Source organism: Geotrypetes seraphini, chromosome 9 (genome assembly GCF_902459505.1).
Source record: "Geotrypetes seraphini chromosome 9, aGeoSer1.1, whole genome shotgun sequence".
Taxonomy (NCBI): Eukaryota; Metazoa; Chordata; class Amphibia; order Gymnophiona; family Dermophiidae; genus Geotrypetes; species Geotrypetes seraphini.
The window spans coordinates 149,415,615-150,452,299 of record NC_047092.1 but is presented as its reverse complement, the minus strand read 5'-3'; the positions used below and the strand labels follow the sequence as shown (position 1 = coordinate 150,452,299).

Sequence of the window (1,036,685 nt, the reverse complement as noted above, 5' to 3'; positions counted from 1 at the left end):
AGTCTACTCAGTACTGTCCTTAGGTTCCAACTACTGGAGTTGCGTTGAAGCTCACTCCAAACCATCTCCTTTGCTGGATTTAGACTGTGAAAGTTTGCTCATTCATATTCTAATTAGCACTCATATTCATCCCACACTTTTTAAAATTCCATCACAGTTTTCCTTTTTACCACCTCCCTCAGGAAGGCATTCCAGGCATCCACCACCCTCTCTGTGAAAGAGAATTTCCTAACATTAATCTTAAGTCCACCACCCCTCCACCTCAAGTTTTAACAATTTTCCTTCTCTGGAAAATATTTGGTCCTATATTAATATTTAATTGTCTGTATCACATCACCCCTGTCCCTTCTCTCCTCCAGAGTATACATGCTGAAGTCTTCTAGTCTCTTGTACTTCTTTGGCGCAAACTCTTTACCCATTTCATGGGAAGGGGTAAAACGCGGGCCTCACGGACCTGACGGGCCTTGCGGATCTAAACCCGTACGGCCTTAAAAATCTGAGGTCCGTGTCGATCCGTGTCCGTGGCGCTTGTAGTTTCTGTCGCTGACAGACCTTGATGAGATTTTAGCGCTGACACATCCGTCTCAGCATAGGGAGGGAAAAGTGTTAGGATCCGTCAGCGCTAAAATCTCTTCGAGGTCTGTCAGAGCCAGAGACTAGTGCTGGAGCGGCAGAGCAGAAACCAAGAGAGCGGGGACATAGGTTTTGGACATGCGTTATGGAAAAGAAGTCTCCAAACTCCAGCACGAGTCTCTGGCTCTGACAGACCTCGAAGAGATTTTAGCGCTGACGGATCCTAACACTTTTCCCTCCCTATGCTGAGACGGATCCATCAGTGCAAAAATCTCATCAAGGTCTGTCAGCGACAGAAACTACAAGCGGACCGACATGGACAGAAACTACAAGCGGACCGACACGGACCTCAGATTTTTAAGGCCTTACAGGTTTAGATCCGCGAGGTCTGTCAGGTCCGTGAGGTCCCCGTTTTACCCCTTCCCCCATTTCATTGCTTTCCTCTGGACCGCTTCAAATCTTTGTATATCATTGGCCAGATACGACCTCCAAAACTAAACACAATACTCCAAGTGGGGCCTCACTAATGGCCTGTACAGGTGCATCAATGAGTCCTGACATAGTAACATAGTAGATGACGGCAGATAAAGACCCAAATGGTCCATCCAGTCTGCCCAACCTGATTCAATTTAAATTTTTTTTATTTTTTCTTCTTAGCTATTTCTGAGCAAGAATCCAAAGCTTTACCCGGTACTGTGCTTGGGTTCCAACTGCCAAAATCTCTGTTAAGACTTACTCCAGCCCATATATACCCTCCCAGCCATTGAAGCCCTGACAATTACAGAAATGACAGAGCACAAATTAAAACTTAACCCTGACAAAACAAATTTCATTCTACTTGAAAATGACAAAACTCCAACGTTAACTAATCTTGTAATAAATTCATTTTCATACCCAATACAACCTACTTTAAAATTGCTTGGAATCACGATTGACAGAAGCTGTAACATGCAACCCCAAATTAACAAAATAATAAAGACATCATTCATGACCATGAGAAATCTGAGAAAAATCCGATCATTCTTCGAAAAGAAGCAATTCCTATTATTGGTACAATCTCTAATCCTTGGGATGCTGGACTACTGCAACATACTATACCTACCATGTCCCGCGACCATGATGAAGCAATTGCAGACGGTGCAGAATACAGCCCTGAGACTTGTCTATTCACTAAAAAAATATGACCCTATCACAGAGGCATACCATGACTCGCATTGGCTTCCAATAGAAGCGAGAGTGAACTTCAAATTCTACTGCTTACTTTACAAGGCTATCAACGGAGAAAGCCCAACTTACTGGAATAACAGACTAAATCAATCCTCCTCAATCAGACACAGAAGAACACATTCACTATTCTATTACCCACCATCTAAAAATGTCAAACGAAAAAAACTTTATGACAACCTAATAGCCTCCAAAGCTGCTAAGTTGGACAAACAACTCATCACTCTGTTATCTTCATCCACAGATTATAAAACCTTCAAGAAAGAAATTAAAACCATACTCTTCAAAAAACACGTTAAACCCATCCATCACAACAATCCTAACCCAACATCCAACACTCTATAAACCCTTAGTACTCTCTAATTTTTCTAGTTACCAAACATTATCTAAAACCCATAATTCTCCCTTAAAATTTTATCTCATCATTTAATCTATTACTTCAACATTGAAATGTAATTCTTGTTTTAGTTTGGATGTAATCCGCCTTGAACCGCAAGGTAATGGCGGAATAGAAATCACTAATGTAATGTAATGTGTTAACAAAAAACATTTGTAGAATCAAAAGGAAAGTCAGTTTCTGTGCCAGGAGTGGACAAGCAGGGCAACTGTTATAGATGCCAAGGGTCAACCAAACCAAAGAGATTTACTACATTAAGGACTGAGATTGAAAGCAAAGAGTGAGATTTTTCAAATGGCATATCCAGGGTATAAAATTAGTGTAGAATGATGTAAGTATAGTATTGCTTTACAAATGAATCAAGACAGCATTAAGGGCCCCTTTTTATCAAGCTGTGTTAAATGCTCCGACACTCATAGAATTCTTATGAGCATCCGAGCATTCACCTCACCAGCCCACACTATAAACCTCTAACACAGCTTGATAACGGGAGTAAATGATAATGGCTTTTCTTTGGAGCCTCTGAAAAAATACAGACAAAGTGGGGAGCAATATGGGTAATTTTTTTCAGCCAAAAATTGTCTTCCACTCAATAGTTAAAAGCGCTTATACTAGCAGTAAAGGTAAAAGGGACAGGACAAGGGGAAGCAATATGTAGAAAAAGTGTACTAAGATTTCTTCCTACTGGTTGGACCACTTGATTTACTTCTCTAAGGGTTCCCTGTCATGAAAGCAGTTATCAAGATGAGTACACTGGTACTGAAGCTCTAATGAGTGAGAAATAAGTCACAAAGAGTAGGAGTGTGACAGCTAATGAATGAGACTGCATCTTTGATGCAAGCCAAAAGTTCTTGGGCTCTAAGTCTGCCAGCCAGTATTGTAGAGTAACTAAACCTCTCCCCCCACCGCTTTTTACTACAGGTTTCTACTGCAGCCTGGAGTTGTAAATGCTCCGATGCACATAGAAGTAAATATAACTAGTTACTGTAAGTAAGTAAACATTTTGTCACTTTTACTTGCAAAGAAGTACAGGAAACACTCACTTTACCTTTAGCAAAGTAATAATTTTACCAATTTTTTGCAGTTGGACAAGGCAGGGATGGCAGTAATGGCCCTAGTAGATAATGCTGGTATAAGAACATAAGAATTGCCATACTGAGACAGACCAAAGGTCCATCAAGCCCAGTATCCTGTTTTCAACAGCGGCCAACCCAGGTCCCAAGTACCTAGCTAGATCCCAAGCAGTAAAACATTTTATGCTGCTTATCCTTGTAATAAGCAGTGGATTTTCCCAAACCATCTCAATAATGGCCTATGGGCTTCTCGTTTAGGAAATGATCTAAACCTTTTTTAAACCCTGCTAAGCTAACTGATTTCACCACATTTTCCTGCAACAAATTCCAATGTTTAATGACATATTGTCTGAAGAAATATTTGTTTTAAATCTACTACTTAGTAGTTTCATCGCATGCCCCCTAATCCTAGTATTTTTGGAAAGACTACACAAGCAATTCACAACTACCCTTTCCACTCCACTCAGTATTTTATAGACCTCTGTCATATCACCCTTTAGCCATCTCTTTTCCAAGCTGCTTTAACCTTACTTTATAGGGAAGTCATACTATCCCTTTTATCATTTTTGTCTCCCTTCTTTGTATTTCTTCTCATTCCGCTATATGTTTTTTGAGATACAGCGACCAGAATTCCACACAGTATTTGAGGTGGGGCCGTACCATAGAGAGATACAAGGGCATTATAACATTTTCATCTTTGTTTTCCATTCCTTTCCTGGTAATTCCCAACATTCTATTTGCTTTCTTAGCTGCCGTTTACACCTAGATCCTTTTCCTGGGCAGTGTCTCCTAACTTAGAACACTGCATCATATAGCTATAGTTTGGGTTTCTCTTTCCCACATGCAGGATTCTATGTTAGAAGTCACTGCCCAGAAAAGGATCTAGGTGTCATCATTGAGGATACATTGAAACTCTCAGCTCAATGTGCAAGGTCTATTGAGATCTTTAAGTTTGTCCCTATATACCTTATGCCAAAGACCACCAACCATTTTAGTAGCCTTCCTCTGAATTATTTTTTTATTTTATTTATTTAAGCATTTATATACCACTTATTGTCTAAGTGGTTTACATTCAGGTACTTAAGCATTTTTCCCTGTCTGTCCTGGTGGGCTCACACTCTATCTAATGTACCTGGAGCAATGGGGGATTAAGTGACTTGCCCAGGGTCACAAGGAGCAGCACAGGATTTGAACCCACAACCTCAGGGTGCTGAGACTGTAGCTCTAACCATTGTGCCACAACTCCATCCTGTTTTTATCTTTTTGAAGGTGTGGGCTCCAGAATTATGCACAGTATTCTAAATTAGGTCTCACCAGAGTCTTATACAGGGGCATCAATACCTCCTTTTTCCTATTTGCCATACCTCTCCCTATGCACCCTAGCATCCATCTAGCTTTTTCCATTACCTGTTCTACCTGTTTAGCCACCTTAAGATCATCACATACTATCACACCCAAGTCCTTCTCTTTCATGCCCAAAATTTCTTCACTCCCTAAATTGTACCAATCCTCGGGTTTTTGCAGCCTAAATGCATTTCATAGTATTAAATTTTAGCTACCACATTTCAGACCATTCTTCAAGCTTCGCTAGGTCCTTCCTCATGTAATTCACACCATCAGGGGTGTCTACTCTACTGCAGATTTTGGTATCATCCACAAAGAGGCGAATCTTACAAAAATGTTAAAAAGAACAGGCCCAATAACCAAACCTTGAGGCACACCACCAATAACATCTCTTTCCTCAGATCTCCACTGACCACTATCCTCTGACGTCTTCCACTCAACAGTCTTAACCCAGTCTGTCACTTTGAGGCCTATACAGAAGGCACTATGTTTATTTATTAGATGGTGGTGTACAACACTGTCAAAGGCTTTGCTAAAATTTAATTACACAACATCTAGCGCACTCTATCCAATTTAGAGTACCCAGAATTCCATCATTAGATCCCTTTGTTGGATAGCAAAGTATGATCATGTTTCGGAATATGTTGCACTCTGTTGGCTTAAACAGAACAAGAGCAAAGAAAAATGGTCTTGCCTTGGAATGTGTAAGAGCAGCAAAGTAAAGGCAAACAAGATGTCTATACAACCTGGTAATTTATTTCAACAATAAATATCAATGTAAATTTATTTATTAAATTTTCTATTCCATTCTCCCAGCGGTGTTCAGAACAGTTTACCTGAATTTATTCAGTTACTCAAGCATTTTTCCCTGTCTGTCCAGGCAGGCTCACAATCTACCTAATGTACCTGGGCAATTAAGTGACTTGCCCGGGGTCACAAGGAGCACTATGGGTTTGAACCCACAACTTCTGGATGCTGAGGCTGTAGCGTTAATCATTGCACCACGCTCTCAAATAGAGTCTCTGTGGATATCTCAACAAAAATGGAGTAACCAAGTAATCCGTTGCAGCTACATCCAGTTGGAACAACATCCCGACTAGGAACCCAGTTTCGGCATAGATTGCCTTCTTCAGGGGACACTTAGATAAACAAATAAACATACATCAAAAGATCAAATAATTTACATAAAAATAATCAGCATGAAAGAAATATTAAATGATAGCATGCAACAGATGGATAAGTAAGGACTGCTATGCAGACGAAAGCAGTGAACAATATTGCATGTTAAAGACATACAGTACATAATAAAAAAGAATGAAAAACATCTAATACACAAAAGACAAATATATAAAAGTGTCTAAAACCAAAATGAAAAATATAGAAGACCAAAGGAGGATAACAAGTAAATGCTCATAAGAGCTGTTTAGTAAAGGTTTGAACATTACAGTATAACCTCAGAAGAGAGACACCAAATTAATGGAGCATACACGAGGGAACTGTGTAGAATGGACTAGCTGTGAGTGCCCTTGTGAACATAATTGCATGATTTTATTTTGAGCAAGCTTGTGTATGTGATAGAATCAGAAACATTTGGGAAAACATTGTACCTGGTACATATTCGCATTGTCTTTTCATTTCTGAGTACTGTCTTTTTATCTGCGCAGGCCTTACATGTGATTACTCGTATGTTGATATGTAAGTTACTTCTCCCTTTCACTTGGCGTGCCATATTACTCTAGCCTGGCTATTATTCATTCATAGTATTATTTTTTTAATATTCAGCTTTTAGGTTTTGTCTTAAAAGCTCGTACAGGGGCAAATATAAACCAGGTACAATGTTTTCCCAAATGTTTCTGAGTCAAGAACATAAGTCTATCATACGTATTCATGCAATTATGTTCACAAGGGCACGCACAGCAGCTAGTCCATTTTACACAATACTCTCATGTATACTCCATTGATTCAGGGCTCCTTTTACAAAGGTGCGTTAGGGCTGTAACACGTGGAATAGCACACGCTAAAATGCCCACGCGCTAGCTGCTACTGCCTCCTCTTGAGCAGGCGGTAGTTTTTCGGGTAGCACACGCTAATCCGGTGCATGTGCTAAAAGCACTAGCGCACCTTTGTAAAAGGAGCCCTCAGTGTTTCTCTTCTGAGGTTATAAAGTTCAAACCTGTACTAAACAGCTCTTATGAGCATTTACACAGTAACATAGTAAATGACGGCAGATAAAGACCTGAGCGGTCCATCCAGTCTGCCCATTAGTTATACCTATTAAAAAATACATGATTAGATTAACTTGTCTCTTCTTTGATATTTCTGGGCTGTAGACTGTAAAGTTCCAAATGTTGAAGTTGTCATCTAATCAAGCCATTGTGACATCACTGATGAGTTTATCTCTTAGGCATTGGTGGAATGAGGCATTATGACATCACAATCTCAGCTCTGGAATGTTACTACTACATAGTAACATAGTAAATGATGGCAGATAAAGACCTGAGCGGTCCATCCAGTCTGCCCATTAGTTATACCCATTAAAAAATATGATTAAATTAACTTGTCTCTTCTTTGATATTGCTGGGCCATAGACTGTAAAGTCTGGTATTGTCCCAGGTTTCAATACCGGCCTTAGTTCTTTGGCTTTAATTGGACTTAACTGAAAGTTAGGTGCCTAACTAAAAAACTTAATTCTATAAAAAGTAGGCGCCTAGCCCAAAGTGCCTACACTAAGAATGAGCCTGGTTAGGGGTGGATCATGGGCATTTTCTTGAGTTTGGCACCTCTTTGGGGGTTAGGTGCCATAAGTGCTGATATTGGCACCTAACTTAGCGTAAAGAAAACCCTGGTATATATTGTGGACGTCTAAATTTTAGGACACTGAGCTTGGCCTAAGCACACTTACGCAAAGCTAAGCATGATTCTACAATGGGCACCTAAGATTTATATAATTAATGCCAATACTGGAGCTTAACTTTAGGCAGACTTTATAGACTCAGGGCCCTTGAATCTTTTATAGAATAATCCGCTTTACAGGTACCCCTTTATTTCTCAGTATCTTACACTGCCCCCCTCCCCCCCGGACACTCAGATCTCTCAATCAAAATCGGTTAGTAGTTCCAACATTTAGAGAGATATTTCTAAATTTTATTCAAAATTCCATTTTTTCAGTTCCGGGTCCCAAATTATGGAATCTGCTTCCTAGTAATCTTAAGACTTCAAACCTTACTCAATAATTTTAAGAAAGACCTTAAGACTTTTTAATTTTGAGATGTGTTCTCCTATATACCTGAACTTTTAAATCTTGTAATACAGGATACCTATGACGAGCAACTAGATCGCCCCACTAACCTTAGGGGGCTCAAAATCGAAATGGAAATACGTCTAAAAACCGGCCTAAATCGGCACCTAAACGATCAGTGAGACAGGTCATCCAGAGCCGATAATCGAACCGGGTTTTAGACGTATTTAAAAATGACCTAGACCTTCACAGTGCTGCAGAACGACCAGAGCTTTAAGGGGCGTGTCAGGAGGAGTGTTGAGGGCGGGATTTGGGCGGAACATGGGCCATCCTAGACTTAGTCGTACTGCATGTATAACCGAAAGTTTTACAACACTGCCTAGACAGAACCTGGACGTTGTAACTTAGACCATCTAAAACCAGGTCTAAGTCACAAGAAGGTATCCAAAGTGACCAGATAAGCACTACAGACACAAAGTACAGACCCCCACACACTGCCCCAGTGATCACTGACCCCCCCCCCCCACCACCATAAAAATCGTAATAACAACTTTACATAACTGCCTCCAGAACATCAGCACCTGGCAGCCTGGCATAGGAAAGCCTAGTACAGCTGTACAGAGGTGGCTTAAGTGGTCTTTGGGTGTGAGTTAGTGAACCATGGAGAGGAGGACCCAGGCCCATAAGCCACTCTAATCACTGCATTCATGGTGAAATGTGCACCCCCCCCCCAAAAAAAAACACCCCCAAACCCTTTTGTACTGCCATATACGTGGCTCCCGCAGCCATAAGGGCTATTGGGGTGGTAGATAGGTGGGTCTAGTCGATTCTGGGGGTGTTTTGGGGGCTCACCTTGACCTATAAGAGAGCTGTAGTGAGATGTTTATGTGGGACCCTTTTTGTGAAGTTCACAGCAGTGCCCTGTAAGGTATCTCACTACTCTGATGCCATGTCTGGGTGTCCAGTTCATCACTTTTCTGGCCCCTCCTGTGCCCAATAGGTATTTTTCTAGGCGTTTGTGACTTGTACAAATTTTTGGACGAAAATGGGGTATAAATATGAACGACTTAGCAGTCTGGGCAATCAGACGGCTGGACGTACAGTTGGACGAATTTTGGAAAAAAAAAAAAAATGTTGGATGTATTTTTCGAAAATGGATCTTTTCCCATGTCTGACTTTGGGCAACTTGCAACTTAGGCCCAAAACAGACTTAGACGTTTCTTTTGATTATGCCCCTCCACGTGTTTCTCCCTTCCCTCACTTTTCTATTATAAATTGGAGTTCTTTCCCATTACCCTTTTGTGTTGTGTCATTTTTTTAAATACTTTTGGTTAAATTTAAATTGTATTGATGTTGATTTTATTGTAAGCCACTTAGTTACTATGGGGTCCTTTTAGTAAGGCATGCTAATCAATTTAGTGCGTGCTAACGATTAGCGCATGCTAAATGCTAAGGCGCCCATTATATTCTATGGGCACTAATCAATTTAACACATTCCAAATTGCTTAGTACGCTTTAGTAAAAGGACCCCTATGTGATTTGCAGGATTTAAATAAAACAATAAATTTGAAATTTTATAGAATAGTCCCCTGTATTTTTATTTTTTGACTTGAATGTGTGCTTCACCAAATAACGAGGAATACATATAAAATTATTGCATTCAGTATTGGTCACCGTACCTTAAGAAGGATATGGCGATACTCGAGAGGGTTCAGAAGAGAGCGACGCGTTTGATAAAAGGTATGGAAAACCTGTCATACGCTGAAAGATTGGAGAAACTGGGGCTCTTTTCCCTGGAGAAGCGGAGACTTAGCGGGGACATGATAGAGATTTACAAGATCATGAAGGGCATGGAGAAAGTGGAGAGGGACAGATTCTTCAAACATTCGAAAACTACAAGAACGAGAGGGCATTCGGAAAAATTAAGAGGGGAAAGATTCAGAACCAATGTTAGGAAGTTATTCTTCACCCAAAGAATGGTAGACACCTGGAATGCGCTTCCAGAGGGTGTGATAGGACAGAGTATGGTATTGGGGTTCAAGAAGGGATTAGATGATTTCCTGAAGGAAAAGGGGATAGAAGGGTATAGATAGAGGATTACTATACAGGTCCTGGACCTGATGGGCCGCCGTGTGAGCGGACTGCTGGGCATGATGGACCTCTGGTCTGACCCAGCAGAGGCACTGCTTATGTTCTTACTTTTTCCAACATCAGTTACATATAAATATTTTTCATACTATTAGAAGATGTAAATGTTCTGAGGATAACTCCTACTCAGAGTGGGAAAGGATGAAAATAGATTTAGTCGGGGGTGTAACTCTGCACATGCTACTTTCACAGACAAAGACACTGACAGCTGCAGTAGCAATGAAGGCACAGAGAAATGCTCAACTACAGTTTTTCTGGGTTAATGTAACAAATAGTGTTAACCCTTGCATGCTAGGTTGAATTCATCACACCCCTCTGGTTTATAATTTGTGTAGCTAGTATACTGTTTGTATGAATTACACTGGTTGACCAAGGGAAATTATGTGCACACATTTACACTGGCTATTTGGTACACAATATCTGGCAAGTGTCATTTGATCCATCGATCTCTATGCTGTTTGAGATTCTACCGAGGCTTGACTCAGTTCACAAGGTGGTCGGTGTTAATGGCTTTACGTTGCATCTTGCGTCAGTGGATCTCAACAGAGTCTCCTATGGAGCAGCTTTGGCGTTCTTATTTAATCCAGTTTGTGACAATGGAGCGCTGTAATAGCACAGATTTGGCTTCTCTGAGAGGGCAGCTTTTCAGTCTACTTGGGAACCCTTCTGGGCCATGTTAACACCTCTGGCTCACAGCAGAATTTTGAATTTCTGAGCTGGTTACTTGAAATATCTCTGTGACTTCTCTTACAATCTCCTGGACATAATAGGGAGGAAGTTGGGGGGTGGGGGGTCAAGGAGGAAAAAGGAAACTGTTGCATGAACTGAACCTGGTGTTGGATGTCTAATTAGCTTATATCTTACTGTTTGAGAGTTCAACAATAAAAAGATATAAGCATAAAATACATGCACCATTATATAAGTATTGCCATATTAGGTCAGACCAAAGATCCTTCAAGTCTAGCATCCTGTTTTAACAGGGGCCAATCCAGGTCACAAGTACCTGGCAAAATACCTACAAGTAGCAAGACTTCATGTTATCTACTTCCAGGGATATGCAGTGCCTTTCCCCAAGTCTACTTTAAAAAGGATTTATTGGCTTTACCTCAGGAATTAATCCAGTCCTTTTTAAAACCCAGCTATACATTTACCGGTACTGCTTTTACTACATCCTCTTGCAACAATTTCCAGAGCTTAATTATGCATTGAGAGAATTTGTTTTCTAATTGCCTTAAACATAATGCTTAATAACTTCATAGTGCGTCTCCTAGTCTTTGTACTGTACTTTTTAAGAGTAAACTTGATTCATGTTTAGCCCAGTGGCGTACCAAGGGGGGAGGGAGCTCCACCCCGGGTGCACGCTTCTAGGGGGTGCACAGCCGGCTGGGTCCGGAAGCTCCCACACTGCTGAAAACGGCACCTTAGCGCGGCTGCTGTACATATTTCAGAGCAGAGTCCGCAGCCGCGCTGAAGTGCAGCAAGGTCCCGCGATGACTACTTCTGCTGCCTCTGCTCTAGAAGAGGTAAGTGACGTCGGCGGGGGGGGATGGGTAGAAGGCAGCTGCAGTTATTGCGGGACCTTGCCGCAAATCCCTGTGTCTGCCGGCCCAGCCCCCCTCCGACGTCACTTACCTTTTCCGGAGTAGAGGCAGCAGAAGTAGTCATTGCAGGACCTAGCTGATTTGGATGGAAAGGAGCATAGCAGGGTGGTGGAAGGAGAAAAAGGGGGTCAGGGTGGTATGGAAGAGTGTGTAGGGTGAGAAATGGGGTCAGGGTGTTAAAGAATGGTGTGGAGGGTGAGAAAGGGGGTCAGGGTGGTATTGAAGCGTGGTGGAGGGAGAGAAAGGGGCAAATGCTGATGGAATTGCAGGGAAAGAGGCATAAGGGGAAAGGATACTGGATGGAATTGGGTTACAGGGAAAGAAAGGGGGCCGATGCTGATGGAATTGGTGTGCAGGGAAAGGGGGAAACATAAGGGGGAAGGATACTGGATGGAATTGGGTTGGATGGAAAGAAAGGGGGCTGATGCTGATGGAAGTGGGAGGAAGGGAGAGGAGAGAGTGAAATGCCAGACCATGGGGGTTTGGATGAGGAAAGGTGAAGATAGAGATGCCAGACCATTGGAGGAAGGAAGGGAAGAAGATGGATGCCAGACCAATGGGGGTGAAGGGAGAAATGGAAGGGGGAGGCCTAAAGTTTCTGGAAAGGGAATAGAAGGAGAGAAGATGCCATATAGAAGGGGCAGAGAGAGGGTAGACAGTGGATGAAAGGAAGAAAAGATGAGGAAAACAGAAAGCAGAGAAGACAAGGTAGGAAAACAATTCTATTTTTTTTTTTTTTTTTTTGCTTTAGGGAAGATGCATCGCTGTTTCTGTGGTGTTGCATTGTATGCAGAGTCCAGCTTCTTGGTGCTTCAGCTTAACCTTTGTCTACGTATTTTTATTCTATCTCCCCATTTACAAAACTGTAGAGCATTTTTTAGTATTGGCATCTGAGCTGTTACCACCATGGCTAAACACCACACTACAGTTTTGTAAAAGGGGGAGGGGTTAGTTTGTGATTACATACTAGGCAAAAGTGTTTTTCTGTGTTCTGTGTGTTCGAAAAGACATGGTTTTCTGTTAGGATTGACTGTGTAGGATTGATCTGTACTAGTCTGGATTGTTTAGTTTTACAATGGGTGTATTGATGTTGTACTGCTCACTGCAGTATGTAAGATGCTGCCTTTTCCTAGGTACACTCTTGTGTGGATTGTTACTAAAAATCATGTTTTTTCATACAGATGGGGAGGGTGTCAAAAACTGATGGGCCCCGGGTGTCACATATGCTAGGTACGCCACTGGTTTAGTCATTCCAATCTACTCTGGGTTTTATAGAATTTGAGCATGTCTGTGTTCAGACTACTATTCTCCTAAAGGCCCCAAACTCCCTAGCCTTTATATCAGTGGTCTCAAACTCGTGGCCCGCCACGTACTATTTTGAGGCCCTCGGTATGTTACCATTGTTTTGGAACGTTGCCCTCCTCACTGCTGTAACCTCACGCAAGTGCTTTCCTGCGTCTGTACGTGATTGTGAAGTGGACGGGAGAGGACAATCGCGCACTGATGCAGGAAAGCGCTTGTGTGAGTTACAGCAGTGAACCGGGCAACGTTCCAGAATGTAAGGTAACCATTGGAGGCAGTGCAGCTTGGGCGTGTGTACGCAATCTCGTACTGGAGTTGAGAACTGAAGACGGTTGCGGATGCAACCACCTAACACTTAAGGCACAAGTTTTCCATAAACAATCATTCTTTATAATACCGAGGGCCTCAAAATAGTATCTGGTCTTTTACATTTGATACTTTGAAAGTTTTTCACTTTCTGCATGTTGCACTGCTTTTAACTGTGTATAACTGAAATTATCAGAAGCAAGTAAGAAAAGATTTATAAACTATAACGAGTTTTACCTCATGCAAAGTTGTCATTTCTGTAATAAGATGTTAACTATTTTTTTCTGCGGCCCTCCAAGTACCTACAAATCCAAAATGTGGCCCTGCAAAGAGTTTGAGTTTGAGACCACTGTTTTATATGGAAGTTGCTTTGTTCCTTTCATGCATAAGTCCAAATCCCACCCCCAGGAAAGCCTTCCAGCCAGGTCAGATAAGCCTATGTTTATACAGAGTGCAAGGGTATCCATTTAAGCAAATATACTCGTGCAGTGTTTGTGAAGGTCATTTCTATGTTCAAACCACTTTTATCCACAAAAAATGCCTTTTAAATTTCCCCCTAAGTGGCAAAGACATTCAGAAGATGGGGTAGAACTTAACATTCTACATCTCTTGTGACTTGTTTGGAGAGATGTAGAATGACTCTCTTTGGGATGTAACAATATAAAAACTTCTGGTACATGAGACTGAACAGGTGTGCCATCCGATGATGGTTCCAGACAGATTTCTTTACCTCCTGCGGTAAGTGAAAATACTAGGGTAAAAGAGAAACTCTAGCCCACTCTGATGGCATTTCTACCATAAAAAGACTTGAACCAGCCGGCAGTGCTAGCGTGTAAGGCAAAGCACTGCCAGACGGGAAGGTAGGAATGCAGGAGGGGGGGCTGTGGGGGAAAGGAAGAGAGACCAAAGGACACAATTTTGAAGGGGGGCCATGGCCCCAGAGGCCCCCCTGCTCCAATGCTTATGCCTGCAGGTGCTGGTCCTCTGCACTATCTCTCCAATCATGGTCCTATTGTTACTGTGGGAAAGAAGGGGCTGAGATCTGACCACTGAATCTGTGAGATCAATTTCTTTTTAAAACAAATTGTTCATATGACTTCAGCCAGAATGAATCGGTGAAATGATTTGAATCGAGAATCGGACAGTCTAATTCAGTAATGCATTTGAGGATTAATAATCGGAAGGAACCGTATATGCTGGGAGGTGAGAAGCTGATATGCACAGATGTAAGAAGACTTGAAGCGGTCCAGAGGAGGGCGACAAAAATGATAGGAGGCTTGCGCCAGAAGACATATGAGGAGAGACTGGAAGCCCTGACTATCTATACCCTAGAGGAAAGGAGGGACAGGGGAGATATGATTCAGATGTTCAAATACTTGAAGAGTATTAACGTAGAACAAAATCTTTTCCAGAGAAAGGAAAATGGTAAAACCAGAGGACATAATTTGAGGTTGAGGGGTGGTAGATTCAAGAGCAATGTTAGGAAATTCTACTTTACATAGAGGGTGGTGGATGCCTGGAATGTGCTCCCGAGGGTGGTAGAGAGGAAAATGGTGACGGAGTTCAAAGAAGCGTGGGATGAACACAGAGGATTTAGAATCAGAAAATAATAGTAAATACTGAACTAAGGCCAGTACTGAGCAGATTTGCATGGTCTGTGTCTTGCACGGTCTGTGTCTGTGGCCGTTTGGGGGAGGATGGGCTGGGGAGGGCTTCAATGGCTGGGAGGGTGTAAATGGGCTGGAGTGAGTTTTGACAGAGATTTCGGCAGTTGGAACCCAAGCACAGTACCGGGTAGAGCTTTGGATTCTTGCCCAGAAATAGCTAAGAAGAAAAAATTGTAAAAATTTAAATTGAATCAGGTTGGGCAGACTGGATGGACCATTCTGGTCTTTATCTGCAATCATCTACTATTTACTATGTATTTTATACATTTGTCAAGTGACTCATATGACGGTACCTCAGTATTACAATCTCTGTTTCTTTTTTTTTTTTTTTTTTTTTTTAAGTTTAAGTACAATCTCTGTTTCTATCCGCAGTAGCCTAAGCGTAAGTGATGCAAGGAAATGATTCATGAGCATTTCTGCCGAGGTTCATGCCATTATGGTACATAATGTAATACTGTACTGTGCAATTTGTAAAAGACCAGCTGGGGCTTTGGAATGGGCCATAATGAACACTCAGTAATGTACATTCCTACAGAGCTCATGCAGTTCTTTCACTAGTCATATAGCAAAATGCTTGACTTATAATCTGGAGGAGTAACAAAGTATTAGAAGGGTGAGTTACAACTCTGAGAAAACAAGGTTCAAATCCTGCTTTTGCCCACTGACACATTGTGACCTTGGGCAAGTCACTTCATTCTCCTTTGCTTCAGATACAAGTAGACTGCAATTCAGTTTGGGCAGGGAAATAGCTCAGATTTGGAGATGTTGAGTAATAAAATCTAAAATACTGATCTAATTTTAGATAGATCAGAGTACTTAACATGCCGCACCGTAGGCGTCGTAACAGGGGGGGGGGGCAAAGGGGTCATGGCCTTCACAAAATTGCCCATCCTGTAGGTCGGGGGTATGCGGGCTGATCGCCGCCCACCGCCACTGCTTACTGCCGTAACTGCAGGAAGGGTAGGGAAGTGCCAGGTGCGTGCAGCCAATGCATGCCGTCGGCCCAGAAGCCTCCCCCGACATCAATTCTGATGTCGGGAGAAAGCTTGTCGGCCGGTGCCGATGCACATGTCTGGCTCTTCCCTTCTTGGAATGGAGGGGAGGAAGAATCCACGGCGGGTAGGCCAGGATTTGGCGCGGCAGGGAGGGAGGGAGAATGGCTTCGGTAGTGGAATGGGGGAGAAGGAAGAATCGGCAGTGGGTAGGCCAGGCTTCGGCGTGGGAGGGAGGCAGGCTTTGGGGAGGGGGTGGGACAAAGGCTGGAAGGCAGTGTGGGAGACATAGGAAGGAGGGAGGAAGGAAGGGGAGAGAGAGAGAGAGAGGCAGAGAAAGATCGGAGGGGGGGGGGCGGAGTTGTAAGCAGAAGAAAGACAGAGAGAGAGAGAAAGACCTGGACCAAAGAGGAAAGACAGGAGGCAGATGCTGGACTATGGGAGGTGCAGACTGAGGGGGTAGAGACCCTGAGGAAGAACAAAGAGATGAAAGATCATAACAGAGGAGAGAAAGAGAGGGAGACTTGGAACAAAGGTGGTAGTAGGTACAAAGGCAAACTGACTCTGGATCCGGGGAGGGTAAGCAGAGGGAAAAGAGAGAGAGACCTGGACTCAAAGGGGATGGGAGCTGGATTGTGAAAAAAATGTTAGATAACAAAGAAAGAAATATTGGATGCACAGTCAGAAGGAAGTGCAACCAGAGACTCATGAAATCATCAGACAACAAAGGTAGGAAAAATTATTATATTTTAAATTTAGTGATCAAAATGTGTCAGTTTTGGGAATTTATATTTGTTGTCTATATTTTGCACTATACTTGTCTATTTTTCTATAGTTGTTACTGAGGTGACATTGCATATTTTAAAGTCATCTGCCTTGACATCTGAAAAGCCCCCAAATATAAATGCTAATTAATATTTTCTCTGCATACAGTGTGCTTTATTTTTAAATTTTGTAGTTACAATTATGTATTAATAAGATTATATTGTGTGTATATGAAAAATGGATAGAAAAAATTGCATTACAATCAGTATTATTATTATGGGCTGGAGTCAGGGACGGAGTTTGGACGGGTCTGGGGCAGAGCTTTTGGGCCCCCCCCAAACAAAAAAGCATTCTGCTGCCTATGTGCCTCACATTATTTATCTTGAAAGAAGACTCAAAAGGAATTTTAAAGTTCACTTATGTTCTCTGAAAATCACCATAACTTGATTATTTTATCTCTTTTCAGGCTCAAAAGCACCGATAAACAAGGGTTACAGCAGGTTGTGCATTTCATTCTTCTTCCCTGGATACGTTGGATTTTGTGTGTCGGACATACTTGATGGGCCTTTTCAAATAAAAGCAATTTGCAGTAATTCAGCTCGGTCAAGTGCTGTGTGTTGTCATGCTAAGGTCCTGGAATTGGCTGTTGGTACCAGGACTTTGCTCCCTTGATGAGGCAGCTGGAGTTGCAGTGTTCAGCCCTGGAAGGAAGAAGTCCCAATTTTCATACAATGATGACACCTAGTGGTCAGACCTAAAAATTCAAAATGGGGGGGGGGGGATCTAGAAGGAACATTTGCACATGGTCCCTACCTGAGTAGTGCGTATGTACCATTGTTTCAATGGATCTGTGCTTCCACGGACCAAATGCCATTCTGGCTAAGTTTTCCAATGGAATCAAATATATACATATGTTCAGCTGAGGAAAAAGAGCATAAATTGTATGTGGGATCCAAGGCAGGTAAGAGAAGGTTGAGAGAATATTAGAGCAAGTTAGTGGGGGAGTCCCATGTTTAACTAATAAATAGCATTACCTAACCAGAAGTGGTGAGAACCAGAAAACTGCAATAAGCATAATGCCAGCCATGGAAGCCTAAGAGAACATATAATCCAGCTTTAAGGGGAGAACATCTTTAAACTCACCAGATAATTTTCCATTCTATGGGAGAGACCAACTGATTTTCACACCAAAATTAAAATTAGTGAGCAACAGACATTCTTGCCTCATTCACATCGGGTTTGAGGACCCACAGTAGTTAAAGTTACCACCTCTCAAATCTGTTGACCACGATGCCCAACTACAAAGCATTCAGAAAAGAACTGTAAACCATACTATTCAAGAAATTTGTCAAATGATCTAACCAAACCATATCGACCATTCCCAGATCCCGACGCATACTATAGCTATCAACCTTGTAATCTCCCTGAGAATGCTCAGGCTAATTTCTTGTTGTAAACCACCTAGTACTGAAAGGCATTGGTGGGACAGAAGACATCAATGTAATGTAATGTCCTGATTTACCCTGACATGTCCTCTCGTTAGAGGACTGTCTGGGTGTCCAGACGGTTTCCTGGTCTAGATGGAGTTTGTACGGGTTTTGAACTCACTCTCTCCAAGCCAGCCCTCACACCAGAGTTGGAAGTCTCCCCTGTCCCCAGTACCTCTTCTGGTGCTGCAAATTCACAAACTTCAGGCAGCCGGCAGCATTAAGAACAGGATCCTGTTGCTGTTGGCCTGCCCAGAAGCCTTCACTTTGCAGCGTCCCGCCTATGCGAGAACAGGAAGTGCTGCAGAATGAAAGCTTTCAGAGCAGGCCGACAGCAACAGGTTCCTCTTACTAATGCTGTTGGCTGCCTGAAGTTTTGAAATTACAGTTCCAGAGGAGGTACTGGGGAGAGGGGAGACTCAGAAAGCCATACCCAACTTTGGGATGACCCGGGTTGGGGGCTAGAGAGTGAGAGGCTGTGCTGGGGGGGGGGGGGCGTTTGGGGGCAAGACTAGCATGAGGCAGGGGTGGAAAAGGGCACTATGGGTTGGGTTGGGTGGGGTATGTCTGAGGGTGGGATCAGATGTCCTTATTGATTTAACAAATATGGTAACTCTATATAAAGACAAACTGCAGACCTCACAGCATATCCTGAAGAAAGCCACAGCATGATGGCTGAAACGTTGGTTCTATTTGACCAGATGCCGCGAGACCTGGAAAACTGCAACAAGCATAATAAACATCTATTTCACTTTTTATTTTCCACTAGGTATTGTTTTATTTGGTGTTTATTAGTAAAAATGATGGCTTTAATGTTTTTGAACTGCCAGTGCCATAGATCTGTGCGATATCCTTCACTACAGAAATATGATTGCAGTATATTTAATTTGCCTTTGCCTTTATTGTTTAGTTTGATAGACAATTAGAGGGGCATAATAAAAAAAAAAGATCTAACTTTTTTGGGCCTAAGGTGCTAAGCGCCCAAAGTCAGCAGCAGGGAAAGATCCATTCTAAAAAAAAACCAAAACCCCCATCCAAAATGTGTTTTGATTTTAGAATGCCCTACCTGTACGTTCAGGTGTTTAATCGTCCAAACCACCACTACGTCTATCTTTAAAACATATTCCCAACCAAAAATTTGCCCACGTCCCAAACACCCAAACCAAGACCTTTTAGACATAGGAGGGGCCAGTCTTTTGCTTAACAGCACGATTCTCTAACCAGTATCTGTCATTAGTGCCAGTTAGAGAATTGGGGAACCCATCCCCCCTCCCGTAGACTACCGAAGGAGGGATGCCCAATCTCTCCTGCCAGACAGCCCCGAAGCCGCTTGCAACAATCGCCGACAGGAGAGATGCCCAATCTCTCCTGCTGGACAGCCCCCTACCTCTCCGCAATGATCGCCGGCAGGAGAGATGCACAGTCCCTCCTGCCGGACACCCCCCCCTGAAAGTTTGCTGGCGGGAGGGATGCCCAATCCCTCCTGCCAGACACCCCCCACCCTCCCAAAGGTAGCCCACCCCCACCGGACCCCCCTAACCTTTTTTAGATGGCCAGCCGGCCAGGCCTTTCTTGCATCCGGCTGGCAGGCCCATCTTCACTGGAATGGTGGGCCTGCCCTTTCCCAGTGCATCTTGGGATGCACTGGGGAGGGGTTAAGGCCCTGATTGACCCAGATTTAGGAGGAGCCTTAGGCCCATCTCCTAGTGCATTCTGCAATCGTTCGGGGTGGGGGTCTGGCAGGAGGGACTGGGCATCCCTCCTGTCAGTAGTCTTCATGGGGGGAGGGGAGACATGTTGCCTGGGCCGTTAAACTGAACCTGGCAGCTGTGATCAGCTAAGCGGGAACTCGATCAGAACTGTCCAGGCAACCTTGTCAAACTTTTGATTATTGCTTTAGGACAACTAAGTTTGGTCAGCCCACATCCTGCCCACCTCCTGCCCTAACCACTCATCGAGCCCCTTAGTGTTTATTACAAACATGGTATTGTAATAATCACATGGATTTTCTTCATTTTTTGTGATGTGACTTAGCGACAGTGGTATGGTTTTCTGAAATGAAGATCATTCTCAGCTCTAGAGAGCTTCATCACAGACACAACAATTTTGCAGTTTAATTTCAAGCATTTAAGAAAAGTTGAAATGTTCTGTCAACTGGCATCATTCTATAATGTAAACTGTGATAATTTTGTTGGGGTGTAAGATCCTCTATTTCATTTTTGGACCTATCACTTTTCTTCTGTTCCTTTGGCCTGACCTGAGCCCAAAATACCCCTACGTTAGACTATGGCATCATGAGTCTTAATTTGCAACTAAACAGAGTTAGTCTCCCTTGTATTATTTCCATGAGCCCTCAATAGCCTACTATAGTGACAGCCCTTGGCCAGGGACCACAAAACGTTACTTCTTCCAGAGCCTGGCTAAAATGGAAATCTTCATCTGGCCACTAGGTGCAGCTGTTGAGCAATGGCTGATACTCCCTGCCCTGAGGGGCTATGAACATACCTCCTCAACATTTCCAGTCCTGTCCAACTCTAGGAGCAGATCTGACCTAGGAATCAAACAGGATCCTTTCCTCTGCATGTCTATGTGTTATGTTGCCACTGAAGTAACAGCTATATTTTCTCTTGCAGAATTGAAATCTCTGAGCAATCTACGATGAACTTGATTAGAAATGTGCTTCCGTGCTGTCACAAAACTCATCATAAGATTTATCTGTAGGGTGATACTGGAGTCACTGGTGAGTGTATAATCACAAATATTGCTGATCCAACAACTCTCAACTGAACAGCTTTTGTTTGAATTTTTTTTCCCACGATATCTACTTAAATATATAAGAGCATTCAGGGCAGGATTAATTTGTCAAGGGCCCCTAGGCACCGAAATACACTGGGCCCCCTTCCCCGCCCCACCCCACCCCACCCCACCATGCGCCCAGGTGGAAACAGGAAGCTGCGTCAGAGGGAAGCTTTGGGCAAGCAGCACCGCTTGCACAATTACAGTTCCCGTTGCCTTTCTTACCCACGTTGCTTGCTTGTCTTACTTTCCGTCGATGGGGGGAGTTGCATTGCTGATCAGGGTGGGGCCCGCGTTGCGATCGGGGGCCCCGCTTTGCCAATTGATGCTGGAGGGGCCCATCACCGTTTAGAAAAAACAATGTTGATGTCCTCCTTCATCGGGCCCCCCTGACCATTCCGGGCCCTAGGCACTTGCCTACTTGGCCTACTGGTTAATCCTGCGCTGAGGGCATTCACATCCCATGATATTGGGTTGAATGGGCTCTGTGTTTCCCTCTTCAGAAGGGCTGACTTTTGGGGTGTGCAGTATTTGTGGTCACAGAGGACACAGTCTTCCAGCTTCCATGTTCTGTCGCATTATGTGGACATGGTGAAAGGGAAATGGGAGTGGAAAAGGCTTTGGGTAGAGGGGGAGAAAGAGGGGTATGTTGGGTAGAAAGAGACAGAGAACGGAAGATGCTGTGCTGGAGCCACTGCCTCTACTACTACTACTGTTTATTATTTCTATAGCACTGAAAGGGTGTACATTTTAACATACAATAGACAGTCCCTGCTCAGAAGAGCTTACAATCTAATTTAGACAGGACATTTCAGGGTTGGGGAGATTACGGTAGAGGAAATGATACAGTGGGTTGATAGCAGTGAGTGGGAATTAAGAGTTGAAAGCAGTTTTTAAAAAAAATGGGCCTTTAGCTTGGATTTGAATGCTGCTAGGGAGGGAGCACGACTTATTGATTCAGGCAGCCTGTTCCAGGCATACAGTGCCGCAAGAAAGAAGGGACAGAGTCTGGAGTTAGCAGTGGAAGAGAAGGGTACAGATAAGAGGGGCTTGCCCGATGAGCGGAGATCACGGGGGGGGAGGAAATAGGGGGAGATAAGTGAGGAGAGATATCGGGGGGCTTCAGAGTGAATGCACTTGTAAGTCAGCAAGAGGAGTTTAAACTGTATTTGGAAATGGATGGGGAGCCAATGAAGTGACTTGAGGAGAGGGGTAATGTGAAAATAGCGGTTCTCATGGAATATGAGTCGTGCAGCAGCATTTTGAACGGATTGAAGAGGCGAGAGACAGGTGCGTGGGAGACCTGAGAGAAGTATGTTGCAGTAGTCTAAGCATGAGGTGGTGAGAGTGTGGATAAAGGTTTTGGTAGTGTGTTCAGAGAGAAGAGGACGGATTATGGTAATATAGAGGAGGAAGCGACAGGATTTGGTGGTTTGTTGGATATGAGCAGAGAAGGAGCGAGAGGAGTCAAAGATCACCCCAAGGTTGCGAGCTGGTTAGTCTGGAGTGCAAAAGAAAAGTTTAACAAACAAAAGCAACAAATATGGAAAGTCATATTTTTTAAAAACTGAACTAACTTTTTGGACTCCAACAATTGTTTAGAATGAGCAACAATTGTTTAGAATGAGCAACAGACGGGAAATGGATGAGGATTTGATATGCTGCCTTTCTGTGGTTACAGCTAAAGTGGTTTACATATTATACACATACACTTATTTTGTACCTGGGGCAATGGGGAGGGGGGGTTAAGTGACTTTCCCAGAATCACAGGGAGCTGGAGTTCCCCTGATTCTCAGGTCGCAGCATTAACCTTTAGGCTGATCCTCCAACTCCATGGTGGTATCAACAAACAATGTATGTGGATCATAACAAGTGGGAAAAGCATATAGTGCAACAAGCAGGGTTGTTGTAGGGGGAAGGAGGGAATGTGTGGGAATGGATTGACATTGCGGGGGGAGGGGGGGGAGTGCGGGTTAAGAAGGGTTTTTTTATGCATGGGAACTGTGAGAGTAGAGAACAGGGAGGAATTAGCTAATGTTTCATTTCTGGTGGGGACTGGGAGGAGGGCAGTATCTCCAAATGGGTTAATTTTGCACATAATAATAATGAATCAGGTTTCAATGTGTGTAAGTTTCTGTGTTACAAAAGCTAGCACTCCTTCCATTTAAATGCATTGGGCCTTGTTCTGGGGTGGGGGGAGGTTTATGGGGACCCCATAGTCTGATCTAGCCATTTTCAAATTTTTTTAGTTCAACAACCTTTCATTGAGAAGAACCAGGATACAGAATATGATATGCATGAAACATAAACAAAAAGAAAAACAGCAAAATAATGTACTAGTATACATATGCATACAAATGTGGATAACAAGATAGAAGCAAATAGAAGAGAATTAACAGAGAGGATATACTACAATACAGTATACATTGCAATAACAAGTATATGTGTTATATAAGGGTATACAAGAAGTAGCCATCTGATACTGAGTTATGGGCACCATTTATATCCTATTGTTCCGTACATCGGATATCCCTTACACCTGGCTAGTTAGTGTCTATTCTCTTTGTGTTTGTAACTGATAGCCATTTTCAAATTTGATGTGTTTTGTGTTTTTTTTGCTGGAGGTTGCCACATGCCACATGCCACGTCATCCCATGTTATTACATTTTCAGAGTTATGTTGCCCCCAGACAGACAGATACATTCTCAACTCCTTATAATTCTTACCAATTTCTGCTGTATTGGAAAAAATAAAAATACTTCTTCCCTTGCACGTCACTGAATATTATGGTTTATTGGATTTGATATATTGCTCATCTCATAAGAACATAAGAATAGCCTTACTGGGTCAGAGCAATGGTCCATCAAGCCCAGTAGCCCGTTCTCATGGTGGCCAATCCACTAGTACCTGGCCAAAACCCAAGGTGTAGCAATATTCCATGCTACCAATTCAGGGCAAGTAGTGGCTTCCCCCATGTCTTTCTCAATAACAGACTATGGACTTTTCCTCCAGGAACATGCCTTTTATGGGAAGTGTGTGACCCTGGGCAAGTCACTGCATCCCCCATTGTCCCAGGTATTTTTAGATAGAGTCTGAGCCCATGGGGACAGATAGGGAAAATACTTGAGTACCTGAATATAAACCACTTAGGCTATAAGTGGTGTATATAAATACTAAAATAAATAAATTATCCAGTGTTAGTCAATCTGATTAACTAACAGCCATAGTAACATAGTAACATAGTAATATAGTAGATGACGGCAGATAAAGACCCGAATGGTCCATCCAGTCTGCCCAACCTGATTCAATTTAAATTTTTTTATTTTTTTTCTTCTTAGCTATTTCTGGGCGAGAATCCAAAGCTTCACCCGGTACTATGCTTGGGTTCCAACTGCCGAAATCTCTGTTAAGACTTACTCCAGCCCATCTACACCCTCCCAGCCATTGAAGCCCTCCCCTGCCCATCCTCCACCAAACGGCCATACACAGACACAGACCGTACAAGTCTGCCCAGTAACTGGCCTAGTTCAATATTTAATATTATTTTCTGATTCTAAATCTTCTGTGTTCATCCCACGCTTCTTTGAACTCAGTCACAGTTTTACTCTCCACCACCTCTCTCGGGAGCGCATTCCAGGCATCCACTACCCTCTCCGTAAAGTAGAATTTCCTAACATTGCCCCTGAATCTACCACCCCTTAATCTCAAATTATGTCCTCTGGTTTTACCATTTTCCTTTCTCTGGAAAAGATTTTGTTCTACATTAATACCCTTTAAGTATTTGAACGTCTGAATCATATCTCCCCTGTCTCTCCTTTCCTCTAGGGTATACATATTCAGGGCTTCCAGTCTCTCCTCATACGTCTTCTGGCGCAAGCCTCCTATCATTTTCGTCGCCCTCCTCTGGACCGCCTCAAGTCTTCTTACGTCCTTCACCAGATACGGTCTCCAAAACTGAACACAATACTCCAAGTGTGGCCTTACCAATGACCTGTACAGGGGCATCAACACCTTCTTCCTTCTACTGACTACGCCTCTCTTTATACAGCCTAGAATCCTTCTGGCAGCAGCCTTGTCACACTGTTTTTTTGCCTTTAGATCTTCGGACACTATCACCCCAAGGTCCCTCTCCCCATCCATGCATATCAGCTTCTCTCCTCCCAGCATATACGGTTCCTTCCTATTATTAATCCCCAAATGCATTACTCTGCATTTCTTTGCATTGAATTTTAGTTGCCAGGCATTAGACCATTCCTCTAACTTTTGCAGATCCTTTTTTAACAGCCACCAATATTCTATCTTCTACTAGTTACCTATTCATTTTCAATACAAGAACCACTTTAAATGTACTTTTCAACTGCAGCCACAATAGTGTTGCTCGATGTACAACCATCATGACTCACCCTAACATGAACGAGTGTTTGTTGACTGTTATGACCACTCCTTTTTGGAGTGAATTGATAAGCCATTTTCCCATAGATAAGAAGAGTCAAGGCTTCAAAGTGCCAGATGTACAAAGCATTTTTCCCGTAGATTAAAAAAAAGAACAGGGAAATTTTCAGAGCCATTTTATTCAAGGAAATGAGCTTTTAGAAGACTGCTTGCCCAATGTGTGTGCAGAGAACAGAAGCCATTCCATTACACATGCACCCTGTGTAGGGGGGCAGCATTTCTGGGGTGAGGATTTGTAACTACAGATAATCTTTCATATTTGCAGGGGTTAAGGACGCAGCCCCCTCGTGAATATCATAAATTTGTTTCTGTGTGGATGGTTGGAAGGAACAATAGTGGGGTAGAATTTGGCCACAGGCAGTGTTCCTCTCATCTGAGGCTTTGCACTAATCGGGCACTGTGCTTTGAGTTCACTTTAGGCTGCTGTCTGAGGGATCCATGCTGGGTTGTGATTTGTCATTCAGCTAGTTTGACACACATACAGAGAGCATAGCCACTGCACCAAGGTGTATGAGGTTTTGGGGGGGTCTCCTTCTATGGATTTATTTTTTTGTGTGTGTGTACCTGTAAATCCCCCTTCACCCATCTTTGTTTTCCCAATTCCTTCTTATGCCAGATGGTTGTGCATTAGCCATCCCCGAACGGTAGGAGGAACTATTTTAAATGTTGCCGATGGTGTAGGGCAGTAGTTCTGAAACCTGTCCTGGAGGACTCCCAGCCAGTTGGGTTTTCAAGGTATCCTTAATGAATATGCATGAGGCAGATTTACATATAAAAGAGGTGACAGGCATGCAAATCTCTCATGCATATTCATCAAATTCTTAAAATCAGCTGTTAAATATTTAATACAAACAAGTATCTGAATCAATTCAATTTTAATTTTATCTCCCACAGTTCATTTTATTACAGTACTTTTACAACTTACCAATACTTAATTTATTAATAAATATCAGAATAATTTAGTCCGTGAACCTAATCCCCATCACTCACACTCACTTCCCAACTTTCACACACATATTACAGTCATTATGATTACTTTTATCCAAAACTGGATCTTAGTTAGTTCATTAATCCATGATCATCTAGTCAGAGAGGCTTCAAACTGAGAGTTGCACAACAGTCTAGCACAGGACCCAGGATTCGGCACAAGCCGGAATCAGCTGACAAGCAGGAAACACACCGTCTACAAGGAAATCAAACTGTGCTGAACCCTGGGTCTCTGCTCGAGTCATGCTTAGTTTACTGGTGAAGTTGTTGATGTTGGTGAGCCTTGCAAACACAGCTCCTGAAGACGTCAGGTGGCAAAATACAGTCTTGTGTTGAGCTGAATGCTTTATGAATTGAAGAACAAGACCATCATGAGGACAGAGAGGCCTGCCGGTTGTGTTTAAGAAACTGTGATTCTCATGTGCAACTCTCAGTTTGAAGCCTCTCTGCATTCTTGGAAAGGCTTCTAATCTCTTATTTTCCAACAAGATCTTTAAGATCTGAGGACAAATCTCTCCTCTTAGTCCCCTCACTAAGATTCATTTACTCAAGAAACACGATCTTCTCTGTTACAGCTCCTCAAACCTGGAACTTGCTTCCAATTTATATAAGGGAAGAAAAATCACTTAGTAAGTTCAAAGGTCTCCTGAAAAGCTGGCTCTTTAAGGTCGCTTTCAACTGAGATGCTCGAATTCTATATAACTCAAACATCCTATAGCGTACAAAAATTTTTTAAATGAAAATTAAATTGGTAACTCTTTCCCATCCTATTGTCTCAACACCTATGTTAATTTTATTTGTTTATGAATTGTATTTAAACCTATCCTCTTCTTGTGTCCTGCAGTGTCTTACCTTTATTAATTTGTATGGTTTTACTCTTAGTTGTTTATTTACTTTTACCCTGATTTTATTTGTAAATCGCATTGGGTTATGATATTGCAATCAAATCAAACTTTTAAATAAACTTGAAACCTGATGAAATACAAAGGGTAAACCAGCAGAAATCATGGCTAAATTGAAGCTATGGACATTTATTCCAGGGCCAGTATAACTCCTTTATTGATACAACTACACTGGTTACCTGTGCAGTACAGATGTCGGTTTAAAATCTTGTGTCTGAGGTTTTTGAAAGTGTGGATGACTTTTACTGATGCCTTACCAACAAGACTCTGATCCACCATATTGAAAAATCTAAAGTCATTCTGATAATGCTATCATTCTCACTCCATGTTTGCGCATGATAAGCAGTAGTTATGGATCAGCATAGTGGGACTGGGGAAGAGGGTTGATAGGGTAGGGTGCTGGGAAAGGGGTATTTCTTGGGTGGAAAATCTGTAGGATGGGGGGGAGGGAATTCTAGAAAGTTATTATGCTAACAGTGTCTGTTATAATGATTAAATTGTTGATATAGTTATTGTAACCTGTATTATTGACTGAGGTGGCAAAATAATTAAAGATATTTTCATATAAAATCTTGAATCTCACATTCAAAGCTTTACATATAGGTCACCCACTATATCTAACCTCTGTCACTGTCCCATATACTCTGTCACGTTCCCTATGTTCTTTGGATTCCCACAGACTTGTCCTTCTCTCGCCTAGGTTGGCCCATTACAAATCTACACGCTCTGCAGCTTATTTTTTCACATCCCCTTCTCTTTGGAACAGTCTTTCCCCTTACATATGAGCAGAATTATCATTCCCCAATTTAAATCACTTACGAGGTTTGAAGGCCTATAACTGTTTCCATGCTGTATCCTTTTCTGAATCCTGATTGATGCTCACTAAGGATGTCAAATTTGTCTATGTAGTTCACTAGTTCCAAGTTGACCAGTCCTTCTAGAATCTTAGTGAATAGGGGGATGTTTGCTATGGGCCTGTAATTGGATGTCTGGGATATTGCGTTTTTCTGATCTTTGGGGATAGGTGTGATCAGTATGTGGCCCAAGTCATATATTTTGGTCCATTAGAATTTATTGATTTACAATTCGTTTTCTGTCCATTCTCCCCAATGAGCTCAGAAGGGGTTACAAGTTAACATACATAATAAATGCACAAAAACCAGCCATTGGACATAGGAAGGGGCCAGTATTTTTGGCAGATTGACCACATAGTCATCCCTGCAGAGAAGTGAAGCAACCTTGGGGGCACTTCAGGGACTTCATGTAAAAGGTCCCAGATACATATCTTACCATAACCCTCATACATTGTAGGTTGAGCCCTCCAAAACTTGTACCCAACTGTATACCACCCCAATAGTTCTCACCTATATGTTGGACAGCAGGTTTTGTAGGGCTCAAACTTTCCACCACAAGTATACCAGAGTGGGATATAGGCCTGGGTCCCCTTCTCTGCAGTTCACTGTACCAACCATTAAGACAACTGCAGAGACCTGCTTGATGCTCCAATAGGACTGGCTATAACATCTGAAGTTGTCATACAGGCTGGTATGTAATATTCCATTCACATCTTTGTGGGGTTAGAGGGGATCAGTAACCACTGAGGAGTGTAAGGGCGGGGGGCATCTTTTTGGCCTGGACGTTCTCTGCAATATTCCCTTATTATGGAAAAACATCCAAATCATTAAATCTGCCCTAATCCTGCCCAGTTCATGCTTCCTAAATGTCTCCTTGAGATTTAGATGCACTGCAGACAAATAACATAGAAAACTGTTTAATAAATGTGTCTTGAAAATGGCAGTTTGGACATATTAGCAAACAAAATGCCCAACTGCCATTTCATTCCATTTTTTTGAACGTTTTTCTCTTTTGAAAATGAACCGCATAGAGATTTAGCAATTTGTGCAAAATTCTTTACGAAGTGAATCCAATACATTAGTGGGGACTGCCCCATCATCCTACAAAATAAAATTTTGGAGCAAGCAGTTAAGTGGGGGTAGAGAGAACATTGAAAATGACCCTCACACTGGCAGCTTAACTTCCACAGAAATGTGCAAGTCAGTCAAGGATTTAATTTTGTCAGACAGACAAATTAAGGTTTCCCGAATAGCTGAAGAAATGAGCATTGGAAAATAATTCATGAAAAGTTAGTGCAAGATGGTTTCCAAGAAAGCTGATGCCATGTCAGGCCAGTGCTGTCAGGAGAACTTAGAGATGCTCTGTAAAGATCAAGTGAATTTTTTTCATGGTTTGGTGACTGGAAATAAGACTTGGCTCTGTCACAGAGTCCAAAAGGGAGTCAATGCAGTAGAGCACAAGTCATCCCCCATCCCAAAAATGTTCAAGACAGAAAAATCTGCAGGCAAATTCATGACGACTGTCTTCTGGGATGATGGTTTTTTGCTTCTGGAATTTATGCCATACAAGACAATCATAACTGTAAGGAGTTACGCCAACACAGTGATAACTTTAGTTTACGGGAGTCAATTAAGGAGAAAAGACAAGGCAAACTCATAGCAGACATGCTGCTTCTTCACATGATAATCACAGGCTGCCATCTGAGAACGTGGGTTTCAACAGCTGAACCATCCACCCTACACTCCTGACCTGGCTCCCTCAGATTATTTCCTATTCTGAGTTTTGAAGCAATCTTTCCATGAACAGCAGTTTTCAATTGATGAGGATGTCAAAGAAGCTGTGATGTCCTGGTTTGAAGGTCAAATAGAAGAATTATTTTCAAAGGGGTTAAAGTCATTGCAGGAAAAATGAAGTGTGTAGAGATATCATGGGGCCATATTGAAAAATAAAACAATCTTTTGAAAACTCTTTTCTTTCCTACTGAGGTAGATAAATTAGACTATACATAAACTTCTACCGTCTTTACTTTTCACTTTGTAATTTATGATGCTTCAGAAAAGCGAGTTATCTAATTGAATTAATATGTAAATCCCTCTCTTGGAAATGGTTACACAGGGTGATTTCTAATGCACACAGTGTAGACACAGGCTTCACCACTATACTAGCAAAATTTTGACCTTTTGCACTGTTGTTTGCACTGTATTAACCCAGTAACGCTTGCTTCCCTGTATGAAGTTTCTGTCTAAATCTTGTTTTCTTGCACCACCCTGTGGCCTGAAACATTTGTTACTGCAATTTTGAAACAGGTTCTGCAGATTTTTGTTTCTAGCCTGTCTCTAGTAAAAAAATAAAAATAAAATAGTGCTCTTGCTCTGTTACCCCTCCCTTTTACAAAACCATAGTGCGGTTTTTAGCGCCAGCTTCACCAATAACAACTCTGACGCTCATAGAATTCCTATGAGCGTCGGAGCTGCTACCACCACGGCTGGCACTAAAAACACACTAAGGTTTTGTACAAGGGGAGGGGGGTGGGTGGCTTAGTCTTCTTGAATATGAAGACAGAAAGGTCAATAAGCGTGAGGTTATACGCGTGAGCGGACTGCTGGACATGATGGGCCACTAGTCTGACCCAGCAGCGGCAACTCTTATGTTCTTAAATAAATGCAGACAAATAACATTGACTATCTTAATACATTTTTGGCTGCATTTCAGAGTCTATAGCAGGGGTTCTCGAGGGCCGGAATCCAGTTGGGGTTTCAGGATTTCCCCAATGAATATGCATGAGATCTATTTGCATGCACTGCTTTCAATGCATATTCATTGGGGAAATCCTGAAACCCCGACTAGATTCCGGCCCTCGAAGACCGGAGTTGCCCACCCCTGGTCTATAGTCTCTTCATCATGCTGAAAGCTTGTGATTCCCAGAGTTCTGCCTGCCTATTGTGTGTGCACTCTTTGGTTAGGACTGCCATCATCAACATCATCTCTCTGCTGAACTTCTGCCTGCATCTTCATATTGGTGGGCTGTTAATTGAGGTTACTAAGGGAATAAGGATATATAAACTAAAACAAGTCCCTTAAGCTTATTAGTTATACATTATGCTATTTTAGGCTCTCCTAATGCTATATCACTAACTGCTAATTACTAGCTGATGAAGGTACCCAAATTAAACCTTCTGTACTCCTAAATGGGAGATGAATGCATGGCTGGCGTCATCAAGAATATTTCACATTGCTGGACCAAGGGATGATTTACCAAGGGCTACTGGGTAGAGAAGGGATGAAGAATCTTGCATCAGAGTGGCTAGCCAATTGGTGGGCTATGTGCTTTGAAAAGGAGTCTCCACATACTGTTAAAGCACACGTGTCAAACACAAGGCCCATGGGCTGAATCTGGCCCTCCTGGCCATTTTATGTGACCAGCAGCAGTGCTCTCGGAACTTCCCCTTCTCACTGCCTAGCATGTCTTTCCTCCGCACCAGTCCGATGTCGCCATCACGCTGAAAAATCTTCCAGATTCAGCAACATTGCCCACGGCTCCCCTTTCTGCTTTCTGTCTGCCGTGGTCCACCCGGGCGGAAACAGGAAGTTGTGTCATTGGAGACACACCATGGCAGACAGAAAGCAGGAAGGGTAGCCACGGACAACATTGCTGAATCACTGCCGAGGCAGGCAGATTTTTCAGAATGAGGCAACATCAGACCGGCGCATGAGGGAAGACATACTGGGCAGTAGGAAGGGGGAGGTATTAAAAGCAGTACCAGATTGGGTGTGGGGGATAGTTTAAGGGGCCAGAAACAGAGGACAGAGAGAGAGAGAGATGGTGGGCAATGTTCTGAAGGGAGAGAAGTTGGACCTGGGGTGGTGTGGAGGAAGAGGGAAAGAGATACTTTGAAGGGAGAACTGTTGGGAAGAGAAAGGGAGAAATGGTGGACCTGGGGGGAAGGGAGGCAGGCAGACACGGGAAAAGATGGGATGGGGTAGTTGGGAAGAGAAAGGGAAAGAAGTTGGATCTGGGGATGGAAGGAAGGGAGAAATGTTAGGCATGGGGGTGGAAGGGAGAAAGAGACGCAGCATCTTTTTTTCCTTCCATCTCATTGTTCAGCATCAAAGGGGAAGGGAAGTACAACAGAAAAGAGAGAAAGCAAAATGTTGGACCATGGGGAGAGAGGAGGAGAGATGTGGTAATGGGGAGTAGATGGAAGGAAATAGGAGGCTGGGAAAGGAGTGAGATGGGAAATGGGAAAGCTATGGACTGAGAGGAGATGGAGAATTGAGAGGTAGCCAAAAATTTAAAAAGAAGGGTGAGAAAAAGGGCAATATTTGAGTGGACAGAGGCAAAAAAGAAAAGAAAAAGTTAAGAAAGCTGAATGGGAAAATCAATACCTTGGAGACAGGCATAAGGAAGGAATGGAACAAGAGGAGAAAAAATGGACAGCAGACACTGGAAAGAAAGTCGGCAGACAGCAGTGAAGATTTGCTAGATTTGCATGTGCAGATGATAGCAATGAGCACGTGCTGAAAAAACGCAAAAAGAACCTCCCCAAACACAACAACAGCAGGATGTTCAATCTCTCCTGCTGCCAACCAACAACCTCCCCCTGCAGCGGAGATGCCGATTCTCTCTCGCTGCCAACCAACAACCCCCATTCCCCGCAGTGGGAGAGATGCCCAATCTCTCCCACCACAAAACAATGCCTCCTGTAGTGGTGGCGAACCCCCTTGCAGCGGGAGATGCCCATTCTCCCCCCGCCTCTGATGCCCCCCTTACCTCATGTAAATGCGTGACCTGAGGGACTTGGCTTCCCTCCACCCAGCTGGCCTGCATCTCCCAAAATGGGCCTTCCCCTCCTGGGTGCATCTTGGGATGCACTGGGGAAGGACCTAAGGCTCTGATTGGCCCAGGTTGTATAAAGCCCCTCCCATGTAGCAATTCTAATAGACTGCCTGAAGTGTTCGATGCATTTCCCTTTGCCACGGTATACAGTATCCCAGTCTAAAATGGGATGTTATGCCAGATGTGGGGTAGGACTACAGCAGAGGGAAAGTGCAGTGGAGGCCATTGGCAGCCTGTTAAAATCATTGCAGTGCCAGCAATCCTCTGCAGACCATAACTGTTTTTAAAAGTCAGACCAGAAAGGCCAAGGGAATGCTGAACGAGGGTGGAGACAAGGGGGATACATACCAGTCTTTGGGAGTCCCTAAAGTTGCAGGGTTCCCCTCCCCCCGCTTAATCCCAGCCCTGTTTGACACTAAACCAGTAAGATGCTTGAGTACCTGTATGTAAACTGTTTTGAATGTGGTTGTTTAACTACAAGAATGCGGTATATAAGTCCCTATCCCTTATCATTGGTCATTAAAAGGTATGGTGAATTTAGAATACCCAGCCCTCACTGTCTGGCTGTATAGGCTGTTACTCTCAGCCCCCTCTCCAAAATGGTGATGTTCATCTGCTGCTCATTTCATTTGGGGGTGGGGAGTCCAACTCTTCTGACACCACAGATTTGGGCTTGCCTAGGCAGGGGCAGAGTTCTTTTGTTTCATATGATCTAATACTCTCTGCTGCTTCTCTCTTTTGCCACTGCAGTCTGCCACTACTTCCTTCATCTTGACAAAGTTGGTTTTCCATAAGTCTAAGGCCCTCACGTTTCAATGAGCCTTTCAGTAATTACAGTACTGAAGCCCAGATTATCAAAACTTTAATGCCATCGCTAAACTGTTTTCCAACAGTTTAGCCTGCACGCATTTTAGCGGCGGATTATCAAAACAGATTTTGTCTTTCTTTAGCAAGATTTCTAGCAGTCTCCGATAATGGCATGGGAGGGGCCTTATACAACCTGGACCAATCAGACCCTTAGGTCCCTCCCCAAATCCACCGGGGAGGGGACTAAGGCTCTGTTTGGCCCAGATGCCTTAGGCCCCTCCTATGGGGTGTCCGGGCCAATCAGAGCCTTAGGACCCTTCCCAGTGCATCTGGGGAGGGGCTTGAGGCTCTGATTAGCCCAAGTTGTTTAAGGCCCCTCCCTTAGTCCTGCCCCTTATCTGACATAACATCCCGTTTCAGACTGGGATGTACCATAGCAGAGGGAAACGCAGCAGAGGCTGCAGGCAGTCTGCATCCCGTTTCAGATTGGGATGTACCATGGCAGAGGGAAATGCAGCAGAGGCTGCAGGCAGTCTGTTAGAATTGCTACAGTGCTGGCAATCCTGCAGACCATAATTACTTTTTAAAATTGGACCAGGAAGGCCAGGCGGTGCCAGATGAGAGTGGGACAAGAAACATACTGGCACATAGGGTCCCTCCTGGAGTAGTTCTTGGAATTACATGGATAGGGGAGGGGTTTCAAAGAGAGAGGCATATGCCAGAGAAACCAGACTGCGGGGGGGGGGGGGGGGAGTGAAGGGAAAGAAATTATGAGCCTGGAAACAGAGAGGGAGATGGTGGACAATGGGATGGAAGAAGGGAAAAGAAAGGGAGAGATGAATCCAATGGGTAGTGAGGAGGGAGGGGGGATAGAGATACAGGATAGGAGGGCAGTTGGAAAGAGAAAGGGAGAGATGGTGGACCATGGGTTGGTAAGGAAGGAGGGAAAGAGATGCAAAATGAAAGGGTAGCTGAGGAGAGACAGTGAATCTGGGGATGGTGAGGAGGGAAGGAGAGATGCTGGATGAGAGGGCAATTGAAGAAAAAAAATATGGAGCTAAGGATGAAAGGGAGGGTGAAAATGTTGAGTTGGGGGGGTGGAAGGAAGGGACAGATGCTGAACAATGAGATGGAGGGCAGAAACAGCATGCTGCATCAAGGGGGAGGGGGAACAAGAACAGAAAAGAGAGTGAATAATGACCTTGAAACAAGAGGGAAAAGAGGTGGGACAAGAAGATGCTGGGATATATCAGGTAATGAAAATGGGTTAGGCTACAAGAGAGATGAATTCTGGAAATAGAGGTCAAAAAGGGGTAGCAAGATAATGAGTGAGAGAATAGTGAATACTGAGGTAGAAATGTGGTCATGGGGATTAGATGGAAGAAAATAGGAGACTGTGAAAGATGAGAAATGAGAGCTAGGAAATGAGAGATGGCAAATTGATAAGTAGCTGAAAATTAAAAAGAAGAAAGGTAAGAGAAAGGGTAAAAGTTTTATGGAGACAGAAAAAAAAAGGAAATAACTTAAAATAGTTGTAGTGAGGGAAAGGAACAAGAGAAGTAGAAAAGAAAATAGACAGCAGACACTGGAAAGATAATTAGCAGAAGACTGACATAAAAGCAGAAAAGAAAAACTGGGACCAAGATGATAGAAAAGCAAAATGTAGAAAAAAAAGTATTTTATTCTGAATTTATTAACAGGAATATGTTAGCTTTAGAATACATCATATATGTTTTTTGTATTGCATTTAGTGGGTGTAGCCAGATGTTTGTAGGGAGGACTTGAGTCCAAAATAGGTGGACAACAATATTCTTCCCACCAAATACAAAATGCCCAAGCCCCGCCAACTGAAGACCACCTCCTTCAGTCCAGCAGCCAGAAATCTCCAAGCTCTGCAGCCACTGCATGTGTGAAAGCTGAGCAGGAATAGAGTAGGTGCTGCAGCAGCTCTGAAATACTGTTGCTGGCTGCATAATTGGGGTCTGAGGGGAAGAAGGTGGTTATCAGCCAGTGAGGCTTGAGGATCCCCACCAACTAGCTCACTAGTAGAACTGCTGCCTCTGAAGGGAAGGTGTGGCTCACCAGTAGAGCTGCTGCTTCTACACTCAGAGGTTGTAAGATCAAATCCCAGTGCTGCTCCTTGTAACCCTGGGAAGTCATTTAATTCTCCAGTGCCCACTACATTGAATGTCAGCTTTGAATGCCAAAGCCACAAAAAAGTGGTATACCCCATTCCCAACCACAGCAAAAGGAGATGTTAATTGGTTGTGCCACTGATTGTGTTCAGTACAAAATTAAGTGCATTTCTGAAGTTCTCAGTTTAATTTTGGTGATTCATATTTCTAATTTGTGATACCATGTTCTGAATTTGGTGAAGATCTGTGTTTTGTATGTGTGAAGAAGTTATTTAAAATTGTTTTATGTATGGTAGCAGTGGCAAGTCAGGAAACAGGGGGAGGGGCAAGGAGGAGAGAGAATTAGGTGCCCCCTCCTTAATTTCTGCCCTGGGCCCCAGCATGTCCAAAACTGTCCCTGGCATAGATGTATTTTACCTACCGAAGTACATAATGGCTCACCATAGTCTCTTCTGTGCTTACTAGCAGCCTCCGACTCAGCTATGTAAATGTAGTACAACGAGGTCATTAATATTACACGCAGTACTCCGAGTGATGCTCTGACATCACCTGCTGATATACAAAATGAAGCGCTGACTTTTAATGCTCCAAAATTGCTGGCTAGTCCGGGGTTGCAGGTAGCGTTAAACATGCATCTCAAGCATATGATGAAGGCGTATCTGAGCCATGTGCATCAAAGCTTAGGTTGCCCATTATACGAAAGGTAGATGTTCATCATATTGCATGAAGGGAGCATTTGACCCACCAAAGCAGTGTAAAAATTTTTTTTCACATTTTGCCCCTCCCCTTCCCTTGTGATGTGCGCCTATGATGTGCTTCTGTAAGGCACGTCTATTCATGCTCCTTTCCATGGACTATTCTGTGCATGTCAGTTGCTTTCTCTGACTGATCAGATGAGATTTCTGCAGGCCTCTACAAACTTCATTTGTATGCAGTTGTTTGAACTTTGTCATTTTCAAATTGGACAATTTGCCGGCACCACAGCGACCCACAGGATTTTAACGGTGATTTTAGAGCATCTAGGCCTGAGTATGCTTAGATGCCTAGCTGTTGGCAACAACCAGGGCAGTGGAACTAGAGATGAAACCAAAGAATGGGGGACTGGAACTAAGGAGGGTGACTTATGGTAAAAGGAATAATTGAACCGGGGGGAGGGTAATGGAACTGGGAAGGAGCAGGATGACACAATGAAGACGGAAAAAGAGGAAGTATGATTAGGAAAGGACAGAAGGAAGTGGTATCAGTATCAAAGACCACTAGGGCCTGTACCCTGCAATTCTAAGAGGCCCCAGACCAGAGGTTCCCAATTGATCTGTTATAGCAGAGCCTCAAGATGAGAAGTTGAAGGGACCTTATGAGGATAGAAACAAAAGGTAAGGAATGAGGAGAAGAGCAGGAAGGATAGCAAGTATAAAAAGATGACAGAATCAGGCAAAATATCTAGAAAGGTATAGAGAAAGCAAAGTATTAAAATATCAACTCTTGAATAAAAGAGGGACAGACAAGAGAGCAGAAAAGAAAATAATAAAGGACATCATAGAAAAAACAATGTAAGAGCCAAGACCAGAGAACAGAAAAGAATACAATACCAGAAGTCAAGAAGACAGAGTGAAAACAGCTAACCCCCCCCCCCCCCCAAAGAAAAACACCAAACTTGTTGTTATTGTTGTCAGATAAAGAGTAGTAAAAATAAGTGTAGAATAAGGAAAGGGGGTGCTGGGAGCTCTGTTTGTTCTTGGCCAACTCTGAAACCATGTGAACATCATCATTAATTCAATGTGTTGCTCCAAAGCACAAAAGTCCTTCAACATTTATGCCAAATTAAAAATATAAGAACAATGTTCCCCAGCAAAATAGGTATAAGAAAAGTACAGAAAAAATGCAAGAATACCAATATTCTACTTTGCAATGAAATTTATTTTCCATTATACCATCTCTGACAATGCCCTTTAATGAAAGGGAAATGAGTTTTGCTTATTTGTTGTTTTAGAACACATTCTGATTGGTTGAGAGCAAGTTCAAGCAGTGAAGATAAAGTTTGAAGACCATAAAGTTTGCAGCAGGTTTTAGCTTTTCACCATCCCTCAATAATAATAAATCAAACCCTATTTGCCCAAACTGCTGTTAATCCAAATGACCAAAGTTTCATTGCAGACCATTTAACTATCATTTTGGAAAACTCAAATGGCTGAGTGGAACATAAAAACAACTTTTATACTTGTTCCATACACTTGTTGGGTTCATTATACAAAACATTTTCCATGTGTAAAGCATCCTTTGGATGGAATAATTGGTCAACCTAGTTGCTTCTGCAAATTCTTCTGTATCCCTGGGGAGGAGAATTTTAATTTGAAATTTTAACAATGGGAACGATGCTAGGTGATTTATATATCATCACACTGTATGGGGGGGGGGGTCTTTTACTAAGGCATGCTAGCCGATTTAGACCACGCTAAATGCTAACATGTCCATAAAATATAATGGGTGTGTTAGCATTTAGCATGAGCTAAAATCAGCTAGCGTGTCTTAATAAAAGACCACCATACAATAATATGTTATTAAAAGTGCATATGGATATACTTGACCTGTCTCTGTAAATATATTATCTGTTGAGTCTGAGTGATCTGAATGTGCTTTTCCATTCTTTTGAAAAAGTAATGCCCAATTATGAGTCATGTTGGAAAGATAGGGAGTCTTTTACTAAGGCTAGCGTGCTTTAATAAAAGACCCCTATAGGATACTATTTCCTTAGTAAAAATGCCCAATCACGATTTGAGTTTGAGTCTTGGGGAGTGGTCCATCAAATTTTTTTTAAAATAGTGGCTGAGGCTGTGGCTGTAAGCAGAACATTTTAAGACATACTGATAAGGTGACAATTTTCTATGATTTCTTATGGTCTTACAGAATGGATAAAAATCATGAACTTATTGAAGACTGACCACTGAAGCAGGCACAGTCATGTCAAAAACATCAAAGTTGGCTCATCAGTTTTGAGTGATTTCAAGTTTATTCAGATAAGTACTCTCTTAAATGCTTGTGATATAACATAAGGTCATCACTTTTTCAGTTGTTTAACATTATTAAGTACCTGAGATAAGGATTCAAATTGTACATAAGAGTAGAACACCCCTCCCCTAATATAAAGAACTGAGCCTAAGAAAGTGGCTGGTCTCCGAGTCCAAAATAAATGTAATCATTGTGCTCTATTTTTTTCTTTCAAAATTTATTTTATGGGTTAATACACTAGAGAACACCTCTTTATTTTGTTGGGGTGGTTGACATACCGGTTATAAAATTACCCCACTGTGTACTGCTATGTCTTCATCTTTTCAACAGGTTCAGGACAAGTGAGAGGCTGTTGGAGACAAGAAGTCCAATCTAAATTTCTGTTTTCAAATATTTAGACACTTTACTGAATAGCTTTTAAATCAACATGCTTGATTTTGTCAAAAATATTTGGTTTAACTGTCTTCTTCGGTATCGCTAAATTGATACCTACCAGAAACCAGAGTTTTTGGTTATGTTTGACCTTCTTGGTGGAATGCACAGCCAATTGATTTGTGTAGTATCTCTGGATGTCTGTCTTGTCAGAAAGCCCTGAAGGCCTAGTTATTTAAGAATATTAGATTGGTTTAATGATATGAGCAAGTCTATTATTATTAATAATTTTATTGGAAGATTAGGTTTATACCTTCGATAATTTTCTGTTAGTCCCTGGATGATTCCATACACTAGGTGTTCAATCCCAACTCGCAGTCCGGGTGTTGCTGAAATCGAAATCTTTTCTGAACACATGCTGTACTCCCCCTAGTGGTATAATCAGTTCAGGGCCAAAGCCAAGCACAAACCTGTAAATCCAGGACAAGGGGGTACAGGGGAAAATCCCCATCAACACAAGTAACTCACAAACCGGTTTGCTTTGCAAAATATTAACAAGTAATAAACAGGCAGAAAGGCAACTCAGAAAAACATTGAGGAACAATGCAGTATTAACCTGCGGTGTGCAACCCGCACCCCAAGAAAGGCCTTTGGTAATGTGTATACTCACAGAAACTCCCCACAGGATCTAGCAACTGGCTAGAAAATCTTCACGCCTGCAATGAGAGTAACCGAGGCAGAAAGGAGCAGGCTACCTCAAACAACTGAGTGAATACAGAGAGGGTGGGTTGTATTGAATCCTCCAGGGACTAACAGAAAGAAGATTATCAAAGATATAAATCTAATGTTCCATTCTGTTACGTCGCTTCCAGATTCCATACGCTAGGTGACGTACCAAAGCAACAGTAGCCATGGAGGGATAGAAGAGTCTGCCCACAAAACCGAGGTTCTGAAAAACGGCAGCAGAATGTGTCGCCACATCCATTTGGTCAAACCGGGTACAAGTATGAAGAAGAATAGGACCAAGAGCCACCCTGCAAATTTAATTAGGATGAATCATGTGAGATACCACCCACAACGCCACCACCCTTCCCATCAAGAGTGAGGAAGTGAAAATGACAGCTATGCGCCGCGGGAGATGTAAGTCGCGGAAATGGCCCTTCAAATCCATCAAGCGATCGAGGACTTGGATGCCGGCCTACTACAGTAAGGCGCAGCAGTGAGAACAAAAAAGTGAAAAGTGATCAGACAGCTCAGAACTTGGTTATCCTTTTCAAATAAAGCAAGATCCTCCAGACATCTAACTTGCGGAAGATCCGATCTTCATGCTCCGAACCTGTCGTATGAAATGCAGGCAAACTAACTTCCTGACTGACTTGGAAAGCCGAGACCACCATTGACAAGAAGGAATGAACAGTACGGAGGAAAACACCTGTGTCTTATACAGAAAAATAGTTCTCAGCACAAAAGAGCAAAAACTCCAAAAGACACCGTGCTGAGACAACGGTGACCAGAAAAACTGTCATGAATGTCAGGTCCAGAAGAAATACATTCTATAGTGGTTCAAAGGAAGCCTCATCAAGGCCCTGTAAAACAATGTGAAGAGATCACGAAGAGAAAAGAAGACGCAAGGGAGGACACAGACAAAGTGTCCCTCTCATACACCTGGTCAGATCTGAAAGAGCAGTAAGCGAATTAGGACCTCTGTGCGCCCGAAAAACATGCATAGCCTGCAATTTGAACTTTCAGGGAGGCCACTGCCAAACCTCTGGCTAAATCCTCCTGAAGGAAACTACCTAACTGGGAGCTTGCTCAGGCTCTACCTAACTCCTAGCATCCTACTGTGAAAAAAGCCTACTAGGCTTTGGCAGAAGAAGCCAAAGTACAGGGTACTTCGAGCACAAAAGAGTCGCGATAACTATCTCCAAACAATTGCTTATCATCAAGGCTGAGGGATCAAGGGCCATGCAGGACACCGGTCCCTGACTGAGAAGATATTAATGAAAAGGGAAATAGAGCCTCTCGTTCCACTAAAGATATACGAGAACCACATACCGTGGGCTGTGAGGTCAAACCAGAGCCACTAGAAAGACACCAGGCTGGAATGTGTCGCTGTCTGACAGATGACCAGACCTATCAAGAAGGCACAGAGGAATAATCATACAGGAGCTCGTGAGCCAGACAGGGCCAAACCAAGGCATCCAACCCTAGATTCTACGCTGTTCGTCAACTGAAAAGGCACCTGGCCTTCAAGATCTCTGCCAAAGCCAACAAGACCCTGAGGCAAACCCTGGCTCTTATAAGAGGAGACAGAACGGCTCCTGTGACCAGTCCTTCTGGCACGAGGAAGTATAAGGACCATCCATCTAAGCCCTCATTCGTGGTACTGGAACAGGTTCAAGCATCCTGAAGACTAAGAGGTGTTGCAGAATATCACAGACCCTGGACTCTGTTGGTGGCAACTTGCTGGAGTCCAGAAACCAAGCTAGAGACAGGCAAAGTAGGATTAACAAGGGTCCGATGAAACTCAAATCCATTCTGAAAAAAACAGTAGAAGACAGTCTGCGAGTGTTCCCCTGTGTGGAAACCATGCCCACCCCAGGCAACATTGGCGTTTTTTATTTTATTTATTGTGTGTGTGTGTGTATGTGTGCACATGTGGCATAGCCATGCAAAGGAACCTGAGGATGCCTGGAATCGGAACCATGGTAATGGAGGCGTAGCCCTATGAATGTTTCTAGGAGGAAAAATCTGAATATCCCTGATGACACCTGTGGGAGGAACAAAGAAAAGTACAATCCCCTCCCGACAGCCAGCAAAACTAGATTACAGGGAGCACCACACCTGAGAAGAGGTCATCCCAACCTATACTGACAGCAATCCGGCCCTTGAAAGGACGGCCATTGAAGGAGAACCTTGAGGCAGCATCCGCATTCAAAAAAAGGTTCAAAGAGAACACCACTCAGACTCTGCACCAGCAGAACATATACTAAGACTCAAAAGTGATCATAAAGGATGCCTGGCACCGCAACCGTACCAACCCACTAGAGAGCTGAACGGGGACGACGGGAATCCCGCGGGACCCGCGGGCATCCCGCGGGTTCCCCCTTTGTGTCACGGGGATCCCGTGGGGAAGCCCCCTAGGGTCGCGGGGATCCCATGGGGATGTCTCCGAGGGTCACGGGGTTCCTGTGGGGCTGGATGTACTAAGTCGCGCGGCTTTTCTCCCTACCTGCTCTGCTTGCAGCACAGAGCCGAACGGAAGTCTTCCCGACGTCAGCGCTGACGTCGGAGGGGAGGGAGGGCTTAAACAAAGCCCTCCCTCCCTCCGACGTCAGCGCTGAAGTCGGGAAGACTTCCGTTCGGCTCTGTGCTGCAGGCAGGGCAGGTAAGGAGGAGAGTAGAGTAGCCTTGCGGCTCGAGTGGCTACCAATGGAGGGGGGCGGTCCGCCCCGGTGCAGCACAGCCGGCCAGGTCCCCTTACTTTTGTGGCGCTTCCCCGACCGACAACAGCCCCGGTCTGACAAACCTCCCTGCCCTTAACCGCGAATCTAAATTACCTTCTTACAGCAGCTGTAAGAAGGAAATTTGGATTCGCGGTTAAGGGCAGGGAGTTTTGTCAGACCGGGGCTGTTGTCGGTCGGTCGGTCGGGGAAGCGCCACAAAAGTAAGGGGACCTGGCTGGCTGTGCTGCACCCGGGGCGGGGAGAGAAGGAGGGGGGAGAAGGACACTGAAAGGCCATGGGGAAGATGGGGGGGGGGAAGGACACTGAAAGCACTTGTGGAAGACAAAAGGGGGAGGACGCTGACAGGGCATGGGGAAGACAGAGGGGGGGAAGGACACTGAAAGGACATGGGGAAGACAGAGGGGGGAGAAGGACACTGAAAGCACATGTGGAAGACAGAGGGGGGAGAAGGATGCTGATAGGACATGGGGAAGATGGGGGGGAGAAGGACGCTGAAAGGAAATGGGGAAGAGAGAGTGGGGAGAAGACGCTGGCAGGGAAGAAGACAGAGATGCCAGACTATGGGGGGAGCGGAGGGAAGAAGATGGGTGCCAGACCAATTTGGAAGGGGGAGAAAGGGAGAGGCATAGTAACAGAGCAAATGGAAGACGCAGAAGGAAGAGAGACAGTGGATGGAAGGAACAGAATGAGAACATGAGGAAAGCAGAAACCAGGCGACAAAGGTAGGAAAAAAATTCTATTTCTTTTTTTTTTTTTTTTTTGCTTCAGGACAAAGTATATTAGTTGTGTTGATAAAAATTTATAAACAAAAGAGGCTCTGGTAGAAACCCGTTTACAAAGTATGTATTCTTCCCAATTAATAATTCCAAATTAATAAAGTCTTTTTGCTTATTTGTAAATGGGTTTCTACCAGAGCCTTTAATTCAGTAGCATAATTAAATGAAATAACTATTTCTGAAGTTTATAGGGATGGGTGGGGACGGAGGGGAATCCTCACGGGGACGGGTGGGGATTCCTCGCGGGGACGGGTGGGGACGGAGGGATTCCTCACGAGGACGGGTGGGGACGGATGGGATTCCTCACGGGGACGGGTGGGACTTTGGCGGGGACGGGTGGGGATGGGTGGGATTTCTGTCCCCGCTCAACTCTCTACAACCCACACCAGCGGAGAACAGGTATGCACCACCACAAAAGATGCATTATGCACGCCAGAATGACAGACATGCACCAGAAATGAAGTGGCCACTGCCACTCATCTACCTGAGGATGCTAGAAAGAGTATTTTGTATCATAACAGTCTCCTGCAATCCTGAGAGACTAAAACTTCACTCCCCAGCACTACGGAGGGCTGCGCGCTGGAAACCTGCACCATGGCAGAATCTACCTCAGGCTATTCAGAGTTGCCAAAGAGCAGGATTCAGGAGATAACATTGTTCAGAAACATGTCCCAGGATCTGTGGCCGGAATGGAAAAGGCAAATGAGAACGCACCAGGACCGAAGCCTGGAAAGTAAAAACCCAAATGGAATAACCTGTTACTGCTACTTTCTCCTGTTTACTGTTGTTGTTTTGTTGTTGTATTGAATGTATTTCTACAAAAAGAAATTAATAAAAATGATGTTTAAAAAAACCCAAACAAACCCAAATGGAGCTCTTTGAGAACATCAGCCATAAAGAGGCCTGCTGAAAATGCGAAGAAGGATCAGAACCTCCAAATCCGGATGCTTAGGGAGGTCGAGGAGACCAGTCTCAGCAAAGGCATCAGCCGGGTCTAAATTAAATACAGTGGCAGGAGACAAAGGAAACAGGAAATCTGTATGGCAACTACTGCAGGAAATCTGCATGGCAACTACTGCAATTGAAATTGGGCATGGACAGACAAGAGAGCTTCCAAAAGGAAGCTTTACCACAGATACCATAGACCAAAAAAGCTCCGATGCGCTCACCGGCTGCATCAAATGAACAGAGTCTGAGGAGCCGCCATTCAGAAGAGCCTAAAAAATCCAGTGATAAGGTCCACTCAGTAATCATGGCATGGCACTGTTGAGGTACATGCGGCGCGTCAAAAGAGTCCCCATATCGAACGCAGGCGAACTGTGCCAGACAACCCCGGGTGAGATTTTCTTCAGAATGCACGGACCCAGGCTGGCTCTCCAAAGGAGGCAAAGTCCAAAACTCCCGCCCCCTCCCCCAGCACACTACAGCAAGTGTTTCAAATTTGCTGATCCAACACTCATCCAGTGCAATCAATGTCCAAAATCAATAGATTAGGGGCTGGGGAGTCCATCCAATCAATTTTGAGTCAAATCGAGGGGTTTTTGAGGCAGAATTTAAAGTTAGAAAAAAAGATCAATTTTAAAATACAAGATAGCCATCATCACAAATTTTCACCAAAAACGGCAAAAATAAACAAAATCTGAAAATAAAAAATAGCAATTTGGGGTCTGAGGAGGTGGGGGACCTGAACCCTACCCAAGGAAACTGTGAAAACTGAGTTTAAATCGATTTATAAGCCACCCCCGAAATTCCCATAGGAAATAGAGACAGAAACAGCTCCAAATTCACTGGAATTGAAGATTTTCAGACGGCCCAGACACTGACTACATTCTCCACCCCCACAGATCCTCTGACACATGGTTGGGAGCATAAAAGGCAGCCTGTGCATTGAAACCCAGGTGGGTTTCTGTCCAGACATACTTAGCCTGCACTAGAAACCTATGACTGTGGGGTCACTGGCCAGTAAACTCAATGATAGAGACCCCAGGTACTTCCAGAAGGTGGCACACAGTAGGCTGGCTTCACAGATCCACCAGAGTTTTACTGTGAAGCTGCAGTCTGGCTCCGCAAGACTGCGTCGTTTTCTCTAACAGCATACCATCGGGGAGGGGTCTCAAGGCACTGAAGCCACTGAGAAATGAAGTTTAAGCAAACTTTAAGTGAAAAAATAAGAAACAGAAGTAGAGCAACAGCAAAAGACTTCTGCTCAGACTGCTTGCAGAAATTGAAACGGATTCTACCACTAGGGGGAGTACAGCATGTATTCTGAAAAGATTTAGATTTCTGCAACACTCAGACTGCGGGTTAGGATTGAACACCTAGCATATAGAATCCGGAAGGGACGTAACAGAATATGTTTTAGTATGTCAATAGTTTATATACTGTATGGTTACTGTTCATCCTGTAAACTGCTTTAAAACCTTGGTTGTGTTAAGTTATAAAAGTCAATAAATCAACTTACCATACCTTAGGAATCTTTTCTCAGAAAAAAAGATTAATATATCTAAAAATCTAACTCATAGTGTTTTTATATCAGTTCACATTTCCATTAAGTATAACACATGTTTCTAAATAAAATCATCACTTAAAACTTGGGACAGGATTAGAAATCATAGGTACCAAAACACATAGCAAAGACTATGGATAACATTTCTGCTCATTCAAATCAGCTGAGAGCCTCATTTACTAATACTTTCTTTAAAATTAGGGTCTCCATTAAATTTACTTCAATGTACTGTTAGAAATTGTGCTAAATCACTCTGGAATTTTAACATATAGGGTTAATAATTTTCAAGGTCAATTTTCAACTGCATATCTTTGACTAGGTAATCTATCTGTAGAAGAGAACTTCCCAAACGGGGTCATGAAACTCATATTCTAGGTGGTGACCTTGGTAGGTGCTCCATAGGATGCCATTGGCCTGTACCACCTGGGAATTGCATATTTTCAGTGCCTACATAAATTGGGGTTGGGACCAGAAAAACTGGTAGAGCACTGTCTTTGAAATTCAAACCTGCATTTAAGGGGAAATTCATCAACAGGCACTAAACAATTTAGCGCCCGCTAATAATTAGTATATTCTAAATGCTAAGTAAGACATCCATTATATTCCCATGGGCATTTTAAAATGCACTAATACAGTTAGCACACGCTAAATTGCTCACCACAATTTGTCTAAGTTATATGGACAGTGGCCGAACTTGGTTGCTATTCAAATAGCTTCAAGCCCCATTCTACTACGATGAATAAATGCTGGCTGTATGGTGATTTACAACTCTCAAAACCAATAGAGGAATGGAGTGAATGGACAAATTGCAAAATACAAAATAATCTCCAGTTATTTCTGTTGCATATATTGTGCTCTCTTGTCCCCCTGCGTGATTTAAAACATTTTCTGAAGGAGAAAAAAAGGCCTTAGAAGCTGCGGAGAGCAAAAGCTTCTCTGCGGCTATGAAGGAAAGAGCTGTATATGTACTAGCTGCCCTGCACACTTCTATCATTGGCCATAAAAAAAAAACTTTCTTACTATTAATTTCAGAAATGCTATCTACTAACAGGTTAAATACAAAAGAGTTACTTTGGATCTGAATTTGACCATGCAGAAACAAGACAACATGGTAGTTTACAAGGCTTTCCATATTTTATGGAAATTGCAGACTGTCAGAGCTTATTTTGATATTACTACTTTTAAGTCACTGGTCCAATCGCTGGTACTGGGACACCTATTGCAATATAATCTGTCTAAAGGGGTAAAGAAGACTATTTCCAGACTGCGACTCATACAGAAAACAGCAGTGAGACTAATTTATGATTTGAAAAAATATGATCACGTATCTCCCTTTTATCGCGAATTGCATTGGCTGCTCCCCTGGAGGCCCGTATCATTTTCAAGTAGGGTTGTATTTACTATAGAATCATAACAGGCCAGGCCCCCTCTTATTTTTGAGATGTATTTACAGTCCCTAATCCAAAATATTCTCACAAAGCTCATGCTTTTTTAATTCACTCGTCATTGAAGGGTTGCAAATTTAAAAGATATCATGAACGTACATTGTCATATTAGGCTGCTCTTTGGGATCAAGATTTTAGGCAACTATCCTTTGTTTCTATGTCATACTTGGAGTTCAGAAGACGTCTGAAGACGTATTTATTTTCTAGATTTTTGGGTAATTAATTTTCTTCACTGTTCTATTTGTAATATAAGTTAATCTTTTGTGAACCGCATAGACCCTCATAGTTATGTGGTCTATACGTCAATTTTATGTTATGTTTTCCTTCAATGCACCGGAAAAAGTGGTATTCTCTTTTTTTTTTAATAATTCAATAAATTTTTATTCAGTATTTTAAAAAATACAAGGAGCAATTCAAATACATAAAAGTAGTATAACATTTTGCATTAATATATAGTTATTTATAAAGGCCCATATTATTAAGAAAAGCTCAGAGTATTGGATTTGTTTGTGGTGATGTATGACAATAGAAAATGAAATAGGACAAAGTAAAAATTGAAAGAGAGAGGAAAAAAGAAGAGAAAGAAAAAAAAAACAAAAAAAATTTAAAGAGAGGAGAAGAGAAGACAGGAGTGTCTACATAGTAGAATGTACATATAAATCTAAAAATGACCAGGGTGATTTTTTGTTTTTCCAATTCATGGATTTACGGAGTGAAATTTTTTTTTCATATGCATATGATTCAAATCTGTGGTATTCTCAATTCAGACAAACTTTGCCATGATCAGATATTTAGTGCTTTCTATAGGCTTCATTGTTGCCATTTAAGCATTTACTATTTTGTAGTAGATAGCATTTTTGAAATTAATAGTAAGGAGGGTTTTTTTATGGCCAATGATAGAAGTGTGCAGGGCAGCTAGTACATATACAGCTCTTTCCTTCATAGCCGCGGTGAAGCTTTTGCTCTCCGCAGCTTTTGAGGCCTATTTTCCTCCTTCAGAAAACATTTTAAATTACGCAGGGGACAAGAGAGCACAATATACTCAACAGAAATAACTGGAGGTTATTTTATATTTTGCAATATGTATAGTGATTTATACATCCAAAATTTAAGTGTTTTCTGGTCAGGAACATTTGAAAATAAAAGCACTTATGTCATGTAAGTCCTTGTGAGTATTAGGCCATTTATACTTCCAACTATTGGATTTTTCACCAAAGTCAAATGTTTAGGATAACATTTTAAGAAATATTTCAATTAAACATTTACAAAGGCTGTGGCTCTAAAAATGGTTAAGGAAATCAGACCCTTAAGTACAGTAACAATATGCCTTATAGCTATATACAGTACACACATCTCAGGTACACACCTGTCTTGAAGTACACCTCAAACATCTTAATATAGTTTTATGATCATACAGCCTGCTGTATGTTATGTTGTTATGGTGACTCAGTGCGATTAAAATAGATACCTCACCTAGGGACCCTTTTACTAACTGTGGTAAAAAGTGGCCTTAGTGTGTACTTATGCACATGATTCACACGTACTAAGGCCATGTGGGTAAAATGGGCACATCCTAATTTTCCTCTTAGTGTGTGAGCACCTACTGACAATTCTTTTATATGCAACAGCTGCCAGATTCTGTAAAGGAGGCCCTAATCAAGGACACCTAGAGACACCTAACTTTGAAATCTGCATACAATTCTTTTTTTAAACCGGGGTGGTAATTGACTGCACCAGTCTTCAGCCAATCAAAACAAAAATTAAATCACCAATTGAGAGTTCTGTGCAGAACTCTTAGGACACCTAGCGATGACTAAGTCAAGGTGTTCCTCTGACACCTAACAATGACTACCTGAAAAGTAGGCACAGTCAGGGGCAAAGATTAGGCGTGGTTGACTTATGGAATAGCTACGTGTCTGAGTTAGGTGCCAGTATATTAGGCCAGGTAAAACTTGGCCTAATGTACCAGTGCCTACCTCTAGGATGCCTAGTGGTGCCTAAGCATGCCCTGGCACCGCTAGGCAGGATTCCATAAAGGATGCATAGCATTTGATTGACAACCCTTAGGCACTGTTTACAGAATCAGGCCCTAATCAGCACACAGCAATGTGCAAAACATGCTTACTCTCCACCTCCTGACCCACTCCAGCGCTAAAAATATATATATATTTTTGTGCATAGGTAGTGCACACACATGTAAAGATAACTGCAGGATGCCTGAGCATGCCTGATGGTAAGCTCTTTTTTTTCTGCAGTAAGCATTCATTAATGCTTACCGTAGGTTAGTAAAAGGGCCCCATAATTAGGAACAAGTCTATAGACTGGGAAAAAGTAACAAGTAAGAGACAGAGAGGTCATTGTAAAAAGGACTCCAGAGGCTTGGAGGAAGGGAGCAACAGACGAGAGCGGCTGCTAGGGGGTGTAGTTGTAAGAAGTCTAAACATGGAGCCAGACACATGAAGGGAAGGGACTACAGAGGAATTTGAAATTGGGAAATACAGGCAATTGATTTTTTAAAAAGCTATTCAAGGAGAGAAGAGACTCTTGAAGCAGACTGCAAGGGGCAGGGGACCACTAAGCACAGCACAGCCAGAAGAGCAAGGACCTGCTGAAGAAACTATCAGTTCAGGTGTGCGTAACCCAAATAAAAGAACTAGATAGCATAAGCTCGAGGCTACTAGAAAGAGACAAGAAAAAGCAGGGAAGTATGCTTGTTGAATGTCTGAATTGACTCTGTTGCCTCAAGTATGAAGTTGTGGTATCTAAGAAACAGCAAAGACTTAAAAGGTGAAGAGAGAATGTGGAATGTTCAGCAAATGGCCACCAGGATGGTCTCAGGTCTCAAGGATCTCCTGTATGAGGAACGACTGGGTAAGTTGCAGCTGTACTCACTCGAGGAACGCAGAGAGAGGGGAGACATGATCGAGACATTCAAATATGTCACAGGCTGTATCAAGGTGGAAGAGGATCTCTTTTACCTTAAAGGACCCACAGCAACAAGAGGGCATCCGTTGAAAATCAGGGGTGGGAAATTTCATGGCGACACCAGAAAATATTTATTCACCGAAAGGGTGGTTGATCGCTGGAATAATCTTCCACAACAGGTAATTGAGGGCAGCAGCATGCCAGATCTTAAGAAAAGATGGGATTGGCATGTGGGATCTCTTCATGGAGGTAGTTAGGGGGTGGGCCATTAGTGTGGGCAGACTAGATGGGCCGTGGCCCTTTTCTGCTGTCATGTTCTATGTTTCTATGAATGGCCTCCCAGTGGAGATGCTAGAAATGAAGATTTTATCTGAATTCAAGAATGAATGAAACAAATAAACAAGATCTCTAAGGGAAAGGAAGGGATAGTAGATGATAAGGATGGGCAGACTGAATAGGCCATATGGTATTTATCTGTCTTTATTTCCTCTGTTTCTTGTTAACACTGGTTTGCTGCAAAAGATTTGCTAAGCTGTTGATTTGCGCAGAAATGTTAACAGTCATGGTAGCAAAGGGATTGTGAAACTGATCAACAGAGCTTGCAGATACTGGAAAAATGCAGAACATTTGGCAGCTCAAAGGATAGTGAGAGAAGCCGTGAAAGTTTCTCAGCTCAGTTTCTCATTACTTTCTATTCTCCTTCATTCTGGTAACTAGTTCTTTATTTTTTTGTGGGCTAAAGGAAATATTGTTAGGGAGCCACATGTGTGGTCTGTGTTTCTATCTTCAGGAGCAGAATTTGGGACCACAGTTGAGAAGGGAGGTAAAGAAAAATTAGAAGGGAAATATCCAGAAGCCTTTTAAAATCCATCCAGGTAAGCATACTGTTGACAGATAGACCAACCAGGATGTAAAGTAAATGTGTAAGGCTCAGGACAGAAGAGGGGTTCTTATTCTCTTTGGTAAGGCACCTGTGGGGAAATTCTATAACCGGTCTACATTTCCAGTGCCTATCCTGCCTGAAGGCGTGATTCGCTACCATCAACGGCGCCGTATACAGAATCCGGTTGCTGATGTCTTTTTCATCTACATCATTAACTTTATTTGATATACTACAAATCATTAGAAATATCTAGATTGCTTACATAAGTGAAAAATAATTATAAAGAGAAACATCAGGGTAAAAAAAGGTAAAACAGAAAAAAATAGTATAATGATATGAGTAAAATGAATGAACATCATCAAGAATAAAGCAGCATCAGGAACACACATTAAGGAAAGGATGAGATCAATAACAAATGAAAAAAAGATGAGTAACTGCTGAAGTCAATTACAGGCAGAGAAGATGGCAATGTAAGGGCAAAAAAGCCTAGATTCAAGGCCGTCTTAACCGCTAGAGCAGATGAGACTCTGGCCAGCTCTGACCCACCCCGCCTCCCTCTTGCATCCCCGGACCTTACCTGGTGGTCTAGCGTTGATGCGGGGCAGGAGTGATCTTCCTATGCTCCTGCCCCGTGCAGAGCCAAACATCAAAATGGCTGCTGTGAGTTCCCGTTGTAGTCTGGATTTTACAGACGTAAAATCTGGTTACCCTACAGACAGATGATAACCTTCAGACACTGTTCCCTCCAACTGCATTGCTACCAGTAGGGGGTGGTGTTTCAATAATGTGTAGATCTTATTTGTCCTTTACTATTGAAAATGTGGTAGTGAAACAGCATCCCCTACTGGCAGTACTGTACTTGGAGGACTCCCACTCTGCTTAGAGGGAACAGTGCTCTCAGACAGGAATAGCCCAGAAATGGGGAACAAGTGGCCAATCAGAAATATAGAGGGGTGTGGTAAAGAGAGCTCCAAACATAGTTCTAATGTAAGAAAGGGAAGAACAGAGAAGAGGAGGCTATCGGGAAGTGTATTTTGAAGAGGTGCTAGTGATTAAGGGTGTCAAAATAATCAGCCTCTACTGTAAACTCACATGGTCCACAGATTGAGAGATTAAGCTTTTTCTCCACCCTCCCAATCTAGTCTCTTCCCTTCTCTTTTCCTCCTTCCTGCAGGTCCAGCACTGCTCCCTTCTCTCTCACTTCCTTGTAGTCCTGTAAGGTTTACATCAGTTGCCAGCAGTAGCAGCAGCATGACAGGCTGCCTTCAGCTAGCCCTCGTGTCTTCCTTCTGCTGCAATTTCCTGTGGATGAGATGTGGGACAGTGAAGACCCAGGGGCTGGTTGAAGGCATCCTGTCATGCTGCTACTGTTGCCAGTGACCAATATAAACATTACAGGACCACAGAGAATGAGAAAGTTACGAGTTAAAAGAAATCTCAAGAAAATGTGCTTTTAGCCTAGATTTGAATACTACCAGAGACAGAGCTTGACATGTGGACTCAGGCAGTCTGTTCCAGGCCTAAGGTGCAGCAAGAGAGAAGGGACGTAGCCTGAAATTGGAAGTAGAGGAGTATAGATAGGAGAGACTTACCCGATGAGTGGAGTTCCCAAGGAAGAGTATGGGGAGAGATAAGAGAGGAGAGATATTGTAGAGCTATAGAGTGAAAGCACTTGTAAGTCAGTAGAGGAGTTTGAACTGTATATAAAAATGGATAGGGAGTCAATGAAGGGACTTGAGGAGAGTAGTGATTTGAGCGTAGTTACTCTGGTGGAATATAAATTGCACAGCAGAATTTTGAGATATTACACATGAAAATTGTGTCTAACCCTTCAAAAATGACTTCCTTAGTATCTGAGAGATTTATATATAGAACTTCCTTAGTATCTGAGAGATTTATATATAGACATAAAGAGCATTAAGCATAAGAAAGATCTGAGTACTAGTAAGAATAAAAGGGGAGTAAGCATAGGTAGTAGAATAGGCTAGGCCACTGGGGCTATGGCCCTAATATTTTGCCCAATACAGACAACATAAGCAACTAAAGAGCTTGGTTTGTCCAACTAAAAACTGTTCCACTGCTCCTGGAGTAAACATCCTCAAGACAGGCCAGGGCAGACATGGTTGTGATAAAAAGAACATCTCTGCTACAAGTCTAAGGGAAAACCTGGTTGAACAGCCAATCTATGATTTTTGTGAAAAGTAAAGGAACAGTGGTGTGTGTGTGTGTAGCTCAAGAAATGTTCAGTTTAATGTTAGGTGCATAGAAATTGAAAGCATGAAGCCTATGCATGTTAGCTTTACCAGTGTCAATGATAGGGAAGACAAAGAGTGCCTGTTTGGAAGATAGATGTTATCTCATGGATTGCAAATAAGCTGTAGGAGAAAGATATTCAAGAGACAACTGATTCAGTTGCTTGTGGAGTGCAAATAAGCTGTAGGAGAAAGATATTCAAGAGACAACTGATTCAGTTGCTTGAAAACAAGCAAAGTAATTGAACTGTTGGTATGGTTTGTGAAAACGAGAGTTGCTTGACAATGTGTTTTGAAAATGCTATAGAATAAGTAATTTCTGTAGTCTAAGCAGTTATCAATCATCAAATGTATGATGGCCTCTAAATCATGTTTCTTGTGCAATTGAAGAATCTTGTCTTACCTACAGCTGAAATAGGAGTTTCCATTGTGAGATGATGACTGAGTTGTACTCCCAAATGATGTGCCAAGACTTGGCCTAGTAATGAATTGCTAAGCATAAAATGGAACAGGATCTGATTGAGCCCAAATAGAGGAAGAGGTAAAATTCAAAAGTTAAACAAGCATAAGCACCTGATTCTCCTATCTTCTTCAGATGTCCTATATTTCCAAAATCAGATGGCTAAGCATAAAAAGCACAATATTTGACATTTCCTTCCCATTATCACATCCACCTCAATTCTACAACTTACTCCTACTTTAGCATACTAGCACCAATTCCTTGGAATAACCTCCCTCTCTATATAGTCTTCATTTAAAAAAATGTTAAGTCCTCCCTTAAAGACTACCTTTTCTCTAAGGCTTTTCCCTTCTCTTTGGCTCATCCTGCTCTCATTTGCAGCAGCAGCAGCAAATCTTGCACCCCAACCTTTTGGTGAGCCCCTCTATGCCTCTGCTTTGTAATATTGTAACCTTACCTTCTGTTCTCTCCACTGTGTTACTAGTCAGGTTCAATCCCAGTCTTAGTCAAGGCCAGTTATTTCCCCTCATTTTATTTCATAAACGGCTTAGATGCATGACTCTTGGAACATGAAAGTTAGTAATCTTAGAATGAAGGTCAGATATACATCATTTTCAGTGAAATGGAAGAGGGTGCTGAACAGAACAGAGCGGACTTGAGGGGATTATTAGGGAGGAAGGGAGAGGCATTGGTTCACATAGAAACAACCCAGGCCATAAAGAAGAAATGGAAGCAGTTTGTGTGGGCTAGACATTAAGAAATGGTCCGTTCTCAACAGAGCTTACAATCTATTCAAGACATACTAACAAGACATATAAGGGATTAGCGAGTTATTTTATTGTGAGAATGATTAAAATAAACATGGAATAAACATGGGTTCAGAACTGGTAAATAGGGGGATGAGCTAAAAGCAGCCTCAAAAAGGTGGGCTTTTAGCCTATAAGTGAATAGAGCCAGAGATGGAGCATGACGTACCGACTCAGGACAAACGGCACAGCAAGATAAAAGGGTTGGAGCCTGGAGTTGGCAGCAGAGAAGGTTACAGATAAGAGTAGCTTACCAGATGAACTGCATTCTCAGGGAGAGACGACAGGAGAGATATTAAGGAGCTGCAGAATAAAAGCACTGTAAACAGGGAGCCAATGAAGTGACTTGAAGAGAGGGGCTATGTGGGAGTAGTGAACTAGGCCATAACCTTAGAGAGAAGCAGACGTGTGCTAGAGTTGTACTAGGAAATGGGGTGGGGGTTAAGAACACTTGAGTTGGGCTGGAGGAGAAAGTGTTATGGTCAGGATGGGATAATGTGCTTGAGTTAGTTTGGGGGAGGAAACTGCTAAGATTGTACATAGGATGGGAAGGGAACTTGTATTCAGTCTTTTTGTGGTTACACATTCAAAGCAATTTACATATATACAGGTTCTTATTTTGTACCTGGGGCAACGAAGGATTAAGTGACTTGCCCAGGGTCACAAGGAGCAGCTCTGGGGGAGAAAGTTCTAAGGTCAGGATGAGAAAGGTGGGAAGAGTATAAAGAGGTTAGATTGTAACCTACCTATCCCTTTTTCTCCTTATGTTTCTACAACCAGTTGATCACCTTTGTGTTTTGTCAAATTTTGTTTCCCACACTTTTTATTTTCACTCATTTTTATTATTATACTTTATTATAAACCGCTTAGATTTACCTTGATTTTATTAGCATAAGCATAGCTTCTCTTATGTATTAAGTGTGTTGGTTCTATTAATGGTATATCAAATATAGCTCTCCCTCTGTATTTGCGGGGGTTAGGTGCAGAGCCAGCCTGCGAATAGGGAAAAATCGTGAATATGTTTTTGGGCCGGCTCTGACCCACCCCCGCCTCCCTCCTGCATCCCCGGACCTTACCTGGTGGTCTAGCGTTGACGCGGGGCAGGAGTGATCTTCCTATGCTCCTGCCCCGTGCAGAGCTGAACATCAAAATGGCTGCCCTGAGTTCCCGTTGTAGTCTGGATTTTACAGACGTAAAATCTGGTAACCCTACAGATAGATGATAACCTCCAACTGCATTGCTACCAGTAGGGGGTGGTGTTTCAATAATGTGTAGATCTTACTTGTCCTTTACTATTGAAAATGTGGTAGTGAAACAGCATCCCCTACTGGCAGTACTGTACTTGGAGGACTCCCACTCAGCTTAGAGGGAACAGTGCTCTCAGACAGGAATAGCCCAGAAATGGGGAACAAGTGGCCAATAAGAAATATAGAGGGGTGCGGTAAAGAGAGCTCCAAATATAGTTCTAATGTAAGAAAGGGAAGAACAGAGAAGAGGAGGCTATCGGGAAGTGTATTTTGAAGACAATCAGAAAGGAATATGCCAGTAATTTAGGTGAGACTGATTAAAGAATTGCTTAGGGAGACCAGTCATTCTTGGAGCAGAATGTGAGAGGCAGGAAACTGCCAAAGAAGGTACAACACACCCAGAGAACAAGGATTAGAAATGGGAGTGTGGTAAAAGAAGAGGCAATCACTACAAGCAAATATATCCCAGTATAGAACTAGAAATCCCTCAGCTTGAAGCTAGTGGGAGGAGATAGAGAAAACCAGGGAAGTCTATTTAGTTGGACCATAACCGTTTATGCTAGTCTGTGTTTACAAGCTTGCTGTACATATCTGAAATGACCCTGGTACCTTAAAGATGTGCTACAGAATTGTGTTGGTATTTATAAAAGGCAGTCTAACAAAAGGCAAGGGAGGTGTCTTTTCAACCAATGATTAAGACTTTATTTGAACCATTAGTCCCAACAAGGATCCAAGTTTCGGCGTATCGAAGAAACCTTCCTCAGGGGACACTATTAGAACAATTAACACATGAAAATAGCATTTAAAATCATATAGCAAAACAAAACCAAACAAACAATGCATAAACAATAAAACCATATGACAATATGAAAAGACTGATGTGGTAAAAAGGTGAAGCCGATATATTTAGAAAAACAAAAAGTGTGTATAATAATAATGTGCAAATGCCAAGTGTGATTTAATGACATACATAGATAGAGAATATGTAAGTGAATTTTATTGAGTTTAGACAGACCAAACTTAAACGTGAGCCTTTGAGAATTATGTGCACCAACCCATCCAGCATAAATATGTGGTGAGTGTTGTGAATTCTGATAGATAAAATGCTATTTTCATGTGTTAATTGTTATAATAGTGTCCCCTGAGGAAGGCGTCTTCGATACACCAAAATTTGGATCCTTGTTGGGACTATTGGTTTAAATAAAGTCTTGATCATTGATTGAAAAGACATCTCTCTTGCCTTTTGTTAGACAGTCTGTATCTCAAGGCAAGGTGTTCTTCTGTCTGCCTGTCAGTATTTATAAAAGGACAGATTAACGAACAATAAATTTACTGTTTTGGGTGATCTGGTAGACATTCAGAGCAGGTCAAGGGCCTGTAGAACTCAGAAATCAGGTTCAAAAATTCCATACAGTTCTATAAATGGTTTCAGCACTATAATTTATGGTTATTTTTGTCTGACAGACAGATCTATGTGCTACATCATCCCAAGTCAATAAAAATTAAAATCATTCTGATCAGTTTCTAGCTGGAAAAATATCATTGACAAATATTTATTTTTCTATCAGTTTTTGATGAATATTATGACAGAAAGTTCAATCAGTAAATATTTTTGGATATACTCTTTATGACTCTACTCCAGTGATATATTTTAAACACTGAGGTCTTGACTCAAATGTATTTGCTCAAATCTTGCCTTGTGTTGTGAATAAGTCCTACAGCTGGCTAGATATACAGTACTGTAAGTCTAAATCAAAAATATTAGGAACAACCTCAAACTGCTTATCTGGAGATGTATTAGTAAGACCATCAGCTTGCCTGAGTATGACTACTCCATGATTTCCATCTCGGAAATGTTCAGTTTCCTGTACAGTGATAACGGAATTAAAGCTGACAAAGTATTCTCTCTCTCTATCTAAATAAGCAGAGGAAGGCAATTTTCAAAGTCTAGTTTTCTTGTGGCAAATCACTATTTAGCTTGGGAAATGGCTTTGAAAATTGCACCCTAAACCTTCAACTGAACAGTCATAGAGCTGCCACCTACAGGCAGCTGAAAAGTCTAATTTTTGAAATGTAACTTTTAGGAACAAACACTTAAAGCAATGACCAATGCTTTGCACATCAATCTACTTGAACCTACTAGGTCTACTAACAATAATAATAATAATAATAACTATGCTTGGTCCGTATTTATTTGATCCAAAGAAGTGTTGTAGTACATGAGCTTTTGAGATCTTTTGGATCAACCGGTCAGTTTGTAAAGACATTTGTGAAGTCTCAAAAGGTCACACACTACAATATCCTTTATGTCGGCCCTTTAAAGGCATCACAGCCTAAGAGTTTTCTCCAGGACCAAAACAACTATTAAAAGTAATGCACATTGGTCAGGACAAATCTGTCAGCAATAAGTAATAACATTTGCAAAAGCCACTGGAGGACTTTCCTGCTAAACTGTTGTTTCTTCTTTCATAATCTCCGGTCTTCTATGATTAAAACGTTAAAGAGTTAAATCATTCTCCCTCCCCAATATCATGGTAAAACTGCCAACATTTCCAACTGTTTTGTTTTGGTGCCGGTTTTAATACATTCTCATTCAAGAACCCTGTTGATGAGGAAATGATGTGTTCGTTATCAGGACCCATATTCACTTGAACTTCTTTAGCATTTGGTCTGGGAATATCTGCTACATTATTTATGTCCTGTTTGTTATTGCTTTCTTGCACTATCTTTGTGGGGCTCTCTAAGCTGTCACTAGAAGAATGACACACAACTGTAGGTCCACTCTTCATACCATCTGTCCTTTTCAGATTACAGTTTCTCAAAGCTCTGTTCCGGAAGGCCCTGGAGCCCGCCTTGGTCACATACTCTCTTTTATCACGTTGTTTCAATGTTTTGAGAAAATGTTTCTTTTTGTGCATCCCAAGAGCAGCAGCTGTTTTACAAATTTTAGAGCATTGGAAGCAAACAAATCCTTTGACGTTCTCCTCCAGCAGATGCCTTTGTTCATGATTCTTCTTGGTGCAGAGATATAAGAAACGCTGGGAACAGAACTGGCAGTCATACCGTTTTTCACCGGTGTGAATCCGCTCATGTTTCTTCAGTGTCTCATTTAATGTGAATGCCTTGCTACAATACTGACAAACAAAATTTTTCACACCCAAATGAATACGTTCATGTTTATGTAAATTTCCAGGAAATGAAAAACTCTTCTCACAAATTTTGCATAAATAGGGCCTTTCACCAGTATGACATCTCATGTGAACTTTCAAGGTAGAGGGGTTTCGAAACGGTTTTTGACATAGTTCACAAAAACAAGGCCTTGGATCTACCTGCCATTTTTCAGGGTCTTTTTTTTCATCTTTGGAAGACAGATCCCCATCACAAAGCTGAAATGGAATGCCAGACTGGCCAATACTTTCCTGATGGTCTGTGTCTATCTGATCGGCATCTTTACTAAATGACGAATCTACACTGGAATCATTTTTACTTATACTGCTGTTATTTCTCTTCCCGTGTTTTTTCCTCCTCTTGATTTTTCGAAATTTGTTTAAGTGCTTGAGCTTTTTTTTGGGTTTGTAATTGTAGTAAGGTCTCCAAGGCTTATCATTAGAATCCTGATCACTTGCTTCATCACACATTTCATTCATCTTAATGTTCTCTGACTTGCAAAGCCTGGCAGAGCTCCTCTCTTTCTTCTCTGCCTTTAATTCTTGAACCTTGTTTTTCTGTTCACTCTCTCTGTGCTTAGAATGTCTGCCTCTTTTATAGAACAGCGCAGCACCTGAAATGTGTCTTCTTACGATAGCTTCATTACCAATTTTTACTGTTATTTGACAGAGAGGTGCAACTTCATTATTAACACATGTTCCAGGTAATGCAGGTTTTGCAATATAAGTTTCAGTTTTACTTCCTTTATGAAAAACGTTAATCATTCTATTGGATGCATCTTCAGAGTCACTAATTTGCTTCCGCTCCCCTAACGTATTTTCTTCATTGTAGGGAAAAGATGTGTTTGGTTCTTTTAAATTCTTCTCTTCAATAATACCTTTGCCTGTGTGATCTGACACGTCGTCATTTTCATCTTTAATTGACTGACTGAGTACACTGTTTGAGACTTCCGTTCCAGTGCCTACTGCAGAGGCCATGACATTGTCATGAACTATTACTGAAGAAAGTCTGCTGCTGTGCATGATAACAGAAGGGGTTGAACTCTTATAGTTGATAACAGAAGGTGCACCTTCACATACCTTGTTTAAAGTGCCAATGGAGGAATTACATTCTTGAAAACTAGAATAAAGTTCTTTTCCTGCCGGAGTCAATGATTTTTCAGTAGAAGAGTCTTTATTTAAATTAGAAGGCAATATTCCTATTTCCCAAGGAGCAACATTGAAATGTGTCATAGTTGCAGCCGATTCAGTGTAAAGTGTGTCCAAGGGAAAGGCTGCATTGTTTAAGATCTTTTCACCTTCCTGAAAATTCAATGGATGTGGTTGAGAGCTAAGGGGATTCTGAACAATGCAGGAATTGGAAATATTCTCAAATTCTTGGTGATTTGTTTCGGCAGTTCCAGATGAGTCATTTGTGGAGGCCTTAAATGGTATCCGTCTAGATTTCATAGGTAAAAGTCTATAGAGCTTATATGAGCAAATGTTAGACTTTAAGCCCCCATTTGCTGTTTTCTTATTTACACCAAGTCGTGGATCAATCCCATGAAAAGATTTTTGGTGGTTTTTGAGAATGTAGTAGGTCATGAAAGTCTCTAGGCAGAAAATACACTGATATCGCCTTTCCCCTGTATGCCATATTTCATGTTTAGTACGGTACTCAGCTAATGCAAATACTTTGTTACAATAATGGCAAGGATATGTTTTTCTCCATGAATGAACATTTGCATGCCTACGAAGGCTTGACAAAGTTACATAGCTACGCTTGCAAACAACGCAAATATAAGATACCTGCCCATCAATGACTTTCATCAAATGGTCTGTTTCTGCTAAGGTGCTATTCGTATTTGAGTAAGTGCTGATTCCACTCTCAGACAATAAAGGTTCTGTATTTGAAGAGGTGTTTCTAGTGCTACCATCTAGTGCAGTGCATTGATCTGACAATCTTTGTTCCTTTTCGGTGTGGACAGACACAGGGCCTGGTTTCATACAAACCTCTTCATGTCTCCCCAGTCGTTTCAAATGGGTAAACTGTTTATTGCAATACTTGCACTTCAAAGACTGCTGATGCTTTGTGTGAAGCTGAAGGTGGGTGTCAAATAAAGTTCTTTTATTAAAGGATTTGGTACAGAACGTACAGCTATAAACTATTTGGGACTCAGCAAAGTTGCTTTCATCATCTCTGGGAAAATGGAAATCTGTTGCATTGTCAGAATGTGGGGCTTCATATGTTCCTGCTTCATGATTAAGGTTTGAGGTTGTTATTTTTGCTAAAGCAGAACTAGAACAGTGCGGTTCGCACAGCTTCTTTGCCGATTGATTTCTAGATATAGTTACGAGACCACCTTCATTTTGTTTGCACTGTTCAAAAAATGCAGTTCTTTGTAACATAGCGTCCCCTGAGGAGACAGCATATGAGTGTTCAGCCAGTGTATTGACTGACTCAATATTACTACAAATTTCGGCCCCACTGAGGCCAATATTTATTACCTTGGCATTTTCAGATGTCTTTTTGAAACTTGCTCTCAAGTCAAGAGGAGAAAATACATTGTCATTAATTTCGGTTTCAAAAATTGAAAATGCATTTGTAATTCTTGGACCATTTGTGATAGCTGGGTCATCACCTCTCTTCTCACTGGTCTCTGCTTTCAGACCATTTTGACTGTCATATAACACAAATGGATCAGGATGTCCAAGAGCCTCAGAGTAACAGCTGTGTGGTGACAGGGATGAACCTTTGCTACTCTGAATGGAGTTTTTAAGGTCTTCTAGGAATGTTATTCCCAGCTTTTTTCCTGCAGCAACAAGATCAACAAGTGTCTCTTTCCTCTTCACTACTACCCTGGAACTGTAGATATAATTAAGTATTTCTGTAAATACATCAGCCTTGAAATCAGAGAGTTCCAACACATGCCCCGAGATCCAAATACTCTGACTCAAAAACAGATTCTTGAAATAGAGGCTGGAAGCTGCCAGCACATTTCTGTGGGCCTTAAATTTGACATCCTCCACTATTATTGTGACATCACAGAAAATGCCCTGCGCACGTTGTTCATGTAAGCTACAGAGCACAGTCTCGCTGTGAAGGCCATCCACAAGATCTTCCCAGGTGGACATGACTGTCATCTGAAAAATAAAAACAAAACAAAAAAACATATTTAAAATCCTGCAAAATTATTCATGAATATTCCAAAGACACAGTGGCGCAGCAAGAGTAGGAGGCACCCCCTCCCCCTCCCGTGCCCTCCTCTCGGTCCCCCTGTTCCTTCCACGCCAACCCCCTGCCTTCCTCTCTGCACCCCTGCCACACGCGCACCCTCCCTTCCCATACATCTTTAAACCTTTTCTGCGGGAGCAGCTTCTACAGCCTTCTTCTCACGCTGGCGTTCTCTCCGACATCACTTCCTGGCCCTGCGACCCAGAAGTAATTTCAGAGGCAGCCAGGTCAGCGCGAGCAGCAGGCTAGAGTAGTTGCTCATGCTGGCAAAGATTTTTAAAGAGGCAAGGGGCAGGGAAGGAAGGGGGCAAGAATGGCATGGGGGGGAGTGGAGAGGTGCCGGCACCCCCACCAAGAACAAGACGGTCCCTAGGGCGGTCTGCCCCTCCCCGCTATCTTTACTACGCCACTGCAAAGACAATGTATTCAAAAATTACACTGGGTGAGTATGAATGGATATATTTTTATATTGTTTTAATTCTGCTTTTTTGGCTCATCAATTCAATCTTGCTTTGAGTTTCCAACTGGATTGAAAATGGACTCTATTGGGGATTAGCATTAATGGTGTTATGAACCTTCAATCTCAACCACCAGGAGTATCTCCCTTATTTTTATAACCTTTAGCCCAGGGGTAGGCAATTCCGGTCCTTAAGAGCCGGAGCCAGGTCAGGTTTTCAGGATCTCCATAATGGATATGCATGAGATGGATTTGCATGCACTGCCTCCTTGAGATGCAAATCTATCTCATGCATATTTATTGTGGATATCCTGAAAACCTGACCTGGCTCTGGCTCTCGAGGACCGGAATTGCCTACCCCTGCTCTAGCCCAATCACTGCCTGTATATTTCACAGACAAGGTAGTGTAAATGAGCCTGAGACCCAGATGTCTGCAAATAATGCTCATCTTGTAACCTATATTCCTGGCCACAATGACCTTAATTCTCCCAGGAACTGTAAAGGGAAGAAGGGGGAGAATAGAAATAAGGAACACCGGGATCACAGGGGGAAGCCCCTGGTTCAAGCAGTGTTTCCAGGGGCAGAGAAAAGAGACTTTTGTCCAAAGGAACAAGCAAGTGGAAGGAATACACAGGAGAGAGAGAGGGTTTACCAACAGGTTTCATGTGCTACACTGAGGAGGGAACATAAAAGCCCGGGTAGGTGCTCCCAGAGGAGAAACAGAAGCTCAGGGAATTCAGACATAGAAATACCTGAAGCTGAGGAAGCTTGTACAAAGACTGTTGCTGAAGTGGTTCCCCTGCCGAGACAGAAATGGAGTGGCAAATCAGGGCTCCAGTCATCCAGAAAGGTGAGGTGCCTACTGACATTTTCTGGGAAAACTAGTCAGGCAGAGGGAACAGTTAAAGCCTGAAGCACAGCTATGGGAAACAGCTTGTTTTTCTTTGTGAAAGTTTGTTTGTTTTAACCTGATCAGGGACCCTTGGGGAAGAAAGGGTGTAGCAACTGAGGGCCAGATGCACTAAACAGGATCGGTAAGATCGCGTGGGTCTGGTCTGCTCCGATTTTTGGCCAATTCCAAAAGAACTATTGATTCACTAAAAATTTTGCATACAAATGGTTTGTACAAAGGTTTATTGTAATCCCCATCTCTCCCATCCGATTGATCACTGTGAGAGCAACTCTCACACATGCACAGAGCTGACAGGGGAAGCCCCAAAGCAGCCTCCTGCCACTCAGCTGTTCGGGGCAGGATTCTTTTTTTTCTTCTCTTTCTTATTTGTTGTAGACCAGGGGTGTCCAACCTTTTGGCTTCCCTTGGCCTCATTGGTCGAAAAAAAATTTTCTAGGGCCACACAAACACTAACACTAGCTGATGAGCAAAAAAAAAGGTTGAGCAGGTCCCAAATTTGCAATCACTAATATAGAAGATGTTTGTTAAAAATGAATAGTCAATTTTCTAATATTCCTGTTATATGTGGTCATCGTCCATCTAAGTCAGTTAGTAAGGCTATCTCTTTAAAAACTACTGAATGCTTTAATATTCCTTTGTGTCCTCAACTTTCTACTTCATTAAAGAATGAAACTCCAGTTTATCCAAAACCTAACCAAATAAAAATAGGATTAATCAATGTTTGTTCTCTTAAAACCAAATACCACTTAATTAAAGACCTCATCACTCATCTCTCTTATGATGTACTATGTTTAGTGGAAACATGGCTTACGGAAAGAGAAGAAGCTTATCTTTCTTATGCTTGTCCCCCTGGATTTTCTTTTCTTTACAATCATCATCTTACAAAACGTGGAGGAGGTTTGGCAGTTATTTTTCATGATCTTTTAGCAATAGGTATAGAATACTCCTCATCAAATTCCCCAATTGAATTCCTACAATTTACTCTACGGACCAAACCGAAATTAGATGCACTTCTTATCTATCTTCCACCGCCTATTAACTGTGAAAATCTCTCTCATTTACAATCACTTCTGTTTGATTTAGGATCTTCTTCTAGTAATCTCCTGATCTTAGGAGATTTTAATATTCATTTTGAAGATCTCAATAATAATTATACTAAAGATATTCTTTCCCATCTTGATCACCTAGATTTATATCCACTTCTAACAGTTCCAACTCATCAAGCAGGCCATACCATTGATATGGTCATAACTTCTCTCTTTACTAATGACAACTATCAATTAGGTTCTTGTCAACCAGTGCCTTGGTCAGATCACTTTCTAGTATCAATAATTTACTCAGCCTCTTTTACTAAAATAGTTACAACTCACCAGACTAGTAAGTATAGAGACTTTAATAATTTATTAGCAGATTCAATTGCAGCAAATTTTAATCCAAATCTTTTGAATTTAAAAACTCATTCTTTAGAAGATCTTCTATCCCAATGGAATGCTTCCACTAAGCTTCTACTAGACAAATTAGCTCCGATTCAAATAAAATTTATCTCTGAACGAAAAAGGTCCAATCCCTGGTTTACAGCAGAACTAAATCTAATCAAAAAACAATTTTGATCACTTGAACGAAGATGGAGAAAAAATAAGAGTCAATCAAACTCCGAAAAATTTAAAGACCACTCCAATATGTATAAAGAAAAAATAAACCAAGCAAAAATGAAATATTATTCAAGTCAAATTCTAAAAGCCAAAAATGTTTCCATGCTTTATGCTATTCTAAAATCGGTTACTCCTACATCTAAAAAACAAGTTCAAATTTCCAATTCATTACCTACAGCACAAGAACTTGCAACCTGTTTTATAGAGAAGATTAACAAAATAAGGAATAATTTAACAATGAAACAAGATCCTACTCCTGTTCTGGAACACTTGGAGCCAAGACTATCACTATCTTCAAAATATTCACAATTCAATCTTCCTAATCTTAGAGAGCTAGAATCTCTTATTAAAACTATCAATACCAAAGGAATGCAATCCAAATCAATCCCTCCCTTTCTTCTTAAGAGATATTTTGCAATATTTGGTCCTTCAATACTTACTTTAATTAATGAAAGTCTGCAACAAAGTGTCATGCCTTTAAGCATGGAAAAAAGCAATCAATCGTCCCATCATGAAAGATCATAAAATCAGTTCAGAAGAAAAATCAAACTATAGGCCAATTGCAAATATCCCTTATTTGGCAAAATTGACAGAAAAGATTGTATTTAATCAAATATCAGAATTTGTAGAAAAAACGAATGTCTTACACCCAAATCAAACAGGTTTTAGACAATATCATTCCACTGAACATTCACTAATTGGCATGACAACTTCTATACTCTACCATCTAGATCAGTGGTTCCCAAACCTGTCCTGGGGGACTCCCAGCCAGTCAGGTTTTCAAGATATCCCTAATGAATATGCATGAGAGAGATTTGGATATAATGGAAGTGACAGGTATGCAAATCTCTCTCATGCATATTCATTAGGGATATCTTGAAAACCTGACTGGCTGGGGGGTCCCCCAGGACAGGTTTGGGAACCACTGATCTAGATCATCACACATCTGTTTTTTGATTTCAACTGACCTTTCATCAGCTTTTGATACTATTGACCACAATCTCTTACTAGATAGACTTCAATCTATTGGCATTACAGACCAAGTTTTGCTTTGGTTTAAATCTTACTTTGATAATCGTTCTTCTACTGTCTTCTTTAACAATACAACTTCAGAAAGCTTTTCTGCACCTTATGGCATTCCGCAGGGTTCTATTCTTTCTCCTCTTCTATTCAATATTTTTCTTTCTCCCCTTATGACACTATGTCAGTCTATTGGTTTTTCCATATTTGCAGGACGACATACAGCTATTACACCCTCTTGACCCCAATAGTTCTTTTGAAATATCAGCTATAAATGGAAAACTTGAACAGATTCATCAATGGCTTGATACCAATAGATTAGCCCTTAATATTAATAAAACAAATATCATGCTTTTTCCTTGGAAAGACTGTTATAAACTTTCCTTCCCAATCACTATTAAGGGCATCTCCTTGAAGTTGATTCACAGAATTAGGATTCTTGGGATTATCTTTGATGATAAATTATCTTATCATGACCATATCAGTCATGTTGTCAAATCAACTTTTTATAGACTCTGCCAAATTCGTACAGTATCCAAATTCTTATGTCCAAAATCTCTGAATATACTAATTCATTCTCTGGTTATTTCGAAAATTGACTATTGTAATGCCCTGTTTAAAGGATTGGCTCAAAAGGAAATTAGATGTCTGCAAATTATCCAGAATGCCTCAATTAAACTTATTATGAAAGCCAAGAAATTTGATCATGTGACACCCTTACTTAAAAAAGCACATTGGCTTCCAGTTGCTCATTGAATAATGTATAAATTATGTCTGCTCACCTTTAAGTCTTTGACATTTAAAACTCCAGCTTTTATTTATAAAGTTTTAAAGCACAGTTACTTACCGTAACAGGTGTTATCCAGGGACTGCAGGCAGATATTCTTAACGTATGGGTGACGTCACCGACGGAGCCCCGGTACAGACCTTTTTAACTAGAAAGTTCTAGTTGGCCGCACCGCACATGCGCGAGTGCCTTCCCGCCCGACGGAGGAGTGCGTGGTCCCCAGTTAAGATAAGCCAGCTAAGAAGCCAACCCGGGGAGGAGGGTGGGACGTAAGAATATCTGCCTGCTGTCCCTGGATAACACCTGTTACGGTAAGTAACTGTGCTTTATCCCAGGACAAGCAGGCAGCATATTCTTAACGTATGGGTGACCTCCAAGCTAACAGAGAGGGAGGAGGGATGGTTGGCCATTAGGAAAATAAATTTTGTAACACAGATTGGCCGAAGTGTCCATCTCGTCTGGAGAAGGCATCCAGACAGTAGTGAGTAGTGAACGTGTGAACTGAGGACCAAGTGGCAGCCTTGCAGATTTCCTCGATGGGCGTGGAGCGGAGGAAAGCCACAGAAGCAGCCATAGCTCTGACCCTGTGGGCCGTGACAGCACCTTCCAGTGAGAGACCGGCCCGAGCAAAACAGAACGCAATGCAGGCAGCAAGCCAGTTGGAAAGCGTCCGTTTGGAGACAGGACGACCTAGATGGTTAGGATCGAAGGTCAGAAAGAGCTGAGGAGACGAGCGGTGAGCCCTGGTACGGTCAAGGTAGTATGCAAGGGCACGCTTACAATCCAGCGTGTGTAACGCCTGTTCCCCAGGATGGGAATGGGGCTTAGGGAAGAAGACAGGCAATACAATGGACTGGTTGAGGTGGAAGTCCGAGACCACCTTAGGCAGAAATTTAGGATGGGTACGCAGAACCACCTTGTCAAGGTGAAAAACAGTGAAAGGGGGGTCGGCAACCAGTGCATGCAGCTCATTAACCCTCCTGGCAGAGGTGATGGCAATGAGGAAAAGCACCTTCCATGTGAGAAATTTGAGTGAAGTTGTGGCAAGAGGCTCAAACGGAGGTTTCATGAGGGCTGATAAAACCACATTCAGGTCCCAGACGACTGGAGGAGGCTTCAGAGGTGGTTTGACATTGAAGAGGCCTCTCATGAACCGAGAAACCAGGGGATGAGCCGTGAGAGGTTTTCCGAAGATAGGCTCATGAAACGCAGTGATGGCACTGAGGTGGACTCTGATTGAGGTAGACTTGAGGCCAGCGTTGGACAGAGAGAGCAAATAGTCCAGTACAGTTTCCACCGCTAATGAGGTGGGATCGTGATGATGAAGTAGACACCAAGAGGAGAACCGGGTCCACTTCTGATGGTAACATTGGAGGGTGGCCGGTTTCCTGGAAGCATTCAAAATACGACGGACAGGCTGAGACAGATTCTCTGGAGAGGTCAGCCCGAGAGAAACCAAGCTGTCAGGTGGAGCGAGGACAGATTGGGATGTAGTAGAGACTGATGCTTCTGTGTAAGTAGAGTAGGAAACACAGGAAGAGGAATGGGCTCCCTGGAGCTGAGCTGGAGTAGGAGGGAGAACCAGTGTTGGCGAGGCCACCGAGGAGCGATGAGAATCATGGTGGCTCTGTCCCTGCAGAGTTTGGATAACATCCGCAACATTACAGATAGTGGAGGAAAGGCATAGAGGAACCGATCCGTCCAGTCAAGCAGGAATGCATCCGGGGCCAGACGATGAGGAGAGAAGAGTCTGGAACAGAACTGGGGCAGCTGATGGTTGTGAGGAGCTGCAAAGAGGTCCACCTGTGGAGTGCCCCAGCGAGCAAAGATGGAGCGGAGCGTGGGAGGATCCAGGGTCCACTCGTGAGGTTGAAGGATGCGGCTGAGATTGTCGGCCAGGGAGTTCTGTTCGCCCTGGATATAGACAGCCTTGAGGAAGAGACTGTGGGCCGTGGCCCAGGTCCAGATGCGGATGGCCTCCTGACAGAGGAGGGGAGATCCGGTGCCGCCTTGTTTATGTAGTACATGGCGACTTGGTTGTCTGTGCACAGGAGAAGGACCTGAGGGTAGAGAAGGTGCTGGAAGGCTTTGAGAGCATAGAACATGGCTCTGAGTTCCAGGAAATTGATGTGATGTTGACGCTCCTGAGGGGTCCAGAGTCCCTGGGTGCGAAGATCTCCCAGGTGAGCTCCCCACGCATAAGGGGAGGCATCTGTGGTTATGATCATGGAGTGAGGGGGTTGATGAAAGAGTAGACCCCTGGAAAGATTGGAGGAGTTCAACCACCATTGAAGAGATTGCTGAAGAGACAATGTCACAGAGATGGGATGAGAAAGAGGATCGGTGGTCTGGGACCATTGGTTGGCTAGAGTCCACTGAGGTGTCCTGAGGTGGAGTCGCGCCAGAGGAAGCACATGGACCGTCGAGGCCATGTGGCCCAGGAGGATCATCATCTGCCGAGCTGGAATGGAGTGATGAAGGAGCACCTGATGGCAGAGGTGGAGCAGGGTTCGATGGCGGTCGGAGGGGAGAAATGTCCTCATTAGAGTGGTGTCGAGAACTGCTCCAATGAACTGAAGTCGCTGTGTGGGAAGCAGATGCGACTTGGGGTAGTTGATCTCGAAACCCAGGAGATGGAGGAACGAGATGGTGTGTTGAGTGGCTTGTAGCACAAGCGGAGACGTAGGTGCTTTTACCAGCCAGTCGTCCAAGTAGGGGAACACCTGAAGGTCGTGAGACCTGAGGAAGGCCGCCACCACAATAAAGCACTTGGTGAACACCCTGGGTGATGATGCGAGGCCAAAGGGTAGCACTTTGTACTGATAGTGATGGTGCTGTATCTGAAACCGTAGATAGCGACGTGAGGTCGGATGGATTGGGATGTGAGTGTAGGCCTCCTTGAGGTCTAGGAAGCATAGCCAGTCGTGGTGGGAGAGAAGAGGGTAAAGCGTGGTCAGGGAGAGCATTCTGAACTTCTCTTTGACTAGACACTTGTTGAGGTCCCTGAGATCGAGGATGGGACGAAGGTCTCCTGTTTTTTTTGGAACTAGGAAGTAGCGGGAGTAGAATCCCTGACCCCTTTGGTCCGGAGGTACCTCTTCGATGGCATTGAGAAGAAGGAGGGATTGGACCTCCCTCAGGAGGAGGGGGGTTTGGGAGGAGTGACAAGCAGACTCTACGGGAGGATGGTCTGGTGGAAGAGTCTGGAAGTTGAGAGAGTAGCCGTGGCGAATGATGTTGAGGACCCACCGGTCCGAAGTGATGACCTCCCAACGGCTGAGGAAAAGCTGAAGACGTCCTCCGATAGGTTGAGGGAGAGGTAGCGATGGTGGAAGACTGGCTATGCTCTGGAGAAAAGAGTCAAAAGGGTTGAGACGGCTTTGATGAAGGAAGAGGCTTGGCAGGTTGAGTCTGTGGGCGAGCCTGAGTCTGATGTTGGTGGCGAGGACGGCGAGATTGTTGTTGAGGCGGGTTTAGAGGTCTGGCCGAGAACCTACGCTGGTAAGAAGACTGTTGTCTGTAGGGACGAGCAGGTGGAGTCTTCTTCTTAGGTTTGATTAGAGTGTCCCACCTGGTCTCATGTGCTGAGAGCTTCTGGGTTGTTGAGTCCAGGGACTCTCCGAAGAGTTCATCGCCCAGACAAGGTGCGTTAGCCAGGCGGTCCTGGTGATTAATGTCCAGGTCAGAGACTCTCAGCCATGCCAAACGGCGCATGGCCACCGCCATGGCAGATGCGCGAGAGGTCAGCTCAAAGGAGTCGTAGATGGAGCGAACCATGAATTTCCTGAGTTGTAGGAGGCTGGAAATTTGTTGCTGGAAAAGAGGGACCTTACGTTCAGGAAGATATTTCTGTAAGGAGGAGAGCTGTTGCACCAGATGCTTCATGTAGAAGGAGAAGTGGAAGGTGTAGTTGTTGGCTCTATTGGCTAACATGGCATTTTGGAAAAGGCGCTTACCAAATTTATCCATGGTTTTTCCCTCTCTGCCAGGAGGGGTGGAGGCATATACACTGGAACCCTGAGATTTTTTCAAAGTAGATTCCACCAGGAGGGACTCGTGGGGCAATTGAGGTTTGTCAAACCCTGGGATTGGAATAACCCGGTACAAGATATCCAATTTACGAGGGGCTCCGGGAACAGTGAGGGGAGTCTCCCAGTTCTTATAGAAAGTTTCCCGTAAGATGTCGTGGACGGGCAACTTCAGAAATTCCTTGGGAGGTTGCTCAAAGTCTAGGGCTTCGAGGAAAGCCTGAGACTTCTTAGAGTCGGACTCTAAGGGGATGGAAAGAGCTGCTGACATTTCCCTAAGGAATGTAGAGAAAGAGGATTGCTCTGGTTTTGAGACGGTGTCGGTCATGGAGGGTTCTTCGTCGGTTGACGAAGCGTCCTCTTCGGTACCTTGAGGGGAGTCTTCCCACAAGTCTGGGTCCCTAACGGCGGGGTGCGTACGTTTGGACATCGGTGTGGAGGGCTCGGCATGGCGGGTCTTTGAGAGAGATTTGCCTGAGCACACCGAGGCAGTACCGGGTGAGGAGGACCGATGTCGTTCCTGGGACCGGGCAGGGTCGGCAGCATCACGGGTATGCGCTGTGGGTGTTTCTGCCAAGAGCACCGGCATGGAGGTATTAATCGGTACCGAGGGGGGTCGACACCGATGGGACAGTGCGAGGCTCGGACCGGTCCTGTACCGGAAGGTGCGGTGCCAGCAACGCCGGCAACAGTTGTTGGAGCTGTTGTTGCAGCTGCTCCTGTAACTGTGTTTGGAGTATGGCTCCGATGCGGTCATCCAGGGGAGGCACCGGTACCGCTTTTTTCTTCTTCGGTACCATAGGTGCCGCTCTACGCTCCGGCGATGAGGAGGCCGATGATGAGGCACTCACCGAGATCGGAGCGGAGCGTTTGCGGGGCCAGTGCGGTGCCGGAAGGGCCGGTGTCGCAACCGTGGCAGGAGGGCGCTCGAGGGAAGTGGAAGGCTTCTTAGCCGGCTTACCTGGGCCCAACGACCCCGAGGAAGGATCCGGTGGAGTTGACGTCGCCGGTGCCGACTTTTGGGGTGCCGTCTTTTTGGGGTGGCAGATCCGGTACCAAACAAAATATTTTGCTGGATCTGCCTATTTTTCAAAGTGCGCTTTTTAAGCGTAGCACAGTGGGTGCAGGTGTCAGCCCGATGCTCTGGACCCAAGCACTGCAGGCACCAATTGTGCGGGTCGGTGAGAGAGATTGGGCGTGCACACCGCTGGCACTTCTTAAAACCCGGTTGAGGGGGCATGAAGGGAAACACGGCCTCCGCAAAATCAAAGCTGGAGGCCTGTATGGTGACAACAGGCCCCGCCGGGGCCGGCGCGAAAAAATAATGAAAACTCGACGAGTTTTTTTTTTTTTTTAAAGAAAAATAAAGTAATCCAAAGGGAAAAAGGAAGAAATTCGGAAAAAAATACGCGAGCGGGAAGGCAAACTAATAATTTCAACGGCCGTTGAAACACATGCGACTTCTTCGCTCCGCGGAAACGAAGAAACTGGAGACCACGCACTCCTCCGTTGGGCGGGAAGGCACTCGCGCATGCGCGGTGCGGCCAACTAGAACTTTCTAGTTAAAAAGGTCCGTACCGGGGCTCCGTCGGTGACGTCACCCATACGTTAAGAATATGCTGCCTGCTTGTCCTGTGATAATTCCTTATACTTCATCTAGATTATTGAGGTCAAATGACCAACATTTATTGGTCATTCCCTCTCTTAAAATTATTAACACACGACGGCAATCTATTTTTTCAGTCATGGCTCCTGGAATGTCCTTCCAATTTATCTAAGAGAGGAAAAGAAGTTCGAAAAATTTAAGAGCAAACTCAAGGGTTTTCTTTTTAAAGATGCATTCAATGATTAAATGAATTGCTTATGACTCTTAATCCATCTTTAGATCTTTTTGATAGTTTTAATTTCCCTTTCCTATTGTTTTTAACCCTAATTGTTTTTCTTTATAACCAGATTGTATTTCTTTCCTAGTTTTCCTTGTGTTTGATGTATGTGCAAGTTGACTTATTAATATGTTTTAGTAGATTTAGCACTTGTCAATTATGTTTGTCTTCCTTAACTTTGTAATTTTTATCAATTTGTACATCGCTTAGAATTCGGAATAGGCGATTAATCAAATTTTATAATAAACTTGTATCTAATAATAAACCTTCATTAAAGGGACACTGTGGAGAGGAACCCCAAAAAAGCAGTAATACTTACCCTGACTGAGTGATCCTCCACGTACACCACTGACAGTGGGAGCAGCCACAGGCTTCCGCATCTCCACTCAGATAAGCAGGGATGCGCGCTCCTGGTTCTCCCATTCACTTCTATTACTGCTACGGCGAGCCTCTTCAGAGATGAGCCTCATCAGAGCGGGGATGCTGAATCAGCTGTCAGCAACGCACATGGAGGATTGTTTATTCAGGGTAAATTACTGCTTTTTTGGGTCTCCTACTTTGAGCTTAGGCTCCCTCAAAATGAACATCTCCCCTGTTGTAGCTAGTAGGGATCCCCAAGCCTTACCAACTACCTCACTCCTCTCCCACCACCATGTCCAATAATTCTCTCTCTGTCTCCGTCCCTCCTCTCTCTGCCCAAAAGTTCTCTTCTTTCTTTATCTCCCCAATTGCACCACCTCTTTCCCTCTCTCAAACACCCAATTCCCCCTTTCTATTATTTCCCTCACCTCAGCATATCTTTCCCTCACTCCCTCTATTCTTCCATCTTAGGGCTCATGCTCCCCTCCCTCTTTCCCTTCATTCTGTGTCCTAAGTTCATGCCCCTCCCTCCTTCCTTACTTCATTTTTCCTAAGTTTGTGCTCCCTCCCTCTCAAGTCCCAACACGCCCTTCTCCCTCCCTCCCTTCTGTGCCATGGGTATTTACCTTCTTGCTGGCTCCCTTCTCTGTCTTGCTGCAGTGTTCGCTCAAAGCCGTGGGTAGCGGCTCCCATGGCTGATCTGGAAGCCTTCGCTCTGATGTTGCAACGTCAGAGGGAAAGCTTCTGGGTCAGCCACAGGAGGCACGTAGGAGCCGCTGCCCGCAGCTTTGAGCGAACGCTGCAGCACGATGGAGGAGGGAGCCAGCAAGATGGTAAACACCCGGGGGCGGCAGAGGAAAACACTGCATCGCCCTTGAGCGGGGCCACACAAAATACCTCACAGGGCCGCATGTGGCCCGCGAGCTACACACCCCTGTTGTAGACTTTAATCATAGTTTATGAGTGTTTTATTTTTATTTGTTATTATTTTCTTCATTAGATCACTGTATTTCCTTTATTAAAGTTGAGATCTCTGAGTTGTATAAGAATATAAATAATAAAAAAAATCCACCAGAAATTGATTTTATTTTCATTTTAAGTATTACAGTATTTCTTAATTTGATTTTTTTTCCTGGTTAACGAAGTCTACTGTAATCAAATTTTGGGAGATATTTGCAATAAAATATGTTAAATTTCTTACCACAACTGAAAAATTAGCCATAAGAATTACCGATTTTGAACCAAGCATGTGGTCTACATCAGTGTTTTTCAACCTTTTTACATCTATGGACCGGCAAAAATAAAAGAATTATTCTGTGGACTGGCATTGGTCCGTGGAAAGGCAGTTGAAGAACACTGGGCTAAGTCGTGGGCCAGACCCCGCCCATCTCTACCTAATCTCCACCTTAGACCCCGCCCCCATAATAGTACTCATTGCACCTTGCACGTCCCGTGCCTCATCTGGAAGCCTTCCCTCTGACGTTGCAACATCAGAGAGAAGGCTTCCGGTTCAGGTGCAGGATGCCCGTAGGAGCCACTGCCTGTGGCTTTGTGCACTGAATCAGTTAGGAAGAGGGAGCTGGCTCGAAGATAACACCGCATCGATCGCACTGTGGACCGGCAGTTGAAGAACACTGTTTTGGGCCTGATGCACGTGCTGGCCCTGTGGACCGGTAGGAAATTTCTGTGGACCGGCACTGGCCCATGGACCAGTGGTTGAAGAACACTGGTCTACATCATGAAGACATTTAAGACTGGCACTATTTATATCTACAGTTCTGCCCTGCCAAAATATTTTTATCCATATTAAACTCTGCTCTGCCACACATAACAGAATTCTTTTCTTTAATTCCTTGCTTTAAAACAGAATGCTTAATCCAACTGTGCTGTGGCCTCATGCTCGTAAACAGCAATGGTGGAACTTAACATCACCAGCTAGTGATTACTACTATTAATTATTTCTAGAGCGTTACCAGACGTATGCAGTTCTGTACAGAGTCACGAAGGAGAAAGTCCCTGCTCGAAAGAGCTTACAATCTAAATAGACAATACAGAAACAGGATGGCAGGGTGGGGGATACAGTTAAATGGGATGGTTAATCTGCTGGATAGGGTGGTAGAGCAGTAGGGAGTAAAATTATGGACTGAAGGCTATGGGTTATCTTAAATACAATGGCCATGAAAAATGTTTAGTTTCTACCACCATATATAATTTCAGTCGTTCTATCTTCTTGCTCAGCTTTGCCAAATACAGTCAAATTTAAAAACTTTTTTATGTAGCAAAAGAACACACACAGAGCTTTCAAGTGGCCAAAGATCCACTTACCTTCCATAGCAGCAGACTTATTCTATTTCTACTCATGAAACAGGTGACAAAAGGTCTCATTTTCAAAGATTTCTATGGTATTTTGTGGATCTAAGTGCTTTGAAAATAAGTCCCTGTGTCTTTGAAAACTATCCTAATATGTTGTACAGGATAAAAAAGAATTTGGAAAAGATGCATCCTTTTTAATGCACAGACGGGGAGAGGGACCTTGGGGTGATAGTGTCCGAAGATCTAAAGGCGAAAAAACAGTGTGACAAGGCAGTGGCTGCTGCCAGAAGGATGCTGGGCTGTATAAAGAGAGGCGTAGCCAGTAGAAGGAAGAAGGTGTTGATGCCCCTGTACAGGTCATTGGTGAGGCCCACTTGGAGTATTGTGTTCAGTTTTGGAGACATAAGAAGGACATAAGAAGACTTGAAGCGGTCCAGAGGAGGGCGACGAAAATGATAGGAGGCTTGCACCAGAAGATATATGAGGAGAGACTGGAAGCCCTGAATATGTATACCCTAGAGCAGGGGTCTGCAACCTTTAAGACATAAAGAGCCACTTGGACCCGTTTTCGAAAAGAAAAAAAAACTTGGAGCCGCAAAACCATTATAAAACAAATCTAACACTGCATATATTGTTTCTTATCTTAATGCTATATACAGGATCACTAAATTGAAAATAAAATCATTTTTCCTACCTTTGCTATTTGGTGATTTCATGAGTCTCTGGTTGCACTTTCTTCTTCTGACTGTGCATCCAATCTTTCTTCCTTTCTTTCAGCCTCCTGTATGTTTCCTCTCCTCCAGACCTCATTCTCTCCCCCAACTTTTTCTTTCTGTCTCCCTGTTCCCCCTTCTTTCTGTCTCCGTGCCGTCCCCCAAGCCACTCGGTTTGCTGCCACCGCAATCGGGGAACAGCCCCCAAGCCACCGCCGTCCCAAGCTTTCCCTGCAGAAGTTTTGCGCTGACCAGCATTCCGCTCCCTGACGTCAATTCTGACGTAGGAGAGGAAGTTCCGGGCCAACAAGGCATTTCTCCTCATTCCATCCAGCCTGAGCCCCATCTCTCCTTGATCCAGCATTTCCCTTCTGTGTCTGTCAGAATTACCATTCCACCTATTTTCCAGCATCACCCTTCTTTGTGTCCATCTCACCTATATCCCTATCTCACCACTTTTTCAGAATCTTCATTTGTCTCTGTCCTTATCTTTACGCCATGTTCACCATTTGCCCTTTCAATGTCTTTATCTCCCCCCCCCCACTTTTTCAGCATTACTTCTATGTCTCTATTTCACCTCCTCTTCATGTCCCCTCTGTATCTCTATCCTTATTCAGTAGGTCCTGCTTACTCTTTCTCTTCTTTGTGTCACTATCTCCATTTTCAGCTTTCCCCCCTTTTCCTTTGTTACTGCACCCTGTAGCCAGAATCTTTCCACCCTCCCTCCACTCCGGCCCAGCCCAGTATGAAATATTTCCTTTTGCTTCCCTCCCCTCTCTCTCTCTTCTGCTCCCTCACCCACGAGTCCTGCATCTGGCCCTCTCCCTTCTACCTGCACCTGGCAAAACCCCCCTGCTCCGCGGCTCTCTTCAGCAACTCGTCAGCAGTGGTGATCAAGACAAGCTGCCGACATCGAGGCCTTCCCTCTACGAGTCCCGCCTTTGTGGAAAAAGGAAGTTGAAACAAGCGGGACTCGCAGAGGGTAGGCCCCGACGTCAGAAGCTTGTGTCGATCGCTGCTGCTGAGTTGCCGAAGAGAGCCGCGGAGCAGGGGATGTGGCCGGAAGCAGGTAGAAGGGAGAGGGAGATAGGAAGGCTGTAGATCTCCGGAGAATTACACCGACCCCGGCCAGGATGATTTCTTTTTCAGGCACCTTACAAGTCCAGCATCGCGGCGGGAAATAGCCATGCTGAGCAGTGAGCTCAGCACTACACAGATGAAAGCCTTGCTTGCTGATTGGTCCGGCGGCACAGCGGGGCGGGGCCGCCGGACCAATCAGCAAGCAAGGCTTTCATCTGTGTACGTGCTGAGCTCACTGCTCAGCATGGCTATTTCCCGCCGCGACGCCGGACTTGTAACCTGCATGCCTGCGTGACACACTACCGGAGCCGCAGCAAAGGTGGAAAAGAGCCGCATGCGGCTCTGGAGCCGCAGGTTGCCGACCCCCGCCCTAGAGGAAAGGAGGGACAGGGGAGATATGATTCAGACGTTCAAATACTTGAAGGGTATTAACGTAGAACAAAATATTTTCCAGAGAAAGGAAAATGGTAAAAGCAGAGGACATAATTTGAGGTTGAGGGGTGATAGATTCAGGGGCAATGTTAGGAAATTCTACTTTATGGAGATGGTGGTGGATGCCTGGAATGCGCTCCCGAGAGAGGTGGTGGAGAATAAAACTGTGACTGAGTTCAAAGAAGTGTGGGAAGAACACAGAGGATCTAGAATCAGAAAATAATATTAAATATTGAACTAAGGCCAGTACTGGGCAGACTTGCATGGTCTGTGTCTTTATATGGCCGTTTGGTGGGGGATGAGGCTGGGGAGGGCTTCAGAGCTGGGAGGGTGTAGATGGGCTGGAGTAGGTTTTAACGGAGATTTTGGCAGTTGGAACCCAAGCACAGTACCGGGTAGAGCTTTGGATTCTTGCCCAGAAATAGCTAAGAAAAAAAATGTAAAAATTTAAATTGAATCAGTTTGGGCAGAGTGGATGGACCATTCGGGTCTTTATCTGTTGTCATCTACTATGTTATGTTACTATGTTATGTTTAATGATTGTGAGTCCGCCAGGACAGACAGGGAAAAATGCTTGAGTGCCTGAATAAATTCATGTAAACCATTCTGGGCTCTCTTGGGAGAACGGTATAGAAAAACGAATAAATAAATAAATAACATTCTCTCTTGATGTTTTCTCTCATTAGAACACTAGTTTAGAGTTGTGCGCTGATACTTAGTGCATGGTTTCTTAACACAGGAACTATGCCAAAATTATGATCTCCAATGCAGCAGTCAAATATTTTGCAAATAATTCCAGAGCAAAAAATACCAGACACACATGTATACAGGTCTGTACTATTGGCAGATATGTCATCCACACATATTGGTACCTAAAGCTGTATATGTTATTAAGCTAACTTATGCACAGACTACTACTAATTTATAAAGCACAGCTAGATATACGCAATACTGTATATTTAAACATACAAGCAACAGTCCCTATTCAGTAGAGCTTACAATCTAATCAAATAAACAGGACAAGTAGGGGTTCTGGGAATGGGTGCTTTACAAGCGAGTGGGGGTTAGGAGTTAAAAGCAACCTCAAAAAGGTGGGCTTTTAGTCTAAGATTGAATACTGCCAGGGACAGAGCTTGATGTACTGAATCAGGCAGTCTGTTCCAGGTGTATGATGCAGCAAGAGCAAAGGAACGGTCTGGTGTTGGAAGTGAAAGAGAAGGGTACAGATAAAAGAGACTTGCCTGATGAATGGAGTTCCCGGCAGGAGTAGGGTTACCAGATGTCTGGGAAAACCTGAATATGTTCTCTTTTTTGAGGACTGTGCGGTTGCCTGGATGGTGTTTGAAAAATAGAGGAGTATGTCCAGGTTTAGCCAGATCTCCTGACTCCCCCACCTTCCTCCTCCCCGGGCCCAACTGCTGTAATTGAATCTTCGAGCAGCTGGCAGCCTACCCGCCAGCCTACCCCAGAAGCAGCCTCTCTGCAAGTTTTGTCTACGCAGGAATAGGAAGTTGCTACAGAGAGGCAGCTTCCAGGGCAGGCTGGCGGTAGCAGCCTTACCTTGTTGCTGCTATCAGCCGCCCGAAGATTCAATTACAGCGGCTGGGCCCAGGGAGGAAGAAGGTGGGGGAGTTGGGAGCTAGAGAGATCATGAGGGGAAGCAGCAGTGCCAGAGGAGGGGAGAGAAAGGGAAAACCACAAAGGGAGGGAGGGGAGGAGGGGCTGGAAAAACAGCATGGGGGGAGGGAGGGCTGGAGAAACAGCATGGATGAAAGGAGGAGGGGTAGCTACAGAAGCATTATGGAAAGGAGAGAGTGCTAGAGAAAAGAGCATGGAGTAGGGTAGTGCTGGATGGAAGAGGAGAGACAGAAACATCCGGGGCGGAGATTGGAAGGAGAGAGAGGGGCACCTGCGTGTGGAGGGGGGAGTGCAGTTGGGGTTAAAAGGAGAAAGAGAAAGAAGCACTCACAGGAAAGAGGAGTTGAAAAGAGAGAGAGAGAAGCACGCATGGGGGAGGAGGGTTGGAGGAAGGGAGACAGAAAGAAGCACTAAAAGGGTACAGAGAAGGAGGACCAAAGAAATGGGTAGAATGTGGGTGGGGCTCTGGGTGGAGTATGGATGGGGTCACCTGTCCTCTTTTTTTGACTTCACAAATATGATAACTCTAGGGAGGAGTATAGGGAGAGATAAGAGAGGAGAGATACTGAGGAGCTGTAGAGTGATCAGCATTCCAACATATATTCTGAGGTATGTGCATGCAATACCAGGTGCAGATACAATCTTTGGTCTCACACCTATTTGCACATACAATTCTCTACAGCCCAACACATCTCCCTCTCAGTGGAACCCAGAAAAAAATTGTAGGTCTATGTGCACAGTAAAGAGAAGAAACAGACATGAAATCCTCATTAATGCTGAGTGCAAAAAAACAAGCTAACCTTTTACCCTGTGTTAAAGCCCTAGGGCTAGATACACTAAACACAGTCACTAAGACTGCGTGAGTCGCTGTTGGCCAATTGTGGAATAGCAATCGCTATTCCAACAGGTTTCCCTGCAAATTATTGCATGAAGGTTTGTCGTAATTCCCACTGGACCAGTTGCTCCGAGAGTGACTGGACACATGCGCAGAGTCAGTTTGCGGAAGCCTGAACAGCTGTCCACCCTTTCCCTTCATTGTTTGCTCCATTCCCGATTTATTATTTTTTTTAACAACAATTGTAACAGTATTTTCCCTACTTTCCTTATATATCTAGTATCTTCTCTGTTTTTAATTGAATTTATTTTTATTATTGTTCAATTTTATTGTAAACCGCTTAGATTGTGAAATAGGCAGTATATCAAATTGAAATAAACTTGAAACTTGAGTAGCAGGGGAAGCCCCCAAAGCAGCATCCTGTCACTCAGCTGTTGGGAGCTTTTTTCTTAATGGCACAGATGTTGTGCGTGTGTTACACACGCACAATATCTGCCCCATTTTAAAAAATGAAGAAAGTCCCTCCCCCCATCTGATGACAGCTGCCCCCCCCCCCGACACCACGATTGGCAGGAGGAATGCCCACTCCCTCCTGCTACCAGCCCCCTCCCGAACCCCTGACACCCCCCCCACACCAATTGAAGGTCAGCAGGAGGGATGCCTACTTCCTCCTGTTGCAGTGAAATCCTCCCCCACACCAACCGACCCACTCCTCAAAAACAAAAATATTGGTAGGAAGGATTCCCACTCCCTCCTGACATCAGATGCACCCCAGCCCCCCCCCTTTGAATCCCCTCACAAACACACACCCTGTAGGTGTCTGAGCCAATCAGGGCCTTAGGCCCCTCCCCATGCATCCCAGGATGTACTGGGAAGGGGAAGGCCTGCCATTTTGCAGTGGCAGGCCTGAGAAGCAGGAGGGACTAGGCTTCCCTCCTGCTGTTAACTAGTTTAAAGGTATGGGGGATGTTCAGGGGGTGTGAGGGAGTTCAGGGGAGGGGCTGGGGTGCATCTGATAGCAGAAGGGAGTGGGCATCCCTCCTGCTCAGTGGCGTACCAAGGGGGGACGGGGGGGCGGTCCGCCCCGGGTACCAAGCCCTGAGGGGGTGCTCCCGGTCCGGTCCAGTTACCCCCCCCCTGCGCCCGGTGTCGCGTCTGGAAACAGCCTGCAACAAGATCGCGCGATGCCAGACATCTTTGCCTGCTTCGACTGTTTCCTCCGCCACGGTCCTGCCCCTCCTCTGATGTCAGAGGAGGGGCGGGACCGCGGCGGAGGAAACAGCCGAAGCAGGCAAAGATCTCTGGCATCGCGCGATCTTGTTGCAGGCTGTTTCCCCAGGGCAGTAGCGTACCAAGGGGGGCGAGGGGGAGGTCCATCCCGGGTGCCGCCTTAGGGGGGGGTGCACAGCTGGCCCGGTCCCTATCGCGCTCCTACCCTCCCAGCGAAAGCAGCATCGGCGCCATTATCGAAAAAGGTAATGGCGCCAGGCCTTGGAGCACCAAGGCAGACCGCTTCTCCCCTCTCCCAGCCGAAACCCCGCTGACCATCCTATCTCTCTCCCCCCCCCAAGTGAACCTTTCTGACCCTCCCAGCGAAAGCAGCAAACCTCCCTCCAGTAGCGTCGGCTTTATCCTCCCTCTGCCGCATCACTGATGACGTCATCAGTAACGCGGCAGAGGGAGGAGAAAGCCGCGAAGGAGGTTTGCTGCTCTCGCTGGGAAGGTCGGAAAGGTTCACGGGGGGGGGAGATAGGAGGGTCAGCGGGGGTTCGGCTGGGAGGGGGGAGAAGCGGACTGCCTCGGTGCTCCATTACCTTCTTCGGGCAGCAGCAGCGTTTACAATTCGCTGCTGTTGCCGGCTTCAGGCCTTGTTCTCTGCCGGGTCCTGCCTACTTCCAGTTTTCATGAAGACAGGACCCGACAGAGAGGAAGGCCTGAAGCGGGCAACATCAGTGAATTGTGAATGCTGCTGCTGCCCGATGAAGTTCAGGACATCAGGACATCGGGGAAGGAGCAGGGAGAAATCGGCTGCTGGCTTGGGGGTGAGGGTAGGGAAAGAATCGTGGAAGTGAAGAAATCGGCACGATGGCTTTGTGCAGGCTAGGGGGAGAGAGAAAGAAAGGAAAAAATAAAGAGGGGGGGCCAGGGGGAGAGAGAAAGAAAGGCAGAAAGAAAGAGGGGGACCAAGGGGAGAGAAAGAAAGGCAGAAATAAAGAGGGGGACCAAGGGGAGAGAAAGAAAGGCAGAAATAAAGAGGGGGTCAAGGGGGAGAGAAAGAAAGGCAGAAAGAAAGAGGAGGGCCAGGGGGAGAGAGAAAGAAAGGCAGAAAGAAAGAGGGGGTCAAGGGGGAGAGAAAGAAAGGCAGAAAGAAAGAGGAGGGCCAGGGGGAGAGAGAAAGAAAGGCAGAAAGAAAGAGGGGGACCAAGGGGAGAGAAAGAAAGGCAGAAATAAAGAGGGGGTCAAGGGGGAGAGAAAGAAAGGCAGAAAGAAAGAGGGGGGCCAGGAGGAGAGAGAAAGAAAGGCAGAAAGAAAGAGGAGGGCCAGGGGGAGAGAGAAAGAAAGGCAGAAAGAAAGAGGGGGACCAAGGGGAGAGAAAGAAAGGCAGAAATAAAGAGGGGGGTCAAGGGGGAGAGAAAGAAAGGCAGAAAGAAAGAGGGGGGCCAGGAGGAGAGAGAAAGAAAGGCAGAAATAAAGAGGGGAGCCAGGGGGAGAGAGAAAGAAGAAGGATCAGAAGAAGGACCAGAGACTCATGAAATCACCAGACAAAAAAGTAGGAAAAATGATTTTATTTTCAACTTAGTGATCAAAATGTGTCCGTTTTGAAAATTTATATCTGCTGTCTATATTTTGCACTATGGCCCCCTTTTACTAAACCGCAATAGAGTTTTTTAGCGCAGGGAGCCTATGAGCGTCGAGAGCAGCGTGGGGCATTCAGCGCAGCTCCCTACGCTAAAAACCGCTATCGCAGTTTAGTAAAAAGGGAGGGGGAATATTTGTCTATTTTTGTATAGTTGTTACTGAGGTGACATTGCATAAAGTCATCTGCCTTGACCTCTTTGAAAACCCGCAGAATATAAATGATAATTAACATTTTCTCTGCGTACAGCGTGCTTTGTGTTTTTAAAATTTTATTGTTGGTAGATCATTTTGACTTGGCCACAAAGGTAAGGGGGAGGGAGGGAGGGGAACTGCTGAAAGACATCTAATAATCCTTGCAGGCTTGACTGCAGGGAATTATTTTTGTAAAATCATGTTTTGTTATGTGACTGGCATTATCTAGACTTTAATTTCTATGAATGAATAGAATGAAAATGATATAAAATTACTTGCTTGTTTTTATGTGCGTGCGCTGAAGGAAAGTGGAGAGAGAGTGGGCTGAGGATGCTGAAGGGAAATGGGGAAGAGAGTGGGGAGAAGACGCTGATTTATAAATTGACAATTGTACAGAATATTGTTTCTTTTTATACTTTAATATAAACAATTCAAGGCTTGTGTGGATGGAATCAGGTGGTTTGCGGGGATGGGGACCGAGCTTACGGGGATTAGTCCAATAAAATTGTATTTTTTTATATCTCATTATTTGTTTTATTTTTATTTGTTAATTTATAAAGTGGTGATTGTTATGTATCAGTTTTTTCAAATTTACATCTACTGTCTTTATATTTTGCACTGTATTAGAGGACATGTGTTACTGTTTTTTGTGGTGTTGCATTGTATCCAGGGTCTGGTTTCTTGGCGGATCAGTTTAACTTTTGTCTACATATTTCTATTTTTAGTTTGTGATTATTCCATTTTGGGCGAGGGTGTATCTCTGTTCTGTGTGTATGAAAAAGACATAGTTTTCAGTTGGCATTGACTACAGGACCAATTGACTGTGCGGGATCTGGCTTGTTTAGTTTTACAATGTATGTGTTGGTGTTCTAGTGCTCACTGCAGTGTTTAAGATGCAGCCTTTTCCTAGGTACACTCTTGTGTACCCTGTTTCTTACTAAAAAAAATATAAAAAAGCACAAAAAAATCCTTCTCTTTCCTCTGTTAAATCTTATTTCCTCTTCCTGCAGTTTTGTTTAAAATACTGTGTTTTAGGTGGTATAGAGCCTATATTTCTGGTGCCTGTGGCTCAGGGTGACTAAAGTAGGGAAAATCCTGTTATAAATCCTGTGTTTTAGGGTAGCACTGATAGAACCTGCAGTTTTGTTTAAAATACTGAGTTTTAGGTGGTATAGAGCACAGTTCTTCAACCGCCGGTCCGCGGACCGGTGCCGGTCCGTAGAAAATTTCTGCCGGTCCGCACAGGACCGGCGAGATCAAGTCGGCAGTTAAATTTCCTGCCGACTGCGGTTCCTCCTGACTGCGGTTCCTGCTGACTAATGTTCCTCCCAGCCTCAGGCGATCAAGATAGGCTGCCAACGTCGGGGCCTTCCCTCTGTGAGTCTCGCCTGTTCGGAAACAGGAAGTTCGAAAACAAAATAGGCGGGACTCAGAGAGTGAAGGTCCCGACGTCGGCAGCGTGTCTTGATCGCCACCCCTGCCGAGTTGCTGAAGAGGGCCGCGGGGAAGTTGCGATTAGACCGGAGAGAGCTTCAGATTCAGGTGCAGGTGGAGGGAGATGGTCAGCGTGTGCGAACAAGATCCTGGGGAGCCTTCATAGTGACTTCCTCCCCTCCCACCAGCTCTCCTATTTGCCAGGGCAGTGATTTACCGGCAACTTCCTGCAGGCAAGTACCGAGAGCTGCTGGAAGGGGAGGAAGCCACTGTAGGAGGCTGGGAAGGTGCTGGAAAAGGGAGAGCTGTTACTGGACTTGAAGGAAGTTAGAAGGAGAGATGCTGCTGGGAGGGGAGGAGGGAAAGGGATGGGAAGAAAGTTAATGTTGGATAGAGGGAGGAGGGAAGGGAGAAGAAGGAGAGATGCTGCTGGAAGGGGAGGAGGGAAAGGGATGGGAAGAGAGTTAATGTTGGATAGAGGGAGGAGGGAAGGGAGAAAGAAAAAAAGGAAGGAGGGTAGGGAGAAAGAAAAAAGGAAGGAAACAGCTGGCAGGGAGATTACAGGAGGGGAAGGGGGTCAGGGTGGAATGGAGAGATCAGATGAGAGAAAGGGGAGAGAGGAATGAGAAAGTAGAGAGACATTAATGCTGGAAAGGGGGTCAGCAGAGAAATGAGAGAGGGATAAAGATGCTAGATCTGGTGTAGAGAGATAAAAATGAAGAAGGCAGTGAAGCTGGAATGAATGATGTAAAAAGGAGAGAGGAGGATGGACAAGGAAGAGGGGCATAGAAAGAAGTCAGATACATATGGAAGGGGGAGAGGGCAGACATTGGATGGAACGGGCAGATGGTGGAAGGAAAAGAAGATGAAAGCAGAAACCAGAGACAACAAAAGGTAGAAAAAAATAATTTTATTTTTATTTTGTCATTAGAATATATCAGATTTGAATTATATATCCTGCTAGAGACATAAGTGGGGACTGCAGTATTCTGTTAGCATGATATTTCTATGTAGCATTCTATAATAACTTGGCTTGTTCAGTTTTCTTGATAGTAGAGGGGATATATGTGAAGGGGAGGGGAGACAGGGGTTTTGTTGGTCCGTGCTCTGTATATTTGTATTTATAAAATCACAATTGTTCAGAATATTGTTTCTTTTTATACTTTAATAAAATACGTTCAATATAAAATCATAATTGCGGCTTGTGCAAATGGGATCAGATGGTTTGCGGGGACCGAGCTCGCGGAGATGGGGCGTAAATGGGGTTTTTAAATTTTAGTCCTAGTAGTTTGCCGGTCCACAAAATAATTATTTTATTTCTGCCGGTCCACGGGTGCAAAAAGGTTGAAGAACACTGGTATAGAGCCTATATTTCTGGTGCCTGTGGCTCAGGGTGACTAAAGTAGGGAAAATCCTGTTATAAATCCTGTGTTTTAGGGTAGCACTGATAGAACCTGCAGTTTTGTTTAAAATACTGTGTTTTAGGTGGTATAGAGCCTATATTTCTGTCTTACCAGTATTCAGCCATTGTTTTCTGCTGATTAGGTGGAGAAGGGAGGGGTTCTGTTTTACTTCTAAGGTTAATTGCATTATCTTTGGGACATTGCTGAAACAAGGCTGCCCTGTGAACTTCTAAAAGCTAAGTTACTCACCATTTCATATTCTACTCTTTTCACTGGTTTTCAGCATTATATCTGCTTAATTTCTCTTCTCCTCCCTGTTTCTTACTAAAAAAAATATAAAAAAGCACAAAAAAATCCTTCTCTTTCCTCTGTTAAATCTTATTTCCTCTTCCTGCAGTTTTGTTTAAAATACTGTGTTTTAGGTGGTATAGAGCCTATATTTCTGCCTTACTAGTAGTCTTACTTATAGTCCCACCAACCCCAGGGACCACTATTCATATATAGAGACCCATATAATCAGGACTTCAAACCAATCAAGATGACCTTTATTCTATGCAATCACTGTGGTGCTTTAATTCCAAGACATACTATTTGGAGGCTTAAGGCTTGCCCCATCTGTCTTCAACTTGCCAGTATTAAGGAGGAGCTCTGCAAACTTAAACAGGAATTGAACACAATTAAAGCAGCTTCCATCACTCCACAAAATCATACCAACTTACCACCTCTACCTCAGAGAATAAAACAGCCCAGGAATAAATGGGTCACAGTAGGCTCAGGAAGACTGCGACATGTAACACAGAAACATCCACCTTCACTAATATTACCTCTACAGAATTCCTTCGCTCCACTAGTGCACTGCGATACTCAGGAAAACAGAAGGGAGGTGGGACTGGAACCAATGAAGGAAACTCAAGAGAACAAGAGCACCCTAAGTACAAATAAAAAAGCCAAAAACAGAAAACTATTACTGTTGGGGGATTCCATCATCAGAGGCATTAACCTTGGAACACAGGGCGAGGAGTCCAAAATAGTGAAATGTCTTCCAGGATCCTCAGCTACCAGGAGTTCCAGGCAAATATTGACTATAATTAAGGAAGAAACTAAGGATTTTAACACTGATGTTGTTATCCATCTGGGAACAAATGACCTGGCCAACAACTCCACACTTGCAGCACAGAAAGCTTTTCGGGAGCTTGGTGAGGGCGTGAAACCTTTTGTAAAGACTTTAGCTTTTTCTGAAATACTGCCTGCATATGGAAAAGGAGAGCAAAGAATGAAAAACACAGAGGACTTTAATAGATGGCTCAGAGCCTGGTGTCATCAAGAAGGCTTCAGGTACATAGGAGGATGGGGAAATACATGGAAGGACAAGAAGCTATATTGCACTGATGGGCTACATATTACTACAGCAGGAAAAAGAAACCTTGCAGAGAAATTTAGACAATATTTTTCCAGGCATTTAAACTAGAAGGTGGGGGTGGTGTATGTACGAAGGACAATTATAGAGACCACCCCCGGCAAAAGAAAAGATGTGATAGTAGTAAAGGCTGCAACATAAGCAATATCAGCAACTCATTTCTTAGTATTGCAATGGAAAGTGAAACGACACAAAAATCCATACGAAAAAGGAGATTATCGCTGAAAAATAGCTGGAAAGCGATGACCACAAATGCTCGCAGTCTAAGCAACAAAGTTCATGATCTGCAAGCCCTGATATTAGAGGCAGATCTAGATATTGTTGCTATCACAGAGACATGGTTCAGTGAATCACATGGATGGGATGCAAACATACCGGGATATAATTTTTTTAGGAAGGACAGAGATGGTCATAAAGGTGGAGGAGTAGCTCTCTATGTAAAGATCAATATCCAAGCGACCGAAATGCAAGGGACCTGGGGAGAGGAAGAAGCGATATGGATTGCTCTGAAAAGAGAAGATGGAACTTCTATCTATGTGGGTGTAGTCTACAGACCTCCGACTCAATCGCAGCAAATTGATAAGGATCTGATTGTGGATATCCAAAAGTTTGGAAGGAAAGAGGAGGTTCTGCTGTTGGGAGATTTCAACCTGCCGGATGCGGACTGGAATGTTCCGTCTGCGGAATCGGAAAGAAGTAGGGAGATTGTGGATGCCTTTCAAGAGGCTCTGCTCAGACAAATGGTGACGGAACCCACAAGGGAAAAAGCGATATTGGATCTGGTCCTCACAAATGGAGAGAGTATCTCTAATGTTCGAGTGGGTGCTCACCTGGGTAGTAGCGATCATCAAACGGTTTGGTTTGATATAACGGCTAAAGTGGAGAGCGGCCGCACGATACTTAAAGTCCTAGATTTCAAACGTACGGACTTTAATGCAATGGGAAAGTACCTGAAGAAAGAGCTGTTAGGATGGGAGGACATAAGAGAAGTGGAAAGACAGTGGTCTAAGCTGAAAGGAGCGATAAAAATGGCTACGGACCTTTATGTGAAGAAAATCAATAAAAACAAAAGAAAAAGGAAGCCGATATGGTTCTCCAACCTAGTGGCTGAGAAAATAAAGGCGAAAGAGTTGGCGTTCATGAAATATAAAAAAACCCAAGAAGAGGAGAGCAGAAAGGACTACAGGGTGAAACTGAAAGAAGCCAAGAGAGAGATACGTATGGCGAAGGCACAGGCGGAAGAACAAATGGCTAAAAATGTAAAAAAGGGAGATAAAAATTTTTTCAGATATATTAGTGAAAGGAGGAAGATAAAAAATGGAATTGCTAGGCTAAAAGATGCTGGGAACAAATATGTGGAGAGTGATGAGGAGAAAGCAAATGTGCTAAACAAATACTTCTGTTCTGTGTTCACAGAAGAAAATCCTAGAGAAGGACCGAGATTGTCCGGCAAAGTTACACGAGAAAATGGAGTAGATTCTGCGCCGTTCACGGAGGAGGGTGTTTATGAGCAACTTGAAAAACTGAAGGTGGACAAAGCGATGGGACCAGACGGGATCCATCCCAGGATACTAAGGGAACTCAGAGAGGTTCTGGCGAGTCCTATTAAAGACTTGTTCAACAAATCTCTGGAGACGGGAGTGATTCCTGGGGATTGGAGGAGAGCGGATGTGGTCCCTATTCATAAAAGTGGTCACAGGGATGAAGCAGGAAACTACAGGCCGGTGAGCCTCACTTCAGTTGTTGGAAAAATAATGGAAGTGTTGCTGAAAGAAAGGATAGTGTATTTCCTTGAAACTAATGGGTTACAGGATCCGAGGCAACATGGCTTTACAAAAGGTAAATCGTGCCAAACGAACCTGATTGAATTTTTTGATTGGGTGACCAGAGAGCTGGATCGAGGACATATGCTAGATGTAATTTATTTGGATTTCAGCAAAGCCTTTGATACAGTTCCTCATAGGAGGCTGTTGAACAAACTTGAAGGGCTGAAGTTAGGACCCAAAGTGGTGAACTGGGTCAGAAACTGGCTGTCGGACAGACACCAGAGGGTGGTGGTTAATGGAAGTCGCTCGAAGGAAGGAAAGGTGACTAGTGGAGTCCCTCAGGGTTCGGTGCTGGGGCCAATCCTGTTCAATATGTATGTAAGTGACATTGCTGAAGGGTTAGAAGGAAAAGTGTGCCTTTTTGCAGATGATACCAAGATTTGTAACAGAGTAGACACCGAAGAGGGAGTGGAAAATATGAAAAAGGATCTGCAAAAGTTAGAGGAATGGTCTAACGCCTGGCAACTAAAATTCAATGCAAAGAAATGCAGAGTAATGCATTTGGGGATTAATAATAGGAAGGAACCGTATATGCTGGGAGGAGAGAAGCTGATATGCACGGACGGGGAGAGGGACCTTGGGGTGATAGTGTCCGAAGATCTAAAGGCAAAAAAACAGTGTGACAAAGCAGTGGCTGCTGCCAGAAGGATTCTGGGCTGTATAAAGAGAGGCGTAGTCAGTAGAAGGAAGAAGGTGTTGATGCCCCTGTACAGGTCATTGGTGAGGCCCCACTTGGAGTATTGTGTTCAGTTTTGGAGACCGTATCTGGCGAAAGACGTAAGAAGACTTGAGGCGGTCCAGAGGAGGGCGACGAAAATGATAGGAGGCTTGCACCAGAAGACATATGAGGAGAGACTGGAAGCCCTGAATATGTATACCCTAGAGGAAAGGAGAGACAGGGGAGATATGATTCAGACGTTCAAATACTTAAAGGGTATTAACGTAGAACAAAATCTTCTCCAGAGAAAGGAAAATGGTAAAACCAGAGGACATAATTTGAGGTTGAGGGGTGGTAGATTCAGGGGCAATGTTAGGAAATTCTACTTTACGGAGAGGGTGGTGGATGCCTGGAATGCGCTCCCGAGAGAGGTGGTGGAGAGTAAAACTGTGACTGAGTTCAAAGAAGCGTGGGATGAACACAGAAGATTTAGAATCAGAAAATAACATTAAAGATTGAACTAGGCCAGTTACTGGGCAGACTTGTACGGTCTGTGTCTGTGGATGGCCGTTTGGAGGAGGATGGGCAGGGGAGGGCTTCAATGGCTGGGAGGGTGTAGATGGGCTGGAGTAAGTCTTAACAGAGATTTCGGCAGTTGGAACCCAAGCACAGTACCGGGTAAAGCTTTGGATTCTCGCCCAGAAATAGCTAAGAAGAAAAAAAAAAAAAAAAAAAAATTTTAAATTGAATCAGGTTGGGCAGACTGGATGGACCATTCGGGTCTTTATCTGCCGTCATCTACTATGTTACTATGTTACTATGATATGTAGATTGGTACTAAAAATCATATTTTTCATATAGATGGGGGGGGTGTCAAAATATGATGGGCCCTGGGTGCCACATACCCTAAGTACGCCACTGCCTGCAACTACTCCATATGTACTTCTAATGTCATGACAATTTAGACATAATTTATGTTTTGTTATGTTTGGAATAATGGTTACATATATGAGGTTCAATAAAAGAAAATTTTCACTGCCTGTTTCTATTCTGACCATTTATTCCATTTCATGGTTATTGCAAAAAAAAAAAAAAAAAATTTTTTTTACATGGGGGGGGGGGGGGGGTGGGTCAAAAAATGATGGGCCCCGGGTGCCACATACCCTAGGTACGCCACTGCTCCTGCTGATTTTTTTTAAACGAAGGGGGAGTGGGGCAGGGGCTGGTGGGGGGGGGGCTGTGGGGTGTTTCACTACAGCAGGAGGGAATGGGCATCTCTCCTGCCTCTTTTAGAACTAAGGTCATGGAGGAGTCATCGGAGGGACAGTAAGTTCGGCAGGGGGAAGTGTTCGCTGAAGCAGGAGGAAGTGGGCATCTCTCCTGCCTCATTTGGTATTGGGGTTGTTGTGGGTGGGGGGGACCATCACGACAGGCCATTTTGTTTAATGGGCATATCTGTGTCCATAGAAAAAAAAAAAACAGGCAGATCTAGCTTTTCAGGGTTGGGTTTTCTGATCCATTTCTGGAATGCAAAGTTAGGGCATCAGTTGGAGACTTTCAAAATACTGAAAGGAATCAACAAAATGGAGCAGGAAAAAAAATTATTTACAATGTCCAATGTGACACGGACAAGAGGACATGGACTGAAGCTAAGGGGGTACAAGTCCAGGACAAATATCAGGAAGTTCTGCTTCACACAACGAGTGGTGGACACCTGGAATACTCTCCCAGAGGAGGTTATTGCGCAATCTACAGTTCTAGGATTTAAAAGCAAACTAAATGCACATCTCCTTATGAGAGGCATAGAAGGATATGGGTGACTAAAATTACGCCAGGTGTACACCTGGCTGGGCCTCCGCGTGTGCAGCTCGCCGGACTTGATGGACCGAAGGTCTGATCCTGAGATGGCAGTTCTTATGTTTTAATATTAATGCCCTCATTTGCATAGCAGAATCAGAGAATGAGCAATCATATGGAAAAAAGAGCAACAAAGAAGAAATCCAACCAAATCTGCAGTGAAACCACCAACAGGAGAAACAAACAAAAACTGCAGACTATGTACAAGATGCAGGCAAAATTTATTGTACTAAGGCGTGTTGTCCGACACACGGACCGTGTCAGGTCCCTTGGTTGGTAAAAAGGTTTTATATCAGTCGTATGGAAAACCATGGCGTGAACCAATTTGTGCAAATATGATCAGTCGCTAAACCAGTCAAACCGGTTTAGCGAAGATCGTTAGACGATCAGAGACTTTAATGCATCCAGTCCTTAGTGTTGAACTCAGTCTTCTTATCTTCTATGCATTTCTTTGCATCTGTGATGAATAATTAATAGTTACAATAGCATGGATTTAAATGTGCTGAGTACGGGTATGTACATAAGACTTTGTACAGAGTTAGATCAAGCACAAGACTTGTTTTTGCATTGTGCACCCATAAACTTGGGCAGTAAAACTGTGCTAACCAGTGCCCAAAGTCTAGCACACATTTCTGCATTTTCCCCTTGATAAACAAGACAGGAAACATGTAATTTCCTCACACAGTGCAGCCAATGTACCTTAGTTCTGCCTTTCAACTCACAGTCTCTATAGAGAGCAAAGTGACTATCAGATAGGCAAAGACTCACTGAAGATTGGTCTGAGTTGCCACCAAACATATTTTTCCTGGAGACAACCAAACTTTTGTATCCAGTTCTTCAAAAATGAGACTTTACATAAAACCGTGTCACCTATCTTCTGATGCTTTCTGTTAACATAAAATATTAATCCTTGTTTTGCACCTACATCTGCATACATTCTATCATAATAATTCTACTTGACTCTATTGGTCTTGTTTAATCTTAAAATTAAAGATCACATTAATACAACAGAAAAGGCCTTACAATTCAATATGTACCCTTCTTGCATATAATTTTGCTTTTTCCTAAGTACATCTATTACTGGCTATAGCACGTTATTATTCTCACCAAAGAATAATGAAAAAAAATGGTACTGCAAAAAATGATATTCACATGTTCTACTTCAAATGTATTCTAATGGGGTTATCTTATAACAGGGAACCAATGAAAAATTTCCAAAAATGCAACTATTTTTTTTTTTTACATATATAAGACAACCTACCCATGCATATGCCTTTATAAATGTGATGGGGTAGAGTCACTATCACCCCAATTACTACTGAGAGAAAGCTGCATGGAGAAGCATTATGATAAAACCTGCTGAGTATAGGCTCTTCCCAGCAGGTCAAGTGAAACAAGTTCATTTGCATGTTGAGTCAATTTGGAACAGATCTTACCCTGAGAAAAATAGGAGCTTGCTGAGAAGACCCAGAGCCCAGAAAGACAAGTGAGGGAGAGTTCCTGGTAACAGGGAGTTGCCTTCACTAAAGATGATCATCATATGGTCTTGGTAGAAACATGCAACGCTCAGGACTATGAGGGAGTATTGAAAAGTTCTCAGTCCAACCAACCAACTTCCTAAATTCTGAGCATATCTATGTCATTCTCGTCTTGGTTAGGCTGAGAACTTTTCAGCACCCCCTCGTACTTTAGTATCTTTGTCTGCAGTAACTGGCAGCTATTAAGGCATTTTGGCACAGAAACTCAGGACTTGGCTGGCATTGACTGGTCTCCGACTCTCCATGCGATGTGTTAATTGGAATACTAAATAGGAGCCTTCTTATGAAGTCGAAATAATGGCAGACGGTAGATCCCAGTTAAAGGTGGCGTAATTGGAATGGGATTGCATAAATGTCCTCCTAAGGACTTAACGATCAGGGACTATTCAATAGAGGAAACGGAGAAGCTCCATTTGGGGGAGATATTTCATTTTGCAAATCAGGGGGTGATTGGGGAACTGGGGGGGGGGGGAACTGGGGAAATATCAGAAGCCCAAAAACCTTAAAAGTCCAGATAAGTGGAAGGGGTTGGTCCTCTCTGGGCGGGTGGAAGCCTTAGGGGACGAGTTTATGAGTAGATCTCACCAATTTCCCTAAGAGCAAATAGAAGACCCATCTTTGCACATATATTGGGAAAGCGTGGGAGAATTCTGGCTGGTGGAGGAGCCGCAATATCCGTTCTTTGAATGAATTAATAACATCCTGAACCAATTAGTGAAGATTGAGGGGCGTTGGGGGAACGAAGGCAAGTTATGGTTCCTGCACTTTTTAGGAAAACATTGTTAGCATTGGCCCATTTTCATATCTTGGCGGGACATCTGGCAGAGGCCAGGACCTTAGATAGGATTTAATCCAATTTTTTGGCCAGGGATCTACCAGGAAATAAGTGACTATTGTCATTCCTGCCTAGCTTGTCAAAAAGTGCCACAAAGAATGCCAAAAAATCTCCTCTCATTCCACTTCCTATCATGGAACAACCCATGGATCAGGAAGCAGTGGACATGGTAATCCCCTTACACCGAAGTACTAGTGGACATCAGTACTTATTGGTCAGGACGGATTACGCCTCTCAGTACCCCTGGGCCATACTCATGCATAAGACATCGATTCAGAGAATAGCTAGGGAATTACAGGCTAGTTTTTGTTAGGTAGGGTTCACCCGGGAAGTATTGACAGATAGGGGTACTTTCTATCTAGGGATTTAGAGGAGTGATTAAAATTGTTTGGTATAAAGCATGTGAGGACTGCGGCTTATCATCCCCAAACAGATTGGTTGACTATTTCTTTTTTTTTTTTCAAATACTATTTATTAAAGATTTTTACATAATAATAATAATAATAACAGTTTATATACCGCAGTACCGTGAAGTTCTATGCGGTTTACAAAAGATTAAAAGGAGGTACAAAATGATTGAACTTAAGAGAGGTGAAAAAGAGTGAGTAATAGGTCAAGGTGAAAAAGAGTGAGTAATAGGTCAAGAAAATCGTTATTGAGGCGAGAGAGATGTCTAGATATTTCAGGAACAGGTATGTTTTTAGGCGCTTCCTGAATTCCTTGTAGGTAGTGGGCGAAAGCAATTGTTCTAGGTCTTTGCCCCATAATGCTGCTTGATGTGAGAGAAGGTGTTCATGGTGTTTTTTCAGTTTACAACCTCTGACTGGGGGGGAAACGAAGTTCGAATGTGAGCTTCTCTTGTGTCTGTTGGTAGAGAAGGAGAAAAGGTCCGTTATGTATTTAGGGGTTAGTCCATATAGAACTTTAAAGCAGAGACAGGCGAACATTATGTATTTAGGGGCTAGTCCATATAGTACTTTAAAGCAGAGACAGGCAAACTTAAACTTTACACGTGCTTCTGTTGGTAGCCAGTGCAACTGCTGGTAGTAAGGTGTCACGTGATCAAATTTCTTTAGCCCGAAAATTAGTCTGACCGCTGCATTTTGCATTAGTTGTAAACGTCGCATATTCATTTGGGAAATTGCTACATAGAGAAGTTACTTCAAACACAATAACCACAAAACCATTACATCATTAAATTGCATAACAAAAACAATCCACTAAATGCTTAAAATAAAGAAACAAAAAATAAATAAAATAAAATAAACTGAATCCCCCCTCTTCCCTCCTCTGGGTGGTCCTCCCTACTGCCATTAAACAAAAGAAAAACCCAACAGCATCAAAAAGAAAAGAAACTACTACTGCACTACTGCTGGGGGACAAGCATTCTTCCAAACAATATATGGATCCCAAATCTTATAAAAAGGGGCCAGGCGGTTTGCCCGCAATGCTGTCATCTTAGTCATCAAAAAAATATAATCCAATTTTTGACAAACAGCTGCCAAAGCTGGCTGTGAAGGCTTCTTCCATTCCCTAGCCAACACCAGCCATGCAGAAACAAATATAAAAGCAGCCAGTTTATGAATTCGGGGACAAATTCCCATTGGACATACACTCGACAAACAATGTTCCGCCCATTCCAGGTACTGCACCCCAGTTATGGTAAATACCAAAGCAAAAACAGAACTCCAGAAAGGAGTAATTTTCGGACAAGTCTACCAGATATGATACATGTTCCCCTGAGTGCCACAAAGTCGCCAACAATTCCCAATCCCCCCCATAGAACCAGTTCCGAAGTCGAACTGGAGTGCAATACCAAAGAAACAACATTTTATACCCATTTTCATTCAGATGGCTAGAGACAGAAAACTTAAGTAAATGGGACAAAATACTACACCACTGCTTGTAAGTAAATGTAAGCTGAAGATCTCGTTTCCAGCATTCCTTGTACACAGAGACCAGGTCTGAGAAGGCCAGCAAAGCCAAATATAATCTCGAGATCGCTCCCCTATCACCCCCCCCCCCCCCAAAGCCCTCTCCAATTGTGTCTCCATGAGGGACAGATCATCACCCGCCCTTCCGAACCAGGAAGGTACGCAACTGTGTATATCTAAATGAATCCACTGCTGACAAGCCATACTCTTCTTGCAAAGCCTGAAAGGGGACCATCCGCTCCTCATCCCACACTTGTCGTACTATATAAAGTCCCCGTTTCCCCCACTCTAGAAAAGTTTGATCAGAATATGCTGGTACAAATCAGGCAAATATCCCAAAGACGTCTGCTGAAAGTAAACTCGCTGAGGGAAAAACCTGCCCCGTACTGCCAACCAAACACTCAAAATATACTCTGAAGCACCCCTGGGACTCGAGAAAGACGTACTCAAAGGGAGGGCAGAGGTAGCCAGGGAATCACCCACAATGGCGTTGAGGGAGTCCAGCTCTGCTCCAGCCTCACCCACAATTTAGGACAGCACAACTGCCAATCAGCCAAAATTTTCAAATGTGCCTCCTGATAATAAGCAAGAAAGACCGGCACTGCCATACCTCCCGATCCCCGGGGTTGCTGCGTGGCTGTCGCTTGCACACTAGGAGGTCACTTATTCCATATATAGCTATAAACGTTCTTCTTTAATTGGTGAAAAAACGGCCTAGGGTAAGGAAGCAGCAAAGCCATAAAGAGGAAAAGTAATTTTGGTAAAACCATCATTTTCAAAGCATGAACTCTACCCAACCAGGAAAGAGCTAATCCATCCCATTTGTCAAGCAGCAAAAACAACTCCTTCAACTTAGCGGGGAGATTTGCAGAATATAAATTCTCCACCCTAAGTGTTATATGGACTCTCATGTATTTAATGCTATGAGTGGCCCAACGAAAAGGATAAAGAGCATGAAGATCTAACTCAGTAGTCTGAGCTACAGTAATATTCAAAATCTCAGATTTAGATAAATTTACCTTAAAGCCAGACAAATGACCAAAAGAAGTCAGCAAAGACATATGGGGAGGTAAAAATGTTTCTGGCTGAGTAAGGGTCAAGAAGACATCATCAGCAGAGTGATCTTTAACGAGTGTGCTCCCCACAACATCCCCCGTATATTTGTGTGCACCCAGATAGATTGAGCTAAGTGTTCCATTACCACTGCAAATAAAAGGGGCACACCCCTGCTGTGCCCTTGAACATAAGCAGTGCCTCTGCTGGGTCAGACCAGAGGTCCATCATGCCCAGCAGTCCGCTCATGCGGCGGCCCATCAGGTCCAGGACCTGTATAGTAATCTTCTATCTATACCCTTCTATCACATTTTCCTTCAGGAAATCATCTAATCCCCTCTTGAACCCCAATACCTATCACATGCTCTGGAAGGGCATTCCAGGTGTCCACCACCCGGAATGCCCTTCCAGAGGGTGTGATAGGACAGAGTAAGAGAGAAAGTGACAGAATGAGACCGATTCACTTTCAAAAAAGCCAAAGGGGTCCACGTAAAGAAGATGTATCCATGTCAAATAACGACCCCTATACCCATTTTTCTCAGTACAGAAAACAAAAAAGGCCAATAAACCTAGTCGAATGCCTTTTCGGCATCCAATGATAAAAGAAGCAACTTAACACCAGTATCCTGAGCATATTGAATTGTATGAATAGCCCTTCTAATATTATCAAAAGTTTGTCATTCTTGGGTAAATACCGATTGATCTTCATGGATAAGCTCAGGCAAATACTGCTGCAGACGTTTAGCTAAAATTTTGGTAAATATTTTATAATCCGTCCCTAACAGGGAAATTGGCCTATAAGAAGCGCATGCATGAGGGTCTTTACCAGGCTTCAGCAAAAGAGTTATGGCCGTCAAGCGCCAGGAATACGGGAGAGTAGCTACCTGATCCAAGGAGTTATATACTCGAAGAAGAAAAGGAGCCAATATTTTACTAAAGGTCTTATAATAATGGTTAGAAAAACCATCCGGTCAAGGGGACTTGTCCGAAGACAAATCTCCAATAGCCCATTGGACCTCTTCAAGATCAATAGGCCTCGACAAATCTACTCCTGCCGAGTCCCGCAAACAAGGCAAGTCAAGAGAATCCAAAAAGCAAACAATATCCTCCTCCAAAGGAGCATGATCAGGAGTATACAGGTCTGCATAAAATTAAGTGAACACCTCACACATAGCTACATCGGTAGAATATAAAGCACCCGCAGAGCCATAAATTGAAGGGATAAAATTCCTAGATACCTGTGTCCGCAGCTTATAAGCCAACAAGCGACTTGCTCGGTTACCAAACTCAAAATGAGACTGCCGCACCCTCTCCAAACGAGCTGCCAAAGACTCAAGATGAATAGTATGAAGTTGCAAATGCCTCTCATGGAGCTGCTGAAGCAGGGCTGGATCCGTCTCCCCACTTTTAGCCCTGGCCTCCAAACCGGCCAGTTGATCTAACAACTCAGTTTCCCTGGCCTGAGTGATTTTACGCAAATGGGCCCGCAAGGATATCAAATGGTCCCTCATTACTGCTTTATGCCCCTCCAAGAGAATGGCAGGAGCTACATCCCCAGTATCATTACAGTCCAAATAATCCATCAACTCCCCTTCAATCTGCAAAACCTTCTCAGGAACCAACAACAAAGCATCATCAAGATGCCAATGAAATGATCTACTATCCGGTTCCAAGAGCAGCAACTCCAACAACAAAGGAGCGTGTTCTGACCAAGTACGGGTCAAAATCACTACATCACCTAAATTGCCCAAACTTGTGGAGTCCCCAAACCAAAAATCAATGCGAGAAAAGGAGTTGTGAACTGTGGAGTAATAAGTATAATCCCTAATATAAGGATGCAACTCCACCAAATGCCAATGATGTAAAAACTTTTTAAATATCCCCTTGTCAGTACCCCCATATAAAGTAACTGGGGCAGAATTAACCAATACTGGGCTCAAAGATAAATTAAAATCTCCCCCCAGTAAGAGAGAGCCCTCCACGTGCTGCAAAAAAAACTGTGTAAGGCCCTCAAAAAAATCCGCTTGACCCTCATTAGATAAGTATACATTCACAAAAGTAAACTTCTGAGTACCAAGGGTAACCCGAAGGAGGAGATAATGACTCTCCCCATCCCAGACTACCTTTTGAACTTGCCAAGGCAGATCCAGGCCAATGCAATAAGCACCCCACCTTAGCTGGCAGAGATTTCCTCTGCCCTTGATTAGATGCAAAATAAATGGAGGAATATTGAGCATGACGACAATACTTTTCATGTAACGGCAATAAATGGGTTTCTTGTATGAAAACCACCTGCACCTTAGCTCTCAAGACATCACAAAACATAAGATGGCACTTTAGAAGTGAATTCAAACCTCTCACATTCATAGAAATACAAGTCAAAGTAGCCATTACTTACATACATAAAAGAAGGACATAACCCCCCCCCTCCCAGACTGTACACAGTCCCAAAATAAAATCAACAAAGCCATCAGTAAAATAACAAAAAAAACCTGCAGGAGGACCCCCCCTTCCCCCCAACACAAATACAAAACCATACCAGCTGTGCCTCTAATATTTCTTGATACAACCAGATAAAGAAGAGAGGGCATGGAAAAACTGACTACCTTCAACTAGTCATCCACATATAAAAAGAAGTACAGAAAGAAAAAGAAAAGCAAACAGATAAAAAAGAGAGAATAACATTGCCACTCAAGAGCAATACTGTAAAAAATATATCAACAGAATAAAACTGGCCAAAATCTGAAATTCCCCAACAAACCCACAGTTCAGAATTCAAGTGCCAGTATGTGAAGGACCTGCAGAGTAAGTTAATTGTCGACGCTGCAGCCTACCCTTGTCCTTGGTAACCCACTGCCATTTGGGTTGAGGCTGCACATTCAATATCGTGGGCCGCTGCACCTGGGAGGGCGAAATAGAAGACTCATCCTGAGAAGAAAGCTGCTGAGCCTCCTGCAAAGTACAGACCTGATGCAACTTTCCATCCTTGTAAAATAATAGCGCAAATGGATGGCGCCATTTATAGCAAATATTCTGCTCTCGAAGCTGTATTGTAAAAGGTTGTAGATCCACCTGACGACGTAAAGTCATGCTAGACAGGTCCTGATAGATCTCGATAGAATAGGAGTCCCAGGTAAAACTTTCCTCTTTTCTAATGGCATGCAATATTCATTCCTTAACTTTATAACTGGTAAAACATGCTACAATATCCTTGGGTCTATTATTAATAGACACACCTAATGCACGATGAGCCCTATCAAGCTGAATAGAAGAAGCTCCCTCCTTCAACAATGCACTCACAATCTGCTGGACGACATGCTCACAATCCTTATAAGTAGGTGAATTGGGTAAGCCCCGAAAACGCAAATTGTGTCGCCTGCTCCGATTCTCTAAATCCTCCAGTTTATCTTGTAGAGACGTATAATTATCCCTTAGGGCCTTAAGATGTTTGTCAGTAGCCTCAAAAAGCTCCGCCTGTGAATCCAATCGATGTTTACATAAGAACATAAGAAATGCCTGCACCGGATCAGACCTGGGGTCCATCCAGTCCGGTGATCCGCACACGCGGAGGCTCAGCCAGGCGTACCCTGACGCATACATTAGTCACTCGTATGCGTCAGGGTACGCCTGGCTGAGCCTCCGCGTGTGCGGATCACCGGACTGGATGGACCCCAGGTCTGATCCGGTGCAGTCATTTCTTATGTTCTTATGTAAACATCGATTGGAGGCTACTGACAAACATCTTAAGGCCCTAAGGGATAATTATACGTCTCTACAAGATAAACTGGAGGATTTAGATTTAGTTTCCTCAATCCGAGAGCCCAACTCATGCATCTCTGCCTTAAGCTCTACTCCCAATGTTGTCACCTCTGTTCTCACTGCCTTAAGATCCTCATGGATCTCCTTCATCCAGTGATGTATTTCCTGCATCGGGTCTCCGGGAGAATCATCTGCAGCCTCTTTAGTAAGTATAGGATCCGCCGGCACCGAAGTGTGGGGAGATAGATCGCTGTTCCAACAAGGCCTGCATAGTAAACCTCGTGGTAGGTCAAGTCTCGGGCACGTAGGCCAAATTAGAGAGATCCACCCTCTGCACTCTGTCACTCATCCACCAATAAAAGAGCCCCGATCTTCAGCAGCTAAATGCCATATGGCACATAAATGTTTTCGCAGAGTGGCAAAGAAAAAAGAACACTTTTGCTCGGAAGGTAGAAGGAGCTAAAACTTCATGCAGCCATCTTGACTTGAGCCGAAACCAAGCCCTGTTGAATATTTCAACAAAAAACAAATACATATGATAAAGAAATGTTTAGAGGAAAATATTTGGGATTGGGACAGGGTTGTTCCCTACATACTCTTTGTGTATAGAGAAGTAGCACAAGCTTCCTTAGGTTTTTCTCCCTTTGAACTTATGTTTGGGAGGCAGCCCCGAAACCTGATGGACGTAGTAAGGGAAACTTGGGTGGGAAGGGAAGTTCCAGAGACTTCTGTGCCAGAATATGTGCAAGGTTTGAAAGAAAAGCTAAGGAAAAGAGAAGAAACTGCCAAAGAACACCTAGAGCAGACCCAGGGGTGACAAAAGTCTTATTACGACTACTGTAAAAAGCCAAGGAATAGGAGTTTCAACCACAGGAGAAAAGTATTAATCCTAATGCCTACTTCAGCTAATAAATTACTGGCTCTGTGGAAGGGACTATTCATAATTTCCAAGCAATTAGGACCTGTGATGTATGAAGTAAACAAGGGATGGGGAAGAAGCTTGTTGAAATCCTGCGTAGACTGATAAGTATTAGTAAGAGAAAGACATAGGGACAAAGTTTGTCCTCATCCCCACCCCATCTCCACAACAGTACAAAATCCCATTTGTACAAAAAGTGAGGGCTGTTTATCGAAAATGATGTAACTCGTGCAGTGGAGTTTGTAAGGACAGGGATGAGGGACAAACTTTGTTCCCATGTCGTAACATAGTAACATACATAGTAACATAGTAGATGATGGCAGATAAAGACCCGAATGGTCCATCCAGTCTGCCCAACCTGATTCAATTAAAATTTTTTATTTTTTTTATTTTTTTCTTCTTAGCTATTTCTGGGCAAGAATCCGAAGCTTTACCCGGTACTGTGCTTGGGTTCTTTAGTACCTACCTATAATGCTGTCTTAAGTGGTCTTATTTGATCTAAGGCATTGTATTGCAAACTGTGTGCAACGGCACACTAGTGTGCCTTGAGACGCTGGGGAAGAGGATAGGCACCAGCACCGGCTGACTGCCTAAAGGATGTGCCTAGAGGAACATGCCAGCGTCTCTCCTTCTCTCCGCGCACCTTCCTTGCCGGCACCCCCCATTGGCGTCTCAAGGCCCATCTGGAGGACCTTCGCAAATGCATGGACGTTGATGTGATGACATCAAGCATGCACGTAACATCATCACGTCAACGTCTGTGCACTTCCAGATGCTGTGTGCCACGGCTCGACAAAGTGTGCAGGACACTGATCTAAGGGCTACTCCCTTTTTCACTACTAAGAATTCTCTTGCATCTAACTCACACAGGTTAAAATAGAAAGACTGGATTCTTTTCCTTTGTTTTTTTAAAACAGGAATTTCAGACCCAAACTCATTTGAGAAAAAGAGCATTCTGAAGCTATACAAAACACTCCAAGAAGAAAGACAAATAAAATTGAAGTCAGGGACTCATCTGCTTGTTCATGACTTGTGCATGGCCAGTGATTTATATTATTAGCATATACAAACATCTTTAGTAAAACAAACAATCAACCTTTCCTACATTCACATTAATTCTTAAGGGCCCCTCTTACAAAGCAGCAGAAAATGCACCAAAGTCCATAAGAGCCCTAAAAATGCACAGAACAACTGCACAGAACAAGATGCACAGAACAACTGCACAGAACAAGATGTTTTTTCCAAGTTTCTTTCTGATCAATTGGTCGTGCTATTGGTTGATTTATATAAAATGATTTACAATATTAGAAACACTCAGAAAAAAGTACACAGCCCACCAGAACTGTGATCAATAACTGTATTTGACGAGAGACCCGACACTCGGTGTTTCGGCCCTTGGCCTGCCCCAGGAGTCTGTATAGCTGTTTTGCACCTGATTTCAAGTTTCAAGTTTATTTGGGATTTGATAAAATCGCTTTTTTTATAGATTACAAAGTGATGAACAATATAAAAATGGGGGAGACAAAATAATTTGGGGGGAATCACAGACGTACATTCGACGAGAGGGAAATGGAGGGAGGAACCACAACTTAGTATAGGAAAGAAAACAAAGAAGGGAAAAAACAGAAGGGCACTTGTTTGATCAGTGCTTGCCTGCTTTGAGTGGAGATGTCAGATGGACTCCAAAATCAGATTAATTAAAGGCATTCCTGTATAGCAGAGATCTCAAAGTCCCTCCTTGAGGGCCGCAATCCAGTCGGGTTTTCAGGATTTCCCCAATGAATATGCATTGAAAGCAGTGCATGCACATAGATCTCATGCATATTCATTGGGGAAATCTTGAAAACCCAACTGGATTGCGGCCCTCAAGGAGGGACTTTGAGACCCCTGCTGTATAGGTAGCTTTTTAATTATGATTTGAACTTATCGACAGTTTTTTCTTCCATTACCAGGGCTGGTAGTAAGTTCCAGATTTGGGGAGCAGTAGCTGAAAAAAGGGTGTTTCGCCTAGTGTTTCTAGTTCTTCCCAATGTCAAATAGAGCTTTTATTTGCAGCCGTCATTCATGCGAAAAAAGTTTTCTTTAAGTAATATTAGAACACAACATCCATACTTTATCACAGTGAGTTCACTTGTAGCAGGGAAAACAATAAAAATGCAATAAGGAAAACATGTAACTTGTGGATTGTATGTTTTAATTTATTTAAATGTATTGTACCATAAACATATACAAACATCTGCCTATACTTCTCCTTTCTTTACAGGCAGTTGAGGAGCCAGCTTAATAATAAAGGAACAATATGTACAAAGGTATATACTGTAGATAGCACAGTGATGAAGAATAAGGCTACTAACTCTCAGGGGTTAAAAAGCATAGTTACTTACCGTAACAGGTGTTATCCAGGGACAGCAGGCAGCTATTCTCACATATGAGTGACGTCACCAACAGAGCCTCGATGCGGAAGCCTTGCAAGCAGACTTGATTACAGAAACTAGAAGTTTCGAGTCAGCCGCACCACGCATGTGCGAGTGCCTTCCCGCCCAGCGCAAGGCGCATCTCCTCAGTTCAGATAGCTAGTAGAGAAGCCAACCAGAGGAGGTGGGTGGGTTGTGAGAATAGCTGCCTGCTGTCCCTGGATAACACCTGTTACGGTAAGTAACTGTGCTTTATCCCAGGACAAGCAGGCAGCCTATTCTCACATATGGGTGACCTCCAAGCTAATCAGAATGGGATGGTGGGAGTGTTGGCAATTTAGGAGAATAAATTTTGTAATACTGTCTGGCCAAAATGGCCATCCCGTCTGGAGAAAACATCCAGAGAATAGTGAGAAGTGAAAGTATGAACCGAGGACCAAGAAGCAACCTTGCAAATTTCCTCAATAGGAGTAGATCTGAGGAAAGCTACTGAAGCTGCCATTGCTCTGACCTTATGGGCTGTGACTCTACTCTGTAGGGGTAATCCAGCCTGGGCATAGCAGAAGGAGATACAAGCAGCCATCCAGTTGGAGATGGTACGCTTAGAGATAAGATGTCCCAACTTATTTGGATCGAAGGAAACAAAAAGTTGAGGAGCAGTTCTGTGTGGTTTGGTACGTTCTAAATAGAAGGCCAAAGCACATTTACAGTCCAGAGTATGAAGAGCTGATTCTCCAGGATGAGAATGAGGCTTTGGAAAGAACACTGAAAGAATAATGGATTGGTTGAGATGAAATTCCGAAACCACTTTAGGTAGGAATTTAGGATGAGTACAAAGAACCACCTTGTCATGATGGAACACAGTGAAAGGTGGATCAACAACTAAAGCTTGCAGCTCACTGACTCTTCGAGCAGAAGTGAGGGCAATGAGGAACACTACTTTCAAAGTGAGATACTTCAGATGAGCCGTAGACATTGGTTCAAATGGGGGCTTCATCAATTGAGAAAGAAAAACATTGAGGTCCCAAAACACTGGAGGTGGTTTGAGAGGAGGTGTGACATTGAAAAGTCCTTTCATGAATCTGGAAACCACCGGATGAGCAGAAAGGGGTTTTCCTTCAATAGGCTGATGGAAAGCAGCAATTGCACTGAGATGGACTCGGATCAATATAGACTTGAGTCCAGAGGTGGATAAGTGTAAAAGGTAGTCCAAAACAGAAGATAAGGAGGAATATTGAGGCTCCTTATCGTGAGAAAAACACCACGTAGAAAATCTAGTCCATTTGTGGTGATAACATTGTCTAGTGTCTCTTACAGGTTGAGAAAACTGAAGAGGAGTTATGTTGAGAGGTACCAAGCTGTCAGGTGTAGAGACTGCAGGTTGGGATGAAGCAGAGATCCCTGACTTTGTGTAAGCAGAGATGGAAAAACTGGTAGAAGGTATGGTTCCCTGCTGCTGAGTTGAAGTAGAAGGGAGTACCAAGGTTGTCTCGGCCACCGAGGAGCAATCAGAATCATGGTGGCATGAGCGTTCTTCAACTTGACAAGAGTCTTGAGAATGAGAGGGAATGGAGGGAATGCATACAGGAAGAGATTCGTCCATTCCAAAAGAAAACCATCTGCCTCGAGGCGATGAGGAGAATATATCCTGGAGCAGAACTGAGGCAGTTTGTGGTTGTGGGGAGCTGCAAAGAGATCAATCTGAGGCGTTCCCCACTGTGAAAAAATGTGATGTAGGGGCGAGGAATGGAGTGTCCATTTGTGAGGTTGCAGAAGACAACTCAAGTTGTCCGCCAAGCAATTTTCTGCCCCTTGGATGTAGACAGCTTTGAGGAAGGTGTTGTGGTGGATTGCCCAGTCCCAAACCTTCAGAGCTTCTTGACAAAGGGAGGAAGATCCTGTCCCTCCATGTTTGTTGACATAGTACATGGCGACTTAAATGTCCGTCCGAATGAGGACTACCTGGTCGTGAAGAAGTTGTTGAAAAGCGTTGAGAGTCTTGAAAATCGCTCTGAGTTCCAACAGATTGATATGACACTGACGCTCCGTACTGGTCCAGTGGCCTTGAGTACGGAGACCATCGAGATGAGTGCCCCAAGTATAGGTCGAGGAATCTGTTGTGAGGACCTTCTGATGGGGGGGGGCGTTTGAAACAGCAAGCCTCTGGAGAGATTGGAAGAGAGCATCCACCAACGGAGAGCCTGTTTCAATGAAGGAGTGACTGTTATGTATTGCAAACCTGCGTCCACTGAGATGCCAGGGTCCACTGAGGAATTCTGAGGTGAAGTCTGGCAAAAAGAGTCACATGTACTGTGGAGGCCATGTGACCCAGGAGTACCATCATGTGTCTCGCTGATATGGAGGAGCGGGAAGACACTGTATGACAGAGTTGTAGGACAGTTTCCAGACACTATTGCGGAAGGAATGCTCTGAGTTGGATAGTGTCCAGAACAGCTTCGATGAATTGTAGATTCTGAGAGGGAAAGTTGATTTCGAATCCCAAACTTTGTAGGAACCACATAGTGCTACAATAACCCCCTGAGATGTTGAATCTTTGATGAGCCAGTCGTCGAGGTAGGGAAAAACCTGAAGACCATGGTTCCTTAGAGCTGCTGCTACCACTATTAGGCACTTGATGAACACTCTGGGAGAGGAAGCCAGGCCAAAGGGCAGCACTCTGTACTGATAATGCAGATTCCCCACCCGAAATCTGAGATAATGGCGGGAGGCTGAATGAATGGGAATATGAGTATAAGCCTCCTTGAGATCCAGAGAGCATAACCAGTCGTTCTGATCTAGGAGGGGATACAGGGATGCCAGGAATAGCATGCAAAATTTTTCTTTGACTAAAAATTTGTTGAGAGCCCTGAGATCCAGAATGGGTTGTAGATCATCCGTCTTCTTCGGAACAAGAAAGTAACGGGAGTAAAACCCCCTGTTCTGCTGTTCCAAAGGAACTGGTTCGATGGCATGGAGACGAAGCAGAGCTTGAGCTTCCTGAAGAAGGGCGGTCTGGGATGGACTGGAAGGATACTCTCTTGGAGGAAGCTCTGGTGGAATCTGAGAGAAATGAAGAGACAGCACCCAGAGGTCAGATGTGATTGTCTCCCATCGGTGGTAAAAAATGATGGAGACGACCTCCAATAGGGGGAAGATAGGACAGAGACAGAACGGTGGAGGTTATGCTCTGTTTTAAACAGTCAAAAAGGTTGTGTAGCCTTAGGTGCAGCAGAAGGTTGAGGTTTCTGTTGCTTCTGATTCTGCTGTTTCTTGAGAGGAGGGCGAGTGTAAGGAGCAGCTCTCGGAGCAAAACGCCTCTGGTAAATAGGAGGAGGGCATGCAGGCTTGGCAGGAGCTGGCTTCGGTTTAGGTCTGACAATAGAAGCAAAGGATTTTTCATGCTCAGACAATTTCTTGGTGGCTGCCTCAATAGATTCATCAAAGAGGTCATTGCCTGCACAAGGAATATTAGCCAAGCGGCCAAGATTAGGATCCATGTCAATGGTACGAAGCCAAGCAAGATGGCGCATTGCTACAGAACAAGCAGCCGCCCTGGCAGACAACTCAAAGGCATCGTAAGAAGACTGAAGTAGATGTAATCTGAGTTGTGATAGAGAAGCGATGACTTCTTGAAATTCAAAGTGCTTTTGAGTATCTAAATAAGTTATAAATTTAGGCAAAAGAACAATGAGGAACTCAAAATAAGTGATAAAATGGAAATTGTAATTAAGGACTTTAGAGGACATCATGGCATTTTGATAGATGCGACGTCCGAACTTGTCCATAGTTTTCACTTCCCTTCCAGGAGGAATGGTAGCATAAACCCTGGAAGGATGGGACCTCTTCAAGGATGACTCCACAAGTAGGGATTGGTGAGATAATTGTGAATTCTCAAATCTTTTGCAATGGAGAATTTTATATCTGGAGTCCAATTTCCCTGGAACAGCTGGAATAGCATAAGGAGTCTCCAGGCATCTGGTAAAAGTCTGAGACAAAAGCTTGTGAAGAGGAAGCTTAAGTGACTCTGCCGGAGGTTGAGGCAGATACATGACTTCGAGATACTCCTTAGAGTATTTGGAACCAGCATCCAATTGAAGATCCAAGTCAATAGCCATCTCACGAAGAAAAGAGGAGAAAGACAGCTGATCCGCCAATGCCTTGCCTCGAGAAGGACTCGAGGTCGTCGAGGCGGCCTGGGTGGAAGATGAGGCTTCGGACAGAAAAAAGGCATCAAAAGAATAGGGAGACTTGGATGAAGCAATCAAAACCACTGAGTCCTCGAGGTTTGGAAGTGGAGACCTCAATCGAGGAGTCGTGGTCTAGTAGAACTAGAAGGTGTAGATTGAGGCTTAGTAGAAGAAGGACGCTCCTTGGAAGAAGAGCTATGCCTGGAAGTATGCCTTGATGAAGGCCTCGAACGTCGGTGAGAATGGTGCTTGGAAGCAGATCTCGAAGTTTGAGGAGACTTCACCCCGGAGATGGAAGCAGTCGAGGGCACCAAGGAATGGATGGGGCTGGAAGCTGTGGATCGAAGCTCCAGAGGTTTGATGGAGGAACCTCGATGCACTCCCAAAGACTCTGCTCCTTGTATGGAGTATGAGGATTCCTGTCGAGGCACTTGCAAAGAATTTGCTCCTTGCTTTACGTGCATAGATGCCAGACCAGACACTCGCAGAGACTCTGCTCCATGCATAGAGTGTGTAGGCTCAGACCGAGGCACAGGAAGAGACTCGACCTCACGAGAGTCTGCAGGATGCCCAGGCTGGATTAGAGTAGCAAGCTTCGGTCCCATATTAGTGAGGAACTGGATGAATTGTTTCTCTAACATGGTCTGGAAAGAAGCCGGCAAGGATGAATCTGCGTCTGAAACCGGACCACCTGCTTTGCCTGGAGGTTCCACAGAGGCAGTGGAAATGTGCTTCGACTTGGAAGTCTTAGGCACCTTAAGCAACACCGGTGGAACTGTCTGCTGAGCTATCTGACCTGAGAATACAGGGGAAGATACAGCAGACGTCGTCAAGGAAAGAGCCGCTACAAACGAAGAAGGTCTGATGAGGCTCGAGGTAGAAGCAGTGGAGGCAGGAGGACCCTCGGTCGAGGGTGAGGCCGAGGTCAGCTTCGGAGTCGAGGAAGAGGTCGAATCCATCCCGAAGAGCTTCTCCGCTGAAAGTAGATGACGTTTAAGGGCTCGATGTTGAAGAATAGCACAGCGCTCGCATGACTTAGAATGATGGTCTGGCCCAAGGCACTTGAGGCACCTACTGTGTGGGTCCGTGAGAGAAATCGCATGCTGACATTGGCTACACTTCTTAAAGCCTGTTGTTGGCCGGGACCTAGGAGGAAAAACAGCCGCTGCAAGGTCGAAGTCCCTGGCAGCCGAATGGAAGAAAGAAAAATTTTTTTTTTTAACTAGAAATAAAATAAATACAGCGATTCATGAAGAAAAATAACACAAACCGCGGTGAGAGAAGGCACGAAGTAAGTAAGTTAAATGCAGAGAGTCAAAGACGGACTTCTCAGCTCCGCAGAAAACTGAGAACTGAGGAGACGCGCCCTGTGCTGGGCGGGAAGGCACTCGCGCATGCGCGGTATGGCTGACTCGAAACTTCTAGTTTCTACAAGCAAGTCTGCTTGCGAGGCTTCCACATCGAGGCTCCTTCAGTGACGTCACCCATATGTGAGAATAGGCTGCCTGCTTGTCCTGGGATAAATTGCATTATCACAAGGGTATTGGCATCTGTGGCATTTTCCCATTCTCCCTCCACCAAGAACAGCAAAAGGCTAGTCAACATGTTTATGCCAAAAAGCGAAGAAAAAAATTATCGTGTCTCACCAGGAGTAGGTCAGCTGCATGAATCATTAGCACAATGCTGTCTCCCAAGTCTGACATTCTATTAGAAATCCATTCTAACTGTCATGATAAAGAATTTGTTCCTTGTAATTAAAACTACACTAAGTCATGAAAGGCAACAAAAATAAACAAAACAAAAATATTTTATTGTACAATGCCTTGCGCACATTGGTAGAAAGGTGTTAAAGAAATCAAGAATGGGACAAACAAAAACAAGGAAGAGTAAAATAAAGTAGCCTAGAAAAAAAAGGACATTTATCTCCATTGCTGCATTTGGTACATGGAAATTGCTGCCTTCATTAGCTCCCCCCCCCTTCTACTAAACCATGATAGCGATTATTAGCGCAGGGAGCCGCGTAGAATGCTATGCGCTGCTCCCGACGCTCATAGAGTTCCTATGAGCGTCAGGAGCAGCGTGGAGCATTCAGTGTGGCTCTCTGCGCTAATAAACACCATCGTGGTTTAGTAAAAGGGGGGATAGATGAGGTAATAGTAAAGCAAGAATACAGAGAAAGTAATATTAATTCCCCCTGAACCCTCCAGAAAAAGAGTGCATTTTTGCCAAAAGCTGTCAGGACCCTTGGTTTAATGGTCAGCTTCTCACTCCCTGTGTCAATTCAATGAGGAGCCACAGTGCCTGCACCATATTACACTTCCCCCTCCCGATTTTCTGTTTTAGGACTTGCAATTTCGATTATTCGTAATTTCCTAAAACTGGAATCACCCCACCTCCTTCCCGCCTCTCGAGAGACTACGGGAATTTTGGATGAGTGATCTGCACGGGGCAGGAGCATAGGAAGATCGCTCCTGCCCCAAAAGACCACTAGACCACCAGGTAAGGTCCAGGATGCCGGGAGGGAGGCAGGGGTGGGTCAGAGTTGGACCAAAAGTTATTCCCGAAGTTTCAATATTCGCGGGCTGGTTCTGCCCCTAACCCCCGCGAATATAGGGAATTTAGGAGACAATTAAAAACATATCTGTTCATAAAGTACATAGGAAACAGATTCACACAATCTCTCTCTCTCAATACCAGATCTCTAGAACTACTAAACAATAGATATTAACTATGTCAATTCTACTCAATTTGTAACATTTTTTTTTATAATCATTGTAAACCACATAGAACTTCACGGTCCTGCGGTAGATAAACCATTATTATTATTATTCTACAGGGTATATCGACACTCAAGGCCTTTCTTTTCTCACTGGATACAGTTTAACTCTATTGTAAACTAAACCTCCCTGCTTATCTGCTGCATCTCCAAACCAAGCTAAAAAAAATAGGGTCAATATCCAAGAGGCCAATTGGTAGCATTATTGATTTTACAGAACTAAATGACAAGTACACACAAAAACTCAAAAATCACTCTGCATCATTTCACCAGAGACAAAATATTAATTCATAATGTTTCATCTAAGATCCTAAAACACTGATGGGACCATGGAACAGGTATAAGGGATGAGCGCAGAATCACACATGCCTCAAAATCAAAAGCTACACACACTTAGTTCCATTTCTACCTTAAAAATTATTTTATTTTTTTTGCAGCTTAGAAACTCACTGCACTAATGTTTTCCTTCTGCTTAATCAATAGTGATCAGAGGAAATCGCAAGAGTTGCACATGTGGATCACTGCGGCATTTCCTTGCATCTGTCAAAATAAACAGATTTTGAATTTAAGAAATGCAAGCTTAGAAGTGTAACGTGTGCTTCTATCCATATGCATTCTGTTGAGACTATTTTCAAATATCAATTTTATATGCAAGAACAGGTAGCAGCCTGCTGCTGCGAGTACATTCGATCAGAATTTATGCTCCAAAATAGACATCTTAGGAAAGAAAAGGCCCTTGCAAGGAAATTTATACACAGTATAATATCTTACAATGCTATCTGGAAAACATTAAAAACAGCAACTCTGCTTCTGCTGTGTCAACTCTAACTGCATCTCTGGAAAACAATGAAGCTCTTTAATGGAGACGATACTGCAAGAGAAATAGAATAAAAAAAGATGGGTGGCACTCACCATAAAAAACATACCAAGAGATATCCAGCACAGAAAACGCCACTGGCAATTTAGGAAAAACTAGCAAGTCCTAGAAGACATGAATACTCGTGTTATCCTCCCATGTTATACTGTTGATGTCTTGCTATACCAAAGAAATGCCGTCATCCTGCAGCAGACATAATGATGGTGGCGATGAGCAGTGTACAGATGAAAAGACATTAAAAGACTTTGTGTCTAATGATCTGATGAAATTTAACAGCTAAAGACAGTGCTACTAAACTAATATTTATTGCACTGTAAATAAGTGCTATGATGATTTATATACAATGTAATAAAATAACTAATACTGTATAGTGCTAAAACAGTTTGCAGTCCTGGATCTGTCACTTTCTATTTGATGTTAAGCGAGTTATTCTACTCTGTCACACCCCATTCATCCTTCTAATTTACAGTCATCATAATAACACTAACATTTTTTTTTTTTACATCTCCTATGCTTCACCCTTCATGTTTTCCTTCAGCACTTGCAGAGTAAAATACTCTAGGTAATGAACTAATAGACAACATGTATTCCCTCTAACATCTAGCGTTTCATTCAAGGATCTTATTCAGTCAAGCTAACTCCCTTTTTTTGGGGGGGGAGCTGGGGATCTGTGCAACAAACAGAGAATACATGTATCAAGTGAAAGGTTAAAACAGATGAACTGAATGTACAATAAATCTGCAGTAACGTCTCCATACAGAAATATTTGTAAAAGTGACTCAGATCAATTATAAAATATACTTGAAATAAAAATGTAGAATCTAAAAAGTAACCCCTGTGATATAACTTAATCTTGAAGCAACTCCTCCTACCAATTGGTAGCAGAATATTGAACTGATTAATTCTGTTTCTGAATCACAATGTACTGAAATGCACGACTGAATATTTTCCAAGAGATATAACTGATCCTCTCCAGATATAACTTAAAGTAGGGTTAATGTCATGGAACATCAATGCTGCCTCCACCAAAATGGCTGACAGCATCATATGCTAATACTTTATTTGTGCTCATGACTGCGGCCATTTTGAACTCAATGATATAGAAAGAAAATGGCTGCCACTACAAAAAAAAAAAAAAAATCCCACTACTTGTCATTAGGATACACTGAGATGAAGGAGTATCTGGCACTGGAATGTTTATACTGGTATGACATAACAGCCTGTAGTCTTGTGCTTAGATTTTACAGAGCATTCTGTGGTGCCCAAATGAGACAGCCTATGACATCATAAACTAACAGATAAGTACAAAATATTTGGGGGAGGGATAACTTAAGCAGCACAAAATGTCAGCGATCTGATTATTACAGAAAAATATAGGAGGGCTGATAATTCAAATGAAAAATTTCAGGGATGGTAACATAGTTCTAGCAACATTAATTTCCAGAACAACCCGTCTGTGAGAAAAGCTGTGCAACCCTTTTGCTGCTAAATAAACATTCATGACTTTACTGAGTAAGGTGGCGGACCTACTTATCTTTCTGACCAAGAATTTCCCAACCATGTCTCAGGCTGCTGGTACACTGCTCAACTGATAATAAAACTGTTTACTTCCACAAAGCGAATTAAAAAATACATTTCCCTGAACTGCACATCAAAAAGAAAACCCCAGCATGGTGAGGAGGCTACATTTTGTCCGCAAGAGATATGTCACAACTGAGAAAATAAAAATATTAATACACCTCTTTACAAACTGCGCGTCACTTCTTTCAAACAATGGAAGGGAACAACCAACCTCCCCCCAACAAAATTAGAGCAGAAAAATCATTTGTTAAAAGAATATGGCACTGCGGCCTTCAGCTAAAATGAGCATTGCTCTGCAAAAATGTTACTGCACCTTTCAGCAAGATCTAGTTGCCATGGAAACAGGTTATGGCCTGGTATTACAGTAGTTGGGAGCTAGGCTATATCTAAGCCACTGCTCTAACAGGAATTCAATATCTGATCAGATGTTTAAAAAAAAAATCAGGCGATATTTAAGCTTAACAGTTTTTTAGTTGCTTGCTTTATTCTCAGTCATTGGCACAGCTCACTGCCATAATGTAACTCAAGTTGTGAGGGTTTATGCTAAAAAGACCATTTACATCTTTATTTAAAAAATAAGATTTGTTGAAACATTTCTAAGCACAATACAGAAGCGGTGGACTTGTTTTCTGACTACAAAAGCATAAAGAAAGGGTACTACAAGGCTACTTCCTAGAATGATTTAAAGCTCTATTATTTCTTGTCCATAATTATTATTTTTTTTTTATTAAGTATAACTGCCCAGCTAAGACTACAAAAAGCCAGGGACTGATAAGAATTTTTTTTAAACCCACAATTGCAGCGCAGAAATTGCCACGCCTTTCCTATATAGCAAACTGCTCAAAACAGTTACTTTGATAGCGCATACCGATATGTGAAAGAATACAATTAGAAAATATATTTAAATAAATACCAATACTTCTGGTAGTTTTTTGACAAGCAGCAGCATTTTCACCCTTCTTCTCTTGCAGCTTCAAACAAGCAATATGTAAGACATGCAATGTTCTACCTACCTGCATATATCATTCAGCACGACAAATCTATGTAGCTCTTATTCTCCATCTTCTTCTTATAAAATTTTTGGGAGGATGGGAACAGTAGTGAAAGGCTATTGCAATCACGATCAGAAGTGAAGCAGCTTGCATGGGGCTTGCATTCAGGAGAATCAAATTTATCAATAGGGAAAGAAGGCTGTGAGAAAAAAAAATATATATATCTTCGTCTGAGCTCTTCTGTTGCTTTTCTTGCAAAGATGTCCTTTGAAAGTCCAGGAAATTGAAACTGACCACCGCAAAGGCCAATTGCCACGTCTGCTGAAAATTAACTTGTTCAATATCACAGCTGAACTTATAAGCCAAGCTTCCAAAGCCCGTTGCACCATGTGCACTGCGTAAGAGGTAAAAATAGAATAGTTGTGCCTCCTATCTGCATAATAACCATGCAACTTTCCAGTGCTTTAATTTGATATTCACATTAATTAACAATACAGCCTGCATTATTTAGCTACAGTAAACAGCAAGAAGAAAACGACTAATGATTTAAGAAAACAGTTTGGTTATTTGTGTGTGTGTGTGTGTGGTGGGGGGGCGGTTATAGCTATTTTGAATGTGGATGGCAAGGAAAAAGATAATACAGAAAGCAAATTTTAAAGTGGTATTTAAGATGTCCAAGATCTTAATGCAGCAGCCTTAAGCACGTCCATGACACAGCACACAGGGTATTTACATGCTCACAGCTGAAATATTAGGTGGCTAAATTCTATAAACAGCATGCACACAGTAGAAGCAAGGTTAATCCTGCCTGCCATTTTAGGCTTGCAGGCGTGAAGACACACATAGCGCAGCACAGCTCTGGAAAGGGAGGAGGAGGCATGGAAGAGCTCACCTTGAATGCAGTTTCTGATTAATGTTGTAAGTGACACTGCATATCTGCTGCTGTCTTGGTACAGAGGGGTAGGAGGGAACAAAGAAAACTCACATCTACTGATGATGAAAAACAAGCCTAATCCCTGGACACAGAGTTCAGCAGCCCTGAAACTTCTATAAGGCTATGACAGTAAGTAAATCAAGCACTCGTCAAAGCCAGCTGCAAAATGGCTGCCCTCTTCTGCTGTTTAAAACACAGCCAGATGCTGTTGCCTAATGGACAGAAGCTGATTCAGATGTCTTCCGCCACAGAAAGGGAGACAGCGTAAGTACAGCATTAAGCCAGGGATAGATGTCAATATGCTTAGCTTCATACATAGAAAATTTCAGCAGAGAACAAATCATTCTGATATGACAAAAATACTGCTTGCAGCACGGTTGCTCACAAAATTTTATGACTTACAATTCCTGTGCACTACTGAAGAACCACAAGAGTATGGTCATCCTATCAGCTGCAGGCCATGCTAGCACTAAATATATTAACCACAATACAGCAAACACTGGAGTTCTAACTGCAGCGAGTTTTACTCAATTATACAATTTTTGTGAAGATTTAAAAGTTTTCTTGAGAACTCTTTTTTCTATCAATCTATTGTCAATAGCGGTCAATCAAAAATAATAAAATCCAATCCAACCCAAAGATACCTTTAACCACAGGAAATTCAAACAACTTCTTATCTGCTGTTTTGTAAATTAAGATTTATTTCGTTTGCAAATATCTCCTACAGTAAGTTTTTTTGTGCAATGTTTTTATGTATATCTTCTCAATATGGTAAATTTTGATCAGTCTCTTACTCTCCCTTTTATCTATCCAGCTGTGCTTCCAAGCAGTGTGAGCTAAATGCCGAGCTGCCCACACGATTAGATTGGGTGGCTTGGTATTTAGCTTGCACTGCTTGGCAGTGCGGCTTGATAAAAAGAGGAGGTTAATTTGGTTAACCTATTCTAAACCCTTCAGGAGATAAATAAGAACATAAGAAATGCCTTCACCGGATCAGACCGAGGTCCATCTTGTCCGGCGATCCGCGCACGCGGTGGCCCATTTAAGTACACCTTTTAGGAGACCCGGATTTCCCGTATCCCTCAATATGGTTTTCAAGAAGATGTGCATCCAACTTGCGCTTGAACCTCGGAACAGTAGTCTCCGCCACAACCTCCTCCGGGAGAGCATTCCAAGCGCCAACCACTCGCTGTGAGAAACAGAACTTCCTGACGTTTGTCCTGAACCTGCTGCCACTCAGTTTCAGGCTGTGTGACTTCCAAAGATGTTAACAATGACTTCCGAAAATGTTAACAATGCTGCTTCCTGGTCTATTTTATCAAATCCTTTTAATATTTTAAAAGTCTCTATCAAATCCCCTCGCAGTCTTCTCTTCTCTAGGGCGAACAGTCCCAGTTTTCTGAGACGTTCCTCGTAGCTCAAATTCTCCATACCTTTGACTAGTTTCGTGGCTCGTCTCTGCACCCTCTCGAGCAGAGTTATATCCTTCTTAAGGTATGGAGACCAGTGTTGGACTCAGTATTCCAAGTGAGGTCTGACCATTGCTCTGTAAAGTGGCATTATGACCTCTTCCGATCTACTCGTGATCCCCTTCTTAATCATGCCCAACATCCTGTTTGCTTTCTTCGCCACCGCTTTGAAAACTCAACATACCTTAAGAACATAAGAATAGCCATACTGGGTTAGACCAATGGTCCATCTAGCCCAGTATCCTGTTTCCACAGTGGCCAATCCAGCTCACAAGTACCCGGTAACACCCTAAATAGCAGCAACATTTTATGCTGCCAATCCAAGGGCAAGCAGTGGCTTTTCCCATGTCCGTCTCAACGGCAGACTATGGACTTTTTCTCCAGGAACTTGTCCAAACTGTTTTTAAGACCAGCTACGTTAACTGCTGTTACCACATCCTCTGACAATACATTCCAGAGCTTAACTATTCTCCGAGTAAAAAAATATTTCCTTCTATTGGTTTTAAAAGTATTTCCCTGTTGCTGTATTGCTGTTCGTCTGGAGATGAAGGATGGGAGACAGATACTATATTTAGGGGCCATAAGAGGCCAAGTCCCTGGGTGTTGGACTTGCCTGGCTACCTCCTTGCCTGGCTTCTCCCAGACGTTTTCTCTTTTTTGGGGGTGAGGGGAGAAAAGGGGGTTGGTTGGACGGATGATTGAAGGGAGGGGAGGGTCCATTGCTGCTTAAAAAAAATAGTTGATGACTTTGATTTCACTATATAACTGTTGTGGTTGTATATTATCTGTATTCAGTTTTGCAAGTCAAGTTGCTGTTTTCTGGCTGCTGGTTGTCATCAATAAAATTGTTTGAAAGTAAAAGTATTTCCCTGTAACTTCATCGAGTGTCCCTTAGTCTTTGCAATTTTTGATGGAGTAAAAAGTTGATTCACTTGTATTCGTTCCACACCACTTGGGATTTTGTAGAATGGGTACAAGTGAATTGATTTTTTTACTCCATCAAAAACTACAAAGATTAGGGGAGGGCACTTGAAGTTACAGGGAAATACATAAATCCCAAATATATTTAAGAAAAGCGAGATTCAGGCCCTGCTACATATATTTTTTCAAACAGTAGACCTGTACAATGGAAAAGTTCAGTATAGCACCTTAAATTATTCTGAGCAGACAGGAAATTAAAAAATGTCAACTATCATTCCCTTGTATAAACTGAACGAAATGATTGAAAACCAAACGGTGTCCAAAACTACAAATGTCAAAATTAAAGTGGAACGCCAAAGTGTATATAATGTGATTTAAATCAAGGGAGAAAAGACCTCAAAATACCCCAGGAATGCAATCAATAAGTCACAATCATATTGGGGTTGGGTATCATCATAGGTCAAAAACCCTTGAATTTTTAATTAATAATCTATAAACTCAATTTTATGTGTTTTGTTTATTTTATTAATTGACAATTTTTTCTATCTACTTTCTATTACTTTCTTCTTGTTTATAGATTATTAATTAAAAATTCAAGGGTTTTTGACCTATGATGATACCCAACCCCAATATGATTGTGACTTATTGATTGCATTCCTGGGGTATTTTGAGGTCTTTTCTCCCTTGATTTAAATCACATTATATACACTTTGGTGTTCCACTTTAATTTTGACAACTATCATTCCCTTACCACAAATAGCATCTAAGGAGGTATAGGAACCTGGCTTGTAAAGCTAATATAAAAAAATTCTTGGATGTCATTGGAATTTCAAGTCCGCAAAGTCAGGCTCTTAGTACATCATTTAAAAAAATATTAAAAATGAAGATGAGCTTTGAAACATGCTGGTCCACTCTACCAAGTTTCAAGGCCAGAGCTTGTAAGTAAAGGATTGATGAGGAGGAAAGTGAACAGAAGTGGGAGAGAGGAGTTCTCAAGGAATATAAGGAAGAAGACATGAGCTGGTTTTATGTGAGTGTACTGGTATTCTCTCCTCTGAGCTTCATCTCTTAGGATAGGGAGAAAAAACACACAACGCCAGCCCTGCCTGGGTATAGAACATGTCCCTTTCACCATCAATGTTTCTGAAACACCCCTCTCATGCCCCCCCCCCCAACTAAACAAAATAAAAATAATTTGCATACACTGTATCTGAGCAGAGACATCAGAAATATCTGCAACTGCTCATAGCATGACTCATCACTATTCAGTTTTTCTGCTATGTATTTGGCCCTCATATGCTATATAGCTTATGTCATTAGCTGGTGTATAATATTTATTGAGGTCAAGCAGAACATAAACAACATAAACAGTAGAAAGAATTCATTAAAAAAAAAAACCTCTACAAGTATGTATAATCTTTAGAAAGTTTCAAGTTCAAGTTTATTATTTTTTGATATCCCATAAATCAAATCATGTCTAAGTGGCTTACAATATAAATTGATATTTAAAATATAAAAATATCACATAACACAGAAGGGTATAGGGAAGAACTACAATTTTCGGTAGAAAAGAAAAAGGGAATGGCTAACACACAAGGTCTATGTGTTCCAACTGGTGGGTTCAGTAGTACGTATAAGCTTGAATAATCCAGTAGCTATGGAAAAAGCATATGTTAAGATCTTTCTTAAAAGAATTAAGAGAAGTTTGAAGTCAAAGATGATTTGGAAGCAAATTCCATACTTCTGGTCCCTGGACAGAGAAGATGGATAACTATTGTTTAGAGTTCTGGACAGTTAAATGCATTTTCAAACAGTTTATAATGTCTCACTATGGGCTCCATTTACAAAGTGGCGCTAGTGATTCCCATGCGGCAAATGTGATGAAGCCCATAGGAATTGAATGGAATTTGTCATGTTTGCCGCATGGGAATCACTAGCACGGCTTTGTAAAAGGAGTCCTATATATTTACAATGCAACCGATAATTTTGTGACTGGGGGAAACTTACTGGCTCACAGGCCTTGAGCTAATTTTTACTAATATTACTGCTGCTGCCCTTTGTGGATCACTTTCAGGCCTACTACGACTATTTATTATTTCTATAATGCTGAAAAGTGTATGAACACTGTACAATTAACATGGAATATACAGTCTCTGCTCAGAAGAGCTTACAATCTAATTGGATAGACAAGACATATAGGGGTTGGGGAATTTCTTGCAGAAAAAATTACCTATATCCATCTTATCATTCTATGGTGAATGGGAATTAGGAGTTGAAGGCAGCATTGAAAAAGTGGTTTTTTTAGCTTGGATATGATTACTGCCAGATACTGCACCAGACGTAATTACTCAGGCAGTTTGTTCCATGCTTACGACACAGCAAGATAGAAGGGACAGAGGCCCAGATGAACAAAAATCTTTGTTAAAATCCTGTGAGTCGCTGTGGGGCCAATAAACTGTCCGATTTGAAAATGGCAATCGATGCTCAAACGACTTCACATGCAAATGAGTTTTGCGGAGGTCTGCCGTAATCCCATCCAGTTGTTGAAAAAGTGACTGACACATGCGCAGAGCAAGCAGCAGAAGCCCGAACAGCTGAGCAGCAGAGGAAGCCCTGAAGCAGCCTCCTGCTGCTCAGCTGTTCGGAGCATGAAGACTTTTTTTTCTTTTTAATTGGCACAGATTTTATGAGTGTTACAGGTCTAGCTAGATCTGTTGGTAATTTGGGGTTATTAAAAATCAGCGCTAGATTCTATGCATCCCTAAGCGATGTTAGGGCATCGGTTGGAGTGCTCATTTTAATATTAATAAGCTCATTTGCAAAGCAGAGTCGGAGGCTCCAACGAATGCACGGAAAAGCCTGTGGTGAACCACTGTGTGCATCAGTTGGTAAATTACTATGATGCTAAACCAGTTCAAACTGGTTTAGCGACGATTGTTAAACACACGGTGAGTTTAGTGCATCCGAGTCTGAGTCTGAAAATGGAAGATAAGGGTTTGGATAAGAGGAACCTGTCCGATGAAGGGAATTCATGGGAGGGGGAGCATAGGAGGAGAGAAGTGTGGAGAGATATTGAGGGGCTGCAGAGTGAGTTAACTTGTAGGTCAGTAAGAGGAGTTTGAACTGTATTTGGAAATGGATGGGGAGTCAGCGAAGCGACTTGAGAAGGGTAATGTGAGCATGGCAGCTCTCAAGGAATATAAGTCATACGGCAGAATTTTACACAGATTGCAAGAGAAGGATGGATGGGAGAGAGATGGTTGCGTGAAAGACCTGATAGAAGAATGCTGCAGTAGTCTAAGTGAGAGGTGATGAGTGTGTGGATAAGGGTTTTGTTAGAGTGCCTGGAAAGGAAAGGTCAGATTTTGGTAATATTATAGAGAAGAAACAACAGTCTTTAATAATTTGTTGGATCTGAGAAGAGAAAGAGGAGTCAAAGATAACCCCTAGGTTGCGAGCTGACGAGACAGGGAAGAGAAGAGTATTGTCCACAGAGAAAAGAGAAAGGGGGGAGGGGGATTTAGGCAGGAAGATAAGGAGCTTAGTCTTAGCCATATTTAGTTTTTTAGATGGTGGTGAAACTTCCAGGTGGCAATGTTGGACAGGCAGGCTGAGGCTCGGACCTGGATTCTTGTAGAGATACCTGGTGTGGAGAAGTAGATTTGGAAATCATCAGCTTAGAGGTGATATTGAAAACCATGGGAGGAGATCAGTGCAATCAGGGAGTGGTTATATATGGAGAAAAGGAGAGGTCCCAAGACAGAACCCTGGGGTACACCGATTGACAGTGAGACAGCAGTGGAGGAGAATTCCCCATTGCCTTTCCTTATAGGGAAGTCATCCCATTCTTTTTATCATTTTCGTCACCCTTCTCTGTACCTTTTCTAATTCTGCCTTATCTTTTTTAAGATGCGGTATGACAGGGTGAAGCTCCTGTCATGGGTCATCAGAGGGAGCCTGAGCAGTGGTGTCTGGAGCTCATTTGCATATAGATTTCACAAAGGCACCTGGGTGCTGTCCACTTACCCTGAGTGAAGTAGGGTGCTGAAAAGGACAGTTCCAGAAGAAAGAACTGATGAAAGCAGGAACTTCTTTGGGAGCCAGGTGACCCCTCAAGGAGAGGAATGCTGGCTTTGGCTTAACTCTCAGTAAGCCTGATAGACTGGTCTGTCCAGTAGAGCTTGGAATCCAGGATGGGCTCAAGCTTGATGACAAGCAGAGAGCTTTGTGGGGAATGTGTATAGTGACCAAGAGAGTGAGTGACTGGGAGCCTTCATAGAAAGCGGCTAAGGGACTGGAAGGAGTTCTCAGGAGTGATCAGGAGAGTGGCAGAGAAGACCAGAAGAGTCCTCAGGGTGTGTGTCTGGGAAAAGACAACTGAGGGACTGGGAGTGGATCTGGAAGAAGGAGTATCTGGAGGGCCCAGTAGAGCTTGGAGTCCAGGGGGGATCAGGCTTGATGACCAGTGGAGGGACCAGTGAAGAGTGTCCAGGACCTGTGAGGACCCAAGAGGCCAGGGAGTAAGGAACCAGCGGTGATCCCATTAACAGTTAGAAGAGCTGAAGGAGTCTGAGGTTGTTGGTGACCATGAGTGACTGGTGGAGGGACCGGCGGGACCGGTAGCAACCGATGGAGAGACTGAGAAAATTAAAGAGTCAAGGAATAGGTGGCAAAGTTCAATTTTGGATTGGGAATTGGTTATTGGATAGAAAACAGAGGGTAGTGGTAAATGGTCATTTTTCTCAATGGAGGAGCGTAAACAGTGGAGTGATGGCCGGAGGGGGTACAGGATGCTGGGAATTATTCAAAAAGGGATGGTTAACACGACTAGGAATGTTAAGGTGCAACGTCATCTGGACTACTGTGTTTAAGTCTCTTTATCTCAGGCCCAAGAAAAAGATATAGCAGCACTAGAAAAGGATCAAAGAACAGCAACCAAGATGATAAAGGGGACTGAACTCCTCTCATATGAGGAAAGACTAAAAAGGTTAGGGCTATTCAGCTTGGAAAAGAGATGGCTGAGGGGAGACAGTCAGCAAAATCCTGAGTGGAGTAGAATGGGTACAAGTGGATCAATTTTTCACTCCGTCAAAAATTACAAAGACTAGGGGATACTCAATGAAGTTACAGGGAAATACTTTTACAACCAACAGGAGGAAATATTTTTTCACTAAGAGAATCATGGATCGGAAAAGACGATACTTTCACACAAAACGAACTCTGCCCCCCTGGCTACCACGGCCTCTTCTCACCCAGAATCAACCGGAAAGGAGGAGGCCTGGCTCTGCTTTACAAATCATTCTTCAATGTTCAGCTCCTTGAAAAGGGCAACCATACCTCTCTAGAATTCTTACTAGCTTCAGTTAAAGACGAACTCCAACCCCACCCACTAGGCATCTTGCTTCTCTACCGCCCTCCTATCCCCTGGAATAAATCCTCTGAACTTGTCCTAGAGACTATAACAAGAGTCTTCCTAAAATTCCAGAGACTATTGATCATAGGAGATATTAACCTCCACCTTGACGATAACACCAGCATGGACACAACTGAATTCAAAGACTTCCTCACCTCCCTTGGCTTCACCACTCCTCCACCCACACTTACCCATGATAAAGGACATAAACTAGACATCATCAGCTTCCTCGACCTGACTGAGCACAAAACTTCTGCCGAAGAGGCCCGCTGGGACCTTGTCCCGTGGTCTGACCACCTTTAGGCTCTTTCTGCCTCCCCATCTTCATGTCTCATCTAGGTACTCCACCCTGGCCCACAAAATCTATCACCTACCGCAAAAAAATCACGAGCGAATTGTTCTGGACCCAATTTCTTAACCAACTTCCCCCTTCTCCTAAACACACAGACCCAGAGTCCAACTGGCATAATTGGGTTACCCTTTCCGGGACTACCTACCACGCTCTGGCCCCTTTATCTACAAAATCTATCTCCCACTCCCACAAAGCCCCCTGGTACCTTCCATATCACAGGGAACTAAAACAGAATTGTCGAGCCCTGGAACGGAAATGGAAAAAATCGAAATCCCCCTCAGACAAACAATCCTGGCGAGACAACATCAAGTGCTATAACACAATACTAAAAAAAGCAAGAAAGAATTTCTATGGAGATAAAATCACCAGATCAAAAAATCAAAGTAGTACTCTGTTCTACATCTGGCGAAACTTAACCTCAAAAAATGACTCCACCTCTCCCCTCTCCCCTCCTTCCGCAAACGACTTAGCCAAATTTTTCAATGAAAAGATTTCCACCATAAGGAGCTCTTTCCCCTCAGCAGTCTCTTACAATTCTCTTCCTCCCAATGACTCAAACCCTATCCCAGCGGATAGATCCTGGATGACATTTGAACCCATATCTGAACCCCAGATCTCTAAACTCTGCCTCAGACTGAAATCCTGCAAATGCATCTTAGATCCTTTCCCACCCCACCTTTATGAAAACATTCCTGCACAGGCCATCTCCTCCCTTACGAGACTCATTAACTCTGCTCTACTATCAGGCTTGTTCTCCACAAAAATGGGCCACATTGCCTTGTCACCTATTCTGAAAAAAGCCGATCTCGACCCCTCCCTACCATCAAACTACCGTCCCATAGCAAATATCCCTCTACTTACCAAACTTCTAGAAACCATAGTTGCTACCCAGCTCTCCTCCTATCTCGAGAGATTCTCCATTCTTCACCCCTACCAACATGGCTTCAGACCCTGCTTTAGCACTGAATCCCTCCTAGTTTCCCTAATTTCAAAGGTACAACAACTACACTCACGTAACAAATTCGCTGTCCTACTACAATTCGATCTTTCCGCTGCTTTTGATGTCATCCATCACGACATACTACTTTACCAACTTTCCGAGATTGGAATCGACTCCACCGTCCTAATGTGGTTCTCAAACTTCTTACGCTCCCGTTCCTACACCGTCAACACAAATGGCACCATGTCCACTCCTTGGACTCCATCTTGCGGTGTCCCTCAAGGATCACCCCTTTCCCCTATTCTCTTTAACATCTACATGTCCTCCCTGAAACTCTTTCAACTATCCCCCCTGGAAACAATCTACACTTATGCAGATGACATCCTTGTCCTCCTTGAGACTGACCAGAACCTCACCAACCTCCACGAAAACATTACAGCTTGCATAATGAGACTCCGTGCCTGATCCCTCTCGGTACAGATGAAACTAAACGAATCTAAAACAAAACTACTCTGGCTCGGCCCAAAATTCAAACACCTGCCCACACTTTTCACACTACCCACAGGCGATACACTACAGCTCGAGTTCTCATGCAAGGTCCTTGGTATCACTATCGATTCCTCTCTCTCCCTCAATGACCACCTCAACTCCTTGGCAAAATCATGCTTTTTCAGCCTTCACATGCTGAGGAAAGCTAGATCCTACTTCAGCCAACACTTTGTCATCCTTGTCCAATCCATCATCCTCTCCAAACTAGATTACTGCAACGCCATCTACTTAAATCTATCAAAAAAAAAGTATTCTAAGACTCCAGCTAATCCAGAATACTGCAGCCAAACTGATCTTCTCAAAACGCAAGTCTGACCATGCCTCCCCACTCCTTGCCAAACTTCATTGGCTCCCAATAATCTCCAGAATCCATTTCAAATGTTCCTGCCTGGCTTTCAAGATCATTCACGGAATCCTGCCTCCTCTTTTCCCACTGTCTTTCAACTCCTCCAGTCCCGACTCCTCCAGAACTGCCCAAAGGCTTAAACTAGCCTTCCCCTCTCCACGCAGCATCCACTATTCAGGCAAACTGGGATAATCCCTTCTCTTCAAAATCACAGGTCTTTGGAACGACCTCACCACCCCACTGCGGAACCTGAGCTCCCTTCAGTTATTCCGCAGACAACTGAAAACCTGGCTTTTCAGCAAATTGTAGCTCTATCCTTCCCCCCTTTCTCTCCCCCCCTTCTACACATAAGTTCATGTAATCCTTTTTCTTCTTCTCTACCCACTATTTTAAGTTCTTGTAAACCGTGTCGAGCTCCATTCTCATGGAGATGATGCGGTATATAAACTTAAGGTTTAGATTAGATTAGATTAGATTAGAATAGCTGAGCTCTGGAATGCGCTGCCGGAGGTTGTAGTGAGAGCAGATAGCATGGCTGGTTTCCTGGTGGAAAAGTCAATAATCTGTTGTTGAGAGGGACATGGGAGAAGCCACTGCTTGCCCTGGATCAGTAGCATGGAATGTTGCTGCTTAGAGTTTTTGCTGGTACTGGTGACCTGAATTGGCTACCATGAGGACGGTCTACTGGGTTTGATGGACCATTGGTCTGACTCAATAGGGCTATTCTTATGTTCTTATGAAGGCAGCAGATAGTTCGATGAGGATAGAGTAGAGGCCATTAGATCTACCTAGGAGCAGGTCATTAGAGACTTTAGCAAGGGCAGTTTCCGTGGGATGTAGTGGGTGATTGAAGTGGGTCAAGAATAGTTTGCAATGAAAGAAAGTCCAAGCAAGGGGAGGAGGGAGATGGGGCGATAGCTGGAGGGTCATGTGGGGTCTAGTGAGGGTTTTTTGAGGCAAGGTGTAACTACAGCATGTTTGAAGACATTAGGAACAGTTGCAGTGAAGAGTGATAGATTGACAGATAGGACGAATGACAGTGGAAGAGATAGCACTGAGTAGATGGGTGGGAATCGGATCTGAGGAGCAGCTAGTGGGTTTGGAGTAAGAGAGAAGATGCATAGTTTCATCTTCAGTGATTTCAGAAAAGAAAGGTTACAGGGGTTGGCTGGCAGAGTGGACATCTGCAAGGGAGAACCTGATCAGTAGTTGTAACCCATTCTGTGAGGTGCAAAGATGACTCTCTGCTGTTCCTGCTGAAGTGAACACAGATCATAGGGAACCTGCTGGGAATTCGGTTCCTAGTACATTTACAGATACTTACTCAAATTCATCAATGCAATAACATCCTCATCTCTCCATTGCAGGACCCACAATACCCCAGTTCTCTCTAACATACTTTCTCTGTCTTTCTGCATTTTTTCTCTGTCTCTCTCACTTTTTCATGATTGAAGCATTGGAAATATTTCTTCCAAAAAGGTTCTGCCTGTACACTTTGCATGTTATTTCATGTTATTCACACCATCCAGTGTGTCTACTCTATTGCAGATTTTGGTATCAAAATGTTGCATATATTCTCTTAAGAGCAGTGTCCTGCAAACCTTTCGGCGCTGCAGCACACTAAATCCGGAGAAGCGGCCAGAAGGCATCCGGGACTGCACAGAGGCCCTCTAGACGCAATCCTGAACCTGTCACTTCACTGGTGGGGGATCCTGGAGGAGGGGAGGTGCGGAGCCTGGAGAAGAGCTGTCAGTTCTGGCCGACTGCCTGCAGGACGTGTCTCTCACTGTGAGAGGCACATCCTAAAAGCTATCAGCTGGCACCTCTCCTCCTTGCCGGCATCTCACGTCACACTAGGACAAAGTTTGCGATACAGTGTCAGAGCATCAGGGTGACAACCAGGGAAGCCCAGTTCAATTTCCACTGCTGCTCCTTGTGATTTTGGGCAAGTCACTTAACCCTCCATTTCCTCAGGTAAGATTGTAAGCCCTCTGGGGACCTGAATGTAACTCATCTTGAGCTACATTCTAATAAATAAATAATAAAATAGCTTCCTATGAAGCTTGGGGTTTGGGGTAGAGGTCTGCACGGGAACGGGGATCGCGGGGATCCCGCGGGTTCCCCCCTTGGCCCACGGGACTCCAGGGACTCCCACGGGGACGCCCCCTGGCCCACGGGACTCCCACGGGGATGCCCCCTGATCCACGGGACTCCCACGGGGACGCCCCCTAGCCCACGGGACTCCCACGGGGATGAAAACAGCCTACACCGCCCCACCGTGCCGCCGAACCAATCAGCAAGCAAGGCTTTCATCTGTGTACGTGCTGAGCTCACTGCTCAGCATGGCTATTTCCCGCCGCGACGCCGGACTTGTAAGCTGCATGCCTGCATCGCCAGAATTTAGGTAGGCTGTTTTCATCCCCGTGGGAGTCTCTCTCGTGCGCTATGGCTCTAAGTCAGGGGTGCCCAACACGTCGATCACGATCAACCGGTAGTTCAGGAAGGCAACATGAGTCGATCGCAGAGCCCATCCCGGGCTCCGTGATAGACTCGTGTTGCCGTCCCGATCTACCGGGCCTATCAGCCTTCCTCTCCCCGACGTCAAAGACGCCGACGCGGGCATTAGGCTGTTTTTGTCATTTCGGGTGGGGGGTGGTAGCGGCAGCAGCAGCAGCAGCCTGAAAAAGAAATCATCCTGGCCGGGGTCGGTGTCATGCTCCGGAGCTTCTACAGCCTTCCTATCTCCCTTCTATCTGCTTCCGGCCACACCCCCTGCTCCGCGGCTCTCTTCAGCAATGATCGACACAAGCTTCTGACGTCAGGGCCTACCCTCTGCGAGTCCCGCTTGTTTCAACTTCCTTTTTCCACAAAGGTGGGACTCGTAGAGGGAAGGCCTCGATGTCGGCAGCTTGTCTTGATCACCGCTGCTGACGAGTTGCTGAAGAGAGCCGCGGAGCAGGAGGGTGTTGCCAGGTGCAGGTAGAAGGGAGAGGGCCAGATGCAGGACTCGTGGGTGAGGGAGGAGAAGAGAGAGAGAAAGAGAGAGGGGAGGGAAACAAAAGGAAATATTTCATACTGGGCTGGGCCGGAGTGGAGGGAGGGTGGAAAGATTCTGGCTACCGGGTGCAGTAACAAAGGAAAAGGGGGGAAAGCTGAAAATGGAGATAGTGACACAAAGAAGAGAAAGAGTAAGCAGGATCTACTGAATAAGGATAGAGATACAGAGGGGACATGAAGAGGAGGTGAAATAGAGACATAGAAGTAATGCTGAAAAAGTGTGGGGGGGGGAGATAAAGACATTGAAAGGGCAAATGGTGAACATGGGGTAAAGACAAGGACAGAGACAAATGAAGATTCTGAAAAAGTGGTGAGATAGGGATATAGGTGAGATGGACACAAAGAAGGGTGATGCTGGAAAATAGGTGGAATGGTAATTCTGACAAACACAGAAGGGAAATGCTGGATCAAGGAGAGATGGGGCTCAGCCTGGATTGAATGAGGAGAAATGCCTTGTTGGCCCGGAACTTCCTCTCCTACGTCAGAATTGACGTCAGGGAGCGGAATGCTGGTCAGCGCGACGCTTCTGCAGGGAAAGCTTGGGACAGCGGTGGCTTGGGGGCTATTCCCCGATGGCGGTGGCAGCAAACCGAGTGGCTTGGGGGAGGGCACGGAGAAAGAAAGAAAGGGGGCAGACAGGGAGATAGAAAGAAGGGGGAACAGGGAGACAGAAAGAAAAAGTTGGGGGAGAGAATGAGGTCTGGAGGAGAGGAAACATACAGGAGGCTGAAAGAAAGGAAGAAAGATTGGATGCACAGTCAGAAGAAGAAAGTGCAACCAGAGACTCATGAAATCACCAAACAGCAAAGGTAGGAAAAATGATTTTATTTTCAATTTAGTGATCAAAATGTGTCTGTTTTCAGAATTTATATCTGCTGTCTATATTTTGCACTATGGCTCCCTTTTACTAAACCGCAATATCATTTTTTAGCGCAGGGAGCCTATGAGCATTGAGAGCAGCGCGAGGCATTCAGCGTAACTCCCTGTGCTAAAACCTACTATTGTGGTTTAGTAAAAAGGGAGGGGGTGTATTTGTCTATTTTTGTATTTTGTTATCGAGGTGACATTGCATAGAGTCATCTGCCTTGGGAAATGTATATGGCAGATATCTTTATTTTGTGTTCAAAAGAAAAGGAAATGCATTTCTGGTTTTATTTCTACAGTGTTGAAGTACTTGTTGGCCCTTGCTGCGACTGGTGGGGATCCCCAAGCACCGCCAGCAGAGGACCTCCTCTAGAGATGGTCAGAACTCCCCTCCACCAAGCGCAGCAGTCGATGGCAGCATCCATGAGCCACTGAGGTGCCAGCATCTGTGACTCAGGGACGCTACTGCTGCCTGCCAAGCTTGGCAAAAGGGACCCCAGGCCAACTGCAAAGGAAGTCCTCAGCTGACAGTTTGTGGGTACAAAGTATGTATTCTTCCCAATTAATATTTCCAAATTAATAAAGTCTCTTTGCTTATTTGTAAATGGGTCTCTACCAGAGCCTTTAATTCAGTAGCATAATTAAATAAAATAACTATTTCTGAAGTTTATAGGGAAGGATGGTGACAGAGGGGATTCCTCGCGGGGACGGGTGGGGACGGAGGGGATTCCTCGCGGGGACGGGTGGGGACGGAGGGATTCCTCACGGGGACGGGGTGGGGACGGAGGGATTCCTCACGGGGACGGGTGGGATTTCTGTCCCCGCGCAACTCTCTAGTTTAGGGCTTTACTAAACTTTATAGTAATGTAATAATATCATTGTTCTGTACTAGAAGAATGAAATATGCCTCAAAACATCCCTTGGTCGTGCCCTTCAACTGCAAACGACATTCCTACTCCCACTTCATACCGAGCCACTGGAATCGACTACCCCCACAGATCAGATCCCTTGAAGGACTCTTCAACTTTAAGAAAGCAATAAAAATCTCTCTCATCACCTAACTTCCCTGCTCACAACCAAAGGATTACAATACAATACAATTTTTATTTGTATACTGCCAATGTCTCTTCGAAGGTTCACAAACAAATATTAGGTACTTGTAAAATTTCCTTAATTGTCCAACTGTCTCACAATCTAGCTAAAGCACCTATATAAAAAATGATAAAAAGAAAAAAAAAGAGATCATTAAATACATAAACCCCAGAAAAGATAAAGCTAAAAGCAAAATTAAATCAAAACAGATCTGAGAAGGCAAGGCTATCTAAACTAGTTTCTAGCCACAGGGCTTCTAGAATTCAATCACTTGTACAAATAGCCTAATAAACTGTGCTATATGCTAATTTCTAGCATGATTTTCTCTACCTCTTCAACCCATACTCCGTATCATCCCTGTTATTTTCAGGTACACTGACATCATCTCAGGGGTAAGGTAGCTCAATTTTGCTTCCAGTTGCTACCCTTTCAGCCAATTTAAATTCTTGCCAATAGAGGATCTAATCTAATCTAGGATTTGTGGATCGCTCTATGCCTATAAAGGTTCAAGGTAATTTACAATTACACAAGAGCCCATACAAACATGGGGAACTTACAGAAGACAGAGACAATCTCTCCTTAATAGCTCTGCACACTTTCATGTGGAAAGTCCTGTCTTAAATGAAGCCAAGCTCTTCTTCATTGCATTAGTCCATGAATTATGCTGAAGCTCTTGATGCAGAGCATCCTACACTCTCGACTTCACCCCATATCAGAGATCGTTTAATAAAAAGCAACCAGTTACTGAACACCTCCTGCTACCACTCAGGAAAGTGGTACTTATGTGGAAAATGACATAACATAGTTTTTCTGCTTCAGTGACCTTAAAGATGTATGCTAAATCCTCTTGATCCGTGGCATCTATCAGGTACTTATCCACCTTCTCTCTCTATTTTCTAAGGTAAATGCTAATAGGTCCAGTGACTCCCAAAGCTTTCATGCACAGGACAGAGAGGTGGACATCGATGGGAAAATGTTGATGCCTTCATAGTATCTCTCTCTCTCTCTGATCGCTGCCTAACAGACACTGCACTGCTACTAGTATATTTGGAGGCATATTTTCAAAGCACTTAGGGCTCCTTTTATCAATACACGCTAGCGGGGTTAACGCGCGCGACTTTTCATCACGCGTTAACCATGTGCTGGCTAAAAACTACTGCCTGCTCATGAGGAGGCGGTAGCGGCTAGCGCGTCCGGCGGTTTAGCGGGCGATATTATGCGCAGCTTGATAAAAGGAGCCCTTAGACTTATATAGTAACCTATGGAACTTTGTACATCTAAGTGCTTTGAAAATTAGCCCCATATTATTTTCCCCCTGTTCTTAACAGAAATGGTTACTTCATTTTTAATCTTTCTACTGAGCTTTAAACAGCTTTTGATCCATTTCATTTTTAGTTGTTGCTCTATGAGGTTGTGCCCATTGCCTCAGCTGAGATAAAGTTTAACCACTTTGTTTTCACTCAGTTCTCAAGGGTCTCAAACAGGTTATGTTTTCAGGATACCCCTAATAAATATGTATCATAGATCTGCATACAATTCAAGTAGTAAGCATGTAAATGTCTCTCATGCATATTCATTAGGGATATCCTGAAAACATGACAGCCCTCAAGATGTGACAGTGAAGACCAAAGCCTTGACCAGTTCCAAATATGTAACTAACACACGCGAATACAGAAAAACCATGAATAACTTTGCGTCTCTACTGTACTTCTCTCTACACAGAGGAAATGGCGGCTAACAAAAAAAAAAAAAGCTGCACGAGACGTAACGCCCATTTGTTCCTCCCTTTGTTGTCATTGGCTAATAGAGAACGCAACGGTCAGGCTGTCACCCTCTTTTTGGCTGAGTCGTGGCTGCCAATTGGCTTTCCTTCCTGCCTTGCACACGGCTCCTCTAAGTTGGGTCGCCTAGCAACTTGGCGTAATATTGAGTTTTCTGTTCTCTTCCCTCCCCCCGTGCAGAGACTACAGGTAATACGATGCTTAAACTTCTTAACTGGACTTTGTCTAGAGTCAAGGTTATGGTGGCGGAGGGCTGAGATGTTTCTAGGTACTGTATTTTTTTCTTTATGTGACGATAGGGATTTAAAGACATATCTCTTGCAGCTCTCTGATGAATGGAAAATGGTAGCTGCTACTTTGAAAATGCCAAAATTTTTAGCGGATGGCGTAATTTGGGGGAGGAGCCAGCATGCCAAAAATCACGAATAATCAAAATTGCGATTGTTGAAACCGTGAATACGGAGGGAGACGTGTATAATTAGCCAATCAGATACTATCTTATTTTATGGAACATGACACAATCTGTTTCAAATCTACCTTTAAATTCAGCCAAAGAATTCAATAAATGAAACTTGAAGAAATAACAGAATATAAAAACTTACTACATCCACCCATATGGGAACAAATCCTCCTAATACTGACTGTCCAGAATTTCTTCAGCTGCTTTACCTCTTTCTCCCTGAAGCTGTGAAGATTTGCTTGGCTCTCTGATGATTATCTGTTCAGAACAATAAAGGATTTCAGTTTTCATTGCACAGAGAATTAATATGCATTGAATTCATTAAACAAAAAATGGTTAAGATCATCAATATAACCTAACTTAAAAATAGTTGTGATGGTAGATCCAAGATATCTCCCTAGGAAGAAATGTGGCGTTACTTAGTGGATCTGATCTGGTTTTTAATTTGCTACTGGTTTCAACATTCTTATTAATACAGACTGTTTTGCTAAAATTTCCCTTTTGTCTTTTGGGCTCATAGATTGAATCTCAACAGATGCGACCCTACAGTAAAAATACTAGTAGTTGATATAATGCTTCTAATCACTGCATTTTTGACTATAGCATTATATCAACCACTAGTATTTTTACAGTATGGTCGCTTCTGTTGAGATTCAATCTATGAGCACAAAAGACAATAGTAAAAGTTTAGAAAAACACTCTGTATTAATAGGAGTGGTCAGCGGGATTTTTTTGTGTGCTATGTATATAGTTAATATCCCATAGACAGGATTATCATATAGGTAAATTATCCCCTTTTTTGTATGTTGGATAATAACTGATTTCAAAGTTGGCAAAAAGAAGAAAATATTGTGGGTAGGAGCAGGAACTATCCTTGTTCAGGACAGTGAAATTTCTTTCCAGTAGGTGGATTAACTTCCTTGAGATGCTGGAGTTAGCCTTGCCTGTAGTGCACAACGCATGGAGCAGCTTCTCAGGAGCTGATGGTAAATGCATCCATCTCATCAGAGGAGCAACTTGAAACGGTGGCTCTGTGGAGAAATGAGAATCCTGTGTACAAAGGAGTAGTTGCATATTTGCCTACGAGGAGAGCCAACAGCATGTGCATTCATTACCGTTGTCACTCTGAACAGTGTGTGGATGGATGTGGCCTCACGGAAAAAAAAAGATCAATTATGTGTAATTTCCTCTGATAGTTTTGCAAGGCTGCAGACTAAATGCCTGACCACTTAACCTTGGTACAGTAAGTCAATGTTCTATCTAGCTGCCTTCTGTTCAGGTGGTTCTTATACAAAATTAGGACCTCTGTTCAGAAATTTAAAATTGCCATCATATCTATTTAGGTAAGTTTTTCTGTAGGTTAATCTTAAATGAATAATCTGTGTTGTGAATCTGAGTTTTAAATTACTTAACAGCAAGCCCAAATTTACATATTTTTGACAGTAGTCTAATAGTTATGTTTTTCCCTTGTGTATCATAGATTACATGGTTATGATTGATTTAAATTATTGTGCTATATATTCCTTTTCTTTTTGTGTCTGTCTATAATTTTTTAATGAGGTTTTATTTTTGGCAAGGATGTGCATACAACCGGCTAAGTTTGGCACCGAAGCGAGATGAATGCCTAATAAACACCTCCATGTCCTACTGGATACTTGCTGTTAACAGTATCCTACCCCACAGCCAGAGGAATACAGGGGCTGGCTTAACCACCCGACTGGAGTCACAAACTGGCCCCCACAAGCTGATCCCCAATTACCATCTATATAGACTAGGGATAGACAAAGGGGTAGTAAACATATTAAGAAATCTTGTATGAAATCTAGCAGCAGGCATAAAATAGCTGGAGCCTTACCTGTTGAGCAACTTGAACCTGAAAAGGTTCCCTTGCATTCACGTGCCAGCACAAATTGAGGGATTTGACAGGAATCCTCTGCGGGAACCACAATAGTTCTCCATAAGAGGACTAAGTGGAGAGAGCTATTCAAACTTGTAGGCGCAACTACACTCACAGAGTCCACCAAAAATAGCTCCTGTGGTGAGCTCCTGCTATGCCCTCCTCTAGGAGTTAACAAAAGAGGGAGAAGGATAGGCTTCTTCACAAGTCACAATGTTCTTATTAATAAAGTCACCCCAAGGGCTCCCACTAGAACAACAAAGCAAGCTGACTCTAAATATAGCTATTCTGGGATAGACCGATGGTCCCTCCAGTCCAGCAGGTAGACTGGTGGCCTAACCAGGGAAATCCACTGAGGGCCCCTTCCTGAGACCAATCTGATATTCCCTAAAGAACGGTAACCTCAGACAGGCTTGGTCCTGAAAATGAGCCAAATTACCCCTCCAGCGCAAACACCCCCTTCCTGTCCCCCTGCCAGCCAAAACCAGGTTTCGGCTTCAAAGGATAATAAAATGGAGTTCCTGCGAATGCCAGAAATGTCTGCCATTGCCAAGAAAAAAGGTGCACCAATCGCCATCCATGCAGGAACCACTTCCCATATGCAGCCCGACTGCAAAAAGCGCTAGAAGGGCCTTGACGCAACATACCAGAAGTGTAAACAGGGCTGTCCCTACAGCACAGGGAGAAACCCTGGAGCCTTGCTTCAAGATTGGAGCACAGCTGTGGGAAATTAATGTCACAGCAAACCTCTCTAAGAGCCAGCCCATCACCATGGAAGCAGCACGCTGAAGGCAACAGGCTTCCTGAATGACAATTTCACCATCTCCAGGCCCTAATCCACAACTGCGAGGACAACAGAGGTAAAGAGAAGAAGGAGAACTCTACAGGTACTCAATTCATTTTAATTTTTTTAAGCCTTAGGGACAGATGCAAAAACATGTAGTACTCCACACACTGGCTGAAACAGCACCAAGCATACAAAATATCCACTCTTTGTGTCTGGCCTTGCCTCCAGTACACTGCACTCTGGGTTTTTCTTTCATTTTCAGTGAGGATGGAGCAAGGAGTTCGGGATCAAGGCAAATGTGGCCATCGGGAATGGGTAGGGAACTGGCACCATTATTAAACCCCTTGCTCAACTGAGTCAGCAAAGCTGAAACGGGAGCCAAGCCAGACCGGTCCAAGCTATCGCTCTGGCTACACTAAGGAGATGAAATCAGGAGCTGAAAAACCATCTAGTCACCTGCAGAGATAGAGAATGCTGGCTTACTAGTGAGCATTCCATCCCTCGTATGATGGCGCCCAGCTTGGTGCTCTCTATCTCTGCCTGCTGGTAGATGGACACAACCCACTTGTCTGGATTCATCTGCTGCTGATGACAAGGATACTTGTCTTTTAAAATGTAATACGATGTCCATGAAATTATTTGGAACTTTTGATTAAGGAGGATATAGACTCATTACTTGCGTCAAATACCAAGGGTTCTTATAATGAATGACTTTAAAGATCAATACTAGAACTTGAAAGACAATACGGAATTTGACAGGTAACCAGTGAAGCCATTTATGTGTTCAAATCTGCTTCCACCATGTATCAAACACGCCACCACATTTTGAGCCACCTGCAATGCAAGTAGGCATTCTTATCAGTGGGCTTCCTCTAAATCACAGGTGTCAAAGTCGGTCCTCAGCTGCAATCCAGTCGGGTTTCCAGGATTTCCCCAATAAATATGCATGAGATCTATTAGCATACAATGAAAGCAGTGCATGCAAAAAGATCTCATGTATATTAGGGCTTCGGGGCTGCTTCCGCACGGCAGCCACTAGCACGGCTTTGTAAAAGAGGCCGTATGTGAATACAAGAGCATCTGTAATTTTAGTGGCAGGTGTATCATTATGGAATAATTTGACTGGACCATTAAGGTTGCTCCCTGTTGTTCAGAAATTCAAGAAGGTATGGAAAACAACTTTGTTTATGGAAGCTTTTAACTGATGATTATGTAACTGGCTGAGGTGAATGCTAGATAAATTATGTGCTGCTTATTTTAAATGTTTTGTATGTCAGATTATGATTATGTTTGTATTTTGTAAACCGCTTAGGTTTAAGCGGGTTAGAAATTTTTTAAATAAAATCAATACTTACATAAGAACAAAAGAAATGCTATACTGAGACAGACTGAAGGTCCATCAAACCCAGTATCCTGTTTTCAACAGTGACCAACCCTTGTCCCAAGTACCTAGCTAGATCACAAGTAGTAAAACAGATTTTAAGCTGCTTATCCTAGGAATAAGCAGTGGTCCCAACACAGACCCTTAGGGAACCGAACTATTTACCCTTCTCCATTGAGAATATTGACCATTTAAACCTACTTACTTTTTTCAACCAGTTTTTAATCCATAATAGGACATTACCGCCTATCCCATGACTCTAATTTTCTCAGAAGTCTTTCATGAGATACTTTGTCAAATGCCTTTTGAAATTTCAAATACAAGATATCAACCGGCTCACCTTTATCCACAGGATCATTCACCCCTTCAAAGAAATACAACAGATTGGTGAGGCAAGATTTCCCAAATCCATGTTGGCTCTCTCATTAATCCATGCTCTTGTATATGTTCTGTCATTTTGCTCTTTATAATAGTTTCTACCATTTTGCCTTGCCCAGCACCGATGTCAGACTCACCGCTCTATAATTTCATAAGAACATAAGAAGTTGCCCCCGCTGAGTCAGACCAGAGGTCCATCTTGCTCAGCGGTCTGCTCCCGTGGCGGCCCATCAGGCCTAGTGCCTGAACAGTGGTCCCTGATTAATTTTATAACTTATCTCTAATCCCATCCCTATAATCTACCTCTACTCTTATCTGTACCCCTCAATCCCTTTGTCCTCCAGTTACCTATCCAAGGATTCTTTGAACCCCTGTAGCGTGCTCCTGTTTATCACATCCTCCGGTAGCGCGTTCCATGTATCCACCACCCTCTGTGTGAAAAAGAACTTCCTGGCGTTTGTTCTAAACCTCTCCCCTTTCAATTTCTCTGAGTGCCCCCTTGTACTTGTTGATCCCCATAATTTGAAAAATCTGTCCCTGTCTATTTTTTTTATGCCCTTCATGATCTTGAAGGTTTCTATCATGTCTCCTCTAAGTCTCCGCTTTTCCAGGGAGAAAAGCCCTAGCTTTTTCAGTCTGTCAGTATATGAGAGGTCCTCCATGCCCTTTCCTGGATCACCTCTTTTTAAAAATCATTAGGTATATGTACACTAGATCAGTGATTCCCAACCCTGTCCTGGAGGAACACCAGGCCAATCGGGTTTTCAGGCTAGCCCTAATGAATATGCATGAGAGAGATTTGCATATGATGGAAGTAATAGGCATGCAAATTTGCTTCATGCATATTCATTAGGGCTAGCCTGAAAACCCGATTGGCCTGGTGTTCCTCCAGGACAGGGTTGGGAACCACTGCACTAGATGATGTTACGTCAAATGGGAAATTGCTTGAGTTTTCACGACTGCAACAAACATTTGGAATTGCTAAGTGGTTGCAGTTGAAGCAGGCCATTTAGAGTGGGTTCCCTGAATGGCAGAATCTCAAAATCATTATAGCTTGCAGGTCCTATGCTTCCAGACAGATTTTATAGGACATCAGGCCACCAGGTGGTATAAATTAATATCTGATTTCTTGAATAAAAAAACAAAAACTGGTCTTCGTGACATTTGGAGCATTGAGATAAAGCAGTATATTTCTGCATCTCGATGACCGTGTATTTAGACTTGGAGGCTGAGATGTACAGCATCAGCATCTATGAGACAAACTTGTTTATTTTCTGTTACATAGATCTTTCTGGACCCCGGTTAGGTCACACAGTTCTAAATATAATAGATGCTGGCACTGTCATCTAGACATTGGGACACTGGATCATCTGTTGTTCTATTGTCCTTTGATACTTAGCTTTTGGAGGTCAATATGGGGTAAGATTAACAACATATTGAAATCATCAATTCCACTGACGTATGAGGCGGTCATATGTGGAACATTACTACATGTAAAGCCCCCTATGGATCGATATAAATGCCGTCTTTTCCTTATCTTGACTGGAATAGCCATGCAGATGGTTACCCAAAACTGGAAGAATTCTGATCGTCTAAATTTCTCTTTCTGGTGGGCAAATCTGTGCTCCAGCTATAGGTGTGAAAAATTGAATGCCGATAGTTTGAGGCACAGTAATTTATTTAAATTGGTTTGGGGCCCGTTGACATCTTATATTACTTTACTATAGTAGGTCTTTTATTATGAGTCAGTTTTTGTTTATTTTCATACACATCCAGGGAAGGGTGGGAGAGGGGGGCTATTTCTGTCCTAATTTTGATCTTTGAGTATTTACACTTGGGGTGGGTGGGAGGATGGGTGGGTATTATTAATTTGAAAAGGGTAAGGTTATTGGGAAAATATATGTTTATGTGTTTTATTGAATAATCATTGGGTGAATGGGAGGAAATGGTTAGGTATGTATATTTGTAAGTTGAATGTGCTTTATTGACTTATTATATGTTATACATTTGTGTATTGCACTATTGAAGTTTGGAAAATCAATAAAGATTTTAAAAAATTAAAAAAAAATCGGTGTCACATTGGCCACCCTCCAATCTTCCAGTACTATGTTGGACTTTAAAGAAAAATTACAAAAATTACTAACAATAGATCTGTAAGTTAATTTTTCAATTCTAGCAGCATTCTGGGAAATATACCATCCAGACCAGGCTCATTACATCTTCCAGTGTTACAGAGATTTGTTTGAATTTCTCTGATTCATCAGAACTGAATACTATTTCTGGCACCGGTAACTCCTCCACATCTTCCTCGGTGAAGACAAAAGCAAAGAATTTATTTAATCTCTTCGCTATGGCCTTGTCTTTTCTGAAAGCCCCTTTTATCCCTCAGTTGTATAGAAGTTTAACAGATTCTTTTCCTGGCTTCTTGCTTTTAATATACCTAAAAAAGTTTTTACTGTGTGTTTTTGCTATATGAACTGTTTTAACAAATCGTTGAAAAATAATCTGTCTTTTTGCAATTCCTACGCTTGAGAAGAATCTCCTCTGATTATACTGATTTCAATCAGCAAACTGTAAGTTTGGCCGATAGCTTCTGTTGCTAAACCTATCCCATGATGTATGTTAGAGAAGGCTTATTAGAGGACCTAACAATGTAATAAAGAAGATCCCATACAGGAAAGAAGAAAACCACCGGATATATGTACTTTAAGATTTTACTACTATTATTGCTTATCATTTCTATAACCCTGTTAGACATAAGCGACGCTGTACATTAAACATGTAAGAGACAGTCCCTGCTCAGTATAGCTTACAATTTAATTGATGGATAAACATGCCAAGTAGAGGGTTAGGGAGTTTCTCAGGCAGACGTGTGCTTTACCAGCTAGTGGAGTCAAGAGATAAATCAAACTCAAAGAAGAGGGCGTTTAGCCTAGATTTGAATACTGCCAGGGCCTACGCTTGATGTAATGACTCGGGCAGGTTGTTCCAGGCGTGTGGTGCAAGAGAAAAGGAACGCAGTCCGAAGTTGGCAGTACAGGAGAAGAGTATAGATAAGAGGGGCTTGCCCGATGAACAGAATTCGCATGTAGGATGTAAGAAGAGATATTCACGGTAACATAAGGAACCATTGGCACATTCTGGAGAGCAACTAATGTTTTAGGCATAAACAACTGGTGGTGACATACTCCAGAGAAAAAAAAGCCTTCAGCTTTGCCCAAGTTAAAACCAATTTCTGATTCCAGTTTATATGAGGGCCATAAACATTGTGAAAGGTACAGCATCTGACCACACTCAATGTGTGTTTCAGCATTTGTACATTCTCAGATATAAAAAGTCTTTCACCTTTGACATTTCTCCAACTGTAACACTTTGATGCTTCCAGTATCATATTAATTTGTCCCCATATTGATTTCCAGAAATTGAGTATCAAGGGACAATCTGTGGTCATCTGTGGGACATTGTTGAAAGCTAAACCTCCATTAGATAGATATAAAAGCAGACTCTTTATCATTATGACAGGGATTGCCATGCAAATGATTACCAAAAATTGGAAAAACTGGGACAGGCTTAATTTTTCCTTTTGGTGGGAAACCTTATATCTATGTTATAAAATGAATTCAGAAATATTGGGTCATAATAAACTATTTAAAATAACATGAGGTCCATTAAAGAATTTTGTTAACTCTGACTAGTTGTATAATGCCTTTATTTCCTATTTGATTTGCACACACATCCGGGGGGGAATAAATTTTGCTGTTCATGATATTAATTGTATGTAAAATTTATTGCACTTTGTACTCAAATTGAAAATCAATAAAGAATTTAAAATAAAAAAAAGAATTAAGATTTGGAGGCACTAGGATGTAGGAATCATCAGGTGCATGTATGCCCCCCCCCCAATCTGCCTAAGCTCCTCCCAAGGCTATACCTTCCTTTCTAAAAATGTGTGTGCAAATTTTAATTAATGCCGATTCGTGCCAATAATTATTAGAATCCCAGTTATTGGCACTAATTGGCTCGTTATTCAATTAAATTATTCATGTGCCCAAATTTAGATTGGGGGGATTTCTTTTAGTTGTTTGTAAAAAAAAGTTTAAAATCATTTATGCTGTTCAACAAAGTTGAAAAAGAGACAATCAAAGCTATTTACCCCCATTTTACAAAAGCGAAGCGTGGCAGTAACAGCTCTAACACTCATAAGAATTCTAGGAGCATCGGCATTGTTACCGGCTCAGCCTGCGCTTAAAATACTAGCGCAGCTTTGTAATAGAGGGGGTTAGAAAGTGTACCATCTCTCATCCATTGTCCTGGGAACAGTATCCAGAAAAAAAACCCCCCGAAGAGAAATCAGTCTCCATAAATTACAATCTCAAAACAAAAGCACACAGGTTAACCTCCCCAAATATAAAAATTCTTTATTCTTTGTTAAAACAAACATGGGAACAAAAATGTGGTATAACAGACCAGTTTCAAGCATATATGAGGGATCTTAAAAAAATTTCTACACTTTTATTTTTTCAACACTATTTATCATAATAAAACCCTTAGGACGCATGCGCACTTCAAACTCCGTGATCCCTGCCTCTGTGATTTGTGTTTCCATGACACACATGCGCAGTAGAGGTTTGCGACGTGTGCGGCGGTGGAGCCTGTGGCGGTTTGCGGCAGTTTGCAGTGCGTGCGGCGGTTTCCTCCAGCTTCCTTCAGCTGACTAAGGAGCCTGCGGCGGTTTGCAAGCCTACGTTGGACCCTGCCAGAGCTGCTTCATTTTTACAAGGTAGGTGGGAGAAGGGAGCTGGAGCTGTAGCGTCTCAGCACACGAGAAACAAAGACAGACAGACAGACAGGCAGGGAGAGAGACAAACAGAAAGAAAGACAGACATAGTGGCCAATGAGAGAGAAAGACAGACAGACAGCGGCAAAGGAGAGAGACAGAAAGAAAGAGAGCAGCCAAGGAGAGAGACAGAAAGAAAGAAAAACAGACAGACAGCGGCCAAGGAGAGAGAAAGACAGACAGACAGCGGTTAAGGAGAGAGAGAGAGACAGAAAGAAAGAAAGAAAGACAGACAGGGGCAGGGAGAGAGACAGAAAGAAAGACAGACAGACAGGGGCAGGGAGAGAGACAGACAGAAAGAAAGACAGACATAGCGACCAATGAGAGAGAAAGACAAGACAGACAGAGGCCAAGGAGAGAGACAGAAAGAAAGAAAAACAGATAGACAGCCGCCAAGTAGAGAGAAAGACAGACAGACAGTGGCCAAGGAGAGAGAGAGAGAAAGAAAGAAAGAAAGACAGCGGGAGAGAGACAGAAAGAAAGAAAGACAGACAGGGGGCCGGGAGAGAGACAGAAAGAAAGAAAGACAGCGGGAGAGAGACAGAAAGAAAGAAAGACAGGGGGCAGGGAGAGAGACAGAAAGAAAGACAGCGGGAGAGAGACAGAAAGAAAGACAGACAGGGGGCAGGGAGAGAGACAGAAAGAAAGACAGATAGAAAAAAAGAGGGCAGGGAGAAAGAAAGACAGACATACAGAAAGAAAGAAATGCCTAAGTCTACATATCGATTCTAGCACCCAGGGCGGTTTGCGTGTGAATGTTTCTTCCAGCTGACTAAGGAGCCTGCGGCGGTTTGCGTGCGGCAGTTTCCCTCTCGCTACAAGGAGCCTGTGTCGGACCCTTCTAGAGCTGCTTCAGAAAATGGGAGACTTCTCAGATAAGCCAAAACCTGTGTGCTTGGGGTAGGGAGTGATTTTGCTTTGGTTTGGAGGAAGGGGGTGTTCTGGGGGAGCAGTGACCAATCTTGCATTGGTTTGAGTGAAGGGGGTGTGCTGGGGAGGGGGCCAGGGAGCGATCTTGCTTTGCTTTGGGGGGAGGGGTGTGCTTGGTAGGGGGCAAGGAATGATCTTGCATTGCTTTGGGGGGAGGGGTGTACTGGGGAAGGGGGCAGGAAGTGGTCTTGCATTGCTTTGGGGGGAGGGGGGGTGCTTGGTTGGGGTCAGGGAATGATCTTGCTTTGCTTTGAAGGGAGGGGTGTGGTTGGTAGGGGGCAGGGAGCAATCTTGCTTTGTTTTGGGGGAAGGGTGTGCTGGGGATGGGGGCAGGGAGTAATCTTGCATTGATTTGGGTGAAGGTGGTGTGCTTGGTTGGGGTCAGGGAGTGATCTTGCTTTGCTTTGGGGGGAGGGGAGTGCTTGGTTGGAGTGCCAGCAGTCAGTGTACCTAAAAAACCAGTGCCAGCACTGAGGCCCTGATTCTACAAAGTGCATCCCGATTTTAGGCAGCTGTAGGCATCCTACAGCTGTCTAATCAGCCAATCGGGATGCACGTTTAAAAAAAAAAATGCTCCCCAAGCAGGCCACCTATATTGAAGGCGCCTCCGGGAGCCTAGGGAGGTCCGCAAGACGCTTAAGCTCGCCTAAGGGCCTTAGGCGAACCTAGGCGGCCCTACGCGTCTCCCTAGTAGAGGAAGAGACGCTTACAATGTAGGCCAACAAAATGCTGGTCTACATTGTAAGTAGACGCGGCCGCTATACTTATTGCGGCAAGGGATCTCTCTGCCGCTATAAGGTAAGGTCTGGGGATGGTCCAGGACGAGGGGGGGAGGGCTCAGAGCCGGCCCTGAAAGTTATCCGTGATATTTCAATATTAGCTGGCCGGCTCAGCCCCTAACCCCCACTAATATTGAGGGTCTGTTGTACTATCAGAATCAATGCAACATTTTGTTTGGTCATGTCTTACTTAGACTTAGCTGTTTCCTCCTGCTCCTTCAGGCTACTTGCTCACCTGAAACTGGCCTCTGTTGAGCGCTATCATAATGACGGTCCACCCCGGGCATGGTCCTCCTCTCCGCCCCCCTTCTTCCTGCCCCCTCCTCACCATGCATCCCATCCCTTCCACCTCTAATTTTTCCTGCGCGAGCAGCATTATGAACTTGCTACCCGCGTCGGTGTCATTTCTCTCCAACGTCACTTCCAGGCCTCCGCCTAGGAAGTGACGTCAGGCAGATAGCAGACATGATTCAGGCAGCAAGTTTGTGCTGTGGCTCTCACCTGGAAAATTAAAAATGTACAGGGGAAGGGAAGGGGGCGCATGCATGGCAGCAAGGTCGGGAAGGAGCAGAGGGGGCACCACCGCCCCGACGCCACTTACCCTCGTTACGCCACTGTTCACAGCTACCCACAGCAGAGCAGAGAGTTCCTCCGATTTTATATACAGAGGGGCAGAGGAGCATCATTTTGTTTGGGAGTTTACCAGGAGAAACTTAGGGGCAAAGCTTGATTGCTTTGCTTTTTTCTTCCTGCCTCATTCCCCTCCATCTAGCTAACCTGCCTGCCTAAATACTCTCCCCCCAGCAAGCCTATTTCTACCACGTCAATCTCCATACCCCTTCTCCCATCTAGCTCATCCCCAAACCTTGCTGCAAGCCACACCCTCCTTTAATCAGCTGACTCTAGTCTAGCCCAATGTGTCTCTCAACAAGACTAAGCTGCACAGAAGATAATAAAAGCCACAGTAATGGAAATACAGAGGCAGCAGAAACTAGGGATCCTCACTCCCACCCCTTTGTATCCCGGTATGTTGGGAAAGAATACTGGGAGGTTTCCAGGGGTTGTTTTGAGTCACAAATGCTACTATGAAATAACACGCACTAAAAGAAATAAACAAAAATGATAAAATTAAATTTCCCCCCACCAATGACATAAAAAAAGCCCAAACAACAAAAATGACGACTAGCCAGGCTTTCCTGAGCACTCCCTCAAGATGTAGGAATCATCATGTGCCTGTATGAGCAAGATTGTTAAGATACAACTTCACAATAACATGAGCAAAGAAAACACACTATCACTTGGTCCTGGGAGAATTCTGCAATGTTCTAAATATCTGCATGTTATATTTATCAAAATAATATAAAAACATAGTAATTAATCTAAATGTCAAAACAAAAAAAGCAGTTCTTAGTCAAAGGAGCCACATTTCAAAGATTTTAGTGCTGATTAATCGTTTTTGGTCATTTTACTTCAAGCAACAGAGTCCTGGGGAAAACTCTTGCGCTACAGGTGTCCAAGTTTATTCCAAATTTGATATACCATCTATCAACATGTACCTAGACGGTTTACAATACTGAAAATTTTAAAAAGGGTCAAAAATAAACTTAAAAGAACATAAGAATTGCCACTGCTGAGTCAGACCAGTGGTCCATCATGCCCAGCAGTCCGCTCACGCGGCGGACCTCTGGTCTAAGACCAGCACCCTAACTGAGACTAGCCCTACCAGTGCACGTTCCTGTTCAGCAGAAACTTGTCTAACTTTGTCTTGAATCCTTGGAGTGTGTTTTTCCCTATAACAGCCTCTGGAAGGGCGTTCCCGCTTTCTACCACTCTCTGAGTGAAGAAGAACTTCCTTACGTTTGTATTTCTAGACTGGACATAGTCATACAGAAACAAGAGGATCTGGGGCTAGGCAAGAGTAAAGTACATAGAGATGAAATAAATTTAAAAAGGGTGGTAAAAGGGGAGGGGGAAAGGGATTACGCTTCTTAAAAGCGGTTGGTATTCATTTCTGTGCGCAAAGTGAGTAGGTTGGGTGTATCATCCATTCTCATGTTAGGAAGGTGTCCCCGAATAAGAAAGTTTTTAATTTGGTCTTGAATTTGTTCAATGATTCTTCCAATCTGATATCTAATGGGAGAGCATTCCAAAGGGTAGGGACTCTGACAGAGAATATGGTATTGCGTGTAGTGTCATTAAAACATTTCCTAATGGACGGGATAGTAAATAAGTTCTGACTGTGATGACTTATTTATTTGGATTCAGCAAAAATCTTTTTTCAGCAGTAGCCCAAGATGAGTTACATTCTGGTCCCCAAAGGGCTTGCCCAAAATCACAAGGACCAACAGTGGGATTTCAACCAGATTCCCTGGTTGTTGCAGCTGCTATTGCTGGAAGTATTCTGTATAACTACACAATGCACAATTTGCCCAGAATTCTGTCCTTCCCATACAGAGCACTGGTGGGAGTTGAAATGGAAGTGATGTGCATTATTGGGTGGAAGGAGAAAGGTAGATGCCTTGTGTGCTATCAGGTGGCAGAGAAAGGTGGTTGAAGTGTTTGCTATTGGAGACCTGGAGAAAGGAGGATGTACTGTGCACCACTGGGGGGGAGGGCTGGGAAAGGCAGATGTAGTGTGTGCCATCGGGGGAAGGATGGAGAAAGGCAAAGGAAGATGCCGTGTGGACCATGGGAAGAGGGTCTGGAGAAAGATCGATGGAATACGAGTATCACTGTAAGGAGGGAACTGGAGAAAGTAGATGGGATGTGTGTGTCATGAGAAGAGGGGTGAAGAAAGGTGGATGGGGAGAGTGCCATAAGAGAGTGCTACAGTTGAGAGGGTGGAGAGACCTTGTCAATGGACAGATCTGGGGACATCCTGGAACCAGAGTGGTCTAGTGGTTAGGGTTGCAGCCTCAGCACCCTAAGGCTGCAGGTTCAAGCCCAGCACTGCTCACTGTGACTCTGAGCAAGTCACCCAACACTGCACTGCCCTGTTAGTCAGATTGTGTGCCCAACAGGATAGATAGGGAGAAATATTTGAGTATCTGAATGTAAACCACTTAGGCTATAAGTGATATATAAATACTAAAATTAGATTATGGGGGCTAGAGGACTGAATGCTGAGGGGTGGGGAAAAGAGAATTGTGGATGGCAAACAGTTGCTGGAGGGTAGAGAGCAGATAAACAGAGAAATCTGGGGCAAATGGAGAAAAACAAAAGGTGTACACCCTGGAGAAAGGGTGGAGAAAGCCAGAGGCTGAACTTCACAGAAGAGAAGAAGGTACACAAATTAAGTGGGAACTGAGAAGGTGGGAACTGAGTTGAGGTAGGGTGGGGGAGCAATTTAATACCTAAGGGAGAAAACAGCCCTTATAATGGGGGGAATTTCTCCAAGAAAAAACTATAAAGTGTGCAGAATTCTGCATAATTTTCAAATATCAAGCAGAGAAGTTTCAAACATTTCACCCCACCCTCCTTTATAAGAAGTGTTTTGTTTTTATTTATTGCCAGCCATGGTGTTAAAAGTTCCGAAGCTCATAGGAATTCTATAAGCATCAGAGCTTTTACTGCCATGGCTGATGATAAAAAATGCTAACGTGGCTTCATAAAAAGAGGGGTTTGTGCAGAATTCCCCCAGCTGCCAATAGTTGTAGCAACTTGCTGGTGTTCATAGCTCTGCTTCTACAAATAGCAGCAGCTGAAAAACTTGTCTTTGGATACCGCAAATTGCCAAATTTAAATATCTGAAATCCAAAGCCTTATCCTTAAAAGAGTAGATTGTGTTTGTAAGAGGAGACCAGGGACAGAAGCCTAGATTCACTAACAATAGCGCTGTTGGCCAATTCTCTGGCCAATTTTCCAACAATGATTGATTCACTATTAAGTTTGCATGCCCAAGGCGTCTGAGCCAATCAGAGACTTAGGCTCCTCCCCGTGCATCACATGATGCACTGGGGACAGGTCTAAGGGCCAGAGTCATCGGGGAGGAGCCGGAGCAGGAAGTGTTTTCAGTACCTCCTGCTCCCAACGTCACAGTTATGGGGGCAGGGGCCGGAGACCTCCAGTGTCAGAAGGGAGTGGACATCCCTCCTGCCTTTTTCTTTGGGGGGGAGGGAGTGGGCAGCCCTCCAGCTGTTATTTTTTTTGGGGGGAGCAGTCACCTTCAGGGGCAGGAGGGAGTGGGCATCCCTCCTGCCACCTTTTTGGAGTTCAGGTGAATCGCACAATTATCAGGGGTCTTTGGGGAGGGCTTGCGGTAGTGGTGGGTGGATTTTCTTCATTTTTTTTTAAGTGACAGATATTTTGCGCGTGTAATACATGCAAAATATCTGTGCCATTAAAAAAAAAAAGGTCTACAGCAGTCGGGTTTTAGGATCGTAAAACCCAATGCAAAATAGCCAAGCAATGTAAGTGAATCAATCGCTTGGCTATTTTGCATGGGGTTTTACTAATTAGCATAGCTGGATCGGAAAATGGGCGATCGAGGGGAAAATCACACAGTAGGCCATTTTGTGAATCGGGTCGGTTAGCAGTGATCGTTGCTAAACCTGTGAAAACAGGTTTAGCAACGATTGCTGACTTTAGTGAATCGGGGTCAGAGTATGTGTGTGTAGGTGGAGACCTGCCTCCTGATCCCAGCTTATCACCCCCTTTGCTACTCTCTCAGCTTATCTTTCCTCACCAAACATATGTCTCTATTTGGTGTCTCCCTTAACTTATTTTCCACACACACATTCCATTACCTTCTGTCCCCCTTAGCTCATTCCTCTCACAAGTGTCCATATTCTGTCTCCCCCATACATATCCCCTTATCTCCTGTTATAGTCTCCACCAGTTCTTTCTCCTGCTCAATTCTCCCCCAATATATACATGTCTCCGTGCTCATTTGCCTCCCACACTCATCCCTTACCTCCTGTTTCCCCCAGCTCATTCCCCCTTGTCTCTTCTTGCTGATGTTTCTCCAAGTTTTTCTTTCCTTCTCACATTTCTCCCCTTACTTCCAATCACTTCCAACTAGTGTCTTTCTCAGTGCTACCTCCCCATTCTATAAGCATCTCTGCCAGATTGGTGCAGTAATTGTTTGGCTCTTCTTACCCCAAATATATCTCTCTGAAAGTGTGAGCCACACTGGTATCCAAAATCCTGTGCTGTTCTCAGTCTTGTGAGAACATACAGGACTTATGCACTATGTGGATCTCACTGTGTCAGAACCACCCAGTGCAGTAAAAGGATGGCACCTGCCTACTCATTTTCATATCACAGTCTACATTCTGCCAGCTTACAAATCTCTTGCAGAAAAAAAAGGTACATTCTGCAGCCTGGGGGAATTCTCTATAAATTTCCCTCAGGAGTTACCAGTTGCGTTATCATGCTGAGCTTGCAAGGATAAGGTGCACACATAAGAAAGTAGTCTAGTGTAAGAGCAATGGCCTGAAAATCAGGGTTCAAATTCCACTTCTACCAATGATACACCTTGTGACTTTGGGCAAGTTACTTAAATCTCACACTCTCTCAAAAACCTACTCAAATTGTAAGTTCTTTGACTTAGAAACATGTTGTATCTGAGTACACCACTCTACATACGTCCAGTAGCATTATATTTTTAAAAAACCTACTGTATTGTTATAATTGTTCAAAAATCTATCTAGCCAAAATCAGCCTGTCGCATTCTTGTGGATGGAAGTAGGGGTTTGATTGCCATATATAACAGGTTTTCTCTGTTTATATACAGCGTATATACTGCAACAAACACCGAACCTCACAAAATACAGGTTAAACAAGGCTACATCTTGCTGTAGGCCCCCGGGGTTGGAAGTGGCCAAGTCACCAGCCAAGCCTACCCTTATGGCCTGTGTTTGTGGTCCTTCTGGAATACTTTCAGGATAGTGACTGGAAGCAACCCAAAAGATCCCATGTGTGTTTGGAACTGGTGAAAGCCAAGATGTCTCTCCGGGTCTCCGCACTCTAGTGAACGGGAGTCGCAGTAATCAGAACTTCTAGGACAGTGTCTCTCAAACTGTGTGCCACGAAGAGATTCTGGGTGTAACCTAAGAGATTCCAGAATTTTACTTTATTTTTAAAAATTCCCTTCATAAATATACACTAGAATAGATGACAGTCATGTACACAAGTCTGTCATTCTTTGACTTAATTAGTCCTTGAAAACTAACAGCAAGTTATTTTAATTTTTATGCAGTAGTTGTCTTTGCTTGAACAACAAAGCAATCAAGGCTTTGTTACCATTTGGATCTTCTTATCTTTTGCAAACCTGGATTTTCAGCTCTAACAGAAATGAAATCGGGGGGGGGGGGGGGAAGAGAAAGACTTCAGATGGTGGATGATGAAATGTGTGTTTGCTTGTCCACGTTTTGAGCTAATTTGCACTCAGAACCAAGCACATCCATCACATTGATTAGCAATTCTATCCCATCTACTTTTAGTTTCACCATTGTTACAATTATCCATACAGAGCTTAAAGAACTTTAAATAAATAACTGCCAAATGTAATTTTTTTTTTCATTGGTTTTTGCAATTTTATCATTTCCATTTATAATGTGCCGTGAAAAAACATTTAGTAACATAGTAGATGACAGCAGATAAAGACCCGAATGATCCATCAGGTCTGCCCAACCTGAATCAATTTAATTTTTTTAAATTTTTTCTTCTTAGCTATTGCTGGGCAAGAATCCAAAGCTCTACCCGGTACTGTGCTTGGGTTCCCACTGCCGAAATCTCCGTCAAAACCTACACCAGCCCAGCGGAGATCCGGAGAGACATCTTGGCTTTCACCAGTTCCAAACACACATGGGATCTTTTGGGTTGCTTCCAGTCACTATCCTGAAGGTATTCCAAAAGGACCACAAACACAGGCCATAAGGGTAGGCTTGGCTGGTGACTTGGCCACTTCCAACCCCGGGGGCCTACAGCAAGATGTAGCCTTCTTGTTTAACCTGTATTTTGTGAAGTTCGGTGTTTGTTGCAGTATATACGATGTTTATAAACAGCGAAAACCGTTTATATGGCAATCAAACCCCTACTTCCATCACAAGAATGTAACAGGCTGATTTTGGCTAGATAGATAGATAGAAGAGCAACAAAAATGATAAAGGGCATGGAAAACCTTTCATATGCTGAGAGGCTGGAGAAGCTGGGGCTCTTTTCCCTGGAAAAGCGGAGACTTGGAGGGGATATGATAGAAACTTATAAGATCATGAAGGGTATAGAGAAGGTAGAGAGGGACAGATTCTTCAGACTGGCGGGGGCAACAAAAACAAGAGGGCACTCAAAAAAATTGAAGGGAGATAGGTTCAGAACAAATGCTAGGAAGTTCATCACTCAGAGGGTGGTGGACACCTGGAATGCGCTTAGAGGAGGTGATAGAGCAGAATACGACTTTGGGTTTCAAATTGGGATTGGACAAGTTCCTGAGGGAAAAGGGGATTGAGGGATACAATTAGAGGGTTACTATACAGTAATACATCACTTACAGGTCATTGACCTGAGGGGCCGCCGCATGAGCGGTCTGCTGGGCATGATGGACCTATGGTCTGACTCGGCAGAGGCAGTGCTTATGTGCTTATCTACACCCTCCCAGCCATTGAAGCCCTCTCCAGCCCATCCTCCCCCAAACGGCCATAAATAGACTGTGGAAGTCTGTCCAGTACTGTCCTTAGTTCAATATTTAATATTATTTTCTGATTCTAGATCCTCTGTGTTCATCCCATGCTTCTTTGAACTCCGTCACCATTTTCTTCTCCACCACCTCTCTCAGGAGCGCATTCCAGGCATCCACCACCCTCTCCGTAAAGTAGAATTTCCTAACATTGCTCTTGAATCTACCGCCCCTCAACCTCAAATTATGTCCTCTGGTTTTACCATTTTCCTTTCTCTGGAAAAGATTTTGTTCTACGTTAATACCCTTCAAATATTTGAACGTCTGAATCATACCCCCCCTGTCCGTTTAGTGTAATGGAGCTAAAAAAAAGGTTTGAGAGACACTGCTCTAGAGGTTCGGAAATGACAGCGAAACGCGACACTCCTGGGCCTAAACCAGTGGTTTCAAAAGCGTGGCCCGGGGGCCACATGTGGCCTGCCAGGTACTATTTTGATTGAGGCCCTCGGTATGTTTATCATAATCACAAACGGAAAATGGAACAGTTTCTTGATCATATGTCTCTTTTAGCTATAAATGACATTATTATTATTAAGACTAAGCCAAAAGGAAAGATTTATAAACTGTCAAGTTTTACCTCATGCAAAATTGTCATTTCTTTAATAGTCTTTTATAATTGTGAAACATCTATTAATAAAATATATTTGTGAAGTGCTCAGACCAAGAAACCCTTATGATAGTCCCCTGCCCTCCCTATATAGGGAAGGCGATGATGGTCCCCTAGTAAACCTCACTCCCTATATAGGGAAGGCGATGATGGTCCCCTAGTAAACCTCATTGTAGTGACATCACTATCATAAGGGTTTCTTGGTCTGAGCACTTCACAAATATATTTTATTAATAGATGTTTCACAATTATAAAAGGTTCAAAGCTGTGATCATATGATTATATAGTAATTATCGTCACAGAGTACAAAAATTTATCTCTCTAATTTGTAGTCATTTCTTTAATAGGACATTTTTTGTGAGGTCCTCCAAGTACCTACAAATCCAAAAAGGGTTTGAGACCACTGGCCTAAACAGTACTCACTAGGGAGGTCAGCCTTAAGTCCTTCCGTGCTCCCGAGTCCCGACGTGTCAAAAGCTGGCACCGGACAACCGAGCTTCAAGGGAAGACGCACTTCACAGGGAGCCGCTGAGCAAAGGGACTTGTGTATGGGGGGCACCGAAAAAGCCGCAGTCGGAGCAGGCCGTCGGGGGAGCCTCCCAGTACACACCAGTCCGCCCTCTCTCGGCATCACCCGAGGGTCTCGCTCTTCCCCATCCGCAGGTGCCAAGCTTTCGAAAACGACCCGGGGGGGGGGGGGGTTAGGTGCCACAACACAAATGGCCCCTCCTTGGACGCAAAGAAGGAGCTTGCCCAAGACTGATGACTTAAGTCCCAGTCCTGGCGCAAGTTCTTAAAGCCCCCCCCTCCTCCCGTTAACACAAGCCCACAAGAAGAGAAGAGAGATGTCATCCCAGAGCAAAGTATTGGCAGAGATCCGAAAAGAACGTGCATCATCCCTTCCTCTTTGGGTCGCCCAGTTTTGGGGCCGTTTACACCTGATTCAGAGCAGGGGAAGAGGGGAGTTAGAGTTGAAGGAACAGAGTAGACCGGAAGGGGGGGGAGGGGAGGCTGTGACAGGTAAAATGGGCCGGCAGCGCTGGGTTGCTGCGGATCACAAGCATCTGCAAACAAGGCCCTGTGCATGGAAACACTAATATAGAAAGGGGCTGTGCACAGGTTCTCGCTTGGTTTTTTTTTTACTTTCTACCGCCAGATCAACCTAGGCTTGCCGATCGCGCGAAGCACTCAGTAGCGTTAAAGTAGTTTAGAAAGACGATGCAAATTACCTGGACTATACACATCTGAAAACATTTCCAGCCCACTGACAGCGGTTCAGCCCGCAAGCAACACGACTCAATTTTTTACTGCATCACAGCTGCCGCTCGCGTGCGCCCTCTGGAGGCCTGCTTCTAGCGAAGGCCCCAGGCGCGGCGGAAGCGTTCCCCAACCAGGGCGGGCCGCAGACCCGCGGGAGAGGCGGATTTTCGAGCGCAGGCCGAAGGACAGCGCAGGACGTCGGAGTCGAGTGGTTCGGAACGGTTTCCGTGAGCTGCGAGGGCTCCTTTTTCAGGATGGGGTCGCGTGGGTTGCGAGGAGGAGAAAGTGGAACCTTTGCTTGTTATTCACATTTACGATATATTTCGTTTTTCTTTTAAGCTTTTTTAAATGTGTCATTTTTTTTATTTTTTTCAAGGCTGAAAGCAGCGGTTTGCACTTCCACTAGGGGCCAACCCGACCATTAGTCGTGACTAAGCAGTCGCCTAGGGCAGCAGCTTTGTGAGGGTGACAAACAGCAGCTGAAGTCAAAGCAACACAAGATAAGTCTCCGAAAACAAGCAGCCCCACTTGTTGGTGAAGTCCGTGGCAAAAAATTTTCTAGCCAAAAAGTAGCCCAAACAATTGCCCTTGGAAACCCCTCAAATTTATCACTGCACCTATCCCAAACAGTACATAATGGTGTACAAGAAAACAAAACCCAAATACAAAACATTCAGGAAAAACAAGCACTTAATATGAAAGTTCTTCCCAAAATTAAAAGCTGTTTAAACTTCTTGACATAATGAGTCCAAAACAGTAGCAGATTTATTTTACGAGGGTTAAGTTTCAACTTGAACGTAGTAGCCCACCGCACCATCTTCAAAAAATAGTGAAACCTGTAGAAATTCATCGTTGGATATTGACTCACTATGGACATAGCACCGTGAATCAACGAAAAATTTACAAGTGGGTAAAAAGGTTTAAAGCGAGAAGAACAAGCATAACCGACGAAGGCCATTCTGGTCACCCATCAATATTGCGCAGACGAGCACATTGACAGGGCAGATGCCTTGATTAGAAAAGACCGACAGTTAATGGTGTCTCATTTGGCTGCATTTGCCATAATGTATGATGACTTTGAGATACAGGAAAGTCTGCGCACAATGGTTTCCCAAACAGCTTACTGATCTGCACAAGCAATAGTGTGTGGAGGTGCGACCCAGTTCCTGAGATGGTATGAAGAATTGTTACCGGTGACAAGACATAGGTGAAGTAAAGGAAGCAGTGCTCACCTGGCTTCGGGAGCAGCCGAAAAACTTCTCTGCAGGAATGCAGAAGCTAGTTGAACGATAGTCCCCATGTAAGACGACGCATTTGTTGTATGTGGAAAAGTGATATGTTCAATTGCTCACAGTTACTTCTATTAAAGCCATTAAATATGTTTTGATTTTACTTTTATTATTTACCCTCGTAGAATATGGGGGTTATTGTCCAAACTGAGCACTGATAAATGGCTAGTGAGCACAAATCTCTATCTATAACAGGGATGTCAAAGTCCCTCCCCAAGGGCTGCAGTCCAGTCGGGTTTTCAGGATTTCCCCAAAGAATATACATGAGATTTATTTGCATGCACTGCTTTCATTGTATGCTAATAGATCTCAAAGCAATAGAATAAAAGAAGGTCCAACCTAAACTGCAGTAAAGAACAGCCGAGAACAAACAAAACAAAACTGCAGATCTGTACAAGACGTAGGCAAAATTTATTAGTGAATCTATTGATTCTTTTTCTATTCTTTTTTCTCTATTGTGGTTCTCTCTCACGGGTCACTCTCTTCGTGTGTTCATCTTTTGTCTTCTTCTGTATACTTTAGCATATATTATTCACAAAAATTTTTTTACAGTTCGATTATGTCACCTTCCTTTTTTGCATGTATTGCACTCTATGTTTGTTCTTTTTATTTTATTTCTTTCTTTACGTATGTGCGGCACTCTTTATGAAATTTGGTTGACACACCATTTTTTATTATGCCCTTTTACTATTATTATTAAATTTTTTTAATCATTATTTTAATTTATTATGTGTCCAATTGTGCTTTTTTAATATTATTAAATTTTATGTTACCTCTTGTTAATTATAAATTTTATGTTATATTTGTACCTATTAGGACCCCTGACGAAGGTTTGTCCGAAACACGGACCGTGTCGGGTCCCTTGATTGGTAAAAGGGTTTGCATATATATATTTTTGTCACTAATAAATTTTGCCTACGTCTTGTACAGATCTGCAGTTTTGTTTTGTATGCTAATAGATCTCATGCATATTCATTGGGGAAATCCCAAAAACCCAACTGGATTGCGGACCTCGAGGAGGGACTTTGACACCCCTGATCTATAACAAAGAAGCGCTCTACTTCAGTCCACATTTACTCTGTATTTGTAACAGCTTTTCAACTGCAAAAAACCATTTCTGTCATTCACATCCAAACAACACAGCGATGGAAAAAAGTTTAGCAGGGCCTTGTACAAGGTATTATATGTAGGGCCAGTTTTAGACAAGTTGGGGCCCAGGGCAGAAATTAAGGAGGGGGTCCCTGAACCACTCTCCTCTCTGTACTTCCCCTCCTCCTCGATAGTCCCACCTCCCATTACTACCACACATAGCCCACCCACCCCCATAGCCCCACCTCCCATTACTACCACACATAAAACAACATTAAATTACTTCTTTACATGCAGGCTTGATAGTCCGTTATAAGCGAGTCCATTTTAACGAGATTATACTGTATTGAAAAAATATTTCTCCCCCTTTACAAGATTCCTGAAGTATAGTAGTGGCTTTTTGAGTTTTAAGTCCACAGTGCGTTGTTGAGCCTTAGGAAGAGGTTTAAAATTATGCTATTTTAAAGGAGAAAAAGTGAAATATCTTTTTATGAGAACAGGATTTGCACTAAGGGTATTTGAGTTTTTTGAACACCACTATTTACCCTTCTCCATTGAAAATATTGACCATTTAAACCCACTCTCTGTTTTCTACCTTTCAACTAGTTCATAAAAGGACATTACCTCCTATCCCATGACTCTAATTTCCTCAGAAGTCTTTCATGCTCTATGTTTATGGGTATAATACTTCTTTGTTAAACTGTAATACACGGGGCTCTTGACACCTAGAAAGACCTGCTTTTCTGGAAATCTGACACAGATGGGCAGTCCTAATGCTGGGGACTTTACCACATTTCAGTCAAGTTTGTTCAGTTGTTTTTAAAGATGATCAAGGGCACTTATATGCCTGTGGGCAATTGCATCACTATATACTGTACTTTCCTTGCCCTCCTCGACTTTGACCTCTGAATCTCATGAGCAACTGAAAGAGTCCTTCTGCTTAGATGCACAGAATACTATTCCCCTAAGATTTCACCATAAAAGTCTGCAGGAATTATTACCAGACTATGACTATATGCGTTTATGTATGCAATGGTCTGCGGACTTAGGTGTGGCCATATCAGTTAATGGCCTCAAGCGTTAAATTCGTATGAATGTCTCACCTACACCTTATTTGCTTTGATTTCAGCAGCATTTTTCTCACGAGTCTCCACATATTAGTTTTTCCATGCGTTTACCACCATAGGACTTTTCAGGGACCCTTGAAGAAGACTATCTTGTCGAAATGCAGACCGTGATGGGTCCTACGCTTTCAGCGGACCGGTCCTTTAGAATTTTTATGTGGATTGCTTTATTGTACTTCCGGAACTTTGTCATAATAAAGTCCATTTCAGGAATATCATCACTCCACAGTGTTCTTTTTGGTTTTGTCTCACCTACACCTATCGGTTACACTCTGGGAAATCAGCTATAAGCTGGATATGCAATATTACATCTCGCCCAATCAAGCCCAGCGAATGACCCTTCACTTGGACTTTGAAGTGTCTGAAATGCGGTAACTCTAATGCTACTCTAGGTCATATGTTTTACCTTTGCAAGGCTGTCCAGTGTTTTTGGAAGAGGATTTTACAACATATTTCTGTTCTATGGAAAGCACGCTGTTTACTAAAACCAATGCTAATTTTTTTCCCAATGTCCAATAACTGCTCCGGTGCCCCAGGGTATGTGAGACTTTCTTAAGGTGTCTCTTCTCTTGGGCATCAAAACTATTGCTGTTTTGGTTAACCCCAGAAACTCCCACTTTGGCACAGTGGAGGGCACTTCTTATACAGCAGCGGAGAACACGCAATTTAGACAGCTACAATTCACTTGGGAACCATTTTGGAACTTATTAACACCAACTGTCCGAAGCAGATTATTCAATCTGTGACCAGTTTATATTGTCCTGTCTTTTCTTTTAGAGCAAGCTTGATTATTCTTTTGGATCTCATGGGTGGGGAGGGGGGTGGAAGGGTGGGAGAAAACATGAAAATGTGATTGTATCTGCTCATTTTTTTTATACAATGCGGTTGTTTTCTATGACTGTATTATTTCTATGCCAGGCTATCTGTATTGCTTTCAATAAAATTCATTTTAAAAAAAAGGATGACCAAGGGCAAACCCCTCCAAACATAAAGGATAATTTTCTACAGCTTTATCCACATACGTATAAAGCATGATTTACACGAGGAAACAAGCTTGAGCCATAAAAGGAGCTGGAAGAGCTTCACCAAATTTTTCTGCTTCCTCCTCCTTCCAACGAATTACTGCAAACCCTGCTGCCCATGTTTTTTTGTGTTTTTTTTCAAACAATCTGCATGGAAATTAAAGCTTGGATCCCAGCGTTCTTGACTGGGCATGCACACAAGAGTTTTGCGGCTCTTGTACGCACACGCCAAGCATGTTCCTCTTCCTTACCAAAAAATAACTTCCCAATGCTCATTACTAATAGTGCTCATATGATTTGCATACTATTAGTGTTGAACATTGGGAATCTATTTTTCAGCACTCTTCCCCGCAGTATTCTCCTGCATTTTAACGAGCAGTGCAGGAGTTCTGAGCATCAGCCTGCGTTAGCCACTAGAAGACATGCTGTATCTACTCAGAAAAGTCAAAGCCGAAAGTCATAACATGGGATTAGAACTGAACATAAACAAGATGAAGATCATGAACACGAGAAGGTGCCATCCTAGGTTACTACCTAGTTTGACTAATAGTTATGTCAACTCTGACAATATCGAAAGAGAGCAATAGAGACTAACCTTTGTTAGCACAAACAGACTCCAAAGGCCATATTCCTGGGATCCTGATCTATACCTTTGCCGTGATGCTAGACTTGATCCTGTGCTCTCCTGGCCTTCATGCTGGGGGGTGGGGTTATCCACTGGGTGGGTCTGACCCACCCAGGTTGGCCTCAGGCCCATGCACCCAGAAGCCACAAGTTGCTGGCAGCAGTTCCTACATGCTGTTGGCAGCTGACCTGGAGCCTTCCCATCTGACAGGTTTGCATTTTGCTTCAGAGGGAAGACTTCCAGGTCAGCTGCTGGCAGTGTGTAGGATCTGCTGCTGGTGACCTGAAAAGAAACAAATGCTGTATGGGCTGGGAAGGGTGGGAAGGAAGGAAAAGAGAGAGGCTGCTGCACAGGCTGGGGGAGGGAGGAAAAGGAGAAAGGCTCGCCTACTTTGGTCAGGTCCACACAAAATTGGCTGTCTGGCTACACCACTGCTTCATGCCCTTAGGCATTCCATCTTGTTTGTAGAGCTGGAGGCTTCTTCTGATTAACCAACTGCCTTGGACAATCTTCTAGCCTTTACAGGTAAGCCTTCCCTTGTCACCAAAGTTGGGTGGCATGGGCAGAAGTGAGCATAAAATAATTAATTAATGCATCAATAATTGATGTTAATTGCCTTAAATTTGGAGCTATGAGTGCATCTGCCCTAGGCGCTATTCTTTAACATCTGTGCCTAAATTTTATAGCACACAACTCCAAAGGATCATGGCTATGGGAGGAGCATAGGTGGATCAGGGGGACATTCCCAGAAGTTAGGGGAGGAGCATAGGCAGATCAGGGGGCATTCCCAGAAGTTAGGGGAGGAGCATAGACGAATCTGAGGGCATCCCCAGAAGTTAGGTGGCATGTTATAGAATACAATGGAAAACATACCCAAATGCTGAAAATTGGGCACCTTTCAACAACCATAAACTTCCAGTGTAGTTTATAACAAAAAAGTTTTTTTTACCAGACATTAATTCAAATAGGAATGGTAACGATCCTCAGAGGGTTAAACGACCCCAATGGTTCTCGTGAATCAAATCACTGAACCCGATCTTCATTGGATCAAATTTTCATTAATTCTTATTTGAATCTATTATATCATTAGTTCATATATACTTTTTTAGCATTTCTAATAGTCATAAAAATATTTTTTTAGCTTTCCATTTAAAGTACTTAGCTTAAATGACTTTAAGGGAGCGCCTCCACCAACATGCCCATGTTTATAGTTATGACTATTAGAAATGCTAAAAAAGTATATATGAACCAATGATATAATAGATTCAAATAAGAATTAATGAGAATTTGATCCAATGAAGATCGGGTTCAGTGATTTGATTCACGAGAACCATTGGGGTAGTTTAACCCTCTAAGGATCGTTACCATTCCTATTTGAATTAAGGTTTAGTTATAAAAAAACTTTTTTGTTATAAACTACACTGGAAGTTTATGGTTGTTGAAAGGATTAAATTGGATTCCAGTCATTAAATAGCTGTTCACGTTGCTACTATTACATAGAAAATTGGGCACCGGCATTTACACCAGATTTCAGCAAGTGTAAATGCTGGCGCCCAATGTTAGACATGAAATCCACGCTAAACTGGTATAGAGCCAAGCGACCTTTGCTGAATACTATCTTAGCATGGATCTTTCCGACAGCTAACTTTGGGTGCCTTTTACTGAATCCAGCCCCTATGGCCTGAACTACACTGACAACCAATAAGAAATGTGCACTGAAAATAATATGAATGATAAATGATCCATTGACAGAGCTGGGAATGCTAAGTTTATAATGAACTTATCAGGTCTTCAGAGGATGGAAGCCCAACCATTGAGTGCTTCACCTGAAAACTACAGAAATGACCTTTTGCACTTCTAAAAAGACACATGGGAAGGAGGGCAAGAGCAGCAATTACAACCATGAGTCACCTTGATATCTGCATAGGAAAGGCGGTGTGTCAAATAAAGATTACCATAACCTTACTGGGTAGACTAGATAAACTACCTTGGCCTTCATCTGCTGTCATCTACTATCTTACATTGCTAGAGATTCACCTCGTGCATTTATGCCAAGTAAGTAGTTAAATGTCTCTATCACATCTCCTCTCTCCTGCCTTTCCTCCAAAGTATACATATTGAGATCTTTGAGTCTGCACCTGTACGTCTTATGACATAGACCATAGACCATTTTAATAGCCTTCCTCTGAACCAACTCCATCCTGTTTATTGAAGGTGCAGTCTCCAGAATATAGGTCTGCATGGGAACGGGGATTGCGAGAGTCCCATGGGGATCCCCCCCGATCTAAGGGACTCCCATGGGAATCCCGCCCAGGTCTATGGGACTTCCATGGGGATTCTCCCCCAAGCTCATGGAACTCCCACAAGGATGAAACGAGGGTTCCTGAGGCCTGGAAAGAGAATTAGTAGAAGACAGACAAAAGCAGAAACTGGGACCAAGATGATGGAAAAACAAAATGTCCCACCAGCTACAGCAAGGGAGATGTTCATTTTGAGGGGGGCAATAAGCTTAAAGTGGGAGGCCCAGCCCCCTCTCATGGTTATGTAACAAATTGTGTTTAGTACAAAATGAAATACTTGCTGAGTTTGTTTTGGGGTTTCCAGTTCAGTTTTGGCACATTTTTCTTATGCAACCATTGTCCTGAAAAGTGCCTCTCTCAATTCTGCTTTAATGATGCTATATTGTTTGATTCTTTACTCATTGCTGCATTAAAAATCATTTATGGATCTTGGAAGGACCTCTCACAAGTTACCTATGCCATATGGTGGAACCAGATTTGTTTGCTCTACAGATATGAGCTTTATATTGCCAAAAAATCCAACTTTATTTCTTTTAACAAGAGATACAGTCACTTGACCTATTGCTTATTCTAATTCTTTCCGGTGATGTATGCATCTCTTCTTTCTGTTCACTGTTATTTGTTTATATTATATTTTATTGCTGGTTTAAATAAACTAAGACTCAGTAAATTTAAAGACCTTCCTATTTAAGGACGCTTATGATAAGTAATCTCCTGACTTTAGAAAGAAGGAAGAGCATACCCCCTTCCTACTGTACTGACTTTTATTGTTTCTCTCTCCTGTTGCAGATTCTATTTATTCCCCTATCCCCCATGTTTCAATAAGTCTGTTGTCCAATTATGTTCCCCACTGATTTTATCTGTTCATGACTTTGTGCACCGCTTAGACAAATTTTTAAGTGGTATATCAAATTTTAAATGAAACATGACAACTTGGAAACTTAAAAAAAAAAAAAAAAAATCAAAACTGTCAGAAGTAATTGCTGCTTTATATGGGAACAGGTAACTTTTATGGTGGGAAGGGTGGGGATGGAAGGAATTTTTTATGGGGACAGGTGGGGACGGAGAAGATTCTGGCGGGAACGGGCGGGGACAGATGGGATACTGGTGGGGATGGGTGGGATTGTAGACAATATCTTAAATGAGGTCTCACCAGAGTCTTATACAGGGGCATCAATACCTCCTTTTTCCTACTAGCCATACCTCTCCCAATGTACCCTAGTTTCCTTCTAGGTTTCACTGTCGCCTTTTCAACCTGTTTGGCCACCTTAAGATCATTATACACTATCGCACTCAAGTCCCGTTCCTCTTTTGTGCACAAAAATTCTTCATCCCCTAAACTGCACCAATCCATAGGGTTTTTGCAGCCCAAATGCATGACCTGGCATTTCGTAGCATTAAATCTTAACTGCCACATTTCAGATCATTCTTCAAGCTTTGCTAGGTCCATCCTAATGTTAATCACACCATCAGGGGTGTCTATTCTATTGCAGATTTTGGTATCATCTGCAAAGAAGCAAATCTTACCTGACAGCCCTTCAACCATATCACTTACAAAAAATGTTAAACAGGTCCAAGAATCAAACCTGGAGGCACACCTCTGATAACATCCCTTTCCTCAAAGAGATCTCCATTGACTACCCTCTGTCACCTTCCACTCATCCAGTTCCTGACCCAGTCTGTCACTTTTGGGCCTATCCCGAGGGCACTCAGTTTATTAGATGCCTGTTTGGAACACTGTCAAAGGCTTTGCTAAAATTTAAATACACCACATCTAGCACACTCCTTCTGGTCACCCAGTCAAAGAAATTGATTAGATTTGTCTGACAAGACAAGACAGGGCCATGGTGAGACCTCATCTGGAGTACTGTGTGCAATTCTGGAGGCCACATTACAGTAAAGATGTGCGCAGAATTGAATCGGTTCAGCGGACGGCCACCAGGATGATCTCGGGGCTCAAGGGTCTCTCGTACGAAGAGAGACTGAACAAATTGCAGCTCTACACTCTCGAGGAACATAGGGAGAGGGGAGACATGATCGAAACATTTAAGTACCTCACGGAACGTGTCGAAGTGGAAGATGATATTTTCTTTCTCAAGGGACCCTCGGCCACAAGAGGGCACCCGCTCAAACTCAGGGGCGGAAACTCATGGCGCCAACAGAAAGTATTTCTTCACAGAGAGAGTGGTTGATCATTGGAACAAGCTTCCAGTGCAGGTGATCGAGGCAGACAGCGTGCCAGACTTTAAGAATAAATGGGATACCCATGTGGGATCCCTACGAGGGTCAAGATAAGGAAATTGGGTCATTAGGGCATAGACAGGGGGTGGGTAAGTAGAGTGGGCAGACTTGATGGGCTGTAGCCCTTTTCTGCCGTCATCTTCTATGTTTCTATGTTTCTATGCCTCTAGTGAATCCATGTTACTTTGGGTCCTATAATCCACAGGATTCCAGAAACATCACTATTCTCTGTTAAAAAAGTGTTTCCATTATTTCACTTACCAAAGAAGTCAGACTTACCAGCCTATAGTTCCCTACTTTTTCCTTAGTTCCACTTTTGTAGAGCGGGACCAGATCCACCCTTCTCCAGTCCTCCGGTACCACTCCTGATTCTAGAGAAGCATTGAAAAGGTCAGTCAGTGGGGCTGCCAGAACTTCCCTAAGTTCCTTCAGTACCCTCAGATGTACACCATCTATCCCATTGCTTTGTTCACCTTTAGTTAAGTTAGCTCCTCACGAACACAATCCTCTATAAATCGATCAGGATCTACCACACCTCCATTCATTCTTGCATTTATCTTCTGTGGTCATGCTCCTGGCATTTCATCTGTAAACACAGCCTTATCTTTATCAGCTTCTATATATTTCTCCCCTTCACCGTTGAGTCTCACAAAGCCACTTTTGCACTTCTTCCTATCACTAATATACTTTAAAAAAATCCCCCCGCCCTCATTTTACCATGTTAACTATTTTTTTTTTCTTTGATTTGCATTTTTGCTTTTCTGACTACTCAACCAGCCTTTTCCAGATATGTTAGTCTGTCTTCCTCTTTTTGCGATCTTTTGTAGTTTAAACTTTTTTTTTTTTGTACTTTTTTAGCTACTACTGAGGTTTTGCTATATAGCAGAAGTTAAAGTAAGGCACACTATTCACATAAATTGCTCAAAATAAGCCATAAGATGTGCTTCCTGAAAAAAATTGATGAGTAATTATGACTTTACCCTTCCTAGGTCTGCCTCCAGAGAAGTAGGAATCATTTATCATTTATTGTACTCTTGATATACTGCCTTTCAAAATCAAGCAAAGTGGTTTTTATTTCAAAAATATCAAACAAAAAAAGAACTACAGTTCAGATAGGAAAGCAAATCATGATGTGCTTTCCATGGAAACAAAATATGAAATGACAACCGCGCTTCCCATATCATTGATAAATGAAAACAAGCAGAAAAAAAATCCAGAAAATATGAATTTTCATGTTCTATTGATAGTGTATATTCTTCCATTGGTTTCAAAGATGGTGGTGAAAAATTTAAACAACCTGCGCTAGCAGATGATAAAATGCTCATCACCAGCAGCAAAGAAGACATGCTGTATCTACTGAGAAAAGTCAAAGCTGAAAATCATAACATGGGATTAGAACTGAACATAAACAAGATGAAGATCATGAATATGGAAAATGCTGAAGATTTTGAGCTTGAAGGCGAAAGAATAGAAGTAAAGGATTTCAATCTCCTGGGCTCTTTCATAAACAAAAAAAGTAACTAGCAGGGAAGAAATACTTTGCAGAATTGCACTTGGTCACTTCAGTGAAGGCTCATGACAAAGCATTCAAAGGCAAGGAAATAACGCTCCAAATGAAGATCAGACTTGTCCACACATTCATTTTCTCAATGGTCAATTACGGATGCAAAAGCTGGACACTACAGAAACAAGACAGAAAGAAGATTGACTCATTTGAGCTTTGGTGCTGGAGAAGGATTTTATGCATGCCGTGGACCACCAGAAGAACTAACAAATTGATTCTGTAAGAGATCAAACTGGCTATGTCACTCGAAGCCCAAATGATGAATTTATGACTGTCTTATTTTGGTCACACTGTCAGAAAAGAGAGATCATTGAAGAACGACATTATGTTTGGGAAAATAGAAGGAACTGGGTGAAGAGGGCAACCTACAATCAGATGGTTGGACATGTTGAAAACAACCATGGGGATGATGCTGGAGGACCTTACATGGGAATCTCATTTTAGATCTGTAATTCATCTAGTCGCTAGGACTTGAACACAAGTTGATGGCACCTTACTAACTATTCCTCCGAAAGACTGCCGCACTATTTGCAACTATTGCCTACTCTGCGAGTTGTGCTTACAGGGCCAGCTCACCATTGTACCAAGTGAGGCTCTGGCCTAGGGTGCTGGAGATACAGGGTGCCAAAACCCCTGGCCTCTAAGCTCATCACTAGTGCTTCACCTGATCCAAAGCTTTCGTCCCCTTCTTTCTCAGACCAACAATTCTCCCCTTCTCTTTCCAGTTCCTATCCTTTATTGCTCCCTTTCCTTCTCTCCCTTCTCCTTCCCATGCCACCCTCTAAATATTACCTTGCTTGCCAGCAGCCCTGGGTCTTCATCTGCCACATCCAGGCTACAATTTCCTGTCGACGGGACTCAGTAGAGGGAAAACCCAGTACTGACAGAAAACAGTACTGACAGAAAACAGCTTGCTGTGCATGCTATTGCTACTGGCAAGCAAGGTACTGTTTAGAGGGCTGCAGGGGAAGCAGGAGGAAGGAAGAGAAGGGGGGAGGAACAGTGCCGGACTAGGGACTGGAGAGAAAAGGGGAGAAAGCTTAACCTCTAGGGACAAGGGCAGTGACATTGAAGTTGGCCGTAACCCTTTGAACTAGCCCTGTGTGCATACTCTTTGTGTACTATGTGCACTCTTTTGGAAGAATGCACACTGTTCCCAAAAGAGTGTATGCTCTTTTCAAATGAGCTTACACCTTTAACAACATTGATCCTGTGATGGCAAACTGCAAATGAACATTTTCCCAAAAGGCAAGGGAAACAACATGTCACAGATAGGGACAGATAGAGAAAATGCTTGGCTGTCAAATTACGAAAAGGTGGTATACAAGTCCCAATCCCTTTCCCTTACAGTGGCGTACCTAGCATATGTGACAACCGGGGCCCATCATTTTTTGACACCTCCCCCCATCTGTATGAAAAACATAATTTTTAGTAACAAGCCACACGTCACACAAGAGTGTACTTAGGAAAAGACAGCATTTTACATACTGCAGTGAGCAGTACATCAATACACCCATTGTAAAACTAAACAAGCTAGACTAGTATAGATCAATCCTACAGTCAATCCTAACAAAAATCATGTCTTTTCGAACATACAGAACACACCTTCACCTAGTATGTAATCACAAACTAACCCTCCCCCTTTTACAAAACTGTAGTTTGGTTTTTAGCCACTGTGGTAACAGCTCAGATGCCAACGCTAAAAAACGCTCTACAGTTTTGTAAATGGGGAGATAGAATAAAAATATGTAGACAATGGTTAAACTGAAGCACCAAGAAGCTGGACTCTGCATACAATGCAACACCACAGAAACATTGATGCATCTCCCCTAAAGCAAATAAATAAATAAATATAATTTTTTTCTACCTTGTCTTCTCTGGTTTCTACTTTCCTCATCTTCTTGTCACTCTCTTTCTTTCATCCACAGTCTACCCTTTATCTGCCCCTTCTATATGGCATCTTCTCTCCTTCTATTCCCCTTCCAGAAACGTTATGCCTCCCCCTTCCATCTCTCTCTTCACCCCCATTGGTCTGGCATCCATCTTCCTCCCTTCCCTCTTCCAATGGTCTGGCATCTCTCTCCTCTCCTTCCCTCTCCCACACCCCCATGGTCTGGCATTTCACTCTCTCCTATCCCTTCCTCCCACTTCCATCAGCATCTGCCCCCTTTCTCTCCCTACAACCCAATCCCATGCAGTATCCTTCCCCCTTATGTCTCTTTCCCCTTTCCCTGCACACCATTTCCGTCAGCATCTGCCCCCTTTCCCTCCTTCCACCACACTTCCATACCACCCTGACCCCCTTTCTCACCCTTCACCACGCTTCCATACCACCCTGACCCCCTTTCTCTCCTTTCACCACCCTTCAATACCACCCTGACCCCTTTTTCTTTTTCCACCACCCTGCTATGCTCCTTTCTTTCTCCATCCAAATCAGCAAGGTCCCACACGACTACTTCTGCTGCCTCTGCTCCAGAAGAGGTAAGTGACGTTGGAGGGGGTCTGGTCCGGCAGACCCAGGGAGTTGGGCCAAGGTCCCGCAATGACTTCGGCTGTGGGTCCACCCTCCCCTCTCCCGACGTCACTTACCTCTTCTGGAGCAGAGGCAGCAGAAGTAGTCATGGGAATGGGGATCGCGGGAATCCCGAGGGTCCCATGGGAATCATGAGGGAATCCCCCCTAACCCACGGGACTCCCATGGGAACCCCCCTCTGGCCCATGGGACTCCCATGGGGACCCCCCTCTAGCCAACAGGACTCCCAAGGGGATGGAAGACTTTGGAAGCAGGGTTCGTCCATATAATATAATGGACGGGTCAGCCTTAGTAAAAGAGGGGATTTATAAGTTAATTACCTGAACAGAAAACAAAAAAAGGGTTCCACCAAAGAGATGGGTGGGATTTCTGTCCCCGTGCAATTCTCTATTCTGGACCCGGCCGGCTGTGCACCCCCCTTGAAGCGTGCACCCGGGGCGGACCGCCCTCCCCTCCCCCTCCCCATGGTACGCCACTCCACTGTTCCCTTATAACACGAAACATTTCTTGTCTGCATAGCCCTATCAGAGAATCTTAATAAAACCTTAGCCGCGCATGCGCACTCTGAACTGCGTGCTTCCATGATCTGTAGGTCTGTGGCCGCAGGAGTGCGCATGCGCGCCTAGCTGTGACAGTGGCCGGCAGAGAATCGGTATGCCGGACTCCCTTCTCTTCAGCTCCTCCAGGCAGTGGCAGACCAAACAGGACCTGTTCGCGGAACCCAAGGTAATGTTCTGACCAAAGTTAGTTTTAAGTTCTAAGCCGCCGCCGCGGCTCCTCTCACGAGCCGCACCTGTGGCTTAGAACTGCTGCGGCTTAGAACTGCCACGGCTTAGAACTTAAAACTAACTTCGGTCAGAACTAAGGGAGTCAAGGCCCCAATTGTAAAGGTCGTCATCGTCATCTTTGCCCCTCTCCCCGGCACACCCAAACCCCCGTTCAGCCTCGCATCCGACCCTCCCTTCGGCTCCCTTAATCCCTTAGTGCCACTGCTCCTCTTCTCTTCCCGTGGTCCCGGCAAACGTCCTGACTCCAGCAGCGGCCGCAGCACTCTAAACACGCTGCTTCGCGGCCTGCTACTGCCCTGATTTGCTCTGCCCGACACGGGACCACGGGTAGGGGGCGGCAAGGGACTAAGGGAGTCAGCCACACAGCGGGAAGGGAGGGTCAGATGGGAGAGAAAGGGGGCTACTTTGGGGGGAGGGGTGTGCTGGGAGGCAGACAGCTTTGCTTGTGGGGAGAAGACAGAAGGGGGGCAACGGAGACACAGTCAGGGAGGAACTGGAGGGGGAGAGAAAAAGGGGGCTGCTTTGGGGAGGGGTGTGCTGGGAGGCAGACAGCTTTGCTTGGGGGGGGCGGGAAGACAGAAGGGGGGCCACGGACAGACAGTCAGGGAGGAACTGGAGGGGGAGAGGGAAAGGGGGCTGCTTTGGGGGAGGGGTGTGCTGAGAGGCAGATAGCTTTGCTTGTGGGGAAAGACAGAAGGGGGGCCACGGAGAGACAGTCAGGGAGGAACTGTACGGGGAGAGGGAAAGGGGGCTGCTTTGGGGGAGGGGTGTACTGGGAGGCAGACACCTTTGCTTGGGAGGGAAGACAGAAGGGGGGGGCCACGGAAAGACAGTCAGGGAGGAAATGGAGGCGGAGAGGGAAAGGAGGCTGCTTTCTAGCACCCGTTAATGTAACGGGCTTTAACACTAGTAGTTAATAAAACCAAAGAGAGCTATTTCGCTGACTGATCTTTTTTTGTTGTTGTTGTTTATAGGCACACATTAACCAGACACAAGTTTACACTGATAACCACAGATACAAACTTCATCCTTCCACAAGGGGGTGCGTGTGAGGTGACTGCATGTGTCTGTCCTTTTCCAAACCAGAATCAGCCGGTCTAGCAATGAAAGAGTATACAAGTGAAAACTGTACATACTTTGCGGCAATACAAAACATACATCCTCGTTGGAGAAAAGGACTGAAACATGACAGTCTTTCTGTCCCTCCCCCCCCCAATCCGTGTTATTTTCTGCAAGGCCAGCAACGATCAGAACGAGAAAAGGTCTGGACCATGACAGCCTGATCCTGAGCCACAGCAGCAACTGTTAGACATACAGGTTTAAATTGCCAATGGGGCATCCGGGAAAACACCGAGACTAAAAGAAGAGGAGAAGCGACTAGGTCGGGCTGTAGGATCGGAAGAGGTAAGTGCTTGCTGGAAACGGAACCGCAGATCCATTTAAATAGGCACGGTGGCAAGGGGTAACTAGCGGTCATTCATTGAGGGAGATCCGAGGTAAGAGTCCTCCTCCAGACAGGCTGACAGATGTCTAGGAGGAATCCTCGCCAAGGCTCTCTCTGGGCTGGGTCCCTCCCCCTCCCCTAGCCCCCGGGGGGGCAGGGATGCATATTTAATCAGAATCGTGCAAAAAGCTCCGAGAGTGTCTGACTTGCAGGTCAAACTTTTTGCTTGGCCAACCTGTGCAACTTAGATCCGTTTCTCCGTGTTGCATTTCTCAATCAGATCTAAAAGAGAGAGTTTTTAAATTTGGCACCCAAAAGCGATTGTTCTCTTAGATCTGGGTCAACGAAAGAGGCTGTATTTGTGTGGAGTCTTGGGAGATTCACAACACTGGAAGGTTGCATGTCTGGGGCTGCAATTATTTCAGTGCTGGAGATCCCCAGTTCACATAGCTAATAGGCCGGCAGTTCCCAGCAGAGGATAAGGAGAGGAGTTGCTGAACCAATCAGGGCTGCTCCAGTTTACAGTCGGCAAGGAAATGTGCAACAGCTACCAGGAATTAAAGATATCTGACTTGCTCTGACTGCCCATGGGCAGAAAAATTGTATCCAAACAACAAAATTATAACATTGGATCACTCTCTGTAGACAGGATTTCTATCAAAGTCAGTTCCCTTCGCATTCTACATCCATCTTTGGCATTAACTTTTAACATTCAACTTTCTTCCTTTTTCCATATCTTCTCCTCCTCTCCACCCATATGCACCATCTCCTCTATCTTTCTTCCCTATTTCATCAATCCTAAACAGCATTTCTTCCATCTCCCCTTCCCCAATCCTCCCATCCCTGTGCACCATCTCCTCCCCCTTCCCCGGTGGTCTGGCATATTCCTTCTCTCCTTCTCACAGTCTATCTCTGTCCCCCCCTCCTTCTCTTCCTTTCTCCCCTACTGTGGTCTGGCATCTTTCTCCTTCCCTGGCATCTCTCTCTCTCTCCTTCCTTCTCTCCCTCTTCCCCTTCCCGTGGTCCCTCCTTTCTTTCCTCCATTCCCATGGTCTATTATAAGAACATAAGAATAGCCTTACTGGGTCAGACCAATGGTCCATCAAGCCCAGTAGCCTGTTTTTACGATGGCCAATCCACATCATTAGTACCTGGCCAAAACCCAAGGTGTAGCAATATTCCATGCTACCAATACAGGGCAAGTAGTGGCTTCCCCCATGTCTTTCTCAATAACAGACTTTGGACTTTTCCTCCAGGAACTTGTCCAAACCTTTCTTAAAACCATCTACACTATTTGCTCTTACCACATTCTCTGGCAACGCGTTCCAGAGCTTAAATATTCTCTGAGTGAAAAAAAATTTCCTCCTATTGGTTTTAAAAGTATTTCCCTGTAACGTCATGGAGTGTCTGTCCCCTAGTCTTTGTAATTTTTGACAGAGCAAAAAATCGATCCACTTGTACCCGTTCTACTCCACTCAGGATTTTGTAGACTTCAATCATATCTCCCCTCAGCTGTCTCTTTTCCAAGCTGTAGAGCCCTAATCGTTTTAGTCTTTCCTCATACGAGAGGAGTTCCATCCCCTTTACCATCTTGGTCGCTCTTCTTTGAACCTTTTCTAGCGCCACTATATCTTTCTTGAGATAAGGAGACCTGAATTGAACGCAATACTCCAAATGAGGTCGTACCATGGAGCGATACAGGGGCATTATGACATTCCTAGGGCTCCTTTTACAAAGGTGTGCTAGCGGTTTTAGCGCACGCACCGGATTAAAGCACGCTAGCCGAAAATCTACCGCCTGCTCAAAAGGAGGTGGTAGCGGCTAGCGCGCGCTATTCCGTGCATTAAGGCCCTAGCACGCCTTTGTAAAAGGAGTCCTTAGTCTTGTTAACCATCCCTTTTTTAAAATTTATTTATTTTGTCAATATAATTACAAGCATCCACTTGTTCTAGAAATACAGAGAATAAAGAATTAACAAAAAGCAGAAATCTTCAGTCAAATAATAATACTGTATATGTAATCTCTTCCTCAGACCACAATAAAGCTGGAGAGGAACACAGAAGATAAGGAGATCAATTAAGGTTATATATTTAAATGAAGGTATATACTTAACAGGTTATAACAACATCTGCAATATAATTTAATTATCCCTGCTTTAATGGAGCAGTTTCTTAGTATCTACAAAGGCTTTAAGCTGGTCAGGGGCAAAAAAGATATATTTAGTCCCAGCATATTTACACAACATTTACATGGGTAACTTAGCAAAAAAAAAAAGCCCCCAATGCCTTAACCTCTTGTCTCATATTTATGAATAATTTCCTTCGTTCTTGGGTAGATTTGGTCACATCTGGATAGACCCCAATTCTTTGTCCAAGGAACAAAGCTTGAGAGAAACGAAAAAACATAGGCATCACAGAATTTAAGTCTTGTTCAAAAACAAACGAGACAAGAAGGGTAGGACGAGATCGAATTTCTAAAGATTTTTCCAATCAATCAGATAGGTTAGTAATGTCAATAGGTTGCAATTTCTCAGCTTCAGGTTGATTATCCAGTTTCTTTTTTTCAGGAAGATAGTAGATACGGTTAATAAGTAGCATTGTTTCAAGTGGAAATGTTAGTACTGCAGACATGTATTTTTTAAACATGTTGCCCGGTGATACTCTGGTGGCCTTAGGAAAATTTAACAGTCTAAGATTTAACCTTCTGTTAAAATTTTCAATTTGTTTAATTTTTCTGTGAATAAAAAGTTTGTCTTTCACCAAGTTCCCAGTGGCGTACTAAGGGGGGGAGCCGGGGGGCGGGGCGGTCCGCTCCGGGTGCTAGCCCTGAAGGGGTGCTCCCAGCCTTGAAGTCATTGGCGTCCGGTTCCCCCCCCCCCCCGGCATTAGGTTCCCCCTCCCCGATGTCCGGTTCTCCCCCCTGGTGCCTGGGACCGCAGCAGAGGAAACAGCACCGAAGCAGCGCAAAGATCACTGGCATCGCAATCTTTAAACAGGCTGCTTCTCTACGGTAAAATATGGTAAATGGTGCAGGGAGGCCAGGAGGATGAGCAGTCCTTCGGGGTGGGGGAGCGAGCAGTCCTTCGGGGTGGGGCAGCAGGCCTTCAGGGTGGAGCAGGCAGGCAGGCCTTCAGGGGGGAGACAGGCCTTCAGGGAGGGATGCAGGCCTTCAAGGGGGGGGGGACAAGCCTTCATGGGGAGAGACAGGCTTTCAGGGAGGACATGCCTTCAAGGGGGACAGGCAGGCTTTCAAGGGAGGGACAGGCCTTCAAGGGGGACAGGCAGGTAGGCCTTCAAGGGGGGGACAGGGAGGCAGGCCTTCAATGGGGGGACAGGCCTTCAAGAGGGACATGCAGGCAGGCCTTCAAGGGGGAACAGGCCTTCAAGGTGGGGACAGGCCTTCGGAGGGGTGCAGGCCTTCAAGGGGGGGCAGGCCTTCAGGGGTGGGATGCAGACCTTTAAGGGGGGAACAGGCCTTCAGGGTAGGGGGGGCCCTGGCATGTAGAAGTACACGGAGGGAAGGGGGGGTTCAAAGAGACGTGCATATGCCGGACTTTGAGGGGAGAAGAAATAATGGGTTTGAAAATAGAGGAGAGGGAGAGAGATGATGGACCATGGGATTTAGGGAGAGAAGGAACAGAAAGGGAGAGAAGTTGGACATAAGGGATGGTGTGGAGGGGGGATAGAGATACTGGATAGGAGGGTAGTTGGGAAAAGAAAGGGAGAGATGGTAGACCCTGGGGTGGTGGGGTAGGAGGGAGAGATGCCAGATAAAGGGTAGTTAAGAAAAGGTGGATTTGTGGAGGGAGACGAAAACCTCCTGGAAAGATGCCAAACCTCCTGGGGAGGGAAGGGAAACGGAAGAGGAGGACAGAGATGGCAGATGGTTGGTTAGCATGAAGAAAGAAGGAGACCCTGGCAAGCAAGTTATCAGAAGACAACCAGAGCCTTGGACCAACAAGATTTGAAACCAGACAACAAAAGGTAGAAAAACTAATTTTATTTTCTGTTTTGTGATTACAATATGTCAGATTTGAAATGTATATCCTGCCAGAGCTGGTGTTAGATTGCAAACGTGAGCTAGGATTTAACAGAGAGAGGAAAAGTCCTTTTTGTTTCTTTATTTTATTTACACCACAGCGCCAGTGTGGTTAGGAGAAGCCAAAGGGGGGGTGAAAAAGTTATAAAATAAACCAACCAGGATGTTTGGAAAAAAAAAACCAAAAAACAAACAAACACCCAATTGGGCAGGAAAATCGAATCGAAAAACCAATTCAATAGGCTGAATCGAATCGAAATTTTTTTCCTAAATCGGGCAGCACTAGTTTGTGTTACTGTCTTAGATTTTAGGACCTGGGATTGGGGAGAGATGGCATCATCAGTACTTTATAATGCAAGTGAAACGAGGATTTGGTCAGACTTTTGAAGGGTCTGCAGAAGAAAAATATTGTATAGGCCGGGGACATGAGACAGCAGGAAATGGGAACTTTTCTTCCTTCTATTTTTGTGAATGGCAAGGCTGAGGGTGTCAGAGAGTTCAGTTAAAATATGTGCTTTATAAGAAAATATAATAATGTGTTTTATAAAGTTTAAATGGCAATGCGTATTACCAAAGAACTATTTCACACAGTGCAATTTTTAGTTTATGGCCATGATGATGCAAAAGGAGTCAAAGGTTTAAAGCCTGATGAGTGCCCAAGGCATTTGAAAAGGAAAGTGGAGAATTTTGTAGGGGCAGAAGATGGATGTATGGTAAATGAAGTTTTGATTGATATGGAGGATGATATGGAAAGATGGTTGAGTTTTGAATTAGTGACTGAAGATGAGGTAAAAGGTGTAATACAGGGGTGCCCAACACGTCGATCGCGATCGACCAGTAGCTCAGGAAGGCAACGCGAGTCGATCGCGGAGCCCATCCCGGGCTCCGTGATAGACTCGTGTTGCCGTCCTGATCTACCGGGCAGGTCAGCCTTCCTCTCCAGTGTTCTCTCTAGGGCCTTTTAGCTGGACCCAGCTGTCATCTGCTGCTGCCGCCGCTGCTGAACATTAAAAAAAAAAAAAAAAAAAAAAAACCGGCTTGGAGATTTCAGCCCTTAGCGAACTTATGCTCCGTGGCTCTAACGTGTGCGTGCCGGCTTCCCTTCTCTTCCCTCCGAAACCGGAAGTTATGTCCGGGGGAGGGGGGAGAAGGGAAACCGGCACGCACATGTTGAGAGCCCTGAAGCAAGCGTTCGCTATGGGCTAAGGCAGGAGACAGGTTAGTGAAGCATTTGCTCTTCTTGCTGCCGGGTCCTGCCTACTTTCTGTTTCCGCGAAGGCAGGACCCGGCAGCATTTCCCCCAATAGGTCGATCGCGATCTTGGGCCAATCAGCCTTTCTCTCCCCGACGGCAGAATTGACGTCAGGGAGAGGAATGCTGGTCGGCCGAAGCAGGGAGAGCCTGGGGCAGCGTCGGCTTTCGGGCCTGTTATTGGTGACGGTTTGGGTCCTGGTCCCCGATGGCAGTGGCAGTGGCTTGGGGGAGGGCAGGGAGAAAGAAAGAAAAAGGGCAGGCAGGGAGACAGAAGGAAAGAAGAGAAATATAAAAAAAAAAGAAAGGGAGGCAGAGAGAAAGAAAGGGCAGGGAGAGAGGAAGGAAAAGTTGGGGGAGGGAATGAGGTCTAGAGGAGAGGAAGCATACAGGCTAAAAGAAGGGAAGAAAGATTGGATACACAGTCAGAAGAAGAAAGTGCAACCAGAGACTCATGAAATCATCAGACAAGGTAGGAAAAATGATTTTATTTTAAATTTAGTGATCAAAATGTGTCTGAATTTATATCTGCTGTCTATATTTTACACTAAGGTCCCCTTTTACTAAACCGCAATAGAGTTTTTTAGCGCAGGGAGCCTATGAGCGTCGATAGCAGCGCTGGGCATTCAGCGCAGCTCCCTGCGCTCTAAAAACTGCTATTGTGGTTTAGTAAAAAGGGAGGGGGTATATTTGTCTATTTTTGTATGGTTGTTACTGAGGTGATAGTGCATAGAGTCATCTGCTTTGACCTCTTTGGAAAACCCTGGAATAGGAGTGATAATTAACATTTTCTATGCGTTCAGTGTGCGTTGTGTTTTTTTTAAATTTTATTGTTGGTAGATCATTTTGACTTGGTCATTTTAAAAGTAGCTCGCAAGCCCAAAAAGTGTGGGCACCCCTGGTGTAATAGAAAGGCTCGCCCCAACGAGATCGGCATTTGAGCCTTGTTCTACAGCACATGTGAAATTAGTTGCTAATGAAGGGATTTCTGTGCTAACAGCAATTGTAAATACATCATTGTTCCTGAGAGTTGTTAGATTGCTACTTTGAAGCCTTTATTAAAAAGACAAAATTTAGACCTAGGAAATTTTAGTAATTATAGACCAATTTCTATAATATAATCTGAACTTCTGTATCACATTTTTCCAGAATAGGTTCAAGGCGATTTACAAGCAAAGAGACCCATACAGTACATAGGGAATTACATATTTGAGAAAAAGATAATTACATCTTATAGTTGTGAATTACAAGCGATAAGACCTATGCAGATCATGGGTAAATTACACGTGGAGAACATGATAATTACCTCTTATTGTTGTACTAGTGAGTACAGATAGAGTTAAGAGGGTTTATAGACATATTAATATGCGGATAAACTCAATGAGGAACTTGATAATTACTACTTGCAGTTGTTTAAGAGAATCCATAGATAGAGGGGGGCTTACAAGGATATTGTTTAGTGTGAGCTTCTATACCGTTGCTAATGACTGGGGAGTCAATTCAGAGCGGTGTGCATGAGCTTCTGTAGAGGTGTTACAATACAGTTATAAAGAACTTCTGCGAGGCGTTATAATACATGGGCTCTATACGGAGTTTCAGGGGCTTCTGTAGCAGTGTTACAATACAGAGTTATTAATACCGGCAAGGAGTTGGCCCAATTCAACTAAATACAATCTATATACAGTACACGTATCTGTATCATGTTTTATGTTTATCTTTGAAATATTATCTTCCTCAGAATCTAGTTTTCTGTGCTTCTGTGCCTGGTCTATTTATATCCCTATTGTGTTCATCCTATCATGTTCCTGATGGGGGGGAGTGGGGGCTAGCCAACTCTATTTTGTTTTATTGGCTAAAGTAGTCTGTGAAGAGGATGGTCTTTATCTCTTTCTTGAACTTTTTGGTATCCTTTTCTAGTTTTAGTTCCTTCAGGATGGTGTTCCATCACCTTGGAGCCATCACTGAGAACATTCTTTTCCTGACACTTTTGTGTTTGATGTATCAGAAGGAGGGAATTTCCAGCAGGTGATTTTGGCTTGAGCGTAGTGTATGTGTTGTGTGCTGATGTAGTATGGCTGCTAGGTATTGTGGCTCAGAGAGATGAATGATTTTGTGTGTCACCCTGCTTTCAATCGGGAGCAAATGTAGTTCTTTCAGTAGTGAGGTGGCACCCATCTGGAGTGTTTGCTAAAACATTCAAGTGGTTGATCAGCAAGGTTGCAGAGACTGGATACTTTTTGGGTTAAAAGAGACACAATGATGTTGGTTGAAGAAACTGGTTGTATAGAAATCTGCTTAATAGTAATATTTTAATTTTTATCTCAACATCTGATGTAGTTTGTCTCTGTTCTAATAGATGTAGGTAGGTCATTCCAGGTCATGGTGACCGTGTATGTGAATAGTAAGTTAAATATTCGGTTGTATTTCACTCCTTTGGTTTGATGGAAGATGGTATGATCAGTTGATGAGTTTCTTGGATTCTGGAGGATGAGAAAAAGGATTTGGAGGACTCATTATTGACTCAGATTATTGAGGATTATTGACTCAGATATGTTGGCCTGAAGGGAATGAAATATTATGCATACTAGTTTAAATGTTATTCATGCAGTGGAGTTTGCGATAGTATTCAGATATGGTGGTGTATTTTTTTTTTAGCTAAAAATAAGCCGTATTGCTGTGTTCTGTATCATTTGTAGTTTATGCATTAGTGATGAGCTTAAACCTGTGTAGAGAGAGTTGCAGGAGTCCAATTGAAATAGGACTAGCATCTGAATCAGGATGGCTAAGTGGTGGTTGTAGAAGTAGGATATGATCAATCTTAATTTTTTCAGGCTCTATAAGTTTTTTTCCCCATAGATTGGAGACCCGGTGTTCATAGGAGAGGGTGGAATCTAGTATGAATTCAAGGATCTTAGCCATTTTATCTATATTTAGGGCTCCTTTTACAAAGCCATGTTAGCGGTTTTAGCGCATGCAGCTTTTTAACGCACGCTAAACCCGCGCTACGTGGCTAGAACTAACGCCAGCTCAATGCTGGCATTAGTGTCTAGCGCAGCTGACAGTTTAGCGTGCACTATTACACACGTTAAACCACTAACGCGGCTTCGTAAAAGGAGCTCTTAGTGTTTCTTCTGATGATGATGGCAAGAATGTGTTGTGAAACCACAGTAGTTTGATTTCGGAAGTATTTAGTTTTAGTTTATTTGTTAGTTTCCGGGAATAGATTTTCTCTATGCCTTCAGAAATTTTGATGGAAGCTTCTCTCATCTCATTGCTTAGTGGGATCAGAAGAAAGATGTTGCCTGCATGTGATAGCAGGCATTCACCCTTCTTGAAGGAGAGGGTACTCAGTGAGCTCATGAATAAGTTGAAAAGTTTGGGGGATAGTGGAGATCCTTGGGAATGATTTTCAAAGTTGGGAGAAGTTACCATCCTTTCAGTTGCAGTATTCTCTGTTTGGTAGGAACTCTTTGAACCAGTTGAGAATAGATCCCGTCAGACCTAGTTCATTCAGTCTGGATAGTAGTAGGTTGAGGTTGAAGGCAGCAGAGATGTCAATTTACAGAAGAACAGATTATTTTCCTGTGCTCATCATCTGTTTAATTTTAGAAGTTAATGTTAATGTTTAATATGAATTGTGGGGCGGGGGATAGTGATTTTGTGTGCCTAATCATTCCGTATCCAAGCTTACATGAATTATTTTAGGGGAAGGGTTAGGGGGTAGTGGAATAGATGGGGTCCTGGATGTGTATAGGGAATTATTCATTAGAATGTATTATGTTGGGAAGGGAAATACTTTGAATTTTATTGTCTTTAAAAATATTTTCATTAAATGTCAATGGCATTAACCATCCAATTAAGAGGAAAAGAACACTTAATTTTCTAAAAAAGCAGGATGCTGATATATATTATATCCAGGAAACACACTTAAATGCCATGGAATCAAAAAAGTTGTTCGTTTGTTCCTGCTGTAGGTAAAAAGGCTGAAATTGCTATTTTAGTTAATAAGAAATGCTTAGCTACTTTTATTTTGAATTCTGCTGATCCCTCAGGTAGATGGATCCATGTGGACATGAGCTTGGGGAAAAATACGCTGGCGCTTTTTAATATCACATCAGGCTGAATTTTTTAAGGCTCTTCAACAGTTGATACTACCACTGGCTGCTTCTAATGTAGTAGTGGCGGGGGACTTTAAAGCTGTTATGGATCCATTATTGGACAAGAAACCAAGTAAAATAATAAAATCATCAGGGTTAGATAATTTGGTACAATCCTGTGCACTTAAGGATATATGGCGGATTCTCCATTTTAATGATCGGGAATTTTCTTTCTGCTCCCAGGTTCACAAATCATTTTCAGGAATAGATTATGTTTTTGTATCAGATAAGTTAGTACAGCAGGTAACAAAAACCACCATAGATCCAATTATTTTGTCAGATCATGGTAGAGTTTGGATTGAATTTAAGTTTGCTGATCAAGATTGCAGTAGACCTGTATGGAGATTTAATAATACGTTGCTTGCACACTCAAACTTTCTAGAAGAATTTCAATTAAAAATGAATGAATATTTTCAAATTAATGTCTCAGAGGAAAGCTCATTAGAAATATTGTGGGATGCTTTCAAAGCTGCCATGAGGGGGCAAATAATCTCATATTTGGTACATATTAGGTAACAACTTATAAAGGAATTTGCTGATCTGGAACAAAATATTAAGGACTTGGAGTCACAATTGGCCTTGAAATGGGAACAATCTACTTTACAAGCCCTCTTAAAAGCTAAATATAAATACAATGAGATTTTCTCTCAACTGGCTAGGAAAGAATTGTTTTCTCAACAGGCTTTGTATTATGGAAACTCAAATAAGGCGGGAAGAGTACAAACTACCTTAAAGCTAAAAAAAAGAAAGGTAAAGATTGTAGCTATTAAAGATGAGAAAGGTGAAACTTATTCTCAAATTGGAGATATTTTTAAACGATTTTTGAACTTTTATAAAGCTTTGTATTCTTCCAAGCCTTATTCAAATAAAGAACTAGAGGGTTTAGAATTTTTAAACTCAATCAAGGGATCAAAAATTCCCGATCACATAAAGGGAAACCTTGAGGCGCCTATTTCATTGAGAGAACTACAAGCAGCGTTGAAGTCCATTAGAATTGGATCCACTCCAGGTGGTGATGGGTTCACTGTAGAATTCTATAAATCATTTCAAATTACCCGATTACCGTATTTTCGCGGATATAACGCGCGCGTTATACGTGATTTTACGTACCGCGCATACCCCTCGCGCGTTATATGCCTGAGCGCGGTATACAAAAGTTTTTAAACATAGTTCCCACCCCGCCCGACGCCCGATTCACCCCCCCAGCAGGACCGCTCGCACCCCCACCCCGAACGACCGCTCGCACGCGCTCCCACCCGCACCCGCATCCACGATCGGAGCAAGAGGGAGCCCAAGCCCTCTTGCCCGGCCGACTCCCCGACGTCCGATACATCCCCCCCCGGCAGGACCACTCGCACCCTCACCCCGAAGGACCGCCGACTCCCCAACAATATCGGGCCAGGAGGGAGCCCAAACCCTCCTGGCCACGGCGACCCCCTAACCCCACCCCGCACTACATTACGGGCAGGAGGGATCCCAGGCCCTCCTGCCCTCGACGCAAACCCCCTCCCCCCAACGACCGCCCCCCCCCCAAGAACCTCCGCCCGTCCCCCATCCGACCCGCGACCCCCCTGGCCGACCCCCACGACACCCCCACCCACCTTCCCCGTACTTTGTGTAGTTGGGCCAGAAGGGAGCCCAAACCCTCCTGGCCACGGCGACCCCCTAACCCCACCCCGCACTACATTACGGGCAGGAGGGATCCCAGGCCCTCCTGCCCTCGACGCAAACCCCCCTCCCTCCAACGACCGCCCCCCCCCAAGAACCTCCGACCGACCCGCGACCCCCCTGGCCGACCCCCCCACCCCCCTTCCCCGTACCTTTGGAAGTTGGCCGGACAGACGGGAGCCAAACCCGCCTGTCCGGCAGGCAGCCAACGAAGGAATGAGGCCGGATTGGCCCATCCGTCCTAAAGCTCCGCCTACTGGTGGGGCCTAAGGCGCGTGGGCCAATCAGAATAGGCCCTGGAGCCTTAGGTCCCACCTGGGGGCGCGGCCTGAGGCACATGGGCCAAACCCGACCATGTGTCTCAGGCCGCGCCCCCAGGTGGGACCTAAGGCTCCAGGGCCTATTCTGATTGGCCCACGCACCTTAGGCCCCACCAGTAGGCGGAGCTTTAGGACGGATGGGCCAATCCGGCCTCATTCCTTCGTTGGCTGCCTGCCGGACAGGCGGGTTTGGCTCCCGTCTGTCCGGCCAACTTCCAAAGGTACGGGGAAGGGGGGTGGGGGGGTCGGCCAGGGGGGTCGCGGGTCGGTCGGAGGTTCTTGGGGGGGGGGCGGTCGTTGGAGGGAGGGGGGTTTGCGTCGAGGGCAGGAGGGCCTGGGATCCCTCCTGCCCGTAATGTAGTGCGGGGTGGGGTTAGGGGGTCGCCGTGGCCAGGAGGGTTTGGGCTCCCTTCTGGCCCAACTACACAAAGTACGGGGAAGGCGGGTGGGGGTGTCGTGGGGGTCGGCCAGGGGGGTCGCGGGTCGGCTGGGGGACGGGCGGAGGTTCTTGGGGGGGGCGGTCGTTGGGGGGAGGGGGTTTGCGTCGAGGGCAGGAGGGCCTGGGATCCCTCCTGCCCGTAATGTAGTGCGGGGTGGGGTTAGGGGGTCGCCGTGGCCAGGAGGATTTGGGCTCCCTCCTGGCCCAATATTGTCGGGGAGTCGGCGGTCCTTCGGGGTGGGGGTGCGAGTGGTCCTGCCGAGGGGGGAGAAGAATCGGACGTCGAGGGGGGGCATCAGGCTTTCAGGATGGGGACAGGACTTCAAGGGGGGACAGGCAGATCTTCAAGGGGGACAGGCACGGAGAGGCGGGGCAGTGCACCGAAAGTCAGGGCGGGTGAACGGTGAGTCGGGGCAACCAGAGGAGAGTCGGGGAGGGCGAAAGGAGAGTCGGGGTGGCCAGAGGAGAGTCGGGGAGAGCGAAAGGAGAGTCGGGGTGGCCAGAGGAGAGTCGGGGAGAGCGAAAGGAGAGTCGGGGTGGCCAGAGGAGAGTCGGGCAGCATGCGCGTTATATGCCTGAGCGCGGTATAGAAAAGTTTTTGTACATATCATCGTGATTTCTGCGCGCTATACCCCTGTTCGCGTTTTACAATGGTGCGCGTTATATCCGCGAAAATACGGTACCTCATCTATTAAATTTATATCAGGCTCAACTGACTAAAGGTTGCATTACAGGTACTATGGCAGAATCTTTAACAATTGTTTTGCCGAAGCCAGATAAAGATCCTACGTTGGTTTCAAATTACAAGCCTATTTCGTTGATTAATGTAGATGGAAAACTTTTGGCTAAATTATTGGCTTTGCACCTAGCCAAGGCTCTCTCTTATATTATTGGTATGCACAAAAAGGGGTTCGTTGCTCATAGACATTCTTCAAACAACACTAGATTGGCTTACCACATGTTAAATTTAACAAAAGCCATGGATGATGCGGCCTTCTCTGTGTCCTTGGATGCAGAGAAGGCCTTTGATCGTGTGGAATGGACCTTCATGATTCAAGCAATGGATTGGTTTGGTATTGGTTCTGGATTTATACAAATGATTCAAACCTTGTACAGCTCCCCCTCTGCCAGATTATATATTAATAATACTTTTTCAGAATGTTTCTGTCTGGAAAGGGGAGTTAGACAAGGGTGTCCATTATCTCCTTTGCTTTTTGATATTGTACTGGAACCCTTATTATTGGCTATTCAACAGGCAAAAGAGATCCAGGGTATTCCTTATGCAGGTTGGGAATATAAGGTCTTTGCATATGCAGATGATATTTTGCTTCATTTGAGGAATCCTGAAACTACCATTCCATATTTACTAGATCTGATTGATAGATTTGGGAAATTTTCAGGATATAAGATAAATTGGAGTAAATCAGAGGTTCTTCCAATGAATGTACATTGTCCAAAAGGATTGTTTGATCTATTTCCCTTTCTTTGGAAAGAAGAGAGTATAAAATATTTAGGTATCTGGATTCATAAAACGTTGGCGGAAACGATGAAAGTAAATGAAAGATCTTTATTGCTGAAGGTTGCAGAAATGTGTGAGCAATGGAACCCATTATATTTGTCTTGGTGGGGGAGAGTTCAAACGGTTAAGATGATGATTTTGCCTATGGTTTGCTACCAAATGGGTATGTTGCCAGTGTTTTTTCAGGGGTCTTTTTATAAAAAAACTAAATAGTATACTTACCAAATTTATTTGGCTGGGTAAAGCAGCTTGAATTGCTTTAGTATCTTTACAAAAACCAATTGCAGACGGTGGGGTAAATTTCCCAAATTTTTATAGGTACCATCAAGCCTATATAATGCGCCAGGGTCCTCCCCGAGCTTAGATCCTCTCTGAGCTTATGGAAAATATTCCGGATTGGCTGTACTTAGAGTGGCAAATTATGTCCCCATTACGATTGTTTCATGTGCTGAATATCAAGTTACCCAGATATGTTAAGGACAATAGTATTTTATTTGACATCTGGAAAACCTTGAAATTTATTAATAAATTAACATATGTTCCAGTAAAGAAATCCACTTATCAATCCTTATGGCTAAACTCCAAGGTTCAAATGGGATGATTTGGAATCTTCTGGAAGCATTGAATGTGGGCAGGCATTCGTACATTAGATGATGTTATATCTAATGGGAAACTGCTTGATTTTTCACAACTGCAACAATCATTTGGTATTTCAAAATCTCAAAATTATAGGTGGTTGCAGTTGAAGCAGGCCATTCAGAGTGGGTTCACTGATTGGCAGAATCTCAAAAATTTTTATAGCTTGCAGGTCCTTTGCTTCCAGACAGATTTGCTAGGGCATCAGGCCGCCCGGTAGTATAAATTAATTTCTGAATTCTTGAATAAAAAACAAAAAAATAGTCTTAGGGACATTTGGAGCATCGAGATAAAGCAATATATTTCTGCATCTCGATGGCCATGAATTTGGACTTGAAGGATGAGATGTACAGTGTCAGCATTTATGAGACAAACATGGTTTTTTCTGTTACATAGATCTTTTTGGAACCCTGTTAGGTTACATAAGTTAGACAGTTCTAAATCTAATAGATGCTGGCACTGTCATCTAGACATAGGAACACTGGATCATCTGTTGCTCTATTGTCCTTTGATACTCAACTTCCGGAAGTCAATATGGTGACAGATTTACCTCATACTGGAATCAACAATCCCTTTGACGTATGAGGCAATTATATGTGGAACTTTGCTGCATATTAACCCTCCCATGGATCGCTGGGTTTTCCTAATTATGACAGGGATCGCTTTGCAAATGATAACCTGCAATTGGAAAAATTGCGACCGCCTCAACTTTCCATTTCGGTGGGCCAGTTTATGTTTAGGTTACAAATACGAAAAGATTAATGCTGATATGCTGGGGCATGGCAAATTATTGAAATTGGTTTGGGGCCCATTGACATCCTTTGTTACTTTAAGATAGTTTGTTTAATTTTTTTTTTTTTTTTAATACATGTCCAGGACAGGGTGGGTGGGGGGAGGGATATCCTTTTGGTTATTCTTTGATTAATTTGTTGGATGAGAAGGGAGGGATATTTTTCTTCTGTATGTTTATTGTTTGAATTAAAGCGCTTATGTTGTTTTTTAATGTCAATATATTTCCTGGCACTTTGTATTAGTTTGGAAAATTAATAAAGATTTTTAAAAAAGAAGGTAATGTTAATAGCGGAAGTTCTGCACTATGGTGGGCTCAGAAGCTGAACTGTGAGGAGTAGAGGCAAGAGAGTATGTTGTTTGCAGACTAGGGTTTTGAGTAATTTGGTTAGTAGTGGAATACCTGTTATGGGTTTGAAATTGGAAGGAGTGGATAGGTCATCTCCTTGGGTTTTAGGGACTGGAGTGAATGCTATTTGGCCCATTTGTACGGGTAATTGTCCAGACATTAGTAAGTTGTTGAATAGGGAAACTAGACAAGAAATAGAGAATCAGGAAAGTGGGTGAATAAGTGTGAAGGGCAGGTGTCCAGTATACTGCTTCATGTTTATAGTCTTTTTAGTTGTTGGGAGAATAACTCTGGGGAGAGAGGTTCGAATGAGGCTACTCTGTTTTTGGTCTGCTGTGAAGGAGTCGTAATAGGCTAAAGGTGGACTTCAAGGTTTGTCACGTATTTTAATTTGTTTATTTTATTCTGTATACCCTTGATTTTGTTTAAGAAGAAGTCTGCTAGCTCCTGGGCAATTTAGTTGCAAGTTTAAGTTGGATAAGTCTGGCTTAGGGAGTGCGGTAGTATTACGCATTACTTGAAATAGTTTCTTAATGTCAAAGGTTCTGTCATCAATTTCTGTAGGCTTTTTTTTTTTGCCTCATTTACATGTTGCTTACATGGTTTTTTTTGAGCAGACTTCCATAATAGTTTGAGATCTTGGGAGGGACTTTTTTGCCATTGCCTTTCTAGATGGCAACAAGTCTATTACTCTGCCTTTAGTGTTCTCGGTGTACCATGGTGGTGGTTTTTGCACTGCAATACTAGGGTTCTTGAAAAAGTTTCTGCACTTTCATATTTTGGCGGGAAATGGTTGGGGCGGGAGAAGTGGTAAGAAGGCATCTTGTAGAATGTCATGTGACTAGTCAGTCAGGCAAGCCGGCTCACCTTGCAGGTAGTGATGTAATTTGTTTTTTTAGATATTTAATAAATAATGTTTTAAAATAGTGTTTCCTAACTGGCAGGGCCAATTTTACCACTGGCTGTTCATTCACTTAGGGCACCAGCATAAGAGAAGCAGTACTGGACTATGGTGACCAATTGCCATTTGCTGTCTACCTTTTCCAACACTCTGCCTCTAGCAAGAGGAGCCAGAGAAGTCAATCCCTCCACTCCCTACTGTTATGTGCTTTTCAGAGGAAGGGACTTTTTACCTAATGGTGAATTTATGGAATATTGTACCAGTAGAAATATTTGTGTTATAATGCTAAATCAATTCTAAAGTAAATGGCCAAAGTCTTTCAAATTAAAGGAGCCACTTAATGCCTTCTCCTTACCCCCCCCCCCCCCAACCTTCCATACCTTTAAATCTTTATCCTCTATCCTCTTTCCATCCCTCACCACCAGCAGTCATTCTTTCTCAGTCTCCTTCTCAGTGCTCCTCTTTCGTCATCTTTCAATGCTGTGCACCAATGTTCCCATGATGGAACCACGTTCAGGTACTGAAAGAGCCGCAGGTTGCAAACCCCTATTTCAGAGGATCAAAGGTATTGGTGTTGTTTTAATAGTTGTATGCAGTTCTGGACTGATGGCTATGTTGAGGATTAGGAAGGAATCTTTTCCATTGCTGCAGATGCTCAATAATCTTTTACCTTTCCATGGATTACCACACAGGACCTTTTACAAAAAGATTTTTCTGATGGGCAAAAGTCCTTTTTTAAATAAGGCTCGGGGAGGAGCATTTTCAATACTGCGTCTAAGTCCGACTTTGGACGTCCTGAGAAGCAAGCCCAAAATCTGAATCCTGAAAATGGTCATTTTCAAAACCACTAGAAGCCCAAATTTTTCCCGAAAATCACCCACTTAGACGTCTTAGCCATCAGGACATAAACCTTAGAACGCTTAACTTTTTTGTACATTTTCGACCACAAAAACATTCAAATTCCAAATGTCCAAATCCAGACCATTTGGATGTGGAAGGGGCCAGCATTGTAATGGACTGGCCACACAGACATCCCAACAGAGCAGTGGAGCACCTTAGAGGGCACTGCTGTGAACTTCATATAATGGGTGCCAGAAGTACATCTCCAAATAATGGATGCCAGAAGTACATCTCCAAATACTCCCAAAATCTACTATACCGACCTGTCTATCAACCCAATAGTCCTTATAGCTGCAGATGGCACCTATATGGCAGTATAGTAGGATTTTGGTGGGTTTTGATGTGCTTACACTTTCCACCATATATGTATGTAGTGGTTAAAGTGGCTTATGAATCTGTGTTCGGCTCTCTGTGGCTCACTGGTCCACCCACCAGGCTACTTAAGACAGTCTTGTAGGATTTCCCATACCAGATGCTGCTGTTCTAGAGACAGGTAAGTATGTACTGTTTCATTCAGATTTTTTGAGAGGGAGGGGGGTCAATCTCCACTGGGGGAGTGTGGGGAGTCATTTCCTAATCCCTCCAGTGGTCATCAGGTGAGTTTGGGTTTCTTTTTTGGCACTTAGACGCTTATAAAACAGGTCTAGCTCCGGACGTTTATGTTCCGTCCTGGATGACTTGAAAAAGTTTTGATTATTGTCGCAAGACGTCCAAGTCTAAGCCCACCCAAAGCCCACCCATAACATGTCTCTAACACCCCCCTGCTGAAGTATGGACATGCAGCAGTTAGGAAGCCTAGTAAGATATTCAGAAAATTGATTTTGAAAATTGGCACTTGGACATTTTGGTGATTAAGATGTTCAAGTGCTGGTTTATGCTGCATTTTTTTACATCTTTACTTTTTGAAAATGAACCCCACTGTGTGCTGTTAGGCATTCGGAGAACACTGAGCCTTCTGGTCTTCATTATAGAACTCAGCTCTAAAGTGCATGGTTACATTGTAGAAAAAAAAAAAAAAGATTTATGATGAATAACATTAGGAAAACAGTTTACATTATTTGAAAGTGAATATGAGGTTTTATATACTTACCAGTGAACAGGTTACATTATATTTTATTATGCTCAGCATTAAATCTTAATGGTAGTAATGATATATAATTTTTGGCAGAGTGTCAGTAGGTTTTGAAATGATTTTACTTTGGCTGATCCTGGATCCAGCTCTCGGCATTTATTTTTCTGTTGCAAAAGCAAACAACCAACTGCTCGTTGCCTACCTTTCTGACTTCTATGGCGTCTTTCAGCATTGTAATAGCAGAGCTGCCAACTTACCCAGTTCCAGGCTGGAGTCATTTTGGCCTGTCCTAGTTTTGAACTTGCATCCCAAAGCACTGTGGAATTTGTAATGCCTGATCTTGCCAGTGACGAAGCTATGGGCTGGGGGTGGGGAGCCTTAGGGTCCTGGGCCCCCCTCCACTTTGAGCTCAGGTCTCTTCCAAATGTGCAGCTCCTGTTAAACGATTGGTGGGAATGCTGTAGCCCTGCTAGCCGAAGAACTTAATTGCCGAACTGCTCCTTCCTCCTCATGCAGCTGCAGTACTGAAGAAGTCTCCGGTGGCTTGCCTCTAGCCACCTACACTGGAGCTCCTCAGGCATGCTCAGTGCGCAAGAACTGAGCATGCTCGAGGAGTCCTGGCATCGGTGACTGGTGGCACATCGCCAACTTATTCTGTACTGCAGTAACCCGTTCTGGGCTCCTTTGGGAGGATGGGCTAAAAAATTGAATTAAATAAATAAATAAAATTTTTTTAAAACCTCAAGGACAAGGTGTGAATGGCAGGGCTTTGGCATCCTTCCCAAGATATTGTTTTTGGCATGCCAGGGGAGGGAGAGAGAGAGGGAAGGGATGTGTTACTCCCCCATCCACCTCTGGTCCCTCCCTCAAACTGGAGAGTTGGCTACATCCTTGCATCTTGTCCATTGGAATTAGCACTGCAAGTCCCATAATGGACCATGGTGGGGTGGTCAGAAATCAAGAACTATCATAACATCTCAAGCCTAGAACTGGGTAACTTGGCATCTTTGTATTAGTTCATTGTGTTACTGAGTAAGTTGAATGGAGGGAAGAACTGAGACTTTAAAACTTCAGTATTGGGGACAGGAGAACTGAGTTTGATTTCCTGTCTGACAGAATAATGTCCTCCATCTCTGGGAGGTAGATAAGACTTGCTGATCTAGGCTGATCAAATGAGTCATGCAGAGACTAAACTACTGAACAAACTTCCATCCAGCCCTCCTAACTGGAGATAATATTTATCAGATGAGTATGCCATGTGGCGGTGGGAGGCTGTACAGAAAAAAAAATAAAATAAAATGATGCCTTAAAGAAAATCTTTCCTAAAATAACAAGAAAAGCCCTCAACCTCTAATGATTCTGAATAACTGTAGATATTTTTGTTGCAGGTTTCCTGGCTTTGCTGCGTTTTGTCAGGTAGATGCCGACATTTCAGCCACCTTGCTGTGGCTTTCTTCAGGGTATGCTCTGAAGTCTGCAGTTTGACTTTGCAAATAGTGGGTTCACTGACCTGACTGGGAACAGAGCAGTCCACCAATTTGAATTTTGGCGGGAAAGTCAGTTGGTCTCTTTCTCCTCAGAATGGAAAAGTCGCTGGTGGGTTTAAAGATGTTCTCCCCGTAGAGCTAGGTTATATGTTCTCTCAGAGTTTCCGCAGCTGGCATTGTGCTTGTTGCAGGTTTCACAACAAAATTCAAATTTCTAACCAACTGACTTTCCCACCAAAATTCAAATTGGTGGACTGCCCTGTTCCCAATCAGGTCAGTGAATTCACTATTTGAAAAGTCAAACTGCAGACTTCAGAGCATGCCCTGAAGAAAGCCACAGCATGGTGGCTGCAACGTCAGTTTCTACCTGACAAGACACAGTGAGACTTGGAAACTTGCACTAAGCACAATGCCAGCTGTGGAAACCCTGAGAGAACTGTAGATATATTGTGTTTAGATATCATAGTCAGAAGAAACAAATTATATTTCCTTTTATCAGTAAAAACTTTAGACATTTTTTAGAGTAATAATAAATATATTTTTAAGATTTTTCTCTTTGTATTTGGCATCACAATTGAAAAGCAAAAAAAATATTCCCTTCAGTATGATAAATGCTTTTGATGAGTATCAGCAGATTTACACTGGCTTTTACAAAGTCAAAGTAGAGGTTTTTACCATGGGCTGGTGAGGTAAATGCTCCAACATTCATAGAATTCCTAAGAGCATTGGAGCATTTCCCTCACCAGCCCACGCTAGAAAACTTTACTGCAACATTGTAGAAGAGGGCCTAAATGAGATATTTATTTTATTTGGTGCTGCACACATTTTAAACACCTGAAACATCAACCGCATTCCAGCGAAGTCAGACTGGATTTTATTGTCTTTAATCTTTTTTTATTTTCTGGTCTTCATTGTGCTGTGTTTGTAAATATATCACTAAAGATTTGTTTGCAAAAATACTAAAAATAAGATGGCACCAATTCAGTGTTGCAAACTGTGTTTGGTGAAAGCATGCATTCTATACATTCCAGAATATTTCAGGAAGACGATGTGCCCCAGTGCCGAAGACGTTGCTTATGGCTCAAAAGATGACTACCACGCCAGGAAGAAATTCTTGAATCCCAGTCCAGACATAGATGGCGGATGGGCCTGGATGGTCGTTTTGGCTTCTTTTCTTGTACATATACTCATCATGGGGTCCCAAATGGCACTAGGAATTCTAAATATGGAATGGCTTGATGAATTCAATCAAAGTCGTGGCCTGACAGCATGGGTTAGCTCACTGAGTATGGGCATCACATTGATTGTGGGTATGTGCTTTCACTGTTAACTTACTACAGAAGTACTGTATAGTTCACAAAGATGGTTATCGTAGAAAGGCTAATTTACATTTGAGACATGCATAAACTGGCATTTAAACATTTATCTTGCATAAATATTTACATTCCCAATTTATAAAGTCTGGATATGCAGGACCGTGTAGTGTAGTGGTTAAATCTACAGTCTCAGCACCCTGAGGTTGGGGGATCAAACCCCATGCTGTTCCCTGTGACCCTTGGCAAGTTACTAAGGGCTAGATTCACTAACCTGCCTCTCTGTGCCCGATCCGTGGCCGATCCGCGGCAGGCCGACCAATTCACCAAGGCTCAGCATGCAAATGAGGGACGATCGGAGGAATGCCCCCCATCGACCACATGGATCGCTAGTGAGCAATCCTGATGCATGCGCAGACCATCTGCTTTTCCTGTAGCTGGTCTGCGCATGCTCTCTGGAGTAGACCCAGGGAGGGGGCGAATGCAATGAATACAAAAGCTAGGACAGTGTGTAGCCGGGTTAACATTGAGCCCCGGCAAAGGGGTTGCCAGCACTCCTTCACAGCCCATAAAAGTGCTTTAGATGCTTTAAATGGCAGAAAAGGAGAAAGGAGCTCACAACAGGCCTTGCATGGGCACATGGGAAACTTGCAGGGATGCTGGGTTTTGCCGCCCTGACTCTCCTGCTCTCTGCCGCCCTACCCCACCGTGCAGCCCTGCTTTTAACCCACAGGGTGGCCAGAGCAGGAGAATCGGGGCAGAGAGCAGGGTTTTAGCACAAGTGACCGGTCCTCACCAGTCGCTTGTTTTTTGATCGGCCAGCCAGTCGGTGTGCCAGAAGAAAGTTTAGTGAATCATGTCCTTCCTGCTTTGCATGCTGTTTCCCCTCATTTGCATGCACAGATCAGAGGATGATCGGTACACAGGTTAGTGAATCGGGGTCAGAGGGAAATCGGGTCGCAAAGGGGTCGCAAACCAATCGGTTTGATTAGTGAATCTAGCCCTTAATCCTCCACTGCCCAGGTACATTAGATAGATTATGAGCCTGTGGGACAGATGGGGAAAATGTGTTAAGTACCTGTATGTTAACTGCTTTGAGTGTGGTTGTAAAACTATAACAAGGCAGCATACAAGTCCCAATCCCTTTTCCTAAGTGTATGGGAATGACAGGGGAGGGGGGGTGAGGTGTGTGTGTGTTGGTTCATAGACAACGGCGCGAAAGACAAAAGCGCGCGCCGACAATTGAGCGCAGCGCGGAGGCGCACGCCGCACAAATTAGTTTTTAGGGGATCCGACGGGGATTTTTGTTGGGGAACCCCCCCAGTTTACTTAATAGACATTGCACCGGCGTTATGGGGGGTTTGGGGGGTTGTAACCCTCCACATTTTACTGTAAACTGAACTTTTTCCCTAAAAACAGGGAAAAAGTTAAGTTTTCAGTAAAATGTGGGGGGTTACAACAACCCCCCACACCCCCCACAACGCAGCGCGATGTCTATTAAGTAAAGTGGGGGGGTTCCCCCCCATGCCCCCCTGTCGGAGCCCTAAAAACAGTAATTTAGAGTGGTGCGCGCCTCCGCGCTGCGCTCAATTGTCTGGGCGCGCCTTTGTCCCAGCGCGCTTTTGACCTGACACTGTGTGTGTTGGGAAGACATGTTTAGAAGATGCATATTTACTCCTCATTGCAGAAAAGGAATAAATGTTAATGTTCTAACGGATCCAAATAACTCAGATATAATGAAAACCCCCAATATAAACCACTGTGACACTTTCACTCTAATTGATGCATGAATGTCAAGCTAGATAATAACAAAACAGCACAAGCCATGCAATCCATCCAAAATGAAGGAAAAAGCCTCAGAAAAGGGCCCTCCCACCTCCACTAAAAAGTGGTATGGATCTTAGGATGCAGGAGACGCGTTCAGCGTAACACCCTTAAAGTCTGATCGGTCGTGTCACACCCTGAGGCAGCAGATTTGTGAAACGCTGGCCACCATCGGTGTACCGACCAGCAGAAGGATAAGTTGATATATTTTTTCTTCTATCTTTTATGTCCTCAACAAGCACATAGTTTTTTCAATTGAAATTCTAATGGAGGTTTTTTGCCAATGAGGTGACCGCTCAACCATTTGAATCCGTACCACTTTTTAGTGGAGGTGGAAGGGCCCTTTTCTGAGGCTTTTTCCTACATGTTGAACGAATTGCATGGCTTGTGCTGTTTTGTTATGATCTAGCTTGACATTGATGCATCGATGTTCAAACAGATCAACATCGTCTTTAATCCTTATATCAAGCACATTTAAGTTTTGACAAACTTCTCCAATTGAGCAGTACTCTATTGGGGGGATTAGGGGAGGTTGCCCCTTAACCCCCAGTGGTTATTGTTCTGTGCAAAAAGCTAAATTGGCAAGAGATACCTGTCTGTGAAAATACAAAATTATATTTCTAAACTGGCTAAGATAAATGTGTATGTGTATTTCAACTCACTGAAATTTTCTATGATTATTTTTCTAATGGATGTTTACGCCACACACACTCGATGCATAATGTCCATTTCTCATATATTTTAGAACAGCGTTTTCTAAAACACAGGGGAAATTTGAGACATCTTGACCTGGACATCTCAATTTTGACTTTTAAATCCTTTCATAAATGGGGCTGCCCGTCTTAATGTGTTCTAGATTTATTTTTCTAGGATGCAGCAAAAGAAGGGAAGATATTCTGATTCATTTCTGGGCTCTTTTCAGATCTCGTGTTCATTTCAAGTATTCTTTCAATGTCATGATCATAACATGAGTCATAAGTCATTCTTTTATTTTATTTTTTTTCCTTTATCATCCTTCTGCTTCCCATGATCTCCATACCTTACTGTCTGTTTTTGCTTTCTTTCTTTCCCTTAATATCTCTGTCCTCTTTCTTTTTTTCTTCCTCTGTCTCATTTGGTGCTCAACTTAATACAACTACAAACCTGATCATCTTTCTAGTTCTTCTATGCGCCTTACTTATTCAAACACCTAGTCTCCATCCCTGGTCTTACTACCAAGCTGTAAACAGTCACCAAAGCCATCCCATGCAGATTATATGAGCCTTATTGGAAGCTTGATACAGTCATGCCTCAGGTTTTAAGGTTCTAACCCCTGTTGCCCCATTCAGTTTATTCCTAGCCTTCTTGGAAGCCAAAGCAACTATATTGTTACTCTCTGTCCACTGAGTTGTCCTCTCCTTATTCCTACAAAGTCCCATATAAGTGATCTATTTCCCTCATTTCTTCTATATGATATCATTCCCTCTCCAGTTCCCCTTATTGTTGTGCTCTTTAATAGAGAATGACACGGTGACAAAATTCATCACCGCTCCCATCCCCACGGATGACTGCAGGAAACCATCCCATGTCATTCTTTAGTGTCTATCTCATCCTAAGTCCTTCTACACTTCATTCTTTAATGCAAGGCTTGAGGGTCAGTGGTTGCTCCCATTCATACTATGATTCTTATGTGAGCCAAGTATAGGATAATGAAGCCATTGTGACATCACTGATGTGACTGGCTCTTACGCATTGGTGGAATGAGGCATTATGACATCATAATATCTGCTCTGGATACCAGAGTCTGTCATTCTTTAGTGTCTATCTCAACCTTAGTCCTTCTACACCAGCATTCTTCAATACAAGGCTTGAGGATCGGTGGTTGTGCCCATTTGTACTCCGATTCTTCTCTCTCTCTTTAAAGAATGACATAGAGATGGTTTCCCATGGTTATCCGCAGGGATGGGAATGGTGATGAATTTTGTCACCGTGTCATTTTGAATGCTACTGTATCTACCAGTAAGCTATTTCTCCAGCATTTGTATTTTCTAATGTTCCTTCTAAATTTCTTAGGCCCATGTGTTTTTGGAAGCAGTCACTTTCTGAACATAATGCTACAATATTTCTTTATTGCATGTCTCTAAATATAAAATGCCTAGACTTTGATCAGGATCCTGCGGAATATGTCTACTCTTTATACCTAACTATTCCATAAAATAAGGATTTATGACATTTGCACATGTTTGTTTTCCTATAGCATCAAGAATGAATGTCTAAAGGTGTCAGTATCACTGGCATGGAGTTAGGAAACAGTCTCAGATGTCCATGTTGCTGTTTCATTCTGTCTTTCTCTTCTAGATGGATGACATAATATTGTATTTCTTATAGTTTTTTTCACCAAGGTGGAATTCCATATTCTGTCTCTGTACATGCTGATTCAGAGACCTCTTCTTTCTTGCAACTTAGCAGTAGAGGGTCTGTGAAAGACTATGGGCTCCTTTTACAAAGCCGCTCTAGTGGTTTTATCGCACGCACCAGATTAGTGCGCACTAGCTGGAAATCTACCTCCTGCTCAAAAGGAGGCGGTAGCGGCTAGTGCATGCGGCAATTTAGTGCGTGCTATTCCACGCGTTAAGGCCCTAGCGCGGCTTTGTAAAAGGAGCCCTATGTTTTGCTAGAAAGACCACTGAAGCTCAACCATTTGTATGTTGGAGTATTCTGATAATTCTGCCTCTCCGGTAGTCAGTACTCATTAGGAAGTGTTGCAGATGTTTGAAGGTCCCCCTTACTATATAAAGTTTTACATAATGACCTTGTTGTGGCCTGTGCATAGCAAAAGTAATAAGTGACGAGTAGATGCACTTTCATCTGGAAGTTGTTTATATTCATTCTCAGGAGCAAAAGACTCCACTGTTGATCAAAGCATTGGCTTCCTGTGGAGGCTCAAATTAAATTTATATGGCACTTATTTACTTATCCAAATTATTTTCTTTTACTCAATCCAAGCATTCGCGTAGTTTACAGTCTTTTTAAATTTTACATCTATCAAAGGCTGTCATTACACAAAACACCGCCAATCTTTGCTTTCTTAAGGTTTAGATTAGATTAGATTAGAATGATTATCAGGCGGCTTTCCGAGACATGAAACTGAAACCTTTGTTATTGAGTTCCATGCCTTGTAATCATTTTCGAAAGCAATTGAAGACACATTTGTTCGCCAATTAATTTTTTTTAGTTTGTATTTGTTAAATTCTGTAAACCGCATCGAACTTACCGGTTATGCGGTATAGAAGTGATTTGTTATTTTATGTAAAGCAGAGAAACAAACTGATTATCTTTTGCCTGACCTGGTTCATTTATGCTAAAGACCTTGCTCATACTGTCTACCAAAGTATCTTTGCCTCCCTTCAGTTGCCAAAGGGAGCTAGAGTAACCATAGCCATCTATAGTCATTAAAGCAATGATTGAAATACAATAAGGCAAATAACAAACGATAAACCAAGAGGAAGAAAAAATACAATATCATGAATTATGTATAAGCTAAGAATTGACCAAGAGGAATACAAATGATAATGTGGTATCCTAATTTGTAGCATAATGTTAGCATAATTGAAAGAGATGAGATTACAAATAGATATAGCACACAGTGTGAATTTAGAGTAAATAAACAGCTAGAGTTATTAACAATTGCAAGATGTCTGCAGGGGTAAATTCATGGAACAAGTGGAGAAACTGAGAGAGGAGGCGGTGAATCTAAAAAGCGTATGAGAATGAGAAATACATCATTGACATGCTTTTTGAGGCAGCAAAGATTTGCAGCAGAGGGGAAGATGAAACTGTATTGAAAGATAGTAGACAAAGATTCCCAGAGTCTGCCAAATCGACACCCTGATTCCATCCTCCCTTGACTGAAGAACCGGTATGCAGCCCTAGTAGTGGAGAAGGCTTGAGAATCCCAGGAACAAGTTTCAGGTTTATTAATTACTACCGTCTATCACAAATATCTAAATGGTTTACAATAAAATTAATAATATAAAAAAATTAAAACAGCTCTAGTTAAAAATAAAGGGGGAGTAGACAGACTACATGAGACTAACACAAAACTAGGAGGAAAAAGGGGGAATGGGAAATATAATTACATTGAGATGATAAATAAAATAAAAAAAAGTAAGGGAAACAGGCAATACATTTACTCTATGGAAAACACCTGTATATAAGAAATAGTCTTCATTGTTTCTTTCAGAACATTTACAGGTTAAAAGACACTGTTGCCCAACATGGCCACCTTTCACTAGTCGGCTGTGTCAAGGGCAATGAAATACCGATAGATGATAAAATCTAGCTTCTACTAAAATTGGTCAGAATGGAGTGTCCTTACGATAGGGATGTCAAATGTCGGCCCTCGAGGGCCACAATCCAGTCGGATTTTCAAGGTTTCCTCAATGACTATGCATGAGATCTATTTGCATGCACTGCTTTCATTGTATGCTAATAGATCTCATGCATATTTATTGGGGAAATTCTGAAAACCCGAATGGATTGTGGCCCTCGAGGACTGACAATTGACACCCCTGCCTTAAGAGGTACTAATGGGCTCCACGTGGAAAGGAGAACAGAGAAACACATTTCCTTCCCATGGCAGCCAGTAATATCCATGTGACACTCTCTTCAACAAGGACTCTTCTTTTCTGTACAAAGATATTTATTTATTTAAAAATAAATTATTATGCTTAAGCCTAAGCGGATTACAATAGAACATACATATCTTACAATATTCAAAAATCCACAGTACATCACAAAATTACAAGCCTACAAAACCATTGGCTGCTAGACCATCCTTTAAAATAGTAAAGGACAAATATACAATTCAAAGAGTCTGCTGCAGAAGCAATCCATTCTAATAAAGGCCTCCTTTTATCAAGCCGTTAGGGTTTTTTTTTATCACCGGCTGCTGCGGTAAATGCTCCGATGTTCATAGGAATTCTATGAGTGGCGGAGCTTTTACCGCAGTGGCCGCTGATAAAAATCCCTAACATGGCTTGATAAAAGGGGGCCAAAATGCTTTAGAAAACAAATGAGGGAGGAAGTGACATCAGCTTCCAAGATGGATGCTTGAGCTCTCAGCTCCACGTGCTCTCCAGCTTTAACTGCTTTTTTCATGGCTCCCCAGCAGTAAATTGGCTGCCTCCTGCATGGCTCTCGCTAACAGAAAGTTTCTTTCATATCATGGCGACGAAACAGTGAACTCTAAATCTGGCGGAGTTTGCTTACCCGAAGCAAATCCAGACCACGTGGCGGGCAAGATGGTGACAAAGGCCTCTCTAGATAGCTTAAGTGTAAGCCCTGGTAAAGAATCAACAGGTGCAGGAAGGTCTGACCCGATTATGGACTTGGGCACTTTTGGCAAACTGAAAGCTTGGATGGCAGAAATAAAATCAGATGTGAAAGCAGTTTGTGTAAATCATACCTTGCTGGCTTCTGACCTGCATGGAGAAATAAAGGCCTTAGGCCAACACGAAGCTGATAATGACGAGAGATTGGAAGAACAGGCGGATTCCATCGCCAGCTGTGATCAGGGGCTGCTTGATTGTAAGTGAACTTTATTGCAGTTAACAGATAAACTGGAAAATTTAGAAAATAGAGGGTGGTGACATAATTTGCATTTCGAGAAGTACCAGAGACCCCTGGATACTCGAATGCAGAAGTGGTTAGAAAAATTCTGCATACAAGAACAAGATTCAGCTATGGACCTTTATGCCATACAAGTGAAGCACGCACATCATGCGTTGGGTCACCTTCATGCCGTGGCCTGAAATATTATGGCCTGCTTTTGTGACTTTAAATTGAAAGAACGGGTCTTGAAGTGGGCCTGAGCACAGTGACATAGTGAGGGTGAAAGGCTGAAGTTCTGGCAAAAATTTTTTTTGAGAAAATTATTACTATTCATTCCCCATTTTCTTTATTGGAGCCTGTTCCAGCTCTCACTTGTTGAATGAAGTAGCTTCCCCAGCAGACAGATACTGGATTAATTTTTCTCATGTAACAGAAGATCAAATCAAATTAATATTATATAAATTAAGTACCGTATTTTCCGGCGTATAAGACGACTGGGCGTATAAGACGACCCCCCAACTTTTACAGTTAAAATATAGAGTTTGTTATATACTCGCCGTATAAGACTACCCCTTCTTCCGCACACCTTCTGCACAACAAATAAAACTTAAAAGAACATCAGAATTTATTTCAACAATTTTAATTAATTCACTAAAGCAATAGAATTCTTTTCCTACCTTTGTTGCCTGGTTTCTGCTTTCCTCATGTTCTCATTCAATTCCTTCCATCCACTATCTCTCTTCCTTCTGCATCTTCCATTTGCTCTGTTACTGTGCCTCTCCCTTTCTTCCCCCTTCCAAATTGGTCTGGCACCCATCTTCTTCTCTCTGCTCCCCCCATAGTCTGGCATCTGTCTTCTTCCCTGCCAGCGTCTTCTCCCTACTCTCTCTTCCTTATTTCCTTTGTGTCCTTCTCCCCCCCAACTTCCCCATGTCCTTTCAGCGTCCTTCTCCACCCCTTTGTATTCCCCCATGTGCTTTCAGCCTCCTTCTCCCTCCTCTGTCTTCAAGTGCTTTCAGAGTCCTTCCCCCCCCCCTCCTGTCTTCACCATGGCCTTTCAGCGTCCTTCTCCCCCCCTCCTTCTCTACCGCCCCGGGTGCAGCACAGCCGGCCAGGTCCCCTTACTTTTGTGGCACTTCCCCGACCGACCGACAACAGCCCCGGTCCGACAAACCTCCCTGCCCTTAACCGCGAATCTAAATTACCTTCTTACAGCTGCTGTAAGAAGGTAATTTAGATTCGCGGCTACAGGGCAGGGAGGATTGTCGGACCCGGGCTGTTATCGGTCGGTCGGGGAAGTGCCACAAAAGTAAGGGAACCTGGTCGGCTGTGCTGCAACCGGGGCGGGCCGCCCCTCTCCCTTGGTAGCCACTCGAACCGCGAGGCTACTCTCCTTCTCCTTATCTGCCCTGCCTGCAGCACAGAGCCGAACGGAAGTCTTCCCGACGTCAGCGCTGACGTCGGAGGGAGGGAGGGCTTTGTTTAAGCCCTCCCTCCCCTCCGACGTCAGCGCTGACGTCGGGAAGACTTCCGTTCGGCTCTGTGCTGCAAGCAGAGAAGGTAGGGAGAAGAAGAGCCGCGTACATCCAGAAGACTGAGCATCCAGCCCCGCAGGAGCCCCGCGACCCTCGGAGGCGTCCCCATGGGATCCCCGCGACCCTAGGGGGCATCCCCACGGGATCCCCGCGACCCTAGGGGCGTCCCCGTGCAGCTCTCTAATGTAAAGTAAGGGCATGTAAGACGACCCCCGACTTTGGGGAGGATTTTAAGGTACTGAAAAGTCATCTTATACGCCGGCAAATACGGTAGATCTTCCTGTCCTTTAGATCTTTATCCCTCATAATTTTTTTTGATATCTTCCTTTTGCAGGCAATAAGACGGATTACAGATCTAATGAACTATATTTTAGATCATGTTTTTTTCCCTTCTACTTTCAAATTATGCTTTCCCCACTTATAAAATCAGCTACATTATACTCTTCATTGCCAGCGAGTTATCTTCCAGTTGCTAATATCCCAATATTCGCTACATTAATGGAGTCAATAGTCACCATACAACTTACAAGAGTTTCTAAATAAATTTTTCATATTGCATCCTTTTCAGCATGAAAGTTTTGAAAAGGAAAGTTATAGTCATTTGAAAATTGGAGAGATTAGCACTTTCTTTTTGTGGTTACTTCATATGCATAAAAATGTGAATCCAAACTATGGATGTTATTGTCTCCAACAGTTTGAACCTTGCCTAAAGAAATTCAGGGAGATGTAGTAATGGAACAAAGTACTTAAAAGAGAGGTTAGTTCTCTAAAAACTCGTTTACCTGCAAATAGCCATTTACCCTCACAAATATCTTTTGAAAATTCCCCTTTAGGATATACAGAAATTACCACAGAGTATGCATATTTAAGTGGCTTTGACTTTTTTGTCATTTGCCAATAATTATTTTTATATTGTAGGGCCTTTTATTGGGTTGTTCATCAACATTTGTGGATGTCGCAAGACAGCAATAATTGGAGGAACACTGAATGGTCTTGGTTGGATATTGAGCGCCTACGCTACCAACGTACAATACCTCTTTGTTACATTTGGAATGATAGCTGGTAAGCAACGTATATTTGTTGAAAATGTCTTAGACCCTCTTCTACTAAACCGCGCTAGCGGTTTTAGCACCGGAAGCCGCGCTGAACGGCCCGCGCTGCTCCAGACACTCATAAGAACTTTATAAGCGTCGGGAGCAGCATGGGCCATTCAGTGCGGCTCCCCGTGCTAAACCGCTACCGCGGTTTAGTAGAAGAGGAGGTAAGAGTCTTTCCTTTTTAAAAACGTTTTATAAATATTTCAAATTAATATACAGTAAGTTTAAAACACTTGCAGGAAAATGGAATTCACATAAAGCCTCATTTCACCAATGCCTAAGAGCCAACCTCATTGGTGATATTACAATGGCTTGGTTTCCCTATACTTATATTCAGATTTTATGGAGTACTTCAGTGATACTTCCCTGTGTTTTTATGTTAATTATCAAACTCAATTTCACAGGCTTTATATACTTAAATTTGTTTAAAACCAATTTGTTTTAAAATGCTTAAACTTCAAAATTAATCATAAATGTGAATACTGTGCTCAGATCCCCTAAACCCCTAGGGCAGATACCTGTGGGCCACCTTTGGAGAAATTTGCTGTCATGATTAGTTTATTTATCTCTTTGTGCTGTAATCTTTCAGGTAGGTGATCAAATGGTCTGACTGAATTGCCTAGAACTGGGGAAACAAAATGTAAATCACGGGGCAAATACTACAAGACCAGGTAAAGAAAAATGGACTTAAAAAGTGGCTAGGGAAAGCTAAAATACCACCATGATGTCTGCGTAATTTTGACTGGTTATTTTAACATGTGGAAGCAGCCATTTGCTGCTGTTTCAAAGCAACATTCAAAAGTCAAATTCAGATGCGTAAGAGAGATTTTCAGAAGGTATGGAACGTTCAGTGTGTTACTGTACGTGCAAGTGAGACATTGCTGTACCATGGTCTCATGGTACCATGGGGTTTTTTGACAGCTTTCACTAGGTAATTTCATATAAAGCATTTTTAATATGTATAGGATGCTTTGCACTCAGAAGAGAGTTTATATAAAATAGTGTAAAGGTACATGTGCAAAAATTAGCTGGAACCAAAAGTGTATGTGTACCAATTCTGGAGGTATAGTTTAGGCAGAGCAGAGGTGGAGTTACAGCTAATTTTTGCACTGAAAAGGACTGGTATTATTTCTGGTCCAGACCTTCTTTGGAGCAGGTGAAAATTTCTGTAATACTGGGGTAGGTTCTGTGTGAAGTCATATAAGCACCTATGTAATACTCATATGTAATATTTCTACCTGTACTCAGCAGAGGTATCCCCAGGGGAGGGTATTTTCAAAATTATCAGGATGGACTCAGTTGGAACAAAACAGCTGCAAGTCTCTGGGCCAACCTTTTCAGAGTGCAAGCATGCATGTGAAATTTCAGTGTGAAAACTGGTGCAAAGGCCATGGGAGAAAAAGACCTGTGGACTTTGTAGCCATGTGGGCAGTTTGAAAATTGCCCTCGAGAATGACGGTGTTGATTTCAATAAGTCACTTCTGATATTCGCCTGCAGGTATCGGGAGTGGAATGGTATATTTGCCTGCTGTCGTCATGGTCGGGCAGTATTTCCAGAAGCGGAGAGCCCTGGCGCAGGGACTTGGTACCACTGGAACGGGGTTTGGAACCTTCTTGATGACTATGCTACTGAAGTACCTCTGCAAGGAATTTGGATGGCGGAACGCCATGATTATACAGGGTGCAGTGTCACTAAACTTGTGCGTCTGTGGTGCGCTGATGAGGCCTCTTCCCTCCAGTGAACAGACTGAGAAGAGCGTAGAGACCAGGACGGTGACAAATGAAACTGAGAAAACTTTGCCACCATCAGCAGAAACTCTTACACCCAATGGGCTGTCAACTGAGGTGGAAGAAAACGAAGGACCAGCAATGGCTGATGTCACTAACCCTCTTCCCCCAATAAAGGGGGGGAGGGGTAAGAGAAGAAATGGAATTGCCTTCAAGGACATGTACGCACTTAGCATCCTAAAAACAGTCAGTCACATAACCTTGACAATCAGGAACGGATTTTGGTCCTGGTACTCCAGTTACTTTGGAACATCGTCACTCTTCACCAATAAAGTATTTGTGGCCTTTGTTTTTTGGGCTCTTTTAGCATATTGCAGTTTTGTTATTCCTTTTATTCACCTCCCTGAGATTGTCAAGATGTATAACTTAACAGAACAAAATGATATTTTCCCTTTGACTTCCATAATAGCAATAGTCCATATTTTTGGGAAAGTGATTCTTGGCATCATTGGAGACTTGCCCTGTGTCACAGCTTGGAATGTCTTTTTGATGGCTAACATTACTTTGGGGGTCTCGATTCTGGTATTGCCACTGATGCACATGTATGCTGCCTTGGCTATTGTCTGTGCCCTTATAGGATTTTCCAGCGGCTATTTTTCTTTGATGCCCGTCGTGACCGAAGATTTGGTGGGGATTACCCACCTTGCAAATGCATATGGCATCATCATTTGTGCAAATGGAATATCTGCATTACTGGGACCGCCATTTGCAGGTAACAAGATTAGTGTCTGATTCAATACAGAGTCTTCTGTCTATCTGAAAGTCCACTTTTCAGGTTTAATTGAGTTAATATAGATTGCGGCTGCTTTAAATGGTCAAGTCTGTGCTGATCCACTCTAATATCATGAATAGCCAGGCCATAAACTTAAGTGTCATCATCTGTCTTTGTGAATCATTAACTACTGTGGAGGAATAAAACAGGGGAAACAAAACCACAAATTCAAATATGCAAAAACAGAGTGGAATTGTACTAATCAGAGTGATGTGCACAAATAAAGTGTCCTTCAACTCATCTGATAGTTCAAATTTCTTTATTCATCCAATAACTCAATGATTCATCCAATGACTCTATAGAACGCCCAGCACCTCTCTGGGCTCCAAGCAATGTTTTACAAGCTCTTATTCGGTAGCAATTATATGAGTGAGTGTATATTCATGCATAATGCTATTCGATAATACTGTTGAAGACTCTTAAGACTCCTGAGGCAGGCCTGTTTGGCCGAAACATGTGCATGTCGAGTCATTGAGTCATTGGATGAATCATTGAGTTATTGGATGAATAAAGAAATTTGACCTATCAGATGAGTTGAAGGACACTTTATTTGTGCACATCACTCTGATTAGTACAATTCCACTCTGTTTTTGCATCATTAACTACTGTAACATGCCCTACCTTCTTCACAATACATTTTGACCCAAATTCTGTAACCGGCGCCTAATGTTAGGCACCTATTTCGGAGGCGCCCAACTAAACAGGCGCCTATCTAAATTGTTTAACAAACTCAATTAAGCTTTTTAATCAGCAATAATTGAAACTTAGGCGCCTATCAAGAAGAGCAATTCTGCAATAAGGCACCTCTAAAAATTTTGGCGGCTATAAAAAAATAGGCACCATGCACGTTAGGCCTGGGCTTGGCTACGTATTAGGTGCCTTGTTGTAGAATCGCTGCTCCTAAGCGTGCTTGAGCGTTCACAGAGGCGCCTAACTTTTAATTGTGTCTAGAGATGGCCTATTTATTGGGCACCTCCGAAATAGGTGCCGCTCAGCGCGATTCATTAAACAGCACCCAATTTTACTTGAATCGTGCTGAACAGTGCCTACTTCAGCGCCTCTTATAGAATTTGCCCATTTATGCTGTAACACAATCTAGTTTACCATGATAAAACCAGAAGAAATTTCTTTTAGAATTTCGCATTCATAACAATTTTTCAATTTCTTATACTTATCAACTTGCAATGGGTTCTTTATTGCCGTAGTTACCAGCATCCTTTATCACATGTTGAAAGTTTTAGAGAAGAGTCTTTGCAATCAGTCTTTTAGAAAGATAAATTGATGTATGTATGATTGTTATTAAGGCCCAGATTCCAGTAACGGCGCCCTGACACTAGCTGGCAGTATGCGTCCTACCGCCATCTAAGTAACCAATCGTGGCACACATTTTTAAAAAAAATCAATGTGGCGAATAGTGCCTACATTGACAGCACCGTTTGCACGCCTATTAAAGTGTCTAGGCACGCCTAAGGACGCCTGAGGCCAGGGTGGGCATGGTTTATACAGGAAGTGGCCTTAGGAAGTGCTTAGGTGACCCTAGGCACTTTCATAGGTGTAAAACAGATGCCTTCAATGTAGGCCTGAAAAATGCTGGCTTATATTTAAGGCACCTGTTTAAAAAAAACAAACAGCTGTGATTCTATAAACGGCGCTGATGCGTGATTGACACGATCAGCAGCCATTGTTAGGCAGCCACCAATACCAGCGCCATTTATAGAATCCGGGCCTAAGTTTGTTTTTAAATATGTATGTGAAGTTGTAATCCGCTTTGGATAAAGGCAGAATAAAAGCAATAAACTGTAACTATATCACCAGTGAAATGTAGTAATTTAAGCTCTAGCTAAAAAAATTAAGACAGAAAAATCTTTCATTGTAACAACAGCCATTAGTGCAGCTTCTATTAAGCCACTGAGCAGGTTTTTTTTAGGGAATCTGGTAAAGGTTTGTACTTGTTTATTAACTACTTTTTCATGAAGGGATTCATCTAAAGTGGTTTACAATACATTGAATAGTAATCAGGTACTTTAAGTATTTTCCCTTTCTGTCTTGGCAGGCTCACAATTTAACTGTGGTACCTGGGGCAATGGAGGTTAAGTGACTTGCTCAGAGTCACAGGGAACAGGCTGGGATTGAACTCACAACCACAGGGTGCTGAGGCAGCAGCTCTAACTACTAGGCCACTCCTCTTGTCCCTGCTATATTCAAATATGGATATGTGGTGGAAAATACATGGCCATATTTGAACATTTAAGAGGCTATTTTGCAAGTATCAACATGTATAAACAGTGGCATTAAAGAACAGAGTGAGGACCAAAGAATACACTTCTCCCTCTGTATTTGCTGTGATAGGGGATTAACAGAACCGCAAATACTGAAAAACCGTGAATAAACTTTTTTATATGTTATTTGATGTTTTCTATTAAAAACTATCGTGAATATGGTGAAACCGCAAATAACATGATGGGAGACTTGGCCTGTTTCTGAAGGAGAGGCAAAACACGGTGAACAAAGTGCTGGGAATCAGCGATTTTCTCTGTAAACGCTTGGAATCAGCAATTTCTCTATGCAAGCTGATGTAATTTGGGGGGGAGGAGCCAGCAAGCTAAAAAACGTGAATAATCGAAACCGCGAATACAGAGAGAGAAGTGTAGTTAGTTCCTTTTATTTATGATAAAATGTCATCTATTGCAATATAACAATGCAACCTGGAGAAGCATGACATGGCATGGCTCTGTTTCGGTTGAAACGCCTGCATCAGGAGTCCAATATGCTAGAATGTTATAAATCCAATGTGTATGTTGTTGGGAAATCTAACAAATGAGTCCTTAATGCCACCACCATTTCTCCCTCTCATCCTTCTATTCCCCATGCATCTCTCCTAACTCTTCTCTGTCTATACCCAATTTTCCTTTCTTCCTTTCCCCATGTGCACATCTCTTACTCACACACTCATTCCCATCAATTCTCCCTTTCTATTCCCTCCCTCCTATGTCCCAAATTAGTGCCCTCATATTTGTGTGAGTCGCTGCATGCGCCCTGGCCCGTCCTTGTGTGGAGTTGCTGCTTGATGCTGCTGATGGAGCATGTCGGTTCCGGTGAGGTGGCAGGGTCGGCTTCGGAGGTGGTGCGGGGGGGGGGTGCAGCTGGCGGGCAGGCAGGAAGGGATCCCCAACAGTGGCTTCAGCAGGGGGCAAGCAGGGATTCCCATCGGGGGGGATCCCCTGCGGGGGCTAGGCCGTGTACCCCCAACAGGCAGCCCGCATACCACCAAGGGTACGCAAACTGCGTGTTGAGAAACACTGGTTTAGATGGGCCAAAAATTTATATGTATATTTACCCAAATTTCTCTGGCAGCTTTTATACCAACTCTGAGGCACACATAGGTTCATTTTGACCAAGGCTGTAGACAACAGGGTGCAATTACTGTTAATACCCCTGTTCTTTGTTTCTGCCTCAAAAGTGGCAGTTTTGTTAGCTAATTGCCACCACATTCACATAAAGTTTTGTGAAATTAGTCAACTACACATGGCAGTTGCCAAATTACAGTTTTCACATATAAGTACCAGCACTATGTTGCCACTCTTGTTTTCTGTGTAGTTTTGCAAAATCACTGCTTTCACTCTACATGCTGGTAAATACATGAGTATTTTCTGGTGTCCTTATTCATATTTTTTTTACAAAAGGCTCCACATTTGGCAGAGTTTTTCATAAAATAACAGGGAAATGTGAACTTCCTGACATGGGTGGCCCATTTCTTACATTGAACGCCTATGGAAAATGGGGCCTCATATATACCTGCATATTTATGAAAACACTACACTTCCCAAGATGCATGTTTCTGTGAGTTTCTAGGTACAACCACCTGGTGAATATTTAGCCACTCTGTCTGCAGCAGAGTTTTCAAAGGGCAAAGGGGGCAGATGGAACTGCCTAACTGCAAAGTTAGGCAGCTACATTATTTTGAAAACTACTGTGAAAAACTACCCACCTTTAAAATAGGTCAGGATGCTTGCAGATATCCTGTACCTATTGCGTGTTTCAAATTAAAAGTACTATGCTGTGAGGGAGTCTAAAAAAACCCTGCCACTTTCCCTACTGGGCACTTATTTACAAGACCAAAACACTACCCTGACATATACTTCAGCCATAGAAAGGGGGGAGGGGAGAAGAGGAGCAGACCAGGAATCAAAAATAAGGAACATAAAAGACAGGGCTAGGAAAAGGGAGAGAAAGCCCCAAGGAGGGGAAGAGAAGTCCTGCTGAAGTTTCTCCCTATTCTCCTGCAGAGGTGACTGAAGGTAAACTATGGAGGTCTCAAACTATGAATTTATTTTATGCCTGTGTGTATCTCAAAGTTGAACTAGTGTACTAGAAGGATGGCTGACAAGAGACTGGGGAGGGACCACTGTGGTAGCAGCCAAGATAAATTTTGTTTTCTTTTTCGCTGGATTAAAAGAACCTATGACTGTAGAGCCTGTGGAGAAACAGGCTTTATGAAAGAAAGAAAATAAACCTGTTTTGTATTAACCTACAAGTAGTGGCTTAGATGTGTGTGGTGAAATTTTCCTGGAAACCTAGGCCGGTATGTCAGATTTGCATATTCTTTTTTTTTTTTTTTAATTGGTGCAAAGTTCATCAATACAAAGTAACCACAGGCTTTTGTCGAGCTTGGGTAGCATGAAATAATTAGAAACTAATCTGTGAAATTATATTTTTTGATTCCCTTCCAACCAGTGCAATTTTTCTAGCAAAATAGGTACTGGTATTCAAATATCAGGCTATTCTTCAGGAGTGAGGTGATCACTGAGGTAAGGTTACCAGATGTCCGGATTTACGGCTTTTCGAAATCATGTCTAGCCACAGAATCATGAAAAGGCAGCACTGAGCTCTTTTATTAACACTTGGGGATCATGGGTAAAACAGGGAGACAAAACAATTTTTAGATATATTAATGATAGGAAGAAGTGCAAAAGTGGCATTGTGAGACTTAAAGGTGAAGGAAAGAAATATGTAGAAGCTGATAAAGAAAAGGCTGAATTACTTAACAAATATTTCTGTTCTGTGTTCACGGCTGAAGCGCCGAGAATGGGACCAGAGAAGACAAACATGAATAGGAATGGAGGAGTGATAGACCCTGATAGATTTTCAGAGGATTGTGTTCGTGAGATGCTAGCTAAAATAAAGGTAGACAAAGCGATGGGGCCGGATGGTGTACATCCGAGGGTGTTGAAGGAACTTAGGGAAGTTCTGGTGGCTCTGCTGACTGACCTTTTCAATGAGTCTCTAGAGTCGGGAGTGGTACCGGAGGACTGGAGAAGGGCAGATGTGGTCCCTTTCCACAAAAGTGGAAGTAAGGAAGAAGTAGGGAATTATAGGCCAGTAAGTTTGACTTCTGTAGTAAGCAAATTAATGGAAATGCTTTTAAAACAGAGAATGGTCAAGTTTCTGGAATTCTGTGAATTACAGGACAGGAGGCAACACGGATTCACTAGAGGTAGATCTTGTCAGACAAATCTGATCAATTTCTTTGACTGGGTGACCAGAGAATTGGATAGAGGGAGTGCGCTAGATGTGGTGTACTTAGATATTAGCAAAGCCTTTGACAGTGTTCCACACAGACATCTAATATATATACTGAGTGCCCTCGAGATGAGTCCCAAAGTGATGGTTTGGGTCAAGAACTGATTGAGTGGAAGGCGACAGAGGGAAGTGTTCAATGGAGATTGCTCTGAGGAAAGGGATTTTACAAGTGGTGTGCCTTATGGTTCTGTTCTTGGGCCTGTTCTTTTCGACATTTTTATAAACAAAATTGATGCAGGGCTGTTGGGTAAGATTTGCCTCTATGTGGCTGATACCAAAAATCTGCAATAGAGTAAACACCCAGGATGGTTTGAATAACATGAGGAAAGACCTGGTGAAGCTTGAAGAATGGTCTGAAATTTGGCAGCTAAAATTTAATGCTAAGAAATGCAAGGTCATATATTGTGCTGCAAAAATCCGAGGGATCGGTACAGTTTAGGGAGTGAAGAACTTAAGTGCACGACAGAAGAGCAGGACTTGGGTGTGATTGTTTGTGATGAGCTTAAGGTGGCCAAACAGGTTGAAAAGGTGACGGCGAAAGCTAGAAGGATGCTAGGTTGCATAGGAAGAGGTATGGCCAGTAGGAAAAAAAGAGGTATTGATGCTCCTGTATAAGACTCTGTTGAGACCTCATTTAGAATATTGTGTACAATTCTGGAGACCGCACCTTCAAAAAGATATATAAAGGATGAAGTCAGTCCAGAGGAAGGCTACTAAAATGGTGCATGGTCTTTGTCATAAAGGCATATGGGGACAGACTTAAAGACCTCAATATGTATACTTTAATGGAAAGGCGGGAAAAGGGAGATATGATAGAGACATTTAAATAAATTGAAGCCGTTCAAATTCTATATCACAGGCAAAAAAACTCCACACTCGAAAAATGCATGGGTTACACACCCACCACTGTGCACAGGAAAAATAAAAAGAAACAAGAAACAATGCATGTGACGATAAAGTTTTGCATTGTTTCTTGCTTCTTTTTCTTGTGCACAGTGGTGGGTGTGTAACCCATGTTGAAAGTTGCATTTTTCTAGAGTGGAGTTTTAAGCCTGTGATATACAATTTGAACGGCTTGAAATCCAATTGGGTTGCCATCTGATTTTGATGCAGTTGAAGCTTTTTCGCCAGTAATTATTAAATGTGTTTCAGTGGATAGCTCCACGACTTGGCTAATAACATCGGTTTTTCTACTTGGATTTGTTGAATATTGTTATTAATTATTTTTTCTTGAGAGACATTTAAATACCTAAATGCGCATGAGTTGAGTCTCTTTCATTTGAAAGGAAGCTCTAGAATGAGAGGGCATAGGATAAAGTTAAGAGGTGATAGGCTCAGGAGTAATCTAAGGAAATACAGTCAAACCTCAGTTTACGAGTGCACCGGTTTGCAAGTGTTTTGAAAGACGAGCAAAACATTCGCAAAATCGGCACCTCAGAAATCGAGCTTGACTCAATTTACGAGCGCCCCCCCCCCTTCCGTGATCCAGCATCCCCCCCCTGCGATCCGGCATCCCCCGAATTGGCACCGGCACTAACGCACAGGACATGTTGGTGCCGGTGTCCGAAGATCCTCCCTCTGGGCTGGGCTGGGCTGGATTGAACATCGAAGATCCTCCCTCTTGGCTGGGCTGCGCTGGACTGGGCCTTGAGCATTTGTGCATGCTCAAGGACTTCTGGTCTCGCTCCTCCGAGATTCTCAGAGATCTCTGAGAATCTCGGAGAGAGTGAGACCAGAAGGCCTTGAGCATGTGCAAATGCTCGATGCTCAGTCCAGCCCAGAGGGAGGATCTTCGGGCACCGGCATGTCCTGTGCGTTGGTGCTAGTGCTGGTGCCAAATCGGGGTAAGGGATGTTATTTGGGTGCTCGGCGAGGGATGTAGGATCGAGGGGGGGTGGGCCGAGCGGGGGGGAATGCCGGATCGCCGGGGGGGGGGGGGAGTATGGAGCAGTGCTTGTGGCCTCGAAGGGGGGGGAACGTATCAAGCGAGTTTCCATTCATTCCTATGGGGAAACTTGCTTTGATATACGAGCAATTTGGTTTACGAGCATACTTCTGGAATGAATTATGCTCGTAAACCAAGGTTCCACTGTACTTTTTTACAGAAAGGGTGGTAGATGTGTGGAACAGTCTCCCGGAACAGGTGGTAGAGACAGACTGTCTGAATTCAAGAAAGTAAGGGATAGTCACATGGGATCTCTTAGAGACAGAAAGAGTTAATGGTTACTGTGAATGGACAGACTGGATGGGCCATTTGGCCTTTATCTGCCATCATATTTCTATGTGTCATATCTATCAAGCAATGGGAAAGGTGCCAGTTCTTAGTAGCCCTGAGTACCTCCTCCTGACTATATCTGTTCTCAATGATGGTAGAGAAATATGAACCTGATTTCAAAACACTGAATGTTTGTAATTCATGCAAGTACTACTGCTTGACATTTGTTCCTTGAACTGGATACAGAACAGAACAAATACAGATTTATTTGAATATCTGGTCATGACCAGTTCTGAAATTCCCTTGAATGCAGCTCATGGTTAAGTATTCAGTGAGGGGAAAGGGAGGATGCTGTATTGGTTGTTCCATGTTGCCAAAATGTAATACGATCACTACATTTTTACCTTCTGTATGTATGCAGGTCATTTCAAAAGTTCAGAAGAAAATGATTAATAAAGGCTTTAACTATATACAACACAGAAAAAGCATGAGTCAATTAAAATAATTGTGTACGAATTAGAAGAGAATGTGGAAGCCACAGTTATCTTCTTGAAGTATGAGTTTTGTAACATGATCAGGGTCTGATGGGGGAAGGCAGTAGAGCCATTTGGCCCAGGCTTCACATAGAAACGGGGCATATTCAGTATTTTGTTTAAAAAGAACTCCAGACTGATTTGCAATGGCGTGGGCTTCTCTGATCTTCTGAAAGACCCTGAATATGACAGTAGCCTTGACATGTGAAGGCTTGATCTGATTAATAATTGGAGTACTGACTGCTGCTTGAAGAGGGTTTGATTACTGAAGGAGGACATTATAAACCTAGTCTACCATTAAGATGGGTTATTTTACCACAAGTTGTGTTGTTTTAGCACAGGGTCCCATTTTATATACAGTAGTAAGACCCTGTGCTGAAGTAGCATGGCTTGTGGCAAAATAAGAAGAACTCACCTCAGAAGTACAGCAAAACAACAAAAGAAAGGCAAAGGGAGGTGTCCTTTCAGCCAAACAAATCTTTATTCAAAACATTTCGATGTTTTGAATAAAGACTTGTTTGGCTGAAAGGACAACTCCCCTTGCCTTTCTTTTGTTGTTTTGTGGCCAAAGAGCCCATTTTAACAGTAGCGCACATTGATAACATCACCCCCCACCTCCCGAATAGGGAGCACTGCCTTCTTGAGTCAAAGTGGTTATAGGGGTTTAGGGAGAGGGATCTGATGCTGAGAGCGCCGCCTTTGGAAACTATGCCCCATGACCCTTTTTTTGTATGAAAGTAGGGATGGTTCTTCTGGGATTGGGACTGTTTCAACATAAATTGTATAATCTTTCTTACACTATGTTAAATAAGACAAGAAAAATTTATTCTCTTTTTAGTAGTATGGTACAGTAGTTGTCCTTTATAATTCAATTGCAGAAGCTTTGCCTTTGCCAAAATCACTATTAGGGGTATTTCCAAAATGTCCAAGTGACGATTTTCAAAACCATCTTTCTGGATGTCTTGCGAAGCATCCTAGCTATTGTGTGTCCAAAACAAAAAAAAAAGGGGGGGGGGGATGTTGGAGGCGTGTTCTGGCGGGCTTAGACTTGGATGTTTGTGGTAATAATTGAACCTTTCCCAAGAAGTCCTGGATGGAACTTAAATGTTATGAGTTAGACCTGTTTTAAAAGTGTCTAAGTGCCAAAATGGTACCCAAACTGACCAGATAACCAGTGGAGGGATTAAGTTATGACATCCCCACACTCCCCCAGTGGCCATTGATTCCCTCCCACCCCACAAAAACTAGAATGAAACAGTATGGGAAATCCTAGTAGAGCATCACACAGGTATCTTAAATAGCCTGGTGAGTGGACTAGTGAGCCATAGAGGAGGACCCGGGCCTATAAGCCACTCTAAGCACTACATTTATGGTAGAAAGTGTAAGCCCATCAAAACCCATCCAAATCCTACCCTACTGTCATATAGGTGCCACCTGCAGCTGTAAGGGCTATTGGGGTAGTAGAAAGGTGGGTATAGTAGGTTGTGGGGGAGTTTTGGAAGGTTCACCATACATTAGAAGGGGGCTATGGTGAGATGTACTTCTAGCACCCTTTATGTTAAGTTCACAGCAATTCCCTCTAAGGTAGAGAATGACACAGGGGAAAAATTTTTCACTGTTCCCGCCCTGTTCCCGTGAGCTTGTCCCCGTCCCTGCCCCGTCCCCGCGAGCTCAGTCCCTGTCCCCACCCCATCCCTGTGAGCTGAGTCCCCATCCCCGTCCTGCAAACTGTCAGATCCCATCCACACAAGCCTCAAATAGTTATGATTTTATACTGAACTTATTTTATTAAAGTAAAGAGACTATTCTGTACAATTGTCATTTTAGAAACACAAATAATACAGAACAAGGATCAACAAAACCCCTGTCTCCCCTCCTTTTCACAAATATCCCCTCCACTATTGTAAAAACTGAACAAACCAAATTACTACAGAATGCTACATAGAAAAATCAAGCTAACAGAATACTTCAGTCACATATGGCAGGAACAGTGTTAGGGGAGAGCAACTAGGGCAACTGCCCCCTGGTCAGAGAGAGAGCCCTAAGCCAGCTGGAAGCTAAAGAAGCACAGTCTGGGCTTTGAGGTCCCCAGTTATGTCTGATACCAGCTCTAGCAGGATACGTATTTCAAATCTGAAATATTCTAATCACAAAATATAAAATAAATTTATTTTTTTCTACCTTTTGTTGTCTGGTAATATTCTTCTTCAAATAACATTGGTCTCAAGCTTTGGTTCTGGATTCCTTATGTCTTCATTGTGGCATGGCTGGCTCCTGAAGGTAAAATAGGCTCAGGAGGAGCTGGGGAGGAAATGCCGAGTCTGACACTGGTGCAATTTTTTTACCATAGGAGCAAGACTTTTCACTGCTTCCACGGGGCAGTGAAAGATCTTGTCCCCATTCCTGCGGAGCGATGGACTGGTTTTATTCCCATTCCTGTGGTAAACCATTTGCAGATGTCCCCATTACTGCGGTGACCATGGTTTACCGCAGTAAATGGTCCCCGTGTCATTCTCTACTTTAAGGTGTCTCACTGCTTTGTTGAATAGGCCTCAAAAAAACCAAAAAAAAAAAGGTTACCAACAAAAAATATACAATATAAGAAATAGTTGGTAAGAATTGTCTTGGATAAATCACCATTAGAGGCACGTAGCACTTCAAGGAGAATCAAACAGACACTCCAAAAAATAAGAGAAGTGAAATTAACTAAAAGGTTTCAGTACGGGCTTAATTTTCCCTCCTAGTAACCAGCACTTAGAACAACGTCTAAATAATCCTGCCCCGTACATCATATGACCTTAAATAAATAAATATAAAGTGCAAATGTGCATCCAATGCGGGAACCAAGAAAAAATAAAAAAAATATATCAAAAGAACCCCAAGACTTAATAATGAAAAGAAAAAACCTCAAAATCAAAAAGATTGGTAACAAACATCCCCACGTGTGAAACCACATGAAAACAAAAAATCCCAAAAGTCATAAGAAAATGGTATCAATAGTTCATATGAAAGTTCATAATAAATCCATCTCCAATGCATGTGCAATGTGATATCCAATAGAGAGAATAAATAAGTGAATCGTGTCTCTGTTCAATAAATAGCTGATAAATAAATAAATAAATAATATCTCCATTCACACATTTCAAATGAAAGGATGACTTAGCTCATTCATAAGCAAACTGTATCTCCGCTCGACTTAGCTCATCCGAAAGCAGACTGTATCTCCACTTGACAGGTCCTGTTTTGATATTCTTCGTCAGGAGGGAGAATAGATCCACAATAAATTCTCCGGTCCAAGAGCTGGAAATGCAATTATCATCATATGGTAAACCTCTCACTGAGTACAGCGGCTCAATCACGCTGAAACTTGCAGCGTACTGGGAGGGTTCTTTTAAGACATCCAGAAGGCCTCGCCCATGGCAACATAAAAATGTGATGACATCACAAATGGCTACATTTAACAAAGGAAATGGTGTCGCCCATACACACACTAAAACATAGAATGGAATCTCCCCTAAATGATAATATTATGTGAAACATTTGTCCACACTTTCATTTAGATTGTAAACAATTTTTATTGACATGAAAAACCCGCAGAAGTAAGAACAATAACAAGTGCCTGCACAGAGGAACATAGGCAATATCTGCATAAGCAAGTACAGCAGGACAAAAACATGCGTCAATTATACCCACCCAAAAGCCCCAACCTCCCCCCTGTTCCCCCTACCCACCAGCCCTACTCACCATCCCCCCCTTACCCCCCCAGTTGGAGAGGAATATCAGGACAGGAAGTAGAAAATCACAAACCAAAGTCCCCCCCAGGGTCTGGACTCTGATGATCCCAGGGCACCTAAACAAACAATGCATCCCCTCCAAAAACAGACCCCCCCAAAAAAACTCATTCCCCTCCCCTTCCTCAGAGCAGAGAGATGCTAAGATCCAGAACTAGCCAGGAGAGTGCACCATCAAGCCAGGGTATTAAGAACAAGGCTACGCCCCCTAGGAGACAAGGAACGCAAATAGGGGTCCCAAAGCAGCAAAAAGCTCAGACGACGTTTAAGGGAGCCCCCCACCTCACGCGCCTCCCAGAGAACTAACACATGAAGATGAGCTCTCCAATGCCAAAAAGACGGAGGAGTCAATAAGGTCCAATGCTGCAAAATGCATCGTCGAGCCAGGAAACACATTGTCCACACTTTCATTTAAACTCTGAGGGGAAAATGCTTTTAAGTGGAAAATCCAAAAGTTTTCTCTATGTAAAAGGTAAGTATTCCTGTCTCTGCTGAAATTACTAGGAAGTTGTTCAAGAACACCCCATTTCAAGTGGGCAAAAGAATGATGGTGTTCCAAATTATGAGACACCATCGGAGCCATTAGTTTCCCCGTATTGAGGCAGCTCCGATGCTCAATAAGTCTGACTCTTACCGTCCTGGTGATACAGCCCACATAAATAAGGCCACAAGGGCAAGATATCACATATACCACATAAGTAGAGTCACAAGATATAATAGACTTAAGAGCATACGTCTGCTTGGAAATAGGATGAGAGGTGTCACACATGGTACAATGGCCACAGGGGGAATGAAAACCTCTCCTATTGATAGAATGGGAATCCATACCAAAATCAGAGGAAACCAAATGTTCAGACAAATTCTTCCCCCTAGTAAATGCAATACAGAGGTTATCTTTAAACACTGGATGTAGTTGGAGAATTGTGCCAGTGATTACGTATACTCCGGGCCACTGCTGCGGATTGGGTGGAATGAGAAATCACGCAAATTTGATTAGAGGATATTTCTTTATTTGTCTGAGTGATAAGGAGATCCCGATTAGCATGCCTAGCTCATAAATAGGCTTTACGTATCACTAATGTAGAGTAATCCCTTTTAATAAATTTATCCCAAAGGATATTAGCTTCTGCTCTAAAATCAGCATAGGTAGTACAGATTCTTCTGGCCCGAAAGAATTGGCCTATTGGAATGACCGCTTTTAGTCATGTGGGATGACAACTCGAGTATGACAAAAACTTGTTTCGCTCAGTAATTTTATGATGGACCTTAGTTGAAAGATTACCCCCCTGGACCATGACCACGGTATCTAAAAAGACAATATGTTGTTTATGACTAGTATAAGTAAACCTCACACTTGTAGTCAAAGAATTAATCCAGGTAATGAACAACGTAAGCTGTTCTTCAGTAGAAGTCCAAATGAAAAAAATATCATCAATGAAACGCAGCCAACAGATGATATGTTTGAAAAAAGCATGCCGGTACAAAACTCGGTGAGAGGTTTACCATATGATGATAATTGCATTTCCAGCTCTTGGACCGGAGAATTTATTGTGGTTCTATTCTCCCTCCTGACGAAGAATATCAAAACAGGACCTGTCGAGTGGAGATACAGGATGAGCTAAGTTGAGCGGAGATACAGTTTGCTTATGAATGAGCTAAGTCATCCTTTCATTTGAACTGTGTGAATGGAGATATTATTTATCAGCTATTTATTGAACAGAGATACGATTCACTTATTTATTCTCTCTATTGGATATCACATTGCACATGCATTGGAGATGGATTTATTATGAACTTTCATATGAACTATTGATACCATTTTCTTATGACTTGTGGGATTTTTTGTTTTCATGTGGTTTCACATGTGGGGATGTTTGTTACCAATCTTTTTGATTTTGAGGTTTTTTCTTTTCATTATTAAGTCTTGGGGTTCTTTTGATATATTTTTTGTATTTTTTTCTTGGTTCCCACATTGGATGCACGTTTGCACTTTATATTTATTTATTTAAGGTCATATGATGTACAGGGCAGGATTTATTTAGACGTTCTTCTAAGTGCTAGTTCACTCATGAATACCTGCCCGGGGTCTTTGGTTACTCGGAAGGAAAATTAAGCCTGTACTGAAACCTTTTAGTTAATTTCACTTCTCTTATTTTTTTTGGAGTGTCTGTTTGATTCTCTTTGAAGTGCTATGCGCCTCTAATGGTGATTTATCCAAGACAATTCTTACTCACTGCTTTGTTGACATGTCTGTGTAGCCAGGTCATTTCAATGTTGGTCCCTACCATGTCCAAATGGTCTGGATTAGGACATTTTGAACTTGGACGGTTTTGTGATCAAAAATGGCAAATAAAGTTGAATGTCCTGGCAGCCAATATTTCTAAGTAGGTGATAAAAAAAAAAGTGGACATTTTGCAGTCTTGCTGGTTTAAAAAAATGGCTATTTCTCCGCCTCTGACTTTGGATGTCTTGTGGGAAACATCCAAAGTCAGATTTGGATGTTCTATCGAAAATTCCCCTCCACATAAATGAAATAATATGAATAACATGTATTAGCACTGTAGGATGAGCCAGGCTATTTCCTTGATGACTATGCATTAGTAATTTGTTAAGTAAGTTAATACAGCAGCCCAGTTTCAGAGATCACACATTACGCTATTCATAGTTTTACTGCAAGTAATTTGCATTCAAGCTCATATCTGTTTTTTAATGAATAAGGATGACAGCTCACAGCTGCAATTCATGATTGCATGGGGGGTCGACTAGATTGTTGCCTTACTGGGCCCCTGCTTGTGCATGAGAAGCCTTCAGTCAGAAGCTCTAACAGCTGCCAGAGCCTGTTCCTGTAAACTATTCAGGCACTTCCTCCTTCAGTTTTGCACAGGGCCTCCCCACTAACTAAAGCTGAGGGTTGCATATAAAACGCTGTGTTCTGTACTTTGTACCTGCATTAAGCACACTAGTAAGATTTTCAAAAGGAAACTCAGTGAAAAAATAATTTCTCTTTGGAACTGAACTTGGAGTCCTGTGGGTCAAACAAAGCCCATAATTATGCTCCCCAAATGGCAGACTAGCAGTTGCATTTAGGTATTACACTAGTGCCTATCCTTAGATTTCAGAGGTGTTGGAGTACAATTCTGAGGCTGCAGAATGTGGCGTTAACAAACTTTACATTATTTGTTTAATCTTTCTTGGGAATAAGCATAGATTAAAAGCCTTTTTTTAATCTTTTTACAGGTTGGATCTATGATGTCACAGAAAAGTATGATGTTTCCTTCTACATATGTGGTTTGCTATATATGGTCGGGATAATGTTTTTGCTGCTTAAGCCTTGTCTTAAAACAAAGCCACAGTCTGAAAAGGACACTACTTAAAATGGACAAGCTTAATAGAAATAATAAACTTTTGAAACTTGAAGTACTGCTGACTATAAAAATTGTGGGTGATAAATCTATTGCAATGGAATTCTGGATGGGAATATAATATTATTACAGTTTCCTGCAAGGTTTCCTTTATTGCACTAGCAAATGGCAGGCACCACATAAATGACTGGTTTAATGTAAAAAAAACAACAAACAAACCAGCTTTTTAAAGTTTGTATTTTGATCTTGTAGTATTCAATGACTGTGCCATTAGGAGGCAATTTTAATGTTTGCATTAAGATAATGTCCATGGGTACTCTTCTTCTGCAGACTTTGCACCAGTGGCATCTCTAGACAGAATTATTTGGATTGGCAATGGGGGAAGGGACATGCCAAAATGATATTTTCAAACATCATGCCAACTACTACATCACATACCCCTTCCTCCTTTTTAAAATTAACATTATAAGACATCAGGCCTTCTATGATGAAAGAAACCCTCCTCCAGCTAGTTTCAGCTACCAAGTAAAACTACCATTATAAACAGTAGCATCATTCAACAAATTCAAATGTGTGGAGTGAAGTCTTTACAGGATTGTACAAAATCTCAATATAAACCCTGCACCTCCAGGTCTGTATCACAAACTCCATATTCCACAACAACAGAGCTATCCCTCGTATATAATACATTAAACAAAAATATTAAAATTGTGATTACCACCTCAGGAACAGCAAACATTTCTTCCACTGGCAGACACTTTTGATGAAATCAGATGAGTTTTTGTTTGTCTTGTGACACCACAGGATGTAGATATCACTAGTTGAGCATTTTTATTTTGGGTGCCTGAGGCCTTTTTGTAAATAGGGCCAGACACTTTGCAAAATAACACCATCCAAAACCTTTTTAGCAAGCTGACCCAATCAAAGTAGCCCTAACTCAATAATGAAAAGACAGTGCTATAAATATTACACTGAGCCCTAAAGCACCAATATACTTACCACTGGGAAACTAGAACAAGCTGGACTGTTACAGATTGCAACACAGAGTAAATGCTAGTAGAATCCTTCACCTGAATCACACATGCAGAATGTGGACAGACCCTCACTTGATACAAAATAGGGGACCACAAAAATATGCAGGCAAAATCTGAAATGGAGACCTACCTCCCCTCTGTCCAATAACGCCAAACTCTATAAGCAGGGCAAATCTGGTAAAAGATAAAAAGAAATGCATTTTCTCCTGTATTCTACAAAATACAAAACTAGAAAAGATGCAGATTTCCCAAAGGGGACACATTCTAATCCTTAAAAAGTATTAAATAATATTTTTATTTTCTACATTTGTTGTTTAGGCATTTTATTTCTAATTGGGCTGGTCCCAGTCTTGTTTCCACTTTTCTTGCGTCAGTCTTTTAAATTATTTTCCAGGTCTGCCTTTCCATTTTGTTTTCCCTCCTCTTGTCTTCCTTCTCTATATCTGTCTGCCACTGATCTTTCTTTGTATGTTTTTTCCACTTTTTTCTTTGCTGTGTTTATGTCTACCCATTTGATTTTAACCTAATTCTCTTCTTCTCTCACCTTCTTAGCCTCCTCTTTTTCAGCCTTCATCTACTTACCTGCTTTCCCATCTCCCTCTCAGCCTCTTTCCAGTACTCCCATTACTCCACTGCCTCTCCATTACCCCCATCTCGCCTTCCCCAGTCTCCTATTTCTCCTAATCTTTCACTCAGTCCTCACCTACCCTCCACTGCTTTTCATCCTTTCACCAATACCAGCAACATCCATCCCTGTCTCTCCTTCCTTCCCATTAGGCTATTCTTTTGTCTGTTACCGTCTTCCCATCTCCTATTGCCTCTCTTTCATGAACTTTCTAACCCCATTTTCACCCTCAGGCAACCTCTAATACCCCTCACCAGTACATCCATTCTTTTTCAGTGCTTCAGTCTTCCAGGTCATTCACATTATATCTCATCCTTTACCCACAGTTCATCACCTCTCTCTTACTCTACATTTCACACCCTCACTCATTCTCTTAACCCATCAACACCCTCTTCTCCCCCAATTCATACCTACCAATTGTTGGGTCTTCACTATTTCCTTGAAATCCTCTCTTCATCTCTCCCATTCATAATTCCCTACTCCACCCCTCTGTCATCAAGTCCTAGTCATTTTCTGAACTGTTCCCCTCCTCCTTCCCTGAGGCCCATCCATCTTTTACTCAGTTCCTCCACCCCCAGAGTCCCATCCATTTTCTGATCTTTCCAGGGTTTCCAGTCCATTTGACATTTCTTCTCTCTCCTTGTCTACCACGATTTTATTGCTCCCTATCTTTCTTATTTAGAATGACCTCATCCCTATCCTTCCCTGATGTTTGGCACCTGCCCTCTTTGTTCCCATCCCTTCCCAGCAGCACCCCTCTTTGTCACTGTCCTTTGTGTCCAGCTTCTCCCCCCCCTTCCCTTTCTCCTACACACCCCATCCCAGGGTATCTCTCCCTCTCTCTCCCCTGTGCCTCTTCCAGCAGTTCAGCATCTCTCTCTTTCTCCATCTTTAGGTCCAGCATCTTGCCCACTCTTTCCTACCTCATGCAGGCTCTCTCTTTTCCCTCTGCTCACCCTTCATCCCAGTATCTCGCTTTCTCCTTCCCACTGGGGCTCAAGTGAATATCACCTTCTCTTTCCCATTCCCTCATCCTGTCCTCTCTTTTCAACCCCCAATCCTCATCTCTCTCCCTTTCTGCCACCTCCATGGGCAGGCATCTGCTTCCCTTCCCCCACCCATGAGAGCATCTTCCTTTCCACCTCCACCACTCTATGCAGTCCAGTATTTCTCTTTATTCCCTTCCTCCTCCTCCTCCTCCTCCTCCTCCCTTTGCAGTCCTATAATCTTCACATTCATCACCAGCAGTGTCAGCAAAGAGGGCAGGTCACTTCCAGCTGGTCCCAGAGGCCAGCAGCGTGCCTGATTTTAAGGCCAAATGGGATCGACACGTGGGCTCTATTCACTAGGCAAAGGTAGGGGAGGGTCATTAGGGTGGGCAGACTAGATGGGCCGTGGCCCTTATCTGCCGTCTATTTCTATGTTTCTATGTTTCTATGACTTCTTTCTATAATATCCTGCCTATACAGGAACAGGAAGTTGTGTCAGAGGAAGTGGGACATGGCAGAAAGGAGTCTTCTGGGGCTGGCTGGTGGTAGCTTGCCTTCATCACTGACACTACTGGCAAAGAACAGGAAGGTTAGAGGGCTTGGAAGAGGAGGAATGGAATAGAGAGTAGGTACTGGTCTGCACTGGGGGGAGGGGGAATATATTTTCTGTCTACATTTCCATTCCAAAATGGCTGACGTGGATCTGTAGAACACCAATTTACAAATGAACTAATCAACTTCCTTGGATAACATGATGTAACCTAGGTTAAAAGAATGCTTTTCACTCAGTTGCCTGATTTAAACCATTGGGTTCTATAGAATTAAAGGTGAAAATCCACCTTTGTCTCAAAGTCTTTCATACATTGCTCCTATGTGTGGTAATGATGATCTGATCATGATAATTAACATTTTCTCTGCATACAATGTGCTTTGTGGTTTTTTAATTTTATGGTTACCATTATGTATTAATAAGATTATATTGTGTGTATATATGAAAAATAGATGGAACAAATTGCATTACAATTAGTACTATTATTATGGGGGTGGGATCAAGGGCAGAGCTTTGGTGGGTCAGGGGGGAGCTTGGGCGGGGTACTCATTTGATATTTGTTAGATTTAGGGGACACTTGGCTTGAAGAAGTTGAAAAATTCTGGCCTAAAGGAACTCTCCTCTACAGTACACTGCCACTATGGTAGGTTGCAAGGCACCTCTGTGCGCTATTAAACTTTTCCTTTCTATATCACAGTACATTGAGTGTAATAATTCACAAGTGTTACTGATCTAGCTCACTACTGAGCCTCTAAAGAATATTGCTGGCTTAATGGAAGGGGCAAGCCTCTCTGACTTATATCCCTCCCTTGGTGTTAAGACCCCTGATTGAGCTAAGAGTCAGCACCTGAGTTTAAACAAACAATGCTACTGACTTTTGCTGTACTTAGTCAGAAAAGGATTCAGGCCTAGATTCACAAACAATAGCGACTCAATCGCTGTTGGCAGATTTTCCAACAGCAATTGATTCACTATTAAGTTTCATTTGCATGCAAACTCCTTGACTCAATCTCAGTTCCTTGTTTCCCCAATTCATATCTTCCTTAATTGAGAAACTTCCAACACAGTCTCACATTCACTCTGTTCAATGGACATTTCTGACTCAGCTAAGCTCTCTTCAGGATCAGATAGCATTTCTTCTGCTGACTGGCTTAGCCTATGATAAGCATTATCTGCCTGAGCTTACCTGCATAGTCCTTCTTCTTGCCTGGAATCAGTCTTCCTCCTTGCAGTCACAGAGTGCAGGGGGTCATGCTGCAAATTCTCCCTGGAACTGAAGATTCCCTAGCTGTGAAAGAACTGGCTATTTAACACCAGCACCTGAGATAGCAGTCATTTCCATTGGCTGCTCGTGAGATTGCTTAATTAACTTTCTCACTGCTTGCTCCATTGTGTTCACCCCACTCCTTCTGTATGCTATGCTAGCAGCAGTGGGTGTAAAACCTGTCTCTGGATATTGGTTAGCAGGATGCTTGTTTAAGGGCAAATAAACACCTCATCCAGGACTATTTCTGTCCCCTGAATCCTTCTGCCTTGTCTTCTTAGGGTTTTCCCTGTTATTTTTCTTTACTGTTGAAGGATTGGCTATTGGTGACAACTTGTGTGTATTTGGGTATTGCTCCTTTTTTCTACCACAATATGTAGTGTGAAAATAAACTGGACAAATGTTTCCTCACCCATGTTAGATATTTATTTCACACATATGGCATATATCTCAATTACATAAATTCATATATAGTTTAAAGATGCACATATTAAGAATACCTTATTTTTGTCCCCAGTTGTCATCAAGCTCCACCTAACTTCAAAAAGTCTAGTTATGACAAATAAAAACACCACTTCAAGACATTGCATAAATGGCACAGGCTGTCAAGCTTTGGGAAATTAATTTATGACTCCCAAAGTAAAAAAGATGTATATAACTCCCAAGTCAATGTTTAAAATCCACAGATCAGGAATATATATATCCTTAAGTCCTAACTGGGCAAAATACTTGATACTTGAAAAGCACCCACATAAAACTTAATATAGGAAGATAGAATTTGTTTTCCTGTAGAAAAATTAGAGAGCAAACAAAATGCAAAATAAAGATGCTATTTGGTGGTTATCATTTATACTTATGTACAATAGTGTACCAACTTTAAGCTGCCACTTTTTCTTAAAACTAAAACCAGCAATTCCCTGCATATACTGGAGATTAAAATTGATTTATACTTTATGCCTGCATTGTGGGAAGATCAATAATATTAACAAATCTGACCTAGGGTTGTTTGTCCTGTGCATACATTTTATTGTTTAACATGCAACATTTTCAGGATACCACTAACTATGCTAAATGTCATTAGCTCTGAATTCAGCTAAAACATTTGTGAAGGACCTAAAATATAGAAAGGCCATGTTGTTAATTTGTTCACATAATCATCAAGGAAAGATATGCACAAGACATGCTATAGATATAGGTAAAGGATACTGTTAGATGCTTTTTTTTAAGCAAAGATCATCTTTACAAAGCAAAAAAGATTGAATAGCTCAACTCTTATAAAACAACAAATCCAAATCTGAAGTAGTAGAAGGTAGTTAAAGGAATCTTGTTGATTCAATTAAGCAGTGCTTTGCGTGGATAATATGGAGTCTTCCTTCTTCTGCGGAGCTGCAACTGAAGCTGCAGCTTATTTGTAAAGAAGATCTGCTTCCAGCCTACTTCTCGTGCCAGCATTCTCATTTCAGCGGTAACAGTATCACACAAACTTTCCACAATGTGCTCCCACAGTTTGTCAGAGTTGCATACCTGTCAATTATGAAAAAGTGAGGTACCATTATTATTAGGAAAGGAATGGGAAAAAAAATGAGAATATTATAAGGCCTTTATACTGCTCCATGGGTGATCGCACCTCAAATACTATGTGTAATTCTGGGCACCGCATCTCAAAAAGATATTGAATAGGAGGAGTATTTTCAATATGTCTAAATCTGAGTTTGGACATTTTGTGGTACACACACAAAAATCCAGTAGCGAACAAGACCATTTTGGAAACAGAAAAACGTTTTATCTTTTTGTTTCAAAAATAGTCATTTCTCAGATGTGCTTGTCCTCTATCTTTTTGAACCATTAAAAATATGTCCAAAAGAAAAATGCACAAAACAAGCCTTTTCCAAAACCTACTGCACACAACTGTATACCACACCAATAGCCCTTATGCCTGCAGGTGTTACCTATACGTAGGTATAATGGGATTTGGATGGATTTTGGAAAGCTCACATATTCCACCAAAAATGTTGTAGTTAGAGTAGGGTATAGGCCTGAGTCCCCCATCTCTGTGGTTGACTACACTGCCCACTAGGCTACTCCAGGATCCTACTTGCTGCTCTACTAGAACTGACCATACATCTGAAGCTATCATACAGGCAGGTATGTACTATTTCATTCACATCTTTGGGGGGTGGGAGTCTGTGACCACTGGGGGAGTGAGGGGGTTCATGTAGGGTTACCAGATGTCCAAGAAAACCCAGACATGTCTTCTTTGTGGAAAAATGACAGGGTGCCTGGACGGACTTTCAAAAACCAGCAGTTTGTCTGGGTTTTGGAAAGTCCCGAGCTCCAGTCACATCTGGAGGGCCTCTGAGCATGTGCGGATGATGTCACACATGTCCATGAATGCTCAGAGGTCTTCTGGACATGGCCTGGAGGTCAGGAATGAAGAGACAAAGCTTTGTGGGGCGAAACAGGGCAGGTCTGGAGATAAAGCAAGGCGGGGTTGGGAGTGGAACAGGCTGGGCCATGTGTCTGGGATTTTACTTCGCAAAATATGGTACCCTAGGTTCACAGTAGTAATGATATGCTTAAATGAAGGAAAAAGGATCTCAGAAATCCACGCCAAAGATCATTAAAATCTCAATTGGCTAACTTGTGGATAAGGGATTATTTCATAGATCCTAAAAAATCCTTCATAATAAATAGATTGTTTGCACAAATTTTCAATCCTATTCCATAATATTATAAATTGTTCTTATTTTCTATACAAGGGACATCATTAGTGATAACCACACAAGAACATCTAAAGTGCTGCGTATAACATCTAATATTAAACAAGGCTCTTCTCTTATGTGTAACACACAGCGCTTGACAGAACATTTATCTTATGTGAAATGTTTCTTCTTTTTGGTACAATTGTCAACTCTCAGAAGCTTGCAAATGGCATAACTTGCTTATGTTGTAATTCCCGACAGGACCCGTTTGGCCCTGCAAATCGGACTTTCTCAAGGTGAATGTCAGTTTTTTAATATGCTTTCATGCCCTTTACAAGATGCCTTCATTCCATGGCATTTCTCATATTTGTTGTTAAAAGAGGTCTAGACTCAAATGTCCAAATCATACCCTGGATGTTTTCTATAATGTTTGATTATTGCAGAAAACATCCAAATCATAAACCCACTCTAGTCCTGTCCAAACCACAACTCGCCTTCTTGCGATTTAGATGCACTGCAGACAGCCACCATAGATATTTGTCTAGAAAGAAAGATTAGGTTCTTACCTTGTTAATCTTCTTGCTTGTAGATGTGTCTAGTGGTCCTGAACCCTAGGGTCTTGTATCTGAACTAGCAAATTGCTTGTAGAAAACTGTCAATTATGCTTTCCAACTCCACCTCCTTACCAGAGAGTTGCTCCTGCCCCCTCAGTTTGTACAAAAACAATCAAATAGCAATGTAATCTATCTATCTATCTTCTATATATACTATATATATATATATATATATATATATATATATATATATATATATATATATATATATATATATATATATATTGTGGCAGGGCCAGGGATAAGCCTAGCGCTGGCAACCCGGCTCCTGCCCCAGGCGCAGGACGGAGCGCTTCCTGGAGGACTCCCGCTGGATAATCCCAGTGGAAAGTAGCATACACTGCTCACTTGGTAAAGTTCAGATTTTTCTTTTTATTATCCCCAGTTCAAGGCACTGGGTCTCAAATAGTCCCTCTTGGCTGAATGGACTTGAAACAAATAATACATCAGCAATGCTTCTCCTTTATAAGAGAGTCCAGACTGCTGTTCAGGCAGATAAACAAAAACGTTTTTTTCTTCAGTTTCACCAATTGTGCCTGTGGATACTTCAGGAAGCTTTTCCCACCTGACCCACCTGAAGTACAATGCCCCCACTACCCTTATGCTCCTGGGGTAGGGGCTGGGGAACCATCCACCCTTTTCTGACTGGTTTAAGTCCCCACCCAAAAGTTCCCCTATTCAGGGCTATGTAATGTCAGGTCACTGAATTCCCGTTCAGGCTTTTCTTGGAGGTTAATTAGGGTTCCCACTTCCTTCACTCTCTCTGCAAGGCCTATCTCTCGGGCTCTAATTGACACATTCACACGTCCCTACAGTCCTGCCTAAGGGAGAAAGAACGCTGCACAGAAAGATGTTAACTTTCATTCCCCTCCCCCATTCATTACCTTATTGACTGTAGTTAGATAGGAGATCCCAGGCTGCCAGACTGCACTCCATTTCACTTCCTTTAGACCTCTATCTCTATCTCCATTAGGGACTCCCCGCTCTCTGAGGCTGGATAGGAATTCCCTTCAGGGGCAGCTACCGGCCAGCCCTGCTCTGGAAGCCTTTCTCTTCCCTTGAGCTTCTGCCTGGGAGCCAGGAGTTTGTTAATTCATGAGGGCTGTAGGACAGCCTGTTCTTTAGCCCTGGACTGTGAAAGAAAACTCCTAGCTGTTTCCTTCCTGCTTTGCACGGCACGTCTCTCTCTTGCAGTTCCTGAGTTCCCCTGAGTGTTCCCAGGTGTGTTGGTTTTATGCTGCAGGCTCGTTCCCACTCTCCCTCTGGGTTCGTCTTGCCTGTCAGCTCCGCCCCTTTCCTTAACCCTTCCTGGGCTAGTTTTCTTCACCAGAGGTTTTACTGGAGAACTGCCCAAGGAATTATAAAAGGGATTATAGTGCCCTAAATCAGATATTGTGGTTTCTGCCCTTCTCTCTCTGCCTTGCCCTGCCTGTTGGCTCTTTGTAATAGGAACAGGGTTAATGGGTAGCTTCCTGGGCTTAGGAATAGGGGCAGTCCTTTGCATGGCAGGGTTTAAAACCGGGTTTAAACTGGTGACAGGAGCTTCCCTGTCACAATATATATGTGTGTGTGTGTATGTATGTATGTACGTTCCAGCATAACTCTGGAACGCATGGACAGATTTCAACTAAACTTGGTATACATATTACTTACTATCTGGGGAAAAATACTGTGGGGGTGGGAAAGGGGTGCTATAAAAATTATCATAAAATACATATTTTACTGTCTAATCCATAGTTTTCAGGCTCGCTGAGATGAATACTGACACTCCCAATGCCGTTTAAGTCCAAATTCAGCCCCTTAGGCAGGGCCATTCTTACTGCTAAAAATGAAGATGTCCACCAAATAAACAATCAAATACTTCAGTTTTACCAGGCGTAATCACTGAATACAATTCTATCGATACTGGAAGATTGGGATAAATAAATATCCGGGCAACGCCAGGTAATCAGCTAGTAAAAGACATAAAAGGAAGGAGGAAAATAGGTAAAAATCTCTGACACTATAGTATCCAAATCTCTGACATTATAATATCCAAACTTGTGCAACCAGCACTAATTATGTGTAGAGCTCATAGCTACTAGCATAACCTGCTATCAAGCAGAGACTTAAGCCAGACAGTGGCGTACCTAGCATATGCGACACCCAGGGCCCATCATTTTTTTGACACCCCCCCAATCTGTACGAAAAACATGATTTTTAGTAACAAGCCACATGTCACACATGAGTACCTAGGAAAAGGCAGCATCTTACATACTGCAGTGAGTAGTACAACATCAATACATAGAAACATAGAAGATGACGGCAGAAAAGGGCTACAGCCCATCAAGTCTGCCCACTCTGCTTACCCACCCCCTGTCTATGTCCTAATGACCCAATTTCCTTATCTTGACCCTCGTAGGGATTCCACATGGGTATCCCATTTATTCTTAAATTCTGGCACGCTGTCTGCCTCGATCACCTGCACTGGAAGCTTGTTCCAATGATCAACCACTCTCTCTGTGAAGAAATACTTTCTGGTGTCACCATGAAATTTTCCGCCCCTGAGTTTGAGCGGGTGCCCTCTTGTGGCCGAGGGTCCCTTGAGAAAGAAAATATCATCTTCCACTTCAACACCAGTACCTCCTTCCCATGTCCCGTGAGGTACTTAAATGTTTCGATCATGTCTCCCCTCTCCCTACGTTCCTCGAGAGTGTAGAGCTGCAATTTGTTCAGTCTCTCTTCGAGAGACCCTTGTAAAACTAAACAAGCCAGAGTAGTACAGATCAATCCTGCAGTCAATCCTAACAAGAAACCATGTCTTTCGAACACACAGAACACAGAAAACACCTTCGCCTAGTATGGAATATGTAATCACAAACTAACCCCTCCCTCTTTTACAAAACTGTAGTGTGGATTTTAGTCACGGTGGTAACAGCTCTGACGTTCATAGAATTCTGAGCATCAGAGCTGCTACTACAACGGCTGGTGCTAAAAAACGCTCCACGGTTTTGTAAAAGGGGGGATAAAATAGAAATACATAGACAAAGGTTAACTTGAACCAGTAAGAAGCTGGACTGTGCATACAGTGCACCACAGAAACAGTGACACATGTCTCCTAAAGCAATAAATAAATAGAAACTCTTTTTCTACCTTTGTCTTCTGTGGTTTCTGCTTTCCACATCTTCTTGTAACTCTCTTCCTTCCATCCACTGTCTGCCGTCTCTCTTCCCCTATATGGCATCTTCTCTCCTTCTATGCCCCTTCCAGAAACTGTATGCCTCCCCCTTCCATCTCTCCTTTCACCCCCATTGGTCTGGCATCTCTCTCCTCTCCTTCCCTCTCCCACACCTCTCCTCTGCAATCCCTTTCCCTTTTTTCCCTCATTTTCCTTTTCAATTTATTTTCTGCATCTGTCTAGATTACGTTCTTATTACCCTCTCATCAATGTCCTTTTTTACTGTCTACCTAAAGCTTGCCACCTCTTTCCCTCACCCCTCCAGTGTTTCCCTAACTCAATCCTTTTCTCCCCATCATGTGTCCTCCTTTTATTTATCCCCTCCTTCCATCATGTACCCTCTTTCTCCAACCCTTCCATCTAGCACCTTCTCTCTGTCCACTTCCATCCAGCGTCTGCTCCCCTCTTTCTCTCCTCCCATTTCCTTCCTGCATTTGCTCCCTTATCTCTCCCATCTGCACTTCCATCCAGCATAGGCTCCCCACTTCCATCCAATGTCTGCCCTTTCTCTCGCCATCCACCCCTCTTCAATCAGCATCTGCCCCCTTTCTTTCCCTCCAATATCCTTCCCCCTTATGTCTCTCCCCTTTCTCTGTACATCAATTCTATCAGCACCACCCTTCCATACCACCCTGCCCCCTTTCTTTCCTTCCACCACTCTTCCATTCCAGCAATCTTGCTCCTTTCTCTCCCTTCATTCAGCAAGGTCCCAATATGACTGTAGCTGCCGGCTGCCAGTCCACCCCACTCCGACGTACTTGCTCTGGAGTGGACTCAGCAGCCGCATGTTGGAAGGTCCTGCGATGACTCGTCTTCTGGCTCTGCTCTGGAAGAAGTAAGTTACGTCGGAGGGGGTGGACCTGGCAGACGCAGGGAGTTGTGGCAAAGTCTCGCAATGTCTGCGTCTGCCGGGTCCACCCCTTCCGACGTAACTTACTTCTTTCGGAGCAGAGCCGGCAGATGAGTCATCACGGGACCTTCCTGCACCTCAGTGCAGCTGCGGACTCTGCTGCAGAAAAAGTAAGTGAGAGGTAATATGACCACATACTTTTTTCATCAAAAGGGGACATCTATTAATTTACTGTGTATCCTTTCTTTCATTTCTTTCTTTCTGCACTCAGGCCCAACAATTGTCCCTTTCTATTCCCTCCCTCCTTCCTTCCCATGTCCTTAGTGCCCCCAGTGCCTCCTTCCTGTGTCCATAGTGTCCCCAGTGCCTCCTTCCTGTGTCCATGATGCCCCCAGTGTCTCCTTCCCGTGTCCTTAGTTCCCCCAGTGCATCCTTCCTGTGTCCATACTGCCCCCAATGCCTCCTTCCTGTGTCCTTAGTGCCCTCAGTGCCTCCTTCCTGTGTCCATAGTGCCCCCAGTGCCTCCTTCCTGTGTCCATAGTGCCCCCAGTGCCTCCTTCCTGTGTCCCTAGTGCCCCCAGTGCCTTCTTCCTGTGTCCATAGTGCCCCCAGTGCCCCATCTTGTGTCCTTAGTGCCCCCAGTGCTTCCTTCCCATGTCCATAGTGCCCCCAGTGCCTCCTTCCCATGTCCATAGTGCCCCCAGTGCCTCTTTCCTGTATCCATGGTGCCCCCAGTGCCTCCTTCCCGTGTCCTTAGTGCCCCCAGTGCCTCCTTATGTCCCCCCCACTGTCTTCCAGATTTTCTCCACCCCCAAAGCCAGCCTGCCTGTCTGCCTACCTATCTCCCTCCCTTCCTGCTACGCTAAAGCCAGCCAGCTTGCCTGCCTACATCCTGCACTACCTACTGTGGAAAAAAAAAAGGCGCCTCTCCCCTTCCTTTCTCCCGGTCCGCGCCTGCAATCTTACCTCTACCCGCCGACAAGAAGTCTTTCCGACGTCAATTCAGACGTCGGAGAGGACGTTCTGGGCCAGCCAATCACTGCCTGGCTGGCCTGGAATGTCCTCTCCGACATCTGAATTGACGTCGGAAAGACTTCTTGTCGGCGGGGAAGGTAGGATTGTAGCGGCACGGCCGGGGGAAAGGAAGGGCTGGAGGACCTGCACCCGGGGTGGACCTCCCCCCCCCCCGCTCCCCCCTTGGTACGCCACTGAAGCCAGACTGTATGGTCACGAAGATTTTCCTATGCATCATGTTTCTTTTTTTTTTTGTTTCCTCTCAGCTCCTCTGAGAGACAAAAAATTCTTCAAATCCAGACTGATCCTAAGGAAGAAGGCAGGCAAAGCCCATACACAAGGTGGGGCTTCAGGACCACTAGACACATCTACAAGAAAGAAGATTGAGGTTAACCTAATCTTTCTTTCTAGTGCAATGTGTCTAGTGGTCCCTAATGCTAGGGACGTGCCAAAACAGTCCACAGAGTCTAGAGCAGGCCCACTGAGCCTACCTTCAAAGAGAAGGACCCAAAAGTGGTGTTTTTCTGGCTGCTACATCTACCCTATAAAGCCTGGTAAGGGTATGAAGGATAGACCATGTAGATGTTCTACAAATCTCCTCAGGTGAGAAAGCCTTAGTTTCCACCCAAGAGGCATCAACCCCTCTAGAGGAGTACGCTTTCAACACGATCGGTGGCTGTTTATCATAGTTTACATATGTGGAAGAAATCGATTTTTTAATCCATCTGGAAATTGAGGCAGTAGACACCAGCCTCTTTTTCTTGGCATGACTAGTCAGAATAAAAAGGTGATCTGAAAGGCAAAACTCATTCGTAACTTTGAGGTACCAAAGCACTTGATTGACATCCAGCAAATGCAACGCTTTATCCTTTTTCTTAGCCCTTATAGGGTGAAAAGCGGGCAAATGGACTTCCTGACTGATGTGGAAGGATAAGACTATATTCAATAAGGACGGAATCATATGTAAGGAGAGCCCTGCTTCCATAAACATAAGGAATGGCTCCCTGCAGGAAACAGCTTGTACATAAGAACATAAGAATTGCCGCTGCTGGGTCAGACCAGTGGTCCATTGTGCCCAGCAGTCAGCTTCTGCGGCAGCCCGTAGGTCAAAGACCAGTGCCCTGAGTCTAGCCTTACCCGCGTTCGGTCTGGTTCAGCAGGAACTTATCTAACTTTGTCTTGAATCCCTGGAGGGTGTTTTCCCCTATAACAGCCTCCAGAAGAGTGTTCCAGTTTTCTACCTCTGGGTGAAGAAGAACTTCCTTACGTTTGTACGGAATCTATCCCCTTTCAACTTTAGAGAGTGCCCTCTTGTTCTCCCTACCTTGGAAAGGGTGAATAACCAGTCTTTATCTACTAAGTCTATTCCCTTCAGTACCTTTAATATTTCAATCATGTCCTCTCTGTCTCCTCTGTTTGAGGGAGAAGAGGCTGAGTTTCTCTAATCTAAGTTGGTCCCAGTTTCTTTTTTCCACTTTCCTATCTTCTGTAAATTCTTCTGTTGCTGTCCATTGGTTCCTCCTACCATGGTCCAGCATTTATCCCTCTCTCATCCCCCGGACCATGTACAGCATCTTTCACCCCTGCCCACCAGCCCCATGCCCAACATTTCTCCTTCTATCACCCCTCTCCAGCACCATGCCACATATCTCCCTCCATTCCCTTCACTGCTATGTCCAACATTTCTCCCTCTTGCATCCCTTTCAGTCTGTCCTACTATTCCCTTTCCACCACCACATTTCTCCCTCATCTTTCTCTTCCCTATCATATGTACCTCACTCCCTCCCTATGACCAAAAATTCTCTTCTTTCCTCCCATGTACACCATCTCTTTTTCCCTCTCACGACCAAACAATTCTCCCTTTCTATTCCCTCCCCCACCTCAACATCTCTTTCCCACCCTTCCTCCATCCTCTCTCCCAAGTTAAGAACATAAGAATATAAGAAGCCAACTCCGGATCAGTCCCTTGGTCCATCAAGTCCAGCAATCTGCACATATGGAGGCCCCACCAGGTGTACACCTGGCGTATACTGCATTGACTGTCACATGTATGACTACCTCCCTTCCGGGAGGCAGGCCTACATATGCAGTCGATGTCAGGAACTGGCTAGCCTAAAGAAGGAGATCGGGAGACTACAGGTCAAAGTACAGGAGCTAGAGGGACTCCGCTCCATAGAGGAACCAAGGGAATTTGAACCAACCGAGGACACCAGCAGAGATAACCACATCCACGAACAGGTCAGAGAGCTCGAAAGATTCATCGAGGAGGCCTGCAAGATGGTAGAAATACAGGATCACCCGCTCTTCAGAAGGGAACAAACGGATGGAGGACAGGACCCGCCAGGAGCCACCAGGACCCACCAGGAGCCGAGGGAGAGGAACCTTGCGGAGGAATCAACCAGGAGAAGGAAGGATTGGAGGATCCAATCATCGACACAGACCTGAGACCCAGGAGGAAGCTGAGGAGAGGAAAATCTGCTATCGTGGTGGGAGATTCAATCCTGAGAGAGGTGGACAGTCACATAGCAGGAGGCAGAGCTGATCGCCTAGTGACATGTCTCCCAGGGGCGAGGACAAAGGACATCTCCGACAGAATCGAGAGTATCATGGAGGGAGCTGAGACAGAGGACACAGCAGTGATAATCCACGTCGGAACAAATGACGTCAGCAGAAGGAATTTCAACATGACTACACTGACCGAGCAGTTTAAGATCCTGGGGAGGAAGCTGAAGCTGAGAACAGGGAAGATAGCCTTTTCAGAGATCCTGCCAGTACCAAGAGCAGATGCGAAGAGGCAGACCGAGCTGCAAGCAACAAATGGATGGCTGAGGCGATGGTGTGACGAGGAGGGTTTCCTCTTTGTACGGAACTGGTCAACCTTCCTGGGGAAAAACAAGCTCTATAGGAGAGACGGACTGCATTTGAGCACGGCTGGGACGAGGATGCTGGCACGTAACATCCAGACCTGCATAGACATGAATTTAAACTGATAACAAGGGGAAAGCCGATAGTCGATCTGACCTCGACACATCGGACCACAGTATCAAGCAAGGATACTGAAACAGAAAATGGCGATAGTGGACTAGAGACAAAATGGACACTTTATGGACATAAACCCAAAGATGCAGCACAGGGACCCGAGAGGCAACTAGAAATAAAGAGTAAGACAAGGAGGAAACAGCAGGACCCAGAGGGCTATCAAAGAACAAAAAAGCGGGCAGAGGACGGGATAGACACACCACAGGAGGCAACACGTGAGGAGACCAGCAGGAGCAACAAATCAAGAGTAGATCCAAAAGAAAAGGTAACAAACTGGGACTTAAATTGCCTATATACAAATGCTAGGAGCCTAAGGACTAAAATGGGAGAGCTAGAAGTTATAGCCGGAAATAAGGACATAGACATAATAGGAATCACAGAGACATGGTGGACAGAGGACAACAAATGGGATGTGGCCCTTCCAGGGTATAAACTCTACAGGAAGGACAGAGCACACAAAAAGGGGGGAGGAATAGCACTGTATATAAAGGACTCCATTCCCTCATCCAGAACAGAAACAACAATAAGGGCGGACAGTCTGGAGTCACTATGGGTTAAGCTGACAGGAGGGGAAGGAGCTGACATCAAATTGGGATTGTACTATCGCCCACCAGGACAGTCAGAAGCAAACGACCTGGAACTGGAGGCCAAACTGAGGCAGGAGTGCAAAAGTGGAAGGGTGGTGGTTATGGGGGATTTCAACTATCCGGGAATAGACTGGGACATTGGGCACTCAAATTGCACGAGAGAAACTAAATTCCTAGAGGCGATAAGGAACTTTTTCATGGAGCAGCTGGTCACGGAACCAACGCGAGGGGATGCCACACTAGACCTAATCCTCAACGGGCTAGAAGGACCCGCAAAGGAAGTGGTGGTAATAGCACCATTAGGGAACAGTGATCACAACATGATCCAGTACAAATTAAACATGGGAACATCAAAGGTGAAAAGAACCAAAATGACAGCACTCAACTTCAGAAAGGGAAACTACAAGGACATGAGGAAAATGGTAGGAAAAAAGCTCAACAGCAACTCAGGGAAGGTGAAGACCGTAAAGGAAGCCTGGACACTGCTTAAAGGCACAGTGCTCGAGGCACAAGACCTGTGCGTCCCAAGGTTTAGGAAAGGGTGCAAAAAAAATCGAACTAGAAACCCAGCATGGATAACATCTGCAGTTAAAAAGGCGATAAGTGACAAGAAATCATCCTTCAAGAAATGGAAAAAGGATCCAACAAAAGAAAACCAGGAAGAGCACAAAAGACACCAGAAAGAATGTCATCGAGAGGTCAGGAAGGCAAAGAGAGAATATGAGGAAAGACTGGCAGGAGAAGCAAGAAACTTCAAACCCTTCTTCAGGTATGTGAAAGGGAAACAACCAGCCAGAGAGGAAGTGGGACCACTGGACGATGGAGACAGGAAAGGAGCGATAAAGGAGGAAAAAGAGATAGCTGAAAGGTTAAACAAATTCTTCTCGTCAGTCTTCACCAGAGAGGACACATCCAATATCCCAGAACCCGAGGTGATTATAAACGGAGAACACGACGAAAGGCTGGTACAACTAGAGGTAAGCAAAGAGGATGTCCTCAGACAGATAGACAGACTAAAGAGCGACAAATCACCAGGCCCGGACGGCATCCACCCAAGGGTACTAAAAGAACTGAGAAACGAAATAGCAGAGACACTTCGCCAAATATGTAACCTCTCCCTAAAAACTGGGGAGATCCCAGAGGACTGGAAAATAGCAAATGTCACGCCCATCTTTAAGAAGGGATCAAGGGGTGACCCGGGAAACTACAGGCCTGTGAGCTTGACCTCGGTTCCTGGAAAGATGCTGGAAGCAATGGTAAAGGACACAATCTGCGAACACATAGAAAACAATGGACAACTGAAGGCGAGCCAGCATGGCTTCTGCAAGGGAAGGTCATGCCTCACGAACTTGCTGTACTTCTTTGAGGGAATAAACAGTCAGATGGATAAGGGTGAATCCATAGACATCATTTACCTTGACTTCCAAAAAGCCTTCGACAAGGTACCACATGAACGGCTACTTAAAAAACTGTGGAACCACGGGGTGCAAGAGGATATCTACCGATGGATCAAACACTGGCTAGCGGGCAGGAAACAGAGGGTTGGAGTCAAGGGCCAATACTCAGATTGGCAATGGGTCACGAGCGGAGTTCCGCAGGGGTCGGTGCTGGGACCTCTACTATTCAATATATTTATTAACGATCTGGAAACGGGGACAAAATGTGAGGTTATCAAATTTGCTGATGACACCAAACTCTGCAGCAGGGTTAGAAACACGGAAGACTGTGAAGACCTACAAAAGGACCTAATGAGACTGGAAGACTGGGCAAAAAAGTGGCAAATGAGTTTTAATGTGGAGAAATGCAAGGTCATGCATGTAGGGAAAAAGAACCCGATGTTCAACTACAAAATGGGGGGAACACTGCTAGGGGTGAGTAACCTGGAAAGGGACTTGGGGGTGATGGTCGACTCATCACTGAAACCATCGGCACAATGTGCGACAGCCTCAAAGAAAGCAAACAGAATGCTGGGCATCATCAAAAAGGGTATCACAACCCGGACGAAGGAAGTCATCATGCCGCTGTATCGTGCAATGGTGCGCCCGCACCTGGAGTACTGTGTTCAATACTGGTCGCCGTACCTCAAGAAGGACATGGCGGTACTCGAGGGAGTGCAGAGGAGGGCGACTAAGCTGATAAAAGGTATGGAAAATTTTCCATACGCTGACAGGTTAAAAATGCTGGGGCTGTTCTCCCTGGAGAAGAGGAGACTTAGAGGGGACATGATAGAAACCTTCAAAATCCTTAAAGGCATAGAGAGAGTAAATAAGGACAGATTCTTCAAACTGAGGGGAGCCACAAGCACTAGGGGTCACTCAGAGAAATTGAAAGGGGACAGGTTTAGAACAAATGCTAGAAAGTTCTTTTTTACGCAGAGGGTGGTGGACACATGGAACGCGCTTCCGGAGGAAGTGATAGGCCAGAACTCTGTACAGGGGTTCAAGAAGGGTTTGGATAGGTTCCTGGAGGATAAAGGGATAGAGGGGTACAGATAGAACTTGAGGTAGGTTATAAAAGTGGTCAGAAACCACTTCACAGGTCGCAGACCTGATGGGCCGCCGCGGGAGCGGACCGCTGGGCGAGATGGACCTCGGTCTGACCCAGTGGAGGCAACTTCTTATGTTCTTATGTTCTTAATTATTAGTCACCCATATCCTTCTATGCCTCTCGTAGGAGATGTGCATCTAGTTTGCTTTTGAAACCTAGGATGGTCGATTCCGCAATAACCTCCTCTGGGAGAGCATTCCAGCTGTCAACCACTCTGCGTGAAGCAGAACTTCCTGATATTTGTCCTGAACTTGTCCCCCCTTAGCTTCATTCCATGTCCTCATGTCCGTGTCGAATTGGACAATGTAAATAATTTTTTCTGCTCTATTTTGTCGATTCCTTTCAGTATTTTGAAGGTCTCGATCATATCCCCCTCCCTCCTGTGTCCAAAAAACACACTCCCTCCCTCCCTTCTGTGTTCCACATTTGGACCTCTCCCATGCCCCAACACGCTTTTTCCTTGCTTCAACACGTACATGCCAGCTCGCCCCCTCTCTTCTTTTCTGCCCCCCTCCCGCAAGACTGTACCTTCCTGCTGCATTTCTTCACAGGGCTGCGGGCCCTGCATGCTGCACATGGCTAATGCAAAGCCTTCTTTCTGACGTCAACTCTGATGTTGGGGGAAGACTTCCAGGTTGGCTATGGGTGGTGTGCTGGGAGCGCTGCATAGCGGAGCCAGATGGAGGGCAGGAAAAGAAGATGAGCCCCTTGGTTCGAGCTGCCCCCAACCCCACGGGATCCTCAAGACCACGAGGGGGGTCCCCACAGGATCCCTGTGATATGAAAGGGGAACCCACGGGATCCCTGTGGGATTCCCATCATCCACATGCAGCTCTCTACTCTAACCACAGAACCCCCCCCCCCCAAAAAAAAAAAAATTTGATTTAAAGACACCCAATCCCACACTTTTGTCTGCCAGGCTGTCATCCTGTTACTCACTGTGCAATGCTGTGTGCTGGGAGCAAGTGTGGAAGCTGCAAATAGGTTAAAGGGGGAACCTCTGTTTCAACAAGCCTGAAATCTGGACTGCTTGTGTCTTCTGACTGTCTCTCGGGCCCAATGAACTGCAAAGACTTCAACCCCCACCAGATCACGTGCATGCAAATGGGAGGAAAGCAGTCAGCCCAATCCTAAAGAAACCGCCATGGAGACACTCAGCCTACGCTCAAGCCCACTGTGGATGAACCTGGGATGAGCCTTGCTCCCAAGGGAATGATCCCTGAGACCTTGAACTAATAGTGCTGGTTGTCCAAGTGGGTGCACTGAAAAACAATCTGCATCTTGGAAACAAACCCTTCACCTCAGAGTCTGTGCTCTTCTGTAGTCAGAGATGTCCCAGGAGTGGGATCCTTTGCAGCACTGAAATGTCTCTCAAACGGTCTAAAAAAAATGAATATAATTGAAAAATAAACATGAACAGAAAAGGCTGGCTCCTACCATTTTGCTTGTAGAGAGACAACTGAGGAATTGGAAGACAGCCTAGAAGGATGGAAGGCAGAGCAAAAGAATGCTAATGAAGCTCCCTACAAGAATTCTTGCGAGAAGGAACTGACTACCCACATGTTCATGAATGGAGCATCTATTGCACTAGAAAATAGACTTGGGAAATTCCACTGCTTATTTCTAGGATAAACTGCATAAAATTTATTTTACTCTTGTAGGATCATGCCAGGTACTTGTGACCTGAATTGGCCACTATTGTTAACAGGATATTGGCTTGATGGATCTCCAGTCCATAGGAGTCAACTTTTCAAAATGACAGGGGATGCTAAACTCAAAACAATTAACCCATTGTTTTGGACATAGTAAAGGAGTTTGCTCAAATGCTGGGGATGCTCAAACACCCATAGCATTCATAGAACTAGCTCCTATGCTTCAGTCTATCCCAGTATGGCAATGCTTGTATTCTTAGCTCCCAAAACCAAATCTCAATCATATTTACCCATTATGTTTTCATTAGCGATATGTATTTCCTAACTGACTGGTTAAATTGCTTGTTCAGAGTTAACTGCTAATTTTCAGAGGCACTTAGCCAGTTATGACCACTGAAAAAGCACCAGGTGTTATCCAGGGACAGCAGGCAGCTATTCTCACATATGGGTGACGTCATCGACAGAGCCCGGATGTGGACGCCTCACAAGCAGACTTGCTTGAAAAAACTCGAAGTTTCGAGTCGCCCGCACCGCGCATGCGCGAGTGCCTACCCGCCCAGCGCAGGGCGCGTCTCCTCAGTTCAGATAGCTAGCAGAGAAGCCAACCAGGGGAGGTGGGTGGGTTGTGAGAATAGCTGCCTGCTGTCCCTGGATAACATCTGTTATGGTAAGTAACTGTGCTTTATCCCAGTACAAGCAGGCAGCCTATTCTCACATATGGGTGACCTCCAAGCTAACCAGAATGGGATGGTGGGAGTGTTGGCAATTTAGGAGAATAAATTTTGTAATACTGTTTGGCCAAACTGTCCATCCCGTCTGAAGAAAGTATCCAGACAATAGTGAGAAGTGAAGGTATGAACCGAGGACCAAGTAGCAGCCTTACAAATTTCCTCAATAGGAGTAGATCTGAGGAAAGCAATTGAAGCTGCCATTGCTCTAACTTTATGGGCTGTGACTTTACTGTGTAGGTGTAATCCAGCCTGGGCATAGCAGAATGAGATACAAGCCGCCATCCAGTTGGAGATGGTACGCTTAGAAATAGGATGTCCCAACTTATTTGGATTGAAGGAGACAAAAAGTTGAGGAACAGTTATCTGTGGTTTGGTGCGTTCCAAATAGAAGGCCAAAGCACGTTTACAGTCCAGAGTATGAAGAGCAACTTCTCCAGGATGAGAATGAGGCTTTGGAAAAAACACTGGAAGAACAATGGATTGGTTGAGATGATATTCCGAGACCACTTTAGGGAGGAATTTAGGATGAGTACGAAGAACCACCTTGTCATGATGGAACACCGTGAAAGGTGGATCAGCAACTAAAGCTTGCAGCTCACTGACTCGTCGAGCAGAAGTGAGGGCTACGATAAACACCACTTTCCATGTGATATACTTCAGATGAGCCTTATCAATTGGTTCAAATGGAGGCTTCATTAGTTGAGCAAGGACAACATTGTGGTCCCAAACCACAGGAGGCGGTTTGAGAGGAGGTTTGACATTGAAAAGTCCTTTCTTGAATCTGGAAACCACCGGATGAGCAGAGAGGGGTTTCCCTTCAATAGGCTGTTGGAAAGCTGAAATTGCACTGAGATGGACTCGGACAGATGTAGACTTGAGGCCTGAATTGGATAAGTGCAAAAGGTGATCTAAAACAGAAGATAAGGAGGAATGCTGAGGCTCCTGATGATGAGAAAAACACCACGTAGAAAATCTAGTCCATTTTTGGTGATAGCATTGTCTAGTGGTAGGCTTCCTAGAAGCTTCTAAAACATCTCTTACAGATTGCGAAAACTGAATAGGGGTTATGTTGAGAAGTACCAAGCTGTCAAGTGTAGAGACTGCAGGTTGGGATGAAGCAGAGATCCTTGACTCTGTGTAAGCAGAGAAGGAAAAACTGGTAGAAGGTATGGCTCCCTGCTGCTGAGTTGAAGTAGAAGGGAGTACCAAGGTTGTCTCAGCCACCAAGGAGCAATTAGAATTATGGTGGCATGATCGTTCTTCAACTTGACCAGAGTCTTGAAAATGAGAGGAAATGGAGGGAATGCATATAGGAAGAGATTCATCCATTCCAGAAGAAAAGCATCTGTACTGTGGAGGCCATGTGACCTAGGAGTACCATCATGTGTCTCGCTGAGATGGTAGAGCGGGAAGACACTGTATGACAGAGTTGGAGAAGAGCTTCCAGTCATTGCTGAGGGAGGGATGCTCTGAGTTGGACAGTGTCCAGAACAGCTCCAATGAATTGTAGATTCTGTGAGGGCTGGAGGTGAGATTTGGGAAAATTGATTTCAAATCCTAAACTTTGTATGAACCAGGTAGTCCTTTGGGTTGCTACAATAACCCCTTAAGATGTGGAATCTTTGATGAGCCAGTTGTCGAGGTAGGGAAATACCTGAAGACCATGGTTCCTGAGAGCTGCTGCTACCACTACCAGGCACTTGGTGAACACTCTTGGAGACGAAGCCAGGCCAAAGGGTAGTACTCTGTATTGATAATGCAGATTCCCCACCCGAAATCTGAGATATTGACGGGAGGCCGGATGAATGGGAATATGAGTGTAGGCCTCCTTGAGATCCAAAGAGCATAAGCAGTCATTCTGCTGGAGAAGGGGATAAAGGAATGCAAAACTTTTCTTTGACCAGAAATTTGTTGAGAGCCCTGAGATCCAGAATGGGCCGCAGATTACCCTTCTTCTTCGGAACAAGGAAGTAACGGGAGTAAAACCCCTGTTCTGCTGTTCCAAGGGAACTGGTTCTATGGCATGAAGATGAAGCAGAGCTTGAGCTTCCTGAAGAAGAAGGGCAGTCTGGGAAGGATTGGAAGGATACTCTCTTGGAGGAAGCTCTGGTGGAACCTGAGTGAAATGAAGAGAGAATCTTTCCCTGATGATGGTGAGCACCCAGAGGTCGTATGTAATGGTCATCCATCGGTGGTAAAAATGATGGAGACGACCTCCTATAGGGGAAAAAGAAGGCAGAGTCAGAACGGTGGAGGTTATGCTCAGTTGTAAACAGTCAAAAAGGCTGAGTAGCCTTAGGTGCAGCAGAAGGTTGATGTTTTTGTTGTTTCTGAGGCTGCTGTTTCTTAAGAGGAGCCGTCCTCGGAGCAAAACGCCGCTGATAGATAGGAGTAGGGTGTGTAGGTTTAGCAGGAGCTGCCTTTGGCTTAGGTCTGACAATAGAAGCAAAGGATTTTTCATGGTCAGACAATTTCTTGGTGGCTGCCTCGATAGATTCATCGAAGAGGTCATTGCCTTCACAAGGAATATTAGCTAAGCGGTCTTGAAGGTTAGGGTCCATGTCAATGGTATGAAGCCAGGCAAGGTGACGCATAGCTACAGAGCAAGCAGCTGCTCGGGCAGACAACTCGAAGGCTTCATAAGATGATTGGAGGAGATGCAATCGGAGTTGAGATAAAGAAGCAAGGACTTCTTGAAATTCAAAGTGCTTTTGAGTATCCAAATAAGTCAAGAACTTTGGTAATAGAGAAATGAGGAACTCAAATTAAGTAATAAACTGAAAATTATAATTGAGGACTTTAGAGCACATCATGGCATTTTGATAGATGTGACGTCTGAATTTGTCAATAGTTTTCCCTTCCCTTCCAGGAGGAACGGTGGCATAAACCTTGGAAGGATGGGACCTCTTCAAGGAGGACTCAAGCAGGGATTGAAGAGATAACTGTGAGTTGTCAAACCCTTTGCAATGCAGTTTTATACCTAGAGTCCAATTTTCCTGGAACAGCTGGTATGGAAAAAGGTGTCTCCATGCATCGACCAAAAGTCTGATTCAAAAGCTTATGAAGAGGAAACTTAAGTGACTCTGCTGGAGGTTGAGGAAGATGCATGACTTCGAGATACTCCTTAGAGTATTTGGAGCCAATATCTAATTGAAGATCCTAATTGAAGATCCAAGTCCACAGCCATCTGATGAAGAAAAGATGAGAAAGATAGCTGATCCGCCAATGCTTTGCCTCGAGAAGGGCTCGAGGACGTCGAGGCAGCCTGGGTCAAAGATGAAGCTTCGGCAGGAAAAAAGACATGAAAGGAATATGGTGACTTGGACGAGGCAATCGAAACCGCTACATCCTCAAGGTTTGGCATTGGGGACCTCGAACGAGGAGTCGGTAGTCTAGTCGAAGTAGGGGTAGATCGAGGCTTAGTTGAAGAAGGCCGTTCTTTAGAAGAAGAACTATGCCTGGAAGGATGCCTCGATGAAGGCCTTGATCGTCGGTGAGAACTGTGCCTGGAAGCAGATCTCGAAGATCGAGAAGACTTCGCCTTGGAGACAGAAGCAGCCGATGCTATCAAAGAATGGATAGGACTGGAGGCTGTAGATCAAAGCTCCAGAGGCTTGATGGAGGAACCTCGATGCACTCCCAAAGACTCTGCTCCTTGTATAGAGTGTGAGGATTCATGCCGAGGCACTTGCAAAGATTCTGCTTCTTGCTTCATGTGCTTAGATGCCAGACCAGACACTCGCAGAGACTCTGCTCCCTGCAAAGAGTGTGTAAGCTCAGACTGAGGCAAAGGAAGCGACTCGACCTTGCAGGAGTCTGCTGAATGCCCAGGCTGGATAAGAGGAAGAAGCTTCGGTACCATATTAGTAAGGAACTGAATGAATTGCTTTTCCAACATGGTCTGGAAAGAAGCCGGCAAGGATGGATCCGCGTCTGAAACCGGACCACCTGCTTTGGCTGGAGGTTCCCTTGAGGCAGTGTGAGTGTGCTTCGACTTGGAAGTCTTAGGCACTTTAAGCACCACCGCTGGAACTGTCTGCTGAGCTATCTGACCTGAGGAAACAGGGGAAGATACAGTAGATGTCGTCGAAGAAAGAGCCGCTGCAAACAATGAAGGTCTGATGAAGCTTAATAACATAAGAACATAAGAATTGCCCCTGCCGGGTCAGACCAGAGGTCCATCGTGCCCGGCAGTCCACTCCCGCAGCGGCCCTCCTGGTCCATGACCTATAAGTGCTCCTTACCTAAAACATTCATACCCTATTCGTTTAATATCCTGTAAAGTAACCCTAAATGTACCCTGCAATCCCCTTCTCTTCCAGGAAGTCATCCAGTCCCTTTTGAACCCCAGTATTGTACTCTGTCCTATCACCTCTCCTGGAAGCGTGTTCCAGGTGTCCACCACCCTTTGAGTGAAGAACTTCCTTGCATTCGTTTTGAATCTGTCTCCTCTCAGTTTTTCTGAATGGCCTCTTGTTTTTGTTGTACCTGCTAGACTGAAGAATCTGTCCCTCTCCACTTTCTCTATGCCTTTCATGATTTTATAAATCTCTATCATGTCCCCTCTAAGTCTCCGCTTTTCTAGGGTGAAGAGCCCTAGCTTGTCCAACCTTTCAGCATATAAAAGGTTCCCCATGCTCTTTATCATCCTTGTTGCTTGAGGTGGAAGCAGTAGAAGCAGGAGGAATCTCGATCGGAGTCGAGGCCGAGGTCGCCTTTGAAGTCGAGGGATCAGAAGAAGAATCCATCTCGAAGAGCTTACCCACCAAAATACAACGACGGTTGAAGGCTCGAGGCTGAAGCATAGCACAGCGCAGGCACGACTTCGGATGATGTTTTGGCCCAAAGCACTTTAGGCAACGATGGTGTGGGTCCGTAAGAGAAATCGCACGCTGACACTTGCTACACTTCTTGAAGCCCGTGACAGGCCGGGACATAGAAGTAAATTAGCCGCCGCAAGATCGAAGCCCTCGGGCTGCGGCCGAGCGGCCTGTCCCGGCAAACTGACGGAAGATGAAAAATTTTTTTTTTTTAAACTAAAAATGAAAGAAATAAAATAAGAACAGCAATTCGTGAGGAAAAAAATACAAACCGTGGTTCAGAGAAGGCACAACATTACGAAGTTAAACGCATAGAGTCAAAGACGGACTTCTCAGCTCTGCGGAAAACTGAGAACTGAGGAGACACGCCCTGCACTGGGCAGGAATGCACTCGTGCATGCACGGTGCGGGCGACTCGAAACTTCGAGTTTCTTCAAGCAAGTCTGCTTGTGAGGCGTCCACATCCGGGCTCCGTCAATGATGTCACCCATATGAGAATAGGCTGCCTGCTTGTCCTGGGATAATTAGCAGTTAGTGCCTAAGTGAAAACTGGCTATTTTGGGGTGTTCTGGGGTGAAGTCAACAGTTGGCTGAGTAAGTGCCAATATTTAGCACTTAATTGGCCATAATAACCACTTAAATGGGACTGCATAGATCACAGTCCTATTTTTATGTGCTAACCTATAGCTACTTAAGTTCTGATTATTGGCTTTACTGGCTATGCATTAGCCAGCTCTGAATAAACCAGATATTCAATGCTGAAGCCCAGACATGGCCTGTCATTGACTATCCAGGAACAATGCCAGAAGTGGTCAGCAAAATATTCACTGCTGCCAGCTGAATATCTACCCCTAAATAATAACATCCAGTTTAATGTTATTACTATTATTAAAAATATTTATTTCTTGCCTATCTCATAATTTCTAAGCAGATTACAGAAATACAGTACATGCATAATATTAAAAAAGAGTTGATTATTAAAATAACTTAAAGCCAAACAATTAATAGCTGTGGCATAAAACTTTATATCTATAAAAGTAAAGTAATCTAGATGCAAGCAATTAAAAATGAAACAACTTGACAAAACGGTAAAATGGGTACAGTAGCTTTTAGCTAATAAGTTCTATGTATTTTAGCTCCCTCTACTGGAGTCTTGAATACTTTAACTCCTGGAAAGATACTCGAATAAAGTAGTGTGGTTACCATGTTAGGTCTGTTTTAATAGTTAACAAACAGAAATAAAAAAAAGAAAAAGAAAATGAGATTAAAACTTTTTTATTGGACTAACTTAATACATTTTTGTTAGTATTTGAAAACTAGAACCACTGGGGTATAGGGACAGAGAGTTGTGGGGAAAGGGGTGGTGGTGTTTGTGTTTATTGGGAAAATTAAATGGACTATACAGATCTTTATCTGCCATCATTTACTATGTTATGTTACTTTGAAAGTACACAAATCAGCAACAAAAGCAAGTAACTTTATCCAAAGGTGCAGCAGAAACTACTCAAAAGCAGATAAAGGCCAAATGGCCCATCCAGTCTGCTCATCCGCAGTAACCATTATCTCTTCTTTTCTCTAAGAGATCCCACGTGCCTATCCCACACTTTCTTGAATTCAGACACTACCTCTTCCGGGAACTATTCCATACATCTACCACCCTTTCAATAAAAAAAGTATTTTGTTAGATTACTCCTGAGCCTCTGGTGAAGTAAGAACAGCCCAGACGGAACAGAGACAGGGAGAAACTGCAATTGGTGAGCAATTTGGAATAAATTTACAAGTTTTCTTACCTCAAAAACCCCAGGAAGTTACATTAGAATCCCTTTGTGATTTGATTTCTAATTTGGGAAAGACTTTTAATTCTCAATTCCAACAATTAGAAGGGAAAATTAACAATTATGATACTGAAATTTGGAACTTGAAAAAAGATTTAGAAGCTTCTAAATCTTTAACGAATACTCTTCGAAAAGATATAGGATTATCAAAGAAACTTCAAGAGACTTTGATTAAAGATAATATAAGTCTAAGAAGGAAAATTGAATCTTTGGAGAATTTTTCAAGGAATAACTTAAGACTGATTAACTTTCCAAAAGTTTCTACGGTAACACCTAAAGATAAGTTGAAACGATATCTTCAAGAAATATTGGAAATACCTGAGTCTGCATTACCACCTATTATGCAAGTGTATTATTTACCGACTAAGACTCGAGATATTCAACAAGTAATAAATCAAGACCCTATAAACATCTCAGCTGTATTAGATGTATCTGATAGAGAAATGTCTGTTCCATCTACTTTACTTTTAACGCTTGCACTTACCCCTGATAAGAGTTGGTTAATGAGAATGTTTTATAAACATAGACAAAAAGAATTTCTTGGTTACAAGATACAAATGTTTCCAGATCTGACAAGGGAGACTCAAAAGCGTAGAAGAGAATTTCTTTTGTTAAAACCTGGTGTTTTGGGTGACTTTTTTCCTTGTAAATGTGTAATTCATTATAAAACCGAGAAGTATGTTTTCTTTGATCCTCCCCAACTGACGACCTTCATGTCCTTGTCCCGACTGGAGAAGGAGAGTGCTAAATATATTAGAGGTCCTTACTCTCTGATAGCTTATGATTCTATAAAGATTGTTTCTTTTTGATGTACTCGCATTTGATTTACATCTTGGATCCATTTGAGGACTTGAGAAGATTTATGTTAGGTTATTTTAATTGCTTATTCAATTTTCTTTGATAATTTTCTTTTCATGAATCATCTTTCTGTACAAGTTTATCTTGATTGTATAAATTGAAAACTTATAAATAAAAGAAAGAAAAAAATATTACTCCTGAGCCTATCACCTCTTAATTTCATCCTATACCCTCTCATTCCAGAGCTTCCTTTCAAATGAAGGAGACACGACTCATGTGCATTTACACCACATAGGTATTTAAACGTCTCTATCATATCTCCTCTCTCCTGCCTTTCCTCCAAATATACATATTGAGATCTTTAAGTCTGTTCCCATATGCCTTATGATGAAGACCACTTACCATTTTAGTAGCCTTCTTAAGGACCGACTCTATTCTTTTTAGATATTTTTGAAAGTGTGGTCTCCAGAATTGTACACAATATTCTAAATGAGGTCTCACCAGAGTCATCAATACCTCACCAGAGTCATCAACCTGTTTGGCCACCTTAAGATCATCACATACAATCACACCCTAGTCCTGCTCTTCTGCTGTGCACATAAGTTCTTCACTCCCTAAACTGTACCGTTCCTTCAGGTTTTTGAAGCCCAAATGCATGACCTTGCATTTCTTAGCATTAAATTTTAGCTGCCAAATTTCAAAGCATTCTTCAAGCCTCGTTAGGTTTTTCCTCTGGGGTGTCTACTTAGTGCAGATTTTGTTTTCATCCACAAAGAGGCAAATCTTACCAGACAGCCCTTCAGCAATATCTCTTATAAAAATGTTCAAATGAACAGGTCTAAGAACAGAACTTTCAGGTACACCACTGGTAACATCCCTTTCCTCAGAGTGATCTCCATTGACCACTATCCTCGGTCATCTTCCACTCAGCCAGTTACTGACCCAGTCACTTTGGGGCCCATCCCAAAGGCACTCAGTTTATTTATTAGACATCTGTGTGGAACACTGTCAAAAGCTTTACTAAAATCTAAATACACCACATCTAGCGTACTCTCTCTATCTAATTCACTGGTCACCCAGTCAAAGAAATTGATCAGATTTGTCTGACAATATCTACCTCTAGTGAATTTATGTTGTCTCCGGTCCTGCAATCCACTGGATTCCAGAAACTTCACCATTCTCTGTTTTAAAAGCGTTTCCATTAATTTGCTTACCACAGAAGTCAGATTTACCGGCCTGTAATTCCTTACTTCCACTTTTGTGTAGAGGGACCATATCTGCCCTTCTCCAGTCCTTCGGTACCACTTCCCTAAGTTCCTTCAGCACCCTTGGATGTACACCATTTGGCCCCATTGCTTTGTCTACCTTTAATTTATCTAGCTCCTCAGAACACAACCCTCTGAAAATTGATCAGGGTCTACCACTCCTCCATCCCTAGCCTATAATATGGTTGAATATAACAATTCCATAAAGGGAATAGTAAAGGTTTTGTGGCTGATAATCCTGTTATCCTTGGTGAGCATCCATTATAGCAACCTGAGACACGAGTGCAGGGCATGAAGGATGTCCTAGACCAGGGGACCAAGAATGATTTATTGGCGAGATGAGATTTTTTTAAAAAATAGAGTCAATGGAGTATAAGAAAATGAAATTTATCATAATAATGATAACTAAGGAAGATATTACTCTCCAACCAAGATGAACTGAACACTCTAATTGAATTAAAACCTTTCTAGTAACTATCCCCTCCTTTTACAAAGCTGCATGGCAATGGCATTGAAGCCCATTAATTCCTAATGGGCAGCCATGGTTATCGGTTTTGTAAAAGAGGGCCTATGTGTAGATTATTACAATGATATGCAAAAGTCTGTAATAAGCAGCCCTTAATGCTGGTTTGACACTTCAGTATGCAATTTTTCACATAACTATAAATGTTATAGTGGAATATCACAAAACAAGACACAGCAAATCAAAGCCAGCAAAGTGGAGCTGATGAACTGGAAATTCCCAGGTTTATTGATAACACTAGTGTTTAAGCCCGTTACATTAACGGGTGCTAGAATATATGGCTGTCTGTCTTTCTTTCTTTATGTCTCTCTCCCTGCTCCTGTTTCTTTCTTCCTTTCTTTCTGTCTTTCTCCCTCCTGCAATTTTTTTCTCTCTCTCCCTGGCACCCTTTGCCTGTCTGTCTTTATTTCTGTGTCTCTCTGGTCCCCTGTCTGTCTTTATTTCTGTCTGTCTCTCTCCCTAGCCTCCTTTGTCTGTCTGTATTTCTTTCTGTGTCTCCCCCCCCCCACTTTCCTTTGCAGAAGCAGCAGTGCTATTTCCCTTCCCCTCCAGATCCCTGTGAAGTAGTAGCAGCATTTCCCCCCACCCACCCCCCATTCCCTTCTCTCCCCCCCCACTTTCCTTTGCAGAAGCAGCAGTGCTATTTCCCTTCCCCTCCAGATCCCTGTGAAGTAGTAGCAGCATTTCCCCCCACCCACCCCCATTCCCTTCTCTCCCCCCCCCACTTTCCTTTGCAGAAGCAGCAGCGGTATTTCTCTTTCCCTCCAGGTCCTTGCTGAAGCAGTAGCAGCATTTTCCCCCACCCCCCATTCCCTTATCTCCCCCCCCCACTTTATTTTGCAGAAGCAGCTGTGATATTTCCCTTCCCCTCCAGATCTCTGAGAAGTAGTAGCAGCATTTTCCCCCACCCCCCCCCCACTCCCTTCTCTCCCCTACCACCACTTTCCTTTGCAGAAGCAGCAGCGGTTTTCCCTTCCCCTCCAGGTCCCTGCTGAGTAGTAGAAACATTTTCCCCCACCCCCCATTCCCTTCTTACCTTGAGCTGCCCTGCTCCGTTCGGCCCCTCCCCCTTCCCTTCCCGTGTGCTGGCCTGCTGCGGCTGAAGGTTTTTTTTCGGCGACTCCTCCTGTTAAAACTCCCCCCCTCCCGCAACCGCTCCTGTTCAAAGCGGCCTGCTGAGGTTCGCGGCCGCTGTAATGAACCTCGCAGGCCGCTCTCCAACTCGGTAGCATGTTCCCTCTGACGCGATTGCGTCAGAGGGAACGTGCTACCATGTGGAGAGCGGCCTGCGAGGTTCGTTACAGCGGCCGCGAACCTCAGCAGGCCGCTTTGAACAGGAGCGGTAGCGGCTGTTGCAGGAGGATTGGGGGGGGGAATTCGTGAGCGGCGGCAGGACCATGAGGCGGGATTGAGTTTTTCGGCTTCCCCTATCTGGGGAAACCGCCGTGCCGAACTGAGCTGCGCGTGGGGCCGTAGTAAGCGCGGGGCATGCTGCAGTCTTGGCGGGCACGGACATACGGATCATGGAAGCACGCCGATAAGACTGCGCATGCGCCGCCTACGGTTTTATTATATAGATAAAATGAAATACATAAAACAATAAGAGCAATAGCAGCTGGCAATGATGACAAAAAGTTCCAGGTTTAAATCAGTCTTTAAAGAGAAATAGGTCATCTGTATGCAAACAATTCTCTACCTTGCCTTATGCAATTGTAGTGGACAATAGATTCCATAAACACAATATGGCAAATCAGCTGGCAAATGGTGTAGCAAATTGGGAACCAAGTAGATGGATAGGACCCTACACAGACCATGTTTTGGTGTGTAGAAATACCTTCATCAGGGGTCCTTCATTGAAATCACACAGCTGATCCAAACAATAAACAAATTCACAAAATGCACACAATGTGATCAATTTCTCTGAACACCAATGCTAAATAAAGATGATATTTTCCATATTGTGTTTGTGGAATCTATTGTCCACAATTGCTTATGACAAGGTGGGATTGTTTGCATACAGATGACCTATTTCTCTTTAAAGACTGGTTTTAAACCTGGAACTTTTTGTCATCATTATCAGCTGCTATTGCTTTATGTATTTAATTTTATGTTATCAATAAACTTGGGAATTTCCAATTCATCAACTCCACTTTGCTGGCGTCTTGTTTTGTGGTTTCTCCTTTGTACAGTGAGTATTGAGGTTCCTTGTCTGATGGTGGAATATCATACATTATATGTTCCAGTGTTTACTACATTTTGAAATGCAACTAATTTTATACATTGGATATGCATTCATATTGTCTGTTGCTAAGTAAATAATAGTTAAGCAGAATCAGATCCTGCAGCAAAAGTGGATCCAACTTCAGCTAGTCACAGTTTGACCACAAGCTCATTTTACCTCAGCTATTTAGGTAGTGATTTGACAACTATGGCGTGGCAGTTTATTCATCTACAGTGGATAGAAAATGCCTAAAATGTGGACTGAGAGAATGTAAAGCAAGAAGAAGCTATAACTGTTATGCAGAAGCACAGAGATACGAGTTGAGTGAGTAAAGTACTCAAAATTGACTTGAGATATGTGGGAAACAGTACTTTTCAGAATCAAAAGCACTTTCTGCCTTTTTGGAGACCAGGCTTGCACATAGGTAAAGTATGCAAGCCAGAGTGTTTGACCATCCAGTGGTTTAGTAAGGGAGGGGGGCCCTCATGAGGCCAGGAAATGATGTCAGAGGGAAAGCCAATGTTGATGTGAGCAGCAGATTGGAGAAGCTGCACACACTGGTGAAAATTTAGAGAGGTATGGTGGGAAGGGAGGGCAGGGAAGAAGCAGGAGGGGTGAAGAAGGAGCAGGGGGTGGAGAGGAGGGCACCACCACCTCGGCTGCCTTCTACCCTCGCTCTATAAGGCACACCAAATCCCAGCCCTGGCTGACCTCTAAGATCAGATACTTACATTCCTACCCCACTGTGCCCATCATCAGTAAGTATCGACAACTGCATCATGCTCTATAAGGAGTACCAAACCCCAGCCCTGGTTGACCTTTAAGTTCCGATACTTACATTCCTGTGCCTAATCTGCAGAATGTCACTGACTGAAATTCTGTGTTCATGCCGACTTCAAATTTCAGCTAACCTCCATCCAAACTGCCCTTTCACTTGCAAAACAAGACTACTATATCTGCTTGACTGATTCTCTTGGATCCAACCCTCGCTGTCTCTTTGCCATGCCCAATTCTCTACTCAAAGTGCCCTCACTTCCAAATCCTCCTTCACTGTCAATCCCCAGACTATGGCTAAGTACTTCCACAACAAGGTTCACAAGATTAACCTTCAGTTCTTGATCGTATTGCCTCCACCTCTCACTCCTCCCGTCTGCTCTGCCACCTTTTCTTCCTTCACTGAAATCGCTGAGAAAACTGCACATTTTCTCTCCTCCTCCAAACTCACTACCTGTTTTATTTTATTATTTATATGCCACTTATATCCTAATAGCAGTAACTTTTTGAATCACACAACAATGATCTACCTAAGAAAAAAGTCAGCAGCACAAAACTAGAACATCAATAAACTTAAAATTAAACAAGCCAGATTAGTACAGATTGATCCTGCACAGTTAGTGCTAACAGAAAACTATGTCTCTTTTACACATGCAGAACATATATAGACCCTCACCCAATATAGAATAAGACTAGGTAACCACAAACTAAAAACAGAAATATGTAGACCAAAATTAAACTGAACTTCCAAGAAGCCAGACTCTATACAGTGCAACACCAGAGCAAGGGAGATCCACGTCCTCCTGTACTATGGAAAATATAAAGATAGCAGATGTAAATTTAAAAAAACTGACATATTCCAACCACTATATTACAAATTAAACAAATAAAACAACAAATAAGGCCTGTCCCCCCTGAAAGCCTGCACCATCCCCCTGAAGGCCTGCACCCCCCCCCCTGAAGGCCTGCCTGTTCCTCCCTGACCTCCTACACATCCATTTACCTAATGCCAGCAGCGGAGCAGCCTGCATAGAGGATCGCCAGTACTTTAGTGATCCTTGCAGGTTGTCATAGGCCTCTGGAGCTGTCTTTCCTCTGCTGTGGTCCTGTTCCTCCTCTGATGTCAGAGGCAGAATCGCGGCAGAGGGAAGACAGCTCCTGAGGCCTATGGCAACCTGCAAAGATCGCTAAAGTACCGGCGATCCTCTCTGCAGGCTGCTCCGCTGCTGGCATTAGGTAAATGAATATGCAGGAGGCAAAGAGAGAAGCCTGACACTGCAGCACTTCCCACTGACCCTCCCCCATCGCCCTCTAAAGCAGGAGCGGCAGCGGCCGGCCAGCAAGAGGCAGCGCTACCAATCCTGCTTTAGGGGGCGAGGGGGGAGGGTCAGTCACCGAATTGGGAGGCCGATTTTTTTTGTTTTTAAATCGATTCAAATCATTCACCCAAAGTGAATCGGTGAATTGATTCAAATCGTGAATTGGGCAGCACTAGTGGATACCACGCTGAGCCCTGAAGACCTCGATAATCCACTTAAGGTCGGAAGTGAAGTAAAGAATTAGTTAATGATCTGTACTACGGATACCGACAAGGTTGCCGATCTCAGCTCTACTGTTGGGATACTGCCCGATTCCTTACTTTTCAAGGTGGGACAACCAGCCGGGGAAATCTGCGCTGGAACAACAAGGGGAAGCCCTGAGGAGATTTCTCCGAGGATTGAACCTGCTGTGACCATCGGTAATGATGCTGGAATTAAGAGCCTGGCCACCAGGCTGAAGAAGATTGGATAGCGTTTTACAACTCCCAGAAGTGGTACAGACTCATGTTAAACAGTCTGGGGACTTTGTTACCAAAGTGGACTCCCAAGTTCAGGAGTTAGGAAGATCTATTGAGGGGGTTCAAGCTACTCAATTGACTTTGGTTAAAGATATCCTGAACATACATCAGAGAATAGAAAGATTGGAGAATTATGAACACAGGCTAAACCTAATGTTTCTGAATTTTCCACAGTCTCCATTATTATCACTTAACGAGATGCTTAAGAAATACTTAAGAGAAGTCCTGCAAGTACCACCTGAGTCAATGCCTCCAATAACCAAAGTTTATTATATAAACTTGGCAAGTCCAATGATATAATCAATACCAAGCCAGGACCAGGGGGCCAGTTTTGATCTTACCGGCTTCCTAGAGAGTTCTGATATAGCTTTGAACAAAGCGACCCTTATTGCTACATTTGCCTTAGAGTATGACAGGAACTGGATTCTTCGATTGTATTTCCAATTTAAAGATGTAAAATTTATGGGTTATTCTGTGATGGTTTTTCTGACCTCTGAGAAGAAAGGCTCTTTTAGCATTTAAATCTCAGGTATTGGACCTCAAAGGGACTTTTTTTCCTGCAGTTTCCATGTAAATATATTGTTAAACTAGACGAGAAACTTTTGCATTCTTTAACCCTGAGTATTTAAAAAATTTCCTGGCAGCGAGGCAACCTCTGGTTCCAATTGTCTACTCCTTCTAATGTGAAAGGTACACAAGGCAATTAAATTCTTAATCCATCACCTAAAATCAAGCTTTTCATGAGAAAATATTTTCCTTTATTCCCTGTTTTCCCAAATCTTACCCCTACTCTTTCAAAATGATTTCTTTCTATTGGGGTTTAGATAGAGAGACATATTGATGTTTATTTAATTTAAAGTTTTCCTTATTATCTTTTTTCCATTGTAACTCTACTTTCTTTGACAGTTTTATACTTGTAAAATTTGAAAATCTGAATAAAAAAATAAAAAACCAACCCAGAGAATTTTGGTTTTAGATGTATTTAATTTGAGTTTGTTGACTGTGGCCATGTTTGTATCTCGTCAATGTTGTTGGAGATTTTTTGGATTGTATCAGGTTGGTTGCTTGTTTTTGGGTTGAGGAGAAGGATATTATCTGCATATGATAAAATGCATTAGTTGCTGTTGAATCTATACTAATAAAACTCTAAGCGCGCATGTGCACTTAGGACAGCGTGATCCCTGCCACTGTGGTCCCTGGGTCCGTGCCGAATTCCATTTTAGAACACGGAGGCAGGGAACACGCCGGCGACTCCCCCCTCCCGCCCTCACTCACCGCCAGAGAAACCACTCCTGCCGCTGATTCAGAACGGGCACAGGCACCCCTGCCGACATCTATTTCTCCCCCTCCTCCCTCTCGCCTGCTCACCCGTCTGCAGCATTTAACTGAAAAGTGCTGCACTGTGCTGCCACTGGCCTCACTGTCTTCTCTCCACTGTTTCAGCTAGGGCTGGCCGCAGCGGAGAGAAGACACAGACACCAGCAACAGCGCGGCGCAGCGCTTTTCTTTGAGGCAAGTAGATTTCTGCGGGGTGTATGGACAAGGGGGACCAGGGAAGGGTTGCTGCTGGACGGGGGAAGGGAAAAGGGCTACTGCTGAACAGGGGGAGCAGGCAAGGGGTGGGTGCACAGGGAAGGGGGGAATGCTGCTGCTGCTGCACAGGGAAGGGAGGGAATGCTGCTGCTGCTGCTGCTGTTGTACAGGGAAGTGGGGGGGGGAATGCTGCTGCACAGGGAAGTGGGGGAGAATGCTGCTGCTGCACAGGGAAGAGGGGGCAATGCTGCTGCTGTAGAGGGAAGTAGGGGGATGCTGCTGCTGCATAGGGTAGGGGGGAATGCTGTTGCTGCTACACAGGGAAGGGGGGAATGCTGCTGCACGTGAAGTGGGGGGGGGGAAGAAGGGGGCCATGGAGAGAGACAAAGACAGGCAGGCAGCGCACGAGAATGAAAGACAGACACACAGAAAGACAGTAGGCAGGGAGAGAGACAGACAGAAAGAAAGAAAAACAGACAGCGGTAGGGAGAGAGACAAAGAAAGAAGAGACAGGGGCAGGAAGAGACATAGAAAGAAAGAAAGACAGACATATTCTAGCACCCGTTAATGTAACGGGCTTAAACACGAATTTATATATATTGAAACAATTTTTATTGATAACAACAGAACAACATAACAAGAATAACCAGCAACACCAACCAAACATAGGCAAATCCAAGTCATCAAGAAATTTTTTCCTTCTTAACAGACTAAAACCTCCCCACCCTCTCCCTCTCCTGAACAGTTGTATGCAGTGCAACTAAGCATATACAGAGGCAGATGCCCACTGCATAGGAAACCCTTGTATGGAAAAGATCAGATCAGCACTTACCACCCCACCCCTGACCAAACCCCCTAATCCCCCCAAATCTTACCACAAAAGACAGTGTCCAATAAACCCCTACCCCCAACCATCCCAAGCCACCCCCTGTACCACCCAATGACAAAATACTAGACCCCAACTATACGAAGAGCATGTGTGGAGCCCCTAAAGGAGAAGAAGAAAAAAAAAAAAAAGACAGAATGAAAGAAATATGAAGAAAGATACACCGATAGATGTAAATGTAGATATACGGAAACCCACATAAACATAGAAACATAGGTATCCTACAGGCAGAGTAGTATACAAAGTCAACTGCAGGTGTATTAAACCCCCCCAAGTAATCAAGATACTAATACCATGGGATCCCCCAAGATACTGAAACCATGGGATCCCCCAACCGATTTAAAATACGACTCCTTATTCTCGGGTATAAAGTATGAATATACGGACCCCAGATGGACAGAAAACGTCTCCGCTTCTTAAAAGTGAAAGTTAGAGCTTGAAGTTCCAACAACAGGAGGGCATGGAGTTTATTCCTCCAGTGCCAAAAGGAAAGACTACTCGTCTAGAAAGCTCATGAATAGATTTAATAAAATCAGGGAGAGGAGAGAGCCTTGTGGCACTCGCAGAAGGCCTTCCAGCTTTTGGAGAAGACTTCATCTTTCCTGATGAGGTATTCTCTCTTTCCAAGGAAATCTTTAAACCAATTTAGTTGTTACTTGTGATTCCTATTTCTGAGAGTTTCATTTGGAGAAGGTGGTGATCTACTGAGTTGCAGACTGCGGAGATGTTGAATTGGAAAAGAATTGCTTGCTGGCCTGTGCCTAGAATCTGTTTGATTTTTGTGATCAGAGTTAAAAGGAGGAGTTTAGTGCAGTAGTCGGAATCCAAATTAAGAGGGCTGTGCTGCAGTCAGAATCCGAATTGAGAGGAACATAGACTGGAGTTTTGTTCAATATAGGTTTTGAGTTGCTTGCTTACATGAGTTTCCGGGAGCTTGGCGAGTATGGGAATGCCAGAAATGGGCTTGCAATTTGTAGGAGCGGAAAGATCTACATTCTGTGATTTTGGTATTAGAGCGAGTGCTATTTTCCCCATTTATGCTGGAAGTTGACCCTGGTCTAGAATGTTATTTAGGAAATTGATGATCCTCGTGATGATTGCTTCTGGTGCGGTAATGAGAACGTAAGAGGGACAGTTATCAAGGGAGCGACAAAGGACAGACAGCTTTTTTTTTTTTAAGCAGTTTTGCTGTCTTGAAGATCGATAAAGGTATGAAGGAGTTCCATATTTGGTCAACATTGCAGGGTTCCTTTGGGTTTCCGTGCATGGAGTGTGTTGGTCTCGGAGAGAGGGTCAATTATTAACTCAATAGCTGCCACACTACTTATCCTAATTTAGAAATTCAAAATTCAAAGAAGGGATGTGTACCTATTTTACTTTATTTTTTTTAATCCTAGAGGACTATTTTTAGAGCCATTTATGTGGGTAAATAGTTATTTAAACAGGGGCCTGGCTATCTGAAAATTGTCTTCCTTCAAAAGAATTCAGTAATTATGTGTACATTTAACAAAGATATTGCCAAGGACAGTAACATAGTAACATAGTAGATGACGGCAGATAAAGACCCGAATGGTCCATCCAGTCTGCCCAACCTGATTCAATTTAAATTTTTAAATTTTTTCTTCTTAGCTTTACCCAGTACTGTGCTTGGGTTCCAACTGCCAAAATCTCTGTTAAGACTTACTCTAGCCCATCTACACCCTCCCAGCCATTGAAGCCCTCCCCAGCCCATCCTCCACCAAACGGCCATATACAGACACAGACCGTGCATGTCTGCCCAGTTCTGGCCTTAGTTAAATATTTAATCTTATTTTCTGATTCTAGATCTTTTATGTTCATCCCACGCTCCACCACCTCTCTCGGGAGCGCATTCCAGGCATCCACCACCCTCTCCATAAAGTAGAATTTCCTAACATTGCCTTTGAATCTACCACCCCTCAACCTCAAATTATGTCCTCTGGTTTTACCATTTTCCTTTCTCTGAAAAAGATTTTGTTCTAGGTTAATATCCTTCAAGTATTTGAACATCTGAATCATATCTCCCCTGTCTCTCCTTTCCTCTAGGGTATACATATTCAGGGCTTCCAATCTCTCCTCATACGTCTTCTGGCGCAAGCCTCCTATCATTTTCGTCGCTCTCCTCTGGACCACCTCAAGTCTTCTTACGTCCTTCGAAAGATATTGTCTCCAAAATTGAACACAATACACCGAGTGGGGCCTTACTAATGACCTGTACAGGGGCATCAACACCTTCTTCCTTCTACTGACTACGCCTCTCTTTATTCAGCCCAGCATCCTATTGGCAGCAGCCACTGCCTTGTCACACTGTTTTTTCACCTTTATATCTTCGGACACTATCACCCCAAGGTCCCTCTCCCCGTCCGTGCATATCAGCTTCTCTCCTCCCAGCATATACGGTTCCTTCCTATTATTAATCCCCAAATGCATTACTCTGCATTTCTTTGCATTGAATTTTAGTTGCCAGGCATTAGACCATTCCTCTAACTTTTGCAGATCCTTTTTCATATTTTCCACTCCCTCTTTGGTGTCTACTCTGTTACAAATCTTGGTATCATCTGCAAAAAGGCACACTTTTCCTTCTAACCCTTCAGCAATGTCACTCACAAACATATTGAACAGGATTGGCCCCAGTACTGATCCTTGAGGGACTCCACTACTCACCTTTCCTTCCTTCTAGCGACTTCCATTATCCACCACCCTCTGGCGTCTGTCCGACAGCCAGTTTCTGACCCAGTTCACCACTTTGGGTCCTAACTTCAGCCCTTCAAGTTTGTTCAACAGCCTCCTATGAGGAACTGTATCAAAGGCTTTGCTGAAATCCAAGTAAATTACATCTAGCATATGTCCTCGATCCAGCTCTCTGGTCACCCAATCAAAAAATTCAATCAGGTTCGTTTGGCACGATTTACCTTTTGTAAAGCCATGTTGCCTCGGATCCTGTAACCCATTAGATTCAAGGAAGTACACTATCCTTTCTTTCAGCAAAACTTCCATTATTTTTCCAACAACTGAAGTGAGGCTCACTGGCTTGTAGTTTCCTGCTTCATCCCTGTGACCACTTTTATGAATAGGGACCACATCCACTCTCCTCCAATCCCCAGGAATCACTCCCGTCTCCAGAGATTTGTTGAACAAGTCTTTAATAGGACTCGCCAGAACCTCTCTGAGATCCCTTAGTATCCTGGGATGGATCCCGTCTGGTCCCTTCGCTTTGTCCACCTTCAGTTTTTCAAGTTGCTCATAAACACCCTCCTCCGTGAATGGCGCAGAATCTACTCCATTTTCTCGTGTAACTTTGCTAGACAATCTCGGTCTTTCTCCAGGATTTTCTTCTGTGAACACAGAACAGAAGTATTTGTTTAGCACATTCGCTTTCTCCTTATCACTTTCCACATATTGGTTCCCAGCATCTTTTAGCGTAGCAATTCCATTTTTCATCTTCCTCCTTTCACTAATATATCTGAAAAAAATTTTGTCTCCCTTTTTTACATTTTTAGCCATTTGTTCTTCCACCTGTGCTTTCGCCAGACGTATCTCTCTCTTGGCTTCTTTCAGTTTCACCCTGTAGGTCCTTTCTGCTCTCCTCTTCTTGGTTTTAAGGCAGGATCACAAATATAATATCTAGTTACTTGAGCTTTAAAAAAAAATGAATGTTAAGAGCTTTACATCAGTTCATTTAATTTGGGTACCTTGATAGATAAAGAATGAAATTGATCTGGAAAGTCCTCAAATTGTGGTTCAAATCAGAAATGTAATTGTATTAGGATGTAGGAGTCATTGTATTGTGGCATAAACATAGATATGCAATTGTCTTAGGATGAAGGCTTGGAAAGTGATTCCTTTTATTCTATTATATTTTGTTGATGTACAAGTAGTTATCATTTTATAGGGATTAGGGCATGCTTAGCACCTGAACATTTTACAGTGATAATCAAACATTTTACAAAATGTTCAGGGCACAATTTGGACGTTTTGGGCTAGAACTGTTTTTAAAACATATAAGGGCCAAATAGGTACCTAAACTGACTAGATGATCACTGGAGTGATGAAAATATGGCTCCCACACACTTCACCAGTGATCACTGACCCCCTCCCACCCACAAAAAAATCTTCATGAAACAGAACATACTGTATCTGTCTGTATGACAGCTGCAGATACTATGGCCAGTCCTAGTAGAGCTGCAAGCAGGTTTCTGGAGTAACCTGGTGAGCAGTGCAGTGGACTGAAGAGAAGGTGACAGGCCCATATGATACCCTAACTAGTACACTTTTGGTGGAAAGTGTAAGCCCACGAAAAACCCACTGTACTGCCACTGCTTGCCCTGGATCAGTAGCATAGATGTTGCTACTCCTTGGGTTTTGGCCAGGTACTAGGGACCTGGATTGGCCACCTTGAAAACGGGTTACTGGGCTTGATGGACCATTGGTCTTACCCAGTAAGGCTATTCTTATTCTGACTTTATTATATTTATTACAATTGTTATATGCCTTTGTTCTATCCCGCCTGGACTATTGCAATGATCTTTACACCGGTCTACCGGCCAAAGAGCATAACCGTCTACAAAGAGTCCAAAATACTGCAGTGCGACTCCTAAAAAACCTTGGCCCTTTCGACCATATCTCCCCAGCACTGATCCAAGTCCACTGGCTCCCAATACAACAACAACAATGCAATATCTTCAAATAACTAGTATTAGCGTTTTAAACGCTTCCACGACATGACACCTGACTACGTAGTGAAGAAACTCCCAATATATCACTCTCAGCGGTCCCTCCATTTACAATGGGAACTCAGACTTTCCAACCCTCCAGCAAACAGCCTCCACTGGGAGACAGCCTGAAAGCGATCATATTCCTATAGCATACCTAAATTATGGAATCAACTCCCTCCTGCCATTAGGGTAATTAATAACCTACTGACCTTCCGGAAAACAGTAAAGATGCTTCTTGTCATGGACCGGATCAATTCTGGTCTCAAACTTTGACAGACCTTGCTTCAACGTACCTTATCTCAGAACACCTGTGCCTGCTAACCAGTTCTTCTACCGTTCATTGCAGATATGTTAATATCCATTCGTGACTCTATGATTTATTTTCTTAGATTCTGCAAAGCATTCTCTATAAGTTGTAAGTTATTGATCATATAGCATGTTATTGACTGTAATGTAATGTATCTCTGTTCCTGAAAACTTTGTGTATTGAGGGAGGAGAGGAAAAGTCCTGTAAGCTCAGGTGAAGACCCTCGAGAATTTCCCTGTTACAGCAGTAACAGGCCAAAGCAAGGCCAATACAGCTAAGACCTAAAACGGTTGCTGAAAAAGCAAAATGGGCTCTCTGACTAGAAACTGTCAACTCTGAAAGACACTGTCAACTCTGAAAGGCACTTCTGCTTTTTCTTAGAAGCAGAGGGCGTATTAGAGAGAAAAACAATTCTGGTGAAAAAATATAAGTAGCATGATAACTTTATGAAAGTTTCACAAAAAGAAAGACAAACCACAGATAGAAGTGTACAAGAAGGCTAACCACAGAACTGAAAACCGTTAGGCCCAGGTGCTCTGAAGAGGAACTTGGTATATTAAAAGGACATTTACGGGAAAGTAAGGGAGAAGTAGATGAAAAAAAGGCATGACACAGAATCACTTAATTATATTAACCAATCCATAGATTAATAAATGAGATAATGAATATGATTAACCAATGAAAGTATGAAATGTAACCTGCATCAACGTGGGCCAGAACTGTCAGAATCATATAAAAGAAAGCTCCCTGTACCGTAGTTTCAGAACTCATCGAAAGTTCTCCATCAGTCTGGCCAGCCTGGTGTATGCTCCATTACTCTGAATGCTGTGTGATTTGTTCCTGTAAGCTATTGCTATTTGATTATTAATCTCATATTATTTGTATCAGCATAAAAGAGAGTCGAGTGATCTGTCTTTGAAGGCCATAATAGCCGGCTCTTCAGTATGTATCCTTGTAACCCGTTCTGGGCTCCTGGGGAGGACGGGCTATAAAAATGAATAAATAAATATAGGCGACATCTGCAGGCATAAGGGCTATTGGAGTGGTAGACGGGTTTAGAAACATGACGGCAGAAAAGGGCTATAGCCCATCAAGTCTGCCCACTCTACTGTCCCACCCCATTAAGTCAGAGTGCTGCTCGACCCACGTAGAGATCCCACTGGATGTCCCATTTATTCTTAAAGTCGAGCATGCTAGTGGCCTTGATCACCTGCACCGGTAGTTTGTTCCAGTGATCCACCACTCTTTCAGTAAAGAAATACTTCCTGATGTCACCACCAAATCTCCCTCCTCTGAGTTTGAGCGGGTGCCCCCTTGTGACTGAAGGTCCCTTAGGAAAGAATATGTTGTTTTCCACCTCGACACGACCTGTGACGTACTTAAATGTCTCAATCATGTCACCCCTCTCCCTGCGCTCCTCTAGAGAGTAGAGCTGCAACTTGCCCAGTCTTTCCTCGTATGAGAGGCCCTTGAGTCCGGAGACCATCCTAGTGGCCATTCGCTGGACTGACTCAGCTCGAAGTACATCTTTACGGTAATGTGGCCTCCAGAATTGCACACAGTACTCCAGATGAGGTCTCACCATGGTTCTGTACAGTGGCATTATGACTTCAGGTTTACGGCTGACGAAGCTTCTATTGATACATCCCATCATCCGCCTTGCCTTGGATGAGGCCTTCTCTACTTGTTTGGCAGCCTTCATGTCTGCACTGATGATTACTCCCAAGTCCCGTTCTTCTGAGGTCATAGCTAGTGTTTCTCCATTCAAGGTGTATGTTCTGCATGGATTTCTGCTGCCGAGATGCATCATCTTACACTTCTTTGCGTTGAAGCCCAGCTGCCATGTTGAGGACCAGTTTTCCAACTTGATCAGATCCTGCGCCATACCATCCGTGAGATCGCTTTCACCTACTATATTACACAGTTTGGCGTCGTCGGCAAACAGCGCTACTTTTCCCTGAAGCCCTCGGGTCAAGTCCCTTATGAATATGTTAAAAAGGGATGGTCCCAGGACTGAGCCCTGCGGCACTCCGCTAGTCACCTCTGATGTCTTAGAGAGGGTGCCATTGACCATCACCCTCTGAAGTCTTCCACTCAGCCAATCATTGACCCATGCTGTTAGTTTCTCACCTAACCCCATCGATTTCATCTTGTTTAATAGTCTACGGTGTGGGACACTGTCAAACGCTTTACTGAAATCCAAGTACACTATGTCCAGAGACTCTCCCGAGTCTAGCTTTCCTGTCACCCAGTCAAAGAAGCTGATAAGGTTTTGGAGGAATTTTGGAGAGCTCATCATATAATGTATGGGGGTTATGGTGAAATGTGTACCTAGAACCCTTAATATGAATTTCACAGCATTGCCCCAAAGCTCTGCTGGCATGTCTGTGTGGCCAGTCCATTGGAAATGCTGGCCCTTCTTACATACAAATGGCTTGTTTTGGATGTTTTTAAAAATTTGACTTTTTTTTTTTTATAATGGCAAATAAAATCAGACGTCTAGCTGGACCATTTTCAAAAAATAAAGTTAGATGTCTTGCAGTTTCGAAAATGGCCATTTCTTCTGCTCGATATTTGGATGTCTTGCGGGAAACATCCAAAGTCATAACAACATAAGAATTGCCATATTGGGACAGACCAAAGGTCCATCAAGCCCAGTATTCTGTTTCCAACAGTGGCCAACCCAGGTCCCAAGTTGGATTTAGATGTCCTATCGAAAATGGCTCTCCACATGTTAAGGAGTATATCAAATATACAAAGTAGGGTAAATATAGTCAATTACTGATATTCAATTCATTAAAATGCTATGCCAAGAATACCATAACATAAAATTAATTAAATATTTAATTTATTGATTTCTTTAATTCAATTAATATCCTAAAAACTAACAAAATGTATTTCATCTACATTTAAAATTTACAATAACATGTAATACAAAGTGCAAAGTGCTACTAATAACAAAATCATAAGCTGGGAAAAGCTACAAGTACTATCTAAAGCTTTAAAGTAGAGTCCAATCAATCAATCTTCAAGGTTCTTAATGATGTTAAGTTTTGAAGCCATTCAGGCCCAATGAAGCTCACTTAACTTGATAATGAGTCAATTAAAGTCCCAATATCTCCTTGAGTAGTAATCTATAAGCTTGGCCAGGCCAGTTGTTCCTTATATTAATGATCCAATTAGAAATGCTTAATCAGTTCTGAGGTTCTCTCTTCTTAATCCTTAAAGTTTTCCAGTTTTAATTACTTATATTGTTCAATCAGCATAAGCCTCCAACTCCAGCTGAGTTTCAGTTGAATCCATCATCAAGAAGTATATCAAATCAATACAAGTCTATTCAGATTATTTTCCAAATAAAATCTATCTGCAGATTTAGCAGATATCAAATGTCCCAAGTATGCTATGCCTGCAATAAGTTTTAAAGGGTCTCTTTTACAAAGCCTTGGTAGAAATTCTCCCATGGCAAATGTGCCGAAGCCTAAAGGATTTGCATGAGCTTCAGTGCATTTGCTGTGGGAAAATTACTACTGCAGCTTTGAAAATGGTACAAAGTCTGATTAAGCGTTGTTGCTCACTTTTAAGTGATATTTCTTTTGGTAAAATCACTGATCTTAAGTTTTTTTAAACTACTGCAATATTATCTATGTAGCCTTGAGTAAAAAGAACATTAAAAGAATGCAAATTATTCAAAATACAGCCGTCTGGCTGATTTTCAATTTGAAAATATTTGATCATGGGACGAAATATTATCGGATATTACATTGGCTTCCAGTTGAGGCAAACATAATTACTCAAGCTCAGCTACATTTGTTATAAGACATTGTAAGGTATTATACCTAATTACTTGATTGACCATTTTAAATTTGCCGATAGAAAACACCTCTCTCATTTTAGATTATTTGCATTCCCTACTGTAAAAGGGCTATAAATACAAAACAAATTTTTCATAGAATTTTATCCTATCAGGTTGGATTGTGGGATAAGAGCTTTTGTAATTTGATAACAAATTCTAACTCTTTATCAAACTTTTAGAAAATTGATAAAGACCTACATATTTGATAAATTTTTTAGAATGGGATTATAATTCACTGTAAATGTACAGTCTTCTATTTCTTGTCAACTGCATTGAACTAAGAGGTAATTGCAGTATATAAATACATTTTTATGTTATGTCAGGAGAGTTGACTGAGAAGGCAAAATTAAGATGAGGAGACTGATATGTGCAGCAAAGGCTATACATGCTTAGAACTTTACACTAATTCTGAGCTCTGTTGATATGCAGCAACATCATTCACCTGTGTGCTTGACTTAATCCTGCTTGTCAAAGGAAAACAAAAAAGTAAATATAAACTTTGTCCCAATAAAGACAGTTTGAAAGCTGTTCCCTTAATAGGTTATAAATGTTCTGAAGTGAACCATGTATATGTAGGCAAACATGCTTTAGAAAACAAAGTTTGTATACATTAGATTTTTAAAAAATCTATTATAAAAATAGATTATTTTTACCTTTTCAAATGTGCGAGAGGTTTGAGAAAGTCTTGCAATATCTTCAAGTTCCAAAAAAGTCATGATATATAGTAGTATTCCTTCAGGAAGTCGTTCAAGGAAGTCAAACTTTCCTCGGCACAAATTGGTGACATATTCCAGAGTATTCGGGCCAAACACTATGCTAATCTGAACTGTGATCAAAGGAAATCCAAGATGCTGTTATATTTACAATTATTGACACTACTTACTACCAGAATAATCTTTACAATTTTGTTAACTATTTCAATGCCAAAAGTCCAGTATACCTTAATACCAGATGACGATTCTACTCCCATTTCATAGAACTTCACGGTCCTGCGGTATATAAACTGTTATTATTATTATTATTTCTTATCACACTACTGGAATCAACTGTCCCCCTGTGATAAGCAAGCCAGCCAGCATTGCTTATCGCTACAGTAAAGATAATTGGATATAATAATAACCCATCTTAGCTCTTCAAAAAGTGAGACTGAAGCTTTATTGGAGTGAACTACATATCCCACAGTGCACTGAGCTTTTCAGCTCGGTGCCAAGATAGCCTTAGGGAGGGACCGAGTTCAGAGCAGTCCTCCCCAGCTGGTGCTGATGAGCAGCAAAGCAAAGAGTCAGAGGGAACAAATTTAAGGGAATTGCAATGCTGATAGAAAGGGGAGGTAGGAAGGCTGGTAGCTGCTAGAAGGTCAGTAGAGAGAAAAAAGCCTGGCAACGGGAAAAGCTTCCCAGGGCCAGTGAAAGCATATAAGGGGAAAGATTACCAGGGCCAGTAAAAGCATAGAAAGGGAAAAAGTTTCACAGGAGCAGCAAAAGCCTGGAAAAGGTTCTCAGGGGAAGTGGAAGTCTGGATAAGGGAAAAGGTTCCCATGGCCAGTGAAAGCCTGGAAAGGGGAAAAAGGTTCCTGGGGCAGGGAAAGCCTGGAAAGGTCCATAGGAATTGAGATAACCCAAAAGCATGAAACCAAAGGTGGTAGGAATACAATTCAAGGAAGAAGGAATTAACCATGTTTATTTCAGAAAGGTTAGGGAGATCCAGAAGCTTTGTCTAGCATGAGTTGGATAGAAGTATAAAATGATTAATTATCAAACATAAATACAAAAAGGGGCATAATAAAAAAAAAAAAAAGATCCAAGTCCTTTTTTGGCCTAAGGCGACAGTCGCCCAAAGTCGGCAGCAAGAAAATGTCCTTTCTCGAAAAGTATGTTCAAAATAGGTTTCTTATCAAGAATGGCATACCTACACGTCCAGGCATTTAATTGTCCAGACCACCAGTACGTTTATCTTTATACCAGATTCTCTACCAAAAATTCATCCAAATCCCAAACACCCAAAACAAGAACTTTTAGATGTGGTTGGGGTCAGTCTTTCGCCTAACATCACGATTCTCTAACCAGCATCTGTGTCATAAGCACCGGTGAGAGAATCGGAGAACCCATCCCACCCAGCCCACAAAGATCATTGGCAGGAGGGCTTGGTGGGGGGTCCGGTAGGAGGGATTGGGCATCCTTCCTGTCTACGATCTTTTTGGGAGGAGGGGGCCGGCAGGAGGAATTGGCCACTCCTCCTGCCATGGACATTCGGAGGGGGAGCGGCGGCAGCTTTGTGGGTTCTATAGTCTTTGCAGGGGGACTGGGTTCCCTGCCACTGCCTCTATTCTGATTATGGCAGGGAGATTCCCTTGCCGTGATCAGCTCAGGGGGAACCTGATCCGGCACTTATACATATTTTAACTTCGCCTATTGATTGGCAACTATTCAATACATTGTACAATAAATATGTCAAATCTTTTTTTTAGTAGAAACTTTTTTATTCACCAACATGAAAGATATACACAGAACAGAGAGAACACAATTATTTTCTCAGTACAATGCCTCAATACAGAATATCATGGTAACACCCAACTAGAAATTCCAGATAACAGCGAGAGTCCAGGCCTGTACTCTGATAGCCTGGAGCCCTCCAAATCCAAACTAGAAACAACCCCCCAACCGCTCCATCCCAACACCTCCCCCCCCCAAAACCCCTCCCTCAACCCACTGGCAATACGGGGACAACTGGCTTCCGCAAGCGATTGACCACCTGGCTCTTTATCACAGGGGGCAGAGTATCCAAATAAGAAGCCCAAACGGACAGAAAAAGCTTGCTCCGAGATCCAGAAAACCGAGCGGACATGGACTCCCAGACCATTAAAAGATGCAATTTATTGCGCCAATACCAGATGGTGGGCGGGGAGTCCTGAAGCCAATGAGTAAGAATACATTTCTTTCCCACAATATATCCCTTACGAATGAGCTGGCTATCACCTGCAGAAAGGCCGCCTAAATAGCCCTCCGCCAAAAAAATAGTCCCTTCCACCGATGAGGGGAGCCGATAACCCACCAAAGATTCCAAATAACATCGGACCTCCATCCAAAAGGCAGAAATAGATGCACACAGCCACACCCCATGTGCCAAAGAGTTATCAACCCGGTGACATTTCAGACAAATAGCCGTAGGGGCACATCCGAAATAAAAAGCCCGCTGCTGAGAGACATATCCCCGATGTAAAACCCGAAAGTGACATTCCTGGAGCTCGGCGCTCTGCGCCACCCGCGGGCGACATCCCAGGTCCCGGGCCCAAGATGTCAAAAGCCGCTGATAATCCCGCCGAGGCTGCAAAGCCACCAATCTACGATGATATTGAGAGATAGAAAGCCAATCCCACTGAGCATCAAAGAAAAAGTCGCGTAAAGTGATAGCAAAAGACTGGGTTAATGAGTCCCTGGGCAAGGAGGCCGCATAATGAGAGAGCTGCATATAAGCAAACCGATCCGTTGCACCCAAAGACCAGGACGCCTGGAGAGTCAAAAAAGGAATAGCGCTACCATCCATCTGTAGAAACTGCTCCAAAGTTCGGAGCCCCTTCCTCGCCCACCGTTTGAAAACAACATTGTCCTGTCCCGGACTGAATGCCGCATTGCCCACTATGGGCAGCAGAACAGAACTAAAAGGCGAGTGACCCCACATCTGAGAAACACATCTCCAAGCCCGACGCAGCGGCTCCACCAAGCAGCTACGGGCCCCAGGCCCCAACCGCACGTTCCCATCCCAATGTAAAAGATAAGGCAGAGCCCACGGAAAAAAATAGTCAACCTCCAGCTCCCGATCAGTATGCTGAGAGCCAAGAAAAAGCCAATCCCGGACATGCCGAAGCAAGCAGGCCAAATTATACAAACGAATCGAGGGAAGACCCAATCCTCCCTGTGCCCAGGACCCCTGAAGATAAGAGCGATTCATTTTACCTTTCTTACCCCCCCAGCAAAATGAAATCACCAGTCTCTGAAGACCCAGGATATCTTTTTTCAAAAGAAAGAAAGGAAGCGTTTGCAGGACAAATAACCATTTCGGGAAGATAATCATGCGAAAAAGATGAACACGGCCCATCAAGGAAAGAGGGAGATTCAACCAGCGCCGTAAAAGCCCCTTAGTTCCCTGCAACAAATGATCAACATTCAAACGGTAAAGCGCGGAGACATCCATAGACAACAAAATACCAAGGTATCGAAAAGAGGGTCCCGCCCAGCGCAAAGGAAAATCCGGCCCCCACTCCACCCGCAAAGAGTCCGGAGACGCCATAGCCTCCGACTTCTGCTTATTTAAACGGAAACCAGAAAAATCCCCATACTCACGAAAACACTCCAAAAGAGCAGGGAGGGAGGCCCGAGGATCCGTCAAATAAACCAAAAGGTCATCGGCAAAAGCCGCCAGTTTAAAATGATGAGCCCCCACGACCATTCCCATGATGTCCGGGTTACCCTGCACATCCCGAATGAGAGGATCCAGGGTCAGGACAAACAACAAAGGTGAAAGGGGGCATCCCTGGCGAGTACCCCTACAAATTGGAAAGGGATCAGAAAGGGTATCATTGGCCCACAAACGGGCCACCGGGTTTGCATAAAGAGTCCGCACCGCCTGAATGAACCATGGGCCTAAAATATGTCAAATCTTATTGCAGACTGGATACTTGTCCGCCAAATGTCATGAGGATTGCTCCAGTTACCTTTAAGGCCAAGTTGTTAATCTGGATTAATTTGTTATTATTCGTAGGAAAATTCACAGTGGAACAAGGTCATATTATGATTACACCAATTATAAAAAATGCCAAAGAACCCTCTAATATAGCATCTAATTTTAGACTTATCACCAGTATTCCTTTGGCTACCAAAATACTGGAAGGGTTAGTAAACGTAGAACTTATTACCTATTTGGAGAAATATAATATTCTTCATGATAACCAATCTGGTTTTCGGGCAGGTTACAGCACGGAAACAGTCATAGCTTCACTGATTGATTTGGTGGATCATTCTATTCTTTTGGACCGTTTAGAATCCATTGAAATCTCAGGCAATGTCCTGAACTGGTTCCGAGGGTTCCTGGGAAAAAGATCTTACAAGGTGCTAAAGGATGATAATCTTTCTTATGGTTGGGACCAGTGGAGTACCTAGGGTATGTGGCACCCGGGGCCCATCATTTTTTGACACCCCCCATGTAAAAAAATATTTTTTGTAATAACCATGAAACGGAATAAATGGTCATAATAGAAACAGGCAGTGAAAATTTTCTTTTATTGAATCTCATATATGTAACCATTATTCCAAACATAACATAAATTATGTCTGAATTGTCATGACATCAGAAGTACATATTGAGTAGTTGCAGGTGATGCTTGGGACAGTTCTGATTGTGTTAGTTCGGTTTTATGTGTTTTTTTAATAGAAGGGTTTTTATTTCTTTTTTGAAGGTTTTGTAGTCTGTGGTCGAGGTTGATAGGTTGTAGAGTTGGAGGTCGAGTTTTAGGAGGTTGTCAAACAGTTTTTTTTCTTTTGACGATTTTGGTTGGAGGGTGTGTGAATGGTGCGTGAGTTCTCCTATGTCTGGTTGAGGTGGATTAAATTATTTAGCTGAAGAAATTAGTAACGCCCCCCATTCCACACACATTAATTCTCTTCCATTTTTGTTCCCATTCTAAAAAACACTGATAAGTTTCCAGAAAAAAAATACATTAAAATAAGAAGTGAAAACAAAGGCCCCTACAGATGAGAACATAACATAAGAATAGCCTAACTGGGTCAGACCAATGGTCCATCATGCCCAGTAGCCCATTCTCATGGTAACCAATTCAGGTCACTAGTACCTGGTCAAAACCCAAAGAGTAGAAACATTCCATGCTACCGATCCAGGGCAAGCAGACACTTCCCCCATGTCTTAATAACAGACTATGGACTTTTCCTCCAGGAATTTGTCCAAACCTTTCTTAAAATCAGCAACGCTATCTGCTTTTACCATAACTTCTGGTCACTTCATTTTTAAGCTTAGATCTTTCCTTCCAAACAGAGACCTTGCTAGATGTCAAATACAGAAAGAACAAGGTAACTTCACAAGGACTTAGCTGTGCAGGAAATGTGAATCTCCTCATACACCCACCATATAGTGCAAAAATGTGCAAAGGTCTGTTTTTTTCTTTCGATCACTACATAGCTAATGCCACACAATCAGCGCTGTTACAAACATATTCTGAAGGTCAATGCTAAAGTTAACAAAGTTTCCTTCCTTGGACCACAAGGAGATACTGACAAACCACTGGAAGAGATCCCAAAACAACTACCCAGGCACAACACCCAAAGACCCACTCAGTGTGTGAACCAGTTGAGTGGAGTGGACTAACTGGGGGCTGGAAATGGGCCCGGAGTTTGCTCAGCAGAATTTCCCAGACCACCTCTTCCTCTCAACACATTGACACGCTGCTGCTGCCACCACCACCACCATTAGGAACACCTCACTGGGTAGGCCAGCAATGCTATAAACTTTATAAAACACGTTATTATATTTTCTTATAAAGCACATATTTTAATTGAACTCTCTGACATCCTCAGCCTTGCCATTCACAAAAATAGAAGGAAGAAAATCCCGTTTCCTGCTGTCTCATGTCCCCGGCCTATACAATATTTTTCTTCTGCAGACCCTTCAAAAGTCTGACCAAATCCTCGTTTCACTTGCATTATAAAGTACTGAGGATGCCATTTCTCTCCAATCCCAGGTCCTAAAGTCTAAGACAGCAGCGCAAACTAGTGCTGCCCGATTCAAGAAAAAAAAAATAAATTTTGATTCGATTCAGCCTATTGAATTGGTTTTTCGATTCAACTTTCCTGCCCAATTGGGTGTTTTGTTTTGTTTTTTTCAAACATCCTGGTGGGTTTATTTTATAGCTTTTTCACCCCCCTTTGGCTTCTCCTAACCACACTGGTGCTGTGGTGTAAATAAAATAAAGAAACAAAAAGGACTTTTCCTCTCTCTGTTAAATCCTAGCTCACATTTGCGGTCTAACACCAGCTCTGGCAGGATACACATTTCAAATCTGACATATTGTAATCACAAAACAGAAAATAAAATTAGTTTTTCTACCTTTTGTTGTCTGGTTATTTTTCAAATCTTGTTGGTCCAAGGCTCTGGTTGTCTTCTGATAACTTGCTTGCCAGGGTCTCCTTCTTTCTGCATGCTAACCATCCATCTGCCATCTCTGTCCTCCCCGTTTCCCTTCCCTCCCCAGGAGGTCTGGCATCTTTCCTTTTTTCGTCTCCCTCCACAGATCCATCTTTTCTTAACTACCCTTTCATCTAGCATTTCTCCCTCCTTCCCCACCACCCCAGGGTCCACCATCTCTCCCTTTCTTTTCCCAACAACCCTCCTATCCAGTATCTCTATCCCCCCTCCACACCATCCCTTGTGTCCAACTTCTCTCCCTTTCTGTTCCTTCCCTCCCTAAAAACCATGGTCCATCATCTCTCTCCCTCTTCTCTATTTTCAGACCCATTATTTCTTCCTACCCAAAGTCCGGCATATGTGCATCTCTTTGAACCCTCCATTCCCTCCGTATACTTCTACATCAGGGCCCCCCCCTGAAGGCCTGTCCCCCCCCCTTAAAGGTCTGCATCCCACCCCTGAAGGCCTGTCCCCCCGAAGGCTTGCACGCCCCCCGAAGGCCTGTCCCCCCCTCCTTGAAGGCCTGCCTGTCCCCCCCTTGAAGGCCTGCCTGTCTGTCTCCCCCTTGAAGGCTGGCCTGCCTGTCCCCCTGGCCTGCCTGTCCCCCACCTTGAAGGCCTGCCTGCCTGATCCCCTTAAAGGCCTGTCCCCCCCCTTGAAGGCCTGCCTGTCTGTCTCCCTTGAAGGCCTGTCCCCCCCCTTGAAGGCCTGCCTGTCTGTCCCCCCCTTGAAGGCCGGCCTGCCTGTCCCCCTGGCCTGCCTGTCCCCCCCCTTGAAGGCCTGCCTGCCTGATCCCCTTGAAGGCCTGTCCCCCCCCTTGAAGGCCTGCCTGTCTGTCTCCCTTGAAGGCCTATCCCCCCCCTTGAAGGCCTGTCCCTCCCTTGAAATCCTGTCCCCTTGGCCTGCCTGTCCCCCCCCCTTGAAGGCCTGCCTGCCTGATCCCCTTGAAGGCCTATCCCCGCCCCCTTGAAGGCCTGTCCTCCCCTTGAAGGCCTGCCTGTCTGTCCCCTTTGAAGGCCTATCCCCCCCCCCCCCTTGAAGGCCTGTCCCTCCCTTGAAATCCTGCCTGCCTGTCCCCCCTTTGAAAGCCGGCCTGCCTGCCTGTCCCCCTGGCCTACCTGCCTGCCTCCCCCCCTTGAAGGCCTGCCTGCATGAACCCCTTGAAGGCCTATCCCCCCTTTGAAGGCCTGTCCCCCCCTTGAAGGCCTGCCTGTCTGTCCCCCCCTTGAAGGCCTGTCCCTCCCTTGAAAGCCTGCCTGCCAGTCCCCCCCTTGAAGGCCTATTCCCCCCTTGAAGGCCTGTCGTCCCCCCTTGAAGGCCTGCCTGCCTGTCCCCCCTTGAAGGCCTGCCCCTCCCTTGAAAGCCTACCTGCCTGTCCTCCCCCTTGAAGGCCTGTCCCTCCTTGAAGGCCTGCCTGCCTGTCCCCCCCCTTGAAGGCCTGCCTGCCTGTCCCCCTGGCCTGCCTGCCTGCCTGTCACCCCCCCCTTTGAAGGCCTGCCTGCCCACCCCACCCTGAAGGCCTGATGCCCCGACCCACCCCGAAGGACCGCTCGTCCCCTGGCCTCCTCGCACCACCTACGGTAGAGAAGCAGCCTGCAGCAGGATTGCAATGCCAGCGATCCCTGCGCTGCTTCGGAGCTGCTTCCTCCACCGCGGTCCCGCCCCTTCTCCTGATGTCAGAGGAGGGACGGGACTGTGGTGGAGGAAGCAGCGCAGGGATCGCTGACATCGCGATCCCGCTGCAGGCTGCTTCTCCATCGCAAACGATGCGGGGGGAAAATCCGGACGTTGGGGGGGGGGAACTGGACGCCAAGGCCGGGAGCACCCCCTCAGGGCTTGCACCCGGGGCGGATGCTCCCCCCCCTTGGTACGCTACTGGTTGGGACAACTCTTGGGGAGTACCTCAGGGCTCCCCTTTGTCTCCTACCCTGTTTAACATCTATCTTGTTTCATTGGGTAACCTTTTGCAGAGTTTAAAGCTTAAATTCTTCATCTATGCAGATGACATTACTATTGTTATCCCGCTAAGCTCATTTACATCTGAGCTTTTAAATTCCCTATCAATCATTCTAAGTCAGGTTGAACTCTGGATGTCTGCTTTTAGATTAAAATTAAATACAGAAAAGACCAAATTATTTTTAACAGCCCCTAATGATAAAATCAAGGAAACTGTGATACATGTGAATGGGATGAATTAAAATATTGAACAATCTCTAAAAGTACTAGGAGTAACCTTGGACAAACATCTTACATTAGAAAAGCATTCCGAGTTAGTGTTTAAGAAAAGTATTTCAGTGCTTTGGAAACTCCGTACTACTAAAAAATATTTTGACGAAGTTTCCTTCCGTCTACTAGTCCAATCCTCTATCCTAAGTATTCTCGACTATTGCAATATTACTTACGTAGGCACTCCCAAGAAAATTAAAGGTGATCCAGAACACGGCTGTCAGCTTTATTTATGGCCTAAAGAAATGGGAACATATCACCCCCTCCTATCAAAAGTTCCATTGGCTGCCATTTGAATCCAGACTTCTGTTCAAGTTTTCTTGTTTCTGTTATAAAATAACATTTGGTATGCTTCCAAGTTACCTAAACTCTCATTTTAATCTGAGTTATACAAACAAGAGTTCTCGAAGATCACATCTGTTCGCCTATCCCTCAGTAAACTTTTGCCAGTATAAAAGGTTTTGTGAAAGAATCTTTGCCTTTCAGGCAGCTAAATTAAATATTTGGCTTGCCCGGTGTGTATTAGAAGCCTCTTCTTACCTGGATTTTAGAAAACAGATAAAAACTCAATTATTTAATAGGTCAGGGTCTTAATACTTTTTTATATTTTTATCTTGCTTTGTAAAATTCTCAGCATTCTTTTATACTGCATACATTTTATAATTTATGTATTTCTTCCACTAGATGCCTTCAACTGCTGTCTTTTTAAATAACTTGTACTGTTGTATCTTATCCAATTGTTGTGAACTGCTTAGAACTCTCGGGTATGGCGGTATATAAAAATAAATTTATTATTATTATTATTATTAAATCACAAGGTATAAGTTCTGTCCAGGCAGCCTCATAAAACTTTAGATTATCGCTGCAGGACGACTAAGTCTAGGTCGGCCCACACCATGCCCATCTCCCATCCTAACCACTCCTCCAAAACCACCCCTTTCAGCACTTGGCGCATAGTAGGATTCAGAGGTCTAAAAAGTCTCTGGATATGTTCAAAAACCCATTTCGGCACTTGGACGACTTGTCTTTTAAGTCGTCCAAGTACCGACTTGGGCCGGTTTTTGGATGTAATTTTGTTTGGATTATGAGCCCCAAATTGTTTAGTTTTCTAAACTAATGGCTTTAGTGTTTGAGAAGCTAGGGTAAGTCTGGTAGTTTAGAAGTGAGAGAAGCCTCTACCTCAAGTAACTAGCAGATGGTGCTTCAAAGAGTTTGAAGAACTGAGTAGAGCAGTGATAGCACCCCCTAGTGGGAACATGACACCCCCCCCAGATTAGATCCCTTGAAAGACTCCTGGATTTTAGAAAAGCAATAAAAACTTACCTCTTCTCATAATCCCTTGTATATTGCCGTATGAAAAATAAAAAAGAAAGAAATGTATATTGAAACTGGATCCTCTTTATATATTGAGTTAGGATGAACACATTGTATTATACGAGAAGTATGGCAAACTGTAACTTGTCTTGAATGTATATTATGTATGTTAACCTGTAATCTGTTCTTAGATTGATGGGGAGAATGGGATAGAAAATGAATTAAGTGGTGAAAGAAGAAGTGAGAAACTACAGGCAAGTAAAATTCACTTTGGTGGTTGGAAAAGTAATGGAGGCACTGCTGAAGGGAAAGATAGTGAACTTCTGGAATCTAATGGGTTACAAGATCTGAGACTGTATGGTTTTACCAAAAGTTAACTGACAAGTTTCCAATACAGTTCTCCACCTTGAGTCCTAACTTTAACCAACTCGGCTTATTCAGGAGCATCCTATGAGGAACTGTATCAAAGGCTTTGCTGAAATCCAAATAGATTATGTTTAATACATGCCCTTTACCCAAGTCTCTGGTCACCCAGTCAAAGAAATCAATCAGATTTGTTTGGCATGATGGGAAAATTAAGTTCTTTCTGGTAACAGGACATACGAGTCCTGATAAGTGGGTTAACTTCCCTTAACCATGAGCTATGCAGAAGGCATCATATACTTTTTCTTCAGTTCCACTTCCTTCCTCAGTGGGCTGTACTGCCTCTCTTCAGTTTCTACCAAAGCAGTTGATATCTACTACAGTATAAAATATAAGAAGGAGGGTCACAGGGAACTTCCCTGACAATACACTTCTGTTATGCTCTGTAAAAAAGTGCAATGAACAATGCTAATCAAAATGTATCAAATAAACCAAGTGGAACAACCAAGCACTGAGGGGGCACTGTCGGAGGCTTTTTAAAATTTTTATTTTTTTAATTGGGCAGATATTTTGCATGTGTAATACACGCAAAATATCTGTGCCGTTAAAAAAAAAAATGAAAGAAAAAAAAAGCCTCCCGACAGAAGCCCTGACAGGATGCTGCTTCTCCTGTCACTACTGTCAGGGCTCTGTACCGACTCAATCGCTCACTGAGCGATTGAGTCGGTGAGTTTGCATGCAAATGATTTGCATGCAGACTAGATAGTGAATCAATCGCTGTTTAAAAATCGGCCAACAGCGACTATGTCAGTATCTTTAGTGAATCTGGGCCTTTGTTCCTTATAGATGAGAACATGGGATGTATTCCTTCCTGAATTGTTGTGTACTTTAAGTAGTACTGCTAATCTCAATTGATCCACCCGGTGGTTCAAAGACTTCAATGGTCTGTGAGAGGTGTCTCCATTCTTCCAGTTCTAATCATACTCAAATTTTTTTTTTTTTTTGTTGTGATTTAAGTATGGCTTTTTATTTTTTAACAGACACTAGTGTTGAGCATTTGGATTTAAGGATGTCTGATATAGAAATTAATTCCCAATTTCAGAAATCATTATGAATTTGTACCAACTGGACAAACAGTTAACAAAGTTTGCTATTTGGAAGAGCTGAAAAGGCTGCGTGAAAAAGTTGGACGAAAACGACCAGAACTTTTTGCCAACAACTCATGGCTCTTGCATCACAACAATGCACCAGCTCACACAGCACTACCTATGAGGAAGCTTTTAGCCAGAAAACAAATACCTCTGTTGGAACACCAACCCTACTTTCCTGATGACATTCAGGACATCAAGGGCAATACGATGAGAGCTCTGATGGACATTCCAGAAAAAGAGTTCCAAAATTGCTTTGAAAGGAGGACTAGGCATTGGCATCAGGGCATAGCTACCTAAGAGGAATACTTTGAAGGTGACCATAGTGATATTCAGCAATTAGGTATGTAGCATTTTTTCTAGGATGCGTTTGGAAATGTAATTGTCAGACCTCATATCCCAAGTCCAGGAGGCTGCGATTTTTGGGCTGCCAGTTGGGTCTATGCTGGACTGAGACCTCAGAACCCCATATACACATACACAATGACGGGGGAAGGAGAAGCAGGAGGAGAACGCAGCTGACACCTGTTAAAGTCCTCCCGGAGCACTGTGAGGCCAAACAGCCTGCACTCAAGCATCTGATAAATCAGGAGTGAGCCTTGTCCCAGGGGAATGGTCCCTGAGCTCTTTAAGTGTTAGTGCAAGCTGGCTAGACAGGTTCCTCAAAGGGTTGCCCTGTTAGCTGCAAACTGCCCCTCAGAGGGTCTGTGTCTTCTCCCAGGCAAAGCTGCTCCAGAACTATTGGGGATCTCTTGAGCACTGAAAGCCTCAGAATTCAAATAAAAAAACCTCCAAAATAGCAAAATTTCTCAGCACAGATCAGAAAGACACCTTCTAGCTCATGTGCACAAGGAAGAACTGAAGAGAGGTAGTACAGCCCACTGAGGAAGGAGGCAGAAATAGAAATGTATACGATTCCTTCTGCAAAGCTCATGATTAAGAGAAGTTAACCCACTCATCTGGACTCGTATGCCTTGTGCACCAGAATTTCCTTTTGTGAAACCATGTTTATTTATTTTAGTATTTATATGCCATTTATGGACTAAGTGGTTTACATTCAGGTACTCAAGCATTTTTATCTGAGGCAATGTGGGATTACGTGACTTGCCCAGGGTAACAAGGAGCAGTGTTGCCTTGGACCTTCCCATATTAACTGCTTAACCACTTTAGTAAAAGGGGCCTTTAAATGTACATACTTCATGCAAAATTTTCTAACAAAAAATTGATTTTAGAAAATTAATGCAAAGCATATATGCTAAAAGCACCTGTGTACTTTATAAATATAAAGACTACAGGCAGTCCCTGTTTTACGAATATCTGACTTATGTCGGACTCGTACTTACGAACGGGGGTCCTGTTCTATCTTTGGTGTCCCAATGCGCCCCTTTTCCTCCTTTCCGAGTCCCAACATGCCCCTCTCCCTCCCTCCTGAGTTCAAACGTGCCCCACTCTCTCTTCCTCCCTCCATTCTGTGCCCCAAGTATGTGCCTCCCTCCGGCGGGTGTTTACCTTTTTCTGGACAGCTCCCTCCTCCTTCCAGCTGCAGTCATTTCTCTGCACAAAGCCTATGCTGCTGCAGTAGCGATTTTGGTGCTAAAAACGGCCTGTGGGAGCTACACTGGGGATCAAAAAACAGCGATTTTAGGATTCTAGGGGTGGAGGCCCTTGCTCTTACCCCAGAATCCCTCCCAAAAAACCCTCCCCCCTGATATTCTTTTATAGCCGTCAACCCTGTCCTCACTGTGCCATGCTTTGTGCTGGGAGCTGCATGGACTTAAGCTGCAGCCAACTGAAGGGGAGAACCTCTATCTCGGGTAAGTTGTAAAACCAGTTTGCTTCTTCAGACTGCCTCTCAGTCTCTCCGGCAGAGCTGAGACCTCAACCCCCTACCAAAACTCATGCGCTTGTAAAATCCCCACAGAGCTGATCAGTCTGCTTTCAAGACCACTGCGGACAGAATTTGGGACAAGCCGTGCTCCTAAGGGACCAGTCCCCGAGCTTCCGAATTATTAATGCAGGCTGGCCAAGTAGGTGCCCTGCAATGTAGGTGGCCCTTTGACTACAGACTTCTGACCTGAAAGTTTGCATTCCCTGCAACCAGAGATGTCCCAAGACTGGGAGGCCTCTGTACCACCGAAAAGCCTCTTGACTGGATGATAAACCCAAAATATAAAGAAATAAACAGGCTCCTACCACCTCGTGCGCAAAGAGAATAACTGAGGAGTACAAGATAGCCCAGGGAGAAGGGAGGCAGAGCGGAAACATGCAAATGAAGCTCTCTAAACACACTCCATGGGTAAAGGTCTATAAATCCAGTGGCTCAAGACTGACATTCCTATTGAACTAGAAATGGCAGTTAGGCACCTTACATTTAGATGATATTCTATAACTTGGCATCTAAGTGTTCTAGTGTGTTACTGGAAAGGGGGCATTCATATGGGAAGGGTATAAGCAATCTGATAATTTCAGTTCATGCTATATTGAATATTGGCAGTCAGGTGTGCCCATTTATACTGGTCATAGAACAAGTATAAGTGGTCACTTCTAAATATAGGTGTCTAATTGCTGACTTAAGCTAGCAATCAGTAACGGACTAGGCACACAAATTATAGAATACTAGCTTAGTGTCTACTTTGAAGCAGATACAAATTGGTTCACTGGCATTTATATTCTATTGAAGCTGGATCTAAGTGTCTCTTTTACACAGAGCCAGAGAGACCAATATTGTCTTTATAAAATAGACTTAAAATAGGTATTCTGGATCCAAGATGGCCGCTGCATCTCTGCTGCAGTGAGGACGCCGTCGAGATTCACTTACAATAATGCCGAAGAGACGGGGCAGGAACATCGGAGGAGCCTCCCGGCGACCCTTAACCCCTGCGGTTACCATTGACGATTTTCTTCGGCGCCTACAGCGGGAGCAGGAAGAGTCGGGTGCCAGCTCGCTAGGGACACCACCGGAGAGAAGCGCGGTGGTGAGATCCTCTGGCCTTGATGTCACCCTTAGCCCCGACGTCAAGACGCCACCCCTTCAACCGACGCCGCAAGCAGCCAGCTCTCCACGGGACCAGAATGCACCCGAGGAGGTAGCTTCTTTGTTTCCAAAGGCTATTATGGAGGGCTCGCCGAACAGAACAACGCAAAGTGACATGCTCTTTCTGCTAGGACCTGCGACCGGGACAACAGAGGTTGGGGGAATACAAGACTTCACTGAGGTAAAACTAACTTCAGAACAGTCATACACTACACCATTACAACTTTTTTCTCCTACTAAACCCCCCAAAGTTACACTTGAAGCATTATGGGACTTGGTAGTGAATTTGGGGAATTCCTTAAATCCTCAAATAAAAAGTTTGGACAAAGAATTAAAAGAACAGAAAGAAGAAATAAAAGTGTTAAAACAGGATATATCTCAATTAAAAACAGAGACACAAAATACAAGTAAGGAGCTAATATCATTAAAACAAAATCAAGATTTGCTGGTTAAAGATAATATAATACTCAGGAGGAAGCTGGAAGCTCAGGAGAATAATGGGCGAGCTAACAATTTGAGATTTATAAATTTTCCAAAGATTTTGTCAACTTCTCCTAGAGAAATGGTGAAAAGGTATTTTATGGAAATATTGGAAATTCCTGAAAGCTCTTTACCTCCTCTTACAAGAGTGTATTATCTTCCTGCCAAGCCCCAATCCGAAGAAGAAGAAAAAATCGAGGAATCCCGGGACAGACCATTGAACATTTCCGCAATTTTGGAACAATCGGATAGAGAATTGGCTGTTTCAGCCACTCTCTTGCTGTCTGTGGCCTTGGCTCCAGACAAGGATTGGATATTAAAACTTTTCTTTAAAAATAGGTCCAAGGACTTCCTGGGATATCATATTCAGATTTTTCCTGATGTCTCTAGAGAGACTCAAAAGAGAAGAAAAGAATTTCTACTTCTGAAACCTGGAGTGATTCAAATAGGGGGTATTTTCTTTTTGAGATATCCATGTAAATGTGTACTCAGATATTTATCTTTGAAGTACATTTTTACAGAGCCGTCTCATCTGATAAGTTTTCTCTCAGCGAAACGTCTTGAGAAAGGAATAACAGCGCCCATGGAAGGTTAGCTCCCTGTAAGACATGGTTTTCCTGTTAACCTATTTGATTTATATTTGCTCTACTCTTTAAATCTTGGAGGACTAGTGTGTGATCAATTAGATCATTTATTACTTCATTTATGTATCTTTATTTTCAAATTGAATTATGTATTATGGTATATCTCAATTTTGGAAACTTAGTTTATTATGTTATTGATCTCACTTTACTGTACAAGATGTATATGCTTGGTAATATTATAAAATTCTATAAATAAATAATAATAAAAAAAAAAATAGGTATTCTGTTATATAATCCAGACCTCTATGCCCATTTGTGTATGGGGAAGGGAAGGGGGAGAAGATGCTGAGCATAGGAACAGGTGAAAAAAAGAAGAAGATGAGATGCTAGATCCTGAGGGAATGAGGGAGAATAATGACCTATACTGAAGTCATTGCATTTTTGGTATGATTCAAAATTAGGGTACAACTTATGTATGAATGACCTATATCCAAGTATATATGGTAAATGAAAAAACAACTATGTGCTGCTGAAAGAACCTTTTTATGAAAAAAATTTTTGTTCTTACCTTGAAGTGTTGAGTCCTCCAAGAAGTCATGGTGAGTCTCTCTAAGTTCTCCAGGTTTTGCATCCCGAAATTCACTTCGAAGTGAGATTTTCCACCATCTCACAATCACCTACAAATAAGATTATTTCTTCTTAAGTACTTACCATTCTGTGGTGATGGAAACTTCATATTTTGTGGAACTTTTTTGCAATATATATATATACACATATAAATATCTATCTCTAATATACTGTATAATAAAATTATGTTGTTAGCTCATATTGTTTTGATATTGATTTTAAGTTTATACAGTATTATCAGATTGTAAACTGCTTTGGTCTGTGTAAGTAACATAGTAACAGTAACATAGTAGATGACGGCAGATAAAGACCCGAATGGTCCATCCAGTCTGCCCAACCTGATTCAATTTAAATTTATTTTTTTTCTTCTTAGCTATTTCTGGGCAAGAATCCAAAGCTTTACCTGGTACTGTGCTTGGGTTCCAACTGCCGAAATCTCTGTTAAGACTTACTCCAGCCCATCTACACCCTCCCCAGCCCATCCTCCACCAAACGGCCATACACAGACCGTGCAAGTCTGCCCAGTACTGGTCTAGTTCAATATTTAATATTATTTTCTGATTCTAAATCCTCTGTGTTCATCCCACGCTTCTTTGAACTCAGTCACAGTTTTACTCTCCACCACCTCTCTCGGGAGCGCATTCCAGGCATCCACTACCCTCTCCGTAAAGTAGAATTTCCTAACATTGCCCCTGAATCTACCACCCCTCAACCTTAAATTATGTCCTCTGGTTTTACCATTTTCCTTTCTCTGGAAAAGATTTTGTTCTACGTTAATACCCTTCAAGTATTTGAACGTCTGAATCATATCTCCCCTGTCTCTCCTTTCCTCTAGGGTATACATATTCAGGGCTTCCAGTCTCTCCTCATACGTCTTCTGGCGCAAGCCTCCTATCATTTTTGTTGCCCTCCTCTGGATCGCCTCAAGTCTTCTTACGTCTTTCGCCAGATACGGTCTCCAAAACTGAACACAATACTCCAAGCGGGGCCTTACTAATGACCTGTACAGGGGCATCAACACCTTCTTCCTTCTACTGACTACGCCTCTCATTATACAGCCCAGCATCCTTCTGGCAGCAGCCACTGCCTTGTCACACTGTTTTTTCGCCTTTAGATCTTCGGACACTATAACCCCAAGGTCCCTCTCTCCGTCCGTGCATATCAGCTTCTCTCCTCCCAGCATATACGGTTCCTTCCTATTATTAATCCCCAAATGCATTACTCTGCATTTCTTTGCATTGAATTTTAGTTGCCAAGCATCTCTAACTTTTGCAGATCCTTTTTCATATTTTCCACTCCCTCTTCAGTGTCTACTCTGTTACAAATCTTGGTATCATCTGCAAAAAGGCACACTTTTCTTTCTAACCCTTCAGCAATGTCACTCACAAACATATTGAACAGGATTGGCCCCAGCACCGAACCCTGAGGGACTCCACTAGTCACCTTTCCTTCCTTCGAGCGACTTCTATTAACCACCACCCTCTGGCGTCTGTCCGACAGCCAGTTTCTGACCCAGTTCACCACTTTGGGTCCTAAGTTCAGCCCTTCAAGTTTGTTCAACAGCCTCCTATGAGGAACTGTATCAAAGGCTTTGCTGAAATCCAAGTAAATTACATCTAGCATATGTCCTCGATCCAGCTCTCTGGTCACCCAATCAAAAAATTCAATCAGGTTCGTTTGGCACGATTTACCTTTTGTAAAGCCATGTTGCCTCGGATCCTGTAACCCATTAGATTCAAGGAAGTTCACTATCCTTTCTTTCAGCAACACTTCCATTATTTTTCCAACAACTGAAGTGAGGCTCACCGGCCTGTAGTTTCCTGCTTCATCCCTGTGACCACTTTTATGAATAGAGACCACATCAGCTCTCCTCCAATCCCCAGGAATCACTCCCGTCTCCAGAGATTTGTTGAACTAGTCTTTAATAGGACTCGCCAGAACCTCTCTGAGTTCCCTTAGTATCCTGGGATGGATCCCGTCGCTTTGTCCACCTTCAGTTTTTCAAGTTGCTCATAAACACCCTCCTCCGTGAACGGCGCAGAATCTACTCCATTTTCTCGTGCAACTTTGCCAGACAATCTCGGTCCTTCTCCAGGATTTTCTTCTGTGAACACAGAACAGAAGTATTTGTTTAGCACATTTGCTTTCTCCTCATCACTCTCCACATATTGGTTCCCAGCATCTTTTAGCCTAGCAATTCCATTTTTTATCTTCCTCCTTTCACTAATATATCTGAAAAAATTTTTATCTCCCTTTTTTACATTTTTAGCCATTTGTTCTTCCGCCTGTGCCTTTGCCAAACATATCTCTCTCTTGGCTTCTTTCAGTTTCACCCTGTAGTCCTTTCTGCTCTCCTCTTCTTGGGTTTTTTTTATATTTCATGAACGCCAACTCTTTCGCCTTTATTATCTCAGCCACTAGGTTGGAGAACCATATCGGCTTCCTTTTTCTCTTGTTTTTATTGATTTTCTTCACATAAAGGTCCGTAGCCATACAATAAAACAAAGATGTATATGATTAAGATTTTACACTCATTGCAACTATTGCAAAAAATGGTCACTGCAAAAGTAAATAATGGTCACTGCAACAGTAAATAATAATAGCATCATTCAAATAGGTTCATTAGCAATAGTTACACTAGTATAATTTATTCAAACTTGATACGCCATCAAATCTACAAAGATCAAGGCAAGTTATATCAGTGTTCTTCAACAACCGGTCTGCAAAAATTTCCTGCTGGTCCGTGAAGAATTAGTGTCCCCTACAAGCGCATGTCCATCTTCCTTCTGGCTTGGCTGCCTCTTATCTTCAGCGCCAGCTGCACTTGTTTGCCAGGACAGCGCACAATGGCTTTTGCATGCTGCATGTAGCTGACCCAGAACCAGGTCAGCAGCGTGCAGTGTGCAACAGCGATTGCGGGCTGTCCTGGCAAACAAGTGCAGCTGGTGCTGAAGATAAGGAGCAGCCAAGCAGGAAGGAAGACGGACATGCGCTTGCAGGAGACACTGATCCAGCTTCGGCAGAGGCTGTATGGCCCTAAACAAGTAAGGGAGAGATGACCCTGAACAAGGGAGAAAGGGGGGGGGGAAGCACATTGGGACATGGGTGGAGGCATGAACTTGGGACACAAGGGACAGAATAGAAAGGGAGAATTGTTGGGGATGAGAGAGAGGGAGGGGGGAGAGAGAGGGAAAGATGGAAAGGGAGAAAGAGAGAGAGATACATGGAGAAGAGAAGGATGAGAGGGGGAAATGTTGGATATGGTGGTGGAGAGGGAACAGATTGAAGGGGATGCAAGGGGGAGGAATGTTGGACATAATGATGGAGGGAGAGGTGTGGCATGGTGCTGGAGAGGGGTGATAGAAGGAGAAATGTTGGACATGGGGCTGGTGGGCAATAGTGAAAAATGCTGCACATGATCCAGGGGTTGAGAGAGGGAAAAATGTTGGGTATGGCAGTAGAGGGAGTGGGAGAGATGCAACATGGATTTCTCTCTCTCTTTCCCCACTCCCTGTACACGGGATGGAGATGGAGACTGAGCTCACGGGGATTGAATAGGGCCCAAGCTGCGGGGATGGGGGCGGAGATGGGTTTTTTAAAATTTCAGTCTTAGTAGTCTGCCAGTCCATAAAATAATTATTTTATTTCCACCGGTCCATAGGTGTAAAAAGGTTGAAGAACACTGGTTTATATCATACAAAATACAGAAAGAAAAGAAATATAATAATGATAGGAAAGCATATTTATTCAAATATAACAGGGACTTCCCTATTTGTTCATTTGTAAATATTCTGTTCCTGAGATTTTGATAGCACTGTCTTATAATTTTAAAGGAAAACCAAATAAATTGAGTACTTTTACCTTTATTTCAGACCAAAGTTTCACGTTTCAAGTTTTATTCAAATTTGTTATACCACCTAATCAGATTTCTAGGCGTTTTACAAAGGTAAAAACTATACAAAGGTAAATACATCCATAAAAACATAGTAAAATAACATAGACAATGTTATAATAATAATAAAAACAAAAAAAAAATTATACAAAGTACAAAATACAAAGATACACAAAATACAATGAGGCAACAGACAACAGGCTAAGGGGAAGAACTACAATTTATATAGAAAAGAAGCTAGAACAGAACAAACAGAAAATATTACCAGTACTATTATTATAGACAAACTTCTTTCTGGATTATATTTTTACAGTAAAAAAAAAATAAAAAGTTATGTTATGTTACGTTATGTTATACTGTATGTGTTCTTATATCCAGCCAAATCCTCACAAGGTGAGTTCGTGGCGGGTTACAATCAGTGGTAAATTTGTTACATAGTAGAAGTAGTATTCCAAATCCACTTTTCCTACAAGAAGTATGTCAGATATATCCTTCAATTCAATAATTACCAATTCCAAAGTCATTCCCTTCAGTTCTTCCTTGGCTGAACATAAGAATAGCCATATTGGGTCAGACCAATGGTCCACCTAGTCCAGTATCCTGTTTCCACAGTGGCTAATCCAGGTCACAAATAACTTGCAAAACCCCAAATAGTAGCAAAATTCCATGTTACTGATCCCAGGGCAAGCAGTGGCTTCCCTATGTCTGTCTCAATAGCAGAAAGACTTTTCCTCCAGGAACTTGTCCAAACCTTTTTTAAAACCAGCTATGTTAACCGATCTTACCATATACTCTGGCAACCTGTCAATCAGGTCATCTTACCAAAGCGGGGCCCCTCGCTTCCAGAGGAATGTAAGATAAGAAGTCTCCAGCTTGGGACAGTAACAGTCAGTGCCTGGCAACCTTATCTCTAGGGTGATTTATGATGACATTAGACATTGGCCAGATACTGCTGGTCATTTTGGTATTTGACCAGCAAACGCCCTGGTAACAAAGACACTTATTGACTAAGGATATCAGTGACGGGAAGGAGAAGACAAGAAGAACAAAGGACTTGGTCAGTTTTAGGCATAATTTGGGAGTTGCTCGTGGAGGTAACATGAAGAGTAAAGATTGGAGTTTGAGCGAAGAAACTAAGACAGCCAGGATAAGAGTCTTTGTGAGACTCATGTGCCTTCCTGGGCTGTTCTGACTCAGGTTCCAGAGATCAGTCTCCTTGTGCCTCCCTGCCATAGAAAGAAACCAAGTCTGAGACTACCCTACCAGAGCATAACTTCACCTCTGGTCATCAAAGGACTGAGCTGTTTGTTTAGGCTGCATCTTTCCAAGAACTGATCTCCACAGCATGCTGTAATCAGTCTGACCCCTTCAGAACAGAGAAGGCTCTGGTTCCCGGCCCAGGAGAGGAAGCATAAGAACATAAGAATTGTCGCTGCTGGGTCAGACAAGTGGTCCATTGTGCCCAGTAGTCCGCTCACGCAGCGGCCCTCTGGTCAAAGACCAGCGCCCTAACTGAGACTAGCCCTACCTGCGTACGTTCCGGTTCAGCAGGAACTTGTCTAACTTTGTCTTGAATCCCTGGAGGGTGTTCTCCCTATGATAGACTCCGGAAGAGCATTCCAGTTTTCTACCACTCTCTGGGTGAAGAAGAACTTCCTTATGTTCGTATGGAATCTATCCCCTTTCAATTTTAGAGAGTGCCCTCTCGTTCTCCCTACCTTGGAAAGGGTGAACAACCTGTTCTTATCTACCAAATCTATTCCCTTCAGTACCTTGAATGTTTCGATCATGTCCCCTCTCAATCTCCTCTGTTCGAGGAGGAAGAGGCCCAGTTTCTCTAATCTTTTGCTGAACGGCAACTCCTTCAGCCCTTTAACCATCTTAGTTGCTCTTCTCTGGACCCTTTCAAGTAGTACCGTGTCCTTCTTCATGTACAGCGACCAGTGCTGGACGCAGTACTCCAGGTGTGGGCACATCATAGCCTGGTACAGCCCGGTTAGAAGCCCCTCCTTTTAAATGGTGAGCAGACATTCCTTCTATAGTTCACTGGATTAGTAAGATATTTGGCAATATTCTTTCCATGGGTAGTTTTATGTGGCTTGGTGCATAGTTCAGTGCAATCCTAGCTGTGTGTGTTCCTCTCTCTTAGTAGCCTTGGTTCTTATGCATAGTCTGTCTCCAAGAATCATTATTGTACATATTTGTTCAGTGTTATGGTGCATGCATGCACCTAAGCTGTGCATTCCCCTGTATACATGCATGATTATTATCTGTTGGGATAATCACATAATAAAGACAATTGCTTTTCTATGACAGTTTGTTCATAGCTTAGAAGTGTGTAGCCAATCAAAAGCTGTCCTTAGGCAGTGCTAAGATAAACCCCTAGACAGATGAGATTTTTTATTATCAGTAATTGCATAGCACTGAATACCCCTACAACCTCAGGCTTATTCATGGTTAAGGGCCTGTTGGAACAGCCAAGCTTTTAAATTGGATTTAAATTTCTTGAAATCGAGTTCTACGCTTAAAAAAGAAGACAGTGAATTCCAGAATGATGGAGCCACAAAGAAAAATGCTGAATGTCTAGTTGATTCTAGCCAAGCCATTCTCAAGTTTGGGAAAATGAGACAATGGTCATGTGGAGGGAATAATCATAAGAAACGGCCCTAAGTCCAATTTGGACGTAGGATGTTAGTTGCCCAAAGTCAGCAGCACAAAATATCCATTCTCAAAAAGTACATCCAAAATAATTTTTTTTAAAAATTGTCTATTTATGCATCCAGGCGTTTGATCGCCTGACCACCACTACTTCTATCTTTATACCACATTCTTGACCAAAAATTTGTCCAAGTTGGAAATGTACAGAACAAGACCTTTTGGATGTGAGAGGGGCCAGCATTGTGATGGACTAGCCACCCAGAAACGGCAACAGAGCAATGGGGCATCTTACAGGGTACTGCTGTGAACTACACAAAAAGGGTGCCACATAAACATCTCACCACAACTCCCTTATAGGTCATGGTAAGCCCCCCAAAATCCACTGTACCCACCTGTCTAAAACTCCAATAGCAATTATGGCTGCAGGTGCCACCTATATGGCAGTACAGTAGGGGTTGGGGGGCTTACATTTTCCACCATTGATGTAGTGGTTAGAATGGCTTATGGGCCTGAGTCCTCCTTTCTATGGTTCACCAGCTCACCCCCACCCCCAGACTACTTAAGTCACCTGTATGCAGCTCTACTAGACTTTCCTATGCCAGGTGCTGATGTTCCGTAAGCAGGTATGTATGTTTTTATTCTCAACTGTGTAGGGATGTGACAGAGTCAATGAACACGGGTTGTGTGTGTGGGTCTTTACTTTGTCTCTGAAGTGGTTATCTAGTCACTTTGGATACCTTATGGGCTCTTTATGGGTGTCTTTACACCATCTAACTCACAACATATAATTTACACCATCTAACTCACAACATATAAGTTCCATCTAAGCAGTTTCATCAAACCTTCGATTATCCCTGCAGGATGACTAAGTCTAGGTTGGCCCACATCCTGCACTAACCACACCTCCAACAACACCCCCTTGTAGCTCTGGGCACACAGCGGGATTCAGAGGCCTAAAGAGTCCCTGGATATGTCTAAAAAGCTGTTTCGACTATCGGCATTTGGACAACCTGTCTTTTAGATCATCCAAGTGCTGACTTGGGTGGTTTTTTAGATGTATTTCAGTTTCTATTATGAGCCCCTTAGTGATCTTAGTAGCCGCATTGGTGAATATGGTATTGTAAGAGAAGATAGTGAAGAAGACCTATATGTAATGCTTTAATGGTTAAAGTTAATAATTAGAATATTATAAGCTGTTCTACTAGAAACCAGTGGTATTTTTGGAAAAGTGGAGAGACATGATCATAACATTTACATGATAAAGCATTTAATAACTGTGTTTTGGACCGATTATAATTTAATTTTTTTGCATCTGAGAACATCCTAGGTAGACAGTGTTACAGTAGTCCAGTCTGGTGGTAATCAGAGAGAGAATGAGTGAGTGGAAATTGTCTGTCAAAATAATGGGAAAGGGAAAGGGATTGGGACTTGTATACCGCCTGTTTGTAGTTTTACAACAACCATACTCAAAGTGGTTTACTTACAGGTATTTCAAACATTTTCCCTATCTGTCCCAGTGGGCTCACAGTCTATCTAATGTACCTGGGGCAGTGGAGGATTAAGTGACTTGCCCAGGGTCACAAGGAGCAGCACAGGGTTTGAACCCACAACCTCAGGGTACTGAAGCTGTAGCTCTAATCACTATGCTGCACTCTCCTACTGAATGAATGCCTTACTGAATGAAGCTGTCATAATAGAAAGAAGCTGGTTTTATAAAAGGGAGGATATCTGATTCATAAAGATAACTGGGAGTCAAATATAATACTCTTCAGCCACCCATCCAGTACAAATAAGGCATAAAACAGGGGTATTAGGGTCTAAGGGCTATATTTCTAACAGATTTGAGGCAAAACAAGGTATTTTGGAGAAGTTGGAGAACTCAGAAAAAATAAAATCAGTAAATCCAAAATGGCCACTATGGCAGCCTTTTGGCACCTAAAAAATGCTTCCAAATGCTTCAGGGCTGACCCAAAAAATTTGGTCCCCCTCCTCTAAAATCCAAAGATCTAACTGCAGAAACAGTCAAAATGCACTTTTCAAGGCACCCCTCCTGGATTTCCCCCTTACGCTGTTCACAGCCTGTACTCACAGACCATGTGCTGGGGGAAATGGTGCTGCAGTCTGCTTCAGCTCCCGTAAAAAGGTGTAGCTGGATCTGGAAAGGTTCTCTGCCTCAAGCCACTGGTCAGCTCCTACGCCGAGATCATCGGGCTGCCAGTCAGATCTTAGTCAGACTGATGTTTTACTCATCTGGCCCACAACGCACAAAGTGGAAAAGGGGATGAAAATTGCAGCCTGAGCGCGCCAAAGGACTGCTATTGATGCTTAACAGCCTGCGCTCAAGCTCCTGGCCAAGTCAAGGAAGTGAGCAAGTGCTGAGGGCTTGGAACCCTGAGCTTCAGCAGGCTGGCTGTACAGGTTCCTGAGAGATACACTTGCCAGAAGCAGACTTAAATGTATGGTCCTCTCTGAGCAGACAGAGCAGTCCCTTTGAACTGAGATATCTAAACCGCACAAAAATTCCACAGAGAAGCTGAAAAAATAGCAAAACAATAAAGAAATAAACAGAGCAGATCAGAAAGACACTTTCATGCTTGCTTGCAGAAGGAAGAACTGAAGGGGCAGCAGAGACCACAGAAAAGGAGTAAGAGTTGAAAAGTTGCAATTGATATCTTCTGCAGTATGCTCGTGAGCAGATTTGGATATCTCAATGGTTTAGCATACCATCCCTATTGCACTGGAAAAAGGGAGATAGACCCTATCTGAGCCTTCAAAAGGGTGGAAAAAAATAAAGAAGAAAAACCATGCCTCCTCAAGCACTTCCTCTCAAGGGTCAAACCTTAAGCCAGAAGGGATCAGGATACTTCATATTTCAGCAGATCCCTCCTTCATCAGGTTCATGTACCAAGCACACTTTGGCCACTCCAGGGCAATCAGAAGCACCAGAATGTGATGACAAACAATCTCCCATAGGACTCAGCTTATCAGAAGCCATGGAGGGAAGATATAGAGAGGCTTCTGCCAAGGCCAGGCCTGAACTAGGGCATTGATGTTGGCAAAGCCATATTTCTTTCTGCAACTGAAGAAATTGGATCATTTGGCATTCTGACAAGAAACAATAGACCCGAGCACTTCATCAGGATCTGGAACATTTCTATACCCATCTCCCACTCCCTTGGGTCCAGTGAATTGCCGCTGAGAAAGTCTGCCTAGAAGTTCTCCGTCCTGGCAATGTGCACCATTGAAAGTGCAACCAAATGGCTCTTGGCTCAGCCGCGGATGCCCGTTGCTTCCAGTGCCACTGCCTCGCTTCAAATCCCACTCTCTTGTTCATATATGCCACCACTGTGACAATGGGGCTCATTTTCAAAAGTGGCATAAAGGGGCAGATGGACATTTTTCTCCCCAAACCATTCCAATTTGTGATTTTCAAAACCTATTTTCTAGATGGATTTTTAAGCTGTTCATCTGCAGTTTGTCTAAATCCCAAGGGGTGTGTTGGAGGCATGGTGCGGGTGGGACTAGGGTGGGCTTATGATTTGAATGTTTTTCTGCCTTAATGAAACATTTAAGAATATGTCCAATACACAATTTTGACATTTGGAGAAAGACCTGTTTTAATAATGAATACGTGCCAAAAAGGTGCCCATACTGACCAGATGACCTCTAGAAGAATGTAAACATAATCTCCCATACTCCTCTAGCGGTCATTAACCTCCTCTCACCTCTCAAAGATGTGGCTAAAATAATACATACCTGACAGCTTCAGATGGTATGCACAGTCCTAGTAGAGCAGCAAGCAGGTCTCTGGAGGAGCCTGGTGGTCAGTGAAGGGACACCAGAGTAGGGAACCCACGCCCACACCCCACTCTAAGTACTGTACTACACTTGTGATGGGAAGTGCGAGTCTACCAAAACCCACCCAAAACCTACTGTAGCTACATACAGGTGATATCTGCAGGCAAAAGAGCTATTGGTGTAGTTACAGTTGGGTCCAGTAGGTTTTGGAAGACTCCCCAAACACCATAAGGGGGTTATGGTGAGATGTTTACCTGGGACATTTTATGTGAGGTTCACTGCAGTGTCTCCTAAAGTGTCCCACTGCTCTGCTGTGATGTTGGTATGGCCAGTCTACTACAAATGCTGGACCCTCCTACAGCCCAATGGCTTATTGTGTGTGTTTTTCATTTGGATGTGTTTTTTTTTTTTCTTCATAAAGATAGACGCAATAAGGGCAAATACATCTAGAAATGGTCATTAAAAAAATAGATGCATTGCTGTTTCAAAAATGGCCATTTTCTCTACCCTGATTTTTGGGTACACTTCCGAAAACATCTAAACTTGGATTTAGATGTCATATCAAAAATGGCCTTCATTTTCTAACATTATGCAAACTACTTTGCCATGAACGAGGGGCAGGATGCAGTGCAAGATGGACAGCTCTTGCTTCCAGTTTAATGACTAGTCAGATCGCTTCCTAATGAAATCATCAACCTTGTGCCAAATGGCCCAAACCAATGTGCTCCCCTTCCAGGAGACTTGCATCAGTGGTGACAACCATGCACTTGGGAGGATCTAGACTAGAGGGCATAGGGAGGCGGACATAAGATTATTGGACACAGAGAGGTAAAAGGAATAAAGCTGGACATGAGAAAAGATGGGAAGAGTGCTAATTCTGGATATGATCAGGAGAGTACAAATGGTGGACATGTAGGAGATGGGAATGGGGGGGGGGGGAGAGAGAGGATATTCTGAACACTGGAGAACATAAGGAAATGGAAGATACTGAAAATGGGGGGACATATGCAGATGGAGTCGAAACGCTGGACATGATGGAGAGATGTTGAACAGAGGGGCAATGAAAACATAGAACATAGGAAAATGGAGTTGAAATGGACAGTAGGGAACATATGAAAGCAGTGGGATATAGGAAGATAGAGAAGAGAGTAGATTCTGGACATGGAGGGAAACAGTTAGAGGGGAAATGTTGGACACAAGGCATAGGAAAATTTACAGGAAATGCTGGACATTAGGAGGGATAAGGGAAGAGCAGAAGGGCTGGTAAACAGGGCAATTACCCTGGACCCCCCATACCATAGAGGGCACCAAGCTGGACTCAAGCTAAAGGAGGCATAGGTTGAAGGTCAGCTTTTGTACCCCCTTCCTGGTTTTCGTCTAGGCCCCTGGGAAAGAGTGCAGAGGTAGGAATTGAGAGACAGAGGAGATGCTGGATAGGGGGTGCACAGAGAAATGGAGAACAGATGCTGGAGAGGAGGAGGAGAGAGAGAGAGGGAGATGCTTGCAGAGACAGAGGGAAATGCTTGACAAAGGGAGAAGATAGAAAGAAATAGGAGGAGATGCTGAAGTTGGAGGGAATAGGGAGAGAAAGAGAGGCAGATGCTGGGAGGCTAGAGGATAGAAAGAGATGAACATAGGGAGGAAATTGAAGATTATGCTGGAAACAGTGAATGGATGGAGAGAGAAAGATGGGGATGTTGAGAATGGAAGGATAGGGGAAAGGGAGAAACACTAGTCAAGGGGAAAGAAAGCAAGAGAGGGATGTCACTAGATGGAGGAGAGTGAGAGGGAGATTCTGAACAGAAGAGAGATATGTTTAACATAGGGGAGGGGGGAACTTACTGAAAGAAGAGAGATCAGGAATGTGGCTTGCATTAAATTTTGTGCATTGTTTAATTTGTGCAAAAATAACACAATGGCTCTTTGTGATCTTAAACAAGTCACTTAGGGGCCCTTTTACTAAACTGCACTAAAATAGACCTTAGTGTACCCTCAGGCAGATCTTTTCTGCACACCAAGGCTATAAAATGGCTCTTTTCAATTTTTTGCATTAATTAAAAATTACCACTTAAGTATATTTTTCTGTCTTATTTAGCAAGTTGTCCCAGACGTGCACTAAATCTACCAGAAAGCTAAACTTTAGGACTGTCTTTATAGACAGAGAGTTCCCACAAGGCCAAGGGAAGGGTAGAGTCAGAAGCAAATAGGAGCAGAACTTAGCACCAGGTAGCTCGGAAAGTGAAGGTGAGCCAGAAGTGAGACAAAGGATGCAGGTTTAGGTGAGAGAAAAATGAAATGTGGTCTTAGGGGAAGACCACTGGCAGAGAAGCTTGTACAGGTAAGCAGCATATGTAAAACTACATTGCTCACAATGCCTAGCTCACATGTCCTGGCAAAAAGTAGCTACAGCAACAAAGTTCTGTGAAATGAATGAATTACTTAAACATATCTTGGAGCCACACATTGTGTAGGTGGTAAGGCTTCCTGTTTTTATCAGTGCATTAACCAGTTAGTGCTCAATAATGTAGATGTACTAATTGGTTAGTGGAGAAACATTCCTGAAATATCTCCTAAAAATAATTTGAAATATTTAGTGCATATTAGCACCTAATGCAGCTTAGTAAAATGATCCCTCAATTGCTTCAGGTACAGACTGAAGGGCTCTTTTACTAAACTGTGTGCACTAATTTATGCCTTATGCAATTTAAAATGGTGCACCAAAGACATCCTACAATAAATATCAAACTAGTGTGCATTAACAAATATTTTTAGTTTTTTTTAGGGTGTGTGTCTGTGCTATTCAGTGCAGCTACATTACCACTGGTTAGCTCAGAAGTAGCGTGTGAATCCTTACTGCCTATAAAATGGGTGGCGGTAAGTGCATGCATGCTAATTATTTTAACAACAACAATGTGAAAAATAGAAAATGGCCATTTTTATGGCTATGGTAAAAAATTGCCTTAGAGTGAGGGAAAAACTTATGCAAAAGCACTCTAAGGCCACTTTATACAGCTTAATAAAAGGATCCCTTAGACTGTAAGCCTTTGTAGACCGAAAAATATCTAATGTGATTTGAGCTACAACTGCACAAAAAAGGCATGCAAGTGCATTTACACACAATTGTAGCAGGTTTAGAAAAACTACTTTATAAAAACACATTGGTATTTATGATGTGTTCTAAAATTAACATCATAAGGATTTGCCCATAACAATGTCATTTAAAAATATGATTTAAGTTTTATTTGACTTTATTTTTTACTTCTCCATCTCCATATACAAAATTCTTTAAAAGATAAAGATTAGCAGAAAACTAACATCAAATGGGCTATAATGTAAAGCAGGGTTTCTAAATAATGTTCACCAAAGATATTTGCAACTGCCCCTAAGGAAACATACCAGTGAAACGGCAGGGTTAAATGCTCTTCCTTAAATTATTTACAGCACCACATAGATGCATTATGGTTTAGCCTGCATTAAAAAATCAACAAGAAGGATGATGAATACGTCACCCCAGTAAGGACACGAAACAAGTACAAGTAGTGTCTTGGGTGTTTGAGGTCTTGGTATAAAAATCAGCTGCTACCAGTTTGTTCATACACGGTTGCACCAAAGATATTTGCCATAAAAATGCATTTAAAAAAGTGTTTATCTGCAAAAAAAAAAAGTTATTATCAATAAATGAAATATAAATTGGATGAAGTTGAATTAATGTCTATGTGAAACCCCCCAGCATATTTAATCTGCAGCAGATCCTGGAAGAAAAAATTATTTAATCGCCTAAACGCCAAGTGAAAGATTTTTATTATAACAGTTTAATGAAGAGATATCGTACTTCTATGAAATGCATATTATCAGAATACTTACTTCAATCTTGGTTATAAGAAGCTGGTAAAAGTCTTTGCTTGGTGCTGGAGCTTGACTAGACACATCAAAAAGACAGTCGGGCAGTAGGGACGCCATGTTAAGACGCTTATTAATGTTTCCACGGCAACCAGGAAGAGGCGGGTTTTAAAGGTCATTTAGCCAAGAAAGAAATACGAAATAAATTCCAGCCATTTTAAAACATAACAACTCATAGAAACCTGTCGAGGCAACAAATAAGAAACGTTTATCCTGTACTACTTGAAAAAAAAAATCCCTTAAATCAAAGCGACCTATGGGAAACAGTTATGGTGAGTGAGGGGTTATGACCTGGCGGAACAGCATCGTTGGCAGCCACAGTAACGCAATTTTCTGAAGCCGAAGAAAAGGTGCTAGGGCTACATAGAAGGGCAGTCACCAGGAGAGGGGGCTTGGGTGTGAAGGTGTGGCGGGTGGATAGGTCGGCGCTGTCAAGAGCCGTAAGTCCAGGGGAGCTCGCTATGCAGGGCTGCAGTCGGGAAAGTAGTGCGCCTGTGGAGCCGGCGGAAGGGTACGAAGCGAGTTGTGTGGCTTCAGCTGATAATTGAAGGGAGAGCTGGGAGATTGGAAGCTGGCGAACAGGCTGTAGCTAGAACAGTGGAACAAATCTAGGTAAATTAAACGAAAAAGTCACTGCGCTATGGCACGGCCCTGACAGATTCCTGTACTTAAAGCCCCAGGGGAGCTCCGGGGGTTTGCATTTTCCCATATTTTAGCACGAGAAATGGACGTAGAGTTGAAAGTCTCAAAACACTGTTGTCATCTATTGAATTGAGTTCCTTTCCTGTTTGTGTGATGTAAGCAGTTAAAAAAAAAAGAAAGAGGTAATGGGGACATGGGTTTTGGAAGTGGAAATAACAAAATGGCAACTCGCCTTTCCAGTACTAAAAGACTAGTGAAAAAGTGGTTATTCTGACACTAAGCCCGAAATGATTTTATTCTCAAAGAGAGAAGGCAAGTCGGAGTCCGAACCGATTGCTGGGACCCGTGAAAACAAAAGGCAGCCTGGCGCAAGAGCTAACATCTACACTTTTTTTAAAAACAGTGTTTGGACTTAAGCCTAACTTGCTTATTCCCCTTTCTTTGTCTCTTTCAGTTTTGAACAAAGTGGGTTGTTGTTTTTTTTAAACCTAGAACCGACCCACAAGATTTTGATCTATGTTTATCTACGTCTATAAAATGTGTATTTTTTTTTTAGTAATACCTACTGTTTGCATTTCTAAGTACTGTCTGTGGGAATGGGGTCCTAAATGTTGTGTAAAGATCTAAGGGGGTCCTTTTCTCCCACCCCTTTGGCTGCTTAGATGTGAAGTGCTGGCTTCTCCCCCCTCCTCCCGTAAAACAGAAACCCAGTGTCTTTCTTGTTGCTGATTTTCTTTCCATATCCTAGTTTGGGGGTCGCCCTCTTCCGGGGCTGGGGAGGAAGGTGACTTTTATTACCCTGCTTGATAAACCCGAAACTGCTCAGCCACTGTGGGTAAGATGATCTGTGTTTTTAGCCTGCCTTCTGGCTCGCTTCTGGTTGCAGCTCTGCCAGTGAACCAGAGAACCTGAAGCCGGGGCTTTTTCCGAGTCAGCGGGCCTTTTTCTCAACTTTCCGAAGGGGTTAAGTGGAAATGTTCCCCTGCTGCGGCCCGGGAGACAGTGACTGTCTGGCCTGTCGGTCGCTTCCTGGCCTGTGCATGTTTTAAAACGAATAAAGTTATGGAGGGTTTAAGAGAAAAAGTCGCCGTTTGGAACAAAGGTCCTGCTTGTATGTTTGAGAGGCCTGCATGGTAGGCCCGATTGTGTCGCATTTACACACAAGGAAGAAAAGCGATGTTTGGTTCGGCCTAAAGTCACCCTCAAGTGGGCATTTCGTCAGACCAAAAGTACTACATGTTTAGTTTGCTTTCGGAGCCGGACTGAGAGCCCTCGAATCGTGCTACGTCAGTGTGAGTTTAAGTGTAAACACAATGCCCTGCACCAAGATTCAACGCTTCGGCGGGCACTTCTTTATTGTGAATTTATTATCATCGTGAACGAGTAAGATTTCCAAAAGTAGAAAAGTCATAACCATTTGAACTGCACGTCGCCTACGGTGTAATTTGAGTGCAGCAGGACAGTGAAATATGGCTTTAAGTTCCATACACGATCCCTGGCTTTGAGGTGAAGTGGTGCCTAGTTCTAGAGGTTAGACTTGGTTAATATATATATAATGACAGGATATGATCAGAAAGCCTTAAATACTAGTCTTTGGTCTGGAAGTCTAATTCTTGCACTGCCTTTGACTGTCATGTGTGTTGGGGATGTTGACTTTTTAACCAGTTGTGTACGATTTTCTTTCTTTTTTTTGTAGGTATGCTTTTAGGTAATACTCCATGGTTAATTCCTGTTTCAAAAATGAAGCTGCCTTTTCAGTACTACATTTGAACTTTCGTTTGTCAAGAAAGAATACTTCTAGAATTCTTTGCAGAAAAAAAGGTAGTATAATTGAAAACAAAATGCTAGGTTTGTATTTTGATTGATTAACTTTATTATAAATTAGTCCCATTTTTATTTTCTGTGCAGTTGGGAGGACTACTTTAATTTTGATATACATCTAGTGGTACTATATGAGAATATAGTATGTTTATGTAAACAAGGCTAAAATTGATGCTTTTTGTTATGAGCTGGATTATACACAGTCTTGTGAACCCAGTAAAAATTTGTTTATTCACTGTAAGAATGATCTTGAAGGGAGCAATCATTTTGTGTGGGTTTTTGCCATAGCACCATGTTAAAGAAAATAACTTGAAATAAATTGGGGGAAGAACCAGACTCTTGCGTTGGTTTTGTTGGGTTAGGTATCTTGTGTTGCACTGACTTTTATTAGAGCATTTCTGTTCTATAACGGTTTAAGGGCTAGATGCACTAAAGATACAGACTCGATCGCTGTTGGCCGATTCTCCAGTAGGGATCGATGCACTATCAAGTTTGCATGCAAATGTGACTGATCAATTGCTCAGTGAGTGATTGACACATGCGCAGAGCTATAACAGCAGTCACAGGGGAAGCAGCCTCCTGTCACTGCTGTTGGGGCTTTTTTTTTTTTAATGGCACAGATGTGTGTTTAAAAAAAAAGTCTCCCCCTGAACCCCCCAGAAATGTCAGGAGGGATGCCTACTCCCTCCTGCCACAAAGGACCTCCCGTGCCAATTGCCCAACCCCTCCCCTCCACCCAAAAAAGGCAGGAGGGATGCCCCCCTCAAACCTTCCCTCGTACCTTTTTAAGTTGGGAGCAGAAGGGGTGCTCAGTCCCAAGGCCCCCAAGTCTACAATACCGGGCCTTCCCCCTCCACGGTGCATCATGTGATGCACGGGGAGGGGCCTAAGGCTCTGATTGGCTCTGGTGCTTCAGGCCCCTCCCTTTGGGAGGGGTGTTAGGCATCTGAGCCAATCAGGGACTTCCTTAGGCTCCTTCCTCTATCCTGGATACAAGGGGAGGAGCCTAAGGAAGTCCCTGATTGGCTCAGATGCCTAAGACCTCTCCCAAGGGGAGGGGCCGGAGGCACCTGAGCCAATCAGGGACTTAGGCCCCTCCCTGTGCATCATATGATGCACCAGTGAGGGGAAGGCCTGGCATTGTAGACTTGGCAGCCTCGGAGAAGGAGGGACTGAGCACCCCCTCCTGCTCCCAATCTAAAAGGTATGGCGGGGGGTGGTTGAACGGGCGGTTCCTTCGTGGCAGGGAGTGTGCATCTCTCTTGTTTTGCTGCATGGGGTGTCATTGGGATGGCAGAAGGGAGTGGGCATCCCTCCTGCCATTTGGGTTCGAGGGATACAGTAGCTTGGGGGGTGGTGACTTTTTTACATTTTTTAAAAAATGGGGCAGATATTTTACGTGTGTAACACACGTAAAATATCTGTACCATTGAAAAAAAAAAGAAAAAGAAACAGGCAGACTTGTCGGTAACACAGTTACTGATAGGCCTAGCCCCAGTCAGTTTTTACGATCGCTAAAACCCCATTTGGAATAGCCAAGTATGTTAGTGGAATCGCTTGGCTAATTTGCATGGAGTTTTAGCTAATTTGCATGGCTGGATTAGAAAATGGGCGATTGAAGGGAAAACCGCGCAGTGGGCCATTTTGTGCAGCAAGTCAGTAACAGTGATCGTCGCTAAAGCTGTGAAAATAGGTTTAGCAACGATCACTGACTTTAGTGCATCTAATCCTAAGTCTTATACACATAGTGTATGTTTTGTATGAATTTGGTGCTCGCTTTTTTGGTAGAAATCCAAGGAGAGCTACATTCAAGTACACTATTTACTATATATTGTTTGCTGTGTTTAATGCATTGGTCATTTAGTCATACTTAAGAAACCATATTTACACTACTTTTGAGGGATATTTTAATAACTGTTTCCATGCAGTTAACACTCAAAATTTGAGCCTTTAATAATTTGAATATAAAATACAGTAAAACGATTTTTTTGGGAATGTGCTCAGATAATAATCTTATATGCTTTTCCCAGGGGGAAATGCTGTTTTTAGTGTGGTAGTGGGTATTAAATATTCATATGTGCTAATTTCTGCAACAAAAGGCTAAATGAAAACACCATTTTTGAGAAGTAGGTGGGGGCCTGAGCCTTAAGTAAGCATAATGTTGTTACTGTGGGCTAAATACCTGTGGCAGTTAACATCAGTTGAAGAGGTATAGTTAAATGTATTGTACATTATCTGATTTGCACTTCATGTATGATTGAAAGTGATAACAAAATCTGGAATAGTGTAGACACCCCTTATGGTGTGGAAAACATGAGGAAGGACCTAGTGAAGCTTGAGGAATGGTCTGAAATTTGGTAGCTAAGATTTAATGCTAAGAAATGCATGGTAATGCATTTGGGCTGCAGAAACCTGAGGTAATGGTAGAGTTTAGGGGGTGAACATAACATAAATTTGTATTTATATATTGCAAAAGCCTTTCGGTTCTATGTGGTTTACAAGAGCGGCGGCCTGACTATTGTCAGTGAGCTACAATAGAACTTAAAAATTGATCAATTAATGATAAATGTACATCTTAGGAAGGATTACAAGAATTTAGAGAAAAGATGAGTTTTATAAGTTTTCTGAAGTGCATGTATGAGGCAAATATTCTAACCATTTGGCACAGTTCGGGATCCTTGGAAATGGCTTGGTAAGATAGGAGTCTATTAATGAACCTTTTCTGAGTCCAGCCTTTGACGGAGGGGAAGGTAGAGAATGATTGGTGGTGTGTGGTATGGCTGGGCCACGAGAACAGGAACTGGTTAGTAGGCCATAAAGCGCTTTGTAGAAGATACATCCAAACTTGAAGAGAACTTTTCCGTCTACCAGAAGCCAATGTAATTTTTGGTAGAATGGAGTTAGGTGCTCAAATTTTTTTCAAGTTGAAGATTAACCTAAATGTGGTGTTTTGGATGATAGTCTCTGTAGGTGCATGTGTTGTTCTGCTAGGTATGAAATGTTGCAGTAGTCCAGGAGGCTTAATATTAGGGATTGGACTAGTAATTGGAAAGGTGTCTGTTCAAAATAATTTTCTTATGGATCTTAGTTTCCAGAGAGTGCTGAAGCCTTTACATACAACTTGGTCCATTTGGCTTATCATGGATAGCTGTCCATCAAGATGGAACTCCTAGGATTTTGATTAAAGGGGTGATGGGGGAAGGTAGCTCCTCTTAGAGTTAGGGAGTCCATGGAGAAGTTGGTGGAAGAGGCTAGAAAGAGTTTCGTTTTTTCAAGAGTTTATTTTTAACTTGGATAAAAAAAGAACTCTTTTTGTGCATGAAAGAGGAATGGGACTTGGGTAAGATAGTATGTGATGATCTTAAGGTGGCCAAATAGGTTGAAAAAGTGACTGCGAAAGCTAGAAGGATGCTTGGATGCATAAGGAGAGGATTGGCCAGTAAGAAAAAAGAACTAATTTAGTATTTTATATTGTGTACAATTCTGGAGATTGCACCTTAAAAAAATATTTAAGCAGGATGGAGTTGGTCCAGAGGAAGACTACTAAAATGGTTGGTAGTCTGTCATAAGGCGTGCAGGTTCAGACTCAAATATCTCAATATCAGTGGTCTCAAACTTGGAGCCCGGGGGCCGCATGCGGTCCACCAGGTACTATTTTGAGGCCCTCTGTATTATAAAGAATGATTCTTTATGGAAAACTTGTGCTTTAAGTGTCCAGTGGTTGTGTTCTGGAACGTTGGCCCGCATCATTGCTGTAACCTTACACAAGTGCTTTCCTGCATCTGTATGTGATTGTCCTCTCCACCTCACAATCATGTACAGACGCAGGAAAGCGTTTGCGTGAGATTACAGCAGTGAGGTGAGCAACATTCCAGAATGTAAAGTTACCATTGGAGGCAGTGCAGCTTGTGCATATGTCCAGTGCTGGAGGCAGTGAGGGCTGAAGGTGGTTGCAGACACTTAAGGCACAATTTTTCCATAAAGAATCATTCTTTATAATACCGAGAGCCTCAAAATAGTTGGTCCAAAATCTTGTCACTTGCAGTTGATACTTTGATAGTTTTTCACTTTCTGCATGTTATACTGCTTTCAGCTGTGTATAGCTGAAATAATCAGAAGCAATTAAGGAAAGATTTATAAACTATAGTTTTATAAATATTTCCTTAATTACTTCTGATACTTTCAGATAATCCACATTTTGGATTTGTAGATACTTATCTCATGCAAAGTTGTCATTTTTTTAATAAGACATTACAGTAACTATTTTTTCTGCGGCCCTCCAAGTACCTACAAATCCAAAATGTGACCCTACAAAGGGTTTGCGTTTGAGACCACTGCTCAATATGTATACTTTGGAGGAAAGGTGGGAGAGGAGAGGTATAATAGAGACGTTTAAATATACATGAGGCAAGTCTTTTTCAATTGAACTCAAATTCCAGACTGAGAGGGCATAGAATGAGGTTATGAGGTGATAGGCTCAGGAGTAATCTAAGGAAATACTTTTTTACAGAAAGAGTGGTAGATGGGTGGACTAGTCTCCTAGTAGAGGCAGTGGAGACAGACTGCATCTGAATTCAAGAAAACATGGAACAGGCATGTGGGATCTCTTAGAGAGGAAAGAACATAATGGATGCTGTGGATGGGCAGACTGGATGGGCCATTCTGCCTTCTATCTGCCATCATATTTCTCTGTTTGTCTATATTAATTGCTTGGCAGCTTTTTCAGAAGTTCTGGGAAGACTCCACAATTGCTAATGGCAGAGTTTTGCAGTAACTGTACACCAATTGTGGCAAGTAACATGTATCTGGAAAACTATAGCATACTGTTGACAATAGGGGCCATAGTTTGTGTTAGGCATAGAATTTGTATGGTGATGCAGAGAAAAAAATAGCACAAACATGCTTTATGGAAATGCCAAGTGGAATAAGGCATCCAGTTGCCGTTGGAAGTGTGGCTTCTCTTTCTGGGTTTTTTTGTGTAGCATAGAGGGAAGTTTTGCATCTGAGACAATATTGTTTTGAACCCAGACTCTATTTTTACTGGCTTTGTGTATGCATTGTATGAGGCATTATCATTGTTTTCTGTATTATCCAACTTTTCACAATGAGTTGGTCCCATTTACATCAGATAATTAAAACTGTAATGTAACATTTTTAAAGACATTTTTAGAGCAGAGATGGTGATCTCTAGTAGAGAATGAAATGGTGACCGATTCTTGCGCTAAACTATGGAAAACTGTAGTAAAACCGCAGGAACAGGTAAACTTATATACTGTTTACTGCAAGTGTGGGAACAACGGAGCGGTAAAAAGCTTTGATCCCGTAGGGAACCCAACAAACAATCACAGCCCCCCTTGTGACTCCAGCCATTCCTCCTCCCCTTCTCATGGGTCTGGCGGCTCCAGCCCCCTCCTCCCCTTCTCATGGGTCTGGCGGCTCCAGCTCCCCTCCCTCAGCTATTATGTATTTGGCATTTATGTTCTGTGTATGTGACCGAGGTATTCTGTTAGGGTGAATTTTCTGTGTAGCATTCAGTTTTCTTGATAGTGGAGGGGTTGTTGTGACAGGAGATAGGGTTTTTTTTGATCCTTTTTCTGTATTTGTGATTTATAAAATGACAGTTGTATAGAATATTGTTTCTTTTTATACTTTAATAAAATTATTTCAATATAAAATCATAACTATTCAAGGCTTGTGTGGATGGGAAGGAGACAGTTTGCGGGGACGGGGACAAATTTTTTTCCCTGTGTCATTCTCTAACTAGTCCTTGAACACAGCAAGTGTTTTTGTGTTCCAGGGTAAAATTTGTGAATCATGCTATGCCTGTATAGGTTCAAGGTGATTTACATCGCAAAGATTCCATGCAGAACATGGGGTGCTTGCAGTATGACTTTAAGTAATAGTATAAATGTTATACAGTACAATATAATATACAATACAGTCAGATTAACAATACAAGGGTATGTATGTGTAGTAACAGAGGCCTTACAGTGTGTGTGTATAGTGACATAGTAAATGGCAACAGATACAGACTTGAACGGTCCATCTAGTCTGCCATTATACAGTATATTTATGATTAAATTGTCTTTTCTTTAATATTTCTCAGCAATAGATCATAAAAATCCACCTGGTACTGTCGTCTTTAGGTTCCCACTGCTGGAGTTGCTATTGAAGCCCACTCCAGCCTATTCTAACCATTGGAGCTTTTATCAAAGCCTTCCCCAGCTCATCCTAAACCAAATCACCATATATGAGACAGAGACAGACCTTAGTTTGTTTTATACCATTCATTTTCTACTTAGAGAACCTCTGTGTTCATACCACGCTTTTTTGAATTATGTCATAGTTTTCATTATCCGCCACCTCCCTTGGGAGGGCATTCCAGGCATCTACCACCCTCTCTATGAAAAAGAATTTCCTAACATTACTCCTTTATCTTTATTGGAAGCTTCTATACTGCTACTAATGACTGGTGAGTTAGTTCAGAGCTGTTTATAAAAACATCTGTAATGGACTTTAAAATACAGATTTGGGTGAATTCTTCTGTGATTGTTTTCGGTCTCCTAGCTGCTTGGCTAGGGTACCATGGTTGCATTTGCATTTATACACTGTCATGCATGTACTATGTTTTCACAAGGTTACTATTAACCTCTTTAACTAAGTGTGCTATATTTACACCCTCCAATAGGATTACACAAGATTACAGTTAACCATTCTAACTAAGTAAGCTAAATAGGTTAACTGTTACAACTAAGTAAGCTATAATTACATGAATCCTAATTACTGTAGCAATGTGTACTATATTCATTCTTATTTATACTCCTAACTAATTCTAATTACTCTCATCCTAACTTATTTTGGAATCATTACTATGTTTCTCATATCTTAAATATTTCTGGAAGATCTATGTGCATTTATGTCATGACCTGTTCTATTGTGATACTAGTAGGAGGATTGGAGACTGCTATTTTCCTCTAGGTAGCTTTCTCCCTCTGCCTCATAGTTTTAATAGAAGTAGTCTGAGAAAAGGATAGTCTATCCTTTTCTTGAATTTTCCAGTTCCCTTTTCTACCTTTAGTTCCTTTGGTGGATATTCCACCACGTTGGAGCCATTACAGAGAACATTCTTGCCCTTGTGCTTTTGTTTTTGATGTCTCTGGTGGGAGGGTGTTTGTAGGAGAGACTCTTGACTTGAGTGTAGGGTGCTTGGTGGGGTATGGTTATGTAGACTGGCTTCAAGATATTGTGGTTCCGAGAGGTGGATGGTTTTGTGTGTCAGCAGTAAGATCTTAAATTTCACCCTTCTTTCTATCGGGAGCCAGTGTAGCTCTTTCAGTAGTGGGATGACACTTGTCTGTCTTGATTTTCTTAGCAAGAACCTTGCTGCAGTATTTTGTACTGTTTGAATCTGTCTGATCATGTACTTCGGTAAACACAACAAGGTTGCATTGCAGTAGTCGAAGATTAAGAGTACCAGGGCTATTAACTGCATTGGACATTGCTTGGTGGGAGAGGTAGGGTTTCAGTCCTCTAATCTAGTAAAGTTTGCCATAGGCGTTTTTGACGATGCGTTGGATCTGTGTTGTCATGTCTAGGCTTGGATCCAGCCATACCCCATTCTTAGCTGATTCTATGGTATTGCCATTTGGTGTTAGTTGGAAACTGGGGCTGTTTCCTCCTCATTTATTTATGAGAAGGAATTCTGTCTTTTCTCAGTTAGCTACTAGTCCGTTTGCTTGAAACCATCCAAAGATTTTCTCTAGGCTTGTCTTGATTATCTGTTTAGTCTCTGTGTCCTTCTCTTCAGTGGGATGATCAGTTGGACGTTATCCGAGTAGATGTAGCATTCCCACCCAGTTTCTGATGAATTTTCCTGGTGGATGGAGGAAGATGTTGACCAGCATGGGTGATATGCCGGATCCCTGTGATACCACTATGTCTGTTTCTTTCTAGTTGCTGGTATCCCCCTGCCATTCTACTCTTGTTAGTCTTTTAGGTAGAAATGATTCTATCCATGCCATGGCTTTTCCTTTTTGGCCTACTTCTCTGCAATGTGATTTTAGCAGTGTGTTGGGACTAGGTCAAAAGCTGCTGAGAGGTTTAGGAACCCCAGCAGTATGTATCTTCCGTTTTCTTGGTGTTTAAGTATGGAGTCCTGCACTTCTACTAGTACGGTCTCCTTTCTCAGATGTCTTCTGAATCTTGAGTGGGAATGATACTCCAGGAATTTCTCCAGGAAATTCGATATTTGTTGGCATGCTAGTTTGTCTACTAATTTGGATATCCACTCCTAAGTTTGCCACCCCACAATCTCAATTCATGCCCTCTAGTTTTCCATGTTCCTTTCTTTGGAAAAAATTTGTTTCTCTATTAATACCTTTCAAGTATTTAAATGTCTGTATCATATCTCCTGTGCCTCTCCTTTCCCCTAGAGTATACATATTCAGGTCTTCTGATCTCTTCTTGTATTTCTTTTGATGCAAGCCTCAAACCAATTTCTTTGCTTTTCTCTGGACTGCTTCAGGTCTTTTTACATCCTTATCCAGATATGACCTCTGAAATTGAACACAGCACTCTAAGTGGGGCCTCGCCAATGACCTGTACAGCCTCCTTTCTTCTGCTGGTTATGCTTCTTTCTAAATAGCCCAGCATCCTTCTGGCTTCAGCCACCGCCTTGTCACTCTGTTCGTTGCCTTCAGATCCTCAGATACTATCATCCCATGGTCCGTCTCCCCATCTGTGCATATCAACCTCTCAGCACATATGATTCCCTTGGATTTCTACTCCCCCAAGTACATTACTCTGTACTTTTTTGCATTGAATTTTAGTTGCCAAACATTAGACTATTCTTCAAACTTTTGCAGATCCTTTTTCATGTTTTCCATTCCCTCCAGGGAGTCCCCTCTGTTACAGATTTTGGTATCATCTGCAAAAAAGGTGAGCCTTAACTTCTAAACCTTCAGCAATGTCACTCACAAATAAATATATTGAACAGAATCAGCCCATCCTTGAGGCACTCCACTACTCATCTTTCCTTCCTCTGAGCGAATTCCATTAATCACCATCCTCTGGTTTCTGTCTATCAACCAGTTTCTAATCCAGCCCACTAGTGCTGCCCGATTCAGAGAAAAATATTTCTATTCAATTCGATTCACCCTGTTGAATCGATTTTTCGATTCGATTCACTGTTAATGACACAGCTTTTTAAGTTTAAACATTTTATTTAACCAAGGCAATATCGTATCAAATTCCCAGCTTCCATCCCCAGACTCACCAGCCCCCCTGCAGATTCCAAGCTTCCATCCCAGCCCCCAAGACTCATCAGCCCCCCTGCCGATTCTCAGCCCATTCCTGCCGATTCTGAGCACCCCCTGCCAATTCTCAGCCCTCCCTGCCGGTTCAGTTACTTACTCGACTGGATGTGGAATCGGGGGGAAGAGAGGAGAAATGCGGAGACAGCCAAAAAATACCCTTTGCTTCCGACTGGTCCGCTGCACGAGGTCTGCTTGCTCCCCCTCAACGCTCCCATGTCCTTTCGTTTCTTCTGATGTAACTTCCGGTTTTGCAAAACCGGAAGTTACATTAGATGGGAACGAGTCCGGCGGCCGGCAGTGAAAAAAGAATGAACTTTAATCGGGATGAATATGTAAGTCCGTTTTTTTACAGAAACGAACAGATTCGAATAGATTCACCTGATTCGAATCGGTGAACCGATTCGAATCTTGAATCGTGCAGCACTACAGCCCACCACTTTGGATACTAAATTCTGCCTGTCAAGTTTATTCAAGATCCTCCTCTGTGGAATCGTATCACAAAGGCTGTGTTGAAATCTAAGTAAAGTAATATGTGTGTCTGTGTTATTTCACAAATATGTAGATATTCTGAAAACTAGTTTTATTTGTGGCACATGAGGATCAGAATTCAACATTGTACTGTAGTACCTGATAATTCCCATTCTAGGAATAAACTGATTATTTGCTGAATTTCTTATGGTGAGTACTGTACTAATATGGTTAAAATTTATTCAACTTATTAGTTATGTCTCTTTCAAATGCTGCTTTTAACACTTATGCCCCAAACCCACAAAAATATAATACGGGCTTTGAACAAGTTCTTGTGGAATGGCAAGAAACCTAGGTTGGCGTAAAAGGTAGTTGCTTCCCTGAGAGATAAGGGAGGGCTGGAGGACTGTTAAATATACAGCTATTTGCTGTAGCATGCGAGCTCCGTCATATTAATGATTTGTTCCAGAATCTCCTTACATTTTCTTTCACCTCGGCAGAAATGACTTTATTGTAACCGTATCACTTTAGTACTGTATTCCGCGCATCTTGGAAACATTTTTGTCTTTTCCTACAAGCCTATCCTATCTATTCCGCAGTGAGATCAGCATGGTGGTGGCTATGCTCTTTATTAAAAGTCAGATCTAATTCCACACCCTTGTTGCTGATTTGGGGTAATCTGAACTTTGAGCCAGGTAGGACTTCTTGAGTGTTTCAACATTGGAGGACCTGGGCTATTTGTTATCTTTATCATGCTCTTTCTGAAGAGGGGGCCCTTAGACCATTCTTGGCTTTACAAATGGAGTTCTTGTTTCCAAATAAGGATTATATGCGTATTGGCAATTGCGTCACTATATACTTTCCTTGTCCTCCTTAACATTGACTTCTGAATTCCATGAGCATCTGAAAGAGTCGCACTATCTAGATGCACAGAATGCTATTCCCCCTTACAATTTCACCACAAGAGTCTGCAGGAATTATGGCCAGACTACAATTATATGTGTCTTAGTGTAGACTGGTCTGCAAACTAAGATGTGGTCATTTCTGTGATTCACTCAAACGTTACATCCGCATGATGTCACATTTATACTTATCAGGTCCACTCTGGGAAATCAGTTACAAGCTGGTTATGAAATTTTATATCTCGCCCAGCCTAGCCCAGTACATGACTCTTCACTTGGACTTGAACTGTCCTAAATATGGTTACAACCAACGCCACTCTTGGTCATATGCTTTATTTCTGCATGGCTATCTAGCATTTTTGGAAGAGGATCCTGCAAACGTATCTCCATTCTGTGGCAGGTATGCTGCTCATTAACACCCATGTTAATTTTTTCCCAGCATCCAGTAGCTGCTCCTGTATCTAAAGGCATGCGTGATTTTCTTAAACTATCTCTTCTCTTGGGTATCAAGACTATATTGTTGTGCTGGTTAACCTCAGAGATACCCACTCTGTCACAGTGGAGAGCACTCCTCATACAGCATCTACAGATGGAATGGCGAAGACTATCTAACTTGGACACTCCTGGAGGAAGAAGGTTACAATTTACTTGGGAACCGTTTTGGACCTCCTTAACACCACTTGCCCGTAGTAGATTACTTAACCTGTGATCAGTTTGCACTGTTTTTATTTTCCATCTCTACTTGGAGCAAGCTTGAACATACTTTTGGATATCACTGGTAGGGAGAGGGGAGCGGGAGACCAAAAAGTAAAAGTTTATATCTGCTTATTTTCTACACTTGATCTTAGCCAAAAAGCCGAGAAGCAATATATCTACTTATTTTCTTCTATGTTTTAGTTACTGTATTTTGACTTTGATACTTAACATGGTTATCTGCATTACCTTCAATAAAATACAGTTGAAAAAAAAAAATTGATCTGTAATGAAGAAGGTGCTGTGCAATATATAACAATTTCCATTTCTAGCGCAAATGGGCATATCATTCCTGAACTCTTGGGTAGTCAACCCCTTTCCTTGAGATCTGTGTAGAGAGCCTCATTTAGTATTTTCTTCGCTTTGCCTCCCATCACTCTGGGCTATCTTGTACCTCTTCAGTTTGTCTCTTCTACAATAGGACCGGAATTGCCTACCCCTGCTTTAGCTGAATGGAGGGTCAGAGAGGCAGTCAGAAGAAGCAAGCAGTCAAGTTTGAGGCAGAATTTCTCCCCTTTTTGGCTGCAATGTCAGCCCAGGCAGCTCCCAGCATAAGCATAGCACAGTGAGTACAAAGGCTGATAGCCTGGGGAAGAAAATCAGGGGGGGTGGGGGGGTGGGTCCTGTAGGGTGATATATATATATTTTTTTCTTTTTGGTTCTGGGGCTAGAGCTAGGAGCCTCTACCTTAGCTCCCATGGGCCGTTTTTGGTGCTAAGATTGGTGCCACGGTAGCTATCGTGGATTTCCCGATTTGAAAATAAAAGCTTCTATCTACCTCAAAACACCTCGATTTTGCTTAAAATCAGACTCAGGCCAGGATGATTCAGATTTATGCCAGATTTGCACTGATGGCAAACCAAAGACTGTCTCCTCTACTTTCTCGGGGGGAGGTTGGTTTCCAGATGGCTCAAGATCTAGGCTGAAAGTCCTGGTAAGAGCCGGGTAAAAGCAAAAATGTGTCCCCGGTGAAGTGCAGCTGCAGCAAAACCCTTCACGGTGATACTGACACCTGGGGTTTCTTCCGCTAACGGTGCAATTCCCCCTCAGTGGAGTCATGTGAAAGAGATGGGGGTTCAGTCGAAGAAGAACTAGGATGATATGGAATCTGTTTTCATGCCATTGCTCTCCCAGTCTGGATCTTCAGTAGAAGGGGATTCTGCATCATGTCTGGAAGAGCCAGATCCTGATCAGGTGGAGGCTCAGGATATAGAAGAAGACCTGACTGTGCAGGCTGTCTAAGCCCTCAGCACTTCTAGAGATAATTGTAGAGTCTCTTAGGGAATTAAAGATTGACTCTGCAGTGCTCACTTATGAGCAGTACTAAGGCCTGGTCCAAGTGCTTTCCCTCGCATCACTACATGACTAATATGTTAACGGACCATTCGGAGGCCCTTTCAGGTGGCAAGGGCCATGGTGAAGCTTTATCCAATGGATGTAGATTTTAACTAACTATTTGTCCTACCTAAGGTGGATTCCCTGGTGGCACAAGTAACCAAGCGTACCTCTCTCTCTCGCCAGTGTAGGTGGAGTGGCATTGAAAAATACTCTGTACCATAGACTGGATTTTGTCCTCAAGAAGCAATTTGAGGCTGCAGATGTGGGATTAAAGGCAGTGGCATTATTTGTAGCACGTGCCTGCCACTCCAAGTTGTGCCATGATCTGGAGGCTGGGAAGGATCAGTGGTTTCTCATGTTCTTGTGGATTATGTAGCCGATGCTCTTTATGATCTATTCAGAATATTGAGAAAAGTTTCTGCCTATGCTATCTCCGCCTAAAGAATGCTGTAGATTAGACAGTGGGCAAGGGAACTCAAAGCAGCTCTCAAGTTCAATTTATTTGATGTACCGCTAATAAAACCAAGGTAAATCTAAGGGGTTTACAATCTATAATAATAAAATGCTAAGCGTGCATGCGCACTCATGCCACATGTTCCCTGATCCCTTTTCTGTCAGGATGTGCTGGGAAGAATGCGCATGTGTGCTTACTACCTACGTCACACATGGCAACTCAGCTGGGGCAGTCGGGGCCTCCCCTGCCGCGCCCAACCCGCTCATGCAACTCCCGCAAAAGGGGGGAGGGAGGGCTACTTCCCTCTCTCTCTGTTTGCCTTTGAGACCGTCTGCGACAGGCCCCGCAGCCTCCCTCCTCTGAATGTTGTTTCCCCCAATTATTCAGCCCTCCCCCCCGCCACCACTTCCTGTTTCCAGTGAGGCGGGCCGCGTCAGAGGGGACGGGGTATCGAAGCGCGAGCAAGCTGCGGAAGTGGTGGTGGTGGGCGGCCTCAGGTATGAGTTTGACATTAGGATGGTGTGGTGGGGAGGCCTGAGAGCGAGCGTGCACGCACAGGGAGGAGACGGATAGAGACACGCTGGTGGTTGGAGAAGCGGAAGAGGAGAGACCGGTCTCCGAATGCGTGTGAAGAGAGGGGGGCTCTTGGAGTGTGAGGCCAGCCGTAGACGTGTGACTTTTTACTTCAAACGGTATAAAAGGGGAAAAAAATTATATATCACATACAAACTCCCGCCTGTGCTTCCCTCCCCCATCTCTCCTGCAGAACAACTTCCGAGGGAAAACACAGTGTGACTCATTGAGTTCAGTAGTTTTTACCTACTGGACTTGGCTGATACAGCATAAACAACAACCTCACCTTCTCCTCAAATTGACAGGGCTCATTCACTACCTAAATACCTCCCTTCACACTCATCCAGTATGCTTCCGACCCAGACTCCTCCTCTCCTCCCACTACACATTTATTACTCGCCAATGTCTTAGCAAACTCACTAATCATTCCTTACTGCCTCTCCCACTAATTAATGTTCCCACTAACCCAATTCTGTTCCTCTCTCCATCTGATTCACACTCTCCCAATCCCTCCATCCACACTTATTTTCCAACCACTACTCCTGATCAGACACTCTCTCTGTCTGACCCAGATTCTCTACTGCCCTGGCTCCATGTAACACACACACTTCAAAACTGTTTCCCATCCTCGACTGCTGTGACATTCACTCAATTGCTCTTTCCTTCCACTGCTCTTGACAGACACCAAAACTATCTCCCTCCTCCCATCCAATTCATTTGTTTCCCAACTTCTCCCTCAGTGACCACTTTCAAAACTCTACTACCCTCACCAATAAACATCCTTTTTTTTTTTTTTTTTTTTTTTTACTGTATCTCCCCAACTGCCCTTCTCCCATTCCACCCCCAATCTGGTACACTTACTCCCCCGACTGCCACCTTTCCTAGGATTCAGCACACTCAATTCCAAGCCACTTCACTCCTCCTCACAGATCTGACACAACTGCACAGGGAAATGGAAGGGGAGGGAATTCTGATGTGGCTACTGCACAGGGAAGTGGAGGGGGAGAGAGAAATGCTGCTGCATAGGGGGCAGGGAGCGAGAGAGATAGAAAGAAAGGCAGATAGTGGGAGGGAGGGAGACAGAAAGAAAAGAAGAAAGAGACAGGGGCAGGGAGAGAGACAGAAAAAAAGAAAGACAGTGGGAGAGAGACAGAAAGATAGACAGACATATATTCTAGCAGGGGGGAGATAAAACAAAGGGAGAAGGGCTGCTGCAGGATAAGGGGAGCAGTGAAGGGGTGGTGGTGGACACAGGGGAGGTTAAAGGAAGGGAGAATGGACAGGGGGAGCAGGCAAGGGATGGTGGTGGACAGCCAAGGAAAAAGAAAGACAGAAAGAAAGAAAGACAGAAATGCAGAAAGCAGCTAAGGAGAGAGAGAGAGAGAGAGAGAAAGAAATAGACAGACAACACACACATATATTCTAGCACCCGTTAATGTAACGGGCTATAAGACTAGTAAAAATATAAAAATAAAGTGAATAAAAAAATAGAGATTTTAAAAATAAAAGGGATGGGAAACAAAATTTGACAAAACACAAACTTCAGACAGACTATCAAATGGTTATGGAAACATAAGGAGAGGAATTGATTGGTAGGTTACAATAAAAACAAAAGGATTGGGGAAAGGGAAGGAAAGAACAATATGGTATGGAATCGAATTTGTTTACTACTACTAATCTCAGCAAGCTATTTTTCAAGGGTCAGTTGCTCTTTGGGAAAAGCCTAGATCATGCAAGTGTGCAAGATCGCAAACCAAAGTCTTTAGCTGACAGCAAACCGAGAACCTGAGATCAGGTTGGGGTACTTTTCACAGGTCTAGGCGTTTTTGCCAGTACTCAAGAAATGCATTGGTCCAGAGATTGTCTCAAGGTGGGATACAGAGATTTGGGGGTGCCAGGTGCCCTCAGTCATCAGGATCCTGCCATTTCTGTTTCCCGCCCTGAGCTTTCTGGGAGGACGAGAAATAAATCGAGATAAATATTGCTCTCAAGAAGCAGTTATGATGCCAGGACAGCAACCAGACTTCTAAATCAGTTGGAGCCTATTGGGCAGCATGGGCAAGAATCACTTCAGACTGCTGGGTACTGGAGATTATTTGGGAGGGGTACAAATTTGAGTTCTTTTGACTTTTTTGTGTACTCTCCCACAGAAAAAGCAGTCAAAGTTTGAGCGATAGTGCAGAGGCTGCTGGATCTATCTTCCATAGAGCCTGTGCCAGATGAAAAATCGAACTTGGGTAGATACTCCATACACTAACGGCCTCTTTTACAAAGCCGCACTAGCGGCTGCCGTGCGGCAACTACCCCAAAGCCCTTTAAATCTCTATGGGCTTTGGGGCCATTAGCGCAGCGCAGCCACTAGCGCAATTTTGTAAAAGAGGCCGTAACTAATATCACCACATTCTCTGGCAATGAATTCCAGAGTTTAATTCCATGTTGTGTGAAACTGGGAAAAATTTAATTTCAAAAATGGGGAGAGAGCCTGGGATGATTGAGCCTTGGGGAATGGGGAAGAGATCATGCCTTATGATGGCAATTAAGTAATGTTTTCTTCATTTCTTTAGGACTGTACATCAACGATTACCCCTTCTTTTACAAAGCCGCTTTACTGCAGCGATAGCTGCTAGCATGGTTTGTAAAAGGGTGTGTGTGTGTTAAATTTTTAAAATATTGCATGACTCAAATTCATGGGAGCCTTTCAGGAAGCTGCTCAGCGCCGGCCCAAATATATAGTTGTAATATGTATGACTTTGCTTTTTACTGCTCTTTCATGAGAATAGCTTGCCTTAGTGTTGTGATCCAATTATATTTTAATAGATTTTTTCTACCAAGACCTCACTTTTTGCTCTTATTTAACTGGTTCTACCTTTCAGACTGATTCTTATAGTTTAATCTTTCTTTAGGTTCTTATTTGTTTTGGGATCATTTGGAAAATTGCCTAAGCTCATACTTTAATGTAGATAATATATGTGATTTTGTTATTCATTGTTTGTTATGTCAACCTCTTGTTCACTCAGGCCAAGTACCACAAAGATCAATTGTGGCTGAAAGTTTTCTGCTGTTATGAATTACTTCAAATGCCATAGGTAGGTACATAAGACTTTGGTATCTCCTTACGTTTATTACTATTTTTGCCTTTGACTGGGATCAATTGCTATATTATGATCCCTAACCTGTTGTACCCTTGTTATTGTGCAGTGATGAGATCTGGTATTTAAAGAGAATTATTCCAGTTATATGTTGGTGCTATTCCTGAACCTTCAGCAGGAAAATCATTTTACAATGGAGGAAATTTTGGAAATGACAAATGGTCAGTAGTATGGTTTGATAATCATAATTTCTTTGGAGTAATTATTTGAAATGGTCTTAGTGTGTTTTGATACCCCTTGGTATATCAAAACATCAATCATCCTGTGGTAAATTGTTTAAATATGATTTCCCCTTATTAACCATGGTTCGGTAAACTGAGCAGCTTATCAAATGTTAAAAAGCTTCTCGCTCCCCATTCCCATTATAATTTTGACATGGCTAGAATGCTGCATCAAACTTGTGTGGGGGTGGGGGGATGCGGGTGTATCTGACATGAACTTCTCGGTTGATGAATGAGTGTTGTGGATTTTTTTTTGGTGAGATATAAGGGAAACACTAGCGGATTTCTCATAGGAAATGTATTCAGGTTGTACAAGTATGTGTACCTCTCTCCTTATAACTTTTTTTTTTTTTTTAAATTGAACGGCTCTAGCTTTTCCAAAGTTTTTTTGTAGAGGCTAAGTTTTGTGGACATATTGTAAGACTTCTCTCTTTTCAGAGTTGAAGAATAATTTAGAGGTGGAGAATGGGAGGCGCAATCAGTGGGCATAAGTTGTACTGTATACAGTAAACCCCTTCGAGTTCGTGAATCGTGGACTCAGTCTTTTGCGGTTTTTGCTGACTGCTTCTTCCGGGAACTAAAGTCAGGAGCTGCTTTGACGTGCTTGATTTTCAGCACCTGCCACCGCCCCTGCAGTCCTCTTCTGCCTCCGATCCACTCTTAAACTGCATTTGCAGTTTTTCAAAGTTCGTAGATGCTTCTGGAACGGAACCCCCACAGATTTGGGGGGAGTACAGTAATGTATACTCGAATATAAACTGAGATAACATTTCCCCCATTTTTATGGGAAAAATGTTAATGCGAATATAAATCAAGGGTTTATATTCAAGTGCCACCCAACTGAATACCCACCCTACCCCTTCCAAGCCTAGTTTTAGCCTCTTTCCAGGTTCACCTTAAATCCTGATGGTCCATTGGTGTGGTGAGCCAAACGGAGACAGAATCAATCCCTCCCTCCTCCGTCGGGTCCTGTTGCAGCTGTCAGCTGGCTGTAGAATCACCATATACCCCTTCCTTCCTTCCATCCCTCCCTGCTGTAGAATCAAAGCGAGCCCACTCCCTCCCTCCCTCCCTCCCTGCTGTAGAATCAATACACATCCCCTCCCTTTCTCAGAGAAGCAGTGTAGGCTTCCCCCGGGGCCTACCTCGTCTCTCAATTCATCCTCAACATCTCTAACAGGAGCTCCCGCAGAATAGATATCTTTAATTATCCTCCCCTTAAATCATGCCATTACAGGAAGTTCCTTGACAGAATGTTATCATTCCAGGCAACCAAACTGAACACATGGCTCGTAAAACCGATACTCGAGGCCGCCTCATATGCTGACTTCAAAAAATCTCTGAAGACCCATCTATTTAACAAATTCTAATCCTATTTCATGTCCAGTCCCTCCAACTTTCCTCTTCTCAATCCCCTTCTCTCTAGATTCTAGATTACTCATGCTCTTCCCTTCAGTAATTGTATTCTAACCCAGATCGTTTTTCCCTGTATCAATCTTCGACTATTCACATCTTTAGATTCAAAACAACTTGGTTCTCTTCCATCTGTAATTTGTATCCCAGTTCAAACTTTTTTCTCCCCACTTCACATACTCACTGTATGTATCTGTTGTAAACCGCTTTGAACTTATGGAATAGCGGTATATAAGAAATAAAATTATTATTATTATTATTAATCAGCGGGGTGAGTCAGGGCAGGAGTGATCCTCTTACACTTCTTCCCGCACAAACTAGCTGAAAAAATGGCTGCCGCAAGTTCCTGTGGTAATTTGCGAGACTTGAAGTTTTAAGGTGGACTTGAATATAAACCAAGTCCCCCATTTTTGGGCCTTTTTTTTTTTTTTTTTTGCCCCAAAATCTCGGTTTATATTTGAGTATATATGGTACCTTTTGAACTTGAATAGATGATTTGAACCAAAGATTTCTAGAATATTAGACTTCATGGTATTTGTAACTAGTTTTAGCCATTGGTGGCTCTCTTTTTTCCCCCCTAATGGAAGTAAATTGTAGTGATAGAGAGAAGCCAGAACTGCTTGGAGCTGGTTGAAATATTATGCTTTTTTGGAAAGAGTTATTGTGATATTCGTCAAATTTGCTTTAAAGAATTATAGAAATGACAATTTTTTTAAGGAACAATATTGATTTTATTACTATTGCTAAATTGATGGTTTTCATGGAGTAAGAGAAGTGTGGTCTGGAATGTAAACTATCAGTAACTTGTTGCTAAGGGTCTATGGCTAATGTTACAACAATTTTTAAAAAGGGTTGCAAAAGTTAAATAGTTCTCTGTCTAATAGATGCTGGCATTGTAATCTGGATATAGGGACTTTAGATCATCTTTTGTTTTATTGTCCCCATATCTTAGCCTTTTGGAACTCAATCTGGGATCAAGTAAATTGTTTATTAGAAAATCACGTAGCATTAACTTATGATACTGTACTTTTTGGTATGTCTATGAGAAAAAAAGAGTCGGATATCAATGTGTAATAACAAACTTTTATTGATTTTGACCGGAGTAGCCATTCAACATATTACTAATAACTGGAAAGACCATAGTAGGCTTAATTTTAAATTTTGGTGGAATTCAGTCTGTCACATATACAGAATGGAAAGATCAATAGCGGTGCAAAATGGAAATTATAAAAACTTTATTAAAATTTGGGAACCATTAACGTCCTTTTGTCATGATTGATGCCATTTTTTCTAATATTTCTATATTTAATATGTAAGATAAGGGTAGGGTGGGGGGAGGGTTTCTATTATATGAAAAATAAAAATTACTAGAGGGATTTCAAGATGGGAGAGGGAGGGTTATATTTGCAATTATAAGATATAACGATAAGATGTACAAGTGTTTAAATCTATGTTATTGTGTTGCAATTTTTGTACACTTGATGAAAGTTTTAAAATGAATAAAGAATTAAAAAAAAAAAAAAAAAGGGTTCCTGGGTTGATAGGGAAAGTTCAGGCTGGTAAGCCTGATTTCACTGCTGGACAAAAAATAGTGGAAACTATTATTATAAAAAAACTACAGAGGGTAGGGTTAAATGGCCATTTTTCTCAATGGAGGAAGGTAAATAGTGGAGTGCCTCGGGAATCTGTACTGGGACTGGTGGACTGGTGCTATTTAAATATTTATAAATGATCTGGAAATTGGAACGAGAAGTGAGGTAATTAAATTTGCATGTGATACAAAACTAGTCAAAGTTGACAAAACTTGCTGGAAGATATTAGGAAATTGGAAGGCTGGGCATCCAAATGGCAGATCAGATTTAATATATACAAATGTAAAGTGAGGCACAGAGAAGAATAATCCAAATCATAATTACCAGATGCTGGAGTCCATCTTAAGAGTCTGCACCCAAGAAAAAGATCTGCGTGTTATTATATTGATTTATATATTTAATATACTGCTTATATCCTAAGCAGTTTACATTGAAGGAGAGATTCTGCAAAATAAGCCATACTATAACGATTGCACAATTAATATCAAACATAAAAAAAAAAATATTAGAACTTAAAGAAAATTCACCCAGAAAGAGGAAGTAAGAGTCAAATAAGAACACTGATATTTTACGCAATCTATTTATTAAACATTAAGAACATAAAAATAGCCATACTGGATCAGAGATCAGACCAATGGTCTGTCTAGCCCAGTTTACTCTTTCCAATAGTGGCCAATCCTTGTAACAAGTACCGTATTTTCGCGGATATAACGCGCGCGTTATACGTGATTTTACGTACCGCGCATACCCCTCGCGCGTTATATGCCTGAGCGCGGTATACAAAAGTTTTTAAACATAGTTCCCACCCCGCCCGACGCCCGATTCACCCCCCCAGCAGGACCGCTCGCACCCCCACTCCGAACGACCGCTCGCACGCGCTCCCACCCGCACCCGCATCCACGATCGGAGCAAGAGGGAGCCCAAGCCCTCTTGCCCGGCCGACTCCCCGACGTCCGATACATCCCCCCCCCCCCGGCAGGACCACTCGCACCCTCACCCCGAAGGACCGCCGACTCCCCAACAATATCGGGCCAGGAGGGAGCCCAAACCCTCCTGGCCACGGCGACCCCCTAACCCCACCCCGCACTACATTACGGGCAGGAGGGATCCCAGGCCCTCCTGCCCTCGACGCAAACCCCCTCCCCCCAACGACCGCCCCCCCCAAGAACCTCCGCCCGTCCCCCAGCCGACCCGCGACCCCCCTGGCCGACCCCCACGACACCCCCACCCGCCTTCCCCGTACTTTGTGTAGTTGGGCCAGAAGGGAGCCCAAACCCTCCTGGCCACGGCGACCCCCTAACCCCACCCCGCACTACATTACGGGCAGGACGGATCCCAGGCCCTCCTGCCCTCGACGCAAACCCCCCTCCCTCCAACGACCGCCCCCCCCCAAGAACCTCCGACCGACCCGCGACCCCCCTGGCCGACCCCCCCACCCCCCTTCCCCGTACCTTTGGAAGTGGGCCGGACAGACGGGAGCCAAACCCGCCTGTCCGGCAGGCAGCCAACGAAGGAATGAGGCCGGATTGGCCCATCCGTCCTAAAGCTCCGCCTACTGGTGGGGCCTAAGGCGCGTGGGCCAATCAGAATAGGCCCTGGAGCCTTAGGTCCCACCTGGGGGCGCGGCCTGAGGCACATGGGCCAAACCCGACCATGTGTCTCAGGCCGCGCCCCCAGGTGGGACCTAAGGCTCCAGGGCCTATTCTGATTGGCCCACGCGCCTTAGGCCCCACCAGTAGGCGGAGCTTTAGGACGGATGGGCCAATCCGGCCTCATTCCTTCGTTGGCTGCCTGCCGGACAGGCGGGTTTGGCTCCCGTCTGTCCGGCCAACTTCCAAAGGTACGGGGAAGGGGGGTGGGGGGGTCGGCCAGGGGGGTCGCGGGTCGGTCGGAGGTTCTTGGGGGGGGCGGTCGTTGGAGGGAGGGGGGTTTGCGTCGAGGGCAGGAGGGCCTGGGATCCCTCCTGCCCGTAATGTAGTGCGGGGTGGGGTTAGGGGGTCGCCGTGGCCAGGAGGGTTTGGGCTCCCTTCTGGCCCAACTACACAAAGTACGGGGAAGGCGGGTGGGGGTGTCGTGGGGGTCGGCCAGGGGGGTCGCGGGTCGGCTGGGGGGGCGGTCGGAGGTTCTTGGGGGGAGCGATCGTTGGGGGGAGGGGGGTTTGCGTCGAGGGCAGGAGGGCCTGGGATCCCTCCTGCCCGTAATGTAGTGCGGGGTGGGGTTAGGGGGTCGCCGTGGCCAGGAGGATTTGGGCTCCCTCCTGGTCCAATATTGTCGGGGAGTCGGCGGTCCTTCGGGGTGGGGGTGCGAGTGGTCCTGCCGAGGGGGGAGAAGAATCGGACGTCGAGGGGGGGCATCAGGCTTTCAGGATGGGGACAGGACTTCAAGGGGGGACAGGCAGATCTTCAAGGGGGACAGGCAGACCTTCAAGGGGGGACAGGCAGACCTTCAAGGGGGGACAGGACTTCAAGGGGGACAGGCACGGAGAGGCGGGGCAGTGCACCGAAAGTCAGGGCGGGTGAACGGTGAGTCGGGGCAACCAGAGGAGAGTCGGGGCAGTGCACCGAAAGTCAGGGTGAGTCGGGGCAACCAGAGGAGAGTCGGGGAGGGCGAAAGGAGAGTCGGGGTGGCCAGAGGAGAGTCGGGGAGAGCGAAAGGAGAGTCGGGGTGGCCAGAGGAGAGTCGGGCAGCATGCGCGTTATATGCCTGAGCGCGGTATAGAAAAGTTTTGGTACATATCATCGTGATTTCTGCGCGCTATACCCCTGTGCGCGTTTTACACAGGTGCGCGTTATATCCGCGAAAATACGGTACATGACAGACACCCAAATAATAGCAACAGTCCATGTGGTAGCTTCCTCAATCACAGTCTCATTAATGGACTGTGACCTTCTTCTCCAGGAAATCCAGCTCTGAAAACTACAAGTTCCAGAGTGAAAAAAAAACATTTCTTCCTATTTGTTAAAAAAATAAAAAATACATGTAATTTCATTTGAATATCCCCTGGATTTTGTACTTTATGAAAGGGTGAAAAATCGATTCACTCTTACCTGTTTTACACCACTCAGGATTTTGTAGATCTCAATCATATTCCTTCCCCCTGCTGTCTCTCTTCCAAGATAAATAACCCCAGCCTCTTTAGCCTTTCCTCATACAAGAGGAGTTCCATCCCCTTTATCATTTTGGTTGCTTTTCTTTGAACCTTTTCTTTCTTTTTTTAATTTAATTTAATCTTTATTCATTTTTAAACTGTCAACAAGTGTAACAAATTACAATCAAATATACTTGAATATCACTTATTAATCTAGCAAAGATTATACATTGCACATATCCTCCCTCCCCCATTATAAATATTAATAATATTTTAGTTCAAGAGGTCATTAAAATAAACCCTCCCTCCCCCCTATACTTTAAGAAATAAAAAGGGGAAAATAAATTATTAGTTATAATTAATCCATACAATATTTTGTTAATGGCTCCTAAACATCATTAAACTTTTTAAAACGTCCTTGCTGAATGGCTAATACTCTTTCCATTTTGAAAATATGACATAATGAATTCCATCAAAAACTATAACTTAATCTATCATAATTTTTCCAATTCCTTGTAATATGTTGAATAGCAACTCCTGTCATTATGAGTAAAAGTTTATTATTTTAAACAGATATTTGACTCTTTGCCCTCATTGATGTACCAAATAATATTGTATCATATGAGAGCGCTGCCGGATTCTCAAGCAAATTATTAATTTGACCCCAAATAGATTTCTAAAAGCAATGTTTTAAAGGTCAATAAAACAACAAATGATCTAATGTCCCAGCTTCAAGATGACAGTGCCAGCATCTATTAGACTTAGAACAATCTAATTTTTGTAAACTCACTGGGGTCCAGAATGTTCTATGTAACGGAAAAAAACAAGTTTGTCTCATAGATGCAGACATCCTCCAAGACCAAATTTGTGGCCATTGAGACACAATAATTTGGTGCTTAATTTCAATGCTCCAAATGTCCCGAAGACCAGTTTTGGTTTTTTATTCATAAATCCAGATATCAGTTTATACCACTGAGCAGCCTGGTGTCCCAGAAAGTCCACCTGAAAACACAAGAAAGGCAAACTGTACTTATCATTAAGATTTTTCCATTCAGGGACCCCTGCCTGAATGGCCTGCTTCAATTGCAACCATTTACAATTTTGTAAGTGGTGCCTCACACAACGAACTTAATCCGTTCCAGGAGCAAGTTTGTTATGTGAAACGTTCGTTGTGTGAAACGCGTTTTCCCATAAGAATACATGTAAAACAAAATAATTCGTTCTGTAGCATAAAATATGCTAAGATGACATAAAAAAAGATAAATTTTTGGTTATTATTTTTATTTAGATACATCTAAAAACATAATTGTTTTTTAAAACAACACACATTTTTTAAATTTAAAGACAGACTAAGTAGAGTCTAATTTTACAGTGAGAGGGCAGAGTCTCAGCGGCAAAAACTGGGACTTAACTGTTCATTTTTTTTTTTTTCCTACCGTGTTTCCCCGATGATAAGGCAGGGCCATCAAATAAGACAGCCCCCCCTTTTTAGAAAAAAATGTAAAATAAGGCACCCCCCCGCAAATAAGCCACCCACCGATACCTGTGCTTACCCGAATTGGGTGGTACGGTGGGTGACTCCGTGTAGTCCCTGGCACCCCCGACACGATCGGGGCAAGAGGGAGCTCAAGCCCTCTTGCCCCCCCGACTCCCCGACACGATCGGGGCAAGAGGGAGCTCAAGCCCTCTTGCCCCCCCCCGACTCCCCGACACGATCGGGGCAAGAGGGAGCTCAAGCCCTCTTGCCCCCCCGACTCCCCGACACGATCGGGGCAAGAGGGAGCTCAAGCCCTCTTGCCCCCCCGACTCCCTGACACGATCGGGGCAAGAGGGAGCTCAAGCCCTCTTGCCCCCCCCGACTCCCCGACACGATCGGGGCAAAAGGGAGCTCAAGCCCTCTTGCCCCCCCGACTCCCCGACACGATCGGGGCAAAAGGGAGCCCAAGCCCTCTTGCCCCGCCGATTCCCCAACTCCCCGACAATATCGGGCCAGGAGGGAGCCCAAGTCTTCCTGGCCACGGCGACCCCCTAACCCCACCCTGCACTACATTACGGGCAGGAGGGATCCCAGGCCCTCCTGCCCTCGACGCAAACCCCCCTCCCCCCAACGACCGCCCCCCCCAAGAACCTCCGACCGCCCCCCCAGCCGACCCGCGACCCCCCTGGCCGACCCCCACGACACCCCCACCCCCCTTCCCCGTACCTTTGGTAGTTGGCCGGACAGACGGGAGCCAAACCCGCCTGTCCGACAGGCAGCCAACGACGGAATGAGGCCGGATTGGCCCATCCGTCCCAAAGCTCCGCCTACTGGTGGGGCCTAAGGCGCGTGGGCCAATCAGAATAGGCCCTGGAGCCTTAGGTCCCACCTGGGGGCGCGGCCTGAGGCACATGGGCCCAACCCGACCATGTGCCTCAGGCCGCGCCCCCAGGTGGGACCTAAGGCTCCAGGGCCTATTCTGATTGGAACGGAAAGTCGGGACAGCGCACGGAGAGGCGGGGCAGTGCACGGAAAGTCAGGGAGGGTGAACGGAGAGTCGGGACAGCGCACGGAGAGTCGGGGCAGTGCACGGAAAGTCGGGGAGGGTGAACGGAGAGTCGGGACAGCGCACGGAGAGGCGGGGCAGTGCACGGAAAGTCAGGGAGGGTGAACGGATAGTCGGGACAGCGCACGGAGAGTCGGGGAGGGCGAAAGGAGAGTCGGGGTGGCCAGAGGAGAGTCAGGGCGGGCGAAAGGACAGTCGGGCAGCATGCGCGGTATACCCGTGAGCGCGGTATACAAAATTTTTTGTACATAAAATCGTGGTTTCTGCGCGCTATACCCGTGTGCGCGTTTTACACAGGTGCGCGTTATCTGCGTGAAAATACGGTAATCACAGCTCTTATACATTTATATGCATATATTTATTTGTAAAAGTGCTCAGACCACATAACCCTTTGTTTAGTGATGGCACCAAACTGCGGTTATTGTAGGGATCATCATAGCATTTTTACTGTCCCTGACCCAACCATTGTTGTTAATGATATTCACTTTGTTATGAACAAATTTGACTTATCTGTAATGATTAGCAGGTTAGGCCCTCTTTCTTCCGCAGTGGTGAAATATATATAAAGGTGCTACCAGTGCTTTAAAGTGTTGTATTATTACTTTATCATGTCGAACTCCGTAACTCCTGACTCGAGTTTCAGCTCTTCATCAGGAGGGGATACTGTTAAAATATAATATAAAATTATTTTTATTTTTTACTTACTTTAGTCATCACTTTCCTCTCTCACCATATTTCCCATTTCATTTAATTTAATCCAACAAACCATATTTCCTACCTTATCATAGCTTGTCACAGCAACTTATGCCCGACTGGTTAGAAATCCGGACAAACACAAGACCCCCAACCCAAACTGCTCTATTTATACTTCCTGCATCCTATGACCCGGAAATGACGTCTGGTGTATATTTATCTTCATTATAAACTAAACCACTCCATATCTGAATTTAAACCCATTGGGGGCGATTGTTTGCCATTGATATATAAATCTCTGTTCTTTTTTAAGTAGAAGTTTTGATATATCGCCAGAATAGTTTTTTATATGTGTCAACACGGTGTATCTAACATCTTCAATAGATTGAGCTTCTTGTAACCAATGAGATACGATCGGAGCAGAAACTCTTTCCTTGCAGATATTGCTAAGATGTTCTATTATATGGGTTTTAATTTGTCTACTCGTCTGACCAATATACAACTTGCCGCACGGGCAAATAATGCTGTAAATCACCCCGCTGGAATTACAGTCGGTACTGGAAGCAAGCATATATATCTTGCCTCCTGACTGAGGGATAACTAAATATGGTTGTTCTAGCACATACCGACACTGTCGGCATTTTCCACATTTAGAATGAGGAAGCAGACTATCTCTGCTTTGAGCTCCTTTTCCATATTTTAGTTTTTCCCCCAGATTTTGTGTTCTAGAAAAAGCAAATTTAGGTCTTTCAGACAGCACTGGGTGATACTGCACTATTGGCCAATGATTCAAAATAATCTTTTTTTTATATCATTGCCTAGATTAGAATAAGGTAACACGCAAGCTGTATTATGGTCTGATTTGTTAGACTTAGAGTATAACAGCCATGATCGGTGACAGTTTTTGGCTCTTTTCCAAGCACGTTTAAGGATCTTGGCGGGGTAACCCCGTTCTAAGAATTTTTTTTATATAATTGGCCTGCTTGGTTATCAAAGTCCGTCTCTTCAGAACAAATCCTTCTGAGACGTAGAAACTGACCGACTGGAATGCTGTTTCTCAATATACGAGGGTGAAAACTTTGATATTGCAAAAGTGTATTACGAACCGATGCTTTCTTGTATAGGCTGGTGGTTATATAGTTATTCTCTTTAAATACATTAACGTCCAAAAAAGTATAAATCCCGAACCAATATCAAACCAATCCATTGCCTGATACATAAAGGCCCATTCCACAGGATCAAAGGCCTTTTCTGCATCAAGAGACACAGAGAAGGCCGGATCATTTAAGGCTTTTGATATATTTAACATGTGAAATGCCAGTCTGGTATTATTTGAAGAATGCCTTGGAGCAACAAACCCCGTCTGGTGCATTCTAATGATATATGGGAGAGCTTTAGCTAATCTCATAGCTAAAGTCTTAGCCAATAATTTTCCATCCACATTAATCAATGAAATAGGCCTGTAGTTTGAGACCAAAGTAGAATCTTTATTTGGCTTGGGCAAAACAATAGTTAAAGATTCCGCCATAGTACTTGTAATGTAACCATTTTTAAGTTGAGTCTGATATAAATTTAGTAATTGGGGTAATAATGTGGTTTGAAATGATTTATAAAACTCAATAGTAAATCCATCACCACCTGGAGCGGATCCAACTCTAAGGGATTTCAATGCTGTCTGTAACTCCTTTAGTGTAATAGGCATGTCTAGAGATTTCTTTAAATGTTCAGGAATTTTATGGTCCCTCAATTAATTTTAAAAATTCTAATCCATCAGTTTCTTTATTTGAATCAAGTTCAGAAGAATATAAAGCTTTATAAAATTTCAAATATTGTTAAATTGAGAATGAGTATCTTCTTTCTCATCTTTTATAGCTACAATTTTTACTTTCTTCAATTATGATCTCTCCGATACCTGGAGCAATCCATCTGGCGTACCGCAAGGGCATCCGCTATCCCCATTGCTTTTCAATGTCTATATGTCCTCACTAGGTGCGCAATTAACCCAGCTGGAGATAAAATTATTCAGTTACGCAGATGACTTTACGATCATCATCCCATTTGCTAACTCTCTCTTGGAAGCACTAAATTTGATGGAGCAATGGATGACTGACTTCAAGCTAAAACTTAATTCAGAAAAAACGAAATTCTTTGTCACTTCGCCACATCCGCTTGACACCAAAACACCATTATGCATCAATAAACTTAGTTACCCTATTCAGACTACTATGGAAGTATTGTATGTAACACTGGATCAATGCCTAACCATGAAAGACCAAGTAGACTCCTTAATCAGAAAGGGTTTTTTTAATCTCTGGAAACTTCGATCCATTAGAGCATATTTTGATATGTCAGCATTCAGAATTCTGGTACAATCCCTCGCACTGAGTCAACTTGATTACTATAACATCGCCTATTTAGCAATTTCTCAAAAGAATATGCGACGATTACAATTAATGCAAAATGCAGCAGTCAGACTAATTTTCGGGCTGAAGAAGTTTGATCACGTGACACCTTACTACCAACAGCTGCACTGGTTACCGATGGAGGCACGCGTAAAGTTTAAGTTCTCCTGTCTCTGCTTTAAAGTACTATATGGACTAGCCCCTAAATACATAACTGACCTTTTCTCCTTCTCAGCCAACAGGCATAAGAGAAGCTCACATTCGAACTTCGTTTCCTCCACCCCCAGTTAGAGGATGTAAACTCAAAAAACACCATCAACACCTTCTCTCACATCAGGTAGCATTATGGGGTAAAGATCTAGAACAATTGCTTTCGCCCACTACTTATGAGGAATTCAGGAAGCGCATAAAATATCTGTTCCTGAAGTATCTAGACAGCTGACCCGTACAACTCTTTCTCTTCAATAACTGTTCTCTTACCTATTAACCACTTTTTTTCACTTCTATTAAATTCAATCAATTTGTACCATCTTTTAATCTTTGTAAACCGCATAGAACTTCACCGTCCTGCGGTATATAAACTGTTGTTATTATTATTATTTCTTTAAGATAATTAGCTAACATTCTTCCTACCTTATTAGAATTCCCATAATACAATGCTTGCTGATGAAACAATTCTTTTCTAGCCATTCTAGAGGAAATCTCATTATTTGTATTAATTTTTTAAATAAATCTTGCAATGTATTTTGTTCCCATTTTATTGCTAATTTTAATTATAAATCTTTAATCTTTTTTTCCAAACTAGAAAATTCCAATTTAAGTTTTTTTTTCCTTATATAAGCAGAAAAGGAGATAATATTCCCTCTCATAGTAGCTTTAAAAGCATCCCACAAAGTTATTAAAGAGATTTCCTCTGAAGCAATTATTTGAAAATATTCATTCATTTTTAGTTGTAATTCTTCAATAAAATTCTCTTCAGCTAACAGGGCATTATTGAACCTCCACACAGGTCTACTATAATCCTTATTCATTTGAATTTCAATCCATACTCCACCATGATCTGAAAAAATGATCAGATCAATGATGGCTCTTGTAACTTGTTGAATTAATGTATCTGACACAAGAAAATAATCTGTTCTCGAAAATGATTTATGTACTTGAGAACAAAACGAAAATTCCTGAGCATTAAAATGTAATATTCTCCATATATCTTTCAATCCACAAGATTGAACTAGATTATCCAATCCTAATGATTTCATTATTCTACTTGTTTTTTTTATCAACCAAAAGATCCATAACCGCATTAAAATCCCCAGCCATAATAAAATTAGATGTAGCCAGTGTTAAAATAAACTGTTGAAGAGATTTAAAAAAACTCCATTTGATTTGAATTAGGTGCATATACATTGACAAGTGTCAAGGTATCATTCCCTAAGCTCATGCTCACTTGAACCCATCTTCATGAGATATCTGCATAAATTAATCTAAAACTTGCAGAACATTTCTTGTTTATTAGAATAGATACCCCTGCTTTTTTACCCATGGCTGGAGCATAAAAACACTGTTTTACCCACCCTCCCTTTAATTTTGATTCAATTTCCAACAGGTGAGTCTCCTGGATGTAATAAATATCAGCTTCTTGTTTCTTTAAAAAACTAAGTCTTCTTTCTTTTAATAGGATGATTGAGGCCATTAACGTTTCAAGAATAAAATTTAACAGTCATTATTAATTTTAATGTATTGATATTCTAAAACATAATCCCAATAATTCCCCTTTTTAACCAATAAATAAATACCATACCTTATCCCCACTCAACTTATCCTCCCTTTCCCTCCCCCCCATCCCACCCCCACACAAACCCACCCCCTTTTTTGGGGTGGAAAAAGTGCATCTTATGGAGCGAAAAATGCGTTATTTAGCATCCCTTTCCTAAATTCCTAGCATCCTGCTTGCTTTTTTTTTTTTTTTTGCTGCAGCCGCATACTGGGCAGAAGATTTCAGCATAGTGTCTACAATAAGTGGAGGAGTGATCTAGTGGTTAGAGCTGTTACCTCAGCACCCTGAGGTTGTGGGTTTGATCCCAGTGCCACTCCTTGTGACCATGGGCAAGTGACCTCAATTGCCCCAGCTACCATAGGGCTAGATTCATAAAGCATACTGATCAGTTTGCAATCCCCCTTTGCAACCAGATTTCCCTCAGACACAGTTCACTAACCTCTCCTGCGATCTGCTTCGATTCCATGTATACAAATGAGAAACACATGCAAAGTAGACAGGGACGCGATTCATCAACCAAATTTTCCAATACGACTGGGCTGGCTGATCATCCCAAGAAGTGACTGCTGGGGACCAGTTGAAAATGTCTTTCTTACTCTCCGAAGCCCTGCTCTCTGCCGCCCCGATACTCTTCTCCTGCCTGCTCTGCCCCGATGCAAAAAAAAGATTTGCAGCCACAAAAGCCGCCTGCCTGCCCTGACTCTCCCACTCTTCCTCGCTTCCTCCACTTATGTGCAAGCCCGTGGTTTTAACCCGTGGGCTTGACGTGGGCTCCAATGCCTCTAAACTCCAAACGTTTAGTACAAGGTTTTGTTTATTTTCACAGTGCTTATCAGTCAGTTTTGCAAACGCAAAGCTTACAGCTGACACACTAATATATTCAAAAGAGTGAAATTAACCTCGCCAGCGCTCTTTCTATTGTTTTTTCCCCCCCCTCTCTTGCGAGACTGTTTTATGTTTCCTCGCTTTATGCCAACTATTATCTTTCATCCCCTTCTGAAAGCTTCTCAGTCTGATCCTTAGCTTGTTACCACCCACTGCAGGCTCTCTCTCCTGTAGTTGAGGTGTTTCTTTACAAACTTGGCATCCAGTTATCATATTAATTATTACACTACGTAATGACTGAAATAGTCAAAATTAGGGGAGACTTAAGAGAGCTTTTCTCTCGCTGCTGAAAGATTCAGCAAAGATGCCCTGCAACAAAGCACTGGTCTCCAGAAACTCTGTCAAGGCATGGAAGTAGTTTAAAAAAAAAATATATATCTCTGCTGGGTCCGGAGGTCCAGTGTATGCGCAGACCATCTACAGATGGTCTGCGCATGCGCTGGGGTCACTATAGAGCGATCTGAGCAGGCAAATGGGGGCGTTCCTCTGATCGCCCCCCATCTGCATATTGGCTTTTTGAAAATTCATCAGACCTGCCCGGATCGGGCCCAATTGGGCAGGTTCATTTATCTAACCCATAGTTAGATTATGAGCCAACCAGGACAGATAGGGAAAATACTTATGTATCCAATTACAGTTGTCTCTCACTTGCCTGAAATCAATTTTCAGTTTGTTTTTTACTTTCTACTTACCTGTGTAATTACTACTTATGATTCTGGTTAGCATCTGCCTTGTGTGCTTCCATTCATTATGTTCATAAAGACTTGTGTGCTAGATAAGAAAGCCAGTACTTAGAACCAAAACAAAAGCCAGAATGACACATTGAGAAGGCTTTAGTAACCTGGAGACTGTATAGAGAGGCTTTGCTTTCTGTTGCTGATGTTCCTTTACTTTCTAGTCTGACCCCCTTCCTACCTTTGCATCTGCATCAGGGTCTGGTGTTTGTGTGTTCTTTCTGTTTAGAACTGTAGGAGTCTCTATGTGTGTCTGTATCTGCATTGCTCTGTTTCCACAAAGGCATTTCTCCTTTGCCAGATCATACAGGAGCATTTGTGCTATAGCTCGCATCGTGCACTGATGCTGCAGCTTGTCATCTTCCATGTGACTTCTCTTTCAGATTGCATAGGCACATCCAGCCAGTGGCTCATTTCCTTCACTATGGCTGTGATTTGTTAGCCTTGCCATATGGCTACTTTTTCTGCCACAAATTTTGCCATCTTAACTACAGTTTGTTGTTTCCCTTGGCACACCCTCCTTGTGATAAATCCTGATACACTGAAGAAAAAAGATCACAAACACATGAATAAAACTAAAATGAGCCCGCTATTCTTTTTTTTTCTCATTAATCTTACATACCATACTATATACTATACTTTTTCTTATACCTTACAATCATCAGTAAGGAATTATTTTAGCTTACATAAGATTAATAAGGATTCATAACAGTAACATCAAGGATGAGTTTAAGAGTTCATGTCTTGGATTGTAGTGAAAATCGATGTGTCTTTAGTGATTTTCTGAACTGAAGGTAGGAAGGGATCTTTCATAAGTGGACTGGAAGGCAATTCCAAATCTTGAGACCTTGGGACTTGAAGAGTGATTTATTATTCTTTTTCCCGGATTTGACATGGAGAGGGAAGAGGTAGTTTGCAGTGCTAGGCTGTTCTTGAGTTGTAGAAGGAATGATTGACCTGAATGGCCAATGTTAGCCCAATCGCATTTTCCCCATATATAACCTTGAGGGACCATACATGAGACTTTAAATTGGATTCTGCTGTTTCTCAAACCTGGTCTTGGAAAGGATCAGTCAACTGCTGTGTTCTTGAACAATTGCAATCTCTTAAGACCTTTCATTGGGATGTTACCATAGAGAGTTGCAATAGTCTAAATACGGGAGTAAGGTTGCTTGAGCTACTATTCTAAAGCTGGTTGGACTCTGGGCTTATCTTATTCTGAATTTCCTAAGTCTGAAAAAAATTTTGACCAGTGAGGCAATCTGCTCTCCCATAGTAAGTCCAGAGTCAGTCATATAACAGTATAGCAAGAGATATACAATCACAGTGCGAGAAGTTCAGGGATGTTCTCACTGACTGCACCCATCTGGGTTGTGGCTTAAAAGCTTCTTCGATGTAGGATTCAGGAACATTAGGGTTCCTACATTAGGAACTGAGAACCCTTGCCAATACAGGCAATCCTTGGGTTAAGAATAAGTTCCTTTTTTTAACCGTTCTTAAGTTGAATTTGTATGCAACTCAGATCTTAGTATTTTTCCCATCTTCTCCACCTCCTTTAGACCCCTCTTGCATCCCTTTCAATCCATCCCACTGTTCCCTTACTACCACCACATCCAGCATTGCTCCCTCTTATCTCTCTCTTCCCCGTGCATCTCTACCTCACTCCTCTCCCCACCACCATGCCCAATAATTCTCTCTCCCTCCCTATGCTCAACAATTCTCTTTTTTCTTCATCTTCCCATATGCACCATCTTTCCCCTCTCATTCAGACAGCTAATTCTCCCTGTCTATTCCCTCGTCTCATCATATCTTTCCCTCACTCCCTCCATTTTTCCAACCTATAGCTCATGCTCCCCTCCCTCCATTCTGTGTCCAAATTCCTGCCCCTCCCTTCCTTCCTTCATTCTTTGTCTGAAATTTGTTCTCCCTCCCTCCTGTGTCCCAACACCCCCCCCTCTCTCTCTCTCTCCTTCCATTCTGTGCCCCAAGTACGTGCCTCTCTCCAATAGGTGTTTACCTTCTTCTGGCCAGCTCCCTCTTCCTTCCAGCTGCAGTCATTTCTCTGCACAAAGCCATGGGCAGAAGCTCATATGCGCAACCTTTGGTTGAGCTGGAAGCCTTCCCTTTGATGTCGGAGGAAGCAGTCATTTACGACATCTAGGAATTTTACCTCTGTAGCACTCCCTGATGTAACATTTAACCAGTCAATGTTGGGGTAATTGAAATCACCAATAACTACCAATATCTTATTCAAATCAAAAATATATAGAAATCCACTGCCTAGCACCCTCAACTGCTAAATGGTCAGCAGCAATCCATATGGCCTCAGTTGGGCTTCATAGGCCAAAAAAACCTCCCAAACTTCTGCTGATCTTGATAATACAGTCTTAGCTTGTGGGATATCAAATAAGGAACATATTTTCAATCTTCAAAATTCAACAACCACAGCAGGAAATGAAGGCAATATATCGAAAGCATTCAACATAGCAGCGGAAAAACATAAAAATCGACTTGCTCTGCCTTTGCCTCTGCAGTTTGTGGAGTAGAATGCTGCTGGAAACAGCTGATGAGTGTCCGACAGAACACAGCTGTAAACCGGAGCAAGCTAAGTTAATTTTGATGTTTTTCTTTACAGACTCTCTTTACAGGATCATTCCCAGTCCAGGATTTGACAAATCTCAACTGTCTGATGAGTCTTTGGTGGTGGAGTCCACACTAAAATAAGTCTACCTCCTCTAAAGTTTACGCCTCAGTTCCACCAGGGTGAGAGGGACGTACTATGGACAGGTTTGGTAGACGTCTATACCAAAATTCCATGTTGGCAAATCGGGTCATCAACCAGCTCATGGTCCAATCCCTAGTCCTAGGACTTCTAGACTACTGCAACATCCTCTATCTCCCCTGCCCCACAGTCATGATAAAACAACTACAAACAGTACAAAACACAGCCCTGAGACTGATCTATTTGCTGAAGAAATAGACCACATCACCGCCGCATACCTCGACTCACACTGGCTCCCAAATCAAGCAAGAATACTATTCAAATTTTACTGTCTACTATTTAAAGCCATGAATGGAGAAAGCCCAGCCTACTTGAACAACCGCCTTATCCAAACTACCACAACCAGGCAAAGGAGAACCCAGACACCATTCATGCACCCCCTAAATCAGAGGCGTCAAACACAAAAAAATGTACGATGGCCTACTGGCCATGCAGGCAGCGAAACTAGACCACCATCTATCCAATCTACTGATCATGACACCAGACTACAAAACTTTCAGAAAAGAAATAAAAACCCTGCTATTCAAGAAATCCATCAAGACAAACTAACACCGCAGGAAGCATTTCAATCCCCCGAAGTAACCCGCTTAACTCTGTAACTCTTCTGGAAATGTCCAGATAACCTCTTATGTAATCCACCTTGAACCGCAAGGCGGATTACATAAATCACTAATGTAATGTAATACTATATGAAGCACCTGGTTAAACTGCCTAAATTTCACAAATATCTTCCATCTCATCAGAAGACAGAATTTGAACACATAACTAGCACCCTTACTCAGTTAAGATAACACATGGTGCAGTCTGCATATGATGCCTTTGAATTATCCTCCAGGGTTTCTTCAATGTCTCTAGCCATGAGGAGATTGACATGGCTAAGAATTGCTGATATGGACCGGTTGGCCAATATTCCCTGTCTCAGAGATAAACTTTTTCGGGACTCAATTGAGAATGACACTCAATGTAATGTAATGTAATTTATTTATTATATACCGCTAAATCCGTTAAGTTCGAAGCGATTTACAGAGAAATATACATTAAAGGATACAATAAAAATAAGATAAATAAAGAATAGGTACTTTGAAATTCCCTTACTGTCCCGAAGGCTCACAATCTAACTAAAGTACCTAAGAACAAACAAATTAGCAAATAATAGAGAGGAAAATAAAGATGGAGGGAAAAAATGAGATATGAAGCATCCTAACAAGAATACATTGAACTCTCAATACCATACTGTTAAAAGCAAAATGTACATTCCAAAATAATAATGTAATGGAAAGAAACTAATTAAATAGAAAATAATTTTAAGAATTAAATCAAATATAGAAATGTAAAAAGAAAAATAAACATTAGAAGTGAGGAAAAAAAAAGGTAGAGGAAGGAATATGAATAGAATGGAATGAGAAACAGTTAAACAATAGAATTCTAAGGAAATTTAAATGAAAACTAAACAAATAGATAAAAAAGAAATAGATATTAGAGAATGACACGGGGAAAAAATCTGTCCCCGTCACCGCCCCGTCACCGGCCCACCATCCTCTGCACCGCCCCGTCACCGCCGATCCCTTCACCGCCCCGTCACCGTCATCCCTTTCACCACCCCGTCACCGCCACTGCCATCCCATTCACCGCCCCGTCACCGTCCCCGCTGCATCCATATAAGCCTTTTTCCTTTCACTCCCTCCTTCCAATTTGAGCCGGGAACACTAGCGATCGCACGGTCCCCGCGGCCACTACCTGCCTGCCCGGTCGATCCTGGTGTTTGGCCGGCTCTCTCCCTTCTCCTCACCTTGGTTTGTGGGTTTTCTTTTTCGGCAACCTGCGCGCTTTCCCAGGGAGCCGCACACGCGCGGCTGCTCAGTGTTCGATCTTCTGCTCTGCTGCAACTTCCTGTTTCCGGTTGCGTCAGAGCAGAAGATCGAGGCTGAGCAGCGGCGGGTGTGCGCGGCTCTCTGGTAGCGTGCGGGTCGCCGAGGAGGAGGATCTGCGGACTGGGGTGAGGAGAGGGGAGAGAGCTGGCTGGACACTGGAATCGATTGGGTGGGCGGGGTGTGAGCTGCGGGGACCGCGCGATCCTTCATGCCTCACTGCGGGGGACAAGACCATTCACCGCCCCGCGGGCGGTGAATGGCCTTGTCCCCGTCGCCGCAGCGACTGCTAGTTTTCTTCCCCGTTTTCGGCGGGTGACCCGCGGCTAAAATGCGGTGGCCGCGGGTAAACCGCCACCGTGTCATTCTCTAATAGATATAATATGCACAATAGAATAAAAGTCAGGAAGGAAGGAAGCTCTCCACCCATGAAAAGTCTTATGATTCCTTACTTAAACCTAAACCAAAGCCATCCACTACCAGAACCTATAAGCCCTCTTCTTCCTACCAGAGTTGCTTTCTGACAAAGCCATCTGCTACTTCCAGGCCACCACAGAAGAAACAAAGGCAGCAACGTCCTCAGAAACCTCAGGCGTCTGCTTCTTCTAAATCCACTAAGTCTTTTTGACCAGTTACTCAAGGGCAAAGTTTCCATTTCTCTGCATCTCCCTCTCCCAATTGGAGGTCGTCTTCAACTTTATTTTAGTTGTTGGTAGTTGATCACCTCCAACCTCTGGGTTCTCAATATCATTCGAGAGGGTTACTCTCTTCCATTTTGTTAACCATCCTTCTGGATCATCCTCCAAGAGAATCTGCTTCAAACCCTTTCCAGTCTTCCTTTTTCTTTCCCTACTTCTTCTCAATGCCATCGGGAAGGTTCCTCTGGACCAGCAGAACAAGAGGTTTTACTCCTGCTGTTTCCTTGTCCCGAAGAAGATGGGATGTCTTCGACCGATATTAGACCTCAGGGCTCTCAACAAATTTCTTGTCAAAGAAAAGTTTCGAATGTTGTCTCTTGAATTGCAATGATTGGCTATGCTCTCTAGATCTCAAGGAATCTTACACTCACATTCCCATTCATCCAGCATCCCGGAAGTTCCTCAGATTTCAAATGGCACATCAACACTATCAATACAAGGTTCTACCTTTCGGCCTGGCATTCTCTCCCAGTAATAATAATAATAATAACTTTATATAGTGGCAGCAGTCTTGAGGTCTCAGGGTTTTCAAGTCTTTCCCTATCTGGATGACTGGCTTATCAAGAATCCTTCGTCTCAAGGGGTGTCTTAGCAACAAATCAGACCATACTGGTCTTCAGAATTTGGGGTTTGAGATCAATTTGCCCAAATCACAACTTCAACCATCTCAGAGACTCAAGTTTATAGGAGCTCTGCTTGACACAATTCAACTCAGGGCGTTTCAGCCTCAGGAGCATCAGGACACCCTTATCCAACTTTATCATCAGGTGGTTCAACTTTGACTGTTCTCAGCAAGGCGCATGATGATTCTTCTGGGACACATGTCATCTGCAGACTCCTTTTGCCAGGCTTCACCTCTGGATCCCTCAGTGGTCTCTTGCTACTCAGTGGTCACAGGCTCTTGACCCACTTTTGCAACACATTACAGTCACCTCTTTGACAAAATCGATTCAGTGGTGGATGCTCTCTTCCAGTCTTTCCAGAGGATTGTTATTCCATACACCTCCTCATCAGAAAGTTCTCACCATGGTTTTGGGAAGTTTTTACCATGGATTTGGATGGCGTACACATTCAAAGCCTCTGGTCTGCCAAAGATGATGCCATCATATAAATCTGTTGGAATTCAGAGTGATTTTCAATGCTATCAAGGCTTTTCAGCATCTTCTACAAGATCAAGTTCTCCTTGTCTGTACGGACAACCAGATGGCCATGTACTATATACACAAGCACAGAGATATAGGATCTCGCCTTCTGTGTCAAGAGGCTCAAAGGGTTTGGAATTGGGTGATTCCTCCCAACATTTTCCTCAAAACTGTTTACATTCAGGGGGAACAGAATTCTTTAGCGGACAAATTAAGCCGCATTATTCAACCTCACGAATGGACGCTGAACTCAGCAGCTCCTCAGTTCAGTAAGCCAGCTAAGAAGCCAACCAGGAGAGGTGGGTTGGTTGTGAGAATACAGTCAAACCTTGGTTTGCGAGTAACCTGGTTTGCGAGTGTTTTGCAAGACGAGCAAAACATTCTCGCAAAACTTGTCTCGCAAACCGAGTGACTCGATTTACGAGCACCCCCCCGAAGAACCGGTATTGCTCCCCCCCCCTCGCTCGCACCGGCATCCCTCACCCAAACAACTTGAAACTTACCCCCCGTCTGGCACCGGCATGCAGCCCACAGGACGTGCCGGTACCGCTTGAAGAACTTCCTGCCTCTGCCTGGCCTTGAGCATGCATCTGCGCAAAGGCCCGGCAGAGGCAGGAAGTTCTTCAAGCGGCTACAGCACGTCCTATGGGCTGCGTGCTGGTGCCAGATGGGGGGGATAAGTTTCAAGTTGTTTGACGGGGGGGGGGGGGACCTTAGCAAGTGGGGGGGGAGCAACGCCGCTGGCCTCGGGTGGGGGTGGGGTGGGAACATATCAAGCGAGTTTCCATTATTTCCTATGGGGAAACTCGCTTTGATATACAAGTATTTTGGTTTACGAGCATGCTTCTGGAACGAATTATGCTCGTAAACCAAGGTTCCACTGTATCTGCCTGCTGTCCCTGGATAACACCTGCTACAGTAAGTAACTGTGCTTTATCTTAAGGACTAGCAGGCAGCATATTGACATCTGTTTTTAAGGTGACCGACTATGACGTTGTCTTTTATAGAATCTAGGCTTATATGTGATTTTTCTTTGAAGTAAGTTTCTTTTAATTCTGGGAAGAACTTGTTTGCCAAGACTTTATTTTGGATATAGCAGCCTTTTTCCTAAAACATTCTGCTTATTTTATTAACATTGTACGTACATTTTTGTTAGCTAAATATTTTCAGGTTTGTTTCCACATCTGTGAAAAACAAATGTGTTCTCAGTACAATTGACATTTCCATGGTACTTCTATGTTTGTTTTACAAGTACAAATTCTTTACCTTTTCATCCTTTACAAGTTCAGTATTTCTTTGATTACAAGAACCACTCACTACCAGATCTTGGGGAAGAGACTAGGGAAATTTTTACAAATCATTGAATTTTGTCCCTTTTTTTTGTTTATAATTTTACCATTTTAAACATACACAATTTTTAGATTCTTTGCAATTTTTTTTTTTTTTTTTAATTTAAATTGAAGATTTTACTGAAGTTTGGGAACACTACATAATGTAATGTACAAAATATTTGTGTATTGACAGGAACAGTGAAACCTTTCAACTAGCAAGTGAAGATTTCAGGTTAGTCCTTCTGTTTTGTCTTAGCTTAATTAATTTATGTGACATGCGTGTTTCTTGATTAAATGAATTATCTGTAAAATTTCATTTATTTGTATTTTCTTTTAGAGGCATTAATATTTCTTATGTACCATCCAGTATAATAAAACTCTAAGCGCGCATGCGCACTTCAAACTCCGTGCCTCTGTGGTAGCGTGCTGCGCATGCCTGCCTCAGCTGATTTCCTACCCCGACCTCCGACGCCGGCTGACTTCCTGCCTTCTTACTATGCTGCCTGGATGCCTCTTCTTCTCACCCCCCGGTCCAGCAGCGAAAGCGGTGGTGATAAAGGTTGTCTCTTCTCACCACACAATTGTTTCCCACGTACTCACCTTTATAGGACCCCCAGGGACCCCTGAAGAAGACTTTTTGTCGAAATGCGGACCGTGTTGGGTCCTGTATCCCTAGCGGACTAGGTCCTTTAAGGCTCTTATGTGGATGGAATTATTTTATCTGGATGATTTCAGTGTATCTTTGGAACTTTGACACTTTCAAATAAAGTCCATTTAGGAACATCATCACTCCACAGAGTTGTTTTGGGTTTTTTTTTGGTTTTCTCTGGATTTTCTCCTTTGTGGATATTTCGGGGTCAATTCCTTTTGTTTTTTGCTTGTGATCCTCCAAAGCCAGGAAGAGCATGTGCTGGTGAAATGTCGGTGGCTACTCTTGAAAGGTATTCTCTTCCCAGTGCAGCATCGAGAGGTAGTAATGATGGATGCCAGTCTCTCTGACTGAGGGATTCACTGCCTCTCTCATTTTGCCCAGGGCATCTGGTCCACAATGGAAGCATCTTGGCCAATCAATCTCTTGGAGCACAGGGCGATTTGCTTGGCCCTGGTGTTTGCTTAATTCTGGCTTTATTCAGCAGTCAGGGTGTTTTCAGACAGTGCCACAGTGGTGGCGTACATTAGCAAACAAGGGAGGACTCTCAGCTCTCCTCATGTCCTGGGCAAAGAGGCATCTGTTTTGCCTGTCAGCAGCCCACATTGTGCAGTCTTTGAAAGTGCAGGTGGACTTTATCAGCCACAATGCCCTTGATTCCAGGGAATGGGTGTTATCAGAACAGGCCTTCCAGTTAATAGTGCAGCGCTGGGTCTGGGTTGTCTGGGTTTTGACTTGATGGTTATCTGTCGCAGTGCCAAGGTGAATTCCTTTTTCTGTCGCTGGAAGCAGCCAGGCAGTCTGGGCCTATATGTTCTTCTTTTGTCCTGGCCAACAGAGTCACTGCTGTACGTTTCCCCTGTGACTAGTGGTAGGCCACGTGCTGAGGAGAGTGGCTGCGCATCCAGACTTGGTGATTTCTAATGACCCCGAAATGGGCAGAGTTTGCTAAAGTCTAAACCATTGCTTGCGTTCTTTCTGATTGGGAGACAACCTCTAAGTCTCTTGAGGGCCCATTTGTCCAGATGAATTTCAGCTCCTTGGGCAGAGGTAGCTCTTGCAGCTTGGGCTGAGCAAACTATTGCTGGCAATTATCTGTAAGGCAGCCATCTGGTCATCCATACATTCTTTTGTCAAGCATTACTGGGTGGATGTGGTGGCATGCTCAGACGTCAGATTTGGGGTTTCTGTTTTGTGGACGGCAGCTTTGGTTCCCCACTCTCATTAAGGTCTGCTTTTGAACATCCCATTAGTCTGGAATAGTGGGAGAGATGCTATGTATGGAAGGAGAAATTTTCATTCCATTAGTCCTTCACACTATTCCAGAAGCTCTCTGTCTGCTGGTGTATGTCTGGAGCTGTGGGGTGCTTTGCTGGTTTTCTCCTTTCCTGAGGGTTGACAGGAGGGTTTAGTCTTGAACCTGTCTTTTCTTAAAAAGAAAAAAATTAGAAATAATGAAGTAGGATTATGTTGCATGGGTTGCTTGAATCTTGTTCCCTCTTTCTTCCTGCTTGTTTGTAATAATACTGAAGAGCTGTGGGGTTGGTGGTTCCTATTACATTACATTATATTTGTGATTTCTATTCCGCCTGTGCCTTGCGGTTCTAAGCGGATTACAGTTAAAAGAGATCAGGACATTACCGAGAGAATTACATTACAACGATTTAAGTAAATTACATGTTGTGGTATAGAAATACAAGTATAAGATATCTGGATTTATCGATAGAATAACTTGACAGGGTTCAAGTAGTTACAAGGTTCAGTGGGGAAAACAATATAGGCAACTGAAGAAAGATACCTAACTTTGAAGGAATCAGTTAAGTGGATACCTAAGGGAGATGCTTATTTAGGTGTTTGGATATTTTTCGTAAATGAGGTTCAAGGGGATGACTAGTGTGTTATTTGCTGGGGAGAGTGCATGTGCGATTGGGGAGGGGAATATTAAGTAAGGACGTGTTTTTTGAAAAGAAATGTTTTGATTTCTTTCCGAAACACTTTGATGTCTGTTGTTTTGATCATCAGTTTGGTGATGGTGGGGTCAATTTTCGCTGCCTGAGTTGCTAGAAGGCTGTCGTAAAGTTTCTTATGTCGGGTACCATTATGAGGGGGGAAGGTGAAAAGATTCTGAGTTCTTCTTGATCTGGGCAGTCGGTAGCGGCAAAGACGGTTGTTCAGGTAATTGGGGGCCATACCATGGGTTACTTTGAAAAGTAAGCAGTAGAGTTTGAATTGAGTTCTTGCTTTTATCGGAAGCCAGTGAGAGTCTACATAGGCGGGTGTGACGTGGTCAAATTTGCTGAGCGAGTAGATGAGTCTGATAGCTGTGTTCTGAACGGTCTGTAGTTGTTTTATCATAGTATTTGGGCAAGGTAGGTAGAGGCTGTTGCAGTAATCTAAGGAGCTGAGTATGAGGGATTGTACAATGATCTTGAAGTGTTCTTTGGAAAAGAATTTTCTTATTTTTCTTAGGTTTTGCATGGTGAAGAATGCTTTTTTTATGGTTTTGTGTATTTGTGTTTGCATTGTGCAGCCTCTGTCTAGGTGTGTTCCCAGAATTTTGAGAGTATTCTGTATTGGATATTTGATTGTGTTTACATCTAGTTCTGTTAGGGATGGTTTTTGTTCCTTCTCTAGTAGTAGGAATTTGGTTTTCTCCGCATTCAGTTTTAACTTGTGGTTCGTCATCCATTTTTCTACAGTTTCCAATGTTGTTTTCAGGCGTCCGTTGGAGGTGGGGTCTTGGATGTCGAAGGGGAGAAGGATGGTTATATCATCCGCGTAGCTGAAGGATGTAATGTTTAGGGCGTCTAGGGCCGTGCCTAGGGATGCTATGAAGAGGTTGAAAAGTATGGGCGATAGAGGGGATCCTTGTGGAACTCCGCAGGGGTTTGACCATGAGTCGGATAGAAGATCATTTGACTTGACTCTGTATGATCTTGTTTTGAGGAATCCTTGGAACCAGTTGAGAACATTACCTGATATTCCTATGGCATCTTGTATCTGGAGTAGTATGGAATGGTCAACTAAGTCGAATGCTGCTGAAAGATCGAGTTGGATGATTAGTAACTTATTTCCTTTGCTGAGGTGCTGACGGGCTATGTCTAGTAGGGAAACCAGAAGTGTTTCAGTACTGTGATTGGTTCTGAATCCAGATTGAGTAGGGTGTAGGATGTGGTGGTCTTCTAGGTAATTGGAGAGATATTGTGCTACTAGACCCTCTATGAGTTTGACGTATAGAGGTATAGAAGCGATTGGTCTATAATTTGTTGGGTTGTCTATTGGGCCTTTGGGGTCTTTTAGTATGGGAGTAATTATGATTTCGCCAAGTTCCGAGGGGAACTGACCTTCCCTTAGGGTGGTTTGCAGCCTTAGCGTGAGACCAGCTGTGAATTTAGTGGACGCTGTAGCTAGTAGATAAGGAGGACAATTGTTCAAATCACATGAAGATTTGCTGTATTTTTTATACAGCCGGTCTAGGTCTGACCATTGTGTCATTGGGAAGTCGGTCTAGATCCTATCTGCTGAGGTGGCTTCGTCTTTTGTGGGTTTTGTTAGTATCTCTTCTAAGATGTTTCGAGAGTTGTTAAATGTGGATCTGATTGTGATGATTTTGTGTTTGAAATGGTCCGCTAGTTGGGAGGCTGTTGGAGTTTGGTTTCCTAGGGTGGCGAGGTGGGGTTTGGTATCAGTGAGATTTCTGACAAGGTTGAAAAGTTTTTTTGTGTCCGGTTTATTGGTGCCAATGAGTTTGGAGTAGTAGTCTGTTCTTTTTTCCTTCAGTTTGATTTTGTATTGTTTGATTTGGTGTCTCCATTCTGTTTTGGTGTGGTCTTGTTTCTGTTTTTTCCATGTCCTTTCTGATTGTCTTTTTAGGTGTAGGAGTTCGGCGTCAAACCATTTGTCTGATGGTCTGCATATTTTATTTTTTGTTTTTAGTGGTGCTAGTTTGTTTAAAGCGGATTCACTTGTGGAGCGCCAGGTGTTTATGAATCCTTTGGGATTGTTTAGGTCTATTTCTGGGTCTACTGTGTCCCAGAATGTGGTAGGATCGATTTTCTTTCTGGACTTGAAGCTTGTTGTATGTGGCGTGGGTTTGTTGTTATTCTGCACCCAGTTAGGGGTGTCAGGCTCTTGTGTTTTCTATCTCCACAAGCTGGTTGATGGACATAACTATCCCATTGGTCTAGAATAGTGTGAAGGACTAATGGAAAGAAAACTACAGGTAAGACCTAATTTCTCCTTTTGTGAGTTGTTAGAACAGTTTTACTTCAAATGAATTATAATTAATTTTTAGGAACCATTACAGTAAATGACACGCAGGAAATATTTTCTTCTTAAATATTTTTGCATAACTGATAGTTGCTCAGACATTTGCTGAGTTATATGTATGATACAGTGCACTATATTAAAGCAGTATTCTGTAGCCAATTGAAATTTTGCTAAAACCTTTTGATCTTTTGATGGGAGGGGAGGGTGGTAATTTTATGTATTGTAAGATAAATTAGGAAGATTGTCAAGTGATGTGTTTAATTGTATTGTTTTATTGTTTGTGCACTTGATGTAAGATTGAAAATGAATAAAGAATAAAAAAAAAAAACAACACAAAACCTTTTGATCTGCTTTAGTTTTTATTAAATGTTAGTATTGCCTTGTGGAGATTATTTTTGTAAGAAAATGCATTATCTGAAGAAGCCTGAAATCTTCATTTGTGTGGTTTTTTTTTTTCAGTGAATGGTAGTGTCTAGAAAGGGTATGTCCCTTCAGGAGAGAGGTGCCAATGTCCAACCGGCCTAATAACAATCCAGGGGGGTCACTGCGACGTTCACAGAGGAACACTGCTGGGGCCCAACCGCAAGACGACGCAGTAGGAGGAAGGTATGTTTGTTTTAGACAGATGTGGGATGCAAATGAAAGAATTCATATAAAAACTGTTACCATATATTTAGCATGCATTTTCTTAAATAAGTAAAAATTAAAAAGATTGTTTACATTTTTTTGGTAAATACTTAAAATAGAGCAAGGGTTCTCAATATACTCCTTGGGGGAGACGACCAGTCAAGTTTTCCAGAACATCCAAAATGTATGTGCATACGAGTGCATGCAAATTTATCTCATACACTACATATTCATTGTGGATATCCTTCCTCCTTGACTTGCTAGATGTGCCCCAAAGAAGGGGTTGAGAACCAGGGAATAACATAGGGACAGAATTTGTCCCCGTCCCCAAGGTTAACCGCAGGAAACCATCCCTATGTCATTCTTTAAGGAGAGAGGAAGAATCAGAGTATGAATGGGCACAACCACTGGCCCTCAAGCCTTGCTTTGAAGAATGCTGATGTAGAAGGATGGAGGTTGAGATAGACACTGAAGAATGATAAGGGATGGTTTCCCGCTGTTATCTGTGGAGACAGTGACGAATTCTGTCACCATGTCATTCTCTGTTTGGACTCTGTTAACTAAGCATTTTTCCATAGAGATAAAATGGGATAAAACCTTTGTAAATAGGTCATTTTCTTCTAGTCCTGATTAAATTTACTTCTCTGTAGTGGGTGGGTGGAAAAGAAACAGCACAACATTTATTTAAAAATTCTAATTGTAAAATGAACTTTCCTTACATCTTCACCAGACCAATCCAGAACCTGTGGATTATTCTCATCCACCTGTGAATGGAGATGGAGGAAAAGGTCCAGCATGCATAGTCCAATAAGGATACCCTGCAGCTTTACAGCTTCAGTATTTCTGTCTCCTTTAGATAGTGACAGTGGACTGGACAGCTTCTGAATTGATGACTGAGGTAGCCCCTGGGCCAGTTGAAGAATTAAGCTTCAGCTGGCAGGGACCCTCTGGAGGTCTTGAACTCCTTAAAGATTGGTGAGCTGGAGCACATGTGCAACCGAGTTCCCTGTCCTCAGAAGAATTATTTTTTGTCAAAAAGAAAAGGGTCTTGCTTTAATTTTCTTCAGTTTACAGTGGGGGTTCTCAACTCAGTTTTCTGGACACAGAAAGCCAGTCTCATTTTCAAGATATCCACTGATTTCATGCAACTGCCTCCAATATAAGGCTATGCCATACATATTAATTGTGGGTGTGTCCTGAGGACTGAGTTGAGAACCCTTGGTTTACAGGATGTGACCATTTACCTTGCGCCGTGATTTGATGGTAGGTTGAGGGCTCATTGTCAGCGGCCAGTTCTGAGGAAGCTCGGGCCATGAGCCTTTGCTGGTGGAAGCTCTATTCTTCAGGAGTGTTTTAGGCTGAAGCTCTGGTCTTTATTTCAGGTGCACAGGGAGCCCCTCTTAGTAAGTTTATGGACTGCATTTAGAATGTAAGCTTCTGCAGGGTGTATCATTCACTACTCTTACAATAGCCATTGGAGACCATCTGGGCAAGGTATTTCTGGTTACATTTGACCTTCTTTGAGTCTTTAACATGGGGGGAGAGGGAGCTCCGGGATGAGCATCTTGTTGGTTTGGGCATAGGAAAGAGCTGTTTTAGGAATGCTTTTTCAGGTTCACATCTCACTGCATGGGGAAGATCTCTTGTTTAAAGTTAATCTCTCCTGCAGTATTTAAAACATAAACTCTTACCGGTGGGAATCAACTATTGGCCTGATTTTAAGTTGGTTTTCATAAGTTCACTTCAGAAGTTCCCAGGTATTGATTGGTAGCCTCAGACAATATTGAGGAACCCCGAGAGCAGAGTTTCTTTTTTAATCCTGGAGTTCTTGTGGTCCTTATCACAAAGCTATCTTAATTTTTCTTCATTTTTGTTCTGGGATGCTCAGTAAGATAACAAAAAAGACAAGATTGAAACTTCTATTCATTCAGCAATCCAGTCAGTCGCAATCTCTACCATCCAGTGGGTCTTTATGACAAGAGCTAGTTCACTAGCAGAACAGCTAAAACACAGGGATTTCCCAGTGGATGATACCCTTTCTGAAGTCCAACTCTGCTACGGGAAAGAATGCCATGAAGTCATGTCCATATTCCTGGAGGCCTTAGGCTTTGTGATACTTCTGGTGCACCTTTGCCCTCCCTTCCTCTGTGTGGCTCTGGCCTTCTGGACCCCCTCACTTACCCAAAGCAGCAGTCAGCAGCAGCAGAGGTAGCTGATGTGGCAGAGGAAAGGCCCTGCCGGGGCTGGCTGCAAGCAGCCTGTTTACAGCACTACCTCTGCTAACTAGCTGCAGCCGCTTCTTTGGGTAAATGAGGAAGGGAGGGTTGGTGCCAGGCTGTGGAGTCGGTAGATAAATCCTTCAACTCTGACGCCTCAGTTTCTGGTACCCACGACTACAGCCCTGGTTGGTGGGTCAGGACCATCCCGCCACTGCTTTGTGTAAGTGAGGGAAAGAGGAAGGGGGGTTCTTGGGTCAAGGCAATTGCTGCCACTGCTGCTTTTGGGTAAGTGTGGGGGGGGGGGGGTGGCAGATCAGGACTGCTTCTTCGGGGCTGGAGGGATGGGGGGATTAGTAGGTCAGGACCGCCGCTTCAGCTTCGAGTAAGTGAGGGAAGGAGGAAGGGGTGTTGACGAGTCAGGGCTGCTGCCACCACTGCTGCTTCGGGTATGTGATGGGGTTGGTTGGCGGGTCAGGACCGTGGCTGCTTCTGAGGGGTCTGGGTGGGGGAGCTTTAGGAATGGACAGAGTAAGAGGTTTGTCTAGTCCGCTGCTGCTACTATGGGGGCTGGAGGGAGGAAAGGAGGGAGGTTTAGGGGATTGGAGGGAGGACAATATTAAGCATCAAGCACTCTTTGATTTTTTTTCCCCCCTGTTAGAATCCTTTTCCTCCCCCCACTTTGTGTGTATCCAAAATATGCAGTTTTCTTCCAGTGTTCAATACCATGAACCTTAATTAAAAATCAAGAGAACTGTTAGTTATATCCCTTCCAGGATGTCTATATATCCTATAACTTATGATAGGGTTTCAGAGAATTACATTGTATAGCAGTCAACTTAGACATAAGGTGAAAATAGTCAAGTTTGTTCCATATCCATTGTATATCAGGAGTTGTACTGGACTACCTGTACATAGCAATAGCTAGGCATGCCACTGTAAATACAAGTGCTGCAAATCTATACTCTTCTATTGTATACATAGGAGTTGGAGTATTAAGTAGGAAGTGTTAAATCAATAAGGGACAATGTTTACGGGTAATACAAACTAAAAATTGCCCCACCATACACCAGTAAGGCTTTGACAGGACATCCCCACAATAAGGCAAAAGTCTCCATCCTAGCTACAATGTTTCCAACACATGCTGCAGCTTATGCCATATATTTTGTACAATCTTAATGGTGTTTGTTACATCCCTTCCGAATTCCATACACTAGGTGTTCAATCCCAACCCACAATCTGGGAGTTGCAGAAATCCACAAACTTTTCTGAGCATACGCTCCTCCCCCTTAGCCTGAGAGCTAGCAAACGTATTCAGTTACAATTTCTGCAAGCAATCCATGCAGAAGTCTTTGCAGTTGCTCTGCTTCTTTTTCTTATAGTTCGTTTTCTTGGTGACTTCAGTGCCTTGAGACCCATTCCAGGTGGTCCCATTTTGGAGGAAAGGACAGAGTCCTGCGGTGCTGGACAGCTGCCTCACAGAGAAACTCTGGTGGATCTGTGGAGCCAGCCTGCTGTGTGCCACTATTTCTAGACTGGTGGTCTCTTACCCTGGGAGTCTGCTTGCTGGTGATTTTGTCACGGGTTTCAAGCACAGGCTGCCTTTCCCGCCCCTAACCTTGTGGATTAGGATCTATGGTGGCGGAGGTTGTAGTCGGTGTCTGGCCGGCTGGCAGTCTGAAGATTTCAAGTCTGGATCCATTTGGAGATGTTTCTGAGGCAGAAATTATTTTCCTCCATTCAAATGCTGTTTAAAGCTGCTGATGGCCTGCTACTGTATACTTTAAGTAAACCTCCATTATCTCCAATGGGAACTTCGGGGGTGGCTTGCAAAACAATTTTAAAGTCGTTTTTCACAGTTTCTGAGGGTAGGGTTCAGACCCCAAATCGCTATTTTTCATTTTCGGTTTGCAAGTTGCTGCATTTTCATATTCTGCAACACCATTTCCAGTCTGCAGCTCTGCCCTTTGGTCTTGCGACGGCATATGCAATTTTGTCAAAGTGATGGTAGTTGTGGTGGCTTTCCGCCAACAGGGGGTCCAAGTCCACCCTTACTGGGACAGTTGGTTGATCTGAGCTCCATCTCGTCTGGTGTATGAAAGTGTGGTAGAGATGGTAGTGTTTTTGCTGCAGGTGTTGGTTAGCAATCTCATATTTGAGTTCTTTCAGTATCCTGGGATGTATACTATCTGGTCCTGGTGATTTATCACTTTTTAATTTGCCAATCTAGCTTAGTACATCTTCCAGATTCACCAAGATTTCTTTCAATTCCTCCGCCCATCACCCTTGAAAACCATTTCCGGTTCAGGTAGATCAATTACATCTTCTGTAAAGATTGAAGCAAATAATTCATTCAGCCTTTCCGCTATAGCAATATCCTCCTGAGTGCCCCTTTTGCTCCTTGATCATCCAGCGGTCCCATCTATTCTCTCACAGGTTTTCTGCTTCTGATGTACCTAAAAATTGTTATGTTTTTGCCTCTTTGACAAGTTTCTCTTCATATTCTTTCTTAGCTTTCTTTATCAATGCTTTGCATCTAAGTTGCCAATGCATTTTATTTTCTTCATTTGGATCCTTTTTCCATTATGTGGATATGTTTTGTTTTTTGTTACAATATTGTGCTGTTTCTGGATGAGGTTTCAGTGGGTTGCTAAAGTGACACAGATTTTTCTATTTTGTGTTTTTTAAATTTATAATGTCACTTTTTTGCCATTAGGTAGAGGGTTTATTTGACCAGTGGTGGAGGTGTGGTAATCTCACTTGAAGGTGGGTGTTTAAGTTTCTCTGAGGTCTTTTATTCTCCACATTTTATATGGTTCTATAGAAATAATATGTGTATATCTCCCACTGAAAATAGATTTTGAAGTGAAGCTTTGTTATATTTATTCTGGTAATTGAAATCACCCATTATTATAATTTTGCCCAATTTGTTAGCTTTTATAATCACTGAAAACATTTCTTTATCTGTCTGCTCATTCTGTCCCGGGGGATGCTAATATCCTACCTGTATATTCTTTTCCTTCACAAATGGAATTTCTGTTCTTATGGATTCCAAACTGTTATCTATCCTGCAGAATGTTTTATTTTGTTTGATTCAGTTCCCTCTTTAACTAGCACAACCTCCTCTCCAATTTGATTTACACTATCCTTGTGATATAATATGTACCCAGGTAACACTATGTCCCATTGATTATCCTCCTACCAGATCAATAAGATGCCTATTATGTCTACTTCGTCATTCAATGCTATGTACTCTCCTATTTTATTTTTTAAGGTTCTAGCATTTGTATACAGATACTTCCAATTGTGTTTTTTCCTTGTCTCTACAGCCTGCTGAGAAGATGACAGGGATAATTTGAGTTCTTTACTCTGCCTTCCTCTTAAATACTCCTGGCTTTCTTTCACCATTATTGAAACTTCTTTGTTGGGATTCAAAATAATCTTCAAACTAGAGTAGGCCAAAATACAATGCTTTTTAAGGACTTAAGAATCTTATACTTGTTTCGTATTGCATAGAATTCTGATGATCAGTATTGCTAATATATGCTTTCTCTTTCCAGAGGTTGTAGTTCTTCTACTGTTTCGATACCACAAGAGGACCCAGAACGAATACATACTTCAGAAAGACAGAAAACAGGGCACGTGCCTAAGAAAGACAGTGCTCGAGGTGTAAAACGCAGTGCTAGTCCAGATTATAATAGGACCAATTCTCCTAGCTTTGCTAAAAAACCCAAATCACTTCGGAACACTGAGACTTCAGAAACGCACAAACCTCATTGTAAATCTAAGAAGAGACACATAGACCAAGACCAGCATTCAGAATCTGCACAATTGCCATCAACAAGTAAAGCCTATACCAGGAAGGGTGGAGCTACCGGTAGCTCCCCAAACCAGAAAAGAAAAAGGACAGAGAATTTATCTTGTGTAAAGAGTAGTACAGCAGTTGATTCAACTGGTGCTGAAGAGAGATCTGCAAAACCAACCAAGCTGGCTTCAAAATCAGCGACCGCAGCCAAAGCTGGGTGTAGCACCATCACAGATTCTTCTTCTTCTTCTGCTTCTACATCCTCCTCCTCATCAACTATTGCCTGTGCTTCTTCCACTGTACTTCAGGGTGCCAGAGTGAAACAAGGAAAAGACCAGAGTAAGGCCAGACGTTCCCGTTCTGCATCCAGTCCCAGCCCTCGAAGAAGCAGTCGAGAAAAAGAGCAGACCAAAAGTAGTGGCTCTTCTAAGTTTGACTGGGCAGCTCGTTTTAGTCCAAAAGTTAGTTTACCTAAAACAAAACTCTCTCTCCCAGGGTCTTCCAAGTCAGAGACCTCAAAACCTGGACCTTCAGGATTACAGGCTAAATTAGCAAGTAAGTGGATAATCACAAGATGATATACACTTTTGTTTTGCCAAATATGAATCAGAGTGTTGGGTTAATCCAAATCTTGTATGTATTTATATATTCACCTTTTACAGTTTGTCTAGCCCTCGCTGCTTAGTGCAGTTAGGTGAATTAGATGTTTCTGGTATATAATCCCTTAAGTGAGTCTAACAAGCAATCATATAAAAGGTTTGACTTAAACCATTGAAGGTTCAAATGTTAATAGATCGTTTACATATAGATTAGTCTGTTTGGTGCCCCTCTTTCCCCACATTGTCTCTTGAGGTGCTTGTTAGTTTTGAAAAATAACCGTACATTTTTTTTTTTCCATCAAACATTCCTTTATCAGTTGTTTTCAGTTTAAACCTCTGTGCCTCATTAGTCTCTTCAGTATTGGTTGGTTGTCATGGTTTGGGTCAGGACTTCTTTGAGAAGGCAATTTTATGTTAGAATCTATTCATCTGACTAGTATTTGGGTCACTATTAGAGATAAGATCTGTTAGTGAGCAACTCATAATGTCTATAGGCATCATCCTCACTGTATCTGTTTGAGTGGGTTTTTGGGATGGTAACATTTTGAGCCTTTTTCTAACCCTTTCCTTGCTTCTAATTGTAGTCTCTTCTTTTATTATAAACTGCTTTGACTCTCCATGTCTATTCTTTTACCCCTCTTGATTAATTTCTGTGACCCTAGTGATTTTTCTTAAACTGATTTGGTGTGAACGATGAAAGCTGGTCAGTAAATGAATAAAAACTAAGAAGCTGAAGATGCTTTATTTTGTGCCTTGCTAACTGTCCAAGTATAGATTATAAAATGATTCCTGACTTTACTCCATTCATGAGAGGCTTTTTCTTCCACTTTGGTTAAATTTGATAAACAATTTGAACCCTATGTTGAGACTGTGATGTTCTGATGGGATTGGTGATGTTTTGAGAGAGCTTGAAAGGCAGTATACCAAATTTTATAACAAAAATAAAGCTGGGTGAACATCAAATGTTTTTGTCTGCTGTGTGCAATGTGCCTTTGTGGGCATGAAGCTTGAGAAAAATACTGGCAGAACAACATACTAAGGTGGACAGTACCTTAGGAAGGACTTTTGGATGAGTATGCAGAAGCACCCTGTTGTAAAATTTTGTATACAGCAGATCAGATACTAGACCCAGAAACTCATTTACTTTGCATGCTTAAGTTATAACCACCAAAAGTAGGTCAGATTCTTCAGTTAACAGGTATCCAGTGGTGCAAAAGCTTTCATTTGCTAGGTTGAAAAATTGATGATCTCCCATAATGCTATAGGAGGCTTTGTATCTTCTCTCACACCTTACATTGCATTAGATCAGGGGTGTCAAAGTTCCTCCTCGAGGGCCTCAATCCATTCGGGTTTTCAGGATTTCCCCAATGATTATGCATGAAATCTATTTGCATGCATTGCTTTCATTGTATGCTAATAGATCTCATGCATATTCATTGAGGAAATCCTGAAAACCCGACTGGATTTGGCCCTCGAGGAGGGACTTTGACACCCCTGCATTAGATGATCTAAAATGCTACAAAAAAGCAAAGTTGCTTACCTGTAGCAGGTATATATTCTCACACGTGGGTGACGTCATCCACATAACCTGGTATGAACAGAAGTGTGCTGTCACTTTAAATTTTAACAAAAACTTAACCCAAAAAACAAGGAAAAATAGAATACAAAAATATTCCTCCTATAAACAACAATACACTGGGAGATCACCATCATGAATGAATGCCAAACATTAACAATAATAGTGAAATGTTTGCATTAATAAATTCATTAAATATAGTGATGGGTCCTCAGTTTACCCAACTCACAATCGGGACCAGTCTGTAATATGGAGTTGAGAGAATATAACCCAACAAGGTTTTTTCACAGGTGTAACATCCCTAGACCTATTGTGAATTCACTTCAAAATAAAAGTGCTTGAAAACGCAGATAGAGCTAGAAATCTGAGAATGATTAATTTTCATAAGATATATCTTCTTTCCCCTGAGATCCTCAGGAGGAAATATTCTAGGGTTAGATAAGGAAACTACTTTATTTATTTATTTTTTTAAATAAATCTTTAGTCGTTTTCAAAAATTACAAGTGTACAATAATCCATCAGAAATATATTAATTAATCACTTGACAATCTTATTTGTAATCTTCCAATACATAAATATAAAAGAATCCCACCCCTCCCTCCCATATACTAATAATTAACAATTATCAATTCTACTTTAAATTTTCCTAAGTGTTATTATAGTCCCTTTAAGAAAATACTTCCAGGAGAACAAGAGGTTGATTGGTTGATATCCACAGAAATAGAATTAACAGCATTTTTAGAAGATAATAATAATAACTTTATTTTTATATACCGCCATACCACAAACAGTTCTAAGCGGTTTACAAGGGAAGAGATTGTATACAGATAGCGACATTACAGAGAACTTTCAAAATTACATTGGCATGCTAAGTTTAGTCAGGCTTATCTGGAAGTGTTTTGGAAGTACATCAGGTTGAAGTGGGGTCAGAGAAATTTGTCAAAGAGATAAGTTTTAATTGACTTTCTAAACTTTTGGTCCGAAAATGCATTTGAGATGAAGTTGGTTAAACATTTGTTCCATTTGCCTGCTTGGAATGATAGTGTTCTATCGAGGTATCTCTTGTAGGTGCAGCCCTTTTAGGGATGGAAAAGCGAACAAGTAGGTACTGCATGTATTAGTTGTGCCTGGGAATTCGAATTGGTGAGACAGGATGGTTTTGAAGCAAAGGCAAGCAAACTTAAAAATGACCTTTGCTTCCACAGGCAGCCAGTGTAGTTTTTTGTAATATGGGCTTACATGGTCTGATTTCTTGAGTCCATAAATGAGACGGACTGCAGCATTTTGGATGACTCTCAGTTGTTTGGTTTTCTTGAGCGATCCCAAGTATATAATATTGCAGTAGTCTAAGGTACTTAAGATCAGGGATTGAAGCAGCAGTCAAAAGGAAAATAAATCAAAGTATCGTTTAATGGTACGAAGTTTCCATAGAGTGAAAAAGCATTTTTTGACTTGAGCATTAGAAACATAGAAACATAGAAATAGACGGCAGATAAGGGCCCACGGCCCATCTAGTCTGCCCACCTTAATGTCCCTCCCCTACCTTTGCCCTGTGAATAGATCCCATGTGCCGATCCCATTTGGCCTTAAAATCAGGCACGCTGCTGGCCTCAATCACCTGTAGTGGAAGACTATTCCAGCGATCAACCACTCTTTCAGTGAAAAAGAATTTCCTGCTGTCACTGAAAGAGTGGTTGATCTTCAAACGTGATCTTCAAACGTCAGGCTTCGGTCCAGGGTGACGCCAAGGATTTTGGTTTTGGGATTAATTGGGTAATCTGATCCATTTAGTCTCAAGGAGGTGTTCACAATCTTGTTATTGGGACTTGCCAAGAAAATCTTGCTTTTTTCGGGATTCAGTTTTAGTTTGGAGTGCATAGTCCAATGTTCTACCTTGGTAAGGACAGATGAGATAAATTGTTCTGTCTCGGGTTAGTGAGGTTATGAGAATAATAATTGTTATATCATCCGCGTATATGTACGATTTCAGTTTTAAATCAGATAACATATTTCCTAGTGAAGCCATGTAGATATTGAAAAGTGAGGGGGAGAGTGGGGAGCCCTTTGGCATTCTGCAAGGATTGGACCAAACTTTAGAGTAGGCTCCTTCGCTGTAGACCTGGTATGTACGTTTTTTTAGGAAACCCTTGAACCAATTTAGTACCTGTCCAGAAATGCCGATGGAATCAAGGCACCTAAGTAGGAGATCATGATCAATAAGGTCAAAGGAACTGCTCAGGTCGAACTGCAGTACCAGTGTGCTTTTTCCCCGGGAAAACAAATGGAGAAGATAGTCAGCCATGGAGGCCAAAACTTTCAGTGCTGTAATTTGTTCAGAAGCCAGATTGAGAATCATGTAGAATGTTAAACTTCTCTAAATATTCTGTGAGGTCGATGTTAACCAGACCTTCCATTAGTTTAAGAAAGAATGGTATGTTGGCAATGGGTCTGTAGTTGGCTATCAAGGAAATGGACTTCTTTGGGTTTTTGATAATAGGAGTCACGAGGATATGACCAAGTTCCTCCAGGAATTTACCGGTACGCATGCATGATGAAACCCAGTTAAAAAGTTCAGCCTTGAAGGAGATAAGAGCTGTTTTCATAATAGTCGGTGGACAGTTGTCCAATATTTAAAGTAGGAGGATTAATTTTTTGGGAGTAATGTTTGCTACGCTTTTCTTTGATCATTATTTTGTATTCTTTAACCTTTAGTCGCCAAGTAAGTCATCTTTCCCTGATTTGCACAATATTTTTTCCAATTTGCGTAATTCTCGCTTTAAGACCATTAAGTTGGTATCGTATCGGTTGTCTGATAAATGTTGTCTTTTTATGTTTTATCAGAGGGGCTATGTCGTTTAAGACCTGATCACTAAAGTTTTTCCATCCTAAAATGAAGTTAGGGTCAAAAGCTGGGTTGGAGATTAAGCTATAGTGCGTCCAAAATTCTACTGGGTTCAGCTGTCCTCTTGTGCAAATAGTTTTCTCTTTGAAGTTGTTCCTTGGTTTTGTTTTAAGTTGTCTTTTAATCCAGCATAGTTCAAAGTTGCATAAGAGATGGTCCGACTAGCCTTCCAAGCAAATCAACAAAACAACTGGCTAGGCAACTTCATCAAACTCTCCTCATCCTATCTTAACTTCAGAAAACTAATAAAAACAAACCTGTTCAACCGATTTGTAACCAAGAACCCTTAAACCCTGTACTGTACTCCTTTTCACATCTTCTTGCTTCCCCACATTGTGACTTTATGCAACCAAAATCCTCACTGTTATTTTTTTTTTCTTCTTCGCTGTATCCAAAATCTCCATTGTTATTTTTCCTTCGCTGACTGTCCAGCTCTTCTTGTTGTAAACCGCCTTGAACTACTATGGCTTTGGCGGTATATAAAAATAAAGTTATTATTATTATTGGACCAGGTTTCACCTTTGAGACTTATACTGAGTGTCGTTGGGGCATTAGAAAGGAATGTGATCAGATCTAAGTGGTAACCTTTCTGGTGGGTTTTAGTTGGGGATGGTTTGGAGAACCCTAATGATGTAAGGAAGGAAAGTTACGTTGGAATTGTCTGCCTGTTTGAGGTGTAAATTAACATCCCTGGCTATAAAGTTGTAGGTACCGAGTTTTCAAGGAGGAATTTGTACAATTCCTCTTTTGCTAGGTGCCATTTGTTGGGGGGAATGTAAAATATCGTGAGGATCAAGTTGTCTTTGCAATCCTCTTTAGATATTTTACAGGTGAGAATTTCCAGTTTGGAGTCTAACACTTGGAACTTTAAGTGGTCTCGAAGAATTATTGCTAAACCACCTCTTTTTTTTTTTTTATTCTTGATAAATACACAAGATGTTATATCAACCAGATCAACCCTTTTGGTTTCTTGTCTTTCTGAACAAGATAAATCTTTAATAATGAAAATGTACTTAAAAAAAAAAAAAAAAAAGAGAAATTCTGTGGAGCTAAGTTGATGATATTTACAGATGTGGCCAGGGTGACTCAACTTAAGTGAAAGGTCTTGGCCTTGAAGCCTAGAGTGATTGCCCTGAAAGCCACATTCTTTTTAAAATTTCCATGCAAATGTGTATTGAATTTTCAGAATAACGATTTTATATTCTAGGACCTACTACAATTGGAAAGATTTCTGAAAGAGTATGAGAATGTACAGTCTTGAAGTGGAATAGAACTAGTTAGTAATGCTCATAAAATTTAGGATCATTTGGCTCAGTTATTATTTGATTGAATGTGTTAAGAAAAGACTCCTCCCTTGAAGAGGACTAGATGGATTTTCCTTTTTTGTTAGTAAGTTTTCCTTTATATAATAATCTCCATTTTCTTTGTTGTTTTATGGATTGTATAATCTGAAAAGTTAATTTAAAAAACCCCCCAAAAATAAGTGGGTCTTTTACTAAGGTGCACCAGCCGATTTATATTCTATGGATGCATTAGCATTTAGCACACGCTAATATTTAGCACTTGCTAAATTGGCTGGTGCGCCTTAGTAAAAGACCTCCTAAGTGCTTTTTATCCATCGTAAAAGCAAACCAATAGCACATGGCTTACTGCTTTACTCAGAGTAAAGGCAAACCAAACACAATGTCCATTTCTGAGCAGCAAAACAAAGCCAGCAAATAAAGACAAAAAAATTTAATCAAGTATAGCTCTCAGAATATCACATGTAAATAACTTGGTGGTTTTCTCTCAGTCATTTCCATGAACTTTGAAATCTATACAGGCAATCCTTAACATTAACCAATAACATATGACTTATTGCGTTTTCAGTGAGAAACCAAACAGGACACAGTTCAGAAAAAGGAGGATGGATTGAGATATCTGAATTTTACTTCTATTGAAAGCAATGGAAATAAAATCCAGATATTCCAATCCATCTTCCTTTTTCTGGAGCCATATTGTAACTCTAGGGTAGTGGTGTCTGCTAATTGAGGGTGATTCTGGATCCAAAAGGGTTGAAGAAACAGACAAAGATCATCTACCAGAACACTGATAAACCCTATGCAAATACAGGACCACAAACTAAAAGTACTAATATACACAACCAAAGATGCCAGACTCTGCATGCAGTGCAATACCAGAGAAATAGAAAGAAATGCATTTCTTCCTGATCAGTGCAAAATACAGATAGCAGATGTTAATTCTCAAAACTGACATTGCAATCACTAAATGGAAAATAAAATCATTTTCCCTCCCCTTGTCTGGTGATATTATTTTTCTAATCTTCTTTTCCCAGTCTCTGGTTGCACTTCCTTCTGTTTGTGCTCTTAACTCTGTTTCCTTAGCAACAGCAGCAGATGAATCCAGAGACTAGTGGGATAGCCCACATCTACCAACAGGCGGAGATAGAGAAATTATAAGAACATAAGAACATAAGCAGTGCCTCCGCCGGGTCAGACCATAGGTCCATCCTGCCCGGCAGTCCGCTCCCGCGGCGGCCCAAACAGGTCACGACCTGTCTGAATCACCAGAAGGGGCTCCCTTGCCACCTTGGTTTCTCATTGAAGTCCTATCTTCCCATCGTAGTCCTAACCCTCCGGTCTTGCACATGCACGACCAGTTGGGTTTCTATACTTATTACCTGGTTAGCTTTCTATACCTGTGTTACATCCCAGCACCTCTCTCAGTATCCCACGATCCCTTTATCCCTCAGGAATCCGTCCAATCCCTGTTTGAATCCCTGTACCGTACTCTGCCTGATCACTTCCTCCGGTAGCGCATTCCAAGTGTCCACGACCCTTTGGGTGAAAAAAAACTTCCTTGCATTTGTTTTGAACCTATCTCCCTTCAGTTTCTCCGAACGCCCCCTCGTACTTGTTGTCCCCTTCAGTCTGAAGAATCTGTCCCTATCCACCCTGTCTATGCCCCTCATGATCTTGAAGGTCTCTATCATATCTCCCCTGAGCCTCCTTTTTTCCAAAGAGAAGAGCCCCAGCCTATCCAACCTCTCGGCGTATGGGCAGTGTTCCAGCCCTTTTACCAGTTTCGTTGCTCTCCTTTGGACTCTCTCAAGTACCGCCATGTCCTTCTTGAGGTGTGGCGACCAATACTGAACGCAGTATTCCAGATGTGGACGCACCATCGCTCGATACAATGGCATGATGACTTCCCGCGTCCTGGTTGTTATGCCCCTCTTTATGATGACCAGCATCCTGTTGGCTTTTTTCGAGGCTGCTGCGCACTGTGCAGATGGCTTCAGTGATGCATCCACCAGCACACCCAAGTCTCTCTCAAGTCTGCTGTCTCCCAACAATGCCCCCCCAATTTGTAGTTGAACAACGGGTTCTTTTTCCCTATATGCATGACGTTGCATTTTTCCACGTTAAAGCGCATTTGCCATTTGTTTACCCAGTCTTCCAGCTTGTCCAGGTCCCTTTGCAGGTCCTCACACTCCTCCCTGGACCTAACTCTACCGCACAGTTTGGTATCGTCTGCAAATTTTATAACCTCGCACTTTGCCGCCTTTTCCAGGTCATTGATAAATATGTTGAAGAGTAACGGCCCCAGCACCGATCCCTTGGCACACCGCTCGTGACTCCCTGCCAGTCAGAATATTGGCCCTTCAATCCGACCCTCTGCAGTCTACCCGACAACCAGTGCTTGATCCATCTGTGTACATCCCCTCCCACCCCGTGGTTCCACAGCTTCCTAAGCAGCCTTTCATGTGGCACCTTGTCGAAAGCCTTTTGAAAATCGAGGTAAATGATGTCTATGGGTTCCCCATTGTCCACCCGACTGCTTATTCCCTAGAAGTACAGAAGGTTCGTTAGGCACGACCTTCCCTTACAGAATCCGTGCTGGCTTGTTATCAGTAGGCCATTCCTCTCGATGTGCTCGCAAATGCCGTCCTTGATCATAGCTTCCACCATCTTCCCTATAATTGAACTCAGGCTCACCGGCCTGTAGTTCCCGGGGTCACCCCTCGATCCCTTCTTGAAGATAGGTGTGACATTCGCCAATTTCCAGTCCTCTGGTACCTCACCAGTTTTCAAGGATAGGTTGCAAACGTGCTGGATTGTGCCCGCTATTTCTTGTCTTAGTTCCCGCTATTTAGTGCCCGCTATTTAGTTCCCGCTATTTAGTGTCTTAGTGCCCGCTATTTCTTGTCTTAGTTCCTTCAGAACCCTTGGGTGGATCCCGTCCGGGCCCGGTGATTTACTGCATTTTAACCTGTCTATCTGTTTGAGGACATCCTCCTTATTTACCTCTATGTGCTCCAATTTTTTGGCCTGTTCCCCACTCATGAGCTCCTCTGAGTCCGGTATATTAGATGTGTCTTCGCTCATGAAAACCGACGAGAAGAACATGTTCAACCTCTCAGCTACCTCTTTATCCTCCTTAATCACTCCCTTCCTATCCCCATCGTCCAACGGCCCCACCTCCTCTCTCGCTGGTCGCTTCCCCTTTACGTAACTGAAGAATGCCTTGAAGTTTTTCGCCTCCCTGGCCAGCCCCTCTTCGTATTCCCCTTTCGCTTTTCTAACCTCTTGGTGGCATTCCTTTTGGCATTTCCTGTGCGCCTGGTGATTTTCCTCCGTTGGGTCCTTTTTCCATCTCCGGAAGGATACTTTTTTGTCATTTATTGCCCTCTTTACTTCAGTTGACATCCAAACCGGGTCCTTTGATCGCTTGTTCTTGCAGCCTTTCCTGAAACTGGGGACGTACATTCTTTGTGCTTCCTGCAGGGTGTCCCTGAATAGGGTCCAGGCGCTTCCCACAGTCTCCATCCTAAAGATGTTTCTGAGCTTCCTCCCCACCATTTCCCTCATAGCAACATAGTTCCCTTTCTTGAAGTTGAGCGCAGTTGTTGCGGTCCTCCTTACTATTGGTGTCCCCCTTTCTAATGTGAATCTGATCGCGTTGTGATCACTGTTGCCTAGTGGTCCTCCCACTTCTACCCCTCTTGCAGGCCCCCCTAATTCGTTTAGGATGAGGTCAAGAGTAGCACCCCCTCGCGTCGGTTCTTTGACTAGTTGCTCCATGAAGCAGTCCCTCACAGCTTCTACAAATCCAGGTGGTCCTATTGGCTGGCACGCCTCCTGTATCTCCAGTATGCTCTATCTCCCAGCAGGTGATGGTCGCTATTCAACTAGCTCCTGGATTCTGGCTGTGTCTGGAACATTGTTTTCTCCTGTTGGGGTTTCCTCTTCAGTGAGACAGGGGTGACCGGCTGAACGGTGCCGGCTTTAGGGGTTACATCTGGCCCCCCCCCCCAGGTCCCTGCCTCACCCTCCCTCCAATGATAGAGGGTCTGACTGGGTCTCCATTTTTCTTCTTTCCCATCTTTTTTAAAGAAAAAAAAAAAAAAGACCACAGTTCTTCAATTCTGCCCTGTTTGTGCTGCAAAACCGGCTCTCACCGGCTTCAACCAGCACTATACAACAGCTTGTGAATAGCTTTGTCTGTTGGTGTTTGCTATGCAGGTTCAGTGTCCTGTGAGTACTGCACCAATTATTTTGTGTGTTGTGCTATATGGTTTTGGTGGGGCTGTCCTAACGTTGGGTATTTCCAGTGTGGGATTCTGTTTTTTTGGCGGGCTCTGGTTTTGTATTTTGCAAGCTGTTGAATGCCAGCCATTTTTCATGCGCGTGGGCAGTGTGCGCTTTTTCTGTTCTGCTGTGGGCAGAGTCATTCAGTTGCCCGTGGCTGTACTTTTCAGCGGGATTTAGCTCTTTCGCTGTCGGCGGGGCCGCAGCGTTTCCTGAGGCCAGACTTTCAGCAGGACCGAGCTCCTTCGCTGTTGGCAGAGCTGCAGCGTTTTCTGAGGCTGAAATTTTCAGCGGGCCAGACTCCTTGCTGTCGGCAGTGCCGCAGCGTTTCCCCAGGCAGTTGATTTTCAGCGGGCCGAACTCCTTCGCTGTCGGCGGGGCCGCAGTGTTTCCCGAGGCTGTCATTTTCAATGGGCTGGGGTGTCTGGGTTGTCAGACTTCCCTGAGCTTGCTGTGATTTATTTATTTTTGGTCTGCATTAATAACAACAACAAAAAAAAACCCAAAATAAAATTAACCAATAATAATTTTTTATATTTGGATGTCCAGGATGCCGTTCTTAATCTCGGGGGTGTTTCTTTGTACTTTGCCTTGTGTTTCTGGTGCGTGCTTGTGTTAGGCACCCACCTTGTTTGGCTTGACAGGGTGTTGCAGGGAGCTTTACATTTGGTGCTTGCCTGCTCATTTCGGGGGCCTTCCGCACCGGCTTCGCACATTGTTCATCACGGCAGAGTGTCATCAGTGATTGGCATTTACCCAGGGCTTTATGCGGGTTTCTCCTGGTGTCTCTTGGAGTCTCTCAATCTAAAGGTTGTACCTACTTGGAGGTTTTATTCCCTGGGTCTCTGGATAGCGCTGCGGGTGTTTGGTTGCGCTATGGCATTCTTTCATAGTGATTTCAATGAGCCTTTCTGAGGTGCAGCTGAGATACGGGGAAAGCGAGGTGGCCGGATGGAGCTTCTCCTCTTCATGTGGCAGGACTGTCTTCCTCTGTTTTTTGAGTAGCCAGGCCTCCCGATTTTGGCGTCTATTTCGCAGCAGTCTACGGACTCCGTCTTCTTTTTTGGCATATTGGACGGCCCTCTGAGCTGGCAGCTCGTGCTGTGCAGCTCCTTGTAGCCCGGGGCTCACCTTCGGTGACCGAGGGTATGTCAATTTGTCCATTATACCTACCTCTTTTAGGGCCACACAGGATTGTCTATCTCAAGTACCCTTTCACCGATTACTCCCGGTTCTGAGGTCTGGGCTTCCTCTCTTTTTGATGCAGGTGGCTTTTGAGAGGGGTGTAGGATATCTGGCAGTTTTTTTCCTCGCTGAGGCTCTCTTTTGAGCTTACAGCTTTGTCTTAAAGGCTTAATGGTACAGTTCGTTTGCCATAGGGTGCTTATTGCAGCTTCTGAATTCTGCCTAGTGCGTCTTCTCTTTATGGGCAGTTGGGGTTTGTAGATGCTTACATGGACTCATTCTTTTGTTTCTTCTTTCGCTGCGAACTGGACTTTTTCACAGAGGTTTCTTTACTCTATCTGGACCTTCCTGGTCTTGTCTAGCCCGGGCCACATCCTTCTACACTTCTTTGTTGGGATCTTGACTCCCTCTGCCAGATCATTCGGCTTTCTTACTTAGGGGGAGACATGTCTCTGTGTGGTCAATGGGTTTTAGATCTTATTTCGGTTGGTTGCAACTTTGCATCCTTCTCTCCTTCTACGGATTCTTTATGGGGGTCACCAGGTATTGTGCAGCCAAAGGTGTGGTTGGTGTTGGGCCACTCCAGTGGTTCATGGAACTCGAGGCAGTGGTTCCAGTTCCTCTTGCCCACTGGGGCCAGGGTGGTTATGCTTGTTCCTTTCTGGTACTCCTGGTGGGTTGTTTGGTTGGTCTGGTACTGGCTCTTTTTTTGGCTCACTTACTTATTCTACATCAGTTATTTCAGGGTGACAACTGTGAGATTGCGCAGTTCATCTGCGGCAGTTCCTTTCAGCGTTGATTCTCAAAGAAGATTGATTACATGTTGATTTCTTCCACAGTATCGGTCGTATCTTTGCTTTGCCGTCCTCGGGCGACATTATCACTTCGGCGGATGCCGTTTGTCATAGCCACAACACTATCTTCCAGAACTTGCATTTCTTCTCCAGCCGTTTCCTCACCTGCACTTCATTCTGAAGGGATCTTGACTTCTTCCCTAACTCTTTAGGCTTTCTCATGAGTGGGAACATGCTATGAGGTCAGGTCAGGGGACTTTGGGACATTTTCAGGATGCTTGCCACTTTGCACCCTCCTCCGATTTCCAGTTCGTTCTTGGGGTCTCTGTGTATTGAGCTTCCCTTTTATGTGTTACTGGTCCTCGGGGCAGTTCTGTCAGTTTTTCAGGAACTTAGGGGAGGTTCTTCCACTTACGTCATGGTGCCCAGGATGAGGGACTTGGTCAGACAGGTGGCTGGATCTCATTGTGCTGAATTAGTTTCTCTAAGTTAAACATTTCAGAAGTACCACTGGGGAAGTATTTCCAGGTTCGCTATGAACACCGAATCAGCACTAGGTTTGCTTGCTTCTCTTGGAGCAGTGCTCTCAGTTTTGCACTTGCCATTTCGCCTGGCCGAGGCTTCACGAACCTTTTGAAACATGTGGGTTGTAGTGGTGTTGTGGCACGAACAGGAGATTCACCTACTTTCTTTCTTAGCTGACTGCTTGATTTGTGTATCTTTCAGCCAGGTCATATGACATCCCCGTCAAAGAGTGATTTCTTTTCTTCAGTTCTTTGGACATGACTCTTCACATTTGCATGGCTCTCTTTTCTCCTATACTGATTATTTGAATATCGGGAAGCTGTTGTTCTTGTTGGAGAGCGATGTGTTTCTTCCCAGGGACTAGGACGATGGGTTTCGGTCTCCTGTTTGCCTTCTTCTTCAGTCACCAAGAACATCAGTATGGGATTCTGTTCAGGTTCAGGGCTACATGGTGCTGCCTCCACTGGGGTCTTCGGCTTGCTTTCGCATTGGAATGCTTCGGCAGTCGCTTTTGTTCCGGTGGTTCCCGCTTTCTCTGGGCTCAGGTTGTATTATTTCCTTGGCTCCTCCAGCATCGCTCAGTATATTTTGTGGCTCAGCGAGATTGCTCTTTTCAAGGGTATGTCACTGAACATCCCAGGCTGTCGGGTTGGGGGGGCTCAGTGCCTTCATTCCTCAGCTCATGGAGTCTGGTCTTCAGAGGCGACTCGGTACTTGTTCTTTCTGCTACTCTGACTCATGGTTAAGCTACCATTTTTTTGGAGTTTCAGGCCATTCTTTCAGGATGATGCTGGCGATTATTTTTTTAGGTCAGGATTAGGATGGTGGTTGTTCTCTTCGACCAGGGCGGTTGGCGAGTGATATTATGGTTTCAAAATGGGTGGAATCTCATTTTCCTCTTCTGTTGGCAGATCATTTGGTGGGTCAAACGTTAATTAGAAAAATGAGAAAGGATTAACCCGTCGGATACAGTTCATGGGGACTAAGCTATATATCTTGCATTACTAAGCTACAAGATAAGTGCCTTTTGGCTTTCTGATATGTCTTTGCTCTATTTTGCTTATTTGCACAAGAGCAGCAGCTCTGCTGCATTTTCTGTTTTGCTAATTTGCACAGTTAAAACTATTTGGCAGTTGCTGTTTTGCACCTTTTGAGATTTGCGAATTTGCACAGTTTTTTTGTAAAAGTAAAAGAAAAAGAAAAATCTTTGTAAAAAAAACATATTTATGATAGGATAATTTTTTCTATTTTATCTAAATTATGATGAGTAGTGAAACATTAATATTTATGATGAATTAAGTCACATTATTAGTCATGAAGGGTTTTTGATCAATGAAAGATAACCACGCCACAATTCCTTATGTGGATTATAATATTATGATCCGCTGGAGTGGCAATTCTGAGATCTTTTCCTTCATTTTGACTTTATTATATAGGTCATCTATTTAGATGGCTTTTTGCTTTTTTGATTAACCTTTTTGGTAGATCATTTGGTGGGACAGGAAATGAGTTTGGATGGATTTTCTCGCCGCAAACTCTGTGCGTGGCCATCTATTGTATGTTTAAATGTACAGTGCTGTATGTGTTTTTCAGTGCTTTAGCAATAGTAGTAGTAGTAGTAGTAGTAGTAGTACTACGTTCTTCTGCATCCTGCTCTCTGTAAACGGGTGAGATGTCCTGGCCTTGTTTTGATATTCAGAGATTCCTGCCTGGTGCAGACGAAGGGAGGGGCCGTCAAGAGGGGGTAGCAGCGTTGCTTCTTTCTCTTCTCACCTCTGGTTTCTCCTTTTTTTGTGTTTTCCCCTGGCTGCTGATTGGATGCTTGGGCCATCTCATGCTCGCTTTCGGGGTGCTATTATTAGTCTTTACTGTGCGGCTCTGATGAGTCTTTCGTCAGACGAGCTGTTGAGCTTCCTGGTATCTCTGGACTGATTCACCTCGGGTCCGATCAACCTAGGCTTTGTCCTACTTTGGTATTTTGCCCTAGCTTTTGCATAGTCATGAGTGACGTGTCAGGATTATGCGATGCAGATTTTCTTCGCTTCTCCAAGCGGTTCAGACGTCTTCACCTGTGGCTGATGCTCCCTTTGGGTGGCTTTTCCTTTCTTGGTTTCTTCTACCCATTAGCTCCCTTCAAGAGTTCCAGTGAAGCAGCCTTTGATGAACAATCTTACTGCTCATTCAGCGGGAGCTTTGGCTGCTTCTTCGGCTGAGCCCAGATGGTTTTGTCCTTGGAGAGATCTGTTTTGAGGCTATTTACTCTTCTGAGCATTCCTTTTCTATGCATTCCTGCTTGCATGTGACAGCGCATGTGGAGCCTGATGTTGCTTTGCTCATTGTGGAGATGATATTAGCTTCCTGCCCAGATTTCGGATTGCTTTGCTACATCCCACTAGTCTCTGGATTCATCTGCTGCTGTTGCTAAGGAAGAAAAAATTATGTTGTTACCTGTTAATTTTTGCAAGGACTTGAGAAGGGCCGCTCAGTCAGATTGCTAAAAGTGCAGTTAGTAGGCCTTTTGTGTTTCTTAGCTCAGGGAGAGAGAGCGTCTCTGGTTCTCACTCAGATGTGTCAAGATTCTTTAATGAGGCTCTCAAGTTGCACCTTCCAGTGTATTTGCCATTCCCTTACTGAAACCTTAATACTGTTTTTCAAGGTCCTAGTAGGGCTCTGTATGAGCCCTTACAGGAGGTTTCCCGCTTAGATCTGACAGTTAAGATGGTGTTCTTGGTAGCATTAAAATCGGCGAGATGAGTCTGAGTTACAAGCTCTCTTGCAGGGAGCCGTTTTTAAGATTAAGGAAACAGGGCTGTCCTTGTACATGGTTCCATTCTTTCTACTGAAAGTAGTCTCTGCCTTCCATGTCAATCAGGAAGTCATAGAAACATAGAAATAGACGGCAGATAAGGGCCACGGCCCATCTAGTCTGCCCACCCCAATGACCCTCCCTTTATCTGTGAATAGATCCCACGTGTCTATCCCATTTGGCCTTAAAATCAGGCATGCTGCTGGCCTCAATAACCTGAAGTGGAAGACTATTCCAGCGATCAACCACCCTTTCAGTGAAAAAGAATTTCCTGGTGTCCCTGTGCAGTTTCCCGCCCCTGATTTTCCACGGATGCCCCCTTGTTGCCGCGGGACCCTTGAAAAAGAAGATATCTTCTTCCACCTCGATGCGGCCCGTGAGATACTTGAATGTCTCGATCATGTCACCCCTCTCTCTGCATTCCTCGAGTGAGTACAGCTGCAACTTATCCAGCCGTTCCTCGTACGGGAGATCCTTGAGTCCCGAGACCATCCGGGTGGCCATTCTCTGGACCGACTCCAGTCTCAGCACATCCTTACGGTAATGCGGCCTCCAGAATTGCACACAGTATTCCAGGTGGGGCCTCACCATGGATCTATACAATGGCATAATGACTTCAGACTTATGGCTGACGAAACTCCTGCGTATGCAACCTATGATTTGCCTTGCCCTGGATGAAGCTTGCTCCACTTGATTGGCAGTCTTCATGTTCTCACTGACGATCACCCCTAAGTCTCGTTCTGCTTCAGTTCTTGTTAGGATCTCGCCATTAAGGGTGTAAGTCTTGCATGAATTATGGCTGCCCAGGTGCATGACTTTGCATTTTTTGGCATTGAAGCTGAGTTGCCAGGACCTAGACCAGCGCTCCAGTAGGAGTAGGTCGTGCATCATGTTGTCGGACATTGAATTTATGTCTGTTGTGCTTTTGCCCACTACATTGCTTAGTTTGGCATCATTGGCGAATAATGTTATTTTATCTTGCAGCCCTTCTGCCAAGTCTCTTATAAAGATGTTGAATAGGATCGGGCCCAGGACCGAGCCCTGCGGCACTCCGCTGATTACCTCCGGCATTTCGGAGGGGGTGCCGTTCACCACTACCCTTTGAAGCCTACCTCCAAGCCAGTTCCCAACCCATTCCGTCAATGTGTCGCCCAATCCTATAGAACTCATCTTGCTTAGCAACCTGCGGTGTGATACGCTATCGAATGCTTTACTGAAGTCCAGGTATACGATGTCCAGGAACTCCCCAACATCCAGCTTCCTCGTCACCCAATCAAAGAAGCTGATCAGGTTGGATTGGCAGGATCTCCCCTTAGTAAATCCAGTGTACAGTTGAAGGAAAAATACAAAATATTGCATTTAATAGAAGTCAAGAGAGTGCTTCTTTGCTACCTCAGTTACCACTGATCACCTTTTTTTCTGATCAGTCATACTAAGAAAGGCAGGAGTTGGTGCTTTTCTGTATTAGTGAGCAAGAGGACTGGGCAAGCATATGCTTTGAAATGAGTAGAATAATAGGTACAGCTATCAAGTTAATCTGTTTAGGTGGGACAAGAAAACCTGATTGGTGTTATAAAAAAAAAAAAAAAAAAAGGTGTATTATAACGGCAAAGGGAAGGCAAAAAACCCAAACCATGAGCTTCTTAGCTAAGAACCAAGACATCTGCATTCCAAATTTTTCAAGTTTACTTATATACTGCATATCAATGGAGATTGTTTTAAGAGATTTTTTACATTCAGGCTCCAGCATTTTCCCTATGGGCTCACAATCTACCTAACGTACCCACATATACAGCCCAGAAAGAGGATTAGGGTGAGTGGGAGGGATAATGTTATAATGTGTCTTTAAACACAAATTTCAAGTTTATTTAAGTTTCAAGTTTATTCATATTATTTGATTGAACGCTTTTCCAAATTACAAAGCGTTGTACAAAAGATAAAAATATGATTTTAAAGAAATCATTTATACATAATATATTAAACAGACCTACAAGGGTAATTGCTTTTGAAACCATGGGAAACAATAGGAAAGAAGGGAAGAAATACAATTTTTGAAGAAAAAGTACCTCCGTTTCAAATACATATTCAACTGCAAATACATATATTTTCACTTATTAAAAGAAAAAGTAGTAGGTAGTTTGACTTTAATCAAGCTACATAGAGTATGTTTGCATACATGTTGGGTAAATTCAATGACAGCAAGACTGTTGGTTGTCACAGTAGAATGCACATTTAGTAAGGAAAGGATCAGTGGAAGATAGATGACTACATCTATGAAAGAGGTAGTTATAAGATAACATAAAGTGTTGCGATTTCCTCAAATTCCTTATTAGTAAACCATATCTTAATCAGTCTGTGTATGATTAAAACTCAAAAATTGTATAAGCGAGTATGTGTGAAGTGTGAAGGAGGTAAAACAGTAAAATTTTGCTGATAAGTTGAAGGGATCCCTAAATAAAGCATGTGAGTTAAGTTTAGTAAATAGGTTGTGGGGTAAAAATATGGGACATAGTTACAGGAAGATTTAGTGAGAGTATGTAAGGAGTTAGATAGATGTAGATTAATGGAAAAGAATTAGTATCAGATTGGATAACATTTAGTATAATGATTAGAACTGGAGTTCATTTTGGTGGGTTATGTGGAAATAGGGAAGATGAACTGGTTGATTTTATGAAATAAGATAGGGTCCTTAGTTGATCTTTACATGATCTGTTGGATCTTTTAAGGAAGATGCGATCATGTGCTCACCACTGGATAATGATCCAGCCTGGATAATGAAGGAAGCTAGCGCACTCTCACTGTAAGAAGGAATTTTTCCAGGCATCTTGAAAAAAGCAATAGTTGGTCCAATTCCCAAGGATGGCTCTGTTGGCCATTTTAAGGTGATAATTTTAGGCTAATTAGCCAGCTCCCATTTGTAGAGAAAATACTTGAATGAGTAGTCATTCAGTATTTGATTGATCATTTGGAACTTGCAAGTTCAGCTGGCATCTGGACATGCAGGGGTTTTTTGTTTTTTTTTTTGGGGGGAGGGGTTGGGGTGGGCGGGTACTGGATATGGAACAGAGACCATGCTTTTAGATCTTGTTAATGGAATGTGTAGAAAGTTGGTTGGATCAAAGTAGAGGGCCTGATTATTGCATTATATCTTCAGACTGCATTTGAAAAGCGTTACAATGATTGGAAAAATTAGGTATAGTGCAAACTCTTCTACACTGGCTTAGATCTTTTTGACCCATAGGTCATAGATAGTAAGATGGTATACTATATACTGTATTTTCCTAGCTTGGTGAATTTGGGCACCATAATGGTCTACTTTATTGCCTATGGTGGTCAATGTGTATATGCAATCATTAGTGAAGATGATAGGGACTATGGGAATATTTTCTGTGTGCAGCTATTCAGATCTTTTTGTATGTTTTCTGACTATATGGAGGAGGTTGAGAGAAGTGAAGAATTGGTTGTATAAGAATAAATCTTACTCAATAAAAACTGAGTAAGTGACCATAGTAGTGCATGCCATGATAACATTAGAACTGAAAAATTAATGCCCTGTACATTGGTCAAATCAAAATATTTGCACTATCTCCAACTCGGAATGCTGCAACATGACAAAAGCAGCATGACTGCATCACACCCATCCTGCAAAAACTGCACTGGCTACCAGTACCTTATTAGGCCAAATTCAAAGCTGTATCTTTGATTTTAATGGTCCTCAGACAAAATGGGCAACAGTACCTAAAGAATGAATTAATCTTGTGAGGCTTCTAAGGTCTTCTCATAGAGATCACTATTTGTATTCGTAACAAAAATCAAGAGATGTGATGCTTTCCAACCAACCTTCTCAGTAGCAACCCCAACATTCTGAAACTGGCCTAGAAGAGCAAAACTTAATACTACCTCTACTTTCAGGAAGCAAGAGAAAGTTTGGCTTATCTCCTAAGACTGTAATATATATGGCATCTGTCTAGGCACTCAGTCTGCATATGGAATGGCTTCTCACACACCCAGTTACTAAGACCAGTTCCTCATTCTTTGCTCAACTGTATATATAACACTGGTCAACAACAACAAAAACGTTTTTCTTTGCTACTGAGATCTTAAGTGTTCTTAGTTAATTTAATGATGTTGATTTCAGATCTGTAATTGAAATTCAGCTAGCACATCAGGTTTCTAAGATACATGTTACTGATTTTTTAGACAGTTTGCCATATCGGCAAAATATTGCGAGTATGAACTGTGTCCTACCAAACTTGTGTTAAGGAGTTTACTCTGAAAACAAACACGAAGACAATAAGAGCCATGTTACAGCATATATTTACACCTCTCTTAACTCACACAAAAGTGATGTCGGCATATTCAGAAGTGTTTGAGACACTTGCTTTTATGCTTGTACTGTACATTTCTCTTTTTGCAAGAACCAACAATAGTCTCCCATCATACTGGGATTGAACTTTTCCCTGATATCACCTTGATATCTTGATGAAATCTTTCCCCATGCTCATCGCGGACATCACCAAGATTGGGTGGGAAGAAGTTGAGGTGAGAGTGTAAGAAGTGCATTTTAAGTGACATTCGGACACCCATTAGGTGATATGCTGTTAGCATGTTCTCCACAAACTCAGCATAATTCTCTGATATGTGATTCCCAAGAAAATTCTGAACAACCAGCATGAATGCTGTTAATCTGATATGAATTACAATGAAACTATGAAATATTTTTAAGTCACTTTGTGCTCTATTGGAAGAAATGAGGAATTATACCCTATTGAGTTATGATACTCTGTGCTTATACTTATGGGATATCAGATAACCCTCAAATAGAACTCTCTGCAGCATGATTGAAAATTGTATGGTGTGTTAATCTGGAATAGCACACAGTTGCCCATGCTTTATTGTAGTCGCCAACTTTACAGCCAAAATAATGCTTGTATGCACTTTGAAGTCTGCTGGACAGATTCTTTTGCTGATGCTGTGCAGTAAATTGTCTGCAGACATAACAGAATTTATCAGGATGTATAATACAACCTCATCTGTTCATAATTATAATACCTTAGACAAAACCAAACAAAATATAAATATATAAAAGGTAGAAAAAGCAGTACAGTCATTTTTTAGTATGAACTTTCAAATTGCTGGTATATGTGATCGATGAGCTGTCCTAAAATGCAATATTGTGTTACAGAAACAGTAAAATACAGATACTTCACGGTAGTATTATTGGCGAAAATGATATAAACACAAACTGACACATAACTTAAAAACAGGATGTGATAGACGAAAACTATTTTCAGATTTAGAGTCAGCATGTGGCCCTTGTACAAGCGACAGAACTCCAGTAGCAAAATTCTTGTGGCCCAATTTGCCTTCAATATAGCTATCTATATATAGTAGTTGCTTTATCTTACCTAGCTTGTTTCTTTGTTTCAACTGGACTAGTCCCCTTGGCTGACTACTAAGATGTTTCATTCTATCATACTGACATTGAGTATGATGTGTTTGAATGTTCTAACATCTATTAAGGTGTTTCATATGTATTGTGCTGACATTGTGAGTGCTGACATAAGTGATTGATCTCTGTGCCTCCCGTTAATGATGTATCATTTGTATTCCTCTGACAAAATCATATTTTTGTTAAATATTCTGTTGTGCGTATTTCTGATACTATATCACAATACTTCTATATCTAGAATTGTTTGTGATCTTCACTTTTAACATATTGATTGTATTTATGCTAATGTTTGATTTTATTAATGTTGCAAGTTGCATGTCAAGCTGTACCTTCTGTACACTGCCTTGGGTGATTCTCTTCATAAAGGTGATTAGTAATTACCAGGTTCATTCCACATGTGGTCTAAGTTTAGAAAAGTGCCCCATCTCACAATCACAGATTTTGATGAAACTTTATATGCTGAACCTTACATGACTCAAACTAAGGTCCCCTTTTATCAAGCTACATTAGGGTTTTTTATTGCTGGCTGCTGTGATAAAAGCTCTCATGCTTATAGGAATTCTGAGTGTCAGCTTTTACCACAGCAACCGATGATTAAAAAGAAGCCTAACATGGCTTGATTAAAGGGGGCCTAACCTAAGTTTGTTAAAGTTTAAGATTTGCTTGTGAAATACTTTAGTGTTCTCCCCTAGCATGAAAAGTAGCCAGGTAGGGCGGGACAGGGAAATTTGGTGGTAAGAATAGGGTCATTAAATCCAGTGGCATATCTAGTATATATGACAGCCAGTGCTGATCATTTTTTTAACAACCCTCTCCTCTATATAAAATTTTTTTAGTAATAATCCATGAGCCACACATGGGTGCACCTAGGAAAAGGCAGCATCTTAAACACTGCAGTGAGCACAAGAACACCAACACACGCATTGTAAAACTAAACAAGCCAGATCCTGCACAGTCATTGATCTTGTACAGTCAATGCTAACAGAAAAACATGTCCTTTTCATACACACAGAACATAGAAACACCCTCGACCAATATGGAATAATCACAAACTAAAAATAGAAATATGTAGACAAAAGTTAAACTAATGCAACACTACAGAAATAGTGACACATGTCCCTAATACTGTGCAAAATATAAAGACAGTAGATGTAAATTTGAAAAAACTGATACATAACAATCACCACTTTAAAAATTAACAAATAGAAATAAAGCAAATAACGAGAAATAAGAAAATACCATTTATTGGACTAATCCATTTTTCAATTAGCTTTCAGAGGCCAAATCTTTCTTCAAGACAGTACAGTATACAGTTGTTATGGTATCATGTCCTGACTTGCGGAAAGGGGTTTAGTCCAAAAGAAATTGCCTTATTTCCGTTTCCTATTTATAAAGTTTTATCAATACAGTTACAATACTACTTGATTCTATATAAAGCATCAAAAAATTTTCTTTCTATCTTTTGTAGTTTCTGCTTTAACCATCTTCTTTGCTCTTTTCTTTCTATACAGTGTTTGTCCTCTCTCTCTTCCATGCAACATCTGCTCTCTATCTTTGCCCCTTCTACCCAGCCTCTGCTCTCTCTACCCCTTCCATCTACTGTCCACCCTCTCTCTGCCCTTTCCATCCAGTGTCTGTCCTCTCTCTCTTCCATATGGCATCTGCCCTCTTTTTATGTCCCTTCAATAAACTGTATATCCTGTGCCCTTTCTCTCCTTTGTACATGATTCATTTCAACTTCATCTCCTCTCCATTTTTCAAGTTTCAAGTTTAATATGTATTTGATTAATCGCTTTGTCATTATTCAAAGCGATGTACAAGTAATTAAAATTACAATATAAAAGAAATATTAAAATAAATAAAGACTAAAGGGACAAAAACAATTTCGACAAGAACTGGAAACATAGGGATAAGTAGGGGAAGAAATTACAATATATAATAGAAGAGTGGGAGACAAAAAAGGAAAACACTTAGGGAAGGGATAAAAATGAAGATGATTAAATATAAGATTATGGAAAGAAGAAAAGGTTAGTTCTGATACTTAAAAAATTTGTTAAAAGAAATATCTTGGTGTTAAGTTGTGAAGGCGTCGTTAAAAAGGAAAGTTTTCAGTTTACATTTGAATTTTTCTAAGTTAATTTCTTCTCGTTCTGTCTTCACCCCCTCCCCTATGCTCTGGCATCTTTTTCTTCTCCTTTTCTTCCTTCCTTCCCACTCCACCCCATGGTCTGGCATCTCTATCTCCTTCCCTTCCCTCCCCCCATGCCCTGGCACCTCCTCTCCTTCCTTTCCCTCTGGCCTGGCATTCCTTCCCCCCCATGCCCTGACATCTCTCCCTCCATGGTCTAGTATCGCCTTTCCTTTCCCTCCCTCCCATGATCTTGGCATCTCTCTTTCCTCTCCTTTCCTGGTCTTCCTTACCTCTCCTTCTCTCTCTCTCTCCCCCCCCAAGTGGGTGCAGCAGCATTTCTCTTCCCCTTCCCCATCCCCTCTCACTCTCCTCCTCCACTGCTCTTCCCCCCTCCCCCATCTACTCGCCCCTCAGTCCTTCTGCAGCTTTCCCTGATTCCATTTTAAGTCCAGCAGCACTCTCCTCTGTTCCCAATCCAGCATCACCTCTCTCCACCACTCAGTTCCAACAGCACCTGTACCTCCCCTCCTTTCTACTTCCGTTTCCCCCACCGACTAGCTGCAGCACCTCTCCTTTCCACCCCCAGGGCCAGCAGCACCTCTCCTTTCTGACTAGCAGGGCTCCTCTCCATTCCCTTTCCCTCCTCTCTGACTAGAAGCAGTACCTTACCCACTCACCTTCCAGGTCTAGCAGCACCACTCACTCCTGTCCTCTTTTCTGCACCTCCCCCTATCCCCTGACTAGCAGGTCCATTGGCACCACGCCCCCTTGGGGCCGGAGGAGGTAGAAAATTGCTTTGGGGAAATGTAGCGCCGGCATGCTTCCTGCCTTCCTGCTGCCGCTGTCATTTTATATTCTCTATACCCTGGACTAGCAGCAGCACCGTTCTCTCCTTTTTGTAACTTGTCTGACTGCTGCCATAGCTTTAGCGAGTCAGTTCCCTCCAGCAGCCTCGTGGCCTCTGCTGGGCTGTCCCGCCTCTGAGGAAGAAGGAAGTTGCATCATCGGAGGTAGGGTGGCCTAGCAAAATCCCCGAGGCTGCATAAAGGAATCGATTCAATAACACTACTGCAGCTGTCAGGCAAATTACAGTAAGGAGCAAGCTGTGCTGCTACTAGTCCAGGGTATAGAGAATAGAAAACGACACTGGCAGCAGGAAGGCGGGAAGCATGCTGATGCTGCATTTTCCCCAAAGAAATTTTCTACCTCCCTAGGCCCTTCTTCCTGATCGGAAACGGGAGCCACCCATCGCATACATACACAAAATACAAATTGCAGGCTAGTGTTACAGGGAGGGTTTTCTTTTTTTTTCCTTACTTTCTTTTTAAATTCAATACACAAGGAAAAAAAAAAGGCTAGGCTTAGGCCGGAGTCGAACACAGAACTTCCAGCGGCTCTTCAGGCTTTGTTGAGTCAGGACAGGTAATCCCCATGCCAGTGAGAGGGGTTTTAAAAAATCTTTGAGTGGCGGCAGCAGCAGGATTCGTGACCGTGATGACAGCCGGGCGCTCACCTAAATTAGTCAGGCAGAGCGCCCGGCTAAAAAGCGCTAGGGAGAACACTGTACTTGTGGAGATAAAGCTTTGAGTCAAAATATTTCCTTGGTTATGTAAGCAAAACAAATGAAACTTGGTGAACTTTTTTACAATCTTTTTACGATCTATTCAATGGAACTAATGCAGATTTTTATTTTTTGAAACTGATGTATATAAAATCTCAAAGTGGGCTAAAAAATTTCAAAGTTTAGCCTTCTGTGGCTCCTGTAATAATGAAGCTATCCCCTTAAAATTTTTGTCTCATTTTATGACTTGATTTTGTTCTCGTATGTTTGATTTCAATTTATAAGTTAATCTCGTTATTTTACAGTTTCACTTTAAATTTTGTGATTTGTCAAAAAATATAAAAAATAGAGTATTTTCCACTGCTTTTGCTAAAGAGTCATTTAGAAACATTTTTGAACAAACAGCAATTTTTCATACCCCCTGAAAAGTTGGTTTTGTTTTTCAATTCGAGCAAACAATGCCTGAAAACGGATAAAGGTCATAGAAGTTTCTGAAGTAACAGCATACAGTAACATCTAAATATAATAATATATAATACTAGTCTTTAAGCCCATTACATTAACGGGAGCTAGAATATATGTCTGTGTTCTTTCTGTCTCTCTCCCCCTCTATTTCCCTGTGCGGCGTTGTCTCTGCTTTCTTCCTCACTTTACACTCTCCAGCAGTAACATTACTGCCTCGCTTTTTCTCCTGCAAGCATGTCTGCTCTCTTTCTCATCCCCAATTTCTTTGCTCTTTTTCTCTTCTTGCAGGGGTCTCTGCTCTACTTTCTCTGTGTTCCTGATTCCTGGATCTCTATGCTCTATTGTTTTCTCTGTAAGCTCCTGATCTTGTGTTTCCCTGTAGGTATTTATTCCTATTTTTTTTTTTCCTTCTTCAGTCTCAGCTCTTCTTTCTCTGAACATTTCCTTCCTCAGTCTCTCCAATTTTCTTTCATTTTTTTTCCTTCTTCAGTCTCAGCCCTTCTTTCTCTGAACATTTCCTTCCTCAGTCTCTCAAATTTTCTTTCTATTTTTTTTTCCTTCTTCAGTCTCAGCCCTTCTTTCTCTGAACATTTCCTACCTCAGTCTCTCCAATTGCAGCTCTCTTGCCTTCTAAGCCCCTCTGCAAGTGGCTGTGCATGTCTTCTCTCCTGCTCCCCTTTCACTGACCCTTGCCTAGGGGGTCTTGGTCTCCCCTCCATTTTCTCTGTAGGCTCCAGACTCTCACAACAAAAGCTAAACTGTAAATCTGGGGATAATTTCAGAAAAGGGCCATGTAAACTTCACGGCTGGGTTTCCATGGCAACCCTGATCGCTAATGTCCCGAACTCGAGCTTAGTTTTCACTTACAGTGATCGTGGTCTCCTTGCTCCGCCTTTTCGTTGTCAACTGGGAGCCTGGACTCGGAGGTGAGAAGCAAGAGGAATCGTCGAATTTGCCTTGTTTTTGACGACGACGCTGCTGCTGCTCTGTGCGAGTGTAGGCAGGTGCTGGGAAGTGCTTAAGTAAGGCTGACAGGCCCAAGCTCCGGCGCTGTCTGCAGAAGCTGCAAACGCTTCCCCACACCTCTCTTCAAATCAGTGCTGAAACGTGAGCGCTTAACCCCGCAATTGCCACAGCACTGTTGCAGAAGTTGCAGAAGACAGTCCTGGGGACTCGCGCATGCGCACTCCTGCTGACCATGGACATACGGATCAGGGAACACGCAGGTAGGTGTGTGCATGCGCTCTTAGCATTTTATTATATTAGATGGTAGCTCTTCAGGTTGCACTATTAAAGGACTGTTCTTTTGCATTTTTATAAGGAAAATATTTGCTTGCATCGTTCCATGGTAGTATTGCCACTACCAGTTCAAGATAAATTTGAACCAGCAGCCATCACCATAAAGGTCACACCTGGTTGCCATGCAGTAGCAGCCATGGATGGATCTCTTGGTTCTGGTTCCCAATCCAGAAGTCTTGGTTTCTTCATCGAGGTTTAGAAGCCTTGAGCTGATACCTCTCTGGTTCTCAAGCCAATGAATGGGCAGCTTTACCTAGGTTTTCAAGTTTAAAAGTGTATATGTTTTTTTGGTTCCCAAAGTGAAGTTCTAATTGTCTTTATTCCTTCATTGCATTTTATTGAATTTGAGGCACATTTACCAAAATAGTTTCTGATAACTGATATTGTTGCCCAGATGATATAATTGATGGAACAGAGAACATGGAAATGAGATATTCCGGCACCCAACAAATGTCTTGTCTTACATGGAAATTAAAAGGGACACTCAATGAAGTTAAGGGAAATACCTTTAAAACCAATAGGAGGAAATATTTTTTCACTCTGAGAATAGTAAAGCTCTGGAATGTATTGCCAGTGGTTGTGGTAAGAGCGTAGTTGGTTTTAAGAAAGGTTTGTCAGTTTCCTGAAGGAAAAGTCCATAGTCTGTTATACAGACATGGGGGAAGCTACTGCTTGCCCTGGATCAGTAGCATGGAATATTGCTACTCTGGGTTTTTGCCAGGTACTAGTGGCCTGGATTGGCCACCGTGAGGCCAGGCTACTGGGCTTGATGGACCACATTGGTCTGACCCAATAAGACTATTCTTATATTCTTATGATGGCTAATAAAGGCCAGATGGCCCATCCAGTCTGTCCATCCACAACATCCATTATCTCCTCCTCTCCTTAAGAGATCCCAAGTGCCTGTTCCATGTTTTCTTGAATTCAGACACAGTCTTTGTCTCTGGGACCTTATTCCATGCATCTTACACCCTTTCTGTAAAATAGTATTTTCTTAGATTACTCCTAGGTCTGTCACCTTTTAACTTCATTCTATGCCTTCATATTCCAGAGCTTTCTTTCAAATGAAAGAGACCCGCCTTGTGCGCATTTGTGTCTTATATCTCCCGTATCCCGCCTTTCCTCCAAAATATACATATTGAGATCTTTGTCAGTCCCCATATGCCTTATAACAAAGACCACTGACCATTTTAGTAGCCGTCCTCTGGACCGACTCCATTCTGTTTATATTTTTTTGAAGGTGCAGTCTCTAGAATTATACGCAAAATTCTAAATGAGGTCTCACCAGAGTCTTATACAGAGGCCTTAGTACCTCCTTTTTCCTACTGGCCATATCTCTCCCTATGCACCCTAATATCCTTCTAACTTTTGCTGTTAACTTTTCAACCTGCTTGGTCACCTTAAGATCATCGCATACTATCGCTCCCAAGTCCTGCTCCTCTTTTGTGCACAATAGCAGGATCATGTGGGTGCGTAAACTTTAAGGCATCTTTTTTTTCCATTGATACTTCAACACTGTTGCCAATCCATCATTTGAAGTCATACTCAACATACCTACGTGGGATTCAGATAACGCAAGATCAGTTGTCAACAAGTCTTGACATTATAAAAGATCTATTCAATTAATTACAACCCAGCATTCTATTCCTAACCGAAACATGGATACAAATGCAAAATGACCCCAGATCACAACTACTCTGTCCAATAGATTATAAAATCACCCACCTATTGAAAACTGGTTATACTGCACAAATCATATTTTCACATCAAAATCATGGAATCTATAATTCTTACTTCACTAGAACTACGTACTAATGGTAGAAATAAACAGCGACTCTTCCCAACATCCCATCTGCTGCATACTATTCTTCATTTCTCCTGGAAAGTGGCCATGGTACAATATGACTCCACTTTCATCAAAGGAGACCTCATCCTCTATCTAGACTCAACCTCAAACTCTGAAATTCATCAACCTCTTAAATGAGCTAGACCTTAAATCCTTGTTTCAAAAACACACACAAAAAGGACCATCAGATTTACTCACCTCCTCCATTTCAGCAAAAAGCACAATCTATATAGAATCTAATCCCTATCCAAAGTACCTTGTTCATACCATCCACTCCTAGAATTCACAATACTCTGGAAAGTCATATCAATAACCAAACTGACCCCCAGAGTAGGTTCTTATTGTAGAACTAGAGTAGCCCCTGAATCTTACTGGAATGAAATAGATAACTCATTACTATCCCTCTCCATCCTTGACTAAGACTTCATGGACCATTGGAAATCAATCAATGAACAAATCCTAAACAAATTAGCTCCACTCAAATGCAACAAAAGAATCCATAGATCTTCAGAGAAGTGATTCGACTCAGCACTTAGCTCCCTAAAAAGAGCTTGCTGACAAGTTGAGTGCTAATGGCATAAACACTCCTCCCCAGAAAACAAGACTAAGTGGCACCAGAAAATCCTAGAATATAAATTGTTACTGGTGCAAAAGAAGAGTATTACTCTAGACAGATCAGCACAGAAGATTAGTCTTAAAATCAACAAACTATTCTTAATAGCTAACCTAACCAACACAAACAAGATCACAAATGGAGACAAACCCCTCTATTCCAACAGCCCCAGAACTAGCTAACTATTTTAAAACAAAGATTCAATCCATATGAGACCAGCTACGCTTCACCAATTCAGCTAGATCTACTGCAACAAAACCAGCAGACGGATCTTGGAATGATTTTGAAAAGATTAATTTAAAATACTCAAAATGGCTTTTTCTAAAATACTTCAAAGCATATTGCAGCTTACCTGCCCTCTGTACCTAATCAAAGCAGCCATCCCAACAACCATAGGAAAAATGGCTCAACTATCCAATGGCTCAACTATCATCTCAGAACTGGCTTTTTTCCCAAATCTGGAGGAGGAATTATCTTAATGCCCATTTTCAAGAACTCAAAGCTCAGCCTCTCTGATGTGACTCCTATTTTTCAAAATGATGGAAGGATATGTCACAGAAGAACTTGAATGCTACTTAGCACTTCAATATTCTCTACCTTTCACAATCAGGATTCAGGAAAAATCACAGCACTGAATCTGTGGTCACAGCACTAGTAACATACGACAAAGAACTGCTAAGCAACAGTCATAGCGTAATCATAATCCAATTTGAGCTAAGCAGTGCATTTGACCTAGTAGACATCAATCAAATGTCAGAAATCTTCAGTGATTTTGGATTTAGTGGCCCAGTCCTCTTCTAAGGCATCCTAATCACTCAGCACTATGCTGTTCTTAAGAATGGTGAACTTTGACAACTGGCACACTCCAAGCAGGGTCCCCCCCCCAAGTATCCTCACTCTCAACATCAGTGTTCAGTTTATGGTGTTCAGCATTCTAATGCAATCCTTGGGAGCCAACCTAGATCTCACATGAATAAAACATTTTATTTATGCAGAAGACATAATCATGCTACCTGTAACGGCTGCATTAGCCCACACCCTCACCACTGTCAGAAAGTGCCACATCATAGAAAACTGAACCTCAATCCACTGCCTCAAACTAAATAAGAACACAGTCAAATTCCTTTGCCTAGGACCCTCCACTGACCCAAGCTACGCTCAGAGGATTACAGTAGATGACAGACTTTCCATTAGAACTACAATCCTGAATCTTGGGGTATCCATGAAGAGCCATGTACAACCAATAATAACTTTTCCTTGTGATCAGAAAGCTAAGATCCATCAGAAAATACTCCGAAACAGAGGCTTTCCAAATTTCAGTGCAATCCCTAATCCTATCTCAACAAGACTACTGTAATGTAACACTAGTTCTTTGCCCTAAAACATTGCTATCACATCGATAACTAGTTCAGAATGCAGCAGTAAGACTCGTATATGGACTATGGAAATTGAAACACCTACAGCTCTACTATATGAAATTATAATCGCCCATAATCGCAAGGATCAAGTTTAGATTAAGCATCACTGCCTTTAAGATCCTGAGAAGGAATGTCCTCAACTAACAGTTGGCCACCCTACTTCAGGGTGCCTCCAACAGATATCCACCAGAATTTTTTTCTACTTAAAATTCCCAGCATGCAACAATATAAAGTCTACCAGGCAAATTACCTTAGCAATCCAATATCAATCAGTAAGATGCTAGAACCAGCTATAACTTACACTATAATCTTGTCACTACTATCTCGGGTTTAGAAAACTTTTAAAAACATTTCTTTACCAAGACAGGGAGCCAACCCGGAAGTAACTGAAATGGTAATTGTAAAAGCCTATTTTTAAACTAATGCAACTCCTGGGACATAACTATGAGCCAACGATGACCTACTTGGACTTGTAACTATGTATTTGTAACTATGACTTGACTGTATTAATAACTGTACTGACCTACTTGTACTATCAACTCTATTGAATGTGTGTAAAACTTCTTGAGTAACTGACCCATCTTGTAATGTAATCCGACCTTGAACTAAATAGGTAAAGGTGGAATAGAAAACCTGATTAATATAACATTTGTTTTCTTAAATGCAAGCAATATAATAACCAGGGAACAGCTGTGATATTCTCAAGATTGTCATTGAAGTGTCCTTATTGGAAGGTCTGGCCACAAAATAAATAGTATCATTTGACACTTTGTGTACATGAATGGTGTTTGAGTTGAGTGGTACAAATTTATGATGATCTCTAGTTTCAGTTATTGTGCTGCTTTTTTGCCGTCATCTTGTAATTGCTTGTTTTCTTCAATTTCTTCTTTGTGATCAAATATTTATTTAACTCCATGTATGTTCTTGTCACAGAAGTTAAATAGGTCTTTTGGTGTCAATATTTGGTCATTTGATGGCTAGCTGTAACTTCTAATCTTTTCGTCATTCCACCAGATCTGTCACAAGGTGATTTTTCATGGCTTGTACCAAAAAAATTTCATTGCACTTCAATATTGAAATCACTTTTCTGTTGCAAAGACGTGGGATTCTATACTGAAGCTATTGTCCTCCTACAGTTGCGAACTTTGTAGAAGGGTGTCACTCATATCTTTCAGCTCCTCCCTTTCACCAGTGGAGAAGAACTCCTCTTCAGTTTTTGTTCTGCAAGTGTATTCTGATCAGCTTCCTTTTTATCATTTTTGGGTCTTCTGTCCATTGATTCCCTTTTCCTGCATGACTTCGCTGCCCGGAGGTTCCTTCTTGGGCTTAATCTGCTAGGGAAAGGATGCCTACCAGCGAGGGCAGGCTGCTGCTTGCAGGCCAATCTCTTGAAGTACATGTGGAGCCAGCTTGCTTTATCATCCATCTGAAGCTCAATATCCGTTCCCCCTGGAACTTGCTAGCATGGTGATTTATCAAAGGCTTGAGCGCAGGCTGTGGGGCTCCTGTGTAACAACTCTTTGGTTATCAGGGAGTCGGCTGTGAATTATCTTCACCTGACGCGCTGCGTGAATTTTCAGAGTTTGGAGTCCTTGGTCAGAGTCATCTTGATCGGCAGCCAGAAGATTTCCTGTGATGGATTCATTCCAAGCAGTCTCTGAGACAGAAATCCTTTCCCTGCAGGCAGGCTGCTGTTGCAAGTTGACAAGTACCAGAAGACTTAGTGATTACTTCCTTTATTTCCTATGGGGGAAAAAAGGGGGAACAGAAAAGGGTAGATCCAAGGGTTTCTGGGGTTAAAGTTAGGTTCTCCAACCTCTTAAAACACCTTTTCAACTTTTTTTTGCTTTTCAGCAAAGCTTCCATGGGCTGTTTTTGGGACTATTTTACTGGTGGTAGCCATCTTAGATTTTTATTGATCTTTTTTTCAAAGGCTTCCCTCTATCTCATAACTCCTAGTTTTGCCCAGGGATCATCTGCAATGGATTCCCCAGGCCAATCTGTCCCTGTTTTATGCCTCTTTTGCATCATTGTCAGCAGACAAGCGGCTGTGTTCGACTTGCCGCAGGGTGCAGGAGGAAGGGGTAGGAATTTTGGGCTCAGCATCCTTAGAGTTCTCCAGGTTGAGAGAACCCCAAAATGCCTGGCCAACAGGGAAGAGATCCCATTCAGAAGTCACATGCAATGAGTGTGGGAAACAAGCATGTGGAGGCTATAGAGGTCCACCTACCCCAGTCCAGGGGTCCTGTAGGGGTCCTTATGGCCACCTATTCAGGGGTTTTCAAACTTTGTCAGTCTCTGTGGAAAGCTGGGTGATCAACTTTTGATAGAGCCACCTCGAGCTGATGCAGGACTTAGAATACTTGGGGGTGCGCTTCATCACAAGACAAACCAAGATGTTTCTGCCCATCTCATGCCTGGAGAATTTTTGCCAACTCATATGGGCCCTCCTGGAGACTCTGATCCCGACAGCTTTGGCAGTACCTACATGTCCTGGGGTTGATGGTTGCAACAATAGATGTAGTTCCTTGGGCGAGGGCCCATCTGCATGCGCTGCAGGAGGCGCTTATTTCTCGTTGGAGTCCACAATGGGATCTGTTGCATACCTGGCTCCCTTGTATGATAGAGGCTCAAAACAGTCTGGCCTGGTGGTTGAATCCTCCATCTCTCTCTCAGGGACTTCACCTCCGGATCTCCAAATGGGTGATCCTGACAACAGACACCAGCCTGTTTGGCTGGGGTGTTCTTTGTCGGACAGCTCGGTCCATGGCTGATGATCTTCTTCTGAGAAAAAGTGGTCATTGCATGTGGCTTCTGGAGCTTCAGATGATTCTGCTGGCTCTTCTGCAGTTTGAGCGTATCTTCCAGAACCAGGCAGTGTGCATCTTCTCGGACAATGCTATGATAGACTTTCTGCTGAGATGGATCAAGGTGCACAGAGGTTGGCACTTGACTGGCCAAAATGCCTGTGGTATGCCAACCTGGTTTGTTTTTAACTGGACCAGGGGCTCAGGCTTACCTGACATCCTTGTCGTCTTACTCAGAACTCAATTGTGTTCCAGGATCCGGACTGCTTTGGTCTTACGGTCTGGCTATTGAGCATGCAGCCTTAGTCTGCAGAGGTTATTCTTTGGGTGTGATAGCTATTCTCTTGATCAGCAAAAAGAAGTCAACTGTGGTGGCCTATGTGAAGACTTGGAGATGTTATCAATCATGGTGTGTCCAGAAGCAAGAAGGCTCCATCTTTGCCATTGCTACCTCTGATTCTCAGGTTCCTTCAAGATGGACTTGAAAAGAGCCTGGCTGTCGGCTCTCTGAGGGTTCAGATTGACGGTCTCTCTTGTTTGGGTTCTAAGCCTCTGAGAGGCTGCTCATCCGGACGTTGTCCAGTTTTTTAGGAGCGCTTTGAGACTTCAGTCTCCGCTGTGGCTACCCTGTCCGACTTGAATCTCAATCTTGTTCTCCAATCGTTGGCTTGTCTGCCCTATAAGCCTCTGGAGCAGACGTCTTTAATGGATCACACTGTCAAGACAGTTTTCGTGGTGGCCATAACTTAAGCCTGCAGGGTTTCTGAGCTTCAGGTTTTATCCTGCCGGGATTCTTTTCTTAGGAATTCCAGCATGTTTCTGTGCATTGTTCCCTTTTTTCTCCCCAAGGTGGTCTGTAGTTTCCACATCAACTTTTATTCCCTCCAGCTTGAGAGAGCAGGACTGTGTGTTACGGTCGCTGGATGTGCGCTGAGTTTTGTTGTGGTTCTTGGTCACGAATAAGTTTCGGGTTCCCGACCACCTCTTTGTACTGGTGGGTCCTGCCCATAGTGGCAGGCTGGCTTCGAAAGCCACCGTGTCAAGATGAATCCATATGGTTATTTGATCTGCCTACATCGCAGCAGGAAAGAAGACCCATATTTCTGTGAGGGCTCATTTTACTAGAGGCGTTTCTTCCTCTTGGTCAGAGTCATTGGTGATCTCTTTGGAGGAGATTTGCAGAGGTGCTACCTGGTCCTCTTTGTATACTTTTACAAAGTTTTACACGATCAATGTGGTGGCTAAGCAGAATGCTGCTTTTGATTCTTCCCTTTTGGCATCAGGCTCATCAGTCCCACTTTGATTCTATGGGACTACTCTGTTATGTCCTACTTGTCCAGTAATAGAGTGGGATTATATAAGAATGACAGATTAAGTTCTTATCTTTGCTTATCTTTTTTCTTGTAAATCAGTGCTCTATTTTGGGAATCCGCCCTGAAAGTTCTGATTTGCCAATTGTCTGCCTTGATAAGTATTGGTAAGCTGGATTTATGGTTTCTTGACCAGCCTTTCTCAGAGTACCATCCGAATGTGTTATGCACTTTGCCTTGGGTATCTCTAGCTGTAGCGCCCCCCTCTGTTAATGCAGGCTGTCTCCTTTATAGCACAATTTGTTTCAGATTATATTGTTTTCAAAACCTGTTTCAATTGATTGTTATGTAATTTCATGTTATAAGTAGATTAGACTTGTCGGGGAGTGCCCTTTTGCCTATATACTCTCCAGGTGTCACTGTCTGCTTTTGCATGAACTGGAGTCCTGAAGGCAGTCTTGAGGTAAGAGGAGAGGGTCTAAAAAAATTATGTAAATGAAGTTTCCTACAAGCATAACCCACTTGTCCAGGAATAGAGCTTGGATTTATAATAAAAAAGATTAGCAAAAGTAAGAACCTAATCTTTTGATCAGTGCTTCCTCGCTAGGACAGTTTTGACATTATTGTAGCATGCAATCCTTGGTTCATATTGCAGTTTTTTCCATAAGCACTTTGTAGTTGTTTCTGATATTTGTGCCTTGCAACATGAGCTTGATCAGATATATAGTGTAAATGCAGACCGAATGAGTGCCTGAAGTACATCACTTTAGTCTAAGCTCACAAAATTTTGAGAATCTGATTTTGGCTCTGCATTTGTCACAATATGCCACATCTCTTTTTATTGCTCAATATCAACTACTTTTGTTTTTGTATCTTGCTCCATCGATTTGAACAGAAATGCAGTTGTTGCCAGGACACATTCTGCTGAATTCATCATCTTCATAAAATAAAATTGTCGTACTCTATCGACTATTTCTTTTGGCAATTACTTACTAACTTTTGGGTCAGGCATGACACACATACTCTGCTCTTCCTTGATTTTTTGAGCCATCTATACCATGCATTCTAAACTCTTAATGCTGTAGCTTCTTGGGGCCAAAGTGAATATTTGAAAATTTTTTCAATATCTCAGGACAAGCAGGCAGCATATTCTCACATGTGGATGACGTCATCCACGGAGCCTCGGTAAGGACAGTATTAAAAGTACACTGTGATTTTAAGTTTTAAGAAAACTTTGTGACTGCCCGCATTGTGCATGTGTGAGTGCCTTACTGCCCGACGTAGGCTCGTGGTACCGCGGAGTAAAGAATTACTTTTTTGATTGAACTCTGTTCAGTCTGCATTGCCTTTCTGCTCTCGTGTCTCTTTTCTATACTTTTTTGCATTGAGTATAATCTCTCTGACAAAATTATTTTCCCTTTGTCGAAACCATTGACAGGTTTTTAGAAGTTCTCTAGGTGCAGCGGCCTTTTTCTATCACTGACTCATAATTGGTGCTTACTGTGTTTGGGTCCTGAACACCGTGCAAAGTATTCAGCTCGATGTTGCACCTTTACAACAGCGCTCCTTCAAGGCCTGTCGCATTCAACAGGACAAGCTCTTTGGCTCAGCCATAGATTTCCAAATCTTCGGAGCTGTCTGCATCGAAAACTCTTGCATCACATTGACATCGAAAGAATGAATAGCATTGGGGAAGCCAGCTCAGAAGCCATCCACTTCCCAGCAAGCGTCGTGGGTCTTGACAGCATCGAGTCTCTTGATGTAGACCAAACATCGATGTCAATGTTCTCAAGCTTCACAGGTTGTCGTCTCTTCGTGGTGTGCATCCTCATCGAGATCACCCGCTTTGAGGCAACCTGCTGCACCAAGGGTACTGGCTGTTGAGCCATCAGTACTGGTGCATTCTCAGCAAACATCATAGGTCTCTACAAATTTGAGTCTCTTGATGCAAACCAAGCACCGACACCACCGTTCTGTAGCTTCGCAAGTTGTCTCACTTTCAAGGTGTGCATCTTTATCAAGATCACCCACTTCAACAGAAATTCACGCCGACGTATCTGTGTATCTCGTGACAGATCTGGAAACATTTGTATCTTATACCCAAGAAAAGCTTTCTGTTTATTTTTGAAGAAAAGTTTCAATAGCCAATTTTTATCAGGTGATAAGGCGACTGTAAGCAAAAGTGTTGCAGGCATTGCTACCTCCTGGTCTGAAAGTTCCAAAACCTTGGAAATATTAAGCGACTGTTGACCTTCTTCCATTAATTTTTCTTCCCTTTTAATAGGTAGATAGTACACTTGAGTGAATGGCGGTATTAGTTCCTCGGTAATTTCCAAGACTTCCTTTAGGTAACGTTTTAACATGTCTCTAGGGGTTACCTCCGCAACCCTAGGAAAGTTAATTAATCTAAGATTATTATTGCGAGAAAAGTTTTCTAGAGACTCCAATTTTCTCCTTAAATTAATGTTATCTTTCACCAGTGTTTCAGTTATTTGTTTAGAAAGTTTAATTTCCTGGGAAGAATTCATTGTTGAAGTTTTTAAATCTTGCAAGTCAACTTTAATATTCTTAATTTCATTTTCTTGGGAAGATATCTTATGCTCCAACTGCAACAGTTGGGGCTTAACTGATTTAGATAGATCCGCTACAAGGTCCCATATTGCATCAAGTGTTACCTCTTGGGGCTTCTTTAATATAGAGAAAGGTTCTTGTAAAGAAAAACTCTCACCAACCAGTATACCCTCCTGGGTATGACTCCTCTGCTCACGGGCAATCCGCGGGGATGATGAGACCTCAGTTTCCACTGGAATCCCCTGAAACAACAGGGAATCCACATCCATACTCCCCTCTTTGCTCTCAACGACCTCCGACCTGTTGTTAAAGCCAGGAGTTATTGCTCTTGGGGCAACCTTTTTTCTTCGTCACCCATGTAAATGTGTGATAATTTATCAAACGCAAAATATGTATTCTTTGATCCTAGCCAACTTACAACCTTCTTGTCAATGACTTCTCTGAAAAAAGGAGAGGGAATTTGAGTACTCACTGATTGTTGATTACCTTCTCAGCATATACAACCTTAGTCTTCATTTTATTTTGTAATGTATATTATACTTGCTGATTCTACATCTTGCTTTCCTTATTTAGAGGACTTGAGTTAAAGTTAAGCTTTATATATATTTCTTATTAAGATAGCAGATTATCTGTTTAGTATTATACTGTATTATATTCATTTTTGGCTTGACTTTACCTTTCTGTACAAGTGGATACTTGATATGTTATTGAAAAATGAAATAAACAAATTAAAAAAAAAAAAAAAAAAAAGATCACCCACTTCAAGAATCCCTGCTGCACCTATGGTACTGGCAGTTGAGCCATCGGTACTGGTGCATTATGACGTACATCCTTATCTAGGTTACCCGATTCGAGGAAATCTGCTGCACCGTGGGTACTGGCTATTGAGTCATCATTACCGATGCATACTTTCTGGAGGGAGATTGGTATAATGTTTAAATTACACTGCATATGGGTGCTCATTTCGATTCCCTCGGTTCCGGCCCAGCCTGAGCATAGCAGTATGAGGCCTCTAGGTACCAATGTCAGCTCTCCATCAATACATTGGGTTACTTCTCATGGATTTTCTGAGAGGCATTGTCATCCCCATCTAGACATCATCTACCTCCAGGCATTGCTTTTGACATCGAGATTTCGCTCATCACATCAGTCTTCCATTGAGTCATTGAGCCACTATCTTTGAAGCATCAACATTCTTTTTTGCCACGATGGTCCTCATCGCATCGATCCCTTGCTTTCAAGTGTTAAAGGGATACACGTCGATACTCGTCATCAGCTTCATCGTATTGGTACCGAAGACAATGTAAACTTTCTTAAAGAATCTGAAGTACTAGCTTTATCTGACTGAGTCTTCCAGCATACCTTCAGAACTGTCACTAAGGAAAACGCCTCCTAGAAGATGATCTTCTCCAGAGGACTTGTCTTTACCAGATATATCAGACAGTTGGGCAAAGCCCTACCTATCTCATTGGAAGCTGACACCGGACCAAGTGTTGAATACTTGGACGCTTTGGACTATACTGAACCTTTCAAAGAGCTTCTTTTCAAGTTACCATTTCATAGCATTTTTTTAAGAGATACTTCTTGCAAAATGCTTTTATCACGGTTTCTCTAAGACAACTAGATTCCATTTGCAGAATCTGTTTTCCGGGATTTGATAGACCACAGCTTCAGCATCAATCATTACTTGTGGAGTCAGCCCTAAAAAATATTTCAGTGCAAGTGTTTTTGCCTCAGTGTGAAGGCCGTACTTGGACTATGCTGATGAGCAGGATCCTTACTTACAGTTTTTATATGTCTTTGTATTTCAAACAACTGATGGCAAAATTGCCTGACTTGAGCAATATATTCTGTCCAAGCATCTTGCAGAATATTAGTAAAATATTCAACCTTTTTTTACAGACCAGAAAGTATTAGCAAGGTCAGCTTCTGATGCTTTTGAGTTGTCTCGCAAACTTTCCGGCCGGCGGCACACTAAATTCAGTGCCCCGGCCAGAAGGCACCCAGAAGTGTGCGGAGGCCCATCTGGCCACGATGCGCTTTGGTGGAGGGATCCATGAGGTGCGGAGAGCGGAGGGGAGATGCCGGCCAGGAAGAGTCATCTACGCTAGCTGACTTCATACAGGACATGCCTCTCACCACAAGAAGCATGTCCTATAGGCAGTCGCCCGGCGTGGATGACTCTCCTCTTTGCCAGTGTGTCACTGCACACCTGAAATCTCAGGAGGCACACTGGTGTGCCAAGGCACACAGTTTGCGATACACTGATCTAGAGCATCTTCTAAGTCAATAGCTATATGAGAGAGTCTCTGATATAGATATCCATCCAAAATTCATTAGCCAAAATCCCATGTTTAAAGGAAGAGCTTTTTGACGATTATATAGGGATGGCCACACAAAGATGGACAATGAACTTTGAAAAGGCCAAGGTCTACAACTCATACTTCGAAGCATTCTGCTTTCTTAGTCACAATAGCGGCAAAAATAACACTAAAAACCAAAACTCAGGCCTCAGATCTGTGTATTAGGTCAAACATATCTGCTGTTTTTCCCTTCTTAGCCACTTCCTTACAATGGGAAGTCATCTTCATTTTTACCACAGCATTGGCCTTGATGACAACCAACCTGTGAGTTCTCTTAGTCATTTAGGATGGTTACTGTTTTTATCATGTTGTCAACATAATGCCAAATTATCCAGAAGAGTCCACTTTTAGCTCTCAGAACTTCCCTTCTTCGGATCTTAGAGGCTCTCCTTCAACTATATGTCCAGGAGCTAAAAGTTCTGCCCTTTGGCCTGGCATCTTCTCTTAGACTGTTTACCAAGTGCCTGATAGTTTTGGCACTAACTTTATTAGCCCAATTGTGCCATAGTCCAATGCTAATTTATTCAACACTGAGTTTGAAGTTGCTTTTCAAAAATCCTAACTTCAACCCTCTCAGGCTCTAAACTTCATAGGTGCCCTGCTTGTCATGATTTACTTCAGGGCGATCTTAACTCAACAACGACAAGTTAATTTGCTTCCTTTTTGCAATCAAGTCTATTACCTTCTGTCCATATAAGCCAGTGGAAGGATGCTACTATTACTTCTATTGAGCAGTTAGTGCAGTGGACATTGAATCAAGGGACACAGGTTCAAGTCCTACTTTAAACATGGTGTCTTCAATCCATGTTTTCACAAATCTTTCTTGTAGTACACCTTAGTGTTCCTGGCATCTTACTAGTCTCCAGTTGATCAGCTTTTAAATGGAAGCTGTACTCTTTGTACTTTTCCACAGGGCTGCTGTTACAAATTCCGTCACATCTGAAAGTTCTGACCATGAACTCACCAAATATACTTATGAAGCTCACCTGGCCAATCTTCACACATAAGGTCATGGCTCTACTTAGGTGCAGAAGTTCCACTTGTACTCCTTGAAACTCAAAGCAATGTTCTGCAGATTTTTCACTACAGTATCTTCCCTTCAAATCCACTTAGTATACACCAAAAAGAGAGTATGGGATTCCTTTGTGAGAGACTAAAAGGATTGGAACTGAGCAGTTGCTCCAAACATATTTCAAAAGCTCTCTATGTCCAAGGAGCACAGAATACTATGGCGACACGCTCAGCAGATTTCTTCACCCACATCAGTGGACACTTTATTTTCACAACCTGATGTCAGGTGTTCTCTCTTCTGGGGAACTCCTCAGATAAACTTATTTCTGTTCCCCCCACAATTATACACTGCCTCTCATCGGTTTCAGATGATCCTCTTCATCATCCAGAGGTAGATGCCTTTCTATTGTTTGTTTCCCAATCTGCAGTCTTTGTACTTGGCAGCTAGGTACCTCCTGGGATAGCTGCAGCATTTGCTGATCTTCAGATCCTGTCAGAATCATGTTTGATACATCCGGAAAACCCGTCTACATAGCAGTGCTACGCTCAGAAGTGGACATGGTTTTCATCGTGGTGTACTCTTCATCAGGATTCTTCATCCTTCTCCTTATATTCAGTGTTGGTTGGATTTCCTTCTCCAGTTCTCCAACTCGGGTCTTAAAACTACTTCAGTCACAGTCCACCTTAGTGCCATCAGTTTTTTTCCAAATGCCAGTCAATGAAAATTCTCTGATTTCTCATCCTTGACCACCTCTCAAACTGTTTTCACTGGTTTGGGGTCTTACTGTTGTTCTTACCAGACTGATAAAACCTCTATTTCAGCCAATGTCTTCTCATCTTGCCTATCTCAAAGTGATATTTCTTAATCCCCATCATTTGTGCACGTCTAGTGAGTGGGCTTCAACTGATGGTGTTGGACCCACCTTTTAAGCTTTCTACCAGAATATGGTAGTTCTCTGCTCCCATCCTGAATGCCTACTGAATATAGTCACGGCATGTCATTGGAATCAATCATTTGTGCTTCCAGTTTTTTTCCAAGCCTCATTCTCACCCTGGAGAAACAGCTCTTCATACCTAACACTGTAAACAAGCTGTGGCTTATCACTTTCAACGGGCTAAGCCACATATACTATCTCAACTGTTCTCTTTTTTGATCCTCACAGTTTGGGTCGGCCTATAACCAAGAGAACTTGTTCCACATGGTTGGCAGCCTGTGTTGCCTTCTGCTGTTCTCAGGCTGGCCTGCAGCTTGGGGGTCATGTAACAGCATATGGTACCAGCAGTTCTAGTTACTTTCTTGCATTCCACTCCCATAGATGAAATCTATAAAGCAGCTACTTGATCCTCAGTTCACGTCTCGCTATTGTCTTGAATCATTTCCAGACAGGATGTTCACTTTGGCCAAGCAGTATTCCAAAATTTATTCTCTTAATGGCCAACATGCCCTCCATCCCATTGTAGTAAGCTAGGGAGAACCACATGTGAGAATATGCTGCCTGTTTGTCCTGGGATAAAGCACAGTTACTTACCATAACAGGTATTATCCAGGGACAGTAGGCAGATATTCTCAAAACCCACCCACCTTCCCTGGTTGGCTTCTTAGCTTGCTTATGGAACTGAGGTACCGTGAGCTTACGTCGGGCAGAAAGGCACTGGTACATGCGCAGTGTGGGCAGTCGCAAAGTTTTTTAAAACTTAGTGACAGTGCATTTTTAATACCGTCCATACCGGGGTTTCGTGGATGATGTCACCCACGTATGAGAATATCTGCCTGGATAACTCCTGTTATGCTAAATAACTGTGCTTTCTGTGGTTTGATTCAACTGTCCAACATTCTGAGCTGCTAGTCGGTGGCAGAAATTATCTTGTGCACTATCACATTTTGTACTCTTAATTTCATATAACTCACTCTCTCTACTGCTCACTTTTGGAAATTCAGAGGAGATTTACCCATTGTAGATAAGCTTTGATTAATTGTGGCAGAAGTGTTTATTTCAAAGTCATTGGAAGATGAGGACAATGCAACTACTTAGAGAATGACATAGGACGGGTACCAACAGTTAACAGTGGGGCGGAGATGGGAAGGAGCAGAGCCTGTGACGGGGACAAACCTTTTGTCCCCTTGTCATTCTTTAAAAACTTGAGACTAGTGTCAGTATGTTAAAACAACACAGACAGTTGGCAACTGAATTCAATGATTGATTTAAAAAAACCAAAAACCTGCAGAAGCTGCCTTTAGATTTAAATATGCTACTGTTAAATAATGATGTGGCAACAAGAGTCTTGTGCGCTGATTAGACTCCTGTCATCTGCAACCTGCTTCCATCATGTGCCTAGCTGCTTAAGAATCCTACTGTTACTGCAACACTCATCCATTGTTGCTGGCATCAAGGATCATTTCCAACATTTAATAGATACTTATTTTCCTGTTGATTCATAACACATGACACAGTTTAGATTTTCTTTTACACCTATATGAGACAAAACGTATCACTTATAAGTTTTGTCTAATATAGCTTTAAAACAATATATTTGTGCCTCTTCATTTCTTTGATGTCACCCAGACATGGCAACAGAGTAGTGGGGCACCATACAGGGCACTTCTGTAAACTTCACAAAAAGGGTGCCACATAAAAATCTCACCACAACTCCCTTATAGGTCATGTTGAGTCCCCAAAGCACCCCCAAAAACCACTATACCCACCTGTCTACAATCCCAATAGCCCTTATGGCTGCAGGTGGCACTTAATGGCAGTAGAGTAGGTTTTTAGGATTTTTTGTGGGCTCACATTTTCCATCATTGATGTAGTGATTAGAGTGGCTTATGGGCCTGGGGTCCTCCTTTCTATGATTCACTAGCCCAGTGAACTCTGTGCAGCTCTACTAGGCTTTCCAATGCCAGGTGCTGATATTCTGGAGGCAAGTATGTACGTTTTTATTCTGAAGTTTGTGGGGGTGCGACGGGGTCAGTGAACACAGGAGGTGTGTGGATCTTGACTTTGTCCCTGTAGTGGTTATCTGGTCACTTTGGGTACCTTTTGGGCATTTATACGTGTCTTTACATCGTCTAAGTCACAGCATATAAGTTATGCCTAGGCAGTCTCATCAAACCTTCGATTATCCCTGCAGGACAACTAAGTGTTGGTTGGCCTACATCCCACCCACATTCCACCCTAACCATTACTCCAAATATGCCTCTTTCTGCTCTGGGCGCACAGCGGGATTCAGAGGCCTAAAAAGTCCTTGGATATGTTTAAAAAGCCGTTTCGATTATCGGCACTTAGATGACCTGTTTTTTAGATAGTTCAAGTGCCAACTTAGGTGGGTTTTTATGCATATTTCAGTTTTGATTATGAGCCCCAAAGGCAATGGAATCTTTGGGAACATTGTACCAAAGCCAGAGAGAAATGGAAGGCTGTATTTGTGATTTATAAAGAGTTGTACAGAATATAGTTCCTTTTTATATTTTCATAAAAAGATTTAAATATAAAATCTTAATGTTTGCGGCTTGTGCAAATGAGGACAGAGTCTGTGGGGACGGGAAGAGGACAGAGTTCACGGAAGCAGGAACGGAGATAGAACCTGCGGGGATGGAGTGGGAATGTGCAGAGCTTCTGGGGATGGGATGTCATTCTCTAGGCAGGAGCTCAATGTCCTTTTTGAATATCTGCTTCTTTATCTGCAGTTGCTTCAGGTCTCCTTCTTAGAATAAACTTTCTTATACAGGAACTTTCACCTGTATGCAAAGTTGTAGTAAAGTACTCTGTTTTCAAATGCTATGTACATATAATTTGTAATTAATAAAATCTTGTTCTCTTGATTTTGACTTTATGGAGAAACTCCCAGGATGATCATTGCAATGGATATTTGATATTCTTTAGCATCTCTTCAGACCGGTACAGTTCACTGATGGGTAATAATAGCTCATGACCAGCAGGTGTAGACTGAGACAAAACTTTGGCTTTAATACTAATAGCTGTTCTTCCCTCTAGTCTAACCAGTCTGTTCTTAATCTAAGTAGGTGTGGTAAGCTGTGCCAGTCTTCCGTGAAAATGGTTAGTGTAGGCCTGTTGGAAGTTGTTTAATGGTCCTCTTATCCCCGTTTGGTGCCGGATTGAGCTTGGGGGGACCCTTTCGGGGGGTCCATCCGACCTCGGAGGTGTCGCACTCAACCTCCCCAAAATTTTTCTAGAGGTGCCTCAGCTGTAAGCCTTGCCACCGATACCAGCATGGCATATGGCTTAGAGAGCCTGTGGAGTCTGTTCTGACAGGGGAAAAATATAAAATAAATCCTGAGGCAGTGCTGATCTGAAGGGAGCCTTCAGTTCATTATTATTGCTTTTTATTGCTAACCGGCACTTTTTCCCTTAGCTAGGCCTCGTATTACACAATGAGCACTTTTAAAGGGAAAAAATGCTCATTGTGCTCCAGACTTGAGATCGATGCTGCCAGCCTGTGCTTGCGGTGTACTGGCTGCTGCGAAGGGGAATCCTCATCAGCTTCAGGTGCTGGCATCCAGGGATCCCCCTTCGCAAGTGCCTTGCACGCCAGCAGCTGACAGTGGGGAAGTCTGGGCTTCCCTCACCGCCTACACAGGGATTCCCCTAGCCGCTGACAGTCAGGGAAATAAAGTTTCCCTTACCGCCGATGCTGCTGGGGACTCCCTTACTGCTGCTGCCTGCTTAATTGACTGGAACAGTTCAGGCTTCTCAGCCACTACAGGCCTCGGGGGTATGTTTTTCGGTGGGCTTTGCTCTGATTTTGGCAGGATATGCCTCCATTTTGTCTGCAGCCTCAGGTCTATTGGAGAGACAGGGGCAGGTTTGTGCTGGGTCCTCTGCTTTGGCAGTGAGTCCCATTGGGCTGCCAGGGTTTTTTTCCCCTGATTTTGTTTTCACCCTGTGTAAGGTGGTCAGGGTGGTCTGCCCCAGGGTCTCAGGAGGGTAGCCCTCTGCACCCCACTCTGGGTTGACCCCCCTCAGCCAAGATTTCGTCCCCATCTCTTCCTCGTCCAAGTGGCAGAGGGTCTCTTGGGACGATGATTTTTTTCTATGGGGAGCAGTTTTCTCTTGATGAGGACCTGGACCCTTTAGAAGACTTCCAGGATCCTCTTGGGGGGGGGGGGGGATGGATGCTGCTGGCGGCAGTTTTTCAGTTCCGTCAGCTGGTGAGGATGCGTTAGTGGTGCACATCTTTCAGCGGGAAGAGCTCCAGGAGCTTTTTATTCAGATCCTCCTCGGTGTTGTGTTTCAAGGAAGATGCGAAGGAGCCCCTCTGCTTTGGGGGATCCACTCAGTATTCTGCTCTTTTCCTATGCATCAGGATATTCTGAATATTGTGCTTGTGCAGTGGAAAGCGCCGGGAGGTGCCCTTTCGTTTTGCACCATCTGTGGCTCACCTGTATCTCATCCCAGAGGAAGATAGGGATACCTTGAAGTCGCCGGTTGTGGACATGGTGGTCTCAACTATTGCGAAGCAGCATATGGTGTCTGTTGAGGGCGGCTCAGCCTTGAGGGATTCTGAGGAGCATAGGTTAGAGTCCCTCCTTAAGCAGAGCAAATGCTCCTACTCGCATTTCATACCCAAACTTTGTCACACAATCCCCCCATCTGTCAGATCACTAGATGGACTGTGGAACTTCAGGAAGGCCGTGAAAACCTTCCTCTTTACTAACCCAGCGCCTTAAAGTCATTCACCCAGAAATGCCACTCAATCAGCACACCTACGCCACCTAATCTCACCAGATGCTACTTGGTGCATATGTTTTATTGTCATGTCGATATTGTAAATTATGTCATCTCTGTTCTGTGGATTATTATGGTTGTACTTTGTAACCCGTTCTGGGCTCCTTTGGGAGGACGGGCTAAAAAATTGAATAAATAAAATGTTACTGCCCTTGTGGTCCAGGCAGCGATGTGTGGCGGTCTGGTAGTTCGGGTTTGTTTTCGGTGGACTGAGCGCGTCCTTGTCCATGAGTCTGATGTCTGGTCTTTGGTGGAACAGGAAGTAGCCAAAATTGAGATGGGTGCTTCTTATGTCTCTGATGCCATGTATGACCTGTTGTGGGCGTTGGCCAAGACCATGGCTCTCGGGGTAGCCGCTCATCGTACTTTGTGGCTCCGGGCTTGGTTGGCGGATGCAGCATCTTAAGGCTAAGCTGACGAAATTTCCCTTTCAGGGGTCTTTTGTTTGGCGAGGATTTAGACAAATTGGTTCAGACCTTAATGGACTTTAAGGTGCATCGTCTTCCTGAAGACTGTGCCCACCCGCCTGCGCGGGGTGGCATTGCTTGGAGGTGTTTGTATGATTTCTGCAGATATCGCCCTGGTTGAGGGGCTGCTTCTTTTCCTGTCTCCGGGTCTCCCTGGGGCCGTTTCTTTCAGCACATGCAGTCCTTTCAGGGGGCCCATTGGGGGGGACGTGATTCCTCAACCGGATCCCCCACCACCCGTCCCGCCCAATGACTCCTTACCGGCTTGGTTGCGAGACTTTTACCAGGGGTGGGCTGAGATAACGGATCAGTGGGTCCCGGAGGTGATTTGGGACTGTTATGGTTTGGAGTTTTCCCGCTCCTTGCTAGATCACTTTCTCGCTTCTCCTTGTCAGGCGAAATGGTGCCCAAGAAAGAGGGGACTTTTCAGTCCATCTTGGAACTGAAGGAGGTCAACAGGGCTCTGCAAGTTCCGTCTTTTCGCATGGAAACACTGAGATCTGTCATTCTGGCTTTTCAGCTGGAGGTATTTCTGACCTCTCGATCTGACGGAGGCCTACTTGCATGTTTCGATTCACGTCTCCCATCAGTGATTCCTTTTCTTTGCGATCTTGAAACGGCACTATCAGTTTTGTGTGCATCCTTTTTGTCTGGCCACGGCTCCATGGATGTTCATCAAGATTAATGTGGTCATGGCGGCAGCCTTGTGCAAGGAGGGCATTCTGGTTCACCCCTATGTGGTCGACTGGTTGATCCATGCAAAGTCTTTTCAGGAGAGTTCCCAAGTTACAGCTCAGGTTGTGGAATTCCTGCAGTCGCTGGGATGAATAGTCAAACTGTCCAAGAGCCGGTTGGCTCCGTACCAGTGCCTGGAGTACCTTGGGGTTCTTTTCAACACCAGCTTGGGGAAGGTCTTCCTGCCAGAGGCCTGAGTGGTCAAACTGCAGTCGCAGATTTGCCGTCTGATGACTTACTGGTGTCTTCGGGCACAGGTTTTTCTCCAGGTCTTGGGGTTGATGGTCGCTTTCCTGGACATGGTCTGTGGGCCTGGGCTCACATGCTCTCATTCAGCGGTGGTTGCCCCAGGTGCATGATTTGGACTTTCCCATTCCTCTTCTGGGGTTAGTTCGTCGCAGTCTCCGTTGGTGGTTGCAGTCTTCCATTCTGGTGCAGGGAGTGAGTCTGGATCAGCCCCAGTGGACATTGTTTCTCATGGATGCAAGTCACCCCGGTTGGGGAGCTCAGTGTCTTTGTTGCTTGGCTCAGGGCAGCTAGTCTCTAGAGGAGGCGTGTTGGTCAATCAATGTTCTGGAGACCAGAGCCATTGCTAGTGTTCCAGACATTATTAACGGCAAATTTGTTTGGGTTCTCTCAGGCAATGCCATGGCGGTGGCTTATGTCAATCGTCAGGGGGGAACCATGAGTCTGTTGGCGCAGGAGACTGCTCTGCTTCTCACATAGCAAGGAGTGGAGAATATCCAGGTGGATTTCCTCAGTTATCACATGCTAGATCCCGGAGAGTGTGTCTCAGTCCCGCAGCCCTCAAGTTGATTGTGCAGTCTTGGGGTCCACCGGTCATGGACCTGATTGCCACGAATGTCAATACCAAAGTGGCTTGGTTCTTCAGTCAATGCAGGGATGTTCAGGCTGAGGGGCTGGATGCTCTGGTACAGCCTTTGCCAAAGGTGGGACTCCTGTACATGTTTCCTCCATAGCCAATGGTGGGCAGAGTCCTTCGCATTTCTCGGCACCCTGGCTGCGTGATCCTGGTGGCTCTGGACTGACCCAGGCGCCCGTGGTACACGGATCTGGTTCATCTTCTCGTGGCAGATCCTCTTCTGCTGCCTCTCTCGCCTGAACTTCTGACTCGGGGCCCCTTTCCAATGTTTGATCCGGGTCCATTTTGTCTTGCAGCGTGGCTTTTGAGAGGGAACGCTTAGGTAAGAAAGGTTATTCCGGTTAAAGTGATCTCCTCTCTCTTGGGTCCTGAAGGTGTTCTACTTCGCGGGCTTATATGTGGGTTTGGCATATTTTTTAGAATAGTTGTGTGCTGTGCGCGAAGTGGTTTCCTTTCGCGCCTCTTTGCCTCATTGTCTCACATCATGGAGTTCTTGCAAGATGGCTCGGATAGGGTCCTGGCCTGGTCTTCTCTCTGGGTTCAGCTTGCAGCTTTGTCTGCATTTTGCTGCAGGGTAAGCGTTTAACTTCTTTTCCGGATGTGGTTTACTTTTTGAGGCAGCTAAATTACTTCAGCCTTCAGTGTGGCTTTCAGTTCTGGCTTGGGATCTCAATTTAGTCCGTGCTAGTGCGCTCTCCCTTTGAGCCCCTGGGTTCCTGCTCGTTGAAGGACCTTACTCTCAAGGTGGTTTTCCTGGTGGCCATTTACTTCTGCGAGATGCATTTCTGAGCTGCAGGTTTTCTCTTGTAGGATTCCCTTCCTGGAGTTTTCTAGGGAGCGTGTGGTGCTATGCCCTGTTCCTTCCTTTCTGCCCAATGGAGTCAGTTACGCAAGTTGGATGTCTGTCGGATCCTTCACTCTTATGTTCAGTGGACCCAGGAGTTCTGGAAGTCGGATCATCTTTTTGTCCTCTTAGCGGGCCCTCGTAAGGGGAACTGCGCTTCCAAGGCTACCATTGCATCAAGGATCAAAGAGACTATCCCTTCTGCCTATCTTCTTCAGAAGAAACCTGTTCCAGATCTTCTCAAAGCTCATTCCACTCAGGGTCAGGCAGCTTCTTGGGCTGAGTCTTCTCTGATTCCTCCAGTGGATATCTGTAAGGCTGTGGTTTGGTTTTCTCTGCATTCATTTGTGTGACACTACTGTGTGGACATCCAGACGTGTTGGGGCGTGGTGTTCGATGAGTGTGTTCTGGTGGTGGCCCTCCGAGGGTCCCACCCATGATAGGTATTGCTTTGGTACATCCCATCAGTGAACTGTACTGGTCTGGAGAGATGCTAGAGAAGGCAAAATTAGGTTCTTACCTCTTAATTTTCTTTCTTTTAGACTCTCCAGACCGGTACAGTCCCCACCCTGTATGTCTATCTGTCTATTCTTACAGGATTTGTGTGAAGAGTGAGTGTTTTTTTCTGCGGGTTCTAATATTTTTATAGGGTCGGGGAGATCAAAAGAACAGCATCTTTGACTCAGCTGGCATAGCTGGTGAGCTATGAGGACATTTTGCTGAAGGGGCTTCTTGTATGTAATTTCCAACAGTATTGCTGTTAGTTGTTACTCCTGTTAGGAGTATTGTTACTGTTATAATTAGCACTTCTTAGTTGTGCTTGGCTATTTGGCAGACTGGTTAGATTAGAGCAGGGGTCTCCAAAGTCCCTCCTTGAGGGCTGAATCCAGTCAGGTTTTTGAGATTTCCCCAATGAATATGCATGAGATCTATGTGCATGTACTGCTTTCAATGCATATTCATTGAGGAAATCCCGAAAACCTGACTGTATTCGGTCCTCGAGGAGGGCCTTTGGAGACCCCTGGATTAGAGGGAAGCACAGCTATTAGTATTACAGTTAAAGTTTTGTCTATCTCCACCTGCTGGTCATGGTGAACTATTACCCATCAGTGAACTGTACTGGTCTGGAGAGTCTAAAAGAAAGAAAATTAGCAGGTAAGAACCTAATTTCGCCTTGCTTCTGTTGTTGAGCCATATAATTTTGTTTTGAGTTGAATTTTTTTTTTTTTACTGTTTTATAAATCTTTATTCATTTTCTTATGTTACAACAAGTGTTTCAAATAAACTTATTAGAAACTTGAATATACACACTTGATAAACTCACATATTAACATCAAATTTAACATTTCTTTAGAAAATTAATATTATATAAAGTTATAATATTATGCAAGAAATCTAAATTTATATAATTCTTATTGAATATAGTAATCCCCCATCCCTCCCTCCCTCCCAATCAATAATACATAAAATCAACTTTATTGTAAATTCATTCAAATATTGATATAGTATGTAAGAGTCAGAAATAAAATCCCACCCCATTCCCCTCTAATCAACTTTCGTATCATGGGAAAAGTTAATCATTCATTACAGAAATCTGTTAACGGTCCCCAGACTTTTTGAAATTTACTCACATAGCCTTTTTGTGTTGCCAAGGTGAGTTCCATTTTGTATATATGGCATACAGAATTCCACCAGAAATTGTAGTTTAACATGTCATGTTTTTTCCAATTATATGTTATTTGCTGTATTGCTATTCCAGTTAAAATAAACAGAAGTTTGTTGTTACTTGCCGAAATTTGACTTCTTGCTCTCATAGTTGTGCCAAATAAAATATGTCAAGGCTACCGGATTTTCCAGCATCCTATTAATTTGATTTCCAGAATGATAAGATGAATGGACAATAGAATAAAAGGTGGTCTAATGTCCCAACTTCAACATGACAGTGCCAGCATCTATTAGACTTAGAACTATCTATCTTTTGTAAACGAACAGGGGTCCAAAAAGCTCTATGTAAAAGAAAAAACCAAGTTTGTCTCATAGATGCTGACACCGTACATTTTAACCTCCAAGACCAAAGTCGTGGCCATTGAGATGCAGTAATTTGGTGCTTTAATTTTGAGTTGAATTTTAATAAGACTACAGACATACATTAGACCCAGAAAAAGGTCAAATATTAAAACCAGACTTTCTTGGTAAGTTTTATGATTATCAATAATAGTTTCCTTTTGTTTTTGAGATGGTAAATGCAGTTTCACAGCAATTTAAGTGTCAGGTAAATTTTATTTATTTGTTTAGATTTAAGAAAATCCACAAAGAAACGCAGTGAGTCACCACCTGTTGAGCTCCCCAGCTTGCGGCGGAGCACACGCCAAAAGACCACGGGCTCCTGCGCTAGCACCAGGTAATATTTGCTGCGTTGAGGTTCACTATAAGTAGTAGGTTAATCTAAGTTTGCTTCTCTTTTGGCTATATGGGTTTTGAATTTTAAAAATACCGTATATACTCAAATATAAGACAATCTGAATAGAAGTCGAGGTACCCTTTCTTCCCCCCCAAAAAAAGGAGGTAAAAGGCTGACTCTAATATAAACTGGGTGTGTGGGTGTGTGTTAATATTCATGTACCCTGCCAGGATCTGCACCCAACCCTCTCCCTGTCAGGCTCTGCACCCATCCCTCTCCCTGCCAGGCTCTGCACCCATCCCCCCTCACTTCCTGCCCTGCCAGGCTCTCCACCTTGTCCCCACTCCCTCTCTGCCAGGCTCTCTACCCTGTCCCCTCTCTCTCCTTGACAGGCTTTCCACTCTGTCCCACCTCCCTTCCCTGTACCGTATCCCCCCCTCTCTCCCAATGTCCTGCAGGCCTCCACTAAGCCTGCCGAATGATCTGGTGATCCAGTGGTAGGCCTGTCTCCTTTCCCGGCTCACTGACAATTTTTTAACCTCCCGCTTCCCCCAGTGTACCAAAAAGTTACTCGGGGGGAGGTGGGAGGGACATAAAAAAATTAAGAGTTGGCCGGGACATGAGACGGAAGGGATCTCTCCTGTCCTGGCCCACCAGGTCATACGGAAGGCTGGCGGAGGCCTGCAACAAGTCCGGGAGGGGGTGGGGGTGGGCATTGACCTGAATATAAGATGAGATCTTAATTTTTGGGCCTCTTTTTTGGCCCCAAAATCTTGTCTTATATTTGAGTATATATGGTGGTAGTTTTTGTTTGTGTGTGTGTTTGAATTGATAAATTGGCTTTATGAGATCTTTCAAGTTCTCTTTCAGTCATCAGAGCAGGTAAGTCAGGTTTGTTTTCCTCAAGGAAAGCATATTTTGTATGAAAAATGATGGCATCTGTGTACCAGAAAAGCATTGGGATCATGACCTTAAGAGAATGTGGAAAATGAAGAGGTTGTGATCACCTGTGATGTCCACATTTCAACTGATAAAAAGCTAGAAGCCAGAAACTGACTATAATGGTTAAAAAGAAAAACACAAGAATGGCAATGTAAATTCTTCATAATATACTGTTTAAGGTTAGAATATAGTGTTCCAACGATTTACAAAAATTTTTGTTTTATATATTTTATATGCTTTTGAATATATTGCATTTAACTGCTTTCTAATCGCGTGCGCTTCCAGTGAAATAGGGATGATATGCTGAACCAAGGGTGTTGCTTCCGCGAGTCCTTTGCAGGAGTTACTGATCACTGTTAGGCGTACTTCCTCCTCCTTCCTGCTCTCTGCTGCCCCCAGTCAGTTATTACTTCTGCAAGCGAGCCTGCAGGAGCAACTTTGATCTGCTTAGTCATCTTTTTTTATTTTTCATGTAAATTTTGTGGTTTTTCATGGGATTTTATGTTCCTACTCAGCTCCAGTGCCTGCCTAGCCTGCATGAGAGGAGCAGACTTCAGTTTGCAGCTGATAGTTAGATCCTGCGGGGTCCTGCTCAGCCAGCCTGCTGAAACTTTGGAGCTCAGGGGTTTTCCCCTGTTTGCTTATTCCTTGACTTGATCAGGAGCGCAGCACAGGCTGTTTGGGCACCAATTGCGTTTCTTCAGAGTGCACATGGTATCTGTTGCATTTTCCTCCCCCCTTTCCGCTGCATCTGGATCCTGGTTCCAGGGGTTGAGGCACAGTTCAGCTGTGGCCCGACTGGCAGCTGAGGAGCTAGAAGAGGCAGCTTTCCTGGTGGCAGAGGTCCTCTCCTTATTCCAGCTAGCCTGAGAGGATCTGTGGCATGATGCAGCATATCTTGCCAGTGTCTGGTCTGTGAATAGGGATATCATAGCTCACAGGACAGTTCAGGGGTGGGCTGGGGGGGGTGTATGAAATTGTGTTTCTTGAGGTTATATTTGCTTGCAGCTTTGTTCCCCCACCCCAGAAATCCTAAAACCGCTGGGTTTTGAAGTCCTTTGGTGGAGTTATAGCCTTTATTAACAGAAAGGGTGGTAGATGTATGGAATAGTCTCCCAGTAGAGGGGGTGGAGACAAAGGCTATGTCTGAATCCAAGAAAAAATGAGATAGGCACATGGGATCTCTTAGGGAGAGGAGGAGATAGTGGTTGCTGTGGATGGGCAGACTGGATGGGGCCATTTGGCCTTTATCTACCATCTATAATAATAAAACCCTAAGAGCGCATGCGCACTCCCACTTGCGTGTTCCGTGATCAGTAGGTCCCTGGCAGGTAGGAGTGTGCATGCGTGCCTAGGGTTCTGCTTTCCAGTAAGCCAGTTGGTCGTCGTCGCCCCCCCCCCCCCGCCACTCCTGAACCCCCGTTGACCCTCCCACCCGACCCTCGCACTGCGAGACAACCACAAACCTCCAGTAACGTCTGCAGCACTCATAACACGCTGCCTCGCGGCCCTCCACAGCCCCGATTTCCTCTGCCGCGTCCATGATAACATCATTAGAGACGCAGCAGAAGGCCGCATCCATGATGACATCATCAGAGACGCAGCAGAAGGCTGCGAAGCAGCGCGCCCAGAGCGCTGCAGACAATGCCGGAGCCGGGAGGCCCGTCGTTCGACTCGCAATGGGAAGGTCAGTGGGATCGACTGTACGGCGGCGGTAGTGGCGGGGGAAGGGAAAGATGCTTCTCAAGGGTTATACTGCAAAGGGAAATGGGAGGGAGGCAGGCTGACTTTGGAGGGTGGGGGTGGGATGAAGTCTGGAAGGCAGTGAGGGGGACATAGAAAGGAGGCACTGGGGGGCACTAAGGACATAGGAAGGGGCACTAAGGACATAGGAAGGGGCACTAAGTACATAGGGGGCACTAAGGACGCAGGACAGAGGCACTGGGGGTACTAAGGACATGGGAAGGAGACACTGGGAGCACTAAGGACATGGGAAGGAGGCACTAAGGACACAGGACGGAGACAATGGGGCACTAAGGACACAGGACGGAGGCACTGGGGACAATAAGGACATGGGAAGGAGGCACTGGGGGCACTATGGATACAGGACGGGGGCACTGGGGGCACTAAGGACATAGGAAGAGGCACTAAAGACATAGGATGCACTGAGGACACTAAGGACATAGGAAGGGGCACTAAGGTCATAGGAAAGAGGCACTGAGGGCACTAAGGACATAGGATGGGACACTATGGACATAGGAAGGGGGCCACGGAGAGACAGGCAGGCATGGCACAACAAAGAAATACGGGCAGGCAGGGGCCAGGGAGACAGAGACAGAAAGAAAGACAGACGGACAGAGGGCCAGAGAGAGACACAGACAGAAAGAATGACAGACAGACAGACAGCGTCCAAGAAGAGAGAAACAAAGAAAAAAAAAAGACAGAGACATCTACTCTAGCACCCGTTAATGTAACAGGTTTAAACACTAGTTAAGTATATTTCCATAATTGTTGTCTCCCCGGATTTCTCCTGTGCAATAATTTTTATCACTCTTTCCTCTTAACTCTTCTTTATTCCCTTGGAATCTGAGGCACTGTACATTCTTGGTTCACTATCTTTCAAACTGTTCCTTTCAGCTCTTTCACAACTCCCTTTCACCAGTCCTCTCACTTCTATCTGGTATTCCTCAGGGCTCTATGTTAGCAGCTACTCTTTTCAACACATTTTCCTCTCTACTTTTCATTCTAAGACCTCAGTTGTCTCTCTCAAATACACAGATGACATTCAAATTTTGAACTGTGCCTTCAAACACGTGGTGGTTAAACTGCTTCTCAAAAAACCCTCGCAGGACCCTACCTGCCCATCCAACTGTTGCCCTGACTCCCATCTTCCGCTCCTATCCAAGCTACTTGAGTATACTGTTCTCTGTCGCTTCCTTGATTTCCTTTCATCTCGATAAATTCTTGATCCTCTACAATCAGGCTATTGCCCCCAATACTCCACAGAGACTGCATTCACCAAAGTCTGCAGTGACCTGTTCATGGCCACTTCTAAGGGCCTGTACTCTATCTTTATTCTTCTTGACCTGTCTGCTGGCTTTGATACTATTAATCACTGCTTACTTCTCGATATGCTATCCTCACTGGGATTCCGCAAATCTGTCCTCTCCTGGTTTGCCTCCTACCTCTCCCATCACATCTTTTAGAGTATACATTGGTGGGTCCTCCTCTGCTGCTACCCCATATTCAGATAGTCAAGCATTTTTCCTCTGTCTGTCCTGGTGGGCTCACACTCTATCTAATGTACCTGGGGCAGTGTGGGATTGAGTGACTTGCCCAGGGTCACAAGGAGCAACATCCAGATAACAATTCCTTGACGTAATGTTTCAAGTTTCAAGTTTTATTACCATTTGATGAATCGCTTATACAAACTTTCTAAGCGATGAACAACTTAAAAAGCCACTAGTTAGTGGTCCCACAGATAATTGGGTATAAAAGACAACATACAAAATAAATAAACTGACTAACAATTTTGCAGTCAGATTAAAGACAGACATGATCAAAGAGGGAAAGGGGGGAAAAGTTACAATTCATATTATATTGAAAATTACATAAAAAGGAAAAAACGAGAGGGAGGGAAAAGGGTTAATATCTGTAACAAAGTATGAAGGGTCCAAAATAAGACATATTAAATATTAAAAGCGTCTTGAAACAAAAAAGTTTTCAAAAATTTTTTAAAAGAGGTAAGATCTTTTTCATTTCTGATATACACAAATTCCCCATCTGAACAAAGTTAGCTTTTTTAAAGTCTAGAACAGGGCTGCCCAAGTCCAATCCTCGAGATCTACTGGCAGGCCAGGTTTTCAGGATATTCACAATGAATATGCATGAGAGAGAGATTTGCATACCAAGAAGGCAGTGCAGGCAAATCTTTCTCATGTATATTGATTATGAATATCCTGAAAACCTGGCCTGCCAGTAGATCTCGAGGACCGGACTTGGCAGCCCTGGTCTAGAACTTTTACTTTTGAATGAGCCCTCTTTACACCTCTCTTAATATTAAACCACACCATATGATGATCACTGAGTGCCAGATGATCACCCACTATAACATCAGAAACACTTTCCCCGTTTGTATGGCCCCATCCTGCATGGGTTCCTTTAACAAAAACATCTTAACCTTGCTTCTGCCTGTTAACTACCAACCCATCTCTAACTTTCCTTTGTTTTCATAAATCTTAGATAATTCTCTACCAACTTGACACCTTTCTAGAACAAATTAATACCTTTTACCCATACCAATCTAGTTTTCATTGATGTCAAAGCACTGAAGCATTTCTGGTCACTTTGAAAGACTCAATCCACTCCTCCCTTAACCTGCGCTACCCCAGACCTCCATCTTCTTTTGGTATCAAAAATAACTTATGTGCAACCCTCAGATAGGGAGTCAAATCATGAGTTCTAGCACATTTGTTATAACTATTGTGAACTAAGAAATCTGTTTAGTTTAATTGATTTATAACTCGCTAATTGCTATAGTTTTAGTAAGTGTATATGTTAATAGTATTTGTCATGATTTAATAGACTTCAGTTTTGTCTAATGAAGGACTCATGTGTAGTTTAATATGCTCTTTGGGACTTTGCAGTAGTCTTTAGGAAGACATCCTTTATTGTGCATTCATGTTCATTGACATGACTATTGAAAATATGTTATGTACCTGTGACTTTTCTAAATTTAGTATTTTCATGGATTTATCTAGTCCCTTATGTTTCCTCAGTTGTAATGTTTTGAGAATAGCTTCTCCTTGGGACTTAAAAGATCTAATTGTTGATACTGTGCTTTGAACATAGAATTTTATATCTTATGCTTGTCCTAAGTTTGGAATCTTCGTAGTGGCATTCTGCAAGTAATGTGATCCATCAATGTAAGCCCATAGGATAGATACATATCAGTAAGCAGGAATCAACATATCAAGTAAATAACTATATTTTTTATATAGCTGTGAGGGGGGGATTGCTATATATATTATCCAGGGAGGTTGTCACTCAGTTTGGTCAGCGCATCTTAATGATACTTCAGGAAAGTCATTGAATAGATTGACTGACAACTGGAGTCTAGCAGATTATGTCAGAATAGTAGCATTCCCCCCTCCCTCCCACCTCCCATTTGGTTTTGGTAATATTTGCAATACCATTCATTCCTGTTTATACTTTTTGAGAGATTTAATCTTAAATATCGCAGATACTTTAGTGGGGCATTGCCAGTGTTTGATAATTGCATAAGAAAAACTATATTTGTCTTTATAGTCGGCGAGGCTCTGGCCTGGGCAAGAGAGGAGCAGCTGAAGCTCGCCGACAGGAGAAGATGGCAGATCCTGACAACAATCAGGATGGAGCTAATTCTTCAGCTGCACGTACCGATGAGGCACCACAAGGAGCAGCAGGTAAGGAGACGGGTAAAAATAACACCTTACATATGAAAAGAAAATGTAATTCTAATTTACTTTGATTTACAACCATAACAAAACTCTGATACTCATTCAACAGAAGCACAAACATAAATTTGATTCACATATTTTAAAACTGATTTTCAAGAGTTACTTTGTATAATTATCTTGTATGTTTCTAGATGAGCCATAATATTTTAGGATCATGCATATTATTGTCAGTTAGCTCACATTTCCTGCCATAATGCAGCTAGTAAATATAGGCTTAAGTTTGTACCTGAGGCAAGTTTGTACTTGCTCAGTCCACTGCCTTGTTGACTTGCTCAGTCATGGTGAACATTATCTGCATTTTTTTATTAAAGTTGTCATATACTGGCAAAATACTTTTTTGTTTTGTTTTATAAATCTTTATTCATTTTCTTATGTTACAACAAGTGTTCCAAATAAACTCATTAGAAACTTGAATATATACACTTGATTAACTCATATATTAACATCAAATTTAACATTTCTTTTAAAAAATTAATATTATATAAAGTTCTAGTATTATGCAAGAAATCTAAATTTATATATTTCTTATTGAATATAATAATCCCCTACCCCTCCCTCCCTCCCAATCAATAATACATAAAATCAACTTTATTGTGAATTCATTCAATATTGATATAGTATATAATAATCAGAAATAAAATCCCACCCCATTCCCCTCTATTCAAATATCTTATCATGGGAAAAGTTAATCATTCATTACAGAAATCTGGCAAAATACTTGATTTATCTCCACTTGCCATATAATGGTGGATACCATCATATTTGAGATAGAGGCTTAATAATGGGCATAGTGAGCCTCAAAACAAAATGCTGATAGCCATAGCACTGTTTTCCTATATGCTGTTAATTACTTCAGTTGTATTACAAGGCATGTTTAATTTAAGTATTCTTAATGCCAAGTTTTCAACTGATAAATTGTTTTCACTGTTAGCTTATATTAAATATAAGCTTACAAATACATATGTATATATATAATTTTTTTGAATATATTTGTTTACTCTCTCTTTTGCTACTTGTAAACTGTTAGGTGGTCCTTGATCGAAAAGGCAGTATATGAACTCCAGATGGGATTAGATCTGAACTCTGTATTTTTGCCTAGATCTACATTCTGTACTTGTAAACATTTTTTGGGCTTATGCTTTTGATGTATTGAGTTCTTCTGTTGGTTAATTGATAAATATGTTAATTCTTCAAACTGACTATGGACATCGCAGGAAGTCTTGTGCCAAGCATTGCTCTAATTGGACCTCTCAGAAGTTTTTACACTGAGAAGAAATAAAAGCCATGAGGAATCAATTTGGAAAAGTTTTTATATGCTTTTATTTAAAATTCACAAGGAAAAGGTATTCAGTATTGTGTGCATTTGGGAATAAAGTTCTGCTTATCTTGTGCCTTTTATTGAAAACATATTTTGAAGTCATTAGCACTAATTTAATCTAGTAGATTGATGTTGATTGGCGAGGTGTTCTTGAGGTCAAGTTCAAATGAAGTTAAACATTCCAGTTTCTCCAGCATGATATGCTGTTTAAGCTATAGAGCACCATTTTTGGATATGAATTGGGTATCAGATGACTTGATTTTGTAGTAATTTCTGTGTGGTGTACTTTGTTCTATTACCCTGCTCTAGAGAACTACATATTAACATTTTTGTTTCATTCCATTCCCAGCATCTAGTTCTGTTGCTGGAGCTGTGGGCATGACTACCTCTGGAGAGAGTGAGTCAGATGATTCGGAGATGGGAAGACTGCAAGGTAAATAATCCAGAGTACTTCTGACACCTAGATGTAAAGAAAACTTGTGAATCTATTAAATTCCAGTAATTCCTTTGCTTATGATATTTCTCTTTTGATTAATGTTACCTGACATACCTGTCTCAGTATCTAGTTCAAGAGAAGATCTTTTGTTTTGAGTTTTGTGGGAAACTTGATACTCACTGTTTTATTTTGGGGTGGTCCATTAGTAGAAAACAGCTGTGGCAGAGAATATCATTTTATGTATTACTAGTCGTTAAGCCCGTTACATTAACGGGTGCTAGAATTTATGTCTGTCTGTATTTTTCTTTGTCTCTTTCCTCCCTCCATTTCCCTGTGTAGCGCTGTCTCTGCTTTCTTCCTCAGTCTGCACTCTCAAGCTGTAACATTACTGCTTAGCTTTTTCTCCCTGCAAGCATCTCTGCTCTAGCCCCCTGTCCTTCTGTGACTGTCTGTGTGTCTCTCTCTACTTGTGCACTGTTTGTTTGTTTTTTTCAATCTCTCTTTAGCTCCTGATCCCCTCTCACTGACCCTTGCCAACTGCATGTAATTCCGGTTAGGTTTCCATGGCAACCCTGCTCGCGGGTCTGTTCGGTAGGGCCGTTTTTTCGGGTCTGCCGGCGCCGGGTGGGGAAGAGTCCTGGCTCCTTTTTTGGTTTGGGCGCGTGCAGAGGGGCTCAACAGCGCACAACCACCTTTCCTTCCCTCCCTCCATCAGGTGCAGTGCAGCTCCACCAATGTTAAAAGCAGCCGCATCGAAATCAGAGGCCTGCCACTGCCGTAGCACGTTCCCCTCTGCCTTGGTCCCGCCCCTTCTCTGACATATGGGACCGCGGCAGAGGGAACGTGTTACGGTGGCGGCAGGACTCCAATTTCAAAGCAGCTGCTTTTAACATAGGCGTAGCTGAACTGTACCTGATGGAGGAAGGGAAGGAACGGTGGGGCAAATTTCGTCAACGGCAGTCCTTGTGCGGTTCGAGAGAGGGGGGGGGGTGGATTCGGCGACTTGCAGCTTCGCGTGCCTCCCACCCCCCCTTCCCTCCGGCTCCGCCGCCGATAGTCTCCACCTGCATTGCCCCTGGCGCAGCACTCACCGGCCCGTCGGGCGGGGAACGGAGGAACAGGTTCAGGGCTGCCAGGGGGGGAGGAGTGAGTCCGGCTGAGACTGGCAGGAAGAGGAAGGCGGAGCAGGTGAGCCGGCACCGAAAAAAACTTTAAAGAGCCAGCCAGACCGTGAGTGCGAGCTGTTGTAAGTTTGCATGTGCACTCTTGCCGGCCACGGACATACGGATCACGGAAGCACGCGGATTAGAGTGCGCATGCGCCGCCTACGGTTTTATTATATAGATAGTCCCTGTTTATGAAATATGCAGAGTTGCAGTGAATATTTAATTATTAATTAACCTAGGTAATTTCCAGTGCAATAGGTGAGACATTCTAGACAGCTGGGTTATTTCCCCACACCTGCATGCTGCAGAAGGAATCCACGCTGGATTTTTCACTCTACCTCTGGTGTACTTCACCATGCTGTTTAGCTCCCTCTACAATTTTTTCCTTCTGCACGCATGACTGCAATTGTATGACTCCATTTTATTATAAATTCAATCTAATTTTGTCCCCTTTCCAGGTAATTTTGTGCTTAATGCAAATTTGAAGCTCTGTCTCCTTGGGAATTAAGACTTCGGTCTGTAGCTGATAGGCCGATTACTTTTTGGATACCTGTTGGCCAGCCTGCTTATTTTTATTTGGAACTCAGGGCCGTCCCTGAAGTGGCTCACCTTCCATTAAGCGGGGTTGAGCGCAGGCTGTTAGGCACCCTTAGGAGGCTTGACGGTGTCTCACAGGGTTCCAGCTGTGTCTTTGCGTCTCCACCTGTCCTGGTGCGCATCCTCATCCACATAGGTGGAGGTATAGTCAGATAGAGGAGTCTGACTGGCAGTCCGAAGATCAACTTTGAATAACTATTCCCAGCATTGTAGCAGTGAATTTCTCATACAGTTACTGCGAGAGCTGAAAGCAGGTTTGCAGCATGGATCCTGTCTGATCACAATGAGTACAGGCTGACAGCTTGTCAGAGACATTGGGGGAGGTTGGAAAAGTGAGGTTTTCAGTGTTTCTGAATATTCTCCTGTGTTCCCTCCCCCCCCCTGAAAAATCCTAAAATCGCCATGTTTAAAGTTCGAGAAATGGGAAAAAAATTGTGATTTTGACGTAAATTTTGTGCTGGCGGTCATCTTAGATTTTTAGTGATCTTTTTTTCTTCAGCTCTCTGCTTCTTCAAAACTTTGAATTTTGCTTAGAAAACTCCTGGGATGGAGTCCTTGGGCTCTCCTCATGTGAATTCTTGTCAGGATTGCTCAAATTTAGTGCTTTTAGAGTGTCTCTGTGCCATGTGGCGCAGATGAGGAGGGAGGCTGTAGTGTCTAGTTTAGCTTCTCCCCTGCTGAACTAGGTACCCAAATGCTCAGCTAGCCCAGTGGGGCGGCTATCATTGTTTTCGGGGCTCGACATGGCTGGTTCTTCTATCAGCCCTGCTGCGGACTTCCCCCACAGCCTAAGAAAAGCATCTTTTAGTCATCTAAGGATGACTATGCCTTTTCTGAATTTGTAAAAAAATTAAAATAAACTTAAGTGTTGTTCCCCTGAGCAGTTTCAATCTGTTTCAGCGGCATCTCTTAGTTGTGTGGTGCCTTTGGGCACATCATTGTCTCAGCCTGCTACAGCTGTTGTATTGCCTGATCCTGATCTGATAGGCTCCAGAGGCCGCATGGGAACTAAGCTTTAAGTTCTCATCTCCCTACTTCGCTTGACGTGGCACAAGGGTGCTGTTCCACTGCCCATCCTTTGCAGACAAGGCACGATATTTGACAAATCTTTAGGTTTTGGATATTATCAGAGAAGTTTACAAGATAGTTTGCGAATCCTCTGTTGTACTGGTTCGTGGATTCTCTGGTGGGTTGACCGGATCGGGTGGTCCAAGTCTGGGCAACGTTAAGTTTCCAATTTGCTATACCGACCATCAAGCAAATATCTGGACGGCTTACAATTCCTAAAATTAGAGTTTAAAAAAAATGCAATAATAGAAATAAAAAAACAACAACAAAAAAATAGGGGAACATAAAAACCAGACAAAGATATGGACAGAGTAGGTACGATAGGCACTGAGGGAGGGGAAGATTTAAAATTACATTGAAGTCAAAATAAAAATAAAAGGGAGGTAGGAAGGGGAAGGGGGAGAACAAAAAGGAGAGGGGAGGGAGGTCGCTTCATAAAAGCGGTTGTTTGAGCAATTAAAAAATGGAAGAAAAAGGGTCTTATCCGGAATTTTGCTATGCATCATGAAATAAAAAGTTTTTAGCTTGGTTTTAAATTTATCAAGTAAGTTTTCCAATTGAAGATGAGATGGGATTATGTTCCAGAGGGAGGGGGCTGTGACAGAAAATATAAAGGTTCGAGTGTGGAAAAGATCTTTGAGAGACGGAACAGTCAGTAGGTTAAGATCAGCGGATCTCAGAGCCCAGGGAGAAGCCATAAGGAATGAGATACTTATCAAGAAAAGATGGGGAGTGGGTGAGTTTAATCTTAAAAACCAAGAGGAAAATTTTGTAAGTAATTCTATGCGAGACAGGAAGCCAGTGTGCCTCATGTAGCAATGGGATGACGTGATAGTATTTTTTTCCGTTATGAATAAGTTTAATGGCGGTATTTTGAATCAACTGCAGTCGGCGGATTTCTTTTTGCATGATTCCGTGGTATCAGGAATTGCAGTAATCTATGTGGGAGATAATCAGAGAGTTAACTAAGGTTTGAATAGAGGCTGGCTCGAGAATAGAGGATATAGAACAAATTAGTCAGAATTTATAGAAGCATTTTTGGGTAACTGCACCAATCTGATCATGACAGGTGAGGTCTTTATCTAGATGATTCCTAATAATTTTACTTTAAGTTCAATTGGAATTTGTTTAGCATCAATGCAAATAGGTCCTTTTAAAGACTCAGTTTTTTGCCGGAAAGAGAATACCACAGGATTTATCAATATTGAGAGATAAATGGTTAGATCGAAGCTAGTGACTGATTTTGTCAAGTTTGATATTGATTTCTTGGATATTACTTGTGTCTGAAGGGTTGATAGGGTGCAAAAGTTGGATGTCATCCTATAGATTGAGCTAAGGTTAGAAGTGGAGCAAGAAAGATATTGAAAAGCAGAGGAGAAAGAATAGATCCCTGCGGGACACCATAGGTTTTGGAGATTGAAGATGAAGATGAAGAAGAACCATTAGAATGAACTTTGAAGTTCCAATCTGTAAAATACGATAAGAACCAGAGGAGGGCGTGATCTGAAACTCCACTGTTTTTGAGGCAGTGGAGGAGGAGGGTATGATCAATAGTGTCGAAGGCCACTGAGAGGTCAAGGGAATCGAGGAGAACAGATTTACGGTGATCATGATAGTAATAGATGGTAATGGTAAGACCAACGAGAGAGAGTTCTGTGGAATGGTTAATACGGAAGCCTGTTTGATTGGGGTGGAGCGCATTGGTTTTTTCGAAACAGTCAAAGTTGCTTAAACACTATTTTTCTGTTATTTTGACAATTAACGGAAAGTTGTCAACGGGACGGTAGTTGTCGCAGTTGGTTTCATGTTGGAAAGAGTAAGGCAGATTTCCAGGATTTAGGAACAGTGTCAGTGGTCAGACTTTTGGTAACCATTTCAAGAAGAAAGGGACCAAATATTGTGAAATTTTTTAAAAAAAATAGATGGTGGAATGTTCTCAATAGGATTCCTAGAAATGTTCATAGATTGAATAATCCTTAGAAGATCAAGAGATGGGAGCTTGATATTCAAGCCATAGAACCAGTTCTGGAAGAACACTCAGGCAGCTATTAAATATACTTTGTCATGCCCAAGAAAGATTCTGATGAGTGGATGCTCATTCAGGATCTCAAACATGTCAATGCGACCCTGAGGGTGGATGGAGATGGTGAGATCTGTCATTGCAGTTTCTGGCTGCCCTGGATTTGAGGGAGGCTTATCTCCACAGTTCCTGAGATTTTATGTGTTGAGCTACAAGAGTATTCTCGGACAATGCCTCAGCAGTGTTTTATGTCAACTGACAGGTAGGCACCAGAAACATATCGCTTTAACTAGAGGTGAATCTACTGTTCACTGGGGCAGAAAAGTACCTGCAGGCCATCATGTTGGCACATGTAGCTGGAGTGGATAGTATGCACGTGGGCTACCTCAGCAGACAGACATTGGACTCAGGAGAATGGTCGTTGGTCCTCTGGTCGTTCCAGTGCAGGATGTCCGACGTGCACACAACAAGAAAACATCTTGGTTTTTCAGCTGAAGTCCTGACTGCTATGCGTTTCTTCCATGGCCTCTGATAGGCTGGGTGGTCATTCACATAGCATCTCACCCAGGGAGGCCCTGGATTGGCCCAGTCGTCTTTCGTATGCAGATCTAGTATACCTACAAGTGAATGAATGTCTGGCTCAGGTGTATCCAGACTTGCTCACACTGGGGCCAATTTGTCTAGAAGATCTAGGTTGCTTTGGTATTAAGGCATAGATTTTGAGCGTGTGGCACTAGCCAAGAAAGGATATTCAATAGTGGTCATTACCACCCTATTGAAGGCCAAGAAACCATCCACTCTTTCAGCATATGCCAAGGCAGGGGATACTTTTCAGCATTTGTGCAAAGAAAAAAAATCTGTAGCCCAACAAAGCCCAGTATTGTCTATACTGGCCTGTCTTCAAGAGGTCCTGAATAAGGGATTAACAGTGGCGTCCCTTAAGGTGTAGTTGGCAGGCCTGGTTGCTTTAGAGGCTGAGATAAGCGAGACTTGCATCTAAAGGAGGCAGTGCATGCAAATCCATCTCATATATATTCATTGTGGATATCCTGAAAACCTGTCCTGCCTGTGGCTCTTGAGGACTGGAATTGCCTACCCCTGGTCCAAACCTTTCTTAAAACTAGTTAAATTAACTGCTCCTACCGCAACCTCTGTCTACACGTTCCAGAGCTTAACTATTTTCTGAGTGAAAAAATATTTCCTATTGGTTTTAAAAGTATTTCCCTGTAACTTCATCAAGTGTCCTTTAGTCTTTGTAATTTTTGATGGAGAAAAAAATCAATCCATTTGTACCTATTCTACACCACTCAGGATTTTGTAGACTTCAATCATATCTCCACTCAGCCGTATCTTTTTTAGGCTGAAAAGCCTAACCTTTTTAGTCTTTTCTCGTACAAGAGGAGTTCCCCTTTATCATCTTGGTCGCTCTTCTTTGAACCTTTTCCAGTTCCATTTTATCTTTCTTGAGACAGGCGACCAGAATTGAATGCAATACTCCTGGTGAGGTCGCACCATAGAATGATACAGAGGCATTATAACATTCTTAGTCTTGTTAACCATCCCTTATTCCCTATGCTGCATGGTCGTCTCTATAGCTAAGACTTTTCTGCCAGTTAGACTATGGGTTCAGTATCAGTTTGTAAATAGAATCTAAAGAGATAATTGAGCTCCACTAATATTAAAGGCATTGCTTTTATTTGATGTGTTTTACTGTTCAATGGTAATATTCATTCATTTATACATTACAGTTTCATGATTGATTGTTATAATATTATATAAGCAGATCAGAACCTTGGTTTCAAGTAGTTACCCGTGTCCCTTCCTCCTCCTGTCTTTTACTCTAGAGCTCTTGCATGCTTTGGAATGAACTGAAAGGGGCAGCAGACTCCTGGGAGAAGGAGGAGGTTTCAAAAGCTGTGATTGATATCTTTCTGCAGTATGCTTGTGAGAATGGACATAGTACTCTAACAGCCTTTTTCACAAAGCCGCACAGCAACAGCCCCGAAGCCCTTTAAATCACTATGGGCTTTGGGGCCGCTAGCGCAGCTTTGTAAAAGAGGCCTTAAGGTTCAGTATACCATTCCTATCTACTGGAAAAGGTACTATCAAAGTAAGAACCTAATCTCTTTTTAAAGTATACAGTGAAGAGATATGACTTAGAAGTCCTAACACAAATAGAAGCAGATGCCTCAAACTTTTTCACAAAGTGATAATAGCATAGGGATTTTAGAGCCTCATTATTTTCTGTAAAGCATTACCTTCATACTAAATTCAAAGTTTGTTTAATGTGAAACATATTCTCCGATTGCAAGTATCTAGGGATTATGTCATTCAACTGAAGAGCCATGAGATGGAATGCTGTATCATAAAATGCAATTTAGCTTTGGTGTGAGCTTCTCACTTAAAATACAGTCAAACTATTTTAAGCCTTAATTGACAAAAAGATAGCAGTGAACTCTTCAAATATCATCTTTTCTCTTATTTCTAGAAAATTGTTGTTGTGGGAAAGTTTATTTTGCCCCCAAATGCCTTTAATGTTTCAAATAATCTTCCATGTAATGTCTTTGTTTTATTGTAGCCCTGTTAGAAGCCAGGGGCCTGCCTCCCCATCTCTTTGGCCCACTTGGTCCTCGAATGTCTCAACTTTTTCACAGAACTATTGGCAGTGGAGCTAGTAAGTGTCATCGGTTTCTCTAAATTGATTTGAATTCTTTAAAAAATAAAATAAAACATCATTTGAGATTGGCCAATTTGGATCAACTAGGCTGAAATGCTCCCTGTTGGTGTCTAATGCTGTAAGTCCATAAGAGATGGGGACCTTCCTCACTGAGCAATTTTTTTTTCCCCTAGAAATTTCTCAGGGTGCATTCTGACATATACTGAAACTTCCAAAGAATTTCTCTTTATAGGCTGAGCAAGTTGTTGGAAAGGGACATGAATACTTTTGATACAACTCAAATAGAGAAAAAAACTTACTAAATTCTATTTTGCTCATCTAAACAAACATGCTTGGGTAGGTGATTTACGATATAGAGCTGGAGACTAAACGGCTTGTCTGGCTGTTTTGGAGGGTTCTTTTTATTTTGAGACAGAGCATATATTTTTCTACCAACTGTTTTATGTAAACTGTAATGTATGAATTTATGGGAGATATTTATTTTTATTTAAGATATTTCTAATTCGCTTAATAAACTAAGCAGTTCACAATATCATTCATAATGCTTTCGTTCTTGGCAGCGCAGCAGATGAGTGTTTTCATGATCACTTGATCTTACCAGGCTCACGTACTCAGGGAGCTCCATGGCAAACTGCATGGCTGATACAGGTCTGGCGATATCGCCAGTTTAGTAGCCTACAGTGCGGACCCAGATGGACCTTTTTCATGGTCCATGACTCTCCTGTGGAGTCAAGTCTGGACTCGCTTGCTGAGGTTCGTTCCTGGCTATAGGAGATTAAGGCAGACCTGACGGCAGCAAGGAATGAGCTGATGGACGGACCTGCAAGGAAAGATGTGCAAATTGGGTGATAAGATAGAGGACGCAGAGGCCTGTCTCAACAAACATGAGGAGACACTGGGCATTTTGGATAAACAGCTCTGAGGCTGGCACTACTTCACAGCAAGTCTTGGATATATTTTGCGTTTCTGAGGCATTCCAGAAGCTCTATCATATACCAACACTGAACTGGTAGCACAGAAACTTGTCAGCACTCTGCTTAGCGATGATCAGCACACAGTTTAGCCTGATACTATCTAACTGAAGCAAGCACACAGAGCTCTTGGGGCCTCGAGAAATAAGAAACCTAAAGATGATATAGCATGTTTTAATAACTATAAGTGGAAAGGAAAGGTTTTTCGCAGAGCTTGAACCCTACCAAAGCAGATTAATCCCTTCCACTGGGACTTCTACCTGGTGGAGGTCTGTCAGTATTTAGCAGCAATTACTCAATATACTTTGTCGTGCCCAAGAAAGATTCTGATGAATGGATGCCCTTTCTGGATCTCAAACATGTCAATACGACCCTGAGGGTGGATATAGATAGTGAGATCCAGTGTTGATTGGAGCTGCAGTCTCTTGACACAATACCTGAGGGCTCAAGGCATCAGATATCGAAGGAAGCATTCCTTTGCTTTATAAGGATGGCACACTACATCAGATCCGTATGCCAGTGGAGGTGTGAGAATGGTTTCTTGAAATTGCTTTAGCCCCATGGGCTTTCTCTTTGCAAAGGACCACTGTGGGGGTTCTGTTCTGCGCCTAAATGGCAAAGAGTAACCAAGAACAAATGCTTGAAGCACTAACAATCGGATACTGCATTGTCTGAGGTTGAGGTGACTCGAAAGGGCACATAGAGTATTTTCTTTACAGCAACTTCTCTCTTGTTGCTATACAGCAGGGGTGTCAATGTCCCTCCTCAAGGGCCGCATCCAGTCTGGTTTTCAGGATTTCCCCATGAATATGCATGAGATCTATTAGCATACAATGAAAGCAGTGAATGCAAATAGATCTCATGCATATTCATTGGGGAAATCCTGAAAACCTGACTGAATTGAGACACTCGAGGACCGACATTTGACACCCCTGCTATACAGGGATACTTTTGTTTATATTGTGAAAACAGGATTGCGTAGTAAGGCTGTTACCATGGATTTACCAAGTGCCTGATGTTTACATTTTTTTTTTAGCTTTTAGGTTGCTTGGAAAGGGATTGCTTGAAGGGTTGCATTTCCTCATTTGATGCCTCATTTATTTGAATGAGCTTAACCAATTCAAGGTTTGGGGGACAGAGGGGGAGGGGAAGGTTTAGGGTTTGAGAATCAACCATGTTTGTCCTTAATGATAGATCCTAGACAATTGTTATATACCATATTTCCCCGTGTATAGGCCGTGGCCTATACATTGATTTTGCAACCCAGCTTAGTGGGTGCGGCTTGCTTAAATGGGGTGGTCTATACATTATCCCCCCCCTCTCTCGCTGGTAAATACCTCCTAGACGGCTGCCTGCTGCCTCCTCCAATCACGCTATGCAGGACAGGAGTGATGTTAGTGATTTCAAGTCTCACCCTGCTTCCTGATTGGCTGCTATTGCGAGAACTGACGGCAGCCAATCAGGAAGTGGCATGGGGCGAGGCTTGAGATCGCAATCATCACTCCTGCCCTGCATAGCGTGATTGAAGAAGGCAGCCGTCAGCCGTCCAGGAGGTATTTACTGGCGAGGGAGGTATTTAAGGGGGGAATGATATATAGACCTCCCCATGTAGGTTTAAAAAACTCTTAGATAAGCCATAGCTACAAACATGGGGGTGGCTTATTGAAGTGTTTTAAAACCTACATCGGCATTTCCTGCAGCCTATACAAAGGGGCAACCTATACATGGGGAAATATGGTAATTGCCCATTACCTTTTTTAAAAAAAAAAATTTACTGATTTAAAGTTTACAATGACGCAATTGTATTCTTTTTCCCTCTATATTTCAAAGTGGCTTATTTAACCTTATTGACCCTGACTACTATGGGGCTCATAATAAAAAAAACCCAAACATCTACAAACTAGACTAAATGGGTACTTGGACGATCAAAAAGCCTGATCGTCCAAGTACCCATAACCAAAGGTGGTTTTAGATGTATCTAAAACCAGCTTAGGCCTTTCCCCTTCCCCTTTAGAGCGTAAAGAAGCATTTTTAGAGGAGGGGAAAGGGCGGGAGGTGGGCCGACCAAACATAGCCGTTCAGCAGGTATAACCAAAACATTTGACAGGCTGCCTAGTCGTCACTTATACGTTTTGACTTAGACCAAGTCAAAACAAGTATAAGTGCCGAAAAAGGGGCCGCTGAGCTGATCGTGGCTGCCACGATGAGCTCAGTGGCTCCGGCAACCTGCCCACCCTCCACCGCAACCATCGCGGCAGGAGAGATGGCTCATCTCCCCTGCTGCGATAACGATCCTGAAGTGCCGCCAACTGCCCAGCAACTCCCCACCCCTCCTGACACAATTTGGGCAGGAGGGAACCCAAGCCCTCCTGCCTCGGCGAGCCGCGACCCCCCTCCTGACATGATTGGGGCAGGAGGGAGCCCAAGCCCTCCTGCCCCTGTGAAACCCCTTACCCCCTCTAAGATATGGGCAGGATGGATCCCACACCCTCCTGCCCTTGTCGCACCCCCATTTGCCCCCTCCCGAACCCCCGCGGACCCCCCTGTATCTTAAGAAAGTTGGACGGATGGACGGGTCCCAAGCCCATCCGTCTGGCAGGCCTGCCATCCTCAGAATGGCGGGCCTTAGGGCCTGTTTGGCCCAGGCACCTCATGCCCCATCCACAGGTGGGCCCTGAAGCGCTTGGGAACAACCGGAATAGGCCCAGTTGCCTTAGACCCCTCCTGTGGGATCGGGATCGTGTCAGAGGGAACGTGCTACCACGTGGAGAGCGGCCTGCGAGGTTCGCTACAGCCGGCCACGAACCTCAGCAGGCCGTTTTAAATAGGAATGGCAGTGGTGACTGGAGGGAGGGGAAGAACAGGAGCGGTAGCGGTTGTTGGCGTGAGGTGGTGATTCGGCGACGTGCAGGCCGCTGTGAACAGGAGCGGCAGCGGCGGCAGGACCATGAGCCCTCCTCCCGCCATCCGCTGCCAGAGCCGCTCCTGTCGCCCAATGCAGCTAACTGGCGCATACGCCTCAAGCCGCGGACAAGGCTGGGGACTCGCGCATGCGCACTCCTGCGGCCACAGACCTACACCGCACAGAACATGCAAATAGGAGTGCGCATGCGCGGCTAGCTCTTTATTATATTGGATATCCAAACAATCTGTGATGAAAAACTTGTAGTTGCTTTAGAATACTGCAGTTAGATTAATTTTTGGTCTAAAAAGATAGTGTTGCATTAGCGCAGTGTCCCGCAAACTTTCTCGAGCCAAGGCACACTAAACATAGTGGCCGCAGCTCGAGGCATCTGGAAGTGCATGGATGTTGCTGTGATATCACTTGCTGTAAATTGATTGATCTCATCACTGTGTATCCATCAGATTTGTGCTTTTTCTCAAAATTTTATTTATGCATGCTTGATTTTTCAGGTTCAAAAGCCCAACAGCTTTTGCAAGGGCTCCAAGCCACTGATGAAAGTCAGCAGCTGCAAGCAGTTATTGAGATGTGTCAGTTGCTGGTTATGGGCAATGAAGAAACATTAGGAGGGTTTCCAGTTAAGAATGTTGTACCAGCTTTGGTAAGAATTCAAAGCTTGATTAATACATTACATTGCCATGAAACAGTTACTAACATATTGTTTAAAATGCTGTTTTTAAGATCTGTTTTTTCTCCTTTCAGTAGATGTATATAAACATGGATGTGTTTATTTCCAAACCAGAATAATATGCTGTTTGAAGCCTTAGTTATGGAAGGTAGTACAAATGATCACATGTAGGCCTTCCAAAAAGTCTTATGGGTCATTCTCTATAGATACCTTAGAATAGTGGAGTACTGCGTCCAATATTGGTTGCCGTACCTTAAGAAGGATATGGCGATACTCGAGAGGGTTCAGAGGAGAGCGACGCGTCTGATAAAAGGGATGGAAAACCTTTCATACGCTGAGAGATTGGAAAAACTGGGACTCTTTTCCCTGGAGAAGAGAAGACTTAGAGGGGATATGATAGAGACTTACAAGATCATGAAGGGCATAGAGAGAGTAGAGAGGGACAGATTCTTCAAACTTTCAAATAATAAAAGAACAAGAGGACATTCGGAAAAGTTGAAAGGGGACAGATTCAAAATGAATGCTAGGAAGTTCTTCTTTACCCAGCGTGTGGTGGATACCTGGAATGCGCTTCCAGAGGGCATAATAGGGCACAGTACGGTACTGTGGTTCAAGAAGGAATTGGACAATTTCCTGCTGGAAAAGGGGATAGAGGGGTATAGATAGAGGATTACTGCACAGGTCCTAGACCTGTTGGGCCACCGCGTGAGCGGACTGCTGGGCACGATGGACCTCAGGTCTGACCCAGTAGAGGCATTTCTTATGTTCTTAGTGTTCTTCATCCTTTTGACACCTATGGACCGGTGGAAATAAAATAATTATTTTGTGGACTGGCACCAATCCGCGGGCTGGCAGTTGAAGAACACTTCTTCAGCGAATTATATTGAAGCTTAATGTATTGTATTTTTCGGGCCATAAGACACACTTTTATTCTACCCCAAAGTGGGTGGAAATCTCGGTGTGTCTTATGAAGCGAAGATACAAAATTTGTACACCCCCCCCCCCACCGTACAGTTGTAAAACGTCCCCCCCCACAGCCGCAGCACCTTTTAAAAATAAACACTGCCCGCCCGCCGCCACAGTGGGATCACCTTTTTAATACAAACACCCCGCCCGCTGACACATACCTGTGGTCCAGTGTATATCCCTCCCTCGACAGCTCTCTTACTATTTCACAGCCAGTGGCGCAAGTCAGGAGCGCGGAGATCAGGAGCAAGCTTTACGAGCTCCTGCTTAGGCCAGCACCGCCTTCTGAATGGCTGGCGGCAGTTCTCGTGGGACTTATGAGAACTGCCGCCAGCCATTCAGAAAATGGCATTGGGCCAGGCGGGAACACGGAAAGCTTGTGGCTAACTTCCGTGCTCCTGACCCATGCGCTTACTGCCCGGAAATAGTACAGAGCTGTCGAGGGAGGGAGGGAAGAATTAAAAATGTATGGGTTAAAAAAAAAAAAAGTTACGGAGTAGGGGTGGGGTGGTATGATTAAAAAGGTACGGGGTTTGTGATTTAAAAGATACAGTTTTTTTTTTTAAAGAGTACAGGGGGTATGATTTATAAGGTATGGGGGGGCGCATTGGGGTGTTTGAATTCCCTTTCCTCTTACATGGGGGTGGAGGGTAATGGGCTTCCCTGGTCTGCCATCGAACTGCCACTGGTAAGGGGGGTTTGGAGCGGTGCCTTTTTAAGCTGGAAGGCCAGAAGAGATGGACCTCCAGTGTTTCTTTTTGATGGATCAGACTTTGGGCCAGTTCCTGAATCCAGAGAGGGTTGGGTTGGGGGGGTGTTTGGCTGGGTTGGGAACTTATTGTGATTGTTGGTCTGCTAGGGACGGTTGGGGCTTGTTCTATTTATAAGATGAACGAGCTGTACATGTGGTTGTGTTGTATTACTCTAGTACACCATTTGGCTCAGAATATTTTTTTTCTTGTTTTCCTCCTCTAAATCTAGGGAATGTCTTATGGTCTGAAAAATACGATAACTACAATTCCGGCTGATGCAATTCCAATACAATTAATGCAAAGATCACTTCATCACTAATCTCATTTATACATCAAATGGTAGTAAATAGTTTACAATCAGGTCATTTCCCAAATCAGTGGAAACACACATTTCTGAAGCCAAGACTTAAAATGTGACTCTAAACAATTCTGACCCATGTAATTATCGTCCAATTACTAATCTTTCTTATCTAAAATTACTGAAACAATAGTGCATATACATTTACAGCACTACATGATTAATTCCCATTCATTATACCCCCATCAGACGACATTTTGCCGTTATCACAATTCAGAGACTGCTTTATAAGACTTGCCATTTATATGCATCAAGCTTTTGATAATTTTAAAAAGGTTCTGATGATCTCCAGGATTTATCTTTGACCTTCGACATTGTGGCTCATACTTTTACTACTTTTATGGTTACAAGAACTAGGTATAAAGGATATAGCACTAAAATGGTTTGGTTCATACTTAGAAAATCATCCAAATATAGTAATAAAGGATTCAAAATCAATACCTTTTAGTATGAAATCTGATCTGCCGCAAGGCTCGATACTATCACCACCACATTTTCCTTGCTCCATTAACTGTGGGACAAAAAGAAGTTTTACAATGTTTGTCTATGCAGATGACATACAGATTCTATATACTACAGATTCTCTTTAAGAAAAAGCAACGGTAAACATGAATCTAACATATATTACAAATTGGATAACTGAAATAAACTTAACCCAGATAAATCAACATCTTTTATTTTCATCACAAGAATTGATAAATCCATCTATGGCTATCCAGTTGTACAATATAACAGTCCCATTTGTAACATCTACTAAGATTCTAGGAGTAATCCTGGATTTGAAATTATCATACCAACCTCAGATTTCACAGGTAGTTAAAAGGTCTTTCTTCAAATTACAGCTTATTAGTTCAATCTGTTCATTACTTTTTCCTGAGGCTTTGAACATTTTCTAGTGATCCAGTAGATTGACTATTGTAACTCACTTTATGTAGGAATATGTCAGAAAGAGATCTGAAGGTTCTAATTCATTCAAAATATGGCCATCTGATTGATTTACAGTCTATGTAATTTTGATCATGTAATGCCTTTTTTGAAAGAATCACATTGGCTATCCATAAATCACAGCATTGCCTAAAAAATCCTGTTATTGACATTTAAAACATTGAATTTGGGAGAACTTTTATATCTTATGCGTTTGTTAATCCCATATACACTATTAAGGCCATTGAGACCTGGAAATCAAAATCTTTCTCTTCCATCATATTGTGAAAGAGTTCACAAACATGTCTGCCATTTTTTTTTTTCAGTAATTGGTCCTAAATTATGGAACGCTCTGCCATTATTCCTTAGAATACTGATTTCATTGGATAAAATAATACACAATAACAATAAGCTTGAAATAGTCGGATTTTTCTTACGCTAGAGAAAGACTGCAGAACACGTCTACCAATTTCCTCTTTTATGAAGTAAATTGTATTTTGATTTTAACTTTTTTTTTTTTTTTTTAATTCTTGTATTATTTTGTCTATTTCTTCATTGATAAAACTCTCATATTTTAGATTGTAAGCCGCCCAGATGGATAACCAATGGTGTGGTATAGCAAGATTTTAATAAACTTGAAACTTGATATCTCCCATGGAGCAGTTCGAAGCCATACTCCAGGAAGGAACAGGAGCATCTTCTCTCCTGTCACAGTGCCAAAGTATAGAGGTCATTGACATTGGGCCTGATGTCAGTCCAGCCCATGCTTTTCATGTTAGTCAGACATCTGTGCTTATGCCTGAAAGGTCATTGGGGTCTATGCCAGCTTAGATGGTGTTGGCATCTAGCCTCTTGGTTGGGGAGGAAGCTTCCTTGAGCTTCATATCCTGGGCTGTTCCTTTGTGCTTTAGTCCAGAGCATGACCATGAGTCCAGTCATCCAAGGTAGAATCAGACAGAAAACTACTACTCAAACTGCTTCTGGGATTCTGAGGAAAAGCCCCAGCCAGGTTCTCTAAGAAGGGTTCTTTTGAACCTTCTTCAGATCTCTCCTCTCAGGAAAGGAGAAAGTCTTCCCCTGAGGAGTTCTCATTTACCAGTTTTAGGGAGATAGAAACATGATGGCAGATAAAGGCCAAATGGCCCATCCAGTCTGCCCATCCGCAGTAACCATTATCTCTTCCCCTCTCTAAGAAATCCCACGTGACTATCCCAAGCTTTCTTGAAATCAGACATAGTATCTGCCTCCATCACCTCTACCGAGAGACTGTTCCACGCATCTACCACCCTGGGAAGTGGAACAATTTCCCTGAGTACATTCGTCGGCAACAGAATATACATAACTATAAAAGATTGCTGAAACGGCATCTTTTTGCCAGATGAAATTCAGGGTGAGACTGTTAATGAGGAGATGATGACAGTAAGGTGCTTGTTGCCTATGTATTTTGTTTTTCCCAAATTCTTTATTCATTTTTCCATCTTACATCAAGTATATAATATTACATCATTTAAAACTTGTACATATCACTTGAATTTCTTTCTATTATCATCTTAAATACATAAATTTATTCCCTCCCCACCCACCCTTCCCACCAATATTTTAAACAAAAATATCATATAAATATTATATTTTTATCTTTTGATTAAACCTTTAATAGAGCTTTATACCATCCCCCCTCTCCCTATGTATATTTACTTTCAATGGAAAATGGTGTCAGTATGTCATGTGTTTAAAATGGAAAGAGCGTTGGCAGTTCAAAAAGGTTACTATAATAAATTTAAGGATGTGTGGGGGCCATTTTTAAATTATTCTAATGAATAATTTACACTTTTCCCAATTTTAATTCTTACATGTGGATCGGGGGGGGGGGTTGGATTTCTATTAATAATATATATGAATGATAAGATATTATATTCATGTGGTATATTTTTTGTTGTATATGGAAGTGGGAGGGGGTGGGAGATCTTTTTGTTGTATGATATGGTAGATTTTCAAGTGATATTGTATTTTAATTGTTTGATATTTACTGTACAATTCAAATTCCACTGCCTGATATTCAAAGCATTACACGGCTCTTCCCCCTCCTATCTAAACAACCGCTTAAACCAAATCTCCACCTCAAGACACAGAAGAACCTCGAACCCTTTCGCCTTCCCCCCACTCAAAGGCACACAACGCAAGAAAATGTTTGACAACCTTCTGGCAACACAAGCAGCAAAAATCAACCATTCCATCTCCAATCTTATGACAATATCAGACAACTTCAAAACATTCAGAAAAGAAATCAAAACCCTGCATTTCAAAAAATTCATCCAAATATCTTAACCCCTCCTCTTTTACCTCCAGAAGATTCACCTACCTTCAGATAACCTTCCCCCAAATTACCCACCTTAACACCTTCCAATTAAACAACTACCATAAATAGATTGTAACCTACCCTCTCTAACTGCATTCCATATGTATTTTTCATACAGTTCTTCACTGTCAGTTTAATTTCCATCCTATAAGTTCACATAGAATTTTTCTTTTTTCAACCATCTTTATTTTCTCTTCTTTATTAATTTCCAGGTACTTTAGTTAGATTGTGAGCCTTCGGGACAGTAAGGGAATTTTTAAAGTACCTTCTTACTTCTCATTTATAATCTTAATGTATATTTTCTTCAAACCGCTTAGAACCTAACGGATGTAGCGGTATATAAGAAATAAATTACATTACATTACTTGTGAATTATAAAATGAATAAAGAATTTAAAAAAAAAGAAAAGAAAATGGTGTCTAATCATTGCAATAATTTGTCAATGGCCCCCCCAATCATTTTAAAATTATTATAATTCCCTTTTTGTATGGCAATTGTTCTTTCCATTTTGTAAATGTGGCACAATGAATTCCACCAGAAGGTATATATTTTATTTTATCCCAGGACAAGCAGGCAGCTATTCTTGACTGATGGGTGACGGCACCGACGGAGCCCCGGTACGGACAATTTTAGAGTGATCTCACTCTAAGAACTTTTAGAAAGTTCTAGCTCGGCCGCACCGCGCACGCGCGAGTGCCTTCCCGCCCGACAGAGGCGCGCGGTCCCTCAGTTTCTTAGTTTCCGCGGAGCTAAGAAGACGCGTTTTCAACGGCTGTTGAAAATTTTTTCATACTTGCCTTCCCGCTCGCGTAAACGTTTGGCTAATTTGCCTTTTTTCTTTCTTTTATTTTGTTTAAAAAAAAAAAAAAAAAAAAAAAAAAAATTCTTTCAATTTTTTCTTCAATTTCGGTTTTCCCCGGCGGGGCCTTCTGCCACCATCGAAGCCTCGGCCTTCGATTTGGCGGAAGCCGTTTTTCCTTTCATGCCCCCTCAACCGGGTTTTAAAAAGTGCCAGCGGTGTGCTAGGCCTATATCTCTCACGGACCCACACAACTGGTGTTTACAGTGTTTGGGTCCTGAGCATCAGGCCTCCTCTTGCACCCGCTGTGCTACTTTGAAAAAACGAACTTTAAAAAATCGCTTAATTCAACAGCGATTGTTGTTCGGTGCCGAGATGTCCGACCCCGTTCCTTCGACTCCGGCTTCGGCACCGATTCAGTCGGCACCCTCGTCTTCGACGCCGCGTGATTCCACACCGGCATCCCAACAGTCAGGTAAGCCGGCTAAGAAGCCTTCCCCGCTGGAACGTCTTCCGGCCTCGAGTGCAGTGAGCCCAATCCTGCCGCCGGTTCGACGCCAGCGGAAGCGCTCCGCCCCTATAGAGGTGAGTCCCTCGACATCGGGCTCCTCATCTCCGGGGCGTCGAGCGGCACCGCAGGTACCGCAGAAGAAAAAAGCGGTACCGGTGCCATCCCTCGATGACCGCATTACGGCCATCCTTCAGGTGCAGCTGAAGGAACAATTAGAACGACTCCTTCCTGCCATCATGACACCGAACCTTCCGGTGCCAGTTCGCACCGAGCCATCGGTACCGGTTGTTGAACAACCTGTATCGGTACCGATTGTGGAACCCGTTTTAACCGCTTCCACTGTTTCGGTACCGCTTCACCTAACCTCATCGGTATCGATGCCAGTCCTTGCACCGGAGCCGAGAGCTCACCATCAATCGGTGCAGACTTCGGCACCGGTGCGTCCGATAACTTCTCCGGACACGGTATCGATGAGGTCGGGTAAGTCGATACGCAAAACCCGACACATGCAAACGTCGACACCTGAGTCTCGGGACCATTCTTCCCATGTAAGGGACCCTGATCTGTGGGGAGACTCAGAGGAACCCTTTCTTTCTGAAGGAGAATGTTCCGCAGAGGAGGAGGATTCGGCTGTCCCTGACCCATCCTCCAAACAGGCCACTTCCTCTTTCTCTAGTTTTTTGAAAGAGATGTGTGAGTCCTTGTCCATTCCTTTGGAGGCTGAATCCAAAAAGTCTAAAGCTTTTTTGGATGCCCTTGATTTTGATCAGCCTCCAAAGGAATTTTTGAAGCTTCCCCTTCATGACATCTTGAGGGAAACTTTCTATAAAAATTTAGAGACTCCTTTAACTGTTCCAGGGGCCCCACGTAAACTGGATTCTCTATACAAGGTAATTCCCATTCCTGGGTTCGACAAGCCTCAACTTCCACACGAATCCTTATTTGTCGAATCCACCCTTAAAAAGACTTCAGGAGCCAGTGTATATGCATCTGTCCCTCCTGGCAGAGAAGGAAGGGCCATGGATAAATTCGGTAAGAGGCTCTACCAAAACGCTATGTTAGCAAATAGAGCTAGTAATTATGCTTTTCATTTTTCTTTTTATTTAAAGCATCTCCTTACCACCATGGCTTCCTTCGAGAAGTATCTTCCTTCAAGAAAACATCCATCTTTTCACTCCTGCTTGTCGTCTCTATTCCAACTTCGTAAGTTTATGGTTAGGTCCATATATGACACCTTTGAACTTACATCCAGAGCGACAGCTATGTCGGTGGCTATGCGCCGTTTGGCCTGGCTTCGGGTATCCGAGCTTGATGTTAACCATCAAGATCGGTTAGCCAACGCCCCATGCCTAGGGGATGAGCTCTTTGGGGATTCCATGGACTCTACCACCCAAAAGCTCTCGGCTCATGAGACGCGCTGGGATACCCTGCTCAAGAATAAAAAGAAGCCTCCTCCACCAAGACCATACAGGCAGCAATCGGCTTATCAACGCCGTTTCACAGCCCGTCCATTGCCTACCACTGCTCAACAACCTCGACGTCAGAGGCAACAGCAACGTCAGCCTCCCCGACAGCAGCAACAGCAGCAACCTGCGAAACAACCTCCTCAGCAGAAGTCACAGCCCTTTTGACTTCATTCTCCGCAGTATAGCCAGTATCCCTGTTCCTGTTCTCCTGCCTCAACCAATAGGAGGTCGACTTTCTCTGTTCTTCAGCCGGTGGGAAGTAATCACTTCGGACCAATGGGTCCTCAACATCATCCGCCACGGCTACTCTCTCAACTTTCAGACTCTCCCACCTCAAAGCCTGCCAAAAGAGTCTGCTTTGAACAGTCCTCAATCAGCCCTCCTTATTCAGGAGGTCCAATCCCTCCTCCTTCTGAACGCTATAGAGGAAGTTCCTCTAGATCAAAAGGGGCAGGGATTCTACTCCCGTTACTTTCTAGTTCCCAAAAAGACAGGAGATCTCAGACCCATCCTGGACCTTCGCGATCTCAACATTCATCTAGTAAAAGAAAAATTCAAGATGCTTTCTTTAGCCATACTTTATCCCCTTCTAAATCAAAACGACTGGCTATGCTCCCTCGATCTCAAAGAGGCTTACACTCACATACCGATCAATGTAACCTCAAGACCATATCTCCGATTCATGATCAATCATTGTCATTACCAGTACAAGGTGCTGCCCTTCGGTCTTGCCTCATCTCCAAGGGTATTCACCAAATGTCTCATTGTGGTGGCGGCTTTTCTGCGCTCTCACCACCTGCAGGTATTTCCTTACCTGGACGATTGGTTGATCAAAGACACTTCTGCCCAAGCGGTCCTTCTGGCCACCAACCAAACCATCCAGTTTCTGCAACTTCTGGGATTCGAGATCAATCTACCCAAATCTCATATCATTCCCACTCAGAGACTTCAATTCATTGGAGCGATCCTAGATACACTCCTCATGAGAGCTTTCCTGCCATCCAATCGGCTTCAGACCCTTCAGTCTCTATGTCACCAGGTACTTCCTCTGCCGTCCATCTCAGCAAGACAAATGATGGTGCTCTTGGGACACATGGCATCCACAGTTCATGTCACACCTCATGCCCGTCTTCACCTGCGCACTCCTCAATGGACCCTTGCGACCCAGTGGTCCCAAGCGTCGGACTCTTGCTCACGACACATATCTGTGACATCATCTCTTCGTCAGTCTCTGCAATGGTGGTTGGTATCCTCAAATCTATCCAGAGGTCTTCTGTTCCATCAGCCTCCTCATCAACTAGTCATCACCACCGACGCCTCTCTGTACGCATGGGGAGCTCACTTGAACGAGTTCCAGACTCAGGGTCTTTGGTCAGCCCAGGAAAAGAAGCATCAAATCAATTTCCTGGAACTCAGAGCGATGTTTTACGCCCTCAAGGCCTTTCAACACCTTCTCTTTCCTCAGGTCCTTCTGTTGTGCACAGACAATCAGGTTGCGATGTACTACATCAACAAACAGGGTGGGACAGGCTCTCGCCTTTTATGCCAGGAAGCCCAGAAGATCTGGAATTGGGCCATAGACCATCATCTCTTCCTGAAAGCTATTTACATTCAGGGGAAACAGAATTCATTAGCGGACAAACTCAGCAGAATTCTCCAGCCTCACGAGTGGACACTCGACCCTGTAACTCTACAGTCTATCTTCACTCAATGGGGCACTCCTCAGATAGACCTCTTTGCAGCTCCTCACAATCACCAGCTGCCCCGTTTCTGCTCAAGACTTTACTCTCCACACCGTCTCACAGCAGATGCTTTTCTCCTCGACTGGTCGAATCTGTTCCTGTACGCCTTCCCTCCTCTACCTCTCATGTTGAGAACCTTGTTCAAGCTCAAGAGGGAACGAGCCACCATGATTCTGATTGCTCCGAGGTGGCCCAGGCAACATTGGTTCTCCCTTCTACTTCAACTCAGTTCCAGGGAACCTTTTCTTCTTCCTCTCTTTCCTTCTCTGCTTACGCAACAGCAGGGAACCCTTCTGCATCCCAACCTCCAGTCTCTACACCTGATGGCTTGGTATCTCTCGGGCTGAACTCGACTGATACTCTTTTGTCTCAGCCCGTTCGTTCCATTCTGGATGCCTCCAGGAAACCAGCCACTCTACAATGTTACCATCAAAAGTGGACGAGGTTTTCTTCCTGGTGTCTTCTTCATCATCTTGATCCCACTTCCCTAGCGGTGGAGACGTTGTTGGATTATCTTCTTTCTTTGTCTGATTCTGGCCTGAAGTCCTCTTCCATCAGGGTCCACCTCAGTGCCATTGCAGCTTTTCATGAGCCAGTCCATGGAAAACTTCTTTCAGCTCATCCCCTGGTATCCAGGTTCATGCGTGGGCTTTTCAATGTGAAACCACCTCTTAAAGCCCCTCCGGTTATCTGGGATCTCAATGTGGTTCTTTCCGCTTTAATGAAACCTCCATTTGAACCTTTAGCTACCTCTCCTTTCAAATTTCTCACTTGGAAGGTACTTTTTCTTATTGCCATTACCTCTGCCAGGAGGGTCAGTGAGCTTCATGCACTGGTTGCAGATCCACCTTTTACGGTTTTTCACCATGACAAGGTGGTTCTGCGTACACATCCAAAGTTTCTCCCCAAGGTTGTTTCTGAATTTCATCTCAACCAATCCATTGTTTTACCTGTTTTCTTTCCAAAACCTCATTCTCATTCTGGGGAACAAGCTCTGCATACTTTGGATTGTAAAAGGGCTCTTGCTTACTATCTGGAGCGTACGAAACCCCACAGATCAGTTCCCCAACTCTTTCTGTCCTTTGATCCGAATAAATTGGGACGTCCTGTTTCTAAACGTACGTTGTCTAATTGGCTTGCAGCGTGCATTTCATTCTGTTATGCTCAGACCGGACTGACACTGGAAGGTTCTGTCACAGCCCATAGAGTCAGAGCAATGGCAGCATCTGTAGCTTTCCTCCGTTCCACTCCTATTGAGGAAATCTGCAAGGCTGCTACTTGGTCCTCAGTTCACACTTTTACATCTCATTATTGTCTGGATACATTCTCCAGAAGGGATGGTCACTTCGGCCAATCTGTTTTGCAAAATTTGTTTTCCTAATGGCCAACCTTCCCTCCATCCCTCTTTTTGTTAGCTTGGAGGTCACCCATCAGTCAAGAATAGCTGCCTGCTTGTCCTGGGATAAAGCACAGTTACTTACCGTAACAGGTGTTATCCAGGGACAGCAGGCAGATATTCTTGCGTCCCACCCACCTCCCCGGGTTGGCTTCTTAGCTGGCTTATACTAACTGAGGGACCGCGCGCCTCTGTCGGGCGGGAAGGCACTCGCGCGTGCGCGGTGCGGCCGAGCTAGAACTTTCTAAAAGTTCTTAGAGTGAGATCACTCTAAAATTGTCCGTACCGGGGCTCCGTCGGTGCCGTCACCCATCAGTCAAGAATATCTGCCTGCTGTCCCTGGATAACACCTGTTACGGTAAGTAACTGTGCTGTTTGTATCTTTTGCTCTTTTTTGTGGGTGTATTTATTGTTGATCTTGTATGTAATGGGTAGGGGTGGGATATAAATAAATAAACCCAAACCAAACCAAAACTCTTTCTGGATCAGACTAGCCAATTTAAGTTGGAAGTTAAGGATGAGCCAAGAGCAGAAATGTTGGAGATCCTTAACTTTAATGCCCTTCCTAAGGAAGCTGTTGATAGTTACCATTCACAACATCCTGAAAGTGGAATGGATGAAACAGTGGGAGATCCTACTCTCCCTACAGCATTTCTTGTAAGAAAATGGATTCTATATATAATAGTCCAGAAGTCTCCTGAATTCAAAAAGGTCCAGTTGCTACAATTACTATGGTAATCGAATCTGCTCTCAAAAGCTCCAAGTCTCATTTCTTGGTGCATTCCAGGAAGGATGCCAGGACATTTTTGTAATCTTCATTGGTGAAAGCTCCTTCCAAGTTGACTCTTTCTACTGCCATCTTTTATGGCAACTTACTAAAGACACCTGGCAGAAGAATTCAGACTGCATCCTGAGGGCTTCATTAGGAGAACAGGTTGGGGTAGCCATAGAATCTTGTAGAAATAGGCCTGAAGAGGAGATCAATCCAGGCAAGCAATTTTCTTGTCTAGTTGCCCAAGGTGGATAGAAGCCTCCTGGAGACTCTTAATTTGCCATACTATTATATAATCTGTAAATGATAAATAAGTGTGCTTCAGATTTGGTCCAGTGCAAATAAAGTGTCTATTGTTTTCATTTTTTTCAGATAACATTACTGCAGATGGAGCACAATTTTGATATTGTAAGTCTGTAGCAGACCCTTTACTATAGAATTGTCTCATTTGAGAATGGAGATTGTTGAAAATCACAAGAGGTTGAAGCTTTCTTAGATATATGCAACTTTTCTATGCATTTGATTATAGTATTAGATTTGGGGCAATTCTTTTAATTTGTATTGTTTTTAGTTATGCGTTTTATTTTGTTTCCATATTTTTTTGCTTTTTTATATTGCATGATTTTATGTGCATTTTTATTGTATTTCTTTACTTTCATTACTTTATAATGACTAAGTGGATCAAAATGCTTTAGAATAAAAACATTTAAGTTTGCTTCAGTGTAAAATGACTTTCAATCTCACTTCCCCTCCCTTCTTTCATTTTAAACTGGAAGGAGTGTTTTTAAAATAAGAATGAGTTTTCCAGATGTATTATTTTGTTTGCTTGGTCAGATGAACCATGCCTGCAGAGCCTTAACCTATATGATGGAAGCACTTCCCAGGTCGTCTGCTGTCGTAGTAGAGGCAATTCCTGTTTTCTTGGAAAAGGTAACATCATATTTAAGTTATAATTTGTGTGCAACTAATAGCATATTACATTTATTCAGGGCAATAGTCAAATACTGATTTTTTTAAAATATATATATATACAACTGAGAAATTATCTGCATAACCACTTGAAGTGGCTTGAAGCATTAAAATATAATACAGCTTTAAAAAAAAATTATTTATAGCTTTATAATTTTTTGTTATGTGCCATCGACTAGTGTTTGAGTCTTTGCAACTTGGTGAATTACAAATCTAAAAATAAATCAGTTTTGTGCTAGTCTGATAAGGACCTCCCGTGTCATCTCCATGGTTGTTTTCAATGTGTCCAGCCATCTGATTGTAGATCACCCTCTTTGCCAGGTTCGTTCGATCTTCCCAAACATTATGTCCTTCAGTGATCTCTCTCTTCTGACAGTATGACCAAAATAAGACAGTTGTAACCTCATCATTTGGGCTTCAAGTAACATAGCCAGTTTAATTTCTTCCAGAATCAATTTCTTGGTGGTTCTGGCAGTCCACAGCACACATAAAATCCTTCTCCAGCACCAAAGCTCAAACGAGTCAATCTTCTTTCTGCCTTGTTTCTGTAGTGTCTAACCTTTGCATCCATAATTGACTACTGAGAAAATGGGTGCATGGACAAGTGTGATCTTCATTTGGAGTGTTATTTCCTTGCCTTTGAATACTTTGTCTAGAGCCTTCATTGAAGAGCAACCAAGTGCTATTCTGCAAAATATTTCTTCCCTACTAGTTGCTTCTTCATTTACGAAAGAGCCCAGGAGACTGAAATCCTTTATAGCTTCTATCGCCTTTAGGCTCAGAATCGTCGTCATTTACTATGTTCATGATCTTGGTCTTGTTTATGTTCAGCTATGTCTGGCTCACTAATCTTCTAAATAGCTCCCTGAACCAGGGTCATCTACCCAAAGAAATGGGAACAAAATATTTCTTCATAATTCCCTTTTTTGAAGTTGAGTGCTGTCGCTGTGGATCTTTTCACCTTTGATGGTCCAAAAAAGTGCAAGCTGGAAATTGGACCATCAAAGGTGAAAAGATCCACAGCGACAGCACTCAACTTCAAAAAAGGGAATTATGATGGCATGAGGAAACTGGTGGGAAAGAAACTCAATGGTAGCGAAAGGAAGATGGAGTCTGTAGAAAAAGCCTGGTCCCTACTCAAGGGCACGGTGCAAGAGGCACAGAACCTGTACATCCCCAGATTCAGGAAGGGGTGCAAAAAAAAACCGAACAAAAAACCCAGCATGGATAACAACTGCAGTGAAAAAGGCGATAAGTGACAAGAAAACATCGTTCAAAAAATGGAAAAAGGACCAAACAAAGGACAACCAAATGGAACACAAAGAACACCAAAGGAAGTGTCACCGTGTGGTTAAAAAAGCTAAAAGGGAATATGAGGAGAGACTGGCGGGGGAAGCAACAAACTTCAAATCGTTCTTCAGATATGTGAAGGGGAAGCAACCGGCAAGGGAAGAAGTGGGGCCATTGGATGATGGAGACAAAAAAGGAGTGGTAAAAGAGGAAAAAGAGATAGCAGACAGGTTAAATAAGTTCTTCACGTCAGTCTTCACGAGGGAGGATACATCCAATATTCCGGAACCGGAGGACATCGTAAATGGGGATCGGGATGAAAAGCTGGTCCAACTAGAGGTAAGCCAAGAGGATGTCCTCAGGCAGATAGACAGACTAAAGAGCGACAAATCGCCAGGTCCGGACGGCATTCACCCAAGGGTACTAAAGGAACTAAGGAACGTAATAGCAGAGCCACTTCGCCAAATATGTAACCTATCCTTAAAGACTGGAGAGATCCCGGAGGATTGGAAAATTGCAAATGTCACGCCCATCTTCAAGAAGGGTTCAAGGGGGGACCCGGGGAACTACAGGCCGGTGAGCTTGACCTCGGTCCCGGGAAAAATGATGGAAGCACTGATTAAGGACAGTATCTGTGAACACATAGAAAACAATGGACAGCTAAAGACGAGCCAGCACGGCTTCTGCAAGGGTAGGTCATGCCTCACAAACTTATTGTACTTCTTTGAGGGAGTAAATAGACAGGTGGATAAAGGAGAATCCATTGACATCATTTACCTTGACTTTCAAAAAGCCTTTGACAAGGTACCGCACGAAAGATTGCTTAAAAAACTGTGGAGACACGGGGTGCAAGGGGAGGTCCACCGATGGATCAAAAACTGGCTGGCAGACAGGAAACAGAGGGTTGGAGTGAAGGGCCATTACTCAGACTGGCATGGGGTCACGAGCGGAGTTCCGCAGGGGTCGGTGCTGGGACCGCTCCTGTTCAATATATTTATTAATGACCTGGAGGCGGGAACAAATTGCGAAGTTATTAAATTTGCGGATGACACCAAACTCTACCGCAGGGTTGAAACCATGGAAGACTGCGAAGATCTGCAAAGGGACCTAACGACGCTAGAAGAATGGGCCAAAAAATGGCAAATGAACTTTAATGTAGGGAAATGCAAGGTTATGCATGTAGGGAAAAAGAACCCGATGTTCAGCTACAAAATGGGAGGATCACTGCTAGGGGTAAGTAACCTTGAAAGAGACCTGGGAGTGATGGTGGACACGTCTTTAAAGGCGTCGGCACAGTGCGCCACAGCCTCAAGAAAAGCAAACAAAATGTTGGGTATCATTAAGAAGGGTATCACGACCAGGACAAAGGAGGTCATCCTGCCACTGTATCGTGCAATGGTGCGACCGCATCTGGAGTACTGTGTCCAATATTGGTCGCCGTACCTCAAAAAGGACATGGCGGTACTTGAGGGAGTCCAGAGAAGAGCAACTAAACTGATAAGAGGTATGGAAAACCTCTCATATACTGACAGACTGAAAAAGCTGGGGCTGTTCTCCCTGGAAAAGCGGAGACTTAGAGGAGACATGATAGAAACCTTCAAGATCCTGAAGGGTATAGAAAAAGTAGACAGGGACAGATTTTTCAGATTACGGGGAACCACAAGTACAAGGGGGCACTCGGAAAAATTAAAAGGAGACAGGTTTAAAACAAATGCCAGAAAGTTCTTTTTCACCCAGAGGGTGGTGGACACATGGAACGCGCTCCCGGAGGCTGTGATAGGCCGGAGCACGTTACAAGGCTTCAAAGAAGGTTTGGATAGGTTCCTAGAGGATAAAGGAATTGAAGGGTACAGATAAGAGTAGCGGTAGGTTATAGGGATAGTCTGGGACCATTGCTCAGGCAATGGGCCTGATGGGCCGCCGCGGGAGCGGACCGCTGGGCGAGATGGACCTCTGGTCTGCCTCAGCGGAGGCAACTTCTTATGTTCTTACTTCTTATGTTCTTAACAATAGCTCTCACCCCTATACCAAAAACAACCCAAGCCGATCTCTCTATTGCCTCAGACTATAGGCCCATCGCTGGCATTCTGGTACTCACCAAAATCCTAGAAACCCACACAAGTAAACAGTTAACCTCATACATAGAGCAAGACTCATGCCTTCACCCATCCCAGCACGGCTTCATAAAACAACACAGCACTGAGCTCATCATCACCCTAATCACTAAAATCAAACAACTGCTAAGCACAGGTAGACATGCACTACTCCACCAGTTTTTATCTCTGAGGCTTTCAACTCAGTGGACCACCAATTGCTCCTGACCAAATTATCAGAAATTGGAATAACAGAGACAACACTAAAATGGTTCGCCGACTTCCTACAGAACTGGGAATATATGGTCAAAAAGGACGGAGAGTTCTCCAACCCATGGAAGGCATTCTGTGGAGTCCCACAGGGCTCCCCACTACCATCTATCCTATTTAACCTGTTTATGAGCTCACTCGGACACATCAAGCTAGAAGACAAAACCATACTGTCTTATGCAGATGACATTCTTCTCTTCATTCCCATAACCTGTAACCAACCAAACATCACAGAAAAAATCTCAAACGAAGCAAAACTCCAAACTTGGGCAACTGTCAACATACTAAACACCACCAAAACCAAAGCCATCTGCTTCCATGCCGCTCAGCAAAATGTATTGACGAGTATCACCCTTTCAATCTGGCATCACCCTCACAAAGGAGAAAGTGCTAGACTGCATCCTAGATGACACTCTTACGATGGAAACAAAAAAAGGAACAAATATATTTTAATGCCTTTAGACCAAGATGGTGCTCAGATTCCATAGATGGAACAGAAATTCTCAAAGCAGGGGACTAGCCCCTATAGAGTCTTTCACCAAATCTATCACTGCACCAACTTCTAAGGTAGAAAGGTGATTAAAATGGTCTGTTGTGATATATTTGTGTAAAAGTCCAAAGATATGAGTAAATTTTTAATTTTCTTTTTTCGTATTTTTATATCTTAATTTTGGTTCTGACAACAACCAAGTGCAAAGAAAGCAACTTAACTTAAATGTCTATACAGCATGATCCAGCATGGTTCTAACGCGTTTCGCCTGATGGCTTCTTCAAAGAACCTGCTTGTGCTGAATGTGACTCCAATTTCAAATCCTTCCTAATAAAAGAAGAAAGAGAAACATTTCAAAATTCAAAGCAAGAAGCTGTTTTCAATGCAAAACTCTTGGAGCTGTCGGCGGGGTACTTCATTTCAAAACTTTTCATTTCCTGTGACATCAAGAAACAGCTGATCTCCCGGTATTTCAGATATGTCTAGCTGTCAGTCACCGATGTAGAAACGCCCACCATTTGACTTCCCTATTTAACCCCGTAGGAACCACTGTCTTCCAATGAAATATCCAAGCTTGTTCTTTTTTTCCACAACCAGGCCTGCTTGTTTCCTCCTCTCCTTAGATTCGGAGCTTCTAACACCACAAACTTGAGATCCTTTAATTCATGAGAAACGCTGTGCCAGTGTTGTACTAATGGAGCCCCCATGTCGCCCCGCCGAATTTTACTCAAATGTTCCGTGATACGTACACGGATGCTCCTAGTAGTGTGCCCTATATATAACAACTTACATGGGCATATGATCATGTAAACTACACCCTGAGTGTCGCAATCTGTGTGTTGTTGCAACGTGTGATGTTTCGGTAAGTGGGGGTGTACGATTTGAGTTGTTTCCATAGCATAGGGGCATATGCTGCACCGACCGCATTTAAAATGACCTTTAAGGAGCTCAGGGGGGCTTGTAGCTGTACTGACAAATTGAGAGGAGGTAATCTAATCGCGTAAGTTCTTACCCCTGGAGTATGCGAACATGGGGGGCTGTTCAAACCCATTATGAACCTGCAGGATATGCCAGTGGGATTTGATAATTTTTTTTAATGCCAAAAGCTTTATATGAATAAGGCAAAGTGCATAACATGCGGGTTTCTGCAGGAGAAACCGTGTTATTCAAAAGATGAACACGCTGGGCATACAAAGCCCTCTTATAGGCTTTTTTAATGATTCCGTGAGGATACCCTCTATCTGCAAATCGTTGCCACATGTCTTTAGAACGTACTTTGTATTCATCTTGTTCACTGCACAACTGCCGTAGCCTCAAAAATTGACCCACAGGCAAATGTTACCGCTGGTGACGGGGATGGTAGCTTTCAAAGTGTAAAAGATTATTTCTGTCAGTGATCTTGCGATGTTTAGTGGTTTCAAAATGACCCTGACATAAATGAATCTCAATATCCAGGAAAGCAATTTGTGTGTAAGAAGTGGATGCTGTGAATTGTAAGTTTGGATCACAAGTGTTCAACCATTGTAAAAATAGATAAAAAGCTTCCTGAGTGTTTGTCCACACCATGAAAATGTCATCTATAAAATGTTTCCATACATAGATGTCAGTTTGATAAGTAGAGGTGTAGACATATGCTTCTTCAAAGTTGCTTACATAAAGACATGCCAAGGTAGGGGCCATTGTGGCCCCCATGGCTGTGCCTTTAGTCTGTAGGAAAAACTCTGCATTGAATAAAAAATAATTATTTTGTAGAGCTATACTGGCTATAGCTACCAAAAAATCCACTTTAGCCACTGATAAACTCAAAGTACTAAGATGACTACGTACAACTTCGATAGCACTAGCTTGAGGGATATTAGTGTATAGGGTGGAGATTTCAAGAGTAACTAACAATGCCCAAAGGGACAGAGTTGGATTCTTTAAGATGATAATCCACAAAGTCAGGCAAAGGTTCTAGCAAGGATCCCATACCAGATACAATTGGACGACCAGGCGGTGATGTTAAATTTTTATGGATTTTTGGGACAAAGTATATGACCGGAGTAACTGGATGTTCCTGATGTAAAAACCGATACTCTTTCTGTGATGACTCCATTTTCCAATGCTTGCAATAAAACATACTGGATACGGTCAGAAATATCTACAGTAGGATCATTGTGCAATTTGGTATAATACTGAGTATCGTCTAGATGTCGTCTATCTTCTCTAACATAAGTTGCAGTATCTAACAGCACTATACCTCCGCCCTTATCGGCGGGGAGTATGACAATGCTAGTGTCTTTGGATAATTCTTGGATAGACCGCCTGGTCGACCAATTGTATCTGCTATGGGATCCTTGCTAGAACCTTTGTCTGACTTTGTGGATTATCATCTTAAAGAACAAGTGCCAAAAGCAAAGTCCTACATTAAAGACACTACATCTATGCTAAATTGGATGCAGGAATCCAACTCTGTGCTTTCATCTGTTGTGCGGTTGCTACTATGTTGCATAGTTTGGCTTCATCGGCGAATAATATAATTTTACCTTGAAGCCCCTCAGCCAAGTCTCTAATGAAGATGTTAAATAGGATCGGGCCCAAGACCGAGCCCTGCGGCACTCTGCTGATCACCTCCGTCGTATCGGAGAGGGTACCGTTTACCACTACCCTCTGAAGTCTACCTCTAGGCCAGTCCCTAACCCATGTGGTTAATGTTTCACCCAGTCCCATCGAACCCATATTGCTCAATAACCTGCGGTGTGGGACGCTATCAAACGCTTTGCTGAAGCCCAAGTACACAACGTCCAGGGACTCCCCTATATCCAGCTTTCTTGTTATCCAGTCAAAGAAGCTGATCAGATTTCATTGGCAGGACCTTCCCTTCGTAAAACCATGTTGATGGGAAATCTCGTAGATTCTCCTCGTTCAGGATCCAATTGGCGTTTGATTAGTGTTTCCATAAGTTTACTCACTATCGATGTGAGACTCACCGGTCTATAATTCTCAGCCTCTGTCCTGCATCCCTTTTTGTGGAGTGGAATGACGTTAGCCATTTTCCAATCCAACGGGAATCCCAAGATAGTGTTGGAATTGTGTATTTGGTACTCTTTTTCCTGATCCATAAAAGATTCAGTCTTGGAGGCGTTCAGCTGTAGTTTGTTGTCATCTAGGTTTTCATGTCAGAGAGGCAGTGTTGGAGGTTGGCGATTTGGGATGATCGGTTTTCGCCTAGTGGGAGAAATATCTGGATGTCAACGGCGTAGGAGTGGTTTTTAACATTGTACTTCTGGGCTATATCAGTGACAGGTCTGATGTAGAGGTTAAATAAGAGGGGGAATAGAAGGGCGCCTTGGGGAAGGTCATATTTGATAGGCTTGGGGTTAGATTTGTGCATCCCTAGTAGGACTGTTTGGGTTCTTTGGTGAAGGAAGGAGGTGAACCACTGGAGGGCAGAGTCCTTGATTCCAAGGTCATAGAGTCTAGAAATGAGGAGGTGGTGGTTGACAGTGTCAAAGGCAGCACTGAGGTCAAGTAGGACAAGTAGGGTGTTGCTCCTTTGTCGAGTATCGATCAGCTATCATTGTTGATATCCAGGAGTACTGACTGTGCTGTGGCCTGTTCGGAAGCCAGATTGAGTAGGGGACAGGGCAACTTGTTCTTAAATGAAAGGGTGTAATCGGCGGAGCACTATTCATTCTAGGAGTTTGGAGACAAATGGGAGGTTGGAGACTGGGCGGTAGTTGCCGGGTTCGTTAGGGTTGAGGGTGGGTTTTTTGAGAATGGGTTTGATAATAGCCAAGTTCTAGCTAAGAAGTACTGTCCCTGTGGAGAGGGAGGAGTTAATGATGGGGAGGATAGATTCTGCCATGGCGTCTTCTGTGGACAGTAGGAGGCTGGATGGGCAGGGGTCGAGGATGGTGTTGAAGGGCTTGAGTTCTCTCAGGGTTTCAAGAACCTCAGCATGGGTGGCCGTATGGAGTTGGGGAGAGTGGTAAAGGATGGGGTACATGGGTTAGGCTGGGGGTGTGCTGGAGGGGTGTTGGTGTCAAGATTATTGCGGATGGTTTGTACTTTGGTGTGGAAGAAGTCCGAGAGAGTCTCACTATCAAGTTCTGTTGGGTTGTTGTGACTTTTTCCTTGGGCGTTGGTGAAGAGTTGGTTTGTGAGGGTGAACAGTTGTTTGGATCTGGCTGGGGCTATCGCTTCTAGGATGGCAGCTTTGTGGGGGACAGATGTGTTTTCCCAGTGGGCTTTGGTTTCTGAATTTGGATGTTTGATCCAGTTTCTTTCTGCTTTCCTCAGTGATCTTTTTATGGATCGGAGGTCACTGGTGTACTAGGGAGCAGGTGTTTTGTTGGTGGTTATTCATGTTATTTTTGTCTGAGCGAGGCTGTTATAGAGGGATTGGATGTTGGAGTGCCACGTGGAGGCTGCTAGGTTGATGGAGTGGGGAAGTTGGGTGCAGGTTTTGTTTAGATTGCAAAGCCTGCGGCCATAACTGAAGGGTTGACTGAATTAGGGAGGAGGCGGCGGGTGGGTGGTCTAGGGTCTTATCGCGGAGCTGGGGTTGTTTCGAGTGGGAGTTGGAATTCAATGAGGTGGTGGTCTGACCTTGGGACAAGTGTAGTAGTGCAGATTGTTTGTTGAGGCTCTGTAGTCGGATCTCTAAGGGTGAAGATTAAGTCTAGGATGTTGCCTGCTGAGTGAGTTTGGGTGGTTACAGCTTGGTGAAATCCCAGGACGGTGAGGGAGGAGAGGAAGCTGTCACTGAGGTGTTGGGGTAGTCTGGGAAGTTGAAGTCTCCCAGGATGGTCACGTGTTTGTGGGAGATGGATAGTTCGGTGATGAATTCGAGGAGGGACTCTAGGGTTTCTGCTGGGGAGTTGGGGGCTCTGTAAAGTAGTATGAGGGTGATTTTGTGTTTGTGGCCTATGGTGAAAGCAAGAGCTTCTAGGGTGGGAACATTCATAGAGCTTATCAGTTTTGGTGTGGTGGAGGTCTTGACGATGGTAGTCACTCCACTTCCTTTCCCAGAGGTATGTGAGCAGGTTAGGGCCTGGTAGCCTGGAGGACACAATTCGCCTAGTGCTATCCCATCGTTGTTTTGGAGCCGGGTTTCAGTGATCATGAGGGCGTCCCAAGTGTTGTCACAGATGAGGTTGTGGAGGAGGAAGGTCTTGTTAACTGATCTTGCATTGATGAGTGCAAATTTGAGAGTATTGCTGGTGGAGGCTGGTGGGGAGGGTAGGATGGGGATGAGGTTGGCAGGGTTTCTGGTACGGTTGTTTTTGTGTTGGGAGGCGAGATCACCATGTCTGCCTTGGCCTGTAATAATGGGGATGGTGAAGTATAGTGTTGTAAGGAGGGTTGGGGATGTGGTGGGAGAGGGGTGGGGAAGGGGGTGGCTTGGAAAGTTGGAGACATGATATGAGTGAAGGAGGTTTGTGAGGGTAGAGATGGTGCTGTTCTTTGAGGGGTAGAGTCTTAGTTGGTGTTTTGGTCCACACTAGTAGCCCTTCTGCTGGGCTGCTGGTGAAGAGGCTTGTCTAACAGTGGGGTAGTCTTGTGGAGGAGTCTTTGAAAGGTATCGCCACAAGGTCACTTGGGGGCAGTGTTGGTCTCCCATGCCTGCCCCGCTGAAAGCAGCTGTTTTGTTGTTGGGGGGTTTTTTTTGTTCAAATGTGGGGCAGCTCAGCATGGGCTGTTGGGGGTGGAGTTGGACTCCCACACCTGGCCAACTCTTTCCCTTTGGGCTGGAGCAGAGTGGAGAGTTGGGACTGTTTTTGAATTTTTTTTTATTTTTCATTTTTTATTTTTTTTTGTTCAAAGGTGGGGCGGCTCAGCAAGGGCTGTCGTGGTGGAGTTGGTCTCCCACACCTGGCCAACTCTGAGTTGGGCAGCTCCCAGTAGCAGTGGAGCTGCCCTTCCGAAGGAGGCTGTTCTGTTTTAAACAAGTTGCGGAGAGCGGCTCTGCAAGGGCTGTTGGGGGCGGAGTTGGTCTCCCACGCCTGGCCAACTCCTTCCCTTGTGGCTGGAGCCGATTGAAGAGTTGGGGCAGCTCCCAATAGAGGAACAGCCCTGCCAAAAGGAGGCTGTTGGTTGTTTTTTTTTTAGCAGGAATGGCTCAGCAAGGGTTGTTGGGGGCAGAGTTGGTTTCCCAAACCTGGCCAACTCCTTCCCTTGTGGCTGGAGCCGATTGAAGAGTTGGGGCAGCTCCTGATAGCAGTGGAGCTGCCCTTCCGAAGAAAGTGCTCAGTCACTCTATATTTTAGTCTGTTTTATTTAGAAGATGGGTAGAGTCTGCTGGACCCAGAGAGATCACAAAATAATAGAGCAAGGAATAGTTTCATAGTTTATTTGAATTTTGATTAAACGCTTCTCCAGAGGTTCAAAGCGTTGTACATAATAATATAAAATAGATAGGAGATGAACATATTAAATAATTAAACATAGACCAACAAAACAAACATATTTATAACATGAAAACATTGGGAAAAAAGGGAAGAACTACAATTTATTACAAAAGAATACATAAAAGGAAAATACAATAAGGGAGGGAGACAAATTAAATAATGTGGAAGTAAATACATATGCAAGAAATCAATTATAGGCATCTTTAAAGAGAAAGAGAATGAACTGTGCCTTAATTTTTCTTTTCTTTTAAAAGCAATAGCATTATTTCAATAGATGATTATTATTCAGCTTATCTATTAAACTTGTATGTTAATTTGTATTAGCTCTTTCATTAATTTTTCAGGAGTATACTATGTTCTCTGAGGTCAAATAGGATAGCATATTCTTCCATCAGATATCATCATCCATATGTATCCCAGATATTGAGAGATTCCATATTTTCTAAATTCGAAGGACTTTTCTGAGCGATGTAACCAATGAATTAGTCCAAATAAGACTTTCTCGTAATAGAAGACAAGATGCCAACTTTATAATTTTTGTGTTTTTAGCTACAAGTTATTCAGTGTATAGATGTGGCAGAACAAGCACTTACAGCACTGGAGATGTTATCACGCAGGCACAGCAAAGCCATATTGCAAGCAGTAAGTATTTGTACTTCTTAAATGGAATCTTTTGTTGGAGAGCTGATAGTCTATAATGATTTATTTTTTTTGAAAATTTCTGTAATGGCTTGTCTGGTATACTAGTCTAGTTTATGAAATAATATAGGAAAAGAATTCCAGTCAGTTGGATAGGAAAGAATTTGAGCCCATTCATACAGTTCCATTTGCACATGTAATAGTAAAAATAACAAAAAGTTAAGTAGATTTATAATAAAAACAAAAAGATTAATAAAGTTGTTAAGGTGCATGCAAGGTCTGTCTTATGAGATCATCTCTATTAACTAATTCCTAAAAAGGTAAGTAAAAGAAATGTTTTCAAGACTGTCTCAGCGGCTGGAGCGTTGATGAGGTGAGGGGCGGAGTGCTCTCCCATGCCCGAGGGTATCCTCAGTTGCTCAGGGAAGAACAAAATGGCAGAGCCAAAGGAAAGGGGATCTTTTAAACAAGCAAGGTTACCCTTCTTTTAATGCCCATCTGGGTCCAGGTATTTTACACAGAGAGGGTTGATTTGTCCTTGGTTTCAGGCAATGACTCAGGCTCCCAGGCTGTTAACAGCAAGCCACGGTCAGTCCATAGCGAGCCCTGCCTGGAGGAAAGCACCAACCGGAACGAAAGTGAAGAGAACCATGCCAAAGAAGACCGAAATGAAGCTCGTGCTGCCCCTACTCTCCTGCTCTCTGTTGCCCTTCCCCGCAGTGCTGCCCCGCTTTAAACCCGCAGGTTAAAACCACGGGCTCACACTGCGGGGAAGGGCGGTAGAGAGCAGGAGAATTGGGGTGCTGATTCCTTTCGGGGCAGAGAGCAGAAGTGGCAGAGATGCAGGCAGGGCAGCAGAAAGCAGGGTTTATGCTGCAGGGCAGGGATTTTAGGGTGCAGAGACCAGGAAAAGACATGAGAGACTGGTCCTCAGCAGTTGCTTGTTTTTTGATCGACCAGTCCAGTTGGTGTTCCTTAAATTGTTTAGTGAATCGCTGCCTTCCTACATTTGCATGCCATTTCCCTCATTTGCATGCGCGGATCGGATTGTTGATCGGCACCAAAGTTAGTGAATCGATTTGGGGAACAGTCGGGTCGCAAAGTGGTCGGAGCACGACTGGTGTCCTTAGTGAATCTAGCCCTTTGTCTTGACGAACTTGATGTTGAAACACACGGGTTCATTTCTGATACTTTTTCTCTATCATTGGAAAGTTTTACTTGTCTTCTTTGTTCTGCTACTTTTCTAGTTCTGAGATTCAAGGTGATTTCTTGGATTTCTTTCTCTTCTGGAGTGATTTTTTTTTTTTTTAAATCACTAATTATGGTTTTGATGTCATTTCTTAACTCTTTGGGCTCTCTTATCTCCTGCATCAAAACAGGCAAATCTGTAGTCTAGTTTTATCCAATAGTCTGATTTTCAGTGTTGTATTTTGGGAGGTATCTAATGATCTTTTTACAAAGCTTTACTTTGATCTTGCATGTCTAAAGCTCGTAGTTGCTTCCACAAATTCCATTGGAGCTCTAGGAAGCACAAAATGATCATTGTTGGTCCTAAGGGCATACTTAACATGAACTTGTGGTAGGGTTGCATTTTTTTAAAAAAAATTCTCAACCTTTTTAGGGTGTATGTGTGTATCTTTGTAGTGGCAACAAAATAATTTGCAATCTGCTATATTATCTTTCATAGGGCAGTAACGTCCTGGGATTGTTGTTGCATATGGATAAAATGATTTCACTTTAACATCTGTCTTTTGTAGGGAGGTTTGGCAAATTGTTTGCTGTATCTGGAGTTTTTCAGCATAAATGCCCAGAGGAACGCATTAGCTATTGCTGCTAACTGCTGTCAGAGCATTACGCCAGATGAGTTTCACTTTGTTGCAGATTCTCTCCCCCTGCTTACACAAAGACTAACCCATCAGGTAAGAAATAGGATGTTATTGAATATGCCTCTGCTCAAATTTAGGGCTTTTCAGATTTCTCTCTCTTTTGGTGGGTGGGCCTTGGGGGAGGAAAATTATCCTCAGTTCTGTACTGAATGTCGGTATGTTTTATGGATTTTGGTGTATTAGCTGCCCCTCCCCCACCCTGCTATTTCAGAAATCGGCTAGGTATAGTGAAGGGAAGAGAGGGTTTAAAGAAATTTGTACTGAATAGATCTTTGGGGTGGGGATGGAGTCATAAAGTTGGGTTAAGAACAAAACTACCATTTTTCCCAAAATAAATGAAAGGTAGAACTAAGGCAGTTTTAGAATATCACACTTTCTATTGGCTTTATTTCTGTTTTATAACTGCTCACAAAGATGAAATGCATCTATGAACTTTAAAGAATTAAAGGCTGCCCAGTAGTATAAATTAATATCTGAATTCTTGAATAAAAAAACAAAAACTAGTCTTAGAGACATTTGGAGCATTGAGATAAAGCAGCAGATTTCTGCATCTCAATGGCCACGAATTTGGACTTGGAGGATGAAATGTACAGCATCAGCATCTATGAGACAAGCATGGTTTTTTTTGTTACATAGAAGTTTCTGGACCCCTGTAAGTTTACAGAAATTAGATAGTTCTAAATCTAATAGATGCTGGCACTGTCATCTAGACATAAGGACACTGTTGTCCTATTGTCCTTTGATACTCAACTTTTGGAAATCAATATGGGGACAGATTAATACCATAATGGAGTCATCGATTCTATTGACATATGAGGTAGTCATATGTGAGATGATATTGCATCTTAAACCTTCATTGGATAGATATAAATGTCAGCTTTTTTTTATTATGATCGAGATAGCCATGCAAATGATTACTCATAATTGGAAAAATTGGGATCGCCTTAGTTTTACTTTTTGGTGGGTTAATTTATGCTTAAGTTATAAATATGAGAAAATGAATGCTGACATGCTAGGGCATACTAAGATATTCGAATTAGTTTGAGGTCCATTGATGTCTTTTTTGTGGAGTTGTTATAGTTGTCCTTTATCTTTATTTCCTGTTTTAGCACCCACACATCCAGGGGAGGGGGGGGGCGGGTTTACCTTTTGTTTGGTATTATTCCCTGATGGAAAATGTTGGATGGGAGAGGGAGTTTTATTTGTGTATTGATACTGATTGATTATAAGTACTTATTTGATTATTATTATTTGTATTTATATTGTATTGCGCTTTTGTGGATTTGAAAACTAAATAAAGATTAAAAAAAAAAAAGATCTCTCTAGTTATTTTTATTTTCATATTATAGAAACCCACTCCCCACCCAACCCTAAATCTTACATAGTTAATAGAAGAAAAATATTAGAAAAATGGCATCAATCATGACAAAAGGACGTTAATGGTTCCCAAATTTTAATAAAGTTTTTATAATTTCCATTCTGCACCGCTAAAAACTAGAGGGATCTCAGGGTGGGAGGGGGAGGGTTATAATTATAACTATAAGATATAATGATAAGATGTACAAGTGCTTAAATTTATTTTATTTGTTATAATTTTTGTACACTTGATGAAAGTTTTAAAATGAATAAAGAATCTTTAAAAAAAAAAAAAAAATTTTCAATGCGAAATGACACATTTAACTAAAGGTGAAAAGGAGTAACATAGCAATTAGAGAGAGAGGGTCATAGATTTGATATACTGCTGAGGTGCAAGATTTATTTATTTAAAAAATGTATATACTGCCTAAAGTCTAGGCAGTTTATAGAACAATATCTATAAATATAAATTATTTAATGTATATATATTTTGGGAGTATAATGCAACTATTGAAGCATGGCTTGTTCAGTGTATTTTATAAAATGTAAAAGTATTATCATCTTTTTCTTTTCTTTTTAAACAGGATAAAAAGTCTGTAGAAAGTACTTGTCTCTGTTTTGCACGGCTAGTGGATAACTTTCAACATGAGGAGGTATGTTTTGCTGATCTGAATTTGTTGATCAAGGATAAATTTGTATAGGTCATTTAGGTTAATGTGTTCAAAAAATAGTATTTTAAAAATATGCTTTGTTCTGAGCCTTTTCTAAAAATATATATGGGGTTGGCAAAAAAGTGCATGTATTACATTACATTAGAGATTTCTATTCTGCCATTGCCTTGCAGTTCTAGGCAGATTACAAAAGAATTACTACTATGCACCACAACCAGCTATTTCAAAAAAGATTCAGTAAAAATCTACATTATTCATGAATGTAGCGCTACTTGAATTTAAAAACTTAAATGAGGGAGGGGTGAAAGAATACACAGTGGTTGACAACAGATTTAAAGGAGCGCTGTAGAAAATTAAGTTGTGAGCGTGAATGGCAGTCGGATGAAGTGAAAGTACAGTATATATTACAACAGGGGTGCCCACACTTTTTTGACTCGCGAGCTACTTTTAAAATGACCAAGTCAAAATGATCTACCAACAATAAAATTTTAAAAAAACATAACGCATACTGTACGCATAGAATTGTTAATTATCATTCCTATTCCGAGGTTTTTTCAAAGAGGTCAAAGCAGATGACTCTTTGCACTGTCACCTCAGTAACAACCATACAAAAATAGACAAATACCCACCCTCTCCCTTTTTACTAAACCACAATAGCAGTTTTTAGCGCAGGGAGCTGCGCTGAATGCCCAGCGCTGCTCTTGACGCTCATAGGCTCCCTGCGCTAAAAACCACTATTGCGGTTTAGTAAAAGGGGACCATATTGTAAAATATAGACAGCAGATATAAATTTAGACACATTTTGATCACTAAATTTAAAATAAAATCATTTTTCCTACCTTGTCTGGTGATTTCATGAGTCTCTGGTTGCACTTTCTTCTTCTGACTGTGCATCCAATCTTTCTTTCAGCCTGTATGCTTCCTCTCCTCCAAACCTCATTCCCTCCCCCAACTTTTTCTTCCTCTCTCCCTGCCCTTTCTTTCTCTCTTCATGCCCCCTTTCTTTTTTTCCTCTTTCTCTTCTTTCCTTCTGTCTCCCTGCCTGCGCCCCTTTCTTTCTTTCTCCCTGCCCTTCCTCAAGCCACTGCCACTGCCATCGGGGAACAGGACCCAAACTCCACCAATGGATAACGGGCCCCAAAGCCGACGCCGCCCCATGCTCTCTCTGCTTCGGGCCGATCAATCTTCCTCTCCCCGATGTCAATTCTGCTGTCGGAGAGGAAGTTCCGCCCAGCCAGGCAGCGATTGGCTGGTCCGAATTTCCTCTCCGACGGCAGAATTGACGTCGGGGAGAGGAAGATTGATCGGCCTGATAGATCGCCAAGGCAAAGGGAGTCCTGGATGATCGACTCACTTTGCCTTGGCGAGCTACCTGTCGATCGCGATCGACTTATTGGGCACTCCTGTATTACAACTACACGAGTTTGGATCGTTAGTACAATTATCCAAGTAGCACTTTTTCCAAAGTGAACTTTTTCGGCTGGTTAGGAAGCTATGCTGTAATGAGACATTTGAAAGTCCACCCTGTCCTTTTTCTGCGGATGTGTTTAACCTTTACTTTTTAGCGAACGTTGCGCGGGTTGTGCAAACAATCCCGTGCATGAACAGGGACCAGCACGTGGATTATGGAGTGGTTGATTTGTGGGATTCATTTGAGATAGTGGATTAGTCAGATGTGGCTGAAGCTTTATGTTCTTGTAGACCCACACAATCCTTGGAAGACATCTGTCCTACATATTTTCTGAAGCATCTCAGTAGCAAAATTGCTCCGGTGATCACAAAGATAATAAATGTAATACTGACTGAGGGTGAGGTCCCTGATTCTTTGAAGATAGCGACAATCAGACTGCTAATAAAAGATAAAAAATTTGGGGTTATGGAAATTAGTAATTTTTGCCTGGTGGCCTCTTTACCTGTAATGGCGAAAATAATGGAAAAGTTGGTATTTTTGCAACTCGATCGACACTTGCAGAAACACAACATTCTTGATGACCATCAGTTTACTTTCCGGAAACATCACAGCATCAAGGTCTTGACTTGAAGAAGTTGAGAAACTCTGCACTATATTGACCGGCTCACCATTTATTCATCCCTTCAAAGAAATGTAGTAGAATGTTGAGGCAAGATTATCTATGTTGGCTTTGTTTCATTAATCCATGCTTATGTATATGCTCTGTAATTTTGTTCTTTTTAATTGTATCTACCATTTTATCCAGTGTGCATAATATATACAGGTACTTATTTTGTACCTGGTGCATTGGACGGTTAAGTAACTTGCCTAGAGTAACAAGAATCTGCAGTGGGAAACAAATAAAATACCTTTAATTGTGCGATTAACTGTAGCCTTATTTTTAGCCTGTGCCATTGGTGTGTAACTTATAAAATTGTCTCCTCTGTTATGACAAGTTAACACACATAAACCTTTCCATCATTTCTCTTTACAGAATTTGCTTCAGCAAGTTGCTTCTAAGGATTTGCTCACAAACATTCAACAGCTGTTGGTGGTAACGCCTCCAGTCCTAAGCTCAGGGATGTTCATTATGGTGGTGCGCATGTTCTCCTTAATGTGTTCCAATTGCCCAACATTAGCAGTGCAACTCATGAAGCAAAGTGAGTGAGTGTATTGTTCTTTAATCATTAGTCTTATCATGGAACTATTTGTAGACCATAAATTTCTTACTTTGTAGCATCCATTCTGGATTGTGGCATCAAAAACACCACAAAACTGAAGGATTCTTAAATGTTTTGTGAACAGTTAAAAGCACTCAAGGTGTCTTAATGCTGTGCTATATTAAATTATCTTGATTGGCGGGGAGGTAATATAGCTGGGTGAGACTCTTCTGCCCATAGAACTTAATGTAAAAGAAATTATCCGAGGACAAACAGGCAGCATATTCTCCCAAATGGGTGACATGACCACGGAGCCCTGATACAGACAGTTAAAAAGTGTACTGTGAGTCTTTGGAAGATCGTATGTACTGCGCATGCACCTGTGTCTTCCCATCTGTCAGCTCACGGGATCATCAGTTCTCATTTCTCTGCAGAGCTGAGAAGCTTGTGAGCACACCGGTACAGGCGGGGAAAATACTTGGTGGTACCTGTTTGTAAACCACTTTAAGTAGGGTTGTAAAACTACAAATAGGCGATACACAAGTCCCAATCCTTTTCTCCAAGCACGTAGAACTTTATTACATATTTGTGCTTTCCTATTTTTTTTTTTTCCCATAATGTTTTTATTATTTTTCTTTCGTTTTGGTGTAAAATTTTCAAATATTGACTATTTTATTTTTTGGGGCTTCGGGCTCTACTAAGACTGTTTTTAGATCGAGCTTTTTTCAGGTTATATGCTCGACCTCCACAAACCTTAAGAGCCATTCGATCTTGTGTTGTCGGTCTTCCTCTCAATGTCCAAGTCTCCAAGCAGCTTCAAACGGTGCACCCAATGCCATTTTAGCTACAGTCCTGCATAGCTAGTGTGTCCAGTGCCTTGGTCCTAAGCACTGTGATATTTTTTGTCAACTCTGCTCTAAACTGCAGAAGAGGTCGCTTAAGACCACACAATTTTTTTAAAAAAAAAAAAATCTTTTCTGGTCCACTCTGGGTACATTGATTATGTCTGCAGACTCTGATGCCAACGTTCAATGTCCTGCACTTCCATTATCAATACCAGTATTGACAGTCAGTGCTGCCGAAATTGGAGAAACTTGAAAAAAAGCTAAGAAGCATAAACCTGTCTCCCTCCAGCATGCATCAGCTTCATCCCAGGCATCAACTCCATTGAACAATTCAAAGTGTAGGCGAGCCAAGACCAGGTCGCCATTGCTAGAATTGGTGTCTCTTCTTGAGGCATGTCTTGATATCGAGGTCATCAACACCTCGACTCCTGACGATGCCTACACTTTTTGTATTGCATGTAACGTCTGTATTGGTGCCTCTGCAGAATCAGCTTTGAGAGCTGTTGCAGAAGGATCTTGCTGAGATCCTGCAGTTGCACATGATGCAAACACCTACTCTAATGCATCAGGGCTTAGTCCAATCGGAGCTGTGTCCAAAGTCTTAATCTAGGGACTGTTCTCCGATTCCACACCATCAACGCTCCTTTTTTGCTAAGACCTGCTTCTTCCTCCAGGGAGCATAGTACTTTGTCCCACTCTCAGTATTTCTTTGATCAGTTCCATCGACATACACTTAAGACGGTCATCTCAAGATACTCCTTGATGCTCTCATGGACTCTCCTGCCCTCGATGTCTGTCTCAATGTTCTTCATTTCAGAGGCCCGACATAGAGGGGTATGATTCTGACTTATCTCCTCATTCTTAAGATTAGCCAGAACTTTCTACAAAGCAGTCTTATGGTATATCCATCTGATCCATCTCCTGCACCTCGTCGTAGAAGGTCTCCATCTTAAAATTTATCTTTCACAATATTTATTATATAAATGGTTAAACATAACAATAGCCTTACTGGGTCAGACCAGTGGTCCATCTAGCCCAGTATCCCACCTACACGGTGACAGGTCACATATACCTGGCAAAAGCCCACAAAAGCAACATTCCATTCTACCACTAAGGAAAGCAGTGAAGCTTTGCCTATAAGTAGAGTCAGGAACAGAGCCTTGAGCAGAGCTAATGGAGGCTCTAGACTACAAAGAGTGCCCTAAGGATTGTGTAAAACTAGCTCTCCACAATTTAATAAGAGAAGCTTGGTTTAAAAACTGGAAAGCAGCACTCTCAGTCTCAGTAGCTCTTTTCTATGTAAAAATGTAGTTCTTTTCCTTTGTTATTTTTAGATTGTAACCACTTTGCTCTGTTCTTCTAAAGCTAACAGCAGTATAGCAAGTCCAAAAATAAATAAGTAAAATAATTACTTTATACAGGATCCAACCTTGTTCTGGCTTAGTTATTGAGTAAGCACTTAAGAAGACAAACAGTTTACTAATGCAAAAGGTGTGTCATTCTGAATGGATGGGCAATATCCCAGTGCTCACGAGCCATGCAGAAGGAATCCACTCTAGCTTTTGAATCCCTTCTCCTTCATTAGAGGTCTCTGATAAATTGTGGTTGTTTCTTCTGAAGGTGAGCTGGAAGGAGTCCTTGGTCCTTTCTGCCTTTATATTATGCCAGGTTTGCACTTGATGGTCGGCCGAGAAGCCTCAATGCCACAAGCTGTGGTTCATGTGAGGGAGCCTTGGGCTTAGCCCCCTCTGGTGTCTCTAGGGCTGGGGAATCGCAAGGGGCTTGTTTGTCAGGGAGGAAATCCTTCTCAGAGCCCTCAGAGTGCAATTTGGCAAAATGCAGATGTGTGGACAATGGAGAACTCAAATGATGACAAGGTGAATCTTTGAAGAGATTGAACCCGTTTTCTGAATGCTAGGAGCTCTTTGCACCAAGTGCACACATAAGACATCTCATCAATTAGGAGATAAACATGTGACACTCTGGCTTGGGCAGATACTCTATACTTCATTGTGCCCAAAAAAGACGACTGGAGACCAATCCTGGATCTGAAGTCTGTCACTGCAGCACTAAAGTGCCATTGTTTTGCATGGAGACCAGTTATTCTGTCATTGCGATGCTGGCTCTAGGGGAATTTTTAGCCTCCCTGGATTTAATAGAGGCCTATTTGCATATTCCTGGAGCACAGGGATTTAAGATTTATATTATATCTTCAAAATGGAAAAGTTTATGGCCATTCAGAAGGGTTATTATAAAAAATTTATGGAAATGTGGGAACCATTAACTAACTATTGGGGTTTTTTTTTTAAAATAAATCTTTATTCATTTTCAAAAATTACAACAAGTGTACAACATTCATTCAGAAATACCTTAATTCATCACTTGACATTCTTATTTCTATTACTCCAAATAAATAATTATATAAGAAACCCATCCCTCCCTCCCAGATACCAATTTGTATTACTCCAAATAAATAATTATAAGACGCCCACCCCTCTCCCGCCCAAATACCAATAAATAACAATTATCATCCTTCAGAATCCTACCCCCTTATCTTATTCAATACTTTGGTGTTTAAGATATCTGATCATTAGAATAAATTGCCAATGGCCCCCAAATCTTTTTAAACTTATTATAATTACCTTGTTGCAGAGCAAATACCCTTTCCATCTTATAAATATGGCACACTGAATTCCACCAAAAAGTATAATTTAATTTAGTATAATCTTTCCAATTCCCTGTAATCTGCTGAATGGCAACCCCTGTTAAAATTAATTCTTTATTCATTTTACATCTTACAACAAGTGTATCATAAAATAACATTTGAAGTTATACAATATCACTTGATTCTCTATCAATTTAACTTAAATTATAGTATTTAAACCCTCCCTATCCTATTAATTTATATATAGTTGCATATATCATATAACTAACTATTGTAAAGATTAATCTAATTTTATAATTGTGGAAAATGTGCACATCCGGGTGGGGGGTTGTTTTGGCATTTGTTAAGAAGTAAAGAAGGGTTGATTATAAGTATTTTTATGAGATGTTTTTAATTTGGAAGGGGATGGGAGAAAATAAGTCTTATCTTTCTTTTATTAAGTATATTGTGCTGTAATGATAATAATGTATGTAAATGCATCATTTGTTGTGCACAATTGAAGTTTCAAAAATGAATAAAGAATATTACAAAAAAAAAAAGATTTAATATACTGGGGAGACATTTCCAGTTCTCCACTCTCCCTTTTGGTCTGGCAACAGTATCACACACATTCACCAAAGTGATGGTTGTGGTAACGATGCATCTATGCAAGATGGGAATACAGGTGCAATGTGGTAAAAAAAAAGAAACAAATGATTTGGAAGAGTCTTTTGAACAGAAATTTATTAAGGAACTATACTTAACATTAGCAGTAGCCTGTCAATGGCCATGTTTTGCCCCCTCCAGGGAATGTATCAGGGGCTATAAGAATCATTTAGTGTATGAATATGTCATCACCTAAGTGAGAGATTTGTTCAAACTTCTGTGTAGTAGTAGCTGCAGCAAAAGCAGCAGCATTGTGTACCTTTTTACACTGATTATTTCCTGACAGATTTGCATGGCGACTTCATCAGTGTACATTGGGCTGTAGTAAACAGTCATCAATATCTTTGAGAGCACATTCCACAAAGAGATTTGCAGAGCTGCTACATGGTTCACATTTCATACCTTTACAAAGTTTTTTATAGAGTGGACATAGCAGTACAAAAGGATTCCACTTTTGAGTCCTTCAGTGTTAAAGGCAGGCTCATCTTTCCCATCCTAGATTCCAGGGACTGGAATACTTGTCAGGACTTGTATGACCTGTGCAACAGACGGGAAGATTAGGTTCTTACCTTGGTATTCTTCTTAATGTTAGCAGGGCATGTAAGTCCTGATGCTCCTCCATTTCAATGTCAAAGACATTACGCAGGCAAATAATTACAAGTATGTCCAGAACCTGAGATCCTCTCTTGCTAGTCAAGTATTATGAATCAAATGCCATGATATCATTAAAAATGCATTTGAGAGTATACAAGTTCCATTAATGTTAGTGCTGGTTGCACTCTGATAGATGGCCTGTTCGTTCCCCTTTGATTTATATGAACTATTTGGATTAACATTGTTTATTGTACTTGTTGCAGAGCAGAACAGAAGTGTCTTGTTGGGGAAGTTCGCTGTACCCTTCCTTATGTTTCCTATTGTAGTGGTTATCAAGTGCTTTGGTACAAACTGAAGAGGTGCAGAACAACCCATTAAGGAAGGAGGTGGAGATGAAGAAAAAGTGTCTGATTCCTTCTGCAATAGCTTGTGATTGGGGGAAATTAAGCCACTTGTCAGGACTAGTATGCCCTGCTAACTGAAAGATTATCAAGGTAAGAACCTAATTTTCCCGTAGCTCTTAGGCAGAGAGATGTAACAAATTCTCTCTCAAAAAACTGTATTAATGCAAGCACATGAATTGCCTTATTTATTAAGGAAATTTCTCTTAGAAATGTATGTTTGTCTGTTTGATGTAATATTTGGGGGTTGTTTTTTTGGAGGGTGAACCGCCAAAGACTGGATTGTGCAGTATAGAAATATATAAATAAATAATGAGTTAATGATACATAAAAATAATATGCTATTTTTTCAAAGATATTGCAGAAACTCTTCACTTTCTTCTTTGTGGTGCATCAAATGGCAGCTGCCAAGAACAGATTGATCTTGTTCCTCGAAGTCCTCAAGAACTTTATGAGCTTACTTCCCTTATCTGGTATGTTCTCATTTAATTTAATTTTTCTTGAATGATGAAGAAATACTTCCAATATATTTGTGGTTCTTGTTTATGTATCATGTTAGATTAATGCAGTAATGCCAGCAAAAATAACTCATCAAAAATTTAGATAGATTTTGTTCGTTCAGATTTTTATTTCATTCTATAGTAGGTGCTGGTGTGACATTTTTCCTATATAAACTTCAACATTGCTACATAAGCACATTATAGTTGCCATACTGGGACAGACCTAAGGTCCACAAAGTCCAGTATCCTGTTGCCAACGGTGGTCAACCCAGGTCACAAGTACCTGGCAAGATCCCAAAGAGTAAAACAGATTTTATGCTGCGTATCCTAGGAATACACAGTGAATTTCCCAAAGTCCACCTCAATAATGGCTTGGAACTTTTCTTTTAGGAACCAAACCATTTTAAAATCCTGTTTTCACCACTTTCTCTGGTTAAAAACAAGAGGGAAAAGAGGGATCATATCAGTGTGGAATACAAGTAAAGCAGAATTTGGCATGGAAGGACCCAGAGATCATTTTCAATCATAAGTATCTTTAAATAAAAAGCTTTTAATTTTATCTAAATTTTTCTCAGACCTTAATGTGGTAGTAACGAATTCCATACTGTAGGGGCTATTGTGGCAAATGAAGTTGCACTAAGTGTACTAACGATTTTTAAGGATGGGACATAAAAAAGGTGCTGAGAAGCAGATCGTAAAGTTCTTGGAGGATCATGAGGAATAAGGAACTTATGAATAAAAGAAGGTTCCTTGGAATTCATAGTTTTAAAGGAGATTAAGGCAATTTTATAAGTAATGCGATGGTGGATTGGTAGCCAGTGTGCACTTTTTAGCAATGGAGTGATGTCAAATTTTTTTCTTGTTATAATTTTTATGGCCGTGTTTTGTATTGTAGGCATCGGATGTGTGTCTTTGGCACTTACCTCTTACATGCTAAATAGGACTTGCCATGAGTTTTTAAAAAATAGTATATTTCTTTTTTTTTTTAATTCTTTATTCATTTTTACATATTACAACAACTTTCATATATCATTAAAAACATAACTTTTCAGCCACTACCTATATTCTATAATATTTTGAATATTATAAACTATTCCTAGTATATAAACAATTGATATCAAGTTAGAAAACCCTCCCTCCCCTTACAAAAGTTCCATTCCCAATACATCAAAAACAGTTAAATACTCTTATACATTATAGGATTTAATATTTATTACCCACCCACACCCCTCCATGTCAAATATCTTACTTTGGGAAAACGTTATTACTCATTACAAAAATCTGTTAATGGTCCCCAAATCTTCTAAAATTTACCAAAATATCCTCTTTGTGTTGCTATTGCGCGCTCCATTTTATATATATGACACACAGAATTCCACCAGAAACTATAATTTAATCTGCTATGATTTTTCCAATTGAATGTAATCTGTTGAATTGCAACTCCAGTCAATATAAATAAAAGTTTGTTATTATTTGACGAAATCTGACTCTTCGCTCTCATTGACATGTCAAATAAAATAGTATCATATGTCAAGGCTACCGGATTCTCTTAACATCCTATTGATTTGAGGCCAAATTGATTTCCAAAATACTAATACAAATGGACAATAGAATAAAAAAGTGATCTAATGTCCCAGCCTCAAGATGACAGTGCCAACATCTGTTAGACTTAGAGCTATCTAGTTTTTGTAAACGAACAGGGATCCAAAAAGCTCTATGCAAAAGAAAGAACCAAGTTTGTCTCATAGATGCAGACACTGTACATCTCATCCTCCAAGACCAAATTCGTGACCATTGAGACGCATTAATTTGATGCTTAATCTCAATGCTCCAAATGTCCCGAAGACCAGTTTTTGGTTTTTTTATTCACAAATCCAGATATTAATTTATACCACTGTGCGGCCTGGTGCCCCATGAAATCTACCTCATGTCAATCTCTGGAACCAACTCCCCCCTCAACTCAGATTACAGAACTCTTTAATGACATTCTGGAAAATGGTAAAGACCCTCCTCTTCAACTAAAGGTCACCCTCAGTCTACACCCTTCCCCTTAAGCCCCACCTCTACTCTTCCTTCTCCTTTCTAATCTTCCCCCTAATTCCTATATAGTCCTCTCTCAGCCTGTACTCAAATAACTTGTATTTAAACTACTTATATCTAAACTACTGCTCTTAATTTGCTGTATAGTCCCTGTATTTAAACTGCTGCACAGTCGTGTATGTCCAAACATTTAAATCTACTCAGCTCAAACAAATGGTACTAGAGCCCACTAGGGCCCAGGCCATCCTGGACCTGATACTTACGAACGGGGAAAGCGTCACGGAAGTCTTGGTGGGAGAAACGCTGGCAACCAGTGACCATAACATGGTATGGTTCAACCTTAGAAAGGGCTTCCCTAGATCACAAACAAAAACGAAGGTACTCAATTTCCGGGGCACTGACTTCGCAAGCATGGGCGAGTTCGTCCATCAGACGCTACAGGCTCTGGAAACAACGGATGATGTGGAAGCTATGTGGTCAACACTGAAAAGGACACTACACGAAGCAACTATCCGCTACATAAAATCGGTAAATAAACAACAAAGAAAGAAGAAACCCCGTTGGTTCACTGATGAGATCTCACACCTAGTCAAGGACAAGAAAAGAGCATTTCTTTCATACAAATGCACCGGGGAGAAAGAAGCTAAAATTGAATACAAGACAAGGTCTGCAGCGGTCAAAACAGCAGTCAGGGAGGCCAAACTTCGAGTGGAAGAAACTCTAGCAAAGAACATTAAGAAAGGGGACAAATCCTTCTTCAGGTATATTAGTGACAGGCAGAAGAACACAAATGGGATAGTACGTCTTAGAACAGCAGATGGGATTTATGTGGAAACAGATTCCGAAAAAGCCAAACTACTGAACGATTACTTCTGCTCAGTCTTTACCTGCGAGGCACCTGGACACGGGCCACAGCTGGAAGCAAAGCCAAGCAAGGAAGACCCATTTCAGAATCTTGGGTTCTCACCAGCTGATGTTTACAGCGAACTGTCAAGACTCAAGGTAAGCAAAGCCATGGGACCAGACAAATTGCACCCACGAGTTCTCAGGGAGCTGTGCGATGTCCTGGCGGAACCATTAACCATGCTCTTCAATCTCTCCCTAAGTACAGGGAGAGTCCCCCTGGACTGGAAAACAGCTAACGTCGTTCCTCTGCACAAAAAGGGTTGCAGAGCGGAGGCTGCAAATTACAGACCAGTGAGTCTCACATCAATAGTGTGTAAACTCATGGAAACACTACTTAAATGTAAATTAGACACGATTTTGGATGAGGGGAATCTAAGGGATCCTAGTCAACATGGATTCACTAAGGGTAGATCATGCCAATCCAATCTTATCAGCTTCTTTGATTGGGTAACAGGAAAGCTGGACTCGGGAGAGTCTCTGGACATAGTGTACTTAGACTTCAGTAAAGCTTTCGACAGCGTCCCACACCGTAGACTATTAAACAAGATGAAATCGATGGGGTTAGGCGAGACACTAATTGCATGGGTCAAAGATTGGCTGAGTGGAAGACGTCAGAGGGTGATGGTCAACGGCACCCTCTCTGAGACATCGGAGGTGACCAGCGGAGTGCCACAGGGCTCGGTCCTGGGTCCACTCCTTTTTAACATATTCATAAGAGACTTGACCCAAGGGCTTCAGGGTAAAGTAACTCTATTCGCTGATGACGCCAAACTATGTAATATAGTAAGTGAAAGCAATCTGCAGGATAGTATGACGCAGGATCTGCTTACGTTGGAAAACTGGTCCTCGACATGGCAGCTGGGCTTCAACGCTAAGAAATGTAAGGTTATGCATCTCGGTAGCAGAAATCCATGCAAACCTTACACCTTAAATGGAGAAACACTAGCTAGGACTTCAGAAGAAAGAGACTTGGGAATAATCATCAGTACAGACATGAAGGCCGCCAAACAAGTAGAGAAGGCCTCATCCAAAGCAAGGCAACTTATGGGATGTATCAATAGAAGCTTCGTTAGCCGCAAATCTGAAGTCATAATGCCACTGTACAGAACCATGGTGAGACCTCATCTGGAATACTGTGTGCAATTCTGGAGGCCACATTACCGTAAAGACGTGCTTAGAGTTGAGTCGGTTCAGCGGATGGCCACTAGGATGATCTCGGGGCTCAAGGGTCTCTCGTACGAAGAAAGACTAAACAAATTGCAGCTCTACACTCTAGAGGAGCGCAGGGAGAGGGGAGACATGATTGAGACATTTAAATACATCACGGGACGTGTCGAGGTGGAAGAAGACATCTTCTTTCTCAGGGGACCCTCGGTCACAAGGGGACATCCATTCAAACTCAGAGGAGGGAAATTCGATAGTGACATAAGGAAGTATTTCTTCACAGAAAGGGTTGTAGATCACTGGAACAAGCTTCCAGAGCAGGTGATCAAGGCCACCAGCGTTATTGACTTTAAGAATAAATGGGATGCCCTAGTAGGATCCTTACGAGGGTCGAGTTAAGGAACTAGGTCATTAGTACTCAGACTTAATGGGGTGGGTCAGTAGAGTGGGCAGACTTGATGGGCTATAGCCCTTTTCTGCCGTCATCTTTCTATGTTTCTATGTTTCTATGTTTCTACTGTATAATCTTGTATGTCCAATTACACTCCATTGTGAATGTTTACTTGTAGACTGTTCTGAGCTACTGGGAGGACGGGATAAAAATCTAAATAAATAAATAAATACCTTAAAGCATAAGAATTCCAAACTATATTGATTATTAAGAGTTTTCCATTCAGGGAAGCCCGCCTGAATGGCCTGCTTCAATTGTAACCATCTTAAACTTTGTGATTTGTTGAGACCAAATTTATGTTGCTATTGTGAAAACTCAAGCAGCTTACCATTAGATATTACATCTTCCAATGTACGTATTCCTGCCAGCATCCAATGCTTCCAGATAATTTTAAAACCGCCAATTTTGATCTTGGAGTTAAGCCAAATCGTTTGTTTTTTTGATTTATTTATCGGAATAGGAGTTAGACTATTTACATATCGTATAGTATATTTCTGAAAACAGTATGTGAGGTTCTGATATTTTTGGTCAGGTGTTAGACATTGAACTCATATTCTACTGATTTGTTGTCCATTAGGCTATAAATGAGGTGCCACGTATTTGCTTCAACACACTTTTATCAGTATTGCTAGGAGAATGACTCATGTCCCTACATAAAACAAGCTTAGCGGCAATTGTATGGTCTTAGTGGAAGTTTTTTTGCCAATGATGTGGGTGGAGGAGGCTTGAGCATTTATGCCCTGCCTAAACAAACCTGAGGCTTTTTCTTCTGTTCAGACAATACTCTCAGCTGATTAGTGGAGCATAGTATTTATTGATATTTATATATTTATCCACTTCACTTTTTTGTTTGTTTTTTTTTGTCCATTAGAGGTAAATTGCACCCTCCTAGTTAACAGAGCTTCTCTTAGATGGGGTTGGAGGTTTAATTTTTGGGGGAGCATGTGTTTCTGGGGAGGGAACATCAGTAACCTACATAGAGTTGCAAAATCCACATAATATGTAGAAATAAACAAAAAAACAAAGGAAATAGGGCAATACCTTTTTTATTGTACTAACTCAATGCATTTTATGATGAGCTTTCGAAAGTAACCCTTCAAAAGCTTATTATAAAATGCATTGAATTAGTTCAATAAAAAAGGTTTATTTCTTTTGTTTTTGTCTTATTTCTATATATTACCTTAGAAAGTGGACTAACATGGCCACCACACCATTTCACTGAAAATCCACATTGGTACTACTGTACTACAGCTGATCTTTTTGCTTATTTCCAAATTACAATTATGTTCTAGCCATTGGTTGCTTTTTTCAGCTAGGCATTAAACTGTACAGACATTTTTGACACAGCATCTGTTTTATTATCTCAAGGTTAGATAAGGCTGTACAAAAGCTAAAACAAGGCAAAGATTATACTTGCACTTTAGAAACTTTTCACACACTACTATGTTCTGATTATTGGTGTTAAATGAGAAGACAGTGGGGAGTAGTGCTGCCCGGTTCAGGAAAACAAATTTCGATTCGATTCAGCCTATTGAATTGGTTTTTCGATTCGATTCGATTTTCCTTCCCAATTGGTGTTGTTTTTTTTTTTTTTTTGTTTTTTTTCAAACATCCTGGTGGGTTTATTTTATAGCCTCTTCACCCCCTTTGCCTTCTCCTAACCACACTGGTGCTGTGGTGTAAACAAAATCAACAAACAAAAAAGACTTTTCCTCTCTCTATTAAATCCTAGCTCTTGTTTGCGGTCTAACACCAGCTCTGGCAGGCTACACGTTTCAAATCTGACATGTAATCACAAAAAAGAAAATAAAATTATTTTTCCTACCTTTTGTTGTCTGGTCATTATTCAAATCTTGTTGGTCCCAGGCTCTGGTTGTCTTCTGATAACTTGCTTGCCAGGGTTTTCTTCTTTATTCTTTCTCCGTGCTAACCATCCACCTGCCATTTCTGTCCTTTGGCATCTTTACTTTTTTCGTCTCCCTCCACAGATCCACCTTATCTTAACTACCTTTTCATCCAGCATCTCTCCCTCCTTCCCCACCACCCCAGGGTCCACCATCTCTCCCTTTCTTTTCTCAACTACCCTCCTATCCAATATCTCTATCCTCCCTCCATACAATCCCTTGTGTCCAACTTCTCTCCCTTTCTGTTCTTTCCCTCCCTAAATCCCATTGTCCATCATCTTTCTTCTTCTCCTCTATTTTTAGACCCATTATTTCTTCCCCCCCCCAAAGTCCAGCATATGCACGTCTCTTTGAACCCCCCTTCCCTCACTCCTTCCGTGTACTACACCAGGGCCCCCTCCCTTGAAGGTCTGTCCCCCCCTGAAAGCCTGCACCCCACCCCTGAAGGCTGGCCTGTTTCCCCCTTGAAGGGTGGCCTGTTTCCCCCTTGAAGGGTGGCCTGTTTCCCCCTTGAAGGCCTGTCTTCCCCCCCTTGAAGGCTGGCCTGTTCCCCCCCTTGCAGGCTTGTCTTCCCCCCCTTGAAGGCTTGTCTTCCCCCCCCTTGAAGGCCTGTCTTCCCCCCCTTAAAGGCCTGCATCCCACCCCTGAAGGCCTGCCTGTCTTGCCTGTTCCCCACTAAAGGCCTGTCTCCCCCTTGAAGGCTTGTCCCCCCCCTTGAAGGCTTGTGTCCCCCCTTAAAGGCCTGAATCCCACCCCTGAAGGCCTGCCTGTCTGTTCCCCCCTTGAAGGGCTGCCTGCCTGTTCCCCCCTAATGGCTTGCCTGCCTGTTCCCCCCTAATGGCTTGCCTGCCTGTCCCACCCCCCATACCGAAGGACTACTCACCCCCCATCCCCCCCGGAAGGCCTGCGAGTTCCCCCTGGCCTCCCACTGGTGTCTGGCTTCCCCCCTGGCCTTCCTGCACGGTTTACCTTTGAAGAGCATCCTGCACAGAAGATCGCGGTGTTAGCGATGTTTGCAAATTGCTTCGGAGCTGTTTCCTCTGCCGTGGTCCCGCCCCTCCTCTGATGTCAGAGGAGGGGCGGGACCGCGGCAGAGGAAACAGCTCCGAAGCTGTTTGCAAACATCGCTAACACTGCGATCTTCTGTGCAGGATGCTCTTCAAAGGTAAACGGGTGCGGGGAAGCCAGACGCCAAGGGGGAGCGAAGCGGACGCTGGGGGGGGGGTTTACCAGACAGCAGCACTTCGCGACTTACCCTCCCCCTCGCCCTCTAAAACAGGTGTGGCAGCGGACGGCCAACAAGAGCAGCACTGCCGCTCCTGCTTTAGGGGGCGAGGGGGGAGGGTCAGCTGAATTGGGAAGCCGATTTTTTGTAATTTTAAATCGATTCAAATCGATTCACCCGAAGTGAATCAGTGAACCAATTCGAATCGTGAATCGGGCAACACTAGTGGGGAGGTTAGGGTGAGTGAGGTATGGAAGAAGGGGTAGTGTGGGATGTGATAGGGAGGGGAATGCAGTATGACTAAGTAGACTTAGGTTAGGGTGTCTGTAAGATACCACACCTGTCCAAATACATTGTATTGTATGGAAAGAGTTTGGGTTTGGGGAATGGATTCTATGTAATGTTGATATACAGTCAAACCTCGGTTTGCGAGTAAACCGGTTTGTGAGTGTTTTGCAAGACGAGCAAAACATTCAGCAAACTTTTGACTCGCAACTGAGTGTTGACTCGATTTACAAGCACCCCCCAATAACCGGCATTGCTCCCTCCTACTCGCAAAGGCCTCCTCGCTCCAACCGCCCCCCCCCCCCGCCCGAACAACTTAAACTTACCCTCCCCCCTGTCTAGCACAGGCACAGATTGTGTGCCTAGAAGATCTTCTGGCTTCTGTCTGTCTGCCTTGAGCATGCATCTGCGCATGCTCATGGACTTCTAATTCTCCCTCTCGCCGACAATCTAGACGGGGTGTGTGTGGGGGGGGGGTAAGTTTAAGTTGTTCGGGCGGGGGGGCGTTGCCGGTTGGAGCAAGGGGGCCTTTGCGAGCGGAAGGGAACGATGCCGGTTATCGGGGGGTGGGGGGTGGGAACGTATCAAAGCGAGTTTCCATTATTTTCTATTTGATAAACGAGCATTTTGGATTACGAGCATGCTCCTGGAATGGATTATGCTCGTAATCCAAGCTATCACTGTATATTGTTTCTCAGACTGTTGTGTTATTTTGTTAGTGCTGTTTCTCAATAAAAAAAATTAACATAAAAGAAAAAAATGATAAATGCATTGCCCCCACCCTCTCACACACAGTATTTTTGTTGTTGAAAGCAGCCTGTAGCTATGGAGTCCCATATGTGAAAATATTTATCCTACTCATCCTCAGAGAAAATAAAGCTAGGTACCTATAGCAGGTGTTCTTCAAAGCAGGACATATAGTAAATCCTCATTACTCTCTTATCTCCCTAAAGAAAGTGGCATTATTCCTCTAGTTTATAATGGATTGAAGAGGTCCCATGCAATAGTGGCCAGACAGAAAGCTGTAGGCCTGCTCGAAGAGTTACTAGAGTAAGTGCTTCCTGCTCAATTGGTGCCGTCATCCCATATATGAGGACAGAGAATACCTACTACAAGTAATTTATTTTTAAAGCAGATCTTGTTTCTTAAATTGCATGCAGGTATACATGCATGAAAAGTGGGTGCATCACATAGTTTTCATTGCATAGAGCAGAGTTGCAATGTATGTGCATAGTATTAAAATAAACATTTACACTTCAGTGCAAGTATCAATTTGGTTACTATTACAGATAATTTCATGTTTTGTTTCATAAAATAATATTGGGATTTATATTGCCATTATAAAATAAGCACCATTTGGACATGTCACATATGCACCCTGATTTGAAATTGACCCCCAATGGTTTATTTTTTCCATTTCTTTATTAATTTTTTCATCTTGCATCAAGTGTACAATATTATATCAGTTGAATCATATACATCACTTGAAATTCTTTCCTATTATTATCTTCAATACATATATTAAGCCCCACCCCCACCCTCCCTTTCCACAAATATTGTAAATCAAGCATATCATACATGTAATATATTCAAAATATTGATTAAACCAATAATATAGCAATATATACCCCCTTTCCCATTATTATAATTATACTTTTAGTGTAAAAAGGTGTCTAATCATTACAATATGTTTCAGTGGCCCCCAAATTTTTTTAAAATTATTATAATTCCCTTTTTGTATGGCATTTGTTCTTTCTATTTTGTATATATGACATAACAAATTCCACCAGAAGGTGTAATTAAGTCTGGTGTAATTTTTCCAATTTCTGGTGATATGTTAAATGGCAACTCTTGTCATTATTAATAAAAGTTTATTATTGCTAGATGAAATTTGACTTTTTATTCTCATGGACGTTCCATATAGAATTGTATCATATGATAGAGCTACTACATGGTTTTCTAATAAACAATTAATTTGGGACCAAATTGATTTCCAAAAAGCCATGATACAGGGACAAAAATATTTTAAATGATCTAGAGTCCCTGCTTCCAGATTTCAGTGCCAGCATCTATTAGACTTGGAGCTATCCAACTTCTGTAATCTAACTGGGGTCCAAAATGCTCTATGTAACAAAAAGAACTAAGTTTGCCTCATAGATGCAGACACTGTACATCTCATTCTCCAAGACCAAATTTGTGGCCATTGAGATGCAGAAATTTGATGCTTAATCTCAATGTTCCAAATGTCTCTAAGACCAGTCTTTGGTTTTTTATTCATAAATCCAGATATCAGTTTATACCACTGTGCGGCCTGGTGTCCCAAGAAATCCGCCTGAAAGCATAGGAATTCCAGACTATACTAATTACTAAGATTTTTCCATTCAGGGAACCTCCTGAATAGCCTGCTTCAGCTGCAACCATTTAAAACTTTGTGATTTGTTTAGACCATATTTATGTTGCAACTGTGAAAAATCAAGCAGTTTACCATTTGAAATAACATCATTTAAAGTTCTTATACCTGCGATAATCCAATACTTCCATATGATTTTAAAATCGCCAATTTGAATCTTGGAGTTTAGCCAAATAGATTGACCCCCAATTGTTAATATTAAGTTTTAATTTTAAACTAGTTAAAAATATCCTAGGACAAGCAGGCAGCATATTTTTACATGTGGGTGATGTCATCCACGGAGCCCTGTAGAGACAGTGGTAAAAGTATGCTTGTACTTTAAGTTTTTAGAAACTTCGCAACTGCCTGCACTGTGCATGCGCGAGTGCCTTCCTGCCTGATGCCAGCTTGCGGTACCTCAGTTCTTCATTTTCCGTGCAGTGAAGAAGAGCTGTTTTTCTGGACTATGTCCAATGCACGTTGCCTTCCTGTCAATGTTCTATTTTTGGCCTTTGGCTTTCTTTCTTGTTTTCTTTTATATCCTCCTTTGGTCTGTGTAAAAAGAAAACCAACAACAACCCAACAACAAAACCCAAAATATTTCCCCTTTTTTTTTTAATACGTACCTCAGTCGGGCCTTTTGGCTCTTTTTTTTTTTTTTCTTCTTCTTACCTCAGCGTTTTTTTTCTCCTCAGTTATCATCATTGAATTTGACCTCGCCCCCAAGATTTTTCCGTCCATGTGTAAACCTTCGAGCAGTTTTTAAAAAAATGATGTCAGTGCCAGCACCTTATCTCAATCACCGATCTACACAATTGGTGTTTGCAGTGTTTGGGTCCTGAACATCAAGTAGACAGTTGCACTCATTGTTCTACCTTGAAGAAACGTTTGTTGAAGGCTCATCTTATCCAGCAGGAGAAGCTGTTTGGCTCTACCATGGATTCCAGTGGCAAATCCAAGCCTTCTGTACCGTCAGTATCAGCATTGGATGTGATTCCTGCATCGGGCAAGCTTGCTAAGAAACCATTCTCTTCCCAGCAAGCATCACAGGCATCTATGGCATTGAGTCCTTCGATGCAGGTCAAACGATGCCATCACTCTCCTTCAGTCCATCACTCTCCTTCAGTGCAAGCATCCACATGGGGGTCTCCCACCCCTCGACACCCTGCTGCACCGATGGTACCAGCTGTTGAGCCAAGGATACCAGTGCACATCTTCATGGAACAACTCAATGAGTTTTTCCGGAGGTGAGATCAGTGATATGTTTAAGTTACACTCAACACCTGTGCTTACATCGACTCCCTCGGTACCAGCACAGCCTAAGCATAGCATTCTGAGGCCACATGGTACCAGGTCTACATTGAGACGCTGTTCTACTGCCTATCGGCACTCTTCATCTAGACGACGCTCTCCATTGAGACATCAATCCTCTTTATCAAAATATTGAGTTCTGCATCGAAGCATAGAGGCTCTACATCAAAATATTGACATTCTCAATCGCAACATCTACATCACATTCTTCCAAAAGATTCTCACGTTGCTCACCCTCATCCTCCTCATTGAATCGATACCAGTGTCGTCGAGGAAACTGTTCTTGACAATCTCACCGGTCTCCTCAACCTAGGAAATCTTCTTCCTACAGAGAATCCAGAAGGGTTCCAGAAGTTGATTCTTACCTCTCCTGTCACCATAAGAGTGGATCTGAGGAAAGCTACTGAAACATTGACGTTCTCAATCGCAACATCTACATCACATGCTTCCAAAAGATTCTCGCGTTGCTCATCCTCCTCCTCCTCATTGAATCGATACCAGTATCGTCGAGGAAACTTCTTGACAATCTCACCGGTCTCCTCAACCTAGAAAATCTTCTTCCTACAGAGAATCCAGAAGGGTTCCAGAAGTTGATTCTTACCTCTTCTGTCACCATACTGATACTGAGTATGAGCCTATATTATCTGCTCCTGAATCATATGCTATCCCTTCAGATCCATCTCCTCCTAGAAGAAAATCTCCTCTTGATAAATTTTCATGTACTAAGTATGTTAGACAGTTGGAGAAAGCTCTACCTGTTAAATTGGAAGCTAACATTGAGCCCAGAGTGGAACTCCTTGATGCAGTGGTTTTTGACCCCCCCCCCCCCTAAAGAGCTTCTTAAGTTGCCTTAACACAATCTCCTCAAAGAAGCACTTTTTAAAAACTGGGAGACTCCTCCTTCTGTCACTATAGCTCATAGAAAGATTGACTCACTCTACAGAATAATATCTTGTACTGGCTTTGACAAACCACAACTACCACATCAATTATTACTTGTTGAATCGACCCTTAGAAATCCTCAAGCTCCAGGGTTTATGCTACTGCGCCCAAGAGGGCGTGAGGGTCGTTCTATGGATAAATTTGGTTGCCATCTTTACCAGAACTCTGTTGGCAACTGAGTTCTTAATTACAACTTCTCTGTCTTTTTATCTTAAACATCTCATAAAGAAGTTGACTGATTTTGAGCAGAAGATTTTCAGCAGACTATTCAGGCTACTTCAAACACGCATCTGCCACGTCTGTTGCTATGAGGTGTTTTGCTTGGCTGCGAGTCTCTGACATGGATATTAATTTTCAATATCCCTTGTCTCAGTGAAGAACTCTTCAGCCACAGGATAGAAGCTGCTACTCAAAACCTTACTCAGTATGAGCACAATTGGAATTCTTTAACAAGATATAAAACTAAGGCTCAGCCATCTAAGCCGCCTCAAAAATCTACTTCTTATTCCTATAAGAGACAGTATCCAAAACATTCTCTTCCTCTAAGCCTCCACCACAGAAGAGACAGAAGCAACAGAGACCTCAGAAGCCCCAGTCTTCAGCTCCTCAAAAGCCAGCTCAGGCTTTCCTCGTTCTCAGCCCCATTGGAGGTTGACGTCAGTTGTATCATTGGCGCTGGACTCTCATTACTACGGACTTCGGGGTCCTCAATCATCAAGGTGGGTTACTTTTTCCATTTTATAACCATTCCCCCAGACCATCCTCCAAGAAAGTCCTATTTCACATCTCAACAGTCCCTTCTTCAGGAAATCGAAGCTCTACTTCAACTAAATGCCATAGAAGTAGTTCCCCCTTCTCAGAAAAATCAGGTGTTCTACTCCAGGTATTTCCTAATTCCAAAGAAGACAGGTTTTCGTCCAATTCTTGACCTCCGAGCCTTAAATAAATATCTAGTCAAAGAGAAGTTTTGTATGCTATCTTTAGGGACCCTATACCCACTTCTAGAACGAAATGATTAGCTATTCTCTCTAGACCTCAAAGAGGCCTACACACACATCCATACATCCTTGTCACAGAAAGTTTCTGCATTTTCAGATAGCTCATCAAGTTTCAAGTTTATTAGGTTTTTATATACCACCTAGCAAGGTTATATCTAAGCGGTTTTACACTTTCAGTACAAAGTTCTGCCCTTCGGCCTCACTTCTTCTCCAAGAGTATTCACCAAGTGCCTAATGGTCGTGGCAGCAACCCTAAGTACTCATGGGTTTCAAATGTTTCCATATCTAGATGATTGGCTCTTCAAGTAGTCCACTCAGCAACACAGTTGATAACTTTTCTTCAGACTCTAGGGTTCGAAGTCAACTTCCCCAAGTCGCTGCTTCACACTTCTCAACTACTTCAATTCATAGGAGCCCTACTCGACACCACTCATCTACAGGCGTTTCTACCTCAACAAAGACAAGATATCTTACTTCATCTTTGCAATCAAGTCTCCACTCTGCACACCATTTCAGCAAGACAGGTGATGTGACTTGTAGGTCACATGGCAACCACAGTTCATGTTACCCCCTTCACATGACTTCAGATCAGCTCAGTGGACACTAGCATCTCAATGGTCTCAAGCTCTTGATCCCTTATTCTGAAGGATCACAGTCACCTCACTCTTCGTCAATCCCTTCAGTGGTGGTTGGTTCTGAGAAATTGTTCCAGGGGTCTGCTGTTTCATGTCCTCCCACATCATAGCAACATAGTAACATAGTAAATGATGGCAGATAAAGATCTGAACGGTCCACCCAGTCTGCCCATTAGTAATACCCATTAAAAATACATGGTTAAATTAACTTGTCTCTTCATTGATATTTCTGGGTCATAAACTATAAAGTCCACCTGATATTGTCCTAGATCCAAATGCTGAAGTTGCTATCCAAGCTCACTCTATCCCAGGGGTAGGGAACTCCGGTGCTCGAGAGCCGTATTCCAGTTGGCTTTTCAGGATTTCCCCAATGAATATGCATGAAATCTATTTGCATGCACTGCTTTCAATGCATATTCATTGGGGAAATCCTGAAAACCTGACTGGAATATGGCTCTCAAGGACCGGAGTTCCCTACCCCTGCTCTAGCCTAACCAACCATCCTGTTTTTCAGGATATCTACCATAAAGTCTGACAAGTAACATCCTCATGTTCCAAGTTAGTGGAGATCCTATTGATGCCCTCCCCTGACCATTCTACACCAAATGTGCTCATGGACACGTCCATGTATATTTGGGGGTCTCACCTGGATGGTCTCAGAACTCAAGGTTGGTGGTCTGATCAAGAAAAGACATGCCACATCAACCCATTAGAGCTGCAGGCAATTCGAAATGTTCTAAAAAACCTTTCAAGAGAGTCTTTATAACCAAGTCCTCCTTGTTCGAATAGACAATCAAGTAGCAATGTATTTTATCAACAAACAAGAAGGAATAGGCTCTCATCCTCTGTCAGGAGGCTGAGCACATTTGGAACTGGGCAATTGCAAGACACACATTCCTCAAGGCCATCTATGTTCAAGGGAAACAGAATACTCTAGCCGACAAGCTCAGCAGATTTCTTCGGCAGCACGAGTGGATTATCAACTCCAAAGTATTGTACCACATCTTCTCACTGTGGGAGATTCCTCAGATAGACCTGTTTGTGTCTCCCCACAACCACAAATTGCCTCAATTCTGCTACTGACAGTACTGTTGTCATCATCTCAAAGCAGATGCCTTTCTTCTGGATTAGAAGAACAGGTTCCTCAATGCATTTCCACCAATCCCTCTCATTCTCAAGATTTTAGTCAAGCTGAAGCGCGAATCATTGTGGCTGATTTTCCCTTCTTCAGCTGAGTTCCAGTGATCCAATTCCTTTACAGATCTTTCCATGGATCTCTTTTACATCCCAATCTGCAATCTCTGCACCTAACAGCTTGGTACCTCTCTGTCTGAATTCAGCAGATTTTAATCTTTCTGACTCGGTACAAACTAGTTTAGCTGCTTCCAGAAAGCCTTCTACTCAGCAATGCTATTGGCAGAAAAGGACATGCTTCAGTTTATGGTGTACTCTCCATGACCAAGATGCTTCCTTCAGTGTTGGATTATCTTCTCCATTTATCCAATTCTGGACTGAAAACCACTTCAATCAGAGTTCACCTCCGTGCTATTAGTGCTTTCCATGCTCCTGAGAACAATCAATCTCTGGCCACTCATCCTCTTGTTTCCGGGTTTAAGAAAGGTCTTTTCAACTCCAAACCTCCGCTCCGCTCCAGTTGTCTGGGATTTTAATGTAGTTTTCACCAGTAGTTTGCCACCTTTTGAACAACTGGCATCTTTTCAACTGAAGATTCTTTCTTGGAAAATGGCCTTCTTGATTTCTATCACTTCTGCTCGTCGAGTGAGTGAGCTTCAAGCATTGGTTTCCGAACCACCGTACACAGTATTTTTATCATGACAAGGTGGTTCTCAGGACCCATCCTAAATTTCTCCCAAAAATAGTCACGGAATTTCACCTAAATCAATCCGTTGTGCTTCCAGTTTTTTCCCCCAAAAGCCTCATTCTCATCCAGGAGAAACAGCTTTTCATTCATTGGCTTACTACAAACAAAGAACTAAGCCACACAGGACATCACCTCAACTGTTTATCTCTTTTGATCCTAACAGATTGGGCCGGCCAGTAACCAAGAGAACTATTTCCACATGGCTAGTGACTTGTATTTCCTTCTGCTATGCTCAGGCTGGGCTGCAGCTCAAGGATTGCATTACAGCACGCAAGGTCCGAGCTATGGCGGTATCAGTAGTTTTCTTCTACTCCCATTGATGAAATTTGAAAAGCAGCTACTTGGTCCTCAATTAACACATTCACATCTCATTGCCGTATAGAATCCTATTTCAGATGCTATGGTCATTTTGGCCAAGCAGTATTACAAAATTTATTTTCTTCTTAATGGCAAACTCTCCCTCCATCCCATTACAGTAAGCTAGAGAGTCCCACATGTGAGAATATGCTGCCTGCTTGTCTTAGGATAAAGCACAGTTACTTAATGTAACAGGTGTTATCCAGAGACAGCAGGCAGATATTCTCACATCCCTCCCATTTTCCCTGGTTGGCTTCTTAGCTTGCTTACGGAACTGAGGTACCGTGAGCTGGTGTCGGGCAGGAAGCCACTCACGTATGTGTGGTTTGGGCAGTCGTGAAATTTCTAAAAATATAAAGTGCAAGCATACTTTTACCACTCTCTGTACTGGGCTTCGTGGTTGACATCACCCGCATGTGAGAATATCTGCCTGCTATCCCCGGATAACACCTTTTATGGTAAGCTAAAGAAAATACTCAGCTAAAGAAAATACTTTTGCAACTCTGCTTAACTAACAGACTAACAAATACTGAAGCCATGACTTTGTATTTTTCAGTGAGCTGATGCCATGTTTACCTAAAGAAGGCATTTTTGCTGTGGATACCATGTTAAAGAAAGGAAATACACAAAACACAGATGGTGCAATATGGCAGTGGCGAGATGACAGGGGTTTATGGCATCCCTATAGCAGGATTGATAGTCGAATGATTGAGGTACCAATTTTAATACATATTTTAAATTTGTGCATGCTTTTGATTTTCAGTTAATCCATTGAGTACATGTTTTTGCTAACTCAAAACATTAAGTTTCATCATTTATCTGCCTACAGTTTTCAGTGTTAATATTTTCTCTTACAAGTTGAGCTGGCTGGCTGTAGCCCCTCCCATTCAAGCACTCAGGAAGGACTGCAAATTCATCTCTCCATCTCCCATCTCTCTTGCTTCCTACCTCTAGCCCCTCCCCTGCTGCTTATGTCTAGCCCCTCCCAAGCAAGCATGCAGGTAATCTCATTAGACTTGCTATCTTATCTATTTAAGCTAAATCCTCTAGGGGTAGCACCCTTTCAAACTGGGCCTCTGCCCTGAATGGCCACCTCTGTCTTCCAGCAACTGGTTAGTCACATACAGTAAGCTTTTCTGTCCTTGTCTGCTCTCTTCTCTCTTGGCCCTCTTCCCCTTTGGTCCAGGTTGCACATTAAAATAATTTATTTCCTTTGCTTTGTTTCAGGAAGGACCGCAAATTCACCTCTCCATCCCATCCTCATCTCTCTTGCTGCCTACCTCTATCCCCTCCCCCACTGCTTCTGGCTGGCTGGCTGGCTGTTGCCCCTCCCAAGCAAGCACTTAGGTGACCTCACTATCCTTGCTTTCTATTTAAACTAACCCCTCTCTGGTCAGTGTGAGCCGCTGGTGCATGACAGGAGCGAGTGCTCCTTTGTGTGCCTCCTGAGTGCACCTCCTTATTCTACTTCACTTCATTTCTGTTTCCATTCTCTATTCCTCTCCTTATGGCTCCAATTCACTTTCTGCTTCTCATTCTCACTCTCCCCAATCTCGCTCCCTTTCCCTCTTCTCTCTAGACCACAAGTACTCACTATCTCTCTGATTTTCCTATCCCCTCAACTTCCATCTTGTCATCTACCTTATTCTCCGTTCTCAAGCTTAAACATTCTCTCCCTTCCATTCATCCATCTCTTTTCTCTTTGAGCTCTCCCCTTATTTGTTATTGCCGTCATTATTCCCCTTTGTTTCAGCGCACTCTCCTACTCATTCTTCTGCTCACCGCTTGGGATGTCCATCCCAATCCTGGCCCTCCTTGCCAACTGCTTCCCAATGTGTGTAACCGCCCTGACCTAATACCTATCTTTCTCCTTCAGTCATCTCTCCCTTTCTCCTGTGCACTGTGGAATGTTCACTCTGCCTCCAACAAACTGCCCTGCATTCATGACCTCATTTTCTATGTTTCTATGTCTCCCAGTCCCTCCTCCTGCTTGCTCTGAGACATGTATTAGTTCTGAGGACTTCACTGTCCTCTAACAGCTGCTGCCCTCTTATGGTGGCTACCACTTCTCCCATATTGCACATCCTATTGGTCGAGGTGCAAGTGTTGGGCTTCTTTTCTTTCGTTCTTGCAGATTCTAACTTCTCCCACCTCAATCACACAGCTGTTCCTCATTTAAAGTCCACTTTGTCTTCCCATTCATTCCTCTACCTCTCTGAATAGCGGCCAATTATCGTCCCCACCCAAAAAAAAAAAGTCCCCTTCCTCCTTTCTCACTGAATTTGACTCCTGACTTTCTGCCTTCCGTGATTCATCTTCTTCCTCCCTCCTTCTTGAGGATTTTAACATTACTACTACAACTACTACTAATCACTTATATATAGCACTGAAAGGCATATGCAGTGCTGTACATTTTGATATTTATTGATGGTCCCTTCTCGGAAGAGCTTACAATCTAACTTGGACAGACAGACATGACATATAGAGTTGGGTATGCAGAACACAAGGTGAGAGGAGTTAGGAGTTGAAAGCAGTCTTGAAGAGTGGCTTTCAACTGGGCCTTGAACACTGCTAAAGCCCGCTGTAGGGATTCAGGTAGCTTTGTTCCAAGCATACAGCGCAGCAAGGCAGAAGGTACAGAGTGTGAAGTTGACAGTTGAAGAGAAAGGCACAGATAGGAGGGACTTACCAGCTGAGCGGAGCTCACAAGGGGGGGGGGGGGGAGATAAGCAAAGAAAGATAGTGAGGGGCAGTTGAGTGATTGCATTTGTAGGTCAGTAAGAGGAGTTTGAATTGTATTCAGAAATGGATGGGAAGCCAATGAGATGACTTGAGGAGAGATGTAACGTGAGTATAGCGGATCTCCTGGAATATGAGTTGTGCATATTTTGGACGGATTGGAAGGGAGCGAGATGGCTAAGTGGAAGGCCTGAGAGTAGCGAGTTGCAGTAGTCTAAATGCGAGGTGATGAGGGCATGGATAAATGTTTTGGTAGTGTGCCTTGATCTTGTTTTCTTCTCCAGCTGCTCTTTCTGTTACGTCCCTTCCAGATTCCATACGCTAGGTGTTCATTCCCAACCCGCAGCCCTGGTATTGCAAAAATCCCCCTAGTGGTAAAATCAATTTTCAGTTTCTGCAAGGAGTCTGGGCAGAAGTCTTTTGCTGTTGCTCTGCTTCTGTTATTTTTTTGATTAAAGTTCAGTTAAACCTCATTTCTTGGTGGCTTCAGTGCCTTGAGACCCCTCCCCTGTGATCTAAACTAAACCTTAGGTTTGTATACCGCGCCATCTCCGCAAGCGCAGAGCTCGGCACGGTTTACAGAAGTTAAGAGGAAAGGAACTACAATGAAGGGATATAGGAGTGGGACTAAGAAGATAGAGAGGGACCGGGTGCTAGAGAACGGGAGGTGATTAGATTTTTGAAAAGAGCAAAGTTTTCAAGTGTTTGCGGAAGGATTGGAAGGAGCTTAAATTTCTGAGCGGGGATGAGAGGTTGTTCCAGAGTTCTGTGGTTCTAAAGGGGAGGGATGTTCCAAGTTTTCCTGCGCGGGATATACCTTTTATAGAGGGGAAAGATAGTTTCAGTTTTTGGGAGGGTCTAGTGGAGTGTGGGTTTGAGGAATTCCAAAAGAGTGGGATAACGGGAGGAAGGACACCATGTAGGATCTTGAAGGATAAGCAGGCACATTTATAGAGGACTCTGGAGTATACTGGGAGCCAGTGAAGCTTGGAGAGAAGTGGGGAGACGTGATCAAACTTGCCTTTTGCGAAAATAAGCTTGGCTGCGGTGTTCTGAATTAGCTGAAGTCTATGGAGGTTTTTCTTAGTTAGGCTTATATAGATGGAGTTGCAGTAGTCCAGTCTAGAGAGGATGGTGGATTGAACGAGGACAGCGAAGTGAGAATGATGAAAGCAGGATCTCACTTTCCTCAACATATGAAGGCTAAAGAAGCATTTTTTTACCAAGGAGTTGAGGTGATCATTGAAGGAGAGAGAGGAGTCTATGACGATGCCTAGGACTTTGCTTGAAAACTCAAGCTGAAGAGTGGGGCCGGACGGTAGTGGGATGGAGGTGGGTAAATGATCTAAAATTGGGCCGAGCCAAAGTAGTTTTGTTTTGGACTCATTCAGTTTCATTTGTACAGATTGGGCCCAGGATTGGAGATTCGTTATACATGTGGATATGTTCTCAGCAAAGTTAGAGAGGTTCGAGTCGGTCTCGAGGAAGATGAGGATGTCATCAGCGTAGGAGTAGAGAGTTTCTAGGGGGGGATAGATGAAGGAGTTTCAGAGAGGACATGTAGATGTTGAAAAGGATAGGGGAGAGGGGTGAGCCTTGCGGGACTCCACATTTCGGCTTCCAGGGGGGGGGGATGAGGTACCGTTTGTGTTAACGGTGTAGGAGTGGAAGCGTAGGAATTTCGAGAACCAATCTAGGACTGTGGAGCTTATGCCTATTTCGGAGAGTTGGAAGATTAGGATGTCGTGGTGGACGACATCGAAGGCTGCGTTGAGGTCGAATTGTAGGAGAACAGCAAATTTGTTGCGAGAATGGAGTTGTTGCACCTTAGAGATTAGTGAGGCCAAGAGGGATTCGGTGCTGAAGTTGGGTCTGAAGCCGAATTGGTGGGGTAGGAGAATAGAGAATCTTTCTAGGTAGGATGAGAGTTGGGTGGATATGATGGATTCTAATAACTTCGTTAGGAGAGGGATATTTGCTATAGGACGGTAATTTGATGGAATGGAGGGGTCAAGGTCGGCCTTTTTCAGTAGAGGGGTCAATGAAATGTGTCCCATGTCGGGGGAGAAAAGGCCCGATGTTAGGGCAGAGTTTATAAGTTCGGTGAGGGAAGCGATGGCCTGTGTAGGGATATTCTCGAATAGATAGGAGGGGAAAGGATCCAGAGTGCACTTGCAAGTTTTTAGTTTGAGGCAGAGTTTGGAGACTTGCGATTCGGAAACAAGCTCTAAGACAGTCCAGGATCTGTCGGCAGGAATGGGGGTGGATACAGGTAAGGTAGGGTTGAGGTCAATAGAGGTCAGGGAATTGTAGGAGACTGTGGGTGGGAAGGAGCATCTTAGGGTGGTAACCTTTTCATTAAAGAAATTAGCAAGGGCATCGGCTGATAGAGACGGTGGGAGCAAGGATGGGTCTTTTTTTGTAGTTAGGGAGCGCCAGATGTTGAACAGCGCACTGATCTGGTTGTTGGATCTAGAGATCTTGTCTCCGAAGAAGTTCTTCCTGGCTTTTTTTAGTGTTGAATTGTAAAGTTTAATATTGACCCTCCAGGTCTGTCTATCAGAGGGGGATTTAGATTTTTTCCATTTGTGCTCCAAAGCGCGACATTTCTGTTTCAATTCTCTGTGAAGAGGTAAGTACCAGGGGGCCTTTCGGGGGTAGGAGATGGTTTTAGTGGATATTGGAGCAAGGGAGTGGTAGGTGGACTCGGAGAGGGCGGTCCAGTTGCGCCAATGGGATTCGGGGTTTGTAGGTCTAGGGTTGGAGGAGAGTTGGTTGAGGAATTTGGACCAGAATAGATTGCTCGAGGTTTTTTTGCGGAAGGTTATGGAATGAGAGGGGTGGGGTGGGGAGTCAAGATGTGACATGAAGATGGGGAGGCAGGTAGTCCCTAAGAAGTGGTCAGACCAAGGGACTTGTTCCCAGCGAGTGTCGTCGGTTGAAGTTTTGAAGGCGGTAAGATCAAGGAAAGTGGTGAAGTCTAGAGTGTGCCCTTTTTCGTGGGTTGGAGATGGGGTGGGTGAGGGGAAGCCTAGAGAGGTAAGGAAGTTGTTGAATTCAGTCGTGTCCTTGCTGTTGGTGTCGTCAAGGTGGAGATTGATATCACCAACGATCAGAAGTCTTTGAAATTTAAGGAAGGCATTTGTTATGGTCTCAAAGACGAGATTGGAGGATTTGGTCCAAGGGGTGGGTGGGCGGTATAGTAACAGGATGCCCAATGGGTGGGTGTGGAGTTCGTCATTGACTGAGGCAAGCAAATATTCTAGAGAAGCGTGAGTGCCCGTCTCAAGGAGCTGGACGTCAAAGAAAGATTTGTAGAGGAGTGCTAGACCACCTCCTTTTCGATTGGGTCTGGGGGAGAAGAGGCCTTGGTAACCGTGGGGGAGGAGTTCGTTTTGTGTGAATAGATCGTCTTTGGCGATCCATGATTCCGTGATGCATAGGAATCCAGGGTCGAGCTCGTCTAGAAGGTCTTTCAAGATTTGGGTCTTATTGCACGCGGATCTGGCATTGCAATAAAGTGTCGGGACTGGGGTGAGAGAGTCCGTGGCAGGGGGCAGGGGCTTTAGAGAATCTTGGTTGACTTTTCGGGGGGTTTTCTTGAGAGGGTGATTTCTGGTGCGTATCAGTGTGGGGATTCTGAGTCCAGGGCAGATGTTATTGGTGTTAGCGGGGTCGAGTAGGTTGGGAGAGGGAGGTTTCAGACAGAGGGAAGTATAGAGAAGTGAGCAGAGTAGGAGGAGAAGGATCCAGAAGGACGGGTTCATGGTGGGGTTAGGACAGGGTGGTTGGTGTGTGAGAGTCTGCAGCAGGGGGGGAATAGAGTTAGTTGAGGAAGGAGCAGGGGAACTTAAATTAAACTGGCTAAGTGCAGGGCCAAGAGTAGGAAGGAGAGAATTTTTTTTTTTTTTTTAGGGGTAGGTCTAAGGGGGAGCTATATCGGTGAAAGCAATTAGCGGCTAAGCTCTTTCCGTATGGAGCCTAGACCGGAGAGACTTGGGGCAGTAGATGGGTAACAGGGGAGATTGCGCAGTTAAGGTTTGTATGTAGCCCAGGATGTGCTGGGGGGAGCGGGGCAACCGAAAAGTGAGAGACTGGTAAATCCTTTGGCAAAAATACAGTTTGGTGCTGAACTAAGCAAAGACAGAATAAAGTTTGGCATCTAAACAAAAGCATAGACAATAATAAAATATGGTACAGAAACAGGAATATAAACAATGGTAAACTTTGGCAACGGGCAGAATCCGGGTTGGGCAAGGGGAGCTGAGATCTGCTATTGGAGAAAAGGACGCAGTCCTGTGGAGCCGGACTGTGGCTTCACAGAGAAACTCAGATGGATATGTGAAGCCTACCTACTGTGTGCCACCTTCTGGAAGTACCCGGGTCCTTGTTGATATTTTGCAGAGCATACCCGAGGGCTCTGGGTTGATATCTGCAGAGCATACCAGTTTGTGGCTTACTAGTGTTGATGGGAATTCTCCCCTGTACCCCCTTTGTCCTGAATTTACAGGTATGTGCTTGGCTTTGGGACTGAACTGATCTTGCCACTAGGGCGAGTGTACCATGTGTTCTGAAAATATGTGAATTCCTGGAATACCCAGACTGTGGGTTGGGATTGAACACCTAGCGTATGGAAACCTCCAGGGACTAACAGAAAGAAGATTATCGTAGGTAGAAACCTAATCTTGCATTCTCTATCTCATTGCTCCCCATCTTTGATCATCATCTGATAACCTTCACAATTACTCACCCACCCTCTCAGCTATGCCCAGTCACCACCAATAAGTTTTGAAATCTTCAAGCCCTCGATCCTTCCACATTCTCAACCACTGTTTCACCTCTCCTTGCCTCTACTATGCTACCTAAGTCTGTCCATGAGGCTGTCTCGTTGTACAATTCCATTCTCTCCTCTACTCTGGACACCCTTGCTCCCCCTGTTCCCTGCGCTGAGGGACATACCGAACCTCAACCTTGGCTCACTCCCAGTTTCTGCTATTTACATTCCTGTACCTATTGTACCGAACACCTTTAGCTCAAATCTTGCACACATGCTGACCTCCTTCACTTTAAATATATGCTGACCTTTAATTCTGCTTTTACACTGGTCATACAACTAACCAACCCTTTTTTCCAACCCTCGCCATCCCTGTGCCACAATGAACTCCCTCCTCAAAGCGCGTCCCTCCGACCCCTCCATCTCTCTCCCCAGATGATATATGAATACTTCTATGACCAGGTTCACAAGATCGCCTTTGAATTTGCCACAGTCGCATCCTTCTACCCTATCCACTCTCCTGACATTCAAGCTCACACTATCCCTTCTTCCTTCACCCAAACAATTCGGGAAGCACCTGCACATTGCCTGGTCCCACCCTCTCGACCCTTCTTCACCTTCCACCAACTTTTCTTCCTTCCCTGAAATTAGAGGAAGAAACCACACAAATTCTGTCCTCAGCCAAGTCCACAACATGCCCCTCAGACCCTATTCCCACCCCTTTACTTGACTCCATCTCTCATACTAATATCCCTTCCATATCCTTAACCTATCCATTTCCATAGCAACTGTCCCTGATACTTTCAAACAAGTAGTGGTTAAGCTGCTTCTCAAAAAGTGCTTGTAAGACCTCCACTTGCCCATCCAACTAGCCTGTCTCCCTTCTTCTTTTTCTATCCAAGCTACTCGAGCATTCTGTTCTCTTTCACCGCATTGACTTTCTTTCATCTCAACAGACTCTTGTTGCTCTACAATCATAAGTAGTACCTGTCCAAAACCCAAGGAGTAGCAATATTCCATGCTACCGATGCAGTGGCTTCTCACATGTCTTTTTCAATAACAGACTATGGACTTTTCCTCCAGGAACTTGTCCAATCCTTCCTTAAAATCTGCTACGCTATCCGCTCTTATCACAACTTCTGGCAATGCGTTACAGAGATTAACTATTCTCTGACTGAAAAAAAAATTCCTCCTATTGGTTTTAAAAGTATTTCCCTATAACTTCGAGTGTCCCCTAGTCTTTGTAATTTTTGATGGAGTGAAAAATCAATCCACTTGTACCCGTTGTACTTCTCAGGATTTTGTAGACTTAAATCATATCTCCCCTCAGCCGTCTCTTTTCCAAGCTAAAGAGCCCTAACCATTTTAGTCTTTCTTCATACGAGAGGAGTTCCATCCCCTTTATATCTTGGTCGCTCTTCTTTGAACCTTTTCTGGCGCCACTATACCTTGAGACCAGAATTGAACGCAATACTCCAGATGAGGTTGCTCCATAAAGCGATACAAGGGCATTATAACATTCTTAGTCTTGTTAGCCATCCCTTTTTTTAATAATTCCTAGCATCCTGTTTGCTTTTTTGGCCACTGCCACACATTGGGCAGAAGATTTCATTGTATTGTCTATGATGACACCCAGATCCTTTTCTTGGGCACTAATTCCCAAGGTGGACCCTAGCATCCGGTAACTGTGATTCAGGTTATTCTTCCCAATGTGCATCACTTTGCATTTGTCCACATTAAATTTCATCTGCCATTTGGATGCCCAGTCTTCCAATTTCTTAAGGTCCGCCTGCAATTTTTCACAATCCGCATGTGTTTTAACAACTTTGAACAGTTTAGTGTTATCTGCAAATTTAATCACCTCACTTGTCGTTCCAATTTCCAGATCATGTATAAATAAGCTAAATAGCACCGGTCCTAGTACAGACCCCTGCGGCACTTCAGTATTTATTCTCTTCCATTGAGAAAAATGACCATTTAACCCTACCCTCTGTTTTCTATCTGATAACCAATTCCTAATCCAAAACTGAACTTTGCCACCTATCCCATGACAATTTAATTTTCTCAGGAGCCTCTTGTAAGGAACTTTATTAAAAGCTTTCTTTTTTTTTTCCAATTTCTTTATTCATTTTTCCATCTTACATCAAGTACACAATGTTACATCAGTTAAAACTTGCATAGAACACTTGAATTTCTTTCTAATATCATCTTAAATATATATATTTATACTCTCCCCACCCACCCTTCCCACAGATATTTTAATCAAAAATATCATATAAATTTATATTCTTATCTATTTATTAAGCCTTTAATAGAACTTTATACCGTCCCCCCTATGCATAAATATACTTTCAGTGAGAAATGGTGTCTAATTATTGCAATAATTTGTCAATGGCCCCCAAACCTTTTTAAAATTGTTATAATTCCCTTTTTGTATGGCAATTGTTCTTTCCATTTTATAAATGTGGCACAACGAATTCCACCAGAAGGTATAGTTAAGTCTACTGTAATTTTTCCAATTATTGGTGATATGTTGTATGGCGACTCCTGTCATAATCAATAAAAGTTTATTGCTTGATGAAATTTGACTTTTTGTTCTCAATGACATACCGAACATAATTGTATCATATGATAATGCTACATGGTTTTCTAGTAAACAATTAATTTGAGACCAAATTGATTTCCAAAAGGCCATGATACAGGGACAATAGAAAAAGAAATGATCTAAAGTCCCTGCTTCCAGATTACAATGCCAGCATCTATTAGACTTAGAGCTATTAGACTTAGAGCTTAGACTTTTGTAATCTAACTGGGGTCCAAAATGCTCTATGTAAAAGGAAAAACCAAGTTTGTCTCATAGATGCGGACACCGTACATCTTTTTTTTTATTTTTTTATTTCTTTATTCATTTTTAAACTTACATCAAGTGTACAGTAAATATCAACCAAATATAATACAACATCACTTGAAAAATTTTCAATATCATACACCAAGAAGATTTAGCCCCCACCCCCTCCCAAATTCATATACAACTAATATATACCACATGAAAATAATATCTTACGACAATCATCTATATATTCTTAATGGAAAAACAAGAAATCCTCCACCCAAATCCACATGTGTATTAAGATTGGGAAAGTGTAACTTATTCATTACTATAATTTAATAATGGTCCCCACACATCCTTAAATTTATTATAATAGCCTTTTTGAACTGCCAATGCTCTTTCCATTTTAAACACATGACAAACTGAATTCCACCAGAAACAATAATTCAGCCTTTTACAATCCTTCCAATTATTAGGACACCGTACATCTCATTCTCCAAGACCAAATTTGTGGCCATTGAGACGCATTAATTTGATGCTTTATCTCAATGCTCCAAATGTCCCTAAGTCCATTTTTAGGTTTTTTATTCACAAATCCATTTAGCCATTTATACCACTGTGCGCCCTGGTGTCCCAAGAAGTCCACCTGAAAGCATAAGAACTCCAGACTATACCGATTATTGAGATTTTTCCATTCAGGGAACCCCTCCTGAATAGCCTGCTTCAGTTGCAACCAAATCTAGATAAACTATATCAACCGGCTCACCTTCATCCACATGTTTATTCACACTTTCAAAGAATTCAAGCAAATTTGTGAGGCAAGATCTCCCTTAGCTAAACCCATGCTGACCCCGTCTCATTAAATCATGTTTGTCTACTTGTTCCACAATTTTATTTTTTTATAATCATTTCTACCATTTTGCCCGGCACCGAAGTGAGGCTTACCGGTCTGTAATTTCCCGAATCTTCCCTGGAGCCCTTTTTAAAAATTGTCGTAACATTGGCCACCCTCCAATCTTTAGATACTACAGATGATTTTAGCGACAGGTTACAGATCACTAACAGCAGGTCAGTAATTTCATGTTTGAGTTCTTTTAGTACCCTGGGATGTATACCATCCGGTCCTGATTATTTGGCTTAGTACATCTTCCAGATTCACCGAGATTTTTCAGTTCTCTCCACATCATCACCCTTGAAAACCATTTCCGGTCCAGGTAGATCTCTTACATCTTCTTCCGTAAAGACCGAAGCAAAAAATTCATTGTTTTTCCCTATGGCCTTATACTCCCAGAGCGCCCCTTTTGCTCCTTGATCATCCAACGGTCCCACAGATTCCCTCACAGATTTTCTGCTTCTGATGTACCTAAAATTGTTATGAGTTTTTGCTTCTTTTGCAAGTTTCTCTTCATATACTTTCTTAGCTGTCTTTATCAATGCTTTGCATCTAACTTGCCAGTGCTTGTATTTCTTCTTATTTTCTTCATTTGGATCCTTTTTCCATTCTTTAAAGGATGTGGCTCTAATAGCCTCTTTCACTTCACCACGCCGACTCGTTTCTTCTTCTTTCCACCTTTGCTGATACGTGGAATACATCTGGTCTGGGCTTCCACAACGGTATTTTTAAATAACATCCGCACCTGGTTTACAGTCCTAACCTTTGCAACTTATCCTTTTAGCTTCTTTTTAACCATTTTCCAATCAGACTTCCACCCCCTACACTCCACAGAGACTTCACTCATCAAAGTCTGCAGTGACCTCTTTCTTCCAGATCTAAGGGCCTTTACTCAATCCTCATCCATCTTGACCTATCTGCTGCCTTTGACACTGTTAATCATTTCTTACTCCTTGATTGGTTTCTGCAAATCTGTCTTCTCCTGGTTTGCCTTCTACCTCTCCCATCACACATTTAGTGTATGCTTTGTTGGGTCCTCCTCTGCTGCTATCCTGCTAGCAGTTGGCATACCCCAAGGTTCTGTCTTAGGATCTCTTCTTTTCTCTCTCTACACTTCTTCCCTCTGTGCCCTGATTTCCTCCCATGGCTTCCAGTATCACTTACATACTGATGACTCTCAGATCTACCTCTCTACGCCCCAAATTTCACTTAATGTCCAAGAAAAAGTCTCAGCATGTTTGGCTGATATTTCTGCCTGGATGTCCTTCTGTCATCTGAAACTAAACATGTCAAAGACTGAGCTACTTCTCTTTCCTCCTAAACTCTCCGTTCCTCTCCCTCTATTCTCCCTCTCTAAATAATAGTCATCGTTCCAGCCTCCTCTGCTCGCATCCTTGGAGTCGTCTTCAATTCTGACCTCTCATTTTCTATGTACATCCAACAAACTGCTAAGGCCTGTCTCTTTTGTGTTTACAATATCAGCAAAATTCATCCCTTGCTCTCTGAGCACACTACCCAGACTCTTGTCCACACACTCGAACCTCATGCCTCTTTTACTACAATATACATCTAGCTGATCTTCCGCTGTGCTGCCTTCCCTCTCCCCTCCAATCTGTACATGACTCATCTTCTACTAACCTCACTACACTCATGTTACCCCTCTCCTTAAATCACTTCTTTTGCATCCTATCCACCTTTGTATACAGTTCAAACTCCTTTTACTAACTTTTACAATGTCTCTCCTCTCTTCTCTCCTTATACACCTCCCAGAGAACTCTGTTCCTCAGATCAGCTGCCCTTAGCTGTACCCTTCTGCTCCACTGCCAATTCTAGAGTTTGTTCCTTTAATCTAGCTGCCCTGTATGCTTCGAATAAACTACCTGAGTTTGTCTGCCATTCTCCTTTCCTTTACTTGTTTAAAAGCAGACTGAAAAGTCACCTTTTTGATATAGACTTCAATTAATAACCCTACTCCCCACTGCCCACCACCCTAGCTAGCAGATTAACCATTCCCTCTAACTATATCCATGGCATCTGTTTGTCTTGACTATTTAGATTATAAGCTCATTTGAGCAGAGGCTCTATCTCCTCTATTTCTATAGTGCTACCAGACGTACGCAGCACTGTACAGAGTACAGTACTGCGTATGTCTGGTAGCACTATAGAAATAATTAATAGTAGTGGTAGTAATAATAGTAAGATTTCTTTGAAACGAAGTAGAAGTTTGAAATGTTAATGAATTGTTTAAAAAAAATCTTAATTTCACTATTAAATCTGTAGCTTGGTGAAATATGTATAGCATTGTACTAGATAGGGATTTGTAAATGCAAATGTTTTGTTTTCTTGGGTTTTTGGAAAAATATAACATTAAAAAAAAAAACAACCCAAAATAGTAAACAAGACACTAGGATCTTTGCTTGAGTTATTTTAGATATTTCCAAAACTGATGCTGCCATTTAGGCCTAGATACACTAAACATAATCGCTAATACCAACAGGATCGCTTTTGGCCAATTCTCTGGATAGTATAATCTCTGTCTCTCTTGTCTGATTGGTTGGTATGAGAGCAACTTTCACACATTCATGAAGCCGGCAAAGGGAAGCCCGAGCACTGAGAGGCAGGGGAGGCCCCAAAAGCAGCTGTTTGGGGCAGGAAAACTTTTTTTCTTTTTATTAATGGATAGATGATGTGTGTGTTACAAATGCACAATATTTGCCCCATAAAAGAAAAGAAAGGAAAAAAGCCCTCTCCGATGTCCCAGCACTAAGAACCAACCAACAAACACCCTTCTCTCCTCAGTAGCAGCGAAAATGGCAGGAGGGATGCCAACTCCCTCCTGCCAATGGAAGAGCCCCCACCCGAATCAGAATCAGGAGCAGCATTTCCCCCCACACACACCCACTTTCCTGTGCAGCAGCAGCATTTCCCGGCCTTCCCTGTGCAGCAGCAGCATTTCTAGCTGCCCCCTTCCCAGCTGCCACATTTAAATTCAGAGAAAAGCGCTGCACCGCGCTACCGCTGGCTTCAGCGTCTTCTATCCACTGCGGCCAACCCTAGCAGAAACAGGAAGTAGTCAGAGAGGGTGGGCCGCAGTGCACAAAAGACGGCGAGGCCAGCAGTAGTGCGGTGCAGCGCTTTTCTCTGAATTTAAACGCGGGTGAGCCGGTGAGAAGGAGGAGACTTAAAAGTAGCTGGTTTGGGCGGTGAGTGAGGGCGGGAGGGGGGAGTCACCGGCTGTGCTGTGTCTCTCCATGTTTGAATTCGAAAATGGAATTTGGCACGGAGAGACACAGCACTTGTCAGCGGCCACCGAGGTCGGCAATCGAAGAGGGGGGGGGAGGGAGAGGACGCAGCTCAGGAGACTGGGAAGGTTTTGGCGGGCGGCGGCGGGGGCCTCCTCCTGCAGGCACTCGTGTCTCAGGGGTCCGGCTCATCCCGGAAGGGAGAGAGCTTGCCTGCGCTTCCTCGCAGCAGCAGTTGGTGAGTGAGGGCGGGAGGAGGGGAGTGGCCAGAATGTTCCCTGCCGCCGGGTTCTAAAATGGAACACGGCCGTGGATCACACACCACAGCGGCAGGGATCACAGCCATTTCCTCATGGCGATCTGCACAGGGCAGGAGCATAGGAAGATCGCTCCTGCCCCAAAAGCCCGCTAGACCACCAGATAAGGCCGGGAAGGCGGCAGGGAGGTGGGGGTGGGTCAGAGCCGGATAATCACGGTTTTTCGCCATTCGCGGTCTGGCTCTGTCCGTATCCCCGCGAATCATGTTTATTTTCTCCCTCCCCAGAAAAAAATCGCGATTATGTGAAATCGCGAGAGCAGAAACTGCGAATGGGGAGGGGGGAAGTGTAACTTCCACAAGTCACAGAAGCAGCTACCTAGAAAAAGATAGTACCACAAAACTTCAGTGACCACTAGAACATCAATAAACATATTGAAAAACTAAACAAACCAGATTAAAACAGATCAATCATGCAATCAAAGCTAAATGTCTCTTTTCAAACATGCTAAACACAGATCACTCAGTTTTTAGAATAAGTAACCATAATATAAAAATAGAAATAAAAATTAAACTGAACCTCCAAGAAATTAGACTCTTCATACCAGAGGAAGACTGACATATATTCTAACTAGTATATTACAAATTAACAATTGGAAATAAAAAATGGAAAAGGATACCATTTTATTGGACTAAATGTATTTTTCAATTAGCTTTCAGAGGCCAAAACCTCCTTCCTCAAATCAGGACAGCATTCTGCTGTTATGATATCCTGTCCTGAGGAAGGATGTTTTGGTCTCTAAAGTTAGTCAAAAAGATATTAAGATTAATCCAATAAAAAGATAAACATTTTATTTCCATTTTCTGTTTTAACATTTATTTCCATTTATTGTTTATTAACATAATACTATACTAATTTATCTTAAACTAAAAATAAAATTATTTTTTCTACCTTTGTTGTCTGGTTATTTGCTTTTTTCTGTCTCTATCTATACATCTTCTTCCCCCCCCCCCTCTCCCTTCCATCCATGTCTCTCTCTTGTCTGTCTCTCCTTCCATCCAGTGTCGGCCACTTCTCTTGTCTCTCCCTCTCACTTCCATCTAGTGTCTCCCCTTTCACTTCCTCCTTCCATCATCTCCCACCTCTTCCCTCACACCATCTGCCCTCTCTCTCCTCTTCCATCCAATATCTGCCCTGTCTCCCTCATCTCCTATAAAGCATCTGCCCCCCTCTCCTTTTCCATCAGTATTTCCTAGTATTTCCCTCCTTCAATACAGCATCAGCCTCTTTCTTTTCATCCAGTGTCTTCCTCTCTCTCATCTCCTCCTTTGATCAAATTTCCTTCCTGTCTCTGCCCCACCTGATACTGCTTGTGCCATGCACCAAGAGCAGCACTTCCCTTCCTACCTCCTTCTGTACACAAGCAGCAGCAGTGGCAAAATAGCCTGCCTCACTCTCCTGCGAGGCCACAATTGCAGCCTCATTCCCCATAAATGTTGGTAACACCCCTCTGAAGTCCTCTTCTGGTTACGGGGCAGATCCAGCAGCTGATCATACTAAGGCTGTGAGTGCAGCCAGCAGGAGAGCGAGGCAGCCTGTTTTGCCGCTGCTGCTGCTTGTGTAAAGAAGAAGCAGAAGCAACCAGGATGGCAGTGGAAGGGAAGTGAGGAAATGCTGCTCCTATTGTGCAGCAGTCCTGAATTGCTGTGTGGGGGCTTCAAAAGAGATATGCAGCTGCACAGCTTAGAGCAGGGATCTCAAAGTCCTTCCTTGAGGGCCGTGATCCAGTCGGGTTTTCAGGATTTCCCCAATGAAAGCAGTGCATGCACACAGATCTCATGCATATTCATTTTGGAAATCCTGAAAACCTGACTGGATTGCAGCCCTCAAGGAGGGACTTTGAGACCCCTGACTTAGAGGGAACTTTGGACAAAATGTTACATTGGTTTATATTTGGATGAGTTTATATTCGAGTATATACGGTAGTTCAGTTTGGCTATGATTATGTACATTCATTAATAGGTTCTCACAGTGAATGCCTTGACTGTAAAATGCAGTCAGGAAAGAGAAGCTGTTAAAGGGTTTGCATGCACCCAGTTTTCCTTTCTTAGCTTCCTTATTCAAGTAACTATGAAATTATCCTCAAAGACTGGAATCTTAAACACTAACAGCGATGTTCCTTTATTCATTAATTCAGTATTTGTAAGTTACTTTAGTTTTATATATTAGGATTCATTACCACCTTTTTGAAGAAATTCACCCTAGGTGGAGTATATCAAAAATTAGTCAGATATAGGCAATAGACAATTAATTACAGCAGTAAAAAAATATTCAATTGGCAGTACATATTATGGCATTATTTCCCCAAACTGTGTACCAGGGCCCTGCGGCAAACTCACTGTGGTGCTACGGAGGAAGAGGCAAACTTGTTTCTATTTCAGTACCCAACTTCGCTTCCCTCAGCGGGAAACCTCTTTCCTGTCCTCAGACTGCTGGCAGCTTAAACGCACTGCCTTAAACGGCCTAGAAGCTTTCCCTCTCCTTCTGCAGGGACAGGAAATTGAAGAGGAGGGGAAAGCTTCTAGGACTGCCAAAGGCAATGTGTTTAAGCTGCTGACAAGCTGAAGATCACAAGCTGCAACATAGATGGGAGAGGTATTGTATCCCTCTGAGGAGGCGGGAGGGGAAGAGAGAAATGCTGCACCCAATAGGGAGGGAGGAGTAAGTGAGAAAATTGCCAAATTTGGGGGGAGAGCAGAGAAAGAAGGAGATGGATGCCAGACCACGGGAAAATGAAAGAGGAAAGAGATACATTTGTGGGAGGGAATAAAGGAAGGGAAGGAGATGCCAAACCTTTGGGGGGGGGAGGAAGGAAAGAGATTCCAGGATATGAGTGGGAGAACAGTTAGGCATATCTTTTGACTTTGTGCTAAGAAATATTTTTGACACACTAAGGGTGCCACGAATTTAAAAAAGTTTGGAAACCACTGCCTTATAGCATAGCATGTTACTTAAAATATCATCACAATACACATTAAAGCATATTAATTGGATTTCTTAGTAGGATGTAAATAGAAATGAGAGAGTAATATGATTTAGAAGAAAATGAATAACTATACATGGGTCATTGGTAGCCAGTTCTCAAAATACCTGATTTGTTTAGTCAATTTAAAAAAAATTAATTTTAGAATTATATACAGTTTAACTTCCATGATACTTGTTTTAATGTTTGGGCTCTGTGGTTTCTTTGCTGCTGTTTGTGACTGCATGTTTTAATGGATTTCTGCAATCTGGAAAAAAAAAAACCCCAACCCACCTATAAGCCAAAGGCCTCAGTTAAATTAATCTGTTTTATTGTAAAGGTATAGAAAAAATTTCTATGACTAACATTAGTTTTTAATACTAAGGATATTGTGGCCCAGAGGGAAGGAAATGCTCCTTTATGATCTGTCACGTGCTATAATGTTTTATATTCAAGGATTCTTTGTTTTATATCTGTGTTCTCAGGCAGCCCATCAGGTTGGTGAGGATGAGATAAATTTGTCTACACTGGGGCGTGTTTATACTATTGATTTTAATTCTATGCAGCAAATCAACGAGGACACAGGAACAGCACGTGCCATTCAGAGAAAACCTAACCCTTTAGCCAGTACTAACACTAGTAAGTATGGTATCTTCTAAATTTATAGAGAACACATTAAAGATAAAAATGGTCCTTTCTGGCTTTTATCCTTGAATTTCAGCTTCTTAGCATATCTACTTTCTCAAGAAAAAGCTATATAATGAACAATGTAATTGTTTCAAAAGGTATCTTGATGGAAGAAGAATGGGAAATATATTTTGGCCCATACAGAAAAGAGATGAGAGTTCTAAGTGCAAATCTGAGTTAACAACATGGTCTGAAAACAATGTGTGGTTTGATGGTTATTGTAAAAGACATTGTCTATCACTAGTACTTCTTTACTGTTTTACTGAACAAGAGATTTATTTATGTTGAAATATACTACAGGGAAAAAAAAATGAACTGATGATACACTTGCTATACACACAGTTACATTGCTGAGGTCTAAAAAATACTTATTTAAGGTAGCTGTCTATATGATTATGCAATAGAGATAGACCTTAAATTGATCATTTTCTGAGTGGTGAAGCCTTTTGAGTCTTTTGTATTGACACTTCCATATGGCCACACTACCTTGAATGTACATTCATTTCTAAGAAAATTGATCAGTAAAGAAGTACAGTATTTGGGAAAATGTGAAACATCAAATTTCTAAAATGCAGAACATATTCTAAAACATATTACTTTTTTTTTCTTTAAAATATTTTATATTAAAGCATACTACCCTCCCTTGGATAATATAATTAAGATAACGAAGTTTGTCTATAAATACAACATTTATTTGCAGCCACAATTCATATTAGCCTGTCAACCAAGTTTTGTGTGTATTAAATGGAGGTTTATGTGCAGAAATTGTATGCGGGTACCAGTGGATATGTATTGCCATTTATCATATACTCTTGCCTTTGGAGAGCAGAGGCATTTGTGGGGAAAGTTTTGGGATGAGATTTGAATAGCTTGGATTTTCAAAAGTACACTTGAAATTTTTTTCCCCCAAACATTTTGTGTATATTAAGTAAAATATGTAAATGTTTGTAATGCAATAAGAACAATAGGAACATCAGTCTTGAATCTGTGGGTTGTGTACTTCTGATCATGAGATCTGGTGAAGAGAGCCTCATTTGTTTTTCTGCTCCACCTCTCCTCTCTGGGCTGTCCTGTAATTCCTCAGTTTTACTCTCTACTTGTGAGATGGTGGGAGCCTGTCTGTTCTGCTCATGTTTATTTTTCCTTTAATTTTGGGTTGTTATCTGGTCATGAGGCTTCTCTCAGAGAGACAAAGAGATAATGGTTACTGTGGATGGGCAGACTAGATGGGCCATTTGGCCTTTATCTGCCATCATGTTTCCAATCTAATCACAAATATTGAGTGCTTAAGTCCAAAAATTTCTCACTTCAAATTTTTCCAGACTTTAACATATTAAGATTAAAGAGTTGAAGAGTTCAATTGCAGAAGGATTTCAAAATAATTTGCAACATTCAAAGCCTCATTGCTGTTACTGCTCTTAGCACATTCATCTCAGGACACCTTTTCTAAGGCAATGTTCAGTTAAACTGCTTGGAGTTACGGGCTATTTGATTGGCTCTAGTGAAATTGCACACATCTCTGGAAGACCCAGCGGTCCAAATCTTCTGTGACAGAGAGAATGCAAGAGTGCTTCTCTGACTACGAAAAGCCCACCTGCTCTTTCTCTGAGCGATTCATCATTTCCAGGGCCTTTCAGCAATGCATGTGGTGGGAGTCGCCAATGTTCAAGCAGACTTCCTCAGCATTCAGTCCTTGGCTCCAGGTGAGTGGGCGCTGTCCTTAGTAGTGTTTCAGTCCATTGTGTGATGCTGGGGTCAGTCTCACTCCAACCTAATAGCAGCGACAGCACTCGAAAGCCATCCAATTCTTCAGTTGAAGATCTGAGCCTGGAAGTAAGAACCTAGATGTTCTGGTACAGCTATAGCTGCAGGGAGTTCTGCTGTGTGTTTCCTCCCTGGCCATGATAGATTGGGTCCATCACCGATTTGTGACTCTTCAGGGAAGAGTCACTTTGATAGCTCCAGATGGGCCTTGCAGACCGTGGTTTGCAGATCTGATGTGTCTTCATGTAGGTCAAGGCCTTAGGTTGTAGGCTATTCCAGACCAGGGTCCACTCTGTATGAAGGATCCTGATCACTTTGCTTTTATGGCATGGATATTGAGTCCACAATTTTAGAGTACGAAGGATACTCTGCTAGAGTCCTCTCTAGTCTTCTGAACTCTAAGAAGTCAACTTCTGTGTCTGCCTATGCTAAGATGTGGAAGATTCTCCACCATTGATGCAACCAGGACTGTGTGACGCTGTATTCCTCTCCCGTTTCAGTGGTGCTGGCATTTCTCCCAGTGGGCCTTGTGAAGGGCCTCACCATGGCTTCTCTTCAGGTCCAACTCACTGGGCTCCTTCATCTCAGAGGCCGAGACTAGTCCTTCGCTTGCATCACACCCTGACATGGCCAGATTTCTGAAAGGTGCACTTCACATAAGACCACCAATTGAACTGCTGTTCCCTTCATGGGACCTTAACTTGGTTTTCTCTGGCCTCCCCAAGGCTCCGTTTGAGCCTCTGACAGACGCTTTTCTCTTGGACCTCACACTACAGGCAGTTTTTCTGCTCACCCTTACTTCAATGAGCCGTGTCTCGGAACTCCAGGCTCTGTTTTGTGGAGAGCCTTTCCTGCTTATCTCGGAGATAGGGATCTCTCTCTGCCCGGTTCCTTAATTCCTGCCGAAGGTGGTGTCTGCATTCCATGTTCAGGAAGTGTGCTTGCCTGTTTCCAGCCTCCTGGTTTTGTGATATGGGACTGCCTTTTGCAACGCTTGGATGTCCGCAGATTTCTTCTGCACTATTTAGAGGTCACAAATGATTTTACCGTGCTGACTCATTATTCTATGCAAAAAACACTCCAAAAGGACTGCCACAACCTAAACTAGAAACCACTAAAAGGCAGAATAGTCAAAAGGTTCAGGAGGTGGCCACTCAGGGACCAAACTGAACACCCCATGTAATATAACGTGACGATGGACAGGAAATACCCTGTATTAGGTGCCCTCAGAGTGAACGAGCAGCGACAGGAGACGAGCTCCAACACTTCACAAGTCAGGTAGAGGTGACATACCCCCAACCGCACACCATCACAGGGCACCCAATGTGTGCAATAAATCAAAAGTGAAAAAATATATCACAAATCAAATGATTAAATAAATAAACTGCAGTGAAAAGTGAAACCACAGAGTGGCCCCAGCCTGAACCAAGTCAGCCGACTCCCCAACAAAAATCAAAAATGACAAACTTAGCTGAATGATGTCAGGCAGGCTGTAGTGTTGTGATTTTTGCGCTTCAGAGTTGTTGACATCATTCAGCTAAGTTTGTCATTTTTGATTTTTGTTGGGGAGTCGGCTGACTTGGTTCAGGCTGGGACCAGTGTTCCCGCTAAGCTGCGCTGGCCTGCGCTCGCGCACAAAATATTACATCGCAGCGCACAAGTTTCTCTTCACAGCGCACACACGCGTCGCAAAGGTAAGGGGAGGTAAGGTAAGGGGACGCATTGGGGGATTGCACTTCCCCACAATTGCCATGCTTCGGTTCCTCTTCTTCCTTCCTTCCTCCCCCCCCCCCCCCCCGCGGGACCCTGCGGCACCATCAACTCTTATTCCCTCTAATGTCGGCCCTGCAGCTCCAGACTTCCTCGCACCTTCTCCCCTCCCCCTTTGGATCGCTATTATTTTAAATGTTATAGCCGCGGAGCTGTATCCATCAGTGGAGATGTCTAACCTCGGCCTGCCCCGGAACTCTTACTGCAACAGTGACTTCCTGTTCCTGCCTAGATGGGCGGCTGCTGCAGTAAGAGTTCCGGGGCAGGCCGAGGTTAGACATCTCCACTGATGGATACAGCTCCGCGGCTATAACAGCTCCTGCAGCTCTGCACTTCCTCACAATTGCCATGCTTCGGTTCCTCTTCTTCCTTCCTTCCTCCCCCCCCCCCCCCCGCGGGACCCTGCGGCACCATCAACTCTTACTCCCTCTAATGTCGGCCCTGCAGCTCCAGACTTCCTCGCACCTTCTCCCCTCCCCCTTTGGATCGCTATTATTTTAAATGTTATAGCCGCGGAGCTGTATCCATCAGTGGAGATGTCTAACCTCGGCCTGCCCCGGAACTCTTACTGCAGCAGCCGCCCGTCTAGGCAGGAACAGGAAGTCACTGTTGCAGTAAGAGTTCCGGGGCAGGCCGAGGTTAGACATCTCCACTGATGGATACAGCTCCGCGGCTATAACATTTAAAATAATAGCGATCCAAAGGGGGAGGGGAGAAGGTGCGAGGAAGTCTGGAGCTGCAGGGCCGACATTAGAGGGAGTAAGAGTTGATGGTGCCGCAGGGTCCCGCGGGGGGGGGGGGGGGGGAGGAAGGAAGGAAGAAGAGGAACCGAAGCATGGCAATTGTGGGGAAGTGCAGAGCTGCAGGGAAGAGTGTTGCGGTACCCAGCTGGAGGGAGAAGGAAGATGAGGGAGGGAATTAAAGGAGATGCCAGGGCTTGGAGCGTAGGAGGAAGGTATGCCAGTCTAAGGGAAAAGGAAGGGGGAGATGTGAGAGCATGGAGGGGGAGCGAAAGATGGAAGAAAAGGAAAGGAGAGAGATGCCAGAGAATCAGGGAAGGGGAGATACCAGACTATGAGGAGAGGTGTGGGAGAGGGAAGGCGAGGAGAGAGATGCCAGACCAATGGGGTGAAAGGAGAGATGGAAGGGGGAGGCATACAGTTTCTGGAAGGGGCATAGAAGGAGAGAAGATGCCATATAGGGGAAGAGAGACGGCAGACAGTGGATGGAAGGAAGAGAGTTACAAGAAGATGAGGAAAGGAGAAACCACAGAAGACAAAGGTAGAAAAAAATTTCTATTTATTTATTGCTTTAGGAGACATGTGTCACTGTTTCTGTGAAGCATTGTATGCAGAGTCCAGCTTCTTGCTGGTTCAATTTAACCTTTGTCTATGTATTTTTATTTTATCCCCCCTTTTACAAAACTGTGAAGCGTTTTTAGCACCAGCCTTGGTGGTAGCAGCTCTGATGCTCAGAATTTTATGAGCATCAGAGCTGTTACCTCCGTAGCTAAAATCCACACTACAGTTTTGTAAAAGAGGGAGGGGTTAGTTTGTGATTACATATTCCTTACTAGGCGAAGGTGTTTTCTGTGTTCTGTGTGTTTTCTGTTAGGATTGACGGTGTAGGATTGATCTGTGCTGGTCTGGCTTGTTTAGTTTTACAATGGGTGTATTGATGTACTGCTCACTGCAATATGTAAGATGCTGCCTTTTCCTAGGTACTCATGTGTGACGTGTGGTTTGTTACTAAAAATCATGTTTTTCTTACAGATGGGGGGGGGTGCCAAAAAATGATGGGCCCCGGATGTTACATATGCTAGGTACGCCACTGTATGTAAAGATACCAGAAAGCTGGCGTAGCAAAAACTTCTAAGTTTTGAGTATTTAACCCTCCCACAATCTCACGGGCACTCGTTTCAAGTTTATTGAGATTTTGATTTAAACGCAATATCAAATATTTTCAATGCGTATAACAAAAATAAATTTGGGGAAATAAATAAAACCATTTGAACCAGTGTTCCCGCTAAGCTGCGCTGGCGCACAAAATATTACATCGCAGCGCACACGTTTCTCGTCACAGCGCACAATCGGAAGAGGCGTACGGCAGATGGCAGGGCGGCGAGAGGAGAATCGGGCGAGTTGGCTCATAACTTGCTGGCGCCCGATATTTTTGGCTCACGGTGAAAAAAGTTTGCTCACAACACCCGCCCGCTTAGAGGGAACACTGGCTGGGACCACTCTGTGGTTTCACTTTTCACTGCAGTTTATTTATTTAATCATTTGATTTGTGATATATTTTTTCACTTTTGATTTATTGCACACATTGGGTGCCCTGTGATGGTGTGCGGGTGGGGGTATGTCACCTCTACCTGACTTGTGAAGCCTTGGAGTTTGTCTCTCGTCGCTGCTCGTTCACTCTGAGGGCACCTAGTACAGGGTATTGTCCTGTCCATCATCGCGTTATATTACGTGGGGTGTTCAGTTTGGTCCCTGAGTGGCCCCCTCCTGAACCTTTTGACTATTCTGCCTTTTAGTGGACTTATTATTCTAAGCAGGGTGCCCCTGCTTTCAAGGCCATCTTTTCCAGATGGATCCATAAGGCCATTTCGTCAGCCTACATTCTTTGTGGTAAACAGTTTCCTGTGTCCCGATATATTTTACCAGGCATATGGCCTCTTTGTGGTTTGGGGCTAGGGCGATCTTCCCTGTGGAAATTTATAGGGGAGCTGCTTGGTCCACTCTGCACACGTTAGAGTGGATGTGGCGGCAAGACAAGACTCTGTCCTAAGTCTTAAGGGTCGGCACAGTCAGCCTGCCCTAGATTTTTGGGACAGCTTTTGTATATCCCACATATCTAGAATGTCTCGCCTATTGCACTGGAAAAAGATTATGTCCTTACCTTGATAATATTTTTTCCAGTAGATAGACATTCTAGATTCCTGCACTGTCCTCCTTATGCCTGACTACTGTCTCATCTTGTTTATGCTTCTCCAAGTTTGTTTCTTGAATGCCAGCCAGCCCTTTTGGGCCTTGAGGAATTCTGTACATATGTTCTCAGTGCATGCAGTGGTTAATTGTTGTCTGTTATTCTAATGTTCCTTTGTGAGCAGAACAGTTGATTCTTGGGAATGTTCACATTGGTGACCCTATTTCACGTTCTATGTTGGAGCTCTTGGTGCTTGGATACTAACTACAGGTGGTGCTAGAGCTCCCAGTGAAGTAGAGGAAGGTTACAGAAAAAATCTGGAATGGATTCCTTCTTGATATGGCATGTGGCCATTGGGAGATAACCCACCTATCTACGGGAAAAGATATTATCAATGTAGGGATATAATCTCTTTATCTGGATATGAGGGCAAATCAAAAATTAAAGGCAGTTGTTAGATTACATGATAACCAGAATGGAGCTAGCAAAATGCAACATATGTACTTGTATGTTGCTTGTTAGATGCACAGAGGATGCTCCATTGCAAGATTGCATCATCGAAGAACAATGTGTAGTAGTGGCACTTTATTTGGGCAGAGGGAGTGAAGCCTGTGGAAATTCACCGTCTGATATTGACACAGTATGGACATAGCACGGTAAATAAAGAACAGTAAAAATTACTGTGCATTGCTGCAAAATGAATTTAAACCTGTTAAAGGAAGTGCTGCTCACCTGGCTTCAGAAGCAGCCCAAAAACTTCTCTGCAGGAATGCAGAAGCTAGTTGAACAATACAACAAATGCGTCTTCTTTCATAGAGACTATGTGGAAAAGGATATGTTTAATTGTTCATAGTTACTTTTATTAAAGCCATTAACTATATTTTGCCTTTACTTTTTGATTTACCTCATATAAAAGCTGTCCTCCTAAAGAGGTTCTGACCTCAAACCTCATAGTTCATTAGATTTTGTTAGTAAAACTTTATAGAATGTGTTATTTGAATTCTAGCTCTTGTCAAATGTTTTATCCAAGGACAAGCAAGCAGCATATTCTCATGTGGGTGATTCATCCACGGAACCCGGTATGAACAGTGTTAGTGTACTGTCACTTAAAAAATTTTCAAAGTCTAGAAACTGCGCATACCACATGTGCACCAGTGCCTTCCTGCCTGACGTCTACTCACAGGACCATCAGTTCTTAGTTTTCCAAGAAGCATAGAGGTGGCTTTTTTTTGCCTTCCCATTTATATTTTTCTTCATTTATCATTTGGATTAAATTTATTTATTTTTAACCATATTTTTATTTTAGGCCTTGGACTCTCAGCCTGTTTTCAGGCCAGTAGCATCGATCCTTTTTGAGAGTAACTTTTTTACTCAATCTCCCTGGAGCTTTGGGTTCTTCGATCTTGCATCAGCGGTGTTCCCCTCGATGTCAAGGGCTCCAAGTGGTTTTAAACGGTGCACTCAGTGCAATCAGACTATTTCAGCCACTGACCTACATAATTGGTGTGTACAATGCTTGATAGTACTCCAAGTTACAAAAAGGTCACTCAAAGAAAGACAGCCAAATATGAAAAGTATTTTGGGACACAAGGAACATTGACCATGTATGCTGTTGCTTGCTGACCACTGAAGACTTCAGTGCCTCCAACTACTACTTGATCTCCTTTGCATCTGTCAAGAGAAGTTCGAAAGAAAGCTAAGAAGCATAGGCATACTTCTTCTCTAGGCATGCATCAGAATCCTCCCAAGTGTCTATTATGTCAGCACACTCAAAACATTCATACCAAAGCTAGATCACCATCTTTACAATTGGTGTCTTCTTAGAGGTGTGCCTTGACATCAAGGTCACCAACCTGGTGCAGCCTCTGCCATCTGTATCAACTGCATCAATGTTACCGGTACTATCGTTACAGGACCAGATTAGAGAGTGTTTCAAAAGGAAAGTTGCTGAAGTCGCAACTGATGCAGGTATCGACTACTGTGACTTCCAGTTCAGCCCAGTCTGAGCAGCATCATTGGTCATCGAGGGATGGTTCTCTGCCAATTCTTCTTAGAGACCTGGCGTCGAGTCGGCCCATGGCTTCCAGAGAGTGTAGTTCTTCCTCCCTTTCGAGGCACTCACCGAGCTGACATTGAGATACACCTCATTGACCATCTGAGCCATCTACTCATCAATTCAGTCGCATTTTCCCCAATCTAGGAGCCTTTCTCCACATTCTTTTCTTCTACTACTACTACTACTAATTATTTCTATAGTGCTACCAGACGCATGCAGCACTATGCAGAGTCTCAAAGAGTAAGAAAACAGTCCTTGCTCGAAAGAGCTTGCAATCTAAACAGGCAAGACAGACAAACAAGATGTCATGGTTACAGTTAAGGGGAACTGTTAATCAGCTGGCTGGGTTGGAGGCCCATTACACTGCTCTCCATCACCAAGACAAGGAATTGAGGAATATGACTCAGATTGTTTATAGCATTCTACCTCTGAATATCCAGATCTTTCTGTGGAGGAATCCTATTGTATACCATTTGACCCATCACCACCACCACCACCACCACACAGAAGGTCCCCGCTGGAGTCCTTGTCTTTTACAAGATTTATGTGGCAGATGAGCATGCTCTTCCCATTACAATGGAATCTGAAGCCGAGCCAAGAGCTGAGTTGATGGTCATTCTTGATTATAAGCACTGACCAAGAGGGAGGCAGCGAGTTAACCCCTCACCTGTTCAGCAACTTCTACTCTGTGACAGACACTGATGACCTCCTTCACATCGACTCCAATGATACCGGGCGCTTAGAGAACGAGCTCTCGAGCCCAGCTGGACCCAACCCTCCCCCAGCTCCCGGAGAGGCCAGGGTGAATTGGCCAATCGGAGAGGGTCCTCGGAGATCACTGAATGCAACTGTACCTGAAACCCAGGCAAACCTGGAAGAGGGTGATTCATCGGCTGCTGGGGCCAGGATACCTGGAGGAATGAGCGTCGGCGATTGCAGGGAGAGCTCAGGCCTATTAGGCCATGGAGCTGTAGGGGTCAAAGAGGAAGAACAAGCCATGACTCGTACAATCAAGCCTTTGGAAAAACCCCAGGTCAGTGTAAATTTCATGTCTTTTACACAAAACCTTTGACGAAACTCATCCAGGTTGAGACAGAAGTCCAAATACAAGCTACTGAGATTACAAAAATTAATCAAGTGTTTAATGCCATGGAAAATAAGGTAAAATATCACATCTATCCTACTAAGAAAAATTGAAAATTTAGAAAATTAAACCAGAAGCTTAAACTCTCAACAAATATTTGATAAAGGAGAAATTTCACATGATCTCTCTAGGAACCCTGCTATCTCTGTTGGAGAAAAATGATTGGCTTTTTTTCTCTAGACCTCAAAGAAAACTACACACATATATTCCCATTCTCCCAGCCCACTGAAAATATCTCTGTTTTTGAATGGGATCTTGCATCATTCTTTACAAGGTGCTTCCATTTGGACTAGCCTCAATATCGAGAGTATTCACAAAATGTCTAATAGTAGATACCGCTCTCCGCTCTTGAGGCTTTAATGTATTCCTTTATCTTGATGATATTCCTTTATCTTGATGACTGGTTAATCAAGGTCCCAACACCTCAAGCAGCTCAATGAGCTGTAAATTCAAGCTGTAAATTTTATGGCTCAGATACACCTTATACAACATTTTATCACGACAGTGGACTTTCAGGAGGAACGTTGGTTGAGTGTGAAGAACATTTCCGAATTTCATCTGAATCAATCCATAGTCCTTCCTGTCTTCTTTCCAATATCACATTCTCATCCTGGTGAGGCCGCAAGCCACATATTGGACTGTAAACGTGCTCTCACTTATTATTTAGATATCATTAAACCTCACAGAACTTCAACTCAGCTGTTCTTATCGTTTGAGCCAAACGGAACTCCTATCACTATGAGAACCATCTCATCATGGCTAGCATACCATATCTCCTTTTGATATGTTCAGGCTGGGCTGTCACTGCACATAAGGTTCGAGCAATGGCGACTTCAGTAGCTCATCTACTTTATTCTTCCACTGAGGAATCTGTATGAGGGGGCACTGAAAAATTCTCAACCCAACCATCTTCCTAAATTCTGAGTGTCATTTTGCCACTGTAGCTGAAGAGTTATTTTATTTTGCAAAGTGCCAATTTGCAGAATCATAATTCTATGTTTTGACATGGGCTCACATTCAGATCACTGATTGAACCGTGCAGTGAAAAGTGTGGAATTTTCAAGTGTGGATCTCCAAGCCATCATGAAGTTCCTATTCCTGCTGAAGAAACGCCAAAGGAAATCCATAAATGTATGATGCAAACTTTGAGTGACAAATGCCCATCATACTCCTCAGTGAAGAAGTGGTGTGTAAACTTTCAATGTGGAGATTTTGAGACTGAAGATGCAGCAAGGTATGGGAAGCCACAAATGATGTCAAGTCCTGAAATTGTTGACCATGTCCATGACCTGATTTTGGCAGATTGGCGAATAACAATTGCTGAGACACTGCAGATATCCAGAGAACGTGTTTGTGTAAAATCTACGAGTAGCTGGGTATGCAGAAGCTGTCAGCCAAGTGGATGCCCAGATGTTTGAATGCTGATGAGAAACAATATCGAGTGGACACTTCCAAGATGATTTTATAACATTTTCAGCGAGCTGGTGCCAATGTTTTGGAATTATTAGTTGCTGTTGATGAAACATGGTTACCGCACTATGATCCTGAGACTTAAACAGTCCATACAATGGCAGCACTCAAGTTCTCCAAGGAAATTCAAGACACAAAACTCAGCAGGAAAGGTCATGGTCAGTGTTTTTGGGTCAGGAAAGTGTTATGACTATCTATCTTCCAAGGAGCCAAATGGTTAATGCAGAGTACTACTGTAACTTGCTGTGCTGATTAAAGGAGGCATTGAAAGAAAAAAGGACGGGGAAACTGTTGAAAGACCTGCTCACAAGGCTGGCAAAACGACAGATGTTTTGGTGCAGTTGGGGTTTCAGTGCATAGACCATCTACCATACTCACCAGTCTATGTGATCTTGCTCCATCTGAGCAAGATCTTGCTCCATCTGACTGTTTACTGTTTCCAAACCTTAAAAAGAGTTTGAAAGGGCAGCAATTTTCAAGTGATTCGGAGATGATAGTAACAGCGGAGCAGTATTTCAATGACCAGACATCAGAGTATTTTTTGGAAGCGCTGCAGAAACTTCAAACACAATGTGCCAAGTGTGTTGAAATTAGGTGTGAATATGTGGAATAACTTGTAAGTTTCATGGCTCCACATCATTCCCTTGTTGGCTTGGCTGAGAACGTTTCAGCACCCCTCTTGTAAAGCAGCCACTTGGTCCTCAATTCATACACTCATATCCCACTACTGTTTGGAGAATCATTCCAGATGGGATAGTCAGTTCAGCCAAGCAGGTCTACAAAATTTGTTCTCCATTTACATGCCAACTTCCTTTGTCTTTGTCCCTTTTTTTTTTTTTTTTTTAACTTAGAACAAACTCTGAAACATGACCCTGGCAGCTAGGGAGTCCCCACATGTGAGAATATGCTGCCTTCTTGTCCTGGGATAAAGCACAGTTACATACCTATAATGAGTGTTATCTGAGGACTGCTGGCAGAAATTTTCACAACCCTCCCGCGTCCCCTAGTTAGCTTCTTAGCTTTCTTACTTAACTGATAATCCCATGAACTGACATCATCTGGTGGGAAGGCACTGGCACATGTGTGGTACGGGCAGTCTCAAGACTGAAAATTTTTTAAAGTGACTGTCCATACTGGGCTCCATGAATGACGTCAGTAACATGTGAGAATATCTGCCTGCTATTCTCGGATAACATCCGTTATGGGTAAGTAACTATGCTTATCCCAGGACAAGCAGGCATGATATTCTCACATGTGGGTGACGTCATCTACGGAGCCCCGGCGCGGACAGCTTTTCAAGCAAACTTGCTAGAAGTTTCAAGTTTGCACACTGCACCACGCATGTGCGTGCCTTCTGCCCACTAGAGGGCGCATCCCACCTCGTGGTCCTCAGTTCAAATTTTTCCGCGGAGCAAGAAAGCCCTGTGGATCTGAGCTCCAGTGTTTTTGCCTTCTAGCTGCCGCGTTTAGTTTGTTTATTGATCGGATTAATCGCGGTGCTGCTTTATTTTTCGTCCGTCTTACAAAAAAAAAAAAAAAAAAAAATAATAATTGTTTTTCGTTGGGCTCCGGGGGCTCCCGGAAGCCTGAGCCGGGGAACGTCGGTCGTTCCCGGCCTTCTTCTTTTTCTCGTCGATGTCCCGTCCTGTTACGGGATTCAAGAAATGCAGCCGGTGTGAGAGACTACTCTCCATCACCGACCCTCACCGGTGGTGCATTGTCTGTCTTGGGCCCGAACATCCAACAGCCTCGTGTGATCGCTGTGCTACCTTCCAGAACAGGGCCCTCCGTCGCCGTAAGGCCAGAATGGCGGAATTGTTCGCCGTCGACGCGCCGCCCAAGGCCTCGACGTCGGCCCCGGCTTCGGCCCCGGCCTTGACCTCGGCCTCGGCGTCCTCGGGGGCCTCGGCGTCGCCTCGGCCCTCATCTTCGAAGCCGTCGTCATCGAAGCCAGCTTCGGGTAAGTCCTCTGTTCCATCCCCTTCAGCAAAGAAGCCATCCTCGAGTCAGGCCAAAGCGGGTGGGTCGACCCCGGCCCCGCATCGGACCTCGACTCCGCACACCCCGAGGGAATACTCGAGACCGAGGTCGCCCTCCAGGGAGTGTGCCCCGGACTCGGAACTCCCCACCTTCGTGGGGATTCCGGCCTTCCAGGATCTCCTTCGAGCCTTGATCTCATCGGAGCTGTCGGGAGCCCTGGAAGTGCTGCAGCGTGCTGCGGGCCCGGCGACGTCGACCTCGGCCGGGGCGCCCTCGGCCTCGGAGGCCCCGGTCTCGGCTCCCTCGACCTCGGGAGCCCCGGCCTCGGCGACCTCGGTCTCGGGTATTGCGGCCCCGTCCACCTCGGTCTCGGCCCCGCCCCGGACCTCGACCTCGGGGGAGCCTCCTGAGCGCAGTGTCCGCCCAAAAGAAAAGTTCCGCAGAGTGCGCCGACTTTCCTCCTCGGCTTCGGGATCTTCCCCGGACGCCTCGCCCTCGAGGCGACCTCGGACGAGGCGCCGATCGAGGAAGCCTAAGCGACCCCGGGGCTCGCCTCGGCGCGATCGTTCCTCGTCGTTCGGGGGCGAGGCGCTGCAGGTGTCGGAGTTGCGCCTCGATAATCCGAGGCTCCTCCGCTCACCTCGGGGAAAGTCTTCCCGCGCCGCCTCGCCGAGGAAACGGGAGAGGACCCCACGGACCCCGGGATCCTCCCCCAGGGACTCCCCTAGGAGGATGATTTCACCCTCCCCCTCGAGGGCCGTGGAGAGAGGATCCTGGGATTCAGGATCGGTTAGGAATCCTCAGTATTCCCATGAGGCCTCCCCCCGCTCCTCGGTGGGACGGTCGAGAACCCCGTCCCCCCAGGCTAGGCCGTCCTCCTTCTCATCTTTTGTCCAGGACATGGCCCAAGCCCTGGGGATTGACCTGATGGTAGGTTCCAAATATTCCAAGGAATTTCTAGAGGAACAGGACCTTCCCACTCCCCCTAGAGAGGTACCTAGACTCCCTCTCAACAGTGTCCTCCTGCAGACCTGGCTGAAGAACTTGTCGAGCCCTCTTACAGGCACGTCTGTCCCGTCAAAAATGGAATCAAAGTATAGGACGATTCCCCCGAAAGGGTTTGATAAGGCGCAGCTCTCCCACCAGTCCCTCCTGGTGGAATCTGCCCTTAAAAAATCACAGCCCTCACGGGTTTCTGCGGCGGTTCCACCCGGCAGGGAGGGGCGGACCCTGGACAAGTTTGGCCGTCGCCTCTATTCAAACACTCTGATGGCCACCAGAGTTCTAAATTACTCCTTCACCTTTTCCTCCTACTTGCGTGGGATGGTGAAGGACCTTCCTCAATATCGGAACTCGTTACCGGACTCCAAAAGAGCAGGATTCGATAAGTTTATGTCCAACCTGTCTCAATTGCGGTTGTACCTTTTCCATTCAGTGTACGACACCTTTGAGCTGGTTTCGAGGGTGTCGGCCCTCGCAGTGGCCATGCGCCGCTTGGCCTGGCTTCGCACCCTCGACATGGACCCAAACCTGCAGGAACGTCTTGCAGACCTGCCCTGTGTGGGGTCCGAGTTATTTGACGAGTCTTTGGAGGCGGCGACCAAACGGTTGTCGGAACAGGAACGCTCTTTAGCATCCCTGGTCCGCCCCAAACCTAGGCCCCCGCCACAGAAACCTTTCCGGCCTCCGCCGCGCCGGTACCCCCAGAAGTCGACCCCGTCCTTCTCAAGACCGCCTCCGAGACGTTCGTCTCAACGAGGCAGAGGGGGACAAACCCAAGCCCCGGCGCAGGGCCCTTCTAAGCCCGCGCCTTCCTTTTGATGGGCTGAGCGGACGGGGCGGGTTCCCCTCCGCACCTTCACCAGAACCCCTTCCTATCGGGGGGCGTCTTCGGTCCTTCCGGAAGGCATGGACCGCGATTACCTCAGACGCTTGGGTGCTCCGGATCGTCTCCGAAGGCTACTCGCTCAATTTTGTGTCCTCACCACCGGACAGTCCCCCAAGTTTAGCCTGGTGCAACCGGTCGCAACTACCGACCCTTCTGACCGAAGCCAAAGCTCTCCTGAAGCTTCGGGCGGTCGAGCCGGTCCCCAAGGACCAGTGGGGGACGGGATTTTACTCCCGTTACTTTTTGGTCCCAAAAAAGACCGGGGACATGCGCCCCATACTCGACCTCAGGAAGCTCAACAAATGCCTGGCCAGGGAGAAATTTCGAATGCTATCTCTCCCGGTCTTGTATCCTCTCTTGGAGGAAGGGGACTGGATGTGCTCCCTCGACTTGAAGGAAGCATATACCCATGTCCCGGTGCACCCCACCTGCCGAAAATTCTTACGATTCCAGGTGGGAGACCTACACCTCCAGTACAGAGTCCTGCCCTTCGGCCTGGCCGCGTCCCCACGAGTATTCACGAAGTGCATGGTAGTAGTGGCGGCAGCCCTGAGGTCTCGCGGGCTCCACGTGTTCCCTTACCTGGACGACTGGCTCATCAAAGCCCCGACCAGGGAGGAGGTTATCTCAGCGACCCGACAGTCTATTGCCTTCCTGCAAACCCTCGGATTCGAGATAAACTTTCCAAAGTCTCAGTTGAGGCCGGCTCAGTCTCTTCAATTCATAGGTGCGGTGCTGGACACGGTGCGCCTGCGCTCCTACCTTCCGACCCAACGGTTGGAAGTCTTGGTACGGATGAGCCGCCAGGTCTCTCAACTACCAAGGGTGTCGGCCAAGCGCATGATGATGCTGCTCGGCCATATGGCCTCGACGGTACACGTCACGCCATTTGCGAGGCTGCATCTGAGGATCCCTCAGTATACACTCGCATCACAATGGCGCCAGGAGTGCGATCCGGAGTCGCGCCTCATTTCGGTGACTCCGCTTTTGCGGAAATCGCTAAGTTGGTGGACAGACTCTTCAAATCTGTCCACGGGACTAATGTTTCGCACTCCCCCATTTCGCAAGGTTCTGACCACGGACTCCTCGGACTACGCGTGGGGAGCCCACCTCGACGGTCTTCGCACACAGGGCCTGTGGTCGGCGGAGGACCGTCGCTGTCACATCAACGTGCTAGAGCTTCGGGCCATCTTCCTAGCACTTCGAGCCTTCGTTCACGTAGTACAGGACCAGGTGGTCCTCGTCCGCACGGACAACCAAGTAGCAATGTACTATGTGAACAAACAGGGGGGAACGGGGTCGTGGCCCCTCTGCTCCGAGGCCCTTCGCCTCTGGGAGTGGGCGGCCTCCCGGAACATCTTCCTCCGGGCGGTCTACATCCAGGGGGAACTGAATTGTCTGGCGGACAAACTCAGTCGACTCCTGCAACCCCACGAGTGGACTCTACACTCAGCAGTTCTGCACGAGGTCTTCGCTCGCTGGGGAACGCCACAGGTAGATCTGTTCGCCTCTCCGGAGGCACACAAACTACCACTATATTGTTCTCGGATGTACTCGCGGGATCGTCTGGAGGCGGATGCCTTCCTTCTCGATTGGGACGGGAAGTTCCTCTATGCATTCCCTCCTTTCCCTCTGATCATGCGAACGTTGGTACACCTCAGATCGTCCACGGCCACGATGATTCTCATAGCTCCTCGGTGGCCGCGTCAGAACTGGTTCTCCCTACTGCTCCAACTCAGCGCCAGGGAACCCCTTCTTCTGCCTGTCGGTCCTTCTCTGCTATCTCAGAATCAAGGATCCATGTTACATCCCAATCTGCAGTCATTGCACCTGACAGCTTGGTTTCTTGTTCCCTGACCCCTCCGGACCTGTCTCAATCAGTGAGGGAAGTGCTGGAAGCCTCCCGCAAGATCTCGACGAGGCTTTGCTATTCGCAGAAATGGACCAGGTTTTCCACCTGGTGCTCTTCTTTCCTCCTGGACCCGGTATCGGCCCCGGTACCCTCGGTTCTGGACTACTTATTCCATTTGTCGCGCTCTGGCCTGAAAACCACTTCGGTGCGTGTCCATCTTAGTGCGATTTCCGCCTTCCACCAACACCTGGATGGACGCCCTCTGTCTCTCCATCCCTTGGTGACACGCTTCATGAAAGGATTACTCAGGGTTTGTCCCCCGCTCAAACCTCCCCCAGTCGTATGGAATTTGAATGTGGTTTTAGCTCAACTGATGAAACCACCCTTTGAGCCACTCAACAAGTCCCTCTTGAAATTTCTGACTTGGAAGGTGGTGTTTCTGATTGCCCTCACCTCCGCTAGGCGGATTGGGGAACTACAAGCCTTGGTTGCGGACCCACCCTTCACCGTATTCCATCATGACAAGGTGGTCCTCCGCACCCATCCTAAGTTTGTCCCGAAGGTTGTTTCTGATTTCCACCTCAATCAGTCCATTGTCCTTCCTGTGTTCTTCCCTAAGCCCCACTCCCATCCTGGCGAGACGGCGCTTCACACGCTTGACTGTAAGAGGGCGTTGGCATTTTACCTCCAACGCACCAAGTCCCATCGGAAGGTCCCGCAATTATTCTTGTCCTTCGATCCCAATCGATTAGGGCACCCAGTTTCCAAGCGCACTCTGTCTAACTGGTTGGCGGCGTGCATCTCCCTTTGCTATACTCAGGCTGGCCTTCCTCCCCCGGGTCGAGTCACGGGGCACAAGGTCCGAGCAATGGCAGCTTCGATAGCCTTCCTCCGTTCCACCCCGATGGAAGACATATGTAAGGCTGCCACTTGGTCTTCGGTTCATACATTCACCTCTCACTACTGTCTGGACACTCTGTCCAGGAGTGACGGCCGGTTTGGCCAGTCAGTTTTACAAAATCTGTTTTCTTAAAATTGCCATCCTCCCACCTGCCCTTTTTGGTTTGGCTTGGAGGTCACCCACATGTGAGAATATCATGCCTGCTTGTCCTGGGATAAAGCACAGTTACTTACCGTAACAGGTGTTATCCAGGGACAGCAGGCATATATTCTCACAACCCGCCCACCTCCCCGGGGATGGCTTCTAAGCTAGTTATGGAACTGAGGACCACGAGGTGGGATGCGCCCTCTAGTGGGCAGAAGGCACGCACATGCGTGGTGCAGTGTGCAAACTTGAAACTTCTAGCAAGTTTGCTTGAAAAGCTGTCCGCGCCGGGGCTCCGTAGATGACGTCACCCACATGTGAGAATATATGCCTGCTGTCCCTGGATAACACCTGTTACGGTAAGTAACTGTGCTTTTTCAGTAAATCATTAGTTAGATATACCAGCCATGAAAAATGTAGTCTTGTGAGGTTTTATACTGCATTTGTTGTGTCTGCCTGACATTTTATAATTTTTTTTTTCTAGGTGGACATTCAGAATTAAAAAAAGATGATGCGCGTGCACAGTTAATGAAAGAAGATCCAGAATTGGCTAAATCTTTCATTAAAACATTGTTTGGAGTTCTTTATGAGGTATACAGCTCATCTGCTGGACCTGCTGTCAGACACAAGTGCCTTAGAGCCATTCTTAGGATAATTTATTTTGCTGATGCAGAACTTCTGAAGGATGTTTTGAAGAACCATGCAGTTTCTAGGTAAGTTTTGAAAATGCATGGCAAAAGAATTCTCATGAATATAATGGCAGAGTTAAATCTTCTGTTTATAGTTTTTGACAATAACTTTCTGAAATGGTAGGCTTTGACATGTGGTAGCACATTTGAAATGGAAGAAACCACATTTAACTTGCTACAAAGTTCTGTAGCAGAATGTTGAGGGTGGGATAGGAAATCCAGGTGTGTTTTTTCTAGGTTGGTTTTAATGTAGGAGGTTTATAAACATAGTTACAATTAATTAATGAATTGAGTTCCAAAGTAATTGTCAAATGGTAGAAAATAGCATCTCCTACTCTTTGAACGTTATATTTTGTCTACCCTATAGGTGTGGGTTAGGACTTATCTTTTGGATATTGACCTGAATTATGAAATGAGGGAAAGTTAGCTGGGTTGCTCTCATATCCTTCTCTTGTGCTGCTATGAAGTATTTTTTGACTTGAGAACTTGACTTTCCAGATTTCATTCAGAAGATGGCAAAATACCCTTTTTTCTTCCAGTAGGGTGAAGAGCTCAGAGCAGACAGTTTTGAGCTCTTGCAGTAAGTAACATATACAACCCAAAGGAATCCATAGTTCTGCTGTTAGTTATGCAGGAACTCCAGAGGTAGATGCACCAAAATTTTGTATTTTGCTCACTGGTTACACCGAATCCTGGATCAAAATGAATTCTCTACAAATCCTTTTCTCTTTCTTGATATGATGAACTGGTTTTATCCATATCTTGAAGTATAAACACACAATCTACTTGCTGCATCAAAAGTTCTGCTTTCATAGTTTATAGCAGTCGCTGTTTCTGTGGCTCTGTGAAATAAGATTTTTATTTTTCTGTACCTGGATGATATGATAGTGAAAGATTCTTTGGCCAGAGACCAAGCAGCTCTTTCAGTTGACTATTCTTTTGTTACCAACAATCAAACCTTAATTTATATCAGGAGCTCCAGTATATTGGAATCTTGATTAGATATCCTATTGTGAATGGTCACAACCTGTAATAAAGGAAGACTGCTCTTAAGTTTTGCTGAAAGTCTCATGAACAGTATAACATTGGTCAAATGGCAGCCACAGTGCAAGTCACTCCCTATACATACCTCCACATACATCTAAGCAGTGCATGCATATAGATCTCATGTATATTCATTGGGGAAATCCTGAAAACCTGACTGGATTGCAGCCCTCAAGAAGGGACTTTGAGATCCCTGATCTAAGTGGATGCTGAGATCAGTTAATCTTTCTTGTTAATTCATAGTGATTGGGCTCCAATGATGGGGCAGCACAGACAAGCCTGAGGCCATAGGTTCATCAGCTGATTACCAATTACCAATTACCAATATGGGATGAAGGACTTGCATTCTATCACATCACATTCTCAAATACCTTCAAAGATCAAAGAAAAATCTTAAGTCTAACCCCTAATGTTCAGAACTTCAGCACTCTGTGATCTTTTGTCAGATTGTTATCCAGAAAGAATTTTTCGGTTCAAATCTTGGATTTAGGGAAGCCCCAGTTTTTGTAACCTTGGTCATGTTAATCTCCCATTGCCTCATATACCTGCTTAGATTATAAGGTCTTTGGGTAAGAGACATATAGAAACATGATGGCAGATAAAGGCCAAATGGCCTATCTAGTCTGCCCATCTGCAGTAACCATTATCTCTTTCTCAGAGATCCCACGTGTCTATCCCAGGCCCTTTTGAATTCAGACACAGTCTCTGTCTCCACCACCTCTTCTTGAGAGACTGTTCTATGCATCTACCACCCTTTCTGTAAAAAAGTATTTCCGTAGATTACTCCAGAGCCTATCATCTCTTAACTTCATCCTATGCCCTCTCATTGCAGTTTCCTTTCAAATAAAAGAGACTTGACTCATGCGCATTTACATTACATAGGTATTTAAATGTCTCTATCATATCTCTCCTCTCACACCTTTCCTCCAAAGTATACTGATTGAGATCTTTAAGTCTGTCCCCTATGCCTTATGATGAAGACCACATACCATTTTAGTAGCCTTCGTCTGGACACACTCCAACCTTTTTCTATCTTTTTGAAGGTGCAGTCTCCAGAATAGTGCACAATATTCTAAATGAGGTCTCACCAAAGTCTTATACAGGGGCATCAATACCTCCTTTTTCCTACTGGCCATACCTCTCCCTATGCAACCTAGCATTCTTCTAGCTTTCGCCATCACCTTTTCAACCTGTTTGGCCACCTTAAGATCATCACACACAATCACACCCAAGTCCCGCTCTTCTGTCGTGTACATAAGTTCTTCACCCCTTAAACTGTACCGTTCCCTCTGATTTTTGCAGCCCAAATGCATGACCTTGCATTTCTTAGCATTAAATTTTAGCTGCCAAATTTCAGACTAGTCTTCAAGCTTCGCCAGGTCTTTTTTCATGTTGTTCACACCATCCAGCATGTCTACTCTATTGCAGATTTTGGTATCATCCGCAAAGAAACATATTTTACTCGACAACCCTTCAGCAATATCGTTTATAAAAATATTAAAAAGAACAGGCCCTAGAACAGAACCTTGAGGCACACCACTGGTAACATCCCTTTCCTCGGAGCGATCTTCATTGATCACTACCCTCTGTCGCCTTCTACTCAACCAGTTCTTGACCAGCCCGTCACTTTGGGACCTATCCCGAGGGCACTCAGTTTATTTATTAGAAGTCTGTGTGAAACACTGTCAAAGGCTTTGCTAAAATCTAAATATACCACAGCTAGCGCACAAGTTTGGCTGAAAAACTACATAAACGAACCCAATCTGACATACAGTGCATTCCAAAAAGCGATCAAAACCGCCCTCTTCGCCAAATTCATTGACTAAAACTGTCCCCTCCCCCACTAGGACTTCCCCGTTGTAAACGCCTTTTCTCTCTCTCAAGAAGCTCCTTTCATGTATTCAGGTATTCTCTACCCATAGAACTTCACTTAATATGTTAGTACCAAAGCATTCAGGTACTCACTATCCATAGAACTCCAATTAATACGCAAGTTTCCCTTTTAGATTATTGTTTAATATTTAGACTCATTGTATGGTATTGTACTTAGACTTACTGTATTGTATTGTATTTAGACTCATAGTAATGTATTGTATTGTATTGAGACTCATTGTTCGGTATTGTAAGTAGACTTATTGTATTGTATTAAGACCTTTTGTTATTCGCTGAATGTCCAGCCTTCTTACAATGTAAACCGCCTAGAAGTCGCCTGACTATGGCGGTATAGAAAAATAAAGTTATTATTATTATTATTATTACATCCTCTATCCAATTCTCTGGTCACCCATTCAAAGAAATTGATCAGATTTGTCTGCAAGACCTATCTCTAGTGAATCCATGTTGCCTCCAGTCCTGTAATCCACAGGATTCCAGAAACTTGTCCATTCTGCCTAAATACTTATCAGCACTGTGGTACCCAAAAATTATAGAGGTGGTATGGGAAATTATAGCTGGGCAAAATAGTTGAAACTATTATAAATGATAATTGTTGAACATAAATACTACATGGTTTAACGTGACAGTCCTCATGGATTTAGCCAGGGGAAGTCTAGCCTTGCTAGTCTGCTACATGTTTTTAAAGGTGATGCAGTATCTCTAGACTTTCAGAATCTTTTAACAAATTCCCGCTAGGTACTATTTTGAGGCCCTCGGTATGTTTATCATAATCACAAAAGTAAAATAAAACAGTTTCTTGATCATATGTCTCTTTAGCTATAAATTACAATATTATTATTAAGACTTAGCCAAAAGGAAAGATTTGTAAACTAGAAAGAGACCCTTAAGGAAATTAAAAAGCCTATTCTGTTGTGGATTAAGAATTTGTAAAGGATAAGAAATAGAGTAGGGTTAAATGGCTGGTTCTTTTGATGAAGAAAGATAGAAGAGTACTGCATGTATCTGAATTGGGCCAAGTGCTTTTTAATTTATTCATAAATGATTTGGAAACAGTAACAACAAATAAGGTTATCTAATGTGCAGATGACAGTTTAAGTTATTAAATCATATATGAATTGTGAGAAATTACAGGATGATCTTGGAAGACTAGAAGACTGGGCAACCTAGTGGCAGATGAAATTTAATATGGCTAAGTGCCAAGTGGTGCACAAAAGGAAGAACATCCCAGATTATAGCCATAATAAGAATCACCACCCAGGAACAAGGTCTAGGAGTCATTGTGGACACTTGCTCCTGGCCAGTTAAGTGCAGAGCTTGGGCCCCACAGCTCTCAGCCAGTAGTTGTAGGTATCCACTATGGTGCATTCTGGCTCAGTCAACATGGAGCTCTTGCCTGCAGAAGAGTGGGTCCCCATCCTCCTCTCCGCTCTCCCTCTCTGGGGGTATTCTGCAGCTCTGAGTAGTTGAAGTCTTCAAAAAAAAAAGGTGGAGTATCTGGACTTTCCTGCTTTACGTTATTTTCCTGCTGTTCAGTGAAGTAGTTAGAAGAAAAAAAAGAAAGGAATTCCTGGGGATTGTGGGGCGCTCAGGGAATGTGGGGACCATGGGCAGGAGCACATTGCCCTGAGTAGGCCAGCCAGATGATTGAGGATACTATATTGCCTGCAGGGTTTCCTTTTCCCAGCCTGCAGTGGTAGCCAGATTGGGGGGCTACCTGACAAGCTTGGTGAGGATGGCTTTCATATTCTCCTTAGCCCTCATGAGTGCAGGTGCAGCAGTCCTGTTGGTGGGTGGTGGGACTGGAGATGTTTCACCTGACACACATCAGAGCTGGTGCGAGACCTGCCTCTACACTGGATCTGGAGCATGGTATTCCTAACCTCAAGCAAACTAATGCTGCCTTTCAGCATTTGGAGGGACCCCATTGTTGAAGTGCCCTCTGGTACCACAACCAACCAGACTGCTCAGAGCAGATTTAAGCTGGGTGAAGCCTAAGTTGAAATTCTGGAGAACTCTGATATGTTCTTCATACTGAAAGACTTGGTGTCAAACCCAGAACCTTCCCGGGTAGAGAAGGAGATGGCTCTCCAGTCTTTGGAAAGATGAACTCACCAGCCTTATTGATGGGGAGATATTGTGATCTGGAAGATCTTTGAACTTTAGTTGATGAAGCATTCCTTTTCTCTGGGGTGAACACAGGTCCTGATTGTGCTAGATTTTTTGCAGTGGGGTTTTCAACAAGTGCTGGTTTGCATCTTCCTGAAGGATCAGGTGGCTGTGCTTGCCTGTTATGGTGGAAAATTGGCCACCTGTCCCTGGTGGTACAGTTGGATGTCTTGCAGTTCTTGAAGGATGTGTTGCTGTTACAGTCCCCCTCCCTGTTTGTCCTTTGTTCTCTTCTTGGGACTTGCATCACATACTGAATGTTCTTGTGGGCATGTCCTTTGAGCCATTGAGGACACCTCTAAAAGACCTTATGCTGAACACCAGTTTTCCTGGTTGTCATCACAAGGTTTCAGAATTATAGGCTCACTCTTGTCAAGCTCCATATTTGTTTTCTTTGGACAAGTCTCTCCCCATCAACGCAGTGCTAGACTTCTTACTGAAGGAGATTTTGGTGGTTTGTCTCCCTGCAGGGAATGGGTATTCAGCCCAGAAAGCTTTATAACCTGAATGTGCAGAGTGTGTTTCTCTGCTGTTTACAAGGAACATTTCTATCTCTTGGACCCTATGTACTGTTCCACGGGCTTTCATGGCAAGTCTCTAGACCAGGGGTCTCAACTCAGTCCTATGGACACACCAAGCCAGTCTGGTTTTCAAGATATCCATAATGAATATGCATATGATAAATTTGCATCCACTACCATTTTATGCAAATCAATTTCATGCATATTCATTGTGGGTATCCCGAATGCCTGACTGGGTTTGTATAAGGTTTAGGTTGAGAATCCCTACTCTAGACACTTGCACAGTCCATGGAACATTTGCATCTAAGGGTCCAAGACAAATAAATCCTTTTTGGTTTTTTGTAAGCAGCAGATCAATTCTTTCTGCACATCGAGTTTATACAGCTTTCTGGGCTGTATTTGGAGAACAGGCAAACCTGATTTAACATGGAACGGGGAAATTACCTTTAACAAAAAGGCCAGTGCTGTGCAGATGGAGACAGACTTGTCCAAAATAGATCAAGGTGGCTATCGAAGCGGCATATGTTTGTCAGAATAAACAGGCTCTAAGGGGCAACCTCTGGTGGAGGCTTCTGTTTCACCGAAAGATATATATTTGCAAGTTGGCCAAAGGTCTTCTCTTCATTCCTTTATGAATCTTTACAGTCTTGATGTTCTAGCCAGAAACAGCTTAGCCTTTGGCAGGGCAGTGATTAAGGGGGTCTTGTGTTCCTCCTTCCAAGGAGATTCTACTTAGGTACATCCTATTTGTCCAGGCTGGTATGGCCTGGGATACTAAGGAAGGTGAAATTTAGCCATGCCTGTAGATTTCTTGTCCTTTATTCCAGTCCTGGAAGACTGCAGCCTGGGGACTCCCTGGATTCTCTGCTTTTCTATCATTGTTTAGATCAGGGGTGTCCAACCTTTTGACTTCCCTGGGCAGCATTGGCCGATAAAAATATTTCAGGGGCCAAACGCTGCAGCAAGACAAAGGAGGGAGCCGGCAAGACAGTAAACATCGGGGGGCAGCAGAGGAAAACACTGCATCACTCTCGACCAGGGCCGTAGGTTGGACACCCCTGGTTTAGATTAAAGGTTAATTGTGGAATTTAATTATGCTAAAGTGACAGATAGGGCTTTGAAATGGCTCATACACTGACTGCTTTGGCAATGGCATATTTGAAAGTTCCAGCAGATCACCAGCCTATAACCCAGTGAACCAGCCTATAACCCAGTGATCTCGCTGGAAGATTCTTCTCCTCACCTGCTTTCTGAGGAGTTTGCATCAATATTTAAACTATGTTCTGAAAAGTGAAATAAATATTTCACTGAAAGTGTATTTGAATACAGTTTACCATATTTACTTGAATGGTAACCGGATTTCACTTAACTACATTACTGTTCATAATCATGTTGTAGCTTACAGAACCCTGGTAAAAACAAACTTAACAAATAAAACCTAGTATAGCTCTAGGCCAGCTTATTTAATCACCTTTCAAATCTCTGCAAACAGCCATTCTGAAATACTTAACAGGTTCTAATCTTAATAGCTATATCTGGTTCAAAGAGTAAGTGAGCTTCAGGCACTGGTCTCGCAGTTCTTCCTGCCAAAGGTGGCATGAGCTTTACAGATAAATTATATTTCCTTTTCCTGTGTCTAACTCTCAATTGCAAGAGTGCTAGCCTACTTTGTGAAGAGAACACTTGACCAGGCTAAGCAACTTTTCTTCATATCCTGTGATGCAAATAGGCTAGGAATTCCAGTAGTTTCAGAAAATGTTATCAAATGGACTGCATATAATATTACTACAGTCTTAGGAAGACTTCACTTTGTTGTAAAGTCACATTTGATCAGTGCTATGGTGATATATGTGACCATCTCTGGAATAAGGTGCCTAAGTCACCAGAAATAAAAATTGAGGTTTTAATGAATTCTGTCAGAGCAAAAAGTTTGTAATAAGCAGTCTAAACCCCAGTCTCTTTTTGTGAAAAAAATAGTGACTGAAGTTCAAATATCCAACAGTTTTAGATTGTTTATGGATCCATGACTTGAAAAACTGGCCATTCTCAACATTTTGGATTCACTACTTCGGTCTGCTTTTCCCAGAGATCTTCACATACGTTGCTAATTCTCTATTCCTGTTTGGTTTGAAGAGATATGTAGAGATGCTATATGACTTTCAGGGTATCTTAGAGAGCTTATTTGAAAACTATTGTACTTAATAGTCAACTCCATCCATATGATTATCTGATTCAAATCATGTCTAGTGCAGCTCCTGGTTATTGGAGGCCCCATGCATTAACTGACTTTATCTTGTTGGTTAATTGAGAAAACAGTTACTTACCTGTGACAGGAATTCACCATAGAGAACAGGAGAAATGAGAGACATATTTTCTCACCTTTCTGAAGGGCTGATCCTTAAGTTACTCAAGGACTGATGGCCCCAGCAAGAAACTCTCATGCATGTTTAGGAAAATTTGATTTTTCTGTGTTCTGAGAGAGCTGGAACACATTGTCATTGGATGATATCAATCACCAGTGTGACCGATTCTGCTGTTCATAGAGAATCCTAGTTGCAGGTAAACAACCTGTTTTATAGTTAAAAGTTCAGTTTATTTGGAATACTGCATTTAATGAGTCTTAAGCAGTTTACATAGTCAAATTAAATACATATACAGTATAATATAAAGGAAAACATGGAATACTACAAAACCACAATTGACAGACATGCCTAATGCAGCTCACTAAACTATAAAAAACTTTCATAAAATGTTTTATAAAATTTGCTTCTCTGTTCTGTAGCCCTCTTTACTGATTTTCTCAATGTTTAGTTTGTATTGCTACTTCCTTCTGGTCTGTTTTGTTTCTGCTTTGTACCAGTGGGTCTCTTCAGCAAAGCCCTTTATACCTTTTTTGCACATCCACCAATTTGTAAACACTGTAGAATAATTTTTCAACAGTTATCTGAAAATTTGAAATGCTTCTCTTCATTTTGTGCTAGAAATCAAATGTAGTTATTAATTTTAATTTGTAACTTTTTTTAGTCACATTGCTTCCATGCTGTCAAGTCAAGACCTCAAGATAGTAGTTGGAGCTATTCAAATGGCAGAAATATTAATGCAGAAGTTACCTGACATTTTTAGTGTTTACTTCAGAAGAGAAGGTAATTGTTCTTTTTTACTTTTTAATTGTTGGCATAGGCTAATTATAACTTTAAATATTTATATTGATAGTTTGCAAGCACAAATGGACATTTTTCAAAGAGCAGTTAAATAACACAGGAACGTGGTAGCAGTCTTTCACCACCTTAAACATAGCTTTTTATGGTGCATTTTTACACAAAATGTATTAGCTCTGTCCAGCCTATTGTTGGGAACTGAGATAAGAATTGTGGCTCTTTTCTAGCCCTTGATCACTGACAAGTTATGAAAAAGCTGGAAAATTTATACTAGAGAGGTTCTTGGACTATGGTTGAATCTGCATTTTAGTGTGATAATTTAATTGAAATTGTGTATTCATAGTTGCTCATAATAGTGATAAAAAATTTTCTATATTGCTTTGGTGAAATGTGTCAATTGTATATAATCAGTTTAGCTACCCTACATAGAACTTACATGTGTCTCTTCTTTATTTGATATACTTCTATTAGCAATAAAATATAATAGTGGTATATTATACCAGTTGAACCCTAACACTAACAATAAAGCAATGCACAACATGAGAACATAAGGTAAGGAATTGCCTAGAACATTAATCTTCAATGCAAGGCCCAGAGGCCACTGGTGGCCCCTGAGGACATGTGGTGCAAATCTCAGTGTCATCCCCTTTTTTCCTCAGTAGCAAAATGGAACCCTTAAATCAGCTTGTAGCAGTTGGGCAGAGAACTGTTTTGTTTCATTCTTTGTTCATACAATGCTTCCTCTTCCCTTCCTGGGTTGGTTCACAATGTTACTGTGATATCCAGCATCACAGTCACAGTGGATTCAAAATCTGTGCATTGCATAGGCTGTGCATCAGGCCATTACTGTCCTGAAATTGCTACTGCAACTAACACCAAAGCCTTACTGGAGAACCTGCAGCTATAAGATAAGAGTGCACAAAGTTCCTTGTGCCTTTCTCAGTTCTACTTGTAAGTGGATGGCAATGATAGTAGTTGTTCTCAGATTTTTGGTGCAGTTTGGTTGATGAGAAAGTACTTTTTTGATGTATTAAATAAGAAAGCATTTTGTGCTAAACTAAATGCATTGTATAAGTCTGTCTCCTGAAATATGCTTTACCAGTTTTACCAGTCCAGTCCAGTCATTCTTTGTTATAGCATGCACAGTTCTATTTAAGAAAAGAAAAAAAGTGCTAGTGGTGAGGGACTGAGAACCAAAAAGAAGAATATTGGTGGTAGTAAGGGGGAGAGGAGGCAGAACAGAGGGTAATGGCACATATTGAGGAGTTTTCAGAGACTGCAGGTACAGGATGGGGAAAATATGATAGGGCGGGGTGAGGGTTAGCTGAGAGAGAGAGAAAGACTGCTCAAGATTTGACATAGCATAACAGCTCTGTATGGGAAGATACATCTGCTCTCATTCAGCCACTTCGGAAGAAGGCAACTAAAATGGTTGATGGTCTGCGTCATAAGGTATACAGGGACAGACTTAAAGATCTCAATATCTATACTGTGGAGAAAAGGTGGAGAAGGGAGATATGCTAGAGACATTTAAATAAAAAAAACTAGAAAAATGTTATTAGCCAAGTGGTGGAAGTACTCGCTGAAAACCATTTTATCCCAGGACAAGCAGGCAGCATATTCTTAACACATGGGTGACGTCACCGACGGAGCCCTCGGTACGGACCTTTTAACTAGAAGTTTCTAGTTGGCCGCACCGCGCGTGCGCGAGTGCCTTCCCGCCCGACGGAGGAGTGCGTGGTCCCCAGTTTCTTCGTTTCCGCGGAGCGAAGAAGACGCGTGTATTTTTTCAACGGCCGTTGAAATCACTTTTTGCCTTCCCGCTCGCGCTTTTGTTATATTTTTTTCTTCCTCTACCTCCGGGTTTCCTTTTTCTTTCAATTACAAAAAAAAAAAAAAAAAAAAAAAACTTTGATTTTTCTTGTTTCTTTCGTTTTTGCCCCGGCGGGGCCTGTTGCCATTATACAGGCCTCGGACTTCGATTTTGCGGAGGCTATCTTCCCCTTCATGCCCCCGCAGGTCGGTTTTAAGAAGTGCCAGCGGTGTGCACGCCCGATCTCCGTTTCTGACCCACACAATTGGTGTTTGCAGTGCCTGGGTCCGGAGCATCGGGCAGATTCCTGCACCCGCTGTGCCACTTTACAAAAACGTACTCTTAAAAACCGAAGAATCCAGCAAACCCTGCTCTTCGGCTCCGAGTCGGCGATGGATTCATCACCCTCAGCGGCGGTACCGCAGAAATCGGCACCGTCCAGCTCGACACCGACCGATCCCGCATCGGCGCCACTGGCGCCAGGTAAGCCGGCTAAGAAGCCTTCCTCTTCCCTCGAGCGCCCTCCAGCTACGGTGACGACACCGTCCATACCGGCATCGCACCGGTCCCGTAAACGCTCCGCCCCGATAACGGTGAGTGCCTCGTCATCGGCCTCCTCATCGCCGGGGCGTGGAGCGGCATCCAAGGAACCGAAGAAAAAGAAAGCGGTTCCGATGCCACCCCTGGATGACCGTATCTCGGCCATCCTACAAACTCAGCTGCAGGAGCAGTTGAAGAAACAGCTTGAACAACTGCTACCCTCTATCCTGGCACCGCTCCTTCCGGTACCAGACCGGCCCGAGCCCCGCACCGAGCCCCCGGTGTCCACTCCTTCGGTACCGGTAAACACCTCGATGCCGATCCTTTCGGCACAACAACTTCCTGATGATCCTGTGGTTCATTCTCGAACCACAGTGGATCCTGCTCGGCACCAGGCGGTACGGCACTCTTCTCGGGACCGAGAACGACGCCGATCGTCCTCCCCTGGTGCCGTTTCGGTGCGCTCTGGTAAATCTTTGTCCAAAACTCACCACACCGCACCCTCCACCCCGGTGTCCCGACACGCACCAGAGGTCAGGGATCCGGATTTATGGGAGGAGACTCCTCTCGGTACCGAGGAGGATCCCTCCTCATCTGATGAGGAACCATCGGCGCCTGATGCCTCCTCTAAACCTGAGCAGTCCTCTTTTTCTAAATTTCTGAGGGAAATGTCTGCTGCTCTGTCACTTCCCCTTGAATCTGACTCCAAAAAGTCCCAAGCCTTTTTAGAAGCCTTAGACTTTGAGCAACCTCCTAAAGAGTTCCTCAAACTTCCCGTACATGACATCTTACGGGAGACATTCTACAAAAATTTGGAAAATCCCCTCACGGTACCGGGAGCTCCCCGTAAACTGGACAACCTTTACCGTGTCATCCCTATTCCAGGATTCGACAAATCTCAATTGCCCCATGAGTCCCTTCTGGTGGAATCCACCTTAAAAAAGACTCAGGGCTCCAGTGTCTATGCCTCTACCCCTCCTGGCAGAGAAGGTAAGACCATGGACAAGTTTGGCAAGAGGCTTTACCAAAATGCCATGCTTGCCAACAGGGCAAACAACTATTCCTTCCATTTTTCCTTTTATCTCAAACACTTGGTCCAACAGCTGTCTGCCCTCCAGAAGTACCTTCCTGAGCGCAAGGTCCCGCTATTCCAGCAGCACATATCTGGCCTTCTCCAAATGCGCAAGTATATGGTCCGCTCGATCTACGACTCCTTCGAGCTCACCTCTCGGGCCTCTGCCATGGCTGTAGCCATGCGTCGCTTGGCCTGGCTCAGAGTCTCCGACCTGGACATCAACCACCAGGACCGCCTGGCCAACGCCCCCTGTCTCGGGGATGAGCTTTTTGGAGAGTCACTGGATTCCACCACCCAGAAACTCTCCGCCCATGAGACTAGGTGGGACACCCTAATCAAGCCGAAAAAGAAGGCTCCGCCTGCTCGACCCTATCGGCCTCAATCATCCTACCAGCGGAGGTTCTCAGCCAGGCCACTCAATCCGCCTCCCCAACAATCTCGGCGACCCCGTCAACAGCAGCACCATGCCCAGGCTCGGTCTCAGGCCACCCAACCCTCCAAGCCTCCTCAGCCTGCTAAACAATCTCAGCCCTTTTGACTCTTCTCTCCAGGGCATAGCCAGTCATCCACCCTCGCTGCCTCTTCCACAGCCTATCGGGGGTCGTCTCACCATTTTCTCAAGCCGTTGGGAAGTCATCACGTCGGACCAGTGGGTCCTCAACATCATCCGCCACGGCTACTCTCTCAACTTCCAGACTCTGCCTCCGGACAACCTTCCCGTAGAGTCTGCTTCAAACTCATCTCAAACCCCCCTCCTCCTGAGGGAGGTTCAATCCCTCCTCCTTCTCAATGCCATCGAAGAAGTACCTCCAGATCAAAGGGGGCAGGGATTCTACTCCCGCTACTTCCTGGTACCCAAAAAGACGGGAGACCTCCGTCCCATTCTCGATCTCAGGGACCTCAACAAGTGTCTGGTCAAGGAGAAGTTCAGAATGCTCTCCCTTGCCACGCTCTATCCTCTTCTTTCTCAACACGACTGGCTATGTTCCCTGGACCTCAAAGAGGCCTACACTCACATCTCCATCAATCAACATTCTCGCCGCTACCTGCGATTCCAGGTACTGCACCACCACTATCAGTACAAGGTGCTACCGTTCGGCCTCGCCTCCTCACCCAGGGTCTTCACCAAGTGCCTTATAGTGGTAGCGGCCTTCCTCAGGTCTCACAACCTCCAGGTGTTCCCCTATTTGGACGATTGGTTGGTGAAAGCACCTACGTCTCCACTTGTGCTACAGGCTACTCATCACACCATCTCTCTCCTCCACCTCCTGGGGTTCGAGATCAACTACCCCAAGTCGCATCTGCTTCCCACCCAGCGACTTCAATTCATTGGAGCAGTTCTGGACACCACGCTAATGAGGGCTTTTCTCCCCTCCGATCGCAAGCAGACCCTGCTCCATCTCTGCCGTCAGGTACTCATGCATCCCTCCATTCCTGCTCGACAGATGATGGTCCTCCTGGGTCACATGGCCTCGACAGTGCATGTCCTTCCTCTGGCTCGTCTCCACCTTCGTACACCTCAGTGGACGCTCGCCAACCAGTGGTCACAGACTACGGATCTTCTTTCTCATCCCATCTCTGTGACATCATCTCTTCAGCAATCTCTCCAATGGTGGTTGAACTCCTCAAATCTTTCCAGGGGTCTACTTTTCCATCTGCCCCCCCACTCTATGATCATCACCACAGATGCGTCCCCCTACGCGTGGGGAGCTCACCTGGGAGATCTACGCACCCAGGGACTTTGGACCCCACAGGAGCGTCGTCATCACATCAATTTCCTGGAACTCAGAGCCATATTCTACGCCCTCAAGGCTTTCCAGCATCTTCTCTGTCCTCAAGTCCTCCTCCTGTGCACAGACAATCAAGTCGCCATGTACTACATAAACAAGCAGGGCGGCACCGGATCTCGCCCCCTTTGTCTGGAGGCTCTGCGCATCTGGACCTGGGCCACGGACCGCAATCTCTTTCTCAGGGCGGTCTATATCCAGGGCGAACAGAACTCTCTGGCCGACAATCTCAGCCGCATCCTTCAACCTCACGAGTGGACGTTGGACCCTCCGACTCTACTCTCCATCTTTGCTCGATGGGGCACTCCGCAGGTGGACCTCTTTGCAGCACCTCACAACCATCAGCTGCCCCAATTCTGTTCCAGACTCTTCTCTCCTCACCGTCTGGCCCCGGATGCATTCCTGCTCGACTGGAGGGATCGGTTCCTCTATGCCTTCCCTCCACTTCCTTTGATGTTGCGGACCTTGTCCAAACTCCGCAAGGACAATGCCACCATGATCCTCATCGCCCCTCGGTGGCCTCGTCAACACTGGTTCTCCCTTCTGCTTCAACTCAGCTCCAGGGAGCCCATTCCTCTTCCTGTGTTTCCTACTCTACTTACACAGCAGAATCAGTCTCTACTACATCCCAACCTGTCTTCCCTCCACCTGACAGCTTGGTTTCTCTCGGGCTGACCTCTCCGGAGAATCTATCTCAACCGGTCCGCCTCATTTTGGACGCCTCCAGGAAACCGGCCACTCTTCAATGTTACCATCAGAAGTGGACCAGATTCTCCTCGTGGTGTCTCCGGCATCATCAAGAACCCACCTCTTTGGCGGTGGAAACTGTCTTGGACTATTTGCTCTCGCTGTCCAACGCTGGCCTCAAAACCACTTCCATCAGAGTCCACCTCAGTGCCATCACTGCGTTTCACGAGCCTATTCTCGGAAAACCCCTCACGGCTCATCCTCTGGTTTCAAGATTTATGAGAGGGCTCTTCAACATCAAACCGCCTCTCAAGCCTCCTCCCGTCGTCTGGGACCTGAATGTGGTTCTCTCTGCCCTTATGAAACCTCCGTTTGAGCCTCTTGCCACAACTTCATTCAGGCTTCTTACCTGGAAGGTGCTTTTCCTAATTGCCATCACCTCTGCCAGGAGGGTTAGCGAACTGCATGCACTGGTTGCCGACCCACCGTTCACTGTTTTTCACCATGACAAGGTTGTTCTGCGTACCCACCCTAAATTCCTTCCCAAGGTGGTCTCAGCTTTTCACCTCAACCAGTCCATTGTGCTTCCCGTCTTCTTCCCTAAGCCTCACTCGCATCCTGGAGAACAGGCGTTGCACACGCTGGATTGTAAGCGTGCCCTTGCTTACTACCTTGATCGTACCAGAGCTCACCGAACATCCCCTCAGCTCTTTTTGTCTTTCGATCCCAACCGTTTGGGCCGTCCTGTCTCCAAACGGACACTTTCAAATTGGCTTGCTGCCTGTATTGCCTTCTGTTATGCTCGGGCCGGTCTCTCACTGGAAGGATCTGTCACGGCCCACAGAGTCCGAGCTATGGCTGCTTCTGTGGCTTTCCTCCGTTCCACGCCCATCGAGGAAATCTGCAAGGCGGCCACTTGGTCCTCAGTTCACACGTTCACTACTCACTACTGTCTGGATGCATTCTCCAGACGGGATGGACACTTCGGCCAATCTGTGTTACAAAATTTATTTTCCTAATGGCCAACCATCCCTCCTCCCTCTTTGTTAGCTTGGAGGTCACCCATGTGTTAAGAATATGCTGCCTGCTTGTCCTGGGATAAAGCACAGTTACTTACCGTAACAGGTGTTATCCAGGGACAGCAGGCAGATATTCTTAAGTCCCACCCACCTCCCCGGGTTGGCTTCTTAGCTGGCTTATCCTAACTGGGGACCACGCACTCCTCCGTCGGGCGGGAAGGCACTCGCGCACGCGCGGTGCGGCCAACTAGAAACTTCTAGTTAAAAGGTCCGTACCGAGGGCTCCGTCGGTGACGTCACCCATGTGTTAAGAATATCTGCCTGCTGTCCCTGGATAACACCTGTTACGGTAAGTAACTGTGCTTACTCAAAGTGGAGAAAAAGCCTCAAACATCAATAATACGCAGAGGGCAACCCAGTGCCCAATGAGTTTTTAGCTGTTCTAATTCTGTATCATAGGCAAAAAAAAAAACACCTCCATTTCAAAATGCAATTTTCAAAACCAGGGAAACATCCCACCACTGCCCAGGGAAAAGGAAAAAGAACAAGAGACCAAAAATTAGTATTTATCTTCACAGATGATACATAGCTCAGTCCAATACATCGATGTTCCTGCTAAATCGCACAAAGCATTGGAGCGAAGATAAGAAGTTCTACTTCTAACAAGGCTCTTGTTTTGCCAACCAGTGGCTGCATCTGCGAAAATTCCAAGACAAATTCCCATTCTCTCCAACTCTGTCCACAGCTTAGCTTCAGAATGGCTCCCAGATTAAAGTTGGACTAAGCTATGTATTATCTGTGAAGATAAGTACTAATTTTTGGTCTCTTGTTCTTTTTCCTTTTCCCTGTGCACAGTGGTGGGATGTTTCCCTGGTTTTGAAAATAGTGGAGTTTTTTTGCCTATGAGACCTTTAAGTATATTACTGGGCGTATAGAGGTGAAAGATGATATCTTCAGTCTTATAGGGCCCTCAGTAACCAGAGGTCACTCGCTGAAAATCAGGGGAGGGAAATTTCAGGGTGATGCGAGGAAGTACTTCTTCACTGAAAGGGTGGTAGATCATTGGAACGAGCTGCCTCAGAGGGTGATTGAGGCCAGCAGCGTGTTAGATTTCAAGAGAAAATGGGATATTCATGTGGGATCTCTGGGAGAGTAGGAGTCAGGGGTGGGTCATTGGTATGGGCAGACTCGATGGGCTGTAGCCCTTTTCTGCCATCAATTTCTATGTTTCTATGTTTCTAGAACGGCTAAAAACTCTGGGTTGCCGTCTGCGTTTTATTGATGGTTGAGGCTTTTTCTCCACTTTGAGTAAATGGTTTTCAGTGGGTACTTCCACCACTTGGCTAATAACATTTTTCTAGTTTTTTTAAAATTATATTTTGTTATTATTTTTGTTCTTGTGAGACAGAGACATTTAAATACCTATATAGCATAACTGCACATGAGGTAAGTTTCTTTCACTTGAAAGGGACTCCAGAGTGAGAGGGCATAGAATGAGGTTAAGATGTGATAGGCTCATGAGCAATCTAAGAAAATACTTTTTTACAGAAAGGGTGGTAGATGCGTAGAATAGTCTCCCAGTAGAGGTAGTGGAGACAAAGACTGACTTCAGGAAAGCATAGGACAGACACATAGAATCTCTAGAGAAAGGAGGAGATAGTGGATGCTGCAGATGGGCAGACTGGATGAGCCATTTGGCCTTTATCTGCCATCATGTTTCTATAACATAGAACAGTAGTGGGTTCCTTCTGAGGAGGGGGGGGGGGTGTTTTGTGCAATGCAGAATATGCATAGAATTATCTAACTATGCAAAAAACTGCACTTGCTTTGTAAAACCCAATGGAGACAATGGCAGATCTTTTCCATTAGATCTCTTGTTAGGAATGCTACACATGCTGTAGGTATTACTGAACATCTAATAAGCAATTCACAGCTATAGCAGTTTGGACGAAAGCATATGCAGGTAAGATAACAACTGCTGTATGGCACCAAGGCACTATCAAACCCTGCTTTGTGTTATCTTGTTCCCCCCTCCCCTTTCTGCTGTTATAAACATCAGATAGTGTTAACATTTTTAGTTAGCATGTTCCTATTAAGATTTAATCGTTTTTCATTGGTTGGGCACTGCCTTTTTCAACCCTGAAACATTTAAAGGGCAATTCTATAAACTAGGCACCTGCATTTATGCTCGTCTTGAATAGTAGTACTTACGCATGTTAATGTACACTTTCTCTGAAAGTGCTAACAGGGTACACAAGAAGTGCTATTCTTTATCAGCTTTCCTAGCCTATGCAGTGCATGTAAGTGATGTAAGGGTGATGTAAGTGGGTGGAGCATTAACAAGAATACTGTTTGCAGGATGCACAAAGTTTTTTTAACTGGCAATGCTCAGCACAATAGTATGCAAATTATTTGTGCAAAACATCACTTCTAAAAGGGGAGAGGAGCTGTGCCTAGTGCTTGCTCAGAAAAACAGGCGCTAGGCATAACTCCTTCCTTCAGCCACCATTCTTTCCCTCTATCCAGCTGATGATGGCTCCAGTTGTGATCAGAGGGGAGAGTGGTGGTTGCAGCTGATAGGAACTTCCCCTGCCAGCTCCTGCTTTGGCGCTGGCAAGGAAATCCCCATTCAGCTAAATTTTTTTTAATGGACACACTTTTTTTGTTGAAAATTTCCAGCAAGAGGGATGCCCACTTCCTCCTGCTTCAAGCTGCCTCTTCAAAATGTGGCCATGCCTCCCCCCGCAAGTGCATCCTGGGATGCACTGGGAGAGGCCTAAGACATGGAAGGGGGCAGAGCCACTATTTTAAAGAGGCCCAAGGCAAAAGGGAGTAGGTAACCCTCCTTCTGAAATTTCCAGCAAAAAAAAGGTACAAGGAGAGTATGTGGGCTGTCCCAGCCCATACAGCCGTGGGGAGGGGAGGTGGTCCCACTGAATCACCAGGTGTTTTTTGGTGTTGCTGTTTCTTTTTTGAGGCTCGGCTGGGGGGGGGGGAATCAATGAGAGGGAGAGGAGGTATAGGGTTTGTGGTTTTTTTACTGGACGTTGGAGCCTTTAACAGCAGGGTTTGCAGTCATAGCCTTACTTTCCTGTCAATGCCTGAGCCAATCAGCAGTCAGGCACTGACAGGAAAGTAAGATTACAACAGCTCAGACCTTGCCATTAAAGTTTGCACAGGAAACAACACGTTTCTCTGCTGTGCTGTGATGTACTAATGAGCTTCTTGTTAAACATTAGCATAGGATTCTTGGTGACTGCTACATTGATCAGTAGCGGCCACAGAGAATCCTTTTGTGCATCATCAGAGCAGCTTTCCATGCCAGTAAGAGTGCTTTAATGACTCTTATTGCCACTGAAAGTTTTTGAGCATTGGGGCCTATTAGGTGTGCCTCTGCTGCATTTATGTGCCTGCAAGTCTGTAGTGTAATTATGGGTGCATAAATATTAAGCATGCTGATGTGGGGTTATGCTTGTAGTCTATAACAGAATCTAGGCACCCAGGTGCTACTGTAGGGGGTGCTTAGTTGTAGAACTGAACCCTTAGGGTATAAGTAGTAGTCATTTGGTTTCAAACATGCTCTCTTCTTCACTGGACTTTGATTCCTGTCTTAACACTTTTGAAATCACAAATTAAACTGCACTGCCTATGTGGTCATATTGACTAAAAATTGCTTGAAGATTTTCCCTTTTTTATATTCTTGTATGTTCAACATACCTGGTTTTTGCAGTGATATTCTGAGCCAAGATCTATCTATGCATCATATCTCCTTCCAGTCTCCTGAAGCCTGCTAACAGGTTCATCCTTAAGTTATGACCATAATTTGGGGTCTATAAATGCTGTCTCTGCAACCTTCTGAGTAGAAAACTTAGGGATAAGACCTTGGACCACCTGCATGGCTGCACAGTGGATTCGCACAGGAGATACCCCTTTTCTGTATTGCATTCTTTAGTTATACTCTCTCATGAATTCTTGGAAATAAATGACTACTGCTTGTTGCAGTTCATTTAAGTGGTAGCCCTGCAGTTAAATATAGGGTGCTTTTTTTTTTATTCTTAATTTTATAATTTTTGACATTCTCATCAGTCAAAAAGCAGGAAAAATACAATGTAAACTGAAATATATCCATATACTATGTTCTAAATCATAATATATATAGGTAAATATTATATTACAAAGTATATTTAGTCTACAAATCAAATAAAAACAGCTGAAAATTAGCTGAGATTAATTAACCATCAAGAAAAAAAGGAAAACAAAGATGAGGCTTGACTGCCCTTGAACTATTCCTCTCTGATCGTATTTGAAAGAATCTAAGGGCTCCTTTTATCAAGCCACGCTAGCGGGGATAGCGCGCGCGACTTTAACTCATGCGCTGGCCAAAAAACTACCGCCTGCTCAAGGCAGGCGTTAGGGGCTAGCGTGGCCGGCGGTTTAATGTGTGCTATTATGTGTGTTAAACCACTAGCGCAGCTTGATAAAAGGAGACCTAAGGTCATAGATTGGTTACATACTGACCTTTGACGAAATAAATTTGGATAACTGCTGCGGCTCATAGAAAACATGCCTGTTCTCTTTATATACCAAAATACACTTACAGGGGTATCTCAGAACAAAAGTCGCCCCTAACTGCACAGCCTGAAGTATCAAAATAAGAAACTGTTTCCTTCTCTTCTGGGTAGGACAAGAGACTTCTAGATACATTCTTATTATATTTGACAAAAAGGGAACATCTTTATATTTGAAAAACAATTTAAGCATCCATTCCTTATCAGAGTCAATAGCAAACTGTACCAATAAAGTAGCAGAAACTTGAGTATCTGTATCCAACCTCTCCAGGAAATTGGATAAATCCAAACTATCAGCAGATAAATTCTGCTGATTGGGATTTTGAGACCTAACTCTCTTGGGTAAATAATATATTTTTGAGAGGTGGATAAGAAGACTCGGGTACTTTTAGAACTTCGTTTAGATAACATTTAAACATAGCTATTGCAGGTGTAGAAAACACTTTTGGAAAATTAATAATCCACAAATTACATCTCCTTATTGAATTTTCCAGGGATAGGTTGCAAATTTGCTGCAGAAGTTCCGCTATCTCCTCCTTTAATTCTTTCAGAACCCTTGAATGGATTCCGGACCCGGGGATTTGTCAGTTTTTAGTTTTTCTATCTGCCTGCACACATCTTCAAGGCTCACTTCCATGGATGTTAATTTTTCTGCTTGATTTCCATTGAAGAATTGCTCAGGTTCTGGTATGTCGGTTGTGTCTTCGTTCGTAAATACAGACGAAAAGAACATGTTAAGTCTTTCCGCGACTTCTTTCTTCTCCTTCACTACTCCCTTCCTGTCTCCATCGTCCAGCGGTCCCACCTCCTCCCTAGCCGGCTGTTTCCCTTTAACATATCTGAAGAATGGTTTGAAATTTTGTGCCTCCCTGGCTAGAGTCTCTTCATACTCTCTTTTGGCTTTTCGAACCACACGGTGACATTCTTTTTGATACTTCCTGTGCTCTTTCCAATTCTCCTCAGTTTTGTCCTTTTTCCATTTCCTGAATGAATTTTTCTTATTGCCTATCGCTTCCTTCACTATTTTAGTGATCCATACCGGATCTTTTGTTCGACTCTTTTTGCACCCCTTTCTGAATCTGGGGATGTACAGATTTTGCGCCTCGCTCACCGTGTCCTTGAAAAAAGACCAGGCATGTTCTACCGTTTGGCATTTCTTGGAAGTGTTCCTAAGTTTCTTCCTTACCATTTCCCTCATTGCTTCGTAGTTTCCTTTCCTGAAGTTGAAAGTTGTCGCTATGGTTCTCTTTCCTTTCGCTATTCCTACTTCAACCTTGAACTTGATCATATTATGATTGCTGTTTCCCAATGGTCCCACTACTTCCACTTCCTTTGCAGGTCCCATTAACCCATTTAGGATTAGATCCAGAGTGGCATTTCCTTTCGTCGGTTCTCTAACAAGCTGCTCCATGAAGCAATCTTGTGTAGCCTCTAGGAATTCTGTCTTCTTAGCGCATCTTGAGCTTCCAAGACTCCAGTCTATCCCGGGGTAGTTGAAGTCTCCCATAATAACTGTGTAACCGCTTTTGCATTCTCGCTTCATCTCAGCTTTCATTTCTCTATCGATATCTCCTGCTTGCCCTTGTGGACGATAGTATAGGCCCATCTTTATTTCATGTTCTTTCCTACCTGGTATTTTGACCCATAACGATTCCAGCTTGTTGGTCGTCTCCGCTGTGTCTATTCTTGTCGATTGTATGCTTTCTTTTATGTATAGGGCTATTCCACTTCCTTTCTGTCCTGACCTGTCCTGGCGATAGAGCTTGTACCCCGACAGCGCTGTATCCCATTTGCTTTCCTCATTCCACCATGTTTCAGAGATTCCAATGATGTCTATGTCCTCTGCATTAGCCACTGCCTCCAGTTCCCCCATTTTGTTTCTTAGGCTCCTTGCATTAGTATATATGCAATTTAGATCCTGGCATTTTGTTGTCTTCATTTCCATTCCCTGTGCTTCAGTCTTTAGTGTCTTCTCTTTTGCTACAATCTTTCTAACCTCCTCTTCTGGGTTAGTTGAGTCCTGTAATCCGTCCCTTGTTTCTTCCCAGCCTTTTTTCCCCTTAGTATCTTCACGGGATACCTTCTTCCGAATTGTCGACACTAGGTCGACTGTCAGCTTTCCCCTTCCTCTTAGTTTAAAGCCTGTTCTATTCCTCTCTTGATGTTGTTTGCTAGAAGTCTTGTTCCCGCCGCGCTCAGGTGCAGTCCATCTCTCCTGTAGAGCTTGCTCTTACCCCAAAACGTTGTTCAGTTCCTCACGAAGTGGAACCCTTCTTCCTCACACCATCTCCTCATCCACGCATTTATTGACTGTAGTTCTTTCTGCCTTTTCACATCTGCCCTCGGTACTAGTAGGATCTCTGAGAACGCTATCTTTTGGGTCCTCATCTTCGGCTTCCTTCCCAGAATCCTGAACTGTTCTATCAGTGTGCTTCTTCTGTAGTCTCTCCTGCTGACATCATTCGTCCCGATGTGGATCATTACTGCGGTCTCGTCCGTCTCCGCTCCTTCCAGGATCTTCCCAATTTTGTCCACGATGTCCTTGGTTCTCGCTCCTGGTAGGCAGGTCACCAGCCGATCCTCTCTTCCTCCTGCTATGTGGCTGTCCACATGCCTCAGGATCGAGTCTCCCACTAGAATCGCTGACTTTCCCTTCTTCAAATTTTGCTTCGGTATCAGGTCGATGTCCTCTGTGTGCTTCGCTCTCTCTTCTTTTGGGCATCGACTAGCCAATTCCTCCCCCTCGTGCAGTATTCCTTTGTGGGAGACTTCTTTGAGGTCATCTGTTTCTTGCTCTCCCTTCCATGTTGGTGTTGGTGTAACTTCATCCTTCATCTGGAGATCGTTCTCTTCCACCCTCCTCCTGTATGCTTCCTCAATGAATTCCTCGAGATCCCTGACTTCCTTCTCGATGTGTCTCTCACTCATGAAGTCTTCAAATGTCCTGATAGGGTTCTCCGTGGTGTAAAGTCCTTCTAGCTCCTGGATCTTGTCCTCAAGTCGCTTGACTTTCTTCTTCAAGCTTTTCAGCTCCTGACACTGACTGCATACATATGACTGTCTCCCTGAGGGGAGGTAGTCATACATATGACAGTTTGTGCAGAACACTTGAAAGCTCATCTGCTGGTTTCCCTCTGCTTCCATCGTTGTTCCTGCATAACAGTTTAAGATTACGTGTTTCCTTCAGCGCCTGCTTCTGGCCTTGCTGCCTTCTTCTTGTGTGTGCTGTTTACGCTCTACCTTACCTTACTTTTGCTTGTGTGTTTATTCCTTCTGCGCCTCCTTCTTGCCTTGCTGCCCTCTTGTGTGTGCTGCCTACGCTCTACCTTACCTTACTGTTGCTTGTGTGTGCTGCCTACGCTCTACCTTACCTTACCGCTGCTTGTGTGTGTTTGTTCCTTCTGTGCCTGCTTCTTCCTTACCTTCTGTGCTTGTCGCTTCCTTATCTTCGCAAAGGCGCTTTCGCTAAGGCGAGCGCCTTTGCCGCTCGCCTTCGCTGCGTGCCGAACGGCTATGCGCCGTTGGCTCTTCCCCTTTTTATGGGGGAGTTCGGTTGCTGACTCTTCCGACGTGATTGGGGTGGGCGGAGCTTACTCTCGCCCTGCCCCTAGCCTCCTGCTCTTCTCTGTCTCCCTCTCTGCTCGTTTTTGCTGTTAAAACTTCTTTTCTCTCTGCTCCTGCTCCTCTCTACTCTTGCTTTACTTCTGCTCCTCTTGCCTGATGCTGTGCACCGTGTTCGCCGATGGCTCCTCCCCTTTTTATGAGGGAGTTCGGTTGCTGACTTCCGATGCGGTGGGGTGGGCGGAGCTTACTCTCGCTCTGCCCCTAGCCTCCTTCTCTTCTCTGTCTCCCTCCTCTGCTCGTTTTTGCTGTTAAAACTTCTTTTCTCTCTGCTTTTGCTCCCTGCTCCTCTCTACTCTTGCTTTACTCCTGCTCCTCTTGCCTGATGCTCTTCTTTGAACCTTTTCTAGTGCTGCTATATCTTTCTTGAGGTGATGAGACCAGAATTGAATGCAATATTCCAGATGAGGTTGCACCATGGAGCAATACAGTGGGATTATAACGCTCTTAGTCTTGTTAACCATCCGTTTGTTAATAATTCCTAGCATCCTGTTTGCTTTTTTGGCCACTGCCACACATTGGGCAGAAGGTTTCATCGTATTGTCTACGATGACACCCAGATACGTTTCTTGGGCACTAACTCCCATGGTGGACCCTAGCATCCAGTTACTGTGATTTGGGTTATTCTTCCCAATGTGCATCACTTTGCATTTGTCCACATTAAATTTCATCTGCCATTTGGACTCCCAGTCTTCCAATTTCTTAAGGTCCGTCTGCAATTTTTCACAATCTGCATGCGTTTTAACAACTTTGAACAGTTTAGTGTCATCTGCAAATTTTATCACCTCACTTGTTCCAATTTCCAGATCATTTATAAATAAGTTAAATAGCACCGGCCCTCCACTATTTACGCTCCTCTATTGAGAAAAATGACCATTTTACCCTACCCTCTGTTTTCTATCTGATAACTAATTCCTAATCCACAATTGAACTTTGCCACCTATCCCAAAGTTGATGCTGTGTATGGGCAGACTCGAAAAGCCATTTGGCCTTTTATCTGCCATCATGTTTCTCTGTTTGCACCACCTCTATTCAGGACCGCTAGTAGGTTAGTATTTCCTGATGTTTCAGCCCAGAAAGGGAACTAAATTGTCTGTGATTCAGATACAGGTCTGGTGTCATTTTCAGCTCTCTCAAAGGACTGGTTTGCACTTCTTTCTACCTTTTAAAGCTGCGTTATCTATCATTTCTCTAATTTTGAGAGCTAGTGGATCAAGTAATAGAATAAACAGTAACATTGGCTACACTGCTGTTGATCTCCAGTGCATCAAACAAGCTTTACTGAGACATTGGAGATCCTCTGTGTCTCAACACCTTCGACCAAGGCCTGATGCTGGATGTGGATGGGTTCAAGAAGCATCAGCAGTTTCAATGTTCCATGGTAGTTGAATCCACTCGCAAATGTTATGATGCACACTCATGCTTTTGGGGAGAAAGGCTCAGACATTGGAGTAGTTTGAGAGAAAGATATTTCAGAATGCTTTACTCTCTCCTCACACTGCTTCTTACCAGTTCTTCATGGGAATATATTTATGAAACGTGTACAATGCTGTTGAGTTCAGAGTCTCTCAGAAGATGGCATGCTCTGTTGTGCAAAGGGAAGGCGAGTGAAAAATACATTGTCCAAGTAACAAATGATTTTTTTTGATACAGCATCAAAGCTCTGAATATTGGTGTGTGGACACTCACGTGGCTCTGGACCTTAGACTTCAGATATGATGTGCATGGAAAACTTTAGGAAACAATAACAAAATAATGATGATCTTTGCAAGGTAAAGATTCAAGAGGCTTCTTGAGTAATTAGGCAATGCAGTGGTACCTTTTAAGGTTCTCTTTAGGCTTGCTTCTTACCCAGCCCTCCTCTTCCAGGAGGTGCCAGAGTAGAGAACAAAGGCATGTGTCCTCCCCTTCCCACTTTTCCCAAACAAAAAGGGGTTCTCAGTAGAGAGCCCAGAATACCTAACTACTTTCATAGCTGGAACCAGGGACAGAGTTTCGACTCTCCAGGGGACTATAACTAGTGTTCCTAGATCCATGCTAGACAATCTGCTAGTGGAAGGAGGCTAATGTTAACAAATCACTGACCCCTTATAACATTTGATCAGTGGTTTCTAAAAATCATCTGGCTAAAATTCCATGGTCAAGCTATCAATATCAGGAAATACCAAGGAGCTCTCTTCTTTCTTAGACACCAATGCAATCAAACCTGTTTCTCCAAGGGAAAGAGGGCAGGGTTTTTACTTTAAGTATTTTCTGATTATAAGGATCATGAGGTGTGTTTCTCTGAAACAGTTTTATTCCAAGAGAGAATTATAGGATGGGTTTCCTAGGCACTCTAATGCTCTTTCTCCAAAATGCAGACTTTACACTTACACTAAAACACTCATAGTAATACTTCCTGTGGGATTTATCTCAGGTTTGTCATAAGTAAACACTACTAACACCATTTACTGCCTTTTGGTCTTATGTTCTCTCCTTGGATGTTCGCTGTTAGAACTGCAAGGCATTTTAGAGGAAATTCAGTAATCTAGGTGCCTTAATTTATGTACCCCTTGTGTGCATAAATGTTTAGAATGCTAACATTTAAGGCACTAAAGGGAGGCATTCCAAGATGGCAGTCACATATTTCTGATGCTTAGAATGCTCCTTATCTCTTCTGATTATGAAGTGAAAAGGCAATCTGTGTGTTTTTTCCTCCAAATAGCAGCAAACTTGCTTTGGGCCAGTCAATTCATTTGTACAGTGGTTGACTCTAAAAAATGTCTGTATGTCAGCATCATTGGTTACATTCTGCCTTGACCAACCTGGATTCTTCCCTCTGCTTCATCCTATCTGTGTGTAAATAGGTAGTTATGTTGGAAGGGCAGGTCATGCCAGAGGGAAGAATCCAAGGTCAGTCTAGGCAACGTGTTACTGCTGCTGCTTAAGAACTTAAGTATCATGAACTTGGGGTGGGGAGAGTATTGAGGGGGGATGAGGGAAAGGTACTGGATCTGTGGCAGGAGGGGAATAAAAGACTTGCTACATTATAGAAATTAAAAAAAAAAAATCTGTGTGCTGTCCCTATGACATACTGAGAACCACTGTCCTAATGCATCATCAGGGTTCCATCTTAATCAGTCCATTGTCCTATCATTTTTCCCAGATTTCATGCCTACAAAAGTGAAAGCACACTCATACTTCAGTATGCAAGAGTCTTGACTTTCTATTTGTAGTGGACTAAAGCCCATAAAAGGTTACTCAGCTTTTGTTTCTTTTGACCCTACCAGGAAAACGGCCATCGTCAGCAAATGTACTCTGTCTAATTGACTAGCAGACTGCATTTCCTTCCCTTATGTCTAGGCAGACTTGAAATAACTCTCTTTAAGAGCTATGGGAACATCAGCCACTTGAGGTTAGCTCCCAAATTTTTAGGGCTGAATATGGACTTCTTTTCATTCATGGACTTTTCATTTCATGGATTTCTTTACATCCCATTGCTGTTTAGAGAGAGACTCTTGATGCACAGAATGTTTGGTCAATTAGTTCTCCAGAATATCTTTGGGACTAGAATCCAACTTCATCCCCATTACCAGGCCCATTTCTTTTCTTTTTCAAACTGCTCTCTCCATTCCCTGCCCCAAAAATTACAGGGAACATACAAAATGGCTGTTTGCCACCAGAAAGATGTTGGCATCAGCACCTCATAACTGGGTTTCTCCTTTTTTTTCTGTTAATGGCAATGTATATCTATGGAGTCCCATGCTGTGAAGGTTGCTTGTTCTCTTTGGATAGCAAGATACAAGTCCTTGCATACCTTGCCCACCTCCCCAAGGAATTGTGTGTTCTGTTGGTTAGTAACTAGACTGAGTTGGTCCTGTGCAAGAGCAGCAGGTAGGAAATGGTACACATACTTTGTAAGGTAACTCAAAAGCTTTAGTACAGGGGTGTCCAACCTGCGGTCCCGTGAAGTATTTTGTGTGGCCCCAGTCGAGGGTGATGTAGTGTTTACCTCTGCAGCCCCCGGGTGTTTACCGTCTTGCTGCAGCGTTTGCGCGTCCCCAAAAAATTTTTGGGGGGCCATTGCGGCCCAGGGAAGCCAAAAGGTTGGACACCCCTGCTTTAGTATCTGTAAGCTGGAGTTGCTTCCTGTGAGGGCATGTATCCTGTTGTCCATGGAGAACTCCAGCTGCAGGTAAGTAACTTGGCCTTTTTAAGTCTTGTTTTTAAAATATTAAAGGTCACAATGAATATACTATGCCACTTCAGTCATTCTTTGTCTTATGTCTCGTGCTTTCAGTGAACTCAGACTTTCCTGCACTGTTGCAGCAGTGTGATTATTTAGTTGGCCTTTGTCATGCAAAATTTAAATTACTGACTATATAAGTCCACTGCCTGAAGCTGTTTTTAATTGTAATAAAACTGTAGATCACACACTTCATCCTGCTGCTTTAAGTTTACTGTTAAGCACTTAAATCTTTTAATGTTCTGTTGCTGTGTGATGTATTTTTATGGTACCCTCAATAAAACCCCTATTCTTGGCTGGGTATTACATGCTGGACTTTATTTCTTTAGTAAACATGAGCAGAGCAGTATGTCATAACGTCCCTCCTCTTAGCTGTCACCCGAGCTGAGACATCTTGGAAAAGAAGCAGACTATTGCCCTCATACTCCGAGTTCTTCATAAATCTGTTTGCTTTGTTTTCACAGCATAGTTAAGTATTCTGGCAATTGCTGGACATTAGGGCGTGTCAGTTTTAGGGGTAGATTTTTACTTTTTTTAACTTTACAAACTGCTAGTGACCAAATTATGCAGTTCTACATGTTGAATCTAAAGTTAATCTTCAGAAACTGCTTAAAGTGAGTTTTACCTATATGAAATCATAGTTGAAATATGTAGAAATTAAGTATTATTTATTTGAACCCACAAATAGTCTGAACTACATCTGTAGCCACAAGATTTTCTTTAAAATGTAATTTATGCAGTTAATTTAATGTTGTTGAACAAAATCCAGCAAAGAAGCCTTATTTTGTTTGCTTCTGTTTCGGCTCATGAGCTCCCTGCTGACCATCTGACTTCTAATATAATGTTCCCTCCTCTCCTGATTTGTACACATGACCAGCAGCCTCAGTTGTAATTTTTACACACCTTTCTATGGATTGGGTGTGTGTGATGGCCAGTTTGGAACCACTATGGGCTTGTTCAGAAATGCCTTGATCTCTGCTGTTGTCATGGTACAGGCAAGAGGAGGCTCAAGAGACTCCGGAGCTCCAGCCAAGTAATTGGGTGAGTGTAGTTGCCTAAATGTTGACGAATGGTTTTCATGGATCTCACCCTGCTGTCTTCAAGCTTTTCATCTCCTTCACCTCTGATCTTCAACATCTCTGTTCCCCTTCACTCTAGGGCTGGATTAACACTATATTGGGCCCTTGAGAAACATATATTTGTGGGCTCCCCTACCAAGGACCCCCCTCCTCCACCATTATTTCATCTGTCAAGAAGTAGAAGGGATATGGTTACCAGATTAGTTCTCAAAGAAAAGGACACATTGCCCCGCCCCATTCTGCACCAGCCCCACTCCATTTTACCCGTAGACCTGCTCCTTCATCTCCTTTTTTGAGCTTGGGGCTGCGTCTGGAGGGCCTCCAAGCATGTGCAGATGTGACACAATGACATCACACTTCATCGCGTTGCATCTGCGCATGCTCGGAGACCCTCCAGATGCTTCCCTGAGCTCGGGAAACCCAGACAAAGTACAAGGATTTGAAAATCTGTCCAGGCACCCAGACAGTCCCAGGCATCTGTTAACCCTAAGTAGAGAAAGATGCAGAAGCTAGCTGTGGATATGATAGGAGTAATAGTTTGTGAGCAAGCATGGGGACTATGCAAGCCCTTGCTTTGAATGGAGAAGCTTAATGGCTAGAGCTCGAGAGCAGCCAAGTTATCCAGTTCAAAAGGGAAACTCAATCTTTGATTTCTGCAACCCTATCCTGGTCCATTAGGGGACCTGAAGTGCTGGTTTCAATTGGTGGTATCAGGGATTACAAATAAAATACTGAATTGGGATGCAAGTTCAAATACAGGACTCGCCAAAAAGTCTCCCTCCTAGAGCTGGGTAACTTGGCAGTTCTGCAGCAGTGGGCTGAGAATCGGGGAAACTGGGCAAGTTTCAAGTTTATTAGGATTTTATATACCGCCTATCAAGGTTATCTAAGTGGTTTTTACAATCAGGTACTCAAGCATTTTCCCTCTCTGTCCCGGTGGGCTCACAATCTATCTAACGTACCTGGAGCTATGGAGGATTAAGTGACTTGCCCAGGGTCACAAGGAGCAGCGCAGGGTTTGAACCCACAACCCCAGGGTGCTGAGGCTGTAGATCCAACCACTGCGCCACACACTCATTCATTTTTATTTTCCATTGCTTCTGGTACGGGTGGACTGCTCAAGAGTGAGATTTGAGCAATGTGTACTAGATATAAATTTACAAAGTTTTACAAGCGAAAAAAGTTTCACAAATGGAGAAAGCAAAATAAAATATTTACCATAAATACTCGAATATAAACCAAGGTATCCTTTTTTCCCTCTGAAAAGGTGGGGGGGAAAGGTTGATTTAAATATAAACCGAGGTTAGAAATTTGGGTTATCATGGTAATCCAATCTATAAAGACTGTTCACCCTCCCCATCAGCTATCTCATACGTCACTAAACATAATACAAATATCTGTGATGCATATATCCCAAAGCTAACATATTCACAACAAGGCCCCTACAAAGGAAAACGCAACCACAAACTTAAATGTAGACAAAAATCAAACTTAAACCTGAAGAGGCCATATGCAGTTCAATACCAGAGAAAGAGAAACTGTGCTCTATACTTTGGAATATAAAAAGAAAGCAGTTCAAATTTACAGTAAAACTGCATTTTCTGTTCATATTTCTACCTTTGGCCATTTTATTCATTTTTATTCCAGTTTCTGCTTTTTTCTGTCTTCATTTTCATTCCATGGTCTGCAGTCTCTGTCTCTTCTCTCATTCCTCACTTCCTCTCCTATATCCATCTCTGACTTTAATCTTTTTTCCTTCATTTATTTTTCTGCATCTCTATTTCTCCAGTTTTTTTCTAACTCTTCTCTCTCTCCCCTTTCCAGCATCTTCTTTCTTTCTTCCCGCTTTATTTTCACTCTTCTAACCAGTATCTACTGTCTTGCCCCCTCCATCCAACATATTCTCTCCCCTTTTTCCTCCAACATCTCATCTCTCTCTCTCTCCCTTCACCTACAACCAAGATCTCTCCCCATCACCTTTTACCCTTTGCTTCTTCCAAAAGAGTTGCAGGTCAGGGGCAAGCAGCTGATTCCTTTGGGCGGCAGCTGCAAAGGTCCTCCATGGTGTTTGCCAGCTGCCGGAAGGAGAGAGGAGTGAGGAGTCAGCGGCACATCCGGATTGTGTGCAGCCATGCCTTCGGTCCTGCTAAACCAACTGGCAATAACTAAGCCAGACATCACGGGGGCCTTCCCTCTTGCTAAATCACCGTAGGTTCTGGTGGTCTTGATCCTGCCCCTCAAAATCAGGAAGTAACTTCAGAGGGGGCAGGACTGAGAGCGGCAGAGCCTATAGCGATTTAGCAAGAGGAAAGGCCCCCGCAATGTCTGGCTTTGTTATTGCCAGCCAGTTTAGCAAGACGGGGACAGGACCGAAGGCAGGGCTGCTCACAATCTGGATACACCACTGACTCTTCACTCCCCCTTCCTCCCGGTGGCTGGCAAACAGCATGGAGGACTGCTGCGGTCGCCACTGGGCGGAATCAGCTGACTGCCTCACGTGTCTTGCCTGCTCCTTACCTGCGACTCCATTCCCCGCAGCCCGGTAGGCTTAAATTTGGATATTTTTTAAACTACGGCAATAGACTGAAATATAAACCAAAGCCCCCATTTTTGGGCGATGCAGGCAAGTGGAAAAGTCCCATAGCGTCTCAATTTGCTTTTACCGTCCAGTTTAGCATTACTGGGCAGCCAAAGGCAAGGCTGATGGTAGCTAAGTGAGCTGCCTGGATCACGGGGCCCCCTTGCCATCCCATAATGCCAGCCCTGAGAATAGGGAGGGTGATTCCGGACCTGTCGGGCCCCCCCTGACCATTTTGGCACTGTAGGGAGGGAAGCAGGCTTTAGCGCGGGAGGGGAGCGATCGCCGGTCCCTTGTCCCCTCGCACAGCTTCGGGACGCTATCCCTGAAAACGAGACATTTCGGCATCCCAAAGCGGTGGGTTGGGACAACGGGACGGTCGGTCCCATAACGGGACGGTCCCGTTGAAAATGGGACGTATGGTCACCTTAACTTAGCACCATCTGGTGACAGAATGTGATACATCACAGTGCTTCCAATCAGATCATTGCCAAAAAAAACCCCACCTTTTAGTTTCATGAAATCACTGTCAGATTCATAAACTGCAACAGTTTTTAAAAAAATATTTTCTTATATTATATTTCTAAAAATCTGTTTTGGTCCTATCATGCAGGACTGTAGTTCATGCAGTACTAAAATTCATTCACTCATAATAATGCATACATTCATCCCACTAATAATTTCATGCATGGAGTCCAGTGACATCATGTCCTGAGGAATGGCAATTAAAACATATAAGGCAAACTCTTTCAGTGTAATCAAACACAGTTCACTTATCTTAAATTTCTTCTTGCTTTCTAATCTGTCAGTCCAACGCTAACAAAATAAAAGTTCGTGCAACCACTTTCTTCTGCCGTTCAGGGTTTTCTTGTCGCTACACAGCCAACAATGTGGCCAGCGTTTCACAGTAATCACTCTCGTTCCCGCTGCATCGGTGTAAATCACTGGCAGAATAAAAGTACTGTTTCAAAAAGCAGCTTTATAATTCAGTATTTGTAATTCCTACTTTCTCTTCAAAGTTTAACTGCCGATCTCTCCATATAGCTACAAAATGGTGCCAATGTATTATGTAGGCATCAGTAATGCTGGAGCAATCAAATCTGATGTATTTGCCTCGCTACTCCCAGCCAATCAAATACTTTTCTTTAATGCTATTGGGTTATATAGATACAGGCGACCTTTCAATCTTGTTGTTAATTAAATACAGAAATGCTTAGCTTCTCTTGTTTAATAAAAAATGTTGCCATTTCATATTGGTGTTTAAACCATTCGGGGTTAAGGTACTTAACCTATTTCCAATAGAACCAGATTTTTGGGGAAGACACGTATTCTAATGATAGATAAAATTCTATAACCATAGCTTTGATATATACTGAAGGCTTTGATCACTTCATCACTGAGCTGAAGAAGATCAGGGCTAACAAAGATATTGGTAAAACCAGGATTTATTTCCAGTTCCTTAGCAGAATCCAGCATTTTCCAGTGAGACCTGCCCATTTGTTGTTGCTTAATGTCTTGTCATCCAAGGCAGTGGTTCCCAACCCTGTCCTGGAGGACCATCAGGCCAGTCAGGTTTTCAGGATAGCCCTAATGAATATGCATGGAGCAGATTTGCATGCCTGGCACACCTCTATTATATATAGATCTTTCTCATGCATATTCATTAGGGCTATCCTGAAAACCCGACTGGCCTGGTGGTCCTCCAGGACAGGGTTGGGAACCACTGATCTAAAGCAATCACCAAGTGCCTGAGTGGTAGTTCACCAGAATGCAGGTTACAGACAGTCCACACCAGCTTCCTATGTAGCCTCTCCTCAACATAATGCATCAGTCCTGCCTTTCAGCCAGTGTTTACATTACAGCAGGGTTGTCAAAGTCCCTCCTCGAGGGCTGCAATCCTGTCGGTTTTCAGGATTTCTACAATGAATATGTATGAGATCTATTTGCATGCACTGCTTTCATTGTATGCTAATAGATCTCATGCATATTCATTGAGGAAATCCTGAAAACCCGACTGGATTGTGGCCCTCGAGGAGGGACTTTGACACCCCTGCATTACAGGAATCACCTCTTTATCTCAGCCAGTGGCATACCAAGGGGGGGGGGGCGGTCCGCCCTGGGTACACGCCCTAAGGGGGTGCAGAGCTGGCCACCCACTGGGGAATAGGCTGCCACCGGGGAAAGGCTGCCACTGCCGCCATCGGGAACAGGCCGGCGCAGAGTTCTCCCTCACTGCTTTTCTTCCCCGCGGGGCCAACCAACTCTCGCCACCCGACGTCAATTCTGACATCAGAGAGGACGTTCTGGGCCAGCCAATCGCTGCCTGGCTGGCTCGTAACTTCTTCTCTGACGTTAGAAATGACATCGGGCGGCGAGAGTTGGTCAGCCCAGCGGGAATGAGAACTCGGCGCTGGCCTGTTCCCAACTGTGGCAGTGCCAGCCTTTCACCATCGGTGGTGGCAGCAGCATGTTTCCCAATGGCGGTGGCATGGGGGAGGGCAGGGAGAAAGAAAGGGGGCAGGGTGAAACAAAGAAAGAAAAAAAATGGGGCACGGAGAGAGAGAGAAAGAAAGGGGGCATGGAGAGAGATAGAAAGAAGGGGGCAGGGTGAAAAAAAGAAAGACATACAGAAAAAGGGGGCATAGAGAGAGAAAGAAAGGAGACAGGATGAAACAAAGAAAAAGATGGGGGAGGGAATGAGGTTTGGAGGAGAGGAAGCATACAGGAGGCTGAAAGAAGGGAAGAAATATTGGATGCACAGTCAGAAGAATAAAGTGCAACTAGAGACTGATGAAATTACTAAACAAAGGTAGGAAAAATGATTTTATTTTCAATTTAGTGAGCAAAATGTGTCCGTTTTGAGAATTTATATATGCTGTCTATATTTTGCACTATGGCGCCCTTTTACTAAACCGCAATAGCGTTTTTTTTAGTGCAGGGAGCCTATGAGCATCGAGAGCAGCGTGGGGCATTCAGCGTAGCTCCCTGCGCTAAAAACTGCTATCGTGGTTTAGTAAAAAGGAAGGGAGTATATTTGTCTATTTTGTATAGTTGTTACTAAGGTGACATTGCATAAAGTCATCTGCCGTGACCTCTTTGAAAACCCGTGGAATATAAATGATGATTAACATTTTCTCTGCGTATAGTGTGCTTTGTGATTTTAAAATTTTATTGTTGGTAGATCATTTTGACTTGGCCACGAAGGTAAGGGGGAGGGAGGGAGGGGAGCTGCTGAAAGACATCTAGTAATCTTTGCAGGCTTGACTGTGCAGGGAATGATTTTTATAAAATCATGTTTTGTTATGTGACTGGCATTATTTAGACTTTAATTTCTATGAATGAATAGAATGAAAATGATATAAAATTACTTGCTTGTTTTTATGTGCGTGCCCTGAAGGAGAGAGAGTGGGCTAAGGACGCTGAAGGGAAATGGGGAAGAGAGAGTGGGGAGAAGACGCTGATTTATAAATTGACAGTTGTACAGAATATTGTTTCTTTTTATACTTTAATATAGTAAGTTCAATATAAAACAATTCAAGGCTTGTGTGGATGGAATCAGGTGGTTTGTGGGGATGGGGACCAAGCTTAAAGGGATTAGTCCAATAAAATGGTATTTTCTTATTTCTCATTTGTTTTATTTTTATTTGTAAAGTGGTTATGTATCAGTTTTTTCAAATTTACATCTACTGTCTATATTTTGCACAGTATTAGAGGACATGTATTACTGTTTTTGTGGTGTTGCGGTGTTGCATTGTATGCAGAGTCTGGTTTCTTGGCGGTTCAGTTTAACTTTTGTCTACATATTTCTATTTTTAGTTAGTGATTATTCCATATTGGGCGAGGGTGTATCTGTCTGTATGTATGAAAGGGACATGGCTTTCTGATAGCATCGACTGTACAGGATCAATTGACTGTGCAGGATCTGGCTTGTTTAGTTTTACAATGTATGTGTTGGTGTTCTAGTGCTCACTGCAGTGTTTAAGATGCTGCCTTTTCCTAGGTACACTCTTGTTGAACGATATGTGGATTGTTACTAAAAATCATATTTTTCATATAGTTGGGGGGGGGAGTGTCAAAAAATGATGGGCCCCAGGTGTCACATATGCTAGGTATGCCACTTATCTCAGCCATGCATTCAAATTATCAGCAATTATTTATGCATGATTCTTCTCTTTAGTTGTCTTTGCAGGAACAAAATGCCACAGATTTTTCTCTGCTGGCTCCATACAAAGAACATAAGAATAGCCTTATTGGGTCAGATCATTGGTCCATCAAGCCCAGTAACCCGTTCTCACGGTGGCCAATCCAGGTCACTAGTACCTGGCCAAAACCCAAGGAGTAGCAATATTCCATGCTACCGATCCAGGGCAAGCAGTGGCTTCCCCATGTCTTTCTCAATAACAGACTATGGACTTTTCCTCCAGGAACTTGTCCATATCTTTCTTAAAACCAGTTACACTGTCCGCTCTTACAACATCCTCTGGCAATGCATTCCAGAGCTTAACCATTCTCTGAGTGAAAAAAAATCTCCTTCTATTGGTTTTAAAAGTATTTCCATGTGAAATGTTCCTCATTCACCACACCTGGATACATTTTGCCATTCTCTTCTTCCTTTAACATGACTCCAGTATTATCACGATGACCGTCAAAGAAAATGCAATTGATGCCATTCTGCTGCAGTTCCTCCTTAAACTATACATCCAATTTTTTTCATGGTTCTTACCTGATCCCTCTTCACCTTGTTGTGATTAATCACTAAAGCAGTGTCCAAGTGAGTGATGAGTCCTATATTAATCCAGGTAACAGTAGCAATCTCTGCTGTCTCTTTGTCTAGTAACGTTTCTTAAACTGTCAAAGGCTCTTTCTAGCTTTCTCTAGAGCCACAGGAGCTTCCTCCATTGGTTCTTCCACCAAGTCCACCAAGTCTATACGTCACCGGACGTATAGAAGTGGAAGATGACATCTTCCTTCTTAGAGGCCCCTCAACCACAAGAGGGCACCCGCTCAAACTCAGGGGCGGAAAATTTCACGGCGACACCAGGAAGTATTTCTTCACGGAGCGAGTGATTGATCGGTGGAACGGGCTTCCAGTGCAGGTGATCGAGGCCAGCAGCGTGCCAGATTTTAAGAATAAATGGGACGCCCATGTGGGATCCCTAAGAGGGTCAGGGCAAAACACTAGCTAATCTTAAGGGGAGGGTCTATAGTGGGCAGACTTGATGGGCCTTGGCCCTTTTCTGCCGTCATCTTTCTATGTTTCTATGTTTCAAGTCATTCTAGTCTCCCTGCTCCATTTTAAGCACAGATCTCTCCATCATCTCTTGCTCTTCTGCTGTTTCTTTTTTCACTCTTCATTCTCTGCTTTGTTTCATCCTTCTTCCTTTTTGCCTACCTTTCCTTCTGTAGTTCTTGTCTTCTGCTCTCAGGAAGATCAACTAGTCCAATGTGATGAGGTCTACTCCAACACTCTCAGCTGTCTCTCTGACTTTTTATAAATTCTAACTCAACCACAGAAATCTTCTCTCTGTTGCAGTCAAAAAGTATGTGTATTCAGCTGATATAGGCAAAATTACATCCCATAGCAGTACAATTTTTTATTTCACACATGCAGGTAAATATGTCCATCAGTGTGTTTTTGTCCATAAATCTATCTTTCTTCTCCAGCTTTGATCTGCCCACGGAAACTTTACTGACTTGTTCCCACATGGATTTCAACTTTGCTTTAATTCTAGCATGACTATTTATAACATGACCACTGAATTTTGGATTTGCTTTGTATCAGTGAGCAAGTAATCCAGTCAGGTCATTTTCCAGTTCCTCAGTGTTGTAATTTCCTCTGTCTTGATCACTGATATATCTCAACTAAAACTTTTATTGATCTTATACACCTGTGTCCCAGCCATAAGGATGTACAGTACTTATCAGGAAGTTAAACATGCAAAAATCCTTGTAATCTTCTGAATTATGCTTTATTGAATAAATATAGTGAACGTACTCACAATTAGCAGGTTCTCAGAGACTCTGGGCACATGTTTCTTGGTTACAATATGATGTAGAAATAGGCAAAGGTTTGGAGAGCAGAAATGAAGAAGGAAAAACAGGACCTAATCTAATTTCCATCTTATATACCGGATCATTCCAGCAAGGACTTGAGCCGGTTATCAAAGATTAAAAGAATATACTATAAAATAATGAAGGTAATAAAAATTTTTTCAATAAATTAGATCAGTCCTCAGTCCAGTTGCCAGGAAAGAGATGCAAAATTATCCTTGCTTGAGGTCATATACTTATGCATGGTGAATAGACAATCCTATAATCAAGGGAGTTCAGCCATATGGCTGATACAGGCAGAGGCATAAGTGTGACCCTGAACAAAAGGACAGAGAGGAGCACCCAAGGCAAGAGGAAGGGGTGCAAGAGAGATACCAATAGGAACAGAGTTTAGCACCAAGTAGCAGAAGAAAAGTCACAACCTTACTGACTATCAGGGCAAAGGTGTAGAAGTGACCAGGAAGTGAGACATATAGGATTCAAGTTAAGCTGAGAGGAAAGGTAGGTGGTCTTAGGAGAGAGACCACTGGCATAGATGCTTGTGACTGCAGCATATGTAAGACTACATTGCCCACGATGTTTACATATCCTGGCAAGAAATAATTACAGCAATAAAGTTCTGTGAAATTACTGAATCATACAAAACATATCTTATAGCCCTATCACAACCAGGGTAAGGCTGCCAGGGGCATAACAACAACCCATATCTAATTAGATCCCTGACAGTTGGTAGTACAGCTACAAGTAGTTTTCTGCCTGATCCCACCAAATGATGTAAATGAGTCCAAACTTGAGATGTTATTTTTCTTTTGGACATTTTCAATATTAGATTAGTGCTATGTCGATACTATGTTGAAAACCTGTGAATATGTAAACAAGTAAGATAAATTGATGATTGAGGCACAAAAAGCATTAATATGCAATGCAAATACATAAAAACTATTATCAGAGCACTTTAACATATTTCAGTAATTTATATATTTATGCATAATTTCCTAGAAATTCCAGGTAGTAAATAACTAGAGCTGTACATCGCTTAAAATTTTTAATCACACAGTTAATTGCAATTAAAATTTTTAATTGTACAATTAATCACATAAAGCAACCCCTCCCATTTCCTCCTGCACAGTGTAATATGTAGATAACGGATGTAAATTCTCAAATCTGACATTCCAATTACTAAATAGAAATAAAATAATTTATCTTACTTTTAAATGTGATTCTCTGCTTTTCTTGTCTTTGCAGGTTCTCCAATCAATTTGGCATTTCTTCTCGCTCCATGTCCCACCATCCATCTTCCTCCTCCTGCATTCCTATCTGTGCTATCAATTATCTTCCCTCTTCTCCTCATTCCCTCTCTCCCTCCCTTACTTCACATTCTGCATCTGCCTTTAGTGACCTTATTTTCCCCTGTATTCATTTCTGCTCTGTGTCCCTTTCTTGACCTGTCCTGCATTTCACCCTGAATCCATATCCTTATGATCAGCATACTCCCCACCCATGTCCAACATTGTCCTTTTGTGCCCCTGTTCCTTCTATGTCCAGCACTGCTCTTTTGTGTCCCTAAGCTCCCCTCCATGCCCAACATCTCTCCTCTGTCTCCCTGTTCCTCTACTCGCTTCTCTTCCTCACACACCTCCTACCCTCGGCCAGTATCCCCCACCCATCCCCATCTACTTCCTCTCCTTTCTGGGTCCAGTGTCCTGCCCACTCCCTCCCGGGTTCAATGTCCTGCCCACTCCCTCCTGGGTCCAGAGTGTCTCTTTCGCTCCTTTTATCTACTCCACACCACCCCACCCCACCCCCAGCTGCTGGTCCAGTATCTGTCCCTCTCCCTCCAACTCCTGTGTTCAGCATCTCTTCCCGTGTTTCCTCCTGATATAGTAGAGCAGCACCTTTGCATACCTGGGTCTAATACTTCCCTTTCTCCCTACTCCCTTTCCCGGTTCCTGCGTCTTTCCCCTCCCCTTCAGGTTCCATTCTCTGTTCCTCTCCCTTTCTCCTTGTGGTTCATCTAATTTTTCCTTGTATCTCTCCATCCATGCATCCAGCCCCGTCTTCCTTCAACCCCCTTTTCTGGTTCTAGCATCTTCCCCCCCCTTTTCTTCCCCCTCCCCTTCCAGATTCCTTTGTCTTTCCCTCTGTTCCTTCCTTCCTGCAGTCTTTTTCTTTTTTTTTTTCCCCCCCCCTACAACTTCTTCCTACTTCTAGCACCCCTCCTCCCAGCCACAAGCTCCAACTCTTACCCGCTCACTCCATCTGTCCCCAGGGCTAGCCCTTCTCTTTCCCTCTCCTTCCTGGTGCCAGCATCTATCCTTTTTCCTTCCTCCCCTCCCAGTTCCTCCTTGATCCCTTCCCCCTTCTCGCAGCCCATGTAACCTTTTTTAACTCACTGCGGTAACGGTACTTTCATCAGTTTCAGCTACTGCCTCAGGGCTTGTGAGCTTCCCGCCCTTTCTGATGCAGCATCATAGAGGGCAGAATGCTCGCAGGGAAGGCCCAAAGGCCAAGGCAGCAGCAGCAGCTGAAGCCAATGAATGTGCCGTTACCATGGTGAGTCAAAAAAAGTTAGATGAGCTGCGAGAAGGGAGGGAGAGGGGCAAAGGAGGAACTGGGAGGGGAGAGGTGCTGGCACCAGAATGGAGGAGGAAAGAGAAGGGCTGGACTCGGGGACAAATTTGGAGCAAGCAGGTGAATGTCAGGGCTTGCAATTGGGGAGTGAGAGAATACCATTAACGCAAGTTAATATTTTAACACGCTAAATATACAGTCCTATAAATAACATACAATTTAAAGCTGTTGATTTTCCACATGAAATCGTACCACTTTTTCACTAGAGTTTTTTAAAATTGACATATACAAAATTCACACCCTACTTGATATGGTCCAAAACAGCATACCAGGTCAGATTTACTGGGAATCTGTGCTGCTTGGAAGACCAGTTTTTATTCACACAGCCAGAATAGGTCTTTGTCTTGCATTGTTTCTGAGAGAACTGCAATTCGCAGGTTAGTTCTGCAACTCCTGTTTTCGAGATTCTCCATTATTTTTTCAAGACAGCATACTTCTACAGTCATGCTGTTTGAGATTTTTATCTTTGCCTATCTCATGTGCTACATTATTTTCTTTGATGTGGATTCAAGATGACACTGGCTAGCTGAGACTTTCTGCCAGGTGCTCTGATCTCTCAGACTTTTTATTCTTAAGAAATTACCTTTTGGTTTGTGATGGTGAAGAAGAGGGGGAGGGCTAAGGATGTGCTTTGTGGACCCCTTTCATTGTCAACAGTTCTGCATTTGGAGCATTTAAGCTGACGGCATCTGAATTGGGTGCACTCTTTGCCCTCAAACCTGCCTGAGGGGAGGTGATCTGACTTGAGGCAATATTGAGCCCTAAGTGCCAGAAGATGCTTTCTTAACTGGGAATTGAAATCATGTCATAGGCAAAGTTGATAGAGGCAGCTGTAGGAGGAAATCAGGGTAGTGTTGCTTACTTTCTGAATGACTGCAGGGGCTTTGGTGGCTTCTCCCAATCCAGGAAGTACTCACAGGTCTCTGCTGGGTCAGATTTCCTCAAGGAAGGAGCCTGCTTGCAGCTGGGAGGAAAAGGTGATGGTACAGGCATTTGCCATTTTAGACATGCATGAACCTCCACTAGCCAGTCTGTTAGAGCTGGTTAAAACCTGTTGCTGCTGTTCTTGATATGATATGGCGTTCCCTGGTTGCAGTGGAGAAGACAGTAAGTGGCAAAGTCCTGAATATGAAGGGGCTTCTAAGGTAGCTTGAACAAAGTTTTCTCATCTTAGAAAGCAATACTTCAGAGCATAGTAATCAGTTGAAAGAGCTGAATCAACAAGTTATCTCTCTTCAAGAGACTAAAGTGTGGTGATCATTAAAAATACTTTGGGATAAGGGATTGGAGGCTTTGAAAAACAGGAAAAGAAATTTGAACTTAGAGTTGTGAATGTCCTACAAATTCCCTCCATATCCTCTAAAGAGGTTTTTAAAAGCCTCCTTTGTGAAAATCTTAGAATACCAGAAGGTGCCTTTCCAAAGAGGGGTTTTATTTTATTTATTTATTTATTTGTTCTATCATATAGATAGAAGATCAAGGAATAAGAAGTTCAAGAGGGATTCTCCACATAGCTAGATTTCCCTAATTTTTTTAGAAATATCTGTGGAGGATATTCAAGATAGCCTTGCATGTATCCTTTGTATTTGAGTCTGATAAGGACTCTGTATTGGGACTTACTTTCATTGGCAACAAACTGTTTTTGGGTCCCCACGTTTGGTTTTTCCTGACATCTCAAAACACTCAAGTTCTGTGGAAGACTTTTCTTAAGTTGAGACAAGTACAGTCCACTGGTAGGGAGGGGTCTGATTTTGGCATCCCATTTGGTGCTTAGTGAAAATTGGAGAGTATAATAGTTAAGATTATTTCTGAATTATAAAAAAAATACCATGCAAGTTGATGACTGATTGTTATCTGGAGTTAGCACAGCACTGACATCATACTAGAATAGTGTTCCAGTTCCTGTTTCCTATTAATATACTGTATTATATTTTCATTTGTGTTACATATGGTAATCATCTAATTTCTTTTAATGGTATCTTCTTTAATTTGGGGGGAGGATTTGATTAATAATATCAATGATGGCTTTTTTCTTATAGTGTTAATTTGATTATCCCAGGACAACAAGGCAGCATATTCTCATATGTGGGTGACGTCATCCACAGAGCCTGGTAAGGACAATGCTAAAGTGTATTGTCACTTTAACTTTAGAAGTCTCGAGACTGCCAGTACCGTGCATGAGTGAGTTCCTTTCTGCCTGACATCAGCTCGCGGGACCATCAGTTCTTAGTTTTCCACGGAGTTAAGATTTGTTTTTCTTCAATAATTTTTTTGACTTTTTATATTTTTTTCTCTAAACTGCGTTTTTGGGTTTTTGGCCCTCCGCGAACCTCAGAGAAAAAATTGATTCCTTTGATTTTGCATTAGCAGGTTTTCCTTTGATGTTAAAGCCTTCTAGCAGCTTCAAGAGGTGTACAACAGGACCATATCAGTCACTGATCCACACAGTTGGTGTCTTAGTGCCTAGATCCTGAGCACTGAGCTGACTCTTGTTCTTGCTGTTCAAAGCTCCAAAAAGTCTTTGAAGGCTCGAAATCTACAACAGGAAAAGTTATTCAGGACTCAAGATCCATCAGTGTCTGCCACATCTGATGTGGATAAAATGGGGTCGACATCAACACTGCCATTGGGGCCTCACTCGACATTTAAAAGATCACCAGAGATGAGCAAAGTATGACCACTCTATCAGTCTCTAAATTGGCAAAACCCCAAACTTCTAGACGTTACTACAATGCTAAACAGTCAATTGCGCCTTTTAAACGGTACTACACATTACCACCATTTCAGCCACTTGTGACTGCACTCCTTTAATACCTCACTTGGAGAGTAGTCTTCTTAATTTGTATCATTTCTGCATTCTTAGTGAACTACAGGCATTTGTATCTGATCCAGCTTAAACAACTTTCTATCATGATAGAGTTGTTCTTTGCACTCATCCCAAATTCCTGCCAAAAGTAGTCTCGTAATTTCATCTTAACCAGTCTATAGTCATCTTCTCTAAACCACATTCCCACCCTGGTGAAGCAGCACTGCACACATTGGACTGTAAACGTGCCTTAGCTTATTATCTGGATCGAACAAAGCTTCAAAGAGCTACTTATTCAGCTGATCCTGTCCTTCAATTCCAACAGGCTAGGAGCTCCTGTTATGAAGAGAACAATCCCTACATGGTTAGCGAACTGCATCTTGTTCTGCTACACTCGGGCTGGGCTGCCACTGGAAGGTCATGTCACAGCACATAAAAGTAAGAGCAATGGCAACTTCAGTAGCTTTCCTACATTCATTCCCATTGAGAACATTTGTAAAACAGCCACCTGGTCCTCAATTCATACTTTCATATCTCATTACTGTCTAGAGCAGGGGTTGGCAACACCGGTCCTCGAGGGCCGGAATCCAGTCGGGTTTTCAGGATTTCCCCAATGAATATGCATTGAAAGCAGTGAAATCCTGAAAATCCTGAAAACCCAACTGGATTCCGGCCCTCGAGGACCGGAGTTGCCCACCTCTGGTCTAGTCTCATTCCAGATGGGATAGTTGGTTTGGCCAAGTAGTTCTACAGGATTTATTCTCTATTTAGATGCCATCAGCTAGGGAATCCCACATGTGAGAATATGCTGCCTGATTGTCCTAGGATAAAGCAGTTACTTACCTGTAACAGGTGTTATCCAGGGTCAGCACTCGGTCTCACAACCCTCCACTTCCCCTAGTTGGCTTCTTAACTTGTTTACTGAACTGATGGTTTCGTGAGACGACGTCAGATGAGAAGGCACTCATAGATGCACGGTACGGGCAGTCTCGAGACTTCTAAAGAAGTTACAGTGACACTACACTTAGCATTTGCCGTACCGGGCTCCATGGATGATGTTGCTCATATGTGAGAATATCTGCCTGCTTTCCCTGGATAACGCCTGTTACAGGTAAGTAACTGTGCTTTATCGCTTCCTTTTACTGGACAAAGATTCTCTTCTTTGTTGATGAATGTTAATAATTGCATAACTTTTTAAAATTATCTGTAATATGTACAGTGTCCAAATGAAGTCTGATTTACTTTTAACAAATACTCAACATGGCCATGTTTTACCCATCAGGGGTAACAGCTCCAGGGAAAAAATACATAAGCGACCCCTGCTAGTCAGCACTTCCAATCCATAAAGCAAGTCAGTGCTTCTTCATTAGAACTGGCAGCATTTCTTTCTCACAGGCAGTTTTCCACTGCTCATTGCCTGTTAGCAAGAAATGCTGCCAGTTCTAATGAAGACACTGGCTTGCTTTGTGAATTGGAAGTGCTGACTAGCAGGGGTTGATTATATACCTTTCCCCTAGAGTTGTTACCCACGGTGCAGCCTGTAGGCAAAATGTGCCCACGTCGGGTATTAAAAGTAAATTGGATTTCTTTCATTTCGACACACTGTACATATTACAGAGTTTAAAAAGTTATGCAATTTTTAGCATCCATTTACAAAAGAATCTTTGCCAGTAAAAGAAGTGATAAACTAACACAATAAGGAAAAAACCATCATTGATATCACTAATCATGTCCCCCCCCCAAAATTAAACGAGATACCAGAAAAATAAATTAGATGATTACCCTATATAACACAAATGCAAAAAATATATTAATAGTTAATAGGAACTGGAAGACTAATCTAACATGTTAATGTTGTGTTAACTCCAGATAACAATTGGTCGTTGCATGGTATTTTTCATTAGAATTCAGAAATAATCTTAACTATTATACCCTCCAATTTTCACTATTCACCAATTAGGATGTCCCAGTCAGACCCCTCCCTACCAGTGTACTATCTAATATAATAAAACGGTAAGCTGCGCATGCGCACTTCCTATGCGTGCGTCCGTTTTCCGTGAGCTGTAGCTAGGAAGTGCGCATGCGCGGCTTACGGTCTGGCCTCACGTGAGGCAAGACAAGTGCGCATGCGCGCCCTTCCCTGCTCTACATCTGCGGAGCGGCGGCTGCCGGACGCTAGCATCCCCTGCCCTCTCTGTCGCCTCCCGGCTCCACCGGCGTGACAGTTTTCAAAGAGGCGCGGGATTCTTTCTACGCGGAACCACCAGCCGTTAAAGCTCCTGGCACTGACTCCCGACTCCAGCCTCCAACAGATGGCTGCTTCCCATTGGATCCTGCCGCTGGCAGGTCTCGCGCGCAGCAGCCAATGGGTGCCAACCACGGGTGGGGCAGCACCAGAGGGGGGAATCAGGAGAGACGAGCATCAGAGGGTGGAGGAGAGGCAAGGTAGAAGAAGAAAATCGGAGAGGAGGAGAGAAGCAGAGAGAGAGAGGACAAAGAGGAGGGGATGGTGAAGGAGGAAGAGAACAGAAAAGAAAAAAAAAACATAGGAGGAGCATTAGAGAGGGAGAGGAGAGGACAGTTTGCCAGCCTGAGAAACTCCCTAACCCCTTATGCTGCTGCACAGGGAAATGGGGAAAAATGACAGACAGACAGCGGTAGGGAGGGAGACAGAAAGAAAGAAAGACACAGGGGCAGGGAGAGGGACAGAAAGACAGACAGAGAAAGGGGGCCAGAGAGAGTCAGCGGGAGAAGGAAATGGAGCTGCTTTGGGGGGAGGGGTGTGCTTGGGGCAAACAGCTTTGCTTTGGGGGGGAAGACAGAAGGGGCCATGGAGAGACAGGGAGAGGGATAGGGGGCTGCTTTGGGGGGAGGGGTGTGCTGGGGGAGACAGAAGGGGCCATGGAGAGATAGGGAAAGGGGGCTGCTTTGGGGGGGAGGTGTGCTGGGGACAGACAGCTTTGCTCTGGGGGGGAAGACAGAAGAGGGCCATGGAGAGACATTTGGGGGAGGAGATGGGTGCTGGGGGCAGACAGCTTTGCTCGGGGGGAGGGGGAGACAGAAGGATACAGACAGTGGCCAAGGAGAGAGAGATAAAGAAACACAGACAGACAGACACATCTATTCTAGCACCTGTTAATGTAACGGGCTTAAAGACTAGTATTATATATATTTCCCATCAATTGTTTCCCCTGATGCAGCCTGTGGACAAAATGTGGCCACATTGGGTATTAAAAATAAATTAGACTTCTTTAATTTGGATTGATCTTCTACTTGGTTCTATGCTTGGACAGTGGCAGATCTTTACCTTTTATTTGTATGCTGTACATATGTACAATGTGTGCCACTAATATTTACTTAATCTCAACTTGTATGGCTTGAAATTTGTCCTTCATTATGGCTGAGGTACATTTAGGCCCAGATTCTTAAAACTTTAATGCTGTTGCTAAGCTGTTTTCCGACGGTTTAGCCTGCATGCATTTTAGCAGCGGATTATCAAAAACTTATTTCTGTCTTTTAGCAAGGTTTCTAGCAGTCTCCGACAGTGACAAGCAAATGGGTTCTTCAAAATTGAAATGAGCACTCCGGTGGATTCTTAACAAATGCCAAGCCATTTTCTAAGAGCAGTGTTGGATTTTGGCACCAAAAATCAGCGACTGGTCCAGGGGTTCCGGTACAGTGACTTAACTGTTTAAAACTCTGGCATGGTAATGTCAGAGACTACTAGAAAGCCAACTGAACCCCCCACCCCCAGCAGTGGGAGAGATGCCGATTCTCTCCTGCCACAAACACTCTCCCTGCAGCGTTGACCCTACTCCACCATCCAGCAGCAGGAGAGATGCCTATTCTCCAGCAGTGGGAGAGATGCCCCCACTCTCCTGCCACAAACACCCCCTTGCAGCAGCGACACCTCCCCATCAGCAGCGGAACATATGCCGATTCTCTCCTGCCACAAACACCCCCCTTACACCAGCGATGCCCCCCTCCCCCTCAGCAGCAGGAGAAATGCCCACTCTCTCCTGCCACCACACAACACTCTCCCCTGCCTCCGACCCCTCCCCCTTACCTTGAATTAGTTGGCTGACCTTGAGGGATGCCTATTTCCTGTGGCCAGCTGGCTCACCTCTTCAAAATGGGCCTTCTCCTGCTCGGGGCATCCAGGAAAGCATTGGGGAGGGGGCCTAAGGATATGATTGTCCCAAGTTGTCTAAGGGCCCCAAAGGAAGAGCAGCATTAAACAACCTAGGCCAATCAGAGCCTTAGGTCCCTTCCTGCTGCATCCGGGGAGGGGCCTGATGCTCTGATTGGCCTAGGTTATATAAAGTGCCTTCTATGGGGAGGGGGGTGTTTGTGGCAGGAGAGAGTGGGCATCTCTTCCACTGCAGGGGGGGTATTTGTGGCGGGAAAGAATTGGCATCTCTCTCGCTGCTGTGGAGGGAGGTGGTGGTGTTTGTGACAGGATAGAGTGGGTATCTCTCCCACTGCAGGGTGGCTGGGTGTGTTGGTTGGCAGCAAGAGAGATTGAACATCTCTTTGTTGTAGTTGTGTGTTTGGGGTGGGGTTTTTCCCCCACCCCCTTTTTACATTTATTCTTTGCATGTGCCCTTTGCTATCACCAGCAATGGGCACATGCAAATTTAGTGAGTCTTCACTACTCTCCGCCAACCTAATTTGCATGAGCTTTTTTTAGAGAATGACTTGCTTTTTTACATTTGCTACCAGAACAGCTGCAATAGCAGCCCATCATTTTTTAACGTGTTTTTTTTAAGAATCTTGGACTTAGTGAGGTGTTCTGCCACTTCCTCTAAGATGAGTAGAACCAGCTGAATCTCTGTTTTTAAAATTTTTTTTACTTTAGGGCTTTGTCTCATTTTCCCAAATCCATCTAAAAGAAAAGTCAATAAGTCATTATTATGATGAGCTTAGGAAAATCTACTGCATAAAATCTGTTTTATTCTTTGGGAACTTGTCAAGTACTTGTGACTTGGGTTGGCCACTGTTAGAAACAAGATTCTGGCCTTGATGGACCTTCAGTCTGTCCTAATATGGCAATACTTTTATGTTCTTATTGCCTCCTCTTATTTTTACTGGGAAGTCCTAGCACCACCCTCTTTGCAGCCATCTTTCCTGTTCACTGCTTCATTTTCACTTTAAAATTTGCATTCTACAGGTGTTCCAGTGCAATAGGTATGGGTGTTCCAGTGCAATAGGTGTGTCATTCTAGATAAGCAGTTTGTCTCCCCCAGGCTGCGAGCCTCTTTAGAAGGACTCTACTCCAGATTTTTTTTCTCTAACCCTCCTACTTCACAGAGAGCTCTACTGCAATCTACAGTTTTTCCCTTCTGCACACGAGCCAGAAGGAGTACTTCTGCTCTGCTTTTTTTTAATTTTCTCTTATTTTCAGTTTTCATTTTTTCATGCTTGGAGCTTCCCTGTATGTGTGTCCAGTTCTACTTGCATTGAGAAAAAGCAGAGGGTGGTCTGCAGCTGACAGATCAATCCCTTGTGGTACCAGTTAGCTAGCCTGCAGAAGCATTTTTGTAACTTAATGGTGGCGATGGCAGCTCACCTGCATAAGATGGGACTGCAAGTTCATCCCTACCTGGACCGGCTAATCTGTGCGCCCTCATTTTCTGAGGGTCGGAGCATGGTAATTTAGGTGATCCAAGTCCTAGAGAGTCTGGGCTGGATTGTGAATTACCTAAAGAGCCATTTGTCTCCGATGCAGCCTTTGGAGTTCCTGGGGGTTTTGTTGGACATGGCTTGAGCCGTGTCTATCTTCCAGAGGCATACAGATGAAACTTTGTTCTCAGATACAGTGCCTCCTATCCGCGGGGACTATCTTCAAGTCCTGGCTTCTATGGCAACCATAATAGATGTGGTTCCTTGGGCGAGAGCCCACATGTGTTCTCTCCAATGTTCATTACTTATACACTGGTCTCCGCAGACATCATTGCATAAATAGTTACCATGAATGCTGGAGGCCCAAGCCAGCATGGGTTGGTGGTTCCGCCCTCAGTCCCTTTCCAAGGACATGCCCCTTTGCATTGCATCCTGGGTGGTAGTGATGACACACCAATCTGCTTGGCTGGGGAGCTCATTGCAGCCGTCTGATTCAAGAATGTTGGTTGCCCACCTGGAATACTGCGTCCAGCACTGGTTGCCGTATTTAAAGAAGGATATGGTAGTATTTGAAAGGGTCCAGAGAAGAGCGACTAAAATGGTTAAGGGGTTGGAGGAGTTGCCGTACAGTGAGAGATTAGAGAAACTAGGCCTCTTCTCCCTTGAAAAGAGGAGACTGAGAGGGGACATGATTGAAATGTTCAAGATAATGAAGGGAATAGACTTAGTAGATAAAGACAGGTTGTTCACCCTCTCCAAGGTAGGGAGAACGAGAGGGCACTCTATAAAGTTGAAAGGGGATAGATTCCGTACAAATGTAAGGAAGTTCTTCTTCACCCAGAGAGTGGTGGAAAACTGGAACGTTCTTCCGGAGGCTGTTGTAAGGATTGATAGTGGCCCCCACAATGTTAGGTTTGAAGGGGTTATGGTAGGCACCCTTACAAACGCCAGGTCCCAGGTTCAATTCCCTCACCGAAGATTCACCAGGAATAGAATCAAATGAGAAGCACAGCCAGAGGTGATTGCATAAAGAATATATTATAGAAATAGGCATACAAAAAAGTAGGATTCATAAAAGTTACAATTACAGAGACTGCTTCTGTGTTCTTGTGAATGAGAGAGAACACACAAAGAAAGAGAGAGAAAGGGGGGTGGGGAGGGTGATGCCCCAAGCTAGCAAGAGAGACCAGAGCCAAGAGATGGGGGTGATGTTGCAAGGGGGCTTTTATAGTTTGGAAACTTATTCTAAATACAGAATCTATTGAACTTCAATAGAACTTAAACATAGTAAACTTGTGCTAGACAGAAGAAGAATAGGCTGAAGTCAAATGTAATTTCCAGTATGCCTCTGATAATAGTTTCTGATTAATCATAGTTATCTGTGCACCTGGACCCATTGTATATCCTAAGCTGTCCATCCTAAGCATCAGACATTAACACATCTTCTTAGCACCTCTTCGCCCCTCTTAGATGTAAGTTGGTTTGTAATCATGATTTAATCACGGCTATTTGAAACCGTCTTTAGGGCTATATGAAACCGTCTGCCTGGATGCTTTCTGTGAATAAGCACTCAGGGTCTATCTGCATCTACATTCCAGAGTCGGATTGATATAATTTCCCATAGGCCTTTGGTGACATTAGTTATGCCAACTGAAAATGCTGATTGCTAGCAATAGCTATGCTGACAGCTGTTATAGGGGAAAACACCCTCCAGGGATTCAAGACAAAGTTAGACAAGTTCTTTCTGAACCAGAAAGTACACAGGTAAGGCTAGACTCAATCAGGCCACTGGTCTTTGACCTACGGGCTGCCGCGTGAGCAGACTGCTGGACACAATGGACAACTGGTCTGACCCAGCAGCGGCCATTCTTATGTTCTCCCAGAGGAATTGGTCGATCAACCAGCTGGATCTCTGAGCCATTTGGCTGGCTCTGGTAAACTTGCAAAAGACTCTGGAAAGCCAGGTGGTCCTTGTCTTCTCAGACAATGCTACAGAAGTAGCATATTCCAATCACCAGGACAGCATCAAGAGTACCCAGCTATCTCTGGAAGCCTATCTGCTTTTCACCTGGGTGGAATATCGTCTGCAGGTGCCTTCAATGGCAAACGTAGCAGAAGTGGACAGCGTACAAGCAGACTTCCTCAGCAGACAGTCCTTGGATCTGGGTGAGTGGACCCTGTTTGTTTCAGCATTTCAAGCCATTATTCACCGCTGGGTTGGTTGCAGTTTGATCTCATGGCAACGGCAAAGAACAGAAAGGCGGACAAGTTCTTCAGTCGAAGATCTGAATCCGGAAGCGCAGGTCTGGATGCTCTAGTCTAGCCGCGACCAAAGAACATACTTCTATACGCCTTTCCTCCGTAGTCCTTGATAGACCGAATCCTTCAAAGGAGTGCATGTCATCAAGGAAAGGTCATTCTAGTAGCTCTAGACTGGCCACGTAGTATATCGATCTGGTACATCTGTGGATGAGTCCCGGTCTCAGGCTACAGGTGCATCCAGATCTTCTTTCCCAATGTCCAGTGTTTATCGAAGATCCAGATCGCTTTGCTCTTACGGCATGGCTCTTGAACGTGAAGCATTAGAATGCAAAGGATACTCAACGGTGGTCATTTTCACTCTCCTCAAGTCTAAGAAGCCCTCTACGGTCTCAGTATATCTAAAATGTGGAAGACTTTCCAGCATTGGTGCACTCAGGAACATGTGGAGCTGCTCTCAGCTCTGGTTTCTGTGATATTGGCTTTTCTCCAAGCAGGCCTGGATAAGGGACTTGCTGTAGCTTCCCTTAGAGTCCAAGTTGCAGGAGTCTCTTGTTTCAGGTCTTGGAATCACAGATCTTCTCTGGTGTCTCATCTGGACATAACCAGATTCTTGAAGGGTGCACTGTGCATTAGATCTTTTGTCAAAGCCCCATTCCCTTCATGGAATCTCAATGTAGTTCTGAAGGGTCTTGGCCAAGCCTCTTTCGAACTGCTGAAGAAGGTTTCGCTGATGGATTCGATGCTCAAGACAGTTTTTCAGGTAGCAGTGACCTTGGTGAGACATTGGTGTTGGAACTCAAGGCTCTTTCTTGTAGAGTCTTTACTTAAAATCTCTGGCACTTGTGTCTCCTTGCCCACCTTTTTTTCCTTCCTACCAAAAGTTGTTTCGGCGTTTCATGTCAATCAGGAAGTTTGCTTGCCAGCATTTCAGTCCACAGGTTCCAAAAAACAGGACCGGATTCTAAAAAAAAAAAAAAAAAAAAAGAAAAAGGAAACCAATATGGTTCTTCAAACTAATGGCAGAAAAAAATAAAGGCAAAAGAATTGGCATTCGTGAAATATAAAAAAAACTCAAGAAGAGGCGTACAGAAAGGAATATCGGATGAAACTGAAAGAAGTCAAGAGAGAGATATGTTTGTCGAAAGCGGAAGAGCAAATGACTATAAATATAAAAAAGGGAGACACAAAATTTTTCTGGTATATTTTCTGAAAGGAGAAAGACAAAAAGTGGAATTATGAGACTTAAAGAAGGTATGAAGCCGCTATGTGGGGAGTGATGAGGACAAAGCAAACATGCTAAACAAATACTTCTGTTCGATATTCACAGAAGAAAAACTTGGAGCACCACGATTGGTTAGCAAAGTTACACCTGATAATGGAGTGGATACCGCACTGTTCACGGAAGAAAGTGTTTATGAACAACTTGAAAAACTGAAGATGGACAAAGCTATGGGACTGTATGGGATCCACCACAGGATATTGAGGGAGCTCCGAGAGTTTCTGGCGGATCCTCTTAAAGATTTGTTCAATAAATCTTTAGAGACTGGAAAAATTCCGTGGGACTGGAGAAGAGCGGATGTGGTCCTTCTAAATAAAAGTGGTTGCAGAGATGAAGCAGGAAACTACAGGAGAAAGGAATCCAACAAATCTTCAGTGTCGAACAACGAAAATCAAAGAAGAGACTGTAGACCTGATGTATTTGTACTTTATTTGGAACAATAAAATGTTGTATAAAAAGTGGTCCACCTTTGTTCTGAAGAAACAAGGACCCAACACGGTCCATGTTTTGATTAAATCATCTTCCTCAGGGGTCCTGTTATAAAAATGGTAGTGTTACGCAATAAAAGGGATGAGTATATTACTTAATAAAGTGGAAATGGTAAAAAACTGATTGGTGTCATATTAATGTGCTTATGGTAACATGTGAAGTGAACTAGATTGAAAAAACACCAATTTTAGTGTAGACATCTTATATCAAGTGTAATGTAAAGAAAAGATTCATGATCGTATGTGCCATAGGGCACCAATTTTGCTGTAGACATCTGTGCCAAGTGTAGTATAAGGTGATAAATCATGATTATATGTGCCTGAAGGCAATGTGAAACTAATATACTCATCCCTTTTATTACATAATACTACCATTTTTATAATAGGACCCTGAGGAAGGTGGTTTAATCGAAACATGGACCATGTTGGATCCTTGTTTCTTCATAACAAAGGTGGACCACTTTTTATACAACGTTTTATTGATGTAAATAAAACTCCTGCATCAAGTACATCAGTTCTACAGTCTCTTTGGTTTTCGCAGGAAACTACAGGCCAGTAAGCCTCACTTCGGTTATTGGAAAAATAATGGAAACTTTGCTGAAGGAAAGGATAGTGAAATTCTTAGAATCTAATGGATTACAAGATCCGAGGCAACGTGGGTTTACTAAAGGTAAATCGTGCCAGACAAATCTGATTGAATTCTTTGACTGGGTGACCAGAGAATTGGATCAAGAATGTGCGCTAGATGTAATTTATTTAGATTTCAGCAAAGCCTTTGACACTTTTCCTCATAGGAGGCTCTTAAACTCCATGGGCTGAAGTTAGGGTCCAAAGTGGTGAACTGGATTAGAAGCTGCTTGACGGACAGATGCCAGAGGGTGGTGGTTACTGTATATACTTGAATATAAGTCGAGACCCCCATTTCTCCCCCAAAAGAAGGAAAAATGGTTGACTTGAATATAAATCGGGCGGCTTAATGTTCAAGTGCCATGCCCTGTCAGGATCTGCACCCAGTGCCCCCTCGCTCCCCTGTCAGGCTCTGCACCCAGGCTCCTCCCTGCCAGGCACTGCACCCAGCTCCCTTCCCTCTATCCCTTGTCAGGTTTTGCACTCAGCCCCCTTCCTTCCTTCTCTCCATGTCAGGTTTTGCACCCAGCCCCTTTCCATCCCTCCTAGGCTTTGCACCCTGGCTCCCCTGCCCTGTCGTACATCCTGCCGATCCCTGCTGGTCCAGAGGTGCAGTGGGCAGGAGTGAGCTTTCCACACTCCTGGCCCGCTGCTAACCCGGTTGTTCGATTGCTGCCGTGGAGTTCCAGTTTCTTCAGCTGCTGAGTGGCACTGAGCAGGAGTGCGCTTTGGAGCTGCTGCTTGGCACTGAGCAGCTTCCTGACTGGCTCCCGCGTATTCTCGTACTACTTCTACTATTACATCTACATCTCTCTCATTATCTGCAAGAAAAATTAACAGTACCAGGCTATATAGTGAATATAAATGTGGTCACGGACTACCTGAAACCCATCCATGGAACCCAGGTTAAGAACCCCGGTTTTAGACCCTCAGGCATTTTTTGTACATCATGACCTTGCAATCCTTTTTGTTCCGTCCATACTCATTCACCTTGGAAAACGCTTCTGCTTTACCCTGTTTTTTTATTGGTGCTCCTTAGTCATTTTGATCTGTTTTGGGGTGTTTGTAATTACTGTAATATGCTAGAGGGAGTTTGTAGTTCATGCTTTATTTATCCATTTAGGCTTTCCAGCACTATCTATTCAAGGCATTTTGAAAAAAGGTCTATCTGTAAAAAAATTTTAAATATTGGAGTACTGCACATGTCATATTTTCAAGCAAGTTGCTATATAATTGATCAGCTTGTAGGATATTTTGTTGTACTACCAGTCAAGAGTTTGGGAGAATTGAGGGTTACCCTTCAAAAAGGGAAAGTAAAGATGGGCATGATTAGCTTTGCTTAATTAAAATGCCCTTCAGGTATACCCAGACAACCCAATAAACACTAATATATAGTTCCCAAATTATTCAGTCTCAAAACAAAAGACAAAGTAAACATGGTTTTTATATTTGTTTTGTTTGAAAACATGTGAAAACAGCTAAAAATAGCCAGTACTTGACCAATGTTTAAATAAAATCTCCAGTCTCCCTTAAAGATTTGGGCAAAGAATTACAGGAACATTGTCCCCACAAGATGCAGCTGTTTGAGGTATTCTGGAGGTGTACATTCTTCAAAGCAGGGAGATAGTATTCAGCTGCATATTTCAAAAACCTTAATTTCATATAAACTTCTGTCTGAGCTCTTAAATATTTTGGCCCCAGATTCTATTAATGTTTGTTTACAAGAGACAAAATTTTAACCCTATCAGGTCTGCAAAAGGCAACCAGTGATGTAATTATCATGCAACTTCGCTGTAGAACTCTCAGCCAACTTAACGGTATTATTTTGAACAAGTTGTAATCTTTGTGAATCTTTAGCTGGAACCCTATTACACAGTCCATTACAATAGCCAATCATTTATGTGACAGCTGCATGCACAAGTGATACTAAATCCTCCTTGCACAGGAGCGGGCAGAGATGTCGTAAAAGATGAAGTTGATAAAATGAAGACTTTATGACAGAAGATGCTTGTTTATCCATCCTCAAAAATGAATCGGTCACACCAAGGATTCAGATCTGCTTGGATAAAGGTAATTGTAAACCTTCTGTCTTAATTAGGGGGCAATCCCATGCCCTTGAGGGTTTTCTAACCCACAAAACTTGTTCTTTTTGTTCAGTATTTAGTTTAAAAGCCCTTATAAGTTAAATCTAAATTAATGCTCTGAATAATAGTATCCCTCCCTGGCCAAATGGACAGACCAACTGAACTTTAGTATAAATAAAAAGGAATTAAGACCAAATCTTGGATCAGCTGTCACAATGAATAAATATAAATTTTTAAAAAAGGGATAAAATAGGTCCTTCTGGGATGCCACATCTAAGACGCTATGGAGTGGAAGTTTTCCATTTAGTATTGCTTGTTAAATTCTGTTCAAAATGGATAGAACCTGGGCAAGGCAGTACCCCTTATTCCTGTAATATGGAGTTTTTCCAGGCAAATAAAGTAACTCACCATGTGAAAAGTGGTTGTTAAATCCAAAAAAGACCTCAATAGCATCATTAAGTTCAACCCATAGTGCTAACAGGTTAGAAGGATAGGGTTGAAAACTAAATTGGGCAATATTCAGTATCTGATGGTTCTTCAAATACTGATTCAATTATTGCTTTTCAGCCAATTTCTCTTTAATAAATTTGAAATAAGATTTTTCTCCTATCTTAAAGAAGTGGGTGAAATAACTGCTTCCGTCTAAATCACAGGGAGGTAACATTGAGACAGATGAATTAATCTTTTGGATAATGGATATAAAGTTTACCTCCATGGCTTAGTTAACTTGCCAGGATAGATACAGATTTAACTTGCACATATTTGGTCTAGCTTGCCCTACAATCTGAGAAATGTCTACTATATCTGAATGTTACTTACCTTGAAATTCTGTGAAATTTGAATGCTAAATTCACTATGATGTGGCACTATTTATCACAAATCATAAATCTAATTCCAAATATACAGCTAGAGTTAATAATGTGCACATGTAATTAGTAAGATCCCATTGCATAAAATGGTAACAGTAGTAGTGTGACTAATGCAGTACTGAACATTAGTAACTCTAGCTGTTAGTGGTTCAAAATATGATAGGTACCCCAACTGAAAATGGAATATTGTGGGAGGAGGAAGAAGCATAAGCCCCTGAGAGAATATCAGTCAGGTATACTCAGTCTTTGCAGAGAAATACTAAACAAATGTATTGTCACCTTAGCACAAATGTTCCCTCTAAGCCAGTGGTTTTCACGTTTGGTTTTCATTTTTGATCCAAATGAACTGAAGGAAAGCCACCAAATATCTTTCCTTGTGGGGCTAAGTATAACACTACTTATCAGCATGTACAAACATTTTTCTTTATTTCCAGCCTGCCTTCAGATTTTTCATTGGAAAATCCTCAAGGAGATAGGTATTTCCAAATGCATTAATCTTCTTATGTTAAGAAATGCCTTGTCCTTTTAGCATGTTGCTCATTCCCCCCTCCCTCATCCACTTCCCCATGTTTGTCACAAGCTTAGGAAGAGAAGCAGAAAGTAAAAATAAAATAAGAATGGCAGTAGGGTCTCCCCAGAGGTGTAGAGGGTCTGCCAAAGGCCCCAGGGCCTTGCATTGAACACTGCGCTAAGCTAAAGCACATGTTGCAGTGTTCTCCCCAGAAAGTTTTTCCAGCCGGGTGGCATTAAAAAGTAGCCGGTTGGGGCGGGATGGGGAAATTTGGTGGTGGGGAAAATTAACCCCCTCTTTTACTAAGGTGCGCTAAACGCGCAAACTCCCGCGTTATGTGGGAAAACTAACGCCTGCTCAATGCTGGCATTAGCGTGTAGTGCGCGTGGTAATTCTGCGCGTGCTAAGCACACGCTGAAACCATCTTTGCAACTTAGTAAAAGGAGCCCTAAATGTGTACTATTTTTATTAGTTAATTATTATTTTCCAATGCTCAATATGACTTCCTTTTTTAAGGTTTGACACTTGTGCCAGAATTTTTTTTACTAAATTTAAGAAGCATCCAATGCTAGAAAGGAATAATTAGATATTTGCCCTCTTTCAAATGGTATAGAGGTTTAAAAAAGGGAAAGGCGTTAATGAAGTTATTAGGTTCAATCTAGCCTTTTATTTCTGCATGAATTTAAACAACTAAAAAAAAAAAAGATAAAAATATAGCTCATCTAGTCATACAAGAATGGCTCTACAGCAGGAGTACCCACACTTTTTGGGCTTGCGAGCTACTTTTAAAATGATCAAGTCAAAATGATTTACCAACAATAAAATTTAAAAAAACACAAAGCACACTATGCAGAGAAAATGTTAATTTTCATTTATATTCCGCGGGTTTTCAAAGAGGTCAAGGCACATGACTTTATGCAATGTCACCTCAGGAACAGCTATACAAAAATAGACAAATATACCCCCTCCCTTTTTACTAAACCACAATAGCGGTTTTTAGCGCAGGAAGATGTGCTGAATGCCCTGCGCTGCTCTCAATGCTCATAGGCTCCCTGCGCTAAAAACCGCTATTGTGGTTTAGTAAAAGGGGGCCATAGTACAAAATATAGACAGCAGATATAAATACTCAAAACAGACACATTTTGATCACTAAATTGAAAATAAAATCATTTTTCCTACCTTTTTGTCTGGTGATTTCATGAGTCTCTGGTTGCACTTCCTTCTTCTGACTGTAAATCCAATATTTCTTTCTACTTTCCTTTTCTTTCATTCTCTCTTTCTTTCTCTCTCCCCCTGACTGCCTGTTTCTCTCTCCCCCGGCCCCCTCTTTATTTCTGCCTTTCTTTCTCTCTCTCTCTCTTCCCCTGCCTGTCTTTCTTTCTCTCTCCCCCTGTCCCCCAAGCCATCGTGCCGATTTCTCCACTTGCCCGATTCTTTCCCTACCCCCCTAAGCCACCACGCCGATTTCTCCCTGCTGCTTCCCTGAGCTAGGCCAGGCACGTACAAGCGCCGTACTCACAAAACTTCACCTCTGACGTCAATTCTAACGTTGGAGAGGAAGTTCCAGGCCAGCCAGGCAGCGATTAGCTGGCCCAGAACTACCTCTCAGACGTCAGAATTGACGTCGGAGGTGAAGTCTTGTGAGTCTGGCACTTGTACGTGCCTAGCCTGGCTCAGGGAGGCAGGAAGAAAAAGATTGCAAAGGCAATGCAATCGACTCACATTGCCTTTGCGATCTACTGGTCGATCATGATCGACCATTTGGGCACCCCTGCTGTTATGGTATCCTGTCCTGACCTGAGGAAAGGGGTTTAGTCCCCAAAGAACTACCTTATTTCAATTTCCTATTTATAAACTTTAATTAATACAATTACAATACTACTTGATTCTACGTAAAGCAACAAAAAATTTTTTTCTACCTTTTGTCGTTTCTGCTTTAATTATCTTCTCTTCGTTCTCTTCTTTCTATTCAGCGTTTGTCCACACTCCCTTCCATGCAACATCTGTCCTCTCTTTGCCCCTTCCATCCAGCCTCTGCCCTCTCTCTCTATCCCTTCCATCTACTGTTCACCCTCTCTCTGTCCACCCTCTGTGCCCTTTCCATCCAGTGTCCGCCCTTTCTCTGTTCCATATGGCATCTTCCCTCTTTCTATGTCCCTTCAATAAACTGTATATCCTGTGCCCTTTCTCTCCTTTGCACATGATTCATTTCAGCTTCACCCCCTCCCCTATGCTCTGGCATCTCTCTCTTCTCCTTTCCTTCCTCCTTCCTTCCCATTCCACCGCATGGTCTGGCATCTCTATCTCCTTCCCTTCTCTCCCCCATACCCTGGCATCTCCTTCCTCCCTCCCATATGTGCTGACATCTCTCCCTCCACCTCCATGATCTGGTAGCTCCTTTCCTTTCCCTCCCTCCCATAATCTTGGTGTCTCTTGCCTCTCCTCTCCCTTCCCTGGTCTTCCTTCTCCCCTCTCTCTCCCCAATTGGGTGCTGCTGCAGCAGCACTTCTCATCCCCCTCCCTAATTGGGTGCTGCTGCAGCACTTCTCTTCCCCTCCCCCCTCCCCAATTGGGTGCTGCTGCAGAACTTTTCTTCCCCTCCCCCTCCCCAATTTGGTGCAGCAGCAGCTTTTCTTTTCCCCTCCCCCATTGGGTGCACCAGCTTTTCGCTCCCCCCCCAAAAAAATTGGGTGCAGCAGCAACATTTCTCTTCCCATCCCCCCAAAATGGGTGCAGCAGCAGAATATTTCTCTTCCCCCTCCCCTCCCCTATTCAGTACAGCAACAGCATTTCTCTTCCCATCCCTCCCAGCTCACAAACCCGTCAGAGTCGCTAGGGAAGTTGCAAGCTTCCCTTCATAGCTGACCTCACTTTCCTAGGTCAGTGACGGATGGAAGCTTGCAACTTGCTGCTTGTACTTGCTTCGGGCCTTCCTCGTTGCCAGGTCCTGCTTACTTTGTTTCTGCGAAGGCAGGACCTGGCAGCGAGGAAGGTCCAAAGGAAGTAAAAGCAGTAAGTTGTAAGATTCCCTCCAGGGCTCTATCGTGTGCGTGCCGGCTTCCCTTCTCTTCTCTCTGAAACCGGAAGTTGCGTCCCATGGGGGGGAGGGAAGAGAAGGGAAGCCGGCACGCACACGATAGAGCCCCAGAGGGAAGCTTACTGCTTTTACTTCCTTCAGGCATTCCTCGCTGCTGGGTCCTGCCTTTGCGGAAACAAAGTAGGCAGGACCCGGCAACGAGGAAGGCCCGAAGCAAGTAAAAGCATGCTGGCAAAAAAAAAGGCAGGCGTCAAACAAAATTTTTGGTGGAAAGTCAGCCCGGGAAGGAGCATCGGCGGCAGCAGAAGGATTCGCTGGGCAGTGTGCCCGGCTAAAAGGCCCTGGGGAGAACACTGTGTTGTATGCACAAACAGATCATGAACCCTGCACATACAACAAAACACAACATGCACAATATAATAACTTTAGTTAGAATTGATAAAGCACAGAGAAACTGAATTATGTGCATCATTGTAGCTTTAACTGGTACTTTGCTAAGTTTGCTTTTCCGGTCCCATCCCTAGAATGATGCTATCATTTTAATCATAGATTGTTGGTGACAATGTGATTATTAAGTTTTGACATTGTTCTCTCTAAGCTACATGATTCTGTTTCAAAAGCACCGATATGCGAGTTTCTTGGTATTACAACTATACAGGGTCTCATTTAACTATTCATCACAAGTCTGGAAAGCCTTCCTTTTATGTGTATTTAATTCATATTAAGTATTGAGGTAATACATTTAATATTTTCCTACATTTTCATCAAAAGCTGCTGCTGCACAAAATCGCTTGCAGATTTGGTCAGTGGATATTTTTACACAAGCCACCAATCCTTAAAAGGAGCATTGATTATCGTTTGGCTGCCTTAACAATAAACCAGAGATGATATCTTTCTAGCAGAGCAAGAATTATTAAATATATCTTCATTATTATAACAGTTTAAGGATGGTACTTTGGATATTTGCTCCCTTAATGTGTGTTAGAGCTTTAATGCTGGTTACAATGCCCTAACACAGTGTGTGTTAGGTCACCCTGTGTTGCATGGTAATGAGATGCAAAGCATGCAAATACATGTAAAGCAGCTCATTACTATATAAATACTATGGCTTGTGGTGTGTACCAGAGACACCCTGCAATCCACAGTATAGCCAATAAAATAAATAAATAAATAACCTCTGCTAATAACTGGGATTATTTGACCACACTAAAGTATCAGGTTGTCAAGGCGTGGGTTGCCCACATGTAAGAACAGAGGGAGTAGAAAATATGAAAAAAATTATCCAAAAGTTAGAAGAATGGTCTAATGTTTGACAATTAAAATTCAGTGCAAGAAGTGTATAGACTGATGCATTTAGGGAGCAAAAATCCAAGGGAACTGTATGTGCTTGGAGATGAGGCTTTTGTGCACAGAACCTGCCAGGACAGCAAGAACAGGACACCTCAGGGAAGGCAGAAATGTGGATGCCTGGGAATGGGGGTTACCTCGGTTTATATTTGAGTATGTACTGCACTATGGGATAAATAATATGCCAGCTACTAGATTGAAGCCAGAGACATATCCATAATGGCTTGGAAACAAGCATAAAAGTTAGCACATAAAGTCTAAGCTGTGCCCCAGAACATGCCTGCATAAAGGTTGCATAAAAATATATATTGTCTTGGCACTATGCATACTTAACCTTGAGATGTTATAAAAAGTCCTTGCATGTGTAAAAAAAAAAAAAAACCCCCCAAACAAAACCCAGAAAATGGTTACACATGTCTTGCTAAATTGCCCTCGTATCCTCTAAGCATAATACCTTGGTTTCCCGAAAATAAGACCTACCCCAAAAATAAGTCCTAGCATGATTTTCGGGGTAGGTCCTAATATAAGCCCTACCCCTAAAATTAAGCCTTAGTTAGATCAACCCCTGAAGCCCCTCCTGAATGTCCCCAACACTCCCTGATTCGCCGGCAGCAGCGCTATCTCTCCCCCCCCCCCCCCAATGTGCAGGATCTTTCCTTTCCTCTCACTCATCTCCTTGTGCTGCATCTTTCCATGCCTCCTTCCCATCCTGTGCAGCAGAACCCCACCGACCCTCTCACTGCAAGGCTGACATACCTCCGTTTTAAACAGCAGTGGCAGCGGCAGCAGCAGCACTGAACAGGCTACTTCACGGCCTTCCCTCTGCTGCATCACTGATGATGTCATCAGTGATGCACACAGGGAAGGTCGCGAAGCAGCCTGTTCAGTGCTGCTGCCGTCACTGCTGTTTGGAACAGAAATATGTCGGCCTTGCAGTGAGAGGGTCGACAGGGTTCTGCTGCACGGGGGAATGGGTGGAAGAGATGTAAAGATGCTGCACAGGGGGATGGGTTGGTGGGATTGTTGGAGTTCTTTTTATTTCAGAAATGTTATGACATCTGAAATTCAGTTTAAGGATGATCTGTAATTTGTTAACCATTTAAAGCTCTATTTTATAGGAAAGATGTGACATACAAGAACAATGCTTAGATTAGATCTAATGCAACACAATTAAATTGCTTTTGGGGTTCTGTTGCATGGGGGGATGGGAGGGAGGAATAGAAAGATGCTGCACAAGAGGATGGGTGAGAGATGATCGTTGTACACACACACAAAAAAATAAGACATTCTCGAAAATAAGCCCTAGTGCATTTTTGTACCCAAAATTAATATGGCAGTGTCTTATTTTTGGGGAAAACAGTGCAGTACTCCCCCCAAATTCACGGGGGTTCCGTTTAGGAATACCCGTGAATTTTGAAAAAACGCGAATACGGGTTTTCAGCTGATCGAAGGCAGGAGAGGGCAGCTGGGGCGCTGGTGGGTGCTTAAATTGTACTTACGAAGCCAGCCACATTTTCCGACCGCCTCTTCCTCGTACTAAAGTCATGATTACACTAATGAGGAGCTGCTTTGATACGCCAGATAGCGATTTACTGTACTTGTCTGCAGATGACATGTAGAGCTCTTTATGAATATGAGAGGTAAAAAGAAAGACTCTTCAGCTCATCAGAATCTGACCAATGTTTATCAGCTTTGGAACCAAAGAACCTTCATGCTGCATTGGTCCTTTGGGATGCTTTGGTATCACGGAGACATTGATGTTGAGTGTCAGCAGGACTTAGTCATGTTAGGACTTAATATGTTGAGAGAGTCTGTAGTTCTTGCTTTATTTATCCATTTAGGCTCTCCAGCATTTCCTCTTCCAGACATTTTATAAAAAAAATTTTCATCTGTAAAAATTTAAATATTGGGGTACTGCACATATCATATTTTCCAGTAAGTTGTTCAGCCTGTAGGATATTGTGTTGTGCCACATGAAGGTTGAGTTTGGGGAAATTGAGGTTTACCCTTGTAAGTAAAGATGGGCATGATAATGTTCTGACTGGTTGAGTGTTAGTTCTGAGCATGTACACTGAGAGGAGAGCATGCCTGTAAGGGAGTGTATATGACCATTATCAGGTGACCTGGAGACAGCTATAGTTAAAGCCATTTGCTTGGCTGATGTCTTAAGCATTATGTTCAAAGAAGAAGTTTATATGAGATGGTTTTGAAAGAGTTGGTGAGTGAAATTTTGATAGCTTTATTCATTTATTTTGATAAAAGGAAAACAGGAATTTTTGTGGGTGCTAAGGAATACTGATTTCTGAATAAAACCTTCTCCTTGAATAGGAGGGGTGAGTGATTTGTGAAAATACATTTTGATTTTGTGAACTTGCCAAAGTTCAGAGAGAGACTTATTGGTGAAGGATGAATGTATAATCCTTCTAACTGAAATCTGATGATTTAGCTGGTTCTTTCTTTCTTTGTTCTCACACTTTTGAAATCTTGGAAGCTATGGGTTTGGGAAAGGCAGGCGAGATGGAGATGCTGGTGGACGAGGGGAAGGAGCATTGTGAGACCCATCCTTGACTTATTCATGGGTCATGGCATTTTTGGCCATTTTTAGTTTAAAAACTACCCTTTACTCTCATATACATGAGGTTGACTATAGATGAGCATATACAGTATATGTAGCAACAGCTACCACACCAAATTGTGGTAGTTAAATCTATTTTTCTTTGTTTATTCAATTATAGTTTTGCATTTATGATTTAAATAATCAAGAAAAAGGCAGTACAATGTTTTCTTTTAAGAACTGTTAGTCTATCTTCTACAATTTCTGCCAAAAATTTAGCTCTAGGGAACATTGAGGTGTCTGGTATTCTTATTCCTAATCAAATTCTTCAATGTTGCATCTTATTGTAAAGCTTGCTGTCTTTTTTTCAGAAACAGCATCTGAAGACTGAGCTGTGGTTACCTGGGTCCCTGAACAAGCTACTTGCTGCTCCAACTCTATCTACCTTCACGATCTCTCAACTTTGCTATCATTTGTTTAATAAATCCAATATTTAAGAAACAGAATCACACAAAATAGCTTCAGTCATAACTATTTTCCATGTATCCTCCAGGGCCACATTAATGACTCTATAGCCCGTGTCCTGCAAAAGAAGAGGTTAGAACAGTAGGCAGAGATATCGGAGCAACTGAGGAAATGGATCTATCCACCATCACATATGAAATGATTCCAATACAGTACTTCCCCGGAATTCATGGGGGTTCTGTTACAGGAACCCCCAAGAATTAAAAAAACCACAAAAACGGTTTTTAGGCAGGGGAGACAGGAGAGGGCAGCTGGAGATGCAGGAAAGGGCAGCCGGAGTGCTGGCGAGTGAAGGAAATCACTCGCTGTATGCTGCGACCATCTCTTCCTGTACTAAAGTCAGGCCTCACCAATCAGGAGCTGCTTTGACACGCAGCTGAACTGCTATTTCACTGGGAAACTATGTTGGATTTGTGGAGCCAGCCTCCTGTGTGCCACCCTTCATGGACTCGGGGTCCATTCCCCTGGGAGCTCGCTTGCCCTCTGACTTTGTCAGGGGTTTAAGCGCAGGCTGTATGCGTCCTGGGTAAAACATCCTCTGGGTTTCAGGGCACAGACTGCATTCCCTGCCCCCATTCTTATGGAAAGGAGGATCCGTAGGGGCGGAGATCAGTCTATCCATACGATTGGCAGCCCAAGGATCTTTAAGTCTCGACATTTTGAAGCTGTTCTGAGTCAAAAAATCCTTTTCCTTCATTTAGCTGTCGTGAAGAGTTGACGGGCAGCATTTCAGAGGCTGTGAATATACCTCCATTATTTCCTATGGGAACTTTGGGGGTGGTCTGTGAAACTCTCTAAAACTTATTTTTGAGAGTTTGAGGGTAGGGTTCATGTCTCCTACCCCCACCCCCAAATCACTATTTTTGGATTTTGTTTATTTTTATTGTTTTGGGCGCAAATTTGCTGGTGGTGGCCATATTGGATTTTTATCGCTCATTTTGTCAAAGTTTTATTTCTGCCTCAGAACCCCTCAATTTGATTAAAAATTGTTTGGGATGGACATTCCAGCCTCTAATTTGTCGAATGTGTGCATTGATTGTGTCAAATTGGCACTGGATTAGTGACTGTGTGCCACAGCACACTTGGGAGGGGGGAGGCGAGAGCTTCACATCCTTAGGGTCTTCCAGGGCTGGGGAGCTGGTCTGGGTCTGTGATGATGGGGAAAAAATCCCGCCCAGAAGCCATTCTGGAATCTGGCGCCAAATGCCAGTGTTAACAAATGTGGGGATTCTTTTGCTGTGGTGCGGGCCAATCCAATGGACAAGGGGTGTGAATTTTCACCGGACTTTATTCAGCTTCTCTGAAAAGCATATTCTTCGGACCCAGCTTGTTTGACGCAGCCTGTGGGCGCATCAGTTTCTTTTCAGCTGGTTGAGCCCATGGCAGAGCTCCCTTTTCAGCGGCCCTCTTGTCCGGATATGGCAGTGCTGTTACAGAACAATGAGATAATATAGAAAGCTCTTTCTGGCTCTCTAAAGCTCTGACTAAGTTTTATCTGCTGGCTCCTGATTTTCAGCAGTTTTGGGAGCAACCTAAGGTGGATTCTGCCATAGCACAGGTTACCTGATGCATGGCCTTCCCTAGCAATGGGGAAGTAGTGCTAAAGGACTTCTTATGTTCTTATGTTCTTATGACTCTCAAGATTGCAGAGTGAATGTTATATTGAAAATTTTTTGAAGTGGCTTCTTCCAGTATCAAGGCAATGGCTGCTGCCTCATTTGTGGTTCATGCCTGTCATACCAGATTGCGTAGTGTGTGTAGCGGATGCCCTTTATGATCTCATTTGAGTTCTTAGTAAGGTCTCAGCTTATGCAGTGTCTTCACACCAGACTCTTTGGATCCATCATTGGGCTGGGGGCGCTGCGTCCAAGGCAACTTTAAGCAGACTTCCTTTCAAGGGTCAGCTTCTTTATGGCAAAGGTCATGATGATCTTATGACCACCAGTGTTGCGGATCACCGCCCTAAATTTCTCCCTGTGAATAAATCTCATCGGTCTACTGGAGGGGATCATAGTAATTTTTGTCATCCCCCCCTCTGGTCAATTTCATCAAGGATTTTTGGGCTCATCCTCCCAGCGATATTCCCAGGGTTACCGTCCCCATTAAAACAATTCCAAATATCTGCTAACAATAACAGGCTTTTGATGATATTAACAGGAGTTGCCATCCAACAAATAACATATAATTGGAAGGACTGTAGAAGACTGAATTATTGTTTTTGGTGGAATTCAGTTTGTCATGTGTATAAAATGGAAAGAGCGTTAGTAGTTCAAAAACATAGAAACATAGAAATAGACAGCAGATAAGGGCCCACGGCCCATCCAGTCTGCCCACCTTAATGTCCCTCCCCTACCTTTGCCCTGTGAATAGATCCCATGTGCCGATCCCATTTGGCCTTAAAATCAGGCACGCTGCTGGCCTCAATCACCTGTAGTGGAAGACTGTTCCAGCGATCAACCACTCTTTCAGTGAAAAAGAATTTCCTGGTGTAACCTCGTAGTTTCCCGCTCCTGATTTTCAACGGATGCCCTCTTGTTGTCGTGGGACCCTTGAAAAAGAAGATATCTTCCTCCGCCTCGATGCGGCCCGTAAGATACTTGAACGTCTCGATCATGTCCCCCCTCTCTCTGCGCTCCTCGAGCAAGTATAGCTGTAATTTGTCAAGCCGTTTTTCGTATGGTAGATCCTTGAGTCCCGAGACCATCCGGGTGGCCATTCTTTGCACCGACTCCAGTCTCAGCACATCCTTGCGATAATGCGGCCTCCAGAATTGCACACAGTATTCCAGGTGGGGCCTCACCATGGATCTATACAATGGCATAATGACTTTATTATTATAGGTTATTATAAGAAATTTAAGGACCATTATTAAATTATAGTAATGAATAAGTTACACTTTTCCCAATTTTAATACACATGTGGATTTGGGATGGGGGGGTTTCTTGGTTTTCCATTAAGAATATATATAAGAAGGTCATAAGATATTATTTTGAGAAGGCATATATTAGTTATATATGAATTTGGGAGGGGGTGGGGGTTAAATCTTATTGGTGTATGATATTGAAGACTTTTCAAGTGATGTTGTATTATAATTGTTTGATATTTACTGTGCACTTGATGTAAGTTATAAAATGAATAAAAAATTAAAAAAAAAAAAAAAAAAAAATTCCAATTCCAGTTGTCCTTAGGCATCTAGATCCCAAGCAGCTCTTAAAAAACCTCAATGACGCCAGAGGTCAGGCAGGGCTTCCTTGGCTGGCTCACGAGCTCCTTTGTGTTCCCTCCATGGCCTCTGTTTGGTCGGGTTATCCGCCGGATAGTGACGCATCCTAGCCTCGTGATTCTTGTTGCTCTGGACTGGCCTCGTTGCCTATGGTATGTGGATCTCATTCGTCGTCAGTGGGACAGGAAACTCAAATTCCCTCTTCATCGCAACCTCAGTTAGGGTCCGATGCCGATGGAGAACCCATAGCTCTTTGGTCTTACAGCATGGCTCTTGAGCGCTCTGCCTTGATGAGATGTAATTCAGATGTGGTCTTCTTGACGCTTTTGAAGTCCAAGAAACCCTCATCTATGGCTTCTTATGGCAGAGCCCTGGAAGGCTTTCCAACAGTGGTGTGGTAAGGACCAGGTGGAGCCTAAGCAGGCTCCCATTTTGGTGGTCCTGACTTTTATTCAGGTGGTTTAGATAAGGGTTTAGCAGTGACCTCCCTTAAAGTTCAGGTGGCTGGCCTTTTGTGCTTCAGGGCCTGCAGAGGTTTTAGTTCACTTACTGCTCATCCAGATGTTACACAGTTTTTGAGGGGGGCACTTCATTTGCGGCCTCCCTTGCGCCATCCTTTTCCTTCATGGAATCTTGTCTAATGGGGCTTGTGGAAGCCCCATTTCAGCCATTAAAGGATGCTACTCTTTTGGATCTGATGATCAAGACCGTCTTTTTGGTCGCCATTGTCTCAGCATGGCATATTTCAGAGCTTCAAGCTCTTTTGTGCAAGGAACCCTTTCTCCAAATCACAGATGCAGAAATTATTTTCCGTACTGTACCTTCCTTTCTACCAAAGGTGGATTCTGCCTTCCATGTCAACCAGGAGGTTTGTTTGTCTGTGTTTCATTCCATAGGCTCAAAGCTGAAGGATTAGATCTTGAGCAAACTGGATGTCAAGAGAGTCTTTGCTCAACTATTTGGAGAGGACTAATGATTTTTGGCTATCTGATCATCTTTGTCCTCACTGCCCCTCCTCGACGTGGTTGGCTGGCATCTAAGAATTCGATCGCTTGATGGATTCGTATGGCCATTTCTGCATCTTATATCACCCGTAGCAAGTCTTGTGCGGTTCATAGTGCAGCGCTATAGACAGGAGATTTCCACGCCTGTTCATTTTTGATTTAGTTTATTTTATCCAACTGGTTTTCTAATACTCCACGTACCAACATTTGAGACCCCTGAGGAAGAAGTGTTTCTTCGAAGCACGGACCGTGTCAGGTTCGGTCCACATGAATATTATGACCAGTTTTTTGGATACAATTACTGTAGCTCATGTATTTGTTTTATATATGTCATATGTTTTAAAGATTTTTGTTATTTTAATAAATTCCTACACCCTGTACATTTCCCTGCAATTTTGTCTTCATTTAAAGAAAGTACCACAGAGGGCATTTACTGCCTCCTATTTAGGAGGTGCTAATTAGTTAGTGCAGTAGTAATGTAGATGTGTTAGCTGATTAACACATCTATGCTTGTTCTCTACCCCGATACTAACCTCCCCCTACAAAAATTACAAAAAAAATATTACTGTGCACTTAGGCCCAGATTCACTAAAGACAGCGATTCAATAACTGTTGGCTGATTTATCTGGCCAATTTTGAAACAGCGATCGATTCACTATCTTATTTGCATGCAAATGATTTGCACGGAGGTGCAAATCATTTGCATGCTAACTCCCCGACTCAATTGCTCAGTGAGTGATTGAGTCAGAGCAGAGTCCTGACAGTAGTGACAGGAGAAGCATCCTCCTGTCACTGCTGTCAGGGCTTCTGTTGCCCGCCACCAAACTTATGGTAGGAGGGTTGCCTAGTCCCTCTTGCCATCGTCGCCCTCCTCCCCTGCCCGTGGCTGGCCGAACACTCCCCACCTGAACACCTGCTTAAAAATATGGCAGGAGGGATGCCAACTCCCTCCTGTCATCGGGCCCACTCCTTCCTTCCCCCCTAAAAAAAAACAAATGGCAGGAGGGGTGCCCACTCCCTCCTGCCACCAGACAGCAGATGCGGAGGCCACCTCCTTTCTCTCCCTGTCCCTGTACTTTTAACAAGTTGGGAGCGAGAGGTGTTCTCAGTCCCTCCTGCTCCTGCAGCCTCCTCCGATGCAATGCAGGCCTTATGCCACAGCCCAATGCCTCATGTGATACACGGGCAGGAGCCAAAGGCCCTGATTGACTCAGGCTCCTCCCTTTGGAGGGGCCTGAGGTGCCTGAGCCAATCAGGAACTTCCTTAGGGAGTAGCCTAAATAATTCCCTGATTGACCATTGCTTGCATCCCTCCTGCCATTTTTTTGGGTGGGGGGGAGGTTTTTTATTGGTCAGATATTTTGTGTGTGTAATGAATGCAAAATATCAGTGCCATTGAAAAAAGAAAAAACCCAGACACTGACAGGTCTGCAGCAGTCTGGTTTTAGGATAGTAAATCCCGATTTAAAATAGCCAAGCAATTGTTAGTGAATCAATCGCTTGGCTATTTTGCATGGAGTTTTACTAATTTGCATGGGAGGATCGGATTGGGTAGGAGATTGATCGGACATCAGTTTAGTGAATCAGGTTGGGGACAGGAATGATCGCAAAACTGGTTTTGCGATCATCGTTACAGGATAGGTAAGTTTAGTGAATCTAGGCCTTAGTGCACACAGGTGCCAAAATTAATACAGAATGCTTTAGTGTCTTGCATTAGGCTATTTTTACTTCATTTTAAGTGTGTGTTGGCAGTTAATACAGCTTTAATTAAAGGGCTCTCTTTGTTCCTTAAATGATGTGTTTACTCATGTTCCCTTTGTCTAATAGAGCATTACATTTTGTGTAAAGATCAAAAACCATTCAGTATGAGACACATGCAATAATAAGGGAAATCAGGAGGGGGAGAAAACTTTTTAACATCACTATTTATATCATAAAACTAGGTATAGCAGAACCAATAAGCAACCTTTCTTATTTGAGGAATTTTTTTTAACATCACAAGGGCAGTTGTTTTTAATGTATCACTCTTAACAGAAAGATGATGTGGTATTTATATAATTTTACTTGTGTAATATTTTTTCCCCTAAGGTGTGATGCACCAAGTAAAAAATTTAGCAGAATCAGAAGCTTTGCTGACGAGCCCGCCAAAGGCATGCACTAATGGATCAGGTTCTCTGTGTTCAACAATAAGCACTGGAACATCTTCTGCTACAGCAACAGATTTGGGATCTCCTGGCTTACAGCACAGCAGGGATGATTCTTTAGATCTGAGTCCACAGGGGTAAATATTGTAGATCTCCTATTTAAAGTCTGTTTTCTGTGCATACTTCCAACCCATCTAATAGTTACATATAATCTCTCATATCCACCTAATTGCTAAGTCCCCACTTTTCACACAAATCCCTGCTTAGTCTTCATATCCCCAATCTTCTTTTTCCTCAAATTCCGCCTTTACCCCTTCCTCACACTTTATTTTAATATCCCCAGTCATTTTCAGTGTCAGTACTTGCTTCCCACCAAGACCCTACTTCCAGTCACCAATTTTTTTGTCCCATTCTTCTCCTACATTTCCTCTCTTTAACGAATCTGAGTCTCCACACCACTTGACATCTCCAAGTCTTGTGCGTTTGTGCTCTTTCTCCCAGCCCCTCTGTTTTTTACCTTTCTGTTCATTCTTCAAAATCTAATCCCTTTTACATTTTGATACTGCTGCCATTTTCTCACTTCTGTAGCCAAGGGGCAGAAACATAAGAGTCCATGAATCCCAGTATCCTGTTCCAACCCAGGTCACAAGTACCTGACAATATCTCAGAGTAAGACAGATTTTATGCTGCTTGTCCTAGGATTTCACCAAGTTCATTTGCTGTTTGAACCATGAACATTCAGTTATGTGGGGAGCACCACAGTTCAAACATCAGCTGTTTGAACTGTGCAATCCTGTGTAATTCAGGAATGTGATGTTGAAATTGCATAGCACCCTTTACATATTGAATGCCCATGGTTCAGGTAGCAGATGTTCCTATTTCACAGAATGGAGGAAGTAACAGCAGGATTGACACAAGGGTTAGAGGTGGTAGCCTGAGGCAAGGATATCATGTCATTTCTGATGAGGATTTAATAGTAACTCTTCTTAGTGACCTGGGGCAATTTTATTAGGTATACTGCCTGAGCGCTGATATTCGCCATGTCATTTTGTTAAAACTACAAAAAAAATGTAAGTTGCATAGAGTGATGAATCAGTTTGCCATATCAGAGTTGTAATTTAACTTAGAGTAACAGAATGGTGATATATAGTCATAGGGTTAAAATTAATCCACTTTTACTGACTTCATCTATATGCTAAGTGCTAATGCCATGACTGTATATTTAAATTTGTTATAAAGAGTAAATATTTTGAAGTAATTTTTTGTTGATTTGTATGACAGGCGTTTAAGTGATGTTCTAAAGAGAAAGCGACTACCAAAACGGGGGCCTAGAAGGCCAAAGTATTCCCCTCCAAGGGATGAGGACAAAGTAGACAATCAAGGTCAGCCATTATTGAGAGTCTGTGAGAACATAATTATGTCTACTAAAAAGAACATAACTAGAGCCTTTGTTTTTAGGTGTTTTATTTTCTTGAACAATTGGTGTTGTGTTTACATGCCACAGGTTTCTTTTCTGTTTCAATTAACATACAAACATTAGAAGCCAGAAATTGTTCATACATATATCTGAAGTAATTACATAACCCCAAATTTCAGTCCAGTTCCATGACAAAGGTTCATAACGGTGTAGATCTAAACACCTTGCACTTCCACCTGGGCCTGGATATCACCAGACTTCTCCAGAAATACCTTAACAGTTTAATCTAGTACTACTACTAATAATTTCTATAGCGCTACTAGACATACACAGCGCTGTATATCAATACATAGAAGAGAGTCCCTGCTTAAAAGAGCTTAGTCGGGACAGACAAACTGGACAAGATGGTACATCAATACACAGTGCTCAGGTGGGGGAACTATAGAGGGAACGACAAGACAGACATTGGTGCTTAGAAGGTGGGTTGGCATTTTGAATTGAAAGCATCTTCAAAGAAGTGGGCTTTGAGTCTGGACTTGAACACTGCCAGAGATGGAATTTGATGCACCGAGTCAGACAGTTTATTCCAGGCATATGCTGCAGCAAAGTAGAAAGGATGGAGTCTGGAGTTTGCTTAGAAGGAGAAGGGTACAGATAAGAGAGTCTTATCCGATTAAGCGGATATAGAGAGAAGTCCAGTTCATCATCTTGATGGCTGAACCAACTCAGCAGCTCCAGAAGTTGTTGCAATATCAAATTCCGGATATCCTTTACCATGGCCAACTTAAAGGACAATGGGGCATTCCATGTACTGGCTTACTACTTGAAGAGGCTGACTACTTCTCCTGTCCCTTCGCAGACAATGCGGAAGCCAACAAACTGCTTCCTAATCTCAGTGGAGTCCACTTATCTTCAGGGCTCAAAGATGCCCACTCAGCACAAAGGCCCAACTTATTAAATATTGGGCCCTCCAAAGACACTGTAGCATATCCATAGGTCATGATGCCAGCAACCTCGAGGATAGTCTGAATCAGCTCAAGAACAGAACCTTGCATGTGTGGGTAGGTACATATCTCTCCTTTCTTCTTCCCCATTGTAACCTGCACAAATGATTTAAAACAGATGCTAACACAGGAGCTGACTCGCAACACATCTGCTTCAAATACCATCTTGACTCCTGCAGGTTTGTGACGCTCTTTGTCTGGTATTTAGAGGCCTGTCTGATATGGGTGGCCCTGCAACATAGTCCCCTAAATCACTGAAACACACAAGCCCCTCCACCACTATAAGGTGGTATACTTTCAGGAGGGGCCAGACAATTTTTTCATCAATTACCTCTTTTTCTAATCTGCTGATTTTTATCACACTTATGGTCGGATTTCTTTCTTTTAAATTATATATTATGGGTATGTGATGTATATGATGTGACTGAAACACTATCCTGAGCATATAACTCTGAAACTATAGAACAGGAGGATGGTGATTTCAAAGGTGGATAGTTTACAGAATCCTTTAGATTGATAATAGATTCCTCTAAACAAAAAAGTAAATTCTGTTATTTTATTATTGATACCATTTCACTTAATTAAAAATATTCATTGTATTTATTCTCTGTCACAGTATTGTCCAAAAAAGGTATATTTGCTTGTTTCAGCTCTTTTTTTTCTTAATAATAACTATCAAAATGATGGTAAAATGCAGTAATAATAACAAATATATTTTTACTCAAATATGACAATTTCTCAAGGCAGTCTAAGAAGTATGATGAAATAAAAAAATTTACCAATCTGAAGGTCCTGCCTGTTCAAACATACTCCTTTTGTCATCTTCATCAAAACATTTCTCATGATGTTTTATTCAGGCCAAGCAATAAAGGAACAAAATCCCCACAACGATCAAACCACCAGGCCTTGCATTTCTTTTTTGCAGTTTGCATTTTGCATGCATGCCTGCCTTACCCATAGGTAGAGGAACTTCATTAAAATATTCCCAAATTGAGTCTCTCTCTATAGGTTTATCGGTTTTCTCTTCCAAGGAGAGAATAATTTGATAAACCTCAGGCTCTACACACTCAGATCCCAAGACTTGTGGAGTATTCTGCTTAAAAGGTTTCACTTTCATTTTTATTGCTTGCCCTTCCCTCCTCATACTTAGCTCATTGTGCGATATATAAACTTAAGAGGTGAGGGGTTGATGCTATGGACATGGATTTGCAAAGGAACAATGGAGCAAAAATCTTTTTCTAAACTCTGTATATTTTATAACATTTTTGCTGTGAAGAAGCATATTTTCTCTGCCGTCATCTACTGTGTTACAGACACACATTAACAGTTTTGAGAAATACAAAACCAAGCATCTGTGATAATATCTTTTGCCTATTACATTATGAATGGATTAATAGAATTAATTTACCAAATATTTTAAACATTGCATGAATATATAGCCTCATGTTACATAATAAAAAAGAAATCCTTATTTCATGATGAATAACTTTTGGACTATATCTTTTAAATAGAAAACTATGTTTACACAGATTTTTCCTCAAAAAAGATTTTTATTTAAAACCAATTTTTTTTTTAAATCTGATTTTTTTTTCTCTCTAAATAAAAAAAAAAAAAAAAGATTTTTATCCACACTGTTAAGAGGTATCAGGTCACACTTTGAGTTTGTGGCTATGTTTTCAGTCCTTGTATGTTAAGAAGACAGTTCGCACTTCTGTGTGATTACTATGTGGTGTTTATTTTTAGTTTTCATTTGGTATGTGCATAGAAAGAGGCATTGGTTCGCTGGGGCTTATTTATTAAAAAAACAAACAAAACAAAAATGTCTATTTTTAAATCTCTGCTAATGAGGTTGGGGGGTACTCATTTGGTTTTTTGTTTTTTTAAAAAAAATCTCTATTCAATTTTTCATCTTTCAACAAGTGTAAAATTATTAAACAATTGACATTGAATGCATCAATTGAAATACTATCATTTATAATGTTAATACATAAAATTTAATCCCTTCCCTCCCATCCTTTCAATCTCATATTCAATCAAATATATCACATAAAAATTCTTTCCTTTTTAAACTAAACTTTTAATAAAATTCAAATACCTCCCTCCCATCTCCTCATTCACAATTGTACTTAGAAAGTAGAATGGTATCTATTACAGTATTTAGTTAATGGCGCCCATATCTCTTTAAATTTATTATAACTCTCCTTTTGTATAGCTATTGTCCTCTCCATTTTATAAATATGACATAACGAATTCCACCAGAAATTATAATTTAGTCTGTTCCAATTAACTTGTGATCTGTTATATGGCGACTCCTGTCATTATCAATAAAAGCTTATTATTTGATGATATTTGGCTCTTTGTTCTCATTGATGTACCAAATAAAATCATATCATATGATAATGCTACATGGTTCTCTAATAAACAATTAATTTGGGACCAAATTGATTTCCAAAAGACCATGATAAAGGGACAATAGAATAATAAATGATCTAAAGTCCCTGTTTCAAGATTACAATGCCAGTATCTATTAGACTTAGAGCTATCTAACTTCTGTAAACTAACTGCTCTATATAATAAAAAGAAGCTCTATATAATAAAAAGAACCAAGTTTGTCTCATAGATGCGGACACTGTACATCTCATCCTCCAAGACCAAATTCATGGCCATTTAGACGCATTAATTTGATGTTTGATCTCAATGCTCCAAATGTCCCCTAAGTCCAGTTTTAGGTTTTTTATTTACAAATCCGCTTATCAATTTATACCACTGTGCTGCTTGGTGTCCCAAGAAGTCCACCTGAAAGCATAAAAATTCTAAACTATATTGCGTATTAAGAATCTTCCATTCAGGGAACCCTGCCTGAATGGCCTGCTTCAGTTGCAACCATCTAAAGCTTTGTGATTTATTAAGACCAAATTTATATTGCAAATGTGAAAATTCAAGCAGTTTACCATTTGAAATCACATCATCTAGAATCTTTTCATTAAATGTTAATGGCCTTAATCATCAAATAAAAATGAAAAAAATGCTGGCCTTCTTGAAACAACAGAATGTGGACATATATTATATACAAGAGACACATCTATCATTAGCAGAGGGTACTCATTTGTTTAACTTAGGGCAGTGTTCTTCAACCTTTTTACACCTATGGACCGGTGGAAATAAAAGAATTATTTTGTGGACCTGCAAACTACTAAGACTGAAATAAAAAATCCCGTTTCCGCCCTGTCTCCGCAAGCTCAGTCCCCGCAAACCATCTGATCCCATCTGCGCAAGCCTCAGTTATAATTTAATATTGAACATATTTTATTAAAGTATAAAAAGAAACAATATTCTGTACAATTGTCATTTTATAAATACAAATAATACAGAGCAAGGATCAACAAAACCCCTGTCTCCCCTTCACATATATCCCCTCTACTATCAAGAAAACTGAATAAGCCAAATTATTACAGAATGCTACACAAAAATATCATGCTAACAGAATACCGCAGTCACACATGACAGGAATAGTGTTAGGGGAGTGCAACTAGGGCAACTGCCCCCTGATCAGAGAGAGCCCTAAGCCAGCTGGAAGCTAAAGAAACACTGCCTGGGCTTTGCAATCCCCATTTATTTCTAACACCAGTTCTAGCAGGATACATATTTTAAATCCGATATATTCTAATCACAAAATAGAAATAAAATTATTTTTTCTACCTTTGGTTGTCTCTGGTTTCTGCTTTCATCTTCTTTTCACTCTCTTTCTTCCAGCCCTCTCTGTCTCTTCAATCCAGCATCTGCCCCTTCCATTCACTGTTGCCCTTTCCCCCTTCCATATGGTATATGCCTTCTTTCTATGCCCCTCTCCCCTTTTTTTCCAGCCTGTGCCCCCTCTCTCCTTTTTACATGATTCATTCCAGCTTCACTACTCGCTTCATTTTTATCTCTCCTACACAATCTCTATCATCTTTTTCCTCTCTCCTTATTTCTCTGCTGACCCCCTTCCCAGCATCAATCTCGCTCTACTTTCTAATTTCTCAGTCTCTCCCCTTTCCCTCATCTGATCTCTCCATTCCACCCTGACTCCTTCCCCTCCTTTAATCTCCCTGCTTTTTCCTTCCATTTTTCCTCCTCCCCTCCCAGCAGCATCTCTCCTCCCTCCAGGTCCAGTAGCAGCTCTCCCTTTATTTTCCCTTGTCCAGCAGCTTCCCACCCTCCAACAGTGGCTTCCTCCCCTTCCCTCCGCTCCCCTCCCAGCAGCTCTCAGTACTTGCCTGCAGCAGCGCAGTGATTCACTTAGGCAGGTTTGAGTCCTTTGATGGTTTGTGCTACCTCTGAGGAAGGAGGAAGTTGCATCATCAGAGGCGGCTGTGACTCAGCAAAAGCCCCAAGGCTGCCGAAGTGAATCACTGTGCTGGCAAGTACCGAGAGCTGCTGGGAGGGGAGAGAGCCACTGTCAGAGGCTACTCATGATCTCTCCAGCCCTGTGCAGACCGGCAGGAAATTTCAACACGTTGATCTCGCTGGCCCTGTGCAGACCGGCAGGAATTTTCTGCGGACCGACATCAGTCCGCAGACTAGCGGTTGAAGAACACTGACTTAGGGGTGTACTTGGTTTGAAGAAGCTCCTTTTTTTAAAAAAAAAATTTCTTTATTCATTTTTAAACTTACATCAAGTGTACAGTAAATATCAACCAAACATAATACAACATCACTTGAAAAATTTTCAATATCATAACACCAAGAAGATTTAACCCCCACCCCCCTCCCAAATTCATATACAACTAATATATACCACATGAAAATAATATCTTATGACAATCATCTATATATTCTTAATGGAAAAACACTCTTTTAAATTGTTGTATGCCATTGAAATATTTTTTTCTGCTTGTCTCCATATCTTCCATACAGATTCATGTATATGAATTTTTAGAAATGAGAACAGAAATTGGAAGAAAGAGCTTTTCTTTAGATCTGTCTAATTTTATGACATAAACTATTGGATTAAGTAAAGACTTTCTAATTATCAAATGTGAAAGATGTGTTATTTTTTAAATAATTCCTAAATTCCTACTTACCTGATCAAACTCACATAGAAAGATTATGAGATATGGAAGCTTTGATGTAATAAGAGAACTAGTTTTAAATAGTTTTAAAATAGTCTTGTTTTAAAATAGTCTTACCTAATAAGCTATCTCAGTTCTGTAGCAGAATATTAATTGTGGTTTTAATTCCTTTGAAGCTAAAAGCCCTACAACTACACAGTCACCGAAATCATCGTTCCTGGCAAGCCTAAATCCTAAAACATGGGGAAGATTAAGCGCACAGTCCAACAGCAACATCATTGAACCAGCACGTTCAGCGGGTGTCAGTGGGCTTGCTAGAGTTGCCTCAAAGGATACTATATCCAACAACAGGTAAAAAAAAAAAAATCAAGGTTACTGCTTTTTCTTACTTTTATTGGTTTTTATAATATGTAAATCATTTTGAATAGTATCCTTTACAATCAGTAAAACGGTATTATAAAAGCAAATAAATAAATATGTACTTGGTTGTCAGAGTTGGTTTGTCATGTGATTTTGGGTCCCTAAACCCTCTGCTAGACCAGTCCTCTCCTCAGCAGATGGAAGCAGAGGACTTGAAGATAATAGTGATAACATTACTATAAGATGTTTAGCCAGAGACCTTCCAGTATTTCTGTACCTCTAGCAGATTATGGAGATAGACTCTGGCAGTAAGATTTTTTTAAAAAATCTGTTTCTGGTGAGCGAAACACCCTGGGCCTTGTGCTTCCCCTCTTGGTTAATGGTTGGGGCACTCCATCCCAGGGTTTAGACACAGCAAGACTTCTGGTTGAAGTGGAGGATATTTTTTTTTTTCTGCTGCCAGTCCAAAGTCTGGTTCCACAGGCTCTTGTTCTCAGGGCTGATCTGCTTCAGAGTCCAGTAGCAGGTGAAAAAGGAGGGCCTTTGTTTTTCTTCTTAACTGGGGACTCTGAGGCCCATGCAAAAAGCTATTGAGTGCTGCAGCATGCAGTTGTCAAGCAGTCTACATGCTCATTATGGGGCGCATTATGCAGAAAAGTGTTTATTGATAAAATTAACTCATGTGGTAGACATCAGTACACAGCATATTAACAAGCTTGGTAAACAGTCTTCTCGTAGGTCATCCATAGCAGTACATGGAAACTAATAACTTGTGCATTGAGGTTTGCAATGTGAGAAATTTACTGCTAGGTCTGAGCTGTGCAGAAGATAAGGGGAGCCCTGAACCAAACACCCGTGCCCTGATAGCTTTCTACATTACTTCCTGGTAATCTAGTGCCATCTTCTTTCAACCCAAATCAATCCTCTCCCCACCCTAACCCCAAAGCAATATAACCAAATTTTGAATTGCTCCTGAAACAGTTATTTTCCTCCTCTGTTAGGTATTCAGACAGCAATCTGTGGTAGTTATATAGCCCGGACCAGAGACTTCTGTCTTCATGAGATGGCCCCTCTGGGGTGACCCGACAAATACGCGCAAGACAATTGCACCCCGAAAATTGTACGCGCACTGAATGGTGACCCATCAAATGGAGACCGATGTGGATACCATTTTTTCTTTTTTGAAGTAACCCCACCTCACCCATTACACTGAAAATATACACTTCCTATCTAGTGTTAAGTTAAGGTTTACACAATGATTATGGGAACCCTATCTGGAAGGTCCTGATTTGCTCAGACTCCTCAGGCCCCATCCCTTGGGAGGGGCCTGAGGCGCCTGAGACAATCAGGCTGTTAGGTCCATCATGTCATTGTCCAGGGAAGATTTGTATGTATATGAGAATAAATCTCTTCTTTCAAACGTTTCTTCTTTGGTGTGCAAATTGATGGGGCGCAATTGTCCTGCGCACAGTTATATGCAATAGTGTTTTTCTAGTATAGCCTATCTTGGAAAAGTTCAGGGTGGTATACAATTTTTCTGTCAGTTATTCTGAATTTTCCCTATCTGTCCTAGCAGGCTCACAATCTACCGTATTTTTCGCTCCATAAGACACACTTTTTCCCACCTAAAAGTGGGTGGAAATGTCGGTGCATCTTATGCAGTGAAGATACCTTTTTATTTTTTTTTAAAACACCGCACCCCGTCGGTGAGTGCCCGGCTGTCTTCTTGGCTTCTCCCACAGTGTCCTCCGGATTCCCCCCTTTAAAGCTAATTAGGCTCACGATGGGTGGGGCCTTACCTCCAAGCTGCTTCCTGCACCCAGTGAGAGAGATTGTCTTCTGCGCTGTGACCGCCACTGAGCTAATTATGGCAGCCTACAGAGTGCACCTAGCAGGCTGCCATTGGCCTCCGTAGCACGTTGTCTCTGCTGTGGTCCCGCCCCTGACGTCAAAGAAGGGGCAGGACCGTGGTAGAGGAAATGTGCTGCGGAAGCCAACGGCAGCCTGCTAGGTTCACTCTGTAGGCTGCCATAATTAGCTCAGCAGCGGTCACAGCAGGACACTTGAATATTAAGCTGCCTGACATATTCGAGTCAACCATTATTCCTCCTTTTTTTGGGGGAAAAAGGGGGTATCGACATATATTCGAGTATATACAATATACAAATTTTCCAACAATGGGTACAGGCATACTAAAATATAGCTGTCCTATCTTAGATTGCAAAAGAGCATTAGTCTTCTATTTGGAACACACTAAAACCATTAGAATCCAATCAGTTGGTTTTTTGGGGGGGGACCATGAATACACTTCACAATAGAAGCTTGCCTTTCTTATGTCTAGTTTAGCTTGACTTTGGAAGGAATGTGAAGACATATTAGATTCATAGCAGCATCAGTTACTCACCTAAGATCAGCCTCACATGGAAGAGATCTGCAAGCTATTTACTACAAAACAACTATTCAACAAACAAAAAAAGAATACTATTCAAAACTTATCTCCTCCACTCGTAATTCCTCTACTCTCTTCAATATTGCTCACTCTCTCTCACAATATTCCAAAAAGAAACAAAACTCTCATAGTTTAACTTCACCATCCGCTGACGAACTATCTCTGTTTTTTGATACTAAAATTAAAGACATCAGATCTCACCTCGGATCATCTATACCTACCCCCCCCCACTCAAACCTTCAACGCATCTATCCAACTCTCTTTTAGTTCTTGCACCATTTTCAAAATGCCCTCACTAGCACACCTCTTTCATATAATTCAATCTTTAAACTCTCCTAATAATCTCTTAGAGAGCATTCCACCGTTCTTACTTAAAAAATTCTATTCCTTCTTCGGCCCATTCATCTGGGAAATGATTTCAAAATCTCTCTCCGAAAGCCTAGTACCCAAAACTTGGAAAACAGCACTCGTCTTCCCTAAACTTAAACAATACAACTCAGATTCTTCTCTCCCTAAAAACTATCGTCCTATCGCAAATCTTCCTTTACTCTCCAAAATTACGGAAAAAATCATTCATTCCCAATTAACAGAATTTCTCGAAAAAACTCACGCATTACACCCTTGCCAAACAGGCTTTCGCTCTTCACATTCTACAGAACTATCATTACTAGGCCTTATCTCAACCATACAATACTACCATGAACACCAAAAATCCGTTATTCTAATCTCTTTAGACCTTTCCGCAGCTTTTGACACCATCGATCACTCTCTTCTTATCTCTAGATTAAAAGACTGCCGCGTTTCCGGTTCTGCACTCTCTTGGTTCATATCTTACTTTCAGGAACGCAGCTCTAAAGTCTGCGTAAAAAACGAAACTTCCTCAACTATATTTCAAACTTTCGGAGTCCCACAAGGTTCTATACTATCTCCATTATTATTCAATGTATTCCTCTCTCCTCTCCTCGCATTAGCCCAATCCATAGGATTTACAATCTTCGCCTATGCGGACGATATTCAACTTCTTCACCCTATTAACACCACCAATATCTCTGATATAAAAGATATAAATAATAAATTAGATAACATAAACGATTGGCTATACACAAACAAACTTTCACTTAACATCAACAAATCCCGTGGGCTCCTACTCCCTATCAAAAAATCCGAATCATTACTAGGAACTATCTCCATCAAATCTATCCCACTACATATGGAATCTAAAATTAAATTACTTGGCATCATTATCGATAGAGATCTCTCCTTTCACGATCATATCAGCTCCGTCGTAAAAGTCTGCTTCTTTAAACTCCGCATTATCAGATCATTAATTTCCATACTAAATACTGACTCTATTACCATCTTGACCCACTCTTTAGTAATTTCTCACCTAGACTACTGCAACTCTCTCCTTAATGGCCTCCCTCAAAAAGAATTACGACGCCTTCAACTGATACAAAATACCGCAATAAAACTTATCTATAAGAAAAGCAAATTTGATCATGTCACTCCTCTCTTAAAGGAAGCACACTGGCTTCCCATTTCCCACCGTATCACTTATAAAATTATTCTACTCACTTTCAAAATCAAACTCTTACATCAACCTACATTTCTTGATAAACTCATTATTCCTCAAAGTTCCACTCGTACATTAAGATCATCGGACCACAAACTTCTCTATATTCCATCCCTAAAAGACTTCTATTATACTCGCAAAACAAATTTCGCCATAACTGCCCCTACATTATGGAACTCACTTCCACAATACCTTCGCGACGAACAACAATTAGCCAAATTCAAGACAAATCTAAAGACTTTCTTATTTCGGGACGCTTTTAATTAAACCTAAAAAAAAAATTTTTTATTTTTTTTTTTCCTCTTTCTCTCTCTCTCTCCTTTTTTTCTTTCATCAGGCAAGCATCCATCATCTTCATGCCTCCCCTTCCTTTCGTTCAATTCCCCCCCCCCCACTTTTCCCATTTCTTCTATACAATGTAACTTTTTCCCTTCCTCCCCTATTACCCTCACTCTCCAGTACGTCAAGTCTTTGTCATCTATGTTTAATTTTAGATATCTTCATGCACATTCTACTACATTTAAACTCTTTATTAATTTTATTGTTAACTGGCCAGACATTTGTTTGATGGTCGGGATATTAAAAACTAATAAACTTGGAAACTTGGAAACTTGTACAGCATGAGCTTCTCTTCCACATTCATGTCATGTTATTGCTTGGAAAGGGATTCCCAGTATGAAAGTAGATTTGGTGTCTGTCTTGTGCTATCTCTTTAGGTTTAGATTCAACACTGTTGCTTTTTGTTGGGGAGGGGAGGAGGGTTGGCACATTTTGCCAAAAAAAATGTGTTCTTGCTGCTCATTGGCACACTGCTGTTCCTGTTTGCCCCCTTTTATGATAAAGGCATCCTATCTTGATTATCCTTTGAGAAAGCAGTGTTGTTTATCTATGTCATCTTCAAGAGAAGTAGGATATCAGGTCTTACAAAAACCAGCTACCTCTGCTAGGACTTGGATTCTCCTAATTCAAATCTGTGTACTGAACTGAGGTGGTTCTTCACTCACTGTTTCAAAAGACTCTTAGAGCTTTGAAAACATTATCTTTTTTCCAGTCCTATATTCTGTAGATGTCACCCATCTATGAGGATTACTATTTTGCTGCCCTCAGAGAACAGCTATACTTACCCTATGCATAATAGATGCATTTACAGTTACACCCCTTTTTTTAAATAAGACAGCTGAAATTACATGATATGTGTTCTTTCATAGTATGTTTTGTCAGATATATTGATTCTTTTTATATAAAGTAATCTGAGAGATTTTCTAGCTCCTTATACCACCATGGCATTTGCAATGATTTATTAATTTTTCTTTTAATCTCATTACCTTAAATATCTGCAGGGAGAAAATTAGAGGTTGGATTAAAGAACAAGCCCATAAATTTGTTGAACGGTATTTTACTTCTGAGAATATGGATGGAACAAATCCTGCACTAAATGTACTACAGAGACTTTGCACAGCAACTGAGCAGCTCAATCTTCAGGTTAGGAATTGGAATTCACTTTTTTTTTCTCTTTACTATAATATATAAAGAAAATATTTTATAATACATTTTGTTTAACAGTACTGGTTCTAATGTACCAATGCATTGAAAAATGCTCAGATAAGGAGCTGTATTTCATTTAAAAAAATTTCTCTTGCATAGGGACTTGTGAAAAGTAAAAAATACAAAAATAATAATTTAACATGATGATGGGTATGTTCAGTGTACCAGTAGGGGGTTAGGAAGTGTTGATTGCTCCGAAGGAGCCTGGGATCTTTTGGCTCTTTGATTTCAGAGCCCAAGGTGTGTCCGAGGAAATAAAACATAGATACAAGTTAGGATTTATAATAAGCAGCCAGAGCTTTGGAAAGAATGCTTTTGTAGCTGTGAAAATTTGACAGCCTTGCCAAACAAAATTCTAACTCTTCCTCAGCTCCTGTGTCTTTTATTAAGTATAGCAGTGCATTTCAAGCATTCTATTATATGAACATTTTTGATCAATATACTCCTTCCCTTTCTCACACATACTTTCTAATATTTATAGCATCTCATCTCTCTTTGGATAAAGTTCATACACATATGTTCCTTATTCTTTCTTTTATATCCAATATAGTACATTCAGCTTTACTAGTTATAAATCAGACTCTACAAGGTTAGTAATTTTCAGGTTACTGAATTTTTTTGGTACAATAAGGTAATTAGCAAGTAATACACATTCTCAGGACTTTTGAAGTTTCATTGCAAGGTAAATGATATCTGCTCACATGCTATTGTCTCACCTCTGTCAGCAATAGAAGGAAGTTGGTAACATGCTTACTGAGGTCATGTTGACCCTTGTAGACATGTTCTCTTCTATTGCAAATATGTCTACCAGAAACTTTCTCATTTGTTAAACAATACATTCCTGTAGGCTGCAACCACATGGTTATAGTCGCATGATTTATCCTAACTCTTCAAGCGACAAATATGTTAGTGTGACTTTTAGCTTATTTTCAGGACCCTGTTATGTTATAGCTCCATCTTGTTCCAGACATTAAACCAAAATATTTTGTTCTATTAAGGAAAATATGTACTCTGCTATTTATACTTTGCTGTGTCACAAGTGTCTGAAGGATTTCTATTATTCAGCTAGAACTTTCATATAATATTAGTGCCTTTAAAAGTTATAACTAAAATAGTATCAAATACATATTGGTTATGGGCCCCCCTCATATTCTGCATAATAAAATTATCACCGCCTGCTTCCCCCATTTGATTCAGGGATGAATCGTATCTGTACCCCTACATGTGTCAATCCTATTAAGGTGGGGTGCAGTATTCTATATTGTGACCAGTCAGGCTTAGGGCCTGCCATGGTTCCTGTGAAAGCTGGGAGAAAGGGTTGCAAGAGGCCCAAAAAAGGGATTGCCAAGGCCAGCTCCCAGTACCAATTTGACCCACTTGATGCCACAGACCCAGAATGGGAGGACAAGGAAACCCTACACAGTTACTACCATCAACATAGCAGGACTAGGGTCATAGATTTCAAATCTATTCCTAGGAATAGGGAGCAAGGCTATTGTCCTAGTGTCCACTAGGGGAGCCAGAGAGAGGCCCAGGTGAGAGCAGGATTAGTCAGAGCACGGCATGGCTCCCCTCATGAAAAGCCTGTGGATCTGACTAGGCTGTTAGGGAAGCTAGGGAGAAAGCACAGGTCTCTCCCTAAGGAAGAGGTTGCAGGTTCATGTGAGGGTAATGCCTTAGACCTGATGGAAGTAGAGGAATCTGGGTCCACTCCAGAGATTACAGCACCAGACCAAGAGGAGCTGATGGAGTTTCAGGGAGAGCTGGCTCCTGAAGAATTGTTTTCAGCACCTGAACTGATGGAGGTGGGTTTGGCTGCCATTTTCAAGGACTGACTGGAAAACTGAGTTTTTGCTTTTGCCATTTTGGCTGAGGCTATTTTTCTTTTTGCCATGGTATGCCAGAACTGTAGATTTTTGTTTGATTGCTGTTTTTGTTCTCAGCCCAAGCTTATAAGAAGTAGAGAGTACCTTTTAGTAGGATAAGTTTGCCATGATCTGGGAGGATTATGAAAGCTGTTTTTGTGCTTTAATGAATGCAAACTTGGGGCACTTTTCGCCCCAGCAGTGCTGTGTTAGCTGAAGGCTTGCTTGTTTGGGCTGATTGAATGTTTGGGGACTGTTACAGCTAAGGAGCTGAACTTACCTGAGACCTGCAGTGTGCAGTTCTTAGGTGAAAGAACTGTGCAGAAAAGAAACTGTTGGAGTGATAAAATAGTTTTGGAGTAAAGGGAACTGTGTGGAGAAATCCTGAGCTCTACGCAGGATTTTCCCCTGAAATTTTGTTATGGAAATTCGTTTTTTGTTTTTGCTTGGTCATTCTATTTTTGCTTGGAACATTGTTACATTTAAATCTACTTTGAGAACGGATATCCCTGGAATTTTGTGGTTTGATTTTTTGTTTTGGTATAAAGTATTGCAGTCCCTGCAGGGTTGACTCCATTCATAGTCACACGCCCGGGTTGATTTTGGCTGTAGCCACTAGGGACACTGTTGAAACCTGCTTTGAGGCTCTGGTTGAGGCTCTGGTGGTGGCTACAATATTAAAAACCTAACAACATCAAAATAAAATTGTATGGGTAAAGCAATTCCTTATTCAAACATCTAATTCACATGAAATTGGTGTTATCTTTGTACAGTTAAATATGGTTCATGATTTCCTACTGTCATGAACTGACTACACTTAAAGAAATAAGTTAACAAAACTCTTCACTTCAAGCTAGACTGTTTCCATGCCCTCCTAAGAAAAGCTGAGACCAGTGCAGGCTTGGGTACTCCGAATCGTGCTCACAGGTCAAGGTGTTGAAATCTGGGTGACTACATTAGAATCTCCTATGCTCTCATCTCTTATGCTGTCATTTTTAGCAATTCCATTTTCCAAACCTGAAGTCTCGACCTCTGGATCAGAAAAATGGTTGGGTTTCAGTCAGGAGGCAGTACCTGTTGCAGCAGGCTTGGTCCCCATTCCTTATCAGCCAATTGTATCTTCAATCTTTCTTCACTGCATTTCATTCCAGCTGGGCTGCAAGAAGGGCATAGGAAGAGTCTCTTGAAGTGGGAAAAGATAGGGTACAGTTCAAGATTCAAAACAGGATAAAAAGAAACCATACAGGCATTCCAAATGGTACATCTAGTAAATACGTATTGCTTTCAATAGGCCTATCACTATCTTGTTATTGCACATACTCAGCTACACACACAAATCAGTAAATCGGTACTTCAAAAGCCCAAAGAAAAATTAAAAACCTAAATCAGCCACAAGTCCATAGTGGTTGCACGAAAACAAAACAAGCGTTAAAGCATTAAAGTCCAGTTGCTTGAATTTCACTCTGCCATTTTAGGCCGATGATCCTGATGGCAACAGTCAATCAATCCTTTTGCAGTATCCAGTGAAGAAAAGTCCCAGTGTGTTATGTTGATCCATATCAGGCCACAGTACTCAGTTATGGACAGTCTTTACCAAATTTCAGGCACTTGTTAAATCTCTTTCTCTGTAGTTTGATCTTCTCTATGTGGAGGAACTCATCCCTCCTCTGGATATTCTGTAAACAGAAATCCTCAACAAATGTTAAAAAGATATTTCTACTAAAGTGCAAACAAAAAATAATTTATCATTTCTGAATGTGGGCATCGTATTTGAGTAGGCCATAGTCCAGTCAATTATTACATTTATATGTCCATATTGGCTCCGACAGCAACCCAATAAATTTCATTGTGTTATTGTATACATAAATTCTTATTTCCTTATAAATCTTGCATTTAATAACATTCTCATTTCCCTTTCCAACATACACATATCTTCAGGTTTACTTACAATTTCTTTTCTATAAACACATCTAACATTGTATTAGTTTCATGTTTTAAATCACATTTCCCACTAACACATTTCTTCTCTCTGTCCTTAACCTCGCTTGCTTTCAGAAAAGTTCCTATTATTTTACTTATTTATTTTTTTAAGACAATAACCCCCAATATCTCTTCACTCTTAAACTATCCTTAAGATAGGAAACAGTACACATCTCTTACATACATGCAACGGAAGAAACTATCACATAATCCAATTTATGTATCATCACTATAGTATAATTGCAGATTATAGGGTGAGAGATACTTATACAAATCTCAGAAACCAGAGAAAAGTATGAAAGAATGCCTGTATCTCAAAAGCTGTAACCAGATAGTAAAAATAGAACAAGGCAGAACAAGGAAGAAAAAGTGTCACATACTCACAATAGAGGGATAATCCCAAAACATATAGGAGACTTGCAAAAATAAAACATCAGAATACATAGAGTAGACTAGGAAAATAATTCCCATTAGTAAGCAGGGATAGGAAGGAGAGATTGCCTTTAGTGTGTCAGGCCCAAAGACATACACAGGCATAAAGAGATAAGGCCCTCACAGTGAACATGAGAGAGAAAATACAGGGCTGAGAAAAATTAAATGAAGGTAGATGGGTTCATAGTCTTAAGCGCGTGAGACTGACGCGCGATGACAAACGAGCGCTGACAATTCAGCGCAGGACTTCATCGTGCCGAAGAAAAACCTTTTAAAGGGCTCCGGGGGGGTGGGGGGAACCCTCCCAACTTTACTTAATAGTGATCGTGCTGGCGTTGGGGATTTTGTAACTCCACATTATAGTGTAAACTCAACCCTATTAAGTAGAGTGGGGGGGGATTCCCCCCCCCACACTCCATCAGAGCCCTTTAAAAGAAGGTTTTTCTTTGCTGAATTGTCGGCACTTGTTTGTCGGCGCACGTCTTTTTCGCGCACTTAAGACCTGTCACCAGGGGGCGTGGCTTGGAAGCGCATGGCAACAGTCGGGTGAAAGGTGAGCTCCTTCCCGATAGATCATTTTAAAGATTATTTAAGTTACAAAAGTTAACTTTTCTTGTTGGATACGGGAGAATTAATTAAAAATATGGCGTCTGGAAAGAATAACAAAGCTGATTCAGCTTTTGTGATACCGGCAAGTGCAAAAAGAGCCAAACCTGAGCCTCCGACCCCTTCGAAAAAACAGGCTGAGAAGGAAGTTGTTGAAACAGCTGAAATATTGAAGGAACTGAAAGCAATTAAAGAAATTGTGCTAGGAAACTCCAAGGATATTAAAGAGGTTAAGAAGGAAGTAAATATTCTTAACAGGAAAATGGAGCTGGTGGAGAATAAGATTGTTAATCTTACTGATAGAATGCTGGCAGTTGAAACAGATTTATTCAAATTCAAGCCGGTGCAAAAGAAAATGGATATACTTACGCAAATGCTGGAGGATTGTAGTAATAGGGAGAGAAGGAGTAATTTAAGATTACTTGGGATCCCGGAAGGGGCAGAAGAAAATAATATTACTTCCTTTCTGGAGAATCTCCTCCCTAAAATCCTCCCTCTCAACTTTTAAATATCCTATTGAAATCGAAAGAGCTCACAGAATACCAGTCAGGAGGACTGATACTCAAAGGGGACCTCGTCCAATAATATTCAAGCTCTTAAGACATCAGCAAGTAATGGATATTATTCGGCTGGCTAAAGAAAATAAGAACTTAAAGTTTCAGGACTCTCGCATACACTTTGTTCCAGATTTTGTTCCTGCCACTGTAGCAAAGAGGAAAAAATTTCTTGATATGAGACCACAGCTCAGAAGTCTTGGAGCAAAATATGGGCTGATTTATCCAGCGATGATGAAAGTGACTTTTAAGAATAAAACAATGAATTTCAAGGAACCAGAAGAGTTGCAGGACTTTTTGCAGAAACAAGAGGAACTTATGATTACATAGAGACATGGACTTTATTATCTATTTTTTTTGATGCTCTGTGTTGCATTTCAATTTCTTTAAAAGATGCAGTTCAAGGTATTATATATTTGGTGCTTTTAATACAGTCATTAATACAGTTAGTACAGTTTACTGGCTTTAGAATTGAAATGGTTCCATATTTGGAATCTTATCCTTTTATGGAGTTATGGAATCACTTTCAGGCTGTTTATTTTGATGCTAATATAGTTTTGATGAGTAACCTCATATGGTAATACTTATATAGTAATATGCTTTTATGTAAAAAGATTATTGGAATGGAAAAGGAAGAGGAAGAAAGAAAAAGCAGGAAAGGAGGAAAAAAAATGGTTTTTGTTATGAATCACTTTATTCTTAATATTGTTTGGGGCTCTACATAAAAGTTTTGTTTGTTTTTTATTAAAGAAAATTATTTTAAGGGGGTCGGTTTAGATATTAGGGATTTGAGGAAAGGGTTTAATTGTTAAAATATTTATTGTGTAACTTATGATTATAGATTTTTTTTTTTTGTTTGTTTTTGAATGTTCTATGGGGGGAATTCTCTTTACCTGATTATCTATGTGTGTTTTCAAGCTTACACATTTATTAAAGGGTGGGGGGGGTGGGAATAGGGTGGAGGGCTGGGAAGGGGAGGGGGAGTGGGATGATTAATGTTTCTTTAAGACATGAAGTTGGGAAAAATGCAGAAATTGAAATGTTTATTGAAAATGGGATAAATGTAAAATTAGAATTTTTCTTTTATAATCTTATTTTCGAGGGGGGGAGGGGTAAGGGATGGGGGGATTGGATGAAGAAAATATATTTACTTAATGTGCTGAGGTCTGATCATCTTTATTATTATAGAAGTATTTGCCAAAATTTAATTATAAAATAGATGGATATAAAAATTTATTCTATTAATGTCAATGGTTTAAATCATCCTATTAAGAGAAAGAAAGTACTAGCGTTCCTTAAAAAGCAAAATGCGGACATATATTTTATTCAAGAGTCGCACCTTTCTGAGCATGAATCTAAAAAGTTATCTGGGGGTTGGATTTCTAAATGCTTCTTTGCACCTGCAATAGGGAAAAAAGCTGGGGTTGCTGTCCTGATAAATAGGAAATGCACTGCTGATTTCAAATTAATAAACTATGATCCTTTAGGAAGATGGGTGCATAACAATATGGTTCTGGGAAATACAACCCTGGATTTATTCAATTTATATGCTCCTAATTCGAATCAAATGGAGTTTTTCAAACAAGTTCAACAATTACTGTTACCACTGGCTACTTCTAATTTAATAGTAGCAGGGGATTTCAATGCTGTAATAGATCCGATTTTGGATAAGAGACCAAGTAGAATTATGAAATCAGGTTTAGATAATTTGGTTCAATCTTGTAATTTAGTTGATATATGGCGTATTCTTCATTTTAATGATCAGGAATTCTCTTTTTGTTCTCAGGTCCACAAATCTTTCTCACGAATTGATTATATATTCGTGTCTAATAATATAGCGCAGCGAGTGATGAATGCAGTTATTGAACCCATTGTAATTTCAGATCATGCTGGTGTGTGGATTGACTTTCAGAATAATGATGTAGAACATTTCAATCCAATTTGGAGATTTGATAATGCTTTACTTGCGGATTCGAACTTTCTGGAAGATTTTAAATTAAAGATGAATGAATTTTTTCAAATAAATAATTCGGACAATATTAATGCTGAGATTTTGTGGGATGCATTTAAAGCAACAATAAGAGGAAATATTATTTCATATTCAGCATTTATCAAAAAACAACTTAAAAAACAATATGTTGATTTGGATAAACAAATTAAAGTATTAGAGAATAAATTAATTGAGAAATGGGAACATAATACATTACAAAATTTATTAAAAGTAAAAGCGAAATATAATGAGATTTCTTCTCAATTTGTGAGGAAAGATATCTTCTATAAGCAAGTTCAGTATTATGGTAATTCAAACAAAGCTGGAAGATTATTAGCTAATTTTCTCAAAGCAAAAAAAAGGAAATCTAAGATTATTGCAATTAAAGACACACAAGGCAACACACACACTAACACCAAAGATATTTTAATACAATTTCTTGATTTTTATAAAGATTTATATTCTTCTGAATCTTATGAAAATAAAGAACAAGAGGGATTAAATTTCTTAAATTAATTTATTGGACCAAATGTTCCGGATCATATAAAACGAAGTTTAGAAGATCCTATATCTTTAAAAGAAATAGAATCAGCATTGAAGTCTCTTAGAGTTGGATCCGCTCCGGGTGGTGATGGATATACTGTTGAATTCTATAAAACATTTCAAAATATCATCTTACCATATTTATTAAATTTGTATCAATACCAAATAAATAATGGGAATATATCAGGTACTATGGCTGATTCGATAATTATTGTCTTACCAAAACCAAACAAGAATCCTACCTTGGTTTCAAACTACAGGCCTATATCTTTATTAAATGTAGATGGTAAGTTGCTTGCTAAAGTATTAGCAATAAGATTGGCAAAAGCTCTTCCTTTTATTATTGATGTACACCAAACAGGATTTATTGCAAAAAGACACTCATCAAACAATACTAGATTAGCATTTCACTCTTTAAATTTAGTGAAAAATTTGAATGATCCAGCTTTTATGCTATCTTTAGTTGCAGAAAAAGCATTTGATAGAGTGGAATGGAGTTATATGTATCAAGCTCTGGAATGGTTTGGAATAGGCCCCGGTTTTATTAAAATGGTTCATAAGAACATAAGAAGCGCCATCTCCGGATCAGACCTTCGGTCCATCAAGTCCGGTGATCCGCACACGCGGTGGCCCTGCCAGGTATACACCTGGCTTACCCTATAGCCAACCATATCTGTATATGCCTCTCTCAAGGAGATATGCATCTAGTTTGCCCTTGAAGCCTAGGACTGTCGATTCTGCAATAATCTCCCCTGGGAGAGTATTCCAGATGTCAACCACTCTCTGTGTGAAGCAGAACTTCCTGATATTAGTCCTGAACTTGCCCCCCCTTAGCTTCATTTCATGTCCTCTTGTCCGTGTCAAATTGGACAATGTAAATAATCTTCTCTGCTCTATTTTGTCGATTCCTTTCAGTATTTTGAAGGTCTCGATCATATCCCCACGCAGTCTCCTTTTCTCAAGGGAGAACAATCCCAGTGTTTTAAGTCGATCCTCATATTCCAGTTTCTCCATACCCTTCACTAGTTTAGTTGCTCGCCTTTGCACCCTCTCCAGCAGTTTTATATCCTTCTTTAGGTAGGGAGACCAATGTTGGACGCAGTATTCCAAGTGGGGTCTGACCATTGCCCTATAAAGCGGCATTATAACTTTCTCCGATCTACTCGAGATTCCTTTCTTTATCATGCCCAACATTCTATTTGCCTTATTTGCTGCTGCCGCGCATTGTGCCGACGGCTTCAGGGTCCTATCTATCAGTACATCCAGATCCCTTTCTTGTTCACTTTTTCCCAGAGTTGCACCTGACATTCTGTACTCGTATTTCTTATTTTTACTGCCTAAATGCATTGCCTTGCATTTCTCCACATTGAACTTCATCTGCCATTTCTCCGCCCAGTTTTCTAACCGACACAAATCGCTCTGGAGTTCCTCACTGTCCTCCTGCGATCTGATTGCCCGGCAGAGTTTTGTGTCGTCTGCAAACTTGATGATCTCACTGGATGTTCCGTTTTCCAGGTCATTGATATAAATATTAAAAAGGATCGGCCCAAGTACCGAGCCCTGGGGTACACCACTAGTCACTTTCTCCCAGTCGGAGAACTTCCCATTTATGCCCACTCTCTGCTTCCTATTTTCCAGCCATTTGCCTATCCATCTTTGTATATCTCCCTCTATGCCATGGCTTTGTAGTTTCCTGAGAAGTCTTTCATGTGGAACTTTGTCAAATGCTTTCTGGAAGTCCAAGTATATTATGTCCACCGGCTTTCCACTATTAATTTGCTTGTTCACGGTCTCAAAGAATTGGAGTAAATTCGTCAAACACGATTTCCCTTTCCTGAATCCATGTTGACTGGGTTTCATCAAGTCGTGTGTGTCCAAGTGCTGAACTATGCTATCCTTGATCAGTGATTCAATCATCTTGCCAGGGACAGACGTAAGACTCACAGGTCTATAGTTGCCCGGTTCTCCTCTCGATCCTTTTTTGAAGATTGGCGTGATGTTCGCTTTCCTCCAGTCGTCTGGTATCTGACCAGTTCTGATTGACAGGTTTGCAAGTTTTTGCAATAACTCTCCGATTTCAACCTTCAATTCCTTCAAGACTCTCGGGTGAATTTCATCCGGTCCAGGGGATTTGTCACTTTTAAGTTTGTCGATCTGGTAGTATATCTGATCTAAGTTCACTTCAACTGTGGTGAGGCTGTCCTCTATTTCTCCTGTAAACAGTTTCTCCGCTTCAGGTATTGTTGAGGTGTCCTCCTTCGTAAAGACGGACGCAAAGAAGGAATTTAGTTTGTCTGCGATTTGTTTATCTTCCTTGATGTACCCTTTTCTTCCCTTGTCGTCCAGGGGTCCCACTGCCTCTTTTGCAGGTTTTTTCCCTTTCACGTATCTAAAGAAGGGCTTGAAGTTTTTAGCCTCCCGGGCTATTTTTTCCTCATAGTCCTGTTTTGCATCCCTCACCGCCTTGTGACATTTCTTCTGTTCATCTTTATGTTTGTTCCAGGCTTCGGTTGTCTTCGTGCATTTCCATTTTTTGAAAGAGTCCTTCTTTTCTTTTATGGCTTCCTTCACCTGTGTGGTAAGCCATGCCGGTTCTCCTTTACCTTTAGTTCTCCGATCTTTGGAAATCCTCGGAATGTAGAGATCTTTTGCTTCTGCAATAGTATTTTTCAATAGGCACCATGCCTGATCTACTGTTTCAAGTTTGTCCACCATCTTCTCGAGTCGTTTTGTTACCATGGCTCTCATGCAATCGTATTTACCCTTTTTAAAGTTTAAGGTGGTGGTTAAGGTTTTGGTATGTTTCCTTTTCCCGATGTCAAGTTTAAAGTTGATTACATTGTGATCACTCGTTCCCAGTGGAACTATGACTTCTACTTCTGTTATCGGTCCGGTGAGACCATTTAGGACCAAGTCCAAGGTGGTGTCGCCTCTTGTCGGCTCTTTTACCATTTGCTCCAGGAAGTATAGCTCTCCTGGTGCAAGATTACACATTAATAACAATTTATCAAATAGATTTAACTTGCATAGGGGAGTTAGACAAGGATGTCCTTTGTCCCCCTTACTTTTTAATATTGTTTTAGAACCCTTATTAATTGCAATTAATCAAACTAAGGAGATAAGGGGAATCCCATTTTCTTACTGGGAATTTAAACTTTCTGCATATGCAGATGATATATTGTTATATTTAAGAGAACCGGGGAATACTATTCCAAGTTTACTTAATCTTCTAGAGAAATTTGGGAAATTTTCTGGATATAAAATTAATTGGAGTAAATCGGAAATTCTTCCAATTAATGTTCACTGTACCAAAGGATTATTTGATTCATATTCATTTATTTGGAAAGAAGAAGGATTAAAATATTTAGGAATTATTATCAAAAATACAATTGAAGATACAGTCAAAGAAAATGAAAAACTTTTATTAAAAAAAATAACAGAAATGTGTGAGCAATGGAATCCTTTACATCTTTCTTGGTGGGGAAGAGTCCAAACAATTAAAATGATGATGTTGCCTGTGGTTTGTTATCAAATGAGTATGATACCAATATTTTTTCAGGGGTCATTCTATAAAAAGTTAAATAATATTCTTACAAAGTTTGTTTGGTTTGGGAAAAGACCCAGAATTGCTTTAGTATCTTTACAAAGACCAATTGTGGAGGGAGGGGTAAATTTTCCAAATTTTTATAGGTACCATCAAGCCTATATTCTAAGACAGGGTATGTATTGGATCCTCCCAGATCTCATGGAGAATGTACCAGATTGGCTATATCTAGAATGGCGACTCCTGTTCCCACTACATTTAGAACATCTAATTAGTATAAACATGCCTAGAAGATATAAGGATAACAGAATTCTGTTGGATACTTGGAAGACATTAAGATATATTAGTAATCTATCACCAGAACCAATTGCTAAATCATTAAATCAATCCATTTGGGTAAACTCCAGGATCAAGATTGGCGGATACAAAATCGTCTGGAAACAATGGATAATTGCAGGTATACGAACATTGAATGATGTTATTTCAGAAGGAACAATGCTTAGTTTTTCACAATTGCAACATAAATTTGGATTAAATAAAACACAATATTTTAAGTGGTTGCAATTGAAGCAAGCTATTCAGGCAGGGTTCCCTGAATGGAAAGCGCTTAATACTCAATATAGTCTGCAGGTTCTATGTTTCCAGGCGGATTTCTTGGGTCACCAAGCCGCAAAATGGTATAAATTGTTAAATGGATTTTTAAATAAAAAAAAGAAAACTGGACTTAGGGATATTTGGAGCATTGAGATTGGTCAGACAATATCTGAGTCTCAATGGCCACGATTTTGGTCCTGGAGATTAAGATCTACAAAGTCAGCATCTATGAGTCAAACTTGGATGTTTTTGTTACATAGAGTTTTATGGACCCCTACGCGTTTACAAAAAATAGATAGTACTAGATCTAATAGATGCTGGCATTGTAGAGTAGAAGTTGGGATGTTAGATCACTTAATTTTTTATTGTCCCTGTGTAAATGCATTTTGGAAATTAATTTGGCCCCAAATTAATGAATTATTAGAAAATCCTGTAGGACTCTCATATGATACTATACTATTTGGTACAGCAATGAGAACTCAGAGTCCGATTTCAGCAAACAATAACAAACTATTATTAATATTGACAGGGGTCGCCATGCAACAAATAACTCAAAATTGGAAGGATTATTCCAAATTAAACTATACATTTTGGTGGAATTCAGTCTGTCATATATACAAAATGGAAAAAACAATAGCATTACAACAGGGAAATATTCATAATTTTAAGAAAATTTGGGAACCATTGACCCGCTATTCCAATGATCAGATTTCATAGCACATTAGTAATAGTTATATTAGCGTGGGGAGGGGAATGTATATTATGTGGAAATAAGAAATGAAAAAAAGGGGAGGGTTATATTTTATATGATAAGATGAATTATTTAGAATCATAATTTTTCATGTATTAATTTAAGCTTTATGTACAATTAAATTATTGTAAGAATGAAAAATTTATAAATAAAATATTAAAAAAAAAAAAAAAAAAAGACCTGTCACCAGGTAGATGCACATTAATTAAAACACAGATCTAGCATGACAGTTGTTGGGCAAAATAAATTCAACCACAAACCCATTTTGGCAAATCTAGGCCACATGCTCAGGAAACAGCTATCTGATGGGACAAAAATACAACTAAGAACCTTGGGTCTATCTATAGATGAATTCAATTTTAAAAATGGGCTATGCTAAGAAAATAGGATGGGTAAAGACAGATTAAACAGGAAACAAAAGGATAGATCAGGACAGAACCAAACCATAGGCACTACTTAGACGAGATAGGCATAGGGCAGAGGAAAACTTAGATGATATTCAGTTCTCTGCATCCAAAAGCTATGTCCTTTCTTAGTTCTCTGTATCTAAAAGCTTCTAAAGGCTTCTATTTCTAAAGGCGCATCTTAATTCTTTCTACACTGCTTTAATAATTAATAACGTATTTTTTTACACCTCTGCAAATGCCCAATCAATGTAAAAAAAAAAACCAACAGCAAACAATTCTGTACATTTACAATCAAGAATGTACTTTTCTGGGGAGAGGTCCTCCACACAGTCTCTATTTGGGGCCTTTCTCTCCTCTGATCAACCCCACACCCCGGGGATCACACTCGGTACTTAACACAGTGAGGATATCGAGCACTATGGTGGAAAAAACCCAAAAGAAACAAAAACAGGCACAAAGAAAATAGGACAGTTCAAAAAGAATGAGGCCTGCAAGTCTAGCTGACAAACATCATTGTAGGTAATTACTATGAATATTTCCATACACTCAGCCTGCCAGGCTTACGGCATATGTGAAAAATATCAAAGAAAAAATTAAAAATCATGATTGCTTATACTTTAAGCTTCATACATTCACAACCTACAACATTCCTTCCGGAATGCAAGACCGAGGGATGCTTCTCTTTAAATAGGTCTTGGACATTATTCGGTCAGGCTACAAGCTGGAATTTGCTTGATTTCTGGTAGCCCTCTCAGCAAAAATGGAAAATCAACCAGTTGGAGCTTAGAACCATTTGGCCAGCTCTGATGAGATTGCAGAAGACTCTGGGGAATCAAGTGGTCAGGGTCTTCTCTGACAATGTGTCAGCAGTAGCCTATATCAATCACCAGGGAGGAACCAAGTGCGCTCCTTAGGCTCAGGAAGCCCTTTAGGCGGAACATTGCCACCTAGTGCTGATGGCAATGAATATGGAAGGAGTAGACATTGTTCAAGCAGACTTCTTCAGCAGACAGATTCTGGATCTGTGCGAGTGGGCCCTGTCTTTAGCAGCATTCAGAGCACTGGGGTTGGGCCCACTTCGACCTCATGACCTTGGCAAGAAAGTGGATCACTGCTTTAGTGGAAGATCTGAGCCAGAAGTGAGGGGCTCGACACTCTGGTGTGTCCGTGGTGGCTCGAGATTGGTCTTGCTGGCCTGTAGTTCACTGATCTGATAAGTCTACGCAGGTGTTGTGGCCTTCGGCTTTGTGCCTATCTGGACCTCCTCCCGCTGACTCCAGTGGACATGGAGGATCTGGGTCTCTTTGCTCTTACAGCATGGCTCTTGAACGTGCAGCCTTAGAACACAAAGAATATTCTACTATGGTTGTTGAAACTCACCTAAAGTCTAAGAAGTCATCTACGGTTTTGGCTTATGCTAAAGCATAGAAGGTCTTCCAACTTTGGTGCACCCAGGACCAGGTGGACCCTTATTCAGCGCTGATTCTCGCCTTTTTTAAGACTAGTTTGGATAATGACCTCACTGTAGCTTCTCTTCGGATCCAGGTGGCTGGGCTCTCTTGTTCTAGATCTTGGGAGTATTGATCCTTGTTGGCATCACATCTTGATATCGCTAGATTCCTGAAGGGGCTCTTCATCTCAGCCCGCCTTGCCAAGGCTCCTTTTGAACCCTTCAAGATGCTTCCCACTTGGATTTTGTAATTTAATGTAAAATGTAATTTATTTCTTATATACCGCTAAACTCCGTTAGGATTCTAAGCGGTTTACAGAAAATAGACAATAAAAATAAATAAATAAAGAATAGGTACTTTGAAATTCCCTTACTGTCCCGAAGGCTCACAATCTAACTAAAGTACCAAAGAACAAACAAATTAGCAAAATAATAGAGAGGAAAATAAAGATAGAGGAAAAAATGAGATATGAAGCATCCTAACAAGAATACATTGAACTCTCAATACCATACTGTTAAACAAAACGTACATTCCAAAATAATAATGTAATGGAAAGAAACTAATTAAATAGAAAATAATTTTAAGAATTAAATCAAATATAGAAATGTAAAAAGAAAAATAAACATTAGAAGTGAGGAAAAAAGAAAAGGTAGAGGAAGGCATATGAATAGAATGGAAAGAGAAACAGTTAAACAGTAGAATTCTAAGAAAATTTTAAATGAAAACTAAACAAATAGACATGTTTTGATGCTCAAGCTATTTTTTTTCTGGTTACCATTACTTCGGCACAGAACTGTTACTCCAGATTTCAGAGATTGGGATTTCCCTTCAGGCAGTTCTTTCCTTCCTGCTGAAGGTGGTTTCAGTTTTCCATGTTAATCAGAAAGTTTGCATGACTGCCTTTTAGCCTATTGGTTCCAGGTTGCATGGTCGACTGCTGAAGCAACTGGATGTGCGCAGAGTTCTTCTGCGTTATATAGAGGTCATTCAAGAGTTTAGTCTCTCTAACCATTTGTTTATGCTGACTCATTCAGTTAAGTGGGGCGCTCTCGCTTCCAAGGCCACGATTTTCTGATGGACCCATAGGGCCATTTCATCAACCTACATGCTTTCTGGGAAACAGTCTCTTGTTTCCGTCAAGGCGCATTCTACCAGGAGTGTGACTTCTTCATGGGCCAAAGCTAGAGCTGTCTCTCTTGAGATTTGCAGAGCGGCAACGTGGTCTTCTCTTGTTTGCCAAATTCTACAGAGTGGAAGTGGCGATAAGAGGATTCTGCTTTTGGGTCCTCAGTCTTAAGGGTCAGCACAGCAAGCCCGCCTTAACTTTATGGCGGACTACTTTTGTACGTCCCTACTGTCTAGAATGTCTCACCTTTTGCACTGGAAAAAGAGATTATGTACTTACACTGGTAAGCTCTTTTCCAGTAGATAGGTGAGACAATCTAGACTCCCGCCGTGTCCTTCCTGCGGTTGATTACAGTTTTTAGTCTATTTATGCTTCTCCAAGTTGATTCTTGGATGCCTGTCAGCCCTTGGTGGCTGGAAAGAATTTGTATTTATGCTTCAATTTGTTGGGGAGTAGTTTCTGAGCTCTTTTGAAGCCTATGTTTGGCAGTTAATGGTACTGTTTAGGTACTTTTTTAGCAGAACAATTTGTTTACGCCTGTTGCTACAGGTGTCTCTACTTTACATGTGTTAGATCAGTGTTCTTCAACCTTTTTACACCTATGGACCGGCGGAAATAAAATAATTATTTCGTGGACCGGCAAACTACTAAGACTGAAATTTTTTTTTAAAAACCATCGCCGCCCCTTCCCCGCAAGCTCGGTCCCACAAACCATCTGATCCCATCCGCACAAGCCTCAAATAGTTATGATTTTATATTGAACATATTTTATTAAAGTATAAAAAGAAACAATATTCTATACAATTTTCATTTTATAAATACAAATAATACAGGGCAAAGATCAACAAAATCCGTCTCTCCTCCCCTTCACATATATCCCCTCTACTATCAAGAAAACTGAATAAGCCAAATTATTACAGAATGCTACATAAATATCATGTAACAGAATACCACAGTCACACATGACAGGAATGGTGTTAGGGGAGTGGAACTAGAGCAACTGCCCCCTGGTCAGAGAGAGCCCTAAGCCAGCTGGAAGCTAAAGAAGCACTGCCTGGGCTTTGCACTCCCCAGTTATGGAGTGCAGATATTTCAAATCTGATATATTTGAATCACAAGATAGAAATAAAAATTTTTTTTTTCTACCTTTTGTCGTCTCTGGTTTCTGCTTTCATTGCCTTTTCACTCTCTTCCAGCCAGTGTCTGCCCTAAGAACATAAGAATTACCACTGCTGGGTCAGACCAGAGGTCCATCATGATCGGCAGTCCGCTCAAGTGGCGGCCCTCTGGTCTAAGACCAGCACCCTAACTGAGACTAGCTCTACCAGCGCACATTCTTGTTCAGCAGGAACTTGTCTAACTTTGTCTTGAATCCTTGGAGGGTGTTTTCCCCTATAACAGCCTCTGGAAGAGCGTTCCAGCTTTCTACCACAGAACTTCCTTACGTTTGTACGGAATCTATCCCCTTTCAACTTTAGAGAGTGCCCTCTCGTTCTCCCTGCCTTGCAGAGGGTGAACAACCTGTCCTTAGCAACTAAGTCCATTCCCTTCAGTACCTTGAATGTTTCTATCATGTCCCCTCTCAATCTCCTCTGCTCAAGGGAGAAGAGGCCCAGTTTCTCTAATCTTTCGCTGTACGGTAACTCCTCCAGCCCCTTAACCATTTTAGTCGCTCTTTTCTGGACTCTTTCGAGTAGTACCGTGTCCTTCATGTACGGTGACCAGTGCTGGACACAGTACTCCAGGTGAGGGCGTACCATGGCCCGGTACAGCGGCATGATAACCTTCTCTGTCTCTTCAGTCCAGCACCTGCCCCTTCCATTCACTGTCTGTCTTTCCCTGCCATCTCTCCTCCTGCCCCCCCCCCCCCAATTTGGTCTGGCATCCATCATCTTCCTTCTGTTCTCCTCATGGTCTGGCATCTCTGTCCTTCCCTCCCCCCTGTGGTTTTTAGCATCTCTCTCTTCTCATTTCCTCCACTCAGATCTGATATCATTCTCTGTTCTCTCTTCCCTTTTCTTCTCTGGTCTTCCTTCTTTATTTTCTGCCTCCATCTAAATTAAATTCTTTCTTACTATTTAGTCCCATTTCCCTCTTTTCACTATGTCTACCCACAGCTTGTCACCCCTTTCCCTCACCCCTCCATTATCTTACTATTTTCTTCCCCCTTTATTTATCTCCTCCTTCCATCCAGTATGTGTTCTTTCCCCACTTCCATTCAGCATCTGCTCTCCCCTCTCAACTGACATCCATCTGCCTTCTGCTCTCTCTCCCTTCCATCATCTGTCCCCTTTTTTCTCTCATCTCCTCCATTCCATCATCTGCCCCTTCTCTCCCCCCCCAAACTTCCATCATCTGCCCCCTTCCCCTCACCTTTGCGGGTCACTTTCTTTCCCCTGAGGGTGGCTCATGTCAGAAGGGAAGCTATGGCCGAGCAGAACCGCTTGCAAGGAACATAGAAACATAGAAATAGACGGCAGATAAGGGCCCACGGCCCATCTAGTCTGCCCACCTTAATGTCCCTCCCCTACCTTTGCCCTGTGAATAGATCCCATGTGCCGATCCCATTTGGCCTTAAAATCAGGCACGCTGCTGGCCTCAATCACCTGTAGTGGAAGACTATTCCAGTGATCAACCACTCTTTCAGTGAAAAAGAATTTCCTGGTGTCACCTCGTAGTTTCCCGCCCCTGATTTTCAACGGATGCCCTCTTGTTGTCGTGGGACCCTTGAAAAAGAAGATATCTTCCTCCGCCTCGATGCGGCCCGTAAGAGACTTGAACGTCTCGATCATGTCCCCCCTCTCTCTGCGCTCCTCGAGCGAGTATAGCTGTAATTTGTCAAGCCGTTTTTCGTATGGTAGATCCTTGAGTCCCGAGACCATCCGGGTGGCCATTCTTTGCACCGACTCCAGTCTCAGCACATCCTTGCGATAATGCGGCCTCCAGAATTGCACACAGTATTCCAGGTGGGGCCTCACCATGGATCTATACAAAGGCATAATGACTTCCGCCTTACGACTGACGAAACCCCTTCGTATGCAGCCCATGATTTGTCTTGCCTTGGACGAAGCCTGCTCCACTTGATTGGCAGACTTCATGTCCTCACTGACGATTACCCCCAAGTCTCGTTCTGCTACCGTTTTGAACTTACTTGATTGATGTTGATGCTGGGGCCCCTTGGCCTTTGAAGGAAAAAAAAAGGTGGAAAAAAGGGACCTGCAAAGGCGAGAGGAAGAGAAGAGAGGAAGAGCTGCTCTTTGCCCTCCTTCAGCGGCCCAAGAGTCCAGACCACCTGCGGCAGCTCTGTGTACTTTTAACTTCGGCACAGAGCTGCCCCTAAGCAGTAGTTTAGCGCGGTTTCATGAGGCAGCCTCGGGGCCTTTGCTAGACCGGCCCGTTTCGATGATGCGATGTGGGCCGGCCTAGCAAAGGCCCCAAGGCTGCCTCATGAAACCGCGCTAAACTACTGCTTAGGGGCAGCTCTGTGCCAAAGTTAAAAGCACACAGAGCTGCCGCTGCTGGTCTGGAGATGTGGAGACAAGGCAGGAGGCAAACGCGGTGGAAGGCAGGAGTCCCGGCACAGCGACTGCAACAGGAAGTTGCAAGTCAGCTGACGCCGGCCTTTCGTTGCGGCGGGGACCGAATCCTTCGCGAACTGGCAAGATTTTTTTGCGGACCGACACCGGTCCGCGGACCGGCGGTTGAAGAATTGTGTGTTAGATGACTCTACGTGCTTGAGTACTAATTGTAGGTGGAGCTTGAGAGCACAGTGAAGTATAACAGAGAGAGAGAGAATGAAAAATCTGGAGTGGATTCTTTCTGCAGCAGCAGGAAATAATCCTACTGTTTAGAACACAGGTTTGTGTCAGTCCTCAAGGGCCGCAATCCAGCCCTGTTTTCATGATTTCCCCAATGAATATGCATGAGATCTATTAGCATACAATGAAAGCAGTGCATGCAAATAGATCTCATATATATTCATTAGGGAAATCCTGTAAACCCGAATGGATTGTGGCCCTCGAGGACTGAATGACATCCGTGGTCTAGAATGTTTCATCTGTCTACTGGAAAAGAACTTACCAGGTAAGTACATAATCTCTTTTTTCTGGTTCAGTTAGCTAATGCGATATTAGACCACCAAAAATGATCACCCCCATCTTACTTATGGATAAATTTTAAGAGGTCCATGAACTTAGATGGGAAAAAATTACAACTGTATTGATTTTCAATAATCTCTAATTGAAATTTAGCTTTTTATTTAGAAATGATGTTGGTAACAGTAATTTATGGCTTCTAGACTCCAAAAATGTTAACTTCTATAAATCTCACTATTTAAAATTATTATACCCCTAAAAATCAAAAGCAGAATATATTTGGTTATATGAAGTACCTTTTTCTCATAAAGCATATATTCATTAGCATCTTCACCAGACCAGTCCAGAACCTGTGGGTTTATGTTCATCGACCAACATAGATGTAGAAACAAGTAAAAAAGAAAAAGTCCTGTAAGGGCACCATATAGCCTGAAGATACCATTATTTCTCAGACACACCAGGCAGCTTGTGGGCTGCTTATTTTGACAGCTCTGGACCTAGTTGGACAACTAGGTTCTTGTTGAGCACAAGGAGAATATCTTTCTGAAGGTTTGTGCTTCACAGCAGTAATTTGAAGAAGTTAAGTTGGATCAAAGCTATACTCTTCAAGAAATCCCTTAATAAAGCTTAATACCATGATAAAGCTTAACCCCCCTCTTACCATCCCCTCCCTAACCCCAGATCCTACTTTTCCCTCTCTTGGAAACCTTCTCTGATCTAACGTTGTAACCCTTCTTCCATAACTCTTTTTGTAATCCGCTTTGAACCGAAAGGTAATGGCGGAATAGAAATCTGTAATGTAATGTAATCAGAGATGCAACTACTTAATTATATGGATGTGATTGATGAATGGATAAGAGAAAATGAGTTAAAATTGAATGTGATGAAGAATTAAATTTTGGTGATTAGAAGGGATGTGTCTCCATGGAAGGATTTAGTGGGTGAATTTGCTGGAAAAAAGCTTGACGTAAAATAGGTTGTTCGGAACTTCTCATAGGTGTTTTGGATTGACTGAACTACATTCGCAGAACCAGATAGCACAGGTTGTGCGTTTCTCATTCTATCGTCTCAGAATGCTGATAAGATTTAAAAATGTCCTTTCAGCTTTTGATTTTAGATTAGTGATTCAAGTGCTAATACTCAGTAGTTTAGACTTTTGTTACATGCTGTATTAAGGAATTTGAAAAATGAAAGCTCTTCAGATAGTTCAGAATTCAGTGGCACAAATTATTTTGGGAGGGAGTCTGTTTGATCACATTTTACCAAAATTGTACCAACTTCATTGGCTACCAGTGGCTTTTCGGATACGTTCAATGTTCTTGTACAACTTTTTCAATTTTTTTTAATGTCGGCGCCTGCCTGACTTCAGTTCACAATTCAGCTATATGAGCCAGTCCAAAAATTAAGATTTGCAGTAAATCAGCAAGCAATAGTACCAGATCTTTGTAAGGTCTACTATCCTGATACCATCTCTTGTGTCTTTTCCATAGTGGGCCCACAGCTATGGAACAGTCTGTCGGGGTACATTCATTTTTGCATCTCATTACAACAATTTAAAAAAGTTTTAAAAACTTATTTATATGAAGATGTATTTTCATGTATTTGACAAGTGTTTTTGTCATTTATTTGCTGGGGTGATGTTTGTCTCCTCTTAATATAGTTGTAAGGGTTGGTATGGATATGGGGAATTTGTTGATTTTTATTGTGGATGTTTAATTGCAGGCCACTTGGCTTTAAGCAGCATATAAGTACTGTAAATAAATGAAATAAATAACGCAGGATTCTGAGTTCTTAACACCCCCACCCTTCCATCTTGGCATGAAAAGACAATCTTAACATAAAAGGAAAAGGAAAGAAACAGAAATAATTGGAAGTCTTTCTCTCTAAAATCCCCTTTCCCCTGGCAGGGGTTTTCTAGGATTGGGATGCATCTGAAGATGGAGAGGATGTTGGGAACTTCCTCCATTGCTCTGACCTGCAACTAAGAAGTATACATTCAAGCACAGAGAAACCACCTTAGATGCTGTTTTCCAGGTCTTACTCAGAAATCTGAGGACCTTTTTCTATTTTCTTCTGTTTCTGCCACCCAGATGTTCTGCTTACTCAGCTCTCAAGTTTCAAAAAGGTGAGCAGGATCATTTTTGGGATGACCTCAGACTACTGTGAAGGAACTTGGGCTGATTCTGACTTGGTGCTGCATTGGCATTGGAAGTGGTACACTTTCACTGGTGATTTGGGACAGCTTTTTATGGCAGCCCAGTCCTTAGATTTTTGGCACTTTATTTATTTTGCCTTGGTAGTGTTAATTTTGATTTTAGGTTAGTTGTTCAAGTGCTAATACTTAGATTAGACTTTTGTTACATGCTGTATTAAGGAATTGGAAAAATGAAACTGAAAGCATTTTAGATCATAATTAAATTTTAACTCATTTTCTCTCATCTATTCATCAATCATACTCATATAATCATGTAGTTACATCTCTGATCCAGCTCATCTTCTTCAAATTACTGCTGAGAAGCACAGTCATTGGAGGAGTATATATTTAGAGCAAATATAGTACCACCAGTACAGAAGCTTATGTGAGGTAACTCCTCGCAGAAACACATGTATTGTAACTCTTTTCAGAAGCTCATGTATTGCAACACTATTACAGAAGCTCATGTAAACCACTCTGAATTGACTCCCCAGTCATTAGTAGCAGTATAGAAGCTTTCAGAAAAATAATAATTTGGAGACCCAGGTGGTTCAGCAAGGATTACTTTCACAGTGGCAGTTGATGAGGAGCATCAACTTAGTATGTAGATCCTGGGGTCTGTTTTTTTTATTTTATAACTCCAACTTGCATAGCTTCAAACAAACAAGAGGAAACTCGGTTTCTCCTTGAGCTCTGAACTAACCATTCTTATTTGGAACCAAGTCTACTGCTGTTTCTGAGTTGGTGGTCACATCTAGGTCTTCAGTCTTTACATTTTTCCCTCTCTCCGAGATCAAGGGACTGTTTTAAAAGTTGCTAGCAAATTTTTCTGCAGCTCAAGAACGCTCTCCCTTTATGTAGAGGCACTGTGTATTTGTTTTCTTCTCAGTGTCAGTGGTGCCGAATTCTTTTGCTTGCATTGTAGACTCGGCTCCTACTGGGGAAGCTGTTTGTGTGGGAATTAGGTTTTTTCCCAAATATTTCCTTATTTATTTATTTCTACATAATACCTACCATTTTTCTAAGGTAGCAGTGCATTTTCCTGCAGGAGAATACTTTTCTAGTTCTACAGATTTCCAAATGTCTGTTTTCAAGCCCCTTTTTGGAGCAGTTTATTTTATCCTTATAAACTATGTTCTAATAGGGTCTGAGGGAATATTGAAGCCCACCTGACTAGGACTCTTCACATCACATAATTAGAATAATAATAATGTTAAAATGATAGAGTAGGGTTGTCCAACGTTGGTCCTCAAGGGCTGCAATCCAGTCAGGTTTTCAGGATTTCCCCAATGAATTTGCATGAGATCTATTTGCGTGCGCTTCTTCCATTGTATGCAAATAGATCTCATTCATATTTATTTGGGGAATCCTGAAAACCTGACCTGGCGAGGGCCGAGGTTGGATGTCTCTGTGATAAGAGGATTTCCTCTCTTCAGGGGTACACCTTGGCTTGTTGGTCTCCTAGATAGGGTGAACGAGATTATAAGGGTTTTGTTTCTTAGAAGGTGAAATCTAAGTAATCTCCTGTGATTTCCATTTTTGTTAGTCACTTGGTATCTTGTTAATCCCTTTAAATATATTCCTTGACGGGTTCTTTTGTAGCAGAATATTTCTAGCCTTCCATATATAGGCTAGTAGTTTATACAACAGATGGTGCTTATTGTATGTTTGAGTTTTTATGTTGGGCTGCAGGCTCTTCCAGGTTTCTTTCCGTTTCCTTTCCCAGTTCTGATTGAAAGGTTTTCCACCTTTTCTGTTATGTTTTCCCTTTGCAGTTTCTGCTGCTTGCTTAATTTCTTCATAGATTTACTCCTTGAAGGCCATGAATCTTACTGATAATCCATTTCTGAAAATCATATCAACTTCTGATGATCTTCAAGGCCAGCTCATTTTAGATGGAGGAACAGGTTATTGTTTAGATCAGTGAGTTGAAAGTTGGGGGACCATGGCTTAAATCGCTCTACACTCCTTGTGATTTTGGTTAACTCATTTGGCCTTCTGTTCATATGAGGGAGTTCTCCAGAGCCAGAAAAAAAGCAGATACCTAATTGTATGCGGATGATATCCAACTTGCTCAACCTGTCAATCTTGATGATCCTACTGATATCTTATCCATTAATCAGAAATTGGAACAAATCAGTGACTGGCTAAGCTCAAATATGCTTGCTCTCAATATTAGTAAATCTAAAGTTATGATCTTTCTGGTTAAGGAAGGCCTTACTCTACCCTGACCCATATTTCTAAAATCTGTTTCTATTCAGCATTTTTTTTGCTACTTCAGCTTGTCTGCGGTGTTCTTTGCTCACACGTTTAAAGACAATAGACTGTTTTCAGTCCAATTCTTTATATGTGAGTTTGCAAACCATTGGACCCCTGAGGAAGGCATGTTCGCTGAAACACGGACCGTGTAGGGTCCGGGGGGATTTTATCACCATATTTTTTAGCATTGTACTTTTTAAATTTAATTTTCATGGTTTTATATGTCAGTGTTTAATAAATTATCTCCAGAACATCTGTATCCACAGTTTTTGTTTTCATCGGTGGATTGTTTTCACTGTGGATCATCGGGTCTCCCCATTTTTCTTTGTTCTATTCAGACAGTCACATCCATTAAGCTTCTTGGTGTTATCTTAGACAGAAAATTCATATTTCATGAACAAATAAGCTCAGTAGTTAAAAAATGTTTCTATTGTCTCCGTATGATAAGATCCCTTGCCACATTACTAGATCAATTGTCATTAAATATCCTCATTCATTTTTTAGTTATTTCATGTTTGGACTATAGCAATTCATTATACAAAGGAATCGCAAAGAAAGAAATAAGACATCAATTATCCAAAACACTGCTATAAAAATTATCTCAAAAGCACGCAAATACGATCATGGCACACCCCTTCTGATCAAAGCTCACTGGCTTCCCATTGAGCATTGAATCACTTACAAAATAATGAGCACTGAATCACTTACAAAATAGCTAGGCAACCAGAATTCATCAATAGGCTATTAATCTCTCATACTACCCATTGTACTTGACATTCCTCAAATCAAAATTTACTATCTATCTCTTCACGAAGATACATTAACACCAGGCATACTAGCATTTTTTCAGTTACGGCCCCTATTTTCTGGAATTCAGCACCAAATCACAGAGAAATTACATCCCTCGATAAATTTAAAAGTAACTTAAAGGCCTTTCTTTTTAAAGATGCATATGATGTATGATAGTCCTTTTAAGGACAGTAATGGAAGTCCGTTTCCTGCATTTGACTCATATTTTAGATTATTTGCCTGTGTTTTCTTTCCTCATGTTTTTACCCTCTTCCCATCTTTTTCTATTTAAATATGGTACTTCTGCCCAGTTGCCTCTCGTGTCGGTGTGTCATTGTTTGTCAGATTGTTAGTGTTATTGTATTGAAATTTGTTTTTAAAGTACAGTGTTTTTTATAATTTGTTTTTTTTATATATACTATGTAAAATCGCTTTGATATTTGATAAGGCGGTATATCAAATTTTAAATAAACCTGAAACCCTGATTTCAATAGAAGTCATTCAAGAGTTTTGTCTCTCTAACTTATTTGTTTATGCTGACTCATTCATTTAAGTGGAGCTTGCAGGCATTATAAAAACAAATAAAACTGGGCATTGGAGTAATAGGATTTCATATGGCCAGGTCATTGTGAATGTTCATCTTCCCTTTTCGGGAGGTTTTATTCTCTCCTTTTTTTTCTTCCTTATTTTTTCTGTGCATTGCTAGACATTAGTCATTTTCAGGACCTAATGTCTTTTGGTAACAATTCAATTGCTTAAATTATACTTACTGAGACTTATTTTTAGGGCAGGATACCATTCTGTACAAAAGGTGGCTCTTTGTTGACCTGTTGGGTCTTGGTTCTAGGGGCATTAGAAGTTTTTGCCCTAAGGTTCCATTTTCGTTTCATAGTATATAGGTTTGAAGAGACACTGGCGGGTCAAGTTTTTTGGGAGTTGATTTCAAACTTTGGAAACATTTTTCCCCTGTGGGCAATCTGAAGCTTTATTTCTAAAAAAAAAAACAAGAAAAAAGGAGCTAGGCTTAAACAACAAGGCAGTCTGTGATATCCAAGTTGGAAGCTAAAGAGCAGACTTTTAAGAAAGTAGTCTTAACATAGTAGATGACGGCAGATAAAGACCCGAATGGTCCATCCAGTCTGCCCAACCTGATTCAATTTAAATTTTTTTTTTTTTTTCTTCTTAGCTATTTCTGGGCGAGAATCCAAAGCTTTACACGGTACTGTGCTTGGGTTCCAACTGCCGAAATCTCTGTTAAGACTTACTCCAGCCCATCTACACCCTCCCAGCCATTGAAGCCCTCCCCTGCCCATCCTCCTCCAAACGGCCATGCACAGACACAGACCGTACAAGTCTGCCCAGTAACTGGCCTAGTTCAATCTTTAATATTATTTTCTGATTCTAAATCTTCTGTGTTCATCCCACGCTTCTTTGAACTCAGTCACAGTTTTACTCTCCACCACCTCTCTCGGGAGCGCATTCCAGGCATCCACCACCCTCTCCGTAAAGTAGAATTTCCTAACATTGCCCCTGAATCTACCACCCCTCAACCTCAAATTATGTCATCTGGTTTTACCATTTTCCTTTCTCTGGAAAAGATTTTGTTCTACGTTAATACCCTTTAAGTATTTGAACGTCTGAATCATATCTCCCCTGTCTCTCCTTTCCTCTAGGGTATACATATTCAGGGCTTCCAGTCTCTCCTCATACGTCTTCTGGCGCAAGCCTCCTATCATTTTCTTTATTTAAACTTCTCAAAATCTCTCAGGTGTTTAATACTGTTGCCCGACATGGCTCTGTTTCCTGGTCTGGGGCAATAAATATCAGTTGGTGTTATATTCCATGTTCCACCAAAACTGATCAAAATAAGTTCCTCAGCCTGAGATCATTTGCATTGAGAGTTAGACATACCTGACATGACAGTCTACCTTATATGCATCTGACATGGCTACAAGTAGTGAATCAAGGCTAGTTTAGTAGTGCTCCCTAACTTGAATACTTTTACTTGCTTTGGATCTTTGCTGTAAGGGAAGAGTCCTTCAAGCCTATGCTCTTGCCAGCTTTGCCTGACAGAGGTCCTGATAGTCTAGCTTAGAGCAGATAGCAGTGATCCCAGTTGCTGTTGACTGGGCTAGCTGTGGGTTCAAAATGGAAGCTACAACTTTAAAAATATGAGCTACAGATTGCAATCTGTTTTTATGATGGAGCGACAGATTGTTTTCTCCGTGTTCCCAGCCTGGGTCACACTGTTTCAGCCATTTTAATCTGGACATCTCTGGCACAGTAACATACACAGTAGTCTTGAACAAGTTGCACATCTTCAATTACTGCAAAATCGACTCTTGCTGAAGTACAGAATCTTGGTGGTTAAAAATAAACACCCCCAAAATCAAACTTAGTGCAATCAAAATTCCTTTAAGATGTCCACTACCTTAGCTTTCTGAATTGTCAGTCTGAGAACCCTTATTTAGTTTCCAAGTTTAAAAATATAATATACTGCCCATTGAGAACCTCCTGTGTAGTTTATAATTGGTTACATATTCTATTAAAAATTTACCCCCTCTTTTACAAAGCTGCACTAGCGGCTGAGATGCAGCAACAATCGCGAAGCCCTTTAAATCTCTATGGGCTTCAGGGCCTTTACCGCAGCGGCCCACACTAAACGACTTCGTAAAAGAGGCCCTAAGTGATAAGAGAGTTGGAGGAGCTCCATTAGTGATATGAAAGGATTAGAGGAGGAACAAGAGAATCTCTGTGAGTGATAGGCAAGGACTTGAGGAGATGAGAAGCTGAATGCTGGTAGATGGGCACAATCTTCAAGTCTGAATTGGTCTTATGGAACCTAAGGAAAGAAAGCAGGTAAGAAATCATTTTCTACTATACAAAGAGTCCTAAAATCTGGAGCCTTATGTCACATTTCTTTCCCTACAGGTGGATGGTGGAGTTGAATGCCTTGAGGAAATACGTAGTATAGTGTCAGAGTCTGATGTGTCATCCTTTGAAATCCAGCATAGTGGATTTGTGAAACAGCTGCTGCTTTACTTAACATCCAAAAGTGAAAAAGATGCTGTGAGCAGGGAGATCCGATTAAAAAGGTTTTTTCATGTATTCTTTGACTCACCAGTAAGTGTTTTTCATAACATTGATTTGATTTCTATTGATTTGGTATTTAAGAGTGCAACCAAAATTATGCATTTTCTGACACACAAACATGGATTATCCCAGGACAAGCATGCAGTATATTCTCACGTGTGAGTGACGTCATCCACGGAGCCATGGTATGGACAGTATTAAAAGTGCACTGTCACTTTAAGTTTTTAGAAGCTTCGTGACTGCCCGCACCGCACATGCGCAAGTGCCTTCACGCCTGACATATGCTCATGGTTCCTCAGTTCTTCGTTTTCCGTGGAGCAAAGTAGTACTTTATTGACTGGACTCGGTTCAGTCTGCGTTGCCTTCCCACTTCGCATTTTTCTTCTTTTCTTTTTCTTAGTTTTTATTTCAAACCGTTATTTTCTGTACTAAAAATAATATAATTTTCTTTCCTTTTTCTCAGGTTTCGGCCTCGGGGGGGGGGGGGGGGGGAGTTTCCTCAGCTGGTCTCTCAAAATTGAGTTCAGTCTCATTGGCAAAATTTTCCGTCCATGTCGGAACAGTTAACGGATTATAAGAAATGCTGTAGGTGTCAGTGAAACTCAAATACAAAAAATGTGCACAAAATATCGTATCAATAAACAAAACTTAAACTAGCCACCAAAATGATGAGCTTTAAAAGAGGTGTTAAAGCAGCTCCGCATAAGTTCCTCAGAATGCCACACGATTTTAACGTATGGTAGCTGTCCTCATAGGAACCTTTATAGTATGCGATTTTCTCATTCAATATATTATTTTCTTTTCTTTTCTTTTCATAAGTTATAAAGTGCTTGTGCTTAATAATGTAATATAATAGTAGCAAATGTAGCTATTACTTAGCTTTTTTTTTTTTTTAAAGACTGGGTCTGGCTCAATCCCCACCGACGCGTTTCATTATTTCATCAGGGTCGGGGAAGGAGAACGCTGTAAAGAGCAAAGCATTATATCAGTTTAAAGTTAAAAGTTAAAGAACCCAGCAATATTAAGAATTTAAAAAGTTGCTACAAAGCTTACCAGAACAGTATATTGTCTTAGCGAAATGCTAAATCCATGGTTAGTGAGCCGGAAGTGGACAAACACCGGCGAAAGGGAGGCTAATAACTTAAAATCCTGGATCATGTGACTCAAAACTAGCCAATACATATCTCACTCTCAACCCTTTCGCCGGTGTTTGTCCACTTCCGGCTCACTAACCATGGATTTAGCATTTCGCTAAGACAATATACTGTTCTGGTAAGCTTTGTAGCAACTTTTTAAATTCTTAATATTGCTGGGTTCTTTAACTTTTAACTTTAAACTGATATAATGCTTTGCTCTTTACAGCGTTCTCCTTCCCCGACCCTGATGAAATAATGAAACGCGTCGGTGGGGATTGAGCCAGACCCAGTCTTTAAAAAAAAAAAAAAGCTAAGTAATAGCTACATTTGCTACTATTATATTACATTATTAAGCACAAGCACTTTATAACTTTATAACTTATGAAAAGAAAAGAAAATAATATATTGAATGAGAAAATCGCATACTATAAAGGTTCCTATGAGGACAGCTACCATACGTTAAAATCGTGTGGCATTCTGAGGAACTTATGCGGAGCTGCTTTAACACCTTTTAAAGCTCATCAAGTAGGTGTCAGTGGTCTTTTTACATCACCAACCCTTATAGTTGGTGTTTACAGTGTTTAGACCCTGAACACCGAGTTGAATCTTGTGCTCGGTGTTCCACCTTACAAAAGTGCTCTATCAAAGCCTGTCGTATTCAACAGGAGAAGTGATTTGTCTCGGTCATTGACACCTCCATATCTTCAGAGCTGTTGACATCAAAAACTCCTGCATTGATGTTGACATCGTAAGAACATATAACATCGGGGAAGCCAGCTAAGAAACCATCTACTTCCCAGCAAGCATCGAAGGTCTTGACAGCATTGAGTCTCTTGATGCAGACCGAACAGTGACACCATCATTTTCCATTATTGTAGCTTGTCTCTCCTTCACGGTGTGCATCCTCATCGAGGTTACCCACTCTGAGACAAGCTGCTGCACTGATGGTACCGGCTGATGAGCCATCAGTACCAGTGCATACTTTCATGGAGAAACTCAATGAGCTCTTCCAGAGAGAGAAATCAGTGATATGTTCAAATTGCACTGCTTGCCGGTGCTTACATTGACTCCCTCAGTACCAGCCCAGCCTAAGCATAGCACTACGAGCTACCGCTGTCAGCTATTCATCGAGCTACGTCTCATGGATCTTCCACGAGGCATCGTCACTCTCCATCTTGACAATGTTCTGCTTCCAGACATTGGTCTTTGCATCGACGTTTCTAGCTCATCTCATTGATGTTCTCCATCGAGGCGTGTATCCTCTACTTCGAAGCATCGGCACTCTTCTTCAACATGACTCACGCTTCGAAGCATAAACAAGATACTCATCGATCCTCATCATCTTCATTGGATCGATACTGAACATGTTGCAGGACCTCGACGCACAGCTTAAGATTTGCGTTCTGATTCAGAGTATGAATCTGCTTTATCTATGACTGAGTCTTATGATACTCCTTCAGAACAGTTGCCACAGAAAACACTCCTAAAGCAAGATCTTCTACAGAAAGACTTTCCTTTACTAAATATATTAGGCATCTGGGCAATGCCTTGCCTATCAAATTGGAAGCTGACACTGGACCAAGGGCTGAATACTTGGAAGTTTTGGTCTATGATGAGCCTCCCAAAGAGCTGCTCAAGTTACTATTACATGGCATTCTTAAGGAGACACTTCTCAAAAATTGAGAAACATCTTTAACTATCACAGTAGCTCCAAGGAAACTTGATTCCATCTAAAGAATCATTTCTTGTCCAGGGTTTGATAAACCACAACTTCAACATCAATCCTTGCTTGTGAAGTCAACCTTTTAAAAAAAAAAAATCATTTAATTCTAAAGTTTATACCTCAGCGCCACCAGGGCGTGAAGGCCGGACTGTTGACAAATTTAGACGTTGCCTTTACTAAAATTCTATACTGGCGAGCAGGGTCCTTAATTACAATTTCTACATGTCCTGTTATCTAAAACAGCTAGTAAGGAAATTGCCTATCTGGAAAAGCATATTCCTTCACAGCATCTTCAGGACACTATTCGCACTCTTTCACAGAGTAGAAAATATTTAGTGAGGTCAGCCTATGATGCTTTTGAGATCTCATCTAGAGCATCTGATATGTCAGTAGCTATGAGATGCCTAGCATGGTTGAGAGTCTCGGATATCAACATCAGTCTCCAAAATAGATTAGCCAATAGTCCATGTTTAGGAGAACTTTTTGGCAATTCCATTAAAAGTGGCCATGCAAAAGTTGACAAGAAAAGAATTGGAATTCTTTGTTCAGAGCAAACACTAAGCTTCTAGCTTCACAACAGTTGGCTACACCTTCATATTTCTATCGGAGGCGATATACTGCTAAACCTTCTGCTTCTAGGCCGCCACAGCAAAAGAAGCAAAAGAAACAGTGGTCTCAGAAGGCTCAGGCAGCAGATCCTCTAAAATCTGCTCAGCCTTTTTGACATGCTTATGGAGAGCATAGCTGCTGTCTCCCTCTCTCAGCCTCTTGCTCAACCAATCTGATATCATCTACAATTATACCATCAAGGAGGATTACTCTCTTCATTTTGTCATTCTGCCTCCAAATCATCTAAACGCCATAAAGGTAGTACCCCCTGCTCAGAAAAATCAAAGTGTCTCTTCCAGGCATCCCAAAGAAGATGGGAGGTCTACGTCCAATTCTTGACCTCAGAAACTTAAACAAATTCTTAGTAAAAGAAACGTTTCAAATTCTATCTCTGCCAACTTTATATCCACTGTTGGATCAAAATGATTGGCTATGCTCTCTAAATCTAAGAGAGGCTTATACGATTGGCTCATAAAAGATGCCTCTCCTCAAGGGGTGCTCTCAGCAACAATTCTGTTTTTTCAGCAGTTGGGGTTTAAAGTCAACTTTCCTAAATTTCAATTTCAACCATCTCAAACTCTACAATTCATAGGAGCCCTGCTAGACATAATTCAGCTTGGGGTGTTCCTGCCGAACAAAGACAATTTGTTTCAACTTTGCAATCAAGTCTATCATCTTCCATCCATCTCAACAGACAAATGATGATACTATTAAGTCACATGGCATCTACAGTCCATGTTACCCCCTTTATGAGACTTCATCTCAGGACAGCTCAGTTGTCCCTGGCATCTCAATTGTCTCAAGCTTTTGATCCATTCTCACAAGAGATTACAGTCACATCATTGCTTTGTCAATCTCTTCAGTAGTGGAAGAAGTCTTCAAACCTTTCCAAAGGGCTATTGTTTCAAATCCCTCCACATCAGAACATTCTGACCACAGACTTATCCAAATATGCTTGGAGAGCTCATATGGACAGTCTTCGTTCACAGGGTCAGTTATTGGAAAAGTAATGGAAACATTGCTGAAGGAAAAGATAGTGAAAATCTTAGAATCTGATGGATTACAAGATCCAAGGCAACATGGGTTTACTTAAGGTAAATCGTGCCAAATAAATCTGATTGAATTCTTTGACTGGATGACCAGAAAACTAGATCAAGGACGTGCGCTAGCTGTAGTCTTTTTTTTTAAATTTTTATTTATTGTTATTTTCAAAAGTTATTTGTGCAATACAAAAGGTACAACAATCTGAAAACAACTCATAACCATTAAAACCCCCAAAATGATACGAGAGTCTATCACATGGTTTCTTCACAGAGACAACAGGAACCCATCAAGAACAAACCAGAATCCACCACCCCACCACCCTCCCTTCCAAACATTCCAGTGTCAAAAATTCAAGAGAGCACTTTGGGCTTCATGGGACAAACTGTCCCAAACCGAAGCCCAAATAGCCCAGAATTTTTTCCAACGACCAGGCCACATTGTTTGACATCCAAGTATAGTGGAACCTTGGTTTACGAGCATAATTTGTTCCAGAAGTATGCTTGTAAACCAAATTGCTCATGTATCAAAATGAGTTTCCCCATAGGAAGTAAGGGAAACTTGCTTGATTTGTTCTACCTCCTCCTCCCTCCCACGAGGCTACTGGCGCTGCTCTAACACCACCCCCCCCCGCTCACGAATGCCCCATGAGAACCGCATCGCGCCCCCATGCCGGAAGCGGCATCCGCCCGCCTGCCCACCCAAACAAGCTCCTTACCCCATCTGCTGCATGCCAGTACCAGTTAAGGAAAGATCCCGCCTCTTGCCTGGGCTGAGAGATCTCAGAGAGAACGAGAGCCAGAAGCCTTGAGCATGCGCAGATGCTCAATGCCCAGCCCAGGCAATTGGCGGGATCTTTCCTTAACTGGCACCGACACATAGCAGATGAGGTAAGGAGCTTGTTTGGGTGGGCGGGCGGGCGGATGCCACTTCCAGCATGGGGGTGCGATGCCGGTTCTCGGGGGAGAGGGTGCTCATTTATCGGGACGGTGCTTGTTTTGCGAGATGGTTTGCGGGAGTGTTTGCTCGTCTTGCAAAACACTCGCAAACCGCGTTACTCGCAAACCGAGGTTTGACTATATTCAAATTTTAACAAAGTAAATATAAAACAATTTAAACAAAGTAAACATCTCAGCCTGCTGCCAAGGTAAAATAATGCATTTCCTAGCCAACAAAGAAGCTTTCTGTAATAACAAAGAATTACCCTTAGATAATCTCAATGATGAGATTTGAGAAAAAAGCATAACATCTGCCCACAGGGGAAGTCTCTTCTTCATGATCATCTGTAGATGAATTCCCACAAAAGACCAAAAGGTCTGCAGCCTGTCACAAGACCAGAACATATGGAATAACCTAGCTGGTGTTGATTTGCACTTTGGTCAGCAGGCATGAGAGGCAAACCCTGCTACATAAGCCTTGTAAGTGGACACATAAAGATGTAACAAAAATTTGTAGTGCTGTTCCTGCAGAACCACCGAGCGAGTCAAACGGGGTAGATGTTTCATAAGAAGGCGTAAGCCATCCCGGTCAGGTGTTCAGAAGAGGCAAGATATTGGTTTCACACCACTGCTACAGCATCATAGTCCCAGGGTTCACCAAAGTGGCCCAAACTGACTTGATGGAAAGACAGGCTGGTTCTGGGCTGTCTAGACAAAGTCAAAGTTTCCTTTACCATGTCTGCCATATCATCAGTTAAGTATTATGGTCCAAAGAACGGAGATAATGAGTGAGTTGGCAGTATGAAAACCAACCGTGAGCCTGCAAGGAGCCATGAGCTTAAAGGTCCTCAAAAGAAAAAGGAAATCCGTGTTTGGACACCACATCCCTCACATAACATAAACCCTGAACAGACCATCTCTGTAAATATATTATGGAGCCATCTGGGTCTAGGTCACGGTTCCCCCCTAAAGGCAAAAGTATGGTAGATGTGAAAGGCAAATGCATATGTTTACACAACCATTGTCAGCACTGTCGCATGGATTTCAACAGCTGATGAGAACGAGTAGGATGCGGTTTTTTATATTGAAGGCAATATAGCAAGTGCGTGGGTGCCATCAACTGCTGTTCAAGAGAAACTGGAGTGTAATATTGAGTCCACCAGATGTCTAAGAAGACAAGTAATATTATATCGTCTCAGATCCAGCAATGCCAAACCACCTCTCACCAGTGGCAAAGAGATTTGCGTAAGAGTCAATCTTGGTTTCTTAAAGACCAATATCCTTGTTAGTCATATACATGGGAAAAGTTTGCATCACATAAATCCATTTTGGAAACAATATCATTTTAAACAATGCAATTCTGCCTCGCAGAGTCTGCAGGAAACTGGTCCAAAGAGCCAATAAATCCTGTGACTTTCCCAGTAATACAGTGAAATTTTCAGCATAAGCTTTCCTAAGGTCCAGTAATATAAACCCCCAAATACTTGAGTCTGTGCACCACCTTCTGTAATTGGAATGGGGAAGTCCAATCCTTGTAGTTATACCCATTGATAGATAATGCCTCAGATTTCTCTAAATTTAATTCAAATTCAACAAAGCCTTTTACACGTTCTTCATAGGAGGCTCTTAAACTCCATGAACTGAAGTTAGGGCTCAAAGTGGTGAACTGGATTAGAAGCTGGTTGATGGACAAATGCAAAAAGGTGGTGGTTAGTGGAATTCACTCGGAGGAGGGAAAGATGAGTAGTTGAGTGCCTCAGGGATCGGTTCTGTGACTGATTCTGTTCAATATGTTGTGAGCGACATTGCTGAAGAGTTAGAAGGTAAGTTTAGCCTTTTTGCAGATGATACCAAGATTTGTAAGAGTGGAACCCTGGAGGGAGTAGAAAACATGAAAAAGGACCTACAAAATAGAAGAATGGTCTGGCAACCAAAATTCAATGTGAAGAAGTGCGGAGTTATGCATTTGGGGGATAGAAATCCATAGGAATCGTAGGTGCTGGGAGGTGGGAGGCTGATGAGCACTGATGGAGAGAGTGACCTTAGGGTGATTTGTTTCTGAGGATCTAAAGGCATCTAAACAGTGTGATAAGGTGGTGGCTGTAGCCAGAAGGATGTTAGGCTGTATAGAAAGAGGAATAACCAGAAGAAGGGAGGTGTTGATGCCCTTATATAGGTCATTGTGGCCGCACTTGGAGTATTGTGTTCATCTTTGGAGCCCGTATCTGGTGAAGGATATAGAAAGACTTGAAGCGGTCCAGAGGAAGGCAATGAAAATGGTAAGGGGTTTGAACTAAAAGAAGTATAAGAAGAGACTGGAAAACCTAAATATATACATACTCTGGAGGAGAGGAGAGACAGGGGAGATATGATACAGATGGTTAAATACTTGAAAGGTATTAATATAGAAATCTATTCCAGAGAAGAGAAAATTGTAAAACTAGAGGGCATAATTTGAGGTTGCAGGGAGGAAGACTCAAGAGCAATGTTAGGAAAAATTTTTTTCATGGAGAGGGTTGTAGATGCCTGGAATGCCCTGCTGAGGGATGTGGTGGAGAGGAAAATGGTAATGGAATTCAAAAAAGTGTGGGATAAACAGAGAATCTCTAATTAGAAAATGAAGGATGTAAATTAAAGAACTAAAGCCGGTACTGGACAGACTTGCACGGTCTGTGTTCCATATGTGGTGATTGGTGTAAGATGGGCTAGGGAGGGCATCAGTGAAAATTCCAGTAACTTGGAACAAGAGGATGTTACTGGCCAGACTTTATGGTAGATATCCTGCAAACAGGATGGTTGGATAGGCTGGAGTGAGCTTGGATAGCAACTTCAGCATTTGGAACCTAAGACAATACCAGGTGGACTTTACAGTCTATGACCCTAAAATATCAAAGAAGAGACAAGTTAATTTAATCATGTATTTGTAATGGGTATAACTTTGGGCAGACTGGATGGACCGTTCAGGTCTTTATCTGCCATCATTTGCTATGTTACTATGTTTGCTCAAAAGCAACAGTTCCACATAAACCTCTTGGAACTCGGAGCCATTCGCAGTGCTCTCAAGACTTTTCAACACATTATATCCAATCAAGTCCTCCTAATACACACGGACAATCAAGTTGCGGTGTATTACATAAACAAACAAGGGGGGACAGGTTCTCTGATTCTCTGTCGAGAAACCAAGAAGATTTGGAACTGGGTTATTGCTTGAAACATATTTCTAAAAGCTGTATGTCCAAGGAGCGCAAAATACTCTTGCTGACAAATTCAGCAGATTTCTTTGACCATACGAGTGGATGCTCAACTCCTCAATCTTGCGTCAAATATTCTTTCTCAGATAGACCTATTTCTATCCCCTCTCAATCACATGCTGCCTCAATTCTGTTCCTGGCAATATTCTCCTCATCATCTGGAAGCAGATGCGTTTCTCCTGGATTGATGTCACTACTATCTCATCAACTACTGTATAATTTGCTGTTTAGGGCTTCAGACATGCCATTGTTGTTCGCTCGTTTTTCTCGGCGATACAAAAATGATCTTAGTGGCTATGGCTGTGGCTTCTTCATTCGCCCATTCAAAGAATATTTTTAAAACATTTTTTAATAGTTTTAATAATTTTTATCTGTTTTTCTTTATTTTAATTCCTTTTCTTTTATAAAGTGCATAGTGCTCTCATAAATATTTGCAATAAAAAATTTTTTGCAATAAAAGTTGACTTATCTTAAATATATGTAGTTTCCTTAATAGGATCAGGTAGGGGCTTGTCACATCGACATGTTTCGCCGTGAGGCTTTTTCAAGATTATATCCCCTGTAAGAATGAAAAAAGACATTGTATTTCCCATCCCATACTTCTTACAAACATATCTTTACTTAATTTTAAGGGAACCATATGGTAAATAATTATAAACCAAATGCTCACCCTTTTTCAGTTTTAACAGACCATCCCGATGTCATAAACTTTCTGATCTAACAAAGATGGCCGCGGCGTCTTTTTTTCAATATAAGTACATCCCCTACTCTATGACGTCACTCCTTCCAATAGCGAATCCGGAGCATGCATTACAGCAAAGTGCTTTGTAGGTTTACGATATAATGACGTGATAAACCTTCCCTGTTCAAAGGTTACTGTAAGATCCAGAAAGTCTACCTTTCCAAAATTGTAATCTGCTGTAAATTTTATGTGTTGGTTCAAACTATTAAGCACTTGTATAAATGTTACCAAGGTTTCTTCTGCATCTCTCCAGATGATGAAAACGTCATCTAGAAAACGCCTCCACATCACCACTTTGTCGAAATTCTGCATAGTATAAATCAAATTTTTCTCCATACTTGCTACTTTGTAGGGAGCAATATAATCTTGAAGCTCAGAAACAATTAAACAACATTGCGGCCTATATAGAACTAGATGCCGACCTGGTGAAATCCCTCAAAGAAAAAATCAGTAATATAGTGGAACCAGCCTTAAAAAGCGGCATGCTGACAAATAAGGAGGCCAACTTCCTAATGGAACAATGGCCCACCACTCCTAAACTGTATTTGGTTCCAAAGGTACATAAAAACATGCAGTCTCCCCCGGGCAGACCTATTGTGTCCACAAGAGGCTCAGTCCTGGAGCCATTGTCACAATTTGTGGATTTTTTTCTACAACCATTTGTCACCAGGGTTCCATCCTTCATCAAGGATTCCTCCCACTTCATCACAATGTTAAAAGATGTTGAACAGCTCGATGATACACCCATACTTGCTTCTTTGGACGTAACATCTCTTTACACCATGATACCGCAACAAGCAGCTCTGGACACCATACAAGACGTCTTGGAAAAACGGACAGGGGAACCCTAGAATAAGCACCAGTTTTTTAATGGAATTAGCAAAACTTGTCATATCAGCTAATTACTTCTGGTTTAATGGAAGATACTACCTGCAAATCCAGGGTGTGGCAATGGGGGCGACTCTGGCGCCCTCGGTGGCAACATTGTATTTAGCAAGTATGGAGAAAAATTTGATTTATACTATGCAGAATTTCGACAAAGTGGTGATGTGGAGGCGTTTTCTAGATGACGTTTTCATCATCTGGAGAGATGCAGAAGAAACCTTGGTAACATTTATACAAGTGCTTAATAGTTTGAACCAACACATAAAATTTACAGCAGATTACAATTTTGGAAAGGTAGACTTCCTGGATCTTACAGTAACCTTTGAACAGGGAAGGTTTATCACGTCATTATATCTTAAACCAGTATCCAGGAACACGCTTTTGAAGTTCCACAGCCACCACCCCTACAAATTGAAGTATAACCTACCGGTAGGACAGTTCCTGAGGTTGCGACGTCTTTGCTCAGAAGATCAGGATTTTATTCATCAATCTAGACAACTTGAACACAGAATTAGAGCTAGGGGGTACCCAAATCGAGCCATACAAAAAGCCTTTCTCAGAGCAAAATATGCCAACCGGGAGCTATTACTGCAGTCGTCATCTACTACCCAGATAGAAGAAGGGGAAGACCATAAAGAATATCAGGAGGAGAAAAATTCAAGAATGGTTTGTGTTCTGCCCTTTCACATGGGATCGAATTACATAGTCAACAGTATGAAAAAATATTGGCACATTTTGAAAACTGTCCCCAAAGTGTTTGAGGAGTTTCCCATAATCACTTATCATCGTGGAAAAAACATAGGCAAATGTCTTGCAAGCCATAGGTATTTTATGGAAGGGAGTGGAGTATAAACGATATCAGGTCACCTAAGGTGTCAAAAATGTCAGTGGTGTAAGTGCACGATAGAAGGCCTGGAATGGCAGCCTCCATTTAGGGAAATTAATATAGTAGCCAATACGACTACTACATGTAAAACCCATAATGTTGTATACATTATAATATGCCCTTGTGATTTAATATATGTGGGCAGAACAAGCCGTCAGATGAACATCAGATTGAACGAGTACAAGTCTAGAATAATTAAAAAAGTGATGGAAGCCCCCTTAGTCGAACATTGGGAAACCCATGGACATCACAGTACAGACATAAGATGGCGTATTATAGCACACATTAAAGAAGGGTGGGAGGGTGGAAACTACAAACAAAGGTTAAACTGGTTAGAACAGAAATGGATCTATAGGTTAAACACGGTGGTGCTGGGAGGTTTAAACCAGGAAGTGGAATGGAGCACTTTGCTGTAATGCATGCTCCGGATTCGCTATTGGAAGGAGTGACGTCATAGAGTAGGGGAGGTACTTATATTGAAAAAAAGACGCCGCGGCCATCTTTGTTAGATCAGAAAGTTTATGACATCGGGATGGTCTGTTAAAACTGAAAAAGGGTGAGCATGTGGTTTATAATTATTTACCATATGGTTCCCTTAAAATTAAGTAAAGATATGTTTGTAAGAAGTATGGGATGGGAAATACAATGTCTTTTTTCATTCTTACAGGGGATATAATCTTGAAAAAGCCTCACGGCGAAACATGTCGATGTGACAAGCCCCTACCCGATCCTATTAAGGAAACTACATATATTTAAGATAAGTCAACTTTTATTGCAAAAAATTTTTTATTGCAAATATTTATGAGAGCACTATGCACTTTATAAAAGAAAAGGAATTAAAATAAAGAAAAACAGATAAAAATTATTAAAACTATTAAAAAATGTTTTAAAAATATTCTTTGAATGGGCGAATGAAGAAGCCACAGCCATAGCCACTAAGATCATTTTGTATCGCCGAGAAAAACGAGCGAACAACAATGGCATGTCTGAAGCCTAAACAGCAAATTATACAGTAGTTGATGAGATAGTAGTGACATTAGTCCTTTGATATTGAATATAAATTATGGACCAATGTTGAAGAAGAGACTGGGTTATTTTCTCCTGGATTGGACACAGAAATTCCTTTATGCGTTTCCACCGATTCTTTGTATTCTGAAGATGCTAGTCAAGCTCAAGCAACAGTTGGCCACCATGGTCCTCCTAGCTCCTCGGTGGCCCAGGAAGCTTTATTCTCCCTTCTACTTCAGCTCAGTTCCAGGGAGCCCATGCCTCTGCCGATATTTCTATCTCATCTTACGCAGAGTCAAGGTGCACTTCTACACCGCAACCTTCAGTCTCTGCACCTGATGACTTGGTATCTCTCGGGCTGAGTGCAACTGAGTTTCACTTCTCTCAGCCGGTGAGACTTATTCTAGAAGTCTCCAGGAAACCTGCAACTCAACAATGTTATCAGCAGAAGTGGACACGTTTCTCCTCCTGGTGTCTTTGTCATCATTATGATCCAAAAAAATAGTAAAGTCAATAGGTTCTTAAAGGGGGACAACCTGCTTAGAGAAGCACCTGACCTCAGTATGTAAGGTCAGCGAAGGGAGAAAAATCTCCAGCGCTTAGCATATAAGACACAGATTAGCCAACCTGTGCCCACATACCGTCACTGGACACCTTTCGTGTGCTCAAAACAACTAATTATATAAAAAATAACTTAAATAGTGATATAAATACATTTATCAATCACACAGATGCTTAAGAAGAGCAGGAGTCCTGCTAGAAGAACCCCTCCAGCCAACTCCAAAAAGTAAACTCAGACTTAGCCTTGATCATTAATCCATTGGTCTATAATCAAGGCAGGAAGACATCATTAGTACACATCCTGGAGATTGATAAATGTATTTATATCACTATTTAAGTTATATAATTAGTTGTTTTGAGCTCACGAGAGGTATCCAGTGATGGTGTGTGAGCATGGGTTGGCTAATCTGTGTCTTGTATGCTAAGCGCTGGAGATTCTTCTCCCTTCGTTGACCTTACACACTGTTACTCAGGTGCTTCTCTAAACAGGTTTGTCCCCCTTTAAGAACCTATTGACTAACTGCTTTTTGGAGTTTCTTTTAAAGTATCAATAGCAATATTTTTCTGGGGACATTTTGTTTGTATGATCCAACATCCATCTCAGTTTCTCTAGTCCTGGATTATCTTCTTCATTTGTCTGATTTGTGTCTCAAGTCTACATCTATTAGAGTCCATCTCGGCGCTATTACAGCTTTTCACCAACCAGTGCTCATCCCTTGGTCTCCTGGTTTATGAAAGATCTGTTCAATGTGAAACCACCTCCAGTAGCCTGGGACCTTAATGTAGTTCTTGCTAGATTGATGAAGCCTCCTTTTGAACAAATGTCTACAGCTCATCTAAAGTTTCTTACCTGGAAAGTTGTTTTTCTCATTTCTATCCACCATTTACTGTGTTCCACCATGACAAAGTGGTCCTTCGCACACATCCAAAATTTCTGCCGAAAGATGTTACATAATTTCATCTAAATTAATCAATTGTGCTTCCAGTATTTTTTCCTAAACCTCATTCTCACTCAGGAGAAGCAGCCCTTCATACTGTAGATTGCAAGCGAGCTTTGGCCTACTATCTCGACAAAACAAAACCGCATAGATCATCTCAATTATTTGTCTCCTATGATCCTAACAAGTTGGGCATCCTATTTCCAAGAGAACGATTTCCAACTGGTTGGCTTCCTGTATATCGTTCTGCTATGCTCAGGCTGGACTGCAAGTGGAGAGTCGTGTCACAGCCCATAAAGTTAGAGCTATGGCAGCTTCAGTAGCTTTCCTTAGATTTATCCCTATTGAGGAAATATGTAAAGCTGCCTCCTGGTCCTTGGTTCATACTTTCACCTCACATTACTATCTGGAGTCTTTTTCCAGATGGGATGGGCACTTTGGTATTACAAAAGACCAACATTCTTACTATCCCATTATGGTTAGCTTGGAGGCCACCCACATGTGAGAATATGCTGCCAGCTTGTCCTGGGATAAAGTACAGTTACTTACTGTATCAGGTGTTATCCAGGGACAGCAGGCAGATATTCTCACAACCCACCCACCTCCCTGGTTTGGCTTCTTAGCTGGCTTACTGAACTGAGGGACTATGCGCCTCCGTTGGATGGGAAGACACTTGCACATGCGTGGTGCGGGCTATTTCAAACTTTCTGAAAGTCTTAAAGTGGGAGTGTGTGGTGCAGAGGTTAGAGCTACAGCCTCAGCACCCTGAGGCTGTGGGTTCCAATCCCTCAGCCTCAATCACTGCTCCTTGTGACCCTGGGCAAGTCACTTAATCCCCTCATTTGCCCCAGGTGCACTAGATAGAATTTGAGCCCATCGGGACAGATAGGGAAATATGATAAAGTACCTGAATGTAAACCACGTAGGATATGTGGTATATAAATAATTAAATAAAATGGCAATGTACTTTTAAAGTGTCTGTACCGTGGCTCTGTCGGTGATCTCACCCACATGTGAGAATATCTGCCTGCTGTCTCTGGATAACACCTGTTACGGTAAGTAACTGTGCTTTTCCCCATAACACTGCATGTAAATTGCCTTGAACCTGTAGACTGGATAAGTGTGATTTAGAAATTCTGATTAGATATTCAAACATACCTGTATAATGCAATTAGTTTAAGCTATTCAGTTGAATAATGTGATTTTATATATATTTATTTATTTACACAATTTTTTTTAAAAAAATATATTCCCTGGTTCTACTGTGTTTTTATGATTTAAAATTTTTTTCTCAATATACACCCCCCCTATTTTTGTGGAGGTTAGGGGTAAAGCCTGCCTGCGAATAAGAAAAATTTTCATATAACTTTAGGACTGACTCTGACCCATCTCCGCCTTCTGGACCTCTCCACGCCTTACTTTTGAAGCCTGGTAGTCTAGCAGTGAAGAGTGGTAGAAGTTATCTTCCTGTTCTCCTGCCCTATGCAGAACTGCAATCAAAAATGGCTGGTCTCGCAAGGAACTCATGGCATTGTGGCTGTACATGGGACAGGAGTGTAGGAAGATAGCTCCTGCCCCACTTTACTGCTAGACCACCAGGCTTTAAAAGTAAGGTTTGGAGAGGTCCAAGAGACAGGATGGTTTAGAGACTCACAAATGACTGAATTTGTGAATCCTAAATCTGTGAATATGGGGGTGGGGGAGTGTATTTGTGTTTGATTTTATTTAGGACCGCTGTTGCAGGCATTATTCCAAAACATGGCTGTGTCTGGTTAGCATAATATATACTTTCCATTTGAATCGTGGTCAACATCTCCATTTGTTCAGCTATCTCTGCTTTGTGTTTTTCTTTTGAGAAGTAAAAGTATGTAATAGAGCAAGTTTCAAGCATTATTTTAGTTTTTTATTCGTTTCAATAGAGTATATTCATTTAAACATGTTATGGAGGTGGAGGCAATGCTTTTCATTCATTTTCATATTTGAAGAATGCATCTAGTATATTGATTAGCTTGGGTTATTAAAATGTTGATTTATTGTTTTAATAAACAGATTTCAGCTGTCTAGTTTTCTGTTACAGGTCTAGCCCTATTTTGTGATCTCATGTTTTTAGAAGCTAACTAAAACATTATTTGGTAACTTCATTTAAAACTTCAGCTTCCTGGTGAAGAGCCCCTGAGAAGATTAGAACCATTGGGAAATGGGCTTCTCTTGTCATTGGTCCATAAAATGAACAATTGCCTAAGCCAAATGGAACAATTTCCCGTCAAAGTGCATGATTTCCCAAGTGGAAATGGAACTGGGAGCAGGTAAGGATTTATAATGGTATGATTTCTTCACACATGATCAGGATCTCCCATTGCTCATATCATTGGTGATTGTGGGATTAATTACTGCCTCTAGTGCCAAGCAGTTAATGTCTCTCCATAAGGGTAAGGTATAGATTTATACCCTCAATATTTGTAGAAACATTGGAATGATACTGTTCTTCGGTCATAGGATATTGTTACCTTATTGATAAGTTACTGTGATTTCTTAGATTTCACTTATTTTCTAAATATGTCAGGCAGTATAAATTGTAGGCTAATGTTCGTTAAAATTCACATACACACAAAATAATATTAATCCAGCTTTACATATTTATGGGTCCATAGCATGGACCTCTGTATGCTGCTGTTTTCTGCCTTCCTGATACAGTCACAGTCACTCTCTTCCTGTAACTTCCCCCTCCTATATCCATCTTTATTCATGGCCTACTGCCACACTTCTCCAAAAATAGCATGGGAAAACTTGCAGAGCCTTGTTTGGTTTGGTGGCAGTAGCAGAAAGCATGAAGACTACCTACGCACGCTTTGAAGTGTGGAAAAATCCAATGAAACTAGGCAATTCATTTTCTCCTAAAGTTGCCTCTAAGTAGACTGTCCCAAAGAATGAGATTTCTAGTTCAATAGGAACGTCCATCTTAATCCACTGGGTTTATGCACCTTCACCTGTGGGGTGTGTGTAAAGAGCCTAGTTTGTAGGGTTACCAGATTTTAGTTAAATAAAATCCAGACTCATAGCCCCACCCTCAGGCCCATCCAGTTCTACCCTGGTCTGTCTACGTCATGCCCAAGACCCGCCCCCTCAACCTGTTCTCATCAGTTAGGAAGGCATCTATGCATGCACAGATGTCCTCCCGACGTGGTCCCAAAGAAGAAGCTTTTCAAAACCCGGACAAAGTGCCAGGTTTGGGGGAGCTAAACATCACTAATCTTCTGCAGCCAATGTCTCAGGGGCCTCCCAAAAAAGCAGTTATGACATCAAGATGGCAGCTGAAACCCCCAAGATGTTAATGGCTTTTTGGAAGGAATGGGTGAAAGTCACCACAGAGTGCTGGATATTATTCAGGAGGGGTACAAACTCGAGTTCTTCCATCCCCTCCCAGAGCTGTTTGTAGACTCTCCGGCAGGAAGACCAGAAAAAGTGGTCAATGTCCAGGTCACAATGCAGAAGCTATTGGACCTGGCAGCTATTGAAGCCGTACCGGACAAAGAATTGGAATTGAGCAGATATTCCACATACTTCATTGTGCCCCAAAAGACTTAGAAGATTGGAGGCCAATTCTGGACCTGAAGTCAGTAAATGCTGCCCTCAAGGTCCTGTGGTTCTGCGTGGAAACAACATATTTCCATCTTTCTGGACCACAGGAAATATTTGAGATTGTATGTTCTAGAGCAGTGTATATCTAACTTTTTTTTTTTTTTTTTTTTTTTGCTCCAGCACACTAAACGGAGCAAATGTTTTTCATGGCACACTAAACGGAGCAAATGTTTTTTGAGGCACATTTTAATTGAAATTACAAAGCTGCAAAGCCAACAAAAAAATAACTCCCCCTTTTACAAAACTGTAGAATGGTGTTTAGCTCCGGCCGTGGTAACAGCTCAGACGCTCATAGAATTCCTATGAGCAATGGAGCTGTCACTGCTGCGGCCGGCGCTAAAAAACACACTACAGTTTTGTAAAAGGAAGGGGGGATGTAAATTTGAGAGTTATTTATTTAAAGTTCTTTAAGCTATTTATGGGTAATTGTAACAAGGGTGAAACTAAAGTAGACAGAATAGAATTGCTAATCAATGCGTTGGATATGCTTGTTTTTACATAGATTCACCAAACAGCACTCAATTTGAAATGTAAATCTTCTGTGAGGGTTATCAGTCAATCCTTTGTACAGAGTGTGCGAATGTAAGCACCTCCAATGTACTCATCAAGTTCTTTATCCCAAGATCCTTAGAAGTACCATCTAGGACTCACATATATTCATTGTCCTACGCTTTATGTACTACTTACCCACCGGATCTTGCAACTAATTTTAATTTCAATATTTTATCTTATCTATTTAGACACCATTTCAGCATGTATGTGTGTGTGTATATATATATATATATATATATATATATATATATATATATATATATATATATATATATATATTAGAAATACTTAGCTTATAGTTGTGGTCTTCCTTTCAGCCAACATGTTTTACCCAAAAAGGTCAGGCTCATTATCCCTTTATAAGCTTAGCGCCGCTATATCCGACCGCTGAATGAAATGCACACTGAAATGGTGTCTAAATAGATAAGATAAAATATTAAAATTAGTTGCAAGATCCGGTGAGGAAGTAGTACATAAAGCCTAGGACAATGAATATGTCTTTACATAGAAACATGAAGGCAGCTAAAGGACAAATAGCCCATCCAGTCTGCCCATCCGCAGTAACCATTATCTCTTCCTCTCTCTAAGAGATCCCACATGTCTAACCCACACTTTCTTGCGCATTTACATTACATAGGTATTTAAATGTCTCTATCATATTTCCCCTCTCCCACCTTTCCTCCAAAGTATATAGATTGAGATCTTTAAGTCTGTCCCTATATGCCTTAAGACGAAGACAACACACCATTTCAGTAGCCTTCCTCTGGACCGACTCCATCCTTTGTATATCTTTTTGAAGGTACGATCTCCAGAATTGTACACAATATTCTAAATGAGGTCTCAGTAGAGTCTTATTACAGGGGCAACAATATCTCCTTTTCCTACAGACCATACTTCTTCCTATGCACCCTAGCATCCTTCTAGCTTTCATCGTCACCTTTTCAACCTGTTTGGCCGCCTTAAGATCATCACATGCAATCACACCCAAGTCCCACTCTTCTGTCATAGACATAAATTCTTCACCCTCTGTACTGTTTCCTCAGATTTTTTGCAGCCCAAATGCATGACCTTTCATTTCTTAGCATTAAATTTTAGCTGCCAAATTTCAGACCGTTTTTCAAGTTTCACCAGATCTTTCTTCATGTTATTCATACTATCCTGGGTGTCTACTCTATTGCAGATTTTGGTATCATCCACAAGAGGCGAATCTTACCCGAAAGCCCTGCAGCAATATCGTTTATAAAAATGTTAAAAAGAACAGGCCCAAAAACAGAACCTTGAGGCACACCACTGGTAACATCCCTTTCCTCAGAGTGATCTCCATTGATCACTACCCTCTGTTGAATTCTACTCAACCAGTTCTTGACCAGCCCGTCACTTTGGAACCCATCCCGAGAGCACTCGGTTTATTTATTAGATATCTTATGTGGAACACTGTCAAAGGCGTTGCTAAAATCTAAATACAGTAGTTCACTCTCTATCCAATTCTCTGGTCACCCAGTCAAAGAAATTGATCAGATTTATCTGACAAGTCCTACCTCTAGTGAATCCATGTTGTCTCTGGTCCTGTAATCCACAGGATTCCAGAAACTTCACCATTCTGTGTTTTAAAAGCATTTCCATTAATTTGCTTAGAAGTCAGACTTACCGGCCTGTAATTCCCTACTTCTGCCTTATTTCCACTTTTGAGGAGAAGGATCACATCCGCTCTTCTCCAGTCCTCCTGTACCACTCCCGACTCTAGAGACTCATTCAAAAGGTCAGTCAGTGGAGCCACCAGAACTTCCTTATGTTCCTTCAGCACCCTCAGATGTACACCAATCCTGCCTCATCACTTTGTCTACCTTTATTTTATCTAGCTCCTCACGAACACAACCCTCTGAAAATCGATCAGGGTCGACCACTCCTCCATCCTTATTCATGTTTGTCTTCTTTTTTCCTGCTTCCGGCGTGTCAGCCGTGAACACAGAACAGAAATATTTGTTAAGAAATTCCGTCTTATCGTCTTCTACATAGTTTTCCCCTTCACCTTTGAGTCTCACAATGCCACTCTTTCCAGTGCCTCTTCTTTGCCCTGCAGATCCTGCAATTGTGTGGCTTTAATATGATTTTTAACATAAAACGCTATACCCCCTTCCTTTTTGTCCTACCCTGTCTTTTCTGAACAGATTATAACCCGGTATAACTACATTCCAGTCATGGTTCTCCGTGAACCACGTGTCTGTGATCGGCACTATATCCAACTCGTCGTCTTCCATCATAGCTTCTAGAGCCAGAATCTTGTTTCCCATACTTCGAGCTAATTAGCTCAGAATGCAACAAGCAAACAAGCATTTCATCATCCACCATCTGCAGTCATTCTCTTTTTCGATTTAATTTTTGTCAGAGCTGAAAATCCAAGTTTGCAAAGATAAGAAGGTCCAAACGGTAATACAGCCTTGATTGCTTTGTTGCTCAAGTTAGGTTAACTGCTGCATAAAAGATTTAAAAAAGTAAAACTAGAATTACTTGCTGTTAGTTTTCAAGGACCAATCACGTCAAAGAATAATGCTTGTCTGGGTGGTAATATCCTTACGCACGCAGATGTTCATAACTTTTTAACAGGTGAGAGTGGGCATCCCTCCTGCTGATTTTTTTGTAAAATGGGGAAGGGGAGGAGTTAGTTCAGAGGGACTGAGGGGGGGTTCATGGCAGCAGGAGGGAGTGGGCATCCCTCCTGCCAATTTTCATTGAAGTACGGGAGGGAGATCATGGCGGAGGGGGGGGGAGTTGTTACCAGTGGCAAGAGGAAATGGGCATCCTTCCTGCCTCTATTTTTGTTCCTGGGGGGAAGGAGGGGTGACAGCGCACTATATTTGTGCTCATAGAAACAAATGAAAAAACAGGCAAACCTGTTGGTTTTTTCAGTCGATATTTGCAGCCTGCTTATTAGATAACAATATTGCCTACAATATTGATGTCAATGACAACCTTCCCTTATGTAATGAGAAATTCTCTTCTCTGCTGTTCTGTAATGAGAAGGTTTTTTTTCTCTTTTGCTAGTTACTTTTGCTAGTGGAGTCATCATCTTCTGAATATGAATAATTCAATCTATGGTTTATGAATGTCATTAACATAAGAGAAAAGCATAAGTAAATTAGAAAATAAGACAATAAGAGAGAGTCATTTCTCTTAATTCATCAACTTTATACATAAGGGAAGTTTGTAACTGCAAATATTAGGCCATCGATTGAATGGCTCATTTTAATATTAATTACCTCATTTTAATAGTCATGAGGTCATTTGCATGCCAGAGTCGGACTTTGTATGACCATGTGGTGAGCCATTTTCAACATTGGGTCAGCAAATTCCAACAGTCAAACCAGTCAAACTGGAAAGGAGGAGAAAGAGTTCCAGGCTACATGGAGACTTGCTAGGCTGAAGGATATGGAAAGGCTATCTTTGAAAGAATACCTGAAAGAATCCATTCAGAATTTGTCCAAAGCTTTGTTGAAAATTTAAATACATTACATCTAGTCTGCACTCCACTCCTCCCCCCCCCCCCCCGCACACACACACACACACACACACACACACACTCACACACTTTACTCATTGTGAGCCCCCAGGAAAGTCAAAAGATCAGATTTGTCTGTTAAAAACTTACTTCTAATAAACCCATGCTACCTTGTTTCCTATAATCCATAGAATTCCAGAAACCGTAATTTCTTACATTTAACAATGTTCCCATCAATTTACTGAACCATTGAGGTCAAATTACCCTGTCTAGTTTCCAGCCTCATCCTTTTGATTTTGTGGAGAGAAACTACATCTGCCCCTTGTTCAGTCATCTGGGATCAGGCATGACTCAAAAGAAGCATTAAAAAAGATGAATGGCTGAGCCACCAAAACTCACTTTGTTTCTTTTTCATATACAAAATTAAAGCCTGTTTTGCGCTTATTGCAGGTTTCCGGGTCTCACTGCATCTTCTCAGGTAGAAACCAACGTTTCAGCCACCATACTGTGGCTTGCTTTAGGCTAAGCTCTGAAGTCTGTAGCTTGACTTTGTAAATAGTAGGTTTACTGACCTGATTAGGAGCAGAGCAGACCACAAATTTGAGTTTTGGCGGGAAAGTCAGTTGGTCAGAAATTTGAGTTTTGTTGTAGAACCTGCAACAAGCACAATGCCAGCTGCAGAAACCCTGAGAGAACATGTAACCCAGCTCCTTGGGAGAACATATTTAAACCTACCAGAGACTTTTCCATTCTATGGACTTTCACAACAAAATTCAAATTAGTGGACTGCCCTGTTCCCAATCAGGTCAGTGAACCCACTATGTACAAAGTCAAACTGAAGACTTCAGAACATACCCTGAAGGTAAGGTATGGTGGCTGAAACGTCGGTTTCTACCTGACAAGACACAGCAAGCCCCAGAAACCTGCAACAAGCACAATGCCAGCTGTGGAAACCCTGAGAGAACATAAAGCCTTTATTGATTACAATCATTAAACTTACCATGAGGCATTGGAGGAATGCTTTTCATGCTGTTGTTATTCTGGAAGTTAGAAAGACCAGATTCTCTTTTAGATGTAGGAAATATTTTTGGGGGTGTTTTTGAAGGATATATACAAACATCAATGCCTAAGATTTGAAGTGTTGTATTGAACAATCTTTGTCTGTACTGTAATCATCTTGGATAGTGTTGTGAGAGGGAGTGGATTGGGAGTGAGATTGTGGGAGTGTTGTACTTGGGAGGTTGTAAGAGTCCAAACCATCTGTGAAATCAGGTAACACTGCTATGTGACTAGGAGGGTGGGATAGAAGGGGAGGTTGGGATAAGGGTATGGTTTTTATATTAACAAATAATTACACAAATCTGATTGTACAGTTTTATGTTCTTTATTGCTAATCAATAAAAATAATTTTAACTAAACTTACCATGAAATTAAGTGCATGAGCATTTCCATACTGGGACAGGCTGAAGGTCCATCAAGCCTAGTATCCATTTCCATGTCCAAACCAGGCTTCAAGTACCTGGCAGGGTCTCAAGAGTAATGCATTTCATGTTGCTTATTCCAGGAATAAGCAGTTAATTTTCTCCAAGTCCACCTTAATGTTTTATGAATTTTTTTCAGTTCACCAAAAAACGTCCAATTGATGTATACCAGAGAAAGGGACAGAAGCTCAAATTTTTTTAAGTAAATGGAGTAAATGACCTCTGTATTTACAAGGATATATGACAAATACTATCTCCTGGATGTCTCTATTTCAGCTTCAAAGCTGACATAGGAAATATATCCCTGGTCAAAAAAACTCCATTTACAATTCATCAACAGTATTTAACTCAATCGGTTCATTTCAAATATCACTTCAAAAATTGTTTAGAGATCAAAAGCACTTATCTGCAAATTAATCTTTGGATTAATATGAATTTGAATCTGGGAGTGTGTATTGTTCTAGCGTGACCATTTTTGGCTGCAACCCCTAGGACTCTGATTTCTGCTATGGACTTTTGGCAACCGGATATGGGACATATTGGCAGATAAGTGCTTTTGGTCTTTAAACAATTTTTGAAGTGATATTTGAATATTTGAGATGAACTAATTGAGTTAAATACTGTTGATGAATTGTAAATGGAGTTTTTTTGACCAGGGATATGTTTCCTATGTCAGCTTTGAAGCTGAAATAGAGATATCCAGGAGATACCGTGTTTCCCTGAAAATAAGACAGTGTCTTTTATTAATTTTGGGCCCAAAAAATGCACTAGGTCTTATTTTTGGGGTAGGTTTTATTTTTTTTCATGTTCAATGATCATTTCTCCCTTCCTCTCCTCCACCCCAATTCTTCCTCTTTCCTCCACATGTGCAGCATCTTTCCTTCCCTGAGCAGCCCCCCACCACCACGCAGCCGAACCCCCACTGACCCTCCCATCTGAACCCATCCAACCACAAGACCTACATACCTCCTTCCACAGAGCAGCGTCAGCAGCACTCTAGGCTGCTTCATGGCTTTCTCCTGCCGGGGCCTTCCATGCGCTACTTTGCTGATGACATCAGTGATGCAGCAGAGGGAATGCCCCAGCAGGAGAAGGCTGTGAAACAGCCTGTTTAGAGTGCTGCCGATGCTGCTCTGTGGAGGGAGGTATGTAGGTATCGCAGTCGGTAGGGTTCAGACAGCAGGGAGAGATGGAAGAGTCTGCTAGGGTTCGGTAGGGGGCGAGGGGAAGCGCTGCTGCTGGCGAATCCAGGGACTAGGGCTTATTTTTGGGGTAGGACTTATATTAAGACCTACCCCGAAAATCATGCTAGGGTTTATTTTTGGGGTAGGTCTTATTTTCGGGGAAATACAGTAGTATTTATCATATATCCCTGGAAATACTGAGGTCTTTTTCTCCTTTTACTTAAAAGAATTGGAACTTCTGTCCCTTTCTCTGGTATACATTAATTGGATGTTTTTTGGTGAACTGAGATTATGAATAATCCAAATGATGATGATAATCCACAGGGAGCAGTACACTTTCTGATGGCTGAGTAAGGCAGTAGCAAACCACCCAAGTACCAGGCATTAGTCCAAGGTAAAAGTGCTTAATAGCCAAAAAACTGAATGCAAGTGGCAGTCTCCATAAGTTGTTTGCAACTTGTGTACAGGGGCCTACCTTTATCAGTAATAATAGTACTTTTACTCCATGAATTTTCCTTTGTGTTTAGAAGGGCCTTGGGCATTTTATTGTAGTGTCTTTTATCACCAATTTTAAAGGTAAGTGAGTGACTGTGGTGTGGTAGTGAGCATGGTTTGCAAAAATGCCAGTTTGGATTGCCTCTCAGTTGCCACCCAAAATATTTTATCATAACCTTTGAAGGTCATTTGGTCCTTGAAAGGCCCCAAAGAGAAGCCAACATGGCTGCTTCACACATCTCTCCAGTCCGATGATTAAAGAGAGCTCCATAATTTAAAAAATAAAAAAGTGGGGGAAAATTCGTTCTGAATATCTACTTGGCTGTAGAAAAAGCTGGTTTTGGTGCTCTCTGTCTCTGTAGTTTGAATGGAGCAGTTCCCACACATTCTATTTTAGAAAAAAAAAAAGATAAAATTAAGCCAACTGTGAAGATAAACTATCAACAGATTTCAAAGAATGTATTTGACACTTAAATCACAGGGTGCCAGTGTAAGCATGGCAATAGGTATGTCTGTACTTCCAACCTAGGAAGTTTTACACATAGCAATCAATAGTAAACTATGTGGTTGAGTCAATAGGTGTCTCCTTATCAAGCAAATATTAAGAAAGGTGTAAATATTAGTCACAAAGATTCACAGTAGAATTTGAAAACAAGTGGCAGAAAGTAAGGCTCATGAAATTCTTTTCAATTCCTCTATGCCAGGGGTGTCCATACTTTTTTGGCTTGCGAGCTATTTTTAAAATGACCAAAAGTCAAAATGATCTACCAACAATAAAACTTTAAAAAAACACAAAGCACACTGTACGCAGAGAAAATGTTAATTATTTATATTGTTCAAATAGGTCAAGGCAGATGACTTTAAAGTATGCAATGTCACCTCAGTAACAAATATACAAAAATAGACAAATATACCCTCTTCTCTTTTACTAAACCACGATAGCGGTTTTTAGCACAGGGAGCTGCGCTGAATGCCCCACGCTGCTCCTGATGCTCATAGGCTCCATGCACTAAAAATCGCTATCGCAGTTTAGTAAAAGGGGACCATAGTGCAAAATATAGACACCAGATATACATTTGGACACATGTTGATCACTAAATTGAAAATAAAATCATTTTTCCTACCTTTGCTGTCTGGTGATTTCATGAGTCTCTGGTTGCACTTCCTTCTGACTATAAATCCAATTTTCTTTCTTTCTACCTCCTGCATGCTTCCTCTCCTCCAGACCTCATTCCATTCCCCAACCAACATCTCTCTGTCTCTCCATGAGTGCAACTCTTTCTTCCTCTCTCCCTGCCCCCTTTCCTTTTTTTTCTCTCTCTCTGTCCCCCTTTCTTTCTGTCTTTCTCTCTCTCTCTCTGCCCCCCTTTCTTTCTCTCTCCCTCCCTCCCCCCCAAGCCACCGCCACCGATTTCTCTCTGTTTCCCCAACGCCAGGCCAGGTGTATACAAGTGCCGGGCCCACAAGCCTCCCCCTCCCCCCCCCCCCCCCCCCCCCCCCCCCCCGATGTCAATTCTGACATCGGAGAGGAAGTTCCGGGCCAGCTAGGCAGCAGTTGGCTGGCCCGGAAGTTCCTCTCCGATGTCAGAATTGACGTGCTCTGTGCATAAGTACCAGTATTTAGAAATTGAACCTATATTTTCCAGGTAACCAGTGCAGATGAAGTAATAATAGAGTAACATGATCTTGAAGTCTAGCATGACAGAGGATGCAATCCTCTGTGTTTTGAAGAGTTTGTAATCTTTGAAATTTCCATTTTGTGATCCCTGCATAGAAAGAATTAAAATAGCCAAATGAGATGTGTTGAATGCATGGAAAAGAATATGAAAGGAATCGTTATCCAGAGAGCTATCGACTTGATTGCAGTTGCCGAAGTGCAAGAAAACCTGTGTATAAGACTGATAAAATCTGTTGTGAGGAGAGTTTAGAATCAAGGATTATTCCCAAGTAGCAAAATTAGTATCATAGAGATTACTGCAAACCAAAAAAGTAAACCAGAGATTTGGCATTGCAGAATGGCCAGTAAACCAACAGGCAGATGTTTTTTCAGGGTTCAACTGAAGATGATTTTCATGAAACCAGGCAACTACATCCATTAAACAAGATTGAGAGGAAATGGAGTGCTATATAACCTGTAGTTACCTGTATTTACTATGAATTTCAATAAGAAGAGATGTAAGAACAGTTTCGGTAATAAAACTGGGATGGAACCCTGATTGGTAAGGATGAAGGGCATTGATTGACTCAATATATATTGAGAGTAAATAGTGGTCATGGTCAATTTTGAGAGGAATGGAAGATTAGAATCTGAGGGAACTAGTAGTGATGCATTCTTTATAAAATAGAGCAGACAACAGCATTTTTCTTTGAGGATGATACAGTACCTATAATAAGACCGGTGGTGATAATAATAGCATGTAAGAATGGGAGGAGCCCTAGAGATGGTAGTTTTGATTAAGCAAACAAGTAGTTGAGTTTAGTGAGTGATGTAAGTGAATGCAAGGATAGTAAATTAAAGGATGACCAACAAGAACTGTGTACTTGTGAGCCAGGTGATGGCATAGGATCCATTGTAACAGGGAGAAAGATACTTTAACCTCATGCCAAATTTGTTCCTGTTCTGTTATTTTATCAGAGGTATTTTGGCCTCCACAGACAGACTGATACATTCTCTAACCCTTTCATATAATTTCTTTCTCACATTCCATCAGGTTTGAAAAAATTACATAAGAGGTAAAAAATGTCTGTCCACCTGAGGGTAGAATAATTATCTGAAAATAGAATGGGACCAAACTTGGTGGAAAATCTAGGGAAAAGAGTACCAAATGGGCCAGATTGGACCATGAATTCCAGAAATTTTCCAAAAGAAAAAGGACCCAGAACATTTTTGTGGGAAAAGCAGATTATCTTCTGCAGCTTGGAAACACTGAAAACACAGCAGTAGTGCAATTGGTCCTTTCAAAGTGCCTTTCTCGTTTCATCTACTCTCCATCAGACATGCTCATAAATACAATTGTATACATGCATAGGCTTATGCACATGTAGGTTGGATTTAATCCATGAGGCAAGCTCTGTAGAAATCATTCAATCCCATCCCAGCATGCCCCTACTCCCACTGCCATATTATAACCCTACTGGGGTGGTTCTTAGTGATTCAGGTATGTATTTTATTTTCTTTGTTGTAAATTCAACTATCTGAACTGTGTAGTTGTCTTAATAGTTTCTATGTATCACGGCACCTAGTGACCAAACTATTTAGTTTCTATGTGTATGGCCCTTAATGGTGATAAAACACAGCAATATTTGTTTGTCTTACTACAGTGGTACCCAATAGGTTAATGGTAAAATGCATGTTTTAAAATTTGCTGGCAGTGACATCTAATGGTTAAGAGTATGTCCACACCTATTTTCATTTATTATTCTTTTAAAACCAACTAGATATGAGAACTGCTTCATTCAAACTGCCTCTCCTTTCCCCCTCTGCATTTGAAAGAAAAACATACACAAGCAGCAGAAATATATGCATACATATTTATGTGCAGAAATGTTGGAAAGAATTTTATGAACCATGATTTGCTTGCTTTCTTCACTTGTTTAATAGCCATGTATCTTGGAATATTTTTATGCAGACATAGCATTGCATATTTTCAATAACACTGTATATACATTCCAATAAAGATGAATTTTTCTAAATATGTAGGAACATTCTACTCTATGAATTCTGTTAGAGCAAACAATTTGTAGTACAACTGTTCAAATCTAAACCTTTTTATGTAGGAGAAAAAAAGTTACAAAAGTTCAGACTTGTAACTTTTGCAGACTGCTTATGGACCCATGACATGAAAATCAGCCATTTTCAACATTTCAGTCCAATACTTTTGTCACTTTTTTCCCAAAAACGGTTACGAATTTTGAAGAATTATCTGTTGGCCAAAAATAGTTTGGGCTAATTTGACCTGCATACATAAGGAAAAAGATATAATCTGTGCTGAGTATATCTACCAATTTGCTGTAAGGTAATATTATTTAAGAGCAGAAATACATGTTGACTTGAATTTTACAATAGTAAACCAGTTTGAAAGTTTCACTTAGCTCTTCTTTTGCTGAAGCTCTTCTATTGCTGATCTCTTCTTAGTATGGATAAGAATGTATACTAATTAAAAGTAATATTGTTTGCAAAGCTAACATAGATCTTTCTCTTGCATTGTTTGTACAACTAAATGATATACTGATAGTACTGTGCATGTAGAAATGTTTTCACAAATTATTTTGAGTTTTTCTCTCAACAGAGGATCCCAAGCATTAAAATTTTTCAACACACACCAGTTAAAGTGCCAGCTTCAGCGACATCCAGACTGTACTAATGTAAAACAGTGGAAAGGTGGACCTGTTAAAATCGATCCCTTGGCTTTGGTACAAGCCATTGAGAGATACCTTGTAGTTAGAGGTATTTTCTGTTTTATTTATCATTTTAAGGTCTAAAATGTTATCTTTGTTTTAGAAAAATAGCTTTCTTTGGGGGTCTGTGTACTAAAGTGCTTATGGCAGTTAACAGTTACCACATACGGTTCGGTAACAATTACTGCATAACTATAACATTTAACCTGCTTTAATTTTCATGATACCTAATTGCTGCAAATGTCGGTAGCTGAAAGAATTCAGAACTGTGGGCAGCCCATTTTTGACAGCATACTTCTCTTCCCCTGTCTCATATCCAGTATACTTTCCACCTTCTCCCAGTGTATTGGCCATCCAATACAACCCCCTCTCACATATTCAGTCACCTTTAGTCACATAGAAACATGATGGCTGTGTAAGCTGCAATGATGCATAAGATCCTGTGCTCTCTTGAGAATGGCTTGCAAGTTTGAGCACCATGCAGCTCACGATCTTTGAGAGCTATTTTTTTGTTAGGTGCCATCAACTTGTGTTAGAGTCCTAGCAACTTGATGATGATGATATCAAGTTTTTGTGGCAGAATATAGAAGTAGATTGCTGGGCCTTTCTTCTACACAGTATAAATTTGATTTTGTTACCATTGTTGCATCAGATTTGATCCTCCACCTACAACACTTCCCATCTGCTGCTGCCCAGATGGGTGGTACATCGTTAGTCTGTTTTCTCCGCTGAAACCTTTCCACCTTGGGAGGCCGTGCTGGTAGTGAAACTACTGACAGCATAGCTGTCAGCTTCGGCACGACAAGCCCATGTATCATGACTGGAGAGCTATACTGGAGAAGAAAGCACTGGTTCATCTTCCTCACATGGACCTATGGTGTCACTCTGGAGTCACAGTCTGCATGAATTCCTCCCCCTGCTGGCTCACAGTATTTACAGTTCTGTGGAGCTTAGCTTACTATTTAAAACCTTACTGTCCCTCTGGGACCCTCAAACATCATCTTCTAGTTCAGTGGTTCTCAACCCTGTCCTGGAGGACCACCAGGCCAATCGGGTTTTCAGGCTAGCCTCAATGAATATGCATGGAGCAGATTTGCATACCTGTCACTTCCATTATAAGCAAATCTCTTTCATGCATATTCATTGGGGCTAGTCTGAAAACCCGATTGGCCTGGTGGTCCTCCAGTACAGGGTTGGGAACCACTGTTCTAGTTATTCCTTTCTTCTGGCAGATAACGTATGATACCACATGACATTCTATCTTCTTAGTAGTTGGTTCCACTCTTTGGAATGCTCTTTCCTCCCATTTGTCAATTAGATATCCTCCAAAACTTCAAATTTCAATTAAAAGCGCATGTTTTTGTGGTACTTCCCTCAGAGAGTCCTGTTGGATACAGTTATAGTTTTTCCCCTCTGCTTTATTGTTCCTCTCAACTGTCCTATCATCCCCTCACTTCTTTTCCTTCCTCTCTCTATTACTACATTCGTATATATCACTTCTGATTATCTTATGTAGATTGTATACCACTCAGATAGTTCAGCCAATCAATGGTACGGTAAATTTTAAATAAACTCATGAGAGCCCTTTTACATTTTTCTGCTCTGCCTCCCTTCACTCTGGGCTGTCCTGCAATTCCTCAGTTTTCTCTCTACACACGAGATGGTAGGAGCCTGTCTTTTTTGCTCATTTTTATTTTTCTTTAATTTTGGGTTTTATTATCCGGTTGCAAGGCTTATTGGTGCAGCATGGGAGGGTAGTGACTTGAGATTTGGGTTTTTCAACTATACAATCTTGGTTAGATCCCGAATTAGCGTCAAAGACCACCAAATTGCACACCTAGAGCATCATTCATCAGCTCTCAGCACAAACAGATTCTCAGCACAAACTAATTCAGGAAACCACCACTCTTTCTACAGGCCAAGGCGGTTGAACTCGTGCTACCAGGGGAGAAAGGGAAAGGTACTTTCTTGTGCCCAAGAAAACATAGGGGAGGGGGGTAATTTCAGCCCTTCCTAGACCTAAGGGCCCTGAACAAATTCCTGGTTAAAAGTTCAGGATGATTTCCCTAGGCACCTTCTTTCCTATAGTTGGAAAACGATTGGCTATGCTCTCTGAATTTAAAGGGTGCCTTCATACACATTTCAGTACTTCCCAATTATAGGAAGTATCTCAAATTCCCAATAGAGAAACATCATTACCATGTACTGTACTGCCTTTTGGCCTCGTGACCCCCCCCCCCCCAGAGTATTTACCAAATGTCTAGTGGTAGAAGCAGTGTTTCTATACAAGCTGGAAGTGTATGTGCATCCTTATCTAGATAATTGGCTGGTAAAGAGCATGACTCAAGAAGGGGGCATCAGTGTCCATGCAAAGAACTGTTTTGGTGCTTGAGCTACTAGGGTTCATTATAAACTGCCCAAAGTTCCAACCTTCTTTTGGTTCAGTGTTTGGAATACATGGGGATCCCTGCTCGATGCACTGCATGCTTGGGCTTACATGCCCCAAGTGAGGGCAGAAACCCTAATGATTCTGGCCTCTCAGGTTCAGAGCAACAAGCAGGTCACAGCTCGGCACATGTTGAAATTGATGGTGCACATGATCTCAATGGTATATATCATACCCATGGCACATCTCCATTTGGGAGAGGCCTAGTGGACCCTAGCTTCCCAGTGGTCTCAGGCAACTGCGAACCTAGCAGATGTCATTCAAATCCCATCAGAACTGAGTCACTCTCTTCGCAGGAGGACAATTCAATCCAGTCTGACTTAGGGACTCCCATTCCATCTCCTCAGAAGGTGTTAACAGATGTATCTAACCTGGGAAGAGGAGCTCATTTGGATAGGTTTCACACTCAGGGTGCATGGTCTTCTCAGGAGATGGATCTCCACATTAACCCCTGGAGTTGAGAGCTATTTAGAACCAAATTGTTTTCATTCAGATAACCAGGATATAATTTTTTATGTGAACAAGCAGGGGAATATGGACTCCTACCCCTTGTGTTAGGAAGCTGTGGAGTTGTGACATTGGTCTCTCCTTCACAGAATGGTCCTTTGAGCCTCTACCTTGCAGGCAAGGACAACAGCTTGGTGGACAGACTGAGCATAGTTTTGCAATCACGTGAGTTGTCATTCAGCGTGGACAGGGCCTTCAAGACCCTATTGGTAGCTCTTTTCATCTTAACAATAAGGTCTCCCAGTTCTGTTCCAGGGTCAGATCATATGGCAGACTAGCATCAGATGATTTCCTTCTCAGTTGAGGATTGGGTCTTCTGTACGTGAATTCCCCTGTACCTCTTATAGAGAAGACTTTACTGAAACTCAAGCAAGATCTTGGAATCATGATCCTAACTGCTTCATAGTGACTTAGACAGATCTGGTTCTCTCATCTTCTAGGCTTATCCTCTGAAGAACCATGGAGATTGAAGTGTTTTCTGATGAGTTATCCCTTCTTCATACTAACCTGCATTCTCTGTCCCTCACAGCCTGGATGTTAAGAGCATAAAATTTGAATCTAGATCTACCTGAGGGTATCTCCAAAATCTTGCTTGCTTCCAGGAAAGCCTCAACTAAGAGGTGCTACTCTTAAGTGGAAGAGGTTTGCTGTCTGGTGTGAAGGCAAGGCCCTAGATCCCTTTACTTAGCCTGCTCAAACCCCACTTGAATACCTCCTACACCTCTCAAGTTGGGATCGAAAACCAACTCTATAAGGTGCATCTTAGTGAGATTACAACTTACTCTCTCTTTGTAGAGGGTAAACCCATCTCTGTATACTCTGTAGTTCAATTCATTAGAGGTTTCTTGTTGACTAAGCCACCTATGAAACCTTCTACTGTGTCATGGGATCTCAGTGTGGTCCTCACCCAGCAGATGAAAGCTTCTTTTGAACTACTTGATTCCTGTCATCTGAAATTTTTTATCTAGAAAGTGGTATTTCTGATAAGTTACTTCAGCTCACAGAGCCAGTGAACTTCAGCTCTAGTTACAGACCCATCTTATACTAAATTTCATCACAGCACAGTAGTTCTCTGCACATACCCAAAGTTCCTTCCTAAAGTTCTAACTGAGTTCCATCTTAACCAGTCAATTGTTCTTCCAACATTTTTTTCAAAATCACTTGCTCAACTTGGCAAAAGTTTACTACATACCTTAGACTGCAAGTGAGCCTTTGCCTTCTATCTGGAGTGGACTAAAGCCCATAGTACACCCAGCTTTTCAATTCTTTTGACCTAAACTGTTTGAAAGTAGAACTGTCCGATTTTCGATTCAAATCAATTCACTGATTCACTTTGGTTGAATTGATTTTGATCTGGGAAAAAATCGGCCTCACTGATTTGGTGCAGGATCAATGTCGTTATAGTCCAGGAACTTCTCCACAACAGCAACCTTCACAACGTGCTCTCTTGTCGGCGTTGGGCCTTCCTCTCTTCCTGGTTCTGTCTTCGTGAAAACAGGAAGTAGATGGGACCCGGTAGAGAGGAAGACCCGATGCCGGCAAGAGTAGCGAGTTGTGATGGCTGCGTTGCCAATAGTGTGTATGAGGGGGATGGGACATAGAGAGCGGGGGGGGAGGGAGGGAATGGGGGAGTTATGAAACCTGGAGGGGGGCATGGATGCAGGGTGCTGAATCTCGGGGGGTGAGGGGAGGAAGAAAAGATGACTTACTTACAGGGCAGGCAGGGAAGGAGATAAGAGAGATTAGATAAGGCAGTGGGGAAGAGTGGGAGAGGCTGAAGTCAAGGAGGGAGGAAAAGAGAGAGATGCTGGACAAGGGGAGCTGGAAGAGCAGAAGGAAGAGAGAAATGAGAAGAGTAGGAAAGATGCTAAATCTACAAATGGAGAGAAAAAAAGAGAGATGCTTTGTCTGACATGAGGGATGTAGGAGGAGAAAGGGAACAGAGGTAGAAAAGCTGGACAGAAGGAGAGGCAGAACCACATAAGAAAGGATGGGGACACAGTGGATTGAAGGGGCAGAGAGAGAGAGGACAGATGCATGGAAGGGAGAGAGAGGACAGACGCTGGATGGAAAGAAGAGAATGATTAAAGCAGAAACAAAGATTAGAAGAGATAATTTTTTTGTTGCTTTATTGTAGCTTTATTTAATAAATGTTTTTAAATAGAAAATGGAACTAAAGTAATCTTTTTTATTAGACTAATTTTATTCCTTTTTTTTTTTTTTTTTTGCTAACCAGGTCAGGGCAGGATACTGTAACAGCAGTATATTGTACTGACCTGAAGAATGAGATTTTGGCTTTTGAAACCTAATTTAAAAATGGATTAGTCCAATAAAATGCTATTTTCTTATTTCCCATTTTTGTTTTATTTATGTTTAATTTGTAAAGTGGTGATTCTTATTTGCGTGTTACTGTTTCTATGGTGTTACATTGTATGCAGAGTCTGGCTTCTTGGCTGTTTAGTTTAACTTTTGTCTATATATTTCTATCTTTAGTTTGTAATTACTTATTCCATACTGGGCGAGGGTATATCTGTTTTCTGTGTGTATGAAAAGAACATGGTTTTCTGTTAGTATTGACTGTGCAGGATCAATTTGTAGTAATCTGGCAATTTACAATAAAAATTGATTAAATTTAAAATGCTGGGTCATTGAAATCAAAAAATCGAATCAATAGGCCTAATTAGATCGAAAAACTTTTCCCTGAATCAGGCAGCTCTAGTTGAGAGTAACCATTGGCAAACATACAATTTCTAACTGGCTAGGAGTTTGCATCTCCTTTACTTATGCCTAAGCTGGGCTGGCTCTTAGGGTTCATGTCAAGGCTTATAATGTCTGAACCATGGCAACATTGGTAGTCCACTTGAGACTATACTCCATAGAGGAGATTTGCAAGGCTGCAACATGATCATCTGTCCACACATTCACATCCTGCTATTGACTTGAGCAAAATTCCCAATGTGACAGCCGATTTGGTCAGATAGTCCTGCAACATTTGTTCAATGTCTAGAATACAACCTCACCTCCAGGCTCATTTTTTATTCTGTTCCAGGCTGCACCTTTGTATTAGTATATATTGTTTCTTAAGTTAATTGGTATGCAGACGTCAACATTTCAAGTCCCTATTATCGTAGCCTTGTTGTTTTTGGTGAACCTGGTAGCTAGGGATTCCCATGTGTGAATAAATATGAAAGCCTGCTTATTCTTGGAGAAAGTGAAGTTATTTCTCTTTAGCAGGTATTATCTGAGGACAGTAGGCTAAATATTCTCACATACCCTCCCGATTTCCTTTAGAATTGTATTCTTTAAGCTTTTTTAATGGGATTGAGGGTTCACACGTTGAGTAGGAAGGCACCCACACATGCATGGTGCAGTGCTGCTAGAAACTTCTACAAACTTCTTGCTATCAAGCGTTCGCACTGGACTCCATCTGATGATCTCACCAGGCTTTGAGAATATTTGGCATGCTGTCCTTTGAGAACGCCTACTACAGGTAAGTAACTTTGTTTTATAGGAGTATAGTTTAACTGTCTAAGGTGCTTCTGTGTGTGTGTTTATAAAACTTAAATGTAGGATAGCTGCTGTTCAGTTTAAAACAAACCAGCCTTGTATTACAGGCTATGGAAGAGTAAGAGAAGATGATGAGGACAGTGATGAAGATGGATCAGATGAGGAAATAGATGAATCTTTGGTAAGATGGTATTTAATGTGAGATTTTAGTTAACTTTAGATCCACTGTTTCTTTCCTGTATCTCTGGTACATACAGTTTTCAATTTTTTTACAGCACTGATGATATGAGGTCGCTTTGTGTAAGGCAGGCATACAAGTGTTTTTAAAGTTAAATTCTCTGCAGTACAGTACTCCCCTGCAAATTCGTGGTTCACAAATCGCGGACTGTTTTTTACGGTATTTTCTGACCTCTTTCGGGAACTAAAGTCAGGCTACACCAGTGGTCTCAAACTCAAACTCTTTGCAGGGCCACATTTGTAGGTACTTGGAGGGCCACAGAAAAAAATAGTTAAAGTCTTATTAAAGAAATGACAATTTTGCATGATGTAAAACTCTTTATAGTTTATAAATCTTTCCTTTTGGCTAAGTCTTAATAATAATATTGTCATTTATAGCTAAAGAGACATATGATCAAGAAACAGTTTTATTTTACTTTTGTGATTATGATAAACAAAGTGAGGGCCTCAAAATAGTACCTGGCGGGCCGCATGTGGTCCACAGGCCGCAAGTTTGAGACCACTGGGCTACACCAATCAGGAGCTGTTTTGACACACCACATAGTGTGTCAGAGCAGCTCCTGATTGGTATAGCCTGACTTTAGTTCACAGAAGAGGCAGTCAGAAATGACTAAGAAGGATCCCGCACCCACTGCTGCCCCGGCTTCCCTCTTCTGCCTCTGATCTGCTCCTAAATCAGCTCCATGCCAAATAACATACAACAGACTTTTTCTTTCCAATACCCTGAGATTCTATGACATTTCCATCAAATATGAAGAAATGATCCCTCAGAGCACGCTCTCCAGCAAAACCCAAGCTGGATATTTGGACATTAAGGAGCTCACCACCTGAAATATATGCTCCTGTAACTTTTTGGGGTAATTCTTCATGCAGAATTTTCTTCCAAGCTACCATCAAACAGCCCAGCTCAGAGCGGCCACAGGGTCACCTAGTTCAGTCTGTTTTGGAAGATCCACCTCTGCTCCAACAAGGTAGTTTCTCCATTCTCCAGAAGCCCTGTTTCTATCATAAGTAATGCTGAATTTGTAGAAAATGAAGAAATTCTCCTGATAAATCATTTGTTTGAAACTCACTAAAGATCAAAAATATACCTATACCTAGGTTAAAGTCTGAATTATGTTTAATTGGGGCCCTTATAAAGGCTGCCTTCTGGATATATATCAGTTTCTTCATCTTATCCCTAATTTGCACAAAATGCTGTGAAACAGGGTTTAAAACTGAGTGGCCCTTAGCTCTTTCTTTTGGTAAACAGGGGTGATAATGAAACAGACCTTTTCCTCTAATCACATGCACCATTTGTAGTGCTTGTTTTAACTGAGCCAACAAGATAATGTATAACCAGTTAGATAAGGATAATCCTCTTCAACCTCTACTTGCAAACAAATTTTTCCTCTCCATATTTGGTATTCCAGTGCAATAGGTGAGACATTCTAGACCCCGCCGACTGCGAGCCCTACATATCAGAGCAGTGTCGGGCCGGCATCACTCTAAACAGGCTGCTTCACGACCTTATTTGAAGGCCTTCCATGTTCCGTGTTACTGATGACATCATCAGTGATGCAGTACAGCAGAAGAGGCAAGGGAGGAGTCCAATCAGCCAAGGAAAACTGTCTTTATAGAAAGACACAAGTCTCTTTTTCTTGTAAAACTGTCTTTATTCGAAAACACAAGTCCCACCAAGGATCCTAGTTTCGACATCCAAGCAACGTCTTCCTCAGGGGACACAACTAAACATTAATAAAAAAAAGTAAAACAAACAAATACAAAATCAAAAACAGGAAATACAATCTAAAACGCAAGATGTATAAAAGATACATAAAAACGCAATAACATTCAAATGAATGTACTAATAAAGCATATAAATGCATATCAACGGCTAATATACTGAAAACAGGCAAAAGACATCAGAAGTAAAAATGAAAAGCTAAAAATGCATATAAATAGAGCATATACGCGCACATCAATGGCTAAGGTACTGGAAAAAATACTGAAAATAAAAGACTGGTAAGCTGAAATGCATATGGTCAAATCATAACACACAAAAAAAGACTATTTCAATAAGGCTTCAAATAGTAAACAAATAGTAAGTAGAAATAGACAAAGCATATTGCAAAACAGATGCAAGAAAAAAGATTTATATAATCATATATCCACTAGATAACAATGTGTGTGCTGAAATATCAACAACATATATAAATAAAAAGGAGAGAACACAAGGAAATGAAACAGTTTTAAAAAACGTGCCAAAATAAATGAATGAATAAGCTGACACCTGGTGACGTGCAGGAAAATAAAACATGTAAAAATGACCAGAGGGTTGAAAGAGCAAATAACATAAACACAGACTTGCCTAAAGAATCAAAGAAATGTAACACTGCAACATGGTGCCCGAGGGAGCAGATAAAACACAGACATAGACATACAGTATGTGGCAAGTCAGAAGCCATGGGCAGAAAATAGGAGGGAAGATAATTTGCAAATAATAAGTGTGAAGTACTTAAAGCGGCAGGGACAATAAACTACAAGGCGTGTATTACAAAAGAAAAAGACCATGTAAAAAATGTGGGAGAGAAACAAAATGTCCAGCCATGAAAAACCATTACAAAAGGGAAAAGAATGATAGACAGCAGTCTGAATCAGTTGTAAAAACCTGAAAAAAGGCAGGAAAAAAACAGAGGAACTCACCTCGGGGAATTAACGCAGCAAACTCTGAAGAAAACTCTCCATGAGATTAGAAGACCGCCTTCTCTCATCAGGGAATTCTTTCTGCCGCTTCACTGATGATGGCATCAGTAATGCGGCGCATGGAAGGCCCCAACGAGAGAAGGCGGTCTTCTAATCTCACGGAGAGTTTTCTTAAGAGTTTGCTGCGTTAGTTTCCAAGGCGAGATCCTCTGTTTTTTCCTGACTTTCTTCAGGTTTTTACAAACGATGCAGACCACTATCTTATTTATCATTCTTTCTCTTCTGTAGTGGTTTTTCACAGCTGTTTAGAGTGCTGCCAGCTCATGGTTGGCGGGCCGGATTAAAAACCTAAACGGGCCAGATATGGCCCGCAGGCTGTAGTTTGCCCATGTCTGTTCTAAACAATAGGGTTATTTCCTCATACTCAGATGCTCTGCAGAAGGAATACACTCTAGATTTTTCACTCTGCCTCTGTAGTAATTCACTGATCGGTTTAGCGCCCTCTACAGTCTTTCCTTCTGCAAGCATGTCAGCAGCTGTGTGTGTTCTGCTCTCTCCTTTTTATTATTTTAAATTTGATCTAATGTCCCCTTTTTGGGTAATTTTGCATTTGAAGCAATTTTGGGGCTCTACCTGCTTGAGATTTCACAGACTTCAGTCTAGCAGATAGTCCGATCCATTTTTGGGTACCTGTTAGTCAGTCTGCATAGTTTTCCTTGGAGCTCAGTGCCGTCCCTGAAGTAGTCTCACCTTCCATTAAGCAGGGGTCGAGCGCAGACTGGCACGCTTAGGGGCTGCATTTTCACTCCTCCACCCGTCCTGGTGCATATCCGGTAGTCTGCTGAGGTGAAGGCATAGTTAGACAGGGGGGTCTGACCAGAAGCCCGAAGATCAGCTTTGTGAGAACATTCCCAGCATTGTGGCAGTGAATTCTTCTACAGCTACTGAGAGAGAGCTGTGAGCCAATGTATCAGGTCACAGTGAGTACAAGGAGCTGGCAGCTTGTGAGACACATCGGGGAAAGTTTAAAAGTGGTGTTTTCTGAGTTTCTGCATGATCCCTCCTCCTGAAAAATCCTAAAATCGCCATTTTTGGACTTTGGGAAGTGTGAAAAATATTGTGTGTTTGGTGCAAATTTGGTGCCAGTGGCCATCTTGGATTTTTAGCTATCTTTTTTTTCTTCTTCAAAACTGATTTTGGCCTAGAAAACTGCTGGGATGAAGTCTTTGGGGGATTGCTCAAATTTAGCGTTTAGAGCATCCTTGTACCATGTGGGGCAGCTAGGGGCGGCTGTAGCAACTACTTAGCTTTTCCCCCACAGAAGCAGGTGATCAGATGCTCAGCCAGCCCAGCAGGGCGGCCTCCATTACTTTTGGGGCTCGGCATGGCTGGTTAGTTGGTCAGCTTGGTTGTGGACCCTCCACAGCCTAAGACACACAAATTTAAGTCATTTAAGGATGACTCTATGCCCCAGGAGCTGGATACCTTCTCTAAAATCATGAGGTTTTGTAGTCTGAGTTAAAAAAAAAGAAAATGCTAGTCTCCTTTCCCCCCAAGGATATTTTTCGGTTGCGTGGTGCTTTCAGGCATGTCCTAGCCTCCACCTGATTCAGCTGTTATGCCTGCTCATGATTTGGGGGATCCGGATGCTCATCCTGACCTCCTCTGATCCATTGTTTGACAGTGCAGCTCTTCCTGGATCAGGGGATCTGGGCTTGTGTGCTGGGCTCGTGGACCCTTTGGAGGAGCCTGATCCTGGTGGTGATCCTACTGTCCTGCGCTTAATTAAGTTTGCAGCTCTGCCTTATCTTCCTGCTAAATCTTTGCAGGAATTGAATTTAGTGGCTCAGCTGGCTCCATCCACTACTTCTTCTCCCTGGCTTTGTAGTGGGCGCTCGCACTCTGTGACCTTTCCCTGGCATCTGCATATGAATTTTATGGTCTCTGAGCAGTTTGACTCTCTCTAAGGTACTTTAAAGAGTGCTAGAGCTATGTCCTGCTTGTATCCACTGGCGCAGGAGAGTCAGTAGCTTTTGGGGCTGCCCAAGTTAGATTCCTTGGTGGCACAAATGACTTAAGCACATCTGTATTCCCAGCTGTATTGAAAGATATGCAGGACTGCCTTGTGGATGTGGTCTTCAGGAAACTTTTTGAAACAGTCAATTTGGGCATCAAAGCTGCTGCGGGGACATCTTTTGTCGCATGTGCCTGTCTCGGCTGTGCATGCTAGAGACTGATGCGGTGGAGACTCCTTCTCAACTGCTGATGGCTGGGATGGATTATATAGTAGGTGCTTTTTATGGCCTTTTGAAATGCTGGCAAAAATGTCGGTATACTCCATTTCGGCCCACCATCCTGCACACCTTGCCAGAGAGACATCATGCCAGGACGCCGAATGCCCCTCTACAGATAGGGGGCTGGCTCTCTGAGTTTCTGCCTGCCTGGATGTGCATTACAACAGATCATTGGGTCTTGGACATTATTAAATCAGGAAAGAAGCTGGAATTTGCCCAACCTCTGTCCGATTGGTTCGTGGATTCTCCGTCCAGACGACCGGATAAGGCGCTCAGAGTCCAGGTTACTGTTCAGCGCTTTCTGGATATTCAAGCTAGAGAGCCGGTGTCGCGCAACCTCTTGGGCTCAAGCAGATACTTTATTGTGCCAGAGAAAGGCTCAGAAGATTGGAGACCTATTCTGGATCTTCAGCACATGAATAGATTCCAATAAATTAATTTTTATCCTCTAGATTTAACTCCCCTAGCTGAGCTCTAGTTCAGTCTAACTTGACTGCTTTTGCCTATTAAAGGGCCAGCAACATGTAAAATTGTATACTTCTGTGTGCTTCCTTCCTTCACAGAAAACCCCTGTTGTCGTGCCCCCTTACTAAATAGTGCCCTGTAACTAGCCAGCCTGATCCAAAGGGCCCCCTCAAGATTTGACTGGCTTCACCTCTACCCACATCTAAAAATTCCCTGGGATATAATGAGTGGGCAGGAGTGATCCCCTGTTGCTCCTTCCCTCACTGGCACTGGGATCCAAAATGGCATCGATGACCCCTGGTGGCAGTTTTATGACTGCCGGGAAGCAGTGGCGTACCAAGGGGGGGGGGGCGGTGCGCCCCGGGTGCCAGCCCTAAGGGGGTGCTCCAGGCCTTGCCGTTCAGTCCCCCCCCACCCCCGAAGGACCGCTCGCCCCACTGACCTTCCTGCACTACCTGTGAAGCAGCCCGCAGCAGGATCGCGAAGTCAGCGTCAGCGATCCCTGCGCTGCTTAGGCGCTGCTTCCTGCGCCGCAATCCCACCCCTCCTCTGACATCAGCGAGGGTGCAGGCCTTCAAGGGGGGGGAAAGGCAGGCAGGCAAGCCTTCAAGGGGGGACAGGCCTACAAGGGGGGGGAGAAGCTACAAGGGGGTGGGACAGGCCTTCAAGTGGGGGACAGGCCTTCGGAGGGGTGCAGGCCTTCGGGGGGTGCAGACCTTCAAGGGGGGGACAGGCAGGCAGGCCTTCAAGGGGGGGACAGGCCTTCAAGGGGGGACAGGCAGACCTTTAAGGGGGGACAGGCCTTTGGGGGGGACCATGATTTAGAAGTACACGGAGGGAAGGGGGTGTTCAAAGAGACGTGCATATGCCAAACTTTGGGGGGGGAAGAAATAATGGGTCTGAAAATAGAGGAGAGGGAGAGAGATGATGGATCATGGGATTTAGGGAGGGAAGGAACAGAAAGGGAGAGAAATTGGACACAAGGGATGGTATGGAGGAGGGATAGAGATACTGGATAGGAGGGTAATTAGGAAAAGAAAGGGAGAGATGGTGGACTCTGGGGTGGTGGGGAAGGAGGGAGAGATGCCGGATGAAAGGGTATTTAAGAAAAGGTGGATCTGTGGAGGGAGATGAAAAAAAGGAAAGATACCAGACTTCCTGGGAAGGGAAGGGAAATGGAAAGAGAGGACAGAGTTGGCAGATGGATGGTTAGCATGCAGAAAGAAGGAGACCCTGGCAAGCAAGTTATCAGAAGAAAACCAGAGCCTTGGACCAACAAGATTTGAAATATAACCAGACAACAAAAGGTAGAAAAATTAATTTTATTTTCTATTTTGTGATTATAATATGTCAGATTTGAAATGTGTATCCTGCCAGAGCTGGTGTTGGACTGCAAACATGAGCTAGGATTTAACAGAGAGAGGAAAAGTCCTTTTTGTTTCTTTATTTTATTTACACCACAGCACCAGTGTGGTTAGGAGAAGCCAAAGGGGGTGAAAAAGCTATAAAACCCACCAGGAGTTTTGAAAAAAATCACCCAACTGGGCAGGAAAATCGAATTGAAAAACCAATTCAATAGGGCTGAATCGAATCAAAAATTTTTTTCCTGTATCTGGCAGCATTAGTTTGCACTACTGTCTTAGACTTTAGACCTGGGATTGGGGAGAGATGGCATCCTCAGTACTTTATAATGCAAGTGAAACGAGGATTTGGTCAGACTTTTGAAGGGTCTGCAGAAAAAAAATATTGTATAGGCCGGGGACATGAGACAGCAGGAAATGGGAACTTTTCTTCCTTCTATTTTTGTGAATGGAAAGGCTGAGGATGTCAGAGAGTTCAGTTAAAATATGTGCTTTATAAGAAAATATAATAATGTGTTTTATAAAGTTTATAGCATAGCTGGCCTACCCAGTGAGGTGTTCCTAGTGGTGATGGTGGCAGCGTGTCAATGTGTTGAGAGGAAGAGGTGGTCTGGGAAATTCTGCTGAGCAAACTCCGGGCCCATTTCCACCCCCCAGTTAGTCCACTCCACTCAACTGGTTCACATACTGAGTGGGTCTTTGGGTGTTGTTTTGGGATCTCTTCCAGTGGTTTATCTCCTTCTGGTCCAAGGAAGGAAACTTTGTTATCCTTAGCATTGACCTACAGAATATGTTTGTAACAGCGCTGCTTGTGTGGCATTAGGCTATGTAGTGATCGAAAGAAAAAAACAGACCTTTGCACATTTTTGCACTATATGGTGGGTGTATGAGATTCACATTTCCTGCACAGCTAAGTCCATGTGAAGTTACCTTGTGCTGTATTTGACATCTAGCAAGGTCTCTGTTTGAAAGGAAAGATCTAAACTTAAAAATGAAGTGGCCAGAAGTTATGGTAAAAGCAGATAGTGTAGCTGGTTTTAAGAAAGATTTGGACAAATTCCTGGAGGAAAAGCCCTTAATCTGTTATTAAGACATGGGGGAAGTGTCTGCTTGCCCTGGATCGGTGGCATGGAATGTTGCTACTCTTTGGGTTTTGACCAGGTATTAGTGTCCTGGATTGGCTACCATGAGAATGGGCTACTGGGCATGATGGACCATTGGTCTGACCCAGTTAGGCTATTCTTATGTTATGTTCTCATCTGTAGGGGCCTTTGTTTTCACTTCTTATTTTAATGTATTTTTTTTCTGGGAACTTATCAGTGTTTTTTATAATGGGAACAAAAATGGAAGAGAATTAATGTGTGTGGGATGAGGGGGTAACTAATTTCTTCAGCTAAATAATTCAATCCACTTCAAACAGACATAGGAGAACTCACGCACCATTCACACACCCTCCAACCAAAAACGTCAAAAGAAAAAAACTGTTCGACAACCTCCTAGCCATTCGAGCTGCAACACTCGACCCCCAACTCTACAACCAATTGACATCGACCACAGACTGCAAAACCTTCAAAAAGAAATAAAAACCCTTCTATTCAAAAAACACATAAAACCGAACTAACACAATCAGAACTGTCCCAAGCATCACCTGCAACTACTCCATATGTACTTCTGATGTCATGACAATTCAGACATAATTTATGTTATGTTATGTTTGGAATATAAGAAAATTTTCACTGCCTGTTTCTATTCTGACCAATTATTCTGTTTCATGGTCATTACAAAAAATATTTTTTTACATAGGGGGGGGGGGGGTGTCAAAAAATGATGGGCCCCGGGTGCCACATACCCTAGGTACGCCACTGCCGGGAAGGTCATCTTTCAAAGTTAACTTCTAGCACTGGTACCATTAGACTGCTGGTAGTATCTCTGGTGCCGTTTTGAATTCCTGCAGGGAAGTGTCACAGTTAGTTAGTTTATTTGATATACCGCTTTTCTTAACAATTGTCAAATCAAGGCAGTTAATAAAGTTAAATAATAAAAGGACAATAAAATGATAGGCACATTAAAATTGCCCTCTCTGTCCCAATTTGGGCTCACAATCTAAACTCTCACCTATTGGGGAAGGAGGGCTGCAATAGGAGTTTTATGTGTGAAGTGGGAGTATGGGGGTATGTAGGAGTGTACGGTTTTACTTGTAGCCACCCCTTTTAAAAGAGTGATCAGCTGTCCTTAGAGATATTTGGAGCATTGAGCTTGGGCATCAAATTTCTGCCTCTCAATGGCCACGTTTTTGGTCTTGGAGAATAAAAACCACAAGGGCAGCATCTATGAGACAGACTTGGGTTTTTTTTTGTCGCATAGAGCTTTTTGGACCCCAGTTCGTTTACAGAAGTTTGATAGCTCTAGGTCCAATAGATGATGGCATTGTGGTTTAGAAGCTGGGACATTAGATCATTTAATATTTTTCTGTCCCTGTATAAATGCCTTTTGGAAATTAATTTGGTCCCAAATTAATTCATTGTTAGAAAATCATGTTGCCCTTTCATATGATACTATATTATTTGGTACATCTATGAGATTTAAAAACCCAATTTCTGCAAATAATAATAAACTTTTATTAATATTGACAGGGGTTGCCATTCAGCAGATTACTGGAAAGATTACACTAAATTGAATTATACTTTTTGGTGGAATTCAGTATGTCATGTTTATAAAATGGAGAGAGTGCTTGCCATGCAACATGGAAATTATCACAAGTTTAAAAAGATTTGGGGGCCATTGATTAATTATTCTAATGATCAAACATCTTAAACACCTTAGTATTAGATAAAATATAGGGGGGTGGGAATGTGAAAGATAATAATTGATAATTGTTTATTATTAATATGGGTGGGTGGGTAGGGATTCTTTTATATTTATATGTTTGAAGGAATTTAATAGGTCTGCTGGATTATTGCAACTCCCTATATCTTCCTTGTCCAGCCACTATGATAAAACAACTCCAGACCATACAAAACACTGCCCTCAGATTGATCTACTCACTCAAAAAATATGATCACATAACAACTGCCTTCTTAGACTCTCACTGGCTACCCATACAAGCACGAATCCAATTCAAATTCTACTGCCTGATATTCAAAGCATTACACGGCTCTTCCCCCTCCTATCTAAATAACCGCTTAAACCAAATCTCCACCTCAAGACACAGAAGAACCTCGAACCCTTTTGCCTTCCCCCCACTCAAAGGCACACAACGCAAGAAAATGTTTGACAACCTTCTAGCAACACAAGCAGCAAAAATCAACCATTCCATCTCCAATCTTATGACAATATCAGACAACTTCAAAACATTCAGAAAAGAAATCAAAACCCTGCTTTTCAAAAAATTCATCCAAATATCTTAACCCCTCCTCTTTTACCTCCAGAAGATTCACCTACCTTCAGATAACCTTCCCCCAAATTACCCACCTTAACACCTTCCAATTAAACAAATACCATAAATAGATTGTAACCTACCCTCTCTAACTGAATTCCATATGTATTTTTCATACAGTTCTTCACTGTCAGTTTAATTTCCATCCTATAAATTCACATAGAATTTTTCTTTTTTCAACCATCTTTATTTTCTCTTCTTTATTAATTTCCAGGTACTTTAGTTAGATTGTGAGCGTTCGGGACAGTAAGGGAATTTTTTAAGTATCTTCTTACTTCTCATTTATAATCTTAATGTATATTTTCTTCAAACCGCTTAGAACCTAATGGATGTAGCGGTATATAAGAAATAAATTACATTACATTACATTACTTGTTGTAATATTTGAAAATGAATAAAGATTAAAAAAAAAAAAAAGAGTGATCAGCTGCTTGCAATGTGACTTTCAAATAGTGTTAGTTCCTTACCATGATAGTCAACTGCCTACATTACCAAGGTCTCGTAGGTTGGTGACTTCATGGTAAATAAAGGTGCAATAAATGTCCTCCTTTGTACAGCTTGTTGATAACTTTCCCCTAAATGATATTATTTTGTCTGCAGTGGTTGGAGGAATAACCTAATTCTTAGCACAAAGGGCTGGGAACCAGATGGCCCAGGTTCAAATCCCACAGCAGCTCCTTATGGCCTTGAGCCAAGCCCCTTAACCCTCTATTGCTTTGGAATGCCTGAGGATGGTGCTGGTAACCCTCCCACTAAGGCCTGCCATAAGCCATCATGCTTGTAGTGACCCCTATAAATCATTCATAGCTTATTGCTTGTGATCTAACATGGGTACTAACATACCATCCATCTTGTTTGCAAGTCTAAATGTTCAAAGTATTTTACAAGTCACTTCTCTATGTTTACAAACTATTTTTAGTTAACTTGCTTACCCAGTTTTCCTTTCCTGTCCTTAGGCTGCTCAATTTTTAAATTCAGGGAATGTGCGACATAGACTTCAGTTCTATATTGGTGATCATTTGCTGCCATATAATATGACTGTATATCAGGCAGTCAGGCAGTTCAGTATCCAAGCTGAAGAGGAGAGGGAATCAACAGATGATGAAAGTAATCCATTAGGAAGAGCTGGGATATGGACAAAAACTCACACAATATGGTAAGTCTAAGGAAGAATATATATTGTCTTTTGATTCCATGCATCTTATTTTACCTTTTGTTCTACAGCAGTGGTATTCACTCCGTCCTTGAGAGCTGCAAAGGTGTTAGGTTTTGGGGATATCCCTGATGACTATGCATGCAAAAGATTTGCATACAAATGGAGGTGGTATGCAAGCAAATGTATCTCGTGCGTAGTCATTGAGGATATCCTGAAAATCTAAACCCTTTTTTGCCCTTGAGGGCTAGACGTGAATACCACTGTTCTGTCAGCTTCCTGCATGCTTTGGCTCTTGTTCTGATATCCTTTGGAAATTTCTGGTGTCTTTGTGTATTGGATGTGTGTAACCTAGTGTGATCGTATATATTTAATATTTCAGGTACAAACCAGTCAGAGAAGAAGAAGAGAGTAATAAGGACTGTGTTGGTGGTAAGAGAGGAAGGGCACAAACTGCTCCAACCAAAACCTCCCCCAGAAATGCAAAAAAGCATGATGAATTGTGGCATGGTGAGAGCTTGTCCTATGGCCCAGTAGCAGTTGGGGGAAAAAGAAACTATGAAAAAATTAACATTGCCTGTTTTTGAATTTAAAATGAGATCTATTTCACCTTCAGCAAACTTATTGACTCTTCTGTTGTCTGGTTTATAAGTTAAATGCAAAAGTAAGAAGTAGGTTCTCTTGTATGTTTGGTTCCAAGAACTGCAAAGTTGTTCTCTACTGAAATGCATAAGTCTCTTCCTGTTTATTTTTTCCTTTTATAGAATTTTAATGTTCATAAATAGAATTCAGTTTGTGTAACTGTTTTCCTCTTATTTTTGTGTTGCACAATTGAAGTGCTGACCATATGTTTGAGAATATTCCATATATGAGGTTGGAATGCTACCAAGGCTGTGTTGTGGTTTGATCTCCTGATTTATTATAATAAGAAGTTGATTTGCTCCTTAAAATGACAGCAATGCATATGAGGGTTCTCCATGGATAGCAGAATTCTTCTGAATGTGACTATAATGCACTGTGCTTATACAGTCTCTTGATTGTTAACTGCGTTGAACTGAGAGGTTACTGTGATATATAAGTGAATTTGTTATGTTATCCTATAAGTACTGTTGTCTTAAGAGAAAGCCAACTGGGTCTGCTATTCCAGAACTCAGAGACCTCTAGAAATATTTTCTGAGCATGCACAGGAATTTGGGGACCCTTTTAAACATGGAATAGACGAGAGGTTATGCAGCTGTAGCATCCTGATGTCCATAGAGAATTCCCCATCACAGGAATGCAATGACACTTACTTCGTGAACAAGCAGAATACTACAGTCATTTTAAGTGTGTGTGTGTGTGTATATGGGTGTGCTCTGAATAATTCCAATGACTGAGTAAGAGTCAATTTCTATTGTGAAATATTGATAAACCTCTTGACACCTATGGACCGGCGGAAATAAATTATTTTGTGGACCGGCACCGGTCTGCAGACCGGCAGTTTAAGAACACTGGGCTAAGTTGTGCCCATCTCCACCCAATCTCTGCCCCAGACCCTGCCCCCATAATAGTACTAATTGTAACACAATTTTTTCCATTCATTTTTCATATATACACACACACACACACACAATATAATCGTATTAACAACACAGAATGCTTAACCACAAAATTAAAATACACAAAGCACAGTGTATGCTTTTCAACATTCATTCCTACCAGAAAGCAGGTAACCTCATGCAAATGCAGGACCAAAAATGAAAAGTATTAATATTTACAAACAAACCATAAGATGCAAGACTCTGCAAGGAGTACAACCCCAGAGGAAAAGAAACAAATGCATTTCTTCCTGAACAGACAGCAGATGTAAATAAATCACTAAATTTTTTTTAAAAAAGCATTCCCCCCTACTGTTGCCTCTCTCCCTCCATGCTGTGCCTTGCCTTATGACTTGCCCCCTGGTGTTATCTTCGGGCCAGTCCACGGTGCGATCAACGCGACATCTTCAGGCCGGCTCCCTGAGTGCTGCAGTGCACAAAGCTGTGGGCAGCATCCCGTGCCTCATCTGGAAGCCTTCCCTCTGACATTGCGCTGTCAGAGAGAAGGCTTCCAGTTCAGGCGCAGGACGCGCGTAGGAGCCTTTTCCCACAGCTTTGTGCACTGCAGCACTCGGGGAGCCGTCCCGAAGATGTCGCGTTGATCGCACCGTGGACCGGCGGTTGCAGAACACTGTCTTGGGCCCGATGGAGGTGCCAGCCCTGTGGACCGGCAGAAAATTTCCGTGGACCAACACTGGTCCACGGACCAGTGGTTGAAGAACACTGTTCTAGAGATCAGCCAATTGTCCAAATAGCGGAATAAGATTATCCCCATACTGATCAGCTATAGCAGCCATGCATTTTGTGACTCTTCAAAAGGCTGCCAAAATATAGAGGAAACAATATACTAAAAATGATGTTCAAGAAACCTGAACTGCAGGAAACATCTGTGGTTAAATGGATGGGTGTAAGCATCTAGCCAGTCTCTTCTCTGTAGGAAGGGTAAGATGGATCCCAATTATTTGATGTTGGAATTTTCCTTCAGAGCATTTGTTCAGTACTCTCAAAAGTCTAGGATTCATTGTAGCCCCCTTCCCCACCTATTTGGAATAGAAACCTTTATTGGTTTTACTTTATGGAACTTTATCTATGTCATTTGCTTGAAGAAAGGATTTGGGTGTCTTAAAGTAGGAGTTGGTGGTACTGCCTTAGTGAAGATGGGCTAAAGGTAGGAACTGATTAGACAGTGGAGTTTCAAGTTTTATAATATCGAGTACCCTTTTTCCAATTTGACTGCTTGGGTTGCTGGCAAGCCCCTTACAGCCTTATAAATTGGCACATTCCTGCTTTCTCTCCTCCCCTACCTCCATCCATCATCTCCCATTTTCCCACTCTCCCCCAATCCAGCATTGCCTCTTCTCTCATCTCTCCCCTCCCACCCATCTAATATTTCTTCTTAGACTCTCCTTCCTTTCTGCTGCTGCAGTGTCTCAGTCTTATGGTAAGCATGAACAATAAACACCAGGGAGTCTTAGAGCCCATTTGTTCATGAAGGCCTTGCTGTTTCTTCCTCTTCTGAATGCATCAGTATTTTAAATAAACTTTTGTACATATACCACAGACCTCAATTGCCTAGCTGGTATATGAATAATTAGATATAATCATGAGAAAAATTAGGTATACAGATTTTTTTTGTTGTTGTTTAAACTGCTGTCTAGTGAAATTTACTTTAAATAAAATACTGGATTTGTTTTATTGAATTGGACAAATGATGCCTCCTCATATAAACACTGCTCCCTGTGACCCTGGGTAAGCCACTTAATCCCCCCATTGCCCCAGGTACATTACTAGATTGTTAGCCCACTGGTACAGAATGGGAAAATGCTTGAGTACCTGAATAAATTCATGTGAACTTTTCTGAGCTCAAGAACAGTATAGAAAATTGAATGAATAAATAAATATTCATCAGTACTCCAAAAATTAATAATAGTACTATAAAAATTAATAATAGTACTATTCCAGTGGCTTATTTCTCTATAGATCCATACTTAAACACAAAGAAATTTGTTTTGTGAACCTTCATACCATTCACTTTCTCATAAAGAATAGTGCAAAAAATATTTAATTTCTCTTCATAATGTAAAAGTTCTCTCTTCAGGATAATTCGGCTTCCAGTGCAATAGGTGTGTCCATTCCACTCCAGATTTTTTCTGTATCCCTCCTACTTCATTGAGAGCTCTACTGTCACCAACAATTTTTCCCTTCTGCATGTGAGCCTAAAGGAACGTTTCTGTTCTGCTCTGCTATTTTCTTTATTTTCAATTTTTTTTTCGGTGCTTTGCTACCTGCGTGAAGAACAAGCAGAGACAGTCTTGTGGTACCTGTTATCCAGCCTGCTGAAGCATTTTTTGAGCTTGGGGCTGTTCCCAGTTAGCATTACTCACCTACTGCTTGGCTTCCATAGAAGCTCAGCAGTGTCACAGGGTGCTGGCTGCATTTTGCCTGCCCCCCCTCTCCAGACACACACACACTTTTTAGCTTTGTGCATCTATCTGTTCACAGGGCTGTGGGGGATTCAGTCAGACATTGAGTTTGACTGGCAGCTCGAAGATTCATTGTTAGAGATTCATTCTGGACGAGACAGTGATTTCTTCTCCTTTTCCTTTACCTTAGGGAGCTGAGGCAAACTGCAGCACATTGCCAGCACAGGTCACAGTGAGTCAAGCTGTTACAACCTGTGAGGTGAATCGGGAAGGGGGGGAGGTGTCTGTAAATTTCAAATTTGAACATTTCATCATGTTTGTATATGTTCCCCCACCCCTAAAATCACCATTTTTTTTCTTTTTCCGTTTTTTGGGTGCCAAAGTTCTGACACGAAAGTCTTGGAATTAGTGATCTTTTTTTTCAAGTGTCTCCTATACCTTCAAATCTTCTCATTTGGCCGCAAAACTGGTGGGGATGGAGTTGTCCTGTTCTTTTGCCCCTAGTACATGCCAGGACTGCACAAATTGTGCACAGAGGAGCATCCTTCTGCCATGCCACACAGGAGAGAGGTAGGCAGGAGCATCTGGCTCAGCTTCCCCTTTGTGCTCTTGAACCATAGAATGGGCAGCAAGCCCTTTGGTTCATGCCATTTTCTTCTGGGCCCAGAAAGAGCAGCTATTCTGTGCAGAAAGGCGCAGACGTGCATGTGCCCAAGAGACGCAAGTTGGAGTCCTCTTCTGAGGACTCAACTTTGCTTGGTTCAGCATTTCCACTAGAATTCATCAATTTGATGAAGAAATCCTTTCAGGAGAACTGTTCTGTCACAGCACAGGTTGGAAACACTCCAGGCACCACACATTGAGGCAAGATCTACCAAAATGTTCCTGCTTCTCAGGCTACTGCTGACCTTATGGATGGATGCGTATACAGATAATGATGATTCTTTCACTATTCCTTTATTGTCTCTGGATGCACCGCTCCAGTCTAGCACTTTGGAGCCCAAATTGACTCTTGATCAGTGGGATGATCCCATGGTAATGCACTTATTCAAATCCGCAGCTCTACTTGATCTCATTTCCAGTTTCTTCTACCTCCTCCTCTCTGAGTGGTGTGAAAGTTCAGTCTTTTATGTTTCCCTGGCATCCTGACATAGATGTCTTAGTCTCGGAGCTGTGGGATGTTCCAGATGGGTCTCAAGGTAGCGAGAACTATGCCTTGGCTATTTTCCATGGCTCAAGAGTGCCATCAGCAGTTTACCCCTTGAGTAAACGTGGCATGGTGCTCAACGATATGCAAGATCGTTGAGTAGAAATGATCCTCAAGAGACTTTTTGAGGTATTATCTTTGGGAGTCAAAGCGGTCCCTGCAGCATCTTTTTGTGATCCATGCTTGTCTTTCCAGGCTGCAAACTAGATTGTGAGGGCAATAAGCCCGTGCCCCAGCTCCTTTTATCAGAAGTTGATTATGTGGCAGATGCTCTCTACGACATAATCCATTTCATGAGTAAAGCATCAGCTTTCGCGATTTCTGCCCAATGGATGTTATGGATCTGGCAATGGGTTGGTGATACCACCTCCAAAGCAACTCTTAGCAGGCTCCCTTTCACAGTGCAGTTGTTGTTCGGAAAAGGTGATCCAAGTCCTGGAAGTTCTGGGTTGGATTGTAAATTACAGAAAAAGCCATTTGTCTTGTTCATCATGGCTGCCGACTATGTCTGTCTTCTAGAGTCAAGCAGACAGAAGCTTAGCACGCAGATCCTGGGCCTCCTGACCAAGCCAGCTCTGACATCGTGGGACTGTCTTCAAGTCCTAGGTCTATGGCAACTACGATAGATGTGGTTCCTTGGGTGAGGGCCTGCATTCATCCTCACACATTGGTTTCCGCAGACACTTTTTACAGAAGTCTCTGCCTGGAACTCTGGAGGCCCTGGCCAGCATGGACTGGTGGCTCTGCTCTCACTCCCTCACTAAGAACATGCCCCTCCACATAGCATCCTGGATGGTTGTCATGACTGACGCCAGTCTCCTGGGTTGGAGGAGCTCATTGCAACCGATTCAGGGGCATTGGTCGCCCACCCAGAGAAAGTGGTCAGTCAACTAGCTGGAACTCTGGAAGGCCAGGCGGGGTCCAGGTACTCTCAGGCAATGCTTTAGCAGTGGCCCATGTCAATCACTAGGGGGGCACACCAAGAATGCCCCTCTGTGTCTGGAAGCCCGCTTGCTCTTCAGTTGGGCAGAACGCCATCTGCATATGCTCTTGATGGCACAAGTAGTAGGAGTGGACAATGTCCAAGCTGACTTCCTCAGCAGACAAACTTGGATCCGGCAGAGTGGATGCTGTCAGTGGCAGCATTCCAAGCCATTGTTTGTCGCTGGGGTCAGCATGCAAACTTAATAGTGAATCAGTCGCTATTTGAAAATCGTCCAACAGCGATTGAGTCGCTATTGCTAGTGAATCTAACCCTTTGTTCAGTAGGCTTTTAGAGGTACAAAGTTTGACCAAAGCTTAGATAGTTTACAAGTACATGTGTAAATAAAAAAAATATTTATATGCACACTTAAATAATTTAGGTATGGACATTTAAATCTGCCTGCAAAGTAAATATGACTTATGCCACTAATAAAATAATTGAAACACAAAATGGGTAAACAAAAAAACAACCCTAATGAATAAGTCAAACAGTTGCCATATTTAAAATGTCCAAATACATAGTGTAAAATTTTGGGGAACAGGATCAGGTAAAGCAGATGCCAATCAGTGTTTAAGCATTAATTACTATCCTGCACAGAGTGGGAGGTGTAGCTCTGGCTGCCTGCTGTGCAGACTGAATGAACTGTATAGATCATCATGGTGACGGGACAAAAGCGTGCCGGCCAAAGCCGCGCCAACATTTCAGCCCAGACAATTGCACGCAAGACTCCAGCGCGCCGCTGTAAAAGTTAATTTTAAAGAACTCCGACAGGGGGTGTGGGAGGGAACCCCCCACTTAATATAGTTTGCGCTGCCGTTGGGGAGGGTGGGGGAGGGGGTGCAATCCCCACATTATACAGAAAACTTAACTTTTTCCTAAAAAATCAGGAAAAAGTTAAGTTCCCTCTATAATGGGGGGTTCCAACTCCCTCCCCCAGTGGCAGCGCAAACACTATTAAGTAAATGGGGGTGGTTCCCCTCTCACACACTCCCGTCGGAGCTCTTTAAAATTAACTTTTCCGGCAGCGCGCTGGAGTCTTGCGCCCAATTGTCTGGGCTCAAATGTCGGCGCGGTTTTGTCCCTAACTAAACCGGTCATTATTTACTGTATGTTATATCAAGGGGCTAAGTCTTCTCTGTAATGCAAAACTATAGTCTGAACAGTTCCGAATAGATCAAGGGACAATTTAATTGCATGTGCACTAGTAACTAGCCCTGTTTTTGTGGGTTTTAAAGGAACAAATTGGTTTAAATCCTTTAAAAACAATTAAAATTCTAAACTGGTTTAGTTTTGTCGTGGCATCAGTTATGTAGCTGCTTCTAGTGCAATTGACATATCATTTCTGAACCTTCAGGTAGCCAATCTATTCTTACGAGAATTTGTGTAGAGAGCATCATTATAATTTTTTGCTCCACCTCCCATCTCTCTGGGCTGTCCTCCAACATCCCAGTTGTGCTTCTACATGCGAGATGGTAGGAGCCATTTTCTTCATCTGTTTATTTTTCCTTTTCATTTTTTTTTCCTAGCCTTTTGTGAGGTTTTTGGTACTGCAGAGGCTTCAGTTCTGGGACATCTGAGGCTGGAGAAGGAATCAGATTCTGAGGTCAGAAGTCTGTAACCAGGGGGTAGACTGCTTGGCAATACACTCAATTGGCCGGCCTGTTTGAAAGCTCAGGGACCATTCCCTTGGGAGCAAGGCTTGCCCCAGGTTCTTTCCACAGTTGGCTTGGACGCAGGCTGAGTGGTTCCATGGTGGTTTTATTCAAGAATCAGGGCTGACTGTATTTCCTCACCCTAGCTTCATGCGTAAGGTCCGGTGGGGGTTGAGGTATCAGACTGGTTGTGGGATCTGAGAAGCAGTCTGAAGACACAGGCAGTTTAGTTTCCAGGCTTGTTTGAGGTATCAGTGCTCCAAGTAAACTAACTGCAGCTCCCAGCACTGACATTGCACAGTGAGTACAAGGCTGACGGCCTTAAAACTGATATCCGGGGGGAGGGGGAAGATTCTGAGGCAAGAGCCAGGGTCCTTTTAAGTACACTACTGGGCAGAGCTCTGGATTTCTGAACCCAGAAATATCTAAGAAAAAGGACCATTTAAATTAAATGATAAATTTAGAGAGCGTGTATGGTTGGGAAGACTGGATGTACCATTCAGGTCTTTGCTGTCATTTACTCTGTTGCTATGTAAAATAGCTAGAATTTGACTCTCAGTGTAGCTCCTACAGACCATTTGTTTTTTTTCTAAAGTCGCTGGAGATAAAAGCCTCTATCTGCCTCAAAACATCTTGATTTAGCTCAAAATCAGGTAGGATGGACCCCCTCACACCAGGATAGTTCAGATTCATGCTAGATTTGTGCTGGATGATGCCCGAGGATCATCCATGTTCCACATGGCACAAAAAGGGGGGGAGCAGGAGCCATTGATTTATTATTATTATTATTATTTTTAATTCTTTATTCAGTTTTAACTCTTGCAACAAGTGTACAATATTCAATCAGATAATTCGTACAAATCACTTGACATTCTAACAATTATTGTCAAATGCATATAAAAAAGACCCCTCCCCCACCCATCCCATTCATCAGGAATAAACCCATTAAATCACATAACATACCTTCCCATCCCCACATTAAATATAGTCCTATGTAATAAAAAGGTGTCCAAGGTGTCTAATCATTAGAATATGCAATCAATGACCCCCAAATCTTTTTGAAACTATTATAATTTCCTTGCTGTATAGCAAGCACTCCCTCCATTTTATAAATATGACAAACTGAATTCCACCAAAAGTTATAATTAAGTTTAGTATAGTCCTGCTAACTTCCAGTAATATGTTGAATGGCAACCCCCGTAATACTGAAGGAACCATTGATTGAACCTCTTTTAGTCCTCTTGGGGTTGTAAGTTCCCATATGACTCAAGTTCCAGGGAAAAAGGTCTGGTTGGAGCAGAGAAAAGGTAATAATGCAATCACGCACCTGCCACAAACCCCCAGAAATTGACATGGGATCAACCACAGGAGCCCTCATTCATTAATATGTATGAAGCCTATTTGATCAACAGCAGCCACATGAAACCCTTGGGAGTTGCAGCACTGCTGGCGCCAGGAGTCATGCTCCCTAAGAGCACAAGTCCATCCCAACAGGGCCATGTACACGAGATGGGGGTCCAGTTGGATGAAGACTGGGATGAGGAAGATTTGGTAAATATGTCTTTACTCGCCCAGTCTGGGTCTTCTTTTAGCAGGAGATTATGCATCAGAGCCAAGGGAGCTGGATCAGGTGTGGAGGCCTTGGATCTCGGAGAGGACCCAACAATGTGTGGGCTATTTAAGCTCAGCACTTTTTGAGATAATTACAGTCTCTTCAAGAATTAGAGAATCTGCAAACCTCAGCTACACAGCGCTAAGTCTGAGACCACATGCTTTCCCTCTCACCAGGACATCACTAAAATGTTAACAGACCACTGGGAAGTCGCAGGACTCCTTTGGGTGTCTAAGGCCATCTAAACTTCATCCAATGGGTGCAGCCTTTAACCAGCTATTTCATCAAAGGTGGATTTCCTGGTGGCGCAAGTGACCAAGCCTACCTCTCTCTCCTCAAGTGAAGACTGAGTTGAATTGAAATATTCTCAAGACCACAGGCTGGGTTTTATTCTCAAAAGACAATTTGAAGCCACAGCCTTGGGGTTAAAGGCAGTGACATCTTATGTCACTTATGTCACATATGCTTTCTACTCCAATTTACACGATCCATAGGCAAGCTGCTGGATGGAATCACCAATTTCTGTTGTCTGGTGTGGACTATATAACAAATGCTTTTTATGATCTGTTCAGGGTATTGAGCAAGGTTTCCGCATACTCTGTTTCCGCCCGCAGGATGCTGTGGATCAGACAATGGGCAGGAGGCTTAACCTCTAAGGAGAAGCTGAGCAAGCTACCATTTAAAGGGCAGTTGCTTTTTGGGAAGGGTCTGGACAATCTCATGGCCTGTATTGCAATCTCACTATAAGGATACTCTGTCTTCTCTTTTATTATATCTTTTGAAGATACTTTGTTCTGAACCATGCTCTTTTGAGCGACTGTCACCCTTCCCCCAGTTTCTCAAGGTTGTATCCCTTCTGAATAATCTCTAGTACCCAGCAATTGGAAGTAATCTCTACCCATGCCTCCCAATAAGCTGTTAATAACCCTCCAATTCTTGGAGGTCCAGCTTCTATCATGGCATCATAACTGTTTCTTGGGGGCAGTTGCGGGGCTGAAAGACTGGGGTTGCCTGGTCACCCCAAATCTCTGTCTAGAGCCTTGAAATGATCTCTGGACCAATGCCCCTCCCCCCCTTTATTGACAAATCGCCCGGAGCTATGAAAATTACCATCTCCCCCCCACCCCCCGGGGGGTTCTTGGCCTGCTGTTAGGAAAGAATTATTACTTTGGATCTAGCTAGGTACTTGGAACCTAGGTTGGCCACTGTTGGAAACAGGATACAGGGCTTGATGGACCTTCAGTCTGTCCCAGTATGGCAATTCTATTGACCATATGTCCCCTTCTGGACCTCTTTGTGGATTCTCCAGTAGGGAAGGCCAGAGAAAGTGATCAGAGTCAGAGCAACTGTAAAAGAGATTACTAGATTTGGCAGCCATAGAAACCATACCAGACGAAGAATCAGGCTCAGGCAGATATGCCATATACTTCATAGTGGCCAAAAGAGGTTCAGAAGACTGGTAGTTGATTCTGGACCTCAAAGCGGTCTACGCAACACTCTATATACCCCGTTTCCACTTGGAGACAGTGTGGTCAGTAATTGTGTTAGTAGCACCGGGGGAATTTCTTGCCTTATTAGACTTGACAGGCCTGTTTGCACATCCCCATATTTCCAGAGCATTACATTAGTGATTTCTATTCCGCTTGTGCCTTGCGGTTCTAAGCGGATTACATTAGAAGATGGCTGGTCATTTCCAGGCGATGACAATACAATTATTTGTATAACTTTACAAACTTTGCATACCTAACTTTACATAACTTTTCGTACATAACTTTACATAACTTTACGTGGTGTTACTTTGTGTTACTTTACATTATCCTTACCGTGCTTGCATAACTTGCATTAAGTTTACATAATTTATCTTACATAATTTATCTTACATAACTTTACAAGACTTTACGTAGAGTTGTTTTATGTTATTTTACCTTATTATTCCAGTACATTGCATAACTTACATTACATGATATTACAAGGCATAACCTTATGTTATATTACAACGCATAACCTTATGTTACATTACATAACATTACAACTCATAATCTTATGTTACCAAAAGATCGTCTGTTCCTAGGTTTTTATATCTGATTTTTCGGTATTTGGGGAAACTGAGTTTCTAGATATGATTTGGCTTTTCGCCCGTTGCTACTAGATTAGATGTTGCCTATGGGGACGAGATTGCAGTTGGTTGTGAGTTGCAGGAGGTTATGAAGGGAGAGAAGATGATGGTAGATTATAGTATTGGAATATGTTTTTTGAATAGTATGGTTTTTATATCTTTTCGAAACGCTTTGTAGTCCGTAGTTGTGGTCAGCAGCTTGGATATGATGGGGTCAATTTTCGCGGCTTGTGTAGCAAGTAGGTTGTCATATAGCTTTTTGCGTTTTGTGCCTTTGAGTGAGGGGTAGGTGAATGGGGTCTGGGTTCTCCTTACTCTAGTTGAGAAGTTTCGGGTTAGGCGGCTGTTTAGGTAGAGAGGTGCTGATCCGTTTAGTGCTTTGAATAATAGACAGTATAGTTTGAATTGAGTTCTTGCTTGTATCGGTAGCCAGTGTGAGTCGAGATAGGCATTAGTGATGTGATCGTATTTTCCTAGCGAGTAGATAAGTCTGAGTGCTGTGTTCTGTACTGTCTGTAATTGTTTGGTCATGTAAGCGGGGCAGGGTAGGTAAAGGCTGTTGCAGTAGTCTACAAGTCCTAGTACAAGTGATTGGACTAAGATCCTGTATTGTATTTTGTCAAAGAATTTTCTTATTTTTCGCAGGTTGCGCATGGTGTAGAAGGCTTTTTGGATGGTTTTGTTAGTATGAGTCTGCATTGTGCATCTCCTGTCTATCGTTACTCCCAGGATTTTGAGTGCTGGCTGTATTGGATATGTGATTGCATTTGTCATCAGATCAGTTAATGTAGGTTCTTTGTCTTTTTCTAGCAGCAGGAATTTGGTTTTATCCGTGTTCAGTTTCAGTTTGTGGTTGGTCATCCATGTTTCTACCGTTTCCAGAGTTTTTTTCAGTCGTCCTGATGAGTTGGGGTCTTGGGTATTGAAGGGGAGAAGGATAGTTATGTCGTCTGCGTAGCTGAATGAGACTATATTTAGGGAGTCTAGAGTGGTGCCCAGTGAGGATACGTAGAGGTTGAAAAGTATGGGTGATAATGGAGATCCTTGTGGTACTCCACAGGGGTTTGACCAAGGGTCAGATATGTGGTCTTTTGTCTTTACTTTATAAGTTCTAGTTTTAAGGAAGCCTTGGAACCAGTTGAGTACCAAACCTGTGATCCCTATGGCGTCTAGTATCTGGAGTAGTATGTTGTGATCCACTAGGTCGAAAGCTGCTGAAAGATCTAGTTGGATAAGTAGTATCCTGTTCCCTTTGCTGAGGTGTTGGTGGGCTATATCCATTAGAGATACAAGTAGTGTCTCTGTGCTGTGGTTTTTTCTGAATCCTGATTGTGATGGGTGTAGTATGTTGTGGTCTTCTAAGTAGTTGGTGAGGTATTGTGCTACAAGACCTTCTTGTAGTTTGATATATAATGGGATTGAAGCGATGGGTCTGTGGTTGGCTGGATTATTGTTTGGAGCTTTGGGATCTTTCGGTATGGGGTGATAATAATCTCGCCTAGTTCTGGTGGGAAGTGACCATCTGTGAACGTGGATTGTAGCCAGTTCATGAGGTTAGCTTTGAACTTGATGGATGCGGTTGTTAGCAGGTACGATGGGCAGCTGTTTAGGTCACAAGAAGTTTTACTATATTTGTTGTATAGTCGAGTCATGTCGTTCCATTGTACTTTGGGGAAGTTAGTCCAGGTTCTGTCAGCTACTATGGCTTCATCTATTGTTGGTGTTGTTGTAATCTCATCGAGGAGGGTTGATGAATTGTTGAATGTGGATCTGATATTGGTGATTTTGTGCTTGAAGTAGTCTGCTAATTGGTGGGCTGAAGGAGATTGGTTTCCTTGAGTAGCTAGGAAAGGTTTGGTGTCCGTGAGTTTTCTTACAATATTGAAGAGTATTTTTGAGTCTGGGTTTTCAGTGCCTATTAGTTTGGAGTAGTATGCTTTCCTTTTTTCCTTTAGTTTGATGTTATATTGTTTGATTTGGATTCTCCATGCTACTTTTGTTTGGTCTTGTTTCTGTTTTTTCCATATTCTTTCGAGGTGTCTGCACTGGAAATTCTTGTACTTCCATGTTCTGGAGTAATACTTCAGTTTGCAGCCTTGCCATTTGGCCTGACCATAGCTCCTCACATCTTCATCAAGGTGATGGTGGTAGTAGCAGCGCACTTTTGCAAGGAGGGGATTCAGGTGCAGAGGGTGATTCTGCTCATGTAGATCCTGGGCTGGGTGGTCAACTTTTGGAAAAGCTACCTAGAGCCAACTAGGTGTTTAGAATATGTCCCCACTAGTGCTGCATGATTCAGTGAAAAATGTTTCAATTCGATACACTTTTCCCACCCATTTGGTTTATGTTGTAATCTCTTCACACACCTCTTCCCTCTCCAACACCACACCGGTACTGTAGTGTAAACAGAATAAAAAAGACTTTTCCTCTCTCTGTTAGGTCCTAGCTCACACTCGCTGTCTAACATCATCTCTGGCAGGATACACATTTCAAATCTGACACATTGTAATCACAAAATAGGAAATAAAATTTTGTGGTCTGGTCATTTTATTATTCAAATCATGTTGGTCCCAGGCTCTGGTTTCTGCATGCCATTTGTTAACTTGCTCACCAGACTCTCCTGCCCATATGACGTTTTCTTCTTTCTCTGTACTTGCCATCCATCTTCCATCTATGTACCTTCCATTGCCATACCCAACATTTCTGTTTCTATTCCACTGTCTACCATCTTTCTCTCTCTCTGCCTTGTGCCCTGGGTCAAACTTCTCTATTCCACTCCATACAGCATCTCTTTCTTCCTGTGCAACACTTCTTTCTCTCTCCCCATACACCATCTCTCCCTGCTCTCCACCCTATGTCCAACATTTCTCCCTTTCTTCTCCATGATTGTCTCCCTCCCTTCTACCATATGCAGGATTTCTACCTCTTCCCCTTTCTACCTCTGTTGCATCTCTTCCTTCCTCTTCTCCATCCCATGTCCAACAATTATTTCTCTTCTCTCCCAATCCCCCTGTGCAGCAGCTTCCATCCCCATGTGCAGTAGCCTTTCATCCCTCCTATCCCCCTGTTTCATCCCTCCTATCCCCCTGACATACTGACAGGAATCCTAAAGCAGTGTTGGCAGAGGCAGCACTTTGAGCAAGATGCTTGCGGCCTGCCCCACCAGAGCTTCCCTCTGCTGTGTCATCAGTGATGCGACAGAGGGAAGGCCCTGGTGGGGCAGGCCATGAGCAGCCTGTTCAGAGCGCTGCTTCTACTGGCTGGCCCCAGCCATTGCTACTGCTTTAGGAGTCTGGAGGCATGTCAGGACTCACTGAATTGGTGAGTCCGATTTGTTTAGAAAACAAATCAATGTGAATCGGGCAGCACTAGTTAGCATCCTGTTCAACACATTGGAGAACATGGTCTTTGTGCTGGAAACCTGCAGAGAGAAATTGTTTATACCCATTTTATTTAGTTATAAATATTCTAAAAAAGTTCTTTAATTAGTTAAATTTACTATATATTTTCTTTAGTCTGTAAAGCTTTTTCTTCTGTCTGTAAAGCTTTACAGACTAAAGAAAATATATAGTAAATTTAACTAATTAAAGAACTTTTTTAGAATATTTATAACTAAATAAAATGGATATAAACAATTTGTTAGAATAAGGATATACAGGCGTGTGGCCGATGATTGGAGCAAGGAGCATAGTAACTACGCCGATAAATCCAGTCAGTGTATACGACTGTGCATAGGCTCCATTACTGAGCCCTTGTCCTGTATGCAAATAGATATAGATCTAGAGAGGTACTGCACTCTTTCATAAAAGTGGGAATTAGTTTATATAGTGTGAGGTTTATTTTATAGCCTCTTCACCCCCTTTGCCTTCTCCCAACCACACTGGCACAAAATAAACAAAAAAGACTTCCTCTCTCTGTTAAATCCTAGCTCACGTTTGCGGTCTAACACCAGCTCTGGCAATACACATTTCAAATCTGACATATTGTAATCACAAAATGGAAAATAAAATTAGTTTTTCTACCTTTTGTTGTCTGGTCATTATTTAAATCTTGTTGGTCCCAGGCTCTGGTTGTCTTCTGATAACTTGCTTGCCAGGGTCTCCTTCTTTCCTCTTTCTCCGTGCTAACCATCCATCTGCCATCTCTGAACTCCCCTTCCGTTTCCCTTCCCTCCCCCGGAGGTCTGGCATCTTTCTTTTTTTTTCGGCTCCATCCACAGATCCACCTTTTCTTAACTACCCTTTCATCCAGCATATCTCCCTCCTTCCCCACCACCCCAGGTTCCACCATCTTTCCCTTTCTTTTCCCAACTACCCTTTTATCCAGTATCTCTATCCCCCTCCACACCATCCCTTGTGTCCAACTTCTCTCCCTTTCTGTTCTTTCCTTCCCTAAATCCCATTGTCCATTATCTCTTTCCCTCTCCTCTATTTTTAGACCCATTATTTCTTCCCCCCCAAAGTCTGGCATATGCACATCTCTTTGAATCCCCCTTCCCTTCCTCCTTCCATGTACTTCTACACCAGGGCCCCCCTCCCCTGAAGGTCTGTCCCCCATCCCTGAAGGCCTGTCCCCCCCCCCTTGAAGGCCTGTCCCTAACTTGAAGGCCTATGCCACCATCCCTGGCCTGTCTGTCCCCCTTGAAGGCTTGTCCCCCTTTGAAGGCTTGTACTCCCCCTTAAAGGCCTGTCCCCCTGAAGGCCTATGCCACCATCCCTGGCCCTGTCCCTCCTTTAAAGGTCTGTCTCCCCCTTGAAGGCTTGTCCCCCCTTAAAGGCCTGTCCCCCACCTTGAAGACCTGTTCCCCCCCCCCTTGAAGGCCTGAACCCCCCCAAGGCCTGTCCCAACCTCCACTCTGAAGGACTGCACACCCTCCCCCCGAGAAGGCCTCCGTGTTCCCCCTGGCCTCCTCGCACCGTTTACCTTCTAGTTGCAGCCTGCACAGAAGATCGCGGTTATAGCGTCTTTGCAAACTGCTTTTAGCTGTTTCCTCTGCTGCGGTCCCGCCCCTCCTCTGAATTCAGAGACAGGATTGCGGTGGAGGAAACAGCTAAACGCAGTTTGCAAAGACGCTATAACCGCGATCTTCTGTGCAGGCTGCAACTAGAAGGTAAACGGTGCGGGGAGGCCAGGGGGGAAGCGGGACGCCAGGGTGGGAAACCGGACGCCGGGGGGGGGGGGGAAGCCGGACAGCAGCACAGCAGCACTTCCTGACTGACCCTCCCTCGCTCTCTAAAGCAGGTGCGGCTGCAGCTGGCCAGCAGGGCAGTGCTGCCACTCCTGCTTTAGGGGGCAAGGGGGGAGGGTCCAAATCAGGAAGCCGATTTTTTTTTTTTTAAATCGATTCACCCGAAGTGAATCGGTGAACCGATTCGAATCGTGAACAGGCAGCACTAGTGCGTACCAGATCTGGAAGCACTTCCAGGCCTTCACATAGACTGCTAAGGTTGACTGTTTCTTGGATCTTAAGAGGATGACAATCACCATGTCTGAGTAGGCTTTGCGCTTGAAGGCTGCACACTCAAGTTTCATGCTGTAAAACCAAAGCGTTCTGGATCCTCTAGGGCAGTCGGTCCCAGGGTGAGCAATCTCTGAAGATTCGGAAGTCTGATGTCTCTGTCCTTCTTTTGATGGATAAGATCTGCATACCATGGCCATTTTGGCCAGTCTAGTGCGACAAGAACTACCAGCCCTGGATGTGACATTATTCTTCTTAGGACCCTACCTATCATGGGCCATGGAGGGAACACATATAGGTGTTCTGCCGTTGGCTACGGCTGAACCAGGGCATCCAAGCCTTTGCTTCCTGGCTTGTATCTTCAACTGAAGAATCAAGCCACCTTCCTGTTGGTTGCTGACGCCATCAAATCGAATGTCTGGTGACTCCACTGGCTCATAATGCAGTTGACTGCCTCGTAGGACAATTCCCATTGTCTGGGGTCCAGAATCTTCCAAATGAGAAAATCTGCTTTCATATTGTCCCCTCTTGCTACACATGCTGCTGAGAGCACCTTGAGGCAGGCCTTTGCCCACCAAAACATTTGAGCTTTCAGGTAAAAAGAGGCACTCTTGCTGATTGACATAGGCCATCGCCATTGCATTGTCTAAGAAAACTCACACTGCTTTACCCTGTAGCGCACTTCTGAACATCTGCAGTACCAGACAGATAGCTATTAGCTCCAACCATTTAATTGATCACTTTCTCTGGAAGGGGGACCAGATGGATTCATATGGTCATTTCTTACATCTATATCAGAAGAGGGAAGTGTCCGTCCATCTCCTTGAAGCTGCATTCGACTAGAAGTGTGGCTTTTTGTGGGCAGAATCTAAAGTGGTGTCACCTGAACAGATTTGCAGATTCACAAAGTTTTACAGGGTGGATGTAGCAACATAATTGGATTCCACATTAGGATCATCCATAATTTCAGGAGGCTTATCTGACCCACCCTAGATTCCAGGACTGCTTTGCTATGTCCCAAAGGTTCATGAATGATTTGCCTGTTGCATTAGAAGGAAAGATTAGGTTCTTACCTTGATAATCTTTCTAGTAGACAGGCACATTATTCGTGAAGCCTGCCCTGTCAGATTTTCTTTAGCCTGCTTTCTGCCTCAGACATGCTGGGACGACCAGATATCTTGTGTCTTCGCTTTACCAGTAAGGACATGGATAGGGAATGTCACTGCTGCTTCAATGAATCCAGGGAGCACTCCTCCAAAATGGTTAGGACAGGTTGCATTTTGGTAGATGACTTGTTTGTTTTCACCTGGTTATGTGTTATAATGGGTTCATTTTCTTTTCCAGTTTCAATTATATATTTTTGTGATACGAGCAAAACAGACATGTCTCGCAAGGAGTATCCCTGAACCCCTCCCTCTTATGTTTCCTCTCTAGGGCTAACCATTTGCTTTGTTACGAACTGGGGAGTTGGAGGACAACCCAGAGAGATGGGAGGCAGAGCAAAAATTTATAATGAGGCTCTCTAAACAGATTCTCGTGATAATAGATTGGCTAATCGAAGGTTCAGGAATGATATGCCTGTCTACTAGAAAGAAGATTTTCAAGGTAAGTACCTAATCTTCCCTTTTTTTTTTCTCTTCTCAGATGGTATATGCCCTTCAGTAACAAATCCTCTAGATGTTTACCTCATATCCATCCCACCGGAAAATATAACATTTGAAGATCCTTCGCTAGATGTGGTCCTCCTTTTGAGAGTTTTACATGCTATAAGCCGATATTGGTATTATCTGTATGATGTGAGTAACCTGTGTTACATTAGCATGTTTTTTCGTCTGTGTAAATTGCTAAATAAGGTCTCCCCTTTAGAAATGAAATGCAGTGAATAAGTATCAAGAGTTTTGTTTTTCTTTAGGGTTAGCTATTCACTACTTTACTTAATGCCTTGATATATTTCACTAAAATTCTAGTGAAATGCTTTTGGTAATTTGTGGCTTTTCTATTCTGCAGTTTTGGTTTGATTTTTTTGTGGTTCGTCACCCCTTTGTTTTTTGCTTGGAATGCTTTTGAACCAACTGTTAACATTTTAACTGAATAGAGGGTGCCTCCTAATCCATATCATTCTACAGTGCTCTTAAGCATATCACAATCAAAGAATGCCAGTGGTAGTTTGTCCAGTTTTTGCTTTATTCATGTAGTACTGTAACCAGTGGTAAAAACTGTATGCTTAGTAATGAAACAATTGTAATTCTTAGTTAGAAATGTTCAGTTAATATTTCTTATTAGTGAAGAGATTTTTTTTTCATAATTTTTATTAACAGTTTCAAAGAAGACAAGTTTGAGCTCTGTGTAAAATTAAACTATTATTCAATCTTCTAGAATGCAGTCTGCCAGAAGATTATTCCAACCAGTGAATTTATTAACAGTAAACTAACAGCAAAAGCCAACAGGCAGCTTCAGGATCCATTGGTCATTATGACTGGCAACATACCAACATGGCTGACAGAGCTTGGAAAAACTTGGTGAGAAATGCCATACTAACATCATCATAATGTTTGTACTCAACTATACTTGATGTCATGGTTTCAAAATTCACAACCAAAAAAAGCAGTAGAAAGTCAATAGGTTCTTAAAGGAGTCTAGTCTGCTTACGTAAGCACTTGTGAGACGAGAATAGGTAATTAATAAATAAATGAATATGTAAATCGGAGTGTCCTCATTTTGAGAGGTCAGCGAAGGGAGAAGATTCTCTAGCGCTTTACACAGCAAGGCAAAGATTAAACAACATTTGCCCACACACCATCACTGGACACCTCACATGTGCTCAAAGTAATTAATCGTGTTGAAACTTAAGCAGTGAAATAAACAAATTCATCAATCACACAAATGCATAAGTAAAACAGGGTGTCCTACTAAAAGAGCCCCCCAGCCAACTCCTAAAAGTAAACTCAGATTTAGCTTGAAAGTTTGTCTGTTAGTCTGTAATCAAAAGAGGAGGGCAGCATTCCTATACAACCGCATAACCAGGTTCAACCAAGCCCGGTTTCGGAGACACAATGTCCCTTCATCAGGAACCCGTTGCCAATCAGGGAGGAGAAGAATCAAAAACGTTGCCACATCAGGCAAATAGTTGAAAGGCAGAGCTAGTTGAGAGGAAGGCGGAACTAACAGAGAAGAGCGCAAAAAGCACTTTAAAACCAAAAAGGAATGACATCAGTAGAGCAAAACAGCCAACCAGGATCAAAAGCAGATTAGGCCAATTAGAAGAGAGCCTACACCAGGGGTGCCCACACTTTTTGGGCTTGCGAGCTACTTTTAAAATGACCAAGTCAGAATGATCTACCAACAATAAAATTAAAAAAAAAACACAAAGCACACTGTATGCTGAGAAAATGTTAATTATCATTCCTATTCCGGGGTTTTTTCAAAGAAGTCAAGGCAAATTTGGTCTTGGAGAATGAGATGTACAATGTCAGCGTCTATGAAACAAACTTGGTTTTTTTTGTTACATAGAGCTTTTTGGACCCCAGTTAGATTGCAAAAGTTAAATAGTTCTTTGTCTAATAGATGCTGGCATTGTAATCTGGATATAGGGACTTTAGATCATCTTTTGTTTTATTGTCCCCATATCTTGGCCTTTTGGAACTCAATCTGGGATCAAGTAAATTGTTTATTGGAAAATCACGTAGCATTAACTTATGATACTGTACTTTTTGGTATGTCTATGAGAAAAAAGAGTCAGATATCAATGTGTAATAACAAACTTTTATTGATTTTGACCGGAGTAGCCATTCAACATATTACTAATAACTGGAAAGACCATAGTAGGATCAATTTTAAATTTTGGTGGAATTCAGTTTGCCACATATACAGAATGGAAAGATCAATAGCGGTGCAAAATGGAAATTATAAAAACTTCATTAAAATTTGGGAACCATTAACGTCCTTTTGTCATGATTGATGCCATTTTCCTAATATTTCTATATTTAATATGTAAGATAAGGGTGGGGTGGGGGGAGGGTTTCTATTACATGTAAAATAAAAATTACTAAAAGGATTTCAGGATGGGAGAGGGAGGGTTATATTTACAACTATAAGTTATAATGATAAGATGTACAAGTGGTTAAATCTATGTTATTGTGTTGCAATTTTTGTACACTTGATGAAAGTTTTAAAATGAATAAAGAATTATAAAAAAAAAAAAAGAGGTCAAGGCAGATGACTCTATGCACTGTCATCTCAGTAACAACCATACAAAAATAGACAAATATACCCCCCTCCCTTTTTACTAAACCACAATAGCAGTTTTTAGTGCAGGGAGCTGCGCTGAATGCCCAGCGCTGCTCTCAACGCTCATAGGCTCCCTGCACTAAAACCGCTATTGTGGTTTAGTAAAAGGGGGGCCATAGTGCAAAATGTAGACAGATATAAATTCAGACACATTTTGATCACTAAATTGAAAATAAAATTATTTTTCCTACTTTTGTTGTCTGGTGATTTCATGAGTCTCTGATTGCACTTTCTTCTTCTAACTGTGCATCCAATCTTTCTTCCCTTCTTTCAGCCTGTATGCTTCCTCTACTCCAGACCTCATTCCCTCCCCCAACTTTTTCTTCCTCTCTCCCTGCCCTTTCTTTCTCCCTGCCTCCCTTTCTTTTTTTCTGTTTCCCTTCTTTCGCCCTTCCCTCTACTAAGCCACTGCTACCACCATCAGGGAACAGGCCCCCAATCTGCCGCCACCATCGGATTACAGGCTCCAAAGCCGCCGCCGCCCCCCCCCCCCCCCCCAAGCTCTCCCTGCTTCCCTGCGTCGGGCCGACCAGCCTTCCTCTCCCTGACATCAATTCTGCCGTTGGAGAGGAAGTTCCGGCCCAGCCAGGCAGCGATTGGCTGGCCCAAACTTCCTCTCTGATGGCAGAATTGACGTCAGGGAGAGGAAGGCTGATCGGCCGGTAGATCGCCAAGGCAAAGTGAGTCTATCACGGAGCCCGGGATGGGCTCCGCGATCAACTCACTTTGCCTTGGTGATCTACCGGTCGATCACGATCGACCTTTTGGGCACCCCTGGCCTAGACAATAGTATGCCACTCAATGCTCTCATTAAGGCCAAATGGTTGGACAGTATTAAGTTGAAAGATCCAGAATTGTTCCCGTAACTGAATACAGGCGGTCTTATCTCCTTTAAAATCCCACGGTATCTGTTCCAAGATGAACCACTAGAGATCATAAAAATCATGGCCCTTCTCCAAGCAATGGGGAACCATGGGAGCAGATAAGGTAGCGGTTTGAAGTCTACTTTTATGTTCCAACAGTCTTATCTTGATCTTTCTGCTGGTGCGTCCTACATATAACAGTTTGCAAGGGCACATAATTATGTAAATTACCCACTGTGAGAGGCAAGTAGTTGATGTCTTAGTTTATATTCACGATGGGTTTGAGGATGGTACCAGCTAGAAATAGAAAGAGAGTTACGGCACATGTTACAGTGACCACATGCACTGTGTCGCCTTTGTGTGCAACTGTTATTAGAAGTCTGATTAAGGAGATTGCCTAGATTCTTAGGATGGGAGAAGGCTATGCATGGGGGTCCTTAAAAATAGGATGAAAGTCCAGGATGTGCCAATGCTTATTAACAATCTTAGCTACCTCTTGAGCATCATCCTCAAACCCATTGTGAATATAAACTAAGACATCAAACTACTTGCCTCTCACAGTGGGTAATTTACATAATTATGTGCCCTTGCAAATTGTTATATGTGGGACGCACCAGCAGAAAGATCAAGATAAGACTGTCGGAACATAAAAGTAGATTTCATACCGCTACCTTATCTGCTCTCATGGTTCCCCATTGCTTGGAGAGGGGCCATGATTTTTATGATCTCTCGTGGTTCATCTTGGAACAGATACCGTGGGATTTTAAAGGAGATAAGACCGCCTGTATTCAGTTATGGGAACATTTCTGGATCTTTCAGCTTAATACTATCCAACCATTTGGCCTTAATGAGAGCATTGAGTGGAATACTATAGTATAGGCTCTCTTCTGATTGGCCTAATCTGCTTTTGATCCTGGTTGGCTGTTTTTGCTCTACTGACATCATTCCTTTTTAGTTTTAAAGCGCTTTTGGGGCTCTTCTCTGTTAGCTCCGCCCTCCTCTTAGCTATCTCTTCCTTTCAACTGTTTGCCTGATGTAGCAACGTTTTTGATTCTTCTCCTCCCTGACTGGCAACGGGTTCCTAATGAAGGGACTTTGTGTCTCTGAAACCGGGCTTGGTTGAATCTGGTTATGCGGTTGTGCAGGAATGCTGCACTCCTCTTTTGATTACAGACCAGCGGATGAACTTTCAAGCTAAGTCTGAGTTTACTTTTAGGAGTTGGCTGGGGGGCTCTTTTAGTAGGACACCCTGCTTTACTTATGCACTTGTGTGATTGATGAATTTGTTTATTTCACTGTTTAAGTTTCAATACGATTACTTTGAGGTGTCCAGTAATGGTGTGCGGGCAGAGGTTTTTTAATCTTTGCCTTGCTGTGTAAAGCGCTGGAGAATCTTCTTCCTTCGCTGACATCTCAAAATGAGGACACCCCATTTTACATATTAGTTTATTAATTACCTAATGTCTTCTCACAAGTGCTTACTTATGCAGACTAGCCCCCTTTAAGAACCTATTGACTTCTACTGCTTTTTTTGGTTGTGTCTTTTGAAGTATCTACAGCAATTATATTTTTGGAGAGCGTGTACTGAGATGGTTTCAAAATTCAGCATACATTATCATTTAAAATGTTTTGATTGCAAATTTATTTTGCAGCCCCTTTTTCTTTCCATTTGATACCCGGCAAATGTTGTTTTATGTGACTGCGTTTGATCGAGATCGAGCCATGCAGAGATTACTTGACACCAACCCAGAAATCAATCAATCTGACTCTCAGGACAGCAGAGTTGCACCACGGTTGGATAGGAAAAAAGTAAGACTTGGTTTTGGCTTAAGTGATAAGCAATGTGTGAAATATATATCAATTCTTCTGTCTATAGTCAAATTGTCTTGCAGCACTCTTTACTTTAATTCTTAAATATGCTTTCTCTTACGTTCAGCAACTAAAGTGAAATACAGATAGCTATGTTCTATGTTCTGCATTTAATGAAACTAGCATCTCCAGTAATTTTTTTAATAATTGTATTTTACAGATGAGTACTCCTACCAGTAGTTAGGGATTGTGTGTTTCAGGTTTTATTATTGTGGCTAGCTTATGTGCCCATTAGAGGCTCCTTGACCAGAACTCACTGTGCTACTAGTAGCTGTGTTTTCAGGATTTTCAGATGAAAATCTGGGTAATCCCAATTTGCTATGTCTGAATTCGTTTTGAAAACCAGTATTTTAACGGTAAAAAAATGATTTGTCCAGTACAGTATTTCAGCAATTAATCCTTTACATCTTTTTTTAATCTAGCGCACTGTGAACAGAGATGAATTGCTGAAGCAGGCTGAATCTGTGATGCAGGATCTTGGCAGTTCACGAGCCATGTTAGAGATCCAGTATGAAAATGAAGTAAGTTATTGGTTTATGTGCAGCAAAATTAGACATCTAAAAGATTGCTGAAAGTATGTTATATACATGGCTATATGTAAGAGAGCGAGCAAGCACGGTTTAGATAGATTTGTGTGCATTCCTGTAGATTTGTGTCAGATCTAGACTGAAGTGTTTAATCAAGCATTTATAACTTTGGTGCATGCGGTCTTTTTTGTTTGTGTGGTTTTTTTCAGGTTTTTCAGCTGTATAATTAGCAGGTTTATAAGCATTTAAAAAATTGTTTTAATGCTCCATACAGCTAATTTTCGTTAAGACTCTTTAAGTTCTCTTTTACCTTTCTCATTCTCCCATGTTTCTGTAAGGTTTGTCAGACACCAGCAGCATGACAGGCTGCTTTCAGCCAACTCGTGGGTCCTCATTCTGCCACATGTGCTAATCAGTGTGTGGCGATATAGCTGTGCAGATTACTGCAGACATGCCCCCTATATGACAAAAATTTGTGCAAAATTTTGTGAATATGTTCATATTTGTGCAAGAGTAGTGTTAAAATTGGATGTATGGAAATTTGGCAATCTGCAGCTTTGCAGTAGTGTGCATTAGTTTTGCCCATTTTCCAATTCATTGATTCACTTCGGGTGAATCGATTTGAATCGATTTGTTTTTTAAAAATTGGCCTCGCCAATTCAGTGACCAACCCTCCTCCCGGGACAAAATGTTTGTTGAGTGTTTACGTCTGCTAACCCAGGGTTTCTCACTGCTCGTTGGGGGTATGTGAGTTGTCTGCCACTTCTCATCACCCCCCACCGGTGCTGCTCATCGCCCGGCACCATTGCTCCCCACCCGCTCGCCGCCACAAGTTCAGGAAGATAAAGGAAGGGCCAGCGTGCAGCAATTGTACCCCACTGGCCCACAAGCTCTCCCCTGATGTCAGTTCTGATGTCGGAGAGAAGGTCCGGGCACCAATCGCTGCATGGCTGACCCAGACTTTCTTTCCGACGTCAGAATTGATGGGGGTTTGTGGGCCGGCGGCGTGCAATCACTGCACGCTGGCCCTTACCTTCCTGGAGTTGCGGCGAGCTGTGGACCGGGGGGGAGAGGAGGAGGAATCAACGTGAGGAAGGCAGGCTTCAGCGCGGCATGAAGGGAAGGGACACTAACTTACAGAGGAAGGAAGGAGAGAGGGAGGAAGGAAGGAGAGAGGGAGGAAGGAAGGGGGCACTAACTTACATAGGAAGGAAGGAGGGTGAAAGGAAAGGGGCACTAACTTACATAGGAAGGAGGAAGGGGCACTAACTTACATAGGAAGGAGGGAGGGAAGGGGACACTAACTTACATAGGAAAGAGGGAGGAAGGGGCACTAGCATAGGAAGGAGGGAAGGGGGCACTAACTTGCATAGGAAGGCAGGAGGGAGGGAAGAAGCGAGCACTAACTTACATAGGAGGGAGGGAGGGGGCACTAACTTAACTTACAAAGGAGGGAAGGAAGGAGGGAGGGGGCACTAACTTACATAGGAAGGAGGGAGGGAGAGAGGAAGGGGGCACTAACTTGGGACATAGAAAGGAAGGAGGGAGGGATTAGAAAGAGACAATTGTTGGGCCTGAGTGAAGAAAGAAAAAAATATTGGATGCACAGTCAGAAGGACTCATGAAATCACCAGACAACAAAGGTAGGAAAAATGATTTTATTTTCTGTTTTGTGATTACAATATGTCAGATTTGAAATGTGTATCCTGCCAGAGCTGTTTTAGACTGCGAATGTGAGCTAGGATTTAAGAGAGTGGAAAAGTCTTTTTTGTTTGTTTATTTTGTTTACACCACAGCGCCAGTGTGGGTAGGAGAGGGCAAAGGCGTTGAAGAGGCTATAAAATAAACCCACCAGGATGTTTGAAAAAAAACACCCAATTGGGCAGGAAAATCAAATAAAAAAATTGATTTGAATCTAAAATTTTTTCCTGAATCGGGCAGCTCTAGTGTGCATTGTATACATACAGGGAGTTTTGTCCTGTGAAAGTGAGTGCCAATAAAAGATGAATGATAATGATTTGTATTTCTGTCTGAAGGTTGGAACAGGTCTGGGACCCACACTGGAGTTTTATGCACTTGTATCTCAGGAACTACAAAGAGCTGATTTGGGTCTCTGGAGAGGAGAGGAAATTATGCTTTCCAATCCAAAAGGTAATTTGAATATTTTTATTTCACATTATATTTTTTCTTTTATGGGAGATTATATTTTACGTATTGGGGGGTGGGGGGTGGTATTTTTTCCATTGAGAGTTTGTTTTTATTTCTTTAGGTAGGGCGGGAGGGAGGGGATTAATATTTTTATTTTAGATGATTTGGAAAGATGTTCAAGTGTTGTATTGAAATTATAATGATTATATTTCTGTACACTTATTGTATGTTTGAAAATGATTCATGAATTTTAATTTCAGTAGGGTGGGGGGTGGGGATATATACTTTTGTTCTTGATGATATGATTAAGATTTTCAAGTGTTACATTGAAATTTAATGGATATATTATTGCACACTTGTTTATGATTTAAAATGAATAAAGAATTAAAAAAATATATATATTTTTTTTCTTTCCCAAACTTCATGCTTTCCTGTTTACAAATTACACGTTTGCCTAAAATGTCTTTTTGATTTTTTAAAGATTGGCATGCTATTACCTAGTATATTTTCAGTTCACAATGTTGTTGGTGTGTGTTTGTATATTTATTTGTATTTCTATTAGTTTAAAATAATGATAGCTATACCTTCACCTTAAGTAAGTTCTCTTATTAGATACCTTGCTAAGGCACTGTAATCAGAAAAGTGGTCTAACATACATCTTACATAGAGAATGACACAGGACAAATTTCTCCCCATCCCTGCGGTAACTCATTTTCCCATCCTGTCCTGGCGAGTTCTTTTCCTGTCCCTGCCCTATTCCTGCAAGCTCCATTGTCATCTGCACAAGCCTCAAACACTTTAAAATCATAAGTGTTCGAGGTTTGTGCAGTTAAGGCAGATCTTAAAGGAACAGCGGCAAAACTCACGGGGATGGGACGGGAAAATTGAGTACCTGTGGGGACAGGAAAAAATATGTCCCCGTATCATTCTCTAATCTTATACTTTTTGATCTGTACATGTCAGTATCTCTACTCATAAACCACTTCTATGTCCAGATTCTGTATTTTAAGAGAGTTTTTGAATCCAAATAGCTTCTAGATTTTCTTGAATCCTGAACATAAGAATTGCCAGTTTGGGACAGACCAAAGGTCCATCAAGCTCAATATCCTGCTTCCAACAGTGGCCAACCCAGGTGTCAAGTACCTAGCTAGATCCCAAGTAGTAAACAGTTTTTATGCTGCCTATCCTAGGAATAAGTAGTGGAGTATCCCAAGCCATCTCAATAATGGCCTATGGACTTCTCTTTTAGGAAATTATCCAAACCTTTTCTAAACCTGAGCCAATAAGGGCCTTGGGCCCTTCCCCGTGCATCACATAATGCACCGGGGAGGGTCCTAAGGCCTAGTGTTATTGTCAAAGGAGGAAGAGCAAGAGGTGTTTTCAGTACCTCCTGCACCTCCTGCGCCCAACTTTTAAGGTACGGGGGCAGGGAGGCCTGAAGGTGGAATGGGCGTCTTCATGGCAGGAAGGAGTGGCATCCCTCCTGCCTTTTTTTCGGACGGGGAGGAGCGGGTCTCTTCGTGGCAGGAGGGAGCGGGTATTCCTCCTGCCTTTTTTGGGGGAGGTGAGGAGAGGAAATGGGTTCTTTCATGGCAGGAGGAAGTGGGCATCCCTCCTGCCATTTTGCTGTGGGTTGGCGGGTTGGGGGGGTGGATGGCGGGTCGGGGTGTGTGTATGGTGGCTCATGGTGCCGGTGCAGGGCAGGAGGGCATGGTGTTGGATTTTGTTTTTGTTTTTTTAATGGGAGAGGTTGTGTTTAACACAGCACAACATCTTTGCCATTACAAGACAAAACCAGAAACACTAACAGCAGTGACAGGAGGCTGCTTTCCTGTCACTGCTGCTAGGGTTTTGCGCATGTGTAAATCGCTCAGTGTGCGATTGAATTGGTCACGTTTGCATGAAAATGATTTGCACCTCCATGCAAATCATTTGCATGCAAACTTGTTTGTGCATTGATCAATGTTGGGGAATCAGCCAACAGCAATCCAGTCAGTAATACCGACTGACTTTTGTGCATCTAGGCCTAGGTTCTTATATTTGCTTATCTTCTTTCTTATAAATCCACGCTCTATTCCTGGAATCTGCCCTGGGAGTTGCTGTTTTACGATAGTCTGCTTTAATACGTACTGGTATGCTGAACTTTTAGTTTCTTGACAGCTTTTCTAAGAGTACCATCCTAACACATTAAGCACTTTGCTTTGGGGGTTCCTAGCTGGGGCATCACCCTCTGTTGGTGCAGGCTGTATCTCTTTATAGCACAGTTTTCTTTAAGGTTTATACTGTTCGATAACTTGTTTCAATTGTTTGATTGTTATGAAATGTCATGTTCTGAGCAGAACTAGACTTATTTGTTGGGGAGTTTCCCTGTACCCCTCCTTTTGTTGTGCCCTCTACAGATGTGGCTGGCTGCTTTTGCCTGAACTGGAACTCAGGGCTAGATGCACTAAAGTCTCTGATCGTCTTACGATTGTCGCTAAACCGGTTTGACTGGTTTAGCGACTAATCTTATTTTCCAACCTGATGCACAAATCGGCTCACCAAGTGGTTTTCCATATGATCGCTCATTCTTTGATTCTGGTATGCAAATGAGGGCATTAATATTAAAAACTGCCATCCGACTGATGCTCTAACTTTGCATGCCAAAATAGGATCTGAAAAGCCGACAGATCTGACAGATTTGCTCAGTAAAAAAAAAAAAAAAAGGCCTACTATGCCACCACCATTTCCCCTCCCCCCCATTTCTAACAACCCCGGTACCAGAAGAGGCAGGAAAGATGCCCACTCCCTCCTGCCACGGTGCTACCCCCCCCCGGTCCAAACGTAATCCCCCCACCAGGTTCCCCCCAACCGACCCCTCCTTTCCCTGCTGTCCTTCATTAAAAAAATTGGCAGGAGGGATGACTACTCCCTCCTGCCACCCCCTCCCCCCCCAAACCCCTCCACATATCCCGAACCTCCCTATACCTTGAAATTAGTTGCCAGCAGGAGAGATACCCTGTCCCTCCTACACCTTAGGCCCGCCAATGCAAAATGGCGGGCCTTTCCCTTCCCGATGCTTCCTGGGATGAACTGGGAGGGGCCTAAGGCCCAGACTGGCTCAGATGCTTAAGGCCCCTCCCTCTGACCCAATCAGGGCCTTAGGCATTTCTCCGTGGCACCAGGAAGGGAAAGGACCATCATTTTGCATTGGTGTGCCTGAGAAGCAGGAGGGACTGCGCAACCCATCTGCTGTCAACTAATTTCAAGGTACAGGAGCGTTATCCTTAGACAAAGAGGCAGCATATTCTCACATGTGGGTGACATCATCCACAGAGCTTGGTACAGGTAGTGGTAAAGTGTACTGTCACTTTAAGCTTTTAGCAAAGCTTCGTGACTGCCTGCGCTGTACATGTACAAGTGCCTTCCCATGAGTTGCCTTCCTGCTTCAATTTTCTTCATATTTTACTCTTATTTTACTTCCTTGTTCCTTATTTTTCTTTTCATCTTATTTTTTTATAACAAAATAAGTTTCAGTGAATGGGCCTTTTGGCTGTTTTAAAGCCTTAGCCCTGCCGACATCACTGACTGCTTTTCAGCTGCCTTTTTACTCCATCTCAATATCGTCCTCTCCTGCTGGTTCTGAGTCTGGGGCTTAAAAAAAAGGGAAAAACAAACTGCCTACTGTATTTCTTTTTCTCCATATATATATTTTCTTTTAGGAAAACGTAGGCCTGGAGTCGGATTTCCAGCAGCTTGGATTTTTCTGTGGTACGGATTCCTGTCGGTATTGGTGGACATCGATATCGACTAGTGTCATGGCATATCTAACATCGAGTCTTTTGATGTATGCCTCTGAATGGCGCAATCATTCTACGATGCAGGCTGTCATTTCTGAAGCGCATAACCTATTGAATCAACCACACTTCGACACCTGCTGCACCTTCAGTACCAGAAAGCAGTTTCCCATACTGGTGCATCCTCTTCATACATCAAAATCTTCCCCATCAACGTGGGCATTTCCAGCATCGAGTCTTTCGCTGCTTGCCTTTCATCAATGCTGTCGATTCTGAAGCATACTACCTCTTCAGGTATCAGTGCTCTGACACCCTGCTGCACATATGGTACCAACTATAGGTCATATGATACTGGTACATCTCTTCACTTTATTCAATGTCAGAAGACTATGTGATGCATTGAGTTAGCCTCGACAGCATCGACGGTACCGATGGATAAGCCAACGGTACCGGTCCACTTCTTAGATCAACTGAAGGAGTTCTTCAGGAGGATATCGATCGACATTTTCAAGTTGCAAGCTGCACCGATGCTATCATCTAATCCAGGGGTGTCCAACCTTTTGGCTTCCCTGAGCCGCATTGGCCGAAAAAAAATGTTTCTGGGGCCGCGCAAACACTGCAGCAAGACAGAGGAGGGAGCTGGCAAGACGGTAAACACCCAGGGGCAGCAGAGGAAAACACTGCATTGTCTTCGACCAGGGCTGCAGAAAATACTTCACGGGGCCGCATGCTGCCCTCGGGCTGCAGGTTGGACACCCCTGATTTAATCCCTTGGTACCAGCCCATGCTGAACATGGCACTTAAAGGCCTGAAGGTACCGACTCTAGTCTCTTCATCGAAGCATTGATGAGCATCGAGATTTCATACATCAGTCCGGTGCTACCATCATTCAAACAGTCCTTCTCGACCCTTCTCAATCCAGAATCTCCTGAGGTACCGGATGTTAGTTCTGACCTGTCTTCACATTACCGATGCTGAGTGTGAACCTACATTATCTGCTCCAGAATCCTATGGAATCCCTTCATATCCAGGTCCTTCTTATTTTTCCTAACTATATCAGGCAGATGGTACAAAAGCCCAGAGCAGTCCTCCTTGATGCCTTGGATTACAATGGACCTCCTATAGATCTTAAACATCCAAATAAAGAAAGGGTAAATCTATTTCCAAGCACCAATAAGGAAGACTTAATCATTCCTATCTGCATTGAATCCATTCTTATACACATGGAAACTAAGATAAAGCTATTGGGGATAATCTTAGACAATAAACTCACCACAAGTAAATAAGTGCAGTAGGTGTAACACAGAAAGAAATTCGTCAGTTACAAATTCTTCAAAACACAGCAATAAAACTCATATATAAATCCCAAAAAATTGACCATTTAACTCCCCTTCTCTGAGATGCTCATTGTCTGTCTATCCCTCATTGAATAACCTATAAAATGATGATTTTGCCTGTGGTTTATTACCAAATGGGTATGATACCAGTTTTTTTTCAGGGGTCTTTTTACAAAAAGTTAAATAGTATTCTTACAAAATGTATTTGGCTGGGGAAAATGGCTAGAATTGCTTTAGTGTCTTTACAAAAGCCAATTACTGAGGGAGGGGTAAATTTTCCCAATTTTTATAGGTATCATCAAACCTATATTTTGCACCAAGGTATGTATTGGGTCCTCCCAGAGCCCATTGAAAATATTCCAGATTGGTTGTGATTAGAGTGGCGACTCATTTTTCCTCTGAAATTAAACCATGTTCTTTTTATCAAGATGCCTAGGATATACAAAGAAAACAGAATATTAGTTGATACATCAAAAACTTTACGATTTGTAAATAATTTAACACCTAGTCCAATACATAAATCAACAAATCAAACAATATGGCTTAACTCCAAGATTCAAATTGGCAGATTTAAGGTCATCTGGAAGCATTGGGAGATGGCAGGTATATGAACTCTAGACGATGTTATATCTAATGGTAAACTGCTTGATTTTTCACAGTTGCAACATAAATTTGGTCTTGAGAAATCACAAAGTTTTAGATGGTTGCAACTGAAGCAGGCCATTCAAGCGAGGTTCCCTGAATGGAAAAATCTTAATATTCAATATAGCTTAGAGTTCTTATGCTTTCAGGTGGACTTCTTGGGACACCAAGTCGCACAATGGTATAAATTGATAGCTGGATTTAAGAATAAAAAACCAAAGACTGGTCTTAGAGATATTTGGAGCATTGAGATAAAGCATCAAATTACTGCATCTCAATGGCCACGAATTTGATCTTGGAGGATGAGATGTACAATGTTGGCATCTATGAGACAAACTTGTTTTTTTCTTTTACATAGAGCTTTCTGGACCCCTGTTCGTTTACAAAAATTAGATAGCTCTAAGTCTAATAGATGTTGGCATTGTAATCTCGAAGCAGGGACTTTAGATCATCTATTATTCTATTGTCCATTCATTTTGGCTTTTTGGAAATCTATTTGGAGCCAAATAAATTGTTTATTAGAAAATCCGGTGGCTCTATCATATGATACTATATTATTTGGAATGTCAATGAGGAAGAAAAGTCAAATTTCTTCAAAAAATAATAAGCTATTACTTATTATGACAGGAGTCGCCATTCAACAGATTACATTTAATTGGAAAAATTGGAGTAGATTAAATTACAGCTTCTGGTAGAATTCTGTGTCTTATATATATATATATATATATATATATATATATATATAAGATGGAAAGAATGTTAGCCATACAGAAAGGAAATTTTAATAAATTTCAGGAGGTTTGGGGACCATTATTAGATTATTGTAATGAGTAAATTTCATTTTTCCCTTATTGGTATAATTACAAAGTGTGGAATGGGGAGGAATTTCTTATCTTGTATTAATGTTTAGTTTAATAGAATAGACTATATATAATATATTACATGATATATAGAATTACATAAGAAATAATAGGGATGGGAGGGTTTAAATATTATTAATATAAATTGATTAGGATAGACAATCAAGTGATATTGTATGTGTTCAAATGTTATTTTCTAACGCACTTGTAAGATGTAAAAATGAATAAAGAATTTAAAACAGAATAACCTATAAAATATTAACTCGCCACCTTTAAAAACAGACTTGAACACACTCCAGTTTTTATCAATAAAATCCTTATGCTATACACACCATTAAGAACACTTAGATCTAACCCCCCAAATTTACTAATAATCCCCTCCATCCACCAGATTGTATATGATACAAAACGAAAATCGAGCTTTTTAGTCATGGCTTCTTCACTTTGGAATGCAATGCCCCAAGACCTCCAGCAAGAGACTTCCCTGACAAGATCCAGATCTCAACTTAAAACATTTCTATTCAAGGATGCATTCAATATGTGAGAATTAACACTTCATTTGAGAACAACCAACCCTTTTCCTTCCAATTGTGTTTTCCCCTTACCCATTCCTCTTTTTATTCTTTGCTAAATGTAACAATGTATTCCCCTTCCCTCCTCCCATTGGTTCATGTTAGTTATGTATTGTCTACAAACCACTTTTAATTTTTACAAAAAAAGTTTTAATTTATTTTTATAACTACTTTTATTGTAAACTGTTTAGATATGTTTGGACGATATATCAAGAAATTAATAAACTTGAAACTTTTTTAGTTGCTTTTATACTTTTAAGGATGTGCTTTTAAGAACCGGGAGACCCCTCTCTCTGTACTCTCAGCATGATTCACTTGAGAGTTTCCTGACTTCCAGCTGTGGCTACTAATCTTACCACTGCACTGGATCATCGCCTTTCCACATAGTTCTCCGCTGTGCATACTCGTATTAACAGCATCACTGAGAACTACTTGAGGGATCCACCATGGATGTAGAGCCTGCAAGATGGGATCCCCTTCTTTGTCCAGTATAACAATGCAGTAAACAGGGCTATTCTGCAGGAACCATAGCATCTATTCAGTTTGAAACGACTCTTCTGTTATCACTACACACACTTTCATACTAACGCCATCAAAAGATAGGATGGATCATCTGTCCCACCCATCTTATCAACTCTATTTCTTATATTACCAGGACTCTAGCGGAGGGATCCATTCCAATCTAGATGGTAGAGCCTGCTAAATTGGATTGGCTCCCACAATTTTTCACAAAGCATCCACTATTGGTGGATCTTCTCTTTTTTCCTTGACTGTCTGTTTTTTCCACATTCTCAGCTGAGTCCTTGAAGATGGAGAATACCAGCTCACTGAAGATGTTCCCTGAGCAGGATCACCAGGTTCTTCAACACAGAATATCTCCCACTGTACCATCAATGCTAATACAGTACTCCAGGAGATTCTCACAATATTTCTTTTGCAATATTTTACCTTACTGCCCATTTTCTATATCAAAAGGACACTGTCAACATTATCGTTCATCTCCCTCTACTTCTTTATTCTAAAGAACTTGGAAGATTGGGAGTGGTTTTAGGAGAGGAGGAGGCCACTATATATCCTATTTAGGATGTTTTTTCCTTTCTGGCTTTTCTCTGCCTTCACTTGGATCTACCTTTAAAATTTTAGACCTTTTCTTGAACCTTTCCTCGCCCATTCTAGACTTGGAAGAGTTCCCTGCTAGCTAGTACACTGCACCATAAACAAGTTTGCACTCATATCTTTCAAAATCCAGTTTGGATCTCATCAACTTCCCTTTTTCTACATTTGGTATTGTTCCAATATTTATGCTGGGATATGCCTTTGTCTTTTTCTATTCTCTGTGTGTGTGTGTGTGTGTGGTTGCACGATTCTCTATTTCTCTCTATTACTTTGGCCCCACCTTCTTTTTTTGTAGCCCTGACTACTCCTCTTGCTTCTAAATAAAGACCCATGAAGCAACTCACAGGCACATGGCCTCTTTACATTTCTATTATCCTCAGCCTCAACTCTATGTTGCTATTTCTTGGCTCAGGGGTAAATTCTAATCATTTGGTAACAAGCATCCAACTCAAATTGCAGGACACATGAGTCATCTGAAAAAGGCTTTGCCTTTACTGTCTAGTTCATTTTTTTTCTAATGTTAAAAAAAATGAGAGGAAACTGGAACTGCCCTCCAATCATTCTGCAGTTCACTTCCATTTGTACAAGTGTTTTTTTCTTGCTGCATTTCTCTATTCACGACCAGATTCATGGTAGCTTTTCTTTCCACCATTCCTTCCTTTAATTAGGAAACAGTCCTAATCTCTTACTTGATCCTCAAGTTTCTGAGCTTACTACTCTCCTATTTTCGGTAGCAGATGAGGTTAATTTTCTGTGTATAAATTTACATATCCCTCTTGTTTTCCTTCCCTAAGAGGATATCCAACATTTCCATTCTCTGTTCATTATTTCTAACATTACAAAACATCTTAGTAATTGTGATAGGCGATTAATCAAATAACTAATAAACTTGAAACTTGATCTTTGCTGGTTTCCCTTTTTTCCAACATATCTCTTGGGAAGTACTACTTCTCTTTTACTATCCTTGCACTGACTCTATTCTTTCTTTATGACATACCATGGCTTAATGGCTGCATTTTTATCATGTGGCTTTGCCCCAGTCCACTACTGTTTCCATTTAGATTCTTTACTCTATATATAGTAATGACTTTCTCTTCTTACTAGGGTTTTTATTCCTTTTTAGCTATAAAACTATTCTAGTCAACGAAAGCCATGGTTTCATTTTCATGGCAAAATTTCCTTTCACTACCCATCTGTGTCTATCTGAGACACGACTGGTTTCCGCTGTTCTTTTTGGACTGTCGTCCATATACGTACATTTGCTATTATCCATTGATTCTTTTCTTCTTGAATCTTTATGGTGTCTTCCTCGCCTATGCTTGGATTGCTCTGCCACTATTAAGTTGTCTTTTATTTTACATCCTCCATATGTATATTTTTCCCTAGGTTCTTCCATTTTTCCTCTTATTGAGAACGGGGTTCTTTGGCTTACCCTTTATTTAATTTTCTTCCCTTGCCACTGCCTACTCTTATCTGACAGTGTATTGATTTTCTTGCAAGGCAACAAGTGTTTGTTTCATTAAAGGCCAACTGTCCCTCCATCCCTTTACTAAAACTAGTGAGTCCCACATGGAATATGTTGCCTGCTTGTCTAAGGATAAAGCACAGTTACTGTCCCTGGATAACAGGTGTTATCCCGGGACAGCAGGCAGATATTCTCACAACCCGCCCACCTCCCCTAGTTGACTTCTTCACTCGGGCATGGAACTCACGACCTGGAGGGAAGGCACTCATGCGGTGCGGGCAGTCTCAAAGCTTTGCTAAAAGCTTAAAGTGACAGTATACTTTACCACTATCCATACCGGGCTCCGTGGATAATGTCATCCATATGTGAGAATATCTGCCTGCTGTCCCTGGATAACACCTGTAAAAGTAAGTAACTGTGCTGTTCGGGTGGGGGGGGGGAGGGTGCATCCAGTGGCAGGACTGAGTGGGCATCCCTCTTGCTAGTTTTAGATGTCTTTTTTTTTTTCTTTAATGGGGCAGATACTGTGCGTGTGTAACACATGCACAACATCTGTGCCATTAAAAAAGAAAAAGCCTCCTAACAGCTGAGTGACAGGAGACTGCTTTGAGGCTTCCCCTGCCACTCAGCTGTTTGTGCTTCCCCAAATCAGCTCCACGCATGTGTCAAAGTCGCTTTCAGACAACTGGTTGGTCAGAATTACTGCGAACCTCCATGCAAATCATTTGCGTGGAAACTTGTTGAAACATTGATCACTGTTCCACAATTGACCAAAAATCAACCAACATCAACTTGCGTGGTCTTAGTGACCATGTTTAGTTCATCTTGTCCTCTGTGGGCAGTGCTGAGGTAAGAGGGGAGGGTCTGAAAAAATTATGTAAATTAGGCTTCATACAAGCAGTCTCCTGACATAAGAACATAAGATGCATAACCCACTTGTCCAGGAATAGAGCATAGATTTACAAGAAAGATTGTTAGCAAAGGTAAGAATTTAATATTTAGTTATATCCTGGCTCTTTGCAGTGAGGGAGCTGGAATTGTACTTTTCTCAATTTAGAAACAGGGCTTTTATACATGTGTAAAGGTTTAGGTCAGTGCTTCCCAAACTTTTTTCAATGTAATCCCATTTTAACACACTGGTCCCAGATGATGATGAAAACATGCTTTTAGACCCCCATTTCCTGCTTATTCCCCCATTTATGCACAGCATCAAGGTGGTTATAGCAACAGTAGTAGAAATCTGCACAGGGCCCTTTTTATCAATATGCTTTTACAGATCCAGAAACAAGATCTGTAAAAGCATATTGATAAGAAGGAAGCCTACACAGGAGGGGCAGGACCTGTGAATGTTCAGTGATTCATACCCTATGTTGACTGCCACTACTAAAAAATAGGTCACAGTGGAGGTCCAGAATGAAGAGGAAACACCCTCTTTTTGTGAACCCATCCACTAATCTGACCCCATTTGGGATCTTCATTCATAGTATGGGAACTTCTTATTTAGGTTAAGAAGCTATATAATCTATGCAATGATAAGTTATTTATAGTAATATAATGAAAAAATCTTCAACTTGCATACTATTTTCAGAAGATCCATGTTGACATTAGACAACCTGCTTATAAGAGAGATTTATAATGAGAGCACAAAGTCAAATTTCTTCAAATAATAACAAACTTTTATTTATATTAACTGGAGTAGCAGTTCAACAAATAACATACAATTGGAAAAATTATGACAGGTTAAATTATAACTTCTGGTGGAATTCAGTATGCCATATATATAAAATGGAGTGTACATTTGCAACACAAAGAGGTTATATTGATAAGTTTAAGAAGATTTGGGGACCATTAACAGACTTTTGCAATGAATGATACAATTTTCCCATAATAAGATATTTGATAAAGAGGGGATGTGGGTGGGTTTATTTTATTCATCTCATAATATAAATAATTTATCATTATATCTTGTTGTATTGTATGCAATTTTCAAAGGAAGGGGAGGGGATGGGTTTATAATTTGAGTAATAGTTGGTATACTTATTAAGTACTATATACTTTTTCAATATTATAGTAAAGGATTATATGATGATACGTTGTATTTACAGTGATGCATGAAGGAATATCAAGTGTGTACTCAATGAAATTGTATAAATTTATGTGATACACTTGTTATATGAAAAATGAATAAAAAACTTAAAACAGACAACCTGCTTATATAAATTTGTTTTCAACAGGGAATCAAGAAGGGACCAAGTATATTCATAATCTCCAAGGATTGTTTGCTCTTCCTTTTGGTAGAACAGCTAAACCAGCTCACATTGCAAAAGTAAAAATGAAGTTTCGCTTTCTGGGCAAACTAATGGCTAAGGCGATTATGGATTTCAGATTGGTAAGAATCATCATACAGTCATTTAGATCAGGGGTCTCTAGTTCCAGTGCTCAAGGAATGGAAATCAGTTGAGTTTTCAGGATATATATTGTGAATCTGTATATGGGATATATATATGCCCATAGCCCCAATGGTATTGCAGATTTCTTTCTTTCATATTCATTAGGGATATCCTAGAAACCCAGATGTTATACAGTTGTCAGGTTTCATAATTTAAGACCCCTGATTTAAGTTCACCAATTTTAATTAGTTTCATATCTGGAACCAGGAGTCGTACAGAGTTGTGTATTCATAGTGCTGACATTTCATACATATCCTGGTTTCACTATTAAGATATTTCCTCAACCTACGAGGATATTGGTTGATAACTGCAAACTGGTGTGGCATGGTGCAAAAATCTGATAGGTGTTGAAAATTTATTTTCCCTACCTCATTAAACCACCTACGTGATTTTTATTAAGTTGGCAGTATATAAGCTTTTATAAATAAATAACATGGAAATTATTGTTTCATATTCTTATTCAAGAAAGTTACTTGCTTTATAGGTGGACCTTCCTCTTGGCCTTCCTTTTTACAAATGGATGTTGCGACAGGAATCCTCTCTAGCTTCTCATGACTTGCTTAACATTGATCCTGTAGTAGCAAAATCTGTGTATCATCTTGAAGACATTGTCAGACAGAAGAAAAGATTGGAAAAGGACAAATCACATGTAAGACCACTAAAGCGTTAATTTTGTGCATATTGCAAACTAACCAGTGTACATTTCATTAATATAGTTAGACAAAGGTGACATTTTAACAATTTCACTGTAAATTGGAAATCAGCTATCTTGAGCTCTAATTGAGTTTAATAGTGACAAAGCTACTGTTTTTTTGTATTTGCCTTCTGTTCTGACGATAGCTGTTAAATTTGCATGGCTGAGAGGCCTTTATCTTGATTGAGGTTATGCTTTACAACATTGATGAAGTACAGAGACACAAGTTACCTGTACCTTTAAATTCCCAGGAATATAGTGCATATTTCTGGCAGCTGGAGGGATTGCAACAAGGCAGTACAATAAAAAAATGTGCATTGCTAGCTGCAAGGAAAAATTATCCTAGGACAAGCAGGCAGCATATTCTTACAGATAGGTGACATCATCCATGGAGCATAGAACAGATAGTGTAAAATTATATTGTCATTTTAACTTCTTTAGAAGTCTTGAGACTGCCCATACTGCTCATGCACAAGTGCCTTCCTGAATGGCGTCAGTTCATGGGGCCATCAGTTCTTAGTCATCCTTAGAACTAAGAAGTTGTATGTTGGAGTTATCCAAGTGCGCACTTATCTTTCCCTCATTTTTTCTATCTTCCCGTAGCTTTTCATTGTCATTTTCATCATTATTTTTCTTTTCAAAGTATTTCTGTCAAAAATTTTTCATTTTTAAAATTTTTGGATTTTTTTTGCAGCCTTCAGATCCCTCTCAGCCCTTTTTTCAGGTCGGCAGCATCAAGCTGTTTTTGGAATTTCAATTACTTCACGTGCAGTAAGTTTAAGTCCTTTGACTTCGCTGTTGCTATTTTTCCATCGCTATCCAAATCTGCCAGCAGGTTCAAGAAGTATACTCGGTGCAACAGGGCCAGATCTATCACTGACCCACACAGCTGGTGCCTTCAGTATATTGGTCTTCAGCATCACATGGACTCTTGTGTTCATTGTTCTACTCTCCAGAAATTCTCTTTGTAAGCTAGGCTTCTGCAGCAAGAGAAACTATTCGGGTCCTCTTTATCAACCATGTCTTCATCACCATCACAGCCCAAAAATCAGCTTCCTCTCCTCCTAAAAGTGCTAATAAATGTTCTCATACTTCACCTTCAACACATACATCAAGCTTCAAGTAAGTTGATGCACGCCAAATGTCAACACAATAAATCAAGATCTCTCCTTCTCTGCAGTTGGTGTCTCCTCAGAGGCATGCCTCTTCATAGAGTTCACCAATGCCATGATGCCATTCAGTACTGATGGTACCAACTGTATGGACAGCAACTATGGTACTGTACAACCGTTATAGAGGAAATTAAAGAGATCTTTAGAGGGAGCTGGCAATTATTTTGTAAGCGCAATCAGATCCTGTTCCTCCCTCGGCTCCAGTGGTACTGACCCAGCCTGAGCATTACTCTACGAGGGACTCTGGTACCGAGCCTATTCCAGCTCAAAGACATCACACTTGTTTGCCTCAGCGATACAGTTTTTCTTCTCACTCCACATCTAATCGACACCAAGATACAGAAAGAAGTTCCTCTAGGCACCGGAGTCATAGGTCTTCTCATAGAAGTCATTCTGAATCTAACGACTACTACTCCAGGCATACCTCTGCTCACAACAGGACTGACTCTGACTCTCTCTGCCACAGAGTCTTATGGTATCTCTTCGTATCCCTCCCTTCCACCACCCAGAAGGAGGACTCTGCCAGAAAGTCCATCATTCACACAATTTATTCATCAAATGGGGCAAGCTCTCCCAGTTAAAATTGAATCTGAGTCCAAACTAACAGCTGAGTTGCTCGATGCCTTGGATTTTGACCAAACCCTTAAAGATTGGTTGAAATTTCTATTTCACAATTTAATGAGTGATGCTTATCCCTGTGGCTCCAAGAAAATTAGATTATTTTTATAGAGTCCAATCATGCCCAGGTTTTGACAAACCTCCACTACAGCCTCTCTCTCTCTGCCACGATGTATGCAAGTACTCTTCCAGGGAAAGAAGGTCATACATTGGACAAGTTTGGCCGCAGACCATACCAGAATACTATGTTAACAAGTCATATCCTCAGTTACAACTACCTTTTACTTTAAGCAGTTAGTTAAACAACTATCACAATATGAGCAATATGAACAACCTCCATACATTCCTGGAGGCGATCTTGAAAACTTTCTAAACACTACCCACAGTTTGCTTGAGACCAGAAAATTAATGGCCAGATAGGGCTTTGGCACTATCCATTGCCATGCGTTGGCAGGTCTGTTTGCAAGTGTCTGATCTAGACTCTAATGTCCAGGACCATCTAGCGAATATTCCCTGTCTTGGTGACAAATTGTTTGGAGACAAAATCAAAGAGGCCACACAGAAGATTAACAAAGCATGACTTCTCTTTTTCCTTCCAAATCTGCAAAACTTCAGGCTCCTAGGCATTACCTTAACCCTTGATATCAGCCTTCATCCTACAAACAGCGTTATACCCAGGCAACTTCCACCTCCATAGCTCCTCCACAGAAGCACCGTAGACAGCAGCGTTAACAGAAACCTCAATCTCAACCCCAGCAAAAATCTGCTCGGTCCTCCTGACACCTTCATCCAGAGCCTTGTTATTATTCTTCTGTCTCAACCTTCTCCTTATCCCATCGGCGATCAATTGACCCATTACCACCACCTTTGGTCTTTCAGCACAACAGACAACTGGGTTTTACAGGTGATAAAAAAGGGTTATGCTCTTCGTCTCTGTGAAAGGCCATCAAACAAACCTCCAAAAGAGTACTCTTTCAACTCACACCAGACCTCCCTTCTTCAACAAGAACTCTTGGCCCTCCTGCAGCTGAATGCCATCGAATACCTTCTCAGCAGAGGGGCAAATATTTCCTCATACCGAAGAAGACCAGAGACCTACGTCTAATCCTTGACCTCCAAGCCCTCAACAAGTACTTAGTCAAAGAGAAGTTTGCATGATATCCCTGGGCACTTTATATCCACTCTTAGAGAAGAACATCTGGCTTTGCTCTCTGGACTTAAAGGAAGCATATACACATTTCCCAATTCTTCCAACCCATTTAAATACCTTTGCTTCCAAATAAGAGCAAAACATCTTCAATGCAGGGTGCTACCCTTTGGCCTAGCATCAACACCCAGAGTTTTCACAAAATGTTCAGTTGTAGTGGCTGCAACATTCCACTCTTACAACTTTCATGTATTCCTGGACAACTGGTTGATAAGGGCAGCATCACCTCAAGCTGCTCTGATAGCAATGAACTTAATATACATCTATTGGAACTTCTAGGATTTGCAGTCAACTACAAGAAATCCCATCTCCAACCAACACAGATTCTGGTATTTATAGGGGCGTTGCTGAAATCAACTTAAACTCATGCCTACCTTCCTCAGCAGAGACTTCACACTGATTCACCTTTGCAACCAGGCATCTACTCACCAAACCATCACGGCACAGCAAATAATGCATATATTGGGACTCATGGCATCTTACAACTACTATTAATTATTTCTGTAATGCTACCAGATGTACGCAACGCTGTACAGAGTCACAAGGAAGAAAATAGTCCCTGCACGAAAGAGCTTACAATCTAAACAGCCAAGACAGACAAGCACGATGTCATGGATACAGTTAAGGGGAATAATTAATCAGCTGGCTGGGTGGGAGGGCAGAGGAATAGGGTTAAGGATTGAAGGCTATATCAAAAAGGTGGGTTTTCAGTCTGCTTTTAAACAAGGGAAGGGAAGGGGCTTGGCGGACAAACTTAGATAATTTATTCCAGGCAGCCAGATGAAAGGAACATAGTCTGGAATTGGCAGTGGAGAGGAAGGGTAAAGCTAAGAGCGGCTTATCTGAGGAACAGAGTTCTCTGGGAGGTGTACGAGGGCCATTCAAAAAGTATCAGACCTTAATTTTTCTTGCATAAACAAATAAAGCTAGGGAGGCGTGGTATGATGCACGTATGTAGGTGACCCTAATGTGCTTGCTTGAATTTTTTCCCGCCTACAGAAGCTTTCAATCCCCGACAGACCGCCAATGAGTGAGGAAGTGTAAGTGAGCGCCGTCGGATTTTCATTTTTGACAAAAATTACCGAAAAAGTTGAACAACGCTATTACATTAAATTTTGGGTAAAGCTTGGTGATTCCCAAGTGGAAACGATCCGCAAGATTCAACAGACCGGGGACAAATCAATGGGCACCACACAGATAAAGGAGTCGTACAACCGCTTCGGAGATGGCCACACATCAGTGGAGAGTGAAGCATGTTCTGGTAGGCCCTCAACATCCAGAAATTAGATAGTAATTGACCAAGTGAGGACTCTGGTGATGCAGGATTATTGAATCAAGATCAGAGAACTTGAAGACAAGGCAAGCATCAGCGTTGGATCCATTCATTCCATTTTGACTGAGGATTTAGGCTTCAGGAGAATTTCAGTGAAGTTTGTGCCAAAGTTGCTAACGATTGAGCAGAAGCAACTCCATTTGGAGATCGCACAGGATATGCTGGAGAATGTGAACAGTGATCCCAACTTCCTCAACACATTGATCACTGGCGATGAGTCCTGGGTTTGTTGGTATGACCCAGAAACCAAGTTGATGTCATCACAATGGAAGCATTCAACATCTCCGAGGCCAAAATAAGCAAGACAAGTCCCTACTCTCCCGACATGGCTCCATGTGACTTCTGGCTTTTCCCCAAGCTGAAAATGTTCTTGAAAGGGACCAGATTTCAGTCAAGAGAGGACATCATACAGAATGCGACGGACCAGTTGTGAGCAATCTCAAAAGAGGAGTTCCAGCGCTGCTTCCGACAGTGGCAGAACCATTGGAAGAAGTGTGTGGCAGCCCAAGGAGATTAGTATAAGATTGTTGTATCTGAATATGAGTATTTTTTATGAATAATGGTATGATACTTTTTGAGCAGCCCTTGTATAAGGAGAGAGAAAAGAGGAGATATATTGAAAGACAGCAGAATGTACACACTTATAGGTCAGCAATAGGAGCTTGAACTGTATGCGATGGCAGGAGCCAGTGAAGTGACTTAAGGAGAGGGCTGACATGAGTGTAGCGAGGTTGGTAGAAGATGAGTCGTGCAGCAGAATTTTGCACAGATTGGAAGGGGGAGAGGCTACACTGCAGGAGACCAGTTAGAAGTAGATTGCAATAATCTAAGTGTGAGGTTACGAAAGCGTGAACAAGGGAGTGTGCTCAGGGAGGAAGGGGTGAATTTTGGTGATATTGAAGAGATAGAAGCTACAGGTCTTAGCAGCTTGTTGGATGTGCATAGAAAAGAAGAGGTCAGAATTGAAGACTGCTCCAAGGTTGCGGGCAGAGGAGACTGGAATGATGACAGTATTATTTATCGAGGAGGAGGAGCAGAGGGTTTAGGAGGAAAGAGGAGCAGCTCAGTCTTGGACATATTTAGTTTCAGATGATGGCAGGACATCCAGGCAGCAATGTCAGCCAAACAGGCAGAGACGTTTTCTTGGTGAAATTTCAGGTGTAGAGCAGTAGATCTGAGAGTCATCAGCATATAGATGATACTGGAAGCCATGGGAGAAGATCAGGCACCGAGGGAAGAGGTGTAGAGAGAGAAGAGAAGAAGTCCTAATACAGAATCCTGAGGTACGCCAGCTGCTAGCAGGGTAGCAGCAGAAGCCAACACATACACTAAAGGTGCATTGTGAGAGATAGGAGGTAAACTAGGAGAGGATAGAAGCGAGGACAGTGTATCAAGGAGTAAGCTGTGATTAACGGTATCAAAAGCAACAGATAGGTAAAGAAGGATGAGGATTGAGTAAAGGCCCTTAGATCTGGCCATGAACAAGTCACTGCAGACTTTAGTGAGGGCAGTCTCTGTGGAGTGCTGGGGGCCAAAGCCAGATTGTAGAGGATTGAAAATCTGTTGAGTTGAAAGGAAGTCCAGGCAGCGATAGAGAACAGCACGCTCGAGTAGCTTGGATAGGAACGGAAGAAGGGAGACAGGGTAGATGGAGTCCAGTGAGGGTTTTTTGAGAAGCGGCTTAACCACCGCATGTTTGAAGGCAGCAGGGACAGTTGCAGTGGAAACAGATAGATTGAGAATATGGCATATGGGAGGGATAACAGTATGTGAGATGGGGTCGAGTAGAGGGGTTAGAATAAGGTCTGAGAGACATGTAGAAGGCTTGGCTGAAGACAGAAGTTGTGCAATTTCTTCCTCTGTGATTTCAGAAAAGGAAGAAAAGTCAGCAATAGTTGACAGAGGGAGAGTGGGACCAGACAGGAGAAGCTTCCTGAGTTGTTTAGGTGAAAGATGAAGGGGTGGTGGAAGTTTGAAGTTCAGGAGAGTGGATGATAGGTAGGGGAGAAGGATGTGACTTTGTTGTGAATTTAAGGGCAATCTTGCAGATCTTGTCACGGAAGCAATCAGCCATAGACTGGGGGGAGATAGGAGGGGTCGGAAGTGGGGGTGCTTTGAGGAGGGAGTTTAGTATAGCAAAGAGATGACGGGGTTGGAAGAAGGAGCGAGTTAGTTGGATGTAGTCTTGCTTGACACATGTAAGTGCAGAATTAAAGGAGGTCAGGATAAATTTAAAGTGAAGAAAGCACTTCTGCAAGATTTGTGCCAAATGCACTCAGCACAGCAGGTATAGGAATGTAAGTAACGGATACTGGGAGTGAGCCAAGGTTGAAGTTTGGTATGCCTGACAGAGCGAGGGACAGGGGGAGCAAGGGTGTCCAGAGGAGAGAACAGAGTTGTATTACGAGACAGCCTCGTGGACAGATGTGGTAACATAGTGATGGCAAGGAGAGGTGAAACAGTGGTTGAAAGCGTGGAGGGATTGAGGGCTTGAAGATTTCAAAACCTGTTGGAGGTGACAGGGCATGATGGACGGGGAAATGTGAGTAATGGTGAAGGTTATCAGATGATGATCAGAGTTGTGGAGCAGTGAGGTAGAGAAGTTAGAGAGAGAGCAGTTAGAGAAAAAGACAAGATCAAAGCAGTGGCCATCCCAGTGAGTGAGGGTTGTGGAGCAAAAAAGTCAAATGAGTAGGTTAAGGCAAGAAACTTAGAAGCATATTGTCAGTGGTATTATCAAGGTGAAAGTTAAAATCCCCAAGACTGAGGGAAGCAGAAGATGAATCAAGGAAGCCCAAAAGCCTGGCGTCAATTTCAGTGAGAAAGGATAAGTGACCGCTATCTACAGAGGTAAAGGAGTGAATAAGCAGACGGAGTAGACTTCAAATGAGGAAAGGTTGTGGGATAGAGGGAGAATAGGTTGGAATCTGCAAGGAGAGAGAAGCCCAACACCTTTCTCCTCAACCAGTAGGATGAGGTGTATGGGAGAAGTGGTAGCCATCATGTGAGAGGGCAGTAGCTGCAGTAGAGTCCTCAGGGCAAATCCATGTTTCAGTTAGAGTAAGCAGGTGGGAAGGACTGGGAGATAAAGAGGTCATGAATTGTAGGGCAGTTTGTTGGAGGCAGAATGAGCATTCCACAGGGCACATGAGAAAGGGAGAGGAGGATTGAAAGAGAGGACTAAGTATAAGGTTAGGGCAGTTACGTGAGGAAGCAGGTGCCGTAGAGGACCAGGGTTTGGATTGACATCCTCAGCAGTAAGCAGAAGAAGGAGTAAGAGAATGCACCGAAGCAAAGGGGAATAATGACGGCAGTGACAAAGACAGATGGGGCTTAAAGAGAAAGGAGATGGAAGAGAGAGAATGCTTGAGCTTGAGTGCAGTGAATAAGATAGATGGCTGGTGAGGGGATAGTAAAAGAAGGCTAGTGAGGACTTATGGTGTGGAGAGGAGAGGGAAAGGGAGTAAGATTAAGGAGAATGAGTATGAGAAGCAGAAAGTGAATTGGAGTCATAAGGAGAAAGAAATAGAGAAAAGAGAAAAAAATAGAGGAAAAAAAGAGCTATACAAGAAGATGAAGTGAGAATATGGAGATGCATGTAGGAGCGTACTATGGAGCATGTGCTCCTTCATCGCGCACCAGTGGCAAGCACCGCCAAGAGAGGGTTCAGATTAAATAGCGAGGTTAGTGAGGTCACCCGAGTGCTTACTTGGGATGCGCTACAGTCAGCCAGTCAGAGGCAGCGGGAGAAGGGCCTAGATGTAAATCGTGCCAAACGAACTTTTGATTGGGTGACCAGAGAGCTGGATCGAGGACATATGCTAGATGTAATTTACTTAGATTTCAGCAAAGCCTTTGATACAGTTCCTCATAGGAGGCTGTTGAACAAACTTGAAGGGCTGAAGTTAGGACTCAAAGTGGTGAACTAGGTTAGAAACTGGCTGTCGGACAGAAGCCAGAGGGTGGTGGTTAATGGAAGTCACTCGGAGGAAGGAAAGGTGAGTAGTGGAGTCCCTCAGGGTTCGGTGCTGGGGCCAATCCTGTTCAGTATGTTTGTGAGTGACATTGCTGAAGGGTTAGAAAGAAAAGTGTGCCTTTTTGCAGATGATACCAAGATTTGTAACAGAGTAGACACCGAAGAGAGAGTGGAAAATATGAAAAAGGATCTGCAAAAGTTAGAGGAATGGTCTAATGCCTGGTAACTAAAATTCAATGCAAAGAAATGCAGAGTAATGCATTTGGGGATTAATAATCGGAAGGAACCGTATATGCTGGGAGGAGAGAAGCTGATATGCACGGACGGGGAGAGGGACCTTGGGGTGATAGTGTCCGAAGATCTAAAGGCGAAAAAACAGTGTGACAAGGCAGTGGCTGCTGCCAGAAGAATGCTGGGCTGTATAAAGAGAGGCGTAGCCAGTAGAAGGAAGAAGGTGTTGATGCCCCTGTACAGGTCATTGGTAAGGCCCCACTTGGAGTATTGTGTTCAGTTTTGGAGACTGTATCTGGAGAAGGACGTAAGAAGACTTGAAGCGGTCCAGAGGAGGGCGATGAAAATAATAGGAGGCTTGCGCCAGAAGATGTATGAGGAGAGACTGGAAGCCCTGAATATGTATACCCTAGAGGAAAGGAGAGACAGGGGAGATATGATTCAGACGTTCAAATACTTGAAGGGTATTAACGTAGAACATAATCTTTTCCAGAGAAAGGAAAATGGTAAAAACCAGAGGATATAATTTGAGGTTGAGGGGTGATAGATTCAAAGGCAATGTTAGGAAATTCTATTTTACAGAGAGGGTGGTGGATGCCTGGAATGCGCTCCCGAGAGAGGTGATGGAGAGTGAAACTGTGACTGAGTTCAAAGAAATGTGGGATGAACACAGAGGATCTAGAATCAGAAAATAATATTAAAAATTGAATTAAGGTCAGTACTGGGCAGACTTGCATGTTCTGTGTCTGTATATGGCCATTTGTTGGAGGATGGGCTGGGGAGGGCTTCAATGGCTGGGAGGGTGTAGATAGGCTGGAGTAGGTTTTAACAGAGATTTCGGCAGTAGGAACCCAAGCACAGTAACAGGTAGAGCTTTGGATTCTTGCCCAGAATTAGCTAAGAAGAAAAAATTAAAAAAAATTTAAATTGAATCAGGTTGGACAGACTGGATGGACCATTCGGGTCTTTATCTGCCATCATCTACTATGTTACTGTGTGGACTGCAAGAGAAATGGGGGATGGAGAGATGAATCTGCAGTCCTCCCTGAAAGAAAATAGAGAAAAGATTTTAAAGGGCAAGCTAGACCAAGGGGAAAACAGGACCAAGAGACAGAACAGACAGGAACTGAAAGGCTTAGAATGAATAGCCAGTTGCTGGAGGAAAGATGATGCCAATCAGGACAGAGGCAGTTGGAAAGAGAGCTGCCCGAAGTACATGTTACCCCATTTGCCTGCCTACATCTAGGGAACTGTAATGGACTCTTGCCTCACAATGGTCTCAGGCCACAGATCTGGTCTCCCATCAAATCAGTTATACTTCTTCTCCATCAGTCTCTGCACACATTTCAAAAATGCCTTCTCAGTCAGGTGGTCCTCATACATACTGTCGCCATGTATTATTAAAACAAACAAGGGGGCACAGGGTCTTGCCTCCTTTGCCAAGAAACAACTTAAATCTGATATTGGGACATTCCACACAACATTTTTCTCAAAGCTGCGTACCTTGCAATCAAACAGAAATGCTAGCGGACAAGCTGAGCTGACTTCAGCCTCATGAGCGGTTACTCAGCTTATTGATAGTACGTCATATCTTCTCAACATAGGGAACCCCTCGGATAGATCTGTTTGTGTCTCCCATCAATCACAGTTTTGTTCCAGACTTCACTCACCACATCGTCTAGAATCTGATGCATTCCTTCTTGACTGGACAAACAGATTTCTCTATGCATTTCCAATACCTTTGATAGGAAAACTCCTCTTTAAACTCCAAACAGGAACCAGCTACTATGATTCTCATAGCTCCAAGATGGTCAAGACAACCCTGGTTCCCACATTTTCTTCAACTCAGTGTCATGGAACCCAAACCTCTACAGGTTTTCTGACTCAGAACGAGGGGTCACTTCTCCATCCCAATCTATGTTTACTAGCTCTCACAGCCTGGGACTTCTCTTCCAGCAAGTAAATCAATTTGATCTCTCTGTTCAGTATCAGCTATCATAGACGTGGCTAGGAAACATCCACCTGTTTCACTCTATGATATAACCAGCACACTTTGCTTCCAGATACGTGTCCTCTGTCATCAATGTTGGACTACCTCTTACATCTCTTTTAACTCTGGACTAAAGACCACTTTAGTGGGGGTCCACCTCAGTGTAATTAGTGCTTTTCACATTCCTCTCAATGATAAACTTCTCCAGATTTATGAAAGGTCTATTACACCCCCACTTAAGCCTATTCCAGTGGCTTGGGACCTCAATATTGTACTTTCAACTTTGATGAAGCCATCATTTGAGCCACTATCATTTTCATCGTTCAAGTATCTAACGTGGAAAGTAGTCTTCTTAATCTGCTTCACTTCACGCCAAGTCATTGAGATCCTAGCACTAGTTTCAGACGCACCTTATACAACATTCTACCATGACAGAGTTGTGCTTCATACTCGTCCCAAATTCCTACCAAAAGTAATTTCAGAATTTCATCTCAACTAGTCTATAGTTCTGCCTGTTTTCTTCCCATGACCACATTCCCATATCTTCGCGGCAGCCTTTTTTTTTTTTTTTTTTTTTTACTGCTGAGGCTGCCAGGCAGGAGCGTAGAGGGATCACTCCTGCCCCGCCTCACCACTGAACCACCAAGGACCTAAGGTAGTTCTGTAGAGGGATTGGGAGGGAAGGGGAGGGTGTTGGCTGGTTAGCTATTTGCAAAAAGTCAGTTAGAGGAAGGGCTTGATGACAGCTCTGGGTCCCCACACCACAAGACTACCATGGCAGTACTGGAGGCTCGTGGTGGGTGTGGGATGAGAGTTGGGTCAAATATGAACAGAGACCTCCATTTTTGGGCCATTTTTTTTGGCCCCAAAATCTCAATTTATATTCGAGTATATACAGTATACAAGTTTCTAGGAAGCATATATTGTGTTGGTTGGTTTGTCATATGAATGATACTTCAAGAACAATTTGCATTTATTTTTTCATTCTTGTAATTGCATACCTTTATACAGTATTTGTTCATGGGTTATTGCTCGATATAGGTCTTAGAGCATTTTGAATGTGTGTTCACCAGCTTGTAATTTGCCCCTTTGTTTTTATGCTGTTCATAGCTGTTTTAAAGTGAACTTTATTTTTTGGCTGTTTATGATGGTTATTTTTATTTTATTTTTTTTTTTAAGTATGTCTGTTTCACTTATTTTGATATTTTAATTTTATTTATACATACTTAAACATGAAGTAATTTTTACATTTTTTAATGTTTGTATGTTCATTTGTATTTTATATGTTTTATAGACCCCCCTAATCAGGCTATGCTGGGTCCTTGATAAACCAAGCTTCCTTTAAGAACATAAGAATAGCTTTACTGGGTCCATCAATCCCAGTAGCCAATTCTCACGGTGGCTGATCCAGATCACTAGTATCTGGCCAAAACAATAATCCTTGCTACTGATACAGGGCAAGCAGTGGCTTCCCCCGTGCCTTTCTCAATAACAGACAATGGACTTTTCCTCCAGGAACTTGTCCAAACCTTTCTTAAAACCTGTCCAAGCCTTTCTGAAAATCAGCTACACTATCTGCTCTTAACACATCCTCTGGCAACGCATTCCAGAGCTTAACTATTCTCTGAGTGAAAAAAAAATTTCCTCCAATTGGTTTTAAAAGTATTTCCCTGTAACTTCGAGTGTCCCCTAGTTTTTGTAATTTTTGACAGAGTGAAAAATCGATCCACTTGTACCCATTCTACTCCACTCAGGATTTTGTAGACTTCAATCATATCTCCCCTCAGCCGTCTCTTTTCCAAGCTTGAAGAGCCCTAACTATTTTAGTCTTTCCTCATACGAGAGGAGTTCCATTCCCTTTACCATCTTGGTCACTCTTTTTTGAACCTTTTCTAGCTCCACTATATCTTTCTTGAGATAAGGAGACCAGAATTGAACCCAATACTCCAGATGAGGTCGCACCATGGAGGATACAGGGGCATTATAACATTCTTAGTCTTCTTAACCATCCCTTTTTTAATAATTCCTAGCATCCTATTTGCTTTTTTGGCCACCGCCGCACATTGGGCGAAAGATTTCATCGTATCGTCTACAGTGACACCCAGATCCTTTTCTTAGGCGCTAATCCCCAAGGTGGACCCTACCATCCGGTAACTGTGATTCAGGTTATTCTTCCTAATGTGCATCACTTTGCATTTGTCCACATTTAATTTCATCTGCCATTTGGATGCCCAGTCTTCCAATTTTTTAAGGTCCACCTGCAATTTTTCACAATCTGCATGCATTTTAACAACTTTGAAAAGTTTAGTGTCATCTGCAAATTTAATCACCTCACTCGTCGTTCCAATTTCCAGATCATTTATAAATAAGTTAAATTAAATAGCAACGGTACCAATACAGACCCCCTGCGGCATTCCACTGTTTACTCTCCTCCATTGAGAAAAATGACCATTTAACCCTACTGTTTTCTATCCAATAACCAATTCCTAATCCTCAACTGAACTTTGCCACCTATCCCATGACACTTTAATTTTCTCAGGAGCCTCTCGTGAGAACTTTATCAAAAGCTTTCTGAAAATCTAGATATATTATATCAACCAGATCACTTTTATCCACAAGTTTATTCACACCTTCAAAGAAGTCAAGCAAATTTGTGAGGCAAGATCTCCCTCGGCTGAACCCATGCTGACTCTGTCTCATTAAATCATGTTTGTCTACATGTTCCAGAATTTTATTTTTTATAATTATTTCTACCATTTTGCCCGGCACCGAAATGAGGCTTACCGGTCTGTAATTTCTCGGATCTCCCCTGGAGCCCTTTTTAAAAAATCGGCGTACCATTGGCCCAATCTTCAGGTACTACAGGTGATTTTAGCAATAGGTTACAGATCACTAACAGCAGGTCAGCAATTTCATTTTTGAGTTATTTTAATACGCTAAGATGTACACCATCCGGTCCTGATGATTTATCACTTTTTAACTTGTTGATTTGGCTTTCTACATCTTCCAGATTCACCAAGACTTCTTTCAGTTCCTCCGCAACATCATCCTTGAAAACCATTTCCGGTTCAGCTAGATCTTCTTCCATAAAGACTGAAGCAAAGAATTAATTCAGTCTTTCCGTGTGGCCTTATCCTCCCTGAGCTCCCCTTTCACATCTTGATCATCTAACGGTCCCACAGATTCCCTTACAGGTTTTCTGCATCTGATGTACCTAAAAAAATTGCTATGAGTTTTTGCCTCTTTTGCAAGTTTCTCTTCATATTCTTTCTTAGCTGTCTTTATCAATGCTTTGCATCTAACTTGCCAGTGCTTGTGTTTCTTCCTGTTTTCTTCATTCGGATCTTTTTTTCCATTCTTTAAAGGATGCTTTTTTGGCTCTAATAGCCTCTTTTACTTCATCTTTTAACCACACTGGCTCTCGTTTCCTTTTCTTTCCACCTTTAAGAACATAAGAATTGCTGCTGCTGGGTCAGGCCAGTGGTCCATTGTGCCCAGCACTCCGCTCCTGCGGCAGCCCCTAGGTCAAGGACCTGAGCCCTAACTGAGTCTAGCCTTACCTGCGTACGTTCTGGTCTAGCAGAAACTTGTCTAACTTTGTCTTGAATCCCTGGAGGGTGTTTTCCCCTACAACAGCCTCCGGAAGAGCGTTCCAGTTTTCCACCACTCTCTGGGTGAAAAAGAAATTCCTTACGTTTGTACGGAACTATCCCCTTTTAACTTTAGAGAGTGCCTTCTTGTTCTCCCTACCTTGGAGAGGGTGAACAACCTGTCTTTATCTACTAAGTCTATTCTCTTCATTATCTTGAACATTTCAATCACTCTTTTCAAGGGAGAAGAGACCCAGTTTCTCTAATCTCTCGCAGTACGACAACTCCTCCAGCCCCTTAAACATTTTAGTTGCTCTTCTCTGGACCCTTTTGAGTAGTACCGTGTCCTTCTTCATGTATGGCAACCAGTGCTGGACACAGTATTCCAGATGGGGTCATACCATGGCCCGGTACAGCGGCATGATAACCTTCTCCAATCTGTTCGTGATCCCCTTGTTAATCATTCCAAGCATTCTGTTCTCCCTTTTTGCCACCGCCGCACATTGCGCGGATGGTTTCATCGACTTGTCAACCAGTACTCCCAAGTCTCTTTCCTGGGGGGTCTCTCAGAGTACTGCAACAGACATCCTGTGTTCGTGTACAAGATTTTTGTTACCGACATGCATCATCTTACACTTATCCACATTAAACTTCATTTGCCATGTCGCAGCCCATTTTTCGAGCATGTTTATGTCCTGATACGTTTATGTTGCTGATACGTGGAATGTATCTGGTCTAGGCTTCCACGATGGTATTTTTAAATAACATCCACGCCTGGTTTAAAGTCCTAACCTTTGCAACTGATCCTTTTAACTTCTTTTTAACCATTTTCCTCATTTTATCATAGTTGTCCTTTCGAAAATTAAACACCCCTACAAAGAAAATTTTAACCAATAAAAGATCAAAATTGTATTTTTAATGCATTGTCCATACATGTTTTCTTGAACGAGTTTTAATGTGGTGGGTAGTGGTGATAGATAGTCCACTTAAAAGCATGCAAATTAAAAAAAAGTGAGATCTTGTGTACTTATTTGTTAACATTTCTAGCTATCAGAGATTGACATACCTTTCTCAGGTCTGAAAATGAAACTCTGAATACCTATAAACTAGGTTTATTTGTTTTTCTTTCTCTTTAGACCAAAGAGAGCCTACAGTATGCACTGGAGAGCTTGAAAATAAATGGCTGCTCTGTAGAAGATCTAGGGCTGGATTTCACACTCCCAGGGTTTCCTAACATTGAACTAAAGAAAGGGGGCAAAGATGTGCCTGTCACCATACACAATTTAGAAGAGTATCTAAGGGTAACTGGTACCAAATTTTATTGTTCTTTCATTCTTGATGAAATTTATGAAAGTAATTTTCAAGCAGATTTACTTGCCAGTAATACCGTAACTATATTTAATGTACATAGAGACCCTCTAACTAAAGAAAGCTTAGTGTATGCTAAGAAGCCCATTTTATACCTATGGGCTTCTTAGTATTTAGTGCGTGTGTAATAAAGTAGACCCCTAGTATTTTTAGGGATGTGTACGAGCAAGTAAAATTTGGCTTGTTTATGATTTTATTTTCTGATTTTCAGGTGTTTGTCAATTTCACACGTTTGCTCTAATGTGAATTTTTAGTTACACATTTGCTCTAATAGTAATTTTTAGTTTACTCTAAAGGGGGGGACAATTATTAGGATACATTATGTAAATTCTTTTATTTTAAAGATAATTTGAACAAACACAATAACATACACTATGCCATAGACAAGGACTTCAAAACAGTGTATTGTAACAGGAATCAGACTGAGAGCATAAATCCAGAAACAGAGCTCTCCAATATTTCAAAACAAGCATTCAGAAATTTTCCTCTAACAAAATGAGGAACCTGAACTCTTATGGTGCGTCATCAATTGAGTTAATATCCCACCCCCCTCTATTAATCCCCTTTGCATTAATCAGAAGTATGTACATTCTGAAATCCATTCAACACTTGACTGCTCACCCTAGAAGAAATGGATTGGATATAATGTCCTCAAATAGAAATAAGCAGTTTTTGTTGTTTAGGGTATAGTCTTGCTTTATAAGATTCCCAAACCATCTTTGCAAGAAATTTGTTTCACCAGTACCAGAAAGATGGAGGCTATTCCTGTAACCAATGAATCAAAATGCATGTTTTCCCCACTATATAAGCTTTAGCCAAAAACAGCCTCTCCCCACCATCCTCTGCCCTAAATAATGATGATTTATTAAATAAAACCCTGATCGCTGACAGTCAAATGTTGCCCAAGTATCCACTGTAAGTAGACTAAAATTGTAACCCAGAAAGCATGTATTCTACAATGCCACATAACATGTTAAGAAGTATTATTGGCAAATTTACATTTAAAACTGCAGGAGGTGGTCGTACTACCAGCATGAAAGGCCTGTCTTTGAGAGAAATAGTCCCTGTGAAGAATTCTATATTGGCATTCCTGTAATTTTGTATTATATACTGTTGTAGTATTTGGCTTATTAAAGTTAGAAAATTAATCAATATCACTGTGCAGCCCAAATCCCAAAAGCCTCCACTAAGGGAGAGTACGATTATTATTATTATTATTTTTATTTTTTTTGGGGGGGGGTTGACAAGTAGTTAGCTATTTATAAAGCCATGTTATAATATAGACACTTGCCCTCAAGCATTCCCTTTCAGGAAATCCCGTGCTTTAATGCCTATTCTAGAAGACAGATTTTGCAAACCTAAGGCCTGCACATAATGGATTAACTGGCTGTAAGCAAATGGATATGCTGGACCACAAGATAATCTCTGCCTTAAGTCTTTTAAGAGTCATTAACTGCCCATCCTCCTTAATAAAATATTCCAAAATAGTAATACCCTTCTATTTCCAATGTCAAAACATTGCGTTGTCTTAACCTTTTAAAAAACTCCACATTACCTACAATAGGGAACAGGATACTCACATGAGAATTATCTTGCCAATATTGGAGCAAAAATCTCTATGCCCCATGAAGGGGTAGTAACAAAAGGCTATTCTTGTGCAACAGGACTGGTAGTCTTGACCAGCAAGTTATACTTTCATTAGCCGCAAGGGTTGTGGAGAGCCAACTGTTTTGTTTTCATGCTCCATCTACTATAACTCTGGGATGAGATGCACTCTCTCAGTCTTACTCTCTACAAGTGAAGAGTGAGGAGTCTGTTCTAGAGAGTTGCGCGGGGACAGAAATCCCACCCGTCCCCGTGAGGAATCCCCTCCGTCTCCACCCATCCCTATAAACTACAGAAATAGTTATTTCATTTAATTATGCTACTAAATTAAAGGCTCTGGTAGAAACCCATTTACAAATAAGTAAAAAGACTTTATTAATTTGGAAATATTACCGTATTTTCACGCAAATAACGCGCACCCGTGTAAAACGCGCACACGGGTATAGCGCGCAGAAATCACGATGATATGTACAAAAACTTTTGTATACCACGCTCACGGGTATACCGCGCATGATGCCCGACGCTCCTTTCGCCCGCCCTGACTCTCCGTTCACCCCCCCTGACTTCCGTGCACTGCCCTGACTTTCCGTGCGCTGTCCCGACTCTCCGTTCACCCCCCCTGACTTCCGTGCACTGCCCTGACTTTCCGTGCGCTGTCCCGACTCTCCGTTCACCCCCCCTGACTTCCGTGCACTGCCCTGACTTTCCGTGCGCTGTCCCGACTCTCTGTTCACCCCCCCTGACTTTCCGTGCACTATCCCCCCTTGAAGTCCTGTCCCCCCTTGAAGGTCTGTCCCCATCCTGAAAGCCTGATGCCCCCCCGACGTCCGATACATCCCCCCCCCCCGGCAGGACCACTCGCACCCCCACCCCGACGGACCGCCGACTCCCCAACAATATCGGGCCAGGAGGGAGCCCAAACCCTCCTGGCCACGGCAACCCCCTAATCCCACCCCGCACTACATTACGGGCAGGAGGGATCCCAGGCCCTCCTGCCCTCGACGCAAACCCCCTCCCCCCAACGACCGCCCCCCCCCAAGAACCTCCGCCCGTCCCCCAGCCGACCCGCGACCCCCCCTGGCCGACCCCCACGACACCCCCACCCGCCTTCCCCGTACCTTTGTGTAGTTGGGCCAGAAGGGAGCCCAAACCCTCCTGGCCACGGCGACCCCCTAACCCCACCCCGCACTACATTACGGGCAGGAGGGATCCCAGGCCCTCCTGCCCTCGACGCAAACCCCCCTCCCCCCCCAACGACCGCCCCCCCCAAGAACCTCCGACCGCCCCCCCAGCTGACCCGCGACCCCCCTGGCCGACCCCCACGACCCCCCCACCCCCCTTCCCCGTACCTTTGGTAGTTGGCCGGACAGACGGGAGCCAAACCCGCCTGTCCGGCAGGCAGCCAACGAAGGAATGAGGCTGGATTGGCCCATCCGTCCTAAAGCTCCGCCTACTGGTGGGGCCTAAGGCGCGTGGGCCAATCAGAATAGGCCCTGGAGCCTTAGGTCCCACCTGGGGGCGTGGCCTGAGGCACATGGTCGGGTTGGGCCCATGTGCCTCAGGCCGCGCCCCCAGGTGGGACCTAAGGCTCCAGGGCCTATTCTGATTGGCCCACGCGCCTTAGGCCCCACCAGTAGGCGGAGCTTTAGGACGGATGGGCCAATCCGGCCTCATTCCTTCGTTGGCTGCCTGCCGGACAGGCGGGTTTGGCTCCCGTCTGTCCGGCCAACTACCAAAGGTACGGGGAAGGGGGGTGGGGGGGTCGGCCAGGGGGGTCGCGGGTCGGCTGGGGGGGCGGTCGGAGGTTCTTGGAGGGGGCGGTCGTTGGGGGGGGAGGGGGGTTTGCGTCGAGGGCAGGAGGGCCTGGGATCCCTCCTGCCCGTAATGTAGTGCGGGGGGGGGTTAGGGGGTCGCCGTGGCCAGGAGGGTTTGGGCTCCCTTCTGGCCCGATATTGTCGGGAAGTCGGCGGTCCTTCGGGGTGGGGGTGCGAGTGGTCCTGCCGGGGGGGGGATGTATCGGACGTCGGGGAGTCGGCCGGGCAAGAGGGCTTGGGCTCCCTCTTGCTCCGATCGTGGGTGCGGGTGGGAGCGCGTGCGAGCGGTCGTTCGGGGTGGGGGTGCGAGCGGTCCTGCTGGGGGGGTGAATCGGGCGTCGGGCGGGGTGGGAACTATGTTTAAAAACTTTTGTATACCGCGCTCACGCATATAACGCGCGAGGGGTATGCGCGGTAGGTAAAAACGCGTATAACGCGCGCGTTATATGCGTGAAAATACGGTAATTAGGAAGAATACATACTTTGTAAACGGGTTTCTACCAGAACCTCTAATGTTTATAAATTTTTATCAACACAACTAATATACTACTTTATCCTAAAGCAAAAAAAAAGAAATAGAATTTTTTTCCTACCTTTGTTGCCTGGTTTCTGCTTTCCTCATTCAATTCCTTCCATTCATCATCTCTCTTCTCTCTGTGTCTTCCATTTGCTCTGTTACTGTGCCTCTCCTTTTCTCCCCCCTTCCAAATTGGTCTGGCACCCATCTTCTTCCCTCCACTCCACCCATAGTCTGGCATCTCTGTCTTCTTCCCTGCCAGTGTCTTTTCCCTACTCTCTCTTCCCCATTTCCTTTCAGCGTCCTTCTCCCTCCCCATCTTCCCCATGTCCTGTCGGCGTCCTTCTCCCCCCTGTCTTCCGCATGTGCTTTCAGTGTTCTTCTCCCCCCTAAGTCTTCCACATGTGCTTTCAGTGTCCTTCTCCCCCCTCTGTCTTCCCCATGTGCTTTCAGTGTCCTTCTCCCCCCTCTGTCTTCCCCATGTGCTTTCAGTGTCCTCCCCCCTCTGTCTTCCCCATGTGCTTTCAGTGTCCTTCTCCCCCCTCTGTCTTCCCCATGTGCTTTCAGTGTCCTCCTCCTCCCTCTGTCTTCCCCATGTCCTTTCAGCGTCCTTCTCTCCCCCCGTCTTCCCCATGTCCTTTCAGCGTCCGTCTTCCCCATGTCCTTTCAGCGTCCGTCTTCCCCATGTCCTTTCAGCGTCCATCTTCCCCATGTCCTTTCAGCGTCCATCTTCCCCATGTCCTTTCAGCGTCCATCTTCCCCATGTCCTTTCAGCGTCCATCTTCCCCATGTCCTTTCAGCGTCCATCTTCCCCATGTCCTTTCAGCGTCCATCTCCCCCCTCAGTTTTACCTTAAGCATCTTTTCCTCTCTACTCCACCTTTCCTCCCTTTCTCCCTCCCTGCCCCTTATCTTTGTGCTTCCCCGCCTGCCTGACAACAGAACAGGCTCGGTCCTACAAACCTCCCTGCCCTAAATTACCTTCTTACAGCAGCTGGAGTATTGAAGCTGCTGTAAGAAAGTAATTTAGATTTGCGGCTACAGAGCAGGGAGGTTTGTCGGACCGGGCCTGTTGTCGGTCGGAGGAAGCGCCACAAAGGTAAGGGGACCTGGCTGGCTGTGCACCCCCCCCCTTATGGCTGCACCCGGGGCAGACCGCCTTCCCCTACCCCCCTTGGTACGCCACTGTCGTTCACAGCACACAGCCAATTGGAACAGAAGTCTTCCCGATGTCAGCACTGACGTCGGAGGGAGGGAGGGCTTTGCTTAAGCCCTCCCTCCGACGTCAGCACTGACATATTGGAAGACTTCTGTTCCGATCGGCTGTGTACTGCGGCAGGGCAGGTAGGGAGAAGACAAGCCTCGCATCCAACCCCACGGGATCTCCGCGACCCTAGGGGGCGTCCCCATGGGATCTCCGCGACCCTAGGGGGCATCCCCATGGGATCCCCGCGACCCGAATGGGGAACCCGCGGGATTCCTGTCATCCCCATTCCCGTGCAGCTCTCTAGTCTGTTCTGTAAAGTTTGATCTTTATTATTTTCAGTTTTTTTATTATCTGGTTGGAGTTTTGCAGAAGGAATCGTCCACAGCTTTTCAGCTCCACCTCTTTTTGTCAGTGGGTGATGCCCTATCTCCTCAGTTTTTTCCTTTTGCAAACAAGCTGAGAAGTTGTCTTTTCTTCTGCTCTGCAACTGATATATTATTTTCAGTTTTTTAATCCAAGACTTTGAGGATGTCTGGTTCAGAGTACTGTAATTGGGGTGTGGGGGAGGCGCAACCCTTTCGGAGGGCACCTACCTAGCTGACCTGCACTACTACTTGTGATAGCTCAGGTTAAGTTCCCGTGGGAGCGCAGCTCACCCATGGTTTATCAGACACGAGCTCAGGCTGGGTGTCATTGTTTTGGTCCAGAGGGCTATAGTGGGTGCCAGCTGTGTTGTCGTCCCCTCCCCCCCCCCCACAAGACACCTGAGGAGCTAGTGAAGTCGAGGGTTTCAGGCTCTCGGATCTAGTCTAAAAGGCAGCCTTAAGTGACAAGCGGATGAAAGGTTCTATATGCTTGTCTGAGGCAGAAATCTGCATCAGCTGCAGTGTGAGCTGATGCAGGGCATAGCACCAGACAATTCTGTTGGGTACAGTCTATTATTCTCTATAGGAGACTTTGAAGTGGTTCAACAACTGGACTTTTGAGTGGGTCTGTGGCTTCCTATAAGGTCCCCCATAGGATTAATTTCAATTTTTGGTGGGCAACTGGGTGTACAACATATAAATATGAAAAGATTATGGCAGAATGTTTAGGTATTAGCAAGTCCTTTAATGAGGTATGGGGTCCATTAACTAATTTTATTACGTTATAATTAATTTATGATTCCTTTTTGTTTTCGTTAGATTCCTTTACACATCCTTTACAATCAGGGTGGGGGGAGAGTAGAATATTTATTTGTAAGAGTAAAATTATTTTTTTTATTATATTGATAGCATAAGATATAATATTATTGTTTAACTAGGATAAGAAGGGGAGGAAAAATTGTTTAATATAATAATTGTAATGATAAGAATGTATTTTCATATAGTTTTTCTGATTCTTCAATTGTATACATTATAAAAGTTTGAAATGTCAATAAAGATTTACAACCCCCCAAAAAAAAAAAACCTTTCCTGAGTTTTTGAAACTTATGTTCTCCAGGCTGGTTTTTGTCACCAAATGGCTGCTACGGTGGCCATCTTGGATTTCCTGATTTTATTTCAAATGCCTGTATTTGCTTCAAAACACCTCAATTTTAATAATAAATCAATTTATATGGACTCACTAGGCCTTTCTAACCCAGTATCATGTGACTTTTTTGCTGGGGTTACAGGAAGCTCAAAGGTTGAGATAAAAATCCCTCCTAGAGTCCTCAAATAGCAACTCTTTCAGCAAAATGCAGATGCACAGTTGCCTCGAATCCCATAAAGAAACAGGCAGTGTCCCCACTGAGGTCCTTAGGAGAGCCAGTTCATGTATTTGACTCTGGTTTTGTAAGCTTGATGTTTAAAGTAATATAAAGGGTCGTCTGCACAGCCAGGTAGTATGCCGGTAACTGTTCAGGAGAGTTTTTCCCTCACAGAGCATTGGTCCATCACAGAAGGGTACTCTGCAGGAACCAGGGGTCTAGTTGAAAAAGGATGACTTTCCTTTGTTCCTGCAAAGTGAATCCTTAGGTTTAGAGGATTCCAAGGCACAAGTAGGCTCTACCAACTTGAGAGTCTGTGGCAGTCCTGGACCAGGGAGGGAACCCCTTGGTGTGCGGACTGTTTCAACTGGTGGACTTAATGGAAGTCATTACAGTATCTCTAAGAGAGTTAAATTTGGAACTGCCACAGACTTCCACAGCTCTAAGACTCAGTCCACATTTTTTCTTTTGCATCTAGAGATCACCATGATGCTGATGGAGTATTGTGAGGCTCCATAGAGCCATGACAAAGTTATATCCAATGACTCCTGAATTCTAGCAGTTATTCGTACCACCTAATGTGGACTCGCTTGGTAGTGCAGGTTACAAAGCACACATCACTTCCTAGTGAAGATGGAGTAATTCTAAAGGATACACAGATTCACAGAGTTAACTTAGTCCTCAAGCGACAGACAATGGGTGGGTGATTCTTCTTCTAAAGTTCCTGGAGCAGACTTCTTTTCAAAGAGGAAATGCTCTTTGGCAAAGGGTTGGATGACCTTATGGCCAGTGTGGCAGATCATCATCCTAATGGCTTAATGTTACCAGACACCAGACCATGTGCCCCAGAGGGTCAAGTCATGGTTCTTTTTGTGGTTATCTTTGGCAGGCTCCTCTGCTTGGAGATCATTTCACAGAACTAGACAGAGGTTCAGAGAGTTCAAATATCAGATTCCCACACAGCAGTTGCTCCTAAGAAGTCCCAATGATGTCATGCCAAAGCCCAAGCTACCCTAATTAGTGGGGAGACACTCAGAGTTCAGGGAAATCTGGGCGAAGATTTGTTCTGACAAATGGGTGCTAGACATTCGAGAGGGCTGAAACTCAAATTCTTTCATCTTCTGAGATATCTTTGTGGATTCTTTAGCCGGAAGACCAGAGAAAGTGATAAAAGTCCGAGCGACAATAACACAGTTTCTGGATATTCAAGCCTAGAGTCTGTGCCAGATGCATAATCAGGCTCAGGCAGATACTCCATATACTTTATCATGCCCAAAAAAAGACTGAGACAACTGGAGACTTATCTTGGATCTGAAGTTTATCAATGCAGCAGTAAAAATGCCCAGGCTCCGGTTGGAGGCACTGTGCTCAATCATTGTCTCAGTGGTGCCAGGGAAATTCCTAGCCTCATTGGACTTGACAGAGGCTTGCTTAACATATTCCCGAAACACAGAAAATTTCTCAGGTTCCATGTGTTAGAAAAGCATTTTCAATTCTTGGCAATCCCATTTGGTTTGGCAACAGCAACTCACACCTTTAGGTGATGGTGGCAACATTAACATGCCTGCGCAAGATACACCTGTACTTGGATGATTGGTTAATCAGGGCTCCATTCAAGACCAAAGGTAATAAGGCAGTAATGCAAGTTGTCCAGCTCCTGCAAGACCTGGGATGAATTATCCATTTCCAAAAGAGTCACCTGTAACCAACCCAATCCCTGGAGTACTAGAGGCTCTTCATAAGTATGGCAGAAGGCTATGTTTTTCTTCCAGTCTCACAAGCTGAAACTCAGAACCCAGTTGAAGGTAAGGAGATAATAGTCTGACCAGGGAACTGGGGCCCTTTTGGTTTTGGAGGCAAGAGGGTATGGATGCGCGAGAAGGTCAAGGGAGGTAACCTTTTTTGTATGTTAGACCCGATAGCTTGATGTTGATATGGCTGTTTTCTAGCAATTTTTTAAAGTTATAAGCAGCATTGTTGCTGGTAGTTTCAAGAGGTATGTTTACATCTCTTGAGTATAAGCAGTGTGGTGTATTGGCAGGCAAGGCTCAATATAATTTCTTGTAGTTTAATATTAGTGCTTGAATAGGAGCTTGGGGGCCGGTATACTAGTAGTATGCCAATGCTGCTTCTGATGGGATTGGGTTTGTCTTCAAGCTTGCATGTTATGTATTCAAGTTCAGAGTGGGTGGTAGAGTCAGTCAGGATAATATTGAAGGTGTTCTTATAAACAATGGCTATGCCACTTCCTCGCTTGTTATTCCTGGGAATTTGGATGATGATGTATCCTGGTGGACAGAGGTGGAGTAATTCTGGACAGTTTGGTTCTATTAGCCAGGTTTCGGTGAAGAAGGCTAGCCCAGGTAGTTGGATGAGATCAGTTTAAGTAGAAATAATTTGTTTACTATAGATCTTGCATTGATGTATATGCAGGGGACTGGTGTGAAGGATTTTGTCTTTTTTGTGAATGATGTGTGCTTGATATATTTCTTGGGTTAGTGTGATTTCGAAAGTGTTTTAACTGTTTTCTGTTGGAACTACGTTTGAGCCAGAGAATGAGGATGGGGTTCGGGTCAGGTGCATAGCTGTCCTGCGGGTTGGCAGATTGATTTTGGGGCCCTGGCCTTTGCTGGGCAAGGTGCCAGAAGAAAATGGGTCTGCTAGTAGTAGATGTGGACTGACCCTTCTAAGAGTCTTAGGAGGCACAGGAGCAGAAAGATTTGAGTGAATGATGATTTCATCATCGTAATTTGGTTTAGGTGGTTTGTTAAGGTTACTGATTGGTTTTATTAGGCTTGTGTTCACATGGTTAGTTTATTACATGGTAATATCTCTCTAGGGGGGATGAGGGTAGTCCAGTTTATTTTGCAGTGTGTGGAGAGGTAGGTTAGTTTTTTGTGTAGTTACTTCTTTTGTATCTGCAGTGTTTAATGAGAGCCGCTTTACCTGATTTAGGTCTGTTCTTTTATAGTGGACTCTGTAGGTAGCTTTATTAATGGTATGAAGGAAATTTCTCCAGGCTGCAAAAAAGCGTGCCTTTGGCTTGCGCCTTAGGCAATGCACCAAGTGGTGATGCACTGTGTCACTGGTGTGTTGGGGGGGCAGAATGATTCTTCCATACCTCCCAACTTGCTTCTGCTCCCTGATGACCTCGGGGAATTGAAGCTGGGGCAGCCAGATGGCAGTAGGCCACTCCTGATGCAGGCCACTTTGTCAGTGCGTCGGGGGGGTGGGGTGAGGGTGTGGAGCAATTCTCCCATGCCTCCAGACTCGCTTTTCCTCCCTGACGTCCTCGGAGGATCAAAGCTGGGACAGTCCGGATGACAGTAGGCTGTTCCCACTGCATCCAAGTTTTTATCTCGCCATCATCTCTTTGAGCCACATGTTTTTACTGCTTGCTGTGACATCTATGCAAGAAAAGATCAATGGCAGTCATAAGTGTTTCAGACCTTGAATTCTGGAGCAGAAGTCAAAGGAGGACTGGAGGATAGCGAATGTTACACCTATCTTCATAAAAGGATTGAGAGGCGACCCGGGGAACTACAAACCAGTGAGCTTAACCACAGTTCCGGGGAAGATGGCCGAATCATTGATCAAGAACAGTATCAATGAGCATATAGAAAAAAATTAATCTGATGAGAACAAGCCAGCACGGTTTCTGTAAAGGAAGATCATGCCAAACAAATCTACTGCACTTTGAGGGGATAAGCGAACAATTGGACAAAGGTGACCCCACAGACATCATGTATCTGGACTTCCAAAAAGCCTTCGACAAGGTACCCCATGAGCGCCTACTAAGGAAACTGTGGAACCACGGGGTGGAAGGGGACGTGCACAGATGGATCAGAAATTGGCTGGCAGACAGGAAACAAAGGGTAGGAGTAAAGGGACACTACTCTGACTGGAAAGGGATCACGAGTGGCGTCCCGCAGGGGTCAGTGCTGGGACCACTGCTGTTCAACATATTCATTAATGACCTGGAATCAGGGACGAAGTGCGAAGTTATAAAATTCGCGGACGACACAAAACTCTCCAGTAAGGTTAGAACTGTTGAGGAATGTAAAGAACTACAAAGGGACCTGAACAAACTGAGTGAGTGGGCAAATAAAATGGCAGATGAGCTTCAGTGTAGAGAAATGTAAAGTCTTGCACATAGGGAAAGGAAACCCGATGTATAACTACACGATGGGGGGGGATGGTACTGGGGGAAGGCAAACTAGAAAAGGACTTGGGAGTTTTGGTGGATAAAACAATGAAGCCAGCGGCACAATGCGCAGAGGCCTCAAAGAAGGCGAACAGAATGTTGGGCATTATCAAAAAAGGTATCACTACCAGAACGAAGGAAGTTATCCTGCCACTGTATCGGACGATGGTGTGCCTGCATCTGGAGTACTGCGTTCAATACTGGTCACCGTACCTTAAGAAGGATATGGCGATACTTGAGAGGGTCCAGAGAAGAGCAACAAGTATGATAAAAGGCATGGAAAACCTTTCATATGCTGAAAGGCTAGAGAAGCTGAGGCTCTTTTCCCTGGAAAAGCGGAGACTTAGAGGGGACATGATAGAAACTTATAAGATCATGAAAGGTAGAGAGGGACAGATTCTTCAGACTAGCGGGGGCAACAAAAACAAGAGGGCATTCAAAAAAATTGAGAAAGGAGACAGATTCAGAACAAATGCTAGGAAGTTCTTCTTCACTCAGAGGGTGGTGGACACCTGGAAAGCGCTTCCAGAGGAGGTGGTAGGACAGAGTACGATTTTGGGTTTCAAAATGGGATTGGACAATTTCCTGAAGGAAAAGGGGATTGAAGGGTACAGATAGAGGGTTACTATACAGGATATTAAATGATTAGGGAATAAAATGTTTTAGGTAAAAGATCACTTACAGGTCATGGACCTGGGGGGCGGCGCTGATGGACCCATGGTCTGACTCGGCAGAGGCGATACTTATGTTTTTATGTATAACAAGAAAATAATGAGTTTGCAGAAAACCATTACCTGGAGATAATAAACATTCTGATTTATAATACAAAGCCCCATCCCCACCCTCCCCAACTGAAAAGTAAGTCCTCCCACCCTAAGGAAGATTAGTCCAAAATAATTCTGCCATCCCAAAATGTGCAGTGAGGTGGTTGGTCCCGGGGTTTATCCCCAGCACCCCCCTCCATGATTCTGAGCATAAAAATTTGTAGACTCATCTATACCATCAGCACAGCTCATTTATAAAAATTATCATTGAGTGATTTATTTACTTCAATATACGTCTCTATCACTCATTCTTGGAAACTGTTTCAAGTATTACCCCTTGTTCATATCCCAAAATGTGCAGCATAGTGGTCCTCCATGATTAGTATCCTAGGCTTTGCCTCCTCTGAATCAAAACAATTAAAAAAGAAAAAAGTGTGCATTAGCACAGTGCTGAAATCCACTTAGACATGGCAGATTACTGTGACCATTAATCCTCCATTGCCTGCACATTCATTGTGTCCAATGTATGGGACTTAAATTTGCCTTAAAAAAGGGTTCTGAATTGACCTGTTGATAATTTTGTAGGATTGGAATAATTTTAAATATTTCTAAGCAAATTTACAGTACATATATTTTATTGTAGTAAAAACCTGTTCTTTTCTATAATTTGAATCCTGTCTGTTTTTGTCTGACTTTTTTTTTTTAAACTCTGTATTTCTGTATTCCTTTAGTCTGATGGGGCTGTAATAATTGGTTATAATGTGGGTGTAATTAATTATTTTAATAAGGTCTCATTTCTTTTGGTTGGGCAAAATATGCTTGATCATTACTATTACTATTTATAAATTCTAGAGTGCTGCTAGATGTACATAGTACTGTACATTAAAATATTCAAGAAACAATCCCTGCTCTTTAGAGCTTACAATCTAATCAAACAGATAATGGGACAAGTAGGGGGTTAGGGAGTTTCTCAGACATGGGTGCTTTACAAGTGAATAAGTCAGATCCCTGGACCTAGTTTCCTGGAAGAATTCAACACAATGCCCCTCCTCTATACATTTTTTGAGATATAATAGACATCCTTTTACGTTTGGCTTTTTTTCCCCCCAGCTGGTCATATATTGGGCACTGAATGAAGGTGTTTCAAGACAGTTTGACTCTTTCAGAGATGGCTTTGAATCTGTGTTCCCTCTTGGTCATCTTCAGTATTTCTACCCTGAGGAGGTTTGTACATAACTGTTGTGAATGTATGTTAGTACGTAGTGTTAGTCATAGAGATGGAAAAAAAATATGGAAGTGATCACAAATCACTTTAAATCCAGCATTTCTTGAATCACAATTTGGCTAACAATAATTCAAGCTTCAGAAACTAGATTTTCAGTGGTTCTAAACCAGTGTTCCTCAAGTCGACCCTGGAGTACTCTCTTGCCAGTCAGGTTTTCAGGATATTCACAATGAATAGGCATAATATTAGTTTGTATACATTGTTTCCACTGTATGCAAATCAAATATTTTCCATGCATATTCATTTTGTATATCCTGAAAACCTGACTGGCAAGAGAGTACTCCATGATTGACTTGAGAAACACTGTTCTAGACCAGTGTTTTTCAACCGCTATTCCGCGGCACACTAGTGTGCCGCGAGATGTTGCCTGGTGTGCCGCCATCAGGGCAGTACTACCAGTCCTGCATTCAGGGGCCCGGAGCTGACAGGGGGCCCGAGGCAGGGGCGCCAGTAGCTCGCCAAGGCAAAGTGAGTCGATCACCCAGGACTCACTTTGTCTTGGCGATCTAATCTATCGAGCCGATAAGTCTTCTTCTCCCCGACGTCAATTCTGCAGTCGGAGAGGAAGTTCGGGCCAGCCAATCGCTGCCTGGCTGGGCGGAACTTCCTCTCCGATTGCAGAATTGACGTCAGGGAGAGCATGCGTCGGCGTCGGCTTTGGGGCCTGTTATCCATTGGTGGGTCCTGTTCCCCGATGGCAGTGGCAGTGGCTTGGGGAACGGCAGGGAGAAAGAAAGAAAGAAGGGGCAGGCAGGGAAACAGAAGGAAAGAAGAGAAACAGAAAAAAAGAAAGAAAGGTCAGGGAGAGAGGAAGAAAAAGTTGGGGGAGGGAATGAGGTGTGGAGGAGAGAAAGCATACAGGCTGATAGAAGGGAAGAAAGATTGGATGCACAGTCAGAAGAAGAAAGTGCAACCAGAAATCACCAGACAAGGTAGGAAAAATGATTTTATTTTAAATTTAGCAAAGTGGAGGCAGTATTACCACAGTTTTCAAAGGAATTTGCCCAAATAACTTAATAGTTAACTGGGTAAATTCCCAGAGATGAAAACTTCCCTTCACTTACTATGCACAGTTCTGAATTTATATCTGCTGTCTATATTTTACAATATGGTCACCTTTTACTAAACCGCAATAGTGGTTTTTAGCGCAGGGAGCCTATGAGCGTCAAGAGCAGCGCTGGGCATTCAGCGCAGCTCCCTGCGCTAAAAACTGCTATTGTGGTTTAATAAAAAGGATGGAGGGTATATTTGTCTATTTTTGTATGCTATAAAAACCAAATACAGAGAGAGACAGAGCTGTTGACGAAGAGCTACGTGTGTGTCTTTCTTCGATTCCAGCCAGATTATCAGCTTTGTGTTCAGCTAAACAGGCCCAGGTTTCGCACTGAATAAAGTATTTTATAATTTTTCACTATTCTGTTTACTTAATATTTCATAATAAAGTAATTATAAAATACTTTCTTTGTGTTTATTTGATTCCTATTCAAGAGAATTACTTTATATATAGTCAATATAGACACAGTTAAATTTTTTAACATTTTCTAATGGTGGTGTGCCTCGTGATTTTTTTCATGAAACAAGTGTGCCTTTGCCCAAAAAAGGTTGAAAAACACTGTTCTAGACAAACACTAATTTATAGTACCTCCTTTATACAGTAGGTTTTTCAGTGGTACAGTGGTTAGAGCTACAGCCTTAGCACCCTGAGTTTATAGGTTCAAATCCCACACTGCGCATTGTGAGCCTGGGCAAGTCACTTAATCCCCCATTGTCCCAGGTACATAAGGTAAAAGTGTGAGCCCACCAGGATAGATAGGGAAAAATGATTGAGTACCTGAATGTAAACTACTTAAGTTATAAGTGGTATATAAATATTTTAAAAATTAATAATTGATTAATTATTCTAATGATCAGACATCTTAAACACCTTAGTATTAGATAAAATATAGGGGGGGTGGGAATGTGAAAGATGATAATTGATAATTGTTTATTATTAATATGGATGGGTGGGTAGGGATTCTTTTATATTTATATGTTTGAAGGAATTTAAGTAAGATTGTCAAGTGATTAGTTAAAGATTTTCTGTTTGACTATTATACACTTGTTGTAATATTTGAAAATGAATAAAGATTTTAAAAGAAAAAAATTAATAATTTGTAGCAAGTATTAATTTTATCTGAATCTAATTGTATTTTAATACATAGTTGGATCAGCTCTTGTGTGGTAGCAGAATAGACACTTGGGATGTGAAGACATTGATGGAGTGCTGCAGGCCAGACCATGGCTACACACATGACAGGTATTGACCTCAGTGGCTGAAAATTTCCAAACTGTTGTGCATTTGCTAAGTGACTATGCTCCAGAGAACCTTTAAATAAACAGAATAAAATGACTAAGACATAAATTTGTGATTGCCTAAGAATTTACTGCATGCACAGAGTTGCTTTTACAGGTTAAAAAGTTTGCAATAATTTACACTTTTTTTTCCAGTCGAGCTGTAAAATTCCTGTTTGAGATACTCAGTTGTTTCGACAGTGAGCAGCAAAGACTCTTCCTCCAGTTTGTTACTGGTAGCCCCAGACTGCCTGTAGGAGGTGGGTTGAGTACTTTATTACATCTACTCATTGGTAATGCATATATTTCAGTCTACTAGTTTTGAGTCTATTTGTGTTTCAGAATAGAGAATTGTCATCTTTTCAGTAATCAAGGCTGCTAGATTTACCTCTGATAGCATACGTTTTGTTGATTAGTAAGCTTGGTGGCTGGTGCTGCTTAGAATTAGTTCTGAATCTTTTTGTTCCTTAGTAGGCTCACTCCTTTTCCTTCTAACAGAAAGAAAAACGGATCCCAGGAGTGCCATAATGTAGTCAGAAGACAGTATGCCACTGAAACCTCAGACAGGCAGCATGCTGCAGGGAAAGATTGTGTAATCAAAAGTTCATCTATTAAGTTTAGACTTAGCTAATTCATTTTCTACCCTGATGAAACATACTGCATGAACAGGTAAAATGCCCTAAAGCCTGTCAGTTGTAACTGTGAAGAAAGCGTCACGGGGAAGCCATACTCAAACTGGCAGTTTCCTTAAAGTAAGGTGCCTTTTGTTCAGATTGATTAACCTTTTACAAAGACTTAAAAATCTAAATAATGTGCAAGTCTTATTTTAAACTATTGCTTTAGAACTGTGGTCTCGATATTAGCAAAAGATCATGAAGAATATTTTTTTTTCCTGTATATAAATAATCTGTCATTTCACAGATCAAGTAAGCTGAACCTTTTTTCCTTTTTGCTTTTCTATTCCTCGTGCTCCATCAGGCTTCCGGAGTTTGAATCCTCCATTGACAATTGTCCGTAAGACATTTGAGTCTACGGAAAACCCAGATGACTTCTTACCCTCAGTTATGACTTGTGTGAACTATCTCAAGTTGCCGGACTATTCAAGCATTGAAATAATGCGTAAAAAACTGTTGATAGCTGCAAGAGAAGGGCAGCAATCATTCCATCTTTCCTGATCGCAATGAAAAAATGAAATGTCTGCCTGTTACAAAGAAAAAAAAATCATGATTTCTTTTCTAAATGTATCACCTGAGTCAAGGCAATGTGTCATGCCTTCTTGTTGTAGAAAAACAGCTTGCAGATTAAAAAAGAATTTAAAAAGGACAATTGGTTGATATATACATTAATGGCCCCAAGGACTTATAATGATCAGGCCCTAAAAAGTTGTTGTGACAGTTTTTTCTTTAGCAGGTTCTTGTTTAAATTATCATTTATTTGATGAGTGAAGTTTTTAACTTGCTTTGCTGTGTGAAATTTGAAAAAAAATAGAAAAAAAAAAAAAAGAAAGGGATGTTTTTCAGGCTGGAACAATAAATGTCGCTGTGCAGTTTAATACTGGGCTGTGTGTCTCCATCTAGTTAATCTGCTTTTTTTTCCACTCCAAAGACACCTTTTGTACATAAGTACAGAAAGTAAATCACAAGTGTTCGGAAATTTTAATTCATCCATAGTTACATGTACTGTTTTTTGTCTCTGATTTCCCTTTCCTTGTATTGTCTAATGTGCAATTCATCTAGTTTTGTGTGCGACACTCAATTAGTTGGCTAGCATGGGCTTTTCACAGCTCATGGTTTCCCACAAATTAAGATGTAATTTAAATTTTACTGAATGAAAATATATTGTCAAGGTATAAATTCAACCTCTCTATGTAGGTAGAAATTTTCTTATAGTTTTAGTTTTAAAGTAGTACGGATTGTCTACAGCCCTGACAAGAGATTGATAAACTGTTTACACAGTGCTTACAAGGCAACAAACTCCTCAGAAGCCAGGAAGAATTTTTCTTTGATTCAGTTGAAGACTTCAAAAGACTGGGCTGGCCAGTATTTATTATTCTGTGGCCAGAGCATTTCAGACTGATGTAAAGGGAGTGTCTTGTTCTTGGGATTTTTTCCAAAGAAAAGCAACAGATTCATTCCCTATTGAAACACATATTTTCTTGTTATTGGTTAACTTCATGCTTAATTTCTTATGTAGCTTTTTTTCCCCATCCCCCATTGCAAGCTTGGAACAAACAGATTAGCCTTTGTCTTTTGACACAGATAAAGCACCTGTTTAAAATAAAAATGCTCTGTCCAACTGTTTTATGTGCTGATTCCTCAAATCTGCAATAATTTACTTCATCAGGTTACTGTTTTTACCTGAATATAAATAAAAGAAAAGTTTGCTTCACATTTTTGTTGATAATTTTGTATACACATGTTGATGTTAATACAAATATTTAATTTAAATTATCATTGTTCACAGTTATATTCAGAGATGTGTGGCAAGTTTCAGAACTTAGCATGGCATGGTCAGTTATTCAATGCAAAGGACAGTAGGGGGCAAGTAAGATGTTTATTAAAAACTGGCTATACTGCCCAATATGTCATACATGTCAAGGCAGTTTACAATAATAATAATAATTTAAAAAAAAAAAAAAATAAATATATATATATATATATATATATATATATATATATATATATATATATATATATATATATATATACATATATATATATATATATATATATATATACACTTACGTACATGTATTTACATGAAAAAGGAAAGAAAATAAACTTCATAAAATAAGAAAGGTAGTGTGTGTGAACCAGCTAAATATTTCCAACCTTTAGTTCCACTCCAGGGAGATGGAGTGCAGGAGATATATTTCCTTTGAAAATAGCCAAGAGGTACAAACTTACTGATATGTTATTTTTGGGGGGAAGTTGGGAAACTCCTTAGTATAATTTGCTCCACCTTCTGAGAAATCTAACATTTGGGGGCCTTTCACTAAAGGATGTTATGTACTTAATACATGGTTAACACATGGAAATGGACTACTGTGTCACCCATTAAGATGTTTTGTGGTAGTTTGCTTTTGCCTGTTTCCATGTGTTACTGAATTTTTCTGTCAGCAGGTGTGATCTGTGAGGAATGTGGGCATGGAAGCTTTGGTCAGTTATTGCATTACACTTACTATGTACTAACTGGCTAATAGAGTTTCTAGTGCAATGTGTTTTGTCCTGAATGCTAAGGTTTTGCATCTGCCCCCTCAGATTTTTTTTTCTGTAAGCAAGTTGCTCAGAAGTGCTTCTGCTCTGCTCTGTGGTTTTATTATTTTTGGGTATTTCTAAGTGTTCAGTCAGAGGCTCGGTGCCCAGAGGTTCCCACTTGTTGGGACCTCTGCTGGGGAGAAGACATAGACTTGCACTGCGGAAGCCTGCTGCTAGCAGAATCAACCCTTGAACTCCTAACTAGCCAGCTTGTTTTTGTATTTTGTTAGCTCAAGGGTCGTCCCCTGTGTAGCTGCTCATATCCCTAATTTATTAGGATCTTGAGCACAGGCTGGCTTCTTTCTGGCTTGGCTGGGATTAATAGTGGTCGTCTTCTTAGTGGTTGAGGTTCTGTCCAACCTTGGTCTGACTGGCAGCCCAAAGACCAAGTTTGTCCAACAAACCTGTGAGGCAGAATTCTTCTCCTTTTCTTTCAAGTGCATTCCTGAGCTGAAGCAGGCAGGCACATGGCATTTTTTGTACTCCAGGGAATTCCCCATAGGCCATTTTTGGCACAATTTTACTGTCAGTAGCCATTTTGGATTTTAAACCATCTTTTTTTCTAAAGCCTCAATCTGCCTCAAAATCCCTTGATTATACTTAAAATAACAGGGTTGCACCCCTCAGACCTTCTTACCCATATGCCAGGTTTGCGCTGGATGGCCTGCCAAGGAGTGTCCATATCCCATATGTGACGGAGCGTGTGTGGGAGGAGCAAGAGCTTTGGGATCAGCCGCCTCTAAGTTCTCCAGGGCTGGGGAACTGCTGGAGAAGCATTCACAAAGGAAGAGACCCTTTTCAGAGTCCTATGAAGGTACATTGTCCAAGAGCAGACGTGTGGTATCTGCTGAGCACAGGAGGACCAGCAAGAGTGTCCCTGCTTGGGTCCTTGAGACAAACTAGTACAAGGCTTCACCCTGGATTTTGTGAGTCTTATGTGGAATGCCTATTTAAACTCCTGAGGTTCCTCAGCATGTGCATTCAGTGAGATGGAGGCGGTGGCGCAGGGTATCTCCCCTTAGCATGCACCTTGACCAGATGAGGACAAAGAACTGGACCAGTAGGTTCAGTCTGACATACACTGGGAGGATGGAAAGTTCAATTCCAAGTCGTCATTGTTCCAGGATGCAGTTTCTCTGCAGTCTGCTCTGCATGACAGCTGCGGGCAAGGAGCAGTAGTGGCACTGATTGTTCAAAGCCTCTGCACTCTCAAGCATTATTTCTACCTTGCTATGAGAATTGAAGCTGTAAGTTCCTCCAGCCCCCTTGTCACAGTTATTAAATATGTATGGCTCAGTTGCTCCGTCCGCATTCTTTCCCTCGCATCTAGACTTCACAAAGTTAGACACGACCACTGGGAGTCACCAGAAGGGTCCCTCTGATTGGCTAAGACTATGGCCAAGCTGTACCTGATAGCTCTGGATGTCCAGCAACTCTTCCAGCAGCCAAAGGTGGATTCGCTAGTAGCACAGATCGCTAAGCGAACCTCCTTTGCTTGTGAAGGAGGTGTAATGTTAAAGGATACTCAGCACTGTAAAATGGATGTGGTCCTCGAGCAGCAATTTGAAACTCTGGCCCTAGAGATTAAGGCAGCAGCTGTCTCGAGTCCTGGCCTTGGAGGACGACAAAGATCCCCAAATGCTCCTATATGGGGTGGATTATATAGGGATGCTCTGCATGATATTATGAGCAAAGTGTCAGCCTATGCTATCTCTGTCCGACAGATTCTCTGGATCAGACAATGGGCAAAAGAGTAGGATTCCCTTTCAAGGGTAGACGCTATTTGGTAAGGGTCTGGATGACCTGATGGCCAACATTATGGAGCATCACACTAAGGTCTTGCCGGACAGCAAATCCCGTATGATTCAGGGTATGGAATATGAGAATTTTTGAGGCTTTCAAAATTCCGTCCTTATGCAGGAAGCTAAGCAACACAGAGGCCCTTTCAGGGGTCAGAGCAGAGGTTCAATGGGGGTAGGAGACAGCAAACCTCTGGCTCTCATCCCTCCCCAACCTCCAAGAAAGTGCACTGAAGCCAGAACAGAGGCCAAGCCTATGCAGGTATGGGGCAGGCTGTCAGCCTTTTGGTTAGTCTGGGCTCAGGTGCAAACATTGGGTCCTGGAAGTTGTTTGTGAAGATGACAGAATCAAGTTTTATGCCCCCTTTCTAGGTCTCTTTGTAGATTCTCCGGCTGGCCAGCCAGCCAGAGAGCCCTCGGAATCCAGACAACAGTACAAAGACTACTGGATCTTCATGCTATAGAATTGGTACTGGATGAAGAATCAAGTTTGGGCAGATACTCCATATACTTCATCATACCAAAGAAAGGCTCAGATGACTGGAGGCCCATTCTGAACTTCAAATTGGTCAATGCTCCACTGGGAGTGCTACATTTCTGCATGAAGACCGGTCGATCATAGAAGCAGTGGCGCCGGGGGAGTTTCTTGATTCCCTTAATTTGACAGAGGCCTATCTCCACATTCCCATTTTTCCAGGTCACAGGAGGTACTTGCAGCTTCATGTGCTGGAGCAGCATTTCCAGTTCTTGACGCTCCCCTTCAGCCTCACGAAAGCACCTCACACTTTTACCAAGGTGATTGTGGTGGTAGCAGCACACTTCCACAAGGCTGGGATTCATGGATTCAGTTTTGAGTAGTCCAACTCCTCTAGGACTTGGGATGGTTGTCAATTTCAAGAAGACCCAACTGGAGCTGACTCAGTACCTGGAATACCTGGGAGTTTTATTCGACATGGCCTTGGGCCAGGTCTTTATTCTAGAACCACACAGACTGAAGCTCAGAAAATAAATTTTGGACCTGCTAGAGTCCGACTCCCATGGCGTGGCATTATCTGCAGGTCCTGGGGGTTGATGGCGGCAGCCATAGAGGTGGTCCTTTGGGCAAGAGCACACATGAGGCACCTCCAAGATTCTCTCCTCTTGATGGTCTCCTCAGATGAACTCACTTCAACCCCTTCCCTGAGTACCGGAAGCAAAGAGCAGTCTGCGGTGGTGGTTGCAGCCATCTGCCCTCTTGAGGGGCATGCCTCTCTGGATTTTCTCCTAGGAGATTCTAACAGCCAATGTTAGCCTTTACAGTTTGGGGGTGGGAGCATTGCAGTGGACACCCAGTTCAGTGTCATTGGACACTGGCTCAGCAAAAGTGGTCCATAAATCATCTAGAACACAGAACTGTTCAACTAGCATTTCAGGCACTGAAGAAGTCTCTGAAAAGCAAGACAGTCAGAGTCTTCTTTTTCCTCTCAGACAGGGGGAGAGTGTGGCGCAGTGGTTAAAGCTACAGCCTCAGCACCCTGGGGTTGTGGGTTCAAACCCACGCTGCTCCTTGTGATTCTAGACAAGTCACTTAATTCCTCCATTGCCCCAGGTGCATTAGATAGATTGTAAGCCTGCTGGGACAGACAGGGAATAATGTTTGAGTACCTGAATAAACTCATGTAAACCATTCTGAGCTCTCCTGGGAGAACGATATAGAAAATTGAATAAATAAATAAATGTGATAGCAGTGGTCTATGTCAACAGGCGAGAAGGCACCACAAGCGCCTCATTACACCTAGAAGCTCAACTTCTCTTTCAGTGGGCAGAAGCTCATTTGCAGGCCCTCTTGGCCACTCATATAATGGAAGTGAAAAACATGCAGGCTGACTTTCTCAGTCAGCAGACTCTCAACCTGGGGAATGGTCACTTCCCCTCAGGTGTTCAACTCTATAGTTCAGTGGTGGGGGCATCCACAGATTGATCTGATGGCCTCAGCTGTAAACATGAAAGTAGATTGCTTTTACAGCCAAAGATTGTTTTTACAGCTGGGAAGCATGGGGTTGGACACGTTACTCCAGCCGTGGCCTGAGAAAGGGCTCTTGTACCTGTTTCCATTGAGGCCCATGCTACGGTGAGAGTCATCCACAGGATTGCGAGTCCTTGTGGCACCCAGTTGGCCCCGCAGACCATGTTATGCAGACCTAGTTTGCCTCCAGAGGGATGAAGGCCTCAGATTATCTGTCCAGGTTGATCTTATCACTCAGGGACCCATCCCTATTGAGAATCCAGAACACTTTGGGCTTATAGCATGGCTCTTGAGCAGGTGGTCCTGATGAACAAGGGTTTCTTAGGCATGGTCATTTCAATTCTGCTCAGAGCTAAGAAGCCTTTGACTGTAACAGCCTATGCCAAGGTCTGGAAGTACTTTTAGCACTGTTGTGCTATGGATGATGTAGAGCAGTGGTTCTTAACCTGGGTTCGACCGAACCCCAGGGGTTCGGTGAGTCAGTCTTGCGGGTTCGGCGGAGGTCAAAACACACCTCCGATTCATATAGCGCTTCGGTCACGTTCAATCATCTATCAGTTATTCAGTGATTTTGATCAAGACTGATCGTGTACTCGGTTTCTTGATCTATCAATCTGTAACTAACGCCTTATATACATCAATCAATTCCTGATCAAAATTTGTGATTTAACTGATAGATGATTGAACGTGACTGAAGTGCTTATGATCGTGTTGATATGCCCCGCTTGTCCATAATTAGCTGCAGGTGATCACGCAACATCGCTTGGCCTATCTGTGCTGCAGGGGATTTGATGCGCACAGTAATCGAATTGTAACTGTTGTGATGGTACGTCGTGTGATACCTATCTTAATATTTTAATCCCTTACTAACTATATCGAGCAAAATATGAAAGTGGTCAGATAAATATGTACAATATGGATTCACATGTATAACGGAACGTGATGGGAGTCAGCGTCCTAATTGCATGATTTGCAATGCCAAGTTGAGTAATTCTAGTCTAGCTCCGGCAAAACTAAGGGAATAAAGAAGGGTTCGGTGAACACGCATATGAAATTGGTGGGGTTCAGTACCTCCAACAAGATTAAGAACCACTGATGTAGAGCCTTTATGAGCTCCAATTTCAGTAGTCCTGGACTTTTTACAAGAGGGACTTCAGAAGGGTCTGTTGGTCAGATCACTGAAAGTGCATATAGCAGGCCTTTCCTGTTTCAAAGCTCGGGGGGAGGGGGAAGATATTGCCAGGTTCATTAAAGGGACTCTTCGCTTATGCCCTCCGATATATCTCCCTTTCCTCTCTTGGGATCTTAACACCATATTACAAGGTCTCAGTTGAGCTCCATATGAGCCCTTATGGGAGGCTTCTCTTCTAGATCTTAGGCAAGACGGTGTTTCTGGTAGCGATTTACATCAGCAAGATGAGTCTCAGAGTTACAAGCTCTGTCCTGTAAGCAACCATTCTTTAAGTTTAAAGAATCAGGGCTCTCCTTGCGCATGGTTCTGTCTTACCGAAAGTAGTCTCTGCCTTTCACGTCAATCAGGAAGTCTGTTGACTTGCTTGTCAAGTGAGTGCTTCTCTGGTACCTCAAAGTTAACAAGTTTCACGTATCATATCTGAGCGCAGCAGGAACTAGACTCCTAGCAAACAACGTCAAGAGAGGAATAGAACAGGCTTTAAACTAAGAAGAAGGGGAAAGCCGACAGTTGACAAAGGGTCGACGATTCGGAAGACGGTATCCTGCGAAGATACCGAGGGGAAAAATGGCTGGGAAGGAACAAGGGACAAACTGCAGGAGTCGACTAACCCAGAAGAAGTGGTTACAGTGTCTGCAGCAAAAGAGAAGAAATTATGGACCGAAGCACAGGGAAAAGAAAGGAGGACAGCAAAATACCAGGATCTAAAATGCATATATGCTAATGCAAGGAGCCTAAGAAACAAAATGGGGAAACTAGAAGCCTTGGCCAACGCAGAAGACATCGACATCATTGGAATCTCTGAAACATGGTGGAATGAGGAAAGCAAATGGGATACAGCACTACCGGGATACAAGCTCTATCGCCAGGACAGAACAGGACAAAAAGGAGGTGGAATAGCCCTATACATAAAAGAAGGCATACAATCCACACAAATGGACACATCAGAGACGGCCAGCAAGCCGGAATCTCTATGGGTTAAAATACCGGGAAGGAAAGGGCCTGAAATAAAGATGGGCCTATTTTATCGCCCACCGGGACAAACCAGAGATATCGATGAGGAAATGGAAGCCGAGATGAAGCGTGAATGCAAAAGCGGCAACACGGTTATTATGGGAGACTTCAACTACCCTGGGATAGACTGGAGGCTTGGAAGCTCGAAATGCGCTAGGGAGACAAAATTCCTGGAAGCTACACAGGATTGTTTCATGGAACAGCTTGTTAGAGAACCGACGAGAGGAAATGCCACTCTGGATCTAATCCTAAATGGGTTAAGGGGACCTGCAAAGGAAGTAGAAGTAGTGGGACCGTTGGGAAACAGCGATCATAATATGATCAAGTTCAAGGTTGAGGTAGGAGTGTCAAAAGGCAAGAGATCCATTGCGACAACTTTTAACTTCAGGAAAGGAAACTACGAAGCAATGAGGGAATTGGTAAGGAAGAAACTTAGGAACACTTCCAAAACATGGCTAACGGTAAATCATGCCTGGTCCTTCTTCAGGGACATGGTGAGCGAGGCGCAAAATCTGTATATCCCCAGATTCAGGAAGGGGTGTAAAAAGAATCGAACAAAAGACCCGGCGTGGATAACCAAAACAGTGAAGGAAGCGATAGGCAATAAGAAAAAATCATTCAAGAAATGGAAAAAGGACAAAACTGAGGGGAACTGGAAAGAGCACAAGAAGCATCAAAAAGAATGTCACCGTGAGGTTCGGAAAGCCAAAAGAGAGTATGAAGAGAGGCTAGCCAGGGAAGCAAGAAATTTCAAACCATTCTTCAGATATGTTAAAGGGAAGCAGCCGGCTAGAGAGGAAGTGGGACCGCTGGACGACGGAGACAGGAAGGGAGTGGTGAAGGAGGAAAAGGTAGTGGCAGAAAGGCTTAACATGTTCTTCTCGTCTGTATTTACAAACGAAAACACGTCCAACGTACCGGAACCTGAGCAATTCTTCAACGGAAGTCAGGCAGAAAAATTAACATCCATAGAAGTGAGCCTTGAGGATGTTCGTAGGCAGATAGAAAAACTAAAAACTGACAAATCCCCGGGTCCGGATGGCATACATCCAAGGGTTCTGAAGGAATTAAAGGAGGAGATAGCGGAACTACTGCAGCAAATTTGCAACTTATCCCTGAAAACAGGCGAGATCCCGGAAGATTGGAAGATAGCCAACGTTACGCCCATCTTTAAAAAGGGATCAAGAGGTGACCCGGGAAACTACAGGCCGGTGAGCCTGACTTCGGTTCCGGGGAAAATGGCAGAAGCACTGATAAAAGAAAACATCGATCAACATTTTGAAAAAAATGAACTTCTGATAACCAGCCAGCATGGTTTCTGCAAGGGAAGGTCGTGCCTAACGAACTTATTGCACTTCTTCGAAGGGATCAACAAACGGATGGACAAAGGAGACCCCATAGACATCATATATCTAGATTTCCAAAAAGCCTTTGACAAGGTGCCCCATGAACGTCTACTCCGGAAACTGAAGAACCATAGGGTGGAAGGAGACGTACATAGATGGATCAGAAACTGGTTGGAGGGTAGAAAACAAAGGGTAGGAGTGAAGGGTCACTACTCCGACTGGAGGAGGGTCACGAGTGGTGTCCCGCAGGGCTCGGTGCTCGGGCCGCTGTTATTTAATATCTTCATAAATGATCTAGAAACAGGAACGAAGTGCGAGATAATAAAATTTGCGGACGACACCAAACTATTTAATGGAGCTCGGACTACAGAGGACTGCGAAAAGTTGCAAAGGGACTTGAACAAATTAGAAGAATGGGCGGCGAAATGGCAGATGAAGTTCAACATTGAAAAATGTAAAGTATTACATGTGAGGAGCAGAAACTCAAGGTACAACTATACAATGGGAGGGATGTTATTGAATAAGAGTACCCAGGAAAGGGACTTGGGGGTAATGGTGGACATGACAATGAAGCCGTCGGCACAGTGTGCAGCGGCCGCTAAGAGAGCGAATAGAATGCTTGGTATAATCAAAAAGGGTATTACAGCCAGAACGAAAGAAGTTATCCTGCCGTTGTATCGGGCGATGGTGCGCCCGCATTTGGAGTACTGCGTCCAATATTGGTCGCCGTATCTTAAGAAGGATATGGCGTTAGTCGAGAGGGTTCAAAGGAGAGCAACACGTCTGATAATAGGTATGGAAAACCTGTCATATTCTGAGATATTGGAGAAGCTGGGTCTCTTTTCCCTGGAGAAGAGGAGACTTAGAGGGGATATGATAGAGACTTACAAGATCATGAAGGGCATAGAGAGAGTAGAGAGGGACAGATTCTTCGAACTTTCGAAAAATAAGAGAACAAGAGGGCATTCGGAAAAGTTGAAAGGGGACAGATTCAAAACAAATGCTAGGAAGTTCTTCTTTACCCAACGTGTGGTGGACACCTGGAATGCGCTTCCAGAGGACGTTATAAGGCAGAGTACGGTACTGGGGTTCAAGAAAGGATTGGACAAATTCCTACTGGAAATGGGGATAGAGGGGTATAGATAGAAGATTACTGCATAGGTCCTGGACCTGTTGGGCCGCCGCGTGAGCGGACTGCTGGGCACGATGGACCTCGGGTCTGACCCAGCAGAGGCATTTCTTATGTTCTTATGTTCTTATATCCCCTTTTTATTCTGACTAGTCATGCCAAGAAAGGGAGCCTCAAACACTTAAGTGTTAAAGGCTTGTGCAGATGAGGACAGAGCTTATAGGGATGGGGTAGGGACAGAACTCATGAGGACAGGACAAGGATGGAAATGGATCCCACAGGGTCGGGGACAAATTTGCCTCCGTGTCATTCTCTACAACCTTTACCAGGTTCTATAGGGTGGACAGTTCTCCATTTTGAAGGCAGGCTCAGTAGGCCTGCCCTGCACTCCAAGGACTGCTTTGGTACATCCCTAGCGTTCAGGACAACTAGACACATTACACTAGAAAGAAAGATTAGGTTCTTACCTCAATAATGTCTTGTAGATGTATCAGTGGGCCTCACCTGCCTTCTGCCTTAAGAGCAGTCCAAATTTGGAGAATTCTCTGTCTCTCAGATGAACTGAGAGGATATTAAAAAATAACTCAAAAATGTAAAGTATAAGTCTCTGCTTGATAGCAGGACATGTGATTAGCTATGAGCCCTATATGATATTAGTGCTGGTTACTGGGGGGTATTTTTTGTTTGTTTGTTTTGATCAGTTACTGGAATGTTATAATGTTAATGGATGTTTGTTACAGAGCAGAACTGAATTGTAGTGTCAGGTTTTTCCCCGTATCCCTCCTTCTGGTTATGTCTGTTATTACAGTGCTACTTGATTGCTGTTATGCAAACTGAGGGGGGTAGGAGCGGCTCCTTGGAAAGGAAGTGGAGTGCAAAAGATGATTGACAACATTCTGCAAGCAACTTGCAAGTTCAGATGCATAACCCTAGCATTCAGTACCACTAGATGCAACTAAAAGAAAGATTATTGCGGTAAGTATCTAATCTTTCTTAGTGCTGTACCATTTACCACCTCCTAAATAGGAGGCACTAAGGGTCTGATTCTATAAACAACACCTAGGTTAGGCATCACCAAGTGCTGTAATAACTAACTAAAATTTGCCTAACTAAAATTTGCACACAGCTTAATTATTTATTAATGAGTTAAATGGTGTGATAATTGACCAGGCTATTAAAAACCCATTTAAAAACAATTTTTAAATTGCTAATTTAGGTTGTGTAAGGATCTGTGTGGTACCTAGCGATGTCTTAAGTTGAGGAATCCTCCAACGCCTAATGACGCATAGTTGAAAAGTAGGCATGATTAAGGCAGAGAATAGACGTGGTTATCTTAGGCGTTGTAGTTAGGTACCAATAAAACCTGGCCTAATATACTAGTGCCTACCTCTAAGATACCTAGCAACACCTAAGTCCATGTGATTCTATAAAGCAGGGGTGTCAAAGTCCCTCCTCGAGGGCCGTAATCCAGTCGGGTTTTCAGGATTTCCCCAATGAATATGCATTGAAAGCAGTGCATGCACATAGATCTCATGCATATTCATTGGGGAAATCCTGAAAACCCGACTGGATTCCGGCCCTAGAGGACCGACTTTGACACCTGTGCTATAAAGGATGCCTAGCAGTTGATTGACCAGTGCATGGAGTGGCACCTAGAAGTTAGGTGCTATTTATAGAATCAGGTCCTAAGTGCTTCTACATAACTGGGAGCAAGTACCATGTATTAATCTGATTAATGCATGACCTGCAATAAATGGCAGAAATGCTGTTTCTCAATAGTGTTAAGTTTCCAGACTGCTGCATGTTAAATTCTGCATTATAACATATTAAGTTAAAAACATAATACTTTTGTAGAAGGGCTCTTTATTTTTACTTATAAGTAACATAATTGTTCCTTTATTTAGCTGTTATATCTTCATTGTATCTGAGTATTTCTTTAGAGGAGATTGTATTTTTCTGTGTATAAATTTTTACAAATGGTATGAACTCATTAAGTGACTACATTTTTTTTTTTTAAAGAACTACAGCATAGGAAGTTGTGCCCCTGTTTTCTCGAGTCTATTTTTTGCCAGGGAAGAAACAACACTCTTAGTTACATTTGTTTTCAAGTCTGATAAGGACTGGGTAATGAGAATGTTTTTTCGTAACTCTGATAAATTGTTTTTGGGAGGAAAAGTATGGGCATTTCCTGATGTCTGTGTAGATACACAGGAGAAAAGGAAGCAATTCTTGACCTTACGTCCTCAGGTGATAACCCTGGGTGCTCATTTCTTTCTATGAGTCGAATAGATATCTTTTCTTTGAGCCCAAACAATTGAACGCTTTTCTTGAAAATAAGCATAAGATACAAGTCCAGGTCTCGACTCTGAGGGAAGAAACTGAACATTAGTTTTGGAAGATTGTAAGTTAATTAGCTAACAAGATGTCATATTTCTTTGTATATAACTTTTTCTAGTGAGTTTATGCCTCTTTCCTTATGCTCTCTCTCCCACTTGTAGTTGAGGACTTATAGAGAAATCTGCTATGAAAATGTACCTTTTTGTTAGGTTCTATAAGGAAAATCCTTTGTTGAATTTCCGGTATTATAGCTTTTTTTATTTCTGTTTCTTAATGCATGTATAAGCTGTATGTTCAATTAAAATTGAATAAATGAATAAAAAACAAACAAACCCAAAACTACAGCATACAAAATGAATCAATAATGGAGCAATTTTATATAATGGGATTTATTAAATGCATTTTTCCATTTTTACAAAAGTTTGTATGTATTTATAAGACATTCAAATGGAAGGGGTACTATTTCAGATTATGGGATGAAAATAATTTTGTTATCTTTGGACAAACAATGCAAACTAAGGAACTATCTCCAGCACTTTGAAACCCTTTTGTTTTTAGCCAGATGGCAGCTGAATTGCAATCCTAATTAAATTTTTAAAAATATTTTTGGTGTGATTGCTTTGTTCATATTAGTTCTTGTTACACGTTGTATGTCTTGCTGTGGTATAGTTTTGTTTTTTTACTTCATTGATGTATTGGTACTATATTTAGGCAGAAGGGAAGATTAAGGGAATGCCGTTTCTCCAAGGATGAGCAGGCATTCTCACATGTGGTTGATGATCTCCACAGAGCCTGGTGCAGACACCGCCAAGTGCAGACACTTCAAATCTTTGAGGCAGTTCTTCCACCATGCATGAGGCAGTTCTTCCCATACAAAGCTTGAGTGTAGGACCAGGTCTGTTGTTTTCCATGGAGCAGAAAGATTGTCTATCTCTCAGTGCATCAAACCTTTTTGATGCCCTCCTGGCTTTATTTTTATTTGTTTTCTTCATTTTTCTAAAACTGAAACTGAACCCAGACAAGACAAAATTCATTCTCCTCGAAAATAGTAAAACCCCAACCATAACAAATCTTGTAATAAACTCAATCATATACCCCTTACAACCCTAAAACTTATAGGAATGACGATAGACAGATGCTGAACTATGCAACCACAAATCAAAACAATAAAAAAATCATTTGCGGTCATGAGTAACTTGAAGCAAGTTCGAAAATTCTATGACAGAACACAATTCCAGCTCTTGGTCCAGTCCCTAGTCTTAGGTCTTCTAGACTACTGCAACATACTCTATCTCCCCTGTCCAGCAACCATGATAAAACAACTACAAACAGTTCAAAACACAGCGCTAAGACTTATCTATTCACTGAGGAAACACGACCACATCATGGCGGCATACCTTGACTCACACTAGCTCCCAATACAAGCAAGAGTACAATTCAAATTCTACTGCCTACTATTTAAAACCATAAATGGAGACCTTAACAATCGCCTAATCCAAACTACCTCAACATAGGAGACCCCACAAACCGTTCACGCATCCCCCAATCAGAGACGTCAAACGAAAAAAACTGTACGCCGGCCTTCTAGCCACACAAGCAGCAAAACTGGACCACCAACTCTCCAATTTACTGATAATGACCCCAGACTACAAATCTTTCAGAAAAGAAATAAAAACCATGCTATTCAAGAAATCCTTGAATACAAACTAACACCGCAAGACTCTTCCTAATTCTCTGAAACAACTCGCTCTTCAATTCCTCTGGAAATGGACAGATAACTTCTTTTGTAATCCGCCTTGAACCACAAGGTATTGGCGGAATAGAAATCACTAATGTAATATAATGTAATTTTTCACCTTATTTTTGTATTTAACTTAATTTGCGTCTTTGGGCCTTTGGGGCCCTTGAAGCCTTTTTCTCCCTTGGGGAACAACAATGTGTTTTTGTATTCCTTCTATTTGAGCTCCTCAGGCCTTTGAGCCCTTTGATATTGTGGCAGCCATTTTTCCCTCCATGTTATTAGAGAGTGCTAAGTAGCTTTAAGAAACGTGCTTAATGCAATAAGACCATGTCGGGCTCGGACCCTCACAATAGTTGACTTCAGTACTTGGGTCCCGAACATCAGGACATTTGCTGTGACCTCTGTGCATGTAGAGAAAATCACTTAAAGCCTACCGAATCCAGAGTGCTAAACTTTGGATCGACATCAAGCATGGCAGGAGACGGCTCCAGACACAGAACCTGCATTGGCATCGGGCGCATCAAAAGTGCTAGGCATAGGACTCAATACCGTGTCAGTGGAAGGGACTGTACATTATCCTTAGATAAGCAGGCAGCATATTCTCACATGTTGGTGATGTCATCCATGGAGCCCATGTACGGACAGAGAAAAATGTAGTATCACTTTAAGCTTTTGCAAGCTTTTAGACTGCTTGCACCGCACATGCGCGAGTGCCTTCCCACCCGACACCAACTTGAGAGGTTGTCAGTTTTTGTTTTCCGCGGAGTGAAGAAGACATTTCTCTTGCTACTCCATTGAGTTGCCTTCCCGTTTCTTTATTTCAAAAATTTTCTTCTGTTTGTTGTCTACTTTACTTTTCTTTAGAAAACAAAGAAAAGTAGAAGGGAAAAGAAATGGACTTTTCTTCAAACTTCTTTCGGTGTTCAGCATTCTTCATACAAATTTCTATCCTTAGTTCCTCCGTGATCATTGATGGATTTTCAGCATGGTTTGTACTACCACTCCGACTCGTCCTTTCTGACTACGTCTGGCTCTGGGGCTATGTATTAGAGGAAGACTAATACTACAGTATTGATGAATGCCAAAGGTTTTCTTCTCTTGTTTCTTTTTCTTTATTTCAAAATATAGGTCTGGAGTCAGACTTCCAGTGACTGGGACTTACTGGTAGACATAGATACCACCATCTACTTGCATCGGTGGCATATTATCGTCGAGTCTATTTGATGCATGCCTTTCTGTAACCAGTGTCTCAACCATGTCGACACAGATGCATCGCAGTGGACACCCTGTTAATTAAGCATTGAGTCTATTTGATGCATGGTTTTATAGGCAATATAGGTTGTTGTTTCTGAAGTGCATCATCTTTTCACGCACTCGCACTTCGACGCCTTCCATACCATTTGATGTTATATGGTCCTCCTTTTCATGCATCAGTCTGCATCAGTATAAATCCAAGCTAAGTGTAAGATATTCAGCAACGGTACCTTCTCCAGGCTCTTCTTACATCGTAGCATTGATGAGCATCGAGCCTTAATGCAGTATTTTGGTGCAGTAGCAGTCTTTTCTTCAGTACTGGGACCTACATCCAGAAGTATGGGGCGTACATTGTTGAGAAATATCGACACCGACATTTCTCCTTCTGTGCAGGCTGTGCATCCTCTTTGATCCCATCAACACTGTGGCACCATTGATACCCACTCAGTCTCTGATATTGGTGCAGGATATTAATTCCAGGGTCAATGACTATTGCACTGCTTTGCATCATTTATGTTTCTCAATACGCGGTACGCGTATCCTTGGGAGTATGCGAACCACTTGTTGGGGGTACGTGCTGCTGTGGATATTGCCTGCCCATCCGCCTAAGCCGCTGCTGCCGGGGATCCTTCCTTTCTGCCCACCCCCCTCCGTCAAAGCCAACTCAACCCCAGTCCCCACTTCTCTCAGCTGGATCCAACCTCTCCCCAGTTCCCGATTCACCCACCTATCAGCTCCCCGCCACTGTATTTTAAAAACTTTGGACAGTCAGTGGTGCAACGAAGTCAGTCTCCCGCTGTCTGCCTGCCTGCCCAGAAGTGTTATTTCTGCATCCTATGCAGGCTGGCAGAAATAACATGCAGGCAGACGGCGGGAGGCAGGCTCATTCCTGATTTTTCCACCTATCAGCTCCCCACCGCTGTATTTTAAAATCTTCAGGCAACTGGAGGTGCAACAAAGCCATCCTCTGCCTGCCCTGGAAGTGTTCTTTCTGCAGTGTTCTATCTATGCAGAACGCTGCAGAAAGAACACTTCTGGGGCAGGCAGGAGGCTGGCTGAAGATTTTAAAATACAGCGGTGGGGGAATTGGGAACTGGAGAGAGGTCTGATCCCGCTGAGAGGAGTGGGGGCTGGAATTGAGAATAAGGGAAGGACAGATGTTGCATAGGCTGGGGGTTAGGAAGGGAGGGAAAAAGAGATGCTGCCTGTGGGTGAGGGAACAGGAAAAGAGAATTGTTGGATATAGATGTGGAGTGAGAAGGAAAGACATGGGGAAAGGAAGAAAGAGGTAAATTGGTTATAGAGAGAGGTAGAGATGCAAGGGGGAGAGAAGGATGAAAGGGAGAAATGTTGAGTATAGTGGTGGAGAGGGAACAGAGGGACAGATTGAAGCAAGATGGAGGAATATTGGACATAGTGATGGAGGGAGAGATGTGGCATGGTGATTGTCAGTTTCGTAAAATGTAAGGATGGTCGCACCCCCACAATGTTAGGTTGGAGGGGTTAAGTGAAATGCGCACTGACCAACGCCAGGTTCAGTTCCCTCACCGATGACTCACTAGGAAGTAGAATCAGAGGCACAGCCAGAGGTTTCTGCATAAATAATATATTATAGAAATAGTCTTACAGAAAAGCAATATTTATAATCATTACAATTAAGTAGAGAGTATTACACTTAAATAGAGAGCCCAGCAGTTCCCCTGCCTTACAGAGTCCAGAAGGAATTGAGTGTGAAGTTTCAGGGAAAGGCAGAGAGAGAGAGAGGGGGATGGGGTGATGTTTCGTGTTCCATAGATAAAGAGAAGGAGAGATAGAGAGAGCTCAAGAGAGAACCAGAGTGCCAAGCCAAGAGCCAAGAGATAGCTAGATAGAAAGAGAGAGAGAGGGCCAAGACCCCTCTCCTGATAGCTTGATAGGAAAAGAGACACTGATAGCTCCATAGAAAAAGAGAGAGATTGATAGAGCAGAGAGCAGGCTTTTATACCTTGGAATCTTATTCTGACTAGAGAAAATATTGTATCTCCCAGTATCTTTCTGTTTAGAACTTGCAAACTGTTTGAGACAATGGTCAATTTAATTGACAAAGGAGGGTGAGATACCTGCAAGCATGGTGATGGGATTAAGTCTCTGGCTTGATCTGTGCACCATTGTCCTAAGCACCCTCTTAATCAGACATTAACACCTTTTAGCTAGTCATGAATCAATCAGGGAAACTTAACACAGTTTCCCTGCACTAAGGGTCTATCTGCCTTCCCATGCCAGGGGTGAGATTGATATAATTTCCCATAAGCCTGACATCTCCCATAATTTTTTTATTTTTATTTTTGTTCTTTGAAATGAGGGCAAGCTTGTGGTACCCTTGCTTACCTCCAACAGTACGTCCCCTGCCTTGCAGAATCTCCAAGCTATGAAGATAGGTTGTATAGTCCATAAACAGTTCCCATTACGAGTTCAAACCTCTGTCTTAGGTCGTATAGGCCATAATCTGGGCGGGGATCCCAGTATGCTTATATCTTACTCGTCGTTGAGCGAATGAACGGTGCATAAGGGATGCAGGAAGCTTTTTCAGGAGGTTCAGGTATAAAGGTACCAAGATGTCATAAGAGAGAGTATCTAAGTATGGGATATGGGAAAATATTATGTCTGACCCTGGTAATGGTAATGCAATAGGCCATGCCAAATTAAAACCAAATTAAAACCAAATTAGCAAGTGTCAGAGAAGATACTGGAAATACATGTATAACTGCCTTAAAAGTTAGAAGGAACCTTGTGAGATAAAGAAAAGTACATGTGTTTCACTTTACAGCAAAGAAAAAATCATAATAATACATAGCAAAATTTGTACAATAATTAAGATAATGATAGGGTGAAGTAAAACATTAAATACGTGGTTTACAGTGGGCGAATACCCAAAGAAAAGTTCCCAAACTGAGACATGAGCGTCTCGTAGCAAATTTTGTGCAATCTGTCCATTTAAAAAGTGATAGTATGATTCACTTCTTTAGAGGTTTTCTTAAGTTGTTCAATGTAAGTATGGAGTTCAGTAAAGTTCAGCAGCTTTTGAAATGTCTCGTTGCCCATACCAAGAGGTAGTGGATGTATAGCATATGAAATAAAGTCTGGAATGTCCATAGAATCATTAGTAACCAGAGGTGTGGAGTAGGTTGTCCCATTAAGGATGATGGAGGACAGAGGTGAATGATTACACCAGGTATTGTTCAGTAAATAAGTTGAACTGTACAGCAAAGCGTTCTTAGGAAGGTGGCTGTATCCGATGAACAGGAAACATTGTGTACAGCATGTGTGGAAAAGTCTTTGCAGTCAGGGTGCAGGAAGATGAATTAGTCCAGCAGGAACCGGCAGTCTCTTTAAACTGGTGAGATGCACACTTGGGATGAAATGATGTTTGCACAGGAACTTTCAATCACTGAAACTTTCTGTCACTGGAGACTAGTAGTGTTCACCCTTGAGATGATATGATGTCTGTGCATACCGGGAGGGATTTGAAAAGAGTCCCGATATCATTCAGCAGCTGTACTCCAGTGTGATCCAAATAAGAGATAGAAAATGGAGGAGAAACCATGTTGCCAGTACTGAATGTAGAGAGAGAGAGAGAGAGAGAGAGAGAGAGAGACCAGTTGCCTGTACTGAATGTGGCAACATGTAACAATATTAATGCATTTGCTTGGTATAGTTATGGCAAAAGACAGACAATATGCAGGTACTTAAGTTTCTTAATCAGACATTCCAAAAAGATATGTTTTTGTGTGTTGCATATAACTATTATGGCAATTCAGAGAAACCATAATTCTGTACTGAATGTATATATATTTTGTCAGAAATGTGTACTGAATCTAATGAGGATCATAGAATAAACACGGTATAAAAAGTGAAACCTTTACTTAAAAATATAACCTTAACTAAGCTACATTTAGCATATGCAAACTATAGGGAAAAAAAAAAAAACATTGCGCAATTGGGCTAGTTAAAAAAAAAATGGGGAACAGAGCTCTAGAAATGGCCAATGTTATGAATCCTGGGGTACCCCCTAAACTAAAACAAATAGACAAAAGACAGACCACATGGCACAGACAACATAAAACACAAATTTTGAGGCGTCCATCTGTCAAGTGTTCAGAGCTGAATTTAACTCTGCAAATAAACACATTGTTATAGAGAGAAGAAAAAAAAAAAAAAAACAGCAAAGATGAACACCTGAGGAGTCCAAATAATGCATATCATAACCATCTCATATTCAGAAAAGGCATAAAGCTAATATCTTCTTTGGAACGTCTCTATCTCTGCAGTGATAAAGAGGAACCTTGGAAAACATTAGAAATATCTTTGTGCCAAAATTGGTCTGGGATGGCTATATCCGAACTGCTGCTAAGAAAAAGAAAAAAACATTTTAAATTAGCAGCAACCTCAAGATCACTTAGAGCAAACTTTGTCCATGTTCCATTCAGGCCGACCTGGACCACATGTCTGCCACCTGGGTCCCACTGCACTCGGAGGAATGGGCACTGCGGTGCAGAAGTCAGGTGCAGGCTAGATTTGTCTTCTTTTGTCTGCACTGTCGTGTCCTGGCATTCAGAGGCAAGGGGCAAATTCTGAAAATCATTAGTCATGTCTAGGACAGAGAAAAATGCACATTTAGGGTTAAATTTCACAGTAATGTTAGAGCAAGAGGCTGCCACTGGTACTACGCACTTTGAAGTCTTAGTTGGGGCCCGAGAGTGTATAGTGAGCCTACTGGAGCTTCCTGATTTAGCAAATGACCCAGTTGGAGAGCCACATGCTAAAGAGATAGGTCCACTCAGACCTCTCTCCTCCATCTTAGGCACCAGTTCTGTTGTTGGAGGAAGTATTGGTTGCTGTGTTTGTGGTTCAGGATCTTTGCCCTCAAACAAAATTTCTGTGTACCTTTTCCCACAATCTTGTGCCCAAATTGAAAGATCTGCAGCCTCTGAGTGAGTTACATGACGATCATGCTTCTGCATTAGCATGCTACACTGTGTGGCTAACTGCACAGGAATAACCTTATGAACCAAAGGTTTAGAAGCATTTAGAATTCCTGTACCTAATACAAGACCAGCCACCTCAACTATTTCTTTGCCTGTATTCTCACTCGTGCTGGCAGTAGTTTCTACAATGTCTTTCATTTGTTCCTTTTGTGGGATAGACACACACTTTGAAGCTTTGTCATTTAGACCCTGAATCTCACAAATTTCCACATATTTCTGATCTGCAGTAGGAGGCGCTCTATCTGTGAAACTGATTCCAGCCCCTGTATCAATCAAAGTTAATTTATCCTGACCCTCTATGGTAGTATTAACATTGGGGCAGTCGGAAGTGTCCAATATCAAAGGTGCCACATACCTCAAGCTGAATTCTGAGTCTGACTTCTTTCCCTTATCCTGTGTCTCCAAAAGTGAGTGGTAAGTGAAAGGAGTCTGGCTGGGTTGTAAAGGCCTGAGTCACCTTGGCATTCGGACACAGAGAGTCAGGACATCCCTATGCACTAGCACTGTTTTTCCTAGCTGTCAAATCACATTTTACTCTGTCCAATTCTATCTGCATTGTGTGCCGATCCTGTTCCCATTTCCTTTTCTCTTTTTCTAATGCTTCTGTCTGTGCTCTAAGCTCATGGAAAGGAATGTAAGTGGAGGTATTTCTGTAACTACTTCTGACATGCCCTCTATTTCCTGTGTGTGGTGTGTTCTTGTATTGGGGTGCTCCCTCAGCACGCCCCCTTCTAGCTTCTGAGACTGAAATAATTTGAGCTGGCTGGGTCTTCCACACAGACCCAATCCTGAGCAGTAAAGTGTCAAAGGGCGTAGTTTTAGGGTTCTCCGAGAACAACAGAAGGTGTTTAGTAATCTCGGGAGATAATAATTCTAATAGGAATTCTTTATGTTCTCTCTGGCCATAATCTGAGGAAATGGGCCAATGTTCATGTTCGTTAAGTACCGCGTTGATTACCCACACTCTATATGCAAACTGCTCTGGTGTATCACTTGGCAGGGGTGAAAGAATTCTAAGTACTTGCAAAGAGGTGCAGCGAAATAGTTGTTCGATGCCCATCTTTACAAATTGGTATGGATGAACAAGAGATCCAAATTTATAATAATGTGGACCCAGGGCTAGGTGCATAAGCTTATCAAAATCTGCATTGTTCCTTTTGTATTTCCCTAGACCCCAGTGAATCAGTATGTCAATAGCCCATTTGCACCATTCATTTATGTTAAAAGGCATAGGGCCCACTTTCTCCACTATTCTTTCAATGTCACTGTCCTTCATATGTCCCTGCAGCACTACAGTTACTGGAGCTGTGTCACTTATAGGGGTACTATTGGCATTGCTCTGGCCTGGTAATGAATTTTCCTCACTTTCGTTTGTCGGTTCTTCTTCCTGTTCTACATCTGTAGCTAGTTTACCCTTTCTCTGACCTGCTACAAAAACGGTTTTCTGACTACATGGATTATATGGTGATGGTGGCACAGGTGCAGACGGCAGAATAGCCTGTCCCTGTGAGGCACATTTTGACTTTAAATACTTTAATTCTGCCTTGGCCTCTTCTAATTGTTCATTTACAATTAAAAAGGAATTTGTGGCCTGAACAATTTGGGTTCTTAGCATGGATATATTAATTTGTGCCTCATCTAAGTCTTTGGACAGCTGATGGCACTGAGTGTTCAAGTCAGTATTATCTTGTCTTAGTCTAATAAGTCCTCTACAGAGGCCTTGAATGAAAAGGCATTTTCTTTTATCTGTTTTCTTTCTAAACTCCTGAGAATGAGAAACCATTTGTTTCTGAATATCGTGCCATGTGTGTTCTGGAAAATTACCCTCATATGGACCCCCTTTCTTGTCAAAATATTTGTGTACAATATCTGTGAGTTCTTTAAAATCAAAAGGGTTCATATTTGAGGCTGTAAAAGTCTGCCTTGGTTCGTGGGCCTTGCTCATATATTTCATGAGAGAGAATGGGTTTCTAAATGTCCCTGTCTGTGTGTAGCCTTTGAGATTGAAATGCTCCCACTTATGAAGGAGGGAGACTTTAGTTAATAGGTAGAAAAGCGAGGTAAAGCGTGTTAGGCAAGAGTCATTGGCATAAATAATACACTTATGCCCATACTTGCCCACACTGGTTAGTACCTGAAATTTACAGGCAGAAGTTTAGCAGGATAAAATATAGAAGAGCAGAGGTGTCAGCTGCCAGTTCCAGTCCAGTGTGCACTGGGCCTTTCACCAGGGCAGAGACTGACAAGAAATAGAATTAAAAGCACAAGGTAAAAAAAAGTAAAAGTTATTAGTACAGAATGTGGCGTGTCTTAATTGAGTGACTGTTTTCACTTTGAACCCTGCTTTTCTTCAGAGCAGCTCAAATATTCTTACATGCAACACCCTAGCAAGCATATAATAGCAAATCATACAATGCAAACTGGCACAGGTAAACTACAAAGACTGATAGTAAAATCTCACCAAATATAAAACCCCAAAATATTACTGAAACTTTTCACAATTGTGTCATCCAGTCTAAAACAATTTAAGGGTTCCAAAAGGACTTTTGATTTCTATCTCACTCTGTCTATCAATCAAAAATAGAAATAAAATCTCACCAAGTATAAAACCCCACAATATTACTGGAACTTTTCAACAGTGTGTCATCCAGTCTAACGTATAATCAATCTAAGGGTTTTGCAAGGACTTTTGATTTCTATATCACTCTGTCTATACATAATCCTATTGCACAGTGCATAAAAGGAGGGGAAAAAAAAACAACTTGAATTCTACTTACCCAAATGAAATCATCAGGAAGGACCGAGACAAAGCCCCCAAAATGTAACTTTAATAGAATGTAAGGATGGTCGCACCCCCACAATGTTAGGTTGGAGGGGTTAAGTGAAATGCGCACTGACCAACGCCAGGTCCCAGGTTCAGTTCCCTCACCGATGACTCACCAGGAAGTAGAATCAGAGGCACAGCCAGAGGTTTCTGCATAAAGAATATATTATAGAAATAGTCTTACAGAAAAGCAATATTTATAATCATTACAATTAAGTAGAGAGTATTACACTTAAATAGAGAGCCCAGCAGTTCCCCTGCCTTACAGAGTCCAGAAGGAATTGAGTGTGAAGTTTCAGGGAAAGGCAGAGAGAGAGGGGGGGATGGGGTGATGTTTTGTGTTCCATAGATAAAGAGAAGGATAGACAGAAAGATAGAGAGAGCTCAAGAGAGAACCAGAGTGCCAAGCCAAGAGATAGCTAGATAGAAAGAGAGAGAGAGGGCCAAGACCCCTCTCCTGATAGCTTGATAGGAAAAGAGACACTGATAGCTCCATAGAAAAAGAGAGAGATTGATAGAGCAGAGAGCAGGCTTTTAAACCTTGGAATCTTATTCTGACTAGAGAAAATATTGTATCTCCCAGTATCTTTCTGTTTAGAACTTGCAAACTGTTTGAGACAATGGTCAATTTAATTGACAAAGGAGGGTAAGATACCTGCAAGCATGGTGATGGGATTAAGTCTCTGGCTTGATCTGTGCATCATTGTCCTAAGCACCCTCTTAATCAGACATTAACACCTTTTAGCTAGTCATGATTCAATCAGGGAAACTTAACACAGTTTCCCTGCACTAAGGGTCTATCTGCCTTCCCATGCCAGGGGTGAGATTGATATAATTTCCCATAAGCCTCTAGGCTGACAGTGATGGAGAGGGGTGACTGAGAAATGGGCATGGAGCTGGTGGACAGTGGTGAAAAATACTGCACATACTCCAGGAGATGAGACAGGGAGAAATGTTGGATGTGGCAGTAGAGGGGGTGGAGAAATGCCTGGATCTCTCAAGACAGATGGACAGTGAGAGAGAGAGAGAGGGAGACATGTTACCAATAGGGGTAGAGGAGAGAGTAAGAAAAGTTGAACTCATGGAGAGACAGAGAAAGATGGTTGAGGAAAGGAATGAGGTCCAGAGGAGATGAAGCGTGCAGGAGGCAGAAAAAAGAAATATTGAATGAAATGTAACCAGAGACTCATGAAATCACCAGACAACAAAGGCAAGAAAAATGATTTTATTTTCAATTTAGTGATCGAAATGTGTCCGTTTTGAGAATTTATATTTGCTGTCTATATTTTGCACTATATTTGTCTATTTTTCTATAGTTGTTACTGAGGTGACATTGCATATTTTAAAGTCATCTGCCTTGACCTTTTTTAAAAAAAAACCAAATATAAATGATAATTAAGATTTTTTTCGTACTGTGTGCTTTGTGTTTTTTTTACATTTTGGGGTTACCATGTATTAATAAGATTATATTGTGTTTATGAAAAATGGATGGAAGAAATTGCATTACAATTAGTACTATTATTATGGGGATGGGGTCTGGGGCAAAGCTTGGGTGGGGTTACTTGGTTGATATTTGTTAGACTTAGGGAGTACTTGGCTTGAAGAAGTTGAGAAACACTGGTTTACATCAACTATGACCTACTTACTCTTGACAGAGCATCACATTGGCTGCAATTTGGGGGGAAATGTTCTTTTCATCGGAGCGGTACAAACGACATCTGGAGTATCATTGTTCTCCCCTTTACATTCATTGGGTACCACTTCAGCCTCTTTTCATACACGTTGCTCTTCTTCGCATCGATGTTCCTCAAGTTGACAGCAACACTCATCCTCATTCTACTTTCATAAGGTATCGACGCTATCGGCAATCCTCTTCATTGGAGCATCGATCACTAGCAAAACACCGATGTTCTTCACATCGGGGCTTTGCATAAAAGTATTGAAAGTCTTCATCGGAGCACCAAAAACTTTTTTTAAAAAAAATTTATAAATTTAATGATTACAATATCAGCTGATACCAAGAAAAAAAGGGTTCTTACACAAGATTCAACAATACTTAATTATTCATACAAAATTCCTTTCCAAGCCCACAACAATGGGAAGACATGCTACAATTTCAACTAGACAAATTAAGAAGAAAAAACTAAGGAAATGGTTCTTGATTCATCCTTGCGAATCTTAAACCATTCCCTACTATTTAGGGATTCTTACATCCTCTTTATTTCTCAGTAGTGGAACTGAAAACTTTTTATTTACAAAAACTCATTTCTGTTCTCGAGCTATTAAAAATTGTTGCAGTTGAATGGGATCCAAAAAACATATTCAATGTCTTGTAATTTAACAAGTCCTGAATGAACCCGAAAAATGGGAAAGGAAAATATAGCTGAAACAACAAAATCTCCCAAACCCCTAGAAGGAAACTGAGATGAGAGGGAGAGACCGCAGTGCATGATGCAGTGACGCCATCTGTTCTGCAGTTCAAATCGGAGGCGTCCATCCCGACTCAAGCGCCATTTTCTTTCACTGCCAATCTGCTACAGCCCGCTGACTTTGGGGCTCTTGCCTTGAGCCAGCCGTTCCTGAAGAAGGGGGTCTACCCCCGAAACGGAATCCCGTAGGACACTTGGTTACCCGCTGGCTGTTTTTTCTTGAGAAGCTAAGTATCTTCCATTGGCTTTATTATTGAATTTGGACACTTGAACTTTCCTTCTTTGGCCCCCCTGGATCAGGGGCAGAGACCACTAGTAGAAAGGGTGTTTTTGATTTTGTATACACTCTTTTGCACTTTTGTGTTATTTATCACCAAAACTCACAAGAGAGCCTGGGGATGTTTCACAGTTGACACCTTTCTGGGTGCAAACCAGTGACAGCCGTTATCTCCGGGAGACTGGAGGAAGGCTGTGTGACTGAGGGCTCTCTTATATATTTCAGTAATATTTAATTGAATTAATTTTCCTTTTGAGTGGATCCCCTCTACTAGCGGTCTCTCCCTCTCATCTCAGTTTCCTTCTAGGGGTTTGGGAGATTTTGTTGTTTCAGTTGTAATTTAACAAGACATTTACATGGAAATTTTAGATAAAAAGATGCCTCTAGAGCTAAAACTCTACTTTTTAATTTCAAAAATTCTTTCCTTCTTAATTGCGTAGCTCTTGAGACATCTGGAAAAATTCTAACCAAGTCTCATCAAAATTTTGTCAGCCTATTTTTAAAGTAAAGTTTCATTATTAACATTTTATCTATCTCACTCATGCATGTTATTACCATAGTGGACCTACTCTGGATCACATCCTGACTATATTCCAAAAACTCTGTCAAATTTATTTCATTTGTAACCAGATGGTCCACCTCCTGGGTGGATTCTATTTTTCTTTGAGGAACATAATAATAATTATTTATTGGGAAATTTTCCGCATTGGGTAATCCCAGTATTTCTTTAAAAAATTTCCTTAACCAAATTTCAGAAGATAATAAATGAGTTAATAGGAAATTAACCAAGCGGAGATTCCTTGCTCTATACATATTTTCCATCAATTCCATTTTAGAATGTATCACCGTAGAATCCTTAACAGCAGATACTGAGACAGCTTGAAGTGTATTACTTTGAGTTTCTACCACATTTAATCTTTTGTCCAAACAACCTAAATTGGAATCCACATTTTCAAACTTTTCAGACACAGACTGTGAAAAGTCCACTGTTTGTTTCACTATTTCTCTGGGAAACCCTTCTACTCTACAAATACCTAACCACAAATCTTTAAGGGTAATATCTTGTGTTTCCACTGTTGGTGGTTGATCTTCCACTACACCTGAAAATTCAAGTGATTTAGTATTCCAGTAAAAGCTAATTTATTTGTCTGAGTGGAGGATACCACATATTCAGTAGAAATAGTAGGATTTATATTCCTACTATCATTTGATACTGGATGAAGGGGAGGAGTCCTTTCAAGGGGGCTCATTGAAGCTCCCGATACAAGAGAGTTCATATCAAGTGAAATTTGTGGAGGATTATCAGTTGATAATGTCAAATGCCTGTCCATAGGACCAGATACAGCAGGTATTGAACTCTTAGGTTTAATTTTCCTTTTCCTCATGTCCTGGCAGTTTAAATATAATACAACCTTAAATTCCTGCTCTTCAGCTCCTTGTTGCTCCAAGGGGCTCGCGTGGCTGCAGCCGCAACCACGGCAGCGGTGTTCAATTTAAGGAAGTTAGTAGAGACGGGCCCAATGACGTCAGGGGTCCGTCTCTTCCAGTGCCTGTCCGATGGGCCACCAACAAAGCACTGCCACTGCTGCGAGAGACACGGGGCACCAAATAGTCTCCTCCAGTTAATCCCGTTGTAAGTAACAGCTCCCAGTAAACCTTGTCTTTTGTCAGCGTGAGAAGTGCTATAACAGGAAGATCTACTCGCTGCTGTTTGCGCCATCGTCAGAAGATAAGTGAACTGTTTTGCTCTTTTTCTGGCTCCCTGTGCACAGTGGTGGCTTTGGTCCCATTTTGAAAAATTACATTTTGAAACGTGTGGAGTTTTTTGCCTATGATACAGAGCACAGGACTGGCTTAAACTCATTGGGTTGCCGTCCATATATTATTGATAAGTTGAGGCTTTTTCTCCACCTATTATAAATGTATTTTCATGGGGTATCCCCACCACTAGGCTAATAACAATTTTTTGCTGATTGTATTTATACTTTGTTATTGTGATTTGGATTCTTGAGAGATGTTTAAATACCTACACAATGTAAATGCCAAGAGTCGAGTCTTTCATTTGAAAGAAAACTCTGCAATGAGAGGGCATAGGATGAAGTTAAGAGGTGAAAGGCTCCAGAGTAAACTGAGGAAATACTTTTTTTATGGATAGGGTGGTTGATCCATGGAACAGTCTCCCGGAAGAGGTGGTGGAAACAGAGATTGTGTCTGAATTCAAGAGGTCCTTGGATAAGCACATGGGAGCTCTTAGAGAGAGAAAGAGATAATGGTTACTGTGGATGGGCAGACTAGATGGGCCATTTGGCCTTTATCTGCCGTCATGTTTCTGTGTTTCTTTAGTGGCTACAGCGGCATGGCTGTGTTTTGGAAATCTGTAGCAATGCCCTCGAAAGAATGTCTTCTGTTAAAGCTTGATAATGTTCATATAATGACTAAGTTAACTGCTCTCCGGAAAAATGCAATAGGAGCATGAATCAGGATATGGCTAGCAAACTCTCTTGGGAGAAGTTGCTCCCTGTAAATCAACTGTGGGGAAGGAGACGCAAGAGACTGGATTCATATTACTGATATGTCCTCCCCCCATATAATGTTTCATGTTTGGAGTGTGGTTTATTTTTTTTTTTAATGTTTGGGGGCTTTCATGGGCTTTCAAGTTTCAAGTTTATTAGGTTTTTATATACCGCCTATCAAGGTTATCTAAGCGGTTTAACAATCAGGTACTCAAGCATTTTCCCTATCTGTCCTGGTGGGCTCACAATCTATCTAACGTACCTGGGGCTATGGAGGACTAAGTGACTTGCCCAGGGTCACAAGGAGCAGCGCGGGGTTTGAACCCACAACCCCAGAGTGCTGAGGCTGTAGATCCAACCACTGCGCCACACACTCATATAATGTGTTAGACCTTTTATCTTTTTCTTGTATCTTCTTATTTGAATTGTATATTATTGATCCATTTAAATAAAATGTTAAAAAAGGAGCAAGGAAGACCAAATGACAGGCAGGGGTGAGGGACAAATGAGGAGAGGGAAGATAGAGCTAAAAAAAAAAAAAAAAAGTCCTTCAGAAAGCAGGAGGATCTGACTAAAAATAATAGGAAACAACATAAGGAATAGCAAGTCAAATGCAAGGTGCTGATAAGGAAGGCAAAGAGAGACCTTGAAAAGAAGATTGTTGGCATTAAGTTGGCCACCCTCCAGTCTTCCAGTACTACACTGGATTTTAAAGATAACTTACAAACAATAGCTCTTCAAGTTCATTTTTCAATTCTATCAATACTCGAGGATGTATACCATCAGGTCCAGGCAATTTGCTACTCTTCAGTTTGTCAAATTGACCCATTACATCTTCCAGTGCTACAAAGATTTATTTTCAAATACCATTTCTGGCACTGGTAGCTCCCCTATCTTACTCTGTAAAGACTGAAGAAAATAATTCATTTAATTTCTCTGCTATGGCCTCATCTTTCCTGAGCACTCCTTTTACCCCTCAGTCATCTAGCAGCCCAACCGACTCTGTTACTGGCTTCTTGTAATATACCTAAAAAAAAAAAAAAGTTTACTATATGTAACTTGAGTCGGATGACAGCGGCAACCTCGGGAGACCCTTGAGCGAAACATGTCGGGTCAGAGTCCCAGGTTTGGCTGAATATGAACCTAATTTAAGCTAAGTACTAAGCATTTTATATTTATGCATTTAGATATTGGATATTTATTAAACAAACACCATAAACTAGATAAAAAAAACACTTTAAGCGCAATAATATGGATGGCCAATGATGAGGCACCATGTAATGCTTCCCGCCTTTATGAGATTATATAGCGGAGGAGTGGTGGGGCTGAGGCTTTCTTGAGCGATATAAAATATTATCTAGCCAGAACCTAGCAGTTTGGACATTTCAATAAATAGAGGCTGGATAAAGAAAGTGTTCAACATATTGCCATTGTTGGTGATGAAAGATATTAAAGGCAGCTCTTTGGTTTTCTTCATCAGCTCCTGGCTACTTCCTAAGCAACACAGTGGCTTCAGGCGCTGGTACCCCTGCAGTTAATGCAGCGGCAGAGAGGGCGCTCTCCTCCCCTCTGTTGCTTCCTTGGGCACTGTAATATTGAAGGACAGGGGTTGTCGTCACTGACCGACTTTATGGGAAGCGGCTTCGCGCGCCCCTCTCTCACTCACTGTGCGTTGCCTAGGGAACCGGATCCGGGGAAGTGAGAAGCGGCTGGTATCGCTGCACCGCAGCTCTGTCTGCAGTTTCAGTTCGGCGGCAGCAGAAGCCTCTGTCGGAGGGACGTCCATCCGCGCGGTCCCAGGAGTGAGTCTGCACTCTGCAATGCTCCTTCCATCCCTCCCCATTCGGCGCCTCTGGGTGCTGCTCGGTTTGCTCCGAGGCTGTCTGTCCAGCCCCGCGGGCGGCGCCCAGGCTGAGGACCCATGCCAGGAACAGCCTTGCAAGAATAACGGCACCTGCAGCAGGGCGGCGCAGGGAGACCTTGGCTACAGCTGCGCCTGCAGCCCGGGCTTCACCGGCAGCGCGTGCCAGGTAGGAGCCGCTCGCGCCTGGGGTTCTGGGGCACAGGCGGCCGAGAGGTTTTTGCCCGGCACGAGGACCTTTTCTAATGCTGGAGCTCAGGTTGTACTAATAGTTTTCTCCTTTCTGTATTTTTTTTTGTTGTTGTTGTTGTTCGATGGGCATCTGAGGAAGAGGTGAGGTAGTTCACAAACCTGGTGCCATCTCCCTTTAGGTTTCGGCTGGGCACTAAAGGCATTCGGTGTACCTAGAAGGAGAAGACGAGAGGCTGGCTAGGATGGTTAGTTACGGGGTTAGGACAGTAAAATGAAAATGATTTGAAGTGCTGGTAACATTGATTTGCCTAGAGTGGTCGGTATCACTGGTCTACGGATTTTGGGTGCCATATTTTGGATGCAGGTGGATTCTTGGCTTTGTGCAGTTCAGTGAAATTTAAGACGAAAACGAAGCCACACTAGAAAACTAGTGATGGAAGATGTGACGTAGTTTAGATAGAAATCTACTGAAATAGTGGCTGTGGCTGCAAAAATAAATTGGTCATATAATGACGTCTTCAGTTCGAGTGGAAAACTGAAGATGTTACGTTCTAAATTGGACTAATGTAGAAGAATGTTATCTTGGATTTCGATAGTCTGGATTATTTGTGTTTTCTAATAATGTTGACAAAACGTGAGAAATATTTTAAAACTTTGTGTAAAAACACATGTCCCAATTCTTACAAGGAAATAAGTTTTTTTTTATTTCTCATTCTCATTTATTCCTATTATAGGCGAAGTAATAAACTTTTAGGGTTGCAGGATTGTCCTTCAGAATACATATTCAATGGAGCATACGCTTTTCTCCTCTGCCATGTGCTCCCTTTGCGTGTGGGAGCATGGGGGGAGGGGGGCGCAGAGTTTGGCCCAGTTTGCCGTTTTTTAATGACAGGAAACTTGCACCGTCAGCGAGACGCAAAGCGTAGGTTAGGTGACCCATTTGTCTAAGAAAACTCGCTGACTGAATTGGGCCAATATGCGAGCTTGAAGAAGAGGGAGAGACGGGTTTACGCGGTGGGGGGAGGGGGGTTATCCCCCGAGTTCACGGGTGCTGCTCAAAGTTGCGCATGTCCACGCTGCTAAGTGACTAGCGTCTCCTCGAACCTCGCTGGGAGCGTCTATGGTGCCGGCTGCAGCCCTACGTAATAGAGCTGCGGCTCCTATTTCCACGCAGGGGGTTTGTCTGCCAGCGCTTCCACCTTCTGCCGTCGTCTTAGTCGGCTTTGGACAGCTGTCGTAACAAAACTAGCGATCCGGATTCAAGCGGGAAGGGGTAAAACGCGGACCTGACGGACCTCGCGGATCTAAAACCGCACGTCCTTAAAATTCTGAGGTCCGTGTCTGGGCCCCTCGTAGTTTCAGTCTCTTACACACCTCGATGAGATTTTAGCTCTGACGGATCCGTCTCAGCATAGGGAGGGAAAAGTATTAGGATCCGTCAGCGCTACAATGTCATAGAGGTCTGTCAGAGCCAGAGACTAGTGCTGGAGCGGCAGAGCAGAAGCCTTCTTATGTATAGGTTGCCGGATCTTATTATAGTTTACAGTAAGGGTACACTATAGTGAATCAGGCTTCCTGGATCGCAAATTGGAGGTCTCTTTCAGGAGATCCAGAAAACCCGGCGCTTAACAGGGCTGTTTAACCGTTTTGCGCTCTGCTTATCCTTTAAGCCCGACATAGAATTTGGCTCTGACAGACCTCTATGAGATTTTAACGCTGACGGATCCTAATACTTTTCCCTCCCTATGCTGAGACGGATCTGTCAGCGCTAAAATGTCATAGAGGTCTGTAAGAGACAGAAACTATGAGTGGCACGTTCACGGACCTCAGATTTTTAAGGACGTGCGGTTTTAGATCCGCGAGGTCCGCGTGATACTCCTTCCTGATTCAAGCATCGTTTATCACATTTTTTACACAAAAGAAATACAGTAATTGAAAAGCAAGTTTATTTTTCCCTTAATTTGGAAGATATTTGTTAAGGATATCTATCAATATAATACTTTTAGGAGAGAGGTACATTTCTTTCGGCCTCCACCTTAATGATGGAAATGATGAATTTTAGCTATCTTTTGTTAAATTTATTTTTTATGTTTTAAGTGAACAGATTAGTCAGGATTATGTACTTGTGTACTATGAGGGGTCAGTTCTATTTATATAATGGGATTCATTCTTGATTTAAAGTGATTTGTGATTAACTTAACTGTAATTTTTTATTTACTCTAAATTATTCTGTACATGTATAGACAGCAGTTAGTATTTCTTTTTGATTGTCATTTATTTTATTCAATTTTTTGTAGGTCACTTTAAAACTGTGTTTTCTATATTCTGACTCCTAAAATTGGAATAATAAATAGATGGACAGATGTATTCCTGTATAATAAAGATAGCTGAGAAAAATATCCTGTTTTGTTCTCCTACTGAGTGCATTAGAGGGCTGTACTAGATTTGGCCAAGGAATGAGTCTGCTTAAGAACTGAGCTAAGATTAATATTTACAAGAATTGAATTAGAATTTTTTAATGGAATGTTGTGCTTAACTAAATAAAAAAATACCCCAACCCTGGATTTCTGGATTGCAGGTTTTTTACCCCCCTCCTTTTACTAAGCCATGGTAGAAGTGGCCTGGGGCACTAAATGCTCCGACGCTGGTCTAATGCTCATAGAATTCCTATGAGTGTTGGAGCATTTAGCGCTACGGGCCACGGTAGAAAATTCTACCATGGCTTAGTAGAAGAGGTGGGGGATGGGAGGGAGTTAGTTCCTTTCTAATAATATGGGCTGGTGTTATGTTTCCAGGAAAGCTAATGCCCTGGAAGAACTGATGGGGCAAATAAAATGTAAGATCTGTAACCTATGGAGTCATTTGACACAGTTTTACTGTACACTGTTGTACCTAGTTGCCTGGGGTCTTGCGTGAGGAAACAACCATGCAGAAGCTTCACTCATATAAAAGTGCTTGGGGGCATACCTAGCTGTCATGTTTTCAGGATTCACACAATAAATATACATGAGATAGATTTGCATGTTATGCTTCCCTTGTATGCAAATATATCGACCCCTTCAGAAGATACCTCCTTATAAATTCAAAAAGACATTGGAAAAGCAGAGAAGATTCTAAGGAATGGGAAATAAAGGGATATGTTGAAGATTAAATATGTTCTATCATAGGATGGAGAAGGTCACATAGTTGGAGGCTCCCTGCTCTAGGCTTAAAAGACTAAAGTTCCTATTACTTTTTTGGAATACCTTTTTCGGAGTATGCCGAAGAGAAGAGGGAGGCAGAGGACAGTTCCTCCCGCTTCAGCTGCCACTTCAACGCCGCGGCAAACAGCAATCACCACCTTTGCTGTGCCTGTTAAACAGGGCGTATCCGCTGCCGGGGGTGGGCAGACCCCCGTCGTGGACGACGAGACATCGTTGAGCCCGGCAGGACCAGGAATTCCCCCACGGCCCGGAGGAATGCAGGATGATCCGACAGAGCAGCGGGAGGCATTGGGAGTTTTTTCACCAATGGCACTGCCGGTTTCCCCTCTGACCCTGGAAGGATTAACATTGCAGAGGAGCGCAACGAGAGAGACGCTCTCGCGTGGAGGATCGGGCTCTCAGTCGGCTTTGGGAGAGGTGGAAGACTCTCAGAATTTGGATTTGATTTCAGCATTAGGATCTTCTACTATTTCACCCCTAAAGCCACCAGTGAAGCCCACAGTCGTGGACATGGAGGCACTCTAGGGAGCTATTGTTTATTGTTCCTCTTGATGAATTCACAAAACAAATTAAAGCGTTAGAGGAAAAACTTCAGCAACATTCAGCTAGATTAGATCAAGTTGAAAAGTCAGTTTCTGAAGTTAAAAATCAATCTGGTCAACATTTAAGAGGTAGAAATATGTTAATTAGGAAAATAGAAAATCTGGAAAATGCTAATCGGAACCTCAATTTGCACCTCCTTAATTTTCCTGTATCCAGATTGTATTCTCCTAAGGAAATGTTTCAATTATTTTTGACCTCAGTCTTGAAGTATTCAGAGACAAATATAATAATAATAATAATTTATTTTTTTGTATACCGCCATACCCAGGGAGTTCTAGGCGGTTCACAACAAATAGATGAATTGTATACAGTGTGATTGAACAAGGAAGAAAATAGCAAGGCAATCGAAAGGTCAAAACTTGTTTACATTGACAATTTAGGTGAGGTGAAGGGCTAATACAGAGCATATGCCTCCACTTCACAAACTGTATTACCTTAACTTAAGTAAGGAAGAAGTAGTGGCTGAAGAACCAATTGGACTGGACATTACAGGATTCCTGGAATCTTCCCAGGTAGAAATTAATGTTAGAGCCACACTATTAGTTATATTTGTCTTTTTTCAAGACACAGAAGCAATTCTTCAACTATTCTACAAAACTGAAAAAGCTGAGTTTTTTGGCTCTAAGGTTGCCATATTCCCAGATGTTTCTAAATGGACACAATCACGACGAAATAAGTTTTTAACCTTTCGTCAAACAGTTTTGAATTTGGGGGCTATCTTTCAACTACGCTTTCCATGTAAATGTTGTATTTCCTATCAAAGTAATCGTTACGTTTTTTTATGAACCTGAACAATTACAATTTTTCCTGGAAGGCAAGGCGGTCTCTAGAAAACCGGATAGTGAACCTATTGCCCATGAACCTGATCAAATATAAATTGATTTGATTAACAGTCTCCACATTTCCTTTTGCCTTTTCTAAAGTTCCAACTTCCCTTGGTTGTGAGGTTTTTTCTTCCTCTTTTCCTTTTTGTGGACTGTATTGTTGTAACTAAGATATAGAAAAAAAATTTGCTTTCAGGAGTTGTATTTTATTTCTTATTCAAAGTTTGTTTGCTTTGATGTAAATAAAAGACAAATGTAAAAAAAATAAAATATATATATATATATATATAAATATATATATATATATATATTCTATCATACTGCAACCTGAAGAGAAAATGTGGAGCCTGGGGGGGGGGGCTTGTGGTCTTTATCTATAGTATCTGTCTTGCTATTGGGTGTATGAGAAGGTGAAAGCAGCTATGATATTTCACTAAAACTATGCATAAATACCATATTGACTGGTGAGTTCACAGCAAGTAACCTATAGAATGAGTAACTGATTGACAAGTAGTTGGTAGAGAAGTACTTGTGTGGTTGGGTTAAAAGGCTGGTAATTACTAAGTTCTAACCTGTGAAGAATGTATATTATGCAGTTACTAACAGTGCTTGAAGTATCTTGACAGCATTATATAGGTACTAGAGAATGGTGTATTTTTGTTGCATAATTAGAGAAGAACAGCAATGTTTGCCGTTCCATGCCTTCTATGCTATGTTTCGTCATGCATGCTTGCCTAACCGTTTTTGCTAGTCATGTTATGTTAGTCATGCTTTGTAATACTAGGTTTACCGTGCTATGTTTTGCTGAACCATGCTCACCATGCTATGTTTCACCATACCATGATTTGTCATATTATATTTTTACCATACTTAGTAAACTTTGTTTAGCCATTTTGTAAGACTTGCCCCAAGTACTATACATTAGATAGATTGTGATCCTGCCGGGACAGACAGGGAAACTCATTTATAAACTAGGTAAATTTGATCACGTCACTCCAGTTCTGAAAGATGCCCACTGGCTTCCTGTGGCCCACCGAATCACATATAAAATTATTCTCTTGACCTTTAAAATAAAATCCTCTCATCTGCCTTCATTTCTATATAAACTCCTCATTCCCCAATGTTCATCTCGTACTCTGAGATCCACAAATCAAAATCTCCTTCTGATCCCCTCTATTAAACATTTTTACTACACACGGAAAATAAATTTCGCTGTCTCTGCTCCAATGCTATGGAACTCTTTACCACAACCTCTTCGCGACGAACAACAACTGGATAAATTTAAGATAGGCTTAAAGACTTTTCTATTCCGCGATGCATTCATTTCAGTTTAGTATCTACTTTCTCTGTTATTTTCAATTATTTAACCTTCAAAAATTATTTCTAAAAGACTTTTTCCCTACCCAAATGTTTTTTTCCCATTCCCTCTTTCTCCCTTTTCTCTTAACAATGTAATTTTACCCTCCCACAAACCTCTTCCCTCACAATCAAGTTTGTCTTGTTTATGTTTTATGTTTTAATATACACTGTATGTACTTCTAAATATTGATTATATTAATTCCTCTTTCTTATCTATATTTTTTATTGTAATGTAAACTGGCCAGATATTTATTTGATGGTCGGTATATTAAAACCTAATAAACTTGAAACTTGGAAAAATGCTTGAGTACTTGAGTAAATTAATGTAAACCACTCTGAGCTCCCTTGGGAGAATGGGATAGAAAATGGGATAAATAAACAAATATTTACTGCATATTTATTATGTATATCCTGAAAACCCAATTAGCTGGGTGTGTCCTGAGGACGGAGTTGAGAACCACTGGTTTAGAAGAGCAATTCTTAACCCACTACTTGGGGCACCCCCAGCCAGTCAGGTTTTCAGGATTCCTACAATGAATATGCATGAGATAGTTTTGAATGCACTGCCTCCAATATATGTAGATCTACCTAATGCATATGCATTACGATATTCTGAAAACCATGTCAGCTGAGTGTATCCTGAGGACCGAGTTGAGAAGCACTGCTCTTGAAAATAAAAGCAAAGAATTAGGTTATGATAGTATAGAATGCTTACAGCAGTTGCATCTCAACTCTCATAGGAATACTTTATGCTTCAGCTTTATCAAGGGGCTGATTACCGTATTTTCACGCAAATAACACGCACCCGTATAAAACGCGCACACGTGTATAGCGCGCAGAAATCACGATGATAAGCACAAAAACTTTGGTATAACGCGCTCACGATTATACCGCGCATGCTGCCCGACTCTCCGTTCACCCCCCTGACTTCCGTGCACTGCCCCGCCTCTCCGTGCGCTGTCCCGACTCTCCGTTCACCCCCCCTGACTTCCGTGCACTGCCCCCGCCTCTCCGTGCGCTGTCCCGACTCTCCGTTCACCCCCCCTGACTTCCATGCACTGCCCTGACTTTCCGTGCGCTGTCCCGACTCTCCGTTCACCCCCCCTGACTTCCGTGCACTGCCCTGACTTTCCGTGCGCTGTCCCGACTCTCCGTTCACCCCCCTGACTTCCGTGCACTGCCCCGCCTCTCCGTGCGCTGTCCCGACTCTCCGTTCACCCCCCCCGACGTCCGATTCATCCCCCCCCCCCGGCAGGACCATTCGCACCCCCACCCCGAAGGACCGCCGACTCCCCGACAATATCGGGCCAGGAGGGAGCCCAAACCCTCCTGGCCACGGCGACCCCCTACCCCCACCCCGCACTACATTACGGGCAGGAGGGATCCCAGGCCCTCCTGCCCTCGACGCAAACCCCCCTCCCCCCCAACGACCGCCCCCCCCAAGAACCTCCGACCGCTCCCCCAGCCGACCCGCGACCCCCCCTGGCGACCCCCCCACCCCCCTTCCCCGTACCTTTGGTAGTTGGGCCAGAAGGGAGCCCAAACCCTCCTGGCCACGGCGACCCCCTAACCCCACCCCGCACTACATTACGGGCAGGAGGGATCCCAGGCCCTCCTGCCCTCGACGCAAACCCCCCTCCCCCCCAACGACCGCCCCCCCCAAGAACCTCCGACCGCTCCCCCAGCCGACCCGCGACCCCCCTGGCGACCCCCACGACCCCCCCACCCCCCTTCCCCGTACCTTTGGAAGTTGGCCGGACAGACGGGAGCCAAACCCGCCTGTCCGGCAGGCAGCCAACGAAGGAATGAGGCCGGATTGGCCCATCCATCCTAAAGCTCCGCCTACTGGTGGGGCCTAAGGCGCGTGGGCCAATCAGAATAGGCCCTGGAGCCTTAGGTCCCACCTGGGGGCGCGGCCTGAGGCACATGGGCCCAACCCGACCATGTGCCTTAGGCCGCGCCCCCAGGTGGGACCTAAGGCTCCAGGGCCTATTCTGATTGGCCCACGCGCCTTAGGCCCCACCAGTAGGCGGAGCTTTAGGATGGATGGGCCAATCCGGCCTCATTCCTTCGTTGGCTGCCTGCCGGACAGGCGGTTTTGGCTCCCGTCTGTCCGGCCAACTACCAAAGGTACGGGGAAGGGGGGTGGGGGGGTCGTGGGGGTCGCCAGGGGGGTCGCGGGTCGGCTGGGGGGGGCGGTCGTTGGGGGGAGGGGGGTTTGCGTCGAGGGCAGGAGGGCTGCAGTGCAGAACATAAGCCTTTCATTAAGACAATCCTGGTTCGCTTTTCCAAGTTAAAACAATTAGAAAAATATTTCTGGAGTGCTGTAATAAATTAAAATTAATAGTGCTCAGAACCCCCAAGGTAACTTCAGGCATCATTTTGAAGCTGGGGGGGCGGTCGTTGGGGGGAGGGGGGTTTGCGTCGAGGGCAGGAGGGCCTGGGATCCCTCCTGCCCGTAATGTAGTGCGGGGTGGGGTTAGGGGGTCGCCGTGGCCAGGAGGATTTGGGCTCCCTCCTGGCCCGATATTGTTGGGGAGTCGGCGGTCCTTCGGGGGGAGGGATGTATCGGACGTCGGGGGGGGGGCATCAGGCTTTCAGGATGGGGACAGACCTTCAAGGGGGGACAGTGCAGGGAAGTCAGGGAATTTATATTAATTAATTTTTTCTCTGCGTGTTTTGTTTTTGTATAGTTATTAACTAATATTTAACTAAGTTTTAAAGTTTTAAAGAATGTTTCCTTTATACGTAAATAAAGAAAAGTGAATGGGATTGCAGTGGCGGTGACGGGGCGGTGAATGGGGTGGCAGTGGCGGTGACGGGGCGGTGAAGAGGATGGTGAGACGGGGACGGGGCGGTGACGGGGATGGTGAGACGGGGACGGGGCGGTGACGGGGATGGTGAGACGGGGACGGGGCGGTGACGGGGACCAATTTTTTCACCGTGTCATTCTCTACTGGGGATATCTTCCATCTGAAAGCACAAAAAGAATACAAGTCTCTGGAAGTCCAGGAATTGTGTCAGGTATAAATATTGTGTCTCTAATGTTCAATGAGCATTGAACATTAGAGACCTGATATTTATAGCTGACACACATTTTGAAGATGGTTTATTTTGGAGAATTTAATAAACATACAATTCCTGGTCTTCCAAAAACTTGTGTTCCTTTTGTGCTTTTGGATCTTCAACCTTGCTTGTGGAACACTGGTTCTTTTCCTTGGTTTTGTGATATCTTCCATCAGTCATAAGCCTGACTACTTGCAAAGAATCACTCCTTTTTCAAATTGGTTTTGTTATTTCTTCACTTTGGCCTCCATTGTTAAAAGTAGATGCACATAAAAGTTTTCATAGCTAAAACATCATGCAGGCCCCCATTTTTTACTCAACCCCTCTCCCTAATGTATAGGTTCCAAACATCCTTGTTTTCTGTCAGTTTTGGTTTCTACAACCTCTGCTGGTAGGTTATTCCAGGTATCTACCACCCTCAAAATTAAGTAATATTTTCTCAGATTTCCTCTTAACATAATATACAAAAGAAAAGAAGAAAGTTAGCCTCAACATAAGTCAAGCAAACAGAAAAAGCAAGGGAGATGTATGAATAAACCAACAATTAAATTTATTTTCATAAAGTCCAAATGACACTTTATAAAATTCCAATAAAATTGCTTGACTTGTCTCAACTAGGATCCAAGTTTCGGCAGTATGGAATGCCTTCCTCATGGGACAATCAAATAATTCGGAAAAGACGATATCACAAGTGCATATCGTGTTGGCGTCTTTACAGGGTGAGCGTGCCAAAGACCACACATGTGTAATTTCACTTCCTCTCATTGAGAACCTAGCCACCCTACAGAACCAATTTTAAAGGAATATCTCCATTATGTCCTCCCTTCCCTACCATTCTGTCAGTGAGTACATATGAGTCTTTTGGTTCCTTTGTGTCTGGTTTGTGTGATGGTTTTTGGTACCATATTCAGGATGTTTCCATCCCTTCAATATTCTTACTAAGGAAATTACCGCACACTACGCTTCTAGAACTAACGGGTCTAGCATGCGCAGCAATGTAGCGCATGCTATTCCGCGTGTTAAAGCCCTAGCGCACCTTAGTAAAAGGAGCCCTTAGAATCAAAACCATGAGATTCCAATATCATGTTTATTAAAACTCCAAAGATTTAATATCATTTTTATTGAAAATTGCAATAGAAACAGTACAGGCATAAGTCGGAACAGGCAAAAGCATAACATAACATGACATGAGAATTACAACAGAGCTACAAAGCGGATCTCCAACTGTGAGAACACAACAATGAAAACAAATCAAGACCCACTGGATACCGTTCCCATCACAACAGTCATTTTCTAAGTTATGTTGGATGATGTGTTGAGTGTGTGACGGTTATTTTTTTTTTTTTTAACTTTTAACAATGTGTTATATTTCCAAACGTCAGGAGTAGCTATGGGTGCAACCTTTGCCCTGTCTTTAGCAAACTTACATATGAGAGGGAGTGGATTTACAATTCTCCTTTTCTCAACAAGATATATAAATGGAACTGCTTTATCAATGTCATCTTTATGCTCTGGACAGGAAATGAGAAAGAATTGGAACAGTCTGTAACATGGATCAATTCCTGTAATGAGTGCTTATCTTTCCACTTTTACCTGCTCACGAAAAACGATCAGTGTTTTTGATTTGATCGTTCAGCAAGAGCAAAACAAGTTTGTGACTAAGGCAATGGTCTCAAACACGCGGCCCACGGGCCGCATGTGGCTTTCCAGGTGCTATTTTTCGGCCCGCGGTCTGGACGCAATCAAAACAGCATTTCTCTTCCCCCTTCCTTTCCTTTTGGAGCAGCAGCGTGTCTGGCCGGCTCAGTCGATCGTTCCGTTCAAAGCTGCGGGTTGGCGGCTCCTCGCGCTATCCACTCCTGCATCGGAAGCCTCTCTGACGTCACAACATCAGAGAGGCTTCAGACGCAGGCACGGATCTCGCAAGGAGCCGCCACCCATGGCTTTGAATGGAATGATCAACTGAGCCGGCCAGACACGCTGCTGCTCCACAAGGAAGAGAACGGAAGGGGAGGGAGAAAGAAATGCTTCTGCTGCATAGGAAAGGGGGACCCTAGGGAAATGCTGCTGCTGCTGTACAGGGAAAGGGAGAGGGAGGGAAAGGGGAAGAGAAATGCTTCTGCTGCACAGGAAAGGGGGAAGGGAAATGCTGCTTCTGTTGCTGCTGAACCCAATTGGGGAAAGAGGGAAGGAAGGAGAAGAAAAACAAGGGAGAGGAGAGGAACAAGAGAAGCCAAGTTCATGGGAGGGAGGGAAGGAAAGGAGATATCAGACCATGGAGGGGGAGGGAGAGATGCCAGGGCATGGGGGAAGGGAAGGAGACAGATGCCAGACCAGGGGAAAGGAAGGAAGGAGGGAGGGAGAGAAAGGAAGGAAGGAAAGAGATACCAGACCATGGAAATAGGACGGAAGAAGAGAGAGATAGGAAGGGAAGGTAAGACATGGAAACGTAGATTTTGAAAAGAAAGCAGAAAAATTGAACATTAAGTTAATGCCAAAGATGGATGCAAGGCAGAAAGTGAAGACGGAGAGAAAACCAGTCAAAGGACAAGAAGACCCTGGAAACATAGTTGAAAGCACAGAAAAATAAAGTCACCAGACAACAAGGGTAGGGAAAATTATTTTATTTTCAATATAGTGATTGAAATGTGTCAGTTTGAGAAAGAAAAGATATTAAACTTTAAATGTGAAGGCTGTAGAAAAAATAGGGTACTTGGAGGGCCGCAGAAAAAATAGTTAATGTCTTATTAAAGAAATGACAATTTTGCATAAGGTAAAACTCTTTATAGTTTATATATTTTTCCTTTTAACTGTTAAAGGAAAGTTTTATAAACTATAAAGAGTTTTACCTCATGCAAAATTGTCATTTCTTTAATATGGCATTAACTATTTTTTCTGCGGCCCTCCAAGTACCTACAAATCCAAAATGTGGCCCCGCAAAGGGTTTGAGATTGAGACCACTGGACTAAGGTATTCAAGAACGCTGACAGGAATACATTTTTAATATACAGCAGTTGTCATCCTAAGAAACTCAAAGACAGCCTTTTCTCAGTTTCTAAGGTTCAGGCATAACTTTTTTGATGACACCATTAAAAAAGTCTCATGAATTAAAAAAAAAAAAAACTAGAAAAGAGGAGATACCCCAAACACATAATTAAGAGAGCTTACAAAAGGGCAAGATTCAGCAATAGAGACCTGTTGTTGATTCAGACAAACAAAAATAGACCAAAAGTGATGACCTGATTTTTTCTTGTGTCATGACACACGTTGAACGGCTGCTTTGTGGACAAGATCCTCAGAGGAAATTGGGGTATTATGAAATTGCATCCTCATTTCCAGAACAAGAATTTAAGGCTGGCTTTCAGCAGGGACAAAAATTTAAAGGAGGTTCTCAATCCCATTACTGTAGAATTTCAGTTTTGAGCTAAAAATATGACAGTAAAAATTTAAACCCCCCCACCCCCACCTCCACCCCCTTTTTACTACGCTGCGGCCCGGAGTGCTAAATGCTCTGATGCTCATTGAATTCCTAAGAGCATCGGAACATTTAGCGCTCTGGACCATGATAGAAACCTCTGTTGCGGCTAGGTAAAATGGGTGTGTGTGTGTGTGCGCGCGCGTTTAAATAAGGGATAAATTAGAACTAATGAATGACAACTAAACCATCATATCCATCAAACTTAAAACTGTCTGCGGTTTGCTTTTCTGATATTTACCGATTGCTTTTCTTCACTTGCAGATTTTTTCTTCTTTTTTCACTTGTGTGGAGTGTTGCCAGCAGCCATTCATGGTTTTAAGTATCATATATACTTGAGTATAAACTAAGATTTTTGAGCCAAAAAATAACCCAAATGGGGGTCTCAGTTTATATTAGGATCACCGTTGACCTGCCTCCCTTCCAAACCTGTTTGCAGGCCTCTGCTGAGCCTGTCATGAGACCTGGTATTCTCACAGTGGCCGGAACAGGAGGGATCCCTTCCGCCTCCTGTCCCAGCCGATTCTAATTATTTTTATCTCCCTCCCACCTCCCCTGTGTACCTTTTGTATCCCTGGTGGTCCAGCGGTGAATTATGGCAGGAGCAACCTTCCTTTGCTCCTGCTCATACAGAGCTGCTAACTAATTGGCTGCTGCGTCTTCTCAAGGGACCTCGAGAACTGATGGCAGCCAATCAGCTAGCAGCTCTGCCTCTGTAGAACTGCTAGCTGATTGGCTGCTGTGAGTTTTTGCGATCCCACGAGAACTCGCGGCAGCCAATTAGCTATCTCTCCTCTCTTCTCTCTCCTTAAACACCTCCCAGAGAACGCCGTTCCTCAGATAAGCTGCTCTTAGCTTTACCCTTCTCCTCTACTGCCAGTTCCAGACTTTGTTCCTTTCATCTAGTTGACCCCTATGCCTGGAATAAATTACCCGTTTGTCCGTCAAGCCCCTTCCCTTGTTTAAAAGGAGACTGAAAACCCACCTTTTTGATATAGCCTTCAATCCTTAACCCTACTCGTCTGCCCTCCAACCCAGCCAGCTGATTAAGCGTTCCCCTTAACTGTATCCATGACTTCCTGCTTGTCTGTCTTTACTGTTTAGATCATAAGCTCTTTTGAGCAGGGACTGTTTTTTTCTTTGTGACTCTGTGCAGTGCTGCGTGCGTCTGGTAGTGTTATAGAAATAATTAATAGTGGTAGTAGTAGTAGAATAATTGTCTTGTAAGAAGGAAGCTATTCCTGAGTAGTCCCCTCTCCACCCCAGTAAAACCATTTTTAATTGATTACTATTGCTATTATACTATATATACAGTATGTTTTATTTTTATTGAATTATTTATAGATCTATTTTAACTATATTATTTCATGAACCCTGCTTTTATAAGATTAGGAAAGGCAGAATATAAATCTATAAGACATTATTTTACCATTAACTTGTGTTATTTTAGCACAGATCCCATTTTATGCAATGCCACCTAGTTACTAAAAACTGGGCTTAACAATAAAATAACAAACATACCCCTCCTTTAATGATGCCGCGTTAGCATTTTTTATCGCCAGCCAAGGCTGCATAGAATTCCTATGAGCGTCGGAACTTTTATCGCCATGGCCGGCGATAAAAAATGCTAACGTGGCATCATAAAAGGGAGGAGGGGCATAACTTATCAGTAGTCTACGTTGATACCTTCCCCCCCTAATTGGGTTTATTGGAAATGCATGGATACCAAATATTTGAGAACCTTGTTGCATTTTGTTTTTACTATTCTTTGTCTAGTTTCAAATTTATTTAAAATTTGATTGATCGTCTAATCATATATTCAAGGTGATGCACAATTCTAAAAACAGTTTATGACAATGTACAGGCAAACAAAAATGAATATACCAAATACATGACTTGTAGGATAAACAAAACTAATACAGAATGTAGGGATGGAAATACAATAATTGAAGGAAAATGAGATAATCAAGGAAAACTACAAAAGGGGGTTGGGTTTTGGATGTCCTTTTATTTTTTTTAATTTAAAAAACAAACAAACAAAAAAAAGAGTTGAGTCTAGCAATCAAAAGCATCTCTAAAAAGAAAGCATTTCAACTGGCTCTTAAATCTATCAATATTTCGTTCTTCCCTCAAATAAATTGGTAAGGAATTCTACAGTTGAGGTCTGATTCCTTCTTTTACTCTGGGAAATGAAAGGGTATGCGTACTGTATATATTATATATTTTAAAAAAAATATACAGTAGGAATTTTGTCTGTTTAAATGTCTATGATTAATTACATAACTAAGCAAAATAAATCTTGGAATTCACACTTTGGGTTATAATTAAACCACGAATGTTGAAAGCACCTGCTGTTGTCACACTTTACCTGACAAGACATATTTTATCTTAAGTGTTTGTTTAATTGTGAACTAGTATTGTAACAGAATCTTTTACAAGATTAAGAAATGGTTTTCCAAAAGTTCAACTTACAAAACTATTAGAGTAATATAAACGATGCAGAGGTGTAATATGGTGTTCCCTAGCCTATCTTTGATGTTGGATTAAGGGGGGATGTTATCAAAGTGGGTTACTGTTAAAATGGGTTCATTTGCCATTACATCATGCTATTTTAGTAAGGATCCCATTTTATGTAATAGGACTTAGGGCCTCTTCTATCAAACTGCGCTAGCAGTATGTAGAGCGGTGAGCCGCTCTGAATGGCTCGCGCTGCTTCCCACGCTAATAGCGGGCCATTCAATGTAGCTCTCTGTGCTAAAAACTACTAATACAGTTTGATAGAAGAGACCCTTAGATTCTAATAATCCGGGTTAATAGTAGAATAACAACCTATCAGAAAATCGGAGGAATGGACACCTTACAAAATGTACTTCTAAACTGAAAACCGTGTCCACATCAAATTTGTGAACAGTTTTAGCACCCACATATCCAGGGGAGGGGGGGGAATATATATTTTGTTTGGTATTATTCCCTGATGGAAAATATTGGACAGGAGAGGGAGTTTTATTTTTATGTTAATACTAATTGATTATAAGTGCTTATTTGATTATTGTGTTTTGTATGTATATTATTTTGCACTTTTTATTGGATTTGAAAACTAAATAAAGTAAAAAAAAAAATTTGTGAACAGTGGCAGTATACAAAAAAAAATCACAAATATTGAAGAAATGGGCCTTAAAATTTACAGGAAACTTTGACTCCAACAGCGAGACAGCAGTCCCTCTTGACAGTTCATCATTATTCTCATTAGCCCCACTGTGGGAAAAAAATGGAGAAGAAAAACTTCTGAAAAGGAGAAAAAGTTCTCAGGTTAAAAAACCCAGATACAATCACCAATATGATAATAGTCAACTGAAAAAATTAAAGACCTCACAAATACAGAAGAACAATTTTTCAAATCGCCACTTAGCTTAATCGTAATGTCTCTTTGTGGCATTCTGAAAAGTTTGAAGTTTTTGACCTTTTCTCCTGGCACAACACTTCCAAAACAAGGCCTCTGGCCAAAGCCTCTTGTTGAGAATTACAGATGAGAAAAGAATAATGGATGAAGCTGAATAAGATAATTGATTATTAATTATTACAAATTTATATTTGTGGGAAAATTTTCAGTGGGATTACTGTGAGTAAATAACTGTCCCCCTGCCCCCCATGTCCCTTCCCTTCCCAGCAGCTTGTTGTTTATGGCCGGCTCCCTTCATCCCTTGCCGGAGTTATTTTTCAGTTTAAATCTGCCGCAGTGGTTCCTCTCACGATCCCCGGAAGCCTTCTCCAACGCAGGTGCGGCTCGTGAAAGGAGCGGCGGCGGCGGCTTTGAACTTAAAAATAACTTTGGGCAGGGAGTGTAAGGGAGCCGGCCAGACCGCAGGCCACAGAACATTACCTGGGGGCCGTGAGTGTGAGGCCGTTGTCTAGTTAGACGGAGTGAGTTCGGGAAGGGGGAGTCGCTTCCGTGTGTCCCTGCTTAAAGTGTCTCACAAGCGCAGAAGAAACCGCCACTGAGTCCTTCTACTGCGCATGCGGGGCCATGGACCTACGGAACATGCAGATAGGAGTGCGCATGCGCGCTTTGGTATTATTATTAGTGATATACCAGCTACATCCTAAGTGGTTTACTAAACTAAACCTTAAGCTTATATACCGCATCTCCTCTATAAGGATAGAGCTCGACACGGTTTACAAGAGTTTAAGAAAAGAAAATATAATAATAATAAATTTTATTCTTATATACCGCCAAAGCCATAATAGTTCGAGGCGGTTTACAGTAAGAAGTTCTGGACAATCAGTGAAAAAATATAAATCACCAGAATACATACATATAGAATAAAAATAAAATAAACAATGAATCCTTAGGTTACAAATTAGAGAGTTGCACGGGGACAGAAATACTACCCGCCCCACCAAAATCCCACCCGTCCCTGGGAGGAATCCCTCTGTCCCCACCCGTCTCCGCAAGGAATCCCTCCGTCCCCACCCATCCCCGTGAGGAATCCCCTCCGTCCCCACCCATCCCCGCAAGGAATCCCTCCGTCCCCACCCATCCCCGTGAGGAATCCCCTCCGTCCCCACCCATCCCCGCAGGGAATTCCTCCATTCCCACCCGTCCCTGCGAGGAATCCCTCCGTCCCCACCCGTCCCCGTGAGGAATCCCTCCGTCCCCACCCATCCCCGCGAGAAATCCCCTCTGTCCCCACCCGTCCCTGTGAAGAATCCCCTCCGTCCCCATAAACTTCAGAAATAGTTATTTCATTTAATTATGCTACTGAATTAAAGGTTCTGGTAGAAATCCATTTACAAATAAGCAAAGACACTTTATTAATTTGGAAATATTAATTTTGAAGAATACACACTTTGTAAACAGGTTTCTACCAGAGCCTCTAATGTAAATATAAAATATAAATACTCAGCTGATGAGAACCCCCAAGCTGTCAGCTGAGGACTTCCTTTGCAGTTGGCTGGGGGTCCCTTTTGCCAAGTTTGGCAGGGAGCAGAACCTTGAAACCAGCCACTTAAATGCCACATACCACAAACTAAATTGTAATAAGATCTAATAGCTCAAGGCTGCCCTTGTGTCAAAGACCCCAAATTAGAGTCTACACAATGGAGCATCACACAAGCTGAACAGAGAGAAATTTTATTTCCTTGTTGTCATTGCACTTCAGATTGAGGGTTACCATATGGCTCCAGAAAAATGAGGACGGATTGAGACATCTGGGCTTTACTTCCATTGAAAGCAATGGAAGTAAGATCCAGATGTCTGAATCCATCCTCCTTATCCTGGAACCATATGATAACCCTATGCAAGAGGCTATATGATAGTGTGTCCATTATTAAAGTTGAAACAAACCCCCTCTTCTACGAAGCCGTGTTAAATGGCCCGCGCTGCTCCCGACGCTCATTGAGTTCCTATGAGCGTCGGGAGCAGCGCAGGCCATTCAGCACGGCTTCCTGTGATAAAAAATGCTAGCATGGTTTCGTAGAAGAGGGGGGAAAATGTGCAGATAGTACACAATTGACCTATCTCATTTATGAAAAGGGAGGAATTAGCTGAGTTCTTAACCTTGAGAGCTAGCCTACAGGGACCAGTAGTATTAATTATGCCCTATTCTCCAGTTAACTCCAATGATCTGTATGCTCAAAATTGGTATCTATATTCTCGTATAGTATTAGCAACTGTTCTGAGTTTTTGACCTGCAGGTTTCATCTTGCTTCTTTTTATCTCCAGCTCACTAGAATCCAGATATGGAATCTGGTGCCATGAGTCTTCATTTGTAACTATTCCAGGATGACTTTCCTGTTTCATATAACATAACATAACATAAAATTTATTTGTATACCACAATACCTTCCAGTTCTATGCGGTTCACAATTCAAAGAGACTGAACAATTACAACAAAGTACAAACTATAATTATAGAAATGTATCATATAAGTAGGTTTTCAATAATTTCCTAAAGTGTTGATAGGATGCAGAACTAACAGTTAAATGATTGACTTCGCCGCTTGGAAATGAAAAAAGTCTATGAAAGTATTTTTTATACCGACAGTCCTTGACTGAAGGAAAAGCAAAAAATGCAAGAGCATGTTGTCAACATCTAGACTTGGCAAATGTAAAATGATCCACAAGAGAGTCGGCCGTATATTGGGCTTCTTAAGTGTTATCCGATGGAGGCAGAATGCTGTATTCTTCGGGAGCTGCCCATGAGCATCCGCCGCCCACCGAGAGCAGTGCGGCCCGGCGCTGGATTGTTCTATCTCTGTGCATCTTCTGCCTGGAAGCGATGAGTCAGGGCTGCAGCAGCTGGAAAGCCCGAGCTGATATCTGTCCCATCTGGACTTTTGCCGTTGGGATTATTTAAAATATGCTGAGGCAACAGAGCTGCTTCAGGAAATTGGACTTCTGCCAGACTCATTTGATTTTGTTTTTCAATTTTTTCTTCCAGTTTTATGAATTATTTTAAATTTTATTCCATTGTTTTTACCCCTATTCTTTTTATTTTATTAACTGAATTCTATTGTTTAACGGTTCCTCACTTCTATTCCTTTTTACATATTCCTTTAATCCATTTAGATATCATTTACATAGATGGTGCTCCTATCTGTAAAGTTAGGGATTTCTATGAACTATTCTACATGCTTCTTTCCTCTCCACTCCTTCCTGCCCTCTATAGTCCTCCCTACCCTCTTTTAACCCCTTCCTCTGTAATGTCACCTAGAGATTGTATAGGTATGTGTGACGCATAAATGGAAGAAATAAAATAAATTATACATTTTAAATGTTATTCAGCTTTAGTAGTGAGCATTGTTGTTTTGTTTTTAAATTCCAGCCATGGTGTTTTATAAGGGAAAGGAGAAGAGGATATACTTTCTGTGGTTACAATCAAAGCCATTTACATATTATACACTTATTTTGTACCTGGGGCAACTGAGGATTTAGTGACTTGCCCAGCGTCACAAGGAGCTGCAGCTGTCCAGGTTCATAGGCTGCTGCACTAATCACTAGAGCTACTCCTCAATATTATTATTCAGATCAGTGGTAGTATTGAATGTAGATAAACAGTGCTGGCTGCTGGTAAATATATTCAGCCGCTATTTCAAGGATATAACCAGACACCCAATTTTGGAATCCCATCCCCTGCTCTGCATCTCTTCCTCCCCTTCTGGATACTGGGCATCTCTTAACTTCATAAGCTCACAGGGAAACACTGCTGAGCAAAATTACTATATAGTATGCATAAGAACATAAGAATTGCCGCTGCTGGGTCAGACTAGCGGTCCATCGCGCCAAGCAGTCCGCTCACGCCCCATCCCCCAGGTCAAAGATCTGTGCCCTAACCGAGACCAGTCCTACCTGTGTTCATTCTGGTTCAGCAAGAACTTGTCCAACCTTGTCTTGAATCCCTGGAGGGTGTTTTCCCCTATAACAGACTCCGGAAGAGGGTTCCAGCTCTCCACCACTCTCTGGGTGAAGAAGAACTTCCTTACGTTTGTACTGAATCTATCCCCTTTTAACTTTAGAGAGTGCCCTCTCGTCCTCTCTACCTTGGAGAGGGTGAACAACCTGTCTTTATCTACTGAATCTAATCCCTTCATTATCTTGAATGTTTCGATTATGTCCCCTCTCAGTCTCCTCTTTTCAAGGGAGAATAGGCCCAGCTTCTCTAATCACTCACTGTACGGCAGCTCCTCCAACCTCTTAACCATTTTAGTTGCTCTTCTCTGGACCCTTTTGAGTAGTGCCATGTCCTTCTTCATGTACGGCGACCAGTGCTGGACACAGTATTCCAGGTGAGGGCGTACCATAGCCCGGTACAGCGGCATGTTAACCTTCTCCGATCTGTTCGTGATTCCCTTCTTAATAATTCCTAGCATTTTGTTCGCCCTTTTCGCCGTCGCCGCACATTGTGCAGACGGCTTCATCAACTTGTCGACCAGTACTCCCAAGTCCCTTTCCTGGGGGGTCTCTCCAAGTACCGCCCCGGACATCCTGTATTCATGCATGGGATTTTTGATACCAACATGCATTACTTTACACTTATCCACGTTGAACCTCATTTGCCATGTTGCTGTCCATTTCTTGAGCATGGTTATGTCGTGTTGCAGATCTTCACAGTCCCCCTGCATCTTCACTACTCTGAATAATTTCGTATTGTCCGCAAATTTAATCACCTCACTCATCGCACCTATTTCTAGATCATTTATGAATATGTTGAAGAGCACGGGTCCAAGCACCGAGCCCTGCGGCACCCCACTGATGACGTTCTTCCAGTCCGAGTATTGTCCATTTAACCCCACTCTGTTTCCTATCCGCTAGCCAGTTTCTAATCCACGTGAGTAGTTCACCCTCTATTCCATGGCTCTCAGTTTTCCGAAGAAGTCGTTCATGCAGAACCTTGTCGAACGCCTTCTGAAAATCCAGATATATAATGTCGACCGGGTCACCCTTGTCTATCTGCCTGTTAACTCCCTCAAAGAAGTGCAGCAGGTTCGTCAAGCAAGATCGTCCTTTGCTGAAGCATTCTTAACAGCAGTTCTGAAAGTTTGCTGAATTGTGCTAAGAAGTTTAATATTAGAGAATTTAATCAAATGAGCCTCCGAGACCAAAGCAGGACAAAGCAGTCCCTACTATTCGCAAACCGCTGTAGTCAGCTGTTTTGCAATCATGTGCTTATCATAGGCTCCTCTTGCAGGCGGGGAAAAACCGCAGTATAAAATTCATAGGAACACCCTTTGAGAAAAACCTGTACTTCAAAAAAAAACCCACCACAGAGCAAATAGAGTCTTAAATCTTCAAAATGCATAAACAGCAAAACTTGACACAGTTCTCTGATATATAGTTCTAGCACACTCCACTAATTACTTAGCTTTACACGCAGATGTCTTGTGTATTGTCTGTGCATTTGCAGTTTTGCACTGGAACTTACTTTAGTTAGATTGTGAACTTTTTTGGAGAGATAGCAAAGTTTTAAGCACCTAGTTGTAACCCGTTCTGGGCTCCTGGAGAGGACGGGCTATAAAAATGAATGAATAAATAATTACATTGCTGATGGGGAGCTTGGGCTGTGCAGTAGAGAATGACATGGTGCCAAAATTCGTCACTGTTCCCGTCCCCGTGAATAACCACAGGAAGCCATCTCCATGTCATTCTTTAAGGAGAGAGGGAAGAATCAGAGTATGACTGGGCAAAACCACTGACCCCTTGCATTGAAGAATGCTGGTGTGGAAGGACTGAAGATAAGATAGACGCTTATGAATGACAGTCTGTGGTATCCAGAGCAGATATTGTGATGTCATAATGCCTCTTTGCACCAATGCCTAAGAGCCAATCACATCAGTGATGTCACAGTGGCTTCATTATCTTATACTTAGCTCACATAAGAATCAGAGTATGAATGGGCATAGCCACTGACCCTCAAGCCTTGCATTGAAGAATGCTGGTGTAGAAGGATTAAGGTTGAGATAGACACCAAAGAATGACACGGGATGGTTTCTGCAAGGACGGGAACAGTGATGAATTTTTGGCACCGTATCATTTTCTACTGTGCAGATAGAAAGACATGTAGAGCAGGAAGAAGCAGGAAGGAGGTGGAGGAATGTGGTGTCCACCAGCTGGGGAATAGAAATGGCGTAGGAAACAAGGATGTCACGGGAGTCACTAAAAGATACTGGGGAGGGTGCTGGTGGTCTTGTTTTCCTCACTAGCTAAGGACATAATGCAAGTGCTAGTGTCCAAGGTGGGAGTTTTGTTGATGGAGGAGAGGAGGATAGAAGATGGAAGGCAGGCAAATGTTTGACGGGCTTTCCTGTAATTTTTGATAGGTCTTTCTACTCGTTATTAAATAATGAAATGAAAAAAGAAATAGAATGTTTACAAAATTTACTTTAAGGCTTTGTTCTGAGATACTTTGTCTTTTTTTTTTTTTTTTTTTTACAAATACTGAACCCTTGTAAATAATTTCTGCCTTATTGTTCTTTGTTCTTTCCATTTTGGACTTATCAGATGCTGTTAATTCCTTTTTCGATTTGAACACTTTAAAGAAACCATTAGACATGACTTCTCCGATAACCCTAATGAGATTCTGTTGTGAATCCAGAACACGCAGAGGCAGCATGTTTTCAGTCTAGTTTAAAAACAGGATCTGCTGTGTGTAGGATTTGAGAAACCTTGGTAATAAGCTTTTCCTGCCGAAGTTGGAATGATGCATTCCTTTCTTCCTTTATCTTGACAGATAGAAATGGAATGCTGGGAAGGCTGCTCTGGTGTGATTGCTCTATGCTCTAGTTATTTGTGTGAAGGATCTAGGTGAATATTATACAGTACCATATGCTCAGCCCTGGTTTTTTTCCATAATGGCCATAACTGTGCATATTGTGAAATAAGAAGGGTAATTTTATAACAGGTTGAGGCCAAGTAGGCATCAGCTTAGGCATTATTGTATGAAGATACATAGGATCTCTGATTCTTTATAAAATAGAAATAAGTGGCCAAAATTGCATCTTGAATGCAGACATGGACACGTATACCTACCTGAGATCAGATGTATATTGTGGAAAACTCACAAGTATGCACGTAGTTGTGTTTTATAATCAATGCATGTACTTGTGAGTTCTTGCTGTGATCCACCCAAACTATGCCCCTGGCAACACCTGCAGTCAAAGCACATTGCACCAAGACGCTTACATAAGTACAAAATGTCGTAAGGCCTCTGGCCCTCAGAGGTAGGATAGCATAGAGCCCACCTCCCATAAAGGAGGGCAAATCAGTCTGGAAGGTATGTAGACCCCTCCACCCCCTTGCCAGAGGTAAGACTTGGCCTCTAAGGAAAGAACTCGGAGACACATGCACTGTTAATTCAAGCCTGCAGGAGTCTTAATTCCCAGTATACTTCTCACTTCGGATGAGTTCCCATCACCCCTCATTCTCCAGGCCCAGTCTTCAGCCATGTTATAATTGCACATCTCAACGTAAACTCAACAATTCTGGAGACCCCTGGCTCCTCTGCTTAAAGCAATAAACCCAGTCAGAACTCAGGGCATATACAAATTAACCTCATGGCTGTCACCTATAAGGTAACTAGCCACTGCTTCAGCCCCTCTGACTAGTTCTAAGGAAGATTCTATTCCTAATAGTGGGAAATAATCCAGTTTCTGGCATTCAAATACTTATTATCACAAATTAATGCCCTATTATATAATTCAATTGATTTCTTAACTAATACAATTATGATATAAGTTACTAAAATGTGATTAACTATTCAGATATGTGATATGCTCAGTACACCTTCTTCATGGCCATATCTGAAGATATTAGGGCCCTGATACTTAAGGGAACCATCACAGCACACACATGTTCCCTAATAAACCAACCTTCCAATTTCTAAGTTATTATCAGTATCTCTTAATGGCATTAGAAGGGATTAAACGTGCAGCTGTATAAAGTTGTGCACTTATCTTAATTAGCCATATTCATTTGATGTTTTTGCAGGCAATCTTCAAAAAATTGGGTGCCACCTTCGGCTCAGCCGAGTCCCAGTGAGAATATTTTGCACTATTTAAGCACATTTCATGTAGTAGAATGTCAAGTATGAGATAACAATCTTGTTCCAAAAGTTTGGATTGGAAACAGAACCCCCCTTTTACTAAGCCATGGTAGAGGTTTCTAACGTGGCCTGGAGCGCTAAATGCTCCGACGCTGCTCCAACACTCATAGAATTTCTATGACCGTTGAAGCATTTATTGCCCTGGGCCATAGTAGAAAGTAGAAACCTCTACTGCGGCTTAGTAAAAGAAGGCCTCCTTATAGGACCAACCATAGAAGAAATTCAGAACACATTATATCCATAATTAAGGACTTGTCAAACAGATGGTCTCCCCTTAAGATCACATGGTGGGGCCGCTTGGCTACCATTAAAATGATGCTCCAACCAAAGATAAATTACATATTAAGCATGATCCCTTTTCGTCTCCCCCCCAAAACATATCATACTATAGAACAGGCTCTGAATAAATATCTCTGGAATAATTGTCAACCCCACTTTTCTCTGCATAAGTTGGTGCTAATAATTTCTAATTATTATATGTCTGTTAATTATTATTATTAATTATTATAGGGCTCCTTTACAAAGCTGCGATAGAGTTTTTTTACCGTGAGCTGGCGAGGTGAATGCTCCAACGCTCATAGGAATTCTAAGAGCATCAAAGTATTTACCTTGCCGACCCGTGGTAGAAACCTCTACTGCAGATTTGTAAAAGCCAGTAATAGTTTCTAATTTTGAACCAATATATCTAAAAACTGAATAAGTAGTTTTAATAATAGGATTGAAAATATTAGTTGCATATTTGACGAAGCCAGGAAGAATAATTAGGGGGATGGGTGAAGTAATTTTGTTTTCTAGTAATAGCCAGTTTGGTGAGGATAAGTCTGTAGGGGAGAGCCATTCTGAACCTTGTTTAAGAATGAAGTCCTTATGATATAAAAGCAAGTCAGGAAAATTAACACCTTGAGCTTTATGAGCGTTTACCTTGTTTAAGACTATTCTAGGGGGCTTATTGCACCATAAGAAGTTGAGCATTTATTTTTTGACATTTTTATAGAAAGATTTAGGAAATCGGATTGGGAACATACTTAAAATATATGTGATTTTAGGCACAATCATCATCTTTACAAAAATCAGGGGCTCCTTTTACAAAGGCACGCTAGCCGCTACTGCCTCCTCTTGAGCAGGTAGTAGTTTTTCAGGTAGTGCGCACGCTAAAAACGCTAGCGCACCTTTATAAAAGGAGCCCCAAGTCTGTCCCATCATGATAGGTGAAGTGGGGACCAAGGTTTAATATTATTCTTAACCTTATTAATAACATTGCTCATATTAATTTTGGAAGATATTAGTAGATCTCTGTCCATTGCCTAATTTATACTAGTAAATCAGACTGGCCAGTTTAAGAAATTTAATGGACTTCCAAAATGTCTACTAAATTGTTTTGAGATGACTAAAAATGTCAGGCATCTTTGTACTACGTATTTTCACCATAGACATAAAACAGAAGAAAAACATTACTTTTATAGGGCACATAAGCTACAGAATACAAGGATCTTTAATGCAAAAAGCTTATGTATATATTTACCTGTTATCCTCATCTCTTTTAGCTTTCCATGTCCTGCTGTGTTGTCTTGTAGCACCTATTATGTTGCTCTTCTCTGATAGCATTACTTTCTATCCTTTAATATCCACCAAGCATTATCGAGTGTTTTCAAAACTGTTAAAAGTTCCATCTTTACCTTGACACTTTCTGTGTGAGCACTTAAAATTCTTTTCTCTATTCTCTTGATAATTTTCTAGTCATGATTATACAAATTGCATATGATACAACACTATGGGATGGGATGATCGAGACCTGCATCGTGTTGGACTTTAAGAATAAATGGGACTTTAAAAATAAAGGGGATGCCTATAGGGGATCCCTAAGAGAGTCAATCTGAATAAATAGTCACTAGGTATAGACTTAAGAGGAAGGGTCAGCAGACTTGATGGGCTATAGCCCTTTTCTGCCGTCATCTTCTATGTTTCTATTCAGAGTTGTTCAGTCACACACAGATTGTAAAAAATTGCAAGTGAATAGTAGGCAATTGGAAGACTGGGCATCCAAATGGCAGATGAAATTTACCCCACCCTTCTATGAAGCCACGTTAGGCTTTTTTTTATCACCGAGTGCAGCGGTACTAGCTCCGATGCTTATGAGCGTCAGAGCTAATACTGCCGCACCCGGTGATAAAAAAACCTAATGTGGCTTTGTTAAAAAAAAAAGGGGGAGGGGGGGTTAATGTGAACAATTTCAAAGTGATGCACATAGGAAAGAATAATCCAAATCATAGCTACTTGATGCTAGGTTCCACACTAGAAGTGACCACCCAAGAAAAAGATCTAGGTGGCACTGTAGACAACTCGTATATTGAAATCCTGTGCTCAGTGTGAATCAGTGGCCAAAAAAATCAAACAGAATGTTAGGAATTATTTGGAAGGAATAGAATGTAAGATAAAGATACAGTGACCAAAATTGCACACAATACTCAAGGTGAGGAGGTCGCACTATGGATCGATACAGAGACATTATAATATTCTTTATATCACCCAATAAAGAGTGTAGACCCTTGAAGAGCTGGGACATATATTTCTTTATTCCAGAAGAAAGAGACCCAGCTCTTAAAGGGTCTCTTTCTTCTTTATTGGGTTTAATCAATGATTAGGACAAAAGAAAAATATAAATCGTATGATTGCTCAAAAGACCCCTGAGGCAAGCTAACAGCCGAAACACTGACAGTGTTGGGTCTCTTTCTTCTGGAATAAAGAAATATATGTCTCAGCTCTTCAAGCATCTACACTCTTTATTGGGTGATATTTGGTTTGTTGTGTACTTGAAATTCCCTTTCTTTGTGTGTTGTATTATAATCTTTGTCTTATTTTCCATCCCTTTCTTACATCCTGTTTGCTTTTTTGGCCACCACTGCACATTAGGCAGAAGATTTCAGTATATTGTCTAAGATGACACTTAGATCTTTTTCTTGGGTGCTGACTCCTAAGTTGGACCCTAGTCTCAAGTAACTATGATTCAGATTATTCTTCCCAATATGCGTCACTTTGCATTTTTTCACATTAAATTTCATCTGCCATTTGGATGCTCAGTCTTTCAATTTCATAGTCAGCATGTGTTTTAGCAACTTTGAATAATTTTGTGTGATCTGCAAATTTAATCACCTAACTTGTCATTCTGATTTCCAGATCATTTATAAATATGTTAAATAACACCAGTCCCAGTACAGATTCCTGCAGCACTTCACTATTCAACCTCCTGCACTGAGAAAAACAGCCACTTATCCCTACCCTATGTTTTTTATCCATTAACCAGTTCCTATTCTACAAGAGAACAATGCCTCCTATCTCATGGCTTTTTAATTTTCTCAGGAGCCTCTCATAAGGGACTTTGCCAAAAAAGGAAGAACATTGGCACTTGATTCTATTTAATTTTTTTTTTTAACCATAAACTGTTTAGATTCCTTTCGAATCATAAGGCTCCTTTTACTAAGGTGTGCTAGCGTTTTTAGCAGGAAATTACCATGCGCTACACCGCGTTATGCTTCTAGAAATAATGCCAGCTTAATGCTGGCTGGCATTAAGGTCTAGCGCGCGCTATTCCGAGAGTTAAAGCACTAACGCAGCTTAGTAAAAGGAGATCTTAGTGATTCTGTACGTTCATTCTTGGTTCCTTACATCTTTGCAGAATACTCCTCTTTTTACTAAAATTAGATTGAAGATCAATCCGTGTACCACTTATAGGGCCCCTTGACTAAAGGATGTTAAGCCCTAACACTTTTAATGCATGAGAAAATGCTTACTGTAAAATGCATTAAAATGTTTTGTGGCAATATCTCCCTGTCCATGTGCTTATATTTTTTTTTAACATTTGTTTTGGAGATGGTATGTCATAGGTGGAGAATGGGCGTGGAAGCATAAGTATTGGGAGACTCAGTTCCTGAACTGCAGATTAGTAATAGTTATCTCTAGATCAGGTGCGATGCAGTGTTTTCCTCTGCTGCCCCCGGGTGTTTACCGTCTTGCCAGCTCCCTCCTCTGTCTTGCTGCAGCGTTTGCGCATTTGTGTGGCCCAGGGAAGCCAAAAGGTTGGACACCCCTGCTCTAGATGTTCTCAACATCATTCAGAAAAAGCATAAGCAGTTTACGTTGTTAAGGCCTAGAGTTCTGCAAACTGGGGAATCTCTTTGGCTTTATTGTCTTTGTAAGTGCATAATTAAATATTTATGCCTTTAAAGTATATATTTTATGAACTCTCTCTGTTGATTGCTTTCTTAAGTGCTAACTCTCAACAGGAATCAGCTGCTACTTGTCTTTTGCCCCCCCCCAGTCAACATTAGTGTGTAGAGCAGTGTCTTGCAAACGTTTCCAAGCTGCGGCACACTAAACTTGGGGCCGCTGCTGGAGGGTCTCTGCACATTCGCAGACATCGACGTGATGACATCATGTGCATGTATGATGTCATCACGGCAACGTCCCAACATGTACAAGGCCCTCCAGATGGGGCCTTGAGCTTATTAACCCTGTAATGACTATGCAAGGTGGGGAGGTGCGGAGAGCAGGAGAGGTGCCTGCGAGGTGGAGAGATGCTGGCACTGGATGACTCGCGGCAAACCTCTCGCGGCATACCCAGAATTTCACCGCGGCACATTACTGTGTCGCGGCACACAGCTTGCGATGCACTGGCGTAGAGATGTTGTCAGTCCCTACAGTCAGATCTTCCTTATTTTTTCTTGTCTTATTGGGACTTGTTTTATAACAGAACACCTATGTAAAAAGGCCAGAAGATGCTAATTTTTATCTATACTTTAAAAAGACAACATGGTCACTTTTGTGTGTTTTTGTCATGTTTGCTAAAGTGCAGTAGGTTTTTGCACTTCTGCAGGAAATGCAGGTGGCATGCCCAGCATTTGGAAGATACCACATATGGCAATAATGCAGATGCCACCTTATGATCCCTGTCCACCACTTTCCCTTATCTGATCCTCTTTTAGAACCACAATCACCCCTCAAAATATGCCCCCAACCCTTCCACCCCATCATCAACCCCTCACCTGGGGCTTCCCTGAGGGTTCGCTGGTACTAGAGAATGACACAGTGACAGAATTCATCACCATTCCCGTCCCCACAGATAACCACGGGAAACCATCCCCATGTCATTCTTTAAAGAGAGAGGGAGGAATTAGAGTATAAATGGACACAACTACTGACCCTTAATCCTTGCATTGAAGAATGCTGGTGTAGAAGGACTGAGGTTGAGATATACACTAAAGAATGACATGGAATGTTTTCCCGCGATTATCCACGGGGACGGTGATGAATTCTGTCACTGTGTCATTTCTTATATGATAGTCTAGTGGCATGGGATAAGAGCAATCCCCCACTGGCACTGATTACTCCTAGTAGTAATCTCTCAGTACAATCTGTAGGGGACAACCAGGGATCTCCTCAAGGGGTGGAGCATCTGCTTGAGGAGGGTCTGCTTTTGGGATGAGGTTTGTGTTGGGGGCTATGGTTTGATGATGGGAGCTGATATCTGAGGGTACCACAGTTGAAGGGAGTGGGAGCTGATGTTGGGGGTATTGTGGAGCCAGGAGGATTTGGAATTGATTGACCTGCCATTGCTGCAGGGCCTATCTCTATTTTTATACAGTGGGGTAAGTGGTTGCATTACTCAAATGTCTATGTTGTGATTGTACATAATACCACTCTTGCAGTTATGCTTTAAGCAATTGTGATAGGTGGCACATGTTACGCACTTGGGCACCAATTGTTAAAGCTGGCCATGCCTCTGTTCTGCCCGGCCTTGCCTGCACCCATCCCTATCAATGTTAAGGAGCTAGCACCAGATTATTTCTTGCTGACTGATTTTAACACATTGTAGCCATTAGTCAGTCCACGTTAACATCTTTTCTGTGGTAAAAGCTGTGCTAGCTGCGTAACATAGCTTAGTAAATAAGTAAATAGCCAGGAGAGCCAACATCCAACAGTGTGAAAATTTGCACACATACCTGCAGCAAAGAAGGTGCAAGCATGCACATGTATTCTATGAGGCTCATAATCAAAACAGAAATACGTCTAAAAACCCGCCCAAATTAGCAATTGGACGACCTAAAAGACAGGTCGTCCAAGTGCCGATAATTGAAATGGGTTTTTAGGCATATCTAGAGCCTTTTTAGACCTCCGAATCCCGCTGTGTGCCCAGAGCTGAAAGGGGTGTTTTTGAAGGAGTGGTTAGGGCGGGATGTGGGCCGACCTAGACTTAGTCGTACTACAGGGATGATTGAAAGTTTTATGAAGGTGCCTGGATGGAACTTTTATGTTGTGACTTAGGCAATCTAAAAACAGGTCTAAGTGCCCAGAAGGTATCCTAAGTTACCAGATAACCACTGCAGACAAAGTACAGACCTCCCACACACTCCCCCAGTGATCACTGACCACCACCCCACATACCGCCATAAAAATCGGAATAAAAATGTACATACCCACCTTCAGAACATCAGCACCTGGCATAGGAAAGCCTTGTAGAGTTGCACACAGGTAGCTTAAGTAGTCTGGGGGATGGGCTAGTAACCACAGAGAGGAGGACCCAGGCCCATAAGCCACTCTAACCACTGCATTCATGATGCAAAATGTGACTCCACCAAAACTCCCCTAAACTCTACTATACTGCCATATAGGTGGCACCTGAAGCCATAAGGGCTACTGTGGTGGTAGACAGGTGGGTATGGTAGGTTTTGGGTGTGTTCTGGGGGGCTCATATGTTTATGTGGCACCCTTTTTGTGAAGTTCACAGCAGTGCCCTGTAAGGTGCCCCACTACTCTGTTGCCATGTCTGGGTGGCCAGTCCATCATTTTGCTGGCCCCTCCCATATCCAAAATGTCTAGTTCTAGGCGTTCGGGACTTGGACGATTATTTGGACGAGAATGTAGTATAAAGATAGACGTACTAGCAGTCTGGACAATCAAACGGCTGGACATAGAAGTAGACGATTATCCAAAAATAAATAAATAAAAATCTGGACGTATTTTCCAAGAATGGACTTTTGGACTGCTGACTTTGGGCGACTAGCACCCTAGGCCCAAAATGGATTTAGATGTTTGTTTTGATTAGGCCCCTCTATGTGTGTATGTTCAATATGCACATTCATTGCCACTCTGCCACTGTTCCACCCAAATTGTACTCCCAGGAATGCCTATGCATGACACTTTTTGTATTATAGATTTTTTTTTTGCTAAGCTCTGTAATCAGAAAATTCTGTTTTTTAATCTCTCATGATCCTTAGTACATTTCAGATTCATGAACTGTGCTTGGAATTCTTTGTTGCCCGTGCAGAGGTAATCCACTTGTGACTGATAAGCTAAAGCAGTCTGTAAGCTCTTTAGTTCCCTGTCTAAGAATTGAGCTTTTCGTCTGAAATTGGAATTCTCCATCTGCAAGCCCTTTCATTAGGCCATAAGAGAAAACTAAAAATTTGCTTTTAATGGTTTATTTACTTGGGACATTTTGAGTATTTTTCTAATTTGTCTTCGAGATTTGCTACTGAATAAATGCATACCTCCACCACGGACGAAGAGCCAGAGTTTTGAACTATCTCAGCAATGATGGATTGTCTACATATGTGAAATGTCCTGCTTTTTTTTTTTTTTACCCTGAGGCTTGTGTATTTTTTTCCTATTATAGTACTAATATTGAACATGAAGAGAATGTTAATAGCTTGATCCTCCTGTGTTGGTATGAGGTAGGCTTACACAGCTTTATAAAGCACGCTAACAAAATTTCCATGTGTATACAGTGACATTTACATATGTAGGTTTCATCCATTCAGAAAGCTGCTGTGCGATTGAAGTTGAATGCATGGTAATTTAGAGCGTTTGGTTATGACTTGGTCATTATGTTTTATTTAGTCTTGCTGATTGAATTTTGATTTTTGCAGTTCAGCAACATGGTATATAGTCCCCCGAAGAAGGCTGGTGTGTAGCTGAAACGCTCTGGACAAAATAGAGCGTTGGGTATTTATGGGAATACCTACCAACGTTGGCTCTGGCAGGATGGTCGCCTTGATAAGTGTTGCTGTTCCTTTTATCTAGAATTTTGTAGAGACGCACATAAATACATCTTTCTATACTTTTTTCATACATTTTTTCTTCATGAAATTAAATAAACTATGAAAAATAAAACCTTTTTATCCTAGTTATAAATAAATTAATAAAGTTAGGGAGATCTAAGGGTGGGATGGAGGATTAAGAACATAAGAACATAAGTAGTCGCCTCCGCCAGGGCAGACCAGAGGTCCATCCCGCCCAGCGGTCCGCTCACGCGGCGGCCCATCAGGCATATTGCCTGAGCAGCAGTCCCTGACTAATTTTATACCTACCTCTACATTTATCTCTAAACCTTCCACTGCTCTTATCTGTACCCCTCAATCCCTTTGTCCTCCAGGAACCTATCCAGGTCTTCCTTGAAACCCTGTACTGTGCTATTTCCTATCACGGCTTCCGGAAGGGTGTTCCATGTGTCCACCACCCTCTGTGTGAAAAAAAATTTCCTTGCGTTTGTTCTAAACCTGTCCCCCTTCAATTTCATCGAGTGGCCCCTTGTTTTTGTGGTTTCTTTCAAATTGAAAAATCTGTCCTTGTCAACCTTTTCGATGCCCCTCAGGATCTTGAAGGTCTCTATCATGTCTCCTCTGAGTCTCCGCTTCTCCAGGGAGAACAGCCCCAGCTTTTTCAGTCTGTCAGTGTATGTAAGGTTTTCCATACCCTTAATCAGTTTAGTTGCTCTTCTCTGGACTCCCTCAAGCATTGCCATGTCCTTTTTGAGGTACGGTGACCAGTACTGTACACAGTATTCCAGATGGGGGCGCACCATAGCCCGGTACAGTGGCAGGATGACTTCCTTCGTTCTGGTCGAGATACCCTTCTTAATGATACCTAGCATTTGGTTTGCTTTCCTCGAGGCTGTGGCGCACTGTGCTGACGCCTTCAATGTCGTGTCTACCATCACTCCCAGGTCTCTTTCCAGCTTACTGACCCCTAGCATTGTTCCCCCCATTTTGTAAGTGAACATCGGGTTCCTTCTCCCTACATGCATGACCTTGCACTTCCCCACGTTGAAGCTCATTTGCCACTTTTTTGCCCATTCTTCCAGTGTCGTAAGATCCCTTTGGAGATCCTCGCAATCTACCGTGGTTTCAACCCTGCTGAATAGTTTGGTATCATCAGCGAATTTGATGACCTCACATTTTGTTCCCGCCTCCAGGTCGTCGATGAATATGTTAAATAGGAGCGGTCCCAGCACCGACCCTTGAGGAACCCCGCTCGTGACCCCTTGCCAGTCCGAGTAGTGGCCCTTTACACCAACCCTCTGCTTCCTCTCCGACAGCCAGTTTTTAATCCATCGGTGGACCTCCCCTCGCACCCCATGATTCCATAGTTTCCTGAGCAATCGCTCATGTGGTACCTTATCGAAGGCTTTCTGAAAGTCTAGGTAAATTATGTCTATGGGTTCACCTTTGTCCACCTGGCTATTTACCCTCTCAAAGAAGTATAACAAATTTGTGAGGCACGACCTACCCTTGCAGAACCCATGCTGGCTCGACCTTAGCTGTCCATTTTTTTCGATATGATCACAGATGCCGTCCTTAATCAGTGCCTCCATCATCTTTCCCGGGACCGATGTGAGGCTCACCGGCCTGTAGTTTCCCGGGTCGCCCCTTGAACCCTTCTTGAAGATGGGCGTGACATTAGCTATTTTCCAGTCCTCCGGGATCTCTCCAGTTTTTAGGGATAGGTTGCATATTTGCTGAAGTGTCTCTGCTATTTCATTCCTTAATTCCTTGAGCACCCTTGGGTGGATGCTGTCTGGACCTGGTGACTTGTCGCTCTTTAGCTTGTCTATCTGCCTGAGGACATCCTCCTGGCTCACCTCTAGTTGGATCAGCTTGCTATCTTGATTGATGTAGAGCAGTGGTCTCAAACTCAAACCCTTTTCAGGGCCACATTTTGGATTTGTAGGTATTTGGAGGGCCTCAGAAAAAATAGTTAATGTCTTATTAAAGAAATGACAATTTTGCATGAGGTAAAACTCTTTATAGTTTATAAATCTTTCCTTTTGGCTAAGTCTTAATAATAATATTGTCATTTATAGCTAAAGAGACATATGATCAAGAAACATTTATTTTACTTTTGTGATTATGATAAACGTACTGAGGGCCTCAAAATAGTACCTGGCGGGCCTCATGTGGGCCCCGGGCCGCGAGTTTGAGACCACTGATGTAGATGATTATTTGGCACTGTTTTAAGTCAGAAAGAGGACTTGAAATAACATACATGTTATAAGAGGTTCTATGCACTGAACTTGTGGCCTTTGTATGATACTCCATCCTCCTAATTCATTTAGGGCTCCTTTTACGAAGCCGCGTTAGCGATTTAATGCGCGCGCGCTAAACTGCCGGCCACGCTAGCCGCTACGCCTCCTCTTGAGCAGGCAGTAGCTTTTCAGCTAGCGTGGGGGTTAGCGCATGATAAAAAGTCACGTGCGATAAAGCCGCTAACGCGGCTTCGCAAAAGGAGCCCTTAGTTATTACATTACGTTAGAGATTTCTATTCCACCATTGCCTTGCGGTTCAAGGCGGATTGCAAAAGAATTACAAAAAAACGTATTACAAGAAGAAGATATCTGGTTATTTCTAGAGGAGATAAAGAGTAGATGAGGTTGCTTTGGGGAATCAGGAAGGTATTGGGAAGTGGTATTGGGAAGTGGGAAGGAGCTAGCGGTATTAAGTCGTTTGCAGGAATTTTTTGAAAAGTAGCGTCTTCTTTTCTGAATGTTTTGTAGTCTGGGGTCAGAATTAGTAGATTGGAGATTTGGTTGTCGAATTTTGCTGCTTGTGTGGCTAGGAGGCCATTATATAGTCTTTTCCATTTGACTATTACTTTAGAAAGTTGACAAGTTGGGGTGCTATGTGATCAGCTTAAATAATTTATTAGTTATATTTTTTACTTAAACATTCAGAGATTTTGACACTTAGGGGTCCTTTTGTCAAGCCGTGCTAGTGGGGTGAGTGCGTTGGACATTTCATCACGCGCTAATCCCCGCGGCCGGCTAAAAAACTAATGCCTGCTCAATGCAGGCGTTAGTGGCTAGCCCGGCAGGCGGTTTAACGCACGGTATTACATGCGTTAAACCCCTACCGCAGCTTGATAAAAGGACCCCTTTATTGATTAGCCTAAAAAAAGCAAAACCCTTTCTTTTTGATGATTTGATCATTTGTGGGTTGGATATTTGGTGAAGTGATCCATGTTGTTTACACTTCCCCCTCCCCATTCGCGGTTTCCCTACTCGCGATTTCGAGAGACTACGGGAACTCCCCACAACCATTTCCTAATGGCTATCTGCACGGAGCAGGAGCGTAGGAAGATCGCTCCTGCCCCGAAAACCAGCTAGAACATCAGGTAAGGCCGGGATGCCAGGGGAAGGCGGAAGGGAGGCGGGGGTGGATCAGAGCCAGATATTCGTGGTTTTTCGCCATTCGCGGTCCAGCTCTGCCCGTATCCCCCGCAAATAAGGAGGGAGAAGTGTATATCTTTATCCATAGGGAGCCACGTTATGTAGAGATTGCAAGGGGGCATGGTTTGGGAAGTCACGTCTTTATTAAAAAGTTTATTGCTGCCACAAGGTCAATGGTGCAGCGAGGGGGAGGGGCGCCCGGGGTGGTAGCGCGCCCCCGTCCTCGCCTCTGTCCCCGCTCCTTCCCTGATCTCCCCTGCTGCGCGTGCTCATCCCCCACTGTACCTCTAGTTGTTCACCGCCACGAGCAACAAGAACTTCAACGCACTCCTCGCGACCCCGTTGGCTCTCCCTCTGATGTCACTTCCTATACGTGGCACCCGGAAGTGACATCAGCAGGAGAGATGATGTGATTGCGAGGAGCGTGGCAAGGGGAGGAGCGGGAAGAGGCAGGGTGCAGAGAGGAGGAGGGATGATGCTGAATTTTGCCATCCAGGATAACTGAACTTTGTCACTGAATTAGAATATTGCAATTATTACCCATGCATTTGTGAATATTAACTGATAACTTATGGCTAATATTCAACTGGGTAATAGACAAACATCAATCACCATAGCAAAGTCACCCAGACAATAACTAATATCCAAAATAATTTGTTATATATGTACATATATAGTAATATGTATATATATAGTAGATCCTCAACAGGCTGGTTATTCTCTTTTTGCTTTTCATGCAAATATCTCTCCTCAGTAATTCATTAGGAACTGTGGAGCACAGCATGAATACAACAAGACAATAATATATGCTGGGAGCCTCGACCCTGAAAAAATATTTATGAAACGTGGTCATGTCGGTGGAGGCGCTCCCTGAAAATATTATCAACTAAAGATAAGTTAATAATAAATCATTTTAAGGATTACGTTTTACACTAATAAGCAGTGCATTGCTGCACAAATGAAAGGATCCGGTAAAGAAAATGGCTCATGCGATATTTGCATGAAAAGCAAAAAGAGACTAACGAGCTTGCTGAGGATCTGCTATACTTTATTATTATTACCGATCCCCTCCCTTTATTATTTAAACAAATTATATTATATGTAAACTATCTAAGAAGTGCTCAGAACTGTCGTGTAAAAACCCTCAAGTAGAGAACCCGCAAACAGGGACATGCCCCAAAATGCGGACCTCATTGGTCTATCACTGCACTTCCTTCTAGACTGTTTAATTTATCTATTAATCTTTTTATTGTGATCATTTATTAATTTATATAAAGTGCTTTGTGCTTAATGTTCATTCATGGTTATGACTTCCATCAATTTCAATGAACGCTAAAAAGTCCATAGCCTGGTGAAGACAAAGAAGTTTACTACGATGATACTGTCAGGTTCTGACGCGTTTCGCCTTCGCAGGCTGCCTCAGAGAACCCACCACTTCTTGTGACGACCAAGAGGACCTCATCTTTTGCCTTCCGCTCTTCAAAACTGGAGTTCGGAGGAGATTGGTAATAATAATAAAGTATATCAGTTACCATTGGATCTACCCAGTATTAAAATAATTGAATCCCCGAGTTAGGCTTCGAGGATCTAATATATAAAAATTTATTTTGGATATTAGTTATTGTCTGGGTGACTTTGCTATGGTGATTTGTGAATATTAAGGCAGAATACCACTCTTATTTAAAAAGTAGTCTTTTTAGAACTCTGAACTGAGAACTGAATTACTCTTAACTTCTGGCATAAAGACAGCATAAAATAGTCACATGAAATATTATACTTTTCACCACTAGATATTTTTGCAATTTATATTTTTTGCTCACAAGAGACCTATGCCCTTTATACAAAGCCAGGGTGGCAATTTCTGTGTGGCAAATATGACATAACCCTTTCAATTCCTATGGGCTGCATCGCATTTGCCGCACTGGCACTCGCTACTGAGGCATTGTAAAAGAAGCCCCTATAGAACTTCAACAAATACTTTTCAATTGCACATTTAAATGTCCACATTCTTCATAAATTGTTATTAAATAAATATTTGGTAAAAGGACAATTAAAGAAATAATGCCATATTTAGGCCCTCCTTTGCTAAACTGCAGTAGAGGTTTCTATCGCGGCCCAGGGCGCTAAATGCTCCAACGCTTCTCTGATGCTCATAGGAATTCTATGAACATTGGAGCATTTAGCGCTCTGGGCCACGGTAGAAACCTCTACCATGGCCAGTGGCATAGTGAGGGTGAGAGGTGCCCAGGGCGGTGGCACTCCTCCCTGCCTTCTTCTCCACCCTCCCCCTCCATCTGCTCCTTCCCCGTCCCCTCCTGCCAAACCTGTGCACCCTTTCCCCATACCTCTTAAATGTTCCTGCACAAGCAGCAACCCCAACTTGCTACTCGCACCAACGTTGGCTCTTCCTCTGACATCACTTCCAGGAAATGACATCAGAGGAAGATCTGACGCTGGTGCAAGCAGCAGGTTGGGGGTTGCTGCTTGTGCCAGGAACGTTAAAGAGGTACAGGGGAAGGAGCGGGGGGGGGGGGAAGCAGAGAGGAGGACGGGTACCAGCACCCCCACCAAGACGGCACCTGAGGCAGACTGCCCCCACCCCTTATTATGCCACTGACTGTGGCTTAGTGAAAAGGGGGGGAGAATTAATTTGGAAGCCGAAGGAAGCACTTCAGGCTAATTAAAAAAATATATTTTCAGGCCATTTTTATATCAAGTACTCTCTCCGATATCTTTTATTTATTTATTTTTTTAAAGTGGTTAAGTGTTAGGTGAGGGGTTCTTAAGCCAGTCCTTGATTCCAGTATCATCAACTGCCCTGTGCTCAGCACCTCTCGATATCCAATACCTTCTTTACTATTTCTTTCCATTGATTTCTGTCTAGTGTTGCAGGGCTTAATCCTTAAAGGCTGCTCCAGTCTACACCATTTGACATTGTCATTTGCCCATTCTCTGTGAGGTCGTCCACATCAATCCATCATTCCAAATACCAACAACACCAACGACGATTATTAGAGAATCTGGCCAATGTGATTATATGGAGAGCTTAAGAGGTAACCTTTTTAAAAACATGGCTAAGGGAAGGGAAAATACAGTCATGGAGGGCAATTTTCAAAGAATTATACTGTACCTGGGTGAACGGCCTAACTCAAAATTTTCTTTCTCAGAACGACTACGTAAAAGTGGGTGTAGACTTTTGCACTGTGCTGGGTTGGAAAGAGACATTCTTGGGGGAAAAACAGCATGTCTGCTTGGGATTTTTAAAAGTACAGGCATTAGAAACATAGAAAGATGACAGCAGAAAAGGGCTATAGCCCATCAAGTCTGCCCACTCTACTGATCCACCCCATTAAGTCAGTACTAATGACCTAGTTCCTTAACTCGACCCTCGTAGGGATCCCACTAGGGCATCCCATTTATTCTTAAAGTCAAGCACGCTGGTGGCCTTGATCACCTGCTCTGGAAGCTTGTTCCAGTGATCTACAACCCTTTCTGTGAAGAAATACTTCTTTACGTCACTATCGAATTTCCCTCCTCTGAGTTTGAGCGGATGCCCCCTTGTGACCGAGAGTCCTTTGAGAAAGAAGATGTCTTCTTCCACCTCGACACATCCCGTGATGTATTTAAATGTCTCAATCATGTCCCCCCTCTCCCTGCGTTCCTCTAGAGTGTAGAGCTGCAATTTGTTTAGTCTTTCTTCGTACGATAGACCCTTGTTTGACCTTCTTTTGCCTGCCTACCGAAACAGTAATGGCAGAGTACCATGGGTGCTTTAAGCTGGCTAATTTTCAAACAGAAGCCACCTGAGCCATTTGCTCATTTGAAAATTAGTTGGAAAGTACATACGTGTAGTAAAAATACCTTTGTACTTACATATATACAGACTACTTTAAAACTGGGCTCACTTGCTATGCAGCTCAAATTAACTCCCCAACACCCTCCTCCCCCCCCCCTTTTACAAAACCGCACAAGAGGTTTTTAGCGCTGGCTGGTGCGCTGAATACTCTGCGCTGCTTCAACGCTCATAGGACCTCTATTACATTTGGAGCAGCACGGAGCATTTAATATGCCGGTCAGCGCTAAAAATCTCTTGCGCGGTTTTGTAAAGGGGGGGGTGTTGGGGAGTTAATTTGAGCTGCATAGCAAGTGAGCCCAGTTTTAAAGTAGCCTGTATATATGCAAGTAGATAGCTTCAAAGAATTAACACTTATAAAGAATCAAATATTTTTCTTATTGCATTCCAGGGTTTTGATATTTTGTAGGAGTGAGCCTATTTGATGTAATGCTTCTTTTATCTATCTATCTATCTATCTAATATGTAAACATTAACAAGGTGCTGCTTTGCTGAAGGGCACTGTTAAAATAAAATGCAGTATAGATGCCTTTTTCCCTAGCAACTGCAATCATGTGATACGTCTCAGAATGTTTTCTTTTACCTTGTGGCGTGAAAGGTATAAATAGAAATCTGGTATCCAATCTGAAACTCTTATTGAGGACAAGCCCTGAGGGATACTGTTCATGCAGGATGTGCTTCTAAATTGCTTGTAATCTGTCCAGAATAATGGTTTCTCAGCTAGACAACAGAGTCCAAACATTTTGATACATCACTTTGCAGTCTTTCCCCCCTCCCCAAATCTAATGGTCTTGGTATTAAAATGTAGATATCCAGATAATGGTAGCTGTTATCTGGATATTTGCTGTATCTGGCTCTGTCTGTGGATTTTCAGTGGCACTATAAGGAGTTGGTTTTAAGAAAGGTTTGGACAATTTACTGGAGGAAAAGTCCATTGTTAGAAAGACATGGGGGAAGCCACTGCTTGTCCTGGATCGGTAGCATGGAATATTGCTACTCCTTGGGTTTTGGCCAGGTACTAGTGACCTGGATTGGCCACTGTGAGAATGGGCTACTGGGCTTGATGGTCCATTGGTCTGACCCAGTAAGGCTATTGTTATGTTCTAAGGAGGTGGTTCTGAAAATCCTTCCACAGCACCTTTGCACAGTCCAAGTGCGGCAAGTTTCTAGAAATGTATTTAAAATTGAGGGGAAACTGTGGCACAGTGGTTAGAGCTACAGCCTCAGCACCCTGAGATTGTGGGTTCAAACCCACGCTGCTCCTTGTGACCCTGGGCAAGTCACTTAATCCCCCCCTCCCATTGCCCCAGGTACATTAGATAGGTTGTGAACTCACCGGGACAGAGGGAAAAATGCTTGAGTACCTGAATAAATTCATGTAAACCGTTCTGAGCTCCCTTGGGAGAACAGTATAGAAAATTAATTAAATAAATATTCCGCTTAAAACCCAGGCAAATCACAACAAGAAACATACACAATCAAGGCATAATACTGACATCACAAATATCTGAAAAACACCATATTTACTAGCTGCCAGTCATAAGCAAATCAAAGTGGTAAGAAGGCTTCTACCAACAAATGATTTTTCAGCATTTTCTTAAATTTTCCCAAATTACTGTACGGTCTGCTATACATGATCAGGCAGATTCAAATAGTATAAAACACAGCAGCAAGATTTCTGCTGGGTAAACCAAAGCAGACGAGTTCCACCCCGCTACTGAAAGAGTTATATTGGCTCCCAATTGAAAGCAGGGTGAAATTCAAGATCTTGTTGCTGACACTCAGAATCATTCATCTCTCGGAACCGCAATATCTAGTGGCCAGACTATATTACCATACACCAGCACGCGCCTCGCTCTCAAGACGAGAATTCCTGATGGAAATACCCTCCTTCAGAAACATAAAATACAAGAGTGTTAGGACAAGAATGTTCTCTGTGATGACTCCAAGGTGGTGAAACTCCCTTCAGAAGGAATTAAAACTAGAAAAGGACACCAGAAAGTTCAAGAAAAGGATAAAGACCATCCTCTTCACAGACTACTTTAACTAATAAAACAACATAGAGGAGATAGGATCACAACATAAAACAAAATACGGATATTATGTGTTCAAATAAGTAGGATTCAGTATGAACACAGTACACAATACTAGTATTATATGTGTATATATGTAGGATGTCTGATCATGGTATAAATGTGTCTGTATTGAAAACCATCTCAAAAACTGCTAACTCCATATTGTAACACCTTTACTGAAGCTCATATATTATAACACCATTACAGAAGCTCACGTAAACTGCTCTGAATTGACTCCCCAGGCATTAGTAGCGGTATAGAAGTTTTCAATAAACATACTGTAAAATATCATAAAATAAATATTGCCCAACAATCAAAATTCAAATCTGGGGTTTATGCCCTCCTTCCCTAATGAGTTCTAATTTACAGATTTGGCTGCTTAGAGTGGAATTTATGCCTACTGAAATTGAAAGTCTTGAGTTTATACTAAAAAGCTCTATTCATAGTCTCATTTCATGTTTAATAAATTTGTCATAAATGCTGTATTTTTTTTCTCATATTGTGACCTGAGGACTAGGTCCTAATACAGACATGGGCAACTCCAGTCCTCGAGGGCTGGAATCCAATCGGGTTTTCAAGATTTCCCCAATGAATATGCATGAGATCTATTTACATGCACTACTTTCAACGCATATTCATTGGGGAAATCCTGAAAAGCCAATTGGATTCCGGCCCTTGAGGACCAGAGTTGCCCATGTCTGACCTAGTATGATGAAGAGGGAGAAGGTGAATACTTGGGGGGGGGGGGAGGGCGCCCTGATAAGAACTGTGGCAAGACCAGAGGGCCGCCGCGTGAGCGGACTGCTGGGCACGATGGCCATTGGTCTGACCCAGCAGCGGCAATTCTTATGTTCTTAGAGGAATGATAGGAAAATCCATAGGTAGATGCTGAATGGAGAGACAGTTTTATGCCTCAGGGGAGGGGAGGGGGGGGGAGATGGAAAAGCTCCTACAGTAGTCTGGCAGGAGGGGGAAGAAGGAAAAGCTCCTACAGTAGTCTGGCAGCTCAGCCAGCCCAGGAATGCCTTGGGAATCATGGGAAGAATAATTCCTGGCCCCCTCCCTCAATAGAATAACTAGATTAAATGGACCTATTAGAGAAATCCAGACCCAAGGATGCGTGAGTCATACTGGGAATACAACAGATAACTTTCCCAGGGCAGGAGCTTTTAGTAGAAACAGAAGTGATGGCAGACAGTGAATAGATGGAGATAACTTGAAGCTCCAGAGACAGATTCATTTGAATGGACATTGAGACTCAGGAATAGGGGTGAGCCCTGTAAGCTATTTTTATCATTTGTTGATTTTTGTTTTTGTCAGCAGTTTGTTAGGCTGTTGGGAGGAACCAACGAGACACAGTAAAAGGATAGGACCTTCCCTTTTGTCTTACCTAAACTTCAGGAAGGCAAAGTTTTAAAATAAGATTTTGTAATTTAACTACTATAAATACTTGAATATAAACCGATCCAAATATAAACCAAGGTAACCTTTTAACCCACCAAAAAGAAGAAAAAAAGGTTGACTCGAATATAAATCGATGGTTTATATTCAAGTACCGATACAGGACAGAAGTGACCCCTCATACCCTTCCCTGGTATCCTGTCTGCCAGCCCTGCAGCCAAACAGCCAGCCAATCTTCCCTCTTCCCAGAATGCCCCCCTCCCAGACCCACCGTGGGCCTTCAGTACTGCCCTGGTGGTCCAGTGGGAGCAGGGAACTGGAGCTGCCATCAATCCCTTCCTTCTGGTGATTTTGTGCAACTAGCCTGCCCCTCCCCTTCTCACCCCTCCCCTCCCGGTCCTCCTGCAGGTCTTCCTTAGGTCCCCGGTGGTCCAGCAGTGAGGCATGGCAGGAGCAATTCCTTTATATTCCTGCCCGGCAGTTTCCGTGTTGAAAAAAATGACTGCCACGGGATCCCAGGCAAACTGGTGGAAACTGTATGGGATTTTCTTGAAGCCTTGGCTTGGGGCTGCAAACACTGCAGGATAGAACTGTGAAATCTTGCTGGTAAAGCTGCAAAAGATCTGTGCATTTGATTTTCTTTATTGGGACTTGGAATAAAGCAGTTGAAAAGCCTGGTTATTTTGGGACCTCAGCGATCTGTGCTAGATACCCAGGGGATCCAGCTAAGATTTTAATAATCTTTCTCTAAGAGGGCTATAACCAAGTGTATTAATTTGTGGAGGGGGGAGGGGGCTTACAATATATTTTTAATATACTATATAATTATTATATTGCTGGTTCCAGGTGCAAAAAAAAGAGGAAAATTATGAAAAGCCAGACTAGAGACAAACAGCTGATAGTTACCAGCAGCAAATCAGGTACCAACTGGCACAAGCTAAGGATTGACCTGTTTCTTCACAGTTGAAGAGTTCATCAAGCGGATGATAATGACTTCAAACAGCATTAAGCCCAATGACAGTTGACATGTTGAGTGGCTTGGAGGTTAATTGAGAAGGCCTCATATTTGTTCACAGCCAGGAAAAGAAGTTATACCTCTGTGGAATTAAAATGAATATAAAGTAATTCTCTAAGGCAGGGGTGTCCAACCTTTTGGCTTCTCTGGGCCGCATTGGCCGAAAAAAATGTTTCTGGGGCCGCACAAACGTGTAAACGCTGCAGCAAGACACGAGGAGGGGGCTGGCAAGACAGTAAACACCCAGGGGCAGCAGAGGAAAACACTGCATCTCCCTCGACCGGGGCCACACAAAATACTTCATTGGAACACAGGTTGGACACCCCTGCTCTAAGGATTTCTTGCTGGCAGAATCTCTAACTGGCTTATTTTGTGCATTCCATAGCAGCAATAACATTACTCCTATATGAAGAGTTCATTATCAGTCTGAAATTTACTGATAATGCTCACCACAGTACTTGAAAGTACAAAAATAATTTTCCTTCTAGAGTTTGCAGGAGGTATTCGGTATTGGCAACATAACTTGGTGTGCTTGGAAATTCTTTTTAACTAGGCAAATGGCACACAAAAGAACTGAGATTGTTCCTCTATCTTTCTGTCACATTTTCTTGGTCTGCGACTGCGCAGTAAACCCCCCCCTTTTTTTTATAAAACCATAGCGTGGTTTTTAGCACTGACCATGGCAGTAAAAGGTCAGGCGCTCATATGATTCCGTGGCCAGCGCTAAAATCCGCATTATGGCCCTCTTTTACTAAGGTGCGCTAACCTATTAGCACGCTAATCGATTTAGTGCACGCTAAACGCTGACATGTGCTTGTTAGTCTATGGATGCATTAGCATTTAGTACGCACTAATTTGGTTAGCGCGTGCTAATCAGTTAGTGCACCATAGTAAAAGAGGGGGTATGTATTTTTTTTAAAGTGGGGAGTAAGTTATACATAACTAAAATTAAGTACAAAAACTGTGCAGTATTTGTTGGGGATGTTTCCTGCATTCCTTCTGCAGTTTCTGCACAAATGTCAAGTGTGATTATTTATTAATTTAGAATTATTTATAACCCGCCTATCCACAAATCTAGGCAAGAAACAAAATAACAAACAAAATACAAAAAAGTTCAAATATTCTCAGAGCTTGAACCCCAAAAAATGCTCACACAGCAGAATCTTCAACCCTTTTCTAAAATGCAAAAGCGTAGTAGTTTGGTGCAAAGATAAAGGAAGGGCATTCCAAAGCATTGGGCCCTGGACAGAGAGCAATGACTTACGATTACTCAAAAGTCGCACCACAGCTAGTGACGGAACTTCAAAACCAATTTTGTCAGAGGACCGTAACTCACACGAAGGACGATACCACTGTAACAAAGAACGAACGTTCAGTGGACAGTTAAACTGAAGCACTTCGTTTTTAGCATATTTTGTATGTTATTTTGTTCCTCGCCTAGATTTGTGGATAGGCGGGTTATAAATAATTTTAAATAAATAAGATTAGTGCAGATCCACCAGGGCACGAGCACTAACTACAGATTTGGCAGTTACCATGTGCTACTTACCGTGCAGTAATTCCAATATGTTTAAGTTTATGTTTATTAAGAATTTCATAGACTGCGCCCGCATTTTACTGACCTAAGCGGTATACAGTGTAACAGTTGAATACTGAAAAGAACTCCATTGAACATATTCAGATAGGAAAGGTAGAGATAGAGAAAAGTACAAGATATACATATCCTAACAAGTATTCATTACGGGTGAAAACAAAAAAATTACTTTAAAAATAAAGTAAATGTAAGAAAATTAGAAATTAAAAAAAATAGAAATTGAACTGAAGTGAAATTGGGCTCAGTCCAGTGCAAGGCAACAGTAGGACACAATGGCTGAGATAATTATTTGGTGTCAATCCATCATTGGCCAAAGACGATCTCAGGATCTCCACCTTAGGGGCTGGGCCAACAGCTGAAGATTGTAGGTAGAAAAGAAGGAGCAGTCAAAGGCAGTAGACAACCGGAGTACATATCGACTCCATCAAAGTCGAGGTAGAAGAGGCAGGAAGGCCCTAACGGCTGAAGGCATCATGCCGAGGAGAGCTGGAGGATCAGACAGGCCACAGGAGGCTCCCAGGAGCAGATTCCCAGGAGCAGCGGATCGCAGAAGCAAAAGTCAGGCAAGAAAGAAGGAGAGCCTGGAGGCAGGCAGCAGGCCAAGAGGAGAAGGGGAGGAGGGGAATGCAGCGATCAGTAGTCCTTGCTCCATATTTATTTTTTATTTTATTTCTTCCATTTGTGCATCGCACATACCTATATAAGCTCTAGGCGACATTACAGAGGAAGGGGTTACAAGAGGGTAGGGAGGACTATGGAGGGCAGGATGGAGTGGCGAGGAGAGAAATGTATAGAATATTTCATAGAAATTCCTAACTTTACAGATAGGAGTACCATCTATGTAAAACTGTAAATGATATCTAAATGAATTAAAGTAATATGTAAAAGAATAGAAAGGAGGAACCGTTAAACAATAGAATTCAGGGAAATTCAATTAATAAAATAAAAAGAATAGGGGTAAAAACAATGGAATAAAATTTAAAATAATTCATATCCACCCATACTCTGCCTAGACCAATGGTTCCCAACCCTGTCCTGGAGGACCACCAGGCCATTCGGGTTTTCAGGCTAGCCCTAATGAATATGCATGAGAGAAATTTGCATATAGTGGAAGTGATAGGCATGCAAATCTGTTCCATGCTTATTCATTAGGGCTATCCTGAAAACCCGATTGGCCTGGTGGTCCTCCAGGACAGGGTTGGGAATCACTGGCCTAGACCTCATTCAGTGCTAAGCAGTTAGTTAAAACCCATGTTGGCTGCTTATTGCACTTTCTCCCTCTTTTACTAAGGCGCACTAGCCGATTTAGCGCACGCTAAACGCTAACGCGTCCATAGAATATAATGCACTAAATCAGCTAGCGTGCCTCAGTAAAAGGACCCCCGCGTTTCTTGATGCTTGAGGATCTTCACTCTCTCTCTCTACGAACTAAAGCAGTGTTTCTCAACCTAGTCCTGGAGCATATCCACAATGAATATGCATGAGATAGATTTGCATACAAAAGAGGCAATGCGCGCAAGTGTCTCTCAGGATTTATAAGAGCATGGAATGAAAAACGAACTGCTAATAAAACTAAGAAGACTAATAATGGAAGACATCAAGTAAAGAGACATCATTGCTGCTAGGTTATGAACATTGTAATGCACTTTATGAAGAGATTTTAAATGGGTTGAATGAACTGGTGGGCTCCGTTTTGGGTTTTGAATGTATGGTGGGATATAATGTAATTAAAGAAATACGAAGATAAATTATATTGAGTAATAATAAATGAATGATATAATTTATAAATTAGCTTATTGTAGATTTAAATATTTATAGATTTATTGAAGCTTTTGAAAATTATTGAAGAGTCCCAACGGGATAGTATTTAGGGCTCCTTTTATAAAGGTGCGTTAGGGCCTTAACATGCGGAATAGTGCACGCTAAATTGCCGCGCACGCTAGATCTTAACGCCAGCATTGAGCAGGTGTTAGTTCTAGACGTGTAGCGCGGGTTTAGCGCGCGCTAAAAACGCTAGCGCACCTTAGGAAAAGGAGCTCCTAATGTATATTCCTTGTGGACATCCTGAAAACCTGACTGGCTGGGTGTACCCCATGGACTGGGTTGAGAACCACTGATGTACAGAATAACCACTTGGCACTAATACTTCTTGTTATCAGTGTGCGCTTTTTCCTAAATACTTTTTTTGTATCTCACCTCATAATGGTTTGAATGTTTCCATGTGGGTCATTTGGGTTTTCAGATATGACAGCTTAATGAAAGTTTTACTATACTTTAAAAAAATGTTGTCTTTTTATGAAAACTCTCCCCCCAGGGATGGACAAGAGACTAGACAGCGTATTTTTGTTTATTTGTTTTATTTTTTAAGGGGGAAGAGGAACCCAATGGGGCTCTTGTGTTCTCCTATAGTAGGCTGGTTTCCTCAAAGAACTTCTTAGTTCTTATCCATATAGATTAGCTTTAATGTTATAAACTACTCTATACAGGGACAAAGTACTATATACAGTGTGCCTAAGTCCCCCCTACCCCCCACAATGATAAGTAGTAGGAGTAGTACTGAGGTAAAATAGGTGTGGTAAAGTGGATTATTTTATTGTAGCTTTCTAACCACCTTTCTTAATCGGACAAAAGGAAATACACTTCTCCCTCCGTATTCGCGGTTTCAGCATTCACGGTTTCGATTATTCACAGTTTTTAGCTTGCTGGCTCCTCCTCCCAAATTACATCAGCTTGCATAGAGAAATCGCTGATTCCAAGCTTTTACAGAGAAAATCACTGATTCTCAGCACTTTCTTCACCGTGTTTTGCCTCTCCTTCAGGAACAGGCCAGGTCTCCCACCATGTTATTCATGGTTTCACTCTATTCACGATGGTTTTTATTAGAAAACTTCGAATAACATATGAAAAAGTTATTCACAGTTTTTCTGTATTTGCGGTTTTGTTAATCCACTATCACAGCGAATACGTAGGGAGAAGTGTAGCATAGTTTCAAAAGTAATACAGCTAGGGTAGTAGAGAAAAGAATTATTCTGCTAACTGGACATTCTTTTTTAGCTGACGGCTTGAATAAAATTTGCAATAAGGATTGGACCTCCCCCCTCTATCCTTGTGGTGTTGAGGAATCATAATTGAGGGCTGAGGAGAACATTCCCGTAAGCTCTCTATCATTTCAAATTTTGTGGTGTCTTAAAGAAAATAATACATTTTCTTGACCTGACAGACCTTGCTGTTGAATAAGCAGTCACCCATGTGGCTGAAATTATGGCTTTGCACATTTATGTGATAGGAGACTGCAGTCTTAAGCGATTCTATAATATGTACTTTTAACATTCACAATTGCAGGACATCTTAACACAGTTTTTCTAGCAATCCCAATATGTGGCATTCTATAGCAAGTTGTAAAACTATAGACAAATTAATAGAGGACAATGGTGGAATACTGAGGACACTCCCCTTATAACTGATATCCTTAGAGCAGTGTTTCTCAACTCTGTCCTGGTCCTTGGAAATCTATATGGGGTAAAATTACTTAAATTCTTGGTGTTTTATTCCATTATCATATGGGACCATTTTATTTGGAACTTCAATTATGCCTGATAGTCACAAAGATAAGCTTTTCTTGGTAATGTCTGGAGTTGGGTTGCAGTTAATCGCAAGAAACTGGAAAAATTGGGATTGTCTAAACTTCACATTCTGGTGGGAGTCACTGTGTTTGTATTATTGGTATGAACGAATGTTAGCAGAGCAAAATGGTCAGTTCTGGGCATTAATGAAATCTGGAGCCCATTGGATATGTTTGTTAAAGACCGTGGAGGTATATGATGGTTTCTTTTCTTTTATTTAGATTATTTATTGTATTATTCATATTCTTTATACATATCCAGGAGGGATAAGGGGGATTGGATAGGAGGAAGTTTGGGTTGTTTTAAGAATTTAATGTAGTATAAAGTGCTGTTTGTTTGATGTTATTATGATATTTTCTTGCACTTTGTATAAATTATATAAAATCAATAAAAATTATTTAAAAAAAAGAAAGAAATTTGCACATAATGGAGGCAGCGTATGCAAATCAAGCTTATGCATATTCATTGTGCCTATCCTGAAAACCTGACTGGCAAGGGGGTATTCCAGGACTGAGTTGAGAAACGCTGCCTTAGAGAAAGCTAAAACTGATAGAAAGTGAAGTGAGAAAGTATTAACAAAATGGTGTTAATGGAAGAAAGAAGCTGCTATATACTGTTTGGACATTTTTCAAAGATTTGTTATGAGATAATTGTTTAAGACTTTTATTAGGAGTCAAGGAATGAACGTGTTGGAGTGAGATGCTATTAGATCAAAGGAAATCGTAAAGGTGTTTGGATGAGCTGGAAGTCAAAGCAAATCAATGCATTTTCCGAAATAATCATGACAAAAAGACATTAAGAGACAAAGCATAAAGTTTTTTTGTAGCAATCTTAAATCGTGCTTCTTTATTTGATCCAGAAAAAGCCTAGTGCCCTGCAAAGGTAATTACAGAAACACTTTTTAGAGAAGCTTTACAGTGATAGTCTTAAGAATGAGATTTAGAACTAACATTGGCTACCACAGTATTATAAGGAATACATGTACGTCTGTGGTATAAGGATGACATTGTTGAGTCAATTTGGTCAATTATTTATTTATTTTTTAAATTTCTATATCGTTTTTCCCAAAACGGTTTAATAATAATAATAATAACTTTATTTTTGTAAACCGCAATACCACAAACAGTTCAGAGCGGTTTACAATGTAAGAGACTGTACATATACAGCAAAGATACAATGTAAGGGAATGTACTATGCAGTTGAGAGCAATTTACAATGCAGGGGACTGTACATATTCAGCATAGGTGTTAATACAGTGGAAAACAAAGCAGATTTACAATACAGGAGACTGTACATATACAGCAGAGATATTTATACAGTGAAAATACAGTGCGAGAGACTTATAGAGTAAGATACAGTGCAAGAGACTGTATAATGCGGTTGTAGCGGTTTTCTATGCAAAGATAGTTACCTATATAGCGAGGATAAAGAGTGGTAAATGACAAGTATCAATTATGGGAGGGTGCCGAGAGGGGAGGGGTAAGTAAGAAGGATGGAAGTATTGGATTGAGGGGGAGGAAAGGAGAGATCGGGGGGAGGAGAGGTGGTAGAGTTTGGTTATTTGGAGGGGAGGGGTTCGAGAAATTTATCTTAGAGGTAAGATTTGAGAGATTTCCTGAAGGATGAGTAAGATGGGGCAGATGAGATGAGGGTGGTCAGGCAATCTGTCCATCTGCAAGCTTGGAATGAGAGAGTTCTATTAAGGAATCTTTTGTAGGTGCATCCCTTTGGGGATGGGTAGGTAAACAGATAGGCATTGCGCGTGCGAGTGGTGCCTGGGAACGCAAAGTGGTGAGAGAGATATATCGGGGACAAGCCAGTTAGGGTTTTGAAGCAGAGGCAGGCGAATTTGAAGATGATTCTCGCTTCTAGTGGCAACCAATGAAGATTTCTGTAGTAAGGGCTGATATGGTCTGACTTTTTGAGGCCATAGATTAGGCGGACGGCGGTGTTTTGAATGAGCCTCAGACGTTTGATGGTTTTCATGTAGGAGCCCAAATATATGATATTACAGTAATCCAGGGTGCTTAAGATTACAAGAAGTGACATACATAAAATATTACGAGTCTGCAAAATAAAAATAAAAAACAGACAAATTCAGGGCTCCTTTTACAAAGGTGCGTTATGGCTTTAACGCACGGAATAGCGGGTGCTAAAATGCCGTGCATGCTAGCCACTACTGCCTCCTCTCGAGCAGGCGGTAGTTTTTCGGCTAGCGTGCGGTAATCCGGTGCGTGCGTTAAAAACGCTAGCGCACCTTAGTATAAGGAGCCCTCAGTCTTACATAAAATTAATCGCTCAAAGAAATACATCTACAAATAGTTGAGTCTTTAACATTTTCCTAAATGAATTCCTCTTTGATATACCGTCCATCCAAGACGGTTTACAGTTAATAAAAATAAGTGAGGGGGAGGGGAAGTGATGGGGAGGGGAAGAGGTTACATATCTTACTTAAGCCTGACATGACAGGGGAGGAAGGCACAAGAGGTGGCAAAAAAATACACCGAGATTTTAAAAAACATATAAATGAAGGAGAGGGGTGGATAGAACATTAGGGGTTCGTTCGTCTCTAGAGAGGCGTTCGGGGTTGAGAGCCTGAAATGAATATTATTTCAGGGAAAGGAAAAGGCTGGTAGCCCGTGGCGTAGCGAGGATAGGAGGCACCCAGGCAGTGGCACCCTCCTCCCTGCCTCCTACTCCTTCCTCGCCCTCCATGCCACACTTCTGCCCTCCCTTCTCCGTACCCCTTAAAATCTTTGCCAGCACAAGCAGCTCCTACAGCCTGCTGTTCGTGCTGGTACTTGCTTTCCCTCTGATGTCACTTCTTGGCCCCGTGCCCAAGAAGTGATTACAGAGGGGAGCCAGGCTGGTGTGAGCAGCAACCTGAAGAAGTTGCTCCCGCTGGCAAAGATTCAAAGAGATATGAGGGGGAGGGATAGGAGGGCATGAGCATAGCGTGGGAGGGGCAGAGAGGTCTCCGAAAACAGGAGATGCTACCTTCACAGATGTGAATGCAGAAAACAAACAACGAAGGTGACTAATGGATGTTCAGTCATTCTTTATTGCAAATGACTCGACACGATCGGTGTTTCGGCCCCAACGGGCCTGCCTCGGGAGTCTGTATATAGATGATGCAACAGTAAACCTAAAATGTTCAAATTCTCCAATCGCAGATACTTCAAGAAAGTGTTCCGACAAACCGATTCGGAAGTCAAGAAAGGGTGCCGCTATCACTAAGAAGCAAAAAAAATGAGACCCATATTTGAAAAGGCGCCAAATTTAAATAGCGGTTGTTTCTACCACGCATGTAGAGAGGTACCAGCACGCCCACCAAGATGGCGCCTGGGATAGTCCGCCCCACTGCCTCCCCTTTACTACGACACTACTGGTAACCAGATAGCTAACCAAATAAAGTTAAAATAACACCTGCTTAGGTGCTATGCGGGAAATAAATTTTTATATAAATAGAGAAAGGGATTGGGACTTGTATACCACTTTTTGTAATTATACAACCACACTCAAAGTATTTTACATACAGATACTTCAAGCATTTTCCCTATTTGTCCTGATGGGCTCACAATCTATCTAATGTACCTGGGGCAGTGGAGAATTAAGGGCTCCTTTTACTAAGGTGTGCTAGTGTTTTTAGCACGCGCTCTTAAAGATTAGTGCATGCTAACCACGTGCTAAATGAGAAATACTAATGCAAGCCCTATGGAGGTGTTAGCGTTTAACACGTGCGGCATTGTAGCGTGCGCTAAAACCGCTAGTGCACCTTAGTAAAAGGAGCCCTAAGTGATTTGCCCAGGGTCACAGTATAGGGTTTGAATCCACAACCTCAGAGTACTGAGGCTGTGGCTCTAACCACTGTGCCACACTCTCCTCCAAAAATAGAACAGCAAAGGGGATGTCCTAATTTTAGGTAGCTAGCTATCCAGATTGTGAACTGAATATCATCTCTATCCGGTAGCAGTGGCACTGACCATCCATCTGGATATTCGGTGTTGGCCACTGTCTGATTACTGGTGATGGCTTTCTAGCTAAGATGGACCCAATGACATATATTGTTTTTACTGGGACGTCAATTCTGTTGTCCTAAAGAGAGAATAATGGAGGCCAGCTCTGTAGAAAGAGTGATGATTAGTTGTATATTCCAACTATTGAAGAATATTCATTTTCAGTGATATTTCTGGGAGATCCTTTGATTGTGTTCTGTGCTTATGGTTTTGTGTTTCTAGAGATAAATGAACAGAAAATGTGATCTCTTTGAAATGGCTTAACTTCTGTGGTAATATTGATGTTTTTTCTGATAATTCTGAACCCTGCAGAAAAAAGGATAGCAGGAAAGGGTTGATAGAAAAATTCCATGTATATATTAAAATTCAACTATATGTAGAAAATACCACAGCAGTAAAGCTGAGAAAATATACTGATTGACTTGGTTTATTGGATCAAGCAGGATAGCATGCTTTTCTTAATCTGAATCACAAAAGCTCCAGTCTTTGTCTATTTTTATGGTATCCCTATTCCAGCAATAATATAATGTAACTGCATCTCAAGGTCACCTTGGAGTATGCATATGTCTAAGTATTAAAACTTCACAGTATACAGTAGCATTGGAAAACCATTACATTACATTTGTGCAGAGTGGCAAGCATAAAATACTAATTCAGGTGCAACTGATATTGTACTTTCTGTAGAAGCTTTGTCAGCTGTAATATTGGAACTGCTGACTGTACTGATATCACAGAGGAATGGATATCATACGTGGATATGTGAGCGCTGTCAGTGAAATGACAATTGGAAAGGTGAGTTCCAAAACTTGTTAAATACGAAAAGTTGTTTTTTTAAAAATAAATGCCAAGTTTTTATTTTCATGAATTCTGTCCAACAAAAGACATTTGTTTTCACTGAATGCCATATACCTTATGAATAAATGCCTTTGCACATCCTATGGCTATTTATAATGGCAGTCTGTGTCTGGTATGAACTCATTTTTGAAAAAAGAAATGTACTAGATAGGTTTTAGAACTCACCTCTTCAATTACTGATACAGGTTAGAAAAATGATATAGTTTAGACATTTTTCCTAAAAGGCTGTTTTTTTCAGTAATTATTTTGGTGTTTACCTCCTTAACAGATCAGTTATATTTACCGTAGTAAGTACATTACTATAGAAGGCTGTATCTAAAATAGGCTTTGTTAAACTTCAAAATACAGGGCGGCAGGGGGGAGGGGCACTTGGTATCCGTGGTGTTGGAGAGAAGGGAAGGCGCGTGTGTGGAAAGGGGTCAGAGAGGAGGAGAGATGCAAGCACTCCCACCAAGATGGTGCCTTCTTACTATGCTAAGTCTAGAAGAAAAACGTGTTTTCTAATTATATAAGGTTTCTTTCTATCTGAACGATCTGAATTTTAAATGATAAGAGAGGGATTCTTTTGATCCATAAAACCATGTAGAAGAGGATCTGGATAAGTGGTATTTGAAACTTTGGTGCTGACAGAAGTGTAATATCACAACCTAGTTTGCAAGATACCTAAACCAAAGAGATTTATATCAATTCTATCAGCACAGGTGCTGAGAAATGAGGTGCCAAATCAAGGGGGTAGTTCTGGTTTCTCGAGGAATATACCATAATCAAAGCTGGTTTTAGACGTATCTAAAACCAGCTTAGGCCTTTCCCCTGCCTCTAGACGCACAGAGAGAAAAGAGGCGTTTTTAGAGGAGGGGAAAGGGCGGGTGGTGGGCGGGAGGTGGGCCAACCTAGACCAAGGCGTGCAGCAGGTATAACCAAAACCTTAGGCAGGTTGCCTAGTCGGCACTTATACGTTTTGACTTAGACGAAGTCAAAACAGGTCTAAGTGCCGAAAAAGGGGCCACTGAGCTGATCGTGGCTGCTGCGATCAGCTCAGCGGCCCCAGCAATTTGCCTGCCCCCTACAGCAATGATCGAGGCAGGAGGGATGCCTCATCTCCTCTACCACGATGCCATCACTCCTCTATCTGAACTGCCGCGACCCGTGGCAGGAGAGATGCCCTATCCTGCTGCGGGTTGTGGCAGTTTGGGTAGAGGAGTGATGGCATCGCGGTAGGGGAGATGAGGCATCTCTCCTGCCGCGATACATCACCCCCCCCAACAACATCGGGGCAAGAGGGAGTCCAAGCCCTCTTGCCCCACGGCACCCCCAAACCCCCAATGAAGATCGGGGCAAGAGGGAGCCCAAGCCTTCTTGCCCCGCGATCCCCAACTCCCCCCCCCCCGCCAAGTCCGATGGGGCCAGGAGGGAGCCCAAGCCCTCCTGCCCCGCAATCTCTAATCCCCCCCGAGTCCGATGGGGCCAGGAGGGAGCCCAAGCCCTCCTGGCCTCTCACCCCCCACCCCCTACAAGATCGGGCAGGAGGGAGCCCAACCCCCTCCTGCCCTCGACACAACCCCCCCAATGACCACCCCCCGAACCCGCGATTGGCTCCCCCTGCTGACCCGCAACCCCCCCCGACGACCCCCCCATCCCATCCCCCATACCTGTTAAATGTTGGACGGACGGACGGGTGCCAAGCCCACCTGTCCGGCAGGCCAACCGGCTCCAGAATGGGGCCGGATTGGCTCAGGCAGCTGAAACCCTGCCCACAGGTGGGGCCTAAGGCACCTGGGCCAACCAGAATAGACTTGGGAGCCTTAGGCCCCTCCTGTGGGCAGGGCCTTAGGCCCGTGGGCCCTCCTGTGGGCAGGGCCTTAGGCACATGGGCAATAGACTATAGAAGTCCACCTGGTACTATCTTTAGGTTCCCCCTGATGGAGTTGCCATTGAAGCCAACTCCAGCCTATTCTAATCATCCTGTCACTGGAACTTCAATCAAAGAACCTACATCAAGTCAACATATATGGGACATAGACCATTCAGGATTGCTCAGTACCGGCCTTAGTTTGTTTTATATCATTTCGTTTTCATCCCACGCGTTTTTGAATTTCGTCACCATTTTCATCTCCACACCTCCCTCAGGAGGGCATTCCAGGCATCCACCACCCTCTCTATGAACAAGAATTTCCTAACATTACTCCTAAGTATGCCACCCCACAACCTCAGTTCATTCCCTCTAGTTGTACCATTTTCAAGTTTAATAAGGATTTGATTGATCGCTTAATCAGAATTCGAAGTGATGTACATATCAATAAAATTACAAAATTTAGAGGAAAACAAAATAAATGACAAAAACTAAGTCTTGCAAAACATATTACAAACTAACATTACAAACATATTAAAACACAAGGAAAGATAGGGAAAGGAGATACAAGTTATTTGATAGTAAATAAGACATTCAAAGGAAGGGAAAGATCAATGTACTTCCGAGAAGCTATAAAATACAGTTGAAATAATGCCATTAGACGAGCTTACTAATTATCGAATGCGTCCTTAAAAAGAAAGCTTTTTAATTTGTTCTTAAATCCATCCAAGTTGCGTTCTTCCCTTAAGTAAATAGGGAGTGAGTTCCATGTTTGAGGGGCTGTGACAGAAAAAATGAATTGCCGCCGAGAATTAATAATTTTAAGTGAGGGAATCATCAGTAAATGTTGTTCATTCGATCTCAATAATCTATTTGAGGTGTAGGGAATCAATGGTCTGGAAAAGATTTGTTTCTATATTAATACCTTTCAAGTGTTTAAATATCTGTATCATATCTCCCTTGTCCCTCCCCTCCTCTAAGTGCGCATTAGGGCGTAACACCGTGTGGTAAAAGGGCCTCCTAATAAGGTTTGAGCAATTTTTAAAAAAAAAATTTGTCAAAAGGATAGAGCATTAAAAAAATTAAAACTTAATAGTTGGTATCTTATTCTTTCTCAGTGGTCACTTTTAACACAAGTGTTAAGATTCAGCATCCTTCTTAATTCCTCTGAGAATTAACTTGTGCTTCATTTTTGAATTTGGGGTCAAATTCTACGGAAGATATTTAAAACTTAATGTTCACCCTTGAGGGGAAGATGAGGAAGTAAAATGGATGCCTCAATAATTAAACCATAAAATAGAAGTGGCAGTACATGATCAGCTATGAAAATAATTTATTAAGAGCTTGCTTCTAGTGCCCAGACATTTCAGGTAATTTATTGCAGGATGTTAATGGGAGGGGGAAAAAAAGGAACGTAGATGCAGCATGAAAAGCAGAAATGGTTTGGAAAGCCAGTTGATAGGAAAAGCGTTATAAAGAAATAAAACTGAATGTGGAATAAATATCCAGCAAATCTGAGTCAAGGTGGGATACTGTCGTAGCCCCTGGCCTCCTCTAGTACCCTGTGGTCAGTTATATACGCAGGAGGCAGGCCAGAAGACACGTGCAGGTAAAGGAGAGTAAAAAAGACAAATAGAAACAGTGGCATAGTAAGGGTGAACAGCGCCCGGGGAGGGGTGGCGCACCCCCCCTTCCCATTCCCCATACCTTTTTAACTACTTCGGCGTGAGCAGCATGCCCACATCGGTCTCAGCTCACATTTTGATGTCAGTTCCTAGGCACGGGTCCCAGAAGTGACGTCAGAGAGAGCGCCAATGCTGACATGGGCAGCAACCTCAGGGCGGGGAAGGTAAGGGGGAAGGCAGGGGGTGCACGCGTGTGGCGAGGAGAGGAGTGGGGGTGGAGAGGCGGAGGAGTGCCACACACCTAAGAAGACTGCGCCCGGGGCAGACCACCACCCACCCTTTGACGGAGACTTCAGCAGTTGGAACCCAATCACAGTACCGGGTAGAGCTTTGGATTCTTGCCCAGAAATAGCTACAAAGAAGAAGAAGAAAAAAAGTAAATTGAATCAGGTTGGGCAGACTGGATGGACCTTTCGGGTCTTTATCTGTCGTCATCTACTATGTTACTATGTCACCCTCACCACTCTTACTACATTACTGAATAGAAATTCCCCCTTTAACAGTATATTCAGGGTTCTGGGACACTGATCCCCAGTGCTATATGCAAAGAGGTAGCCAGCTGCTTAGAGAAATTCTCTGCCAGCTTCCACCAAGCTGCCTCACTCTCTCTACTCCAAAACGACTTCCTTCCCCTTCTGACTCCAACTGTCTCTGTCCCAGTGTTACCAGATACTTTTTTTATAATCCCGCCCAATTACCTTGAAAAACCAGCTCAATGTACGAGAGGGGTGCTGAAATTCTCAGCCCAACTAACTTCAGTTGGAACAGTCTCCTTCGAGGGCAATATACTTAGTCCAGCGAGTTTCCACTAGGGTTTTATTTTTAGCTGTTGACAGAGATAGGGCTCTGATTGGTGGGCCTACTGAACCACTTGGCAGTTTAGTTTTAGGAGGGTCCACTGGACCAGCAGAAATATTTTGGAGGACTGGGGGTAGTCAGGAGAGATCCGCTGGACATTTCCCAGAAGTGTTCTGAGCCTTTTACTGACCAATGCTCAACACTAACTGCGTGCATATAATTTGCATGCTATTAGTGTTGAGCTTTGTTTGCAGAATTAGTAAAAACTGAAATTTTGTGCATTTCCCCTTAAAGCCTACTGAGAGCTTCGGAGCTGCTGTTAGGTTTTGGTGGGTAGGACAGAGATTTTCCCTGTACACATGCTCTATAATGTTAGCAACCTTTCCACGCACAGTAAAGCAGTAGCAGAGAGACTGTGTACTAGAATGGACATCAGAGGGCTGTTTGCTGAATTTCTGCAAATAGATTCAGCGAACACAGAGACAGATTTAGGAAACACAGGAATCCCCCCTCCTCAATGCACTTTGAAAGATGCAGTGAACATGGGAATCCCCCTCCTCACACTGTGAAAGTGAATAATTGAGTGAAGATGAAATTAAAGAAGGCCTGAGTCACTTAACCTTAGAGCATAGAAACATTCCTGGCAAATAAGTACCGTAATTTCATACCAAGTTTAATAAACCAAACACCAGGCACCCTGCTTAACTCAAGAAAAGAAAATGATGTACTGTCTGCTTCAATGCAACATGCATGAACCTCATCCCTTTTTGGATGTGCGGAGTCACCCCTTCTATCGCTAACATATGGAATTGGACAGAGGAAGCTCACAGAGCATGCTCATACCATAATGACATCTCTTAATTAACATTAAAAAAAAAATGAAAAGCACTTGTCCGTAATCACTTCACTGCCTTATTTAAATATACATGCTGAAATCCAAAGGATGAATATAAAACGTAACATCCTCTTTTCTTGTCCTCATTATCTTATTACCAGAACCGCCTTTGCAAACTCATCTGCCTTTTTTTGTATGCTGAAGCTTCAGTGTTGACTTTGTCCCTCCTAGATGGCATTTGTCTCGACACCTTAGAGTGTACTTTTAGCAAGTAAGGGTTCATAACTCACACAATAAAGCTGCCTTTTTTTTTTTTTTTTTTTTTTACACCATTCTGCACAATCTGAAACACAGAACACCACAGGATAGATATACGTATTGCAGATTAGACAATTACAATATAATCAGGAATAACAAGTCACCTATGGCTTTGAGGAAGAGATGTGCTCTATGTGACAAACTGGATATGTTTTATAAAGAAAGTTGTATACTGTATATTCATTTGCTTGAGTTACATAGAATTAATTAGATGTAGCAGTGCTATCTGCTGTTATACATTGTCAGTATGCATGATTCATGCTTGCTAATATAGCAGCAGTGGATGACAAATGTGGTTGTGTCTTCTCTCAAGACCCAAGATCCATTGTTTCCTGAATGTGTGCCAGAAGATTTATATGCAGAAGTGCTCACATGTATGGCAACAGTTTGTAAATATGAGTGTGTAGACCTGTAGGGCTGTGGTTCTCAACCCTGTCCTGGGGACCCCCCAGCCAGTCGGGTTTTCAAGATATTCCTAATGAATATGCATGAGAGAGATTTGCATATGATGGAAGTGACAGGTATGCAAATCTCTCTCATGCATATTTATTAGGGATATCTTGAAAACCCGACTGGCTGGGGGGGTCCCCAGGACAGGGTTGAGAACCACTGCTGTAGGGTGTAACACAATGGTTTATTAAAAGTCTGTATTATATGACTATGTGAGGTGTAATACAGTGAGAGGCCAGTTGGGAAGCTGTTGGAATTTCCACAGTACATTAATGTGTTCATGGATATTCAAGTGGGTTCTGAACAGGATGAGGAAAACAATGTTATGTCATCCCAAAAAAGTTCTGATTAGGCCATGATACATAAATATGAATTAATGAAAAATGACATCAATGTTTGTGGTAAGAAAAGATAGGTTCTCCCAGCAAAGGCTGACCAAAACTGAAACTGCAGCCAAAACTTATCTCCTGGTTTTGGTCAAAACCGAATTCCAAAATTAAATATTGGTTGTGCAAATGTGAAACAATGAGGCCCACTAGGGACTTTCAAAGCTTGCAGTCGGCAGCCCTCTGCTATACAAGATTATTACCCACCAGTCCCAGGAACGGACAACTGGGAAAGCCATTTAAACAAGGACTTCTCAACAAGTCAGGCACATGTCAACACAAATGTAGTTAAATATCCTCTTTGATGGGAACTTTGGAAGAATGTGTAAAAAAAATTTAAAAAATCATGATTACCCAAACTATGCACAAATAGCTAAAGAAAGTTAGCATTAAGATTTTTCCCATTTTGTATTGTTATAAAACTGGAAAAATGGCATCAGGCATGTCAATAACATCTATTGCTCTTAGCGGTGCCTAAATTTGAGTTAGGTACCTGCAATGAAAGCCAGACTGGATCAGTAACTGGTTGAGTGGAAGGTGACACAGTGAGTGGTCAATAGAGATCACTCTGAGGAAAGGGATGTTCGTTGTTTGCCTCAAGGTCTGGTTCTTGGGTTTGTTCTTTTTAGCATTTTTGTAAGTGATATTGCTGAAGGGCTGACTGATAAGATTTGCCTCTGCGGATGATGGTGTAGAACAGTGTTCTTCAACCACCGGTCCATGGACCAGTGCCGGTCCACAGAAATTTTCTGCTGGTCCACAGGGTCAGCACGTGCATCAGGCCCAAAACAGTGTTCTTCAACCGCCGGTCCACAGTGCAATCGATGGGGCGTTATCTTCGAGCCAGCTCCCTCTTCCTAAACTGATTCAGTGCACAAAGCCACGGGCAGTGGCTCCTACAGGCATCCTGCACCTGAACCGGAAGCCTTCTCTCTGACGTTGCAACATCAGAGGAAAGGCTTCCAGATGAGGCACGGGATGTGCAAGGTGCAATTAGTACTATTATGGGGGTGGGGTCTGGGGTACAGATTGGGTAGAGATGGGCGGGGTCTGGCCCACGACTTAGCCCAGTGTTCTCCAACTGCCGGTCCACGGACCGATGCCGGTCCACAGAATAATTATTTTATTTCTGCCAGTCCACAGGTGTAAAAAGGTTGAAAAACACTGGTGTAGAAAACATGGGGAATGACTTAGCAAAGCTTGAGGAACGGTCTGAAATTTAGCAGCTAAGATTTAATGCTAAGAAATTCAAGGTCATACATTTGGGCTGCAGAAACCTGAGGGAACAGTACAGTTTAGAGGGTGAGGAACTTTTGTGCACGAAAAAGGAGCGGGACTTGGGTGTGATTGTATGTGATGATCTTAAGGTGGTCAAACAGGTTGAAAAGGCGACAGTGAAAGCTAGAAGGATGTTTGGGTGCAAAGGGAAAGGAATGGCCTGTTCTGGAGACCACACTTTCAAAAAAATATAAACAGAGTGGAGTCGGTCCAGAGGAAAGCAACTAAAATGGTTGATGTTCTGTGTCATAAGGCATACAGGAACAGACTTTAAGATCTCAATATGTGTACTTTGGAGGAAAGGCGGGAGAGGGGAGATATGATAGAGATGTTTAAATACCTATGTGGCATAAATACAAATGAGATAAGTCTCTTTCAGTTGAAAGGAAACTCTGGAGTGAGAAGAAATAGAATGAGGTTAATCCAGTAGTTGATAGGCTCACGCATAATCTAAGGAAATACTTTTTTTTTACAGAAAGGTTTGTAGATGTGTGGGATAGTCTCCCAGTAGAGGTGGTGGAGATAAAGTCTGTGTCTGAATTCAAGAATACAGGTGACAGCCACCTGGGACCTGGGAGAGGAGGAGATAGTGAATGCTGTGGAAGGGCATACTGGATGAGCCATTTGACTTTATCTGTTCTCACGTTTTTGTTTCTATGTTACATTTCAACTCTCAGAGAAAGTTTAAGTTTAAAAGCTTATCCTGGCTGTCAGGCATGATGGTGGTCTCATGATTTGCTGCATCAGACCTGCTTCCTGTCAATGATGGAACCATGAATTCTGCATTATATCAGAAATTTCTATAGGCGAATGTGCAGCTTATCTGTTCAAGAACTGAAAGTGGGTCATATAGCAAGGCAATGGCCCTAAACTTTCAAGTAAATCTACTACAGAATTAATGAGGAAATAATTTCAAGTTTTAGATCAGCCAAGTCTAAGTCTTGAGCTAAACCCTATTGAAATGTTGCAAGACCTAAAGTGAGCTGTTCATGCAAGGAAGACCACAAATGTCAATATGAATGAATAGGCAAAAATTCCTTAATGACAACGGGGCTGATAGTCTAACTACTACTATTTATCATTTCTATAGTGCTGAAAGGCATATGCAGCGCTGTACATTTATGTCCCTGCTCAAAAGAGCTTACAATCTAACTTGGACAGACAGACATGACATATAGGGTTGGGGATGTAGAATGCAAGGTGAGAGGAGTTAGGAGTTGAAAGTAGTCTTGAAGAGTTGGGTTTTTAACTTGGACTTGAAGACTGCCAGAGAGAGAGCCTGCCAAAGGGATTCAGCAAGTTTGTTTGTTTGGCATTAACCAGCTATGTCGCACAACCTAGCTGATGACTGGGCTAGCCACTGACTGCGAATATTCAGCAGCTATCGCCCACCAAATAACTGGATATTCACTGTTAGCCAGCTTAGCACTATTTAGATGGCCAGGAGCCATTCCTGGGCAGCTAAATACTTCCAAATATTGAGCAGAATGCAAAAGACTGATCAGTAGTTACAGGAAATATAAGAACCTAAGAATAGCCTTACTGGATCAACCAATGGTCCATCAAGCCCAGTAGCCCGTTCTCACAGTGGCCAATCCAGGTCACTAGTACCTGGCCAAAATCCAAAGAGTAGCAACATTCCATGCTACCGATCCTTCATGTCTTAATAATAGACTATGGACTTTTCCTCCAGGAATTTGTCCAAACATTTCTTAAAACCAGCTAAGCTATCCGCTTTTACCACAACCTCTGGTTTTAAAAGTATTTCCCTGCAGTTTCATCGAGTGTCCCCTAATCTTTGTAATTTTTGATGGAGTGAAAAATCAATCCACTTGTACCCATTCTACTCCACTCAGGATTTTGTAAACTTCAATCATATCTCCCCCCCCCCCCAGCCGTCTATTTTCCAAGCTGAAGAGCCCTAACCCTTTTAGTCTTTCCTCATACAAGAGGAGTTTCATCCCCTTTATCATCTTGAATGAAGGGTTCACATCCATGTTCCCTCTAAGCTGCGCACATGAGCAATCGCTCATTCATTCTAGGAGCGCTGCTCACAGATTTTACAGGGTCTCTTTCAAAAATACTTGCAAATCTGGAAAATTGTTGGTTTTTAGAACTTGTTGCTCATACGAAAACCATTTTTTTAGAACTTGTCACTCACATGAGAAAACAGTTTGCACTCACCCAGCCAATCCTTAGAGGGAGCATTGGTTCACATACTTATTCACATAGGGGTAATTACTGTTAATTTGTTGAGTAAATAATCAAACTGCTTGATATTCAGGTGGCAGTGGGCAGTGACTTGACTGTCCGCCGGCGGCATCAAACCCGGATATTAAATGCCGGGCCATATCCAGCCATTGGCACTGAATATCTGATTTTATTTTTGGCCACTAAATTTAACCAGTTAAGGCAATATTCAGCGCTTAACCGCTTAAGTTAAACTGATCAAAGATAGGACTACTATTTATGCGGTCTGATTTAACTGGCTATCTTAAGCGGTCAGACGCTGAACATCGGTGCCTAACTGCATAAAGTCCCCAGAGTTAACCAGTTGTGTGGTAGATGCTAACTGCGAATATTCAGTGGAGATAACTGGTTAAGTCTCGTTGAATATTCACAGTTAGCCACATAACTGATTAGTGGCCGTTTCTGGCCTGTTAAATATATCAATTTTGTCTGTTGTGTTCATTCACTGAGGTTATCTCTCTCCTGATAATGTTTAAATAAATCTAAACATGTTTTTAGTACAGTTTGGCCCAAATTCTATAAAAGATGGGCACCTAGATCGGCACATGTAGCCGATCTACGTGTCTAATTTATTTAATTAGCTTAATCAGTGCCAATAACAAGCTTATTTGGCTCAATTGGCTTAAATTAGAATTAATTGGGTGCTATGCGCCTAACGTGGTATGCGCCTACCACTTTGAGCTAGGTGCCTAGTCCAAGGCACTTAACCAGAAAATGGGCATGGTTAAGGGCAAATCGTGGGTGGATCACAGGTGTATTTTACCTGTAGGCACCTAAATTGGACTTTGGTGCCAGTATTTAGGCCAAGAAAATCCTGGCATAAATAGAGGGCGCCTGAGCCCAATTTAGATGCTGCTAGGCAAGATTCTATAAATGGCACCTAATTCATGATCACGTTCCTCGACACCTACGTTTTAGGCACTGTTTATAGAATTGGGGCCTTTGTGTTTAAATAAGAGCATCCTAGTGGGTTCACAACTTTTTCCCTTGTCTGAATCTTACGAAACAGCACAGCATTTTCTGAAATTGTATTCCAAAGAATTAACCCTCCAAGCTTCAGCTCATGGCAGTCGGCAGTTTAAAAGCCACGGATTTCTGGGGGCTGAATCTAACCTGGATACTCAGTGCCAGGCTAGGTCTAGTCACTGGCATTGAGTACTGCGGTCAGCCATGGACCCGGAAGTTATTGAGTTACGAACAATATTCACTGTCGGCAAACGCAGAGCTAACTGGGCATCCAGTTAGGTAGGCAGGCACTTACATAGAAAATTACTGGTGCCTGCATAACTGCCCGCTGCTCCACATCTCTGGCTATGGACTGTGCCAGCACTGACCAGACAGCACAGCAGCGGTCAGAGACATTCAGTGGCATTGTGATGTTAAGTACCACTGTATATCTGGGGACAGTCTCTCCTGCCTGCTTAAACCCCTTTGAAAAATCTACCCTTAAGTAATTTTCTTCATTGCAGAAAATCAATTTGACAGAGCACTGCTGTCATTTCTATAAAGATGAGAAGCAAATATAATCATCAGGGAACAGGCACTCAAAGATTGCACAGAATCATCACAAGACACAGTTTACTTGAATACATCATGGCAGATTTGATGTAATGTTAACATTTTTATTGTTCTGACGCATTCATTAGTTTGGGCCATTTTTGCTCTACAGAATGAAGGCTGACAGTTTCTGAAAAGGGTTTTACTTTGAGTAGTAAAATACAGATAAATGGAGTAAATTAAAAACTGTTGGCCATAGTAGTTATTTTATCTTATTTCTGGCACGTTGTCGTAACATGAGAAAGCATGGTGCAGCTAGAGTCCAAAGCTTTTTTATTTTTTGTCTAAATTCTGGAAGCTACCACTACTATTCTTTACACTTCTCCCTCCGTATTTGCGGTGGATGCGGGCGGAATATAGCTGCGAATATAGAAAAATCGCAAATAACTTTTTAACTGTTATTCACGTTTTTTTTGTAACAGCCAGCATTTTTAATATTGAAACCACGAATAACTTTTCCCCATCTCTCCCTCTCCAGTCCACCATCTCCCCAATGCAAAGTTTGGCTGAGGGCGCCCCTTGCCCTGCTAATGAATGAAGAAGCGAGGTTCAGCTGCTCCCCGGATCCTTCGTCTCCTCCGAGCATGGCTCCACCTGAGCTTCAGACACTCAATGCAGGGAGCCGGGACCTGAGCCCGCCCATTCCTGCAAGAGGCAGCGGGAGGGACATGGGAGCCCATGTCACCATTGGAGGATTGGAGAACCTAAACCTGAGCCTGAAGTTGCTGTCATTTATCCTGAGTGGCCCATGCTTCCCCCTGCTGCTCTTGGCGCCGGCGTTCCTCTCGCGAGACCTGAGCCCACTGTCACTTAACCCGAGTGGCCCACGCTTCCCTCTCGCTGCTCTTCTTGTTGCTGATAGCAGTCAAGCAGCGATTTTCTGAGTGAATGTTGGTAAGCGCTAAACTTTTTTATCGGTACAGTAAAGAAAAGGAACTGTACTCATGATGTAATTTGGGGAGAGGAGTCAGCATACAAAAAATCATGAATAAGTGAAACTGTGAGTGCAGAAACCACAAATATGGAGGGAGAAGTGTATTTCTATGGCACTATCAGACGCACGCAATGCTGTACATTAAAGATGCAAGAGATGGTCCCTGCTTGAAAGAGCTTACAATCTAATTATGACAGACATACAGGACAAATGGTGAATCTATGTATGTTTAAGTATGGAATCAATGGCTTAGTAAGGGGGCAGTCCGCCCTGGGTACCGTCTTGGTGGGTGCGCCCGCCCCTCCTGCCGCATGCAGGCGCCCCTCCCCTTCCCCATACCTCTTTAATTTTCCTAGCGCGAGTAGCATCACAAACTTGCTGCCTGCGTCAGCGTTGTCTCTCTTTCTGACGTCGCTTCTGGGTCCCGCACCTAAGAAATGACATCAGAGGGAGAGCTGATACCGATGCGGGAAGCAAGTTCATGATGCTGCTTGCGTGTGGAAAATTAAAAAGGTACGGGGGAAGGGGAGGGGCGCATGCATGCGACAAGAATGGGGAAGGCGGACAACAGGGTAGGGAGGGGAGCCGCCCTTGCTGCGCCACTGTATGGAATTACAGAGGGAATGATGAGACCTTAGAGAGGGTAAGGGACTACAGAGGGAACGGCAAACATATTTTTGTGCTTTGCAAGTTGGTAAGGTTAGGACTTAAACGCAGCTTTGATGAAGCCTGGATTTGAATCCTGCCAGAGACGGATACTAACATCGCAGGCAGCGAAAGAGGAACTTTTGAGCAATATTTAATCTCTACCGGCAAAATAACAAGCTTTATCATCACCCCTGAAGAAGCCCGTTGGGCGAAACGGATGGGGCCTCCGTTGGGTTATCAAGAAAAGTGCTTGACATCATAAAGCCATATCCTATATTATCGAGATTTTCAATATTTATCTGCTGGTTATTTAATGCTCAATTGAAAAAGAGAGATATTGATATTTAATCACAATATTAATTTATATGTATAAACACACATTGAATTTTGGAAAATTAAATCCACATAAAAATCAAAAAATTATACAGGGGTTTTCGACCAGTGATGAAACCCAACCCCAATTGGTTATGATCTTTTTGATTGTAGTCCAGGGGTCTTTTTGAGGTCTTTTCTCCTCTGTTTTAATTTTACATTATATGTAATACTGAGTGCTCCATTACATTTGTTAATCTAAGCATTTTTCATACTTTGGACACTCAACACTGTTTCCACCAGTTTTTTCAGTTTATAAGGTTAGGACTTAAACGCAGCTTTGATTAAGCCTGGATTTGAATCCTGCCAGAGACGGAGTCTGATGTGTGTGCAGCGTAGGTATGGAATCAATCTCTACTGATGTCTCAGAAGCATGCATATACATCTTACAGAAGCATATTTACCAAAGCCGAGAGGAACAGCTACATTGATTAGTGAGATAGGTAAGAGTCCTCAGGAAGCAGGGAGAAAGTCAACTAGAGGCACCTGTTTAAAGGTAGAGGAAAGTCAGGGCTTCCAGGTGGGGCACTTGGAATTAATGAATTGCAGGTAACAGTGTGTGTTGAGCAGACTTCTAGGAGCCAGGAAGGAGGAGATATTGGGAAACCTGAAGAGAGAGACAGTGGAAATGCAAAGTATATGATTAGAAGAAAGCAGGAAAGAGGCAGAACTACAATCCACTTTACAATGAAGACATGCAGAAATTTCAAATACATCTGCAGATTTAGGGGAAATGCATGTTTACGTATAGCAGTGATTTTCAGCTTTGTCTTCAGCATATACCTAGCCAGTTGGGTTTTCAAGGTCCCCACAATGAACCAGCATAAGCGAGGTTCACATACATTGCATCCATTGTATACCAATCTATCTCATGCATATTCATTGTGGCTATCACGAGACCCACTGACATATAGCATAACAGTGAAAAGCAAACTTTGTTGCTAGAACTTTATATTTGTTATGCAGAAATAATGCATTTCCGTGCACTAATTTCCCTTTCAATTGTCTGCTCTCAGTTTTCTCTAGATCCCTGTGAAAACAATCCTTGTCGCTATGGCAACTGTACCGCTGGAGGAGGAGGTTACATCTGCATTTGCAGTGAAGGGTATGGAGGGAAGCACTGTGAACACTCATTGCCCAGCATTTCTGTCTTTGGTTGGACAGAGTCCACGGCACCAAGACAACTTAGGCCGGCTTCATCGACTCAGGTGCCTGAAGTTATTTTACCTCGATCACGAGCAACAGTGACCCTACCCATATGGCAACCAAAAGCAGGACAGAAAGTTGTAGATCTGAAGTGGGATGAGATAGAGGTAAAAACCATTGGTTCTCAACATTATTTTAAAGAAATGTTTATATTGATATCTCTACTAACTGCATTTTAAAAAATTGTAATTAAAGAAAGAGATAATTTGGTGAGGGCGGGAGAAATTATCTCACAGTTCTAGGAAAATGTAACACACAACACACATATCCAGATATCTCACAGCGTTTTTTCTGTCCTATGATTCAGCAGAGTTTTATCTTTAATTAAGTGCACATGGGCCTGGGAATGAGCTTCTCTAGCCTTCTCAAGTTTAGCAATGTGCTCTCTGGGAACGTTAATACTCCCTGTGGGGCTTTACAGCTCTGACCCTGGAAGCAACACACTTTGGGCAGGTGGGGGTCATCCTCCCACCCAGGTTCAATGACATTTCTAACTCCTAGGAAGCAGCTGACTGGCTGGGAAACAAACTTAGGAAAGGTAGATTTCCTTAATGGGGGAGCAGTTTGTAGTTGGGGGAAGGCGCATCCGCACTGCCTCCTTATACTTCCTTATGTCACCATGGATATAGTCAGACACAGAGAGTGTTGTAACCCAAGCTCACCTCAAGCCACCATCTTCGTTTCTCCTGTAAAGTTGGCTTTGGCATTAAAATGGAAGTATAGTTAACTCTAATTTTAGAGGTAGAAGTTAAGGTCAACTAAAGCCAGCTAAGAATGGATTGAGACACTCTGCCTTCTTGAGATCATAATTAAGCCTCCAGTCCCATTCTAAATTACTTCCCACTTCCACCTACCTAACCTCTGTGTACTTACCAGCTCATCAGCCTTCTACCAGGATAGGTGTAGGAATAGGAATAAATAGGTGGATAGGGGGCGTAGGTAGTGGCGCAACCAGCCCTATCATTTTGGGAGGGCCTTCCAAAATTCCCTCCCCCTTTGTTCTGTTTCTCTCTCTTCTGCCCCCAGATCCAGCATTTGTCTTCCCCTTCCATGGTCTATCTGCAAATCCACTACCTGCCTGATTAGTGCAACTACACTGTGTGAGCCCTTACCGTCTACAAAATGAATGGCAGTAAGTGCTCACTTGGTAATGTTTTTTAATTCAATTGTTACCAAGCCAAGTCACAAATTGACTGCTAGATACTCTGTAGGTTCCTTCTACTGCCTGACTTGGTAACAATTGAAATATACATGTAATTCATTTATTTATTCAATTTTCTATAGCGTTCTCCCAGGGGAACTCAGAACAGTTTTTAATGGCAACATTAGTACATGGACATTAATACAAACATTTATTACCATATTATTTAAATATTTAAAAAATTATTTCCTTCTCCATGTTTGGTACTTATATTGAATTATATGCATGTCTCTTTGTAGATATTAGGATTGTGACCCCTGATGCAGGCTCGGTTGAGCCGAAACACGAACCGTGTTGGGACCAATTGATTTGTATTAATAAAGATCGACTGAAGGAACTATTCATCCAGTTTGTGAACATCCCAGCTGTTTCTTATGAATTCATACTTACTTTTTGGTTTCGTGGGGGTTCGGTTCCTTTTTTTCCATTAATACAAACAGAAAATCAGCCATTTTATGGCTGTGGTAACAATGGCCTTAGTACACAGGAAAAAATGGCATTAGGGCACGCTAAGGCCTCTTTATGCTGTAGCTCAGTCAAAGGATCCCTAAGTGCTGAATATTGCAATTAACCAGCTATGTTTTATCCAGCTATGCCTTGATATTCAGTGGTAGTGTCTGAATGGCTTGGCATTAACAATTTGGGAGTAAAGCCAGCAGCAGCCAGCAAAATGCTGGATTAATAACTAGAGGTGCACAAATTAACATCATTAGGACATTTTAGTGACCAGGTTCATGGTGCTGACTTCAAAGAAGCTCTAAGGCTATTCTGGTTATCATGTGTACCAGAGTCTGTGCTATCCTGTATTGTATTTTTTTCTTTTTCATTTGCAAGCAGGTAGACTAATAAAGGCAGTTGAGAATGAAGACAGGATCCAAGCACATCATCCCAGTGTAAAACCTGTGTTAATGTTTCTTGCAAAGCAAGTGCACAGTCAAAAATTTACTTGCAGGAATTCAAGCTATTCAAATATGTCTGAGTTCACTTTGCCAAAGTGGTGGCAAGCAAAGCATTTTGCATTTTAAAATTTGCATTGTGTGGTTTTGTTTTTGGATCACATGTCTTGGAATCTATCCTACGTTTTATACGGATGAAAACTGAATGCACATTCTCAACTGCAAATTAACCAAATATAATATGATATGAAATATGTTTGGTTTGGTAGTGCCTCATATTTGTGGGTACTATTTATTGAAGGTTTCAAAAGGATTACAGTAATCTTAACCCTTTATTTCGCAGATGGTGAAATGGCTGCTTTATGTAATTTGATGTTGAACGAGAGCAACAGTGCCCAGTAACAGGCATTTGAAGATGCAGATCTTCCATAAGAGCCATAGAAGACACATATTGCTTCTGAGCAACAATGCCAAATAAAGGGTTAAGCTGCTAAGAGTTGCTTTCTTGTACATAAAATAAAAGAAAATCTGTTATAATTAAGACATAAGGTAAACTGTCTATGTTGGATTAAAAATTATGGTGTTGAAGAACTGGAATTAAATGGGTTTATGAAAACATCTCTGCATTCCCATGTCCAACATACCTTCTCCCCATGTAGTAATGTTTTATATTCAAAGTGAATGAATTAAGAAAAATGTAAACCAGGATTTTTAGGTCCAAAAATGGGGGTCCTGGTTTATATTTGGGCCAGCACCTCCCTCCCAGACTGATTGCAGGCCTATATCGGGTCTCCAGGCTCTGCACCCTGTCCCCACTCCCTGCCCTGTCCATCGTACCTCCTCTGCCACTGGAATCCCTGGTGGTTCTGAGGTGTAGCGAGATTTCAGCGGGAGCCATTCAGGAAGCTGCTTAGCTCTGAGCAGCAGTGCCAAAGCGTACTCCTGCTCAGTACCGCACAGCAGCTGAAGCCAGAACGCGAGGCAGCAACCGACCGGTTTAGCAGTGGGGCAGGAGTGTGGAAAGCTGACTTCTACCCGCTACACCTCTGGATCACTAGGGATTCCAGTGGCAGAGGAGGTACGATGGACAGGGCAGGGAGGGGGGACAGGGTGGAGAACCTGGGAGGGAAGGGGGCTGTGTGCAGTCCCTGGTAGGGAGGGGGCTGGGTACAGAGCCTGACAGAGGAGGGAGGGAAGGGGTTGGGTGCAGTGCCTGGCAGAGAGGGGGCTGGGTGCAGAGCTTGACAGGGGATGGAGGGAAGGGGACTGAGTGCAGAGCCTGTCAGGGGAGGGCATGTGAATATTAAGCCGCCTGACTTATATTCGAGTCAACCATTTTTCCTCCTTTTTGTGGGGGAAATGGGGGTCTCAACATATTCAGATTGACTTATATTCAAGTATATATGGTATATACTTGTGGTGAAAAAGATAATGTAGGATTTGCAACACTGAGTCAGACCAAAGATCCATCAAGTCCAATATTTTGGCCCCTTTTTACAAAACCGTAGTGAGGTTTTTATCGCTGGCCGCAGCGGTAACAGCTCTGATGCTCATAGAATTCCTATGAGCATCGGAGCTGTTACTGTCACGGCTGGCGCTAAAAAACGCACTATGGTTTTGTAAAAAGGGGCCAAAATATTGGACTTGATGGATCTTTGGTCTGACTCAGTGTTGCAAATCCTACATTATCTACACTCGAAAGGTGGGGTTTGTTTCAAATAGTGACCAAGTCGGGTCACAAATACCTGACAAGATTCCGAAAGGTAGATAGATTCTATGCTGCTTATCAGGGGGTTAGTTCTCAGGATAAAAGAGTAAACACAATGCACCTCTTAACACAGAACTATAGGTGAGATCCTATCTCTCAATGCATCCTGAAAGCTGGGAAGGCATCATGTACCTAGATATGACATTGCATCTTACTACTAGAGATTGACAGGGGAAAAAAAATTTCCGTATCCCCGTGGGAACTCATTTTCCTGTCCAATCCCCGTGAGTTCTTTTCCTGTCCCTGCACCATTCTTGCAAGCTCCGTCCTCATCTGAACAAGCCTCAAACAATGTAAAATCATAAATGTTTCAGGTTCGTGCAGTTAAGGCAGAGTTTACAGGAATGGGGCAGGGACAGGGACAGCGACAAAACTTGAGGGGATGGGACAGGGAAATTGAGTTCCTGCGGGGATGGGGACAAATTTGACCCCATGTCATTCTCTACTTTCTTGAATTGTAATGTGAACTGAGCAATGTATTGATGTCTAATAAGTCACAGTTTTTCATGACCTTTTGAAACAAAATACTTCTAAGTTGGCCTTATTCAAAGATGCCTTTGAAATATGAAATTTTACATCCAAGGCTCCTATCAGACATGAATAGGACAGCAAGATGGTTAGGAATAGTATAATAGGGAGGGGGCCTTATTCAAAGACGGTTAGGGATAGTATAATAGGGAGGGGGCCTTATTCAAAGACGGTTAGGGATAGCATAGTAGGGAGGGGGCCTTATTCAAAGACGGTTAGGGATAGCATAATAGGGAGGGGGCCTTATTCAAAGACGGTTAGGGATAGCATAGTAGGGAGGGGGCCTTATTCAAAGACAGTTAGGGATAGCATAGTAGGGAGGGGGCCTTATTCAAAGACGGTTAGGGATAGCATAATAGGGAGGGGGCCTTATTCAAAGACGGTTAGGGATAGCATAGTAGGGAGGGGGCCTTATTCAAAGGCGGTTAGGGTATAGCATAGTAGGGAGGGGGCCTTATTCAAAGGCGGTTAGGGTATAGCATAGTAGGGAGGGGGCCTTATTCAAAGGCGGTTAGGGATAGCATAATAGGGAGGGGACCTTATTCAAAGACGGTTAGGGTTAGCATAATAGTGAGGGGGCCTTATTCAAAGACAGTTAGGGATAGTATAGTAGCGAGGGGGCCTTATTCAAAGACAGTTAGGGATAGTATAATAGGGAGGGGGCCCTATTATACTATCCCTAACCGTCTTTCTGTCTTATTTATCCAATGGAGTTCTCCCTCTAACCTCATGTCTCTTGTATATCAGTTCATGTTTCTTGTATGTCAATTTTTATGAACTTTGTACACCGCTTAGAATTATGATAAGCGGTATAACAAATTTTAAATAAACTTGGAAACTTAATGTAACCCATTTTGGTACTCAAGTAACACCAAATTATTACATCATTCATCAGATATTGGTGGGCCAAAATGCTATCCTAAAGGTAACTGGTAGAGGGGAGGTAGGTGCTCCACGTGATGAAGTTTATGCTATGGGGGGACCGCTTGAAAGTTCTCAGCCCAACCAACAAAGCTGGGGCAGTCTCCACTGAGTGCTGTACACTTAGTCCACGATTTTCCTTTTTTTTTTTGTTCCATATTTTTCCGATGGAATGAAAATAGTGGAAAATCACTGGACACGGGGAAATTCCATAACCAGTGCCTAAGTTAGAAACACAGTTAGAAATGGAAAAAATCCCCTACATTTCCAGTGCCTATGTTGCCCGGAGGCGTGATTCTGTACACAGCACCATCACATGATTGATACGCGGTCAACAGCTGCTGTTTAGGCAGCCGCCATAAGTGTATAGGCCCTAACTTTGTTGGATGGGTTAAGAACTTTTCAGTGGCCCTTCGTATAAAGCATTTTCCCACAAGTAGAAATGTTTTGCATGTAGCACAAAGCAAAAGAACATATAACATTACAAATTTTTCACATACAATGGAACCTTGGTTTACGAGCATAATTCGTTCCAGAAGCATGCTCGTAAATCAAAATACTCGTATATCAAAGCGAGTTTCCCTATAGGAAATAATGGAAACTCGCTTTGATACGTTCCTCCCCTGAGGCCAGCGGCGCTGCTCCTCCCCCTCGCCGCTTGCAAAGGCCCCCCCTGCCTGATCAACTTGAACTCACCCCCCCCCCCATCTGGCACCAGCACGAGAACCGGCATTGCTCCCCCCCGCTCGCAAAGGTCCCCCTCGCTCGAATCGGCACCCCCCTGCGAGAACAGGCACCCCCCGCCCGACCAACTTTAACTCCCCCCCCCCCCCATCTGGCACCGGCACGCAGCCCACAGGACGTGCCGATGCCGCTTGAAGAACTTCTTCCTGCCTCTGCCAGCTTTGAGTATGCATCTGTGCATGATCAAGCCCTTCTAATTCTCCCTCTCAAAGCCGGCAGAGGCAGGAAGAAGATCTTCAAGCGGCACCGGCACGCCCTATGGGCTGCGTGCTGATGCCAGACGGGGGAGGTGAGTTAAAGTTGGTCGGGCGGGGGGTGCCTGTTCTCGCAGGGAGAGGGGGGTTGTTGATTCGAGCGGGGGGGGGCCTTTGCGAGAGGGGGGGAGCGATGCCGGTTCTCGGGGTGGGTGCTTGCAAATCGAGTCAACACTCGGTTTGCGAGACAAATTTTGCGAGAATGTTTTGCTCGTCTTGCAAAACACTCGCAAATTGGGTTACTCGCAAACCGAGGTTTGACTGTATATATATATATATATAACCTATTTAATGAAATCACTACTTACATGTCACAAAGGCAAGTTACATAAATATACTGTTCTTCAGCAATTTAAATGGAAGAGTAACAAGGTGCACAGTCATGGTTCAGTTGTTAGGAAAGTCAATGTAAGACTAAATACACTGTGCAACAGAGGTTTGGGGCATGAATTGTAGTGGGTGTTCTATAGTGATTTGGGGGGGGGGGGTCGCTGAATTCAAAACTGACCTTAATTTTTCAGTATAACCCTCTGATTTTTGCCAAAAGAACATTATAATGCAAAAATTAACATTTTCGCTATATTTTCTCATGTTTGGAGTAAATGTTATAACGGTAATGTGGCCTCCAGAATTGCACACAGTATTCCAGATGAGGTCTTACAGAACCATGGTGAGACCTCATCTGGAATACTGTGTGCAATTCTGGAGGCCACATTACCGTAAAGATGTGCTTCGAGCTGAGTCAGTCCAGCGGATGGCCACTAGGATGGTCTCCGGACTCAAGGGTCTCTCATACGAAGAAAGACTGGGCAAATTGCAGCTCTATACTCTAGAAGAGCGCAGGGAAAGGGGTGACATGATAGAGACATTTAAGTACGTCACAGGTCGTGTCGAGGTGGAAAATGACATATTCTTTCCCAAGGGACCCTCGGTCACAAGGGGGCACCCGCTCAAACTCAGAGGAGGGAAATTTGGTGGTGACACCAGGAAGTATTTCTTCACAGAAAGGGTGGTGGATCAGTGGAACAAACTTCCGGAGCAGGTGATCAGAGCCACCAGCGTGCTCGACTTTAAGAATAAATGGGACATCCACGTGGGATCCCTGCGAGGGTCAAGTTAAGGAGCTGGGTCATTAGCACTCAGACTTAATGGGGTGGGTCAGTAGAGTGGGCAGACTTGGTGGGCTGTAGCCCTTTTCTGCCGTCATCTTTCTATGTTTCTATGTTTCTAATCTCTGAAATAGTAAATGTCAGTATAACCCTCTGATTTTTGCCAAAAGAACATTATAATGCAAAAATTAACATTTTCGCTATATTTTCTCATGTTTGGAGTAAATGTTATAACAATCTCTGAAATAGTTTGCCTCAAATTAGATTTTTTTAAGCTAAAGTATTCATTTTAATGATGATGTAATAATGAGTTATATAATTAAATTATTATGGGCGAGGAGGCGGAGCTGGAATATGCAATTCTCTGTAGGCCTATTGCATCATCAGCAATTTTCAAGCTTCATCAGCACAGTTGAGATGAAATCATCGATTTTGTATCAGGGTTTTGCAATACGTGACATTGTGACTTCTCATGCTATAAATATTTGTGATTTGCTCAAAAACTATACATGATAGGAGAAAACAGGCTATTTTCATACACAGGAGATCAAATTCTATAAAGTAAACCTTATTTTCTTCTTGCCCCAGAAAAAAAGTTAAAATTTGTTGCACAGTGTTATCTGGGTTTTACCTTCCTACTTGTGGCTCTTTGGTATGTTTGTGTTGTTTTTTTTGTTTGTTTCACACATTGGTCTCCTTTTACTAAGCTGCGATAGCGGTTTTAGCGCACGCTGAATTGCCCTGTGCGCTAGACCTTAACGCCAGCATTGAGCTGGCATTAGTTCTAGCCGCGTAGCGCGGGTTTAGCACGCACTAAAATCTTGCGTGTGCTAAAAACGCTATCGCAGCTTAGTAAAAGGAGCCCATTGTCTTTAAGGTATATTTCTATTTGAAGAAACTGTAGGAATGTTCTGTTATGTTTTTATGAAACGCTTTATTAAGCTGCGAGCACCAGTGCTTCTCAGTTCAGTGCGATACAAAATGTGACCATTTAAATCTGGGTGTTGAAAGTGTAAAGTAGGGCTCTAGAGCACAGTTGTACTCAGCAGTATTGGAAAGTAGCAAACATGGCTGGCTCATTTGCAAATACAAGAAAGTCCAGGAGAAAAAATAGGATGGGTGTTTACTGTGACGTACCCCTTATTCTAAAGAGACTAGAGCATGTTTATTCAAAAATTCAAAATCAATAATATACACACACAGCTATATCTAGGTGTTGATCCCAGAGGCAGTAATCCCATAACCAACTATACAAAAAATATACAAAACCCCCTCAAAAATAAAAGAAGTGGAGAAAAGGACCTCAGTTAAGCTTCATGGTTTCAGAAAAAACTCCACTTTTATCAAAAAAATTCTCATCGTAGAATTGGTTTAATTATAGCTGGTTTTAAGGAGAAGAGTCAAGAGACCTGATTTGTATAGGACACTGGTCTCGGCAGCCGCCGATCACGTGTCAGTCTTTCACAAGCATCCGATACAGAATCATGTCTAAGCTGATGCTCAGATGTCTTACACCCCGATTCTCTAACCGGCGCTGGTTAGAGAATCACGTCTAATCCGAAAGATAGGTGGCTGAAACATAGGCCAGAAAATCCTGGCCTACATTTCAGCTGCCTATCTTTGCTGAAGGGGGATCCTGATTGTAGATGCCACTTGCCATCAGCTTATCACAGCACGGGAATTTCCCTGCGGTGACCAGCTCAGCCGGCTTTGATGGGCAGAGGATCCCCCGAGATCAGCAGGAGGGATGCCCACTCCCTCCTGCCTGACATCCCCTCTCCCAACAAATATCCTTCCTCCCCCGAGATTGACAAGAGGGATGCTCACTCCTTCATGCTTCCAGGCCCCCTCAAACTCCCAACACCCTACCTGGACACCCCCAACAACCTCCAAACCCCCAACATCCCACCTCAACACTGAACAGGGAGGAGCCTTAGGCACCTGAGCCAATCAGGGCCTTATACTCCACCCAGTGATTCCCAGAATGCACCGGGAAGGGGCCTAAGGCCTTGATTGGCTCAGATGCCCATGGTCCCTTCCCTTTTGGAGGGACCTTAGGCACCTGAGCCAATCAGGGCCTAGGCCCCATCCTGTGCATCCTAGGATGTACCGATAAGGGGAAGGCCTGCCATTTCGAAGAGGCGGGCCTACAAGCAGGAGGGAGTGGGTATCCCTCCTGCTGGATCATCATTTAAGAGAAAGGGATTGGGACTTGTATACCGCCTTTTTGTAGTTATTCAACCACACTCAAAGTGGTTTACATACAGGTAGTTCAAGCATTTTCCCTATCTGTCCCTATGTTTCTATGTTATGGGCTCACAATCTATCTAATGTACTTGGGGCAGTGGAGGATTAAGTGACATGCCCAGAGTCACAGGGAGCAGCGTGGAGTTTGAACCCACAACCTCAGGGTGCTGAGGCTGTAGCTCTAACCACTGCGCCATACTCTCCAGGTACGGGGTTGTAGGGGTTGGGTGTCAGGGGTGTCCAGGTGGGATGTTGGGGGTTAAGGGTAGGATATCAGGGGTTTGAGGGGGCCTGGCAACAGGAGAGAGTGGGCATTCCTCCTGCTGATCTCTGGGGGGGGGATGTTGGGAGGGGTGTCAGGCAGGAGTGAGTGGGCATCCTTCCTGCTGATCTCAGGTGGGGTCATAGGATGTTAAAAAATGATCGGCCCTATTGTGTCTCATACTCTAGGTATGCCACTGGTTATCCTAATTATGGATGCATCGCTTCAGGGCTGGGAGGCATAGAACCAAGGCCTGTCTATTCAAGGTTATTGGCCTTCCTATATCAGTCTTCTAGAATTATGGACAATTTGGCATTCTCTAAAAGCTTCCAACATCAAATTATATTCATGTAAAGTGGTGGTGATGTTTTACATCGACAAACAAGTAGGGAGGGGCACTTGAACATGACATATAAAAAGTATGCAAATTGGGAAGGTGAATAATTTTTTTGTGGCTGAAGAGTTTTTATGCTAACTATGTTGGTACTCTCCATTCTTTAAAATATATATGCCAGTCAACAGAGGATAATAAACCAGGGTTTGATTTGTTGAAGTTTCCTCATTGAGGTGAAGGCAAGGGAGATGATTAGGTCAATAGTCAAAAAGCAAAGCCATAACTAGGCATTTTAATGCCCATGCAACCAATTGGATTGATGTCCATATGCCCTTATTGTAACATCAGTTTCTTTATCCCTCCACCTCTGAACTATTATCCCTAGTCTCTCTTCTCTTGAGGATGGTAAGAGGCTGTTTCATTTCCTATGATTATTTTTGTACCCACTAGAGCAGTGTATCGCAAACTGTGTGCCATAGCAAGATTCCAGATGTGCTGCAAGACGTTGCCGAGGAGGAGAGGTGCTGGCGCCGGCTTCTTGCCTATAGGATGTGCCTCTCACAGTGAGGGGCACATCCTGTAGGCAGTTAGCTGGCACCCAGGACTCTCCTCCTCACCGGTGCCTCTCCTCTTCTTGGTTTGTCTCCTGTTCCAGCACCCCCTGTGGTGCCTCAGGGCCCTGTCTGGAGGGCCTTGGCGCATGCGCAGACATCACCATCCACGCATTTCCGGGTGCCCTCCAGCCGCAGCTGGGAGTTTACTCTTTGTGGACCATTGCATTAGAGGCTTTGAACCCTAGGGAGTTTCCCCTCATGTTATGGCTCTGCCTCATTTATGGACATTTAAGACTATTTTCTGTCAGCAATAAAACTGGTGATGAATGCTTCTGTTGATAAAATAAATAGCAAAGCTGTGTTTATCATTTCCAGATCACCCCAGATGTTGCCTGCGGAAATGCAAGTTCGAACAGCTCTGCTGGGGGTCGGCTCACGTCTTTTGAAGTTCCACAAAACACCTCAATAAAGTAAGAGCAGCATTTTATTAGACAGTTGAAATAAATGTTAACGTATGTCTTAGTTTCTATTCAGAATGTTTATTTAGCTTTAAAGATCACTGGCATCACTATTCATATCAGCTAATATAAATAGCGGGCAAGATATTCAAAGGGGTTTATACATTTAGGACAGAGTTCTATGTATAGTGCCATAAAAAATGAGCACTAAGGGGGAAATTCTATAAGAGGCGCCTAACGTAATTAGTAAATAAGCTTCCTCATAACTGAAAAATATAAAATTTAATTGGGACATAGGCGCCTATCTTAGCCACAGTTCTACAAAAGATAGGTGCTATCACATGGTGCCTAACACCAAAGTAGGCGTGTTTAGGGATGGAGAAAGACCTAGGCACTGCTAGGCGCGATTTTCTACAGGACTTAGGTGCCTATAATGTAGGCCTTTAAAACTCTGGCCTACATTACAGGCGCCTAAATTTTAAGTTAGGCGCCACTAAGCACAATTCCGTAATAGAAACATGATGGCAGACAAAGGCCAAATGGCCCATCTACAGCATCCATTATCTCCTCCTCTCCCTATTGGCTAAGGCTCTTTACACCTGCATTGTGATGTCATAGAACTTTATGGTTATAGAAACATAGACACAACAACAATACTTTTAAATGGTTTCTCTGACCTACTTATTGAAGACTCGCAAGGTATGAATATTTAGTTTTATAAATCATTCTTTCATTTTTGGATAGGATCACCCCCCTTGCTTTAGCATTGCCTTATGATAATGATATTTTTACCCTTATAGTTTATCATTCTATAGCTTTTTGTTGCTATATGTATGTAAAGCTTTTAGAGACATTATGTTTTACTTCCATATAGTTTTATATTGCTAAGTCTCTTTTTTATTTAATATATCCTATGTATATTTATTGGCTTGATATATGTATTTAATGTTTTTAGCATTTTCACTTTTTATCAAATATAACTTGTGCTTTTATCTGTAGCATTATGTGATATATTTTTGTTGCATTTATGATTATTCTTTGCTGCTCGTTCATATTAACTGTTATTTTAAGTACATCTTTTATAGTATAATATATTTTTATATGAATGTCTGATATTTTGATATTGTATATTGTGTATGTATTTTTTAAATTATCTATGTATGTACTTGTAGACTCCTGAGGCAAGCCGATTAGGCCGAAACATGTATATGTCGGGTCATAGAGTCATTTGATGAATTTGGAAGAATAAAGGCATTTGTAGCCATCAGATGAGTTGAAAGACATTTTTTTGGTGCATACCATTCTGATTGGGTCAATTCCACTTTGTTGTTGTGCCTTTGTGGATTGTGGTTTTGCTTCCCCTGTTTTTTCTGTGTATAGAAACATAGAAACATGATGGCAGATAAAGGCCAGATGTCCCATCCAGTCTGCCCATCCACAGTAACCATTATCTCTTCCTCTCTCTCAGAGATCCCACGCGCCTATCCCATGCCTTCTTGAATTCAGAATGGGCACCGAAGTGTGATTGACATGCAATAGGCGCCTAACTTTAGGTGCCTGTCTTTTTTAGGGCCAAATGCACAATCTGGCCCTAAATATGCTGGGTGCCAAGTATAGAACAGTGTCTAGTGCTAGGCTCCATGCGTAACTTTTAGATGCAAAGATCTTCATCAACTCAAATTTTATATAGATGCCTCTGCCTAAATTAAATGCCGATCCGGCATATTCTGTAACAGTGCGTGCAAATTCTTGGTTTGCCAATGCCATGGCTGCGCCCTGCCTGTGGCCATGCCCCCTCTTTAGATGCATGCACTAGAATTGACACAAGCATCTGAGTATGCCTAGCAAGATGCAAATGTAAATTTTTAATTGTTGCCAATTAGCACTGATGATTATTAGCGCTCACTTATTGGCATTAATTGGTTTTGCTATTAAATTCTACATGGAATTTGGGCATGCTTCCAAATTTCTGCATGGATTTTTAGCAGTGCTACACGGAGAGTGCCATCCTAACTTATAAACATAGAAACATGATGGCAGATAAAGGCCAAATGGCCCATCCAGTCTATCCATCTGCAGCATCCACTATCTCCTTCTCTCCCTATTGGCTAAGGCTCTTAACATTTACATCTCCTCTTCCTATAGGTTAAGGCTGCATTGTGAGTTCATAGAATTGCCCATCCACAGTAACCATTATCTCTTCCTCTCTCTAAGAAATCCCACGTGCCTATCCCAGGCTTTCTTGAAAATAGACAGTCTCTGACTCCTCCACCTCTACTGGGAGACTGTTCCATGCATCTACCACCCTTTCTTTAAAAAAAGTATTTCCTTAGATTACTCCTGAGCCTCTCACCTCTTAACTTCATCCTATGCCCTCTCATTCCAGAGCTTCCTTTCAAAGGATTTATGCCACATAGGTATTTAAATGTCGCTATTATATCTCTCCTCTCCTGCCTTTCCTCCAAAGTATACATATTGAGATCTTTAAATCTGTCCCCATATGCCTTATGACGAAGGCCACACACTATTTTAGTAGCCTTCCTCTGGATCGTCTTCATCCTTTTTATATCTTTTTGACGGTGCAGTCTCCAGAATTGTACACAATAATCTAAATGAGGTTTCATCATAGTCTTATATAGGGGCATCAATACCTCCTTTTTCCTACTGGCCATACCTCTTCCTATGTACCCTAGCATCTTGAATTGCTTATTTATACTGAAAGCAGATGAATTGCGCTACTGTCTGTATAATGCTAGTGGTTGGTGCCGAGTATATGTGAACTATTTAAATGCTATAGCCAGTGTTTTAAACAAACGCTGACCTCAGACTTTAATACTGACCCATTCATATTTACTAATCTCTAACTTCAATCAGTCTCCAATTGATTCATCTATTTAGAGACCAGCAAGAAGGCTGAGGTGAATAGCTGTTTGAACAGGCTGACATTAAAAATAACTGCTTTTAAGAGCTAGAGTAGAGGTTGCAGAGGAGGCCAAAGAGAATAAAGATGGGAGTAATGAGTCTTTTTGTGCATGCCTTGCTCCAAGATACATTTGTTTCCTCATTTTCTATGCATGAGCCTCCAATGTATGCAAACCCATCTCATTTATATTCATGTATATCCAGAAAACCTTGGTGTCTGGTAATCCTCGAGGACCAGAATGCTCATCCTTGAATTAGGGTAACCCTCCCTCTCCTAAGAAATGCCTGCCCATATTTCAGTGTTCACACTGCCTCTTTTGCATACTGAAAAATGTGTTTGTCGATATTCAGTAGGAATCGGTAGGGAAAATTAAGCAGTCACACTCATAGAAACATGATGGCATATCTGGGTAAATATGGACATCTGCTAACCCTAATTATTGCCCTTGTAGTGACGCCAGAAAGAGGCATCTGCTTGTATATGTTGCCTGACTGGGAAATACAGGTAACCAGGACTACTACCCCCAGCTGCTTCCCACCTTCATTCCCATAGCTGGTCCTAAGGGATAAATGCTGGAGAGAACTACTTCTGTAGGTCATTCTCCTAACTTTGTTAAGTCTAGCATATCTTGTAGTTATCTTTACCTTTGAAATGGGTAGCAGTGTCTGCACACAATCTGCCCGATAATCAGCGCTGTGTAACTGGCCAGCAATGGCTTCTGGCTAGTTGAATAGCCCTAAGCCACTGACAGTGGCGTAGCAAGGGTAGGAGGAGCCCAGGGCAGTGGTGCCCCTCCTCTCTGCTCCCTCCTTCCATGCCCTCCTGCTCCTTCCCCACCCCCACGCCACACTCGCATCCTCTCTTCTTCCCGGTACCTCTTTAAATCTTTGCCAGCGCGAGAAGGCTTCTCTGGCCTGTTGCTCGCATTGATGTTGGCTTTCCCTCTGATGCCACTTCCTGGCCCCGTGACCCAGAAGTGACTTCAAAGGGGAGTCAGGCCGGTGCGAGCAGCAGGCCGGAGGATTTGCTCACGCTGGAGTAGATTTAAATAGTTATGGGGATGAGGGAAGGGAGCATGATGCTGGAGTGGTAGTGGGGGGGGGGGCGAAGAGGTATCAGTGCCCTCACCAAGACAGCACCCAGGGTGTTCCGCCCCCTCCCGCCCCCCTCCCTTACTATGCCACTGGCCACTGATTATTTGTAGTTAGCAGCTAGCCCAGTCACCGGCTATGTCATGCGACATAGCTGGTTAGTGGCAATGTTCATTGACTGGCTGGCTAAGTTTAGTGGCCATAACAACATAAGACTAGTCATGCTGGATCAGACCAATAGTCTAGTCCAGTATCCTATTTCCGACAGGTCACAAGTATCTGGCAGAAAACAAAATAGTAGCGATATTCCATGCAGACTATGGACTTTTCCTCCAGGAACTTGTCCAAACTTCCTCTGGCAACGTGTTCCAGAGCTTACCTATTCTCTGTGTGAAAAATATTTCCTCATATTGGTTTTAAAAGTATTTCCCTGTAACTTCATCGAGTGTCCCCTGGTCTTTGTCATTTTTGATGGAGTACAAAATCGATTCCCTTGTACCCGTTCTATACCACTCAGGATTTATAATTTACCACTGAATTTCAGAAAAGAAACACAGAAAATATATAATTAGGGGGTAATTCTCAAAAGGCCACCTAATGTTGAATGCAGGAATGATACGTGCTGAGCACAAATTGTCCAATGGCAATTGTATGTGCAATTACTGTTATGGAATGCTATCGTAAGTTCACTTTCATGAGCCTAACTATAGATGTGAGCACTTATGCTAGCCAAATGGCTGGTGTAAATGCTCATGTTTAATTCTAGGCAGATAGGTACGTAAATGCAGGTATTTTATAACTCACGCTAATAGTGGCATACTTTCTTTTTTGAGCTCTGTGTGACAATATAACCCACTTGTGGGCCTGCTTAATTCTGCTGTCTATAGAGACCACATGGAATAGGTAAGCAGTTTTGATTTACAAGCAGGGTACTGGCCCTGTAAATACTTTCATACAAAACATAAAAGAGCCCCATACAGAACTTCAATACAGAATCTGGATTTTCCAAACTAAACAGCAAAGAACCCTTTTAATAGTCTTGCAGACCCTAGTTAAACTGGGATTTCTAGAACCTAAGAAACTTCTCTCTCTGCATTGCACAAAACAAGTACATGGTCTTTTCAAAGTCCACCTATTTCCACTGGATTTGCTTAAAAGACTGGTAGGCTCTTTCTTCTGGATAGTAACTTGCCCAGTATCTCGGCTATTTGCAACTGCTGGACTCATATCTTGTAACTCAGATTCTAGGAAGGAATAAGGAAATAAGGATTAGCCATGATAAGATTAATAATAATAATAATAATTTTATTCTAATATAGCGCCAGACCAGAAATTGTTCTAGGTGGTTCACAGGAAGTAGAGCTGAGCATGCAGTGAAAAAAAAAATACAATTCATAATAGAAATACATCAAGTTATAAAATATAAGAAAAACATATTTATTTTAAAAGACAAAAGAGTGCTTTAGGATACAAAGTTATCAAATAGTTGTGTCTTTAATAATTTTCTAAATTCGAAATAAGAAGAAGCTCCTAGCATGATTTTTCCAAAGCAAACATTCTCAAGAAACCTTTTATAGCGACATAATTTAATAGAAGGGTATGCAAACAAATGAACTCTATGAGTAGGCTTATTTGAGTGGTTCAAAGAAAAGTGAGAAACAAGGTAACCTGGTGACATACCTGTGCCTTTTGTATTAATATTGTTCCTTGGTGCCATAGTATGATTACATTTTCAATGAAGGAATGCAGTTGCCTTATTTCCTGAAGATGTACCAAAGAGAAGTCGCTTTATCTTGGTTGGCAGCCTTAATCTGACCTTTTTTCATGGTGAACAGAGATCGTTTTCCCTTAATGGTATTTTGATGAGCTTTATAAAGTGGACAGATGTTCACATGACTGAAATTGCCATCTCAGTTGGTGTGTTGGTTGTCAGTTTCCGCAGGAACATCAAAGACTGACCCTGTTTGGATTAGAGATGGCTCTTTCTTGTATAAGAGTGGGCAAATGTTGGTAGGTTAGTTCGGATAAACCTGCAGCATGGTACCGTAAAGCTCACGTATCTAATGAGTGAGTAGTACTGTTTGCCTTGTTTGTAAATCTTGAACACATAATTCATCAAGTGATGCCCATTGAGTAACTACGTTACTTCAGAAAAATAATTATATAGCAGCGGTCTTACAATAAATGATTCTGTAAAATGTGTCACCATTAATCTATAGAAAAGTAGTTCTGTTTGATTTGCAATACAGTATTATTGTGATGTATTTTTATTATATCTCATGTCAGCCATTATTGAAGAAGCAAATAGTAAAATATAATAAGAGGCCAATATTTGGCATGGTTTAACTGGGCAGGCAAGGCAACTGATGGGTTAGCCATGCTTAGTAGGTTGGGAATAGTTAGTCAGTGGCACTTAACCAGAGAGTGCCACTGAATATCTACTGTGACCACCATGGCATTATCCAGTTATTGCCAAAGTGGTCTAGAGGTAGAACTGGGATGTATCTAGAGACTGCTGATATTCAGTGGCGGTACACAGATAGTTAACCAGTTAACTTAGGAGAGTAGAAAGGATGTCTTAAACCAGATAGTTATCTTGGTACCACCTCTGAATATTAGCAGTACCTGGGTATCTCCCGGTGGCTGCCCCAGACCAGAGAATTCTGTGCTACTATCTGTATAGGGGTTAGCACTGAGATTCTGGGTCCAATTCAGCTTGAAATGACCAGCATTAAAAAAAAATGCTGACCACCACCAGTTGAATATTGCCTCATATGTAAAAAAAAAAATAAAAATAAGTTTGCATCAGCGGAATACAGTTCACAGAATATAATCTTGATTTTAATTTTCATACAGTGCATATGAACTGAATTTGACCTAATACATAATTTCATTTTTTCCCCTATCTCAAATTTTAGAATAAGGCAAGATGCCACAGCATCACTTATCCTGTTATGGAAAGTTACCACAGCTGGATTCAAACAATGTTCGCTAATAGATGGTAGAAGTGTGACTCTCCTCCAAGCTCAGGGTGGACTTGTTCTTTCTGAAGAAATGCTTACATTAGGAAACAATTATTTTATAGGTGAGTCTCTGATAATTTTATGATTTTTCTAACTTTCTGTCTTCAGTTTTACCTTCAGATGTCAATATTTAATGCCTCCTTCAATTACCGCACAACATCTACACTTACTACACACAAATTTTTGCTGTTAAGGCGCAATGCAAAAAACTTATCATGCTCTAGTAAAGGTGCCCCATATATGAAACCATATACCGGTACTTAAATCAAATTAAAGCAGTAGACTATACATGGTCTTCCGGAGGCAGTTATAGGGGAAAGCAGCCTTCAAGGATTCAAGACAAGATTGGATAAATTCCTACTGGAACAGAACATACGCAAGTAAGGCAAGACTCAAATAGAGCACTGGTCTTTGACCTAAGGGCCGCCGTGTGAGCTGGGCTACTGGGCACAATGGACCACTGGTCTGACCCAGCAGTGGCAATTCTTATGTTCTTAAAACAGACAGAAGACAAATCATAAACAATATAATATAAAAAAAAACACCAATATTCACAAAATCTCATATATGCCTGCTTTTAATTTTTTTCTAAACTAATTCCTAGTCATGTTTTAATAGCACTTAGGGAGTTCAGAAATCCCTAACAACCTTGTTAAACATCTTATGCTAGTCTATGTTGGAATTTAATTCTGCGGAAATTATTGATTGATGCTTTTCTGTTGTATAAAGTACCAGTAAAGACTAATGGTTACAGCTCATAATGACAAAAGAGTAACTGAATAAAGGCCAAAGAAGTAGTGTTCGTGAAATACAGAAGAATGCAAGAAGAAACACAGTAAAGAATGAAAACAGCATATAAAGACTCAAGAAACATAACCATAAAATTCAAAGAGGCCAAGAGAAATTAGACTGGCAAAAGCACAGGTAAAAGGAATAATTGCTAAAGATGTACAGAGAGGTGACAGAACTGTTATCAGGTATATTTAACTGGCCTACATTGCAGGCATCTAAGTTCTTTAGTGAATTGTGCCTAACAGTGCCTAAGTCCCGCTCCACTCCTTAGATGTAAAGTGCCATTAGGCATCCTGCTGTAGATGCATTAATGGCGTCTACATTGTAGACACATCCTGGCACCTACATTTTTTTTAACAAGTTTTAATTGATTTTAAAAGACACAGTCAATTACCATGCTGATTAAAGCCAATTAAAACAAGTTAGGCAGTGGTAAAGTCACCTAACTTACGGCGCTATTTATAGAATATAGCCCCTAATTTACATAAAAATGGTAGTGCCTAGAATTGCCCCCAAGGAATTCATACGAAGTAGAACCTAACTACAGTAGTTAATGTTAACTTCCTGTGACTCTGAAGATCTGGATGTTTCCTACTATCCTATCTATAAACAAATGAATGGAAGCAAAACCCTAACCTCCTTGGATGAATGAGGAGCTGCTGGTTCCAGACAGGTGAAAGGACAATAACTCAGTGATACCCAATTCAAGAAAGCTGTGATACCAGTGAAAACAGTTTTTAAAAAAAATACTTTATTTTTCTGTGCACACATACTATATATACAATTTTTTTTTGTATTTTATTGAACTTTGGGACTGAGAAACACTCTCTAGTTTTAAGAGTCACCTAGTCAAATACTAATCTGTGGTTCTAGAAATCCTGGAACCAAGTTAGTATTGAAAGGCATAACATGTTTGAAGTTTGAATATTGTCACTAACTATAATGGTGTAATCAATATAAATTGGATTACATGTGAATGGCAGATTAGCTTTGCTATTCATTTATATTTAAATTGAATTTACCTTGTTTAAACAACATCTGATAACATTTGTTGGACATACCTATTTAATTTTCTTTCACCCTCAATTTTTATTGTTTTTTTAAGTTGCAACAAATATATACATATGTTTAACCTCTGTGTTGGTGTGCATTGAAGGGGAAACCTATTGAAACATCTGACCATGATTATAACATCTCATGCTTTTAATTGTAATAATTAAATTGTAATGTAATTGTATCACATCACCACTAGGGGTTTTTACATATAAAATGCCTCCAAATTTAGGCACAGTTTATAGAATCATGTGTAGTGCCCTTGCATGTGACTAATATTTAGGCACAACCATTTATTCCAATGAAAACCAGGTATAAATACCTGGGCATATTCTGTAACAGTGTGCCTAGCTTTTAAGAGTGCCCATGGCCCATCCATGTTCCTTCCTTGATCATGCCCCTTTTGAGATCTACACACTAGAATTTACATGCATCACTTTGTAGACTACCCTCCTCTTCTATGAAACTGTGCTAGCGTTTTTTAGTGCAGAGAGCCGTGCTGAATGGCCCGCGCTGCTCCCAACGCTCATTGAGTTCCTATGAGCATTGGGGGCAGCGTGGCTCCCTGCGCTAGAAACTGCTAGCTTGGTTTCGTAGAAGAGGGGGTACATTTAGAAAGTTGTGCATCTAAATATCAATTAGTGCCAATTATTACAAGTGAACTGTCAATTATTTGCGCTGATTGACTCGTTAAGCAATTAAGATACGCATGTAAACAGCAATGAACACAGATTTGAATGCTCAACTTTGATTGCACTATATAGAATCTTATACAATATAAGCAAAATATTTTTTATAAAGCGAACCATAAAAGTGCTTGTTTTCAAAGTATTTGGACAGCTCAAAATTCCCAAATGGATCCCATGTGCTTGAAATCCCCCATTTTGCAAAGGCAGACACTGCAGTATATCCAGATTGCAAGGGGCAATGTTTTGGATGAGATCAGTACTTTCAACTGTGATTACTGAACGAGAAGAGACATCCAAGTCTAAAAAAGGAAGATGTCCTAAGTTAGACTTTTTTCAGTGACATCCAGGGTACAAAAAGATGTTTTGACTGAGTAACTGACCATTTGAGGGATTAAGGAATAGCCCTCTCATGAATCCTTCAATGGTTGCTATCTCTGTCCCTTTCCCCTCAAAGTGAAACTGAAAGAGGAAAGTGAGCGCCATCTTGGTGGGGGCAGCAGCACCTCTCTGCCCCCCACACGTCACACTCACACCCTCCCTTCCCCATGCTGACATCTCCAAGTCATAGATTTCCATCTCACATATTTTCAATCAAGAGATCTTGATGGATTTCCTGTTTGAAAATGACTTTGAGATGAACGTTCATTTTGATCTGGATGTCCTTATTCTGACTTGTACGTCTTTTGGAAAATGCCCCTCGTACCAAACTTCAGATAGAACTTGGATGAGAAAATTAGTAGCATTATTAATATATGGAGGAGATAAAATATAAAGAGATTTTGGCCCGTGTTGAAAGTCATGACAAACTAAGGACTCCTTTTACTAAAGTGAGCTAGCGGTTTTAGCGCACGCACTAAATTACTGCGCGCTACACCGCATGGTACGCTTCTAGAATAACGCCAGCTCAATGCTGACGTTAAGGTCTAGCACGCGCGCCAATTTAGCGCACGCTATTCCGCGCATTAAGGCCCTAACACACCTTTATAAAAAGAGCCCTAAATTGATCTCATTATAGCTGCCTGAGTATAGCAGTTGTCTTCAAACAATTAAGTCTTGAGTCCCTTGTACCTTTTCAAAATATATTAGAAAAAAATATTGGCAGAAAGGAAGTATCTTTGTAATGAAAAACTCCAGATTTTAATTAAATCAGGCTTTCTGGACAGATGGTTTGTTGTAATTAGCAAGCTTTCAATTTCATGTCTTAATCACGACACTGTTTTGCTAATTTCTTGAAACGCTTTTTGTTTCAAAGTCAAGAGCTTAACCATTATTGTTTTGTAATTTGTATCGTTTCTATTGCTGCATTCCAAATGTAAATGTGCTTTTTTCAGACATTCTGCATCATTTTATTGAACTTGAAAGTATATTATTGAGTTAAATTTTGTATCACTGGTGTAATCTGTTTTGTACTTGCTGGTGATGGGTGTTCTGTTGTGGCTCTGGGCAGATATTCCCTTATGTGCTGCCTTCACTCCTGAGTAGTTTCCCTCCTTCTTATTGAGCTGATCTGGCCTAGTAGCAATCTCATTAACTTCAGAGAAAAAAACCCCCAAAAACAAAAATCCAAATTCAAGGCCTTGTTTTGTCTAGAACAAGGGTAGGCAATTCCAGTCTTCGAGAGCCACAGGCAGGTCAGGTTTTCAGGATATCCACAATGAGTATGTATGAGATGGATTTGCATGCCCTGCCTCCTTGGGATGCAAATTTATCTTATGCATATTTATTGTGGATTTCCTGAAAACCTGACCTGCCTATGACTCTTGAGGACCGGAATTGCCTACACCGGATCTAGAACAGTGGTTTCAAACTCACGGCCCGGGGGCCACATGCGGCCCACCAGGTACTATTTTGAGGCCCTCAGTATGTTTATCAAAATCACAAAAGTAAAATAAAACAGTTTCTTGATCATATGTCTCTTTAGCTATAAATGACAATATTATTATTAAGACTTAGCCAAAAGGAAAGATTTATAAACTATAAAGAGTTTTACCTCATGCAAAATTGTCATTTCTTTAATAAGACATTAACTATTTTTTTTCTGAGGCCCTCCAAGTACCTACAAATCAAAAATGTGGCCCTGCAAAGGGTTTGAGTTTGAGATCACTGGTCTAGAATGACTATGTCAGGAAAGGGACCTCCAAGTCAAGACATTCAACATTTTATAGGTATTTTACAATAGGCTTGTTGAATGCAAAATGTTTGCAACTAAAATTCAATGCAGAGAAGTGCAGAGTGATGCATTTGGACAATAGAAATCAGAGAGAGCCATATGTGCTAGGAGGTGAGAGGCTGGTATGCACAGAAGGGGAGAAGGACCTTGGGATGATAGTGTCTGAGGAACTGAAGGTGACAAAATAGTATGACAAGGCAGTGGCTGTAGCCAGAAGGATGCTAGGCTGTATAGATAGAGGCTTAACCAGCAGAAGAAAGGAGGTGTTGATGTCCATGTATAAGTCATTGTTGAGGCCCTACTTGGAGTATTATGCTCAGTTTTGGAGGCCGTATCTGGCTTAGGATATAAGAAGACTTGAAGCGGTCCAGAGAAAGGCAACGAAAATGGTAGGGAGTTTGCACCAAAAGACATACGAGAAGAGACTGGAAAGCCAGTGGAAATGAGGGACAGGGGAGATGCGATACAGACATTTAAATACTTGAAAGATATTAATATAAATCCCGTTAAGCATCACTACAAACATAATTTAAATCTGAAGCTAGCAAGCACATTCCTAAGGGCAGAGATGACAAGGGTTTTACCCTGATGCACATACTTATGAATTTTCTAAGAAGGAGGATATTTCTTTTTCTCAAAAAACAAACAAACCCCCAAACCCCAAACCAACCCTACCTACACAAATGAGCAAGTTTAAATTGCAGCTGGTTTTCTTTAGATAACTTTCAATGTGAAAGTTCATGCCTGCCTTCACTTTGAAAACTAGGACAGAGTCCATGGATTTTCAGCAGTGCAGACAATTAGAAATAGGGTGATTCTATTAACAGGCACCTGTTTTAGGTGCCCCAAGAAAGCATCTGTTTGAAGCCATCACAGACTTGAGCTCAGATGCACAAAACTTCAACACCATGCTATTTGTGAGGAGAATCGCCGGTAAAAGGGGGAGGAACTGTGCCTGGCACTTGCTCAGAAGAGCAATCGCGAGGCACAGCTCCTCCCTCTTGTCAGGCTGCTGTCTGGGCCCTAAACAACTCAGCTGCAAAACTCTCTAAAGCCATCGGTGGTTTCAGGGTTTCCTCTGCCATTCAGCTGTTCGGGGTTTCCCCTGCTGGCTTAGCTGATAGTGGATGAGCTGGCAGGCGAAGTCCCGAACAGCTGAATGGCAGAGGAAGTCTCAAAGCCGCTAGTGGCCTCAAGGAGTCCTGCACTTAGTTGATCGAGGCAGAGAGAATGCTTTTTTTTTTTTTTTTTTTCAATGGGCGCAACTGATGTGCATGTGTTACACATGCACATCTGTTCCCATTTAAAAAAAAAGTTGTGCCAGGACTCCCCCCTCCATGCCTGGACTAATCCCCCCAACCCCCGTACTAAAAAAAAAATTAAATCTGCAAGAGGGATGCCCACTCCCTCCTGCTTGAAGGACCCCCCCCTCCCCACTGGCCTGGGACCCCTGCCCCCTCCCCACAATCCCATATCTTTGAGTTGAAAATCCAGCAGGAGGGATGTCCACTCCCTCCTGCTGGAAAGCCCGCCTCTTCAAAATGGCAGGCCTTCCCATTCCTGGTGCATCCTAAGGTCCTAATTGGGTCAGATGCCTAAAGCCTCTCCTCTGGCCATAGGCATCTGGGCAAAGAAATGCTACTTTGGCTTGTGCTACACAAATAGGTGGCCCTGGTGACAGCAGGGTGTGGAGCTTCAACTCACATGCCTCTCTATATCACGGTTCCACTGAGGAAGCTCTCAGGTGGACTGGAGCTGCCCTGAAGAACTTAATTGGGGATTCTGGCAGCTCTAGTGATGTCATCAGGGGTGCAGAGCTTCAGTTCCTATGCCACTCTTCTGCCTCATGGTCCTGTTGGGGCACCACCTGGGTGGATTGGAGCTGCCTGAAGGATTTAATTTGGGATTCCAGAAATCCTGGTGATGTCAACAGGGGGCAGAGCTTCAGCTCCCACACCTCTCTCCTGATTCATGGTCCCATTGGGACAGCTCCTGGGTGGACCAGAGCTGGCCTGAAAAATTTAATTGGGGTTCCGGACGCCCTCGTGATATCAGTAGGGGTGGAGCTTCAGCTCCCATGTCTCTTTCCTGTCTCAATATCCCATTGGGATAGCTCTCGGGTGGACCAGAGCTTCCCTGAAGAAGTTAATTGGAGATTCCAGCATCCCTGGTGATTTTGGTAGGGGGGTGGATCTTTGGCTCCCATGTCCTCCCCTTATATTCTTATGTTCCCCAGTTTCTCAGGCTGCTGTACTAACCATTAGGCTGTCAGATTTTAATACCCCTTAATTTCTAATGGTTTAAAGTTAAAGAAAGAGAAGTGTCCAAAGTACTTAGGACTAAAACTACCCCCCTCCTATTATGAAGCCATACTAGGCTTTTTTATTGCTGGCCGCAGCAGCATTAGCTCCGACACTCATAGAATTCTTATGAGCGTCAGAGCCAATACAGCCATGGCTGATGATAAAAAAAAAAGCCTAATATGGCTTCATAAAAGTGGGGGGGGGGGGGGATAAATCAACTGTCCCACAAATTAAACTGTATTGTTGGATTCCAAACACGATACACACAGTGATGAATAAGAACTGAATCTAAATTATAGTAAAGGAATATTAGTCATATGGTAATGAGCCATTGAAGAAAAGTGCATGTATAATGAAAACATCACGGAATAATAACCGTAGAAACTATGATAATGAAGAGCCTAATGAAATAGAGGGGCTAATTTGTAGTAAAAGAAGACAGGTGTTTTTTTTTTACACACTAATCAGAGTCTGAAAGAAATTGTGTAGTGCTTATCTTCTTAAATGTTTATGAATTATAAATTTAGGAGCCAATTCTATAACTTGGTGCCAAAATCTAAGTACACACTTTTAAGCGGGCTGTGAACCTTCTCTATAAAAAGCTTCCTGGCATAAGTAGTCTTATGAAAACAAGAGAATTGACCGAATGATCTCCACAGACAAATACAAGAAGAAACAAAAAACAATGTGGAGAAATGATGTTCCTGAGATGGACTTTATTAATATTAAAATAATATTTAAACTTGGCAAACCACATAAAAACCTCTAGGACACAGTCCGCTGAAAAGCTTTGGACCCTGGACCCAACATGGTCTTGATGGCCTATTCTCAATGGTGGCCAATCCAGGTCACTAGTATCTGGCCAAAACCCAAGGAGTAGCAATGTTCCATGCTACCGATCCAGGGCAAGCAGGGACTTCCCCCATGTCTTTCTCAATAACAGGAATATGTCTAAACCATTCTTAAAACCAGCTACGCTATCCGTTCTTACTACATCCTCTGGCAATGCTTTCCAGAGCTTAACTATTCTCTGAGTGAAAAAATATTTCCTCCTATTGGTTTTAAAAGCATTTCCCTGTAACTTCATCGAGTGTCCCCTAGTCTTTGTAATTTTGGACAGAGTGAAAAATCGATCCACTTATACCCATTCTACAAGTGGATTGATTTTTCTATTTCTCTATCGATGTTTACTTGGTCTGCTATGCTTCTCACAGTTGGCCGCCTATTTTGACTCACAATTCAACAAATTTTTGCAATGTTCTTCATCAGTGATGCTTTATCTCCCCCTCAGAAAAACTGCTGTTTTCTTCATGGCATTAGCCCCATAAACTTGGGGATCCTTTTATCAAGCCGCACTAGCGGGGTTAGCGCATCGGACATTTCATCACGTGCTAACCCCCGCGGCAAGCAAAAAAACTAACGCCTGGTCAATGGAGGTGTCAGCGACTAGCGTGGCAGGTGGTTTAACGCGTGGTATTCCACACGTTAAACCCCTACCGCGCCTTGATAAAAGGACCCCTTGGATCAACATGTCCCTGATTTCACTTTCATTCTTACCAGGTTTAACAAGAAATTAAATATTTGTTCATTGCTCTAATTCAAGCTCTGACATGGAGGCAAGTTCATGAACTTAATTGTCAAAGCTTTTAATAAATTGAAAACCACACATTTCATTTTAGAAACATCCTATCTCTTTTCTTGATAAAGTAAGCACAAAAAAGAACCTCCATCCTAAACAGGGCATGCATTTTTAATAACTTTAAATTGATTCTCTAGTGTCAATTAAAATCAAATAGAATTATTTTTGCTTATACTTTCTATAATATTTAGTAAGGTTAGCAATGTTTTCTCCATTAGCAGCTAGCTGTCCAGGATTCATTCTTGAGTTCTGAAAAAGAGAAACTGTAAGAAAACAGCTTCAGGAGAGACTGATAATGATTTAGCTTGATTCAAAATGCAACATTTTTTTTAACAGATTCTGGTATCTAACAGACTAGTAAATTGTCTGCTTTTTTATGCTGACTGGCATCATTAAGGTTTAGGATGAATTTCCACTGATTGCACTTTCAGAGTAACAATTAGTAAATTAGTCTTCTAATAACTACATAGAAAGAGTATAAATGAAATAGTATAATTAAGAAGCAAGACCATCTGTGTCATGAGATCACAGTGCAAGCAAAAAGAAACTAAAGACAAATGTGTAGCGTCAAAAAGAAAAAGAACTGTTCAAAAAAATTCATGTTGAAGAATTTTAATACAATTTCTCGTTCAAGAAATCAATTCTACAGTTCTAAAATAAATTCTATTAGGGGTAATGCCTGAAATATTCACACCAGGCATTACTCAGTGCTCTGTTAAAGTCTGGTTTTTCATAAATGATTACCATCTAACATCATTTGTAAAAAAAGAAAAATAAATATATAAATTAATCCCAAACCAATGTTGGGTTGTGTTGTGGTTTTTTTTAAACCAATTACTACAGTGTTCTCTAGAAGGAAATGTATTCTCAAAGCTTGATGAATGTCCCTCCGAGGGCTAGATATTCATCAAGCTTTGAGGAATATATGATTTCATTTCAGAGAACTGTATAGTAACTGGTAATGGGGCTTTGATGCTGGATTTTTTTTGTTACAAATGGTGTTAGATGATCATATCTAAACTGATGAAAATCAGATTTTGATAGAGCAGTGTCTCGTGAATATTTCAGGCACTGTTCATGATAGAATTTATTTTCTTAAAAAAAAAAATATTTATGAAATTTCAAGTATAGCATCCAAGCAAAGACTGTAAGGAAAATGAGAGTACTTTAGGAAACATAATTATATAATCAGCAAAACAAGAAAATTAATGCAACCCTCTATCAAGTTCACAATATGAGGGCATTCAATAATTTATCTACCTGAGTATGAGCGCAAGTTGAAGCATGTTGAAACAAGTCTGCATGCTGTGACATCTGCAGCTCAGTGTGAGTCTAACATTCTAAGAAATAGGATGTCAGGAGAGTCCTTGTGCGAATCAAGTAAGAAACTGCTATATTTGGAGAACTGTTCAGTGAAAAAATTTATACAAAAGAAGGGAAAAAGCCAAAGGAGATCCATGAACGTATGACTGCAGTTTATGGTGAGTCTGCCCCATCATCCTACAAAGTAAAATTTTGGAGCAAGCAGTTTAAGTGGAGTAGAGAGAACATTGAAGATGACCCTCACACTGGATGGCCTATTGAAGTAACTTCCACAGAATGGTGCAAGAAAGTCAAGGATTTGATTTTGTCAGACAGACGAATTAAGGTTTCCCAAATAGCTGATGAAATGGGCATCTCGGCTTGTACAGTTTGGAAAATAATTCATGAAAAGTTGGGCATGCCAAGGTTAGTGCAAGATGGGTTCCAAGAATGCTGACATGTCAGAAGGCCACAAGTTTCCAGTGCTGTCAGGAGAACTTGGAGATGCTACATAAAGATCAAGTGAATTTTTTTTCATTGGTGACTGGAGATGAGCCTTGGGTCTATCACAGAGTTCCTGAGTCCAAAATGGAGTAAACGCAGTAGAAGCACAAGTCATCCCCCACCCCAAAAAAGTTCAACACAAAAAAATCTGCAGGCAAAGTCATGGCAATTGTCTTCTGTGATGATGAAGGACTTTTGCTTTTAGAGTTCATGCCACACAAGACAACTATAACTGGGGAGAGTTATGCCAACCAACACAATAATCGCTGTGCAGGAATCAATCAAGGAGAAAAGATGAGGAAAACTCACAGCATGCTTTCTGCTTCTTCATGACAATGTGCCGGTGTACATGTCAGAACAATCACAGGCTGCCATCCGAGAATGTGGGTTTCAGCAGCTGAACCATCCACCCTACAGTCCTGACCTGGCTCCATCGGATTATTTCCTGTTCCGAGTTTTCATTCATTTTCATTTTTAGATCTTTTTATTGAAAATTTTATATTATATATTAATCTCACTATGTTCTGAGTTTTGAAGAAATCTCTAAGTGGACAGCAGTTTTCAAGTGATGAAGATGTCAAGGAAGCTGTGATGTCCTGACTTGAAAGTCAAACGGAATAATTCTTTTCAAAGGGGTTAAAGTCACTGCAGGAAAAGTGGATGAAGTGTATGGAGCTATCAGGGGACTATACTGAAAAATAAAAAAATAATTTTTTGAAAACTCTTTTGTTTCCTACTGAGGTAGATAAATGATTGAACTCTCCTCTTATGAGTAAAAAAAAAAAAAAAGAGATAAGAGATTGCTAGCAACAACATCTTGTAGTTTACTTCACTAAATGCATCATTCAGGCACTAATACAGGAGAAAGATAGCAGTAGATTTTAGAGACTGAGATCATATAACACATACCCAGGTTCATTCATGTCATGTGAGTGAGCTATTTCAGATGGGTAAACAGTAGGGGTTTTAAAAGTTAAAAAAAAGTTAGTCGTGATAGGTAAAAAGGAAAGCTCATGAGATAGATTTGCATATCAAGTAGGCAGTGTATGCAAATTGATCTCATGAATATTCATTGTAAATATCCAGAAAACCTGATTGGCTGAAATCCCTCCAGAACAAAAAGAAACTGTGGAACTGATGTTCATGGTGACAAAATTTATTAAAACAAATAATAAAAACAATCCATACAGCTAAATATGCAAATAGCTGCTAAATGCACATGTAGTCCAAAAATACACATATGCAAGTCCAGTAAAACTGCTGAACAAAAAAAATGTGTAAATGGTATGGACCTGACAAGGTCCATGTTTCGGCTACAAATTGCCTTCCTCAGGGGTCAAATATATGATGGCAGTCCTATTTAAATATGAATAAACCATCAAGTGAATGAATCCAATTATGTGAGAAGCAGTTCTAAATCAAATGTAAATTGCGCAAATTGTGAAATCCTTAGCAGCAATAACAACCTTGCAGGACTGTTATATTGATTGGGTTTTTTAAAATGTGTTTATATTTGTTTTAATAAATTTTGTCATCTAGAACATCGGTTCCACAGGTTTGTTTTTTTTGTTTGTTTGTTTTGGATTTTTCTTTTTTTTTTCTGTGGTGTTTTTTTTTGTTGTTAAGTTTTTACAAAATGAAATGACGGTGACATCTTAGGAGGAATTTGAATGAACCTTGTTTCAACGGTGAGAACAAACGAAAAATAAAATTCCCTCTAATGCATGTTGGCTGGGGAAGCTTAGCCTCTCCAAGCTGCTTATACGAGGGGCCTATGCCTGGGATCCATTGTGGTACATTTTCCTGGGCTTGAAAAAAATATGAATGATTAGAACACCTTTCCAAATATTAAACTAAACTAAAACTTAGGGCTCTTTTTACGAAGCCGCATTAGCTGTTTAACAAGCGTAATATCGCGTACTAATTTTCCGGTTGCACTAGCCACGGGCCTCCTCTTGAGCAGGCGATAATTTTTTAGCTAGCGCGGGAGTTAGCGCACACTAAAAATATGCGTGCGATAAAGCCGCGTTAGCTTCATGAAAGGAACCCTTAGCCTTATAAACCGGGTCATTCAACCATGGGAAGCTCGACACGGTTAACAATAAAATTAATAAAAATACTAAAATACATGGAAATTAATTTTCAAAGTGTTTAGCAAATAGATAAGTTTTCAAGGATTTCTGAAAAGACTGGAAGGAATTAAAACACCTCAGATTCAAAGGAAGATCAATTTAAAGGCCAAAGAAAGACTGAAATTCTTAATTCCTTTAATCCCTTTCTTGGAAGGGAGGGAAACTTTAAATTATTGAGTACCTCTCACATATGAAAATCTATAAACGTTCCATAGAAGAGGAACAAGAGGAATAAAGATACCATGTAAAATTTAAAAACAATACATATACATTTACACTGAATTCTGAGATAAACTGGGAGCCAATGAAGGCTCAAAAGCAAGGGAGTCACATGGTCAAATTTGCTTTTTTCCATAAATCAACTTCGCAGCGGTATTCTGAATCAATTGTAGTCTTTGAAGACAGATCCCTGGGAAGCCAAGATAAATAGCATTACAATAATCTAGCAGAGAAAGTACAATTAAGCAATATAGTTTAATTACTTTTTTTGTTTTATACAAATTCAAAACTTTTCTTAGTATTTTCTCAGATTAGAAACAGATTAAGAATGACTTCAAGTCATTGGGGTCCTTTTATCAAGCCGGACATTTCATCACGCGCTAACCCTCGTGGCCAGCTAAAAAACTAACGCCTGCTCAATGCAGGCGTTAGCGGCTAGCGCGGCAGGCGGTTTAACACGCGGTATTATGCGTGTTAAACTCCTACCGCAGCTTGCTAAAAGGACCCCATGGTTTTTCATAGCCTTTAAATGTGACCACTATAAATAGTCTAATACTTAAATTCTGCACTTGAAATTACTTTGACGTCATTTGACTCATTTGGCTTCTGGAATAGTGGAAGTTTAATTTCATCGAAATTAACTTTCATTTCCCCCAAATTAAGTAGAAAAGTAAAACACGCTATAAAATTGTATACTTACCTTAAATTTGACTAGAAGTGACATACTTCAAGTCTTGCATTTATATTTCCTGTAAATAAAATTTAACCTTTGATTGGAAATTAGATTAGGTGATTGCAAAGAGGCTTATGGCATTAATATGTGAAGTATTTTTCTTTGCTCTTTGCTTCGGAAATGCTACTACCAAAATATAACACAAAGTAAAGCTGCCTTAAAGATTATGGTCATCATTATTTTATGTTCATCAAACAAACTTACCCCCTCTTACTAAGCGCGCTAATTGAATTAGTGCACTAATCAGTTAGCCACCTTAGTAAAAGAGGGGGATAGTTTAACGATAACCATTTCGAGCAATGGCTTAGTAAAAGGTAGGTGTGCGGACTGCCCCGTTGCTGTCTTCATGGGGGGGGAATCGGAATTGGTGCCTCTCCTCCTCTTTGCTCCCCGCATACCTCTTTAAACGGTCGCGGGACCAGAATGTGACGTTAGAAGGGAGCTGAGGCCGGCACGAGTAGCAGATGGAAGATGCTGCTCATACCGGCGAACATTTCAAGAGGTACATGGGAGGGTCACCCAAGCAGCAGTGAGGAGTTGGAGGGAGGGGGGGTAGTTCTAAGCGCCGGGAAAGAGGGGGTCACATGACACAGCGATGCCAGGCGCCACCATTCCAGGCACCAACCTCATTCGCTATGCCACTGATTTCAAGGCACATGTGACGCATGGAGGGCACGTCTATAATTTGGTGCCTATACTTACACATCACCTATACATGTCAGAAGCACCAAAGTCAGCAGTTATGTGCATGATTGCAAAGGGGACATAGATATGGGTGGAGCTTGGGTAGGCTATCTCCAGCTTATGGGTGTAACTTAGAGAATACTGTAAGTTATGTTCTGTACATGGTGCACTCTAGCATGGAAAACAAAAAGAACAGAGATGACCAGGTAATCAAGCTAGCAAATAAATTTAATGTAATCCAGCTCATATACACTTCTCCCTCCGTATTCGTGGTTTCAGCAATCACGGTTTTGATTATTTGTGGTTTTTAGCTTGCTGGCTCCTCCCCCCCCCAAAAAAAATTATGTCAGCTTGCATAGAGAAATCGCTGATTCCAAGCGCTTACAGAGAAAATAGCTGATTCCCAGCACTTTCTTCACCGTGTTTTGCCTCTCCTTCAGGAACAGGCCAGGTCTCCCAACATGTTATTCGTGGTTTCACCATATTCATGATGGTTTTTAATAGAAAACAACGAATAACATATGGAAAAGTTATTCGCGGGTCTGTTAATCCCCTACTACAGCGAATATGGAGGGAGACGTGTACCAAAAAACAAAACAGTGGTGGAACAAGGTCCTGACATGGTCTGTGTTTACACTAGTATTCGATGGTGGCATCTTGGCGTGCAGATGCCATTATCGAATTAGCGCTTAGCACACAGCTTTGGCATGCCTAAGTGGAAGTGACAAGTTATAGAATTGCCCCCATTGTCTGCTCCTCACTCCAAACTGGGGTTTGTGCTCTGTGCCTAGCTGAAATTTCCTTACTTCTGTTGATGTATATTTTATATCATGTTCTGTCGTTTTATTATTGTAAGTTGCTTGAATGTGAGCAGTGAGAGATTGAAAATCAAGGCCTATTTGCTGAGCTGTATTAGCTATTAATAAGGCAGTTATTAATATGGCCCAGCTTCCACATTAATAGCTAATACGACATGTTAGCTGTGCTACTTGTCACTCTTAACAAATGATGGAGAGTGAGGCATATAGGAGCCCACTTTTGAAACAGAAAAACGTCCAAACAGTGGAACAAAGCAAGCTTTATTGCTAAATCATAGCAGTATCTGACTTTGAAAGTGCATACTGACACATCAGATCCTTTACTGCATTTTTAAAAATTGTACTTTAAATTATCAAGCATTAAACAAACTCAATACAGGAAGAAAGTTGTGTACAGTATCAACATAGACCATCATAACAATCTTTAAAGATATCAAGAAAAAAAAAAGAATTGAAGCAAAAAAAATATTACAGCCTAATCTACCTGTACTACCGTGTTTCCCCAAAAATAAGATAGTGTCTTATATTAATTTTGGTCCCAAAATACACACTAGGGCTTACTTTCGGGGTCTCTTATTTATTTATTTTTTTTCATGTACAACAACCATCTCTCCCTTCCTCTCCTTCACCCATATTCAGTGACGTACCTAGCATATGTGACACCCAGAGCCCATCATTTTTTAACCCCCTCCCATCTATATGAAAAATATGATTTTTAGTAACAATCCACATAATCGCACAAGAGTGTACCTAGGAAAAGGCACCATCTTAAACACTGCAGTGAGCACTAGAACACCAACACATACATTGTAAAACTAAACAAGCCAGATCCCACACAGTCAATTGATCCTGCAGTCAGTGCCAACAGAGATACACCCTCGCCCAATATGGAATAATCACAAACTAAAAATAGAAATATGTGGACAAAAGTTAAACTGAACCGCCAAGAAACCAGACTCTGTAAATGCAACACCATAACATCACAAAAACAGTAACACATGTCCTCTAATACTGTGCAAAGACAGTAGATGTAAATTTGAAAAAACTGATACATAACAATCACCACTTTACAAATTAACAAATAAAAATAAAACAAATAATTAGAAATAAGAAAATACCATTTTATTAGACTAATCCCCGCAAGCTCGGACCCCATCCCCGCAAACCACCTGATTCCATCCACACAAGCCTTGAATTGTTTTACATTGAACTTATTATATTAAAGTATAAAAAGAAACAATATTCTGTACAATTGTCAATTTATAAATCAGCGTCTTCTCCCCACTCTCTCTTCCCCATTTCCTTTCAGCGTCCTCAGCCCACTCTCTCTCCACTTTCCTTCAGCGCACGCACATAAAAACAAGCAAGTAATTTTATATCATTTTCATTCTATTCATTCATAGAAATTAAAGTCTAAATAATGCCAGTCACATAACAAAACATGATTTTACAAAAATAATTCCTTGCACAGTCAAGCCTGCAAGGATTACTAGATGTCTTTCAGCAGCTACCCTCCCTCCCCTTACCTTCGTGGCCAAGTCAAAATGATCTACCAACAATAAAATTTTAAAAACACAAAGCACACTGTACACAGAGAAAATGTTAATTATCATTTATATTCCACGGGTTTTCAAAGAGGTCAAGGCAGATGACTTTATGCAATGTCACCTCCGTAACAACTATTCAAAAATAGACAAATATACCCCCTCCCTTTTTACTAAACCGCGATAGCAGTTTTTAGCGCAGGGAGCTGTGCTGAAATGAATGCCCCACGCTGCTCTCGACGCTCATAGGCTCCCTGTACTATAAACGCTTTTGCGGTTTAGTAAAAGGGGGCTATAGTGCAAAATATAGACAGCATATATAAATTCTCAAAACGCACACATTTTGATCCCTAAATTGAAAATAAAATCATTTTTCCTACCTTTGTTTGGTAATTTCATCAGTCTTTGATTGCACTTTATTTTTCTGACTGTGCATCCAATATTTCTTCCCTTCTTTCAGCCTCCTGTATGCTTCCTTTCCTCCAGACCTCATTCCCTCCAACTTTTTCTTTGTTTCATTCTGCCCCCTTCTTTCTTTCTCTCTCCATGCCCCCTTTCTTTGTCTATGTCTGTCTTTCTCTCTCCGTGTCCCATTTTTTTTCTTTCTTTCTTTGTTTCACCCTGCCCCCTTTCTTTCTTTCTGGCTCCCTGTCCCCCCTCTTTCTTTCTTTCTTTCTTTCTACCTGCCCCCTTCTTTCTTTCTCTCTCCATGCTCCCTTTCTTTCTCTATGTCTGTCTTTCTCTCTCTCCGTGCCCAATTTTTTTCTTTCTTTCTTTGTTTCACCTTGTCCCCTTTCTTTCTTTCTGGCTCCCTGTCCCCCCATTTCTTTCTTTCTCCCTGCCCCCTTCTTTCTTTCTCTCTCCATGCCCCCTTTCTTTCTCTATGTCTGTCTTTCTCTCTCTCTCTCCGTGCCCCATTTTTTTTCTTTCTTTCTTTGTTTCACCCTGCCCCCTTTCTTTCTTTCTGGCTCCCTGCCCTCCTCCATGCCACCGCCATTGGGAAACATGCTGCTGCCACCGCCGTAGGGGAAAAGCTGCCACTCCCTCCATGCTTTTCTTCCCCACGTGGCCGACCAACTCTCACCACCCGACTTCAATTCTAATGTCGGAGAGGATGTTCCAGGCCTGCCAGGCAGTGATTGGCTGGCCCAGAACATCCTCTCCAATGTCAGAATTGACGTTGGGTGGCGAGAGTTGGTTGGCACCACGGGGAAGATAAGCAGGGAGGGAGAACTCGGTGCCGGCTTGTTCCCGATGGTGGTAGTGGTAGCCTATTCCCCGGTGGGTGGCCAGCTGTGCTCCCCCTTGGGGCATGCACCCAGGGTGGATCTCCACCCCCACCCCCCCTTGGTACACCACTGCCCCTATTCTTTCTCTTTCCTATCCCCCCTGCCCCCCACATGTACCGCATCATTCCTCCCCTCTCACCCATCCTTTTGTTCAGCATCTTTCAATCCCTCCCTCCTTCCCATCCCCCTGTGCATCAGAACCCCAACAACCTTCCCACCATGAGACTGACATACGTCCATTCCGAGGCCTCCTAAAGCAGCAGGGGTGGGGGTTGCTAAATTGACAAATCCAATTTTTTTCCAGCAAATCAGGCAGCACTAGTGTCAAGGATGGAGTCAGGGAGTGTTGGGGACATTCGGGGTGGGGGGGGGCTTCAGGAGTCGATCTTAACTAGGGCTTATTTTTGGGGTAGGGCTTATATTAGGAGCATCTTTAAAAATCATGGTAGGGCTTTTTTTCGGGATAGGTCTTATTTTCGGGGAAACAGGGCAGCAATTTGAATGTCCATGTCAAACTGTCCATTGTAACTTCCTAGGTAATTGACCCAACCTCTTGTAATGTCATCCGACCTTGAACTGAATAGGTAAAGGATGGAATAGAAAACTTGATTAACATAACACAACATTATAGCTCATCAAAAAAGAGAGAAATCTAGAATATAAATTGTTGGCGCTATCAGATGAGAAGGAACACACCACCAGAGCCTATGTTGTAGCTTGTGGCAAGAAACATTAATCAGAAAACTGTGAATCTATGGTATGTATCTGTTCTCACTCCTTTAAGAAGCAGATGGTCACAAAATGCAAACTCTAGTCAAACAGCAGTATTCTCCAATACATGTTTTGCCTTCATTTCTTCAGGAAGGAAGGGAAGAAAATGTGCATTAAGTCTGTGTTACAATTTGTTTTCTTATGATGGAGCTTGCCTGCTGTTCATGCACATTTCAGTAAACATTTGAATTATGGGTGGGGGTGGGGGGAGAGATGTAACAATTGGGAGAGGAATCTGGGTATGATTGTATCTGATCATATGATATTATAACAGAGCGATATGGAATTGGCAATTACTAGAGGAATGTTAACATGCACGTGGCAAAATGTACCTCCCCATGTTATTAAACCACGAAAGCGGTTATTAGTGCAGGGAGCTGCGCTGAATGCTCTGCGCAGCTCCCGACTCTCATAGAGTTCCTTTGAGCGTCGGGAGCAGCATGGAGCATTCAGCTCCCTGCACTAATAATAATAATTTTATTCTTATATACCGCTATACCAAAAAAGTTCTAGGCGGTTTACAACAAGGTGAGCTAATACATGGGATACAGATAAAATACAAATTAGAATAATGGACTTAAAAACAAATAAAGACAGAAAGCATTTACAATATAATGCAGAAAATAAAACAACAATTTAAAATTGGGGAAACATTGTTGACAGTTTAAAAAGAACAGTTTAAATGCCAGCCAGACAGGCATTAAAATACCGGCATGGCAGGGAAAAAAGTAACTACAAACCTTCAAACAAAAGGCTAGAACACAAGAGGAAATTATCCTACTGGAGTTCTAGGAGAAAAATATATTTTAAGGATCTCAAGCGCTCATAGGTTAAAGGCCCGTTATATGTCACAAGCCAGTTACCCGATATATGAGCTATCATCGGTCCTATATATTCTCCTTTTATCTCATATAATTTAAATATTATTTAAATATTAAATTCTCAAAACTTTTATTCTGTTTTATAAATACGTTTTTCCTTGCTCCAAAATTTTTAGCTTAATGAAGTACTTAGCTTCATAGCATGATTTTCCTTGCACCAAGACTTTTATAAAGTACTTAGCTTCTTAGCAAGTACTTAGCAAGTACTTAGCAAGTACTTAGCAAGAAGCTAAGTACTTTATAAAAGTCTTGGTGCAAGGAAAATCATGCTATGAAGCTAAGTACTTCATTAAGCTAAAAATTTTGGAGCAAGGAAAAACGTATTTATAAAACAGAATAAAAGTTTTGAGAATTTAATATTTAAATAATATTTAAATTATATGAGATAAAAGGAGAATATATAGGACCGATGATAGCTCATATATCGGGTAACTGGCTTGTGACATATAACGGGCCTTTAACCTATGAGCGCTTGAGATCCTTAAAATATATTTTTCTCCTAGAACTCCAGTAGGATAATTTCCTCTTGTGTTCTAGCCTTTTGTTTGAAGGTTTGTAGTGTATTTCACTGAAAGTTTGAGGTTTATAGGGAAAAAAGTAATACATAGAACAGATAAAATATATCAAGTTGAATATAAGGAACTTGATTGAAAAAATGAAGCAGAATGCATTAAGATACCAGCCTATCAAAGAGTTGAGTCTTTAACAATTTTCTAAAATCAAGATAGGAAGAGACCTCTAACATAATTTTTCCAAGCCATACATTCAATTTAGCGGCTTGAAATGAGAGGGTTCTCTCAAGGAACTTCTCATAACGACAGGATTTTATGTAGGGATATGAAAACAAGTGCACTCAACGTGTGGTCTTTTTGGCGTGACTCAAAGAAAAATGAGATACAAGATAACCTGGTAACAAACCTGAAACTGATTTATAACAAATAAATAACCGCTATTGCAGTTTAGTAAAAGAAGGGGAGGGGTAATGTAGCAGAAAAAAAAGAGATAATGCATTTGTACAAGTTGTTAGCGAGACCTCATCTTGCATAAAGTGTTCAGTTTTGAAAGCAGGCATCGCTGGAGAGTAAAAACATTCTGTAGGAAAGGTTGTAAATATGTAGAATAGCATCTCTATTGGATATGAAGAAATCAAAATATCAAGAATTCAAGAAAGCATAGGCTAAGCGGATGTACCTTGAGGTCTTCATCTGCCATTATATTATGTGGCTTCAATATTCAGACCACGGGAGTTACATTACATTACATTAGGGATTTCTATTCCGCCATTACCTTGCGGTTCAAGGCGGATTACAAATGGATTGTCAGGACATTAGAAGTATTTAGGGAGTAGTTTGTACATTTCTTTGAGTTGCTAAGGATTATATTTGAATTGTCATGGTATTAGTACATGTGGAGTAGTTGCAGCTGATGCTTGGGACATTTCTGAATGAATTAGTTTGTTTTTATGTGTTTTTTTAATAGAAGGGTTTTTATTTTATTTTATTTTTTTTGAATGTTTTGTAGTCTGTAGTCGAGGTCAATAGGTTGTAGAGTTAGATGGACTGACTCATGCGGTCAGTGCTCAGCACTGAATATCCGGTGATCGACACTGAATATCCGATCTATTTTGGGCCACTATATACTTTGCCATCTAAATTTATAGTAGCTAAAGATAGACTGTTTATTTAAGTGGCCTGATTTGATAGCCCTGATTTTTGTCTGTGAGGCTCAGCCCATGTTACAGGAATTCTATGGGGCTGGTGAGGCAAGAGTGAACTTTCTGCTCTGATCTGTCATACCTAGAGGTCTGAAACTGACAACACAGAAGCACTGGCTGGTAAGTTTAAATGGTTTATTTAAAGATAATAATTAAGAATTAATTGATTGATTTACAGTACAAGTTGTTCAAAGTACTGGTTACTATGTATGTGGATTACAAATAGTATATGTGACAACCTTGCTACATTTACAGGTCACACACTCAGATAAATTCTGCCTTTGCTGAACTTAGAATTCTATATTGTCATATATTTTAGGAATTACACCAGCTCCTCAGATTCTATATTCAGTAATCTCTAAAAAGTAGACTTAATCTCTCTTAGATTGACACTCAAGTTTCTCAGAAGCCTGTTCCCCAAAGCATATGAGAACATAGGAATAGCCTTACTGGGTCAAATCAATGGTCCATCTAGTCTAGTAGCCAATCCTAATGGTGGCCAATCCAGGTCAAAATCCAAAGAGTAGCAACATTCCATGCTACTGATCCAAGGCAAGCAGTTGCTCCCTCTCGAAGGAAAGGAGGAAAAATCTCCCTTCCCCTAACACAGGACTTTATTTATATTCTAAACCACACAACAGTTTGAATGGAAAATCTCCTAAATTTCATGTTCTTGTGTCCTAAGGGAAGTTGATAATACAGTCATCCTGGGGTGGGGGAGTGAACTCTCACACCTGGCCCTTTCTCGTTAGCCTAGGTCGGCTCTACCCCTAACAACTGCACTGATGATGTCAGCAGGCTGAAAGATGGAAGCAAAAGAGTCCCAGACAGCAACTTCGGGGCACCCTAAACTCCACCAGGTCTCGTATCTCTCTTCCTCTAGCAGCCAGAGGGAGCCACTGACTTTTGTCTCTGGGTACTGGCTTGCCCTGAACTACAAGTACTCACATCTCTTTTCCTCTAACAGCTGCAGGGAGCTGCCAGCATTTGTTTCTGGGGACTGACCCGAGCTATGATGTTAGTCGGCTAGAAGATGTGATAGCAATAAGATCAAAGTCTGCCTCTAACATCAGGATTTACAAATTCTGCACTTTGTTGCTCAGACTGCAAGCATTTATGCTCATTGATTTCCAGCTATATTTTATTTACACTCTCGTTTTTCAATAGGTTTTTTCCCCCCTAATCTCTTCTGTTTGATTGCTGATAAATGATTTGATAAGAAGGTTTGTTTTGTTCCTCCCACTGTTGTCCAACTTATGTTTTTGCTGGGGGTGAATTCTTGAAATCACCTGGTTTTGTTTACCATCCCCACAGTGGCGTACCTAGGGTATGTGGCACCCGGGGCCCATCATTTTTTGACCACCACCCCCATCTATATGAAAAATATGACTTTTGGTAACAATCCACATATCGCACAACAAGAGTGTACCTAGGAAAAGGCAGCATCTTAAACACTGCAGTGAGCACTAGAACACCAACACATACATTGTAAAACTAAACAAGCCAGATCCCGCACAGTCAATTGATCCTGTAGTCAGTGCCAACTGAAAACTATGTTCTTTTCATACACACAGAACAGAGATACACCCTCGCCCAATATGGAATAATCACAAACTAAAAACAGAAATATGTAGACAAAAGTTAAACTAAACCGCCAAGAAACCAGACCCTGGATACAATGCAACACCACAAAAACAGTAACACATGTCCTCTAATACAGTGCAAAATATAAAGACAGTAGATATAAATTTGAAAAAACTGATACATAACAATCACCACTTTACAAATTAACAAATAAAAATAAAACAAATAATGAGAAATAAAAAAATACCATTTTATTGGACTAATCCCTGTAAGCTCGGTCCCCATCCCCGCAAACCACCTGATTCCATCCACACAAGCCTTGAATTGTTTATATTAAAGTATAAAAAGAAACAATATTCTGTACAATTATCAATTTATAAATCAGCGTCTTCTCCCCACTTTCTCTTCCCCATTTCCCTTCAGCGTCCTCAGCCCACTCTCTCTCCACTTTCCTTCAGCGCACGCACATAAAAACAAACAATTTCATTCTATTCATTCATAGAAATTAAAGTCTAAATAATGCCAGTCACATAACAAACCATGATTTTACAAAAATAATTCCATGCACAGTCAAGGATTACTAGATGTCTTTCAGCAGCTACCCTCCCTTCCTCTCCCTTACCTTTGTGGCCAAGTCAAAATGATCTACCAACAATAAAATTTTAAAAACACAAAGCATGCTGTACGCAGAGAAAATGTTAATTATCATTTATATTCCGCGGGTTTTCAAAGAGGTCAAGGCAGATGACTTTATGCAATGTCACCTCAGTAACAACTATACAAAAATAGACAAATATTCCCCCTTCCTTTTTATTAAACCGAGATAGCGGTTTTTAGCGCAGGGAGCTGCGCTGAATGCCCCATGCTGCTCTCAATGCTCATAGGCTCCCTGTGCTAAAAAACGGGGGCCATAGTACAAAATATAGACAGCATATATAAATTCTCAAAACGGACACATTTTAATCACTAAATTGAAAATAAAATCATTTTTCCTACCTTTGGTAATTTCATGAGTCTCTGGTTGCACTTTCTTCTTCTGACTGTGCATCCAATCTTTCTTCCCTTCTTTCAGCCTGTATGCTTCCTCTCCTCCTTACCTCATTCCCCTCCTCCCAACTTTTTCTTCCTCTCTTCCTGCCCTTTCTTTCTTTCTCTCTTCATGCCCCCTTTCTTTTTTTATGTTTCTCTTCCTGCCCTCTTACTTTCTTTTTCCTTGCCCTCCCCCAAGCCACTGCCAATGTCACTGCCATCGGGGAACAGGCCCCAAAGCCGCCGGCCGCCACCCCCCCCCTCAAGCTCTCCCTACTTCGGGCCGACCAGCATTCCTCTCCCCGATGTCAATTCTGCCGTCGGAGAAGAAGGCTTATCGGCCCAAGATCACAATCGATTGGGGGAAATGCTGCCGGGTCCTGCCTTCGCGGAAACTGAAAGTAGGCAGGACCCAGCAGCAAGAAGAGCAAATGGAAAGCTTCACTGACCTGTCTCTCGCCTTAGCCCGTAGCGAATTTATGCTTCGGGGATCTAACATGTGCGTGCCGGCTTCCCTTCTCTTCCCTCCCCTCCCCCCCCCGGACATAACTTCCGGTTTCGGAAGGAAGAGAAGTGAAGCCGACACACACACATTAAAGCCCCGGAGCATAAGTTGCTACGGGTTAAGGTGAAATCTTCAAGCCGCCTTTTTTTTTTTTTTATGTTGAGCAGCAGTGGAGGCAGCAGAATTTAGCTGGGCGGTCATCTAAATTACCCGGGCGGACCGCCCATCTGAAAGGCCCTAGGGAGAACACTCAGCTCTCTCCTGTGCACCCCCTTGGGGCGTGCACCCGGGGTGGACGGCCTCCCCCCCTAGGTACGCTACTGCATCCCCACCCTCTAGTTTAAATGCTTGGTATAATATTGACTGAATTTCTCAGCAAGGATCCTTTTTCCTGCCAAAGAGAGATGTAGGCTATCATTATAGTATAGCGTTTTGTTTCTCCACATATTGCTCCAACCTCCTACATATCTAAAACCTTCTGGTTGACACCAGGTTTTAAGCCACTTATTGATTTTTTTCTGTATCATGTAATTTTTCCTCTCCTTTGCCATAGGTAGGAAACACATTAGTACAAGCTACAGTCTGCACCAAAGAATGTAACCTCTCTTCCAGCTTCTGAAAGGAACTTGTCTGAGTGTGCTATTTTTGACTAGATCATTTTCCCCCGGGTAGATAAGTACATCAACCTTAACATCTTATCTTCTCTGATCATACTCAGTATTTGTTTTTTTATTCCTGGTCGTTGAAGATCCTGGGAGGCATTTCACAGAGGCATAGTAAGGAGGGGTGTGTGGACCACCCCAGACGCCGTGGGGGTACCAGCACCTCTCCTCTTCTCTGTTTCCAGGACCAGGAAGTGATATCAGAGAGAAAGCTGAGGCTGACATGTGCAGCAGTTTGGGGATGCTACTTGTGCTGGCAAAGTGTTAGAGGGATGGGGGAAAGGAAAGCACACTCGTGGCGGTGGAGGAGCAGGGGGGGCCACCACCACCTCGGGTGATTCCTACCCTCTCTGTGCCACTGGTTCCAACAGACTGTGAGCCAAGGTTAATGCCTCTAATAATGGAGTCACCTAGCAGCAAGATTTTAGTGTTTTGAGCCATTTCATCTGTGAGTGGAGGGAGAGTTAACTTCTTAGTCTCTGGTTCAACTATACTGATACTCCAATTTCCTGAGTATCATAATGCTCCCTTGTGTTGCCAACAATTGGACAGATAGATGCCTCTTTGTCACAGGTCGTAATCTACTATGTAATCCATGTGTTTTCGGGTTGTTTTAATTTCTGTGATGGTGCATGTAAACATTGGATGCTGTGTAGTCTTGGTAGGGGCTTTAATTGGAGCCTGTTCCTGTCTGAGCTTGATCAGCTCCAATTGCATAGTAGATAGCTGGAGACATATTGGACAAGCTCTGAGCCTCCACATGGTTTGCCTTAGGAAAAAGGCACCACGTTTATTGCATTGAATGAGAGTCGTGTTGATTAGCAGAACTGTAGAGCAGCTGTGAGTACAAATTAGGAAGAGTATCTGATTGGCCTTAAGTTACAAATGACTAAAACAATAGCAGGTCCTATTGAGAGGAACAAATAACCTAGAACTATTGATATTGATTGACACTATCTGTTAAAAGGCAGGTGAAGAGGCCTAGGCTTTTCCACAGGTATAAGGTAGAACTGAGACAGTCTACTGTGCAAAATGAAATAATACAGGGGTCCTTTTACTAAGGCGCGCTAATCAATTTAGCGCACGCTAACTGATTTAGCACGTGCTAAATGCTACGAACATAAGAATTGCTGCTGCTGGGTCAGACCAGTGGTCCATCGTGCCCAGCAGTCTGCTCATGTGGCAGCCCTTAGATCAAAGACCAGTGCCCTGAGACTAGCCTTACCTGCGTATGTTCTGGTCCAGCAGGAACTTATCCAACCTTTTCTTGAATCCCTGAAGGGTGTTTCCCCCTATAACAGCCTATAACAGGAGCATTCCAATTTTCTACCACTCTCAGGGTGAAGAAGAACTTCCTTGTACGGAATCTATCGCCTTTTAACTTTAGAGAGTGCCCTTGGAGAGGGTGAACAACCTGTCTACTAAGTCTGTTCCCTTCATTATCTTTAATGTTTCGATCATGTCCCCTCTCAGTCTCCTCTTTTCAAGGGAGAAGAGGCCCAGTTTCTCTAATCTCTCACTGTATGGGTGCCTTAGCATTTAGCGCACGCTAAATCGGTTAGCGCACCTTATTAAAAGAACCCCATAGTTTGTACACGATGTATGCATTTTAGGTCATCTATTTTAACTCGATTGTATATTATTTGAATTATATAAAGTTTGTTGGGTCATAAACTGATTAGATTTGAGATAGACGTTAAATTTGAAAAATCTAAAAGGTATGAAACAGAAAATTCTTAATTTGGAGGAAGGAAGAGTAAAACCTTAAATCAAGTTTCAAGTTTATTATTTGATATCCTGCAAATCAGTCTATATCTAAGCGGCTTACAATACACATTAAAATCAGTAATATAAAATCTAAACTAAAAATATAAAACTTAACATGACGTAAAGCAAATGAGAAATAGGGGAAGAACTACAATCTGTGATAGAAAAGGGGGAAAAGTTCACACAGGAGAGAGTGTAGTGCAATGGTTAAAGCTACAGCCTCAGCACCCTAAGGTTGTGGGTTCAAACCCACACTGCTCCTTGTGACCCTGGACAAATCACTTAATTCCCCCATTGCCCCAGGTACATTAGATAGATTGTGAGTCCACTGGGACAGACAGGAAAAAATGTTTGAATAAATTCATATAAACCATTCTGAGCTCCCCTGGGAGACCAGTATAGAAAATTGAATAAATAAACAGTATGAAAAGCTTCAGCTTCTGATAACCAGAGCTGGTATTGTGACATCATAATGTATCATTCCACCAGTGCTTAAGAGTCAAACTTATCAGTGATGTCACAATGGCTTGATTGTCCAGTACTTGGCTCACTCTTCCTACATTTTGATTTCTAGAATGGTGCAGTGGTTAAAGCTTTAGCCTCAGCACCCTGAGGTTGTGGGTTCAAACCCACGCTGCTCCTTGTGACCCTGGGCAAGTCACTTAATCCCTCCATTGCCCAAGGTAGATTAGACAGACCGTGAGCCTGCCAGGACAGACAGGGAAATATGCTTGAGCGCCTGAATAAATTCATGTAAACCATTCTAAGTTCCCCTGGGAGAATGGGATAGAAAATTGAATAAACAAAGCAATCGGGTAGGGTTTGTTATATTGGAATGAGGAAGGGAAAGTGGGCAGCGAGCTCGTGCAGTGGTCTGAACCGTGACTAATATATCAGTATATAAGCTTCTATAAAGGAATAAATTAAATCAAATGAATCTGCAATATTTTGAATGACTCCATGTTTCAGAGCTTTTTCTCCTGTATGTTATGTAGGTATAAAGTTCTTCTGCTACACAATGCTAAGCTTCTTTATAAACTTGTGTTACTACAGAAACAAGTGTAAAGTGAGGAATGAGTCCCTTAAATATGTTTAACTGTAAGAGAAAAGCTCAGTTTTCCACATACATTGACATTTACCATCAAGGCTCTCAGATGTTGTTGCTGTCCTTTTTCTCACTCATTCTCACATGACATTTTTTCATTTTCCTGTGCACTCGCCGATGACCTTTTCTTGAGAGGCTGATGATAATAATTCTCCGTAACTGGAGCGCAGTAAGGCCATGCGGTCTGTACAAACAATTTTATGAGTTTTCCTGTGTTGTATGGGGATACATTCTTTCCTATAATTCTGAATTTTGCTTTTTGCTCAGTGACTACTCTTATCCTGAAGTCATTAGACAGTGTTACCTGTCCATGAAATAAATCAAGCCCCCTTTTATCAAGCCATGTTAGTTTTTTTTTTTGTTTTTTTTTAAATTTCCAGCCACTGTGGTAAAAGCTCCAATGCTCGTAGGAATTCTATGTACGTCGGAGCATTTACTGCAGCGGCTTAATAAAAGGGGGCCTCAGTCTTCTGCAAATCCGGTCCTCAGGAGCCTCAGGCAGGGCAGGTTTTCAGAATATCCACAATGAAAATACAGGAGACAGATTTGCATACCATGGAGGCATTTCATGCAAATCCATCTCCTGCATAGTAGATATCCTGAAAACTTGACCTGACTGGGGCTTTTGAGAACTGGAGCTCTAGGGTTTGGGAACTGGCTATAGATTGAGGTGTTCCAGTCCTGGTTTTATCTCAGCACATGCAGGGATTTGTAGTTTTTCTTAGGGAATGCATTAGGGCAGTGGTTCTCAACCCTATCCTGAGGGACCCCCAGCCAATCGGGTTTCAGGATATCCCTAAAGAATATGCTTGAGACATATTTGCATGCCTCTCTCTTCTATTATATACAAATCTCTCTCATTCATATGTTGGATAGATTGGGGGGGGGCCTTCACTATTTGGGAGAATAATTGTGTGTATGTTTAGTATGAAATAATGTTATAATATGTTTTAAAGGTTTTGATGGTGCTATATTATTATAATAAATGATGAATTATTTATAAGCAGAAGAAGCATGGCGGTACTTGAGGGAGTCCAGAGAAGAGCAACTAAACTGATAAGAGGTATGGAAAACCTCTCATATACTGACAGACTGAAAAAGCTGGGGCTGTTCTCCCTGGAAAAGCGGAGACTTAGAGGAGACATGATAGAAACCTTCAAGATCCTGAAGGGTATAGAAAAAGTAGACAGGGACAGATTTTTCAGATTACGGGGAACCACAAGTACAAGGGGGCACTCGGAAAAATTAAAAGGAGACAGGTTTAAAACAAATGCCAGAAAGTTCTTTTTCACCCAGAGGGTGGTGGACACATGGAACGCGCTCCCGGAGGCTGTGATAGGCCGGAGCACGTTACAAGGCTTCAAAGAAGGTTTGGATAGGTTCCTAGAGGATAAAGGAATTGAAGGGTACAGATAAGAGTAGCGGTAGGTTATAGGGATAGTCTGGGACCATTGCTCAGGCAATGGGCCTGATGGGCCGCCGCGGGAGCGGACCGCTGGGCGAGATGGACCTCTGGTCTGCCTCAGCGGAGGCAACTTCTTATGTTGTTATGTTCTTATAGCTCTTATTTGGGTATTTTGTTTATGCATATTCATTAGGGATATCCTGAAAACCCGACTGACTGGGTGTACCCCAGGACAGGATTAAGAACCACTGCATTAGGGAAATCAAAAGTACAGCTGCCTGCATGTAGCAGGGAAAACCCAGGAATGACTAAGGATAACGGGAAACCTTACAGTAATCATAACTACATGTATGGGTTTAATTATCTCACTTGTGTGACGTAAGAGATTGCATTTCCTGTTCATACATTGAAATTAGATTCTCCATTATAAAAGTTTATAGCATTTCCATAGCCAATATAAATTACATTGCTTTTTGCGAAAAATTATGCTTAAAGATTAACGTATATGTTAATGATATTTGAAGTCATCACTTTACACATCTAGAAACATACCTATTTTCTTTTAGGTTTTTTGAACGATTCAGTCACCAAATGTATTGTGGCTTTGCGTTTGACTGTTGTAGTAAAAATCAGCCACTGTATGCTGGAAAGAAGCCACTTGGACAGCATGCAATGCTCAGGGAAAGGCGAATGTACCACCAGGCCATCAGAGGTAAGCTGAAACATTCGCATGCGGCATTGCACTGCTGTCTTCAATAGAGGAAATCAATAGTATTTAAATCAGAGAGCACGATATTCAAAGTGATTTAGCTGGCTGCTGACTGGTCGAATTGGTTGGGGCAAGCTGCTAATACCGACTAAGTATCGCAGCGAGCGCGTAAATTTTATTGTTTGTTATTTAAAATTTGTTACGGAGAAGCTCCGGAATATATGGTACTGTTAGTAAATTTTCAATTACACTGTCTCTTTCGGCTTTCAGACTCGAGAGGGTTAAAATATTTTTAGACTTTTTCCTTCCACTTTTGCATATCAGGCAGTAAAATGTTGGCAAGATCTGCCGAGTCTTATTAGGATGATATATCATTTTAAAAATGTTTAAAAAGGAAGTAAAGGCGTATCTTTTTAAGAAATAAATATAGGCTAATTGAATGTGCGATGTTATATTAATGTAATTCTGAAGACTGGCTCCATATTGCATGTTTGTAAACTGCTGTGAACTAAGTAATGGTATATGTGGTATATAAATAAAGATTGAATTGTATTGTATTGTATAAATCAAAACCAGCTAAACCAGTGGCAGAGTCAGCTTAAGTACTGATATTCAGCAGATAGATTGTGAGCCTGCCATGAAAGATAGGGGAAAATACTTGAGTACCTGCTTAATACACCTTGAGCTCTTTTTACTAAGCTGCGCTAGCGGTTTTAGTATGCGCTACAATGCCTCCATAGAGCTGGCGTTAGTTTTTCCACGTAGCACAGGGGTTAGCGCGCACTAATCTTCAGCACGCGCTAAAAACGCTACCGCAGCTTAGTAAAAGGAGCCCCTTGTCCGACTGGTATATCAGAACCTATTCCAGATTTACTGCATAAATGGAACTGCAGAAAAGTCTAGCCTTTTTTTATGGGTAACCTGTGGCCCAGTGACGTAGTAAGGGTGAGCGGTGCCCAGCTCCCCGTCACGCGCATGCCCCCTTCCCTTTCCCCCCATACCTTTTAAATTTCTCCAGCATGAGCAGTATGCCCATGTCGGTGTCCACTCGCCCTTTGACGTCATTTCCTAGGGGTGGGTCCCGGAATAGATGTCAGAGAGAGCATCGATGCCGACGCGGGCAGCAACCTCATGCCGGGAGAGTAAAAAAGGTACGGGGGGGGGGGAGGCAAGGGGCGCACATGCACAGCAAGGAGAGGAGATGGGGGTGGAGAGGAAGATGGGTGCCATGCCCTTAGGAAGACCGTGCCCGGGGCGGACCGCCTCCCCCCCACCTTAATTTGCTACTGCTGTGGCAGCTTAAGTGCTGAATGTTGACTTAAGCATCTCTGTGTTAGCTGGCTTAAAAAGATCTGAATTTTCAAAGCTGGAGCCAATGCAGGTCACAGCAAAGCACTTACCGCCCGATGGCTGAATATTGACCCCAGTATCTATATAGTGACCAGTATTTTTCCAGTTTGGCCTGTAGCTTCCCCAAAAAATGCTAATCTGCATTTAGGGCTCCTTTTATCAAGCCATGCTAGTGGTTTAACGCACGTAATACCACACGTTAAACCGCCGGCCGCACTAGCCGCTAACGCCTGCCTTGAGCAGGCGGTAGTATTTTGGCCAACGCGGGGGTTAGCTTGTGATTAAAAGTCACGCGCGTTAACCCCGCTAGCGCAGCTTGATAAAAGGAGCCCTTAATGTGTGCTTAAAAAACAAACAAACCATTGGAGATTATTTTAGAAGCATCATTTGCAATTTTCACATGTAGAAACTACAAGGGAGCATACTGGGGGCATGGCCTAGATGGGTCAGAAATTAACATGTGCATTCCCCATTTCATAAAGGGAATGCACATATAGGGACTAATATTTCCATGTGTCGGGTTACCAGATTTTTCCATGGAGAAACCCAGACACATGCCCGCACCCTGTTCCACCCCTGCCACAGCTTGTTCTGCCCCCATCCTTACCCCATTCTGCCTCTATCCTCTCTCCATTCCACCTCCAGCCTTGCCTCTTCAAAGCCTCATGTTTCTTTTCCAACCTCCAGGCTGCATCTGGAGGGCCTCCTTGCATGCTCAGAGGCCCTCCAGACGCGGTTGGGTTTTGGAAAGTCCATCCGGGCACCCAGACAGTCCTAAAAAAGAGGACTTATCTGAGTTTTCTCAGACATCTGGTAACCTTATCCATGTGGGGGTATACTGCTGCATCCTGGCATATATAGGTTATTTCAAAAACCTATACATTCAGCCAGCCCTGTACAGGAGGGTTTAAGGGAGGTATCTTACTTAAACTCCTGTTGTTTATTTCTCCCTCCAAATTGAAAATAAAGAAAAAATGTGGCCTATATATGTAATTAAACATAGAAACATAGAAAGATGACGGCAGAAAAGGGCTATAGCCCATCAAGTCTGCCCACTCTACTGACCCACCCCATTAAGTCCGAGTACTAATGACCTAGTTCCTTAACTCGACCCTCATAAGGATCCTACTAGGGCATCCCATTTATTCTTAAAGTCAATAACGCTGGTGGCCTTGATCACCTGCTCTGGAAGCTTGTTCCAGTGATCTACAACCCTTTCTGTGAAGAAATACTTCCTTATGTCACTATCGAATTTCCCTCCTCTGAGTTTGAACGGATGCCCCCTTGTGACCGAGGGTCCCTTGAGAAAGAAGATGTCTTCTTCCACCTCGACACGTCCCGTGATGCATTTAAATTAGAAGTGGTGTCAGGTCAAAAGCGCGCCGGGACAAAGGCGCGCGCAGACAATTGAGCGCAGCGCGGAGGCGCGCGCCGTAGAAAATTACTGTTTTTACGGCTCCGACGGGGGGGGCATGGGGGGGAACCCCCCCACTTTACTTAATAGAGATCGCGCCGCGTTGTGGGGGGTGTGGGGGGTTGTAACCCCCCACATTTTACTGAAAACTTCACTTTTTCCCTGTTTTTAGGGAAAAAGTGAAGTTTACAGTAAAATGTGGGGGGTTACAACCTCCCACACCCCCCACAACACTGGCGCGATCTCTATTAAGTAAACTGGGGGGGGGCTACCCAACAAAACCCCCCGTCGGAGCCCCTAAAAACTGTAATTTTCTTCGGTGCGCACCTCCGTCTTGCACTTAGTTGTCAGCGCGCGCCTTTGTCTTTCGCGGGGTTGTCTATGAACCATTAGAAGCAGTTACATGTATAAGTTTGCAAAATTCTGGCTGACATAGATGTGTAAGCTGCTTAGTATCCACCATTGACTTTTTCCACATGCATATTTGTAAAATAGATGCCCCTGCTGCCAATGTGAGCAAATACACATGTATTCCTACAACTATTTTTAAAAAGGTTTGTGCATCAACAGTTCTTTTTCTAAAATACCACTGGAATTGAGCATACCCAAACTCAGATGTGTCAGTTCTGATCTCATATGTAATACAAGCTCCATTATTCTCAGTGAGGCCTATTTACTAACGAATCACACCTTGCATTAATGCATATTAATACATTAAACCAGGTTTGTAAGTGAGGCATTTTTAGTTTGCTAATGGCTTCAAGGGTTTGTTGTGCTGATTTATCACTTGCGATAGCAAAGCCTGCACATTTTAGAATGTTCTGAAGAAATTAGAATTACAGGTCTTGATATGACTGGGCTCAGTGAACTTAAAGGCATGTTTTCATTCCACTGAGCTGGCAGGATCTGTTTCCAGTTGCTGTTGGCTGTATCAGATTTTGCTGACTCAAATAAAGCATTATCCTATGATCAGTGCTTGATATGCAGGGACCAGTACTGTGCAAAAAAATGACAAAAAATATAAATAATAGATGTGGCTTATCCAAGTAAGCACAGTACAATCACATTTAAAACCAAAGTGGTAGGTCTCAGCAGAAATTATAAAAAATTAGGGCCATGGCATTCCTTTCCTATTAAACCCCACTGAGCTGATCATCCAATAATATTCAGCACTTGCATCTGAATAGTGCCACTGATTATTGCCCGAGACTGCCTAGGCACTGTCCGATTTGGAGCCAGAACTTAACTGGTTTGCGCATAGTAAGTGGGGAGAGGTGGGCAGGGGCAGACTGCCCTGTGCTCCATCAGAGGGTACCGGCACCTCTCTGCCCACCCACCCCATGCTCGCAACCTCCCTTTCCCACCCCCACATCCATCCCCACCTTTTAACTCTTCACCAGCATAAGCAACTTTTCAAGCCTGCTGCTCCCTTCTGAAATTACTTCCGGGTCGCAGGGCCAGGAAGTGAAGTCAGAAGGAAAGCCTACACCGGCGCAAGCAGCAGGCCGAAGAAGCTGCTCATGCTGGCATAGATTTAAAGAGGTATGGGGGGAAGGAGGGCGCGAGGGTGGGGTGGGGGGTGAGGAAGGAGTGGGGTGGGATGGACGGAGAGGAGGGTACAGGGAGGCACCCCTGCCCTGAACGCCTCCTACCCTTGCTACGCCACTGGGTTTGCAGTAGTATTCAGTATACCAACCAGCTAAGTAAACAGATAAATTTAGGATTGCAAAAAGACTGTCCTAACTTTATCTGCATAGCTAATCATTCACCAATCTGAATATTGACTGGTGATCAGTCAGTTAACTTTGAGTAACTGCATATACCTGAGTACTTAAAGCCAGAGTCTGTTTATGGCCCGACATTGAATAGCCATGGTTATTTCAGCCTACAGCTGTAACAGGCTTAAGAAACCCTGGTCGCTGCAGGCTGAATATATACCCCTTATTCATAGGACTCTATATGAGAACTGGAGAGGCCACGATCATGACCTTTTTCACTCCCTTTCTGCTCCCATCCTCACTACTAGTACTGTTGCTTTTAAAGAATTTCAGCAGCAGTTCCAAAAGAACATAAGAGTGCTCAAGGCTGCATCTTATATATGTGTGACTGCTGACTCTGCTGGTCCCATCCTCCTCTGACCATTTCCTGTTCTAGAAAGCAGAGGGTAAGAGCAGCAGAGTCGCAGATGCCTGTAGAGAAGATACATCTCTGCCAATGGGCTCAGAAAGTTTCAGCCACTGGGGTGCCGGGGAAAAAGATAATGCCAGGGTGGGGGAAGAGGAGAAAAAGATGCTGATAGCAAGGAGGAGGAGGGAGGGTATATGTTAGATGAAAGGGGGGTTGGAGGAAGGAAAGATGGATAGAAGGAGACAGAGACCAGGGAGACACTGGATGGAAGGAGCAAGAGAGAGATGAAACACTGAATAGAGGGGGAGAGAGATAGACATACTAGATGGAAGGTGGACAGAAAGAGGATATTTTGGATGAATGGGAGAAAGAGAAGGGAAATGTTGGATGGAATAACCGCAACTAAGATGTAAACATGTCAAACAGGCGTGTCTTTAGTGATTTTCTAAAATCAGAATAAGAAGTAGCCTCTAATATAGGTTTTCCAAGCCATGTATTCAATTTAATGTCCTGGAATGAGAAAATTCTGTCCAAAAACTTCTTATATTGACATGATTTTATAGAAGGATAATTAAATACACTTATTCTACGTGTACTCTTATTAGAATAGTTCAAAGAAAAATGAGAAGCAAGATAGTCTGGTAACATCCCAAAAACTGCTTTGTAACAAATACAGGAAAACTTGAACAGAACTCTGGACTTTACTGGCAACCAGTGAAGTTTTTGATATGCTCCCATTTTTTTAGTCCAAAAATGAGGCGAACTGCAATGTTCTGGATCAGTCTCAGTTTTTTGAGTATTTTTTGTAAGCCCCTAAATATATAATATTACAATAATCTAAAATACTCAAAATGGATGTCTTCACCAGCAAACGAAAAGAAGGTTCATCAAAAAACTTCTTGATGGTGCGAAGCTTCCATAAAACCAAGATACATTTCTTAAACAGTATGGTCTATATGTTTTTCCAGAGTCAGATGTTTAGCGAGAGTTACACCCAATATTTTTATAGATTGTTCAATATTATATTCCCGCCCGCTCACATGAGGGGAGAGAGTAGGAACATGCTGAATGGAGGGGGAGGGAGAGGAGATGCAGTGGAAGTGAAGAGGGGGGCTGGATGAAAGGGAGGAGAGAGCGAGCAGATGCTGGATGGTTGTGGAGAGAGAGAGAGGAGATGCTGGATGGAAGGGAAAATAGAAGGATGGAAGAGACAGAGAGATGAGGAGATGCTGGATGGAAGGGGAGAGGAAGGATTGAAGTGGGGAATGAGGGGGGACCTACTGCATAGAAGGGGGAGAGAGAGAAGGACATTCTGGATGGAAGGGGGAGAAGATAGGATTAGTGAAAGATAGGGGAATAAGCTGAAGGGGAGTGAGAAAATTGAGATGACAAACAACATATGAAAGTTGTAGGTAGATGCAGTAAAAAGAGGGAAATTGAAGACTGTTAGTAAGAATGAATGAAGAGAAGGAGAAAAATAAATAGAAGAATGGTGAGAAGAAAAAAATGTTAAGAGATGGATATAATGGAGGAAGTGAAGAAGATAGGAGAGAAAATTGACAAATGGACATGAAACCCGGCATGAGTGTTCAGAAAAGATAGAGGAAAGCAGATATTGGAAAATTAAATGGCCAAACAACAAAGATAAAAAAAAGATTTTAATTTTGGATAAAGTAGTGTAGAAGCCATGTTATTCCACTCTAATGTTTTTTAAAAAAGGAAAATAATGCAATATTGGACTAAATTAGTACTTTTTTTTTTTTTTTTTTGCTGGCTTTCAGATGTCAAAATCTTCCACAGGCCAGGATCAGACCAGTGGTCCATCATGCCCAGCAGTCCGCTTACGCGGCGGCCCTCTGGTCAGAGACCAGCACCCTAACCGAGACTAGCCCTACCAGCGCATGTTCTTGTTCAGCAGGAACTTGTCTAACTTTGTCTTGAATCCCTGGAGGGTGTTTTCCCTATAACAGCCTCCGGAAGAGCGTTCCAGCTTTCTGGGTGAAGAAGAACTTCCTTACGTTTGTACGGAATCTATCCCCTTTCAACTTTTGAGAGTTCCCTCTTGTTCTCCCTACCTTGGAGAGGGTGAACAACTTGTCCTTATCTACTACTTGTCGTTATCTATCCCCTTCAGTACCTTGAATGTTTCGATCATGTCCCCTCTCAATCTCTGTTCGAGGGAGAAGAGGCCCAGTTTCTCTAATCTTTTGCTGTACGGCAGCTCCTCCAACCCCTTAACCATCTTTGTTGCTCTTCTCTGGACCCTTTTGAGTAGTACCATGTCCTTCTTCATGTATGGCGACCAGTGCTGGACGCAGTACTCCAGGTGAGGGCGCACCATGGCCCGGTACAGTGGCATGATAACCTTCTCTGATCTGTTCGTGATCCCCTTCTTTATCATTCCTAGCATTCTGTTTGCCCTTTTTGCTGCTGCCGCACATTGCGTGGACGGCTTCATCGACTTGTCGATCAGAACTCCCAGGTCCCTTTCCTGGAAGGTTCCTCCAAGTACCGCCCTGGACATCATGTATTCGTACATGAGATTTTTGTTACCGACATGCATCACTTTACACTTATCCACATTGAACCTCATCTGCCATGTCGATGCACATTTCTCGAGCCTGATTATGTCACGTTGCAGATCTTCGCAATCCCCCTGCGTCTTCACTACTCTGAATAACTTCGTATCGTCCGCAAATTTAATCACCTTGCTCGTCGTACCTATGGCCAGATCGTTTATAAAGATGTTAAAGAGCATGGGTCCAAGCACCGAGCCCTGCGGCACCCCACTGGTGACGCTCTTCCAGTCCAAATATTGTCCATTTACCCCCACTCTCTGTTTCCTATGCTCCAGCCAGTTTTTAATCCATGTGAGTATTTCACCCTCGATTCCATGGCTCGCAATTTTCCGAAGTAGTCGTTCATGCGGAACCTTGTCGAACGCCTTCTGAAAATCCAGATATACAATGTCAACCGGATCGCCCTTGTCTATCTGTCTGTTTACTCCCTCAAAGAAGTGCAGCAAGTTTGTCAAACACGATCTGCCTTTGCTAAAACCATGCTGACTGGTCCTCATCAGCCCATGTCCGTCAAGGTGATCAATGATGCTGTCCTTTATCAGTGACTCTACCATCTTTCCTGGTACCAAGGTCAGGCTCACAGGTCTGTAGTTTCCTGGATCTCCCCTTGAACCTTTCTTGAAGATCGGCGTAACATTCACTACCTTCCAGTCTTCCAGAATCTTTCCCGATTTGATCGACAGATTGGCTATTAGTTGAAGCAGTTCAGCTATGGTCCCTTTCAGTTCCTTGATGACCCTCGGATGGATGCCATCCGGTCCCGGGGATTTATCGCTCTTAAGCCTATCAATCTTCCTACACACCTCCTCTAGACTGAATGTCAATCCTGTCAGCTTTCCATCTTCATTTCCAGCATATAGCCTGATGGGTTCCAGTAAAGTTGAAAGGGGATAGATTTCATACAAACGTAAGGAAGTTATTCACCCAGAGAGTAGTATAAAACTGGATCGCTCTTCTGGAGTCCCCAGTCTCTTGAAAACATGCAGTGCAGTCTGATTCCTTGATTTTATTTTATTTTTTTTTTGGGGGGGGGTCATAAAAGTTCACTACTCTGATAAACTAAAAAAAAAAATACATGCACAGATTAAAAAAAAAAAAGAAATCAAAATGCAAAGCTAGATGAACTTTAAAGGTATAAAATGTACTTGGTGCTTTATCCCAGATTTTTTTCTTAGGGCACCTTTTACAAAGGTGCGCTAGCGTTTTTAGCGCATGCACTGGATTAGCTGAAAAATTACCGCCTGCTTAAAAGAAGGTGGTAACGGCTAGCATGCGCAGCATTTTAGCACGCGCTAAAAACGCTAGCGCACCTTTGTAAAAGGAGCCCTTAGTATCTGGATTGCAATGGCATTAGAGTTATGTTATATTTTCTTATCACCTCTTCTATTTCTCAATCACTAGGTTTCACATCTTTTTCATATGCAGATGATATTCAACTTCTACACCCCTTCAATCCAGAAAAAGCTGACGAAATAAAAGCCATTAATGAAAAACTGGGACTAATAAAAAATTGGTTAAACAGCAATAAATTAACTCTGAACATCCAAAAATCAAAAACTATGTTTTTCACCTGGAAAGGAAACCTAACTCCAATTTTGCCATTCGTTCTTGACAATACACCTTTAGAATCTGTACCATATCTGAAAATCCTTGGTGTAACCATTGATGTAGATTTATCATTTAACAAACATATTAGTGAAATAGTTAAATCATGTTTTCATAGGTTACGTCTCATCCGTTCCATTTCCACGTTCTTAGAGACCAAATCTGTTAATATTCTAATCCATTCACTAATTATTTCCAAAATGGACTACTGCAATTCACTTCTGATCAATATTACTCAGAAAGAAAAAAGGCGACTTCAGATAATTCAAAACACAGCAATAAAATTAATTCATAAAGCAAAAAAATACGACCATGTCACACCCCTAATGATTAAATCACATTGGCTTCCTATTTTCCATCGGATTACGTTTAAAATCATACTTTTAGTATATAAAACATTACTTCTTAATGAACCACAATTCATATCTAAAATGATTATTCCATACAATACATCACGTTCATTACGTTCATCCTCCTTAAATCTTTTATCGATTCCCTCCTTGAAAATCATCGGCACAAGAAGAAATGACATATTTTCCGTTATGGCCCCAACATTGATGAACTCCTTACCAAACTTTATTAGAATTGAAAAAGACCTTTTAACTTTTAAGAAACTTTTAAAAACCTTTCTGTTTCAAGATGCCTTTGATACATAGCATATTTTATGTTAACCCCTTTACATTTGACTAAGACTATCAAACATTCCAACCCCATTATTCCCTATTGTGTTTTTCCTTAATTGTTAATTTCAACAGATAATGATATTGTAACTTTTCCCTCTTTTCCCTCTTATTCATGTTTGTCTCTTTCCTCATTGTTTAAAATGTCAATAGTTTGTTTTATAATTAATGTGTAAAAATTATATATGTGACCACCATCTGATGGTTTTTAATTTGTACATCGCTTTGAAACTTTGTATAGGCGATTCATTAAATGCTAATAAACTTGAAACTTTACTCATTAGAGTTATGTGCCACTCATTCAATACATATTGCCTGCAGCAAAATTTTACCTAATAAGAAAATCCCAGATATCAGCAATAACATGTAACACTAGTTTTTAATTTGTATCACCATAATTACTTATGTAAACCTCTGTGAACTTCATGGAGGTTTTGGTGGTATACAAATAAAAAGTGCATTGTATTTTCAAGTGATTTTTGTTTCCATGAATAATGGTTGACAGCATAGCTAGAATTATTGTCTGGATTAATTATCCAGAACCAAATTATTTTTGGAAAAATCCCATCAAATTATTATAAAGTTGTTGAATCAGATTAATTTTAGAGCTCTATCATGTTATAATCCCTGCTCATTTTGTATTAATATTAAGACCTTTAGGGCCTGATTCTGTATAGGACGCTGGTCTCAGCCGCTGCCTAAGTGGTGGCTGAGAATCGCACATCGGCATTCTATACAGAATCGCACCTGTCCTTATGGGCAGATGCCTAACCCTTTCTAACCTGCCTAATTCTGTAACCGGTGCCCATATCACAGTTGCCTGTTAGAGAATTTTGTTACCACTGAGCTGATCCGTCAGCGGCTGTGGCAGGGAAACCCCACCCCCATGAACATCCCCAACTGGAGGGATGCCCAATCCCTCCTGCCACCACCTCTGAAACAATCCTCGGCATGAGGGATGCCCAATCCCTCCTACCAATAATAGCTTCACTATATAATATCCAGTCTTTATATCATCATTATTCCCAATGTTTATTTATATAAACTTATCACAATCTTCAGAGGGCTAAAGAATCCCATTGGTCCATGTGAATCCAATCACTGAACCCAGTCGTCATAGGATCAATAGTTTATATATTGTTTTGCAGTTATAAATAAATTATATTTTTCTAAAACCTTTTATAACTTATTTTTAACTTTTTAAACTTTTTTAAACTTCATTATTATATTAACTTTTACATAATAGTATACTTAACTTCGCATTATTAATCAGCATTTAGGAAGCTCCTCTACCAACATGTACACGTTTCAAGATAAACTTTTCATCAGGGTTGAGGCTCCCATGATTGATCTAAAAACAAACATCAAAAATATTTCATCTTAGCCAAATGAGAATATCAAAAATTCAATATCAAACACAGTTTGTGTAAACTAATCAGAACTCTTATCCAGTTATTTAACTTTTAGTATACAAAACTTACTATCGTGTTTTCAGAAACCGCTCCTCTCCATAGAGTATCATAGTTTGATGGCGTCTGTCATCACTTTCAGTTATAACAAAAATTTCCGTAACGTCGGTTCTGGTTATAACAAAAAAAGACATTTGAGAGGAGCAAGTTTCACTGAAAAACAGTCGGGATTTAATAACCAACCTGGTCCAGAAACATGTTTAAAGTAATCCAACAGCATCAGTGCCTAAGGAGACCAATTCCATATTAGGGACATCCAGTCAATTTCTTCATTTAATCCATTAGGAACCAGCGTGTTCAAATAATAGATCCATTTTTGCTCTTTAGTATTTAGACACATCCAAAACAATCCCCGGCAGGAGGGATGCCCAATCCCTTCTGCCACCCCAAACCCCCCCGAATAAACCCCTGGCAGAAGAGATGCCCAATACCTCCTGCTGCCACCCCCTCAACATCCCTGCCAGGAGGGATACCCACTCCCTCCTGCCGGCACCCCCTAACATATGACCCCCCTAAAATCCCAGCCTGACACCCCCCAAACCCCCACCCCCAAAGCTCACCCGGACCTCCTCTGTACCTTTTTCGGCAAGACTAGCTGAAGGGATGTCTACTCCCTCTGGCCAGCAAGCCCACCTCTTCAGAATGATGGGCTTTCCTCTTCCCTCCTGGGAATACACTGGGAGTGGCCTAAGACTTTGAATGGCTAGATCCCTAAGGCCACTTCCATGGGAGTGTCGGGAAAGGGGTTCAGGGGTTGTGGCAGGAAGGAGTGTGCATCCCTCCTGCTGGCCGACTTGCGGTGGGGTTAGGGAGTTCCCTGCTGCAGCCGCTCAGCTGATCGCAGCAGGGAGATTCCTTGCAGTGATCAGTTTAGCAATCACATCTATTTGAAGTGTAGGTCAGCATTTCAAAGGCCTACATTTCAGGCGCCTACCAAGGCCCTAGGGAGATGCCTAGGGTCACTTAATCTGGCCCCAGGCCACTTCCAGGTGAAACCATGCCCACGCCTAGCCTTGGGTGAGCTTAAGCATCCCTAGGTGCCTCTCTGCACCCGTGACAGACACCCACAGTGTAGGTGGCTTGCCTCAGGTTTTTCTTAAATTAGAAAATGTGTGTCTCAAATGGCTGATTAGACAGTGGTAGGACACCTACCGGTGTCTACAATCGAGACACCATTTATAGAATTTGCCCCAAACTGTTTATTTTATTGGTGGCAGGACAAGTCATAGAGGTGTTTTGTATGCATAAATATAGAGAAATTGGCCTGTAATGTAAATCAGGAGATACTGTAGACTAACAGAGTGTGTGCCAACATATAACAAAAATATTGGCATTTAGCTCATTTCACAGTCGATAAAGCTTTTTGAGTATACTTCATAAAGTGCCAATCATCTTGATAGAATCAATAAAATTTCATTCATTGTTAGGTGATAATTGAGCTCTCTTTAATGTAAGTAAAGCTCAATACAAGTTCTAGTATGGGCATATTTTTGCTTTAGGTTTTTCACTACTTCTCTGCAGAGCAGTTTATTGGTCACATGCATGGGTGACATCATTACCATTTGGCACTGACTGACATTTCTAGAACGTTCCAGGAAAATCTTAAAGACTTCCTTGAGCATGCTCAGCATTTCTGACATTCCTGCACTTACAAGCAATTCATATTTTTCTTTCACTTTTGCAGTCTTTCATTGTTTTGGCCTCTCAGAGCTATGTTTCTCCAGTTTTACAGCTTTTTTTTTTTTTAGGGGGGGAGGGGAGAAGTTTACATGTGCCTTAATGGTTTTCTTTTCCTTATACCAGAAACAGATGTGTGTCTTGTACATAATTAATGTACAGTCTTTTCTCTGCAGAAATTTCTTCTGATTTTTCTAACCAGCTATAAAAAAGTAATTTACTTCAAGTTTTGCCCAGACTGCAAGCAGATGTGCATTACAGATATCACATGAATCCTACAAATGTGTTGGCAATATCGTGATGTTTCCTACTTGAAGCCTCTGTGCTTCATCAACTGCCAGAGGAAAGGATTTACAAAAGAAAGCATTGATACCTTTGGTGCTGAAGGTAAAGGATTGGTCTAAACAAATTAAACTACATATTGATTTCATAGCATGTGGTAAGCATTTTGAACTAAGTCAAAATGGGATCAAAGACTCATTCAAGGAAACGGGTCATCAGTGCCAATCTCCTTTGATGCACAACTCAGAAGATGGGATACTGGAGCATACTCTTTCACTCCAAATCAGTTTCACCTGAAGGAAAACTTTGCCTCTGATCTAAGGCATTTGCCATTGGTCTCCAGAGGTTCAGAATTCAGCTTTTGGTTCCCCTCTAGATACCCTCACAAAGATTATTTAACCTGCCAAAGTCCCTTCAAGAACACTGGAAGCAAATTGTAAATGCAGTCACTCAGCACATGAAGAATGCTGAACAGTAGGCATCAACTACATCTATTCCATGTTAAGTTTTGGGCAGCCCTTGCCTCTCCTATGGCACTCACATCAAGCTCCAGTCTTGCAGAGCATTCTACTAGACTAAAACTTGCACACTATTTTGGAAAAGGAATAGGAATTCTCTAAGTGACCCAAGATGGAACAAAGTGAAGAGTATGGAAAACATCTAATGTGCTTGGCATATGGTGCTTTTGAAACAGCATCAAGTATCTCTGCAAGGGCCACAGACAAATGCACTCGCTTGACTGAATGTTTCTGGCCTCCATGAAGACATGAAGGAAGAGTTCACTAATGTGCCATGAAGAAAGGGTTATACAAACTATGAATGCTCTGAAAGATTTCCATATGAAACTTCAGATCCTCTCCTGGTCCAGGCCAGGAGTAGGCAATTCCGGTCCTCGAGAGCCGGAGCCAGGTCAGGTTTTCAGGATCTCCACCATGAATATGTATGAGATGGATTTGCATGCACTGCCTCCTTGAGATGCAAATCTATCTCACTCATATTTATTGTGGATATCCTGAAAACCTGACCTGGCTCCGGCTCTCGAGGAACAGAATTGCTTACATCTGGTCTAGGCCAATCTTCTTTTTCAGGAGGGTCTGAAGTGAGTGTGCATGCCTTTCTTGAATTTAGACCCACTTTCCAAACTGTTGTGAATCTCACTGAAATCTTTAAGACTTGGCTACCACACAGGTCTATAGCCACTCAAATAAGTAGCATAGAGAGGAACCAGGGGTCTCAAGTGCTCACAGTTAAAAGCCCGACGTATTTCTCAAGGCTAATAACCATACAGTGAGCTATCATCGGTCCCGTATTTTCTCTATAGCATTTATTTGTGAACTTTTTTACTTTTTAAACTTTTTATGCTTTTTTTGTTATTTTTAAAAGAAACTGATTTAGTGATTTAGTAATCTAAACTTCTTATGCATTACTCTCCCATTATAATTAGAAGTACTTAGCTTTCATATTCTTTAGCTAACAAGTACTTTGCTTCAGTTTTCTTCTTAACGACGGAAGATCTCCATTTCACTCCTATCATTTTAACAAGAGCTTCATCAGGACAAGCGCCAAACAGTAGCACTACGAATAAAGCATAAAAATATGTTTTCAAATAATACTAACTTACTCAATCAAAATGTAAAGCAATAAATACTTGTGATAAAACGGGCTCCATGCACTACAAATGATTAAATTTTTAAATATTCTATAGATAGACTCATATAAATCTAAATATGTTCAAAACCTTATTGTTAAATCTTTTCAAAAATTAAGTAACCTAAAAAAGTTACCGGACTCTAAAGCTTTTTACGAAACTCTAAATAATCTCAAAGGTTTAAGTAACCTACATAGTTACAGGACTCTAAAGCTAAACTTAATTAAGACCTAATCTGTAAAGACAGCAAGAGAAGAACCAGTCCTCCCGGCATACCTGTTAACACCACCGGCGCTGCAAAGATATAATGACTAATATAATGAAGAGTCTGTTCCTTGCGAAGACACAGCAAAAATACTGAGTCAAAGATCAGCTCGGAGCACAGTAGCGTGACTTTTAACTATTAGAGAGCGTCTGACGTCACTTCCGGATAGCAATCAGGTCGACATCACCTATACTATCACACACACACATCCTTATTTTACATCAATTAACATTCCTGAATTCAAACGCTGCCGGACGTCAACAATTCAACCACAGCCCCATAACGAGAAGCTTTCCCAAATAAGCCACATATTTCCCAAACTGTACAAAAACACCACTCAAAGGTTACCCGATCAGAAAAAGACCTGCCAGTTAATAGCCACATTCAAACCCCGAGGTTGCAAGCTATGTAAGCGATCGATCCACCTCTGTTCAGTTTGTAGCAGTTTTTTCCCTCTATCCCCTCCCCTTACAGATGGCAATACTCTATCAATAACAATACATTTTAATTGGTCAAATGAATGTTTATATTATCCCAGGACAAGCAGGCAGCATATTCTTTACGCATGGGTGACGTCACCGACGGAGCCCACGGTACGGACCTTTTTACTAGAAAGTTCTAGTTGGCCGCACCGCGCGTGCGCGAGTGCCTTCCCGCCCGACGGAGGAGTGCGTGGTCCCCAGTTTCTTCATTTCCGCGGAGCGAAGAAGACGTGTGTTTTTTCAACAGAGTTGAAATCCTCCTTTTGCCTTCCCGCTCGCGTTATTTTTTTCGGTTTTTCACCTTCGGGTACTTTTTTCTTCCCAATTCCAAAAAAAAAAAAAAAAAAAACCTTTCTTTTGTTTTATTTTTTCGTTCCTACCCCGGCGGGGCCTATTGCCACGATCCAGGCCTCGGGGTTTGATTTTGCGGAGGCCGTGTTTCCATTCATGCCCCCGCAACCAGGCTTTAAGAAGTGCCAGCGGTGTGCACGCCCGATCTCCCTCACTGACCCACACAATTGGTGCTTGCAGTGTCTGGGACCAGAGCATCGGGCGGACTCCTGCACCCGCTGTGCCACTCTTAAAAAGCGCACGTTGAAGAATCGTCAAATCCAACAGAATTTACTTTTCGGCACCGGCCCGTCTATGGATTCGACATCTTCATCTGCGGCACCGTCGAAATCGACACCGACCACTTCGACGCCGCCTGAGACGACGTCGGCGCCTCCGGCGCCAGGTAAGCCGGCTAAGAAGCCTTCCACCCTTGAGCGCCCTCCCACCTCGGGGACGGCACCAGTCCTCTCGGCTCCACGCCGGGCCAAGAAACGCTCCACTCCGATATCGGTGAGTGCCTCGTCATCGGCTCCCTCATCGCCGGAGTGTAGAGCGGCACCCAAGGAACCAAAAAAGAAAAAAGTGGTTCCGGTGCCTCCCCTGGATGACCGCATTGCGGCCATCCTCCAGGACAAGTTGCAAGAGCAACTCCACCAGCAACTTCAGCAGCTCTTACCATCTATCTTGGCACCGCTGCTCTCGGTACCAGACCGGCCCGAGCCCCGCACCGTCCAACCGGTATCCACTCCATTGGTACCTATGGACTCTTCCATGCCCATTCTCTCGGCACCGCACGAGCCAGTCGCCTTAACGACGACGGATCCTCCTCGGGACCGAGCAGGACACCGGTCTTCCCATGACCCGGACCGGCACCGGTCTTCCCAAGACCCAGACCGGCACCGTTCTTCCCGGGATCGGGACAGACACAGGTCTACATCGCCAGGGAATGTCTCGGTACGCTCAGGCAAGTCTTTGTCTAAGACTCACCACGCCGACCCGTCCACTCCGGTCTCTCGACACGCAACCACCGATGTCAGAGACCCGGACCTATGGGAAGAATCCCCCCCCGGTACCGAGGAGGATGCATCGTCGTCGGACGAAGAGCCTTCCGCACCCGAGACCACTTCCAAACCTGAACAATCTTCCTTCTCTAAATTTCTCAGGGAGTTGTCAGGGGCTTTGTCTTTGCCATTGGAATCTGACTCCAAAAAGTCACAAGCTTTCCTGGAGGCTCTGGATTTCGATCAACCTCCCAAGGAGTTCCTAAAGTTACCTGTTCACGATATCCTACGGGAAACTTTTTATAAAAATTGGGAGAACCCGCTAACTGTCCCTGGGGCCCCCCGTAAATTGGACAGTCTCTATAGGGTCATACCAATCCCAGGTTTTGATAAACCCCAACTGCCCCACGAGTCTCTCCTGGTAGAATCCACCTTGAAAAAGACTCAGGGCACCAGTGTGTATGCCTCCACCCCTCCTGGCAGAGAAGGAAAAACTATGGACAAATTTGGCAAACGGCTCTACCAAAATGCCATGCTTGCCAATAGGGCAAACAACTACTCCTTCCATTTTTCCTTCTACCTGAAACATCTGGTAATGCAACTCTCCTCCATGCAAAAATACATGCCGGAGCACAAGGTCCCTCTTTTCCAGCAGCACATCTCCAGCCTGCTTCAACTGAGGAAGTTCATGGTGCGCTCTGTCTATGACTCCTTTGAGCTCTCCTCCCGTGCATCTGCCATCGCTGTGGCTATGCGCCGCCTGGCCTGGCTCAGGGTCTCTGATCTAGACGTCAACCATCAGGACCGTCTAGCCAACGCCCCATGTCTGGGAGATGAACTATTCGGAGAGTCCCTGGATACCACCACTCAGAAGCTCTCCGCCCATGAGACCAGATGGGATACTCTCATTAAACCAAAGAAAAAGACTCCTCCTGCTCGTCCTTATAGGCCGCAGACATCATATCAACGCCGGTTCTCTGCCAGACCGCTCAACCCACCTGCACAGCAACCTAGGCGGGCCCGCCAGCACCAACACACCCAGGCTCGTGCCCAGCCTAATCAACCTGCAAAGCCTCTTCCTCCTGCCAAACCTTCTCAGCCCTTTTGACTCCTCTCTCCAGGGCTTAGCCAGTCTTCCACCCTCATTGCCTCTTCCTCAGCCAATCGGAGGCAGGCTCCACATTTTCTTCAGCCGTTGGGAGGTCATCACATCGGACCAGTGGGTCCTCAACATCATCCGCCACGGCTACTCCCTCAACTTCCAGACTCTTCCGCCAGACAATCCTCCCGTCGAGTCTGCTTCTCTCTCAACTCAAACCCCCCTCCTCCTGAGGGAGGTTCAATCCCTCCTCCTTCTCAATGCCATCGAAGAAGTACCTCCAGATCAAAGGGGTCAGGGATTCTACTCCCGCTACTTCCTGGTACCCAAAAAGACAGGAGACCTTCGTCCCATTCTCGATCTCAGGGACCTCAACAAGTGTCTAGTCAAGGAGAAGTTCAGAATGCTCTCCCTTGCCACGCTTTACCCTCATCTCTCTCACAACGACTGGCTATGTTCCCTGGACCTCAAAGAGGCCTACACTCACATACCAATCAATCCAACTTCACGTCGCTACCTGCGATTCCAGGTGCACCATCGCCATTATCAGTACAAGGTGCTACCTTTTGGCCTCGCTTCATCACCCAGGGTGTTCACCAAATGCCTCATTGTGGCGGCGGCCTTCCTCAGGTCTCACAACCTCCAAGTGTTTCCCTACTTGGACGATTGGTTAGTGACAGCTCCTACGTCTCCTCTTGTGCTACAAGCCACTCAACATACCATCTCTCTTCTCCATCTACTGGGGTTCGAGATCAACTACCCCAAGTCGCATCTGCTTCCCACACAGCGCCTTCAGTTCATCGGAGCAGTTCTCGATACCACACTAATGAGGGCATTCCTCCCCTCCGATCGTCGACGGACTCTGCTCCACCTCTGTCATCAGGTGCTTCTTCATCACACCATCCCAGCTCGACAGATGATGGTCCTCCTGGGACACATGGCATCAACGGTGCATGTGCTTCCCTTAGCACGACTCCACCTCAGGACACCTCAATGGACTCTGGCCGACCAGTGGTCACAGACCTCGAATCTTCTTTCTCATCCCATCTCTGTGACATCATCTCTTCAGCGATCTCTACAATGGTGGTTGAACTCCTCAAACCTTTCCAGGGGCCTTCTGTTGCATCTGCCCCCACATTCCATGATCATCACCACGGATGCCTCCCCTTATGCATGGGGAGCTCACCTGGGAGACCTACGCACCCAGGGTCTTTGGACCCCACAGGAGCGTCGACATCACATCAATTTTCTAGAACTACGAGCCATGTTCTATGCTCTCAAGGCCTTCCAGCACCTTCTTTGTCCTCAGGTTCTGCTCCTGTGCACGGACAACCAAGTCGCCATGTACTACATAAACAAACAGGGCGGCACAGGATCTCGCCTCCTTTGTCAGGAGGCTCTTCGTATCTGGACCTGGGCCACGGCCCGCAGTCTCTTCCTCAAGGCGGTCTACATCCAGGGCGAACAGAACTCCCTGGCCGACAATCTCAGCCGCGTCCTTCAACCTCACGAGTGGACTTTGGATCCTCCCACGCTCCACTCCATCTTTGCTCGCTGGGGCACTCCGCAGATGGACCTATTCGCAGCTCCTCACAACCATCAGCTGCCCCAGTTCTGCTCCAGACTCTTCTCTCCTCATCGTCTGGCCCCGGATGCATTCCTTCTCGACTGGACGGATCGGTTCCTCTATGCTTTTCCTCCTCTACCTCTGATGTTGCGGACTTTATCCAAACTCCGCAGGGACGGAGCCACCATGATCCTCATAGCTCCCCGGTGGCCTCGTCAACACTGGTTCTCCCTTCTACTTCAACTCAGCTCCAGGGAGCCCATTCCTCTGCCTGTGTTTCCTACTCTACTTACACAGCAACATCAGTCTCTACTACATCCCAATCTGTCTTCCCTCCACCTGACAGCTTGGTTTCTCTCGGGCTGACCTCTTCAGGAAATCTGTCTCAGCCTGTCCGTCTCATTTTGGACGCCTCCAGGAAACCGGCCACCCTCCAATGTTACCATCAGAAGTGGACCAGGTTCTCCTCTTGGTGCCTCCGCCATCATCACAATCCCACCTCCTTAGCGGTGGAAACTGTTCTGGACTACTTACTCTCCCTGTCCAACGCAGGCCTCAAGTCTACCTCAATCAGAGTCCATCTCAGTGCCATCACGGCATTTCATGAGCCTGTCCTAGGAAAACCTCTCACGGCTCACCCTCTGGTTTCCCGATTCATGAGGGGCCTCTTCAACATCAAACCACCTCTGAAGCCTCCTCCGGTCGTCTGGGACCTGAATGTGGTTTTGTCTGCCCTCATGAAACCTCCCTTTGAGCCACTTGCCACAACTTCGCTCAAATTTCTGACATGGAAGGTTCTTTTCCTCATTGCCATCACCTCTGCCAGGAGGGTTAGTGAGCTTCATGCACTGGTTGCCGATCCACCGTTCACTATTTTTCACCATGACAAGGTGGTTCTGCGCACCCATCCAAAATTCCTTCCAAAGGTGGTCTCAGCTTTTCACCTCAACCAGTCCATTGTTTTGCCTGTGTTCTTCCCGAAACCTCATTCACATCCCGGAGAACAGGCATTGCACAGTCTTGACTGCAAGCGTGCCCTGGCTTACTATCTCGATCGTACAAGGGCTCACCGCTTGTCCCCTCAGCTCTTCCTGACCTTCGACCCGAATCGTTTGGGTCGACCGGTCTCTAAACGGACGCTATCCAACTGGCTTGCAGCTTGCATCGCGTTCTGTTACGCTCGGGCCGGTCTGTCACTAGACGGTGCTGTCACGGCCCACAGGGTAAGAGCTATGGCCGCTTCTGTTGCTTTCCTCCGTTCCACACCCATTGAGGAAATCTGCAAGGCGGCCACCTGGTCCTCAGTTCACACATTCACTACTCACTACTGTCTGGATGCTTTCTCCAGACGGGATGGGCACTTCGGCCAATCTGTACTTCAGAATTTATTTTCCTAATGGCCAACCATCCCTCCTCCCTCTTTGTTAGCTTGGAGGTCACCCATGCGTAAAGAATATGCTGCCTGCTTGTCCTGGGATAAAGCACAGTTACTTACCGTAACAGGTGTTATCCAGGGACAGCAGGCAGATATTCTTACGTCCCACCCTCCTCCCCGGGTTGGCTTCTTAGCTGGCTTATACTAACTGGGGACCACGCACTCCTCCGTCGGGCGGGAAGGCACTCGCGCACGCGCGGTGCGGCCAACTAGAACTTTCTAGTAAAAAGGTCCGTACCGTGGGCTCCGTCGGTGACGTCACCCATGCGTAAAGAATATCTGCCTGCTGTCCCTGGATAACACCTGTTACGGTAAGTAACTGTGCTTTCTATGCAGTGCGCTACCAGTGGGGCTTCTTTTCTCTGAAGATTTAAACAAGATTTGTGCTCCGCCAATTTAGGACAACTGGCCACTAGAGGGCTCTCTAGAAAAGTGATTGGAAACCAGAGAGATGTCATTCTTAGGCAAAGCTTCTGGGTTCTCTAGTTTCAAGGGAGAAGCCAGGTGGAAATGATTACAAAACTGAGAAAAATAACATAGAAAAGAAAACAGATGGAAAAGATGCAGTTATAAAGAGAGAGAGATAGGGTCTGAAACTGTCCGGATGGCTGTGGAGCCATTATATGAGGCCAGACTAGCCTGAGCCAACATGTTTCTAAGGAATTTCCATTTAAGAAATCCGAGGAAGGCAGTTGCTAGGGTATTCAGTAGTTTTCCAGTGCATAGAAGCAAGGTCTGTTGTCTTGCTACATAGAATTATGCTGGTTTGTATTTAACCCCTGAAGACTTCAAGGAACTGCTAGCATTCATATGACTTATAGTATGGAGCTAAGTTATGACCTGAGATAATGGATTTTGAATGAAAATATAAAATTAACTTTGTGTCCTCTTTTCATGGAGAAGAAATCAAGTAACCCTAGGTTTTACTAAACGGCGGCAGAGGTTTTCACAATGTACCGGCGAGGTAAATGCCGCTCATAGAATGGCCTGCAGTAGAAACCACTACCCCATTTAGTAAAAGAAGCTCATAGGTAGTAACAACAAATAAAGCTGCAAAATTTCAAGTTGAAATTTCATGCAAGATATTCGAGGGGGGGGGGGTACTTTTTTTGCCTCACCCTGTAGATAGGAGAGAGAAGAAATGGAAAACAGAGAACAGATTTTAAATTTTAGAGAAGGAATTAAGAGATGATTAGCTACAGCAAAGAGAGACCCGACAGCACAAGTATAAAAATAAAATGTGCACACAATAACCCCCTCTTTTACAAAGCTGCACAACAATATCCCTGAAGCCCTTTAAATCTCTATGGATTTCGAGGCCTTTACTGTGCGGCTTTGTAAAATAAGCGTTAAATGTATTAAAAAATTGTTTAACCCCCCCTCCAATTTTACTAAAGTGTAGTGTGTTTTTTAGCGCCGGCCTTGGCTGTAACAGCTTTAACACTCATGAGTGTCAGAGCTATTACCACCACAGCCAGCACTAAAAACCACGATACACTTTTGTAAAAAAGGGGGGAAGGGGGTAAGTTAGGTAGCAATTTTCAAAACTTGGTATTTCTTCTTGTGGACTTTAGTCCAGGCAATATTTCAACAATTTACGAGTATTTTCTTACATAAAGCACAGTTTTATGCATGTATATGGCTTTTAAGATTATCACCCTAATCAAGTAGCATCTGTATAATTGAAAGAAGGAAATTGCACTCTATAAACCTGTTCAGTTTCCCCTTGATTTAATGTGCAATTTTTTTTTTTTAATGAACAGTTGCTACTAGTTGTAGTTTTGTATGCATCTGTGTGGTTATTTATGAGTTTTCAAAAATTACAATCAAGTGAACCTACTTGCACAGAAAAGCGATGACAAGAAACAAAATAGGAAGAGAGTTGCTTAATAAGAAGTCACATTCTAGATAAAAGTAAGAACATATTTGCCCAAGTCCTCAATATAAGGAGATCCAATACAAGGAAAAATACAGAAGAATATATACCTCTAGGAAACGTTGACGAACAGCTATATGAAATTCCCCTATCCCAGGGGTTAGCAACCTGTGACTCGTGAGCCACATGTGGCTTTTTCACCACATAGCTGTGGCTCTTCTCTTGCTTCAATGGGTTAGCTGCTGGCCGCTAACTTGGAAGCTTCTCCTTTGCTTTGTTCCACCCTATGACAGAACTTCCTGTTTCTGCCCAGGTGTGACACAACAGAGGAGAAGCTTCTAGGTTAGCGGCAGGCAGCTGTAGGAATCGTTGCTGACCCGTTGAAGTAAGAAATAGCATAATATTTGTGAGTATGTTTGGGGGGGAATGAAATAAGTTGCAGGAGGGATGAGAGTGGTGAGAGAAGGAGAAAGGGTGGAGGGGAGGGAGAGATGGACATGAAACAACTCTGTAGGGAAATACAGTGTCAAAAGTTTCATTAAATTGTTTTTCTTTATTTTCTGTAAGTACTTGAAATTCTGTTTTGTGTTAAATACCTTAACATTCTCTTGCTTATGTTCGCATCTTTTTATGTATTCTGGTCTTTAATTATTTGTGAACCAAGTCGAGCTCTGTTAGGAGATGACCCGGTATATAAACCAAAGACTAGACTAGACTACTGTATACCCATATCGTATTAAAAACCCCTTTCTCTACCTAGTGTGGCTATTTGTAAATCTTGGGTCAAACATTTAGGATAAAATGGTTCTTTCTGTTACGTCCCTTCCGGATTCCATATGCTAGGTGTTCAATCCCAACCCGCAATCAGAGAGTTGCAGAAATCCAACACTTTTCTGAGCACATGCTCCTCCCCATTAGACTGAGAGCTAGAAACATATCCAGTTACAATTTCTGCAAACAATCCATTCAGAAGTCTTTTGCAGTTGCTCTGCTTCTTTTTCTTGTTTTTTCGCATAAAGTTCGCTTCTCGGTGGCTTCAGTGCCTTGAGACCCCTGTCTAAAGCAAAAAATTCCTCTATACTTTATTCAATTGTTAAATCCCTTACCACAAATAAAATATTAAATCAGAAACCTAAAAACAGCCCTTTAGCCCAAGAACTTGCCATATACTTTACTGAAAAAAATAAAATGCATACAAAATCAGTTCTCTTACTGTTCTTCTAATGGCAATTCAATGCCATCAATGGATTGTTCTAACCTTTCTTTTAGCAAGCTCTTGAAGTTCTCTATTCCAACTCTGTCTGAAATTCAACGTATAATTCAAACCATGAACCCAACAGGATCTTGCACAGACACAATCCCCCCCCTTCATTTTTAATTTATATTATTCAATTTTCAGAACATTCATCCATAACATGATCAAATCCATCAGGGATACTTCCCAAAATCCGGAAAAGAAGCGACAATTCATCCAAAGATCAAAGTCTATAAGGCAAATTTAACTGAATGTTCAAATTATCGACCAATAGCAAATCTTCCTTTTTTAGCAAAGATCACAGAAAAAAATAGAGAGGCATAATAAAAAAAAAGTCTAAGTCCCCTTTTGGCCTAAGGCCCTAGGTACCCAAAGTAGGCAGTAGGGAAATGTCCATTCTCGAAAAAAAATGTCCAAAATGTGTTTTTTTCCCTGAGAATGGCCTACCTGTACGTTCAGGAGTTTTATTGTCCAGCCCGCCACTACGTCTAAGCCCTATACTCTAAAAAAAAAAAAAAAATTGCTCAAGTTCCAAATGCCCAAAACAAGACTTTTTACAATAATAACTTTAATAATAATAATAACTTTATTTTGTATATCGCAATACCACAAGCAGTTCAGAGCGGTTTACAGGGGAAGAGACTGTATATATACAATGATGTTACAGAAAAATATTGTCAAGTACATTGGTAACATATTTCAATTACATTAGAGTGCCGAGAGAGGATTGGTAAAACCGGAAAAAGGAATTACATTAGTATGCCGAGAGAGGTTTGGTAAAATGGGAAAAAGAAAGAGATGCAGCATGTAATTTCAGTAATAAAGCAAGGTAGGAAGGAGTCAGAGAAATTTATCAAAGAGATAGGTTTTGATTGATTTCCTGAAGGATTGGTAGAAGGGAGCAATTGAAATGAGGGTGGCCAGGCAATTATTCCATTTTCCAGCTTGGAATGACAGAGTTCTGTCAAGGAATCTCTTGTAGACACGGCCCTTCAGAGAGGGGAAGGCAAACAGGTAGGCACTAAGTGTGCAAGTGGTGCCTAGAAACACAAAGTGGCGCGACAGGTAAATCGGGGATGAACCCGTTAAGGTTTTGAAGCAAAGGCAGGCAAACTTGAAGATGACCCTTGCTTCCATTGGCAACCAGTGAAGTTTTCTGTAGAACTAGCTTACATGATCTGACTTTTTGAGGCCATAGATGAGGCGGACGGCAGTATTCTGAATGATTCTCAGACATTTAATGGTTTTCTTGAAGGATCCCAAATATATGATATTGCAGTAATCTAAGGTGCTTAAGATTGGAGACTGGACCAGCAATCGAAAGGAGAGGAAGCTGAAGTAGTGTTTGATAGTACGGAGTTTCCAGAGGGTGCAAAAGCATTTTTTAAACTGAGCATTGGTATGGTCTTCAAAAGTCAGGCATCAGTCCAGGATGACTCCAAGAATTTTAATGGTAGAATTGATTGGGTAAGTTAGCCCGTTTAATTTCAGAGTGGTATTTGTTAGTTTGTGGTTGGGACTTGCGAGGAACAGCTTAGTTTTTTCTGGGTTTAATTTTAGTTTGAATTGTGTAGTCCATTGTTCTACCATAGTGAGAACAGATGAAGTGAGTTGTTCAGTCTCTTGGGTCAGTGAGGTTATAGGGATGATAAATGACAAGAAGGCATCCTTCAAAAAATGGAAAAAGGATCGATCAGAGGACAACCAAAAGGAACATAAAAAACACCAAAAGGAGTGTCACCGAGTGGTTAGGAAAGCAAAAAGAGAATATGAAGAGAGACTGGCGGGGGAAGCAACAAACTTCAAATCATTCTTCAGGTACATCAAGGGGAAGCAACCGGAAAGAGAGGAAGTGGGACCCTTGGATGATGGAGACAGAAAGGGAGTGGTAAAAGAGGAAAAAGAGATAGCTGACAGGTTAAACGAGTTCTTCACGTCAGTCTTCACGAGAGAAGACACAACCAATATTCTGGAACCCGAGGAGATCGTAAAAGGAGATCAGGATGAAAATCTGGTCCAACTGGAGGTGAGCAAAGTGGATGTCCTTAGACAGATAGACAGGCTAAAGAGCGACAAATCGCCAGGTCCGGACGGCATTCACCCAAGGGTACTCAAGGAACTAAGGAACGAAATAGCTGAGCCACTTCGACATATATGCTACCTATCCTTAAAAACTAGAGAGATTCCGGAAGACTGGAAAATAGCAAATGTCACGCCCATCTTCAAGAAAGGCTCAAGGGGAAACCCAGGAAACTACAGGCCGGTGAGCTTGACCTCGGTCCCGGGAAAGATGATGGAAGCGCTGATTAAAGACTGCATCTGGGAACACATCGAAAACACTGGGCAACTAAAGCCGAGCCAGCATGGCTTCTGCAAGGGTAGGTCATGCCTCACTAACTTATTATACTTCTTTGAGGGGGTAAGCAGCCAGGTGGATAAAGGGGAATCTATAGACATCATTTACCTTGACTTCCAAAAAGCCTTCGACAAGGTACCACATGAAAGACTGCTAAGGAAGCTATGGAACCACGGGGTGCAAGGGGAGGTCCACCAATGGATCAAAAACTGGCTGGCGGACAGGAAACAGAGGGTTGGAATAAAAGGCCATAACTCAGACTGGCAATGGGTCACGAGCGGAGTTCCGCAGGGGTCGGTGCTGGGACCGCTCCTGTTCAATATATTTATCAACGACCTGGAGGCGGGAACAAAATGTGAGGTTATTAAATTTGCGGATGACACTAAACTATACAGCAGGGTCAAAACCATGGAGGACTGTGAAGACCTCCAAAAAGATCTGACAACGCTGGAAGAGTGGGCTGAAAAGTGGCAAATGAGCTTCAACATAGGAAAATGCAAGGTCATGCATGTAGGGAAAAAGAACCCGATGTTCACTTACAAAATGGGGGGATCACCGCTAGGGGTGAGTAACCTTGAAAGAGACCTGGGAGTGATGGTAGACACATCATTGAAAGCGTCAGCACAGTGCGCCACAGCCTCAAGGAAGGCGAACAGAATGTTGGGCATCATTAAGAAGGGTATCACAACCAGGACGAAGGAAGTAATCCTGCCACTGTATCGTGCAATGGTGCGCCCGCACCTGGAGTACTGTGTCCAGTACTGGTCGCCGTACCTCAAGAAGGACATGGCGGTACTTGAGAGAGTCCAGAGAAGAGCAACTAAGCTAATAAAGGGTATGGAAGAGCTCTCATATACTGACAGACTGAAGAAGTTGGGGCTTTTCTCCCTGGAAAAGCGGAGACTTAGAGGAGACATGATAGAAACCTTCAAGATCATGAAGGGCATAGAAAGAGTGGACATGGACAGATTTTTCAAATTACGGGGAACCACAAGCACAAGGGGGCACTCGGAGAAACTGAAAGGGGAAAGGTTTAGAACAAACGCCAGGAAGTTCTTTTTCACTCAGAGGGTGGTGGATACATGAAACGCGCTACCGGAGGATGTGATAAGCAGAAGCACACTACAGGGCTTCAAAGAGTGTCTGGACAGGTACCTGGAGGACAAAGGGATTGAGGGGTACAGATAAGAGTAGAGGTAGGTAATAGGGATAGAATTAGAGGATCAGAGGCAGTTACAAAATTAGTCATGGACACTGTTCAGGCAATTAGGCCTGATGGGCCGCCGCGGGAGCGGACCGCTGGGCAGGATGGACCTCTGGTCTGACTCAGCGGAGGCAACTTCTTATGTTCTTATGATAATAGTAATGTCATCTGCAAATATGTATGATTTCAATTTTAGGTCAGATAACATGTGTCCCAGTGATGCCATGGGAGGGACCAGTCCTTTGCCTAAAACCACGATTCTCTAACCGGCGTCTGTCATAAGCACTGGTTAGAGAATTGTGGAACCGTCCGTCCATCAACCCATAAGGATCGCGGCAGGAGGGATGCCCAGTCCCTCCTGCCTGGCACTCACCGTGACTCCCCACAATCTTCACCGGCAGGAAAGATGCCCAATCTCTCCTGCTGGCACCCCCGAACCCCCTGTAATGATTGCGGCAGGTGGGATGCCTATTCCCTCCTGCTGACACCCCCACTCCCAATGACTGTGGCAGGAGGAATGCCCAGTCCCTCCTTCTGACACCCCCACCTCCCTGAAAGTTTACCAGCAGGAGTGATTCCCAGTTCCTCCTGCCGACAGGCTCCAAATAGGTACCTTCTTGGCACCTTCAAAAACAGGCTTCCCTTTATGGAATTAATCTCTAAGGGCCAAATTCTATATATGGTGCTTAGCACAATTCTATAAAAGGCTCCCGCTATATATAGAATTGAGCTTAGCAGCATAACATTTAGGCACACCCATTTAGGCCAAGGAGATCCGGGCCTAAATGCCTGCGCCTAAGTTGTTTGCAGATTGGGCATATCCTATAACAATATATCTAACTTTTAGGAATGCCCACGATCCATCCATGCTCCTCACCTGGCCATGCCCCATTTTGAGATTCGCTCACTAGAAGTGTCATGCACCACTTTATAGAATCCGCCTGCCAAGTTGTGCATGTAACTTCTAATTAATGCAATTAGCATCAGTTAGGTGTTAATTACCAGTTATCGGTGCCAATTGGCTAGTTAAATAGGCTAGTTAAATAATTAAGTTGCATGTGCGAATCGGCTGTGTGAACCGGTAACCTATGACACTATATACAGAATTAGGGGGTATGGGGGCAATAAATCTAGATAAAATTGTGAATTGATTACTGCCCTCCTTACTGTGGGTAGAGTCAGATCAGGAGGGCTCTGACTGTAACTCCCGCCCCTCCCAGACACACACACTTGAATATATATGTCGTGAACCTGCTTTACAAGAGGTATAAATATGCCAGTACAAGTATATCTGCATTCCCCTGCTGGCTTGCATTTAAAAAATCAGCTTGCAGCCCCGGAGCTGCTCTGCACCCCAGGGTGTGCAACTACTATATGCGGTATAAAAATTGCCCTTCCCATGAGTGATATGATGTTATTGTGTCACGAGACTGATCTTCCAACTTTCTATTTGCAAAACCAAATTTTTCAGTTTTGTAGTATGTCCTTTGTGATTTACTCCTTGTTTTTAGCAATGATTCATGTCTGGTTTTGCACTCCATCTAATTTATTCAGCCAAAATGCAAAGCATGGCTTTAAAAAGATACATAAAGGTTTCATGCTATGACCAGCTGAATGAGTCTTTGACACTAATGATTCTGCTGCCAGCTGGAAGATTAATGACTATCTTTATGGATTAGGCCGTTTTCACTGTTCATACTAATCTGTTACATGCAGCTGAATACACTTGTATAACATTTTAATGGGAAAGTGCACCTGAAAATGATATTTAAGTACAAAATGCTATGTTCTCCATATAATATATGAATCCATAAATTTGTTTGTTAATAGCTAAGTGCCTCTAATTGACAGAGAATCTTCAGCATAGGCAGTGGAATGCTTTTTTTTTTTTTTTTTGGAGGGGGGGGACCCAAAAGCTCCATCCCAGACCTCTCTCTCTGGCTCCCGGCTACCCCACCTACCTCCTCCCCAGCCACTGTCATTTTAAATCTTTAGGCAGCCATCAGCGGCAACGAATGAGCCTGCTGCCGTCGGCCTGCCCTGAAAGTCTTCATTCTGCATCAACTGGACGCTGCAGAATGAAGACTTATGGGCCACGCCGATGGCAGCAGGCTCACTCGGTGCCGCTGATGGCTGCCCAAAGATTTAAAGTGACAGCGGCCGGGGAGGAGGTGGGTGGGGTAGTTGGAAGAGCCACAACTCTTCTGACCTTCCACCACCAGTTTTTGTGGGGGGCCATGGCCCCTGTGGCTACCTCCGTTCCGACGCCCAGGATCTTCAGTACTGGTTTTCCTACACCTAGGGGCCCTTTTACTCATGGGGGGCACTAACTCATGCTTACCGCAGGTTAAAATACACCACCATTGGGTGCACTCAGACTTCCCACAGCAGTTTTGGGATCAGCATACACTTTCAACTGGAGTGTAGGAATGTTTTATGCTAATTGGTTAGTGCAGCTACATCGCCATTTGCTAACTGATTAACACATAAGCCATTACCATCTACAAAATAGGTGCTTGTAAATGCTTACATGCTAATGACCACATGCTAGTGGGTAAATTAATGTGTGGCCAATAATAGGAAAAATAAAAAATGGGGCCATTTTACTACTGCACTAAAAATGGCTTCAGTGCATGGGAAAGACCTGCACTGGGGATAGCATGGGCCACTTTTTAGCACAGCTTAGTAAAAGGGTTCCTGAATTTGTAAGCTGAATTAACAGAAATACCCAGCTTGCTTTACCCTCAGCCCTACTTTTTGCATATTCAGGGTAATTCTGTAACTAAGGTGCTGTGATGGGCCGAGCGGTCATTTCATCACTAGGCTCCTCTGGACACACTATCCCAGTCAATCTGGCCACCACAGATTGTGCTGGTCTCCACCAGTCCCTTTGGTCCCTCTAACCATCACTGAGTCCTTTTGCTGCTCTGGTACTAATATCAGTCTCTCCACTTGTTTCCACCAATCCCTCTGGCCCCACTGCCAGTCACTCATCAGTCACCATCAGTGAAGGACCTCTGGTTTTCTGGCTGCTTGCCCCTGGTTCCTCTGGCTGATTCTGGTATCATTACCAGTTTCTCCACTGGTTAGAAACATAGAAACATAGAAATTGACGGCAGAAAAGGGCCATAGCCCTTCGAGTCTGCCCATACCAATGACCCACTCCCTGACTTTTACTCCCCTATAGATCCCACGTGAATATCCCATTTTCTCTTAAAATCTGACACGCTGTTGGCCTCAATCATCTGCTGAGGCAGCTCGTTCCAATGATCGACCACCCTTTCGGTGAAGAAGTACTTCCTAGCATCACCTTGAAATTTCCCTCCCCTGATTTTCAGCAAGTGTCCTCTGGTTACCGAGGGCCCTGTAAGACTGAAGATATCATCTTTCACCTCTATACGCCCCGTGATATACTTAAAGGTCTCAATCATGTCCCCCCTCTCTCTTCGCTCCTCCAGTGAGTACATCCGCAGTTTTTTTAGCCTCCAGTTCCACCACTGGTCACTCATCAGTCACCATCAGCCAGTCACCATCAGCCAGGATACCACCGGTACACTGGTCTCTGCAGACCTTCCTGTCACCAGTCACTTAGATATTCTCCCTGAGCACATTGGTTCTTCTGGATGCTCCAGTCACTCAGATATTCTCCCTGATCACACTGGTAACCTCTGGTCACTCAGATAATTAGGCTTGCTGAGGATTAGGCTGTTGCCAGCATTCCTCCCCTCAAGGGTCACCTGAGCTCCAGAAAGAGCTCTACTTTTCCAGGTTCTTTGTTCTTGGAGTCTTGTTTCTTAACCCCTTTTTCACTCAGGATGAGTAGAGAGCTCCCAGGTATCTTTGCAGTATCGATATGCAAATGAGCTCCTTCTTCTGATACTGAGTCTTTCCTCTGCTGGCCTGTGACGGGACATACACCCCATCACAGGTGCTAACATTCACAAGCCAGTCACATATATAAATGTTTAGAATTTACCTCGCCTGCCTGCGGTAGAAACGTCTACCATTGCTTCGTAAAAGGAGCTCTAAATTATCTGGGTGGGTCAAACAACTAACAAGATAATTGAAAGGATTGTGAAGGTTAAGAAAACATATGGGATTATAATTCCCTGAAGTGCCTTTTGAAAATCATCTCACCCTCTATAGTCTCTGGTACAAACTTATACTACAAGTCCTCAAAAATAATAATAATACTCTTCACGAAACCCTTCTTTCCCAGTAGGGGATCAGGTAATAGGTTGAGATGTTAACCAGTTACCAGCTGGTTAACTCTGGGTACAAAATCAGGTATTTTCCTCACTTGGAGTACCAGACAGAGATCACTATATCTTTCATAAGTCACCTGCAGGACATCAGCCATGTCTGACTGACATTCTTCTTTAACCATAGGATTGTGTTTTTATTTTTTGAAACCCTCTTTCCAAGCCACTGGCCATGACTAAATGAAACCCTTCTCTGAGGTTGAGATTATGCTTCATGAAAACAACTTTTCTGAATAGAGTTATGCTCAAAAATTCTTACAATAATTGTTGCCAAGATCTTAGTCTCTCCCGGATGACATTGGATTATGAGTATGCATAACTATTCAACAAATAAGAATGTATTCACCACTGTTTGCCTCCTTCAACATGAACAAAAACAATATGGACTTTCAGCTGTGTTTTTGTTAATGTTGTATCAGATGTTATTCACTTAGTTTACAGATGTCTCAGTCCTGATCATTCATCTATATATCACCTGTAATTGAAAGCCACATCAATGTCTACTCTCAAAGAGACTTCAGGTGCAGGCTCTTCTTTAGTAGGCACTAGAAAGTTTAGTTAACGGAACTTCTTCCAGTTCTGGATTGCAAAGCATAGTTCATAAAATTTATTTATGATGCTTGCATAGCAAAAAAGACAGCAAAAGAAGGTCAGAAAGTTAGAATCAAAAGTGGAGGTCCCGCGAGACTATGTTGACAAATGATTATCTGATTACATTTAGAAAGAGATTCATGTAGGTCCATTTCTTCCAATAAATTAAACAAGCATTTTGGATGCCACACATTCCTTATTCAAAAAGTGAAACTGACCTATAGATTTCCTCTCAAGTTGGTCTTTCCAAGGGATATTTTCTATATCTTTGATGAGCTTGCTTTGCTCCAACAGTGTTCAGGGTTTCTGTTCAAATAACCTCTATACACTTTTAAATGTCTCCTTAATATTCACAAACAAACGAAAGAACTCCTCGCCTTAAAATACAACAGTATAGCAAAAAAAATGGCAATCAGCTGCTAAAACAGTCTTTATTCATACAGATGGTCCTGACAAGGATCTTAGTTTTGGCGTATGAAAAATGCCTTTCTCAGGGGACATTAAATAGACATATAAAGCATGAATAACATAAAATAAACAGTCATAAAATATACAGTACAGTAACTTAATGACATGCACAGAGATACAATATGTATAAAAACCAAATGAAATAGCATATGCATTTTAAAAAGAAAGGGAAAACATAAAAGCACAAAAGCATAAACTATCTGGACCCCATAAGGGAGAAAGGTTTATACAATTCTGATGTTGCAAATATGTAAATCCTATGAGACAGACATTCAATATAAAACACCATGTAATATAAGATGCAATCCTTAAAGGGGAACCAAAGGCAGAACTACCATAGGGGATTAGGAAATGCACAATGTGGGTGGATAGAACACCATAGGCCAAAAGGGGATTCAAACACAGAGGCATTGGAACATGTTCTATGGGGTGAGCTTACATAGACAAAAGGTGCTTTGTAGTGCTAAAATGTACTGTGTGTAAAAATACTGAAGAATTATTGGAGTGATTGAAAAATACGTAAAAAATGAGCAAGAAGGTACCTGACGCTGAAATCTGTGCAGTGCACTTGGAAATATAAAGTATAAGCGCACTTGAAAGTAGCCAAGTGCTACGGAGCAGTCACCAAACATGAAGGAAAAAGGTTGATTACCTGAAGAGATATTGATGAGGAATTTCCCCAAAACTGGGAACAGACTTGCCAAACTGCGAGCATTTAGAAAGTAAAAGCAGAGTGTCGACACGGCACCCTGTGAAAAAGCATTGGCACGCAAACGTCCCTGATGATTTCATAATGAACTTCGTGAATGGGAAGGGAAAACAGGATGGAGTTGGTCCAGAGAAAAGCTACTAAAAGGGTCGGTGGTCTTTGTCATAAGACAGATTGGAACAGAGTTAAAGATCTCAATATGTATACTTTGGAGGAAAGGCTGGAGAGGGGAGATATGATAGAGATGTTTAAGCACTTATGTGGCATAAATGTGCATGAGACGAGTTTCTTTCATTTGAAAGGAAGCTCTGGAATGAGAGGACATAGGATAAAAAGAGGCGATAGGCTCAGCAGTAATCTAAGGAAATACTTTATTACAGAAAGGGTGGTAGATGCGTGGAATAGTCTCCCAGTCGAGGTGGAGGAGACAAAGACTGTCTGAATTCAAGAAAGCGTGGGACAGGCACATGGGATCTCTTAAGGAGAGGAGGAGATAGTGGATGCTACAGATGGACAGACTGAATTGGCCATTTGGCCTTCATCTTCCATCATGTTTCTAGGTTAGACAATTGCGGCCTCTTTTACAAAGCCGCGCTAACGGCCCCGAAGCCCATAGAGATTTAAAGGGCTTCGGGGCTGCGCTAGCGCGGCTTTGTAAAAGAGGCCGTTGGTGTAAATTCTGCATACTTCTGTGGCACAAGTTATGAAATGTGTTATAAAGTTATTTTACCTTAGGGACAAAAATGAGAATTGGACTGTATACAGTACTTAGATTGTTTATCATTTTTAATATTTTGCTGTTTTGGAAATGTGTTCAGGATCAGCTGTTTGTGCCAAAGGGAATATTATTTTGTATGAGACATGTATATCAATTATAATGAAATTAAAAAAGTGAAATCAACTAAATGAAAGGCAACTCAGTACTGCTAATATTATTAACCTCCAAATGAAGTACAAGGCATTTATTGAGGTCTTTTTTATTGCTAAAAATCAATAGCAATTTTTTGTGTATATTCAATTTTTATTTTCAAAAATGAAATCCAGCCTACAAATACAATCAACCATAGAATACAACCAAAGAGAACCAGAATACACAGATACAGCTCCAACACCCCATCCCACTCCCTTCCCAGAACAGGATGCAAAGCATATACCACAAAGCAGTAGACTTGGACTCTGATAGCCCACTGCCAAGGCATGAAATCCCAATCTCTACATTCCCCCCAAACCACAGTGTAAAAGAAAAAAAAAAAAAAAGGGGGAATAGGGATTAAATTGAAAGGAAATAAATAAACAAACGGTCCCCTCATGCACCCTGGACCCCCCGGCACCAACCGATCACCAAAGCACCGGCGAGGAATAAGGTTAGAAGGAGTTCAAAATGTCACTCCGGATTCTCAGGGCTAAAGACTGAATATAGGGATCCCAAATTTGGAGAAACTGCCTCTTTCGTCGACTGTGACTGGCTGCCCTCCGTTCCAACAGCAACAGAGCATGCAAACGGTTTCTCCAGGCCCAAAATGAGGGCAAAGTATCACTGATCCAAACCGAGAGAATTACTTCCGTCCTCAAGACACCCACCCACCTCATGAACTGCCGCTGACCACTACAAGGCAAACGAAAGGCCTCATACTAATCAAGTAAGAGGCCAGTCGCAGACAGAGGGATAGGGCAAGCCAGTAAGCCCTCAACATACAACAAAACCTGCCACCAAAAACGTTTAATTTTTATGCAGGACCAAAATGCATGAAAAAATGAGTGAGGCTACTGGGAGCACTTAGAGCAGAGAGGAGATGCCACATTATCCAGAGAGATGTAACTGGCTCCACGTAAAGTCAATAGCAATTTTTTAAGTGAATCGCCATGTTCTTGTCACTTCAAACCTGCTGAGAAGTTAGTAAAGGCAAGGAAAATAGCAGGTTACTTGCTAGAGAATGTAGTTTAGGATTATGCTTTATGGATATATGAGGGTTCTTCAAAAGGTTTCTTTCATATTTTCACGGGAAATGGTTGGGGTGGGAGATGAGGTAAGAGGACATGTCATAGAATGTCATGTGACTAGTCAGTCAGGCAAGCCGACTCACCTTGCAAGTAGTGATGTAGTTTGCTTTTGAGCTATTTAATAAATAGTATTAAAAAAAATAATAAAAGTGTAATGTTGCAGCCTACTAGGGATATGGTGGTCAAAGCAGCAGAATAGCCAAAGTGAAGTAAAATCAGTTTATTTTAGCTGAAGGCACAATGCGCAAACCAAAACTCAACATGGGCTGTGTTTCGCCCATGCAAGGGCTGCATCAGGGATTTAGTCAAACCGGTTGGTATATTATAACAGCATCACCAGCCAGGTTAAAACAGTACTTAGCCAAAAGATGGCATTGCTCCATAGTCTAACTCAGCAGCATATAAAGACTCTGCACCCGTGACTTACCCCCTCTTCTATTAAACTGAACTAGCTGTTTATAGCGCAGACAGCCGCGCTGAATGGCCAACGCTGCTCCCGGCACTCATAGGAACTCTATGAGCGTTGGGAGCAGCGCGGGTCATTCAGCGCGGCTCACCACGCTACAAACTGCAGTTTAATAGAAGAGACCCTTGGGTTACTGAATTGTCCTATAAATGCTTATATTTATCTATATTTGGGGATGGGACTTGTATACTGCTTTTTTTTGTAGTTATACTTTTAGGCGGTTTACATATATACAGGCACTTATTTTGTATCTGGGGCAATGGAGGATTAAGGGCTAGATTTACAAAGTAAACCGATCGTGTACCGATTGGATTGCGACCAGATTTCCCTCCTGCACTATTCACTAACCTCTCCTGCGATCCGCCTCGAATCCATGCATGCAAATGAGGTGAAACGCATGCAAAGTAGGCAGGGACGCGATTCACAACACAAAAGTTCATATCCGACGGGCTGGCTGATAAGAAGCGACTGCTGGGGACCAGTCGAAAACGTCTTTCCAACTCTGGAAGCCCTGCTCGCCACCCTGCTCTGCCATCTCTCCTGCCTGCTCTGCCCCGAATCATCGCCCTGCTCAGCCCAGATCTCTTATCTCCTGCCTGCTCACCCTGAATGCTGCCCTGCTCTGCCCCAATCTTTGCCCCGAATGCCGCCCTGCTCTGTCCCGATCTTCTCCTGCCTGCTCGCCCTGAATGCTGCCCTGCACTGCGAGCCCGTGATTTTAACCCGCAGGCTTTAAGTGGGTTAAAACCACAGGCTCAATTAAAAAAAATAAAAAATAAATCTATGCCAGGCCCGGCTTTCTCCGCCAGTACACCAAGTTTCACGTTCCCTTTCCCTCTGCCCTAGAAAAAAAGAAAGAAAACAAAACTTGGCCGGCCTGGAGGTCCAGCCCATGTGCAGACCATCTACAAATGGTTTGCGCGTGCACTGGGATTGCTATAGAGTGATCTGGGCAGGCAGATAGGGGCATTCCTCTGATCGCCCCCATCTGCATATTGGCATTTAGAGAATTCATAGGACCTGCCCGATTGGGCAGGTTTGCGAATCTAGCCCTAAGTGACTTGCCAAGGGTCACAAGGAACAATGCTGGACTTGATCCTACAAGCTCAGGGTGCTAAGGCAACCCAGTGTCTCTCAAACAATTTTAGCTCCGGCACACTAAACAGAGCAAATGTTTTTTACGGCACATTATAATTGAAATTATAAAGTTGCAAAATCAACAAAAAATTAAATCTGAGCTTTTTTATTTAAAGTTCTTTAAGCTATGTATGGGTAATTATAACAATGGTGAAACTCAAGTAGATAATAGAATTGCTAATCAATGGGATGGATGTGCTTGTTTTTGAATGCAAATTATCTCAAAACACGGCTCAATAGTTGACAAGCAAACACGCATTTCATCATCCACCATCTGCAGTCGTTCTCTTTTTTCCATTTAATTTCTGTCAAAGCTGAAAATCCAAGTTTGCAAAGATAAGAAGATCCAAACGATAACAAAGCCTTGATTGCTTTGTCGCTCCAGTTAGAATAATTACTGCAAGAAAATAAAAAAAAATAACATGCCATTAGTTTTCAAGGACCAGTCATATCAAAGAATGATGCTTGTCTGTGCGGTTGTATCCTTACGCACACAGATGTTCATAACATTAACAGACTCTTGCGTACGAGATGCACATCATCTATTCTAGTGTATACTTATTAAGGGAATTTTTTTATTTTTTTTTTTAGTTCAAATAGTTTATTGAATTTTATAATAATAATAATGAACAATACCAACATTGATGGTGCTTCCAAAAGGAGGCACAAAAAGATAACAAGTATAAACACAAGTCCAGTACAATTGATTGCGAGGAACAGTTTGAGATACATATGTATAATAAATGAAAAAGATATCGAGAGTCCAAATGAATGGTATATAAAGTCCCTAAGTTGTGTACATTGCTCAATCAAAAATCTTAAATGGAAAACGATAGCAATTAGTTAACAGAAGAGGTGCATTACTGTTTGTAATTCAGATATAACAGGTAGAGTACAGGAACAGAAAAGTAGTTCAAAGGTCAGTTTTACAATAGTCAAGCATTAAGGACCAAATCTTGTTATAAGTAGGTAGCGAGTTATGGCATTCTGCAATATAGCATTTAAATTGTATATACATGCAGACAGAATTCCACCAGTGACTCACATGTAACTTCGAGGAGTCTTTCCAGTTCTGAAGAATAAGCTTGAGAGCAATAAACAGCAATAATGTAAGCAGTCGATCATGATGCATAGGAAGTGAAGAAGCTAAGGCCAATGATGCAGTGATTATAATGTCATATGTGAAAGGATCACAAATATGAAAAACTCTTTGGATGATGGACCAAACAGCAGACCAAAAGGACGACACATGGGGGCATGTAAAAAGCATGTGGTGAAGGGAGCCATCCGGTGAATGGCAAGTCCAGCAACAGCCCTCAGACGATCAAAATACAATTCTGGAATCTCTCGTGGCACACCTGGGATCTCTTTGGGGTACACCACTGTGCCGGGGCACACAGTTTGAAAGACACTGCTCTAACCACTAGACCACTCTTCCATTTTAATAGAAGCTTGTTTCTGCATGCAATGCACTGACTTTTATACTGCAATGCTTTTGAAAATTACCCCCTCAATATATTTCTTGAAGAATATATAATTATTATTCACTTCATTTGATTCCATTTTGGGGCCTGCTGAGAGAAACAAGTGAAGTCAGAATTTTAGTTGTGTGCAGAACATAGCTGATCTATAAGAAGGTTATTTAAGCTGTACTGCCTATAGAACTTGTCTCTGGTGAAAAGGAATAAAAATCCTATAAACTACAAACGTGAGATGCATATAAAATTTGGTTATTAGCTTGCAATCATTCAAGATGTGTTCAGAACTCTGTAATGGTCTACATTTTCTCCTTCCCTGTGTCTAGCAAATAAATGTTTCCAGCTGCAGAAATACGTATGTTGAGCAACTTCTTATGTCAATGGCACATAATCACAAAATCACTCGGGAAAAATCTTCCCACCCCTAATGTCAAAACACAAACCACAAATGTGCAAGATATGCAAATGGCTAGATCATAATTAAGGGGTTCTTTTGCTAAGCTGTGGTATACACTAGCACATTCTTACCACAGCTTTAAAGGGCTTACTGCAGGTCTTGCTGAGATGTCCTGTGGTAAAATCCCAATGTGCACTAAAAAATATTTCTGAATTTCTCAGAGGGGGTGTGCAAAGAGGTGGAGAGTGGGTGTGACAGGGCAAATCAGTTAACCCAGCTACATTACTGCACATTAACTGATTAGCATGGGATTGACGTGTGAACCTTTGCTGCTCACAAAATGGATGGCGGTGCTAATTTTCGTTAATGGTTGAATGATAATAGCACCTCGCCCCCCACACTATATAATATCTGCACAGCAAGTCAAAATTCAAAAGAAACTATGGGTGGGTTGGCACCTTCATATAAAATTGGATTAAAATTTTTTTGTGAGCCCTCAGTGTGAGGTTTTGAGCCCTGAAGAACAAGAATCCCCACAGGGAAGCGTTATATTGCTCAGTAACCTGGAAAATACCTCTTAATAAACTTTTCATAAATTCTTGTGCATTTTTGTAAAGATTATTGAATTATATTTGATTTACTTCACTGTTTTTCACTTGTTCACTAGCACACATAGTGAACCCTATGGTGGTGTGTGGTTAATACCTTATGAAAAGTTTATTCAGAGGCATTTTCAAGGTTACTGAGCAATAGAACGCTTCACTGTGGGGATTCTTGTTCTTCAGGGCTCAAAACCTCACACTGAGGGCTCACAAAAAAATTTAAATTCAACCCGCCCATAGTTTCTTTTGAACTTTGACTTGAGTGATAATGGCAACATTAGCACATAATACAGCAATATATATATTTATCTTCTGTGACATGACCATCTTCTGGTGAACATGAGGAGCCAGGGATAAAGCTTAAACATAGCATTAGACCAGGGATGTCAAAGTCCCTCCTCGAGGGCCGCAATCCAGTTGGGATTTCAGGATTTCCCCAATGAATATGCATGAGATCTATTAGCATACAATGAAAGCAATGCATGCAAATAGATCTCATGCATATTCATTGGGGAAATCCTGAACACCCGACTGGATTGCGGACCTCGAGGAGGGACTTTGACACCCCTGCATTAGACGGTCAGAAAGAGCTTTCTGGGGTATCACATTGTTCTGTAACCAGACTAAAGAGCTGTGGATGAGATGAAAAAAGGCACATGAGAACAGTCCGTGACCGAAGCCTGAGAAGTGGAAGGTAGAGAATCTAATTTTAGCTCTTTCGGAACATCAGCAATAAAAAGGTGGAGAGAACCACGCTTAAAAAGTCTGCGCATAGAAGGATCAGCACCCAAATCCAGACTCTCAGAGCGGTCGAGGTGACTAATCCCAGCAAGGGTACCAGCCCTATCCAATATAGAAGCAGTATCAGGAGACAGAAGAGGCATAATATCTGAATGGCAACTACTGCAATCGAGGTCTGCCACAGTTGAATGAGAGGGCTCCCAAGCAGGAAGCTCTGCTTCCAGCACATCAGACTGAGAAAAGCCTGACATGCCCTTTGGCTGCATCAAATGAGTGGAGTGTAAAGAATACGCTTTCCAGAGAAGCCAAATAAAATCAGGTGGAAAGTCACACCCCGCAACCATAGCAGGGCTCTGTTGAGGCATATACACCACACCAAAAAAGTTCCCAGACTCGAACGCTGACGTGTTGCGCCAGACTCCAGAACAGCCTCTGGGTGAGAACTTTTTTCCAAAGTCACGGACACAGGCAGGTTCCCCAGCCCTAGAGTACCCGAAGGAGGCAAATTCTGAATCTCCCACCTCCCTCCCCCAGTGCGCTATGGCATGTAGTACACGGTCATTGATTTGACACCAATCCGGTGCAATCAATACACACATTCAATAGATTAGGGGCTGGAGAGATCATCTCCCAAAACTTTTAAGCAAATTGAGAGGTATTGATGGAAGAAATAAAACTTTGAATAAAAAATTGTTTAAAATCCAAGATGGCCACTTCCAATGAATTTGCACCAAAAAAGGCAAAAATAAACAAAACCCAAAAATAAAAAATAGCGATTTGGGGGGTCTGGGGAGGTGGGGGACTTAAACCCTACCCTCAAAAATTGTGAAAAATGACTTTAAAATCATTACCAAGTTACCATAGGAAATAATGGAGGTTTACTCACAGTCATGCAGTGCCAGACTGTCAGCAGTTCTAAACAGCATTAGAATGGAGGAAAACTATTTTCTGCCTCAGAAATATCTCCAAATGGACCAGACTTGAGATCTTTGGACTGCCAGTCGGCCGGACACAGATTTTGATCCCACGGATCCTTGTCCATGAGGTCGGGGGCGGGAAAAGCATCTTGCACCATGAAACCCGGGTTTTGTTTCAGATGCACACAACCTGTGCTTAAAACCCGTGACAAGGTCAGCTGCAAGCAAACTCCCAGGGAAAGGACAGGGCCACCGAAAGAAAATCCAGGACCCGGTACAAAGAAGGTGTGTGGGCCAAATCTACTATTCACGCTTGTGACATAGTGGAACTTAGAAAATTTTTTACCAGCTTTAGCTTGCTGAATGAGCGCTCTGCAGAGTCGACAGTGGCAGGAATTGTCAACAGAATACACAGACCGATGCATATATTTGGAAAGAGTCCTTCCAGTTTGTATTTTTTCAAGTAATTCAGCAGCTCCAATGGGCTCAGATGGTTCTCTCCAAAATTTGATCAATGAACAGCTGGCAGATGACTCATCTCCATTACAAAATCTTCACTGATAACAGCAGGATATTGATTTGCCAGTGATTTTGATTTTTCTTTCAGCTCATCTACAGGAATTGTTAGGTACCTTCAGAGGAAGCTGAATTTCTCAGAAATGTTCACTGCAGCATTGAAACGAACTGTGAGTTCACCAATAAAATTATCAAACACTAGCTGAGGCCCCGGTGTTGCACGGGTATTTAATTATAGCAATAACACTGTAAATGGATTCAAATAAAGATACTTTATAGTGGTGAATGAAATTATTTTTTTACAGCTTTATAAAAAGTACAATATTCAAATTATAATGTGAAATATTTGACAAAATGAATACAATATAACTAACACAAAACTTGATTATAAACAACATTTTTAGTTTCACCTCCAGGAGCAAGAACATATAAATTCTTGGGTGAAGAGACCCCCAGAACATATCACCCCAGTTAGTGAGGGATCTGCATACCAAGTTTCGTTCAAATCGGTCAAGCCGTTTTAGATTTACTGTGAGAATGGCAGCTGTTTACATTTTTTCCATTGACATGAATGGGTGAAATCTGATGTTCTGTTTGTAGCTCCGCCCACGTGTGCAGGTGGGCCGCGAGACCCCCAGGACATATCACCCCAGGTAGTTGGAATTACTGTGAGAATGGCAGCTTTTTACATTTTTTCCATTGACATGAATGGGTGAAATCTGATTTTCTGTTTGTAGCTCCGCCCACGTGTGCAGGTGGGCCGCGAGACCCCCAGAACATATCACCCCAGGTAGTGAGGGATCTGCATACCAAGTTTCGTTCAAATCGGTCAAGCCGTTTTTGAATTACTGTGAGAATGGCAGCGTTTTACTTTTTTCCCATTGACATGAATGGGTGAAATCTGATGTTCTGTTTGTAGCTCCGCCCACGTGTGCAGGTGGGCCGCGAGACCCCCAGAACATATCACCCCAGGTAGTTGGAATTACTGTGAGAATGGCAGCTTTTTACATTTTTTCCATTGACATGAATGGGTGAAATCTGATTTTCTGTTTGTAGCTCCGCCCACGTGTGCAGGTGGGCCGCGAGACCCCCAGAACATATCATCCCAGGTAGTGAGGGATCTGCATATCAAGTTTCGTTCAAATCGGTCAAGCCGTTTTTGCGTGATCGCGGCACATACACACATACACACACACATACACACATACATACCTCCGATTTTATATATATATAGATTACATAGAAAACAGACTTTCTGAAATACGCTTCTTCAGGGGAGTCATCCATTTCATGTTGTGACAATTTGGCATCTTCACCATGGAACCTCCTTTTGCGTTTTGCATCACCATGACTTCCAGATAGTTTAATTTCTATGTGTAAATTGGAAGCAACATGCTTAGCTTCACTCCACATACTTTTCCAGCTGTTGCGGAGATCTGTCAGTTCTGAAATCAAGGTTTTTATGTTGGACATTTCAACATCCAGTGTTGCATTTCTGGATTGGATAACTTTGTTACAGATATCAACTGTAACTAATATTTTGTATTATGCAACAGACATTATCACACAAACGAATGATGTCACATAAGACAAAGCTCCATTAATCTCTGTTCTTGTTTTGGCAGTTAGGATCAGCTTCAATAGATCTTCTAATGCTAATTTGATGCCAGGCAGATGGGCTACAAAGGGCTTCACACTTTCAACATGATCTGACCACCATGTGGTAGATATGCCATGAAGAGAACAGCCAATACGATTTTGCAAAATTTCCATCAATGCGGACTAGAGCTAAACAAGTTATAAACAGTTTGTATAGTTCCAAAGTATGTTATGGTTTCAGGAATACATTCTGCAGTATCATTTACACAAAAATTGAGTGTGTGGCATCCACATGGAGAAAATATAGCTGTTGGACATCGCTCAAGTATTCTTGCTTGTGCACCTTTATATTTTCCTGATATGTTGGCTGTGTTGTCATAACTTTGGACTTCATTGGGTCCCCTTGAGCTTCATAGGCCCTGGAGTGATGTACCAGCTGCACCCCCCTGTCCTCTAGCCTGGGAAGGAACTCCGAGTCTAAGAAGAGTGGCACACAGCATGCTGGCTGCACAGATCCACCAGAGTTTCTCTGTGAAGCAGCAGTCCGCCTCCACGGAACTGCGTCCTTTCCTCCGACAGTGGACCACTGGAAGGGGTCTCAAGGCACTGAAGCCACCAAACAAAATGAACTTTAAGTGAAAAGAATAAGAAAAGAAGCAGAGCAACTGCAAAAAAAACTTCTGCATGGATTGCTTGCAAAAATTGAAACTGGATATGTTTCTAACTCAGTCTAAGGGGGAGGAGCATGTGCTCAGAAAAGTGTTTGATTTCTGCAACTTCCGGATTGCGGGTTGGGATTGAATCCGGAAGGGATGTAACAGAAATTTATGGTGGAAAGCGTGACACCACCAAAACCCTACTATATTGTCATATAGGTACCACCTACAGCCTTAAGAGCTATTGGGATGGTAGACAGATATGTATAGTAGATTTTGGGGGAGTTTTGGAGGGCTCACCATAAATTAGAAGGGGTATATGGTGAGATGTACAACTGGCACCCTTTATGTGACATTCACAGCAGTGCCCTCTAAGGTGCCCCACTGATCTGTTGGAATGTCTTGTGTAGCCAGTTCATTATATTGCTGGCCCCTCCCATGTCCAAATAATCTGGATTTGACCATTTTGCACTTGGATGTTTCTGTGGTTGAAAATGGTGAATAAAGTTAGATGTCTTAAGGTTGGATGACCTGTCAGTCAAGATGTCTAAATAGGTAATTTTCCCCAAAAAAATTTTTGGGGGATGTTTAGTGGTTTTGCCAATTTCAAAAATGGGCATTTGTTCGTTCCCGACTTTGGACGTCTTGAGGGAATCATCGAAAGTCGGGCTCAAACGTCCTATCAAAAGTGCCCCTCACTGTTATAAGAGATTTGGAATTGCATGCCAAATGCCATTAGTTGGGTGTGAGGATTTACATCAGGTTTCAGCAAATATAAGTCCTTGTACCTAAAGTTGGGCACAGGAATTTGTGCTAAGCACTATTCTATAAGAATGTGGAGCGCAGCCTCAGCTCTAACTCTGAATATGGAGCACAGCCCCATCTAGGGATGTAGGACTTGCTCCATATCTGAACGCAGGAAATGTCTGAGTCTTTGGATGTGGAACAGAACTCCATCACTGGATGTAGGGTACATTTCCATCTCTGGATGATGTTCACAGTATAGAATGACACAGGGACAAATATTTTCCCCATCTCCGTGAGAACTCATTTTCCAGTCCCATCCCCGCAAATTATTTTCCTTTCCCTGCCCCATTCCTGCAAACTCCATCCTCATCTGCATAAGCCTCAAACACTTTTAAAATCATAAGTGTTACTTTAAAATCATAAGTGTCATAACTGGCACTTAGCATAGATCTTACAAAGCTGAAAGGGGATAGATTCCGTACAAACGTAAGAAAGTTCTTCTTGACCAAGAGTGGTAGGCAACTGGAACGCTCTTCCAGAGTCTGTTATAGGGGAAAACACCCTCCAGGGATTCAAGACAAAGTTGGACAAGTTCCTGCTAAACTGGAACGTACACAGGTGATGCTGGACTCATTTAGAGCACTGGTCTTTGACCTGGGGGCCGCCGCGTGAGCAGACTGCTGGGCAAGATGGACCATCAGCGGCAATTCTTATGTTCTTATGTTAGAGCCTTACTTTGGGTGCTATTTGCTAAATCTGGCCCTATGCCTGCTTGGGAACAGATGTAAATGTTAGTAAAATAAGTACTCAAAACTAGCATCTGTTCAATAAAAAGCCATACGTAAACCACAAAAATGAAAATAAAAACCTAAATAAAGTAGGTCTTAGAAATGCAGAAAAAAAAATGTTCTCTCTAATGATGGCCTGGGATTCGAACCCTAAACTTCTGCACCAGAAGCATGGACCCTAAGCCAACTTCTCTCAATGTATAAAAAATTATTTTTGATATCATAAGTATGCTCAGTGCTCCAACTTAAAGGTCATTTAGTAAAGAACCATCACTGCATCACTTCATTCCCACAGTTATTCATATTTCAACACTAAAGCCTGTAGGCATACTTTTATTAAAATCCACATGGAAATCGTGACTCCTCCTATACATCTACACGGAATATGCCTGCTCTAAAGTTGTTTACAGGTACACATATAATATAGTACCCTTCTTTAGTGATACTAATGAGAAGTAGACTCTTTCTTTTTAGTTACGTTGATATTTAGTAGAGAATGACATGGTGACAAAATTCATCACCGTTCCCGTCCCCACTGATAACCGCGGGAAACCATCTTCATGCCATTCTTTAAGGAGAGTGGGAAGAATCAGAGTATGAATGGCCACAACCACTGACTCGCAAGCTTTGCTTTGAAGAATGCTGGTGTAGAAGGACTGAGATTGAGATAGACACTAAAAAATGACATGGGATTATTTCCCGCTGTTATCCATGGGGACGGTGATGAATTTTGTCACCGTGTCATTCTCTAGTTCTTATAGCTCTTCTTTCTTCTTTATTTATCCTTCTTTATTAGGGAACAATGACCTCAAGTGTTCACAGTTTGACTTATTTTATGAGCTATCACAGGTCTCATGTAACCCGCTATTCTCTTCTTATTTATAAATAGTAACCCTAATTAAATTCTTGGCACTGAAATTAATAGTAGTGAATATAGCCATTCCTCTCGCTGTGCTATCATTAATATTCTTAGCTTTCATCCATAGCGAGTTGCCGGTGTTGTTCACTCCCAGCTTTTAGGAATGGTAGCTCAAAATATACAGTATATACTACAATTATATATTACATACAAAAATATATTGCACTACAATTACAACACTCCCCCCCCCATCTCATTTTGCAGGGGGAAAGGGTATTGCCAGGAGCAGTGTTAGGGTGGGCCTGGTGAGCTAAATATGTAAAATTTGATTTTAATCTTTGCATAATAGACAGGGCCAAGACTTCCAAGTATTGCTCACTGCCGCATTTTCAAAGGGTTAGCAGTAAATTTGAGAAACTGAGGTCATACCCCACATACCCTGGTGTAGGAGTGAGGTTCATTACTGTCCTGGCAGGTGCAAAAATTTGGGGGGCATTTCTCTTTGAAAATCGATTTGTAGGCGGCTGGGTACAAGGTGAAAGTCTCAAGGGGAGTATAATTGCTCTCTTGCTGGTCACTGAGCTCACTGCGGAATCAGCAGCCATCTTTCTTCCCTTTCTGGAGTTGAAGCATGTCAGTACAGGAGATTCAAACATGAGTCTGCTGCCCTACAGCACATTGTGCTGCAGCCAGCCAGAGGGGCCAGCCAGATACAATTATTTTTAATCAAAGCAAGAGGAATCTCGCTGCTATTGACTGCCGAGCATGCACATGATATAATTTAGGGTGTTGTCAAATTTCTAATGAGAACTATAGCCATGTTCCATTCTCCGGAAAATGGAATTCATGCTGAGACAATTTATTTTCCCTACAATCTTTATCATGAGAAGTTTAATGCTTTCTATATCATGTTAATTATCATGGTGTTCTGCAGTATTCCATTGTGATCTTTTCAAAATTCTGGAAAATTTGACAATCTGACCACCCATATCTTCTATAACCTTATTAAACAGGGAAAAAGACATAAAAGAAAAACTTTCAGAACCTAAATTCATAATTATAATTTTTGTGAAAAAGATTGTTCCATTAAAGAGGAAAGGAAACAAGCTACCCTGTTCTTATTTCATGATATCAATTCCATCCATGTGTTTTGTTTTGTTTTTGTCTTCTTGCATACCATAAAAATAATCATGGGGTGTTATTAGAATAGTTTTAGATAGAACATATACAGCTTAACACTTGCTCAAAGGCCCATATTATTTTTAAAATGTGCAAATTTCAGCCAGGTTATGCGAGGGATTTAGAGAGTCATTCTCCTTAATCCCATGTAGTGTATATTCCCTTCCAAAATGTACACATAGAGGGATCTTTGTAAATTCCTGGTTATTTGTTGTTGCTTGTATCTGTTTTGTCAAGAGTGTGGCTTGGCCTTATATGCATTCATTCACTGTTAATAAAGTACATTAAGAAAAAATAAATCAGCCTCACTACTTAATAGTGGCACTTGTGTAGCTTTGTAAAATGGAACAGCTACATGGGGAAGTTGCAAAATTGCTATTTGTGCATATTAAGTGCTGACACCTCCACTTGGAAGCTGTCCAAACTGTGCCATGTGCACTTTTTCAACATGTGTCTTTGTAAAATGGCTGGTCCTTCTTCAAGTGCTGGCAAATACCCAGGAACTTCAACAGGTATTTTAGAAAAGGCCCCACATTAGGAGATCCTTTTCGAAAATACTATCAAAATAGAGCATTTGAATATCTTAATTCCAATCTCCACTTTCTATATATAAAATAGTGATCAATATTTATCCTTTTGTTTCAGTTTTAAATTTGGGGTGTTTTGTGCTAAGTTGCATTAGAATCAGCTAGATAATATACAAATATTTGTGGTGTGGAATAATAGATGAAACGGATCAATGCCATTTTAAATTTGCTACCCTGTCACCAGGATCTTACTCAGAGATCAGAATTGATGGTACACTGGGGCCGGGCAGCAGAAATCCTCTTCTGCTGCTACCTGGGTTGACATCTGTCTCAATAATAGCACCGATGGCCCCCTAGCAGGGCTCATCATTTCATATAAGGAATAGATCTCCTATGGAGGGATGACCCTTTGCGGTAGTAGCATAAGACTGCTAGGGATTACTGATGCCATTTTGGTGCCAGGCTCCAACCTGGTTTGTAGCAGAGGAGGATTGATGCTTAGCCTCATTGTACCACCAAAACTGATCCCCATGACGGATCTGTGGGGGAGGGCAGTGAAGAGGGTTGGGGCATTTTAATGGGGGTGGGTGATTGATGTGAAGGGGACATTGGTGCTGCCTGCAAAAGAGGGCGGGGGAGAATTAGTACCTACAGAGAGTATCAAAGGCTACAGGGAGATTGGAACCTGTAGGGGGAGGGGGCATTGGAAGCTGTAGGCACAGGCACTAATTCCTCTCCTCCCTGCAGGCTCCAATCCCCGTGCAGCCTTAAATATAAAAACTACATGGCGTGGTCTTCAAACCTGTTAGGCAGCCCCGGCCAACTGTTGATGTCCCAGTTAGCATCGGTGCTGTGTTACATGCTGGGGTCAATAGCACAGGGACCCATGCTATCGCTCTGCCATGTAATGCACTGCCCCTGCGCTGTCTGTCCTGTGTGTTAAATGGACAACAGAAAAAGGACACCCCTCCCGCTTGCATTTACCACACAACTTGTGCACTTACCACATGGTAATTTTCACATTAACCATGCAGTAAGTGCAAAATTGACCACATTTTAGTAAAAGAACCCTGTCACATTTTACCAGCCTTAATATATGGGTGCTAGTTTAAAGGCTCTTGAGCGGCAAAACTCAGATTGAATTGTGTCCCTAAGCCATCCTATTTGAGATTCTTTGTAACCATTCAACTATATTAGACAACAATCATAGAGTTAAAAAGATCACTCAACTGATGCTTATTCAGGTAGCCCTGTTAATGTATGCATGCTATATTTATTTATTGATTTCATATATTTATTGTATGCAGGTATCTATCTATAAAATACTCAAACTATGAGAACCAAATTCCTTTCCCTTTCTTAGGAGATGAAAAAGATGGTGGCTAGGCCTGCAAAATATAAGGGCTTCTTATACTGCAGATTGAATTTGCATGCAAAACTAACTACGTGGACATAAAACCTAACCTGTAGAATTTACTTATGTTCCAGACAATAAAGTTTCAAATTAAAATAAAGCGTGGAAGGAAGGTGAATAGAGAGGCCATTTAATTTATTGTTTCTACAAACCTAACCAACCTGTAGGCCCTTCTAATCCATCAAACTGAAAACAGAAAAGTAATCTTGACTCTTGAATGTGCTCGTTTCTAGGTCACATTCTCCTGTGATTGTGATGCCGAATATGTGGGTGTTTTCTGTGAAGAATTTAATGCCTGCCACAGCACACTGTGTCAGAATAATGGAACTTGCCTGGATGTTGAACAAAAGCATGATGGGAAAAATTTCACTTGCTCTTGCCCCACTGGTATGTATTAAATTGCATTTTGTTATTATGCAAGGTCACTGGCAATTGTTGCCTTAAAGGTGGCGCTTCACCACATGGTTATGAATCTATGTAGAGAGAACTGGGACACAAGTGATTTTGAGCCCATATGAATTCATTCTGTTCCACTTTTATAGAAAGCAGTCTTTGAAGAATGAAGGAGAAAGCCATAAGAGAGGCTGCAAGGTACATGTGCCAGAAAACTAAGGCCCTCTTTTACAAAGGCACGTTAAGCGTTTTAGCGCGGATTTAGCACATGCTAAATCAATGCATGCGCTAACGGGTCCATAGGATAACATGCACGCTTTAGCGTTTAGCGCACCCTTGTAAAAGAGGGGATATCCCCCTCTTTTACTAAGGTGCACTAACTGATTAGCATGCGCTAAACCCTAATGCGTCCATAGACTAACATGCACGCGCTAAGAGGGCCCAAAGTAAAACCGGTACAGAGAAGGGCTAGAAATATTTGTTGGGAAAGAGGGCAAGGATGGGTAGAGAAAGATAAAAATAGAAAGTTCTACCACAGAGTACTGAGAAAATTATTTCTCACTAGTCTTGTAGGTTTGTTAGGATGTTGCAGCTTATGGAGAAGGGCAGGGAAATCCGTGATTTGATAATAAGGTGAACTCGATGCTGCAAGAATAACAAATAATAAGAAAAAAAAAATCCCTGACGCTAAACAATTGCTCACATATTCTCTTCCAAAAAGTTCAGTATAAATTCTCGCCAAAAGGCATTCACTTGTGCAATAGCTATGATATTTTGAAATAGCATAAATACAGTATATACTATAATATATATTTTTGTAAATCTTTATTGACATTTCAAACTTTATAATGTATACAATTGAAGAATCGGAAAAAAACTGTATGAAAATACATTGTTATCATCACATTATTACATTGAACAATTTTTTTATCCCCTTCTTATCTTAATTATAAACAATAATATTATATATTATACTATCAATATAATAATTAAAAAAAATTAATTTTACTCTTCCAACTAAATATTCCACCCTCCCTGGATGTGTAACAGAATCTAACGAGGAAAAAAAATCATAATTATAACGTAATAAAATTAGTCAATGGACCCTATACTTCATTAAAGGACTTGCTCGTACCTAAACGTTCTGCCATTATCTTTTCATATTTATATATTGTACACACAGTTGCCCACCAAAAATTGAAATTAATCCTATCATGATTTTTCAATTATATGTGAAAATCATTAAAAGGTGACTTTTATTTTTATCTAAAGTGGATTTAACATGGAGAATCGTTCCACATATTATTGCCTCATATGTCAAGGGGATAGATGCTTCACGAATAAGATTAATTTGTCCCCAAATTGACTTCCAAAAACTAAGTATCAATGGACCAAAATATATCAGATGATCCAAAGTCCCTATATCAATATGACAATGCCAACATCTGAATTATCTATTCTATTTAACCGAACTGGGGTCCAGAAAATCCTATGTAATAAAAATAGCCATGTTAACTATAATATTTTTAATGCAGAGGGAGCCTTAAAAAAAAAAATCCAAGGTTGCTTCCTTAGGTGGTAACTTTTTTTTATTCCCTGGTATCCACGTTTTGTAGCGATTAAACAGTATTTTCCAAGTGATAAATTGGTGTGGGCCTAAAACAAATGCGCTCAAAAACAGTCCGCCTGAAATCTAGCCTGTGGTGGTAAGTAGCGTCTGAGCAGCGTATAGGTGTAGGCTGAACTGACTCTGGCTATTCAATGTCGGGGCATGCTTATTTATTTATTTAACTGATTTTTAGCCCATCCTCCCAAAGGAGCACCGAATGGGATACAAATCAGGTACTCATGCTTTTTCCTTATCTGTCCCATGGGGCTCACAGTCTACCTAATAACATTACCATTTGTATTCCGCCAAAGCCCTTATGAGTTCATGGCGGATCACAATGAATTAAACTCCCGCTTCCTGCCGCCTCCTCCCCTGCCACTCTCATTTTAAATCCTTGGGCAGCGGCAACAAGTGAGCCTGCTGCCATTGGCCTGCCCTGGAAGTCTTCATTCTACAGCAGGGGTCTCAAAGTCCCTCCTTGAGGGCCGCAATCCAGTCAGGTTTTCAGGATTTCCCCCAATGAATATGCATGAGATCTATGTGCATGCGCTGCTTTCAATGCATATTCATTGGGGAAATCCTGAAAACCCGACTGGATTGCGGCCCTCAAGGAGGGACTTTGAGATCCCTCTTCTACAGCAACTAGTTGCTGCAGAATAAAGATTTCCGGAGCAGGCCAACGGCAGCAGGCTCACTTGTTGCTGCTGCTGAAGATTTAAAATAAGAGCGGCCGAGGAGGAGGTAGGTGGGGGAGGCAAGAACTGGATAAAGAGGTCCCCCTCACCAAACAAAAAATGTTTCACTGGCCTTAATAGAATAAAGCATAAGTTCAGTCACAAGTAGTCCTTGGGCCAAATACAAAACTATATCTTTGCAATGCTGTAGTTCTTCTTTCCTTTGCAAGATTTAAGGAGCAGAAGGTTGGTGGATTTGCCAAAGTAGTACCTCGGCGAAGCAAAGTACAAAAATAAACCCTCAAAAACCCATCACAAGATGTCGGGCAAATCCTGTCCCCGACCTTCAGGGTTTTCACAACTCCAGGCAGGACATTACTAGTACTACCTAATTGCAGCTAAGCTTCTGCTTGCAGCGGCCATCATGGAGCAAAAAAAACCCAACAACTTTCAAATCACAAAGTAAATTGTTAGCAACTTTCCTTCCTCAGCAAACACAGTCCATTCACTTTCTCAGCTACTAAAACATTTCTGCAGCTGAATAATTCTCCCAGCAGTAAGACAGCCCAAAACCCAAAAATCAAGGAAAAACTTTTCAAAGCAAACACACAGTTCATTCAGCTTACTTCCATTTTCTCTGGAAGAGCAAGCTCTGGCAGAGCATTCCAGTCCATATCTTCTGGTTCCTCTGGGAATTTTCCTCTGACTCTGGGCTTAGCATTTCTACATCTGCTGGTTCCTGAGAAGGTGGAGGCTTTTTCAACATGAAAGCTTCCCTGGGCTGCCACCTCCTCTGAGACAGCCAGCTCTCTAAATGCTCAAGAGCTGCTGTGCCATGCCCAGCCTTACGTGGGGGAAGGACTTTCTGCAGCTGAGGCTGCCTTCTAACCTGTTTGGTCAGCAGTTTCAAAAAAAAATGGAGGATTTAAAGGGTCCAAACCATTTTCCCCAGGGCTATGTATTCAGCCTGAGCTTTCTGGTCCTGTTCCTGCCCTGTAGGGACATACTGGTCAGCTCTAACCATTTTCACCAGGCGATTTCTGGGGCTCTTAACTGGCACAAGGCCGGAACAGGAGTCGGGCTTGTGACAAAGTAAAACGATTAAAATTGTAACAACAAAGTCCCAACTCGGATCCAAGTTTTAGCGACAATGTCACCTTCTTCAGGGGACGATATTACATTACATTAGTGATTTTTATTCTGCCATTACCTTGTGGTTCAAGGCGGATTACAGAAGATGATATTACACTAAAGAATACATATAAATTAAAACACATAAAGATATTAACACTTTTGCATGTGATGATGTGATTACAGAAATGAGCACCCCAAATAATCCTTTGAATGGATGTCTGTTTCTATCAATGTGGACTGTTATTTGAGACAGAGACTTACTGACCAAATATTATAACTAAATATTAATCCTATAAAAAAAACTAGCCAATAAACTGTATGTTCCCATGGGATCCACTTAGGAGCTAAACTACAGAAATAACATTTTTCACTTTTCAGGTGGTTTTGAATAGCACAGATGAGGGTGAAATTCATCCCCCACCCCCTTTCATCTCCTCCATATTCTAGGTCCAAGGGAGCAGTTTCCTGAGACATGCAATGGGATTTTTTTTTTTTTTAAATCTAGATCTATTCCCTCCACAAATAGGAAACACATACATACTTTTAATTTTTGCCCAAATCGTGTTCAGAATGCGCCACCTTCAACTACATGTGTAAACAGCGACTTTTCTAGAATTTCCTACGTACACATATAACTAAACTAAACTAAACTAAACCTTGGGTTTATATACCGCACCATCTCAGTAAATGCAGAGCTCGGCACGGTTTACAGGAATTAGGATGAGAGAGAACTCCAGTGGAGAGTTTAAAAGTTAGATGTAAAAGGGTGGGGAAGGTGGGAGAGGCCTAAGAGGGGGGAAATGTTACAGTTTTGAGAATAGCCAGGTTTTAAGGTGTTTACGGAAAAGTTGGAGGGAGCTTGAGGATCGGAGCGGGGAGGTAAGGTTATTCCAGATCTCAGTGATTCTAAAGGGGAGGGATGACCCAAGTTTGCCTGCATGAGAAATACCTTTTGTGGAAGGGAAGGATAGTTTAAGAGTTTGGGAGGATCTGGAGGAGGTAGGGGTTGGGGAGTTCCAGGATAGAGGGATAACGGCAGGAAGGATGCCATGTAGGATCTTGTAGGCTAGGCACTCACATTTGAAGTGGATCCTGGAGATTACTGGGAGCCAATGGAGCTTAGACAGGAGTGGCGAGACGTGATCAAATTTGCTTTTCGCAAAAATAAGCTTAGCCGCGGCGTTCTGGATCCGCTGCAATCTGTGGAGGCTTTTCTTGGTCAGGCTGAGGTAGATAGAATTGCAATAGTCTAATCTGGAGAGGATGATGGATTGTACTAGGACTGCGAAGTGTTTTTGGTGAAAATAGGGTCTGACTTTCCTTAGCATGTGAAGGCTGAAGAAGCATTTTTTTTACCAAGGATTGGAGATGGTCGTTGAAGGATAGGGAAGAGTCTAAGGTGACACCCAGAACTTTGCTTGAGAGCTTGAGCTGTAGTGAGGAGCCGGAGGACAATGGGATGGAGGAGGGTAGATGGTCTAATTGTGGGCCGAGCCAAAGGAGTTTTGTTTTGGACTGTACTGTGAATGCCCAGGATTGGAGGTTCGTTATGCATGAGGATATGTTCGTAGAGAGGTTAGTGAGGTTCGAGTCAGTCTCAAGGAGGACGAGGATGTCATCGGCGTAAGTGTAAAGAGTTTCAAGGGGGGATAGTTGGAGTAGTTTCAGGGAGGACATGTAAATATTAAAAAGGATTGGGGAGAGGGGTGAGCCTTGCGGGACACCACAAGTCGGGATCCAGGGGGAGGATGAGGTGCCACTCATGTTAACCGTGTAAGAGCGGGAGCGCAAGAATTTGGAGAACCAATCAAGAACTGTGGAGCTAATGCCTATCTCGGAGAGTTGGAAAATTAGAATGTCATGGTGGACAACGTCAAAAGCTGCGGAGAGGCCGCATTTTATTCATATGGGGCCGGATTCTATAAACAGTGCCGTTGTCATCATCAGCCACCTAAAAAATGGCCGCTGATCGCGTGTCAATCGTGCAAAAGCGCCGTTTTTAGAATCACTGCTTCGTGAATGGTAGGCTTCAGAAATGTAGGCCAGGGTTTTAAAGGCCTGCATTTCCAGCTCCTACTTTTCATGTGAATTGCAGCTACAATGGCGCTTTACGATGCCTAATACTACTTTTGGCATTAGCCATGCCAGAAGTGGCATTAGATGTCATAAAGCGCCTCTGTAGCTGCGATGCAGGTGCTACATTTGAAAAAACAACAACTATTTTATTTATTAAAAAATTTATATACTGCCTGGAATCTCAGCGGTTTCCATACAGAAAACATAGATAATTAAACACAAATCTTGCAATTGACAAAAAAAATCATTCACATCAAACTGGAGTAATAACCAAGCACTCTCCACAGACAACAAATGTACAACCTTGGAATTCCTGCTAACAGATTATTCAGCATGGATGAGTAAAGCTAATTACTTATGGACTCCATAATTTTACAGAGAGAGAAAAAAAAATGAAGCTGTTTTTCAAAAGGAACAACTGTTTCCACTTAAGTTAGTTACCGGCTTAAGGCGCTATTTATAGAATATGGGCCATTGTGCCATTTACACTGCTGTGGTATTCCTGTCAATCATAACATAAGAACATAAGAACATAAGACCTGAGGTGCTCACGTGGCGGCCCAACAGATCCAGGACCTGTGCAGTAATCCTCTATCTATACACTTCTATCCCCTTTTCCAGCAGGAAATTGTCCAATCCTTTCTTAAACCCCAGTACCGTACTCTGCTCTATTACGTCCTCTGGAAGCGCATTCCAGGTGTCCACCACACGCTGGGTAAAGAAGAACTTCCTAGCATTTGTTTTGAATCTGTAACCTTTCAACTTTTCCGAATGCCCTCTTGTTCTTTTATTTTTAGAAAGTTTGAAGAATCTGTCCCTCTCTACTATCTCTATGCCCTTCATGATCTTGTAAGTCTCTATCATATCCCCTCTAAGTCTCCTCTTCTCCAGGGAAAAGAGACCCAGTTTCTCCAATCTCTCAGCGTATGAAAGGTTTTCCATCCCTTTTATCAGACGTGTCGCTCTCCTCTGAACCCTCTCGAGTAACGCTATATCCTTCTTAAGGTATGGCAACCAATATTGGACGCAGTACTCCAGATGCGGACGCACCATCGCCCGATACAACAGCAGGATAACTTCTTTCGTTCTGGTTGTAATACCCTTCTTGATTATACCTAGCATTCTATTCGCTCTCTTAGCGGCCGCTGCGCACTGTGCCGTCGGCTTCATTGTCATGTCCACCATTACCCCCAAGTCCCTGTGGTATTGCTGCAAAATATTCAAAATGGTTAGACTACCACCAGTATTTTGAACATGTTCTAAAAGCATGCATATTAAAATAAGTTTTTAGTTCTAATGTTTAAATGGTTCTTTGTTTAAATGGTAGATTGAGTTTATATTGTAGATTGAGGGCTCCTTTTATTAAGCCGCGCTAGCGGTTTAACGCGCGTAATAGCGTGCGCTAATTTGCCGGCCTCGCTAGCCGCTACCGCCTCCTCTTGAGCAGACGGTTGTTTTTCGGCTAACGCAGGGGTTAGCGCGCACTAAAAAGTTGCGTGCGATAAAGCCGCTAACGCAGCTTCGTAAAAGGAGCCCTGCGTTTAAATGGCAGATTGAGCTAGTCGGTTGTTTCAGTAGGATGGAGACGGCCCAACCTACTGGAACAAACGACTAACTCAATCTACCTCAATCAGACAGAGGAGAACCCACACACTATTCACACACCCACCTACCAGAAATGTCAAATGAAGAAAAATTTACGACCACCTACTGGCCACCAGAGCAGCAAACTGGACAGACAACTCACAAATTTGCTATCCTCGACCACAGACTACAAAACCTTCAAAAAAGAAACAAAAACCCTACTCTTCAAAAAAATACATTAAACCTCTATAACAGAACCAGACCCGCCCCAGGCTTCACCCAAAACACTACATAGCAAATCAAAAAATATTCAAACCACTCATTAGGCATTTACTATTATGACAATTCTCATGTAATCCACCAAATGTATTTCATAGCATCATAACAATTCTTGTGTAATCCGCCTTGAACAGTAGGTAACGGTGGAATAGAAATCATTAATGTAATGTTCTTTTCTGTAACAGCATATCACTGGGTATCTGCTATCTTCTTAGATTGTAAGCTCTTTCAAGCAGGGACTGTTTTCTTACTCTTTGTGACTCTGTACAGCGCTATATGCCTCTGGTAGCGTTATCAAAATAATTAATAGTAGTATAACCTGGATATTTTGAAGTTTGTTTTACTTGAGGTCTGTTGCTGGCTAAATATCTCGTTGTACAGCTCACAGCTTCACTGCACAGATGGTTTGCCTTTTAATGAACCTCTTCAGATTCTATACTGTTTTTCAAGGTCTCCTCTAAGTGCCAGACACCGTTAACTCACTCTGAAGTTATTAGCACTTGTTTGAGGTTCCCATACAGTTAACCTTTACTTCTGTAATCTCAGTGTCATCAGCCTGACTCAGAACAGTTTCTTTAATAAATGAAGCAAAGATAAACTTACAATTACTGTATATACTCAAATATAAACTGAAAGTTATGGGACAAAAAAAATGGCCCCAAAATGGGGATTTGAGCTTATATTCAGGTCTTCAACCCCCCCCCCCCTCCACCGTACTTGTTGCAGGCTCCATCAGACCTGCTGTATGGTCTGGGTGGGGTTGACTGACACAGGAGGAATCCCTCCCATCTCCTGTTCCAGCTGACTCTGCCAATCCGTGGTGGTCCAGTGGTGTACTGGGCAGGAGCGACCTTTCCTTGTTCCTGCCCGGTCCTGATCCGCTCGCTGAATGGCTGCCCTAAGTTTTCGTGGGATTGGCCTGGTATTGAATATCTGGGAATACAGCCAGTGGTAACCGCCTGCCACTTGCTGAATATCATCTAGTATATGTATAATAAATTATAATAAATAAGTAATTCTATGTAAATAATCTTCCATCCCCTCCAATCCCTGCAGTATACTAAAGATCAGTGGCTCTTAAACCTGTCCTGAGGGACCCTTAACTAAATGGGTTTTCAAGATATCCCTAATGAATATGCATGAGGTAGATGTGCATAAAATACAAGCATGCAAATCTGCCTCATGCATATTCATTAGGGATATCTTGAAAACCTGACTGCCTGGGGGTCCCCCAGGACAGATTTAAGAACCAGTGCTATAGATAATCGGCATGCTAAAGGTCTCTGACAATAATTGTGATGGTTGTATGATCCTACTTTGGCTACTAAGGGAAAACATTTCTTGCTGCTTAAATGCAGGTTTTAAAAAAATACACATGTATATCTTTAGCCATATCTTCCACTCATCAACCCTTACGAGCTAGAAACCAACTTACAGTAGATGTATTTCTCCTCATTCTTTCCACTTTTGCCTGAGGGGAAAAAAGAGGCATGCAACCACAATTGTTTTTAAAAGACCATGCCATGTTCAAAACTTCTTCAGATGTTGACTCAAGTTCAAGATGAAATTGTTTATGTGTTATGATTTTTCTGTGGTCCATGGGGAAAAAAAGCTAGTGCAAATCATCTATCTGCATCACTATGGCCCTCTTTTACAAAGGTGTGCTAAGCGTTTTAGCGCGCGTTTAGCGCATGCTAAATCAACGCATGCGCTAACTGCTAATGCGTCCATAGGATAACATGCAAGCATTAGCGTTTAGCACGTGATTAGCGTGCGCTAATATTTATCATGCGCTAATAAGTATAGCGCATCTTAGTAAAAGAGGGGTATATAGTCCTTTTACTAAGGTGTGGTAGCCGATTTAGCGCAGGCAAAAAATTGCATCCACAGGATATAATGGACGTGCTACCATGCATTAGCGTTTAGCACGCGCTAAAACGCCTTACTAAAAGGACCCCTATGTCTAGACCAGGGATCTCAAAGTCCCTCCTTGAGGGCCGCAATCCAGTCAGGTTTTCAGGATTTCCCCGATGAATATGCATTGAATGCAGTGCATGCACATAGATCTCATGCATATTCATTGGGGAAATTCTGAAAACCCGACTGGATTGTGGCCCTCAAGGAGGGACTTTGAGACCCCTGGTCTAGACTGATGCTGCCAGTAAACTAAAACTGTGGCCTTTTTTTTCTTTCTTTCTTTTTTTTTTTTTAAATTAAGCCATTTGATTCACATTATTGTTAATAAAAGAAGTTGCTTATAAAGGTCAACAATTCTAGTGAAACACAGAATATTTTTGCATGAAAAACATTTACAGTTCAATTTTTTTTTCACATACTGAATCAAATAAATCAGTTTGTGCTGTTGAAATGCACAGTAAAATGGAGTAGACACCATTATTTTACTGTAAAAAAGATGTGCCTTTCTTGTAGGTTTCACTGGAGAGCTTTGTGAGTCTAAGATTGACCATTGCATCTCACAGCCATGCAAAAACAGAGGTACCTGTTCTTCCAGTTTCAACGGTTTCAGCTGCCACTGTTCAGAAGGTATTATCACATGTGATTAAATGATTTTTTGGAAACTCAGCTTTTATCTAAGGAATCCTGCTTGCTGTTTAGCTATGGAAATGGGCAGTAATAGTCTAAAAGGATTTTTTTTTTTTTCAAACATAAAATAGAAAATTCATGAAAAACCACCTTCTTTTGGCATGTCAATAGTGCAGAAAATATCTAAAGACATCAGAAAACAAGGGCAAATACAGGTTCCGCAAAACAAGTTTTGAAAATATTGGGCAGCCATGTCCTTTCATGGTTTCATTACTCCTACTGTATGCTTTGGGTGCCTTCCTGAGTTGGTGACCCTGAAGGAAGTTAAAATTCTAGGCTTTTAATCATGACTTCAGTCCATTAAGTAATATTTTAGAAAGGATGCTCAAATTGACAATTAGACATCTAAGTCAGAACATCTGAAATTACTCTAGTATCTTAGATCAGCAGTTCTTTATTGGCTGACCCAACACAGCCTTGTTTCAGCGCTATGTCTCAGTAAAGGGTCATTAATTTATAACGCTGACTCACAAAATCCAAATTGCATGGTAATTGTCTCTAATAAATCTGAAAAGCCTCCAGCAAACAAAAAACTACAATCATTTATTTTGCTATTGTGCACAGTGTGGTATTTACATTACATTACATTACATTAGGGATTTCTATTCCGCCTGTGCCTTGCGGTTCTAGGCGGATTACATTATAGAAGATATCTGGACATTTCCAGTAGAATTACATTTCAGGATAGGAGTATATTACAGTAACAGTAAAGAGTTATGATACTTCAAGTTCACAGAAGATAGTAATTGTCACATAAGTTATTACATATAACAGAAGATAGTGTATTTTGCAGAGGTAATACATGGCAACTCGATCGTTTAAATCGGGTGTAAAGTAGAAGAGTTACATTACATTTTAGGTCACAGACAAAGAGATAGTATAGATGGGTGTTTCCGAAGTCGTTGGTTGGGAACTCATTGGGTGGTGGTTAGAGTGATGGGAGATATTTTTTGAACAGTAGTGTTTTTATTTCTTTGCGGAACTCTTTTATGTCTGTTGTTTTGGTCAGTAATTTTGAGATGTCAGAGTCTATTTTAGCTGCCTGTGTCCCCAGGAGGTTGTCGTATAGTTTCTTACGACAAGTTCCGTTGAGTGGTGGATAGGTGAAAAGGTTCTGTGTTCTCCTTCTTCTTGGTGGTTGATAGTAATGGAAACGATTAATTAGGTAATTGGGTGCCGTGCCATGGGTTACTTTGAAAATGAGACAGTAGAGTTTGAATTGTGTTCTTGCTTTTATTGGTAGCCAGTGAGATTCTAGGTATGCATTGGTAATGTGGTCGTATTTGCTGAGTGAGTATATGAGTCTGAGGGCTGTGTTCTGGATGGTCTGTAGTTTTTTTATTGTGTTGGTCGGGCAAGGTAGGTAGAGGCTGTTGCAATAGTCGACAATACTTAGCACAAGGGATTGGACAATGATCCTGAATTGGTCTTTGTTAAAGAATTTCCTGATTTTTCTTAAATTTCGCATTGTGAAGAATGCTTTTTGGGTGACTTTTAGGATTTGTGTTTGCATTGTGCAACATCTGTCTAAATGTATTCCTAGGATTTTAAGGGAGTTCTGTATAGGGTACTTGATTGAGTTTACTTCCAGTTCTGTTAGGGATGGTTTTTTGTCCTTCTCTAGTAATAAGAATTTGGTTTTGTCAGAGTTCAACTTCAACTTGTGGTCTGTCATCCATTTATCCACTGTTTCTAATGTAGTTTTCAAGCGTTCTGTGGAGATTGGGTTGTGTATGTCGAATGGAAGGAGGATGGTTATGTCGTCTGCGTAGCTGAAAGAAGTAATATTTTGGGTGTCTAGGGTGGTGCCTAGGGAGGATATGAATAGGTTGAAAAGTGTGGGAGAGAGGGGAGAGCCTTGTGGTACTCCACATGGATTGGACCATGGTTCTGATAGAATGTCTTTAGATTTGACTCTGTATGTTCTAGTTTTAAGGAAGCCTTGGAACCAGTTATGAACTTTACCTGAAATTCCTATTGCGTCTAGTTTTTGGAGAAGAATGGAGTGGTCCACTAGATCGAATGCAGCTGAGAGATCAAATTGGATGATTAGCAGTCTATTTCCTTGGCTGAGGTGACTTCGAGCTATATCTAGTAGAGATACCAGGAGAGTTTCTGTACTGTAGTTGGTTCTGAATCCGGATTGGGATGGATGTAGGATATTGTGGGCTTCAAGGTAAGTGGACATTTGTTGTGCAACTAGTCCTTCTATTATTTTGACGTATGTTGGGATAGAAGCGATTGGTCTGTAATTTGATGGGTTATTTGTTAGACCTTTGGGATCCTTCAGTATAGGCGTGATTATAATTTCTCCGAGCTCTGGTGGGAACTGGCCTTCCCTGAGTGTGGTTTGTAGCCATAATGTATAGCTAGCTTTGAAGTTTATGGAAGCTGTTGCTAGTAGGTATGGTGGGCAGTTATTCAGGTCACATGATGATTTGCAATATTTTTTGTATAGTCTGTCCAGTTCAGTCCACTGGGTTGTAGGGAAGTCGGTCCAGAACCTGTCCGCTGATATTGCTTCATCTGATGTGGGTTTTGTTAGAATCTTGTCTGTGTTGTTTTGTGAGTTGTTGAATGTTGTTCTAATTGAGATGATTTTATTTTTGAAGTGGTCTGCTAACTGAGAGGCTGTAGGTGTTAGGTTTTCCTGGGTGGCTAGACAAGGTTTAGTGTCGGTAAGGTTTCTTACTAGGTTGAACAGTTTTTTTGTGTCTGGTTTGTCGGTGCCTATGAGGTTGGAGTAATAGTCTTTGCGTTTTTCCTTCAATTTGATTTTGTATTGTTTGATTTGGATTTTCCATTCTGTTTTAGTAATTTCTTGTTTTTGTTTTATCCATGCCCTTTCTAGTTGTCTACATTTCCTTTTTAGTTGTAGGAGTTCAGTGTCAAACCATTTATCTGATTGTCTGTGTATTTTGTTTTTTTCTTTTAGTGGTGCTAGTTTGTTCAAGGTCGATTCGCTGAGAGAACGCCAGGTGTTTATGAATTCACTAGGGTTGCTGGAGTCTATTTCTGGGTCCATGCGTTCCAGAATGTGTTCGGTTCGATTTTCTGTCTGGTCATGGAGCTTGTTTTGAGGGGAGTGGGTTTATTTTTGTTATGTACCCAGTTGATAGTGAAGTTGTATTTAAAGTGGTCCGACCATAGGGTGGGTTGCCAGGTGCCGTTGGTGATTTGGATGTTTTGTGAATTGAGGTTTGGGGATGAGTATGCTGCAATATCGAGCTGATGACCTTTTTCATGTGTTGGTTCCGGATTGAGGATCTGGTACGATAGAGTACTGAGGTAAGATATAATATCTACTACTTGTTTTGAGGTGTGGTCTTCTAGATGGAGGTTTAAATCACCAAGGATCAGATTGTTTGTAGAGGAAAGAGAATTCTGGAGGATGAACTCTTTTAGCTCGTGTTTAGTGTTGTTCCATTTTCCTGGGGTGATGTAGCATAGAAGGCAGTTTAGATTTCCTGTAAGGGTGGTGTCAGAGAGTTGGCAGGCTAGAAGGTCTAAATGGGGGGTGGAGTGCTTGGCTAGGACTTTGATGTTGAAGTTGTTTTTTGCTATAATTGCTAGCCCTCCTCCTCTTCTGTTAGCTCGGCATATTAGTTCAATTTTGTATCCTTTGGGGCAGATTTCAGTAATGTGAGGGTCTGTGTCGGATATGAGCCAGGTTTCAGTAAGGAAGAGGCATCCTAAGTTGTCTTTGATTAGCCAGTCTTTGATTAGTTCTGTTTTTGGACCTACCGATCGTATATTTAAGTATGAACATGCTATTTGTGAGATTTTTGTGAATGGGAAGGGGGTAGGAGCTATGTTTGATTGTATTTTTTGTGATGTCTGAGGTCTTTGAGAGCTTATCTTGGGTTTTGTTGTATGTCTTTTTCCCCAGATTGTGGGTATGCTTGCTTGGTTGGATGGTGAGCAGAGGATCAAGGTTCTAGGGGTTTGGAGTTTCCTGGTTTGTATGACGGATTTGTGTGGTACTGTAATGATTGGGATTGGCTGTGTGTGGTATCCTGCTGTTTTCCATTTGTCTATGAAGAGGGATAGTAGTAGTATAGCAAGGATGAGTTTGGGTGTGCTTGTATCCATTCTGTGTGTGGCTGAGAGAAGTTGTTGTGGGATTTGCTGGGACTTTGTAGGGTCTCGGTATATATGCTGGTTGAGTTCCTGTTTGTAGTTGGGTCACCTAGTAATTGTTTATTTAGGTTTTGGTGTTGGTGGTCTAGAGTGAATTCCTGGTGGTGTTGGTGGTTATTCTCACTCACCTCTAAGATAGGTGATATTGGCAGTTTCTGTGTTCGGTATTCGTCCCTGCAGTCGCTCCCACGCCGGCCCGGTCGAGCTGGGTAGTGCTGTGGCTGAAGCAGCTCCCGGTGGCAGAGGGGCTGCTTTTGAGCAGGCAGTGGTGTCGCTGTGGTTTCGGGGGGCGGAGCAGGGCTCCCACGCGGCCCGAGTCCTTTAGAATGTCTGAAGCAGCTCCCGGTGGTAGAGGAGCTGCTTTTGAGTAAGTAGTGGTGTCGCTGTGGTTTCGGGGGGCGGAGCAGGGCTCCCACGCGGCCCGAGGTCGCCTGTGTAGATGAAGCAGCTCCCGGTGGCAGAGGAGCTGCTTTTGAGTAAGTAGTGGTGTCGCTGTGGTTTCGGGGGGCGGAGCAGGGCTCCCACGCGGCCCGAGGCCTTTAGAGTGTCTGAAGCAGCTCCCGGTGGCAGAGGAGCTGCTTTTGAGTAAGTAGTGGTGTCGCTGTGGTTTCGGGGGGCGGAGCAGGGCTCCCACGCGGCCCGAGGTCGCCTGTGTAGATGAAGCAGCTCCCGGTGGCAGAGGAGCTGCTTTTGAGTAAGTAGTGCATTAGTCAGCACTACTCAGATAATAATTCTGGAGCAATAAATGATTGTAATATTTTGTTTATTGGGAGGCTTTTCAGATTTTTTTAGAGACAGTTTCCATGCAATTTAGATTTTATGAGTCAGCGTGAAAAATTAATGACTCCCTTACTGAGGCATAGTGCTGAAACATGGTCATGTTGGGTCAGCCAATAAAGGATTACTATTTGGACCTGTGGTTTTGTCTCCATTTTTTGGCACCCTTGCTCCTTTTTTAGGTTTCCTGGTCTCTCTTTATTATTTCCCAAGTGGAAAAAATAAAATTATTAGACAACAAAGTTGCCTTCTGGTATAGGGCCATTCTTTTACTGAGTCCTCACATCTGTGCATTTCATAGTTCAAGACGTACCTCAAGATTAGTGTGCAAAAGTTGACTTGGGGCATCGGAACCCTTTAAATTGACTCTATTAACAAGCAAAGTGGGAAAAAATGCAAATGCTGCCTCAGAAGTATGAGATTGGCAGCGGTGAAATGTGTTATAGCTGCATTTTGGATGCACTAGAATAGCCCAACTCTTCAAGATTGGATTCTTAAATTAAACGTTGTGGAGCAATTAGAAAAACTAATGGACAAATGCCCGGGTAAATACGATAAGGGTCTTGAAGAATAGGAACTGTTTAATAAAGTAGTTAAGAGAAGGGAGAATTGAGGAAGGAAAGGGGGACAGATAGATAGATACAGGGGGGTGGGGTAAGAGTGAGGATGGGGTTTAGAGGAGTTGGAGGTTGTTCCTGACATTTATTTCATTCTAATTTCATTGTATGTTTTACTTCACCTTGTTTGGGCAGGAGTTGTTCCTTTGAGGAGTGGAAGTGTTCACTTGAATATTTTCAATTGCTTCTTTTTTGTTTATATAATGTTTCAATCCAATAAAAAAATCTATTGGGAAAAAGTAGCCCTGTTAGTTTCATATTCTCTTCTGTCACCACACCAGAGGACATATGAGCCCCTTAGAACAAAAGCAGGCCTATCTGGACGTACCAAGGTATCCCCAGGTGACCCAAAAGGGCCAGAGCATCTAAGTCTTTGTAGGAGGGGCATCAGGGCAAAGAAGTAGTAAATCTTTCCAGACAGCCACATAACACAATCCCTCCCCCACCTCCCATTTCAAAGCGAGCCACCTCTGCAATGCGATTAAGCCAAAAGAGGCCGAGCAATCCGACACCCAATATTGCAATAAGAGCTTTTTAATGGCCAACACAGCCATATATATAAACCTTCACTATGAGAAAGAGAACCCCACCTCCAAAAATGCCCTCTGATCCCCAAGTAATAACAGACCGTAATCCCATGGGATTGCTTTTTGCACTATCTGCTCCAGGAGAGGAAGAATCCTCAATCATAATTCTGTAGTAAGGCATTCCAAAATAATAATGGACTAGACTACCCTGGGACCGGTGATACTTGGAGCAAAGGTCCCCCTCCCATAAACCCATGCACCCCCCCCCTGTACCCTGGAAATATAGGCCCTGTGGATTATTTTAAATAGCTTTTCCTTAAGATCTGTAATACCACCCATGGAATGGATATTATCAAAAAGTGCTAAAAAGAGACTCCCTGTCATATGGGATATCTAACTCCCCCTGCCAAATGGCTACGACCGATTCCAGGGGTTGAAGAGTATAAGCAGCCTTCAAAACTTTGTACCAAGTGGAAAGTTTATTCATCTTTGGCGGAACTCGTACTGGGGAATGCTTGTTGGGTATAGAATGGTGTATATGGGATGGTGTTTGTTGGAGGGGTGATGTCACTGATGATTGTTGAGGGGTTGTAATATAAAAATGTGGTTGCAGCGAGATTGTACTCAGGTTGAGATTGTTTCGCTTTGTACTTGTGGATCTTTTTATTTCTTTATATTACTGTATGGTGTTATCAAGTTTTGCCTTGTTTACTGCTTATACAATCTGTGTTGCAATTGCCAACAAACATATTTCAAAAAAAAGAAAAGAACAAATGCAGGTCAAATCTATTTTGTTACAATGGCAGATATTAGCAATATAAGTTGTGAAGTATGCATTTTAGTAAAAAGAACAAGCAATGCCTGAATCAGCTTTAATATGTATGTATGTAGAGGCTTATCAATGCATACCTGAAACAATGCAAAAGATGGACATTCTACTATTACTCTGAAGGGCTCAAATTGACTTGAGATTAGAGATTAGAACAATCTAGTCAAATATAAGACCTGGAATTTTTATGATGGGATATTGCCTTATGTTTAGTCTTTTTTTTTTCTGGCAAGTTAAGATATTTTAATGTGCTCTTTTCTATTGTGCAATTAAATGGGTAATGTCTCTGTCTCTATTCGTACATAGTAAGAATAGTCACGTATGGTTGACACTTCTATTAGCAATACTGTTCTTGTGTTTTCCTCTATTAACACTATCTGTTTTTCTAGTATTAAGCTTTCTTTCTATCAGCATGGTAATGTCCCAGATGATCATTCCTGTGTCTTTCATGTCATCTAAGCACAGTTGCGATATCTGACCTCTTTTATCACTCTTCAACCATTTAAATGGTTTCACTCTTCTGGTTCTTTTCATATTGTCTCAAGTGAGGTTGCCTATAGAAACTTTTAACACATTCAGGACATTTAAATTGTTTTATCTTATACAGGTCATTTCATGTTTTATATGGCTAGATACTCAAGAGAAACAGAGTACTGAAATTGTTTCTGTTCCATGTGGATCATTTCAGTCTGATTCCGAACAATTAGATGATTTGTGTTAGAGGCAGCATCTCCAAATAGAGGACTTTAAAACATGTGAAGAGTAATTCTATTTCACACATTTTAGAGGTAAACCTGTAGGGAGCCATCCAAATTTAGCTGGAGGTAATATTTAGGGCTCCTTTTACTAAGGTGCGCTATTCGTTTTTAGCGCACGCAGCATTTTAGTGTGCGCTAAACCCACGCTACGCTTCTAGAACTAATGCGTTAAGGTCTAGCGCGTGGGGCAAATTAGCGCGTGCTATTCCGTGCATTAAAGGAGCCCTTAGTGGTGCTGAATCCCTCTCGTCCCTTCTCTCTGCTGCTATTTTCTGAAGAAAATGAAGGAAAATTTGTACAATCTGCTAAGCATTCTTACCTCAGTGACAGTTTATTATACTTCAGTATTTCTCAATGGACCTTGGGTTTTATGCTACCTAGTCGGCATTGTAGCTCCTGCATGAGGCAAATTGTGCCTTCTCTGGCTGTCCTTGAGAAACCTTGTGTTTTTCAGCGTGGTTTCTGTATTTGGAAACATTTGCTTTCCCTGCCCTCGAGAGATCTTGGTTTTTACACTGCCCACTATGCAATATGACTTCACAATGAGGTAAGTTATGCACTTTCTGGCACTATTTAATATAGTGTGAATTTTCTTCTACAGTCAGAGCTTGCTCTTCATTTGGTGGCTTTGCCCAAGACACCTGTTTGAAGCTGAGAGCTTAGTGGGCTTGGCTTCTTTTGAGGACCATGAGACTTTTTCTTTTGGTTGCATTGTGCTGTAGCAGCAATGGCCACATGGAGAGCAGGAAAATCTCTACTTGAGTCTCCTCCTTCTTAAGATGAGTTCTGGCAGAGGTTTCATTGTTGGGTGCACTCAATTTCTTCATCAAATCCTGCTACACTTGGTGCATGGGTTTTCGGGCCATCTTTTTTTTCATATCAGTAAAGACAGCTATTTTATCCTGTGAAGTGTTTTGCCAAGGGAACTTAAGTTGGTCCTGTGCCACCCTCCATAAGGGGTTTCACCTGATAGTGGTTGGAGCTATTATTTAGTTAATATTCTGTTAACTAAGAGATCTCAGATTATTTTGTATGGGCTATAACTCCAAGTAGAAAACAGAGGGTAGGATTAAATGGTCATTTTTCTCAGTGGAGGAGAATAAACAGTGGAGTGCCACAGAGATCTGTACTGGGATCGGTGCTATTTAACTTATTTATAAATGATCTGTAAATTGGAATAACAAGTGAGGTGATTAAACTTGCAGATGACACTAGTCATCTAGTTCAAAGTTGTTAAAACGCATGCAGATTGTGAAAAATTGCAGGCAGACCTTAGGAAATTGGAAGACTGGGCGTCCAAGTGGCAGATGAAATTTAATGTGGACAAATGCAAAGTGATGCACATTGGGAAGAATAACCCAAATCACAGTTACCAGATGCTAGGGTCCACCTTGGGGGGGTTAGTGCCCAAGAAAAAGATCTGGGTGTCATTGTAGACAATTCGATGAAACCTTCTACCCAAAGTGTGGTGGCAGCCAAAAAAGCAAACAAGATGCTAGGAATTATTAGAAAAGGGATGGTTAACCAGAGACTAAGAATGTTATAATGCCTCTGTATTGCTCCATGGTGCAACCTCACCTGGAGTATTGTGTTCAGTTCTGGTCATCTTATCTCAAGAAAGATTTAGCTGCACTAGAAAAGGTTCAAAGAAGAACGGCCAAGATGATAAAGGGGATGGAACTCTTCTCATATGAGGAAAGACTAAAAAGGTTAGGGCTCTTCAGCTTGGAAAAGAGATGGCTGAGGGGAGATATGATTGAAGTCTACAAAATCCTGAGTGGAGTAGAATGGGTACCAGTGGATCGATTTTTCACTCCATCAAAAATTACAAAGACTAAGGGACACTCGATGAAGTTATAGGGAAATACCTTTAAAACCAAAAGGTGGAGAATAGTTAGGCTCTGGAACATATTGCCAGAGGTTGTGGTTAGAGTGGATAGCGTAGCTGGTTTTAAGAAAGGTTTGGACAATTTCCTGGAGGAAAAGTCCATAGTCTGTTATTGAGAAAGGCATGGCGGAAGCCACTGCTTGCCCTGGATCAGTAGCATGAAATGTTGCTACTCTTTCAGGCACTAGTGACCTGGATTAGCCACCATGAGTACAAGCTACTGGACTTGATGGGCCATTGGTCTGCCCCAGTAAGGCTATTATTATGTTCTTATGTATATGGTCTTCTTCATTTTTTGGTCAGAGGCAACGGTCTTGAGTATCTGGTTGCCCTTCATTCCTGAGGTATTCCTCAGCTATCTTTTTCTGCAGTTCCTAATAAATCACATACTTTATGGTAATGTGTTCTGGAAATTTTCTTATTAAGCTTTGTTTTGTTTTTCTGAAAATTAACCATAGGAGATCAGGACTTCTTTGGGGACATGTAATCTGGAAGATCCTATATTTTTTATTTTTTTTCTGCAAGGTTGTTTTAGTATGGGATTGTATGGGATGAATTTTAGTCAATATCCAATTTTATGTATTTGGTGTAATGCTGCAGTTTGTGGCATTGTATTATTTACTCCTTTGTGACTCTTCTCTGCTTTTTGCAACCTACCTAGAACTTGTGGTTAAGCAAGTAAAAAATGTCAAGATTAGATTAGATTGTAATATCTTATCTTCTGGGCTAGATCAAACATCAGTACCCCAGTGGACTGTTTTTCTATGGCTTTTTTTGGCTCTCTAATACCTGGAAGATTGCCATAATGTTATCCCCAGGATTAAGAAATTACTTCCAAGAGTTTGTAGTTTTTTTTTCTTTCTATTCTTCAAGATGGCTGCCTGTTAGCTCAAGGCTGACTCATAGTTTTCTTCCAGATTTTTAAGCACTTAAGAAAAAAAATCAGCTTTCTTGACAAACTAAAAGAGTCAGCTGTATTAGATTAGCTATGTTGGCAAACTAAAGACTCAGTTTGAGTCATCTATCTTGGCAAAGAGAAGAATCACCTGTATTACGTCTGCTGTCTTGGCAAACTAAAAGAGTTGGCTATATTACCAAGCTGAAAGATTCAACTGTATTGCCAAATTGAAACAGTCAGTTGTTTTGCCAAACTGGAAGAGACAGCAGTATTGGCAACCTGAAAGGGCAAACTATATTATAAATTTAAAAAGTCAGCTCCACTTCAACCTGAAGGAGTTTGCTGTGTGCAGCTTCAAATTTTCAGCTTGAAAGATGAAACTATGAACTATACGTCAATCTGGAAGATTCTGCTGCATTATGTTCAACTTCAGAGCTGTACTTTAACTTGAGTCTCTGCTGTGTTGCAGACTGACACACTAAGCTGTGCTTCAACTTGGGAGCCTGTGAGGTATTGCATTCTGAGACTATGAATTGTTTCCAGTGTAGTTCCGGAATGTTCTTAATTCCCTTCCTTTCACAATAGATCTGACGTGGTGAACCCTGTAGCTTATTGTTTCAAGTAAGCCATGCTCAATAACAACCAGATTTCTAGTCAGATAATTGTATGCTGTATTCTGCTCAGTTAATTTGTGGATTCAATTACACAAAGCAAAAGTCAGTGAGTGGCTGTATAATGGCAGTTATCTGCATAGTTTAATTAAACATTCCTTTTCTCTCTAATTTCTGTGAAAACAGATATTTAAAGAGCCCTATGGTTCCTAGTGGAAACAAGGTGCTTGACTAGAGATAACTGGAAAACAGGTATGGTATTAGACTTCCCATGATTTCTGAATGGAAGACAAATGCCTACTTGCATAACAGCGCTTAAAAAGACACCTTGGCATTGAACATAGGGCCTGATATTCAGCACTGTTTAGATAGCTGGGATCAGTTCTTGATCATTTAAAAAGCATGTAGCTGGCTACCTGCCAATATTCAGCGTAGGATAGCTGGCTATTACATGCTGTCTCTGGATTGGCCGGTGAATGGCTATATTGAATGACATGGTTTGGCAGCAAAAGACAACTGACTAAAAGGGTAGCTAGTTGCTGAATATTGGCATAGCTGGCTATGTCTCAGCTGGCCAAAATTAGACCGGAAACTCAATGCTGGTGGCCGGATATGGCGCCGGCATTGAATTTCTAGAATCGCTACGGACCGTGGGAGATCGCCAGCAATCTTCCATGGTCTGAATAGAAGCCTAATACTGTAGAACTGATGTACCATATGAGCAAAGCACATTGATAATTTTTTTAATGCTTTTTTGTGCATATAAGACAGTATCTCTCTCATTTTATAACAGGGCGATTAAATTATAAGCTAATTGTGCACATAAATTTATAGGGGCCAATATTGAGACCACGGAAGGAAGCCTGGTTATCTACTATGGTCCGCGATCCTGGTTATTCTATGCTGTGGCCATATTCGGCTGCAGTATTGAATATCCAGGTCAAGGTTTGATCCCGCAGACCTAGCCAGCCAAGCCAGTATTCAGCAGCTAGCTGGTTAAGATAGGATTCAAGTTTCAAGTTTAAGTTTATTTAGATTTTGATATAATATAAATCTTTATTTATATACCGCAAAAGCCTTTCAGTTCGAGGTGGTGTAAAGGAAAAATGGCTGAGAGTCAGTGAGCTACATCAATGGAGAAAAGACTGAAAACTGTATAGATCGCATAGAGGGAGTTTAAGCAGGATTTTATAAGGAGGGAGGTAAATAAATAGGTAAGGATGTTCATAGTCTTAGAGCAACAACGTGGAGTAGAGTGTCAATGGTTTGGGAGTCTTTTCATAGAGAATTTAAGGTGGGTCGTCTTGTTTGGAGAAGAGGAACGTTTTAGGAGCTTTCTGAAATGCATGTAAGAGGTTGATGTTCTGACCAGTTGGCTCTATTCAGGATCATTGGAGGCTGTTTGGTAGGATAGGAATCTGTTGATGAATCTCTTTTGGGTGCATCCTTTCATTGAGGGGAAGACGAAGAATGCTTGAGGTCGAGTGGATCGTCTGGGTCTGGCGAATGTAAATGGGACATAGCCAGTGCTGAATATCAGCAGCTAGCTGGCTATGCGCCTTTTGGCCAGCCAGGAGCTGTTTCTGGTTGGCCAAATATCGGTCGGATAGAATTCTAACATCCATATGGGTAAGTGCACACTTATGCATATAAATGTCACAGTTACAACTAAATGTCATTCTACTGTTATGAACTGAACTACCATTGCGTGCAGTTGTCAGTGGTGTTCACATGGGTGGAGCATGGGTAGGCCCTTCTCTACCCCCTTCTTTTTATTGCTTTTGTAGGTAAAAGCACCCGGGCTGTGTGTGAACAGCACAGATACTTTTCCCTGCAGCAGGTATTCCTGGTGGAATTCTGTACAAAAAAATTCAAAATTCTGCACAAAAAAAAATAAATCCAAATTCTGCGCACAACGCCCCCCCCCCCCCCATACAAGACTGTAGTGTGGTTTTTAGTGCTGGCCACAGTGGTAACAGCTCCAACACTCCTAGGAATTCCATGAGCATCAGAGCTATTATTGCCATGACTGGCACAAAAACTGCGCTACGGTTTTGCAAATTCTGCAAGTTTGACAACATTTAAACAATATTTTTGCTCATTATTATTCAGAATTTCAGTACAATTTCGTTTTTTCATTAAATTATACTACAGAAAACAAAGAGCCTTCAAATTTTTCTTGCTTAGTGACGTTCTTCTAGAAGAAGGTATCAAATTTAACAATGTAAAACTTGCCTCCGCATCTCTGAAGTTGGAGACAGCATTTATACAACTGAATACCAGATTACATTGTGAACCAAAAAAACCCCCCAGATACCTTCTCTCACCTTGCTCCCCCCCCCCCACTGAGCCAGCATCTCTCACCCTTGCCTCCAAAGCCAACATCTCTCTCACCCCTGCCCCCACTAGCCAGAATCTCACCCCTGAACCCCCCAGCTAGTATCTCTCTCACCCCTGACCCCCTCCAGTCAGCATTTCTATCATTCCTGACCCTGACTCCAGTCAGCATTTCTATCATTCCTGACTCCCCCAGTCAACATCTCTCTTACCGCTGCCCCTCACAGCCAACATCTCTTATTCTCTCCCCATTGTCCCCCAATCCAGCATTCCTCCACTACCTATTTGATGCTGATTCTAGTTAATGGCAACCAGCCGCTGGCTCTGCAGGTTTCCTTCTACCGCGGTCCCACCAAAGGAAGAGGAAGCAACATCATCGCGAGGGCGGGACCATAGTAGAGGGAAGCCTGCAGAGCCCGTGCAGGCTGCCCAAAGATGTTTCTGGCAGCGAGGGAGTGCTGATCCACCTGACATAAAAATCTGTGCAGACATCAGGTAATTCTGCCGGGAGTAAGCAGGGGAAGAGGATGCAGTTTTCAAAGGCCATTTTAAGGGAAAGAGTCTTGTATACCACCTTTTTGTAGTTTTATAACCACACTCAAAGCGGTTTGCATACAGGTACTTCAAATATTTTCCTATCTGTCCCGGTGAGCTCACAATCTGTCTAACGTACCTGGGATTAAGTGATTTGCCCAGGGTCACAAGGAGCAGCACGGGGGTGTGAACCCACAACCCCAGAGTGTAACTCTAACCACTACGCCACACTCTCCTCCATTTGCACAGGTTCAACAGCAACGCGGCTTTCAAATTTGCCCCCACATTTTAAAGAGCAGTATTGGCACGAGCTACAATACAACAGGTCTCCTTTCTATTTGCCACTGTAATGCTCAGCGCTCTTTCTTGTTTCACTGAATAGTTCTCTGCTCGTCTGCATTTCTAAATGGCATGTCATATAGTAGATAGTTATAATTTGCAAGTCGGTATTATTTCCATTTCATCTTTTCAATCTATCCAAGTACCCATAAGTGCAGTGCAGTAGGTCAATGATACAAAACAGTGTGGTATAATTTCTGCATTTGAACCCTGCACACATCTTGAATGATCCAATCAACACAATTGTCTGTCAAGGAGTGCAGTATGCTTATACTGTGCATGTTTCTCATTACCCCTCCGATGAAGGTTATTTTGCATAAAAACCTGTATCCTGCTCTGAAAGTCAGTGATAATAACCTCTGGTAGATTTCCTGCTTGTGTGCCAACTACATTTGGATATTTGCAAGATTACAAATAATATCCAAACTCTTAGCAGCCGAAAAGTGCCTTATTTTAAAATGAACATTTGGCGAATAGTATTGAAAAGTGGAGAGAGAGAGGGGAAGACAATTTGCCATATCAATGGCAGTTGATGCTGTTTGATGCTATGCTTTGAGAGAGGTTCCTATCAAAATCTGAAGAAGTGTGAACATGTAACCCCCCTTCTATCGTGGATTACATTGGCTTCCAATAGAGGCGCGTATAATCTTTAAACTGGGCTGGATATATTACAAAGTCGCTTTTTGCTGCCATTCAGAAGAACCCTAGAAGCTCCCATCCTAGGGTTACCAGACATCCGGATGCCTGGGGGTCTGGACGGCTTTTCTAAACTGGGCACTTTGTTTGGATTTTAAAAAGCTTCCTCGAAATCACGTCGGGCAGGAGGGCATCCACCCATGCGCGGATGCTACTCAATGATGTCACGTGGGTGCGCCTGATGTAATCGCGTGGCATCCATGCATGCGCGGATGCCTTCCTGCCTGACGAGAGCAGGCAGCCGGCGGCGGGGCTAGGGCAGGATTGGGGGTGGGACTGGGGTGTAATGGGGTAGGGTTGGGTGGAACTTGGGAGGCGAGTCTATTACATTACATTATATTACATTACATTAGGGACTTCTATTCTGCCTATACCTTGCAGTTCAAGGCGGATTACAAAAGAGCTAACTGGACATTTCCAGTGAAGTTACAACAGTTTTGCGGGGTTTTTTGTTTTTTTTTTGGTTACAAGGGAGGAGAGGTACCTGGATTAATTCAGGAAGAAATTGCAAATTGGATATTAAATTGACTGTACGTTACTGTGTGATATAACAAATAGATTACAGTTAGAGTACAAATAAGATTACGTTACATTTCAGGGATCTGAATACTTGATTGGTGTTTTGGGGAGGAAGAGATTATTTAAGTGGAGGTTTTGGGGGAGAATTTATCTAGGAGGAGGGGGGAAGAGTTGGGTTAAGATATCTGGATAAATTTTTTTACTAAAGTAAAATCTGGTAACCCTATCCCATCCTCCTTTTTGTATTCCCTGTTAAGGGATGCAAATACAAAAAATATCTTGAACGCACTCTTTCCTTCCAGGCAGCTACTTATGATAGGGATTTTTGCAATTGTTCCTGAACTCTTACTCTTATCTACATTTTAGGAGACAATTAAAATCTTTTCTTTTTATAAAATTTATGGATAATTAGATCCTTTCCACTGCACTCATCTCATTATGTTTATTCATTGCTCACCTTTAAATCTCTCATATTTAAAACCCCAGCTTTTATTTATAAAGTCTTGATACCTTATATTTCATCAAGATTACTGAGGTCGAATGACCAATACTTATTACTCATTCTCTCTCTCAAAATTATTAACACACGGCGGCAATCTATCTTTTCCATCACAGCTCTCAAACATGGAATTCACTTCCAATCGATTTAAGAGAGGAAAAGAATTTGGAAAAATTTAAGAGCAAACTTAAGGGTTTTCTTTTTAAAGATGCATTCAATGACTAAATGAATTGCTTACGACTTTCATTTTATCTTTATATTTTCTGAGAGTTTTCTCCTTCCCTTTCCTATTGTTCTTAACCTTAATTGTTTTTCTTTATATTAATCAGATTGTATTTCTTTCCTAGTCTTTCCTTGTGTTTTATTATGTTTGTATAAGTTGGTTTTTATTATGTTTAGTAAATTTAGTCCCTTTGTTAGTTATGTTTGTTTCCCCTAATTCTGTAATTTTTAACGATTTGTACATCGCTTAGAATTTGCAATAGGCGATTAATCAAATTTTATAATAAACTTGAAACTCAAACTTGAAACTAAATCTTTTGTAAATTGCATGGAGCCTCAAGTTTATGCGGTCAAGAAATTGATTTTATATTTATGTTTAAATCAGGATTCTTAGGGCCATCTTGTGAAGAGAGAATCGATCCTTGCGCCTCGTCTCCATGCCAGAACAACGGAACTTGCTATCCAGACCGAAGCTCTTATTCCTGTAGTTGCAGCCCAGGGTTTACAGGACCCACCTGCACTCAGCTGGTCGACTTCTGTGCTCTCAGTCCTTGTGCTCACGGCATCTGTCGCAGCGTTGGAACCAGTTATAAATGTCTCTGCAATCCTGGTTAGTACAACCATCTACTTATATTATGCAGGTTGGCAGGGCTGGTGCAAGGATATTGGGCAACCCAGGCAAATCTTCGGTTGTATGCTCCCCTAGGTCCCTAACGTACCTCCCTAAGACATCAGGAGTCCAGTATTCAAAACAATTTAGCTGACTGCTGACCGGTTTAAGCATTTGGTTGGGACTAGCCGCTGATATTCGCCGCACTTTACTGGTTAAGTGCCACTGAATATTGTGGCTAGCGCTGAACTAGAGAAGGACACGGTGACAAAATTCATCACCGTTCCCGTCCCCGCGGATAACCGCGGGAAACCATCTTCATGTCATTCTTTAAGGAGAGAGGAAAGAATCAGAGTATGAATGGCCACAACCACTGACCCTCAAGCTTTGCTTTGAAGAATGCTGGTGTAGAAGGATTGAGGTTGAAACAGACACTACAGAATGACAGTCTCTGGTATCCAGAGCAGATATTGTGATGTCATAATGCCTCATTCCACCAGTGCCTAAGAGCCAATCACATCAGTGATGTCACAATGGTTCCATTATCCTTGGCTCACTTAAAAATCAGAGTATGAATGGCCGCAACCACTGACCTTCAAGCTTTGCTTTGAAGAATGCTGGTGTAGAAGGATTGAGGTTGAGATAGACACTACAGAATGACATGGGATTATTTCCCGCGGGGATGGGAACGGTGATGAATTTTGTCACCGTGTCATTCTCTACACTGAACACAAAAGCAGCTGTTGTGGGGGTGTTCCAAGGGCAGAGTCAGCTCTTAAGGGATCAGGGTGAGCGTATAAATTGGACAGCATGAATACTGACTTATGTGTTAGCTGGCTTTAAAATATCGAGAAATTCAAAGCCAAAGCCTGGGCAGGTCCCATCTTTGAACATCTGGAAATAACATCACAGGCGGGGAGCAAAGCACTCACTGCCGACAGCTAAATATTGACCTCCAGGCTTTTAAATGTTAAACTTTATGTGTGTGTAGGGCTACCAGATGTCTGGATTTCCCTGGACATGTCTGGGGGTCTGGATGCTTTTTAAAACCTGGCACTTTGCCTGGGTTTTGAAAAGCTTCCCCCGAAATTGTATAGGGCAAGACGGCATCCATATATGAGGATGTGTTGTGGAGGGAGGGTGTTTAAGCCCAGGAGACAAGGAAGTCATGGAAGGAAGGGAATTGACAGTCACCCTAGATATTGATGTTGATATTGATTGCAATGATATAGTGTGACTGGAAATGGGCAGTTTGGGACTCTGATGTGACAGTGATGGTCCCGTGGTAACCTTTGCCTAAACATGTAGCTTTGTGGTTATGGGACTGAGCACATCATATTATAAAAATGTTTTTTATAAAGAAAGGTTTTGAGCAATTTACAGTTGGATTTGTGTCTTGTGGATCATATGATAATAATAATAACAGTTTATATACCTCAGGACCGTGTTTATTATATGTACTTCTAGCGTGGATGATAATGCATATTCATCAGGGTTATCCTGAAAGCCAGATCTGCTTGCAATAGGGTTACCATATTTTTTTAAAAAAAGAAAAGCCCGGACACATGACCCTTCCCCGTCCCGCCTCCATCCCCGCCCTGCCCGCTTCTATCTCTAGCCCCGCCCCATTCTGTCCTCCAGCCCCACCCCCAGAAAGCCTCCTTTCTTTGCGATGAGCTCCGGCTGCGTCTGGAGGGCCTGGAGCATGCACGGATGTGTGTGGCATCATCCGCACTTGCTCAGAGGCCCTCCCAGAAGTGGCCAGAGCTTGTAGGGCTTTCCAAAACCCGGACAAACGCCGGGTTTTGGAAAGTGCATCCGGGAGCCTGGACAGTCCTCTAAAAAAGAGGACATGTCCGGGTTTTCCCAGACGTCTGGTAACCCTAGCTTGCAGCCCTCGAGAACTGAGCCTGAGCTAGATTGTTGAGTGCTTTGGAGAAGTGCACCATGAGAAATAAACTTAGTAATAATCATAACCTCAATTATACTCATAATAATAGGATACACATCTTAGCTCTGGCTCTCTGTAATGCTTTGATCTTTGTCTTTCCTCGTGAGATTTAAGTAGTGCTATATTTTCCAGTTTACATATTTGTTAATGCATTGATTTGCACTACATAATATCCTCTGAGAATGGTCTTCTTGGTCAGTTCGATTGGTGAGAAACTCCGCTGCATAGCTAATGTGAGATTAAGAAATATTGTAGTTTAAATTATCCTCTTGGCATTTTTATTGTATTGTATTTCATCCTGGAAGATCTTTAGCAAAAACCACCCAAAAGTGGGAATTTTATTAATAGTTTGGCTTTCACTGAAAATATTTTTTAGCAGGTTTCCTAGCCTTTGAATTGTAATAGCAGAATATTTAAGATAATAAGACTCTCAGGAAAAAAAGAAGTCATACTTTGTCTTATCCTCCTCTTTTCTTATGTTGCTCTCTTTTTCCTCCTCATCCTCCTTTCCTGGTTGCTTTTGTCTTCCCCTTCTACTCTGTTGGTACTCAGAGAATAGCCAATCATGGGCGAGGGCGGGAGGAGGAGGGGGACAGGAAGTAGTCCATTTCCATGTTTCTGTTCCCTCTTCCACACAGTCTCCCTGCCACTGCACTTCAAGAGAAGGATAGCACCAGCAATACAGAGGCATCCAATGCCATGAATATTTTTCTGCCCATTAAAGCCCATACTTAGTGGCATGGGCATTAATCCAATAGAGGTATGGAGCTTGTGACTTTGATTGTGGGCAACAGTACCTCTGTAGAAAGAGAACTATTCCTAGTACCGTATGAATTTACATATTAAGAAATAGAAAGTGACAACTCACTCACTGCAGATTTCTATGTATGAATCTTTCTAAGCATGCTTAAAGATCCTATGGGAACAGTTGAAATTTGCTCTCATTGAACTGAAAACAAGCAAGCCTGAATCCTCAACATAGCAAATGCCCGATTTATAACCAGGCACAGTGGCATGATCAAGTTAGGATGACGGCTATTTCACATTTAACTAAAGTGCTCCTTTGAATGCTAAAGCCAAGGGCTTCATCTTTCAAATCTCCTTCTGACTTCATGAGAACAGGGGTTACCATATGGCTACAGAAAAAGGAGGCTGGATTAAGACATCTGGGTTTTACTTCCATTGGGTTTTACTTCCATTGGAAGTAAAACCCGGAAGTCTCAATCCATCCTTTTTTTTTCCTGGAACCATATGGTAGCCCTAAAGAGGTTTTTAATGAGATTGGAATATTTAGGCTGTGAAGGCAAGTAGGCAGATACAGTACACTCATTTTATAATGGCAACTTACAGGACCTGTGTACCTTTACAAATTGTGTCTCTGAAAGCTTCCAAAGTGACATATACTTCAAGGCAGTTGTAATTTTCCACCTAATTTTGTGCATATAGGCATGTGTCTTTCAACTCATCCGTCCCAGTAACACCTATATTGGCTTTGGGTCAGTAACATATATCTTTGTATTTTTTTACTTGCAAAGGCTTATAAAATTACTACCAAAGGAAGTACATTTATAACTGAATACAGTACACATAGTATGTACATACTGTACTTTTCCCTGTGCAGGTACTGGTAAATTTTCAAAACAAAAGTATGCACACATTTCCACTTTGAAATCTACCCTGCAAAATTTTGTGCATATATTTATACTTGCCTAACCTTCATGGCTGATTTTTCACACACATGTGCATTTTCTAGCATACTCATATGCATATAAATGCAAATACTTCTTCAACTCTGTCCCTACCCCCACCTCAAATGCCTCTGCATAGTCCAGGACAGGTACATTTATGCAAATGCAGGCATCTTCTTTATGTTAGGAATTAATAACCTCTGACATTTTAAAGCCCATTTACTATGCTGCAATACTAAGCACTAATGCATGCTTACTGCAGTTAAAATCGCCTTACTGCAGGGCATACTCAGGGATCAGTGCATGTTATCCATATGATAAAAAATTTATTTTATAGCATTGGGGGCAGGGCGGGGTATAGAGAAGGCCTGCCCTGTACTGATTGGTTAGCACAGCTACATTGCCCTGTGCTAACCAATTAGCACATGGGGGTCCTTTTATTAAGGTGTGCTAACCGATTTAGCACTCACTAAAGATTAGTGCATGCTAAATGCTAAGATATCCATTATATTCCTATGGGCATCTTAGCATTTAGCATGCACTAATCTTCAGCGCGCACCTTAATAAAAGGACCCAATAGTTAGCACATGAGCCCTTATGGCCTGATTCTGTAAATGCACCTAACTATGCCTAACTTGTAGGCACCAGTCTATGTGGTTGTCAATCAACCATTAGGCGTCCTTTATAGAATCATGCCTAGCAGTGCCTAAGTGTTCTTAGGTGTCGCTGGGTGTTGTGGATATATTAAGTCAGGTTTTAACTGGCCTAATTTTCCGGTGTCTATCTCACATGAGCCTTGCTTGCTTCATGCAGCTCTTTCAAGAATTATCTCATTGCAGCACTCTTTAGTGAGAAAAAGAGGGTAGCTTTTTGGCAAGAAATATAAAGCTATCTTTTTCATGTGCTCTGCTTCAGTGAATGGATCTTTTCCTATAATTAGCAAATAACATTGCTGTTTGCCCACAAAAATAGAAGGTTTTGCATACAATATATCTGTATTCATGTGCCCTGTTTATGTGCTGCATTATTAAATGTATTTTGAGCTTAATAAAGCAAAAATAAAAACCCTATTGACCTATTTAGTGAAACGCAATGGAGATGTCCAAAGCCCGCCTATGTCCCGTCCACCTAACTCACGTCTATCTGCTGCCCAAACCATGCTCAAAAGTAGACCTACAATGTAAGCACTAGGTGGATGCCTATGGGCGCTCAGCGATGTGTAAATCAGTCAACAGACGTCCAAATCGAAGCCTCTTCAATGCCACGCCACACCTGGGTCTTTAGGCGCAGCTTTCTCCAGTGGGCATCCCAAAAATTGTGTACGCATCTCAGAACTGACATCCACATCCTTTGGACGTCCAAGTGCCAATTATCGCTCGTTAAGACCCTTAAATTACTTATTAACCACTTTGTTTGGACACCTAAGTCCCGCCTAACTTTAGGCGGGACTTAGGCGTCCTTTACAGAATTAGGGCCTAAATGTCCACTTAAGTGGTTCATGGAAAGGAACAAATTTTTGAAACATAGCAACATAGTAACATAATAAATAATGGCACATAAAGACCGGCATGGCCTATCCTATCTGCCCAATAAGATGATTAGGATTACAACTCCCACTCAAAGCAAGTTACTCCCTTCTATGACTTTTTGAAGTGTGAAAATAATTTATGCTTTGATTTGCAGGGAAATTCTCTACAGTCTGATCCCATCCTCATGCTATAAAGGGATTCTCTGTGTTTTGTATTTTAAATTTTGTGTTATATTTTTACATTTTTGAATTCCACAACTGTGGTTATCCCTACCACCTCCGCTGGGAAGGTATTTTAAGCATTTTATTACTCTTTCTATGAAAAATTATTTCCTCATGTTGCTTTTAAAATTTCCTCCTTTCCGCTTTATTTCATGCTCTTTGGTTCTACAGTTTAGCCATACTTGGAAAAGGTTCATTTGTTCATGAATACCCCTCATGTACCGTATTTTCACGCATATAACGCGCACGTTATACACGATTTTACAAACCGAGTATAACCATGCGCGTTATATGTGTGAGCGCGTTATACAAATTTTTTTTTTCAGTGCGATCCGGCATCCCCCCTGCGAACCGCCATCCTCCCCCCCGCTTGCGTCACCCCCCCTTCCCCGCGATCCTACATCCCTCCTCCCGCACCGCAAAGACATCGCTTACCCGATTGGGCACCGGCACCAGCACCAATGCACAGGACGTGCCAGTGCCCGAAGATCCTCTCTCGCCTGGGCTGGGCTGGGCTGGGCTGGGCGGTGCGAGGGAGATCCTCCCTCTTCCCTGGGCTGGGCTGGTCTGGGCTTTGAGCATTTGCGCATGCTCAAAGCCTTCTGGTCTCGCTCTCTCCGAGATTCAGAATCTCAGAGAGAGCGAGACCAGAAGGCTTTGAGCATGCGCAAATGCTCAAAGCCCAGTCCAGCCCGGCACAGGGAAGAGGGAGGATCTCCCTCGCACCGCCCAGCCCAACGAGGGAGGATCTTCGGGCACTGGCACGTCCTGTGCATTGGTGCTGGTGCCGATGCCCAATCGGGTAAGCGACCGATGTCTTTGCGGTGCTGGGGGGGATGTAGGATCGCGGGGGAGGGGGGCGACGCGAGCGGGGGGGAGGATGCCGGTTCGCAGGCCAGAAGAGGGAGTAAGCGGGAGTGGCGGGAGGAGGTTATAGCAGCATGCGTGCTATATAAAATTTTTTTTACACAAATGGTTTGGACCCGCGCACTATACGCGTATGCGTGTTATACACATATGCGCGTTATATGCGTGAAAATACTGTAATTAAACATCTGTAAGATATTTTCCCTGTCTTTCCTCTCCTCTAAGGTATGCATACTCAGGTCTTCAAGTCTCTTCTATCTTCTGATGCAGACATCATACCATTTTGGTTGCTTTCCTCTAAAACTCTTCAGGTCTTTTTATTTCCTCAACCCTCCTTTTACAAAACCGCAGGCCGGCACGCTGACTGCTCTGCGCTGCTCCCGGCACTCATAGAGTTCCTATGAGCATCAGGAGCAGCGCAGATCATTCAGTGCGCCGGCCTGCACTAAAAATCACTTCCGCAGTTCGGGGGAGGGGGGGCAATGAGTTATGGAGACTCATTTTCAAAGCTGCTATGGATGTGTCGTAAGTGCTTTGAAAATGAGCCCCTTAGCCTCCAAAACTGAACACAGTACTCCAAGCGAGGTTTTACCAACGACTACACAGGGCAATAATCAACATCTCCTTTCTGATGAAGACATATGTTTTTCTGTTGCACTACACTTGTAGCTCCCAGTGTGAGTTTATTTTAGATACATAAATATCTAAAGTGCATCTTTTTTTGTGAACGCTACTATGAAATGTCCTGGCAAATAATTAAAGCATTACAGACTGAAGGAGGACTCTGGTTTTAATTCAAAAGGAGGATCAACTCCATCTTTAATTCAGCATCATTTTATTAGCATGCACAAAAAAGCATCTCTGTTGAGCAGAGGATAAGTAAACGGGAAAGTTGCTTTATAGACTGAGTCTATTTATGTATTTTGTAGCCTGCAGCAGTTCTGATGCATTTGTTCCTGCTGAAATAGAAGCATCATTTCTGTGGCAGATCAGGAGCCACATTTGAATAGTAAATGTTTATTGTGTTTAAATGTACATGGAAAATGACTTTAGATCCACTGTCTGAGGCTGTAGGATATGAGCATACCTTAGAAGGGATTGTTTGGGCTCCAGGGATGACTTACTATATAATGTGCAATTTGAATGCATGGTCCCCTCCCCTTCCCAATTTTCCCCGGGTTTAATGCTGAAAAGCTCAGCCACTGTAAAGGATTGCATCTGTCCCATGGTTGCTTAGCTTGCACTCTCTTTGAGTAATACATCTGATATACGATTTCAAGGCTCTAAGCCATAAAAGATAGAAAACCTTTTGAGAGCTGCTGAAGTGGAAGTGTACATTCAGCAAGAAAAGCGAAAGGAAATAAATATTTCATTGTTTTAAAATGCAATTTGAATCATGTTAGTACGCCTGGAAAAAACTAAACAAACAATACAAACTACCAGTACAACTAAAGGATAAGAGAAAAGCACACTACACCAATTTAATAGGGTACAGAAACTCAAGACACCAAAAAACTATTTCAAATACTAAAAGAGCTAACTGACACCTAACCCTACCTGACCACTAACAATACCTCCCCCCCCTGAGCCACCCTCTTAGCAGAACACTTCAAGAACAAAATTACAAATGCCAGAGCTACCCTCAACGGTACCCCAACCCACCTAAAAGAAATCACAATACCCCCTCCCCAGAAAAAGAATCAACAGCTGCAGACAGAACCTGATCCCACTTTCCCACTTTACAATGGTCTGACCTTAACAAATTCTACAGAAAGTACAGCCACACATCATGTGACCTCAACCACTGCCCACCATATCTCATAAAAACCGCCAGCACAAAATTCCATGCCCTTCTCCTACAGTGGATACAAACCATGCTCACAGATGGCCTTTTCCCAAATGACCTCAGCAAAATCATCATCACACCGATCCTAAAAGATCCTAAAGGAGCAATGGATCAACCATCCAATTACAGATCCATTGCCTCAATACCTCTCTATGTCAAACTAACTGAAGAGCTAGTAGCCAAACTCCTCACCAACTATCTGGAAGACCACAACATACTCCACCCCACGCAATCCGGCTTCAGAACCAACATCAGCACAGAGACACTACTAGGCTCCCTTGTTGACACAGCTAGACAACACCTCAGCACAGGAAAAAAAATGCTGCTCATACAACTGGATCTGACCGTAGCATTTGACCTGGTAGACCATAACATCCTACTGCAAATTTTGGACACAATAGGTATCACTGATAAGGTATACTCATGGTTTGAAGGATTCCTAAAATCCAGAACCTACAGAGTAAAGTCAGACAAAGAAAAATCAGAACCTTGGTCCAATCCCTGTGGCGTACCACAAGGATCCCCACTATCCCCTACTCTCTTCAATCTCTATACTACCTCCCTCAGCGCCTGCCTGGACAAACTAGGCCTAACCTCATATAGCTATGAGGCGACATCACCATTCTCATACTTTTTAATCAACCCAAGCCCTCTCTGACAGACACACTACACCGAACACTACTTTTCATAAATAGACTCAGAGGCATAGTGAGGGTGAGAGGCGCCTGGGGTGGTGGTACCCCTTCCTACCCACTTTTCTGCCCCTACCCCCACCCGCTGCTTCCCTGCCCCCTCCTGCCACACGCAGGTGTCCGTTCTCTTTCCCCGTGTACCTCTTTAACGTTCCCAGCATGAGCAGCAACCCCAACCTGTTGCTCGTGCCAGCGTTGGCTATTCCTCTGATGTCACTTCCTAGGTGCAGGTCCAGGAAGTGATGTCAGAGGAAGAGCCAAAACTAGTGTAAGCAGCAGGTTGGGGTTGCTGCTCACACCAGGAATGTTAAAGAGGATTGGGGAAGGGGAGAGGCACCTGCCTGCGGTAGTGGGGGGCAGGGAAGGAGTGGGGGCAGAGAGGAGAACGGGTGCTGGCACCCCCACCAAGATGGCACCTGGGGTGGACCTCCCCCCCCACATACCCCCCTCTTCTACAAAGCCGCGCTAGTGGCTGCCGCACAGCAACAGCCCCAAAGCCCTTTAAATCTCTATGGGCTTCTGGGCCATTACCGTGCGGCAGCCGCTAGCACAGTTTCGTAGAAGAGGGGGATAGACTCAAGCAATTTTTATAAGAGCACTTTTCCATATGTAAAGCCCTGCTTTATATGCAGAACACGCTTTATATAATTGCCCTCAGATGAGTTCAAACAATTTTAAAGCAAAAAAGTTATTTCGTTTCTTTTTCTTTCTTAGACTGCAGTATTGAAAGTGTACCTCGCTTTCTGTACCATGGTAAAATCTTATTAAATGCAGTAGGGCCCATTTTATTTATCCTGGGAAATAATGATGTGATTGAATTCCAAAGTTATATTTTAAACCTGTTCTATCAAATTTCAATTTCTCAGTCAAACCAAAATTAAATGTCACAAAGCCTGGAGGCATGAAACCTCAGAAAGATAGTACCAAACATCGTGGTGACATCTTCTTGCAATAATGTCTAATAGAAATATAAAATCCACATATAAATAATTTGCAAAGACCTAGGGCTCCTTTTACAAAGCCGCGCTAGCGGTTCTAACGCACGCACCAGATTAGCACGCGCGCTAGCTGGAAATCTACCACCTGCTCCAAAGGAGGCGGTAGCGGCTAGCGCGTGCGGCAGTTTACCGCGCGCTATTCTGCACGTTAAGGCCCTAGCGCGGCTTTGTAAAAGAAGCCTCTAGTGTGCACAGCATCTTATCAGTAAGTAGCACTTTGTATACATATTTTCCTATTTCAGATACAGTTCTTACCGATTACTTCAGATTAGAGGGAGGGACACCATCAGAATTGTGCTTCAGGATCAGAGTTCTAATGAGGCTACAAATATATGAGTACAAGACAGATCATTGCTTCAGTCTAGCAGTTTTTCATTATGTTTCCCAAGCATCAGAATGAGTTGTGCGGAAGTGACCACTTTGTATCCCCAGTTAAAAAAAAAAAAAAAGCACTACACTTCTCCCTCTCTGTCTGCGGATTCCATATCTGCGGATTCGCTTATTCGCGATTTTTCAGCTGCTGACTCTGCCCCTCAAAAATACATCATCATTAAAATTATTTTTCCTTTTACTGTACCGGTAAAAGTTTCTCGCTTACCATTCACTCTGAAAATCGCTGCTTCCATGCTTTCTCCCACAAAATTGCTGCTTCCATGCTTCCCAGTGTGCACTGAGAAAAACGCTGCTTCCCAGCATCCATAGAGAGAAAGGCTTCTTCCCAGCATGCATGGAGAAAATCGCTGGCAATCGCTGCTTGCCTATTTGCCCTAAATTCTCTTTGAATTGCTGGGAATCGCTGCTTGCCTGTTCCAAGCCCTTAAGTCTTTGGGAATTGCTGCTTGCCTGCTCCAAGCCCTGAAATCACTGGGAATCACTGCTTACCTATTCCAAGCCCTTAATTTTTTGGGAATTGTTGGGAATCGCTGCTTGCCTGCTATTTGCCCTAAATTCTCTTTGAATCGCTGGGAATTGCTGCTTGCCTGCTCCAAGCCCTGAAATCGTTGCTTGCCTGCTCCAAGCTATTTGCGGTTTCAATAAATAAAAATGATGGCGTTTTCTAAAAACCACAAATAACATATAAAAAGTTATTTGTGGTTTTTCCATATTCGCGCCTATGGTCCACCCACCTATGGTCCACCCGTGAATACGGAGGGAGAAGTATACAGACTAAAAACCCACCTTTTTGATACAGCCTTCACTCATAACCCTACTCAGTGGCATAGTAAGGGAAGTGCGAGGGAGGCGGTCTGCCCTGGGCGCACTCTTCCTCGGAGCGCCGGCATCTTTCCTCCTCTCCGCCCCCCCTTCCTACTTCTCATGCCGCTGCGTGCCTCGCGCCCCCTTCCCCGTACGTTTTTAAATTTGGCATGAGCAGCAATGAACTTGCTGCCCGTATCGGCTTCGGCGCTTTCTCTGATGTCACAAATGCACTAGTGTTTATTTATTAGCATAGCTTAATGTTTACCCTTTAGAGACAAGCAGAAAAAAAGTGAGGATGAAAGGATAGTCCTTCCTTAGGAGCACACAAACTTTATTGGAGAATCACATAAAATGGATTACAGCTCAGCTCAACACGACCATTGTTTCGACACATAAATAATGTATCTTCATCAGGATGCAAAAATCACTTCCAACATCCTGCTGCTCTGGTGAATCACTCTGGCAATTGCTCTGTTTGTAGATTACCGCCTACTGTTTTTCATTCTCAAGCCTTTGAGAGGATTCTTAATGGCTCCTGATGAAGACACATTATTTATGTGTCAGAACACTGGCCGTGTCGAGCTGAGCTGTAATCCGTTTCATGTGATTCTCCAATAAAGATTATGTGTTCCTAAGGAAGGACTATCCTTTCATTCTCACTTTTTTTCTGCTACTATGTGAGGTGTGACTTTCCTTTTTCTTTTTGGTACCCTTTAGAGCAGTGGTCTCAAACTCAAACCCTTTGCAGGGCCACATTTTGGATTTGTAGGTACTTGGAGGGCCTCAGAAAAAAAATAGTTAATGTCTTATTAAAGAAATGACAATTTTGCATGAGGTAAAACTCTTTATAGTTTATAAATCTTTCCTTTTGGCTAAGTCAATAATATTGTAATTTATAGCTAAAGAAACCTATGATCAAGAAATTTATTTAACTTTTGTGATTATAATAAACATACCGAGGGTCTCAAAATAGTACCTGGCGGGCCGCGAGTTTGAGACCACTGCTTTAGAGACACCAACACTTCAATCTTACATAATACTTTAGGTTGATGCACGATGAAGGGAATATAGCTAAGGCCACAGGACTGATAGAGGGCATTCCTAGTAGAATGAACTATAGTTCTGTTTACTGTTGTACTGCACCATCATTTATAATTCATGCTTTTACAGGTTGCTTTTCTGAAATGATTGCTTTGTGGTATTTTGGTGGGTAGCATACAATATCACTTCAAATGCATCAGGAAGGCACTGTACCTACTCCTATTTGCCGCCTCGTTGTCATGTCTGCCCTCTAGCATCAGGATCACAGAGTCTGTTGGGGTTTTGTCTCCATTTATTCTCTGTCTCAGAAGTTGTACATGAGGAGAATTTTAAACAGCTTCAATTAGACCAAGACCTATGAAACTGTCTTTTCTTGTGAGGGAATTTAGTTGCATGTGTTTCAGCCCATTTACAAGGCTGAGAGCTGACAGTTTTTAGTTAGTATGAATAATATCTGTTTCACATGCACAACATTCCTAGAAGTCATTAATTTACAGAAATTATTCTTTCTTATACTTTTAATCATATTGTAACTATTGGAGATCGGCACTAATCTGCATTAATTAAAATTTACGTGTGCAACTTTCTTAGTGTATTTCATAGAGTGGTGCACGTAAATTCTATTTTGTGGATCTCAGAAGGGGATGTGGACAGGAGAGGAACATGAGTGGGTCATGGGTATTCCTAAAAGTTAGGTCTGGTTTTCACTGGCAAGTGCTATAAACTAGAATCACGCCAAGTACCTAAAAGAGAAGTCCATAGGTCATTATAGAACATAAGAATTGCCGCTGCTGGGTCAGACTAGTGGTCCATCGTGCACAGCAGTCTGCTCCCGCGGCGGCCCTTAGGTCAAAGACCAGTGCCCTAACTGAGTCTAGCATTACCTGCGTATGTTCTGGTTTAGCAGGAACTTGTCTAACTTTGTCTTGGATCCCAGGAGGGTGTTTTTCCCTATAACAGCCTCCGGAAAAGCATTCCAGTTTTCTACCACTTCCTTACGCTTGTATGGAACTTCCTTACGCTTGTATGGAATCTATGTCCTTTTAACTTTAGAAAGTGCCCTCTTGTTCTCTACCTTGGAGAGAGTGAACAACCTGTCGCTATCTACTAAATCTATTCCCTTCATTATTTTGAATGTTTCAATCATATCTCCTCTAAGTCTCCTCTTTTCAAGGGAGAAGAGGCCCAATTTCTCCTGGAAACTTCCAGACTAACAATTGTAACTTGACATATTCCTGATTCTATGTACTGTAATATTCCTGAATTTGTCCAGTCTCTTAAATTGTAATCCGCTTAGAACCGCAAGGCACAAGCGGAATAGAAATCTGTAATGTAATGTAATGTAATGTAACCTCTCACTATATGGCAACTCCTCCAGCCCCATAACCATTTTTGTTGCTTGGGGAAATCTACTGCTTATACCTAGGATAAGCAGCATAGAATCTGTTTTGCTACTTGGGATCTAACTAGGTACTTTGGACCTGGGTTGGCCACTGTTGGAAACAGGATGCTGGGCTTGATGGACCTTCGGTCTGTCCCAGTATGGCAACGTTTATGTTCTTATGTATCAGCCTTTTTAGCATCAGTTTTTTTAGGTGACATATTTAGAATTTGGGCCATAGATCACTATAAATGAAGCACGTCACTTGGCACACCTAGGTACACCAACTTGGTCTGCCATTGACATGGCATAAGAGTGAACACCTACACATGGGCACACTGATGCCAACCTTACGCTAGTATTCTATAATAGAATTTTGACGCCAAGTTATCAAATTGGCGCTAAGTGCACTGCATTAGGGTACTTAGCCTGAAGCGCCAATTTATAGAATTTTCCTTCACTTGTGAAGAATGTGAACTAATTGCTCAGAGTATGGACGGTTGAAAAATAGTACATGCACACATGCAATCCATGCAGAATGTGTATTACTTGTGAAAAGCGAGGCCTATTCATGACTTGTGCCCACTGTTAATGCCACAGGAAAATACTTTATATTTCAAGGGTTTCTTCGTTAGTTTGAGCTAAAAATTATGTATTTATTTATTTTTAAAATTTCTGCTTAAAACCTAAGCGGATTACAATAAAACAAACATAAAATGTAAATGTACAGTGACATGAAAAATTCTGTTTCAAACAAATGCACATTCTAAGTATGTAGTAACATTTTTCAGTTGTCTTGGTTTATTTTTTTAAAAAGTCTTTTTGAGATTTATTTGAACTGTGGACTTATTTTTGCACATTGTGGTGGCATCCTGGTACTCATTGCCTACAATACTTTAGAACTGGATTATAATATAATATTTGTATAGATGCTGTATATAGCACTGTGAGAGATTCCAGGCCAGGTTTTCCAGGAACCCTGCAGATTCACCCAATCAGCACACATAAACCACTTTAGAAGGTGCAACAAAATGTTTTATTGAGACATCTACCTGAGCCCATTCCCTCACAGGCTCAGGAAAGGCAAAGATATGTTTTTAACTTTTATATCTTGTGTCTAGTGCAGCAGTATGCCATATCACATTCAGTCCATCAACCTTAGCTTTTGGTCAATTTCCCCAGTTCTCTCACGTTTAAAGCACCATGAGTTTGGTTCCTCCTTCACTTGTTAAATAGTCCAAACAGAACATTTAGGAGAAAGAAAACCCTTTTCTCCAGCAACAGTCTCAACTGGTTTCAGCTCAGCTGCCATACCCCAAACACAGGATAGTCACCTTTAAATAAGCAGGTTCAGTTTACAGAGGTCTTTGATTAGAAGCTTGCCTCTCTAGTGTTTTCCTGGATGGGTTCTCAGCTAGCTTTCGCACTCCAGTCCTCCCCAGGGCTTGAATGCAGCCATGGCTAGGGAAGGTTTCTCTCCTTTGGAATTCTCTCACTCTGTGACATCCCCCTAATGATTCTCCTCTGTGGCAGATAAACGCCTCCCTGCTGAACCCTGCCCCCTGACTCAGCTGGGTTACCTTGTTAAGGTATCTCATCACTGAGCTAAAAAGCTCAGTGCGGTCTGGGACATGTAGTCCCCTCAGTCTTGGGCTGGTAGCCCCTGCTATATTTTTATTTATTTTATTATTTTTCTATACCGTTCTCCCGGGGGAGCTCAGAACGGTTTACATGAATTTATTCAGGTACTCAAGCATTTTTCCCTCTCTGTCCCGGTGGGCTCACAATCTTTCTAATGTACCTGAGGCAACGGGGGGATTAAGTGACTTGCCCAGGGTCACAAGGAGCAGCGTGGGTTTGAACCCACAACCTCAGGGTGCTGAGGCTGTAGCTTTAACCACTATGCCACACTCTCCCCCTATGGAGGTGGAATGCTAGCATAAGCGAAAGATAACCCCTTACTCTTTCACAAGCACCCAAAGTTGTGTGTCCAACTTTGCATGTGCTTCCAAGATGTGTGCATAAATAAATTGGATAATGAACTCTGAATCATCAGTAATAGAAAGCTCTGAATCATCAACTAATCATTGATGTTAATTGGCACTCTTTAAAAATTTGTGCGTACATATAAGATACACACTATTCTATTTGACAGGGGTTGTCAACCCAGTCCTTGCGATATACCTAACCAGTCAGGTTTTCAGGAGGCAGTGCATGCAAATTTATCTCATGCACATTCATTGGGGGCATCCTGAAAACCTGACTGTTAGGTGTGTCCCGAGGACTGGGTTGAAAACCTCTGTTAAAGGGCACGGTGCCTAACTCCCATGGTGCTTATCTCAAAAGGTGGTGTGGCCACAGGCACGTTGGGGCATTCAGGTTCAGGTTTATTACATTTGCTTATCCGCCTAGAGACAAACAGCCCTACAAGTGATTACAATATTAATCTAAAATAAAGAAAAGAACTGCATACGATAAAAGAAGAGTATAAGATTACAAGTTTGAACCTCAATGCTCCCAGACTACCGGATCAAAGGTTGTCTGTGGAATTGCAGAATACTTCTGTCTAACTGTGCCTAACTTGGTTGCTGGCATTGGTTGCTGTAGGTGTTAAGTCTGGTGCGCAAAAGTTAGGCATGGGATTCACGCTAAATGCTATTATATACGAGTATGCGCCCTTTATAGAATAGCACGTAGCCCAGACTTTTTTTCAGTGCCTAATTTTCGGCACCATTTGTTGAACATATTGAAAATAATGCAAGGTGAAGGCATGAAGGGGGAAATTCTATAAACGGCACCTAAAATTCATGCACAATTTTTTTTAATTGGCTTAACTGATGAGGTAATTGACCATGCCATAAAAAACGTATTAAAAAAAAATAAAAAATTAGACCCCCTTTTATGAAGCCGCATCAGAGGTTTTTTTATTGCTGGCTGTGGTGGTAAAAGATGCTCATAGGAATTCTGTGAGTGTCGGAGATTTTACTGCCACAGCTGGCGATAAAAAAACCCTAACAGCGTCATAAAAGGGGGGTAGTTAATTAGGGTTGCATGTGGAATACCGTGCTGTACCTAGAGACACCTAAGTCGAGGTGCTTACCGGGCATACTGATGTCTAATGATACCTACCTGAAAAGTAGGTGTGTTTAGGGGCAGAGAATAGGCGTGGTTGACTTAAATGTCTCTAGGCATTTGTGTTATGCACTGGCGCATTCTACAAGGATGCCTAGCAACACCTAAGCACACCTAAGTGCTGCTAAGCATAATTCTATAAGCACCACCTAGCGGTTGATTGACAACTGTGCCAACGGGCACCTACAAGCTAGGTGTGGTTAGGTGCCATTTATAAAAACTGAAAGTGTAAATATTAAATATGTTGTGTTTTAATCTGGCAAACAGATTTTATAGAGAACTTCTATACAGTACAATTGCAAGCATCACATAGATGGCACCCACCCTCTAGTGGCCAAAAAGATATTTTTACATGCTATAAACTAAATATGCAATAAACCATTTGTAAGAACATAACATGTGCTATACCAGGTACCCTGAGCCTGGCATCTTGTCTTTGACAGTGGCCAGGTCAAGTCAGTAGGAACTACTCAGCAGATCCCAAAGATTCTTTCATTGTTGCTCAAGGATAAGCAGTGGTTTTCCTAAATCTACCTGGCCAATATGTTGTTAATAGCCTTTCAGGAACTTTCCAAACCCTGTTTAAACCCAACTATGCTACATAACTTCTTCATATCTTCTTGCAACAAAATCCACAGCTTGATACTGCATTGTGTGAAGAAACACTTTCTCTAATTAGTTTTAAATCACCTATCTGCTAATGTCATTAAGTATCCCCTGCTTGTAGTACTATTTGAAAAGGTAAATAACCATTTCCTATTTACCTATTTCATTGCAACCATTTTATAAATCTCTTGTCATGTTGCTTTTTCATTGTACCTTCTTCAAACTGAAGAGCCCTGTTTAGCTTTTCTTTTATAAGGGAGTCGTTCTATTCATTTTATCATTTATATTGGCCACCTTTTTCTCAGTTCTCTCAATTCTGAAATGAACCAGAGTTTGTTTGAAGAAGGTTTCTTGAACCTCTGCATCAAAGAGGCAAGTTTTTTAAAAAGATGACCCAAAGGTCATAGGCCTAGTTTGGATTTTTTTCCAGTTAGGAGTAATGTGGAAAAATCAGCCAAAGTTAAAAGGCACTGAGAGGCAAAAAGATCTGTGTTCAACTAGACCAAATTACAAAAGGGAATGGTTTATGTCTGAGGCATCCTCTGACAAGAGCCTATTAAAGTGGCAACATTACCATAAAATGGTCCACCCAAGATATAAGTGTAATGCCAGGAGATTTCCTTAGTAACCTACAGGTCCTGCTAGCCACTATTTCAAGAGAATGTCTATCAGTATATGTAGGAGCAGAAGATAATATGGTAAAACCCAAGTCTTCTACAAAAGTTCAAAAACAAAATTCATCTCTGGAGGCAGGACTGTTCAGATAAACATTTTAGATCACCAAAGGGGGCTCATTTTCAAAGCACTTAGGCAAACAGTACCATATATTTCTATGGCATTTTATGTGTCTTAAGAACAGTATTTTGAAAATGAGCCTCCAAGTAACAGCAGTGATCCAGGAAGTAAATTGAATTCAGCGATCAGTGAGCTGAGTTTGTCAGGAGAGGAACTAGAAATCAAAAGAGCTTGATAAATTACTATACAATGTAGGGGAAGAGAGTCCTCAATTCAAACCAATAAGAAATGTTAAGACACGGAAGCATGATGCTCATATTCCCTGCTGGTCAGTTTACTATATGAGCCTCCCACCCCCATACCCGTATGCATGATTGCAGGAAAACCAAAAGCGTTGGGCAAGCTTGAGTAAGAAATAAAATTTCCATCCTTCGCTCAGGGTTTAGGCAGGACAAAAATATCTAATTGATAAAGTGGGGACAAATCCCACACCAGAAGCATTTGTTCTTTAGTAAACAAACATTCAAAGTCTTAACTAGAGTTTGAAGACAGAAGAGTTTTCCCAGGCACTGTTGGGGGTATTGAGGGAAAGCATCTGTTCTGAGGAAAAATTAGATTGTAGTGAAGCCCCTAACTGCCTATGGCCATAATGAACTGGGATCAGGGACATCTCCCCATAAGAACATAAGAAGCGCCATCTCCAGATCAGACCCTCAGTCCATCAAGTCCGGCGATCCGCACACGCGGAGGCCCTGCCAGGTGTACACCTGGCATAATTTTTAGACACCCATGTCCTTCTATGCCTCTTATAAGAGATGTGCATCTAGTTTTGAAACCTAGGACGGTCGATTCCGCAATAACCTCCTCTGGGAGAGCATTCCAGGTGTCAACCACTCTGCGTGAAGCAGAACTTCCTGATATTTGTCCTGAATTTGTCCCCCGTTAGCTTCATTCCATGTCCTCTTGTCCGTGTCGAATTGGACAATGTAAATAATTTTTTCTGCTCTATTTTGTCGATTCCTTTCAGTATTTTGAAGGTCTCGATCATATCCCCTCACAGTAAATGACAAGCAAAGAATAATAAAAGGAACCAAAGTTGTCTTGCTCAAGAGCATGGGAAGGAGCAGGCTATGGAGCATGGCATGCTTCTTAAGAAACACCACAGGAGTGTAATAAAATAAAGGCTGCAGATCCATCACCTTAACATCAGGGAGGTTAGGAGGCATGGCTTAGGTGGAAACAGGAACCAATAGTAAAGAGGTAACTAAAAAGACTATAAAAAGTTAAGATTGAATACCAACTAAAACCATAATTAGAAATACAAATGTGATGTATCGGCTCTGGGCCACTAAAGTGCAGTAAAATCAATGAGGAGCTGCTTTGACATGCAGCTCCTGATTGGTGTAGCCTGAATTTAGTACAGGAAGAGGCGGTCAGAGCATACTGTGAGTGATTTTGCACCCGCCGGCGCCCCAGCTGCCCTCTCCTGCTTCGGCGCCCCAGCTGCCTCTCCTGCCTCAATCGATGTTGCACCCGCCGGTGCCCCAGCTGCCCTCTCCTGCCTCTTAAGCATATTCGTGGTTTTTCAAAATTCACGGGGGCTCCATTCCAGGGGAGTACTGTATTTATTGTCGATCTTGTATGTATTTTTGTATGTAATTTTGTATTTTTGTATGTTAGTTTGTAATCTGCCCTGTGTAAGGGTGGGATATAAATAAATAAACCAAACCATACCATGGGGTAAGAGAAGGGATGAATTAGTGAGTCCGCGATTTGGGAACTGCGAATTCGCGGGGCAACACTGTACATCCACAAAACTAGAGCAAAAATACAAACAATAAAATACATAGGCGACCAGCACCTTACTGTTATCATCTCTTCCTCAATAAGTCAGCTTTTGATATCCTTAAAAATGTTTTATCATTAGCTTTTGCTAATATCAAGTGACTTCTCAAATTCTTTTGTGGATCTCGATTATTAATGTTTTGCATGTAGTTTGCCAGTGCTTTTGTTCTTTCTTATGTGCCTCATTTGAATCTGTTTCCAGTTGGTAAAAATATGCCTTTTATAGCAGTGTTCTTCAACCTTTTTAGACCTATGGACCGGCGGAAATAAAAAGAATTATTTTGTGGACCGGCACTGGTCCGCAAACTAGGGGTTGAAGAACACCGAGCTAAGCCGTGGGCCTGACCCCGCCCATGTCTGCCCAATCTCCACCCCAGACCCCGCCCCCATAATAGTACTAATTGTAACACTATTTTTTCCATTCATTTTTCATATATACACATACAATATAATCTTATTAACACATAATGATTTACCACAAAATTAAACTACACAAAGCACACTCTATGCTTCTCAATATTCATTCCTACCAGAACACAGATAACATTTAGGGCTCCTTTTACTACTCTGCATTAGCGTTTTTAGCACATGGAGCTTTTTAACGCGTGCTAAACCCACGGTACATGGCTAGAACTAACGCCAGCTCAATGCTGGCGTTAGCATCTAGCGGGCACGGCAATTTAGCACGCTCTATTCCACGTGTTAATGCCCTAACGCGGCTTAGTAAAAGGAGCCCTAAAAGAACTAATACATACAAACAAGACTATGCATGCAGTACAACCCCAGAGAAAAAGAAACAAATGCATTTCTTCCTGAACAGTGAAAAATACAGACAGTAGATATAAATTCTCAGACTCATTTCAATCACTAAATTCAAAAATAAAATCATTCTACCTACCTTTGTTGTCTCACTCCTTCCATGCTGTGCCTTACCTTCTGGCCTGCTCCCCCCGGCCGTTTTATGCCACCCCCGGTGTTATCTTCGGGCCGGCTCCTTCTTCCTCACTGCTGCAGTGCTCCAGCTGCAACTTTTGCAAGTACAGTGCATTCTCTTTCTGGAGCTTCAGCTCTTCCAAGTGCTTCAGGAGCCTGTCCCTGTGCTCCTCCACTCCTCTGATGTAGCCAGTTGCAAAGTTTTGTACCTCCAGTACTACGGTCTTCACATGCTCCCCAACTGCTTTACTGACATTCTCAATTTCGCGCAATACCCCCACCAGTGCTCCCACATGGGGCTGAGTGCATTTTAGGAGCTCCCTCAAATAGTCCCCAAGTGTGCGGATGACATTGCTGGCGAAATCGTAGGCATGCTCGCGGGCAGCGGCTCCTCATGCATCCCGCGCCTCATCTGGAAGCTTACCCTCTGACGTTGCGACATCAGAGAGAAGGCTTCCGGTTCAGGCGCAGGATGCCCTTAGGAGCCGCTGCTCATGGCTTTGTACAGTGCAGCACTGAGGAAGAGGGAGCCGGCCCAAAGATGACGCTGCATCAATCGCACCGCAGACTGGTGGTTGAAGAACATTGTCTCGGGCCCGATGCACGTGCCGGCCCTGTGGGTCGGTAGGAAATTTCTGAGGACCGGCAGTTGAAGAACACTGTTTTATAGCATCTTTCACCTTGACATTTACCTCCCCCTTTACAAAACCACCATAGTGTTTTTTAGTGCAGGCTGACGGGCTGAACACGCTGCGCTGTTCCCAACACTCAAAGAGTTCATATGAGCGTTAGGAACAGCGCGGAGCATTCAGCGTACCAGCCTGCGCTAAAAAACGCTGTCACAGTTTTGTAAAAGGGGGAGGGGATTTAAATAGGGTAGCATGTGCTTAATGTTCTTCAACCTAGAGAATGACACGGGGAAAAAATCTGTCCCCGTCACCGCCCCGTCACCGGCCCACCATCCTCTGCACCGCCCCGTCACCGCCGTTCCCTTCACCACCCCGTCACCGTCACCGCCATCCCTTTCACTGCCCCGTCACCGCCACTGCCATCCCATTCACCGCCCCGTCACCGTCCCCGCTGCATCCATATAAGCCTTAGTACTGTAATATTTAGCTTATTCCTTTCTTATAAATCAAAGTTCCTGCTGCTGAACTAGAGAAAGAGATGTTCAGCTGGCAGGGCTTTGTTTATAAATTTTTATCAACACAACTAATATACTATTTTATCCTAAAGCAAAAAATAAATAAATAAATATAATTTTTTTTTTCTACCTTTGTTGTCTGGTTTCTGCTTTCCACATCTTCTCATTCAATTCCTTCCATCCACTGTGTGTCTTCTCTCTGCGTCTTCCATTTGCTGTTACTGTGCCTCTCCCTTAACCCCCCCCCCCCAATTGGTCTAGCACCCATCTTCTTCCCTCCGCTCCCGCATAGTCTGGCATCTGTCTTCTTCCCACTCTGTCTTCCACATTTCCCTTGGGGGTCTGTTCCTCTCCACCCTCCTTCAATGTCTGTTCTATTCCTTTCCACCACCACCCTTCCCTCCCTCCTTTACCATCTGTTCCTTTCTACTACCCTTCAGCTCCTCTCGCGTGGCCTATCTACCTTCCTTCCTCTTATTTTCATGGCACGTTACAATGTAATTTGTGCAAGCCACTGGAGCCTGCAAGCTCGGTCCCTGTCCCATCCCCACAAACCATCTCGCTTCTGTGCTCCTATTTTCTCCATTTCTAATATCTCCCCTATGTATCTGTCATTGCCCCCCCTGTGTCCATATACCATCCCCATGGCATGTCCCCTTTATGTCTCTGTCCCTATGCCCCATGCACATAATTTCCCCTCTTTCTGTTACCTTCCTGTGTCCAGATTTCCCCTATCTTCCTCTTCCATACCAGTGTGTCTCTTCTTTTCAACCCCATCTAGCTTTTTTCCCTCTTTCTTCCCCCCCCCCTGCTTCTAGCATCTGGCTCACCTGCCAGTCCTTCCCTTTCTTTCCTGCTGTGGGTTTTTTTTTCCGACTTCATCCCCTTGGCCCAGAATCCTTTTCCCTTTCACTCCCTCCTTCCAATTTGAGCCGGGAACACTAGCGATCGCACGGTCCCCGCAGCCACTACCTGCCTGCCCAATCGATCCTAGTGTTTAGCCAGCTCTCTCCCTTCTCCTCACCTTAGTTTATAGGTTTTCTTTTTCGGCGACCTGCACGCTTTCCCAAAGAGCCGTGCACGCGCGGCTGCTCAGTGTTCAATCTTCTGCTCTGCTGCAACTTCCTGTTTCCGGTTGCGTCAGAGCAGAAGTTCGAAACTGAGCAGCAGCGGGTGCGCGGCTCTCTGATAGCGTGCGGGTCGCCGAAAAAGAAAATCTACAAACTAAGGTGAGGAGAAGGGAGAGAGCTGGCTAAACACTAGAATCGATTGGGCAGGCGGGTGTGAGCTGCGGGGACCGCGCGATCCTTCATGCCTCACTGCGGGGACAAGACCCATTCACCGCCCCGCGGGCGGTGAATGGCCTTGTCCCCGTCGCCGCAGCGACTGCTAGTTTTCTTCCCCGTTTTCGGCGGGTGACCCGCGGCTAAAATGCGGTGGCCGCGGGTAAACCGCCACCGTGTCATTCTCTACTTCAACCTTCATAATGCATGGAATGAATTATATCTTGGCTTCCAAGATGGCACTTTATTTTTGAACACATAATAGTTTTTTAGATTTGCCTTTTATATCATTTACTTTTATTATGAAATGGATTGAGCTTTACTATATATATTTTTTTCTTGATTGTATTATATGAAATTTCTATAAATAAAAAAATGTAAAAATAAATTGTTTGGTGTTTAAAACCTCTTCATGAGATGGGACCAAGCTATTAGACTAATCTTTTGGATCAGAACTCACTATTCAGAATCTTTCACTGCTCACAGCATGCTTTGTGGAGATTACCTAATTTGGGTAGGATTAGATTAGCCTTCTGTACTATAGCATATTTTATTTATTAAAAAATGTATATACCGCATGCAGTTTAACTATCATATCCATAGAATTGTACTTCCCTGCGATTTCCACATATAACATAGACATAACTAGACAACATCATTAACATCCCCCCCAATATAAAATATCAATATACCAAGTCAAATCAGATTTCAGCAATTAAGGAAGCAAAAAGGCATTAGATTAAACGATCCATTCCAAGGTAAATGACAAAATCGATCCACATATACAGGCAGAACAAGTCAAATTCCAACAGTTCAGGAATATAAACAAGCTTTAAATCATGTTCTGAAGAAGATATTTTCAGAAGGAATAAGCATTAGCATAGAAAGGCATTAGCAAATAATTGTGTTTTGAGCATTGTCTTACAATGTATCCTCCCAGTACAAAATCGCAGGGTACCAGGCAGGGCATTCCATACTTTTACACCAGCGACAGGCATTATTGATGCTCCAATCCTAAAATGCATCATCGACATTCTTTCCTCCAAACTTTATTTCATCCCATTTACAGACCTGCTGTCTGGAATTTTGCACCTGTTAGGTTACATTTAGACTTTCTCTATTGAATTTTCATAAGTAGGCATTTCCTGTTGCTATTCACTGTGCTGCTTCTCCAAGAGTTCTTTATATAACAGACGTGCCTTCAGGCCTTTGGACTCCTGAGGTAGGCTAGTACTTTTCATTGCATATCCGATACAGTTATTATTGTTTATCGTTTTAATAAATAATTTTTTACCTTACTTGGTTTCTCTGATTTTTCGTATTTTCCTGCACTCATCCAGGTACAATATATTTTTGGTTCCACTGTTTTTCACATTCAATAAAAGAAAAACCACCAGGGAAAACATGTCTCTGGTTTCACCTATTTAGAGCAGTCAACCTATCTCAGCCAGAACAGTACCTTGTTCATCTTCTTGTCAAGGTCCTCATATTTGGAAGTATGCTCCGGGGAAAGGGGGTGGAATTGGATATATTGCTTCTCTGTGGTTATAGTCACAGCAATTTACATATGACATGCAGGCACTTATTTTGTATCTGAGCCAATGGAGAGTCAAATTACTTGCCCAGAGTCATAAGAAGCTGCAGTGGGAATTGAACTGGCATCACTTACATGTAGAAATGATGGATTTTGAAAACCCATACATCCACAAGGTACTAACTGAAAAGCTCTCCAAAATTAAAGTTTTTGACAATTTGAGATGGTCTTGAATGCGAAAAGTGTGAGCATGATTTTTCCTTCAAGCTCTTCTCCAAACAGCAGGCATAGACAAGATGTTAGTGAAGACGTGTACCTAATTCAGTAAAAGCTTTACCAAGATATACATGTCTCACTGGACTAAAATACAGAATATACTTATATTTTTAAGGACCACCCACAATACATTCCCTATTCTAAAATATCTTCATATATGTATAATCCCGTTTTGCACATGAAAGCTGCACCTGAGCCTTCTAAAATTGCTTCCCAATTCTATAAGAAGAAAAAACATCCAATTAGGACCAGATTCTATAAATGGCGCTTAAGTGCCTTCATTGTAGGCGCCGCTTAGCATGGTTGTCAATCAACTGCTAGGTGCAGCTTATAGAATCCTGCTTAGCGTCCTAGAGATAGGCATCCTAGAGATAGGCTCCTGTATATGAGGCTAGGTTTTACCAGGCCTAATTTACCAGCACCTAAATCAAATGCCTAGTGATGCCTAAGTCAATCATACCTATTCTCTGCCTCTAATCATGCCTACTTTTCAGTAGGTGTTATTAGGCATCAGAGGGCGCCTCCACTCAGTGGCATAGTAAGGGTAGGAGGCGCCTGAGGTGGTGATGCCACCCTCTACTCCCTCCTTTCCATGCCCCCACTCGTTCCATGGCTTCCCCATTTCTTCCTGTCCCTTACTCCACTCTCGCGCTCTCCTTTCCCCCCATACCTGTAAACCTTTGCCAGCATGAGTGGCTTCTGCAGCATGCTCCTCGCGCCAGCGTTGGATTTCCCTCTGACGTCACTTCCTGGCCCCATGACCCGGAAGTGATTCAGAGGGGAACCAGGCTGGCGCAAGCAAAAGTCAGGGGAAGTTGCTCACACTAGCAAAGATCTACAGAGGTGCAGATTGGGGGGGAGGATTGGCGCGAGCATGGTGTGGCAGGGCAGAGAGATGCCGGCACCCCCACCGACCCGGCACTCAGGGTGGACCGCTCCCACGCCACCTTTACTACACCACTGCCTCCACTTAGGCATCACTAAGGGCCTCTTTTACAAAGGTGCTACGCGTTTTAGCACGGATTAAACACGAGCTGAATCAACATGTGCCCTAACCGCTAATGCGTCCATAGACTAGCATGCACGCATTAGTGTTTAGCGCATGATAATATTTACTGCGTGCTAAAAAGCATAGTGCACCTTTGTAAAAGAGGGGGCAAGTGTCCAAAGAGTTCAGTGTCACATTTTTTTTTTTGATTGGCTGAAAAATGATGTGGTTAATTACCAAGTCAATTAAATAAAAAAAAGAATTGCGTACGGATTTCAAAGTTAGGCATTATAGACTATGAACTCCTTTTATCAAGGCGCGCTACGGAGGTTAGTGCATCAGACATTTCATCACATGCTAACCCCCGCGGCAGCTAAAATCCTAATGCCTAGTCAATGGAGGCGTTAGGTACTAGCGCGACAGGCAGTTTAACGTGCGGAATTCCACGCGTTAAACCGCTACTGCACTTTGTAAAAGGACCCCTATATTTCCCCCTTGTGATTTTAAAAAAATTTGCATTACTAATCATGCAGAACTCACTCAATGTATTATGTATCTAATAATCATATCAGGACAAACATGTTCATGTCCTACTGGAATCAATATCATATTTCATATTTACTAATATACAACATAATAGTCACTTAAGACATGCTAAGAGACATAAAAAAAAAAATTACCCATCCCAAGGCCATACTTATTAGCTTTGGGAATTCTGATTGACTATTAGCAAAATAATTGTTATGGTGATGTGAATTATAAGGTACTTATTATGTAGCTATTATCTAATGAGCATTAGGTAGGCCAGAGATGATTGCAGTGATTTTCCCATAAGCATCAAAACAAAAAAATTTCCCTTTGCAATATTTATATTCTTTAAATGAACCCTTTTTTCCTTTTGTGCTTTTCACAATTTCCAGCTCCATAGCAGGAATACATTTGCCTTCAGTTACGATCTAACTGCTGCTAACATGCAGTGGTTAATAGTTATGTTAAAGTACACTGAAAATGCAGCTTTTTTTTTTTTTTTAAATCTTAGGTTATCATGGCTTGTATTGTGAAGAAGAATACAACGAATGCCTTTCTACACCGTGTCAAAATGCAGCTACCTGCAAAGACTTGGTCAATGGTTACGAGTGTATTTGTCTTGCTGAATATGAAGGTAGGTTACTTTTTTTGAATTACTATTCATACATCAAACATAGAAACTTAGGGCCTGTTTTACAAAGCCGCGCGGCAACAACCCCAAAGCCCGTTAAATCTGCATGGGCTTCGGGGCCGTTACCGCACAGCAGTTGCTAGCGCGGCTTTGTAAAATAGGCCCTTAGAAACAGAGAAAAATGAAGGCAGATAAACAGTGGCATAACAAGGGTGAGAGGCGCCCCTCCCCTGTCTTTGACTCTGCCCCCCCAGCCCCCCTGCTGCACACGCATGCCCCTTCCCTTCCCCCGTACCTCTAGCTGTTCACCGCCATAACTAACAACTTCAGCATGCTCCTCGCGACCGCGTCCTCTCTCTCTGATGTCTCTTCCTATGAGTGGCACACAGAAGTGATGTCAGCGGGTGCTGACGCGGTCGCGAGGAGCACATTGAAGTTGTTACCTGGGGCGGTGAACAATCGGAGGTATGGGGGAAGGGGGACGTGCGTGTAGTGGGGGGATGAGTTGGAAGAGGCGGATGCAGAAAGGAGGAAGGGTGCAGGCACCCCTACCATGATAGCGCCAAGAGCTGACCACCCCCCCCCTTACTGCACCACTGTAGATAAAGACCATATGGCCTATCTAGTCTGCCTATCCATGCCATCTTATATCCCCTCCTCTGTAGAGATCCAACGTACTTGCCCCAAGCTTTCTTGAATTCAGGTAGTCTTAAAAGCATGTAGGGCCTGATTCTATACATAACATTTAAGCCAAGATAAACCAGGCCTAAATCCCTGTCCTTAACTTGTGCATGTATCGACGGTATTCTATAACAGTTTGCATAAATTCTAGGAATGCCCAAGATCTGCCCATGTTCTTTGGCCACGCCCCATTTTCAGATTTGCACACTAGAACATTTTGCAGATGTCAGCTCCCTTCTCCCACCTCCGGCATCAAACCTTTCTCCATAAGTTAGCCCCTTTCTCCCAACTCAACCCCAAATCCCAATGTCAGCCCTCAGAGTCTTTCAGGGCTCACCCATTTCACCTATGTTGTTTAACACCTTTATGAGTACATTGGGCTTGGTTGAATTAGAAAGTGATGAGATCTTATTCTCTTTTGCAGATGACAATTTTGTAGTAATTACAACTTTGACTAATTTGGATCAGATTTGTCGAAAGCTTTCCAATTGTACGATTAATAAGATTCATATTAATAAGATTAAAATGTGTGCACAATCTCGGTTATTAAAATTAAGTACAACTACCATATCATACTATACAATTTCTTATACCCCACAGTTTTCAACAAGGATTAATTGCGGTTTACAATAAGAGTCTTGGATATACTGTACACGGCAGTTTCAGTGAACGATAAATGAATAAAGAACTTGAGAATTATTGAGAGAAGAGATATGTTTTTAGCAATTTCCTGAATTGATAGTAAGAAGAGGGTTATCACAAGTATATTGGTAGGCTGTTCCAAACTTAGGGCTCCTTTTACAAGGGCACGCTAGGGCCTTAACGCGCGGAATAGCACAAGCTAAATTGCCGCACTTGCTAGCTGCTACTGCCTCCTTTTGAGCAGGCGGTAGATTTTCAGCTAACGCGCGCCAATCCGGTACGTGCACTAAAACCACTAGCGCACCTTCGTGAAAAGAGCCCTTAGGGACCTTAAAATTCGAAGGTGAACTTGAATAACTTTTTTTTAGTGCACTTTGTTGAGGTGAAGGAAAAGTCAGGCTGTAACGTTGTGTTATTTTTGTGTTGAACTAGGGAAGGAGCTTGTGACCTTGAGGAGGTCAGATACTAACCCAATGTAGTTCTCTCCATATGTAGCCTTGTAGACCACCAGAAGAGCATCCCCAATACGTAAAATTTTAACAGTTCATTATAAGGCTAAAGTTTTGGGTTCTCAACCATGAACCTCAGATAAATAATTTATATATATAAAAAAGTATTTTTTTTTTATAAGCTTAGACTGCTGGGAACATTGTGCCAAAAGAACACTTCCGTCTTCTAGTTCAAAGTATGATATTGACGCAACTGAATTACTGCAGTTTAGTTTAAGCAGGGACTTCATTGAGGATGTTGAGGAAAATCCAACTGCTTCAAAATACAGCACATGAAAAGAGATCACAAAGTGCACGAACAACGTGCAACCACAAAACCAGCTCAAAGGCCTAAAGAACTGGGATTAATTCTTTATTCACAAAAGACCCAACACTGTCAGCGTTTCAGCTGAAAGCCTGCATCAGGGGTCCGTATGGTTGTCTCATATATACTTGAACAATGCAACTCCCAACCTCAGCATCTGCCAATCAGCCTCCTCCCATGAAAGAAAGAGAAAAAAGTGCTTTTGTTTAGTCTACAGCAGTGGTTTCAAACTCAAACCCTTTGCAGGGCCATATTTTGGAATTGTAGGTACTTGAAGGGCCTCAGAAAAAATAGTTCATGTCTTATTAAAAAAATAACAATTTTGCATGAGGTAAAACTCTCTTTATAGTTTATAAATCTTTCCTTTTGGCTAAGTCTTAATAATAAAATATTATAATTTATAGCTAAAGAGACATATGATCAAGAAACTGATTTATTTTACTTTTGTGATTATGATACACATACCAAGGGCCTCAAAATAGTACCTGGCGAGCCGCATGTTTGAGACCACTGGTCTACAGTGACTGGAGGGTTACCTGTATTCTTGTCCTGGTTCTAGAAGTAACCATAAATTACCTGTAATTAGTGCTGTGACAGCTAGACTTTGGGGGGAATTTTTATTTTTCTGGTATGGACTTGTGAAAGAGGTAATAAAACTAGGTTCATATACAGACTAGCCTACAGTGGGTGGGATTGGGGAGGAGGGATGGAGTCAAACAGAAATAGAAAGTTTTCACCTGGCCTGTTGCTTCCAGTGCTATGAACCCCCCTACCCTTTTGTGGTTTTCTTGCCATGATACTGGAGTATCCACTGCTTAAAATGAAAGGAATTGACCCCAAAATATCCACAAAGAAGAAAATCCAGAGAAAATCAAAAAAACTCTGTGGAGTGACGATGCTCCCAAATGGACTTTATTTGAAAGTATCAAAGTTCCAAAGGTACACTAAAATCATCCACATAAAATAATTCCATCCACATAAAAGTAAATCATCCACATAAGAGCCTTAAAGGATGATTTACTTTTATGTGGATGGAATTATTTTATGTGGATGATTTTAGTGTACCTTTGGAACTTTGATACAGTTTTTTTGGATATCTACTGCTTAGCATTCTTTTACCTAATTTACGTCTTTGTTTCCTTTGAAATAAAGAATTTATCAGTTTAATCCACAATCTTCTTTTCCTCCAAGTTTTGAGACAATTTCTCAGCAAGTAAATGCAAGTGCATTTTTCTTGCCAACAGTGGCAGGTCCTGTCCCAGCACTCCTTCAAAATATGAAAAGCTCTTTTCGTGCTTCCTTTTAGCTGACAGAGACAGCCTTCAAACTTTGTTCCAGTTGTTTCAATCCCTTTTCCAATCTTTTTTTTTTTTTTCAATTATCTGTCTTACAATGAAGGTATGAGTAATAAATAAGTGGTGCACTCCATTTTTTGCTTTCCTTCTCAGGAAAACACTGTGAATTATACAAAGACCCCTGTGTCAATGTCAGCTGCCAGAATGGAGGAACTTGTGACAGTGAAGGTCTAAATGCCACATGCATCTGCTCACCTGGATTTACAGGCAAGTCATTGCGTTTGTGAATGATAGTGTTATGCCATCATGAAAAGCTCACACATAATGGCATTGTTGACCCATGCTATTGCAAGGTAACTGGGATTAACAATCTTTATGGGCTAATATCCCTATGATAAGGTTTTCTCTGAATGAGGAATTTTTTTTCAGGAAGTTATCAGGTTCATAAAACATTTAAATGTCCAAAAACCAGCCTAAGCTGGCACTTGAACCTCCTAATGGCCAGGACATCCAAGTACCAACAATCAAAAACAACTTTCTGGACATCCAACAGGATTTCCAAGCCGCTGAATGTCCAGAGCCTAAAGGGGTGTGTTATGGGCGGGCATCAGTCGGGCTTAAGCTGGATGACCTGTAGCAATAAAAAAAGCTTTCCCAGGACGTCCAAGGTGGAACTTATTTAGATCTGATTTACATGCATCTAAGTGTTGTAAAAGTGACCAAACTGATGAGATGACCACTGGAGGGTTTAAGGCATGACCCTCCTTACTCCCCCAGTGGTCATGACCCCTTCCCACCTTCCTTGGAGTGAAAAAAAACAAAACAATAGGCTTCCCATCAACTGATCGAGGCAAGGGAATCCTCATCAGCTGAGCTATTTTCAAGAATTCCTGCCAGCTCAGCTAATGGGGATTCCCCATGCGAAGATCAGCTGAACTGGCAGGGAGATTCCTCTTTCCATCCCTCCCTCATAGTCATCAATCCCACAGCCCCCTCACTACACCCCTCCCCTCCAGCATCCCTTGAAACTCCCCTGACATCCCCAAACACTCCTAACATTCCCCCCCCCCATGCCTCCCTATACTTTCAATACAAAAATCAGCAGGAAGGATGCCCATTCCATCCTGCCACTGGGCCCCATCGAACCCTGACACCCCACCCCAAACTGCAGCACCATCCGAACCCATGGCATCCCACCCCAAAACTCCCTGAACCTGTGGCGCTCAACCACGGCACCCTCCTGAACCCTTGGCACCTCAACCCGACATCCCCCCTACATCCCCATACCTTCAAAGACAATCCGGCAGGAGGGATGCCCACTTCCTCCCACTGGCAGGCCCGCCTCTTCATAATGGCAGGCCTTCCCCTTTCTAGTACATCCTGGGATGCACTGGGAGGGGCTTAAGTCTGTGATTTGCTCAGGTGGGCCAGGTGCAAGGGGCCTGGCAGCAGGAGAGAGTGGGCATCCCTCCTACCGATTTTTGTATCGAAAGTACAGGGGTGTATGGGAAGATGTTAGGAGTGTTGGGGGATATTGAAGGGGAGGGGTGTAGTACGGGGGTTCTGTGGAGGGGGCTGGTGGATCGGTGACTGGGAGGGAGGGAGGGAGGAATCTCCCTTCCAGTTTAGCTGATCCTGACAGGGGGAATCCCCATTAGCTGAGCCAGCAGGAATCCCCGAAACTGGCTCAACTGATGGGGGATTCCCCTGCCTTGATCAGCTGAGGGCAAGCTGTTCTGACAGGGCAAGACAATTGGGTACCACATCTGAACAGCTTTTTCATGTGGACGTCTTTATATTTGGGAATGTCAAAAAAAAGATAGATGTACTAAGGGATAAAATATATAGATAGTTTTTTGTTTTTCTTAAAGTTAAAAGAACATAAGAACATAAGAAGTTGCCTCCGCTGAGGCAGACCAGAGGTCCATCTCGCCCAGCGGTCCGCTCCCGCGGCGGCCCATCAGGCCCATTGCCTGAGCAGTGGTCCTTGACTATTTCTATAACCTATCTCTACTCCTATCCCTATAACCTACGTCAACTCTTATCTGTACCCCTCAATCCCTCAAATGTGCGGCAGTTTTGAGAATGGACATTTTTACTCTTGACTTTCTAGATGTCTTTCTCAAAACGTCCAAACTCTGACTTAGATGTCCTATCGAATATGCCCCTCCACGTTTTTGTGTATGCTTCCAGTTATAAATCTAGAGAAGGGGAGGGCAGCCTTGGTCCTCGAGGGCTGCAACCCAGTCAGGTTTCAGGATTTTCCCCAATGATTATGCATGAGATCTATTTGCATAAACTACCTCCATTATGTGCTAATAGATCTCATGCATATTCATTGGAGAAAACCTGAAAACCCAGTAGGTTGCCCACATTGATCTAGAGCAGGGGTGTCAAAGTCCCTCCTCAATGGCCGCAATCTAGTCGGGTTTTCAGGATTTCTCCAATGAATATGCATGAGATCTATTTGCATGCACTGCTTTCATTGTATGCTAATAGATCTCATGCATATTCACTGGGGAAATCCTGAAAAACTGACTGGCATGATTTTATTATAAAGAATTACTGCAATAGCACTTACCAACACTTATTTTGTACACAGAAAGGTCTCATAAGAACATAGGAATTGCCATACTGGGACAGACCGAAGGTCCATCAAGCCCAGTATCCTGTTTCCAACAGTGGCCAATCCAGGTCCCAAGTACTTGGCAGAAACCCAAATAGCAGCAACATTCCAGAGCTGAAATTGTGATGTCATAATGCCTTTCCATGATCATCTCCCCCTATGTAAACACACCTCCTTCATGATTACCCCCTTGTGAACAGCCCTATGGGTCATTCCTTTGGCTTACAATGATGACGTATGGATTTTGGCTTCTTTTGACTCTAATTCTTTGCATTATCAGCTAATTCCTGTCCCTCCACCCTCGATGAGTGGTTGATATCCTAGAAACTGATAGTTAATACTACCAAATGTGTAGCGATGTAGATCTTGAGATCCTAACCCCAGCTTGATCCGGTTCCTTATATTAGCTATGTTCCAGTTATGCTATGAAAATAGGTTATCACTCTAGAAATTCAATTTGACAATATCGTTTTTCATTAAAATCACAAATTTCTTCTACACTTCAATTCACCTCTCTGAAACTGAAAATTTGGTTCTTCCAAAAGATCTATGGGCTGGACATTCAATGGAGAGTAGCGATGAGTCTTATCTTGTTCTTTTTGAATTCTATCACTATTTTCCTCTCCACCACCTTCATCGGGAGGGCATTCCAGGCAACCACCCTCTCTATTAAAAAGAATTTCCTAACATTATTCCTATCCCACATGCTCAAATTATGCCTTCTCTGGAAAAAGTTTGGTTCTATATTAATATTTTTATTTATTTTAGTCATTTATATATTGCCTATTAATTGTCTAACCTCCTCTTTTACAAAGATATGCTATGATTTTTAGCATGCGATAATGTTATCCTATGGATGCGTTAGCAGTTAGCACATGTGTTGATTTAGTGCACGCTAAAATGCTTAGCGCACCTTTGTAAAAGGAGCCCTAAGCCAGGGGTCGGCAACCTTTTTAAAACTTAAAAAGCCATTTTATCCTAAATGTTTGATTCCAGACAGGGCAGGATTAATTCTTCGAGGGCCCCTAGGCCCTGCCTCACTCCCTACCCCGCCCACATCCTGCTCCCATTTATCTGTTTTCTTCTTTACTTCTTTATTTCCACTTGTATTTCTTTTCTTTTTTTTTAATTCAAAACAAAGATTAGCATACCAGTGCACAGTTTTTCTTCTATGCAACCCCCAAACATCTCTGACCCATGGCAGCTCAACCCTACAATGCCCCACCCTCTCAACTCAGTCATGTATAGGTAGGGCCCCCGGGCCTTCTGAGGTACTTGGTGGTCCAGCAGGAGCTCCTGCCTCCTCAGAGCTGCTTTCTAAAATGGCTGCTTCAACCTTTCGTGGGTGCTTGTGACATTTCCTGTAGTACTGCAAGCTGCCGCGAGAGGTCATGGCAGCCATTTTAGAAGACAGCTGCGAGGAGGCAGGAGCAAGAGGGTCGCACTCCTGCCACAAAGACCCCCGCTAGACGACGAGGTACTGTAATAGGTCTGGGGGGCCATGGGAGAAGAGCCGCAGCCACATGGAAGAAAAGCCGCATTTGGCTTGAGAGCTGCAGATTGCCGACCTCTGATCTAAGTGGTTTACATTCAGGTACTCAGTCATTTGAGCTTGAAGGTGATAGAATAGAAGTTGTAAAGGATTTCAATCTCCTGGGCTCTTTTGTAAACAAAGAAGCAACTATCAGTGAGGAAATACTCTGCAGAATAGCACTTGGTCGCTCTTCAATGAAGGCTTTCAACAAAGTATTCAAAGGCAAGGAGGTAACACTCCAAATGAAGATCAGACTTGCCAATGCACTCATTTTCTCTGTGGTCAGTTACGGATGCGAAAGCTGGACACTACAGAAACAAGACAAAAAGAAGATTGACTCATTTGAGCTTTGGTGCTGGAGAAGGATTCTAGGTGTTCTGTGGACTGCCAGAAGAACTAACAAATTGATTCTGGAAGAGATCAAACCGACTATGTCACTCTAAGCCCAAATAATGAAGTTACGACTGTCTTATTTTGATCACACCATCAGAAGAGAGATCACTGGGGAAGGACATCATGTTTCAGAAGAGTGAAGGAACCAGGCAAATAGGGTGACCTGCAATCAGATGACTGAACACGTTGAAAACAACCATGGGGATGACACTGGAAGACCTTTCCGGACTAGCACAAAACCAATTTTTTTTTAAAATCTGCAATTCATCAAGTTGCTAGGACTTGAACACGAGTCAATGGCACTTAACAACAACTCAGTCATTTGTCCCTATCTGTCCTGGTGGGCTCACAATCTATCTAACATACCTGGGGCAATGGAGGATTGAGTGATTGGCAAGTAGCATCTTGTCACAAGGAGCAGTATGGGGCTTGACCCCACAATCTCAGGGTGCTGAGGCTGTATGTCTAACCACTAGGCCATTCCTTCCTCAATTCCTTTCAAGTATTTAAACGTCTCTATCATATCTCCCCTATCCCTCCTCTCCTCTAGAATATACATATTTAGGACTTCCAGTTTTTTCTCGTACATCTTTTGGCGCAAACACCATACCATTTTTGTTGCCTTCCTCTGGTCTGCTTCAAGTCCTCTTATATCCTTCACCAGAGGGAACTCACGGATTGCGCATTGGGAGGCACAGAGGTTGACCTCTTTGTTTCATCTGGTACACAAGGATGGCACTATGAAGTCCTTTACGCAGTTGAGTCAGGATTATGGACTGACCGGTATTGACAGATTTGTATACTTGCAGATCCAGCTTCCCTCAAAAAAGAAAATTTAAGTTTTCGTAGACAGGACCTGTTCTCAATAGCCCTTGGGTCCCATATGAACGTTCCCCTCAAATTTCACCATCGTTATTTGAAGGATGAGACTCCTTTGATTGATTATATTAAGTATCAGACTGCTTGGGCACAAGACCTTAATGTACTATTGCCAGATGACATTATACAAACTGCTGTAACTAAATTACCTGCTTTATGAAAATATATGTATCACTGGGAAAGGCAGTATAAGCTGATCTTTCGACTCTGTCTCGCCCAGAAGGGTGTACCTTGCTAAATTTAGACCAACTGCAGCCTATGCTAAATGTGAATACTTCCCTTGGCCACATGTTTTGGGCTTGCCCGGCCATCCAGGTCTTTTGGACTCTGCTTTTTACCTTTATTGGCTGAATTTGAAAGATGCATGTTCGCCCTTTGCCTGCACTTTTATTTGGTGCTCTTCCTTCACATCATCCTTGACAGCCAGGCATGAGAGCCTTTCTTCGATGGTCTATTTTGACTGCCATAAAATGTATTTTATTGCGATGGCTAGAGTCGGATGCCCCCAATATCTCATTGTGGAGGACTCAGATGATCCACTTGCTGACTTGGGAACGTTGGGGTGTCTCAGACCTTTCTATCCAGCAGGGCATGCATTTTACGGCCATCTGGGAGCATTTTTGGACTACCATGACTCCCTTGGCAAGAAGTCACATCTTGAATTGCTAGATAGTGGTGTTTTATTGCAGTAATCTCTTGTTCTCTTCAAGTTCATTGTTTTCTTGCTGGTTTCAGCTTGGTGGTAAGGAACCCCGGAAGGGGGGGTAGGGATTCTGTATTTTTGAAATTTGTACCTTGATCACTGTTTATATGGCTGAGCACTCTGTATCTGTGATTTATTTTGGCTCAATAAAAATCATTTAAACATATCCTTCGCCAGATAGGGCCTCCAAAACTGAACTCAATACTCAATCGTGGCCTCGCCAATGACCTGTACAGGGGCATCAACACCTCCTTCTGCCAGTTACATATACAGTTCTCTATACATTGCTGTCTATACAGCCCAGCATCCTTCTGGCTACAGCCACTGCCTTATCACACTGTTTCATCACCTTCAGGTCCTTAGACACTATCACTCCAAGATCCCTCTCCCTGTCCATGTATATCAGCCTCTCACAGCCCAGCACATACAGCTCCCTTGGATTTCTACTCCCCAAATGCATCACCCTGTACTTCTTTGCATCGAGTTTTAATTGCCAGATGATAGACCGTTCTAGCTTTTGCCGATCTTTTTTCATGTTTTCCACTCTCTCTGGGTTGTCCACTCTGTTACAAATCTTGGTATCATCCGCAAAACGGCAAATCTCATCTTCTAACCCTTCAGTAATGTCATTCACAAACATATGGAATGGCATTAGCCCTAGCGCCGATCCTTGAGGCACTCCATGGATCGGTACTGGGGGCCAATTCTGCTCTATATGTTTGTGTGCGACATGGGAGGTGAGAGGCTGATATGTACAGATGGGGATGATTTGTAATCTGCATGCAGGAGTTTCTGACCTTGAAAGGCAATATAGCAAATACTTGAATAAAATATCATAGTTTAGCACATGTCAAGCTTCTCCTACCTAACTACAAATCTTCACAGAAAGGATAGCAAATGCACGAAGTGGCATGACAGGGGAGATATAGGAAACAGTGGCATAATTCAAGTATGAATTTCTGGTAATGAAGAAGTGAGTACAAAGACATAGATCAATTGTGATCTATGGCATTGCTAGAGGAATGGAGACGGGCAGGCTAGATAATCCTTTAGTTCCTTATTGGCCATCATATTTAATTTTTCTAACTTGCTGTGAATAGCTTTTGTTACAAAAAGATGCATTAGCTATTGCATCTCATAGCTTGTGAATGAGTAAAGTGACAATTTATTTGAGGTACGTTTTCCATAATAGAGAAAAGAAAAGCAGCACAGTCAGTACAGTGGATTTTAAAGGGAGTTGCATATGTGTAGTAAGGACCTTCCAGAGTTATTCTTGCTCTGAACAGGAGTAATTATATTCAGGATTCAGTACTCCTGTAAATACAATCTGCTGAAGTGAGTGGGTAATTAGATGAATAAATATATGTGCAGAAGACAGGGTGTTAATGGACCATCTGTGGTGGCACTGCCTCCCTCCTGTGCACTGCATATTTCTTATTTTAGTTATGCTGAATAATAATTTTTATACCCTCAGCCCTAGACTCTTTTCTACAAATTTCAGATCTCCCAAAATTTTTCTCCTATAGAACCCGAAGCAAAGAGGGTCCATCATGAATTCTGCTTTGAATGCATTCCCTCCCCTTTAGGGGTAGAGGAGTAGCCTAATAGCTAGAGAACTAGGTTCAGAAATATGGCATCCATGGTTAAAATTCCACTGCCACCCTTTGTGATTTTGGGCAAGTCACTTAACCCCACTAACCCCCCCCCCCCCGCCACACACACACAAGAGCTATTCTATAAGCCACACTTACATAGGCTTGTTTTATCAAATAGCACTTACTCCTGGGAACTGTGACTAAATTGGGGTGTGGCCATTTTTACCATGGAAAACGTGGTGCAAATGACTGCACCTAAATTTAGGCGTGGATGCCCACATTCTTAAAGTAAAGCCCTTGATCCACCCGTGACCTGCCCATTTCTGTGCCTCTTTTTTTGACTCACAAGTAAAATTGAGGCGTGGATTCTGTGCCTAAATTTATATGTGTAACGTAATTGATTTTAATTAACACCATTAATTTCTTATTAAAAGTCAAGTTTTAATCCAAAAACTAAAGCTGCACAATAGGAGAGACTCTGGCCCTGATTCTGTATAGGATGCCCGGGAGAGGTGTCCTATACAGAATCGGGCCTACTAACCCCGATTCTGTAACCGGCGTCCATGTTACAGACGACAGTTAGAGAATCGGGTTAGAGTAGATGCGGCCACTATACTTATCGCGGCAAGGGATAAGTATAGAGGCCATCTGTCCGATCGCCGGCAGGAGGGTGCCCAACCCCTCCTGCCGGAACACCCCCCCAAACTCCCAATCGCCGGCAGGAGGGTGCCGAACCCCTCCTGCCGGAAAGCCGGCCCACCCCCCCCGAAACTCTTGATCGCTGGCAGGAGGGTGCCCAACCCCTCCTGCCGGAAAGCCGCCCCCGCCCCCCCAAAACTCTTGATCACCAGAAGGAGGGTGCCCAACCCCTCCTGCCGGAAAGCCGCCCCTGCCCCCCCAAAACTCTTGATCGCCGGCAGGAGGGTGCCCAACCCCTCCTGCTGGAAAGCCGGACCCCCTCCGGACCCCCTCATGCTAACGACCCCCTCCTGCCGGTGATGAAGAGTTTCGTGGGGGAGGGGGCGGCGTTCCAGCAGGAGGAGTTGGGCACCCTCCTGCCGGCAGGGAGATCCCTTGCCATGATAATTATAGCGGCCGCGTCTACTTACAATGTAGGCCTCTCTAGGCTCCCAGAGGCGCCTTCAATATAGGCGGCCTGCCTGGGGAGCATTTTTTTTTAAAACGTGCATCCCGATTGGCTGATTAAACAGCTGTAGGACGCCTACAGCTGCCTAAAATTGGGACGGCACTTTGTAGAATCAGGGCCTCTGTGTCCAGGCCGCTCACACAGCTCATGTCAGGACAAAGAAGAGTAAGAAAGGGATATCAGGCATAAGGATCCAAGAAAAGAAAGGTTTTGAGTTCAACTATGAAATTTTCTAGGGATGTCTGGAGCCTAATAGGTTAGCCAATGGCACTAATTCTCCACCAAAATTGTAAATATGGGCAATATCCAAAACCACCTCTAGATATGCTGGATGTAAACAGATTCTATACTGAACGCTGTGGTCCGTTGGAATGGCATAAAGCATAGTAGAGAGTAGTAGCCTTGAAAAAACCTACTAAAGTTTATGGGTGAAATATGTTGGTGTATCTATCCCTGTTTTGAAGTGAGACCATACAGCTAAGGACTTGTAGTACATATTTATCAAAATGATATTGAGTAAAAAAGTAAAAATATTGAAAATGTTAAATGAGAAAATGATCTAGTGACAATTTGGGGCATAAAGCCACTCACTATGAGAGAATACTGAGTGAGTGGTGGCTCCGCTGAGGATCGAAAGACTGACTATAAATAATTCAGTAATAATAAGGAGCATAATTTATGCTGTTTACATCCAGCATATCTAGAGGTGGGTTTGGAGCCTAATAGGGGCATAATCTCAAAACTGCCTAAATTGGACGTTCTAATTGCCGGGACGTCCAAGTATCGATAATCGAAGCCATTTTCCTGGACATCTAGTGGACATTTCCTCCACTGTGCATCCAGAGTTCAAGGGGGAATGAGTGAGCTAGACTTGGACATTTTGCGGAGATAATCAAACCTTTCCTAAGATGTCCTGATAGAACTTAGACATTTTGGGCTAGATCTGTTTTGGAAGTATTAAGTCATTCCACTCCACAAGAAAGGCTCCAAGATGGAGACAGCAAACTACAGACTGGTGAGTCTTACATCAATAGTGTGCAAACTAATGGAAACTCTAATCAAACGCCAATTGGATACGATCCTGAACGAAGAGAATCTACGGGATCCCCGTTAACATGGATGTACTAAGGGGAGATCCTGCCAATCCAACCTGATCAGTTTCTTTGACTGGGTAACGAGGAAGCTGGATGTTGGGGAGTCCCTGGACATCGTATACCTGGACTTCAGTAAAGCATTCGATAGCGTACTACACCGCAGGTTGCTGAGCAAGATGAGTTCTATAGGATTGGGCGACACATTGACAAAATGGGTTGGGAACTGGCTTGGAGGTAGGCTTCAGAGGGTAGTGGTAAACGGCACCCCCTCTGAAATGACGGAGGTAATCAGTGGAATGCCGCAGGGCTCGGTCCTGGGCCCGATCCTATTCAACATCTTTATAAGAGACTTGGCAGAAGGGCTACGAGGTAAAATAACATTATTCGCCGATGACGCCAAACTAAGCAATGTAGTGGGCAAAAGCACAACAGATATAAATTCAATGTCCGACAACATGATGCACGATCTACTCCTACTGGAGCTCTGGTCTAGGTCCTGGCAACTCAGCTTCAATGCCAAAAAATGCAAAGTCATGCACCTGGGCAGCCAAAATCCATGCAAGACTTACACCCTTAATGGCGAGATCCTAACAAGAACTGAAGCAGAACTAGACTTAGGGGTGATCGTCAGTGAGAACATGAAGACTGCCAATCAAGTGGAGCAAGCTTCATCCAAGGCAAGGCAAATCATAGGTTGCATACGCAGGAGTTTGGTCAGCCGTAAGCCTGAAGTCATTATGCCGTTGTATGATGGTGAGGCCCCACCTGGAATACTGTGTGCAATTCTGGAGGCCACATTACTGTAAGGATGTGCTGAGACTGGAGTCGGTCCAGAGAATGGCCACCCAGATGGTCTCGGGACTCAAGGATCTCCCGTATGAGGAACGGCTGGATAAGTTGCAGCTGTACTCACTCAAGGAACGCAGAGAGAGGGGTGACATGATCGAGACATTCAAGTATCTCATGGGCCGCATCTTCTTTTCAAGGGTCCCGCGGCAACAAGGGGGCATCCGTGGAATATCAGGGGCGGGAAACTGCACGGAGACACCAGGAAATTCTTTTTCACTGAAAGGGTGGTTGATCGCTGGAATAGTCTTCCACTTCAGGTTATTGAGGCCAGCAGTGTGCCTGATTTTAAGGCCAAATGGGATAGACACGGATCTATTCACAGAGAAAGGTAGGGAGTGTCATTGGGGTGGGCAGACTAGATGGGCTGTGGCCCTTATCTGCTGTCTATTTCTATGTTTCTATGTTTACCAAAAAAAGTTACCCAAACTAACCATATGACCACTGGAGGTATTAAGCAATGAACCCCCAACACTCCCCCAGTAGGCACTTACCCCTTCCCTCCTTCCCCCCTAAAAAAAATCTGAATAAAACTGTACATACCTGTCTCTGGAACATAGCATTTGGTATGGGAAATCCTAGTAGAGCATCACACAGCTATCTTTAAGTAGCCAGATTGGTGGGCTAGTGAACCATAGAGAGGAGGAGCCAGACCCATAAGGCACTCTAACTACAACATCTATGGTGTTAAATATGAGCCCATCAAAATCCTATTATACTGCCATACAGCCACATGTAGCTGTAAGAGCTATTGGAGTGTTAGACAGGTGGGAATAGTAGGTTTTGGAGGAGTTATGGAGGGCTCAGCATAAATTATATATGGTGAGGTGTATATCTGGCTCCATTTATGTGAAGTTCACATCATTGCCTTCTAAGGGGCCCAACTGCTTTATTGGCATGTTCATGTGGCCAGTCCATTAGAATGGCGGCCCCTCCCACGTCTAAATGGTGATGATTTGGGCATTTGTTTGATGTTTTTGTGGTCAAAAATGGTGAGTAAAATCAGATGTCCTAGCGGTCTAGACGTTTTGGCGACTAAGACGTCCAAGCAGGCAATAAAAAAATATATATTTGGACATCCTGTTCGAAAATGGGCATTTCTCCACTTCTGACTTTGGATGTCTTGTGGGAAACTTCCAAATTTGGACTTAGATGTCCTATTGAAAACGGCCCTCTAGAATGTTGTGGGAGCATGTTCCATAGCTTGGGTCCCTATACAGCAAATATGGAACTGCATGTGGTATCGAGGAGAATCTCACAAAAAGGTCGTATGAAGAGTCGGTACTGTTGCAAGGATCTGAGTGTTCTAAGGGGGCTGGAGAGGTATAATGGCTCTTCTGCACTACGGATGTTGAAGATTAGAAGTGATACGAAACCTGATTGCACGTTCTAAGCTGCAGTTACTGTATGCGTCAATGCAGCAGAGCTGACTGATAAGACTAGGAAAATTCATGGCAATTATCTTTCAGATGGGAACTATTTTGGAAGTGATTACTATAGGCTCACTGCATTATTGTATGCACAAATTTAAGAAATGGTGGAAGCCATTGTACCCAGTATTACAGGTCAAAATTGTAACAGTAATCATAGAGTATTAGAGAGATTCATGGCTTTATTATATTTTCATTAATGAAAATGGGTCTATCCTGAATATAAAGGTTAACTCTATTTATTTTCAGCATGCTGTGAAGCAGATTTACTGAATACTAAATGGAATATAATTGGCAGAGTTAAGAAGAACAGAGAGAACAGATGGAAATATTTGTGTTCTTCAGGTTTTAAGTCTAGTCAGCCTCGTACTACTACTACTTCAGATTTAAAATTAGTGTGTACAATGCATGTATATTTACTTTTCTACAAGTTAAAATTAGATGGTATGCAACTTATTTTGTGGCTACAAACTTATAAATTAATGTATTGTTTTATTGAAGAATGGACAGTTTTGATTTTTCCTGGAAAACGATAGCCACTGAAAGATATCCATCCTTAGAAGACTAAAACATCTTCCAAAGGGAAGAGGATTTGCTGAGAACAGCCTAAAGATTAGTACAATGGGCTTTGATCCTAACACACTGGGTTTGATTCCCACTGCTGCTCTTTGTGACCTTTGGCAAGTCACTTAACCCTTCATTGCCCCAAGTACAAAACTTAGGGCTCCTTTTACAAAGGCGCGCTAGCGGTTTAACGTGCGTAATAGCGTGAGCTAAACCGCCGGACGCGCTAGCCGCTACCGCCTCCTCTTGAGCAGGCGGTAGTTTTTGGCCAGCGCGGGGGTTAGCGCGTGATGAAAAGTCACGTGCATTAACTCCACTAGCGCGGCTTTGTAAAAGGAGCCCTTAGTTTGTGAGCCCACTGGGGACAGAAAAGGCACCTGCATATAATGTGTACAGCTCTGCGTACGTTTACCCCCCTCTTCTACGAAACAGTTTCTAGCAGTTTCTAGCGCTAGGAGCCGCGCTGAATGGCCTGCACTGCTCCTGACGCTCATAGAGTTCCTATGAGCGTCAGGAGCAGCGCGGGCCATTCAGCGCAGCTCTCTACGCTAGAAACTGCAATCGCAATTTCGTAGAAGAGGGTGTTAATAGCGCTATAGAAATGATTAGTAGTAGCGATACACTGATACTGTGAATTACACTCCTGCATTTGAGATCAGTAGTTTAACAATAATATAAAAACTGATGCCAATAAAATTAAAATAGATACCTACTTTAGCCTTCAATATTCCAAGTTTTCATTGGCCACAGTGGTCATAAACTTACATTATTACCACCAAACCCTGTCCCCTTCTGCTTGCTTACTGTTTTTATTATAGTGATATGTACAGCACAAACCAGATGTGACACACAGATAAATATTCCTTAGATTTTTAGCCCAGTTATGTGTTTAAATATGAGCATTGAATATGCCAGCCTGAACCCCTAGCAGTAATATCACAAGATTAGAGATAGGGGTCACTGTGGCCATTTTGTAACCCAAGTGGGGATTTCTCCTACTCTCACTAGACACCAATGTGCTCTCTAAGCTGTGTGTGGGTCCTCGACCTATAGTCTTGCCAGTGGGGGGTGCTGTTTCAATTTCACATTTTCAATAGCGAGGAACAGACAAATTGTTCAGGACAATGGAGCCTCTCATAAAATACTATGGGCTCCTATTACTATAGTTTAAAATGGCTTACTGTAGGATATGCTGAGGCATCCTGTGGTAAGTTATGAATGTGCATGTACAAACCACATGCTAAAAGATTTTTAAATTTTTCTGAGAGGGGGCATGGCCTGGGCAGAGAGTGAGCATTTCTATAATAATTAATTAATGCACCTATGTTGTTGCACGCTAATTAGCATGGGATTAGTAGATGAGCCCTTACCCTAGAAAATAGGTAGTGGTAAGGGCTCGTTTGCTAATTTTGGTAGTGGCTGCATGCTAATAATAACATTAGTAAGAACATAAGAATAGCCCTACTGGGTCAGACCAATGGTCCATTAAGCCCAGTAGCTCGTTCTCACGGTGGCCAATCCAGGTCACTAGTACCTGGTCAAAATCCAAGGTGTAGCAATATTCCATGCTACCAATACAGGGCACGCAGTGGCTTCCCCCATGTCTTTCTCAATAACAGACTAGGGACTTTTCCTCCAGGAACTTGTCCAAATCTTTCTTAAAACCAGCTACGCTATCTGCTCTTACCATATCCTCTGGCAACGCGTTCCAGAGCTTAACTATTCTCTGAATGAAAAAAAATTTCCTCCTATTGGTTTTAAAAGTATGTCCCTGTAACTTCATTGAGTGTCCCCTAGTCTTTGTAATTTTTGACGGAGTGAAAAATCAATCTACTTGTACCCAGGATTTTGTAAACTTCAATCATATCTCCCCTCAGCCGTCTCTTTTCCAAGCTGAAGAGCCCTAACCTTTTTAGTCTTTCCTGATACGAGAGGAGTTCCATCCCCTTTACCATCTTGGTCGCTCTTCTGTGAATCTTTTCTAGCGCCACTATATCTTTCTTGAGATAAGGAGACCAGAATTGAACACAATACTCCAGGTGAGGTCGCACCATAGAGCGATACAGGGGCATTATGACATTTTTAGTCTTGTTAATCATCCCTTTTTTAATAATTCCCAGCATCCTGTTTGCTTTTTTTTTGCCATTAATTCAGAAAATTGAAAATTGGCCGTTTTCTAGCTGCAGTAAAAATGACTTTGGTGTGCAGGAAAAACCTTTGGTGTGCTGAGGCCAATTTCTACTTCAGCTTTGTAAAAGGATCCGTAAAGGAGTTCTCCACGTTTTGATCTGAACATGTGAATTCTCCTGTCTGCATGTAGAACATTTATTTGCATGCAAAAATGGCCTTTAGAAATTATCCCCCAGATTTTTTGCCCACAATACCCATGATGAACTTATTCTGACCTGATTGAGACTGAAATGGTAGAATACAAATAGAATCATACAATTTTTATATTTATAAAAATGTATAAAGTTTATAAAAGCGAGCTGGCAAGGTAAATGCTCTAACACTCATAGACATTCTATGAGCTTTGGAACATTTCCTGTACCGACTCGCGCTAAAAACCCCTAATCAAGCTTGATAAAAGGGGCCCTCGGTGTTTTGTTGTTTTCAGAGTTATTTGGTTGGATTCAATTTTGTGTGCTCTCTCATTGGGCCCATTTTACAAGGCCTTGGTAGCGATTCTCCCATGGCAAATGCTCCGAAGCCCACTGAGGGTTTATAATAGTTATATACAGGGCCGGATTTAGATGAAAAGAGGCCCTAGGCTATTCCACTTATGAGGCCCTTTCACCTCCCATTTTTAAGTTTGTAAATTACATGAGAGATAAGTTTCAAGTTTCAAGTTTTATTGATTTTGATATACCAACCATCAAATTAATATCTAGCTGGTTTACAATCGAATTAAAAAGATAGGGAAAACTGAGAAAAATTAAAAAATAAAATAAAAAAAATGTGTGAACATATAATAAAATAAACAAACAAACGAACAAACAATTACCAGACGTACTAGAATGTGAGGGTAAAATAATGGGATGGGAAAAGTTACATATTAAAGAAGAAGAAGGGAGATAGTAGGGGTTGGGTAGTACATAAGGGAGGGGTTGCTTTGTCAAGGAAATTGTTGTGAAAAGGAAGAAAAAGAATAATAGTTCTAATGATTATTAAATGCATCACCGAATAGGAGAGTTTTAAGACCAGTCTTAAATTTATCAAGTCGAAGTTCATCACGGAGATGCTGTGGTAGGGAGTTCCAAAGAGTAGGTGCAGTTACTGTGAAGTTCACTTTCCGTGTATAGTAGAAATCTCTTAAGGAGGGGATGAAAATAAGTTTTTGGTCGGTTGATCTTAGTGTGCGTGGAGAACTTTGAGGAATAAGAAGTTTATCTAGGAACGAGGGCAGATGAGAAAGTTTTATTTTAAAGGAAAGTAAGATGATTTTGTAGGTGATGCGATGAGTGATAGGGAGCCAATGTTCTTTTTTTAAAAGAGGAGTGACATGGTCATATTTACCTATTGATATATATCATTACTCTGATATATATCAATATGTTAAATGAAACATGTTGTTATTGGTACTAACCTTTATAAAAAATGTGACACGGATCTTGAGGCCCTAGGCTGAAGCCTAGTTAGCCTATAGGAAAATCCGGCCCTGGTTATATAGAATATAGATAGAGTCATATTTACTGCTATAGCAGTGACAAATGAACTTCTTTTGTGTGCTGCAGGTGAAGAATGTGATATTGATATCAATGAATGTGACAGTAACCCATGTCATCATGCCGGGACCTGCATAGACCAGCCTAATGGATACACTTGTCATTGTCCACACGGCTGGGTTGGAGCAAATTGTGAAATTCGTAAGTACTATAAAGTTCTGGTTTTTTTAATTCTTTTTTTTTTTTTTGGTTTATCCTGAAAGAAATGTATTCATGATGAGATTTTTTTTTCCAGTTTGTGGCTTAACAACCATGTTTATTGATAAAATAAAAAGAAAGAAATAAGGACAAATATTCTTTAAAATATATATATACCAGTTAATATGTGTGAACGTTGCCTTTTTTTTCTTAGTAACATAGCCAGTGCCTTGGTCTTCTGCAATTCTGTGGCAGTGAGAAGGTCTGCAAAATCCAGAATTTCCCACAGAATTAGTGCAGGAGCCCAGTGGATCAGGCAGGGAGAGGCTGGCAGTGCATTTAAAATCCCTCTAATGCTGATCAGCAGCAAGAAGAGAAAAGCAGTAGTTTGAACAATGAACTATTTGTTGCCTTAGGCAATTCCACTTTGAAATGCAATTCAGTACAACTCAGTTTTCCTTGTCTTCCTGACTCCTGTTAGTATAGGAGGGGTTGAGGATTTTAAATGGAAGCATCAGCTGCAGGTTCTTAGGGAGGGGAGGGGTTCTGTGTGGAGGTCAGGAGAGAGAATGGGGATGGGGAATGAGAAAGAGATGTAAGTGAGAGGATATGGAGGGAAAGCAGATTAGAAACATAGAAAAAAGCAGCAGAAAAGGGCTATAGCCCACCAAGTCTGCCCATTCCAAGTATCCCCTCCCCTGAATTTACTCCCTTAAAGATCCCACGTGAGTATCCCATTTTCTCTTAAAATCCGTCACGCTGCTGGCCTTTATCACCTGGAGTGGGAGTCTGTTCCAATGATCCACTACTCTTTCGGTGAAGAAGTACTTCCTGGAGTCGCCATGAAACTTCCCTCCCTTGATTTTCAGCGGATGCCCTCTGGTGTGAATGGGAAAGGGAAGGTAGGGATGTGAGGGTTAGTAATGAGATTGGAGGGGCTATGGGTTGTGTGGGCAAAGGATAGAAAGTGAATGAAGAGCTTCCCTGTGTAAGTGAGATTAGAAAGAGATGTGGGGAGAGACTGACGATCCAGAAGACTGTAGAACAGTAAGGGTAGAGCAACCATGTAAATTTATGACAATAAGTCATAACACCCCCTCCCCTGTTTACAAAACCGTAGTGCAGTTTTTAGCGCCGGCCTTGGCAATAACAGCTCCGATGCTCGTAGAATTCCTGTGAGCGTCGGAGCTGTTACCGCTATGGCTGGCACTAAAAATCGCGCTACGGTTTTGTAAAAAGGGGGGAGGGGGAGAAAATGCTACAGAATTTTAAAAAAATCATGTTGTGGAATCTTGAAAAATCTGCCACAGGAAACCAGGGCCACTGGCTGTACTATAAACACAAAATAATCTGATCACTTTGATTATTCAATGTGTTATAAGCACAGTCAAGAAAAAAAACAGGGGAAAAAACAACACCACAGACACAAATATGCAACAACCAGAGTGGAATTGTCCAAAAGAGAATGATGTGCACTAAAAAAGTGTCCTTCAGTCCATCTGGTGAAATGACGATCTTTATTGTTCAAACATCAAATTGACAAATTGACTCGACATGCGCATGTTTCGGCCAACAGGCCTGCCTCAGGAGTCTTAAAAGACACTAATGATGATATACGAGGTATACTGACACTTGAATGCTGTCTGCTGGCACAACGCCTATAGTTCGAACTATAGGCGTTGTGCCAGCAGACAGCATTCGTTTTCCTTGTGGCATGACACTCTTCTTTGATTGCTTTGTGGTCAGATTCATTCGAGTGTCAGTATACCTCGTATATCATCATCATCATACCACTCTGGTTGTTGCTTATAAGCACAGCCATCATGAAGTTGCAGAAATATTTATATAAAAAAACACAATTGCAGGATGTATTTATACCTATTTCTTTTTTTCTTTTTTTTTAATTCTTTATTCATTTTCAAAATTACATTAAATGTATATATATATTCAATCACATTAACAATAAATATATCATTTAACATTCTATCATTTGTACAGTACATAAATTTTTATCCCTCCCCCTTCCCACCCCTTCCTACCATATATTCCATAATCATATAAAAAACATATTAATAAAATATCCCTCACCCTACCCAAATTAATTGATACATTAAAGGGAAACATTTTCAACTAATACCTATTTCTTGACGAATTGATGTGGCATACATGCTTCAGAGCTGGAATCATTCTGTCATGTCCCTCCCGGCTTGAGGGACAGATTTTTATTCTCCCTAATTACTTATTTAGCTTCAGTAGCACAGAGAGGGTTGTATGTGATCTAGTGCACACTGAAGTTGCTAAGAAATGTAAATTGCAATTTAAAAAGGATAGAAGCGTCAAAGCAGCTCCTGATTGGATAAGGCCTGACTTCGTGCAGGAAGAGGCAGTCGGAGTGTACCGCAAGTGATTTCCTGCACTCGCGGCGCTACGGCTGCTCTCTCCCGCTGCCCTCTTCTTGTTGGCGGTTCGCGGTCGGAAAATATCATGAATGATCAGGACTGCGAACCGCCGATCGCGAACAACCGGGGGAACACTATATACTGATTTGTTAAACTCTGAGATAGATAGATAGATAAAGAATAAGGCTCATCTTTACCTTCTGTTCAGCATTAATTTGCCTTCCTCTTCCTCAAGAAACTGCTGCACTTGGCCCATGTCTTTTTGTAATCTGACATAGGGCTCCTTTTACTAAGCTGCGATAGCATTTTTAGTGCGCACAGAATTTTAGCGCGCGCTAAACCCACCTACACAGCTAGAACTAACGCCAGCTCAATGGCGTTAACGTCTAGTGAGTGCGGCAATTCTGTGCGTGCTAAAACCGCTATCGCAGCTTAGTAAAAGGAGCCCATAGTCCTTGTCTCTACCAACATTGGGAGGTCATTCCATGTATTCACCATCCTTTCTTGAAGAAATATTTCTTAAACCACTCCTGAATCATCCTGGGGTCCCTCAAAGCCACTGATTACATAAAGCTCTGCTTTTCTTAAACTGTGCTATTATTTTTACTTAATGGAGAAAATTTCTTGGTATTATAGCTATAACTTTTATGTTTTCACACTCATCCATGATACTTTGATAAAATGACATTTTAGGTCGTCTGTTTTATTGAACCCCTCCCCCCCAATAAATCAGTACAGAAATAATACTAGAATATCCAATGTGCTTATTATAACAAGTGGGGTCCGATTCCTTAGAACAGTGAGACATTGCTGCAAGGAGTTGAACATCATTGCAGGCTTTATCGTACCTCAAGAAGACATTGAATGCTTTGAGTGTTTAGAACACCATTGGTAGATGACTACACCTCTCTAGCAAGCCCGACGGGGACCCATTTCGCCACAATCGTGGTTTTTTCAAGGGTAATCAGGGCACTCTGCTTATAATAAATTTAACATCCGATCTCCTTTAGGGCTTGCTATAGACTCTCCGCATTAAGATAAGTAATTTTCACTGCTGATTGATATAAAAGTTGAAAACAAGAATAAGTAATAAGTTACAACTCAGTTATTTCTACACGGAAACACACAAAAAAAAGGAGGAGGTGGTTACATGAGTCTATGATGGAAAGTATGAACCGTTAAAAAAAGCTTGGTACTGGACAGAATGTCCTTATCCAAGTTGGTTTCTGAGACCCTTTAATCTCCTCGTTCCCTTAAAATACGCTACTGTGGGATTTTGGGGTATTTGTGATTTAAACCCACAACCTCAGCGTGCGGAGGCTGTAGCTTTAACCACTGCACCACACTCTTCCCAGTGCTGGAGCATTTACCTCGCCATCCCATGGTAGAAACCTCTACTGTGGCTTTGTTAAAAGCCAGTTAGAGATCAATTTAATTACCTGCATTAATACTTTAATGCGTATTACTACCATTTAATGCATGCAATTAGTAAATATGCCTCTATGACAATAATGGAGACCGTGTTAAATAATGCATGTTAAATAGTGATAACCTCCATTAAAGTGCAATAACATACATTAATGCATTAACACAGGCTAGTAAATCTAGCCCTTAGTTCTCCTGACATTTAGGGCTCTTTTCCTTGTGGGGGCAACCACTGCTTGAGCTTTAATACTAAAACCAACTGCCCAGTAATCATTGCATCCCAAGAAATTGCCTGCTATAACATCAGAAACACTTCGCCCTCCCTATTCGCGGTTTCAGCGATCGCGGTTTTGAATATTTGGGATTTTTTTTGGCCCAGGCCTCCCCCTGCAGAATCGCTCGGAGGCAGCCCACATTGACCAGAACTAGCCCCTGGACTTGGATCACAGTGAGGAGGAGGAGGTGATGGGAGACGAGCAGGAGCACAGCCCTCAGCCGTGGACGCAGCTCCAGTGGCAACTTCATGCACGGATCTTACCTGGTGGTCTAGCGGTGACGCGGGGCTGGAGCGATCTTCCTACACTCCTGCCCCGTCCAAAGCCGTGCTGTGAGTTTCCGTGGTCTCACGAGACTACAACGGACTCGCAGCACGGGTGCACAGCACGGCTCTGCATGGGGCAGGAGTGTAGGAAGATCGCTACAGCCCCGCATCACCGCTAGACCACCAGGTAAGGTCCGGGGGTGGGTCAGAGTCGGCTAAAAAGTTATTCGCGAATTTTCCTTATTCGCAGGCCGGCTCTTCCCCTCATCCCACCGAATAAGGAGGAAGAAGTGTATATTTTTCCTTTTGGTAAGTTTCAGGGCCATTACCGCCACCTATGTGTAGATATGTTATCAATTTCTGGAGTTTTTACCCCCCTAAAAAAGAATCTTGAATCTCTATGTGCCTAGTTAACACTGCAGCTAAGATATCCTAATCAACATCTTGCAGATTAAAATCACCTAGCAACAGAATTTCCTCTGTCATAGCAATTTTATGAATCTCTTAAACTAAATCTCTGCCCATCTGTCTGCAAAAGATATCTGTATATTACACTAACAAGAATGGATGCTCTATTCCCCTTTTCTAGAGTAACACACAGTGCCTTCTCTTTATCTTGTAAGCCATGTAGTTTTGTTGCTTAAATAATAATCTTTATTTACATACGACTACTCAATTTCTTCCTACCCTGCCTTTTCTGAACAAAGTATAGCCAAGTATGACCATGTCCAAGTCACTGTGTCCAATGACGTCATATAAATGCTATTGTTTCAGCAACCGGTTAGATATGATTTCATGATTGGAATCAGGGAAAACAGTTCAAAGCATAATTTGTTTTTAATCAGGTAGGTGACTCAAGTCTTCACAGTGTTAATTTAATGAAAGACTGAAACTAATCATTCAGAAGGAAATTTAATATGTATATTTATCGGTTATTTCCAGATTTACAGTGGAAGTCTGGTCATATGGCAGAGAGTCTAACAAACATGCCTCGTCATTCCCTATACATCATAATCGGAGCGCTCTGTGTGGCATTTGTCCTTATGCTAATAATTTTAATTGTGGGGATATGTCGCATCAGTCGCATCGAGTACCAGGGCTCTGCCAGGCCATCCTATGAGGAGTTTTACAACTGCCGAAGCATTGACAGTGAATTCAGTAGCGCGATTGCATCTATCCGACATGCCAGGTATGTGAAAATGGGCACATCTTTTACAATTGTGTATATCATTTTAAAGTTTCACAAATGGTAGAACTGGTAAAATTAAAAGTCCAACTACAGAGCTTTTAATTAGAAATAATAAATGTGAAGGGCAATTCTTTAACCAGGCACCTAAGGTTCCGTGCACCCAGGGCTGGATTTTCCTATAGGTTAACTAGACTTCATCCTAGGGCCTCAAGATCAAGAGGGGCCTACATTCAAATTGTTAGCAAAATTAAAATTACACTATTCTAAAAACAGTGAACACTAAAACACTGAACTGAAAATAAGGATAAATTCTATGCTTCGGGATTGGAACCAGCTCCGGCCGCAACGGGACGCCGACTCGGCTTCTCCCTTTCTTTTTCTCGCCCTGGGAGGAGGATCGGGGAGGGAAAGATGTCAGTCTGGAAACAGCTGGGCAAAGCCCAGCCCCGCGGGGAGAGAGGCAAAATGTGGATACGTCAGGACAGGGCGGCCCAGACTGGCATCGGGGGGGGGGGAGTGGGGGGTTTCAGTGGAAGGGGGTTGGGAGGCAGGCAGGCTGGCATCGGAGGGGGGTGGGAGGGTTTAATGGAAGACAGACAGGCAGGATGGCATGGGGGTGTTCAATGGAAGGGGGATGGGAGGCAGGCGGGCATCGGAGGGGGGGTGAGGTGAGGAAGGATGCACTGGGGGCATTATGGACATAGGAAGGGGCAATGTTGTGTGTTATGTTTGATTAGTTATTGTTACAAGTACTATATATGGTGCTGAGAATAAATGTCCAAATAAGTGTTCTCGACTTTTTTTTTATTTATTATCCGTGTCACATTTTTTATAAAGGTTAGTACCAATAACAACATGTTTCATTTAACATATTGTTATATATCACAGTAATGATGTATTTTATTATCTCTCATGTAATTTACAAACTTAAAAATGGGAGGTGAAAGGGCCTCATAAGTGGAATAGCCTAGGGCCTCTTTTCATCTAAATCCAGCCCTGCGTGCACCTTGTATGTGTAAATCAGTGACATAGCTATAGGTGAGCCCAGGTGGGCATAGGCCCACCCACTTTGGACAGGCTCACCCAACAGTGGCATAGCAGTAATGTAACTGGCGGGGATTCCCAAGTCCCATCTCCACCAGCTGAAGACTCCTGAAGTAGGCCGCTGTCTAGGCCTACCTCGTAATGGAGACTCCACACACTATATACTGGTTTCAATAGGTATACATTTATTAACAAATCAGTAACAGCTTACAATTTCAAATCATTCAGCATATAATGGAACAGATGTGATCCTCAGGCCTGAGGGTCCTCTGATGTCTGTTCAGCTTACTTCTGCTTATAGGCCTGATTTTATACATTTTTTGGTGGTCCATACCACGTTAGCTTAAATCACATGATACATCTTTATTGGTTGTTTTTCTTATACGTCAATACATAAGTAGATTCATTTATTGGCTTATCTATTTGTGTCATCTTATACGTCTGTCCAGTTTGCCGTAAGGCCTAACCTTTTCCTGCAAATGTCCTTTTCCCTTTACCATATATGCAATTCCGAGTCCAAAATTCCTTCTCTGCTGTGGTAACACATGATATATCTTGCTAAATAATGTTCTTGAGTACTCTGTTTTTCTGACCATGAGCTGTGTTCCTCTTTGCATAATATCCGGCCAGGTGCCATGCATCGGAATTTAAGTCTTGTTTCTTACAAGTTTTTGCTTACCATAGCTAACTCAGAAACAGAACATTTCTCAATCACTATAGGCCAGCTGGCAAGTGGGTTATGAAATATCTTTTACAGTTAATATACTGATTTATTAGAGCAAGAGGGAGGGGAGGGGGTTTTTCTCTTGTGAGGTCTGGTTACTTCACCTTTATCAAAAGGACTTGTTTTGCTTCACCTGTATCATACCAGGTCTTCTTCTTCTTCTTTTCCCTCTCATCCCCTCTTCAAAGCCCCTTCAGGTGGCTTTGACATCCGGATATTCGGTCAGAAGGTAGATTGTGTTAGTGATCATACAGCACAGGTCTAGGGCCACGTACTTGAAATTGTATATGGTAAAAATGAAAAGGACAAGTGCCCACCCATACTATACTAACCCGGAACAGAGCAGCATAACATGTCACAATAAAATTATTAATGCAATGTGATAATATGCAATCAATAATTAGGATAATATGCAATGTAAAAGTCAGGTAGGCACCTGGGGTATGACTGCAGAGCTTATACTAATGTGTTAGAAACATTAGAATAAAGTACTGACGTGGTGGTGGCTCTTGGGAGGGGAAATCAGCTATTGGTGTTTCATAGGGAGGTGCATCAAAATCGGCCAAGTCAAGATTATCAAAAATGTTGTGTATGGGTCTCTATTTCAACATTTGGGATAGTTCGAGCAACTAGGCATCTGCAGGGGTTCATAATTTAATCTGATACGTTTTAATATATTCTCCTTTTATGGCTTCATCCTGTTATGAGCATACTACATCCAAAAGGGATGGAGGGATAAATTAACAAGTTAGATTATTTCCATGCTCTTCCAAAATAGCTGGGATCAGTGCAGACTCGGCTGGGTCCAGACGCCAGGGGTGAAAGTCCAGATAACCACATCAAATTTTACGTCATCATCCTTCAGCTGGGCTCATTACTTCTTCTTCACTGCACTTCTCTTCAGCTTAGCAGCAAGAAAGGGGATGGAAAGAATCTGACTGGAAGGGAAAATAACTAGGGAGCTATTGTGGGAGTCAAAACAGGATGAAAATGCATAAAGTCACAATCAAGAAAAACACCCAAATCTTGCAATAGGGCTGTTAGAAATAATTATCAACACATGAAAAAATATATATACTAATACTGCATGAGTCCATAAAAGAGTTAAAGTGCAAATTAATAAGTCCATAATTAAAGCTGTAGAAGTTCAAGGTCATAAAGGTCATCCTGTCTTTGGTAGCAACAGTCAGGAAGTCTTTGCTGGTAAGTCTAGGCGCTTTCTCTGGTAGCACGATCCTTCCTTTGGGGCTCATCCGTCATCAGGGTTTCATACGGCTGAAAATTTTTCATCGATGATATTTCAAATAGCATTAGTCCATAATTATGTAAATAAGTCATTAATTAATTAAAAGGGTGTAAACACGGATTCTCATGTAGCATACAGCTTCCTCTGATATGGCAATTGTCTTTGTGAAGTGATCCACAATTAATAAGGCAGAAATATCTGTACTGTATATATCATCTAACTTGTTTCCAACAATACCTGAGCAATATTACTAACAGGATAGGTACAGAGTTAAAAGATGACCTACAAAAGAAAACAAAAACTTATCTGCTTTAATTCAAATAGACTAAGGTCTAATATATGTAATGGCTGAATTATATTTGTCAGCCTAAGGGAATTATAGTTACAATGGCATATGATGTTCAAAGGACAGGAGTAATATGCTAAACATAAATATGAATTAGCAAAGAGTCAAACCCAAGCAAAAGGATGGCTAAGCTATAGCCTTAGACATATTAACACATAGGTTATATTGAAACATACTAAAATAAAGAGGATAGACCCTAAAAATTAAAATAAAATAGGATTTATGGGAGAAATGTCCTTCCCATGGGATTCTATCGAATCATGGGTTTAATTTTGTTTGACTCACTAATATTGACTTTCACTAATATTCAATCAGCAAAAAGACCTAAACTACAATATTTTTGAATTCCAATCAATAGGACTGGACATTTCCTTCAGCAACTTATTAGAAAAGTTCTTAAGCAACAGTTAGAACCATTTTTTTAAAATAAAGCCAAACGCTGATTGTATTGTATTAAACCAGAAAGTATTCCTGCGTGTATCAGAGAATATATAAGAAAAAAAGGAAGTAACATTTCTTTTACAAGTTCCAAGAAAAGGCAGAGAGAGAAAGACTGCTAGAAGTTTTTCAAAACTGTTATGATAAGTAAAGGAACAATATTGCTAATTATATTGAGTACTCATAAATGGAAATCTAGCAAAGTCATAGTTGTTTAGCTCATAATATATTTCATTAAGGGAAAAAAAACCAAACAGAACAATACACATTGCTTAAAGCTAGACAAATAATTTTTCTAACAAGAAGTGAACAACTTTTAATGGATTAACATTATAGAATATGTTTCTCTGTTGGAACACTCAAAAACTTGGCTTGGGGCTTAAGAAATAAAAAGCAGAAGTTATTCTCACTTCGGTATGTTAGCACAACATTAATTAATATTACCATTTGGGATAGGAGTGGATCATAAGAACCCTATGCAATATGTTCCAGTTATTGTAGAGACATGAATAATAAATAAGTAAATAAATCTTCTTTCTTTATATTGATAATTATAGAGAGCGCTCATAAATGGAAATCCACTCGTATTTCCAAAAACACTGAAGTTGACATATGTCATAATACAACAAATAATAACTCATGTACTGGAAAACGGACCGACATTAATTGCTAGCATGTATTAAGGTAGCACCCCTCTTGTATAAATTTTTATTTATTTTTTTATTTTTTTAATTTAGAGTACTCATAGAAATCATTCGGTGTTCTCTTCAAATGCACTGTAGTTTTCCCTAACTGTAGAAACCAAATGATCGTTAGTAATGGGAAAAAGTGAGTTGATGGGAAATGCCCATAATAAAAATCCAAGACCTAGAAAGACAAAGGGTACGTTTATTTTTACATTGCCAGTTATCATACTGTCAGTTATTTGGTTAGACATAATCACTTGTCACGAACCCTTCCTATCTACGTACACAAATCCTTCCTATAAACTTCAATAATCTGCTTATATATTCCCTTCATTGCCAATCTAACATAACACTTCTATTGACTTCCAGTATTTGTCTCTTATCCCTTCTTTCCAATACTGTTTGTCTTTATATATAAAAACAATAGTGATCTCAAATCTTTTCTGTAATTTTGTTCTTCTCTTTCTCAAAAACAATCCTTTATAATCCAGCAAACTTATATAAATAATTGTTTTAATGAAAGCTTATGGTAACATTGAAACACAGTTAAAATATATACTTCCTCTTTCAGTCTCATTCAATCTCATCCCCCTCACTCGCCCCAGTTTTTTTTTTTTTTTTTCTGTTTCTGGTTCGTGACCACAAAAGAACAGGAAACAAGAACCACAAGAGCAATGATTTTGCTTTCCCATAAAGTGCCATATATTACACAGGCCAGTACACAAGCGACAGCTAAAATGTAAAGCAAACAGCATAAACGGAAGAACAAAGGAAGCCATCAGACAGCATGACGAGCTGAAAATATTACAGTAAAACGCAGACTCAGAGCTGTACTAAGGCTAGAAGACCCTCTCTTGTCAGTAGCAAAAAAAATGAACCCATAAAAGCAGAACTAATAAGCCAAAACCCATACAAAATAGTGACCACACATGATAATACCACTTACACTAATAAAATCCAGGAAGACAACATATCAAGCGTAAATAAAGAAAGCTTGGCAAGGCAAGATGGTATGTCAGGGAAAGCAACGTCATAAGCAAGCAGTATGGTGACATCATAAGGGGCTAGGTAACACAAAGCACAATGCAGAGAAGAGGTGTATACTTTTGGCTCAACCATGGTAGGAAATATGGGGGCAGAAGGAGGAACAGGATTGTCTAAGCAACGGCTTAACAGAAAATCGGTGAAAAACCAATGGCAGATGGAATCAAGAGGGAACAGGCAAGAGAAAGAAAAACTAGGGCTAGAGGCATAAGACAAATGATCATGGCTAGCACTGGCAGCCAGAGAAGAATAAAACAGGGGGATTCCTAATGTCAGCAAGAGTAGCGGGAGAAATCAGACATAATGGGCATGCCTGTTTAAGATGTGGTTTCCCGAGACAGGAACACTGCAGTTTTCCCTGACTCTAGGAAACAAAATAGTCATTAGTAAAAAGAAAGAAACGTAGGTGGCAATATTAAAATCCTGGACCTATAAAGACAAAAAGGGTTTTTGTTTTTGTTTTTTTTTTCTTGCATTGTCACCTTGTCTATTAATTGGACATATATTTATTTCTTGTGCAAATACAGTTTCTGCTTTCTTTGTGCATTATCTTTCGCTGATCTCCAGTAATCTGTTTATAGTGTATGCGAAATCCGTCTGTGATCAAAAAACAAAAATAATGTCACCTTTATTCACCCCCCTCTTCACAGCTGTTGAAATGGAGCTCAACAGTTGTGAAATAACCTAAGAGATAGCAAATGGTGTGGCTAGTTTGGCAAGCCCCCACAGTCCACCTCTCTGGGCAGCCCACCCCTCTGGGTGGTCAATAATATACAAATCTACAGGGAGAGATTGTGATGGTAACAGGAACGGAGGAGCTTGTTTTTAGGTCAGACTACCGTATTTTCACGCATATAACGCGCGCGTTATACGCGTTTTTACCTACCGCGCATACCCCTCGCGCGTTATATGCGTGAGCGCGGTATACGAAAGTTTTCAAACATAGTTCCCACCCCGCCCGACGCCCGATTCACCCCCCCAGCAGGACCACTCGCACCCCCACCCCGAACGACCACTCGCACGCGCTCCCACCCGCACCCGCATCCACGATCGGAGCAAGAGGGAGCCCAAGCCCTCTTGCCCGGCCGACTCCCCGACGTCCGATACATCCCCCCCCCCCGGCAGGACCACTCGCACCCCCACCCCGAAGGACCGCCGACTTCCCGACAATATCGGGCCAGAAGGGAGCCCAAACCCTCCTGGCCACGGCGACCCCCTAACCCCACCCCGCACTACATTACGGGCAGGAGGGATCCCAGGCCCTCCTGCCCTCGACGCAAACCCCCCTCCCCCCCAACGACCGTCCCCCCCCAAGAACCTCCGACCGCCCCCCCAGCCGACCCGCGACCCCCCTGGCCGACCCCCACGACCCCCCCACCCCCCTTCCCCGTACCTTTGGAAGTTGGCCGGACAGACGGGAGCCAAACCCGCCTGTCCGGCAGGCAGCCAACGAAGGAATGAGGCCGGATTGGCCCATCCGTCCTAAAGCTCCGCCTACTGGTGGGGCCTAAGGCGCGTGGGCCAATCAGAATAGGCCCTGGAGCCTTAGGTCCCACCTGGGGGCGCGGCCTGAGGCACATGGTCGGGTTGGGCCCATGTGCCTCAGGCCGCGCCCCCAGGTGGGACCTAAGGCTCCAGGGCCTATTCTGATTGGCCCACGCGCCTTAGGCCCCACCAGTAGGCGGAGCTTTAGGACGGATGGGCCAATCCGGCCTCATTCCTTCATTGGCTGCCTGCCGGACAGGCGGGTTTGGCTCCCGTCTGTCCGGCCAACTTCCAAAGGTACGGGGAAGGGGGGTGGGGGGGTCGTGGGGGTCGCCAGGGGGGTCGCGGGTCGGCTGGGGGAGCGGTCGGAGGTTCTTGGGGGGGGCGGTCGTTGGGGGGGAGGGGGGTTTGCGTCGAGGGCAGGAGGGCCTGGGATCCCTCCTGCCCGTAATGTAGTGCGGGGTGGGGTTAGGGGGTCGCCGTGGCCAGGAGGGTTTGGGCTCCCTTCTGGCCCAACTACCAAAGGTACGGGGAAGGGGGGTGGGGGGGTCGTGGGGGTCGCCAGGGGGGGTCGCGGGTCGGCTGGGGGAGCGGTCGGAGGTTCTTGGGGGGGGCGGTCGTTGGGGGGGAGGGGGGTTTGCGTCGAGGGCAGGAGGGCCTGGGATCCCTCCTGCCCGTAATGTAGTGCGGGGTGGGGGTAGGGGGTCGCCGTGGCCAGGAGGGTTTGGGCTCCCTCCTGGCCCGATATTGTCGGGGAGTCGGCGGTCCTTCGGGGTGGGGGTGCGAATGGTCCTGCCGGGGGGGGGGATGAATGGGACGTCGGGGGGGGGGGGGGTGAACGGAGAGTCGGGACAGCGCACGGAGAGGCGGGGCAGTGCACGGAAGTCAGGGGGGTGAACGGAGAGTCGGGACAGCGCACGGAAATTCAGGGCAGTGCACGGAAGTCAGGGGGGGTGAACGGAGAGTCGGGACAGCGCACGGAAAGTCAGGGCAGTGCATGGAAGTCAGGGGGGGGTGAACGGAGAGTCGGGACAGCGCACGGAGAGGCGGGACAGCGCACGGAGAGGCGGGGCAGTGCACGGAAGTCAGGGGGGTGAACGGAGAGTCGGGCAGCATGCGCGGTATAATCGTGAGCGCGTTATACCAAAGTTTTTGTGCTTATCATCGTGATTTCTGCGCGCTATACACGTGTGCGCGTTTTATACGGGTGCGTGTTATTTGCGTGAAAATACGGTAATAATGTATGTGTAAGAGGGGTTTATAGCCATGGGGCGCTTCCCCTCTGGATTCCCTTTAGAGGCTTATTAGACTACAGGAATAGATAAGAAATAAGGATGTGGAGCAGATCACCAGTGAGACGCTGACACAGGAAGTTAATGTATGAGTCAGTGTCCGGTAGTGATCACAAACGAACAACGATGTGTTTCCCTGAACCCCTGTAGGTCATGTGCAATGACCCTGGGAAAAGATATCAGGACTCTCATGGAGAAGAGAGGCTGAGAAAGATAGATTTGAAGACATATATTTCATGGGCGTTCAGTAGAGATTACTGGCATAAAGACCGCCCTCAAAAATATGCCTGAACACCAAGTATGCACCAGCCGGAACCAGGAGGAAAATTTAGGAAGAACGAGATAAAAGAAGTCAGGCATCAGTTCCCCAACACTTATGATAATGAAGGTTCACAAAGATGCATGCTGACAGAAAATGGATATATATAGATAACAGTAATAGGTCAGATTTAGAGATTATTTACCACAGAGATATATATAGGGGACTGATTTCACATGGCACCAACGATGCGGATGCAGAGAAACATCAAAATGTAAGACAGTGGATTCATAGAAGCATCAAAATACAATGTCACTATACAATGTAATATTACAAAATGGTTAACCTGTGGACAGAAAAATGGAAGGCCAGGCGTTATCCGAGCAGAGGAAAGAATTCAACCAGCAATCGAATCAGAGTCTATACCAAAGAAAGAGCATTTGAGAAGAAATAAACGTACAATTTGTACAGAGATAAAGTAATAACGGCCGTAAACAGTGCTCCACTATATATGCTATCCTAGCTTCGTTTCCCACTAAGCATTATATTATGCTGGTTACTCTAACACCAGTCCCTTATGCTATGTTTGCTACCCCAGCGCCAGTCCCTATATTATGCTTGCTACTTTAATGCCAGTCCTTACACTACGCCGGCTACTCTAACGCCAGTCCTTATACTATGCTGACTACTCTAACGTCAGTCCTTATACTATGCTGACTACTCTAACGCCAGTCCTTATACTATGCTGACTACTCTAACACCAGTCCTTATACTATGCTGACTACTCTAACGCCAGTCCTTATACTATGCTGACTACTCTAACGCCAGTCCATATACTACTCTGCGTTACCCCCAAGTTCTTGTTTTATTTTTTTTTCCCCTAACTGTAGCGTGAAGGACCAATAGGACAATTGAGGATGGGAACCCGGTCCCGGGCAAGGCAATGCAGAAAAACCGCTCCAGGGTCCGGGACCATCCAAATTTGACACCAGTGAGTCCTACGAAAAACAAAAAGGAAAAAAAAATTAGTGCTGAAAAAGAAAATAGTGTATGAGGCAGAACATATTCAATTGCTGGTGAAAAAAGGAAATGAAGGAGAAGTGCGGCATAAAAAGGGGAACAAGATAAAGCAGGCAACACAGCGACTCTGTAAAATAAGGAAGTTCAGTTGAAAACAATGCATAAGTACAGAAATAAAACCCAGAATCAAACTTTTGGCCAAAAGTAATGGAGAGGCAATCTGACAAGCAGATTTTATGCCTGCAATCCAGTGAGGTCGTTTAAGGCTCGTGTCCTACGCAGTCGTGGGTCACCATTGAAGTAGGCCGCTGTCTAGGCCTACCTCGTAATGGAGACTCCACACACTATATACTGGTTTCAATAGGTATACATTTATTAACAAATCAGTAACAGCTTACAATTTCAAATCATTCAGCATATAATGGAACAGATGTGATCCTCAGGCCTGAGGGTCCTCTGATGTCTGTTCAGCTTACTTCTGCTTATAGGCCTGATTTTATACATTTTTTGGTGGTCCATACCACGTTAGCTTAAATCACATAATACATCTTTATTGGTTGTTTTTCTTATACGTCAATACATAAGTAGATTCATTTATTGGCTTATCTATTTGTGTCATCTTATACGTCTGTCCAGTTTGCCGTAAGGCCTAACCTTTTCCTGCAAATGTCCTTTTCCCTTTACCATATATGCAATTCCGAGTCCAAAATTCCTTCTCTGTTGTGGTAACACATGATATATCTTGCTAAATAATGTTCTTGAGTACTCTGTTTTTCTGACCATGAGCTGTGTTCCTCTTTGCATAATATCCGGCCAGGTGCCATGCATCGGAATTTAAGTCTTGTTTCTTACAAGTTTTTGCTTACCATAGCTAACTCAGAAACAGAACATTTCTCAATCACTATAGGCCAGCTGGCAAGTGGGTTATGAAATATCTTTTACAGTTAATATACTGATTTATTAGAGCAAGAGGGAGGGGAGGGGGTTTTTCTCTTGTGAGGTCTGGTTACTTCACCTTTATCCAAAGGACTTGTTTTGCTTCACCTGTATCACACCAGGTCTTCTTCTTCTTCTTTTCCCTCTCACTCCCAGCATTTCTTCCGCAAGATGATCATGGGGGAGGGGTATCATGTAACTTCACTCCCCTGACACCTCCCCCCACCCCGCTACCTTTAAATCCTTTAGGTCTTCTCTGGCAGCAAGCAGCAATACATTCACCCTGCTTGTGCTGGCCTGAACCTTCCCTCTGATGCAACTTCCTGTTCATGTTACCAAATTAAATAGATAAACAAAAATATGGGGCCCGATATTCAGACTGCAGGAAGCAGGCCAGCTAACTCCCGCGGTTGGCGCTGAGCCCAGATCTTCAATGCCAAGCCATTTCCAGTGACCGGCGTTTGGATTTTTGGCTGGCACAGACGCAACTGACTAAGTCAATTTTAAGCGTTGGCTGGCTAAGTTAGAGCAGTCAAACACAGAGCAGTTATTTGTATGGCCCAATGTGGCTGCTAAGCTTAGCTGGCCAGTGCTTAAAATTGGTGGCTATTACATGATATAGCTAGCCAAATTGTAGTTGATAACCGCTAGTATTCAGTGAAGATTGCTGGCTATCTCCTGCTGAATTATTAGCGGTTAGCCGGCCAAGTGCTATTTAACCAGGCAGGAGCTGTTTCTGGCCTTTTAAATAGCACAAAATATTGGGTGAATGGCTTTTTCTACTCTGGAGCTGAGGGGAGGAGTATGATGAATTAGGAGATGGTCATTGTTTATAAGAGTTACATTTTTTTTGTTTAGTGTGTCTTATGTTCTTATTGTAAGGTATTTTAAGTGATTTCACTTTAGGTGTAACTTTTATTCCAGGAAGGCAACTAATAAATAAATACCTTTTTCCTACATACATCAGGTTACAGGGTAGGGTTACCAGACTTTCCATTCCCTTTATCATCTTGGTCGCTACTCTTTGAACCTTTTTTAGTGCCGCTGTATCTTTCTTGAGATAAGGAGACCAGAATTAAATGCAATACTCCAGGTGAGGTTGCACCATGGCACGATACAGAGGCATTATAACATTCTTATGGGTCCTTTTATTAAGGTGCGCTAACCGATTTAGCGAATGCTAACAGATTTAGCACGCGCTAATCGATTCAGCACGCGCAAACGATTAGTGTGTGCTAAATGCTAATGCAGCCATTATATTCTATGGCCACGTTAGCATTTAGCGTGCGCTAAATCAGCGCACGCTAACTCAGCGTGCGCTAAATTTGGTTTGCGTGCTTTAATAAAAGGACCCCTTAGACTTAAACATCTATATGCATATATCGCATACACATGTAAGTACCAATTTTACCCCCCCCCCCTTTACAAAACCATAGCTCGGTTTTTAGCAACGGCCATGGCGGTAACAGCTCAGACGCTCATAACTGTTACCACCATGGCCAGCACTAAAAACCGTGCTATGATTTTGTAAAAAAAAAGGGGAGAGTTAGAAAGCAGCTATTTATACTTGTAGAGATTCCAGTATGGCATAGTTTGGGTGTGGCTTGGGCAGAACTAAAATCTACATTTCTTATTTTACAAAGAGAATATAAAATGAATGGGGGAAAATGTCCATTTTGGACTTAACACATGATCAAAAGCTGGTTGAGGTGGTTTTTTGGTTTTTTTAAGTGTTTGATTCAACCAGGGCTTTACCCAAGTAGATTATTTTCATCTCCAAAATGAAACCCAGTTAAAAATGAGGCCTCACTACTCGCACAGGTAGATGTATAAAATAGCGCAGCTACATTTGGAAATGGTGCCACTTAAGTGTGGAAGTTGTGAAATAGCTACCGATAATCTCCATGTTGAGGCTGCGGGGTCTGTGTTGACTTGGATGTCTCAGTTCTAGGCTCTAGGTTCTGTGTAAAATGCAGCTCTATAAATATCCATGATCTAATAACATCCTAGAAGAGCCGGCTCTGCTTTCAGTTGGCATGTTTCATAAGCGGAAGCGCAAACAAGAGGTTGACCCCTTAGACTCCAGAAATGGAAATCTGGCAAGAACAAAAAACTTGTGGAGAAGGAGATGTTCAAGATGTGGGCTTTATTAAAATAATCCTCATAAAAAATATCTATGACCCAAGACGTTGGGAGCTATGGACCCAACACGGTCTGTGTTTCGGCAATGCTGTCTTCATCAGGTTGTCCCTAAAGGTCCTGATATGGAAGCACTGATATATCAAGAGCTGATATATAACTGTGCAAGTGGGTCCTAGATATTTTTATGTGGATTATTTTATTGTGATTTTAATAAAGCCTAAATCTTGAACATCTCCTTCTCCACAGGTTTTTTTGTTCTTGCCTTGTTTCATATGCAGAACATACTTTTAATTTTCTACTTGTTGTTTTATTTCCTCATTTCAAATTTCTGTAGAATTCCATTGTCTAACGGTCTTTCTATATTTTAATTTAATTTTAGTTAATCAAATGTATTGTTGGGATGTACAATTCGCTTTAAAAGTATGGCCGCAGAAAGATCAACGTATCCTTATTAGGATGTTTCTAACCTATTTTACTTCTATCTTTATTTTTACTCTTCTATTTACTAATAATTTTCTTCTTAGGTACTTTAGTTAGATTGTGAGCCTTCGGGACAGTAAGGGAACTTCAAAGTACCAATTCTTTATTTATTTATCTTATTTTATTGTATCCTTTAATGTATATTTCTCTGTAAACCGCTTAGAACTTAACGGATTTAGCGGTTAAGTAAGTAAGTAAGAAATAAATTACTTACTTACTTACTTACTATAGGAATGCATCCGGTCAGTGCAATAAACAGTATTATCCAGACACTATTTCATGCCGAGTGTTTCCACTTCAGGACCTCGTGGTTTGTATGAGATCTCATTCATTTAGGTGTGTGTGACACGTCTGTTGTTTTTCTGCTTAGGTTTGGGAAGAAGTCTCGACCTGCAATGTTTGATGCTACTCCTGTGGCCTATGAAGATTACAGCCCTGATGACAAACCCTTGGTCACATTAATTAAAACAAAGGATTTGTAATCTACTGTATCTTTTCTTGACTATTTTTCAAAAGTATGTGATTAGTAAACTAAATATTTTTAAGAAAAAGAAGAGCTTACGAAACTTCGAAACTAGCCGTTTGAGAATTTTCTGTAGAATATTTAAGAACTAATTTTCTGCAGGTTTCAATTTAAAAGAATAATTTAAAACGCTGAATTTGTAAAGTTTTTTTAAAACTACATTTTAATGTACTGTAAGCCATATATCTATGGATATAGATATATACTGGATGCTTAAAATAGTGTATGCTTATTCCTGGCAGTCGCTATCAGCAGACTCAGATACATTATAGTAGTATTAAACCCAAATCAAAAAAGAGTTGTTTGACATTTCAGTGTCAGCTATTCTGTAGAAGTTAAAGACAAACCATATGATACATAATATATCTGTTACACAAAAAGTCAGTCTATGATGTTTGTGTTGTGAAAAAACAAGTTCAGTAGTTAAATTTATTATTCCTAACCTGAATAAATTAGCTTTCGCCTTATCTGTGCATGGGTCAATTACCTGTTTCTGCATTTTCCTTGGAATCTGCTTAAACATACACTTGAGTTGGTGTTTTGTCTGTTTTGTTATAGTATTCAGACTATACCTTACAAATATATGCAGTATAAGTTCTTATAAAAGCAGATTTAGGATTGGACTGAACCTATATTTTTTTTTCTTTGGAACGTTTAGTTTTTTGGTTTTTTTTAAAAATGTGAATAAACAGAGCATATGCAGTAGATTTAGTTGTTTGCTTTGAAACGTTGCTAGTGTGCCAGACTTGGTCCAGATCGTGCATCCCTCATAGTGCTGCTTCTTTATATAGAGTATGTTTTTTCTGTGCTCTATTTGACTTCTGTGTGATTCTTCCAGTTCCAAGAGTACTGAATAAATGTTACCAGTCAAGAATACAAATGTGTGTGTACTTTTCTTGTGTCGGTTGGCGTGCAAATCAGATGCACCTTGGGGCTCATTTTCAAAGCACACGGACGCCGCAAAATGTTAAAAAAAAAAAAAAAGTCCATCTGCTAAAAAGGCCCAAATTGTGACTTTAGAATGGCAGAATTTGGACATCCTACACTGCAGTTCATCCAAATAGCAAGGGGGTATGTTTTAGGTGTGTTTTGGATGGGACTAGGGAGGTCCAAAGCCTAAAAAAAAAAAAGATTGTTTTTATTTAGATCTGTTTCACTTATGTCCAGGGTACACTGAAGGGATTAAGGCATGACCCCTCAAGAATACCCTAGAGGT

General features: G+C 42.6%; 5 protein-coding genes across 41 annotated transcripts; 3 read left to right on the top strand and 2 right to left on the bottom strand.

Moving 5' to 3' along the window:
• Positions 1-57,454: 57,454 nt before the first annotated feature.
• On the bottom strand, positions 57,455-188,336 carry ZBTB38 (zinc finger and BTB domain containing 38). Of its 28 annotated transcripts, XM_033958507.1 has the most exons (6): positions 188,061-188,335; positions 186,212-186,377; positions 163,715-163,806; positions 133,357-133,472; positions 112,499-112,646; positions 57,455-62,323 (listed from the first exon to the last, which is right to left on the bottom strand). In XM_033958507.1, exons 5-6 carry the CDS (start codon positions 112,508-112,510, stop codon positions 58,544-58,546), a joined length of 3,792 nt encoding a protein of 1,263 aa, XP_033814398.1. In that variant the 5' UTR covers positions 112,511-112,646; positions 133,357-133,472; positions 163,715-163,806; positions 186,212-186,377; positions 188,061-188,335; the 3' UTR covers positions 57,455-58,543. The 28 variants fall into 28 exon arrangements, with proteins under 28 accessions (XP_033814398.1, XP_033814395.1, XP_033814401.1 ...); XM_033958504.1 differs by lacking the exon at positions 186,212-186,377; XM_033958510.1 differs by lacking the exon at positions 186,212-186,377 and having other exon boundaries at positions 133,424-133,472.
• Positions 169,453-218,826, top strand: SLC16A14 (solute carrier family 16 member 14). Its single transcript, XM_033958528.1, has 5 exons — positions 169,453-169,724; positions 190,322-190,600; positions 200,473-200,616; positions 202,150-203,151; positions 218,568-218,826. Exons 2-5 carry the CDS (start codon positions 190,339-190,341, stop codon positions 218,702-218,704), a joined length of 1,545 nt encoding a protein of 514 aa, XP_033814419.1. The 5' UTR covers positions 169,453-169,724; positions 190,322-190,338; the 3' UTR covers positions 218,705-218,826.
• A 4,740-nt stretch (positions 218,827-223,566) lies between these two features.
• On the bottom strand, positions 223,567-297,339 carry FBXO36 (F-box protein 36). Its single transcript, XM_033958335.1, has 4 exons — positions 296,672-297,339; positions 282,401-282,509; positions 266,146-266,318; positions 223,567-224,678 (listed from the first exon to the last, which is right to left on the bottom strand). Exons 1-4 carry the CDS (start codon positions 296,765-296,767, stop codon positions 224,487-224,489), a joined length of 570 nt encoding a protein of 189 aa, XP_033814226.1. The 5' UTR covers positions 296,768-297,339; the 3' UTR covers positions 223,567-224,486.
• On the top strand, positions 296,840-745,441 carry TRIP12 (thyroid hormone receptor interactor 12). 10 transcript variants are annotated; one of them, XM_033958326.1, is made up of 44 exons: positions 296,840-296,979; positions 299,046-299,170; positions 315,990-316,058; positions 339,484-339,522; positions 344,668-344,814; positions 350,612-351,411; positions 402,647-402,752; positions 409,002-409,138; positions 410,860-410,943; positions 418,376-418,471; positions 422,860-423,008; positions 435,450-435,485; positions 435,912-436,007; positions 447,131-447,223; positions 448,978-449,139; positions 451,047-451,115; positions 453,578-453,743; positions 459,249-459,366; positions 476,439-476,595; positions 494,124-494,277; positions 512,707-512,935; positions 521,563-521,681; positions 583,697-583,889; positions 585,034-585,134; positions 591,401-591,575; positions 596,947-597,088; positions 625,262-625,453; positions 641,296-641,447; positions 654,263-654,435; positions 660,954-661,027; positions 672,281-672,480; positions 672,860-672,987; positions 691,152-691,303; positions 691,884-692,026; positions 696,310-696,466; positions 696,949-697,047; positions 699,090-699,204; positions 711,204-711,358; positions 711,904-712,068; positions 727,367-727,531; positions 740,548-740,661; positions 742,924-743,018; positions 743,210-743,313; positions 744,032-745,441. In XM_033958326.1, the coding sequence occupies exons 5-44, from the start codon at positions 344,717-344,719 to the stop codon at positions 744,226-744,228; spliced, it is 6,060 nt and encodes a 2,019-aa protein (XP_033814217.1). In that variant the 5' UTR covers positions 296,840-296,979; positions 299,046-299,170; positions 315,990-316,058; positions 339,484-339,522; positions 344,668-344,716; the 3' UTR covers positions 744,229-745,441. The 10 variants fall into 10 exon arrangements, with proteins under 10 accessions (XP_033814217.1, XP_033814219.1, XP_033814225.1 ...); XM_033958328.1 differs by lacking the exon at positions 296,840-296,979 and adding an exon at positions 296,993-297,057; XM_033958334.1 differs by lacking the exon at positions 296,840-296,979 and adding an exon at positions 297,184-297,319 and having other exon boundaries at positions 494,205-494,277; positions 654,278-654,435.
• A 29,372-nt stretch (positions 745,442-774,813) lies between these two features.
• Positions 774,814-1,036,343, top strand: DNER (delta/notch like EGF repeat containing). Its single transcript, XM_033959607.1, has 13 exons — positions 774,814-775,224; positions 843,679-843,975; positions 855,062-855,156; positions 862,077-862,243; positions 892,042-892,187; positions 942,176-942,329; positions 952,122-952,235; positions 968,872-969,096; positions 996,026-996,148; positions 999,730-999,843; positions 1,016,122-1,016,253; positions 1,021,558-1,021,804; positions 1,035,317-1,036,343. The coding sequence occupies exons 1-13, from the start codon at positions 775,015-775,017 to the stop codon at positions 1,035,426-1,035,428; spliced, it is 2,136 nt and encodes a 711-aa protein (XP_033815498.1). The 5' UTR covers positions 774,814-775,014; the 3' UTR covers positions 1,035,429-1,036,343.
• The last annotated feature ends 342 nt before the right edge of the window (positions 1,036,344-1,036,685 follow it).

Bases quoted from the DNA above. Each gene is read 5' to 3' on its own strand.
- ZBTB38 (XM_033958498.1), bottom strand. From the start codon at position 188,081: ATGACTCCAGCCTGGAACTGG. The intron at 63,671-133,423 runs GTAAAGCAGCTG...CTGTCTCGGCAG, and splicing joins ACAGCTTCAGGGAGAAAGAG to GGGAACCACTTCAGCAACAG. The intron at 62,324-63,623 runs GTATTTCTATGT...TTTATTTTTCAG, and splicing joins ACAAGCTTCCTCAGCTTCAG to ATGACAGTCATGTCCACCTG.
- SLC16A14 (XM_033958528.1), top strand. From the start codon at position 190,339: ATGTGCCCCAGTGCCGAAGACGTTGCTTATGGCTCAAAAGATGACTAC. The intron at 190,601-200,472 runs GTATGTGCTTTC...TTTATATTGTAG, and splicing joins GGGCATCACATTGATTGTGG to GGCCTTTTATTGGGTTGTTC. The intron at 200,617-202,149 runs GTAAGCAACGTA...ATTCGCCTGCAG, and splicing joins TACATTTGGAATGATAGCTG to GTATCGGGAGTGGAATGGTA.
- FBXO36 (XM_033958335.1), bottom strand. From the start codon at position 296,767: ATGGCGTCCCTACTGCCCGACTGTCTTTTTGATGTGTCTAGTCAAGCT. The intron at 282,510-296,671 runs GTAAGTATTCTG...TCTTATTTGTAG, and splicing joins TTCTTATAACCAAGATTGAA to GTGATTGTGAGATGGTGGAA. The intron at 266,319-282,400 runs GTAAGAACAAAA...CTTTGATCACAG, and splicing joins GGAGGACTCAACACTTCAAG to TTCAGATTAGCATAGTGTTT.
- TRIP12 (XM_033958326.1), top strand. From the start codon at position 344,717: ATGTCCAACCGGCCTAATAACAATCCAGGGGGGTCACTGCGACGTTCA. The intron at 661,028-672,280 runs GTAAGATGGTAT...TCCTGTCCTTAG, and splicing joins AGGAAATAGATGAATCTTTG to GCTGCTCAATTTTTAAATTC. The intron at 692,027-696,309 runs GTGAGAAATGCC...TTTATTTTGCAG, and splicing joins ACAGAGCTTGGAAAAACTTG to CCCCTTTTTCTTTCCATTTG.
- DNER (XM_033959607.1), top strand. From the start codon at position 775,015: ATGCTCCTTCCATCCCTCCCCATTCGGCGCCTCTGGGTGCTGCTCGGT. The intron at 952,236-968,871 runs GTATTATCACAT...TGTTTAAATCAG, and splicing joins CAGCTGCCACTGTTCAGAAG to GATTCTTAGGGCCATCTTGT. The intron at 1,021,805-1,035,316 runs GTATGTGAAAAT...TTTTCTGCTTAG, and splicing joins GCATCTATCCGACATGCCAG to GTTTGGGAAGAAGTCTCGAC.